Source organism: Marmota flaviventris, chromosome 2, assembly GCF_047511675.1.
Source record: "Marmota flaviventris isolate mMarFla1 chromosome 2, mMarFla1.hap1, whole genome shotgun sequence".
NCBI lineage: Eukaryota > Metazoa > Chordata > Mammalia > Rodentia > Sciuridae > Marmota > Marmota flaviventris.
This window is the reverse complement of record NC_092499.1, coordinates 159,275,398-160,228,753: the sequence shown is the minus strand read 5'-3', so window position 1 is coordinate 160,228,753 and position 953,356 is coordinate 159,275,398. Positions and strand designations below refer to the sequence as shown.

The following is a 953,356-nucleotide window of genomic DNA, read 5'->3' as shown; positions in this document are numbered from 1 at the left end:
ATGGGTAGGGAATCCAGCTTCAGTATGGCCATACCATTCTGACTGAGACCAAGTGAGATTTCTGCATTGGTAGCTACCTTTGGGAGGGGAGAAAGGCCTCCTGTGTGGAGTTATACAGAAATCCTTTTCTAATAGCTTCACAATTGTCCCTATATACAATCCAGCATACTCAGGGGAATCTGAAGAAAGAGCCACGTTCTGCCAAAGTAGTTTCTCAGTTAAATGTTAACCGGTTAGTGGTACATCTATAATGGTCATTTGGGATGTTATATAATACTAATAGTTATATATATGCTTATCATATAAATGCTTATATAAATATCTTTTTCTCTCTTGAAATATTTCTTGCCTATAGAGATGTCCATATTTGGCATTTTAGTAATGCTGGTTCTTCTGGTCTGACCCAGTCATCTACTTCAAATGAAAACATATTAGGAAGTATTAAAACATCTCAAATGACATCTCCAATGTACATTTAAGTACCTGGAATATAGAGTTAGAAAAAGATTTGCCAGATTGCTTTGTTCTGAACCAATACAGAGATCGAGGGTAATCCACAATAGTTTTAACCTCTAGGTTTCAAACAAGACATCACAGTGTGTCCAGGTCATCATCCCCAGCTCTGTTGGCCATGAGGCACAAGAAGCTTTCCTATCTGAATTGCCTAAGTAGAGTTTGACAGAGTGAATTCAAACTCATTTCTAAAGTTATTCAAACCTACACTTTCCTAAGTGGTATGGCTTGGACTTGCTGAACAGATTTGCCATACATTTTTCTGCTACAACATTTTATTGCCACCAGTTAATGCTTATTCAATAGCTGTAGCCTATGCTTATGGTCAAGGGTGACAAATATTGTGTAGTGGTAAGGGCCAATGTGCTTGATATTTGGATGGTGGTCCAAAGATGGAGACTCTCATTGGCCACAGCCCTGTTCCTGGATCTCATTTTAAAGACAGAGAGACTAATTGGGGTATAAGCAGCAGCATGTGGTTAGCAGCCGAATGGTCTAGAAACCTTAAGGAAGAAGAGCTGAAAGAGTTGAGGCTCTTTAGTTTGGGGGAAATATTTTTTAATATTTTACAGATATAGGGGAGATAACTGGTTAGGAACAGAAATAGGAGCAGTGGGTATAAGTTGCATTAACATCGATGCCAGCTTTCTGACAACAATTTCAAAGTGATGGGATCTTTCGGTGTCTGAATAGAAGTTCTGAGCCTATTTAGGTGAAAGGAGATCTTTTGTTTTAATTCAATAGATTACAAATCTTCCCTCACAGTATGCAGCGAACATGGTGAATGTCAGAAAATGTTCATTATTTTTATAGCATTGTATTGAAGGAAGTGTTTTCATCATCCCGAAGATCACTTTCAACTCACAGGATCAGAGAAGCAGTGAATGCGCTCAAGATTGGCCCAAGAAGGTCATCAAAACCAACAGGGCAAGGTTATAGAGAAACAATGAAAACTCAAGAAGAAACCATCAGAGCATTCACAGCTGCCTCAAAAACAAAAGGTTAATTTAAACCTCCACTTTAACCCTCCCTTGTTTACAATTCTTATGTGGGACTAATGGCTAAAATTAGATTTTGGGTGCAGTTCCACTTGCAGATATAAAACTCAGTCTTTACATCCCTCCTAAAATCTCTGACTCCTGATTTCTGCTTATTTATAAAGCTTGCTGTTTATTGTCCATTAAAACATCATTTGAATGAGGATGGGAGAGGAGAATCGTACCTTTTATGGCTCTTCTGAGAAGCCTTGGCAGGTCTTAGGCCCAGTACTTTAAACAGAGCACTGTGCCGACAACTCTGGGAAGCAGGATCCGTTTAATCTTGCCTTTTGTGGTTTACTTTATAGGAGACCAAGCTCTTGTGGCTACACAAGACATAGACCAAATAAAGGCATCTTCTGGGGCTGGATGCTCCATAGCATTGCCTCACAGTTGGTGGTCCTAGGAAGAGCATTTTCCTTATCAAACTGCATCCTGACCATAGGTGGGTATCAGGGGGCATGTAGAGAATTTAATATGTCATTGATTTGAATGTAAGGAACAAATAATCCCACAAACACCTCACTTCCTTCAACATGGTGAATAACTCTAAAGCTAGAGAGATGATCTTTTCTGTCACTAATTTGTCATTTTCTGCCTTTTTCCAGACAGTTTCAGAATTCTTCATTTGCAATTCATCACTGATTTGAGTCCTTTAAAAATAGAGAACCTCATCTCAAAATACCTATGATAATATCAAAAGAAGAGCCTCCCAGTAATTGTATTAGAAAAGAAGAGGGAGATTGCAATTTGGAGGGGACTCAAACTTTTGCAGGTGCTGCTACGTTTTCATTCTTTCCTGGGGTTAAGATAGCAGTGTATTCAATTTTTGGATGCCTTGGAAAACCAACCTTATATTCCCTTTAGGAAATTATTTATTATTGATGATATTTTAGATTTCTTAAATTAATACATTACTTTTTGATAATATACTTATTAGTGGGGTCTTAAAATAACCTGTTTTGAATCTTCTTTGGGGGTGGGTGAGTTAGAAGCTCCATCATTGAGCAGGAAATGCATTGGCACAGTCTGTCGAAGGAGCTGCAGCTGACAGCCACCTGCAGAAGGGAGATGGGCTTGGACCCAGGCTTGGGTGTTTGGAATTGGCCAGGTAATAGCAATAGGTGTTGGAGAGGGTGAAATGAAAGGTACAGCTACTTCAAGATATAAGAGAAGGGATGTTCAGACAACTGCCAGCAGGTCAGTAGGACTGGATTTGGGGAGAGGGGATTCTTTGGAAGGACAGGGACAGAAACAAAACCTCAGAGCTGAGCAGAGACTAGACCACAGAGATCTGGTAAGTCATGGTAATGCCTTTAAGCTTCATCATGTCCCCTTCCAACTCCTCTTCAGACTTAATTTGTTCCAGTTCTTCATTAGTTTGTCACATAAGTATGACCCTTGAGAACTAAGTGCAATTCTTGCCAATTCAGTACGACCAAGCCCCTTTGATGTGGATAGTGTTCTCATATCTCAGCAAGCCAAGGGATGGCACAGATGGGTGGAATTGTGACTGTGCTATTGACCTGCTGCATGACTTTGAGACAATTTACTGATTTATCCAGACTTCTGAGCTTCCACCTCATCAGCTGAACAGGGACAATACCTGCCACTTGGAGCATGCTTGTAAGGGTTATAGGAGAGGATGTTTAAATAATGCCTGTGTCTCTGATCAATTGAACTATTTTTAAAATGTCATTGGCTTTCCCTCCCATCTTTGTGTCATTTCAGATGTGTTTTCTCTATCATTAAGTCTTGTCTAAACACAATACACAAGATAGAGCTGGTACTTCATTTGGAATCCTCTTTCAGATCAGTAGATGCATTATTTATCTTCTCACTCAACCCACTTTCCTTCTTCCCACATTGCCCATTCTTGCTGAAGTTGAGCTATACTATTTTCACAGTTTTTTGGTGATTAATCCAAAGATCCTGTCAAAAATATGAGTACAGCACAAGGCATGTGAACTCATTCTGGCTTCCAACGATCACTGTGTTCTTTTCCACAGGTTCCCAAACCATCTGTTTAGTCATCTATTCTAGAATATTTTCAGGGCCCCACATCTAACCAAGCTGTCTGCAGTGTCTGCAATCCATCTTGTTGAAACTGGGAATTCTGACATGCTTGGTTTCCTGACCCCTCTCTTCTTTTCAGAATATTTTAAAAAGTTACCAGTGGTATTCTTTTCCATGATCACATCATTAAGTTATTTCAGAGCTTTTGAAACTTAAGTAAATTCAAATAACCTTGTAAGTCCAACTCTCATCTACCTTGGGCTTTAAGTCCCTTTTAGAATATTTGACCTTTTTTTTTTTGAGTTTGGAACATTTGCATCCAGGAATAGATAAAATAACTAACTTATTTGGGCACTTAACCATGGCCAAAATCTAGCCCAAGCTCTTTACATGAATCAACCCCTTTAAACAGGAATTAGTGAAGAGAAAAAAGCCCTTTATTATTCCCATTTAATAGGAAAACTGAGATTTAGAAGGTTAAGTAAGAGTCTGGAACTGTGAAGGGTATGAAATCTTGACCTATTGACTGGGTAACCAGATATCCTGCCAAAATGTCCAAGGTGTTGGTGGAAGATAGAAGACCCTGAGTCAGGCACAGGTCTGAGCATTATTACAGCAGAGCCAGTATTTGTGTCATAACCTTAAACCAGGTGACATGTGCATCATGATGCAAAAGAATTCTGAGCTCAGAGAACCCAAATCTTCACTAATTCCTGCTCTTTGCTCTGAAGAGATGCACACTATCTGTTCTGGGGCTGTTGGCTATATAAACACCTTGGAAATAGAGCCCCAGAACAAAGACAGTCAATAGTTCTATTCACAGGATGTGCAGAAACACCAGATACCCACAGATAATTGCCTCCCGACAGGAATCTAGCCGACATCACTCAATCGGAGATGGTGGAGTCAGATCTCGGGGCCCCAGAGATGGTTTCATGATCTCCACCAACTCTACTGCCCCCATGATGCTACTGCAGGAAGGAGGCACTGAGCATGTCTCTCTGGTCACCTGCTCACTGGTCCATGTCTCACTGCTCACCTGCTCACACATGGCTCTCTCACTTGCAGTCATGCTCTGGGCATTGACCTCCTCATTCCATTCTCCCCCTTGCCATTTATTCTCTATCTGAGGTGGATTACTTCCATTTGCCCATCTAGATATAGTCTGCATGCTCTGCCCTGATTTGGCTTGTATGCATTCGCTTCCTGGCTTCTTGTTAGGTTTGGTCAAAGGAGGTCACTGTCAGGCAGGGGATTTGAGGATGGAAAGAATGAGGGAAGGTTGGCTGTGTCCTTTACAAGAGCTGCAACACCTTCAGGAACTCTCCCTCCTCAGGCCTAGGGTGGCAGCAGTTTCCAGGACTACATGGTACCTCTCTATCCCTTTTGGTGTTCCCCTTAGCTACCCCTTCATTAACTTCCTCACCTGCTGCCTGGACTCTGGCTTTTGCAACTCATGTGTGTGCCCAGCTGTCTCATCTCAGCATTTTCCTTCCTACTGAAATGTATCCACTTTCCTTTACTGTTCTCAAGTCATCAGTCTTGATGTCATATGTGCTGTTGCCAGCTCTCTGTTAATTTCTTTGGAACATTATATGGATTTTTCTGCTTTATAGCTCTTTATTGATCACAGACATTTCCTCCTATAGCTTAGTTGAAAATGCTTTCTGAAACTTGTAATGAAACCACCATTTGACTCAGCTATCTCACTCCTCGGTTTATACCCAAAGGACTTATAATCAGTATACTACAGTGCTGTGGCCATGTCAATGTTTATAGCAGCTCAATTCACAATAGCTAAACTATGGAACCAACCTAGATGCCCTTCAACAGATGAGTGGATAAAGAAAATGTGGTACATATACACAATGGAGAATTACTCAGCTTTAAAGAAGAACGAAATTATGGCATTTGCAGGTAAATGTTTGGAGCCATCTAACTACATGGGACTAAATTCATTAAAATCAAACAAATTCAAAATTCCAGGTCTTCCATCACACTAGCCACATTTCAGTGCTCAATGACCACAAGTGACTAGTATCTACCATTGGACAGTGTGCAAATAGGACATCTCCATCATCATAGACAATTCTCATGGCAGCACCACCCTGGAGATAGTCCAGGTTTCCCGGACTTAGAACCACAGCCCTCCCTCCCCACCCGAGCAGGCTTCGTGTCTGGCAGTCTCACTTCCCAGGTCAGAGCTGCAGCTGTAGGAAGAGGACCCCCTTGGCATGTCTCCATGTCCTCCCACATCTGCTACATCTGCCATTGCAGCAGGTGCCTTCTCCCCTGGGTGAGTGCAGCTTGGGCCCCTGTTTCTGCCCCCACTTGTCTTCTCCACGCTGCGCCATTGCATGTGAATTGCTGCTGTGCCCAGGGCTTAGACTCACCGTGGCCGACAGGTCCTCCTAGTAGTTGAGTGTTGTATACAGAGCCAAAGCCCTTCTTTTTAAACTCTTGCTGGCTTCTACCCTTCCAAAGCCAGGACTTCTTTTTCCTCCATTCAAGCTATGCCCCCATCTATCCTCATTCTGATGAGGCTAGAAGGTGACCATTTCTCTCAGGGTTTTTGCCCTAACAGGCAGATTGGCTGCCAAGCCCAACCCTGCACACGACCACCTTAAGGAGCAAGAGATACAAAACTCATACCACAGGCCATGGGGAGGGGTGTGTGTACTGGGGGTGATGTGCTTTGGGCTCTCCTTGAGAGATGGCTCCAGAAACTGCCCTTTTATCCCCTCATTATCTCCTCCAGAAGAGCCCCTCCTGCAGAAGGTGGCTCTCACACTCACTGTATTGCCTACCTTCAGCGACCTTTGAGAGTTACTCACTTATTCAGGGCACAGGAGATAGCACATATCATTCAATTCATGAGCACATGCCATTGGCTCCCTGCCTCTTCCATCACCTCAGTTTTAGGGAGATGCCGGGTTAGCTTCTACAGCTTTGCCTTTTGCCCCTGTCTGCCTTCTTCCCTGAATCTTCACTGCATCCTGGTCCATGTTGCTCTCGCACAGTCACTTGGGCCTCCTGTTTCTCCTCCCCACTCCCCCAACCCATTCGATTTACATTTGATATTATGACCTAGACTATGGCACTTCCTGACTTAAGATCTTCAGTGGCTTCCTGGCTCCAGGCTCCTTATGGAGGCCTGTAAAGTTCCAGTGCCTTGTCCCCATCCTCTCCCATTCATCCTCCATGATCTCACTTCTAGTATAACCAACCCATTCCAGTTTGTCCTGGTCTTTCCTGGTCTTAGCACTGAAAGTCTAGTATCCCAGGAAACTAGGATGGTTGATCACCCCATATAACCTCTGTCCCCTTTCTATTCTTACCTCCGTTTTGTTCTCTGTGGTCTCATTCTATCTGGTCTTTGCCACATCCTAGTTCCCCTCCTGCCCCAGGGCCTTTGCACACACTGCTTTTTCTACTAGAATTCCTTTCCTCTGTACTGTTCCCAGCGAGGTCCTTTATCCTTCAGACCTCTATGAACTGTAAGGAGATAGCTTTGTTGAGCAAAGTTGCTTGGATCAAGTGCCCAGCAGGTCACTCCATCTGGTGTTATGTCTCTCAGACAGGTGTTTCACATGCCCAAATGGCTCACTTGGAAGTAATGTGTGGGAGGCCAACTAGCACGTGTCCACGTTTGTCTCCCTCTTCTGATTGGTGTGGCATCCTTGGTCACTCTGTGATCTGGTTGCCAAAGTAACCCAGACGTAGCCCCGATCTTTAGGGTTGAGCAACTGTGTCTTCATGCATGGGCATGCTTTCCTACATCCCCATGGGTTGAACTACACTCACCTGTTCCTTTGTGATATTACCCTTTGCCCTGTTTGGGATAGAATGTTCCATAGAAACGCCCTTTGTGTGTCCCCTTCTCTTACTCTGACCTTGGGTGTGGCCTTCCTAGATGTCAGCCAACCTGCTGACAGCAGACATCATGAAGCTAGACTCAACCCCTTGAAACCTGACCCCCTGCCTCATTTGAATAGCTTCTCCTCAATAAAAGGGGTCAGCACATGCTTGCTCTCTTTCTGCAGACCCTTAAGGTCAGAGGAGCCATCACAGCACCCCCAAAGAAAAAGGTATTTCTGTCTCTTGTGTGGTTATTTTGTGGTAAAGTTAGCCCACTTCCCCGGGAGTGACCCCTGAGTGTTTTAGGCAGTAATGTCACCTGAGGCTTATAGGGATGCTTATGAACAAACAAACAAACAAACAGAATTGCCCATCTTCCCAGCTCCTTCTTTCTGCAGGGCAGAGTGATAAGTGCCCTAGAGCCTAGGAGCAGGCACAGACAGGGTCATACTGTGGTGGTTCCAAGCCACCTGGTAGACAGGGTCTTTTGAAGAGTTTTTTAAAAACTCAGATTTTATAAATTATTGTTCAGGAATCCTGAGTTAGTGTGTGGTGTGTCTAAAAATTTCCATAGGGGATTTTAATATGGGCATTACTTCCCTAACCAAGTGAGTTTTTTCCCCCAAGTGGTATTTTTTTATTGATGAATTATGGGTTGTACTTAATGGTAGGATTTGTTATTACATATTTGTACGTGCACACAATATTACAATGTAATTTTAACCAAATGGTTTTCAAAGTGGGGTCAACACACTGGTAGAATCACCTGGGAACTGATTAGAAATGCAGATTCTCAAGTTTCACCCCAGGACTACTGAGACAAAAGTTGGGGGTATAGCCCAGCAATCTTGAGTTTTATTGATTTATTTTTTGGTACTGGGGATTTGAACAGGGGCACTTGACCAACAAGCCACACCCCCAGACCTATTTTGTATTTTATTTAGAGACAGGGTCTCACTGAGTTGGTTAGCACCTCACTTTTGCTGAGGCTGGCTTTGAACTTGTGATTCTTCTCTCTCAGCCTCCCACACCGCTGGTATTACAGGTGTGCACCACTGTGCCCTGCAGCAATATGAGTTTTATCAAGCCTCTGACTGATGGTAATTTAGCCAAGCTTTGAAAAGCACTGCTTTTGTCTATTCTAAATAGAAAACCCAAGTGGCCTACCAGCATTCTCAATCTAAGCGGCACAATAGGGTCACCTGGGAGTTATTGAAAAACCCAGTGTCCAGGCTGCATCAAAAGCCTGTGTAAGAGCTGGGGATGTGGCTCAAGCGGTAGCGCGCTCGCTTGGCATGCGCGGGGCACTGGGTTCGATCCTCAGCACCACATACAAATAAAGATGTTGTGTCCGCCAAAAACTAAAAAATAAATATTAAAAAACTCTCTCTCTCTCTCTAACAACAACAACAACAACAAAAGCCTGCGTAATTCTCCAAGGTGACTCAAATGAGCAGCTGAGGCTGAGGACCCCAGGTGTAGTGGATCTTACACTGTACTTCCCCTTACAGGGTTTATCAACCATGCTTCTCTTAAAGATAATGTGCATGGAAATAGATCTTGCATTTAAAATGTGTTTGCAGGAATTATCCTATTGCTGGAACAATTCTTTGCCAGAAAAGAATTATTAATGTCATGTAGATCAGACTGCCAAGAAGGGAACTGACTTGCTCATGATTGAAGAAATAGTGACTATATGGGCATGGCATGAATCTAAGGATCCTGATACATGAGCTCCTTCCTTCCTTCCTTCCTTCCTTCCTTCCTTCCTTCCTTCCTTTTTTTCTTTATCTATGTCAGCTACTTGGCTGGTTTCTGGAAACACAAAGATAAATGTCACTGAGCTCTTCCCCCAGGATGCAGTTTGCTATAATGGACATACATACTGACATGTGGCCAGAGCAATGTGGAGAGAGTTTCAGAACAGTAGCAACAAGATTCTCCTGACATGGTTGGGAAAGTACCCCAAAATCTCTGGGAGAGAAGACACCTTGGAAATTTCCAAGGAAGTTTGGTTGTTGGCCTGGGACATGGCAATTGCAGATACCGTATCTAAAGGTGTGCCTATGGAACAAACCCAGAGAAATGGAGCATTCCAGGAAATTCAAGAAAGATCTAATACTTGGACATAGTTTCCCATTCAAGACCTTGCGAGTCTTTATCACCTGAGTCTGCTTATTGTCCATTAACAGGGTATTCAGTCAAATCAGGGCAGAAGCATGAGGGCAATTCCAGCACTCCAGGTCCTGATCATTTTTGGTGGGATCCTGGAGAAAGTGGACTTTGGTATAAGGGTCTTCTCTCCCTCTTCTGGGCCAAGCCCAGACTCAGGCTTGTCTCCCTCGTGGCATAATGAATGGAGTGTTCCCCTGAAGAAATGGGGAGGGAGTGCTTGGTACATGAAATGGGAAAAGCCAGTGGTGCACCAGAGCTCAGCTTTAGCAAAAGGTAGAGCGGAAGGAGCCACACACACCTGCTCAGAAGCCTTGGGTCTGATTTCCCATCTTGTGGAAGTTCCTAGAGGTTTGACCTTGATGGAGCCATTTGACCTTTGCATTTTTCTTGTCTTTACAGTGGCCATGTCTCCTGCATAGGATTTCTGTGAGGTTTCAAGGCAATGATTCCTGTGAACAGGCTCAGCAAGATGCCAGCTGCTCAGTCAAGGCTGTCACAGTACAGAGGAAGGAGGGAGGTGGGGAGTGTGGGTCTGTGATCATTATGGCCGCTTTTCCTGCAAACCCTTAGCCCAGACTCAGATTCCAAAAACTGGGGGCTCAGGTCAGATCAGGAACAAGAGGGTGTGAGAGAGGCTGGCTGGGTCTCCAGAGGGCATGCTGCTCTTTTCAGTGTTTTGTTTTCCTTCTGTTGCATGGTAATGCTAATGTGGCTGCTCAACAAGAAAACAGAAATACCACATGTGTAGCTGACAGCAAGGAATGTTCTTCCCACATTGCTCACTCTGTCCTGAATCTGAGATGCTTCTCAATAATAAGGACAGGGAAAGAGGGGTCCCTCCACATCCAGGTATAATCCCAGAGAGAGCCAAGTAGTGGCTGTGTTCTGACAAGGAGAAAAGACCTTGGACATAATTAGGATTCCTCCCAACTCTGGCCACTATTTGCCTCTGAATATGGTGGGGACATTTTCTTTTATGTAGGACCCTGACTTCCCCAGATGACCAGATGATAATCACTCATTTTAGTAAACTCACAACTCTGAAAGTCAGCTCACAGTTAACAACAATAATAAAACTGTATTTTGGTATATTAGGGGTCCAGTGATCTGAAAATACCAAAAAAACATGTAGAAAAATTTCCAGGTATGTAGGATTATAACCTATTATAACAAAGGGGTTAATAGATCATTTTAAAATAATTTATTTGGAAGTAATTTCAAACTTACTAAAAAGCTGCAAGAACAGTGCAAGAATTACCCTTATATACTTTATCCAGATTTTACTCTTGCTAACATTTTCATCCATTTGCTTTATCATTCTTTTCCACCTGGTTTATGCATGTGTGCATTTTTCTGAAACATTTAGGGATAAATTACATTCATCTTCGAGGATAAGTTACATATCTCATGGCTCTTTACCCCCAAATACCTCAGTGTATCTTTCCTAAGAATAGAATAGGAACCTCCTCTTGCATAACCACTGCATGGTTATTAACTTCAATAAGTTGAATGTTCTTTTCTCTGACTCATTGTCCGTATTCTAATTTCATCAATTAAATTAATAATGTCCTTTGTAGCATTTTTATCCCTCAGTGCAAGATCCAGTCAAGAATCCAGCTGCCTTTTGCCAGGGTTTTTTCCCTTCAGATTAGCCGTGAGCAGATTACTTCCCTGCCCTGAGCCTTTGTCTCCTCAACTGTAAGATGCAGAGGTCAGAGTAGCTGGCATCTGAATTTGCCATCACGTGATGGCCCTGCAGTGCCCAGCATAGTGCTTTAGGTAACAGGGCCCTTTAGATGTTGAATTGAACCACTCCCCAAAGAGGACCAGTGCTAGCTTTCCCTGGAAGGGATTTCAAGACTCATCTCCCTTTCAAACAGGACTCTTGGCTTTGAAAAGAAATTTAGGGTCTGCTTGATCTTTAAAAGAAATCAAGGATAAAAGCTTCAAGTACTGATAGTAACAGTGTGTTTGGTGATGGCAGCATATAAATAAGTAAGACAAATAAGAGCAACTTCACAAAAACCTGGGAAGAGGTAATTGAGAATATTCTGTTATAAAGTACTGCATTGAGTGTACACAATTGGCACAGTGTTATTTGAAGGTGGACGTAGATTAGTTCAAAACATGCTCTAGACAACCACTATATGTTTCCTACAAGAAACCCACTTCATTTGTGTGTTTGTTTTCTAGTGTTGGGGACTGAACCCAGGGCCTTACACATGCTGGGCAAGCACTCTACCACTGAGCTATACCTGCAGCCTCAAGGAATCCACTTTAAATTGAAGACTCCTATAACTGGAAAATAATAATGAAGAATATATGCCATGCTAACATTAATTGAAAGAAAGTTGAAGTAGATACGTTAATAGCAGATATCCAAACAAATAAAATTATCACAGATAATGATGGATGCTGCAAAATGATAAATGGATTATTTCTCCAAGAAAACAAAACTATGTGTATGTACCTAACCACAGAGTGTCAAAATATGTGAGGCAAACCCTGATGAAACTACAGAGATAAACAGGCAATTCCACTATTGCAGCTGGAGTCTTCAATAGCCTTCTGGGAGTAATCGATAGGTCCATCAAGTAGGCAGAAAATCAAGGAGGATAGAGTTGACCTGAATAACACTAGTGATCAACTTGATCTAACTTATGTATATTGAAAACTCCATCTGCCAACATCAGAATATACTTTTTTATCAAGCTTTCATGGACTATTCACCCAGACAGATCATATTCTGAGTCATTAAACAATATCCTAATAGATTTAAAATAATAACAATCATACAATATCAGTTATCAGACCAAATGGAATTAAACTAGAAATCCACAATAGAAGAATATTTGGAAAATCCCCAAATATTTGAAGATTTAATGACACCCTTTAAATAATCCAAAATTTGACAAAATTTTTAAAATATTTGAAATTAAATGAAAATGAATTATAACTTACCAGAATTTCTGGGATGAAGTGGAAATGAAAGGATAAAGAAATGTGCCATGTATTCATAGTGGAGTTTACTCAGCCATATAGAAGAATGAAATTATGGTATTTGCTGGTGATTGGATGGAACTGGAGGCTATCATGCTAAGTGAAATAAGCAAGACTCAGAAAGTCAAAGGTTGAATGTTTTCCCTCATATGTGGAAGCTAGTCCAAAATAAGGGGGAAAGAGAAAGAGGAGGAGGAGGAGGGGAGGAGGAGTGGAAGGAGAAGCAGCAGGAGGAGGAAGAGGATGATGATGATGAGGAGGAGGAGGAGGAGAAGGAGGGATGGAATTGCATCAAAATAGCAAAAAGTTCAGTAAAGTAGAGGGAAGAGAACAGAGGGAGGGTGGAAGAAAGAGAAAGGGAAACTACTGGGGACTGAATTAGATCAAATTCTATTCCCTGCTTTTATAATTATGTCAAAATGGATCTTAATGTTATGTATAACTAAAAAGAACCAATAAAAAATAAAAGGAAAGTAGGGATTAGACAGAAATTTTTATAAGTAAGTACAGGAATTAGGGGAAAAAAAGCTAAAATTAATAACCTAAATGTCCCTCTTAGAAAATTGAAGAAAGAAGAGCAACTTGAACCTGGAGCAAGTAGAAGAAAGAAAATCAATTAAAAATATATTCACTTTCTCCCAGAAAATGTACAAGAAAGTGGTAGCTGTATTGGTTGGAGGAAGTAATTGTGGTAATAATGCAATAGTAACATCAGCAATGATGTTATGTAAAACTTCCATAGTACTCTTTATGTGTTATTCTAAGTAGTTCTAATATACCCGCATTTAATGCTTTTAACCCCTCGGGAAAATACTATTAGATTTCTCGTTTCCCTGGTGAGACACCAGGGCATAGTACCATTAAGTAGTTTGCCTAAGGGCACATAGCTCCTCAGGGGAGGAGTCAGTATTTGAATGGGACCATCTGGCTCCAGGAGAAGTAGAACCACTCAGTTCCTTTTATGTCTCTATCTTCCCAGGAAACACTGACTGGCCTTCTGGAATGCTTTGTGTAGACTGGTAACATGTAAAAAATAGAAGCAGGAGGCCCAAGATGCCATCAGGGGATACACAAGAAATACAGATGCTCTTATGACCTTAGAGAAGCTGTTATTCATGTTTGAGAAATCATAGAGATAGGGAGGCTGCCAGGATATTTGTGGCAGATAAATTCTCCGCAGGAATTCACTGGGGGAATGCCACAGGGCTCTACTCCAGACAGCACATTTATCAACAGCTTGGACGAAATCAAGTTCATCGAGTGAGCTGTTGCCACAAAGTGGAAAGGAGAGCCTTGAGAACGTCAGAATCTGGAACTCATATCTTTCAATATGATACAATTAAATCAAGAGATTCGGATTAAATACAATTGCAAATTTACAGGACAGGGAGGACCTTGGTGAGGAGGAATCTGTGGCAATGAACTTGTTCTTTAAGAAACCACAAGCAACAAGTGAGTTAGCAAGTGAGAGGTAGCTGCCCAAACATTTGCTAGAGAAATAGCTTTGGGAGGCATCTTTCCACAGAGAATTCTAATGCTCACTTGGCCTCAGACCTCTGCTGTGAACCAGGCTGATCCTAGAAGGCCTGATTTCCCATATTCCTCCACTTGGATGTACAGAATCACCCTGAATTCACATATGGGACAGTTACTGCCTACCCAAGAGACCAGTTGTTCTTGACCATAGTGCCATTCAGAACATGTCAAGAGATTTTGAATATTCTCAATCTCTCACCTCAGCCCAAACTTATGAGTCAGCATGTATGGGGATTTGAAATTTTTAAATAAATCTGATGGAGTATATAGCTTGAAAGCTTCTAGTACAAACACTAAGCCCCTTTCAGCATATTATTGGGGGTTCATGGTTTCAGAGGTCTTAGTCCATAGATGGCTCTTGCCCATGCCCACACAGGTGATGGAAATGGGTTTTCCTCAGTGGAATGGGCTGGCTGCAAAATAAAAGCTAAGAAAAATAGAATGACGAAGAAATCACAGGACACAGAAAACAATCTCAAACTGGGGGCGGGTCTGGCAAGCCAATCATATGGATCGAGCTTCTATGTGCCCAAGCTTGCTTATTGTATATTGGGGAACATCAAGGCTTTCCATAGAATAATCTTCTCCAAAAAAGTCCAGTTCCCAGCAGGTTATGCCTATCTCCAGAGTTTCTGTGAGAGATCTTCCCAGTAGAGTGGAGATAAAGGTCATGTGCCTTGGGCAATCTATTGTGGGAAAGCCACAGATGTTCCCAAGGTTAAACCTAAAATTTCCCTGGCTGCCATAAGGAGAGAAGACCCTCAAGTAATTCACGGGTGGCTTCCTGCAGATGGTCAACTCCATTGCTCTGGGTCTGAGGTGAGGAAGAATATCAAGGCAGAAGGATGTTGGGGAGGAAAGTAGCTCAGAACACATTAACAAGGAAGCAGAGAGTGCTCAGCTCACCCCCCCCAAAAAAATATAGCCCAAAGGCTCACCCCTAGTGACCTTCGTCCAATCCCTACCTGTCTACAATTACTACCCAGTTAACCGATCATTGGATTAATGCACTGATTAGGTTAAGGCTCTCATAACCCAGTCATTTCACCTCTGAACTTTCTTGCATTGTCTCACACATGAGCTTTTGGGGGACACCTCATGTGTAACCCATAACAAGTGTTGAGGGGACTTGTTACATTGTAGGTTCTCCTCTCCTGTGTCATATGGCTCCTTCCCACCTCTTTTCTTGCTGTCCAGGTGTGAAGCATGTACCGAAGCTATGCAGGTTTTGTAGATGGCCCCTAATGACTGTCATCTCTTGATATCCAGGATCTTACATGGTCTTCTCTTTCATTGAATCAGGGCTGATTTTATGTTATCAAAATTGAATCAGGGCTGATTTTATGCTATCAAAATTAATGCCACGTGACTTCAAGGGTGGGTCAGAATAAACCTTGTGCTATAACTTGTTTTCTTGAATGGCTTGCTCTGGGAGAAACAGCTGCCATGATGTGAAGATACTGAAACCACCCCACAGTAGCCCTACAAGGACAGAAACTGACTAGAGCACCAATTTGCCATTAATAAGAATGAACCACATTGGAAATGGATGCTCTAGCCACACTTGAGCCTTTAGATGACTACAACACCAGCCAGACTGACCTGCTGAGCTATCGCTACCATCAGCTCAGATCTTATTACATGAGGAAAAATAAGCTACTAATTTGTCTAGACCAGGGGTTGGTAAACTGCAGCTCATTGACTAGCTACCCGTTTTGAAAAACAAAAAAAAGTGTGTATATATATATATATATATATATATATATATATATATATATCAGCTACATTATTTGTCTACAGGTTGTCTGTGGCCTTATCTGGACTTTAAAAAATTCTATCAATCCTTTATCTAAGCAATGACTATTTTTCTACTTGTACCTAAAAGCAATACCTAAGTGATAAATGGCCCAATCAATACAAAGGACATATACTCTTGAAGAACCAAGTTACTCAATGATGTGGAATGATGAAGATTTTTTTCAGAAGGACTATCTGGTGGCTCTGATCAAAGATTTGATTTATCAATAGCATCAGCCAGGAAACAGACTCCATCTGAGCTGAATCAAGAGATTTTAATGAAATAACTTTTATAGAGATGAGGGAGGGTCAAGAGAGCAAGCACAGGGTAGGGAGGCACTGAGACCTGCCACAATGGGAAGCCATTCCCTGCCGCAGGGGAGGGAAAGGGAGAAAGTGGAATTACCAGAGCACACTGGGTGCTCTTGATCTGAATCCGCCTTGATCCCGCTTACATATTAGGATTAATTAATAATTATGACTCAAGCTGCTCTAAAAATTTACGTTGAGTTTGAACCAGTTGTATTAGGACCAAATTGGAAACCAGAACCTTTAACTAAAGGAGGCAGATTTCAGCATCATTCTTGCTACAAGTCTACCGTCTAATTATGCAGAGTAGCATGTGGCCTTTTGTGTCTGTTTTGCATACATATACTATTTTTTCCCCATAATCTTATTGCAAAACTATGTCTTAGATGTCATTTTTTTAATCAAAATTTTAAAAAAGTCATAAGCATTACATATAATTAAAGGGGAAACTGCCTGAGTTTTTACAGTATTTTTCACCCCAAGAGAAGCCCAGAATGTTCAAACTGTCTTCAAAGTACAAAGTCATCTCTTCTCTGGAGATTTTCCAGTTTTATGTTTAATGGGTTGAGCAAAAGGGCTCTTGAAGAACAGAACCAAACAGGGACTCCTTCACTGTTTTGGGGTCAGAGCCAAATTCTTGGTAATTTGCAAATACTTCTATGTTAGCTCTTGTTAAGGACTATGGATGAATTTTACTTAGCAATACATGCCAGAACTACCTCCCTTTTTTAGGTACTAAGACCAAGACCTAGCCCCAGCCTCAGACCCAGCTCAGCCCCAGGTAAATATTTCAAAAGAGAGACCTAGTTTCCTTGCCCCAGGATGCCTCTGAGGACTCTGCCTGGGGTGTGAGAGCAGCTGAACAATGATCACCAGCTGTGTTCTTGCTTGCTTGTACTGTAACTTACCTTTTTGATTACTAGTGCAATTAACAAATCATCCCCAAATGTAGCTACTAAAACAATCATTTTATTGTGTTTAATGAATTCAGTTTGTCAGGGATTTGGGCAAAATAAACCAGAGATAATGTGTTTCTGCTTTCCAGTTTCTAAGGTCTTATCTGGGAATACTTCATTGCTGGGGTGGCTCAACCTTTGTAGGCTAGAATCATTCAGTCTCTTCAGTCTTGTATCTAATGCCTTGTGTGGCTTCTCCATGCCCCTTGGCTTCCTCACATAGTAGGATTTCATACAAAGTAGCTCAGGTTCTAAGCGCTGGTGTTCCAGTAAAAAAGGCAGAAGCTGCCTGGCCATTTTTGATCCAGCCTTGAAAGTCGCACAGCATCACTCCTGCTATTGCTATTATAGCTGCAAGACCAACAGGTTCAAAGGAAGGGGAAATAGACCTTATTCTTTTGTTTTAATTGTAGATGGACACAATACCTTTATTTTGTTTATTTATTCATTTTTATGTGGTGCTGAGGATGGAACCCAGTACCCCACACGTGTAAGGCAAGTGCTCTACCACTGAGCCACAACTCCAGCCCCTAGACCTTATTCTTTTTTTTTTTTTTTTTTTTTTGCAATCACACAAGAGTCTTTATTGCAAGCTCAAGCCTGGACCGATGCAGCGGTCCCAGGGAGTGAGTCCCAGTCCTTTGTTCAGTGAGATTTTATAGGTTTTTTATGCATCACAACATCACACAGCAAATCATTCCATACTGTGGGAAAATCAAACAACAACTCTTAACATTGATTAGCACGTTCACTGGTGGGAACAAGTTGGGTAGAGGTGATTAGTTAGTACAAGAGGGGGATTCCTTTGAACTGATTGGTTTAGGCCATGAGGGGTGTACGTGCTAAACTACATGGTTTCCCAACATGTTATCAACCACCATAAACTACTGGGGGGTCATCTGGCATCCCAGGTATTTTCCCTGTCTCATGCTGATTGGTGGTTGCTAGGGGGTTGCTATGGGTCCTCACCTAGCCTAACTGAGTTAGGGACACCTGGCACCACAGATCTCTCTTGTTATTTGTAGACAAACAACTCAGCAGGGTGGGTATGTGCTTAGGAGTGCTCTGTGGGTTTTTCCAAGGACAAGGGTCACTCCCCCTTCCTCGGACAGGCTTTGTTCTGAGGTAGTGACTAGTTTCTCAAATATGGAGTCACATCAGTTTCTCACTACAGTCCTATGGGTGGAGCTATGCTCACCTGTTTCTTTGTAATATTATCCCTTGTCCTGTTTGGGTTAGAATATTCCATGGAAACACCTTATCTTACTGTGCCCTTGGGTGTGGCCTACCTAGATGTCAGTCAACCTGCTGACAGCAGACATCATGAAGCTAAGACTCAGCCCCCTGAAACCTGACCCCTTGCCTCATTTGAATAGCTTCTTCTCAATAAAAGTGCCTAGACCTTATTCTTAATGAAGAGAGCATCTAAGGGTTTTAGTGCTATGTTTTAAAACCATCAAAAACTTGCAAATAAGGGAGTAGTTTCATTTGCCTGGTAGAAGGTGACATAACTCAAACATAGTATTGATTGGGGCAATTTCACTTAGATACATGCACACCGGCAGGGCTGAGCAAAATATCTAATTGGACAACAGAGGCTGGAGCTTTAAACTCCAAGTGATTGCTATGGCAGTGATGGTGGTGTGAGGGAGTGTGGTTGTGGAGCTGTGGGTTGGCCATTTATACACTTTATTTTTCTTCTGCCTAACATTTGAGATCTGTTGCAATCTAAAGAGGAGAAACTTTAAAAAATCACATAACCGCATTCTTTTGGGTACAGCAGAAAGAAGAGCTGCGGATTAGATTCATCCATTGTTGAGTGAGGTGAGGTTGTCTGTGAATTTCTAAGGGAGATGGGGCTACCATCAGGCTGAGCAAACCATGAGGCCAGGAGCAAGAGCAGGCACTCTTCAAAGGAAAATGAATAGAACCTAGAGTGGATTGGAAGAGAAAAATCAGTTCTATCAATAGCTAACAAGAAGTCATAGAATCTGACCCTTGAAAAAGGAGTCAAAAATATACATTTGAGAAAAGACATCCCTTTAAACAAATGGTGCTGGAAAAACTGGTTATCCATACATAGAAGAATGAGACTAGACCCTTCACTTTCACCCTGTGCAAAAATCAACCCCAAATGGATCAAAGGCCAAAGAAATAGACCAGAAACTATGGAACTCTTAGAAGAAGGTAGGGTCAACACCCCAGCAGCATATAGGCACAGGCAACAACTTTCTTACTAGGACACCTAAAACTCAGAAAATAATACCAAGAGTTTATAAATAGGATTCAATCAATGCATCAAGTTAAAAATCTTCTGCACAGCAAAGCAAACAAGAATATGAAGAGAGAACCTATGGAATGGGAGAAAATTTTTACTGGTTACTCGTCTGACAAAGGATTCATACCTAGAATACATAAAGAACTCAAATATATAATATATTTATATAATTATATAATATATGTTTATATATTGCATATTTATTAATGTATATTCATATATTAACATTTTAAAATTATGTTTATAATTATATACTCATAATTATAAATAATATATTTTTAACATTTATATTATATATTTATATTTATTTATAGACTATATGAAGAACTTAATATCCCAAAACCAAATAACCCAATTAAATGGGCAAATAAAATAAATAGACACTTCTCAAAAGAAGAAATACAAATGGCTAACATATATATGAAAAAAAGTTAACATCATTAGCTATTAGGTAAATGCAAATCAAAACTACACTGAGATTTCATCTCACACCAGTCAGAATGACAGTCATCAAGAATACAAACAATGCTGGAGGGGATGTGGAGAAAAAAGAGCATTTTTATGCTATTGGTGGGATTGCAAATTAGTACAATCATGATGGAAATCAGTATGGAGGTTCCTCAAAAGACTTGGCATAGAACCACTTTATGTCCCAGCTATACCACTACTCAGTACTTATCCTAAAGAGTTAAATTCAGCATACTATAGTGATACATGCATACAAAATGTTTATAGTAGCACAATTCACAAAAGCCAAACTATAGAACCAGCCTAGGTGTCCCATCAATGGATGAATGGATAAAGAAATTAAAGTATATGTATAAATATAGTTTTATTCAGCCATAAAGAAAAATGAAATTATGTCAATTGGAGGAAAATGGATGGAAACTGAGACCATTATGTGTTGAGAGCCACAGCCGAAGGGGCCCCAGCAAACTTCCAGCTGCCAGCAAACTTCCAGCTGCCGGCTGATGATTGGCTCACAGCAGCCCCAGCAACATCTAGCTGATTGGCTCCTCGGCCCCAGCAACATCTAGCTGATTGGCTCCTCTGCGGTGATGCTCATTGGACTGTTTCCCTGCCCTTTCAGACCACGGAGCTGCTCATTGGGGGACTTTTTTGGCTCCACCCACGTGACCCAGCCAATCGGCCTCAAGAGCAGGAGGATTGTGGGAGGTGGGGAGAAGCTTGTGTGGGAGAGAGAGGCTTGTGGAAAGCCGGTGGTGGCAGTTGAGGCTCTGAGGGTTTTTCCTGAGAGGCTGTTTTGTTTGGCGTGTGTGGTTCTAAAAATAAAGTTAGTTTCTTTTGACAAGTGGCTCCTGATTGTGCCCAGCCAGACTGCGGCATTTGGTGGCCCGTACGGGGAGCGACTGAGGGTAAGTGAACTGCTCGCCCCTGAGGGCAGGGCGAGAGGATGGGTAGCCATTTTAAGATTCTTCTTTTGTTATTTTGTTTCACTTTTGTTTTAAGTTGCCTGTCCCTGGAGATGTGTAAGATGGAAGAAAAACCGCTCACATCTGAGGAACAGATAGGGAGAAAGGACGGATGGACATTTCAGGAGGCTATTATAATGATTTTGTGTTGTTCCAATTTTGTTTCACTCAGTTTCAGTTTTGTTAGGCGTTATCTTGTTGGGTTGTATTATAGTAGAAATACGGGATCAGAAATTAGTAAAAAACAAACTGAAAGAGTGTTAAGTAAATTGTTAGAGGAAGGAGGCATCTCAGTAAAATCAAGAACAATCAGGGCATACGTTGATACAATACAAAAATGTAGCCCATGGCTTTTTAAGGAGGAGTTGTTAAATATATCACAATGGAACCATCATGGTGAAGATTTAAAAAGAATAGAAAAGAAAAGCCCAGGGACTCTGCCAGTTGGCACATTGCCATTGTGGACGTTCATATCTTGTTTGCTTAGTCCAAAGCCTTCAGTTCAGACAATGGTAGAGGAAGGAGAAGACATATTGATTCAAGTAAAAGAGAAGGTCTCTCAAGTTAGTCAGACAGAGGAAAAGATTCAAGTAAAAGAGAAGGCCTCTCAAGCTAGTCAGACAGAGAAAGAAAGTGTAAAACAGAAAAAGCCATCAGGGGGAAAGTTACAACAGGAGACTGCTACTAACACCTTTCTATCACCAGAGGACGTAAGTGTCCAACTAACAAGGCCACCTCCATATGCTGGGAGGTCCCCAACCCCCGCAGTTGATAGTTGGGATCCTGAGACAAGATCTCAAATATTAACATGCCCTGTATTTGAGGCAGGAGGGCAGCGATTTTACCAAGTTTTAAATTTCAAAACAGTGAAGCAGCTAAAAGAGGCTGTAACAACCTATGGTCCTCAAGCACCCTTCACTGTAAGCATGGTCGAATCCATTAACAACTTGAACATGACGCCAGCAGATTGGGCTAATATGTGTAAAGCTGTGCTAAATGGAGGACAATACCTGTTATGGAAGGTTGCCAATGAGGAATTTTGCAAGGAGACGGCTAGGCGAAATGCAGCAGCTGGTTATCCTCAGAGAAATCTAGATATGTTGTTAGGAAAGGGACCTTATGAGGATCAGCAGCAACAAATTGCATATGATCCTGGCGTATACGCACAAATTGCTGCAGATGCAATTAAGGCATGGAAGACTTTACAAGGACATGGAGGTTTACAAGGTCAATTATCTAAGGTAATACAAGGATCTAATGAACCTTATGCTGAATTTGTAGATAGGCTTATTCAAACAGCTACCAGAGTTTTTGGGAATACAGAACAAGCAATGCCATTACTAAAACACCTGGCTTATGAGCAAGCGAATCGTTGGTGCAGAGATATCATTAGACCATGGAAACATGAAGATTTAAACACATATATTAAATTATGTAGAGACATTAATGAACAAGAGCAAGTCATGGCAGCTGCAGTAAAATAGGCTTTAGATGCCAGAGACATTAATGAACAAGGGCAAATTGTGGCAGCTGCAGTAAAACAGGCTTTAGATGCCAGGCCAAGAACATGCTACAATTGTGAACAAACAGGACATTTTAAAAGGAATTGCCCCATTGGAGGAGGGTTTAACAAAACTAGGTATCAAAGGAGTAGAATACCAGGTATTTGCCCACGATGCCGTAGAGGGAGACATTGGGCTAATGAATGCCGTTCTCAAACCACCATAGAGGGTACTCCATTATCAAAAAACGAACAAGGACCAGGTGTTTATCCACGATATCGTGGAGAAAGGCATCGGGCTCCATTGCCAAAACATGGACAGGGGGGCCCAATGCTCCGGGGCCCAAAACCACAAATATACGGAGCACTGGAGGAACCCAGCAACCCCATCAGGGTAGTGCCCAGGACACATTGTCCATCAGATCCCTCATCAGACAAACCAGAGGGAGCCCAGGGTTGGACATCTGCGCCTCCGCCAGAGCAGTACTAACTCCAGAGATGGGAGTTCAAATCATTCCCACAGGGGTGAAAGGACCTCTTCCCAAAGGAACAGTAGGCTTATTATTGGGACGCAGCTCTTCTACTCTAAAAGGACTTATGATAAGTCCTGGGGTAATTGATCCCGATTATGAAGGTGAAATAAAAATTATAGCCAGTTCTCCAAAGGGTATATCAGTAATTTCACCAGGAGATAGAATAGCACAGTTACTAATAATACCCAGCCTACATGATAAATTTTCCAGTCGTACTGTAGAAAGAGGTTCCAAGGGATTAGGCTCCACAGGTGTAGACTGGGCTATGCTTTCTTTAAATTTAGATTCTCCCCCATGCTAAAACTAAATATTCAAGGACATGAATTTAATGGGCTACTGGATACAGGTGCAGACCTTAGCATCATCTCTCATCAAGAATGGTCAAAACATTGGCCATTACAACAAGCCACTCAAACGCTTCGAGGCCTAGGAGTGGCAACTAATCCCCATAGAAGTGCAATGGTATTAGATTGGAAGGATCCTGAAGGATGTGAAGGAACTATACAGCCATATGTATTGGATCATCTTCCCGTAAATTTATGGGGACGAGATGTCCTAGATCAATTAGGTTTGACATTAACAAATAACATCAACCAAAATGCACCCACTATTATGACTAGACAAGGTTTTAGGAAAGGAAAAAGATTAGAAAAACAAGAACAAGGTATAGCAGCACCAATACAAATAGATCAAGGAACAGACAGACATGGGTTGGATTTTCAGAAAGGGCCACTGAGACAATAAAAATTACTTGGAAATCAGAAAGACCAGTATGGGTTCCTCAGTGGCCCCTGACTAAAGAAAAGATACAAGCAGCCCATGACCTGGTCAAACAACAATTAGCAGAAGGACATATACAACCTTCTGTATCTCCCCATAATACTCCCATTTTTGTCATCAAAAAGAAATCTGGTAAATGGAGATTATTGCAAGATTTAAGAGCCATTAATAATGAGATGGTTATTATGGGACCTGCTCAATCAGGGATTCCTCAGTTGTCTGCTTTGCCAAAAACCTGGTATGTTTTAGTTATAGATATTAAAGATTGTTTTTTTTCAATTCCAATTCATCCTGAGGATAGTCCATGTTTTGCATTTACTATCCCTGCACTGAATCATGAAGGTCCTGATCAGAGATATGAATGGAAAGTACTCCCTCAAGGGATGGCTAACAGCCCACCTATGTGTCAAATTTATGTTAACAAAGCAATCCAGCCACTTAGAAATCAAAATCCTGAACTACAAATATTTCACTATATGGATGATGTATTATTAGCACACAAAGATAAAAACACATTGCTAGAATGTTATGCCACACTTACAAACTTATTAAAAAATTATAATCTAGAGATAGCAATAGATAAAGTACAATTAAATTTTCCAATTAATTATTTAGGAGTTCTATTATCCTCAACCATGGTCCGTCCACCAAAAATTCAAATACGAGTAGATCAACTCAAATCACTTAATGACTTTCAAAAGTTATTAGGAGACATAAATTGGATAAGGCCTTATTTAGGTATACCAACAGGAGAGTTGGGACCTTTATTTGATATCCTAAAAGGTCCATCAGATCCAAATTCACCCCGAATGTTAACGCCTGAAGCAAGAAAGGCATTAAAAATCATTGAAACATATATGGAAAATATGCATTTGGATAGAATTGATATAAGTTTGCCTTTATTATTTATTGTACTACCAACAAAAAATATTCCTACAGGAGTATTTTGGCAAGAAGGTCCATTATTATGGATACATTTATCTTATTCTCCTAACACTATTCTTACTAGGTATCCTGAGGCTGTAGGACAATTAATACTCAAAGGAATAAAAGCAGCAAAGGGTGTGTTTGGAATTTCTCCCAATAAAATTATTACTCCATATACTATGAATCAAATTGATGAGTTAGCTAATGAGTTAAATACTTGGGCAATAATCATGTGCAAATCTAATGTTTCATTTGATAACCACTTACCATCTAATCCTTTATTGTCTTTTTGGTCACTGCATCCTGTAATTTTTCCAAAAATGACAAGAAAAACACCTATCATGAATGCTCCAAATATATTCACTGATGGGTCAAATAATGGTACAGCAGCAGTAGTTACCCCTGATCAAACTTTTACATTTTTAGTACCCAAACAATCAGCTCAAAAGGTAGAGCTTAATGCAGTTTTACAAGCTTTTGTGATGTTTAAAGATTCTGTATTTAATTTATTTTCTGATAGTCAGTATGTAGTTAATGCTATAGTATCTCTTGAAGATGCTGGTAGGATTTCCCCTTCTTCTACTTTGCTTTCTCTTTGCTTTCCACTATACAAAGTCTAATCTGGGACAGAAAAGATCCATCCTTTATAGGACATATCAGGGCACATACAGGATTGCCTGGAGCCCTTAGTTTGGGCAATGATTTAGCAGATAAAACTACACATGACATACATATTTTCTCTACACTAGAAGAAGCTATAAATTTTCATAAAAAGTTCCATGTCAATGCTAATACTTTACAAAAGCGTTTTAAAATAACTAAGGAACAAGCTAGACAAATAATAAAACAATGTCAAAATTGTGTGACCTTTTTACCACAAGTTAATCTTGGAGTCAATCCTAGAGGATTGATACCTAACCATATTTGGCAGATGGACGTCACACACTTGCCAGAATTTGGAAAATTAAAATATTTGCATGTTACAGTTGATACTTCTTCTGGATTTTTGATGGGCTCCCTTCATGCCGGAGAAAAAACTAAAGATGTTATAGCTCATTGCTTACAAAATTTTGCCACTGTGGGTGTTCCAAAACAGTTAAAAACAGATAATGCCCCTGGTTATACTTCTACCTCTTTTAAACAATTTTGCTCAACATTTGGCATTACTCATATAACAGGAATCCCATACAATCCACAGGGACAAGGCATAGTTGAAAGAGCTCATCAAACTATTAAAATGTACTTATTAAAGCAAAAAGAAGGAATTGGGAAGGGGTATATATTCCCCAAAGATAAACTTAAAATAACCCTTTTTACTCTAAACTTTTTAAATTTGGATTCATCAGGACTTAGTGCTGCGGAAAGGCATATGTGTCCAAAAAATGTGCATAAGCCCAAGGTACTTTGGAAGGATATTCTAACAGGACAATGGAAAGGTCCTGACCCAGTAATTGTCTGGAGTCGAGGGTCTGTTTGTGTGTTTCCACAGGGAGAACAGCAGCCGATTTGGATTCCAGAGAGATTAACCAAGGTCCTGACCCAGTGATTGTCTGGAGTCGGGGGTCTGTTTATGTGTTTCCACAGGGAGAACAGCAGCCGATTTGGATTCCAGAAAGATTAACTAAAGCGATTTCTACAGACCAAAAAGAAGATGATTTGGCTGAAATCCATAACAACTGATATCCAAAACTCCAGTTTGGCTATTCTTACATCTGCAACAGAACCAGGATGCTTTTTTCAATATCTATTTTATTATTGCCCTTTGCCATATCATGAAGTTCTATTTTGTGTTTTGAGCTCATACAGACCTAGGTTAATGTTTTGCTGATCAGTTCTATTTTTTGACTATAGAGTTTTTAAACATTGCAATGGTGATTTCACCTGTAAAAAGTTATAAGGCCTTTACTATAATGTTATGTGTTGTATGTATTATATTATGTGTGCACACTTGTGTTTTGTGTTATATGTTTGAATGTACGTATGTCCATATATCATATATGATGAGCGCTCATGATAAAATGGATCCAAATATTTTTTTTTCACGTGATTTATATGGTTTAATTTAAATTGGGTAAACAACTGTTGAGGATTGTTTTAATATGTAAACAAAAAAGAAGGTTAACAGATCTGTTTGTTTACTTTCACCTTTCCTTTTCATTATATTTAATAATTCTCTTAAAGATAATGTAAATTGTTAAGAAAATTGTTTTCTTTTAGTGCCTTCTGTAATGTTACATAATTTTTTCTTTAGCCATTATTGCCAGAATTCCTATCTTCATCCCAGTGCCGGTGAAGACAATGTAAATTGTTAAGAAAATTGTTTTCTTTTAGTGCCTTCTGTAATGTTACATAATTTTTTCTTTAGCCATTATTGCCAGAATTCCTATCTTCATCCCAGTGCTGGTGAAGTCAAAGATAAAACCAATCTACAGCTTCTACAATAGCCATCACTGAACTGCTTGCAGAACTTGCCTGGACACATTGTGAGCTCACCTGTATGTATTGTGAACTATCTGTTGGTGCAGCGACTTGTGGTAGTGTTGGGGTATTTTTGCTGATGATGTCACCGGTGGTACAATTTTTCAAAGGAGCCCTCAATTGGCTTAATGTCATGGCATTTTGCATCCTCCTCTACTAGTGATGGTCTAAAATTTGGGGGCCAACAGAGGTGAGGCAAAGAACCTCACCCCCCCACACTGGTGCAAAGGCCTATCCACAAGTATAGCTGTATGCTGGACCGGTAGTCAGTGACGGGTATGATCCAATTGCAGTGGTACCAACCTAAGACAGGAGGCTGACGCCTAGAGGTCAGTTCATCCGATGACGGGTAAGGACCATATGTTGAATTGGACTGCCTAACAGACACGGTCCCTAAGCCACATGCTTGTTGTTTAAACAGAGAGGGGGAGATGTTGAGAGCCACAGCCGAAGGGGCCCCAGCAAACTTCCAGCTGCCAGCAAACTTCCAGCTGCCGGCTGATGATTGGCTCACAGCGGCCCCAGCAACATCTAGCTGATTGGCTCCTCGGCCCCAGCAACATCTAGCTGATTGGCTCCTCTGTGGTGATGCTCATTGGACTGTTTCCCTGCCCTTTCAGACCACGGAGCTGCTCATTGGGGGACTTTTTTGGCTCCGCCCACGTGACCCAGCCAATGGGCCTCAAGAGCAGGAGGATTGTGGGAGGTGGGGAGAAGCTTGTGTGGGAGAGACAGGCTTGTGGAAAGCCGGTGGTGGCAGTTGAGGCTCTGAGGATTTTTCCTGAGAGGCTGTTTTGTTTGGCGTGTGTGGTTCTAAAAATAAAGTTAGTTTCTTTTGACAAGTGGCTTCTGATTGTGCCCAGCCAGACTGCGGCAGGTTTGGATATTTCAAAGGTATGATTTTTGTTTCATCCGGTCCTTTAATAATAATATTTGTTGTTGAATTATCATTACAGATTAAGAAAAGTAGCTTTTTATTCTTTAAACAAATAGTATTTTTGTTCCTTTCATGAGATTCTATCTATAATAAATGGGTATTTCTACCATTAAAGATTTCCCAATATGAATGGCCAATGGAAAGGCACTCAGCATCATTAGTCATTAGGGAAACATAAATTAAAACTAGTCAGCCCTCCATACCCACAGATTTCACATCCACCAATTCAACCAACTGAAGATGGAAAGTATATTTTTAAATGTGCCTGTACTGAACATGCACAGTCTATGTTCTTGACATTATCCTTAAATAATACAGGTTAACAACTACTTACACAGCACTTACATTTATTGGGTATCATAAGTAGTCTAGAGATTATTTAAAGTATATGGGAGGTTGTGCATATGGTATCACAAATACTATACCATTTTATATAAGGGTTTTGGTATCTGTGAGGGTTCCTGGAACCAATCTCCCAAGGATACCTCATGACAAATACACAAGGAGATACCTCTTCACCCCCATGAGAATGGCTAAAGTTGGAAAGTCTGGCATAACAAGTGTTGGTGAGGTTGGGTCCAACGGGAGCCCTTGTGCATTGCTGTGAGAATACAAAATGATGCTGCTACCATGGCAGACTGCTTGGCTATGCCATGTAAAGTCAAATCCCTGCTCACTGTACAATCCATTCATTTCATGCCTCAGTATTTATGCAAGAAAAATAAAAATGGATGTGTATAGAAAGACAAGTAATGAATGTTCCCAGCAATGTTCATTAAAACAAAACAATGGAAGGAATCCAAATGTTTTCTTATGCTCTTTGCCTTCTGTTCATCAACAGAAGATTGGATAAACAAATTGTGGTATAATTATTGTAGAATGGAATACTACTTGGAAACTAAAAGGAAAGGATTATTAATTCACTCAATGACATAGATGAATCTCAGATACATAAGACTGAGTGAAAGAACCCAGATTTTAAATGAAACTGCAGTTTTGAAAATGCTTTTAAACTGGAGTTTAAAAACTCCAGCAGGCGATGCTGGAATTTTTTCTGCTTCTGCTGTCAGCTGGGGTCTGCACAAGCTGCAGACTTCTGCAGCCAAGTGTTGCAGCTCTTGTGGCAGGCCGTGCCTTCCAATGTTGCAACAGACCCCAGCAATTCATGTCAATTTCTTCTTCTTTCTGAGTTCTTGTCTCATGAATTCAAAGAATGAAATTCCCAGACCATGAATGAGTGGAATAGTAGGATTTATTGAAGAACAGGAACAGAAATCTGGCAGTTCAAGAAGGCAACCAACAGCAGGTTTTTTGCCCTCTGAATGTGCTAGTCTAGCACTTGGTTCACCACTCTTGGTCCACACATTTGCTAATTAGGGTTTGGAAACATCCTAGCACTATTGGTCAATTTGAGTCCCAATTTTAATTCCACTATGCCCCACTTCCATTTTCTCGTGGCAGGTCAGGAAGCAGGAGGTTGGGGTCGTTGGGTGGAGCTGTAGCACTACACAGAGCTGGCTTCTACAGCAGGCATCCATGCCATGCCCAGGCAGGGCCACCAAAGGATGACAGGTCAGCGTGTCTGAGTGCTAGCTTGCCGCGCCTGTGTGGTGTGGTCCGAGCAGCAGCAGGCAGAGCTCGCCAGCGCACATTCTGACCCACCCGGGCAGCCACGCCAGTGCTCCACTGCTCCACTGCTGCTTCTTGGGAGGGACCAATAGGCTGGCTGCACAGGAGCCGTGTCAAAAAGACAACATACTGTGTGCTTCCACTTATAAGACAGACTGAAAATGGCTAACTACAGGAACAAAAAATATATAATTAGCAGTTTGCAGGGGATGGGGAGTAGACAGTGGGTTTATCTACAAGTGAAGGGGCACAGAGGAGTTCTGTAAGGGGTTCTGGGGAGTGACATGATGGAACTTTTCTCTATCTTGATTGTGAAAGTGGTTGCACAACTGTCAAAACTCAGAACTATAAGCTAAGAAAGATGGATTTAGGCATGTAAATTATACCTCAACTTTAAAAACACAAAGACCCGTGGGCAAATTTACATTGTCACTGGTATGAGCTCTTTCTAAGGCAGAGGTCACATCCTTGTCTCTCGCCCTGCCCAAAAATCAATCCAAAACAGATCAAAGACCCTAGGAATAAGACCAGAAACACGGAACTCTTGGAATAAAAAGCAGGCACGGGCAACAATTTCTCAATAGGACCCCTAAAGCTCAGAAGATAACGCCAAGAATTAATCAGTGGAATGGCATCAAATTAAAAAGCTTCGCACAGCAAAGGAAACAACTAAGAATATGAAAAGAGAACCTACATAATGGGAGAAAATCTTTGCTAACTGCTCTTCTGATAGAGGATTAATATCTGGAATACATAAAGAACTCAAAAAACAACATTTAAAAAAAAACAAATAACCCAATTAAATGGACAAATGAAATAAACAGACACTTCTCAAAAGAAGAAATACTAATGGCTAACAAATATAGGAAAAAATGTTCACATCTTTAGCAATAGGGAAATGCAAACCAAAATTGCACTGAAATTTCATCTCACACCAGTCAGAGTGACAGTCATCAAGAATACAAACACTACTCGATGCTGGATGGAATGTAAGAAGAAAGAACACTTTTACACTGTTGGTGGAACTGTAAATTAATACAAGCACTGTGGAAATCAATGTGGAGGCTCCTCAAAATATAAGGCATGGAATCACCATATGCCCAACTATACAAATCCTTGATATTTATTCTAAAGAATTTGTGTTGGGGTTGTGCCTTAACAGTAGAGCACTCTCCTAGCACATGTGAGGCCTTGGGTTCAATAGTCAGCATCACATATAAATAAACAAAATAAAGGTATTGTGTCCACCTACAATTAAAAAATATTTTTTAAAAAAAGAATTACCCTGGGTTTATTCCCCAGCACCATATAAAAATAAATAAATTAAGGTATCGTGTCCATCTACAACTAAAAAAAAATTTTAAAAGAAAGTGATCATATTATAGTGATACACACATGCCCATGTTTACAGAGCATAATTCACAATAGCCAAACTATGGAACCAACCTAGGTGACCATCAATGAATGAATGAATAAAGAAAATGTGGAATACATTTACAATGTAGTTTTATTCAGCCATAAAGAAAAATGAAATTATGTCATCTGGAGGAAAATGAATGGAACTTGAGAATATTATGTTAAGTAAAACAAGCCAAACTTGGAAGGTCAAGAGTCAAATATTTTCTCTCATTTGTGGAAGCTAGAGAGAAAAAGGGAAAAGAAAGATGGGGGATGGATCTCAAGAAAATCAAGAAGAGAAGAAAGTCAAGTAGAATGGAGGAAAGGTATGGGGGAGGGGGAAGTGCTGGGGAGTGATACTGGCCAAATAGCTATATTGTGTATATATACAATATGTAACAACAAGTCCCACCATTATGCACAGCTGTAAGGCACCCATTTAAAAAGGATGTGGAAAAAGGTTATTCCACTTTTTCTTAGAATCTAGTAATACCAATTAAAACTTTAAAGCTATTTCAAAATAAATAAATGAAGCAGAAGTCAAAAGCCAAATCTAGAATACTGGATTTTTGTGTTTTAAAACTATATCAACACCAGTAGCTATTATTGCACTAAGATCATAATTTTATTTTTTATTTATTTCTTCTATCAGTTAACTTTTGCTATATTGTGCAGTGAACCAACTGACAACATTTCAAAAGCAAATCACATTAAATATTTTATTTATCATAGGTGGCTGGGGTTAGCTGGCTGAGGCTGAGAAACTCTCTTGGGACACATGTATCTGTGGGATTTGTGAGCCAGCCAGGCATGCTCTTCCCATGGTGGTGGTGGCAGAAGAACAAGAGCAGTGGGATAAACACACAGGCTCACTGACATACCCACCCATGGAATGACTGACATAAGCAACCCAGATTCAGAACTAAAGTCAACAGCTGGAGAAGCACACTACACCCACAAGGCCATGACTAGGCAAGAGTCAGGGAGCAAAGAGGATTAGGACCTATGGTACAAACTATCACAGCTACTGGCATCTAAAAATGGAAAGATGTCAGTTGTTAAGATCCAAATTCTGGCTTTTCTTACTCTTGGAAAGACTCATAGTCGTCAGCCAGAATCTCCATCTGGCAACACTTATCCAGTCTGGGAAATGGAGACTGCTTGCTGCAGGCAGGCAGGGATCCCTACTCCGCACAGTTGACTGTCATCAACTGTCATCAAAGGCCAGATGATCAAAGGAAATGTTTCACAGTTCCTGAAATCTTTCTTCACCTAATTTCACCAAAAATTCTGCAAGAATTTGAACAATGTGAATATTCAGGTAACCTCTAAATATGCCTTTATATCCATCTATTCAACGTGTGCTTACTAAGCATCTACTGGATGGAAGCACTGGACGAGGCATGGATAAGAACACACACACAGAGAAAAACAAGTGCTGACCAGGATATGGAGAAATTGGAATCTCTGTGCACTGCTGGTGGGAGCGCCAACTGGTGCAGTCACTGTGGAAAACAGCATGTTAGCTCCTTAATAAAATTACACACAGAATTACCATGGGCCCAAGAATACTACTTCCATGTATATACTCAAATGAACTGAAAGTAGGATCTTGAATAGGGTTTTATGCACCTATTTTTATAGAAACATTTTCACAATACTCAAAAGTTGGAAATAATCCAAATGTCCATCGATGAGGGAATAAACAAAAATGGTATGTAATGCAATACTCTTCAGCCCTAAAAAGGAAATAAATGTAGATGCATTCTATAATGTGGGTGAACTTTGAAGATAATTATGCTAAATGAAGTAAGCCAGATATAAAAGGACAAATACTGTATGATTTTATTTAAAATAGGTATGTAGCGTGTAGTCCAGTTCATAGAGACAGAAAGTTGCCAGGGTGTTAGAAGAGAAGGGCACCGGGAGCTATTGTCTAGTAGACACATAGTTTTAGTATGGGAAACTGGAAAAGTTCTAGAGGTGGATTGTGGTGATTTTGCAGAACAATGTGAATGTACTTCATGCCACTGAACTATATTCTTATATGTGGTTAAAAGGGTAAATTTCACATGAAGTGTATTTACCACAATAAAAATGAGTACACAAAGAAAAATAAATGTCTGTAAAGCAGCTTACAGTTCCCCCTTCTCCCCGCACATTCACATAGGTGGAGATATTCCCCTCCCCTAAGAGTGGGCTGTACTTAGAGATTTATTTCCAACAATTAGAGTACAGCAAACATGAGAGCAAAAGACATCCAAAATTAAAACATAAAAAGCATTGTGGCTTTCTCTTTGCTCCCTCTTGAATCACGCAATCTTGGTGAAACCAGAGAGCCCTGTTTGAGGAAGCTCAAGCAGCCCTGTGGAGAGGGCTATGTGGTGAGGAACTGAGACCTCCTGCCAACAGCCATAGAATGAGCCATCTTGTAAAAGACCCTTCAGCCCCAATCAAACCTTCAGATGACTACACCATGACCAATATCTCAATTGCAACTTCAGTAGGTAGGGACCTTAAGACACAGCTATCCAGCTAAATCTCTCCCAAATTTATGACCCATGAAAATTGTGAGATAATAAGTGTCTGTTGTTATAAATTTAGGTGTGATTCATTAACACCAATAAGTAACAGATAAAATGCACACAGTGCTCAGAAAGTTAAGAAGAAAGAAACTGGGAATGACCCTTGGAGGAAGAGACTTTTGTGCTCAGTCTTTAAGGACCTGTAGACCATAATAGGCTAGATAGAGGAGGCATATGGGCACAGCCATTGAAAGAACAAAGCCCTGGGATGTCCAAGGAAAACAGAGATCCTTATGTCTAGCTAAAGCACAGGGGTGTTCAAAAAAACAGATAAAATTTAATGGGTTAATTCATTCAACACATTTTTATTGAGTACCAGGACCATAAATAATAAACTAAAAAAATCAGATTTATTCTCTGGTCAGTTGACAAACATTGAAGGCCTAGGAAGGTGAGGCCTAGGAAGGGTGGTCTGACCTCCCAATGTGGAATGGGTGTGAGTCAGTTTGGCTGGGAGGAAGGGAAACCTGACATTAGATCTTGTCTCTGATGGAGAAGTGGGAATGGTAAAAGGTGGGATGATCAAACAGAGAAGAAGCTGAAAGTTTGAGTTTAAAGAAAGCCAACAGGGGAGAACAGTAGGAGGAAGGGGAATGGCTCAAACACTCACATGCTGCAGAACAATGGCAATAGCAGGAATCAAGAGAGCCAGTGCGGAACACAGCACCTTCCGGGGCAGAGTGGAAGTGATAGTGGGGAAGAGGTGGCCCTAAGCAGACTCCTCGTGGGGTTTTGCAGGAAAAGGAGGGTGGCGGCAGGAGGGGAGTAAAGACAAGTTGTTTTTTTCTTAGGAGAGGGAAATGGGAGCATGTTATATGCAAAAGGGAAGTTGAAAACAAAGAAAATGCAAGAGAAATGGGCGGAAGCTATGGTGTGGTGGTTAGGAGCTTCACTCTGCAACAAGTTTGAATCCCAGCAGAGAAGCTGCTTAGTCAGCTTTCTTTACTGCTGTGACCAAAAGGCCTGACCATCAGAACAATTTTAGAGGAGGAAGGAAAAGTTTATTTGAGGTTCACAGTTTCAGAGGTCTCAGTCCACAGAAGTCTGGGCCCAGGGTGAGGTAGAATGTCATTTTGGAAGTGAGGCAAAAGAAAACAGCTTAGAACGAACGTGACAATAAGGAAGCAGAGAGAGCTCCAAGGACAAAATATAAGCCCCAAAGGACACCCCCAGTGACCCACCTCCTCCAGCCACACCCTACCTGCTTCCGGTTACCAACCAGTTAATCCATTCAAGCGAATTAACACACTGATTAGGTGAAGGCTCTCATAACCCAATCATTTCACCTCTGAACTTTTTGTGTTGTCTCACGCGAGCTTTTGGGGGACACATCGTAACTGAACTGTAACAGGGATCTTGTACAAGCTGCCTATCCACTGGTGCCTCTGTTTCTCCACCCCAAAAGTAAGGATAATAACAGTACCCATGCTATATGGGTTGCTATAAAAACAAAATGAGATAATCCATACAAAGTGTCTGCGACAGATAAATGTTCAGTGAGATTTAGCTCTTCTCATAAAATTGGATACAAAAGAGAAAAAGAACCTGAGGAAATGGTTAGTAGTAGGAGACTGGGCCTTCAAGGGGCATGGAGGACTCCTGTTCCTGTCCAACAAAGGAAGTTGACCAAATATGTGCAATGACTTTGAGGTGGAGAAGAGCAGTCATATGGGTCTCTCCAAACTTTTCCTTAATCATTCCCCTGCAGGGGCCTTCAGAGCAGCCAGTTTTACACAACCTTCCTGAACATTGCTTGAGCTTCCCATTTCTAGATTTTTGCATCCTGTGCTCTATTTCCACCCAACTTCTGTCCTTTCTTCAAGTCTCAGTTTAAACTGAATTGGCCTCTGTCAGAAAAAAAACGTTAGCGAACATGGGGAACAGTGTTGGCCAAAGCACAGTGTTATATTGTGTGCATGAATGAATATGTAAAAGCCATTGCCACCATTGTGAAAAATTATAATGCATCAAAACCAAATATGAAAAAGACCACCTTATAAAAAGACGATAAAGTAAATTTAAATAATTTTTAAATATTTAGAAAAGAAAACAGTAAGACATTACCATCTGTGAGAATATCCAGTAATACAATCTCTCTCTCTCACCTGAATTCTAAAGAAATTAATAAGACAAAAAAGGGCAGATGGAAACTAAAAATATGCTTTTTTTCACTGATAGAAGTGTGCAAGAAGGAAAAGAATGGGAGGGCCCAGTGGGCCTGCCAACAATACAAGGTAGAGCTACCCCCCACCTATCAGCCACCCTCCTGGGAGGCCTCTGCATGAAAGGCTGGTAATGAAGAACACACAGGAAAGTTCTGTACCTGTCAGAGCTCAGGTAGTACTTCTCAAATTCATCACTCAAAAAAGTCACCCCATTCCAATGAGCACAGGGGTGAAGACAGGCCAGAAATGATTTAGAAAGAAATTTATTTCAGGGAAGATCTCTCCCTGAGGAAACCAGTAGAGACAGGCCCTCCTCTCTAGTAAATTCTAATTCAAGCTGAGTTGGAGTTGAGAATACAAACAGGGGAAGCCTGTACAGAAGAACATGGGCATTTCCTTTACCTAATATTTCTTTTTTGTACTTAATTTTTTTCCTTCATATTCTCCCTCAGGTTTGGTTGAGGATTTTAAAACTCAAGGTGGGAGTTCTCCCAGCTGCCCTCAATCCCTCCCACTGCCTCATTTTCCTCTGGCAGAATGGATACTCCCTCTGCAAGTACACTTGAATAAAGAAAGACTCCACTTTATGGCTAGTTTCATGAACTTTAAACTAAGAGAACATTCAATATAATATTTTAGGTGTCAAAACTGGTTAGCTTCAGATTCAAAGAAATAACCAAGTGATAACTCATTTTTCTCAAGGGTACAAAGCAAGGGGCTACCAGAATCAACTGGTCAACAGAAACTAAAATTTTAAACAAGAAAAAAAAGATCTGTAAATAAGAAATTTTAACCCAAGCATTGAGAGCAACAGTCAATAGAATTTTCTGGAGTAATGAAAATATCTTGTATTTGTATTCACCAAAGCAACAGCCACTATCACTAGTGGTTGCTGTGCACCTGATGTAAGGACAGCGTGATCGAGAAACTGAAAATTTAATTTTATGTTGTTACAATTAATTTAAACTTATTCAAATATAATTTCCCATCAGCCTCCTGGGAAACAACCCTGACATGGACCTAACCATGTAAGAAAGTTACATGGGCATCTGGTGGGTGCTATCCCAGTCCTGATTCGCTGAATTACACAAAACTTGCATAAAAATCATAAAACTCCCAATAACTCATTTGAAACTTTTACACATGTGGAACAGAGAACAGGTCCTATTGGTGTTGTCTGGCCCATGAGAGGGAGCCCCCATTTGGGGTCATTGCTAAAAGCCTGAAGACATACCAATTTAAATAGTACTATTGCATTTATCTCTGCATAGAATGTATGGGTAACTTCTGAGTTAAATTACAGAATGCATGATTGCCTTGAAGTCAACATTTAACTCTTTTTTATACTTCATTCTAAATTGGCCCTGATGGGTAAAGACATCTTAGTTATCAATTGTCACAATAATACTGCACAACAAACTATCCCCTCAAACTCAGAAGCTTAAAACATAATCATTTGTTTTTGCTCATAAGTTAATGATTTGGCAATTTATGTATTTTCTTTTTTTATTGATTTTTTTTTAAAAAAATGACAGCGGAATGCATTACAATTCTTATTACACGTATACAGCATAATTTTTCATATCTCTGGTTGTATATAAAGTATGTTGCCAACAATTTGTGTCTTCATACATGTACTTTGGATAATGATTTCTATCACCTTCCACCATCCTTGCTAATTGCCTGCCTCCTCCCTTTCCCTCCCACCCCTCTGCCCCATCTAGAATTCATCTGTTAGAAATTTAGACAGGGTTCAGCTGAGTGATTCTCCTGGTCTCTTCTGGAGCTCACTCACATGTCTGATAGTTACCAATCAGCTGTGGTAATGTGGATGACTGGGCCATGTGACACTTGTTCTCCCACAGGGTACCCTAGGCACACTGTTATGGTGAAGGCAGAGACATGAGCCAACAATTCCAATTATGCAGTGTTTTTCAAGCCTCTGCTTAAACCTACTGGCAAAGAATACCACATGGGAAATTTGAATATCATAGTGGGTTGGCACTACTGGTCTACATGGCAAAGGGTTTAGATACAGGAAGGGGTGAAAAGCTGAGGCCAATAATGCAATTAATGTGCCACACTCACATTGTCAAGCCCTAAAACCTTTCTTCCTGAAAAAATAACTGAACTAAACCACACTCATGTATAAATATATTCTTAAAGTCCCAGTAACTTACTTACACCTTTAAACATGTAAAACAGGGATCACACTCTGCCACCTCAACCAAAAGACATCACTCTGAGCATCTGGTCCATATAAGAAGGGCACTCCTGTTTTAGGACCAAGCAAATGAAAGGTCTAAAGAGAAAAGACTACCTAAAATAGAATTTATATTTATATAAAGTAAATTTATATTTACTTCAAACATATTATATGCACTCAACTGGGAACTTTTTCTTAATTAGGTAAAATATATAAGGTATGCCTGGCCATACATTAATGAAACCGATTTTGAACAACTGATATGCAGATAACTTTTCTAAGGTAATCAATGCACTTTTCCGATGACATTGGCATTAGTCAAAATGTTTTAGAATATCTCTTTTATAACTGCTATCTGCTATCAGCAACCAAGTAATCATTCTTTTACTATTCCATAACATTCAGGATGTTTTCAGTCACAAGCACCAAAAAGAAACAATTAAAATGACTAAAGAGTAAAGGGAATTATCTCACATTAAGGAGTTCTTGAGGCAGGGCTGGCATGACCAATCATTGGGTATGCTAAGAACTGAGGAATTCCCCAAGACACAGAACCTTTAGTGCTAAAACTGGGAAAGTTCCAGGCAAAGCAAAACCCATTAGCTATTTCTTGAGCTTCTCCATGAGACCTTAAAGATCCCACGTCCTTCCTTCCATGAAGATTATGCCATTATAACATGTTATCCTAAAGGCCAACCAGCATCTATCAAGGTTGAAAAATAGCAACAATTATTTGGGACAATATTCAAAATAGAAATGAACCATTTCCTCCCATAGGTGTCCTTTTATCTGAAGAGCCTATTTTCCAAAAGTTCTTCAGTGACTTCGCCCCTATTTCACTGGCCTGGATTTGATCCCATGCCCCTTGCCCAGATTAGCTTAGGTTCTTCAAGAACCATCCCTGAGGCTGGCTTCAGCCAATTTTTCCTTACTTCCTGGCTACGTTGGAGGAATGTGGATCCTGGAACCAAATTGGTATGTCAGGAACAGAAAGAGAGGAATCAACAGAGAAGGATGCTCATCCTCTGGGGTGGAAAATGTGCATCATTGAGTGTATACACTGGAGATTCAGAGCTATGGAAGCATTAAAAATTATATATAACATGGAGTTTGTTACAGGAATTTGAGATTCTACATTAGCAGGTGGGAGCGGGTTAAATTGTCTACAGCCCCCTACTGCCGCTTGTCTGGTGTAGGGCCTGAGGTTAGCCGGGCAGGCAGCCTGGCTCAGCAGGGAAGCCGAAGGTGGAGTCCCAGCAAGATGAAGCTGCTGCAGGCCCACTGACCACCCAGGAGCTGCACACGCAGGCCCAGGAGTTTGGAAAGATTAAGGAAATCCAAGTCCCACAAAGGGAGACAGCAATCAGCGTCAACTCAGTTTTTCTGCCCCTTGCAGCAACCTTCAACGGGTGAGAAAATGGTTATGTCCTTGCTAATGCCAGAAGTCTGCATACAAGGGAATTCTGGGAAATGTAGTTCCAGGTCACGTAGCTTAACGCTGTACAAAGCGATACTGTCATCCTGAGTGTGACTTTGATTCTTAGAAACGGCCTAGTTAAAACCTCAAGCAAATTTGAGGAAGTAAAGTGCACCTGGCACTTAACTCTTCTGGAAGAATATGTCACTCTCTTATTTTCTTTCATTTTTCTCACTATGCCCAGCTGTCAGCTCTGATGGCCCAACCAAAGCAAAGTGAGAAGGACAACATGCCAAGTTCTTCAATCACCCCATTAACTCACCATTTGGACATGCTGTGGTAGGGCCTGTGACGGATATACTGCTGATGATCCCCAGGGGGAAAGTCAGTTTAATCTATAAAGTTTGGTCAACCCATACATCTTATTGAACTCAGTAAATCAAAAAGCAATGTACCCATGAGATAAATATAAATAAATTCTCTTTGAGGTTTTAAAAAATATTTTATTTGTTCTTTTTAGTTCTACATGAAAGTAGAATATATTTTGACATATCATACATACATGGGGTATAACTTCCCATTATTGTAGTTGTACATGATGTGGAGTTACACTGGCCATGTATTCATATACAAACATAGGAAAGTTATGTCCAATTCATTCTACTGTCTTTCCAATTCCCATTCCCACTCACTTCCCCCAACTCCATCCTGTCCAATCTGGTGAACCTCCACCTCACATCTCACTCTAACCCACCCTCTCCTGCCTATCTTATTGTGAGTCAGCATCCACATATAGAGAAAACATACAGCCTTTGGTTTTTTTTGGAATTGGCTTATTTCACTTAGCATAATGGTCTCTAGTTCCATCCATTTACTGGCAAATGCCGTAATTTTGTTCTTCTTTATGGCTGAGTAATATTCCATTGTGTATATGTACCACATTTTCCTTATCCATTCATTTGTTGAAGGGTACCTAGGTTGATTCCACAGCTTATCTATTGTGAGTTGAACTGCTATAAACATTGATATGTGGCTGCATCACTATAGTATGCTGAATTGCCATACCACTTTCCATAATGGTTGCACCAATCTGCAGTCCCACCAGCAGTGTATGAGTGTACCCTTTTCCCACATCCTCCACAACATTTATTATTGCTTGTTTTCTTGATAATTGCCATCCTGACTGGAGTGAGATGAAATCTAAGTGGAGTTTAATTTACATTTCTCTTATTGCTTGTGATGTTGAACATTTTTTTCATATATTTGTTAACAAACATATTTTTTTTCTGTGAAATATCTGTTAAGTTCCTTTGCCCATTTACTGATTGGGTTATTTGGGGTTTTGGTGTTAAGTTTTGTGAGTTCTTTATATATCCTGGAGATTAATGCTCTATTTGGGGTGCTGGTGGCAAAGATTTTCTCCCATTCTGTATGGTCTCTCTTCATGGTCTTGATTGTTTCCCTTCCTGTGAAGAAGCTTTTTAGTTTGATTCCATCCCATTTATTGATTATTGATTTTACTTCTTGAGCACCATTTGTTGAAGAGGCTATCTTTTCTCCAATGTATGTTTATGGCATTTTTGTGTAGTATGAGATAACTATATGTATGTGGGCTTGTCTCTGTGTTTTTATTCTATACCATTGGTCTTCATGTCTGTTTTGGTGCCAATTCTATGATGTTTCTGTTACTATAGTTCTGTAATATAATTTAAGGTTTGGTATTGTAATGCTTCCTGCATCACTTTTCTCACTGTCCCTCTGCAGTTTTGAAATGTGTATTAAGTCTAAAAGAGGTGGGAGACAGGGGAGGAAGGGACATGAAAAGCGAAGATCAAGATCTATATGAGACAAGCAGGGTCAGAGGCCATTAAGTTCAAGAGTATTATTTAAAGGTGATTACTATATCTATATACACATCACAGAAGCCCCAAATTTTATAGGAAAGAGCAGTATGCAAACATCGTGTCAGAGATCATCGTAAGCTCAACAACATATATATATATATATATATATATATATATATATATATATATATCAAGTATTTTAAAATATTTATTTAAAAATGAGAAGCTTTACACAAAAACATGAGTGAATCTCAAATGGAAAGAACTAGACACAAAATACTACACAGTGTATAATTCTGTTTGTAGGACATTAAAAACAGGCAAAACTAATCTAAAGTGGAAAAAAGTCAGAAGAGTTTATCTTGGACTATGGGGCCGAAAAGAACAGGAAAGGAGCCTGAGAAAACTTTCAGAGATGACAAGTATATGTGTAGATATGTATCTGTGTGTGTATGTCTGTGTGTGTATATAGACATATATATGTATATGTGTGCAGAGGGGAGAGAGGGGAGGGGTAGGGCTGTGGGCATTGAAAGGATAGTAGAATGAGACACTATTACCCTTTATATATGTATGATTTCACTACTGATGTGAGTCTGCACGAGGTACAGCCAGAGGAATGAGAAGCTGTGCTCCATTTGTGTAAAATGCATTCTACTATTATATATAGGTAATTAGAACAATTTAAAAAAAAAAAAATAGAAGGGAGGACTTGGGTTGTGGCTCAGTGGTAGAGCACTTGCCTAGCACGTGCAAGGCCCTGGTTTGATCCTCAGCACCACATAAGAATAAATAAACAAAATAAAGGTATTTGTTCATCTACAACTAAAAATATATTTTAAAAAAATAGAAGGGAGACCAGTAGAATAGAAGAAGGGGATCAGGGAGAGGGAGGGGAGGGAAAGGGGAGGTACTAGGGAATGAAATTGATCAAATTATACTGTTTTATTGTAAGCTTGTATGAATATATTATAACAAATCCCTCCCCCAAAAAAGAAAAGAAACATGACCCAAAATAAAAAAAAGAACAAAGATGGCAAAATATTAATTGTAAAATCTAGTTGTTAGGTAAACAGTTGAGGCTAAGATTAAATCATAGATATAATACCAACATACTGACTGAGGAAGAGACGGTAAAGAAGTCATTGGGGAAGGATTAAAAAAAGGATTTAAAAGTTACTATCAATTAAGAGGAAGGTATCAAAAGGCAGGTCAAACATTCAGAACATTTTATGTGCTCATTCTTTAAAAGTTCTTTTTCTCTCGCCATTGCTACGTACTTGCTGTGTGATTACCCTAAGCTCAATACTCTGCAAGTACTGTCCATCGCACACTAAGAATCTTTCTCTATCTCTTCTCCTTTCCATGGCCCTGTATCAGTCAGCTATAATATAGAATACTGCAGAACAAACCACCACTAAACTCAGTGGTTTGCAACAACAAACCATTATTTTTTGCTTATGTATTTACAGAGTGGCCAGGGATTGGCCTCTCTAGGTTGGCTCTACTTATCTAGGTTCCAGACTCCATGTCTCTCATCCTTCTTGGGCCAGCAGACTTCCTGAGTCACGTTCTTTTCATCATGATGATTGCAACAAAGGCATCAAGAACATCTCGAGACTTTGGTCCCATCATCTATGCTAAAATTCCATTATCTAAAGCAATTAGCACAAATAATTAACACAACTAAATCACAGGCCCCCGTGGAAAGTTGGGTTCACCTCAAGTTCCTTGGTTATCCCAGAGTTTAGTGAGGTGAGCTCTTTTTTGTCTGCTCGATGGGCTCTCCATGGTTTTCACTGTGCAGAAAAAAACAAATCTTGAGTGTACAAATAGACCAATTCAAGTGGACTGTTCTATTTTACCTCTTCAGCTTCCCTCAAGGTAAAATCCCAAGGGGACACTTACAAACATCTGGCCAAGAGAGGGAATACAGGGTACTTATTTTTCTGCTTTAGGAGCAGTGAATTAGAGTTTCAATTTCTCCAGTTAAAAGTCGCCTTTTTACAACATCCTGTTGGCAGCCCTGTCATTAGGAAAAGAAATCTTTCAGGGAAAGGGTTATTGTCTAAAAAAGACACAAAGGGGTCTAGAGATTAAAGGACCCTCTCAGGTTGTCTTGAGTTTCCCAGAGCTCTCTGTTTCTATTTTGAGCAGAGCGTTTGGCTTCCCTTGTAGCCTCAAGTGAGCCTTTTGAGTCTCCCTGCAACACTTTTCTACTGTTTGCAAAAAGGGATAATAAGACTTGCTGCTGGGTAATGCATATAAAGTGCTCAGAGGAGCTCGGGAGGAAGGTAGGCTTCTCCAGGGGAAAGCTGTCAGCATGTTTTCTCCTGATCTCCAGATATTTTCAGTGTCTGGTACCCTCATTAGAGCATCTGGTCCTTTTTCAGAGAAGTTAGAGGAAAGGCAGAATAAATGGAACTGAGAGGATCCCTTCTTTCGCTTCTGCTGCAAAGAAGATATGTCAAGTTGAGAGATGAACGATTACTATTCTTCACTTGCTAACACTTTGTACCCTATTTTCAAATTAAGGAGCACATTGTTGGCACGCCCGAAAGGTTAAACACTCCCACTTCATTGCTGCAGTCACTAATTGGTGCTTTATCACCATTTCTGTGGAAGGAACGTCTTGTCTGCACTGCATAATCCTTCCCCCACAGGGCTGGGTGAGATTTGGAGAGCATCTCGAGTTTCTAAAGTTAGATCATAAATCTCTCTCTTGCTTGTGAGGAGGTATTACACCCCAAAAGACCCCATCTGTTAATTATCTGCAACTTATTTTGAATTATATCAAAATAAAATGATCAAATTGATACATTTTTTTAACTTTTGAAAACTTATTTTTAACTTCTTTTTAATTATAAGGAAGCTCATTTTTTTCTTCTAGGGATATCTTTTAGACACAATGCAATCAACTTTAATACCATAAATAATTCAAAGTGGTAACTGCATAATATATTATCTTCATGATCTTATTTTAAAAGTGTCACCTGTGGAGATAGGAAGAGGACTGGGTTGTAAAGATTGGACACAGCTGGGAGTAGTGCCACATGCCTATAATCTCAGCGGCTTGGGAGGCAGAGGCAGAAGGATCACAAGTTCAAAGACAGCCTCAGCAACTTAGTGAGGCCCTCAGCAACTTAGCAAGATCCTGTCTCAATATAAAAAATAAAACGGGGCTGGGTTATGGCTTAGTGGTTGAGCACCCCTGGGTTCAAAAAAAAATTCACAGATGCTCATGACCCCATCTGTACACATTCTCTTGTATACTTAAATCATCTCTAGATCACTTATAAGACCTAATTCAATATGAATGCTAGGTAAATTGCTATTATACTATATTGTTTGGGAATACTGATAAGGAAAAGTCTATTCAGCATAGATGCAATTTCATTTTTTATATATTTTCCGTCCATAGTTGGTTGAATACATGGATGGGGAATCCAAAGAGGACGGACTATATTAGGCTTCAATAAGTTAAAAAATATGCAAGTAAAAAAATTACAAACGCAAAATAGAAAGTGTTAAGGTAAGACTTACACCTAACTTTCTATCTTCACTGCCATGACCTGAAAGAGGAGAAGAGACAACAATATTCTTTCTGTCTGGTCAGGCAAGTGGCTTTGCTCTACAGACCCAGCTACCCTCCCATGGAGCATCCCAAGTCTGACCTTAGGAAAGAAGCAGGGACCCTGCCTGGCAGTAGTCCAAGCCACATTTGCTAGTCCAGTGCTGCTAGCAACAGAAGCGTTATTTTGACCTCCAATTCCCATTGTTTATGTGTGTTTCTCAACTGATGCCAAAGATAGAAGGGGAAGAGATATAACTAATTATCGCCCCTTAAACCTCAACAACTTCTTTCTCAGAAGTTAAAAAATGAAGACAGGCCAGGCATGGTGGCACATATCTGTAATCCCAGGGTTCAGGAGGCCGAAAAGCAGGAGGATCAAAGCCAGCCTTAGCAACTTATCGATGTACCTAAGCAACTCAGTGAGACCCTATCTCTAAATAAAATAGAAAAAGAGCTGGGGGTGTGACTCAGTGGTTGAGTGCCTCTGAGTTCAATCCCTGGTATCAAAAAAAAAGATCAGAATAAAGGTATGACTCTTCTTTTTAAACAAGACCAGAGAATGTGAGTTCTTAATGTTTGGGTCTCAAAACAAACTGGATAATAAGGAAAGAAAAGAATAAAATTGATTTATCTCCTCTATATAATATTTTCCTGTGCTAACTACAGGAACTGCTTTCATGTGCAAACGCTGGAATGGGGATTTGGAGTGACTTCATGTCATGGCAGAGATCATCCTTTTGCTGAATTAGGCATCACAGTCACCAATTACTATAGATGGGAAGTGCAACCACAATATTTCGTAGTCCTTTCCTTTGATCTGGGCTTGGACTTTTGATATACTGTTTTTATTACATAGCAAACATAAGATAAGTACAGTCTTAAAAGGTGCTGTCTATTTGAATGTGCCCTTTCTTGCAATTGGGAACCCTTTCACCACCACATGAAGAAGCCTGGAAGAGCCAGCCAGAGAATGAGAGGCCACACTGGAAAAGAGACCAGCCAGCCCAGCCAATGCCCCAGACATAGACATAAGATCATCCAAGACCATTGTGCCCAGCTGAGCAGTCCAGAGGAGAAGAGCCACCTGGACAACACCTAGAATTTTGAAAATTAAAAAAATGTGTTACCACTACACAGCTATTAGAATGGCAAAAATTCAAACCCCTGACTACATCAAATGCAGTATAGATATGTAACGGGATCTTTCATTGATTGAAGATGAGAATACAAAACAATACAGCCATTTTGGAAGACAGTTTGGCAGTTTCTTAAGATCTAAATATACTCTTACTATACTTCCAGCAATCACATTCTTTGGTAGCTTCCCAAAGGAGTTATAAAACATGTCTATCCAAAAGCCTATGTACTGATGTTTATAGCTGTTTCTTTCATAATTACTTAACTTGGAAACAATCAAGATGATTTTCAGAAGATAAATGGATAAATAAACTGTGGTGCATCCCAACAATAAAATATTATTCGATGCTAAAAAATAAATGGCTACCAAACTATGGAAGAACCTTACTGCACATTACTACATGAAAAGAAGCCAATTTAAAAAGGCTACACATGGTAGGATTTCAATGATAAGACATTCTGGGAAAAGCAAAATATGAAGATGGTAAAAATGTCAGTGGTTTTCAGGGTTTGGAGGAAAGACAGATGAATAAGCAGAGCACGGAGGATTTGGGAGGCAGTGAAACTATACTGTATAATAAATACTGTGATAATAGATACACCATTTTACCCATGTTAAACCCCATAGGATGAACACTAAGAATTAACCCTATAATGTAAACTACAGATTTTTGGTGATGATATGTCAGGGGGGGTCCATCCACCTCTCTGGTGCAGAGTGTGGTCATGAGAGAGACTGTGAGAGAGCAAGGAGCAGAGGGCATTATGGGGGAATTCTTTGCATTTCCTGCTCAGTTGTGTTTTGTTGTTGTTGTTGTTGTTTTGAGAATTTAAAAACTCTCTTAAAAAAATTAAGTTCACTAAAAACTGCCTATTATTCTAAGGCACTAGGTTTGGAAGTGGCTTGTTACTTAGAAAAACCATATACAGGGTCAACCTTAGATGGGAGGCAGGATCAAAGGGGAATCAAATCTATCACCTCAGACCTCAAATACACAAATGAGAAGACACATGGTCAAATAGAAGCCTTGGAATTCAGGAATGACTTACACCCATACCTAGAGTTTGGCACATGAGTTAACATTTAACTTTGCTGAGTCTATCATTTTATAAGAAGGACTCAACTTACCAGCCCTATCACATGCTATTTTAGCTTCTTCCTTATTTTTTTTTAATTTTTTAAAGAGAGAGAGAGAGAGAATTTTTTAATATTTATTTTTTAGTTTTCAGCGGACACAACATCTTTGTTTGTATGTGGTGCTGAGGATCGAACCCGGGCCGCACGCATGCCAGGCGAGCATGCTACCGCTTGAGTCACATCCCCAGCCCCTTCTTCCTTATTTTTTAAGTATATTTTTTATTTTATTTTTTAGTTGTAGTTGGACACAGTATCTTTATTTGATTTATTAATGTTTTCTATGTGGTGCTGAGGATCCAACCCAGCGCCTTGCACATGCTAGGTGAGCGCTCTACCGCTGAGTCACAATCCCAGCTCCTTCTTCCTTATTTTTAAGGGAAAAATTCTTTCCATTGAGGCCTGGCAGTAAAATTCCTATTTCTAGATGCTTCAAAAAGAGAACCTAAGGTAACAAATGTAATTCCTATGTTTGTTTTTAAAGAGGCAGAAGACATGAAATGCTTCAACTTGAGCAGTTCCATGTGTACCTGTCCAGCATGTACCTGTCCTGTCCCAACCACCCTCTCAATATGGTTGCAGTTATGAGCACCAAGGAGGGTGGGAGTCAGTATTGGTTTCTTCTAAAGGAGTGAGCTTACCACATCCCACCCTTCCCTCCTTCCCACCTTGCTCCCTACCTTTCTCTCTCCCACATACCAGCAAACAATGTTGACCCAGTCTCTTATTAAAAGACTCTGATACTTTTGACCCAGGATTTCTCTGGATGTCATGGATAATGTGCCAAGAACTTTGCCTTGGAAGATAAAGTAAGAAAATTCCCTATGGATGAAAAACCAAACTTGGGGTCCTGAGTTCAGATTCCAAGCCCAGCAAGGTTTGGCTCTAGGCTGGTATGCAGGCTGAAGTCGTCATCTAGCTCCGCAATGGATTTGGGGAGTCAGAGAGGAGGGGGACAGAGCACAACTTATTCATAGAGGGAGCTGGCAATGGTTTAAAATTAGCACAATCTCCTGAATTGATTAGAATTCCATAAAGGCCGATAATTATCGCTAACCATATGCCTCTTGTCTATGTGCTTCTCTATTCAACATAAGAATGACAACTCAATCACAGACTGGTCCCAAAATTGAACTTCTATCCCTGAGCCACTTTATTCCTAGTCTCCTCCTCCATTCATAGAAAAATCCAGAAATGTGAAGAAACCTATCCTGGACCAATGATAAGATATCTCCACCCTCACTCCACTTACCCACCCAAGAAGGCAGGAATGATTAAGAAAGCTAAGTCTACAAATTCAGAGAGGTTTTTCTAATTTGGGTCAAACAATACGTCAAAAGTTAGAACTCCCTAAATTCTTCATCTATGACTATACAAGTCAAGAAAAGTGAGATGTTAAGCTCAGAGAAACATGTTTATTTACTGTAGTGCAAGTTTCTTAAAAATGTGTGTGCATGCAAATCCACACGTATTAATATCTTTCCCTCTAACAACACATCATGAGATTAGAACATAGTTTTAAACTATATTATTTCCTTTACCAACATCAATAAAGCACTGCCCAACCAGATGCCGGCAAGAATACAAAACTGATTTGAATTCCCATACCCCCCTGATGGAAGTGCAAATTGTTACAGGGCTTTTTCTCCAGAGAGCCTGTGGTTAAACATTTGCAGTACAGCAGTGGGGTATCTAGGGAATGTTTAAATCATGCAGGGTGCTTAGTTGCAGACAACAAAATTCAGTCCAGTTTAAGTAGACCTGCAGAAGGAACATCAAAAAATTTTAGGAAGCTGCTGGGATGGAAAGGTTTATTTCAAATACTCTGGTGTCTTGGATACACATGAGCATGAACCTGAACCATCATTGATATCTCGCTGTGGAAATTCACAAGCAGAAAATGTGTGACCATCATTGATGCCCCAGAGCACAGAGACTTTTTCAGAAACATGTTTACAGGCACATCTCAGGCTAACTTTGGTGCCCTGATCATTGCTGTGATGTTGGTGAATTAGAAGCTGTTATGTCCAAGAATGGACAGACCTGTGGACATGCCCTTCTGGCTTAAACACTAAGTGTGAAACAAGAAAATGAATTCCACTGAGCAATCCCATAGCCAGAAGAGATACAGGACATTGTAAAGGAAGTCAGCACCTAAATTAAGAAATGGGCTACAACCCTGATAGTTGTACCCAGTTCAGGCTAGAATGGTAACAACATGCAGGAGACAAATGTTGACATAACTTGGTTCAAGTAACTCCATGAAGGGATGTTGAGTCACCTTGGGTCAAAAGTATCAAAAGTCACCCATAAAGAGGGAAATACCAGTTAAACCATAGTGCTTAAGCTCAGATTTCATCTTTCCACCAACTTGACCAATTGACAAGTCATACATCTGCCTTCCTGGATGTCTGCAAAATTGGTGGTACTGGTATTGTTCCTGTGGGCCAATTGGAGAATTGTGTTCTTAGCCTGGTATGTTGGCCACTTTTCCTCAGCCAGTGTCACAGCTGAAGCAAAATCTGTTGAAATGCACCATGAAAATTTGAGCAAACCTCTTCCAGGGGACAATGTAAGCTTCAATGTCAAGAATGTGCCTGTTGAGGATACTCATCCCAGCAACGTGGTGGGTGACAGGAAGAATGGCCCAATGGAAGCATCTGGCTTCACTTCTCAAGAGATTATCTTAAACATCCAGGCCACTTCAGTGCTGGCATGATCCTGTACTGGATTATCAAGTGGCTCAGATTGCTTGCAAATTTGTTGAGCTAAAGAAGAAAATGGATTACCACCACTCAAGTAAGAAGCTGAGAACCTGGTGATGCTGCCATGGGTATGGCCCCCAGCAAGCCCGTGCAAGTTCTGAGCTTCCCTGACTATCCTCCTCAGGGTCATTTTTCTGTTCATGATCTGAAGCAGACAGTTGCTATGAGCATCATCGAAGTGTGAACTAGAAAGTGTCTGGTGCTGGGGAGGTCACTACATCTGCCCAGAAGACTCAGAGAGATAACTGAATATTGCCCTTAACACCATCCACCCCCATCTTAATCAATAGTAGAAGAAGAGTCTTGGAACATAATGTCTCAATTGCCTATTTAAGTTTAGTAGTAAATGACTGATTAATGATAAAAATGCATTATGAAACCTTCAGAAGGAAAAGGGAAAGCTTTGGGGACCATTTGGTTTTTATTTATGTGGGGGTGGGTGGATGGGGCTGGGATTTTGTGGCAGTTTTAAGTTGTTAAGTTTTATACTCAGTATGTTTTTGTGAAAAATTCTTGACTGAAAATCCATCACAGAATTTTGAGACCCATTAAAACAAAATTGAATGAGAAAGGGTTGGGAAGTGGGGGGAGGGGAGGCAAAATTAGGTCTAGTGTGACAAAAGCTATCCTGAGATTACATTTTATATGAAGGAGAAAAAAATAATAATTTTTAATTATTATTTTCATTTATAAAGGGAAAGTAGAGGCATTGAGAGAGAATAGTGAGTGTTAATCATTCAGAAATTGCTCTCATACCCAAAAGATATAACTAAGCTTCCACAGGGAATGGATAGAATTCAGTGGACAGCTGATATTTTTACCTGCCTGGCACCCCTCCTAAGTTTTATTATAGAATCTCACTTTTTCTTTGGGACACTACCTCTTCCTCATTCCATGTGGTCCTGTCAATCAAAGAACTTGCACCCACTGCCCATCCAGCAATAGGAACATACTCCAACTCAGGTCAGGGTTCCTCAAGGAATCCGGATCTTAAGCCAAACAACCCAAGGACACCCCACCACCACCACCATAAGTAAGCTGAAACTAAGTCTTTCCCATGATAATTCCCTAAAAATGCTGTTCATCGATCCCTGCTTCAGGATCCCCAGATTTCCCATTACTTTTGAGGTCTTGTTGCAAAACTCTTCCATCAAATCTGTGAGCTTTCCAGTGCCCTTTAAAAATATGACTGTTCCGTCTTGGTTAACTAGAGTCTGTTTCTATTGTTCGCCATCAAGAAACACTAGTTGATAAGTAAGTGTTGCTATAGAAAGAGGCTTGCATCTCCTATCAGGAAAATGGTTTTGCTTTAATTCTTGTTCACCAAATTATGGGGCATGTTGGTTTATTATAATAATGCCTCCCAATGAGCCTATTGCCTTTTTCAATGTGACATTCCTGTCCCTCCCATCAACACTCCATCCTGGAAGGAAAGGGGAAATACTGGGGAATAGTATTAGAACATTATATTGTTATATCATGTTCATTTATGAATATGTAATAATGAATTCCACCATCATGTACAATTATAATGTACCACTAAAAATACAGTAAAATAAATAAATGTAAGAAGGAGAAGAAGAAGACAGAGGAGATGAAGAAAAAGATCCCATCCTTGTAGTCTATTTCTTCACACCCTTGAACCTGGGCTGGCTTGGTGAGTTATTTTAACAACGAGAATATGTTGGAAAAGATGTCATGCATGGTTTCATGAGTTTAGACCTCAAGAGACCCTGAAACCACCATTCTGTGAGGAAGCCCAGGCTAGCCTGATGGAGGATGGAAAACCACTTACAGAATATCAGAGGCATCCTGCCAATAGCCAGATTGTGAGAAGGCATCTTGGACTCTGTGGCCCGAGACTAGTCATTTAGATGGCCACAGCCACCTGTGTGAACCTAGGTGAAACCAGCAGAAAAGCCACCCAGATTTCTGACCCACAGAAATGCAAGAAGTAATAAATGTTGTCGTTTCAAGCTATTAAGGTTTGGAGTGTTTTATTACACAATGATAGACAACCTATTGATGAGGAAAGAGTGGAGCACAGAACACTGCATCCATTGAGACACCTGGCAAACTGTTAGAGCATCATCCTGCACAAGGATGGGGAAGGGGAGGGGTGCGAATAGAAGGAAGGCTGGAGTGCAGATGGATTCCAGATGCAAGAAACAGTCAAACATTTCCTGCTCCCATCTGCCATTGGAAGAGAGGGCCAGCTGGCTCACACAAACCTGAGCTCCTGGATCAATGTGGGGATTTGCAGGGTAAGAAGCCCTGGCAATGCCAGGAGGCATAAGGTTTAGATTCAAGTCCTGGTCCCGATGCTGCCTGACTTGGAGAAACCACTTAACCTCCCCAATTCCAGTTTTCTCATCCAAAAAAAAAAAAAAATGGGCATGATAATACCCTTCCTTCTCACTTCACAAGGTCATAAGGGTGAATGAGATAATGAATGAAAGAGCCCAAAATAAACTTAACATAACTTTCTAAAGCTATTCAGGCATACAACTTCCAGAAACCACTGAGTTCTAATTTATTCTCAAAATGTTATCAGTCATGGGAACGTATTTAACATCCCATTAGGAGGGCTTTTTATCACATCATGCATTAGATACTATTGAGGGTCTCTAAATCTGTATCTCATTTAATTGCTAGCCATATCCAGATTATATTCTCTCCCTCACCCTCTTCTTCCTTCCTTCTTTCGCCTAATCAACATAGTTCCCCTGAAGACCTCTATGAACTCTTTTTAAAAATTATTATATCAATATTATTTATCATTGACAAATCTAACAATACACAGTTACGGGGCACAATGTAATGTAATTATACACACACACACACACACACACATACATTGTACTTATATGCACACATATATACACACACAGACGCACACAATTCAGAATGATCAAATCAAGCTAATTAACTCTATGACCTCTTTTCCACATTTTTATTGGTGCATTATAATTGTACATAATGGTAAGGTTTGTTGTTACATATTCGTGCATGCACACAATATAGCAATCTAGTTTGACCATTATCATTCCCCAGTGTTTCCTCCTTCCCTCTCTGCTCCCTCCCCCTGGTCCCTTTCCTCTATTCTACTGATCTCCCCTCCATTTTCATGAGATCCTCCCCAATATTCCTTTTTCTTTTTTCTCTCTAGCTTCCACATATGAGAGAAAGCACTTGATCCTTGGCTTTCTAAGTTTGTCTGTTTCGCCAAACAAAACAGCCTCTCAGGAAAAACCCTCAGAGCCTCAACTGCCACCACCGGCTTTCCACAAGCCTCTCTCTCCCACCCAAGCTTCTCCCCACCTCCCACAATCCTCCTGCTCTTGAGGCCCATTGGCTGGGTCACGTGGGCGGAGCCAAAAAAGTCCCCCAATGAGCAGCTCCGTGGTCTGAAAGGGCAGGGAAACAGTCCAATGAGCATCACCGCAGAGGAGCCAATCAGCTAGATGTTGCTGGGGCCGAGGAGCCAATCAGCTAGATGTTGCTGGGGCCGCTGTGAGCCAATCATCAGCCGGCAGCTGGAAGTTTGCTGGCAGCTGGAAGTTTGCTGGGGCCCCTTCGGCTGTGGCTCTCAACATCTCCCCCTCTCTGTTTAAACAACAAGCATGTGGCTTAGGGACCGTGTCTGTTAGGCAGTCCAATTCAACATATGGTCCTTACCCGTCATCGGATGAACTGACCTCTAGGCGTCAGCCTCCTGTCTTAGGTTGGTACCACTGCAATTGGATCATACCCGTCACTGACTACCGGTCCAGCATACAGCTATACTTGTGGATAGGCCTTTGCACCAGTGTGGGGGGGTGAGGTTCTTTGCCTCACCTCTGTTGGCCCCCAAATTTTAGACCATCACTAGTAGAGGAGGATGCAAAATGCCATGACATTAAGCCAATTGAGGGCTCCTTTGAAAAATTGTACCACCGGTGACATCATCAGCAAAAATACCCCAACACTACCACAAGTCGCTGCACCAACAGATAGTTCACAATACATACAGGTGAGCTCACAATGTGTCCAGGCAAGTTCTGCAAGCAGTTCAGTGATGGCTATTGTAGAAGCTGTAGATTGGTTTTATCTTTGACTTCACCAGCACTGGGATGAAGATAGGAATTCTGGCAATAATGGCTAAAGAAAAAATTATGTAACATTACAGAAGGCACTAAAAGAAAACAATTTTCTTAACAATTTACATTGTCTTCACCGGCACTGGGATGAAGATAGGAATTCTGGCAATAATGGCTAAAGAAAAAATTATGTAACATTACAGAAGGCACTAAAAGAAAACAATTTTCTTAACAATTTACATTATCTTTAAGAGAATTATTAAATATAATGAAAAGGAAAGGTGAAAGTAAACAAACAGATCTGTTAACCTTCTTTTTTGTTTACATATTAAAACAATCCTCAACAGTTGTTTACCCAATTTAAATTAAACCATATAAATCACGTGAAAAAAAAATATTTGGATCCATTTTATCATGAGCGCTCATCATATATGATATATGGACATACGTACATTCAAACATATAACACAAAACACAAGTGTGCACACATAATATAATACATACAACACATAACATTATAGTAAAGGCCTTATAACTTTTTACAGGTGAAATCACCATTGCAATGTTTAAAAACTCTATAGTCAAAAAATAGAACTGATCAGCAAAACATTAACCTAGGTCTGTATGAGCTCAAAACACAAAATAGAACTTCATGATATGGCAAAGGGCAATAATAAAATAGATATTGAAAAAAGCATCCTGGTTCTGTTGCAGATGTAAGAATAGCCAAACTGGAGTTTTGGATATCAGTTGTTATGGATTTGAGCCAAATCATCTTCTTTTTGGTCTGTAGAAATCGCTTTAGTTAATCTTTCTGGAATCCAAATCAGCTGCTGTTCTCCCTGTGGAAACACATAAACAGACCCCCGACTCCAGACAATCACTGGGTCAGGACCTTGGTTAATCTCTCTGGAATCCAAATCGGCTGCTGTTCTCCCTGTGGAAACACACAAACAGACCCTCGACTCCAGACAATTACTGGGTCAGGACCTTTCCATTGTCCTGTTAGAATATCCTTCCAAAGTACCTTGGGCTTATGCACATTTTTTGGACACATATGCCTTTCCGCAGCACTAAGTCCTGATGAATCCAAATTTAAAAAGTTTAGAGTAAAAAGGGTTATTTTAAGTTTATCTTTGGGGAATATATACCCCTTCCCAATTCCTTCTTTTTGCTTTAATAAGTACATTTTAATAGTTTGATGAGCTCTTTCAACTATGCCTTGTCCCTGTGGATTGTATGGGATTCCTGTTATATGAGTAATGCCAAATGTTGAGCAAAATTGTTTAAAAGAGGTAGAAGTATAACCAGGGGCATTATCTGTTTTTAACTGTTTTGGAACACCCACAGTGGCAAAATTTTGTAAGCAATGAGCTATAACATCTTTAGTTTTTTCTCCGGCATGAAGGGAGCCCATCAAAAATCCAGAAGAAGTATCAACTGTAACATGCAAATATTTTAATTTTCCAAATTCTGGCAAGTGTGTGACGTCCATCTGCCAAATATGGTTAGGTATCAATCCTCTAGGATTGACTCCAAGATTAACTTGTGGTAAAAAGGTCACACAATTTTGACATTGTTTTATTATTTGTCTAGCTTGTTCCTTAGTTATTTTAAAACGCTTTTGTAAAGTATTAGCATTGACATGGAACTTTTTATGAAAATTTATAGCTTCTTCTAGTGTAGAGAAAATATGTATGTCATGTGTAGTTTTATCTGCTAAATCATTGCCCAAACTAAGGGCTCCAGGCAATCCTGTATGTGCCCTGATATGTCCTATAAAGGATGGATCTTTTCTGTCCCAGATTAGACTTTGTATAGTGGAAAGCAAAGAGAAAGCAAAGTAGAAGAAGGGGAAATCCTACCAGCATCTTCAAGAGATACTATAGCATTAACTACATACTGACTATCAGAAAATAAATTAAATACAGAATCTTTAAACATCACAAAAGCTTGTAAAACTGCATTAAGCTCTACCTTTTGAGCTGATTGTTTGGGTACTAAAAATGTAAAAGTTTGATCAGGGGTAACTACTGCTGCTGTACCATTATTTGACCCATCAGTGAATATATTTGGAGCATTCATGATAGGTGTTTTTCTTGTCATTTTTGGAAAAATTACAGGATGCAATGACCAAAAAGACAATAAAGGATTAGATGGTAAGTGGTTATCAAATGAAACATTAGATTTGCACATGATTATTGCCCAAGTATTTAACTCATTAGCTAACTCATCAATTTGATTCATAGTATATGGAGTAATAATTTTATTGGGAGAAATTCCAAACACACCCTTTGCTGCTTTTATTCCTTTGAGTATTAATTGTCCTACAGCCTCAGGATACCTAGTAAGAATAGTGTTAGGAGAATAAGATAAATGTATCCATAATAATGGACCTTCTTGCCAAAATACTCCTGTAGGAATATTTTTTGTTGGTAGTACAATAAATAATAAAGGCAAACTTATATCAATTCTATCCAAATGCATATTTTCCATATATGTTTCAATGATTTTTAATGCCTTTCTTGCTTCAGGCGTTAACATTCGGGGTGAATTTGGATCTGATGGACCTTTTAGGATATCAAATAAAGGTCCCAACTCTCCTGTTGGTATACCTAAATAAGGCCTTATCCAATTTATGTCTCCTAATAACTTTTGAAAGTCATTAAGTGATTTGAGTTGATCTACTCGTATTTGAATTTTTGGTGGACGGACCATGGTTGAGGATAATAGAACTCCTAAATAATTAATTGGAAAATTTAATTGTACTTTATCTATTGCTATCTCTAGATTATAATTTTTTAATAAGTTTGTAAGTGTGGCATAACATTCTAGCAATGTGTTTTTATCTTTGTGTGCTAATAATACATCATCCATATAGTGAAATATTTGTAGTTCAGGATTTTGATTTCTAAGTGGCTGGATTGCTTTGTTAACATAAATTTGACACATAGGTGGGCTGTTAGCCATCCCTTGAGGGAGTACTTTCCATTCATATCTCTGATCAGGACCTTCATGATTCAGTGCAGGGATAGTAAATGCAAAACATGGACTATCCTCAGGATGAATTGGAATTGAAAAAAAACAATCTTTAATATCTATAACTAAAACATACCAGGTTTTTGGCAAAGCAGACAACTGAGGAATCCCTGATTGAGCAGGTCCCATAATAACCATCTCATTATTAATGGCTCTTAAATCTTGCAATAATCTCCATTTACCAGATTTCTTTTTGATGACAAAAATGGGAGTATTATGGGGAGATACAGAAGGTTGTATATGTCCTTCTGCTAATTGTTGTTTGACCAGGTCATGGGCTGCTTGTATCTTTTCTTTAGTCAGGGGCCACTGAGGAACCCATACTGGTCTTTCTGATTTCCAAGTAATTTTTATTGTCTCAGTGGCCCTTTCTGAAAATCCAACCCATGTCTGTCTGTTCCTTGATCTATTTGTATTGGTGCTGCTATACCTTGTTCTTGTTTTTCTAATCTTTTTCCTTTCCTAAAACCTTGTCTAGTCATAATAGTGGGTGCATTTTGGTTGATGTTATTTGTTAATGTCAAACCTAATTGATCTAGGACATCTCGTCCCCATAAATTTACGGGAAGATGATCCAATACATATGGCTGTATAGTTCCTTCACATCCTTCAGGATCCTTCCAATCTAATACCATTGCACTTCTATGGGGATTAGTTGCCACTCCTAGGCCTCGAAGCGTTTGAGTGGCTTGTTGTAATGGCCAATGTTTTGACCATTCTTGATGAGAGATGATGCTAAGGTCTGCACCTGTATCCAGTAGCCCATTAAATTCATGTCCTTGAATATTTAGTTTTAGCATGGGGGAGAATCTAAATTTAAAGAAAGCATAGCCCAGTCTACACCTGTGGAGCCTAATCCCTTGGAACCTCTTTCTACAGTACGACTGGAAAATTTATCATGTAGGCTGGGTATTATTAGTAACTGTGCTATTCTATCTCCTGGTGAAATTACTGATATACCCTTTGGAGAACTGGCTATAATTTTTATTTCACCTTCATAATCGGGATCAATTACCCCAGGACTTATCATAAGTCCTTTTAGAGTAGAAGAGCTGCGTCCCAATAATAAGCCTACTGTTCCTTTGGGAAGAGGTCCTTTCACCCCTGTGGGAATGATTTGAACTCCCATCTCTGGAGTTAGTACTGCTCTGGCGGAGGCGCAGATGTCCAACCCTGGGCTCCCTCTGGTTTGTCTGATGAGGGATCTGATGGACAATGTGTCCTGGGCACTACCCTGATGGGGTTGCTGGGTTCCTCCAGTGCTCCGTATATTTGTGGTTTTGGGCCCCGGAGCATTGGGCCCCCCTGTCCATGTTTTGGCAATGGAGCCCGATGCCTTTCTCCACGATATCGTGGATAAACACCTGGTCCTTGTTCGTTTTTTGATAATGGAGTACCCTCTATGGTGGTTTGAGAACGGCATTCATTAGCCCAATGTCTCCCTCTACGGCATCGTGGGCAAATACCTGGTATTCTACTCCTTTGATACCTAGTTTTGTTAAACCCTCCTCCAATGGGGCAATTCCTTTTAAAATGTCCTGTTTGTTCACAATTGTAGCATGTTCTTGGCCTGGCATCTAAAGCCTGTTTTACTGCAGCTGCCACAATTTGCCCTTGTTCATTAATGTCTCTGGCATCTAAAGCCTATTTTACTGCAGCTGCCATGACTTGCTCTTGTTCATTAATGTCTCTACATAATTTAATATATGTGTTTAAATCTTCATGTTTCCATGGTCTAATGATATCTCTGCACCAACGATTCGCTTGCTCATAAGCCAGGTGTTTTAGTAATGGCATTGCTTGTTCTGTATTCCCAAAAACTCTGGTAGCTGTTTGAATAAGCCTATCTACAAATTCAGCATAAGGTTCATTAGATCCTTGTATTACCTTAGATAATTGACCTTGTAAACCTCCATGTCCTTGTAAAGTCTTCCATGCCTTAATTGCATCTGCAGCAATTTGTGCGTATACGCCAGGATCATATGCAATTTGTTGCTGCTGATCCTCATAAGGTCCCTTTCCTAACAACATATCTAGATTTCTCTGAGGATAACCAGCTGCTGCATTTCGCCTAGCCGTCTCCTTGCAAAATTCCTCATTGGCAACCTTCCATAACAGGTATTGTCCTCCATTTAGCACAGCTTTACACATATTAGCCCAATCTGCTGGCGTCATGTTCAAGTTGTTAATGGATTCGACCATGCTTACAGTGAAGGGTGCTTGAGGACCATAGGTTGTTACAGCCTCTTTTAGCTGCTTCACTGTTTTGAAATTTAAAACTTGGTAAAATCGCTGCCCTCCTGCCTCAAATACAGGGCATGTTAATATTTGAGATCTTGTCTCAGGATCCCAACTATCAACTGCGGGGGTTGGGGACCTCCCAGCATATGGAGGTGGCCTTGTTAGTTGGACACTTACGTCCTCTGGTGATAGAAAGGTGTTAGTAGCAGTCTCCTGTTGTAACTTTCCCCCTGATGGCTTTTTCTGTTTTACACTTTCTTTCTCTGTCTGACTAGCTTGAGAGGCCTTCTCTTTTACTTGAATCTTTTCCTCTGTCTGACTAACTTGAGAGACCTTCTCTTTTACTTGAATCAATATGTCTTCTCCTTCCTCTACCATTGTCTGAACTGAAGGCTTTGGACTAAGCAAACAAGATATGAACGTCCACAATGGCAATGTGCCAACTGGCAGAGTCCCTGGGCTTTTCTTTTCTATTCTTTTTAAATCTTCACCATGATGGTTCCATTGTGATATATTTAACAACTCCTCCTTAAAAAGCCATGGGCTACATTTTTGTATTGTATCAACGTATGCCCTGATTGTTCTTGATTTTACTGAGATGCCTCCTTCCTCTAACAATTTACTTAACACTCTTTCAGTTTGTTTTTTACTAATTTCTGATCCCGTATTTCTACTATAATACAACCCAACAAGATAACGCCTAACAAAACTGAAACTGAGTGAAACAAAATTGAAACAACACAAAATCATTATAATAGGCTCCTGAAATGTCCATCCGTCCTTTCTCCCTATCTGTTCCTCAGATGTGAGCGGTTTTTCTTCCATCTTACACATCTCCAGGGACAGGCAACTTAAAACAAAAGTGAAACAAAATAACAAAAGAAGAATCTTAAAATGGCTACCCATCCTCTCGCCCTGCCCTCAGGGGCGAGCAGTTCACTTACCCTCAGTCGCTCCCCGTGCGAGCCACCAAATGCCGCAGTCTCGCTGGGCACAATCAGGAGCCACTTGTCAAAAGAAACTAACTTTATTTTTAGAACCACACACGCCAAACAAAACAGCCTCTCAGGAAAAATCCTCAGAGCCTCAACTGCCACCACCGGCTTTCCACAAGCCTGTCTCTCCCACACAAGCTTCTCTCCACCTCCCACAATCCTCCTGCTCTTGAGGCCCATTGGCTGGGTCACGTGGGCGGAGCCAAAAAAGTCCCCCAATGAGCAGCTCCATGGTCTGAAAGGGCAGGGAAACAGTCCAATGAGCATCACCGCAGAGGAGCCAATCAGCTAGATGTTGCTGGGGCCGAGGAGCCAATCAGCTAGATGTTGCTGGGGCCGCTGTGAGCCAATCATCAGCCGGCAGCTGGAAGTTTGCTGGCAGCTGGAAGTTTGCTGGGGCCCCTTTGGCTGTGGCTCTCAACACAAACCCATAAATTCATAGGTCTAAAGTTACTACTTACATGCCTTTAGACAAGTTACCCTCATTTATATAATTTCCTCATTGCATTCCTCATTACAAATGTCCTCATTTGTAAAATGGGAACAACGCTAATAACTACCTCAGAATATTTTGAGGAGCTGTTGCAATGCTTGGGAGATTGTTGCTGTTCAATAAATTTTGGTATTATATTTATTAATAGCATGAATTGGCCCAACTACATACTTCATACTTTAATATTTTAAAAATCTGCAAAAGAGCACAAGCTCATGGCCATGCAAAATTAGGCACACAAATGTTTATAGCAGCTTTATTCATAATTGCCCAAACTTGGAAGCAACCAAAATGTCCTTCAGTAGATGAATAGCTTATATTCTAGTAATATGGTAGAATATTATTTAGTGATTTATAAAAGATCTATCAACTTATAAGAAGACATGGAAAAACTGTAAATGAATATTGAAAAGTGAAAGAAGCCAATCTGAAGAGGCTACATACTGTATGATTCCACTATATGACATTCTGGAAAGGGCAAAACTATAGACAGTGAAAAGGTCAGTGGTTGTCAAAGGGAAGGGAGAGGGAGGGCTGAAACGCAGAGCACAGAGGACTTTCAGGGCAGTGAGCCTACTCTGTGTGATACTGCATTGGTGGGTACCTGACATGATGTACTTGGCAAAACCATGGAGTGTACAACATTGAGAGAACCTTAAAGTGAATTATGTACTTGGGTTAATGATATTTCAATATTGGCTCCTGAATTGTAACAAGTGTACCACATTAATGCAAGATGATAGTGATGCGGGGGGAAACAAAGCAGAGAGAATGGGAAAAAAAAGGATTTAGGAACTTTCTATACTTTCTGCTCAATTTTTCTGTAAACCTAAAATTACTCTAAAAAATAAAGTCTATTAATAAAAAAGAAGAAGAAGAAAGCACAAGAGAAAAATTTTACCTGAAAATGTTTAAATTAAAGGTCTTTGTAGTTTGCATCTTATTTCCAATGGGTGTGTGAGAGTGTGTGTGTAATTTAACCTGGGGATAAATTACAGAATGGTTTTTATTTTCAAACTCATGAGAATGTGACAGGTGAGTGGGTGAGTATATAGATCCTCCCATGTTCATCATGTTTCAAATTTTTTTTTTGTTGGATTTTTCTCTTTATTCTTTTTTTTTTAATTTTTTATTGTTGGCTGTTCAAAACATTACATAGTTCTTGATATATCATATTTCACAATTTGATTCAAGTGGGTTATGAGCTCCCATTTTTACCCCATATACAGATTGCAGAATCACATCAGTTGCACATCCATTGATTTACATATTGCCATACTAGTGTCTGTTGTATTCTGCTGCCTTTCCTATCCTCTACTATCCCCCCTCCCCTCCCCTCCCCTCCCCTCTTCTCTCTCTGCCCCCTCTACTGACATTCGTTTGTCCCCCTTGTATTATTTTTCCCCTTCCCCTCACTTCCTCTTGTATGTACTTTTGTATAACTCTGAGGGTCTCCTTCCATTTCCATGCATTTTCCCTTCTCTCTCCCTTTCCCTCCCATCTCTCATCCCTGTTTAATGTTAATCTTCTTCTCATGCTCTTCGACCCTCCTCTGTTCTTAGTTACTCTCCTTATATCAAAGAAGACATTTGGCATTTGTTTTTTAGGGATTGGCTAGCTTCACTTAGCATAATCTGCTCTAATGCCATCCATTTCCCTGTAAATTCTATGATTTTGTCATTTTTTAATGCAGAGTAATACTCCATTGTGTATAAATGCCACATTTTTTTTATCCATTCATCCATTGAAGGGCATCTAGGTTGGTTCCACAGTCTAGCTATTGTGAATTGTGCTGCTATGAACATCGATGTAGCACTGTCCCTGTAGCAATGTTTCAAATTTTAATAAGCTGTGTAATCACTGGGGATCTTGTTAAAATGCAGACATTAATTTAGCAGGTCTTAGATGGGGCCTGAGATTCTTTACTTCTAACCAGCCCCCAAGGATGCCAGTGCTGCTTGTCCACAAACCACAAATTTTGAATTGCAAGTATGTAAACAAAAGCAATTGAGTTTTCTATCATCATCTGGACCTCTAAATGTATCCATCTCACATGTGGAAAGACTGCCAGTGGTCACTTCCTCAAGACTTGGCTATTTCAGGACTGACGATCTTGACCACTTGGCCTGATTTGAAAGCCCAGCCATTATGTTCTCTAAATTTTACATGAGTCATCTTGTATCACAGAAGTGCGAGTAACTAACCATTCCAAAACTCAAGAGACTTAAAATGACCCGAATTTATTCTCATTGGTTCATCGGACTATTTGCTCTTTGGCCAGTTTAGGTGGGGCTCTTCTAGACTTGGTCCTAGGCCAGCTTCACATGTGTCTCATCCTCTCTGCACCAGCAGCTGCCCAGGGCATGATCTTCTCATAGCCATTGCAAAAACACAAGATCACAAGCACAACTGCCCTAACACATTTCCAGCCTCTGCTCACATCATGTCCTCTAACATCGCCCAAAGTAGGTCACATGGACACATCCAACTTCAAAGGGGTGCGGCAACTTCACCACTTACAATGAAGCCGTCACAAGGCTATGGATGAACATTCCCATTTCAGAAATGCGATGAATGGAGACCCATAATTTAATCTATCACATTCTTTCAACAGAGTGAGAGATGCAATTTACTTAGATAACAGCCTCACCCACCGTAATACATGCCATTCCCTGAAACCACAACAAATAACAAACTTATTCACTCCTCTGAGTAGCTTTCTTTTCACTATTATCACTATCTTAGAACTCAAAGATATATGGGATACATGCCTTTTAGAATAACTAAAATTAAAAAACAAACAAAAAAAAGCACCTGGCAATGCCAAGTTCTGTCAAGGGTGCAAAGTTTCTTAGTCTGCTTGAATTGCTATAATGAAATTCCATAGAATGGATGGCTTAAAACAAAAAAGACATTTAATTCTTATAATTCTTGAAGTGGAGAAGTCCAACATCGAAATGCCTACAGATTCAGCTCTGGCGGGGGCCCACTCGTAGATGGTCACCTTTTTGCTGTGTGCTCATGTGGTCTTTTTTTCTTGCGACATGATGAGAGACAGAGAGAAAGGGGAGAAGGAGGGGAAGAACATTCTCATGTCTTTTCTTTATTATAAGGGCACTAATCCCATTATGGGGCTCCACCCTCATGATCTAATCCAACCCTAATTACCTGCCAAAGGCCAAACTTCCTAATACTATCATGATATGGATTAAAACTTCAATATATGTATTTTGGGAGGAAACAAACATTCAGTTCATAACACAGAGGTAGCTAGAATTCTTACATATCTCCTTCCTACATTGTAAGGTCCCTGAGAGCTAAGTTTCTGCTTCTGCCCTTCCATGTGCACCCTGCAGGCCCCAGCACATTATCTCTGGAAGAAGTGGTATTCACCAACCTACAACTGAACAACTAACCCTGAAAGTGTTTGTTGGTCCCCAGCTGCGGGCTCAACTTTGTTAAAAATATTGCTGGAATCAGCAGAGCCAAGAAAATGGGTGATGATCCTATTGGAAACCAAATGAGCCAAAGAACAGCATTAGCTTTCAGAAGTGTTAAGAAATTATTCAAGTGATGGATATGCTGATGACCTTGATTTGATCATTATACGATATATACATGAATCAAAACATTACATTGTATCCCATAAACAAACATGATTATTAGGGATTGATCAAAAATTTAACAAGTTAGAAAAAAGGAAACTTGGTATGTTAGTTAGGTTTTTATTGCTGTTACCAAAATATCCGACAAGAACAATTTAGAGGAGGAAAAGTGTAATTTGGGCTCATGGTTTCAGAGGTCTCAGTCCATAAATTGGCTGATTCCCTTGTTCCCTGCCTGAGGTGAGGCAGAACATCAGGGTGGAAGGGTGTGGCAGAAGAAGTCCGGTCAGCTCATGGTGGCTAGGAAGCAGAGAGCATGTGGGAGGAGCCAGAGACAAGATATATAATCCCCAAGGCAGGCCACCTGTGACTCACTTATTCCAACCACACGCCACCTGCCTATAGTTACCACTGAATAATTCACTCAAATTATTTATACCTTAAATGGGTTAATCGAATCATTTTACCTCTGCATTAGCCCAGGAGCTTTTGGGGAACACCTCATATCCAAACCATAACACGTGGTTTCCATTTGTGTGCAGGCTCAGAAGCTACGGCGTCTTCTCAAGGTGGAAATCCTGAATTATAAACTCTGGTCTTTGGATCTTTGGTAGAGGAACTTTGAGATCTTCCTCTTGGGCCTTATGGTGTGACAGCTTCACACTGTCAGGGAAGCAGCCTTCTATTTGAGGAATGAAGAAGGAATCTAAGGTTCCTTCCTGATTGTTTAGGCTTCTGCACCACTGCATGGGGATCCATTCTTAAGGCGCTGTGGGAGAGGTAGGGTCACCTGGCATTCAAATTTGTTATATTCAAGTATACGCATAGCTAAACTTTCAGCAAATGCACACTTAGGATTTGTGCATTTCTTTGTATATAAATTTTACATTTAACAACTGTTAACATATATTGAACTCTCATAAATGTTTTGCATGTTTAAGTGTTTTGGGGTTACTGATGCTTATAATTTACTTTGAAATGAATAAAAAAATAAGATGAAAGAATTCAAACACCTGAAATAAAATGTTAATGACAGGATATTGGTGGGCATGTAGGAATTCACTGTCAAAAAAATCTTTCAACTTTTAAATATCTTATGGATTCTCTTTCTGTGGGGAACCCTGACTAACCCACACCCAGAGTTTTCTGATTAGGCAGATCTGGCGTGAGGCCTGGGTCCATGCATTTCTCTCACCAGTTCCCTGGTGATGCAGCTGCTGCTGCTCTGGAGCCACATGTTAGAATCACCACTGGATAAAGTTTTCTTTTCTTTTTTCTTTCTTTCTTTTTTTTTTTTTTTTAATTTTTATGATGGTGGTTGTTCCTTGAGACTAAAATCATCTTATTTAATAAAATGACTTTTGTAACTTTTTTAAAAAAGAGAACAAGTTTCACATTCTTCTAAAGCATTTAAAGATTGCAGAATCTCAAAATGATAAATTTTCTATGACTAGGTTCTTGGGTTTGAGTAGCAACTGAAGAAGAAATAATTTCAAGGGGATATGGAAGATCGAAGATCATGCCTAGTTGGAGGGTGTATGCTTTCTAGAGGCCAGTGGTATGTCAGTCAGGGTATGAGCAGCAGCCTGTCATAGAGAAGGAAATAAGAGGAGCATTATCTGGTGAGAATTTAAATAATAAAATTAACCAAAAGTTGGTGTCACTATGTAATGGCAGTTTCAATCTATATTGTTGGTGAAAAACTCCCTTGAATCCTGGATTGCTTTGAATTTCTTCCGTAAGGGCCATGTTCCCTTCTGTTATACTGAGGCAGGAGACCTGTCCATTTGGGGACCTGTCTGAATAATTCAAATGGGATAACCCCTATCCTTGAGGAAAAGCAGATATGGGCTCAGTCCTCTCTGTTGGTTGCTCATAGAGAAGTTGTTGGAGAATTGCCTTCCTTCTTCCTTTAAAATTCTCTGTGCAGATGTTGTGCACCCTTGGTGGCTTTATGGTAAAAACTTGGACACCACTGGGTTTTGTTGAACTGTTCAATGCTGATAATGCAGCTCATCCATCATTGCAAATGTACTGAAGCCTTTTTCATTCTTCTGCACTCTTCTTAGAGAAAAAAAAAAGGCAGCTACAACTCCATTTACTGTAGCTTCACTTATAAGAGCAGTTTTATGTAGGAAAGGACACAGGTACCAACTCGATGGCACTCCCAATGACCAAATCTGTGACAATTTGAACAAGAAAATAAATAATGGCAATAAATACACAAAATAAAATAGATATTCACAAGTCCATACTCAGATAAGTAATTGAACAAATAAAATGAGAGAGAGAGAGAGAGAGAGAGAGAGAGAGAGAGAGAGAGAGAGAGAGGAGGCAGCACCTCCTTATAGCAGAATTTCAATTATTAAATGTCAAGGGAGTGATGAGAATATAAAATATGTAAAATGATTTGTTACACACCACACTGATGGCTGCAGATATGGGCCAAGGATGGATACAAAAAGGAGTGGACCAAAGCATTATGTAAAACAGATATTCACATTCTCAAAGTACTTCCCTACAAGACACTGAAGAATAGACAGTAACTCTGCAGTGGAGAATTCTGGTAGATACAACTTCAACCAAGAGATCAAGGTCAACATCAGCAGATAGAGACAAAAATAACATTTTCATGTCACGTATCTCTAATATGATTCACCAGGGAGAGGACAAGATCACTTATAGGATATTCCTGCCAGAAATGTATAACCTCAAACAACCATGAGAAACATTAGACAAACCCAAAACAAGGAACATTTTATGGAATGACTGGCAGATTTTAAAATAATTTTTTTGGTTTTTAAAATAATTTTTATTTTTTAAAAGTAAATAGTGCATTACAGGGGAGAAAAACACAAGCAAAGAACAGTCATCCAGTCACAAGAAGCTTAGTTGGATGTGTCCCTCTAGGTGTATATATTGTGTATATATTGCATATATATATAATATCCCATTTTGTGTGATTCAGATTGTGGTGTGTATCATGTTTTCCCACACATCATGAATATTCACCAATTCAAAATCCTGAAGCTACATGAGTATTTTTTGATAACCAAGAATACACTACACTAACTCAATCTGTCATCCTTTCTTGGGGATGGCAGATATTCTTCCATAGTATCAAGGTCATGATAGACAAAGATAGATGAGTTTCTCTGGACAGGAGGTCGTAAGAAAGACACTCAATTAAAAACAATTGGAAGGAGACCCTCAGGGTTATAAAAAATTACATACAAGAGGAAGTGAGGGGAAAGGGGAAAAAAAAACAAGGGGGAGAAATGAACTACAGTAGATGGGGTAGAGAGAGAATATGGGAGGGGAGGGGATGGGGGATAGTAGAGGATAGGAAAGGCAGCAGAATACAACAGACACTAGTATGGCAATATGTAAAACAGTGGATGTGTAACCGATGTGATGCTGCAATTTGTATACGGGGTAAAAATGGGAGTTCATAACCCACTTGAATCAAAGTGTGAAATATGATATGTCAAGAACTATGTAATGTTTTGAACAACCAACAATAAAAATTAAAGGAAAAAAAATAAATAAAATATTAAAAAAATAAAAACAACCTAGAATCCAAGCTCAGAATCTGCACTGTGGACCAGAAAATGGGTAGTAGTGCTATAATTTGCAGAATTTGAATATACAGTGTAGATTACTTAAGAGTATTGTACCAATGTTAACTTCTTGGATTAGATTATTGTACTGATGCTAACATTTGGGGAATCTGGGTGAGGTCAGTTACACAGGTACTACTTGTGTAAACTTTTTGTAAGGCTGAAGTTATTTCAAAATAAAAAGTAAAAAATAAGAGTGGGTCCTAGACTCCTTCAAATCTGGCTACACTACTTACTAACCATGTGATTCTGGGCAAGTCCCCTCATTTCTCCTTCCCTCATTTCCTCATCTGTATAATGGGGATAAATTTAGTACCTACCTCAGGGGGTTGCAATGAAAATTAAATGTGTCAATATATGTAATGTGCTTAGAACTCAGCATATTGGCTCAGAGAAAGAGCTATATTATTTTATGTAATTATCAAACAACATCAGCAGCATCTTCTGTTGATCTTACAAATCTCTCTGTCTTTCTCTTTCTGGAAGATGGGAAGTTTCTGATGTTGGCCTTGGTGCTGATTTCTTCTCCAATCAGCTATTTTAAACTGTTTTGTCCTAAAAGCATCTTACCTAGGCCAGTATCTTGATAAAGCCAAATTCAGCATCATGATTTGTACCTTAAGGATCATCCACCTTTAAAGGAATCAAAATAACTGCTCTCTCAGGGTTGCAATCAGGGAGGTGCCTGCATTTGAAAGACGAAGCCTTCTGGGGACAGTTTCCATCATTGAAAGGTCCAGATGAGTGGCAAAGTTCTGCTTGGCCGGAAGCTGGAGAGAGTTTTCAAGGACCTGTGGCACCAACGGCCCTAGTTGTTTTGGGATGTGTGTGTGTGTGTGTGTGTGTGTGCATGGGTGTACCTACTTCACACTTACTTGTCTGATCTCCCACTCCGTGTCATATTTCAAAATTGGTTTGGCCAATAAGACTGCAGCACACACACACCAGCCTCAGTCCCTGCCTGAGGCCTTAACTTTGATGTCACAATCTGACCTGTGGGTATTAATCTGGCCACAGCTGTCCACAGACCAGACGGCAGGGTCAAGAGGACCAGTACAGTAAAGATGTGGAGGAGAATCGACCATCAACCCAAGATCAAAGCAGGGGATGAACCTCAGGCGAGCCAGCTCAAAGCTTTGGGTTCAGCTCGGGAACTCGCCATGCCAAACCCTCTTGAGCTGTCAGCATTCCGGAGCTTCCCAGTGTTTGAGGACATTAGCCATCACATCAAAGAAGTGGGAGGCCAGCTAGTAAAGAAAGTCAACGCCATCTTTCAGCTGGACATCACCAAAGATGGTAAGATCATTCTGCAGTGGACCATTGACCTGAAGAGTGGCTCTGGGGACATGTATCCAGGATCTTCTAGGCTCCCAGCAGACACTGTCTTCACTATTCCAGAAAATGTCTTTATGGAGTTAGTTTTGGGCAAAATGAATCCGCAGAAGGCTTTCCTGGCTGGCAAGTTCAAAGTGAGTGGCAAAGTTCTGCTTGGCCAGAAGCTGGAGAGAGTTTTCAAGGACTGGGCTAAAATTTAAGCATGGAAAAATACCAAGGAAAAGATCAAAAATTCTCTCTGGTTACAATGTCAAGTGGAAATCATGCTTAAATTGAAGATTAAAGTAAAAAGTATCCAATATTTTTACTCAAATTCTTCCTATTCAAGTTTGATTAATTTTCCTGCTGATGTGTATATTTGCAGTGGGGTCTGGAGCAGTAAAGAGAGTTGGAGTGCATCACCTAAAATTTTTGTCTTTTTTTTTTTCTTAGTTCCATTTATGTCATCATATGCCAGGGTGAAAGCCATATGTAGGGAAATGGGTGATTTTGATAGTTGGATTTAAATGCTCCAATGATTGTGTTCTTAAGATTTTTTTTTTCTTTTTCTAAGTTTGGTGCTTTGGGAAAGTAAGTGATAACATGGTTGTGCACTTCTGCATTCTGCATGGTAACTTAGTCCTTGTGGCTGTTAGACTCTGAGAGGGCAGGCTCCACAGGTCTGTGGGTGGAACCCAGGCAATAGTGGGATGATGCTTTCTCTGTGTTATAATTTCTGCTGGATTCAATTCTAGTAAAGTTGACAGGCTTGAAAAATGTTCTAGGCCAGTGGTTCTTAAACTGAAGCATGCATCCGAATCACCAGCAAGGTTGGTTCAAGTCCAGATTGATGGGGGGCCCCACTTCATGGTTTCCAACTTGGTAGGTCTGGGCTGGGGAGAATGCACAGTCCCAACAAGTTCTGAGAAGGTGTTGATATAACTACCCCCTGAAGAACCCCTGTCCTGCTTTATGGCATGCAAAGTTTTCTCTATTGATCTTGAATGTTCTACTATAGACGCTGCCATTATTTAAAGGATCTCTTGGAGACAGATCACATAATCCTCTGTGAGCTATTACTAAAGTGTTGATGCGGTTGAGAGCTTGTGCACTGAGTGTTTTACATCAAAGTTCATCATTTCAAATCCAAGTTCATCCAGGGAGGTTTTCCCTACTGGGAGCTCTCTTCACACATCTGGGAGGACTGGAATAAAGCCAGCTGCAACTGATTGTGACCTCCTAATGAGTGACTATGTGTTATTTGTTCATATGTGGTCTGTGTGTACCTTAATATCTAGTAGGTTGAATATACACATTGAGGACACTCCAAAACCAGAGGAAAGTTGCACCAAAATGGCACGAATATGTGCCTAATGTCTTAGTCCAATTTCTGTTACTAGAACAAAATACCTGAGATTGAGTAATTTATAAGAATAATAGTTTATTTAACTCATGGTTTGAGAGGCTGGGAAGTCCAAAAGCATGGTGCTGGTGTCTTGTTGGCATTGGTGGTGGCTTTCTTGCCACATCATAACATAGCAGAAGGTATCACATGGAAAGACAATACAAGTGTGCTACCTTGGGGGTCTCTCTTCCTCTTCTTATAAAGCCACAAATACCCTCATGATAGCTCCATCCTTGTAACCTCATCTAACTCTCTTTCTCAAACGCCCCAATTCCAAATACCATTGACAAATGGGAGTTTCCAACACAGGAACTTTTGTGGGTCACATTCAAACCACAATGCCTACCAAATGATCTAGCCATTACATTCTTTGGTGTTTTCCCAAGGCAAAAGAAAACACATGTACAATCATACATGAATGTTCACTGTGGCTGTTTGTGGTAACCTCAAACTGGAAATAGACCAAATGTTCAGAGGTGAATGGATAAACAAAATATGGTATGTATACTGTGGAATACTACTTAGCCATAAAAAGTAGTGAATTATTGATAAATCACAATAAAATGGATGATTGTCAAAATAATTATGCTGTGTGAAAAAAGAGAAAGCTGAGTGGATGTTATTTATAAAATACTAGAAAATGCAACCTGGGGTGGCAGAAGAAAGATAAGTAGTTGCCAAGAGATATGGGCATTGGGAGTGGGGAAGGATGTAAGGGAGGTATTATAAATGGTCATGAGAAAACTTGGGGCGGTGAACATGTTCATGGTAGTGATGGTCTACAGGTGTTTATATAGGTCAGAACACCAAACTTCACATTTTACACAAACACACACACACATATATATGTGCAAGTTTTTTTATGTATCAATATAACCTGGGTGAAGCTCTCTTTAAAAAAATGCCAGCTTCCACTCAAAGTGAGGGCTTTGTGTGGTTGCATTCCTGAAGGGAACTGACACTTCTGCCCTTCTCTCAGTAGAATGAGTCGTCTAACATCATATTAGGTAATGTTTCCAACTCCTTACTGAGATGGATGGCTCTGCAGAGGCTTTTCTAGATTCTCCACATCACAAACAGGCAAGGGGCTGGGGATGTAGCTTGGAGGTAGAGCACTTGCCTAGCATAAATAAGGTCCTGGGTTCAATCCCTATGAGGAGAGAGAGAGAGAGAGAGAGAGAGAGAGAGAGAGAGAGAGAGAGAGAGAGAGAGAGAGAGAGAGAGACGGAGTGAGGATTTGTTGCTAACCAAATCCATCCAGTCTTCTTTGTGGGAAAGAAAGAGACATTTATCCAGTTGGTGATGTACTCCATGGTCAGGAGAAATTGTGAAGGTTTCTTAGTGGAGTCTTGATATGGTCCCTGTCTTCTTCTTTCACCTGGGTCATGAACTTGATGACCCAGGGGGTACATAGGGCAGTTGTGGGTGTCTTAGTGGCCTCCAGCGGACAGTGTGAACTATTGTGAGCACTTAGCTTAGGCAACTTCTTTTTCCCAAAATCCAACATGGGGTGATGCAGGTGTTTGGAATGCTGTTGTGCCTATATCCCTCTTTAGGGGAAATGGCTCACCCAAGCCCCCACAACCCAAGGGTCTTGCTCATAACATGAGATAATTATGGCCTCTGTTGATTGGGCCTGAGACAAGGGTTGCTTAGAGACAGGGTGGAGGAGGGGTCTGAGGGAGAGGTTACCTTGGGTCATGCCTGGGCTGTCATCTGGACTCTCTGACCCTTCTGACTTGGAACAACTAAAAAAAAAAAAAAATCCTGAACCAACTAGATTCCTTTGTAGGAATTTGGAATTGGGTAAATGAGAGACTGAGCTATAAGCAAGCAGGGAGAATAGACTCTGAGAGATGGGATGTCAGAGGGGAGAGGGAGAGCTATAGAGGATGGGGTGGTGGCTATGACAGAGTGGGAGAGATGGACAGGCAGAATCCTTGAGGGAGCAGAAAAAAAATTGTTAACCAATAAGACCCAGGCCTTGAGAGACACCCCAGAACACCCCTTTTCTTTTTAGTTCTCTAACACCAGGATATGCCCTGACATTATCATAAAGGCATAGAACTCTACCCACTCCAATTCAATCCTCAGCACTTCGCCCCTGCCTCCTCCTTTCCACTCCACCAATCTCTCCATTTACAGTTTATTTACTTTTTTTTTTTAAATTAGCATCCTGTGGATACTCCTGATGTCAGACCCACTGTGCCACATTTATGCATGCACATTTGATAGTTTGGTCAGATTCATTCTGCTGTTTTTCCCTTTTCTCATCCCTTTTTCCTTCTCAGTCCTCTTTGTTTACTCTACTGATCTTTCCTTATTTTGATGAAATTCCCTCTCCTTGATTTTTCTTTTATTTTTTTTATTTTTCCTTTGTTTTTCTCCCCTTTTCAATTAAAAGAAGCAAAACACTCAATCCTGGTATGCTCCATTGGGGCAGCTGAAAGCACTCAGATGTTGGAATGAGAACTGTCTTCATCTGTAAGAATGGGGTCGTATTTAGGCTAAGATATATTCCAAGCTTGTATAATTACATCAAAGTGAATTCTATTGTCATGTGTAACTAAAAAAGAATTGATTAAAAAAAAGAACAGTTTTGAGCCTGGGATCACCATTTCACATCTGCATCAGCACAGACAATAATCGAACGGCTTCTTGCTTCAGGTTTCCCATCTGGAAACAGACAGTAGCCCTTGGAATCAGTTTGCCAGGGATCTCCAGCTAGGACATGCCCATCATGGTCGCTGGCTGAAGTAGGTTTCCATAAACACGTTTCCTTTCTTCTCTGATTGGGAGGCAGGGTGTTTATTATTGGGGTCTTTCACTGCTTCTCACTGTCTTCCACATTCAGGGTTTTCATACTCTGCTCCAGGGACCTTTCTGCCTTTTCTTCTTAGTTGGTGCCCCAGAAGGTCACATCCGGCTCAGAACACATGTCTGTGTTTTGACTGGTATGAACAAGGTTGGTCTTAATAGTGTTTTTTTTAAAGTTTGAATTACTGCACAAAAAGATTTCTGTATTTTTGATAATTGCCATTATGACTGGAGTGAGATAAAATCTTAGAGTAGTTTTGATTTGTATTTCTCTAATTGCAAGAGATGTTGAGCCTTTTTAAAAACATTTGTTCATTATTTGTATTTCTTCTTCTGTGAAGTGCCTGTTCAGTTCCTTAGCCCGATTATTGATCGAATTATTTGGGTTTTTTTTTTTTTTGCTATTTTTTTGAGTTCTTTATGTTTCTGGGAGATTAGTGCTCTAATGATGTGGGTGTGATTAAGATTTTCTCCCATTCTGTAAGAATACAAGCAACAATAAGTGTTGTTGAGAATGTAGGGATAAGATTCACTCATACATTGCTGGTGAGACTTGCAAATTGGTACAACCACTCTGGAAAGCAGTATGGAGATTCCTCAGACAACTTGGAATGGAACTACCATTTGACCCAGTTATCCCACTCCTCCGTTTATACCTAAAGGACTTATAATCTGCATACTACAGTGATGTGGCCATGTCAATGTTTATAGCAGCTCAATTCATAAGAGCTAAACTATGGAACCAACCTAGATGCCCTTCAATAGATGAATAGATAAATAAACTAAAAAAAATCACAGCAAAATACAAAAAAAATCAGCAGCAAAATATATATAAAAAAAGAAACTGTGGTACATACACACAATGGAATATTATTCAGCCTTAAAGAAGAATAAAGTTATGGCATTTGCAGGTAAATGGATAGAGTTGGAGAATATCATGTAAGTAAGCAAAGTAAGCCAATCCCAAAAAACCAAAGGCCAAAAAATGTTTTCTCTGATAAGCAGATGGTGATCCATAATGCGGGTAAGGAAGGGTTAGGAAAGAATGGAGGAATTTCAGATTGGGCAGAGGGAAGTGAGGGAAGAGGAGGGAGTGTGGGGGTGAGAAAGATGGTGGAATGAGAGGGACATTATTACCCTATATACATGTATGATTGCACCACCTGTGTGACTTTGCATCATGTACAGCCAGAGGAATGAGAAGTTATGCTCCTTTTGTGAACAATGTATCAAAATGCATTCTGCTGTCCTGTAGAACTAATTAGAACAAATAAAAAAGTTAATAAATAAGTAGATAAAATTATTTCTGTATTTTCTGAAAAATTGAATTTGTGGCCACCCTGCCAGGCAACAGTTCAGGGGTTGGGGGTGGAACAGGCTCTCCAGACAGACCCAGGTCCCGTTCTCCTCATTGCATCTTAGGCTCTGAGGCTGCATTTTGGTGGTGACCTGTCAGGGAGCTCACATCATCATTTTCACAAGCTTGGCCTACCTTGCTGGTCACCTTAGGGATTTGTGTTCATGATGGCAAGTTCCCCACAGTAAATGGTCTTACTTTTCTCCCTTACTGAAATATCCTCCGTTGATTTTCTGTGGCGTGTAATAAATAACTACAAATGTAATGGTTTAAAACAATACTCATGCGTTATCTCACAGTTTCTGCAGGCCAGATGTCCAGGGGGACACAGCAGGAATCTCATCTCCTAAGGCTGACACTAAGGAGTTAACTAGGTTGGGCCTTATCTCGGGGCTCCAGGAAGAGTCAGCACCAAGATCATCCAGGTTATGGCAGGATTCAGCCTTCTGTGGTTGTAGGACTGCAATCTCTGTTTCACTGTTGGCTGTTACCAAGGATGCTTTCTCAACTCCTTGAGGCTGCCCACCCACAGGGTCAGGTGGCTCCTCCATCTGCAAGACCAGCAAATCTTCTCCAATTCTTTCCAAATTCTTTGGCCTCTCCTTTAAAGGACTCATGTGATTTCACTGGGCCTACCACCCAGAAAAATCTGATTAGTAACCTTAATTACATTTTTCAAAATCCCTTTAGCTATTTAAGGTAATACTATAGATTTAAGATTCATCTCTTTCCCTTCTCTCCAAATTCATATGTTGAAGCACTAGCCTCCAATATGATAGTATTTGCAGGTGGAGACTTAGAAAGAATTAGAGTTAGATGAGGTCATGAGGGTGGGTCCCCCATATGAGATAAAAGCTCTTACCAGAAGAGGAAGTGACCAAGCTCTCTCTTGTGTCCTCTCTTGCCATGTGAGAATATACAAGGAGGTGGCTGTCTGTAAATCAGGAAGAAGGCTCTCACCAGACCTGACCATATTGGCACCCTGGTCTCAAACTTCCCAGTTTCTAGGACTGTGAGAAAGAAAGATCTGTTGTTTAAGCTCCCCAGTCTATGTTTTTTTTTTTTTTTAAAGCATCTGGAATTAAGATAGTTAATGTATTTGTAGTATGATATTCCATCATAGCCGTAGTCCTGGGGATTGAGATGTAGGATTCTCTTGGGACCATAATTCTATCTTCTCCCCTGACTCTACCATCTAAGTTCTACCCTTGCCTTCATGAAACTGTACCTAATTTAGTTGTCTTTTTCTCCCACAACTTGTAAGTCCTTCTTTTTTTTCCAACCCTGTGTTCTGACTTTGTGTGGACCTTCTTTTCTGGGCCAAATAAATATTCTGGTTTGAACAGGATAGTTCTGGTTTATACTGCCATCTTAATATTCAATCAGCAGCACACTTTCCTCAGAAGAGTCTTGGTTGGGATGACAGGTTCCAAGGTCCCCCCACATCTCAAATAGCTGATGGGTCCTGAGGGCAGGACTCAGTCAGGGCTCTTGCTTGGGTTCCCTTTGTCTCAGTCTCTCAAAGCCTGATACTCGCTGCAGACTCCACAAATATTTGTGGAATGAATGAACAGACTCCTTAACATTTAAACAAATGCACTTGGAAAAAAATAGTCCCAAAGAGCATAGGGAGAAAATTCAGGCATTCACATTTCTTCTTCCCCTTTCCCCGATTTTTCTCCCCCAAGGTACCCGTAGCTGCCAGTTTCTTGTGTTTCCTTCCAGATATGTACACACAAGCATCAATATACAGAATTTCCATTTATTCCAGAAGGTGGCACACAGATCCTTTCTTCAAAGAATGTCCCCTAACCCCCTGAAAGGCAGAGCATGATGTGACTTGCCCAGTGGAAACTTTGCTCACATTTGTCTATGTCTTTTAGGAAAAAAAAAAAAAAATCTCACGTGAGACTGCTTTATAAGCAAAGGGAACAAAATGAACCCCTCTTCCTTGGAGTTGGGATTCATTTGCCCTCATTGTGCCCTTCCAGTCCTCCATGTCCCAGGAACCAGGGCTGGGATGTGGCTGGATGTCAGCCAACAGAAGGGTGGAGGTCAGGGACGCCTGCGCCCATTGCTTCTCCTGACTCTCCAGTCCTCGTAGGTGCCTGTGTGCTCACAGCCCAGCACAGGTTGCTATGGCGATGGGCCCCAGATGGAGGGGACTGGGAAGCTCCTTCCAGGCCTCAGGCCCTTCCCCTCTGGGGCCCTACAGGTTGCCTGACTTCAGAGAGGGAGCCCTAGCTCCAAAGCAGAAAATGACCGAATGAGCTACAAAATCAGTTATTTCCAGAATCAGGTAGAAATTTCAGTAGGAGGGGCGGGGCATTCAGCTGGATGCTAAGGGCCACTCACAGGAATTTCAAGTCTCCCCATGGCCCGGAATATTCCATTTATTTGCCCGAAGCGGGAAAGGATAGACAATTTATTCTGATGAAGGATTTTATCACTTTTATATCAGAGGCCCAGGAAGCTCTTGGGAAACTGTCTCTCTCCTCTAATTCCCCAGTTTTATGTGAGTGTTAATGAAACTCACACTTGCCAGTTGTTTCTTTTTTTTTCCGTTTTCCTGCCAAAAGGGTGGGAGGAAGGAAATCAAGCCCAAGTGACGAATGTGGACTCTAAGTGCTGAAGTCAAGGACTCCTTCCAGGAACAGCTTGGAGGTGTGTGTGCCAGCTCATCTGTGGGGCATCCTCTGAAAATAGCTCGTCATTGCCTTGTTTGCAGCCTGCTTCACACCTTCCAAGGGACTCGCATGTCTGATTCAGTGGATAGTAACTGGGCAAGGCCTGGGTGCTGTAAGAACCTAGTGTGGACTAGAACTGAAATGTCATCATTTCACCACTTGAATAAATGATCCACTTAGAAAATACAAATCGGGGATGCAATGGTGAATGAAGCCCTTTCCCTCTCCCCAAAAGATCACACACATTGGGAGGCAAACCTTATAGTGGGCATCTGAGGCTCAGAGAAATTCAAGGCACCTCTAAGCTAGGAGGTAGGGGCAGAGCTTGGGGTGACTCCCCAGGGATGTCACCTTCTTCCTCTTGAACAAGATTAGATGAACCCTGTGCCCCAGGAAGGATGGAGCAAGTGGGGAATCTCTCTAAGGTACTCTTGCCTTTATGGAGAGTAGACTATGATTCTGAAGCCTGGAGTTGCTGGTAGGGCCCCCACTTTCTTATAGCCGCTTTTTCCACTCACAAAAAGTAAACAGAGAAGCAGGGCTCTCTCAGCTCCCACGGATGGATGGATCTATTCACACGTGTTTAGACATAATATTCAGACAAACACCAGTCTTGAGGGCAAGGTTCTTATTCTAGAAGGTTTGAGTGAGGGCTGATTTTGGATTCTTAGTCACGAACTGCCAGTTTGCATTTGTTCATTGACCAACTGATCAATTAATCCATTCATCTAATAAATATTTATTGAGCATCTATCATGCCTTAGACATTACTTACTCTTAGCAAGGCTAGTATTTAGCTGCAATTCCCCTGATATTTATGGATTGGTCCTGACTGGGCAGACCTTGCTCCGATTTCTCAGTGCCCTGTTTGGATTGGTTTCTCCTATCACTCCTGGTTCTAGGTGCTAGTGGCAAGGTAGCTGAGGTTTCTCCTCTCCTGGCGCTTACATTTTCAGATGGGAGTTGGTGGGGAGACAAACACTACCCAATAAATAGACAACCAAACAAGATTACTTCAGAAAGGAAAGAAAGGTGGCTAAAAGGAACTGGGGTCATCAGGAAATGCCTCTCCAAGAAGGGGTTCTATGATTTGAATGAGTCTTCACCATAATTTATATGAAATTTAGTTTCCATTGTGAGGTATTCAAAGGTGGGAATGGGGGGGGGGACCTCATGATTGGGTCACGAGGGCTCTGTTCATGGATTAATGTGTTATTGAGGGTGTGATTTTGCTATGAAAGGACATTCTCTCTGGCTAGCTTGCTCTGCACTCACCTTAGGACTCTGCAGAGTCCCTGCCAGCAAGAAGGATCTCACCAGGTGTAACCTCCTGATCTTGAACTTCCCAGCTTTTAGAACCATGAGCTGAATGAACCTTTATTCTTTATAAATTGCTTAGTCTGTAGTTTTTGATGATAGCAACAGAAAATGGATCAATACAAGAGACTGCCTGAAAATGATGTTCCAGAAGCAGATTCTGTCTGTTGATTTGGGAGATGAGTTCTAAAAACACCTGTTGGGGAGTATGGAAGGGGGACTTAGGAGAGACGACAAGTGACCTAGGATTTCTTATTGAGCAGGACATTGCTGTGGGCAGGCAGGACTCAATCCCAAAGGATGTTTCAGGGAGACAGTGAAGAACACTCTTTAGAGTTTTCTCACCAAGGAAAAAGGAAGTTGCAGAATTTTAAAACTAATTTCCATCAGTCTTTTTAAAAATTTTTTTTAATTGAATTTTTAAATAAATGATAGCAGAATGCATTACTGTTCTTATTGCACATATACAGCACAATTTTTCATATCTCTGGTTGTATATAAAGTTATGTTCACACAAATTTGTGTCTTTATACATGTACTTTGGATAATGATTTCCATCAGTCTTCAACTGAGTGCAGCTCCTGGGAAAGGGAGGGTTGATTTCTTGGCTTTTTGGAGGGTTCACCTCTCATGCAGCAGAGGGGGTCCAGGTGTTGAGGAAAGCCCTTCAGCAGTTGGAAGTCACCTAGAGGAGACAGTGGTGGTGAGGCCCGAAGGAGGACCACAGCAAGTTCTGGCTGCTCCTAGCAGGACTCTGATTTGTAGGGGCAGCAGCATATGGTGGTGATAGGTTAGACCTTGGGACAGCACACCTTAGGGGCTGGATCTTGCTCCGGCTATTTCCTAGCTCTGGGACTTTGGGAATGTTGCTTTTGTTTATTTATTTTTTGAATAAATGATTGAAGATTAACACACATGGGGAGAAGGATATAGTTCCCAAGTGTGCAGTGCAACATATTTTCCCAAACTGAACACACTCCTGGAACTGGCCCCAGGCTCAGGAAATAGGAGGAGATCAGCACCTCAGGAAGCCCCAGTTGCACCCCCTTCCAGTTACTCTCTCCTTGAAGAAACCACTATTTTAACACCACAGAGTTTAGTCTTGACTCTTTTGTCTTTCGTCTAAACAGGACCATGCAGGCATACTCTGCTGTATCTGGCTCTTTCCACTTGGCATTTTGTGAGATCTGCCCCTGCTATCGTGTGCAGTTACAGTTCATTTTATTGCTGAATGATGTTCCCTTGTATCTGGATTGTTTTTAGTGTGGTGTGATTTCAGGAAGGGCTGCTATGAAAAGTCCTGTATCCCTGGATGATTTCAAGTCTTGTTTCATTGCTTAATATTTTTTAGTACATTCCCCATGTTTGCAGTGACAGAAACAGGGTCGAGTCCTGCACGCAGTCAGTGTTTCATAAAGTTTGAATGTTTATTAGCCTGAATCAAGAGGCAAGGCAAGCCCTGTGGCAGGAAGACAGGTCATGTTGGGGTTTGGCCTCTGATTTACTTGGTCTCCAGTGATTTGCTTGATCTCCATGATTCTGGACTTTGGACCTCACTTGCTGAGTTTCCCTCAGAGGGAAACTCTCACAGCTACAGGGTCAAGAAAAGGAACAAGAAAGAAACTGTCTGGAACATGCTGTGAATATATAGGCCAAGTGCCTGAGCTTAACCATGTCAGAAAACACCCTTAAGCGACTGCTGAGGATCCTCATTTACTTTTCTGTAGGGGAAAAAAAAAATCCTTCCAGACCTGTGACTTGGCTAATCACAAGAAACATCTGTGAGCTCCTAAAAATATCTGCTTTGTACCATTTTTGTGGAGCACAATATTTATATAGTCCAGCAGCGTAATTAAATCAATGTTTAGTTAACTCTTAAAAACAGCTGGAGGCTCCTAAAACCCAGGACAAGATTTATAGGTGGCCTGGGCAATGGGCTGGGAAGGGGGTTCTTGGGAGTTTTTCCCACAGGCTCATGGCAGGGGGCTACAATGCCCTCAGAGATACAGGGTGGACATGAGAAACCAAGGAGAATGCGGATGCTTGGTTCACTCAGGGGCAGATAGATGATGGCTGTTTCCATGTTCTGTCTGGCAGCTGTTGGAACATTATTTCCTACTGAGGAAAGGTTTTCCCTTTACCAATCAGAAAGTGCCTCATCTCAAAGGGATTTTTATTTTTTGTCTTCTAGTCTGGGGAGGTCAAGCTAGGGTAATGCTAGATTTTCCTGGAGATGGTCACTTGGTTTCAGGAGACCTACAGAAACAGATGGGGATTTAGCCAGCAGGGTTTAGGGCCATGTGCTTCCTCTTGCTCCTCCAATAACGACAAACCTGAAGCATTGTTTTTTCATTTTGGTAAAGGGGTCCCCTAACTCTTCAGCTGAGCATGTTTCTCGTTTGAGCCCCTAGAGGACTGTGAAGCAGGATGGGAGCTCACTGTGAGCAGCACCTAGTGTGGGGTCTCCTCTGAAGCCTGGGATTCTGTTGGACATTGGGGTTTTTCTAGGGGTGTCAAGCATGACTTTGGTTGTGGAATGGGAGGCAGCAGGGCTTTGAGGGAGTTTGAAGAGAAGTCTGGAGTTAGGAAATGCAGGACTGATACCTTTGCTTTCAGCCACCTACTTCTTTTGGATTCTTGCTGTTGGCATAGGGAAAGGATGACCCGTTGTTCCTCTCTCTCTCTTTCTGCTTCTTGGCCGCCATGAGGTGTGTGGCTTTGTTCTACTGAACCCTGTTTGCCATGATGTTCTTACCACAGGCCTGTAGCAATAGCACCACTGACCAAGGACCTCTGAAACTTTGAGCCACTACAAATATTTCTTCCTCTAAGTTGTTTTCTCAGTGATGCATATCTGACCAGCAGTCATGCATACGTGGCCAGGTGGTGGTGTGCGTGTGCAGACTGGCGACTTGGAGCTGTGGGGAGTGTGTTGGAGGATAGAGGACATGGTGTCCTGGTTCTATGGCGAGATCTGGGATGCCATTCTTGCCTCTTGAATGGGCTTTTCTTTACCTCCACAGTGATGGGATCACCCTAGATGATCTCCGTTTCCCTTGTACATTTATATTCTTAAAAAAAAAATGATAGACTGGGGATGTGGCTCAAGCGGTAATGTGCTCGCCTGGCATGCTTGGGGCGCTGGGTTCGATCCTCAGCATCACATAAAAATAAAATAAAGATGTTGTGTCCACCGAGAACTAAAAATAAATATTGAAAAATTCTCTCTCTCTCTCTCTTTTTCTTTTTTTAAAAAAACATGATCAGGATTAATGGACATTACCTGAGAAGGGGGAGGTCATCTCAGTGATACTAGTAAGAGGTGATATTTGAGGCACATTTGTGTGGCACTGTGCTCAGTGCTTACTATGTGTCATCTTATTTCTCATCACTACCAACCCTTGAAATTATTCCCATTTCTCCCAGGAGGGTGAAGACCTACCAAGATGGTAGTACTTCTTCCTTCTTCCAACACGTGGAACTAAAAATATGAAAGAACTATCATAAATTAACTAATAAACTAATTAACTAAACTACTTAAAAAATTGAGTGCAAGGTAGACCAACCACATTTGGGAGTTTTCTCTATAATGACCCATTTCACATGCATTTGAAATATTGCTATATATAGTTGTGGTAATTTTTAAAGTGAATTTGAATTATGGGATTCTGAAATAATTCAATGTAAAATAACAACAGTCTTACTTTAAGACCCAAATGTACGATAGGACACAGAAAAATTAAAGATTGCTGAGAATTGCATAACTTTAAATCACATTAAGATAGACTAACTTGTGAGCTACGTTAGCAGGTCCATCCAAGGCAGGTCCACTTTGGTAAAGGGAAAACCCACCATCCTTTGTGTGAATATTATGAGAAGGTTGGTCTTGATTTATGTGAGCTAGGATTTACATGAGGTCTTCAGGATAACATCTCTGCAATAAATACAACTGCCACAGAGAAAATTATTTTGGAAAAAAAACAACAACCCTGAGGGCCTTTGAATATTGTGTGGCTGCAGTAGGTATTTGCTCTGTGTACTGGGTCATTTAGGGGAAGAGAATTTAAGTGCCCAAGGGCCCAAGGTCAAGGTGGAGTCAGGTCTTGAAAGCAGGTCTGTTTGATTCCAAATATCTTGTTGAGAGAGATTTATTGGCCCTGACCTCCTGCCATAAATTATTTAAAAAAAAAATCAAAGTTCCCTAAACAAGGCTTTGAAACTCATCTCACTCAGGGCTTGCCTTTTAGAGTTGGATAAACTAAAACCGGAGAAGAACCGAATGATAAAAGGCTGTGATGATGTGCTTTTGTGGGCTCCACCAATTTTCCAGGGGACTCCTGACGGTGGTCCTGAGGTCTGTGCCCACCTGGACACCAGAAAGTGACTTCTTCTACTAGTTCCTTTTTTTTTTTTGCTAATAACAGAATACCATAGATCTGTAAGTTATAAAGAAAAGAGGTTTACTTTGGCTCATTGTTCTGGTTTCATGGTGAAGGGCTTCATCTGGATGGCTTTTTTGCTGATGGAGTTCCAGGGTAGCAGAAAGTATGTGTGTGTGGGTGGGGTGGGATGGGGAGGGGGGAGAGAGAGAGAGAGAGAGAGAGAGAGAGAGAGAGAGAGAGGAGAGTATCTGTCCCTCTTATAAATCTATCAGGATATAATTATGGGCACTCCACCCTAATGAATTTATCTAATTCTAATCACTTCCAAAGACCCCACCTCTAAACACCATAGTCAGATTAAGTTTCCGCCCTCTTAATCCCATGCCATGGGGATTAAGCTTCCACATGAGTTTTGCAGGGGACAGGCCAAATGTCCCCTTAGCTCCTGCCCTCTCTGGGCTCAAGTCTTGCCTCTCTTAGGGGATCAGTTGAGGTGGATTAGGCATGCTCTCCTATTCCTTTTAAGCTTCTAAATTCTCGGTCTCTAGTCTCTTTTCATGGATTGAGTTCACTTCCCATTTGTCCCTTTGGGAAGGAAATTGGGGTAGTGGTGGGAGCAGGCTCTCTAGGAGATAAGGCAGGACAAATCAGGAATCTAGAAGCATTACTTTTTCCAAGGGAAGTTTATTTAGTGAAAAGCTAACAAAAATGTCTTTCCTTTTATTTTTCTTTTCAAAAGAAGTAGCCAGCATCACAGCTCAAGACAACTGATGGGTGTGTGAAGAATTCTAATTTTTCTTCATCACAAAGAATCATTCAAAGATGTTTTTCCATTTTCATTCCCACATAAAACAACACTCACTGGCCCATGCCTGCATATCAAACCCATGCTGGGAATCAAGCATCACAATGAGCTGACATCAACAAGTTGTTGAAGGCGTCCAGCCCTGACCAGGACTTGGCAGTGCCTTTAGTGGAAGTCTCTTTGGAGACATCCATTTGGTAGGATGTCTTGGAAAAATTCATGAAATGTTATAAACCAGCTTGGCTGGCATATTAATTTGTCTACTATTGATGCTTTCTTCATCTTGAGCAACTCTTTCCCATCTCCCAAATATTATTTCTGAAGTTGAGTTCCAATGTCTTTTTCTAATGGCAGCATGTCAATTATTTCAAGCCACAAAACACTGTATCCCAAGCCCTCTAGTACTCTAAGACTTAACACATATTCTCCTGAGTCTGAAGCTCACTGTAGATCTGCTAATTGAAGCTGGCGGGGCTTTGGCTTGGTTCTGCCCTTTAATCTCTCAATTAGTCAGTTTCTATGTTCTTCAGTCTTTCATTACTCTAACAAAATACCCAGGGATGAGTAATTTATAAAGAAAGGAGGTTTAGTTAACTCACAATTCTAGAGGTCTAAGAGCATGGCCCTTGCTTTTGCTGTGCTCTGGCAAGAGCTTCATGGCAAATGGCATCACAATGACAGGAGTATGTGCATAAGTAATCACCTGGCAAAACATGAAGCTAGAGAGTAGGGAGGGACCCACCTAGATTTATTTATAACATCTTGCTCTCATTGGAACTAACTCAGTCTGTAGGACCAGTAGTAATCTTTCTAAGGGCAATGCCCCTGATGACTTAATTATCTCACACTAGGCCCCACCTCTTAAAGACTTCACCACCTCTCAATACTATTACTGGGGCCAAACTTTTAATGCATGAACCAGTGGGGGATGAACCACATACAAATCTTTGTATCCACAGGTCCATGAGCTTGTCTGGACATGTTCTCCCTATTGCTATGAGAGAGGAGAGCAGGCCACATTGCATGAAGCTGTTTCATTTAATGTTCACATCCTGGACTATGATTCTGCAAGTTACATGTCTGAACCCAAGATTAGGAGATACGGAGGTGTATTCCAGGAGCAGAGTGGGGGGAGGTTAGCATCTGGTCAAGATGCACTGTTATAATTTACTAGCTATGGTTTGGACATGTCTACGACTTCTTAGCTATTCCTCCATCCAAAGGTAGGATCTAGGTCTCCTCCCTTTTAGACTTGGGGGCTTCTTGTGACTGCCTTGATGAATACGATGTGGCAAAGGTGACAGTGCATGACTTCTGGGCTTTTGCTGGGTTCTTAAAGACCCTCTGAGCTCTCTATAAGAAGTCCTCCCACTCTGAGGTCACTTTATGGAGAGACCAAGGGAGGAGACCAGAGAAATGCTCAGGGATGTCCAGTTAACAATCCCTGTGGACAGCGTGGATACTACATCCCTCTGTAATGTGGGACACTTAATCTGACTATGGTGTTTAGAGGAGGGACCTTTGAGAGACCCCAATAAGGACCACCCAGTGGAGCCATTATCCCAGACTCCTGAGCAAAACAAAGACTGTTCCTGTTTGAAGCCACTGTCTTGGGGTGGCTCCAGTTGTGCAGTATTGGATAACTGGAAGATCAAGGCTGTGGTTTCTATCAAGAGAGGGAACGCCATTACTTGTCACCCAACTTGATAAGTGTGGTGATACCTTGGAGTCTTAGCTTCTTCATCTAAGAATGGGAATCATGAGCCCTTCTTCAGATGGTTGCTGCCCAATTAAACACTGAGCATAGGGCCTGGATGGTACAGGGGCTCAATCAATATTGATCAAATAAATAAGCACTTACTGTTAAATTGGGCCTGTAGAGTGGGGGGAAATGAGGGTAAAGATGGGCTGAGGAGAGATTTGGAGCCACAAAATGGGTAAATCTATGACAAACAGTTCTGTGGTTTACTTAAGCTATAAATGATGGTTGTTAGAGGCATGTGTGCATGTGTGAGTGCAGTTATGTACCTGAGTACGGAGGTGCCTGTGTGTGCATGAGCTTTCAAATGTTCCTTTAACAGGGAAGCAGACACCTTTCTAAGCCTTGCTTGAGGTGTGAGAATCTTGTTTCCTGGGGTTCTCAGGGAAACTCTTGTTTTCAGAGTTTTATTTTGTGAAGCTGCAGTGGCATACAATATAATTTGTTTTGGGTGTTGTTTTAGGCAGGCTGTAAACTTGGAGGCTAATGAAACAGTCTCCTCAAAGTCAGGTTGTTTAGGCTTCTCTCCAGTTCTCAGCAATTCAAAGCACCCTCCTTCTCCTTTCCCTTCCCCTCCCCCTCCTCCTTTCTCTCCTTTTTTTAAGCTAACATTTTATGAACAACATACACAATACAAAAGGTGCACACGGCTTAACTGTATAGTTTGATGGTATTTCCTAAACAAGAACCATATTTTCATAAACCAATACCAGATCAAGAAAGAGATATTGTCAACATCCCAAAGATCATCTCCCTCATGCACCCTCCAACTCGCTACCTAGTGCCCCCACCCAGCGGAACACAATCCAAACTTAAAGCAACATTGTTCAGTTTCAGTTTTTGCTTTTTCAATCTTTGTGCTTTCTTAAAAATAAATGGATCCATGTACTCTGCATGCTTTCATGTGATTTCATGCCTTTCTATAGAGTCTATAACTCTATAGAGTCTATAACTCTCTTTGCTGCACCATATTTCATTTTGTGAACCTACAGCTCTGTTGGAAAAGCCAGCTGCCTTGTTTTCCCTCTGGTCTCTCACCACAATCAATGTATTAGACTTCTGTGGCCTCATAAGGTGTGAGGATTTCTCCTCACAAGCAAGCAAGCAATTCTGCAGCAGTAGACACCGGCTGGATGTTCTCTAATTCAATTCTGAATCTCTACCTGGAGATAGTGTCAGATCCCACAGGTCGAGGAGTGCCCAGTCCCCCAAGACTGCCCTTCCTTGGTCCAAATGCCAGTTGCAAGCTATCTGTGCTTCTGAAAGCCTGGCTATAAATTGGGGTTCCCACAACCCCCACCCCAACTTCTATTAATTTGCTTGAGCAACCCAGAGAAATCAGGGGAACATGTTTGCTGATTTATTTTAAAGAATACTGGTGATGGCTGGGCAAGATGGCACATTCCTGTAATCCCAGTGGCTTAGGAGGCTGAGGCAGGAGGATTGCAAGTTCAAAGCCAGCCTCAGCAATGGTGAGGCCCTTAGCAATTCAGTGAGACCCTGTGTCTAAATAAAATGCAAAATAGGGCTGGGGATGTGACTCAGTGGTTAAATGCTCCTGATGAGTTCAATCCCTGGTGCCCCCACCCCCCTATAAAAGAATTCTGGTGAAGAGATGCCTAGGATGAGGTGTGGGGAAGAGCGGGGAGCTTCCATGCCCTCTTCAGTTTGGCCACCTTTTAGGAACATCTTTGTGTCTAAGGATTCTGAAGCTCTTGAATCCTGTCCTTTTGGGTGTTTATGGAGACTTTGTGGCATAGGCCTGGTTGCTAACAGACAAGCAGACAAGAAATTCTGCAGCAGCAGACAAACATGGGGAAACCAGGAAAGCCTGTCTCTTTTATTTAGATCTTTTTGGCCTTTCCAGGGAACATTTCTTCCTCTGTGGTATGGACCTATGGAATGAGGAGGGTCTTAGGACCTATTATCAGACCAGGCATGTCATAGCATTTTCTTATGGTCAGCTGAGGGTAGATGAGATGAAGATCTGTGTTTCTATGACCAGCTTTGTGGAAGGTTATAAACCAGGAACTGTGGGAAAAAAAACCCCAATAAATATCTATCACAACAACACAACCACAATCTATTTATCCATTCTATTGTGGATGGATAGTTCATAGATTTGCTTTCCATGTGCCGAGCTCCCCAGCATGCGGCTTTTATTAAATACCTAGAACATTTGCTTGGAACATGAAGGAAAGAAGGAAGGTGAGTTTGTAAATTCAAATCCATCCCCTTGGGCTGCCCACACTGCTCCAGATGCCCTCACTGGGTACGCCTCCAGGCTCCCGCTCGTGTGGCCAGGTTCCAAGGAGAGCAAGGCTGAGAACCTTCTTTCTGGCCTCCCACAGCTGCCAATGCCCCCAGTCCCACCCTTGCAGCAAGCATCTGTTTCCACTGTTAAAATGGAATCACCCCAGAAGGCATGTTCCTTTGCGCTTCCTGTGTCATTTGTCCCCCCCCAGGGAGAAGCAAGGAGCAAGACTTTCCTGAGAATTGATCTGCACCCGGGGATCCAGCTGCATTTGACATCTGAGGGCTGAGGTTTTTCAGTTGAACAGAGAAGGGGAGGAAATTACCAAAAAGCAAGTGTGAGAACTTGGACTACAACCTCACTAGGCTTAGGATTCTGCCTGTTGTTGGCCCATTATTGGGCCCTTGTGATTGGCGTAAGGAAGTCATAACACTGCAGTGAAAACTATGGCATCCTGCATTCTTCTGCATTTTATTTGTAAATTTATTTGAAAGCACTGTTCAGATTTAATTAGGTGAAGATTTTTAACAGAGAGTACTCTTGGGTGAACATAAAAAGGAAAATATAAGCAAAATAAATTGGTTAGTATATTCTAAATTTCTTAGCATTGACCTGATTTTTCTGATTCACTTTCAACTCTAAGTTGTTGGTTCCTGTGGTTCTTCTACTCCCCAGGTAATATTGTCTTTAATGCCATGAAGAGCTTTAGTATCAATTTTTTTCTTTAAATAATTTTTAATTTTAATCCACAAATAACAGCTTATACATTTTTATGGGATACAATGGGATATTATGTATGATACCTGTATATATTGTGGAACGAATAAATCAGACTAATTAACATTCATCACTTCACATGTGTATCAGTGTTTGTGGTGAGAACATTTAAAGTTTAATCTTTGAGCAATTTTTAAATGTACAGTGCATTATTGTTGATTATGGCCACCTTCCTGTGCACTCGATCACTAAATCTTATTCCTTCTGTCTAATTGAAAGTTTGTGCCTTTGATCAACATCTACCCTGTACCCATCTCCCCACCTGTCCTAGCCTCTAGTAAATACCATCTGACCCTCTACTTCTGTGTGTGTGACTTTCACAATCCATACAAGAACTAAAAGCCTTGGCTTTGCAGCTGTGGAAAGCTAGCCTGCTTCTCACTCCTGCTTTGAGGGAGTGTTACTCCTTCTCATCTCCATGCCAATCAGGGATGTCTCCACCTGGGAGAGGATACGTGCCAAGGTGTAATAGGCTGCTTGATTTTCCATGTTGCCTCTGCCCACTCTGCAGGTTTCCATTGCTGGTGCTTTGATATTTGAGCATTTACAGGCAATAACAGCTATGTCATACCCACGTCCTAAAGAAAGGGGTTGTGAGGAACCTTGGATCATAAGGATATCCCAAGTCCAGAGATGTTAGGTTAGGAAGAAAAGCATGTCTTAGAGTTAAGGCAAGACTGTAGTCTGAAAGCTGCATGCAGGTCGGCCCTGTCATCCCCCATGACCATGACCTTTCAGAAACTGTGTTGTAGTCTGTGTCGAAACACTTGATTTTTCTTCATCTTTCTGAAAATATTCTATTAAAACTGATTACATCACTCATTACCCCACTTCCTTCCAAAGTAAACCAAGCAACACAACTCAGTGTTTTTTTTTTTTTTTTCTGGAGCAAAAGGGAAGTAGACTATCAGCTTTTAGACCTGACAGAGATGTGGACGTGTTTACTGTTAGACATGAGCCCGGCACTCAGCAGCCCAGGGGAGGGTTGGCGTCTCGGCTGCCTTTGGCTCCACTCCCCATTTTTGACACCTTTGCCTCATTTATTGTGCACCACGAGTCTGGAATGGTGAGAGGAGCCTGGGAGAGGATACGTGCCAAGGTGTAATAGGCTGCTTGATTTTCCCTGTTTGCTTGGGGATAAGCCTTAACCCTGGCTGACGGAATGCTTTCTTCTTCATTGCCCTGGCCCCCGCACCCCCATGAAAGTGCTGCCCTGAAACCCCCTGTAAAAAGAGTCTGTTTTGTTTTTAGGGGGTGGGTGGGCAGAGGTTCATTCAGAGAAAGGTTCAGGGGAACTTTATTTTTAATGGCTTGGGAGTCTTAGAAACTCAATGTTCACCTTTCTGACTTGAGAATTTGCACAAGAAACCTGTAAAAATGGCCACACTTGTTCACTTGTTGCTATATCCATCTCTCTTGCACTGTGACTTTGTGGCTTGCACCACTAAGAGGGGAGTTTATTTCTATACCCGTTGAATCTGGCTTTTTGACTTGCTTTAGGCAGTAGGTGTTGTAGAAAAGATGGTGAGCCGGTTCTGCCACTGTGTCTGAAGGGGCTGTGCATGCTTCAGCTTGCTTTCTTTGGGCCCCTGCTTCCACTACGTAGACACACCAGAGTGACCCTACTGGAGGATAGGAGACCCAAGGCAAAAGAGCTAAGCTGTCTCCATTGAGTCCCATAAACCTGAGGGAACCCAGACAAGATCATCAAAACCAACGTGCAGATGACTGGAGACACAGCGGGTATCCAGCTGAGATCTAAAAAAATCACCATCTGAGCCTATCCCAAAGTTCTGACTCACAGAATTGTGAACTAGATATTTTGTTATTATTTTAAAGAAATTTGTTACAGAGTGTTTAAGTCAGCTTTCTGTTACTGTGACAAAATACATGAGATGATCAAGTTAAAAGGAGGAAATGTTTATTTTGGCTCATGGTTTCAGAGGTTTAAGTCCATAATTACTGATCCCCATTGGCTTTGGGCTTATGATACAGAACATCATGGTGGGGAGCACGTGGTGAAGCAAAGCTTTTAACCACATGGTGGCTGGGAAGCAAAGTGAGAAAGGGGCCAGTATCTCAGTATCCCCTTCAAGGACATACCCTCAATGACCTAAGATTCTTTCACTGGGCCCCCACCTCCTAAAGATTCCACCACTTCCTAATAGTGCCACAGGCTGGTGACCAAATCTTTAACACATGGAGACATTTCTACAAATCATAGCACAGAGCTATAGATAATCGATACTCTTAATTGGGTGGCCCAAAGGCATAGGGGATGGGTGGCCATTGGAGTCACGCAGGCTGTTCACAAACCTCCATTACTAATCTTATTTCTTATAGGAGGCAACAAACAAATTCCTTGTTATTGACCTAATTAGGAAAATGGAAAAGCACGTACTTCTGCCCTCGGTGTCTATCTCTGAGCTAAAAACCAAAATTAGTGGCTTGTTTGGTCACTCCTTTTGCGACACTGCTTTCTCTGTCCCGACTCCCCTGTTTTTCTAGGGAAGCAGCTGCTCCCTGCTTTGGGTATGTCGTCTGTATTTCAAGGCTAATACTGTTTCATAAAAGGCAGACTCCAGAGGCAAGACGTTCCCATGTCTTGACTGTTCAGCTGGCTTCTGAGACACTCAGGAAGCAGTGGGAACCTGCTTCTGTGTTCCTCTAAATGGAAAATTAGCAAACACAATGTAGTAAAATTGCCCCAAATTGGAAGGATTAATGTAAGGATGTGAGATGGACGGGAGCAAAAACCGTAATCAGGAACAATGGCAGGCGATGAATGGAGGGAAATGAGAACTTGCTGGGCTATGCCCAGGGCTGCGTCTGTCTTGCTGTTCCCTCCCCTCCACATTCTTCATCTCCAGCCTCCTAAACTGATTTTGTTTATCAAACAGTTGCCGCTGGTTGTCTTGCACCCAGTTCCCAGCCACAGGGTTGGGTGACCTTTCAGAGGCATCTGCTCCCTGCTCTCTGAGCTGCGCAAGCCTTGTTTCTCAATACAGGGAACTCAGGATGACTCCCAGCTGGCCTGCACCCCTTCTTCCAAGGATTGACTGATCTTGGAAGCCAGATCCTATGAATGCAGAGGGTTCTTAGAGTGAATCCAAGGTCAAGGAATGACTTCCGTAGGTGTTGCCCAGCCCAGATTGTCTACTAGAATGGTGAACATGCAAACTTATTTTAACCTCAATTCCAAGAGAGGAAGAGGGGAGTCTGCAACCATGGTTACCACAGAGAAGGAAGGGGTGGGAGGCCAGTCAGTGAGGAGTTTTCTTTTTGGTGAGTTTTTGTATTTGAAGAGTCCTGAACTTGATGACTTTTCAAAGTCAGAATTAGACTACTTAAGGGATAATGATTAATATGCTAATAGTAATTTTTTTTTCACTGTGAAAGCATTTTTATTTTCTGAATTTCTTAACATAATGATTTAATTAATTTAATTCTAGGTACATTTTTATTGGTCTTTTTTAGTTATACATAACATTAGGATTCATTTTGACATAATTGTAAAACCATGGAATATACTTTGCTCTAATTAAGTCCCCAGTATTTTCTCTTTCCCTCCCTTCCTCCCTCCCTGTTCCTTCCCTCTATTCTACTGAAGTTTCTGCTACTTACCTTTTTTTTTTTTTAATAGTTAGTGTCTTGTGGATATACATGACGGTGAGATTCGCTGTGGTGAATACAGGCAAGTTAGGTCAGATTCACTCTGCTATTCTTCTCTTATCCCATCCTCCGACCCCCAGTCCCCTTTATCTAGTCCCTTGTAATTTTAAGATGAGGCCTGGGAATCTGGAGCGTTGTCTGACTAACATTGGTATGCAATGAGAAATCAGTGGTATAGAAACATGTAAGACTTATGAGATACGTTTAATATGCTCTCCAGAAAAGTTGATCAATATTAGTCTTTCAGGTATGCATGAGTAGGCGCCTTTACCCATCTCTTTGTTAGCACCAGGAGTCATCCTGGATGTCAGAATTGAAAAATGATATGTCATATTGATTTATATCCTTTGCTTATCACAGAGAGTGAATATGCTAAATTTGATGTTTGAATTTCTTCTTTTAGAAGTTATTTGTCCTTTTTCTTCCCTTTTGTGATACGGAGAATTGATTTTTAAAGATTCAATATGTGTCAGCTATTGTTTTTATAATTTAGGCTACACCTAGTTGGTAGTGCCAATTAGTAGGAAACTTGTTAGTTGAATTACTTTTAGGTATTAAAGCTGTTGATAAATTTTCTTTCCTGTATTTTGCAGATTTTTCCCCTAGATAGACTTTAACTTTTAACTTTGAGCGTATGGTGGTATAATGAGAATTTTTCTTTCACAAGTTTCCGCCTTAGTGCATAGAAAAATGCCTCCCAAGATTTTGTGCTCTCTACTAATCTATTTTAGTTTTATCTGTCTTACATCTAACTCTTTAAGGCAGCTGGGATCTATTTTGGGGTCTACTATAAGGTAAGTAGATACTTAACTTTTTCAGGAAATGACATTTACATGCTTCAATGGGGCCATAGTTGCAAACCTCCTGGGTAGGCATCAGAAAGTTCACCTCAAGTACTGCTAGCATATTGAATCAAATTAAATTCTCTGCTGCACCGAGCCAGAGCCATTTCTGGGATGGAGGTCAGGTGGATGTACAGCTTTTACCTGACAAACCTGTTGCCTATTAGAATATTCCACCAGACCAAGGCCTCACAGTTCTGGGTGGAATGATCATGAATTTATCACCCGTCCAGGACAATTTTGAGGGTCAAAGTGGGAACCACTCATAGTTAATACACAACCACTAACATGGATTTTCCCCCTGGCAAACCAGAATGTTGTGTTACCTTACCTACAGAGGACTGATTCTCCCTCTTCCAAGGATTAAGGATTGACAGCTCATCCATGCAGTGAGAGTTGCATCTTGGCAACTCAAATTCCTACAGCATAACTTCTGAATGAGAGTAAGTAACTGGCCAGGTCAGACTCTTTGACAGGTAGCATGTCTCTTTCTGGGGTGCAAGCAGGAACAGGAACGAATTGAAGAATCAATTTACCCATCCTGAGGTACACTGTTCCTTAGAGAAAGGAGACTTGGAAACATGCTGCCTTTGGAAGGGATCCTGGTTCTGGATTAGTTTCATAGATCATCAAGTTCTGAGTGTAGTAATTAATTCCCTCAGACCATAATGGCCGCATTTTTTTTTTTTTAAGGAAAAAGATGGTCTGATTGGTTTTTGAAAAGGAGATGATAGCTATGGAGACTTCTATGCCTGTTTCTCCCTTTTTAGTGCCAGAGAAAAGCAGCTGCAAATGCAGAGACTTGTGGGAAACGCAGACAACATCATCGTGTGCTGCTGGCCCGCAGGCTTGGGGAGTAACAGGCCCAATTTGAGTTTTTCCGCAGCAAGGATGCTGTCAAATACTCTCTGTGCACATCACTGCGTCTCCTGTGCTTCACTTCATGGGGAAAGAAGGAGTGGATGGTGACTTAGCACCATGATTAGGGTGTAAATAAGAACAGGTTCATGCCCTGGGAATAGGTTGCTTTGAAAATCAACAGCTTCATCATGGGACTGTTTTAAAAACACCATTTGAATCAGAGTGAGTAGGACAAAGTTTTTCATTTCATCTGACCAGGTGGGGAAAGTGAATATAGAGATTAACTTTGCTGCCCCAAGATAAACCATTCAAAGTTTACTCTTTGCTCCAAAGGATATAATTGGAAAGTGAGTATCATATAAAGACGTAAAGGCTCCATAAAGAGAAAAGGGTCTTATTGGTTTCCTATGGTGACTATGACAAATCATCACAACCTTAGTGACTTTATAAATTTATTCTCTTACAATTCTGGCAGTCAGAAGTCTGAAATCAATCTCACCAGGCTAAAATCAAGGTGTCAGCAGCATTGGTTCCTTCTAGAGGCATAAAAGCAAACACTAGGAAAACTGACCAAAGATGACCTTTTTTTTTTTTTCCATTTCCCATCCCATCATGTACACATACATATATACATGATCCTTTTGATCATGTAGCTGGATTTACAAACATAATTCAATGTATGTTGTCAGGATTTTTTTTTTCTGAATTGGTCAGTTGTCTATTGCTATAACAAAATACCTGAGGCTGGATTGTGTATAAAGAAAAGAGGCTTAGCTCACATTTTTGGAGGCTCAAGGGCATGGTTCCAGCATTGACTTGGGTCTGGTAGGGGTCTCATCAGATGGTATCATGGCAGGAATATATGTAAGAGAAAAAGATCACATGGAGACACAGGAAACCAGAGGTTGACAGAGGGTCATTCTTGCATATATGTATGTGTGTGTATATATATCCCCTCTTATGTTAACTAATCAGGTTTCCAGGAGAACTACTTTAATTTATTCTGAGGTCGGTGCCTCCCACTAGGTCCTATTTCTCAAAGGTTCCATAACCTCCCCAAATTGCCACATTGGGGACCAATCTTCATGAAACATCAGAGAGCACACTCAAATCACATACAAACCATAGCACTTTTCTAAGTAGGCGATATGAGAAAATGAAAGTCTAAGACCTCTGGATTCTGGTCTCAACCTCCCTTATCAAGGGCCCAAGACTTTATGGACTTATCTAAATCAATTGTTTTCAATATTTTGGGCATCAGTACCTCCCCAGAAATCCCACACTAGTAGCTGTATCCTTTAATCAGAAGACTATAATGCAACTGAAAGGCTATTTAAGAAATCATGATATCCTCCTTACATTCCACCAAACCTAGACTCTATGGAAAGGGCTTGAGGGCCAGAAGTTTATATGGCAGGTGTTACGAAGGCAACCCAAATAAAAAAGTAAAAAAAAAAAAAAAAATAGAGTGAAAAGGGAGGGTGGGTGGAGGGGGGCGGGGAGGGAGGAGAGAGAGAGGCCAATAAAGGGTGTGTTAGTGAGCAAGGAGCAAGGAGCAGTGTTGCCTCTGTGGGCCCAGGGGCTCCATCTCACTGGATATATCCTAGAGAACAGCTTCTCAAGGGGTGATCCTGGACTAACAAGAGGGATACCATCTGGGGGTTTGTGTGGAAATGCAAAATCTTGAGGTTCTACCTTAGACCTACTAAACAGAAGCTCTGGTTGTGGGGCTGATGCTATGCAAACTTTCTGAGTGATTCTGATGCACACTGAAATTTGAGAACCCCTGGGACAGAGTGTGCCACAGAATTGTCCCTCTAAGGTCCAGTGATCATTCACCAATTCTCCTTTCTTATTAGTTGGGGTTTCTTGTGGACCTGGACCCTTCAGCACTTGGGATAGCCTGCTGAGAGCCGTAGCCAAGTAGGAATGACATGGCATTTTTAATTGAAAGGTGACTCTGCTCAGGGATTAGGGTGGCTCCAGGTTTAGGGTGGATCCTGCTGGATTAGGGTGGCTCCAGGTTTAGGGTGGATCCTGCTGGGTATAGGGCATATCCTGCTGCCTCAGGTGCCCGCTCCTTGAGTTCCCGTTGAGTTCTCGCGGGGTTCTGAGAGTATTTGGGACGCAGAGCCCGGTGGAGGGGAAATTTTCCCAGAACGTGCGTGTAGAGTGCTGGTGAGAGTTCGGGAATAAAGAATTGCTGTTTGAATCTACAAGGTGGTGTGGTGGCCTGGTTATTTTGTGCCCAGCCAGACTGTGGCAATAGCCCTGTGCACAATTTGAGCAAGGTCCCCTTGTGGTAGGAGCTGTGCAACTCTACTCTCTTAGGTGGAGAGACTGAAAGGTGCAGGTGCTGCAGGGGGAGATGCTGTCAGTATTCCCAGAAACTCCCCACCACAGCCACCAGTAAACTCTGAATGGCCCAGGTGGGATAGTGTTGGTTTGGATCTGTGATGTCCCCCCCCAAAGCTCATGTATTAAAAACATGGTCCCTGATGCAACAAAGTTTAGAGATGGGGCTCTTAGGAAATAATTGGATCATGAGTACTCCGACCTCATCCATTTTATGGATTAACCCATTAATAGCTGAATGGACTTCTGAGAGGTAGGACCTAGCTATAATAAGTAAGTTACTGGGGGCTTGCCGTGAAAGGGTTTATCTTCTCCCCAACCCCTTCCTCCTTTTTTTTTTTCTCTGCTTCCAGGCTACCGTGAGTTGAGAAGTTTTCTTTTGCCAAGTCCTTCTGCCCTGATGTTCTGCCTCACCCCAGGCCTAAAAGAATGGAGTCAGCCAATCATGAACTGAATACTTTGAAACCAGGAGCCAAAATAAATGTTTGTTCCTCTAAGCCGTTCTTGTCAGGTTCTGGTTATAGAAACGAAAAGTTAACACATTGCAATGGAGTGTGTTATACATACTAAGAATTCAGTGGCATCAATGCATATTTGCAAATACAGGTCCACACAGTGCATGCATATGTATGTTTGTTAGACATATGGTTAAGGCGTAGCTAGGCACGCAGGGTATATTTAGACCTTGCTTATTTAAATAAGTATAGGGTAGAGTTGCACATGAATTTACCAGTCATACTGTATGTAATAACATAATTTTGCCTTATCACCCACACTGTAACTTGGGTGAAGAGACGTACATTTTATTTTTCCATGGAAAACGACTCCAGACAGAGAGTCATCAGCTCAGATTAATCATGAAAGTGGAGGGAAGGTAAAAATTCTTAGGAGACTAGAGAAATGTTCTAAGAGAAACAATGGGCAATGTGCCATTGGTGAAGACTATGGGGTGCTGCGTATCACAAAGATGTGGACTACTATGTCAAAGGCCTGTGTCTTTCATTGTTTTCACTGATTCTCCCTAGGGAGGCAGAAATTAGGCAGGGTCCAAGCTCAGAGAGCAGGAATTCATGGAATAGCTTTTTTTTTTTTTTTTTCCCCAAGAGAACTGGAGTGCCAAATGAGAAGCCAAAAGCTCAGGGGTCTGGTCTAAGTCATGAGGCAAAGGTCAGGTGGAGGTGAATGGGCATTAAGATATAGGGGTGGTTCCAGGGAGAACACATTCTAGGTCTACAACCTGTTGTTGACAGGAGGCAAGTTGAGATCCACTGAGTATAAGAACAAAGAGCATTTAAACCAATATGAGGATGATCATCCAGGGGAACAAATTCTAGCTCCGTAAAATCAGCCTGCCCAAATGACATCCAAGGAGTTTGTTTTTTTAATAGATTAAAAAAGAACAAAGAAAGAAATTACAGCATCAGTTGACAACAATGCAGGTTGCTGATTGGTGATCAGTCACTTGGTTATACCTTCCAGGTTAGAAATTGTAATAAAACAGAAAGGCTTTTACTGGGGTTATTTATTATCTTTATAGCATCAGGAGTCTGCAGAAGCCTGCTGTGTTAGGTCAGAATGACCTAGGTGACTGTGGTCCCTTGCCTCGTGTTTCCTCTGTCCAATGAATTTGTGACAACATTTCAATTTTGTGTATGTGTGACATTTCATGTCATTTCTCAAATCCCATGACAAATTGCTGCCATACCTGCTGGGCGGTGGAGGGAATGGCAGTGTCACAGGCTAGATGGCAGTGGAAGTGATCTTTGTAATGTCCCCATTGCCTCCCACCATACCCCCTTGCTCCACTCTCTGACTTCAGCTGCAGTTCATGTACTCTGGCCAGAGATGATGAGGCAGAATCAGGAGTTCAAGGGTTTCTTGGGAAATAATGACTGGGGAATAAAAAGAGGAGAAAGCATAATTGGGTAAGGGGGAGCTGACAGACCTAATGCAGACCTCACTAATTCAAGTCAAGACTGCCCATGTGAGGAGTCTTAGATTGGATGGAGATGTCAAGGTCTTTCCTTGTATCACTGCCTTGTTCTGTAATTGGCTGGGCAGTGAATGTGATTTGGCTTGATAATCAAAGTGGATTCTGAGTAGTTAACAGCTGGAGGTTGTCATCAGGGATGATGACATAATTTGTAGGGCCTAGTGCAAAGTGAAAAATGGGCAGTCTCTTGTTTAAAAATCGAGAATATCAAGATGGTGTTAACAAAGATTAATCCAAGCCTGGGCCCTTTTAACGATGGGGTGCTGGGAGACTGCAGGGGCCATGCACCCACCCTTGAAGCCACTGCTGGCTGTCAGCTGGACATGTGGCTCACACCTGCACAGCCCATCCTATCTTGAGGGGGATATGAGCGAGGCACCCCTACATCTGGTGCAGATCAGAACTTTCTCTGAGGTCTCAGGAAGCAGCTCAAGCTGGGGTAGTAACTCTACTGAGGGCAACCTTCAGCCAGAGGAAGGATGATTCTGAGGTGTATTTCACATGGTTTCTCTGAAGGTTCCCAGCGATACGGAATTGCAGTTGTCTACAGAGATAATCAGCTCAACAAAATGCATCTTTTGGTTTTCATCCTTCCCTGTCCCACTCCTTCCCCCCACCCCCTTCATTCTGGCTTTCTGGGATCAGCTCCCAAGCAAGCCACCTGCACCAAGGATGCCGTGGGGTCTCAAGGATGTATGGCCACAAGAATGTGCACCTCAACAGTTACTAATATGGCATTATGTAAAAATGTGGATGTGTAACCGATGTGATTCTGCAATCTGTATTTGGGGTAAAAATGGGAGTTCATAACCTACTTGAATCTAATGTATGAAATATGATATGTCAAGAGCTTTGTAATGTTTTGAACAACCAAAAAAAAAAAAAAAAAAAGAATGTGCACCTCTAGCTGAGGAGGCAGTGGGATCTCTGTTGTAGCCAAAGCACATAATGCACTCATGTCTTTCAGGAGTGGGTGTTGACTAGTTATTGGCTAAGTCAAAGTCAATTCTCTCAATTTCTTTTTCCACAAATTTGAGAATGTCACTTATTTGAGCCAAATATTAGGGTCCCTCCCTCCTTTCTTCCCTCCTTCCCTCCTTCAGGAGTCAGCTCTGAAGGGCCCCTTGAGTACCAGAGGTCCCATAAGGTTGGCTAATTCTTCCACTGAGAGCACATTGTAGCTTGACTTCTTGATATTATGGTCTACATATGAAGAGTCCCCCAAAACCTCATGTATGAGACAGTGCAAGAATTTTCAGAGGAGAAATGATTAGATTATGAGAGGTATAATGTAATTGGTGGATTAATCCACTGATATGGATTAACTGAGTGGTAACTATAGGCAGGTAGGGTGTGGATAGAGGAAGTAGGTTACTGGGGATGGGTCTTTGGGGATTATGTTTTGTCTCTGCTTCCTGGTTGAGAAGTCCTGAGCTGTTTTCCTTCTCCATGCCCTTCTGCCATGACCTCACCTGGAGCCCAGGGCTATGGAGTTGGTCAACCCATGGACTGACACTCTGAAACCATGAGGCAAAATAAAAATTTCCTCTTCTAAGTTGTTGTTGTCAGGTCTTTTGGTCACTGTGATGCAAAAGCTGACTAAAACCCTTCTTCTGCCCAATCCTGCATCCCTCATTTTCCTTCCATAAGCACTCATCCTAAAGATACTCCCTAAAAGGCCTCCTGCAAGGTAATCTGTATCCCAGAGTTGGCTTCATGAGGACTCAACCAGTAACAGGGACACAGACACGACATTATGTGTTAATAATAGCCCTCAGCTGGGGAGGTTTTTATTGGATCTCGACATGCTGGATTTGTCCCAGGCTCAGGTTTCCCGTTCAACAACCCTTCTTTAGCGACTGTTTCAGAAAGTGTCTGATGTTTAGCTGCCGTTCTTAAATTTTCAGGGAGAGTGCCAGCTCACATTTCCCAGTGACATCTCTGTTCGACAGGCAAGAGAGATTTTGTTTCCTTTTAAACTGAAGTATAATTTATATACAGTAAAATGTGCAGATTTTAAATGCACAGTTCCATGAGTTTTGACAAATGTATATGCATGTGTAATCAACACCCTCATCATGATGAAAAACATCTCCCTCACTCCAGAACACTTTCTTGTGCCTTTTCCCCATTCATTCTCTTTATACACGCCCCCTTGAAGCAAACCCTATTCGGATTTCTATCCCCATGGCTTTGTATGGCCACGTCTAGAATTACACATGAATGGAATCATATGGACTGTATTCATGAGTCTGGCTTCTTTTACTTAAGGTAATGACTTTAAGATTCATCCAGGTTGCTGCATGTATTATGAGTTCTTTTGATTGCTGAGGAGTATTCCATTATTGGGATGTATTGCAGTTTATCCATTTCCTGTTGATGGACATTGGGCCATTTTTTATTTTTCACCTATAATAAAGAGCCAGGAATAAAAATTCATGTGGATCCATGAAGATAGATGTTTTGGTGCACATGAAGAAATATGTCATTTCTGCTGGGTGTGGTAGCACATGCCTGTAATCCCAGTGGTTTGGGAGGCTGAGGCAGGAGGATCACTAGTTCAAAGTCAGCCTTAGCATCTTAGTGAGTCTCTGTCTCAAAAACAAAAACAAAAACAAAACAAACACAAACAAACAAATAAACAAACAGAACTGGGGATGTTGCTCAGTGGGAAAGTGCCTCTGGGTTAGATATCCAGAACTGCCTCCACCCAAGCAAACAAAAAACTAAAGCAAACAAACAAACAAAAAAAGAAATATGTAACTTCTTTTAGGTAACAAGGAGTGGAATTAGTGGAGAGTAGGTAAGTGTACAGTTAATTTTATAAGAAAGAACCAAACAGTTTTCCAAAGAAGTTGTATTTATTTACCTTCCCCAAGGTTAGAATTTGTCTCTTAAACCCATTAAGTCCCAAGTTTTAACTTTTGGGAATGTCTCAATGAAATGGACACAGACACATTAAAATGAACTGGAAAATCATAATCTAGAACTTGTATATCCTTTATTATCATCAAGAGTGAGAATATAGGTGTAAATAGGGTGCTGAGACAACACAGTGTTTTTATATATGCAAGCCAATCTATAAATAAGACACTGGGCAGATGTGATACCTGGGATGCTGGGACAAAAATGGGTTTGTTCATGGACTCAGTAAATGTTAGACTAGGTGATGATCTTGGAGTTTTTCACACTTTTCTACAAATTTCCTCTGTTAGATAAAGAGAAAAAAATGTACTTTGGGAACAGAGAGTGTATCTTGAGGCAGCCAGTCAAGCACCAATGAGTTTTCTGGTTTATCCCAAAGACTCATGGAAACGTGTTTTCTCCATGGTACATCTGAAATTGGAAAAAATAAAAAACGTTTTAGAATATCCATCATAGAACTAAATTGAAGCGGCATAAAGATGCTACAACTTTATCCCATGGCTTCCGGGTCCATTCCTCTTCCCCTTTTGGTGCTTTAATCTATGCCTCTGGGGGAATTTAAGTCTGTTATTAAGAAGCATAGATTTAGCAACCCCCTGTGTTTTGGAGATTACATCTCAAGAGCAGAGAAGTTAAGTGGCTTCTCTGAGGTCACACAGCTATCTAATGAAATAGCCAATTTCTAGAATCTCATTTTCTTAACCAGCAGCCAAGAAAAATGAAATTATACAGATCAGTGACTCTTGGTCACTCCTCCTTGTTCATCAAGTGGGGACAATGAAAGATTTGGCTGAATGCCCTCTCCTTAGCCAGGAAAAGTTTTGTAATGTTTTAGACCTCTACCTTGTCCCCCTTGCTGATGAACAAACTGCTACCAGTTCCCCAGAAGGAAGAAAGAGGCTTTGCCCTTTTTTCCAAGCAAATAAAATTCCATCTTTCACTTTAAACAGCCTTAGGATACGTGCACACGAAATTCACATGGATGAAACTGTTACTGTACCAAAGGGGATGCCAGCAAGTGGCAATAGCGATTAGAAACACAAGCATCAAACTGCAGGAAACTGCCTCGAAATAGCAGCCTCCTCCAACCCCCTGACGGGGAGATTAGCATGTAAGGGGAAAAGAGGACAATGATGCAGGGAGGCATTTGGCTCTGTGTTCTATCTGTTGGCAGAGCGAGCATCTCTCCTTCCCATTTCATGCAAGAGGTTAACAAGGGGCTAGCCAGATTCATGCCTTGGACAAGTTTACAGCACAAGAACTGCACCCACAGGGCCCAGTTGGGCAAGGGCTGTGAGCTTCTGAGGGTGTTCACTCAAGACACCAGCCCTCGACACATCAGAGTGCGTGGAGGTTTCATCACCAAGCACCTCCTCGTGCTGGTGGAGATAGATCTGGGTCCAGTCCTTGACTCTGATAGGAACTAACTTTATGACTTTGAGAAAGTCACTCTACCTCACTGGAACCGTTCCCTCATCTATAAAAGAAAAAGGTTGTTCGTGCATGTGTGTGTGTGTGTGTGTGTGTGTGTTTTGGTCTTATTTATTTATTTAATTAGTTCATGTGTTTGTTCATTTGTTCATTCATCATTCATTCTTTCCTGAACTTAAAAACAACTATTAAGCACCTACTCTGTGCTTGGCATAATGGTAAGCTTCTGGGATACAAGATGAGAAATACAGGATTCCTAACCACAGCCGATATAGGGGAGATTGCATTAATGATCCAGTGCTTTTGCTTTTTTTTTTCTTTTTGGTGGCATTGGGGATTGAACTCAGGGTGCTCTGCATTGAGCTATATTCTCATACTTTTTTTTTTTTTTAATTTTTATACAGGGTCTCACTAAGTTGCTGAGGCTGGCCTCAAACTTGTGATCTTTCTGCCTCAGCCTCCTGAGTTGCTAGGATTATTACAGTTGCCTGTTTATTTTTATTTTAAAATTATTATCATTAGTGCATATGAATTGTATAAACAATGGGTTTGATTATGTCCAATTCTATTACCATCTCTTGCTCTCCCCCTCATTCTCTTCCCCTTCCCTAATAGTCCCCCTACAATTTTCTTGTTATCTTTTTTTTCCTATGAGAGAAAACATTTGATACTCTTCTTTCTGATTCTAGCTTATTTTGCTTAACATAATTATCTTCAGTTCTATTTTCCTGCAAATGACATGATTTCATTATTCGTTGTAGCTGAACGTTACTCCATTATGTTTATATATCACCTTTTCTTTTATTATTGTCATTTTTATTGGCCTATTATACATAATAGTGGGGTTCATTTTGCCATATTCATACATGCTGTAACATAATTTGATCAGTCTCATTCTCTAGTACCATCCCTTTCCCTTCCCTCCCACATTTTCTTTCTCTATTCACCCACTGATGGAATGTTCTAGTTCTTCACTCCACACTGCATCTAGTCTATCCTTTCTGTATTTAATTTTGCAGCACCTCTCACTAAAGAGGTAGAATCTGTTTCCCCAACTCCTGACTTTGGGTAGACGATATGAGTTTCTTGGGATTGTGAAATCATGTGGATGCAACAATACGCCACTTTGTAAATTAGGGCTTAAGAGGCCTTGGCTCATTTCCATTTTTTGTGTTTCTGCTATTGCCATGCAAAAGACATGTCCAGGATAGCTCTCAGGATCCAGGAGGAAGAGGAGACAGACCGCAAGGCAGAGCCATGCCAGCTGAGGATAATCTAGGTAGTGGACCTCATAGACACATAAGCAAGCCAATCCCAGATTAGCCCATTCATGGCTGATATGCTCTTACCTAGCATCATGGTGGCCATAGTTAACTGTACAGAGCTCTCAGGCAATCAGATACTTTAACACAGTAGGTAGGATGAATACTCTAATAGAGGTAAGCAGAGTACGGTAGGAGGTGAAGGTGGGTTATATTAGTGCAGAGAAAGGCACTTAGCTCAACATGAGGCAGCATAGAGAAGGGTCAAGAATGAGAGAAATACTTTACTAAGTCTGCATCATGATAGTCAGATAAAGCAGAGGAAAGAAGAGGTGTACCAAAAACTGACACTTAAATTTTTTAAAAAATATGATTCACAGTTGTAGAGTTGGCCATTTGTGTCTACAAGCTCCACATCCACCATTCTACCAACTGCAGATTTAAAACATTACAAAAAAAAAAAAAAACCCAAAATAACAATACAACTATCAACATAATAGAAATAAAAAACAAGGTAACATGACAGTTATTTACCTAGCATTTACATTGTCTTTGGTAGCACATGTAATCTACAGATGATTTAAAATATGTGGGAGGATGGATGCACAAAGATTATTTACAAACACTACACCATTTCATATAAAGGACTTGAGCATCCTTGGATTTGGTATCCCCAGGGGTCCTGGAACCAATCGAATGTGGATTCAGAGGGACAACTGTGTTTTGTTTGACCACTGATATAGAAATTTTAAATTACTTGCCAACATTATAGAGTCCTAGAGTCTTAATGGTTCAAATTATGAAATAATCCAAATGCTTTTTAATAGTGAAGTGAATGAACAAATTATACTGTACCTATACCACACAACAGTACTCATCAATGCAAAGGAGCATGTTACTGAAGCACAATCCTGGCTGGTCTCACAAACATTGAGACATTTTGACCAAAAATCATCTATATCACATGATTTCAGGCAAAATGGACCTATGGTTAAAAAAAACCATAACAGTTGCCTAGGAAAGAACACAGGGTTTTTTTTTTTGGGGGGGGTGGTGGTGAGGGGGGATAATGTAAATATTCTGGGTTTAAAAGCAGTGAAGGTTTTATGACTGTATTTGTGACATTCAATATATGTACATCATCAAAAAACAAAGTGTGTCTGTGCTGAGGAATGGATAGAAGCATAGAGGAAGTAAAAATGGCACGTGATGAGCAGATATTGAATCTGGGTGACAGGTGTATTGTACTATTTATTCACTTTATTATATATGCATATATGTAAGTTTCATGTAATAAAATATTCATAAATAAATAAATAAAATGGAAAGATTTCTGATTAAAATCCATTTCCTTTTCTAGAAAAATTGGAAAATCTGGTGACACTGGCCTGCCTCTTTGCCGGTGAGTGGCTGATGCCTCTGTAGAAGGGATGAGTCCTCCCTAGTTTGCTCTGGTCCTCTCAATCACCCACTCCAGTCATTTACAAGCTGGCCTGTTTCTGCAGACATCTGTGTCTTTAGGTCCTGGCTGGTTGATTCTTTATGGTCCTTGCTGGTTCCAGTTTTCTTATTCTTTTGATTCTGTCCAGCTGAGGTTCTTTCTAAAGCTATAGATAGATTTTTTTTTTTTAATTTTCAAGATTTTGGATCCATCTTTTCATATATACCTTTTCTTTTCTAGTATGATTTTTAAAGTAAAATTTTAATTTTGAGGTAACTATAGATTCACATAGAGTTGTAAGAAGAAATACAGAGAGCTCTTATGTGACTTTTATTGTTCCTTAGTGATAACATTTTGCAAAATTATAGTATAATAATACAACCAGTAGATGGACATTGATACAATACACCCACCACGTTGTTTACATTCCCATAGCTTTACTTATACTGTGTGTGTGTGTGTGTGTGTTTCTATGCTGTTTTATCACATGTGAAGGTTTGTGTGTTCACAAATGATGCAGAATATTTTCAACTCCACACAGATACTTTGTGTCACCCTTTTATGGTCGCAGCCATTGCCCTCTGTTCTGCCCCTCCCCCATCCTTACCTTGGCAAAGGGCCAATCTGTTCTCCATCTCTATGATGGAATTATATAATATGTAACCTTTGATTCCTTTTCACTTGCCACTTGGTTATTATTTCCATGGAATTTCTTTTTTCATTTTTTTATGTTTACTTTCACCTTTGGAGGCAAAGGACTCTCCTAAAGATGAGATCCTTATTTATCATATCTCAAAAACACTAATAGTTGTTTTTTTAATGCATTAGTCTTAAATCGTATAGAAAACAAAAAGTGGAGTAATAAATCAAAGCTGTAATAATGATGGCTTTGAAATTATTCATGTATCTAACATTATGAGAAATCTTTATTTCTTCATGTGGCTGAGTTACTGGCTAGTGGATTTTGTTTTGACCTGAAAGATTCCCTTTAACATTTATTGCAGGATTGGTCTAGTGGTAAAGAACAATCAGCTCTTGTTTATCTAGAAAGGCCTTGATTTCTCCATCATTTTTGAAGAAAACATTTTCCAGTTGTAAGATTCTTAGTTGATGTTATGGTTTAGACATGAGGTGTCGTCCCTTAAAAGCTCATGTGTGAGACAATGCAAGGATGTGCAGAGGTGAAATGATCGGATTATGTGGGTTGTAGTCCAATCAATGGATTAATCCCTGGATAGGGATTCACTGGGAGATAACTGAAGGCAGGTAGGTTAAAGGCCACTGGGGGTGTGTCTTTGGGCTTTCTGTTTTGTCCCTGGTGAGTGGAGCGCTCTCTGCTTCCTTGTTGCCATGTCTTGAGTTGCTTTCCTCTTCCACATCCTTCTGCTGTGATGTTCTGGCTTATCTTGGGCCCAGAGCAGTGGAGTGGCCCATTTATGGATTGGGACCTCTGAAACCATGAGCGCCAAATAAACTTTTCTTCCTCTAAAATTTTTCTTGTGAGGTGGTCACATCAGAGGGAAAAAAAAATGCTGACTAAAATCGTTGACTTTTTTTTTTTTTTTTTTTAGCACTTTGTATATATGGAACCCATTACCTTCTCTTCTTCAAAACTTCTGACAAGAAATAAGTTGCTGATCTTATTGGGGATCTCTTGTATATGACAAGTTACTTCTCTCTTGCTGTCTTCAAATTCTTATTTTGTCTCTGGCTTTTGACAGTTTCATTATAGTATGTCTTGGTATGTGTCTCTTTGACTTTATCCTTGGGATCTTTGAGCTTCTTGGATGTTTTGATTCATAACTGTCATCAAATTTGGGAAGCTTTCAACCAATATTTCTTCAAATAATCTTTCTTCCCATTTATGTCTCTCTTCTTCTCTTGGGAATTCCACATGAGTCTGTTGGCCAGTCTGATGATTCCTTAGACTGTGTTCACTCTCTTTTGTCATCTTTTTCTTTGAATTTTCTCAGACTCAGTAATTTCAATGGTCTTATCTTCACATTTGTTGGTTCTTTATTTTGCCTGCTCAAATCTGCTTTGTATTGAGTTTTTCATTTCAGTTATTCCACTTTTCAGCTCCAGAATTTCTTTTGGTTCTATTTTGTTTTCTATTATAATGTTTTATCATCCATAATGCTCTTATTATGTAACCTTCAGTTATGTTTGGATTATACACCATTTTCACATTTTCTATTACTCTTTGAGATTCTTTAAGACAGTTGTCTTTTTCTTATAAATCCACCATCTATTGTTTCTTACAGATAATTTCTTGAATTGTTTTTTTTTTCTTTGTGTGAGCAATACTTCTCTGTTTTATTTATATGCCTTTTGGTTTTTGGTTGAAGACTGGACATTTGAATCTTATAATGTGGTAACTCTGGAAATAAGTTTCTTCCCCTTCCCCTTAAAAAAACAAAACCATTATAGGGCGCATCAGTATTGAGGATCAGCCTGAGGTGTATGTAGACTTAAGGTCTTCTCAGGTACTCTCTTGCCTGCTTCTTTCCCTGGGCATGCATGGTGACTTTCTAAATTCCCTGTACTTGTAGTTGCTTTGGATGTCTGCATATTTATTTATTTATTTTCCAAAACAGTTATTTTTGGTTTTTAATACATTTAACATTACACCAAATTCAGATGCTGCCAAATCACAGGACTTGTTAATTTAGAACATTTTGACATAGAATATAAATTTATAAAACTGAATATATATACTTTTATCAAAAGGCTAACTTCAATTTGGGAGGGAAAGAGGACACACTAGAAAAAGGAAAAATTATATTCCATATTTATTTTTATAAGAAACTGTCAAACTGGTTTCCAACATGGACATACCATTGTGTATTCTTACCAGCCATGAAAGAACAATCCAGTTTCTCCATATCACTGCCAGCATTTGGAATTGCCACTATTTTTTTACTTGTTGTTGTTGTTTATTTTTGATAGGTGTATAGTGATATCTCATTCTGGTTTCAGTGTGCATTTCCTAATAGCTATTGATGTTGAACTCAGGATGAATTTCAGTTTACATTTCCTGATAGCTAATGAAGAATTCATGTGGTTATTTGACATCTGTATTTCCTTTTTGGTCAACTGTCTGCAACAGGTATCTTCATTTAGCTCTTAGAATTAAGCTGGATTCAAGTTCTCCTAACCTTTCTTGGCAATAAAAGCCATGACCCCGGGCAGCAGTAAGTTATTTTTTTCTTTGAGGGGTGGGGTACTGGGGATTGAACCCAGGGGTACTTTACAACTGAACAACACTTCCAGCCCTTTTTATTTTTATTTATTTTTAATTTTTTTTTCTTTTTCTTTTTTATTTTAAGACTGGGTCCTGCTAAGTTGCTTGGAGCCTTGCCAAATTGCTGAGACAGGCCTTGAACTTGCAATCCTCCTGCCTCAGTCTTGCCAGTCTCTGGGATTACAGTCATGTGCCATCACACCTGGCTGTTTACTTTCTTTTTGCCAGGTGCATGGAAGCGCTCCCTAGCTTCAAACAGTGATCTGAACTTGTACTCTTGTCTCAAAATAGAAGAATTTTATTTCAGTCATCCTAGCTAGAAAGTCCCAAACTGGCCTGAACATGAAACCGAACACCAAAAATACTTCCTGTTTAGTCAGTGTTTTTGCTGAGGTCTTAGTCCATAAGCAGCTGGCTCCATTCCTTGGGGATTGATGTGAGGCAGAACATCATGACATAGGAGTGTGGTGGAGAAAAGTGATTCAGGACATTACACCAGGAAGGAGAGAGAGGGGGGGGCACTCTGTTAAACAGGGATAAAATATAAACCCCAAAGGCATACCGCCAGAGACCCACCTTCTCCAGCCACACCCTGCCTACCACCAAATTAATTCTGATCAGAAGATTAATGCACTGATTAGGTTAAACCTCTCATACAGCTCCATCATTTCATCTCTAAACTTTCTTGCATTGTCTCACGTGTGAGCTTCTGGGGGCCACCTTATATCCAAACCATAGCACTTCTTTTGTATTCACTCAGGGCTCTCTGATTCTTCATTCCACTGTGCCTGCTTCTTTATTCTCCAATAGAAAGTGAGTATTGACTCAACCCCAGGCACATGTGTTTTGAGTAGGCTCTGTGCTTGGCACCCCTTTGGATGATAGATGACAAGGTGGTAGATGTTCTGCTGGAGGGCGGGTAGGAGTTGGGCATTCTAGTGGACACTGCAGCTGCCCTGTCCATGTCACCTCAACCTACACGAAAGGTCACTTGCAAGCAGTTCTCATAAACATCATGGCTTCCTTGTGTCTTTCTGTGGTAGGCATGTACTTTATCCATCAACAGGGCAGCATGACAGCGTCAGAGAGTCAGTACCCAGGTAGCCACCCCCGACTAAAGAGGAAGAGAGATGGTGAATTAATATTGCTGCTTCTTCCCCTGTCAGTGGGCCAGTTTTGAGGCATCTTCCCAGCAGGACTGAGCATCGTCACATTTATTTATCAAGGTCCAATGTCTCTAAATAAATTATTTTGAAATAATATCAGACTTAGAGGAAAGTTTCAAGAATAGTACTAATGGCATGATTCTTTTACTTTAACCAGTTCCTCTAACCGTTAACATTATGTTTGCTTTATAATTCTCTGACTTCCTCTATCATCTTCTCCCTGCCATAATAATTCAGGGAACATTTCTCTAAAAAAGCAAATGGGCATTGTCTTGCCTAACCACAGTACAATCTTCAAAATCAGGAACGGACATTGATACAACACCATTATCTACTTTACAGACCTTAAAATTTTGCCATATTATTTTTTTTTTTACCAACAATAACAGCAACAACAACAAAATGCATTTCATTGTTCAGGATTCCAACCTGGATTATCAATTGATTTAGTTGTCATGTGCCTTCATTTTTCTTTAATCTGCAATGTTTCTTCAATCTGTTTGACTTTCATGATGTTGACATTTGGGAGAACATAAACCAGTTATTTTGTACCATATCCTTCAGTAGAGTTTTATTTGATGTTCCTCACAGTTAGCTTTAGTTGATGGATTTTTGGCAGGAGAACTCCAGGAATGATGTGCCTCCTTCTCAGTGCATCTTATTAGAAGAAAGGTGATATCCATTTGTTCCACAATTGGTGATGTTAAGACAGATTGATTTTTTAAAGTAATGATCTGTAAAGGAAGTCATCAAGTAACTGTGTTCTTGCACGTGAGGATTCATGTGCCATACATCGCTGGTGGAATCAGATTTCCCTTTAGACATTCCTCAGCCATACCTGCTGTCTAGGGTGCCTTGAGCACAGCAACGTGTGCATGGATAAGCTCACATATCAGTCCTGAATTCTGGCCTCAGAAATTGTATTAGATGAGAATTCTGCTTTCCTGGCAAACCTCTTGGATTCAGAGGAAACTGGGAGGTGCAGAGATGACGTAGGGGCAGTTATAGCCCTCAGAAATAGTGTGTCTCACCAAGCTCTGGTCTAGACATAAGCTAACAAATCTAGTGGGATCTTTATGCAGGCTTTAGCTTCCTTGACCTTAGACTTGGCCTTCTGTCTGCCATGTCATTGTGTTTCTTGTTTCCTAACACAGTGCTGCCCACAACCATGCTTAGGAGATGTTTTAGTCAATTTCTTTGCCACTGTGACCAAAAGTTCTGATCCTGATGAGAACAATTTTAGAGGAGGACAAGTTTATTTAGCACTCATGGTTTCAGAGGTCTCAGTCCATAGAAGGACCACTGCACAGCTCAGAGCCTGAGATGAGGCAGAACATCGTAGCAGAAGGGTGTAGTGGAGGAAAGCAGCTCTGGACACGACAATCAGGAAGACAGTCAGTTGTACTCACCAGAGATAAAATGTATACCTCAAAAGCAATGACCAGTGACCTGTCTCCTCCAACCACACCCTACCTGCCTAACAGTAACCACCTAGTGAATCCATTCAAGTCAATTAATGCCCTGATTAGGTTAAGGCTCTCATGACCCAATCATTTGACCTCTAAACTTTCTTGTTTTGTCTCATACACTTCCAAAGGACCCTTATTTTGACATAACATCAGACTTAGAGGAAAGTTTCAAGAATATCCAAACCATAGCATTTCTTTTGTATTCACTCAGGGCTCTCTGATTCTTCATTCTTCATTCCTTTGTGAAGGAAGTCCTTTTGAGGAACATGTCATATTCAAACCATAATAGGAGACTATTGCATGAATCTGGACAAGTTATTTACACCCTCAAATCTTTGTTTCTTCATCTGAAAAATGGTGAATCTAATATAAACCTTCTAGGGTCATTATGAGGATTAAATGATATAATTGCTATAAAATTCAGTAAGTCTCTTGAACACAAAATCTCAATAAATACAGTCTGTTATTGTTAATAGTCATAACTAAAAAGAAGCCCGCACTATGAGTCAGGGAAGCTGAGTCGGAATCCTAACTTCTCCCTGATTTTGTAACTTTGGCCAATCATTGTCTGAACCTTGATTTCCTTGTCTGTAAATTGAGGATAAGAGTATTGTTCCTGGTTACTTCACTGGATTGGAAGGGTGAAGTGAACTCATGTGTGTGAAAGCCATTTGTCCAGTAGAATGGATTCTGTGAACACATGAGGAGCCTGGCAATCTGTCTTCTTTACCAGCATGGGATGTTTGCCCATGAAGCTGGGCCAGGACTAAGCCACAGCAATGGGGCTGGAAATACTGAAAGTCCTGTCTCACCCCTCCTCTGAGCCCTGGCTATACCTAAGTTTGACTCCTAAAATGACCCTTGGAAGTCCTTTGGTGATCTCTGACCCCTTAGTTCGATAGCTTTCCTGCTATGGTATTATGTCCATTCCCCACATGGGTGATTGCAAGACCATAGAAGGACCCTAGACTGCTGCAGATTGCCACCTCTAACACTACTCTGGCTATTCTGGTCACTCGGGGATGGAGAAGGGTGTCTTCTCTTCATCTGTATAACTGATGCTGTTAGACCTCCTCACAATTTCTCACAGATCCATTGTTCTCTGTCTCCATCTTGGCTGCACATTAGCTGTCCCTTGTGTGTTAGGATTCTTCTAAGAAAGGAAAACAGAGAGAATTTTAAGCAGCTGGTTCATGCAGTTGTAGGGGGTGGCAACTCTGAACCCTGTAGGGCAAACCAATAGGCTGGAAATTCAGGTAAGGACTGATGTTGCAAACTTGAGTTCAAATGCCACAAAGAAGCTGCCAGGCTGGAAACTCAGGTAGGATTTCTATGTTGCAGTCTTGAGTCCAAACTCCTTCTTCCTTGGAAAATCTTATACAGAGCTCCTAAGGCCTTCAGCTAGTTGGATGAAGCCCACTTGCATTATGGAGGGCATTTTCTTTTACTCAGAGTCCAATGATGCAAAGGCTAACTGTATCTTAAAAATACTTGCACAGCAAGCAACGTCTAGACAAGTGCTTGACCAAACAAGTGGGCACTGTAACCTAGCCTATTAGTCATGTAGAATTAAACATCAGAGTATCTGAGATCTTTTAAAAATGCTTAGTTGGAACCCAGATAAGAGTTATTTGGGGGATTTTCCAGCTATATTTCTGTTATTGATTTTTAGTTTAATTCTGTTGTGCTTTGAGAGCAGACATTGTATGATTTATATTCTCTAAAACTTGTCAGGGTGTGTTTTATGGCCCAGAGTATGGTTTATATTGGTAAATGTCCCATGTGAGCTTAAGAAGAATATGTATTCTGCTCTTGTTGGATGAAGTAGTCTATAGATGTCAATTATACCCAGTTGATTGATGGTGTTGTTGAGTTCAATTATGTCCTTACTGATTTTCTGCCTGAATCTGACTGTTTCTGATAGAAGAGGGTTGACGTCTCCATCTACAATTGTGAAATCATCTATTTCTCCTTGCAATTCTATTAGCTTTTGCTTCACATATTTTGACATTCTATTGTTAGGCACATACACATTAAGAATTATTATATCTTCTTAGAAAAGTGACCCTTTTATTCCTGATAATTTTCCATTCCTTGAAGTTTACTTTGTCCAAAACGAATACAGTACTCCAGCTTTCTTTTAATTAGCTTTAGTGTAATAGTGCTTTCCATCCCTTTACTTTTAATGTATATATGTCTTTATAATTGAAGTGGGTTTCTTATAGACAATATACAGTTGGGTCCTCTTTTTAAAAATTCATTCTAAAAATCTTTTGCCTTTTAATTTATGTACTTAGACCATTGGCATTCATAGTGATTATGTATAGAACTGATCAATATCTATCATATTTCTATTCATTTTCTATCACCACAGCTTAATTTTGCCTGATTTCACATTTTATATAAAGTATGTAGTCTTTGAAAAATATTTTTTTAAATTTTAATGGACATGAAATAATTATACACATTTATGGGTCATAGATTGATATTTCAATGCACATACACATCATGTAATGATCAGCTCAGGGTACTGATCTATCTGTCACCTTAAACATGTATCATTTCTTTGTGTTTGGAACATTCAAAATTCTATTAAGTTATTTTGAAATGTACAATCATATGTTGTCAACCATAGGTAGTCTACTATTCTATAGAACCCTAGAAGTTATTCCTCCTATCCAACTACACCATTTACACATTATCTTCCCTCTCTCCAACCTCCCTCCCCTACCACTCTCTTCCAAGCCTCTGATAACCACTGTTCTACTCTCTATAAAATTGTTTTGTGTTTGGCATCTTTGGCCCAATCTAATGTCTTCTCATCCCTCTATGTCGTTGAGTGTGTTGGTAGTTAGTTCTTTTGTATTGCTGATAATTTTGTATTGTTTTTCTCCTGTGGATGGATGTTTGAGTTATTCCAGGTTTTGGCTATTATGAGTAAAGCTTCTCTGAACATTCTTGTATTTATCTTTTGGTGGATATATACATTCACTTTCCTAGAAGAGGAATTTTTGGGTCTGATATATAGTCAATCCTCATGATTCATGGATTCTGTATTTGTGAGTTTGCTTATGTGCTAAAATAGATTTGTAGCCTCAGGAATCAATACCTGTGGCATTGTTGCAGTCATCTGTGGATGTGTGCAGAATGGCGGAAAATTTGAGCTGCCCGATCTGAACTTTCCCAGCGGAGGTCAAACGAGGCTGGGTGGTTCTTCATTGTTTCAGCTCTCACACATACACAAATGTCCATACACTGTATATGGAGTACTGCTTTTTTTCATATTTTGATGATTTCACTGTTTCAAAAGCCCCCTGATATTGTACTAAAATGCTGTCTGGTGTTCGTAAGTGCAAGAAGGCTAGATGTGCCTTATGGAAAAATGTATCAGAAAAGTTTTGTTCAGATTTGAATCACAGTGTTTTGGCAGTGAGTTCAGTGTAGCAAATCAACAACACATATTAAGTAAGGTGTCTTTAAGCAAAACAAACAAATGCACAAAATGAAGTTAGTATAACTGACTGACAAAAATCTTATCACCAGAGGCTGGCAGGCATCTATCTACCTCCATATTTCCCCTAAGGACAACATTTCAATATTCACAAACTCATTGTTTATAGTGACTTTATAGAACACACTATGAGTGAGAATCGACTGTAAGTTCAAAATTAGTAAATACTGCCCAATAGTTTGCTAAAGTGGTTGTACTACCTGGGGAATTATTAGACCTTCTTTGTTCAGGCCACATCTAAATCAATTAAATTAGCCTATCTGACAAGGTCTTAAGGTTCTTCAGTTGGTCCCACTTTTACAGGCAGCCTTGACCAAAATATGGAGAAAGAGGACCAGGCAACCACAACATGGGACCTTGTATGTATAACTGTCATGCAATATAATTAATTGTACTTGAATGTTTTCTTTTTATTCAGCATTTTACTCTTTATGAATGGTGCATGCTTATAAAAAACACAATCGATGAGGAAAACAAATGCTTGCCAGGAAGATAAATGACAAGAATTAACCCAACACCAAGTTGAACTTTCACCATGGACTTGGGCTTGATTATAAAGAGCAAACAACAGGTTGTAAAACCAAGAGAAAGAATTATCTACCAGGCACAAATGCATTTCTCATCCCTTGTTATCTGGAGCAAAGGGAGGGAGAGAAAGCCTTATGTAGCAACCAGAAAGTCAGTGCAACAAGGAAACAAAGGTGAAGATTGATTTACAGCCAAATAAAGAAAAAAAAAAAAAACCCCACAAAACCCAGCCTTTTGTTATCAAGAAAATCAGTGTCTCCTACTCACAAAACCAGCAGTGCCAATTTCAAAGTTGTTTGAACAAATTTAGCCAAGAAAATAAAATTTCCACTCTCTCAAGGAGATTAATTCTGTTGTTGAAAATTGTTATAATCACTCTGTTAAGTGGTGAGTTTTTAAGTCCCACCTCTCTTTTCTCAGGATAAACCAGAACTATTGAAGACATCCACCCTACCTAACCTTCAGGTATCGCATGAAAGAACCTATATGTTTGCCTCTAGTATGGAAACCTTCCAAGTTGGAGTTCCCCCCCTTTAGTACTCAGGGTTGAATTGGAAATTAATGAAGCAGCTGTCTGAATTGGTTAGTGTTTTTTTTTTTTTTTTGGTGTGGAGGGGTGAACTCAGGAGCACTTGACCACTGAGCCACAACCCCAGCCTTATTTTGTATTTTATTTAGAGACTGGGTCTCACTGAGTTGCTTAGTGCCTTACTTTTTGCTGAGGCTGTTTTTGAACTCGTGATCCTCCTGCCTCAGCCTCCTGAGCTGCTGGGATTACAGGCATGTGCCATCACACCAGGTCAGGCTAGTGGTTCTTAAAGTGTGGATCCAGGATCAGTAGCATCAGCACTACATGGAAATTTGTTAAACATGCAAATGTTTGGAACGTAGCCAATTAAGATGATCAGATACAATAGAGGATGCCCCAGTTAAATTTGAATTTCAGATAAGAAACAATGATTTTTTAAAAAAATATAAGTATGTTCTTTGTAATGTTTAGGACTAAATACAGGAATATTTTAAAAATTTTGTTTTTCAGCTGAAATTCAAACTTACCTGGGAATACTGTTTATTTATTTATGAGTATGATAATCCTACACCCTGGACTTCTTGAATCAGGGCAATATGTGCTTCAGCTAGCCTTCCAGGTGATTCTGATGCATGATAAAGCTTGAGATTCATTGTTCTAGTTTTAGCTTCCTATCTTGTCTATTTGATATAAGAAAGAACTAATTCTGCTCTAGTCATATCTCAGTGATTGGAATTTTGTAGAATGAAGCATCTAAGGTTATTATGGTTTAGATATGAGGTGTCTCTCCCAAAGCTCATGGGTGAAACAATTCAACAGTGTTCAGAGGTGAAATTATTATATTATGAAATTTGTAACCTAATCTCCCACTGATGTGGACATACTTGGTGGTCACTGTAGGCAGGTAGGGTATGGCTGGAGGAAGGTCCCTGGAAGACACCTTTGGGATTTGTATTTTGTCCCTGGTGAGTGGAGCACTCTCTCTCTGCTTCCTAGTTGCTATGTCCTGAGCAGCTTTCCTCTGCCATGTCCTTGTGCCATGATGTTCTGTATCACCCAGACCCAGAGCTTTGGAGTCAGCTGAGCATGTATGGAACCTCTGAAACCAGGAGCTCAAAAGAGACTTTTCCTCCTCTAACTTGTTCTTGTCAGGTATTTTGGTCATGGCAACATAAAAGCTGACTAAAACAGAGATCTAAGCCCAATTTTTTAAGAACTCAAGTCAGAACTAAACAACTTATTACATGATTTCTTTGTAACTCATGCTTGGTAGGGCCACAATTTTAGAGTCTCAAGAATTGACCTTCTCGCCAGATGTAGGTGGAGACCTTGGTTTTGGGTGACTTCCTTTTGTGATTTGCCGCTGTTGCCTGGAAACTCTGATCATGTTCCATCTGGATAAAGTGACAATTAAAGGATATTATCCCTGGCTTTTTTCCACACAGTATTGAAGAAGAACAAAGATAGAAGACCTGACTTTGGGAGTTGCTATGAATCCCTAGTAATGAAGACAGTGTGGTATTGGTAAAAGACTAGATAAAAGGAACAGAAGAAAGAAGAGAGAGAGACCAGAAGTAGTTCCACATAAACATAGCTAATTGATCTTTGACAAAGGAGCAAAGAAAATGATGGAAAAAAGGCAGTCTTTTCAAAAAACAAGTGAGATTGAAACAAGTGGATATCCACATACAAAAACAAACAACTCCCTAAAACAACAACAAAATCCAGCAACTAGGATATCCCAGGAGTGAGAATGAGTCTTTTTTTTTTTTTTTTCTGGGAGAATAAATTGCAGACATGATACCTAGTATAGAATAGATGTTTGTTTGTGTCCTCTCTCAAATTCATGTGTTTACGTCCTAACCCCTAAAGTAACGGTATTTGGAGGTGGGGCTTTGAGAGGTGAATAGATCATGAGGGTGGAGTCCACATGTTTGGGATTGGTGCCATTATGCCAGGGGTTCCAGGGGGTTCGTTTACCCCCTTTGCCATAGGAGGACAGAGTGAAAAGGTGGCCATCTATAACAAAGAAAAGAGCCCTCATGAGGAATCAGGCTCCTTGATCTTGGACTTACAGCCTCCAGGACCGTGAGAAATAAACTCATTGTTTGTAAGCTTCTCTGTGGTATTCTGCGGCAGCAGCCAGAACAGAAGAAGACAGTAATTCTGTACCTTTTTATTCTTCATTTCTTTGTTCTTCAGGACATATCCCCAGACCCCAACCAAAAAAAAAAAAAAAAAATCCATTGCAGTATTGCAAAAATTAGGAAACTAAATATTTATAGAATATTGTTAAGTAATCTAGAGACATTGTTAAATTGTGGATTCTTCATTACAAAAATATAAATTAACAAAACCAACATGTTCTGGCTAGCTATTGTATGTTCTTAATCTCCTATAATCAGACTTTGTCTTTCATCACCTTGACATTTTTTAAGAGTGCTCACCAACTATGTTGTAGTCTCTCTGTTTGACTTTATCTGATGTCTTCTCATGGTTAGATTCATGTCATGTGGTTTGGCTAGAGATATACAAGAGCACTGCTCCCTTTGTAATTTACAAGTATTTTTGTATTTTGTGGGGAGATACTTTGATTTTTTTTTTTTGTACCAGGGGTTGAACCCAGGGGCACTTTCCTTGAGCCCCTATTTCAAGTGGGGATTCCTGGAGGCAGGCCCTAAGATGATAGTCCATGTGAATTTGTGTTTTATTAAGGCAGGTTGCTGGAGAGAGATGGAAAAGGGAGTAAACCAAGCAGGGAAGAGAAGAAGAAGAAAGCAATGGTGAAATTACAGTATGAAATGTGTCTCAGCTGATACAATGGGAGGTTCTGGGCTGTGAATTACATCAAAGGTTTTGTTCTACTTCAGGGCCAGGGAGTGGGGCATTCAGACCATATAACAGAGGAGGGAGATGCATAAGGAACTCTTTGCTTTCTTGGGAATGCATAGTGCTTCCAGTAGTGCAAAGACCCTGATGTGGGCTGCAGATGTGTGAGAGAGAGAGAGAGAGAGAGAGAGAAGTAAAGTGCCTGGAGGCCATGGAGGCCAAGCCTTGGCACCCAGAAATGGCACAATAGGCTGCTCAAACAAAGCTTCATAGAGTGGGTGGTTTAAACAATAGAAAAAAATGGGAGTTCATAACCCACTTGAATCTAATGTATGAAATATGATATGTGAAGAGCTTTGTAATGTTTTGAACAACCAATAAAAAAAAAAGAAAAAAAAAAAAGAAATCTATTTCTCACTGTTCTGTAGGCTAGAAGTCCAAGATCAAGGTGCCAGCAGGGTTGGTTTCTGTGAGGCTTCTCTCCCTGCCTTACAAATGGCTATCTTCCTGATGTGTCCTCATTTGACTTTTTCTCTGTGCACACACATTCCTGGTGTCTCCTTCTTTTCTTATGAGGACACCAATTAGATTGTGTTAGGTCCCCACCCTAACAGCCTCATTTAACCTTCATTATCTTTTTAAAGGTTCTGTTTCCCAATACAGTCATATTGGGGGTTGGAGCTTCTGTCTACCTATGAATTTTAGGTGGGCACTATTCAGTCCATGATAAAAGGAGAGAAGGATTTGGGCCATCTGGATAGCATCCAAACAGTTTCCAGGTAAATGGATGATTGAAATTCAAGAGGAGGCCCCCTGAGCCTTCTTTGTGACTACTTTACATTATGGGCTCCTAGTGAGGGTCCCATCACCAGGATCTTGCACCAGAGCTGTGTCCAGTGGGTGTCTGTACTCAACCATAGCCAGGCTCCAAGATCTCACCCATAGTTAGGGGTGGAGGATTCCCTTAGAGCAGAAAGGACCCCTAAAAGAGCTGTGTCTATGACTTTGTAGATGGGGACATTGAGGCTGGGGCAGACCTAATGCCTTCCCTAGGGAAAGTCAGCATCTTCGTGGCAGTATGGGGCTCCTCTCCAGCTCCAGCAAGAGGCAAAGCTGTAACTTTCTTCAGATGCTGTTTCTGTTTCAGTGACTGCTTTCCCCCAGCAGATTCATGAGTTCTCCTCTGAGTGTCAGAGTTGCGACCTTTTCCTTGGGGTTCATATTATTTACAGCAGTGTGCAATACCCACAAGTGCTCAAGACTCAGCCTCTGTAATTAAGCAGCTCCATAAGCAAATAGGAACTTGTGGGACTTTCTGGACTGACTGGATATTTATAAACAGGCTCATCTTAATTAAGATTGCTGAGTGGCCAAGATGGAATGTGTTTTCCATTTGCACTGTTCTTTTGAGCTGGGAGGTAAAGGGTGATCAGGTTTATGGAGCAGCAGGTGGGAGGGTTGGTGATGAATGAATGATCCGCAAAAAGTGGGAGAGGGGTAGAAGTTCATTTACAGGTAACCCTGAAGTACTCCTTTTAAGAAACCCCTTCATTTAGCCAGCTAGTTCACGTGCCACCTGTGGGTTGGCACTAGGTTTCCTCTTGGAAGAAAGAACTTGTGTGATAAACAACACGCTCATTCTTGGCTGTGATGTATGGGGTCTCCGTCCAATGGGGATGGAGCTATGTCCATTCAGCCAAGCCATCTTTCCTCACTCCATTCAACCGACCCCAGCAAATGGCTCATGGGAATTCCTTAGGCCAAGTGATCAACTTAGGCTGGCTTGCCTGGGAATTTCTTGGTTTTAAAACAAAATCCATAAAACAAAAACAAAAACAAAGAACCCCTGAAAGTCCTGCATCCTGGAAGCCTCCTCTGATGGGTCACTCTGTTTGGGACAAGAAGAAAAAGCTCTTTTCATTTCTAATGAAGGCTCATTATCCCTCTGGTGGCCTCATTTTATTTATTTATTTTTTTCGAATCAGTTATACATGACAGCAGAATGCTCTTAGATTCATTGTACACAGATGGAGCACAATTTTTGACTTCTCTGGTTGTACCCAAAATAGGATCACACCATTCGTGCAATCATACATATACCTAGGGTAATGAGGATCATCTCATTTCACCATCTTTCCTACCCCTGTGTCCCCTCTCCCCATCCCCTTTGCCCCATCCAAAGTTCCTCCATTCATCTCATATCTGGTGACCTTAGTTTTTAAAAATTATAACTGACAAATAATAATTGTATATATTTATGGTATACATGGTATTGTTTTGATATATGTACACAGAGTAGAATGATTAAATCAAGCTCACTAACATATCACATCACCTAATTATTTTTTTGTGATAAGAACATTAAAAATTAGCACTTTCAGCAGTTTTGAAATAGATAATATCATTATTAACTATGGTTGTTACCATGTATGTTGCTGCTTGGACAATTCAGCTGGAGGCCAAGGGGTGCCTCTCCATGGCCATTTTCTTCAAAGGGTTGCTGGTAGCCCAGAGGACACTCTTCCCCCTTCTCCATCGCTCCACCCACATATCCCATATTACTTCTGTTTTCCCTTCCTCTGTAGATCTACCTACAATAGCTGTGAAGGCAGAGGACTGAGTGGAAGGTTTGTCTCCTTTTAGCGTAAGAGGAAATTGAGATCCTTGAGGGTACGGGGAGGGGTCTGATGGTTCCTTTCTGTGTCCTTGGGGCCTAGCACAGTAATAGACCAGTCAATCCCAGGCTTCCAGGCTCCCTTCTCCCCAGTAAGTAGAGGCTTGTTAAACAAATATTTAATGAATGGTGGCTTGGAGGAGCGTTGAATAATCCACCACCCTGGTTTGCCCCCAGGTCTGGTTTACCCTGCCTGGCTCACAGTAAGCACTCAAATATTCATAGAGTAGGGCTTTGGTTGTCTAATTATCTGTCCAGCACGAGCAGCAGCTCTCAAACATTATTGTGCTGAAGAATAACTGGAAGGGCTTTCAGAAATGCCATTCCTGCCCATCTCCAACAGTGAATCAGGAATGATGGCGGTAAGAAGAGGGTGAAGATGGTGGAAAATACTTCCTGAGCACTTTCTATGAATGCTATTCTGAGGGCTAGGCAGGCATTAGGAATTCTCTAGTCAATCACAGGCTCCCTCTCCCCCCAGTAAGTAAACCCATGTTAAACAAATATTTAGAAAGTAGTCATTTGAAGGAGCATTCAAACTACTCCTCTAAACCCGTGATGAAGCTGGGAAACAGAGAGTTTAGGCTATGTGTATAAGGATGCACAACCAACCAAGGGTTAGCAAATATGGGATTGACCTGGAAGTCCCCAACACAGAAGCAGGCAGGTGGGATGGAGCTAAGAACACTCTGCCCCTGGGCAGTGTTGGCAGGCTTGTCCCCCCAGATATGTGTGGCTTCTCTGGTTGAGTTACCAAACCCAGGTCTATTGGTATTTGAGTTAGTGAGACTTTCTTGGTTATTCTGGATATAGTCTTGGTTTTTTGATGATTTTTGCAGTTATTTTTTGCTGATAACAAATTAACTTAAAGCATAGGTATTTACAATAACCATTTTATCTTTCTTATGATTTTGTGAATCAGGAGTTCAGGAAGGGTTTGGCTGAGCTGTTCTTTGGGTCTCACAGACAAATGTCAGCCAGGATTACAGATTTCTGGAGGGATTTTCTGGACTGGAGTCCAAGATAGGGATCCTCACATGGATGTCAGCCAACTTGGAGCTAAACTGGGTGGTCAGCCAGAAAACCTAGAGGTGATTTCAGGGTGGGAAAAGGCCTTAGAAGTTAAACAGCATCTCTTCTGCTGCATTTTGTCAACACCTTGAGTACCTGAGTTTAGCCAGATTTAAGGGGAGGGGAGGCAGACCCCTTCTCTGTGGAAGGAATACCAAAGAATTTGCAGAAATATTCTTAACACATGACAGTTGTGGTGTGAATTTTCCATGTGTTTTGTGTCTCTGTAGATAGTTTGGTGGAAACTTAAGAGAAACCAACCAGATGCTATTTTAAGCCTGAGGCAAATCCAGTTTTGTCATATGTTTAGAGGAAGAGTAATCTCCCTGCTGGTTCTTGTCTAATCCTGATGTAAGCTACAGATCATGGAAGGAAGCAGATCATGGTGCTGGTCATACCAAAAGGGCTTCCTGCTCACTAATAGATACACCCACAGAATAGAAAAGAAGCTCCAAAGGTCCTCAACCTAGTGGGTGGGGGGCAAGGATTCCCAGACTTTAGTTGATTAGTTCAGTCTGGGCTGGACGTGGGATTCTGCATTGTAACAAGCTACTTGGTGCTGCTGTTGCTGCAGGGTCTCTGGCCTCAGCTGGAGGAAGACAGGACTGAGCAAATCAGAGCTCAGGGGCTCAGTCTTACCTGTGGTGTGTTGTATATGGACTAAGAGTGGTTTTAAAAGGATCTTTAAAAAAAAGAAGAAGAAGAAGAAGAAGATATGTTAGAGAGCCAGGCGTGGTGATATGTGCCTATAATCCCAGCTACTTGGGAGGCCGAGGCAGGAGGATCGCAAATTCAAAGCCACTCTCAGCAATTTAGCAAGGCACTAAGCAACTGAGGGAGAACCTGTAAAATACAAAAAAGGGCTGGGGATGTGGCTTAGTGGTTAAATAACGCTGGGTTCAATCCCAGGTACCAAAAAAAAGAAAAGAAAAGAAAACCCCCCAAAAAGATGTGACAGAGACTACAAGTGGCCTGCAAAACCCAAAATATTTGCTATGCTCTTTTATGGAAAAAGTTGCTGACCCCTTATCTAAATCATACTGAATTTGCATGGGCCTGGAGATGTAGCTTCTCTCTTCTTCCATTTGTCCCAGCTTCTACAGGCCAACCAATACCACAGTCCTGAATTTTTGGAGCACCCTATAATAAACTACCCATCCATGAATGGTGGAGAAATCTTTCCTCTTTCCCCTTCTTTACCCTTAAACTTCTACCTCTTTGACCTCTCCTTAAAGGGTTCTGTTTCTCTCAGGCTTCACTGGGAGTATCCACCATTCAGCTCCCACTGCAATGGAAATGGGATAGGCTTGGTGTGGGCATGATGGTGGAAGATACCCATCTGATGGCAGGGAGCAGGATCCTAAGATAAAGTCAACCTTTCACCCTGATCTAATTTCCTGTGCATGTGTCTCTTACATGTAGCTACAGCAGTTATAAAACAAAGACCAAAATTCGTTGATGCTGCTCCCACTGAGGTCTATGTTCTCTCCCCTTGAACCTGGGTTCTGTGACTGCCAGACAAAAAGAACCCAGCAGAGGGAACATAGTGCCAGTTTATCGATGTTTCTTGGGATGCTCCCTATTATAGACCAGCTGCCATGCTGTGAAGAAGCCCTGGTGGCCTGGGGGAAGGCGATATGGAGAGGAATCAAAGTCATAGGCCACAGCCGGCCTGAGCTTCCACCTGACAGATAACCCTGTTCCTGGGAACAAAGGAAAAGAGAGAGATTATATTGGCGCTTCTCTTGCCCAATGAGTTGACCAAGCTGATCCCAGAGGAAAAGAGGTGACCTGTCCCACCAAGCTCTTCCCAGGATCTGTAAACAAAATAATTGATTGTGGGTAGGTCACTACGTTTTAAGGTGTTTTGCTAAGCAGCAATTGATAACTGGGAGGTTTACAATGAATACCAACCATCTCTCCACTGGTGTTCACATGCCTGAGACTCTCAACTGCTCTTCTAGGCTTAGAATGTGACAGGGGGCAGGGCACTTAGGGTGACAGAGAGAAAACACAAACATGTCCTGCAGCATCTGGATGGAAGAACACTTTGAAATTGCCCTCACACCCTTTGTGATTTCCCACCTGGTTTTGAATTGCCTTACCCCATGGGCAGAGCACTCAAAGGTAAGTGGAAAATACATTTATCACAAAATAACCACCCACAATATGAGATTCTAGATAGAAACCATTAGGAAAGATTCTGCCAATGTCCCCCACTAGCAGCAAATAATTTAGTGTGGACTGTTTTCCTCTTATAAATGCACTGCGTAATGGGTGCTTTTCTTCTGGTACTGATTTGAGATTTGCGGCATGCTCTCTCATATGCTAGAATCCTTGCCCTAAAGCTGCCTCTTAGGTATTCCTTGGCAGGTGGTCTGTTGTTGGTATATTTGGGGAGGTTTGTTTATAGTGAACAGTGATTTCCTTAAATTCCCCTCCCTCATCCACAGGGGTCAGCAGTCACAGCCATATTTATGCAATATGATCCCACCTCTCAGGGGGTGGTCGACCAGATTGGGAGTGTGTGTATGTGGGGTAGGTGGTGGATGTCGAGTGCAAACTGCAGTCTGTTTCTGGGGTGGAAGGGAAGTAGGGAATCAGGTCAGAGAAATAATATGTAGAGAGGAGGAGGGACTAAAGGAGAAGAGGACCCTTTTGCTCCAGGGCTCTTTGGGGTTCTACTTCAGCCCTTCCTGGGGCCTGACAGCCATTCTTGCTCAGGGTTTCCTGGATCTTAGTAATGAGCCTCCTGGGTTACATATGCTATCCAAGTCCATTTTTTTTTTTTTTTTGGTTATTTTACACCATACTGTAAAGTACAGAAATGTGGTTCTCTGGTCATACTCCTTGATTTACAGATACAAAATGGTCCATGAGATGTGATCTGAGCCACACCTGCAGAGCCCTCAGTTAGGTTCTAGGGTGACAAAGATGAGCAGGATAAGGTGTCTTAAATGTGCCTCCACCTGCCCAGGCCCTGCCAGTCTGCAGAGAACTGCATCATGGGAAGAGCTCAGATCTCTCACAGGATAAGGTACCATGGCAACCATGGATGCCAGGTCCCCAGTGTAACAAATTTCAATGTTTTTGAGTTCCAAATAAGGAAGACAAAAAAAAAAAAAAAAATCCAATTTGTTTTCTCCATTCTAAGCTCTTTTTTCTTTTTTAGAAGGAAAAATCATGACAAAGTCACAAAATTCATTAGGGGGCATAAAGTAACTTTTTAAGCAAGGTGGAAAGGTCCAAATAAAAACACAAAAATGCAAATAAAACTTTGAGACTATCAAACTGTAATAACCTAGTTATTCTTTTACTTCAGATGCCTCCAATGCCAAGGACAGTGGTTGAAGGACAAATTAATTAACTCACCAGGCGTGTGATTATCAAGTGTCTAGTATGTGTCCTGGGCACTAACCAATTCAAAAAAATTCTGTGTGTGAGAGACAAGTGTCTGTTAGGTGTTTGTATAGAATCTCATCCATAAAGGTGCCTGCCTGCCATCCCTCTGCCAGGAGTGTGGGAACAAAGGTGTGAGACACTGTTCATGCACTCGGTGGGCTAAGAATGTGTATATAAAACAATGAACTCAACACAAAGTGGCGCATTCACAGTCCTCACTGGTGGTGCAGATAAGCCTGTCTCTGTGACTCAAGAGAGACATGGCCCACTAGAGTGATGTAGGGAGTCTCCATGCCACAGGAGAGGCTTCACTCTTAGATGAGAGATGATTGTGGAATGGAGAGATATAGGGAGTGAGCTTCAAGGGGAGGAGGCTTTTTAATCAAAGGTTGGGTGACAGAGTGATACATCACTGTCTTAGTGGCTAGATTGGCTGTATTGTGGAAACTCAGAAGGCTAAGAGTGCTGGAAATTACTCTGCAGGAAATGGGAAGCCAGGAGAAGTTTTGGAATGAGGAATGGTACATACCTGCCACAGGTTGCTCCCTAGAGCTTATTCCTCCAGGAGTGGACAGCACTGGATGGAGGGTTAGAGACTGGAGTTTATGGAAATCCTAGTGAAAGAGGGTATGACTTGGGGAGATACAGAACAGTGGGTAAACCTGTCCTGAGTAAGTTACTGCTTAGGTACCAACTAGTGTCCAAGAAATGGTATTGGGTTGTATCCACCCAAACGAAGAGATGGGGTAGGTATAGCACCCGGAGGATTCTGAAAAGCCAACTGTCATAGCTCACAAAGGAGAAAGAGCAGTGTTGCAGAAGTAATTGGTGTCGTCTTCATTTGCCCTGGATACTCAGTGCCTACCAAGAGCTTCTTGCTGTAAGTCCCTCCAGCTATCCACCTGAGGGCACTCTCTGGGGAGTTGTGTCAACGTATGCTGGGGCTGGAAGTTAACATCCCTGATGAAGGTGGTGTTTGATGGACAAACACCCTTCCTTCCTCATTCTTGTCCTAAGGGAGAGCAACTCCAGGCTGTGTTATATACCGTCTCCCAGAGTTGCCAGCACGATAGATTCTCAGTGGCCTGCAGTAGCAATCCGGTTGATCCTGTCTCCTTCCTTGGATGCCTTCTCTTTCCTCTTTCCCCACTACACCTGCAGTGCTCCTTTATATCATCTGCCAAATAAATTACTTACATTTAAATTCTCATTTCAGGCTCTATTTCTGGAGAATCCATATCTAAGACAAAGAGATGCAAACACTTGATATTCTCCATCTAAACATTCTCCATTAGCAAATTTGACAAATTTGAATTGCTTCCCTTTGGACCAAGAGCTTCAGTTCTTTGTCATTCTTGGGGAGAGCTCTCTGGGTCTACTTGTACAGAAGTAGACAGGTTACTGCTGGTGTGCTGCGAGATGTTGCACAAGTTGCTTGCCTGCTAAGAATAGCCAGCTTCCTTTGAGTTTTGTGATGTCTTCAAGTTTCTATAAATCAGGAGATGCAGGGACGTGCTCTAAGAATCTACTTGGCACGTTTGGTAGCATGGTGGGAAGATGCTCAGTTGCTATGTGGCATTTGGAGGTAAAGCCAGATCTAGGGATGGAGGATAGGTGGCAGCAAAATCCTGGTCATATCATTGGAATTTAATGTCCTCCTTTCCTCAATGTTGGAGATGAATTTCAAGCTCTCCACTCTGGGGATTTGGAAATCTTTTTCTTGTCATAACTGTTTCCCAACTGGCTGACATCCTCACACTTGAACTTAGTACCATCCATTGCCATTTTATTTCTGAAACCCTTCGCACAGTGAAGTTTCAAGATTTAAATCTGGCAAAGGGAAAATTCGATACAAGAAAACCAGAGATTTCTAAGTCTCAGAAACCTACTTGTCTACTTGTTTACACATCTGAGGCCAAAAGTAATTTGTTAACTTTTTGTCTTTTCTTGATTTCTCTGTCTGAGCCTCATCCAACTATGGCTCCTGGAGGGGGAAGTCAATGGGGCTGAGATAGTTTCTAGCAAATGGTCCTGAAATACAACTTAGCCCACATCAGAGGAATAATCAAAATGCCAAATGGACATCAAAATGTTATGCAGGATGTAAATATGGATTTTGAAGATAAAAAGTAATTCTAAATGAGCAGAAGTGTTGATACCGTTGTCCTTTGGGCAATGCAGTTGAAGGCTTCTAGATCTATGGGAGCATATTTTTTAGGCAATTTTAGTGCCAATAATGTGCAGGTCTGTTTCCTAACAATAGCATCATTGACTCTAGTCACCCTTCTGTGTACCAGAACAGCAGAACACATTCCTCCTGGCTGGGTATGACTTTGTACCTGTTAAACAACTTCTCCCCACCCCCCTGCCCCCTATTCTCCTCATCCTCTGGTAACCACTTTTCTCCACTTCTATGAGCTCAGGTTTTTTTTTTTTTCATTTTCCATGCATGTGTGAAATCATATGATACTTGTCTTTCTGTGCTTGGCTTATTTTATTTAACATGATGCCTTCCATTTAGGTCCATCAATATTGTAGTCTTCAAAAAGTGGGAACAGTCAAGTAGTGTTGCAGGAGAGCTCCAGGATTGAGGCTGTGGATGCAAAGAGCAGGAGGGGAGGCCTAGGCTCACCTGTCCAGGTGAATGATGACCTACTGTTGGAGCAGTCAGGTGGGCTGCCACCTACCTGTGTTAAGCAACAGGAGGCAGAGGTGTTGACGTCAGGTGGGAACAGTAAGCATGGATACTTGAGAAAGAGGCAGGACAGTATACAAGGCAGATGCTTGTATTAGGGGTTGACAAATTATTGATGTATCCTAGGTGACATCTTGACACAAAGCACCTACAAAATGCTTCAGGATTTTCAAGTTACCTCTCTGCTTCTTAACACTAGAGGCCTGTGCAATAAGAGAGGTAGAAGGAGGTATTTAGGGATAATACAATTACTTAGAAAAATCTAAGAAAATCAAGGACAAGTTATTAGAACTTAGATTTTGGTATGGAGGTCTGATAGAAGATCATAAAAAAGTCAAAAGATTTTTTAAAAAATCGGCAATGATGAATTAGAAAATGTAATACAAGATAGGATTCATTAGCCAGCGGTTTTAGTCAGCTTTTGCATCAGTCTTCACGTAGTTCTAGAGGAGGTAAAATTTACTCGGGGCTCACAGTATGTAATGGCCAGTTCCATTGCTCTGGGCCTCAGGTGAGGCAGCACATCATGGGGGAAGGGCCCAGTGGAGGAAAACAGCTCTGCTCAGGGTGGCGTGAGGAAAGAGAAGAGGGGGGGAGGAAAGGGGCTGCAGAGAGAAGATACACCCTTCCAGGGACCACCCCCATGACCCACCTCCTCCAGCCATGCCACACCTGCCTACAATTACCACCCAGCCAATCCACTCAAACTAGGGTGGACTGACTAGGTTACAGCTCTCATAATCTAATCATTAGCATCTCTGGCTTCATTTCATATCTGTCTCCTTTACTACCTTAAACTTTGGGTCAGATTCCTGCTCAACTCTGCACACACACCTATTCATCACTTGACAAGTATCTGTCTAAAAGACATTGATGTATCCTAGGTGACATCTTGACACAAAGCACCTACAAAGCACAAGATTGATTCTTTCTAAATTTCCCTAACCTTTCTCATTTCCCTTCAAGAGTGAGGACACCAAGGTGGGGAGAAGTTGTTTAACAGGTACAAAGATTAGATTACCTCTGACTATTTCTGCATTAATAGGAACTTTTGAGGGACACCTCATATCCAAACCACAATACCACGAAACAATAAAATACCTAATAATAAGTGTAATAACCAATGTCAATGATCTATGTGAAAAATCTAATGAATCCTTATTAAATGTCACCGGTAGAATTCTGAGTGAAGAGCTGAACTGTGTTTCTGTACTGTATTTTTGTCAGTTCTCACTAAATTTGTTCATAAAACACCAGTGAGATTTTTAAAAACTATATGAAGAGTAGAATGAGTTGTCCAGTTTCTTTTTAAGAAGAGCATTACAGGGTTCTTGCATAACCCACTCCTATCAAAAAGCCTGCCAAAGGCCAATGAAGAACTCAGAAGCGCTTATAAGCATAGATCCTCTGAATCCATTGTCATATGTCTTTGTTGTGTCTCCACTGCACCCTTTCAGGGCATCTCCCTCCAATGAATGCTCTTCTCTTTTTCTTGGCAAATTCTTCTCATCGTCCAAGTAGCGGCCATCACCCAATAATCTCCCAGGTTCCAAGACATTCATCTTAAAATTGATAACACAGTTAAAGGTAGTTAAGGAGACAGATATGAAATGAAGCCAGAGATGCCAATTTTTTATCTGGCTTTTGTTACTGGAGTCCCAGGCTGGAGGCCTGACTGCAGGGGTCCAACTAATGAGGTCTGCATGCTCACCCCAAAAAACAAACAGAAAAGGAATGGTAGAGAGCACGAAAGGAACTTTAATCAACATGGCTACATTGGGAAGTTAAAGTGAAATCCAGTATCTGTGCTCTGTCCTCAGAGTGCTGAAATGCACAGTGGGTGGTTTAAGTAAAGGAAGAATAGGGCCAGAGGCCAGAGGTAGGTATAATTAAGCAACATTGGTCAAACTAAGGTCTGGTTGATCATTCTCTCAGTGCTGGTTCTGTGAGGTGGCTCTGGAGAAGTCTTTTTCATTGGAGGGGGCAATTTCCACTTGTTACTTAGGATATTTGTCTACCAGATCTGTGATCCTGGAAGGGGGCAATGAGTATAGACTTTGAGGCAACACTCTAGGGGTCTAATGCTATAAAAGCTGACCTCTGAGTGTCCCTGCAAATCTTGCCTCAGTCTTGAAGAAGGACAAAATAAGTTCTATAAATTTGGGGCTAATAAACCTTGTGTTATCGGGGTTTTTTTGGGGGGAGGGTACTGGGGATTGAACTCAGGAGCACTCAATTACCGAGCCACACCCCCAGCCCTATTTTGTATTTTATTTAGAGACAAGGTCTCACTGAGTTGCTTAGCATCGTGCTGTTGCTGAGGCTGGCTTTGAACTCCCACCTCAGCCTTCTGAGCTGCTGGGATTACAGGTGTGTGCTATGCACTCAGGTGTGTTATCAATTTTTAGAAGAACACTCCTTAAATGATTAACTTACACGCAGACTGAGCAGTGGGCTTATCCAAAATTTAAGGTAGTAAAGGAGACAGACACAAAGTGAAAGCAGAGATGCCAAGCTCTAGCCTGTTTTTAGTTACCCACTGGGCATCTGCAGGCCTGAGAATCACTGCTTTTAGCAAAGGCAGCCTAAATCCCTGTTATGCATTTAGCTACCCATCAGACATTTGAGGCCCAAATTACATGCACAGCAGATAGAGCATTAATCTCCAGGATATATAAAGAACCAAAAAATCTTAACACTAAAAAACCAAACAATCCAATCAATAAATGGGCTAAGGAACTGAACCGATACTTCTCAGAAGATACTAAATTGATCAACAATTATATGAAAAAAAATGTTCAATATCTCTAGCAATTACAGAAATGCAAATCAAAACTACTCTAAGATTTCATCTCACTCCAGTCAGAATGGCAATTATCAGAATACAAACAATAATGAGGGTTGGTGAGGATGTGGAGAAAAAGGCACACTCATACATTGCTGGTGGCCCTGCAAATTGGTGCAACCACTATGGAAAGCACTATGGATATTCCTTAGAAAACTTGGAATGGAACCACCATCTGACCCAGCTATCCCACTCCTAGGTCTATACCCAAAGGACTTAAAGTCCCATCAATATCTGTAGCAGCTCAATTCACAGTAGCTAAACTGTGGAAGTAACCTAGATGCCCTTCAATAGATGAATGGATAAAGAAACTGTAGTATATATACACATTGGAATATTTGTCAGCATTAAATGAGAAGAAAATTATGGCATTTGCAGGTAAATGGATGGAGTTGGAGAATATCATGCTAAATAAAGTAAGCCAATTCCAAAAACAAAGGCTGAATGTTCTCTCCGATAAGTGGATGCTGATCTACAATGTGGGTTGTGTGTGGGGGGAGAATGGAGGAACTTTGATTGGGCAAAGGGGAGGGAGGGAAGGAGACGGGGCATAGGGGCACAAATGATGGTGGAATGGGATGAACATCATTACCCTAGGTACACATGTGACTGCACACATGGTGCAGCTCTCCATTGTGTACAACCAGAGAAATGAAAAGTCGGGCTCTGTTTGTGTACAATGAATCAAAATGTATTCTGCTATGTATAACTAATTAGAACAAATTTAAAAAAAGAGTCACTGCTTTTTAGCAAAAGTAGACTCTATGTCTCTGTCACAATGGTAAGGACAGTGGAGGATTCATTTATTTTCTGGATCTTCCCTCAAGTCTACCCCGGTTATTAAATTGGTGACTGGCCAGGTACACCTTGTCCCTCTGCCCACGGATCCATTTCAGTTGGAGTCAGGCTGACTCAACATTGATGTCTTGGGTTCTCGTCTTTCTCCCAGCTTGGTCCATGCTGATGACCCTCTCTGTATGACCCAGCCTGCCTGCTCCCCTCACTGTTGGTCTACCTTTGTCTTCCAAGCCCTGCAGCCCTCATCACAACGACCTTTGGGATACTCCCTATTCGCACCACCAGGGCTGTGGAGAACTCTGGGTTCCATTAGTGAAACCAGTATTGAAAATCAGGATTGGGTCCCTGTTTCTCTGGTGTTGAAGATTAAACACCCGAGAAATGCTGAGGCAAGAGCAAAAAAAAAAAAAAAATTATTTATAGGATAGAAGAGGGAGTGAGAGAGTGGGGGTGGGAGGGAGGGACAGAGAGAGACCCCCATTGAGGAGGAGGTCCAGAGCTGGTGCCTGGGGCAGTGGGCGTGTCTTGCCGCTTTATAGAGTTCACATTTCCTTTCTTCTCAAGTCCCCTCCTCCCATCCTGTCTACTGGCCAAAAAGGATAACAGGAAGAGAGCTGTCCAGGGGGCAATTGCTTGTGTTGGAAAGTGTGACCCTTCCCCTCTCCCAGAGGCTGTTAGCAACCAGGTGATGGGGGTGCTATCCACCCATTTCCTTTTCTTTGATAATCAGCTCCCTGTCCTTTCCCCAGTCTCATCAGTGCCACAGGGAGTTTGGTTAAGTCATAATTTCAGATAAACAACAAATGACTTTCTAGTCAAAATATGTTTCAGATGTTGCATGTTTCAAATATTGGAGCATCATTACACTAAAAAAAAAAATCCATTATCTTTCTAACTGGGGGTCCCCTGTTTTTACTTAGTAAATATGCCAAAACTAGCCACATGGGAGCCAAAAGCTGCTTGGGAGCTTGGAATTCAAGCCCTCCTTTCTTCTGCCAGGCTACCTTGCACACTAGGGTGACTTGGCTGTGCCCACTCTGCTGGCGAGGGACTGAACGTGAGGCATCACCTTTCACAGTCTGGATGGGAAGTGAGGCTGGCTTTCCTTTCTCCCCAGTTTATACACTTGTCTCAACTCCTTCAATCCAAAGTGATTAAACTAAGACCTCTCTGCAGGGACTGCTGAGACTCTCCCGGTTTTCTCCTGTCTGTCTGGACTTCCCTTAGGTCCTCCAGGCCCTTGATATGTTAAAGGGAGGAGATAAAGGAATTTAGAAAATTCCTCTCCTTCTCTCTACAAAGCTTGGATTTAGAGCCCATTATCTTGCCTTAAATTCAACCTGCACTTTGAATGTCAGAAGCTGAAACATTAATTCTCGGCATCAGTGCTGTAGGTAATTCTAAACTCCCTCACTGGTCTCCAACTCTAAGAGCAGCTGAAGTCTTCAGGCTGATTAGGGGAAGTCTACTAAGGGATCATTTTCGAGAAATTAGAAACATAATTTTTATATAAAAATGAAGTGAACAGGTGTCAAAGATTTTATTTAGCTCATTAATTATTGAAGAAGCCAGGCAGTTGCTAAAAGAGATTCAAATCAGCATTGGAGTTGCAGAGTTCCGTTCTCTTTGAGACAAAATTCATTTGCATTGCTAAGGACAGGAACCATTTACATTGCTACCAGTTGTCTTCAATTTAACTGCTTCCCCTACAGGCATGTAAAATAGCCTAATCAATGGAAAGTCAATCAAAGACACAGGCCTCTGTAGAATCAGATAATGCCTAGAAGGTTCCCTAGGCAATGGGTTCTGAAAAGGATTTGCAGGGATCTCTTTTGTCCACGTTCAAGTCTTGCACAGTCCCCCCCCCCCAAAGTATAATCTCAATCAATTTTTTTTTTTTAATTTTTTATTGTGGGTTGTTCAAAACATTACAAATTTCTTGACATATCATATTCCACACTTTGATTCAAGTGGGTTATGAACTCCCACCTTTATTTTAACTTGTTACAATACTAAAAGATAATTCAAAGAAGAGGAAACATAGATGCCCAGTAAATGTAAGAAAATGACCTTTGGCATACTCCCTATTCACACCACCAGGGCTGCGGAGAAATCTGGGTTCCATCAATGAAACCAGTATTGAAAATCAGGATTGGGTCCTGATTTTGCACGGAAATCATATTACAGCAATATTAGAGCTGGGAGCGGTGCATGTCTGTAATTTTAACCACAGGAGGATGAGGCAGGAGGATCTCAAGTTTGAGGTCAGTTTGGCCAGTTTAGGGAAACCCTGTATCAAATTAAAAAAATAAAATGGGCCACGGGTATGGCTTAGTGGTAGAGTGTCCTTGGGTTCAATCCCCAGTAAAACACACACACACATGAAGAAAGAAAGGAAGGAAGGAAGGAAGAAAGAAAGAAAGAAAGAAAGAAAGAAAGAAAGAAGACAGAAAGAAAAGAAAAGAGAGGAAGAAAAAGGGTTGGGAATATTGCTTCATTGTAGAGCACCTGCCTAGCATGTGCAAGTCCCCGAGTGCAATCTCTGGTATGGCAAACAGTAACAACCACCACCAATAACCCAAAACCAAACCAAACCAAAACAAATCACTCCAGTCAGAATGGTAATTATCAAGAATACAAGTGACAATAAATGGTAAGGATGTGGGGGAAAAAGGTAGACTCATACATTGGTGGGACTATACATTGGTACAATCACTCTGGAAAGCAGTACAGAGATTCCTTAGAAAACCTGAATGGAACCAACATTTGATCCAGTTATCCCACTCCTCAGTATATACCCAAAGGACTTAAACTCAGCATATTACAGTGACACAGCCACATCAATATTTATAGCAGCTCAATTCACAAGAGCTAAACTATGGAACCAACCTAGGTGCCTTTCAATAGATGAATGGATAAAAAAATGTGGTATATATACACAATGGAATATTACTCAGCCATAAAAGGAATAAAATTATGGCATTTACCAGTAAATGGATAGAACTGGAGACTATCATTCTAAGTGAAATAAGCCAAACCCCCCAAAACAAAAGCCAAATGTTGTCTCTGATATACAGATGCTAACACAATAACAGAAAAGGGAAAGGGGAAGAAGTTCATTGGATTAGACAAAGGGGAATAAAGAGAAGAGGGGATGGGAATAGAAAAGACAGTAGAATAAATTGGACATAACTTTTATATGTTCATAAATGAATACTGACCAGTGTAACTCCACATCATGTTAAACCACGAGAATGAGATCCTAATTAGAATGTTATACTCTATATATGTACAATATGTCAAAATACATTCTACTGTCCTGTATATCTAAAAAGAACAAATAAAAAACCAAACAACAACCCCCCCCCCACACAACATTATAGTTTTTACCAGTTAATAGGGCGGGAAAAAGGAAGTTGGGAATGTAAATTGAAGTTGGAATGTAAATTAGTTACATTTTTTTGGATTATGATTTGGCAATGCCTATTGAAATTTTAGATATGTACATTTTGACCCAACAAATTCACTTAAAGATACATCTTTGAAAGAAATATGCAAAACATGCAAATGAGGGGCTGGGGATGTGGCTCTCCTGGCATGCACGGAGCGCTGGGTTCAATCCTCAGCACCACATAAAAATAAAATAAAGATGTTGTGTCCACCGAAAACTAAAAAATAAATTTAAAAAAAACCATGCAAATGAAAAATTGTGAACACATCATTAATTAATTTACAAAATATTCATTGAGTACCTGCTCCATGCCCAAGATTGGGATAAATCAGTGAACAAATCAGGTAAAAATCCCAGCTGTCCTGCAGCATGTATCCTCAGGTGGGCAGACAGACAATAAGCAATGAACACAAATTCCTCGGTATTTAGGACCAGAAGGGTTAGCAAGATAAGAGAGAATCCCAAGAACTAATGGGGAATGGGGGTGGGGGCTGGGGGACAGGTTTAGGCATTAAATAAGGTGGTCAGGGTAAGCCTCATGGAAAAGGCGAGATTTGAGCCATCACTTGAAAGTGAGGGCGTGCATGGTGAAGGTGTTCCGGGGAGCAGTAAGACCAGAGCCCCAAGAGCACTTGGCATGTCTGAGACACAGCAAAGAGGCCAGTGAAGCTGGAGTCAGTGTTCAGCAGTAAGAAAGGAAGTCAGAGTGGGTAACAGGTTGCCTAGCTCGAGGGGCCTCACTGGACTGTGTAAGGATTTTGCTGTCTCTAGAAATAGCATGTATTTGAAAGGTTTTGAGCAGGGAGGTTACACTACTTGATTTACATGTTTCCCCCAGTCTCCCTGGCTGATTCTATGAAGAAACTTCTGAAACCAGAATAGCAATAGCTGATGGGTTAAATGTGGTCAGGTTCTACAAATGTTTTTTAGAATAAATTTTATTATGTTAATTAAAGGTACACAACATGATGTTATAGGATAACATATAGCTAGTAAAATAGTGACGGTAAAGAAGCAAATTACCATATCCACCATGTCACATAGTTACCCTTTCATTGTTTTGTGGCAAGAGCTTCTAAAATCTACTCATTTAGCAGAAATCCCAAATACAGTATAATTCTGTTACCTATTGTCTTCCTGTTGTATTAGATCTTAAGAGTCGGTTTATCTTACATATTTGCTACTTTCTATCCTCTGACTTAGCTTTCTCATTTCCTCCCTTACTCCCATGACCCCCTGGTAACCACTATTTTGTTCTGTATTGCTACATATTTGATTTTTTAAAAGTATTCCATGAATAAGTGAATCCATGCAATATTTTCCTTTCTGAGTCTGGCTTATTTCACTTGGCCTAATGCCCAGGTCATCCACATTGTAGCAAATGGTAGGATCATCTTCTTTTTGAAGGCTGAATAATAGTCCAGTGTGCGTTTATGTTTCTTTATCCATTCATTTACTGATGGATAAAGATTATTTCCAAATCTTTCTGCAAGGTTCTTGAAGTCGAACCCACGTGGTTTCCCAACACTGAATATGGGGTCAAGGCTGACACCTGGGGGGTTTTGACTAAGAAGCCTGGAAGGAAGGAGTTGACTGTAACTAACATGAGAAGGATATGTGGGGAATATCATCAGGAGCTGACTTTTGAATGTAAGAAGTGTTTTTTCCTCCTTTGGTAATAGCTAAAAACTAAAAATAACTTAAAAACCAATGGAAAAGGGAATGATTATTTAAACTAAGATTGTACAGAATGAAGTAGATGCACTTGTCATCCTTGCAAGATCTCAAAAGAAAGATATTAAAGAAAAAACCAGTATACAATATAATCTCATTTATCTGCACACCCCAATGACAATGAAAACAGATTTGTAAATTTTTATATTCATGTGGGTGTAGATAAATATCGGAAGTGATACCCTTTTCGCTTTCATGGATGTCTAAAGAAAATCAACTTTTATGCTTTACTCACATAATTTAAAAGTAATTTATAGGAAACAAAAAGGAAGGATAGAAAGTCTTTTTTTGCATTGGCTCTGGGTTTCCTCTGTCTTAAGATGATCTGCAATGTCCTTTTGCCTCAGGGTCCACGTTCCATAAAGTCAAGGGAATCTGGTTTCTTCTCAGTTGGAAGACAAGGTATGTAAGCTCTTTTTATAGAGCAACCTCAGTTCTGGCTCACTGAAACCTGGCAGTGATCAGAGAAGGACAGAATTTGGCTTTATCCTCTAATGCAGTTGGGGAGCCATTTTGAAGTATGACAGAAATTTGAATGCATATTGATTTTCAAATCAATTTCAGATATCAGTTAAAGCGAATGGCCACTTAGAAAGTCCATTGCTGTCAACACGATATCTTAAAAGAAGACAGTGGAGTGTGTGGCATTTACCATCATAATTTGAGTTGGACACTGATCTCATGACTGGTAAGTTAAAGGTTGGGGCCATGACTTGGAAGTTAGAGGTTGCTGTGTGTGATTGGTCAACCTTCACACACAGGCAAATAACCAAAGACGCCATCAGTTCCTCTCTGTCTCCTGACTGCCTCTCTTCATGCAATTATGATCAGTTAATCAGTCCCTGGTAAATGAATGACTGTCTCTGGCTGGTTGAAAAGAGGATTTGGCCCCAGAATGACCCTGAAAGATAGTGTAGTTCCAAGAAACAGCCCCACCCACATACCAGAGTCCTTTTGGATGACCCATTGTGGATAAGGCATTTCTTGCTCCAATAAAAAAAAAGTAGTATTTACGTATTTAAGAATAAACTTAAAGCTTAAAATTTTTTTGATAGCCATACTAGTTGAATTCTTCAAACTCCAGACTATAAAGATTTAATTTCATTTTTTGATAAAAAAACAGTTTATTGTTTTTTAAAGTTTTATTTATTTATTTATTTTAGGTCTATGTGACAGTAGAACATACTTGGACATATTTGTATAAACATGGAGAATATCTTATTCTAATTAGGATCCCAGTCTTATGGATGTACATGATGTAGAGATTCACTATGGTGTGTTCATACATGTACACAGGAAAGTTGTGTCATATTTATTCCATTCTCTTTTCTATTCCCATTTCCTATTCTCTTTCCTATTTCCTATTCTCCTTTGTCTAATCCACTGAAGTTCTACTCCCCCACTCCTTTGTGTGTGTTAGCATCCACATATCAGAGAGAACATTTGGCCTTTGGTTTTGGGGGGATTGGCTTATTTCACTTAGCATAATAGTCTCCAGATCCATCTATTTACCATCAGATGCCATAAAGTCATTCTCAATTTATTATTTGCTGAAATATAATAAAAATTTAAAGGTCCCCCAAAATATGAAGTCAAATGCCACCTAGACATAATTAGTGTTTATATGTGCCATATTTGCTTCCAAACTTCCTTCCACATAAGTTGCTAAAGAAAAAAATTGACGGGTGTCAAGAGTATTGCATAGGAGAGAGAGACTGGGCTGAACTCCAAATATAGCAAGAATAAATGAGAAATTATAGTTGAGGACCAGAATGAGGAGTCAGTGGCTGTAAAATTATTAACAGGAGCTAACAAAGGTAGGGGGATGCCATAGTTTGGATAAGTATCCCCCAAAGGTCCACATTTTAAATCCTTCATCCCCTGGGTGGCACTTTTGGGAAATGGTGAAATATTTTTGGAGGTGGGGTCTAGTGTGAGGTCGTTGGGGTTATAGGATCTTGGTCTCTTTCTCTTTAATTTTGCTTCTTGGCTCATGATGCAAACAGTTGCCCCATCATATGCTCCCCACCAATACTGGCACCCCCACCAGAGTCCCAAAACAATGGTCTTCCTAACCTTAGATTGGAAACTCCAGAATCATAGGCCAAAATAACCCTTTTCTCTTTATAACTTAATTGCCACAGGTATTTTGTTATATCAATGGGAAGTTGACAGGGAATTCTTGCTGAACCAAGATTCCTGCTAAAGGCAGGCCAGCTGCTCAGGTATGGGGATTCTTTCTAAACTGATTTTTGCTAACATTTTGCTATTAGGCCTGGTAATAAACAGAGCCAAGATTGAGGGATGGTGGAGAAGAGGACTCAGAGGAGTGTCTCTAAAGTTTGTCAAGGAGGAAGTCTTTGTTATATGCATTAGTGACAAATAATGTATTTATTTCTTTGTGAAATACCATTGCTCTTCCACCCATTGCTCAGTCCATTTTATTATACTACACAGAATATGGAAGCAGATGAAATTGCAAGGAGAATAGGTTCAAAAAAAAAAAAAGAGAGAATAGGTTCAATTGAGCCATTGTCTTGAGAAGGATATATTAAACTCAGTGGTTGAAACTTGCTTACCCTAAGAGAAAGAGGGGAATGTTGTGTCAGAGAAAAGGGGTGGGAATCTGGATATCATAATACATAATTTTCTTATAGTACCTCTTGATAATAAGCAAGGGTTATAGGGGAAGAAGGTAGTACTTTTTTTCCTCACACATCACAAGGTACATGGCTAAGACATCTAGAACAAAAGATTAACAAGAGAAAGGCATACATACACATTCTTTTAAATAAGTTTTACATGACATAGGACCCTTCCGAAATGGAGACCCAAAGAAGCAGGGAAATCTGTGTACTTTTGTGCTTAGGTTTGATGTGGACAGTCATATAGGAGTTTTATTGGACAGGAGATATGATTTAATGATAATAAACCCTGGGGTGGGAGGGTGGGGAGTCACAGGTACACTAAGCAAGGTCTGTTTGTTCATATTCTTCTTCTCTCTTCATCTTTAGCTTCTTTCTTCCAGGAATAGGGAAGGCCCCTCTGAAATGAGTATCTTATGTCTTACTTTAGTAGAAGGTCAGAAGATTCTTTTATGGCCTGCTTCAGAGGAGAATGTGGAAAAAGGCAGAGACCCCTCCTGCTCCTGTTATTTTCTCAAATACCAAAGCACCATGGGGTAGTGTGTCCTGATCCCTGTCGGGATATAACATTAGCTGTTGGGATTGGCATTTGGAGTTCTCCAGGGAAGCACTAATTTTGACAGATGATGGAGTGGAGAACCTATACTTAGCCCCCCTAAGAAGCTAACCTTGAATTATTAAGGCACAAGAGATCAACTTGGTGTAATAGACAAGGGGCTCTTTGTTTCACTTATGGGTCTGCTACCAATTAGTTGTGCAGCCTTGAACAAGTCACTCAAATTTCTGACCTTCTCTTTCCTTATCAGTGAGGTAAAGAAATGCGAGGAATTGGTTTACTTGTAAGAATCTATGGGTTTATAAAATAAAGTTGTTAAAAAATACAACTGTGTGTTCCTCTGGTCTGGGGCAGCCTTACCCCATAGTATTTAGGCAAACGTCTGCGCTCTCCTTTCCTTCAAGATGGTGGCATCTCTCTGCTCCTGTGCTTTTCTGGCACAATTCTTCTTATGGACTCATAATTCCAACCTCAGGCTCCTAAGGTTGTGGAGACTAGAGATTACCAGGATGGACCATGGTGTTCAGAAGATTTTCAGTTTGGAAAAGGATGAACCTGAAGGAAAGAACATTGCAGTGAGGTTGTGTGGGCAGCAAGATGCATGTGATGACTGGTAGCACCAAATGGAGATACTCCCTCCTCTTTCCCTTCTTCCTACCTTTTCCTCCAGGCCAGTTTCCCCTCTGAATTGTGCTGCTTAATTATCTTTGCTGATAAAGATAAATGGCAATCATTTACCTCAAGAATGAGGGAAAAGAGAAATTGCTGGTGAGTCACCCAGGGACTTCTTCCAAACCTGGCTGGAAACTAAGCTGTGATTTTTATGACTTCTGTGCTCTGCAGAGACTCTAATTTCCCCCTGTTGGCGACCATTACGGTGCTTTATATAGAACAGTAAAACAACATGGCACATTAACCTTTTCGAATGACATAGTCAGAGGATGCCTTCGTAAGCAGCGGGCTCTGATGCAAACACAGAAAATGAGACACCGTTTTAGTACAGATTGCTTTGTATAGCTCACCCCCTGTGGCCCGAGGGTCACTTTGGAAGAGTCATAGACAATGCCAGCTTTGTCCCTACCTCCTGGAGGTGGGAAGAGGGAGGCCATCATAAATGGCCAGAAGGCACAGCAGGATGAGGGCATCTCATAATTCCCTCAGCCTGCTCTGCTGCTCCCTTGCTCTGAGCCACCACCCTTTCTCCACTGGATTATGGCAACAGTAGGAACTAGGCTCCCTGTTTCTACTCCTGTCCCCGTGGTATATTTCCAAAAGTCAGCAGCTATGAGATCCTTGGAAAACAAAGTTAGAACATGTCACTGCTCCCATATCTCATTCCTAGCAGAGACCATTCTAGTGCCAAATGGGCCAAAGTGGTTTGAACCACTAATTTCCTCTCCCCTCTTTCAGCCCATATTGCCTGGAACTGACCTTTCACTGGCTGCTCCCTTTCTGAGAATCTTCTTCACTAGATTCCTGAAGGACTCCCTCCCTTGCCTCCTTGAGCCCTTGATTCAAATTGGCCTCTTTCTTTCCTGACCGCCCTTTCTGAAGAAGCAGACACATCCCCCACACCCTGTCTTCTCTTCCCTATCATTTAACAACGTTTAACATGCCATTTTTAAATGTAAAGCAAACAATCCCCTGGGTTCCTTTCGAAATCACCAGTTTTACCTACTATATTTAAATAAATAATACATATAATTAAAAAAAATATTTATAGTTTATCTCCTCCATGTGAAAATAAGCAAGATGGGAATTTTTGTCTTTTTTTCCCCCTTACTCTTTGGATTTTATCCTTTATATCAGTGCTTTTTAAACTCTATTATGCCCAGGAACCACCTAGGGATCTTTTAAAAGCTCTTTTTAGGTTTGGAAAGGTAGTACTTGAGAATTTGCATCTTCATAAAAAGCTCTCAGGTGACACTGATGTGGCTGTTCTGTGACCCAGCAAGGCTGGATATCATGTGGATCTACATCTGGAGGCAGGGCCACAAGTTGTTCTTCATAAGACCAAGTTCAAAAACCCAGGGCTAGGCTGACAATGTCAGAATCACATGAGAAAGCTTTAAGGTATCTATCTCAGAGGTCAGGATTTAGTAGGTTAGAAGTGGGGCCTGTGAGTCTTGTTTCTAATAAAGTTTACCAGGTGATTCAAATGTGCAGCCCAGGATAGGTGAATACTGATGGAAAGAAATTAAAAATTTCTTGCATGTGCAAATGTGGTTCTGATTTTGCCAAATTGTCATCTAGTGAATACAAAATGAAAATTGGCATCTCAATTGAAAATAAACCCCCTCCCACTTTTTTTCTCATTTGCATCATTTGGTTGGCCTCCAAAAATCTAATGATTTCAACAGAGAAAAAAAGGAAAATGAGTATAGTCATCTTAGAATAACTCCATTCACCACTTAAAATTTCTATTGAGTATTATGGAAATAATATAAGCCCATGGTAAAGTATGCAATGAAAAGAGACCTTTTCTTCTGTCCTGGATGTCTCAAAACTGTGTCTTGTGGATATTTCCAGAAAATCCTCTCTCTCTCTCTCTCTCTCTCTCTCTCTCACACACACACACACACACACACACACACACACAGTAACATACATAAAATTTTTCTTTGTAAGAAAAGGGAAGCATAAATGAATCCTATGTACTAGCCTTCTCCTTATTACCACGGGTCTTGGTTAGCCAAGCATGGCAGACTGACCCTGTGATCACCCATTCCATCTGTTCCAACACTCATCCCATTGAGTGGTCCTTTCCCTTGAATCTGGGTGAGCTTGTGACTATGTGGGAAGGGACACTATGTTTTCTGAGGCTAGATCATAAAAAGAGGTACAACTTTGAGCTGGTCCTCTTGGACGTTTGCTCTTGGAACCTGATCACCATGCTGTGAGGAAGTGGGGAGACCCTGTGGAGAAGACATATGTAGGATTTTTAGCCAACAGCCCTAGTTGAAGTCCAGCAATGGCCAGTATCAACCTCCAGAAATGCAAGGAAGTGAACTTTAGATTTCAAACTCCTCAGTTTTCGGGCTATTCCATATTAAGCAGAGATGAGCTGCGGCTGTAGGGCTCAGAAAACAATCCCCAAAGTATGGTGCTTTGATGTGATAAGCACTGTTGGAGTAAAAAGAAGTTGGGGGCTGGTGCAGTGGCAAGCTCCTGTAATCCCAACAACTCGAGAGGCTGAGACAGGAAGATCACAAGTTCAAAGCCAGCCTCAGCAACCACTATACATTGAACAACTCAGTGAGACTGTCTCTAAATAAAATACAAAATAGGTCTGGGGATGTGGCTCAGTGGTTGAGTGAATCTGAGTTCAATCCATGGTACCAAAAAAAAAAAAAAAGTTGAGGGCTGGGCATATAGCTCAGTTGGTAGAGTGCTTGCTTTGCATGCACAAGAACCTGGGTTCAATACCCAGCACCACAAAAAAAAAAAAAAAAAAAAAAAAAAGAAGAAGAAGTTGGAAAGCACTTTGAAGTTGCTTCAGAAGCAAGGTCTTCTGTCTTTCTAACCTCTTCATTTCTCTCCTCCTCTCTCCTATGAAGGAAGGTATTCAAGTTTGTGAATCTCATTGGGCTGTTGGATAATCACTGTCCTGTGATGCTGTTAATAAATTCATATTTAATCCTTTTTCTCCTGTAAATCTGTCTATTGTCAGCTAATTTCAGTGACCCTCTAGAGTTTCCCCTCCCTCTTTCCCTCCCTCTGCTCTGCCCCTGTACTGCAAAGAAATTAGAAACAAAATTTCCTAATCCTATTCAAGAGCTACACAGCAGGAATTATAGAAGGAGTATATAAACTGAGTGTCCTTCATGGTTGATCTTGACTAGTTACTTTGGATTTGTTAGTTCCTATGCAACACTGTAGTAGCAAACAAATCTTCATATCATAAAACTTTCATCATAAATGTTTTATTTCTCACACTATAATCCAATGAGAATCAATTCTTTCTCCTCCATATCATGACTTGGGAATCCAGTTTCCTTCCATGTGGTGGCCCTTTTATCTTCAAGGGTCTCCTTGGAGTATTTTTCTATATTCTCTTTTGGTAGCTGGCCCATGAATGAGGAAGGAGAGCATGGAGGATCACATAGGAAATTACGCTACTTGACCTTAAGTGAATTATGTCACTTTTGCCCACAATCTGTCGACCAACACCCAAACACAGGGTCCTATCCTAAGTGTTATGAAGAAGAGTCTGGAAAATGTAGTCTTCTTACATACCAGAGAAAATACAAGATTGATGGGCATCTAGCCAGTTTCAGTCACAGAACCTCAGTTTCCTCTCTGTGGAGGGGGACAACAATATCAACATCAGGTTATTGTGAGATCAAAAGGTAGGAAGTTATCTCATCACTAAAGATGGTGGAAGGACTGAATGTATTATAGGTACGATCATGCACTGCATAATGACGTGTCAGTCAATGATACACCACATATTCAATAATGGTTCCATATGTGACTACATGACCAATATGATTCTGCAACATGTCCACTCAGAAAAATGAGAAATGATATCCCATCTATGTATGATATATCAAAATGCATAAATGCATCCTACTGTCATGTATAACTAGTTTAAACAAATTAAAAAGTTGAAATAAAAGATTATAATAAGGAAGCTAAAAAATTTATATTGTCTAGAATCTTTCCTGTATCTTTTCTAACTTTAGGTATATTTAGATGCAAAAATACTTTGTTTTTGTTATTTTGTTACAAAATGCTTTGTAACATTGTGTTACAATTGCCCACAGTAGTCAGTAGGGTGGCATGGTGTGCAGGTTTGTGCTCTGGGGGCAGTAGGTTATACCATATAGCTTAGGTGTGTATTAGGGTATGCCATGTAAGTTCATGTAAATGTATCCTATGTTTATAATGATAAAATCACCTAACAATGCATTTCTCAGACTATATCTCTGTAGTCAAGCTATGAATGACTATATTATGGTGAAAATACCTGTCATGGTATTTTCATCATCAATCTGAGGTTCCCATGGGTAAAGGACAATGATAATCCATTGTCCTGGCCCTGGGCAAATCCAGCCACTGGTAACTACTGCTCTAATACAACCCATTGCTTCTCTCCCAGTGGACAGAACAGCATGCTACCCAAAGTAGCAGCCTCATCCATGTTATTCAAGCTCAGAGCAAAGAACCTCAGGAACACATCTTGTCCCTCACCAGGCAATGTTTAAGTGGGGCATTAGGGAGAAATGCACTTATTCTTTCTCTCTAGCTTTGTACCGTACTGGTGGCTACCTCGCTTCTGTTTCCATAGCAGCATACACATTTCTTACAAAGGAGAGCAGGAGAAAAGATTAAGTTAAAAGAACAGGAAACAAAGACAGCAACTCTCTCAGATCCTGGCAGTTCACAGGCTGACGTGACCATTTCCTCCATAAAATACTTGAACTTTGGGGAACCTCAGTCTTTTTACCGGTAAAATGGAGATGACAATAATATCTGAGCTGCCTAGCTCAAGCAGTTGTGAGGATCAGATAAGCAATTACTCAGGAGAGGGCTTTATCAGCCACCGGCTGATATTGTACAGAGGGGAGTGGTGATGTTCTTTCCATGACTGCTTGAGAAACGATGGGCAACACAGTCTTGTTGTTGTGCAACTTTAGGAAGTCACAGCCATTGTTCTGATCATAAAGTCTCTCTATAAAAATTGGAAAATATGGGAAAGTATAATTACAACTTCTGTTTATTAAATCATTTCTGTGTCAAACCGATTTGCCCTCCTAAGATGGGTGGAAGGTCTTGCTTTCCTGTTTGGCTGACAGACAGCTGAGAAGGCTTATTAAACTTGAGGGTAGTTATGTTGCTTGCTTCATCTGCTTGATAAGCAATAGATCAGCACTTTTGTGACATGGATCAGGGGAATTAAGAATGTCCATTTGCTTTGACCATACGCATTTCCTCCCTAGAATCTTTCCTAAAGATAGAATCCTAAACACAGGCCAGATTTATGGCTAACTGTTCAAAGAAGGACACTTTAGCTTTATTTGTAAGAGTAAGAAGTAGAAAATGTAAATGCCTGTTATCAGGGGCAAGAAAATCACGGAGAATTCCTATAATATAATACTATGTGACATTTGTGAATAATGTTAATGCTATACTTTTAATTGACATTGAAAATTATTCATTGCACAAAGTTTCACAGGATAGTGAGTGCTATACACAATTTTTTATCTCAACAGTGTTCAAGATGCATAGAATAGTGACAGGAAAGAAAGATTCCAAATGAACTGTATTGGTTCTAGATGGTTAGAATCATGAGAATCTTCTTTTTCTCTGTGTGTTTTCCGCTCTGCTTTCCTATACTTTTAAATGTTTCTACATGGAGCAAGATCAGAGAAAATAAAGTAAAATGCTGGACATAAAGTTCAATACCCTGCAACTTCCCCTCTCAAATGGATATTCCCTCTCGTAACTCCATCTGCCTCACTTATATTTAGTTTCATTTGCTTTTTCTTAAAAAGTCTTATATTGCCATTGACACTACAAGCACTGGGTGAAAATTCAAATCACAAGGTAAAAAAGTCTGGAGCTACCCATTCAGGAAGGCTTCATGTGCCAAGGAATCTTCAAAGGAACTGAAAGGAAAGAGACTCTTGTATTAAATTCCCACCTTCCATCACAGCTCAGAGATGCTAGGCATATCTTTTGCAAACAAGATTAAGAGAAAAATGACTGTTGTTAAGGATACAATTATAGTTGCAGACTGTGCTATAGTTTAGATCTTAAGAGGACCTCACAGTCCATGTGGTAAAGACTTGGTCCACAATGTGTTGTCATAGGGAGGTGGTGAAACCTTTTAGATTGGGACAACTTCCCTTAAAAGGCATTATGAGAACCTAACTCCTTCCTTTCAATTCCATTTCCTGAGCATGTTATGAGTGATTCTGATCCACCACACACCCTGCCTTGCCTCAGGTCTAAAAGCAACAGGGCCAACAAATCATGGTATGGAACCTCCAAAACTATGAGACAAAATAAATCTTTTCTCTATAAAGGTTAATTATCTTAGTGTAAGGGTAAAAGAAATTGAAGTTAAAGCATAAAAGTTAAAGGGTAAAAGACCGGGTGTTGTAAAGTTTCTAAGCTGCAAGGTCTGAGTTAAAATGTAAAGGATTAGGTATTGTTAGGTTTCTATGCTACCTGCAAAACCTGAAATTTCTGTAGCTGTTAAGACAATGCTTGGAACTGCCCAGTAAATATTTCCCCTGACTATTTGGTTGTTTAATAAGGGCTCTGTGTGGTCGCACGTAGGCATTGCAGGGCCTGGACCAATCAGTTTAAATGTAACCCCCTCCTTAGGAATGACCTATCACTCCAGACTGACCTGTTCCCGCCAATGAATGAACTAATCATGTTTAGGAGTTGTTGTTCAATTTTCCCGCGCCTCATGATGATTTGTTCTGATGTATACAAAGCCCTCCGCCCTCCCCAAAAAGTGTACTTAAGCAGTGCTCAGCCCCTGCTCGGGGCTCTGGGCTGCTTTCCCTTCTTGAGTGGGCACAGAGCCCCAGCATGCTGGTTCAATAAATCCCCCTTCTGCCAATTGCATGAGTGGTCACTTGGTGGTCTCTTTCTCCGACGTTTCGCGGGACCCTTACATTAGATATTTTGTTACAGTGACAGAAAACTGGCTAATATAACCTTTTAGAGATGAACCACCATAAAGAACCAGATCAAGGTGGAGAGTACAAGTTTGCTGAGGATGCCAACACACTTGGTTGCCATCAGAACTTGACAACTCCTGTTCAGATTCAGGGAAGCTTTGTGTGAGTAAAAACTGAATGTCTCTTGGAGGAGTCTGCATGGAGAATGGTCAATTGCTGAGAGCCATTGCCAAGCAGGTATGACGCATGGCATGACCCAGGTCATTTGCAGTGACATTGCATGTAAGTGACCTTGCTCAAGGACCAGGGCGGATCCAGGTTTAGGGTGTATCCTGCTGGGATTAGGGAGTATCCTGCTCCTTGGGTTTAGGGCGGTTCCAGGTTTAAGGTGTACCCTGCTGGGAATAGGGCGTATCCTGCTGCCTCAAGCAAGCCCGCTCCTTGAGTTCCCATTGAGTTCTTGCGGGATTCAGAGAGTATTTGGGATTCAGAGCCCGGTGGAGTACGTGGATTTTGCCCAGAACGTGGATTTGCCCAGAACGTGTGTGTAAAGTGCCGGTGACAGTTTGAGAATAAAGAGTTGCTGTTTGAATCTACAAGGTGTGTGGTGGCTCGTGATTTTGTGCCCAGCCAGACTGCGGCAGTCAATGAAACCAATTTATAGCCAGTATTTCCAAGCCTCATCATAAAAGGAATGTCCACAGAAGAACAAGATACTCATTTTTTTAATCTATTATTAATGGTCACCTCCAAAACCCTCTGGGAATTAAGTCTACTGTGTAGTAAATATCATTCAATTTATCCATTCACACCAAGAACAAAGGCAATATTTATTTTATTTTTTTTTCAATAGAAAACTTAAAAAGATTATCGATATATTATTCAGTATTAATGGAGCTACACAAAATTTCAGAAGTAACAGCCTTTAATATTACAGGATTTGGTCCTCTAAAGTAAATTACAAAGTTATTTTTCTACCCTAACCAAGTGTTGTAATCAATACACCCCTCCCAGATATTCACTAGGTACTAGAAGATCCCTCCCAGTTTCCCTTCTTAACTAAATTCCCAACCAGAAAACTTAATCACACTTATAAAGTTAACAGATTCTCAACACCACAAATAGGTTGAGGAACTCTTGCCTAACATTTGTATAAGTTCATGTTGACCAAAGAAGACACAGTTTTCTCATTAAACTTTGTTTTTAATGGGTCTCAAAATTCTGTGACAGATTTTTGGTCAAGTTGTTTCCATTAAAAAGTACTGATTTTAAAAACTAATAACTTAAAACTGCCACACACAAAAAAACAAAATGGTCCACAAAACATTTTCCTTTCCTTCTGAAGGTTTTACGATGCATTGTTATCATTAACCAGTCTTTTACTATTAAACTTAAATGGCCAATTGAGACAAACAGTTCTGAGACCGTTCTTCCACTACTGATTAAGACTGGGGTGGCAGGTATTAGGGGTAATATTCATTTAGCCTTCTGAGCTTTCTGGGCAGACTTGGTGACCTTGCCAGCTCCAGCAGCCTTCTTGTTCACTGCTTTGATGACACCCACAGCAACTGTCTGCCTCATATCACCGAACAGCAAAACGACCCAGAGGAGGATAGTCAGAGAAGCTCTCAACACACATGGGCTTTCCTGGAACCATGTCAACGATGGCAGCATCACCAGATTTCAAGAATTTAGGGCCATCTTCCAGCTTCTTACCAGAACGGCGATCAATCTTTTCTTTCAGCTAGGCAAACTTGCAAGCAATGTGAGCTGTGTGACAATCCAGTACAGGAGCATAGCCAGCACTGATTTGGCCTGGATGGTTCAGGATAATCACCTGAGCAGTGAAACCAGCTGCTTCCATTGGTGGGTCATTTTTGCTGTCACCAGCAACATTGCCACGGCGAACATCTTTGACAGACACGTTCTTGACATTGAAGCCCACGTTGTCTCCAGGAAGAGCTTCACTCAGAGCTTCATGGTGCATTTCAACAGACTTTACTTCAGTTGTGACATTGACTGGAGCAAAGGTGACCACCATGCCAGGCTTGAGAACACCAGTCTCCACTCGGCCCACAGGGACAGTACCAATACCACCAATTTTGTAGACATCCTGGAGGGGCAGACGGTCAGTTGGACGAGTTGGTGGCAGGATGCAATCTAAAGCTTCAAGCAATGTGGTTCCACTGGCACTGCCATCTTTACGGGTGACTTTCCATCCCTTGAACCAAGGCATATTAGCACTTGGCTCCAACATGTTGTCACCATTCCAACCAGAAATTGGCACAAATGCTACTGTGTCGGGGTTGTAGCCAATTTTCTTAATGTAGGTGCTGACTTCCTTGACGATTTCCTCATATCTCTTCTGACTATAGGGTGGCTCAGTGGAATCCATTTTGTTAACACCAACGATTAGTTGTTTCACACCCAGTGTGTAGGCCAGAAGGGCATGCTCACGGGTCTGCTCATTCTTGGAGATACCAGCTTCAAATTCACCGACACCAGCAGCAACAATCAGGACAGCACAGTCAGCCTGAGATGTGCCTGTAATCATGTTTTTGATAAAGTCTCTGTGTCCTGGGGCATCAATGATAGTCACATAATACTTGCTGGTCTCAAATTTCCACAGGGAGATATCAATGGTGATACCACGCTCACGTTCAGCTTTCAGTTTATCCAAGACCCAGGCATACTTGAAGGAGCCCTTTCCCATCTCAGCAGCTTCCTTCTCAAAATTTTCAATGGTTCTTTTGTCGATCCCACCACATTTGTAGATCAGATGGCCAGTAGTGGTAGACTTGCCCGAATCTACGTGTCCAATGACGACGATGTTGATGTGAGTCTTTTCCTTTCCCATTTTGGCTTTGATTTAGCTGTGGTTTTCACGACACCTGTGTTCTGGCGGCAAACCCGTTGCGAAAAAGCACAATATTTATTTTAAATGTCATTATTTTCTAATGTCTTGCAAAGCTCTTGACAATTGAGACTCTACATATATTTACACTCATCTTTCCTGGTAGACAAGATGAGTCAAGCATAGTATTCTACCGCAAATTGCCTCAAAATTCAAATTAAAAATTTGGGTTTTGCTCAGGGGTTGGATTGGTGAATACTATGGTATTTGTTGATTCCAGGAATTTTAAAGATATTCTTACTCTCTTCGTCTGCTTTGTGTCGCTATTAAAATTACTTGATGCTGGGTGTTTTATAAGGCAAGGAGGTATATTTGGCTTAGTTGTGGCAATTGAAAGTTCTGGGTGTAAGGGTAAAAGAAATTGAAGTTAAAGCATAAAAGTTAAAGGGTAAAAGACCAGGTGTTGTAAAGTTTCTAAGCTGCAAGGTCTGAGTTAAAATGTAAAGGATTAGGTATTGTTAGGTTTCTATGCTACCTGCAAAACCTGAAATTTCTGTAGCTGTTAAGACAATGCTTGGAACTGCCCAGTAAATATTTCCCCTGACTATTTGGTTGTTTAATAAGGGCTCTGTGTGGTCGCACGTAGGCATTGCAGGGCCTGGACCAATCAGTTTAAATGTAACCCCCTCCTTAGGAATGACCTATCACTCCAGACTGACCTGTTCCCGCCAATGAATGAACTAATCATGTTTAGGAGTTGTTGTTCAATTTTCCCGTGCCTCATGATGATTTGTTCTGATGTATACAAAGCCCTCCGCCCTCCCCAAAAAGTGTACTTAAGCAGTGCTCAGCCCCTGCTCGGGGCTCTGGGCTGCTTTCCCTTCTTGAGTGGGCACGGAGCCCCAGCATGCTGGTTCAATAAATCCCCTTCTGCCAATTGCATGAGTGGTCACTTGGTGGTCTCTTTCTCCGATGTTTCGCAGGACCCTTACATGGGAAGCCCTATTTGGAAGGCCTCTGGCTGCATCACAAAATGGTAGATATTGTCACACAGCAGGAGTGACTGTGAGAGAGAAACAGGACATGGTGAAGTAGGAAGCCAGAGAGCAGAGTGGGGTCAGGCTCCCTTTTGTATAACAATAAACTCTCACAGGAACTAAACCACTTCTGTATGAGGAACCTACTGGACTCCTATTAATCCTTTCATAAGGGCATTCACGACCCAATCACCCCCCACTAGACCCCGCAGATAGCTGATACCACTGGTTATCAGTTACCTTGACAGAGTCCTGCTTCCTCCAATGTTGAAGTATAACACCAGAGAAGCACACCAAGTCTAGCGTAGAGTAGAAAGTAAAAAGTTTTATTAAAGGACAGTAGAATAGACTTCTCCCCAGAGGAAGAAGGGGACCCTCCCTGAGATAAGGCAGTCCCATCCCTTTTATATCTAAAGTTTTCTTTGTCCCTCTACAATCCTCTCCTTTATCTTGTTCATTTCCCTTATTCTACATATGTAATGGGAAGGCCAAAAGGGTGGGGAACCGGTGGGCTGAAGGGGCGGGAGGAGTGATCTGGGCTGGAAGGAGGCCCAGCACAGAATTAATTAGTAATTCCCTCTCTTCTCTGGGGTTGCTTCATTAGCAATTCTTTAGGATGGGCAGTATAGGCTGGGCTTTGGGAACATTAATTTTTCAATCTCCCAGGAGTGTGTAAGGATGGCCTTAGGCCTTAGACTAAGCAACTCCACTTCAAAACTCCATCTTAAAATAAACCTGCAGTCTCACCCGGCAAGCCACAGAGCCCTCCGATATGTCAATCAGGTATAGCTTGATAAAAGCAAGTCACTTTCCACAACCCTAACAAGAGTCAGGGTGAAGTCACATGTCATTTGTTGTAACCCCGATAAGAGCCAGAAGGGTATCAGGACAGAAACCACCAGACTGTATGTCCTCTTTAAGATGTAAGATGTCACTAAGAAACCTGGTAACAGCTGATAAGGACCCAAAGGGCGAGCAAAAGCTCCCAAAATTTACTATAAATAATGGAAAAAAAGATCAGACATTTAGCCAGCCAATACTGGTGCACATGTGCTGGAGAGTCTGATGAGGATCTGGACTGACATCCCAATTCTTCTCATCATCTGCCTGATCCTCTGTGTCGTCCTCACTGCTCTCAAACTCTACAGCAGCCTCTTCACCCTGGTGAGAAAGGCGACTTCTCCTTATGACCCTCTCCTCAGCCAGCCTCAACTCCACCCTAGGAAAAGCCTCCCTCAGTTCCTGACCATATCTCTGCAGTCTGAATGAGAGTGCATCTGCTGGACTTGATACTTAAGACTTAATACTTTAAATCTAGCACTTCAGCTTAGCATGCAGAGGGAATGTCTGTAATTGGTCTGTCATAACTAAGAGTGTTTGCAGTGCTTAGAGAAAACTTGGATTTTGTTTGCTTCAAATTAGCTGTGTTTATTGCTTTTATCAGCCTGAATTATTATTTGTAGTTCTCAGCATTAAGGATTGGATTGTCATTTTCTTGATTAAGAACCTATAGAGCGGGCTGGGGCTGTAGCTCAAAGTTGGAGCACCTGCCTTGCAGATGTGAGGCACTGGGTTCGATTCTCAGTACTACATAGAAATAAATAAAGATATTGTGTCCATCTATAACTAAAACAAATATTTTTTAAAAAAGAACCTATAGAGTGAAATTATATTACGTAGTTTGAGTAAATAAAGCATTGAAAAGGGCATTAGCATGTGGACATTCTTTATTTCTCCCCTCGACCGCATATATTGCACTTTTGCCCATCGTGACAGTGTGATTTCTGATTTCCCAGACTCAAATCAGACTCCATTTTCTCCATCAGATCTGAACTCCATTTTCTTCATCAGACATGATTTACTTAACTACACTAACTACCTATCTTTAAATCTGGCTTCACCACCACCTTGGGGACCAAGCTTCTAGGACATGAATCTTCAGAGGACAAATCATATCTAAACCATAACAACACTCAAAAAAGATCTCCAGGTTGAGGGCCCTGTATTGCTCTCTGATCTTTTCTGACTATTGTCTGACTTTAGTCCAAATATCTAGTAGGGTAGATGTTTAGGCTTTGATGTGGTTTTGAACTCTTTGGTGAAATGGTTGTTAAGTAGGAGGTAATATAGGGGCTGGTCAGGTTGGGAGACTCAAGCACATTTGCTTCCATTGATAACACTATTATTTCCTGGCATCATCGTTTATGTGATTCTTGGTTCCTAGCATTTGCTTTTCTCCTCCTCTTCTCCATGAGGCGTTTACCAGCTCCCCTTGACTTCATGGTGAAGCCAGAATTAAAAATAGGTAGCAGTGTGGAGAGATAAATAGGGCCAAGTAGACAAAAACAGACCAAACCCCGTTTGGGTCCAAAAGGTTGAAGACTCAGCTATGGGAGACTGAGATGTTAATGTCCCCCAAAGCCTGGCCATACTGTTCTTCCTAAAGAATTGTTAGTAAAGCAACCACTGAGTTGACAGGGAACTGCTAATTAATTCACCCTGGGCCTCCCCCTTCCTTCTTGGATCACCCCTCCCCTGCTCCTCAGCCCACCTCTTTACCACCTTTTGGCTTTCCCACCGGCTTCTCCCAGTCACATACATGGGATGAAGGGAAATGAACAAGATAAGGGGGAAGACTGTAAAAGAACAAAGAAAACTTTAGATATATAAAGGGGATGGGACTTCCTCATCCCATGGATTCCGCCTTTTGGGACCCCTTCTTCCTCTGGGACAAGTCTGTTCTACCATCCTTTAAATAAAGCCTCTTACTTTCTACTCTACACTTGCCTTGGTGTGTTTCTCTTGTGTTATATGTCAACATTTGGGGAAGCACGACTCCTCAAGGTAACCCATAACCAGCGATATCATATTTGGAGGTGCCACCGAGATCAATACCCAGGTAAGCTCCTCTCCAGGCACCCCACATCTGTTTGAGGTGCATCTTTCTTTCTTGAGGATGATAGAGGGCACCTGTCAGCTACTTAAATGCAGCAAGTGCCGCTGCCACTCTTCAAGACTCAGGCAGAACTCTCCTTCTTGTTTAGAGCTCAGAACATGTGTACATAAATTACTATGACAAGTTCTGCCATGTTTGCAGGCATGAAGTCTCTGCTATGATGACCTGATTTGTATCCCTGCATTTTCTGAAACCTAGAAACTCACTTTGTCCTTTCAGAATCCCTGCCTTGAACTGAACCTGAGTTTAGGCCTTTCTGGTGTCAACCACTTCCAAGTCTAACCCATTCCCATTCCTTTCTGGTGGGAGGGTCCACGGAACAGTTACTACATCTGCTATTTCATTCCATTTCCTTAGCTTTCAGCTGCTTTTCTGTAGTTCAGTATACTATTAACCTACCCTGTGGACAACTGCAGGGAGATGCTTCCTCTTTGGAAAAATTTAGGGAATTCAGATCTGCTCCTCAGGTCCAAGAGATGATGGTTGATAACTCAGGTGGCTGCTATCTGAGTTAATTAAGTGAGTTGGTGCAAGTTGAAGAGTGGACCTCTTGGGGAAGATTCTTGATAACACTAGTTGCAATCATGTTCTATGAGGGAGACTAAAACAATGAGATCTGGAAAAAAGAGATCTCCTTACATGAAAGGCAGATCACTCAGGAGAGTAAAACCAAATTACAAGGACAATCTTATAGCCTCGGATGATGGAGATGGTACTGTCAAAGTATCCCCACCAATATTATGATATTTCATAGTCAACTGTGAAACATGTGCACCTTCCTAAACAGGAAAATAAAGCTCAGGTTATCCAAGGAGAATATCCTCCATGAATGGGGTCACTGGATCATATAGTCCTGATCTTGTCCTCCCCAAAGCAAACTTCTCCTTGATTCTGTCCTGAACAGGGACAATGCCCTTTCTTTTAGTAGTATTATTAAGAAAACATTTACATTCAGCAAAATTTTCCTAAAGGCTTTTGGAGTGGAATATGGAAACATACATAGAAAAGAAACACAAATTAGATAATTTGACTGTAGATTTTTAAAAAATTATTCTTGACTTGGCATGTTCTGCAGAGAATGCATTCTTCTTTGCCCCAGGCTTGCTGCTGTATCAGACCCTGCATGAAGGTTGGGTAGTTCCTGGATGAGTTTCAGCAAAGTCCATGGATCCCCTGATATTGCAGTTTGGTGGGGGTACCAAGGATTGAACTCAGGGGTTAGTGGCAACTGAGCCACATCCCCAGCCCTATTTTGTATTTTATTTAGAGACAGCGTCTCACTGAGTTGCTTAGCACCTCACTTTTGCTGAGGCTGGCTTTGAACTTGCAATCCTCCTGTCTTAGCCTCCTAAGTTGCTGGGATTACAGGTGTGTGTCATAGCGCCCTGAACAAGATTGTAATTTATATTTGTGTGCATATGCATTTTTCTGGGACTACAATCCATGTTTTATGAGATTCTCAAAGATGTTTTTATATCTCCAAAGGCACCTTAGTCCCTATAACTGAGTTCTGTGCTCCTGGACATCTCAACTGTTCAAAATCAAGAGATTATAAGCAAGAGGCAATGGATGAAACTCTCCAGTTTCCTTCCTTGGGTGATTGACCCCAAGAATGACCATCTACTGCAAATTAATCAAACCACCCTGGTAACAAACTCAAAATTCAGCTTTAGTGGAAATGGTGTCACAATATTTTGAATTGTGTTTTATTACTGAGATAAACTCTCCTTGGCTCTGGAAAAGCTTCATATATACCAAAGTTCTTCATTTTATGCTCTAAAATGAGAAACAATTTTTGTTAAAAGCCCTCACAACTTTTCTTCCTGGACTTCAATTGAGTTGGGTTTTTTGAATATCAGACAAATTTTGTCTTTCTAGACACTCAGTGAGGACAACTTTAATCTGTTTTATGTTCTCAAAAGGTTAGAGCAATTAATATTGGGAAAACAATACCACATAAAAATCAGGGATAGCTGTGAATATAAAATGATACATTAGCTTAATTCTCCCCAGTGAATGACCTATTATCTCTTCCAGCAAATGTGGCTCATGGGCAATTGGCAAAATCACACATATTTCTCCAATGAATCCATAGGGGGCTATTAGGAGATCAGTGACAAAAACCTACTGGTTCTGGATTGTTTGATCAGTGTCAATAGTGATGAAAGGGATCCTTGTAGTCTCAAATAACAGTTTTGATGCCCCCATTACTATGGGTTTCAAAAAGTTCATATTTTGGAAACTTTATCCTTAAAGTCATATGTTAATATATTTAAAGGTGGAGTCTTTAGGAAGTAATTAAGGTTGAGATCATGAGGGGTGGGGCTCTCATGATGATATTGGTGGGAAGAGAAGAAAAATGAGAAGGAGGAGGAGGAGGAGCAGCAGAAGGAGAAGGAGAAGAAGAAAAAGAAGAAACCTGAATTTGTTGTCTTGCCATGAAATGCCCTCTGCCATGTTATGTTGCAGTAAAAAAATTCTCACCAGACCAGATGCTAAGCAGATGCTAATGCCATACTCTTGAAATTCCCAGCCTCTAGAAAAATGAACCAAATAAATTTTTATTATTTATCAATAACCTGTTTCAAGCATTTTGTTATAGTATCAGAGAATGGGCCAAGACACTCAGGGAAAGAATTCTATTCTTAGAATGGAGTTCTGGGCTACAGTGGGCAACCTTATATAGGTCACCTGGTGTCTCTGGATGACTGTCTGGGTCCTTATCTAGAGGCCAAGAAAGAAGTCTCTAGAAAGAGGCTCTCTGAGGTCAGTTTTGATTTCTATGAGTCTACTGTACAAGTTTTAGTGACTTTTAAAAAGCCTTAGAGAGAATACATGATCTTAAATATTAAAAAAAACAAGAGACAGGAGTTGTCCTATGGGTTGGGGTTGTACTAATTAATATAGGATTAAGAAAATATTTGATTTTAAAAATATTGGGATGATGATAATCTTTTTTTTTTGATGATAATCTTAATGTACTATCTGAAATGCTTAAGTGGGAAGTTCCAAACTTATGCTTATGGATCTCTGATTCTATAAAAGCAAACAGAAATGAGCTGGTCTCCAAAAATAAGAAAAAAGTAAAAGCATATTAATTACTTAGAGTCACATTGTTCATTTTTACTCTATTTACTCTCCTTTACTCATGGCAGGGATCTCAAATAATAGTTATACAATCTTAAATAAATTTTATGATTATATTTTTCATGAAAATTCAGATTCACTCAGTGTCTGCCCTCAGAAACAGTCATGAGGTCCCAAGTTAGGGAAATGCTATTTTTTATGAATAGCTCCACAATGAGGCTTAAGTAACAGAGATGCAAAATGATCTTCACTTGGGGACACTGGTCAATAGTTGAAACAATCTGCACCCAGTTGTGCCAATTATGTGTATATCTCCTCCCAGTTTTCATTAGATAATTTATTGCTTGCAAAAAAACTATTAAAGCCACCTTGGCCTAGGGGTGATTTGGCAAAAGTTAAGTGTCTCTACCTGAAATGTTTTCAGCAACTTTGGGTTTGAGCTTCCAAAATATTTTTGATGGATGAAATTTATAGTGACCCCATTAAAACTGTGTTGTATTCCAACAGAAGGCACTATTTGTAAGTATGTGCCATTGTGGGTAAGGAGAAGCACAGAACCAGAAGAGGAAAACCAGGTAAAAAACAAAAATCAATCATCCTCTCACATGTGGAAGGTTTTACTTAGGCCCAGCCAATGACCTTAGACATTCTTGACTAGAAAAATTGATATTTCAAAATGTTTCTGAGTAAATAATTTCAAGCAAATATTACTATCAAATACAAGTATTGTGCTAATCATGATACAAATACAAATCAGATATAAATATCCTATCCTAAGGTTAGGGTTTGGTTGTGAGGTGTTCCCCAAAAGCTCACGTGTGAGACAATGCAAGAGCATTCAGAGAAGAAATGTTTGGGTCATGACAGCCTTAACCTAATCAGTGAGCTAGTCACCTGAGGGGATTAATTGAGGGGTAATTGAAGGCAGGTAGTGTGTGGCTGGAGGAGGTGGGGCACTGGAGGTCTGGCTATGGGATTCACACTCCTATCTGGAGAGCGCAGTTTTTTCTCTCTGTTTCCTGATTACCATGTGAGCTGCTTGCCTCTGCCATGCTCTTCTGCCATGATGTCCTGCCTCACCCCAAGGAAAGGAGCTGTCCTTCTATGGACTAACATCTCTGGAAGGGTATAAATCTTCTCTACAATTGTGCTGGTTGGGTCCTTTAGTCACAGCAGAGAAAAATCTGACTAAAACACCTGAATAAGCTTAAAGGTAAGATGAGTTCATATATAATCAGGACTGTAGTGACTTGGGTTGAGATATTTGAGAAGGAGGAAAGAGCAGGTGGAAATTGCCAGATACACACAGGACACTGTAAGATTAGCTTGATTTGAAACCAGGCTGAAAGGAGAAACAGGAGCTAGAACTCACTCGTGATGATTTTGTTGTTCCAGGCGGGTATGTCCACCTTTTTAAAGCTGGCAAGTTGGCCTATTGACTCGTGTGGAACTCTTGGGCTGTAGGAGGCCACTAGTGGTCAGGAGGTTCCCAGGAGGTCATATCCCTGTTGGACTTTCTTAAGAATCTTTTGAGGTCTTTGTTTAACATCTCCTAAGCAAAAACAAAAACTCTATGAGGCATTAAAAGAGATGCTAAGAAGAATTGATTTTTAAGGATCTTGAAGTGTGTAAACAATCTTAAGAGAGGTACAGGGAAAGGGAAAATAGGTGAAGAGGCATTTGATGAATGTTAATATTTCTAATAAAATTCTTTGAACTAGGAAGAGAAGAATGACTCCTTAAGCTGATAAAGAGGATGACAGGGGAGACTTTCTGTGGTGGGTCACTCTGTGACTCTTTTCAAATTGGTTTAGGTTAGTCAGCATTATATGTCCACTTGGCTGTGGTGACTTTTTCAGGAACAAGCAGGGCAGGTGTGACACAGGATATTTCTTCTGGTTCCTGGGAAAGCAGCTACTTGGGGGGGCGTTCTTCTGATATATGAGAATAAGAACACCTGAGAGGCCTCTGGTGGTCATCACAGGACCAGGACCAGGAAGGGAAGTCGTTTCAGATGTAGGCAGAGGAAAGAGATGATTGGCTGCATCAGCCTTGCCTGAACTTGCTGTTGGACTCGTAGTCTACTTTGCAAACCAGTTTGAGTTTTATGTTACTGAAAACAACTGAATGATTACTGATGGTTAAAACAACAACCTTAAATTAAGAGAAAACATTACTTTTAATGGAGAAGCATTGGGGACATTCTCATTAAAATCAGAAATGAGAAAAAAATCACCACTGTCCTTTCTAAAATCAATATTGTTTTACACATTATAACCAATAGAGTATAACAGATAATGAGGACTATTTTTTTTTTTTTTTTTTTTTTTTTTGTGATGCTGGGGATTGAACCCAGGGCCTTGTGCAATCACTTGTGCGAGGCAAGCACTCTACCAACTGAGCTATATCACCAGCCCTGAGGACTATTTTTTTTTTTTACAAAGAAGACTTACAGATGGTATTATTTATAAATCATATGATTTTTATATTTGGGAAACTTAATTAGGTAAAAAATTATAAGAATGTTTAGAAAAATGGCTGGAAGTCAACTCTAGGGGAAAAAAATCTATAATTCTTCTATATATCAGCAGTAGTTAGTTTTAAAAAATGATGGAAAATGAGTTCATTCTTAATTGAAACAAATAATATGTAGGATCCATATTTTAAAACAACTACATTTAATAGAAGGCAAGTATTTCAGAACTATATTTGGATAATCCATAATGCTAGTGCAAGTACAGGCCCACTGAGACACCATTATTAATCATAACAAAAATGGTGTAGTCATTTTTGGAACTCAGAGAGGCAATGAATACCAAAAGCTTTAACAGCTTAAAAACTCTTTGTTTCCTATCTTTCATTTTCTCAGACATTTATCCTAAGGAAATTATTAAAGATATGTTCAAAGACTTAGTTCCAAGGATATGCACTGAAGTATTTTCTATAAATACAGGAAATAATTGAAATGTAGCACAAAATGGATTAGTAGATAAATTCTGCTATATTCATACTCTGTGGAATAGTTTGCAATCATTGAAAATATGTCACAAAAGGTATTTTTTTTTTGCCTTGGAAAGATGTGCTATTATGCTATAATAAATGAAAAAGCAGTTTTCTAAGCATTATGTTCAAGGTGACCTCATTTTAAAGCAGATGTGACATGAAGGTGGATGGGAGGAAGGGATTTGACTGGTGTCCTAAGGGGTGTCAAATGGCCTGGAGGCCACATGTCTGGAATGTGGGTCTTCACAGTTCTGAAAGGAAGGGCATGGAGAGAGAGCCAAGAGCAAGGAAAGCTACTGCTTGCTTGTATTTGCTGCTTCTCCCCAGCAGTGTCACATAGCTTTAGTAAAATACACTTGATGCAGTTGATTTCTTATGAAAGTTGCACAGGATAGGGTTTTGCAGTGGGTCACCATGCATGGAGCTGGGGATGTATTAGTTATCTATTGCTGTGTAACAAATTACCCTTTCCCAAATGTAGTAGCTTTTATGTCAAAGCACTTATTATGTCACACAGTTTCTGAGGGTTAGGAATTTAGGAGTGACTTAGCTGGACTCTGCTTGTTCAAGGTTTCTCATGTCTCCTAGGCTTGAAAGGGTGGGAGGGTCTGCTTCTAAACTCATATATATGACTCTGAGTGGAGATGTAAGATCCTTACCATCTGACTCTTTCCATCAGGCTCTTACTGCATAACCTCCACCACAATAAGGGGGCAGAGGTGGAGAGAGAAATGAATCCAAGACAAAAGCCATAGCCTTTTATAACCTAATCTCAAAGGTGATATCATTATTTCTGCTATTGGACACAGATACTAACCCTGTATAATGTGGGAGGGAATTACACAAAGGTGTGAATACCAAGAGGCCATTGGAGGATATCTTGGAGGCTTTGGGAAGAAAACAGAGAGTTGGAGAAAGTAAGGGAGGGAGGCAGTCATGATAACACAAGGGCAGAAATTTGGGAATATCACAACTAGTTCATTGGATGCAACAGACTGTGAATATGAGTTTGGAACAAAATTTACCTCCATCTCTGAAGGTCACGTAGGCTCAAAGTACCATACAGAATATACATGGGATTGGACTGAAATCTCTTGCTGCCTATTGGGGAAAATTGAGGGATCAGAAGGAACTTATCTGGGAATGGTGCCATTTATGACACAGCCCAAGCAGAGGGGCTTATAGTTAATGTGAAGGGTCTTTTCAATGAAAAGCAGGCTTGAGAGGAAGTGCTGCAGATTTTGTATACAAGAGTTCACAGTTTATTTGTGTAATATGAATTGAACTGCATTCTGCTGTCATGTATAACAAATTAGAATAAAAAAGAGTCCATAGTTATTAATTTACAAGTGGAAAGGTTCAAGTCCTATTAGTAGGAGCAATAGGCATCCTCATGTAGATGTAAATTCATTAGCCCTGCAGGCAAGTTCTTGAGAACTTGAGAATTAGAAAATACTAATGTTGGTCTTGAGAATTAGAATATACTAGTTGCAGCCTTTGCAGATGGAGAGAAATTGAACAAACGTTTAAGGAGAGTGTTTGTCTCCCACCCTTCCTTCCCACTTCAATGGACCCCAACTGAAAGATCAGAGCTACCCCATTCCCATGAAATGAGCAGAAGACTCCCTGGACAACCAGCCAAAGCTTGAAGCAGCAAAGTTTTGAGATACAGGAAGAGTGGGCATTGGACTCTACTGACTTCTGGATAGGGGTCATCTGTAAGAGATGAGAGCTGCATACCAGATAGACAGGGACTTAAGGAGAGAGATTACAATGCTTTGGGAGACAGAGCATTAGGAATTGAGTGTTCCCTTATAAGAGTCCACCTAGGTGGATCTGTGTGACAAAGGACTCAAGGAAGCCAATGGAGGTATATTTCCTCATCTGCAATCGGTATTGCTTTGGGATACTTTCCCAAATTCTGCAAAGAGAAAATATATAGATTTCCACCAACTTTTGGTGTTTGGTTTGGGGCAGACAAAAGAGGTTGTGACAGAGAGAAGGCAGTCTAGATGCTTGGTAATCTAATATGCAGTATCCATCCTCTGTGGGTGCCATGAACCAACCATAGACAATTTGGAGTTCAAGATGCATAGTACTAAATCTGCTGACCTTCACTTCCTGGTTCATGCTTCTCACCAAGAGTGCTGGGGGAATAGAAGAGGATCCAAAGGGACTCATCCCTCTCTCTCTCTCTCTCTCTCTCTCTCTCTCTCTCTCTCTCTCTCTCACACACACACACACACACACACACACAAGGCAATAACACGCAAATGAGACATGTGGTATACATGACAATATGGGAATCATTTTAGTTTTATATAACCCACATAAAATCCAAGGCTACATTTGAAGAAACATAGTCTAGCAAATCAAAGTAATTTAAAAATAAACATTACTTCAGTCTTTGCAAACACAGACACTCATTGACTTACCATGTGTTATATCCCCGTAAACTCATCATAAATTGAAAATATTTTAAGTGGAAAATTTATTTAATCCATCTTACCTACTGAACATCACAGTTCAGCAACACAACACACTGCAGTGTCAGGTGCTTCCCCTCATCATCATGGGGCTGACTGGAGCTGCAGCTCACTACCCTGCCCAGCATCCAAGAGGGTTGCAGCTGGGCCAAGTGGTGCAGGCCTATTATCCCAGCAACTTGAGAGGCTGGAGGCAGGAGGATTGTGTGTTTGAGGCCAGCCTGGGCAATGTAGTAAAAACCTGCCTCAAAATAAAAATATAAAAAGGGCTGGGAATGTAGCTCAGTGATAGAGGGCTCTAGGTTCAATTCCTAGTCCTGGAGGAAAACGTGGTAGGGGGTTGTGGGAGAGAGAATAGAGGATTGCATTGGATATCAGTAGCCTAGGAAAAGAGCCAAATTAAAAATTTGAGGTATGGTTTCTGCTGAATGTCTGTTGCTTTTGAAAAACTGAAAAAGAATAAGTCAAAACTTTGCAAATCTGAAACATTCTGTATCAGAGATCATGAAAGAGGATCCACTTCTTATCCATAGTAATTTTTAAATTATTATTTTTAATGCAGTCAGTCATACATAATAGTGGGATTTGTTTTGACATATCCATAAATGCATATAACATAGCTTTCTCCATTTTAATCCCCGGTACTCTCCCATTCCTTCCCCTCCTCCCTCTGCCTAATTCCCTTCCTCTACTCTATTGATTTTCCATCTGTTTATTTTTTTAATTGGTGCATTATAGTTATATATGAAATCAGGTTGCATTTGATATGTTTACTGATGCACATGGCATAATTTGGTCGACTTTATTTCTCAGCTCTTTCCTTTCACCTCCCCTTCCTCCCTCATCCTTTGTCCCCTGATTCTGCTCTTCTACTCCCTCTGTGCCTCTCATGGCTCACTCCCTGCACCTGCTCTTCACAGCCCTAATTTCTCAGTCTCTGATCTTTTCTTCCTCTCTTTCTTTCTCCAATCTCTCCAGGACTGTGACTCTCCGTCTTTTAATTCTTATTCCAAATCTCCAGGGATCAAGAAAGGGAGAGGACTTACCTGGTTATGGACAACTAGGAGAAAGTGGTGACATCTGAAATGTTTCTTGAGGAACCAGCAGCAGAGAATGATGGGAGAATAAGAGAGTAGAGAAGAGATAGGGTCCTCATCAGTGACCCTGGAGTCTCAGAATCATGAGCTGGGAGGGTAACCAGGGAACAGGGGTCCACGGTGCATTTTAACAAAGTTGACAAATGCACGTTGACCTCTTGCTTGTATAACTGGACCTTAACTGCAGCTGGCTAAGGGGAGTCTGGAAAAGCTTGCATTGGGGGATTTGGGGAGACAGAAAAAGGGCCCATGGGAGTCCAAGAAGTCCCCTGGAGCAGAGCCATGTGTATTAACTAGGGAATTAAGCGGCCACAGGCTCTTCCAGGTAGAGGGACTGGTTGGAGTAAAGGAAGAAGTGGGTGGTCAGGGAAAGTATTATTTGAGTATAAAACATAAAGGGACTGATGGAAGATAGGCCCAGAGAAACAAACTCCCAGGCAAGGTCTTGTCGGTCATGCTGGCCTTTGGGGAATGTCAGAGGGCTTCAGCAGAAAGAAAGACAGTTGATTTGCATTGTACTTCCAGCCATCCAGGGATGTGTGGGGAAAGCACTGGACATGGAGAGAGGGGCGAGAAGTGTAGGACCAAAAAGAGAGATATTGGGGAGGCAAGTTCATGGTAAGGCATGAAGGTGAGAGAGCAAGAATGGTCCAGGATGCCTCAGGTTTCCAGTGGACTGTGGGATTTCTGGGGAGACCAGGAAAGCAGGATGGAGCCAGATTTGTGGGCGGTGACTTGGTTTTAGACATGTTTGTTGACCAAAGTGTGGAGTGGCTTCCAAGGGCAGAGGCCAACATGGCAAGTCTCTGGAGTAAGAAGGCCTAGCAGCATAACAGAGATGGGCTGCAGAAGGTGTCAGCTGGTTATTGAGTGCAACTGGAAATGGGAGGGGACAATGGGAACATGTGCAGAAGGGTTGAAGAGAGGACCTTAGGGACAGCAGTGGTCTTGGGGGAATGGAAGGAGAGATACTCACTGATGGGCCTGGGAGTGGAGCAGGGGGAGGAGCCATGGGCCAGGGAAGGAGGCAGGACAGGACGAGGCCTGCTGAGGGCCAGGCTGGCTCAGCATGTGGAGGAGTTTTGATGGCAATCTGCTGGGGAGTGACAGGGTTATAGCCAGGATCCTTAGCCTGGCCATGGTGGGATGAGGGTGGGAGGGAGATGACACAGGGACAGTTGTAGGGGTCAAACACAGGGACTGGAGAAAAGACCCCAAGTGGACATTGTTGGGAAAACATATAACGGCAGCAGCATCCCAGAGAAAAACCCCAACATGGTGCCTAAGGACCCTCTTTCTCCTCTTTCTTTTCTTTCACTGGCGTGAAACGTTCCTGCCGGTGGTGCCAATGTTCAAATCCTGCTGGTGGGAAGCCTTAGCCCCAATAAGAATTAACTTCTTGGGCTCCGGAACTGACATATGGAAGAGCTTGCCAATAAACCGGCGACCCGTTATCTACCTCAGCCCTGCTACCTCTCCTTAGACCTATATAAACACACAGCCTTTTGTAATAAAGCGGAACCTCTTCGGTGACCTGTGTCGTGTGGTGTCTCCCATTGGTAGTGCGGTGCGGCGTCTTCCAGCCTTACAGACATCATCTGAAGTAAGGTGTATCATTCTAGAATTGTACTGCCTGGGTTCAAGTCCTAGCTCTGCTACTCACTGAATGTGTGACCTTTGGCAAGTCACTTAACTTCTTTGTGCCTCAGTGTTTACATCTGCAAAAGTAGTTAGTATATGCCTTAAGAGTTGTAATGAGGTAACATGAGTCAATAAATGTGAGTTATGACTTGATCCATGGTTAACACGATATCAAAAGTGCTTTTATTATATTATACATGGCATGTGTAGAGTATATATATATGGTGCCTAGAGTGCATGGTATATATTATACAGTGCATGTATTACAGTGTATGTCTTAGCTCAGGTTACTATAACAAAATACCATTGCTGGGTGGTTTAAACAACAAACTTTTTTTTTTTCCTTATAGTTATGGCGGCTGGAAGTCCAAAGTCCAGGTACCAGGAGATTTGGTGCCTGGTGAGGGCTTTAAATGTAGTTTGCAGAAAGCTGCCTTCTCATTATATCCTCATGTGGTAGACAGAGAGATCTCACATCTCTTGTTCTATTATCCCATCTTCTCCTATTATAAGGGCTCTATCCTCATGACATAATTATTCCTAAATATATCACATTGAGGGTTAGGATTTGAACATGTGAATTTAGGGGGAACATAAACAGTCCATAAAATATGTACTATATCCTATATACTACTATTATATAGAGTAAACCATTATTTATGCTATATATATGCTATTATTATGACCAATACTATGAATATATGATTTAAAATAATATCTGTAATTATATAATATACTTAGTAATATGGATTATTATATAAAAATATTATGTTTGTGTGTATTGATGATACCCCGTATATACTGTTAGTATAAGTTATTATTATCATCATTATTGTATTGTATTGTATCCATTCAATGCCACAAATGTTGGGATTAATGAGAGATAGTGAGAATAGCACAGAGCTGTAAGTCCAAGTGATTGTTGATAATATAACTGGAAGAAACAGAGAGGTCTGATTGTGTGTGTGTGTATGTGCACATCCTTATGTACGCGTGTACACAGGTAGGTAATGAATTTTGCTTTGAGTACAAAATCACAGAAAGAGCTTAATAAGAATGCCATAGACTATCTAATTCAACCTGCTCATTTTGCTGATGAGAAAAGTGACATCAGTGTTTCAGAGAGTCACTGTCCTCACACAGGGTCGTTGGAGGGTCTCCTGGCCTCTTCCTTCTTGCACATGCTGAATTAGGGTGTAATGTGGTACAAATCTAGTGGCAAAGAGGTGAAGGTGTAGTCCCAGGGGAGGCTTCCTCATGGAAATCTTCTGTTGTTCTTTTTTTACTTTGAGTTCAGCTCAACCTCTCTTTCCTGCCCTCCCCTGTGTGTCCCCTGCTTTACTTACCATTTGACATTTGGAGACTGTCCTTTGAGAACCATTGGTGCTAATGTTTGTTTCTTGAGGTCCTTTTTCTAATGAAAGGCTCAGAGAGCATTCAAGGATATTAACAGATCAATGCTTAAAAAACCCAATTTAATACAAGAAGGAGCAGGTGCTTGTCTTGTCCTCAAGCCTGAAAACAAGTGAGTCATTGTGTTCCCCAGTGGTCAATTTCCTGAGAGATTATCTTTGCAGTGTTAGATCAATCAGTTTCTCAGAAGGCATCAAGATTCAGGGCTGTTTTTTCCCCAGCTCCCAGGAATCCCGGGTATTGTTTGATTTCCCTTATTGTGGACCAAAACTTCTCTGTGAATTTCTCATGTCATCTAGCTTGAAAGAAAACTAGTAATTTCAGGCAGTCTGTGATTCTTGAGGTGTTGTGAATTTCCAGATTCATTTTGGGATGTTACCAGGATAAATCACAATGATGCCCCAGGATCATGGTTAGGCAAGGTTGCGACAGACACGGAGTCTGTCTTTACATCATTTCAGCTATGCTTCTGATGCCCATGATCCCCACTTCTTCTAGGGCACCTCAGGCTTTTACACTGTGCAGATGTGAGCTGACAATACCACTGGGTTCACTAATCCCTCTCCTGTTCTCATGCTCTGCCCAGGCGCCTCAGCCTCAGAGAGAGGATGTGGAGCCAGAAGTAGGACCTGATGTAAGCATGAGGAAAACAAGGGCTGCCATGGTCAAGGTCTAGGCTGGTTTTGTCCAGCAACTAGGCCATGGTAACAGCCCTTGAAGTGGACCTCATCTGCAGATCTAAGTAGAAGAGTGAGACATAAAGGACGACAAAGTGAAGGCTCAGAGGGGGTGTTCCACTCGGGGAGGGCCCTTTCTAGCTGAAGCTCAAAGCACTTTTTTTGTAAAGGGGTGCATTAATCAGCTTTTTGGTGCTGTGACCAGACTGACAAGAACAAATTAGAGGAGGAAAGGTTTACTTCAGCAGATGGTTCAGAGGTCTCAGGCCATGGTTGGCCATCTCTATAGCTCTGGGCCTGAGGGGAGGCAGAATATCATGGCAGAGGGCAAGGCAGAGGAAAATTGCTTAGCTTATGGCAGCTGGGAAAAGGAGGAAGAGAAGGATGGATGGATGGAGGGAGGGAGGGAGGGAGGGAGGAAGAGAGAGAGAGAGAACAGTTATATACAACAATGTCATATTGAGTTTTAAAAGATCCTAAAAAATGACATACTTTGTGTCACACTTGTAATAAAATTAAAAAGAAATAAATGAAGCAAAATTTATTTAGAAATACATATGTGTTAAGATTACATGTAAAATAAGAAAGTAAATGCCAAACCTTTAGTTATGTTGATTATAGAAAGATAAGAGAAGAGAGGGGGGAGAAGCATATGAGTAGATATAAGTTGTTAAAATTTTGGGTCTTATGTTCATGGAGAATTCACAGGTAGTTACTGTAGCAGATTGTTAAAGTGATATGTTTTCATAATATAATTTAAAATGTGCAAGTCAATTACAAAAAAATGAGTTATTGATCTAGTTAGCACTTTCTTATATGCCAGGTGTTTTTCTAAGAACTTTATAAATACTGAAATACTGAACAATATCATTAAGTGGAATTATTATTATTTCCATTTCTATGAGGAAATGGAGGTACAGTAAGGTCAAATATCTAGCCCAACATCACATAGGTAAACTGTAATTCTAAACCAAGATTTATTTCCAGAGTATTGCTCTGTAAAGCACAAGTGTTATGAATAATGTCCTTCTATGAACCTGAGATGTATAAAAAAAGATAAATAAGTTTACTGATGGAACTAGGTTTTCAAGAAGCAAATGCATGTGTGCAGAAGGATACATATCTAGCCTTGGTCTTGGAATAAGGAGGGTGGTTGTATACAGGATAATGTTTCATTGGGCTACTATCTCTAGCCTCTCAGAAAAAGTATTTGCACTTTAGCAAGGTCTTTCTGGATTGATCATAGTAGTCTAATAATCTCATAGGTTTGGAGCAACATGGTAGACTAATGGGGGATGACCTATTGACTGAATGAGTCTTTGAATTCCTTTCATATCACAATGGTGAGTGGGCTGCCAGGCAGGTAAAGGTAGTACCCTCTTTGTTTTATCTCAAGATTCATCATCTAGTGAGCAAATATTGACTTCTTGGATTAAAATGTAATGTTTCCTGCCATCAAAGTCAGTGTTTGATAATGTACCTGGTGATTGAGAATATGGAAGTAAGTGGTCAATCCATCATTAGGAAGACCCAGATGGAAACCTCCTATTCATTGAAGTCAGAGGATCTCAAAGAATGGTCTTCATTACAGTAGGAACAGCATCCATTGGGAAATTTTTAGAAATGCAAATTCTTGGGGATTACCTCAGTTCTATGGTATCTGGAGCTCTGGAAGTGAGGCCCAGAGGATTATATGCTGGCAAATATTTAAGAGCTGCCTCTGAAAAAAAGGCATATTTAAAAACATTTTTGTTAGTGAATAATACAAAATAGTGGGGTTCATTTTGACATATTCATACGTGCATGGAATACAATTTGCTCCATTCCAATCAATCCCTAGGAATTCCGCTTTCCCTTCCCTATCTCCCCCCACCCTTCTTCTATTCTACTGATCTGCCTTCTATTTATTGCTTTTTAAAATTGTTGCTTTATAGATAAACATCTATATCTAGTCACTGTGGTATATTCATACATATACATATACATAGCACAATTTGCTCAGTTTCATTTTGCAGTTTCTGTCTTTTCCCAGCCTTTCTCCATCCCTCAATCCCTTTCTCTGATCCACTGATTTCCCTTTTATTTTTAAGAGATCCCTGCCCCTTTAAATTTTTTTTCCTTGTTTCTCCCTAGCTTCTGCACATGAAAGAAAACATCCAACTTTTGGCTTTCTGAGTCTGGCTTATTTCACTTAGCATGATATTCTCCAGTTCCATCTATTTACCAGCAAATGCCATAGTTTCATTCTTCTTTATGACTAAAACTCCATTGTGTATATATATCACATTTTCTTTCTCCATTTGCCTGTTGACAGGCACCTGGGATGGTTCCATTACTTGGAAATTGTAAATTGTGGTACTATAAACAACTGATGTGCCTGTAGCACTATAGTATGCTGGTTTTAGTGCTTTTGTATAAATACCGAGAAGTGGCATAACTGGGTCATATGTTGGCTCCGTTCCTAGTCTTTTGAGGAATCTTCCTACTGCTTTCCAAAGTGGTTATACTAATTTTCAGTCCCACCAACAATGTATGAGTACACTATTTTCCCCACATCCTTGCCAAAATTTATTATTATGTGCATTCTTTTTTATTCTGGTGTTAAGAATCTAACCCAAGATCTTGCCACTGGGTACACTCCAAGTCCCAGTTTATCTTTTATCTTAATTTTTTTTTTTTTACTAGGGATTGATCCCAGGGGTGCTCCAACACTAAGACAGATCCCCAGCACTTTCTGTTTTTTATTTTGCTGTTGCTGAGGCTGTCCTTGAACATGTGATCTTCCTGCCTCAGCCTCCAGGGTTACTGGGTGTGGGCCACCAAGCCCAGCTCATGTGTATTCTTGATAATTGCCATTCTAACTGGGATAAGATGAAATCTCAATGCAGTGTTGATTTTCATCCCCCTGATTGCTAAGGATATTGAACATTTTTTTTCATGTTTGTTGGACATTTGTATTTATTCTTTTGAGAAATGTCTGTTTAGTTCTTTTGCCAATTTATTGATTGGGCTATTTTTTTGTTGTTGCTTGTTTTTTGAATTCTTTATATGTTCTGAATATCAATCCCCTACTGGAGGTGTAGCTGGAAAAGATTTTCTGTTTACACTCTTGTTTCCTTTGCTGTTTAGGGAGCTTTTTAATTTGATGCCATTCCATTTATTGATTCTTGGTTTTATTTCTTGAGCATTAGGTGTCTTGTTAAGGAAGTTGGTGTCTGCACCACCATGTTGGAGTGTTGACCTTATGTTTTCTTCTAACAGTTGCAATGTTTCTGTTTAATTCCTGGATCTTTGATCCACCTTGAGTTGACTTTTGTGCAAGGTGAGAGAGGGCGATAGGGATCTAGTTCATTCTTCCACATATGGATATTCAGTTTTCCCAGCACCATTTGTCAAAAAGTCTTCTTTAATGTATGTTTTTGGCACTTTTGTCAGTATCGGATGACTGTATTGGTGTGGGTTTGTCTCTGTGGCTTCTATTCTATTTCATTGGTCTTCATGTGTGTGTTTGATGCCAATATCAGGCTGTTCTGTTACTATAGCTCTGTAGTATAATTTGAGATCAGGTATTGTGATACCCCCAGCACTACTCTTCTTGCTCAGTATTGCTTTGGTTATTCTGAGTCTTTTATTTTTTCATATGAATTTCAGGAATTTTTTTTCTAGTTATGTGAAGAATGGTATTTTGATGGGGGTTATATTAAATCTGTATTTCTGATAATATGGCCATGTTGACAATATTAATTCTGTCTATCCAATAACACGGGAGGTCTTTCCATCTTCTAAGCTCCTCTTCAATTTCTTTCTTCAGTGTTTAATAGTTTTCATTGGAGATGTCATTCACTTCCTTGCTTAGATTTATTCCCAATTATTGTATTTTTATTACTTTTAGATTTTGAGGTTATTGTGAATGGAATTGTCTTCTTGATTTCTTTCTCAGCAGGCTGAGTTTTGGAAATAATATAGAGGAAAGTTGTTGATTTCTGTGTGTTGATCTTGTATCCTGCTACTCTGTTAAATTTGTTTATAACCTCTAGAAGTCTTCTGATGAAGTTTTTGGGTCTTCTAGATATAATATGTCATTGGCAAACAAATAACTTGACTTCTTCTTTCCCTATTTGTATCCCTTTAATTTCCTTCTCTTGCCTGATTGTTCTAGCTAGAGTTTCAAGAACTATACTGAATGGAAATGGTTAGCATGAACATCCTTACCTCATTCTTGATTTTAGAGGAAATACTTTCAGGTTTTCCCTGTGCAGTATGATGTTGGCTTTGGATTTCTTGTATTTTACCTTTATAGTGTTGAGGCAAGTTCCTTCTATCCCTAGTTTCTTCAGTGTTATTAGCCTATTATACCTCTGTCCAGGTGGATGCAACAAGGACTGCTATGCATTTGTAGCATCTCATCTAGCTTGAATTAGGTGGCAGAACTCCCTGCAGAGTTCTAGAAACCTTCCCCTTTCCCAGACAGTGCTGTATTCTTAGAGAATGCTTGGATAAATATCAGCCCCACAGGTTTAGTGTGTGGACTTTTCCAGGAGTGCCAGGATAACTTCCCAAGGGTTTTGGTCTGCAGTGGCTTAGCCTGTAGTTAAGTGATAAATGCTCTTTGACCTGTGCAGGACAGGAACTACCACAGGGAACTCGCAGGGATTTTCAGCCTAATACTCAGATTATTACTCTGGCCCATGCTTTTAAAATTGTTCAGGATTTGATTTTTATTCACTGGTTTTTTTAAAAAGCCATGAACATGGTATCATGTTCTTTATCTCTGAGGTTATGGCATTCTATGCATTTTTTCATTTGTTCCTCTAAATGTCAAGGCAACTTTAATGTCATGAAACACTGTGAGAACTTGGGAGAGAAGGCTTTCTGAAAACACTTCAGCAGAGCATGTTCATACTGTAAACTTTCCTCGATGGCTCACATTTCATCATCATGACCATCAATGATGACTTTATGCCATGAAGCAGTGACGTGGGGACTCTATGCTCAATGAATCAGACTATTGTGCAAATTTCTTCATTCCTTCTTTTTCTTGATGGAGAACTAGGCCCTCTGTAGAGTGTTTTATATCATTAACACCTATTAATGGCACCCAGGGGCAGAACATAAGCGAGGTCACCCTTCACAGCACTGTATCTTGTTAGAAAAGGAGCACTTTAAAGAAGATGGTTCTTACATGAAAGGTGTTGTCTAGTTACCTAGTTAATTAGCCAGCTATTACTGCTAGCAGAAGTCTCTAGAAGTAATGTCTTTTTTTTTTCTACCTGCCTGAATAGTGTGCATTATATGACCCACTTACATTTGGATATTATTTATCCATAGAGAAACTTATAACATGAGCCAATGGTCTGGATTCAGAGTGGTCATCCTTAGTATCTGGGAGGCTAAAAGAATAAAGAAGCGTCATCAGAATGAGAAAAGTCAGATGCTTCTAGGGTCATCCAAGCCAAAGGAAGAAATTTTCCTGGAGCAGAGACTAGGAACTAGTATGTAAAACAATGTCACTAGTCCCTGTTGTTGTAACCACATCACCCTTTCCAAAGTTACAATGGTAGTGAATGGGTGAATGTTGATGGGAGTTCTAGGTCAAATAGGCACAAAGGTAGCACAACACAAGTTCTTCTATAACCAGTTTGTGTATTAATAAGAACCTGGCTCCTAGGAGAGGTTACATCATGGAATCTTCTAGAAGTTCCTCTATCCAGCTCTGACATGCAATAGCTCCTTGCTCCAGGCGAGGGACAAGAAACATCTGATGCAGTCATTTACATTAAAAAATAAATGATGGCTTTCTTCTGGTCCCTGGAGTGTGGCCATCAGAGGGCTGTTTCTAGAGCATTGTGATGGATGTCCTTATCTTGAGCAGCAATTGAGACTGCAACAGGAAAATTGCAGGCAGCAGGAAGACAAGAAGACACACTTCTCCCAACAGGCCAGATATCAGACGTTTTGGTGGGAAGTTCAAAGCTGCCCTTTGAACCAACAGAAGAGCGATGAACCAGGAAAGTATCTGTGTTCTGTCTGATGTTTGTTTCCTTCTTTTGGGAATATACATGATTATTTGTATCTATTTGTACACAAATGCAGGTAATTTATCTTTAACATAAAGGTCAAAGATTTTCACTGTCTACATTAGACTGAAAAGTCCCAGCCTCTTTCTCCGTGGTAACTGGCTTTCTGAGCCATAAAGACAGCAGTGGTGGATTAAATAGGATGGCGGCCATCTGGGTCAAGTTCACATGTGCTCATCCCAAATGCAAGAAGAAGGAGGGCTGCCCTGGGCTGGTGGCCCCAACTTGAAGAGGTGTCCATGGTCTAAAGACTTTCTATTTCTTGTTTTTCACTAGACCCAAGGGACAGGGACACTACCTGTCTTTTGGGGAAAACACTTGGAAAAAAGTGTTGTATATGCTGTCAAACTGAATCTTCTTCTGCAATTCCTGAGATAAAGTTCTGGGAAACCTCTTGGTGGGTAAGATCCTGTGCTTGGGCTGGGCTCATGATGCACAACATCCACGGGGCTGTCCTTTAAGGGACTTACATTTTGGGTAAAGAAACAGAGAAATGCCTAAAAAATATATAAACAAGAAAAAATCCAAATCAAATGACAAAATAGCCAACTAACCAACCAAAACACAAACCAAAAGCAAACCCCAAACCAATCACGATCCCACCAGTCCTTTCTCCCTGACTCCTGCAAAGTTAGCTGTTCATTTCATTGCTATTTTCTCTTCTCTTAGACACAGAGGGTGTTTAGGGGAGGGGGATGGGATTGGGTATTTCTTGAACTGCCTTGTTAATATGTCCAGAAGATTACTGTTTCTAGGTACAGGGGCACTTTCATAAATCACAGCATCTAGTGAATACTTTATAAAGAGTTTTCTGGACACTTCGTTTCCTTTGTGGAGGGGAAAAATGCCTGCATTTAACTTCTGTCTCCTAATCTTTGGTTGACAGAAACCAGGAAACTGCTCAATTTCATGTGTTTACTTCAAAATACCCTATCTCAGCCAAGTGTCTGGCTGTTCCATTCTGTAAATGCAGGGCTCCACCATCATGCCTCATATTTCTTTTCTCGCTGCCTGTGTTGGCTGATGCTCATGTTCAAAATTCAGGCTTTCAACAAATTGCATTCTGATTGACTGACCTGGATTTCTGTGGGGGAGCTGAACACTAAAGCCAAATGAATTTGACCAAAACCTGTTTTGCTGGATTCTTTTAGTCTCTTTCAGAAGTAGCCTTGGACATGTTTTAAAAGAGGGATGAAGATTATTATTTAAGAAGAATGGTACAAGCTAGAATCCTAGTAAAGAGGGTTTTAGAGGTGGATAAAACCTCAGGTTATTTATCCCTAATTTTTAGCTATTCAACTCATGATCTTCTTTGGAAAGGATCTGTTGAGGCTGTTTCTAAGTTCACAGACTTTAAATGACTGGAGCTTGTCTTTTGGCTTTCTGTTCCCAACTTGATGTTTGATTTTAGCTTGATTCTCACACTCATTAATCCACCTGCTGAGGTCTGAACGTTCCCTCCAAAACTCGGGTTGAAATCTAATTGCCATTGTAGCAGTAGTAAGAGGTGGCATCTTTAAGAGGTGAGTGGGTCATGTGGGCTCTTCTGTCACAAATGGATTAATACCATTATTGGGGAGGGCATCAGCTCTGACGAGACTGGGCTTGTTGTAAGTTCAGACCCCCATCCTGCTCTTTTTTTTCTCTCTGCTTTTTCTCTCCAGTGCTTGTTTGCCCTTCTGCCATGCTATGATGCACCATGGAGGCCCTCACCAGATGCTAGAGCCTTGCTCTTAAACTTTCAGCTTCCAGAACCACGAGCAAGTCTTGTGTAGAGACTATCTAGACTGTGGTATTACATTATAGGAGCAGACAATGGGCTAAGGCACCATCTAACTGAGGATCCTGTATCCAAAATGAGCTACGGTTCCCTGGACTTCGTAATGATACTTGTCAGGAGTGGTGAAATGTGGTTTTACCTGCCCTTAGGATAGGTTGATAAAACTCAGGGAATCATAGCATCTTAATTGTTCTTATAGACCCTGGTCCAGGTTATGACCATTTCAGCCCTTGCTGACTATGTGGCTGTCAGATGTTTTCTTAGACTCCAGCCATTTCCTTCTCCAGTCTGACAGCACTGTCTTCCCAGTGATTGTTACAGTATTCTTCCCAGTACAAACACTTTAATGTACTTCTTATTTTTGCGGGGGTGGGCAGGGGACCAGGGATTGAACTTAGGGGCACTCAACTACTGAGCCATATCCCTAACCCTATTTTTTGTATTTTATTTAGAGACAGGATCTCACTGAGTTGCTTCGGGCCTTGCTAAGTTGTTGAGGCTGACTTTGGACTCCTGATCCTCCTGCTTCAGCCTCCTGAGCCGCTGGGATTACAGGCAAGTGCCACCATGCCCGGCTGGCGGGGGCATGGTGGTACATGTCTGTAAATAAACTTTCTATTTCTGTAACGGTTTTACAGGGAAAGTACAAAAGTAGAGCAGAGTTCCCATATACCCCAAGCCCAGCTTCCTCTATTATCAATATTTAATATTAGTATTGGACATTTGTCATAATAATGAGCCATACTTATTAGCTGTACTTTAACGTAACTCTAAGTCTATACTTATGCCATGGTTATACTTTATTAACTAAAGTCTATACTTTATTCAGATTTGCTTAGTTTTAACCTGAAGTCTTTTTCTGATCCAGCCCAGTCAAGATACCACGTTACTTTTGGCAGGATTGCTGTGGTTCTCAGAGTAATTTTGCCAGGAAAGGAGTTATGTTTGGCAGAATCTGTGCTGAACACTCTGCTCTGCTCCAGAACAGAGGGGAGACAACGTAGACCTATAGCTGGAGCATGGGACTGAGAGTCCAGAAAGCCAGCTTGTAGTCCTGGCCATGGTATCTGGAAAAGCCCAGGTGAATGCAATTTACTTTCCAACTCTTTGAGCTTCAGGTTCTTTATATAATGGAGCTTTGAATTTGAGCATCTTCTCAGCCCCTATAGACTTTGATTATAATTGTTGCATTCTGTAGGAGTTTTGAAATGAGGAATCTCCCCAGATGTCTCTAGGTCTTCAGGAGAAGTGAAGAACCATGAAAGGAGGAGTGGTAGGTTAGAGGAACTAGTCCTCTGTGGTGGGCAGGGGACTGGTTTTTCACCAGTTTCTCCTACACATTTGCTCTTGCTGTCTATTTGCTACATAAAAATTGCATTGACATTTGGTGGCTCAAAACAATAATTCATTATTTCTCATGCTTTGGGGGCTCTCTGAACTTATCTGGGCAAGTTTTGCTCATGGTCTTTTGTGCAGTTTTAGTCAAGTGGAGACTGGGGCTAGTTTTCTATAGGTTTTAGTGGGCTGGATGTCCATGTTGTCTCATTTTATGGCTAGATGTTGATGTGGGCTGTTGGCTGGGTCTGTCACAAGAGCACTGGTTTATGACCTTTCTATGTGGTTGGGCCTCTTACTTCACAATGTCTAAAATCTTAGTGGTAGTATCCCAAGGGTGAATTTCTAATGACCCAGGCTGAAGTTGCCTGACTTCTTATGACCTGGCTTTAAAATTTTCAGATCATTTTTTTTTTCCTGTCACATTCTGTGGGACAAGGGAATCACTAAGGCCAGCTCAGATTTGAGGAATGGGGCTTAGACCTCACCTCCTGATGGGAAGAATATTGAAGAATTCACAGCCATCTTTAACTTATCTCAGTACTGAGACAAATGGGGAATCTTTTAAGACCTGAAAAATCCCAGGTGAATATACCTAAACTGAGGAGGGGAGGGTCTAGATTGTATTCCATCTTTAGTCAGAACATTTCTCTGAAGTTCAGCTTCAGTTTAAAAAGAAAAACAAACAAACAAACAAAAAAAACGGTCCATGGATTTTAAGCATAGTGTCACGACTGGATTTAGTGTGGGTCTCACACTCTTAGCAAACAAATTGCTCCCTAGATGTCCCAAGTCCAGTCTAGGTGACTACAGCAGAAGACACAGTTGTGAATTTGGCCTAACCTTATAGATGGAGGTGATTTCTTAAGTGGGGACTGCCTAGCAACATGGGAAGTTATAGGTCTTACTATGATTTCTGTTGCTGTAGAAGAATACCCAAGACTGGATAATTTATAAAGAAAAATGTTTATTTGGATCATGTTTCTGGAGACTGGAAAGCTCAAGATTGGTCAGCGGTATCTGGCTGACTTCTGGAAAGGGCTTTGTGGCAGAAGGGCCAACAGGCACATTCAGGGGGCGGGAAGGGGGTCAAACTGTGATGGCTAACTCATTGTTTCAAGAAAGGCATTAGCCTATTCATAAGGGCTCTACCCTCCATGACTCAAACACCTCCCATTAGGCCCCATTGGGGAATTAAGCCTTGACACTAGTTTTAGTAGGGACAAACCATTTTCCATGTGTTAAGTTTAGATATAAGGTGTCCCCCAAAAACTCATGTGTGAGACAATGCAAAAATATTTAGAGGTGAAACAATTAGATCATGAGATGTCTAACCTAATCAGTGGATTAATCCACTTATATGGATTAACTGGGCAGTAATTATAGGCAGGTAGGGTGGGGCTGGAGGAATTAAGCCCCTGGGGACATGACTTTGGAGTTTATATTTTGTCCCTGGTAAGTACAGCTCTCTCTGCTTCCTGATGCCATATTTTGAGCTGATTTCCTCTGCCACGGGCCCAGAGCTATGGAGTCAGCCCACCGTGGACTGAACTTCTAAAGCTGTGAGCCAAAATAAATGTTTCCTCCTTTAAGTTGTTTTTGTCCGTTCTTTTGGTCACAGCAACAAGAAACTTACTAAAACACCAACCACAACAGTAGAACCATTGGTGAGGGTGGGTGGGGGAAGGTGGGTAGAGGGGGCGGGGCAGGCTGTTTCTGGCACTTGTCACCCTGTCTGGTGTACCATGAATTGTAAAAGCGGATGCTCACAGAAAACCTTTTTGTAAAAGCCCAAGAGCATCGTCTTCCTGTGCTATGGGCTGTCATCCCACCCACTTGACTGAATTCTCACTGAGGGTAGGGAACTGAGTTTTCTTCTCTCTGCATCCCGCTTGGTGCTGTATTTGTACCCAGGAGGCTCTCAACAAGCTTCAGACCTGAGATGAAGGAGGTTGAAGAGCTCCACATTGTCCAACTGACAGTTTCCTTGGAAATCTCTCCAGGAGTCTCTGAATGGCTCTAAATTCAGTGCTTTGAAGATATTTTGCTCCTAAAAGGGAGAGGGCTGTCTTTTTTCCTTTGATGGATTGCTAGCCAAGCTCCAGGGAGGATAGGTGACTCACTGCGGAGGTCAGGGTGGACAGGGAGGGGAGGAAGGCTTGGCTGGCCGTGCTGCTGGGGGAACTGCTCCAAGCCTGGGCCTGTCATGATCCTCAGCTGCTTTTAGTCATGGGGGTCATGAGGTCCCCCAGTACATGGCCCCAACTTTCTCCTCTTAGAAGCACAGGAAGATTGGTCAGGGAAAATTCAGGTCCAAAATATGTCTTAAATTTGTCATGATTCAATTTCCCTTTTTAGGTACTGCTCTGCGTATGTATATTTTATGTGTCTGATGGAGGCCTGGGAATTAGATAACTCAGGGACAGTTGGCTGCCCGACCACATGTTCTTGGCTTCTCTGGTGTCAATGTCAGTGGAAAAAATGCAAAAGCAATAACCGGTCGCTGTAATGAGTCTTCACCCTGCCTCTTCCCTCTCCCTGGAGTCGGTTTATCTCTTAAGAATGACCAAATTGAATGGTTCTCCCTGGTACGTGTGGCTGTTCCCTCACGGGGGCTTAGGGGCATGGAGAGTGGCTCTTTCTGGGTTGACAAAGCCAGGCAATTCCGAGGTCCTGAGATTTCAATTATAGACTCTGTCTTGAGCTTGAGACAAGGGACTTGAGCACAGGTAGTTTTCTGGAAGGTGATCCTGGAGTGGGTGGGAGGAGCAGGCAGGGTGAGAGAGGGAAGGAGAAAGGATCTAATTGAGAGTGTGATGCTGTGAGCAGCAGGGCTGGCTTTTTCTGAGACGTCTGAGAAGCACAGGGAATGTCCCTTGAAAGACGAAAGGCTGAGGCACTTAATCCACAACCCTCAGTTTCCCTGTTGGTTGTGGTCCCCCTGAGGATGTTGACTTCCCTGCCATTTAGCCGCTCTTGGTGTAGTTTAGAAGGGTCTTGCAGCACGGTGGACTTCCCTGGGGGGAAGATCAGATGCCCAGGCGGCCTGTGTCATGGGTAGGAAGCTGTCAATGTGAAGTGATGAGCCTGAGCTTTCAAGGCTAGACTCAGAGGAGGACCAAGCAGACAGGATGAGGTGGGTCTCCTTTACTTTCAAGCAGAGACAACTTTGATGGTGCCTTGAACCACGAGGAGCAATGGGTTCCGAGGACTTACTCTTTGAGAAGGGACAGAAGCCAAGGTCAGGTGCTGAGCTTGACAAATTCTACGGGGTTTAGGATGGAATTGTTACTGGACAGTAGAGCCACCCCTCTCATCTCCTCCTGGCTCCAATTTGACCAAATTAAAGTATTTTCTCATCTGAAACCAAAAAAGCCATCATGACCCATTCTTTGAAGTAAGAAATATTTCAGGTCCCACCAACCTTTCCTGTCCTGCTTCATCCCTTCCCTCTTACATTCTCCTTCTTCTCCTCTTCCCTCTTTTCCTCTTTCTCTTTCATTTCCCTCCCTCTCTCCTTCCCTTCCCCCTTCCTTCCTTCCTCTTTTGCTTACTCCCTGTATTTTCCTCCCTTTCTTTCCACAATATTATTTGTTTAATTTTCAGGCATTTAAAGATTTTCAAGTTTTCTTTTTCCCTTATTGATTTCTAGTTTGATCATATAGGTTAGCATAGATATATTTTGCATGGAGAGTACATATTTTATATGAATTCAATTCTTTTACATTTGCTATGATTTATTTATGGTCCAGAATATGGTGGGGTTTTTTTATGCAAATGCTTCACAGTGTTTAGGATGGGATTGTAAATAATGTGTGTGGAGCTGACGTTGGATGGAGGTTCTACAAAGTTCCACCAGGTTAGCGGGGCTCGTGGTGCTGCACTGGTCTTCCATAGCCTGATCTCCCTTTCTGTCTACTTTTGTATTGATTACTGAGCCAGGAGTGGTAACGTCTCCAACTCTAATTGTGGAGTTGTCTATTCTCCTTTCCATTTTATGAGTTTTTGTTTAATTCGGTGTGAAGTTCTATTGTTAGAGGCTTCCTATTTAGGACTGCTGTATCTTCTTGGTGAATTGTTCCCTTTATCATCATGCAGTGGTCCTCTTTGCTCCTGGTCCTGGTCTTTTGCCGCAGTCTGGCTGGGCACAAAATAACCGAGCCACCACAAAAGCACTGTAGATTCAAACAGCAACTCTTTATTCCTCCAACTCTCACCCGCACTCTACACGCACGTTCTGGGAAAAATACTCCCTCCACCTGGCTCTGCATACCAATTCTCTCAGAACCCCGCGAGAACTCCACGGGAACTCAAGGAGCAGGCGCCTGAGGCAGCAGGATATGCCCTATTCCCAGCAGGATCCACCCTAAACCTGGAGCCACCCTAATCCAGCAGGATCCACCCTAAACCTGGAGCCACCCTAATCCAGCAGGATCCACCCTAATCCTGGAGCCACCCTAATCCCTGAGCAGGGTCACCTTAACCAAAAATGCCATGTCATTCCTACTTGGCTATGGCTCTCAGCAGTCTTTGTTCTCAAGGCTGGAGAGTCTAACGCCACTCCAGCATTCTAGCTTTCCTTTGTAGTGTTTGTATGGTGCATCTTTTCCTATCCCTTTATTCTTACTCCATCTATGTCTTTGTATTTAAAGTGAATTCTTATGGAGAGCATGCCTTTGTGATAATCTCTGTATTTCAATTGGTGTGTTTGCAACCATTAAATTGAATGTAATTATTGACGTGGTTGATTTAAATGTTTCATCTTTCTAGTTACTTTTGGTTCATCTCATTTGTTCTTTTCTTACTTCTTTGGGATTTATTGAGTATTTTTAATAATCCAATTGTATTTCCACTATTATCTTATTTTTATATTGATTTCTATATAATGGTTACTTTAGTTTTTATACATCTTTATTTTATTAATAAATAAAGTAATTGTCTTCAAGTAATATTATACCATTTCAAGTGCAATTAGAATGTTAAAACAATATACTCTCATACTCTCGTATTTCTGCCTTATATTTTACAGAAAAATATTTTAGAAACATCAAAATATATTGTTACTATTTTTGCTTTACATAGCCAGTGATCTTTAAAGTCATTAAAACTAAAAGTGTCCTTTATGTCTACCTTTTGTTTTACCATTTTTTAATTGGTTCTTTATAGTTATATGTGACAGTAGGATCCATTTTGACATAATTGTCTAAGCATGGAATATATCTTACTCTAATTAGGACCCAATTCTTGTGGTTATACACGATGGTAGGATTTACTGTGTTGTTTTCATAAATATACATAGGAATATTATGTCAGATTCCTTCCACCATCTTTCCTTTGCCAATTCCCCATCCTTTCACTCTATTCTCCTTTGTTTACTCCAATGAACTTCTTATACCCCCACCCTCCTTATTGTGGGTTGGCTTCTACATATCAGTGAAAACATTCAACCTTTGGATTTTGGGAATTGACTTATTTCACTTAGCATGATAGTCTCCAGATCCATTCATTTGCTGGCAAGTGTCATAAAGTCATTCTTTTTAATGGCTGAGTAATATTTCATTATGTTTATATGCCTCAACTATTTATTATTCTTCTGTTGAAGGGCACCTAGTTCGGCTCCATAGTTTGGCTATTATGAATTGTGCTGCTACAAACATTAATGTGGCTGATTCACTGTAGTAGGTTAATTTAAAATCTTTTGGATATATACCAAGGAGAGAGATAGCTGGGTCAAAAGGTGGTTCCATTCCTAGTTTTTTGAGGAATCTCTACACTGCTTTCCATAGTGGTTGCACCAATTTGCAGTCCCACCAGCAATGTATGAGTGTATCTTTTTCACCACATCCTCACCAATATTTATTGTTGCCTGTATTCTTGATGATTGCCTTTCTGACAGGAGTGAGATGAATCTTAGAGTAGTTTTGATTTCATTTCTCTAATCGCTAGAGATGTTGAACATTTTTTCATATTTGTTGACCATTTGTAATTTTTTCCTTTTGAGAAGTATCTATTCAGTTCTTTGCCCATTTATTTATTGGATTATTAGACTTTTTGTTTATATGTTTTTGAGTTCTTTATATATCCTGGAAATTAACACCATATCTGAGGTGTGGGTGGCAAAGATTTCCTCCCAGTCTGTAGGCATTCTCTTCATGCCCTATCTTTCACCCGGCACAAAACTCAACTCAAAATGGATCAAAGACCAAGGAATTAGACTAGAAGCCCTGCACACACTAGAAGAAAATGTAGGTCCAACACTTCCACATATTGGCTCAGGAACTGACTTCCTTAACAAGACTCCTAAAGTGCAAGAAATAAAATAAAAAAAGCAATAAATGGGATGGCATCAAACTAAAAAGTTTCTTCACAGCAAAGGAAACAATTAAGAGCATGAAGACAGAGTCCTCAGAATGTTTTACTCTTTTATATTCTTTGCTTTTAATAGTAGATCCAAATTTTCTCTCTCTTTTATAGTCCTGCCTGAAGAATTTCCTTTAACATTTCTTATAGTGCTGGTCTATGAATGATGAATTGTCTCAATTTTTGTGTCTGAAAAAGTCTTCCTTTTGCCCTCAATCTGATTTAACAGTTATTGTCTTCTAGTAATTTAAAGTCTTCATTACAAGATGGGAGGCAGAGTGGGAGGGAAATTTTCACTGTTTTTTTTGAATTTTGTACCATGTGAATATATTACCTATTTTTCTTAAAAGCAACTAAATTAAAGAAATGTGAACCTAGTTTTCCATTAAAAATGTCTTACTCCATTCTGTTTGCATAGTTTTTTGATGAAAAGTATATTGTAACTATTATCATCGTTTTTCTTTATGAAAATTTTTTTCTTCTGTCTGCCTTCAAAATTTTAACCTTTGGGTTTCAGCAATTTGACACTGTTGTGCGTGTGTGTGTGTGTGTGTGTGTGAGTTTGCATGCATGTATGTTTAATTTTTATCTTGATCAAGGTCCAATAAGCCTCTCATATCTGTAGTTTATGGTTTTTCATTAATTTTATAATACCTTGGCCATTATGTAAAATGTTTTTTCCATCTCATTCTCTTTCTTTTTCCTCTTGGAACTTTAATTGCATATATACTAGACTGCTTGATATTGTTCCACAGATTTCACATGCTTTTCTTTTTTGTGTGTTTTAGTATGTATAATTTTTGCTGATATATCTTCAAGTTCCTTGGTTCCTTGCGAAGATAGGGCCAGCCTACTATAAGACCATAGAAGAAATTCATTTTGAAATTGTGTCATGTCTTTATAATATTTACATTTGACTTAATTTTTTTTTACTGTCTACTGGAATCCTTATTTGCTCATTAGATGTTTTTAAACATATGACTCACAATCATTTTAAAATCCATGTCTGATAATCCCAATAGCTAAGTTACCTCTAAGTCTGATTCTATGGGTGTTTAATTCTTTACAATGAGCTGTCCTTTCTTGTATTATTCTTTTTGTGTGTGTGTGTGTGTGTCAAAATTTTGTATTACATGCCAGACATGGGTTGTAGAAGAACAACAGAGACTGAACTAAATAGTGATTACACAAGAAGTGGACATGGCTCTTCTGTCAGACTGTTAGCATGAGTGATCGAATCAATCTACTCAGTAATTGAGCTGGATTTTGATTTGCTGTGCTATCCTTTCCTTCAATATATCACATGCTTCAAACTTCTTCATTACCGGGCAGTTGTTACCTGGTATTTAGTTTGTAGGTTGTGGTGCTCTAGGGGTTGTTTCAGAATATCTATTTCACACTCAACTTCCAGCAGTACCTCTATAGTCAATTTCCCCAAGATCTTGACCCTCCCCCAGTAAAATTCTCTGTTGCCTTTTAATTGGTGTTCTTGAAGGGGCCAGTGGGTGAGGTGTAGCCTACTTCTCCTAGTCTAGTCTCACACTTAGGCATGGGACTCTGTTCCTGAATCAGGGATGGATTTTATCAGCATATTTTCCATGGAAACCAAATTCTGCTTCATATCTGGGTTAGGTCTTGGTTGGGAGAGAATTTCCTGTCCCTTGTTCATCAGTAGCAACCTTCCACTTGGTATTGGTGCAGGATTCTGGACTTGAGAACATTTCCTTCGTTAGCCCAGCAGTTTAATGCTGGTGGTTCATTTGAAGGAAGAATCTAGAAAGTGAGCAGGTGTTGTGCCTGTACTCCAGTGACAGCAGATAACCACCTGCACACCTGTGCTGTCCTGGGGGATACATTCCACTTCCTCTTTTGAGCTACTGGTGAAGGTCCATGACAAGGAGCTTGTAACTGTGAACCCTCCTTGTATCTAGGAATCCCAGTGGTTATAAACCAATATCCTGGTACCATCTTGACCTTTAAGAGTGCATTAAATTTCTAGCTGATGTTTTTTTTTTTTTTTTTACTTTTGTGGCAACCTCCTATTCTTCCTGTACTCAGACTAAGTGAAGCATTTTGTATAGTCTCTTTCTTCTCAGAGGGACTTTACTCTCTTTGGAATTTAGTGTACTTGCTTGTCTTATGATTTCAATACTGATGGTTTTTAAAAAGTTATGATTTTATAGATTTCCTGGCTTTTCTTCATTGTTATCACCGGGACAAAGGTTCTCTTGGGACTTTTTTACATTCTAAGCAGAAGTAGGGCAACTATTATTTGAACATCAATTACAGGCAGTAAACTGCCAGGCCCTGTTGGTTGACTTTGCAACATGACTCATCCCTTTTGATGGGTCTCCTACTGTTTTAGTCAGCTCTTCATTGCTATGACCAGAAGACCTGGCAAGAAAAAGGTGGAGGAGGAAAAGTTTGTTCTGACTCATGGTTTTGGAGGTTCAGTCCGTGGTCAGCCGACTTCATGGCTCTGGGAGCAAGGTGAGGGAGAACATCTTGGCAGAAGGGCATGGTGGAGGGACAGAAGCAGCTCAGGTCATGGCAGCAATGAAGCAGAAAGAGCTGTGCTCACCAGGGACAAAATATAAACCCCAAAGTCATGCCAAAGAGAGACTAATTTCTACAGTAACACCCTACCTGCCTACTTTTACCACCCAGATAATCCATTCAAATGGGTCAATCAACTAATTAAGTAACCCTTCCTATAATCTAATCATTTCATTCACCTCTGAAAATTCTTGCCTTGTCTCACACATGAGCTCTGGAAGGACACCTCATATTTAAACCATAACAGCTACTTTGGCCACCATTTTTGATTTTTGGAAAAGCCATCTCCTGGATTTATCCCTCAACTTGAAGAATCATAGTCTATGGGAAAAAAAATGCCACCCCAGTTCGGTACCCGACTTTCTGGGTTACCACCCCCTTGACAAAACCCGGCACTACTCGCCTGGGGGAAGACAGAGGTCACGTCCATCTCACCACCTAAGGTCAGTGTGGTAGAGTGGGAGAAGATCAGTTGTCAGAGCTGCCAACGCCATGAGGGTTTAGATCAGGTCAAATGCACCTTTTCTCTGGGGGCTGATTCAGACCTTCCAATTGGGTGAATTTAAGCAAGTCTTTTCAACTCTAGGTCCCAATTTCCTTGACTGTAAAATCATAATTTGAACTAAATTTTCTTTCAATGACCATGGTAGGCCAATGATTCCTGGGGTTTTGGAATCTCTATGCATGCATTTGTTTTTCACTCAAGAGGAAATGAGATGGCAACTTTTATCATGTGGGGTTCTGAGAAATATTCTGTGTTAAGAGAAATGCTCAGATTTGGGGAAAAGGAAGGCACTACTGAACTTCTGTGGTTTTCAACAGGGTTAAGACCCATCTCCCCCACCATTTCATTCAGGACAACTCAGACTTCACAAAGTTTATTTCGTAGGCCTTCCCTCTGGTGTTTTCTTGAAAAAAAAAAAATCCAAAGTTCATTGACCTGAATATTAAAATGGATTATGTATAAATTATATTTCAATAAAGTTGACTTGAAAATTGAAAGGCACTGTTTCAGGTCAGTGTTTCCCAAATTTTTGAATATCTATGCTCCTTTTTACTAGACTAAAACCTCACCGTGTTCTTTGCTTATTTAGAACTTCAAAATAAATTAATTGTAGTGGAAAAGAGTAAATCAAAACAATGTTACGTTTGCAATATGCTTTCTTTTTTTCTCTTTTATTTTTTTAGAGAGAGAGAGAGAGAGAGAATATTTTTAATATTTATTTTTAGTTTTTGGTGGACACAACATCTTTATTTTATTTTTATGTGGTGCTGAGGATTGAACCCAGCGCCCCATACATGCCAGGCAAGTGCACTACTGCTTGAGCCACATCCCCAGCCCCTGTAATATGCTTTCTTAATTTGGAGACCAGAACAATTAAGCAAATACTCAACCTCCAACTAGTTAGAATTTGTATTGGCACTTTTCCTCTTTCACTTTGATTCCTCTCTTTGTGTGTGTGTGTGTGTTGCATATGTGTAAGCATAAAATATTGTTGACCAATTTGAACTTTCCTTTGGCTACCACAATTTCATTTTAATCTCATTTCTTATTTCTTTTTTTATTGATTAAAAAAATGTCAGTGGAATGCATTACAATTCTTATTACACATATACAGCACAATTTTCATATCTCTGGAGGTATATAAAGTATGTTGATACCAATTTGTGTCTTCATACATGTAATTTGAATAATGGTGGAATGAGATAGACATCATTTCTTATTTCTATTATTATATTTTCTACTTTGTTTTGTCCTTTCCACTCCTAGTTTGTTAGAGGCAAGAGTACGAAAGTTTTGTGTATATTCTTTTAGTTCATTTTTTTACATTTCACAAACACACAGACTCTCTCTCTCTCTCTTAAGAATAATAAATTGTATTATTTTGAACTTTTACTTATAAATTCATGTCATCAGTTTTATAGTAAATAGATCACCCTGACATTTGTTGTTTTCACTCATCTATTTCTATGTATTGATAGGTATCTAGGTTTAGGTGATTTTTTTCTTACTGTTATGTAGAATTCCATCCTATCCGTACATTACAACTTGGTTTCCCATTTCCCTTTTTTGTTACTGTTAGCTACAATGTGGCCATGATCATCCTTGTACTTATAGCAAAGTTTTTCTAGGTTACACCTACAACTAAAATTCTTGTACTATGGGGCTAGACAACGCTTTATCGACTACACGTTTATGTTCCAACTCCCACCCAAACATTCTGAAATCCACATTTTCTCCTTCTATTATTTTAGCTCTGTTGAGAGTCACTACTCTAGAGCGTGGGTTGTCCCCTTGAAAAAGCAAGAGTCAATATTTCAGTATTGCTGGTCAAGAAGCTAAATGGAGGCTATTTTGTAGGTACTTACATAGCCATTTAAAATGTAACCATTAACAACTTTGAAAATTATTTGTCTTTGTCCATTTTTGTTGGTGTACTAAAGATTGAGCAATTTATAATGATAGGAGATTCCAGAGAGAGGGACCATCTGCTCAGGATGCTGGGGTCCTTAATGTACATGATGGAAAGGATTTTCAGTATGTGTTGGGTATTGAGGCACAGAGATTTATTTAGGAAAGCAAGGAAGACACATTCAAAGGAGAATGAGGGTCCTCTTGAAAAGGGGAGACATTTTTGGTGTTCTCAGACTCTTCTTTTAAAGGAAACTTGGTGGGGGTGGGCACTGTCATGTTTTAGATGTTAGATGTCCCCCAAAAGCTCCTGTGAGAGACAATTCAACAAAGTCTAGAGGTGAAATGACTGGGTTTTGAGAGCCTTAACCTAATCAGCACATTAATGGGCTGGTAGAGACTAACTGGGTGGTAACTGTAGGCAAATAGGGTGTGGCTAGGGAATTGGGTCCCTGAGGGCCTGCCCTTAGGGTACACATCTTGTCCCTGTTGAGCAGAGCTGTCTCTGATTCCTGGTGTGATGTCCTGAGTTGCTTTCCTCTGAGACACTCTCTGCCTCACCTCGCAGAGCAACAGAACCAGTTATCTATGGACTACTGAGATCTTTAAAACTGTGAGCCCTAAATAAACCTTTTCTCCTTAAAATTGTTCTTATCAGGTCTTTTGGTCACAGCAGTGTAAAAGCTGACTAAAACAAGCAGGGAAAGGTATGTGAGGATAGCATCAGTCTGGTGATCACAAGATAGCTTACAGTGTGACCTGGCATATCTCAGGATCCTCAGGGTAATGTCCTCTCCATTATCTGATCAGTAGATAATATTGGGAAAATCCCTGTATTGTAGGTTTCTTATCTCCCTTTGCTCAATCTTTCCTAAAAATGCATTCATTACTGGGGAAATTATCTGGGCCCAGGGCAATTTTCATAAGCAGGTAGACTTCCAGGAGTTTTAAGATTGTGAGTGAAGATTTGTAGATTTTAGAAAATTTGAGAGCTGCAGACCTGGGAGAAAGAACTGTTTGTGGAGTGAAGGCATGAGGAACTTCAGCACAAGGCTTTCAGACTAAAGTTACATTTTCTTTGTCCTTTTTTTTTTAAGTTTTGATTTTGTTTCTTTTTTAAAAAAATACCTTTATTTCACTTATTTATTTTTATGTGGTGTTGAGGATTGAACCCAGGGTCTCGCAAGTGCAAGGTGAGCACTCTACCACTGAGCCACAACCCCAGCCCTTTGTCCTTCTTTTTTGACTCCAGGTATTTTTTTCTCTCCTACCTCAGTTTCAAGGACAAAATGCTGTGAGGTGTTTGGAGTCACAGTGGAAGAGAGAGCCACAGAAATGGGTAGAGTTTTAGAAAACATGAAATCAGGGATTATTAAGGGATTGACTTCATCTTTCTAAAGATGGGGTTGGGATGGGTTAGAGGTAAGGCTTATGAGGTTGAAACAACCTATCCATGTTGTTTCCTGAGACAGTTAAAAGCAACATGATTCATGAGACAGATGACAAGTTTTTAAAGACAAGATTAAAGCAGTTTTTCATAAAATCCTGGTCCTAGGCAGAATTTTGTCCAGCCATTTCCTGTGCTTCCAATAAGGTTGCACCCAGATTCTCCATTACAGTTGACATCAATCTGCTCTTTACCATCTCTGGGCAAGGTAATTCTATGATCCCTTTCTCTAACCACTTTGAATGTGCCCTCTGGGAGGTGGCTGTCTTGGAGGACTGTATAAATTCCTCCCTGGGATAAGGCCAACCATTTGGAGGATTGTATGGAGGACAAAGAGGGAAAGTGTGTGTGTGTGTGTGTGTGTGTGTGTGTGTGTGTGTGAGAGAGAGAGAGAGAGAGAGAGAGAGAAAATGAATGTGTGTGTGTGTGTGTGTGTGTGTGTGTGTGTGTGTGTGTCAGAGGGCATGGATAGAAAAAAAATTCCCTTTTCCAAAATGTCAAACTGACATTGAAAATCTCTTCCACTCTTAGTGCCTACTAACGTTGGTCAATTCCACCCAGGAGGATGGGTCCAATGCTGCCATTTTCTCCTCTTGCAGGGCAGCCATACCAGGGAACCTGCTTTATACCAGTGGGCTGGATTCGGTCACCTGTTCACATAAGAAATATGCAAATAATTTAAAAAGGAAAAATGAATTTAACGCAGTTTGATCAAACTGGAAGAAGCAGCTAGACTTTCTCTGCTGGTCCTACAGAGGCACTTACAACTTATAGAAACAAAAGATGTATGTAGATTTAGTTAGGCTGTGCCAGCCAGAAAATACATCACAGTTCAATAGTTTTTTTTTTTTTTTTTCCTGGTAACCACCCAGGCTAGGGGATGTTTTCCCAGTTTTCATTGAGCATAAGGAAGTTTAGGAGCTAAAATAACTCAGCACTTTTAATTTCAAGGGGCCTCTGTCTCACTACTGTCCTCACTCCCTTTTGCTTCTCCAGATAATGAGAGCCCATTTTAATTTCCCTCCAGACAACACACTCCAGCTCCATTGGTTTGACAGAAATCAGAGAAGATGCAACGATAAAGAACAGGTGAGATTTATTCTAGTTCTTTGAGACCTAATACCCACCTGCATCTCTTCCAGGCCTGCATCTGAGGGTCAAGGCTTATGCCAGGGCTGGGTGAGGCAACCCTGTGAAGAGAGGAGCTAGAATTGTTAATGGACCAAGTGAGGTCCCTTAGGTTTTTTTTTTTTTTTTTCTGGAAACTTCTTCACATGTCACCTGTCTTTGCAGTGAGACTGCACAGGGCTAGAGGCAGCTTACTGGAAGAGCTGGTAATCAAGTGTAGATTTTCCCCTGCTGGGTTTCCAATCCATGCTGCCTTTCACCCAGAACAAATGACTCAACAGTGAAATCCCATGATTCCCTGGAGCTCAGAGTTTCTATTACCCACACATAGGAGGCTCAATTAAACTGTTTGCATCATGGCTGATGTCTACTAAATGGTTCTGTGGACAATGGTGTTGATCCCCTGCAGAGTTACAGTGCCACAAAGGGAGGAGCCCAGAGATAGGATTCTGTGAGTAAACAGAGTTCTAGTGAGCTAACCATCTGTATGTTTAAATATTTAAATTCTAGCTTCAGATGAGAAGAGAATGTGTCATCAACGATTGTCAAGCTCTGTATTTTTTTTCACCTCTGTGATGTGGGGTTCATTGGGTTATTTTATCTCCTTTGGCCTTGTAGAGGCTGCTCACTCCCACTCTTCCCTGGCTAATTCTTAGTTGTGGGTTTGATGTCACTTCTGTGCTTCTGCAGTACTTTCCACTCCCCCCATCACAGGACTTGTCCCTTTGGGTTATAATTGCCCGTGCAGTTATCCAGTTCATCCGTGAGATCAAAAATAGCTGCTTCATTGCTGGCCACACAACCTGGTGTCATGTCTGGACCAGGATGAATGATGCTGAATTGCCCCCTTTCAAGTGGCCAGAGGCACACAGACAGACCTAAAGAGCAGATTCCCCAGAGCATCCAGGCCCAAAAGACAAGAATAATCTTCAAATCAAGTGAACAATGAGAGAGAAGTAAGGAAAAGCAGGAGGTCAGGAATTGAGGTTGGGGAACAGACCTTGAGAGAAAATTCTTGCTGGCTGAAGTTCCAGATGCTGGTTGTGGGCTATTCTAAGCTGTCCCTGACTCACTCTCTAGCTGCTGACTGAGGATGAGGAAGGGCAGGTAGGGATTCCAAGGTGCCAGAATGGGTCACAGGCTTAATACTAGGCATGAAGGGTCCTAAGCTGGCTCTAGAAGCTCACCCTGAAAGGTGCCTGATCTCCAGGGTGTTTCTCTGGGAGTTGTTGTAAACTCAGAGTGGTTCCAACATGGAAACTCCAACAACTCAGGTAAGTGAAATGCTGGACACCCAGGAGAGTTCACATCACATGAAAGCAGAAGCAATTGGAATGTAGGAGCTAGGCCCTTGTGATGGAAGAAGACACAGATAGGAGGGTTTGGGGGTCCAAGTAGAACTAGAAAGAAATATTCAACAGTTTTTATTAGGTTGTGTTTATACCCTATGACAAGGATTTGGGGACATGGGGTTTATTTAGGAGGTAAAGGGAGTAAGTGGTAGGTGAGCGAGGAGGTGAGACAGGGAAGGAAAGACAGTCAGGTATGTTGTGAGGGTTTCCACAGGGGACATTTGGAGGTCTTTCTGGGAACTCTGGAAGTCAGTATGGAACCTGTGCCCCAATTATTCCACTGGAGCAGTGAGGGAGTTTCCTATCAATCATTGATTGGAAGCTGATCTCCAAGGATATTGATTAATTTTTCCCTCCTGGATGGAGTAGAGTGACTTTAACACCAGAGGAAGTCCTCAGGCAAAGAGGCGGGTTGCTGGCAGTGAGATGTTGGTCACTAGATCAGGCCTGAGGGCTAGGGGTGAGGTGCCCACTGCAACCTTTAAAGTCTTTAGCATAAAAACGCATCCTTTGTACTATCTGACAGTAGGGCCAATTAGAGCAGCTGCACATAGTGTATCTATGATTTCACTTGAGTGGGCAACTGGAACACCTCTCACCCCTGTTGATCTGGGTGTGACTGCTTCTGGGTGAGATTCCCCCTGAACTTAAGCAGAAAGACTCTATGGGGTTCCTCTGCATTCCCTTGTCTCCAGGCCCTGATGAGTAGAAAATCCCTAGGAACTATTGGTTGAACAGAAATAAAATTGAATTGGGGAGGCTCAGAGAAGAGAGGGAACAATACCTACTTAAAGGTTCTCAGGTCACCATTAGTGGTTAGTGTTCCCTGGTGGGGATTCCTGTTTTACCTGAGCTCCCTATGAACAGCAGCAGCAACCACAACCCTGACATCAGCAGACACCCACAGAGAGCGTTCTCTCTGCCAGGCACTGGGCTCCTTGAAAGTGTGATATCTTTCAGTCACCTGATTGTAATCCTGCAGAACTTGGTCCTAGAAGCATTTTAATTGTACAGGGAAGTAAAACTTGAAAGTCTGATAACTCAGTTTTTCTTGAGGCTTTTGACCTCAGCTCCAGGTGAGACACTTATCTCACCTTTACCTGTGAATGGGCAGCTTGTCCCTAACCCAGGCTGGCCATGCTGGGGTGAGCGCAGCAGGATCCTCACACTATGGAAAGATAAAAGTGGATGATCTCAAGATCTCTTTTAGCTCATCTCATTTTATGGTGAGGGAAATGCCTTCTCCCAGGTTACAAATTTAGTCTAGATGTCCCTCTCAACTCTACTGTGGATTCTCAGAGTGCAGATATTCCTTCATTCTGCCTCTCTTATCAGTGGAGAGCATTTAAAAAAACAATTTGACTTATGGACTGAATTTTCTGAGTTGTATTTTCCCAGATGAATACTTATCTTTTTTTTTTTTTTTTCTGGTGGATAAGTGGATGTCTTATAGAACTGTCATACTATTTTTAGTCTAGGAGAAAAGCCTAGTTTTTTGGGGAAGTGGGGGTGGCTAGTTTTATATCTATTAGAAAGAGCTTCTTGACTGTACCAAGGCCTAGACCTTGGGAAAGAATGCTGAGGAGATTGAGGCAGCCTAGTGTGGAGCTCCTGCAGTTGTCTAACAGCTGAAGGTAGGGCTGGGCAGTGCCTTCAGCAGTCCTCACCTGCCTGAGTCCCCAGGCTCAAAAATCCTACATACTGATCCAAGCAGGATAATTAATATTTCCATTGGCTCAAATGTTTATTATTTCTTTGTGTTGGAAAATTATGAACTCTTTTCTAGTTGTTCCGAAATATAGAACAAATCGTGTAAACTATATCACTGTACTGTTATAGAACACTAGAACTCATTCATCTTATCTAACTGTAGTTTTGTACCCATTACCTAGTCTCTGTCCTCCCTGACCCTTTCATTGTATATTGCATATATATTAAAGTATCACACTGAAACCTATACATATGTATGATCAATCAAAAGAGGCCAATACACACACACACACACACACACACACACACACACACACACACATTAAAAGAGGCCAAAATAAGGGGGGAAATGAGGGGGATGGAAATCCCATGAAAACAGAAGGGAGATCTGTGGAGTAGAGAGAGAGAGGATTGAAGGGGAGGCGGGAGGGAGGAGGAGGGCCAGGAAAAGGGAGGAGCAGTGGAATAAATTGACCAAATTAAGCTATGTACATACACAAATAGACCACAGTGAATTTCACCTTTATGCATATCTATGAAGCACTAATTAAAAAAACTATAAATCAAGAGAAGGAAGCCAGTAGAACAGAGGAAGAAGAACAAGGGGAGGGCGGAGGGAAGGGAAAGGGGAAGTACTGGGGACTGAAGGGGAGCAAATTATATTCCATGCTGATATGATTGTGTCAGAATGAATCTCAGTATTATGAATAGCTATAATGCACAGTAAAAACATAAAAAACTGTAAAAAAATTTTAAAATCCTATATTCTTTTTTTTAAAAGAGAGAGAGAGAGAGAGAATTTTAATATTTATTTATCGGCGGACACAACATCTTTGTTTGTATGTGGTGCTGAGGATCGAACCTGGGCCGCACGCACGCCAGGCGAGCGCGCTACCGCTTGAGCCGCATCCCCAGCCCCAAAATCCTATATTCTTATTTCAGTATTTAAGGGCATTGTCCAGGAAAATGATTTTGACTCCTGGTGAAAAGACATCTTTGTTTCTGAGAGTTCTGGATGAGTTTCTTTTGGAAAAGTGGAGCAATATTTTTTCCCAGATGGGGCCTGTAGGGTGAAAGAGCAGGCTGCAGGCTGCCTGTGCTCCTCTCTCCTCCCATGTGCTCACCTCTGCCGTTGGCCTGGAGGGCCCAGAGTCCTCACTTGGCTTCCAGATCTCTCTCCTCAAGGCCCCTAGGATGTTGGATCTCAGTCCTGTTGTATTTGTCCTCAGGTCTCAAGAGACAGAAAGCCCAAGTCTTTCATTTCCATATCTTCTATGCATCCGTACTCAACACGGAGCTAGTCGGTGTGATTTCTCCTGACTATTTTCTGTATTATAGATCAGTATCATATCAGGGGGAGAGGGAGGGGGAGGGAGAGAGAGAAAAGGTCTTGTCTCTCTATTCTTACTAAACTACCAGTAATCAAATTATGGAGACTCCATCCTGATGACACTATCAATCCTAATTACCTCCCGAAGGTCCCACCTTTAGACACCATAGTTGAATTGTTTTTACTGTGTTAATACCTTACAGTACAGATTAAATTCCAACATGCGTTTCAGAGGGACAAGTCATATTCAACCATACACAAACTGACCAGGCCCAATCCCTTGAGTCTGAGTGGCGTACAGCTCTAACCTGGTGCCAGGTTAGAGACTTGGTTTTATTATGACTGTTCCCCAAACTGTAAGAAAGACAGGTGGCCCTGGAATGAGGACCCACATCACCCTACAAAGACCACTATTTTCATCCCAGTTGCTCCAACATTCAGTAGAATTCAGGGCAGCTGGGACTTAGGAAGCTCCCTTCCTCCCCTCTCTGACTCAGATTTGCCTTCCTGTTGAAATCTTCTCTGACATCCCAACCCCTTTTCCCTACTTCATTTTTTACTCCTTTCCAGTTATTGCCTCTGACATAGGGTTTCTTCATTTGTCGTTTTCCTGCCTCTGTTTCCCATGAGAACAGAAGCTTCATGGACTCTTGTCTATTTTGTCCACTTCTTCAGGGCCTGGCACATGGTGGGCACTTACTGAATATTTCTGCAGAGAATGGAGCCCTCTTATTATCATTTTTCATTTTGCTTATTGAAATCAAGATGGTACCAGGAATGGCCTCACCCTGGCCTCCAGCATCCCTCTCAGTTTCCTGTGCTTGCTCTACAGTCAGAAGTCATGTTGACAGAATGGAGCTTCCTCCCATGTGTGTCCATGCTCCTCCAAGTCTATTTGCATTATTAGAATTTTCTCTTGACAAATTTTAGAGGTGGTAAAATTTCGAGTTTCCTCGGTGTCAGTTCTATCTGAAGGTAGAAGTGGGAGGAAGGGAATGCAGAGTCTGAGTGTAGGAAGGAGTTTGGAGATTTTTTCTCCAGGTCTTCTCCCACCCAAAGTCTGGAATATAGACCCTTAGGACTAGAAGGGCAGAAGCAATCTGTGCCAGATTGGAGTGGGAGGATCTGTGTGTGTGGCCAGCAGGGGGCACAGAGTTCAGATATCACATGATCCCTTACCTGAGTATATTTGACTTTGTTCCCCAATATCTTACTGGTGAGGAAATAGAGCCACAGATACTTTAGAAATCTCCAGAGGCCCCAGAGCCAATATGAGATCCCACCTACTCACCTTCCATCTTAAGGGGGTGAGAAAACAGAATTTCTTTGCTAAATCAAATTTTAACTTAAATACTCCTTAAATAATAATACACACAGACCCTAAAACACTTTTTGAAAAAAGAAGAATGGATTTAAAATTTTTAAAAAAGAAAAAAAAATGCTGAGCTGCTGGGAGGCTGGGTTTGAATTGTTCAAAAGAGAATCAGAGATGCTCAGAGAGACTTTTGATAAGTCAGTTCAGAATATAGGAGGCCAGGAGAATAACCGGGCAGGACCCAGCCTCTTCAGTCAGAGAAGACATGAGATCTGTTGGGAGATGTCAGAGCTCATGTGTGGAGCTTGGGGTGATGTTTCTGCAGTACACATTTGGCACTATGCTTTTGCTCACACAGAACCATCCAATTGCTTGTTTTCCATCTTGCTGAAAGCAGGCATGAGCGGGCCAGGCTGTTTTAGATCACGGTTTACAGGCTGGAGATATGGAGCATTTCCAAGGTCCAAATGTTTGAGGCAGATGCACTGTGTTCCCATTTGAAAACCCAGGACTCCTTGGATGAGAACATTTCACATAAAACATGAAAATTCAGCAGTTCCAAGTATCAGAGAAGTTGCAGACCCAGGTTCGTTCGTTCGTTCTTTCTTTCTTTTTTTAAGTTTGTTTTGGCTGTAGGTGGATACAGTAACCTTCATTTTATTTTTATGTGGTGCCAAGGATCAAACCCAGCACCTCACATATGCTAGGCAAATAGTCTACCACTGAGCCACAACCAGTGGCTCAGGTTCTCCCAGCCCCCAGGTTCTTTCTTGATATGCCCCAAAGTATGTCCAGACAGCCAACTGGAAAGGGCATGTGACTTTCTGATGCTGGGAGGTTGGCCTGCAATGGTCTCCCATGTTTAGTCCAGATGGGCTGGTGGCATCACTGTGTCACACAATACTGCTGGGGCTGGATCTCCAAAAGGCCTCTGTTGCAACTGGTGCTTCTGCACAGGAGATGATCTGGGCTTCATTTGTGGGATGGTGAGTTTCCCCCACCATATCTCCTCTCAGGGACTTGAAGGAGGTGAGGCTGATCTACCAGAGCGTCCCGGAATGTAACCCAATCTTTGGAATGGGTTCCATATTGTATAAGGACAGTGTCTGGTTATGTCTTGAGTGTCTTTGGCTTTAAGTTGAAAAGTCAATGCCAGAAGCATTGGTGATTCCCTAGAGAGGATGACTGGCAGTATAGTGTCATTCACAGTTTCCTCTCAGTGTTGCCAACCTTCCAGGGTGGAAGCTACTAAGAGAGGAGGTTAAAAAGAGAGACCACAGGGGTAAGTGCAAAAAATCATTTAGCCTTTCTATCCTTCTGAAATGTGCATCTGTCCTTTCTCCCTATCTGTTCCTCAGACGTAAATAGTTTTTCCTCAGATGTGAGCGGTTTTTCTTCCATCTCACTCATCTCCAGGGACAGGCAACTTAAAACAAAAGTGAAGCAAAACAAAAGAGGAATCTTAAAATGGCTATCCATCCTCTCGCCCTGCCCTCAGGGGCGAGCAGTTTACCTTATCACTTACCCTCAGTCGCTCCCGTGCGAGCCACCAAATGCCGCAGTCTGGCTGGGCACAATCAGGAGCCACTTGTCAAAAGAAACTAACTTTATTTTTAGAACCACAAACGCCAAACAAAACAGCTCCTCAGGAAAAACCCTCAGAGCCCAACTGCCACCACCGGCTTCCCACAAGCCTCTCAACCTCCCCCACTCCTCCTGCTCTTGAGGCCGATTGGCTGGGTCGCGTGGGTGGAGCCAAAAAAGTCCCCCAATGAGCAGCTCGGTGGTCTGAAATGGCAGGGAAACAGCCCAATGAGCATCACCACAGAGGAGCCAATCAGCTAGAAGTTGCTGGGGCCGCTGTGAGCCAATCATCAGCCGGCAGCTGGAAGTTTGCTGGGGCCCTTTCAGCTGTGGCTCTCAACATAAGTGAAGGAGAGACAGTTGTGTGAATGGAAACTAAGGCCTATGCCTTGAGAATTGGAAGTTGAACGCAAGATGGAAATGTTCCCCCCTGAAGGAAATCTGCTGGGTTGTCCAAATACTAAGGAAGGATTTTTCTCCATTTAGAATGATGCATCATAGACAGCTTTTACAATGTTGAGGTATGTTCCTACTAACCCTAGTTTTTCTAGTGTTTTTTTTTTTTTTTTTTTTTTTAAAGAGGGGGGAGGGAGGGAGAGAGAAAGAGAGAGAGAATTTTTTAATATTATTTTTTAGTTTTCGGTGGACACAACATCTTTATTTTATTTTTATGTGGTGCTGAGGATTGAACCCAGCGCCCCGCGCATGCCAGGAGAGCATGCTACCGCTTGAGCCACAACCCCAGCCTTCTCCTTCTAGAGTTTTAAACATGAAAGGGTGTTGTATTTTGTCAAATGCTGTTTATTCATTTATTGAGATGGTCATATGATTTTTATCTTTAAGTCTATTGATGTGATGGATTACATTTATTGATATCTGTATGTTGAACCAACCTTGCATCCCTGGGATGAACCCCACTTGATCATGGTGCACTATCTTTTTAATATGTTTTTGTATGGGATTTGTGGGGAGGGGACATGAGGGCAGGAAAGATGTTGGAATGAGATGGAAATCATTACCCGAAGTATGTGTATGACTGCACATATGGTGGGATGCTACATCATATACAACCAGAGAAATGAAAAGTTGTGCTCCATTTGTGTATAATGAATCAAAATGCATTCTGCTGTCATATATACCTAATTAGAATAAATAAATAAATATTTTAAAAAAGAAACTGGAACAACAACAACAATAAAACCCCCAAATACTAAGAAAGGAATACTGTAGGGATGACGGTAGGATTCATTGTCAACTCCAGAGATGAATATCTAAAACCAGTGATGACCACCAGGGAGGTAGAGGTACCTGACAGTTTAATAGGGTTATTATCCATGTTTGCCTTCAAAGTCATTCATTCATCTCGGACTCACTCCTGATTGCCAGGTCTGTCTAACTGCCTACTTGGCATCTCCATTCATGTGTCCAACAGGTGTCTTATATTTCACAGGTTCAATAACAAGCTCCTGACCCTTCCCCTCCATCCATGCACTTCCCTGTTTCAGCTAGTGACAAATCAATCCTTGCAGGAGATCAGGGGAAACATTCTCTAATCATGCTGAACTGTTTCCTTTTGTTTGCACTGTCCATGCAATCTGTCAGCTTAACCTTTAAAACATACCAGAATTTGCCTACCCCTTACAGTCTCCACAATCACCATCCTGGCCTGAGCCTCCATCACCTCTTAGCAGTGGTGTTGTGGAAGTCTCTTATTTGATAACTCATCTCTCACCATCCTTCCAAAATATAGCAGCTGGAACAATTTATTTAAGAACACAGTTGGGTTGTGCCATTCTGCTGTAAACCATGTAATGGCTCAGAGTAAAATCAAAGTCCTGATGGTGGCTGAAAGACACAGCATGCTCAGGTCTTCTGCCCTCTCAATGACTTCATCCCCCTAACTGTTTTTCAAGTTCCTGCTTTAGGACCTTTGTGCTTTGCTGAACACTTCTTGTTCAGCTCACTTCCTTGGAACAGTCAGATAATGGCTTCTACCAGCTCCATGATGGTAGAGTCCTTGGTGCTTTGTCTAGTCTCACAATGGCTCAGGAGACATTGTTGGTGTCTGTGTACAACCCCTCACTCCTCACCTTTCCAGTGCATGTTGACGGCTTCCTACTACAAACACCTGGCCCTTTCTACCTGATGTGCTCAAGGTTTCCATGGGATAGGCCAGGTGAAACTGGAAATTACCTCCAGCTTCCTTGTCCTTAGTATGGGCAAGTATGGACATATTTGATGTGGTCTCCCAGAGTTACCCAGCAGGATTGAGTTTCCGTTGCCCATAGTGTTAAGTGACTTGATAACATATGTGTTATTTGCTTCTTTTCCTTCCCTATATCCCCTGCCTGCTTTCCTATGTGCTTATTCGGGTCACCTTCTGAACAAACCACTAGTTCTCAATTCCCATCTCAGAGTTGGCTTCTGGGGACCAAACGAAGGTAACGCCTTCAAGTCTCTGCTAGTGTGAGCCATCTTGGGAGTCAGTCTGAAAGGCAAGACCCTGTCACCTAATGACTGGACCCTCAGTGTGCATAGTCTACCTTTCCCAGAGAAAATATTGCTCGTGCTTTCCACCTGGGCAAACAACTATTATAGGCTTCTAAATGAGAAAACGGCTGTTTCATAGAGACCAAGAAAGAAGCCCCTTTGTAAGCCCATGTAGTTTCTCTCTCTCTCTCTCTCCCTCTCTCTCCTTTTTTAGACCTGCTAATGGATAATCCTCCCTGGGGTTCATGACTTATGTACTGAACACTCTACAGAAGAGTCACCCTCAATTTTCAAGGACCATGGAAATTTCAGGGCCCAGGTTTTACAGATCAGGTTGCTAGCTATGGCCGTGGGCACCTTTAAACTTACTGTCTTAATGACATTTATTTTACTCATAATTCTGCAATTTGGGCAGGGACAGCACATCTCTGCTCCCATGGCATCAGCTGGAGAACCTCGAAGTCTAGGGCTAACATCTTTCTTCAGTCACATGTGCAGAAGCTGAGGCTGAACACACTTGAGCAGCTGGGGCTGGGACAGCAGGGACTCCCGGGCATATCTCTTCTCTCCGTGATCTCTCCAGCAGGATGACTTCAGTAAGAAGTAGACTCCTTACGTGGCATGTGCCGAAGTGCATGTCCCAAAGTGAAAGACAGCCTGGTGGCAGCTTTATGACTTTTCGTGACTTGTCCGGAGAAACTGTGAAGTGTTACTTCTGCCACATTCTGTTGGAGGGAGTTACAAAGATCCACCCATATTTGGCCTTTTGGGACAGATATAAAATGCCACACTGTTCATTGTTTTCCTGATCTGTTGATGTGATGTTCTGCATGGCCCAAATGTTCTAGTCCACAGTGAAAATACCCATGCACCACTGAAACGGGGACTGGCTAGAGATGATAGAACAGATGGTCTTGGCTGGGCCGGAGCTGTAACCTGCTTTTTTCTACCAGGAGATTGGGCTACTTCCCAGCTCATGCTTCTATGAGTTCCAAGTTCCAGCAGCCTTGCTGCTGATGTGTTGAAGAAGAACAAGTGCTGTTGATTGGATCTCAAATGTCCCTTGAAAGCCCATGAACTAAAGTTTTGGTGCTATTGGGACTGCAGTGGAAACTTTGGAAGGTGAGGCCCAGTGAGAGGAAGTCATATCTTTGGGAGTGTACACTTGAAGGGAATATTGGAATCCTCACTCTTTCTATCCCTTTCTGCTTTCTGGCCACCATGAGGGGAACAGCTTCCCTACTACATGCTTCTGTCATGATGTGGTGCCTCTCTACAGGACCCAAATCAGGTCCAACTGACCACAGACCAAAATATTCATACTCTGAGCCAAAATAAACCTCTCCTCATTTTAAGTTGATTACCTCAGGTATTTTGTTATAGTAATAGAAAGCTGAGTAACATGGGAAGATTCTTTTTGTAGTGGAAAAGAAGGCCAGGTGAGATGGAGGTAAGAATGGCAGGGAATTGGTTCCCTGTTATGTTCAATTTCTGGGACTGTTTGAAACCCTCACTGGCAGATTCAGAGACAGAAGACAAAAGATTTTATATTTCCAAGGCATTTATTTGAGATGCTGAGCACAAAGTAGCACATTTCAAGGTCCAGGCAATGAAGAAAAGCATAGAACTAGGTGCGTGGGATTCTGTTCTTCTTGGAGACCTTGGAAATTAGGGTGAGGGCAGCTCTGGGAGGTAGGACTTATTTGAGTTTATCTAAAGAAGGCAGGTGTTGACAGTGATGACCAGAGGCTATGACAAGTGACTTCAGGAGACGAATAGAGGGCAGTTTGTTCCTTTACATCTGTAAAATACCATTTGGGAACATATCAAAATAATGAATGGGATTAAGGAGTTCCTGAATCTGTAGTTTCAGGCTTGGAGCTGGGAAGGGGTTTGGGATGTGTGTCCTCATTGTGTTAAGTCAGGGGTGTTTGGGGAGGGTAACAGAATAATAAAAATACAAAACTATAATCATTACACAGTGATAAACAGATAAATTCTGATAGCAGGTGTCTATGTGTGTGTGTGTGTTTGTATGCCTGCATGGCTTAAAAATGAAAGATAATAATTAAGTAGGTAAGATGGACATTTTTACCAAGTACTTGAGTCATTTTGAAGCAGGATGTCCACCACACAGCACACAGAAACTGTCTTCTGTGGAGTGTTTGCTCTATCAGGAATCCTGTCATCTCCATGACTGGTGTGTGAATCTCAGTAGAAGAGGAAATGCGGGTTTTGCCTAAAAAGAAATCATATGGCTTCAGTGTTTCACTAAGGAAGATGCAATGTTCCTAGAGGCAAAATAGTGACATTATAGCAGCCCTGGACCTCTCTGGAAGGCACCATTTTGTTGTATGGATTTTTAACAGCATTTATAGGGGCTTTGTGATCCCTTTAGGGAAAATGATCACACTTCTAAATGCTACAGAGTCCAATATATCCTTTTGACAATCAAAGAAAAAGTTTGAGTAAGCAAATAGAATCAAATTACGCTAAATCTTAACATTTAGATATATTTAATATTAATAGTATATTTGAGAAATACATTAAAATATTAAATTAAAAGTGCTTGCTTACCCCACCCCTGTCTTTTTCTGAGATGGAAGGTCTTTTTTATTGATTTTTTTAAAAAAATAAATGACAGCAGAATGTATTACAATTCTTATTACACATATACAGCACAATTTTTCATATCTCTGGTTGTATATAAAGTATGTTGACACCAATTCGAGTCTTCATTCATGTTCTTTGGATAATGATGTCTATCACATTCCACCATCCTTGCTAACCCCTGGCCCCTTCCTTTCCCTTCCACCCCTCTGCCCTATCTAGAGTTTATCTATTCCTCCCATTCTCTCCCTCCCTACCCCACTATGAATCAGCCTCCTTATATCAAAAAAACATTCGGCATTTGTATTTTTTGGGATTGGCTAACTTCACTTAGCATTATCTTCTCGAACACCATCCATTTACCTGCAAATGCCATGATTTTTTTTTCTCTTTTATTGCTGAGTAAAATTCCATTGTGTATATATGCCACATTTTTTTTATCCATTCATATACTGAAGGGCATTTAGGTTGGTTCCATAGTTTGGCTATTGTGAATTGTGCTGCAATAAACATTGATGTGGATTGTTTGTTGTTGTCCCTGTAGTATGCTGATTTTAAGTCCTTTGGGTATAGACTGAGGAGAGGAATAGCTGGGTCAAATAGTGGTCCCATTCCCAGATTTCCAAGGAATCTCCATACTGCTTTCCATAATGCACCAATTTGCAGTCCCACCAGCAATGCATGAGTGTACCTTTCCCCCCACATTCTCACCAACAAATAGTGCTGGGAAAACTGGAAATCCATATGCAAGAAAATGAAATTAAATCTGTATCTCTCACCATGCACAAAACTCAACTCAAAGTGGATCAAGGATCTAGGAATTAAACCAGAGACTCTGTGTCTAATAGAAGAAAAAATAGGCCCTAATCTCCATCATGTGGGTGAGGCCTCAGCTTCCTTAGTAAGACTCTTATAGTGCAAGAATTAAAATGAAGAATCAATAAATGGGATGGATTCAAACTAAAAAGTTTCTTCTCAGCAAGAGAAACAATCTGTGAGGTGAATAGAGAGCCTATATCTTGGGAGTAAATTTTTACCTCTCACACATCAGATAGAGCACTAATCTCTAGGGTATATAAAGAACTCAAAAAGCTAAACACCAAAAAATCAAATGACCCAATCAATAAATGGGCCAAAGACCTGAACAGACACTTCTCAGAAGAGGATATACAATCAATCAACAAATATATGAATAATAATTCATCATCTCTAGCAATTAGAGAAATGTAAATCAAAACTACTCTAAGATACCATCTCACTCCAGTCAGAATGGCAGCTATTATGAAGACAAACAACAATAAGTGTTGGCGAGGATGTGGGGGAAAAGGTCTTATTTCTTCTGTGTGGGGAGATTGGTGGTAAAGGAAATTGGACGGGCTGAGAGAAACCAAGATGATCAATAGAAGAAAGGGCCTGGGGACACCCTGAGAAGGAGGAGATAAGGGATGGGGAAAGTATGAAAGAGGAGAGGAGAGAAGAGGGGGGCAAGAAAAGAGATCTGATGAGGAGAGGAGACATGTAAGGAGGAAAGGTTCAGAAGTTGGGAGTTTTGCGGGGAGATGAGGTGATCAAAAGGAGCACAAAGGGACATTAATGAAATGATAGTATGGAGTAGAATGTTGAGGAAAAGAAAAGATGGCAAGAGATAATTATTAAGGAGATATCTATTACTATGCACCATCAGAAAACTTCTGAAAAACATACATTATCCTTCAATTCTGGCTTGATGTTGAGAGCAGCCTGAAGACAACTTAGTTATTTTTAAAAATTGGGATACTTATATAATCCAGTATTGTTGTGGTTTGGGTATGATATGTCCCCCAAATCTCCTATGTTAATATAGGAAGTGAAATGATTATATTATGAAAGCTATAACCAAATCAGTGGATTAATCCATCTGATGCATGAATAATTTGAATAGATGAAATGAACTGGATGGTAACTGTAGGCAGGTGGGGCATGGCTGGAGGAAGTAGGTCCCTGGAGCCTGACTTTGAGGTTTACATTTTATCCCTAGTTCCTTACCTTCCTGGCTTTTATGAGCTGAGCAGCTTTCTTCTACCATGCTCTTCTACCATAACATTCCTCTGCCTCACCTCATGCCCAGACTAATGGAGTTGGACAATGGACTGAACCTCTGAAACTATGAGCTTAAAATAAAGTTTTCTGACTCGAGTGAGATGAACTCTTAGTGTAGTTCTGATTTGCATTTTCCTGATTGCTAGATGTGTTGAATGTGTTTTCATATATTTGTTGGCCATTTGTGTTTCTTTCTTTTGGGAAATTTCTGTCTAGTTCTTTTGCTCATTTATTGATTGGTTGGGCTTTTCCTTTTCTTTGGCATTGAGTTTTTTGAGTTCTTTATATGTTCTGGATATTAATCCCCTGTCAGAGGAGTAGCTGGCAAAGATTTTCTCCCATTCTCTAGGCTCTTTCTTCAGTCTCTTAATCATTTTCTTTGCTGTGCATGAGCTTTTAAATTTGATGACATCCCACTTATCGATTCCCCTGCCCCCCACTTATTGATTCTTGAGCTTTAGGGGTCTTGTTGAGGAAGTCAGTGCCTGCACTTACCTGATGAAGTGTTAACAATATGTTTTCTTTTAGCAGTTGCAAGTTTCCTAGTCTAATTCCTAAATCTTTGATCCATTTGATTTGACTTTTGTGCAGATGAATGATAGGGATCTATCTTCATTCTTATATATATAGATATCCAGTTGGAGTTTTACCCAACCATAAAGAAAAAGGAAATAATGGCATTTGCTGGTAAGTGGATGGACATGGAGAAAATCTTGCTAAGTGAAAAAAAAATCAGAAAATGAAGGATCAAATATTTTCTCACATATGTAGAAGGTAAAGTAAAATAAGGAAAAGAATGTGGTTGAGGAGGTGATTGTAAATATATAGTAGTAGAGTAGAAGTAGAATGGGAGGGAGGGAGGAAGGAAGGGAAAGGGAAAGAAATATGGAATGAATCAAACAAAATCATGTTATATAATGAATAAGTGTACCACATGGAACTTCTCTTTTATATATAAGTAGAAAGTACCAATAAAAAATATGTAAGTAAAGGAGTGAAAGGAAGATAGAGGAGGGAGAAAAGGGGGAGGGAGGAGGAGAGGAAAAGGGAAGGGTAATGGGGTAATGGGGATTGTATGTAATATCTTGTCAAAAAGAACCCAAAAGCTAAGTATAATTATAATGCTCTAATAAAAAAAGAATGAAATGTAAAATAAACCCTTTTCTCATTTTAATTTGTTCTTGTCAGGTAGTTTTAGTCACAGCGACAAAAAGCCAACTAAGACGAATAATATTGAAAAATCAAAGCAGCATCTTATTCCATACATTGTTTTTTAAAATTGATTTTATTTTTAAAATACATGACAGTGGAATGCATTACAGTTCTCATTACACATAAGAGCACAATTTTTCATATCTCTGTTTGTATATAAAGTATGTTCACACCAATTCTTGTCTTCATACATGTACTTTGGAAAATGATGTCCATCACATTCCACCATCATTGCTAACCCCCTGCCCCCTCCCTTCCCCTCCCACCCCTCTACCCTATCTAGAGTTCGCTTATTCCTTCCATGTTCCCCCTCCCTACCCCATTATCATACATTGTTTTGTGACTTGTTTTTTTTTCACTTAAAATTTGTGTAGAACATAACCTAATGACCAGATAACATTCTAGTGTGTGAATGTGTCACAGTTTATTAATTCAGCACTCACTGGCCATGTGGATTATTATGTTTTACTTTTCTTTCCCTACTATTCTAAGCAATATAGCAATGAATAACTTATGGGGAAAATCTTCATGCACATATATGATTATTTAAATACATAATGATTTACTTCACATGCATTTCTTAAAGTAGATTTATGGGCTAAAGGGAATAAAAATATGGCTTTTAATATCCATTGATAAAGTGCTTACTGAAAGCTTGAATAGTTATCCTCCTTTGTTAGTATGGCTTCTCATCTACTGATTCTAAACTGTCTTCCATTATCTGTAACTATAACCAGAGATAAAGCAACTGGAATATAAGCTCAAGTATGGTGACAACCCTCTCTGACATTATTTAGCACAGATTTTAATATATAACTGAAGCTCAGTAAGTGTGTTTGGATGAATGAATGATTGGTTGCATGGATGGATGGATTCCTCAAGGGCAAGGTTTCTACTATCTAAAACTCTCTAATATCTGGTGTACTGCCAAGCACATGGTTGGGGCCTAATGATAATACTCTCAGGGAGTTGGTCTTTGTCCAAACAAATTGCTACCTGGGAATTTGTAATTCCTTCCAATCAAAGAAAGTAGTTTGTTCACTTAAAAGTGTCTAATTCCAGAAGACTCTACCATCCACAGAACTGACTATACTTTCTGGGGGATTGGTTCCCAATATTCAGCATACCATTCATCCTAACATCTTGGATGTTAGGATAAGTTTCGCTTGGGATGGTGTCGACATGAATAAATCTTTATCTTCTTTAGACAATGGATCAAGAAACCTTTCAGAATCTGGGCATGGTGGCGTGTGCATATACTTCTAGCAGCTTGGGAGGCTGAGGCAGGAGGATCGCCTCAGCAATGGTGAGGTGCTAAGTAACTTAGTGAGAACCTGTCTCTAAATAAAATACAAAATAGGGCTGGGGATGTGGCTCAGTGATCGGTCTGGAGTGGTTGAGTGCTTCTGAGTTCAATCCCCAGTACAAGAAAGAGAGAGAGAGAGAGAGAGAGAGAGAGAGAGAGAGAGAGAGAGAGAGAGAAAGAAACCTTTTGGACCTTCTTTAGAATTCTGTATTATGAAGATCCATGGAGAGGATGGATGGGAGATATCTGGCATAGTGCCTGGCAAAGAGTTGGCCTTCAAAACTGGCAGTTGTTACTGGAATTGAGTCCATTTTCCCTAAATGTCTTAGTGTCCTCAATTCAGGAAACAGACAATAAGTAAATAAATGTTTGTTTGTTTTGTTCTCATTTTGTTAGGTTTTGAGTTTGATGTTGCTATGAGTTAGGAATATTTCCCACCCATTTTACAATTCAGGAAGCTGCGGTCTGGAGTGGTAAAGTGACATCCCTGCTATCTCATAATTCTGAGCGGACTACTTGACGAGAGGAGAGAATTCTTACAGCATCAGTTTTAGTCATTGGGAAAATTCTACTTTGAGCATAGCTGCCCTATGGTCCCATCAGCACATATGAAGCCCAGAGCTGCCCTGTCTCATGGATATTGTTGATTGATGGATGCTTGTGACATCCCTGTGAAGGTGGAAACTATTTTGCCATAGTCATTTTGATATCCAGCCAGGCAGAGGCTAGCTATAGGGAAGAAACTCCTCTGAGGTGAGCCAGACAAGGTGTGATGGCTCAGGCCAGATGGATACTGTTTGAAAACAAGAAGCTAACTCCTAATGGTTCCTTTGTCAATATGGAAAAAGGGTCTGGTGAAGAAAGGACAGTAGTCAAGGTTTGTTGCAAGGTGTTGAAAGTAAAATGCTCATCCTGAAAATGAGGTCAACTGGGAGAGGTGGGGTTTATTATTTTGATTGATTCTAGATGTGAATCTGGCACATTATGTATCTTGGATTTATGTTTAGTCATCCCTCAGTATCTACAGGGGATTGATTCAAGGACCCCATGTGGGCCCCCAAATCCATAGATGCTTAAGTCCTTTATATAAAATGATATAGTATTTGCATATAACACACACATCCTTCTGTATAATTCAAATAATCTTTAGATTACTTGGGATGCCCAATATAAAGCAAAATGCTATGTCAATAGTTGTTAAACTTCATGTTTAGGGAACAATGATAAGAAAAAATGTCTCTACCTGTTCATACTTTTAAAAAAAAAAAAATATATATATATATATATATATGGAGATATATATATATATATATATATATATATATATATATATATAATTTTTTTGTCTGAATAGTTTTAAATTCAAGGTTGGTTGAATCTATGGGTGCAGGATCTGCAGATTTGGAGGACCCAACTGTTATTCTTAGTCAACTCCTGGGTTAAAGCAATGTCACAATGTCTCTAGTCAGGCACAGACATTTATTATGCCCTTTTAAACCCCTTTGCTTTAATCCTCTTTCCATTTTTTCCCAAAGATGCCAGCAGCAATGGATAAGTGAATTAGCTAAAGTTGATTGGCATTTCTGTTGAATGTGAGTTTTTGCTTTTTTGATCCGGACATTAGAGTCTAAGCAGCAGGGCATGTAGCATGGTGTGAAGGGTAGCAGTGGTGGTTGGGGGGAAGAGGCTTTTGTTGTCTTCTGTTGTCCTCAGGTCTCCATTGCTCTAGCAAGGGACATTGTGTCTAGGTGTCACTGACTTACCTAGAGGGCTGCTGAGAAGACAGGGCAGAGCAGCTGGAAGGAGAGATGGCATATATATGTGGGTGGACACATATATTACATGTACACAGCAAAGAGCAGTTTGCTTTTCACTACTCTTCAAAGTTGAATTTTTCCATGTCTAAATAAATAGGTGCTTGGAAGAAAACATCTGTGTGGCAGACACCATGTTTGCAGTCTTCCCAAGGGCTTGACAAGATGCCTGGTTCTGGACCCACCATGTGACTTTGAGTGAGTCATTTAACCACATAGAACTTCATTTTTCTTAAGTATAAAGAGGGGACCAATGGTTTCTTAGGTTGTGTTAATATATCTAAAAGTGCCCAGCACTTAGTGGGCACAGGATGAATTCTCAATTCCATCTTTATTTCCTCATCATCGATTTCTTTTCCAGTGCTCTGGACTGTCTAACATGGATGCCTAGTAGGCAGCTAATTATAAAGACAGCCATTCAATTTGTGCTGGTTTGAATTTCTGCCTTTTCTAAGGCATCCAAGGTCATTTTCCTAGGAAGTCTGAGAGACAAACCTCAGACTGTGTTCATTCTTTTCCAGATGGAAAATGGAAAAATGTGGCCAAGCATCCAAATGTTTGGTCTATAAAACACTCAAAGCATTCACATGCTTGGTATTAGGAGAATAAGGTGCCATATAAGCATGTGAGTGTCATAAAATCAACTGACTCTAAGGATCTTTGGTTTTAATCCCGTAACCTAAGGGAAATAACTTAGGACTTGTGATTCAACTAATTTCTTCTCTTCCTGAGAAAAATTTAAATTTTCCCCTCACCCCAGAAAGTTAAAAAGAAGGTTTTGTTGAAATCAGTTGATTTGTGGTGGCTAGATGGGTTTCTTAGAAATTGTATAAATATGTAACTTATAAGTTATATATTTCATATATACATAACTTATACATACATTATAAATTATATATTTGATATTTGCTCCTCTTTTGACCAAATTTCATCCAAAGGAAATTCTGCATCTAAGAGAAAAAAAAAATAAATTATTTGCTTTCAAGATTATACAGTTCTTCTTAAGAAGTGAGATTCTATTTAGTTTTTTATCTGCATGTTAGCCAAAAAATTTTATTTTTTATCATTTTTAGCACATAGCAATGTTATTTGCAAGTGGAAGTCACAATGTTAAATGTTCTTCCTTAAAAAAAAAAAAAGCCCATAGTGGCAGTTTCACCATCGATACTGCCTTAACCATGGAGTCAGAGAGGGTGTTGAGCATGTGACATCTACCTGGAGTATACCAGTTGCCATGATAGTTAGTCTCAGTTCTTCACTCCTCTCCTTGTGGGCTGGGCATTCTGCACACTTCTTGATTCTTGAGTCAGCCGTGGGACTTGACAAGGCCAATGGTATGTTAGCACAGGTGATGAGGGATGCCTAAGCTTAAACAGTGCTTATACATTGGGACTTGCTTTTTTGTTGCTCTTTCAAGAATCATGAGATCATACCTGAGCTGGTTTTCTGGAGTGTTACACATGAAACAGAAGCACATCTTCCTTCTCCCCAGCCAAATGCATCATAAACCAGCTGATAAACATGTGAGTTTAGCTGAGAATAGTCAGAAAACCCATAATAGACCAGTTTCATCAGCAGATCTGACCAAGGTTGGCAGAGAGGTCCAGATGAGCCACAGCCTCAGAATCAGGAATCAATTGTTGTTATTTGAACCTGATGAATTTGGGGGTATTTTGTTACTGGGTATGACAATGGCAATTGATGACTGATACATTGCTGTATGTATTGTCTATGATCTGAAATCAAATGGCCCTGCCCCACATTAGATGTGTGATGAGGTGCATGTTTACTAAATGTCTTTGAGTACCATTTTGCTCATCTGAAATAGGATGAAAATTATTACTTTCTGGCAGGGTGGTTGAGCAGGTTGCTATGGCTCTAGTTACCCATAACTGGAATCCCTTAATAAATGGAGGCTACTACTGCTCTGCCTTCATCCTTACTAATAGCAAATGGAGAGAATGAGGCAGCTGATATCTGGTAACACCAGTGTGGTTTTTATACAGACTTTTGTTTAAAGTCCTGGAATGTCCTGTTTGGAAAACAATGAATTTTATACCAGGAAATAAATATAAGGTTTTTTAAAATTTTTCTTTTTTAGTTGTAGATGGACACAGCACCTTTATTTTTTTTATTTACTTTTATGTGGTGCTGAGGATCTAACCCAGTGTATCACACATGCTAAGCAAGCGCTCTACCGCTGAGCTACAACCCTAGCCCCTAAATATAAGCTTTTTAACTGGATTTTCACTTCAGTTTTTTTTTTTATTTTTTTAAATGAAGATAAGGTAGGGATCAAAGAAACCTAGAGACATTTCCAGACTGAGTTAATTTCTTTAATCCTGAACTTTTGCCTAATCAGGCAAGACTAGCTGATTGTCTCTTAGCAAGGACATTTAAGTTGTGAAGGGAAAATTATATAAGTGCAGGAAGATAAATCTTACTGCCTCCATGGGATTATGGAAATGGAAACAAGAAATTGATCATCTGTGACTCAATGGTTGGCTCATGGATTTGTGGAGTCCTTTGGAGTCAGGTCTGTGTTTGCATTTCTGGTTAAGAGACAGGAGAAGAGTCCAGAGTAAGATCATGTTTCTACTATGTCCCATTGTTTCCATACTATCAGACTTCTTCATTCCAAAAATCTTGTTCATCAGAAGTCTCAACTCTTCAAGTTTCTGCAGAATTCACACAATGTTTGAATCTGGCTTAATATGGATATTTATTGAAGGACTATTGGAATAAAGGATGAATGAATGAATTCACTCTTACCTTGAGATAGTCATATTCCTTATGAAAACATAATGAAGCAGAGTTAGAGACAGCATACACACACAAAAAGAGGAGCTCTAGGAACCACCTTGTTCAATTCAAATAGCTTTCCTGGGTCACCCAGGCAGTGATGTGTGAACTTACAGATGTGCCCAGAGCAGTAACCCAGCTCGCCCATTTCACATGTCCACCTCCTTCCCATTCTTATGGTCCCCATAGTCCCTTGTATGCCAAGTTATAATGTGTGGCCCATGTGGTGTGCAGGGCTGGTCTCACATTCCTAGCATTTTAACTTCTATTTGTTTACTGTTTCTCTTGGAATATTTCTTAAGTTATCAGAATTTCCTCAAGGTCCCCATGATCATATATATGTGTGTGAGTGTGTGTTTATAAATATATACATATTATATAATATATAGATTGTATATGATTATGTCTGTGTGTATATAACTATATCCATGTATATAATATCCAACCACTATTCATAATAACTTTCTGTAGCAGTCAATTAAACTCTGCTCATCCCACTGAAGCCTCATTGTTTCCATGGTAACTAATGCACGGCAAATTGGGGAGCAAAGACAGGAACTTGATGGAAGATTAAAAATAAACAAATACAACCAAACACCATATATGGCATGAATAACATCTGCCATTGGATGGAGGGGTGCAGAACATTTTTAATTGATGCCTGCTAAGGAAAATCTGCATATCTGACTCAAGGCTTTGGTATTCATAGCAATCAAAACTCTGTAGCATTCCTGGGCATCCTGTCTCCTGATGGTGCAGAGATGTCCAGAAACTGTCTGCTACCTATTACTGGCAGAGGAGTTGAATTGAGATGTTTGGGTTTCCAATCTTCCATTTGCCTAGAGACTTCAAAGACCATAAGGAGGTTTCAGTACTCTACCACTGGCATTTTCCTGCTAAATCAGCCATGCAAATTAGGGCCCGCCCACATGCCTGAGGCATGTAAGAGAGCTGGCCAGACTTCCAGAGAAATGAGCTGGTCAACCACTAAGGACCTTGGAGAGCTGGGTTCTTGGGGAAACCAGAACTTTTTTCTTTTTTTCCTTTCGTTTTGATTTTTCTCTGCTTTGGTCTCCTTTCTTTTTCTCTTTTACTTCTCTGTTCCTTTGCTATGGATGCTTCTAGTATCACCTTCCTGTGAGTTTCTTATGAATGTGATCCTTACGGATTGCCCATATGGCTATGCTCCCCGAAATTTTGTTGTTGCAAGCACTTGCTTTACCCTCCCTAACACAATGCAGACTCCTGGAGGACAGCAACTCTATGTCCTCCCAGCTCCTTGAACAGTGAGCAATGTATGCCTGATAAATTAGTCTCACTTGGTAGTTCTCAGATTTTAACATGCATCAGAATCTCTTGGATTTCAGGAATTAACTTCAGAACTTCTGATTTAGTAAGCCTAGGGTCTGATGGAGACTTAGAATTTGCATTTCTAGTAAGTTCCCAGGTGATATTAATACTTCTGAACAAGAAATCGCACTTTTAGAACCATTTGCCTAAATCATACATGGACCCTTTACCAAATGACATCTTGTGATTTACTCCTCCAGCATCTTATTCTTTTTCTCTCTCTTTTCCTTTTTAGCATAACTGGTGTCCTGTTGCACACAATGACTTAATGTACCATTACCATTGTGAACATTTCTCCAAGGTAAGAAATGTTCAAGCCCCTGTGCAGACCAGCTCTGAAAAATAAAATCTCACTTGAGGGCAGTGTTGATGAGAAAAAGGGTTTTACTTTCTCGAAACAAAGTCTTGAAGTGAGTCTGAGAGTTCTACCTGGAAAAGCCATGCTCACTTTAGCCTGGTTACACTAACCTGAGCTCAAAAATCATCAAGACAAGGCACAGCTGAGCTTCTGATTGCTGGAAGGGTCTCATGCAGTACATCGCAATGCTGATGACCTTATATACATCCTGGAGGTCTGCCAGGGCCCAAGAGTCACCCTGCACAAATCCCTTCAAAGAAATACTTTCTGCAGTCCAGGAGAGCAGGGTGAGCTTGGAGGAACTGGTAGAGAAAGTCAATGCTGAAGTGCAAGTTGGGGTTACAGAGAACCTGGTGTGGATATGGAGATGGTTTTCTTAAATTTCAAAAGTACATCTATAGAGATGGGGGTGTTTCTTTATGAAGAAAGTGCCCCAAAGAGTCTCACCTTTATTTTCTGAGGTTTTTGGATTAGAAAGTATTTGGTTTTAATGGAACAGTTGGTCCTTGAAAGAGAGCTCTGTGGCATCCCCAAAGACACTGAAGCATCTATAAAGGATATGTCTGATTTTAGTCACCACTGTAGGGCAGAGTTCATCTAAGTACCAAGGTATAAGTGCAGCTCAGATATGTGTGAGTATGTGTGCATATGTGTGCATGCACCTGTGAGGGGTGTTTAGTACCTGGAGGGCAACTCTCTCCCAAGAAGGTCCAGAGCCAGTGACTAAGTACCCAGCTACTCTGCATCTAGGCTGAAAATTCTGGGGTACTGTGCATGCTTTTCCGTGGGGCTGAGCCCTCATTGCTCAGCAGAGATTTCAGTAACACACCCTTTCATTGGTCTCTCTCCTTCCCCATCTCACTTTCTCAACTCGTTGGCCCACTTTTTTAGGATCACCCTCCTGAAGGAACTACTTGTACCCAAGTCCTTATCTGAAAAGTTTTTACTTTTAGGAAGAGCCAAAAGTGACACAGCTGTTTGCTCTCTTCTGGATAGCTATAGGATAACAGACAACCATGACCCAACGTTCTGTGGGCCCTCTTCAGCTCTCCAGATATATTTCTGAATCTCACAAAAATCACTGAGTGAGAGAAGAGGGTACCAAAGTTTAGGGCAGTAGTTTGAACTGGGTTTCATGGAAGCAGAAAGGGCTTAAGAGTTGCTGAATGTGTTTGGGGGAGAGGAAAGAACCCAAGAAAGCTCTCTGGCATTACCCAGGGAAGTTCTAGTCGAAACATGGAATTCTCCAGTCAGAAACTTAAAAATGTGATTCTGCTGCTAAAAAGTATGTCAAAGCTACTGGGTTTGGGCCTGATATGGTTTGGATGTGAGGTGTTCCCACAAAGCTCCTGTTATTGCAGAAATATTCAGAGTACATTGATTGGATGATGAGAGCCGTAACCGAATCAGTCTGTCCTAGTTTGAATGGACTAATTGGGTGGTAATGGTAGGCAGGGGGTGTGGCTGGAGGAGGTGGGTCACTGGGGCATGACTTGGAAGGGTTCATCTTCCCTGTGGGTCCCCCCACTTCTTCCTGATCCTTCCATGTGCTGAGCAGCTTTCTTCTACTGGGCTCTTCTGCCACGATGTACTGCCTTACCTTGGGCCCAAAATAATCGAGTTGGCTATCTATGGACTAAGACCTCTGAAATTGTGAGTCCCAATTCCTCTTCTAAATGGTTCTTGTTCGGTATTTTGGTCATGGGTATGTAAAAAATGCCTAAAACAGGAGGTGTGAGCAACATGCTCCTTTTCTACATACTTGCTCTGTGTTTGTTCCTTACTCCCCATTAGGGTGCAGATGGGAAGTTGAGGCCCTTAGCTTCAAGATGTTCTCCCATCCTCTCTAATGGAGGGAAGACCCAGGTACCAATTATGGCCATGCACCAAGCCAGCCATCACTGTTTGGTGAGACCAGGAAAGAGTCACACAATATTCTTTCCACAGCATTCTTGTTCACCTAAAACCAAGTTAAAGCAACCACCAGAGTCAACAAGGAAGAAAAATAGAGGTTAAAAAAAAAGTATTGTGCTGCCTAAATCGGGGTTAGAGAAAAATCTGAGTTCATAAGTCAGGGAAGGTTTGGTATTTTGTTTTCATAAATCAGGGAGGGTTTGGTATATTTTGGTTTGTTTATTTAGAAATGCACACAGTGGTCCTAAAATATATACATTAACTCATGTAGATGATGTAAATAAAGTTGAAAAGCATTGGCCAGAGACCTCTCTTTGAATTAGGTTTAAATATCTTGGCATTTTTAGATGCAAAGTTCCTTCAGGGAAGTAGTTCTCAAAGATTAGTGGGGAAGATATTGTGTGGTTTCCTGTACCCCAACCCTAGAGAGTCTGGTTCAATATAACTGAGGTGGATCCTAGCATCTGGATATTTTTTTATGTGTTTCTTTTGTGTTATTTTGATGGGCACCCAGGCTTGGGAATTGTTGCTGTGTTAGGGAGTGTAAGCTTGCATTGTAGAAAGAACCATCATGGTCCATGGCATCTTGACAGCTGTGGGTCAACAAAGTGCACACTGTACCCTTTTGGGCTTGGGAGGCACAGCAGCCCTCATGCTTTCCGTGCGAAGCCTGGAGTTCTCTAATGGGAGCTTCCCGTGATGGGGACTGAAAAGCTGGTTAAAGCACAGATCAGACTGAAAGAGCTGAAGTGACCTTGCCTGCAGCTCTATCATATCAACTTGAAATGTCCCAAGTTCTAAAGTTTCTCCGGGGAGTAATCAAGGCAACCGCTCTCCTTTCTTCTATAAAGCTGTGTATCATCCTGCCTCCCCGATGAGAGGTTCAAGGACGTGTCTGCACTTAATCCTGTTTCCTTCTGGACAAAATAGAAATGTAGACCAAGGAAGGCTTTGCTCAAAGTAGAGGTGAGATCCTAGGGCATGAAGAACTTGGAAGAAAGAAAGGAAATGGAGGATGTGACAAGAAGAAAGGGACATGTGAATGAATGAAAGGGAGAGGGAAATGAAAAGGGCATACAGGGATGGGGGAATAAGAAGTGGAGAGCTGAGAAGCAAATGGCATGTGTGGCTTACTTGAAATTCCACTGGCAGCTGGCTACTTGCAGGGCAGGGATCTGTATTCCCCATATCCAGGTGGTAGAGACAGTTATTTGCCATTTCCTCCGACTCATGGGGTGGATGCAGCTCCAACCGTGCCACTGATTAACTGGACCATAGTGGAAAGTGCTTTGAATCCTGCTTGCCTCATACAGAATCTCCATGCTGGGAGGCAAAATGGAAGGAGAGATGATGGGGAGCCCCATTTACCAGAGAAAAGGCTGAAATCAAACCAGGGTGCAGTCAGAGTCAGAATCGTTGCTGGTGTCTTTATGAGTCCAAGGACGTAGAGGATGTGCAGCTAAGTTCTCATCTTCTGGATTCAGTTATGTGTATTTCCTTTGGGAAATCCTCCCCTCTCTTGGCATTTGATTCATTTCAGGTTAAAAGATGTCCTTCTTGGGATTAGCCTTGGTACCCTTGTTCTTCTCTTTAGTGCTCTTATCTTTGACTACTACTGACTCCACATCTTCCCTCTGCCCTGCAGTGGAATCCATCTGTCGCCCTGGCTTACCACCAAGGTCTCTGTTATTGCTGTTCATTCATTCATTTAATAGATATCCATAGATACGTGCGCATGTGCATGCGCTCACACACACACACTATATATATATATACATCTCTTGGGCCAGTAGTATTGCTGAGGTTGTAATGGTAAACACAACACTGCTTTTTTTTGGAGCTTATGGTTCAGTATGTCAGTTTTCAACTCTGTCTGCACATTAAAGGCACTTAAAAATCCCAGGCCTTGTCTCTGACTTACTGCAGTACAACCTCTGAGCTTGGTGAGGATCCAGCTGATTGTGAGGCTTATCCAGGTTTTAGAGCCACTGATAAAGGTTATTACCAAGCACTGGTATTATTTGGGTCCTCATAAGTACCCCCTGGCCCTCCCATAGAGGCATGAAAAGCATCTGATTTTTCATCTCTACCCTAGGTAGCCTTTCCTCCTGCTGTCGGACAGCTCCTCCTTCCATCCATCCAGACCCACCACTCATGCACTCATGGTTTTAATATCTGCAGCTCCAGCAATACCTGTTTCCTCTCTTTGTGCTTCCGGTTCTGCAGATGGAGTGGCCTCTAGCTGTCACTAATTTTTTTTTCACGGCTTCTCAGCTGTTCCTTCATTTTGTAACTAACCCCCTGCAATGAACTCCCTCTGTTTGAAATGTTTGGGGTGGTTTTGTTTTCCTGAAGGGACCTACCTGACACAAGGCCAAATGGAATGAAAGACATCTGCAAAGTGGCTGCTCCCTATCCTGGGTGAGGCACTGCCTCTGGTGTATAGGGAGGCAGTCTCACAAAGGGTCTTGGAAAAGGATGTTCATATCCCATATCGGAAGCATCCAGAACAGAGCTTTTAATAGGTGGTCTATAGCCTACCTCATCCAAATCACTGAGGAAGTGATTCCTGGCCACCACCTTTAACCTGCCAAATTGAATTCTCTGGATGGGGTGAGAGATTTCCAATTTAAAGAAAGTCTTTCAAAAGTCAATGTGCATTCTACTACACACAGAACCATGTAGATAAAGAAAGTTACCAATGACACATACCACCCAGACCCAGTGTCTTCTCATGGATCCGATTGCAGCTCTGCCTTTATCTAATGATCCCTTTGAGCAGGGGAATGTCCTCTCACCATATGGGACAGCTCCGTGAAGAACAACTGGCCCATGTGGCAAAGAACCAACTGATGTGCACATCTCAGAAGTTACAGTCGTTTTGAAACTGGGGGAGTGTAAGAAAGCTGTGTCACTCGTTAAGAGCAAAGGGTGTGGACCTTTAATGCTTTCAGAAAATCTTGGCTGGATACTTAACCTCTAGGGATCCTAAATTCATTGTCCTCATGTGGTTGTTGTAAAGGATAAATGAAATAACAGCTACCACATGCTCAACACGTAGTAGGCTCTCAAAAGCTGAGTGCCCAGTTGGTTCCTTTCCTCTTACACTTCCTTTCTTCTCCGACTTGAGGTAAGAGTCCAGCAGAGGAGACTGAAAACCAAGATCTTTTGGGGTTTCCACTTGGTCTGGTGGTTCCTTCTTCTCTCTCCAAATATGTGAAGCCAGGAATCCTGTTGTCTGCTATAGATATTTCCTCTCTGTAAACTCCAACGACATATAGTATTTATTTTTTATTCTCTTATGAATCTACTGCTTTTTAATTTTAAAGATAAGCCCCTTTGAGGCTAGGGACTTCACTTTCCCATGATTTGTAAGCATCTTTCTGGGCACAACATAGGTGTTCAATTAATATGGGTTTATTTCAATTACTCTTCCAGTGATGACTATGACCTCTCAAATGGGGTTGTATATGCTCCCAGAAGTGGGAATTCTCTTGGGTACTTTTCCTGTAATTGGAATAGCAGTCATTAAACAGTGGTATAGTACTGTGGAATACTATTAAAATTATTTGGCCCCTCATCAGGCTTAAGGAACTGATCTGATACTATCTACTTGACCTGTTACAAAGGAAAAAGACCCTTTTTTAAAAGCTACATTGTAAAACATTTAGATAATCATTAATTAATTGAATATCCTGTGATTTCTCTACCCAATTATTTTCCTGACAAGCACTTGATATTATATTATACTAATCATATATCATATTATTATATTATTATTTTTTGAAAGAGGTCTTTCTGTGTTGTCAGGCTGGCTTCAAACTCCTGGGCTAAAGTGATCTTCTTCCCTCAACTTCCTGAGTAGCTGGGATTACAGGCATGTGCCACTGTGCCCAGCTTAAAACAAATTGCCATTTCAGCTGCTACCTTTTTGCAATGCTGGATTGAACCCGGAGCCTTAAAGGCAAGTGCTTTACCACTGAGTTACACCCCGAGCTCACCCAGCTCTTGACATTTTAAATGACATCTCTTTCATCCCTTTCCTCATCTACATTCCATTCAATCTACAAATAACCTTTGTCTTCCCGTGGCCCTTAATTTTTTTCTTAAGATGCCTACCTGAGTTCACTTACCTTTTTGGGCAAGGTATTTCCCCTCTAGTTTTAACTCTGTGAATATTTTGCTAAGATTCTTCTTTCTGTGGAATACATAATCATAATCAATATAACATTCTTTCCTTTTCCTCCAGGAAAATTCTAGAAATGGCCTGTCTTCAAACCACAGCCATTCTTTCTTCTTTTTGTGCTATTGAAACTGAGCAAAGTTGGGCAAAGAGAAAGAGAGGAGGCAGGGGAGGGATTGATTAAATGTACGTGTGTGTGGCCATGGATCCCTCAAGGTGCATTCAGGAGAACTTTGAGTGGATTAATGAGACACCATTGTAGTTATTTTTCTGAAGAGTGATATAAGATTATGATTACCAAGAAAACCTATCTGTCCTTAAAAGTACAGTCTGCAAAAGTTGGGGGTGTGAGAAGGTGGGTGCATGTATGTGCTGGGAGGTGAAGTTCAAGGCTGAGGTCAACTAGCCATAGAAGCATCTGGAGCCCTTTCTTCAACCTATGTCCTTGGGACCCGAAGTCTGAGCCTCTCTTTACCTCCTTACTCCTTGGGACATCATCTCCAAAAGGAGCAACAGAATCTTCTCCCCATTCATGAAAATGCACCTGTCAGTGGGAGACTGCCTAACAGAAAGACTTGGCTCTAAAATAGTTCCTGCTAAAAGGAGACAAGGCTAGTAAAAAATACTAATGGAGAATAACAATATCTGATGTCATTTTTGTGGCAGCTGACCTTGGGGTTTTAAATGCATTATACCCAAGCACCCCTTGCTGTCACATTTTGGTTATCTGTTGCCATGTAACAAGCCATTCTAAAATTTAGTGGCTGAAAACAACAATAATTTTATGATATCTCATCATTTTATGGGCCTTTGTAGACCTGGCTCAGTTGGACTAATCATTTGCATCATTAATCAGATTGGTTGGTCCTGGGGCTCAGTGGCAAAACAGAAAACCTCCAACTTGACGGCCTCAGGGAGGTCAGACTTATTTTATGGGGCCTTAGGGTTCCCAGAAAAAATGTTTTCCAGAAGGTACAACTCTTCTTATCTTGTCTTGGAGTTCCTAGGACATCACTCTGCAACATTCTCTTATTAAGCATGTCACTAAGGGAAGCCCTGAAAGAGAGAGGAATTAGATCCTGCCTCTCAATGAAAGAAGTGATAGAGTATATGGCCAACTTTTCTCTACTTCACACACTTGACATTCACTTTTCTGTATCATTTACCACCTTCTAACATACGAGATGGTTTACATATTCATTATGTTTCCTGCTTATTGTGAATCTAGCCACACCTGAATAGAAGCTACAAAGATTGTTGCCTGTTTTCTTCACTAAAGTTTCCTAAACACCTGCAAATCATGTCTGGAATATAATAGCTGCTCAACTAATAATTGTTAAATAAGAATAAATTATTTTGCTTCATCTTCTCATACCTTCTACAAAGCAACTATTATTATCTTCATTGAAATCCTGAGGCTCAGAGAGATTAAAACACTTGTTCAGTCATGTAGCTAGTGAGTATCAGAACCAGAGTTTGAACCAGTTTTTTTTTCCCCTTTTTTATGTACTTTTAAAGATCAGAAACTAATTATATACCAGGGGGAGAATTCAGCACATGAGATACAGAAGAATTATAATCATGGCCTTTCCTAGCTTCTCAATCAAATCTATGACTAGCTCTGGGTCTAGGGTCCTTGAAATGACTTATCTTACATTGGCTTTGCCTTTCCTTTGCCAGAAAGACATGGAAGGGGAAAGAAAATGTCAGACTGCTATTGATAATTGAGTGAAAGGTGAGCTTGTAGCCTTTCTCAGTGCTGCCAGGTGCCAATAGTCAATATAGGAATCTTGGACATGAAAAACATTCTTCATCTGATTGTGAAATCAAGCCAAGCTGAGCAGTGATGATCAGCTAAGCAGCTTTCTACATTCCTGCTGAATAATTCCATGTAATCTCCTCCTGGCTATATTTAGAAACAATCCACATTCTCTGTGTTTGCTAAAGAGATGATGCAAACCAGGGGACAGTGTCTCTGAAGCTGCTCCACACAGGTAGAGCCCAGTGTCTGCAATCACACTTTTTCTGTCCTTTCCTTCTCTTTTCCATTCCAAATGTCAAGCTCCCAGCATCTTCAGGGAGAGGCCAACCTCCCTGGGTACTTTTATTTTGTCGTGTCTGCAACTGTTTCAGTGAAATGACATCATATGACCTTGTCAAATCTGATGACCTTGTCAAATCTCTTCCCTCTCTAGATGAGTATTTGAATGCATGTAATTTCTTTTAGGATGGAGGGCCAGGGTTCTAGCACTTACAGGTGTTCTCTGCAGCTTATCATCAATTTCTCCTTTTCCCACCTCTGGGAAGCCCCTCTCTCACTATCTCCTTTACTGTGATCTAGTGCTGTGTAGGAGGCTGTCCTGAAAGTGCTATTACTAATTAATGGAACTCTGGTGGAGGAGCCTTGCCAGAGCAAAGCTCATTGAGTATCAGGTGATTAATGGAAACCATGATCCAGTGCAGAGTTGAGGCCGAGTTGGCAGACATGGCTTGTGGAAGGTGGCACTAAGGTATTCTGAACGGGAGGGAGCAAGATCCAGAAAATCAATGATTGGGAGCAAAATTTAAGAATCAGAAGAAACTAACCACAGGATCAGGGATTGGAACAGATTTGAGATCCAAATGTCAGGTCATTTCATTCATGAGTAAGCATTAATTGATTGCTCACTGTATGCTAATGCTGTGCTAGGCCCCAAGGATGCAAGCATGAGCCAAACAGGCATGTGCTTACCATCATTGTATAGTAGTTGTGAAGGCTTCCAGTACACAACTGACAAATAAATATACAAATATATCAAATGTGGTATGCAGTGAGAGAGGAGGATGGAGAAAGGGTGACCTGGGTGGCCTTCTGGTCTGGGGGCAAATAAGGCTGAGTCTGAAGAAGAGGGAGGGGACCAGTGTTCTAAGCAGAGGGATAGGCATTTGAGAGGATCTTGAAGGAGTTGGAGTCTCTTTAAGGAAGACTCCTGGTGGAGGTAGGTATTGTAGAAAGTAGAGAGTCCCTGCACAGCCACACCTGAGTGGGGTGTTTTGGGTCCAGAAACCACTGCTGCAGATTGTACTTCAATAACTTCTTACAAGTGCTATGCACTTTCTGACTATCTAGAGAAAACATGGTCATGTCCACCCTCCCATGCTTCTGGACTGCTGGAACTAGCCACTCCAGGATATTGTGCTGCGTACTATATACACACACTGCATCCATAACCCACTGCCTGTGTGTTGTGACTGGTTCCTCATGGGACTCCATCCTTGCAGACAGGGCTTTGTTTTTCTTTACCGTACATTCACAATGCCCAGAATAGAGCCAGGCATGTTGTACCTGGGCAAATGAAGGATTTCCCAGGTATGATTGATGTGGCAGCAAACTTAGCAGCCTAAGAAAATTGCCTTATCCTTCTTAAAGATCCTAGGACTTGGGAATTCAGACATGACACGTAAGAATTGCTTGTGTCTGCATCATATTTTGATGCTTCATCTGGGAAGAATTCGAGTCTATAGAGTGAACATCTGGGGATGGGATCATCTTGGAGGGTCTTTCCTTATCTGAATGGCCATTGATGCCTATTATTGGCTGGAAGTTGGCTGGGACCATCAACTAGAACATCTAACACATGATCTCTCTATGTGGCTTGGGTTTCCTCACAAGATGGTGTTTTGGAATAGTTGGAATAGTTTACATGGCAGGTCAGGGCCCCCAAGCCAGGGGTCCTTGCAGCATATAATAATGGGAGCTGCAAGGGATTTTCTGACTATTCTGGAAGTTACCTGATGGCACTGCCACCACATACTTTTGGCTAAAAGGAGTCACAAACTCAACCAGATGCAGCCCAAATTTTCATCAGAGGAATGGCATTTCCATTAACTAGCATCCCTGGAGGTTAATTGGAGTAGATTGGTTCATCTGAGTCTAAACTATGCTCTGTGGAGTACTGTTAGGATCCCTTCCTGGAGATCCTGGTTCATCAGGTTGGGAGGAGGAAAGGATGCTCAGGTATTCCCACCACAGATTTACTGGCTCTAGAAGACAGGGCAACCCCTCAAGGATCCATTGCCCTAAAGCTAAAGAAGAATCTTGGGAATCCAGGTGCAGGGGGAGTCTAAGCTTCCTAGAGTGATGAAATTGCACACAGATGGGGAGAAAAGTGCTAAGGTATCAGACCTCTCTGTGACTACGGGGGAATTAAAAGTTGAGGCCACCCCTGTAGCTGGCAGAGCCCTGGAGGCATGAACCTGTCTGTTTTCTGCACAATTGAGCTGGGGAGAGGATAGTGAGGACTCTGTGCTTGGAGTCCATGCAAGCTGCTTGCTTCCTGACCTTGAACAAGAGCAGTGACCTCATTGTGTCCAAGTGGATCAGAGAGAGATGGCCTTCAGAAGAGGAGCCTGAAGAGGCTAGACCAATCCACATCAGCTCCACTTTCCTGATTAAAGTTCCTGGGGGGTGTTGGTCCAAGGAAAGACTAGGGTGAGCTCACACTACAGGCTGGACCCTCAGTGAAGCTCAGAGCCTGGACCCCATGTTGCGATCTTCTGTCATTGTGCCTTCTATCAGCCCACTTTTTAAAAAATGAGGTAAAATTCACATGAAATAGAATTTTCCATCCACCATCAACACCAAAACATTTTCCTCAGCCCATGCAGGAATATTGGGGCCATCAACACTCACCTCTACCCACCCACCTAGCTCCTGGCCATCACAGGCCTGAAGGCTCTGTGTTGGCTTATTCTGAACATTTCCTGTAAATGGAATCATGTGATAAGTGTCAGTCACTTCCCTTGTTTCTGTAGAGGATGAAGAAAAATCTGCTTAGCTCTTATGGTGTTGAACATGTCTAGGCCAGCCCTAGACCAGTAGGGGACAGGGCTAGGGGACGGTGCTCCCTCCTCCACATCTCAGGTAGGCATGGGCTCTCAGCCGGGTCCATTGGGAAGGAGCCCTGGCTGTTCACAGAGGTGGCCAGCCCAATGGACCATCTTCCCTCTCAGCCCTGACAGTTCTGTTTTTTTGTGAGATAACAACTCCAACCTCCCCAAACAACAAGCAAGCAATTAACAAAAATAACCTCTTGCAAGCAAAATCTGACTCAGACTCTGCCTGCCAGGAGAATGCCTGGAAAGGGACCCTGTAGGCTTTGCAAATGGCTGGCTGGACCAGTATGGGTTTGGGAGGTGAAATACAAAAGCCTTGAGTGTTCAAACTTGGCTTTGCCTCTCAATGACCTTCCCCAAGCACCTAGCCCCTCTCTGCCCTTTCTTCTCATCTATATAGGGGGGTTAATGCCATGGTCCACTTACAAAAATACTGAGAATATTAAATGAAAATGCATGATGGTGGTGTGCCCAGGGTCCAAGATACAGCAAGTATTGTTCTAATGACTGGATTCCTTGAGCTCAAAAGTTCTACCAAGTCTAATTTACAGCTATCATTTTGAAAAGTGAAACAGACTACACTACAGGTGCAACCAAACCAGACCATGTTGTAAAGCTGGTAAAAGTGTAAAAGTTGGCAAAAAAAATCTGAGTTTACCTTTGGGAACAAAGGCAGGAAATCTTCCTTGGGTATACCCTCTCTTTAGGTTTTTAAATCAACTATATTGATAAATCATGACTAAGAGTAAAGATGAGGAAAAAATTTTGACTCTATTTCTTATGTTGAGCTCAATTTGTAAAACTGACAAATATCTCTTAAATGTTAATCAAGAGTTGAACTTCCCAAATATTTACTCACCAAATTAGTATCTCAGGTAACCTGTGATACATAATCTGTCTTCGTTACTATTCTTATGACCAAACTTACAGCCTCTCACATGGATTATTTCAAAGTCTAGGTTCTTATTATTTTAGTATCATTTCCATAAACACATGTGTATTAATATAATTTTATATGAACCCATAAATATTATCATATAATAAAAAAAATTTCTACCAAGCAAAAGGGATGTCGATGTTTACCTTATTTTATCTCTGTTCATTCTTAATTTTCCAGATCCGTGCTATCCAGTCAGTAGCCACTAGCCACTTGTGGCTCTCTAAGGATTAATTAATTAAATAATTAGATTAAAAATTCATTTCCCAAGAAGAACTGGTCACATTTCAAGGGCTTGATGACTCCGTGTGACTTATGGCTCCCGTATTGGGCAATGCAGGCATAGGACATCTCTGTGGTCACGGAGTTCTTTTAGACAGGTTGTTCCCACTGCTGTGAACTGTTTCTTCATTGCTCTCTAAATACTTGTTTCCTTTTCCCACCCATGGCAATGATCATGGTCTTCCTTATGTCTAAGTTCCTCATCCACTGGTGGCTTCCATCCTCCAAGTCTTATTGTTCCTCGGGAAGGGGAAGTGCCACCTGGGCCCTGGCCAGCATCAGCCTTCTTTCTGCAGTCTCTGAACCTTGTAATGCCAGGGCAGCTGGCAGCAGCCTCTGCTTCATGCCATATGACCGGCTGCACCTGGATCCTACTTCTGTCTCGGTTCAAATCTGCTCCATCTGGGTTCCTTTCATCTGCCAAGTTGAGAACAGCAGCCGCCCAGGAGTAGCTCTTCTCATAGAGACGGCAGAAGAATAAATGTTCACATAGCTTCTACCCATGTCCAACTGAACAGAGCAAGGCATGAGATGGAGCCCACATTAAGAGGCAGAGGAGTCCACTTGCCTTCAGTGAGAGGGACTTCCAAGTTATAAGGTCAAGGGCATGGATACAAGGAGGGAAGAATAGGAGCCACTAGCTGAATTCCTCCCATAAGGACATTTAAAATTCTGCTCTCAGCCACTTTTCTTCTTCTTACCTGATGATGAGGCTCTTATTCCTCTGGCCTCCCACCATCAGCCAGCATCCAGTGTTCTGCGAGAGGCTCTTCTTACCTCTCCTTCCACCCCACTTTTCCTGGGAACCCTATCCCAGCTTGACTTCCAAGAAGACACTGCTGAAAGTACAGATCCCTGAGAACCAATTCTATGAATCCATCTGAGGCATTCGCAGGCTAAACTAAGCCCAGTTTCCTCAGATCATTGAGTCATTGATGGTGGTATTTAGGCAGTATAAAAGCTATTTTAGAGCTCTATTTATCCTCATCTGTGTGCTAATCAGCAGGTGTAGTTACCAAGAATGTTCCCGTGTGAGCCATGACATATGCCCACTAAGAGGACCCCTGTGAAGGCTGTGGCCTAGGACCCAGGAAGTGTGACATGGGGGCCTGCCATATCATGGGCCAATTTTAGGTAAAGTTTCTCCCTATTGCTGGGCCCTAGATTTTCTCAGGTGCAGAGTAGGTGGTCAAGCTAATAGCTCCTATGGTCCTTGATAGTCTGAGACAGAGTGTATCATCACTTTGTCCCTGATTGAAGTGATTGTCAGCATGTGTCCTGCTTTCTGAATATAGCTTCTATAGATCTTTCCAACTGCTGACCCTTGTTCTCTGCTAAGGGAGCTGACTTCTAGATTCTTGGGCAATGTGTGTGTGGGGGTCAACCTTTTGTAGAAGGTATATCTAAAAAAGATCAGCACATGGGTTGGGCCATGTCTGGACATTTGCCCAATTTGAAATCCCATTGACATTTGTAAGGGTTGCAGAAAGTCTTGCTAGAACATCAATTCCGTGTTTCAAACTTATGTCAAATTTGATGAAATCCTATTGGTGATCCCAGGGGTATGGGCTTTGGCAATGCAGACGGCTCAAATATTGGTTTCTGGGGTTTATGCCCACCTCTCCTACACTCCACATGGATATCAAAACAATGCGGCCTTTAATTTTCTGCAGAGAAACCCTTTGCTTTTCTTTCCCTGGAATTAAATTGACTAGCATTTATCCAAAATGATTTGATGTTGGTTCATGTTTGAAGACAAGGATATTTCTGAAAAAGGCCCTAAAATAGCTGGAGAAAATAATCTGTTTGGTTGCTTGCCTGAGACAACAATAGACGCAGGTGGAGTGATTCATGGTTCCTGGGGAGACTGCTTCCTGCAGGATTCTGCCTGGGCAGCTCTTCTCTGGAGGTAGTTGCCAGGGTCAGGGTATCTGCAGAAGTTTGGGAACCAGATGGAAGAAAAGTTGGAGTGGAATATTGGGAGAAGAGCTTGGGAGTGCTGATGGCTGCAGGTGTGCACTGGTCAGACAGGTGGACACTGGAGAGGTGATGAATTTCAGGCACAGACTGAGGAGGTGGGGGAAGGCTCATACTAATGGACCAACTACCAGAGCGGAGGCTCTTTCAAGTGAACAACCTGTAGGCTGCTACTGGACTCCCCCTTTCATATTCTGTGCCTGGCATACCTATTACATGTCAGGTACTGCGTGAGACTTGACATCTTAAATGAATATGATTAGTCACCAAGGTCATTGTGATTGTTAATTTAATATGATACAATTAATGACTTTATCAAAAGACTTTATAACATTTTGGTGCTTGATCTTTCTTCCTCACAATAACATTAAAAGGTAGGTATTGTCATTCTCATTTTCTAAGAAGGAAACTGAATTTCAGAGAAGTTAAACAATTTGCCTTAGGCTAAAGCTATTCAAGAGGAGTTCTGGTCAATGCAGTTCAACAGAAATAAAGTGAACCACAGTGAGAAATTGTAAGTTTTCCAGTGGCCTCATGCAAAACAGTGAAAAGAAACAGGTGGAATTAATTTCAATAAAATATTTTATTAATTCCCACTATTAAAAATGTTATTGTTTCAATATGTAATCAATATAAAATTGTTAATGAGCTAATACGTGCAAAGTCATTGAAATTTGGCACACTTTACAAATTTGGTACATTTTAGCAGCACATCTCACCAGGAACTAGCTGCATTTCAAGTGCTCATCACTCAAATGTGGCCTGGGATGTCTGTAGTAGATGGTGTAGTGCTAGAGGCATGCAAATGGTTTTTCAGGAAGTAGTATAGGGGCATGTAACCAACATACCTCATCCCCACCTGTATTACGGTCTGCTTTAACGGCAAGGTGCTACCTGAGCTGGACCTAGGAACCTAAATATCACACTACCAGGTTCAAACACCAGGGGGTGCTCTATGCACCCAATGCTTCTGTGTGCATGGTGGCAGGTGGATTGTAAGCCAAGCAGAGAAGGAGGAGTGGCAGTGTTGGAAACAGTAGGGTGAAGGCACAGTCTCCTCCAGCTTTGTCTTCTGTCAGAACTGCAAACATCTCCATGGGGGTGGAATGGTCAAGGGTAAGATAGTGAGAAGTGGGGAGCCAGGTGAGGGTGGGCCTCTGCAAGGGCACCCAAGGAGGCTGAGTTACATTCTGCTACAGAGTTGTGATGTTAACAAAGGTTTGCTTTCAACAGGCAACTCAGGAAGCCTCACAGAAGCTGGCTTTGAGGGGCCAGGGCAGACAGACTGGGAAGAAACTTACATTGAACTGGAGAGAAATGTTTAGAGCTGGCCTAGAGCAGGGGATAGAGGAATAATATTCCACAGGAGAGAGAGGGGGAAGATATCTAGGGGTGGATTCAGATGTATTAGATTTGGGAGTAAGAATGAGAACTCCAGCAGCCTCCCATCTGCAAGGTTGTGTAGTTTTTCTGCCCAAACACTTAGGCACCCTGGGGCAAAAGTAGATAGTCAGGAATTTGGAGCACACCATTGCTGTTTGATGAATAGAAATAGAGATACTGAATCAAGCTCAAGAGGCAGATAGAATCACTTTCAGTTCTCCTGGTCCCCTGAACTACCCCCAAACCTCTGTCCCCTTAATCTCTATAGATCCAGTCCAAACAATCTTCCCCGCTCTTCCCTCTGATCTCCTTGTAGTTATAGTGAATGTGGATATTCTTTCCATTTTTACTTCTCCTGATGGTTCTCTGTTGTGTTGGGAATACCTATTCACGATGGTCGATCACTTGGAGGTCTCTCATTCAGGGCACTAGTGGTGAAAAAGAAAATTCATAGAGCATAGGCTACAGTTGAACCCTGGCCTCTCTAGCTAAGACAACCATCATTAAATAACAGGTTGCACCAGGGTCCTCCCCTGGCTGCCAAAGGGTTTGATCTTCTGTACATCTGACAACCTCCTAGGAGTTACCCTGATGGTGGGTCCATGAGCACACTTTCAGTATTGAGGGACCAGAGCAGAGGTCCCTGTATTAAGCATTCTCTAGAGAATTGAGAGACTGGAGAGGCTGTAAAATTCCTGAGGCCTTGGCTGCCCTCCAGTGCAATGAAAGCCATACCTCTGGACACGGAAGCTGGCTATCAGCCATGCCTAAAGCTCTGCTTCCACCCTCTTGGAATCAAGATACCACACAAAGAAATCTGTATCATCTGGCTGGAAAGAAAGATTCTGAAAGTGGAGCTACTATGTCAAAAGGGAGGTCATAGGGAGGAGAACCCAGGCCCAGACCTGAGCCACCCCTGCTGAGGGCTTGGACACATGAGTGAGACCATCTTCGCCTTCTAGGCCCCAGCCAGCTGTCCCAGCTAGTACCCCATGGAGCAGAGATGAGCTGTCCCCACTGAGCCCTGCTGGACATCCTGACCCACAGTGTCATGCATTGTTATGTTTAAGCCAAATGGTTGTTGTTTTTAAGCCATGAAGCTTGGGGCAATTTATTACACAGCAATAACTAACTGATACAATCCACAGGACACCAAGTGCCTCACAGTAGGACCTGACTTGGTTCATATTGTAATCCTTCCACTGAAGTAGGACTTCAGAGGATGCTGGAGAAATGCTGAATGCCAGGAAAAGGCCAAAGTAAAAAGCACAGTGTTGTCCAGGCCAATTAAAGGCAGGAAGCAGAGATTCATTGTTTGGAGATATATTCAGTAAAAACCAAAGCAAAATAGACAAGGCTTCCCTCCCTCCACACATGAGCATTTGGCCTCTTGTTGGCCTCAGTCGACCCTGCCTGCTCTTCTTCCCTCTCTCTGCATTCCCCATGACTCCAGCTTCCAGACAGCCAAACCACTGGCTGCAGTGGTCAGGGAGGGGTAAATGGCTTTGGAGACCACTCGGTCAGGTGCTCAGGGTCACAGCCCAGCTTCCTGTGACTGTCTCCATGGTGATTCTGGTGTCTGGGGTTCTATCACTATCCTTTCATTGTCAAAGATACCAAGATGGGGGCCTCAGCTTCCAGGAAGCCAGGAAGAGAGGGGGTGGGAGGGCCTGGGGAAGAGGAGCGTTCTAGGCTCCCCAGCAAGATTTTCCAGAATCACAGGGGTTTTGGGGGGGTGGGGACTGAAGCTCCTGGCCAGTCTGTCCTGACTCTTCCTTGATACGTGGGCACAATTTGGGGACAAGAGCTTGGAACTGGAGAGGGGTGTGGCCACAGATGCTTTGGTTCCTCTCAGGACATCTCCTCAGGACTCCCCTCTAAAGCCCTAGCATCTACTGTAGCCTCTAGAACCATCTCTCTTTAATCAAGGAGGAATAATGCCCCCAAGGGCTGGCCTTAGGGGATTGAGGGGTTGGATGTATCCTTTCCTGCTTTTATGCAAGTGGACACAGTGCTGAAATTCTCCTTCGTCTTTTCCCAGAGGACCAGTGTCCTTTCTCCTTTCAGAGAGCAGAACAGGTGTTGGTACTCTTGGCTACTTGGCCACTTTCAGGTGCATGTGTGTGAAGACCTCTTGAGGACATGAAGGTTATTAGGTGGTGCCCCTAAAGGGGTCCCTGAGCTGGTGCCTGTCCATAAGCTCTTTGTTACTACTTGGTGACAAAATGGGCATTTAGACATTTTCATGGTACTGTAACACAGCTGCAGAACTCACTCCCATGGTTTTGTCTTTTACAACAGTACTAGTCCATGATACATTGGAAATAAAACCAACTTATCCCCACAGAGAAGCAGGAATGAGTCAAGAACCATGTTCTCTGGAAATAGCATGAGGACCACTCCTAAGCATCTCTCAGCAGCTGCATGTCTCTGATTTTACACTTACTGGAGCAGAGAGGAAAAAGTTAAAAGTCTCTGCGTCTCATCCTTCCAAGCTTCTCCTCTACAAGAAGTTCTAAGCGTGGTCTTTGAGCCAGCAACATGGGCCAGATACTGGAGAATATTTAAATGTTCATACCTAGGTCCCTCCCCAGGCCCTCCGACTCAGAAACTGGGGTAGAACCCAGCCAGCCGTGCCTTGACCAGACTCGAGGGAATTCAGATGCTCACTTCTGCTGAAAGTCACTGCGCTCTTGTCTCTACAAGAGCCTTTATTCTCTGCTTTTTCCTCTTTTTATTTTAAGTTGATGCATAATAATTGTATATATTTATGGGGTGCCCTGGGCTCTTTTGATACATGTCGACATTGTATAATGATCACATCAGGGTAATTAACATATCCTTCACTTCAAACATTTGTCCTTTCTTTGTGTTAAGAATAGTCAAGGCCCCTCTTCCAGGTGTTTAAAATACACAGTAAATCATGGCTATAGTCACTCTGCTGTGCCATAGAATACTTTATTCCTTCTAACTGTGTTTTTGTACTTGAGAACCATCCTCTGTATGTCCCCCCTCCCAACCTTTCCCAGACTCTGTAACCACTGTTCGACTTTCTACTTCTATGAGATCAAATTTTAAATTTCCACATAAGATTAAGAACATGTGATATTTATCTTTCTGTTCTTAGTTTATTTACCGGTCATAGTACCCTGCCAGCCTGCCTTGCTATCAATGAATGAAGGGATTAAAAAAAAGTGGTGTATATATGCAATGGAATATTATTCAGCTATAAAAGAACAAAAATCCCACTTCTTTTCAATGTGTTTCCTCTTTCTCTACAACTCAAATTTGAATTCCTTGAGAACACAGACCCAGAATTCTATATTTTCTGTGTCTTCCACAGTTCCCAGCCCAATGCTGAGACAGGGGATGAGTAAACCAATTATATTACTGATATATTCTCTTTCCTGAAGTTTCATTGCAATTTGTATACCCCTTATTTAGCTGGGCAAACCAACAGGCAGAAGCAACATAATAAAAATGATTTTAGGAGCAAATGATATATTGTGGTTTAGATATGAAACGTCTCCCAAAAATTCATGTGCTGAAGATTTGGTTCCCAGTATAGTTCATGTGCTAAGAGGAAGTAGTTGGATCATGAGGGCTCTGACCTCGTCAGTGGATTGATCCATTGATAGCTGAATGGACTACTGGGAAGTAGGGAAACTGTAGGAAGATGGGGCATAGCTGGAGGAAGCAAGTCACTGGGGGCATGCCCTTAGGCCTACCTCTTCTGCTCCTTGGCTCTCCTGAGCTGAGCAACTTTCCTCTGCCATTACCTTCCTCCATGATGCTCTGCCTCACCTCAGCCCAAAGCAATGGCACCAGCTGATTGATCATGGGCTGAGACCTCTGAAAACCATGAGCCAAAATAAACCTTTCCTCCTTTAAGTTGTCTATAGCAGGTTTTTGGTTATAGCAATGAAAAACTCACTAACACTCAATGGTAGAATTGGGATGAACTTTCTCTTCTCCTCTTTTCCCCTTTGGCATCAAGTGGAGGATTTATTCCCTTTTAAGTCTCCTTTTCATTAATTTCACCATCCTTCAGCCCTTCCCAAACTCTGAGCTAGCTGGTTTGGGGATTTTGCATGGCCTTCCAGTCTTTTAAATTTAAAAATAAAAATTTAAGAGGTTACCAAAAGGAAGTGATTAACTCTGTCTGGCCATTTGGGCAGCGAGAGAGACTTGACATCTGTGGACGTCATTGCCCACTTCAGACAAACAGGCAGCTGTGAGACACTTCTCACATGGAAAGACTCTCTGGCCATCTGCTCTAGGTGGACCCTGTAGAGGTCATCCTGTAGTGTTGGGCACCGTCCCCTCTGAGGGCTTAAGGAGTGGGACCATCCTCTATCCATATGGCAGTTGCCAGGGATTCTGATGAGGGGGCTGGAGGAACTTCTGCCCCTCCATTAACTGCTCTGCATCTTGTGTTTTATCCCGCTGACGTCCTGCTGAAGTGAGGGAGGGAGGACTGGCAGGTTTCCTTTTCTGACCAAAGTACAAATTTCCATAATTGTTAAGTTAGAAGGTGACATGTAATAGACTTGGGGAAACAGTTGGTTTCAAAAGTGGCTTCACTGAGGACCCTAATCCCACCCTGGGCTGACCTCACATTCTTGCCTCTCCTGCTTCTGTGGTCTCTGTCCTGACCATGCAACTGCTGCTTCTAAAGCAAGACACCCACTGCTCAGGCCTGAAATCCCCCTCTTTAGCCCTGTAAGAGCTGGCTGCTACCTGAACTGGCAGAGCTCAGGGTTGCTACATGGTGGACCTGGCTGGCAGGGCATCTCTCATTTCCTCCGTCTTCTTCCTTCTATTAAAAATGTGATATTTTGGGGCTCCAAACAGCTCTTTGGAGGAGGTAGTTCCTAAAAGCAAGTGTCCCTCATATTCGTTTTTCTCCTCCCTACTCTGAGTATTTGGGGAATAAGTGCAATAACACTGAGTATCACAGGGCACATTGGACTCAGAGGGGCAAGCTGCCCCCGGGCTTGACCTCATATCCTTGAAATAAAAGGCCACTCCTGTCTTGGTCCCTGGGTCCCTCCTGCCCTCACCTTTTCACTCAGTTCTTGCCCACATGCTCTGGTTTTCCACTGGCTGCTGTTTTCCAACATCCCAAGCTCCTTCCCACCTCAGCTACACACTGCTATTCGCTCAGCTTTGATTGTTCTTTTGCTTATCTTTCAACGCCCAGGTTCTTTGTTCTATTTGAGGCTGAGCTCTAATATAGTCTCTCCAGAGAGTCTTCTTCCTCCTGACCACATGTAGTATCACTGGCCCTCCTCCATTTTCCCAGCTACTCTCTCTCTCTTTCTCTGCTTTCCTTCTGTCCTGGGACTCGTTACTCTGTGCATTCCCTTTCACATTTGTGAGCATGCTTATTGCCTGCCTTCCTCTCTGAGATGAATGCTCCATAGAAGATGGACAGAGTTTGGCTGATCCCCTCCCAGGTCCTGGTGATCTCATCCACGGTTCATATCCCACACCTGTTGCTGGAACAAATGACAAATCTGGAGACAAAAGGCTCTGGGGGACTCTGCCCTCATTGGTGCAGACACAATACCTTCCATTACCTGCCATCCTTTTTGAGCCATGGTGTGCATACTCTTTGGGGAGGTGAGTCTTAGCTTCTGAGAGGTCCCAAGTAGACCTGGAAGTATATATTTTTTTTCTGCCTTCACCATCCAACTGGTTCCACACATTCTTCTGCCTGTTGAATTTCTTAGAGAACCAGCAAATCCTAAATCAGGAAAACAAACCCAGATTTTGTCATAAGCTATGTGAGCTTTAGAAAAGGCACTCAAGGTCTGTGTGGGGAGTCCTCTACTTAAGATGGTATGACCTGCTGAGTTTTCAGCTTTACAAAGGTGCAGAAGTGATATGCATTCAGTAGAAACCATACCCAAATTTTGAATTTTGATCCGTTGCCAGGCTGGCAATGTGCAGGTTCATCCTCTCTGGAGATGCTGGGCAGTGACAGAACTGTGGCTCCCAGTCAGTCCTGAGATAAGAAAGGAACAATCAATGCTCTGTAGTATACCATGTTGTTAAGATATTCACCATGTTAGGTATGTAAAATGCATTTTCAACTCATGATAGTTTTAGTTTGCCATGGGTTTATCAAGGTATAACATCTGTACTGCACTTTTTCACATTTGTAAACTGCTGCATTAGTTTCTTGTGGCTAGTGCTATAACAGGTTTACTCTCTCATAGTTCTGAAGTCCAGAAGTCCAATATCAGTTTCACAGGGTCAAGGTGTGGGTGGGATCGTTCGTACTCCCTCTAATGGTCTGCAGAAGAATCTGGTCTTTACACGTTCCACTTTCTGGTGGATGCTGGTGTTCCTTGTCTTGGGACTGAGTCTCTGCCCTATCTACCCACACACCTCTGAATGTCTGTTTCAAAACTCACTCTATCTCTCCTTACAAGAATACATGTGATTGAATTTAGGATCTACCAGGATAATCTAGGATAAGCAATTTCTTTTAAAACATCTAATTTCATCATACTGTCTGCTATATAAGGTAATAACCACAAATTCTAGGGTTTGGGAGTTGAGGCCACTATTTAGCTCACTGCAGATGGGAATGCTAATATCTGCTTAGTTCGCTGAAAGTTTTTTTTTTAAACTTTTTATTTTAATTTGTTATATATGACAGCAGAATGCATTACAATTCATTTTACACATATAGAGCACAATTTTTTATATCTCTGGTTGTATACAAAGTATATTCACACCATTCATATCTTCATACATGTACTAGGGTAATGATGTCCATCTCATTCCATCTCTTTCCTACCTCTATGCCCCCTCCTTTCCTCTCCCACCCCTTTGCCCTATCTAGAGTTTGTCTAATTCTCTCATGCTCCCCTCCACCAACCCCATTATGACTCAGACTCCTTATATCAGAGAAAACATTTGGCATTTGGTTTTTTGGGATTGGCTAACTTCACTTAGCATTATCTTCTCCAACTCCATCCATTTACCTGCAAATGCCATGATTTTATTCTCTTTTAATGCTGAATAATATTGCATTGTGTATATATACCACATTTTCTTTATCTGTTCATCTAATGAAGGGCATCTAGGTAGGTTCCACAGGTTAACTATTATGAATTGTGCTGCAATAAACATTGATGTGGCTGTGTCCCTGTAATATGCTGTTTTTAAGTCCTTTGGATATAGATCAAGGAGAGGGATAGCTGGGTCAAATGGTGGTTCCATTCCCAGTTTTCCAAGGAATCTCCATACTGCTTTCCATATTGGCTGCACAATTTTACAGTCCCACCAACAGTCTATGGGTGTGTCTTTTTCCCTACATCCTCGTCAATACTTACTGTTGTTTGTATGCATAATAGGTGCCATTCTGATGGGAGTGAGATGAAATCTTAGAGTAGTTTTGATTTGCATTTCTCTAATTGCTAGAGATGTTGAACATTTTTTCATGTACTTGATTGATTGTATATCACTTTCTGAGAAGTGTTTGTTCGGTTCCTTGGCCCATTTATTGATTGGGTTATTTTTTGGGGATGTTTAGCTTTTTGAGTTTTTTATATATCTTAGAGATTAGTGCTCTATCTGATGTGCAAGTGGTAAAAATTTTCTCCCATGTTGTAGGCTCTCTATTCAGCTTCCTGATTGTTTCTTTTGCTGAGAAGAAGCTTTTTTATTAATTCTTGATTTTAATTCTTGTACCATAGGAGTCTTATTAAGGAAGTAGGGCCTAATCCAATATGATGGAGATTTGGGCCTCTGAAAAAGTTTTTGATAAGACCCAAGATGATATATATATATATATATATATATATATATATATATATATATATACACACACACACACACACACACACACACACACACACACACAGTATAGTAGAATGCTGCATGGAATTTGAACAATTCTTTTTAAATCTTCATTTTATGACTTCTAGAAGAATCCAAGAGACAATATAAAAGTGAGTTCTTGCACTGACAGCTGGACTGCCTGCATGAATACCACCACTGAAATAAGGAGGTGCATAGGGGAAATTTGTCCTGGCCTCCATCCCCTGGACATTGCTGGCCTGACAGCCTCTGCTGGTGTCACAGCCATGGACAGCAGCTGCTTGAACTTATGGATATTTTGCTGAGAAATCAAATAACAAGACTAAAACAACCTGAGGTCTGCAAGCTCAGCAAGATCACCAAATTTGCTTGGTATGCAGAATACCATTCTCTCCCTGGAAGGAAATTCATGATATCTTTCTACTGGGGGAATCCAATGTCCAAGTTAACAGTGTACAACATCCTGCAGAGAAGGAAATGCAGGCAAGGCCTGTTGAAGGTTGTGAAAGGGAGGTCAACAGAGGGGATACTGTTTTTGATTGTGGGCATGTCCTGGTACCACATGGACTCACCTGGAGAGCTTAAAAGCTGGACACCTGGGCCCCACTCCCAGAGCTTCCAGTGCACTTGATCTGGGTATAACCTAAGCAACAAGGTTATTTTAACGGTACCCTGATGATTCCAATGTATAGGCTATGTTCAGGATCACTGTGTGTGAGGCTGTGGTTAAGTTATAGGCTCTGGTTAGGTGTAGTGGACCTAATGGTTTCATGTTTGAAGGTTCAGTCAGGTCACTGGATGGTGAGAGGGTTTGATGGAATTCGAGTCTTGGCAAGTTGTGGGTTTCCTTGGGAATTCTGGACACAAGCACATAACACAATAGTAAGCCTGCACATACACAACTGTCCACATGATTTGCATAGGGACGCCCAGCCTTCCAGAGTACTCTGATTTGGGAAACCAATGACGTGGCCCCAGGGACAACCTTGAGTCTTGATTGGGCTTTGTCTCAGCCCTCTACTCAAGTGCTGAAAGATCTTGCCTACCCTACAATCATCAGTGCTTCCCAGACTATAAAGTACATGTGAATCACTGGGGATGTCATTGAAGTGCAGGTTTGGACTTGATAGCTCCCAAGTGGAACCTGAGCTTCTGCATTTCTCACAAGCTTCCAGTGTCCCTGCCGAGGTTCATTTTTAGCAGTAGGACCATAGATATGGCCAGTGTGAGCATTTGGGACCGCCAGGCTTGGCCCAGATGCTCAATAGGGCCCTTTCTAGTTACAATTCCAGAGGATTCTGGAGTGTCAGAGCTACCCTCTCTCTTTCTCTCTTTCTTAAATATATATTTTTAGTTGTTGATGGACCTTTATTTTATTTATTTATTTATATGCGATGCTGAGAACTGAACCCAGTGCCTCACACATGCTAGGCAAATGCTCTATCACTGAGCCACAACCCTAGCTCTGCCACTTGCTCTCTTACTTCCCAGTCAGTCCCTAGTTTTACCCTGCTGATTGCTCTTCTCTGTTTTTCCCCAAGTGGCATTTTGACTCCCTGGAGCAATGGGTCACAATCTTGGTTTCACATTAGAATCACCTGCTTTAAAAATGCTGATGCCTGGATACCAGCCAACCCCATCAAAGCCTGATTAAATCATTTAGGGTGTGGCCTGGATGTTGGGAATCATTGATATAGAACTGTGATTCTCAAAGTATGGGCCTGGGCCAGCAGCAGGCTCAGGTTTTAAGAACTTGATAGAAATGCAAATTCTCAGGCCCTACCCAGACTTACTACATCAAGAACTCTATGGGAGCCCAGGAGTCTGTGGTCTAACAATTGCTCCTTATGATTCTGACATGCCTTAACCTTGAGAAGTGCTTTAAAAAACTGGCTTGTTATTGGCCACCACTGAACATGTGGGAAAGACAAGGGATCTGCTGTGATTTCTCAGGAAGCCCTTAATGATAAAAGGTGGTAACAGGCGTTCCTGACGAGGCCCTTAGGACCCCTGGAACAGAGGACCCCTGTGACTTAGAGTTCTTCCCAAGTCCCCACACTCAGGGACTGTCTACTCTGATGGCTTCCATGGGCCACCGTCCAGCCCTCTATGCATCGACTATTTAAATAAAGCCTCAGCTGAGTAATATTTTCCACCATGTAGCACAGAATTTTCCTTGGAGTCCTTTGGAGCTGCCAAGGGTCATGTTTCTCAACTTATCTATGACTGTCTGGGACCCAAGTGCCTGGGACAGATCTCTTATCGCTCTATTTTTTCCCCTCCTAATTGAGACCTAATTGAGTAGAAGCTGGGAGGGAGGAAGGGTGGAAGGAAGCAGGAATGGCCTTGAATGTCCCTTGCCCTTGCAGAGAAACCATCTGGGTCCCTTATAATCCATACAACCCCTCATTCTATATAAAAGGGTGTTACCAGGGAAGGCAAGCCTGTTGCCCAAATCCATGATAGTCTCAGGTCTTAAATACAAATCTCTGGGACTGGCAGACTCATTATGCCTTTTGTGGGGAGGTTTCTCACCACCCCCTCCGTGTTCTTTCTTCAAAGTTATCAGTCTGCCACCCTCAGGGATTTATTCCAGATTCAAGGTTAGGAAATTCACACTCCTGGGTGCCTGTTACCTAAAGCACTGGAAGGGCAGTTTGTAAAACATATCTTGAGACACTGAGACCATGGTAAACAACAGTGTCCCCTGGGAAGTACAGGCTTCCATCAGTACCTGGCAGATGGATTCCTTTCTTTAGGCATAGGACAGAGAAGACTGGAGCAGGTGGCCTCGGAGAGGGACTGTCCACTTGCATTACCATTGTCTTTATGCTGTTCCTGGGACATGCCCTCTGAGGAGTCATGCTCCAAGGGGACACCTGTATGTGGGGATGTGCTTGGGTAGAGAGAAGAGTTGTTTCCACAGAGTCATTGAAGGTCTGGCCAGTCTTGCTGGGGCCCTGGGTTCTCCTGATGGAAGCACAGGAGCTGGTCTTTCTTCCATATATATTTTCACCTTAACCACATGGTGGCTTCCCATGTTGGGTGGTTACTGGAGGGTAGACCTGGGCAGAGAACCGAGGGAAGCTGCCAACTGCTCTATGGCTACTAGTTAATACATGCGATAGCCTGTTAGAATTTCTGGGCAGGTACCTGGCACCCATCAGGGGTATATACAGATAAGCCAAACCCAATTTAGGCCAACTTAAGAGTGGGATTTGGTTGGGGGACTGGCTGTGTTGCATATGGCAGTACAGCCAGCCTGTCCGTTAAGCCCAGGAAAATGCTTGGGCTTGAGTATCCCTTACCACCTATGAGTTGTGGGAACTTGGAAAGCTACATGATTGCTCTGTGACTCAGTTTCCAAAACCATATATATTAATAGCACATTATTTGTCGTGAGGATTGAATGAACTACTGTACATAAAGAATGTGGAATTCAGTGGTTGCAAAGGGCTAAATAAGCCACATTTTGTTCCTGGAAAAGGGTCTGCTGTGCTGCAGACCTTCCCTGAACATAGAGAGTCTATGTAAGTCTGAAGGCAGGGCTTGTACTTTGGGGATGGCTGCTCATACTGAAATCAATAGGGTGTGCCCTCTGCTGGTACATACTCACCCCAGGGGGAAGGACTTCAGTGGCAAAAATGAAGAGAAAATAATACAAGTTAAAACTCAGAATTGAGTTTGTAAATAATTTTTCAAAGATGCTGGGAACCTAAGGGCAGGGGATCTGCAACAGGCTGTGTGAGGACAGCAACTGTGAGGCTTTGGACCAGTTACTCTGGCCTAGGGAGGGGCCCTTTAGTCTCCTTGAACCTTTCTGGGCCCTAAGTAGCATGCACATTTGATGATATCTTCATAGGGAGGACACAGAGCATATGGGTCATCAATCCAAACCTTAATGGAAGGTGGCAATGATGAGAACCAGGCAAGGGGTGCTCATCTCAGGATATAACAGTGTCAACAGATGCGGGGCATAATCTGGAGAGTTCTTGCCAATACCTGGGTGCTGCTCTGTGTGCCTATTACCTCCCTCCTGAAACTGCCATTTGATAAGTTCCCCAGGGAGAAGAAAGGAAAGGGAAAATCCAGATTAGATCAGAAATGATTGAGTTGACCTTGTCGCTGAAGGTAAACTTATCTTCTTACCCCTATTGGAAGAAATGGCAATACAAAATAATGATTAAATGATATGGTTGAAGAAAAAAATGTTAGAGTGATGTTCCTGTGTCTTAGAACTGCCACCTGTTGATCTTCCATAGGACTCTTGAGACTCCCTGTCAACCTGGCATTCCCACTTCTAAAGTTTTTGGCAAACTCCATCCAAAGGATAGAGACAGCTTCAAAGGGGAGCAATTGTATGAAGAAGAGCATTTTATGAATGTCAACCCAACATACGAATGTAAGAAATGGGATTAATAATAATGGGCAGAATTAGTCCAGGGAGAGGAAAGCATTAAATGTAGAGAGCACTAAGGGGAAATTGTCCTGAGAGGATACCTCCAATGCTATTTCTAATTGGGCTCAGTTTCTGTGTCATACAAAGCATTTCCTGTCATAAACAGATGAATAAATGACTCTTGAGCAAATCAAATTGACTAATTCCTTTAATCACTTGGCTTTATTTTCAAGCCCATAGACACTTCCCTGGAAATTTCTAACAGGTTATAGGCTTGATACCAAATATAAGCATGTCAAAACTCTGGGTCTGCAATGCTCAGAATAACATGTTTCCAAAGGGGACTTCACTTGCAGCAGAGGAGGTCCACTGCTTTCCTTTACTGGGTTGGCCCTTTTAGGATCATGCATTTTAGCTCCTGGGTTGCCTCTTGCCCATTTGATTCAGGGTCTGCCTTTGTTGCTTCCTGTTCCCCAAGAGGACTGCCTTTTCTCTTGCCCCCTGACATGTTCTGAGGTTCTTCTGGAACCTCACTGTGTCTCATGATGCCTGGAGAGGTTTAGAAGATTTAGGATACTTTAAAAGTTTTGCTTTTGAAATTGGGTGAAGGAATTTGGATTCAGTTTCTGCACACTTACCATATATATAACCCAGCACAAGTTCCTGAAAATAACTTTGATTCCTCCTGAGTAAGATGGAGATGCTAATGGCTCCTAATGGAAAATCCTGTTCTGGGCAGGGCTACCTTGTTGCACACTTCCAGGGGTCCACTCATCGTGTTTTCCACATCATCAGTTTCTCCTGAAATACGATGACAGTGGTGCCCTGGAGTCATGTGACATGGTCATTCTGAGGATGAGTATGAACATAAGGCTCACAACCCAGTGCCTTTCAGTTCTGTTCAGGGGCAGCCTCTGATGGTAGCTCAGTAGCACCTGGGACTTACGACCCTTCATCACTAGCTCTCCTGGCTGGTGAGACAAAAGGATCGTGTCATCCCAAAGGCTCAACCTCATGGGGTGTCCCAGGGAGTGCTGTGATCTCAAGTTGTTGTTGGGGAGAAGGGAGTTTTTGACCACAGATTTGAATCTCAGTGTTGGAGCCCATGTGAGACAGCCAGGTGTTTCAGGAAGGAGAGACATTGTTCTCACTTGCAGCAGACATGGCCAATCCTACTGCACTTTGGCAAGAGATGCCACATAATGTGAGCTAACCCTGTCTTTATCTTTTCCATCAGTGTTCAGTCTGAGATACTTTGGTGTACCTAGCTGTCTGTTTCGGGCTCAGGTATCATGGTCAATTAGCTCTTTTGGGCAAAGATGAGCCATGCTAGTCACAGCATGAAAAGACTCTGTGCCTGTTCTGGTCTTGCCCAGTAGGGGAATGTGGCTCAAGTGTGACAACCTCAGTGAGGATTAAGCAAGATGGACTGGGGGTATGGCAAACATCTGGACTGGAATCTCTGTGACCTCTGGCTTCATACATGTTGGAATACCCCTGGAATACTACTTCTACTCCCAGTACCCACATTCTGTTCATCTATGAGCCCCTCTGTTTACTCAAGTTCTTCTGAATTTGGCTTTCTTAATGGGAATAGACTTAGCTCAGTACTAAAGTATTTACATTGCCAAACATTTGAAATTTCCTCTTTGTATCTCCTCTATTCCCAGTACACTGTGCCAATGCTTCCACTTAACTACAATTTTGTTTTGTCTTTATTAAGGGTATTTGGATATGTCTTCCCCTTCTACATTAGGTGCTGTTTGAATTAGGGAAATGGTCTTTATCACCCTTGCAGTGCAGAGGACACCCTATAAATATTGATTTACTAGATATGATTTGTCTTTATATCCTCATCTAGAAAACATGATTAGTGACTCAACAGGATTACCAAACTCCTATTCATATCTGTAGTAGACACAGAAATGCAAGTCCAGGTCCCTGTTGGGTAAGAACTTGTCTTCAACCCTGGATAGTATGATCAGCAGGTGAGTATAGCCATCGGCTCCATCAGAGTTTGCTTCAGTTGCAGAGAGTCACCCCATCTTTGATAGACGTTTCCAGGGATGGCCTATGTCAAGTGACAAAGTGTGGTGAGGCTATAAGGGCTTGGCCATTTCAACTGGACCTGGAGCAACTCTGAAAGCAACATGCATTCCAGAACTTCCGGGTTGACATGACTTTGTTGGGCTTCCTCATGATTTTTTACCAGTCCTGCTTCTTCACCCTTCCTTTTATATATTGTGGATCCTTAATGAGAATATAATTCTCCAAATTTCACCTCAGTGACTATTTCCTCTGTAAAATTAGCCTATAGAAATGTCTGCCAGGGGAAGAGGCTGATGAAAGGCAATCCCATTTATGAGTAAATAGTAAATATTATTTAAAAAAATGGGGCTACCAGGGGAGTAATAGCCGAATTAGGAGCTGAACTTCCCTTGGTGACCCCTTCCTTTTTTATATAGAAGAGAAGAGATACTTGAGAAGTCTTAAGAAGACTAGAGTCAGTGTGCTCTCCTCCCCTCCTTTTTATTCCACATGTATTAGCTAGCTATTGCTGAGTAACAAAGCACCCCAAATCCCAGTCTTCATGAATCATCAGATTAGCTGGATGTTTCTTCTATGGTTAGTTAGTTAGACTCTCTCAGACATTTTTTCCATCTTCTATGAATTGGTAAGTTATGTGGCTGATCATGGCTGGGTATCTCTCACTTTCTTGGGATCAGCTGGCTTTTGGCTGTTCTAACATAGTTTTGGAAATTCTCAGCATTGTCTTCACTCTATGGAAGGCTATAGTTCATGCTTGTTATCATGGCAAAGGCAAGAGTCTAGAAAGAGTAAAACCTGCAAGGCCTCTTGAGGCCTAATTTCATCACTTCACTCCATCTCTTGATCACTACAGTCACGTTGAAAGTGGTAGGAACACAAAGGATTTTTAAGGCAGTGAAATTACTCTGCACATTGTCAAAACTCAGAATGTACAACACCAAGAGGGAACCCTACTGTAAAACTATGCTCTTTGAGTGATAATGATGTCTCAGTGAAGCTTCATTGATTATACAAAACATGTCCCTGTCATACGGGTTGTTGGTTGTGAGTGATGCTATGGGCACGGTAGTAGAGGGATATCTAAATTTTCCACTAACTTTGCTGGGAAACCAAGCTTGCACTAAAAATAATCCATTAAAAACCCTGAAATCCCCAAACAAAAACAAAAACAGGAGGGATATATGGACCACTGATGCAATCAAAGGATCCAGCAGGTCAGATGTCCATGTTTCTGTTCTGTTGACCCCACTCTCCTTCCTGGTGCTCCTCACTCACTTGGGTTCTTAGGTTAAGTGGTGGAGGGGACTCTTATGGAAGAGGAGTGTCTGGGGTCCAAATAATTCAGGTGCTCTTGTATTTGTGCCCTTCCCTCTTTTCTCTCATTCTCTATGTTATATACACATGGGTGCAAGAAGGCAACTACCCTGCTTTCCTCCTAACGCACTGTGAGTACCAAGGAAAGGACCATGAACACAGAGTTCAGACATCTTGTCTGCCTTTCTGTCAGTCTCAGTGTAGTGCACATACAGCTGTGATCACCACTTTTCCTTCCAATTTCCATTTGGCTGGAGCAGTAACGTGATCTTAATGAATGATGCCACCATTCACTCCCACACTCTGTTAACCATGAAACCCGCTGCATGGTATCTTGGTGGCACCTATGAATTTCCTATTAAGTTTGTGTGATTTCTGTAAATTCTATTTGTATTTCCCTTGATTTCCCAGCAGAGTTGCTTGTGTTAGAATTATTATGTGAATTCTCTTCCCATTTCTTTCCCTCCAGAGGCTTCCCCCTTTTTTCTCTTGTATTTTTTACACTTTAATGTATTGATTTAAAATTTTTTCATTCTCATTTTTAAATTAATATATGGTGATATTGACCTTTTTGGCATACAATTTAATTTTGTTTTGACCATAATTCTAAGGGTGTCAATATATGTATCAATTCACGTAACTACCATGATCAGGGTAAGAATAATTCCATTGTCTCTCTAAAACTTTATCTGCAAAACTTAAAGTTCATCCTCTTTCTACTCCTAACTTTTGGCAACCATGGATCTGCTTTTAATTACTACTCTTGCATTTTTTTTAGTCTATCAAAATAAATGAAATTATACATTACATAAACTTCTGAGACTGGTTTCTTTCACTCAATATAAGGGTTTTGAAGTTCATCCAAGTTAATGCTGGTATCAAAAGTTCATTTTCTCCCCTGAGAAATAGTGTTCCATTATAGAGAGGTACCACTTTGTTTATCTATCTACCCATTGAATTGATTTGTTTTCAATTTTGGAGATCAGGAATAGAAATTCAATAAACATTTGAATACATGCATTTGTGTGAACACAAAATTTTCATTTCTCTAAGGAAAATATCTAGGCATGGAATTTTTGGACCATTTGGTAAACATAAATGACTTCTTAAGAAAATGACAAACTGTTTTCTGGAACAGCTGAATCATGTTGTATTCTTCCCTTTAATGGTGTTTCACATACTTGTTATTATTGGCAATTTTTAGAAAAATAACAGCTTTATTGAGATATAATCTACATGACACACAATTCACCCATTTTAAATCTATACAAATTCAGTGGATTTTAGTTCATTTGTTCATGGATCTTTCCAACCATCACCAATTTTAGAACATTGAAAAAAATTATTGGTGTACTATAATTATATATAATAGTGGGATTTATTGTGACATATTCATATATATAACACAATATGATAAATTTAATGCCTCAATACCTCTCCTTTCCCTTTCCTCCTCCTTCTCCCTGATCCCCTTCCTCAACTCCTTCTCCCTGATCTCCCTTCTGTTTTCATGAGGTCCATCCTAAACCTTTTTTTTAAACTTTTTTCTCTCTAGCTTCCACAAGAGATATAACATATGACACTTGGCTTTCTGAGTCTGGCTTATTTTGTTTAACATGATGATCTTTAGTTTCATCCATTTCCCTGCAGTTTTTACTCATTTTATCACCTTAAAAAGAAATCCTGTGGGCTGGGGATGTGGCTCAAGAGGTAGCGCACTCGCCTGGCATGCGTGCGGCCCGGGGTTCGATCCTCAGCACCACATACAAACAAAGATGTTGTGTCCGCCGATAATTAAAAAATAAATATTAAAAAAAAAAGAAATCCTGTAAGATTTATCTATTGCCTCTCAATCTCCTCCATCCCCAACCTTGCCTCTCAGTGCTAAGTAACTACCAACTTACTCTATGTCTCTTTAGGTTTGTCTATTTTGAACATTTTATATAAATCTATTATATAATGGTTGTACCATTTTACATTCTTAGCAACATTGTGAGAGTTGTATAAATTTTCAATTTTAAAGATGTGGGATATCTTAAAGAATACCCAAATCTTCTTAGAAAAATTCAGCAAAGTTATAGCATGCAGATTAACACATAAAAAATCAATTATATCTCTAACTTGTGATGACAAACAAAATTTATTTTCATTTATTTAGATCTTTTATTTATTCAGCAATGTTATAGTTTTTAGTGGATAAGTCTTGAATCTCCTTGGTTAAATTTATTTGTAATTGTTTTTCTTTTTCAAGCTATTGTGCAAGGAATTGTTTTCCATTCATCTTTAAGATTTTCCATGTCTTCATCAACCCTTGATTTATCTAATTTTTTTTATTATAGACACCCCACATGAGTGAGAAGTGATATCTCATTGTAGGTTTGATTTGCATTTATTTAATGAGTAATGATGCTGAGAATATTTTCATGTATTTGTTTTCCATTTGTATATTTTTTGGAGAAATATCTAAATTCTTTGGCTATTTTTAAATTAGGTTGCTTATCTTTCTTTTTTCTATTTGTAAGAGTTCTCTATAGATTCTGTGTGCAAGTCCCTCCTCAGATATCTGATTTGCAAATATTTTTCCCGTTCTGTGGTTGTCATTTTACTCTCTCAAAATGTCCTTTGATGCACAAAAGTTTCTAATTTTGATGAAATTCAATGTATCTATTTTTTTATTTTCTTGTCTGTGTTTTTTGTATCAAATTTAAAAAATCATTGCTGAATCTAAAGTCATGAAAAATTGTTTCTATATTTTATTTTAGAAGATTTTTACTTTTATGTCTTAAATTTAGGCCTTTGATTTTTATGTAGAGTGAGAGGTAAGTGCCTGGCTTCATTCTCCTGCATGTGTATATTCAGTTGTCCCAGAACCATTTGTTGGAGAGTTTTTCCCTGCTGCTATGTTGATAAGCATAGCAGTCTTATCACAAATCAATTTACTATAGATGTATGGATTCATTTCTGGACTCTCAATTCTCTTTCATTGATTAATATATTTGTTGTTCTTATATTGGTACCGTATTATTTTGATTAGATTTGTAGTAAGTTTTGAAATCAGGAAATAAGAGCACTCCAGATTAATTTTATTTTTTCAAGGCTGTTTTGACTATCTTGGGTCCCTTGTAATTCCATATGAATTTTAGGATCGTAGTTTTCATTTTTGCGAAGTATTCCTTTTTATATTTCAAAAGATATGGAGATCTCTCTCTCTCTCTCTCTCTCTCTCTCTCTCTCTCTCTCTCTCTCTGCCTGTTTCTCTCTCCAGGGATTGAACCCAGGGGTACTTAATCACTGAGCTACATCTCCAACACTTTTTTGTATTTTATTTAGAGACAGGGTCTTGTTGAGTTGCTTAGGGCCTCACTAAGTTGCCGAGGCTGGCTTTGAATTCCTGATCCTCCTGCCTCAGCCTCCCAAGCTGCTAGGATTATAGGCATGCCCCAGAAAGCCTGGCTAAGGCATTGTATTTGTGGATAGATTTGGGAAGGATTGCCATTTTATGATATAAAATCTTCCAACTCATGAACATGAGATTTATTTTCATTTATTTAGATCTTTAATTTATTCAGCAATGTATAATTTTTAGTGTATAAGTCTTGAATCTCCCTGGCAAAATTTATTTGTGTTTTATTTTTTTTCAAGCTATTGTGAATGAAATTGTTTTCCATGTTGACTTTGTCATCACTAGAGATATAATTGATTTTTTATGTGTTGGTCTGTATGCTGCAACTTTGCTGAATTTTTCTAATATGATTTGGGTATTCTTTAAGATATCCCACATGTATGAATATGGAGAATACCTATAAAATACAGACATTTTACTTTTTTTCTCACAATTTGGATACCTCTTATTTATTTTTCTTGCCTTGTTGCTCTGGCTGGAATTTTTAGTGCAATGCTGAATATCAGTGGTGAAAGTAGGCATTCTTCCCTTGTTAGTCACCTGCTATGTTTCAGATATGGTGTTCACAAAAGCTTCATGACTGGAATCTTAGTCCTTAGTTTGGCAATGTTGAGAGGTGGTAGGATCTTTGAAAGATGGACCCTTGTGCAATGTAATTATGTCATGGGAGCACTTAACTTGAAAGGGATTAATGTGGGAACTTTGTTAGTTCTCATGAAAGAGTGTTGTTATAAAAGAGCAAGCCTGGCCCCTGAATCACTTTGGCTTCCACTTTTACTATGTGATTATTGGCATGACTACAGCCATCTTCCTTTCTCCACCTCCATTTTATGACTACTGTTTCTGTTCTTAAAAAATAACTGCCGTTTATGTCCTTGAGAAATAAAAACTGTGCACATGTCTGTTCTTGAGAAATGGAAACTTGCTTTCCATGAAATCAGGAGATGCTGGCTATGTCAATTGTAATGGCTAATCTATGGCCATAATTTGGCCTATTCAAAGTAACTCTTGGGAGAAAGTTGTTGTTCTCTCTGTGCGAGACAGCCTGTCAGGTTCCTGACAATAAATCTGCTTTTCCTTTTGTCATTGATATATCTATGTGATCAGTCCTGTGCCAGTTTCCTTTCAGTGATCTCTTCCACATGGGCTCCCAACATTATGAAGCCATGTGAGGCACTCACCAGAGGTCCCTTCAATGTTGAACTTCCAACCTCCAACATAGTGGGCTAAATATCTCTTCTTTATAAAATACCCAGCCCTAAGTATTTTGTTATAACAACAGAAAATAAACTAGACCTTATCTTAGGATAGAAGATTTCAGTCATTCAACATTGAGTATAATGTTAGTTGTGGGTTTTTCATAAATGTCTTTTATCATATTGAGGAGGTTCATTTCTATTAGTTTTTTAAGCATTTTAACATGAAAGGGTTTTGAAATTTGTCAAATGCCTTTTCTGTATTGAATGAGATGATCATGTGATTTTTAAAAATTTATTCTACTAATAATGCATATTATATTAATTGATTGTGATATTGAATTACCATTGTATTTCTAGGATAACCCCCCACCCTTGTAATGGGATATAATCTTTAATATGTTTCTGCATTTGGTTGGTAGTATTTTGTTGGGAATTATTGTATCTGTTGCATTGATCTATCTATCTAGGATATTTGCCTATAGTTTTCTTTGGTGTCTTTATCTGCCTTTGGTGTGAGGGTAACACTGTCCTTGCAGAGTTATTTAGGAAATGTTCCTTATGCTTCCTTTTTAAATAAGAGTTAGAGAAGGATTGTTTTTATTTTTTTTCTTAAATATTTGGTAGAATTCATCAGTGAAAAGGCTCTGGACTTTCCTTTGTTGGGAGGCTTCCTATCACATATTTAATTCCTTTACTTTCTTAGTCATCATTATATTTTCTATTTCTTCTGAAGTCAGTTTCAGCAGTTTATGTTTTTCAAGGAACTTTTCCATTTCATTCAGGTTATCTACTTTGTTGGTGTACATTTGTTCATGGTTGTCTTTTATAATTCTTTTTACTTCTGTAAGAGTGGTAGTAACAATCCCCACTTTCATTTTTGATTTAAGTTATTTGAGTCTGCCTTCCTTCCTTTCTCTTTTTTTTAGTTTCATCAATTATTTTGATTCTTTCAAAAGAACAATTTTTGGTTTCATTGATTTTTTTTCTTTTGTGTTTCTATTTTGCATTTAATTTATCTCCACCCTATTAATTTTCCTTTCTTTTCTCTTCTAGCATTTGATTACCTTTTTTGCTCTAATTCCTTAAGGTGTAAATTTAGGTTATTGAGTTATTTCTTCTTTATTTTATATATATATATATATATATATATATATATATTTTTTTTTTTTTTTCAAATTGACCTTTAAATTTCTTCTTTGCTCCATTGGTTGCTCTTCAGTCTGGCATGGTGGCACATGTCTGTAATAATCCCAGTGGCTTGGAAGGCTGAGATAGGAGTTCAAGGCCAGCCTCAGCCACTTAATGAGGCCTTAAGATACTTAGTGAGATCCTGTCTCAAATTAAAAAAAAAAAGGGTCAGGGGGGCTGGGAATGTAGGTCAATGGTAAAGTGACCCTGGGTTAAATCTCCAGTACAGGAAAAAAAAAAAAAGAATATGCTATTTAATTTCCACTTATTTGTGAATTTGACAGTTTTTGTTAATGTTATTGATGTCTACTTTAATTCTATTGTAGTAAGAGCATATACATAAAATATTTAGGAACTTTCAAAATTTATTCAGACTTGTTTTAAGGTCTAACATACGGTCTATTCTAGAGAATGTTCCAAGTTCAGTTGAATACGTTCTATATTTCAGTGTTGTAGAGTGGAGTGTTAGGTAAACATGCAATTCAAGTCCTATTTCCATACAGACCTTCTATCCTTTTATTCATTATTGAAAGTGAGCTATTAAAGTCACCAGTTGTTATTATAGAACAGTCTGTTTCTTATTTCAATATTGTCAATTTTTGCTTAATGTCTTTTGTGACTCTGATGTTAAGTGTGTATATGTCTATGATCATTGTAATCTTTTTAAAAATTCATTCTAATTTGCTATATGAGACAGCAGAATGCATTACAATTCATATTACACATATAGGGCACAATTTTTCATATCTCTTTTTTGGGATTGGCTAACTTTACTTAGCATTATCTTCTCCACCTCCATCCATTTACCTACAAATACCATGATTTTATTCTCTTTTAATGCTGAATAATATTCCATTGTGTGTGTGTGTGTGTGTGTATGTGTGTATATATATATATATATATATATATATATATATATATATATATATATATATATCACATTTTCTTTATCCATTCATCCACTGAAGGGCATGTAGGTTGGTTCCACAGTTTAGCTATTGTGAATTGTGCTGCAATAAACATTGATGTGGCTGTGTCCCTGTAGTATGCTGTTTTTAAGTCCTTTGGGTATAGACTAAGGAGTGGGACAGCTGGGTCAAAAGGTGGTTTCATTCCCAGTTTTCCAAGGAATCTCCATAATGCTTTCCATATTGGCTCCACCAATTTGCAGTTCCATCAGCAATGTATGAGTGTACCTTTTTCCTCATATCCTCACCAACACTTACTGTTGTTTGTATTCTTTTTTTTTTTAGAGAGAAAGAGAGAGAGAGAGGAGACAGAGAATTTTTTAATATTTATTTTTCAGTTTTCGGTGGACACCACATCTTTATTTTATTTTATGTGGTGCTGAGGATTGGACCCAGCGCCCCACTCATGCCAGGCGAGCGTGTTACCGCTTGAGCCACAAGTTTTTTTATTGTTAATAGCTGCCATTCTGACTGGAGTGAGATGAAATCTTAGAGTAGTTTTGATTTGCATTTCTCTAATTGCTAGAGATGTTGAACATTTTTTCATAAACTTGTTGATTGATTGTATATCTATCACCTTCTGAGAAGTGTCTGTTCATGTCCTGGGCCCATTTATTGATTGGGTTATTTGTTTTTTTGGTGTTTGCTTTTTGAGTTCTTTATATACCCTAGAGATTAGTGCTCTATATGATGTGCAAGCGGTAAGAATTTTCTCCCATGCTGTAGGCTCTCTGTTCGCCTCACTGATTGTTTCTTTTGCTGAGAAGAAGCATTTTAGTTTGAATCCATCCTATTTACTGATTCTTGTGCTATACGAATCTTATTAAGGAAGTAGAGGCCTAATCCAATATGATGGAGATTTGGGCCTACTTTTTCTTCTATTAGGTGTAGTGTCCCTGGTTTAATTTTGATGTCTTTGATCTACTTTGAGTTGAGTTTTGTGCATGGTGAGAAATAGGGGTTTAATTTCATTTTGTTGCATATGGATTTCCAGTTTTCCCAGCACCATTTGTTGAAGAGGCTATCTTTTCTTCAATGTATGTTTTGGGCACTTTTGTCTAATATAAGATAAATGTAATTATGTGGGTTTGTCTATGTGTCCTCTATTCTGTACCACTGGTCTACAGTCTATTTTGGTGCCAATACCATGCTATTTATGTTATTGTTGGTCTGTAGTATAGTTTAAAGTCTGGTATAGTGATGCCACCTGCTTCACTCTTCATACTAAGGATATGGTAATCTTCTTGATGAATTAGCCCTTTTATTACTACATAATTTCCTTTCTAAATATTTTTGACTTAAAGTTTATTCTTCTGATATTTAGTATAGCCAACCCTGCTCTCTTTTGATTACTATTCACATGAAAGATCTTTTTTATCCTTTTAGTTTTAACAGATTTGTGCCTTCAGATTTGAAGGAAGACTTTTATAGCTAGCATATAATTGGATCACTGTTTTTAAAATCCATCCTGGGCCAATCTCTATCTTTTAATTGGATAGTTTTATCCATTTACATTTAAAGTAATTGCCAGGAAGAAAGAACTTACTTATTCCACTTAGTTACTTATTCTTCCCATATCATTTGCTTTCTTCCTAAATTCTTCTGTTTTTGCCTTCTTTTTAAATTAAATTTTGTATGTATATACCATTTTTATTTCCTCCTCATTTCTTTTTCTATAGTTTTAAAAGTCATATAATTAGCGGTTACTATGGGGATTCCAATTGATATCTTAAATTTGTAAGAAAATAATTTGAACTAATACCAATTTATCTTATTTTTTTTTAAATTTTTTATTGTTGGTTGTTCAAAACATTACATATTTCTTGATATATCATATTTCACACTTTGATTCAAGTGGGTTTGAACTCCCATTTTTACCCCATATACAGATTGCAGAATCACATCAGTTACACATCCATTGATTTACATATTGCCATACTAGTGTCTGTTGTGTTCTGCTGCCTTTCCTATCCTCTACTATCCCCCCTCCCCTCCCCTCCCCTCCCCTCCCCTCCCAATTTATCTTAAATTGTATACAAAGCTTCCACTCATACAGTGCTGTTCCTCTCCATTTGTGGTGTTATTTTCACAAATTGCATATTTACACATTATTTGTCCATTAGATTTATATTGTTGCTTCCTAAAAATAAGCAGCACTGACTTTTATATTGTATGTTTACCCATGTAGTTATCTTTACTAGTGATCTTTATTTCTTAGTATGGCTTTAATTTATTGTCTAGTCCTCTTATTGGCACTTGAACATTTCTTGTTGGGCAAGTCTGCTAGGGATTAACTCTCTCATGTTTTATTTCAGAGTTTTAATTTCTCTTTCATTTGTGAAATATGATTTTGGCAGATTTAGAATATTTAGTTGACAGTAGTTTTTTTCTGGCACTTTGAATATGGCATTTCACAGTCTTCTAGCCCACATGATTTTTGTGAGATATTGGCAGCTAATTTTATGGAAGACTCTTAGTACATGATAAGTTGCTTTCTCTTACTACTTCAGGGAGGTCTCTTTGTCTGTGGTTTCCAACATCTGAATTATAATGTGCCTTGGTATGGATCTCTTAAAATCTAACCTACTTTGTGTTTGTTTAGAACCTTGACTTCTCAACAAATTTGGAATATTTTCATCCATTATTCTTCAAAAGAATTTTTTTCTGAACTTTTCTTTTCTACTCTTCCTTGGAGTTTCAATGACATAAATGTTATACCTTTTGGTATTGTCCCACAGGTCTCTGAAGTTTTTCTTTTTTATATTTTTTTCCCTGTAGTTCAGTTTTTATGATATCTACTGATCTGTTTTCAAGATAATTGACTCTCCTTGGTCATCTCCATTTTGCTCTTTTCTAAATTTTGTGAATTTTTAAAAATTTGTCATTATATTTTCCAGTTATAACATTTTCATTTGGTTCTTTTTTCTAGTTCTGTTTCCTCGCTGAGATTTCTCATCTTCTCCTCTTATTTTAAGAGTGTTCAAACTTATCAGAGAATTTTCATAATAGCTGCTAAATGTCTTTGTCAGGTAACTCCAACTTCTATGTCATGTTGGTATTGTCATATACCAATTGTCTTTCCCATTAAAAATTGTGATTTTATTGATTCTTAATATGTCAAGGAATCAATCTTTTGAGTCCACAACATCTAACTAGTCTCATAAGGTTGTGGTTTCCATGTTAGTTGCATTTTAAGATCCTCGTATTGTTATTTGTATCTATCTCACATGTGTTTCACCCAGTCTTGTCTGCTATATGAGTGGTGGTCTATCCCATAGTTCAGTTTTCCAGGTCCCTGATATGCCATTTGATGTCAGATCTATGCATACAGCATGTAGCTGAGCTCTAGAGTCAATCAATTTGTGTGGTTGCTTTCCTGAATTCTATCTTGTCTTGTGGTCTCCTTAGTAGTTTCTGATTCCCTAGGGGTTCCCCTTTCTAGTTCTTCAAAAACAAAACTTGGTGCTTTATTTCATCTGCTCTGCCACATTCTCCTTCTAATTGTACTCATGTCTAGGGTTGATCAGAAGCGAGAGAGAGAAAAGAACCTATGTGTTCTCACCCATTTGGGATCACAGCTCCTTCATCTGGTGAGAAAAGGCCTTAGAAGGGTCCTTGGAGAATCAGTCTCCTATGGTCTCCTTGTTTTTACTGGTGTACCATTGATACCCGCCTGGAAAAATGGAGTGTGAGAGAATGGAAAAAGGGAAAAAGAAGAGAATTTTTACTCTCATTTATGAGTGTCAGAAGATCCTTTTCCCATTCTACAAGTCAGAATGCTTCAATGCCATCCAGCTTTGGGCCTGAATTGAGTTCAGGTCAGGAAACACTGGAGGAAAACAAAATCAGAGCTGCCAGTTTGAGGCACTTGAATTCCAATCCCCTTCTCCAATCTGCCTGTTACTGCTTACTTTTCAAAGTACTGAAGTAGCTGTTTCATGCATTCTTTACAGATTATAACTGCATTTAGGAGCAACAGACTGAGTGTACATTTTTCATCTTACCCCAACCCCAAACCTGAGAACTATCTTTTTTTTTTTTTGCCTTCTGGGGTCACTCTCATACCTCTATATTCAGTACTGCTCCTTTATTGTCTCCTAAGTCATCTCTCAACAACTATTCCATTCCAGTGGTTAAGTTCAACTAAAAGTGTGGTCAGCCATGAATCTCTTCTGCTTAGGATGGAACAAAATATCCAGATACCTTTCCCCTCTGACAATTTGTCAGGCAAGGTTCTAAACCAAACATTTACTGAGCAATATTCATATAATTGGAATGATACAGATATAGAAGTCTTGTTAGCCACTGGATATTTTCTATCTCTTTATATAGATAAAAGGAGCAAGATAAAAAATGCTAAAATATATTTGTAATAATCTGCCCAATCAGAAGGGCAGGAGAGAAATATTCAACCACTGTTTGTTTAATTAATGACAGTACAAATTATTGCCACATTTTTGGAAAGGAATTTGGAAAAAAAGTACACAATAATATCAAAGTATTTCTACATATTTGGTAATATATGCTAAAAAAAACTTTAAAAAAGAAATCAAATACTCAAAGGTACTTATTAGAGGATTATGTCTAATTGGTCAGGCATTGAGCATAACCCCAATGTCCTCAAGCTAGAGAACATTTTATTAAATTATGGTAATAAAAATTATAGTATAGAATATAGTAATTTAAAATGAATATTTTAACGATGTGAAGGAGCACACAAAAATGTTTACACTATAATGATGGATCACTTATCTATTGCTGCATAACTTTAGCACTTAACCATAACCTAATGAATGCTACCCAAATGAAAGACATGAGAGAATCTTAACAGAATATTATTGAAGTCCATAATTAAATAAAAATTAAAACACTTCATTTTTGTACTTGGCATATTAAAAAATTCCATCAGTAACATTTATTTTTTACATTATTACATTGTTTAATTCTCTTATTAATTTTAGTAGTTTCAGCAGAGTTTTTGGGTTTTCTAAGTATGCAAACATGTAATCTTCAAATGAAATTAATTTTGCTTCTTCAGTTTTAATATGTCTTAATTATGTTGTCTGACAGCATTGATAGAAGACCTCTAAAACAATGTTGAATAACAGTAATGGTATAATACAACCCTTTCCTATTCCAGGGTCTTTAACATGGCTTATTACATGAGCAATATAAAGGAGAAAAAGAGGTGATTATCGCAAATCACATTTGGTATATGCTAAAAGGGCACTTTAACCACTCAATCCATATAAAAGTTTGTAAGAGCAAATGGAATAAGGATCCAAAAATGAAAGAAGAAAAGTATTTTTCCAAAACTACTAACCAACATCCTCTTTCTACATTACTATAAAACACATTCAAAATAGTCATTTTAAAATGGCTGCACATGATGACAATATTTATATAGTCTAAATTAAGAAATTAAACTCATGAGTTATTGTGTTAAACCAAATACTCTCAAGAATTCTCATTATCTGCTTTTTGTTAAAAGTTTATGTGTTGTGCCATGTTTATGAACCTAGGTTTTGAAGATTGTTTTCTAGTTTCTTCTGAAAGTGTTATAGTTTTACATTTGGAAGTATGATCAATTTTGAGTTAATTTTTGCAGAGGGGATGTGATTTAGGTTCATTGTTTTGCATATGGAAGTCAAATTGACATTGTTTGAAAAGACTTACCTTCCTCCATGGGAATTCTTAAAAGTCAGCTGATCATATCTTGTTGGTCTGTTTTCAGATTATCATTCTGTTCTACTGTCTTAATTACTATAGCTTTATTAAAAGCAAGTCTTCAAATCAGGTTGTGTGATTTCTCTAACTTTGTGCTTCTTTAAAAAAATCACTTTAGCTCTTCTGGTTCCTTTGCTTTTTCTATATATAAATATTACAGTCAGCTTGACTGTATTTACAAAAAATTATTTTGGGATTATGACTTATAGTGCCTAAATTCCACAAAATATAAACTTATCAAAAATGTATTCATCTGGGAATTTAACCATCTCATTCTTTTTTAAAAATTTTATTTTTTATTCTAATTTGTTATATAGGACAGCAAAATACATTACAATTTATATTGCACATATAGAGTACAATTTTTCATAACTCTGGTTGTATATAAAGCATATTCACACCATTTGTGTTAATAATCTCATTCTTATAATAAACTCTGCCTAGTTATAGTATATTAATCTTTTAATATATTAATAGATTCAATTTTTCAGTATTTCTTTTATAATTTTTTGCATTCATATTAATAAAGTTAACTGAGAGTAGTAGGATTTTGTTTTTATTTTTGTTTTTCTTTTTTTACATCCTATATGCATGTTTTAAAGTATGATTAAACTAGCTTTATTGAATGGATTTAAAAAGTTTTCCATTTTTTCCTGTGGTCTAGAATAGATTAATATAGGACTTATCTATATTTTTATACAGACTTTTTGAGTCTCTGCATGTCTAAAAATATCTTTCTTTCGCCTTGACAGATGATTGATATTGTGGCTGGGTATAGGATTCTTGGAATACTGTTCTCATTCAATCATCTTTAAATATTTTTCCACAACTTTACCTCCAGTACTGCAGACAAGGTATCTGACTATAACTTACTCTTTTTATTGTAAGTAGCCTGTTAGTTCTTTTTATAAGCATATAATATTTTCTTTTTTATAACTGGAATTCAGGAATTCCATTAGGAAATGTTACTAGGGGGTTCTAGTTTTTTTTAAAATTTATTATGAATTTTACTTGGGCTCTATTGTTCTTTTAAACTGAAGGCTCAAAATTTTTCCTACTAAGACACATTTTATTTTATAATTTTTTTATTTATTACTTTTCCATCTGTTCCTTTTCCCTTTTTAGTAAACTTTTATTATTAACATTCAGATATCCTGGATCTGTCCTCCAAGTCTCTCTTCATAATTTCTCATGAATTTCATATCATTTATAAAATAGTTCTTCTGCTTGACCTTCCAAAGTAGTAATTTGGTTCTTAGCAAAGAATATTCTCTTCTCAGTTAATCTATTGAACTCATAATTTCAGAAACAAGTATCCAAGTTCTAGAAAAGTCTTTTTTGTTCTGTTAAATTAAATGCCCTTCAGGAGTTCTCATTTGTTTTTCATTTAAGTTCATCTCTCTCTTCCATTAGTTCTATTTTCGTAAGTCATCTGCTCTCCTTGTCAAACTTAGTCTTCTTTCTCAGGTTGCTGAATGTCCTTAATCTGGAGGTTTTCAACCTTGACCAAACACGAAAAAACAAAAACAAAAAAACACTATAAGAGAGGTTTTTAAAAATCTGAATGCCCTGGACCCAGTGAGACCAACTAATGAAGAATTTCTGATAATGGTATTAGTGGCTTTTAAAACTCCTCAGATGACTCTTATGAATCAGTCAAGAGTAAGTACTACTCTTTTAAATGCATCTCCTTTTATTTGTCTACTCATAGGTGTATATTTCCTTAGAATTTGTACAGGCTCTTGTTTTAGAGTCTCAACTGGCTGATGGTGTAAGATATAGAAGCATTTGCTTTTACTACGAAGTGTTGATGGAAAAACCTGAAAAACTTCATTTTGCTGGAGGAGGGGAGGAATCTTCTGTCCTTAGGTCTTTTGAGGGTCAATGTGGCAGTGCTCCTCCATCGAAAGGCACTAGTGCCAATGCATGTCAGTGTGTCCAGGTCACAATAGGTAGGCATTCAAAGGACAAAAAGTGGGAACAGGCACAGATAAGGGTTTTCCCTTTGCAGGTGATTATTGGTTGTGCATTGCAAGTTGTGTTATTCCAGACGGAGAGCTGGGAAGGGGAGGTGCATAGCCATGCATGTGAGTCGCCATAATTCCAGAATCTCTTGAGATTCCTCTCTTGGAAATTGATAATCACAATTTAAATCTTTTAGGATCAGATCATCACATAAATGTAAAATGTCCACAGTCTCATACTGAGTGCATCAAAAATCTTAGGCATATTTACACAACAGCATGGATGAACCTCAAATGTATAATGCTTAGTGAAAGAACCCAAACTCACAAAGCTAAAAACTGTATGAATCCATTCGCATAACATTCTGAAAAAGACATGTCATAGGGACAGAAAACAGATCAGTGGTTGCTAGGGGCTCAGAATCAGGGGAAAAAAATTGGCCACACAAGGGTATTGGAAGAAATTGGATGTGATGGAATTCTTCTACATCTGGATTGTGGTACTGGTTATATCATTAAATTGCATTTGTCAAAACTTATGAAACTGTGCATTTAAAATGGTACTTTTATTATGTGTAAATTTTACTTCAATAAACTCTCTTGGGAAAAAGAAAAAAATCATGTATTTCTTCCATTGGACTGACCCCTGTTAGCTCTCCCAAAGGCTCATAGGTATTTCAGCCTGTGCTCACTGTATTTACTTTGCCAGGGAATTCCCCTTTAATGTTTGTGACTTAAATTAGATGCCATGTTCTCTGGAAAGCTTTCCATTTCATGCAAAACTCTCCCTGGTGCTTCTTTTACACATAATTTCTTGCTATTATGGCCCTCCTTATGTGGTGGTTGAGGTGCTTGTGCAAGTTTTTTTCCCCCTGATAGATCAAGGAAGTCAAAAATTTCATTTAATCATTATCATTGTGTCCTTATCACCTAACTCAGTTGTAAGTATCGAGTAATCAATAACTTGGTAAAGATGAAGTGGCTAACATCTAGCACATTCACCTGTTAACCAGAAACCTGTGTTCTCAGAAACTTTCCAGGAAGTCCATAAAAAAACCCAAGAAATCAGGATATATCCTAGGCATTACTTGCAAAATCCTTGCACTAGAGCATGTTAGATACCTAGAGTAAGAAATTTTGAGAAGGTGGAAGTGAGATCCCTGAAAATCTATGGACCATAACGCCTCATCCATTTTTATAGATACAATCAACATGAACACTTGCTCTATTTGCTTTCTTTACTTGACACTATAATTTCAGAGACAGATGAAAAATTTTTTTCTGCACTCAAATCAATATTTCTGCTTGTGACTTCTTTTGTGCTCAGCTCTCCGCAGTGGAAACAATGACAGGGGAGATGGGAAGACATATGGAAGTCCCCATCTTCTGATATTTTAACTCTTGAAAACATGTCTGTTCTAATCAAATATTGCAGTTGCTTTGCAGAATTTGAAGGCAAGGGCATGAGGTGAGAGAAGAGAAATGGTAACTTTTGGGCACTTGTTCTAAAACTATTGGACCTGAATAAATGAGGAGCCATCCACTCCCTGCTGGTTTTGGAATCACATCTCTTTTCCTTCCATTAAAAGTTAAGGGTATCTTGTAAAAGATCTTCTTGTAGTTGGGAAATGCCTCATTTTCTATTTAATCTACACAACTCTCAAGGAATCCTCCTTCGATGGTAAGGCTGGACCACCTCTATTAGGAAGAAGGGCTTCCACCTCTTCTGATGACCAAAAGCCATGGAAAGGTTGCCATCTCAGACTGTACCCTCAGGAGAAATGGAAATGCAATTTTCTCTATGTGTCTTGAACCTGAACTAAGGCTCTTTTGAATTGAGTAGAGGAAACTTCATGTTTAAGGTTCAAAAGTTCAAGGTCCTGAGTTCAATCCCAGCACCAGAATAAAAAGAAATTTGTTGAAAATTTTCTACCAAATGTTATTCCTCCTTGGTAATCTTCAAACTAATCAAAATTTTTCATATATATATATATATATATATATATATATATATATATATATGAAATATATATATTTCTTTTTCTTTTTTAGTGGACACAATACCTTTATTTTATCTCTATATGGTGTGAGGATCGAACCCAGTGCCCCGGTGCCTCAGGCATGCCAGGCAAGCGCTCTACCTCTGAGCCACAACCCCAGCCCCTCCCCACCCCCATAATGCTTGTATATTTTGAAGAAATTGTTTCTAAACTATTAAAGTTCTTCATTTAGAAAATTGTTTAACAGGTTAGAAAATGTTTCCAAATTTTTAAAGTATGGAAGTAGCAGAATTTTGATAGTTAACACACATGATATGGGGACAAAAATCCATACACATTAGGAATGTCTCTTTAAAATGTTCTGTTTGAGGCACATATTGCTTTAAAAAACAAAAACAAAAACACCTCTTTTCACTTTTTGTTTAAATGTCCTCTTACTCTGAATGGACAGGTAAAGCACTTTAAAAAAAAGAAAGTATTTGTTAAATAGCAAAGCTGCAACAGCCACTTGTCATGATGGGAAAGGTCAGCAAATTTGAAACACTTATCTTTCTGCAAAAGAAAGGTATGTAACTCATCTTTAAATCTGACAAGTACTTCCCTGTGAGATAACCTACAAATCTTTATGTGGCACAAAAAAGTTTCAAGGTCAGTCCCCTTCTATTATGAAGTCTTGTAAAGATTCTATTTGATCTTCAAGGTCTTCCTTTGATAAATGTTCCAACATCCTTGACAGCCTGTAGTTTTCTGTGCATTTCTAGATGTACCATATTTGTTACTGATATCTATGAATGATGCTGTGTGCGGTTTACATTTAATTCTCTCTTGTTACCTTTACCCCAGAATTCCTTTTTAATCTCATAAGACCTTGTATTTAATAAAGAAATCAATAAAGACGGTCTTTCTTGTACATCTTTCCTGTAGTGACTCATCTAAAGTGCTTCTTTGTGGATTTCATTATTGAGACCAATCTGGCAAATCTCATAAGCTAAAACTTGTTAGAAACATCTGTACTTGATCTACTCATAATCTCCCACACTAGACACTTGTTTGAAAGCTTATTTCTGCAGCAGTTTTTCTAGGTGTCTTTCACTGGTGTTTGCTGACCAAAGGGTGCATTTTAACTTGTTGCCGTCTTGTTTTCTCTGCATTTGTTGAATCACTATTTTATTGTTGAGGGAACACAAGTTAATTACTCCAAAGCTAAGTGGCTTTTTGTCCTGTAATGTGTAAAATTTAAAAAAAAATTGTGAAATACTAGAGACTTCAATCTGTAATAAAGGAAACTCAATGTTGACTTCTTGTTTTGATGCTTTTCAATAAATTCCTTACTAAGCCTGATGGTTTCATCCAGCCATTTCAACTGATTTAAATCATACAGAGAGTGATTTACAGGAAATAATTTTCCTGGATTCCTCTAAAGGAAGTGCATATTTAGACTAGTAGCACTCTAGATGCACAGGGAGAAGATAATCCATTATATTTGGTGGATGTTGTAGGTCATTAAGACTTAATTTCCTGGAATTTGCAATGAGGCAGTTTTTAAAAAAAATCATTCTCAAGTCTTTTGCATCATGAAATTCCCATCCTTCCTTCAGTATCCTAGAGGATATGACTCACATATGGATCCATTTGAGATTCTATGTCATTTCATGTATTAACTATCACAGAGTTGAGATTCTTTTCTATGTTTTTAATAAAAATAAATATAAGTAATTTCAACTATTTAATTGGTCATATATATTTTTTCCCTACCCCAAAAAAGTGCCTGTTTTATTACATGGGGTATGGACACCTCACCTTGGAGAAGAACACAAAATATCACTGTTCTTTATTTTTAAGAGTCATTTAGCCAGCAAAACTTCTGTAATGAGAACTGAGAAATTATGGAGGGGGAAAAATGATTATCAAGTCTAATTTACATAATAGCAAAAAGTTTGGATGCACAAGAAATCCCAGGGGTCTGTGGTAGATTGTTCTCTTTGTTATGTAGCATTATTACCTTAGGCCCTGACTAATTCTGAAGAGCATGCCCCATGTAGCTGTTGCTCCTATGTCCTAGAGTGACAGAAAAGTCAGAAGCTCCATCTATAGTCTGGAGTCAAGCTCAGCTGAACACAGCCATGGCCATATGTGTTATCACACACACACACAAACGGCAAATAACAAACTTGTTATTGAGTGTCTGAGTGTGTTTATCACTAACTCTGGACTCAAGGGCCCATGAACTTTCTTATCCTATAATCTATGAAGAGTTATTTACACAGAGACATTCAGATGCCCATAAACATTCTCTGAGCAATTCTGCCCAGAATTACCCAGAATTACTATGACTTAGTTTCCAAAATATGTTGGTATGAGGCAACCGTGTCATTCTGTAAGTCAGTCTCCAAATACATCTGCCGCAGTCCAGCTGCAGCAAAATAACCAGGGGGGTGACGAACAACTTGTGTAGATTGATACAGCAGGAGTGGAAGCCGTTTATTGTAGGACAGGAGTGGTATATATACATTCCACACAGCTTATCTAATTAACATAAACTCCATACAGCAGTCAACCAATAAGGAATCTCCACACTTAATGGCTCGCTGGCGTTACTTCACAAACCACTCCCTCTGGCAAAATGCCACGCGCCATCCAGACTTGTTTACAGACTCTAACATTTGCCAGGTGCCATCCTGACTTGTTTACAGACTCTAACATACATCCTATTATTTCTTGTCATTTATGACTGTTGAATTAAAAAAAATGTATCAGTCTGTGATTGGCCAGGAGAACAGAGTTACTAAATATGGTACAGAAACTAAAGATTTCATATAGGTAATTGGGACTTCCATGAATGTGGGAAGGACTAGGGGAGCAGCGGTCTGAAGGCTGCAGCTGAAGAATGAGAGACACTGTCACTTACAACTCAGAGCTAGAAATATTGAAATTCACAGAGATGTCTGAGAAGCTTCCATGCTTAGGTGCCAACATATGAGCTCTGGATTAGGTCTGCTAAGCCACCATATGGACAAAACTACTGCAGTTGACAACTGGTTCCTAAGAACTGTGCTTTCTGTCTTACTTCTGCTTTCTCACCCATGTTCTTCTCCCTGGTGTCAAGATTTTTTCTTGTAAACCACAGACAACAGATGATTCAGCAGAAGGACTGACAGTGTTGTATGTTAAAACTTTACACTAGCTACCAATTCAGGGCTTTATGTATCGAGTCTGTTTGACTCTTGTAACAATATTGAGGAGTAAGAGTCCCTCCAGGTACTCAGGTGTTAAGTGACCAAGACAAACGGGAGTTCCCAAGCTTATGTTCTTGTCCTCATATCTCATAGTCATCTGTGAGGTTATTTCCTTCCCAGGTGGTGCTGTCCTAGGCTCTGAGTCCATCTCCTCAACTGGACTCCAGATTTCTTGGAGAAGGGGGGGGGGGTCCTCTTTTATTCATCTTGACTTCTTTGGTGAATTAGAATTGTTGTATACTTTAGCATAGCATCAGTAAGTTTTTAAAAATCAAATCATTTTGATCTGGAAATAAGAAGCTAAGAGGAAATTTTACCCAATTATACTAAACCAATAAACACCATTCTTCCTCCCCGTCGTTTAGATTCATATTTTGCATCAGGAATTCTCGCCATACTCCTCAAAGCTGTTTCCTTTGGGAGGCCTGGATCTGGTTTGTCTCCTTGAGTCCAGGCAGGGCTTCACTCCAACCAGATGGAAGATCATCTTTCATTTATTTATTTATTTGAAGATTTTTCACTCTTTCTCTTGAACTTTCTCACTGATATGAAGAAAAGATAAGAGATAGTGGCTCAACATTCTCAATGTCATTCGTTTTCAAATGGCACATAACTTGCCTGTGTGTGATGGAATATTTGCATTTAAGAGAAGCATCTGTTAGCTCAGTTGCTGGAATTTGCTTTCACTCTCAACCCCATCCAGTCTGTCTCTCCCAGCTTCTAAAAATACAATCTTATTTTTGTTCTCCTTTCAACTTGAAACGGACACAGAATGCAGTCATCTCATACCATTTACGCCCAGAAGGCTGTCAGCAAAGGCGCTGGAGGAGAGAGTGTGTTTAATCTTGAGAAGGAAATAGAATGTATACACACCCGGTAAACTGAAATGTTTTATATTGGCTCTGGCTCCGACTGTCCCCACGTGTGGCAGCAGCTACCAAGACGCAGCTATGAATCCCCACTGTCGTCAGAGTCCTGTGGACCGGAACAATTGCTAATGTTTTCCTGCTCCATAGACTCAGGAACCAGCCAAGCCACTGAATCATTAGCTTGGACTGCTGGGTCAGCCTGTCTGCCGACTTGACTACTAGAGGTAACTATTTCATGACAAGTTTACAGGAGGAAGAAAACAAAAATGTAACAGTACCTTCTGTTGCTCTCTTAGTTCTGCTGGCCTTATTTGACCTTCAGAGCAAGGCACAATCGATACTAGTTCCTCTGGGTCCCTGGGGCAATTTGGTAGTAGTGAAATGGGTTCAATAATTGACAAAAATCATCCCTATAAAACAAAAATTCTTCCCTGTAAAATAAGTGCATCTGGGCTGCTGCCTCAAGCATATGTCAGAAGGAATCATTGGCAACCTTGAAAGCAAGGAGCATTCTGCCCTGGACTCCAGGGGTGGGATCAACTGCTAGAGTGGGATGCCCAGCCCAGGTTAATGATTCAATATGCCCCCTCAAGACCAAGGCCCTGCAGCTAGAGCTGTGCAGGTACTTTTCTCACACAGCCTTCAAGAGCAGCCAAAGCTTGTCTGTCTTCACTCATATCCTCTGGTGGCCTATGAGGGAAGAGTGACTACTAACTTGTTCTCTTCCTCTTCCTCCTTACCCTCATCTGCCTTTTCCTGTGATATTTGGGTTTAAAACTCAAGAGCCCATGGACTCCGGTGCTCTACTGAAGGGTATGATTGGTATAAACACTTTGATACACTGTTATTACATCTAATAAAGTGGAACATGTACATTTACATACAGAAGGTATATTCATATATATGCATGTATATAGAGTAGTATATACATATATACTACAATAATTCTGCTCCTAGAAATAAACCAAAAAGCAATACGCACATTTATGCATCAAAAGGCATATACTAGAAGAGTCTTCATAGCATTATCATAGTTACCCTGCTATAGTTTGGATTTTGAAGGCACCCTAAAGAGCCTTATGTTGAATAATTGATGGCCAACCTATGGCACTATCAGGAAGTAGTGGGACCTTTAAGAGGTGTGGCTCAGTGAAAAAAAGTTAGGTCATTGGGAGCATGCTCTAGAAGGGGATATTGAATCCTCATTCCTCCTCTTTCTCTGCTTCTGGGTTGCCATGAATTGTAAAGCTTCCTTCACCACGTACTCCCATCACACTATACTGCCTTGCCACAGTCCCACTAGCAATGGAGCCAAGTGAAAACATCCAAAAAATGTGAGCCAAAATAACCTTTCTTCTTTTTTAATGTGATTATTTCAGTTATTTTGTTAGAATAATGGAAACCTAACACTTGCCCCAAACTAGAAATACTATTAATGATCATCAACAGTAGAATCAATGAATAAGTTGAGCTGTACTCACACATTGCTATACCAGAGAAGTAAAATGAATAATTAATTTTACTTCTCTAGTATAGCAATGTGTGATTACTGAAGTATAATATGAATGTTATACTTCAGTAACATTAAAAAACATGAAAAGATATAAAGTTTATGATGGCAGAATTTATGTTTCTGCTTTTTTTTCTGCACAAATTGGCTGTTGGCTGATAGAAGAGTTGTTGATTAGCAATCATTGGCACTTTCTCGTGGTACTTGGAAGGATTCTCTAGCTGGTGGGTCCTATTCCATTCTCCACTCCTCAATTCCAAACCCAAATCTGGTACTCCTCTTTTTCTCTAATCCCACCATCACAGATGTTCACCAGCCCCCTCCTTCAACTTTTCCTCTCTACCAGCATTTTATTTACATTGGGTCCCGAACTCTGTTATCCCTTGAGGGTAGGGTCCTTAGCAGGAATAGCTTTATGCTTTAGCAGGACACGGCTCATACTGAGGGCCCCTAAAGGGAAACATCTTTTATCTGAAGTCTCTATATTGCTTAATTCTTTTAGACATAGCATTGAACATTCCCACTTAAATGTTAAAATTGAAGTGGTGTGCTAATACTAATTTATAACCCATCTACCAATCAGATTTTTCATTAAGGAGTCTTGTGAGTGAGAGAATCTTTAGCCAATGCCACTCTGGGAGTGATCATCAGTTTTTTTTTTTTTTTTTGTTGTTGTTGTTGTTTGTTTTTTTATCTTGGAGTTTTGAAGAATGGGTTGAAAATTTTGTTTTCCTTTTGTGTTTAATAATTATATTCTGTCCTTTGTGACATGGAACTGTAGAGTAAGAGACTTATTTAGTCCAGTGGTTTTTCAAACTGCTTTTTTAATTTGTCAAAGTCTTTCTTCAAACACTGTCTAAATTAGAAGAATAAACAGAGAGGTTACAGTAGAGTTGTTGGGCAGTCAAATCAGGACTTCTGAAGACCTCTCAGCTCCTTTAAAATGGTCCCCATGCAGGTGAGAATGGTGTCTCTGAAGCCCTCAAGTTAGAAAGTCAAAGGTCTTGTCCAACCATTTCATTTACAGTCCTGGCTCAAGGTCACCCTGGCCATACTGGCAGAACCAGGCTGAGACTCTCCCCACTAAGCAGAGTTCTTTCCTCTCTGTGATGGAAGGTTTCCATGATGCCAAATATTTGCTCTCCAGATTTCCCTCTCTGCTTCTCGGGGAGACTTCTACACACTGTAGACATTTTGATGAGTCTAGGCTGCATTTTGAGGACTTTAAGTCCAATACTCTCCATACATTTGTAATCCCTGTTACAAGTCCAGAAATTTGTGCCAGAGCAAGGTGCTAGAAAATTACTCTGGGTCCTGGGGCTGTCCCCAAGGAATTTGAGTCTTGGCTTCAAAGTTCAGGGATTTGGGAGTGGGTTCTGCACAGATTAAGGACCAGGAACAACTGAGCTTGGGATCTGGTTAAGTTCTCCAGCTGGCTGTTTTGTGAACTAGTTGCATGAACTTTGTGCATTTGGTATGTGCAAGGAGTTTCAACACCAGACACACTATTTAACACCTTAAAATTGTGTATGTGTTTGTGTGTGTGTGTGTGTGTGTTTAAAGTCCCACCAACCAAAGACTCCAGGCATTTATTAGGAATCCAACAAGGTTAAGTTCATTTAACTTTCTGCAGTAGAGTTGAGCATACATAGAGGAATCTGGTGTCACAGAAAAAGGACTTTGAGAGGGGTTTCTTACAGGTTGTGAGCTTGTTGAGTGATTCTAAGGAAGGTTTGGAGAGATGCAGGCTAGTTCTAGGTTGGCTGTTACTAGGAAGTAGAAATAATTTTGATGTTGAGAATATCTGGATAATTTTTATGGAGACAGCAGAAGAATTAAAAGAGGGTTCTAAAGTTTTTACTGGTGAAGGAACAGAAGATAATTATTAATTTTGTGGTTGCAGAGTGTCCTTGACTCTAATTAGGTTTAGATGTAATTACAGAGGGGTCATGTTTCTGCCTTGTTTCACCCTGATCCTTGTCTGAATAGTATTTATATTCTGTGTGAAAGTTGTTTATATTCAGTTGGCAGCATCACAACTTACTTGCTGTTTTCTGTTAGCTGGCATAGCCAGTTTTTAACCACATGCATGAGCATTCATATACACACAAACACACACTTTATCCTATGCTCATCTCCATTTTCAAATGTCTATAATGTGTGCATATTATCAAATGATAGAGTATATTTGCAGGTACCTGGAATGTGGTGTCTGTCACATACAATTGTGTGGAGAATCAGTCTCACATAGAGGTTAATACTATGGGCTTCGGAATCAGGTAAACCTCATATTTTTATCCCTTAAGCAAATTTCTCCTATGTACATGTATGAATATATCACTATGAATCTCACTCTAATGTATAATTATAATGCACAAACACAAACATAAAATTACTCACCTGTCTCAATTTTCCCATCCATAAAGTAGGATGGGAAAACGGCGTCTATGATATAGGTGTACTGTAAGAAGTCATTGTGTGTATGCATCCAAAATTATTGCGAGGCGGCTGGTGCCTTGCAAGGGTAATTTTTCTGGTGCAGGAGAGGATAAGCCACCTAAGAAAATAAAGTCTGAAATAATTAGTGAAGAAAGAAGAGACAGAGTCAAAGAATAGGTTTTAAAAACAGAGCACCTGATAGGATCTTTCGGTATTGGTTGGAGCTGGAACAGAATAATTAGAAAATGGCTCCAGTGGTTTTATTTTAGGGGGTACATCAAAGGCAGGGATAAGATTTTGGAGGTGGAGTCTTGCTTCATGATGTCTTACAGTCAACAGGTTGATTGACATCTTGGCAGGCTACACCTTTCTCTGAGAGGCTGTGTGACTACAGCAGGTCACCCCATCTCTGCTGCTGTGTTGGACCTGACAGAGCTGAATATGATTCACATTATCTGGGTGATCTTACCGGTGGGATTGCCATTGGAAGTGCCCAAATACCAGATTTTCCTATTCAATGTGCTTCCATGCTGTTTTGGTCCACACCTAGTCCACCTATGGCTCTCGACATAGAAGGATAAACATGATACCTGGGAGTGGTGGTGAGTACACAATGGATTGACCACTTTGATCCTATGATCAGGCTGAAGTAGGGAGTAGGACACCTAGGCCAGAATTTGTGGCAAAGTAGTCTGATGCCTAAGCCTAGCTCAGACAGTTGCTTTCTGCTTTCTGGTGTTTGGAATCTGCTCTGCAGGTGGTCAGAAACTGTCAATATACTAAGGAGATTCCAGTTGAGTGTTTCATCACAGCCACTGACTGCTAACCCATAGGAAGAAATCAGGTCATTCACTGTGGGCATTAATGAGATCTGAAAGACAGGCAGGCTTAACTAATTGACAGATAGTGGAGAACGCAGTCTGTGACTGAGGCAGGAACGTTGCTCATTTACCCTCTCCATCCTGGTGTCTTTCAGACAGACTGTACCAAAGGAGTAGAATCACATGACTCAAGCCAGCCAATCAGAATCTCTTTCCAGAAAACTTGGTTTTTATTGATCTCTGTTGGACATTAGATATAGATGCCATAAAAGAAGAAGCTGGACTCTTGCCACCTCCTGCTGAGAAGAGGTAAAGTCAGTTCTCAGGAAGAGAGAATACAAATGGACAGAAAGAAAGAGAGGAAAAGACATTTATCTTCTAGCAGAGTTTGGGAGAAACTTGTCCCTTTGATTCCCAAATGGGTAAAGAAATGTTGTGATTGGCTGTTACTTAGAACCTGTGAGCAAGAGAGCATGATTTCTAGACCAGAAAGTAGACAGGAGGTGTAGACCAGTGGTTCTCACAGTGGGTCAGCTGACCAGCAGCATTACCTGGAAACTCGTTAGGCATGCAAATTACCAGGCCTCACCTGAGACTGAGGGAATCAGAAACAATGAGGGTGGGACCCGGGAACTTGAGCTTGAGTAGGGTGACTCTGATGCCCCTCAAGGTTGAGAGTTACTTCTGGGGAATGGCAGAGGCTCTCTTGATGCAGGTGAAGAGGTGATTCTCTGTGTCAAAGCCTGCACATACTAATGTATGAGGTATACTAATGTATACCTCACTTTAGAGCAATGTCAATAGTCAGTCTATGTATTCCATCTTCTTGTCACAAGGAGGAAAAGACACAACAGGCAGCCACGAAGAGGCTTCAGGCCATGACAGGGGACTTCACTGTGGGTCTCCCACTACATCTAGGTTCTTTGTGGTGTCAAAACTAAATAAAGGTAGAGATAAATTTCCAAGCAAAAAGATTTTTATGTGGGAATAATAAAAAAATAAAATAAAATAAAAATTTAAAAAAATTAGTTTTGTAATCTGGGACACATGTGGAGACCAGGATGACCTCCAGTATGCTTGAAGAATAAAGGGAAATTTTTGTTTTTGTCTTTGGCAGGGATAGCGGTGAGGAGGAAGAAAAACTGTTTTGAAAGCAAGATTATGGACTTTTGCAGTGCTTCACAGTGGCTGGAAAGCTGTGAGTGGAAGTGAGGGCAGCAACTCTCGATTTCACAGTGGGCAGTTTCATTACCAATTGATGCATAAAGTTAGTTTCCTTAAAAATCATTGCAGGCCATTTCATTGGATTGGCCTAGGGGCAGTTCCTGGAACAATGCTTTGTTACTTATCTTTCCTTATGGCCTCTTGGCTCTATTTTAGATAGGTACATAGGTGTGACAAGAATATTTTCATTTCTATGTTCAGTTACACACGTGGGTTTTTCCAATCTGCCATCAGGGACCTGTGAAAATACCATATATCTCCAGGTTGAAGGCAACCTGGTAGCTCTCCAGATTGCTTAAGTTACCCCAAGTGGGCTCTGGGTCTAAGACAGTGGTTTAATCTGCAGAAAAGCTGAGGATGCAGGTGGAAAATGGCCTTACTTAACTTTGAATTACTGGAAGAAGTTTTACAGAGTACTTCTGTGTCGGTTCATGCTGTATCCCACAGGTTTATATAATTAGGAAGAAGGTGCAGCAAAAAATGGAGTTTATTAGTTGGTGGGGGCAGCCAAAGTGAATTTCTAGATGGCCTTGGGAAATTGTGGATTATTTGTAGTAGGAAACTTGTTTTTACTTTTCCTTGCCAAGTTCCCCAGTGTCTTGGATTTACTTAGGTTCCTTTAGGGGTTTCCAAGGCTGCTTCAGACTTGCCACCTACTTTCTCCCCAATACAATGGTCCTCTAGAAACTTTAGGCTAAGCAGTCACTCAGACAGCATCACCATTTTCCTTCTTTTTATGTGTGTGTGTGTGTGTGTGTAATCAAGATCAAAGCACCAAACAGCCTTATTTTATAGTTTAAAAAAATTAACCTTATTTTATCCATTTTAATGTTTTAAATAGATATTTGTTTAACTTTTGTGTGTGTGAAAATGGAAATGTCATCATTCATATTAGCACCAAACAAAAATGAAAATAAAACACAAGTACAAAGCCTACAAAATAAGTACAGGATCTATGCAGAAACTACAGAGTATTACTAAAAAATTTTTTTAAAATCTCATATCGCTCATATTGTTGGTAGAGAGATATTTTGTGTTTACATATTTTAAAATTCAATACTGTGAAGATATGTATTTTTCTCAACTTTGGGTTTGCTTTGACTCTGTATTGCCATACACAGAGTCAATACAATCCCAATGAAAATTCCAGCAAATTATTTTGTGGATGTTGACAAATTGATTTTAAAGTTTACATGGAAAAGCAACAGTCCTAGCATAGTCAACATAATAATAAAGAATGAAGTTGGAAGGTTGACACTACCTGACTTCAAGGCCTATTATAAAGATACTGTAATCAACAGTGTGGTATGGTGAAAGTAAACACATATGGATCAGTGGAGCCCAGAAATAGACCTATGCAAATATACTCTTTTTGACAAATGGTGCCATAACAATTGGATGTCTGTATATAAAAAATAAATAGTAAATAAAATAATAAATCTAGACATAGATCCTAAACATTAATTCAGAATGAATCATAGACCTAAATGTAAAACACACAACTATAAAACTTCTAGCTGGGTATGGTGACACACACCTGTAATCCCAGTGGCTTGGGAAGCTGAGGCAGGAGGTTCGTAAGTTCAAATCTAGCCTCAGCAAGTTAGCAAGGCCTTAAGCAACTTAGTGAGACGCTGTCTTTAAAAAAAAAAAAAAAAGGAAAAACAACGACTGGGGATGTGGCTCAGTAGTTAAGTGACCCTGGGTTCAATCCCCAATACAAAATTTAAAAAACACAGATACAAACAAACAAACAAACAAACAAAAACAACCAAAAAGAAAGAAAGAAAGAAAAACAAAACACAACAAAACAAAACTATCAAAATTCTAGAAGAAAATAGAAAATATAAGACAAAATCTGTTTTTAGGTAAAATATCCAAAGCAAGAATCCTTTCAAGAAAATGTGAGTAAGTTGGGCTTTATTAAAATAAAAATTTCTGTTCTGCAAAAGGCAATGCTAAGAGAATAAAAAAAGACAAAAGTTACAAACTGGAAGAAAAAAATCTTTGTAAAAAATATCTGGTAAAGGACATATTCAAAATGTGCAAAGAACTAACTCTTACCAATCAAAAAAGAGACAACCTTATTTAAAAAGGGACAAGAAATCTGAACAGATGCCTCACCAAGGAAGGCAGACAGATGACAAATAAGTACATGAAAAGATGCTCAACGTCATATGTCATTAGGGAACTGAAAATTAAAATAACAATGAAATACCACTAGATGTCTATTAGAGTGTTTACAATCCAAAAGTCTGATGATACAGAATGCTAGCAAAGATGTGGAGCAATAGGAACTCTTGTTCATTGTAGGGATAGGGGAAATGTGAAATGGTACAGCCACTTAAAGACAGTGTGTCATTTTCTTACAAAGTTAACCACAGTCTTTTTGTATGATCCAACAATTATTATTCTTAAGTATTTACCCAAATTCATTGAAAACTGATGTCCACACAAACTTGCATATGAATATTTATAGTGGATTTATGCCTAACTGCTACAAATTTGGAAACAACCCAGATATCCTTCAGTAGGTGAATGGATAAACAAACTATGGTATGCCCCTACGATGAGTTATCATTCAAGTCATGAAAAGAGTCAGAGAAACCTTCAATGCATGGTACTAACTGAAAGAAGACAGTCTGAAAATGCTACTGTATGACTTCAACTACATGATATTTTCTACAAGAGATGAAACCAAAGACAGAGTGGTTGCCAAAAGTTCAGGGAGTGTTGAATGGGTAAAGCACAGGAAAAGTACTAGGGCAGTGGAATTATCCTGTACAATAATGGCAGAGACCTTACTCTGTCATTGTGCATTTTTTCTAACTGATAGAACTGTAAAGTAAAAGAGTGAACCTTAATATATGCAAGCAAAAACCATTTTGGATATCAAAGTCTCTCTGGATTCCCTTGGTGGAATGTGTTGACTGATTATTTTCTCCATTGTTTTTAGGTTTGGCAGCTTCTGCCTTTGCCCTCCTTTCTGAGTGCAACAGGTCTATTGTAGATTCATCACATCTGTCCATTCCTGTCTGTATTTTCTGGTCCATTCTAGGGTAGTAGGCCACATTCCTAGAGCCCTTCTGCCTTCTACCATATGAGGGTCAGCATAAAGGCCTCTCACCAGATGCTGGCAACTGGATCCTGGACTTCCTAGACTCCAGAATTGTGAAGAAATGTATTTCTGTTCTTATAAATTACTCAGTGTGTAGTATTTTGTTATAGCAGCCCACACAGACTTTGTGTGGCCTACTTCTGAAACTGGAGAGAACCCTGAGGCTGGGAGCCCTGTGAGGCCTTTGCTGAGCATTGACCACCTCCAGGCAGGCTGAAGGGCCATGAGCAGCACAAGCGACCACGGCTTTAGAACTTCAATCTTGAGCACAGTGAGAAATGGAGGAAAGTCAGTTGAGCTGAATCATTCCCATGACACACACATCTGCTAGTAGATTGTCCAAAGCTCCTCTTTGAGGCCTTCTTGGTTGAGCCATTCCTTCCACTTAGTGATTTCTCTGTACTTCTTCTAAAATTGTGCTCATATTTTTTCTTAAATTACTTAAAATTGGTTTCTTTACAATTTCAGAGTGAATGATGCAGTTCTATCTTTCTGTCTATGCCTTTCCCAAGAGGGATGAGAGAGAACAGGCTGGAAGACCTTTCCCTCCTCCACCCCTTTCCATGGCTGCTCACTTCACTGACCCTGCAGCCCCTGAGACCCTGCATGGCTGTGCCTTAGCTGAAAGAAGTCCACATCCTGGTGTAAGAGCAACCATCCCTAAAGAAGCTGTGCTGTGTGGTATTGTGATGCAGATTCCAAAGCACCAGATGGTCTTGCTCATTTCCTTGGATGGCCTGATACAGAGTCTCAGACATGGTGGGACCAAGATTCTGCTCTGAATTCTTTGGAATTTTCCAAAGGGGCCTTAAGATTTAATAAAATTCCTCTTTTAAACTTATTTTCCTGAAGCTTTCCTTAGCTAAGTGATTTTTGCAGAAAAAGATACAGGATGGGGTGGCAAGAGCTGATTCTATTGTCCCCTCTTCACAAGGGCTCCATCCTCATGACCTAGTTACCCCCCAGAGGTCCCATCTCTAAATGGTATTGGGGATTAGCATTTCAACATTAGAACTTTGGTGGGACAAAAGCATTAATTTTGTAGCATTGGTTCATAGTAATGAGAATTAAAAAAGAGGATATAGTCAGTTTTACATAAAATAAAATGTATCTAATTATTTTTATGAAACAATCATTATTACTAATTTTTTAATTAGAAAGTTTACAACTTCAAGCCAATTCTGAAATTTCTTTTCAACCTGCTCATTGGATAAATCACTCAAACTAGGCCGACTTAAGGATAGTTTAATAAAGAGACTGTTTACCAATGTGTATTTGCCTACGGGTAGAAAATGCTGAAAGAGATAGGTCAATACCCTGAGATTAGAAAGCAGGGCCAAGGTTACCAGCTCTTGGCCTGAGTGGCATACAGAGGAGTAATTTCTAGAAACTAGAATGAGAGGGTTCTGTGGAGAGATCTATCTTAAGAGAAGACATGATCTTTCATCAAAAGGTATCACCAGCCTGAGGACACCTTGCATGGAATGGAAGCCCAGGAGTAAATAGTCCACCTCATGCTTCTCCTTCCCCCTGAATTATTTTTCCCTGTAATGTAACAAGAGGCCAGAGGACAAGGGAGCCAGCCACTGAATGTAATACAGGTAGGTCAACCTCCTGGGGAAGGGATCATGGTTGAGATGTAGTATGAACTGACTGTGATCCTTCTCCCAAATTTATATGTTAAAATCTTAACCCTTAATGTCACAATATTAGGAAGTTGGGCCTCTAGAACTAAACAATCAGGTCATGAGGGTGGAAGCTTCAGGAATGGGATTACTGCTCATATTAAAGGACCTCAAAGAACTCTCTTGCCCTTTTTCTGCCATATAAGGATACAATGAGAAGTTTCCGTCTGTGAACCAGGAAGAGTGATCTCACTGGACACCTAGTCTGACACCATCTTCATCTTGGACTTCCAACCTTCATAACTGTGAAAAATAAGTGTTTGTTGTTTAAGTCACCCAACCTACTGCTTTTTTTGCTGGGGCAGCCCCAGAAGACTAAGGAAATGGATCTAGAGAAGCAAACAGAAGGCGTTTGACAAAGTGCACCCTTTTGCCTCTTAACACTCATTCTCATCTGTCATCTGGGTGAGACATTCAGAGAATATACAGAGACTTGTCAGCAATTACGTTATATGGGATGATATCAATTTGGTTATATTCCCAGTTGAAATCTGAAATGTCAGTCATCACTGATTTTTTAGTTCACTGGAACTGTGACTGCCTTCTGGAGGAATCATTCTTCCTTTGCTGCTTCTGAACCCCTGGACCCCCAGAACAATGTGAAAGGAAGCAACAGTTTTTCAAGTAGGTTATTAGAAGTAACAATAAGTGAGACCATTCTTGGAATTTTGCATATTGGCTGGCAGAGAGCACTAAATTTCGATGTTGGCTTAAATCACATTATACAGGGCCATACCCAAATCTTATATAATGTAGGATCTCAGACACCATAAAGTAAGCCCCCAGTAGATCATTTCAGGACACAACAAATAACTATATGGGTGATAGGACACGTGGGCAGACCAGTGTCCTAGTGAATTCCAGTGTGTGAGCTCAATGCTACTCCCCCTTTAGGGTAATACCTGTCTTGAACAGAAGGAGCGTGAAGTGGGAACCCATGGCAATAGACAGTGCATTGTCTAAGTCCCAGAATAATGGTTCTGAGAGACATGCTGCTGGAAGGGAGAGCATATCTGTGTCTTTCATAGGTGTGTATCCTATGAAGCACTGTTCCCACTCTGATGGGAGGGATGCAATCATCTTGCCACCAGGTAGATGGCTGTTGCCATATTTAGAGGAAGCCAGGAACCCACTGATGCTGCCTGTTCATGACAACCTTCTAATGCAGAGCCAAATGGAGAAGGGAGGAAAGCTGAACATTGGCTCATGAAATCCCCAAATCTAGGGCTCCTGTCCTGAAACCTTCAAACTCAACAAGTCTATGATATTTTTACACTTCCAGGCCATTATGGTTGCTTCTTTGCCCTCTGTCAAAATGGAATCCACCTGAAGATTTTTCCCACCTTTTGGGCACATAAGGAAACTTTGCTTTTTCTTCACATATTTGTTTTTTAACTTTACTAATTTAAAGTGCTCTTGCATTAAATCTGGCTCATTTCTCTGAGAGGACAAAGTTAGAGTCTTGAGAGTTAAGGGTATTATTTGATTTGATCTACTGAACCTTGAGAATTATACCTGGGGCAACTGGTCATGGGAAAAATTTTAGAGGAGTCTAATTTTCAGAAATACTCGCTGATTTCCATACAACAAGCAAAGGACTTGTTTGAGGTCAGTTAAACCTGGGTTCAAATGTAGGCTCTCAGAGGGTATGAATTTGGGAAAATTGTCCTAAAGTTTCTTCTACTATGAACAAGAGGGTGCCTCTGGGTTGTTAGGAAGTTAAACATGATAGTGCAGGTCGTATCACAACGAGTGAATTTTAACTGGGCCCCTTTGGCCCTACACCCTGACCCATTGGTCATCTCTTGTCATCCCTTGCACCATTGTCAACTACAGAGTCAATAGTTACATGTTTTGTTAAGGGGTCTCAAGGTCTGGGCCTCAAAGAGGAAGCTGAAAATTAAAAAAAGTCGAGGTTTTAGATGAAGCTGTGGCTTTTAACCAGCAAAACCCATCATATCAATCTGTGAAGATGTGGTTTATTATTCTCAGGATGATGCACTTAGTCTTAATGACCTGGCAGGAACTTCTAAGCAATGATTGTTAATAAGGCTTCTAGAACTAGGCTCAAAACCACCCACGGCTCAAGGGTATTTATCTCATTTCCAAGCTCAGCTCTGCCCATCCAGCCTCTACGTATGGGTTCCTAACTCCATATTTTCTTTTTTTTTTAATTTAATTGATTTTATTTTTTAAAATACACGACAGTGGAATGCATTATAATTCTTATTACACATATACAGCACAATTTTTCATATCTTTGTATATAAAGTATGTTCATGCCAATTCATGTCTTTATACATGTACTTTGTTTTTGTGTATTACAATTCTTATTACACATATATACCACAATTTTTCATATCTTTGTTTGTATATAAAGTATGTTGACCCCCAATTCGTGTCTTCATACAGTGGATTTTCTAGAAACCACCAGCGCTGTGACCCCCAGCACAGAAATCAGAGCCTCTGTGTTCGAGTAGGACTCTGGACTCCGAATCCTAACTCTATCTTAAGGGAAATTGTTTAGTGATTTTCTATCATGGGCATCTTTCCTTGTAGCTAAGAGATAGGACTACTTATTTCAGCAGAAAAAAAAAAAACAGGCCAAGTAATGAGAAGGGAAAGGCAAGGAGCTGGTGTCTTTCAGGCATATGGACCAATGGCTTGAAATGGCTGGAATTGAGTGATCTGTGTAAAACACAGAGTTTTCTCATGTACCAAGAAGATTAGTTTTGTGTCCTATGTAAAGGACTGTACAACTGCAAACTGGCTCTTCCACCAACCTCTATGACATTGCTATCTATTCGGAATTTTTATAATACTCATAGTAGTTTACTATGCCTATTCAACAGCTGTCCCTTGATTTCAGAATAGGATACTTCCTATTTAAAAAAAGCCAGACACTTACTTTTTCAGACACCTGTTCAGCTGAGACTTGGTCATGCAACTGATCTTGATGCATGGAATCAGAGAAGACATCTAAGAGCTTATGGAAAGGATTTTCTTCTGAATTAAAAGAGCGACACCCATGCCTGTGTTTGGACAGTATATGTGAGGATACAATGTCAGCAACCTAATAATGACCAAGGAGGCAAAGCAGAGTGAATCACAGAGAATCCACACCAGAGGCTTGACATAGAGTCGTGGTCTCTACAACAATGTTTTGGTCAAGGATGGACTGTATATACAATGGTGATTCCATGAGATCATATCGGAACTGAAAAGTTCCTGACACCTAATGATGTGACAGCCATCATAATGTCATAGCACAGGGCTTTGCTCATGTGTTTATAGTGATGCTGGTGTGAATGAGTCTGTGCTGCAAGTCCTACAAAAGGCTGATACTTTCAATTCCGTACATTACATATGCTTGGAATAAACAACAATTTTACTGGTCTATGTATTTACTGTGCTGTACTTTTAGTGTTATTTTGGAGTGCATCTTATTCATTAAAAATTTACTATAAAATAACATGCCATATTGCTCTGGCAACAGCCTCAACCATCTCATGTTTCCTGTGTCTCTTGATCGCCTCAAGTGGCCACATCATTCAGGTTTGTATGAGTATACTCTATGATGTTCACAAAATGACAAAAAAATCACCTCATAAAACTTTCTCAGAATATATCTGCATCATTAAGGGAAGCATGCCTGTAGTTTAGTTGGTCAATTAACCAGCCCTGGAGGCTGACTGCCTCTGGACTTCCTATTATTAGAAATAATCAATTCCCTTTGTTGCAGGCACTTTTATTTGATTGCTGTGGACACTTATTTACTGTGAAAAAAAAAAAAAAACTCCTTCATATTCTGCACTAAAAGACAACAATTCTGTTCTTTTTGGAAATGATCCTCTGTCCTTGGGGGAGGAAGACAAGTCTCTATGCTAAGCGGGGATAGGGGAATATAAATAGTTCTGGGCAATAGTATATAAAGGAAAGCCTTCTGGAGGGCTCTGGGAGGTATTTTCCTCCCCTAATGTGAGGACTATGTGAACACAGATATTTTACCCCTCTCTTCTGCTTTGAAAAGAGCTTCAGGCAGACATGTTGCTGAGGATGCAGCTGCCCTATTAGGATCATATGAAAATACAAGAGAATTGTCAAGGAGGCATCATGGAGTTGCTAAGCTGACCCCTGACACCTGCATTTAGGGTTTTCAATAAAAATAATTTAGTATTATTGGATTTATAGTCACAGGTTGGGCATTTCCCTCCCCAAGGAATTTTTGAAGTGCTCAAGCTTAGTCCAGGGCCCTTGGGGTGGGGCAGATAGAGTTTTAGGAGTGATGCAGGTTAGTTCTCCAGTCTAAACAAAGAGGATGCCTATCATCTTTTTAGAGATGGAAAATTGCCTTGAATTGAAATACTCAAGTCAAGAAATAGAACCATCTCTTCATCAAGAACTTTGTAAGACCTAAAGCCAGTGCTTTAGGTTTCTTACTGTTACAAAGTTCTTGATGAACTTACTCTTATGAAGTTCTTGATGAACATCAACTTAGCACTGAGTAGGAGAGATGTCACAAATGACCACTAGAGTGAGCAAGCATGGGAGGGCAGTGGCTTTAGCAGAGCCAGGCATGGGCCCTGTATACTTTGTCATGTGGGGGCTGCATCATGAATGTGGGGAGAGGGGAAACAGCTATTGTCCCCAAAAGGACAGACAGAGCCATTTTTGGAGAGTCAAAAGGAGGAAAGTAGAGACTGATTTCAGGGATTTGATGGTTATGGAAGTCAGTGACTCTGTTTTACGGGGTAGGTCCACAGCCCTGAGTAGTACCATCAGATTGGAGTGGTTTGGGAATGGTGAATGTTCATGTATTTGCCCTCATCTCCTGGCCAGTTTGTATGTAGTACCTGGAAGGGAGGGCTGTCTTTTACATTTCTCTGATTTCTGTTTTGGGGGCCTGAACTCTGCTCTTGGAATGATGCCAGACATTGGGGAGACAGCAATGAACCTTTGTTGAAAGGAGGCTTGTGTGAGTCAACGCAAGGTACCTAATAATTTTTAGGGGGTTAAAGAGGTTATACCTAGAGGGGCCTCTGTGCTGATCTGCATCAACCACTAGAGGGCAGAAGAGGAGACCCTTTTGCAGAAGCATCTACCATTCCCAGAGGCATTGCCCTGGAGTGTTAGAGTAAGCTCTAAAGATCTGGGACCTAAAAGGGAGGCAGGGACGGGAATAGTACTCCTTGTGATTATTTCTGAGTAGTGTGCTTGGGGTTGATTTTGTTTTTGCTTTTTCCTTCCCAAGGCATTCCACAAATTGGAAAATCACTCAGTCATGCTAATTGTGACAGCATGAGACCTCTGTCAAATTACTGCAGTGCCTGTGCTCTGGGGAATGTCGCCTTTTAAGCTGTAAAATGTCTTTTTTTTTTTTAAAATAATGAACAACTTTCAGCAGTCTAAAAATGTACAAGTGGGTTCCCAGGAAAAAAATGGAAAGGGCTGTTTCTCATAGGTAGTTCTTTCTCCCCAAACTCAGTTTGGTTCAGGATAATGACAAAATGACTAGATTATTTTTCTGGAGATAGTGGGGGAAATCTACTCAATATATGAGCTAGAACTTCAGATGGTGTCAATTTCTTACAGCTTGGACAATTGTTGTTCAATAGCTAATTAAATGGCTCTAGGTCTTGAGAAATAGTCATGCAAGTTTACCTTGTTCCTAATTTTCTCATCCTTTTATATTTATTAACCTCTAAGCATAGTTGCTCCATGATGAATGGAAAATCTTGAGTCTTTGATATCTTTCTTGTGTGGCTCGAAATGATTCCATCTATAGTGTAGTGAGCCCAAGTTTGCTACCAGGAACTAACAGGTAGAGATTTCTGGAACACCTGCATAATATAGAAACCTAGCAGGGAGACAGGAGGGAGCAGAGCTCTGAGGCTTGTGAGTGAGAGCTCTAAAAGAGTCAGAGAAGTTAAAAATCCTCTGGACTTCTTTAAGTGAAGACTTGCAATAATGCACTGTTTAAACTTCCTCCGGAATTATTCAAGTTATAACTTGCTACATTATTTTGGAATTACATCCAAAAGTATTTTAGAAAAATGCCCAATTGATACACAAAACTGAATTTGTGTAGGGCACAGGGCAATGAGAATAGTTGAGTTAAACCTTGTTTGTTTCTGCAGTCAGGAATGTGATTTTTAGTTGGAAATCATTTCTATTTTAGAGGAAGTGAGAGACATGTGGAAAGCATAGACAGCAAACTTTACTATGATCACTAAGGAATTTATCTTGCAAAGTCTTTTCAAGTAGAAAATGGTGTTATATGATCAGATTGGGACAAGAAAAGTGAAATATACTGTTGGCTAAGATAAAAATCAACCTAGAGCAATACAAAGAAGAGTCACTTTTTTGGGGTCTTATCAGATTGTAATCCATGGGACACCAAATGGAAGCAGTCTTGAAAACATGCTACAGGTTTTATGAGACAGTAGTGGTTTTCATACCGTAAACTGCAAGGGGGAGGGTCACTAATTGCACTCTTGTTTGTCAAGATTTGTGACTGGTGCAATAAGATCAAACTGTCTTATAAGAAAGGGATTGGACACAGTCTCAGGAGGCAAAGGGGTGGTTTCACACACATTATAAAGGCTAGTGAATTTCATTCCAGAAAAGTCCCAGTTCAGCCCAGTGCACAAGGTCTGCAGGCATCCAAATGGGTGAGTGCAGACAACTGAGTTTAAAAGTGGATATGCCTGCGACCTCTTTCAAAAAGACCTCTCAACTCCTCTGATTTAAGTGTCCCAAACCAAAGCTACTCCACTTTAATTTTCTTCCTTGATAATACCAGGGTTCTGGAGAGAACAGAACAGGAAAGAAGCAGGTCATGAGTCTTTGATGTTAAAGAACATGCTGTAAATGTCCTGTTGTAATCACTTTGTCCTCTCTTGTATTTGCCCAGCTCAGAAGCACTTCAGACAGGTCTGAGCCAGATCTGGCAACAGATCCACCTCCAACAGTTTGAGTGGCACCTGCCCTGAGCTGGCCCTTTCCTGTCAGCTGTTGATAATGCTGCCTCTTTGAGCAGTGCTCATATTTATGCGGTCTGAGAACTGGGATGGTGGCACTAACTGCTCAATCACAATGACTAACATGATCAGGAGTGCAGAGGGTACCTCCTGCTCTGCCTTGCTTTGCCTTTCTGGCTAGGCCACTTTCTCCATGCTCCTTCCTATGAGACCAAAGGGAGGACTGGTTGACTGTCAGCAGTGTCAGCCTTCTCAGGTTGGAAGCAGGCATATTTAACATGCCCTGGCACCACTGTACATGGGGAGCTCTGCTTATCTGGCATATAAAGTCCAGGTGCGGAAGGGACACCAGAAATGTCAACTATGTTCTTGGTCCAGGTATTTTTTTCTTTGCAATGTCTGGAGGGCTTTTTTTTTCTTTCTATGGAGATATAACATACATAAAATGCCTAAAATATGCTTAAGAGTATTCAGTTCAATAAAACTTTATGTGCACAGGCACCTGGGTAACCAGTTACCTAGATCAAAATTTAGAACCCCATGAGCATCCCAGAAACTTCCCCTCCCCATCCATTACCCTAACAGGCAACCGCTACTTTGACCTCTGTCTTCATCAATTGGTTTTCCCTGTTTTGGATGTCATACAAATAAAATCCCACCAAATGTACATACACCTTTGGGTTTGTACACCTTTGGGTTTGACTTTTGTACTGCTATGAAAACTTTTGTAAACTTCTTTTGCTGAATATTGACTCTGTCTCTTGGGTACAGAATGTAAAGAATGGAATCATGGGGTCATGAGCTTGAAGAATTCATTTTAATTCAGTTAATGTAGATGTGTGTGAGTTGTGGCTAAAAAAACACCATTCCACTATGAATAAAACAGGAGTGTCTCAGATGTGAATCAACAGCAGGTCCAAATGCAAGCTCTTTCATGTCAAAGACAGGTGATCACAGGTGATCAGAATGGCTTTGAATCTTTGCTCTGACACTTCCCACCTCTGTCACTTATGTAAGGCAATGTAAGTTCAGTAGGCTTAGTTAACGCATCTGTAAAATGTTGGTAATTATGATAGTATCTATTTCCTCTAGGCAGGTGTACCTGTTTGATACCCAGGGATTATTTTAACATACCATCTCTGACAAAATAATTCAATATTAACCATGCAGTAATAAAAAGTAATCATACATTCATCATTTAATTTGTTCTTTAAAGCAATTAACAACTTAAAAAGAATGAAAATAGTTTCAAAATATTTGAATTTGATGAAATACTTCACATACGAACTTAAAATTTCACTTTTCAAACAAAGTGAGTATACTTTGCACCTCATACTAGGTTTTACTGTTCAATGCTTTACATCCAAAATTTCCAAATAGTCACAGACAGTTGAAGTGATTCAACAATTGCATCTCGGTCCTTATAATCTCTATACAGCCCTTGTTTGTTTTGAATTTTCCAGCTATATATAGGCACTGGAGATGCAAACTAAGCCCCAAGGCCAAGCATGAAAAAAGATCCAAATGATCATGAGCTTACTCTGGGAATGAATACATATCATTGAGTGAGTGTGACAGAGGCCAATTCTATTACTGAGAATTCTCCAAATTAACTTCCTTATAAAATATCATATTTAGGAAGGGAAAATCATGAAAATGTGCCAATCCAAAGCTTACTTGTATATCACTAAACTGCAATAATAACTACAGCAATTACTTTGAACATAGTTCCATGTTTGGAAAGGAAAATTTTATCACCGATGTTGTTTAGACTTCCTGGCTCATGGTAATAATGATGATGATGCTGGTGGTGATGATGATGATGAAATTCCAGTTGATGTTATCATTGTATTAAGATCCTTTCCTGACTGTGCATCTGTGTATTTTATGCACCCAAGAAAGAGTGCTCCCATTCCCCCACTCCTGGTTCTTCACTGCTTCCTAGGCCATCTTTACAGAGCACAGCCAAGTGTGGGCACCATTCCCAACAATGAGACCAGAGAAGTGAACTCAGCAGAATCCTTGACCTTATGTTCCAGGGAGGGAGGCAGAAGATAATCATAAAAAATAAACAATTCTATCATATGTCATGGAGTTACAGATGCTAAGAGTGTAAACAAATAGGTTCAAAGAGGATATCGAGGTGGGCTACAATGTTGTACGGATGGTCAGGCAAGACATCTCTGAAGAAGTGATGTATGTGCAGAGATTACAGGGGTAAGCGTTGTGATGTCCCTGTCAATAGAGGCCTCCAGCTGGGCAGAGAAAAGTTCCATGGCCCTGAGTGGGGTCTGTGTGGAGCTGGACCAGGGTGAGAGGGGAGAGAAGTAGGGGGATGAAGTCATGGGAGCAGAACAGGACAGAGAGGAATCATTGGCTGCTTCTGAGAAAGATGGGAACTCACTGGGGGCTCTGATTTGAGCAGAGGGAAGGACCAGGTCTGTAATGTTTTACTGGGGTCACTGTGGCTGCCGTGTTGAAGATAGATTTATACAAGGACAGAGAGTGGAGGAAAAGGGCAGAAACAAGATAGCTCTCTGGGCAACAGTCCAGGAACCCAAGTGAGATGTAAAGGTGCTAATAATGGAGGTGGGATAAGTGATAAAATTAAGGTAGCGCTGGCTGGATTTGCTGCTGGAATGAGTGTGTGCTCAGAGGAAGAATGAATGGTCAGAGATGACCACCTGTAAGAGCTTTGCCTGACAGCTGGGGTTGCCCTGGGTTGGAGGTAAGAATCCAGCAGTTGTCAGTCTGTATGCTGTATATAAAGTGTTTGAGGTGTTGAGAAAGAAGAACCTGGGGCTGATTGGGAGTGTGATGCACTGTATGTTTGTGCTATATCAAAATTCATATGTTGAAATCCTAACCCCCAGTGGTATCAGGAAGTAGGGCCTTTGGGAGTCGATTAGGTCACAAGAGTGAAGCACTTGTCAATGGGGTTAGTGTTCTTGTAAAAGAGACCAAGCTGGCTCTCTTGTTCTCTTTCTGCCATGGAAGGATACAACTGAGTTAGAAGTCTGCACCCCAAGAGAGGGTCCTCACCAGAACCCCACCATGCCGGTACACTGATCTTGGATTTCCAGCCTCCAGAACTATAAACAAATAAATGTCTATACTATAAAATTTTAAGTATAAATAAGTCTATGGTGCTTTGTTATAGCAGCCCCAAAAGGACTAAGATGAAGAGACTCCCTGATGCTCAGAGAATTAGGAAGGGAAGAGAAAGAAATCAAGACAACTTACAAGAAACGATCAAGAGAGTGCTGTTCCCAAAGCTGGAGGAAGAAAGTGCTACCTGAAGAAGGAAGGGATGCTGATTTGCATCACGTGTGCTGGGGGTGGTGAAGGGTGGAGGTGGGGAGTTCCCCACAGGACTCCTAAGGATTAAACAAATTGATGGGCTTAGAGCAGGGGCTGGCCCCTGCAAGCACTCAAAATTAATAAAATGCACATTCACCAATATTAATACAGTTTATTGTTCTGAGAATTAATGTTTCAATAACTATTAATATGAAAACATTAACCTTAATATCTATAAGGCTCAGGTAGAATGCTGTCTCTCAGGCAATCAATAAAAATATGTCCACATTTTTGAGCAGGAGAGAATTTTGATTCCAAATCATAATCATTTCTAGTGTCATGTTGCATAGTTTCTCCACTTCAAGTGCAGCCGCCGGTCGTGAAAGTTTTCTGAGTTCCTGTGATGGTGTTGTTTAAATCTTCCATGTCCCCTCATGTAAGTGCATAGTAAGAGCACCTTCCCACACTCCCATGGCTTTTTAATGAAAGGAGCGACGATGTATTTACCTTGACAAACCATGAAGTCTGTCTCTTTCCCCTTTGGCCACTTCTCAGCCCCAATTTTCCCTGCTAGATGAAAAAGTTTATTCGTCTCAAATGAATGAGACATATGTAGTCCAGGCAAAAAGCACCCAGGTGTCCCTGACACATATCACACATCTCCCTGAGAGCCTAGGTCCCTTGTTTAAGCTGGTGAGAAGTTGCTCTTGATGCCTCACATCCTTCAGGTACAGAGAAGGTGATCTCCAGGTGGGATGTGAGGTATTTTGCTGTACCTTCGTACGCTTCTCTTTGTTCATCTGGGAAGTGGGAATAATAATAGGAATCTCTTTACTGAAGGTGTTGATGTGAAGGTCACTTGTGTTAGCATAGGTAAACACTTTCAACAGCCCAGAGTGTGTAGAAAGAGCTGCAGAAGCTTTTTTTCCCCCATTGTTAAATGCTCTCACTAAAAGGCTGTCCCTTCTAGAACCCCCAGGGGGGGCCGTGCTCGGTAATTGTGTAACAGGCTGTGTTCAGGCACCTCAGTTCCCCTCCCCACATCCTATATTTTCACTGCTTGTTTGTAAACTTCTTGCCCTCTGGGATCATAAATGCCCTGAAATGGGGAATTTATTAAACTTTATATTCCCTTTGATACATTGCACCTGGCAGATACTAAATAAAACACATTTAATTAACTTTAAAATAAATTGAAAAATCTAATAAATTCTGCTGTTATAGCAAAATAAACTTAAAAACAAAACTTATTGCTTCTCCTAGGTGCCCTGATTAAATTTTCTTTTTAAATCACAGCATTCCTTAAACTCCAGCGAAAAGGTCTTGTGCTATCCATAAAGCCAATTCTTAGGGAACAGCATCCTCGGCTTCCTTCCCAAGGGCAGGACTGAGCAAGAAGGCCTTTGTCCAAGGTCCCTAGTAGGTCAGTGGTGAAGACAGGTGCACTGGGCCCAGCTCACCCACTGGAACCTCTCACTGCTTTCCCCCAAAGGCTGATCTTCAGTGTGGACAGGAAGAGTACTTTCTATTGCCTACTTCCTGCCACCTGGGGGTAGATGACCACTGCATGTGCACAGCTCCTGGGCACTCAATAAATGTCCCAGTGAATGAAATTTATCAGAAAGCTCATCTGTACCCCAGGTTGCTCAGTTACACTCACCCCAGTTTCTTGGTAGGTATGCAGGAAACTGAAGCCAAATTTTTATATTGTTCATAGTCTTAGGTTATAATCAAGGTTACTTTCAAAATAATACTGAGGGACATTCACACGCTGCATTCTAGAGCCAGAAGAAACAGGAGCCATTTCTTTGCTTGTGGAGCTTGACCCTAGTTAATATTTTTAAAAAATCCAAAACAACAAACAAACAAACAACATTTGGGAGGTGCCGATGAAGCACAGGGTCAGCCCCAAATTCGAGTTCTGCCACTTGTGGTGTTTTTATCTGGACACTCTATTTCCTGGTTTAATCTAAATGTTGTCCTCCAGCCCAGGGAGAAACCAGTGGTTTTCAACCTTTCTCTCTTCCTGGAGCAAGGTTAGGATTCACGTATAAATGACCCCTAGTGTTTTTCAAGCTAATCAGCATTAACCAGTTGCTCTGCTGATTTAGGAGCCCTCTGGAGAAGGCTTCCTGTTTAATCTGCAAATAAAGCATTCCATGTCTGGTCTGATCCTGGGGTTGCTCATCACTTCATAATGGTGTTGGAGCATGTGTCTTGCCAGGCGTGTGACTCACAGGCTGAGTTTGCCTGCCGCCAATGTCACAAATAATCCTTCCATTCAAAAGAGGAGGGATGCTACAGCGGGGCTCACAAGTGTTTTATTTATTTTTTTTAAATTAAAAACCTTATTTATGTGTCCTCCAGAATATTCCAAGCCCCTCCAGGAGGAGAGACAATGGTCTCTGTTTAGCTGGTGAGGAGAAGAAACAAAAACCACATTATGTGTAATACCTCCAAAGCCAAATTACAATATTTACCTCTGCATGTTAACTTGACTTACATAATTATCTGTACTTAGAACAGAAAATGGAAGCAAAGGTTCAATGAACAGCCACCTGCGTGTTGTGAATAATGTTGTTCCAACAGAAATAAAAGTTGTGGGGGAGGATTTAGGGAGGCGGGGAGGAAGCATAGGACATGGACATCCTTAGGAGAGGAAGGAGCGAGAAGGAGTTGTTGGGGATGTGTGCAAGACTTCACAGATGTGAGCTGAAGCAGAAGGGTCTTGTCTGTCCCATCAGCAGAGATGGAACATTCTACAGCCATCCCATTATTTTCCCCTGTGAACCACTGTTGGTGTCCTGAGTTGTCCCTTATGGATGATCAGGATAATGCAGCACCCGCACAGCAAGGCAAGATGAGGGAGCATCCAGAATCCTAGGGCACAGAATTAAAACTCATTCTGAGAAAGGCTCCCTTGTGGTCTTCATGACTAGTGCAAGTTCATGTGGGCTGGGCAGGGCCCATTGCAGTATAGAATGTAACCTATGTAGCCACACTCCTTCCGTCCAGGTAAGCTTTCACTCTGAGCAGCCTGCACCATGGTAGACAGTCTTTTCTCATGGTAGACTGTCTCCAGACTGGCAAGAGCACCAGGAGACCCACAAGTTCCTAGGGGTTTATCTCATCCAAGGGCTGTGTCGACCAATGACTGATGGGTTGATTCGCTACTTCTCTTGCCTTGCTACCCACAAGGCCCCAATTCATAGCTAAGATGCTTCTTCTGATTTTCCATATGGGGCTGAGCTGGTCTCCCTGTGCCACTCAGCTGGATACTGCACACTGGCTTCCTGGTTCCTCCTTTCCATTCCCCATTACGTTTTCCAGAAATACTTCCTAATAAATCACTTTCATATGAATTCTTGGTTTATCAATGATAGGATCAAAACATTCCCATGTGCAGGGAAAGAAAGATTCTATGCTCTGGACACAACTGATTGGACCATGGATGAGACTTTAGTCCAAAGAAAACAACTGATAGAATGATTGACTGAAGAGGTCTGGTTAACAGTCCTGGTCCTATATGTCAACTGGTTATGCCAATCATATCCCCTTTTGTTCAATTCAAATTAAGACACACAAAAAGTTGTTAACCCCAGGAAAAGCAGAAGCATCAATTGAGAGAAGTCATCACGTCAAAATGATGAAGCATTCAATTAGTTATTCATTGGTCAAAGGAGTAAAGGACAAATTCTATACTGTTTGAATTTGTATTAACTCAAATCATCTTGTTCTGTGTCCTTCCAGTCTGCTGAGACCTGGCTGCAGGGAGGCTGAAAGCACTTTCTGTCCTCTTTTCTTTTTATGTATTTGCATAAGCCTCTCCTTTCCCACCCCACTGACCAACATGATCATATCAGTCAGCTTTCCATTACTACAACAAAATATCAGAGGCAATTATTTTATAAAGAGAAAGGGTTACATAGAAAAATGGTTTTGGGAGTTCTAGTCCACTATTGGATAGCCTCATTGCTTTGGGTCTCTGATGAAGAATAAAGATAGCAATAGTGGGGAGCATGTGTCAGAGCAAACCACTCACTTCTGGAAGGAGGGGGGAGAGGGAGATAATGGGCTGGGGTCTCACAGTCTCTTTTGAGGGCATACTGCCAATTACCTAAGACCTCCTGCTGGGCTCCATCCTAAAAGTCCACAGCATCTCCCAATAGTGCCATTCAGGGGGTCAAGCTTTTAACACATGTGTCCTTGTGGGACACTATCCATATGCAAACCATAGCAATAATTAATTCCTTGCAACCTGAAGAAGCTTAGCAAGTACGAAGAAAATAATGGAAACAAAAACACCCACATAATTCCAGGACCCAGAAATAGTACTGTAACTTTTACTTCTATTAACATTGTTGAAACATATATACCAAGGTATATATATTTACACAATTGGAGTTATACATTACATATCATGAGCATTTTTCCATACCCCAAAATATTCTTCAAGCATTTAACATACAATATCATATTTCATTACAGGATGAACCATAATTTATTAACCCAATCCCCTATTGGACAATTATGTTGCTTTCAATTTTAACTATTATAAATATTGTTGTGATGACCATCTCTACATATAAATCTTAATGTTCACCTCTGAATGGCAGAATTATTGGCTCAGGGGGGGATGGATTTCTTCCCAACTGCCATATGACTGAGTCCAAGTTCCCCCATTTGGCTGCACACTGGGGTCTTCTGGGGGGCTTTGGAGAGTACTGATGCTGGACTCCACTCCCAGAGATTGTGATTTGAGTGGTAGCGGGTGGCCGGGGCTTAGAATTTTAATATTTTAAGGAAAGATTCATGGAATAATATTAAAACTGGAATTCACCATGCTCGATTTTTGTGAAGGCTGCTTCTCATTTTGGTTGAGGAGGGACTTTAGCCATAGTGGAATCCCATCACCACCTTATCAATCCATTATGTCCCATCATTCCATATATAGGATGCACAGAAAAACCTATAAAATTTAAAATTTAAATTTTAAACCTATAAATTTAAAGCCTATAAAATTGTTGAGTTTAAGTTTTATGGGTGTCCATTCCACCAATTGGACATAATGGCCATTAATGTCATGTACCTGATGACCCTTATCCAGATGTGTAGTCAAAAAGTTGTTCAGGAGAAAATGGCTTTGGTATGAGTTTCTAGGGGCATATTTTACTACCCCCTACCCTTCTCCCACCATTGATTTCTTGAATCTTAAGAGGCCCCTGGGAAGTCACTGTTTTGAGTCCATAATAGAAGGCTGAAGAAACTGGATTGTGATGCCCATAGGCAACAGCAGTAGCAAAGGATGCTCAGAAGAATTGAGCTTGTGTGCACTAGGGGCTTCCTCCTTATTCTGTTTTTGTTCCATCCAGGCCCCCAACCTGCTGGATGGTGCTAACCATATTCAGGGTGGGAATCCCTACACCTCTTCAGTTTGCTGTCCCACACGCCATTCATCTCTGGAAACACCCTCACACCCAGGAGTAGGTTGTACTAATTTCCAGGCATCTCTTGATCCAGTCAAGTTGTCAATCAAGATTAATGAAATTGACCCAATCATGTCGTGTACATATATGAACATTGCAACAAATACTATTAATATGTATCATTATAATTCATCAATTAAAAATTTAGAAGGCCAGATTAACCATTATATATTACTCAGGAGTGGTAAGTTGACTGTTAAACACTACCATTACTATAAATTAAATTAGGTTAAATTATGATTAAATACATTATATTAAAACCAAGGAAAGCATTATCCCTTATCACTTCCTTATTATTTTTACTCTACTTTTCTGTGATCTATGACCTTGAGGTTAATGTCGCATGTGCATGTCTACATTGGAAATACTATATTATGGTGTGCTGTGACATGTCTCTTCCTGTGACATCATTTTTGTAGCTAGAAATTGGCCATAGTGGGAATATTTATACCACGGAAATAGGAAATGCTATAAATCAAGAATTTTTCTCCCCCAGGGAGCCAGATGTTAAACATTCACCTGTACACCACTGATTTTGCCCTCAGTAGAAAATTAGAAATGTCTGGGGACATTGTTGATTGCCACACTTGAGGGGGGGTGCTGCTGCCATTGCATGGGCAGAGATCAGGCATGCCGCTGATACACATCCTACACTGCACATGATTGATCCCACAATGAGGAATTATCTGGGTCCACATATAATTCCCACTTTTAAGAAAACCTAAGCTCAGCAGACCAGACAACACAACGTCGGACTACCTGCTCTCAGCCCATGAGCAGGAAAGGGAGATCCAGAGACAAGCATGAAGAAAAGCAGGTTGAGGAAGAAGTATAATTTCTGAATTATCCCACTGCACAGAGCAGAGAACTATATATTCTTCACTCAGGAATTACATTCAAGAGCATGATTGTTACTCGTGGCTCAATCACCTCTCTCCACTCTATTCTTTCCTCTTTACCCTTAAGGAAAGGCAATTCAACATTTAGTGTGTGTCCAGTCCCTTGGACAGAACCAAAACAAGACCTGGATATATGGCAAACTTCTCTGAGTAAAAATTCCATTGAGTGTGGTGCTTCCTGTTGGAGGGATCGCAGTTGACCTTGAGTAGGGGGCTGGACAGGACAACCTCACTGAATAACTCCATGGAGGTATAATTCATGTCATACTCTGAGAACAAAGGAACCAGGAGCTGTCACTTGCTTTTTAAAGAGCTCAAACTTCAAGTGATCATCAACAAACTTGGTCCCTGAACCTGATCCTTGGAGATTTTGGCATGCAGATTTAATTCAGATTCTAATCATGGATTCAGACTTTTTAAAATCACAGTGTCAGACACATAGCAAATGTGACACATAACAGAGGCTCAAGAAATACTTGAATAAATACATGAATTACTGAGTGAATGAATGAAGTTGAGAGATACAAAATGACTTTCCCAGGATTATAGAGTAAAATGACAAAGTGTTTTCCCCCTGCCCTCCAAGTTTCCTGGGAGTATTTAATTTGAAATTTAATTTCCTGGGAGTATTTTAATTTGTGTGTCATAGCACACACCTACTCTCCTTGAGAGTAGGTGTGTGCTATGACACCACATAGGTGCTTGACCAAGGGCCTCACACCCTGTTGGAACTCAACAAAATGAGTCAACAGTGTGTGTTCCCTCTAGCACCGTATGTGCTTTGATTTGAAGTAGACGGCTTTTTGTGACTTTCCAAACTGTGTGGCTCTAGGTTGCCTTTTCAACTTTTGCTCTTTTACTTTATGTCTTCAAAATTTCCAGAGGCAAGAAATCAAGAACTCAAAACTGAAAGTGAGTATGTATACACGCACACACACACATACAACACCCATGCGGAACTCATTCTCTTTATTTGAGACACTTTATGTTCTATAAAGTCACTGAAAACACTGAATTACACAATACTACAGCAGGCACATGGAGGAAATACAAAGGTTAGGTTTCTATGAGACTGATCACAACACAGAGCAATCCAGACCCCAGGGCAGGGTTGGGGGAACCGAAGTCTGAGTCTTTTTTTTTTTTTTTTAATTTTTTATTGTGGGTTGTTCAAAACATTACAAATTTCTTGACATATCATATTCCACACTTTGATTCAAGTGGGTTATGAACTCCCACCTTCACCCCATACACAGATTGCAGAATCACATCAGTTACACATCCATTGATTTACAAATTGCCATACTAGTGTCTGTTGTGCTCCACTGCCTTTCCCATCCTCCACCCTCCCCCATCCCCACCTCTCCCCTCCCCTCCCCTCCTCTCTCTCTACCTCCTCCACTGTATAACCCTGAGGGTCTCCTTCCATTACCATGCAATTTTCCTTCTCTCTCCCTTTCCCTCCCACCTCTCATCCCTGTTAAATGTTAATCTTCTTCTCCTGTTCTTCGTCCCTACACTGTTCTTAGTTACTCTCCTTATATCAAAGAAGACATTTGGCATTTGTTTTTTAGGGATTGGCTAGCTTCACTTAGAATAATCTGCTCTAATGCCATCCATTTCCCTGTAAATTCTATGATTTTGTCATTTTTTAATGCAGAGTAATACTCCATTGTGTATAAATGCCACATTTTTTTTATCCATTCGTCTATTGAAGGGCATCTAGGTTGGTTCCACAGTCTTGCTATTGTGAACTGTGCTGCTATGAACATCGATGTAGCAGTGTCCCTGTAGCATGCTCTTTTTAGGTCTTTAGGGAATAGACCAAGAAGGGGAATAGCTGGGTCAAATGGTGGCTCCATTCCCAGCTTTCCAAGAAATCTCCATACTGCTTTCCAAATTGGCTGCACCAATCTGCAGTCCCACCAGCAATGTACAAGTGTACCCTTTTCCCCACATCCTCGCCAGCACTTGTTGTTGTTTGACTTCCTAATGGCTGCCAATCTTACTGGAGTGAGATGGTATCTTAGGGTGGTTTTGATTTGCATTTCTCTGACTGCTAGAGATGGTGAGCATTTTTTCATGTACTTGTTGATTGACTGTATGTCCTCCTCTGAGAAGTGTCTGTTCAGGTCCTTGGCCCATTTGTTGATTGGGTTGTTTGTTTTCTTATTGTCTAATTTTTTGAGTTCTTTGTATACTCTGGATATTAGGGCTCTATCTGAAGTGTGAGGAGTAAAGATTTGTTCCCAGGGTGTAGGCTCCCTATTTACCTCTCTTATTGTTTCTTTTGCTGAGAAAAAACTTTTTAGTTTGAGTAAGTCCCATTTGTTGATTCTAGTTATTAACTTTTGTGCTATGGGTGTCCTATTGAGGAATTTGGAGCCCGACCCCACCGACTGTAGATCGTAGCCAACTTTTTCTTCTATCAGACGGCGCGTCTCTGATTTGATATCAAGCTCCTTGATCCATTTTGAATTCACTTTTGTGCATGGCGAGAGAAAGGGATTCAGTTTCATTTTGTTGCATATGGATTTCCAGTTTTCCCAGCACCATTTGTTGAAGATGCTATCCTTCCTCCATTGCATGCTTTTAGCCCCTTTATCAAATATAAGATAGTTGTAGTTTTGTGGATTGGTTTCTGTGTCCTCTATTCTGTACCATTGGTCCACCCGCCTGTTTTGGTACCAGTACCATGCTGTTTTTGTTACTATTGCTCTGTAGTATAGTTTGAAGTCTGGTATCGCTATACCGCCTGATTCACACTTCCTGCTTAGCATTGTTTTTGCTATTCTGGGTCTTTTATTTTTCCATATGAATTTCATGATTGCTTTCTCTATTTCTACAAGAAATGCCGTTGGGATTTTGATTGGCATTGCATTAAACCTATAGAGAACTTTTGGTAATATCGCCATTTTGATGATGTTAGTTCTGCCTATCCATGAACAGGGTATATTTTTCCATCTTCTAAGATCTTCTTCTATTTCTCTCTTTAGGGTTCTGTAGTTTTCATTGTATAAGTCTTTCACCTCTTTTGTTAGGTTGATTCCCAAGTATTTTATTTTTTTTGAAGATATTGTGAATGGAGTGGTTGTCCTCATTTCCATTTCAGAGGATTTGTCGCTGATATACAGGAATGCCTTTGATTTATGCATGTTGATTTTATATCCTGCCACTTTGCTGAATTCATTTATTAGCTCTAATAGTTTCTTTGTAGAGCCTTTTGGGTCTGCTAGGTATAGAATCATATCATCTGCAAATAGTGATAATTTAAGTTCTTCTTTTCCTATTTTGATGCCTTTAATTTCTTTCGTCTGTCTAATTGCTCTGGCCAGTGTTTCGAGAACTATGTTGAACAGAAGTGGAGAGAGAGGGCATCCCTGTCTAGTTCCAGATTTTAGAGGGAATGCCTTCAGTTTTTCTCCATTCAGAATGATGCTAGCCTGAGGCTTAGCATAGATTGCTTTTACAATATTGAGGTATGTTCCTGTTATCCCTAGTTTTTCTAGAGTTTTGAACATAAAGGGATGCTGTACTTTGTCAAATGCTTTTTCCGCATCTATCGAGATGATCATATGGTTCTTATTTTTAAGTCTATTGATGTGGTGAATAACATTTATTGATTTCCGTATATTGAACCAGCCTTGCATCCCTGGGATGAATCCTACTTGATCATGGTGTACAATTTTTTTGATATGTTTTTGTATCCGATTCGCCAGAATTTTATTGAGGATTTTTGCATCTAGGTTCATTAGAGATATTGGTCTGTAGTTTTCTTTCTTTGAAGTGTCTTTGTCTGGTTTAGGTATCAGGGTGATGTTGGCCTCATAGAATGAATTTGGAAGTTCTCCCTCCTTTTCTATTTCCTGAAGTAGCTTGAAAAGTATTGGTATTAGTTCTTCTTTAAAGGTTTTGTAAAATTCTGCTGTATACCCATCTGGACCTGGGCTTTTCTTAGTTGGAAGTCTTTTTATGGTTTCTTCTATTTCCTCAATTGATATTGGTCTGTTTAGCTTTTCTATATCCTCCTGACTCAATCTGGGCAGATCATATGACTTAAGAAATTTATCTATGCCTTCACTATCTTCTAATTTGTTGGAGTATAAGGATTCAAAATAGTTTTTGATTATCTTCTGTATTTCTGAAGTGTCTGTTGTGATATTGCCTTTTTCATCCCGTATGCTAGTAATTTGAGTTCTCTCTCTTCTTCTCTTCGCTAGCATCGCTAAGGGTCTGTCGATTTTGTTTATTTTTTCAAAGAACCAACTTTTAGTTTTGTCAATTTTTTCAATTGTTTCTTTTGTTTCGATTTCATTAATTTCAGCTCTGATTTTAATTATTTCTTGCCTTCTACTTCTTTTGCTGTTGTTTTGCTCTTCTTTTTCAAGGATTTTGAAATGAAGTATGAGATCATTTATTTGTTGGTTTTTTCTTTTTTTAAGGAATGAACTCCAAGCAATGAATTTTCCTCTTAGAACTGCTTTCAATGTGTCCCATAGATTCCGATATGTTGTGTCTGTGTTTTCATTTATCTCTAAGAATTTTTTAATTTCCTTCTTGATGTCTTCTATAACCCATTGATCATTCAGTAACCTATTGTTCATTCTCCAAGTGATGTATGCTTTTTCCTTCCTTCTTTTATCGTTGATTTTCAGTTTCATTCCATTATGATCAGATAAGATGCATGGTATTATCTCTACTCCTTTATATTGTCTAAGAGTTGCCCTGTGACATAATATATGATCTATTTTTGAGAAGGATCCATGTGCTGCTGAGAAAAAAGTGTAACTGCTTGATGTTGGGTGGTATATTCTATATATGTCAATTAGGTCTAGGTTATTAATAGTGTTATTGAGTTCTATAGTTTCCTTATTCAACTTTTGTTTGGAAGATCTGTCCAGTGGCGAGAGAGGTGTGTTGAAGTCTCCCATGATTATGGTATGGTGATCTATTAGACTCTTGAACTTGAGAAGAGTTTGTTTGACGAACATAGCTGCACCATTGTTTGGGGCATAAATATTTATGATTGTTATGTCTTGTTGGTGTATGGTTCCCTTAAGCAGTATGTAGTGTCCCTCTTTATCTCTTTTGATTAACTTTGGCTTGAAATCTATTTTATTTGATATGAGTATGGACACTCCTGCTTGTTTCCGAAGTCCATATGAGTGATATGATTTTTCCCAACCTTTCACTTTCAGCCTATGTATGTCTTTTCCTATCAAATGCGTCTCCTGTAGGCAGCATATTGTTGGGTCTTGTTTTGTGATCCATTCTACTAGCCTGTGTCTCTTAATTGGTGAGTTTAAGCCATTAACATTTAGGGTTATTATTGAGATATGGGTTGTTCTTCCAGCCATATTAGTTTATTTATGTTACTAAACATGGTTTGTTTTCCTCTTTGATTATTTTTCCCCCCTTTACTGTCCTACCTCCCACTGTTGGTTTTCATTGTTATTTTCCATTTCCTCTTCCTGTAATGTTTTGGCGAGGATGTTTAGAAGAGATGGTTTTCTAGCTGCAAATTCTTTTAACTTTTGTTTATCGTGGAAGGTTTTAATTTCATCTTCCATCTTGAAGCTTAATTTCGCTGGAAACACAATTTTTGGTTGGAACCCATTTTCTTTCAGTGTTTGAAATATGTTATTCCAGGATCTTCTAGCTTTCAGAGTCTGTGTTGAAAGATCAGCTGTTATCCTGATTGGCTTACCCCTAAATGTGATCTGCTTCCTTTCTCTTGTAGCTTTTAAAATTCTCTCCTTATTCTGTATGTTGGGCATCTTCATTATAATGTGTCTAGGTGTGGGTCTCTTATGATTTTGCACATTCGGCGTCCTGTAGGCTTCTAGGATTTGGGATTCTGTCTCATTCTTCAAGTCTGGGAAGTTTTCTCGTATTATTTCATTGAATAGATTGCTCATTCCTTTGGTTTGAAACTCTGCCCCTTCCTGTATCCCAATGACTCTTAAATTTGGTCTCTTGATGTTATCCCATATTTCTTGGATGTTCTGCTCATGGTTTCTTAACATTCTTGCTGAGCTGTCTATGTTCTTTTCAAGTTGAAATACTTTATCTTCATTGTCTGATGTTCTATCTTCTAAGTGTTCTACTCTGCTGGTAGTATTCTCAATTGAGTTTTTAAGTTGGTTTATTGCTTCCTGCATTTCTAGGATTTCTGTTTGTTTGTTTTTTATAACCTCTATCTCCCTGTATAGTTGATCTTTTGCTTCTTGGATTTGTTTATGTAATTCATTGTTGAAGTGATCTTTCATTGTCTGATTTTGCTGTCTGATGTCTTCCTTGAGACTCCAGATCATCTGAAGCATGTATATCCTGAATTCTTTATCTGACATTCCATCTGCTGCAGCTATTACCTCTTCTAACGTTGAGTTGACCTGCATTGCTTGTGGTCCTTTCTTTCCTTGTCTCTTCATACTGTTCGCGTTCCTTTCTACTTGGTGAAACTGTTGTGCTATTGAATTTTCCCCCTATATATTTATATTGGTCTTGTATAGTTGCAAAGTCTCCCTCGAAGGCGCGGGTGGTGGCTCTGCCCCTCCTCCAATTGGGGCAATGTGCCTACCACGCCGGCAGGCCACTGGGCCTGCTCTGCCAGTCGGTAGCAGGTCCGCCTACCTTGCAGGCGCGGGCGGCGGCTCTGTCCCTCTGCGGGCCGCTAGGCTTGTTCTGTCGGTGGTCGCAGTTCTGCCTACTTTGCAGGCGCAGGCAGCGGCACTGCCCCTCTGCAGGCCTCTGGGGCTGTTCTGCCAGTGGGTCGCAGGTCCGCCTACCTTGCAGGTGCGGGGGGCGAGGTGGCTCTACCCTTCCTCAGGCCACTGGGCCTGTTCTGTCTGTCGGTTGCAGGACTGGCCTGTTCTGTTCAGGCGCGGGGGGAGGGGGCGGCTCTGCCTCTCAGCAGGCCACTGCTCCTCTTCTGCCGGTGGGTCGCAGGCCCGCCTACCTTGCCGGAGTGATTGGAAGCTCTGTCCTGCCGCGGGCCACTGGGCCTTTTCTGTTGGTGGTCACAGTTCCGCCTACCTGGCAGGCGCGGGGGGTGGGGGGGCGGCTCTGCCTCTCAGCAGGCCGGTGCTCCTCTTCTTCTGGTGGGTTGCAGGCCCGCCTACCTTGCAGGAGTGATTGGAAACTCTGTTCCGCTGCGGGCCACTGGGCCTTTTCTGTCAGTGGTCACAGTTCCGCCTACCTGGCAGGCGTGGGGGGTGGGGGGCGGCTCTACCCCTCAGCAGGCCACTGGGCCTGCTCTGTGGGTGGTCACAGTTCCCTCTACCTTGCCGGCGCAGGGGGAGGGGGCGGCTCTGCCTCTCAGCAGGCCGCTGCTCCTCTTCTGCCGGTGGGTCGCAGGCCCGCCTACCTTGCAGGAGTGATTGGAAGCTCTGTCCCGCCGCGGGCCACTGGGCCTTTTCTGTCAGTGGTCACAGTTCCGCCTACCTGGCAGGCGCGGGGGGTGGGGGGCGGCTCTGCCCCTCAGCAGGCCGCTGGGCCTGCTCTGTGGGTGGTCACAGTTCCCTCTACCTTGCCGGCACAGGGGGAGGGGGCCCGAAGTCTGAGTCTTTATAGTGTGGTCTGACCCTGATCTAACCTTAGACATTTTAAATTTGTGAGCCAGCAAATCAAGCCAGTTTGAGTCACCTTTTCTGCCACTTTCATGTGAGTGGATCCTGCTGAAAATTTATCTATTTAGTAAAAAAAAAAAAGTCTTTTACTGTATTGTAGAAATAAAACAACTGATATTATTCCCAATAACGTCAAGTTCTCTATCTAACGAGTCATTTTACATAGGAGAGCTTTTAGGAAAACAGCCTCCCTGACACCCAGGCACATGAAACCTTTGTTGAGCACCAACTGTATCCCGGGCACTGGATCAGGCTTTGGAGATTATAAAACAAATACATTCGAAACCTTAAAAGGCTTCATGGTTTAAACTCCTTTCAAGTTTTAATAAATTATTCGTTGCGACAAGAAAAACTAATTTTCTTCTTAGTGTTTGTTTCACTTAGCTATTGTTAGAATAAGGCTGCATAAAAAGCAATCAAGCAGAAAGTCTGATGCCACACAGAGCTGGGGTGGCTCTGAGGGTCTCGATTGGGCTCCCTCTTGTGTCTGGGGCTGGCTGGGGTTTGGCTGAGGTAAAGGGGACTTGGTTTGGTGTCTGGGCTTCTTGCTTCACATCTGCAGCTGGGCTGAGATGGTTCAGTGTCAGGCTGCAGCTGCTGGAGAGCCTGTGCCACACAATCTCTCTTATTCCTTAGACTGGTGGGGTGGCCAGGCAAGTTGTTCTCATATGACAGCAAAGCTGCAGCATGACAGGGGAAATACGTGAGACCTCCTGAAGAAAAACCTCATTTCAACCTCATTCTATTGGCCAAAGCAAGTAGCAAGAACAAGCCCAAGCTCCAGGAATCAGGGGAATGATAGCCTCTTTAGTAGAAGAGATTACAAAGTCATACAGCAAAGGACATAAATATAGAGAGGGGTGGAGAATTGGAGCCAATAATGCAATTTATTACATCATTCATTGTTCTTAGGTCTACTTTTAAAAATCTGCCCTAGCTGAACATTAGCAAGAATCATTTACTTAAGAAAGGCTTCTACTTATTTTTGGGTTTGCTTAGCTGAACTTGGCGATCTTTCCATGACTTTCTACACTTTGGCCCTTGTTTTTTCCTCAAATGGGGTGGATGGCAAGAGCTATCTGTGGCAGGGCCCAGAAAGTTAGAATTGGCACCTTTATAATGTGCTCTTATCGTGAGCTCTCTGGAGGCAAGGTTCTGCATCATTCCAAATTGCACTCTGCAAATTGCTAAGTTCCAGAAAAGTGAATATTAATGGAAATGCATTAGGTTGGAGGTTATCTTAAATTTGTGTACTTGTTCTCAAAACCACCCAGAGAAACTGTTTGCATCAAGCTAATTTTGCTTGTTCTTTTCGTAGGAGTGTGTTCTGGTAATAGGATTGGACAGACTGCATTATTTCCTTTAGTGCCTTGCTAGAGAAAGATTGATTTTTTCTTGATGTAAAGCATGATGCATCCTTTCCATTAAACAAATTAAACTGCTTAGGTCAGGAAAGTTACAAGAAGGAGTAGTGGTGTGCTGATAAATGTTTCACAATCCTCTCTCTGGAAGGAAAACTCCTGATTTGTAGTATTTGCCAATTTCCATGGTATAAACTCTCCCAGCATAGCTGATTCAAGGCTGCCCACCTGATGATGTCTCTGAATGGAGATTTGGGAAGAGATTTGACTGTGTGAGCCTGTTCCTCCACACCACTGCCTTGACTGCTGTGCTATTGAGATGGGGAAAATAGGTTTATTTGCTGGGGGTTCCGAGGAGAGAGCCTGCGTGTCCTATATAAACTCTCAGAAGATAAAGTCAACCCAGGATGAGTCAGGATGAATCTAGAATGCAAACAAAAATATACACAACAGTGGGGTTTGTTGTGACATTTATACACACAGATTAAAAAAATACTTTGTTCTGTTTTATTTCCCCTTTTCCTTCCATATCTCCCCCCCGCCCCACCGCATCTCCTTCTTTTACTCTATTGGTCTCCTTTCTATTTATTTTAGTTGGTGCATCATAACTATATACAAACATGAGATTCATTTTAATATATATTCACATATGCACCTAGCATAGTTGGCCATGACTATTTGAAAGTAATAATAACACTATCTACTCCCCCTGCCCCTAGTAATTACTATATACCTGCTACTTGGCTCAGTTCTTCACACTATTAACACACTTATTCCTTTTGCAACCCTATGAAGAAGGTTCTAAGGGAAAATCTGAGACACAAATAGCTAAATAGCATCACACTAGCTAAGGAGTGAGACTGAAATTTTTTTTAAAAATTTTAAATTGTCAATGGACCTTTATCTTACTTATTTATATGAGGTGCTGAGACTCGAGCCCGGTGCCTCACACATGCTAAGCAAGCGCTCTACCACTGAGCTACAACCGCAGTCCTCAAGACTGAAATTTAAACCCAGATATTTCAGTCCAGTGTTCTTGCTTGAAGTCACAGAGATATCCTGACATTACCTTAGTACCTGGGGGGTTTAAAGTCGGGACTGATTCTTCCTGTTCATTCTCATATGAACCCTCATTACCCTATCAGGTGGCCCTTATGTTTGTTCTCCATTTGGCAATGAATACTTCTGCAAGGACAAGCATCACCTTCCCCAAGGCTGAGTGTGTATCTGATTACCTGTGCTGTCACTCTCACCTGAGGCCCCAGTCAGAGGCTCCATCCAGTGATAGGACAGCCTGGCTTGTATCTGCTCACAAAAGCTGGTTGGCAAACCTTCAGGAATTTTAAAGCCATTATTAAAAACTCAGTTATTTAAACTTACAACACAATCATTAAAAATAAAGGGAATAAATACTCATTATTCATACTTTCCTAAGCATTTTAATGTAATCTGTGCTCCTGGGGTTATTTATGTCCATGGCATCAATATAGTAGAAAGATGTATGGGACAGTGGCCACCAAGTAACTCTTTTCAACTCTGTGTTGAGTGACATCACAGTGGTAGCTTGGTAGGAATATTTGCACCTTGGAAATTAGCAAATTCTACAAAACAAAGCTTGATTTATTTTGTTGATTGGCTAGAATTAAGAAGGTGATGAAGAAAATGTTGCTAAAGCAGATCAGATTTTAAAATATGCACATCTGTAGCTGTTGTATTTTGGATAGCATAAAACTTAAACATTTTCCTAATTATTTGAAAGCTATTATTCAGTTTTGTGAAGAAGTCCCTCAGATCATCAATGAACAAGTGACATTCCAACATGCACCTTTGTAACACTTTTTGTATAAATTTTGTCTTACTTTTCAACAAAAATATCAACCAATGTTCACAATGGAGCTACATTCGTTTGTCAATTACAACTATCAGTTGGCCACAGATACAAGAATCAGACAAAAATCAATGAAAACAATTTTCATTTTCAGTCAAGATGAGGAGACCAGATTTATTTTCAACTAAAAAATAGAATATATAAAAATTCATTCTCAAGACATTGAACAAAAATAAGGTAAGACCCATGATTACCCCAGGGTAGTTTCACGGGGAAAGTTTCAAAATAGCAAAAGAGGAGTGAGCTCATTGCAGGGGATGGGAAAAGACAAAACTGGTGGGCTCCCTGAGTAGAGATGGAGTGGAAATCTAGACAGGGCAGGCAACCACCTGGACAATGAAAGACCAGCTTAGATTTATTCATCTGGGTTGCAGCGTCAATAAGGGGAAGGAGACAGAGAGGCATGCAGTACTTTGCAACTTACCTGCAGCTAATGAACTCTTTCTCTTCTACAAACACAAGATACATGTGTTGTCCATACATAAGTGGGTGTCAGCCTAGGCCAGGCAGCAGTTGCTATGTCCTCTGGATTCAGAGGCATGGACAAGCTGGACAGAATCATCATTTTTTTATTGTGTAATTAATTAAAAGCATCTACTGAGAATTGCCTTGATGAAGCTAGTGGACAGGGTGTACTGGACAGGGTGGACTAGGCAGGCATGGACGCAACCACTTGGGTTTGGAGCACAGAATTCTGATGTGGCAGCATTTGGCCATGGTGAGGGAGAAAGCTGGCCTTTGTCATTTCCAAGAGGTCACTCCGGGTCACTGGCTGCCAGAGATTATGCTTGTACAATGCCTGGGAATGCAGGTGTCAAATTTGTCTATAAAGCTGTGGAAGCACTTTCAACATGGAATAAATCCTACTGCCACTGCTACTAAAACCACCTTGTATCTGGGACTAAGTATATGTGAATTGTGCCACATGGTTTTACATATATCACCTTGATGGGAACTGGAGGTTGCTTCAGTTATTTCCTAAGATCTCCCTGCAATGTCTGTCTGACTCCTCCAAAGCTTGCATTTTTAAATTTTGCAAGATAGAACTATTGTCGAATAATCCTATAGACCATCAGTATCCAAGCAGTGCTTCACTGTTAAACATTTATGTCTTCTAATATAATCATTTGCATGCTCAAAACTACTCTGTTGAGTAGGTATCTTTAATACCATTGTACAGATAAGGAAAATAATATTTAGGCAGGTTGTGTGTCTTGCTCATTTGGGGGCACCTTGGATGTGGCAGAGTTGGAATTGAAATCCTGGTGTTTTTACTGAAAATCGAAATCTCTTCCCACTCAACCACAATGATAAGAGTGTTCTTAGATAAAAAATTGAACTGTTTTATGTGGTTTACTCAGCAGAATGCTAATATGCAAAGTTGTCCTTAGCAGCAGCTGGAGGAGCACACACACACACACACACACACACACATATGTGCATTTGTCTGATGTCATGTGCTGCAAGAGGTTATTTCAAACTCCGCAAGTTCTGCTGCGCTGCAGCTCCTGATTGGTGGTTCAATGTGTCTCTTACTGTGGGCTCACATATTCAGGTAGAGAAAAATTTCTTTGGCCTCCTGCTCAAGAGCTGGGCTTCCAGATGCAGATGATCTGTGTTTCAGTTCTAGCATTGGCCCTTTAGGGCTGGGCCATTTGAAAAGATTTAGTTAACCTTTAGTTCCCTCCGTTTTTCCATCTGTCCATTGATAGTATAATAGCACTTGCTGGCCCAGTCATTGTGAGGTCAAAATGAGATGACCCATGAGATAAAGCATCTCTTGAGCTCACTCTTCTAGGAACTGTTGTTTTCCCAGAAAGGTGTGCTCAGATTGAACAGCCCCCCAGGTCAAAGAGCCCTTAGGCAAAGTCACCTGGCTGTACTCTGTATGCATGGGATGAGGGGACAGGGACAGGGTGCTGGCAGCTGACATCATCTTCTGCTGCCTTCTGTCAGGTGATGTGAATACTTCTGAGGACTGATTCTCAAGAATTCTGGAGAGGGAAATCCTGGGCAAAAGCTAAACTCATGCAGAGCTGGTAAGCCTGGGTGTGGAGCCTGCGTAAAGTGTTGCATTAATGCCAATACGTGCTGCCATACTCCAGAGGACTGACCCTGCAATCTGTCGACTGCCTTTCAACGAAGGTGTGCTGAGTGTCCAGTGCTCTCCCCGCTCTCTGTCAGCACAATGTGGCAACTTCCCCGCACACATTAAACACACACTGGACTTCCAGCTCATCCTCTGCCATCTCAGCCTCACATGTGGGGCTCTGTTAATTTAAGGAGCAAAATGATTCAGTTAAAATTTACGTGGAGAAATTTGCAACTTTAAGGTGTTAAAAATCTGAAAAGGGAATCCCAACTATTTTAACTCAAATGTAATTGAGTTTTAGCTATTAAAACTATTCTGCAATTCCTGTATTTTTAAATTTAATTGGCTTCATTCCCCTGCACAAATGCATCACAGATATTTGCAATCTGCCATGAGTACTGTACATTAAACGCATCATATTTTGGGTACCTGAGTTTTGGTTATGGTGGGCATTTGCCTCTCGGGTGCTCTTGGGAAAGACAAGTTAGGCTTTTGTTATGATTTAGATGTGAGGCGTCCCCAGAAGCTCATATGTGAGACAATGCAAGAATTTTCAGAGGTGAAATGATTGGATTATGAGAGGTGTAGCCTAATAAGTGGATTAATTCACTTATATGGATTAACTTGGCCACAACCATAGACAGGTAGGGTATGGCCGGAGGAAGTAGGTCACTGGGGGTGTGCCTTTGGATTTTATATTTTGTACTTGCTGACAGGAACTTTTTCTCTGATTCTTTGTTGCCTTGCCCCAAACTGCTTTTATCCTCCACTCTCTTCCACCATGATATTCTACCTCACCTGGGGCCCAGAATTATGAATTTGGCTGACCATGAAGTGAACCTCCAAAACCAGGAGCCAAAAGAAACTTTTTCTCCTCTATGTTGTTATTGTCAGGTCTTTTGGTCACGGAGACAAAAAAACAAACAAACAAACAAACAACAAAAAAAAAAAACACAAAAAAACAACAATACCTGACTAAGCCACTAAAACTCGTTAAAAGTGCATTTTCTGGATTGTTTTTATTTTTCTTTTTAAAAACTCTATCAAATGGTTTGAAAGTTTTATGCTCTTTTTATCATTTAGTGTATTTTATATTTCTTAGTCTGTTCTTCATTGCTATAACAAAATTCTCAAGGCTAGGTAATGTTTAAAGAAAAGAGACTTATTTCATGCCATGGCTTTGGTGGGCACCTCCCCTGCTTTTGGCTTCATTGCATCATGACAGGGATGTGTGGGAGGAAGAGATCACAGGAGAGACAAGAAGTCAGAAAGACTGGGAGGGGACCAGGCTTGCTCTTTTTTAACAGCCACTCTCATGGGAACTAAACAGGGTCCCAGGAAAACTATCCCTTTCAAGGGTAGCACTCCCAGTGATTTATCACTTCCCACCAAACTCCACCTCTTAAAGGTTCCACCACCTCCCTACATGGACACACTGAGGAATAAGCTTCTAACACATAAACCCTGGGGAACAAACTCAGACCATATCCTAACTACAGCACTGTGGAAATGTTAACACACTTGCTGAAAATGTCTGAAATTAATTAATATAACTTTTTCCAGAGCAACTCAAGACTTCAACAAACTGTTTACTCCTACTATCTCTTAAATACATTTAATTTTCAGTGTTCTATTTCAAAATTGTTTTTTCAGTCTTTCCAATTTGGAGATTAAGAAAAAATATATTGTTTTATGAAATGTTTGGTTTGACGTACCCACATTGTCATCATGTTTACCCATCCTTCCTTTTTATATTCCAGATCTTCCTTCTGGAATCGTCTGCATGAAGTATATTTTTTGAAGCTTCTTGTTAGTAAACTTTTATTTGTGTGTGTGTGTGTGTGCGCGCGCGCGCGCGCGCATGCGCATACATGCCTGTAGGCCTGAAAATGTCTTTATTTTGGCCTTTTTCTTGAAGTATATGTTCACTCTACATATGTTCTCATCTGATATTTTCCCTCCAACATACTGAATATATTTTTCATCATTTTGGGGGGCTTACCTAGGTGATTATATGAAGTCAGACATCAGTCTAATCATCTTTCTAGGTGATCTGTCTTTTCTTTCTACAAGGTTATCTTGTACCCTTTGTCTTTGATGGTTCTGTAGCTCCTATGGTACGTGACTTTCTTGCTACTAAATCTGCTTGAAGTTCATCCCTCTTTCCTGGTTTCCTTATGAGTTCTGGAAATGCTCAGTTATGGTGTCGTTGAATGTGGCCTTTTCACCATTCTCTCCAGCAGGACCGAGGGGATGTTAAAGAAAGTGGGGCCCTTGCACTGGGCACAGAATTAAGGAGCAGCCAAAAAATTCAATAATAAGGTAAATGATATTTTAATACGATATTTTTTTAGAAATGAAAACTGAGGCAAAGAGATATGTGGCAAACAAAATATCACAAATTTGAATAAAGACCGGATCTGTCAGAGCTGTGTTGAAACATTTGGAGGTTGAGTTGAAGCAAAAGGAAAATTGTCTGCTCCTTTGATTTTTTTTTCTAGAACATTAAATCTTTTTCTAGAACATTCAGTTTTTGAAAAGATGTCAAAATGTGAAAGTGGGAGTTTTAAAACTTGAGATTATCCTAAGTTTAAATATCTTATTTACACCAAAGTCAGAATTTATTGTAAGTTTAGATTTCTGGCTATAACGGAAGCAAACTCATTAAAAATATTTTCATTAAAATCATTAACCACTAAAAAGTTGTATATGGGGTGCACATTTTTTTTTCTCTACAGATTGTGTGATCTCTGTCCAATTTTCCATTGCAGAAGGTTATATTTTTAAATGATGATGAGAATGATGCACAGTTATATGATTTTTCCAAAGCTCTGCAGCTAGTTCCAGGCTGAGCGAGGCCTGGGATTCTGATCTCTTACTGCGGAGCAAAGTTTTTTCCAATTACATCCCAGTTTCTAAGCCAAATATGTTCACCTTATGACCCAAATCTCCATTAAAGGTAAAGTCACATCAGGGGCCCGAGCTGGGCAAGTGCTACAGAAGTAACTTGCCCACTGGTGTTATCTGAGCCAGTTCTGGGTGTTTAACTACCAAGTAGGAAAGTGACACCTGGGCCTTGTGTTTATGATGCCTTTCTCTGATTCTTAGACTTATCAAGGGGCACAGCACAAGGAAACTAGCAATCTTATTGGCTTACTTTAACATGTTGAAATATTAGCACAAAGACGGCTAGATATTTATACCCTAGTGCCAAATCCAATATCATCTTATACTAGATTCTAGTTTAAATGCACTTGGTATACATCATAAGCTTAAGAAGCAGTTCTAGGAGAAAACTCTAAAATTGATAAGATCCTATTCACTGTCTTTTTATTTTCAGAGTCCTATTATTTCATTTTGGTAGCTTACTGCTGGTCTAGTGGAGTTTCCTGGAGGCTTAGCTTGAGATTTTTTTTTTTTTTTTTGCTAAATACATAGCTTCTTGAGTTTAATCCCTTAAAGAGAAGTAAAGACAGCTTTGAATGAAAATGTAATCTTTTTTTGGTGGGAGAGGTACTGGGATTGAATTTAGGGGCACTCAACCACTGAGCTACATCCCCAGTTCTGTTTTGTATCTTTTTTTTAGAGACAGAATCTCACAGAATTGCTTAGAGTCTCACTTTTGCTGAAGCTGGCTTTGAATTTGCGATCCTCCTGCTCAGCTTCCCTAGCTGCTGGGATTACAGGCATGCACTATAGTGCCTGGCTGAAAATATAATCTAGAGGCTCATGTTCCGACAAAATCTTGTGTGGCCTAAGTATAACATCTCTCCATTATTTCTTGACTGCTAAATATATATGTGTGTGTATGTGTGTGGGGAGCACTTGTGAATATGTGGTATGCATGGTATGTTTTTTTTATTGGTTGTTCAAAACATTACAAAGCTCTTGACGTATCATATTTCATACATTTGATTCAAGTGGGTTATGAACTCCCATTTTTAACCCCAAATACAGATTGCAGAATCACATCAGTTACACATCCACGTTTTTACTTATTGCCATACTAGTGACTGTTGTATTCTGCTATCTTTCCTATCCTCTACTATCCCCCCTCCCCTCCCCTCCCATCTTCTCTCTCTACCCCATCTACTGTAATTCATTTCTCTCCCTTGATTTTTTTTCCCTTTCCCCTCACATCCTCTTATATGTAATTTTGTATAACAATGAGGGTCTCCTTCCATTTCCATGCAATTTCCCTTCTCTATCCCTTTCCCTCCCACCTCTCGTCCCTGTTTAATGTTAATCTTTTTCTCCATGCTTTTCCTCCCTGCTCTATTTTTAGTTGCTCTCCTTATATCAAAGAAGACATTTGACATTTGTTTTTAGGGATTGGCTAGCTTCACTTAGCATAATCTGCTCTAATGCCATCCATTTCCCTGCAAATTCCATGATTTTGTCATTTTTTTAGTGCTGAGTAATACTCCATTGTGTATAAATGCCACATTTTTTAATCCATTCATCTATTGAAGGGCATCTAAGTTGGTTCCACAGTCTTGCTATTGTGAATTGTGCTGCTATGAACATCGATGTAGCAGTATCTCTATAGTACGCTCTTTTAAAGTCTTCAGGGAATAGTCCGAGAAGGACTATTCTGAGTCAAATGGTGGTTCCATTCCCAGCTTTCCCAGGAATCTCCATACTGCTTTCCAAATTGTCTGCACCAATTTGCAGTCCCACCAGCAATGTACAAGTGTACCTTTTCCCCACATCCTCTCCAGCACTTGTTGTTGTTTGACTTCATAATGGCTGCCAATCTTACTGGAGTGAGATGGTATCTTAGGGTGGTTTTGATTTGCATTTCTCTGACTGCTAGAGATGGTGAGCAGTTTTCCATGTACTTGTTGATTGATTGTATATCCTCCTCTGAGAAGTGTCTGTTCAGGTCCTTGGCCCATTTGTTGATTGGGTTATTTGTTTTCTTATTGCTTAATTTTTTGAGTTCTTTGTATACTCTGGATATTAGGGCTCTATCTGAAGCGTGAGGAGTAAAGATTTGTTCCCAGGATGTAGGCTCCCTATTTACCTCTCTTATTGTTTCTCTTGCTGAGAAAAAACTTTTTAGTTTGAGTAAGTCCCATTTTTTGATTCTTGTTTTTAACTCTTGTGCTATGGGTGTCCTATTAAGGAATTTGGAGCCCTACCCCACAATATGTAGATCGGAGCCAACTTTTTCTTCTATCAGACGCAGAGTCTCTGATTTGATATCAAGCTCCTTGATCCATTTTGAGTTAACTTTTGTGCATGGCGAGAGGAGGTGATTCAGTTTCATTTTGTTGCATATGGATTTCCAGTTTTCCCAGCACCATTTGTTGAAGATGCTATCCTTCCTCCATTTCATGCTTTTAGCCCCTTTATCGAATATAAGATAGTTGTAATTTTGTGGATTGGTTTCTGTGTCCTCTATTCTGTACCATTGGTCCACCCGCCTGTTTTGGTACCAGTACCATGCTGTTTTTGTTACTACTGCTCTGTAGTACAGTTTGAAATCTGGTATCGCTATACCTCCTGATTCACACTTGCATGGTATGTTTTGTATGTGCCATGTATGGTGTGTATCCATGTGTGTGTGCATATGCATGTATGTGATATCTGACTGTATGGTATGTGTAGTGTGCATGTGTGATGTGTGAGTGGTATGGTATGTGTGTGGAAGTTAACTTTAAACAGATGCTCTCAAGAACTTCCACTTTCAAGACTTTACGGATGGATGGTGATACAAAATTAAACTACTAGACTTATTGACTTATTGATTCTGTGTGGGAGAATATTCCTCCCAAACTAGGAAGTTATGCAAACCATAGCTTATGCATGATCCTCAGCTACATCTTTTGATGTATGCACGACAGATAATTTGAATTTGCTTTAGCAAATGGTCCACCATTTTATCACATATCTGGAAATAAAGCTCTGGGAATCCTAAGACCAAGGATAATAATGCTACTTCTTTCATTTTTTCCTTGAGAGATTAATGCCTTATGAGATACTTTGGGTTTGTTAAGAATTCATAAGACATTGAGGTAGATAGTGGATGATATTAATACACACAAGGGTTGGACAATGAATGGTAAAATACCTGTCCCTGGACACTGGGACAAATTTAAACAAACATTTCTGAATCCTGGCCAAGTTCACTCTTCCTATTGCTTCTGTGGTTCATGTCAAAAGGGCCTTCCACATAAGCTTCCATAGTTTATATCTTTTGGTTAAAAATAAGCAAACAAAATTTCCCTCCCCTTTTCTGACTTGCTAAGAGGAGAAACAACAGCCTGTAGTAGCAGCTGTTTTAGAGAATTCCTAGATTGCTTCTCTGTGAAAGGTTAACCTGGAGTCCCTAGAAGGAATGTGGTTGGGAGGAGTTTAAAGCGTATGTGGCTCCATGTGGCTGCTGCAGTTGATACCCTGGTCCCCTCATTGGTGCTCGAGGCAAGATGATAAGATGCTAAGTATTAAAGTCACCCAGTATTATTGTGTTGTGGTCTGTTTGATTCTTGAAATTGGGAAGGATTTGTTTGATGAATGTAGATGCTCCTTGTTTGGAGCATAAGTATTTGTGATTGTTATGTCTTGTTAATGTATAATTCTCTTAAGCAGTATGAAATGCCCTTCTTTATCTCTTCTGATTAATTTTGGCTTGAAGTCCACTTTATCTGATATGAGGATAGAAACCCCTGCTTGTTTACAAAGTCCATGTAAATGATATATTTTTCCCCCATGCTTTTACCTTCAGTGAATATGTCAAAATATACTCTACCATGTGCATATAAAAAGAACAATAACAAAAAGTTGCTAAGTGTTCTTCCCAACACTAAAAACATCCATTGAGCTTTAGCCTACCCTCCCTACTGCTCACCGAGTCTAGGGCTGGAGTTCCTAAATAAACATTGCCTTGAGAGAAGTCTAGATAAATGTTCTTTAATGTAATGGTCACTAGCCACATGTTCATTTCCTCAACAGAACCAGCCACTTTCCCACTGATTAATGGTTACGTATGGCTAGTGGCTACCATTTTGGATAGCACATCTGTAAAATATTTCCTCCTTATATAAAGTTCCATTGGATAGCACTGGTCTCCATAGCACATAGTATCTCTGCCTGTGTTAGACAATGAAAACAATATCACTGAAACTTTGGTTTTCTGGCTTTAGGCTTTCACTAAATTACTATTGTATCTTCATATAATAAAGTTGTGATATTTTTATAGATTAAATGTTTTCTTATTAAGTTATTATCTTTTATCATCTCTGATTCCTCTTTGTTGTAGAATACATTGTATAGCTAGTTTAGATGGTGTTGGATGAATCTCCATGACCTCATGTTAGGTTTTATATAAATAATCATGGTATGCCCTGCCAGTTGGCAGTGGATATCCAGGGCTAACAATAGGTGCCACACAGGTGTGATTTTTCAGCTGTGTCGGACATGTGGAGGGGGGGCGGGAAGAAGAGTCAATGCCTAGGCTTGCTGATACAGATAGCTGAGTTCAGATCTATTTTTTTTTATCTGATCAACTGCTTTTATTGAATATGTGGGTTAAAAAATGAAAAAGAGGCTTCTGAAAATGACCTGCGGTGATTTTGAAAAAGCTACAAAATTGATTGCCATTTTTCTAACTGGGAGATAAAGATTAAAGTCCCCTCCCCTTGGATCTAGGTGGGTTCCTGTGTTAGTTTTCTATTGCCATATAACAAATTACCACCAACTTAGCCACTTAAAATGACATCCATTTATTAGTTCATGGTTTTGTTAGGTCAAAAGTCCAGCATTGCCTCTCTGATTCCCTGATCAGAGAATTCCAAGATTAAAAGCAAGATGTTGGCTAGTACATGTTCTTGTCTAGAGGCTGTGGGGGAAATGTGTTTCCAAGGATCCTTCAAGCTGTTAGCAGAATTCAGTTCCTTGTGATTGTAGGACTGAGGTTCCCATTTCTTTACTGACCATGAGCTGGTGGACTCTCCACTACCAAATGCTACCTGCATTCATTTTCATGTAGCGTCTTCTATCTTTAAGCTAGCAACGGTGCATTGAATGCTTCTAATTCTTCAAACCTCTGTGACTTCTTCTTTCATCAGCCAGAGGACTCTCTGCTTTTAAGAATTCACAGGATTAGATCATTACCCATTGGGATAATTTCCCAACCTTAAAGTCAACTGTGCCACAGAACAGAACATGATCATGGACACTCATAGGCTCATGGATTAGGGTGGAACATCTTTGGGGTGACGTTTAAGAAACTGTTCCAAAGCTGATGACAGTTCAACTAATACAGTATAGCAGAAATAACTTTATATGGTTTCTGAAACTAGGTCATAACAGGTGACTTATCCTTGTGTTCTGGCACACCATTGCTTGGAACTCTGTCTGCCATATAAGAAGTCAGCTACTCTGAGGTCACCATGCAGTGCGGAAGCCAAGTCTCACATATTGTTCACAGCTAGGCACTCTGGCTGGCAGTCCCAAATTCTGACCAGGCTACAGACCTTGGAATGAACTGCTCTTAGGTGATTAGGACCCTTAGGCATTGAGTTATTCCCAGTCTTCAAAATGTCCCAATGGAGTTCCAAGACATAGCAGAGCAGAAACAGGCCATTTCCAGTGTACCCTCCTTGTTAAAAATCTTGACCCATGAACATAATACTATGATGGTCTTAGGTCCTTACATGTGGGCAGTAATTTGTTATATAACTAAAGTAACTGAGACAAGTTCGAAGGTAGAAAAAATTAGCATTTTCTCACTGTTCTTAATGGAAGGGCTGTTGTAAAGATGGGGTGGGACCAATAATCATATACCCATTTCCTAGGAGTTCTGATATGTGAGTAGCCAGATTCATTTAAAAAAATTTATTATTATGCTTCCCTTGTGACAGACACTAGGCTGAGTGCTAGGGTTATGGGTGCTGCCTCAGCGGGTAACATCTCCCCTCTTGAAGCTTAGAGGTGCATAAGAGGAAAGAGTCAAACATGCAAGTGTGCAAGATCATTTTAGGCAATGGAAACTCTTAAAAGGAAAATAGAACAGGGCAGTGTGCTGGTGGAGGAAAAGCCACTTCTGACAGGGCAGCCACCGAAGGCCCATGTGAAGAGGTAGCAGCTGAAATGTGAATTACCGTCATTTCTGCTCTCATGCTTGTTTTGAAAATGTGAATTCGTTCCAATGAGATTGCTATATTAGGAAACACACTTTATATTTGCTTATGCATGATTTCATCTGCAAAAACACAAGGTAAACACAGAAAACAGTCTTCAGTGAACCAAGCTGTTTGGGAATACACAAAAGGCACGCACATGGGCCTCAAACACCCACCAGCTACCTTAGCCCACAGGAGCTGGGAGACACGTCCATGCATGTTCAGTGATGTAATTTCTGTCTGATTTCAGATGACCTCCTCCCATTCCACTCCCAATAATTCACAAGGTGCAACTGTCCTGATGTCTGCTTCTATAAGCAAGAGTTAGGACTTTTTGAAGGTCCAGTGATGGATTCATTGGCTGTGTTTATTTATTTCTTATCTATTTACCTGAGTAAAACTTTGCTTCCATTTTTATTAGATTCATTTTTTTTTCTTTTTCATGTGTTACTGATGATACTTATGAAGGCTATGCCCATAGTCCCAGTTTTCCCATAAACTTTGTGGTTTGCATTACATGATTTTGTACAGCAGGGTGATTTTTTTGGAACACACAAGTCATGTTCTAGAAACACCGACTTGGAGATCTTACAACAAGTACCCCAGGGGCAGTAATGAGCTTCATATGTCTCTGGAACAGTATGATCATCTGGACATGGCAGAGAGGACAGAAAAGAGATGAGACTAGAGTCAGTCGTGAGGGCTTAATCAATGGGGTTTTATAGTAAGGATTTGGGATGGAACACAGTGGAGGGAATGAATATCACTTGCCTCATTAAAAGCAGAGCTGGATTGGAGAGGAACAAGAAAGGGGAAGAACCGTCAGTGGCTTTCTCGCCAATGCTGCCCCCTGTGGGCCGGTGAGCAGAAGTCCCCTTAGGAAGCGGGAGAATGGGAATTAGGTTTTCTCAAACAACTGAAATTCACTGCTTTGGAGTTGCACCCGGGCCTAGCACAGCACTCAGAGATTGAGTAGGAGAAATGCAGTGTTAGTTCTGGAAGGTTTCTTCACCATCCCTTGTCCACCTCTACCTTGAGAGGGGAATACTGCGTGTGTTGTGCTTTATTATAGTACCCTGTGGGGGTATATTCGTCATGACGAAGCTAGGGCTGGAAACTGTGTCTAATTTTTGATTGATTTTTTGGCAGCAGATGAAGGCACACATTTTCAATTTCTTGAAGAACAATGCTTACATTTCTAGATATTTAATAATACCCACATTGAAGGGATTTGAAGAAATCATTTTTTTTTTGCCTCCTACCAACGTCTGCTTACAAGCATGACAAACTTCCTTGTCTGCACACTGAAAACTTTCCATCGTGACATTATTATCACTCAAAAATTTTTGAGTCCTTGACTTTCTAACATTTCCAAGGACAAAGTGGCATTGCTCTCTTTGATTCCTCAATAATTCTGGGATGTTTTTTCTGTGTACCAAGATGAGGTTTTAACAGGGCTGATATGTAAAGAGTGGAGGAATTTCAGTTTATTTATGACTAGTTGAAAGGAAATAACAATGACTTTATTCTATAGGTGGAGAAACTGAGGAAAGAGGGGGAGGAGGTTTACTACATCATAGCAGAGCTGTGTCCTTAAATGGCTCCTACATAATACATTATTGTGATTTTTTTTTCTCCACCACCTCACTTTCTTAGCTACTCCTTTTCTAAATTTAGAGCGGCCAGGACTTATACTCCCCCCCCCCCACCCCCCAGCCCTAGGATTTAGCTATCAGTCCCAAAAATGTGGTGGCATACCATGGGTACTTCTTGGGAATTTCAATTCTTAATATTCTGTGGCTACTGTTTAGAGGTTAGGTGACAAAATGGAAGTCCTTCCTGATTTTCTTGGGGGATGTGTTTTCAACTGCCAATGTCCTTCCCTGTTCAGAAAGGGACATGATATGGGAACTCCTTGGATCTCCCCTCAGACCTGCTGTGCTTAGTCCTTCATCCTCACTCATTTTCCTGCTCACCTGTCATCCAAATCCTGCATGTCTTCTACTTCCTAGGTGCTTCTGGATGCCTCCATGAATATTACCCTGAATATTCCAGCCCATACTGAGTATCCCTGTCTGTGTATTTCAGTAGCCCTTACATCTATTTTTTTAAAGAATAGATAGATACTTGTATGAGCTCAAGTGAAGAAAAATGAAAGTGACATCTTAGACATTTACTCAAGAATACAGAAAATTATAGAAAAGGGCTAAACAATTAGGCTTCAGGATGGGGAGAGCTGGTCAGTTCCAGGAACTGGGTTGGCCTCTGCTGCATCACCAGCTAGTGTCCTTCCTTGTCCTTTTCCTCATTCTTTTTCCTTCCTCTTTCCTTTCTTCTTTCTCCATTTCCTTCATCCTCCTTATCCTCTCTTCCTTCTACTCTTTCACTTCTGCTATTTTTAATCCAGTCGTTATTTTCCAACTTGCATCCTCTGGGATTTACTTTCTTATAACTTTGGTAAGCAAAATGGCCCCAAATGACTTCCCTGTCCTCAACTCTGAATGCCCATTGGCACCCACAACTAACAAAAACTTATCTCTTTGTCTCTTAGTTCTAAATCCTGGAACAAGAAGACTTTGGTTTACCCAGATTATCCTTTTGAGCCAGAACACAAGAACCATAAGTTGGTAGACCAATGGAGAGACTCCCTTGGGTCAGGTGTCCAACATAATTCCATCATTTTTGACACAAAAGATAAGATAGGGTGACGGGGTGTGATGCCTACCCATCTGGGGTGCATGAACAAAGACCTCACTAAAGCCACGTGTGCAGAGTAGGGAATAAGTTGTCATCTTTAATCCCACTTATATTCAGTTTCAGAGTATAATACTTAATCATCCTTGTGGTGATTCATGTGTCTGAATCTTGTCTCTTTTATGAGAGGGGTCTCTGTTGGCCCATCTGTCAAACGGTTCCTATTTGACCTGCCTTCTCCAACAAGTCCTTGTTGGGAAGATCAAAGGAATCAATGTCTGTGATGGAACTTTAATTATAAAATGTCAGCTCCAGTGTTCAATGATGGGCAATTGATTAAATAAATCATGACAGAACTGTGCAGTGAAACGCTATTCCACCAATAAAATGCAGTTGTCACAGAATATTTATGTGGCAGGATGTTTAAGACATTGTTAAAAGGAAAAAGTGAATTCCAGACAGTACAAACACTATAATTCTATTTGTGAGTGTATACATGCATGCTCACACACATAAACACATTCTTCTTTATAATTTGGAAATATGTCCCCCCAAATAGCCGTGATACAACCTTGGTGCTAAGATTATTGACGGTGTAAATTTTATGCAATTTGCTGAACTATAATCTTTAGGTATTTTGCAATCAGCAACTATCACCTTTGTAATAAGAAAAATAAATAAAAGCTATTTTAAAAAATAACACACAATGCAGAGCTGTAATTTTCTTAAGAATTCTCTCTCTCCTTATCTCTTTAGATTCTGCTGTATTCAGCATTATAAAAGTTTCAATAAAAAAATTTGGATTTCCTTAAAAACTATGTGAAAAAGTTGTATGTAAATCTATAGTTGTCTCTGATTGCATTTGTGAGCATGTAAAAATGTGATCACCTGCTGCATTACACTGAGCAGCTTTTTTTAGGTTGAGCTCCCAGAAGGCCATGGTTTATTTGGGAAGTGAAAGAACGAATAAGGCTCATCTTCGGAGAAAATGTCTGTTTCATGGTTTAACAGTTGGCATGGGGTGCTTTCTGATTGGTGGATAAGGATCATGTGAGTCAGCAGGGCTAGTCTGATTGGTGGGTAAGGATCATGTGAGCCAGCAGGGCTAGTCTGATTGGTGGGTAAGGATCATGTGAGCCAGCAAGGCTCACCATTGGACAGCTCTTCTTGGGGGATGGCGAAATTAGTCTTTGGAGCCAGGGTGACTCCAAACAGGAAGTGGGCCCAGGAAGCACCCATCTGAGAGCAAGGAAGTGAGACAGAGTGGAAGGAAGCAAAAAGCATGTATGCTACTGAGTTCACTGTTGGAGCAACTGGGGCTTCATTCACTGGGGATCTCTGAGAGAGAGGGTCATGTGCTTCAGGGTTATTCTCCCTGAAGAGTGAGGGAGCCTGTACATTTCTCCATTTCTCAATAGCAGATGGAGCCTGTACATTCCATCTGCTATTGGCTGCTCCAGGAAGATGTTAACTCCCTGGCATTTCTGACCTCCCCTTTGCCCAGACAAAGCAGGATCCAGGGATCAGAAAAGGCCTCTGGTCTGACAGAGAACCACAAGTGCTTGCAGTTGGAAGGCATTGATTGGGTTGATGTACGTAAGAGTTGTGAGTGACCGGGGTGTAAGGGACAGACACCAGTAGTATCCATCGCCATTGCATTCTTTCTTTTTTTGGTAAGTACCACTCCATCCTGTCCTACTCACAGTCCAGTCCTGGTGAGCCTAGGCTAGTGTCAGGAAGAGGGCAAGGATTGTCAATATGTGGTAGTAAAAGCACAGGAAAATCCTATGACTGGGCTGGGTGCTGCCCTGTCACACACATCAAATACCTGAGTGATCATCTCTGGTGACTCAAAGAATATCCAAAACAAAAGTTGTGAAATCCAGATTCAACATTAACCCTCTATGGCAATGAAACTGAAGAATGTGCCGTGAATGCATGATATCAGAACTCAGAGATGTTTATTTATAAGTTTGGCAGTGTCTTTTTATTTTTTTTATGATGCATTTGAGCTCTTCGGCATAAAAGGCAGAATTCCATCAACCCAACAAGCCTATAAAAATCCCTCAGAACTCATTTTATGGTGTGTTTGAAATACTTTAGGATGAGTTATTTGTTGATGATTTGATGCCTCAGCTGGGAATTATCTTTCCCAAAATAGGATTGTTAGCTTCTTGGAGACTTGGAACCATTGTTTGCTAGCAGGACAAGTAAACATTTATTTATCAGTGCCAAGTAGGTAGCAACAGAGTTATGGGACTTAGAAGCTTTAGTAGGAACATGATTTTTAGAATTAGAATCTCAAGCTTTTTTCTTATTGTGAGGAAACTGAGGCCCCAGGTCATCTAGTTAGTTAGAGGTAGAACTGAAATTGAACTCCACCAGCTTCCCATGAAGTAGCCCTTGCAAAGGTTGATTGGTGGCCCAGTCTGGTTGACCAGTAGACAATACTGATTCTAGAAGTAGGTGATTCGTGCTGATTGTTAGACCAGAAGCCCTGTGGTGAGATTTAGTGGAATCTCTCTCTCTCTCCTGGGCCCCTCTGTTCTTGGTGGTGATGTCATCCTCTGCAGCTTTTCTGGACCTTTTAGCTTCTTAAATTCCAGATTGTTCAGGACTTTCTCCCTCAGAAAAGACTGGTGGGTTACTTAAGAACTCTGCCAATCAGCTAGAAGAAGTCTTTATGGGCTCCTAATGTAATATGTCGGAGTGTTAAGGATGCACAGAGAGAAGAGATGGCAGGGACCCAACACTCTTAAGTTTTCTGGCCTCTTCCCACCCGAGTGGGGGCAATTTTGAGGATAAATTAAATAATATGTGTGAGGAACCACTCTAGGGTAAGGTTTAGTTTGGAGATTAAGTGTTCAGAATAAAAAAAGGAAAATTGGCCTCTTTAAGGATTCAAGGAGAGCAGTTGAGATCGAAGTACAATGTGCTGGGGCTACATGCCCGCTGGTGAAGCAAGGCAGGGGTTTTAACACCAGGCAAGGGCAAGGTGGGCAGGTAATTTACAATTTGTACTTTGGCAGTGCAACATGCAAATAGGCAGAGAACCTATAGGCTATTAATCAAGAAAGTAAACTTTCTTAAAAAAAAAAAAAGGAAAAAATAAAATAACCTTTCTTGGCCTCCATGTGTTCATTTGTAAAATTGAAATCATTTTCATTTCCTTTTTATTTCTTGATTAGATTAATTAGGACATAATAGAAAAGGTGCCTAGAACAGTGCCAAGAATATGGTATATAAATTCAATAGATATCAGGAACCTATTATCTATCTATCTATCTATCTATCTATCTATCTATCTATCTATCTTCCACAAAAATAAAATCATGACCAACAAACAATTTCCTGTTCACCTCCTCCCTGGGGCTTTGTGGATTCATCTTTACACTTAACTTTGTGCTCTTGTTCTCGAAGCCCAGTTTAGCTTCTCTCTTTATCTGCTCTACACCAGTGTAGACCTGGGGCTCAATCCCTTTATCTCAATTCTCAACCCACCTGGCTATGGATGCATATTTTGCTGCAGGTTCCAAGAGGCTTAGGGGCCCATGCTGCAGTAACTCTGTGACAGATCCACTTGGCTCCTACCCAAGAGCCATTCCTCCAATTCCAATTCTTGACCCTTGATGAATAATGAAGGGAACCAAAATGGTTTTCTTAAAAGAAAAAGAAAAGCCAATATTTCACTAAGTAGAGCTTCATACAAGTTGTGTTTGAAAACAGACACATGCTCAGGAATTTATGCTACTTTTGACATTACTTAACTTGCCTTCACTTTGCATACAATAGAAATTATAGAGTTATAAGTGTGTGTGCTTTCTGTGTGGGGCATTTAGTGCAGAGTCACTGAGATCATAGTACCTGGAAGAGTAAGTGCTCAGGAAATGCCAATCCCCTTCATTACTAATACTATTGAGCAGGAGTTATCTATGCACAAGGACATCAGCCTTTGAAGTCACTCAGTCGGCCTTCTGATGTTACCACATCTGTCATCAGGACTCAAGAGTAGATGTAGCTAAAGCCAGTCCTTCAGGGGGAGCTGGGCACCCAGACCCACATTTCTCTAATCTTAAGGTTGAAAGTGTCTCCTATGAAAGACCATACCTGTGCCATGACAGTTAATGTTTGTTTTTTGTTTTTTTTTAAGTATGGAACAAGAGAAGGTGCATACTCTATAATGAACTTAGGAACCTTCAAATTTTTGACCTTTCTTCTTGCTCTGGAATAATTTAACTGTGTAGAAAAGGAGTGGAGGTGCGTTTCTATAGGCTTCTTATGCCCAGTTCATCCCATAGCTAACATCTTACACTGCTCTTGTTTCTCCTTTATTCTATTTTTTCCTTGAATTTTAGGTTTGCCTTTTGTGCCATGGGGAAAAATCAACTATTTCTTTCCCTGCTTTCTTCTTTATTTTTCCTTTAACTTCAACCTGCCTGTTCCCCTTCTTTTGAAGGAAAGGCAGAACTGAAAACATGAAGAACTGGTCTCTTTTCAGAGAAGATGAATTTATTCTGGCCTAGGGACAGGGAAGAAGATGAGATGCCCAATGGAGTTAGCCAGCCGGTCTCCTGCTGGCTTGGCTTCATCACCACCAGCTGGGTACCAGCTGACCCTGGCTCACAGACATCCCTGTTGTTAGGAGGACCTGTGGGGAGTTTTCCAGCGTGAATGCCAACAAGAGCTGCTGTCCTTTAACAATTCAAAGACTCATGCTCACAAAAGCTAAAGTAAAACCACTTTGTTCCCATATTGTTTATTTGAGATGGCAAAGCATGTTAAGGGCATGGAGACCCTTGTTCTTCTGCTGCTGTGAGCATGTGTCTCGTCTGAGTGGCATGCTCAAACTCTGGTTGAACAAAGTCAGGTAGAAGGTAGAAAATCACACCAGAGGACATCATCCTGGTTGCTGTTACAACTTCTGAAACTTGAGTGGAGAGAGGCCTGTGCTGTTATTTCATTGCCGTGTTTTATTCTCTCCCTTGCCAAATGTCAGTTACCCTCCCCAATTAGAATCTTTGCTTTTTTTTTACTTGGTTAAAAGTCTCACACAATCACATGCCAGTCACAGAGAACATGAAGAAGGTGGTAGGCAGAGGAGTTAGTATGGTTCAGGTATAAACTGAATTCATCCTTTTTCCAGACCCTCCTCATTCCTTATCCTGGAATCTCCTTACCCTTGTGTGTGTGCCTAGTTACCTGGGGTGTGGGAAGGGGTATTAGGTGTCCACTGATCCACACTGGAGTCTGGGAGCAGGGATCCCCATATAAGAGGGTATGGGCAGGGCATATAAAAACATGAGATTTTTCAAAACGTGTGTGTTGAGGCACATCTTTACAAAAAGGCAATCCTTGGGCTTATCCATAGGACTTCTAGGACTATGCCCCCAGAGGGCATTCATTTAGGAACAGTAAGAAATTTGGGAGGTTATCCAATGCCCTTTTCCTTCCTGATCACATGGAAATGCTTCCAAAGTGATTAAAACATCCTATCATTTTAAAGTTCTGCCAATGAGGGGATTCTACTCCCTTTCTTCCATCTGCTTTGTGGTATTTGGTAGTACACTAACACATTGTGAACTCAAGAATGGCTAAAAGCTTTCACTGGGCCAAAGTCTAGAACATGTCTTCCATGGGCCTATGGGGAAATCCTCCAATCAGCATCTTCTGCTTCCTTCTGAAAATAGAACTTGTCCATTTAGAAATCAGCAGTAATAACCTCAGGGAATCCTCCCACCTGGATTCCCACAGGGCTGATGTACACTGAAGCACTTGTCCAAGTTTAATCTAAAGATGAGCATGCAGGGCAGTCGGCAGGGAAGACTGTTCAAGGATGAGCTAGTTTTAAACTGGGCTGCCAGATAAATGAACATGTGCATGCACATGTGGCACACATGGCATTTGTGTTTTAGTTGGGACCCTGGGGGCTATTTTGTGCTTTTCAGAGGCATCCTGGCTTGGGGTTGTATATGCTCAACATTGGCATTCTATTGTGGTTATTTTGCTTTGGGGATTTCTTGTTTATTCTATTTTTCTTTTTTCTTGTCTTTCCCTCCCTTCCTCTTTGTCTCTTATTAAGAGCTTCTGTCTCAAAACAAACAAACAAACAAAAAAAAAAACCAACTCTGCAGAACATCATTCTTAGAACATCTACCATATTTCAGGTGCTTTTACATCAATTGTTGGAGTCCTCACACAAGCCTGAAGAGTGGGCCTTGGTGGCAGGTGATATTTGGGGAGTAACTGAAGCGGATGCTGCTGCTATCAGTACCCATGACCTCTAGGGTCTCAGCACCATTTCTGGGTATATGCCATGTGTTCACTTTCAGCAACCAGCCCCAGTGTCTCTGCTGGAGGACTCTCCTTGGGCCTCTGGATGGTTCTGTCTCTGTACACAGAGATCTGGAAGTTCTTGAGGAGTACATTTTATTTTTTAATCAAACTAACAACAATCAGGCAGATTTGACAGGAAGCCAATACACTGAGACACTAAGTTTGGAACAGGTCTTTGCTACTTTCTCCCTTGAGGTTTTAAAACATTGAGACATAATTTATATTTAGTGCAACCTTCAAGTATTGAGTTTTGACAAATGTCTGTATGTCAAGATAATAAACATCTTTATCACCCTAAAATTACTTTGTACCTCTTTCCAATTAATCCTCATCTCTCCCAAATCATAGACAACCACTGTCTCATTTACATTATCATTGTTTCAATTTTCCTGTTTGAGAACCTCATGTAATTGGAATCACATTATATCCTCTTTCCTTCAATGTTATGCTTATAAGATTCTTTCATCACCTTGTGTGTAGCAATAATTCTATCATGCTTGCTGCCCAGTAGTATTCTATCACATCAATAAACTATAGTCTGTGTGTACATCCTTCTGTTATTGAACACTTGGGTTATTTCTGGTTTGGAGCTATTATGAATAAAACTGCCATGAATATTCATGTCAAAGTCATTCTATAGACCAACTATTTTCTTCCAGATAGTTTTTCTTTCTCTCTGCTCTATCCTAGCTAAGTATCTACTTCATGTTGTACTTGGATGTTTTTTGTTTTGACAATTCTATTTTGGACAGAAGGAGTTTTATACTCCTATTCCAAGCAATGCCCTTGCAAAGGACTTCATTCCTCTGTCATTCTGGACAAGGGCCCTGCAGACAGAGCCTTCAAATGAGCGTACACATGTAGCTACCCTCTTTCCCTACCTCCTTCCCTCCCTGCTGTCCTTGTGTTCCATTTCTTTCTCTTGGGGGATTCCAGCTTCTCCTTCCTTACTAAAACCCTGACATCACTGGGGTAAGTCTTGTTTGAGTCTTTGAGACCGGCTTACCTCAAACATACTTGCACACAAGCCCACACATGCTCCTCTCATCTTTGTGGGATTTCTAGTTCCAACCTTAGTGAGATCCTTTCCCTTTTGTGGGAAGAGGAGAGTTTTGTCTGTCTCCTCTGACTGCTATTCACTGCCCAGAAACCTAAGACCAAGGGAGAGAGTAAGGGACTTGTCCAAGGTTGCACACCTGTCAAAGAGTGAAGCCAGAATTTAAACTCAGGTCTACTCCATTGCAAAGTCCACACTCTTTCTATCCCTATATCTTCGTTTATAAGCTATAAATACTTGTGGTTAAGAAGGAGAAGGAGATTGCAGATGAAAAAGTTTTTTTAATGTATAATCACCACAAAAGTTAGGCAGGCTCAGGGTACACATGGCCTGTGCAGGAGAAAATAGAAGTGATTAAACCTGGCACCACATGGGGAGCTTCTCAGGTAAACGATGTGAGGAGGGCAACCATATAAACCTCTGTTGACCTCTAAGAATATTCTATAGGTACATACAGTGACCAGGGAGAGGAAGGGAAGAACAATAGTCCAGTGAAAAAATACATTAAAAATGTAGCTTGGGGAAATGGAACATAGGTCAAACAGAGAAAGCTGGAAATTTCAGAATTACTGAAGCTTGGTGCTTCTTTTTTTGTGTCAGCCAGTGACAAAAATGGAAAAAGATACCATGGAGCACTCAGTTGGTTTAATTGTACAGAATACTGCTCTTTAGAACCTTCAGAAGCTCTGGGGTTTAGGAACACCTGGAAAATGTACTTCAGCTCTTAAATGTACTCCTCTGCAGGTTCTCTTCATTATTTTCCCTCTTTACTTGGATTTGCCATCGTGCTGGGAACATAGCTGGCATGTGTTAAAGTTTCTGAGGGCAAGCAAAGAAGGACCCCTTGGAGGAAGGGTGAGAAGGTGGAGATAACCAGCTGTTGTGGAAGGCAGGACCACCTGAATTAGCCACACTCAGCTCTAATAGCACTGCATGGTTGAGGGAAGTGGCAAATATGTGTAGAGAGAAGTGTGTGTTGTGGGAACATACTAAGAAATGCAATATCAGCAAAATTGAAATATTGGTGGGAATTCATAATTCTTTACTTGATAAAATGTTCATGGCCTTCAGCTAAGAGTCATTGCAATGCATATGCTTCTGCTGGAATAATGAAATGAAAGCTTTATAAAATAAGATTTCTATTTCTATTTTGATTTCCATCCCTTGTACACTACCTAGTTGCCTTTATGCAAAAATAGCCAGGTGAAGGGAGAGATGGAAATGCCCCTTGGGAAAAAGAGGCTTTGTTGTAAATCCTGATAGGAAGTAGAAATGAAAGCATCCCCAAGGAATTTGTGGGAAGAAGAAGGAAGAGGAGGAGGAGCAGGAGGAGGAGGAGGAGAAGAAGAAGAAGAAGAAAAAGAAGAAGAAGAAGACGACGACGATGACGATGATGATGGTGGCAGCAGCAGGGGGGGACAGGGGGCAATAAGCAGAAGAAGGAGGATAATCCCCAGGGTTATCAGAGAAAGAAGGGAGGTGTATGAGCTTAAAGACACACAACTCAGAGGCAGAGTGACATTAATCATGTGTTTTGCTTGGAGTTTTAGGTCCTCCAATTAGGCAAAGAGGGAGAAGAGAGATTGATTTAGATCCACAGAGCTGAAAAGGAAGATACACAAGCAACATGAAAAGACAAGGGAAGAAAGTACCACAAACAAACCAAACAAACCACATCATTAGAATCATTGGCAGTTACAGCAAAAAAAAAAATTACAGAGTAAGATTTCAGGATATACATTGTTAAAATGTTCTGTGAGCTCAAAGAAGATATAAGAGAGCAAATACAAGCAGTGAAAGATCACTTCGACAATGAATTATATAAACAAATCCAAGAAGCAAAAGATCACCTCAACAGGGAGATAGAGGTACTAAAAAAAACAAACAAACAAAACAAGAACAAAAAACCCCAGAAATCCTTGAAATGAAAGAAATAATAAACCAAATTAAAAGCTCAAATGAAAGCATTACCAATAGAGTATACCACTTGGAAGATAGGACATCAGATAATGAAGACAAAAATCTATAATCTTGAAAAAAAAAACATAGTCTGCACAGCGATAATGGTAAGAAACCATGAGCAGAACATTCAAGAAATATGGGATAGCATAAAAAGAGCAAATTTAAGAGTTATTGGGATAGAGGAAGGCACAGAGGTCCAAACCAAAGGAATGAACAGTCTATTTAATGAAATAATATCAGGAAACTTTCCACACATGAAGAATAAATTAGAAATCCAAATTCAAGAAGCCCAAAGGACGTTGAATGTACAAAATCACAAAAGAGCCACACCCAGGCACATTATAATAAAAATGCCCAACATATAGAATAAGGGAGAATTTTAAAAGCCATGAAAGAAAGGAATCAGATTACATATAGGGGTAAACCTATTAGGATAATGGCAGATTTTTCATCACAGACCCTAAAAGCTAGAAGATCCTGGAACAACATATATCAAGCTCTGAAAGAAAATGGGTGCCAACCAAGAATCTTGTATCCAGCAAAATTAAAATTTAGATTTGAAGATGAAATAAAAACCTTCTATGATAAACAAAAGTTAAAAGAACTTATAGCTAGAAAACCAGGACTACAAAACATCCTTGGCAAAATATTCCATGAAGAGAAAACAAAAAACAACAATGAAAATCAGCAGAGGGAGGCAGTACCCTAAAGGAAAAACTAATCAAAGAAGAAAATCAAGTCAAGTTAAATAACAAAAATAAACAAATATGGCTGGAAATACAAACAATGTATCAATAATAACCCTGAATGTTAATGGCTTAAACTCACCAATCAAAAGACATAGGCTGGCAGATTGGATTTTAAAAAAGACCCAACAATATGCTGCCTCTAGGAGACTCATCTGATAGGAAAAGATATACACAGACTGAAGGTGAAAGGTTGGGAAAAGTCATACCACTCACATGGACTGCAGAAGCAAGCAGGGGTTTCCATCCTCTTACCAAATAAAGTAGACTTCAAACCAAGTTAATCAAAAGGGATAAAGATGAACATTACATACTCTCAAGGGAACCATACACCAACAAGACATAACAATCATAAATATATATGCCCCAAACAATGGTGCAGCTATATTCATCAAACAAACTCTTCTCAAGTTCAAGAGTCAAATTGACTACAACACAATAATCTTGGGTGACTTTAACACACCTGTTTCACCACTGGATAGATCTTCCAAACAAAAGTTTAATAAAGAAACTATAGAACTCAATAATACAGTCAATAACTTAGACTTATCTGATATATATAGAATATTTCAACCCGCATCAAGCAGATACACTTTCTTCTCAGCAGCACATGAACCCTTCTCTAAAATAGGCCATATACTATGCCACAAAACCACTCTTAGCAAATACAAAAAAGTAGAGATACTACCATGCATTTTATTAGATCATAATGGAATGAAATTGGAAATCAAGACAAAATAAAAAATAAAAAATTCTTTATCATCTGGAGACTAAACAATATGCTACTGAATGAACAATGGGTCACATAAGACATCAAGGAGGAGACTAAAAAATTCTTAGAGGTAAATGAGAACATAGATAAAACATTTCAAAATCTCTGGGACACTATGAAAGTAATACTAAGGGGAAAATTCATTGCATAGAGTTAATTTCTTAAAAGAAGAAGAATTCAACAAATAAATGACCTCACACTACATCTCAAAGCCCTAGAAAAAGAAGAACAAATCAGCAACAAAAGCAGTATAAAGCAAAAAAATAATTAAAATTAGAGCTGAAATCAATAAAATTTAAACAAAAGAAACAATTGAAAAAATTGACAAAGCAAAAAGTTGGTTCTTTGAAAAAATAAATAAAATTGACAGACCCTTAGCCACTCTAACAAAGATAAGCATACATGATAAGAAAGGCAACATCACAACAGACACTACAGAAATACAGAGGATAACTAGAAATTATTTTGAAAACTTATACTCCAATAGAATAGAAGACATTGAAGGCATCGACAAATTTCTTAAGTCATACAATTTGCTCAGATTGAATTAGGAAGATATATACAATTTAAACAGACCAATATCAAGTGATGAAAAGACGCCATCAGAAGCTTACCAACCAAAAAAAGCCCAGGACCGGATAGATACACAGCCAAGTTCTACAAGACCTTTAAAGAAGAACTAATACCAATACTCTTCAATTTATTTCAGGAAATAGAAAAATAGGCAGCACTTCCAAACTCATTATATGAGGCCAATGTCACCCTGATCCCCAAACCGGTCAAAGACACATCAAAGAAAGAAAACTTCAGACCAATATCTCCAATGAACATAGATGCAAAAATTCTCAGTAAAATTCTAGCAAATCAAATACAAAAACATATCAAAAAGATTGCACACCATAATCAAATGAGATTTATCCCAGGGATGCAAGGTTGGTTCAACATATGGAAATCAATAAATGTAATTAATAATGTCAATAGACTTAAAGATAAGAATCATATGATCATCTCATAGATGCAGAAAAAGCATTTGACAAAATAGAGCACCCCTTCATGTTCAAAACACTAGAAAAACTAGGAATAACAGGAACATATCTCAACATCGTAAAGGCTATCTACACTAAGCCTCAGGCCAACATCATTCTAAACAGACAAAAATTTAAGACATTCTCTCTAAAACCTAGAGAAAGACAGGGATGCCATCTTTCACCACCTCTATTCAACATAGTTCTCGAAACACTAGCCAGACCAATTAGACGAAAGAAATTAAAGGGATATGTATAGGAAAAGAAGAACTTAAATTAGCACTATTTTCTGACAATATGATTCTATACTTAGAAGACCCAAAAAGCTCCACCAGAAAACTTCTAGAACTAGTAAATGAATTCAGCAAAGTAGCAGGATACAAAATCAACACCCATAAATCAAAGGGGTTTCTGAATATCAGTGACAAATCCTCTGAGAAGGAAATGAGGAAAACTACCCCATTCACAATAGCCACACATACACACACACAAAAAAAAAAAAACTTGGGAATCAACTTAATGAAAGAGGAGAAAGATCTATACAATGAAAACTACAGAACCCTAAAGAGGGAAATCAAAGAAGACCTTAGAAGATGGAAAGATCTACCTTGCTCTTGGATAGGCAGAATTAATATTGTTAAAATGACCATACTACCAAAGGCACTATACAGATTTAATGCAATTCTGATCAAAACCCCAATGGCATTCCTCATAGAAATAGAAAAAGCAATCATGAAATTTATCTGGAAAAATAAGAGATCCAGAATAGCTAAAGCAATCCTTAGCAGGAAGAGTGAAGCAGGTGGCATTGCTATACCAGACCTTAAACTATACTACAGAGCAATAGTAACAAAAACAGCATGGTATTGGCATCAAAACAGACTGGTAGACCAATGGTACATAATAGAGCACACAGAGACTAACCCACAAAATCACAATTATCTTATATTAGACAAAGGTGCCAAAAACATGCACTCAAGAAAAAACAGCATCTTCAACAAATGGTGCTGGGAAAACTGGAAATCCATATGCAACAAAATGAACCCCTATCTCTCACCATGCACAAAACTTAACTCAAAATGGATCAAGGACCTAGGAAGTAAACCAGAGACTGTGTTTAATAGAAGAAAAAGTAGGCCCTAATCTTCATCATGTGGGATTAGTCCCCAACTTCCTTAATAAGATCCCTATAGTGCAAGAATTAAAACCAAGAATCAATAAATGGTATGGACTCAAACTAAAACTTTCTTCTCAGCAAAAGAAATAATCTGTGAGGCGAACAGAGAGCCTACATCTTGGGAGTAAATTTTTACCCCTCACAGATCAGATAGAGCACTAATCTCTAGGGAATATAAAGAACTGAAAAAGCTAAACACCAAAAATAATAATAATAATAATAACCTAACCAACAAATGGGTCAAGGACCTGAACAAACACTTCTCAGAAGAGGATATACAATCAATCAACAAATATATGAAAAAAATGCTCATCATCTCTAGTAATCAGAGAAATGCAAATTAAAACTACTCTAAGATATCATCTCACTCCAGTCAGAATGGCAGCTGTTATGAAGTCAAACAACAATAAGTGTTGGCGAGAATGTGGGGAAAAGGTACACTCACTCATACATTGCTGGTGGCACTGAAAATTGGTGCAGCCAATATGGAAAGCAGTATGGAGATTCCTTGGAAAGCTGGGAATGGAACCACCATTTGACCCAGCTATCCCTCTCCTTGGACTATACCCAAAGGACTTAAAAACAGCATACTACAGGGACACAGCCGCATCAATGTTTATAGCAGCACAATTCACAGTAGCTAAACTGTGGAGCCAACCTAGATGCCCTTCAGTGGACGAATGGATAAAAAAATGTGGCATATATACACAATGGAATTTTGCTCAGCAATAAAAGAGAATAAAATCATGGCAGTGCAGGTAAATGGATGCAGTTGGAGAAGATAATAAGTGAAGTTAGCCAATCCAAAAAAACAAATGCCAAATGTTTTCTCTGATATAAGGAGACTGACTCATAGTGGGGTAGGGAGGGGGAGCATGGGAGGAATAAATGAATTCTAGATAGGGGAGAGGGGTGGGAGGGAAAGGGAGGGGGCAGGGGATTAGCAAGAATGGTGGAATGTGATAGACATCATTATCCAAAGTACATGTATGAAGACGTGAACTGTGTGTCAACATACTTAATATACAGAGATATGAAAAATTTTGGTTTATATGTGTAATAAGAATTGTAATGCATTCCACTTTCATTTTTTTAAATCAATAAAAAAGAATAAATTACAAATGTTCTGATGAGAGAGAGAGAAAGAGAGAAATTGATTTAGCACTTCCTTCATTCTCTTGTAGCATGGTATTATCACCAAAACAGACTGGTAGACCAATGGAGGATCTGGAGGATGGAGAATCGGTGGTACAGCCTTGGCAAGCTTACAGAGGGGTTTCCATGTTGGAGCGAAGTGACTTGTATAGTTACAGGGAAAGTCACCAGACTGGGAGCTGGATCTTAGACCGGGACAGATTTCTGTACCAGAAAGTGTCGAGTTAAGAGACCAAGTCAAGGGGAGAGGACCAAGAACCTGGACCCTGAGTTCACCAGCCACAATTGTAACCTCCAGTGAAAATAGAGCACATGAGAACAGATGCCCATGGGCTTCGCCAAAGAGATCAGAGGAGCCGTAGCTGTACCTGACCTATGTGCATGAACTAGAGAAGCCCTCTCCTCCATCAGTAGGATTTCCCCACCTCAAATACCACATAGCACTTGGAAGGAACAGAGAACCAGAAGACCAGCCATGCATTTGAAACATACTGATGGTAAGTAAGGAAGCCTACCAGGCCTGACAGATTCAACAACTGTGGGCTTCATCAGGGATGTCCCCCTGGGACACCATCAACCCCTCTGCAGATCGACTGCAGGTAACAACAGCATAAAGACTCCCCTCCCTTACTCTTGTCTCCTTTCCCAAAGACAAGATGAATGCTTTCATAAAGGGGAGAAGAAGAGAGGAAGGATTTGAAAGATGCAAGCATTTATCTCAAAGATACTGTATTTAACTAAAAGTAGACAGCATATATCCAAAGAAATAGAATTCTTGTTTATTGTCAAGTATGTTTCCCATTTATTCGATGGGATGGGGATATGGTGGATCTCCAGGGAGATTGAATTGTTTACAGTTAATAAGGAAGCTATACTTTCTGTGCTTGTCTGAGTATGAAGCATGTTGCTTTGTGTCTTCACATTTTTCTTTTTAGGTGGGCTGAATATCCACACCAAGAAATGGGTCTCATATTTTCTCTTGACTGGTCCATGGTGTATATTCACTGAGCTATTCTTCATCAAGTCTCTCCTTGAATTTCTGATGTAGTGACTTGTGGGGACAGACCCCTCGAAGCTGTACTTTGTTAAGGATCACAAATGGTGCTCTGTTGAAGGCAGGAGGGTGAGCCAGATGTCTTCTATCTCCATGAGTCTGTGGTTGGTAACACAGCCTGCTTTAAAATGAAAAAGAAAAAAAATCAATATTAATTTAGCTCTTGTAAGCCGAAAAGCCTGCATTCAGGTAACAGATAAGTAGTATGTATTAGCTGAGTGAGACATTAGGGACATGGTGACTGGGGCAAATTGAAGACCTCGTCATACCTGGTCAGGGATACACAAATACTTTTTTTTAAAAAATAAAGAAAGATGCTACACTCAGCAAGCAACAGTGATTAGGGCAGTATTCAGTCTGCCAGTTTGAAGCCTCACTTTAACAGCTAATATTTTCAAAATTTTATGTTCTATCATGTGGAAATAATTTTTTAAAAGTATTTTCTGTTAGGGAACAACTTCTTTTCTTTTCACATTTATTTTTTTTTCTGAGCCATTTTCAAGCTCCAAGGGGGCTTAGAGGTCATAAGAACCTCAGATTACCTTAAGAAAGAATCAGTTAATACTAAAAATTCTGCCAAAAGAGAGGTGAGTTCACAGTGTGAAATTTTAGCCCAGCATTTTCATTCACCAGGAGACATGAGCTGTGAGACTTCTTTTTTAATGCTATTAAATTAGAGTGTTCCCCTGTTGATTGCCAAATGCAATAAAAAACACAAAAAGAATTGCCAAGAAAAACATCAGAATTGTGTATAAAAAGCTCTAGAGATCAAAGGGGTCACATGGCAAATGCCAACACAGCTTCCCCACCCAGGCTGCCTTGAGCTCTATGAAACGTGGTTTCAAACTACTCAGAGATGAACATGATGACTCTCCTCATCTCAGGGAGAATGTTAGATGTCTGGGTGGTATGAAGCTGCACCTTTTCAGGTGCAGTCAAGGAGTTGTTTAGTTGAGGTATGGAATGTGGGTAGGGTACATGCAGATGCTGAGTAGCCAGAGGTGGACTGTACCAGTCATGAAGCTATTGCCTTCTGCTCCCAGCTCACCTGTCCATACTCAGTTTTGAGGGCTGGGACTAGAACTCATTTGTGCTCTGCCAGCTGCTCTCTGTGCAGGGTCTCTAGCAGTGGAGGCATTAGCTAAGACTGCAAGGCTGGATGGGGAAGACCTGCTCTTTTTTGGTTTGAATCCCATTCCTGTCCTTCTTCTCCACACTGACAGCAACAGATTGTTGCTCTAGCAACAGCTGAATCTAGATTGTAGTTTTTCCAACATTCACAAACCAACCTTATCACACCTTATCTCCAGACGCCAGCACTAGCTGTCTAGGTGTCCTTTTCCTAGGTCTTCATCCAACCTCACAGGGACCCTTCCTCTGAGCTCAGAGAAACCAGCATGGACACCTGATCTCCTTTCTTCAGTGGTATGAGTTTTGCCTGCAGGGGACATCTCCTTAAGTATCTATGTTTTGGCAATTCCAGCTTCTTCCCTGGGCTCCTCCAGTCCTACAGGTGGTCACTGTTCCCTATGGTTCTATGTCCATGACTTCAGTATTCTTGTCTTGTCTTTTCACCCTTTCAATACTTACATAACAGTCTGCATACTAAACTGTCCTTGTGAAGAGAAGCAATTTTTCTACCTCTATGACAATAAGATGAGCATTCGTGGGTAAAGGAAGGGTGAGCCATGAAAAATTCCACATAACCACACTCTTACTATGCCTAGGGCCATCTAGCTCAAGTTAACTCCATTGTCAGGGGGTTATGATAGGTGTTTCCCTGTCTGACTCCCCACCTGCAGCCAATGTCCAGGGGCCAGCTCACCTCCCCCTGAGGAGAATGGCTTCTAGTTTGGCATTTGGACACAATCACTAAATTCCAGAAAATAAAGATATTCTTCTAGACACCCTAGTAAGGCCTGTCTTCACAGGCAATGAATTCTCTCCAATATAGACCTATTCCCAGTGGCTTAGAGTGAGAAAACCTTCCAGATAAAAACTCTCTTTGAGGACTTAAAAACAGCATACTACATGGACAGCCTCATCAATGTTTATAGCAGCACAATTCATATTAGCTAAACTGTGGAGCCAACCTAGATGTCCTTCCATGGATGAATGGATAAAAAAAATGTAGCATTTATACACAATGGAGTATTACTCAGCATTAAGAAAGAACAAAATCATGGCATTTGCAGGTAAATGGATGGCGTTGGAGAAGATAATGCTAAGTGAAGTTAGCTAATCCCCAAAAAACAAATGCCGAATGTTTTCTCTGATATAAGGGGGGGGGGGGTGACTCATAGTGGGGTAGGGAGGGAGAGCATGGGAGGATTAGATTAGTTCTAGATAGGGAAGAGGGTTGGGAGGGAAAAGAGGGGGAAGGGGATTAGCAAGGATGGTGGAATGTGATGGGCATCATTATATAAAGTACATGTATGAAGACTTGAATTTGGTGTCAACATACCTTATATACAAACAGAGATATGAAAAATTGTGGTATATATGTGTATTAAGGATTGTAATGCAAAAAAAGTACATGCATAATGGCATAAATTGGCGTGAACATACTTTATATACAGAGATATAAAAAATTGTGCTCTATATGTATGATAAGGATTATAATGCATTCCATTGTTCTCCTGTATTTAAAAAATAAAAACAACTCTCTTTGCTCACAGGAGTGTGAGTTTGCTGCCTGCCTCTCACAAGACAATTACACTAGAAGAAAGTAGACCAGCATTTGGACATACTGGGTTATCCCTTGTAATACCAAGGGACAGATAGGCCATCCAAAATATGGAGGTTTTCTAGCTCCATTAATTTTGAATATTTCCCTCAGTATGAGGTGCAAAAAAGCCTCCTTCCCCATATCAACTCTTCCTAACCTGCTCAGAGAAAATATACATCACTCTATAAGTGCAAGCAATAGCACGGGGCATATTATGTCATGGGGGTTCTCCCTGTGTTCTTGTTTTTTTCTTTTCATAAGGACATTGGTCAATGGATCAGAACTGATTCTTTCCAGAATGACCTCATCCTAACTAATTACATCTGCAAAGAAGTTCCAGGTGGACATGAAATTTGGTGGGATATTATTTAACTGAAACAAACACCCCCTTATGATATTTAACTAAACTTCAGAGTGGATTTCTCCTAAAAGGAATTCTGCCTTTATCCTAAGCTAAATGGCTCAAATGGTAATCATTGAAAATAACACATTTTTTTTCTTCCTAGAAAAAAAAAGTGATTTAAAGATCTCAGACATACTCTGACTCAGAAAAAGTATGATTTGATTTGACTCTTAGGAGAAAGTCAACATGAACTGAGCACATATAAATCAAGGGCTCAAGCTGGGCATGGTGGCACAAGCCTATAATCCTAGCAGCTCGGGAGGCTCAGGCAGAAGTGTTGCAGGTTCAAAGTCAGCCTTGGCAATTTAGTGGGGGCGTAAGCAACTTAGTGAGACTTTGTCTCAAAATAAAAAATAAAAAGAGCTATAGATGGCTCAGTACTAAAGCACCCCTGGGTTCAATTCCTAGTACCGAAAAAAAAGAAAGAAAAACTCACTCGGTGTTCTTGGGGGAAGACACCGTTAACTTTAGTGTTGAGAGAGTCAAATGTTCTTTTGGGGAATGTAAAGTTGATATGTGTTCTACCAAGCTTTGCTTGTAGGATTTGTTACCTAAAAAGGAGTGGTAGCATTATTTTAAAGAGTATGTGAATTAGTTAAAAATATAAATATTGAAAACTCAAGGGCATTCACTAAAAAAGTACAAAAAGAAGTAGATATCAACCCACTTATATCAACAATAACCTTAAATATCAATGGTCTAAATATATCAATTAAAAGGCACTTTCAATTTGAAAATATATTATTGAGGATTTTTGTATCTGTATTCAGGAAGGATGTTGGTCTATAGTTCTGTTTTTTTGTTGTTGTTGTGTCCTTACCTGACTTTTGTAGCTGTATCAGAGGTATTTGGAAGGATTTCTTTGTTTGTTTGTTTTTCTTTCTTTCTCTCTTTTTATGGAACAGTTTGAGGAGCATTGGTATTAGGTTTATTTGTTTGTTTTTTTAAGTCTGGTAAAATTTAGCCATGGATTTACCTGGTTTTGAACTTTTTATATTGTTCTTGGTTTTTTTTTTACTCTTTATTATTGATTCAATTTCATTTCTTATTATTGCTATGTTTATATAAATAGCCTTTTGGTTCAATTCTGGAAGAGCATATGTGTCTAGAAATTTGTCCTTCTAGATATTCCATTTTATTTTGAAAATAGTCCCTAATGATCATCTGGATTTCAGTGGCACCTATTGTCATATTCCCCTTTTCCTAATTTTGTTTATTTGGGTCTTCTCCCTCTCTCTTTTTCTTTTTTTGTTAGTTTGACTAAGGGTTTGTCAATCTTGTTTATCTTTTCAAAGAACCAGGTCTTCATTTCATTGACCTTTTGTATTTTTCTTTTAGTCTCTAATTCATTTAGTTCAACTTCATAATTTCTTTCCTTCTATAGGTTTTGGTTTTGCTTTTTTTCTTATTTTTCAAGGACCTTGAGATAAATCACATTCAATAATACATTAAAAAGATAAGATACCATGGTTTCATTCTAGAGAGTCAAGGATGGTTCGACATACACAAATCAATAAACATAACACTTAAATAAACTCAAGGATAAAGCTCACATGACCATCTCAATACACAAGAAAAAGCCTTTGAGAAAATTCAGCATTCCTTCATTTTAAAGGAATCCTTGAAAAATATAGGAATCAAAGGATCATATATCAACACAATAAGGGCAATGTACATTAAACACATAATAACATCATGCTGAATAGGGAAAAGCATTTTCTCTAAAATTAGGAAAAAGATAAGGGTGTCCCCTCTCATCACTGTTATTCAAAATATACTATTTAAAATTTTAGCCAGAGCAATGATATGATTCTATACTCAGAAGATTGTAAAGATTCTATCAACAGACTTTGAGAACTGATACACAAATTCAGCAAGATAGCTGGATACAATATCAGCATAAAAAAAAAAACAGTAGATTTTCTATAAACCAATAATGAAGTCGCTGAAAGAAGGAAATCAATAAAAGGAACTCATTCACAATAGCCTCAAAATAAAACCAAAATAAAATACTTAGGAATAATTATAACCAAGGAGGTGAAATGCCACAGTCTGGCTGGGCACAAATGCCGCAGTCTGGCTGGGCACACAATCACGAGCCACCACACAGCTTGTAGATTCAAACAGCAACTCTTTATTCCCGAACTCACACCAGCCGTCTACAATCACGTTCTGGGGAAATCCACGTTCTCTGCCCAAATCCACGTTCTCTGCCCAAATCCACCTCCACTGGGCTTCTATCTCCAAAATATACTAGGCTTCTATCTCCAAAATATACTGTCTGAATCCCGTGAGAACTCAAGGGGAACTCAGGCAGCAGGATACGCCCTATTCCCAGGAGGAATAATCTTAAACCTTAAACCTGGAACCTAAACTGGGAACGCCCTAAACACGATTATCTTAAAACCGGGAACACCCTAATCTGCCTTGGTCCTTGAGCAAGGTCACCTACATTCAATGTCGCTGCAACATGTCAGCAACATGGGGTACGCTGGCAAGGAAATTGTCATACCTACTTGGCTAATGGCTCCCAGCAGTGAAAGACCTTCAAAATGAAAATTATGAAATAGTGAAGAAAGAAATTAAAGAAGACACTAGAAGATGGAAAAACCCTTCATGTTCTTGGATTGGGAGAATTAATATTATTAAAATGGTCTTGTAACCAGAAGTAATCTACATATTCAATGCAATCCCCATCAAAATGCCAATGGCTTTCTATACAGAACTAGGGGGAAAAGCCCTTAAAATTCATATTTTCAGAATCATATTTGTATGGAAACACAAATGATCTTAAAATAACCAAAGCACTCTTGAGCAAAAAGAAAATATTGGAGACATTGTAGTACCTGATTTCAAAATATACTACAGAGCCATCATCACAAAACAGTGTAGAATTGGCATAAAAATAGGCAAATAGAATGGTGGAAGAGAGAAGAGGACCCAGAATTAAACCCACACATCTATAGCCATCTAATTCTCGACAAAAGTGCCAAAAACATATATTGGAGACAAGATAGGCTCTTCAAGCAAATGGTACTAGAAAACATGCAGAAGATTGGAACCAGTTTGCTATCTCTTAACATATACAAAAATAAACCTAAAATGGATCAAAGGCTTTAATGTATTAACAGAAATTTGGAAATTACTTGACGAAAACATACAGAAACACTTCAAAATATTGGTACAGGCAACCATTTTCTAAACAGGGCTCCAGTAGTTCAGGAAATTAAAACAAGAATTGATAGGTGGAATTACATCAAATCAAAAAGCTTCTTCACAGCAAAGGAAACAATCAAGAATGTGAAGAGACAGTCTACAGAATGGGAGATAAATCCTTGCCACCTGCACCTCAGATAGGGCATTAATCTCCACATATGTATATTAAGAACTCAAAAAACTTAACACTAGAAGACAAATAACCCAATCAATAAATGGGCTAAGGAACAGAACAGACACTTTACAGAAGAATTGTGATTGGTCAACAAATATTTGAAAAATTGTTCAACATCTCTAGCAATTAGAGAAATGCAGATTAAAACTAAACTGAGATTTAGTCAGAATGGCAATTATCAAGAATACAAGTAACAATAAATATTGGTGAGGATGTGGGGGAAAAGGTATACTCATACATTTTTGTTGAGACGCAAATTGGTTCGACCACTTTGGAAAGTAGTATGGAGATTTCTCAGAAAACTTGGAATGGAACCACCATTTAATCCAAGTATCCCACTCCTTGACATATACCCAATGACTTAAAATAAGCCTACTATAGTGATATGGCCACATCAATGTTCATACCAGCTCAATTCACAATGGCTAAGCTGTGGAACCAAGCTAGGTGCCCTTGAACAAATGAATGGGTAAAGAAAATGTGGTACATACACAATGGAATATTATTCAGCCACAAGAAAGAATTAAATTATGATATTTTCTGGTAAATGGATGGATCTGGAGAGTATCAGCTCAATGAAATAAACCAATCCACTAAAACCAAAGGTGGAATGTTCTCTCTGAAATGTGGATGCTAACACACAATAAGCGGGGAGGGTGGAGGAAAGAATAGAAGTTCATTAGATTAGGCACAGGGAAATGAATGGAAGAGAGGAGAGATGGGAATAGGAAAGACAATAGAATGACTTGAACATAACTTTCCTATGTTCATATATGAATACGCAACCAGTATAATTCCAAATCAAGTACAACCAAAAGAATGGGCAGTTTTATACTCCATATATATATAATAGTCAATTGTCCTGTATAACCAAAAGAGAAGAAATAAAAAACTAAAAAAAAGAAACCTATCTAAAAAATCATCTAGATTAAAAATGATAGAGAAAGAAATATCATGCTAACACCAATAAAAAGAAAGCTGGAATGGCTATATTAACTTTAGCTAATACATACTTCAAAGAAAGAGAAGTAATCAGGAATAAAGAGTCTTTGTTAATGATGAGACATAAAAATCTTTCATATATATATAACAGCCTAGTTTCAAATAATGTGAGATAAATTCATGATTATAGTTGAAGTTTTCCACGCCCTCTATTAGTAATTGCCAGATCCACCAGTCAAAAAATAAGAAGGGCGTTGGTGAACTGAACATCATCATAAATCAACTGGATCTCGTTGATTCATAGGGACTATTGCATACAACAGCAGAATACACATTCTCACACTCACATGGAATATTCATAAAGTACATAAAGTACACCTCCATAAATTTAAAATAATAGAAATGATATGAAGTCTGCTCTCAGATTACAGTAAAATTAAACCAGAAACCAATAAAAGAAATAACTGAAACAGAATAGGTGGAAGTCTCCCTAAACTGAAGAGATTCTAAATAACATATGGGTCAAAGAAGAAGTCTTAAGAGAAAGCAAAAAAATAGTTTGATGTACATGAAAAAGAAAATGCAGCTTGTCAAAATTTGTGGGTGCAGCAAATCCTTAGAGGAAAATTTATAACACTGAATGCTTGTACTGGAAAAGAAGAAAGATCTGAAATGACTAAGTTTCCACCTTAGAAATCTAGAAAAAGAAAAGCATATGGAATCTAAAAAAATTTTTTTTTGCATGTATATGTGTCATTTTCTTTTAGCTCTTTCTTAGTTGTTTTGGGGTCTTATAGCAAACTACCATAGAGTCAGTGGCTTATGACTAACACAAATTAATTTCTCACAGTTCTGAAGATGAAAGTCTGAGATCAAAGTGTCAGCATGGTCAGGTTCTGGTGAGGGCCCTTTTTCAGGTTGCTGACTTCTCATTGTATTTTTACATTGCAGAAAGAAAACAAGAGAATCCCCCTGGTTCCTTGTACTCAAGGGCACTAATCCCATTCACAAAGGCTCAACCCCATGACCTAATCACTGCTCAAAGTCCTCACCTCTGAATTTCATTACATTAGGGGTTAAAATTTTAACATGCATTTTTTTTTTAAATTGAAACTATGTGGGCTGGGGTTGTGGCTCACTGCTTTCCAGAGTGGTTGAACCAATTTACAGCACATGTGAGGCCCTGGGTTTGATCCTCAGTACCACATAAAAAATAAATAGATAGATAAAAGGTATATGTCCAACTACAACTAAAAAATAAATATTTAAAAATTGAAACTATTTAATAAAATGAAATTTAATATGGAGAATAGAAAAGGAAAAATGTTACAAATCATCATTACTCTAATTCTCTTTGGTGATTCTGAATCTCACAGTTGTGTTCAGTTGGGGAAACACATGGCCCATGAGAGACAGTCACAGACCATGTGATTCGATATTCCAAAATCACAAAGAGGAATGATCTGGACTTCATGCGCTCAATAAGAAACCCTGAAACTAGATAAGAAAGAAACATATCCGACTCTTCAAAATGTGAGGTTCTGAGTTAAAAGAGCCTTAGGTACCCAATCCACCTGCACCAAATGGAAAAGCCAACAAAGAGGATGAAGGAGACAAGGGGGAGTTACCATTTGCATTGTGTGCTGTTCATGAAATGAAGCACCTGCTAATAAATCAGGAGGCCATGCTGGAATTTCACCCAGCCAAAGAAACAATGTGGTTGGTAGATGTCAAATCCCACCCATGCACTTTCTATTGTAGTGAGACTGGTGGAATTTGGGGGGAGAAGGGAAGAACCCTACTTTTCTGAAACTAGATGCCTACATTTATCTAAATATTTTCAATATGGATTTTTGAGGGACAAACACTCAAAAATTCTTGTTTACTGATATTTTTGGTTATGCTATTTATTTTTTCTCATGAATTTAAAAGAGATGTTTGTAAATCTTTGATTCAAATTCTTTACAACTTATATATGAGGCAAGCACCTTCTCCCAATATGTGGACTGCCTTTTAATTTATTGGAATCATCTATGAACACTTCTTAAATTTCATGTAGCTGAATTAAGCAAACTTTTTCCTGTCTGATTTTTTTCCCTTTTTTTGTTTGTTTAAATAATTTCTCTTCTATAAATGATGTTTTTGGTGCCCCAGGTCACATCCCATCAGCATTTGATTTCAGCATTATTTATTTTGGAAAGTTCTATATAAATTTGGACTCACTTCAGCAATTTCATTAATAGATTTTCTAATGTGAGTCTAACCTTGTGTTCCAGAATAAATCCACCTTAGTCATATATATATATATATATATATATATATATATTTCACATCTGGATTCACTGTGCAAGTGTTCTGTGTAGGGCTTTGTGCATCTCTGGTCATGTCTGAGATTGTCATTTTTATTTTTATTTCTCTCCTCTCTTTGTCTGGCTTTGCTATCAAGATTATGCTTCTCTTTGGTTCTGAGTTTGTGCAGAAGTAGGATTGTCTATTCCTTAGGTGCACAGGTGAATTCAACTATAAAAATGAACCTTATATCTTATTTGTGGACATCTTACAATCAACTGTTATGTTTTGCAAGTTAATATTATATCGTTCAGATTTTTCTATTTCTTCTTTAAGTAAATTATATATTTTTTAAAATGCATTCATTTCATTCAAATTAATTGGCATAGTCATAATACCTTTTAATTCTTTTAATGTTTATAGCATTCATGTGAAATACCCTTTTCTATTACTGATATAAGTTGTTACTGATATAAGTTGTTAGCTCTGTCTCTCTCCCACTTTTCTTTCTTTATGATCAATCTTGCCACAGGGTTGTAAATTTTGTTAATCTTTCAAAAAAAAAAAAAACTTCTTCTGGCATAAATTGTTTTGATTATATTTTTACTTTTCATTTCATTTTTGTTCTTTAGTTATTTATCTCCTTCTATATCACTAAATTTCATGGTGCTTTTCCAACTTATTAAATTAGATGATTTGCCCTTTCTTTTCTTTTCTTTTTTTTTTGTGGTGCTGGGGAAACTCAGGGTCTTGCACATGCCAGGCAAGTGCTCTACCACTGAGCTTCTCCACTTCTTTGCTCATTTCTTTTCATCATTTTTACTTAAGAAATACATGTTTTTTAAAGTCACGAATGTGTAAATGCCATTCTGTCACTTTTGAAATGACCCAAGAGTTTTAATAAGCAACATTTCATTAATGTTTATTAAGCTTTTTTTTTTTCCTTCTAATTTTCACTTCTTTTTTGACTTTTGGTTATCTAGTAAATACACACCATTCATAGACCAAGTGTGATAAGTGTCTTGTTCAAATCTCCTCTTTTCAGTTTTTGGTATATGTGGTAGAACAATTATCACAGAGGAGAGGTAAAGGTAAAATCTTTGTGAGAATGGATAATGGAAAAAATATTAAATTTGTTGTTATGTTTCAGGCTATTACAAGTTTCAACTTGTAATATCTTTCTGGTAAATTGATATCTTTACCTGTACGTTGTAACACTTCAGCTCCAAACTCATTTTGTCTAAGAGGAATACACCCAACCTGCTATCTTTGGGTTAGTATTTGCCTGGTCTTATCTCTTTTCCATTTTTTTAAAACTTTCAAACTGTCTTTGTTTTTGCTGTTTTAGATATATTTCTTATGTGACAAATAACTGGATTAAAACATAAAACAGTATGAAAACATTTTCCCTGGAAGGATCTTTTACATTGATTAATGATCATGGGGATTGTTTTCTCTCACCTTGTTTCTTACTCTTCATTTGTCTCACTTTTCTGTTTCTGCTCTTTGCTCTCTTTCTGTTTTACTTCATTTTTTTTTCATCCTAATAGATTGAAAAGTATGTACTCCGTTTTCATTTGTTTAGCAGTCACATTAGAAATTGTAACACCCAATATTAATCACTATCTGTATATTCTTTGAAAAGCAATCATTTTTTAAAAATCAATTTTCCCCCTCCAATGTTGACTTGAGATTTCTATTTTCTTCCACTCGGTGAGTTATTTCACTCTCTTGATAATGCCTTTTTCCTCATAAAATATTTTAATTTCAATAAGTCCAACTGATTCATTTTTTCTTTTCTTTCTGTGTTTTTGATGACATACTCAAAGAGCCATTATCAAATTCAATGTCATATACTTTGTCCTGTTTTATTCTAATAGTATTTTTGATTTTAGCTAAATATTAAATATTTCGTTTTTTAATCATTTTTAAAGCAATTTTTGTGCTTGGTGTGAGGGAGGAATCTGACTTTTTGGAAGAGTTTTAGAAGGATTATTGTCAACTCTTCTTTAACTATTTGGTAGAATTTACTAACAAAGCTAGCTGGCCCTGGGTTTTTCTTTACTGGGAAGTTTTTCATTACTGATTCAATCTCTCTCTCTTTCTCTTTTTCTCCTTTTTTATTCTTTTCTTTTATGGTGCTAGAGATCAAACCCAGGGCCATGTACATGCTGTGCAAGCTCTGTACTGCTGAGCTACCCCCAGTCCCCAATCTCTCTACTTGCTCTAGGTCTGATGAGACTTTCTATTTCTCTTTGATTTGGTTTAGGTAATTTGTACGTTTCTAGAAATGTTTCCATTTGCTCTAGGTTATATGACTTTTATGTGTACAATTTTGTTCAGACTATTCTTTATGATCCTTTTTGTTTTTGTAAGATTGATAGTAATGTCCTCATTTCATTTCATATTTTAGCTACTTGCAACTTTTCTCTTTTTGTCTCTGTCAGGTGAGCTAAAGTTTGGTCGATTTTATTGATCCCCAAAATGGAGACTTGCAGGCCAAGGTGGCGCACACCTGTAATCCCAGCAGCTCTGGAGGCTGAGAGAGGAGGATCACAAGTTCAAAGCCAGCCTCAGCAACAGGGAGGTGCTAAGCAACTCAGTGAGACTGTCTGTAAATAAAACACAAAATAAGGCTGGGGATGTGGCTCAGTGGCCAAGTGCCCCTGAGTTCAATTCCTGGTAACCCCTGCCAAAAATGGAGTCTTGTTTTTATGGATTCTTTTTCATTTATATTATCTATTTGATTTATTTTTATTCTAATTTTTATGATTTCAGTTTTTTTCTTAAAAATTTTCTATGTATTTTTATTGGTTATTTTAGTTATACATAACATTAGGATTTATTTTGAAATAATTATAAAAACGTAAGGTGTAATTGTTTCTTAGCTTTTAATTTAGTTTGTTGTTTTTTTTTCCCTAGAAAAAAAAACAACAACTAAGAAACATTTCTCCAGGTGTAAAGTTTGAGATCTGTTTCCCTTTATAATGTAGGCATTTAGTGCTATAAACGGTCCAGTAAGAAAATTTTCTGTTACCTTTATTGTGTACTCCAAATTTTATAATGTACTTTCATTTTATTCATCTCCAAGTATTTTCTAGTTTTCTCTCTCCCTCCCTCCTCTCTTTCTCTTTCTCCTGTGTGTTTGTGTGGGTGTGTGTGTGTGTGTGTGTACACACTTCTTTTGGTTAAGAATGCTATTTACTTTCCAACTATTTGTAAATTTTCCAGTTTTCCTTCTGTTTTTAAATTTCTAGCTGTCTTCCATTCTGTTCAGAGGAGATACTCTGTAAGATTTCAATCTTTCTAATTTTTTGAGGTATTTGGTGGTCTAACATATTTTCTTTCCTGGAGAGTGTTCCATGTGTTCTTGCAAAGAATTTGTTGTTTGATGGTGTGCTCTAGTTGTGTGTAGGTGGTTTATAATGTTGTTCAAGCACTCCATTTTGTTATTGACCTGTTTAGATATTCTACCTAGAATTGAAAGTAGTATATTGATGTCTTTGGCTACTATTGTAGACTTCTCTATTTCTCTTGAATTCTGTCAATGATTGCATCATATATTTTGGGATCCTAGTGTTAAGTGCATATAGGTTTTTAATTGTTATATCTTCTTGATGAACATATTTTTCCTCAATATATCATAACCTTGCTTTTCTTCTTGAAATAGCTTTGACTTAAAGTCTATTTGGTCATATTAGTATAGTCACTTTTGATTACTATTTGTTTGGAGTGTCTTTTTTTCTGTTCTTTCACTTTCAACCTATTTGCGTCTTTGGAGCAAAAGTGAGTCCTTATAGATAACATATAAATTGATCATTTTTTAAAAAATAATCTGTTCTGCTAATCACTGCCTTTTAATTGTCAAGTTTAATTCACTTACATTTAAAGTACTTACTGAAATGGAAGGATTTATGTGTTATACTTTTTTGTTCCTAATTTCCTCTGTCACTGCCTTCTTTTACAATTTGTTGTTTTTGCAATGAACTATTTTGATTCCTTTCTAATTTTATTTGCATGTGTTCATTAAATATTCTCTTTATGGTTACCATGGGTATTACATTTAACATCCTAAATTTATAACAATCCAATTTGAATTTTTACCAACTTAGTTTAAATAGAATATAAAAACTCTGTTTCTAAATGACTCTACCCTCTCTATGTTATTTTTGTTACATCTTATATCTTTATACATTGTGCATATTCTTTTTCATTTATATTATCTATTTAATTTATTTTTATCCTAATTTTTATGATTTCACTCTTTTTTCTTAAAATTTTCATCTTTCTGCTTACTTGGCCCATGCATTCTTGCATGTCTTCTTTTTTTGTCTATTAGAGTTGAAAGAATTGAAAGGCACAAGTTTACTTAAGGAGCCCAAAGGTAACAGAAAATAAAGGGCAAAGAGATAAATTTAAAACTTCTGACATCTATTCTTCCAGCAAACAGATACAGCCCAACTCCCAGAAAAAGTTAACATGAAATCTAACACTAAGGGCTTTTACTGCCATTCTTATTATCCAACATGACACATCTGGCTTTTAATAAAAAAAATTATAGTATATGCTAAAGGACAAGGAAAATACAACCTGAAGAGAAAAAAAAAATCACCAGAAACAGACTCAGATCTGACATGGATTTTGAAATGATCAGTCAAGGAATTTAAAATAATTCTGATTCATATGTTAAGGGCTACAAAAAGAATAGAACATGAAAATGGGTAATATAAGCAGATAGATGGAAACTCTTAAAAAAATCAAAAGCAAAATAATAGAAATAAATACTCAACCCAGAGAGGGTGAGGACTCCCAAATTGACATGCAAAAATCACACACACACACACACACATGCTGAGAGCCAGCGCCAAGTAGGAATGATGCATGGCATTTTTGGTTGAAAGGTGATGCCAGCAAGCCATTGAGATGATAATGATTATGTTAAGATGTGCATTCAATTGGAGATTAGACCCCTGCTGTCCGCCTAGGCCTGCTACTTTGGAGCTCTTGAGGGACTCCCGGAGAGTTCCCATTGGTTGGGGAAGTGCGGTAGGACGGAGGAGGGATTGCCTGTTGGTGTAGTGTGTCCCTAGAGAAGGCCGTGGCATTTGCGGGAGTTTTGGAAATAAAGTTTGTTCCTGCTTGAGTGGCTCGTGATTTTGTGCCCAGCCAGACTGCGGCACACACACACACAAATTTGAAAAGCAGAACAAAATATCCTAGAACTACAGGAAATTTTCAGAAGGTGTAAATACACACAATTGAAATACCAGAAAGGGAATAAAGAGAAAGGAGCAGAAGGAATATTGGAAATAATAATGGTAGAAGATTTTTTAAACACATCATCTATAGAGGAACAAAGAATTACAAAGTACTTCTCATCAGAAATCATGCAAACAAGCAGAGAGCAGAGTAAAACATTTAAAACACTGAAAGGAAAAAAAAATTCAATATCTATTGAAATTATCTTTCAAATATGAAAAGCAAATAACCATTTTTTTCTCAGTAACATAGAAACAGAGGGAATTAATCTCCAGTACATCTTCCAGCAAGTAACGTGTTTTTAAAAAATTCTTTATGGAGAATGAAAATTATGTAGGTCAGTAACTTGAATCTACAGAAAGAAATGAAAGAAAGAAATGGGTAAGAGATAAATGAAAATAAGATAAAAATTATTTTTATCATTATTAATTGATCTAAAAGATAACTGCTTAATAATAGTGACAACAGACTGGATAATTATAGCATAGATATATGCAGTGAATAATGACATCACAAATGATGGGATAAAAGAATTGGAAATACAGAGTAGGAAGCAGTATGATGTGTGAAGTGCTACTGTGTTATTTGATGGTGGATTTAGATAAGTTGTAAATATATGTTACAATTCTAATGCAAGCACTAAAATTGCTAAACCAAATATAGCCATGACATAAGAAAACTGAATCATACAAAATACTCATTAACAACGAGAGAAGGCAGAAAAAGAGGGGAAAGAAAAAGAAAGCAATTACAAATATGGTAGATATTAATCTAATTCTATTAACAATTAATACATGTGAATGTGCTAAACTTACTAGTTAAAAGACAAAAGTTATCAGACTAGATTTAAAAATTATACTCAAGTATGTATTGTCTACCAGAAGCCCTCTTTAAATATAAAGATTAAAATAGGTTAAAAGTAAAGAGATATACCATGCTAACACTAATCAAGAAAATCAAAGGAACTACATTAATTTCATTCAAAGATGACTTTAGGACAAGAAACAATACAAAGATAAAGAAAGTTATTTCAAAATGATAAAGGGGTGAATTCCCCTACACATACAATCTTTGTGGGTATGCACCTATCAACAGAACATCAAAAAATAACATAAAGTGAACAGTAACAGAATCCAAGGATAAATACATAAAATTACTATTGTAGTTGATGAATTGAACATTGATCATTCAGTAACTGATGGATGGAACAGGCAGAAAATCAGAAAGGATACAGTTGATCTGAATAGCACTGTCAATCAACTTGATATATATAGAATACTACATCCAACAAGAGCAGAATATACATTTTCTCAAGCTCACATGACACCTTCACCAAGACTGACCACATTCTGAATCATTAATTACACTTAACAAATTTAAAAGAGTAGAAATCATATCTAATATATTCTAAGACCATAATAGATTGAAACTGAAAATTACAGCAAAGATGGCTGAGATATTCTGAAATATTTGGCTATTAAAAACATACCTCTAAGTAGAATGAAACAGACATCATTACTTTATGTATATATGTGCCTACATGACCAATATGATTCTGCAACTTGTACACTCAGAAAATGAGAAATTATATCCCATTTATGTATGATATATCAAAGTGCATAAATGCACTCTATGTAACTAATTAAAACAAATAAAAAATTAATTGAAAAAACATTCTAAATAATACGTTAATCAAAAGAGAAGCCTGAGGATGAATTTACAAATATTTTCAACTGAAAATGAAAAAGATAGTACAACTTACCAAAAAATGCATAGTTTTCATGACATACTTACCAGTATGTGCTCTTTCAGGAAAGGGCATTTCCTCAGTGACAAGTTATTTAATTTTAGTGGAATGATCTGATTCTATCACTAAAATGATGAGCTCCCTCTAAGTGTCCAAGGCACTCAGACTGGCAGCTTTAGTTTGAGGGGCAGGTACACTGTGAGTGAAAGTTGTGGAGAATAAACTCTTGGGGGAGGGAAGGAATTCATCCATACCTCTTATCTGGTACAGAAAGTTCAGGTACTGTCTGCATTTTATTACAGACAAGCCAGTAAAACTGGAAACATTTTCAGATCATAAATTTAAAGTACTTTTTGAATGACATTACTTTCTCAAACAGATTCTGAGTCTCAAGTGCTCATTTAGGTATTGTGAGTTTAATTGGGTCTAAGAGGAAATGTTGGCACCAAATTTACAGATGTATAAAAGTTTAGTTTTGGCCTCAATATTGTGTTCCTGTTATTTGACTTTGCCAGGTCTCAGTCTTAGGAAATGCAAATAGTCTAATTCACCTATTCCACCACTCTATTTTCAACCTTATATTAATGATCATGTGGTCACATAAGTTACCCTTATATCTAACCAGAAACATGCCAATGATAGGAATGAAGCATGTTCTTCATATTTCTTTAATGTCTGGATATTCATTTCCAAACATAGATTAGAATTCTATATGTAACTTTGAATAAAATAAAACTTTAAATATTGAAATTTTATTAATTGAAGTATAAATGCATATTTATTATTGCAAGAGCAAAGGGTTGTACTGATTAATGATGATTAAATCATTAGACTTATGTATAAGAGTAAATGGCATTTTCAAATATTTTACCAGGGAAAGAGATTGATCACTATTATGATTAATTTTTAAAAGAGAGGCTATTTGTTAAATAACTTCACTAGAGATCGACCATCTAATCCTTTCTGAGCAAATGAATGATTATGAAAATTCAAATAATAATTGCTACTTGAGCTGTGGTAACAGAATACCACAGATGAGTGGATTCAACAGTAGAAGCTCCTTTTTCACTATTCTAGGGGCTAAAAGTTCAAGAACAAAGCCCCAGCAGGGTTGGTTTTGGGTGGTTCCTCTTTTCCTGGATTGCAAGAGCCAGTTTCTCATTGTGTCCTCAAGTGGCCTTTCATTTGTGTGTGCACTCTGGGGTCTCTTCCTTTTCTTACAATGACCCCAGTCTTGTTACATTAGGACCCTACCTTTTAGATCATATCTACCATTAATCACCTCCTATCTGCAAATACAGTCACATCGGCATTAGGGCTCAACTTATGAACTGGCGATGAATATGAAGCAAAGTTCAGCCCATAACAGTAATGTAGGGTAAAACAGGGAAAGCAATAACATTTTTTTTTAAATTACTTTCTTTATTGTTCTTTATCCACAGCCATCAGACCACTGTAACAAACAAATTAAATTAATTGGCTGAGGTCTTCTCTTTTGTACAAATAAGAAAAACAGCACAGAAGAAAGTTCTGGTAACAGTTTGCTGGAAATGCATATGCTTTCACATACAGTAATTATCAGTTGTTGTTAATGTATTTGCAAATCTTTTTTTAATTGATTTTATTTTTTAAATACCTGACAGAGGAATGCATCACAATTCTTATTACACATATAGAACAATTTTTCATGTTTGTATATAAAGTATGTTCACACAAATTCATGTCTTCATACATGTACTTTGGATAATGATGTCCATCACATTCCTCCATCATTGCTAACCCCCTGTCCCTTCCCTTCCCTTCCCACCCATCTGCCCTATCTAGAGTTCGTCTGTTCCTCCCATGCTCCCTCTCCCTACCCAACTATAAGTCAGTCACCTTTTATCAGAGAAAACATTCACCATTTGTTTTTTGGGATTGGCTAACTTCACTTAGCATTATCTTCTCCAACTGAATCCATTTACCTGCAAATGCCATGATTTTATTCTCTTTTATTGCTGAGTAATACTCCATTGTATACATATGCCACATTTTTAATCCATTCATCTACTGAAGGGCATTTAGGTTGGCTCTACAGTTTAGCTATTGTGAATTGTGCTGCTATGAACATAGCTGTGGCTGTGTCCCTGTAGCATGCTGTTTTTAAGTCCTTAGGGTATGGACCCAGGAGAGGGATAGCTGGGTCAAATGGTGGTTCCATTCCAAGCTTTCCAAGGAATCTTCATACTGCTTTCCATATTAGCTGCACCAATTTGCTGTCCCACCAGCAATGTATGAGTGTGCCTTTTCCCCCACATCCTCACCAACACTTATGGTTGTTTGTCTTCATAATAGCTGCCATTCTGACTGGAGTGAGATGGTTTCTTAGAGTAGTTTTGATTTGAACTTCTCTAATTGCTAGAGATGATGAACATTTTTTCATGTATTTGTTGATTTATTGAATATCATTTTCTGAAAAGTGTCTGCTCATGTCCTTGGCCCATTTATTGATTGGGTTATTTGTTTTTTTTTTAGTGTTTAGCTTTTTGAGTTTTTGTACATTAGAGATTAGTGCTGTATCCGATGTGTGAGGGGTAAAAATTTGCTCCCAAGGTGTAGGCTCTCTATTCATCTCACAGATTATTTCTTTTGCTAAGAGGAAACTTTTTAGTTTGAGTCCATACCATTTATTGATTCTTGGTTTTATTCTTATGCTATAGGAGTCTTATTAAGGAACTTGGGACCTAATCCCGCATGATGAAGATGAGGGCCTACTTTTTCTTCTATTAGATGGAGAGTCTCTGGTTTAATTCCTAGGTCCTGATCCACTTTGAGTTAAGTTTTGTACATGGTAAAAGATAGGGTTTAACTTCATTTTGTTGCATATGGATTTCCAGTTTTCCCAGCACCATTTGTTGAAGAGGCTGTCTTTTCTCCAATGCATGTTTTTGGTGTCTTTGTCTAATATAAGATAATTGTAATTAGCAATAACATTTTAGTCTATGAGCCTCTATATAATTAAAGTAACACTTTAAGAACTGTAATAATAGTTATTTAATGCCATTTAATCTGTAAGTCTTTTTTTTTTAAAAAAACAAGTCTTACATAGGACTTCTTCATATCTTATGAAGAAAAATTTAAAGCAGATCTTCAACTTTCTCACATGAAAAATCCACAGGAAAGAAAAAAAATCTAAAACCTTTGTGATAAAACAACTTCAGTGCAAATATAATAAAAAACAAAGACATACTTTGGAAGTTGTGTAGGAACAATTATTTTGTTCTTACTAATACAAATTCATAATGGCAGAACTTATAGTTTTAAGTTAATAGAAGTTGATGTTTTAAATAAAAATGTCAAAATATTTGCTTTAGACTACAAGTGTTCTCCAAAGTTTTAAATGAAGCTATGGATCCTATATGCAAAATTCCTTCTAGAAATGTATAACAAAAATATGCTACTAAATTGTACTGCCATAGTCAAAAAGGTTAATAATATAATGTCTTACTTCTATATCTTGAATCAGGCATTTGTATATGCAAAATAACCAGAGATCATTTCTCCCTGTGATAAATAATGTGGCTTACAAAGGGGCTTTTTGGTTTCTTTGTAGCTAAGTACATATTAATTTGCTTAAGAAACACTCAGAATGAAAATTCAGTATAGGAAAGATCTACACATTTGACAATGAAACATCCATTACGAAGGCTAAGAGTGAATGAGAAGCTCACAAACATGCCAAGTTTTATGCACATCTTCCAGTTGTATGTTCAAAAAGTAATAAAGCTGAGGGTAATGAGAGAAAATTACTGGAGACAAATTGTGAGCCATGTTTATCATTCTCCTTAAGCAATAGACAGACTATGAAATAGAAGAGATTTTGCACCTGCTGGCAGAATGCTGGCATAAGACATTTAGAGTAGATACAGAACAGGTATTACATGCTTAAATGGCTGCTTGGACAAAAAAAAAAAAATAAATTAAAAAGGCAAAACACAAAAGTGTTTTGCATCTTGCTTTATGCAAAACTAACCTAGAAGGGATCACTAACAATGGTTACCTACAGAGAAAATAGTTAACTTGCTGGAAACTGCTGAAAAATTACCCAAATGATACATCTTAAAAGTGCAAGTTGTTTATTTTAACATGATACCTGTCATAGTGGTTTTCATGTTATTCTAGGTCAAACAACCTACTGAAATGGAAGATGCTAATGGAAAGTCAAAGACAATTTTGTTGTCTTGAAAGTCAAAAATATCACTGTAACCATGTTTCTCCTTTTATGCTGAAGGACACATTTTTCTCTAGTAATTTTGTGATGTAGTAAGTGCATGTAAAAAAGTAACACTGACATCTATATTTGTATCTTTATCTGTATCCATATATAGTCACCACCTTAAATCTGCCTTTGAAAATATTTAAAATGTATATTCTTAAGGCAGATTGTTAGATTGTTTCAGTAAAATTTTTATTACCATTGATGAAACCTTTAAATTCAGGAATTGAAAGGGCAAGAAAACCTAATAACTGTGATGATATCACATACACTGCTAGAGACAGGTGATTTTATTTATTTATTTATTTTAAAATTTTTACTTTTCAGTTAGCAATAAGCATCAGTTTTTCATATCACTGATGCATAGTACAGGGAGGTGATGTTCTATCAGTATAATATCAAAGGTAAAATGTGACCACTTCAACATTCTAATTAGTAGCGTTATAACGAAATCCAAATTTCTTCCTGATAGCATTTCAGGTTTACTTTTGTATGGCAGAAGTTCATCCTAATTATGGTGATTTTTGTTTCCTGCTCCGATTTCAGCCAAATACTGGTTTTTGCATTCTCATACTAAATTTGGCCAGATGTGTGTTATGTTGTGCCCCTCCCATCTAATATTACCTTGAGGGCCAAGAAGATAAGCAAGGAGGTAAAAGGAGCCCTGGCTATCTGTGTGTTCATACTCTGCTTTGTGAATTGGCTAGGACAGCAGAAATGATCTCAACCTGAAAATACCCATGAGTGAAATGACTGATTAAAAAAATTATGTTTCCCCTTCAACATCCCCCACCATTGAAAATTAGCATGTACCTTTGTGTATCCAACTAACTTCTGAGTCTGAATTTGGGCTAATTGACTCATTTTTGTAAACTCCCAACAATTTGATGTACATTCTGTATGATTCAGTTGCCAAGCAAAACTCTAAACATAACCAGAGATGCAGGATTTTAAGAGGTCAAGGAAAGGGATTTTGGCAAACAAAGACTGTTGACAAATGAAGACCGGCCAGAAAGTGTCAAGTTCACCGCCAAGGATGGAAAACTGACCAGATGGATGACAGAAGGCACACCTCAGTAAAGAATGACTTTAGTATCAAGGGATGATGGGGGGCTCCCAGAAAACTGATGACGCTATAAAATAGCATTCATTTTAAAAAACACTCCTTATCTTGTTATAAAATAAAACATGATATAAATATCATTAGTAATAACCAATATACACTGAGTACCTATGTGGAAGGTATGTTTTAAGTATTTTTCATGCATTGGCCTAATTCTCTTCACAGCAACTCAAGGAAGTAAATGCTAATATTATTCTCATTTTATATGTGAACGAATGGAGTTGAAGAAAGGTTAAGCAACTTTCCCAGGGTCACACAGCTAGTAAGTGAATAAACTGAATTCCTTTGAAAAATTTACAATTTAATAACCAGCATGGATCACTATTTTATTTTTAGAATTGGTGGATTCTAATTTAAAAAAAATAAATAGAAGGGAGACAATCAGAGGAGTCGAAGGAAATCAGGGGGAGGTAGAGGGAACAGAAAAGAGAAGTCCTGGGGAATGAAAAGGAACAGATCATGTTATATGCATGTATGAATATGTCATAATGAATCCATTATTTTGTACAATTATAATGCACTAATAAAGCATAATAAAATGGAAAAAAATAACTTTTTAAAATGGAAAGAAATAATTGGTACATTATTACAAATATAACTGAAAACTTTCACATGGAACAATAAATTTCAGCTCTCTAATACCACTCTTTAAATGTTAGACTATATTCTAATGTTTTACATCTTTTACTGAATCTTTAAAACTGTATGAAGAGTTTCTATTATTATCCCATTTTACAGATGAGAAACTGGAGGCTATGAGAGGTTGAGGACAGGCCCAGATGCACACAGCCAGTATGTGGTGAGGCTGGGATTCAATACAAGGCAGGCCAACTCCTGACTGCTCTGCAATTGCACCACTGTATTGTTTCTCATATAACTATACTTATATATGTTACAAATAGATAGGTATACATATGGAATGTGATAAAGACTTAGATTTAGGCAAATAAATGCATTTTCTTTCTTTTTTCTGATTTAATTATTTTTGAGTAAAAAGAAAAATAAATTTTTATTGCTTTGCTAGCTAAGGAGAAACACAGGAAACTCCTGTCTCTGAGGTTGTGATTACCCCCCATCAGGGGGAGCAGGATTTTTTAAAAGGAGGTGATTCAAATGCTACATTCCGGGTGTTATCTATCCAGAGTTGTAATTTGCTTATTAAATTTGGGAGATTAGATCTTTTGGTGTCATCCTGGGATTCTGAATTACTTTGGTTCCTGTGCTGGGTATGTGTTCATGAGCCAGGTGCCTAAGGACTTGGAGGCTGAGGCAGGAGGATTACAAGTTTGTTGGCAGCCTCTATAGCTTGGCAAGACCCTAAGCAATTTAGTGAGATCCTGTCTCAAAATTCAAGGACAGATAACTCTGCGTAGGACAGGGAAGAAAGGCAATCTGGTTTCTGTGGAGATTAGGGAGGGGGAGGAAGAGAAGAAGAGAAAGAAACATGTCCTTTCTAAAATTATCACAATGGCAGAGCAGCAAGGGCTATAGTCAAAGCATAAAGTAGACCACTGTCACATTTCCCACTGTCAATTTCTACATTCCATTTCTATGGAAAAATGGGCAATGACATCCCCCAAGCTGCTTCCTAAGAGTTGGGGAAATGACTCAAAGTCCTTGTTCTCTATCATGTGGGGCATGGACCGTTAAGGGTGTTCAGCATCAGGGCAGTACAGAGGTCCATGGTGAGGTTGGCAGTGGCTGGACAAGGCATACATAGGACAGGGATCACGGTAGGACAACAATAAATAAGACAGCAAAGCATTATGTTTTTGTAGACAATAAAACAAAAGCAAATGGTTTTTCAGCCTAGCTCTAAAAACCATGAAGATAGTAACTCATTAAAGCTGAAGGTAGGATTCAACATGCCATTGATTTGTGAGCAGAGGCCATTGAAGGCTTTAGATACGCTAGCAGAGTTGTTAGAAACATATACAACATTTAGTTTTTATAATGGCACAGGTGTTCCCTAGAGCAGTAGTTAAAATATCTAATGTCATCTGATTTCTATAAAATAGCTTTCTCATTAGCATTCCCTCTATGCTTAGTGGAGGGAGCCCTTCATCTGTGCCATTTAGGGATCTCTTGATAAGGTTAGTTAGGCCTTGTGTGTGCCAAATTGCATCTTAAGACCAATCTGAGGGATAAATATTGGGGCTAGAATATCACACCTGTGAAAAATAGATTGAGTTTACCTAGGTAGGATATTAGGAAGGTTTGTAGATCTATGACATTAGGCTCAAATTAATTCAGGACAAATTTGTGACTCTAGAGTGCTTTGTTATTATTATTCTTCCACACAAGAATGCTTTCTTTATAGCCTTCAGATTTACTTTCTTTAGTAGGGCTGACATAAGTGTACATTGTAAGTTACATTTTAAAAAGCATTGCCTTTCCTTTTAAATGTCCATGTGCCGCAGTCTGGCTGGGCACAAATAACTGGGAGGTCGAGCCACTTGTAGATTCAAGCAGGAACTAACTTTATTTTCGAACTCACACAAACGCCACCCACGCGCCCCTCCAGGAACTCCACGTGAGCTCAACCGGAACTCAACTAACTCACACGAACTCTCTAGGAACTCTGTGAGAGCTCAACCAACTCAGGTGAACTCTCTGGGAACTCCGCAAGAGCTCAAAAATAGCGGGCACCCAAGGCAGCAGGAACCGCCCCTTCTGGCAAAATGCCAGGCACCATCTTGACCTGGCTGTGGCTCTCAAAATCCATGTATGATTGTGCTTTGGTTATACTCTCCTTCAGGTGTTTAAGATCAAGTTGGTCAAAATTGACCTGTTCTTATTTACTCTTGGGTCAGCTGAGATTACTCAGAGCTTACTCTTGAGAATGTGTGATAAGCCTCTTGGATCCTTTAGCTTTCCTCTACCAGTGGTGCTATCTGCCAGAATGGGACATAGTCTTGCAGACCATTCGTGGCTTCCTTTTGAAGCATCAGGGACATTTCCCTCTCAAATGATCCTCATCTTTGCAAAATGTGCATGGGTGGACTTCCTGTTCTCTAGGGTTCTCTTGATCCCCCTGATTGGGTCGTCAGGTTACTCACTGGAGTTGCAGGGCCCTTGGATAGGTTCTATCATTCCCTAGGTCCTCACTGTCCTTATAGGGCAAGGGTAAAACATTGACTGCCTTTTTCTTGGTCGTTTTTACTTCCTTGACTTTGGTCTCCAAGTTTTTATTTTAAACACCTACCAGGCCTCCCTCATCAGTCTTAAGTTGGAAGTAAGTGGATACAACTTCAATGTCCATAATTTTACAGTTATCCCTTCATTTAACTGAGGTCAGTATTAGTATTGGAAGTCATCATTATGTCCTAACCATCCTGTAGGTGATGACTTATTGTCTTAAATTAGCTCAGGTTGTTTGGTTAGGAGTAGTAGTTCTGCAAAACACTAACAAGCAACAGTTACAACATTTTATAAGGAAAATATAAAATGAACACTAATGTTTCTTTGGTAACTATTTAGCCCCTACAAAGATCCTTATATCTATCAACTCAATTACATATAAGTTTTTCTTTTAAAAACTCATTTACAAACCTAAATATCTTTTACTATTTACTCAAACCTTTACCTAAGATTTTATTATATCCCCTGTTTATTTTGAGATCATAGCACTCTTTTACAACAACAATAGAAAATATGTCTTTGGAACTCAAACACTTTAAATAAGTTTCATTCTAGCCTACTTAGGAGCCATCCTACCATGGAGAAGGACAAGAGGCAGAGCCTTAACTTTTGACAAATCTTAAGTGTTTTATTTCTGAAGCTTATCTTTGTCTGTTTTTAAAGAACATGTTATTGTACAAAATTCTCATGTATCATTTCCTGAGCCTATCTGAATATCTGTTAACATAATACAACATTACATCTGAAATACCAATCAAGCAGCAAAGCTAAGAGAGTTTTTAACTTCCTTTTTGTGGGAAAAGAGGCAGAATGTTTTCATATTCAACACTGTCAACCTTTGAACAATTCAGGCTTTTCCTATTACTTCCTAAAAATACATTTAAATTCCCATCAAGTGTAAAGAGTAACACAAAATTTTGTATATAATTTCTTGATAACATTATCTTATTCAGTTACAAAATACTGAATAACATAAATATCAACCAAGTTTGTTGTTTCTATATAAATCTGAAAGAGGTGATTGCTACAATTTTCATTTGAAGAACACCAACTTGGTAAAATGCTCTCCTAAACTTTACATTTTAAAATGCTTGTAGACTTGAAGAACATGAATACATCTAATATACAAAAAAGCCAATAATTATTAGCATCACAATTACACAGATGCCCTTATATTAACTAAGTTTAACTTTTAAAGTAAAATTTAGAATCCATGTATAAGGTAACAATAATCACAAGTCTGCATGGGTTAGCAGTACTAGAAAAAAAATAAAAAAAAAAAAATCTTAAATCTCTTACACATTTATAAAGAAAACAGTGTTAATAATCAGAAATAGTTCTAGTTAAAGCAAACAGATATAAGCCAAAATTTTGAATGGCATTGTGGCCCTTCTATGTCAGATACAATGTGTAAAAGACAGCACATTGGTTACCTTGCTGGTAAACCTACATAAACTTTCCTTTTATGAAATTTTACATGACACTTAAACAAGGCTCAGACAAACAGTTCTCAGGTGTATACATATTTCTAGTCACATATATTTAGGGTATCAACTACATTGTAATAACTGAAGATAACAGTTGTTTATTTAACCAGTTACTAAGTGATCATTTTAAAGGCTTTTAAATAGGTACAAATCCTAATTATTTTAAGACTTAGTTCCCCTACATAATAAAACCTAACAGACCAGAAGAAAATTATCTCAATAGATAAGAGCAGATCAATGTTTCAGACTTTGCTTCATATCAAATCATTAAAATTTCAATAACCTTGACTAATTGTGCTAATTATAGCCAATATAATCAAATACAAAAATTTCTTGAGATTTACCTTCCACAAACCTTCTGCAGTTTACTTAGACAGCCTACAACTTGTTTACATCCTCAGTTCTGTCTTTTCTTTCATCTTGAGCTTTAGCCCAAGAATCTTACTTTACCATACAAAATACTTTCTCATCTAGGAACATTTCTTTTACCTTCTGATTTTGTGTACTAAAATATATTTCCATACCAACAACTTTCTTATATCTCTTTTCTAGTTTCAGATCCTTTCTTAAATTCATATTCTGAAACAATTCTCATGAATGTTATCTGTGCATTTAATTTACATAACAAATCTAATTCTAGGAGAGGGATCAGAGTATCTGACACAGAAAACAAATCAACAAAACAAAACAAAAACAAACCAAAAAATTGTGCCTTAATTTTTTTTCTCCTAGGTTGCATTCAAGGGGTTGGAACACAGGATATTTTTGAGCCTGACCTATGTCCCTTATTATTATTATCACAACACCATCAACTTTATGAGAGTTCTCCACTGTTGATTGTACCCATAAGCTCTAATGGAGAAGGCCCTTTCCATCCTTTTCTTTAGACTTTCTTGAAGATCCTTTGCAGAGACTGCCAACAATACACAGGTTGGCTTTCCTTTCTTTTCTTTTTTTTCTTTGCTGGGTGATTGTTGTTTATTTTGCCAGTCTCCCCACACATTTAGTTTGATGGGATACTGTCACAGCAAGAATTGCTCTGTCCCAGTGATGGATATCCCCTGGTCAGATGAGTATTCAGTCAGATCTTAAAGGGAAGACCATTCCTGTCCCCCGGTCCTAAACACTTCTGGAACCTACTGCCTCATCCTTAGTGGCTAGCAACCTCCACACCATGGGCAAAAGGGGCTGGAAGGCAGGGCCAAGGCCAGCTCCTCTTTATCCGTTTTTCTACAGGGCAGGCAGCTTTTCTGAGATTTTTATTTTCCCAGCCTGGGGCTGACCCACAGTAAGATGATCTGGGGCCAGTCTAGGAAACAGGGCTTGGACTGCCAGTGCTGGGTTGAAAGAATTTAAATCTTTTTTTCTTAACCCTTTCTTCTGGTGTCCTGTCCTTAAACAGCAGACAATGCCTTTTTGCATTCTCAACTTAGTTACTGACTGTTCAGACCCCAACTGCAACTGCATAAATGCCTGTACATACAGAATTTCTTTCACTTATTTTACCTCTGACGGATCAACTCCAACTGCAAAATTGTATAGCAGTCCAGAATAACCATTCAAAGGTCAGATTGTGTTACAGTAAAACTTCTTTCTTTTAGACAGTCTCATAACTACAGGTGGCCCATTTAGCCAAGATCTTTCCCAAGAGACTACCTATAAGATCAATGGAGCATTACCCATGTCTTAAAGGGACAGTAATGAGATACAAAAACAAAACAAAACAACAACAACAACAACCACAAAACAAAACAAAAACCCAGAGACAGAGAAGCAAAGAAGATCCCCAGACCATGGCTGATAGAAGGGAAGCTTTAAAACAGACAAACCTGCACATAAAGAATTTCTTCTACTTCACCTCTGACAGACCAACTCCAAGAGCAAGATTGTGTAATATTTCAGAAAGCCACTCAACGGCCAGATCATTATAGTAAAACAACACAATTTTCTTAGACAGGCTTATACCCTTTCAGCCAAGATATTTCCCAAGAGACTGCCCTATTAGATCAGCACATCATTGCCTATGTCTTAAAAGGGGCAATAATAGATACAAACAAAAACCCAGACAGACAACCAGAAGGAATTCCTGAACCCAAGGCCAACAAAGAGATGAGAATCTAAAACAGACCAGAAGGGAGTAAAATCACTAGGTTCCCAAGTCCTGCTTAATGGTGACTCCTATAACAGCTGCGCTAATGATGTCCTCACAAAGAGGGAACTGATGTGTAGAATCAAGGATCCTGATGTGCACTCCATGGGACTCACCAGATGGCTAAGGATGTCATAACTTTACAATATTCACTTTTCTTTTCCTTAAAGTGGACCAAGATAGAGCAATCTGTATTGTTCAGGGAGAAAAGGAGCTCCCTGAAGCAAAAGGAGCTTCCACAGCTGCGGGGATAGTCCCTCAGTCCCTCCCTTTACTCACAGGAATAGCTCCTGTGGTTTGACTGGAGGCAAACTCATCCGTCTCCTAACTCTCCTGCAGCTGACTCTCAACAAGTTTGCCACTACCTTGCTTCCTCAGCATGCAAGTGGGGCTGCTCAGAGAGCCAAACCTGATCTCAGGTTCCATCTGAGGTGCCAGTTTGTTACAGAAAGTTTGGTCCTGGTCCCAGATACCAAACCAATAATGAGGACATAGTTTGGAGAAAAAGGAAAAAGAAGTTTTATTGCTCTCCTAGCAAAGAAGAAACACATGGGACTCCTATCCCAGAGGCTACAATTCTCCTAGGCAAATAAATGTATTTTCATGTTATATCTTCAAAACTAAAAACAAGTTGGCTATTTCCTTTCATTTTTAGTAGGAAATGTTGGTTTCCATTTTAGTAAGAACAATTTGATTCTTAGAGTGGAAAAACCAGCCAGACTAGTTAATCCAAAGGCAGGCTGGTCACCATAATTGTGTGGTAGCTCCATCCCCACAGTGCTCTCCACTTGGGGAGGGCCACCTGGGACTGCAGTCCTCTGAGATGTAGTTATCCAGATATTGGAAGATTGTTATTAGGAAGGGGTTTCATTTGTGAGGTGGTCTTGTAGGAAAGAACTTAAAGAACTGTCATGATGTCATCATTGATGGATCCTGATCTTATCCTCAGAACTTTTTCCTCCTCTGCACTATATATTTTTATTCAATTTTAAATTGAGGTAAAATTTGCATACCCCAAAATCCAACTTAGTAAATGTACAATTCAGTGATTTCTAGTATACAGGACATCATCACTACCGAGTTCTAGACTTCAAAAAGAAACCTCTGACTTACTAGCATTCACTTCCCATTTGCTTCATCTCCAAGCCTCAGGCAACTATAAGTCTCTCTGTCTGTACAGATCTGCATTTCCTGGACATTTTATGTAAATTGGATCATACAATATGTGGCCTTTTGTTTCTGGCTTCTTTCACCTCGGATAATGTTTTCAATGTTCATATGTGTTGCAGCAAATATTAATATTTCATTACTTTTGGATATACCACATTTTTTGTCAGCTCATCTATGATTAAGTTAGTTCTACATTTTTGGTAATTATAAATAGTGCTTCTATGAGCATTCATGTATAATATTTTATATCTACCTAGGATTGAAATTTGAGTCACATGATAACTTTGTGCTTAACATTTTGAGGAACGACTGAACTTTTCCAAAAGCAATCACACCATTTAACATTACCACCAGTATTATGAGAGATTTCCATTTTTTTCCACATCTTTACCATCACTTACTATTGTCTATTTTTTAATTAGAGAAATACTTGTGGGAGTGAAATTGTATCACATTGTGGGTTTGATTTGCATTTCCCTAACAGTTAATGAAAGAAGCATTTTTACTTATATTTATTGGCAATGAGAATATTCTTTGGAAGAACTCTCTATTAAAATGTATCCATTTAGGGGGTTGTCTTTTGTTGAAGTACAAGAATTCTTTTTATTTATAATGGTCACTAGTCTCTTATTTGTTATATGGCTTTTCCCCAGTCTATAGGTTGTCTTCTCACTTTCTTGATAGTGTCCTTGGAAACACACTTATTTTTCACTTTGATGAAGTTCAATTAATCATTTTTTTGTGTGTATTGCTGTGCATTTAGTGTCATATTAGAGAAATCTCAGAAAGAATTATGACCTTTTTTTCCCAAGAATTTTATCATTTTTAGCTCTTACATTTTGGTATTTGATTCTTCAATTTATTTTGAATTAATTCTTGTATATGCTGTGAGGTTTAGTTTCAAATTCATTCTCTTCTAGGTACATTTATAGCTGTCCCATTTGTTGCAAAAGATATTCTTTTCCCCACTGAATTTTCTTAGACACCCTCATCAAAAATTAATTCACTGTAAATGTGTGGATTTATTTCTGGACTCTCAATTATATTGCATTGATCTATATGTCTGGCATTGTGTCAATATCTCACAGTATTGATCACTGTAACTTTTTAGTTAGTTTTGAAATTAGGAAGTGTGAGTTCTCCAAGTTTGTTCTTTTTCAAGTTTGTTTTGGCTATTTTAGATCCCTCTGATTACATTGTGATTTTTTAAAAAATAAGCTTATATTTTAGAGCAGTTACAGATCCATAGCAAAACTGAGAACATATATAGAGTTCCAATAATAACACCTGTACCCACCCACATGCAGCCCCATCCACCATCAAAGCTTTGCACCAGAATAGTACATTTGCTACATTCAATGACTCTATAATGGATATATCATTAGCATCCAAAGTCCAGAGTTTACATTTCGGTTCCCCCTTGGTGTTGTACATTTTATGGGTTTTGACAAATGTATAATGACTTGTATCCACAATTATAGTGGCAAACAAAATACTGTCCACCCTCCCCCCAATCTTCTGTGCTCCACCTATTCATCCTCACCCCCCTCAACTCATGGCAACCTCTAGTTCTTTTACTGTCTCCATATCATACAGTTGGCATCACACAATAAGTAGCTTTTCCAGATCTTCTTCTTTCATTTAGGAACTTATACTTAAGGTGTCTTCTCATAACTAGATCACTCATTTCTTTTCTGGATGTGTCAGTTTGTCCACAGGTGGCCAGTACTGAGAGATACCTTGGCTGTTTCCAAGTTTTGACAATTACAAATAAAAGCTTCTATAAAATCATGTGCAATTTTTGTGTGGATATAAGTTTTTAACTCACATGGGTAAATATCAATTTGTGCAATTGTGGGATCATATGGTAAGACCATGTTTAGTTTTGTATAAAACTGCTAAACTGACTTTCAAAGTGGCTGTACCACTTTGCATTCCCACCACCAAATGAAGGGGAGTTCTTGTTACTCCATATCTTTGTTAGTATTTATGATTGTAAGATTTTTAGATTTTAGTTGTTCTAATATATATATATACATAATTGAATGTCATTTTAATTTTCAATTCCCTAATGGCAAATGAGGTTGAGCACATTTTCATTTGCACGTTTCCCATCTGTATATCTTATTTGGTGAAATGTCTTTTCAGGTTCATTGTTCATTTTAAAAATCTGATAGTTTTTTTTCTTATTGAGATAATAAACTCTTATTTTATTTTGTTCTTTTCCTCATATTTTTATTGATGCATTATAGTTGTACATACTGATGTTGTTTGTTGTCAAATATTCATACATGCACACAATACACAATATAACAACATAATTTAGATAACTCTCCTTGAATTTTAAGAATTGTTCATGTATTTTGGACAACAATTTGTTGTCAGATATGTCCTCCCCATCTGTGTTTTCTTGTATCATTCTTTTCTACTTTTGTCATTTGCAGAGTAGAAGATTGTCAGTTTAATAAAGTTCAATTTATTAATTATCTCTTTCATGGATCATGACTTTGATATTTTATATAAAAAGTCACTAACATTCCTGGGGTTACCTAGGCTTTTCATCTGTGTTATATTCTGGGAATTTTTATAGTTTTGTATTTAATATTTAGGTAACTACTAGGCTTTGAATGTCTCCTTCCAGAACTTAGGTTGAAATTTAATTCCTATTGTAACAGACCTGAGATGAGATCTTTAAAAAGTGATTTGGTCATGTGGACTCTGACCTCATTAATGTATTAAAGCTGTTGTTGTGGGAGTGGGGTTAGTTATTGTGGGAGTGGGGTCCTGAAAAAACGATAAGTTTGGCCTGATTTCTCTCTCCCACATGCTTACTTGTCTTCTGCCATGAGATGGCACAGCATGGAGGTCCTCAATAGATGGCAGTGACATGCTGTTGGCATCTCTTCCAGAACTGTGAACCAAATAAACTTGTATTGTTTATATTTTTCCCAGTCTGTGGCATTTGGGTATAGCAAGCAGAAAGTGGACTAAAATAGTTAAGGTGGAGTTCAAGTTAACTTTTGTGAGAAACGTAGAATTTGGGTCTGGTTTCACTTATTTAAGAGTGGATGTTCATTTGTTCCAATCCCATTTACTGAAAAGACTTTTCTTTCTCCATCTACTTGCCTTTGCTGTTTTGTCAAAGATGGATGCATTATATTTATGTGGATCTATTTCTGGTCTCACTGTATTGATATAGTTGACGATTCTTTTGCCAATACCACAGTCTCAATTTCTGTAGGATTATATTGTCTTAAAGTGAGATATTGTTAATCCCCCAACTTTGTTGTCCTTTGATATTGTTTTGGTTGTTCTGAGTCTTTTGTTTTTCAAAAAAGTTTGAGAATCTGTTCCTTTGTAAAATACAAAGTTACAAAATAACTTATTGGGATTTACATTGGGATAGATTTGAAACCGTAGATCAAGCTGGGGAGAACTGACATCTTAACAGTGAGGAGTCTTCCCATCCACATGCATTATGGATATGTAAGGTGCATCCATCCACATTAGGTGCATATATGTTAAAGGTTGTGATACCTACTGGATAATTGACCTCTTCATCATTGTGCAATACGCCTCTCTATCCCTGCAAACTTCCTGTACATTGGTGTGTGATATATTTGGTATATATCACACATATATTTGGTATATTTGGTATACTGTGTATATTTTCCCCAGCTTTCTCTTGATTGGTGTTATCATGGTATATACATCTCTATCCTTTTACTATTAAACTATATGTGTCTTGGGTTTCTGGTATACAACACATAGTTGGTTCTTTCTTTTTGAAATCCACTCTGAAGACCTCTGTCATTCAGTTGGTATCTTTAGACATCAACATTTGAAGTGATTATTGATATAGTTGGGTTAAAATCTAACCTATCATATTGTTATTATTTTCCACTCATTGCTTTTGCTCTTTATTCCTGCATTTGTCTTCCACTATTTTTCTGCCTTTTGTGGTCTCAATTGAGCATTTTCATATGATTTAATTTCCTGTCCTTTCCTTTCCTCTTCTAGTGGTTGCATTACAGTTTGCAATGTACATTTACAACTAAGTCCAAGTCTACTTTCAAATATCAGGGTCTCATTTCACAGGCAGAGCAAGTACCTTATAATAACAAAATATCCCTAATTCCTCACTCTTGTCTGTTGTATTATAATGTCACGCATTTTACTTATGCACAAAATGATGTAGATAGATAGATAGATAGATACATGGTGACATACACATGTATGTTGTTCCTAATATTATTCCATTATATGCTTCATTTTTGAGACAGCAGAAATATTACACTTTACCTAAGTCTAGCTAAGGGTTTGCTGATTGTATTTATTTTTTGAAGAACAATTTCTTGGTTTTATTGACTTTTTAAGATGGATTTTCTGGTTCCCTATTTAATTTATTTCAGTTCTGATCTTTATTATTTCCTTTCTTCTACTAACTTTGGGTTAACCGTTTTTTTTTTTCCTCAGTTTTGTGAGGCATAATGTTAGGTTATTTATTTGGAAACTTTCTTCTGAGTTAATGTAGGCATTAATTGAGATAAGATTCCCTCTTGGAGCTACTTTTGCCATATCCATGGGTTTTAATACACTGAGTTTCCATTGTCATTTGTTTCAAGATATTTTTCTAATTCCCCTTTTTGATCTTTTTTGACCCATTGATTGCTCAGGAGTATGTTGTTCAATTTCCACATATTTGTAAATTTTCTAAGACTCCTGCTGTTATTGATTCCAAGTTTAAAATTATTGTGGTTAAGAATAACACTTGATGTAATTTCAATATTCTTTAATTTGTTTAGACTTGTTTTGTGGCCCAGAGAATATTACATGCAGGCTTGAAAGGGATGTGTATTCTGCTGGTCTTGGAGGGGATGTTCTATATATGTTCGTTAGATTTATTCAGTCTAAAGTGCAGTTCAAGTTCAGTATTTTTTTTATTGATTTTCTGTCTAGATGATCTATCTGTTGCTCAAAGTGGGCACTGAAGTCCCCTACTATTACTGTATTGCTATTTGTTTCTTCCTTCATGTCCATGGGTATTTGTTTTACATATTTAGGAGCTCTGATATTGAGTATATCTATATTTACAATTGTTATGTCCTCTTGATGAATTGACCCTTTAATCAATAGAAGATAACGTTCTTTGTCTCTTCTACAAGTGTTTGACTTGAAGTATATTGTATCTGATATAAGTACAGACATCCCTGCTGTCTTTTGTTACTATTTGTATAGAATATCTTCTTCTATCCCTTCAGTATCAGCCTTTGTGTGTTCTGAAAGCTCAAGTGTTTCTACTATAGGCAGCCTTTAGTTGGATCTTTCATATTATTTGTTCAGCCACTCTCTATCATTTGATTGAAGAGTTTGATCCATTTACATTTAGGTTTATTGACAGGTAAGGATTTACTCTTGCCATTTTGTTAGTTGCTTTCTGGATGTTTTATAAATCCGTTGTTCCTCGACTCCTCTTTTATTGCCTGCCCTTATGATTTGGTGATTTTCTGTGGTGCTAAGTTTGATTCCTTTTTTTTTCCATTCACATATCTGTTACAGATTTTGCTTTGTGGTTGCCAACAGGTTTACATTAAGACTATGTTAAGCTGATAATAAGCTAACTTCAGTCACATACATATATACTCTAGACTTTTAGCCCCCCCCCCCACAATTTATATTTTTGTTGTCACAAATTACACTTTTCATATTGTGGATTCCTTAACAACTTATTTGGCTATGGCTGTTATTGACTATTTGACTTTTAACTTTCACATTAAAGATTCAAAAGATTTACTTACCACTAATTGTCAGGGAGCATTATGAATTTGACTGTGAATTTACCTCTGCCAGTTAGTTTTGTACTCTTGTATGTTTTCATGATAGTAATCAATGCCCTTGCCTTTCTGAAGCTGAAGGGTTCCTCGCAGGAAATCAGGGCTGCTACACTTCCCAGAGTAATCAAGGCTCCCAGTTTTTTCTTCCTGTTTGCAAACAGCCTCAGTCAGAGGTGGGAGTTTAGGATCTTTTCTGGGTCTCCTTTAACACATGCACAGCCCTGGCCATATACACAACTCTACATGTGAATGTGACTTTCTCTATTCCCATAAATTTTGGTGTTTTCAAAGCTCCCAGTGGATATCTCTTTCTCTAGTTATTACTTTCAAATTTTTGGTTAGGTTACTGTTTGTGCCATCTGTTATTCACTGCCTCGGGCATGATGTTAAACAATTGTTGCTGATTATTTCCAACAAATTCTCACGGGGGCAAGAGGCTATTTGCATTGGCTGAGCTCTGTGTCAGGTTAGGTAAAGAAGAATCTTTCAGGGAACTATCAGACATGTCCAGTCATGACGATCTGCCTCTTCCAGGGGCTGCTAGGCTTCTGGCTTGGCTCTGTAGATGTGAGCTATTGGTTGTCAAGGCTACCATGGAGCTGGGAAGTGGGAGTGAGAATAGGGCAAGCAAAAATGCCACAAAGCCCACTGCTCTTACTGGTTTTCAGCCATTTGTTCTTTGAATAAATGCTCCCCACATTATGAAATTCTTTAATTGATTTCTGGAATACTGAAAATGTGGATTCCCTAGAGAAATCCTGATAATTTCTAAAATATTGTCCCTAATGTTTTCATTGCTATTAAAGAGGGGAGGATTTTTGGACATACTTTACCATCAGCAGAAGCTCATGGAACTTTGAATAGCAGGTGAAACGCTGCCTAGGTCAGATTTTGGAGTATATAGAACATCTCAGTAATCACATCACACATATGGTTATAAATGAGAAATTCATAAAGAGCAAAGCTTTTGTTCTTATGACCACAATGAGAATAACTTATCTTTTTCAGAAAGTTGAAATTTCCTGATAGCTGTGAATCACAGTGAATGATGATGTGGTGATTCTTTACCTTAGAGAAAAGAAACTGGTATTCTTTTTTATCTTTTATTTATTTTATTTTATTTTTTATAAATTCATGACCGCAGTGGAATGCATTACAATCCTTATTACACATATAGAGCACAGTTTTTCGTATCTCTGTATATAAAGTATGTTCACGCCAATTTATGTCTTTATATGTACTTTGTTTTTTTTTTTTGCATTACAATTCTTAATACACTTATATACCACAATTTTTCATGTCTCTGTACACAAAGTATGTTGACACCCAATTCAAGTCTTCATACATGTACAAAACTGGTATTCTTTTTTTTTCCATCTTTTTTTTTAATTGTTGGTTGTTCAAAACATTACATAGTTCTTGATATATCATATTTCACACTTTGATTCAAGTGGGTTATGAACTCCCATTTTTAAAACTGGTATTCTTAATAAAATGAAGGCATCTGGAAGATGTGACATTTTCTCATCTTGCACATCTGTGGAAAATCCAGAATTAGGTCTTGGTTCCTTCTAGCTCTGCATTTGGTGGAATATTTACCAGTGCTCTGGAAACCATGGATTGTTGCTTGGTAGGGAATTAAAGGGGTTTGCTGTGTGAACAAGGAGATCCTAATGTAATTTCAGTGCCTCTGAAGTTTCTCTTAAATATAAAGAGAGTGTAATGCACAAAACACCTGTGAACCATGACATTTTGAAGCTGCAGACCACCCACAGCATAATTCTCAATAGATCTGACCAAAGAGTTCTTTATGTAAAACACCTCAATAGATCTGACCAAAGAGTTCTTTATGTAAAACACCTCCAGTAACCAAAGACAAAAGCTGTGTGTCTATCAAAGGAATTTACTAATGCTAATAAAATGTGGGTGGTTTATAAATTAAAATGCAGTCTATTTTATTATAGACAACTGCCTCATCTTGATTTATATACTTTACTTGCAGATAAGATTGGTATACAGATAGGTATATGGTTTTGCTCCACTCTGAACAGCACCCTGGGTCTTTTAAAGATATGACTTCAAGTCTTAGAATCCTGAGTCATTGGCTGGTAGATTCAGATCCTTGCATGGGAAATCTTATCCATGGGAGATAATAAGGTCTTGAAATTAGGTGCTAGGAGGTCTGGAAGTTGCCTGCTGCTTCTTACAGAAGCACTTCTCTGGAACACCAAGATAGGATGGAAATATAACTTATAGGGTGCCATATGCTCTCCTCTCCCCATTGGTCATTGTTTTTTTGCTTGAACATTGCCTCCTTTCCTCTTCAAATTTCCAGTCTATTTACACACACTTTACTCTTCTCCAGTAGTCATTCACTGCTTCAGGAAAATGGCATGTAACTTTTCACAAGACATTTAAGTCCCACAGTAATCATTGTTGCAGAAAGATCCATCAATAGATGCTAAAATGACTGTGGAATTTTGAGGAGAAACAAGATGTGTGTAGTTACTAAGTATCTACCCAAAATATTAATTCCAAGTAATCCAGTTTATCATCACCCATTATAAGAAATAGTACTGACACCATGAATCCCTTGGAAGGTTGCACAGAGAAAAACATGGTGTCATTTCACTGCAAAAAAAAAAAAAAAAAAAAAAAAAAATGCATAACTTCAAAGCCAATCTCCCAAAACTAAAGACCAAAATGTTTTCTCTGATTAGTGGATGTTGATCTATGATGGGTGGGGAGCACATGGGAAGAATGGAGGAATTTTGGATTGGGCAAAAGGGAGAGTGAGGAGGGGTTAAGGGGGTTGGAAAGATGATGGAACAAGATGGACATCATTACCCTAAGAAAATGTATGATTGCACGAACAGCGCATCTCTACACCGTGTATAACCAGAGAATTGAAATGTTGTGCTCCATCTGTGTACGATGAATTGAAATGCATTCTGATGTCATGTACAACTAAGTCGAACAAATAAGAATAATAATTAAAAAATGCATAACTTCATAAAAATCATAAGAATATCAGAAAACCTCAATTAAGGGCCATTCCATGCAATAGACTCTCAGTATGCTTCAAAAGTGTCAGTCATGAAAGAGACAGGAAAGATTGAAGAATTGTCCTAGATTTTAGAAAACAGAGGAGCAAAAATAATTTAAAGCAATGTAGAATTCTTAATTGGATACTTGAAGAGGAAAAAAAGAGTATTAGAAGAAAAAATTATGACATTTAAATCAGGACTGCAAATTAGTTAGTAGTATTGCACCTATAATAATTTCATAGCTCTGATTGTTGTAATATAAATACCCAAAGAGAATACCATTAAGAGAAGATTGATGAGGGGCTGGCAGCAAATCTCAGTACTATTTTGCAACTTCCCATAAGTCTAAAATTAGCTCAAAATAAAAAGTTCAATGAAAATGATTGCACCTTATTTTTAACATCTCAAAGGACTTTTTTCATTCCTTTAATAAGTTTTTTCATCGTATTAAAAATTTTGATATTTCTTGGACATAATATTTTAATGACTACTAGGCTAATGCATACTAAGTAGGTGAACACTTTGAAAAACTTAAAAGGAATTATGCCAAGGCAGGATTGTATCCTCCAATTTTGGTGATACTTTTTTCAAAGTTTAGGGTATGCCCTATTTTGTGCTTGAAATGCATTATACACATGTCGTCGAACTAACATAGTTTACAATATATGTGGAATTTGATGTAGAAAGTTTTCTTTTGAATATTATGTGGAATATAGTGCCTTGCTAAATGATGCTGTAGCTGAAATTCTTATTCCTTAGGGACTTCAGAATTTATTGCTTATAGATTAAATGCTTAAACACTGAAAATTCAGTTTTGTTACATTTTCCATATTTAAGAGGTGTTTAAATGCAAACAAGACATGGAAAAGTAAAATAGTTTATGTAATCTTGAGTGTTATCATTAGCTATAAATAGGGGTAGTTATTACTCTTTGTATTATGGGTTGAGTGTGTCCCCCAAAGGTTCATATGCTGAAAACTGTCCCCAGTGCAGTGGTGTTGAGGTAGTAAAACTTTTAAGATGTAAAGCCTGGTGGGAGGTAATTAAGCTATGGGGGCACCACCCTCATGAATGGATTGATGATTTCTCTTGGGAGCATTAGCTTTTATGGGACTTGATTAGTTGTGAGACAAGTTTGTTATTAAGGAGGCCATCCCATGTACTTGGCTTCTTCTGCATATAGCCAGTTCCTTTTCTGCTACTTCAACAATGTTGTGACGCAGCCAGGGGGAGCTCACTAGGATTCTGGCCACCATGTTGTTTGGACCCTCTGCCATTGTGAATGAATAATCTTCTTTGTAAGTTAATCAGTCTTGGGCATTTTGTTACAGCAACGCAATATGAAACAAAACAGATATGTAGTCCTGATTAGTGGACTAATCTATGAGGAAGCATCAACCAAATGCATGCTTCTCAACTTTCATATGCATAGGAATCTTTTGTAAAAATGAGGATTCTGATTTAGCAGGTCTGTGGCAAGACTGCAATTCTGCATTTCTAATAAGCTCTCAGGTGATGCCACTAACTGTTGGTCTCTCTTAATCCTGGGACAACATTTCAAGTAGTAAGGACTTAATTGAATGGAAAGGAAGTGATATAGATGATTCCTGTCTACCACAGGTGTAAGCCTTCAATGAAAATGACTTAATTTTAAACAAATGAAATATTTCAGTATCTAAATGAAGGTTGTATGGCTTGATAATAAAATTCGGGAAAAATCTCACCAACAAAACAAACTCTGGAGACAGGAAGTGCTACATACGACACACCGGTTATTCAATAACATCTTTCTTTCTTTTTTAAAAAATATTTTTTAGTTGTTAATGAATCTTTATTTGTTTGTATCTGGTGCTGAGAATCGAACCCAGTGCCTCACACATGCTAGGCAAGTGCTCTTCCACTGAGCTCTTCCATACCAGCCCTCAATAACATCTTAATATAACCTGAGATGAACTGTGGAAAGAAAAGAGATCCGGGGCTCAATCTAAGAGTAGGTGAACCAGTCAGGGCAGGAAGGTGTTGACCTTTTAAGCATACAGAAATCCCCCAGGAGGATGTTTACCACTGCCACCAGGGGGCGCATAACCACAGCGTCTCCCTGTGAACACCTTCTAGACTAAGTCATCCTCTAATCCTGGGCATCTGGTAACACCCCGGGTGAAATGAGTTAAGGAAATCAAGACAACACTGCACAACGTGGAGCCATACCACTGACCTCGGGTCTCTGGTGATGAGGACTTAGTGATAGGTCGTGTGTTTACAACTTTTAGGTTGTTACAGTTGACAGCTGAGCTGGGCTTGAATTAAAGTGGATTCTGCAGTCAGATTCATGGGTTTGCTGTGATTATCCTTATCCAGATAACACAGGCTGGTGCAAAGAGGCAACTGATTTTGTCATCTCTTTTCTTTGAAAACTGTGTATTTTCAGAAACTTTCATTTCTGCAAAATGTCCTACCGAGGAAGGATTGTCACTAAGGGAAATGGACTACACTTTAGATCTGTGACCAGATTAGAACCAGAAGTCCAATTTTCTCCTCTAGCCAGTGTCTGGGCTTTCTAGGATCCCTCAGAAAGAAGCCCTAGGACCAAATGCTGGGAGATGCTCACATTGGAAGGCAGGCCTGCAGACCTGAACCCAGCTCCTTCTCTGTCCTGTCAAAGTCAAACCATGCCATTTCCTCTAATTTAAGTCAACTCCACTTAACTGCTTAAACATGAACAAATTCTTTTAATTTTGACTTTTAAAACTAAAGAACAGTACATATTGTGGGATAAAATTATTTCAAAAACTATTACTACTATTTAGTAATAAAAAGTGAAAATCCCTCTTTGTTCATTACTCCCTACCCCCAATCCTATAATCTCACCTCTAGGAATAACCATTGCTAACCTCCTAAGTGTGTGTGTGTGTGTGTGTGTGTGTGTAAAAATTTAAATCCTCAGAGATAAAAAGTAAGTATTTACAATTTTAGCCATTTATTCATTTTATCAGGATCATTCATATATTTGGGGAGAGAGGTCAATCATATATACATGTATATGAATGTATGTGAGTATATGTATATATGTATGCATAAATATACATGTATACATATATAAACATAGATTATTTTGCTGAGTTTTATAAAAACAGGATCACATAATTCATATTGTAGCTTCTTCTTTTTTTATACTTTCGCTATATATTATGGCCTATCAGGAAGAGGTTTTGAAATTAAAAAATAAAATTTAAATTTACAGATCTATTTTCTTTTCTTTTTTTTTTCAGATCTATTTTCTTGATTTAAAACATTCAATCTCTAAGCCTAATATTTTCATGTTAGCAAAAATAAGCTCCAAGGCCCTCCCTGAGCTCCTCTGACACACTCAGCATCCTGTCTGTCCATGTTTACATGAACAAAATAAAATTAAAGGCGTCTGTATGTTTTCTTTCTGAATGATCTTGATAGGACGAATAAATCGATCAAATTGTGAATACTTAATTATTTTTTCCCTCTGAGGGTTTAACATTTTAATCTCTATTGTTTTCATGATTCTAAATTATATTTTATAGGAGTCATCGTTTATTTTAAATAGAACTGTGAACCAAGGATGCAGACAAACCTAGAAGGTGTGTTTGCATACCCTCTGTCTTTATTTCTTCCAACAAAACAAAACAAGTCAATTAAAATATGGACTAGTAGGAGCTGGGTAATATACTATTCATTTTTAGATTTGCCCTCCAAGATCCACTAGAAATACATGCCAAACTGTGCCTTTCTCAAGAACAGCAGATCTCAACCTTTAATAAGGAAGAATTCCTGGTCACTGTTAAATAGTATACCTTGCCCTGTTCCCCAAGTCCTATTTGCTCAGGATAGGCTTGGGGATGGGTATTTCTGACAAGCTACCTTGTAGTTTTTATGTCCACCAACTCTGGATTACAAGGATGATGCTCCATGACTGCGGAGGATTAGGTGCATATCTCTACTGTTCTGCTTCTCCTTCAGAAGAAAAAAGGGAATGGAAAAGATTGCAGGAAATGGGCTTGAATTAAAGTGGATTCTGCAGTCAGACTGATTTTTCCCACTAAAACCTGCCTCAAACTTTTATGCACTTCTTAGGAATTCTTGTATGCTTATCTTTAAAAGTGGACCCTTCAAGTTTTTCAGTTTAACCTTTCCTCCTGTAGTCACCCTCGGGCTCCTCCTTATGTAGGGAAACCGGTTTGAGAAGCGGTGGATGACTGTTTGAATTTCAATTGAAGTTCCCTACAAAACTGGCCAATCTGGGAGGTCATTTGTCTCTGATCCAGATGCAGTGGTTTGATTATTCTTGGCTTACACTAAACTTGGAAGGGAACTGAAGCCTCAGGTAAGGGGGGAAAAAAAAGAAAGAAAAGAAAAACTGTATACCTACAAAGCAAGTAAGAGAACAAGTCACAGCTGTGCACACTGGACAGATCTCACGGAAAAAAATCTGAGCCAAAGTACTCTCCATTTACCCGAAGTTCAAGGACAGGCAACAATGACCTAGGCTGAGAGGGTTGGGGAGAGGGGTTTTATCTTGGAGGCAGTGGGGGATTCTTGCCTGGCAGGGGACTGGAACAAGGGAGACATGGGAGACTGGGAGAAATGGGGTGGGGTAGAAATATTCTAAGTCCTGATTTGGAACTTATTCAGTAAGCTTATATACATACATTAACTTGTTGAGCTAAAGGCTTAAGCTGTGTGTTCATTTTGCTATATGTAGATTATACCTCAACAATTGCTTTAAAAGCTCTGAATATAGAAATGGTTCACTCGGAAAAAAAAATTACACTCATATCCATGGAGTAAGTAAAAAAAAAAATCATCAAATCCATATAACTGGGCAGGGAAAAAAATTGGAGATGATTACGAAATAAGTGGTTTCTTTGAATTCCAGTCGTAAACTGAACACCTAAAATAATGGAAGCCTGCCTTGTAGACATGATGCTTTCAAAAGACATGATGTGGAGCATTGACTCACCACACAGAGGGATGATTTTTTTCTTTCTTTCTTTTTTTGGTCCTTTGTAGTGCTACCAGCTCAGGGAGTATCTGGAGAAGCAGTTTTACCTGCCTTCCCCCCCGCCCCACCCCTTGTATCCCTGGGGATTGAACCCAGGGGAACTCTACTACTGAGTTACATCCCAGGTTCTTTTTTTATTTTTAATTTGAGACACGGTCTTGCTAAGTTGCCCAGACTGTCCTCAAACTTGGGATCCTCCCGCCTCAGCCTCATGAATCACTGAGATTATAGGTGTGTTCCACCATAGTGGGCTAAGCTACATTTGAATTATGCAGTGATAGGAGGCCTGGACACTCAAGTGTATCTGAGGTCAAGTGTATCTGAATATTTCATGGACCCTTCTTCCTTTGATTCCCCCATCTACCAATATTGGTCTCAATGTGCTCAAAGAAAGTGAATATATCTGTATAATTCCTTGGAGGGTGGTCTTTCTTTCCTGAGCAACTTCTATGGTTTTTCTCTCCCTCTTTCTTCCCCATTCTAAACAGGAGGCTTTTCTGTTTGACACAACTGGCAAGATTGGTGTTATGGAGACACAACCTTGCTTTGTTGTGGAAACTGCTCTGTCAGGTCTGGGAACTGTGGGTGAGGGATGGCTGGTCAGAGATGCGTCTTATCTATGCACAGATAAGGCCCCAATCATTGACTGAGGGAAAGTTTGGCCTGGGCTGACAGTCAGCAAATGTAGTGGTGGTGGAGGGGGGCTTTTCGTTTTTTGTTATAAAGCCTTTGAGAAAAATGAATCACTTCTATGCCCCACATCAGGTCCAAAGTCTCTGTTAGACATAAAACCAAAATGCTGATGGAAGCTGTGGAGGAAGCTTGTGGTGAGCCCAGCACCCAGCCCATAGTGGGGAAGGAGCTTTGTGAACACACCTGTCCTTCTTGGGAGGATCCTTGCACCTCTGCAGGTGATGCTGCTTTTTCCAATCAAAGTCCTTCTCAGACAGGAGTATCAGAGACTGAAATTTTCTTCTTAAGGTTGTCTACACAAAATAGGAGATCAAAAGCAAATAGATCCAGAAATAAAAGGCCAAAGCCACCTCAAGTCCAATGAGGATACTGATTGTGAAAGATCATAAGCACATTCTTCATTCTGACTCCTGCTCCTTCCAAAATTTGGTCTCCTGGGGATATTCCAAAGACTGGGAAGGGCAGGTACTGCAAAAATTACTGTTTTCCTTGGTAGAGGAGCCCCCCCCCATTAAGGCTTTCTCCTTTCTTCCCCAGGGCTGATAGGGAACTCAAGATCCTGCTCCACTCCACACTTGGCTGATAGAGGGGATTGGGTGGGTACAAAGGACTTCTCTGATTGCAGGCAAATTCCTTCAGAGAAGGCATCATCTAGTGAAGTGAGGAGCCCACCAGGTCTAGGGTTCTGTCACACTGAGGACCCCAATCCCTCATTTGTCTTCCCTGGGTGATGGTTGGCTGTTTTGGGATCTTTCTCTCTGCTTTTACTTTACTACCTCCCTTTGCTCTGATATCTGTCAAAATGAATATCAACTTGGGAGGCTGAGGCAGGAGGATCACAAGTTCAAAGCTAGCTTCAGCAACTTAGTGAGGCCCTAAGCAACTTAGAGAGGTCCTATCTCAAAATCGAAAATAAAAAGGGCTGGCGATGTAGCTCAGAAGTTAAGTGTCCCTGGGTTCAATTCACCCATTCCCAAGTCCTGTTACAAAAGAAAAAAAAAGTCACTTCTCTGATTCACCTGGTTCACATGAGTGTTTTCTCTCTTCCAGGGAATTGCTAGTTACAGGTTTCAACTCTTTTCCCTCTTGCTCCTTTCCTATCACCCCACCCATTACCAGATTACACAATTCTTTTTGCCTATGGCATTTTCACTCAGAGCGGGTATTCATTTCCTAACCCAATTAGTTCCAGATTCTTTCTCTTACCTTTTGAGAGTTTTCATTAGAAAACACGATTTGAGTGTCTTTCCTAGATAGCTGGACTCTTCGGGGCTCCTAAACTTTCTTTTCCATGTCTCGAAACACTTGATGGCAATAACACAAGACACACACTCCAGTCTGGATGAACTCACATATTTTTAAATCCTCTTTAGTACCTGGTAACCCAAGCAAAGGGACAACCATGAAGGGCATTGCAGGGAAGGTGCTCTGCATGTCTGAGACCATGCCAAGCTGAACCAGAGTAAATAAATGATACACACAGAAAGCAAAAGTTTTCTACTCTTGCTGGGTGAAATGGCCATTCTATGGAAATAAGTCACCCAGGACTATCCACTTAGTCCTTTGCTGTGTCCCTGCTGTTCCTGCTGTTTTTGGATGTGTCAGGGGCCATCGAGAGGCTGTGAGATAAAAGATCAACCACAGTGGGGACACATTTGCAAGAGGAAACCTGCACAGTGGCTTCCTCCTTCTTCCCCACCTCCCTAAAGCCTGGAGGCTAGATTCCCCGATTTCCGATTCTATTCAGTCCACCTGGTTTCCTCGTGATCCTTTTTGAACAAGACCTTTTGTTTTCATTTCCCCACAAAGACATCTCCTTCTCAGGACCCTATGGCCACCTCAGGGAGGCACCTGGGAGGAAGCCAAAGAAACCCAAGTAGGGAGAGTGGGCTGTTCCTGGCATTACTAGGCATCCTCTCCAAATGGGCACCTTCTGTAGTGCTATGGGGCCCTCTAGTCTCTAAGGCAATCAACACCTCCAGTAGGTAGGATCAGGAAGACTGGAAGCAGGGGAACTAGGGCTCTAACGTCCAAGGCTGATGTCCCCTCAGAAGGCCAGGAGCCTCCTCTTCAGGATGACCAGGACTCTCAGGGCACATTTGTCAGGGACCTTGCCAGCGGTCCCCCTTCCCGCAGCCCCAGGACTGGGCTTGGTCCAGCACATTAAAGGGAGAGAAGTGTAAGCCTGGGCCAGAGGGGGGAGCCAGGACACCCCTAGTGAGCCACAAGCCTCTGGGGAGGCCTATTCCAGGACCTGAGTCTGACGCGCAGGGGGATCCCCACAAGGGGGCAGAGGGGAACCCGGGAGGCCCGCGGGAGGAGGCGAGATCGGTGGTCGGGTGTGGGCAAGCTAAGCGCAATAGTGTATCCCCTACTAGGGGCAGTGGGTGGGAAGGGGCTGACGAGACCCTCGGTTTCTCCTAAAGTTTTAGAGGAATCCTTCTTTGTGGATTTCTCTCCAATGCCTGCTCTTGTGCGTCGGAGAGGGGCTCCCCTACACCACCCGCTTTCCTTTGGCACCCGAGGGCTGAAGGATTGCACACCGGGCTCGATCCCCAGCCCAGTTTCCTCCCCGCGCCCCCTCCCCGTCGTGCTGGTCAGCTCCGAGCTGTATCTCTGGCACAGCCCCTTGCCCGCGCGCCCCCCTGCCGCCGACCCGGGCCCACCAGCCGCGTGGTTGCAGGCTGAGGGAACCCACACTCGTCCGCGCTCCCAGCTCGCTCGGTGCACTCGGCGCGGTCCAGCCCCAGCTCAGCCCTGGGTCCCCTCGGCGCGAACCATGGAGTAGGAGGGTAGCCCCGGGACGCGCTTCTGCAGCCCGCGAGGCCGGAGTCTGTCCGGGGTGGCCTCGCCAGCCGGCCGAGTTGGCCAGCTGCGGGCCCTCCTCCCGCCGGTCCTTCCCCGCTCCTCCTCCTCTGCCGCCGCCGCCCCCGCCTCCCGGCCGCCCCCGCCGCCCCCGCCGCGCCGCCGCCCCAGGCCGAGCGCGGGCGCGGAGCGTGGGAGCCATGGCGCGCGATGAGGAGAGGGACCCCGAGCGCCGGGAGGCGGCGGAGCGGGCGAGCGGCGAGGAGGAGGAGGAAGGGGGGGAGGAGGGACTGAGCGATAGCGACGACGAGGGCGACGACGAGGAGACCGGCTGCGGCCAGGAGGAGGGAGAGGAGGAGGCGGCGGCCGGGTGGGAGCGCAGCGAGGAAGCGCTGCTGTTGCGCGCAGGGTTGCCTACAGCCTGTATCCCCGCCGCGCCAGCCTGCGATAGGAGCGGCCGCCGCCTGCCGGGGCCGCCGCCCGGCAGCCCGAGGATGCAGCCGCCGGGCGACGAGGACCGCGCGCGCCGCCGCCGCCGCCGCCGCCGGAGGGACCTTCTGCTGAGCCAGCTCTGCTTCTTGGCCTCGGTGGCGCTGCTGCTCTGGTCGCTGTCGAGCCTGCGAGAGCAGAAGGGTGAGTGATCGCTGCTTGCCCCGAGTGGGCGCTGCGGCTCCGGCGGCTGGGGCTGCCGGGGCTGGGTGCCGGGCTGCTGCGGTCGGCAGGGTTGCACGGCCGGGCCAGAGCCGTGGGGGGCGAGCGGACTGGGTTGATGCGCGGGGTTGCTGGGCTGTACCCCGCTATACCCCGCTCAGGGGCTTGACAGGAGAGGTCACCCAGCGCCAAGACCGCCTTAGTGGAGAAGCGGCCGGCAAGCGTGGGAGCCTGGCTGCACTGGGAACCTTTACCTGTGCCTTTTGCCTGTGTGCGCCTCTTTCCTGCGAGCTGGAGGGACTCGTGGTGGCGGTGGTGGGGATTCTTTCTCTAAAAAAGCCTCCCAGGGCCAGTAATAAAGTTGTTCTGGTAAGATTCAGTACCTGTGCCGGTAACCACCTGTACACTCGGGCTTGGTGGAGGCTTGAAGGGGGCCGGTTAGGCTGCTTAACATATAGTTCTCTATATAGCACTGGCAGACCGGCCAGCTTAGAAGGCTCCTCACCGCCTTTCCTGAACAGGTGCCCGCAACTTCGGCTAGGAAAAAGTGTTAGCCATCCAACCAGGTTTCAGGAATGGTCTTATGCTCTTGCACTGACCCATCACTGGGAAGACATGGATTCCTTCTCCATACTCCCTTTTGCGGATTTGCTGCTCTGGAAGAAATTATTTCCGCCGGACCACTCATCACTCTGTCCACTCCTTTCCCATGCTCTGCCCTGGGTCTGCTCCTTCACACACAACTTTGGTCTTATCTTTGTCCTTGGCCTTTCTGGAGCTGAGATGGAGCTTGTGGAGAAATGTGCTCAGAACAGTTGTCCACTAAAACCAAATTCGGACTCAGGGGTGCAGCTAAGAACAAGAAGGAGGGAAAGGCTTGGAAGAATAGCTGTTGTAAAATGGTTTTATATCCCAGACCTTCAGGTGGTGGGGTTTGTGGAAAAAACAGCCACATAAATGGTTGCAAGAAAAAGGAGTTACAAATATGTGCTGTGGTGTTAAGACAGACTTAGCTCTGCTACAAGGTGGTGTGAGGTGCAGAAAAGGCATTTTGGTAGTGATGGTAACATTTTTAAAGATGCCATCAATCAGAAAAGGGATCTCCCTCAAATTGGCTGTGTCCTGCTTCATGGTAAAACCAGACGGGTCCTTCAGGTCTTACCAGAACTCTCAGACTTCATCATATATGGTAATCGGAGAGAGGCGGTTTTGGTTTCCAGTGAAGCCTCAAGACTCTACAGCTTTCTGAATCCCAAATCATCAGCCATGGGTTCTGACATCAGGAAGGGGCTGAGCCTACATGAGGGAAGCAGGACTTCTCTCCAAGGGCAGATCCAGACCTGCCAGGCATCAGCCTGCTGACTCTCACCCAGTTTTTATGAGTTAAAAGCCAGTGAATAGTCCATGACATCTCTGACAAGGGCCCTACCAAGTCAGTTACATGCTGGCCATTTTTTTTCCCATGTTGGGGCTCCATTAGTCACAGGGTTCTCACCACTTTCCAGGATATAAAAGGCATTTTTTTTTTTTCTGGATGGAGACTGTGACCCTATACAGTTAAGTAGATCAATGGCAGGGGTATGCTTCACCCACTCCCAGGAAACCAGGCTATGTAGAGGCAAAAGGAAGTCAAACCCTCTGCAAACTTAAAACCTAGTGACTAGACTGTCATTTTTGAAATGGCTTCCCCTGAAGTGAAATTTCTGCTTAGGTGCCACCAACTCATTTAGTTCCATAGCATGTTCCCTTTCCCTGGTTTTTACCTTCCCCCCTTTCTTTTATTAACCATTAATATTCTCTTAACCCCCTCCCATCAATGTCCAGTTTAGGAAAACTCCCCACCCTACCACTTGAGCCTCTAATTGGGAAAAGCCAAGAGTGTTAAGAAGGATGTGGGCCAGCCTCTGTGCACTGCTAGTTGGGATTCTATCTCCAATTGCTTTCCTTCCATTTGACGTTGATGATTTCAGTATGTGATGCACAGCAGCATTTACAGCAAGACACAGTGCTTTTTGAGATAATCTGTAACAGATTAATTAATGCATGTGACTCTGGAAATGATATTTCTGCTTGTGAAATCATCATTGCACACACATAAACATTTGGAACGTGACTCTTACTCTGAAAGCATGGGGGCTGCTGTTCTTAATAGCCCAATATGAACTATTTTGGTGTGGATGAAAAGTTTGGAATTTAGTCTTATTTTAAAGACTCTGTGATTTAGAGAGGATGAGTGATTGGCTTAAAGTCACACAGCAATGAGGAGTAGAGGATAAACCAACCTGAAGTGACTGACTCTGTTCTCACCTCTGTTCCCTGGTATCTGTTCCCACAATGTGTGTGTAGCTTGTAATACTTATAAAATCCCCTAGGGGGGTGCTTTTATAATGATCAAAGGTAATATTTTTATTTATTTACATTGAAAGCTGTATAGTGATTATTCAAGATAACATTTCAGTAGCTTGTTTTCTAACACATATTGATCTCCTTCTCCCTTATAATAAGGAAAGTTATTTTCCCAGACCAAATGGAGATGTGTAATACTTATTTTATGTAATGTTACATAACATTTCTAATCATATGGATCTGAGATCCCTTTCTTGTCTTCTAACCAAAGTCAGATTTGGTTATATACTGAAAAGTTTTAGTTATAGACTGAAAAGGTTTTCAGTAGATTCAGTATTTGGTTACCTGCAGTATAGAAAAGAATATACTGTTTTGTTTCCCCCCTGTGGAGATGGAACATGAGGGTTGTTTAATTTAAATCAGAAAAGGTTAGTGCTGGGATCAATAAAAATTGTAATTCTAACAACAACTAAAGCAACAATAACTAGAATTTGGTGTACTCTTAAGTGTCAAGCACTATACTAAGTATACCTTATATGCATTGCTCTATTTAATCTGCACCCTTTTCAGACATGGGAACCTTCAGCAGTGGAGAAAGACAAGTCCCAGGTTCCCTATTTAGTTGCTGTGGATGAAGACCTCATTTTTTATCTCTTTTTAAAGCCAGTAAGGTGTTAAATTTGCCTACAAGAATTTTTTTATATATTTGCAATAAAGATGGATTACTTTGTATATTTTGAGTGGTTTAAAAGGGTTTAATTTTTCTTTGATAAGCCATCTTTTTCTAGAAGGGGTTCTAACAGTGCTCACTGTAGACATCCTCTCTAGAAGGTTTTCAGTGAGTGAATAGTGATTAAGAAAAATATATGTACACACACACACACACACACATATATATATATATATATATATATATATTAATATATATATATATATATATATATATATATATATATATATATATATTATACATGCAAATGTACAGGTCTATATTTTTACAGATATACTGAGTTTTTCTGTGCCAGTTACTATTGCTGTGTAACAAATCACCCCCAAACTTAGTAATATAAAATAGCCAGTTTTTTTTTTTTTTTTCACGGATACTTTGGATCAGGAATTTGGAAGAGACAGAGTGTGGATAGCTTTTTTCTGCTCCATTATGTCAGGGGCCTCAGCTGGAAAGATTGCAAGGCTGGGCGACTTGACAGCTGGATCTGGAATCATCCAAGGCAGTCTCACGCCCACGTCTGGGGGTTGATGTGGCTATTGGCCCAGACCTACACGTGGCCTCTCCATGTGGCTTAGTTTGAACTTCCTCAGAGCATGGCAGCTTGGTTCCAATAGTGAGTATCCCAGGAGAACAAGGGAGAAGTACATGGCATTTTAATATCTAGCCTCAAAAGCCACATATTGCCACTTCCACTATTTTCTGTTGATCAAGTCAGTGACAGATGTCAGCATAGGTTCAAAGAGTGGGGACATAGAACTACCACTCACTGAAAGGAAAAGTATAGGATCATACTGTAAGAAGAACATGAGTGGTGGGAGATATAGTTGTGCCTGTCTTTGGAATGTCTAGAGATTTGAAAGAGTCATAACTTAGGAGCAACTGTAGACATTTCCCAAGGTGGACAATGGTGACTAGAACATATACATGCATACATTTATGTATATGCACATGCACATACACATATTTGCATGCATATTATTTTTTTTGAAATTCTCCTGATCATGAAACTATTACCTGGTGTGGGGGCCAGAGGTGACATTTGAAGAATGGGTGGCAGTGGAGATTTGGGCTGCAAATTTAAATTGCAGATCTGAGAGCCTGTCTTTGCCTCTTTGACTTTGTGGCTTGTCATTCCTTAGAGGACTTAGAGCTGCCAGACTCTCCAGCTTCATTGCCCCTCCTCTCACCTTTCCTCTCCTTACTTTACCACTCTGGCTTTTCTTTTGCTTCACAAGAGGTGAAGCCTCAGATCTCTTGCATGTGCTGGTTTGCTATGTGGGGACTGCTGAGTTCATCACTACAACCAGTTATTCCTTCACTTCCGGCCCATAGGACCTTCTTGGACAACACTAGGTCCCCCATTGTGTTCTCTAAATACATTGTATTTTTCTTCATAGCATTTATCCCAGTTGGCAATTATGTATATATTTGGTCATGATTTGAGTAACATTCTTCTTCAATAGATTCTGAGCTCCAGGTCAGGGACCCTGTGAACTATCCTCACTTTTGTCACTCTGCTCCATCATAGCTCAAAGATATTTGTTAAATAAAAAGGAAAATATGTTTTTAAAAGTTTGTTAAATTTCAGTACTTTTAATTTCTAAACTGTAGTGCTTATGACAAAAACTGGCTACCTTATGCTAGAAGCCTATTAGCCAGTGCACACTTTAATTTCATAATTTATAATTCTGACCCTGATCCTGCAAATTAGATGCCTGATCCCCCATTTTTCCTGGGGTAGTACTAACCTGAAGAAAGGTGGTGTGCTGCCAGGCATGGTGGCACATGCCTGTAATCCCAGCTACTCAGGAGGCTGAGGCAGGAAGATAGGAGGATTGTAAGTTGGAGGCCATCCTGGGCTACTTGGCATGACTCTGACTCAAAATTAAAAACAACAACAACAACAACAACAACGAAATGGGAATCTATCTTACTTCCCTAGCATGCATGAGGTCCTGTGTTCAATCCATGCCAAAAAAAAAAAAAAAAAAAAAGAAAGAAAAAGGTATTTCTGCCTGCTGTCAGTTGGGTAAATGGGTTAAATGGCAGGATTTGAACTGAAGCCTACCTGTGTCAAAACTTCATGCTGCTTCACTTTCCAGCCTTGGCTGAGGAGGATGTGACTAGGAGATGGGGAATCACCCTGCCTTTTTCAGTCAACCAAGGAGAGTAACAGAAGGTTGGTTTCATAGAAGCAGTATTTTAGAAACACATTGCTTTTCAACCTTTTCTATTTTCTGCACAAACATATATAGATGTGTCTCTTTCCTCCTGGCTTTTCTTAGCTGCTCATCAACCCAGATTTTTCTCAAAGATTTCCTCTACTTGCAAGCCTTGAATCCTTGTGGGAAGATTTTTTTTACCCTGGAGGGTTGGCAAAGCCAAAAGAATTGCAAAACCAGCTATTTGCTGAGAATTCCAAGGCCTGGTGGAAGTTGGCGGATAGGACAGAATTTTGGCAAACTCTCTTTTTCTGTAAGGAGATTTCTTTTCCTTGAGCACAAGAACCACCCATCCCGACATGGGGGTATTAATAGTATATAGTTTTCATAATGGGGAAACTGAGGTATGGAGAGTTTAGAAAATGTACATAGAGTTGCAAAGCAATGGGTTGTGCTGCCAGGAAGGTAATTTGAGTTTTTTTTTTTTTCCTGGTCTATTCCTGCTTTCTGTTTCTGTAGTTTATTGGGCAATTATTTTTATTTGTTGTTTGCAATAGTTTAAAACAGGGTTTTATCCTGTAGGATTTGAGAATGTGAAGTGTTAAGGACTCAAGTGGAGGAGGGTTTTCTATGAGCCAAGTGGTGATGGGGGGCCATTGGTCTCTTAGAGTTCTGCCTGTTTTCATCTTATTCCTCTTTCTGCTTCAGGGGTGGCCAAGCTTTTCACTGTTGCTGCTTCTGGGGACATCACATCCCTCCTTGGCACCACTGCCCCTTCCCCCACCCTTGTAAACTGTCCTTTTAAACAACTCTCTTCAGTGGAACCCTTTGAGGGAGTGCCTGCCTGGATCCCCAAGAAACATAGGGACTTTTGTTGGCTCATTCGTTATATCCGTGGAAGACCTTTTGCTAGTTGCTGAGGTGACTGTGGTGTCAGAGATGGGCACCCAGAGTGTCATTCTCCTGGTTTAGTGAAAAGAGAGGCATCGAACAACTAGTTTTCAAGAATTATGAGAGACGCAAATGAGAAATACACTGTGGCATGGGGAAGGTCATGGTGGTCAGTAGAAACTAGAGCTTGAAATAAAAGGAACTGGACTGATTAAGAATGGGGAATAAAAAAGCAAACTCATAGAAAAGCAGACAGTAAATACAGGCAGGCAGTTTATAAAGATGCAGTTGCAAAGGGGCAATTGACATAAGTAAAACATTGTAATCTTAAACATCAACAGGGAAATCTGAATTTAAAAATAATGAAATGCTAGTTTTCAGTTATTAGATAGGCAAAAATTAAAATGTGATAATATGGAGTGTTGGTAAAGCTTCTTCTCTCTTTTACTTCAAATGAGGGAATAAACTGGTACCCCAGACACCATGGGGGACTGCAATAAGGTGATGAGATTTTAGGCAACAACCTTACATGAAGCCATTTAAAGAGATTAATGTATAGAAGCGATTGTTATAAAACATGTGTCCATTTACTCACCACTCTAGAAGGGTTCAGTAAATTGAGGATAAGATAGATGTCAGGACAACTCAGAGGCTTGGAAGGCTGAGGCAGGAGGCTTGCGAGTTCACAGCCAGTCTTAGCAATGGTTGAGGAGTTTAGCAACTCAGTGAGACCCTGTCTCTAAATCAAATACAAAAACAAACAAACAAACAAAAACAGGGCTGGGGTGTGGCTCAGTGGTTGAGAACCCCTAAGTTCAATCCCAGATACCAAAAAAAAAAAAAAAAAAAAAAAGATGTCAGGGCAAGGAGAAAGATTTATTTGGTAAGCTAGCAAGACTGAGAAGAATGTGGACTAGGGTCTTGAAAGACCATTTTAACACAGGTTTTAAATCAACCTTGTGCTTCTAGTTTCGGTCTGAAATGATGTACGAGGGATGTGTGCCTAGAAAGGCATAGGTTTTCTTCCTAGCAAACAATTAAAGTGTGGTTAAATACAACAGGGAGGCTGTGGGGCTACGTTTTCTTTGAACTGTAAGCATGACTACAGGATTAGAATGGTCATATGTGAATTTCTGAAATGTGGGTAGAAACTTAACCTGTATTCTCCTGTGTACCACGGAGCAGGTCAGTCGTGACCCTTTGAACTCAGGAGCTTGAGGCCTAGGAGGAGAGCTGGAAGGAATAAGGGAAAGCCTACGCCATTTCTGGAACTTTCCAAACTGGTGTAAGTTGCTTATTTAAATCATGAAATTTAGCAATTATTCCTTTCTTGTCAATAGCTCTTTCTTCCTAAGAGAGAGTGAACAAATAAAGTCAGTTCATCTGTGACCTAGTTTGGGGAATTTCCCTTTTGCAACATTCGCAACATTTCTCTTCATTTTCCCCTGTGTATTTCTACATTGTTTGATGTTAACAAAAGTCGTTTTCACTTTAGTAAGCTGGGCTGCCACCGGAATTTAAACCTGAAGAGGACAGGAAAGAACAAAGTGGGTGAGAAGCGGTGTGGGTAAGGAGTGAAAGGAGGTGTCACAGATTGACAAATTGTCAGGAAGTCAGTAGTGCCATTTTCCAGATAGAATGAGAAACAATGAAGTTTGCATATTTTGACTTTGCAAGTTGGTAGAACATCTAGAGATGAGAGTTGACGAACAAGATTAAAAGTAGTTGCAGCCACAGAGGAGAATTTGTGTACAAGAGGGTACAAGAGGGTGGAAATTGTATCTTTGGTGAGATCTATGGTTGTCAGTCTTCCCTGCAAGTGATAATTACCTGGGTAACTTTGAACCTTACTCATATCCATGTCTGATCCCCTAGAGATTCTGGTGTAATGCTTTTTTGCAAGCTGGGCATTGGGATTTTTTTTTTAAGTGATCCAGTTGGTACCAACATGAAATCAATGCTGAGCACCACTGGATTAGATTAATGTTCAGTATTTACCTTATCACAGCCATGGAAATAAATGTTCTTTGTAACTGAGCTGGGAAGTACACTGTGCTTAATTTTCCTGTGCTGAATGTAAATTAATCTTTGTCTGCTTAGTTTTTGAAATCCAAACTTTTCTCCACTGGCCTTGATCAATCTCCCTTATTTATTTATTTATTGCAGTGCAGGGGATGGAACCTGGGGCCTTGTACGCGCTAGTGAACACTTTGAGCTACATTCCCAGCCCTTCCAGTTTCCTCTTAATAAGTACAAAGAATATCATTAATTAAAACTATTACTCAAAAAAGTTTTCTTTTAGAATAAGTATTTCCCAGGTTGTCCTGGACTGTTCTAATATGGACAGGTTGTTGGTTAAGCTTGCTGTCCAACTGTCCTCTTGCCATCCCCCTTCAGCTCCATCCTGCAATTTCTTTCAGCTGTCCCTTATGTTAAAAGCCCTGCTTCCCAGAAATATATATATATATATATATATATATATATATATATATATATATGCTTATTCCTGCATTTGTGGTGTGCATTTTTGGGGACCACACATTCCAGATGTCTTTTACAATAGGGAGTGTGGAAAGTCAAGGCTAGAGAGACTTCATGTGTTTGAAAATATATTCGTTCTACTGCCACGCTTACTCAGTAGTTAGGCTGTGTCAAAAAATTAGGCTGAACACATTTTCCTTGGGAATTTGAAGGCATTTCATGGATGTCTTCCACCTTCCAGATGCATTTGAGAAGTCTGTTGCTGTCCTAGTTTTTGGTTTTGAAATGTGTTTTCCCCCTCTTAAGAGCATGTGTGTTATTTGATTTTTTTAAAATTCTAATTTGTTATATATGACAGCAGAATGCATTTCAATTTATATTACACATATATAGCACAATTTTTCATATCTCTGGTTGTGCACAATGTAGAGTCACCCTCTTAATATGCTATTTGCTCCTAATGTCAGTCTTTTCACAATTATATGAGTGGGAGAGATCTGTCTTCCTTTATTTCCTGGATCTTTCACCAGATTCTGATAGCCGGGAAGTAAATGTCACTCAAGTCTGGGAACTTCCCCTTTTCTCCATCCTCAGTTCTGTCCCTCTTTCTTGATCATTTATTATTTGGATGTTTGACTTCCTGGATTGAGCTTCTAATTTTCTTATTTCTTCATCCATTTCTTTCATCCTTTTGCTCTAATATCTATAGATTTTCTTAACTATGTCTCCCAACTCTGACACTGAGCTCTTAATTTCTGCTATCATATTTTTAATTTTCAAGATCCCTTTTTTTTCCTTTTGCAAGTTAATTTAAATACATCCATTCCACTTCATTAATATGGTATCATCTCTTTTATCTCTAAGAGTATACATAGTCTCTGAAGCTGTTTTTTCCCTCTCTGGACTCTGATTCTCCAAGTTGCTAATCTTGTGGTTTTGCTGTTTTTTATATTACGCGCTTTCTTCAAACGTCAGGGGATCTTGGGCATCTGGTAGCTACACATCCTTTCGTGGAGCCTTTGCAAAGATGATTGGAATCAGCAAAGGAGGGTCTTGTTGAGTGTGAGTGTCCCTGTAAGGTGATCTCATTGGGTCATTTCATTGGGCAAAGCTCCATGTCTCTAGTTTATCATCTTTATCAGGGGTTGGTCATATTTCCCAGAGAAGGATCTCTCTCTCAATGTTCTGTCTTAAAGGGAAAGACCTGTTACTTCTGGGAAGAGGAGAGAGGAAAGGAGAAAGCTGGGTTGGGGGAGGTTTGTTCAGCAAAATCTCTTTCCTGGGCTGGGGTTGTGACTCAGTGGTAGAGCTTTGCACGTGTGAGACACTGGGTTCGATCCTCAGCACCACATAAAAATAAATAAACAAAATAATGGTATTGTGTCCATGTATAACTAAAAAAAATTTTTTTTAAATCTCTTTCCTTCCCAACTATGAGTGTGAGTATGAAAGGGCTGAATAATTTATTTGGAGACATTGAAAGACCATTCCAAGTTATTTAAGTCAGCCTGCCTGCCTGCCTTCCTCCATTCTAACTTACCTTCCTCTTCTTTTTTAACTACTGGCTCAGGAGGCTGAGGCAGGAGAATCACAAATTCAAAGCTAGCCTCAGTAACTTAGTGAGACTCTGTCTCCAAAATAAAAAGTAAAAAAAGGGCTTGGGATGTGGCTCAGTGGTTGAGTGCCCCTGGGTTCAATCTTGGCTAAAAAAAAAAAAAAAAAAAAAGACTAACTCTTGGGAGGACTTAATAGGGGCAGGAGGAAGGCTTAGTCTTTAGCATATCCTTTTTTAAATTGAAATTTTTTATTGAGATTCACATGCATATTTAAGAAGTAATACCCAGCCATCTATTATATATTTTCCTGGTTTCCTCCACTTGTAACATTTTGCAAAATTATAGCACAATATCATCCCCAGACGATGACATTGATACCATGCACCCATCTAATTAAGATACTTATTCATGTGTGTGCATTAGGTTCCATATAATTTTATTGCCTATATAGATTTGTGTAGCTACCACCATAGTCAAGACACTGAACAAGGATCCCTCATGTTACTCTCATGTGACCAAACCCCATGTACTTTTCACTACAAAAGGTGCAGTCCCATAACTTACACCACCTATTTCAATAATAAAGTTAATTGAAGAAATTAGGAATCTAAGAATTAAGGGAAATACCACTCTGGAGGTTACTACCTGCTGCACAAAAAATTGTTTATAAGTTGGGCCAGAGAAAGAAGTGTCAAGCCAATCTGCACTCTGGAAAATGAGGGTATGGAAAGCTTTTTCAATTATAGTTATAATCACTCTCAGATATGTAACCCCAGCTGAGTGCCCGATAAAGGCCACGTGTGTTCTGTTAACGGTTTCTTTATGATGGATGATTTTCTTTTTCTGTCATTTGCATGATGTTTCTGAATGAATGCTCCGTGGAAGCAGTTTGTTCTGGTAGTTTGTTCATTCAGGCCCCGGAGTCACGTGCATGGCAATGTTACTTTCGCCACTGCTTGTTTCCTGGAGTATTGGAGGTGGAGGCTCACTTAGGGCCTACAGAGGAAAGGGACATACCCTTTCCTAGGTTCATATATGAATACATGACTGAGTGAAACTCCACATCATTTACAGTCACAAGAATGGGAATTAGAATAAGTTATACTCCATGTGTATATAGTATGTCCACATAACCCTACTGTCATGTATATCTAAAATGAACAAATAAAAAAAGAGTGTTGTTTAAGCAGAAGTACTGGATGTTACAGCACTTCTAGCTTGCTTTAGGACATAGTTTACATCATTGGCTCACCTTCCTCTACCTGGGTGGTCACCTCATGTAATCATTAGAATGGTTGGCTGTTTTGATAACGAGTAGACATTATTTTTTCTTGTCAGGGGTCTTTTGAGCTTACAAGTTTTCAACTTTTTTTCCCCCAATACCTGCTGTTATAATTCTGGGCTGTGATGTGAACATCAATTCCAAAAAAACAAAAACTTCCTAGGACCTTAACAACCTAGGTTTTGATAAACTGATGGCTTAGGACCTCCTGGACAGGATTCCAGTTTGATGGTTTAAATTCACAGATGTGTTTGGGGCTCTATGCAGAAAGTAAACTCATTGCACCTACTTTTACTAAATGTAGGCATGAATTCAGGTCAAATCTAGTGTTTTCCAAACATTGTGGTCAGTTTCCTCCCTTATATCTATCAAAATTTATACTACAGTGTATATAATATTCATAGATCTTACTTTAAAATTTTAAGTTAAAAATTTAATTTTTAAATTAAAAAATATATAGAACAATATATAACCTCCCAAGTCTTCCTTGAACTATCCCTGTGTGGTCACACCCTCCAATCCTCCCTGACCCTGATCTGTTTGTTCTCTGTCACTACAGTTTTGTTTTTTAAAAAATGTTATAAAACCATTTTTATATCCTAGTCTATAATCTTTTGAGGCTTGTTTCTTTTACTCAGTTCTGAGTCTCTCATATTCAACTAAGTCATTTCCTGAATCAATAGTTCATTCTTTTTTTTTTTTTTTTTTTCAGTCTGAGGAGTTTGCCATTATACAGGGAGGTCAAATAGTCACTTTTCTGTTGAAAAATATTTGTGTTGTTTTTAATTTTGGTAATTATGTATACAGGTGCTTTAAATATTTAGATTTAGAATTGTAATTTTTTTCTTACTTTTTTGCAGTGACTAGGACTTTCAGTACAATGTTGAATTTCAGTAGTCATTCATGCCTTGTTCCTGATTAGGGGAGAATCATTGAGTCCTTCACTGTTAATTATGATGCTTTCTGTATGTTTTGCATAGATATTCTTTATTAGGTTGAGGAAGTTTATATCTATTCTTAATTTGCTGAGATTTTTGGATATTGGTGATAGTTATTAAAGTCTGTCAAATGTTTTTCCTGTGTCAATGAGATGCTCATGTGGTTTTTCTTCTTCAGACAGTTAACATGGTTTTTGAATATGGAATCATCTTTCCATACCCTGGATAAATTACAAATGATCAGAGTGTGTTTTTCATTTCACATTTCTTGGATTTGATTTGATTGTATTTTGTTGAGGACTTTTGCATCTGTAATCTCATATCAGTCTGCTGTTTTCTTTTCTTGTAGTGTCTTTTTTTTGTTGCTAGATTTATTGTTCATTTTTTAACCATAAGTTTAATTTTTTATTTGTTTTTGTTAGTTATGCATGACAATAGAATGTATCTTGACATATCATACATACATGGAGTATAGAAATAGAAAAAGCAATCATGAAATTCATCTGGAAAAAATAAGAGACCCAGAATAGCTAAAGCAATCTTTAGCAGGAAGAGTGAAGCATCGCTATACCAGACCTTAAACTATACTTACTGAGCAATAATAACATGGTATTGGTACCAAAAAAGACTGGTAGACCAATGGTACAGATTAGAGGACACAGAGACTAACCCACAAAATCACAATTATCTTATATTAGACAAAGGTGCCAAAATCATGCACTCAAGAAAAGACAGCATCTTCAATAAATGGTGCTGGGGAAACTGGGAATCCATATGCAACAAAATGAAATTAAACCCCTATCTCTCACCATGCACAAAACTTAACTCAAAATGGATCAAGGACCTAGGAATTAAACCAGAGACTCTGAGTCTAATAGAAGAGAAAGTAGACCTTAATCTTCATCATGTGGGATCAGGCCCCAACTTCCTTAATAAGACTCCGATAGCACAAGAATTAAAACCAAGAATCAAGAAATGGGATGGACTCAAACTAAAAAGTTTATTCTCAGCAAAATTAACAATCTGTGAGGTGAATAGAGAGCCTACATCTTGGGAGCAAATTTTTACCCCTCACACATCAGATAGAGCACTAATCTCCAGGGTATATAAAGAACTCAAAAATCTAAGCACTGAAAAAACAAATAACCCAATCAACAAATGGGCCAAGGACCTGAACAGACACTTCTCAGAAGAGGATAAAAATACCAATCAACAAATATATGAAAAATGCTCTTGTAGTGTCTTAATTAGGAAGTATTTCCTCTACTTCTATTTCCTGGGAGGAATGTAAAAAATCAGTGGATCATGCTTGTTAGCTTGCATTAGACGTTTCTTTATGGCATTGAACTTTAATAATAATAATTTTTAAATGTCTGATTAATTGTAACAAAATCACAATTTATTTAACATTACTTTGAGAGATGTTTATTGAGCATTTAGCCTGCATGTGTTACCTACCTTGGCTTTAATGTCCTGTGAACCTACGGTATGTACCCCTGTAGGGTATATACCATATTATCTCTATTTTATATGCAAAGAAAAATAAGACACAGAGTTCAAGCAAATTTCTTAAAGTCACAAGGTTTCTACAGGGCCACATAGAATTTGAATTCCACATCCTGTGGATTTAACTATCCACGTTCCATGGACTTAACAATTATATTGTGTTCTTGATTATTTCATAACTGTGAGATCTTGAGGTGTTTTTCAAGTCCTCATTATGATGAGGTTCTTGTATAGAAGACTTGCCAGTCTGACAGTTTCTTGAGGCTGGATTCTTAGAAGTGTTATTTCAGTGTCAAAGGGCATGTCCATTGTAAAAGTTAATGCATACTGTAGTTTCACCTTCCAGGAATTTGAGCAAATTTGAAATCCCAGCAGTTATATTTGAGAGTGCTCAACTGAGTGGTCTCTTTCCAGAAGTTAATATGATAATTATTTTACTTTTTTTGTGTGTGTGCTGGGGATTGAACATATTGCCTCATGCATGCGAAGCAAGTGCACTACCACTAAGCTAATCCCCAGCTTCTGCATATTTTTAATGCAGTTTGATTGCAGAAAGATGGTATCTCATTGCTTTACTTTGCCTTCCACCTTTATCAGTAAGGTTAAATATTTTCATAGATGTTTATTGACCACTTATGTTTCTTTCCTTGGGAGAAAGCTTTGCTCATGTACAGTTTCCGTTTTTTCCCAATGGGATAATAATGTCTTTCATAATTATTTATGAGAACTTTAAATATATTTTAAGGAAATCTTTTTATCAAACTCAAACAAATTTTGGTATCTGAATTTTAATTTTTATCTAGTTAAAACTGTATTTGCCCTTGTATTTTTTATTGTTTTATTCTTAGGCTGTGGATCTCAATCATCTACTTATTCCACATAATCTTTTACCTTTCTCCCCTATTTGTATGGTTTAATATTTTTAAAGTTGAAACTCGTTTACTTAGAAGTTACTTTAGTGTGAACCAGATAAGTCAAAAATTGTGCTCCTTTTGTGGACAATGAATTGAAGACCATTCTGCTGTCGTATACAACTGATTAGAACAAATAAATAAATTTAAAAAATTACTTTAGTGTGTGATGAAGATGGAAATGGATTAACAGATTTGACAGTTGATTCTTGCATTGTTTGTGGAATAATCTTTACCCACACATTCACTGTGTCACCTCTATTCCAGTTTCTACTCTCTCTGTGCCAGTGGCAGTCTTTGTGACATCTATTTGGTTCTGTTCACTCATTAATTAATTGTTGTAGTTTATTAGCATGATAATTATCTGGTAGGGCAAGACTACTTTTCTCTTGTTTTGAAAAAAAAATCACTTGTTATTATCACTCGTTTATCTTTCCAGGTGAACTTTAGAGTTTTTGTTCAATTTCCCCTCAACTCCCGCTAGGTTTGGATGAGTCTATAAATAGTTTGTGGAAAAATAGCATGTTACAGCGCTGATTCTTCATCTGTGGTTCTCCATTAGATCAAGGTTTTAAAGAAATCTGTTAAGATTCATGATTATTTCTCTATCTCTGTCCTGCATTTATTTGTGAAATTTATTCTGGTATTTATTGTTGCTACATTGTTGTCATTGTATTGTTATTTTTATATATTTTTTAAAAATATTTCTTATTTATATTTTATTTTTAAAAGGTTAAAGTTACTAAGTAATCATAAATGTATTGTACAAACCAATATCATTTAATTTTTTAATAATTTGCTATTAGGGAATTTTTGGATTCATAACTGTGGCTGAATAGTTTTTTAATATTAGCTGTTGGTTATTTAGTTATTTTTTATTTTGCTATAGCAATTTCCTTTTATTTCTACAATTTCCTTTTATTTCTACATTTCCTTTTATTTCTACTTTTTAAAATCAGTCAAGGATGTTGAATGTGGTCAAATGCTTTGTTAACACTCACTGAAGTGTTTAGTATAATACAATATAAATAGATATACATTGTAAGTTACTCCCAAAGTAAAACCTAAAAGCTCTGACATGTTTTTTTCTTTTAATGTGGTGTTGGATTTTGTTTGTTGGCATTTTCTATGAAAGTTTTTCACATATATGCATGAGCTAAGTTTATATATAGCTTCATCACCAGGTTTTGATGTCAGGATTAAAATAGCTATGTAAATGAATTGATAATTTCCATGTTTTTCTATGTTCTAGAATGTTATGAAGTACAGAAATTATCCATAACTTGAAAATTTGAAAGAACATGTATAACACCGCTTTCCCCATAGTCTTTGTTGTAGGTAATTTGAAAAAACTTCAATTTCTTTTATTGATAATTTAATGTGTAATTATTTTCTTTGGGCCATTTATATTTTTCAAGAGAAGTGTCAATTTCATTAAGAATTTAAAATGAACAAAATCATGCATTACTTACTTTGTTCTATAGTTGTGATTATGTAACCTTTTCTCAGTACTAATATATAAGTTTCACTTTCTTTTCCCTTGGTCAAACCTGACTGAATTTGGTTTATCTTATTAATTTTTGAAGGTCTATATATTACATTTATCAATTTTGCTTTTTCCACCTTTTGTGAATTATGGATTGCAGCTTTATTATTTCTTTACATTCTTCTCTTAATTTCTTTATTTTGACTTAATTGCCTTATTTATTTTTATTCTTTTCTGATTAATGATTGTGATGGTTTAGATCTAGAATGTTGCCCAGAAGGTCATGTTTTGAAGTCTTGGTTCCCAATACAGCAATATCTGGAGGTGGGGTTTCTTGAAAGTATTTGAATCATGAGTGCTAGAACCTCATCAATGGATTAATCCATTTGATGTTTTAATAATTTGAATGGACTCCTAGGAGAAGGTGGAAACTATGGGTAGGTGAGGCATGTTGGAGAAAGTAGGTCATTAAGAGTGTGCCCTCAGGGACTATATCTTGAACCTGGCCCCTCTTCCTCCCCACCTCTCTGCTTCCTGAATGCCATGGGCTAAGCAGCTGTCCTCCACCAAGCCCTTTTGCCTCCATGTTCTGCCTTACCTCAGGCCCAAGGCAATAGAGCCAGCCAACAACCATGGACTGAAACCGAAAATAAGCCTTTCAGTAATTTAGTCACAGTGATGAGAACCTAGCACAATGATGCACCTGATTTTGAGGGTGGCTTTAGACTCACACTACAGGTTTAAAATGTCATGCAGTCATTGCTGGTACTTTACAAGGTGTCTTGTAATTTTAGCTTTTGTTTTTTTACAATTATTTATGAGACTGATTTTTTTAGTTGTCAATATAGTTCTATATATGCATTTTAAAATATCAAGTTCTAATTCGATTTAATTTTATCTGGAGAATTTGACCTCTACCTGTGGGTTTTCATCTGTTTGGGTTGTTTTTCTTGGAACAAAAACTGTCTGTAGTTTAGAGAGCAATTTTTTTCATCTTTCATGTCAGTAATCTTTTCATTCATCATTTTCCTCTTCTTGTCTTTTCCTCTTCATCTGTAAGAGTCTCTGCATTATTTTTCTTCTCAATGATTTGCTTTTCAGCACTCTGAGTTTTTGGTTCTGCTATCTCTTATTCCTGGTTATGTTCTGTGCTTATATTTCTGCCATTGCAGTCTAGTCTTGCTGTCTCATTATTGACTTTTCTTTCTTATAGCTCATGTTTCTTTGCATAACATTAAGATCACAAATAACATACCTTATATATAATTAATTAATTATTGTAGTTTATTAGCATGATAATTATCTGGAGATTTGATAAATTGTGGTATAAAGGTATATTAAGAATTGTAACGCAAAAAATTATGAATGTAATGCACTCCTCTATTGTGATGTATGTAAGAAATAATAATAAAAAACCCAAATAGATTCTTTCTGAAATTTACTTCTATTTCTTATAGTACATTTTTCTTAGAACAATAGTATTATTATGTTGCAGAGAATTTTCAAGGTCTTTGAGGGCTATATGCCTTTGAATGAGGAACAGTCTGGAGTGACTGACTGTGGGCATATCACATGGGGTATTTATATTACCATTTTTGTGTCACCATTTATTTGATCATTTGATAAATACTCTTTCCCATCTAGAATGCCAGCTCCCTGAGAGCAGGAACTTGATCTTGTGCATGTGTATCTGTATTCTCAGGGTCCAGTATACCAACTAATTTACATCCTTGATATAAAACTGCAAACTTTATAAGTAATAACAGAAATAGAAAGAAGAGACTGAGTTAAAATTATATTACCCATTGTATTAAAAATATTGATTTTCATTCCCCTTTTAATGTTTGGTCATTTGCAAAAGGGTTTTCACATCAGTAATAAATATTCCTTACACTCTAAATGATCAGAGAGACTGTTGTCATAAAATAAATAATAGTGTGTTGCACTATTTGCTTACAGATAGGATGTTCCATGTTGCATTTTCATGACATATCATTTTAAATAAAGGTAACTGTAGTTTTTTTTTTTTTATCATCACCATTTCATATGCTGGTAGGCATTTTATTGAATACACAGGTCATAATTATTTATTGTTGGATATTGTAAAATATCACAGGTACTTTCAGGTATTTCTATTAATTCTATTAATTGGATGCCTTTACACATGATTCTGTTATGAATCACTTCAACTCTTCAGCTATTACCACATTTTTATGTTTGCAATAATTCAGTAAACCTGCGCCAACTGATCAAGTCCCTGATGCTGCCTATGGAGAGGAGCATCTGCCTATTTTTGCAGAGCCCTGTGCACTAGACCACCTGCTTTTGGGTTAAGGGGCTCCCCCCACGTCCTGGGGTTGGAACCCAGGGCCATGTACATGCTAGGCCCACACTGGACTGTACCACTGAGCTCCAGCTCCAGCTTGAATGTCTTTAAAAAATTTTAAGCTTATTTAAGAAGACATTTTTCAACTGTCATCAAGTATCCCAGTTTGCCTCTTCACCCTCAGCTTGTGCTTCTACCTAAAATTCTTCCTTGACAGAAATTCCCAGGACCACAGCTACCAGTGAAGGTGATAGCAGAGCACAAAAGGGACAGTGAAGGCCAAGGAGAGCTCGCTGGAGAAACAATCAAGAGGGTTATTAGTGTCAGGCTGAGGCTCCTCAGTCAAATGCATCATATGATGACCTTCCCTTTTTAAATACATATTTTGTTTTCCTTATCTTCTCTTCTTGACCGTTGCTTTGGTTTTCCTACATGCTGACTGTTCCTCTGATAACAAAATAAGAAGGAAAAGCAAAATTTTAACCCTTGACTCAACTGCAAATGCAGCGAGAAGTCTGGGGTGGAGGAGGGGATCTCCCCCAGGCTTCCAATGGTTGCACAAGCAGTGTTCATTGAATTAAAATGACACATCTAAGCTGTGGAGGAGAAGGATGTCCACTCCAAGGAAGATCTGCACAGTTGTTTTGCCTAAGATGGAAAAGAGCATCATCTTTCAATTTCGAGCCAAGAAAATCATAAATGGACACATCTTATCCTGGTAGGCTGGGCTGCTCCTGTGGACTTCTGGCATCAAGGGTTCCTTAATGGCTTTTTCACCTTGGGGTTTGCTTTCCAGTGTTTTTCAAATCCTCTGGATAGCCAGGTAGAGAGGAGAGGACGAGGAAGGGGAGACAGGAAGCATACTTGTCTGATGCTATTCGCTGATGAACATTGGTGTGAGGGTTTACTTTAGGAGACACCAGGAATGGAATCTTTTATGTTGATATTGTGCAGGACTGATCTGTATTGTTCTGCTACAAAGGACAGTAAAACTTCATGATGCTCTTGAATCTTTCTGATTTCTGCCCTGAAAACATTTGTGGATGGGGAAATTTGACTCACAGGGTCAGGGACATTGTCCAGGACAGAAGGAATACTGGACAGTGAGTCTGGAGACAGGGCCTCTACTTCTACTTCTGCAACTACCTTCTGCATGTTCTCTTTGGTCTCAGTTTCCTCATCTATAAAATGTGAGCATTTATGCTAAACTGTCTTTACATTAGTAACACTAAATCGCTCTAATTTGATCATTAATTTTTAAATCACCAGCCCCCTGAAAGATGTTGGAAATATGCTTCCTCCTAAGGCTAATTTACAGCCAGAGCAATATAGTTTTGCTCCCAAGCATGCTCTGAATCATTACTCATTTTTATTTCATGAGAATTACTCTTGTAAATGTGATTTTCTATTGGTTTCACAGAGCCATTGCAATTGCACAGTTCGATGGATTTCTTCTGCCTGTCATAAATTTTTCTCATAGTATAAGTCAGTGTGTTTTAAAGTGAGATACTTGGATCAGCAGCATCAGCACCTGTAGGATCCCCTGGGAGCTTGTTAGCAATGCAAAAATCTTGGGTCTCATCCTAACCTCCTGGATTTCTAACAAGGAGACCCAGTAACCTTTGTTTAACCAGGGGTCTTATTGCATAGGAAAGAGAGGTTAGAGAAGCACTGCTGTAACCCTGGGCAGTAAACAGGTGCTGGGTTTTGCTCTCTGCATGTGAACAATGAGCTCACTTGAATACAGTTGGCTCCTTGAGTGATTGTTATAGTTTCAAGCTTCAATGTCACCCAGAGGCTTGGTCCTCAGCTCATGGCACTATTGGAATGGAACCTTTAATAGGTGGAGCCTAGTGGAAGGAAGTTAGGAAACGGGGGACATGCCCCTTGAAGGGTATATTGGGACCCTAGCCCCTTCCCTCCTGCTCTCCCACTTCCATGCTGCCATGGGGTGAACAGACCTCCTCTGCCATGTGCTTCTGCCCTGGTGTCCCATGCCACCACATGCTCAAAGAAATAGGGACAGGTGATCATGAACTGAAAGCTCTGAAACTGTGAGGCAAAATCAGCCTTTCCTCCTTGTACAATATTTCTCTCAACTATCCATAAACCATTCGGTCTAGATTTATGATTTTTGTCACAGTAACACAAAGCTGACTGACACAGTGACTGTACTTCAGAGTGACCTAACAGACCTAACAGCTCAGATGGAGCCCCTTCCGTGTCTGTGAAGCAACCGTGCTTTCTTCAGAGCCCAGTGATTCTGAAAGAAAATGTAGATCCTCTTGGGGTAGAAAGGAGAATGGGTCTCCTTTCCTTCTGGGATGGAAGGATTAACTCCCATGAGTCTCCCAGGAATGGCACCTTTTCTGACCCCAGAGGGAGCTGCAGGTGCCTAGGAGCATCCTGAGGCACAGACATGCTCCAGAGAAACAAGGCAGTGGATGGAGGGTATTTCTGAAGGAACGGGGAAGAGGAACAACATCCATGATTTGTCTGCCATTTCTGTCATGCAGTTATTTATTTTGATGTTCGGCCCTGGGCGTTGATTCCCATCCCTGCAGCGATGATGGGCACCAGTGTTCTGCCTGCCAGCACTGAGGATGGTCCTGAGGCCTGAGCAAGCAGCAGGCTCACAGGGAGCTCTTCTTGGGAGAGCTTAGCCTGAGCTCAGAAGAGGTCCAAGGGTTCTCATTATCAATCATTTATGCAAGAGTTTATAATTACTGGATAATTACAGATGTTTGTTAGCATGTGTGTACCCTTGCAACACACACACACACACACACACACACAATCATCCATCCCCAGTAGAGGGTATTGTGAAGATTCTCTCTTTAGCCAGAATATGGTGTGATGGTTTAGGGCCACCAGTCATTTCCTCATTGTAAACTTGCTCACACTGAGTTAAAATACTGCTGTGCAGTTCATGTTAGCACTATTGGGCTACTCTCTACCCATGAATACTTATTTGTTACATCCTCTGGTATCTTACACCTGGACCATGCTCCATCTGGGCCATTTAATGTGGTAGCACAAGCCATCTTCTGCCCAGGTTGTCTAGCTCAGGGTGATCTAAGGCAGATACCCTGCCTGGAGCTGCAGCCACTCAGAGCAAGAGCTGCCCATCTCACATGTGCATAAAGGTGCCATTCACTTGTCTTCCTGACTCTGCCTCCACTTTGTACAAGACTTGGCAATGGCTCTGGGTCTTTAGAAGGTGCAGTGGAAACATTTATTTTCAATCAGGTGTTGTGCCTTTATCTCCCAGTATGAACATTGTCAAAGAAAAACTCATGGGAACACTTCCTAAATGAGGTCTTTTCCTGTTTGGACACCCAGGTTTAGTACCTGAGCATCCTGGACTTGAATATTTTCTTATACCAGCATGTTTTAGCTTCTTCACCGCTGCCACTATAAGACCCAACCAGAACAATATTAGAGGAGGAAAAGTTTATTTAGTGGCTCACAGTTTCAGAGGTCTCAATTCATATACAGCCAGCTCCATTCCCCAGGGCCTCCAGGTGAGGCTAAACATCATGAAGGAAGAGTGTGGAGGAGGGAAGCAGCTCACATGGGGATAAGAAGCAGAGAGAGAGAGAGACTCCATTCACCAGATACAAATATATACCCCAAAGCCATGTCCCTAGTGCCCCACCTCCTCCAGCCACACTCCACTTGTCTACAGTTACCATTCAATTAATCCCATCAGGTGATTAATTCACTGATTGGGTTAAGACTTTCACCACCCAATCATTCCTCCTCTGAACCTTCTTGCAGTGTCTCCCACGTGAGCTTTGGGAGACACCTCACATCCCAACCATAACAATCTAGGAAGCTGGATCTTTGTTCTTCCTCCTTCACGGTGTCTCTCAAAGCTAACTCTTGTCTATACTCTCACTTCCTCTTCCCTGAGGTCCAGACCTTGTCTCTCGTACCTGCATCTTCTGAACCCTGACATATCTGGATTCTCATGCCCCAAGTACCCTCCTCCCTGACCATCCATCACATCCCACGGGCTGTTCTGGGCTCCCTGAAGCGGTGCTGTGCTTGTCAGGTGTATTCTCCAGCTGAACGTCTGTTCACAGCTTGGGCATTCAGCATTCAGCTGTAGCGTGCCTCAGAGATGCAGAGCTCATTCCCCAGACCTTAGGGGCGAGATACATAGGGAGTGTAAATGAACTTGACAGAATGTATGCTGGGTGACAAACCAAGTGAAGAAACAGTTTCACTCATCCTTTCAACATGTGTGAGGTGCTTGCAGACTGGCAGGCTCTCAGTCATTTCATCCAGTCGCTCTTTCATGGAGTAATTCAGCTTCTGTGTCCTTGACCCCTTACTCTAGTTACTGATCATTTTTTCTTTTGTGAAACTTATTCTTCACTTAATTTGATATAGGTAGGCAGACTTTTATGGGAGAGCCACTCTCTGTTGGTACCATTTGGAGATAAATAAGACATAGTCCCTGTCATGGAAAAATAGAGTTCAGTAGAAAGATAGGCGTGGGCAAGAAAGAGGCTCTCAGGCCACCCGTGAATCACCCTAGAAATTGACATGGAGGGATGGTACTTGCTCTGACTGGCAGAGTTGGGATGCAATACGTATCAGAGGTGGCTTGGACATTCACTTTCTAATTTTTTATTTAAAATAATTGACAAATATAGGTTGTATACATTCAGGATGTACAATGTGATGATTTGATATATGTATGCATCACATACTGATTGTCATAGTCATATTAATGAACACACATCCATCACTCCCTATATTTACCATTTGTGGGGGGTGTGTTCCTGCATGTGTGTGTGTGCATGTGTGTTTGTTGTGAAGACACTTTAAACCTACTCTTTTATCCAATGTCATGTAAACAATACAGTATTATAAACTATAAGATTGACGTTGTATGTTAGAAACTCAGAACTTACTCATAAATTAATTTATGACTTACTTCCTGCCTGTGAAGATTGAAGACATCACAGATAATGCTTTATGTTCTCTTTGAGCATCCCTGGCCCTATCCCCAATAGCTACACCCCTATCTAGAAGCCACATCCTAATCAATGGGGTGAGACCTAGTTTATTTTATTTATCTATAGTAAATGTGGTATTTCATCGTGCTTGGATGGTAGTAAGTCTCATTCTGTATCTTCTTTATCCAAAGATCAATCTACTTCCTCATTTTTGATGTTAGAATCATTTTTCAGGATATGACACTCTCAGATGTGTCCTTCACCTTTCCCCTGCCTGCTCTTATCCCATGGAGCTATTCCCCAGCTACCTTGACTTCTGGTTTCCAGGAAGGACTAGTCAACAGGAAGTACAGGAGAAGCAAGAGCAAGAAAGAAGGGTTCTGCTTCTCATCCCCTTTCCTTCCCCTGCTACTCTACTTCAGGCAACATCCCCAGAAGTGGTTGTGACTCTGTTATACTGGACAGTCCCACCCTTCATGGTCTGACTCCTGATCTCTTGTAATAGCCTTTGCCCCTCTCACCCTAGAGATACTGATAGTTTCCTCCCTTTGCTAATCTCTGGCATGCTTCACTATCCCCTTTGACTTTGCTGTCCCTTACGAAACCAATTTCCTGTATTAAATTCCTTCTGTTTGAAATACCTACTGTGGTTTCTGTTTTTTCCACTGGCTACTGCCTCATGCACATAGATATAGCAGAGATTATTTTGCTTTTTAGCTCTTCTATCATGTTGGACATTTGAACTGTTTTTATTATTATTCCAATCACAGATGGTGCTGGCATTGAACATTCTTGTATATAGTTCTTAGTGCATATATGTGAAGGCAGTTTCTCTGGGTAACATCAAGTGATGTGATCACCAGAGTAGTTATTTACTTTTTCATATTGAAATGTCTTTATAGAGGTTGTGGATCTCAGATACTTCCACATCCCTGCAGTCTATAGCAAGTTACTTTTCAGGGGAAAGTAGTTTGAAAATCAGCTGTTAAATGAATGGATTTCCATTTGCAGATAGAGAAAGCATTGCACAATTGACCTTATATGAAACACCACCAGGTGTTTTGGCTTTCTTTTTATAGCTGCTCACCCTTAACAAATACAAGTTATTTTGGGGGCTCCATATACTGAAGAAGTTGATCTAGGAACCAGACTCTGTTGGTTAGTTCAGAATCCAAACCAGTATGGGTATTTGCCATCAGTATTGTGCATGGTATAAATGGAGTGTTACAGAAAAAAAAAATCCTTTTGTTTCCTCATAGGGAAAAAAAACAAGTATATATTATGATAGAGGAGAGTGTTGTGATTTTGAGGGTGAATGTAGGTATTGATAATGATTGAGGTGGTTAATGCCACAAAATGACTGACGGGGAGCTCCTTGGAGAAGCATGGAGTCTCCATCTTTTCCTAGGGGTTGATAGACCAGTTCATGTTTTTGTTGTAAACTTCTATTCCCAACCTCACAATTTTTTTATATAAGAAAAAACCTAAAGTGAACATCTAGGACATATTGAAAGGTAATTGTCTGTGACAGAAGACCCAGAGACAGACAGGGATGCATTTGTGGAGAGGAGGGAGGGAGTGACCCTTGAGGGTTGTATTAGTCTGTTTTCTGTTGCTATGAGGAAATACTTGAGACTGGGTATTGTATAAAGAAAAATATTGTTTTTAAACTTAAAGCTTTGGAGGCTGAAAGTCTAAGTAGCATAGTACTAACTCTGGTGAGGTCCTCTAGGCTGCATAAGATCATGGTAAGGAGAGACCAGATATCAAGAAAAGAAGCCTGAGAATGGAGAGGGGGCAGTCTTGCTCTTTTGATAATAATCCACTCCAGCAGAGCCTTTAAGGAACTACATTAATCCCTTCTGGGGGCTGTGCTTTCAATTACCAAACTATTTCCCATTATGGTCCCACCTCACAAAGGTCCCACCATCTCCCAGTATTGCTGCACTATTGACCAAGCCTCCAGCACATACACCCTTGGGGGACAACTCATATCCGAATCATAGCAGGGATAGCTGAGAGCTTAGTGTCTGCATGCTTATAAACATAATTTTTTTTTAAAGGACATGAGCTGGTAATTTTCCTGTTATCCCCTGTACAGTAAAGCTTCCTAGGCTCCAGATCCTTCTAAATCCTGCAATTAACTTTAGTATTCATTATATAGCACTTGGTCTGAAATGCGGATGAGGAGAAATGATGGCAAAAGTATGTTGACTTTTTATGAGCTCAGTTCTCAAAAACGAGGGCAGTTGTTCCATTGTCCCTGTGTCACTTTTCCTGTGAATTCTTTAAATGTCAAGTGTAGAGACTGCAGATGTTCATTCATTTCCCCTGCAGTTTCAGAAGCTTCAGATGTTCATTCATTTTATTTTACCTCCCAAAGTGAAGTTCTTGCTGCCGTGGAAAGGGCTGATGGGAGACAGAGACCCTGAATGTCTGCTGCTGGGCAGGCAGGCTCCATTCAAGGTGTGGTGGTGGATGGAGAGAGTAGCCAGGGTCTGGATTAGGCTAGCCAGCAGCACCATCTACTCCTCTCTTGCCTCAGCTGCCTGCCTTTATCCTCTCTGACATCTGCAAGTCATCCTGAAAAGGGATTTCATGAGAATTACCTTTTGAGAAGGCCTGGTCTGGGGTCGCTGTAAAATCACAGGAAACTATGCTCTCTGGGGTCAACATCTGTTCATGTTGCATGACTTCTCAGCCTGGCATCAGTCTTTCTGAGATGTGATTTGTGCCCCCAATTCAGCAGATCCAGGCCTGAATTGGGGGCACAAACTTGATCTCTCATATGTTCTTACATAGTACACTTGGCCTATCAGTCTGCATCTGTGCATTCGTGATCGAAAATATTCAGAAAAAAATTATGTCTATACTGAACATGTGCAGACTATATTACTGTCATTATTCTCCAAACAATACAGTATTGCAACTACTTTACACAGAGGTACATTGTATTAGGTATTTTAAGCAATCCAGAGATAACTTAGAGTATATGGCAGGATGTGTCTAGGTTATATGCAAAGATGGTGTGATTTTATATAAGGGACTTGCACAGCACGGACTTTTGTCTGCAAGGGGTTCTGGAACCAATCCCCCATGAATCCCGAGGGACAACTGCACTTGATCTCTGGTCATGTGCCAACACATGCATTGTAATCAAAGGGTTGACTACATGAGCATTAACATGTGGCTGAATTCAGGTGGGTTGTAATTTGCCCCAATGAGAGAAAAATTGGACAGGAGAGATGTATAGCTTTCGCATGGGATGGACTCTTGGTTTTGCCTCCTCATCCTCAAATCCCTCCCAACCTCCATTTTGCCTTCTGATTTAAGCCTGGGCTTGCATCTTGCTTCCGTTGATTTTACTTTCAGTAGATTTTATAAGAGCCTGAGCTGCTGTAACATTTTCCTGCTGCCTTTTCTATTTTCAACCCAAATAGGAAGTGACAAGGATGGTTTCAGTGCAGAAAGAACATGATTCATTTTGTTACTTTCTTTAAAACTGCTCTTGAAGTTATATATATATATATATATATATATATATATATATATATATATATATATATATAACTAGCATACGTGTATACCTTGATGAACTTCACAAACTAAACACCCGCTAAGAATGGCTACTGTTTCCCCTTCTACGAGCATAAGTTTGAAATTCATCCTGTGATGAATAAAATTATATATATATATATATATATATATATATATATATATATATATATATATATATAACCAAACCAGTATGGGTATTTGCCATCAGTATTGTGCATGGTATAAATGGAGTGTTACAGAAAAAAAAATCCTTTTGTTTATATATATATACACACATACATACATATTGTGTGTGTGTGTGTGTGTGTGTAACCTGAATGTGAGATTCATCCATATCCATGCTGCTCAGAACATTCTTGTACATGCCCCTTCTGTGGTCACGTGTATGCATTTCCATCTACCCCAGAGCAGAACTGTAGCAGCCTAGCAGATCCTAATAATTTTCCAAAGTGTATATATCTATCTAATTTGTAACTTGGATTTTCAAGTAAGGGGTATCATTGGGTTTGAAATTCCAAGATGTGTTGGATACGCAAACATAGTCAAGAGAGAATCCAAAGTTTTGGCAGGGGGCAATCCCCCAGCATTGGGGTTTTCTAGTTCCTCACCCTTGTTTAATTTTGGGTTCCCACTGGCCAGACAGGGATGCATCCAAGGCACACACCTTGCCGTCTGGAGGCCCAAACAAAACAGCAATGATTTTTACTATTATTGGCCATCCCATTCTTCTCCTCCCTCTTCCTTTCCTAAACACACACACACACACATACACACACACACACACACTCCTTGTGTGTAGGAGGACTAGTTCCTGAGGTAGTGATACAGACAGGGGAATCACAGCATGGAGAAAAGTGTTAATTATACTGGAGAAAGTGTGATCTCAATAACCAGAGCTCTTCAGAGAAATGCTTACTTAAAAGAAAGAAAAAAAGAAAAAGAATAAGAATGAGTCCTTCCAAAATTATTATGTCTGGGACCAGGCCTGCAAATGCTGGCCTCTCTCCTGTGCTCTCTGTAGTGTTTAAAATGTGCTGAGCCCATATTAAGCAGTATAGGGAGAGACAGGCCAGACACCCTCAGTTCAAAATAACAGGGCAGTGAATTTTCTCAGTAGCCATGCTTTTCTGGACCTATCTTCTGTGACTGGGGATCACACTGCCAACAACTCCATGACACCTGTGAGGCTGTCCCCCTTTGGTGGGCTTTGAGATGAGGTGGGAGTTTGCCCCTGACCTGAGGACCTACTGCACACAAGAGAGACAGTGTGCTGTTGGGAAGGAGGATATTCCCTTGAGACACTGGTCAACTCACTAGAGGATGATGTCCCTCATTAGTTGACCCTTCCCTTCTCTATTCCATGGTCTGACATCTGCTCATCTATTCATATTAGCAGATAGCAGCAGCGCTGTTGCTTTAATCTCTCCCTGAGAGGTTTAGAAGTCAGGTCTGAGATCATGCAACTTGTTTGTAGTGGAGGGGCTGAAAACCTGTCCTGTTCCATCCCATCTGGCTGTCCTCCCCACCCATCCATAGAACACAGTAGCAGCTGCCTCAACTTAGTGGGAGGAGTTTCTCTGGAAGTGGAGGCTACACCCACACCCATATGACTATTTGTACATGTGGGGTCCATTACCTAGGGGTCTCTGCAGAACCCTGGCTCCTGGCCAGACTTGGGGACTTATGACTGCTGGCTTGAGGGACTCTGCTGGCCTCTCTCCTCTGCTGGTCCTCTCTCTCCAAAGGAAGTGAATACAGAGGAGGTGTCAATGAGGAAACCAATTGGACACAGACAGGGAACCATCCAGACAGCCTTGGCACAAACTCTGGGCCCTTGGACTCAAAGGAGGTATCCTGCTTGGGGGGTGGTACCTAAAGCAAAGGTAAGTGGCCACAGTGACTGTGTGACGTTTTATGTCACTATCAAGAGCCCTTTCTACTTTGGGCAGGGACACACCCCTCTCCTTGACCATTGCAAAGCCCGGGGCTGGGAAGATACCCTCTTGGTTTTCAGGTCACTCCTTGGATTATGTGAGATGTCATGATCATTGGTGGAGAAGCATGATTTAGGGGGTGACCTGCATCTCTTCCATCTTCTTCCTGGCTGCCCAAGTCCAAGGGCCTAACAGGATCATTTTAACAAGATGTGAAAAGGGTGGTTTCCCATGTCCCTTCTCTTGGTGTATTCTAAACTTTCGATATCTTGTAAGTTTCTGTGGAACAATAAATCCATATTGTTATTAATAAAGCATCTATCTCTTTCTTTTCTCCTGAAATTCATATTAGGCCAGTTGGGCTTCTGGCTACTCTGTAATATTCAGGTGTGACTTCCTGATTTTGTATAATTATGGGCATTTCTGATAGCCATTGCACCCTTAACTGCAGTGGGTCTGAGGTTCTGGTTTCATTGAATTATGTGCAGCCCTTCAGTATCACATTTTCCTCTCACTAGACAGAGAGGTGGTTCTGAAATTTGCATTTGAACTGTAAAAGGAAACTTTTCTTTCCAGTGTTTTCCCAATTCCAGGTTAATGGGAGCTCCAGAGACAGGAAAACTTTCTCTAGGATGGACCAAGCTACATGTGTACTATAAGCCTCCTGCTCTGAGTCACCCACTGTTTCTGGCTGGTAGAACCTGATTCTTGGGTAGGTGAATTATTGAGGGAAGGAAGCAGAAAAGGCCCAGGATGAAGACTAAGCTGGGAATGACCTCTCTTCTGGAATCTTTGTGATTCTATTGGGAGCTCCAGAGCACATTGTCATCACAGTGTCTATCCTGTATAGGAGCAAAGAGTCACCTCTTGTAGTCCCTAGTCTGTCACTCACTAGCCCCTGACTGCCTGTGGCATGTGGCAGAGGGCAGATTTGTGGCCATTCTGGGGAAGCAGCTTCTCTGGAAATGGGGGCAGCTGAGAGTAAAGGTGATACCTGGATGTAAGAGTGTCTAGTGGGCACCATCTGGGAGCCTCATGCCCGGGGGGACCAGCCTGCTAGAGGCCTGCACTCCCTCAGCTCTGTCTTTGTGAACAGGGCTGCTGTGGACCAGCCAATTTGCATCATGTCATTAGGATGGGTCTGTGGCCCTGCTGGGACTGGACAGTAGATTTTGGGAAAGTAAACTATCTGTATGCAAGAGGACCACACAAGTTATAAAGTGGAGCTGCACAGATGTGGCTGTGAGGCCTAGGGCAGATGTCTGGGGAAGTGTCCCTGCTTGAGTCCTGTCAGAGATTAGTGATGGATGGCATTTCTACTAAGGCGAGTGTTCCTGCTTAGCCCACATATGCTGAGACACCAGGGTTGGTGCAAACACTAAGCAGGGTTGGAATGCTCTCTCAGGTTCCCATGGCTCTGAGCTGTCACTTCCACCTGTGCTCTCAGGCCTGGGACTTTTTTTTTTTTTTTAATAAGGATGGCCTGCCTTTTCTGTCCACTTCATTTCTCCTTTTTTGAGGTGGTCCTGCTGATTAGGAAAATCATCTCTCTTTCACACAGGCTTGGATAAGTATCCAGGTCTGAATTATGAAAAAAAGTAAAAATTCTGACTGAGAATGTCCAGGGATATTTCTTAAAGCCAGCATTGATGAGTAGGAAAGGATGATTGATAACTAACACTTGAGTATGTCTGTCATTAGTGCCTGTCGATGCATAGTGGATGCATAGTGGAGTTTTCAGCTCTGTCCCTCCTTGGCTGAGTGGGAGATGCTCCTCCCAGGCTGGTGGCTCTGACTTCACTTAAGGAGCTTTGGCACACTTAGCCAACATTGAGGGCAATTGTGATGAATAGTGAATCAGCAGCCCCAGACAATGGGGGTCATTTTACTGCAAAATGGCTGCCCTTTGTCTCTCTGGCAAAAGGGTTCTGAGAAATGAATGTTAAGAGCTGTAGAAATGCTGAATAATAAGTGAACTTGATCCCACCAGGCAGCAAGTCTGAATGGCTCCCTTTGATTGACCCAGTCATACCTTCAAGGTCCCTGACCTGGCGCTTTGGAAAAAAGTGATTGACTTCAGCATATCTCTCTGGGCCTCAGTGCTATCAGATCCCCACCATAGACTCCTGACTCAATAGTAAGTTTTTAGTTTTGAGAATAGTAACTCAAAAGAATTTCCTGGAAAAGGTGGAGGAGTGAGGTAAAGTGCAGGATTGTGAATGGGCATTCTGGAACTTGGATCCAAGAGGAAGATTAATTTACAACTTGGAGGGATGGGTGTTGGTGTAATCTGGAGTCTGTCTCTGTCTGTCTGGGCCCTGATGGGAGTAAATAAAAACTCCACTTTTTGTCACTGTTTCAGCTTCTTTCACTGATTTATTTATTCATTCACTGAATCAATAGACAGGTGTGAGGTGAGGTCAGTTTTGCTTGTACGGTGTTCGAGATGTCCCATATAGATTGATGTCGGACAGTTGAGGTTTGGGATGTGGCGAGAAGCAATTCTTTTCTCAAAACTCTGCCTAAAGCAGCTGGGATTTCAGCCAACATTTTCTACACAGGACGATGGTACCTCGAAAGTACCAGCTGATTGTCAACTGAATTCTGAATTCAGTTGTCTCTGAATTCATGGGGCAAGTTCTCTCACTCCTTGTTAAATGATAATTTTCAGAAATGGCAGATCATGACCTGCCTCCAGATATAAAATAAACATGCACTAAAGATTTCATTTAATTCATTACAAATGAGGAAACTGGTAAGATGTTGCAAACATGTCAACAGACACTCCAAAGAACAGACACGTTTATAGATCAGGAATATTGAAATGAATGTACACATGGAGACAAAATTGTTTTCTCCCACAGTAGGGGAGAAAAGTCAATGGAAACTGCTTCACAAAATTTGCATGTATAGGTAATTATTTTGCACCACTATCAATTTACAGTGTTGTAAAATAGCTCCAGGGCAATGAAAAGTTAGAATCAGACAGTCTGGAAGGATGTGCTGTAGAGAATTCATGATTTTGTATTGAAACATGAATTTTTTTCCCTGTGCCCTAACTTTGTAAAATCAAGTATTTTGAGTATTAAATGTGTTCAGACACTGCCTTTCTCTTTTCCTTTTAATATGGAAGTAGTATAATTAAATTTTTTGTTCCATTTTGGAGTGTTTTATTTCTGTTATGTTAAAATATGTCTATTACTCTTAATGTAACTGAAGGAGTTACTTTCGAAGAGAATTACTGAACTTACCCCGTGTAGTTTCCTAGGACTTGTATTAATGAGTAGAAAGTATGATTTATTACATATATATATATGATTTATAACTAACATTGGAAGAGTGAATCTATGAACCAGAAAAGAATGGCTTAAGAATGGCTTACATACCACAAAAGGTTCCATAGCTTATCTGTTGTAGAGTGAGCAGTGGGAGGTGAGGGAAAAGGATATTTTTCAGAAACATCTGGATACTTTCAGAACATAATTCCTGAAAAAATAACTGGGAACTTCTTCATGCATTATTTTTAATCTCTGAAAAAAAATTTAGAGTAATTGGATCAAAGCTGACATTTTTCACAATTCAGAAGAAACCTAAATCCTAGATCTCTTTATCTTGTCTGAAGTTTATTCTGAAAAGACATAGTTTTTCATGAACACTGAGAGGACTTAGGGGATCATTGCAGTATTTAACTTACATAGTAGAACATTTCACTTGTTGTGAAATTTTTTTTTTATTTTTTTTAAAAAAAAATTTAGTTGTTGATAGAACTTTATTTTTATTTATTTATATGTGGTGCTAAGAATCGAACCCAGTGCCTCACACATACTAGGCAAGGGCTCTACCACTGAGCTATACCCTCAGCTCAGTTTTTCTTGATTTTGTACAACTTTTGGCTTTGTAGACCCGCCTATCTTGTTGGAAACCCATCCCTTGCTTTCTTTGACTCTTTATAGTCTGATTTTCATTGCTGAGGTTGTTCTTATTCTCTCTTTGGCACCCTTTGACTCCCATCCCCTTGTCTCTAGAATGCTGCCCCAGGATCTGTGTTCCTCCTCACCCTGAATCCTCATTAGGATTGGCTTCCACCTTGGTTCAGATGACCTTGACCCTCACTCTGCTCCTGAGCATCTTTTCAGCATTTCTAATGACCATTAGACTTCTGTACCCGAATATTTTTACCCTTCGTATTCACTGTGTCTACAATGTCAGTAATACAATTTCTTACCATGAAATGTAGCTACTTTTTGAACATAATACCACATTCATTTACCAAATCCTTCCTTCTCAGATCCTCCTGTCTAATCTTTCCTCTCATCCCATTATTGCACCATAATTTTGGCCTTCATTGCAGTAAATTCTGTGTTCATCTCAATTCAGTCAGTATTCTTTTAGTGCCTTGTGAGTGGATACCATAAGCCAGAAGCTGACCCAGCTGCTCGAGATGCAATGCTGAGAGACTACTGAGAAGACAGACATCAATTAGATACTTATGCTATTAAGTATATAATCATAACCAAAATAAGTGCTAGAAGGAATGTGCTGCAAGAGCATGTATTGGGGAACCCTAAATTAGTCTGGAGATCCAGACAAGATTTCTGAGGAAACAATCACTGAGAGAGTATCTGAGGAATGAGTAGGAGTGGGAATGAGATGGAGGGGGAGAGTTCTCCAGACAAAGACCAGCTTTTGCAAGTCCACAGGGTAGCTGGAGGCATCATGCACTGGAGACACTGAATGTGGAAGACCTGTGTGCTAGAAGGAAGTGAGTGAGGGGCAGAGAGACACTGGGTGAGCGGGGTGGGAGAAGGTAGCAGCAGACAATGTTAAGTGGTAAGAAGTTGTCAGGTGTCTATCCTCAGAGAAAAGGGAGTCTCTGAAGGGTTTTCAGGAGGAAGGGGACGACATGATTAAATAAATCTTTTCTAAAGGTCATGTGACTGCTATGTGATGTCCAGTAGACATCCCCCTGATCCAAAACAAGAGGAAATACTGGATAATATTAGAGCTGAGATGAACTCACAGGAATTAGGACATATTCTTGACTCTGTGAATAAAGACAAAGAAGAATGTCCAAGGAGCATGCGGGCACTGACTGCTTCGTTTTTCTGGTAGCATTTGCCTTTCTCAGTGAATAAGAGATGTACTTTTAGTGACCATGCTAGGCAGAAGGCAGGGCTGGAGGTGTAAGTGGGTTGAGGGATTAAATCTACGACACTGCCATGCAATATTAGTAAATGGAGGACCATTCAGTAATTCTGTTAACCACAAAAGAAAATGCTAGGAAGTTTGTCCCTTTTGAGCTGGGGCAGGGGAGTCTTCTCCAAAAACACCTTGCCATGGACCTGCTCCAAGTGGGTTTGGAGTTCTTTTTGATACTACTTTCATGGCAGGAGAAACCCCATGCCAAGAAATCAACATAATAATGTGTCCCAAACTGGCAGTCGCCCTGGGATTCCTAGAAGAAGACTTGAAATTTTCTTTGAAATTCTCAGTAGAATTAAATTCTAAAGAACTTCATAAAATAGTGCATGCACACGCATGTCAGTAATTGTGTATACAGTATATATTTATGTGTGTGTGTATATACATATACATTGAAACACTTAGATTACAAAGCAACTATAATTGCTTAAGTATGATTGATTTAGATAGGTAATCAAAATTAAAACATTTTAAGTCCTTATATTTTTTGGGGGAGAATACTGATTGAATTAAGATGAAAGCAGAAATTATTATGATGAACCACTGTTGAAGGGTTGAAGGCCAGGATCATGGTGGAACAATAGGATGAGAAGAAATTGGGAAGCAGGAATAGGAGGCATTGAGAAGGAAGGATTGACAGCTTTTTTATTAAGTCAAATGTGTAATATATATATACACTAAAACTTATGAGGAAATACTAAAAATAATAAGAATAAGGTATATGATTTTCAGACCAAATGATGAAAAAAATTGGTGAACAGAACCTAGTCACTTCAAAGAAGGGGAATAAAAGATCAATGAGCCGGGTGCGGTGATGCATCCCTGTAATTCCAGTAGCTTGGGAGGCTGAGACAGGAGGATTGTAAGTTCAAAGCCAGCCTCAGCAATGGTGAGGTGCTAAGCAACTCAGTGAAACCCTGTCTCTAAATAAAATACAAAAATGGAATTGGGATGTGGCTCAGTGGTCAAGTTTAATCCCAAGTGCCAAAAAAAAAAAAAAAAAAGCAATGAAAAGAAGAAATAGAGAAAGAGAAAAAGCAGGATAAATAAAAGATACCAAATGAGATTAGAGAAATAAATTTCAGTAGGTGAATACTAAATATACATGGTCTAAATTTATTATAGATTGTCAGGTTGGATTATTCGATTATATAAAACAAATTTAATTTATATGTTGTTTAAAAGGGATAGTTACATTTACAACATAAAGATACAAACAGTTGGAAGTAAAATAGTGAAAAAAGATGTAGTAGGTGAATACTAATGGAAAGACCTTTTTTTTTTTTTGAGGGGTGTTCCAAGGGTCGAACCCATGGGCACTTAACAACAAAGCCATATCCCCAGCACTTTTAATTTTCTATGTTGAGACAGGGTCTTGCTCACTTGCTCAGGACCTCACTTATTTGCTGAGGCTGGCTTGGCTTTGAACTTGTGATCCTCATGCCTCAGACTTCCGAGCCACTGGGATTACAGGCCTGCACCACCATGTCTGGCCCAAAAGACCTTTGATTTGGTTGTGGTGGTGCATACCTGTAATTCCAACTACTCAAAAGGCTGAGGCCAGAGGATTGCAAATTTAAGACCAGTTTGGGCGATTTATTGAGACCCTCTCTCTCAAAAACAAACAAAAAAAACCCAAAGTAAAAAATCAAAACAAACAAAAACAGCAAAAAGGGGCTGGAGCTGTAGTCCGGTGGTAGAGTGCTTGCTTAGCAAGTGCAAGGCCCTGAATTGAATCCCCAGTACTCAAAAATCAAATAAATAAATAAATAAATAAATAAACAAAACAAACAAATAAATAAGACACCACTGGGGTTGGGGCTGGGGCTCAGTGGCTGAGTCTTACCTAGCATGTGTGAGGCACTGGGTTTAATTCTCAGCTCCACATATCAATAAATAAAATAAAGGTCTATTGATAACTAAAAAAATCTTTTAAAAAAGACAACACTAGATTGGATATTACTATCCAATAAAATAGTTTCAAGGGCAAAAAATCATAGAATAAGTGTCACACCAGCTTACATTCTTTGTGTGTGAGGGGCATGTATAGTTTGTGTTCTGTGCAGTGTGTTCTGTTGTGCCATATTATATTTATCCTGCAGTCATGCACCACTTAGTGATGGGGACACCTTCTGAGAAATGAGTTGTCAGGTGACATTGGTATTATAGTATCATTGAGTAAATTTACATAAACCTGAGTAGTATATCCTACTACTCCTCAGCAATTCATAGAGCACATCACTGTACTGAATAGTGTAGGCAATTGTAACACCATGGTTTAATATTTGTGTATCTAAACATCCACATAAAAGTAAGGTACAAATCATAGAAAAGAGGGCACCTGTGCACTGCACTTGCTGTCAGTGGAGCTTGTAGGACTGGAAGTTGCTCCGGGTGAGTCACTGAGTGAATCCTGAGGGACCATGAAGAACTGGGACATCATTGTACAATACTGTAGACTTAAATGACACAGTGCATGAAGGCTAGAAATTTATAAATAATTTTCTCTTTTAAATAATAAATTAACCTTCATTACTGTTGCCATTTGACTTTATACACTTTCTACTTCTTAAAATTTTTGATTCTTTTGTGATAATGCTTAGCTTCAGCCACAAACACATTATATGGCTGTGCAAACATACTTTTAAAATATCCTTATTCTATAAGCTTTTCTCAATTTCATCTTTATGTTTTAAACATTTTTGTTAAAAACTAAGATACAAACACACACATCAGCCTAGGCTCACACAGAGTCAGGATCAACAATATCACTGTCTTCTACCTCTACATATGGTCTCACTGGAGGGTCTCCAGGGTCAGATGACATGGAGCTGTCATCTCCTGTGATGACAATCTTTCTTATGGAATCCCTCATGAAGGGCCTATCTGAGGCTGTTTACAGTTCACCTTTTCTTTTTGTTAATGAGTAGAAGAAGTACATTCTAAAATAATGGAGAAAAAGGATAGTATAGTAAATACATAAACCAGTAGCAGGGTTTCTTTTCATTGTCCATTGTTCTGTGTGTATGTAATTGTATGTGCTATACTTTTCTATGACAGGCAGTGCAGTAGAATTATAGCATCACCACAAACAGGTTAGTGATGTGCTGTGCTCTGGATTTAGGATAGCTAGAACACTGGCAACTCCTAGGTAAGAGGAATTTTTCCACTCTCGTAATCTTATGAGACCACAGTTGTATATGTAGTCTGTTGACTGAAATGGCACTTCGCAGCACATGACTGTATTATATTATGATAAAGGAAGACTAAAAATAAATGAGCTAATTATTCAGTGTAAGAAGTTAGAGAACCAAAAGATGAATCCAAAGAAATCTGAAGAGAGGGAATAATATATGTAGGAGTACAATCAATGAAATAGAAAATAGAGCTATAATCCATAAAAATGTCAAAACCAAATTTAGTTCTTCATGAAGAACAATAAAATATACAAAGCCCTTGGTAAGTTGGGTTAATGAAAAAGCATAATATTAGGCAAGAAAAGTGGAACCTAGATATAGTAGAGATTAAAAAGAGTAATCAACTTTTTGCCAATGTGTTAGGAAACCCAGATAAAACTGACATTTTGTAGAAAGGTGCAATTTGATAACATGACCATAGAAGAAATTAAAAATTTAAGGAATATGTAATATTAACAACTTCAATAAGTAGCTTAAAGTATATTTATTTAAATTAATAATGTAATTCATCTCATGAACAGATAAAGAAAAAAATGTGATTATTTTAACATGATAAAAACTTTTAAAAGATTCAAACCTATTCATTATCTTTCTTTCCTCTCCACTTCTATTTCTATCTCTACTTTTATCTCTCTGTCTATCTCTGTCTCTGTGACAAGCAGGTCTAATAGGGAGTAGATAGTAGTTATCAAAACCTGAAAATAAATATAATTATTAATTAAACATTAAAAGCATTTCCTTTAAAGTTAGGAATTAGTAAGAGTGATCATTATCATTCCTTGTAATCAATATTTTATCTGGGGTTGTAGTAAATGTAATAAGTCAGTAAATATTGAGGGTAAATTATCTTAATACAAAAATAAGTTTATTTTAAAATATGATATTCTAAATAAAAAAGAAAGTATACAGATGATCACAATTTATAATAAATTTCTTTGAGATGAAACAAAAGTTGACTCCATATCTACACTTTAGTTGTATATAAATAGAAAACCATGTACCATTTGGAATGCAAGGCCAGCAACCCCCTTGGTCACCATCTGTCACACGAGGGCCTTTCCTTGGTCAACCTCAGTTAACCTTCCTGTCTAGGTCCAGAAATCATTGCTGCCATAGCTGATGCCCAGACTCTGGCCCAAACTCACCAAAGTTTCTTCCTTGGTTGCTTTGCTGATTATTTTTCTGACTAAGAAAAAAATTAAAGAGAGAAAAAAATCTAAATCCAATTTCTGAAATGTTTTCACATTTCAGCACTTTCTAGTGATCTATGACTTTCTCAGAACACTCTTTAGGAGGGAAGGGTATTATCCTGAGGTAATAATTTTGTGGCTAAAAATATGAGGCCTGTAGCCATTGAAATTTTCATTCCTGGCAGAAGAGAGTTCCCAGTTCTGTGCAGTACAGTAGCCAACAGTCACATGTAGCCGACGGAGCTCTGGAACTGTGGCACTGAGACGTGCTGGACGTGTCCAGTGCCCATCAAATTTTGAAGATGGTGAATATTTCATTAAAAATTTCTATTAAGTACATGTTACAATAATGATATTTTGATATCTTGGGTTAATTAAAATTATGACAGTTTCTTTTAGAAAAATTTTAAAATGTGAATATGAGACAATTTAAAGTTACCCATGAGGTTTGCATTTGTTGATGTTTTATTTCCATTGGATGGCAGGGTTCTAGGTCTTCTCTTTCCTGGTTGTGTGGTTTGGGATTAGTGCCCATTTTCTCTCTGTTCCAGTTTTCTCCTTTGTAAACAGAGATGGTAAGTGTCTCTTGTCCTGTAGGTGGTTGACAGAAGTTGAGCAAACCACACTTCAAAGGATAGACTGGTATGGGGCAAAATTTATAAAACCTAACACTGGATGCTTTTGTGTCTTATTTGGCAGTCCATTTTTCTTCCAGAGTATGGCACAGCTCCAGAAATCAGAGGCAGGGATTGGGAGAGACAGAGAGATAGAGATAGAAATAGAGATAGATAGATAGAGAGAGACAGAGAAAGACAGAGAGATGGAGACAGACAGAGACACACCACATTGCTGGCATCATGCTGATTTATTGGATCCAGAAATCAGAGCCAACCTCTAAGCAAAGTTTTGCTATTTGTCTTCCTTATGGGCGCTTCTACTCTCAGAGAGAGTTGATTATATGTACCCAACCCAGCTTCCTTTTCATCACACCAAGGTGGTACAGAATCCTAAAAATGGACCATGCAAGTTGAAACCATGCAAAGTGATCTTAGTATCCATATGAAAAATTTTGACGATTTTATGAACTTCAGTGTTTTTTGTTAGATTATTAAAAACTCTCTTATTACTGGTTATAAATGTATAATAAGACAGAAAATAATAAAAATAATATTTTGTTAGTATACATAATTTAAAGTGTTAGAAATGCTGAGAATCAAAGTGTTTTATTTATTGTTAAAGAAAAAAACAAAACAAAACACTCACCCAGAGTAGTTTGAGCAGCGTGGTGCTATGGAGGGGACATCCTTTTCCTTTCTGATGCTTTGGCTGGCTGCAGGCCCCTTTGTTACTTTGTTTTTTGTGCTTTCAGTATCCTTTTCCCCATGACCCTGTTCTGATTTGTGTGGTGCGTCTTGCAGATCTAGTCCCACAGTCACAGCGGTGCCACCTGTTTTCTCATGCTCAGCTATTTTGTCTGTAACTCCTTTTACTTCTGCTCACATCTCACTTTCAGTGGTAGCACTTCATTTCCTTGCTTCACTTTCATCTCATTGCATCATTCCTCCTCCTCCTCCTCCTCCTCCTCCTCCGCCTCCGCCTCCGCTTCTTCCTCCTCCTTTTGTTTGTACCAGGGATTGAACCCAGGAGTGCTAAACCACTCAGCCACATACCAGAACTTTTTTATTTTTTTTGTATTTTGAGACAGGGTCTTGCTAAATTGCTTAGGACCTTGCTAAGTTGCTGAGACTGGCTTAGAACTTGTGATCCTTCTGCCTCAGCCTCCTGAGCTGCCATAATTACAGGCCTGTGCCACCATGCCTGGCTCCATTTCTTCTTTTGATTATCCATCTTCTGATGGGTTTAATCCCTGGGAGGTGGAGGAAACAACCCCACAATTTGCTGTCTTGTTGGTGGACTGAGTACCTGACAGTGACCCATTATGACTAACTGGGCTAAAATCAATGCGTTAGTCACTGATCATGGTGTGCATGTGATTTTCATGGTTAGAGTTAGAGCAAAGTTTATACCATTAGCAATCAGAGTGACCATACAATGTAAATCAAATTTGAGCTGCGTTATTAGGGCACTTGTCTATCAGAACTGTGCAAAGTGAGAACTTCTTATACTTAGCATGCTCAGGAGATTGTCCCTTGGGGAGAGACACTGCTATCTCTTGAATCAATCTCTTGTTCTTTGTCTGATCTGAGAGGACACCTTTCCCAATTGCATCCCTCAAATGCTGTCTTGCAGGCATACCAAGTGTGAAGGAGAGATGTGCAGGGATCAGCAGTCATTAAGTCATTCGACAGCCATGTGCCCAGAATCCTTTCTGGGCTGGGCCCAGTACTAGACTCTGGCATGTTTGCTGGCAATTGAAAATGCCTGAAATTGCTCTCATTTTTGGTTTTTGGAAGCCAACTTTCCAGCATATTTTCCAAACCACCGCTTATACCATTTGCACAAGATTTTAAAGTGACTTTTCACTTGCACAATTTACCACTCTCTTCATTGCTGGGATACACATGGTGTTAGGAGCATCAGGTTCCTCATATTGGGATACAGTTCCATTTTGTCCTGTCAAGTGGGACAGTGACAGTCTCTATTCTAAGGAGAACAATCAACTAATGAGTAGGATCTAAACTTGCAGAGTTGCTGGTTAATTATTCAACGCATATTTCATCAAAGCCTTCCCATTTCTCAGCACCTCCTTTCTTTGGTGTTTTTAATTGACCTGGGAATTATGGCTATCATGCTCTATGGGGTGTGTTATAGTTTACTTAGAATCAGATGTCTTTGCCTGGAGGGTTAAATTCCACTGAAAAACTACTTCAACCAGAAGAGGGGTGGGGCCAGAGGGAGAAGTTCATGATCTTCAAGCTTTAAAAATTAAAAGAAAAATCCCTTTGCAATTCTTTGCCATTAAATACATTTAAGTAGTTTTGGCAAATAATGTATTTGCCGAAGAAATCCAAAACACTTTTTATAAAAGAGCTCCCCGACTTCCAGTTTGAAGGGAAGCAAACATTTATTGAGTGAGGAGTGTGCCAGGAGCTTTGAAACATCATCATATCTGATCCTCCCAATAGCCTTATAGGCTAGGAACCATTCATTATCTAGTTGAAACTAAGACCTAGACAGGAAAATTAAGATGCTTAAGACCTGACAACTGTTAAGTGTTAGAATTGAATTTTAATTTTTTGATTTGTCTGATCCCCAAATCTTTACGCTGATCCATATAGAAAAGATCACAAATGTCTGTCATACTGGCCACAGCTCTCCTATCCTGGTATCATTACAGACATCAATAATTGATAGCCTATTTATCATGCCTGCCTTGTGATATTGTATGCTACCCATGAGGTTGTTGAATGATACTCAGAGTAGAAAATCCATCTCACTCTCTAAATGAAAGATAAAGTAAGCAAAGAGAATTTAGGAATGATTAGCTTAGGGAGCCATTGGTGTAGCTCCTGGTGGGCAGCTTTTAGACCAATGTGGCCACTCACTGTTGAGGGCCATCCTCTCTCCTCCTGGCATTTTCTTATGCCCACTATTTCTATATTAGGAGTAGTAAGAGAGAGCGCTAAAGTGTTCCCTGTGGAATAAACACAGACGGGGAAGAAAAACAAGAATTTGCAAATTTCAATCCTGTTTGCTTAGCCAATGTCTTGGTTTGGTTTCCCTAAAACAGACATTCAGACAAGGACTTAGGTACGGAGAAGGAGACCCAGGAAACAAACAGGGAATGAGGAGAGACAAAATGGGGGAAGGGCAGAGGAAAGGTCTACTTTTCAGTGGAATCCTGCAGTGCCACTGGGGCTGCCCCCCAGCGGAGGTCTCTAGAGACTGTAGAAGTAGGCTTTAGAATCACCCCACATGGGGACAAGGAAGCTGGGATGTTTATCCATCAAATCCAGTTCCCTGAAGGCTGAGGGTTGTTCACATTCCTCACTGTCCCAGATTAAATCTTCTATACTTCTCACTTGCATGGATGCTAGAGATAGCACCTTGGGAGCAGCTGGGAGATGCAGGCCCCAGAATTGGGGGGCAGGACACTGCAAAAGGCCATGAGGATATACAGAGGGTTGCTGAGAGGACTTCTCCAGCATGTCTCCACCGTGCCTGGCTCTATGGGGTGATTTTCTCATATGGTGGGCACAGAGTGAGCTGAGTCCACTTTCCTTGCTTTAGAAAGTCACCCAGGTTCTGTACGTTCTGAAAACTTAATGCCACGGGCTGTACATACTGTGAATGGCTTCTGTCTGTGGCCATGCTACATTCTCAGTGGTTGTAACCCTGTGGATTTGAAATTTATGGTGGTAGTTGATTCCATCAAAAATGACAAGAGTGCTGTGCATAGCTCCTAATAAACTCCTTGTTATCTTTTACAACCATCTCAGCTGAGCATTGTTCCTCTGGACCTAGCGGACCATGTCTGCCAGAGCAAATGTTACCCCAGACAACCATGGATTGAAGACCAAAGAGGTGTTGGGGCCAAAATAACTAGCTTTGAAATGGAGCCAAACAATGTTTCCACAATAGAAGGGCAGATAGGAGGCAGGATGGACTCATATGACCTTTGTACTGGAAAGACCCTCAGCGATGGGGGTGGGGGGATCCCAATAGTTACTGGTAGCAGAATCATTGCCACCAAAGCTTGGAGCAAGAAGAAAAGGCTGTGGTGGTGACAGGGTAACGATACACTTGCGGTAATAGGCGCTAATTAACCCCGACAGCTGATTTTAATCATCGCTGTCATCTGTTGAAATTAGCTAGCTGACGGAGTGGTTCAGTTTCATCTTTTCCAATAAGCGGATACTCAAAGCTGTTCTCTTTTCCCTTCCTACAGTTTTTCTTTTAGCTTCAAAAACTGTTTCATTGGCATGAGGAGGTGGTGGGGAGCGCCACACTTTTCAGAATCCTCTTAGAACTTTCCTTGAGTTGTATGTGATATTGGGTCCTTGATGGTATAAATTAGAGAGATAACAGCTCCATGGATTTATTCAACAACTTTTTTTTTTTGATGGCATTCCCATGGTAACCTTCTTTGAATCCTCCTATAGTCCCTAATATAGGGGAAGGGGTCAAGCTATATTTAGAATTAATGTGTTCGTGACTGTATACTTCATTCTAAAGGCTTACGTGATTTGCAGTCTTATGGTCAGAGCTATGTGTGCATTTAGATTTATATAATTTTGCAATGCGTACTTTGACTCTTGGAGAGATGCAAGGTCATGTGGCAGCATGTGGAGCAATTCTTGGATGCTTGGTCTTCCCACAGGATTAGGCAATAGTGCTGCTCCTCCTGTGCCCCCAGGCCACAGATGGGATGGTACCATTTATAGAAGGCATCAGGCCCTGGCCCTGGTGGCTTATGGCCATGCCTGCCTGTTCCTATAGGGGTAGGTGGAGGAGGGGCCAGGCCTATCACATGCCCTGGGGACTTGTTGAGATGGCCCAATGTTCAGTGCATGTTCGGGAAATTTCAACCAGTGACCCCACATGCTGAGTGTGAATGACCTGCCACTCTTGGATGCAGGAGTGCGTTGTTTACAGGGCGTTTTCACATCAGTCGAGGCACGCAATTGCTCTGGACTCCGGGGTCTGACCAAGGCATGCATGGCACATGCTAATGGATTCCTTGCCAGGCGTCACCTTGGCACAGCCTCACTGCTCCCCTCAGGGCCTGAGCTCCTCTGAGCCGTCCAGCGGCATCCTCTGACTTTTCCTGTAGCCTCTCCATGTAGTCTGGCATCCACTTCTTCTCTGATTGTTTCATGCTTGTTAATTTTGAGTCATCTGCATCTTTGCCTGTAGGAATCACATCTGTGTACCTTCCACGGCCTTCTGAGGTCTCGGCCCATGTTGATCATCAAGGAGCTCCATGGAGTCACCCTAAGGCTCTTCTTTTCATGCTGTATCCCCTCATTGAGAACTTACTACGGGTCCAACCCAGGCTGTCAGGGAAGGAGCCCAAAGAAGCCTACGAAATGGCCCTGTCCTCCAGGAGCCCTAGAGTGGATGGAGAAGAAATTTAAAGAGGAAAAAGTGTGGCACAGAGAGGTTAAGTAGATCTACCATTTTTCAGGCAGAGAAGAAAAGGGGCTTGGATATAGAGAGGGACGGTGTCACAGAGAGGAGGACTGCAGACTGACCACATCTTGCAGTGTGATCTGAATGTGGCTGGGTCCACTGTGCATCCTCTCTGTCCATGTCAGAGGAAGGTGGTAGGGAGTGGTGGGGACTGTGGTGAGAGTCAGAGAGATCCTCCCCTTGGAGCCTACATGGAATGAACTGTGGCTCATGTTTCCAGGTTTTCTGGTTTTTCAAGACAATCTGGAAATCTGGCTTTTTATATGAAATTGGGGAACTTTTATAACATCACAGGAACAAATTAAACCTGTCTGTACCCATCTCCAGCCAGATTGTGGCTGCTAGAGAGTACCATCCTATCATGTTCCTGTGGGATGACATTTCCCAGGCAGCCTGATGTCATCCCCTCCTAATGTGATAACTCTTCACTGACAGAGTCCCAAGAACCCCCTTAATCTTCAGCGGGCAAAGGCCAGCACCCAGGGTTCACCTGTAGGAAAACCACGTCCCTCTGCTATCCAGGTTGCTTGCTCGCTGTCTTGGGTTAGGATTTCTGGGAAATAATTTTAGGCAGCCAAGTTGGGGATATGGTTTTGGGGGCAAAAGTGTTGAAAAGTGTTGTGGAGTCTGTCATTCCTCATTAACAAACCCAGCAGCTTCGCTTCCAATTTAATAAATCCAGACCCTTGTGGCTCCTACAACAAGCGTGATGACAAGTAATAATAATTCATAAGCAAAAGTAAGGAATTTTTTTTTTTGTCTTTCTGACTCATGTCTCTATTTGGGGGGGTGGCCACAAATGTTCTTTGGAGCTGGAAGGCAAAATTCTGGAGGACACGTGGCGAGGGATGGGAAGTCTTTGGGTTCTTGAAAGGGGCAGGAAAATTCACAGGGAAGGACTGGGCCCTCTGAACTTTCCAGGCTCATCAAGGGCAGCATTGGTTGTCAGGAACCTGAATCCCGGCGCCATACTGTCTGGGATAAGTGCTGGCTGTATCCCTTACTAGCTCTGTGACCTTGAGAAAGCTACTTAACCTCTCTGTGCCAGACTTTTTTCCTCTTTAAATATACATAATGAAAACAATAATACCTCCCACATGGGGTCATGAGAACCAAAGCTACTGTACGTAAACCTCTTAGAAGTCTCTCCAGTACATCTTAACAGCCATACAATTGATAACTATTTTTATTAATTACTCTTGTACTATATATGTGAGAAAGGATGCATCTGCCTTTTCCCAGAGGTAGTAATTGCTTTCAATTCACTAGGTGGGGCTCCATGGGACAATACTGTTTACAAGGGTTACAAGTTCACTGACCCTCGTTGCTCCACCCCCAAGGTGTGTCTGCGTCTCATCTCCACGGCTGCCCTATAAAGCAGTGGTCTCAGGGTGTTGAGTGTCTTATTCCTGGTGACCCAGCACTTCAACCTTTGCTGCCTGTCAATAGGGGCTGCTGCTGCAGTCAGCTGTCTATGGGATGGGGAGGTTCTGTTTGAGGTGATCCTGGCTGGGTTTTCCACCTCTTTTCTCACTGGGCCTGGGCCCTACTTGGAAACAGAATGATGGCCAACAAGATTCAGAGTTGTTGAGGGAGTAGAGTGGACTTGCAGGTTGCATGATTCCCCTTACATGTCATGTCTTTTTAGCTGGGTGAATCTCCATCTTTATCCTATGTGGCCCAGAATGTGAGCAAGGAGGAAGCATGGTGCCATAGGATGGGCCCAAGAACACTTGGGTTCAAGGTCAGATGTAGTCACTGACTGGCATGTGACCTTGGGCAAGTAGTTATCCTTTCAGGGCTTTTACTTAGTCTCCTAAGGAGAGAGAGAGAGAGAGGCTACACCTGTGCCATCTCTTATGAGCGTGATGAGCCACACTTGGCCACAGAGCCCTTGGAACGTGTCTGGTCCAGGTGAGAGGTGTTGTGAGTGTAAAAGGCACAGTGGGTTTTGAAGGATTAGTTCAAAAGAGAGAATGTGAAATTGTTCACTGATAACTTTTTATCCACACAATGGAATAGTAGTTGACAACTAGATGGAATGGAATGATGTGCCGACGCATGCCACAGGGTGGACGGACCTTGAAACCATTATGCAAAGTTAAATAAGCCATTCATCAAAGGCCACATGTTGTATGATTCCCTTTATATGACATGTCTGTAGGCAGATCTGTGGAGACAGAAAGCAGGTTAGTGGTTGCCTGGGGCTGGGCAAGGGGGTAATGGAGAATGAGTACAGATGGCTACAAAGTGGCTTTTTGCAATGATGAAAATATTTCTTTTAAAAGACTGTTTATTCGTGCGTTAAGTTGTGCATAATATTGGGGCTCATTTTGACATAATTACACAAACATGGAATTTAATTTGTTTCAATTCAGTCCCCAGTACTTCCTTTCCCCCTCTCCCCTGGTCCTTTTCCTCTACTCTACTGGTCTTTCTTCTCTTTAATTATAATTCTTTAAAATGATGCGTTACAGATATACACAAAGGTGAAATTCACTGTGGGGGTCTTCATATATGTACCTAGGAAAGATCTGTCAGATTAATTCCACTGTTCCTCCTTTTCCTGTTCCTCCTCCCTCCCGCTCAACCCTCTCCCTCTACCGCACTGATCTTTCTTCTAGTTTCATGGGATGCCCCCCCTTTTCCCTTATTTTTCTCTCACTTATGAGGGAAAACATTCAACCCTTGACTTTCTGAATCTGGCTGGCTTCTTTCACTTACCAGGATGTTTTCCAGTTCCACCCATTTATCAGCAAATACCATAATTTCATTCTGCAGGGATGAAGATATTCTAACATTTGATGATAGTTACACAACCCTGCAAATATATTAAAAACCACTTAATTGTACACTCTCACACAAGTGAATTTTATGGCAGGTAAGTTATATTTCAGCAAAGCTGATGAAGCAGTTTTTGTAATCATGACATGTTGAAATGATAACACTTTGGGTATATCAGGTTAAGTAGAATATATTATGAAAGTTAAGTTTACCTGTTTGGCATTACTTTTTAAAATATGTCTGCTAGAAAATCTGCAATGCTTGCATGGCTCGCATCATATTTCTGTTGGACCGCTGCACTGCACCCTCTCTAAGGACCATCCTAGCTCCAAACTTATATTTGCCCATGAAAAGATCCCCAGGTTTGGACTTCTGATGACTCATCTGGTATCATGGCTAAAGCCCAACTTGACAAAGAAAAACGTTATTTGGGCTTTTCTTCTTTAAACGTCATTTGCAAAATAGCTTTTTAAAGAGAAATCCTGGAAGGAGTCACAGAGTCATAAAAGGTGAGCCTGAAAGCTGAATTGTCACTTTCTGTTACCCCTGTGAGCCACTGGAACCATCTATAACTATGGACAGGACTGTTTTTAAAAAGTGACAGTCTGGGATTGAGCCACAGCTTCCTTACTCCATGGCTTTTCCTCTTGGAAGGTTGACTGGGAGCTATTGCTGCTGAGCAGGAGGCTGAGAGGACTAGGCAACCAACCCCCGGTGACAAAAGGGCTCCACGTGTGCCTGGATTCTTCTCATCCTGCATGGTCCCGCTGGGAAGGGGATCATCTTTTACTCCCCCAGAGGTCTGAGTCAAAACACAAATCTTGGCCCTTAATCGAACCTGCAAGGAGGTCTGAAGGCAATCTTAGGAAGCATGTTTTTATTTGAGGCCCTCCATAGGAATGATTTCTTGAATGCCTATTCTGCTTGCTGTCCTGAGTGCTGTAGGGAAATTCAGAAGTCTAAGTTAGATCCCTCTGTAGAGACAAGTGACTTCTGCAAGATCTGGAGAGTGTCAGTGTGCATACAAACCAGACAAAACTGAACTCCTGGATACAGTTTATATTTCCATTGTGAGGATGAGTCTCTCTCCCCTCTGCTCTTTCCACCTGCTCCTTAAAAGTTGGTCAGAGTCAGAGCCTGGAATCAGAAGTCCTGGTCCACCTCTGCATCCCTTGGCATCTGCGCTTGGGTGTGTTCCTGTTTGCAGCGTGGTTCCTGTACAGTTTTACCTCTCTTTGTACTGATTTTCATTGAAGCAGCTGGTGACAGCATTCTTAGGCTTTGGGGGCTTGTGCAAGCTCCAAGAATCTGGCATCTGGTTCTTGACCAGCTGGTTGCTTCCTGCTTCATGGGTTCTTCTTGTCCATTTCAAAGTCTGGGCAAAGGCATGGGGAAGAGAAGGCTTTTGTTAAAAGCCACTTTTAAGACTTTTCCTTGGAACAAGGTAAAATCTATCTTCTTTAGGTCCTGGGTATCTTTTTTCAATAATTAGAACACAGAGGAATAACAATAGAAACAGTAACAATAAGGCAGATAGGAATGAGCATTCACTCTCCTATAGATTTTCCACTAAGCACAAGCTTGTCAGAGATCTCCAGAGAAGAATAAGCAAGCACGTCACTTGCATGGGGGTGATAAGTATCGAATAAGGCCCATCTTCCAAACTAAATCAGAGTGGTCTGCAGAACACTGAGTGAATTGCATCGAGGCTCTATCTTGTTCTGGCAACAATTCACTAGAGGAATGAGCCATTTCACTGGAAGATTTCCATTTTAATATTAGTGCAGGATAGGCCCTGTTTCACAATTAAATAAGAGTCAGGTAAGATTTTTAGTACTAGTGACATCCTGAGGAACAATTGAAAATAGAGCCGCTCAGAGATCATTTGCCTCTGAGCTAAGTTAATTCATGGACCTCCCACGAGTGGACATTTTGCTGATATGGCTTTGCTACCGAGCAGAAGTTCTCTAAGCCCCTCTGTAGTTCTGGAAGAGGAACTGGAATGAGTATGCAGCTTGAGAGAGACTGTGAGTTGCTGGGGTGTCCTGCCTCTGACATGCAGATGTCTCGGGGGTGAAGGCTCTGGCACGTGTGGTTCTGGTTTGGGCTGCTTGCATCTGCCTGAAGCCACCAGGATATCTCTTCAATGATGGATGCTAGCAGTGTGCTTGGCCACAGTCTCTGCTCTGTTTGTCACTCAGAGGCCATTAAAGAATAGTAGACACAGTGTCGGAAGCAGATGATGGTGGCAGTGCCTCCTCATGTTTCGCAGCCAGCCAAAGTGGTGTGACAGCACAGCCAGGTGTGGTGTGGTCACATCTGGAGTTTTTTTTTTCCCTTTGGTACACATTGATTGAGCTTGGCCACAGCCCTTGCCCTCACAGTGATCTTTTAAAATATATTACATGGGGGTGATATTAATATTAACATAGCACTGAGGCTTTTGCAATCCCACTTCCATCTCCAGATGAAAATGTTCAAATCTACAGAAACATTGAAAAAAAAAACAAAACTGCACAATGAACACTGAGATATCCACCACTGAAATCACACTATTAACATTTTGATATGTGTATAGCTTATTTTTTCTTGCTATGGTGAAGTTCCTGCCCCTATTTATTTGTTTATTTTTTGTGGTACTGGAGTTTGATTTCAGGGCTTGCTCATGCTAGACAAGCACTCAACCACTGCGCTATATCCCCAGCTCCTGCCTCTATTTAATACCCAACTCTTTTAAAATTTTATTTTGAGACAGAGTTTTGCCAAATTGCTCAGGCTGGCTTTGAACTTGGGATCTTCCTTTCTCTTCCTCCCAAGTAGCTGGAATCATGGGGGGCATACCACCACATCTGACTTAATCATATATATATATATATATATATATATATATATATATATATATATATGTATATTTTTTAAATCTAGCTCTATTCCCCCCATATTTCAGACATGGACATTGAAGGGGAAGATCACTTTAGTGAATCTGAGGTCCAGGTATCCTTAGTGTAAAGCAGCAAAAGATCAAAGAATGGTCCCTGATGGGAGCCCAAAGGTGAGGGTGCTGGGCCAGGATGTACTGTTCAAAAGCTCAAGAACTTGAGATGATTATGATCTGCCAGGATGATCATAAGGCTGATGTTGGATTCAGTGCTACCTGTAGTTCAACGTAGAGACTTGACACTTGGTGACTTCGGCAAGTTGCTGGAAAAGATTCTGAGCTACTCCTTTTTTATTTGGGGAATAGGGATAACAACACCCAACTCACAAGGCTGTGAGCACACTAAGTGGGGGATTGAGGGCTTGAGATATAGCTCAGTGGTAGAGGGCTTGCCTAGCAAGCTCAAGACTCTTTCTGGATTCAATCCCTAGTACTGAAAAAAAAAGTGAGGAACTGAGAGGCAATGAAGGTACCCCCTAACCATTTCTATCATTCGGTAGGCAGAGTCAGAAGGGCAAATATTACAAATGCAAGTAACATATACCTTTGCACAATGCCCAGCACGTAAACTCACGAGAGGGTTGATATTGATGAAGCTCTATGGGTATTTGTTATGGTTTGGATGTGAGGTGTCCCCCAAAAGCTCATGTGTAAGGCAGTGCAAGAAGGTTCAGAGGAGAAATGATTGGATGGTGAGAGGCTTAACCTAATCAGTGAGTTAACCCCCTGATAAGGATTAACTGAGTGGCAACTAAAGTGGTACGGTGTTGGTGGAGGGGTATATATATATATGTATCTGGCAAGTGGAGACCTCTCTCTCTGCTTCCTTATCATCATGTAAGCTGCTTTTCTCTGCCACACTCTTCCACCATGATGTCCTGCCTCACCTTGAGTCTTGAGGAATGGAGTCGGCACCCTATGGGCTAAGACCTCTGAAACCGTGAACCCCTGAATAAACCTTTTATCCTCTACAGTTGTTCTGGTTAGCTCTTTTAGTCACAGCAGTGAAAAAGCTTACTAAAACAGTATTATGTTTAGAGATAGTATTAGGAGCAAAAGCTGTAATTACCATGAGTGTAAATAAATCCAAACTGAACACAAAGAATCAGGGGTTTAAAATTTTTTCTCAGTTCACAACCTGTGCATCCTTAGGAAAAGAACTGTTCCATTTGTCTCTGCAAATGATAAATTTCTAGTTTATGGCTTTCCAAGAAAGACTGAAGTTAGGAGACCATCCTCCTCCTCTGTGGCCCTTTAGAGATGTCTGGTGGGACATCAGTGCTGAAGGTGTCATTTTTCAGAATAGGACATGGCTGCTGGAGCTCTGCCCTCCTGTTAGCTACTGGTCTCTGGTGTGGACAGACATGCTCCTCTGACTGACTCAGTGGCTTCCGGTTTGTCATCCAGCAGTAGACAAGACAGCCTGTCATCAGAGAGGATGCCTCAACTTGAGTCACAGATCCAATGTGTTTCTAATTGGAAATCGAATCAGGGGTGGCCTGGGAGGCAGGAAGTGAGGAAAGACTTTCCACAGCACTTCGGAGGCACCCCCAGCCCCTCATGAGGCCCAACATGTTTCAGGCTGCCACGTAAATCAGATGACACCATTCACAGCGCCGTGCTGGCGTCATGGAACTTCTCTGAGGCAAGAGGTCTTCTCAGAGAGATGGGGAGTTATTTTGGGGACACCTAATTCTCTTCCATCCTCCTCTTCTGCTCTCCTTCTCTACTGAGCTAGTTGTTAGGCTGCCCTGATGGAGACAAGGTGAGAACACACATGGGTGCTCTCCCCCACCCTGAAGATGAACACAATTTGACCTGATGGGTGATGGATCCTGAGAAAGAGGAGAGAAGATTTTTGGATGAGCATTTGCCACCTTTATTAAAAATCTTCATCTCCAGGGAGGCTGATGTATAGAAGAGTTCACACACATGTAGGGCCAGCTTCTTGAAAGAAGTTCATATGAAGATGCCTAGGTTGGGACGTTGCAGAGCCATGCTCTGAACCAAAGGACGGTGCTTGTCAGGGCAAGGCTTGTGTCTTTTTAACAGAAAAGCTTAACATGACACACCAGTCATGCCGCTTTGTGCTGTCAAAATAGAAAACAATTCAAAATGCTGAACTTCCTGGGAGACTTATCTGCAGATGTTTCTGCAGGTAGTGTGGGCATCGGGGCTGGGGTGAGCAGTTGATCAGTAGTCACCTCGAGAACCCAGTTTTGTTCTCTTCTTTCCTTCCCTTCCTATGTTAGTTCATCCCAAAGCCAGCTTCCCCCATGGCAGCAAAATTGCTGCAGAGGTTCCAGGCATTTCCTCTTCACACGCAAAGGGGAACAGATGATGTCAGCATTCTCTCTGAACAGCGAAAGCGCTCTTTTCCTTGAATCTTCCAGCAAACTTTATTTTTCACAGCTCTGACTAGGATAAGTCCTGAACTAATCCTGTTGGCCAGAGAGATGCTCTTTACAGATTCTTCCAGTTAAAACATTGTTGGCCACCCCTGGCACTGAGCTGGGCTCAAGCCATCGCTTCTCCATAGGTCCTGCTGGTACAAGTGGTGAAAGAAATGGGTGGAAAATATCTTGAATAAAGGACAACATCCGTAATATCAGCCATGGAGACATTTACGAACCCTACTCTTCATATCTGTGACCCTTCTGACCTTTCACCACCCACTCCTCTTTCTGCCATAGAGCAACCTTACATGGTTTCAGAAGAGATGGACGTGCCACTTCATTCCCAGAATCCCTTGCTCCACCAACTCTCTTAGCAGTGTGTGTGTGTGCGTGCGTGCGTGTGCGTGCGTGCGTGTGTGTGTGTGTTTTGTATTCTTTTGTTATTCCTTTTCTTTTCTCTACTTTTAGAAACAGTGGAAGAGTTCCCCCCCACCCCGGCCCCACACACCTTTTTCTTCATTTCTGGCTCCCTGTCAAAGGACTCACGGACCTTGTCTGGTAGCAACCACGATGGACAGGGTATCTCATAGCAGTCCAAGAGAATGGTCAGTCCAAGTGTGGATTTGAGAGAGAGACCACGGGCTGTGGAGAAGGGAGCAGGCAAAAGGAGTAGACTACAGAGGGTGGGCAAGGAGCCCTTGGTCAGGTGCATGCAGAAGATACTAAAGACTGAGTATTGATTATCATTTTCAATGAGTATTTTCAAGGGGGAAGTCATGGAAGATTGCATTAGACATCAGTGCTACTTGTCAGAACTCTGGAAAATAAACAAGGTCTGATTTCTTAAGTATATCCCTAATTAATAGAAATTAGCATAAAGGAGGCATTTCTTTCTGGCTGAATGGTGGAAAACAGTTCTGCTCATTGCCCACGGCACGTGTGTCCAGGTGAGTCCTGCTTGTGTCAGCTTGTTCCCTGTCCCACTGAGTCATGCGTGTCCTCTCTCCCAATCTTCCCTTTCTTCTTGGGGGACCTCAGGTTCAGATTGAAACTGCGAGGATATGGATCCTATCTTTCTTTCCACTCAGCCTTATTATTCTCCCCTTGTTAGTTTCAATTTCCAACTTGGAAAGGTGTAATCCATGGGCCAAAGAGTAGGAAAAAGTGAGAAGAATGAAGTGACTTTGTGTTTAAATGAAAACTGCCAGTCCTTGGCTCATTCTTGTGTTTCTCATTATTCAGGAGGATATTTTACTTCTGAGGTCAAGTTCCATGGTGAGAGGAGAGAACCAAAAGGGAAAACATTAGAAAATCTATGTGTCCATGACTTCAAGAGATATTTCCAAGATGAGGCCAAAGTTACCTTCAGTAGCTGACACAGTTTGGTGTCCCTTGAGATCTCCTCTCAGCCCTCCTTGGGTTCCAGCCACAGTGTCAGTAGGCAGTTCATTTTGAGTTCAGACTCCGTGATAATGGTGGTAAGTGCCACCTCCAGCACGGAGCATGTGTCTTTCTGTTTCCTGCTCCCATTGGGGTGGAACCGGGCTTGACCCGTTCAAAGTGCTCTCTGGAATTTGGGGAGTTCATGCTCCTGAGCACCTTTAAACTGTGAGGACAAAAGGTACATTCCTCATTGTTCAGGTGGGCAATTTAGGGAAGCATTCTGAATGCATCTCTGAGCTTCTAGCAGGATTGCACCCTTGTTGCTGGTGGGAAGAGCCTCCATTATGCCCATTATATATGCTTCTTTCCCCTTTCCCTGTGTTGCTTTCCACTCTCCCTCACTCCTCTTCCCGAGTTTTCCCTCAGAATGAACTACTTGCACCCAAGTCTTTGTCTCAAACTCAGCTTTTGGGGAATACAACCAGGACACCTGCCAACATGGATTGCAAGATTGTTTTGCAATCTAAAGCATTACTGCAATATCAAAATGACATTTGAGTCTTTTGTTTATTTGACTGAGCTAGCATATGCCTGTCAGTTGGCTCAGGCTAGCTGATAATTTGGGGGCTGTTCATAGACTATGTCGATCCACCATCAGTAATTCACCCTCAGCCACTGCACTTTGTACTCGAACCCTTTGTGCCCCCTTACTCAGATATGAATTCCTACACAATTTCCCAGTTACTCTTACTTTGATTTATAGAAGCCATTTGGGAGGCTCCATGTTCATGGAAGAATGAGGAGCATTTAAGCTGAGAAAATAATTCTCTGATTAGTAGAATGAATGAATACAGGATGAAGGAACAAAGATTTGGGGAAGACTTTTACTTTCTGTTTTGGACTTCACCAGATTTTATGTGGGATGGGATTAAAAAAGGGGGAATCATGAATCAATGTGGAGTCTCTCTGGTGCTATTAGAGAAAATCCAACCCTGTGTGGCTCAGGCTACAGAGGGAAGCCATTGCAATGTATAGTTGAAAAGCTAGATCAGTCTAACCTCAAGTATTCAAGGCTGATGTGTGATGTCATCAAGCTCTTGACTGTTTGCCTCTTGGTCTGGTTGTATTTACTTTTGTATGATGGCAGCATTGTTGGACTACTGGAAGCAGTCTCTCCTAAGTCCAGGTTCAAGCCCACTGGGGGAAAGTGGGTGTCTATCTCCTGGGAACTCTGCCATTCCCATAGATATTTCAGTTATGAGTATTTCCCAGAAAAAATCATCATGGCCTGTGAGATGTGACCCTTTGGTATGTTAGTCAGCTTTCTGCTACTATAACAAATACCTGAGCTTGTCAAGTAATAAAGAGAAAAGATTTATTTTTGGTTCACAGTTTTGGAGGTTTCAGTCCATATTTGTTCACATTGCTCTGAACCTTGTAGTATGGCAGCACATTATGGTGGGAACACATGGTGAAGCAAAGCTGCCTACCTCATAGTGGCTGGGAAATAAATAAAAGAGTGTGAGAAAAAGACCAGCACCCTTTTTAGGCTACACCCTTAATATCTAAAACCTCCTGCTAGACTCCACCACTTAAAGGTTCCACCACCTCCCAATAGCAGGAAGCTGGGACTAAGCCTTTAACTGTGGGCCTTTGGGGGCCATTCAACATTAAAATTATAGCAGGTGGCCATGCCACTGGGACAGTCTTCATCTTTGGTGTAGAGGATGAACCTTCCCCTCATAGCAGATGGACTGGGAGTGGTAGAAGTTTGCTCCTAAATGAAAGTCTGAGGTTGATTCAAATTAAGGGAGAAGGGATGTTGAAGGAATGCTATGGATGGGGAAGCATAGGCATCAAACTCCCAGCATGGTTAACACTTAAATTTCTCAATAAAGATTTATTCAGTCCTTGTGCTGTGTGAGTACTGAGGGCCAATGAGAGAGAGAGAGAGAGAGAGAGAGAGAGAGAGAGAGAGAGAGAGAGAATGAGAATGAGAATGTCAAGCTTATTGTCTAATGGAAGAAATAAGAAACATGGCCTGTAATCCCAGCAGTTCAGGAGGCTGAGGCAGGAGAATTGTGCGTTCAAAGCCAGCCTCAGCAATTTAGCAAAGTGCTAAGTAACTCTGTGAGACCCTGTCTCTAAATAAAATAAAAAACAGGGCTAGGGATGTGGCTCAGTGGTTACATACCTCTGGGTTTAATCCCTAGTACCAAAATAAAATAAAATAAAATAAAATATTAAAAAAAGGAAAAGGAAAGGAAACATGTGGATAACTGTAGTATAATAATTGTTTGAAGACAAGTTTCTTCTTCTTTGTGAGCAGATGAAATGTTCTTTCATCGCTCACATTGTATCTCCTCTTTCCTGCCATTGCTCTTCCTTCTCCCCATCCCCCGGAGAGCCTTGATACTTGGTACATTTGAAGAAAGGTGGCCTGTTGGGATTGGAAGAGGAAATTGCTTCCCATTTCTCTTCCCTCTGCCTGACTCTTCATGATGTTTCAGCTTGTTGGTATGAATTAAGAAAAGCCCAGAATGAGGAGAAGTCTTGCTTCTTGCCCTCTTCTCGGATGGCAGAGACAAGGCTAGCCAAAAAGGAAACACAGACAAATTTTATACTTACTCTCAGAAATAAATTGGACTGTTTATCCAAACACAAATGATGGGCAATGACAGTGATTTTGAAAAGCCATGTGATACAGTGTGGTCAAGTTTTGCAAACAGGTGAGTTTTAAAGAGAAATGCACGTTCTCAAATTTGGCAAATTTGTAGTTATTAAAAGTGTTGTGTGTGTGTGAAAAATATAGGCATGGGCATTGGAGCCTGGGTGTGACATATGGTCCTGCTGGTGTGGAAGGTACCATTCAAGGCTACGATCTCCAGACTGTTCTGAAGAATGTGTATTTATTTAGAATTATATATTTTTAATAGTGTTTTATACTATGTATAAATATGTGTAATCATGCATTTCATTAAGCCTTGCACCAAATTTTATATTTAATTTTTGTATTTTAAAGAGGTACCCCAGTATTACATAGGCCTCAGGCTCCATACATAAAACCTAGTTCACCCCAAAGTTTTTCATATTTTGAAACATAAACTTAAGTGGAAGAAAATAAAGATAAGAAAAGCCATATAAGAATAATAGTATCTCAGTGGTTTGGGAGACTGAGGTAGGAGAATCTTGAGTTCAAAGCCAGTCTCAGCAATGGCGAGGTACTTAGCAACTCAGTGAGACCCTGTCTCTAAATAAAATACAAAATTGGGCTGGGGATGTGGCTCAGTGGTTGAGTGACCCTGAGCACTCCCTGGTACAAAAAAATAAAATAAGAATAATAGTTTGTTTTTCAGAGAACAAGTTATTTTGATTTTACTAAAGTATAATAATATTAATGTTATTGTTTATGAGTACTACTTTTTAAAGTATCTGATTAAATATATTTAATTTTTTTCAGTACTAGGGATTGAATTCAGGGCCTCAAGCATGGTAGGCAAGCTCTCTACTACTGAGACATATCACCAGTTTATGAAACCATTTTTTAAATTATTCCATACTTTGGGAAATTCTATTTGAAGTCCTGTTTATTTCAATTTAAGGTTCATTTTTAAAAAATATTGAAGCTTAATAGCTGTCTTATCTGAAGTAGACAATTAATTAAGATACACAGACCCTAATCATAGAAAAGATCATAGGTAGATCTACTAAATCAAGATATTAATTTTTCTATTTAGCTTACCAGTTATGCAGTGACTTCTCATCTTTCTGATTTCTGTTGATAGATCCTGCAACTTTTCAAAAGATGTTGTATTTACATATGGTTAATAAAGGTGCTCAAAACTCATTGGCACTTCTCGTTTTGGAGTGTTTCTCATAAGATTTCATAATTCTACTTCCAAGTTTTAAGGAGGAACATAAAAATGTATTTAGAATCTACTGACTTTCATCACTGCAGGAAGGGCACCAGAAATACTTGATATTTGTTTTCAAGATGCCCTTTCTATAGAACAGATTTCTATAGTAAAGCAGCTACTTGTCTTGAAGGACATTATATGGGTGGGGTGGTTGGGCACAAGTGTATATTCTCTGAAAATGTCCACTAGGTGCATACTTACCTGGTGGCTATGTGTATTCTCAGAAAAGGTTAGCATACTAATAATAGTTGTGTAATTTCTTTTTAAGGTCAACATTTAAAAAAAATTTTTGCCAATAAATAATCAGCACACGTCTATCTGTATGGTATAAAAATTCAAGATCATGTTCTCATCTCATTTCAAATTATTGTAAAGATTTTGCTATTTCAAATAACATTGATGAATCATTTCCAGCGAATCCATATAAAGCACATTATGCTATAGTGTATTCTAAAAGCTAGGAAGGATATTAAGTGTGATCTTCTTTCAGCTCCCACCATGTGATGGGTAACAGGTGCCCTTCTGTTACATTATTTGGAATATGCTGGCACATGAACTCTATAGGTGCCATTGCATATTTTATTGTTAATATTTTACCCATATTGTTATATATTAATATTTATCCTTATTTTAAATATTAAATAAATGTGTTTTTCTTATTTTCGGAGAGGCATGTGATATTGATATGAATGTTCTAATATTTTCTTTCCACTCTTAAAAAGGACATGTGGACCATCTCCCTGGAGTATATAGCTCTGAAGACTGGGAAAGGTTCCCAGTTAGCCTTCATGAGATGACTGTACCCAAGATTTAACACACATACACACATCCGTGCCTGCACACACCGCCACACACATTCATGTATGAATCCTTAAATTCCAAACTTGAGAAACTTTAGAGGTTACCTCATTCATGCCTTTCAATTTCAGATGCAATATTTGAAATAAAGTAATTCAGTTTCTCCAACAGTCTAAAGCTAGTGACAGATCTGGGGCCAGAATTCCTAGTTGCCAAATGCCCAAGATACTGATTCCCTATTACCATAAGCCCAGCTACCTTCCTATGTAGACTTCAGATGCTTTTCTTGATTAACTTGAGTTGGTTTTTCTTTAAATCTTGATTGAGGGATGCTTCTGTGTCACAGAACAAAATCACTTGTCTGCACATGAGCCTTTGGGGTACATTCCAGATCCAAATTTTAACAGGCTCATTTTTAGTACTGATGATTCTTTCCATTTTCTTCAAATAGTGAGATTGACTTATTGTTAATGTCATGACTTACTGTTAATGGATGATTCTTCATTCCAGGCCAAAAAAAAAAAAAAAAAAGAAGCCCCAAATAAAAAGTCAGTCAGCCCCATCTTCTTTGTCTTATTAGAATATTTGATCACCTCTGTCTAAATGCCCTTGCAGTTTTCTTTGCCTTGCCTTGCTCCTGCAGTGTGCTGACAGAATTGGGATTCCACCTTAGTTCTTTACCTTGCTTCCAAGGTAAAGTATATCCTGCTTATGAGGTAAAGCCAACTCTTAGTGTAACCACTGGTCACATGTAGCTCTTTAAATTTACAATAATTAAAGTTAAATTTTAAAGATGTCATTACTAGTTACATAGTCATATTTAAAATGAATAATAGCTACATGTGGCTGATGGCTGCCATATTGGACAGTGCAGGCACCTGCAATCTAATCGAGAGTTCTTTTTGGACAGCACAGATCTAGACTGATCACCATGGTATTTGGAGTTCTGCTTTTTAGAATGTTCTTGGGGAGCATTTCAAGAGTTTAGAAGAGGATTGGTAGCCACTCTTCTAGGTTATGTGCATGCATGAACATTAATGTTTGAGAAATATCTTAGCCATGTATAGCAGAATACCATAGACTTGGTGGCTTAAACAGATGTTTCTCTATTTAATATCCCAAAGTTCCTGGTCAGGTTAGAATCAGGCCAGATGGTCAAAGAAAAGCCCAGGGAGTGTGAAAAGTAGAATTTTAACTGGCAGCCTCTATCTGAAAGACGATTTCCATTTCAGAATTAGGGATCCACATTTCCCTTATCAAAATGTGGGTCCACATTTCCCTTATCAAAATGTTACCATCAACCTACTTTTTCTTCCTCCCTTTCCCTTTCCTTTTTTTTTTTTTAAATATTTTTTAGGGGTAGATGGACACAATACCTTTATTTTATTTGTTTATTTATATGTGGTGCTGAGGATTGAACCCAGGGCCTCACACATGCAAGGCAAGTGCTCTACCACTGAGCCACAACTCTAGTCCACCCTTTCCCCTTCTTGAATACTGCCTTTGTTATAATACCAGTTTCACAGATATCAACAAAGGATGAGATGAATTAGTTTCTTGTCCTTAGATCATTCAGGATAACGGGAATGGGTAGGGTAAAAGCTGTACCATGCCCCTGATACCTGGGAAATATGTGGTTTATTTCTATTTACCCCTCATGAGGTATAGTGAGGTATAGGTTCCTGCTTTTGTTGAGGGCTAACAATAGTTCTGCAAAATGACTGCACTAAGAGATGAATGTCTCTAACACCTTTATCCTCTCTTTCCTGTTAGACGGGACACAAAACTGATGAAAGCATCACTTCTTCGCTTTAATTCCTACCATTTCACTTCCAAAGGCATGTATTCCATTGGAGTTGCACAGTCAGTCCCACCCACCTGGAGGTCTTTGAGAGTTCTTGGGGCTACTGCAGAATGCATTGCCCAGAAACTTGCAATTTTCTTCCTGAAATTCAGCCCAGCTGGGGCACACATTTGCATGTACCAAGTCAGACCCTTTCATGAATGCATGCATGCATTTATTTAAAGATATTATTATGTCTCACTGCTCAGAGTGGTTTTTGGATAAGCAGTGCTGGCGTCCACTGGGAACTTGTAAGAACTACAGAATCACAGAGCCCATCCCAGGTCTTCTGACTCAGAATCTGCATTTAAACAAGGTTATGTGCATATACATGCATTAATGTTTGATAAATGTCTTAGCCAGGTATAGAAGAATACCATAGACTTGGTGGCTTAAACAAGAAAAATGTATTTCTTACAGTTCTGGAGGATGGAAGTCTGAGATCAGGGGGACAGCATGATCAGGTTCTGGTGGGGGCCCTTTTCTGTGTTGCATACTGCTGTCTTATTGTGTCCTCCCTCATGTGGTATAAAAAAGGTTAAAAAACTTCTTGAGATCCCTTTATAAGGGCATTAATCCCATCCATGGGTTTCACTGACTACACCCAGCTGTATAACCTAATCACCTTCCTATTATCATCACATAGGGGGTTAGGATTTCAACACATAAATGAGTGGGGGATACAAACATTTAATCCATTGCAAGAAAACCCTATAGACATTGTGTGTGTGTGTGTGTGAGAGGGGGGGGGAAGAAGGGGGTCCTCTTCAAGTGAGGCTAGTCAGGAGAGAGATTCATGAGGAGACCTGAGCCTTGGGGCTGGTGCAGATTGTGGGAAGTCATCAAAAGACATCAGAGAGCCTTCAGGAGTAGCGATGAGCAGAGAAAAGGGAGACAGAGAAGCAAGTCAGTTCTCAGGGCTAAGCTTGGACCCCTGAGGTGTCTACAGATCATAAAGAGGAAGGCAGGCTCTGGGAAGGGTACACTCCTGGGGGTCAGCCCTGCAGGTTGTTTGAACAGCCCCATTTGCTTTAGTTAGTAGTTCAATAAAGCAAGATGGGGCTGCTGTGAAAAGTGAATGCTCTGAAACCAGGCTGCTGGGACCTGATGTTTCTCAAGGCTCTCAAGGCAATTATAAAAGGGTACTATCGAGGTATATAAGGGAGGAAGTGTCTCTGGGTGTCCAGACCCCATGTGGATGCTAAAGCCCACCTTTAGTGGGGGCTTATGTGGTCTTCCTGAAGGGCTTTTTAAATTCCTGGAGATGTTGAGGGGAACTCTGATTTTGGACTTTAGAGACTGAGAGATCAAATAGTGGGGACTTGGACGATCCTTCTTTAACTCCAGTGTGCACATGAGTCACTTTTTGAAAGTACAGGGTCTGATGCAGGGTTCTACATTTCTCACAAGCTCCCAAGTGATATGGATCTGCTGGTCCTCTGAGTAGCAAGGCTAAGATCCCAGAAAATCCGGATTCTGGTTCAGATTTGCCTCTAAAATTCCTGTGCCTATTACTTAACCCCCAAGTCAAAGGACATGATCCTGAGGGGTGCTGATGGCCTATCTGAGATCTTCCCTGGACACTCAATGCTTTCCTTTTCTCTTGGGGGTTTGTTGACTACCCCTCAGTCTTCCCCAGGTGGTGGCCTTAATGAAACATTAGGACATGATGGCTATGATGCATCTGCTAAGTTTCAGGCCAACTTTTGGGGGGCAGATGAGGCTAGAGACCCAGTGATAAGAAAACAAAGCCAGAGGCTGGGGATGAATGATTGAATAAATACAGGCAGAAACTGGTGAGCAGGTTCCTGGGGGGCCCTGGAAGGCTGCCTGGGAGAAGGGCTTCTCAGTGTAAGCAGTGAGGAGTAGGAGGCTGTATGGATTCCCCTACCATAGTCTCTGAAACAACGAACAAGGCTTGTTGGTTGGTGGTATTAGGTGGGAGAGGTTTTGCCTCTATGATGGATGAGAGGGAAATGACAGCATACCCCGCCACTTTAACCCCTTAGTGTATAAAGGAGCTACCATCTGAGAACCAGATAAGGTCCGAAGAGGGCAGGGGTCCCTCAGAAATGGTGGTAGGGCAGGGTAAAATCATCCCTAATACCTCCAGGCATTTGTGGATGGGATCTTGTGTGGGAGAAGATGGGAGGAGGGAGGCAGGGTTTAATGGAGAGCAGGGCTGAAAAGAGACGGAGGGATTTTCAAGGAGAGACAAGGAGGGATAGAACCCTGGAAGGAGGAATTGACTGTAGTCCCCTTGTAAGTGAGAAAATCCTTTAATGGTGAGGAAATGAGATGGTATCAGGGAGCCAGAGGTAAGCTTGTGTGCTTCTTTCTGGAGGTCATGGGCCACTGCTAGGGCTCTGAGGCATGGGGGCCAGCCCCTGATGGTGGAGTCAAACTGTTTGGATAGGTAGGCCACTAGTGCAAATGTGGGGCCATATTCCTGACCCTGAATGCCAGACTTTGTCCCTGTTTTTATATAGAGGGTGAAGGGTCGGGAGAGGTCGGAGAGATGCAGGGTGGATGCCCAGAGGAGGGCCTTTTTAAAGGGCTTCCCTACCGCTGAGAGTAGGGGTTCATCTTGGGGGCTCTTGGCCAGATTCCAGGCCCTGAAGTACCCAGCCAAACCCAAGAAGGAGAGTCATCTTTGGTCTTTGGTGTAGGTATAGACACAATAAGCTGTTTTCTGTCTACTGTAATGGCCTTTTTCCCTTGAGAGATAGAGAACCCTAGATACATGCTATTTGGGCCTTTTGTGGAGAGGCCCGATATCCCTTTAAGGCCAAGAAATTAAGTAGGAGAACTCTGTCATCTGTTGAGCACGCTTTGGACCGCTAAAAGAATTTGTTTGCAAGAGGTGCAGAGAGCAGGATTGGATCAGAGCAAGAAAAAAGCCTGGAAGAGATCCCTTAGAATGGAGGGATCCAGGGACCCCAAAAGGGGCCATCTGCTTTGGTTGTCTAAGGGATAAGTGGGCCAGGCCTGGGTGCTATATTTGATCCAAGAGGCATTGTAGGGGAGAGTTGACAGGCAGAGAGGACACATTACCCATGTAAGGAGGAGGGAAGAGGACACAGAGAAGGAGGAAACTGATTTATTGGCAAAAGGGGCATCCCCGCTAGAGCCAAAAAATCAGGAGTGCCTAAGTGGCAGGTTCGAACTGCAGAGATTGGTCGTCACCGAATCCTGACAGTCGAAGCTCTCGTCCTGGATGGAGCCGGAGCCATGGGAGACCTTGGCCAAGGCTTTTCAGGACCCCTCCTGGAGAGGCCGGATACTCCCAGGGCCTGAAAGAGGGGAGAGGAAGGGGAGGGTAAGTGTCTCTCTAGCAGCCGAGTCTTAAGGTGAGACTAGGACTTTAGAATCTGCCCAAGGAAGGAGTCCCTGAGGGCCACCATAGCCTTAAAGGCTGTGGTGGGGTGTTTTTCTCCCCGCAGGTAGGCAAAGAGATTTGCCGGACGATAGTCAACATATTGCAAGAGGGTGGATTTGGGGCACTGGGGGTGAAAAGATTTGAGGTCGGAGGTCAAGGTTTGTCCAAAGAGGTGTGGACTATCTCAAAATCCCTGAGGAAGGACAGTCCAGGTTAAAGGCAAAAAGATATCCTTGAAATCTATGACCGAGAAGTGGGTGGCAGTGTGGAGGATCTGAGACAGCAGAGTGTATGGTATGGGTTGGGAACCAAAGGTTGTATGTTGTAGGCCCAGAAGAACTTTATGGGCCTAACAGAAGTGTTGATGAGTCATAGGTAGGACCCATTGGGCTTTTTTACCACTAGTATGGGAGTAAGGGGAATGAGCAGGACAGAAGTACCCCTTGCTAAGAAGGTCCTGAATAATCAGGAAATGGTGGAGGGGGTGTGGGTATCCCATACAATTGGGTCAACTAGGTTAGTATGATATTTCATGTCAGCCTCACAAGTGGAGCAGAATGGCCAGTTTTCTGCCAAAAGGGCCAGAAAAGATGAAGAGGCTGATTCTGGGACCTGACTGATGCCAGGAGCCCGTATGTTGATTGTTGGATTGAATTTAGAGAGAATATCTCAGCCGAGCAAAGGAACTTGACATTGGAGCATAACTAGGAACTTCTGAGAGGATGGGAAGTTGTCTATGGAAGAGAGTAATAGGGGAGTCTTTCTTGGATAGATGGTTTTTCCTCCTACCCCGACAATAGGAGAGGTGGACTGCACTGTTTGCCCCCAGAATTCTGTCAGGACTGAGAAGGTAGTGCTGGTGTCAAGGAGAAAGTCAACCTTGCACCTATCCACCTGAATCTGCACCCTGGGTTTCTGTCTATTGATTGTTACTGCCAGGGACAAGGACCCAAGGCACCGTCAATTGATTGCCATGCCCAGAAGGTCAGAGGGTTCCCTGGCCATAGGCCTCCTACGAGCTCTAGGACAGTCAGAGCCCCAAAGACCTTGTTCTTGACATTTAGGGCATGGGGTACACGGAGTGCATGGTGCGGGACATGCCCTGGCCCAATGTCCCTCCTTGCCACACTTGAAGCAGGCACGGGGCGGGGGCGGGGGCGGTGACCCAAGGAAGCACCCTGCAAGACCTGGGTGAGCATCTGAAATTTCTCAGTTTGGGGGGTGGCAGGGCCTTGTCTGAGCTTTTTTAGTTTGGCCCAGATGTCGGGGTAGTTCTGCGAGAGGAAATATGTCATCGGCCATCTGGGGTTTTGGGAGTTTGATCTGGGGCAGCAAGTGGCCCCGGAGGGTGATTGGGATTAACTTGGTGAGTTTCATCCGCATGGGCTCTGGCAAGTTCCCAGACTCTGGTACGTCACTTGAATCTAATGTATGAAATATGATATGTCAAGAGCTTTGTAATGTTTTGAACAACCAATTAAAAAAAAAGAAGGAGAGTATTAGCCAATAACATATAAGTGAGGCTATAAGCCTGGAGGGCCCTTTTGAAACTCTCTTTTGTGGTGAATGAACCCAACCTTTGCTCAAGTTGCATGGGGTCATTAATAGAGAACAGGACATGTACCTGGATAATGCCCTCAGGTCCAGCAACCTCTCTTAAAGGGGCCATGGTTTGTGGGACTAGGGGTGGGACCTAGTTTGGGGGGAACTAAAGGTGTCGGCCGAGTCAGGGGGAGCACCTGAGGGGTGGACGGAGCCGAAGGGGGAGGTCGGTAGGGAGGGGGTTCATCTGCCGGATAGGTAGGGGTGAGAATGAAGAAGAGAAAAAGCCTCAACATGGGGGAACTCCTTCCACTTTTTCGAGCGCTTGCAGAAATTAAACAGATCTCTGAGAATTGTGGGATCTAGGGATCCTCCTGGGGGCCATTGACTTTGATTGTAATTGATAGTAAGGCCAAACTTGTGTGCAGAATTTAATAAGGAGGAGTCTGCAGGGAGGGAAGAAGAGGCCCCCATAGGTCAGGAGAGGGACAAGGGTGGTTGAGAGAGAGAGAGAGAGAGAGAGAGAGAGAGAGAGAGGAGTGCCTGTTCTTCCACCCCTCAGTACCTCCTATTCATGAACCAGGTTCCAGAGAGTCCACCGTGACCATGAAGGTCGTGGTGGGGTGCGTTCTCTCCTCCAGATTGGGCATCAGAGGTTTGCCGGACGATCACGGTCAAAGCCCCTGCGTAGCCCATCTGAAGTTGGATACCCGATAGGGGAACTCACCTACTGAAGATCTGTTGTTGTAAACAGCACTCGAAAGAGTGGACCAGGACGGCAAGCCTTGAGAGAGGGGAACAAGCAGCGAGGCATTCCCCCTCCCCGGGAATCAGAGCCCTGCTGGATCACATGATCCTTACCTACCAATCAGAGCCCTGCTGGATCACATGATCCTTACCCACCAATCAGAGCCCTGCTGGCTCACTTGATCCTACCCACCAATCAGACTAGCCCTGCTGGCTCACCTGATCCTTACCCTCCAATCAAAAAGCACCCCATGCCAACTGTCAAACCACCCCTGGCTCTATAAATATGCAGAGCGGTTCCTCAATAAATGGGCATTTGCTCTGACAACAAGCCTTGTTTGTTCTTTCAGTCTCAGTCTCACAAACAACCTGTCTTGGTATTTCCAATATCCATGGAAGAACATGCATTTGGGGAAGTTTGGACTCTTGGCTCAGGCCTTTGAGTGCTTTGGGTTGTCCTTTGTTCCCAAGGCCATACTTGCTAGGGGCTCAGCCACCTCACCCCTTCCCATACAAAAACTGTCAGGGTCAGTGTAGGCAATAGAGGGAGACAGTGGAGGGATCAGTGTGAGGTGGACAGGAAGACGAGGAGATTTGGGAGGGACGTAGTGAGGAAGCTGGCCATTGTCTTTGCGTTTTCTTGGGTAAGTTTGCATGGAGACTGGTAATGGGGCCAGTCACCACAGATGCAGAACATCAATGAATATCACCCATTTCACAGGGAAGCCCCGGAGCCTTGGCAGCTTGATTAGGTCCTTGCCCTCCCTTCTTCCTGCTTTTCCTGTGTCCTTGGCCTAGCAACAATGCCAGGTCCTTGCATGCTCTGTAGTCCTTTTGCTGATCATGTCTGGAATAGCAACTCAGACTCCAGTATGCCCATAAGGATCTCCTGTGGGTCTTGTTAGATGCAGATTTCCACTCAGGCCCCAGGAGGTTCTGAATGCTGCCAGGTGCAGAGGACAGGGCATCAAGTGAAATGCCCTCTTTCAATTGAGCAGGTGACTGGGGTTGGTTACTTGCTCCCCCTTCCCCTCTGAGTGAAACAGAGGTCTCCTTTGAGGGACTGAGATTCCCAACTGGGTTTAATCTCTATATGTTTCCTCTTGGAGTGGAGGTTCTGGGAAGAAGTTTAAATCAAGTACGAAGGCTGCTGTCTGTGAGTGCCATGGTTGAGTTGGAGACACTGGAGGGAGTATTTGACCCAGCCTGCCTATTTCTCAGAGTCCCTTTGCCCATCAGACATAGTGTGCAAACAGCTAGAAGGAGAGAAGTTTAAATGGAATCCATGACCTCTCTGCAACTGAGTTCTTCTTCCAGACTCCTTTTCTGGATCTCTCCTGTCTTTTGGGAAGCTTTGAGGAAGTTGAGGGAGTTGAGGGAACCCAGTTGCAGAGTTTATTTAGCTCCCAGCTTCTCTCCTCCTGGTGGTTTTGGAGAGCTCACTTTGGTGAGTTGCAACCTTTCTACAATTTGTATTCCTTTCTAAGGACCACAAACAAATGCAAAGGGAAGATTTTGTTTAAAAAATCTACGTGGAAGCCGGGCATGGTGGCGCATGCCTGTAATCCCAGCAGCTCTGAAGGCTGAGACAAGAGGAGTTCAAAGCCAGCTTCAGCAATGGCGAGGCGCTAAGCAACTCAGTGAGACCCTATCTCTAAATAAAAAATACAAAGTAGGGCTGGGGAAGTGACTCAGTGGCCGAGTGCCCCTGAGTTCAATCCCTGGTACCTCGCCCGTGATCCTCCCTCAAAAATCCATGTGAAGCCAACTGTCAGTCCAGCTTGGGAAGCTGGGGCAGGAGGTTTGCGAGTTTGAAGCTAGCAACACAGTGAGACACTGTCTCAAAAAAAAAAAAATCCATGCAAAAATATCCACATGAATTAAACCAGGACTCCACTGCCCTCTCTTCACTCACTCACAGAGGGTGAGAATCACCAGGCAAAGCCTCCTGAGATTCAAGGTGTAGGGAAAGGAAGGGGGTCATTGGGAGATTGGTGCTGCTCACTGGAGTCTGCAAAAGGCAGTCCGCTGGCAGCTGGCTTATGTAAACCTGACCTCCAACTCTGGGGTGAAGACCTGGGGTGCATAGAGTAGACGCAGCTGTGTAAACTGCTGGGTGGGGTATTTATAGCCTTGGTTGAGGAGCACTGAGCCAGCCCAGAGAGCCCAAAGTCAGTGGCGACTGCCATCCCTGTGTTTCTTGTGCCCATTAACTTCTTTCTAGGTGGATGCATTAAGCAGGCATTCCAAGACTCAGTTCCTGAATCTGAAAATGGGGGCAGGGGCTGTTGCATGGTTCTTTGGATATCTGAGAATGGTGGCCCTCTCCATTCTAGTTTACAAAAAGCAGCTCAGCGTTTCAGTTCACAGGGAGGGGAAAGTTAGTATGTCCTCTCAGACATAAGGTTATAAAGCCTTGATTCTATAAGACTACTCCTCCAGGCTCCCAGAACTCCCAGAGAAGGTGGTAAGTGCATACCTGGACTTTGCAGTCAGATGTAGGTTTGGTCCCCAGCTTGATTATTAACTCCAACAACAGCAGCAAAGAAAATGGGCAGCACTCTATAAGAGGAGGTGGTCAGATGGTACAGGAAGGATACTTGGCTCATAAAAGATGCTTTTGCTGATTATGCAGCACAGTCCCTCTGTGCTGCTTCCCCAGGTGTCTGAAGGAGTTAATCCCCTCAGCAGAAAGCAGGCAGCCCTACCTCCCTGCTGGGCCTGGGGTCAGCACTCAGTTAGGGCTAGAAGCCCCATGGGATAAAATTGCTCACAGGAGACTGTGTGTTACCCTTGGGATGAAGGCTGTGAGCTGAGGCTGTTTGTCAGGGAGGACCCAAGGAGACCCATTCTTGGTGTCAGAAATCCTTGGGCTCTCTATGCTCCAGTCATGAGAAGGAGGAGGGGGAGAGAGACACAGAGAGATGGAGAAAGCAAGGAGAGAGAGAGAGAGAGAGAGAGAGAGAGAGAGAGAGAGAGAGAGAGAGAGAGAGAGAACGAGTGCACACAAGAGGGTGAGCATGCAGCTCTGTAATGGAAACTTGGCATGAAGCCTCCCCTTTCTTTCCTTCCTCAGTGCCTGCAGCTTGAGGCTCGGATTGAGAACTGGGCTTCCTCCCTCCCAGCAGCACCCCACACCATTTCCAGTTTCACTCCTGTCCTCCCTTTTTGGAGCCCACAGTCATACAAACTGCCTCTGTTGGTGACATGTGTCATGGGAGCCTCCCCTCTTCACCCCCGACACTCACCCCTTCCCCCGACTAATTAGGCCAACATGCAACTTCCAGGACCTGGCAGATGAGGAGCCAAGAATGCGGTGGACAGGGGCCAAGTGTTTTTGTTGACATTGCTCAAGTGTAGCTTTGCAGAGCAGCCTCTTTGCTGTAGCAGAGAAGTGCAAGGAAGCTGGGGTAGGTGAGCAAGGAGAGAGCAGTGAAAACAGGAGTGTGGGCACCTCTTGGTATCCCCTTTGCCCTCCCCACCCTCCACAGCTTCCCTACTGACCACCCTCTGCTCCTCCTCCCTAAATGCAAGAATGCAGCCCTTCATGTCATGGCCAGTGGGACCAGCTTAGTCCCCAGGAAATCTACACTGAGCTGAGCATCAGGCATACAGTGGGGTTTTAGTAAGGTCTTTTTTTCTTGTTTTTTTTTTTTTTGTGTGTGTGTGTGTGATGCTTCCCAGGGGTGATGCTTGGGCCTCACTGTTATTCCTAATAGTTTCTGGGAACATAGCTCCAGTGAGACACTATCCATCTACCTTACTATTGTCTGGACGGTGCAACCACAATGAATTTCATCCTATCCAGGGGACTCCCAAAAATTTGGAATCTGAAGTCTGTTAAGTTGGGTTTAGATTTTTATTCTGTTGCTTCCTTAATCTTGGGCAAGTTATTCAGAGTGCCTCACTTTCCTTATTTGCAAACATGGAGCTAATATTTCCATGTAGGATTTGTGTGAAGATGAAACATGTTGAAGAATAGAAAGCCCTTTGTATACAACAGACACTCAATAAATGGAAGACAGGAAAGGTGGTTGAAGGGGCCCATGGGTTGACTCTGATCTTAGGCAAATCACATCTGCTTTGCCTTAGTTACCCTGAAGGTAAGTTGACCACAGAATCAATTGCCGTTTTCTCCTTCACTGGGAGTTTTGTGAGGACAAGTGAACTCACTGGGTTATAATGCTGTCAAACTTGGTTCTCACTTGGAAGGAAAATGAATGAAATGCAATGTTTTCATCATATTTTCTCAGACTGTAGTCTCTGCATTATTATATCAGTGGTCAGTGGTCAAGTATATTTTTGTTGAGATAAAAGTTTGTAGGTTTTGGAATCCAGAGGTGCTGCCTTAATAGTCTCTAATTCCTGAAGATATTGAATCATTATGTAAAAAAATCCTCTAATTTTCTGCTACAATAGCTGGCTTTACTTTTACATCTCTTAATTGGTATCAGCTTTTCTCTTAGAATTACAGAACCATGGAAACTTGGCATAAAAAAGAACTTTGGAAGTTATTGGAAGGGTTACATTTATTTCTTTGCAGACCTTTGGGGTCTTCATGAACCTTAGAATTGCAGTTCCATAGAATGCTTTTCTCTGACCCAGATTATGACAACAGTAAATGGCCAGTCAGCCAGCCACAGCATGACTCTCTAGATACCACGTGGGCTGGCAGCTACATGGTGCCCTGTCCATATCCCATGCACTGGCTTCTTCTGTGCATATTGGCATACAGCTTCTAGAACTTGCATCTCATTGTCCAGGATCCTTGCTGGGCACCAGAGCTCACTTTAGATATGCATGTGGTCGGTTGAAAATTATGGAGAATTAATGTCCTCTGGGACAGTCTTCAACTAATGGCAGACCAGGAGTAGGTGGATAAATACTCAAGCTCCCTCACATCTTAGTGTCTGAGATGCATGTACACCCTGGCTCCCAAGAGCTTTCAACAAGGGTCAAGGTCTCCTCACTCATTTTGGCAACTGGCTTAAAACATACCTTCTCTGCCCCACTTCCCGATTTCCTTATAGGTTCTTCCTGGAATCACCTCCCATATAACCAGTGGTGCTCAAATCTTCCCCTGAGGGGTTGCTTCTGAGGAAACCCAGCCTGAGATGAAGGAAATGCCTTTATCCACACTTTTAGGTCATTTTTTTTTGATGATATAATATTACATTCACATTGAGGACTGCTTGTTGGAGTTTAAATCCTCTGACCTCATTGTTTTTTCATGAGTTCTTGAATTTTTTTTCCCTCTTCTTATTCTCAAGCATAAGAATTAACCATTCCATTTAACCAAGTGGCACAAATGCTTAGAAAACTTTGAATTATTCCTTTGGTGGTGTTTTGACAATTTGTGGCTACAATGTAGGTTTTTGTATTTCAGTCTAAAAATTATTAGTATTTCACCACCACCACCACCACCCCCCTTTTTTTGGTACTGGGGATTGAACTCAGGGTCAATCAACTGATGAGCCCCATCCCCAGCTCTTTTTGTATTTTATTTAGAGACAAGGTCTCTCTGAGTTGCTTAGTGCCTCGCTTTTGCTGAGGCTGGCTTTGAATGTGCGATCCTCCTGCCTCAACCTCCCAAACCACTGGTATTATAATCATGCATCAGTGTGCCTGCCCCACCCCCTTTTTGAGAAAAAAAAATCTGGGGATGTCCTGACCAATACATATAAGTTATAATTAGGCATCTTGATAATTTTACCTCAGGGAGTAGGTCTGTGTTTGACTGAGAAAGACCTCAGTATATGATACTCTATGTGTTCTTTTGGCTTAGGTGAGGTACCCACAAACATTGTCATTTCCAGAAATTTCCGCTAGTCTCTCTTTATGCATAGGTACAATGGGAATGATAATTTCAACTTGTACCTACTGAGAACCAACTCTGAGCCAGTACTGATTAGGTGTTGGAGAAACCATGTTCATGTTTCCCCTTTCTTTCCTGAGTGGTACCGTGAGGATCAAATTTAATAGTGAAGGTGGAATCACGTGGGAACTGAACCACTGTAGGACTAGAGAAGGGAACATGATGACATTTGGCTCTTCCTTGACCATTTCAGAATACCATGTCAACGTGGCTGGGTGAACCTGTGACCTTGTATGAAGGCCCTGGGAACCATAAATTAGGCCCTCTCTTGGATTTATATCCATTTTCTGACCATAGCTGTTCTAGACATCCAAGAGTTAGTCATGGTCTCATATAATTTCTTCCTTTAGTGCCAAGTTGTTAGAAAGAGCCATCATAATTGGTTGCCTCCGTCTCCCAATGACCCCTGATGTCTAGTTCAAATTGCCATTTCTTTGCCTTTGTCTTTTAAAATTTGTCTATGATAGTTAGGACCACTGACTACTCTCTTTTCTTTTCTTTTTTATTAGGTGCTATTAGCTCCCACTTATTTATTTATTTATCTGAGCATTTTTTTTAAAGTTTGTTCTAAATAGTAGACATAACAGTAGAATGCATTTTGATACATCATACATAAATGGAGTATAACTTCTCATTCGTCTGGTGGCACATGATGTAGAATCCCGCTGTAGAATGGTCGAGTAATCATATATGTACACAGGGTAATATTGTCTGATTCATTCTACTATCCTTCCTACCCTCATACCTCCTACCCTCCCTTCACTCCCCTTTACCTAGTCCAGAGTACCTCTATTTTTCCCTACCCCCAACCCTTATTGTGAATTAGCATTTGCATATCAGAGAAAACATTCGGCCTTTGGTATTTTGGGATTGGCTTATTTCTCTTAGCATGATATTCTCCAGCTCCATCCATTCACTATTCTTTTCTTGAATTCTCTTTCTGCCTCCCTTCCTTGATACCATGTTCCCTTGCTCTTTCCCTTCCTGTCCTGATCCTTTGCTTGATTCTTTTACTCTATTTGCCCCCTGAAGGAATGTTAGATTTCCCAAGATTTCTTCTTCCATTCCTTCTCAGTCGTCATCCTGGGATCTCTATCTTCACATGGAACATATAGAGATCCCACCCAGACATATGTCTCATGTTCTTCCCTATTTTCTCATTACTCTCTTGGGGCCTTCTGTACACTAGTTTTCTCACCTGAGGAACCTTTACCCACAGGTCATATACTTACCTTTTGATACCCTGAAGATACTTCAAACTCAACATGTCCTAAACAGAATAGACTGTGTTCTTTTCTTGTATGTGCCCTTTGATCTCTGTTCTTTCCCCTGGCATTTCCATTCCCATGGTCATCTTAGCCAGAGACCTGAACTCTGTCACATGCTCAGCCTCTGACATGTATTCTGTGCTCTGCTTTTTCCTTAATTTCTTGTTTTTTTGAAAACTTACTTTGTGGTGCTCACTGGCCTATGCTTGGAGATGGTGAAATGGTATCCTAATTTGGGTAACCCCAAGAGACAGATCCTGAGCTCATGTTCAGTGGCAGATGGTTTATTCAGAAGGTAATTCAAAGAAATGCCAGTGGTTGGTAAGCTGAAGACAGCTTTGCTGACATAATGGAAATGACTGCACTCATCTCTTCCTAATTCCATTCTCAGGGATGTCATGTAGGTAACTTAAAATTGGCCTTAATGGGAGTATTGATAGCTTGGAAATAGACCAATGGCTACATTTCTGGAATACTTTTCCAATTTGAGAATTGATTGTTAAACATTGGGTGCAGGAAATTTCGAGACAGGGAAGAGACAACCACTAATGAAATGTGCTTTATCAAGAGAATTATACTTTTGATAATTGGAGCTTATCAATTATCAATTATTGGGGGAAAACTTAGGAACCTGTTTCGAATTCACACCATAAAGTCATCCCATTCAAGCAGTTAGGTATTTATACAACAAATTCTAGGTATCATTGGCTGAGGGTTGCCTCTGTTGGGCCCAATAGAATCCAGTGAAAGCCCTTACGTGGGTAAAGGCAGGATGGCTTGAGGGGGATCTAGGCAGGGCTGAGAACATGATGGCTGATAAAGGCACTGCACATCCAACATTGGTAAAGGCTGAAACAGCTGTTAGTTAATGTATGGTTGTTGTCTTTTTTTTCTCTAGAGCTTGACCTCATGGACCTCATAGGGGAAGACAGAAAATGGATGGTAGGAAGGAAGCTAATGCAGGTGAATGATACTCTGACTTCTGAAGATACAGGATTCCGGAGCAGCAAGAACTGCACTGAACCAGGTAACAGCAATGTCTATGCACTCAGTGGTGGCTGCCATTTTCTTTGGTTATGGCTGAGGAATGGCTGGATGACATATTTTGCCTTTGATTTCAAATACTGAGACACTTGAAGGACATTTAGGTAGGTGTCTAAGAAACTCAAAGGTGAGAAACGAAGGGATTATAAAGGTATGTTTCCAGCTCTGTCTTCTTTTCCTAGTGGAGTTAAGAAGAAGGTAAGTCAAAGTCAGTGGTGTCCTGATTTCATACTGATATCAAATGGAGTCTGATACTAGCAAGTGAGAGGCTGTGACAGGAGAAGGATGAGTAAGGATGCTTTGCAGCTCTCTTTGCTTTGATTCCTGGGATCCTTTCTGACTGGTCTTTAATCGGGAGCCTTGATTTTTGTCACAGGAAAGACACATGACGTTGATCTTCTTGGAAGAAGTAAATATGCATTTATGCATCTATCTTTTGTTCTATTTGATATGTATTGTGCCTATTCTTGGAAAGATACATGGAATATTTTAGCTCTAGTAATACTGACCTGAAAAGAAAATAAATTCAAAGAGGATCAATGAGAGCTAGGGATTATTGGGACTCAGTTTATCAGTCCTCAGGAAACTGACAGGTATGCCTCTGGGTGGATGAAGTTGCTAAAAGTTTAGAACAGGGGTCAGAAAACTTGTTCTGGAAAGAGCCAGGCAGTAAAATAGTGTCTGTAATACAGTCTCTAAAAAAGTTGTGTGTCTTTTATTTTTTTTCTTTACATTGCTTTTAAAAAAATTTTAAATCATTCTTAGCTCACAGGCTATACAAAAACCAGCTGTGTGAAGGATTAGGTCTGTAGCTATATTTTATGACCCTGAAATAGACTTCCAAGCTCTTTGGGGCTTCCCTTCCTTTCCTAGTGTGCACTTGGGACTCATGTGTGCTCTTTCCAAGGGCCCATGAGCTTAACAACATGTTGATCCCACATCTAAAAACCAGTCTGATTTTAGTGTCATCATGAATGGATATAACAGTCATCAATGCATCCACAAAAACTACCTACGTTTGAGTATAGAAAGTGTTTCAGGAAGTTGTGTGGTTATTCTATTTGGGGAAGGTAGGTAGAAGTACCCTTTACTACCATACTGAGAATCTTAACAATCAGCTCTCAAGCAAAGATGGAAAGAATAAAAGATAGATCCTCCTTGTACCCAGCCCCCAAACCCTACATAACCTATATTCCTCAAGTTGGAGAATTCAAAGGTTACTGTGGTTATTAAATGCTCACAAGGAACATTTTCGAAGGTTAGTGAAGTGTATTAGCTAGAAATGAAGATGTCCATGATGGGCTTGAGTGCCCCAGCTGAGAGCATAGAGCCATATAGATTCTAAGAAACATAGACTTACCAAGGGCTGTCCTAAAGTACATGACAAGAACAGCGCAGTTTCTGGGCCAGGGACTCTGTTAGCTGGTCTGGTCCCATAGTCAAACATTTTTTTCAACATCTATGTTAGTCAGCTTTACATTGTTGTGACCCAAATTTCCAACAAGACCAATTTGGAAGAGAAAAAAGTTATGATGGAGTGATGGTTTCAGAGGTTCAGCCCATGGTCAACTGATGCCATCACTTTGGGCCTAAGGGGAAGCAGAACATCATGGCAGAAGGGTGTGGGAGAAAAATTGCTCAGCTCACGGTAGCTGGGAGACAGGGAGACAAGGGGAGGATCAGGAAACAAAATATAAACCCCAAAGGATGTCCCTAGTCACTTAACTTCCTCCCAGTGTGCCCCAGCATGTAATTAGTCCATTCAAATTATTAAATCATCAAATGGAGTAATACACTGATTAGGTCACAGTTCTCATGAGCTAATCATTTCACCTCTGACCATTAACACAGAAGATTTTTGGAGGATAGCTCATATCCAAACCATGACAACATCTTTCTCAACTAAGAGCCGATGCTGAGTGAAATGTTAAAAGACAGGAAACACAGTATTAGAGAATCCATTTGTCACCTTTGGTATGGAAAGAATAGAGTAGACAAGATAGAGTGACAAGGCTCCTGTGTTGGATTTAGACATATGCAGAGCCAGTGGGGATGGAGGGCTTCTGTTCCCTATTGTTGGGGTTGTGTTTTGGGGGGTAGGTGGGCAGGCTGTCTCTGAGTGCCTTGCTAACTGTACTAAGAAATGGCTTTCTCAGAGTGGCAGGTGTAGAAACCTCAAGTGCATTGAAAGCCATTCCAAGAGAGGGAAGGACCAACTTTGTGGGTAGCAAGGAATGTGTCCTGGTTGATATAAAGAGCACAGACTCAACCCCTTCTGGAGATGGCAGGGAGGGCACAGGGAAGGAGAGGAAACGAATGGCTTTAGGAGGGGAATGGGAGGCAATAAAAGACAGCTGTCACGTTATGTATAGCAGGTCCCAAAACGATAAGGAACCAGAATAGACATTCTTGATTTCCTTATCTGTAGACTAAAGGGACTGGGCTTCATTTTGGGGGCCCTTGATTGTGAACTTAATTCTATAGGGAAGAAGAGCATGCTGGAAACAGGAAGAGTCCTGTTCAAACCCTAACTTGTCAGAGCATGTATCCATCACAAAGCCTGTTTGAACAGTGGGGACCAGTCGTTTTTCTGAATGCTATTGGAATGAAATGTCGCTAACTGTGCCAACCAATGTGGACATTCAATGATGATTTAAATATAAATGAATTCAAATTAAATAAAATAAGAAATTCAGATTCTCAGTTGTCCTAGCCATATGTCAAACATCTAATGGCCACATGCGGCTGCCATAACCGGACAGCACAGGTTTTAAACATTTCCATCAGCACAGAAAGGACTATTGGATTGGCTGGTCTAGAGCTTCCTGTTGTATTTGGACACATGTCCTGTCCTTCCAGCTCTTTTGTAAATATCTCAAGGCTAAGGTGATGTGTATATCTGAAAGCCCATATCTAACCTGGGTATTGGAGTCACGCTCACCTGGGTTTGAATCCCAGATTAAAAGCTATGGGCTTTGGCAACATAATGAGGTTATCTAAGCTTGTCTGCTTCTCTGTGAAATTGTAATAATCATTCCAACCTTTCATGACTGCTGTGAGAATTGGTAATGAAGTAATGAAGTATGTACAGCTTAATACTGTGTGTTTTATTGCTCTGTAGTAGTTACTTACGAACTTCCCACTGTCTGCTGAGGGGTACACATTTCCACATTATGGGTGGGCCACAGTGCAGGATTTCTAGAGCCACATGCTCTAGTTGATTACTATAAGAATAGGCAGATGCAACTATCTAGTTTTGTCAGTAATCCACAATTTTAGGTGGTTCAAGTCTGAGCAGCCAGTTAGCTAGAAAATGAGGCTCAAGGACTCTCTTCTCACACAGAGAAACTTTGAATATCCCACACATGGTAATGAGCACCACCACCTCTGCTCATCATCTCTGTATTTAAGAACAATGTGATCAAACTTGCCACACACATACATACACATGTACACACCAAGGTAACACACCCAGTTGCCTCAGTGCCCTTCCCAGAATGCTGTGGGAGGTCTGTTTCTCAGTTTCAATTGAGCAGGTATTTCATGAAAAGATGTTGATAACAAAGTGCTTGTCAGGTCCTAAGTTAGTATTCCTTTTTTGGGGGGGGGGTGAGGTGGGGTACCAGGGATTGAACTCAGGGGTACTTGACCACTGAGCCACATCCCCAGCCCTATTTTGTATGTTATTTAGAAACAGGGTCTCACTGTCTCACTGAGCTGCTTAGGGCCTCACTAAATTGCTGAGGCTGGCTTTGAACTCACGATCCTCTTGTCTCAGCCTCCCTAGCCATGAGGATTACAGGCATGCACAGCTCTGATTTAGTATTACATTTTTAATAGGACAGTAAACCCCTATCCATAGGGAGTATTCGAGACCTCCCCAGTGGAAACCGCCAATGGCATAGAACCCTATATATACTGTTTTTCTTCTCTTACATACATACTTAGGATAACAGGCATGGTAAGATATTAACAACAATAAAAAATAGAACAAATATAACAATATACTGTAATAAAATTTATGTAAAAATAATGAATTGTTCACTTCTGGAATTTTCTATTTAATATTTGGGACATTTAATATTTTGGGACATAATATAGATTATGTAGGGTTTGGGGTCTGGGCACAAGGAGGATCTATCTTTTATTCTTTCCAACTTTGCTTGAGAGCTGATTGTTAACTTCTGGAATTTTCTATTTAATATTTTCTATTTGATATTTCTATTTAATATTTCAGGTAACTGAAACTGTGGGTCCCTGAAACCAAAGAAAATGAAACTGTGGATAAGGGGGTCTGCTGTATTCATCTCCTCTTAAGAGGCCCTGAATGCAATGAATATGATGTGTGCTAGTTGAATATGGTGGTTTCTGCTCTGAAAAGTCTTAATATAGGGGTAGGAAGGAGCCCTGTGGTTTTTGGACTCCCTCCCTTCCTATTTGTGGTGATGTCAGCAGCAACCTGGTACTGAACAGAGACGATGGATCAGGGTTCCCTCTGTGTTCATAGGGGTGATTATTTCCACAGGAACTTGAGCATTCGAGGTGCCAGTGTGTCCGTGGCTGCGGCTATGTGAGTAATGGTATTAAGGTCACATTTCAAGAGTTAATTCAATGCCTGTTCATATCCATTTGCTACCTGTGATATCATAGGTTTTTCAGATTCTTGGTGTGCCTGCCTTTAGATGCCATCAGAGGAAAGGCTGTAGATTCAGGGACTAGAGATAGAATCACCTCTTTTGTGACTGTATTTCCTATTGAGGATATCAGGCTGGTTTGCTTCTCAGATGTCCATTTATTCACCAATGAAATAGATCTTGAAATACTTTATTTCGTCCATTGCACAAATCCAAAAATTCTGAGAAATTTCATGAATAGAAATTGACCAAAAACTTCTACTTACTCCACGACATCATCCACTTTTTTGGTTGGTTGTTTTGGTACTGGGGACTGACCCAGTACCCCAAAATGGGGCGCTTAACCACTGAGCCACATCCCAACCCTTTTTTACATTTTATGTATTTAGGGACAGGGTCTTGCTGAGTTGCTTAGGGCCTCGCTAAGTTGTTGAGGCTGGCTTTGATCTCGCGATCCCCCTCCTACTGGGATTACAGGTATGTACCACCTTGTCCGACTGACCTCCACTTCTCTTAATAACTTCTTTTGCTTTTGCAAAATTCTATGCTAGACCTCAACCTGTCTTCTAATTCATTTGCTCCTCTCCTCGAAAGCCAAGAGTACAGAGCATCCAGTTTTCAGATAAAATGAAGCCCAGGGTGCAGGAGGCCTATTCAGAATGACAATATTGACTCACTGACTAGTGTGGCAGCACTGCCTTCACGTGACAGTGGCCATTTAAAGACACATTGATATATATATATATATATATATATATATATATATATATATATATATATATGTGTGTGTGTGTGTGTGTGGGTGTGGGTGTGTGTGGGTGTGTGTGTGTGAGTGTGTGTGTGTTTTAAACGCCATTCTTCTGCTCTTCAAAGTCTTGGTTTTAGTGGAAATTTGTAATTTTATTTTTTTACCTCCAGAATTGCATGACAAAGACTGACCTCCAGGCTTCATTTTTTTTTTCTGTAATTGTTCCAGCTCTCTGTGAATTTTTAAGGTTGTTTTCTTAGCCTGACTCTGCCGATTTCATCTGAAGCCTGGAAACATATTGTTTTTTTGGCAAATAACACTTGAAATTGTTTACTCAGATGACCTATTAAGAGAAATTTAACTTTGAATAAATTTGATCCACGGAAAATTAAGTTAGCTAAATGTAATATTGAGGGTGGTGGACAAACTGCAGCAGGAATGAATTCTTCATAATATTTCTGCATATACTCTGCAGGAATTTATGTATTCGCTTTGCAACATGTCTCCAGAAAAATCTATCATCTTTTGGTTTGAAGTTCTTTGATATTTCAAGGAAATGAGCTTCTCCTCAAAGTGCCTCTTTCAAATAAGCTTTGGAAGAAGAAACTGTTTTAAAAGATGGCCTTTGGTGTGGGCTTCACTGTGAGGTCACTGAGAAAGCCTTTGGTTAGCTGTCATCTCACTCTGACTCTCTTGCTTTGTTGGCTGTAAGGTCTTGTAAGGTGAGGAAGACATTTGTGTTGCAAGTTAAGGTGAGGGTTGTGGGGTGTTTGCCAGATCAGCTGTTTATGAGAATGGCCAGAAACCACATTACCTCAGAGATAAATGTGAATTGCAATAGAGGAGGAAGGCTAGAAGTCCTTATGAGAGAAGCATTATATAGGTGGGTTTAAGGAGTAAGTATGGTCCATAAAGAAGAACCCAAAAACATAGATGGGCAAGCAGGACAAATCTGTTCAAGGTTCTGGCCATGAACAATGTTAAGTATCAGGATGCCAACCATTTAGGGGGCTTAAACCATAATATGGGGGTCAGCCGGTCTGATACAGCTGATTATAAGCAATCTACAAAGTATGAAATATTTATCTTTTGTCATCTTTAATATGAAAAAAGATCAAGATCTAGGAGGGATAAACAACCTGCCCAAGATCAATCACAGAACTTCTCAGAAGCAAAGCAGGGCCATCTAGCTCCTACTCAGTAGAGATACACAGTACATATGAATAAGTGAATGCAAAATTGGATGTTCACGCAATCTAGAATAGAATATTTCTACCCAATAGAATCATACTGTGGATTACAAATGGAAGTTTAGATTTTCCAGAAACTATTTGGCAAAATTACAAAGAAATAGATGAAATTAATTTCAATACTTTTTTGTTTTACCAAATATATCCTAAATATTAGGAATGACAAATTGAAATGACCTCATTGTGAATATTGCTGGGTTTGAATCCAGGAAAGAACTAAGTTTAAAGTCTTAAAATCTATATATTATTTTACCAGCTCATATAACTTTCACTAAGTTGTCTCTGCAGTTGTAATTTTCTTAATGATTCCAATAGAAGTTATTGGCATTCTTAAGTGGAACAAATTAGAAACTAATGTGATCTGTTTTTTTAATTTGTATCAAACTTTTTATTCAATTAGTTTAGATGGGGCAATAGTAGCTGCCGTAACCGATTTGGGGGTTTAACATGAGAGAAGTTTCTCTTTTTCTCATGCAGAGTTCTGGTCTGTGGTTGGCTCTGTTGCAAGAAGTGGTCCTTGAACTCCAGAGCCTTTCATCTTCTGGCTCCCCATCCTCAAACTTGGCTTCAAGACACTGTGTTTCTTTGCATGGAGGGAAAGAACATGGAGGATTATGCACAGAAGGGTTTTATGGTCTAGATACTGGGTTCTGCTCTCATCCCATTGGCTGGAGCTCAGTTACATGACAACTTCTAACTGCAAGGGAGGCTGGGATATGTATATTAGCAGGATGTAGAAAGAAGATGAAACCGTTTTGGTAATAAGCGAGCTAGTCTCTGCTACATTAATTTCCCCCATCATTTTAAACAAACTTCCCAACTTTCCTGTATGCTTATGTTATTACAAAGGCAGTGTACTTCCATAGAAAAAAACTCATAACCCACCAGTCTTGGTAGTAATCCCAGGGACCCCAGAGGCTAAGGCAGGAGGATTGCAAGTTTGAGGTCAGACTGAGCAATTTAATGAGACACTGTCTCAAAATAATTAAAAAATAATAATAATAAATAAAGGGCTGGGGGTGTGGCTCAGTGGAAAAATGCCCCTGGAATCAATTCCTGGTACCAGAAAAAAAAAAAAAAAAAAAAGACAAATCATAGCACACAAACTTAGGTCTTATAAGCCCAGTTTTAGCTCTTGGCTTAATCACCATGATTCTCACCTGGTCAAAGTGATGCAATTTGATTCTGTTTTTACTTGAGACGATTTGACATTGGGTAGAAATTTTCCCAGTTATGTCCATTTGTAAATTGTAACCTTTCCTTGGGAAACAAAAAGCACCTTGCAGGGGTGGGGGGTGTGGAAATGATGCATGTTATTATGTAGATGAAGTCTTTGGCAATCATGTGGAAAGGGTTTTGAGTTCTGGATTAAATCCTAAATCCAAATTCCATCACTTCCAACCTATGTGATATCAGGTAAATTTCCTAAAATTTTTTTATGCCTCATTTCAATATTCTATAAAATGTAGAGAAGATACCTTCTTCACGGGGTTATAGTAATCACTAAATGAAGTAAGCTCTGTGAAGGCACTGGGTCCTCAATCAGTGTGTGCTTAATCAATTATAACTACTTTATCTCTTGTAACCAGAAATGCGACAGAAGGTAGACTGATGGGGATCATTTACTGGGATTTTACCACCCTGCCGGCACATGCAGAACAAGATTATTTTAAGACTAAGTTATTCAGGGTAGTTCAGCAACAATGCCAAATTTTACAGGTTGAACTATGCACAGAAGACAAAGAAAGGTATTCACTATGACTCTCTGACTAATGAGATTTTCTGACCTAAAAAGCAAAAATGTAGATAAACAGGATAAAATAGAGAGTAGAGGATTTTTTAGTTCATGGTAGTGAAGAGTTTAGAAGTCTCAGGCTCTGGGAGAAAAGGTTCAGACAGTATTCATTTCTTCTAGCTTTGATATCCCGTTAGGACTTTTTTTATTGAGTCATTTTTTTTTTTTTTTTTTTTTTTAAAACTCCGCTCTTTAAGTAGCCCAGGGAGCCTAATCTGGTGAGTGGTTCCTAGAATTTTCTTGAAACACAGGTAAAGGATGATAAACTGTGCTCTTGTGGACCTATTTGCAAAATACTTTAAGATTTTTTTTCAAAGCATTTCATGTTTATTAGCTCACTGGAACTGTTTGGCCCTTGGAACAAATAACTCAAGGTCAGGAATGACTATATTCTGATGCCTAGAAGTTTGAGAACAAGGCAAATTGAATTAAAGAATTGAAAATCCAGAGTCATAAATGTGAAAAGAAGCATAGGGATTATGGCCTGTAGTGACTTCCAAATCATTTTCCTTGAAGCCAATGCTCGACAAACAGGAGCTCTTAGCCAAATTGGGCCTGTTGACCATTTTTGTAAATAAAGTTTTGTTGGAACACAGCCACACACATCCATTTATGTTTGTCTGTGGCTCCTTTTGTCTATGAACGCACAGTTGAGTAGTTGCAGCACACACCACAGGACTGCAAAGCCTTAAATATTTACTCTCTAGCCCTTCACAGAAGTGCTTACTGTTGACCCCAGCCCTAGGCCCTGGGACCTGTGCCTCATGTGGCCTGGAGGGAGGCTGAGGCAGGAATGACCTCACCAAGTGCTCTCTGCTGTCCCTGACCCTTCCCCCAGATAGTGTCTAGACCATGTTAAGGACTTTTAATGTCACCCTGTGGGGGTGGAGTCTGTGGTCAGTTACCTTCCCCTTTCTGCCTCTTCTACCCAACACAATAAAAAATCGTCAACATTTCTCTGTCCATGTGTTGGAGATCTGTTTAAAATGTCATTGAAAAGCAAATTTCCACCCCCCTAAAAATGCTTTGGAATCACTGATCTGGACTACCCGCCCTCAATTTCAAAATATCTGGTGTCCAGACCATCTGTCCAAATCTCATCACTCCATGGAATTGTTTTTCTCTTGGGTCAGAGTGAAGCTTCAAAGCAGGCTTACCAGACCATACCACCCATGGACAATTTCCTCAGAGGTTGCCTTGCAGGCACTCCCAGAGTAGTGAGCAACATACTGACCTGTGTGTAGAGGCAATGGGTTTTGGATTGTGGTGGCTGGGAATACTGACCATTGAATCCAACCAAGAGAAAGTCTTGGCCACAATGGATCCCTTGGATCCAACATTGCCTACAGCCACTTGGGGGCATGTCTCCTTTCTGTCTAAAGAGTAAATAAATGCTAGGCCATGTCTCCAGCCCTCTGAGGGTTCACTCTTCACCTGGATCTCCTCTCCTCAATCATTCCTGGAACAGTGACATGCCCAGGGGAACAAGGGGACATTTCTATAGAATGCATTTCTATATATAAGCGATAAATCCACTGCAAGAGAAATTAGGAAAACCACCCCATTCACAGTAGCCACAAAAAATAAAATAAATTACTTGAGAATCAATCTAATAAAAGAGGTGAAAGATCTCTATAATGAAAACTACAGAACACTAAAGAAAGAAATTGAAGAAGATCTTAAAAGATGAAAAGATTTCCCATACTCTTGGGTAGGCAGAATCAATATAGTCAAAATGGCCATACTACCAAAACTGTTACACAGACTTAATGCAATTCCTATTAAAATCCCAATGACATTCTTCATAGAACTAGAAAAAGCAATCATGAAATTTATTTGGAAAAATAAGAGACCCAGAATAGCCAAAGTAATCCTCAGCAAGAAGAGTAAAGCAGGAGGCATCACAATACCAGATGTTAAACTATATTACAGAGTAATAATAACAAAAATGGAATGGTTTTGTACCAAAATAGACTTGTAGACCAGTGGTACAGAATATAAGATACAGAGACAAACCCACACAAATACCATTATCTCATACTAGACAAAGGTGCCAAAAACATACAATGGATAAAAGAGAGCCTATGCAACAAATGGTGCTGGCAAAACTAGAAATCCATATGTAGCAAAGTGAAATTAAATCTCTATCTCTCATCCTGCACAAAAAGCAACTCAAAGTGAATCAAAGATTTAGATGCTAGAACAGAGACCTGTACCTAAAAGAAGAAAAAGTAAACCCAAATCTTCATCATGTTGGCTTCCTGAATAAGACTCCTAAAGCATAAGAAGTAAAATCAAGAATCAATAAATGAGATGGATTAAAACTAAAAACCTTCTTCTCAGTGAAGGAAAAAATAACATGATGAGAGAGCCTACGGAATGGGAAAAATATTTACTACAAGCACCTCAGATAGAGTACTAATCTCTAGGTTATATATAGAACTCAAAAAACTTAACACCCAAAATACAAATAACCCAATCAATAAATGGGCTAAGGAACTGAACAGACACTTCACAGAAGAAGAAATATATAATTGATCAGTAAATATATGAAAAAATGTTCTTCATCTCTAGCAATTAGAGAAATGCAAATCAAAACTACTCTAAGATTTCATCTCACTCCAGTTAGAATGGCAATTATCATTCAGAAATTATCTTGTTTCCCAGATAATCTCAATTTGCAGATCAAGCCAGGGCTGAGGTCCAGATGTGAAGGGGGACTTTCCAAAGTCCACCACTAGTTGGTGCTAGAGCAAGGACCAGGGTATTTTTTTGCCCCTGGCCACAAGGTTAGGCTCTCTTCCTTTTACCTTATTGGTGTGTGAAGTCAGTCTTGATTTGCATATGTAAATCTGGATTGCCAGTAGGGTATGGCTCTGCCTTTGTCCAAGTGTTCTCAGATGCCCTAGGTCCTCCAGCAGCTGTGCCCCTGGGGCTTGTCAGTCTGAGTCTTGCTGGATCAGAGCCTCTCAGAAGAAGGTTTAGACGTTCCAGTTTTCACAAGCCCCTCAAAAGCCTGTTAGGTACTCTCCAGGGTTGTTAGATGAGACCGCTGTGCTCAGCTCATTGGAGTCACCTGGGGATATTCTAAACCTAGGCTCCTCCCTAAGCCAAGAAAATTGAGTCTCTCGGACTGAGAATCAGGCTTCAGATGTTTCTAGGTTTCCTAGATGCTATGGTCTGAATGTTTGTATCCTCACAAAATTCATATATTGAAATCCTCACTTCCAAGGTGAAAGTATTAGGAAGTGGAGCCTTTGGAATGTCATTCAGTCATTCACGGGGCACCCTCAAGAATGGATTATTACCCTTACATATAAAAGGAGACCTGAGCTCTCTCTTTCTCCTTTCATCATAGAACACATTGATAAGTCTTCATCTATGGACCAGAAAATGGATCCTCTCCAAACAGTGAATCTGCCAGTCTCCAGAACTATAAGCAATAAATTTATGTTGTTGAGGACCAATCCAGTTTATGTTATTCTGTTATAAAATCCTAAATAAGAAAGTACTGTAGGATACTGGGTGATGTAATGAACAGCTTGGCTGAGAACCACAGCCTTAGACCCACCTGAATGTATTGACTATGTCTGTCTAGTTGAGAGAAAGAAAGCTGGGCCTGCAAACCAGTTCTTCCAACCCTTCTTCTCCCAACCCTCTACAAGCAAATACAAACAATAGGCAAGCATTTGCCAAATGTAAGACTCCAAATCTGTTCTGTTGTAGGCTCCTTATTCATTGAAGGTTTCTTTTGTGTTGTGTAAATATTCATTTTTATACTCCATCTTGGGCAACCATAAATTTTGTTTCTAAGCTTTCTTAGAAACATCAGGTGGAGTTTCACTCTGGCTAGATTTTAAAATACCTGTATGTTGAAGTTGGAAGCAGTGTTCCTGCCTGGTCCTATCTATAGATCTTATCTTGCCTCTATCCCTGGGTTGTCTGAATGCTTGCCTCCCTAACCTGCTCAGAAACCTGGGCTGGCTAAGTATAGCACTGAAGTGCCTATGGGACTCGGGGAAGGATCTTAGGGCACTGACCAGCTCTCCCTGCCACACTCTGACCTTGAGTATGATGCTCTAGGTCTAGGTAGATATAGGCTACTGGGGTGGACAAGGCCCAGTGAGGCCAAGCTAATCCCCAAAGACTCCCTGCAGTTTCTACAGGCTCCATTGAATAGTGGGAGCAGCCTGGCTGAGGTCTGCAAGGAGGGTGGGTCTGAGCTACCCACTGAGTGAGCTTGGACATAAACTGCCCATGGCCAGTAACCAATGCCCACCCCTCCACTTTATATGCCCTACAAAACTGTGGACTCTAGTTAGGCCCACAATAGGGCACATAGTCCACTTCAGAGAGTACATTTAAATAAGAACACAACCTTGGTTATCATATGTGCATCTCTGTGGTTTCTGATGCTATCCCATTTGTTTGGCTGAAATTTCTTTAATTGAACAAAAAGATTAGTGGCCCTTTTTAGAAACTGACTGAGAACAAAATGGATTTGGACCCAGCCCAGTGTCTTATCCATCCCTGTCAAGGCCTTTGTTCCATGAATTCAGCCTGGGCTCCCTAGCCCTGGGCCTGTAAGGGGATCTGAGGGCCCACTCAGGGCCACACTGTTGGGATCAGGAAAGGAAAGGTGATAGGCTGCAGACTGCTGGGACAGACTACTCTGGAGGGAGCAAAGAACTAGGATCCAGAGAGCATGGTGGATTCATTAGAAGTTGCTAAAATGGTGCTCAGAGTACCTAACCTGCCTTAGGGTCATGAGGGACCCTGAAGATGAAGGGTGCCCACACTTCATAATTGTAAAGTACCCCTGGGTAGAGTTTGGGACACAGGCCTGGGTCTCATAATCCAGTGTGAGTGTGTGTGTGTGTGGGGGGGTGCTGACCTTGACACTCATGCACAGAGTGTGGGACCCTAGACCAGCCATTTAAGCTCCCAGAGCCTTGGCTTCCTCCCCTGGGTAGTGGGGATAATTCCTGGCATAGAGTTGGTGAAATAAAGTGTGTGAAGTGTTTTTGCATACAGCCAATGCTCAGCCTTGAGTGACCGCCTATTGCCTGAGCACACACTTTGTGTGACTCCTAAGGAACCTCACAAACAGTGTCTCACTGATGTTTAGGTGAATGTGATTATTATTCATGCTATTGATTCTAATTTTTAGGCAATGGGAGTTTTATACTTTAGGAGGGCAATAGAACAATTCTTTCGAGTTCTAATCTTATAAACATTCTGGTGGAAAGTAGAAATAATCTTAATTATCAGAGCTAATGTGCCGGTTACAAGAATGGTCTATGAGTATCAAAATAAGTCTTTCAGTGCATTTTTTTAAATTGGGGAACAGGAACTCATTTATGCTCAAATCTTATTGATTTTCCCAGGACAAATCCATACAAAAATTATTGATGATGGGGATTTGGGGGGCTTTAGACCAGGTATGCAAAGTTGGATGTACAGAATGGAAACCAGTAGATTACGAAGAGGAATTGAAGGGCTGTTAGCAGGTGGAAAAGAAGTGGGACTTGTCCTATGCCTGACTCTCTTCTGGTTTGTCATGGTCCGTTCTGGCTGCTATAACAAAATAGTACATAGTGGTGGCTTCCAAACAGCACAAAATTTATTGCTTACAGTCTGGAGTCTGGAAGGTCCCAGAACAAGGTGTCAGCAGAGTTGGTGTCTCTTTCTTGTTCTTAGATGGCACCTTCTCTCTCCAACTTCACATGGTGGAAAGGACAAGGCAACTCTCCACAGTCTCTTTTATATAGACATTAATTCTATTTCTACTTCTTATTTCAACATATGAGCTCAGAGGGAACCTAAACGTTAGTTATTAGCACTCTTTCGCCATTGTGATTGTTCAGATGTGAGTCTGCCCTTCAAATATAATTTCAGTCAGGTTATCCCCAAAAGAGGTGACCCATGGTGCATGCATGTTGTTCTTCCACATTTCTCCACTACCTGCTCTATGTTAACCACATCCTGAGTCAACTATTATTAAATTATTTAATACTGAATTTTAAAAAAGGAAATAGTAGCACAGCTGTCCTTCTCCCTCTCTTGGCTGTTTTTTATCCATTGGTTTCATGCAGGATATTGGTCTCTTTGCAGAATCATTTTGGGTTCATGGCTCAGAAAAGAACATTTCCTTTAAGGTTCCTGGTAGTTCTGCTTAGTGGTTCCTAGGGGAGCAGAGTCTCTCAGTAGTTACCATTATAATAATCTCAAATTATTGTCCTAACAATGCCCCAATTTCATGCTGTTCATTTGAAGATTTGCATCCTTCTCTCTCCCCATTCTGTCTCAACATTCTTGCCTTTATGTCTTTCTTTCTTTTTCTCACTCCAACATTTTAGTATGAACACTTGCAAACACACATTAGAAAACAGAAAAGAATTTTACAGTGAATGCCTATAGACCCAGCACCTAGGCTCCGTACTTTGCATTTAACTATGTTGGCTTTATCACGTTTATACATGTATCCAAACCTGTATCCATTCACCAATCCATTCTATTTTAGTGGACTTCAAAGAACTTTGCAAAAATCAATACATTCCCTATCAAGTACTTTAGCATGCATATCATTAACTAAAAGCTTATTATTTATTTACCCTTCATCTTTTTGTGTTCCATTTATATACAATGAAATGCACAAGTCTTAAGTGGAGCATCAATAAGTTCCAACATATAACTTATACCTGTGCACCCAACTCCTATTGAGATAAAGGGTATCATCATCCCAGGAAGTTCTCATGTACCTTTTCTCAGAAAATCTCCAGCCCAGCTAACCTCCACACAAGCCACTCAATTGATTTCTGATACTTATTCTAGAACTTCATGTGCATGAATCATGCAATATGTGCTGTTTGATGTAAGCCTTCTTAGCACACTGTTTTTGAGATTCATATGTGTTTTTGTGTGTATGGACATTCACATACACATTTATAATACAGATAACACATACACTAGAATAAAATTCCCAGATAAATGGTAATGTGTTCGGTATTTTTTCCCCCCTAGGAAATGCCTTGTTTGTAGACTTTGGCCACTTTTCTTAGATGCTTATTTTAGGCCAACTTTAGAAGAGACTTTTCTGGTGTCTGGAAACTTAGTCAGAACTTTGGTTGACCACAGAAGGCAACTTAGCAAGGGCCAGTTATCCTTAAACCTTGTAGTCCCCCCTGTCATTTCCTTCCAACATAGAATCATGAACTTGATTCAGAAACCTTATGTGACTAGGAAGGGAAGGGTGGGAGGACAGGGAGAACGAGGTCTTCCTGGTCCTTAAGACTTATAATCAGTCCCATCTCTCCAGGTATAATGCTGCACGTTCAGCTATCAAAAGTAGATGGAGGGGCTGGGGTTGTGGCTCAGTGGTAGAGCGCTTGCCTAGCATGTGTGAGGCACTGGGTTCAATCCCCAGCGCCACATAAAAATAAATAAATAAATAAAGGTATTGTGTCTATCTACAACTACAAAATATTAAAAAAAAACAACCCTGTAGATGGAGAAGAGTGGAGGAGGTGGCTAAGGTCTGATCTGTTGAATAAACGGCCATGTTATTCTGTTGTGGAAGCTACTTCTAGAGGTCAGGATGTCCACATGCTCAGTTCTGGAGCTGGGCCAATTCCTCATTACAATCTCAGCATCAGAGAGTGAAAAAATCATTCTTTCTTCAAGCACCTTAATTGAGAAATGGATGCCTGGTTAGATAAGGAAACCAGGCCTCCTGCATTGAAGTACAGGGAATTGTATGTGTTAAGGTTTTTGGAAAGATTAAGATTCTTATTTTCCCAAATACACTCTGACCCAGAAGAACCCTTTGTTGGGTCCTAATTGGTTTCTTTGTGATTCTTTTTAAAAAAATCTTATTTCCTGATGAGGTGATATTGAATAGATATTTTAAGATGCATAAATCATATTTATAATGGTGGTACATCCTTGGTGACCATGAATATATTGCTGTATCCATCAAGTACATTGACTTAGTTTGAGTTTCCCTAGAAGCAAATGCCAAAACAAGGATTGGAGTGTGTTTTGATTATTTAGGAGGTGATCCCAGGAAACACCTGTAGGGCGTGGAGAAGTGAGAATGGAAAGAAAAAAAATGCAGTGCCCAACACATGGTTACCTGATTGCCACTGTGGGCATATGGTCTTGATTTGCCAAGGGAACCCCCAGATATAGTGGAGAACACACACTTCAGAGTTCTTCCACCAAGAGGCAAGGGAGCTGGGGTATTTTTAGGCCAGTTTCCTTCAGTTATTGGTTGGAGGCTGCTCCAAGGGGTGTCAAAGCCCTGGCATATCTAGCCTGCCCTCATGCAAGTAGAGCACAGTGCCCATGACCAGAGGCGACCATCAGGTAAAGGAGTACAGGAGCTAGTGATTTGAAGTTGAGCCAGTGTGTTCCAGAGAACAGAGGGGAAGTGAGTCAGGCACCTGCAGCCATGCAAGCTCCTCCCTTCCCTACATTTCTGAATAAGTTAGAAGGCTCATCCTCACTCAGAAGACCACTTAGCAATTCTTCCCCTTCCTCTGCATGTACATGTGTTCATCTTGCTAAGTGCAGGTGCTAAGATTCATCCCATTAGTTTTCACTACCTCATAATATATTTATAGAAGGGCTGACAGCTTGACAAGCCACCTCACTACAAGCAGCGGGCTTAGATTTGTGGGAGAGAGGGGCTTCAGTGAACACTTCTTTATTCATCTTTTGCCACCTCTGTCCATGCCATTGAACTTCCAAGGACCCCCAGGAAATCTCAAAATATGTCCAAACAGCAAAAGGGGAATCAATAAGAAAATCATAACTCTCTTTCTGTTTCTTCTGCAAGAAAATAAGGACTTTGCTCCCAAGGGGCCCCCTCACTAGGGCAGGACTTTTTATATTATAATCCATGAAAGTAAAAGAGTTATTTCTAGAAGTGTTTCTGGAGCCTGGGTCTGAGATTTAAAAAAACTCAGAAGACTCCATTAGAGCCCTGAATAGGAGTGGAGAGGTAGTGTCACCACAGATGTGTAGTCTCTGGCATATGTGTGATTTTAGAGGTATACATAGGCTTTTCTGACTCCAGAGTTAAAAGCAAATAGAATCATGCCTTTAGGTAATGGTTTAAGTCCTTAGTGGGCTCCCCCTTGTGTGAAATGGAATTTGTATTTTATACTAAATCAATCTTCAAAGTGAGTTGATATGTTCAGTTCCTCCAAGATTTTGTATCTTTAGAGCCCACCAAATGTAAGACATGTCTAGCTTAGTGATTCTCTTGAGCCCAAAGCTTGGCCCAGTGGGAGGGAATTCCCATGCAGGAATGTGATGTGGAGATCCCTGGAGGTGGTGGAGTGGAATTTCTATAGAAAGGGTTGTACCTCTTGGTGTTCTAAACCATCCTCATGCTCCCAAGTGCTATGATCTTTTTCTCAACATGAAGTGGCTCTCATTCCCTTCTCCTTGAATATGGCTGGACTTCATAATTCACTTCTAATGGACAGAATATGACAGAAGTTGTGGGTCTTCCAAGGCTGAGTCACAAAAGACAATACAGCTTGACCCAGCTCTCTCTTGAAATGGTTATGCCTGGAACCTGGCTGCCATGCTGGGAGGAAGCCCAAGCCTCAGGGAAAGCCACGTGTCAGTGCTCCAGTCAGCAGCCCCAGCTCAGGACCTAGCTGACAGCCAGCTCGACACCTAATCACGTGGGTGAAGATGCCTTCTGGATGGCCCCAGCCTCCGCCACCACCTGACTACAACTGCATCAAAGACCCTGAATGAGAACTGCACAAATAACCCCAGGCACTTTCAGAGCCAGGAGAGCTAATAACAAAAAAAGGATTGTTGCTGTTTCATGTTGCCAACTTGGGTTGGTTTGTTATGTCGCCATAGTGACTGAATACACATATACTCATTGTCAAACAGCTGAAGAGACTCAGGGGCCAGAGAAGGCTCTCCACCGTCCATCACGCAGCACTTCCTTCCTCTGATGCAGTGACTGACATGCTTCTTGCTTCCTAGAAAGTCATTGTCAGGAGAAGAGACAAAAAGGGGTATCTCTGAAGCTAAGTCTCCTATTTGCTGTGGAGTTTTGTGGCCTAGAGGCAGAAGTGAGGTTTCCAGCTGTTTTGACCTTTCCTGGTTGGGGATGCAAGGCCTGGCTGCAAGTAGCTGCTCCTTTCTCCCTGCAGACAACACCACAACAGAGCCAGCAACTTGGGAAACAGTCTTCCTCGCTGTTCCATGCTCTGGGCTTTGGGCCTATGCTGGACACCTAACCTGCTATTTGGCTATGACCTCCATAACTGAGCCTCCGTCTTCAGGAAGTAGCCAGCTTCAGGGGACAGTGGCTCTTGCATCCCTTCCATGCTAGAGTCCTGTGGAGGGTATCCAGGGTCTTTTCTATATCTTCCTCCCCTGCACCTCTCCCTGCTCAGTCCAGGAATGGATCTGCCATTTATTTACCGGCTTTTGCGGGGGAAATGTTGAAATGCATGTGGAAGAACTTTGAAAATCTAAAAAGACATTGAAGAAATAGAAGCCACTTTTAAGAGATTAACAAGCAATTACCAAGTAGGGCAGGAGCAGTATACCTTTGAAGTTATTTTATTTCCATTCAGTGTAAGTTAGGGTTATAAACTCTCAACACTCAGAGATTTTAAAAATTCACGTGGGGGGCTGTGGCTGTGGCTCAGTGGCAGAGTGTTCGCCTGGCATGTGTGAGGCACTGGGTTCGATCCTCAGCATCACATAAAAATAAAATAAAGGTATTGTGTTACCTACAACTAAAAAAATGCATATTAAAAAAATTATGTAGGCCATCAAGCCATGTAATGCCTGAATTCCTTTGTAGGATCACCATGAAGTGTTCTTCTGTCATGTCCTTGGATATCTTCAGTGATGCGGAGACCACTTCCCCACCTCCTTTTAGAGACTTTGTATTCCTGGGCCATGAGATTATTAAAAATGTCTTCCTTGTGGAAGTCGGCCAGTTTTCTTTTAGTCATTTTGAATTTTTAAAATATATCCTATTTCTTTTCCACATGGCATACCTTTGAGGTCAGCTCTTAATTTCTTCCTTGTTTAGGCTCCCCTCTCTTCAGTTATTTGGCTGCCTCTTTCTGTGACATGGTTTAGAGACGCCCCCCATCACCATCCCTGTTGATGGGCCAAACATTCCTCTCCTCTTCAGCTCGTAAAAATCAACCTCCCTGTTATTACGTTTGAACCATATGTGAAGAAACTGGAGCTGATTCAATCCATGTTCAGCTGTGAGATGCAATGTTTCCAGATGCAAAACTCAGCAATCCTACATAAGGACTTAATTCCATAGGTTCTTTGCAGGAATAAGGTAAAGGAATCGCTTGTCAAGTCTCTTGTTGGAGCTGGGGCTGGCTCTAGCTTGGTTCTTAGCTCTACCTGCAGTGTTTCCTTAATCCTGGTAATAGGCCATGAGTCAGATGTTCCAGGAGCACCCCAGGAGGACAGAGCAGAGTGGAAGTTAAAACCCGTCCATGCCTAAGCACTCCTTGTATTTCCCCTTACAGCCCCAACCCACACAGGGCTTATCACCAGCAGAGCAAAAGACTGGTACTTGTCGAAATACTGCGTCCACTCAAGTATCTTCCCTGAAGTTCAGCTTAGGGAGGCGTGAGATACATAGTGAGATATGTTGGGGATGGGTCCCCAGCCTAAACATGAAATTCATCTGTTTCTTATACATCATATACTCAGATCCTGGAGGTAATTGTATGCATTTTTTTAACCTCACATATTTTTGAGATGATGGTTTTACTCTAATTCATTTTTTTAATTGGTTGTTCAAAACATTACAAAGCTCATGACATATCATCTTCCATACATTTGATTCAAGTGGGTTATGAACTCCCATTTTTTACCCCAAATACAAGTTGCAGAATCACATCGGTTACACATCCACATTTTTACATAATACCATATTAATGACTATTGTATTCTGCTACCTTTCCTATCCCCTACTATCCCCCCTCCCCTTCCCTCTCATCTTCCCTCTCTACCCCATCTGCTGTTGTTTAATTCTCTCCCTTGTTTTTTTTTTCCCCTTTCCCCTCACAAACTCTTATATGTAATTTTGTGTAACAATGAGGGTATCCTTCCATTTCCATAGTTTCCCTTCTCTCTCCCTTTCTCTCCCCCCACTCATCTCTGTTTAATGTTAATCTTTTCCTCATGCTCTTCTTCCCTGTTCTGATCTTAGTTGCTCTCTTTATATCAAAGAAGACATTTGGCATTTGTTTTTTAAGGATTGGCTAGCTTCACTTAGCATAATCTGCTCTAATGCCATCCATTTCCCTGCAAAATCCATGATTTTGTCATTTTTTAGTGCTGCGTAATACTCCATTGTGTATAAATGCCACAGTTTTTTAATCCATTCATCTATTGAAGGGCATCTGGGTTGATTCCAAAGTCTAGCTATTGTGAATTGTGCTGCCATGATCATTGATGTGGCAGTATCCCTATAGTATGCTCTTTTAAGGTCCTCAGGGAATAGACCGAGAAGGGCGATAGCTGGGTCAAATGGTGATTCCATTCCCAGCTTTCCTAGGAATCTCCATACTGCTTTCCATATTGGCCGCACCAGTTTGCAGTTCCACCAGTAATGTACAAGTGTACCCTTTTCCCCACATCCTCGCCAGCACTTATTGTTGCTTGACTTCATAATGGCTGCCAATCTTACTGGAGTGAGATGGTATCTTAGGGTGGTTTTGATTTGCATTTCTCTGACTGCTAGAGATGGTGAGCATTTTTTCATGTACTTATTGATAGATTGTATGTCCTCCTCTGAGAAGTGTCTGTTCAGGTCCTTGGCCCATTTGTTGATAGGGTTGTTTGTTATCTTGTTGTTTAATTTTTTGAGTTCTTTGTATATTCTGGATATTAGGGCTCTATCTGAAGTGTGAGGAGTAAAGATTTGTTCCCAGGATGTAGGTTCCCTATTTACCTCTCTTATTGTTTCTCTTGCTGAGAAAAAACTTTTTAGTTTGAGTAAGTCCCATTTGTTGATTCTAGTTATTAACTTTTGTGCTATGGGCGTCCTATTAAGGAATTTGGAGCCCGACCCCACAATGTGTAGATCGGAGCCAACTTTTTCTTCTATCAGGTGCAGAGTCTCTGGTTTGATATCTAGCTCCTTGATCCATTTTGAATTAACTTTTGTGCATGGCGAGAGAAAGGGGTTCAGCTTCATTTTGTTGCATACGGATTTCCAGTTTTCCCAGCACCATTTGTTGAAGATGCTATCCTTTCTCCATTGCATGCTTTTAGCTCCTTTATCAAATATAAGAAAGTTGTAATTTTGTGGATTGGTCTCTGTGTCCTCTATTCTGTACCATTGGTCCACCTGCCTGTTTTGGTACCAGTACCATGCTGTTTTTGTTACTATTGCTCTGTAGTACAGTTTGAAATCTGGTATCGCTATACCTCCCGATTCACACTTCCTGCTTAGAATTGCTTTTGCTATTCTGGGTCTTTTGTTTTTCCATATGAATTTCATGATAGCTTTATCTATTTCTACCAGAAATGCCGTTGGGATTTTGATTGGCATTGCGTTGAACCTGTAGAGAACTTTGGGTAATATCGCCATTTTGATGATGTTGGTTCTGCCTATCCATGAACAGGGTACCTTTTTCCATCTTCTAAGATCTTCTTCTATCTCTCTCTTTAGGGTTCTGTAGTTTTCATTGTATAAATCTTTCACCTCTTTTGTTAGGTTGATTCCCAAGTATTTTATTTTTTTTGAGGATATTGTGAATGGGGTGGTTTTCCTCATTTCCATTTCAGAAGTTTTGTTACTGATATACAGGAATGCCTTTGATTTATGCATGTTGATTTTATATCCTGCCACTTTGCTGAATTCATTTATTAGTTCTAGTAGTTTCTTTGTAGACCCTTTTGGGTCTTCTAAGTATAGGATCATATCGTCCGCAAATAGTGATATTTTAAGTTCTTCTTTTCCTATTTTTATGCCTTTAATTTCTTTTGTCTGTCTAATTGCTCTGGCTAGTATTTCAAGGACTAAATTAAATAGAAGAGGTGAGAGAGGGCATCCCTGTCTTGTTCCAGATTTTAGCGGGAATGCCTTCAGTTTTTCTCCATTTAGAATGATGCTAGCCTGAGGCTTAGCATATATAACTTTTACAATGTTGAGGTAAGTTCCTGTTATCCCCAGTTTTTCTAGTGTTTTGAACATAAAAGGATGCTGTACTTTGTCGAATGCTTTTTCTGCATCTATCGAGACGATCATATGGTTCTTATCTTTAAGTCTATTGATGTGGTGAATAATATTTATTGATTTCCGTATATTGAACCAACCTTGCATCCCAGGGATGAATCCTACTTGATCATGGTGCACAATTTTTTTGATATGCTTTTGTATTCGATTCGCCAGGATTTTATTGAGAATTTTTGCATCTATGTTCATTAGAGATATTGGTCTGTAGTTTTCTTTCTTTGAAGTGTCTTTGTCTGGTTTCGGGATCAGGGTGATGTTGGCCTCATAGAATGAATTTGGAAGAGCTCCTTCTTTTTCTATTTCTTGAAATAGCTTGAAAAGTATTGGTATTAATTCTTCTTTGAAGGTTTTGTAAAACTCCGCTGTATACCCATCTGGACCAGGGCTTTTTTTGGTTGGTAGTCTTTTGATGGCTTCTTCTATTTCTTCCTTTGTTATTGGTCTGTTTAAATTGTGTGTGTCTTCCTGACTCAATCTGGGCAGCTCATATGACTTAAAAAATTTATCGATGTCTTCACTGTCTTCTATTTTATTAGAATATAGGGTTTCAAAATACTTTCTAATTATCTTCTGTATTTCTGTAGTGTCTGTTGTGATATTGCCTTTTTCATCCCGTATGTTGGTGATTTGAGTTTTCTCTCTTCTTCTCTTCGTTAGCATGGCTAAGGGTCTGTCGATCTTATTTATTTTTTCAAAGAACCAACTTTAGTTTTATCAATTTTTTCAATGTTTTTTTTTTGTTTCAATTTTGTTGATTTCCGCTCTGATTTTAATTATTTCTTGTCTTCTGCTATATTTGCTGTTGTTTTGCTCTTCCTTTTCTAGGGTTTTGAGATGTAGTGTGAGTTCGTTTATTTGTTGGTTTTTCCTTTTTTTGAGGAATGAACTCCAGGAAATGAATTTCCCTCTTAAAACTGCTTTCATTGTGTCCCATAGATTCCGGTATGTTGTGTCTGAATTGTCGTTTATCTCTAAGAATTTTTTGATTTCCTCCTTTATGTCTTCTGTAACCCATTGATCATTCAGTAACATATTGTTTATTTTCCATGTGATGCAGGATTTTTCCTTCCTTCTTTTTTCATTGATTTCCAGTTTCATTCCATTATGATCAGATATGGTGCATGGTATTATCTCCACTCCTTTATATTTACTAAGAGTTGCCCTATGGCATAATATATGATCTATCTTTGAGTAAGATCCATGTGCTGCTGAGAAGAACGTGTATCCACTTGATGATGGTTGATATATTCTATATATGTCGGTTAAGTCTAGGTTATTGATTGTGTCGTTGAGTTCTATAGTTTCTTTATTCAGCTTTTGTCTGGAGGATCTGTCTAATGGCGAGAGCGGTGTGTTGAAGTCACCCATAATTATTGTGTTGTGGTCAATTTGACTCTTGAACTTGAGGAGAGTTTGTTTTATGAACGTTGCTGCACCATTATTTGGTGCATATAAATTGATAATTGTTATGTCTTGTTGGTGAATAGTTCCTTTTAACAGGATATAGTGTCCTTCTTTATCCCTTTTGATTAACTTAGGTTTGAAGTTGATTTTATTCGATATGAGTATGGCCACTCCTGCTTGCTTCCGAGGGCCATGTGAGTGGTATGATTTTTCCCAACCTTTCACCTTCAGCCTGTGTATGTCTTTTCCTATCATATGAGTCTCCTGAAGGCAGCATATTGTTGGATTTGTTTTTTTGATCCAGGTTACCAGCCTGTGTCTCTTGATTGGTGAGTTTAGTCCATTAACATTTAAGGTTACAATTGAAATATGATTTGTACTTCCAGTCATGTTTATTTATTTATTTATTTTAGTTTGGCTAGTTTTTACTTTTTGGTTGTTTTCCTCCCCCTTTACTGAGATACCTCCCACTGTTGGTTTTGGGCACTGTTTTTCCATTCCTCTTCTTGTAGAATTTTGCCCAAAATGCTTTGCAGTGCTGGTTTTCTGGCTGCGAAATCTTTTAGCTTTTGTTTATCGTGAAAGATTTTAATTTCATTGTCAAATCTGAAGCTTAATTTTGCTGGATACAGTATTCTTGGTTGGAATCCATTATTTTTCAGCGTTTGAAATGCATTGTTCCAGGATCTTCTCGCTTTCAAAGTCTGTGATGAAAAATCAGCCGTTAACCTAATTGGTTTACCCCTGAATGTAATCTGCCTCCTTTCCCTCGTAGCTTTTAATATTCTCTCCTTGTTCTGTATGTTGGCTATCTTCATAATTATATGTCTTGGAGTTGGCCTATTACAGTTTTGGATGTTTGGGGTCCTGTAGGCTTCCAGGATTTGGCAATCCATTCCATCTTTCATCTCTGGGAAGTTTTCTAGGATTATTTCATTCAATAGGTTGTCCATTCCTTTGGCTTGAATCTCTGTGCCTTCTTCTATCCCAATGACTCTCAAATTTGGTTTTTTGATGAGATCCCATATCTCTTGGATAGATTGCTCATGAGATTTAAGCATCTTTTCAGTATTGACTATATTCTTTTCAAGTTGATAAACTTTGTCTTCATTATCTGATGTTCTGACTTCTACTTGATCTAGTCTATTTGTAATATTCTCGTTAGCATTTTTAATCTGGTTTATGGTTTCTTGCATTTCTAAAATCACTGTTTGGTTTTTTTTTAAGATCTCTATCTCCTGGTAAAGCTCGTTCTTTGCAGTTTGAATTTGTTTGTTTAGTTGGTTTTCGAAATATACTTTCAATTCTTGGATTTGCTGTCTCATGTCTTCTCTAAAATTCCGTTCCATCTGAGTTAGGTATGCCTTGATTTCTTTCCCTGTCCATATTTCTGATGCTTCTAGGTCCTCCTGTAGATTTAAGTTGTCCTGCATTATCTGTACTCCTTTTTTCCCTGTTTTTTTCATGTTGTTCACGTTAATTTCCAGCTCTGTTTGACTGCTTTGTAACTGCTTTCTCCTATACATTTGTTTTGGCTTTGTTTATATCTGTTGTCTCTCCTTTGTGGTGGGAGATTATGCCTATAGATGTTGGGCTTTATTGTACTTTAGAGCTGATTCATTCAATTTATAAAGGGCTTCCGGATTTTGTATGCATATAGTGATTTGTTTTTTGTTCTTAGGACTTTAGGTTAGGTGCTATGAAATTATAAGGGTTAGTATGTCTTGGCTACTTTAGAAGATTGCTCTACTGAAGGGGGATGCTAACCGTCAATTGGATCAGGGTGTTGGTAGTAGCTAGGTATTTAGGAGCACTATAGACGGCCTCGAAACATTCACCTGTTTGCATTTAGACAGTTACACGAAATGGAGGACGTAATGCTTGGGATGAAAATTGGGGGGAAGGGGAAGGAAGGTGCTCTTGAAAAGAAAGAAGGAGGGGGAGTTAGATAGCCTAGAGGAGAATGGAAAGAACAATAAAACTTGGAAGGGGAGAGAAAGAGGGAAAAAGAGAGAGAAAAAATAAAATAAAATAAGGAATAAAATTAGGTCTTAGAGATCCGTTTTCTTCTCTTCCCGTAGGCAAAGCTGTGCCCTCCGGGCTGAGATTTGCCCTCAATGTATCAACAGCGCCTGTAAGGCGGCTCCTGGGAGCCTCTCAATCCTGTTGGTTCAGAGCCGTTTCACTTCTACGGCCCCTCCTCCCCTTCCTCCTGCCAGCCAGCCAGGTCCTGTTCACCGGAGGCGGTTCTCCAAGGATTTGGTTACACTTTCAGCCCCTCTGGGTGCTCTATTTCCCTAACGACTGAGCACTCTCTCTGTCATTCATCTAAGCCCCAGTGCTGTGGAGCTGTGTTCTGGGAGTCAATAGTTTAATTTTTCCGGACCCCTTTGGTGGGCACACCTTCGGAGTCTGGCGGTTAAGACCATTGGTGTCGCCACTGGTGGTAATGGGAGTTGGGGGTCGAGGATCCCCTCTGCTTCCCTCAGCCCCTACAATCACGACCACTCCGCTGGCGGTAGGAGGAGTTGGGGGTCTGGAGTGTCCTCTGTGTCCCTCCGCCCCTACCGTCTCGCCCTCTCAGTTGGCGGTTGGGGGAGTTGGGGGTGGGGAGTCTTCTCTGCTTCCCTCCGCCCCTACAGTCACGCCCACGTCACTGGCAGTATTGGGAGTTGGGGGTCGAGAGTCCTTTGGCCCGTACGGTCACGCCCACGGAGATATTTTGAAGTTTCCCGGTTGTTTGTATCTGATGCGGGTGGGAGTCACACACCTGCTAAAGTAGATTCCGCTGGGAAGGAATCTCTTTGGCCAAACTTTGGTGACTTCCCCTCTCTGCTATGGCGGGCCCCTGCCTCCTTGCTGGAGTGTCCGAAGTGGGGGGTGGAACTGGCTTGTCTCTGGTCTGACACAATCTCTGGTTTTAGTTCCCAGTTCGCTATTTCATAAAGGCTTGGTTAGATTTCCTTCACGTCGTCTCAGTGGGGGGAGCCGTTTGCCGGGTGGGCGGGGCCGTTCGCAGTGGGGGCGGGGCCGTTAGCAGAGCCGGGAGGGCACGGGCCGTCTGCCGGGCGGGGACCCTTCTTGCCACGCGGGCCGCTGGGGGCCGCCTGCAGAGCCGGGCAGTGCTGGCCGCGGGCGGGGCGCCAGCAGAGCCCGGAGGGCGGGGGGCCCGTTTGCCGGGTGGGCAGGGGGCTGTTAGCCGTGCGGGCGGGGCGTTAGCAGAGCCAGGAGGGCGCAGGCCGTTTGCCAGGCCAGGCGGGGACCCTTCTCACCGCGCCGGCCGCCGGGGGCCGCTTGTAGAACCCGGTAGGCAGCGGCCTCGTGGCTAAGAGCCGGGCGGGCGGGGTGGCCGATCACAGAGCAGCGGGGCCGCCAGGAGAGCCGGGATGGCGGGGGCCATCTGCCGGGCCAGGCGGGGACCCTTCTCGCTGCCCCGGGCTGCCGGGGGCCGCTTGCAGAGCCGGTTGGGCGGTGGCTGCGGGATTGGACCTCTGCGCCCGCGTGGCCGGCCAAGATTCACTTGTCTGGGGCCAACTGTCACCTCTAATATAACTTACTACTTCCTGGCAGGTCTCCTTTCAGCGGAATTTTGCTAGAAGTTCCTCAGTAGGTAGAATGTAGCTGTTTTAATGTGTGTTTCTGATCCGGTTAATGTGGAGATACTGAAAGTGCTGCTTCCTTGCCGGCCGCCATGTTGGATCCCCTTCTAATTCATTTTAACATTTATATAATATTCCATTGTATAATTTGATTGCCATTTATTTACCCATTCCTCAGTAATAAACAGGTGAGTTTTCAGTGTCCTGCTGTGGGTGATTAGTATAATCATCATCTAACTTTTCAAGCAGGGAAATTTGGAGCCAGCAGGTAAATGACCCAAGGTGTCACAGTTCTAATAGTTCAGACAGCTAGAGAATGATCCTCTAACTTCTATGTCAGGCCAGTGGTCTTTCTCATGATTCCATAATTGTCTCTCTTCAGGAAAGGAGACAAGTTACAGGAAATGTTGGTTAGTTTTATCTTTTAAAACCTGCAGGAAGGGAAATGACTACTTTTAGAATTGAGTTTTATATAAATGTTTTATACAAAAGAAGATCACCCTCATGTGTCTCAAGGAAGAGAAGAGACTTGTGCATGATAGGGGAATTATACCTGATGCTGGTCTTGCTATCTCTGTTGTCACCTTTAAGTGTGGACAGCACTGTCACCAAGTCTCTTACCTGGTGGCTGCTGATCATTCGGTTATGGGTGGTTTCCTGAGGGGTAGACAAGATAAAAGTTAAATCCACCAAGAAGTGGCTTGAATTTCATAAAAGCATCAACAGGCCAGGGGAAGCCGTATCTTCCAGCTCAAAAGACGCAAAGCTAATAAACGCCTGGGAGATGGGACCATCTCTATCTTGGGTTAACATCCCTTTCTTCATTTCAACTGAATGTAATTTCCCCATAGAGCAGTTTAAAAACTAATTAGCATCAAAAAAGACTTATCATTTCTTCTTCCTGGTTTTTCTTTAAATTTCATGGCTTCAAGTAACATCAAACCACATTTTACAAATGTATCAAAAGATGGTTTAGTTTTTGTGAGAACGAAGACCTTCTTTTCCCTTCTCAAAGTATGGGAAGGTCCTTAAGCCACCTGGTTCTGCTACTTCTCTTTGAGAGGCCTGGGGGCAATTGGTGTAATTTCCTGAGTTTCAATTTCCTCATCTTTGGAAGCAGAGGATGTTGATACATTGACTGAGAGGCAGGAGTCTAGGGGTTTCTTACTTGCAAGGGTCCTCCAAGTCCTTCTATCTCATTTACTATTCATAATTTTGTTGGCTTTTTTTTTCATAAAGAAGGACCACTGTCCCCTGACCGTATGAGCTGATTGTGTGTCCCCTGAGCCACAAGTTCCTGGGTCCATCTCCTTTAACATGAGCTTGTAAGGAGGTCGCACGCTTCCACATACATCATTGTTAGCCATCATTAGGGTAATTATTTAAGTGGTAGCCTGCACAAAGAGCAGAGTTGGGGCTCAATCAGGGTCTGTTATGGTAATTTTATTCTCCCATTCTTCAGATTTCTCAGAGTCCTCATCTTTAAGGACATTGAGGGGAGGACCAGAGGGCCCAACTGCTGCCATAGATTCTTGGGGACATAATAGAGAAAAATCCCATTCATTCTGTATGAGCCCCCCTACCTGTTGTCTTTCCACTGTTCAACATCATCCAGTTGCCCTGAGTGGTCCAGGTGACCCCATGTCTCCAGGGTGAGACAGGAAGTCAGCAAGGCAAGAACACAGTGAGGTTCTGAACCATCTACTCTTATGCTTTTTTTTTCTTTAAAGAATATGAATATGAAAATTCCTCAACTGAAAGTCAATGGCGAAACATTTTTCAGAGGGGAAGAAAGCATATGAGGAAATGCTCATTACCAACAAAAGCAGAGAAAAAATGTTTTTGGAAAGGATGATGTTGTGAAAGAGAGGGCAGTAGTGATGAAGAGTTTATTCCTGGGCATCCTCAAAGCCTGACTGCTTAAATAATCAACACCCTGAAAACTTGGACCAGGATGTTTTGGCTCTGTCTGAGTTTTGAGACCTGATGGGTTATTTTTTTCTTTCCTTCTTAAATGCAAAGTGACAGTTGTGCTTCTAAATTTAATTCTTCCTGTTGGCTGCTTGGAATATTTGTTCATATAAGACCCATGTGGGTTGTTAGCAGCTCCCCATGGAGGACCAATATTGTCATGAGCTATCACAGCCCTGGGGATGGATGGTCCCATGGGCCTCATAAGGTTGGTGTCTCTTAAACATCACCTTTCTTATTGTTCAGTTTTATATATATTTTTTCCCCTCAGAGTTAGTTTCCTTGACATTGTTACCCATCTTCTCTGGTGTTCCCCTAATTTTCTCAGGAGATCTTTAGTATTGACTCTTTCATGAGGAAATGTTTTCTTTGTAGTTTTAAAAGCTGTTTGTGTCATTCAACTTTCCATTACTATGACAAAGTACCTGAGACAATCAGCTTAAAAGGAAAAAAGATTTGTTTTGGCTCCTGTTTCAGAGGTTTCAGTCCATGGTCACTTGGCTCTGTTGTACCTTTGGGCCTGTGGTGGCACTGTACGTCATGGTGGGGAGTGTGTGGCAGAGGAAGTTGCCTCCCTCATGGGGGCCAAGAAGCAAAGAGAGAGAAAGAAGAGGGTTCAGGTCTCAATATCCCTTTTAAGGGCATGCCCCCAGTGACCTCACTTCCTTATATTAGGCCTCACCTCCTGAAGATTCCTCTATCTTCCAGTAATACCAGAGGTTGGAGTCCAAGCTTTCAACACACGGGCATTTGGGAAACATTCAAGATCTAAACCATGACATGATTTATGGAATCTTCTTCCAGTTTCTCACATCCTTGAACACCTTCTTACCATTCACCATTTTCTGAGGAGCTCCATTATTTATAACTGAGGTACCTGACTAACAGAAGGTAAAGGATTTGTTGCAAGTGTCATCACAGGTTAAGGAAGGACGCCAAGGCATGGCTTGGAGTGCTTGGTCTTCTTTACTTGGCCTTGCTTGATTGTGTACACCTCAGATGTTGGACTAGGCTGACTTGTGGGAACAAAAATTATCTCATGTTTTTTCTGGTGGAGGTGCTGCCTGATGACCCTTCACCGACCCTTTGTCTGAATGAGATCTGAGTCTTCTCTAAGGCTTTGAGACATTCTGAGTCTTCTTCAGGCTTTAATTGTTCTTGGCCCTGTTGAGGATTTTCACTGAAGTGGGGCAGGGGTTTAGAGTGGTTGAGAAAAATTTAAAAGGCAGTTCTGTATAGAAACACACTGATTGAGGATTCTGAAGCTTGGCTTTTGGTCATAGCCTCTCTCTTAGCCAGTTAGGTGGGAACGTTAGTCTACTCTCTCAAAATAAGGATATGATCTGCCTTCTGTTTTTGCAAGATCCCCAGAAGTGAGGACCAAAAGGGAAGAAGGGAGGAAAAGGGGAAGCCCTGGGGAATGAAGTTGACCAAATTATGCTCGGTGCATGTATGAGTACATCATGGTGCATCCACTTTTATATATAACTATAATTCACCAATTAAGAAATAAAAAAATAAATAGAGGGAAGACCAATGAATAGAGAAATGGGATCAGGGAGAGGAAGGAGGGGAGGAGAAGAAGAAGTACTAGGGATGGAAATGAAGGAAAATTTAATGTTTTTAATGGGTATTTCAAAATGAACCCCACTAATTATATATAATCATAATATCCCAAAATAAAAAGATTACTTTATAATTGAAATATTTTAAAATGAGGATATGTTATTATGAAGAATAAATTGGATATTTGTAATTTTGCCTAGTACTTAATAGTACTGGGTGCACACGAAATGCTCAATTGACATTCTCATTTGAAATTAGGTTTTTGGATGTGAAATGCATGGATAAATGAGATGATCTTTTAGTCTCCTGCTAAAGGGAAATGGTTTTATTTTTTAAGAGAAGACATAAAAATCTCTCTTAATATAGTTGAAGAGCTTGTGTAGATGAGGAAAGATAAAATTTAAGAAAAGAAGACACCTTGTGTGTAAAGCCTTTTGCAAAGGAATATTCAGGTTGGGAGACTCCCTGAGGTTAGGGTCTTTGCCTAGTATGTTTCCTTCTGTTTCCCGAGTGGGCTGCAGTGAGCTGTTTGGTGAATGAATGAATAAATGAACAGCAGTTTGTTTATTTATTTATTTATTTATTTATTTATTTATTTATATACCGGGAATTGAACCCAGGGGCACTCAACCACTGAGCCACATCCCCAGCCCTTTTTATTTTTTATTTAGAGACAGGGTCTTGCTAAATTGCTGAGGGCCTCACTAAGTTGCTGAGGCCATCCTTGAACTTGCGATCCTCCTGCTTCAGCCTCCTGAGCCACTGGGATTATAGGCATGCGCTACTGCGCCTAACCAGAATTATTATCATTTAGAGAGGACATGAGACCCTGGCATCCATGGGTCCACAGAGATGGCATGAGAAATAGGGACAGTGGAGGGCAGATCTGTGGATGAAGAACTGGCTTCTGAGGGTGAGGACTGTCAGCCCAATAGTGCCAAATTCCCTGTTCATTTGCCGTGTATCTGGCTGAGGCTTATTAAGATAGATTTCATACTTGATGCACTCCGCGAACCTTTATCGGGCTATTTTTTATTATTTATTTTTTATTAAAGTGTCTGAATCAGCTGTGTCATTTGCAACTCAGAATGGAGAAATATTAAGCGGGGTTGCAGTCGGGGCTTTATTTCATTGTTAAGGAGCCTGCATTATGACTTAAGTACCTCATTTATCTGGCACCATGGAGAAATCGTTTCCGCCCAAGTGGCTGCTGCTGATAGTGCAGTTCCTTGCATGTTAGGAACTCAAAAAGTGTTTGTTGAATGTGGCTGAATGAACGAAATGAAACGTCTCTTCAAGTGCCTGGCCATTTGAAAAAGTGATAAGCGTTTGATTGATATCTTTCTAAAAGTAAATTCTGAACATTCTTGCCTTCTGAGTCACAGTACACTGAATGTGGATTTGACTTCTCTCCTGATAAATTGAAGCCATGGTTTTGTTTGAGGACACGTGTTATTGTACCATTTTATAATCCATACTGGGGCTTCTGTTTTTTGTTTTTTTTTTTTTTGTCACTGAGCCTACTGTCACTTCTGCTACTTCCTGTCTTGCCTTCAAAAATTTCATACCCTCTGAACTTCTAAAGATCCACCCTGATAGAAGAGATCATGGGAAAAAGATGAGACCAGACTTGAAATCTGGACTCTCCTGCCTTCTAGCTGCAGAACTCGATCAGGTTTCCTAACGTCTCTGAATATAGGGGCTTCTGCATCTGTCAGGTGTTTATTTACTAGTGTGGCTATTAAATAAAATTAGCAATGTGTATTAAGGGGCTAAGGAGGTATCTAGCACATCCCTAGCATGTTATCTAGCCTCCTAGATACTAATTGTGGTCCAGGAATTAGCTGAACATTATCAGCTTCACCTGAGAGCACTTTAATCCCAATAACTCAGGAGGCTGAGACAGGAGGATGGCTAGTTGGATGCCAGCCTTAGCAGTTTAGGGAGTTCCTGTGTCAGAATAAAAAAAAAAATTAAAAAGGGTTGGGGATGTAGCTCAGCAGTAAAGCACCAGGTTCAATCTCCACTAACAACAACAACAACAATAAACAAACAAACAAACAAACAAACAACAAAAGCACATATATGGGCCCCAGCCCACCCCAAGCAACTGAATCAGAATCTACAAAAAAACTGCCCACGTGGTTTCCGTACACTTTGAGCTTTAGAAATCCATGGCCTAGAGTTTCCCTTTCTTTTCCTTTATTTGGGAGAAAAAACAATATGCCAACTGCAGATAGTCAAGACCTTCAGCTTTATGGGGCATTCAGGGTCCAAGTGGTCTTCAAAAGGATAACTGAAAATTTTTAGCGGGTTATCTGTTATTTTTTCTTTCTTAGTCAATCACATGCAGATGAAGAATCATCACATGAAGACAAGGAACTCCCTAATCTTCCTAGGAGAGCAGGACTTACTGCCTGTACCCCATGCACAGTGTGCCCTTGGGGCAATTCTGGATCACCCGGCAAGAACAGGGTGGCAGAACATCACGCTCACTCTGGTACAACTGTCCAGCCTACCTAATCCTGCACAGAAGGAAGAGTCTTTAGCAGAAACTAAAGAGGCTTTTATTTTGTAATGCATTTTGCATTTTGTTTTGAGCAGAGCCAAGCTTGACATTGGCAGTAGACCTGGAGGCACCAGGCCTGTTTGTTGATAGGGCTGGTTCCACCTCTTGCCTACCTTATCTAGGTGTCTTGACATCTCATAATTCATTTGTCTTTCCTTTTTTTTTCTTTTTTTCTTTTAGTACTAGAGTTTGAACTCAGGTATTTAACCACTGAGCCACATCCCCATCCATTTTTCATATTATATTTAGAGACAGGGTCTTGATGAATTGCTCAGGGCCTCACTGAATAGCTGAGGCTGGCTTTGAACTTGTGATACTCCTGTCTCAATCTTCCAAGCCGCTGGGATTACAGGTGTGCACCACTATGCTCGGCTTCATCACTCACTTTTCAACATCTTACTTTCACAGTGCCCCATCTGATCTCCTTTCTCCTTATTCTAGACTCTTGCTACTGAGAGTATGGCTTGAAGGCCAGAGGCATTGGCATGGCCAGGAGCTTTATTGCCCATAAAGAAGCTCAGGTTGCACCTGGACCCAAAGAAGCTGAAAGTGAATTTCAAAAGTTCCCAGGTGACCCTGTGCACAGTAGACATTGAGAAGTGCTGGGCTCCTGTGTGTTCAGGAAATATTAATTCTCTCTTTCTTTGTTAAATATGGTGTATGAAATAAAAATCAATAAGGTTCTGCAGGAGAGCTTGTGAATAGGAGAGACTTCAGGACAGGGATTTCATAAGAACTCTCTCTTCTGTATCCAAGCCCGTACTCTGGAAGGTCAGGGTTGCTCCACGACTGACCTGTGGCCACCTGGGGAGGAAACTTACTACTTGGGCCACTGTTCTTCCTTGGGGATGTCTGCAACCGGTGAAGCCCTTGCTAGAGGCAGCCGTTGTCTGTGTTGCAATCGCTCAGGCAGCAAGAGTATAAACAGAGCCTGGTGCTGCTTTCTGCTTATAGTTACATAACTTGCTCTGGAGTCATAGTTTCCAGATGTTGTGTATAGGCATGCTCCCCTCTTCTTGCACTACCTGTTTCTTTAGCCACAATCAGCTTTTCTGGGGAAAAGGTCAAAGACAACTTCCAAGGACAGTCAGGTGCTTTAAATCTGAGAAAATGCCTTTTTGAGCTCATTCTAAGTTGCTTTGCTTTCCTGGAGGTTTTCTGTTTTTCTTTCCCTCTACAGAACCAACCCTCCTTCCTTCTTTCGTTCTTCTTTTCCTCCTTTCTTTCTTCCCCCTCTTTTCCTTCCTTCAATGCAGAAGCATAATTTTGATTGGTTTTTCATTGCTCACTTGTGTGTACAGACTTGAGTTTAGATAAGTGAGTAGCTTGGACATGAAGTTAAACCACAGATTCAAGTCAAGGACTGCAAGAGAACCCTAGACTTGCCTTGGGGACTTTGGGCCACCAGGATCCACTTGTAGGTACTCACCATGTTGGGGAATCATTCCAGGGTTGTGTGGGAAAATCAGGATGAGGTGGTAACTCCATCGTTGGAGTCACTCAACAGTCCCACACTCCCAGAGCTTTTGTGCTGGGCCAGGCATTTTCCTGGAGGTGGGGAGACTTAAAGATAGGAAGAACACAATTTCAAGCCCTCGGGACACATATACTGAAGATAGTGGGGAGAGAAATCCAATTAACTTTCACTCAGAGTAACAAATACCCTACTAAATGTGTACACCTGTGGCTTGACGGGGCTCAGAGGAGAATGGATATAAGGTAGAGGGTTAAAAAATTTAAAAAAAAGCTTCCAGGAGGAGGTGGTGTTGAAGTCAACAAGTGTCTCCAAAGGAAAAGGATGAAATGAGGTCTCTCCTGGGAGGTCCTGTTTGTGGAGGTGGAAGTTAGGAAACCAGTAAAGCCCATTATATTTTAGCAACAAGACGATGTGACTCTCCTACCTCTGATCAGCAAAGAATTCATTTTGCAACACTTGCTTCCTGCACTCATTAAAATCCATCTTTCAGAAGGTTACACATAAAAGAAATACCTTACTGACTCCTGATGTAATTCTTGGCCCGTCTGAGAACATGGCTGCCTGTATTCAGTCTATAGCATTGGGATCTTTTTTCCCCAGTGCATTCTCTTGTTCCTCTGTCATGAGTAACGAGTAACTGAGTGCCCATTTCCTGCTCTTGTTCTAATTCATTGTTTCCAACACTGGAGTAGTGAACGCAGGTGAACATATACTATAAGAACAATAGCCCTTGGAATGGAAAATTGCCATGTGAGCCAGAAGGGTACTTGATTGATCTATTAATGTGATGATGTTATTTTTGAGTGGCAGGGGATGTCCCTCTGTTATACCAGTCTTGGAAGTGTTCTTTAGGAGTATAAGACATGGGGCTCCATTCTTCCTTTAGTGAAGGGCCTCATTTCTCTTGTATGAAGGGTCTTTTAACTGTGCCAGGCATTGTCAGTGGGCCTAGGAAACTTTCCAAAACTCCAGTAATATGGAACAGCTTAAATATATATATATATATATATATATATATATATATATAGCCTTTATATTTATATGTTTGATTTTTTAAATTGAAAGAGTCATTTAAGAATACATACTTGTCCTAGAAAACCCAAACAATACTGAACTATACAGAGTAAAAAAAATTAAAATCTTTCTTCATTTGCATCTCGTCTGCTTTAGTTATGCCACACTAGGACACTCACCATTGTGAATAGGGTGGGCTAGGAGGTGGGATTCTTCATAACCTCTTTTATTCATTCACAAGTACATGTTTGCATCATGAAAACATAATGATCCCATGTGTGGATCATTTAAACATTGATCATTTTGCTACTTGCTAAATGGCTGCCCCAGATGGGTTTTGTTTTTTTTCATTTTGTTTTGTTGTTTTGTTTCTGCATACTTTTTATCCAGTCTGTATGTTGACATGTGTGGAGGAGGAGGGTCTTGGGTGAGTTTTATTTTGGCCCTTAAATGAGACTAGGGAGCTACCATGTGCTTATGTGGGTGCTCAAAAGTTCAGAGCTCCATGGGCCAGCTGCACTGTATGCTGTTGCAGCAGAATTGGTATTAATATTGGTAGTCAGTGGTGACCGTGGCATGGCATGGCCACTTTGATTTCCTGGGCTCATAGCTCTCATACATGTAGGTCACTCTCATTCAGTGTCCCCTCTTTACTGTACTTTGTGCAACCAGCAGTGTCAGGACCAACAAGAGAAGAAGGCACAGGAAATGTTCCTCCCATATTTTTATTTGTTCTTTCCCATTTTCTTGACCTTTTCTCTGACCCCTTCTTCCTACAAAAGGGGGACAAGTGAAACAGAATATTTCAGGTGTTGCCCCTCTACTCAGAGGTGGAATTAAATCAGAGCCTTCTAAGGAAGAGCAGCAGATGGGATGACTGGCTCTTCCCCTGTTTGCCTTGGGCTCTATACCTGAGTGACACTGAATATGGCCAAGGAACCAAAACCAGAGCTAATTTAGACCCCAGTCAGTGGTCCATTTCAACCCCACTTTCCGACTTTGCCTCTCCTAGTTTTCTTCGTTGGCTTAGTAAGTCAGATTTTGAGATTTAACCAAGAATCTGAGACATGAAATCTACTGTGGCTGCTGTTTTTGTTGCTGATTCCAGGTAGACTGTCATAGCCACTGCTTTCAGAGGAGGTCCTGTGGATCACAGAGACATGGGGCTAGTTTCTCTTGTGCTTGAACCTTAACAAGCCAGAAAGTGCCAGTTTAGTCCCTTTACTGCTTAAGAAGTTTGTTGTTATTACCTGACCCTGCCAGGAGATGGTGTTTCAAAGCATAAAGGCAACACTATACATGTGGGCTGCACTGTAGCATTTCAGGTGTTGGGATGCAGGAAGGGATTCTTGTGCTGTAAGCACTGATATATTTAAGACGGATCACTCTGGTCATTTATGCAGCGCACATGTGCAGAGTCTGGTACTATTGATGGACGAAAAAGCTTTTGGCGTTTGGAAATTCTCTGTCCCCAATTTTATCTGTGGCTTAGCTGTAAGTTTCCAAACCCGCAGAGAGGCGTTCTTCCTTGGGCCAATATTTTTTGAGGCAGGTTGGATTAAAGGTGCAGTTGTTGCATGATCCTCTTATAAACCTCTTCTCTGATGTTCTAGACTCTTGAGAGTTGTCGCTCAGCCGTGAGGTTTTCCTTGGCCACAGCTGAATGCAGTTGCCATGGAAGGTTCAGGCAACCTGGAATGCCAGCCTCACTGGTGATGCAGCCAGTTCTCACCGTCTTCCAGGAGGAAAGGCAGCAAAGGCTTGTCATGACACACCTTGGTGTCTCCCAGGCCTCAGCCTGCCTGTACGTCTGGACATGGGTTACTGACTGGGCAGGAGGCCTGATGTGTCAGATGTGAGATTAATACATGGTGTTTGCATTGTATAGGACTGCAAATATCACCCTGTCACCTAAAAACATAAACTGCATGTTTTGACATTTTGATGAAGGCCACATCACATAAAGGTTCTGAAGAGGAAACTTGCTTTCATCTCGTGGGTCCCTGAGCTGATGTGCTAGCAATCAAGAAGTCACCAGCTTCTGGGACACCCTTGTCCTATCCCAGTTCTAGGAGGTCAACTTCTTTGTTTTGTTGTTTCTGCAAAGAAAGGGTCCTTTATGTTTCTATCCCCAGACCCACTTAGTCTCATGTTCATACCTGTTTCTGCTGTTCACCCAAAATAGGTTGGATTCCTCTGGGCCAGACAGACCTGATCTCCTTCTTTCCACCAGGCTGTGATCCTCTAAACAGAAATAAGAAGGAGGCAGTGTCGTGTACCAGGCTGCTGTGGCCTCAGGGCAAATTTTCCAGAGCATGATACTGTTAGGACCTCAATATGCCCCCCACTCAGATCAGGTACATAGGAAGAGGTTTATGTTTGAGGGATTTCCATCCAGCACTGAATAAGAAGGGGATGGGTTGTTCTGGCAAGAGACTAGATTTAAGCTGAAACGGGATCATAGTCCCATCCTAAGCGAGCCATACAGCTAGGGGTAGATCCTTGAACTCTTAGGGCTATGGATTCTTCCTGAAGAGCTAAGATGCCTCTCCTTTATGGTTGTGGTCATGGGGATTACTGGGAACGTTGCTCCTGTGTGCTTGGGGTGTTCCCAGGAACCCCCAAGCTGGTGATTTTTATGATCTCAGTGGAGCCAAAGGTCACTGGCCTGCTAGAGAATCATAGCTCTGTAATAAGAGTTCAGTTATTTATTGACTCAGGCACAAGAAGTCTTGGAAAACACTACTGTGAGAGGGATGCTGGGGAAGATGAGACCACCATTCCTACCCCTATTTACTTACTGTATAGCTGGCGAGGGAGGAGTGGGATGAAGCTCAGGAGCAACAGAGAAGATAAGCAGGTCTCTGGGATTTACACTGAAAGCAAGGAAGGACTTTCTCTGCTGCCACTTTGGATGCCCCGGGCTGTTTAAAGATCAGCACCGCACCTCACATGACAGCAAGTGCAATGGCCCATTTGACGGGGCAGGGGTTCTCTGTTTAATCTGAGCTATGGCTCATAAATCAGTCAAATAAAAAAATCCAATTCTGAAAATGTCTAGCAGTTCAAAAATTCTGGGATAAAGCTCGACAAGGGGAGTCGTAAATCAGCAGTAAATCAGAAACTGTCATTCTGATTTCCCCTCCACCACCATAGGAGGGGGCGGGGTGGAGGTCAGATTGGCCAAAGGGGTAAGGGAGAGGTCACCTGTGCTGAGATGAATATTCCAGAAGGGGTGTGGGAGACAAATGAGAAAAATGTCCAGGTCTTTGTGGAGAAGGCAGACTTCAAGTGTTCCCAACTCTTTGCAAATTTTGAAGAAAAAAAAATAGTCTTTGAGTGAGCTACCAGGTGTCTGGGCAGATGAGCTTATTCACGGGTATCAGGATCCTCTTGTTTCTGTTTCTCTTCTATTGCTTAGCGGTGCTTTCATTTCCACTCTGCTTCCCATGATGACTCCCCTGTGACCTGCAGCATTCACAGAAAAGAGGTAAAAGGGAAAAGAGCCCTCGGGGCAAAGCAGATGCCAGCACGTCCCTAGGCCACCCCTTCCTGGGCACCCCCCTCACCCCTGTGACCCCAAATGGTCAAATAGATTCAGTCCTCCAGCCACCCACCAGACTTGCCTTGAGTCTTCTCTTTAAGATAGTTGACACAGATGATCCCACACTGGATGTCTTTCCTTCAAGTTGATGTAGACAGGTATATACACCTTTGGGGGGTGCATTTTGGATCTCTGCCAGTTCTCTCCTACTTGTCAGGAAAATTGAATTGCTTTTCGGAGTGAATACACCTTGTGCTTATGGGACACCCTGCTCCTGAGAAGTGTAAATCCTTTTGCATACAAGGTGACCTCAGACATCCCAGCCTCTGGTTGTTGTAATAACTGCAATCTGGATGCCACCAGCACCCTGACCATGGCTCCTTGCTCTTACAACCTTAGTGCACGCTGGCTCGATTCCAGCTGTTTGCTTCTGGACTCCATTGCCAAAAGACTTTCTCTGGAGATCAGAGTCACTTTGCTCTCTGCACGGCAGGGTGGAAGAGTCAGTGACTTATGACCCCTGGAGCAGTTCTCAGCCAAAGGAAGATGGAAATTGATGTCTATACCTTTGACAGTCATTCCTCAGTCTATTCTGTCTCCTAGAATTGCCCAGTAGGATTAAGCTCCATTTGCCTGCTTGATACCACATGTTTTATTGGTCAAGTTTCCCCCGTCTCCTTTTCCTCTGTCTTCACTTTCCAAATAAATTACTTGCACTGAACCTTTGTCTCAGTATTCAGTGGAATTTGAATCTAAGACATATACTCGCATAACTTTTGCAGGTAGACATAGTGAAAAAGTAATAAGCTGTGATAAGGAAATGGGTTCAGGACAAAACCAGAGTCTGGAGAAACACTGGTGCTTCTGCCCAAGGAACCGTGTTCTGTCCTCATCTCTGGTGTGGATGCTCATGATTTTTCCAGAAAAGCCAAATTAACTCTCCTCATGCTTTTTTTTTTTTTTTTCCCAGAGATGAGCTGCTGTTACTATCAGGTATGAAATTAAGAGTGTGAGATACTATATGTTTCTGTGCATTTGGAGGCCCCTAGCTCCCTTTGGCTCTGGTCTCTTGCAGTTTTCACAGGTGGAAATGTAGGTGTGGGGAGGGAATCAATGTGGGCACCCAAGAAACTTAGCTCTAGTGGAAAATGATGATGCAGAGATGCAGGGATACTCTTCAGGTCTGGGAGAGAGGATGACAGGTGGGAAATCACTTTTCAGAGCTTCTCTCTGGGCTACACTCAGGATAGGAACACACTTGCTAGGACAGAGAGCTATTTTTGTCTAGTTCCATAAAGAATGGGTGCCTCAACTGAATGGTGGTTTCCTGTTTTTTTTTTCTACTTTTGAGACATTTTCCTTCCATATAGTTCATTTCCTCCTTCCCTACCCCGCCCCCCCCCCCCCCCCAGCATTTTCCAGTTCTCAGAGGGCAGTTCTAGAAGGCTCCTAGACTTGGAGATGTAAGAGGTCCCTCCACACCATGCACCAGAGCATCCACTTCTTTTAGCCTAATGATGTGTTTGCCAAATATCTTTGCTTCTTCCTGCCCTGGATGGTACAGTTAGTTTTCAAGGGTGAGGCTCAGCTTCCTTTAGGGAAGTAGAAATAGAAGACCAAAGTGAATCTCAAAGAACCATGGGTTCTACTGCCCCTTGAGCATGTTGTGGGAGACCCCAGTAGGGATGGGCAGGCTTAATTCTTTGCTCCATAAATGTGTGTGCACATGCTATTTTAAAAGTGTCTCTCAAGTAAGCGTTTTCCAGCAGAACTGCCTTATAAATAAACCAGTGCCTCAGGCCTCTTGCTGTTTGTAGGCCCTGCCCTTGGAACTCGGGTGTGGCTCAAAGCAGTGTGGTTTTATTCCTACCTTGTCAGCTCCCTGCCACTCACCCCAACACAAGCACAGGCAGCTTTGCCTTGGCACAGTATCCTCTCATTCCTTGGTAGATGATTTTGGATGCCCTTAACTGGTATCTCCAACATGTGGTTCTGTGATACGTGCAGGGATGCAGAAATGAATAAAGTAGTCTCCTTGTCCTGGAAGAACGGGAGTCTGGAAGGCAGCGGGCTGTTTAAAATAGTCAATGATTATAGCGTAGAAACACTGACAAGTTGGAGCTGTTCTAGGTTGGATGGAGCAAGATATTGGCACCTGTAGTCAATGGGTCATAGGAAGGTGGTAGTGGGGGGGCAGGTTCTGGGAGTCGGAGAAACACAGGAGGAGATGCTGGAGGGGTTTGTGGGGCAGCTATTTCTTAACTGCTAGAGAAAGCTTGGTATTTAAACAAGTGGTAAGTCCATAGTGGTGTATACCAGCTGACCTGTTGACTCCATGGGGTTGCAGGTTACTCACACTTAAGAAATTTGTATTCTGGGTTTGTCAAAGGTCAGTGGCTCCTCCTTGTACTGTGGGGAGATTGCCAAAACTTCCTCCTACAAACTCCCAGGAGAGAGATTCTGGGCCTGCCTCCTTCTTGGACAGCTGCAGTATGGATTGGAAAAGCTGGGCCCATACAGCTAGCTCACCTGTAATTATGTTTGCTTAAATTTGCTGGCATTCCAAGGCTGCACCTGGAGCCCAACATGCTTAAATAAAAAGCTGGGCTGAGGAGGCGCAATGCCCTGTGTCCTACACAGCAGCCGTTCTGTGGCTTTGTTTTCTGTTGGGCACAGACAAACCAGGCTTTGTCATTTGGAGAAATGGTGTTCATGTGTTTTTGTTTCAATCAAAATATGGTAATTTACTAATACCATAAAGTCTAGTTATGAAATTAACATGAGGGGATGGTTGAGTGGAACTTAACAGATTATTTGTACCTCATTTAGGAGAATGCTGCTGAACCTCTATTCTCAAGCTTTTGGGTTTGGACATCTGCTCATTTGTCTGGGACAGATGTTGTCCCTCACTTGGTTCATGCTATGGTTATTCTGCTTTGAGTGGGCTGACCTTTTTCATACTGTACATTTCTGCCTCTGTGTCAGTGTCTTATGCAGGGTTTTATCATATTTGCTTGATCTCTCCTTTTATTATGTGTTATATATGTGTGTGTGTGTGTGTTACATTGCACATATATTATTACTACATACACACACATGTGTGAGCACTCATGTTTTACATGTGCATATATGTCTATGTGTGTATTGTATGTATATGTGCCTTTCTTTCTTCCTTCCTTCCTTCCTTTCTTGTTATTCATCTTCATCATCATTATTCTTTTTGAGCTCAAATTCCCATTTTTTAAAATTGTAGATGGACACAATATCTTTATTTTTATTTATTTATTTGTTTAATGTGGTGCTGAGGATTGAACCCAGGGCCTCATGCATGCGAGGCAAGCACTCTACCACTGAGCTAAAACCCCAGCCCACAAATTCCCAGTTTTGGCCATGAAAGCCCACACAAGCTTCCATGTTCCTAATAGAATCTCCAATCTCTCCTTCAGCTTATCCTTTCCTACTGGGTGTTTTTGATTTTCAAAGACCTGGGATTTCTCCCTACCTGTGTAGTGAAATTCAGTTAGAATGTAGCATTTTTTTTTTTTTTGACTATTGGATATCATTCTTAATAATCTGGTGTTCCTTGTGTCTACTTGGCATACTTGGAAGATGCCATCCACATGCCGGACCTGGGCCAGCAGCCATGAGCTCATGGAATGCAGCAAACCCAGGGACTTTTCTTAAACTTTTCTCTGTGCTTCTTTGGGATTAACTCTCCTTGTCAGTTAAAGATGACAAAAGACAAAGAGACAAAAAGACACTGGGCAGAAAGGAGCCCATTTTGGGATGAATAAATTTTCTGTTAAGGATAAACACAATCTTCTTTATTCTTTAAGCTTTTAAAGTATCCAGAATAGAGCATTTTAAGCAGAATGAACTGGAACAAAGTTTAACTGTAAATGTGCTAACTGGTGTTAAAGTGCAAGCAGCTCTGTGACACAGAAGCTTTTGGATGTTGCAACTTGAAAATGTTCTAGAATTTTCCTAAGGACTCAGAGCTTTCAACTTGGGCTATTGTTTTTGTCAAAGATTATCTTGTCTTTTATATTTAAGATATTGTTAAATACAATTGGACATTAAGAACCAATGGAATCAGGCCCTGTGGAGCTGAGCAAAGGTAGCCCTGCTCATGCAGACATCTGTCCACCATGAGGCCAGTGTGTCTTCAGCCTGCTGTCTTTGATGACTTTACCATAAACGTACTCAACATGAATATCATATCCAGTAGGGTAGCCAGGAGGTTAACAGGGGAGGTTCAGGCCTAAGGGGCACTTTGGTACCATTTGTACATTTTGTGAACCATCTGTCAGAGGTTCTGGAAAGCAGACTTCTCCACAAAGGAAATGAACAGCTAGTGCCTTGTTTTCTAAGATGGCAGAAGAATTAGCCTTAGTTGGAAAATTTCTCCCTTCCCCTGCTTGGTTATAAGAAGAAAAAAAAAATGATAGATTTGCAAACCATTTAGTTAACATTATCATCACCAGCTCCATCATTAGTATTTCCATAAAGTCTAAAATTAAGAATATTTGCTTTCTAATCTGTATAGACAAGATTAGTACCTGCCTTGTCAGGTTGTTCAGAGGTGAATGAGGTCACACAGAGAGAGCTCCTAGCACAACACCTTGTGTATAATAAGGGCTCAGAAGACCCTGGGCATGATTATGGTGCCTTTCTGGTGACCACAATGATCTGGCCTTGAAACACTTCAGAATGAAAGAAAAAGGTCTTCCTATGCCATTATACAATTCCTCTTATTTCAGTCATTTGAGAACTCCAGGATGTCCATGGTGGTAGATGATAAGTTATAAATGGATGTCGGAGGGCAAATTTGACTGTCCTTTCCCTTCATTAGAGTAGGAGACATTAGCCAGAATGGTGCTTTTCTTGGTGTTAAAAGTCTACCTTTGTCAATTTGAAAGCATTTTTTAACTTTAATATTTTTCTCACCTGCAGGGTGATTGGGCCACAAACATATTTTCCTGTCTAAGTTATAAAACCTTTTGCATTTATCTTGAGGCATTTTCACTGCTCTAATTAATGAATGAAATATTCTGCTTTTATGAAAATGACTCTCTGAGATTCACACCAAGAAGTGTCACAATCTCATATTCCCAGGGTCCCATCCAGCCTTGGGGTTCACCATGCTCTATGGCTATGACGGCACTGTTCAGTGCCCTCTCTGGATGCCACACTGTGATGCTTTGACATCTTTATCCATCTGTAGAATCAGAGAAAAATCAAGTTGTTGATTCAGTGATGAGATTTCCTTAGGTTGTATCTATAGAATACTACCAATTATGCAGCTAGAAATAGGAAGAATCAATTATCTTATTTTTTTTTCCCCAAAGAATTTAACACAGTCTGGTATTTGGATTAATATTGTGACACATACCATCCCAGGAAATGTCTCAAACTTTTTTTTTTTTCTGGTGAGTTAATTCTCATGGTATCTTCAGTTTTCAGTCTTCACCCTGGAAGTTGACATTGGAGAAGCACAGCTTTTTTGTTATGACAGCTTGCAAAGGTACATGGGAGGTAGAGCTTTATATATATATATATATATACACACACACACACACACACACACACACACACATAGGAGATGACACCATCTCATTCTTAGTCATGCTTGTCATTCTCTCGCATTCCTAAAATATCTTAGGTGGCCTTTAGATCAGAGTGGGGTCACCCCATAAAGAGAAGGAATCCAGCTCTCAACCTGAAGTGCTGACTTGGGTAAGCACCCCCAGCTCATTCTCATGAGTCAACAGTGGTCTCCTCCAGCTCTTGTACCATTCCAATCACCCCCATGAGAGAGGAGACAGCTACCAGGTCAAGGGGTGTATTTCCCTCCGAATGTATTGTTCCCTCTGGCATATGAATTCTTTTCTAGCCAGGATCTGGGAAACAGGGAATGGGATGCTCAGAAGGGGTAATGGGGCATAGATTCACAAAGAGGCTCTTTACCAGGATGTGCAGGATGAAGGAGCCAAGGGGAGATGATGAAGCACCAGAGTGACCACAGCAAGAAGCCATTACTAGTTTCCTTATGGCTATAGGAACAAAGGAAGATGGACCCCCAAACTGTGAGCTGTGGATGTTGGAAACTTGAGAGCATCCATGGACTGGGAAAGAACTAGGGAAACAAGTGCCCAACTGCTGTCTCCCCCCACCCTTTAATCTCTTGACATTTATGTGGAAGTCAGAGGGCCAGGAAGTCAGGTTGGACCTCTGGGGGAAGGGGAACCTGGGTCAGGAGGGGCAAAGGGAGAATTTCCAACACATTCAGTTTTCCCTTTTTTATACAAAACAAAGCTTGTTTCCTTTGTTTTATAGAAATGGATTCTTTGGAAAGCCAGGAAAAATAAATCCTGCCAATAATTAGGTACTGTTTAGAGATTCATTAGAACAAGACCGAGCTAGGAAAGAGACACAGCCTACTCCTTTTATGGAGGCTTACTGTTCCCTACATTTATTTTGACTAATGTTTCTTTATTTCTTTAATTTTATTTTTTTTAATATCTCATTAATATTTAGCTACCAAGCCTTGGATCATTTTGCTCTGTTGTGTTTCTAACGTTCTCTCCTCTCACGACTGCTGGAGTTGGTAGATTAGAAATACATTGAGCTTCCCTAGCAATTGAGGGGGTTGTTGTTGACTCCCTATCTGTTCTCACCCCATGGATCGGCAGGCAGGGAGAGCAATGGAGAAGCAGGCAGCTACAGCCACTTTGTTCCCAAACAGTTCACTAAAAGAAAGACCTTTCATTTCCCCATGTAAGAATCCCTCTACATAAACATGCCAGAGGGTGGAGCATACAAGATGACATGGATGTGCACCACCTGATTGGTCACCTGCACACTTCTGCCAGAACAGACCAAAAAAACAGTGTGTGCCATGCCTAGCTGCTCTACAGGATCCTGGTGTTTACCTCAATGGTACTTCTTTGGACTTTAGTAAAGTCTTCAGTTCCTTTTCACCAGGGGAAGCTCATTTTGGCACTTATTATTCTGCTTCTGTCATGATTTATTTCCTTGGCATATGCTCCCTATCATCAAAATAGCTTTAGGATATTACTTATTTGGACTGTTCTGCTCCCCAGCCTCAGGGCCCTCTACAACATTCTCAGTTTACCGAGTTTTAGGTGTGTCCTCATTTTTTGTCCATCTTTCTACAAGGTTGTATAGAACCATGTTCATTCATTCAATATCTGTTTATTGGTCATTCACCGTGTGTCACCCATTATGTGTTCTTGGATGTAAAGACAAGGAACATAAAAGCCAGAGTCGCTACTCAACGTGGTTTCCATCCAGACTTCAGGGTAGTAGAAAAGATAAATAATAGCCACTAAACTTATCTAAGTGAATATGAAGGATGGTAGAAAGGGAAAAAATGAAAAGGGGAAGGGGGAAGAGGATTTGGGGAAGTGTGAGGTGGGTTGCAATTTTAAACCAAGATGGAACTCTTTGAGAAGGTAACATTTCAGCAATCTCTGAAGGAGGAGAGAGGGAACCGTGGAGATTTCTGAGGATGTGCTTTCAAACAAAGAGGACACAAGGTCAGAGTCCCGGTGTTGAAAGAAGCATGCTTGCTGTGCCCATGGGGTGGCACAATGTCAAAGTTGCTGGAATGCGATGAGGGAGAAGAGAGATGGGCAGATGTCAAGATGGATATGAGAACTAGGCCCCTTAGAGCCTTTGAGCCAATGAAGGTCTCTTGCTTTCACTATGGAATAGAGGGCTACCTCTATTCCATAGTGTAACATGACCAGGTTTGGGTTTTTATAGGGGGACAAGTGAGAAGTTTAGATTATTAGAATTGTTGGGTTCACAACAGGGTGGTAACAAAGAAGAGTGTGGGGAGGCACCAGATTCTGGGTATGATTTGAAGGCAATGAGAACATCCTGAAAGAATGGATGTGTGTGAGAGACCCATAGAGGAATCCAGGATTCTTGACCTGAGCAGGTGCAAGAACAATCAAGAAGGCTGGTGAAGCAAGCTTTGTGGGGGGTTCAGGGGGACTGTTTTGGAAATGTTAATTATTAAGATGAGTTCTAGACATCCACATGGAAATAATGAGAAGAGATGGTTCTGAGAAATGTGCATCAGGATGTAGGGCAACAGGTCAAGGCTGGACATAGGAACTGGAGACTAAAGTAGAGGGATAGCCGTGAGGTGGAGGAGAGCCTCTGTTGAAGTGAGTGTGGATAGAGGGAACCAAGGACTGAGCCCAGTCCCTGGGGGAGCTAGCAGAAGAGACTGGGAAGAGCAGGAGATGTGGTCCTGGAAGGTGGGTGTCCAGGGAGGAGGAAATGAGCAGAAGAGTATGACTTCCAACACATCAGGTGGCTCCAAGGCCACTGGTGACATGGATAAGAACAGTCTTGGTGCTGGTAGAAGCAAAATCCTGATTGAAGTGTTCATAAAAGGATGGGAAAAGAATTGGAGGTAGATCAGATGGGTAACTTCTGTCAGAAGTTTTACTACAAAAGATTGACATAAAATAATGCAGTAGCTCAGAGGAAAAGTGGGATAAAAGGAGTTTTTACTTCTTAGAAAAACATAACATGTTGACGCTAAAGGAGTAGTTTTCATTCCCCTGAATTTATTGACTTTATGGTTTGTTTTCTATTTAGATTAACTGATCTTAATCTTGTATTCCACTTATTTATTACACAAATGTGCCTTCTTCCTGTCAGTACATGCAGACCATCATTTATTGTACAGCAAGTACATAATGTACAGCAAGCTGACCTCTGTTCACATTTCAGTTCATCAGCTCATTGGGCACATAGAAATGACTTTTGAGTGCTCAACAAGTAAGATTATTATGATCTTGACCGTTGTAATATTTGATTGCTGTATTCTATTAAATAGCCATGAAGGCTACTTTGTATATTCTGCCATCACAATTGTTACTTAGCTAACAGGGCAGTGGGAAGCACTGAGGAATCATTTTTGGTGGGAGGGGGAACATATGTAATTCTCCTGTTCTGGAAAGTATACCCCCTGAAGATAATTTTAGCTAAGTAATCCAGGGCAGTTAGTCTTGGTTTGAAAAAAATGTTCACTGGTCCTGGGTTTGGTGTTTGCTTCATTGTTCTAATTAATACTTAGTGAGTGCTATCCTCTTACCTATGCTATTTCAAGGCCAAGATTTTGACCTTGGCAGCAGGCAGGGATGCTCTGTGATCTGACACATGTCAAGTCTGTCATGTTATTGGACACCCATTGAGCTAGTTAGAACCAGTGTTTTAGTCATCTAGAGTCTCTAAACATGACTTTAATTGAAAAGGGTTCTTTATATATCATATACCATCTCATACTATGTTCACTGTAACATGATTCTTGGGCTAATGCTGTCTTCTGAAACATAGTTGTGCCTTAACAAGGATTCGTTTTAGTTAGTTGCAGAGATGGAGGGCTAGTTTGTATCTCTTTGGTCTAAGGTTTCCCTAGGCAGTGCTGGGCCAAGGAGCATCTTTTCAGGCTCTGGGTCTGAACATGATAAAATTCCACAGGGCTGGTTTCTCTTTGTGCCCAGGGTGGCAGTCTGGATCACTGTAGAGCTGTGGGTTGGCCAATTAGATGGCCCCCAACTGTCCAGAGCCTCAAAGTGAGAGAAATGCTTATTTTCCCCTTAACAGGAAGCAGAGGGCACCTTTTAAGCAACCAGAATCTTTTGGATGTACTTTAAAATAATCCCTTTCATACAAGAGCCAGCTCTAAGAGATTCCCACTAGCCAAATCTGGGAAGATTTGAGCATCAAAATATTTAAGAATAGACATGAAGTATAAACTTCAAAGAAAAAAAGTCCCACCCATGATTCTATACCTATAATAAATAGATAGAAGCACATGGGATACCAGGGTGAGTTTTGCTTACAGTGGAATACTGAGTAATGGTCACTAAATGTAGAGGAGTGCTGGGCTTAAAGACTCTTATATCTGCAGGGTCACAGTAAGGATTAGGTTAGGTAAAATCACCAATGCATGCAAAATCTAGGGGAAAAATTTGATGAGCAAAAGATATTTGCAGGGTCTTAAAGTTCCTCCTCACAGATTGCTTGTAAATGCAAAAAGGAAAAATAGTAACTATATGGTGGAGGAATCTGACAGTACTTTGATGGGAAATTACTTAAAGTTGATATCACCAATGAGACCAAGTGATCATGGTGTCTTCCAAGGTGTGATGCTCCAAGATTGAAGGATGCATATTTTCTTAGTATTCTGGTCAGGAATGTGCAACCTCAATGTAATTACACAGCAGTAGTAGATAAACCCCCAATAGAGAACATCCTATGGAAAGAAGGATTGTGTCCTTCAAATAAGTCAATGTCATCCAAGACAGAAAGGCTGAAAAACTGCTGCAGATCAGAGGAGACCAGAGAGAAGAGACTGATGGATGTCAGACCTTGACTGGATCCTGTAGTGGAGCAAAAATGCTCTAGTGGATGTTTTTGGATTCATTGACAAAATTTGAAAAAGTATGGTAGATTATATAAAAGAATTATATACCAATGATAAACTTACTGAAAGTGATGAATGTGCAGTGGTTATATGAGGGAATATCCTTATTCTTTGGAAATAAATACTGAGTTAAGGGTGAAGGATCATGATGCATACTACCTAGAAGAGTTCAGAAGAAATGATATAGATAGAATATATGTAATACAGTAGAAGGAGAGAGACGATAGATAATGAGAGAATATACATATAGATACATAGAATGGTAAAGTAGTTGGGGCAGGATATTGACAGATAAGTCCAGACTCATAAAAAGTTTATGGGAGTTTCACATAGTGTCGTTTCAGTTTAACTATAAATTAGAAATTACTTATAAAAATATCAAAAACAATAATGAAGTCCCCTTTGTTTATTGATTGCTCAGTTCCTTCAGGGATGGGTGAATGAATCAATCAGGTCTGGGTCAGCTCTCATCTTCCATGCTTCACACATAAACCTCCCTACTCATGAAGCTTCTATTCTGGGGGTAAGATGAGATTAAAAACACACACACACACACACACAATTGGAAAACATCAGATTGTGATCAATGCTACAGAAAAGGGGTCCAAGGTAAGAGTGTTGGTGGGGATCATAGGAAAGGTGATTTAGATGGGGAACCCTAGAAAGAGAAACCTGATTGAGAGAAGGGACTGACTGGTACTGTATCAACCAGGAGTGGACCTCATAGCCTGAGGGATCAGCCCCTGCAGAGGCCCGGAGCCAGGACAGAGACAGAAGTTCTTGAGGAATGGAGAAGGCCTTTATGATGGGGTTTCTGTGGAGAGGGAGAATTGGAAGCTTGGGAAGGGCTCCTGGATCATCTTACGGTCTTGTAAAGAATTTGGATCTTATTCTGATTAGGAGAGGGAGCTAATGGAAGGTTGAAGGAATGGAATTAACAGTAATGAATCCATGTTCTCAAAGATCACTCTGGTTACCATGTAGAGTGTGAATCATAGGGTGACACTGAGCAGGAAAAGAAGCCAGTGGACCACTCCTATGGCTGTCCAAGGACAAGGTCACCACCTTCATCCAGGAACCAAGAGAAGATCCAGATACCACTCACTTGTGTCTCCTCCCCACCCGCATCCTCTTGGTGCTAATGTCTGTAGAGTACAAACTACTTAAGCACACCTTCTCTTCTTGGATTTCTTTCATACCAAAGCATATCTTTATGCAGTCACTCAGTGCCTTTCAGCAACTCTAAAAATTGACCAGATTTATTTTTCCAACATTACTTTGACATATGCCAAAAATGACAAAAATGCATCTCTCTCACCCTCCTTCTTTCTCCCCCTCTCTTTCTGACATTTTTATTTTTCCCTGTTGAGCTACTTTCAGGCCTGAATGTTAAGAAGAATAAATAGAAACCCAGAACATGCCTGAAGAGGCCTGATTACCCAGGGAGGAAACTCCTCAATGCTTCAGAGAAGCATTTGGGGAATCACTGGAATCCCTAAAATAGAAGGTGACATTGGTCCCATGCACTTACTGATGAAGGAAATAAAATCTGTGGCTTCCTCACCTGTTAATGGAGTCCCACCTCTGCTCCTACCCTGTGCCACCTTTACTGGAACTTTCTGAAGTCTAGAGAGCCAGAACTATCTAAATAGCTTTCCAGTTTTTGCTCTTCCTAGTTAGGGTCAGGTGAACTAAGGTTTTTCTTCAGTGAGCTGAAGGGACTAGTGGCTAGTCCCTATAGCTCATTGGTGGGTGTTTTGTGGAGGCAGAGACTATGACAGAAAATGTGAAGACCAGGGATGTGTCCTCCCAAACTGTGAGGGATTTTTAAAGAATGGGCAGCTCTTGTCAAACTTTTCAAATTTCAGGCCATGTCTGCACGTGGGTGTGTGCACCCACGTTCCTGGGGAAAGGTGAGGAATATACAGTAAGACAATGGATGTCCTTAAGAAGACCTTCAACAGTGATACCCATAGTTACAGTAAGATCTCTTGTGGGTGAAGGAGAACAGGGTGTTCTTTTACCGCATCCCTGGTTTAATGTTTACCTGCTCTAACTCCTCCCTCCATTACTGCCAGGATACTCAAATGAGGGGCTGTGAAGCACCTTGGATGGGACTTCAATGGCTCCAACAGATAGATGTTGGGGTGTCAGGGAAAGGAGGGGCGTTTAGTCTGTTGTGAAAAAAGGAGGGAAATTTTTCATCAAAGTGGCTTGTGGCATCTCTAAGGATCAGACAACTAGGGAGAAATGGAATTTTTAAAAAGTTTATATTTTTGTATAGGAATTTGAATTTTATTGAAAAAGTTGTATTACTGATGAGTCCAGTCTTGCACATTTGTTTGAAGTATAAATAAGTGAACATGATTGAATCTGGTGGTTTTTAAAAATGGAAGGGAGCACCATTAATATAACTATTGCTTATGCTTCTGTCTGTCCTCTCGGTGGTGTTAAATGATCCTCTAGTGCAAGTGACTTTGATTTTTGGATGCAGCCACAAGGTTCTTAATCAGAAGATTTTGTGAGATCACACTGCCTGTTACCATTTATGGTGAGAGTAATCTGTATAATAGGTTACCGATTGTACAACCCTGTGAATACACTTAAAAAATGTCAAGTTTCTTACTTTCTTTTTAAAAATATTTTATTTTAGTTGTAGTTGGACATGATACCTTTATTTTATTTATTTATTTTTTATGTGGTGCTGAAGATTGAACCTAGGGCCTCCCATGTGCTAGGCAAGAGCTCTACCACTGAGCCACAACCTTGATTGAATTGTACTAGACATGAATTATATCTGAACAAAATTGTGGGAAAAAGAAGACAGCAAAATGAGAACAATCAGGGCAGGTTTGACCATGAAACAGTTGCATTTGAAAAGGAAATAAAATCTACAAATGGGTAGTCCTTGTCTCCATGGCTCTGGTTCACTTATGCTAATGACTTGTTAGTGACCAAAAGATCCTGACAGCCAGGCTATGGGAATAGCTTTCAGAGCCAGGGGTGTGTTCTTTTCAGTATTTTCAATGGGGGTCAGATGTCATTGGAGAGTGGTCTGATTTTTGAAAACTGCTAAGATTCCTGAAAAGTATGTTTGGTGATTGAGCAAATGATCAAACTGAGAAATATCAATGCAATGCAAAAAATAAATGGTTAAAAAAACCCTCTTTTTTTTTTTTTTTGAGATCTCACTCCAATTCCATAAATGATCATCTTTTCCACTTGTTAAATCAGTTTTCAACCACCAAGACTCGGTGCCAAGATAAATGTGATGATCTTAGGATTTATCAACTAAATTGTAGTGATGTGGTTAATTGTCTTAGCTGGGTTCCTTTGAGAGACCACCCAAGTCAACTTAGGGCCGGGAGCGCAGGTGATGGCTGTGGGCAACCGGAGTTCACTGTTCCTGGAGGCCCTGAGAGCTTCTCTAGATCATGCCTCAGAGTCACGCAGGTCAGGGCGCATAGACTCTGGTGTGCTTGTCCACTGATTCCCTCCTGTCATTTGTCAGTACTGTTCCTAGGGGTTGGCATCTGCTTCCCCAAGCATTGACTGAGTGTGCCCTACTAGTCTGGAAACAAGCACTCAGGTAGAAAGTTAGGGTGTTAATGGCAAACAAACTGCTGAGCATCTGGGCAGTGCCTGTGAGATACAAACGGAGCACTATGGCATCATTGTTGTTGTCGACACCAGCACGGTCTACAAGTTTCTGTGATGAGGGACATGGTCTTTGTTTGCACCATGTAATGATAGTCCAGCTTGAAATAGGACTAATATGACCGAGAAATTGAAATTATAATTCTACTTAATTTTAATTAAATGGTTATATATGATTAGTGGCTATCATCATGGATAGCAGGGGTCTAAATAGGATATTGAAAAACAAATCCCTCAATATCTCTTGGTCTCAAATGTAGTATTAAGAGAACTAAGATAGAGTGAATGACATTTAGGGATGTATTTTCACTGCCTCTTAAACCTTGAGTCTTTTGCCCTTCATCTGGATGGGTTTCCAGCTTCTCTTAGTTGACAGGACTTCATTTTTTCAGTGGAAGTGAATAGTGAATTAATGAAATTCAGCAATTTTTTTTTAATGACCACAGTAGGAAATATCTGTGTCCATTCATTCTAGCTCTGCACACAGAGATGAGTGATTGCTGGAATGTTTCTTAAGTGATGGGGAAATCCATGTATGTTAGACTGCCCGAGTGCTTAACTAGACCCAGGTAAAGGCCACTTGGCTTAATGTTGCAAGGAGTTATTGGAATTACTCATTTGGTTTGATCTCATTACTGAAAATTTTAAGATGAAGATGTCAATCAGATTGCTGCATTAAGGACACTCAGAGGATTATTCATACCTGTTTCTGAAGAATAGCCTGTGTCATCACCAGTTAAATTGCAGGGACAATATTGAATATGAATGACAAAGGTGTGAAATGTTTGGCTTCTCTCATGTCATTGTTCTTCTTTTTCTTACCCAAGGCAGACATTGCTAATCGATCACAGTGCACTTTCTGCTGGACCCAAGATGTATAACACAACACTCTTGGCGAATAGTGCAAGTCAATCAACATGAATTTGTTCAATAAGAAACATTTAGTCATCTCTGACATCTTATTAAAAAAATGGATGATTCAGATATTGTTTATGTGTAAAACACTTTTAATAGACTATTTATTATTATTTCCTAACTCCAGGGAGTATCAGCACTAACATTACAGTATATTTTTCCTCCCCTGGCTCTCTCCCATAGGCAAGGGCTGGGAAAACTATGCCTGTTTTTGTAATTAAAATTTTATGACACCCAGACACACCCATCTATTTATGTATTATCTATGTCTGGTTTTGTGGTAGAACAGTGCCTTCAAGAATATATAGCCTGAATAGGGGAAAGGAAGAGGGGAGAGAAAGAGGGGATTCATGGACTGAAATGGAGTGAATTAAATTCCATGCATGCATGTCAAAATGAACCCAACTAAATGTTGGGTTCATAATGCACTAATAAAAGCATAAAAAAGACTGTATATCCTCCAAAACCTATAATATGTACTCTCTGGCCCTTTATAGAATAAGTTTTCTTTTTTTCAGTTCTTTTAAAAAATTTGTTCTTTTTAATTATGCATGACAGTAGAATGTAGTTTGATTTCTCATACATATATGGAGGATAACTTCCCATTTGGGGGTTATCCATGATGTAGAGTTACACTGGCCATGTGTTCATATATGAACATAGGAAAGTTATGTCTGATTAATTCTACTGACTTTCCCATTTCCACTCCCCATCCCTTTCCCCCACTCCCCCCTGTCCAATGAACTTCCACTCCTCCCCCCCGCTCCCCCACACCCCTGCCTATTGTAAGTCAGCATCCACATATCAGAGGGAACATTCGGTCTTTGGTTTTTTGGGATTGGCTTATTTCACTTAGTATGATAGTCTCCAGTTCCATCCATTTACTGGCAAATGCCATAATTTCATTCTTCTTTATGGCCGAGTAATATTCTATTGTGTATATGTACCACATTTTCTTTATCCATAGAGTAAGCTTTCTAATCCTGGCCATAGATTTCTTCTTTTGACTTTTGTACACAATGAAATGCTCTCCTTCCTGTTGGCAGAGAGCAAAGCTAGATTAGCCTGTGCTTGTCCTCTGCTGGACTGGGAGAAACTGGTGAAGCTTATTACTCATGAGACTTCTATTATTAAGGAGCATATGGACTATCTGTATGACCATGGTGGAAACTTTTTAATCCAGCACAAGCTTTGGCTAAGTTGGCCTTGGATTCATATTTTGGATCTATCACTTATTGTGTGACCTTAGTCTAATCTACTTCTCTTAAGTCTCTGTTTCCTTATCCTTCATATGAGAATATTAAATCTCAATTCTTGTGTGTGGCTGTTAGAATAAAGTTGTTGTGAGTATTAAGCAAGAAAATTGGGGAAAAAGTGATTATCCTAATTTCTCACACATCTTAAAAGTCCATCAATGATAGTTCATACAGCAGAATATTTTCCCAAATAAAGTGATGAACAAAGAGAATTGGCACTTGCTTAGAACAAGCTCTTATCTTCCATGTGAATATCTTGAGGAAAGACTCCATTTATGCATTGGGAACCCTATCATATTAGTTAGCTACAACCGTGTAACAAACCATCGTTAAACTCATTTACTTATTTTTTTTTAATTTTTAATTGTTGGTTGTTCAAAACATTACAAATTTCTTGACATATCATATTCCACACTTTGATTCAAGTGGGTTATGAACTCCCACCTTCACCCCATACACAGATTGCAGAATCACATCAGTTACACATCCATTGATTTACATATTGCCATACTAGTGTCTGTTGTGCTCCGCTGCCTTTCCCATCCTCCACCATCCCCCCTCCCCACCTCTCCCCTCCCCTCCCCTCCTCTCTCTCTACCCCCTCCACTGTATAACCCTGAGGGTCTCCTTCCATTCCCATGCAATTTCCCTTCTCTCTTCCTTTCCCTCCCACCTCTCATCCCTGTTAAATGTTAATCTTCTTCTCCTGCTCTTCGTCCCTACTCTGATCTTAGTTACTCTCCTTATATCAAAGAAGACATTTGGCATTTGTTTTTTAGGGATTGGCTAGCTTCACTTAGCATAATCTGCTCTAATGCCATCCATTTCCCTGCAAATTCTATGATTTTGTCATTTTTTAATGCAGAGTAATACTCCATTGTGTATAAATGCCACTTTTTTTTTAATCCATTCGTCTATTGAAGGGCATCTAGGTTGGTTCCACAGCCTTGCTATTGTGAATTGTGCTGCTATGAACATCGATGTAGCAATGTCCCTGTAGCATGCTCTTTTTAGGTCTTTAGGGAGTAGACCAAGAAGGGGAATAGCTGGGTCAAAAGGTGGCTCCATTCCCAGCTTTCCAAGAAATCTCCATACTGCTTTCCAAATTGGCTGCACCAATTTGCAGTCCCACCAGCAATGTACAAGTGTACCCTTTTCCCCACATCCTCGCCAGCACTTGTTGTTGTTTGACTTCATAATGGCTGCCAATCTAACTGGAGTGAGATGGTATCTTAGGGTGGTTTTGATTTGCATTTCTCTGACAGCTAGAGATGGTGAGCATTTTTTCATGTACTTGTTGATTGACTGTATGTCCTCCTCTGAGAAGTGTCTGTTCAGGTCCTTGGCCCATTTGTTGATTGGGTTGTTTGTTCTCTTATTGTCTAATTTTTTGAGTTCTTTGTATACTCTGGATATTAGGGCTCTATCTGAAGTGTGAGGAGTAAAGATTTGTTCCCAGGGTGTAGGCTCCCTATTTACCTCTCTTATTGTTTCTTTTGCTGAGAAAAAACTTTTTAGTTTGAGTAAGTCCCATTTGTTGATTCTAGTTATTAACTTTTGTGCTATGGGTGTCCTATTGAGGAATTTGGAGCCCGACCCCACCGAATGTAGATCGTAGCCAACTTTTTCTTCTATCAGACGGCATGTCTCTGATTTGATATCAAGCTCCTTGATCCATTTTGAATTCACTTTTGTGCATGGCAAGAGAAAGGGATTCAGTTTCATTTTGTTGCATATGGATTTCCAGTTTTCCCAGCACCATTTGTTGAAGATGCTATCCTTCCTCCATTGCATGCTTTTAGCCCCTTTATCAAATATAAGATAGTTGTAGTTTTGTGGATCGGTTTCTGTGTCCTCTATTCTGTACCATTGGTCCACCCGCCTGTTTTGGTACCAGTACCATGCTGTTTTTGTTACTATTGCTCTGTAGTATAGTTTGAAGTCTGGTATCGCTATACCGCCTGATTCACACTTCCTGCTTAGCATTGTTTTTGCTATTCTGGGTCTTTTATTTTTCCATATGAATTTCATGATTGCTTTCTCTATTTCTACAAGAAATGCCGTTGGGATTTTGATTGGCATTGCATTAAACCTATAGAGAACTTTTGGTAATATCGCCATTTTGATGATGTTAGTTCTGCCTATCCATGAACAGGGTATATTTTTCCATCTTCTAAGATCTTCTTCTACTTCTCTCTTTAGGGTATAATAATAAATATTTATTGTGGCTCCTGTGTCCATGGGTTGACTGAATAGTCATGCTGCTAAGACAGGGTCATCTGGTGTCCCATAAGCTTGTCCACATGTCTGTGATCAGCTGGTGGTCAGCAGGGGAATGGCTGTACTAGGATGACCTTGCATGCCTTGAGGTTGGTTGGAGGTTAACTGGGACTTGTCTCTCCGTCCTGGTAGCTAGCTGAGACTTGTTCACAGTGTTGGCAAGGAGTGGAAGTGCATAAAACAACTTGAAGCCCAGGCTTAGAAATGACAGAGCTGATCCTCATGATCAAATTGAATCATAATGACAGCCTGAATTCAAGAGAGAGCCCCATAAAATTATGAGAGGAGCAGAAAAACTTGATTGCAAAGTGATGAATGAAGATCTGGAGAAATTTTTGCAAATATCTATCACATTGGCTCTGTCACTAAGGTGATAAAAAAATAGAGGAGCCATACATACCATATGTCTTTGAATAGCATGAAACATTAAAGTTAAGTGTCCAAATATTTTCAACTAAGCTTTTTAGCTTTATAGAGGCAATGGATATTACAACATTACATCTTTACCTTTAAAGGAATGAAGCTATAAAATGAAGATTTTTGTTTTTAGGATGTTCCACATAGTGAACCCAAGTTCTTCCCTGTCTTTTTCTTTTTTTTTTTTTTGGCAGTAGTGAAGATTGAACTCAAGGAAATTTTACCACTGAGCTTCATCCTTATCCCTTTTGAATATTTATTTTGAGACAGGGTCTCTTGCTAAGTTATTGAGACTGGCCTCAAACTTGTGATCTTCCTGCCTAAGCTTCCTGAGTTACTGAGTTTATGGGTATGCACCACCACTCCTGGAGTGTCCTGTCATTCTTACCATGACTTTAGCTAATGAAACCTCTGATGTGACAGAATGGCTGATTTCGGTCCTGCCTCCCACAGTTTGTCTGTCACATAAAAGGGTCAGCAAACCTCAGGGCCTGTCGGCTAGCTGCCTATCGGATTTCTTTCTCTGATATTTTCATGAACTGCATAGTCCTTGGATTCCTTTATGAAGGAGCTCATGAGCCCCTTACTTCTCAGACTTGTGAAGACCCCTATGGCTGTATCTGCACATGGCACTGAAGCCTCATGAGAAGTAAAAATTGTGACTAGACAGTGTATTGTCCTGGTCTTGGGGATCAGGCCCTCCTGGCTGACCTGATGGCTTGATCTCATCGGCTATTTTATTTCAGCCAGTTCTTGGGACTAACTTTTGAAAAGCATAAGGAGATTAAGAGTTTGAGTTCTGGTGTCAAATAAGACATAGAAGTCTGCTCTTTCAGGTGTGACCTTGGGCAAGATGCTGACTTTGAGAGCTTCAGGTTCGCATCAATACAGAGGAAGCAATCATGTAAAGATTGCGTGGGTTCATGGTGGTGTGGCCCTGTATTTCAGTGTATGAAATGAGCACTCACTCAACATAGCTGTTAACATCACCATTATTTTACAGGTCCAACTACACCATGGTGAGCCCCTTGACAATGATTGAACCTGAGATACAAGCCTGGCTTTGCCTCTTCAAAGAGTTCTCAACTGCCTTTTTAAGGCCAGGTCTGGAAGGCCCAGTGTTAGTGGAAATATCTATGGGTCACCACGGAGGTGTCATTTTTTGATTCACACAGGGACTTTCCATATTTTGAAGGGGACAGCTTCCCTTCAGCAAAGGGATATTTGCCAAGCTTCAAAAGAGCTATAAACTTGCTGAATGTGGAAAGGCATTCTTGAACATGAAGCTCCTAACAAACCCGACTCTGTTTGTAATTAATTTGAATGCTTCCAGAGCTTCATATTATACCCTCTCTGTTGTATTCCCATGGGGAATTCATTGGGCCGTAGCTTCAGATCGGATAATTGAGTTCAGTCCTCATTCTGATGGGAGCCACATTTTGGCAGAGGGTAGTTAATATTTGTCTCCAGGTATCTGTTTGTTTATTTTTTTTTTCCATTCACTCGGGATCTGTGTGGGTGTTTGTTCCGAAGAAGAGAGTGTGCAAATAAATACACTCAATGAAGAACCCACGAGAATATTTATTCATAAGCTATCACTGAATCTATAAAACAATTTATAAGAGAACAAAGTGTCATTTCACTTATTGAGCTATTCAGAAGTTCTTATGTTTCCTGTGTCTTCAGGAAAAGTGAAAGGAGCAGGTTAGGAAAACTAAGCCTTGACAGTGTTAGAAGAACCAGAAATTGTTAAATAATTCTTGGAGTCATATTTCACTTTGCTTCCCACCTGATGTGTTAGAAAGATCCCACCCTGGTCTACCTGCTGGGTAGAACTGTGTTCTTAACCCAGGACTGGGAGGTTTGCCAAGACAGGGCTGAGGACCAGAAACCAGCTGGGAAGTATGGGGCCCAAGCTAAGATGAAAACAGATTTCATCAGATTCTGACCAAGAGCTGAACCACTTGTATGCAACCCTGAGATAGTAGCACTTTATTAAATGTTTGATAAATCATGCAACAGTAATTGGGCACAGGAAAGAGAAGAGAGAGAGGTGGAGGAATTGAAGAAGAAAATTAAGTGAGTTGTCTATAATCTATACTCTTCTAAGTGCTCTTCTGATGGTTTGTGAGGCAAGAGATGCTAGATGAAGTGACCTTGTAACTGGAATCTTGCAACCCTGCAGATGTCCCACAGTCTGTCTTCTGTCACTGAAGCTTTAGGCAGAAGGATGAACCAAAGTTGGGCTCAGGTTTTTAGGTTTGGGACAGTGTTATGTGTTTGAAATTTGCTCCCCCCAAAAGATATATTGGCCTCCTAACCCCACTTAGGAATGGGATCTTTACAGAGGTAATTAAGATGAAGTTATTATGTTCATATTAATCCAGCACGGCAGGCATCCCAATAAAAAAGTGGACATTTAGACACAGATGGGCACACAGGAAGAATGCCATGTGACAAGGAAGGCAGATATTTGGGTGATGTGTCTACAAGCCAAGGGATGCCAAAGATTGGCAGCAAACCACGAGGATCTAGGGAGAGGTATGAAACAGAGTCTCCCTGCCCACCTCCAGAGGGAACCAGTGCTGCCTACACCTTGATCTTGGATATCTGCCTCCAGATTGGTGAGAGAATAGGTTTCTGTTGATTGAGCCAGCTAGTCTGTGGTACTTTGTTACAGCATCACTAGAAAATTCTACAGATGGCATCTTGATAAAGGGCCTGGGTATTCTCTCTGCATGGCCCCTGTTCATGCCATCCCCATGTCCTGTGCAGTGGGATGGCTGGAATGGAGGAAAGAGCAGTGACTGACAGGGTTTGGGAACCAGGCATTTCCAGGTCTCCCCAAGACAGGCTGGGAATCACTTGGCAATGAGATTCTTGCATATCTAATATGCATCCAGAAATAACATGGCAGGCTCTGGATTTCTGCATTTTATCTTGTCATCTAAGATTCTTCTGTTTATAACAAAAACAATAATATAAGAAGTATAGTTGTATCATATGCCTCTTTGAGGGTGTGATACAATTTCCCAGGGTAGTTTTATGTGCAGACCACACTGAATGTTTGCCACACAGAATGAAGTAGGTCTTCCTAGACTTTTTGTGTGAGGAACTGAGATTCTGGGGATAAAATGACTTGTCCAAGGTGAATGATGACCAGAGATCTGGTTCCAGACCCTTGACTGTGGGCTCTGGGTTCTTCCCACTGAATAGCAGGATGAGTACACCAGAGCCTGGCTGGGATCACTTGGCGATTTCTGAAAGTACCAATGCCTGGACCTCCAGAGAGATTGGATTAATTAATTGATTTCAGAGATTGTTTAGGCAAGGGGATTTTTTTTGGGGGGGGGTTGGTGGGTAATGGGGGTTGAACTCAGGGGCACTCGACTACTGAGCCACATCCCCGGTCCTATTTTGTATTTTATTTAGAGACAGGGTCTCACTGAGTTGCTTAGCACCTCGCTGCTGCTGAGTGAGGCTGGCTTTGAATTAGCAATCCTCCTGTCTCAGCCTTCTGAGCCACTGGGATTATAGATGTACGCCACCATGCCTGGCCGTAAGGGCATTTTTTCAGATTTCTCAGGTTCTGATCCCCCTTAATAGGCCAAACCAATGAAATATTTTAGGTTGATGGCAACCTTGAGAAGTTATCTTATCAAAGATAATTAGGTTTATGACAATCACCTGGGAAGTCGTTCCTTGAATACAGGTTCAGGTCCTGCCCAGGCATACCAGATCAGAATTACTAGGAGTGGAGTCTAGGAATCTGTATTTTACTAGAGATTTGGGGGTCATGTTGGGATCATACTCATTTGGGAACTGAGTCCAGTCTATTACCTGCAGAGTGTGTTCTAGTGAGATTCTAGGCAATTAAGGGTTTTACTGCTTTCCCTGTGCTGAAACACCCAGGGAACATGATTGTCTGACATGTCAAAGATTTGAAAGGCAGGTGTAGGGTATACATGAAAGGACTCAGGGATTAGAGTAAATACTCCCTCATTCAGTTACTGTGAGAACACCTCCTAGCCACCTCTGAACCCTGATTTAGAACTTAACAGAATTCTGTAGAAATGATCCCAATGGAAGTAGTTTCCCTTTCCCTATATCCACAGAATGCAGCCTTTTTGATATCATCTGACCAAGTTCTATGTTCTGAAAATGAAGAAATGGAAGCTTATAAGAGGGTGTGGCCACCCGTCTAATCCCTGTGACTGGTGGGTCTAAGGATTGAAGGGTCTAATGTAAGTTGTTATATGCTTTTCATTATCTGTGTTCTGACCCTGAGTGCATCTAACTGCAATTCACTGGCCACATCTCTGAGAGTTCTGTGTTCTGAATTAGATGCTTCCTATAGAGTTATCATCATGTGGTAACAAGCAAAGCTATTCATGGCCAGGGCCTATGCTTGTTCTCAGGAAATGTGTCCAACAAGAGTAAGAACACATCTCACTCCACATGCACAGCTTGGGACAAAGGGAGCCAAGTTCCCACGTAGGGTGTTCTGTGCAATGAATGGCGTGCTGTTCTCTGGAAAGCTGTACATAATTCTGGGATGCTCCTAATTCTGCATCCTATAGATTCATATGTCATCTTGCTTACATTAGGGAACCCTTTCCCCTCTATCCTAGAGTGGTTCATGTTGTGTGTGGGAAATGACATGATATAGATGAGCACAACCTTTGGCCTTGGAAACCGGAGGTCTGATTTTAGCTCCACCCCATAGTTGCACTGAATAAATTTATTAGGCTATATGGGCTTGGGCTTTTGTTTTCTCATCTCTAACAATATTTACTCTGGTTTTTTTTTTTTTTTTTTTTTTGGTATCAGAAGCACTTGACCACAGAGTCAAATCCCCTATTTTGTATTTTATTTAGACACAGGGTCTCACTGAGTTGCTTAGTGCCTCACAGTTGCTGAGGCTGGCTTTGAACTTGCAATTCTCCTGTCTTAGCCTCAGCCACTGAGATTACAGGCGTGTGCCACTACGCCTGGCTTCTGGGAATGTTTTTGAAGAATAAATGAGATGGTGAGTGTCCAAAGCACTTTAAAATTTTATTAAGTATTGGTTATCATTCTTGCTGTTGTTATTGTTAGTCCTCATGAAGTTGGTATGAAAACTTAAGGTGTTGTACCAATTTTGATTTTAATCTACAAGAACAGATAAGTATGGATTGCCATTCATGGATCTGATTTTCTTTTGCCAGCCTTTAAATAATTTTATAATGTAATACCCTATACAGTGAGTTAAGCTGATTGGCTGATTAGCTTTCTGTTCTCCTAGAGCTTAAAATCCATGTCGAAAAACATTGGCAGTGACAAACATGATTGGGCCATTGGCCAGAGAAGATCCATTAATAAATCAGCCTTTACATCTTGCCCAAACACTATGGGAAATTGGAATAGGGCCATGGGATCTATACTCTGCCAGTGTTCCAAAAATTTGGCCCTGGATACCTGTCATGACAAATTTTTGCTGAGTTGGCCATATTAATCTTTGGACAGATCTGATGCTTAAGATCATTTTTAATTATAATAATCATACATTGGAATGTTGGGCAATCATAAGTTAGGCTGTTGTCTATTGAATGACATGGGAACACATTTATGATAACTGTTTTAGAGTAGTACAGAAATACACATCCTAAGTGTTAAGAATATGTTTTTGGTAGCAGACTGAAGTTATTTTTACTTTCATTTTTGTATCTGTTATGTTTAAAGGAAATGCTAATTCTGCCTGATTAATATAGCTTCACAGAAGAGGTAACATTTGAGATTAGTTTTGATGGATGTTTATAATTTGAAAAGGCAGAAGGGGGATCCTGAAAAATGGGAGTAGCATTTGTGGGGGAATGAAAGCTGATGGTCTGCTCTGGAACTGGTGGCAGTTTAGGCCAGACTACATTCAAATGGGTGATGAGTTAGTTATCAAGATAATGTAATACAGTGGTTGAGAGCAGGGTGCTTGACCCACACAACCGGAGTTTGAGCCTTGGTTCTATCATTCTAACTGTGTGACCACGGAAAAGTCATTTCACCCTTATCCACTCTCAGTACCTTCTGCAAAATATGGATAATATTAGAACCAAGGTATGGGGGAAGATCAAATTATTAACATACGTGAAGTGATTCGACTTATCACTTGGAGCATAGGGAGTGTTTAGAAAATGCCATCAATGGTGTGATTTAGTTTTCACTCATATTCATTATGGAAGACATTGTGTTGGACCCAGTAGAAGTGTGCAGCATTATTTCTCTGGGAGTCCAAGGAGAAAGAGAAATGGTGAGCAGAAAGGAAGATTTCATTGAAGGCAGGGACTCTATGGGATTTTCTGAAATTGTGAAGGCAGGGTGAAAAATATAGAGCATTGCCATGGCAGGGATAGCATCCAATGAGAGCAATTTCTGCTGGTTCAGGATTTCAAATGAGTTTTGGCTGTGCAGAAGGAAGGACTGTGGAGTGTTGGGAAACAACGGTGTATACGTTCCGTGAAGCTAGATAATGGAGAAAGGACAAGGGGCCAGGTGATGGATATGAAACATAAAGGAAAAAAGGATTAGCATATGAATTTACAGGTGTGGTATGCTTGGTGAATATGTTGGTGTATATGGAGTGTGGTCCAGGCTATATGTTCTAAACTCCTTGAGTCTAACTTCCTGTGGACCTCACCTGTAGCCAATACTGATCTGCAAGTATTTTGGACCTCCATTTTTCTACATTCTTGATAGTCAGCTTTGATCTCAGAGCCTGGAAAGAATCATGGAAGACTTCCCTTCTGAGCACTGGTTTCTGGGTTAGTGAAAATACGAGCATCTTTGTTCACCTCCTCCTTCAGAGAATTATCAAGGCAATGATCAACAATGGAGAAAGCAGTGAAAATGTGGAGTCATAGCCAACTGTATTGCTAACCTCATTTTTAAAAACTTTTTTTTTAACTCTTCTTAACTTAGCCTTTGGCTACCATATTATTTTTTAAGTTTAATGATATGGTTGAGATATATGCCTTGGCTGGGTTTCTAGTGGAAACACAGTTTGCATCTCTGAAGAGTACTTGCAAGCATTCTGAATCCTCATTTTTACACCTGCGGAGAGTGGAATCAGAATTTGCCTGAGTACATGGCTTGCTCTCAGATTGGGTTTCCTGAGAAAAAGACTCTGAGACTAGAATCTGAGTTCCACTAATTTATTTAAGAAGTAATCCAAGAAGCACTGAAAGGGGAATGCAAAGTGGGACAGGCAAGGATGCAAGTCCACCAAGGAGATAATAGTAAATGGTCCCTTCTTTGGAACCCTGCAGAACATACACTGCAGGTTTCTCCCTTGTCAGGGCTGAGGATACTGGGGAATATTTTATCCATTAACTTCTATCCATCATTAGTTGAGAATTGATCCTGGGGAAATAGCTTCTCAAACATCCTGGGCTTTTCCATGCTAGGGGCTGAGCCTACCCTAAGGCCCGAGAAAACCTTTAGACAAGGGGACAAGGGTAGAGCACCCACTTACCTGTGTCATAGGGAGAATTTAACAGTAAAGTGATGGAAACTAGCTGCCTTCCTCCTAAGACCAGGAATAATGCAAGGAGATTCATTCTCCTCACTTCTAGTCAGCAACCTAATAGAACTGTAATGAGTGAGACAAGACAACAAAGGGAAATAAAAGGTGTGTGTACTTATAAGAAAGAAATAAAACTTTTTTTTCAGGTGATAAGATTGCCCATGAAAAAATCCCAAAGAATTGTTAAAAAAAATACTCCTGGAACTGATGTGTGATTATAACAGTGTTACAGTATAAAAGGATTCAAGAGTTTATGGCTTTCCTTTATACCAGTAATGAACAATTGGAATTTGAAATTAAAAGCATAATGCCATTTACATGAGCACCAAAATATATAAATAAGAAAATAGTATAAATCTAACAAAATGTCTTCAAGATCTATATCAGGATAACTATAAAACTTTGAGGAAAGAAATCAAAGAAGCACTCAATAAATGAAGACATGTTCCTGTGTTTATGAATCAGAAGACTCAATATTGTTATGTTAGTTCTTCCTGACTTGATATACAGATTCAGTGAAATCCTAGTCAAAAACTCAGTGAGTTATTTTGTGGTTATTAACAAAGTGATTCTGAAGTTTACTTGCAGAGGCAAAAGACCCGGTATAGGCTGTTCAATAATGAAGAACAAAGTCAGAGGATATAAACTGACTTCAATTCTTAATACAAAGCGACAGTAATCAAGATAGAGCCAAGTTAGTGAAAGAATGGAAAAGGACAAGAGAGTTCTAAAACTAAAAGCAACCAAGATATCTTTTCATAGGTGTATGGATAAACAAACTGGCACATTCCTACAATGGACTATTATTCAGTGATTAAAAGAAATGAGACTTCTAGACATAAAAAGACATGGAAGAAACTTGGACACATATTTCTAAGTCAAATAAGCCAATATGAGGAGGTTATATGCTGTATAATCCAAGTACATGACATTGTAGAAAAAGGAAAAATATAGAGAGAGCAAAAAGATCAAAAGGAAGAGTGAATTATCAGGGCAATGATCAACAATGGAGCACAGAGAGTGTGCAGGGTGGTGAAGGTATTCTGTATGATACTGTAATGGTGGAAACATGACATTATGTGTTTGTCAAAACCCACAGAATACATAAGAGTGAACACATATGGACTTTAGTAAACAATCCACACCAGCCAACCAATTATTACAAACACTCTACCAATGTCAGATGTTAATAATAGGAGAAAACAGGGTAAGAAGACCATTTGGGACCTCTGTACCTTCTGTTCAATTTATCTATGAACCTAAAAGCACTCTAAAAAATGAAGTCTAGTAACAAGAGAACACAATATAATAAACAGAATATGGATTGAGTTTCTTAAAAATTAGTTTTGTAAATAATAACAATCAGAGGCTTGCCCATTAAAAAGTAAGCCCAGTGTGAAAGGTGAAAGGGTGAGGTAGAAACAAAAAATACTATGTATAGGGACATGCATGGTGTAGTGAAGACCATGGACTTGGAGCGCAGCCATGTCTGCACTTATCTCAGCCTGTCTCTAACATGCAGTGGAGTTAGATAAATGATAAGTAAGTCAGACTTTGCATCTGTGAAGTGAGGGTGATAAGACCTGTCCCTGGGGGTGGTAGTGAAGGTGAAAGGAAATGGTTTCTGTAAAATGTTCACATAATACAGCATGTGAAGCTCAGTTCCCACCTCCAAACCTCTCCTGGAGCTGGACTCAACTTTTCCCTTTGATTCAATCAAGAGTTGCACCATCTTTGGCTTGCGTTCTGTGGCTGGGCTGCCAATCAATGACAGACAGCTCCTCTGGCAAGTCACAACAAGGTGGTAATTGACCTTGCTTCCCCCAAGACATCTGTTCAGGCTCTGCTAGAAGCCAAGGGCTCCCCCGATGTGGGGTTTCAGTTTCACATTGTGGCACTCCAGGCATTCTTTATGGGCTGGCAAAAGGCATTTCACACTTCAGATGGGCCTCTGGAGAATGATTCGCTTTCTTCAAGGAGGATTGGGAATTTCCAGATGATTGGAAATTTCCATACTCTCTCATTTTAGCACCTCTGATAGACTATCCCACACGTGCAATCACAGTCCTGCCTGCAAGAGTGATTTTTCGGTAGCAGAAGGTGAATGGTCACTGAATTGGATAATGCAGATATGGAAAAATATATATATCTTCAGAAAGTTCTGATGTTGGACAGGGCAGATAGAAAATATTCTCTCTCTTGCTGGCTACCCTTTTAATCTCCTCTTTGGTATTAGTGTGGTCACCACCTATGTCCCAGCCATTAATGCCTGTAAACCTCCATTATGTTGATAGGGTTATTTTCTTGTAAGTCTGGAATAAGTCTGAGTCTCTGGCATCTCCATGACAGAAGTACTTCTCTGTTTGATACTTAGTATTTCGTTAGGACACCAGCCCATCTGTGTCACCTTTTCTCCTTCACTGCCCAAGACATGCCCAGGAGTGCCAGCAATTTGCTGTGTTGTGAGCTCTTCAGTCTCATTCCTACCTCTGTGCTAGGTGTCCTTTCAGTTCTCTACTCTTGGAACGGTCTCCCCTCCTGTCCATTTGTTCTGGTCAAAATCTCCATTATGTGACAACTTTCTCAAATATCTTCTCCTCAGAGAAGGCCTCCACGATCACTCAATTGATGACTGCTCTAATATTGTAGGTAGTCACTTCCAAGTGATGCCTAGTACATCTTGCTTTATATGAAATAAATCTGTTTGCATTACTCAGCTTCCTGGAATACAGGTTCCTTTAAGGACAAGTGCTCTGGCAACTTACATCTGTTTTAGTGTCTTGCTGAGAAATACCATTTCATGAATGGTAAGAGACCCTTTCTCTCCAAGAAGTAGTTTCCAGTGTCACTTCTCTAAGAATTCTTTCCAAAATGACCATAGCAACAAGCCAGTGGAAGACCTTGTACAGTCTCTGCCTCCTCTGACAGTCTCTCTCCTTGGATCAGTTCTGTATCTGGTGCCTTAGACCAACATTTATTTACACTGTTTGTCTTATTCTGCAGGCTAAAGGGATTGGATTGACCTTGCCTAGCTTGTATTCCTTAATCCTTATTACTTCAGTGTGCATTGTCCAAGCCAACCACCACTGCCTGAGCCTGAATCTCTTTGCCTGAGTGCTTTGGGAGTTTTGCAACACCTGTGAGGACTGTCCTTCAAAGCAGATCCAAAGTCCCAGGGCAGTGAACACCCCTGGGAACAGTCTTCAACCAAGGGCTGATGAGGATCAGTATGTAAATACCTGACATATCTTACATGTTGGATGGGGATGGCTGTAAGGTACCTGCTGTATATAGTTGCTCCAGAGTTCCTAGCAGTGAAACTTCATTTGTCCTTAGAGTAAATGTCTTGAAAACTTACCGTTTGTTGATCCCTTTCCTCTGTCACCCCTTCCTCTTTGCCTCCCAGTACCTATTTGCTTTAAATATTTAAGTTCTGCTTCTGAGGAATCTGAATTTAGATTGAATAACTATCAAGTAATCATCATTTCTGATTCTGGCCTCTTTGGTTTTGTCAGCCTTTGGTTTTCTCTGGTTGGTGTTTTGTTCATACAGTTTGCCACCTGTGAAGCATATGTCTCTAAGCTCTTAGCTGGAATTATTGTCTCATTCATATCACAAGACTGATCCTTGTAAATGGCATGTTCAACTAGGGACCCAGCAGGGTGAGGAGCAGGTCTGGAGAACATGAGCCCAGTTGGAGGTCTCCAGGAGTTCTGGAAAGAACGATGCTGAGAAGTTCTTGGCTGCAGTAGCTCTACCTTAAGCCAGGGATTACTGAGAGTAACCAGTTCTGCTATTTATAAGGAATGAATTCATAGCTGGGGAGTTTATAAATGAAAAATTGGAAATATTTTTTAATGTGAAATTTCATTTTGTTCTGTAGTCAGTTAAAAAAAAAACATTTGTTTCAAATAGAATCTGGTGCAAGAAATAAGCTTCCTTGCAAAATTACTTTTACAGATTTATTTCTATCTGAATTGGCTCCTACTTTTCTTTCCTTAATTCTTGGCTCTCTTGTTCTCTTTTAATTCTTCTCTTACCTTTTCTCTCTGCTTCTCTTTTTGCTATTATTTTTTTTGTGTTTAGAAAATGTTAAGGCATATTTTTAATACATATACACATTGTTTGATTTAACTGTCTAACATTTGAACTCCTTAAAAGCTTTTAAATATGAAGGACAGATGGCATATGTGTTGTTATCTCCCTTCACTGCACTTACCAGACATCAGTAATCAATCACAGAACCTTTCTCATTCTTAAGCTCTAGGGAGACATTGCCAATTGATGGATATTAGCATAGGAAATGGAACTGTTGTGATCTAATGTAAAGGATTAGATTGGGGAGATTGATTTAGGCAGATATCTGATCTGCTATTCCTCTCATTTGTCCTTTGTTGGAAGAAATAGGCTTGAATGATTACTTCAGAAGAAATGAGGGTTCTTGGACAACTTTTCTTTGAGTGCCATGTGTTGTCAGTCATTTGTGGGTGCAGACTTCTAAGTTTCTCATCAGCTTGAGAAAACACCAAGAAAAAGAACCACAGCTTGGTTTCCTACTTGTCTTTGTCCAAGCTCCAGTGGAAGTTTAATTTAGATCTTTAACAATATGTATGGATGGGATTCTTACCTTTTATCTCCTCTTATGCATTATATATATATATATATATATATATATATATATATATATATATATATATACACACACACACACACACACACACACACACACACTTATATATATTGCACACACACACATATGTTAATGCCAATCATTTTTCTCATGATCAAGGCCCCACATCCCTTTAAACACTGACATTATTCTGCCTTGAATCCTTTGGCATTTGGCCATCTCTCTGGTGATCATCAACAGCCCAGGTCCAGGACTGGCCTCCAGAGAATTGCTTGGAAAGGGGAAGAAGAGAGATATTTCCCCACATTCACACCTCATCTCTCAGTCTTTCCTAGAAACCTGGCCTTGGCAGGTTTTGTTAGCCTTTGATTGTCACTGCTACTCTGACAATACCCCCACAGGCCTCTCTATTATCTTAGATTCTCAGGTTGCTCAGATACTCAAATGGGGGGATTATTTCCTCCTCCTGCTCAATTTTTAAAAGTGAAAATTTATTCTACATATTTCCTTTTTCTATTCCTTTTTCATGTAATTGGTTAGTCAGTTTCATGGCCAACCTGTAGGGCTTAGCTGCTACTTCTCTAAGTCTGGATGTCTGAAGAAATATACCTCATCCCTATGAAGTTCTCATGACTCTTTTCTGCTCTAATCTTTATGTGCAAACTTGAGAATCAACTTGGAGAACTTCTTCAGTGTTTGTTGTGTAACCTAAGTGATTAAGATTCACATCAACTTCATATTTACCAATCCCAGCCTCCCCTAAATTCCTTTCTTGGAGAGAATGTTTATCAATGTCTTTTATACAATTGACATGGCAGGCTGGAGGGTTGGCTTTGTGCATGTCCCTTATGTATACCCTTAACCATTTCAGGACCCTCTTGTTGGATTACTCATATATCTGAGTTTCCTCTAGGTGATAGGTTTGAGGCAGACTGGATAAAATAGTATCCAGAGACTGACTGGGTTTAAAGGAGTTCAGGATTCATGAAAAACTTCTTTAGCCTTGACCCCTTACCAACTCCAGTAGTCAGAGAGCATGACTTCAAAAAGCATTATTCTTTGTGTCACTAATGAATCATTCAACAGTTGTGCCCCAAAAGTTCTTAGGTATCATAAGTAGGATTTCTAAATGTGGAGCCTGAAGCAGAGATCCATGAGCATGTGTTTTATTGAGGGAGAGAAGCAGTGTAGGACTGGGCACGGCCATAAAAGAAGATAATGTGTCAAGCGGGGCAGGCTCAGCCTTGGTCTGATCTATTGCAGACAAGGAGATAGTTTGGTAGCTTAAGTCACTCAGAATCAGCCTTTTTGACTCAAGGGCCCCAACTCCTCTACTTCCATGGTAAGTCAGTGGATGCTACTGGGGATGCTTTCACAGGGATACAGCCTTCCACAGAGCTTTGTTGATGAAGGGCAGTTCTGCAGAAAGAGTTTAAGTTTTAGCCCAGCTCTGGCAGCAGCTGGGAGATGGTATAGGACACTAAAAGAGACCTAAGCCAGCATTAATTGTGGCAACCACCTGAGGCTTACTCAGAATAAAGGAATCTAGTACTTATTAAGACTGCAATGAATAGATGTATGGAGAACTTCTACATCTTCTGATTTAATTCTTAAAACAAACCATATTATTTTTATATATTTATTTTATAAATTATATTTTATATACACATTATTACCCGCCCCCTTTTTTGAGTTCTGGGAATTGAACCTAAGAGCTTCATTCATGTTAGAGAAGTGCTCTACCACTGAACTGTGTCCCTAGCAGGTTTCCCTGATTTTAAAATGAAGAATTTGAGCCTCAGTAGGATTCAGGAGCTTCCTAAGTTCTGAAAAGCAATAAGCAGCAGAATAGGATTTAGATCCGGATCCCTCTTTCATGATTTCTCCAAAGCCCTGAGTCTTCATGGAACTTGGTCGCTGAATTGCTTCCTGGGCTAGGACTCCTATTCACCGTGTGATTCTCAGAACTCAGTAGGAAAGAGGCATTGTATAGGAATCTCGTATACATTTATCTTTTAAATGCCTGAAGGCTCTCAGTCAGGCTTTTGTTTACATTTTCAAAGATAGAAGTCAAAGTAAACTTCTTTCTTATCTTCCTAAATGAGCCCACAGTAGATTCTAATCACCAGTTTGGAAAGTAGGTCATTACAGGCAGGGGGAAGCTAGAAATTTGATATGAAGATAGAGAGTTTAATCATAGCAATTAAAGATATTAGTAGTTTTAGACCATTCAGCATAGAGAAACCTACAGCTTAGCACTCTTTAGTAGGTCCCAAGAATGTCATTAGATTTTACCCTAGAATTAACTGGTATTTTCTCATTTTTTTCCCAGAAGAATTTAATTGAATACCTATTATATGTCAGATACTATGCCAGAAATATAAGACATGATCCTTGCCTATAAATTGTTTGTATTTTAAAAACTGGTTGAACAGGGCTGAACAGAGAGTGGATGAAGAGGAAGCAATAGACATAAGCCAGGTCCTTTATCAAATTAACCAAACTAATAAAAATACAGGACCTGATAAGCTCAGTAAAGATGCTCAAGATTATTAGTTATTGGGAAATGAAAATACAAACTACCATGAGATACTATTGTACACTCACTAAAATGGGTCAAATTTAAAAGTTGATAATACTGAGTGTTGACAAGGATGTGGGACAATTAGAACTCTAATATACGGGTGATGAAAATGTAAAATGGTGCAGCCACTTTGGAAAACAAAGTTTCTAATACGATATGCATACACTTATGTGATTCAGCCATGCTGCCTGTAGGTACCTACCCAAGAAATAAAAAAAAATAATGTACGTGAGCTGGACGTGGTAATGCACACCTGTTGTACCATGACTCAGGAGACTGAGACATCAGGAAGATTGCTTGAGCTCAGAAGTTCAGGACCAGCCTGAGCAACATAGCAAGGTCCTGCTTCAGAAAGAGAGAAAATAGGAAAAAAGAGATATACACTTGAATGTACATAGAAGTTTTATTCATCATAGCCCCAGCTGGAAAAACCTAGATGTCCATCACCTGTTAGATACCCAAAACAAATAAGAGAATATCCATGGAATGGACTACTACTCAGCAATCAAGGATCGAACCACTGAAACAAACAAGGACCTAAAAAACAACATCCTGAATGAAAGAAGCCACATATAAAAGAATACATACTGTATGATTCTATTTCTATAAATTCTAGAAAATGCAAACTAAGTTATAGGAGAGGAAAGCAGATTGATGGTCACATGGGGGCAATGTGTAGGAGGAATGAATTATGAAGAGACCTATATAAGGAAACTTCTGGGGGTGATGGAATTACACACTTTAAATGGCTGCAATTTATTGTACATAAATGATACATCAATAGAGCCGATTTTTGAAAAGCTCATAGAAGCATTTTTAGCACATAGAATATGGCAAATAAATGGTGGATTGAAAAATAGCTATTTTATCTTTTGGTACTTTGGTTTCTTTTCTCATAAAAGAAATATTTGCATTATGCATGTAGCTAATGATGATACTGAAAATAATGCACAAGGATGCTTTAACAAATGTAACTACATCAATTGTTTTGATTTTGCTAAACTATGTAGTTTACATAGAGGTCATGAAAAAAATACATATTAGTTTACTGTGTGCCAGGTTCTTGCGAGCATCACTTCTCAGATAGGTCACTTCTTGTCCTTCAGAAAGGTACAGAAACTCTCTACTTTTCTAAATAGGGCAGAAATGCCAGCTCTCGGTGGGCGGTTGGTTATGCGGAAGTTGTGGATAAGGCTGCTTTCTGCCGGAAGCAATTATGTTCTTTTTTCTGTCTTGGCATCCTATGACCCCGGTCAGACTTCCAGGGCCTGTTTGCCACACCCTAGGTTGGGCAAAGTCAGGACATCATTCAAACCCCAAGGGAGGAAGCACATGTGGTTCTAATCGCCGAATTACAAGCTCAGCCTTCATTCACTTCAGTTTCTGTTCTGTTCAGAGGCTCCCTTGGAGACCTGATCCACTTGTTCAGTTCTTGTCTCAAATTTATGTCTGAGTTCACAATACTTCACAAGATAACTCCTGATTAAAATCCAATACAATGAGACAGAGAGAAGATCGGATAAGAAAAGAAGATTTGAGAAGAGTTCATCTTAATTCCTGGGCTCTGCATTGTGCATTGGGGAAGATAAACAAGTACAACTTCCTTTTCCTCCTGTAATCAAGATTTGGTTCTTATCTCTGGCCTGTCTGACCTGAACCTGTGGGGACCCCCTAGAGACCTTCAGTAGCCACTGACTCAACCCCTTGGAAATTCAAAACCTCTTTTCTTTCCAGAGTTCTGAACCCCTTGGAAGTCTGGTGGAAAATTGTTTTAAATACACATGATAAAATACACAGAGCCATAAAAGGTATTTTCGCTATGTTGAAATACAGTTACCAGGAAAGTGAATAAAGAGCTTAGCTGTGAGTAATCTGTAGGCTTCTTTATTAGTATGTTTAATAGCAAGATCTGGTGGCCAACTGTCATTTGGAATTGCTGATGAGCATAAAGGCTATTTTGGGATGTCTGCTACACTGTAATATGCTGTAAAATATCTAAATGCTATTGGTGATAAAGTCATAGCAGTCGCTAGTACTATTTGCGATATATAGGGACATTCACATTGGGGGAAATGCTGCACTATAATTCGAAGATAGTAAACAAACAAAGAAACAAAAACCCCCACCAAAACAAAACAAAAAAACCCCAGCATGTGTATTTTGTTCATCCCACAGGACAGACTCCATAAATTTTATTCATAGATAAAAGGGTCTGTCTGTCTGTATGTCCCAGGTTAAAAACCTCCAGGATTAAGGAAGAAACTCTCCCATCTGCTAGGGAGTTCCCAATAAGGTGAACCATCTATCAGTCTTCTCACTAACAGCCTTCTAAATTAAAACAAATTAACAATATTTCAGGCATAAAAGCATATAATGTATATATATCCATGTACCCATCAACCACCTAACATATAAAACATTTGCAAATGTATTTTGAAATCCCCTGTAGACTTTTCAGCACAACCTCCATCTAGAACTGGGTGTCTGTGATTTCTATACTTAAAAGATATCAGTGTGTGTTTTTAAGGTTGGTAACATGGAATGGCACTGTGTGCATCCTTCTGCAACATACATTTGGTCCTTCGATGATATTCATAAGATTTATCTGTGCCAAATGTGGGGGACTCTAGTTCCCTTACTTTTAAGGCTGTCTATTTTATGACTGTAGCAGTTAGGTTTGCTATTCTCATGCTGATAAACATTTGGGTTGTTTCCACTTTTTCAACATGATGGTGCTCTACGGACCATTTTTATGGGTGTCTCTGGGTCAGATGAATTTCTCTTGTAGGGGAATGGCCGGGTAATGAGGTATACACATCCTTATTTTTTGTGGATCTTACCTCATTGCTCTATATTGCTTTACAGCATTTTTATACTGACCAATTTATGCTCTAACTAGCAAGTGATGTGAGTTCTTATTGCTCTACATTGTCATCCATGCTTTCTAATATCTATAGTCTGATGATGTGAAATGGTATTTCAATCTGGTTTTAATTTGCATTCCCCTGGTTATTGGTTATAGTGAAATAAATTGTGCTCCCCCACCAAAGATATTAGATTCTAATCCCTGGAACCTATAAATATTACTTTGTATTATATGGTAATTATATATATGGTAAATTATTTTGCAGATGTGATAAGGATTTTGAGATGAAGAGATTATCCTATATTGTCTGGATGCTTAAAATTCCAGTTATGGGTTTTATTTAGTATTTTCCTATCAACAATGCAGACCAGGGAAATGACCTCAAGAGACCCTGCCAGAGGGCATCGATGGGACATAAGTGTCATCAGAGGTGTCTTTGTAAGAAAGGCTGAGGGAGACTAGACACACACATAAAGAAGTAAGACAAGACAGGCAGAGATTGGAGTGATGTGGCCACAGCCAAGAAATGCTGGCGGCCACTGGACACTGCAAAAGGCAATTCTCCCTTAGAACTTCTGGAGGACTCACGGCCTTGCAGATACCCTGATTTTGGACTTCTGGCCTCCAAAATAGTGATTGGATAGATTCCTGGTGTCTTAAGTTACCCAATTTGTGGTAATTTATTCCAGCAGCCTAGGAAACAAATACACCCATCAAATTCAGTTTCAGTTTACAGATTCGTTGGATACTTGCACGGTCTCTTCTGTGGTTGACTTATTCATATACTTTGCCTATTGTTTCTCATTAACCATAAGAGAGCTTTCTGTATTCTGGATATTAATTTTCTGTTACAATTTGTCCATGGATTTTCTCTTCTGTTTTGAATAGCAGTTTTTTGATACACATACATTTTAAACTTTCATATAGACAAATACGTCTTTTCTTTTCCTTTAGGGTTTGTGCTGAGTGTTGTTTGAAAAGCCTTGTACTGCTGGGTGCGGCAAGGCACACTTCTAATTCCAGCAGCTCCTGAGGCTGAGGGGGGAGGATTGCAAGTTCAAAGCCAGCTTCAGCAAATTAGCAAGGTCCTAAGCATCTTAGTGAGACCCTGTCTCAAAATAAAAAAAAATTTTAAAAGGGCTGGGGATGTGGCTCAGTGGTTAAGTGCACTCATGGGTTCAATCCCCAGTACATTAAAAAAAAAAAAAAAAAAAGTGTCCTATGCTATCCTGAGCTCGGAGGTAAATAAATATCCTGCTCTTGTCTTCTGCACATGTTCTGCTCTTTGGGTGCATGTTCAGCCCATGCCTTTGGGAGAGAGCCCCTAGCAGAGAAGGAGCAGCCTTACACTTCAAATGATAGGCAAAGTTGCACACAGACATTCTAGCAGTCCTGCCAAAGAGATCTGGGCTGGGAGTGAGTCTTGGCTACCCCTTTTAAGCCTTAATTTTGCCAATTGGCCATGCTAATTATTTTGATGTTGAGTTTTGGTAGATAAAAACTCCTGCACTTTTCAATCATCACTTATCACCTATTTCTTTCCAGTTCAGTTACCATCATTGTAGCTCCAACTCTGGCGAATTTCCCCTGTAGCTCTGGTAGAGTTGCCAGGATATTCTCCTTCCTGCTCCAAATGTCTTATCATTTGCATGAAGCTTATTATTTTCATTGCTTAAAATTCCAGTGTCACAGTTTTATTTATTGTTTTTCTATCAACAATCTGAACCAGGGGCCTTGCTGGTGAAGAAGGTGATGAAGGAGCAGGGAGGTGGGTGTGTGACCCTAGAAGGTGGCTGCAAAGGGAAAGGACTTGCCTGAATTCTGGGATTGGCCACACGCATCTGACCTGTATTTCATACCCATGGTGTGGAAGACAATGTAGAACCCTCAACATGGAGCCACTGAGAAGTGAGAAAGTTGGAGTTGAGGGTGACTACCAGGATGCAAACTCTCCATCATTCCCAAACTTCCTATATGGAAGCCAAACACTCTCTGGGGGCCAGAGAACATCCTCAGGTAGAAAGATGTAGGAAGTTCTAGGCATAAATGGAAACCCTCCTCGGAACTCTGAAGCAGTATCAACACTGACTTTTACGGATAAAGGGGTGTGGAAGCATTTGACAGTTATTGCTAAGGAGGAGTCAGTACCCGTATCATGGGTCTGTCTGAAATCATCTGATGTTTGAAGTCAGATGTATGAATGAGAAAGTCTTAACATCTCAATATGTGAATGTCTTGACTGATCCTGTCAATGTCTCTACATATCAGTGTATAAAATTCTCAATATCTAAATCTGAACATCTGGACCTGTAAATATCTCAAAATATCAACATGCAAATGTCTCAAGAGCTCACCATATGACTGTCTCAGCATGTTATCATGTAGATGTCACAACATCAGCATTTGAACCTGTGAATATGTCAATGACTCAAAATGCACATGTCTCAGTATTTTAGCATGTGGATGTTATTGCATTGGGACCCAGGAATGTCACAACATAGCAACATGCAAATGTCTTGATGTCTCAACCTGTGATTGTCATAATCTCAACATGCATTGTGTTGACATCACAGCATATGATGTAGTGAGGGAGCCATTATCTTTATTCCAAATTCAGTTTCTCTGAATCCTTTTGAAATACTCTTTTAGAAATTCTGTTCTGTTTGCATATAAGCTCTATATTTTACTTGCAGAGATATATCTGGACAAGCTTTATAACTATCTGGTAGCACTCCATTTATATGGAAATCAAGCTGCTGATGATGTCAGATGATTCCAAGTTCTCCTTAAGGGTAAAAGTCACCCTGGGGCCCAATCACTTTTCTCAAAGTGGCTTTGGAATTACTTTCATGCTCCTATCCAGATTATTGCAGATAAGATGCTGTCACAGATTAGAAAAATATTCTGACACATTCAAGGTGACAGTTGACTATAGTGAATGAAGCTCTTTAGGCAGTGAGGGTAGAATTGACTAGGAAGAGGCCTCTGGAGCTTTCTAGGGCATGGTGAGGGCTTGCATCTTGATAGGGATTTGAATTACTCAGGTATGTTCATTTGTTAAAACTCAGTGAATGTTCGCTCCAGATTCATGCATTTTATTGTAAGTTTTAAAATTGTATCTCAACCGAAAGATATTAATCATAAACAGATATTGATATCACAAGTGTATTGAAATATTCAGGGAGAATTGTATGCTGATGTCTTAAATGTATTTTTAAATGCATTTTAAAAAATGATAGGTTGATGGATGGGTAGATGGATAGATATGTGACAAAACAAGTATTTTACAGTATCATGGCAGATTCTAGGAGGTAGTTAACGTTTTTTCAACATTTTTGCATGTTTGAAAAGTTTCCTAAAAAAAAAATTTCAGAAAACAAAGTAGGCCAGGAAAAAGTAAGGAAGTCCTATGGTTCAGAGGTGCTCTACCCACATCACAGACTCTGAGAACTTCACCCAATTGTATCTCACTTTCAAGTCTGAAACTCATTAATTTCCTGGGTTATTTTTAGAAATCTTAAATTCTAGTCCATGTGTATTTAAGACAGGGAAGAAAGAACATAATTACTTTTGGAAACTTTCCATTAAAAAAGTCTCTGCATTAAAAAAGAATTGATTCTTAATTAGGGGTAAGCTTTAGATACCTGGAAAATCCCATTTAACTGAAACCTTGCATTCCCTGACAACACGCATGCAGCGGATGTCATTTTAATTAGCATTTCTAGTTAGTGGTTGATCGTATCACCTTACCTTTCACTTGGCTTCGTCATATCCAGGACATTTTTTACATGTATCATTTCAAGGGTTTAGATAAAGGGCTTTTAAGTTAGAGTCCTCTGAATTTGACTTAGAGTTGGACCACTTACTGGGTGCATGACCATGAAGACACTTGATGTGTTTGGGCTCAGTGCTTTTCTGCAACAAGTGCAAATGATGATCCCTTAAAATACAGGCTTCTTGTAAGAAATAAAAGAAAACATTTAGGGAAAGCACTTTAAAGAGCCTCACACATAGTAGGTTCTCAATCAGCCTTAGACCCTTATATCACATCACCATGACGGTACTGTCTGGGAGAACTAATATCGTTGCATCATTTCCTAGAGTAGCTGGCCAGTGTTTGATGTTCAGTGAAATCTGCCTCAGACACCACCATATGGGGTAGATGTATGCCAAACATTTGAGTTCTCTCTCTCTCTTTTTTTTTTTTTTTTTTTTTGGCACTAGGGATTGAACACATGGGTGCTATACTACTGAGCTCCATCCCTAGCCATTTTTATGTTTTATTTTGAGAGAGGGTCTCACTGGGTTTACCAGGCTGGCCTCTAACTTGCCATTCTTCTGAGTCAATGGATTTAGTGTGTCACCGTGCCTATCCAGATATTTCAGTTTAATTGAAAGTTTATGTGTTTTCTTAGGTTCATCATCCATAATTGGCAAATAGCCTTATTTGCAGCATAAAGGAAAAACAAAAGAAATGTCCACTTGAGAATAATGTCAGCTCTCTGAGTGCTCCTCCAAGCTGAAAGGGAGAGCCCTGGAGCCCAGCATGTGTCTGGCTGGGGATGCCCATTCAGGGTGCTCTATGGCATGAAGGAGACCATGGAAGGAACAAAGTACACTCGGACCAACCCTAGGAGGAAAACCGTAGCCAAAGAGCACACACTCTCATGTGGCTTATTGTTTTTAGAGCATGCTAGAGAACTACAACAGACTGTTTGGAGCCTTAACAATCGCTTATTTTGTATTGGATGTTTAAAAAAAAAAGCAAAGGATTTTTTCTTTGTGTGTTACATGTATGCCAGGAAAAATAGTTCCTGGAGAATGAAAACAACTCGAGGGTCAGTTTGCAACTTGAGAGGGGCCATTGGGTCCAGTTGCAAAGATGCCATTTTCTCTAGAGTAAATGAAGCTTTGCCCAGGGATGGGGAAGATTCTTTGTAAGGTGGTGGGCTTGAGAGTGAATGATTGCTATCTTCAGAGAGGGCCCAACCAGGTCATTTGGTGGGAATTGCAAATGCAGTAAAGATTTCACCTCTGGCCAGTAGCGATGTACACTTTTGAACAATTGGTAGTCAAAACCTGATGGAGAGCAGAACTCTGATGTTCTGCAGCTTCCATTGGTATCCATACACAGCTCTAGGCTTCTGCAGGAGCAGTTAACTTTTAAACCACGTGTTGCCTTAGAATTTCCAGGACAGGGTTGGGAAACCCACCCACACTCCAGGTTTTATTTGGGCAGTGTCATCTGAGGGCCCCAAATCTTCCAGGTCAGTCACTTCAGGGGTGAATATATGGAGGAGCAGCAGAAGAAATGAAAAGAAAAGTCCAATAAGTTCATCCAGAGCTGCATTGGGCAGCCTCCCTGTAGACCACAGAGTGTGGCTGTCAGTCTATTGAGAATAATGCTCTCTGAATGTAGAATTCTGGAATTAGATCTGTATTCAGATAACGTGGAATGTATTAAATACCTAAGCATTCACCTATATCAACTTGAGTAAAACAGAGCTGATAATTACCTTGCAAATTGGTTGTAAATATAAGATTAAATTAAATGGATATAAAATCTCAAAAAAATAAAAAAAAAATTAAAAAAGAGAATAATGCCCTCAACATGGCTCCTCCATGGAGCCACACAGCTGGGCTGAGTGTTGACAGATGCTTTCCCAAGAGACCCTGCACTTGACACTAAAGACAAACAAGGAGAAGGCTATTTCTCTACTGACCACTTCAGCTTGACTTTCCTGTAAGTAAGTTTTTGGGAACACTAGGACCTAAGTATGAAGGCAGTATTCTCAAAAAGTGATCCAGGGATCAGCAGCATCAACTTCCCTTGGTAGCTTCTAGGAAATGCAAATTCTTGGGCCCTACCCCAGACCTACTGAATGGGACTGAGCCTGGGAGTCTGAGTTTTTACAAGCCATCCAGGTGGGCCTGCTTAGCCCTCCTAGTGCCAGATGCCCAACTGTAGTGGAATCATAATAGCTTTCTCAGAAAATGGAAAATGGCTGAAGATGGGGATCCCATTGTGGGGCATTTCTTTAGTCCCTTTCACATTTTACAGTTATTCTATTGGCTTTAGTGAGGTTTCTATATGGGAGGCGAGTTAGGAATCTTGAGGCAATGATCTGGCTGGTACAGGGCATTTAGGGATTTAATTTTTTTTTTTAAATTGCTATGTAGAAAAGCACATAGTTGTTACTTAAATTATATGTTATAGATCAATACAAACGGTGAAGTTTTTCTAATGATACTTTTGTTCACGTTATGTAAGAGGGAGCAAATGTCAATGGTTCAAAGGCTATTATTAGTAACTGTTGTCAATGTAGTACATTAATAGAGCCACCGTCAGCCCTGTTCCCCACAGTCCCTCACTGAGGCTCCATAATTGACACATCTAAGAGCAAACACATCCTGTTTTCTAGTGTAGGACACTGTCCTGTGAAAATTGTTTTTTTTTTGTTTCTGACTTTTCCCTGACAGTGAGTCCAGGTATTATTTATTATCTGGTTTTTCTCCCTGCCTTCAGGCATGGACCACATTTAAGCCAATTCAAACTTTGCAAGTCTTAAAAATAACTCTCTCTCTTTGCTAACCTCCTCTGGGCTTGGCAGGGACTTCCTTGGAACAGGAAATCTCTCCTTCTACCTGCCCACCCCTCACGATTAACTTGCCCCATAATCTTTTCTTACATTTTCAGGCTATTATAACACAATTGACAAAGTCTTTTTCTTTTATTTTCTTTTTTTTTTTAATTTTAGGTGGTGGCATTGGTGGAGGTTAGGGTGGGAGTGGGATCCTGTTTTCCCCCTCCGTTGCCAAGCGTCCTGATTTTCAGTGCTGATTAACTTCTCTAAAGGCCAAACACTTATCGAGGCTTCTCAGTGAATATCTAATTTTCCCTAAAAGTTTCCCTATCCTTATAGAAGTGAATGTGATTTTATGACTATTTTAAAAAACAATCTTTAAATAGTGCCTGCCACGACATAGGTAAGCTGAGAATTATCTCCAGAGTGAATTGCATTCACACTGAAGGGAGGCCTCTGGAGAATTGCCTTTTCTTGCATTTTTCCACATAATGGGTTCATTCATATATTTGTGAGTCTGGACTCTCTTTTTCCATCTTCCTTTCTATCCATAATAACTAGAGCTTATCCTAAGATTTTTTTTTTCTGTTCCCTATAACCATTGTAGTAATCAAATGCATCATTCCCTGAATGGGCCTCCCCAAACTATGCTTTTCTCTTCATGAGACCCTGAATAAGAATAAGTGGGACTCTTTGGCTACAGACTGACCTTTGACAGAATCAAATTTACTTTGTTAAAATTTGAGGAAAACATGGGGACTAGTGACTGGGCTCCATATGGAGGTGGGGAGGGTTTCACCTTGCAGTGAAACAAAGAGTGGAATATATTTGGAAGGGAAATTGCTATACAGAAAATCACATAGTTATTACTTAAATTATATGTTATATATCCATAAAAAATGCTAAAATTTTTCTAATGATACTTTTATTCACATCTTATGTGAACAATTCTGTCTCCTAGTTGTACACGTCTTGCATCTCACCACCATTCATGGGCATACATGGTGTCAACATTTTGGAAAGTCCTTGAGTGACACAACCCCAAGCCCTCTCTACTTAGAAATTGGTCAGATCCACTATCCAGTGGCACCTCTTTCAATGACATGAATATTCTCTGTACTGTTTAATATGACAGCTTCTTGCCACTGTGTCTACTACACATGTGACATGTGGCTAGCCTAACTGATGAACTACATCTTAAATTTTATTAAATTTGATTTAGTTCACACTTAAATTTAAATGGCCACATGTAATTAGTGGCTATCATGTTAAATGGAACAGAGCCGGGGGAAAGGAAGTGGAGATGCCTGATGGTTACAAGGAGCAGATTGAGTCCTTCAAGAAGAATTCTTTCCCGATCCTAAATCTGGAATCTAAAAGAAGAAAAGGCAATTGTTTTATAAAGAAATAGAGATAATGGAGGCTTGAAATTTTCACTGAGGTGAAACAGAGCCTTCATTGTTAATATATAGACTTGGGATCAAAGCAAAAGTTTAAAGAGAAAGCCCTGCTCTTTTTTTTTTTTTTTTAAAAAAAAAAAAAACCCTTCTCTGTCTACTAGGGACAAATGGCAGAAAACTCTGTCGGTGTCTAAGGGCTTTTCTTGCCTAGGAAATGTGGAGTAAACACTTGTCTTATTAGAAGCCCAGGCTCCCAATCTCCCATTTTCAGTCTTATCATCTTCCTGAGCCACATCCCTTTCAGGAAAGGAGAAGAAGGTAGGAATGATAATCAAACCACCTTTCCTATTTGTCCAGATTCATGAGAGCACTGATGGGGAGGCTTTTGAAACATCCCAGATGAAGACTAGAAGGTCACAGGTAGCCCTGTGCCTGGTACTGTTTTGGCATTGGTGTTTTGCCATGTTTATCTGAAGAAAATGGTTCTATTTTGGAATGTGCTTTAGTGGGCCAGCTGTTATCTCTGGACGTCTGATGAATAAAAGACTGTGTTTCATGCCATGCAAGTTAAAGAAGCAACATACCAAAGAACATGTTATGATACAGTTGTAAAGGTAAAATATGCACTCTTGGAATTGGGGGCAGTAGACATTTTCAAAGCATTGATTTTAAAGAATAGAGATGTGAGTATATGTATGCCCACATTTGGTGGCAGGCAGTGGGACAAAACTTACGTTAGAGAGATGTTAGGTTCCTTGAACTTGAGAACCCTAAGGCTGGTGTCTCCACCAAGGTTGGTCCAGTAATTGGGGATAATAAATGTTGGTACTTTAAGATAGGCTAGGTGCTACCAGAGTGAAAATGGACCACAGAATCCAAAAGAGCAAATCACATACAACCTCAAGAATAGGATCCTAATTGGAATAAGTTACACTCTATGTATATATAACTTGCCAAAATACATTATACTGTCATGTATAACTAAAAAGAACAATTTTTTTTTGAAAAAAATCAGCAAATAGGGGTTGGAAGATTATCCTGGGAATCTGGAATGCTGCTTGTATGTACCTCCATCAGCTTCATCTTACTTATTTAACTTCCCCTGATGTTAGCTCAGAGCCCTCAAAGGCACATGCCATTGGCTGGTGTCTCCAATCTAGTCATAGCATCTCTACCTGGCTCTGGCTTCATAGCCTGCTATGTGCCCTCTGTCTACACCATTGGCAGGTACCTCCAGCGGTGGCTACTGCATTCAGCTGAGGTCCAGGCATTGGTCCTCCTTCCTGGTTGCTCAGTGAACACCATCCCCATTTCTTCTTGCAGTCCCAGGCCCATTGACTTCACCTCTCTTCCTGGGACAGACAACCATAACAACTCTTGGCCCCAATACCCCGAGAAGCATTGAAAAAGAGTTTAATCTAATCTGAACCAAAAAAAAAAAAAAAGGCCTATGGTCCCTCATCATCCAGGAGAAACTTTTTGAATCTTGACATATCAAAAGGGCCTAGGAGCTAGCAGGAAGGAGCTTTCACTGGTCAAGTCTGAGACAATTTGAATATCAGAATAAGTAATAGGTTATAATTCATAGAGTAAAATCAGAATCTGTGAGTCCACATTTGAGTGAATGAATAAGAGGTTGGGAGGATCTCTCTGAGTAGGAGAAATGATGGAATTAGAAAAATTACCATTTGTAACCATTGTCATAATACATGTGTCTCTGTCAGCTTTCAGTCACTTTAACAAAATACCTCAGGTAATTATACAGAAATCAGGTTGTTTTGACTCACAATATTGGAGGTTCCAGTCCATGATCAGGCTGGCTCCTTGCTATTACGTCTCTGGTGGGTGTGCTGGATAATAAAGGACAGGCCCATGTGTCAGAGCAAACTGCTCAACTCACAGCCAGAAGCAAAGGAGGAAGAGACCTGGAGCCCCATAATCTCCCTCAAGGGCATAACCTCATTGCATAAGGACTTCCCTCTGACCCTAATTTCTTAAATATTCTACCACCTCCCAGTAGCACCACCCTGGAGACCAAACCTTTAGTGCATGGACCTTTCAGGGACATTCAAAATCTAAGTTATAGCAGCCACATAACATCCCTGTCAGTGAGGGGCTACATTTATGATAGTGGTTTCCTAAGATTATAATGGAGCTAGAAAACTTCTATCACCTGGTGACACGGTCACTGTCAACATATCACAATGTAATGCTTTACTCTTGATTTTGGGGTGATGCTGGTGTAAACAAACCTTCTGGGCTGCCAGTCACCCAGAAGTATAATTATGTACAGTATATAAAACACTTGATAGTGATCATAAATGACTGTGGTATTGATTTACATAATTTCTGTACTATAGTTTTCATTGTTATTTTAGTGTATATGCCTTGTATTTATTAAAAATGTTCACTGTAAAATAGTATGCCACAGTATACCAGCAGCAGCCTCATACATCTCATTTACTGAGTGTCGTGATTGCATTTTTTTTCCCTCTTGTGCTAGATTTAAGCTTATGTTGTTTTGTTCATCTTGGTTCTAGAAGCAATAGTCTATTCCATGTGTGTGTGTGTGTGTGTGTGTGTGCACATGTGTTTATGCAAATATACTGTGTGTAGACACACAGAACACACTGTATAGCCTAAGTGTGTATTGCTGTCATGCTGTACCATCTAGGTTTCCAAGACTGTGATGTCTGCGCAACAGTACATTGCTAAAGGATGTATTTTTATTAAAATTAAAAAAATATGTTTTGGTGCTGGTTATCAAATCCATGGCCTAGTGCAGGCCACTAAACTATACCCCCAGCATTGCTAAGAACATATATCCCCATCATAAAACAATGCTCAACTGTAATTGTTTGAAGCAGGAAATGCAAAAGAATCCTAAATCTAGCAGATAAATGCTTGATAAACAGGATATTTACATAATCTCAAAGTATATCCCATAAGACACTTACTAATTATGAAGGACAAAAAATAGCAACTTCACAGGGGGGGAACCTGGCTGATTCCACCTTATGTGCATGCTTGCAGGTCGAGTCACCAATCAAGGGACAGATAGCATTGTGCCACCTGATGAAGGGCAGGCATTGTGCCCTGAGCCATTGAAGCACTTCTGGGATTGTCCTGTCTAAAATGCAAAAACTGAATATAATTATGAGAAATTGTTAAGCAACCCAAATAACTTGCCTGTACCCTTCTAAAATGTCAAGGGCATCAAAGAAAAAGCAAGACTGAGGAACTATCCCAGATTAAAGGAGATAGGATATTTAAGGAGCCAGTATAGTTAAGTGCAGCATGTGACTCTTGGTTGACTGCTGTATTTTTCTTTTCCTATAAAAAACATTTGTGAGATAATGGGAAAAATGAATTCAGGTCTATAGATTAGATAGATATCAATGTTATCCTTATAAATTCCATCTTCTGACAATTTGTGGTAGTCATGTAAAAGAACGTCCTTGTTCTTAGGAAATACACTAACATGTTCAGGCATGCAGAGACATAATATCTGGATTAATGGGAGGGGACCCAAAAGAGCTGTCTGGGGTAATGGAAATGCTCTATGGCTTTATGCATCATAGATTCCCAGGGGATCCACATTTGTCAAAACTCACTGGACTCAATGCTGGAAACCTATGTATTGTCTCATAAGTAAATTATGCCTCAATAAAAAGCTAAATAAAAAAGAACAAAAACTTTTTTAAAAATCCCAAAATTGTTTAGTGTGTCAAGCCATTGTAGTGGGTTGGTTCCACAATGGCTACTTGGAAATTCCAGATCAGTCCCTAATCAGAGTAATGTTATTTTTTTTTTATCATTTCCTATTTTCTGGTCATATATTATTTCCCTCATAGCATTTAGCATCAAACAGAACATCATAAGTGTTTGCCAAATGTTTGATACTGATATTGTTGACAGTATACATTTCATCTTATTTGAGATCTGGCAGACGGACAGACATTTGTGTTTCCTGGGAGGACCAGAAGGTGACCCCAGGTCAGAATTTTCCAGGCAATCACAATCTCTTAGGAAACATTATTCCACCTTGGGAAATGCTCCTACAACCCACAGGCCATCTGAAGAGTGGTAGGTTCCGTGGTTCTGTGGAGTAGAATTGGACAACCTGTTGATTGAAGTTTCCTCTTAAGGGATCCCAGACAGCAACCTGCCTTGTTTGGCAAAGGTTGGAGAATTTATTTGTTGCTTTTTAAATCGTTCTCCTGTGCCTGGAAGCGTCAGGACTCTGTAATCCCTCCACCTCCAAATCAGATGGAGTAAAAATTTCCTGCCAGCCTAGCCCAGCCAGAGGATTAGGATTTTGCAAGAAGATATTAGGCCTCTGAAGCAAGGATAAGAGTTGAGGGTCAGGATTTCACCATGGCTCCAGTGGCTCAAGAAGAGAAACAGCACTCATGTTGGGACAGCACTGGGCTGGCCACAGCCTGGTAGGACACAGTGCTGCTTTCCATTCTTCCGCATGTACCTGAGTCAGACAGGCACTATTTTAACCCTTATTTTCAGATGATGAAATGAAGGCTTAGAGATATCAACTCACTAGAACTCTTTTCCAAGGCTCTTACCTGTTTTAGTGAGAGTTTTTCCAGAAGCAGATTCTGAGCAAGAACTGAATATAGGCCATCCATCAGGGAGGTAAACCAAGGAAGAGAAGAAAGCTTGGGAACAACTAGGCAAAGATTTGCTCTGCTGGGAATTTTGGAAAATGGTGTAGAATGTGGATCTCAACGTTTTCTCACCTGTGGGTGTAGGGAGCAAGGATTCATATATACCAACTTTCAGTATTTGTTGGTTGGAGGCTGCTGGGACCTGGGGAAAGCAGAGGTGCTAGTGTTGGGAAATGACAAGCTCTGAATTGGCAAAGACTGAGGAGGAAGCCTACCAACAGTGTGTGACCTGCTGCCTTTCCAAGGTAGGATCATGTGGAATTGACTGACAGTGCCAAGCAGAAAAACAGCATTATGGATAGGACTGCAAACATGACCATGGAGTAGAGGCACAGTAAGCTGGACAGACTCAGAAAGACATTGGAGGGGAAAGGGATGCCTCTTTTGTTAGTTCCTGAGAGGATGTAAATCTTCTTGGTACCTACCATCAGTAATAAAGCCCACCATCTATGACCCAAATTTAGAGCAGATGCCCCAGCAGCAGCCCTCATCCCTTCCTTGTGGGTGAAAGCCTTTGGCTGCCAATGCTTTTTAGTGACATATTTCTCTGCCTTTGTGGAATGGGACCCCAGAGCCAGTTCTCTACTCCCGTCTTAGAGTCTTATAAAGTTGAGCAAAGTCCAAACTCCATGTGTCTATTCCTCATGGGCTAGAGTTGCATTTACCTAGGATCTGGGAAGGAGGTATAAAAGTTGAGAGAAGGCAGGAATGGGGATCTAAGGAGAACAGAAAGGAAGCTTTACAAACAAGGGAAGCATCGCAAGGCACGGGAGAAGGGCAGCAATGTCCACAACCCACCAACACTTATTCAGTGCCACATCTGATTCGGTCATGTCAACCTTCTGAGGGTGAGGGATGCTCTCAGAGGACAAAGAGCAAATTGAAAAACAAGAAAAACAAAGACTTGTGAGGGACTACAGGCCATGACCTTGCCTCATCAGTGATATCTGGAGGTGGGCTCAATTGTTTTTTCTGACAATGGGCCAACAAACAAACAAAACAAGAACACATCAATAAGCAGTCCGATGAACCAAGCCTTAGAGTAGCTTCCTGTGTATTCACTAAAAACCGAATCCTCCTGGGCGCTTTGCTTTGTCTGAACCCCAAGGGCCACCTCACTTATGGAGAGTGACAAGGCAGGAAGGAAGGATTCCCAGGGAGAAACCAGAAAACCTCAAGTGAACGTGGGACTCTCCCTCCACCTGCTTAGCACAGTGGATCAAAAGGCACAGGGACAACCAGCAAATTCTGTCTTTCTCTGTGGAGGACAGAATTAAAGATTTAATCAGATGGCATCAGAGGGCAAATATTTGGATCTTTCTATGGAAAGTTCTTCTGATTCACCATTTCCTGTGGTAGCCTGGGGCTGGATGGGACCGGACCACAAGGGAAATGAATTACAGGGGGAGGACACATGCCTAACTTGGTTACCAAAAAGAGGGCGGGGGGGGGGTGGTGGAGAGAGAGGGAGAGAGAGAGATTGGGATTGAGAGAGAGCCTTTTGCTTTGCCTATTTATTCTGGGTCTCTTTTTATAAAGGGAGATCCTGGCAGGGGCTTTACTCAGGAGACCTGGAGGTTGGCTTCCTGCCCTTGTCTCCTTGCGTCTTTTCACGGGGATGCTTCCAGGTGTGGTTTTGGGTGGTGGTTGGTGTTCAGTTCCTCAGAGGGAATCTGACTTGTACAACCTAATTTCTCCTTTGGCAGACCTGCCGGCATCAGCCCCAGTCTCACCAGCTCTGCAAAGGCGGAACTCGGAGCTGGGCCAAACTCATCTGTAACCTGCTTGGAAAGTGGGATGGGGCACTGGCTGTCTGTAAGGAACAATGTGCCATATTGGTTTATGGTGTCAAAAGTTCAGAAAACCAGAGTAATGAGACAGGAAGGGAGGGAGTGGGCGAGGGAGGGAGGGGGGAAGGAAAGAAGGAAGGAAGGAAGGAAAGACTTCCATTTTTCAGAGAAGAAGGGGACAGGCCCCAGTGGGAATGGCCCTGGTAGGGAGTCCCTGTCCTTATTCTCGTGTCTAGTACTACCCATGACTTTGAAAAATCATTCCAAATTTCTTGACCTTGTTTCATCATTGGAAGAACAACTGCAATATGACCGCCGAAACTGAAAACCAGAAAAGAAGCCCAGGAGAATGAGTACAAAAGCTAAGGGCCTAGACAGAGGAAATGGATGGGGTCTGCTACCAGCTTTGAGAGGTTACTTAGCTGCCCTAAATGCTAACCAATCATGTTTGCATTTTCCTGAATACCAGGAGAACTTTTCTTTTTTTCTTTCCCCCTCTCTACTCTTCATTCTCCTTTGTCTAATCTACCAAACTTCTAATTCCCCCTGCCTCCCTTCTTGCGTTAGCATCCACAAAAGTGAAAACCATTTGACCTTTGGTTTGGGGGATTAGCTTATTTCATTTAGTATGATGGTCTCCAGATCCACCCATTTACTGGCAAATATCATAAAAGTTGTTCTTCTTAAGGGCTGAGTAGTATTCCATTATGTATACCACATTTTTCTTGATCCATTTATCTTCTGAATGGCACCTAAGTTGGTTCCATTAGCTCAGGTATTGTGAATTGAGCTGCTATAAACATTGATGTGGCTGTGCCACTATTTAAATCCTTTGGATATATACTGAGGAGTGGGATAGCTGGGTCCAATGGTGCTTCTATTCCTAGAGGAAGGAAGGAAGGAAGGAAGGAAGGAAGGAAGGAAGGAAGGAAGGAAGGAAGGAAGGAATTCTATTCATAGTTTTCTGAGGAATCTCCATACTGCTTTCTAGAATGGTTACACAAATTTGCAGTCCTACCAACAATGTATGAGTGTACCCCTTTCTTTCCATCCTCAACAACATTTCTCAATAATTGCCATTCTGACTGGAGTGAGATGAAATCCCATGATAACTTTTCAAACCTCTTGTCTCCAGGATTATCTGCCTACCCTTCATTGGGGGCATGAAGCCAACAAACTCATACTGACTTGTGGGCTATCAGTTTTTACTGGAAATATTTGGAGTAGGACAATTGTTTCCTATGCTAAAACAAACATGGATGTATTATGCATGGAGTGTAAAATCTGCTTTTTAATTTTAAAGAAAGTAACAGTAAATGAATTTCATACCTACGTAAAACCACTTTCAGGCTCTAGCCATGGACACCTGGGAAGAACAAAAGAGAATCTTCCCCCTTTCTCCATGCCTTGTCTAGTTTCCCTCCTTCTCTAAGTCCATGTGCCACCTGAATCCTCCTTAGAATAGATCTTCACCATCTCCATGCCTTTTCCAGCTGTTTTTGTCTGGAATGGTGGTTCCTAATGCTTGAGGTACTCTGAGCCTGTGGAATGTGTGATTATAGTGGCTTCAAATTTGTATTTAGATTTTGCACAGTATTTGAAGGAATTCAAGCCCACTTTGATACACCCCAGTCCCTGGATCCTAGTTTAAGAAAACGCTGTCCAAAGTGATATAAGTAAGAGGGGAGAGTGGGAGGAGGAAGAACTTGAGCACCTGCTTGTTCTCGTTTTTCTGGAGTGAGTGGGCTTTGGGATTTGGAGGTGTCTGCTGAGATAGTGACCCATTTTTAAGTCAAGACATTATGAAACTCTGCAAGGTTGGAGGGGTGGGAGGAGTATGTTTATCTGCAAATTCAAGATCCCTGGTAGGGTCGATCTCAGATTCTTTTGGGTTTTCCTTATCCATGTGGTTATCACCTATCCATTGGCGTCAGTTTTTCACACTATCATTTTGTAAGGTAGCATGGTTGCTTTGATATCAAACATTTTTGCTTGAAGCCTTGGTGAAGAAGGAGCCTCAGACTGGGAAAGTATAGAGAGTAATGATCTATTTTGCACTCTGAGAGCACAGCAAGGAATGTCATGCCTGAAAAGTGGGAAACGTCCCCCTGTGTCTCTGCGTACTTGACCCCAAGATAGAATTAAAATGTCACCTTAAAGTATGGAGAGAGGGAGGGAGGAGAGAGAGAGAGAGAGAGAGAGAGAGAGAGAGAGAGAGAGAGAGAGAGAGAGAGAACGCACAGAGACTGTTGATCCTTCTGCTGCTCAAGTTGCCTTCTCTTCTCTTTCTGGTCATGCAAGAGTGACCATAACCCTATTAAAGTGACACATGTTTTCTCTGAGCGGGGATGCTGATGAAGCAGACTGAATTCATGCCCCTGAAAATTAGCAGAGTACCTGCACACTACATGCTCAGTCAGGTGGAATCTTGACTATTGAATGCACCTCCCCTCTGCCCTTCGCTATAAGACACGGGAGAAAAAGCCTGCGTCTTTCTCATCTCCCCTAGAGTTTATATCCACGGTGGGTTCCTCGCCATCCCTGTAGGCTTGGGGCAGTTAATAATGATCTTACGGTGCTTTTCAATTTTCACAGTATATTCACAGCATCGTAGAACTTAATTCCTACCACAAGAATGTGGGATAGGTCTGTTGGCATCGTTTTCTGGATAGGGAGCTTAAGTGTGGGTCACAGAAGTTAAGGGGTTTTTCTTAAATCACACTCAGTCGCTGGACATAGCAACCAGGAGCTACCATGATCTTCCCCTTTTCCTTCTGTAGCCACCAAGGCACCAGCATTCCTTGGCTTGAGGACTTTCTCTTGCCACCTAAGTGTGCCAACTTGTCTTTGTGATAGACCAAAAGTCAGAGGAATGAACGCTTCCTGGGGCAGCCCATATTAGAATAGATGACAGCTGGTGTATAAATGCCCCAGGTCCCTTTTCCTGGTGTATAAATGTCCCAGCCTCCTTTTCCTGGGGTGAGATAATGCTGAGGCATGTGTTCTATGCACTTTTTCATTTTTCCCAGGGTTTCCAGTGGGATTAAACCCTAGTTTCCCACTGTGGTAAATAACTAGAGGCCACACGCTTTCCTGGATACCTTACTTTCCCAATCTGACCTCCTCACCCCTCTGCTGGTGCTCCTTCACCTCACAAATTAATTACTTACACTGAAATCCTTGTCTCAGAGCCTGGTTCTGGGAGAACCTAATCTAGAGCTTAGATTCTAGGGCACCAAATCCTGGCTTTTCCTTCTGGGTATAAAGATTCACCAGGCTTCTCAGGGAGGATTCAACCTGTGTTCTGAGGTTAAGAGCAACCTGTCTTAACACTCTGGTGCAGTGTGTAGTAAAGCTTGATAGATTTTCTTTATTCCCTTTTATTCTGAGCACAAAGAAAACTTACCGTCTTGATGAGCATTCCCTTGATGACCTCCCAGATCAGCACTATGTTTCTTAACCATAAAGAGAAGTTGCCTGAAATGGAGACACAGCAGGCAGAGAGAGACCCAGGAGAAAACTCTAGTGTCAGAGCCTCTGGCCTGGGAAGACAGATTGGGCCGGGTTATGTTACAGAGTTCATGAAGTTACTGCATTTAGTGTGCCCATGGCCTTATTGTATGTGAGGGGGAGGAAGCACCATATCAAACTCCATGACAGATGTTGTAAATCATGGGAAGTGTGTTGTGGCCACCTCCATGCTGGGGCTTGCAAATGAAACCATCTGTCAAACCAGGAAGCTGGGCTGTCCTGGCCCTCAGTCATCTGGGCATCTGGCTAATGGGGTATGTATCAGGTGGTAGGGGCATTACTGAGGCATTCACTGGGTGGGATTCCACAACTCCTCTGGACACCACTGAAAGTCAGAAGAGCTGAGAAAATTCCTCATCTCCCGAGGAATTTGTTTCACTTTATACAGGTGATCTGAAATTTGCCATGTGAGTGAAAGGTGGGACTTTTAAAATGAGGACAGTTCTTTAGTATTCCTGTACCTGTTTAGAAGACTCTTGTATGTCTGTCTGGCAAGAGATTGAGATAAAGAGAAGATGTTAAGCACAGCCTTTCTTATTTAAAACTGATTATCAAAGCCTAATCATTTTAACTCATTATGAGTGTGTATGTGTGACTATAGAACTGTATGTATGCATGTGAATGCACAAGTTGGCAAGTATGTACACCAGTGTAGGTGCATATATGTGAGTGTGCAAGTGTATGTGTGTGCATGTTCAAGTACACATTAGAAGAAAATAATGAGGGTAAAAGAGGAAAATAAGGATTCCTCTTGGAATGCATGGGTCCAACTAATATTTCCTATAATTTTCTTATTTTGCTTATAATTGTATTTATTATTAACAAAACTGCTAATTTGGGAATAACCTTTTAGGTGGTAGATGCCATATTAGCAAGAACACAAAAAGTGAGAAGACAAAGGGAGTTCTACCTGCATTCAGGATTGCCACATGCCGGTCATTCTAGTGAATGATAGTAACAGGAAGGATGGATAGAAGAATTGATTGGAATGATCCTACAAAATAAGACTTCAGAGTCATCTTCAGATCACCTTTTTCCCTGCTCTCCCTGTGTGTTCTCAGCATGGATAATTGTGGGCAGGCTATCGTTTTAGCCTTGCTAGGAGGCTGATTCCAATTCATTATTTCCCTCTAACCATGAGCAAGCCAAGGGAAAGAATCGTCCCAGAACCAGAGTGTTCCAAGTTTGCTGAAAGGTCATTGCCACTTTTTTTGGTAGCTCCCAGCACAGCAGAAATGCTTGGATGTCAACTCTGCTCCTTTAACACTGCTGCGAGCTGACTTCATTTGTTTGAGATAAAACTTCCCTCTTGGTCCAGGAGCGTTCACGGCTGAGTTGGCCATGAGACAGAGGACCCTGTGTTCCTAATTATTTCTGGATGAAAACTCCTGCAGGCAAGTGGAGATTCAGGGCAAGGATGGCCAGGTGGAGCAGTCACCAGTGTGCAGTGAATTGTAGACATGGAGAGATAATTAAATTAAGAGTGCCAGGTGCAGGCATTGAAAAATAACCATGGGTGTTAATTATGCAGTCCAGCCTCACAGTCCAGTGTGAGCAGAGGAAATGCCACAGGCCTGTCCATCACATGGCAGTTGAAAAGCTTGGGAGAGACACATTCATGGTTTCTAGAGAACTTGCCAGGGCTGCCTACTTGGGATTCTGGTGAAGCGGGGGTTATTTATTAGTGGCAGTGTGCACATTTCCCTCATTTTCCTCCCAGCCAAGGTGGCCATTTGGTTTGTATGGGTTTGGTGGGGGATTAGCTTTGATCCACACGGAAAGTGTGACAAACTCAAGTGCTAGCGTAGGCACTTCTGGAGGTGTTTCTTCTCTTTTTGAGTCGAAAGGAATTTTATTCTATGGGCCAGAGGCAATGGACCCTTGTCAAAGAGTGGAAGGAATAAGTCATTGCATATGCATGAATGGATTAGCATGTAGCAAAGAAATGGACACATGATGGGATACAATAATGCCTGGCTGGATTGCAAATACAGTAAATTAAGTGAAAGATGCTAGATCTCCAAATCCTTTCTGCATGATTCCATTTTGGTGAGTTCTAGAAGAATTTAAACGAGCTATGATGATAGATGTCATACATGCAGTTGCACAAAGGGAACTTAATAGGGGCAATGGGAATGGTTTCTTTTCTTTTTTTCATTCTTGTGCTGAAGATGATTTGGATGTAAATATTTTAAAAATTTTGATGAATGTCAATTTGAAATATTCTTTGCATTTTCTTGCCTGTAAGCATACCTAATGAAAGAAATATGAAAAGACCTTCCAATGCTTTGTCTTTACATTGATTTTGAACTTGGTCAGTCCATCTCAAAGAGAGGTAAGGATAAATCTTCTGTTTGTAGTCCAACCTTCCCTGGAGCACAATAAAGCCTTTCATTGTAAAATAATCATCATCATCATCATCATCATCATCATCATCAGAACAACAAACTATGGCCTTTGGGCTGAACACCACCACATTTTGTATGTAAAATTGTATTGGGACACAGCCATGCCCATTTATTTCTGTGTCTCTCTTACTGCTTTTGCGTCACAATGACAACCGAGTAGCTGGTACACAGGCCCACTGGTCACAAGCCTAAAGGATTTTCTCTCTGCCCTTTTCCAGAAAGTCTGCCGACTGTCAGTCTAAAGAATAATTTCTTTCTGAAACTCTTCACTTCAGATCTGGTGCAGTGTGCTGCCTGGGAAGAAACTTCTAGAGCCAGGGAAGGCCCTTGAGTGGGGTCACAGTCTGCCTGAGTTGTGCATCCCGTGGAGTTTGCTGGGCATGCAGTGGCGTGAACCAATGATGGAACACAGCTTGGCCTACATGGAGGTTTTTTTTTTTTTCTTAGTTTTCTGGGTCACTGTTGTTAAGAGAGGAGAAATAAATCAGTCCTGGAAGCTATCAGTGGCCAAAGCAAGACTCCTGTCTTAAACTCTGAGCTGTTGGCTGTAAATTATCTCTGAATGGAAAATAAAACTAAGCTAATTCATTGTGATAAAAGTAAATGTGATCTGGTTAAACTTGGTCAACATGTTTGGCAACATTTGTTAAGTACATGAGGAAACAAATTGAGCCAGTGTAAAAATTTAGGTTTGAATTTGGGGCTAAATGAGTCATTTAGTTGAAGATACTCTGTATTGTTATTTTCTTTAATAAGGTTTAAACCTCCCTTCTCTTGTTGACCTTCCACCCAAAACTCATGCTCATGACCCAGCAGGAAGTCTCTGGAGGATTTGGTAATGAGAGACTCAGGTCCCAAAACTCCGTCTTTTTTCATTTTGCAGGTATTTATTTTCTTCCAATACTTTCTCATTTCATAGTTAGTGGAATTAAAGAGTTAGTTCTTGGGGAAGAGGAATCAATAGCTTTTCTTTTCTTTCTTTCTTCTTTTTTTTTTTTTAATGAGAAGAGTTAAGCATGATCAGTATCACCTAAAGCTTGAGAAGTAGACTTCTGCTTTCAAAAAGAAAAAAAGAAAGAAATTAATTGCAGAGAGCTAATTATAGTCTCCAAGAGTCTACCTCATCAGAGACTTAAAAACTCCAGGCAGTGCCTCAGTTTCATATTAGGCTGTTTCTTAATGACCCCAGGTTCAGCGACTGTGAGCAGTTGAGGAATAATTGCTAGAAATGGAAAATTACTGCCTAACCAAGAGGATTTCAGAAACAAGTCGATGAATCATGAGTGGTGGGAGTGTGTTCCCCAGAGTGCAAGTATTACCTATCCAATCCTCTGTCCTGTGGCTCCTGGGTGGGCATTGGCCCATTTAGTCAATTGCATGTCTTCAGAGCCCCTTGCAAACCTGGCACTGCATTAGGACCTGGTGCTGCCCCATGACGCACCACCATGGATTTCTGCCTTCACGGAATTTCTCTCTAGACATGGGGTGGGTCGGCCTGTTTGGGGTAGAAGAGCAGGTGGGAAAATAATTGGCAATAAGGCAGTCATGATTCCGCTGGATTTGGTGTTTGATCCCACCATCAGTAGAGTGTCATTTTTTAAAAAAATTTCTTTGGAAAGGAGAGGGTGCTCATTAGACTGGTGGTGAATCTGAGCTGAGAAGTGTTGTTATTTGTGTTGGGGGAGACATGTGGGTAGGCCCTGGGGTGGAGGAGCAGGGGGCTCACACAAAAACACCCTGTTACCTTTAGTCGGTTAAAAAACAAATACCAAATGTCTTCTTTGATATAATGAGAGCAACGAAGAACAGAGCAGGGAGGAAGAGCAGGAAGAAAAGATTAACATTAAACAGATACATGAGGTGGGATGGAAAGGGAGAGAAAGGGAAATTGCATGGTAATGGAGGGAGACCCTCATTGTTATACAAAATTACATATAAGAGGTTGTGAGGGGAATGGGAAAATAAACAAGGAGAGTAATGAATTACAGTGGATGGGGTAGTGAGAGAAGATGGGAGGGGAGGGAGGGGGGATAGTAGAGGATAGTAAAGGTAGCAGAATACAACAGTTACTAATAGGGCATTATGTAAAAATGTGGATGTGTAACCGATGTGATTCTGCAATCTGTATTTGGGGTAGAATTGGGAGTTCATAACCAACTTGAATCTATTGTATGAAATTTGATATGTCAATAGCTTTATAATGTTTTGAACAACCAATAAAAAAAATAAATTAAAAAAAAAAAGAAAGTTTGTCAGGGACTGTCAGATGCTTCATACACACACAAAAAGCCACTTACTTTTCTACTGTATCATAGTGTCAAAGATTTAAATCTCTCTAAAGGCCTCTTCTCTTCCCTTAAGGTCTTTGCATCTTACAATGTAACAACACGGACACACGTCTTAGTGTGACTTTTTCCTTATAGCTTCAGTGATGGATTTGGGACTGAGGGAGAATATGATTTTTCATAGTTGTATAAAATATTTACAAAGCATTTATTTTGTGAGTATTCGTACAGAACTGCTAATAATAAACCTGAGACAGAGATTCAGGCTGGGGAGTATTCTTTATGGTTGGTGCCTACATTCATTCATCCACTGGTCCCTTAACTCATCTTCCTGGAGCACGTTGCTGTATGCCGAGTACCGTACTTGGTGGTAGGGAGTCAACAGTGAGTGAAACAAACCTAATTCTTGCCCACAGAGAAGTTGCAGCTTAGTAGGGGAAGCAGGCAAGCATGAAATAATGTTCAAATATATACTTACAAATTTAGGAGAGTGTTGTAAGAGTTGTAGGACTGTGAGATTACACAGTGGGTCTGGGGAACATGAAAGGTTTTATAAAGAAGGAAATAACACTGGCGCTGGAATCTATAGGAAGACTATTGACCAGGTGAAGGTTGGGGGAACCTGTGCAAAGGTCGTGGGGTCCAAAGAGGCAGGGTATGTTAGAAGAATTAAAAGAAGGCTATAGGGGCAGCTAGTGGTATAGCTCAGTGATAGGGCATATGCTCAGCGTGGGGGAGGATTTGATCCCCAGTATCACCTTAAACAAACGAACAAACAAAAACAACAAAAAGAAGAACTGCAGAGTAGGAGAAAGGGAACTGTTCCTTTCTCCAGCAAGGCAAGGCTGAAACACTGCCAAAGACTTTGTAATGCACGTGCTATGGGCTGTGTTAAGGAGGCTGACCTTGATTCCAAGAACAGCAGGAAGCTGCTGCAGAGCTTCAATCAGAGTGGATTTGCATTCTGGAAAGATCTCTCTGGTATGGACCTGAACAGCCAAATCTCACTCCCCCAGTGATGACTTTCTTCTGGTTTCTTGTCCTTTTCTTTTCTTCTTTTTTACGTTTTAGTTTTAATTAGAAAAATTTTTAAGTTGTCGATGGACATAGTACCTTTGTTTATTTTATGTGGTGCTGAGGATTGAACCCAGGGCCTCATACACACCAGTCAAGGCCTCCACCACTAAGCTACAACCGCAGCCCCCTCTCCTCTGAGTTTTGGGGCTTTGAGCTGATTTAGTCTTTGATAATATCTAAGCAGGACTGGACAAAGGGTATATTTAAAAGGAAGTACAATGGCATGTTCTGGAAGGATGTAGTTATAGTGCTCAGAGATAAACTGATGTCTGAAATGGTTCTACCCATAGAACTTTGGCCATGAAGTTTAAGTTCCTGGTTTTTGTTTTTTTTTAGAGAGAGAGAGAGAGAATTTTTAATATTTATTTTTTAGTTTTTGATGGACACAACATCTTTATTTTTATGTGGTGCTGAGGATCAAACCCAGCGCCCCGCGCATGCCAGGTGAGCGCACTACCGCTTGAGCCACATCCCCAGCCCCAGTTCCTGTTTTATTTTATTTTTATTTTTTTAATTTTTTATTGTTGATTGTTCAAAACATTACATAGTTCTTGATCCAGTTCCTGTTTTAAACTTGGTTTTATTTTGCCATCAGAATAAAATGGAAAAGGTTTTCCTGGGCAGTTTATCTTAAACGATAGGACATGGGAGAATGATTTCTATCTCCTCATGATAAATAGCCAGGCTAAGATAAATGGACACCTGATGATCAAGAGACTAGGGCAGAGGCATAGTGAAAAGTATTGAAGTGCTTACCACAGTGTCCTTCATAAATGCTGGCTCTCATTACAGTGACTACTATTAACCAAAATATCTCTGTTACCAACAGGAACTCCTGCATTGCTCTCTGGCCTTTTTCAAAAACCATTCATTCATTCCTTCAATTCATTCTTTCAACAAATTTCTATGGAACACCTACTATACCATGCATCGTTACCGGTGCTGAGGACATAATAGTAAGCAAAACTAAGTCACTGTGGAGTTTACCCTCTGGTTGGTGGAGAAGGAGAGTAAATAAACACTAAATAAACAGATGTGTTGTCTGGAAACGTTTGATGATGATGAGAGCTGAAAAGAAAAATAAAGCAGATGAAGGAGTGGAAAATGATGGAGAAAATGGAAAGCCTCTCTGAGGAGGTGCTATAGAGCCAAGACCTTACTAGAGAGAGTGAACCATGCAGATGCCTGCAAAGATGGAACAGCAGGTGAGAAGGCCCTGGGGTAGGAAGTGCCCACAACCTCTTGTTCTAATAGCCCCTAACCTTTAGTAGCAGAGGTGGGCCCCTCTTCCAGGTGGAGGAGATGAGCAGCTCTGATAGAGTGATTAGCATCCCTTTCAGTTTTCTTTCTTTGCCCTAAAGTTTCCAATTCCTCCTCCTTCTCCCCTCACTGCTCCAGTGCAGGTTAGGGCTGCTGCCATTCCTGTAGTAGGCAAAGGTACCCACAAGTAATGTCTTGAGAGTATTAGTAAATCATAGTATTATTGTGTCTCCTTTCTAACAATTTTCAAGGGTGACAAAAATCTGTATTTGTCTAGCCACCCGAGGACTGGAGAGGCAGGTGGCCTGTTAAACATGGAACACAGAAATAAGTATTGGAGGTTGACATGGTGAAGTAGAAACCAAAGGAAATACATCTTTGCCTGAAAGTGAGCCACTCTAGTGGCATTTCCAGTGTCTGCATTGCATTCCATAGATGGTGTTTCCTGCCACCAACATCCATTCTGACATTTATGCGGATGTCTGCCATGTGTCAGTTCTCAGCTGGGGACCAGGCAGCATTCTTTATCATGTCAACATCTTGGTAAACATGTCAGCAGTTTGTGTGATTCACTCCATGTGAATGAGTGCTATGAATTTGGCTTATCAAACAGTATTCTAGGGTCTGAAAAGATGGGAGGAAGTGACACTTTTTACCTGTGGGTAGAAACACAAACTCCAGAGGCCTCCCCAGGACAGTGTTGTACGAGGCGTGACCTGAATGTGTGGAAAGGTCTAGAGACTTGATTGGTGCCGCTTCTGATAACATGATCAATTGAAGTCATATAGGAATTAGTCTTATTGTCATTGGAGGAAGAAGAAAATTGTCTTAAAAGGTTTTTTTTTTTTTTTTTTAATTGTGAGAGTCATGATGATTAGAATTAAGCAACTTCCTCTTCTTTTTAGAAAACAACCTAGCAAGACTGTTGTCTTTGTTTTGGGGGCCTGGCAGCTGGAAAGACTTGCAATGAGAATCCACGTATTCTTCCTAATTTGGGAGCTGCTTAAGCCCTAGGTGTTACAAGCCCCTCTCTCTCTCTCTCTCTCTCTCTCTCTCTCTCTCTCTCTCTCCTTAGCTCCCCTCTGGGCTTACCAGACAACACCCAGCCCTCCAGAGCATGTTAACACTGGATAACCGCATGGCCTCTATGGGAACGGGGAGTGGAGTTTTAATTACAGCTTCTCTCCCCTGCCTGCTTGTCTTCTCCCACCTAGAAATTGATTTGTGGAACAAACATGGCATATCAGGGCCTGAGGAGGATTCAAGCACGAGGCTGGCTGTAGCCAGGCTAGGTGACAGAGCTGCCATCTGCTTAAATGCTCCAATGTATTCACTGGAGTCTGGCTGCCCCACGTCTCTATGGCAAAGCCTGCAAAATTACGAGCATTCAACTCTGTACAATTGCCACCGACTCAGCTGCCAAAACATATTTTCCATCCGTTTCTGACAGAGGCTTCTGTTTAAATAGAGAGGAGAAGAGAGAGATGATCTCTTTTCAGAGTGATTCCAGCCTGATTCTCAAAGTGCAAGTGGTAAAGTCACCAAGTCTAATTGGAATGAATTGATTTATCCTCTCTGGCAGCCCTGATCAACACCCTCCCAAGGGGCGAGGCTATAAAAGGAGGTAATCATGATGATGTACATATTTCTCTGGATGCTGCTTGGCTAATCCAGTTCATTTTCCATAGATATCACCTCAGACAGCTGCTATTCCATCACAGGTCTTGAATTTTTTAAAATTTAACCCTCTATTTCAGGAAGAGAAATCATGTGGCTTTTTGAAAGTAGTAGTTGTCAGAAAAAAAAATAGGAGAACCATGTGCTCTCCCTTAACATTTTTCAATACATGGGTTTTTTTCCCCTTTTCTCTAGGCCAAAAATCGACCACTTATCCTGTGAAGTGGCTTCACTGTGTGCATGTCATGCATATGTATCAGTTCCTGTGCATGTGCTCAGTGTTCGGCTTCAGGTTTTCATGTGCCTGTTTTGCTTGACCTACTGAGTTAGGGGCTTTGTTAGGGTGAAACTTGGAATATTTGCATGACTTTCCTGTACCCCTGTTGAGCCCTCTGTAAGAAACCTGAACTATTGAAATTTTTTTTAAAGACGGACACAATATCTTCATTTATTTTATTTATTTTTATGTGGTGCTGAGGATCGAACCCAGGGCCTCACACGTGCGAGGCAAGCGCTCTACCGCTGAGCTATAACTTCAGTACCAACTGTTGACATTTTGACTCGTTTTATCCAGCATCTTCTTGCACTTCTCAGAGCTGAAAGCTCTTTCCAGGTATCAGTCATTGATTTCTTATGAACTCAGCTCTTTAAACTCATATAGTGCTTCATCTTCATTTTTCTTCCCTACTGTTCAGATCTAAGGGGTTCCCTGGGCTTGGCATGCTATCCTAATCCATAGCTGGAGTTCCCTCACTTCCAACGGTCAGCTTAAGGCACAAGGATTTTTGGGCTTAAGGCACAAGGATTTTTGGATCATGTGGTACTTCTACTTTTAATTGTTTTAGGGACCTCTATACTGTTTCCCATAATGGCTATACTAATATGCCTTTCCACCAATGGTATACAAGGATTCCCTTTTCTCTACATCCTTTGTCAACACTTATCTTTTTTTCTGGTATTAGTCTTTCCAAAAGGTATAAGATGATATCTTATTGTAATTTTAATTCAAATTTCTATGATGATTGAGCATTTTTATATGCTTGTTAGTCATTTGTCTTCTTTAGAGAAATGTTAATGCAGACCCTTGTGCATTTTTAAATTAGCTTTAAAAATGAGCAAGGGCACTATTGGTTTTCTTGCTATTAGTTGTTTAAGTTCCTTCTATATTTTAGATATTAACCCCTTACCAGATATACGATCTGCCAATATTTCTCCTCTGTGAGTTGCTTCTTCACAGTGTTGATTGATTGCTTTTCTGTGTAGTGGATGCGATCTCATTTATTTATTTTGACTTTTGTTGCCTGTGCTTTTAGGTACATATCCAAAAAAATCACTGCCCAGACCAATATCAAGAATTGTTTTTTTCAATGTTTTCTTTTAGTAGTTTTTCAGTTTCACAACATGTATTTAAAAGACTTTACTCCATTGTTAGTTGATTTTTACAATAAGTATGAGAAACACTCTGATTCCATGTGCATATCTGGTTTTCCCAGCACCATTTATTGAAGAGACTCTCCTTTTTCCATCGTGTATTCTTGACAGCTTTGTTGAAGATCAATTAACTGTAAATGTGTGGGTTTATTTCTGGGCTCTCTCTTCTGGGCTAATGGTCTCTATGTCTGTTTTTATGCTAATGACACATTCTCTTTATTACTGGCTTGTGTAGTATATCCTAAAATCTGAGATTATGATGCCTCCAGTTTTGCTCTTATTGTTCAAGATTGGTTTGGGGGGTCTTTTGTGGTCCCATATGAACTTTAAGACTTTCTTCCTGTTTCTCTAAAAAAAAATTCATTCACATTCTGATAGGAATTGTTTTTACTCCTTGATTGTATTGACTAGTGTGAATGTTTCAACAAAATTAATTATATAATTCATGAACATGGGCTCTTACCATCTACTTGTCTCTTAATTTCATCAATGTTGTGTTGTTTTCAATATAGAGATTTCCTCCCTCCCAACCTAAATTTATTCCTGAGTATTTCCTTGGATATTATTACAAATGAATTGTTTTCCTGACATTTTTCCAGATAGTTTGTGTGTTGGTTTTGTATCCTGCAACTTTACTGAATTGACTTATTCATTCTAATAATTTTTGGTGGAGTATTTAGGGTTTTGGCATATAAAATCATGTCATCTATAAACAGAGATATTTTTTTTCTTTTCAATTTAGATATCTTTCATCTGTATTTCTTGCTCAATGTTCTGGCTAGGATTTCTAGTATTACATGAATAAAAGTGGTGAGAGATGCTTGTACCAGAGGAAAAGCTTTGAACTTTTCCCCCCATTGATTAGTATGTTAACAGTAGGTTTCTGTTAAGTGGCACTTATTAGGTTGAGGAAATTTCTTTCTATTCTTTTATCATGAGAGGATTTTCATTTTGTTAAATGCTTCTTCTGAATCTATAGAGATGATCACATGGTTTTTTTTTTCATTCATTCTGTTAATATGGTATATATCACATTAATTGAGTTGCATGTTAATCCAACTTTGCATCCTAAGCATAAATCCCACTTGGTCATGACATATAAGATTATATATTGTGAATGTATTGAAGTGTTGTCAAATTCAGTTTGCTAGTATTTTATTAATGATTACATCTATATTCATCAGAGATATTGGACTAGTTTTCTTGAAGATTTTTTTGTCTGGTTTTGGTATCAAGGTGATACAGAACTAATAAAAAAAAGTTTTGAAGTATTCTCTTTAGTTCTGTTTTTTCTAAGTTTAAGGGTTGGTATTCATTCTCTGCATGTTTGTTAGCATTCAGGCATGAAACCATCTGGTTCTGGGCTTTTTTTTTTAATTAGGAGATTTATTTTCTTTCAAATACTGATTCAATCTCCTTACTTATTGTTGGCCTATGTAGATTTTCTGTTTGTTCATGGTTGGGTCTTTACAAGTTCTATGTTTCTAGGAATTTTTCCATATCTTCTATGTTATATAATGTGTAGATGTCTGATTGTTCTTAGTGATCCCTTATATTTACTATTTGTGTAGTTATCAATTGTAATATCTCCTATCTAATTTATAATTTTGTTAATTCTGTTTTCTTAGTCTACTTTAGATCTGTCAATTTGGTTTATCTTTTCTAAAAACCAACTCTTCATTAATCTTTTCTAGTCCCCATTTCATTATTTCTGTTGAGATCTTTATTATTTCTTTCTTTTGTTGGAGCTGGCCTTAGTGTGTTCTTCTTTTTCTAGTTCCTTGAGGTGTAAAGTTAGGTCGTTTATTTTAGAACTTTCTTTTTCCTTGTGTAGGCATTCATCACAGTAAACTTCTCTCATAGAATTGCTTTTGCTGCATGCCATATAATTTTTGGTATGTTATGTTTCCATTTTAATTTGTCTCAAGATATTTTTGGATTTCCCTTTTGATTTCTTCTTTGACCCATTGGTTGTTCAGAAGTGTGTTGTTTAATTTCCACATATTTGTGTATTTTCCAATTTTTTCTTGTTTTGCATTTCTCATTTCATTGTGGTTGGAAAAGATACTTGATATGAGTTCAGTCTTCTTGAATTTGTTAAGACTTGTTTTGTGGCCTAACATATGATCTGTCCTTGAGAACATTCTGTGTGTGCTTGAAAAGAATGTGTACTCTGCTTCTGTTGGTGGAATGTTCTGTGTATGTCTGTTAGGTCCATTTGATCTATGGTGTTGTTCAAGTCTGCTGTTTCCTTATTGATTTTCTGTCTTGATGATCTATCCATGGTTGAAAGTGGAATATTGAAGTCCCATGCTATTACTGTGTGGTAATAGTCTCCTTAGTTTTATTAATATTTGCTTTATATATTTAGATGCTTCAATGTTGGGCACACATATTTTTATAATAGTTGTTTATTCTATTGATGAGTTCAACACTTTGTCATTACATAAACACCATCTTTGTCTTTTGTGAGTTTTTGACTTAACATCTATTTAAATTGGTGTAAGTATAACCACTTCAGCTCACATTTTATTACTATTTTCATGAGATATATTTTTTCATCCCTTCACATTCAGCTTATTTGTGTCCTTAAAACCAAAATTAGTTTCTTACAGACAGCACATAGTTGGATTTTTTAAAATGTATTTATTCTCTTTATGACATTTGATTGGATAATTCCAGTTAAAGTATAATAGGTCAGAATTTACTATTTGTTCATGGTTTGGTCTTTACAAGTTCTGTGTTTCTTTAACAGATTGCAGTTTTGTGGTGCATTTGATCTGTTTTTACTATCTTGCTGTCTTCATTCGTGATTCACTGAATTTGTAGTGACAGGCTCTGATTCCTTTTTCTTTTGTATATCTAATGCAGGTTTTGCTTTATGGTTTCCATGAGGCATACATAAAACATCTTATAATAACCTCGGTCTACTTCAATCTGATAATTTACCATTACCCCCATACAAAAACCACTACATTTTATATTACTGATTTTGTAGTTTACATCTTTTTTAGCTAAAAATATTGTCATTACAAATTAGTGTAACTGTAGTTTATATCAATACTGTCGTCTTTTAACTTTTCTACTAGAGTTAAAACTGATTTAGGCACCATTATTACATGTTTGGATATTCTGAATTCAACTATAAATTGCCTTAAATTTGGTTTTAATTTTGCCTTTAAGTTTTGTACTTTCCTATGTTTTCAGGTTATTAGTATCTTTTTGTTTCCACTCGAAGGATTCCCTTGAGCATTTCTTGTAAGGCAGGTCTAGTAGTGATGAATTCCTACCCCTTTTGCTTGTCTGGGGAAAAAAGTCCTTATTGCCTTCATTTCTGAAGAAATACTTAACAGAGTATTCATGGTTGACAGTTCTTTTGTCTTTAAGGACTTTCCATGACACAGATTGTAGACATATCCTAGTCTGTTTTCCTGGCCTGCAAGGTTCTTTGCTGAGAAATTTGCTGGCAGTCTTTTGGAAGCTCCCTTGTCTGTGGCAATTTACTTTTCTCTTGCTCTTAAAATTATCTTTTAATCTTCAGCTTTTGAGAGATTGGTTATAATGTGCCTTGATGAAGATCTCTCTCTATTTAATCTAATTGGGATTATTTGTGATTGATGGATCTAGGTGATCATTTCTCCTTCCAGATTTTGGAAGTTTCCTGTCATTGTTTCTTTAAATAAATTTTCTGCCTCTTTATATTTCTCTGCTCTCTACAACTTATATAATCAATATATTGGTTTACTTGATAATGTCTCAGAATTCCCATAGGCTTTCTGTACTCGTTTTCTTTCTATTTTCTGAGTATTTCAAATGATCTGTCTTGAAGTTCATTGATTATTTTTTCTTTTGCTTGATTAATTCTGCTATTGAAATATATACTTCTATTCCTGACTTTATAGATAGGGCTTTGGAAGGGAAAAAGCCTTCATCAGTCGTCTGGTTTAGAGATACTGGGCAGGCTATCTAGTAACTTCTATGGACAGGCTTTCTATTGAGTCCTGGTACTTGGCTTCACAGGGGCCAGCTTGGTCCCTGGGAGTAGCCAGGAGTTTGGGGCTATACGAAATGACCTAGCACTGGGGAGAACTAGAGGCTGGTTCTGCAAGGGCTTCCCTAGTAACTAGGTTATGTCTTCATTCTGTGTTTACTGGACCATGGATCTTCAAAAGATCCTGGAGTCCAGCCTGGATACTGGAGTTATAGGGACTGGCCTTGTGCTGGATGGGCCTGGAGAGTACGTCTATGGGGTCTTGCATGAAAGCTGCACCTGCAAGGGTTAGTCTGGTACCTGAGACTATATGGTCCTGTGTGGAATTTGGAGAAGCCTGGAGGCTGGCTCTGAAGAGACTGGCCTAGGGTCTGCAGTTGTAGGGAAAAGTCTTCCACTGGATAGACCTGGAACTTGGTGCTCCTGGGGCCAGCCAGGCAGTGGGGTGGATCTGTAAATTGGAGTTGGTTTGGTACCAGAGTGACTTGAAGCCTCGGGTCATGGGGTAGCCTGGTACTAGGACAGGTCTGACCCTGGGGTGTACAAGGCCATCCTATAGTCTGGGGTTTGAGGGTGCTGGACTGACACTGGCATCCTCAGCAAAGTCAGGTGCTCAGTACATTCTTCTTTCCCCATGATGAAAAATCTCTCTCCTCACTTCCTGGGCTTGGGAGAGTGGCAATGTGGGTGATGTGAACCTGTCTTTCTTACCCTCGTCACCATGTCTCTTCCTATTTCTGTGCTACACCCTGATGCTCTATTCTTTCACCTGGATTCCTTAGCTCTTGTGAAAGTTGTTTTCTTACATGGATTATTGTTCAAACTGAAGTTTCTGCAAGAAGATGAGTGATAGAAATTTTTATCCCACCATCTTTTTAATGTCTCTCCCCTCATTTATCTCAGATACTTATTAATTTTTCTACATCCCCTGCCATAGGCTCTAGGACAAATCTAGGAATTTATTTTGTTTACTGCTGACTTTCTGTCCAAAGACAGCGTCTGAAATATAGCATATACTCTCTAATACCTTTAATAAATTTTTAATTAATGGAAAATACTAACTTTAACTATGATTCGTCTTAGATATTCTTTTCTGTCTGAGATCTTATTGGTGTACCTGTCCCCAAGTTCCTCTGACACTGTTCCTTAACAACAGCCTTTTATTCTCCCCTCGCTATTTTGTGGATAATTTTCAGTCATATCGATCGTACATCATTAGCATGCATATTGCCACCACCTAGATCCTAACCACTGTCAGTTACCACACTTTTCCTATTATTGCCTCTTTCTCCATTCATGTGTTAGTTGGAAAATATCTTTAAAATTAGGCTGAGGAGTGTGAGCAAAGTAGGAGTCTCCAAAGCTTGATGAGTTCCTTCAGTTGAGGAAGAAGATGGCCAATTAGGTTCCAAGGGTATTCTTTCCCTGTGCTCAGTCTTGTAACTAAGGGACATTCATCATCACTAAGGTTAGACATCAGTGGATGGCCTCCTGTCTTTACATGAGAGAAAAATCTACCCTAATAAGACTTGCAAAAGCCTGAGGGACAAGATGTGTCCCAGATGTGTCTATGGCATCTTATCATCATTGTTTACCTGGTGACTATCTCCAGGCTCTTTTATCCTGTTATTTAACTGATCTGAGGGATGATCTCTTTACCTAACCACTGAAATCATGGGCTCCTTAGGTGGGACACCAATTGTATTTTCTGTTCTTTTTTATGTGCCACAAATCTCCCAGAAAAGCTCCAGGTCATAGTGGTGTATTAATCAGGGTTCTCCAGAAGAATAGAAACAATAGAATGTGCATAATCGTGAGGGAACTTATTACATTGACTCACACAAGCAGAAGCTAAAGAGTTCTCCAGTGGCCATCTGTGGCTAGAGAGCCAGGGAAGCAGCTGCTCAGTCTCAGGACCTGGAAACCTCAGAACAAGAGGGACCCATGTTACAGCCCCAATTTAAGACAGAAGCCCCAGAAGCCCTTTAGAGAACACTGGTACAAGTCCACATTCAAAGGCTGAAGAATCTCAAGTCCAGTGTTCTCAGAATCTCAGTATTTAGAGTCTGAGTCTGCTGACAACTACAGCAAAAAAAACCCCAACTCTCTCAAGAAGGACCGAGGGAGGGTGCCTGTGTGAATTTGTCCCTTCTTGTTTTTCATTCCACTGCCTCTCCCCCCATACTGGATAGTGCTGCCCTCTATTCAGTTCACTGACCCATGTGCCAATCTTCTCTGGGAACACCCTCACAGACACACCCAGAAATGGGCTTTACCAGTTTTCTAGGGTCTCTCAATCCAGTCAACTTGACAACCAAGATTAACCATCCCAGTAGATCTCCTTGGTGACTAACCAACAGATTGAGTGACTGCAGGTGAAAGAACATCTCTCACAGTCCCTGGGCATGCGTCCAGGTGTGTGTCTCCAAGGAATGGAGAGGAGTGTCTGCTTTGAAGGAGGGGCTTCTTAGATCTCCAAGGTGGAGGATCCTGCAGCCTAGTTTCCCTTAGATGCATAAATACAAAGTCTAAACTGGTGGTTCTCAAAGTGGGGTTCCCATCCAACAGCAACAACATCACTTGGGAACTTGTTAGAAATGCAGATCTCTAGGGAGCATGTCTCATCAATACCAAGTCCTGTAAATTGGAGTTGGTTTGGTACCTGGCTTCCTGAATCTGAACCTCTGGGGTGGGGCCCTGCAGTGTTGCTATAAACAGCCGCCAGGAGATTCTGAGGTACTTTCCAGTGGGAGAACCGTGGGCCCAGAGCACTGAATGTCTGGCTTTGCTGCAAGAAGGAACTAACTGACTTCCATTTTTAGAAAAGGTCTTAGCTGACCAGCAAGAGAACTTATCCAAGCTTCATATATGGAGGCATTTCTAAAAAAAAAAAAAAAAAAAAAAAATGCAGAGGTTTCTTCCTTAGCTAAAAAAGAATCACTCCTCTTGCCTCTTGATACTTGTGTCTGAGCCTCTCTGAAGAGACACCGGGAGAACTTAATTTCTGTCCCATGATGCCAGGCTGTGGTTCTCCTGGGATAAAAAGTCAACAGCACTACCTGAGGGCCCCCTTGCAGTGGCCTTCTAATCGCCTGGGGTTGTGGGTAGATAGAAGGGTGATCACAAAGGGACACAGGATCCTCAAATGCCTTGGTCTGTTGTGAGTGTCCCAAAGTGTATGGATTCTTGTGTTTCTATCACTCCTTCTTGAGAGTACAGGGTGTTGGAAACTCTCTCGGTGTACAAAGTTTCAGAGAGGACTTGGTATTGATGAGACATGCTCCAACACAGTTACCAGAACTGTACCTGGATATTTCCATTTTGACTATGAACTCCTTTGGGCTTCTTTACCTCTTTGGTGGGGATGGTGCTGACCAAGAACACTTTCTCACTAGAGTCAAATAAAAAAAATTAAGATGTAATCCCGGCACCCTTGGCAATGATCTTGTAGAAAATGATGGTGTGTGTTATTTAAGATTGATTGTCTCTGCCTGCCAGGGAAAGGGACCTCCTTTCACTCTCACTGGATGATACTCTTAAGCAAGAGTGAAGTATCTCAACCATTGGCCTCAGACACAGAGATGTAATGTATCTTCATTTCAAATGACAGATATGGGTAAATCTCTACCATGTGTGCCAGAGTGTGACATGTGGGCAAATCTTTTCATTTATTTATTTATTTGTTCATATTAGTTATACATGTCATTAGAATGCATTTTTGAAACATCATACATAAATAGAGTATAACTTCTCCTTCTGTTGTACATGATGTAGAATCATGGTAGTCGTGTAGTCATACACAGGGTAATAATAATGCTTGATTCTACTGTTCTTCCTTCCCCCATGCCCCCTCTCTTCTTTCCCTCCTCTCTGCCTAATCCAAAGTACCTCTATTCTTTCCTAGCCACCCCACCTTATTGTGAATTAGCATTCGGCCTTTGGTTTTTGGAATTGGCTTATTTTGCTTAGCATGAATATTCTCCAGCTTTATCCATTTACTGACAAATGCCATAATTTCATTCTTTTTTAAGGCTGAATAATATTCCATTGTGTAAATCAGATTACACCCCATTTTTTTTTATCCATTCATCTAATGAAGGGCACCTAGGTTAGTTCCATAGTTAAACTATTGTGAAAAGAGCTGCTATAAATATTGATGTGGCTGCATCACTGTAGTATGCTGATTTTAAATCTTTTGGATATATACCAAGAGTGGGATAGCTGAGTCAAATGGTGGTTCCATTCTTAGTTTTCTGAGGAATCTCTATACTGCTTTCTATAATGGTTGAACAGTTTGCAGTCCCACCAACAATGTATGAATGTACCTTTTCCCCCATATCCTTGCCAATGTTTATTGTTGCTTGTATTCTTGATAATTGCCATTTTGACTAGAGTGAGATGGAATCCTAGAGTAGTTTTCTTTGCATTTCTCTGATTGCTACAGATTTAGAATGCTTTTTTCATATATTTGTTGATCAATTGTATTTCTTCTTCTGTAAAGTATGTGTTCAGTTTCTTAACCCGTTTATTGATTGGGTTATTTGTTTTTTCAGTGTTAAGTGTTTTTAATGCTTTATCTGAGGTGCGGTGGTAAAGATTTTCTCCCATTTTGTAGTCTCTCTCTTCGTATTATTGATTGTTTTCTTTTTTGTGAAGATGCTTTTTAGTTTGATTTCTATCCTGTGTATTGATTCTTGATTTTACTTCTTGTGCTTTAGGAATATTGTTAAGGAATATAATTCCTAAGCCAACATGGTGAAGCTTTGGGCCTACTTTTTCTCTTATTAGGCTCAGGGTCTCAGTTCCAGTGCCTAAGTCCTTGATCTACTTTGAGTTGATTTTTGTGCAGGGTGAGAGAGAGGAGTTTAATTTCATTTTGCTTCATATGGATTTCCAGTTTTCTCAGCACCATTTGTTGAAGAGGCTATCTTATCTCCAATGAATATTTTTGGCACCTTTGTCTGGTATGAGATAATTGTATTTATGTGGGTTTAGCTCTGTCTTCAATTCTGTGCCATTGATTTACATGTCTGTTTTGGTGCTAGTACCATGCTGTTTTTGTTACTATGGCTCTGTAATATAGTTTAAGGTCTGGTATTGTGATGCCTCCTGCTTCACTCTTCTTGATAAGGATAGCTTTGGCTGTTCTGAGTCTCTTAATTTTATGAATGAATTTCAGGATTGCTTTTTCTAGTTCCATGAAGTATCTCATTGGGATTTTAATAGGAATTGCATTAAGTCTGTATAATGCTTTTCATAGTATTCAACATAGTCCTGGAAACTCTAGCCAGAGTAATGAGACAGACAAAAGATGTTAAAGGGGTAAAATAGGAAAAGAAGAATTCAAACTATCACTATTTGCCAATAACATGATTCTATGTTTAGAAGATCCAAAAAATTCTACCAGAAAACTTCTAAATTAATAAATGAATTCAGCAAAATAGTAGGATATAAAATCAACACCCATAAATCAAATGCATTCCTATACATCAGTGATGAATCCACTGAAAGAGAAATTAGGAAAACTACCCCATTCAAAATAGCCTAAAAAACATGGGAATAAATCTAATAATAAAAGACCTCTACAATGAAAACTACAGACCACTAGAGAAAGAAATTAAAGAAAACCTTAGAAGATGGAAACATCTAGAATTCACCTAGATAGGGCAGAGGGGTGGGAGGCAGCCAGGGAATTAGCAAGGATGGTGGAATGTGATAGACATCATCATCCAAAGTACATGTATGAAGACATGAATTGGTGTCAACATACTTTATATACAACCAGAAATATGAAAAATTGTGCTGTATAAATGTAATAAGAATTGTAATGCATTTCGCTGTCATTTATTTTTTTTAAAGAAGATGGAAAGATCTCCTATGCTCTTGTATAGGCAGAATTAATATTGTCAAAATGGCCATACTACCAAAACGTGTTTTTAAGTCTTTACAAAAGAAAAAATTAACATGATGACGTGTAATCCAGTGACAATAATTGTGTACACTCTCCCTGTCAAGAAAAGAAGAACTTACAGTCAAAAGGAGAAAGATCTTTTCCTATCCAACCCATCTGTTTGGCCAGAAGCAAAATATTCCCCACTTGTTTATCTCTGATCTACACATCTAGTTTTATTCAAGATAAGAATAGATTTTTCATTGAAGTTGTTCAACTATGATCTGTCCAATGAATTATTATTTGTTAAACAATGTTTCATCTGATTATAAAAATGGTTCATGATCCCTGCAGAAAATTATGAGAAGTGTATAATGAAACTTATATATAGGAAACTCAAAAGATTACACCAAAACATTTGTTAGAGCTAACAATTTCAGCAAAGTTGCCAAATGTAGAATCAACTTGGGAAAAACAATTGAATTTCTATAAACCAACAATGAATAATCTGAAAAGGAAACTAAGAAAACAATTCCATTTACAACATTACAAAAAGAATTAAATACTTAGAAATAAGTTTGGCTGAGGAAGCAAAACACTTGTATATTTAAAACCACAAAGTGTTGCTGAGAGAAATTTAAAAAGATAGAAACAGATGAAAAAACATCTTGTGTTCATGAATCCAAAATTTAAAATTAAGGTGACCATACTAATCAATGCAAGCTACAGATTTAATGCAATCTGTATCAGAATCATAATTTTTTTAAGAAATAGAAAGACAAACTACTCAAAATTCCTATGAACTCTTAAGGGATTCCAAATAGACTGAATAATTGTGAGAAACAACAAACTTGGAGGTCTCACACTTTCTGATTTTCAAACTTTTTATCAAAGCTACAGTGATCAAAGCAATGTGGAGATGTCTGTAACCTCAGCTATTCCAGAGACTGAGGCAGGATGATCATGAGGTAGAGACTAGCCTGAGCAATTTAGTGAGGCTTAGTCTGGAAGGAAGGAAGGAAGGAAGGAAGAGAAAGAAAAGTGATAAAACAACCACACACACACACACACAAAAAAACAGCAAACAACCACCAAAATGTAGTAGGGATATAAAGACAAACTTATAGATCAATGGAATAAAACAGAGTTCAGCTATAAAACCTTTCATATATGGCCAAATGATTTTCAAAAAGAGTACCAGTACCATTCAATGGAAAGATGACAATATTTTCAATCAGTAATGGGAAAACTTGATAGGTACTTGGGCCCATAGTTTATACAATATATAAAACATAATTCAAAATGAATAAAAAACCTAGTTATAAAATCTAAAGTAGCAAAACCTATTAGAAGAAAATATCAGAGAAAAGCTTCATGACTCCAAACTTAGCAGGGATTTATCAATTATGGCAAAAAAAATAAGAGCAACAAAAATAAAAATAAATTGGACTACATCAAAATTTAAAAACTCCATGAATCAAAGGACACTATAATCAGAGTGAAAATAGAACAGGAAAAAAAGTTGTAAATCATATATCTGATAGGCAGTTCATATCCAAAATATATAAAGAACTCCTACAACTCAAAAATGAACCAAAATAACACAACTTAAAAATAGGGAGGGCTGGGGATGTGGCTCAAGTGGTAGAGCGCTTGCTTAGCCTGTGTGAGGCACTGGGTTCGATCATTAGCACCACAAGTAAATAAATAGATAAATAAAGGTATTGTGTCTTTGTGTCTACCTACAACTAACTAATTAAATATATATATATACAAATGACTTGAATAGACATTTCTCCAAAAGAAGAGGTATAATGAATTGGAGAAAACCATTATATATATATATCACAATAAACCCCACTATTAGGTATAATTATAACACACCAATTAAAACACAAGAACAATGACATTCAAGTCACCATAAGGAGATACCTCCTTATACCCAATAGGATGGTGGTATTTAAAAAAAAAAAGTAAAGAGTGTTGGTAAGCCTGTGGAGCAATCAGAACACTAGAACCAATTTGTTCTAGGGAGGGCATGTAAAATGATGTAACCACTGTTGAAAATAGAATTGCCATATGACCCAACAATTCCACTTCTAGATAGATACCCAAAGAATTGAATGCAGGGATATCAATCATAGCAGCATTTTTCACAGTAGCCAAAATGTGGAAGTAACCCCAATGTCCAATGATGGATGAATTGATAAACAAGATGTGGTGTGTGCATACAATGTAGTAGTATGCATCCTTAAGAAGGAAGGGGAGCAGCAGAGGAGGCTGAGGCAGGAGGATCGTGAGTTCAAAGCCAGCCTCAGCAACTTAGGAGGCCCTACACAACTCTGTGAAACCCTGTCTCTAAATAAAATACCAAAAAGGGCTGGGGATGTTGCTCAGTGGTTGAGTGCTCATGAGTTCAATCCACAATACTCCCCATCCCTCCATCTGACACATGCTGCATGGGCAAATGCTGGGGAACAAGTCAGTCATTAAAAGAAAAATGGTATGTGGTTTTACTTGTATGAGGACTCTAGTGTAGTTAAACTCTTAGAGATGGAAATGGTGGTTGTGAAGGACTAGGGGGAGGGATAATGGATAGTTATTTTTTGATCTGTTTTGAGAGATGAAAAATTCTGGAATGCATTGCACAACAATGTGCAGACATTTAATATTACTGAATAATACTCTTAGAAATGGTTAAGATGGTAAATTTTGTTATGGGCATTTTACCATAATTTTAAAATACCACTCATGATTCACCTACCTAATCTCACCACCAGAATTGACCAATACTAAGGTTTTGGTGTATAACTATTAGGTTTATGGATTTTTCTTTCCTACATGTGTGTGTTTGCAAAGATGCACGTAGTAGTACACATACACGCAGACATACTTAGCAAGTCAACATTGATTTTGTTGGCTTGACAGTTTTGTAGAGACACAAATATACAAGGTGGTCTCTGCTTATATGAGCAGATAGAATCTAATAATTATAGTGAAACCTTGTTGTAACCTAGTTATTACATGCTAAAAATGTCAGAGAACTGCAGTAGAAGATGACTTTGCAGAGGAGGACGCATCTGATTTGGGTTTTTAAAGTATAAGTTTTATAGGCAGACAAAGGGCACCAGAACATTCTAGGAAGACGAAGAACATGATAAAGGTATGGAACTGTGAGAGGTTGTGGTGTGCTTGGAGGAAAGTGAAGAAGTCCAGGGATGTTTGGAGCATTGGTGTGGAATAGGTTGTAGTAAGGCTTGAGCCTTGTGTGTATAGATACACACACAAATTGAGGACTTTACGTTTCTAGCTGCTACCCATCAGAAAAGTTCTTCTTCCTAACAATCCCCCGAAGTGGGTTTTCTGTTTGTTTGTTTTTAATAATGAGAATGATATATTGGCTGCAACATGACTCTAAGAGATCAGCAGAAGGCATACAATAACCCCTGAAGCTTGGAACCTAAAGTCCCCGATTTGTATATATAGATAAGTATAATGCTGCTCTTATGTGTGTATACATATATGTATGTAGGTATGTTTGTGTTACCTCCAGTAGAATAAAGGAAGGGGAAGAGGATCAAGAGGAGGGGTAGGAAAGGAAAAGTACCAGGAATGAAATGGAGCAAGTTATGTTATGAGCAAAATGAATATGTCACAATGAACTCCACTATAATGCACCAATAAAAATATTTTTAAAAAGCAACAGAAAGAGCACACAACTGAGTCAATTCTCACACGTTAGAAGTTCAGTCCTCTAGGAGTCAGGATATTAGTATTTTCCTTTTTCAGAGCTGTACATTCTCATCTTCAGGGGTTATTTTGTGATTTCTGCAGTGCCAACTGATTCCTGCTGATCTCTTAGAGTCATGTTGCAGCCTATTATCATTCTCATTATTAAAAACAAACAGAAAACCCACTTTGAGGGGATTGTTAGGAAGGAAAACTTTTCTGGGTAGTAGCTAGGAACCTAAAGTCCCAAGTTTCTTGCCTCAACCCTCTCCCCCACACATACGTAAACATATATGTATATATACATACATATACAAATAGATATATATGCACATAATTCATGCATTATATTTATACATAAAAATGAGATTCATTGTGATATATCCATACTTGTGCACAGCATAATTTGTTCAGTTTCATTCCTCCTCTTTCCCTCCCCTCCTGCCTCCTGTTGCTTTTTTAATCTATACATTTTAAAATAAACGAAGTGGTGAGGTCAGAGTTTATTCAGCTTTATCATCTAGAATAGCACTATCTAATAGCGCTACCGTGCAAGACATATTATGTAGTTTTAAAATTTTTAATATTTATCTCAAGTAAAATAAAAAAGAAAGAAATGAAATTGACTTGAATAATCTATTTTACTTTATCCATTTTATTATTGAAATACTATCATTCCAACATGAAACTCATATGCACATTATTATTAAAGTATTAAAATTATCTTTTAATACCAAGTCTTTAAAATCTACTGTGTATTTTACACTTATAACACATCTTAATATAGACTACCTACATTTTGAGAATTCAGTAGCCACATTTCACCAGTGGCTACTATATTGGACAAAGCAAGTCTAGAACTTGCAGTGGTTTAATGACAATTATAATTAGATGTGTGTTGTTCAAACTCTTTGGTTGAAATAAGAAATAATCGGGATAAACATCCTTTTTTATCTTTGCTCACATTATGGCTTGAATTACTTTCCTGACACTTAGAAAGGTTTAAGCTGATGGAATATAATTTTCACTGACACTTTTCCTTCACCAGGATCATAGAGTGTCTAAAAAATATGTAATCATGTCAAATCATGGTAATTAGCACCCGAAAAAATTTGTTGGGGGCATGCAGATTTTATCACTTTCACTTGCCAACCTTGTACATGGATGTTCTTTTGCATTTTTGCATTTATAAGAGAACTTGTCCAGAAGGGTAAAAGACAAAGTGATCATTAACATCATTAAATATTGTATGTCATAAACCATGAGCATGAAGTAGAGACTTTGATAAATGCGTTTGCCTATCTGTGTGCGTTTCAATCCAAACTCAATAGAATTAATTCTTTCAGTCTCAATTTAAGCATATATCCTATCCACTTTCTAAATTTTTCCTCATTCTATGTCTTGTGTATTTTTAACATACAGATTTGGAACTCTCAAATCATACATTATCTTTTTCTCATTAGCAAAATTTCTTCTGCAAGCCATATGTTGTTCTTCTCTCAAAATATGAATGATTTGTTTTCATCATAACCAGTCAGATTATTGCCAAAGGAATGAAATAATTTTGTGAGATGGCGTAACTTGAAGCCCCAGCCCTCCAATCAGGATACTTGGAAGGCATAGTAGTTGGAAAGAAAACAAGACCCAAAACCCAGGAGTTTTTACAGTGTTTTCAAACTATGAAGGAAAACAAATCCTAAAAACAACTTACTAGACAACAGACATTTGTTGTCTTCGAAGGAAGGAGGGCTGTTTTTTTTTTTCCTTATCTCTTTTTTTTTCTTTTTGTCTTAAAAAGGTTAGCCTTTTCCAAAATGTAAGTGGTTATAAAGGGAAAGATTGTGCTTCAGTATGTGTGTGTGTGTGTGTGTGTGTGTGTGTGTGTGTGTGTTTTAATGGTAATTCAACAGATAAGGGAAAGAAGGTAAAGATTCTCAAGTTTGACAAAATCTGGCCAAATAGAAGACCCTTTACATTTATTATATAAATTGGAAGCTTCCAGGAAAGAACATAATGTGGAACTATCATTGTGATGTTGAAAGGGCTGTTAATTCTTGACATAGTCTTGTGAGAATAAAAAAAAAAAAGAATATTACATTATAAGCTTTGCTCTTGGAGGATCTAGAGCAACAAGAGGAAGTGAGTTTCCAGTAGGGAGTGAGATGCTAACAGGAAGTAAGAAACTTGGTTGCTTTTTTCCCAACCTGAGCAAGGGAGAGTTTCATCTATGGAGAAAAATCAATGCCATTTTCTTTAAACATTACTTTAGAACAATGTTACCTAACTTATTAAATTACAGGTATACTAAACATCTTTCTTCTATCTTGTGTTCTTTTTCTTAAATTTTTACTTATTACTTACATCAAGAATTGACACCTTCTCTCTTATTCCAGTAGTGATCATTTACTTTGGCTCATGGTTAAGCTTGTAACTCCTAATTGATATGTCTTCATTGCTTAATTTAAATCACCATGACTTTTTCCCTTCTCTTTCATCTTCAGAAAGAAGTCTGTTGGAATTTTGATGTGGATTGTGTTGAGTATATAAATTGAGTTGGAGAGAATTGGCATGTTAACAACATTGAGTCTTCTAACACATGATATCGACATTATCTCTTCATTTGCTTAATTTCCCTCAGTGATGTCTTATAATTTTCAGTGTACAGATCTTGCACATTTTTGCCAGATTTATCACATTTTTGATGCTAAAATGTGTTGCTTTTAAACATTTTTTAGTTTGATATTTTGTTATAATTTCAAGTTTTTTGTTCACTGATAGCATTTAAAACACAATAAAAAAGATTTTTGTGCATTGATTTTATATTCTGCATCCTTGAAAACTTCATGTGCTACTTCTAATAGTTTTGTATTTACTGTATTAAGTTTTCTACAAAGAACTCCATCTGCAAATAAAGACAGTTTTTTTTCTTTCCAATATGAATGTCTTTTATTTTATTTTTTCTTCCTTTATTGTACTGATTAGAATGCCTGTAGTTTTGAACTGAACAGGGGAGTGTAGACATCCTTGTCTCATCCCTTATTTGGAGAAAAGGACTCAATCATTCACTATTTAATATGATGAGATTTTTTTTGATATTCCCTGTTTCAAATAAGGAAGTTACCCTCCATTCCTATGTTAAGAATTTGGGGGTGGTGGTGATTTTTTTATTGGTTATTTTTAGTTATACATGAAAAGAGGATTTATTTTGGCATAATTATAAAAGCATGGGATATAATTTGTTCTGATTCAGTCCCTGGTTCTCCTTCCTGTCCCTACTCCTTCCCTCTACTCTACTGATCTTTCTGCTATTCACTTATATATATATTTTTTTAAATTCTGGATTCTGTCAAGAGCCTTATATGAATTTGTTAAGATGATTGTATAATTTTATTAATTTATAGTTTGTTAATATGGTGAAGTACATCAATTGAGTTTTAATGTCAAATCAACTTTGATTCCTAAGATAGATCTCATTTGGTCAGGTAGATCTCATTTGGTCATACTATGTTCCTAGTCTTCTCATACAATGTTGGATTCAATTTGCTAAAATTTATTTAGAATTTTTACATCTATGTTCTTGAAAGATTTTTATTGTTCTTTTTTTTTCTTTTTAAAAGAAGATAGGATATCTTTTTATTTATTTGAAAATGTAACTCTTCCAAATAGAAGATAGCTTTTTGTATTCCTTCATTTATTGTTTATACATGCATTTCTTCTATATTATTTTTTATTTTTTTCTTGTATTTTCAATATATCCTATTATAGTATTTTTCATTTTCAAAAGAAATAATGGTATTAAAATTGCCTTTCTTTTAAATTTGCATATGATTATCTTTTCTTGTAATGTATTTATATCTCCATTTGTCAGGTAACAGAAGTATGTTGGTGTCATAAAATAAATTATATGGGGGCTGTAAGAGTTTATGTGGAATTGGGATTATTAATTTCTTAAGTATTTGGTAGAATTTATCAATGAAGTCATCTGGTCCTAGGGTTTATTTACTTATTTTTTAACTAAAAATTCAATTTTAAAAAATAGTTATTCAAATTATTTCTTTCTTCTTTTCCTTTTTCCTTACACATGACATTAGAATTTATTTTCACATAATTGTAAAAGCATGGAATATAATTTGCTCTAATTCCCTTTGCCCTCCCCTTGTTCCTTCCCTCTACTCTATTGATCTTACTGTTATTCATTTTTAGGGTTTTTGTTTTGTTTTGTTTTTGTTAGGGGTTTATGGATATGCATAATGGCAAGATGGTAAGGTTCCCTGTGGTATGTTCGTGTATGTACATAGAAAAGTTAGGTCAGATTCATTCCACTGTTCTTCCCTTATCCCATCTGTTCTCCCTACCCCTTAATCTTCTTCATCTAGTACACTGAACTTTCTTCTGTTTAAGGGAATCACCCCTGACTCTTCCTCCCTTATTTTGGACTAGCTTTTGCTGGTAAATGAATGAAACTGGAGACTATCATGCTTAGTGAAATAAGCCAGACTCAGAAAGTCAAAGGTTGAAAGTTTTGTCTTCTCTTCTTAAATGACCTTTGGTAGTTAGTTAAGAAACTTGTTCATTTAATCTGAGTTGCCAAATTTATTGGTTTAACTTTGTTCAATATCTACTTAGTACCCTTTAGAAAAAAAATATAAAATCCTTGTGTGTGTGTGTGTGTGTGTGTGTGTGTGTGTGTGTGAGAGAGAGAGAGAGAGAGAGAGAGAGAGAGAGAGAGAGAGAGAGATTGATATCAGCTTCTCTTATTTCTTATCAGTCTGGATAGCTATCAGTATGTTGACCATCTCATGTAGCCTTTGATTTCATTGATGTTCTCTATTTACTTGTTTCCCTGTACCCCATCTTTATTATTTTCAATCTTCTACTTACTATTGAGTTACTTTGATCTTTTATTTCTTTCATAAGGTGGAAGCAGAGGTTATTGGTTTTCAAAGATTTTAAATTTTTGCCTTTTCAACATATAATTCTACATACTTCCCATTGCTTGTCTATATTCCACAAAGTTCAATATGGTGTATTTTTATTTCATTTCAACTCAAAATACTTCTTAATCCCTTTTAGCTGTCTTTTTTGATATGTGAATGATTTAGAAATATATTATTTCATTTCTAAACATGGGGAGATTTTTCTGATGTCTTTCAGTGATTGATTTCAAATTTAATTCCATCATGGAATTAAATTAATTGAGACCAGCCAGTCGCAGTGGCACATGCCTATAATCCCAGCAGGAGGATTATGAGTTCAAAGCCACTCTCAGCAACTCAGTGAGGCCCTAAGCAATTTAGCAAGACCCTGTCTCAAAATAAAAAATAAAAATGGGGCTGGGATATGGCTCAGTGGTTAAGCACCCTGGGTTCAATCCCTGGTACCAAAACCAACCAAACAAACAAATAAAACATTAACTGAGACCAGTTCTGTGGTCTAGAATATGGTCTGTTTTGATAAATGATTTACATGTACTTGAATAAATCATGCTTTCTGTTTTTTTTTTTATTTTTTTGGATGGAGTGTTCCATAAATATCAAAGGGGTCAAATTGATAGATAACATTAATTATGCTTGTTGATGTTCTATTTACTTTTCATCTATTATTGGGACAAGGGTGTTGAAATACCTTTTGGATTGTTTCTGTTACTGCATCTTCAAGATCACTAATCTTTTCTTATGAAATGCCTAACTTGCCATTGTCTCATCCAATATATTTCCATCTAAAATGTTGTGATTTTTATTTTGAGATGTTCATTTTGAATCCTGTTTATATCTTTGTTGTCTCGGTAGAGCTTTTGGAACTCATGAAACACAGTTAAACAATTGTTCTAACTTCCTTATCTTCTCATTCTATTGTTTGTGTCCATTCTTGGTTAGTTTTGACTGATAAACACCTCATTATGGGTCCCATTTTTCTGCTCCTTTGTACCAAATTGCTAATTTTTGATTGTGAAATTTACCTTGTTAGATTCTAGATATTTTTGTCTTCCTACAAATATTCTTGTGTTTTGTTTGGGGATTCAATTAAGTTACTTAGAAACAGTTTGATCCTTTGGATCTTGAGTATTTTACTTGTTAGGCTGCAAAAAACACAATGCTCAGTAGGACTAATAATTCCCCACTACTAAGACAAGACTCCACTGAGGTGAGATCCACTACTGAGGCAAGACAGTGGTACTCTGTGTATTGTCCCATGAACCTTTAGACACTAGATAGACCCAGCCCTGTGTAGGTGCTGGACACTGTGATCTCTAATCTTTTTACGTTGTTCTTTCCCTGGTTCACGTAGTTTTCTCACTACTGGTCTGATCAGTACTTGGCCATATGTTTCAGGGAGATCCTCTGCAGTCCCCAGAGTTCTGTCCCTGAGAAGCCCTCCTTTCCTTAGTACCCTACCCTGAGAACTCTAGCTGTCTTGGTCTTCTCAGTCTCTTAGCTTCATCTTCTTGACATAAGAAGTCCCCCAACCTCCTTCTGCATTTCCCCTGCTCTTGCTGCAGTGGCTAGAAATTGATAAGAGTTTTCTTTTAGGCTAGGGCATTCCTAGGACTGTGTCCTTCATTTCTTATCTTTGGAGGATCACTGCCCTTCAGTTCCTGGTATCAATTGCTAGAAAACTATTGCTTCATATATTTTGCCCATTTTTCTATTTATTTCAGATAGAATGGTGAACCTAGACTGTTATTCCATCTTGGCCAGAAGCTGAATCTAGAGTCAATATTTAAATCTCTGTGCCTTGATTTTCTTAACTTTCCCTCATGTGTCATAAGGCTTTTGTGGAAGTGTATGAGATGATTGATGGAAAGTGCTTAGAACAAACTGGTACACAGTAAGTGCCCTTCCTATTGCAGGAAGGAAACTGAGGGCTGAAAGGGACAGTGGTTTCAGTTGCTCTTCCTGAGATTGTCAAAAGAATTGTGAGACAGTGCCTGGAAGGTCAGGAACATTTCTGAGGTCAGGTAATTGACTGAGGAGCTAGTCCACAGAGGTGGGATGGTGCTGCCAAGAATGATATCAGCCTCTACCGTTGTCAGGATATTTGTGGAGAGCGAGAACAAGTCACACAGAAAACTGCCCTGAAGTGGCCGAGGAACCTATGAAACATGTGTAGGTCAAAATGCTTGTCACATCTGATGGCATGCTGGCAGGCTGGGAGATGATATGGGGCATCCACCTAGATATCTATTGGAAAGTAATTCAGAGTCTTATAGTATCTACACAGATTACAGAATCTTGGGTATCATCTGCTGTAGACCCTTCTCCAGGTTGATGATAAAGGTTAAGTGACTTTCCCTAAAATATCTTATAGTAGAGATTCATTATTAACTTGTTTCGGGGCTGTGGCAGCTGCTGTCAGGATCCTGCCCAGAACTCCTCACCCTTACCACTCCAGGCCGTGGCTGCCCAAGTTCTGGCTCTAGTACCTGCTCTTTAAAAACAAATAACATGTATTAATGGAATTCAGTGTGATATTGCCATGCATATAATGCCGTACTTCTTCATCGAAGGACTTTCTTTGGCTGGCAAAGCATATTTTCCTGTCCAGGAGATGTCTGAAAGTGTGGAGAAATAATACCCATTGTCTAGGAGTTGCTCTTACTGGGTGACTATGGGACTGGTGTATAGATAAGCCAGCTTCCTAGCCTCAGAAGCACGTGCTTTATACCACATCCTTGAATTCCCTGGTAGGACTGAGCTCCAGCTGTGTGAGGTGGTAGCTGGTTTTTATAACACACCTTTTATTGACCGTCTTCACTGTACTTTTCTCATTCCCTTTCCTTGCACTGGTGTTTCTTCAGCTTAATTCTTGTTTGCTTGTGAAAGAACCCAAACTAAAGTCAGGGCTATGTGGGGACAATTTCCAAACCTTAGAAAGGGCAGAAATCCCATTTTAATGTAATGTTATAAGAGAGGAAAGAAAGAATTACTGCTCTAAAACTCTAATCTAGAAATTAGAAGCCTTGAGGGAAATGATCACAAAGTAATCAAATCCATGATGATCTCAGTAGGAATAAGCCAGCAAATGAAGAGAGTTCCATCCAGAAAAGCAGATTTGCTTAGATTTCTCTCTCTTCAGCCATTTCCCCAATCATTATGTGAATGTAAGTGACAGACAAATGCAGACACTGAAGCTGTGGTTCAACAGCCAAAAGTTTGCTTTGGAAGCAAATGAACCAGAATCTCTCAAGTGCAGAAGTGACAAGAAACCCACCAAGGACTCACTGGGACTCCATATAGTCAGGACATCTTGGAATTGAGGACCTATCCTCCAAGACAAGTAAAATAAGACAGTCCAGCTATGTAAGGGCAATATTAACAGGGCCCATCTTGAAGGCAGTTGTTGCAAAGAACATGAGAATAATGAAAATGAACAGGACATTTAAACTCTATTGGGCAGAAAAAAAGATCAGAGAAATCCATTTTTTTTTTGACAGATGAAATTTTTTAAGATATCTGTTTTTTTTCTCTAAAAAAAAAAAAATCAGCAGTAAATACTAGGTCATAGCAAGTTGCAGTTACACTGTTAGGAAGGAAGGCAAAACCCGGATAAGGAACAGTGTGGCCCAGGACAACACAGAAATGCAGAATGTGTGGAGCTTAGCTGGGTCCAGGACAGTGTCCAGAAGACCTTTCTGAACTGGTGGAAATTGCAGTGTCCAGGACAATAGCTATTAGAGACAACTCTTGCACACTCAAAAAGAGACTAGTGAGATTGAAGAATGAAGTTTTTAATTTTATTTAATTTTAACCACTGTAAATATAATTAGTACATGTGACTGGAGGTGATTGTGTTAGACAACTCAGGTCTGGAACATGCATCCCAGGGTCATTTTAGCTATTATGGAGCTGTCATTGGCCTGCCATCTTGAGACAACACATAAGACAGAGACTGAATCAGATGGTTGGGGAAAGGGCCAGGGTTTTCTCTCTATTTTTGTAAGAGAAATATGACCTCTGGAACCACAGATTTATTTAACATGTTAAAGTACATGAGATGTCCTCATATTTATGATCTCTGATGCGGCATCTTACGTAGCCCTCAGGTATATCTTAATTTATGGTAAATTTGTCATTCATTCCTTCCTTCCTTCCTACAGGAAATAATTGTCAAATAAAACAAGAATTCAGCTGTGGGAACCAGGTGGTACAGACACAGTCTGTGTCCTTATCCTCATGGAGATGATAATTTAATAAAAGGAACGGACGTCATCATTGATTTATTTAATTATGGCTATAAAAAGCACTATCAATGAGAAGGACAAAGGGCTGTGGGAACCAATAACAAAGGCTCCAAGCCATCTGAAGGTGGCAGGGTGGCCTTCCTGAGGAAGTCACTTTTGAGTAGAAGTGAGTCTGGCAGAGAGACAGGGTAGAAAGTGGCACAACAGGTCAAGGGAACTGTGTGTGCTGGCCAGGGGAATGATGGACTTTGGGATAGTTCAGGATCCATAAGAATGCCAGTTAGCTGGGATGAATTTAAGGGATTATACTTCTCTCCAGTAGGGACAGTAGACCCCAGTGATTTATCTAACCTTATCTTATTGGCAAGTGGAATCCTTTAGTCAAGCAAAATATTTTGGGTGCCCCTCATCATCCAATGGATGAAAGCAGATAACCTTGGGTTTCTTGTGGACCTCCTGCACAGATGTGCCTCTGCCAGGCTCTGGGGCTGGACATGACATTATTAGAAAACACTGCTGGGACCAACTCTTTCTATTTCAGGGGCAAGAAACATGAAGCTCAACGCAAGTGTGGGGCTTGATTATTGAGGTCACATATAGCTTGCTAAGAGCAAAAGGGAGTTGGCACCATGGTTGTAGGCACTCCTGCTTCATTGCAACGAAAAAATTTCTGAACCCACTGCTAGGGATTCCTTGACACCTCTTTGAGCATTCAGTTCTTTCCAGCACATATTTGTCTTATTGGTGCATTGTACTTATACAAATTAGTGGGATTCACTGTGATATATTCAAATATACACATAATATAATTTGGTCCATTTCATTGCCCTTTCCCCCCCAAAATTTCCATCCTTTACTAGTCTCCCTTACAATTTCTGAAAAATTCCTCCCCCTTTTTTCTCTCTAGCTTCCACTTATGAGAGAAAATATAGGACCCTTGACTTTCTGAGACTGGCTTATTTCACATAACATGATGTTCTCCAGTTCCATCCATTTAACTGCAAATGACATAATTTTGTTATTCTTTACATCTACGTAAAACTCCACTGTGTACGTATATATAGCACATTTTCTTTATCCATTGATCTGACAAGCACCATAGGCTGGTTCCACAACTTGCCATTGTGAATTGCCAGCAAATATTTTTAGCACCTGCTCTACATGTCAAGCACCCCCCTGGGAGCTGGGACTATATCAGTTAACAAAACAGGCCATATTCCCTCATGGAGCTCAATTTCTGTGAACTTATTTTCGGACAATGAAATATTGAGCTGGATAAGCCAATGCCCTCTCTAGTTATGAAAATCCTTAGGTTATGACAGCAATGTGGGCAAAAAATTCCTTATCCATTGCTATGGTCCTGTAGGTGAGAGAAGAAAAGTAAATGGTTAGTGAATGGCACTGAACATAAGTTCCTGGTAAGCAGAGCTTTGGTAGGTATTACCAGGATAGAAGTCACCTCAAGGGTTTCCCCATTTTATCCCAGTTCTTTCTCTGCCCTTCCATCAACCTTCTTCCTGTGCTTTTGTTAATAAGAATCTATATGTCAATGATTTGAGCATGAGTTTTAATTCAGTTCCATGCAAACTTTGACACAAGATTTCATGGACCAAGGGGACCAGTCAGGTGTGTTCTGATCCTAGTCTGAGCCTGCCCTCTTGCACTGCATGCTGCTCCTCACAAGAACTTTGGCATGGCTAAGAAATGAAGGGGCTCTTCCACAGGAGCCTGGCTCTTCCCCAGTTGAATGGCAGTTCTTTCATCGGGTGCCCATGCAAGACAGATGGTCTTGTACTTCCAATTTCTTCCAAGCCTATTAGTGGTGAAATGGTTTTAGTTTTAAAATCTCTCTTAGTCTCCTCCCTCTTCTGAGAGTATTTAAAACAGAAAAAGCAGACAGTATGACATACCCCAAAGATATCCTTCCTCAGTGACCACTATCAGTGTGCCCAGGATCCTCTGCCCACAAGGTGAGCTCTTACTGAAAGTCAGAAATCAGCTTTCCTGAAGTCTTAATTCCAAGGTCCGGTGCATTTCTCCACCCCTGGCTATCATGTCTCTGCAGAGACCATTGCTAGCATCCTCTCCAGCACAGTGGCCTGAGTAGGGTGCTAGTTGTTGGTATAACTAAGTCCAGGCCTTGGGACTTCTGCTTCAGTTCTTCTTCCAATAGACTCTAAGAAAACCAGGCACCTTAAGTGGTGCTAGCAAGTCAATCTTAATTCCCTCTTCCCATTTCTCTTGTAAAGTAAAACTTAATATTTAGGAGAAAAAGATCCATGTTTGAGAAAACAAAATTTTAGTAAGCCTTCTATTAGTGGCATCCTTGTTTCCTCAAACCCCTGTTCTTTTTGAGGCAAGGAACAGGCAAATAATCAAAATGTTACTAGTACCCTGTGTGATATGTGTGTGGAAATATCACCGAAACTACAAAAGGCAGAGTAGCAACGGAGACTTGATCACCATGATAGAAGCATAGTTTCAGCTGTATGTACTTTCACAGTTGGTGTTTCCTCTACATTTTCACTGAAAACCATCCTGAGATAAGTCACCTAATTCCCAGTAGAACATCTGGCACCAGCTTTGTTTCCAGTCAGTTTAAAACAAAATCACGAACCCAGAGGAAATATTTGAAGAATTTTAATTTTATTTCTACTAAGGAAAATAATCAAAAGATTTAGCTGCCCAGGGTAATGGGATTGCACACACTGGAAAGTAGAAAATGAAGGTTTTTTTTTTTAATTACTTTTTGTAGAGGGGAACTTTGGGTAAAATAATGAAATGGTTTTAACACATGCATTTGGAAATGAATTCATGTTTGTTCAGTGAACGATTTCCTGTGCTGAAGGATTGTATTAATAAATACTCTGTCAGCAAATGGAATTTCAAAAAGGAACCTCTGAAAGTCTGATTTTGAATTGCCTCATGGAACTTGCTGAAATCTTGTGCCTGTCCTTCCTTTCTTATTTTATTGCTTTGAAAAGTCCTTACAATTCAGTCTAAGAGGCTTAACTGAGTTCACTAATGTTGGGGTGCCCAGTACAAAGTATTCCATTTTTAGCAGAATGTCTAGTATTCTTAGTGTTCTTAAATGTAGTTTACTTGTGTGTGTGTGTGTGTGTGTGTGTGTGTGTGTGTGTCAGAGAGAGAGAGAGAGAGAGAAAGAAAGAGAGAACCTGCTTGACCATTGGTAACAAATTATATCCCATCTGGAAAATTCCATTTTCTTTGAAATTTCACATAAGTATCCTTGTACTTACATGTGAGGACAATTGTGAAATTACATTAACAAAGTTGATTTAGAATTTGAGAGGCTTGGAGTTCAATTTTATAGCCTTTCTGCCTCTTTTTTCCTTTAATATCCATGCAGAGTCTAAAATAATTGACTGTTCAATCTTCATCCCGAGATTCAGTCCAGTTCAATTAAAACATGCGTATGGAGAATTCATTCTGTGCCATTTGATTTTGAACATATAGGATGTGATTCTAACCTTCAAGATATTTATAGTCTAGTGAGGATAAAGACACCCAGTGTCTCATTAGAATACGGCCATAAATGCAGTGAAAAGAATAGGAATGAGGTACAGGAGTGTAGCCAAAAAAGGGAAAAGTGGCATAGAAGGGGAAATGATGAAATTTGAGGGTCTGGGAATGCAGCAGGGTTGGTGGCTTCCTCCATGCCCTTAGTGGCAGGTCAGCTCCCTGACTGGAATAAGACAGGGCCATAACCTTTGTATCCCAATGCATGGGTGAGGTTTTCTGTTTGCTTTCTCTATTGTATGCAATGGAAATCTCCCACCTCTGTTACAAAGTACTGTTGCAAAAATGCAAACACAAGCCTCAGTTAGAGGGATGGATCCAGGAAGGGATGACATTTGGCAGAGATATGTGCTGCTCACAGGCCCTCCTCCAGGACCCGTTGTAAACAGGCATCACTAGTCAATCGTGGTACTCTTTTCTGTTGATCTCTGACAAGATAGTGAACCAGTCATTTTCTACCAACCCTTGAGCTTGTCCTGAGGAGGATACCTATTGACAATTACCAGAGGTTCTATTTCTGGAAACTGAGTAGAAAAGTGGGGGCACATTGGATGTGCTGATACAGGGAAAACGGATTCCCAAGGACCCGCATTCCTTTCACAGACTCCTTGGGTGGAGGGAGTAATCATGCTGGGGGTACATTAGCCCCCTAAGAAGGTCCAAGGCAAAGATATAGCTGAAGTTTTTTGGAATGATCAATTAAAACAATGGAGATGGGAAATTGGGGGACAGTTGGAAACGTCCTTCAGATAGAAAGAATTTGTCATTTTTTAGTTTCTCTGTGTCCCAACACTGTGTCCTCATTTCTGTCTCCCTCCTGGGAGTTGAGGAAGGGGCAGGCTGTGCTGTGATTGCGCCTGATCCAGCTGCTCTAGGTATCGGGAGGCCACCTGGCAGGGCAGAGCTGCCTTTCATGTCAGAAACAGAGAAGGGAAAATAACAACAAAGTTTTCCTGGTTTTAGAAGAGAACGGCAGGAAAGATGCAACAGAGAAAGCTCTTCAAGGAGAATAAATGAATCACAGAAGTGTCTGTTTTAGGGGTTTTTACTTTTGATTAATATCAGGCATAGGAAGACAAAAAAAGAAATACTAACGAAGAACAACAACCGTAATGGTAGCTATCATTCCTGTGTGCCAGTTTGTCCTCTTGTTTCATGTTATATATTTCCCCTTTCTTCACCATATTGATTTCAGAATCTTCTTTTAGCAAAGATCGAATGGCGATGGTGTGTGTCTATCATGGTGTCTGCACCCTAGCCACCAAAAAAAAAAAAAAAAACTTGGCAGAACGCTCAGTGAAATACGATCATACTTATTACTTTAGTAGGGGTTGGAATATATCAAGGATGAAGGCTTCTAAGAATTCCAGGTTTACGTATAGGAATAAATCTGTAAATCTGATTCCTCCTTTGATCATTCATTCTGTAACACTTAAAAAAAATACCTACAGCTTTAAAACCACTCCTAAGAATTAAAAAGAAGGCCAATGTCAATACTTTAAAAAAAAAGTAGAAGTGAAATGTTGAGCACAAATACTCCAGAAATTAGAGAAGTTTCTTTTGTCTAATGGTACAAGAAATGTATGCTCACTGGAGAAAATTTGCATAACACTGAAAGTATAAAGAAAAAGTAATAATTTTATCACTCAGATCTACTATTAAAATTTTGGTATATTTCTTACCAATATCATGTCCTTAAAAATTTTTTACAAGCATGTTTTTTAAAGCATTATATTTTGCCATTTATATGAGGTTAATGTTTGTAATAATTTTTGTATTTTTCTTTATTAGGGTTGCTTTCAATTCTTGATACAGTGTTCAGATGATCATCCTTGTGTCCAATTGGTGGATCCACTTTTATCTATGTCATGAGGAGATATTCCTAGAAGCAAAATACTGGCCAAAGAGTTATGAGTGTTTTCAAGATTTAGGAAATCATCTGGGTAGCTGGGTGCAGGGGGACATGCCTGTAATCCCAGTGGCTTGGGAGGGTGAGGCAAGAAGATTGCAGGTTAGAAGCCAGCTGAAGCAATTTAGTGAGGCTCTAAGCAATTTATCAAGACCTTGTCTTAAAATAAAAAGGGCTGGTGATGTAGCTCAGTGGTTAAGTACCCTTGGATTCAGTCCCTGATAATAGATGTGTGTGTATGTGTGTGTATGTGTATGTGTGTGTATCCATCTCTCTCTCTCTCTCTCTCTCTCTCTCTCTCTCTATATATATATATATATATATATATATATATATATATATATATGGAACATTTCATCAAGGAAATGAGATTGACCACTGCTATGATTTGGATATGGTTAAATAGAATCTGCCCAAAGGTTTATATGATTAAAAGCTTGGTCCCCAGGATATAAGTATCGAAAGATGCTGTAGAACCTTAAGAAAAAGGGGCTAGTGGAAGGTCCTATGGTCATTGGGAGTGTTCTCTTGGAGGGTGGTTATCCTGTGACCCCTTGAAGTCTACTGAGACAGTTGTTATGAAAGGAACAAGACTGAAACCATCCAGGTCTCCCAGCTCCCCGGCTTTCCATGTGCTCCCTCTCCCACATGTGCTCCACCATCCACCGTTGGTCAGGGGCTCATTGCCTGAGCCAGAGTCTGTGCCTTGAAATCCCACCTGTGAACTAAATAAACCCGTTTTTCTTCATCAGTGGCCTGGTTCATGTATTTCATTATGGTAATAAAAAGCTTGTGCACACATTCATTCATTCAGGGAACACTTTTTGAGCTCCTGCTAAATGGGCTGGAGACAGACATGAAGGTGAGAAAGTGGGTTTGGCTAAGGCAAGAAATGTTACAAAACAACAACATATTTTCAGGGAGTATTAGATACAGAGCTCAATGATTGTGGGTGATTATATTACAAATAACTGGTGGAGAAGGGACCTTAAGGCTTCTTTGGATTGTCCATCCAGGTAGACCTCTCTGAGAAAGTGACCCACAGGCCTGGACCTCAATAGTAAGGATATGCCTTATGAAAGACTAGGGAGCAGAAGACGTACAACAGGTGCAAAGGCCAGGCAGGGGCTTCTGTTTGAGGACAAGGGAGGTAGAAATAATCTAGAAAAGTAGCAGGTCCAGGCTCAGTGGAGTTAAGGAAGCAAAGATGTGAGTACAGATATTGACATGGAAGGATCTGGAAGCAGGATATACCTGATTCAGCGAGGGTGAGAGTGTGCAGCTTTTGGGCGAGATGCATACTCTAAGAACAAAGAGGGCATTCTGTGTTTGATTAGACTAATTAACTGAAAAGGTTCAGAGCACCTTCATGGGTGAGCCCGTGAATCTGAAAGATTGCAGCACAGTTAAATTCAAATGTTCATTTCAAGAAAGGGCAGAGGGAGATAAATTCCTTACAGAAGTATAGCAAGAGAAGGAAAGCAACCCAAGTAACAAGTGGGAATTTGATGCAATAAATTATTATGGTAAATCTATAGTATAAAATATTATGCCATCATTTAATAAATCATGGTTGCAAAGAATGACAGGTAAATGCTATGACACTGTGTTGATTTTTTAAAAAATATCAAACTATAGAGAGTAACACAGTTATATAAAACATATATATGCTCATACAATATTCTGAAATAGAGTTGTCCAAAATATTAACAGTGGATGCCTTTAGGTAGTAGGATCCTGGTTATCTTGAGTTATTTTTTTCTTTTACTTTTCTGACTCTTCCATTTTTTTTTAATTTGTAGCTGTAAATGGACAGCATGCCTTTATTTTATTTGCTTATTTTTGTATGCAGTGCTAATGATTGAACCCAGTGCCTCACCCATGCTAGGTAAGTGCTCTGCCACTGAACTCCAGCCCCAGCCCTGACTCCTCTATTTTTTAAAAAAATTTTTAAATTTTTTTAAAATTTTTATTTTATTTGCCTTTTTCTTCTTCCAAATTTTTAATGATATATGCATTACATCTGTAACCTGAAAAATATGTAGATACTTTTTTGAATGTCAGAATTAAGATGAAATTTATTGTACCATTAGTCAATTATGGAATAAGTAACTGCAGCAAGACTAGGGATATTTGTTAGAAAAGCATTGAAATGAAGTGTGTAACAAAGCCTTTACAAGAATCCAGGAGATCTTATCAAATGTCTTACTAGAGGACTAGGGAAAATAACTGCAAGGAAGCACAAGAAGTGATACCCAGAAGAGAAGAAATGGACTCTCCCCTTGACAAAAAGGCATTAGACAGTGTCCTTGAAGAAACTGACCTGCTGTGTCCTTGTGACACGCACCCCCCAAAGATAAGAGAAACAAAAAAGGAAGCGGTCATGATGCTGTGCATATCAGATCACATTTGGAGAAACACTGTTCTCAGCTGCCAAGTGAGACTAAAGCTATTTCACTGAAAGAAAGATGGGCAGAGGAAGAGAAACTTCCTCTGATGATAAGTATGTTTCAGATCATAAAAATGATAAAATGATGGCACTGTAGAAAGCATGCCACTTCATCCCAAGCAGGTTGCAAAGTAACTGTGTTTCGGTCAGGCAGGGCTCTGGATTCCAAGAAGGCTAAACCGTATCCAGTTTTGCTCCAATACCAAGAACATTGCCTGGGCCCATAATGGATACTCAGAAAATGATAAAAATAAATGAATGGACAAATCCAATAAATCATGAATTTAAGGTGGATCAAGAGGTGACAGTGGAAACCTCTTCATTCACAAATTCACTCATTCTTTCTACAAATATTTGTTGAACATTTTCCCTTGCAAGTCATTGTCTTTAAAATAGAAACTAGTTCACATCAAATTTGACTAAATCAGTGGTTCCACATATGATAGGGAAAGGGAGTGCAGGTGGGTGATGTTTCTACAAATATCCTTGGCCAGGGAGATTGATGACCCTTCCTTCCAGTTCTAGGATCCAGATCTTTTAAGTGCCACAGCAGCAAGAAGTGAGTTGAATTTCTCAGGTGATTGAAGGCTCAGGCAGTTAGAACAGTCCTGTTTTAATGCATGAGTGGGTTGAGCAGGCTTGATGTGGGAGTGATTTAAGGAAAACAAATAGAGAAACAGGGTATCACTCAGAGAGTGTCTCCCATGCTTTCCCTTCAAAGATTTGGCCACCTTTTGGTCTATTTGAATAATTGTGGGTTATGCTTTTGAGAAGCAAACACCCAAGTGTTCTATGTTAGCAGCCTCCAATGCAGCCAATCTCGAGCAGCTGTACTCTTTAGCTTTGGGCCTGGGGACATTGAATTTGCCTTGCCACTTTTAAACTCATCAAGTTTTGTTTCCTACATTTTTAGAGAGCTTTGTGTTCATTTCAGGACCTGTCATGGTAGAAGAAGTTCACAGTGTGAGCTTAAGAGAGTCTCCCATGTGGCTCCCACCTCACCCTGCACGCATTCTTCACTGTATATTGTGTTCGTTTACAGTGTGTCAGCCGTGTCTTATGTAACAAACTAAAGAGACCTTTTCAAGATATTAAACTACAATATTATTGAGTATAGCACAAGGCAAATTTCAAACCCCAGTAACTCCAGGAATTTATTGCATTTGACTGTGAATTCATCTCATGCCATTTTTGTTAATGTTCATCCAATGCATCTTTTGTTTCAAGCCTTATGAAATTAAATCTAGGGCTGGAGATGTGGCTGGGCATTACAGCTCTTGCCCAGTATGTGTGGGAATCTGGGTCCAATCCCCAGTAGTAAAAAAATATATAAATAATAAGCAAATGAATAAATAGAGAATTAAAAACAATGCTAATGAAATGAAGCCTCACTGAAATTATTCAAGGAGAGGAAGTGACCTAAGTGACCCAGATGAGGAGGAGGAAAAAAACTGGATTGGATGGCAAGAAAGAGCCAAAATTTCCTAGAGACAGCATTCCTATGGGACAGGGATGGGAAAGTAGTGAAGGCTCTGACTGTTCAGCTTCCCTCATGGATGAAATGTCAAATTGAACAAGAGTAAGAAGAGGAAGAGGAGCAATAAGATCCAAAGCCAATGACCTGTCCTGATGGAATTTTTTTAGGACCTCTCACAGAAGAGTATAGGGTGCTTTGTTTGGATGCCACTTTGACCTCATATCTTGCAACTAAGGTGGAAAAGGACTGTTTTCCCAAGGTCTGGATTCCCTATTATTCTCCATATGTGAAGTAACAACTGAACATCTTGCAAATCATTACCTGATTGGCTTCCAGCCACTAAACTTCCATCAGCTAGCCAGTTGGTGTTGTTTTGTAGGATTCCTTCTCTTTAATATATCTCTATTGAACACACTGCCATATTTTCAGAATAAATGTGATAATGATAATCGGAACTAGAAATGGCCATTTCATTGGGGAAGATTGTCCAGACTCTGGTGCTACACCATCTTGGTGTGAATGCTTTGATTAGTGGCCAGTGGGATTTTCCCATGATCTGTTGGTACCTAAGATAATGTTCAGCCCTTTGTGCCTTCTGTCCTAAGTGGTTGAGAAAAGGCAAACCCAGAAGTCTAAGGCCAGGGCTAGGATTCTCCCACAATTGCCCTGGATTTATAGAAAATCATATGTTGATGTCAGAGCTTTTTTTCTGAAAACAGAAAAACATAAAAGGAAAGATGAGAACATGGGTAATTCTATGGTCTATGATGCTTCATGGAGTTTCTCGGGCCAAACCAAGATGCGATGAATATTTATTATGTACATAAATAAATGGTACCAGACATTGGGATTCTTGGTCTCTACAACAGTGGAAAATAGCAGAGGGATTGGAGAAACGACTGAAAAATTAGAAAAAAATTTCCAACTCTTCTTGATAAAGACAATTACTAAGTTTTAGGTGAGCCCTTTGAGCTGCCCATCAGTGTTCCCTGTTCTTTAAAGGAGCCCATCTGGAAAGATGCCTCACGTTGAGTGTTCTAGTTACATTGATTGGCTCTCTGGTTGCTTGTTTTAGTTCCTCTCAAGGATACCCAGAAATCACCTTTTACTTAATCCTCAACCTCATCTATGCAGTACAGACTATGTTAGTCAGCTTTCCATAAGTATAGGCAATACCTGAGACAATTAACTTATAAGGAAAAAAGTTTTTTGTTGTTGTTTTTTTATTAACTCACAGTTTTGGAGGTGCTAGTCCATAAGTGATTGACACCCACTGCCTTTGGGCCTGTGGTGAGGTAGCACATTATAGCAGGAGCACATGGTGGAACAAAATTGCTCACCTCATGGTTAGAAATCAGAGAGCAAGGAGGGGGCTGAGGTCCCACAGTCCCCTTCAAGGGCAGGCCCACAATGACTTACAAACTTCCCAATAGGCCCCACATCTCAAAGGTTCCTCCACCCAGGGGGCCAAGCCATTAGCACATCGACTTTTGGGGGACGCTCAAAATATCTAAACTGTAGCACTGATGATTACATTTTGATTTTCAACATCCTGTTCTGAAGCAATTGAGCAAAAGGAAAAACAAAAGTTTCCATAATGAGCTAATTGAGTTCCCTAGAAGAGGAATCTTCTAGTAAAGCTCTGTGCTGGAATTGCGTGGTGTAAATGCATCAGAAGAAAGAATAATGGAGGCAATCAATAGGTTTGACTTCATAACATTTTAAAATTTCCCTTTTGAACAAAATTAATGGATAAGCATAAAGCCAAAAACTATTTGAAACAATTGTAATAGAATAAAAAGGGGAATGTTCCTAATATGTAAAGAATTCATAGAAATCAATAAGAAAAACATTAAAACCCAAAATAGACAAATAAATGACAAACAAATCTCTAAAGGGGAAATGCAAATGGCAAATCAACATAGGAGAGAAAGTCCAGAGTCATTGGTTTTGAGTAAAATGCAAACTGAAATAAAAATCAGTTTTCATTTCTCCTTATCAAATTAACAAAGATTCTAAATTGATGGTCTAAGAAAGGGTGCAATGAAGTAAGATGTCATGCTCACTAGGAAGAACAGACATTTTGGAAAACAACCTATCTGCATCAAGAACCTTATAATATGCAGACGCCCTTGGACCAAAGAATTCAATCTCTAGAAATGTATCTTGAGGTCATAGAGCTGTGGGACCTCAATACATATCAGGTCATTCATAGCAGACATATAGTTTATTTCAATGGAACAAAGTATACCAAAGTATGAAAATGGCTCAGTAAATATGGCTTCCTTTATTACTTTAAACTCTTTAAGATTTAAAAAATAATAATATAAAAGGAAAATACCACTATGTATGATTTCATCTATGCTTTTTAAAATATAAAGAAATTAGGAAAACTATTCCATATCCTCACATCAGTTATCTCAGGGCAATGAGACTATAGGAAATGGCTATTTACATTTAAAATGTGCTCCCCGAGCCAGATTTTTCCAGAAAGGATATTTTTCTCTTAAAGTGGAAAAGGAATAATAATCCCCCATAGATACCCTTCATCCAGGGTATGTTGTTTAGCATTATCTTACAACATGAACTCAATCCATGGACAGATAACCCATAAATTACATAACACATCATATCAGTTTTCCTTCTCTACCTTGACTGCTAAACACGTAAGACCAAAATAATGTTTCACTAAAATAAATAATTATCTTACCTTTTGATTGAGATTTTCCTTACCTCTCTGTATACTTGCTTTAATTTATATTTATTCTTACAGCCTTATAATATGTACTTCTAGTTAGGAACTACTTCAAAATCTTTTTATTTTGAATATAGATATTGATTTCATTATATTGACAAATGTATAGATGAAGTTTTAGAGGCAGTGAACATATTTGGTTTTGATGTGTTGTCCAGCATCAGGGGTCTATGGTAAGTGGTATAGGGAGCCTAGTGGTATTGAGAGTGTGTAGTATGTGCATGTGTATATATTCTTACATATGCACATGTTAATAGTGACACACCCTGCTTGTCCTTGATTAATCATTACAGAATATGAACCTTAGGCCTGCAGCCTTTTATGCCTAGCATGTTATTTCAGAACTATGTAGATGCTTGTCCCTTGACTGTGCTATTCACAATGTGGCTGGGATGGCAAAAGCCACCTAGCAAGGAATTCTGTCTCCCTTTACAAAGTGGGGCAGAACTTTATTGCATCCCTCAGGTCCCGGCTCACACAATTCTACATAAAAGTTGATGTGGAAACATATGCTTCAGTCATAGCCATATCACTTATTTTTCCCTAAAGAAAATTAAAACAGGTAGTCTAATTTCTACTTAAGAAAAAAATCTTGGGGCTGGGGTTGTGGCTCAGTGGTAGAGTGCTCGTCTAGCACGTGCGAGGCCCTGGGTTCCATCCTCAGCACCACATAAAAATAAATAAATAAAGGTATTGCATCTGACTACAACTAAAAAAAAAGAAAGAAAGAAAAGAAATCTTAGAATAAGGGCTGGGGATGTGGCTCGAGCGGTAACACGCTGGCCTGGCATGCATGGGGCGCTGGGTTCAATCCTCAGCACCACATACAAATAAAATAAAGATGTTGTGTCCAGTGAAAACTAAAAAAATAAATATTAAAAAATCCTCTCTCTCTCTTAAAAAAAGAAATCTTAGAATAAAACAACTTTCAAAACTAACTCTGAGCTTACCAAAATGTATATCTAAATTTCTATAAGCTTTTGGTTATCAGTTGTACCTTAATAAATCTGGAACCTTCTTCAGGTATTTATGCTTTCTTTTGGGGCGAGGTGTTATTAAAAATCTGCATGCATTTCTGGGAATCTGCTCCATCAAGTAAATTTTCCTATCATATTCTAATTCTGGGAGAAAAAACCTAAAGTGTACAATAAACCTAATTTCTTACAAAATAATGTCTAAAATTAAAATGAAAACCTGCCAAGGTTGTGTTGGCCTGAATATTCTGTACTTTTCTTTCTAGATGCAAAAGAGTGTGGGTTATGGTAGCTAAGCAAGAGTTGGCCGGTCATACAGATTGGCTTTAAACTATGTCTCTCCTGCATATTAACTGTTCAGTTCAGCAGTGATATTTAAACCCTTTGGGCCTCAGTTTCTCCTTTGTAAACACACTCAATAACATGCATATTTATGAAGTGCCAGTGGCTGGGCTGGGTGCTTTATACACATTGACTCATGTCATCTAGCTCTACCCCACAGAGGAGAGAGTTCTGTGGACTCCTGTGACAAATGAAGAAATTGACCCACAAAACCAAAATACAACAACAACAACATAAATAACCACATTGTTTGCTCAAGTGGCAGAGCCCAGATTCCAAGTTACGAAATCTCTGTTAGCAAATACCCTGCCTTATGGGGACATAGGCCTCTAAAGTTTATCCTGAGGATTAGGTAAAATGGCACAGGTATGGGGACTGATACTCCTTCACCCCCAATTGCAGAAAGTGACATTAGCGGAAGTCATCCTTCAGGAAAGAAGTGTTGTAACACCCTATGTGTCTTGAATAATGCTCAAGTTCAGCTAAAATTACCATTAAGCATTTCTCTAAAGAGATTTATAAGAACTTTATCACATTTGTAAACAGTTGGAGAAAATGTCCTTTCAAAGATGCACTTCCTAATCTCACCTTATATAGCAATCCATGTTTGTATCAATATGTCCAGATTGACTCTAGTGTCATGTATAACTAAAAAGAATAAAAAAGAAGAACAAGAAGAAGAGGAAAGAGGCTGAGGGGAGGGAATACCTGACCACACAGAAGAGAAAGTCATGTGAAAATGAAGGGAAAGGTGGGAAGATGCTGCCCCAAGCCAAGGAAGGAAGCTGGGAGAGGTGAGAAAGGATTCTCCCCTACAGCTTCTGTAGGAAGACCGTTAACCTGCTGACTTCTGGGCTCCGGGAATGTAAGTGGGTTCGTTAGCGGGTTCGTTTCTGGTTTTTTTTTTTTTTAATTTTTCATTTTTTAAATTTGTTCTAATTATTTATACATGACAGTAGAATGCATTCAGACACATTGTATACAAATGGAGCACAACTTTTACCCCTGGCCAAACATGGTGCACAGTCACACTGGTAGTGTAATCATAGATGTATATAGGGCAATAATATCCATCTCATTCTGCTGTCCTTCCCATTCCCATACCCCTCCACTCCCCACCATCCCTCTGTACAATCCAAAGTCCCTTCATTCTCATCCCCTCCATTTTCGATCAACATCTGCTTATCAGAGAAAATATTTGGCCTTTTGATTTTGGGGGGTTTGGCTTATTTTGCTTAGCATGATATTCTCCAGCTCCATCCATTCACCTGCAAATTCCATAATTTCACTCTTCTTTAAGGCTGGGTAATATTCCATTATGTGTATATACCACATTTTCTTTATCCATTCATCTATTGAAGGGCACCTAGGTTGGTTCCATAGTCTAGGTATTGTGAATTGAGCTGCTATAAATATTGATGTGGCTGCGTCACTGTAGTATGCTGATTTTAAGTTCAAATTGCACAAAGATGTGATTCATAAGGTCTTATTACCTTATTCATTTTGGAAATGTTGGAAACTCTTCTCTGAGTACTTAGAGACCTTCCTTGAACATCTCTTAGCATGAGATCCTGACAACTGAGGCCAAAACACTGCAGGGCCCATAATAGGTACTCAGTAAATGCTGAAAATGAATGAATGAACAAATCCAATAGACCATGAATTTAAGGTATATAAAGAGATGACACTTGAAACCTCTATATTTACAAACTCATTCATTCTTCCCACAAATAGACTGGGCTAGAATGTGACTTCCTTGAGTCTCTAGTCAATGTGACCCTGCCTTAGAAGCAACGCCTGACAGTTGATTTGAAGCTTTCTTAAGATTCCCATATGATCCCATTGCAAGTACCAGTTATCTGTGAACTTATCTTATATCCCTGAGCCCCTTCTTGAGTTCTTAAGGCTTTGTTATATTAGCTTTTGGAAAAAAAAAACAAAACCCATTCAGACTCTGTAGCAGGTTTTTATTGTATTGCTTACCAGCATCTGAATATGGCCATTTTTGATAAGCCTGGGTATTGTTTTACTACTCTCACTTTGGTGGAAGACATAGTCACATATATCCATAGTATGTGAAAGGCTCAGTGCTAAGCTCTCAGGGCCTAAGGTTGGGGACACCTGCCCTTGGCCAGTCAGATAGACACACTCGCCTGCACTTGGAATCTGATGTAAGGACAGGGGAAAAGTAGCAGGGCTGGTTCTGGCGCAGCTTCTCCCAGTCTCCAGTTATAGCAGGTAGCACTGAGGAGTCATGTCCACTCTGCAAGGGGTGACATTGATGTAGGGGTGGCAGTAGGTTACTACCAGGTTCAGTGGTATGAGTTTGATTATGGTTTTGGATACTGAACTTGCACATGCTTTTGTTTGTTTCTAAGTCTGCTTTGCCAGTCATTATGGCAATTCTGTTAGCTACCTAATATTCCTTAAATAAATTATCCTACTTAGATCAGTCAGAGGAGGTTCTTTTGCTTAAAATGAAGACCTGTGAGTGATAAGAGCCTTCTCTCTCACAGATGAGGAAACTGAGGTCAGGAAAATAGACCAGCTCAAGGACACGTTTAAGGGCATGTCCTATCCTACCTGATTCTTCATTAGTGCTCCTAATTTGGTGCTGTGATATCTCCTTGGTTAGAGCAAACTAATAGTACAGAGAGATTCAAAGCAAAGATGGAATTGTAACAGTACCCTAAAGAGAACTTTTAACTTAAATAGGAGAGTGGAGTAGAAATACTAGGTTTGGAACCAAGAACCTTCTACTTGTTCCCTTGCAAAGTCATTTCATTAATATTGAGCATCTACTACTTCGTGGGCTCTTTGCTACGGGCTTACAATATGGACATAAGGGGTTTATGAAGGAGCTTCCAGTTTATGGGGGACACATAAAGATACAACAAGATTCTGTGAGATCTACAGCAAAGTGTTCATAGGTTAATGTGGGAACACACAGCTGTAATCTATAACAAGCAGGCGTAACACTGGAATACTTTCTGCTGCAAGTAAGAGCTAGGTTTCATTTTTCAGGATAATCAAGAATTAGAGAAATTCAGAGATATGGGAAAGATGACACAGACTGGAGAGATAGCATACACAAAGGAATATGGCCAGAAAAAAATGGTGTTTGGGGAATTTCAAGTCATTTTATGTGTATTGGACTGGAGGGATAGATTGGGGGGAAATTAGATCCTTGAAAGACTTTAAATATTAAAAATCTGTATATTATCCTGAAGACACTAAGGGATGGCCTAAAGGAAATAACATGATTATATTTGCATATTATAAGGAGTTCTTGAAGCAATAGAATAGAACATAGATTGGAGACAATTTGGGGTTAAATACATTGTATTATATATGATTATCTTTGTTTCCTCACAAAATCCATGAACATAATAATAATAATAACATAATTAAAAGTCAACAACCCTTAAGTATAAGGAGAATGGAATAATAGTGATCAGAGGAGAGAGGTCATCTGTTTCATCACAAATGTCAAGAGAATAGAAGTGTGACGCCAGAATAGTGAACCAGATGGGGAATTCCTGCTTCTGCAGGAGAGGAAGGGGGAGAAAAAAAACTAGATCCAAACTGATTCACACTGAAGAACCTTGAGAATCTGAGAAATCAAGGTTCTAGATACCCCCAAAGGTGCAGACTTGGAGAAAGGACAAAACCAGAAGAATCAATTGATTTTTAATTTAGGAACCCTTACATAAACTTCTAGATATTATCTCTTGCTGTGCCATACAAACAGGAAACCAGCCACTACCCCAATCCAGCAGAATTCTGAAGGTGCATGCTCTGAGTTGAAGCAGATACCTTCTGACTTCTGTAGAAGCCAGGGTGAGGGTGCTGGATGAGGTTTCATACGACAAAGGTGAGAGTGAAAATCTCCATACTGAATGATGAGACCCCTGTGTGGTATCCAAAAGTGGAAGCCAGACCTATACTTTCCAGGCAGGAAATTGCAAGAGTAGAGGAGTCCTCAGTGGGAAAACTGATCCTCTCAGAAAAAAATGACCTACATAATATTGACATTGAGAGTCTTCTGAGAGATTGCTAGACAGCTGTTGTATCACTCTACAATCAAGCCCATTAAAAGACAGTCTTTTTCTCCACAGAAACAGACCTTCCAATCAGCACTTTAGCCGGTCCTTCCAATACAAATGAACAAAACAGGATTATTAGACATTTGAAGAGGCAAGCCAGAAATCAAAGTGAAAAAGCAGGACAAAAAGGCCTTTGAAGGAAATAGGCAGTGTGGTGCACGTATAAAACATGAAGAAAATGATAAGCGATAGCCTTGGGTATAAAAGAAGTTATTGCACTGTGGAACAGGAACAGCATGCTATAAAAAAGGAACATTCAGAGGATACAATAGAGCTCTTGGAAATAAAAAATAGAATAGCAAAAACAAAAAGTTCTATAAAATAATAGCAACATAAAGTCAAAATCTCCTAGAAAGTAGAATCAAACTTCAATTGGAAGGAATAAAATCGGTAGAAAATTAGAGGACTGGTTGATGAATTCTACAACTTAGATAAGTCAGAGTTACAGAAACAAAACAGAGAACAGAAAATGAAAAGGGAGAAGAAATCATCACAGAATAAAAGACAAGAAAAATTTCAACTCACCAATATTGAGTTATCTACTTTGAAAGAGTTCATTGAGTGTCTTAAAACCCTTACCTAAATACCTTTCCCCCTTAAAAGAACCAGAGATCCTTGGAAAAATGATTGATTGCAGGGCTGGGACAGGAAGTATTCAAGATGGAACATTATGTCAAACCCAATAAGAAAACAGTCATCAAAGTCTGGTTCATGTCAGTGGGACTCAGGAGCCAATTTGAAGAGATCCCCACTGGCCAAAGGTGTGATCATCTCAGCACCACTTAGAATAATGACTTGCAGTGCACCAGATGTGTTTCAAACCACAAGTCTGTAATGATTCTTCAAAACAGAAAGACTTGTTGGCCACCTTTGGAAGATGCTAAGGATCCAACTCTTTATTTTGAAAGCTGGAAAATAACACGAAAGAATCAAGCATTTATTTTGTCTTCCTTGTAAAACTTGTAGCTGAGGTAACCAAACAGTGGATGGGAGGTTTCTCTTTATACGAGAATTTCAGTTAAGAAACAAAGAAGGAATGAAAACAAATGAGAACTTAGCCATGTTGCATCCCCCAGTGAAACAGAGGATCTGGGCCAGGACCATTGATTGTTGCTAACATCACAAAGAGTGACAAGTGGACATTTTGTGCCTCCCGATGGAAGTACACACCACCACCTGTGAGGTCCTATTGCCAAATTCCTTCTCCTATTGGCACAAACGAGGCAATAAAAAGCTAGTTTCTTGTGTTCCTAGCTATTTAAGAGAGAAGAGACTATTTCATGCTGAGGCTCAGTTTACATTGAGTGCAGGGATGAGGGCTCTGGCATAGTCTTTGGCAAATAATTTAACATTTAATGAGTGTCTTGGTGCCTCCAAGAGAAAGTTCTTGAATGTCTGCCCAGAAGGAATGTTAGAGGTTGAACCCATCTGTCCATCTATCAGGTAGATAGGATTTTCTGCCCAACAGGATGCTTCAGGTGGAGGGATGTGAAGAAGTCAGAAAAGGAGGGTGTAGCCTCTTAGGTTGAAACTTCCCCACAGCTGACCTTTCAGGCCTTTTCCCAGGGCAGCTCCCTGCTCTTTACTTCCCAGTACAGAGGATGAAGCCACACAGGGCCAGTTTATTGCAGATCTCAGGGTACCTAGTTTGATTTCTTCCAACAGCTGAACCAGGGTTTGGGTTTAGGAGATGATCCCCAGAAGCAAGGTGAAGAAGGGAGGAAATGAGACTGGAGAGGCAATAAATACATCCTGTGTCAAGGATCAGAAAGGAAGTGACCACAGTGGGCAGCTCGGGCTCAGTCTGACTGGGGAACCTCTGGAAGACTGAGGAACAAGACTTAAGGATGTCATATTCAGGGTCAGGAAAGCAGGAGTCTATTGCCCCCATTGGTTGAGGGTCACGACTGCTCTCTAGCCAGAGATCACATGCACATAGGGACAAGCTGTCTGCAGGTGATCTCCAGGTAGGTCAAGTTCTCTTACATTGAGCTAGCAAGTGTTAAAGCTGAGAGCCGACTCAAGCCAACCAGTCCCCAGTGCTGGGCATGTAACTGCTGCACTTAAATTTGAGATCTTTTATAAAATTCGGATCTGGGACTTAGGGAAAGGACAGACTGATCCTGGCTGGACTTGCCTAGGTAGACCAGGTAGTGACATAGGTATTACATCAAGAGAGTAATGTTTATTTAGGTGTCCAGGACTCTGCACTCCAAAGGAAATGGGGGCCTCTGTGCTCAGTGTGCCAGCAGGAACTTGGCTTCTGATCTGGGCTCTCCCCCTCCAGAATTCAGCATCGTTTGCATCCAGCTCTTGAACAGGACTAATTCTGCCCAGGGTGTGGCAGCTTTGGTGAAAAAGCTGACAGTAGCTGACATTAACCCTGAGGGCAAGTTAAGGTCCCCTCAGGAACTTTAAAAATGCTGATGTTTATGTCCCTTCCCCAGAATAGGAAAAGTAATTGGTTTGCTGGTTCTGTGTTGAGTTCTGGCACAGGGAACTTAAAAAATGTCCCCAGGTTTTTCTAATGAGCAGCCACATCTTCTAAGAAAGTTCTAAGAGCTTAAGGAGGAAATCCCTATTGCAGGCAATTATATAAGCAATCAGGAAGGAATTTTACACTTCTTTATAAAACCCCACCCACTGAGTAGAGGGAAAAAATGAGACCCAATAGAGGGATATGTGAATGAGCCCTTTTGCCTATAGACTTCTGGTAGAATGACAGTGACACATAAATGTAATTTATTATCTATTCATTGATTGATTGATAAGATTAAAGCTATAATTGAATGATAGGGTTGGAGCTACTTATCTTTACCACCCCCTGGGCATAAAATCCTGCTTACCAACTATTTAACTCCCCAAGCTTCGACTTCCACATTTATAAAAATGGGTATATTCGTGTGGCTTGAGCAAACTCATATGATAGGTATATCTGGCACCCACAGGGCAGACACCTACACATCTTTTGTCCCACATCCAGCTGGATGGGTCACAGCTTCTTTGTGGGCCGCAAAGAAGCTTCTTTAGCAGATCAGGGAATATTCTATTTTTTTTTTCTGCAGCCATATACCATGTGAAGGAGATATCTAAGGAGTCAAACTCAGGAGGTGAGATTTCTCTTTCTCCAGATTTTTCTACTCAGCATACTCAACCCAATCAGGAAAGTACCACCCAATTGCTAGGATGAATGCCAAGTGATAAAGGGCTCCTAGGTCTAAAAGAGATTGTGTGATAATTAGGGTGGAAGGAAATGTAGCTGGGCCACTTACATACTTCACAGGATGCAAAAAAATGAGCTAAACAGGTGCCCCCCGGAGGTGTTCTTAATGGGGCTAAGCAGTAGGAGGGTTTGCAAGATTGTTTTTTTGGCTTCCAGGGATTCAATTTCTGTTTTGGTATGGGCACTGAATGATTTTGGTCCTCTAGAACCCCATTTATTTTTATTAATAACGCAGTACCATCCAGAACTTGAGCCAAGGCAGGCATTAAGAGAAATAGGAAACCTGCTGTTTAGAGAGGGCAGCCTATTGAGAGACATGCCTGTCTATCTTCTATAGTAGGTTGGTTCTGTAAACTTTTGGGGGTGGTAGGTCCTGACAGTGCAATCACTATTTTAAGTCAGTGCTACCTGGGGAGTCTACTAATTAATGCAGGATGCCAGGTACATCAGCAGTCCATTTCAAACTACAACCCAGTGACAATACAATGGAGGCATCTGAGCCTGGAGGGAGAGGAGGGATGTGCAGAAAAATTATTTCCCCTTAAGAAATCTTGTCTGAGAGTAATTTAGAAGAAAATAAGTTATTGTATGAAAAGGAAGGAGGAGTTCTTCAAGGTGGAAAAAACCACAGGAGCCATGGCAGAGCAAGAAAGAAAGTCATAATGTGATCAAGAAACAGTAAACAGATGTGGCTGTAGTATAAAGGGGGAAGGGGTGAAGCATGAGGGAGAAGAGGAGGTGCTGAGAAAGTGAGCAGAGACCAAACACCTAAAGGCATTTTTTTTAGTTAAAAAGCCTAAAATTTACTCCCACGCACTTCAACATTTTATGTGGAAACTTTTGAATCTGCAGAAAAGTTGCAAGAATACTACAAAAAATAACTATATACCTGACTCATGGATTCCCCACTTGTTACACCAAGTGCCACATTGGCCTTCTCTCCCTCTCTGTATATTTTTTCAGAATCTGTGGAAGTAGGTTATAGTCCTCGAGCCTAAACACTTGAGCATTGGTCTCCAAGAGAAGGAAAATTATCCCAGGTAACTGCAATGCCCTTATCACCACCCTACAGAATTGAACATTTGATAATATACTGGCTCTATTATCTGACATCCAGTCTATGTTTAAGGGTCCTGAACTAACTCCAAATGAACTTTATAGGTCTCCTGTTTTTAATCTAGTCTAATCAAGGAAGATATATGATATTTGAGGACATTGGCTCTTTCATCTCTTTTAATATAGAAATTTATATTTAATATCATTATGCACCTTTTGGTTGTTTTGCCTTTCTTGACATTAATACTTGATAAGAGTGCAAACCCTCACTTGGTAGAATGTCCCTCAGTATGGATTTGTGTTAAGTATTCCCTCATACTTACATTAAGATTAAACACTTTGGCATGAGTAGAGTGCCATCTTGAAGCAGCCAAGTCCTTCCCAGAGTATTACATCAAGGGACTCATGATGCCAGCTTGTCCTTACATTGTCATGCTAAGATGCTCATGTGGTGTGTCACCACAGTCTCTCCAAACGTAAAGGTACATTTGATCCTTTCTAATTAAGGGTGGGTTTATAATTCTTTCAGTCTCCATTTATAGCTTAGCATTCTTCTCTAATGAAAAACTCCCACTGCTCCCCCTTTTTAAAAAATCACCATTATAAACTCATGGAGTTCATATTTTATTCATCATATTATAATTCATGAATGTCATTATGCACGTTGGTGCTCAAATTGCCCAAATTGGGTCCGTGGGAGCCCCTTCAAGCCATCTGTGTGTCCCTAAAGGGTCCTTTTCTGACCTTAAGCATACTAGACTTTCTGCCTTCCTTTGTATTGTCCTCCTCATACTTGGTTGGAGTTAACTACTTTTCCTTCTCCAAGGGTCCCTAATTTCTTTTAATGTGTAATAATCACTAGGGACAAACATCTGGGTGCCAGCTGTACCTTATGGCTGCAGAAATGTCCTTATTTTAGTTCCTTTGAGTGCCAATTGCTAGAAATGTATATATTTTTTAAAACTTACAACTTATAGCAATAATAAGTTCAAGGTTCTTCTCCACATTTCCCCCTATTCCATATCCCCACATTTGTTCCAAAATACATGAACATATTAGTTCTATTCTACAGTATTCACAAAGTCTTTCCAGGTTGCTATACAAGTTACACCAACAACAGCATCTCCTGAGATAAAAAATGTAAGATGTCTTTGAGTTATCTTCCTTCCTGTACAATGGGTGTACTCTCAGAGTACTGCATTAAGAATAAGTTGGATTTTCCAGGTGTGGCGTCGCATGCATAAAATCCCAGCTATTTGGGAAGCTGAAGCATGAGGATGGCTAATTGAAGGTCTGCCCAGGCAATTTAGCAAAACTCTTGTGTTAAAATAAAAAATTAAAAAGGGCTGGGGATGTTGCTCAGTGGTAGAGAACTTCTGGTTTTAATCTCTAGTACTGCCAAGGGGAAAAAATTAGTTGAATTTATTATTTGTATGTGTAGTTATGTCGTAGATGTGTACAATTAGGTTCGCTTGTTTGTATACAACTCTAGGGATTGTTTTGTCATCTTTGATTTTTTTGGAAACAGAAAATACTTAGGTTTCAAAAGTCAATACTGTATAAAATTGTTTTCCCAACTAGTCTCCTAAGTAAGGGTTCTTGGGTTGTTTTCATTTTTTTGCTATTACCAATAATGCTGTGGTGAATTATTTCAATTTATGCACATGTGTCTTCTGGGTAAGCTCCTGAGAATGCAATTGCCACATGGAAGGGCAATTGCACATGGAATTTTATGAGATGTTGCATATTCCCTTCCATACAGGTTGTACCATTTTGAGTTTTCATTGGTTCTGTTGGAGAAAGGATTAAATGAGGTCAGACATAAGAGAATGGGTTAGGAGACTACTGCAGATGTCCAACCACCAGAACTGTGACAGTGGGACTAGCAAGGGAGGTGGGGATCTGACCCTGGACTGGATGTGGGCTGTGAGATGATGAAAATAATAGAAAGACAAGGGATAAAAAGATTCTCAGGTGTTTGGGCAAAGGTAAAAAGAAGAGAAGAACCAGGGAATGCAAAGACATACCAGGTGTTAGGCAAAAGTTTGGGGTCCACACTAAGGAAACATGTGGAGGAAGATGTGTGTTTGTGTGTGTGTATGTGTGTGTGTGTGTGTGTGTGTGTGTATCCATGTGAGTTTGGGACTGTACTATGCATATGTGTGTGTGCACACATGTGTGCTTATGTGTGCATCTGCATGTGTTCTGTGTACACGTGTACCTGTGTGCCTACACATGTGTGCATGAACCTATGTGCCATGTGTGTACACATGTGTGTGTGTGTGACTGTATATATTGAAATGAGTTTCGTCTGAACACATGAAGATTGGAAATCATGATGCCCAGGAAGCCTGGAACACCAGGCAGGCTGGGGCTGGCAGCAGTGAGCCCCTTGCATGAAGGCAGTAAAATCCAGAACTATGGATGAGATCGATACATACGCTGCAGAGTGTCCCCAAACCCTCGACACACAGGGAAAACAGTGTGTTCATTTTGCTTTTCTCAGCTGAACAAGCACACTCGTTGCCTTAAATGTAGAGGTATTTCATCTGAAGCAGCATCTGGAGGCTAAAGAAAAATATATTGAGAATATTATGTAAAAATACAACTCACAACTGCTAAAAAATGAATTGATTTTATATTTTCCAGGCTCTCAATTGCCACACATTCTATAGTGTCCCCTCAGTAGCAGGTGGATGCAACCTTGACCCCAGTATGAGGCGTGAGATTTTCCATGGGAATCTCAAGAGACCACATTCTGTGGTGCGGTTAAAGGCCCTGTCCTTCTACAGGCCTGTCCCGGAGTGACCCAGGGAGGATAAAGATCTCTCTTAGAAAATTAAAGTATTTGCTAGAGGCTGGGAGGAAGCGAAAGCAGTGGGAATCAGTTCACTAATGTGCTCCTGTGGGACCTACAAAGTTTCCCTGGAAAGAGGCCCTTTATCTTCTATCAGGGGATACTCTTTATTTCCACAGGGCTGTTTATGTTTGGCTGAAGGTGAGGGCCTGTGTATTCATGCATGATTTTAATATCATTGGATAATTCTGCATTTTAAAAAGCCTTCCCCAAAATTCTGCTGTCTACACACATAACAAAATAGCTGATCTGCAGTAACTCATCGGCAGTCTAGTGTTGCCGTGTTCCCTATGTTTGAATTACACGAATAATTGAAAAGTTCATTCAGACATCAATTCAACAGCATTAAAACAACAGTTCTCTTTGGGCTTTATTTATTTTAGTGCAATATTTTAAAAATACTTTCTTGCCTTCTTATACTGTGTCTAGTACACATGATTTAGCTATTTCTTTTTTAAAATAATTTCATTTGTTTTAATAAGTTACACAGAACAGTAGAATGCATTAATGCACTTGTGAATTGAGCTGCTATAAACATTGATGTGGCTGCATCACTATTTTAAGTCCTTTGGGAATAAACCAAGGAGTGGGATAGCTGGATCAAATGGTGTGGTTCCATTCCCAATTTTCTGAGGAATCTCCATACTGCTTTTCATAGTGGTTGCACCAATTTACAGTTCCATTAGTAATGTATGAGTGTACCTTTTTTACCACATCCTCACCAACATTTATTGTTGCCTGTATTCTTGATGACTGCCATTCTGACAGGAGTGAGATGAAATCTTAGAGTAGTTTTGATTTGCATTTGTCGAATTGCTAGAGATGTTGAGCACTTTTTCATATATTTGTTGATCAACTGTATGTCTTATTCTGTGAAGTGTTTGTTCAATTCCTTAGCCAATTTATTGACTGAGTTATTTGTTGTTGGTTTTTTTTTTTTTTTTGGTTTTAAGTATTTGAGTTCTTTATATATCCTAGAGATTAATGCTGTATCAAGGTGAGTGTGATGAAGATTTTCTCCCAATCTGTAGGCTCTCTCTTTACATTATTAATTGTTTCCTTTTGTTAAGAAGAAGCTTTTAATTTAATCCATCCCATTTATTGATTCTTGATTTTACTTCTCACACTTTAGGAGTCTTGTTAAGAAAGTCAGATGCTAAGTTGACATGGTGAAAATTTGGGCCTATTTTAGGCATAGGGTCTCTGTTCTAGTGCCTAAGTCTTTGATCTACTTTGAGTTGATTTTTGTGCAGGGTGAGAAATAGAGGTTAATTTCATTTTACTGCATATGGATTTCCAGTTAGGCTAGCACCATTTGTTGAATAGGCTATCTTTTCTCCAGTGAATGTTTTTGGCACCCTTATCTCTAGTATGAAATAACCATATTTATGTGGGTTTGTCTCTGTGTCTTCTATTCTGTACCATTGGTCTACAAGTCTATTTTGGTGCTAATACCATGCCATTTTTGTTACTATAGCTCTGTAGTATAGTTTAGGATCTGGTATTGTGATGCCTCCTGCTTCACTTTTCTTGCTAAGGATTGCTTTAGCTATTCTGGGTCTCTTATTTTTCCAAATAAATTTCATAACTGCTTTTTCTATCCCTATGATTGTATTAAATCTGTATAACACTTTTGGTTTATGGCCATTTTGACAATATTAATTCTGCCTATTCAGGAGCATTGGAGATCTTTCCATCTTCTGAAGTTTTCTTCAATTTCTTTAGTGTTCTGTAGTTTTCATTGTGAAAGTCTTTCACCTCTTTTGTTAGATTGATTCCCAGGTACTTAATTTTATTTATTTATTTATTTATTTATTTTGAGACTATTGTGAATGGAGTGGTTTTCCTAATTTCTCTTTTAGTGGATTCATTTCTGATGTATAGGAATGCCTTTGATTTATGGGTGTTGATTTTATATCCTGCTACTTTGCTGAATTCATTTATTAGTTCTAGAAGTTTTCTGGTGGAATTTTTTGGGCCTTCTGGGTATGGAATTATGTCATCAGCAAATAGTGATAGTTTGAGTTCTTTACCTGTTTGTATCCCTTTAATTTCTTTTTTTGTTTGTTTGTTTAATTGCTCTGACTAGAGTTTCAAGGATGATGTTGAATAGAAGTGGTGAAAGAGGACAGCCTTGTCTTGTGCCAGTTTTTAGAGGGAATGCTTTCAATTTTTCTCCATTTAGAATGATTCTGGCCTTGGTTATGGATTATCCAAGCAGTTTTTTTTCTCCCCAGCATAATGCTGACTTTCGTTTTTATGGTGAAAACTCTAGGCTAAAAAAAAACAAAAAACAAAAAACCTGTGGAGAGACTGGGCCTGTAGCTCAGTGGCAGAACACTTGCCTAGCATGTGTGAGGCATTGGGTCCAATCCTCAGCACCGCATTCAAAAAATAAATTAAAGGAAGGCATGCTTTCCATCTACAACTATAAAAAACAATTTAAAAAAAAAGTTAAAAAAAATACTTGTGGAGTTCCATTTAAGTAGATGCAAAGGTAACTCATGCATCAATCCTATTATTGTTTTGGCCATATTGATTAGATGCTATTCTTTCTTGAATCTAGTTCAGCCCAGGAAAGAGAAGAGAATGAGAACTGGACTTGAATATACTGTGCCATTTTAAAATGATGCTCCCTCCCTCTACTTGACAATGAGGTTCTTAGAGGACTGTCTTAGAAGCCCTGCTGATCTGCTAAATAAATAATGCCCTGGACCTGAGACTCTATGTAAGGTTCATCTGTGAGGGTCATAAATCTTCATTCCTCAGTGAGCACAGTCCAAGTGATTCAATCTTTATTTCGGACTGACCCATAAAAGCCATGTTCAGGGTGGCTGATTACAAGCTCATCATTTGATTTCAAGTTATGTCACACTAAAGCAGGGGGAATTTCCTCACAATAAATCTCCCATTTTTAATCCCGAGCTTCCGCAGAAAAGCCTGTGTGCACAGCTGAGAGAAGGGGGTAGGGGGTGGGGCTGTGATGGAGTAGAGTAAAGGTAGGGAGGCATTCTGTAGATGCAGAGGGGGATGAAGGGTCAGGGAGGGAGGTGTTCTGTCTGGTCTCTCTTCCCCATCTCTGACCCCACACTAACCCTGTTGTTTTCTTTGAGCTAAGACTCGGCTCTGGCAGGGGAAAGCCCAGCATTAGAGTTTGAGTCCCTGGAACCATTACATCTGCCAAAACTGGTTTGACAAAAGAGACCTAGGCAAAAGCACCATGGTTCTGTTTGGGTCTCACTGAGGACAGCAAAGAGGATTAGAGAAGAGAAGATAAATAATGAAAAAAGGAGTTTTCCCTAGGCTCAGTGCTCAGCCAGGTGCAGTCTCCATACAGCCTAAGGACCCTGATGCCAAAGAAGGAAAACAGAAAAGAAGGAGAGTTAGGAGAGAAAGACGCAAAGGAGGGAGGGAAAGGCCATTTTCCCGATTTATTTGTGTGGAAATTAAAACCAGAACCCATGCTATAGGATTTCTGTAGCCTTCAGGGAGAGCATTAATGGGGAAAATAGTGCATAAAAATGCAGCTGATTCATGTTAGCAGCCCTTTTCCCTTGAGATGCCCCTGCCCCAGGTGGGGACCACACACATGTGCGCAAACACATACACACACATATACATGCACATACAGAGGAGCATCCACATTCACACATATGCATGTGTACACCTAGGCAGGAACACGTATACACATGTATACACATGTGCAATCATACACCCACACAAGTGCACATACAAACATGCATACACATGCAGACATATGCACCCAGACCTGTGCACATGGTCAGAGGCACACACACACCTAGCCACTCTGCGCGTGCACACACACACACACAGACACATGCACAGTCACACCCTGCTCCATTCCTTCTGATTCAAGCGTTGCCCTTTGAGGTTGTTTTTGACCCTGATCAGTGGCAGAGTCTCCAAAGGTCATGCCCTCCACTCTCCAGATGTCCTCAGGATCCTGATGCAGTCAGGTATCTCTGCTGGGGGTAAAAAGAGCACCTCCAGCCTTGGGATCAGATCTGATCCCAAAGGAGGCCTTTCTTAAACTGGTAAAGGTTTTGACAGTCTGGTGAGTCAGTGGAAAGGAACACTGAACAGTCTGGTGACAACTTTGGCTGAGCCCTTGGTCCAGCCCCCATCTGACATCCAAGGTCATCCATGTTACAAGTCTGGGTTCCCTGAGAAGCAGTTGCCAAGACAGAATGAAACATGAAAGATATTTTTAGGGAAGTGCTTCTAAAGATGGCAGGGGATCTGAGGTAGGCTGGGAGAGGTAATGGACCATGTGCTGTCTGACCTTGATTGAAGGTGAGGCAGAGGGAAGCAATGTTGTCTGGAGCATCTCTTTGGAGGGCAGTGAAATCTTGGGGATGTCCAGTCAGACCATCAGAGAACCACCGAACCCTAGGCATCCCCATCATATTAAGTCACTGACTGGGAGTACTCTGACCTTGGAGCTATGGATCCAGTGACCTTTTGATCAGTAGGTGAGGTGTGTGTCACCTGCCCAGTGAGTGGCCAGAGCCTCCCCTCCCTTCTGCCCTTGAAACTTCTGCTGAGTTACTAGAGAAGGAGGTAGATTGAACACTTAGCCCTTGTCAAAAGCAGTAGCCCCAGTCAGTTTCATACTAAGCTGAAACAGAAAATCAGCAATTCTTTCAAGGAATAGATCTACCTAAAAATAAAAGGTCAATTCAGTCAGACAATCATTTGCTAACAAGATGTTTTCTCTGTCTGAATTCAAGCATATTTCTCTCCACATCCACTGGGCAGCATATAGGCACAGCTGTTGTCAGCTCTGAGAAATGTTAGGGTTCAGCTGTGATAAGGTTCATTTAGCTCAGGTTGGTGAGTGGAGCTCTAAATGTTGCAAAGAGTTGTAGAATCGTTTTCTGTTTTTTTTTTTTTTTTAAGATGAGTGACTCTGAAGGGCCAGACTTTGCAGTTCCAGCTTTCCTAGCTACCTGGATCACTGCTTCCCTAGCATCTGGTTGAGATCCATAAAAACCACTGATCAGGTCATGGGAAGGAGAAGAGCAGCTACTGAAGGTCTGTGCACTGAGACCAAGGGAATGCCAGAGATGTCTATACAAACACAACATTTAGCAAAACCACACTGCAAGGCAGGAATCCTGAGAAGGGTAGGTAGTCACCTTTCATTGACTTTACAAAATCCAACAGATATTTACATGTAATCTTATAATAAATAATGGAAATTTCTGGAGTTCAAATTTTAAAAGCCCAATCCATCATCAAAGACTAGAAAAAAAAAGTGGCTGAATATTTTGAAAGTGTCCAGTTGGTTTCTCTTTTTCTATGATTCTCTTGCAGTTGGCCTTTGATCCACACTAATTCAAGTAGAGGCAGAGGACCCTATGGAGAATTCCAGGTTAAAGTCTGTCTCTACCACCATCTTGCCTATTTCAAAAAGAGGTAGACTTCAGTAGGGCGGGGGTGGGGGGGGGAGGAAGCAATGGAAGGGAGTCTTAGTTATCCTGCAGAGATTGGCTCAGTTGTGTGGCCTTGGCGAGGAAGGGGAATGCTTTGCCAGTTCTTAGAAACCAGATGCATTATTTAGCATGTGTTTACCAAAGTATGTTAAAAAAAACCACAAATTAATGCAATAAATTGTGAAAAGTATAAATCCATGCGGATGTTTAGCACTTCTGAGGAACTTTCTGTGGAAGAGGTGGTTGTCATTGTTTGCATCTTATGTAGCATTAGAGTACGGTTTCATTTTTCAGGTAATTCCAATTGAGATATAGATGTTTTATTCAGGATGAATAGCTATCTCTCCAGGAAATTTTCTCAATTTAAGATTTGATGGAATATGCCCTTTCTCTGCATTGCAGTATTCAGGACATTTCAAGCTCTATGTAGGACAATATTGCCCATATTTCATTAGTAGACTAATGATAGATGACCAGATCCTTGTGCATGAAACATTTATATTTTATTTTCAGAGTTTGGGGATTGAAAGTGGGTCAAATCACAGAGAGCTGTTCTACAAACTAATGAGCTTACAAAATCCAGATCCTCAGAAATCATACTTGCAATGGTTTTAATGAATGTTCCACAGGGGAAATGCACCAAGATTTTTCATTTGAATCAGGCAGTGACTAAACTTAGGTCAAATTAGGTAAAATTTTCTCCATTATGCAGACTATTAAACTTGCATCTTCATGTCTTTGATTCTTTTGATTCTTTTTTCAATTGCAGTGGTTGATTTTCCTATTTGAAAAGGAAGATAAAGTGAAGTCCAAACTTTTTCTGCTACCTTGTGGGGGCCAGGCTGAGGAGTTTGGTGAGAGTGACTCAGTAGAGATTCCCATTTTGTTTTGAAATATAATGGTACTCATAACAACTTGAGGTATGGTAAGGAAACAAATTACGAGGTGACTGCTACTGAATAAGTAGTTTGTTACAGTTCTCAAAAGAAGTAGCCATGCTATGGAGGGCACCAGGGATACCAGTTGGAGGGCAGGTAGTGGACAAGAGCCTTTATTGTATGGACTGAGGTTGTAGCTCAGTGGTAGAGCACTTGCTTACTTGTGTGAGGCCCTGGGTTTGATCCTCAGCACCACAAAATAAATAAATAAATAAGATAAATGTATTGTGTCACCTACAACTAAAAAAAAAAAAATTAAAAGAGCCTTTATTGTGGTTTCCATGGAAGGAACAAGTGAGGCAGAGTAAGCAGGTTTAGGATTGGCTAGTTTGGATAAATTTCATGGATTCTGGGGCTGTCCTTAGGTTTTTGGCACTTGGCTGTGGGATGCCTAGGACTCCCAGAGTGGAGTGTGAGAGCCCAATAAAGAAGGTGGTAAGGTTGTGGTCTCTGGATTGGTTGTATTATATTTGAAAATTATACTTATAGGTAAAATTTTGCTCTCTAAAAATTGGCTGACCCTGGAAGGGGCATGGTAAAGGATCAGAATATACAAAATACCTCCCCAACTCAAACTCCAGAGTTTTATCAAACAAGATGAGTAAGGATTTAGGGTTACTCTTGCAATCACAGAAACCCCCATAAATGGGAAATTTTTGTGCATAGTAAAACCAAGGAATCATACAACTTTATTCTCACATGGAAGTCCATGAACCCAGAGTCCATCAGGCACTTCTGGTCACTCCATTGTGAGGGCCTTGAAGAAAGTTTTGTATAATCAAAGTAGACAGTTGAGCAAGGTGCAAGAGAGAAAGAACATAGGTAGGAAAAAAAAAAAACTAGAAAACATTTTTCAGGTGACTTAGCCCAAGAAAGTTTACACTGCAGGAATAATGTTTTAATTATAGGGTAAGATGCCAAATGCTATAGAACCCTGATCTCTACTGTTAGCCCTGTGACAAATGGGGAGTACTTGTCAATTACTTCAAAAGAGGTAAAAGTGGGCCGGGGTTATGGCTCAGTGGTAGAGCACTTGCTTGGCATGTGTGAGGCACTGGGTTCGATCCTCAGCACCATCAATCAATCAATCAATCAATCAATCAATCAATTTTAGCTCATTAAAAAAAGGCAAAAGTTAGCTGTCCATAATGCCTTAGAATAGTATGGTATCTACCATTTTTTCTTTTCTTCCACATGTCTGTAATGGGCTAAGCAGGTGTCTCTGGGTGGTTATTCATTCTTGGCTAATTATAGAGTAAAGGGATTTTACAGTTTTACCAAAAGACATTTACAGATAGAATTCTTTTTTTTTACTTTTTCCCTATGGAAAAAGTGGGGCTAATCTAATGACTAATTAGAAAATTATGTATTCAGGAAAAGAAAGATGCTGACAGCATATCTATAGGGAAAGACCCCCTTTCTTCTTAGTGGCATCAAACAGCCATGCCATCTCCTATTTTTGTTACCTACTTGATAACCAATAATTACCCTTCATTTATCTCCCCAGTGTCTTGTGCATGCTAGGCAAACACTCTACCACTGAGCCACATCCTCAGCTTCCCTAGAGTTATCTTGGCAACAGTTATCAGTTCTTTCCTCTGTGTTCCTGGTACATAGGGTACTGTGCACATCTTTCAATAGGTATTTTTAATCAATTTATCCAGAAACTCCAGCTTTGTATTTTGTCAAAACAGTTGCAAAATGTTGTCTTCTTTAATTGAGGATAGCCTACAATGGATACAGAAGTCAGGCTTGCTGTTATATTTGAGATATGGAATGCCCCCCAAAAGCTTGTGTGTTGAAGGTTTGGTTCCCAATGCAGCAATGATCAGAGGTGAGGCTTTGGAAAGTGATTAGATCATGAGGGCTCTGACCCCACCATCAGATTGATTAATCCATTGATGGCTGAATGGATTACTGGGAGGTGGTAGAAAATGTAGACAGGTGGGGTGTGGTTAGAGGAAGGAGATTACTGGAGATGTGTCTTTGGGGACTATATTCTGTCCCTGACCCTTTCCACTCTTTCTTTCATTCTACTTCCTGGCTTCCATGAGCTAAGTAGCTTCCTTCTGCCACACCCTTCTGCCATCATATTCTTCCTCAGCAAGCCCAACGCAATGGAGTCAACTGATCATGAACTGAAACCATGAGCCAAAATAAACCTTTCCTCCTCTAAGTTTCTCTTGACAGGTGTTTTGGTCAAAGCAATGAAAACACACCTGCTCAAATCAGTCCTGGGTGAGCCACTTATCTGTTGGACAAATTTGAAAAACTTACTGAGCTTTCTAGAACCCCAGTTTCATCCCCAGTAAAATGAGCACAACAGCACTCATACCATCCAACCCATAGTGCTAGAGTGGCAAATGGTAGCGCTCATGCAAACATCTATCATCTTATACATATAGTTTTAGTATTTTTTAAAACTTTTCTACACCAAACAGCATACAAAAGCACTTTAATAAAAAAGACATTTATTATCATTATTAATAGTCTATACTATAGTAATAATTGCAGTTGCAAGGAGAAATATTTTTAGGAGAAATTCATCTTCCCCCTAAAAAATTTTTGGAATACAGAATGATCTACTTGACTAAATGTTGTATTTATAGTTACGTATGAGGCATTTGGGGGTGTTTCAGGGCAATTAGTAAGTGCTTAAAGTCCTCATGGTCAAATTGAGCTATTTCCCCAGGTAAAGACATTGGCAGGCATTGACATGTGGATCCAGATTTTGAAAGTGATTGTGGTTTTTCCTCTGTCTAGTAAGAGTCTATGACAGCTTTCTTTATCTTTGTCAATGGTTGTAGAAGAAATAGAACAAAGAAAAGTTTTGTCCTGCTGTTTTGGCTAAACTTCACATTGGATGAGACACTCATTGCTAGTTCCAAGAATGAAGGAAATGATGACTCAAACATTTACTTCCTGGTATCTTGGGTCTGCAGCTTTATCACTTGAAACTCTGAAGCAAATGACCTGTTAACATGTGTTTCCTTCCAACACTGACTTGTGCTTGGTAAGGAGTCTTGTTTGAGATCTTTCTCAGATCAAATACAAATCATAGAGATAATAACAGTGAATACATACTGAACATTTATTAGGATTCAGATATTGTTCTCAGAACTTGACACTTTATCAACTCCTCAATAACCCATAAGGTTAAGACTATTAATACTATTTCTTATACACCAGTGCTTATATTTGCCCAGATGATAGGTCCAGTGCTTGGCTGAGGAGAGGAAGCAGAAGAGATGGATCTATACTGAGCCATTGGTTTACCTTCTATTTTGACACATGATTCTACAAAGTTTGGGAATAGTCTCCTGATTTCCTTTCTCAAAGTCAAACCAAAAAAACTGAAGCAGAATTTCAGCTCATGACCTTGATACTATTTAGTATGACACTCTGATTTGTGTCTCTTGGACTTTACACATGGTTTGTGAAAGAACTCCTGCTCTATCCATCTAAAAGTTCTAGTATGATGGGCTGGGGAGGCAGCTCAGTGCAGAATGCTTGTCTAGATGTTCAAGGTCTGGGTTCCATCCCCAGTCCCACAAGAAAAAAATAAAGGTCGAGTGGGCTCATGTAGATTTATAGGCTTCAGTACTTACAGGAGCCTCTCCTGGTGATGTCTCCCCTCCCTAATTACCCTCCTACCCCTGTTCTGAGAGGATACTGCCAAGAGCTGTGTGGCTGGTAGACAACACCAGAGCAAAGGACCCGGGGAGGTCGACAACTGCATCTGCCCTCATATCAATCTTAGTCTCTCCTACAACTTTCCTTAGGTAGCTGGGTCTACTATGCTCACCACTACACCTGAGTCCTAATGCATATGTCATGGCTCACTGAACAGCCATCTCTAGGGAGAAAAGGACCCTAAGAACGGTCTCTGACTGGTTACATTTGGCACTTGGAATATTCCCTTTCCTGGACCAATCACAATGACCGAATAAGCGAGGGATTATGTTTGGTCCAGTAGAGATTATGTTTTCCAACTTTACTGCAGCTGTGGGAGAGAGTTCACATCAGGGAGTAGAGCCATCATTTGGATGATAAGGCTAGAAGAGGAGTAAGTGAGGCTGAGCTCCAAAAGACCAAATGAATAGATGGGTGGGGAGAATAACAGTGTGAATCATAGATATAGAAAAATAGCGTTCCTCAGAGCGAAGCAAACTGAGAGCGTAGTGTTCTGCCCACATCAGCAGGAAGTTTTGCAATATGCTATGGGACTCATACATAAGGAAGAAGAGGGGTTAAAGGGTATGTAAGTGTGAGGGGTGATCAGGGGGCATGTAGAAGCTGAGACTTTTCACCACAGGGTCATCAAATAGGATGTCTCCTTTGTAAGGTAGCTCAGTATTTTGCATCCTGCCGATTCCATGGCAAATGTTATCTCCAAAGGGAGCTCCTTTTTGAGCCCTGATCTAGGCAAGGTCCCCGTCTCTTCTTCTTGTTCACAGAACCCTTTTTCCTTTAAAGCATTTACAATAAATAAGTTTTAGTCATATGTTGAGTTGTTCATGTACTTGTTGCCTGCCTGTCTTCCCACTGGTCTATGTCTGTTTGGTTTCCCTGTATACCTTCAGTGCTTACCCAGTACCTGGCAATCAGTAGGCACTCAATAAATATTGGAGGAATAATAGGGAGGCCTTGTGTGTTAGGTAGAGATCAAAAGCAAATGGTCTCTGCCAGTGTGGGGAGGGGATGAGACATGTAGACAAAAGACACAGGGGCCTAAGAACCGGGACCAACTTATTGCCCTGGAGAACCCCAGGGAGTGGTGGTGAGAGTGCTGGGTTTCCCACCCCATGTGAGGCGAGAGTTCACCTAGCCACGTTCACCCTCATGTCTGCGGCAGGGATGGCACAGCATGACTGTTCTCTGGCAGAACCTCATCTCTATGGGGAGGTGGTTTTTAAAATGGCTGATAGAGATGCCAGGTGAGCCACTGTGTTTCACCTCTACATTCTGGTCCTGTCTCCATTCTCCTCCACCTTCCTCCCATAGGTATTTGAGGCACCGTGGTTGTCCACACTTGCCTCCCACAGCACAATTCCAGAAGATTCCCCACTGTCACTTTACCACGAAAGGTGAGGCCTGGGAATGAGGCCCAAACAGGGGCCAGCTGTATTTCTGGACAATATTCTGTGTACCAATCTGACTTCAAGTGAGCTAATGGAGAACACAGTGGTTTTCCCTGGAAGGCTTCAGTATCGGCATGCCCAGGGCTCTCCTTGCTTCAAGGTTGAACTCAGTGGCCCTGTGTTCTTAAAAGAGGTCAGTCGAGTTTGTCAAGTCCCCAGTGTCTAGGCACTTAGCTGCAAAAGGAAGACATTGGCCTTCGAGCATGTCATAGTGGCTCTTCACTATTCCAGGAGGGGAAAGTGAACTTTTAAAAGAAGATCTTTATTTCAGGTTTGTGCAGACACTATTTTTAAGTGCTATAAAAAAGGTGGTCTTGGAGATCTTCAAACTTGGCTCCCCTGACCCATTTCCTGTTTGGGAGATAGTAGGTAGTGTAGACAGCATACTACTCATTGACCTCTGCATCCGGCATCCCCACATGGCAGACAGTGTAGACAGCAAGCCATTCACTGATCTCTATATCTGCATCTCCACATGGTAAACAGTGTAGACAGCAAGCCATTCACTGATCTCTGCATCCTCCATCTCCACAGAGTGATCTGTAGCCTTCAATTCAAGGCTTCCAGAAGCTCTTTAAATCGTGCTCAGAGGAGTACATAGTTAGGGTGAAGATGTCCTTTCATTATGACTTTCTGAAATGCAAAGTGGACTTCCAGAAAATAAGTCTTATTGTCTCCAAGTTGGCACCTTTGTACTACACAGATTCTCCCATTCACCTGTGTGCCCATCTCCACTTGCCTTGTCTCTGCCCCTACCTCCCACCCAGGCTTGACACCCCCATGCACAGTGTCTGCTGTCATATTGATGACCTTCATCTCTTGTGGAGCAAAGTGTCAATGTCACTGGGTAGCCATCCCAAGTCTGAGGATCAAGCTTCACTCGTCCTTAGATCCTTGGAGATCTTATATGAGGAACATGGCATTAAATTTTTTCTTTGCATTTTTGCTGGTTTAAATTTTTTTTCTCCTGTAAGAAAAGAAAAGCACATACTCAAACAAAAATTCTACATCGAAAGAATATTCCACACCCCTCCCCCCCAAAAAAAAACAACAAAATAAAAAACAGGTGTATTTGGCTGGGTTTCTCTAACTCAAGAGATATATTTGTGACACACACTTGTAAATGTGTATATTTTATACAAATTTTTTTTTTGGCATACATAAGTGACTCCTTAGGGACCCACAAAAATGATTACTAGTAATACCCTGAATTCATCAAAAACAAACTTATTTTCTTCCAAGGACTTCCAAATATCTTACATTCTTTCTCTTTATTTCTCCATAAATTGTGTCTACATAAAGTCAGAATGCTTGGTGAATTTGATCTACATATTGGGAAGACTTTGAATGAATAAGAATGGAATGCCTCTCTAATCAGTGTTTGATTTGGCAGAGACCTGCTCTCTCCACATGGACCTGGGTAATCCTGCCTGAGATCAGAGAGGAGAATTGGGTTGAATTCAGCCCCAATTGAGAAGCATCATTGTTTTGAATTTAGCTAGTTTTGAGAAGAGTGGGGGATGTTAGTGACTAGATTTCTGATTGGATCATAGGGGCTTTTTTTTTTCCTATGTATTCCTACAGCCTGATTATATTTCACTCTTTCAAATCTGATAGAAATAATTAGACCTAATTGATAATTTGTCTTTGCCGATATATAGTGATCTGAGAATTCTTGGGCATTGATAAATACTCTAGAATTCACATTTTCTTCAAAGAAATGGGTAAATTTATTTCAAAGCTCAGAGATACCAAATGTAAATTTAAGAGCAAATCCATACCTCATACTCTGTATAATCCTGCTAGTTCCGTTTTGCTGAACATCTCCACAGTGTCTGCTGGGCACCTAGTCATAGTGTTAGGACTGTGTGTTGTTTGTTCAGATAGGAAAGCTCCAGTCAGTAATCACAGAAGGAGCTGTGAAGGCAGGCAGAGAGAGAGAGAGAAGGGGAAAAGGCATATTATGTCTCTGACTTTGGTTAGTGTCTTTAAAGACATATGCTGCAGAGCTATTGGGAAAATAATAATCCAGCCCCTTTGGGTTTCCTCACGAGGGGAGAACTGCTTTGGCTGTATTAATCTGGCTTCTGAACAATGCAGTAAGAGAGAGATGGCAGTCACAACTGCCATTTCCATATTTTCTAACCAGAAAAGATTTGTTTACTCTGAAAAATCCAGAAATAGTTCCTGGAAGAGAGGCCTCGATGAGTTACTCTTTAAAGCATGAGGAGAATTTCAAGAACAAGAGATACCTCACGGCTCAAGATACAATGTCCTCAGAGGAAGGAGGACAGTGGGGGTGGTGTCCAGGGCTCCAGTGGGCGTCTGCGAGAATGAATGGAAGATAGACTTTGGTGGAGGGTGTTGAATGTGCACCAGGACAGAGGCAGCCTCAAGAGGCGGTTGGATGCAATAGACTGTGCTTTCGTTATTGTGATTGTTGACTGATGGGGGTTTAGATGTATGGGTTGAGAGAAAAGCTGTTTGCTCTCTGAGTGGGAAGCAGGCTGGCTGCAGAGATTCCACAATCACTGGGATTCACATCACATACCTGCAGCTACATTTTATGCAAGGCTGTGGAATCACAGCTGGGCAGAGCTGGTTTTGAAGTCTCAGCCGGAAGCCTTTAGCCTTCTAGCTGTCTTAAGAAGCCAGAAATGGACTGACTTCCTTAAGGGGCTGACCTCCTCACACAGTAGGAGTCTGTATCTAATTCAAGCTGTTATTACTGCAGACTCTGTGACCTTGGTTAAGTTACCTCATCTTCCTGGACACTGGCATCCCACCTAAGGGCTAGAAGTAATGATTGCTGGAACCCCAACACCAAGCACAACCACCGAGCTGGAACCCCAAGACCAGCATCTCCTGCTCTGGATTTCCCACTCTTTAAGGGACATTGTGCTTCCAAAAACAAAGGAGCAAAAAGCAGTTAAGACACATATGCATGCATGTGCACATGCACACACACACATACCCACTTATTAATAAACATAATTAAATGTTTATATGAGACATTTTATACTAATCAACTATTTTCAGAGCAGTTTTAGGTTTATAGAAAAGTGAATGGAAAATGCAGAAGGTTTCCATATACTCCATCACCCTCCCATCCCAGTTTCCACTATTATTAACATCTTACATTACTGTAGTACATTTATTACAACTGATGAACAAATAATGATATATTATTATTAACTAAGCTCCATAGTTTACATTAGGTTTCATTCCTTCTATGGGTTTTGCCAAATGCATAATATCCTGTATCCAACATTACTATATCCTACAAAATAATTTCACTGCCATAAAAATCCTCTGTGCTTGGCTTATTTATCTTTCCCCACCTCAAACTAACTCCTGGAAACCACTGATCTTTTTTTCTCTCTCCATAGTTTTACTTTTTTCCAGAATGTCATATGGTTGGAATCATGCAGTAGGATGGCTGTAGCCTTTTCAGATTGACTTCTTGCACTTGGTAATATGCACTTTAGTTTCCTCCATATCATCTTTTAGTAGTTTATTTCTTTTCATCACAGAATAATATTTCATTGTATGGATATAACACGATTCATTTACCCACTTATCTACTGAAGGACACCTTGGTTGCTCCCAAGTTTTGGCAATTAAGAATAAGCTGCTGTGAACATTCTTGTGTAGGTTTTTGTGTGGTTATAAGTTTTCAACTCATTAGGGTAAATACCACAGAACACAATTACTGGACCATCTATTAAGTGTATGTTTTATTTTGTAATTAATTGCAAAAGCTGTACTATTTTGCATTCCCACCAGCAATGCATGGGAATCCTGCTGCTGTGCATCCTCAGTGGCATTTGGGGCTGTCAGTGGTTTGGATTTGAGCTATTCTAATAGGTGTGTAGTTATCATTATTGTTTTAATTTGCATTTTCCTGATGACACATGATGTATCATCTTTTTATATGCTTATATGCCATCTGTGCATCTTCTTTACCAAGGTGTCTTTTCAGATCTTTTTGACCACTTTAATTAGTTTGTTTATGTATTACAATTTTAGAGTTCTTTTATTTCACTTGCTAGACCTTTATCATATATGCAATTTGCAAGTGTTTTCTTCCAGTCCTTAGTTTTTCTTTTCTTTCTCTAAGAAGTGTCTTTCACAGCCAGATTTTAACTTTAATGATACTCAATTTATATTTTTTAATTCCTTGTCTTATATATTGTGTCTGAAAAATAATCACCAAACCCAATGTCACCTAAATTCTCTTATGTTTTAAAGATTTATAGTTTTTTCACTTTTACAGCTAATCTGTGATCCATTTTGAGTTCATTTTTGAAGGTGTAATATCAATGTCTGTGTTCTTTTTTTTTTTTTAATGTGGCAGTCTATTTTTCCCAGAACCATTTATTGTAAAGTCTGCCCTTTCTCCATTAAATTGTGTTTGATACCTTGTCAAAGATGAATTGACTATATCTGTGTGAGTCTATTTATAAGTCCCTATTCAGTTCCATTAATCTATTTTCATCAATACCACACTGCTGTGATTACTATAGCTTTGTAGTAAGTATTAAAGTCAGGTAATGTCAGTCCGTGGCCTTTTTTCTTGTCCAGTATTGTGTTGGACATTCTGGGCCTTTTTTGCCTTACCATGCGATCATTTTGTTTATATATACAAAGTGACTTGCTGTGATTTTCAATAGGATTATATTGAAGCCACAGACTAAATCTGGAAGCACTGATATCTTAACAATATTGAGTCTTCCAATCCATGAACATGGAATATCTCTCCTTGTTTCTAAACTCTTCTCTGATTTCTTTCATCAGTTTTGCATTTTTAAATATATATCTTACACATAGTTCCTTAGATTTATACCTAGATTTATTTTTTTTTATTTTTTCTGGTGATAATATAAATGTTTCAAATTCAAATTGTTCATTGTCAGTGTATATAGGAAAACAATTAACATTTGTATATTAATCTTGTGTCTTATAACCTTGCTATAATCACTCATGAGTTATAGGAGATTTTTCTTTCATTGTTGATTCCTGAAATTTTCTACATAGATAGTTATGTGATTTGTGGAGAAAATGGTGGGTTTTTTTCCCCTTCTTTTCCAATTTACATGACTTTTATTTATTTTTCTTCTATTGCATTGCTAGAACTACTAGTATGATGGTGCGAAGAAACATCCTTTTGTATTTCTAGTCTCAGGGAAAAGCATGAAGTTTCTCACCATTATGTCCACTGCTAAGACCCCTGTGTGATTAGAAATAGTAGGTGGTCTACCCAAATTCTTTTGGCATCCAGTCTTCCTTGTCCGAGGGCTTTCTTTAGCCACAGAGCAGGTTCATCTTGTTATATGGAGAAGGCTAGGGTGCTGACAAGTTAATAAAGCATCTTATTTCTCACTGATGAGTATGATATTAGCTGTAGGCATTTGTAGACATCTCAATCAAGTTTCTAATTTGCTTAGAATTTTTAACATGAAAGGCTGTCATTCTTGTCAAGTGGTTTTTCTGCATCTACTAATATGATCATATGATATTTCTTCTTTAGCCTGTTGATATGATGAATTACAATAATTGATTTCAAATATTGAATGAGTTTAAATACTTAAAACAAGTGCCACTTGGATTTATAATATTTTATACTTTATTGAATTTAATGTGATAATATTTTGTTGAGGATATTTTGCTTCTATGTTCATGCAAGTTATTAGTCTGTAATTTTTCTTTCCTGTAACTTCTTTGTGATATTAAGATAATGCTACCCTCATTGAATGAGTCAGAAATATTCTCTCTGCATTCATTTTTAGGGAAAGATTATAAAGAATTGATATAATTTCTTCTTCAAATGTTTGGTATAATTCACTAATGAATTCATCTGGACCTGATCCTCTTTTAAAGGGTTATTAATTTCTCTTTACTGATTTAATTTCTTTAATTATATTGGCTTATTCAGATTATATATTTCTCTTTGAGTTTTGGTAGATATTATCTTTCAAGGAATTGGTTCATTTCATCTAGGTTTTCAAATTTATGGGCATGGGATTGTTGTAATATATTTTTATTATCTGTTTTATGTCCATGACATCAGTAGTAATGGCTTCTCTTTTATTTTTGATTAATTAAGTTTGTGTTTTCTCTCATTTTCCTTCTAAACTGGCAAGTGTTTTATTAATTTTATTGATCTTTTAAAAAAACACCTGTCAGTTTCATCAATCTTTTTTATGATTTTTCTATTTTTGATGTTGTTGATTTTTGCTCTAATATTTATTATTTCTTTTCCTCATCTTACTTTGTATTTAATTTGCTTTTACTTTATATTTTTAGTTTCCATTTATGGAAGCTTAGATTAGTGATTTCTTCTTTTTTAATACCTGCATTTCAGTGGTGTAAATTTATACCTAAGCACTGCTTTTGTTGTATCCACAAGTCTTAATAAATGGTGTTCTTATTTATATTTCATTTAAAACATTTTTAAACTATAGGAAAGTACAAAGATAATTTAACATACTCGTATAAGCATCAGCCACAATTGGTCTTGTCAATGATGTTAAATTTGCTTTGTCTCTTTATAATAAAAGCCAGTCTAACAGTGTACCTAGTATGAACATCGACTTCTTGCCATCACCAGTTCTCATCATACAGCCCACCACCTCTCTTATCCAGATACAGAGACTATCATGAAGGCAGTGTGTTTCATTCCAGTCCAATTATTTGTACTGACTTAAGTGACACCTTGATTACTCCTTGTGTTAGTCAATTTTCCAACAAAACACCCAAGAGAAATAACTAAGAGGGAAGATTTATTTTGGTTCTGGCCTACAGTTTCAATATTCTCAGTTCATGGTTGGTTGATAGGCTAAAGGCAGAAACAACATGGTGGAATGGCATGGCAGAGCAAAGATGCTCACCCGATGGCATCCAGGAAACAGAGTTGGGAAGAAAGGACTGGGGACAAATATAACATTCCAGGGCATGCCCCCAGTGACCTGCTTCCTCCAGCATGGCCCATCTCCTGCAATTTCCATCTCCTTCTAATAGTGCATTCAATTATGACTCTATCAATTAATTAGCCCATTGATGAAATCAGAGCCTCCATGATCCAATAACATCCCCCAAAGCCCTACTTGTGGATATTGCTGTGTTTGGGGACACATGAGCCTTTGGGGGAAAGTCCAGTTCCAAACTGTTAATATTCCTGCATCAACATTGTGAATATCAGGAAACTAGAAAGGAGTGCAGTCATTACCGTGGAAAGTAGTTGAGGCAGAATTTATATATATATATATATATATATATATATATATATATATATATAGTCCAGAATGCATGGATATGGATTTATGTATCTCTCTTTGCTTGACGTCTCCTAGAAACAGACCCAAGACAGACCCATGATTAAGGATTCAAGGGTGAATAGTTTATTTGGCAGTGCAGGTCAAGGAGTGGGAATCTGAGACAAGGCAGGAAAGAATGCTGAGGAAAGTCACATTATTGTTGAGGGACTTGTCATTGCTTAATCCTTCTGGGAACTCAGGCATACATGAGAAATGAGGAAACACACATGAGAAATGAGGAAGCAGGATATTCATCCACAACATCCATCAACCATGGGTTAAGGGCAACTCCCACGTACATTGAACCCCTCTTATTTCTGAATGAAGCCAAAGTTAGTTCTAAAGCCAGAAAGAACCCTCAGGCAGAGAGGCACAGGTGCCAGCGGGCAGAAATTAAGCCAGCAGGCACTGGATTGGTCAAGGTGAGGTAATGTGGGCAGTCCACCAACAGCATCTGTTGAAACCTTCTATAAAAAAAAATTCCTCTTCTGAGTTTTAACTCACTTAGTAGGTACATGTAAAGAACAGAGGGGAGCATTACCCTTGCTGATTACACACTGTATTCTAGGCTGTGGGATCTTACTCAATCCTTGCAAGAGTCCTGTGAGGAGGATGTGGTTATCTTTATCCCCATTGTCCAGGTGTAGGTGCCAGGGGTTCAGCAATTACAAGTGACATTTGTCAGCACTGGGATTCTGACTCACCGCCTAGGATCCTGAGCTTCAGAGAGTGTGGCTTCAGGACCCCTTAAAATTATTCAGGAAGGAAAACTCTGTGATGGAAAAAAAATTCTTATTTTGAGCCAACATTTAGAGGGCAGAATATAATGAGTTCTGGGAGCCTTTTAATTAAACATTGAAAAGTACAAGAGGTTGAAAGCAAGCTGCTTCAATGGGAAAGCTAATATTTACAGATTAAAAGACATGTAAAAGTCTGGAAATCCAGGTCTCTCGTTAGGTATAATATAATTACTGAATTTCTGTTTCCTAGCAATCAGGAAAAAGATGTTAATTCTCTGTCCACAAACTGCATTTAGACAGGTCTTGGATCTAGTCACTGGCTGAAGCCTGTTGCCAAGGGACATGTCTTTTGGATGTTTCAATGGAAGTAAGTGTTCCTGGAAATTGCTCTGCAAAAGAGAGTTACTCTTATTTGCAGAGTTCAGGTGACTAGGATGAGCCATTTGGGCAGGAAATATCAGGAAGGGAGAGTGTTCTTTAAGTGACCTTGATTCATTCTGCCAGAATGCCTGCCTACAGGGAAAAGTCATTTGCTAAAAGCAAAGAAAACTCAGCTTTGCCACTAGCCTCCTGTGGGACTTTGGACAAGTCCATGGAATTCTCTGGATTAGAGTGATTTTTTGGTGAGGTCATGCAGCTCTATAAATTGCACATGGCAGACAAGTGAACAAGTAAGCAGCAGAACCTTTGCTAAAATCCCTCTGCATACACCTGCTGTAGCATTGTCAGCTTCAACTCATATCTGCCACCTGTAAATGCCATCTTGGACAAGCCTCAGGTTCTCTGTAATTCTCAACATCTCCTGCATGACTTGTGTTAGGGCACTGAAAGAGTACAGACCCATCTTAAGCATCCCAACAAAGCTTGAAGGACAAGCAGGAAGTATCTTGTTGAATCACTTAGATGATGTAATAATAGATAAGACCCCAAATTTCAGTAGCTTAATACCACAGAAGTTTATTTCTCATTCTTGCCAAGTCCTACCCAGTATTCATCAGGTACCCATCCACACAGTGACTCGGGCACCCAGAAGCCTTACATCCCCAGCTTACCATCTGCTGGGACCTCAGGCATTCCCTTCTGCCTGGCAGATAGGAAAAGAGGGAGGGTGGAGGATCACATGGGAAATTTGGAGGAATCAAACCCAAAAGGAGTGATTATCATTTCTGACCATGTGTTATTGGCCAGGACTCAGCTGCATGGCCAAACACTATAAGTCAGGTGTGTGTGCCTCAGACGCACAGGACATAGGTTTTAGTGGAATCATAGCCAACTCTGCCTTCATTGTATGAGACCAGAAATGGGGTCACAAAAGTTTGACAAAAGCCTGTAATAAGGAGGTTTATCTTAAAAGATGAGATTTGGTGGATATAAAAATAATTTTGGGCTCTTGGTTTGAGGAAAGTCTTTTGGAAGAAACAGGATAGAGATGTGACATATATGTATACATCACACTTATAAGTGACTATGAGCTTTTTTGAGTCTGCATTTAATGTATTGAGGGGTAGTTAAAGTTTGCCAAGTGCTTTCTATGTGACAGGCTCTGTACTGGGCATTTGTGTGCATTTGCATTCATTATCTCATTTCATCATTACAACTACCATCTGAGGTAAGCATTCTCATCATCCTCACTTCACAGATAGAGAATCTGAAGCTCAGGGAGATCAAAGTCACAGGGTTAATATGGGGCACATGAAAATCAAATGTACATTAGTCTTGTCTAGATTTCATATCTTTCTAGAGAAAGGATTTCCTAAACTCAGGAAATTAGTTAAGTCTTTCTCTCTTCCCTGCTAGATAGACATCTTTTGAATGAACATGGTCATTCTCAATGTCACACTTCTTAGAAGATGGAGGCAGGAGGTGAGCTCAATGATAGGGGCAGGCATGGTGTCTAATCCCTGTCCTGGAGGGAGGGATGGGTGTCTGGTGCTATTTGTCTTAGAGAATGGGCATTTCAGGTAGCCATCCCATATACTAGAAGGAAAGAAGACTATGTTTTCAGAGCCCTGAGCAGTGGATCTAGTACCTGAACAGGTATAGTTCTGGGAGACAACATTCTGTTCAGTAGAAGAAAAACCATTGTTTGCCCTTAAAAAATTCGGAGATGAGAGGATGTCAGGTTTACCATCAGTGGAAGTATTTAAGATGGTGCTGGGCAAATTTTGCTGGAAGTGTTTTTGAGGGAATTGAGCACAACTTTGGAAGGAGGTGAGCTGCTCCGGGAACCCATAGGTAGATGGTCTATTTGCTCCCCACCCACTATAACCTCAGAAAAGCCCTGCTACTGCACTTGAGACATCTTAGACAGATGGGCAAGAGGGTAAGAAAAAGAATGGGCTTGGGGATTACAGCCTCAAGTCCTTTAATAATCAACATTCGTCCATTCATGAGGGTGGAGCACTTGTGACCTAGACTTCTCCTGTAAAGCACCACTTTCCAGCACTGTTGTATTGGGGATTAAATCCAACATGTAGTTTTGTTTGGAACATATAAATCAGAGCACTGTGCAGAGAAATTCAGCATAGTCCTAATACCCAGTCAGTACTCTGTAGATTATTAGTATTTGAGAAAGAGCAGGCCTTTAGGTCACTTTTTTCTTCTTCTACTCATAAGGAGGGAAACCATACTTCCTGGGCAGGAAAAGTACAACTAAGCAGTAGTTACTCAGCACCTCTTGGGAGTGCAGCCCTGGGTTAGACACATTTAGGAACCCTGCCAATTTAGACCCTGAAACAGAGTCCAAGACACAAGAATTTAAGTAGTTTCTTAGGAAAGTGGGATGGAAGGAAAAAGAAGTGAATGATTAGTGAGAGTGAGGCAGGAAAGGAGAAATGCCAATCAAAGGTGCCATATTGAATGTGTTACTGCTTGGGACAGGTGGTACTGTATGATAATAGCACTGAGTAGAATGCCACCTGGCATTATGTCTCTGCAGAGATGGCTGCAGGGAGTTCTCCATCCCTAGCCCCCGGTGGCTGATGTCCTACTCTCTGTATGTTCAGAGACTGAGCAGCTGTGCTAGGCTTTGGAGAAAGCTCAGAGGCAGACAAGCTGAGAGCTGCTGAAGATATAGGCAAGGGGGCTCTGTCCAAGAGATCTGTGAAATAAAGGCCCCTGAGTTTGGTGGCCTCTCTGCTCCAGTCTCTAGGGTTCAAGATATCATTTCAGGAAGGTCAAACTGCTGATGTCCTAAGATGGAGCCTTGAGTAGGGAAGTGAGAAGATTTCTTGGCTTTGGGCAGAAAAATGAAAGTTCTCAGGTCTTCCCAGCTGTGGTGCTCAGCAGGGGGAGGCCCAGGCTCGTGTCTCTTGCACTGAAGTCTCCTGCCTTTGTACCTGAGCTTGAACATGCTAGTGACGTGACTAGAACATGCTTGACAGATGAGATGAACAAAAACTTCCTCTTGGTCAGTTATGTTTACAAATGTTGTACTAAACCGCACAACTTAAGAGTTAGTGGGGAGCGCAAGGAGGAATACCTGACTAATGTAGATTCTCTGATATGATTGATCCCCACCTTCCCCCTGTTCAGCCCTTGAAGGGCTGCCAATTAGGTTGAGCACTCTTTCCAAAAACACTATCTTGAAACTTTTTAGAAAAAAAAAATCACATTAAATAGATAATAAGGGGGAAATTAAAAACCTTTTGTCTTCCACTCATTTATTCAGTATTTATTGAGAATCTCCAATATCTTCCCAAAGAATAGAGCTGTGGGGTCCAGACCTAAAGGAATTTATAAGAGAGAAGGGGGCAGAAGTTGTGTCACTTTGAAAAGAACCAACATGGAGTAGCAATCACAGGTGCCAGGTGAGAACATAGTGGTTCAGAAGAGCTGGATCTCTATAGATTAATGTGGTCATAGCATGAACCTTTCTTTAGGCCCATAAAAAAATTAGGTGAGAAGTTTCAGAGGGCATTATGACAGTAAGTTTCAGAAGTTTCAGAGGGCATATGACAATCCTTTCCACTAAGCTGTAAACTGAACTTGCTTCCAACATTCAGACAACAGCCTACAGACAACACTTAAACTCAGAAAGTCTCAGTACAGGATGGGGTTGCATCCCTCACCCTTGTTATAGTTTTGTTCTGCCCCCATGGCCACTGAGGTTCTCCTTCTGTTCCTATGTCCACAACTCTGTTACTGACATGATGTGATATTGACTTTGAGGAGAAGGTGGCAGAGGGGAGGGATTCAGGGATTCAGACAGAGGAGGCCCTCCCTCTGGTCACATTCTGCATCATATGGTTGGTCATCTCTCACCATGTGCCAAGTTCTTGAGGACAGTGGAAATCTCTCTCTGGACACCACTGGCCTATAGAGTGCTTTTATACAGACTTCAAAAAGTGTTCGAGTGATCACAGCATTGTAAACATTGACTTCATGGGCAGATGACTCCCTGGTTCAGAGTTTTTGAAAGCTGCCCATTGCAGGGAAACTTCTGGGGGATCTGCTAGTGTTCCATTTCTTGACTCAGTTCTGAATCCATGGGTATGTTTAGTTAGTGAACATTTATCAGGCCTGTGACTTGTGACTTATGTATTTCTCTTGTTTGCATGTTATACTTCAATGCAATTTACAAAAACATTGAAGGAATAAGAAAATTTCTTTGAAAACATACCCCTTTCACCAATGTGGTTTGGCAAGAGGAGTTTATGATGGGGCGTTAGCATCCAGTTGACTCTCCACTTAGGGTCCCTTGAGCATTGCTCATCCTACACAACCATGCATGGCTACCCTTGAACATAGTGTGTCTCAGGGTGGGGGTGGCTTTCTTTAAGAGGGTTTGGCATCCAGCAAGGTATCTAGTCCATGGTTGTCCACTTGATCTGCTTTCCAGTCCTGTTGACCCTCTATCATCATCCGAACAGAGGCAGCTCTTTATCACCTCCATTGCGGATGACAGCTCTGTTGTGTGACACAGTAGAGAGGTGACTGGTGCAAACTCAAGGGTTCTGTTACTTGAACTAATCCACTGCTTTTGCAAGAGTAAATGAAAGATTGGCCAGCAGTTCCCTGTTGTGGAGACATTTTGATGTTGGCTGCAAAAGCATGTTCGTCTGTGAGATTCTCGAGGCCACCAGGGAGGTTACATTTTTAGCAGCTGATAAATAACCTTCAACTGGTTTCTTATTGACTCCATCCTTTTCTGGTGCTGTTTCCTTTTTTCCATCTTCCCTATACTCCCATCTCAGGAGTAGACCACATGGTCCTTGTCACGCAATTGGCATCTCAGGTCCCCAAAGGGCGATCAACCATGTTCCTGGTTTTATTCCCCCTAGCAGGACTCAAAAGGTCTTTTGGCCCCAATAAAATGAAAGACGGAAATGTTTACCAAACGCCTTGCTCCCCATCCTAAGTTGCTTTTCTGGACATGCTTCAGTCTGTCCGCACGTTGTAAGACAGAATTCTCTCTTGCGGTTATTTTCAGAAGCCCAGACCACATCTCATTATAGCACAAGAACATAATTCAAAAGAAGCCCAGCTGCACTCCTGGGAAGCATTGCTTATGAAAGATAAGACACTTGAGGCTTATCCTACAAGTTCACCAGTGCTATTTCAGAACAACAGACCAACATTGGAAGAACCAAGGGGAAGAGGTGGTATGCTTTTTAAAGAATAGGGTTAGATTTTCCTAGGGGTGGGGGGAAGGGGGTACCAATTATCAAATGTCCACATGGAAACCTACTATCTCCTACTATCTAGCCATCAGGTTCCCAGCAGTAGTTCCATCCTAATTATCAGACTCATCTGTGAAGAATTTTTTTTTAAATGGAATGTAGGTAGGTAGCCAGTGCAGAGGTTTGAAGGGAGTGTGTGTGTGTGTGTGTGTGGTGGGGAGGGGAGTGGTGATAAGGAGAAGGATCTTAGAGCCAAGGGAGAATGTCAACAGTGAGGGAAAACTTTGGGACTTCACTATGGAAGGTCAAGGGGCTGAGTGGGGTTGGGAAAGAGCCAAAGGAAAGCTGTTGATCTTCTTGTGAGAAGCCTATGGGGAGCCTTATGTTCTGCCCTTCCACAGAGCATCACTGAGAGATGGATCTGTTTCACACATTCCCTGATCTGGCCCTTGGGAGAGGAGGATATATTGGTGGACACAAGGAACATCCTGTTAACCACTGGAGTCCTTTGGGGGCCTGACCAAGTTCTAGAGATCCTTGACTTCTGGCCCCAAATGAAAAATCTGCCAAGTATCCAAGGAGACTTGTGGGGAGCTTGTGGATGGAGCTGGAGCCTAGGGACAGAGGTGGTCAGGGTTCAGGGATGATGGAGGCATATCTGCAACAGTTGCTCTAAATGCTCCCAGGCTTCTTTGTTGCCATTGCCACATGCTGGGCCCCACGTGTGCCCCACCCACTTTCCTGTAGGCAGGACTCCTGTATGCCCTCACTCCTATCTGAGCTGGCTCCCTGACAGGCCATTTGCACACGGTGCCCACTGATATAATAATGGGTACCTCAAGACATAAACACGCAGAAGAGGACTCTTGAGGGCTCAGAGTTTCCCAGGTTGTCCTGTTTGCTTTAAAAAAAATACACTAAATATATAACCAAAGATTTCATTTACTGCAAGCATTTATTTGGGTAACAGATCTCTAACACCACCGAGAGGGCCATTTTCCATTTTACAAGCTGCTGTCTCCAAATTTTAATGAATTGTTTCTTGCAGCCATCCAACCAGCCCAGTGATAGAACCACCTCAGTTCAGGAGACCAAGTGCAGGGGGTTGAGAAGCATGCTCAAAGCCTGTGATTTAGAGGTGGGTCTGATGTAACTGGATATTTATGGCACCCTGTGGAGAAAGGCTGAGGAGCTGGGCTTGCTCATTTCCTGACCATCTATGGAATTCACATGGGAACAGACTTGTATAGGGAAAGACACAATTGTGATCCCAACCTATAACTCTCTGGTCCATAATGGACTCAAGGTTCATTAAGGGCATCTTTTTCATTGGTCATCATTTATTTCCTGTTTTGCAATAGGGTTTCAGGTGATTAACTCAGAACAATTAGGTGGATAGATTGAGCTTCTATTTGCAGAATCTGTTATGGGACCATTGCTGGCCAGACAGATGACCATGCTGTAGATGGGATGCAGTTGGTATGTTAGTAGTTCTTTAAAAACTGCTTCAAAAATGTGATTTATGGCCTTGGGGTGGGTGTGGGGACCTCTATAATAACATGTCTGGGCTTGACCTCAACAAGCTCAACATTTTTACAAATAATAGAGAATTAGAAAAGTCAAGCTGTAAAAAACCCAGAGAAGACATAAAAGGCATAATTATCACATTTGCAAAAGGCCAAGGGGTTGTAAGAGTAACCAGAAAGTGTAATGAAGAACTGAGATTTTATGTCATCTCTACAGCCTTCATGAACAGGAGGAAATTTAAATGGGATTAATGAAAAGTCCCATGTGCAAGTTTCCCAAACCAACTGCACAAGCACATGGTGGGTGAACTCTGAATAAATTGCACTATCTTTTGTTTCTTCTAGTTCAATCAGTCCATTTGCCCTAGCATCCCAGATACCATATATGCCCAAGGTTCTATTTATAGAATGGCTCATATATGTAAGAGATACTATATTGTCCCAGTGTTCTATTTATAGAACAAATAGTTCACCATCTATTTTCATAGGACAATCTATTTTCATTCTTAATGATAATAAAGGATATATAAGCTCTAGATTGTGTTTTTCAACCTGTTTTAATGCACCTGAGTCAATTTCTTTCAATCCGTTGCAGAATTGGGAATTAATTATTAATTTATTAATAAGAACAGGATCTAGGGAATATCACTTTGAAAGTTTCACTTTCAGAGCTCTCTCCCTCCTTCTTTCCCTCCATATCTCTTGCCTTTCTCCTTGAAGACCTACCCTGATATCTTGTGTCTTTTCTCAGGTCAAGCATTTGCAGGGAGAGTGGAGACACCATTGTTGGCTCACGGACATTTGCGAGAACAGATTACCTGTGCAAAATCAGGATCCTGTTAGAATGGACGGAGGGAGAGTTGGGTGTCGGGTAGGCAGCCCAAAGTGTCAGCTACAGAAGGTAGATGGCAACTGTAAGAGTCTCTGGTTCTGTGTTATTTTTCATAGGTCCTGGAATACTGTGGGGTTGTCAGTGCATTGGCTGATTTTTATGAAGTTTGTTTCTTGTGAGTATAATTAGGTAGCGGCAGAATTCTAATAGAGAATAGGATGAGAGATCCTGGAAGATGCTACCAGTGTCATGCCCATGTCCCCTCAGCCCACTCCCAAAGTCACTTGTAGGTACTTTCCATGAGTGCACATAACTGAAAGATTCTTGCATCTCTGTCCTTCCTGGTGTTCTCTGGCCATGGAAGTGTGTTCAGCCTGTGCCTGGAGCAACCTGAAAACACCCAGGAATTAATGCCCAAGGAGCAATCAGCTTCCTCACCTCATCATGGAACAATTCCAAGGTGATTCAACATCATCCTTCTCAGAGATTTCCCAGAGGGATTAAGCCCTGGTTGCCCAATGAATTGACAGTGACAAAGTCATGCATATGCCTTGTCTTTCTGCCTTCCCATGTCACCTCCTATTCTCTAATTGGTATTTCCTGTGACTCCCCCTCCAAATACACTTCTTATCTTAGTGTTGACTTCTGGGGGAACCCACATGAAGATAGAGGCTAAATAATTAGGACTACTAAAATTACAAGTGCTACCATAATATCTAATGGGTTATTTAAGTGTTGTGTATGAGGCAGCCATGTACAAGGAATTCCACTTGATGTTTGTTTTTACATAGGTGAGTGAGCTAGGGATTTATAGCTTATAGGGCAAGCTAAAGAGTGAACACCCTACCCAGGAAATTCTCTAGGCAGCCAGGCAGTGAAATCTCTATGAATCTTGCATTCTTCTCTTTTTCCCTGTCTGTATCTATAAATCTTTTTCTTGGTCTTGAAAGGAAGCTCCTTTAGACAAAGTCATTTGGGACTCAGGTAGACTTTGAAGTATGGCAAAGAGAATGGCCTTGAATCATTCCTTCCGGGAGCAGGCATTCATCCTGTTCTTCAAATGCTGCCACATTTCTTGAGATGGCCAGCATTTCAGTGATGGACTCTCTCCAGCACTGTCCTTTGCAGCCAGCAGTGGCTCAGAAATCCTGTAACAACCTAGGAATTTCAACCTCTGATCCTTGGGCAGGACAGGCTGGCAGGGACCTGGTTTAGACTGTGGCTGATGTGTTCACGTCTTGGGGCAGCTTTGACCCAGGAGTTAATACAACACACCAGCCATAACCTGGGTACATAATCCTCCCAGGCCTCAATCTGGCAGGCATGTTGTGTTTGTGGAGATAAAAGACGATACTGTGACTTTGTCCAGAACCTCCCTGTTAACGTCTTGGAAGCTTAAATATTAGAGTCTGAGAATTCTCTTGGGATTAAAATAAGAGGAGACATGTGCCAGATATGACTCCTCCATGAACTCTCCAAGGCTATAAAAAGAAACACTGCAGAGGGCATCCAGAAAAATGCCTGAACCAAGAAAAAATGAATAATGTAGTGCTTACCAACATGTGGCCTGGGATGTAATGGGAAACCCGAATGCAATAACCCCAGGCCCATCAACTGTGGAGCCTCACATTTTATTACCAGAGTCTAGTCGTGGTAGAGGAAAGTATGCAGAGGATGGGGTTCTGGTTTCAGCTCTGTGCCTAATTTTCTGTGTGACCAAGGGCAAGTTACTTTACCTCCCTGGGCCTTAATTTTTAAATGAAGAAATTAGACTGGGCTGATTTCAAGCAACTTTTTTTTTTTGCATGGTACAAATTCTTACTAAAAAAAATATGTATGGCTTCCTTTATTTAAAGAACTCAGTATGAAAATGCTTTATTAAATTCTTTGAAAGAGAATATGTATTTTTTACAACTTAGATGGTTTATTCTACTGACTAGAAGAACTCCAATGGAAAAGTCAGTGCTGCTTTTTAGGCTCAGAGGTGTTAATAAGTGTGCATATTTGAGAAGTGGTATAATGGGGGCAGCTCTCTAATGTTCTGCTCTAAAACTGAATCTGTGGGCTACTTGTGAAGCCAGGAAAACCCTGAGCATCTCCATAGAATCAGATAGTTCCAGATAATGCCCTTATGATGACTGCCATTCTCTGGACCTGAGATTCTGGCCTGCTATGTGACCCATCTGGAGGACAAGGGAGTCAGCTGCCCAAACTGAGCAGTCCCTAGAGGAAGAACCATGCATGGCTCCTGCAGGAATTACCTCCAGCCCATGGTAATTGAGAGTGGAAGCTCTAGTTCTAAGGCTCAGAGGTGGCAAGGGCGGCATTAGGTGGCCCCAGGTGAATCGCAGAGCATGGAGGCAGGGAGGGCATGGATGCATTGTTTCCCCAGATTTTTCCTCCAGAAATTCCAGGTTCTACTTACTCTGCAGTTACATAACGTCTTTCCATCCACGACTTCTGCATTCCTGGATTGGCAAGGCTGGGTGGAGGGAGCTACAGTGCTTTGCAAATCTGGGTTAATCCTACAGCTTGCCAAAGGGGGCTTCAAGCCTTTGTCTTGTCTCCATCTCCCTTCCTTCTTTCTTCCTCACAGGTATACACACACACACACACACACACACACACACATACCTGCACACATTATGCACACATGTGTATTCATGTTTGCGTATTCTCCCAGATTCCACTTGAATAAAGTCAGAGGCAACTTTCAACCCCAAGGACAAGAATAGATATGCAAAAATTATTTTTAAATTGGGCATGGTGGTGCGGGCCTGTAATCCCTGAGACTGGGGAGGCTGAGGCTGGAGAATTGCAAGTTAGGAACGAGCCTCAGCCTCAGCTATTTAGCAAGGCCTTAAGCAACTTAGCAAGACCCTGTCTCTAAATAAAAAATTAAAAGAGCTGGGGATGTAGCTGAGTGGTAAAGTACCCCTTGGTTCAATCTCCAACACCACACACGAAAAAAGATTTTTAAGATATTTTATCCAATTCTAGACATATTTGATGATTGATACTCATCTAGATTTTTTCCCCAAATTTCAGTAAAGCTGGTTATTCATTCTATCTATCTATCTTCCTACCTACCTACCTATTTAGTGGTGCTGGGGATCAAACCCAGGTCCTCGCACATGCTAAGCAAGTGTGCTTCCACTAAGCTACACCCTCAGCTCTATTTTTTTTTAATTGTTTAAAAATACAGACAAAATTTGTCATCCTAACCCTTTTCTTTTTTGACAGTCTGGGGATTGAACACAGAGATGCTTTACCATTGAGCCACTTTCATTTTTTATTTTGAGGCAGAGTCTCACTAAGTTGCTGAGGCCAGCCTCAAATTTGCAATCCTCTGCCTCAACCTCCCCAATCACTGGGGTTGTAGGCATGCAGCACCACACCTAGGTCATCTTAACCATTTTTAATATTACAATTCAGTGAAATTAAGTTCATTCACACTGTCATGCAACCATCACCACCATCCATCTCCAGAACTTTTTTTTAAAGAGAGAAGAGAGAGAGAGAGAGAATTTTTTAATATTTATTTTTCAGTTTTCAGTGGATACAACATCTTTATTTTATTTTTATGTGGTGCTGAGGATCGAACCCAGCGCCCTGCACATGCCAGGCGAGCGCGTTACCGCTTGAGCCACATCCCCAGCCCCAGAACTTTTTTTATCATTGCAAATTAAACTCCATACTCATGAAACCATAATTCTTTCATTCCCCCTTTCTTCAGACCCTGGTAACCACCATTCTACTTTCTGTCTGTGGGCATTTGCTTACTCTTGGTACCTCAGATAAGTAAAATCATACAGTATTTATCTTTATGTGACTAGCTTATTTCTTTTGACGAATGTCTTCAGATTCATCCAGCCTGCAATGTGTAACAGGATTTCTTTCCTTTTTAAGGCTGAAGAATATTCTATTTTATATACATACCACATTTACTTATTCCAGACTATTTTTGACAGCTCACTGAACAGTCTCATTTTTGTTGTTAATTTATATCCTATGATGATTCATATTTGAAATAAAAATGATATTTAATTCTGTGTGGTCAATGCAAAAATTTAGTGCACTTTTCTAGGGTGAGCTTCTTCAAGTCACTTACCTGGATGAATTTAAGAATCATTATTTTTGGACACTTGAGAACTTAGGACTAGTTAACACACTTACCTTGGCTCATTAGGGTTGTTCAAATGGGAGTGTTGTAGTCAGGTTTCTTCAGAACTCACTTCTCCCTTCTAGAGGAAGCCTTGCATATTCTAAAGTCCTGAAATCCTGGAGGACTTAGGTGCTAGCACCTACTTATTGGATACTGCAAGACTGATGTGTGCAATGTATTAGACCTGAATTGGATGATTAACATGATTTATTCAGTTGATCTTCTTTTCTTTTCTTTTATTGTGCTGCTGAGGATTGATCCCAGTCCTTACCCATGCTAGACAAGTTCTCTACCACTGAGTTGAGTTGCTTTTAATGGAAAATATATTTGTGACCTTTTATAGAGATATTTAGCATAGCCATGGATGTCTTGAAAAAATTTATTGTACTCACCAGTATCTTCTTGTCTCCACTCAGTCCTCCCACACCTCTATCTAAATCTTTACAGATAAAGCTATCCAATATATATGGATTTCTTGTGGTCTCTTGACCCTTGTATTAGTAACTGGCTCATTGCCATTCTTTTCTCTTCCAGTTGTGAAGGGAGTTGGAACTTGAGCACGTGCCTGACACATTTTTCTTTTAAGTTCTGAGGCATATGAGACACCACATAAATGTTTATTGATTTTTATTGCACAGACTGTATTGACATAATGCAATATTAAATAGACGGAGCCTTAGAGGGTGTCTATTTCTCTGTCCAAGTACAGTGCTTTGCTAAATATTTAATAAATGGTCAATAAATATTTCTTTTAATATCATCAATGTGATATCTCTCTGGAAGCTGAACATAGATTTGTGATCTGCAGGTGGCCAAGAGACTAGGGGAAACTCTTGGGGTATCTTCCTCTCATGAATATCGCTCACCTATCTCCCTTTGCATGACCAAAGCTAAGATGCCAAATTCCAGAAGAGCCTGAGATTTCTGCCTCTTCCTCAGTTCCACCACTTCAAACATCCTTTTCTTTTTCTTTCTTTCTTTTTTTTTTTTTGCTATGAATAACCTGAGGATCTTGTTAATTTGCAGATTACTCAGTAGATCTGGAACTGAGCTTCTGCACATCTAACAGGGTCCTAGGTGGCACTGGTGCTTCTGATCCATGGAAAGCAAATATCTCAATATAAAATAAGTAGGTCCAGGACTAGGGTAAGACCAGGGCACAAATACCTATTGAGGGCACAAAAAGAAGTCACCTAGGTGTCCTTGGGAGGCTCTCCCCGTTGGGTGGTCCAGATACAGGGCAGTCACAATTCAAGAGTGGGTACCTCCTTAAATTGTGTGCCCTAGCTGCCCCCATGCACCTTGCCCTACTTCTAGACCTGAATGGAAAATTCTGATCCAGGGAATTTGGGGATTGTGGTTTGATTTCAGTTGCTCTAGAGGCAAATAAAACAGAAACCTTTTCCTGTATGACAGGAGATGCCTCTTTCCTGTTCCCTAAGTCATCTGTAGACAGAGACTCAGGTTCATCTGAATGATCCCTGTGGCCTAACCAGATGAGAGCAGGACTCTCTGACAGTCAGGTCCCTTCAACTGCCTGGATGGTGCAATATTTTAAGACAAGTGCTTCTAGCATGTTTTCTTCTGAGTGCTCTGTGGTGTGATATGCATGATGTTCTCGTGATACCAGAGTGAGTTAGCATTGGGCCGTGACTTGAACTCAAGCAGTCCCCTGACTCACTGTGCCTTAACCACGTGGCTCAACTGAAGCACAGCTGATGGAGCGTGCTCAGCACACACTGTTTTATTTTGATGTTTTCCCCTCCAGGGTGCTTATTGCAGATAATTATGTTCTCTTCAGCATGTCAGCAGTGTGGCAGGAGAGATTGCAGAGTTTCCTACTGTAGGCATTCCCGTGTTCCTTTACCTACTTTCTCTCTCCTCTCAGCAAGCCTCTAATGATCCAGTAAAATTAAATTATCCGAAAGAAAAAAGAGGAGGAGCGGGGGTCAGCTCACAAATGACCAGGCCTCCTTCAGCCATAGTCTTTCTGGGATGTCCCAGCAGGTGTAGCGGGGTGGAGAGTATAAAATTTCCCAATGTAGATATGTCTCAGAAGAGACTACATTTTGTTTTTAAGGTTAAGAGTTCATTTCTCAGTCTATGGAAGAATAGGGGACATCTTCTCATACTACTTCTAGGGTTCATAGGTCCCAAAGGAGGAAGAGAAGAGACCAGTGAACATGCTTGCCTCAGCATCCTTCCCCTTCCAGATGCTGTCTTCAGCTCACTATGTATGTTGCCTTAAGAAACCAGATAAGTCTCCAGGGAGGATCTTGGGATGCTAAGTCTTGAGTTCATTTTGTGCTTCCTAAATGGTCCTGCATAAGCCAGTTGTCCTCCACTTTGAGTTTATTTTTTTTTACTTTATTACTGTGTCCCAATAGAGATTTGCCTCTAATTTCCTCAACTTGAATAATAACAGCAAAAGAAAACACACACACACACACACACACACACACACAGAGTCATCCCTCTGATTGGTTTCCTTCAGGCCCCCTAAGGATATCCAAATCCACGAATGCTCAAGTCCCTTCTATGAAATAATGTAGTATTTGTTTATAATCTGTATACATCCTTTCTATAATTTAAGTCATCTTTAGATAACTAGAACACCTAATTAAATATAAGTGCTATATAATAATTGCTGTACAGTATTGTTTAGGAATAATGACAAGGAAAGAAGTCTGCACATGTTCAGTACAATTTCAGTTTGGTTTTTCCTGAATATTTTCAGTTCAGTTTGTTGAATCCATGGATGTGGAATCCCTGGCTCTAAGGATGGCCAACTGTGGATGAGCATATACATACATATACATGTATTATATATAATGTGTATATAATATGCATGGATTGATCACTTACTGCTTGCCAGATATTTGTAAGTACTTTGCCTACTGTATCTCATTTATGATTAGCAGCAGCCTGAAGAGTAAAGTAGCAATATTTTTATCCATTCACTCCCAAGAGATTAGGTAAAGTATTAAGTTAAACAAATATTATATGGATGATTAACGATTTTAATCCAGGCATTCTGACTATAATGTTTTGAATCTTAATCACTGAAACTCATTCTCAAACTTGAGAACCCCTCTAAGTCCCCTGGAAGCATTGCTAAACTTGGGTCTCTGGGCCCCCATCTCAAGAGTTTCTTATTCAGTGAGTCTGGAGTGGGCATTTCTCACAGGTTCCCAGGGGCTGATGCTCCTGTGGGGGTGAGGGACACTTGAGAACTGTACACAGCATAGACTTGGGAGGAGGCCCCCAGTCATGGAGAGGAGCATAGAGGACACTGTGAGACCCGAGTCCTGACTGAGACAAGCCTCAGAGAGGTGCCTACTTGTTCCTAGTCCCATCGACAGTCATGGATAACAGACAGTCATGCATAACAGAGAATTTCAGTCTGTGATTGACTATATACACAATGGTGGTCCTTAAAATGACAATGGAGCTGAAAAATTCCTGCCATCTAATGACATCGTAGCTGTCAAAATGTTGTAGCACAATACGTTACTCGTGTGTTTGTGGGGATGCTAGTGTACCCAAACCCACTGTGGTATAAAACTATAGTACATACAATTGTGTGCCACACATAATATTTAATAACAATAATAATAAACAACATTCTTACTGGTTTGCGTGTTTGTTACAGTATACTTTTCATTGTGATTTTAGAATATATTCTTTCTACAATAGTGCTATGCTGACAGCAGCCTTATGCACCTCTTGACTGCATCGTCATTATTCTCTTGTGTTTGATTTAAACTCATGTTGGTTTGTTCATCTTGGTCCCAGGAGCAATAGGCTGCACCATATAGCCCAGTTGTGTAGCTGGCTGTACCATATAATTTTGCTGTGTGATGATCCCACAACAATGAAAGCACCTAATGCCAAATTTCTCTGAATGTAGACCTCATGTTAAGTGATGCAAGATGTCCATGGGTTGATTATCACTTGGAAATTCATCTGTAACAGTGTATTTGGGTTTCTTTCCACCCAAATGAGAAAGGTCTTGGATATGGTCAAGGATTCTACCAGGAAACGAATGAGACCAGAGTTAGGGAGGTGGTGAGGGCAGGTTAAGCATATCAGCCTGGAGGGGACACCGTAAGCCCCCCAGCCAGCCTTTCTACTTTACTGGCAACATTTCCTTTCTTAGAAAAGGTATGTGCTGGACTGACTGTCTCTGGAGGTTTAGAAATTTAATTCAAATGTGCTGCTTCTTCCCAGGTCCTAATTTGAAATTCTGTTTTCTGGTTACCTGGTCTGACTCTGACTTAGGAAAGGTGTCTTATCCACCTCTGCCTTTTCCCTGTCTGGAGTTTGACCTAGCTCTCTCCTCCACAGGGCCAAGAATGTTCCCAAGGGCAAGAAGTCACATTATGAGGTGCTCCCCTCCAAAGCATGCAGGCAGTGGAGAGAAAATAGAGTTTTATCTGTGGTTTGCTGTTTATTGACTTGGAAAACTGGCAGCTGTTTGGAAACAGAAAACTTCTGTTTCCATTCTCCCTCTACTTTTTGAATAATTTTTTAAAAGAAGAGGAAAAAGTACACTTTTGGAAGGAAGATTGCAACTTGGGATTTTCAAATTTCTCTTCCTCCAGCAGTTCCCACTGAGATGCCCAAAATTCCCTTGTTGGCTTCCCCAGGGAACAGGGGCACTTACCTTATTCTGTGCAGAACTGGAAGCTCCTCCTGAGTCTCTTTCTTTGAGTGTTCCTATTCAGTGCTTTCCTGGCAGTAATGCAGCTCCAGAGAAGAAGAAAAAAATCCAAACCAAAGGGCTTAGTATGAATTTCTACTGAACTCTGGAGTGCAGCTGATCTCCCGACCCAAGCCTAGAGCACCCGTGGATGAAGGAATGACCCCCTGTGATAATTGTGATTGAGGACCAGGAAATAACCATTTCCCCAGTGAACTAGAATTTCAATAGATGCATTTGAAGCATCTATAACTCAACTTTGCTGAGGCCAGGACAGGAGCAAAGCCAGCATGGAAGAGAAGACATGAACCCTGCCCACGGCCCCCACACCTGACTATGGGGATAGGAGGAGCTATGGCCACTTCTTGCTTTTTGTGTCCTGTAGCCAAAGGTCCAGGGTGCATTAGAGGCTCCAGGATATGTTTTGTCTTTTCAGAGCATTCATCTGGCTTCTTTGACTTCTTAATGTGGGTGATTTACTGTCCCCAAACACATTAGGATCACTACATTCAAAGGGGCCTAATGGAAGGAGAGATGTTTTATCATAGTTAGTTTGCCTTCAGTCCCTGTCTTGTCACCTGGCCCTATGCCCCACGCTCCCTTGCAGTCTGACTCAGCTCACCAGTGGTTTCCTCCTGTTCATAATTGCCATATCTTTCAGGCGGCCTCATCCTCCACAGTAGTGCATTGCCTCTGTAGTTGGCTTAGTGCTTTCACAGGGTCTCATGATGGTTCCTCCCTCCTCCAGGCACATGGCAAGACGACATTCTCATTCCCTAGCAGTCAGATGTGATGTGTTTTTGACCAAGGGTGAGCAAAATCAAGGTTTGTTGTTCCACATGGAAGCTTTAGAGCTAATGGTTGATGCAGCACATCCTCCTCTCCTGCCTGGACATTGGTGAAAGGAAGGGTCGTGATGAAAAGCATCCAATGTGATTTTGGTGAGGACCTCACTCCTGCCAACCCATGTGAGGCCTGCACACTTTAAGAATATGAAATCCACATGTGCTGTGTTGACCCACTGAGCTTCCGTAGTTGTGAATTACAGCAGCCCCACCTCATCTGCTCTGAATGACAGCCATTGGTTGTTAAGTGCAGAGTTACCAGTCCTCAGGCAGCCCCATCACTGTCATTCCTGCAGCTTCCAGCTGATTGCTCCTCTCAGTTAATCCACAGACCAGTCCACCTTCTACCTGTTTTGAGCTTTTCTGTTCCCTACCTAGTGTCTAGTTTCCTACTAGACACCCAAGCATTCCCTAAAATGAGTTTGGAAAAAAATTCTCTAGGCCAAGACTCTTAGCAGTGTCCATTTCCCTGAAAAAATTCTTCTTGTTATTTTCAAGCAAACACCTCTGGCTATTGCCTTGAAGGTAAAAAAAAAAAAAAGAAAATGTCAGTTAAAGCATCCTATTGTTAATTTGAGGGACTTGCTGGTTCAAGTCCCTATACTACCACTGATGAAATTCTGAATGGTGAGAAGACAATGGGCCCTTTCTCTGCAATGGATCACTTTCTGGTGTTCCAAGGGCTGACACCTGAGTTTCTCTGTTCATTTAGCATTGTATTATGACCCTCTTTCTTCATTAATATAAAGAGAAATATCTTTTATTTTAATAACTACATAGCATTTACCTTAATGCTCCATCTCTACTTAGGCTTCTCTTCTGAGATGCTTAAGTGAAGCCCAGTTTTGTATATCATAAACACAAGTGCATCCCTGTACATTCATTTTTCTTTACAACAACACATTCCTGGGAGTGTATTTGCTGGGTCTGGCAATGCTAGTATTCCTCAGGTAAGCTAGTGTGCACACGGATAGCTCTCCTCTTTGCCAGGATGCAGGTGCCTACCATCATCTTTCTATCAATTAACATTTCAATCTCAATGAAATAATGTCATGGGTGTATGTTCACATATTTTTGTGGAGAAAGACTCCCAGAGTCCCTCCTCATCATTGTGGTTTTCTATTATCAAATATCAAAGTACAAGAGATCTTTTTGTGTCTTTTCCATGACTCATTCTAAGACAGCTCCCCAGGTGAACGCACAGCATGAATGAAAGGTGGTCACAGGGAAGGGACAGAATGGGAGAGGTAGACCATCAGTCACGCTGGGCACCTTGGTGGGCTCAGCCAGGACACACGGGCGGGAAGCCCATCTAAATGACACTGACTACCTTGTTGAAGAGCTAGCACATGCAAGCAGGAGGCCTCTCCCATGCCACACACTCAGATTGAGAAATTCAGGAGAAAACTCACCTTGCAGAGATGGCCAGAAAATGGGATTAGGGCTGAGAAAGGGATAAGGAAGGGGTGTAAAGGCTCCTGAAGGCTGCGTAGAGGTCTTAAGGGAGAGAGCACAGCCCAGACTATATTTTTCTTGTCACCTATACAGTGACTCCTCCAAGACTGCTGGGAGACACCCCATCAGGGGGAGAGAAGCATCCCTGGCTTCTTTTCTACCCACTGTCAAAGTCCTGTTGAAAATAGAAGGATGTTCACAGTGTCCCCAGCCCTGAACACCCACTCTAGACTTGCTTAACACTGAGAATGAAATCTTGCTGCACTGTCACAGAGGCCTCTGGGAAGTTAATGGTTTTCATTGACCTGTAGAAAGGTCAATAGAACCTGTAAAAAAAACTGTCATGAAAGGTTTTTCATCACAGGGACTGTCAGGGTCTGCTTAGTTTCCTGGCTGACCATGGCTGGCAGAGGGAGGTGGGCTTTCCTGTGTCATCTCAGAGTTGGATTAGCTAGCATCTGGCTTTGACCCTCCTGCCCCACAGCTCTGGCTCTATGGCTTGTTTATGACTCATTTGCCTTCTCCTGGGCTCCTGAGGCCCCCAGCTCGAATACACATCTGCACACACATGCACACACTCTAATGTGTGCATATGCAAGGATACACGTGTATACATATGCAAACACACATGTGCAAACGTGTATGCAAGCACACATCCACTGGCCTCTCAAGCATGCACTCACAAAGACGGGTCCAAAAAAATAATTGAAGTCAACTGGGAAAGGAATGACCATGCAAAATTCCATCTCACTGACAGCATCGAACGGAGAGCTCTGTGTGTGCTTACTCATTTCCTCTGCGCCATCTTTCCTCCTGGGCCTGGTTTGGGGGAGCTGTTTGTTAGTACTTCATCCTGTTTGAATTAATAAAATTATGCCCCATTTGATTCAAATGTATGAATTGTCAAGATCATTGTACTGTCATATATAGCTAATAAAAAAATAAAATAAAATCATATGCATTCTATATACATGGTACATTTGTCTCTGGGATTTAAAGCTTCCTTTTTAGCAAACATTCAAATATACTAAAGAAAAATAGGCGTATGGCCATTATACAGGTTAAGAAACTAAGGCCCACAAGTGCTTGATGTTCCTCTTCCTTCAGGAACTCATAGATTATACCTAGGCATTTGATCTTTCTTTACTTCTACTGCCCCCTGTCAATGTTTCTCCAGTGTTCTTTGATGGAATACTGCAGGTCTTGAGCAGCGCTGTACACTAGAAGCTTCTGTAGTGATGAAAATGTTCTATAACTGTGATGCCCAATATGGTAGCACTCACCACCCGTGGTTGTTCAGCACTTGAAATATGGCTAGTGCCACTGAGGGCCTAATTTTTAAATTTCACAAAAATTGAGCTCACTTAAAATTTAGATAGCCAAATGTGACCAGTGGCTACCATATTGGAGTGAGCAAGGGCACATTTCATGGAAATGGAAAGCCAAGTCTCTCCTGTTCCTTTTCTCCCAGGATTTCACCCTAGTAGGAAACTGGAAGATTGGAGAGTTTCTGGGGACTGAGTGCATCCTTCCTGCATGTGACAGCATACATAAAATCCAGTCCTCTGAGAGAAACTTCCCATTTGGAACAAGTTCTCCCCTGAGGACTTGGGAATACATTTCCCCAGTAAAACACAGAAACACAAGAGACTATTATTATTTAGGTTCTTAGTTGCATGGCTTGCTAGAATGTACCTTTGTTTGCTGCAGTCCAGCCAATGAACAATGACATGTAGCTAAGACACTTCCTGTGAAAACCTGAGTCAATGACGTGCCTGTTGTATTACTGACTGTGATCAATTCATGCACCAGTCTGGGGTCTTCCAGGAAAGCAGGAAATCTTATCTCTGCAGACCAACTTGAGGTCTCTTCTTAGCACAAATGAAATTGGTGTGGCTCAGCATATTTCCCCTTTGTCACAGATGACAGAAAATGTACAAAGTACAAAGTTGCAGCCGAGTTGTACTCAGCGGTTCATCTCTGGGATGTAATAGAATCTAGATCCACTTCCTCTGGTCTGGTGCTTCTGCCACTGGAAGCACATTATAGTAATGGCAAGCTTTAAAAATAACACAGTGAAGCCCAGGCTCCATATCAGGACAATTAGTCTCTGTGTGCAGCCTAAGAACTGGCACCTTTTAAAGCCATGCAGGAGCTTCTACTGTGTCCCTATGGTGGACCATCACTCTTTAGGTGATCTCTCCCCATGATCCCTCTGGCTATTTTATTTCATATGTGATTTCCTTGTAAGCCTCAGAAGTTTCTTTTAGAAGTCAACTGTGTATAATCCTTAATTAAAATTTACCTTATTCATTAGAGAAAGTACAAATATAGACATTTGACTTTTTCTTTTCTTTTCTTTTTGGGGGGGGTTGGTACTTGGGATTGAACCCAGGGCCTTGTGCATGCTAGGCAAGCACTCGACCAACTGAGCTCTATCCAGAGCCCAGAAGTTTGGCTTTTCTTAAATACAGGGGCCCTTACAGGTGCCCGGCTAGCTCAGTCGGTAGAGCATGAGACTCTTAAATACAGGGGCCCCAAATGATAAATCTGAAGAGAATTTCTGCAAAATGTCAAATGATGTCATTATTTCATGTCGATTCCTTTTCTACTTATTCCCTGTGACAGTCCCTTTGACCAAATAGTCCAGTCACCCCAAGAAAGAATGCTACAGACTTCCCCTAAGTGGTGATTAAGTAAAATACAGTGAAGAATAAAGAACAATGAGCAATTAAGTTGCCTGAAACAACACTAGAAAAGGGGTTGAGTCCGAGCCATCTCTTTTTTTTTTTTTTATAGCTGATTGTGCAGTAGAAGTGCCTTATGGGTGTTTGGTGTTCGGATTTGACAGCAAAGCATAATCTCTGCTCCAAGGGAAGCCTCTTATTTCTCTGGAATATTTTTTTGGCCATACTTCCCTCAAAAGGTAATAAAATATGTGCATTCACTGATTAGGAGCAAATGTCAAAGTGCCCACCATGATGGAAGTCTCTGATTTCCATGGCTCTGATAAATCACGGCAGGAGCTCATGAATCTTTAATGGGAAGCCTATATTTAGGGGCTTTCAGTTACTGAGGGCCATAAAAGGTCTGCTGAGATGCAGTTCTCCTAGTGCCCTGGCTTTTGGTAGGACTAGTGCCTATTTAAAGCATATCTTGTCTTTTGAGCATGCAGATATTCTGCTGACAATGAGAAACCTTCCTGAGCCTGAAATCAGGTGATAAAACCTCTTACTCAAGAAGTGTTAATTTATTAATTTATTCAATAATACAATATAGATTGTCCACTGTGTGTCAGGCCTTGTACTAGGCACAGTGGGGAATAAGACAGGGACCCTGACCTCTGAGCTTAAATTCTAGTTGAGGGAAAGACAGTCAATAGATATGAAAACAAATAATTGAGGTAATTGTAGGCTGTGATAATTGTGGCGAAAGAAACAAGCAGGATGGTTTGACATGTTTTTAAGCACAGAAGTGATGTGAGCTGATTGTGTTTTGAAAGGTCACACTGGCTGCCGGATGGGAAAATGGATTGTAGAGGGACAAAGGTGAAAGCCGGGACATCAATTAAGAGGCCATTTCAGTGGTCCAGGGAAGAGGTGGTGGTGTTGATGGAAGGGGAAATGAGAGCAGATTTGCAACCCATCTTTGTGAGTGAAAGAGAGAACTTGCCAATAATGTGGACAAAATAGAAGAAAGAAAAAAGAACAAGAAAAACTCCTGAATGTATGACTTCAAGACTGTGGATTGTACATTTCCTGAGACTTGAGATGCTTTCAGAGTAGCCACATATCCCTATTTGAGGACCATCTAGCAAGCTCAGGTTTTCCCCACAATCTTGGGACTAGACCTGAGTAGAGACAGAAGGGACAGGTTTGGGAGAAATATATCTAAATGATCTAGGTATGGAATCATGGAAGTGCAGATATGCACAGAATTCTAGCTGGAGTTCAATTTTCGAGATATTTACTTTGGAAGCAGAAACTTACAACTGGCGTGGGAGGCTGTGAGCTGACCTGGAAAGATAGCTCCGTTACAGAATGAATCCTCTGAGCCTTCATCATTTAGAATCCAGGAGCAGAGGAACCATCAAAGGTAACCAAGATGGAGTGGCCAAGTGGGGCACATCCTAGAAACCAAGGTAAGCAAGTTTCAAGAAGAAGGCAATGGCTACCAGCAATGTGAGGTCAGAGAAACATTCTCAGAGATGATTGGCACCCTGGAGCCTATAGTGACCTTGACAAGAGCAACTTTAGAGGGAAGCTTTCAAGTGGAAAATGGATCAAATGAGTCAAAGAGTAACTGTACTGGAAAAGTGGAGTTATACTTTTGCAAGTTTGAAAACTGAGCATAGAAATGGGACAGTAACCAGACATCTGATATCAACCAAGGTTCGGATTTGTTTGCAAGATAAGTCATTTTGGAAGGAGATTCTGTGGCATTTTTGTTTACTGAAGGAAGTCATGGAATAGAAAGAGGGATATAGATGAGGCAGGAAAAGAAAGAACTACTATAGGAGTAAAGTGGTCAAATATCTGAGAGGAGATGGGAGCGTAGAATTCAAGTTCATTGTTCACTTCTAAAACAGCAAGAATGTTTTCATTTTGACAGCAGGTGAGGGAGAATGAATCTCCAGGAGGCTGAGAGATTTGGTAGAGGAAGAAGCAAGCTTCATCACCCTATTTTTTTCTTAAAATGTAAGGCAATATAATGAATTGATAGAGAGGACATATTTGAGGAGAGAGAAGAAAGTATGAAATGGTCATCCCAAAAATCAGGGAGAAAACTTATTGAGAAAGCACAGTCTGATCACCCAGACTGCTGGTGAGTTTTTGCACATAGATGCTCTGTTTAAATTGAGTCTCGCTGGCTTAAGTGTAAGGTCTTGTCTCATCATACACTTTACCCAGATTTGACCCAGAGTAGAGGAATAGTTAGGTTTAATCACAGTCTGAGGATTGGCCACTTGAGTATTGTACAAAATGAGCCAGGCAAGGAAGGAAGGGTATTTGAAAAGAAGTAATTGGAAGGATAGACAATGGAATCTAATAGTCAGGCAAGGAAGAAAGGGAGAGGATGATGGATAGCGAAAAAGGAGGTTGTAACCCTAGAGGTTCTAGGATGACAGATGGCCAGGACAGATGGGGAGAGGGTCAGAAAGCAAGATGCTTCAACCTCAAATGTGGAATGTCACATTGTTCATGATAGCAGGAGTCAAAGCTTAAGAGGGACAGAGAACATGATTATGGGATGTAATAAGTCAGGGCTCCTGATGGTCATCCCCGGGGGTGTTGATGTCACCATGATTATGACAAGAGCAGAGAGAAAGATGCAGAGACTGAGCCTCTGGATGAAGAATATGCAACTGGTAGCAGGATGTGAGGAGGATGAGACGGGGTGCAAGAGAAGCTGAATAGCATGAACTTCAAAGGAGCTGGAACTTGAAGAAGGAGGAGAGATGTTTTGGTAGCAACTGTAGGGAACTTTGATGGTAATCAAAATTATCTGGATGGCTTAAGTTTTCTCACATTTGGGCTTGGAACCAGTTTTACTTAGTGCTGAGAAGCTTCTTAGCCAAGAACAGGTCCCCAACTGAGGACTCCAGCTGCCCTGGCTAACTCATGATGTTGGGAAAATTACAGCAACCTCACCGCTGAGCAGGGAGCACTCCACTGCTGAGAGCACCCTGATCCATGTTACATGGTGCTTTCATCTGGGGACATCAGTGGACCTGAGGATCCATCCAGCTCCTTAAACCTAACAACTCCTCTACCTCAGTTTACTAAATTTACTAAATTGTACAACAAGAGAATACATGTACTTGGTTTCCTAAATTCATTCTTATGCTAGTCACCTCTGACTTTTCATGTCTGCACTAGCCCTAGGTCTCTCTTCAATATGAGAAAAATCTAGCAATCCTTGGTTTGCTTACATTGGTAAAGGACACCATGAGTTAATGAGTATTGACAAACAAAATGAATGTTGTCACATGCCCATCTGAGCATGAGGTCACCTTGCTAACCCCAATTCTTCAAGTCTAACATTATTCCCATGCAAAATAATATCCATGTCTGTGTTAAGAAGGTGTCCACCCACATGCATCTCCCACTGAAACCCCCAAAAGTCTCTCAAACTAGCCAGGTGCCCTTGTTTGAGGACTATCTAGCAAGCTCAAATTGTGCCCACAGTCTTGGGACTGTACCAAAGTATATTGAGGGCTCCTCCTGGTCCTGTGTTTCTGATCAGTACATTAGCCAGTCCACCATTACCTGTCTTGTCTGTGGGTTAGAGATTCAATTAGGGGGCCCAAGTCCTACCCATAATGGTTCATGCAGAAATACTTCCTTTTCTATCAGCTGTAATGAAGCATTGGCAATGCCCAGATTAGAGCAGAGGAGGCATCTTGGCAGGGGTTTTATCTCAGTGACTTTGTGTGTATGGGTTTTAGAGCTGATCTCCCTTCTCTGAGAAAGGGGAGTATTGAGACTGGAAGGCCAGGTTATACTGCCCCAGCATCAAAAATGGGCTCATCTCTCTCCCGAGTAGTATTTTCTCAGATCATAAAATATGTATCACATCATTGCCTGGGAGATGATGGCTCAGATGCACAGCATTAGACTTATGCACCTTTGTGCATATTTACAGGCACATGAGCTCACGTGTGGACCTGATCACTATTGGCCCATGCTGACACTAACAATACAACACACCAGAAATGAGACACAGGTGAAGGCTTCCACCCACCCACTTCTGTGTCTCCTTTGTCTAGCACAAGACTTGGCACAGAGTGGGTCACATATGTATACACCTTATTTCATTCATTTATCTATTCCCTATTCACATATCATTGATGGAAACCCACATACTCCCGGACACTTGTGAAGGAGCAGTTCAGTAGAGGTGGAAAGCACACTACAGCTGTAATAGCATCATAGCAAAATAAGAAAGTGACCAGCAAAACATTCTGGAAGTTTGTACAAAGATAAATTTCTCTTAAAGTGGGATCAGGAAATCTCTAGAGAGAGGTGGCAGAGGCTGGGAAAGGTCAAAGTCCCGGCAGAAAGGGTGTCAGGGGCTTGGATTGCTCATTGGGAATTCTCTGGTCAGTTGTGCCTATTCTGATGATTCTGGGTCAAGATGTCTGGGGGACTTGAAGGAGAAGCAGATTCACAGGGAGGTGACAGTGCTGAAGCTGCACTGGAGTGTTACCTGTTGCTGCAGTGCAACCACCACCCATGAGAGATCCCCAGGTTTGCCCAGTCTTCACACTAAAACACTGTATGGTACTCCCTGAGTGTGATCCTGAAACATTCACAGAAATTGCCTTCAGTTTCAGCTTTAATTAATAAGCCATTGAGATCAGTATGGTATCAATTTATTCCTTAGAGTTTATTGCTAGTGCATTTCAATTTTTGCTCGGGAAACTGGGAAGCCAGGTATTTCTAGGTGTCAACCATGCACATTTAACAAGGGAGTAGAAGTCTTAGTGCTGTCCTAGTAAAATGACTAAGTTGAAAGGAAGTCCCTATTTCTGTGGTGGAGATAACCCCAAATGGCTAATATCAGGGTAATAAAATAACACTCAACATTCCTGACTCTCAGGAGCTGGTTCCAAACAACCGTAGGCCATCAGTGTGTGTGTGTGTGTGTGTGTGTGTGTGTGTGTGTGTGTGTGTGTGTGGTGGGGGTAGGGATAAAAAAAGTGAGCAGAAAAGATGGTGACTTTTTTTCCCTTGATGCTTTGGTGGTCTCCCACAGCACTCTCTATAATCAGTTGTTCTTTTTTAAATTGAAAAAAAAAAATTAACTGTATGGGTGCAACTTGTTTATCTTTTATACCCAAATTTCAAGCTTTAAAAAACAGCAACAATTGAAAGTCAAAAATATACAAATAATTGTTTGTGAATCTCTGCATGACAGAGAGATTATTGTTATCACAAAGAAATTTGCTATATAGTCCTTTAAATCCCAAGGTCTCCTGGGGTTTTAAAAAATAACTCAATTTTGTTAATATTTAATTTACTGTTTCTTTTTAATTCCTATTGTATAGAGAAACAGTTGTTAATTTGGACTCTATGGATCCCTGGAAGGATCTACTTTGGTTAGCGTTCAAGGATTTAGTGAATGCTTTAGGTCAGTGCACACGGATTTTCCCTGTTGAAATTCTTAGATGTATCCATGACTCAAAACTTACATCACCTGCCTTGGGTCCCTGTGTTATGCACATAATAAACATTGGGTGGTTAGCTCTGTGGGTCCAATGAGAGGCTTTAAAACTGAAGGCAAATTTAAAGTTGGTGAAGATTTAGTCTGTATCCTGCCCACCTTTACATTCCAGAGGATTTGGGCTTGCTTCTGCATAATAGCAGGGAACATGGACTTTGCTCAAAAGCATCTGCAACAGGGATGCCACCTCAGCTTCACACATGTGCCAGGAAACCAAGCCAGAAGCCCAAGTGCGTTGCCTCCATCTCCAGCCACAAGGCTAGTCTGCCCTGTGTCTGGCAATGAGTTTAGGTGTTTCACAAACTTACTTCACCAGGTTTATAGGAGATAATCCTCCAAGACAATATGAATTGCTATGCTGAGGGGCTCTCAGAAAGCTGATCTTGGTCTCTACTAACTGGAGGAAACCAAGACCTCCAACACTGGCTCACCCAAGGACTATTGAATTTTCTACTAGAGGAAAGAGATTGTGGCTGGAAGTTCCCTTTCCTCTTGCCTGAAATACCAGAGCAAATTATGGTGAGTGGGTATGAACAAAGCTTATCATCCCTTTCCAATCATTTTTACACCCATGGGAATGCATGGTGTGTGACCCATGCACACGTACTGTCCAGACTTCCTGGACCCCCAGCAGAGTTCACCTGTTAGCTTCTCATATGTCTGGAGCACTGGTGCCAGTGGCAATGGGAGCTGCTCATAAGAACCCCACAGGGAGACTGAGAAGGGAACAACCAATCTTTAACCCACTGGACAGAATGTCCACTGGCCACTGTGTGCACTGTGGTCACAGGATAGGCGTTGGGAGACACTGGTCAAGACTGAAACAGGAGCCGGAGCCCCTACTGCCTCTGGTCCTAGAGTTAGTCCTTCTTACCTCTCCTCCTTTTTTTTTTTTTTTTTTGGTGGCACTGAGTATTGAACCCAGGGCCTTGTGCATGTGAAGCAGGCACTCTACCAATTGAGCTATATCCCCAGCCCCTCTCCTCACTTTTATAATCCACAGAAACCTTGCTGTGCCGCTTTTAAAAACAAAGATATTGCTCCTGAGATTTGTTGGATTAAGGTTTTAGTTATATAATAGAACCCTCACTTACTGCAGGGTGTATGTTCTGAGATGCCCAGTGGATGCCTAAAACCATGGTTAGTGCCAAACTGTGAATACAACCACTACAATAGTTAATCTGATAACAAAAACAACTACTAAGTGACTAATGGGCAGGTAGCGTATACAACATGGATACACTGAAAAAAGAATGATTCATGTCCTTAGGAAGGATGGAGTTGGATGGTGTGATACATCATCATGTTTCTCCAAACAATGTACCATTTAAAACTTATGAATTGTTTATTTCTGAAATTTTCTACTTATTTTCTGACTGCAGTTAACTGAAACTTCAGAGTGTGAAACTTTGAGTAAAGAGAGATGACTGCTATAGTTATACACTTGGCAAAACATGGAGCTTATATCTTTGTGACTATTCAGTATTTGTAAACACTTGTTCCTTAGAATCCTGAAGAACAGGCTAGATCTTAAAAGGTAAGAACACTGGGGGTTAGGGCTTATGAAATTTATTAAGGTCAGAGCTTTAGATTCTCAATTCACAATCCACCATGCTGTCTGCCAAAGGTAAGTAACAATAGTAACAATAATTAGTAACAGTACTAATAAGTAATAGTAAAAGCAATGATATCTGGCTTTCCCTTAATATTTTCTGGATCTCTGTTCAGTTCTTTCCATCTTTCTCTTTTATCCTACACTACCCATGACATGCATCAGTACTATTATCATTTCAGTTTCCAAGGTCACGTGGGTAAATAGTTCATCCATGTCACGTGGCTGATGAGTTTGGGAGCTGGGACCTGAACCCCAGCAGTTAGGATTCCATACCATCTTTTACTCACTGAGTCTTGGGATGATCTATGTGTATGGCTCTAACCAGACTCCCAGAGGAATGCTGTTACTTACCACGAAGGTCTGGTGGGTCCTTTGCAGGTGCTGATAAAGAGCTCTGGTAAATGCTCCTCCAACATGGTGTAGGAGGCACTGGTGCTGGCCTTCCCTCTAATGACCTTGTACTGTCCTTTACAATTGGATCAGTCTTTAATTCAGTGGTTTGGTCTGCAGCAACTTCTAATTAAAAGATGGATTTTCTAATGAACTTTTATTAATTCAGCAATCTGTCTGGATGCTGAATTGTCATTTTTGCTAATAGAGAAAATGGTTTGGTTTATTTTCCAGAACAGTGAAAGTCACTCAACTTAATTAAACTGTCTGAGGAAATTTTCTACTTGTCTTACTCAACACTGGCCGGGAGGGAGCTCTCTTCGTAAAGCTCATCAACCACAGTGGTGATTTGAGTCTACCTTTGCTTTTTGAAGCCAGGGCAGATTTGGCTATCTGCTGCCTCTAAAATTCCTAGGATGGTCTCCAGAGTCACTGGTCTGAAGCAGGACAATAAGGAGTACAATGCCTATGTTACCTAGTTTCAGGTCATCAAGAAGATCTCCTAGTCCCCTGGAAGTTGTCTAACTGCCCCTGTGACAGGCATCCAGAGAATGGTGGACGGCAGCTTTCATTTCCCAGTGCAAGACACCACAGCTCAGATTTTAATCTGACAGAACACCTCAAAAAGGAAGATATTGAAGAGTCAAAATTGTTAAATACTAACTACATACATTTATCAATACCTTAAAATAATCATCTCTCATGAGCAGGTAGGAATTTATTCCCATGATACAAGATTGTTTAATACTAGAATATCTACCTGTGTCATGCACCACATCCATTACCTCACATACTTGTTTTTGTGGGTGTGTATTTGTGGTGAGAACATTTAAAATCTACTCTCAGCAAATCATCTTGGCAGTTTTCAAATATATATCATATTATATTAATTATAGAATATATAAAAATTACACATTGTTTAATATGTAGTATATATTACAGCATTTTATTATTAACTGTAGTCACTATGCTATATAATAGAGCTTCTGAACACTTTTCTCCTGTCTTCCTGAAATTTTGTAACCTTGGACCAACATCTTCCCATCCATCCCCATAAAAATCACATCAGAGACCCAAAATGGCCACCATTATCATTTTCATTTCTTTAACTAACATATTAAAAGTCCTGATACATAGCTATTGTAAATAGAAGAATAATTGTTATTTGTAGATAATATGATTATATACCTAGAGAACAATAATAATCTGTTGGTAATCACTTAAAATTAATAATAATTAAGCTTTAAATGATCAAAGAGAAGATAAATATGCAGAAAGCATAACTCTGCCAAATACTGTGATTATTTACAAGAAATCTTTCATTTGGATAATAACAATACAGGAAGAAGTAATAAAATAACTAAAATTGACTTTAACCGTGCACAACCTACATAAAGAAAACTTCAACATGTATCTAATGCATTAAAATATTTTAATAAATAGATTTTCTCTGGTGGAAAATGTAAAGTTACTTTTAAATCATTTCTCTGATTTAATTTAAAAATCCAGAAGATTTATTTTTGGATTTACCTAAAGACCTGAACACATTCTCATGAGCAAAGAAGGAACATTTTTTTCTACTCTATACTGAAAGGTCTCTTGCATTTTATTAAAACTACAGCACTAAATCAGATAGAAGAGAGGTACAGAAACTGAAATTGATATTAGAATCTGATCCTAGTCTATGACAAAGGAAACAAACTCAACCAAGGCATAGGGAAGGATTGTTTAGTAAAGTGTATAGGAAAATTGACAAATTACTTGGGGGAAAATCAAGTTCGATTTCCTCACCACTTATCTCCTGTGGCGCTGTCAGACCTAAGTGATCCACACCCAGACTCTTCCTTACAGCTGGTTATGTAAATGCACCCAGAGGTTCATTTTGATGAGCAATTGATAATAATCCAAAATGTTGGTGATTAAAACATAATAAGTCTGAGCTTGCCTCAGGTGCAAATCTGGGACTTAATTGATTAAAGACAGGAGTAAGAGAAACCCTGATGATCTTACTTAGCAAATGACTTTATTGCTTTTTCCTGCCTAGCAATGTAAAAATGCAGACCGAAATGTAAAATGGCTATATTAAGAAAATATAAAGCTCCTAGAAGTTAACAGGGGAGAAAACCTAAGTGACCTTGACAATGGCTTCTTAGCTACAACACTGAAATGTGATTAATGAAGAGAAAAATTGATAAGTTGGACGCCATTCAAATTAAAAGCTTGCTCTGTGGAAAAAAAAAAAAAACACCTCTAAGAATAAAAACCCAAGCCCCAGAGTGGGGGAAAAAAATCTTTGCAAAAGCATATAGAGAAAGAACTAGTACTCAAAATATGTAGAAATTTACAGTATATTGTTGAAGAGAGCAAGGTAAATGCTTAGAGACAGTTGCTTCAGGGAAGGAAGGAAACGCTCTGATGTCTGGAAGTTAAGGTGAGTTAAATGCATTTTCAACTTATAATGGGTTTATTGCAATGGAACCCTACTGTAATCAAGGGTTATCAGCAGAAACTCTATGTATTACCTATGCTCCGTATGGTATCAAACTGCTTAGAATTGATGCAAAAAGGAGCTGAGGCAGTAATTTGGGGGCTTGTAGGATTTGAAAATGAATGAAAGAATTGGTTGTCATTTTCACAAGGGACAGCCTATCCTGGAGGGTAGGAAACCCTATAGAGAAATAGAATGCATAGGTTCCTGGGCATTAACTTCCCCCCCCTTGGGAGGCCTTCAGGAATCCCATCCATGCTGCCAGCAAGGAGTCCTCAATCATTCTCGTTTATTGCCATCTGTCTTCTTGATTATTTCTAGGGATTTCATTTAGTGATCTGAAGGCAGAGATTGTCCATCAGAATCAGGAGCCTGGAGGAGGAGGGGTGACCTTGTATCCCTGCTTCTGGTCCCTTCCCAGCCTTCTTGAAATTGATAAATGGCTCGCCCCTCCCTCTTCCCCCTGAGAGAAATGAAGTGCAAGCTCAGGGTCTTATCGATTTCCCAGAACAACTGATGCCTCTTTAGGGCTCTATTTTTATTTCAGAAGTGGCCTTCTGACCTCATTCAGGTCTGTAAATCAGCTGAAAAAATGTTTTGCTGCTGTTGTTCTCAGCATGAATCTATGCTGTAGTTTTTTGTTGTGGTGGTTGTTTTATTGTTTTGGGTTTTGACATGGTGAATATTCTAGGGGGTTCAAGTACATCCTCTTCTTTCAGAGAGGGGTGTTTTCTGGATTTTAAACCTCAAAGATATTTTTTAAAAGGAGAATGAGAGCATCACAGCCCTAGATCTGTCAAGGCTTAACTAGTCCAGCTCAGAAAGCTACAGTGTGCCCCAAAGGTGACCATGCCCCTCATGGCTGGGGTGAGGGTGGACTTTTTAGCAATCACAGGCTGGAACCATGAACAATGGCTATATTCAGATAGCAAGCCATCCAAGAGTTTTTTGTTTTTGTTTGTTTGTTTGTTTGGTGCTGGGATTGAAGTCGGGTGCACTTAACCTCTGAGCCACATCCCCAGCCATTTTTTAAATATTTTTTTTACTTAGAGACTGGGTCTTGCTGAGCTACTTAGGGCCTCACTAAATTGATGAGGCCCACCTTGAACTTGTGATCCTCCTACTCAGCCTCCCAGGCCGCTTAGATCCAAGAGCTTTTATACTCCAAAAGAACCATGCACAGTCCTTTGTGTTCAATAGATAACTGCAGGTTCACTAGTCCATGCAAACCTGTGATAACATTATAATAGTCTCCCATCTCAGTGGTTTTGCGTTTTGTGGTTTCGTTACCACAGGTTAAATAGTACATTCCAGAAATTAAAAAATCCAAATAAAACTGTACTACATTTGAGTATTATGATGAAATCTTGTGCCATTCTACTCTGTCCTAATGGGATATGAATCATCCACTTGTCCAGCATATCCATATTGTATGCGCTACCCTCCTGTTAGTTACTAAGTGGCCATTATAGATCAACTGTTGCATTGTCATGGCATTTGTATTCAAGTAACTCTTAGTTAATAATAATTTGAAAGCATAAGAATAGTAAAGCTGATAATTCAGATATGCCAAAGAAAAGGTATAAAAGCACTTTCTTTAAGTGAAAAGGTGAAAGTACAGTATTTTGAGGGGGAGAGAGAGTCCAATCATCTAGCTTTATCATAGTATATTATTTTAAGTATTCTATATTATTACTAGTTCTTATTAATTTCTACTGTGCCTAATTTATAAATTGAACTTTATCACAGGTAGATATGTATAGGAAAAGCATAACATATTTAGGGTTCATTACCATCCATGATTTCAAGATCCACTGGGGGCTTTGGAACATATCCTCTAAGCATAAGAGAAGATTACTCTATATGACACGGAACTGCAAACCAAGAGATTTTAAAGGCAAAAGTTGTCTCAAGTGCATCTGCATCCCTGAAACACAGCCCAGGCTCTGGTGTCAATCAACCCTTGTTGACCCAATGGATGAACGAGTGGCCTTGCTGATCAGTGCCAAGTCTCCCTAGGAAGCAGAGCATTGTCAATGTACTGGCTACAAAACTTTTCCAGAAAGAAGAACTGCAGGAGTCCTGGCTGAAGACCTAACTAAAATCCCATCTTATCAGTCAGAGGAGAATCTATAGGAACGGAGAGGAAGAGTCAGAGGAGAGAAATCCAGATCTCAGCTGTGGGACATTCAGGATCAGAAAAATCCAGAATTATGGTGATTTCTAAATTCAGTGCCTGGAGAAAGGGTGAGCCTACCATTTTATAGAAAAACAAGGCGTGGTGGTACTCACCTATAATCCCAGCAATTTGGAAGGCTGAGTGAGAACTGCAAATTTGAGACCAGCCTGAGAAACTTAGTGAGACCCGGTCTCAAAATCAAAAATCAAAAGGGGATGTGGTCAGTTGTAAAGCCTCCTTGGGTTCCATCCTTATACTGGAAAAAGAAAATAGAAGGGAAATAGGACAAAAGCCTCATGGGAGAGTCTGAGGTTGGTGAAAACAGAGTGAGTCTGATTTGGGCTGTGGGGTTAGATATCGGTGGGACAGCTGAGGGAGTGTCCAAGGGCACTCCCCCGAGAACTCAGGAAAGGTAAGCCAGCCTCTCTTGCCCGGTGAACACCCCTGGGTGAACTTGTCACACTGATCTTCTTCTCTGGAGTGGGTACTAGGTTTTCCCTTGTGGGCTTCTGCCCTCAGGGTTCTCCTTTGAGCTCTCTCTACATACCCTTGGGCAGCCGATGTAGTGAGCAACTCCTCTGGGAAGCCACAGGATATTCAAGTTCCACATGTTCAAACTGATCTCCTGCCCCACCCCTAGCCCTGACCCTCCCCTTGGGTGGCCGTTTACTACGCGTACACTTCCACAATGTACTAGAAATTCAATTGTGAGGTTTATGGTTCAATATAAAGACAAGCTTAGCAGACGGGCACGGTGTCGGGCCAGACATGCACCACAGTCTGGCTGTGGTCTTTCCTCTCAGCACCAACGTGTAATCAGCACAGACTTCTGGCTGAGTTCACATGTCAACATACCTTCTGTCTCCACCGCAGGCGTGTAGTAGGCTCCGCGGCAGCAAATAACCTACTAAAGACTAGATTGTTCCTTGCAATTAATTACTGCTGAAAACAGGCAAATTGGGGCTCATGATCAGTTCTGATTCATTGATCAAATTGTTCCCACTGACCATGGACTCTGGAAGGCAGCGAGCTGTACTTTGTCACTGGTGATTCTCTTCCTACCCACCCCGCAGAGGCTGACATTTAACAAACAATAGCTCCTTGGCAGATTTTTGGCTGAGGTTGGCTTTCCAAAACAGTGAGGAAAGAGACCAAAAAATAAAAAGTTCTTTTCCGATTGAAAAAAAAAAATTGAAAAATAAATTTTGGCAACAGTCAGCCTAGGACATTGGACACAGAATTGGACTGTCATGTCCCAGTGGCTTGTGGGGCTGTGAAGTAGTTGCGTGTATGTTTTAGTGAGACCTAAAGTTAGGATTTAGAGTATTTGGCAAGACCATTAGGGGAGATGGCATTTTTATCAGCTGAAGAGTGGTTTTTCTTGCCCTGAGGTTCAATGATGTTCCCAGTGCCCAAACAAACTGGCTTCTTTGCTGTGGACACTAGAGTCACTACAGTTACAAGGAAAGGCTCAACCAAGTGCCCCTAGGACTGAGATTATGTAACTATTGAATTAGGAGCTTGGAGAAAGGCTGCCTTGCTCATAAACCAGCCTCTCCAAACTTGAGGCTAGATTAGGTCCACACTGGTAGGGCTGGTCTTTGGCTTTATTTGTGAATCGAATTAGAAGGCAAGGTCTCAAGACTATCTTAGGGGGCTGAGGGAGCTAAGGATAATTTCTGAAATAGACTTAAATATTCAAGAGTGAGGCTTCCTGAAAATGAAGGTCTAGCTTGTGTTTAGGGTTTAACTGAAAATACAGTGGCATTAAAACATACTGAAAAAATCAAGATAACATTACCCTATGGCCCCAGTTCCACTTTTGGGTACAGATACAAAATAATTGAAAGCAGGGTCTTAAATAAATATTTGCTTGCCTTGTTTATTGCAGTATTTCTCACACTAGTGAGAGCTGGAAGCAAACCAAGTGCCTTCTACAGATGAATGGATAAACATGTAGTATGTCCATCCAAGGAATATTATTTAGCCTGAAAAAGGAGAGAATTTCTGAAATATGCAATGCATGTCAGAATCTTGAAGATATTATGCTAAGTGAAATAGCCAGTTACAAAAAGATAGATGCTATATAATCCACTTGCAGAGGTTTTTATATTGAAATTCAAAGATGAAAAGTGGTTTCCAGGGGCTGGGGGAAGAAGAGAATGGGGAGTCATTGATTCATGGGTACAGTTTCCCTTTTCCAAAATGAAAAGTTCTTGAATATGAATAAACTTAACACTACTGAACTATACACTAAAAAGTGATGATTAAGATGACAAGATTTAGCTGGGCATGGTGGCACATGCCTGTAATCCCAGCGGTTCGGGAGGCTGAGACAGGAGGATTACAAATTCAAAGCCAGACTCAGCAAAAAGTGAGGTGCTAAGCAACTCAGTGAGACCCTGCCTCTAAATAAAATACAAAATAGTGCTGGGATGTGGTCAAGTGTTCCTGAGTTCAATCCCCAGTAACCCCCCCTTAAAAAGATGTCAAAAATTTAGGTTATATGTATTATACCACAATTAAAAAGAAAAACACAAACTTTAAAAATAAACCTAAAAATTACTAAAATGTACTCAGTGTCGTCAGTTATAAAGGATGGAGGGAATTAAAGCCACAATGGACACTACTGTATCAGTGGCAGAGATTATCAAGTGACATGATTCAATGTGTGTGTTGGCAAAAAAACACTAGGGGTCAGAGAATCTCATGCATTCCTAAGATTGGGATAAATCCTGGGGTAGCACACGTGAAACATCCCTAATTCAAAAAATCCCAAATCTGAAATCCCAAACTTTTTGAGCACCTATATGGCCATGCCAGAGTGGAAAAATCTTACATTTGATCTCATGTGACAGATCATAGTCAAAACTCAGTCATATGAAAAATGTTGTAAAAAATCACCTTCAGGCCACACATATATGGTGTATATGAAACAGAAATGTTTAGACTTGGGCCCCATCTCCAAGATTTATATCTTCAAATATTCCAAAATCCAAGAAAAATGAAATCTGAAACACTTCTGACTCCAAGCATTTTGGATAAGGGATACTCAACTTTATTTCTATGAAATTTAAAAAAAAAAATGTGCTTCATCAGCTGCACTGCTGGGAGTTGTCCTCTAGATATTCTTGTCTAGGTACACAAAGAATTGGTCACAGCCTGCTGCTATAGAGCAAGTGAGTACCAACAGGCTAGATTTCTATCACTCGGGTAGTAGTTAAGTGAGTCATTCTTACACCCAGTCACTTGGATAAGGCTGTTGGATTCAGGAGTCCATGTGGGGAGATTTCCAAGATATGTCAAGCGAGAGGAGCAGCATGCAGGCCACTGTGTTTAATTAGCTTCCATTTGTGCAAAGAGAAAGGAGGCTGTATTTAGGCCTGAGTGCTTGATATGCATGAAGACACACACGCCAGGGCCCTCAGGAGACCCAGTATCCTGCTTGTATGTGGGCGGCTGGGAGCCTTCATTCCCTCGTTAACCCTTTGAGGATCACTTTCCAAAAGCCTGCATTACATATTCTCAATAAATATATGCAGACCAGTGCATCTACCCAAATACACATGCAGGTTTTTTTTTTTTTTTGGAGTTGGTTGTCATGTGAAAGGCCCCAACCTCTCAGCTACACAGAGGGCCTTCTGAGCCACAGCTCTGGAAAGCCAAACCATCAAGCTTCCCCGACGTCTAGAGATGCCTGCCACAACTATCTTCCACACATTGCTAGACCCTCGAAAGACAGAGGAAGAAAGCAACTGCCCCAGAAGAGAAAAATCTCTCTGGGAGAGAGAGCCACCCCCCACTCCAGAGTAGAGGGAGTCCCTTCCAGGAGACAGAGCACCCCTCCAGCTGGGACAAATACTCATTGTCTTCCATTCTGTTGCTTTCCAAACGCAGGTGCCTTCCTCTTTCCAAACGCAGAGCCATTCAGGGCCTTGGCTGATGCCATCTATGGGCTTTGCTACCTGTGAGGGGTCTGGTTAGGCAAGTGAGGGAGGGCTGCACTGTAGGGGGTGAGGGTGTTGGCTGTGGGAGGTGGACAGCGGGAAGGAGCTGCTGCCTCATCTCGAGGTGCTGCCTGGGTTCACTCACCTCCATCCCTCTCTCCATCCCTGGACTTAGCATGCCTTATAGGAACCTATATCTTAGGCTAGGAACCTATAACTTAGGTTCCTAAGTTATAAGAACAGAAAAACAGATCAGACTTTACCTTTTATGAGTTGACAGAGAATTTGGAGGGTGATTGAACTGTTTTTCATCTTGATCATGATGAGGTTTGAATGAATGAATGCCTTTGTTAAAACTCATAGAACTATACACAAAAGTGGTGGATTTTTATTTTGAATGTAAGTTTTAAAAAAAAAAAAAACTGTTAAAAATTCCAAAAGAAAGTATCTGACTGTTGGCCAGATGAACTCAGGAAAGAACGCCGTTACCATGTGAACGGCCTGAGCTCAGGACCTCAGCCCTTCACATAGGGGTTGTGGTCCCAGCCTACACCTGCAAGCTCCCCTTCAGGAATACAGTTTTATAATTAATTTATCTCCCTCTCCCTGTAGCTCCATCAACTGCACTGACAGCCACTTCACATAAGTTGTTCTTACCTCCTTTTTATTTTTGCACCGTCCAGTGGCTTCATCAGGGGCCCAAAACTATCTTAGAGATGAGGTGAAGCTCATGTTGTGGATAAAGTAGAAAAGAAAACCTGAGTTTCACCGTCTGTCAGGGACCCTAGACCCTGCAGAACCAATAAAGATGTGCTACTGCACTGGGAGCCTGGAAATTGAAATACACCAGCACTCTAGTCACAGGGACTCACGTGTATACATAGTCAAGTTCTTTTTGATATTAGAATCTTGCCTCTTTGCCACTTTGTATGGTGGGTAGAGGTTCTGACACTAAGGTCCCTCAAAGCTGGGTTTGAGAGGATACCCACACCTCCCTTGAAAGGTCCCAGAGAAGATCTGGGAATGTGGCTCAGTGGTAGAGCATTTGCCTAGCATGTGTGAGGCCCTGGATTCAATGTCCAGCACTGTACAACCAAACAAATCCAAAATGCCCCAAACCCAGATTTCAGTTGTAAGTCCAATTCCTTAAACAAAGTTATTTGAATGCTAAAATCTATAAAATGGGAACAATAATAAAAATATCTTTTTCTTCATATAGTTTTTAAGAATATGTTAGGTAAATATGGAGCTGTAATTATTTCCTATAAACTTCCCTTGTATCTCTTGTAAAACCAAGTGCTCTGTATATAGGAGATGCTAGATTCCTTCTGACTTGAATTAATGCCCTGCAAGGAATAGTGAGGTATTCAAAGACTGATGGCCCCGGGGAATCACGGGGAATCTCTGTTTCCTTTTAAGAGCACAGGATAAATATCTGTTTTCTCACTACCTTTGTTCTCTCTTTTTATTTTTATAGTTCATTGTTTTCATATATATTACTCCCTTTTCCTCAGTGCACTTCGACCATATTTAATTGACTTTCCTTGAATCAGAATCAGTGGTTCTGAATAATAATAATAATAATAACAACAACAATAGCACTTGACTGTTTCCAAAGCCATATATGTTTCACCTGGTTTGGCAGATGAGGAAACTAAAGCTCATAGTATACATATATTTTACCTACGGTCACCAAACTCATACCTATTTAGTGGAGCCAAAGCTCTCTGGACAACTAATCCCAGCTTTTTGCACAATAGCATTAGTATTGGAACACATCAAGAAATTCAATTTTGAGTCAGATACAGCCCCAACACCTAGCCAGGTGCTATGGATTGAGAAAGTGAAGAAAAAGGTCTGTATACCGCACCACCTGCCCAGTGAATTTATAGTGTATGCAACGGAGTTACTCAATTCTTGAAATATTTGGGATCTCCAAAATATTGATGCCACTTGGAAGTCATGAAACTTTATTCTAAGCCTTCTAGAATGATATTCTTTGTGGTTAGCTTGTACTTCAAATTTATTGTCAAATTCCCTATAGAATTTTGCTTTGTTTTTGTTTTTTGGTTTTTTTTTCCTGATGGGACTATATACGTGGGGTGTTTCCTTTTTCAAATTTCAGCAGAATAAGGATAATTATCTATGCATATTTGTGATACAACATCCCAAACATACTCTTACAACGTACCTCCATCTCCAAAGGCCAATTAGAAAATTCAAGGGAGACTTTCTTATGCTAAGCCATAGGAGAATTAGCATGCCCTGGATAATGTGACTCCTATTATTTACTCTAGCATATGTCCCAAAGCTCTAATCATGGGACCTCAGGTCTTTGCTCATCTGGGCAAGACAGAGGCCAGAGGGTAGGTGCTTTGAAGCACCCACTTGGACTTCTCTTCCTGTCACTCCCTGCTCACCTCTGAGGATGGAAACTCTTCCTTCCTGACTAGAACACCTTAAGGACTGGGCTGAGAAGTTAGGAAGGGATCCTTTATATTGCAAACTAAAACAAAAGCAGGATGATCTTCACTAGGAAACTCCATGTGCAGGACTCTATTCTCCTCCTTCATGACAAGAGAAAGATCTAAGGAATTGCCCTCTTCTGTGAATAATTGAGAAGATAAGAATGGCAGCCCAGCCCTATCCGGCCTAGTTCTGGAGAGGAGATGCCCTGGAATTCTTTACAGTTGCCACCAGGAAAAGCTCTCTTCCCAGAAACTCATTTCAGAATTCTCCATGGATACGACCAGTTGGTAAATTGATCAAATTGCATGTCAGCCTTGGTACAATGGGCAGAAACAATTTTTTCAAGCTGTGCTTACTGAGGTCAATCCAAGAGCACAAACCTGAGCACTTTCTAGTTGCTTTTCCTCCTTTACAGTACCCCAGAAAGGGATAAGTTGTCCTTAAAATTTCTGGGGATAGTGCACGGCCTAATGCAATCCATATGTTCTAAACTGCTGCCTATAATTTCCTGAGACAAAAGGGCAACATCATGATAATATAGAGAACATCTAGACTCAATCCAAGTCACATGGACTATTAAGCACACATTTCTCCTTCTCCGTATGACTGATCCTGTTTTAATTGGCTTTATGTCACTGTGACAAAACACCTGAGAAAAACAATTTAAAAGGAGGAAAGGTTTATTCTGGCTCATGGTTCCAGAGGTGTCAGTCCGTGGTTGGTGAGCTCCACTGTTTTCTGGTCCTGTGGTGAGGCCGAGCAGCATGGCAGGGAGTGCATGATAGAGCAAAGATACTCAACCTCATGGCAAAGAGAAAGGAAGGGGTCAGGGTCCCAATATCCTTTTCAAGGACATACCCCAATGACCTAATTTCCTTCCATTAGACCCCACCTCCTAAAGGCTCTGACTCCTCCCAGTAGTGCCACAGATTGGCAACCAAGCCTTAAAACATCAGCCTTTAGAGGATACTTCAGATCCAACCTCTAGGAGAACTATTGCCTAGATAAGGTTTCCTTTTCTCAGTGCTTTCTCCTTTTCACATTTCATAATCCTAAGTTAAAGCGACAGATTTTAATGAGAAGTATTTAATTTAATTTTATATTATGTTATTTTAATTACCATGGCTGGATAAAACAGCACATGACTCAAGAAAATTAAATAAGCATCATAGTAGCGTCTCTCACATGGGCTTGTATCCTTTGTTCTCAATTTATAATTGAAATATACCAAACACCCGCAATTTGGTAGATATTATTCTCAACATTGACATATTTCTCTCCCTCTTTCTCTCTCTCATGGTTGGTTCCAAATTTGTTGTTTCAAATGAGCCCAAGGGCCTTTGGATTGTTCCAGGATACCATCAGCCAGAAGTTACAATTCAGAGGCACTGAAGTACACATCAGTGGAATTTTAACTGCTGTTGAGCTTTGTAGTGGCCCTGAGGGTCTGTGGATCTCAAACTATCTTTGGAATGTGGAAGAAAATTCACATTGTTTTGAAAAAGGTTAGCACAGAGTATACTTCATGGTGAGTGGCCCATATGTTTAATTGATGGCTCATATGTTAACATCTGGTAAGTGCCTCTCTCTGGAATATACCATTCCCTTTACCATGCTGAATAACAGACTTGAATGTTGCCCTGTTTCCTTTCTGAATCCAGCACTAAATTGTGGGGGCTTTGGGGAAACAGAAGTCTGCGGAGAGAATGACCTTCGAAATAGAGAAATTTCATGTCCTTCAGAGAGAGAAAGAGAGAGAGAGAGTAAGAGAGAGACAGAGACAGAGAGATATCCTGAATTGCTTACCAATATCCATATTTATAAACCTCCCAAAGTTCCAAATACTCTCAGGGACTGCAGAAGCCTTTCTTCCTACCCATTGTTAGGACCCAGACTGGCCATATTGCCAGTTCGCCCAAACTGACCCCAAAGACCACTTGTCCTCCCATCTGTCACTTTGGACAATAGTAACATGGAAACCAATCTTGAGCCTAGGGGTAGCACTTCTTAGATGGACAGCTCAGGGTCCTTTGGGAATTGAGAAGGTGTGTCCTGGTTAACTTCCTCCAAACAGAAACTCTCTGAGACTTGTGAGAAATCAAGCAATTGAAAAATGTCTTCTATCCGTACTCTACCTACAAAGCCTGAGAAGAAGGCAGGTAAGAGCCCAGGAATCCTAGTGGCCTCCTTGTTACCAAATCAGTTGGCTTTGGGGGCAGATAGATGCCCAGATGACTCTCATATTATCATGTTATAATTACCTTAAGAAGCAGCTTTAAGTATATATTTTTTTGAACCCCTGGAAATGTCTGACCTGTTCATCTGCTAAAAGATAATAATTATGGCTTGGTGATCAATACAGTTGGACCTATTAAGATTGGGTAGGTTAGGATGAAGATTTTACCAAAGACACAATGTTAAAAATAAACATTGTTCCTCAGTTTGGTTCTTCCCCATCCCAGACCCGCTTTCCTAAAGGTCACAGGATTCTGTGTGCTCTTTGCACAAAACAGCAAGAGATCTCTCTATGAGCCAGTTGGGAGTTTATCTCTCCCTCTGTTCCCTGCCTTTCTTCAAGGATTTTGAAAATATGCCTTTGTAGATGTTACTTTTGGGGCAAACATTTTTTTCCTTCTTGTCCCTGTAATTTTTATTTTCCAGATTTTTATTTTTTAAAATAGTTTTATAAATTATTATTATTTCTATTTTAATTGTATAAATTTATTATTGTGTAATTTATAAAATGTGTACATGTATGCAGTGTGTAATGATCAAATCAGGGTAATTAATGTGTCACCTCCTTAAACATTTTTAAAAAGTTTTTGATTAACAGGTAATCATTGTATAAACTTATGGAATATATTGTGGTATTTCAATGCATGTCTATATCATGTATTCATCAAATCAGAGAGCAGAAAGTAGTCTATTCGTATTTTAAACATGAAACATTAATAAAACTCACTTTTGCCCTTTCCCCCCTTTTCCATGCGTCAGTAACTTAGTTGCGGCAATAATCATTTAAAGCGTATGAACTTGGCCCTGCCATTGCTAGGTGAGGAAGGGTCTTTGCCATCCTTAAATTTGGATTCCAGGGTTAATGGCACCCATTGACTTTGCCAACTTCCTTACCTGTTGAGCAAGCGTCCAGGGAAGGAGAGGGCTTTTAAGTCTTCCCTCTCTTTGCATGTGTGTTTCTTCTTTGATTTCCTCTGGCCATTGTGTTTTCCTGTGCATTAGTTAGTTCTTTAGTCCATGACTAACCTATATTCAAAGATAGTCTCTTTGATTGCTTCCTTCCCGAGCACATACTTGTGTGGTTAGTCGTCTTCCCAAGTTGTTTGAACAGAGGTGCCATCTGTCATCCATGCCCCTTACCACAGTGACAACCTCAGAACCAAAATGACCATTCCTTGTTGTTGATGGACAAGGGCAGCCTGATGAGGGCTGGGCTTCTTGTCCTCCTGGCTCTGTCCTCTCTAGACCATCAGTCCCAAGGACTGCTGCTATGTTCTGGGCATACTTAAACACCTCTTCTCCACCCTACTCACGTGTTGGCCACATGATGGATACGGATGGGCTTTCCAGAAGTGGGCTAAGGATGAGGATTTCTGTACAAGTCATTTACTAAGGAAAGACTGGTAAGAGAGTGGAAGGAAGAAGAGGAACTAAAGCAGAGTCATGACCTTTTGTAAAAGTCCTGCTCAGGACAGCTTTGTTCCAACTCTACTGAGGACTCTTGGGTATAAAGTGACCCCTGAGATATCCGAAAGCTGAGTCAAGGAGGTGGGATTCACATATATCTTCCTCCATTGGTTATTAATATAGGGGCCTGAGCAGGTGACATTAAGGCCCCAATTCTTCTAGAGGTACCCAAGGGCTGTCCTTTAAAGAGGAAGAGCAGGTACCAGCTTTTGGAAGGTGGAAGCACATTGAAGGAAAGGAATGCAGATAAAAACAAGGAACCTGGGATGATCCCCATCTTGCCTACAGTGCATCAGATCTTAAAGAGCCAATTGAGAGAGCAGATGACTTTGAATGTACATAGGAAGAGTCTTTTGGTCCTGATAAGGTTGAGCATAGTCTTCCTTACCATCTGGGCCAGATGACTGCATTATGGTAATCAGGACAACATTGTGGTTAAGAGCGTGGGTTTGTGATCTGGCTTCGCCAATTAGGAGTTGTGTGGCCTTGGGCAAGTTATTTGCTTTTTCTGTATCAACTTTCCACATCTGTACAATGGTTAAAACATGGACTTGGCGCTGCTGTTCTACTTATCTTCCAGGGTGTTTGAAGGACTTTTTGGGACAATGCATGCATGGCCTGGCCCTAGGATATAGTCCATAATAGCTGCTTATGTGTGAGAGGTCTTATGGTCACTTTTCTGTCCCATTGTTAAAGCAGAGGATTTGGGGAAGGTTAATACAATAGTAGGATCCCAGCCCTAGAGACCTTCAGGCCTTTAATACTAAGGCCAAATCTGTTCTTTAGTTCCTGCATCCCATATTTTTACATGTCCATCACATTCATATACACCCTGGGAAATTATACATTTTATAATTTTTAAATGCACTTTTAAAAGTCGTGTTTTTTTTTATTTTTTAAAGAGAGAGAGAGAGAGAGAGAGAGAGAGAGAGAGAGAGAGAGAGAATTTATTTTTTTTTTAGTTTTCGGCAGATACAACATCTTTGTTTTTATGTGGTGCTGAGGATCGAACCCAGGCTGCATGCATGCCAGGCGAGCGCGCTACCGCTTGAGCCACATCCACAGCCCCAGTAGTGTTTATTTTTAAGGTGATTTTATTCCCTCTCTTCCATAGACAAGCATGAATATTATTATAATAAAATTAAAATACCTTTATATAACTATTATTTTTTTAAAGTTTGTTGTTGCATGGCCTAATATCATCTCTCATAACCCTGGAAACACATTGAGGACCATTGAGGCATTTCCAACATCTGTAATTCCCATTCTTTAAAGCTCACCAACCATATTCTACCATTAGAATTGGAGCCTGAACAGCCCTATCATGTAGGAAACTCTTAAGAAAAAGTATTGTATTTCTGCTCCCCCCCCCCCAATAATGTCTTATATTTCTGACAGCTGATGTCTGTCTAAGGGCACAGAATTCTTTCTGGACCATGAGGTTGCTTGTGGGACTGGCAGGGGTAGCTCTCTGAATTAAATGATTGGTTCTAGCCTCTTTGCCATGGTGACAGGCATCAGCATAATCTGATCAGGTGATCAACTGAATGGGGAAGCCTTTCAAGTGTGAGGCATTTCTTTGCTGGCCATCTCAATGATGGTCCCATTCTCCTGAGCTGGTCACATGAGGGACATCATCTCAGATCACACCTCTGACATCTCTGTTGAGGGAAACTGCAGCCCAGGAAACCTGGACTAGCATACATACCCTGAAAGAAGCATACAAGGCATTATGTATAGAAAGAAAACAGGGTAAGCATTGCTTATTTACTTACAGATGAACATGGCACCTGGCAAAGAGTAGGTACTGCAAAATTTTTATTGAGTGACTATACCACGTACTAAACCATATTATATAATAATCAGGCATCTTCTCCTTTGATCAGCATTTACTGACAATTTTCTGTACTCTGAGAACCTGTTTGAGGATGAGTGAATAGAATAATCTGTGTATTAGTCAAATATTAGTGGATGAGTAGAGGGGTAAAGGAAGAGAATCTGGGTACTTTCTTAGGAAAGGGTCAGATAAGAACTTGAGAACACTGGAGATGGGGGACCAGGAATCTGAATTCAGGGTACAGTTAAGTATAGGTCAGGGACAAACCTCTCAGGCCAACTGTGAACTCATCTACTGCTCCCTTCTCCAGGTAGAGAATGGCTTAGCCCATGACATCCTGGAAAACACTACAACAAGCCTAACTTTCTAGGTGTGTGCTGCAGACAAACCACTCTGCTGCCTGCCTCTTGGCTCTTTGGAGGCCCAGTGTGGAAGGAAATGCTCTCTCTAGGGTGTGCTTGCTGTACACTGTATCTCTTGGCTCTGGTGCCCTTGGCCTAGCTTGCTACATTCCAAGTTAAAATAGCTCATGCCCCTTCTGGGTGGAATCTAGCAGGCTCTCTAGGGCCTGAAGTACGAAGATCTGTGCCAAAGGTGAGTTTCCTTTTGACGAGCATCTCTGTGTTGTTCAACCTCAGTTGCCAGGCTTGCATGTGACCAGCAGAGATGCCGTCCATGTTTTGCAAATATTTACACCCTAAGGTTGCCCATCTGTAGTCTGCCTACTCGAGTCAGTCCTGCCCATGGAAAAGCTTTTAAACATTTGTAGTTCTTGCAATAAAGGAGAGCAAAATCTCCCTCCAGAAGCCAAGTTTGGAGTCCTTCATCAGAGAAGTACCCCTACAGTAAGAGGCCTCAATCTACAGGAGGTACAAAATCAACCAAGGAAAGCTTTGTGAACTCAGATCTTTGGGAGCATCTCAAGAAAGATGCCTGGTTCCATCCAAAGTTATTACTTTGAAGTGATGGAATTACCTTGGAAAGAAATTCATAATTAGAATCTGAAACCTTCCCACCAAATTCTCTTCAAACTTCAAAGGGAGATTGAGAGTATGGAAATCCTACCCAATTTTAACTATTCCATGGATGTTTATGTGGAACAAAAGAGTACATTTGTTTCTTGATGCCAAATTTGAATCTGGTTTTCTGCTGTCAGTTTCCAGGTGCACAGCCTGTGTGGCAGCTTTTCACAGGCCAGAAGTTTCACTTGGAAGAGAAAGAACTAGAACTCCTCTTCCAGCGCTGTAGTGATTTGGAGGGATTAAAAGAGGCAAAGCTTGCTATGGTTATCCCGAGGAACTCAATTCCAGCAGCTGATGGGCATTTTTCATTTCAAGAGATGCTCCATTCCCTTAGAGACTTAGAACAAGAACCAATCAAAGAGGCTGTCTCAGGAGGGGTCCCTAAGGCAGAGATTTTGTGCAAGTGATATATTGATAGAGAATTCTCTGGAGAAGTGGCATGAGAGATGGAAACAGGTAGGAGGAGCCTGCAAATATGTGATCTGAACTGCAGACTAGTTCCAAGTGAACCCAGAGACCATGGAGCATGGAAGGCACCATGGAGCTGCCTCTCTTTGAGGCAGGGACTGACTTGTGCACCCTTATGTCTGTCGGTCACTTATTGGACGCACCATGCTCTGAGTACAAGGACTTTATCTTCCAAAAATTTCTGTTTGGAGTAGTACGCATTGGTGAGGGCACTTATCTAGAGAAGAATGCACTAGGGGCCATTAGCAGACAACACAGCATTGGGTGGTGAGGGCATCAATTCAATGTTGGCTTCCAGGCCAACACTGAGAGAATCTACTACAGAGGTAGAAGGTCATATTACTGTCTTAAATGTCTTCTATTGGACTGGTTGTACAAGTTCTTGCCAACTTTACAAGGAAGTGTCATTCATCTGTTTATGAAAGTAGTTGCCTTTTCTAGCCATATACCCTAGCAGGTCTTAGACGTGTTTTACAGAGAGATGGAAGGAGGGTGTACACATAGTTAACTTGTTTGGTAATTCCCCTGTGTTGCCAGCCATGGACGTAGCTGCTCAGCTATCCAGTTCAGCTTATTAAAATAGGAGGGCATAAAAAGAACTGATTCCATTCATTTTATGGCAGGAGAGTTTCCCCCAGAAAAGGCAAGGCTGGCCAAAATGTGGGTGGTCCATACCTTTTGTGGGAAAGATATTTTGAAGACTCTTCTGTTTTGGATGTGACTAGTCTTGCCTTTGATTATTCACGCAGGCTTCCCACCTTTCCTCTGCCACTAGTCTTTCTGTTGTTTGGTCAACAAAAATTACAATCTTTTCCATTGCCAAACTTAAGTTGCCATTTTCCTTCATCCCATGTGGTTCTAATATCTAAATAAATCCTCTGTTATGCTCCAGGTTGGGGCTGGGCATTCTCTTGTCACCTGAGTATGTAACTATTTCAAACAGATCAAGATATAACCACAAATTTTGCTCTTTGGGCTATTTGGATCTGAGCTTCCCAGTAAAAAAAACAAGATAAAAAGAATGATGTGATGAGCAAACACAGAAATGTCTGGAACATGTTCAAGACCAGTGAAAACACTGTGAAGATGGTCTCATAGCCGCCTGTCAGTTCAGACAAGTCAGACGTGCCTCTGGGACTCCCCTGGCTCCTTTCAGCTGGCACAGGGAATGGAAACTTTGGCCATGGCTGGTTGTTTCTGTGGCTTCTCTACTCCCTGTCTCATCCCCAACCCTCCCCAGTTCTCACTGACAACTTCCCAGAGCAAGTCCAATCTAACTTCAATCTATTCTAAATACCAGCCAACCCATCTCCGTGCAGCAAGGACCCACAGGCATGCAGGAGTCTCAACAGAAAGAATGCTCTTCCACTGAGTACACATTGACAGACACCCTTAGGAACTGATGGCCTGCAGAGTGATGTGTGTGTCTCATTTGGGATCCTCTCATTTGAATGAAGAGTATGCCATGCTGTACCCATGCCCCAGGAGTGTAGAGGACACCTTGTTCTTTACTACCTGCCCACCAGCCAGCACTCATGAGGTTTAGATGGCAATCTCTGCAGTGATTTAGCACAGATTTCCTGGACAGAAGAAATCGTGTCTATACAGTTCCTTAGTTAGCCTGACATAAATGTTCATGGGAAAATGAGGTTGAGCTTTTTCTCCTGGAAAAGCTGGTAGGAAGTGGAACGTGGAACCACCAAGGGTAGGAAGTCAGGGAGGGTGTAGTGTTAAGCAGAGCCTCACAGATTCTCAACTCAGGGGAGCCCCAGGTGCAGGCTGTTGGGACCTGAAGTGAGCAAAATGGTAAATACATCTTCAAGGAGATAGAACACCAACTTCCTCTGCTTCCTTTCAGTTCTAGCAACATTTAGAAACAAAGGAGTTTCAGGAGCAATAAACACACCAGTCCAGTTCTCCAGTGGCTAAACCTTGCTGTATTGTAAGTTGGGATTTTTGCAGGCCCTGATACAAACTTTTTTCTGCCTTGCCCAAGCAAATATGAGGGCACTGGCATCCCATGACCACAAAAATGTGTAAATGATAACATTGGACCCAGGACACAGAATTATTGCATGTGCCCACATGCTTTTGATCAGGGAGTTTGAACAGGAGAATCTGAGACAACTGTTTGTTCATTCTTAGCCTAAGACAAATATCAAGCCACAAGAGGACACTGTCAGCACTTAAGTAAGACAAGAACTCCCAACCAGTCCCTTTTGGGGTAGAAGGGACTAGGACCATATCATCTGAATAGGAAGCCCTTGGATAAGTTAAAAATATTCAACATAAAACCTATAGCAAGAAGCAAAATTCTAGACCCTACATACTCCAAAGGTCTGATGAAAGGCTAATAAGGAATTGGCCAATTCTAGGGTTGAGCCCATTCTAGGTTCTAATGCACCATGAAATTTAATGCCCTTCCACAAGTTTTAACAGATTCTAGATGAAGTCTTTTTCCTTTTTGAAAACAAAACAAAGCTAGAGTTTGCATAAGTATATGCTTATTTCTTGGAGCCAGGGAGAGTTGTGAACTACTCCATGTCTAATGTCAATTTTGAAGAGGTTACTGTGGTATGGAGTAAAGGTCACTTGAATTAGAAGACCTAAACCCAAGACTGTATTATGAACATGGTCTCAGTTTCCTACCCTATGAAGCACAGAGCTCTCAGGGTTGTTGTGAGAATCAAGAAAGATCATGTAATGGGAACAATGACCTGCAAATATATCAATAGATATTTCTATTTGCACTGAAGAGCTTGACTGTTCAAGAAGAAGCACATTAAAGAGCACCTACCACATTACAATCCGGGAATCTACTTCCTGCATCTAAACCTTCCATGGTGCCTTCTTCTTCCCATGGATGGTTTCCTTTGTGTTGTATAAACCCATCCCTTCCACAAGGCTCCACTCAAACCTGACTAGCCCCATGAGGTCTTTCCCCACTGCACTGGTTCCTAGTCATCCTTTCTTCCTGTTCTTACATCCTACTCATTGTCTGATCAATATTAATAACTACAGATTTGCTTCAAATAAAGTTATACATGAAGGTATCATTTCATATGGAGGTATTGAGGCCACAGCAATAACTCCAGGACCACATGGTCTTCCAGAAACTTTTTCCTCCCACAACCAAAATCTAGAAGTTGAGTCCACTCTCCTTCCCCTTAAGACCATCCAGAACCTAGTAACTTCTATGATGAATAGAAGATGGTGGAAATGCTCTGCATGACTTCCCAGGTTAGATCATACAAAGTCTTAGGACTTCCTCTTGACTCTGTCTTGATACATGACGTGTGATTCTGAGCCACTATGTGGGAAATCCTCATGCTGAAGAGATCACGTGGAAAGAATACATACAGATAGAGAGGCCAAGGAGCCCCAGAGGTTCTAGCCCTCAATGCTTGTGTTTCCCCAGGCCAGGTACCAGATAGGCAATGAGAGCCTCGGTCTTCACATGCTTTCAGACCCAATCATTTTATGATTGTAATTGTGTGAGTGGCTGAATAAGGAACATCTAATGAAATCCAGTCAACCCCCAGAAATGTGTCACATATAATATGTTAGTGTTGTCTTAAACCTCTGTTTGGAGATGATTATGATGCAGCAAGAGATATGCATAATATACATACATACTTTCTTAGTCAATCTCATTGTTACAATGAAGTATCACATTGGGTGGTTTATAAACAACAGAAATTTATTTCTCACAGTTTTGGAGACTGGAAGGCTAGGGTTGGGGTGCCAGCATGCTCACATTTTGGTAAAGGCCATCTTCGGGGTTATAGGTCTCCACCTTCTCCTTGTATCCTCACTTGGTGGTAGAGAGCAGAAAGGGGAAGCAGGCTCTTTGTGACTGTCATAAGGTCACTAATACCACTCATGCAATTACCTCCTTACAACCCCACCTCCTAATGGTATTAAATTGGAGATTGGAATTTCAACATATCATGGGAAAAAGCATTCAGTTCATTGAACATACACACAGACATGCATACATGCAATACCTGTATAAACACACACAATATCATGTGTGCAGCTCATGTATGTACATACATGTGCACATATACATGTGTGTATATATGCATGAATGGTTTGGGACATAGCCTTTAATTTGTGTTCACTTGTGCATATATGCACATATGCTTGAATCTGGCTTCCCTAACTACTCTGTAAACTCCAAGAGGACAAGACTGTGTTCTGTACTCCCTTATTATCCTCTTCCAGATTTAGAAGGACATGGCAGATGTAGCAACTATATCCTGAACTCTTGAATTAAATTGATGGGGAAATGTGTACACATCTGTGTCCCTGAAAAGCTGATTACAGGATGTGATTGTGATCATAAAAGAGCCTGATCTTTGAATCTTTTTCAAAGGAACCTTGTATCCTTGGAAAGAGACCTTTCCCTGAAATTGCAGAGAATGAGCGACTTGATTTGCTCCTGTGCCACAGGCTCCAAGAAAGACAATGCTGCTCTCACCAGCCCTTCCACCTATGGATCCTGGAGGCTGGACCCTGCTTCCTTGGTCATGGATACATATCCACGGGAATTTCTGCTTCCACCCATCAGATAAAGGCAGCCCTTTTGCCTCTCTCTCCTCAGTTGAGCGTTACCTAGGAGATCAGCGATTTTTATGCAGCTAGGTTTGGTGGTCTGATCAGATTTATTTGAGCTATACAAGAAAATTTAAACATTAGGCTCTCTCATCAACTATAATGTCATTTTTATTAAAAAGTAGCTTAAACATTAAGAGGATTATTTTTAAAAATAATTATTTAAATAGACTTCCTCATAGATCTACATGAAATGCTCTGAAATTTAATGGTTATGAGAAAAGATAAAAGGAAGTAATGATATGAAATTTTTTCCTCTCTTTAAAAGTCTGCTATGTCATTTCACTCCACCCACTATCTGAACTCAAATGAAAGAGCCGGCCAGGTGATGAGCTCTAATCCAACTTATTTAAGGACATTCTCGAATGGGAGGGCTCAGGAGAGATTTATTTCTTTGATCGGCCTTTTGCTCAAGAGGGCCTGAGATCTGTCCTGGTTCAATATACACATCTGTATTTGGCCTCGGTGAGGTCATGATCAAGGTCATTACATCACAGGGATTTTGTTGCTGTTACTGCCTCTGCATTATTTTGTCTCAAAATAATTATGTTGGTAATTTTAAGGATCTGTTTTAGTCTGTTTTCAACTGCAGCCAACTCTACAACAAACTGTGATTACATAGGACACAAAGATAGCTGACAACCCAAACTCATGAGTTCTGAGGGGGACCACATTTCCTTGCCAGGGGAGTGGAATTCTCTGACTTAGGAATAATGTCGGATTTTTCTCCTCCTACTCCATGTTAGTTTTTTTCTCTTTCCTTGAACCCAAATTGTGGTATTTTTTTTTTATCTTAGTCTCAACTAACTCAAGAATGAGGCAGAATTTTCCTTTTATGCTTTTAAAAAATTAAGCATTAATACTTTTATATGCTTTATGTAACGGCCAGTCTTGGTCAAAAATGTTGTTCACTGCCTTTCTTTATTTCCTTCTTGTAAAGCTTCACAAATCTGTCTGGACTTGAAAATCATATATTAAACACCTACTTTCTATTGCTGTGAATTTCAATTTGCCAACTTTACGTGAGACATCAAAACTCTGACACATATGGGAAACACGTAAGAGATCCTCCAGATTCCAAAAGAAAGAGGAACACAATTTCATTGCCTCGACTGTAACTGGTTTCCAATGTCATTTTGCCTTTGAGTGTGTATTCTGGCCTCTGAGCCTTGGGGTATCACCTGTCAGAAACATCAGAACTGCCACAGATGCTTGTTTGGAATGACTTGACCTTGAAATATTTATAGCTGAGGGCTTTGAAATGCTGTAGGATCTCTTCTTGTAACTTCCTGCTGTGCTGAAAGCTCCTTCTCTCTAATCCTTAGTTTATTCATACAAGTTAGTATGAAATTAGTTTACCTCTGAGGCCTTCATCATATCTTGCCAACCTATCCCAGCAAAAAATGTATTTTCCCTAGGTCCTTATTTACCACTGAGCCATAGAGTTTTGGCCAGGCTGCATTAGTTCTATGGTGGACTTGATGTGGCTGATAGCAAGTTTGGGGAATCTCTTTGTGAATTTAGTACTGTGAATTTATGTACAGCATGTTACAATGAAGCATATAATCTGACTTTGGGCTTCCAGTTCTGGAGGAGTAAATTATATGGGTTATTTTTATTGCAATGAAAAAATACCTGAGAAATTCTACTTGAAGTAGAAAATATTTATTTTGTCTCATGGTTTCAATCCATGGTCAGCTGACTCTCTTGCTGTGGACTCGTGATGAAGCAAAACATCATGGCAAGGAGGTTATGATAGAGCAAAGCTGCTCACCTCATGACAGCCAGGAAACAGAGAAAGAAAAACACCAAAGGGACAAGATATCGTCCCCAAAAGCATGCCCCCAAAGGCCTATTCCCTTCAACTATTTCAACTAGGTCCCACTATTTATGTATCTACAACCTCCCAGTAGTCTGTCTACTCGATTATGAACCCATCAATAGACTAGTAAGTTGGTGAGATCAGAGACCTCATGATCCAACCACGTCCCCAAAATCCCACTCTGAAAATTGGGGACAAAATCTTCAACACATGAATCTTCGGGGAGATGTTACATATCTAAGCCATAACAGCATTCCCACAGGAACAATTGTAACTCAGGACAATGTGAAAAAAGCTGATTAAAAATTCTGGAAAATGAATAAGATGAGCAAAGACTAGAGGAAATATGAACTGAAAGAAGGAAATCACCCTGAGGGAGAGGGACATTGTTGGCTTTTCCCCTTGGGAAACTCCACAGTGTGCGCACTGTGTGGGGGATCGAGCTCAACAAAAAGCAGCAGTCTTACTGAATTAAGGCATCAGAGATTAGAGTTTGAAGCTCCTGAATTTTAATTAAAGATTGGAGGAAATATCCAAAAGGAAAGGGAAACAGAGGAAAAGCCTTGAAATATACTTATAAACTCCCCTCAAATACTGACTGACCTCTGGACTGGGCACACTTGGGGAAGACTCCAAGCAGCTCAGGAAAAACAATAGTTGAAAGACTGAATGGCTGAGGTGACAAAAAGTTGAGTTCAAGTTCCCAAAGTTAAGTGGGCCTGATTTAATAGTTTAGCCTTTTCATTAAAATTCTACAAAGACAACTTCCCAAGACTAAAGGCACAATCAAAAAAGTTTATCAGAGTAAAGTCTGAAGCCACCACAAAAGCCAACCCTACAGTAATTCAATTTCTTTTGAGAACAAAATTCAGCACTCTTCATAGGAAGACAACAGAATCCAGAGTCTCCTCAAAGCATCATTCATGAGGTAAACTACACAATCCAAAATTACTGGACTCACATCAGGTAGATTCTAAATCCTCTGACTGGGTTCTTGCCTACTACAAACTGTGACCACTCTTCTCTAATAACTATAAAATAGCAGAGTGACCTTCCTAAGATATCTCCCTCATTATAAGATGCTACTCTTTTTCTATACCCTAAAAGCCTAGTTGGAGACCAGAGTACATTGTCATAGCAAAAGGCACCTTATCTGTTTTATTCAAAGCTATAATAAATGTCATCATCATCAATGGGAAAAATAAATAAGGGAATTACTTTCTTGTTTGAAATAATTATGACTCTTTTTTAATATCTATTTATATGCAGTGACAGATTTTTTCTAAAAGATGAATTAATGATATTTGGAAATTAGTTATATAAGAAAAAAGTCTTGAGTTCATTTTCAACCCTTAAAAGAATTACAGGTGTAATTGGTAGATTCTTTGTTGCTTTGATCTAAAACTATAGGTAAATGAAAGATGTCCAATACATGGTAACATAAAAAGACAAAGGATTTATTGCAGGTAATATCTGTATTTTTCCCTCAAGGAAGGGTTTAGGTGTGGCCAAGTTAAAAATTGAGGAATAGCACAGCTTGTATTTTGCCATATAAATTAACCAATTTTTGTCTTCTTACAACTAGCTATGACTTTTCTTAGATATGTAATTTTATTCTTATAGACTAGATTCCAACCTAATATTTTGTCACTGTAATCTAATATATCTGCTTTAATGTATTTGGTATATTTGGAGGATTGTATTGGAACACTTTTAATATTTTCTTCTCCTTTTAAGTGGATTATATTCTATCTGAAATGCAGTTCAGAGGAAATGATGGTAGAGATCACTAGTAGTAGGACGAAGGAGTGCCATTCTTGCATTGTAGACTTTGTCAGCAAAGCTTCAGTGTAGAGAAATAAGGAACATACATCTCCATTCCTAATCTTATAAACCATAGCAAACATTGTTAATAGATCAAGATGCTCTTGCAATATAGAGTCAACTGTCATTACCAGTTGCTTAATGAACACAGGAGATAAGACCTATTTCCCATCCCCCAAATTGACAATCAAAGAATAAAATGGGGAAAGAATAACAGATTTTAAAAAGAGGTAGAGGGGAAGATTTGTGCTCCTCACCAAATCTTTCTATTATTACCCTCCCATCTAAAGAGCAATAGAATACTAAAGGTTAGTTTTAGTTTTGAGATTTGGTGATTTAACATTAAAAAATATCACTGATTTTGAAACATACAGTCATTTAGCTTGTCCCCCTCATCTTTTATAAAATAAATGCCCTAAAGAAATAAAAATGTTGAACATAGATTCCTCTAGGGAATGACTGCATTCAAAAAGAACTAATTTAAGCACATTTTTTTCAAAGAAACATTATCTGTGCAGTCTCATCCTTTCCAAGGGTAATGAGGGAATGGGCAGGCTTTTTAACCATTGTATGTCCTCTTAAAGAATAAGTGCATTCCTATGTACCTCAGCTTGTTGCTCCGGATTTCCCTGAATCAATAAGCAGACATAAGAACATGAAAGATGCAACACCCTGATCCGACCCTAAAGTCATCCATTCAAACATTCTCTCTGACACTGCCACCAAAGAACATTTTGAGGGACAAAGGAGGCCCAAAATGGACGTAAAGTTCTGAAAACCGTAGGAATATTTACCATAGATATTTTATTTTCTTTAATGAGGATTCATTACTGACACAGCCTTGGTAATTCCACAAGCAATGCATCCAAGATGTAGGCTGAAAATAGTCTTCCTGTCTGCTGCCATGTTTATAACCTGCAAATGGTATCTTACTCGTGAGATCACAGGATTTTCTACAGCAGCTGTGGCTCAGAGAGATTAGCAGCACTGATCTGTGAGGTTTTTTATTTTTTTAATTATTGATAAAAATATGTTTCTAGTTCATCAAATTACATGTCAGTGCTCTGCCAGGCCAAACATCTACGTAACTAATGATCAAGTTTCTTTAGTTCCAAAGAATGCTTGTTCCCTTCCAGGAGAAAAGCTCATGGAATGATTGTTTAAAATCTCCTGCCAATGGGGACATGAGCAAAAGGAAGAACTTTATTGTAGAAAACAAGGATCTTCTCGTGGGTGTTGGATCAACTTCAGCACCATGAAAAAGCAGCAAAGGTGGCTTCCCAACTTCCTCATTCAGGAGTGAGGTGATTCCATAATGCTATCTAGATTTCAAGATGAATCTCTTCTATATGAATTCATGGAAGTAAATTCACAGAAAATTGCCCAATGAGATTATGCTATGTTTGGGGGAAAATTCACCAGGATATGAATGAATCCTTTGCTGAAAAATTAACTTTTGTTGAAATGGAAAGGTGTAGAAATGCAAAAATTCCTAGTTCCTTTTGTTTTAATATGGGTTTTCAAGAAGTAGATCCTGAGGCAGACTCAAGTACAAGTAGTTTGGGAGATGATCCCAGGTCAGGGGCATTGAGAAGTGAGATCGTGAAACAGGGAAGGGAAGGCAGCCAATCAGAGCATGTTATAAAGCCAGTTATCACTGTGAGCAACTTCATTCTGTGGGGAACAGTGTAGAACACATGTCAGAGTGATCTCATCCAAGTAGTGAGGGAGCTGGGGTATTTGTACAACCACCTTCCATCAGACTTTGATTGAAGCCTTCTTCTGGGGGAAAGAGGGGTTTTAACTTTTCAGCATATCCAGACTGCCATATCTGGGCAATGCATTCTTTCTTAGGTTTGGAAAAAAAACATTAGGAAAAAAAAATGTAAGTGCTGGTGGATGCCTAATATGAAAGTGGAGGGGCCCCAGCACTGTGGGAAAGACAGGAAACACACCTTGTCCATATTTCTCCCTCTCCAATATTTATTAAAGTCAGAAAGAGCTAACATTTGATAATTTCTTACCCAATTCTAGGTTCTGCATATTTCATAAGCTTCTTCAAAATTCAATCTCATAATCACCATAAAATCTGCTATTGTTTTATTCTCCCATTTTGCATATTCTGAAACTAGGACTCAAAAAAGTTAAGGTATTTTTCCAATGCCACAGAGTAGTGAAGGAAGAATTCAAATCCAGGTCTTTATGCTCTTCAAAAATCTGGTGGCCAGTAGTAAACAAATGTCACATCATGAGCACTGACTGATCCACCTTTCCTTAATAAATTGGATTGGCAATAGGTTTTTGATTGGTTTTTGAAGAACTCTGTTGTGGCTCTTCTCTACCAGGACCTGTGATTGATCCTCCTTCACAGAGATGCTTTTCATGATCTTGCTTCCACTCATTCATCAGTCCACTTGAATTTGAAACTTGTCTGTTTTTTGAAGGGAAGAACTTATGCTAAAAGTCAAAGAAAAATGGTCAGTTTGACCTTTTTGTATAGTGAAATAAATATACTAAAAAGTCAAATCCCACCTTGATCTCCTCCATTAACATCTTTGTGGACTTGGGTTAGTTATTTAACTTCTTTGGGTCTCAGATTACTTATTTGTAAATTGGGGGTAGTAATTTTTTGTCAAGTTGAAGCAATGAAGAAGTCAGAAATATATAGTTGCATTCTTGATAAAAGTTTGTTCTGCCCTTAAATTCAGGGTACTGAAATTACTGGAATGATTTTACAGAGTTGCCCCCAATTTAACTTTCCTCCAACTGTTAATTCCTCAATGACAAGGACTATGCATTCTTTGTCTTTCCATACTAGGTTGAGTGTAGTAACCAGCAATGGTAAGAACTGATTAAATATGTATAATTTTGGCACTGTATTGATTTATTTATAATTTTTTAAAAATAATTAAGACATGATCCTTAGAACCAGATACAAATGCAAAAGATGATCTCAGTCAGGTATAGTAGCACATGCCTGCAATCCCAGTGAGTCAGGAGGCTGAGGCAGGAGGATTATAAGTTGGAGAACAGTCTAGGCAACTTAGTGAGACCCTGTTTCAAAATAAAAAAAAAATAAAAAGTATAGAGATATAGCTGAACACCCCCTGGGTTCAATCCCTGTAACCACACATGAAAAACAAAAATAAAAATATCTCAGAGCAGCAGTTCCCTGGAACCCCAGCATCCTCCCTTTGCCTAATTCTCTCTTTCTTGCATTTCAAAGGCTTGCTTAACCTCTCTGAGTGTAAGAATACGCAGGGATGTCTCTAAAACAGTTCCAGAAACTAACCAATTAAATTGTGCATATGCAGGTTGAACATCCGTAATCCCAAATCAGAAATGTTCCTAAATCTGAAACTTTCTAAATGCTGTTATGACACCACAAGTGGAAATCTCCATACTATGTAACTTTGCTTCATGCACAAAATTATTTCAAATGCTGGATGAAATTACATTCAGGCTATGTGTCTAAGGTACACATGAAACATAAATTAACTTTATGTTTAGACTTGGATCCCAATCCTAAAATATCTCATTATGTGGAGGCAAACTTGCCAAAGTCCAAAAATAATCCAAAATCTGAAACTTTTCTGATCTAAACACTTTGAATAAGGATTGCTCAACCTATATATGCTTTTACACAAGTTTTTTATGGCTAATATTCCTAAAGGGATCTCAGTGATGAAAAATCTGTTAATTTCTGAAATGCACATTTTGCTAGGCACTGGGAAGACGGGGAAGAATAAACATCCTATAACCTTAATCCCCCTCCCTCTGTCTAGTGGAGAGGCAGAAACAACCAAAATTTGGTACAAGGCAAGTTCTAATGTGCCAAAGGCTGTAGGGATGCCAAGGACCACATTATACCATTACACAGTACAGGCTAGGATATGCTGTGTAACAAACAGCCCCCAAATCTCAGTGGCTGCAAAGAATAAAATGATGCATTTTATTCATGCTGCATGTATAAAATGTATCAAGGGAGTGAGGATTCTGCTATGTCACTCAAGGTCCCAGGCTGATAGGAGATTCCTCCTGATTTATGTTTCAAGAATATTGAGACAATAAAATACAAGATGCTGAGATGAGGGCCTGATGTTGTGATGGCTACAGCATCCTGGATCCCTTCTGCTTAGACATGTTGAAGGATCTAGTCTCTTTCAGATGTGTTCATCCCTACCCTGGGCTGCTCCTTGATCAATATGTGATTAATATGTCTAACATATTAATGATATGTGATATAGACACTAGCTTTCAAAGCCAGATGTGATCCATTTCATTTTGGTCACATTTCACTAACAAAATTAGCTTCATGGTCCCACCTAACCTTTGATGAGTTGTAGAAAGTATTTCTTCCAAGTCTCTGGAACAAAAATAAATGGGATATTTGTGAGCAATGCTAATGGACACTGGAGTTGGGATCGTTATAGGAAGTTTTACTGAAATGAGCCTCCCAGCATCATTTATCAGCTAATTTTGTCTTGTGTTTATACAAAAACCACCTCTTGAAGAAAAGGCCCTCTGTGTTCATTTACATTTGTATTCGCTTGACATTTATGTCACTTTCATGGATCCCTGCCTGGTAGATGCTGGCAATAGAGAAAGAAATGACAGTGTTCCTGTCCTCAGGAGCTCATAGTGTCCCTGGATCTAAAATACATATGGGTAAGCAATGTGATTGTGAAATCATTTGATGGGCACTTGCACAGTACAATAGGGGCACAGATAAGAGTCAGAGAAGGCTCTGTGGGAGACCAGGTAAATAAGATACCTGGCAGAGTTCAGAATGTTCCAGCCAGGGAAAGTAGGAGCAGCGGGTTTTACAGGGGTGAGGAGGGGTGGGGTGGGAGGAGCACTGACAAATGAAAGTGTCTCAAACAATAGGGTAAAGTAACCCATTGCTGCAGGGAAGAGTCGGACAACGTTAAGACCCCCACTTTGGGGAGCAATCTTAGAAGATCAGTCCATCAAGTTGGATTAGGTATTTTTTTCCCTAAGAAAGATGCTGAGATGAGGGCCTGATGTTGTGATGGCTGCAGCATCCTGGATCCCTTCTGCTTAGACAGGTTGAAGGATCTAGTCTCTTTCGGATGTGTTCATCCCTACCCTGGGCTGCTCCTTGATCAATATGTGATTAATATGTCTAACATGACATGAACACTTTTCACCTCTCTGCAAACCTCTGTTTAGACTCTTCAAACTCAGGCCTCATGAACACAGCCAGGAGACAGAAGGGAAGCAAGGACACTGATTGCCGTTGCCTTGGAAAGGGGGATTCACTCCATTCAGGGCTTTGTGGTTTCCATGGGAACAGCACTGATGCTGTTGCTGGCCCCCAGGTTTGGCAGGATATACTGGAAGGAAATTGGGGAGGAGAAAAAGAGGAATAGAAAGAGACTTTGCAGACTTTGAAGGTATTTGGGGGAAATCTCAGCTGAACAAGGCTGCTCCATTTTCCCTGCATACGTAACCATTCCCAGCATGCCACATAGGCTGTGTGGTTCCAATGGGATATATTCACACAACTCCTGTGGACTAAACACCATCCTGTGGAAAAAGATACCAATGCAAGCCAGACAAAAATTGGCAATCGGTGGATTTCAACACCAAGACCAGAGAGGAATGTGCCAGATCAGGATTTTGTTATTGTTATAATTAGGAATAATGACAGGTAACTCCAGGAAACATGAATGGTAGGTATTTCACATACCTTGTCTACAAACTTCACAACAACTTCACAAGAATGACATCGACACACCCATCTACAGTTGGAAATGGGGCTCTGCATGGTATTGGGGGTCATCTGGACAGGGCTCTTATTCCCCACTGCAGGTCTTATACAAAATACAACCCAAAGGAAATGTCAGTGAACACTCTTATTCCAGTTCTAAGAGATGAGGAAACACACTTAAGCAGGGTGACATCACTACCAGCCATTAGCTCTGCAGGAGACACTGGAGGCCCCACACTGTTTAACCTCCTATTTTGTAGATGAAGGAACCAAGTCCAAGAAGCACTGGCAGAGCCTTCCAATCCAGTGTGCCACCCTGTCTTCATATATGCCTTTCAGATAGCTGCAGCTACTTTAAATACATCATTTCCCATATGCATATGCAAGGTACCAAAGTGTGTCATCTGTACCCCAGAGTTTGCCTGGTCTCTTAAAAGCAATCTTAGCTGCTGCTATCAGCTTTTTCCTGAACCATGGAGCCAGCTGGACAAAACTGACTTACTCCATCCCTACACCCCAGGGGTTGCTATCTTCAGAGTTCTTCATCCCACACTTATTAGGTGCTTGTTGTGTATACTACATCATCCCATGTAGTACTACTTGGAGCAGTGAGGAGGATGGTCAGTGGATAATTTGAGGCCCAGAGAGCAGATTGTCAGTGGATAATTTGAGGCCCAGAGAGATTCAGTGACATGTCACCAAAGGCCCTACTTGTGGGAAGTGATAGGATTGAGCTGTACATCTGCATATTCCCAACTGAGGGCACAAAAGTCAAACCTGGAATGAGAGAGGACTGTATTCTTTGCAAGTTGCCTGCAAGTACTTTGAACCTATTGTTACAGTTTCATCATCATCCTGATGTATACTTGCTTAGAGGGGGCTATGATGAGAAAGCAGTCACGGTACGTATGATCTATATCAGGTGAAGCTTTCCAGGGGAATATTTAACCTGGTCATTCTTTCTACCTTGTTGTTAACTATCAAATAAGAATTCTTGTCATTCTTGAAGCAGAATGATTGCTTCAAGATGATTGCTTTAGCTCTTCTCTGCCTTTCTCCACTGCACATTCCCTACCTTTATCTCAGCCATGGACCAACCACATAAAATTTGCAAGGAAGCCACATAGTGCCAACTGCTCCACTAATAGTCTCTGGTGTGAGCTGCACCCAGGCAGTGGCTGGCATCACCTCACAGAGAACTTTTATACATTTTCTCATGACCAGACATCACCTTCTGCTATGGGAAGGTGTCTTTCACCAGGGCCAGTAGCACTCACCTGGTGATGGATCAGATCAAGATCTAGAGGGCACAATAAGAACAGGTTCCTACCAAGATGCTTAATTCCTGGAATAGAGAGAAAGGAGGGTTCCTGAATATCAAGGATATTAAGGAGGATCCTGATTACATTTCTGTGGTCTCATCTCCCTCCTGCTTGGACAGGACCTTGGATGGCTCTTCAGCAGACATTTCAGAGCCAGCATTAGGTCGTTTGAGTCCTGCCCCCTCCAAGTGCATCCTGGTCTTGCCTAAGAGTCCCAAGGTTACCCATGTGTTGGCTGGGCATAGAGATCTCTGGCAAGGCCCTTCTCCTTCAAAAAGGCAAAGCCAATGGAATCCATGTCTTCAGTCAACTTTTATTTAATCCGCTTGTTGTTTGTGGAGTATCAAGGGGATTTCAAATCAAAATGCCTGGATTCAAAACCAGCTTTCTTATTTCCTGACATGGATCTCTGGGTAGAACCACTACACTGCCTGGGTTACTGCATGGATGAGGTGGCAGTGAGGAGGGAGGATGGAGCTATTGATTGTGTGGACACACTGTGGCTGCAGGCTCATACCTTCCGCCTCCTGTCTCATAGCATTGGTCAATGCTCATGTGTTGACTTAGCTCTCTTCATGTACTGCCCTTGGACCGTTATTTCTTAAAGCTACTTTACTCCTCAAGTAGGAATCCAACTAGGCAGGAAGTCGAGCAATCGCTGACTGCCACATATTTGTGACAAAACATACCTCAATCCTCACCTCTATATCCTTCTCAATTCCCCAAATGGTTAGGGACCTCACCTAGGCAGTTCTCATATGTTATTTGTTGGGTTGGCACTCTCCCAGGGAAGACAACTGGCTTTTTATCTATGTGATAGCAATTGTGATCAATAAATTAACTTGGTATCCTATTATCCATCTCCAGTTCGCAGGGTGGGAAGACAATAAGAGTGGTTACATCTGAACCCTGGAACGAGCCAATGCTGAAAAAAATCCTATGGCAATGACAACTGAGAAATGCAAAGAAAAATCAGCCTATCTGTTTCTCTCTGGTGGTGTGGCAGCAGAATGTAGATCAGCTCAGATCCTCTTTTTGGAGAAAGTCATGAAAAAGAAGAGGTCTCTGGGTAGAGTGTGATTACAAGTTGGTGCAAGGGGATGGGATGACAACGTTAGGGGCAGTCACTGCCCTGAATTTTCTGGCCCTGCTCTGCAGGCTTCTAGCTATGGAACTTCAAGTGTGCTACATAATCTTCTTGTCTTTTGAAATCCTCATGTGAAAAATGGGAATAACAGCATTCTGTGGGGGTGGAAACAGATAGTGGAGGCACAGTACAAGACTCAGTGCCTTCCAGAAGCAGGTGCTCAATAAATGTGCACTGTTGTCATTTTTGCCTAGTTTTGATATCAGTCCGATGGCTTCCCTGCCCAGGGTCATTTTCTCAAACATGTTAGGTTCATCACCAGCCAACCTAGGCTTAAACTTGGCTCCCGATATTACTGAGAATTTATATAAAAAGCCTCAGGAAAAAGTTGCAAAATTGTGGACATTGGGTGTCACATCTTCAGGACCAAAAATTGGGATGCAAACTCTAGGCAAAGCCAGGAAGCATGGAAGCCAGTCGCCTTACTGGAAAAGTCTGGATTGGAGGCACCAGTCCCAAAGGAGTGGAACATAGCTGCTCTGAAAGGGCTTTTCCTCTTCTAGTTTACTGAGTTTGAAAAATGGGAATAAAAGAACATTTCTCAAAGTTTATGATCCAGTTTGGACTTTTGGGAGAGGGAGAGGAAATGTGGGAACCACCAGGTGGTTATTGGTGCTAAAACTCATTTACCTAAAGAGAGTTCAAAGTGAAAGTTAAAGGATAAAGCTTGATGGCATCTCAAGAATGTGAGAGATTCTGTGAGATTCTGTGACAGAGAGGAAGAAGGGGGAAAAGAAGGATGACTAAAAGGCTCCAAAGAAGCCCCTTGTGGACACCATCATGAGCAGGGAGGTTTTAGGAACTAAAGGGCTTCCTCCTCAGGGAGGGCTGGAGAGCTTTCTCCAGCTCTGCCCAACCTGGCAAGGGGCCAGAGCAGTAGACCTGCAGAGAAAAGAGATTAGACTTGGACATTGCAATAACATGTCTGGGATCCTTGCACATGAACTTTCCAACTTTTTCTGTGGACCTTCATCCCCTTATAGTCATTTTCAGATGTAGTTGTGTGCAGTTGCTAAGGTGACATCCTCTAGGCTTCTTCTCATTTTCCCTATTCATTGACCTGGAGAATTCTGTACAGCATATATTTAGAACAGCTTTCACTTAGGAAAACTTGGGGTGATCACAGCATGCCTCTTGTTCCTTATCCTCCCCCTTTCAACATCTCAAATATCAGACAAAACTAGCTAGTGTGATTAACTAGACACAGGTGAGCCTTGCTTTTTGTTAAAATGGCCTTATTGAGTTAACATTGATGATGAAAAGTATACATGTTTATGGTCTTTCGATATACAGATGCTCTTGAATTTACAATGGAGTCACATTCCAAAAACTCATCAAACCCTGAAAATATTCTTAATTGAATCTATGCTTTATGCTTTATATACCTAATCTACCAAGCATCATAGCTTACACTAGCCTACCCTAAATATGCTGGGAATACTGATATTAACCCTCAGTTAGATATCGCCAGAGAGCATTGTACTGTATTTCACTAGTCTGGGAAAAGATCAAAATTCAAAAGTCAAAGTATGATTTCTACTGGATAGATAAAGCTTTTGCACCATTGTAAAACTGAAAAATTATAAACCATCGTAATTTGGGGGCTGTAAATTATGAAATGATCACTATATTCCAAGATAATTAACATATCCATCACTTCTACATACTTGTTGTGTGTGTGAAAGAGAGAGAAAGAGGAGAGAGTGTTGAAAAGATTTAAGATATATCCTTCTTGGCAAATTTCAAGTACAAAATCAGTATTGTTATCTCCAGTCTCCTTGCTGTACATTAGATGATCTTGATCTAGGAGTTCACTCTGCCCCAAATACCTTGTGTCTCAGACCCAAGACCACATGATGCCTCTTACTCCAGCACTGCTCTATAAATAAAGAAGATCCTTTTCAGAGAGTATCCAATGGCTTTGGTCTCAGACAAACCTCAGGCCAATGAGCCACAATCCTGTGGCATGTGGTCTGTAATCTTCTGGGGTCCCCAGCAGGGTTGGGGGCCCGTAGTCATCTACACACCCTTCAGCACCACTGCTTTTGACATTTCTCCCTCCCTGGTTTATCATCTCCTTCATTCACAATGCACTGTGGAGTCAAAGTCATCTTATACATCTTCCCTGTACACTGGTGATGGTTTCTTTGAGTACTTGCTAGAGAAAGACCAAGGACGTCCGTCACTGAGCTCTGAAAGAAAGATTGCATCCATTGGCTGGGGGTGTTTGCTGAAGGTGGGGCTGAAGTCAGGGTGTGGCCTGTGCTGCTTCTTGCAAGCACCTGGCCTGACACATCATCCAGAGAGGGATCAACGACTTCCTATTGGAGGGATGACAGGAAGTTTCATAAAGGAGTGGTGATGTGAGAACTTGGCCATGAAGGTTGATTGATTTTATGACAGGGAGCACAGTTAGGAGTGAGGGCTGATGCTTGTGTGTATCAATAGACAAATAAAGATACAGAAAGAAGAAAGTACAAGGTATATTCAGGGAATGGCATATGATCCTATCTGGTGAGATATGAGAACAACCCAGTGCTCACTGCCCAGCTTGAACAACAAGCACAGTAAATGCTCAGTGAGTAGTTAATGAATGGACACATGCAAAGCATGAAGAAGAGGGGGAAGAAATCTCTAGTGGGAAATGGTTAGAACCCACTTGGAGCCACCAGTTCACATACTCAGGCTTAGATGCCACGGTACAGGAGGTTTGGGAGCAAGGAGGGGCCTGGCCAACCCTGTGGTGGATATCCCAGTTCCATGGCCAATATGGGTCGAGTCTGAAAGAGGAGCAGACTGACAGAGCAGGCTGGGAGTGTTAATAGTCACAGCCCACAGTCTTAAGCCATGGCAAGGAGAAAAGGAACAGAGGAAAATGGATAACTTAGAACAGGGCCTTTAACCTGCCCATGCCACAGACCCCTTTGGTCACTCAGTGAAGCCTACAAGCCCTTCTCAGAAAAAAAAATGTTTTTTATTGCATGTAATAAAGTACATACAGTTACAAATGGAACCTGATCATGTTGAGATGAAATTGTCAAAATATTAGAAAACAAATTTGCAAGACAGTAGTTCACATGCTTCCTTGTTAAACTTTTTAAGTCATAAGTGGTCATCTACAGACCACCATAGCACTGAAATGATGAGCAAGAGCCACATGGATATAATAAATAATACAGTTGGCCCTCCATATCCATGGGTTCTACATCCATGGATTCAACCAATCATTGAAAATATATTTTTCAAATTGTATGTTGTATTGAACATGTACAGACTTTTGTTCCTTGTCATTATTCCATAAACAACACAGTGTGGCAACTATTTGCATAGCATTTACAATGTATTAGGTATGATTTAGTATATGAGAGAATGTGTGCAGGTTCTAGGCAAATATTATGCCATTTTATATAAAGGACTTAAGGATGCACAGATTTTGTTATCCCCCTGAGGTCCTATATGAATACCAAGGAACAATGGCAATATGAAAATTTCTACTAGGATTCAGGCCTCAGGTTTTTCTAATGCTACTGTGGTTTGTTACTCCTCTTCTTATTTGAAGAAAACACTGAATTCTATAAAGTTTTGTAAATTAAAGATGCAAAGCTTTTTCTCATTCAAGATCATGAATCCCATATTAACACTTGGACTCTAAAACCAGAGTTGGTAACAATGTTCCAACCCTCCAGCACTGAAAATGTTGGCATTTGTACTGAGCTGGGTTTTTCTCTCTCTTCTTTAGCCCTGCATGAATTCCCCAATGACATCTTCACCAATGAGGATAGAAGACAAGGAGCGGTGGTCCTCCATGTGCTCTGTGTAAGTACCCATCTTGTGCCTCTGCCTGAGGGTTCGGAGGGCAGGAGGTAGGTGGCCAGCTGAGGTGCCTATACAGGAGTCTCCCTCCCTCCTGGTGGGAGGCCTCTCAGTCCTGTACTGAGCCATGTCTAAATGCAACATCTTTCAAAGATCACAGGTTTATATGCTGAAAGACATCTGTCTATATTTATTCCTTCAGGTTAGTGCCCAAGTGTGGACTCTGAAGTCAAACAGACTTGCTCTCCCATGTTGGCTTGATTCTCTCTCTGCTCACACACCATCCTCCTGGGGACCCCTTTCCTAACCAGCCTGTCTAATGTACCTCAGTATTTCTACTTACCATGCCTTATTTTTCTCCATGTGACCAGCCATTAAATAGTTATTTGCTTATTGTTTGTTGATCTCACATATAAGTACTATGAGAAGAGAGACTTTGTTTTGTACTTGGTCTCATTCCCACACCCATTGTTGACACATAGTGGGGATAAAAAATTTGCTAAATTCGTGAATTAAACATGATTATAACTACAATAGCATCTGGAAAATAGTAGGTGATCAAAAATAACTTGTTTTTCCCTTCTGGACTTGTATGTTTATCATTATTTCAGCATCTTTCTCAACAGACCTACTGGATCTAAGGGCTTTCATTACCTTGTCCTCATTTGGAGAGTTTGGGCAGGATTTGTGTGTGTGTGTGTGTGTGTGTGTGTGTGTGTGCGCGCGCACGCGCACGTGCATGTGAAGATTTGTCTAAGGAGTGGCTGCAGAACCAGAAAGCTCCAACCAAAGTCAGGTCTAGATGCATGATTGTTTTCCATTTCTATGGTGTTCAGTCTCTCTTGCAATGCTCTTAATTCCATTCTTGTTATTCCTGCTATGAAATAAATTCCCCCAATTTAGTGACACATCCAGTCACTATTTTGTTTTGTTTGTGAGTTCTTTGTGTCAATCATTCCGAAAGGGCATGAAGAGAATGCTGCTCAGTGTAATCTGGGGCCTTGGATGGGGCTGGAGCCACTGGTTCTAGGGGATTCCCTTCCAAGAGGACTTCTCCGCTGCCATGTCTGGTGCCTAGTCTAGGACTGGCTAAAGGACTGGCTCATCTGGGACCATGCACCAGAACTCCTTCATGTGACTTCTCCAGCATGGCAGGCACTGGGAGTCAGACTTCCATGTGTCAGCTGGCAGCTCAGAGAGAAGAGGTTACTTTGTGGCCTTTTGTGATTTGACTTTGGAAGTCAAATTTGACATGGCATCGTTTCTGTCATACTCATTGCACTCCCAGACGACCATGACCCAAAGGAGAGGACAGAGAACTTAGTTTTCAATACACACGGGGAGACGGTTGGTAGCATACCCTGGGCTCTGGAGTCAGGTTAGACATGGGTTCAAAGCCCACTTCTACTGTATATGCTTTGTGTGTGACTTCTGACAAGAGAGGTCTGGATCCATGAGCCACCCTGAACCTAATTCCTTTCTTGATGGAAGCAATAAACACTTCAACTCTTTCCCCATCCCCACTGCACCTAGAGCAGGGAGGAAGGCATGTCTCCTTTTAACAAGTGTGTCCTCTAAAAATACCAAATGAATAAGAAATTTGCAGCCTTCCCAGCCCTCCCTGCCCTTCCAGAGAGTCTTGTGCATCAAGCAATTAATACAGATGCCAGCTTTGGCACCACAGAGGCTCTCCTGTCATGAGCCTGAGAAGGCCCAGGCGCTAAGTAGGATCAGAATTTTCCAGTAGCCATTAGCACCCTGCCACCTCAACATCTGAGACATGAGATTTCCATTCTCAGCCCAAAGTGGGGCTATTGCTTGCAGCTGGCAGTGCCCTTTCTCCACCTCCACCTCCCCAACTAAAGGTCAAGGGTAAATTTTTCCTTTGCTCTTCATGAGCCCAGAATACCCAGTAAGGCCTCTACTGTCTTTTGGGGGAGTGCATTTCTAGACTGGCATGAAAGCAGAAATGTGCAGTGGTGGGAAATATTGCCCTTAGATGCATCCTTACAAGAGTGGACATCAGCCTACAAAGGATTTTGTCATCCTTGATATTTAATGATGTTATTAGCCCCCATGCCAGTCCCTGCACTTTAGCATCCACAGTTCAAGGACTTTATGGGCCAGCGTTGGTGCCTATCCCTTCAAAACCCCATTCCAAGTGCACAAAACCCTAGAATTCTCTACACAGACAATCTGAACACCTGTTGCCAAGGTCTTTGCAGGCCTCCTCCCAAGATCCACCATTTTAAGGCAAGAGACCCAAGTGAAGCAACCTCGAACTTGCTGCCTGGGGTTCCACATACATGTATGAGGTGCAGGGCAGAACAGAGAATTCCTCTTCTACATGACAGAGGTAAATGTTAAGGTGGACCTACTGATGCATCCCCAAGATGATGGACCACCTCTAACATTATCCAGCCCACTTTAGGGGGATATCCACTCCACCCAACCCTAGACATAAGCCTCACAAGAGAAGGCCCTTTATACTGTATTTGTCACATTGAACAACAAAAGTTGCAGTTATTATTTGTTTGTCGCAGGAATGAATGATTCTTTTTATCCCTTTCATCTACCTTGGTTATTTAGGATGCTCAGGAATTGTTACATGAATATCACTGGAGTTAACAAGGATTGCTGCAAGGGCAAACAGTTGGCATTTCAGTGGCCAGCAGGAAACAGATGAATGCATGAGTCAAAACTGCCAGAAGCTAAATACAGACTTCCTGAACGTGCACATCTACAAAGCGCTTCCTGATCCCCTGCAGTATGGTAGTGCTGGGATGAGCCCTTTTAAATAGCTAAGACAGCCGCACAGCCTCACCCTTTAGGAATCCAGTGTCTTCTGAAGAAAACCCCTTATGGTCAGGACCTACCATGTATCAAGTGCTGGCCATGGTCTATACTGCAGGAGCTTACAGAAGGTACCCAGGATCTGCCTGCTCACTATTCTTAAAGGGTGAGCAGGCAGATTCCAAAGAACACTGAAGAGAGAGGATTCCAGGCAGAAGGGAGAATGGGAATTCTATTTTTGAGGATATAGAGATTTGAGACTTCAGGGGGCCTAGAGGGAGCAGAACCAAGGATGTGGATGGTGGATGAGAAAGCAAGAGGGTGGAGAATGGTAGAACCTCACATGTGAAACACCACGAGGTGAATTAGCTGCTGCATTGGAAGTGGTAGGAAGCAGATTACTGATCTGACCAGTCCTCAGGCATACCTTCTTGCCTCAGGATAGGATTGAATAAGGTCAGCTATATACAGAGGTGACCAGAGTGGTCTTCCTCCCTGTCAGTTGCAAAAAGCCATAGAAAAGACTGGACAATTTGGATAGGGGTTTCCAGATGCTTAGAACCCTGAGGAATATCCAGGTCTGATGAGGGTCCTTCGAGAAATGAATATAGGGGATCAACATCATCCGGTGTTCTCTAGACCCCTGTAGAGCAAGTTACTTCATCCAGGTTTGAGAGAGATGACCTTCTGCCAGATGGTCCCCGCAGGCTTGTCCTATTATTCCAGGCTGCCCCAGAGAAGAGCCACTGGGCTGTCTTTTCATGGGGTTAACTGGCTGTAATCACTGGGCTCAAGAGAGTGCTAGGTGCTTTCCAGTTCTCCTATAAAACCTGACCAAAGTTAGCACTTGCACAGAAACTCAAACTCCCCATTCTGTTTGGGCCCAAGAGTTTGCTTTTCGAGTAAGGCCTATGTCCTTTAACTTCAGTTGAGACTGGATGGCTCTGAAGGACCACAGAACAGTCTTTTAAATCACAAATGTGCGAGTTCACTTCCATTTTTCCTTCCATGTAAATAATTCTCTCTTTGTGTGTGATTTATGAAACTCAAAACAGCCATTTCTGGCTCAACTTGCCGAACACTATAGCTTTCATTTCCTCTTGAATCTTTCTGCTTTCGTGGATTTAAGAATCCCTAAGCCCTGAGATTGCACTTAAAAAAGAAAAAAGATTTCTTCCTTCCAACTGTTCTTCATTTATGGACTTATGGATTCCTCACAAGTGGGGAAATCCATGATCTTTACAATTTTATCAACAACGAATAGCCCTAAGAAAACATACTTGTCCTAGCATTTGCTTTATATCCCATCTTTCATAACATTGAGACATTAAAAGTAGGACTTCCTTCCTGTCTGTAAGGAAATTTTCCCCCTTCATAAACTCATTGAGCTTTCCTCAAACAGAGGAAGAAGCCTCTGAGTAATTTTTATTTAAAACTATGTTTTATTTTATAAATATCTTGCAAAATTTTTATAATTATCCTCCATATCTTAGATGATAGCTAGATCTTTGAAGTTATCGGCCAAGCTACACATTTTCCCTTCTAGTAAAAGCTGCTTTAGATAATTAATGTTTGAAATTCTTTCTCAAGTTGAGTATGGACAGTTTTCTATCTTTAATAGATCAAACTCCACAGCAGGGATAAATATTTTCTATGCACCTTATCGACTTTTAAAAGTGTTCTTCCTGAGTCTGAGCCTTCCCCCCACCCCTTTTAATGTAAGTCCTCTATTCTAGCAGGCAGGTATTTCTAGGCACTTGTGTGTACAGTGGTATAAAGTATCACACATCTGAAGATGATTTTCTAGACTTTATTAGACAAAGTCTTGTTAAATGAGTCTATTTAAGAGACAGGATGCTAACTAGTGCAGCAATGCATACATGTTAAGGGTTGTGCCCAGGAAAGAAATATGAATGAGAGGGCTTGGGGTGCCACTGAGTGGTAGAGCACTTGCCTACTGTATGCGTGGCCCTGGGTTTGATCCTTAGCACCACCAAGAAAAGAAATATCAGTGATAATGTTCTGTGTGCATCTTTATGTTCTAAAGCTTAGCTGTGCTCCAAAAAAAAAAAAAATCTCACAGGATACTTGGGATTTTATGCAGAACAGAATTTTTCTTCCACTGAGCTGTTTGGGTAGTTGCTGTCTGGCCCTCTGCCTTAACACATTCTTAACACATTCAGTGTTAAAGAACCCCTCTCCACATCTCCAGTTTCACCCACTCCAGTGTCCAATGCCCATTAGGGGCTTTCATGCAATAAAGGAGGTAGGCTCCATATAAGGTGGAACATTCTGGAAGTTCAGGCAAGATTCCTATACTGGGCACAAAGCCAGGAATTTGGCCATTTTCCTCCAAAAATGGTAAGGAAGACCATTGAGACCTTTTAGCCCACCCCATGTCATGATGTCCAGGAGTTGATCCCAAGTTGGTGGTCTCCCTTAGCTCCCCACAACTCCTACCCATGGTTCTTTCTTGTTCCCCCTCCCAAGGAGTTTATCTGATCTGGGAATTGGGGAAACTCATTTTATGTTCTTACATCTAAATTCTCTCTCTTATTCTCATATTAGCTTTTAAGTTTAAGAATTAACTGATTTCTGTCTTGGGATTCCATTATGACCTTCCTGCTTCCCAGAACTGCAGAGAAAACCTTTTGGCACTGGAGGAAGCCCCTGGGATAAAAGCAATGGAATGTGATCCCGGAATGAAGGAATGGGGGAGGCTATTTAAATAGTATCCTCCCTCTGGTTTACAGATCTGTTCCCTGTTCCTTCAGTTTTATTTAATAGGAGGCTTAGCTGGCCTGCCTCCCTTCTGTGCACCATCTTTGTCCTCTCTGAAGAAGCACAATGGTTCTGCTCCTGTTATGGCCATGGCTATCCCTGGTGCAGTCTTCTGTACACCTGCCCTGCATGCTCACTACCTACCTGCATTGTTCTCTTTCTTCTTTCACAGAATTCTTACACTGGCCCAGCTCATATTCATGTTTGCCTGGCCTTGGTCACCTGCCCACATGAGTTGGCCTCCCTGAATCAGGTCTTAACCTGTCAAAAAGACTGAATCACACAGCTGCCTCAGAAGAGCCTGAAGGGTGAAGCAGCTCTGAAAGGGAGAGTCTCAGCTCCACAGTCCAACCTTTCCCACCCACAGCAAAAATGGAGACTAACTGGGATGTGTTTTTGAAGATGCTGGAGGCTAGGTGAACCCATATCCCAGGAGGGGATTCTTTACTCAAACTATGTTTCCCCTTTCAGTCCTGGTGGTGGAGATGGGTAGCTTTGCTTTGGAGGGGACCTCAACAATCAGATGACATTTGCAGTTATTTCTCCTATTTAATTTTAATATCTGGAGGATATGGTTTCACTAGAGGTGATCCATTGGGCCCAGACTGCTTTTGTGAAGAGCCAGAAAATGAATTAGTTGATGTAGTAGCTAGTTCTAGGGGGCAGAAAGGCCAGGATTACAATAGGAGGTGGAGAAGACCTGTCCCCAGCTTTAGCCTCTGCAGGAACCTCCTACATCAAAAAACCACATCCCACCTCATCCCCGGGGGCTATTCTTGTCTTGCCAAGGCCATCCTTTAGTCTTTGGACTTTGGGACTCAAATCTCCCCTTACACAGATTATCACTATCCAACAGAACCTTTTGTGAAGATAGAATTGTTCTATATCTGTGCTTTCTAATTCAGTAGTCACTGACCAGAGATGGCTGTTGACCCTTTGAAGTGTGGCTAGTATGACTGAGGAACTGGGTTTTTGTTTTATTTTGTTCTAATTAGTATAAGTTTATATAGCCACATGCAGTTAGGGGTTACTCTTCTTAGAAGGCCTGGGGATGGGACTCAGGGAGGTGGCTTAGTGAGAGCACTTGTCTAACACACACAAGACCCTGGGTTTGATCTCCAGCAATACATACAGACATACACACACACACACACACACAGAGAGAGAGAGAGAGAGAGAGAGAGAGAGAGAGAGAGAGAGAGAGCTAGAGATGAATGCTAATCCAGCACCTTGCCTCATTTAAATTATGGTGTCCACTGGAAATCAACAACCAGAGATGGCCAGTAAGAAGACTTGCCAGCAAAGTTTCTGCTCCTTTACTTAGTCCTCTAAATAAATGACCTACGCTTGGCCATTCCAACAAGCAGATGCATAGAAGGCAGTACCAGGCCACTAGAAACAAGGACAGGGTATAACAGGCTGGGGAAAGAGAAAGGACACTTAAGAGTAGGAGTTAGAAAACTTGTATATTGCAACAAGCTCAGTGCTTTGAAACAAGTTCCAGACCATCTTCTGACCTTAGTTTACCTATCTGTAAAGTGGAGCATGTGGTAGATACCCAATAAATGTTAGGTTTTCTGGTCCTCATCTTTACCCTGCCCCCCACAGCCTACAAAAGGCAGCTTACCTGTGCTTCCAAGCACCTCTTGTCATGGGACCAGAGCCAGATCCATTCAAATGTAGCTGCCATCCTTGTGAGCAATAGGACAGGGTACCATGAAGGCCTCTCTGCAACCGGCATTTCCATCAAGTCCAAGGTTTAAGGCAGGGTGCTGCCTGCTGCTGGGATTTTTAATTAATGAATAATAATTGTATGCATTTATGGGATACAATGTGATGTTCTGATACATGTATACATCGTGGAATAACCAAATCAAGCTGAATAATATATCTATCACCTCACATACACATAATTTCTGTGTGTGGAGAACATTTAAGTTCCATTTTTTGGGGCTTGGATATAGCTCAGCAAGAGCCCTTGACTAGCATGCTCAAGGCCCTGGGTTCAATCCCCAACACTGCAAAAAAAAATCCACTCCCAGCAATTTTAGATCCATACTGCATCATTATTAACTATAAACCAAGAAAGGAAGAAGTAAAACTATCTGCTGATGGCATGATCTTATATATTGAAAACTGTACTTAAAAAAATAATTTAGAACTATAAATGAATTCAACAGAGTTGCAGGTTACAAAATCAACCTGCAAAAAAAAAAAAAAAAGCAGCATTTCTACACAGAAACTGTGAACCATCTGAAAATGAAATTAAGAGAATAATCCATTCGATCAAATACTTAGGAGTAAATTTAACCAAGGGAGTTTTTTGAAATTTAAGGGACCTGAATGGTCTAGTTAGAATCTAGTTAGAAAGGTCCCAGCAACAATTCACTCTCTGGGCAGACATGTTTAGTTAAGGGATTTCACCCTGGAAGAGAAAAATGATTAGAACAGCTTGTGGAATTTGCTGTTTACTCTTGGAAAAGTGCTGAGCATGTCCTTAATTTGTCAGTGTCAACACAAGGCTAAAAGTGGTGTCCAGAGAGGATTAGCACAAAGACAGTAAGTTATTATGTTTCAATAGATCTTAAGTAGGTCCCTTCTGCTCCCCACAGGCAGCTTGGTGGTCAGGGTTGATGTAAAGCTGGATAGAAAGCATAATGGTTTAAAGCACACATTTTCAATGAAATCCACCTGAGTTTCAGTCCTGGATTTTCTACTTATTAGCTTGTAACCATGGGCAAGTTGTTTTGCTTTGCTAAGCCTGTTTCCTCATCTGTCATTGGAGACCAATACAGTACCCACCTTTCATGTTGCTTTGTGGGATACCTGAAAGCAGAGGTGTAAAGCCCCTGGCAGAGTGTCTGACACTGAAAAGATCATACTCTCCATCTGTACTCACTTAGTACTTGCTGATTGTACGTGCCTCCCCGACTTTCAACTTCTAGTCCTCTTTGCAAATATGGGATTTTCTGGGTCCCCAAATTCCATTCTTCCAGCAAGCATATAGCCTCTAAATGTCAGGAAAAGCCCTTAGACGGAGAGAGATTTGGTGATGGATGAATAGCTCAGTCCCCTTGTGCTTTGGTTACACTAACTGAAGCACATGAGCTACCTTGTCTTCCACAGTCCCCTTGCAGAAGTGAGATCTAGTGACTATCCCAGGAACTTTCTTAGCAACACAGATTGATTTACTGCCTTTTGGTCCCTGAATAACTTGGCCCCTCAATAACTTGCACTTGAATCTTGGTATCAAGTTCTGCTTCTGGAGCACTGGCTCACCAGGCTTTATCTACCCTTCTTACATTCTGATCTCCCACCCCCAATCCATGAGCCTGCAGGAGAGGCAGAATTCTGAGACTCCAACCCATTCCAGACATCTAGAGGAAAGAGTCTGGAGTGAGTTGATCTGTCATCACTTTGGTTCATGCCCTGAACCCAAAGCAAGACAAAAGGCAAACTAGAGAATAGACTTTGAAGTAGACAGTTTCAATTTTAATTTTATGAAGGCCTCAAATGGTAAAGAGATAATTTTTTTGTTTTAGTTCATCTTCTGCCTGTAGTAGAGAGAACATGCACATTCCTTGGATATTAAACATTTACATACAGAAACCACATACTTACAGCCTGCTGTATACACTTGTTCATATTTTTGGTCTACTTACTACTTGGTCCACCTGTTCCCCACTCCAGTATTTAATCTTATTTTTATATAGTAAATAAATTTCATCTGATCCTTTGAAATGGCTTTGCCAAAATGGTCACAGATGACATATAATAGTTATCTATAGAGTCCTTGAAATTTACAGGATTTTTTTTTCCTGCTGAAAAATATAAGCTCAAAAGCTAAGTCAAGAATGAGGAGCTGCTATTTGGGTTTATCATATGTCATAGTTTAAAGAACTAGTTTTTAGCAGATATTCAACAAATCATTCTGGATAAAATAATCAATCTGATACTCTAATTTATCAGTAATCATCCCATGTTGCTCAGTGGTTTTTGCTCTTTGTTAGTAAATAGTTCCCCGCTGATTTCATTGTCTGGAAAACCTCAGTATTAAGACCTGTGTTTCTTTTTTTTTATGATAAACATTTTTATTTGTTCTACATATATTTTATTTTCTTCTAATTTATTTATTTATTCCAATTTGTTATACATGACAGCAGAATGCATTTCATGTCATAGTACCCATATAGAGCACAATTTTTCATATCTCTGATTGTACACAAAGTAGAGTCACACCATTTGTGTCTTCATACATGTACTTAGGGTAATGATGACCATCTCCTTCCACTGTCTTTCTTACCCCCATGCCCCCTCCTTTTCTCTCCCTCCCATTTGCCCTAGTTACAGTTCCTCTGTTTCTCTCATGCTCCCCCCATCCCCATTATGGATCAGCATCAACATATCAGAGAAAACATTCAGCATTTGGTTTTGGGTGATTGCTTGCTTCATTTAGCATAGTATTTTCCAACTCCATCCATTTACCTGCAAATGCCATGATTTTATTATCTTTTAATGCTGAGTAGTATTCCATTTGTATATATACCACATTTTCATTATCCATTCATCTACTGAAGGGCATCTAGGTTGGTTCCACAATTTAGCGATTGCTAATTGTGCTGCTATTTATATTGATATGGCTGCATCCCTGAAGTATGCTGTTTTTAAGTCCTTTGGTATTAAACCAAGGAGTAAGATAGCTGGGTCAAATGGTGGTTCCACTCCAAGTTTTCCAAGAAATCTCCATACTACTTTCCAAATTGGTTGCATCAATTTGCAGTCCCACCAACAATATATGAGGGTGCCTTTCCCCCCACATCCTCGCCAACACTTATTGTTTATATTCTTGATAGCTGCCATTCTGACTGGAGTGAGTTTTGATTTGCATTTCTCTAATTGCTAGAGATATTGAACATTTTTTCATATGTATGTTGATTGATTGAATAACATCTTCTCAGAAGTGTCTCTTCAGTTCCTTGGTCCATTTATTGATTGGGTTATTTATTTTTGGGGTTTTGATTTTTTAGTTCTTTATGTATCCTAGAGATTAGTACTGTATCTGATCTGTAGTAAAAATTTGCTCCCATTCTGTAGACTCTCTAATCACCTTCACTGATTGTTTCTTTGGCTGAGAAGGAACTTTTTAATTTGAATCCATCCATTTACAGATTTTTTTATTTTATTTCTTGTACTAGAGGTGTCTTTTTAAGGAAGTTGGGGCCTAATCCAACAAGATGAAGATTTGGGCCCACTTTTTGTTCTTTTAGGCACAAGGGTCTCTGGTTTAATTCCTGGGTCTTTGATCTACTTTGAGTTGAGTTCTGTTCATGGTAAGAGATAGGAGCTTAACTTCATTTTTCTGCCTATGGGTTTCCAGTTTTCCCAGAACCATTTGTTGAAGATGCTATCTTTTCTCCAATAAATGTTTTTGGCACCTTTGTCTAGTATGAGGTAACTGTATTTATGTGAGTTTGTCTCTGTGTCCTCTGTCCTGTACCCATTGGTCTACATGTCTATTTTGGTGCCAATACCATGCCATTTTTGTTACTATTGCTCTGTAATATGATTTAAGGACTGGTGTAGAGATGCCACCTGCTTCACTCTTCTTGCTAAGAATTGCTTTGGTTATTCTGGGTCTTTTATTTTTCCAGATGAATTTCATGATTGCTTTTTTCTATTTCTATGAGGAATGCCATTGGGATTTTGGTTGGAATTACATTAAATCTTCACAGTGCTTCTGGTAGTATGGTTATTTTGACAATATTAATTCTGCCTATCTAAGAACAAGGTAGCTCTTTCCATCTTCTAAGGTCTTCTTTAATTTCTTTCTTTAGCATTCTGTAGTTTTCATTGTAGAGGTCTTTCATCCCTTTCCATAAGTTGATTCCCAAGTATTTTTTGAGGCTATTTATTTTAGAAATTTTCAGGTAGAATTTTTTGGATCTTCTAAGTATAGTATCACATCATTAGCAAGTAGTGATAGTTTGAGTTCTTCTTTTCCTGTTCATATCCCTTTAATTTCTTTCATCTGTCTAATTTGCTCTCGCTAGAGTTTCAAGAACTGTGTTAAATAGAAGAGGTGAAAGAGGGCATCCCTGTCTTGTTTCAGTTTCTAGGGGGAATGCTTTCTATTTTTCTCCATTTAGAATGATGTTAGCCTGGAGCATAGCATAGATAGCCTTTATAATATTGAGATATGTTCCTGTAATCCCTAGTTTTTCTACATGTTTTGAACATGAAGGGTGCTATATTTTGTCCAGTGCTGTTTCTTCATCTATTAAGATGATCATATGATTCTTATCTTTAAGTCTATTGATGTGATGAATTACATTTATTGATTTCTGTATATTGCATCCCTGGGATGAAACCCACTTCATTATGGTGTACTGTCCTTTTGATATGTTTTTGTATTTGATTTGCCAGAATATTATTGAGAATGTTTGCATCTATATTCATTAGAGACATTGGTCTGAAGCTTCTTTCTTTGGTGTGTCTTTGTCTAGTTTTGGAATCAGGGTGATATTGGTCTCATAGAATGAGTTTGGAAGTGTATCCTCTTTTTCTATTTCATGATATAATTTGATGAGTATTAGTATTAGTTCTTCCTTGAAGCTCTTGTAGAACTCAACTGTGTACCCATCTGATCCTGGGCTTTTCTTGGTTGGTAGGCTTCTAATGGTGTTTTCTGTTTCATTGCTTGAAATTGATGTTTAACCTGTGTATATCATCCTGATTCAGTTTGGGCAAATCATATGACTCTAGAAATTTGTTGATACCTTTAATATTTTCTGTTACTGGAGTACAAATTTTCAAAATAATTTCTAATTATCTTCTGTATTTCTGTAGTGTCTGTCATGATATTTCCTTTTTCAGAGTGGATGTTAGTAATTTGAGTTTTCTCTCTCCTCCTCTTTATTAGCATGGCTATGGGTTTATCAGTGTTGTTTACTTTTTCAAAGAACCAACTTTTTGTTTTGTCAGTTTTTTCAATTATTTCTTTTGTTTTGATTTCATCAATTTCAGCTCTGATTTAATCATTTCCTGTCTTCTACTGCTTTTGATGCTGATTTGTTCTTCTTTTTCTAGGGCTTTGATATATAATATTAGGTCATTTATTTGTTGACTTTTTCTTCTTTTAAGAAATGAACTTCTTGCAATGAGCTTTCCTCTTAGTTCTGCCTTCATAGTTTCCAGAGATTCTGATATGTTTTATTAGTGTTCTCATTTACTTCTAAGAATTTTTTGATATCCTCCTTGATGTCTTTTGCAACCCATTATTCATTCAATAGCATATTATTTAGTCTCCGGGTGTTGGAGTATTTATTTTATCATTGATTTATAATTTCATTTCAATTATGATCTGATAGAATGCAGGGTAGTATCACTTCTGTTTTCTATATACTAAGAGTTTCTTCGTGGCATAATATATGATCTATTTTAGAGAAGGATACATGTGTTGCTTAGAAGAAAGTGTATTCACTTGTTGATGGATGAAATATTCTATGTATGTCTGTTAAGTCTAAGTCTTTTGATTATATTTTTGAGTTCTACAGTTTCTTTGTTTAGCTTTTATTTGGAAGATCTATCCAGTGGTGAAAGAGGTGTGTTAAAAGTCACCCAGAATTATTGTGTTGTGGTCTATTTAACTTTTTAACTTGAGAAGAGTTTGATGAATGTAGATGTCCATTATTTGGGGCATAAATATTTATAATTGTTATGTCTTGTTGGTGTATGGTTCCCTTGAGTAGTATGAAATGTCCTTCTTTATCCCTTTTGATTTACTTTGGTTTGAAGTCTACTTTGATATGAGGATGGAAACCCCTGCTTGTTTCCACAGTCCATGTGAGTGGTATGTTTGTTTTCTTTCACCTTCAGTCTGTGGATGTCTTCCTGTGAGGTAAGTTTCTTGAAGACAGCATATTGTTGAGTCTTTTTTTTAAAAAATTCAATCTGCCAGTTTATGTCTTTTGATTGGTGGTTGTAGGGCATTAACATTCAGGGTTATTATTGAGACATGATTTGTTTTCCCGGTCATTTTTGTTTATTTTTGGTATTTAACATGACTTGGTTTTTCCTTTAGTGTAATAACTCCCTTTGCTGATGATTATCATTGTTGTTTTTCATTTCCTCCTCAAGGAATATTTTGCCAAGGATATTCTATAGTGCAGACTTTCTAGCTGTTAAATTCTTTTAACTTTTGTTTCTTATGCAAGGTTTTTAATCTCATCATCAAATCTAAAGCTTAATTTCTCTGGATATAAGATTCTTGGTATCCATTTTCTTTCAGAGCTTGATATATGTTGTTCCAGAATCTTCAAGCTTTCAGGGTCTGGGTTGAGAAATCTGCAGAGATCCTAATTGATTTCCCCCTGTCTGTAACCTGATTCCTTTCTCTTGTGGCTTTTAAAATTCTCTCCTTGTTCTGTATGCTAGGCATTTTCATTATAATGTGCCTTGGTGTAGCTCTGTTGTGATTGTGTACATTTGGTGCCTATAAGCCTCTTATATTTGATTTTCTAACTCATTCTTCATATTTGGAAAATTTTCTGATATTGTTTCATTGAATAGATTGTTCATTCCTTTGGTTTATAACTCCATGCTTTCCTCTATTCCAATAATTCTTATATTTGGTCTTTTTATGTCATCCCATAATTCTTGAATATTCTGCTTATGGTTTCTTACCATCTTCATTGTGTGGTCAACATTCTTTTCAAGATTATATACTTTGTCTTCATTGTCTGAGGTTCTGTCTTCCAAGTGATCTAATCTGTTGGTGGTGCTTTATATTGAGTTTTTAATATGGCTAATTGTTTCTTTCATTTCAAGGATTTCTGTTTGTTTTATTTTTTCAGAACCTCTATCTCCTTATTGAAGTAATCTTTTGCTTCCTGTATTTGCTTATGTAGCTCTTTATTGAAATGATCTTTTTTGCCTGTATTTGTTCTCTTATATCATCCTTTAATTCACAGAACATTTTAATTATGTACATCCTGAACTTCTTCTTTGTCATTTCTTCTGTTGTGCTAGCCATGGATTCTAATAATGTAGTATCTTGGTTTATTGGGGGCACTTTCTTCTCTTGGTTTTTTCATGTTATTTATGTGTCTTCCCTTCTAGTATGGTGGATCTGAGGTGTTACAGTTCTTATCCTATAGGCTTATAGTGTTCCTGCAGGGTTCCAGTATCTCTCCTTTAAGGGGAAGAACAGTATTAACAGATCCCAATACAAACAATATACAACCTTAAGGCAAATAGCTGCTATTAAGACATTTGTGGTTTTGTCACAATATACAGAAATGGTGAGTTCAATTACTATCTACTGTAGGTTTGCAAAAGGGTCTACAGTTTCTGATGGTGGTGAAGTGTAGGATGAGATGTTGAGGGGGTAGGAGGTAAGGATATAGAAAGCATGAAGAAGGAATATAAAGAAGTTGGTTAGTAGGAGGAGAAGAGAGAGAAAGTGATTTGGGGGACACAAGTAAGTGGGAAGACAATAGCAATAGAGTACCATAAACAAACAAACAAACATAAATATTAAGAAAAATAAAAAATGTAAAAATAGAAGATAAAAGAATATACAACACAACTGCAATATATAAACATCCCAGTCCTCAGTAACCTAATTCATGAAAGTTCTTGGTTTCACAAATATTGGGGATATGAGGGTGGGAGAACAGAGAGAAAAAAATAATAATAATCTTGAAGGAAGAAACAAGGATTGTTTTTGTTGGAGATCAGTATCTTTCCTGCTTCCCTTCTCATCCAATAGGTGGGGTTGTCTGTTATTTGCTTGTATCTCCACCCTCAGGATGCTGAAGGTTATTAGGGTGGGAGGGTTGGTCTTGGGGGCAGAGCTCCTGGAGGTGGGGTATAGAACTTGCTGTCCCCAGTGGGAGACTACACCCCAAGGATCTCCTTTGGGGCCCACTCTTGTGATGTGGGCACCTGGTCTTATCTCCTTATGTTTCCTATAAACCTCACAATTCCTGGTCTCTAATTTAGTCTCTAAACTATCTCCCTCCCTTCCTCCCTTTTTACCTCCCAATTAGGAACCTCTCTCTGCAGAGGTCTTGTGGGCTGTGCTCTGTGGGCAGCTCGTTTGTCATGTTTTTTATTGGGCAGTTCAAGACCAGTTATGTGAGCTATGGACTGGCCACGTTGCCACAAGCACTGTGCCAGGTTAGCGGCTGCCAGGCAGAGGGAGGAGTTGGGGACTGAATGTACCTTGATATTCTAAGCAACTTTCTAAGCCCCAGCTGGTCTTCTAACGTGAGGGTTGCCACAACTAAAGATGGTGACAAAGGTGTCCCAAGATGGAGGTGGCTAGGGTGTCGGGTTGGGTGGGGCTAGGCAGTGGGGGTGGGCATTGTATTCTGAGATGGTGGGCAGTGTTGTGGCTGGTGGCTGACTCCAGATCCTGGACAGTGTCCCCAGGTGCAGGCTACCATGTCTGGGGACTATGGCAGTGGTTGCAGTGTCCTAAGATGGAGCCCCACCTTGGTAGATGGGGATCCACACAGGGGTGGCAGCCGGAGCTCCTGCACATGGTCAGCGACTGGGTGTCCTGCGTGGGACCTGCTGCCAGGATTCCTGCATGGGTGGCCAGCCAGGAGTCCTGTGCAGGTGCTGATGCTGGTGGTCCTGCTTGGGCACCCGGGGGTCCCACATGGATGAGTGGCTGGTAGTCCTGCACTGATGCTGAGGCCTGGAGACCTGCGGGCTTGGTGGCCATGATTCCTACATGGGAGCAGCTGTCAGGGGTCCTCTAAATGCTCACAGAGGAATAGTATTCCCTCTACTTGAAACCCAAGTCACTGAGTGACACAGAATGAAGCCTCCCTCTAGCCCACCATCTTGGATTCTCCCTGTGTTTGTTTTATTATGTCTTGAGACCATGCTATCCAATAAGAACTTTGTTATATATTCTAGCTAACCTTCTACCCCTCCCCATCCTACCCTATGTCTCTGGTATAATAGAGATGCTAGATAAGGGTTTCAAGTTAAAAAACAAACAAACAAACAAAAACTAAACCCGCATAGCAAAGAAGCTTCTGTACCCAAGGAACCTAGATATGCAATAAGTGTCCCCAAGGCTCATTTCCAACTCTTCTAGGATTTGTACCAAATGAGCTTCTGAAGCCAAACTTTTGTCTTGGGCTGGCTCCCATGGAAGCAGACTCTTTCAGGGTCCACAACAGGCACTTCTTTCAGAGCCAGTGATTCCAGGAAGTGGGGACTGAGGCAGAGAAGGAAGGCCAACAATGAAGCCAGGCATCCACTGTGGGCAGCTTCATCTCACAGATGAAGACATCATCTCACAGATGAAGAATCACAGCAGACAGTGGGGAACACCTATCTCTCATTATCCTAATGTGGGTACAGGAGTCTGGGACACTCCTGTCAGTTGTTGGATGAAGGCTGTTTGGGGGTCCTTACCTTTCCATTTGGTTCCATAGTCATGGCAGCCAGGCAGGCTCCAAGGCCCTCACACAAGTAGACAGTCATGGCAATGTTGGAGGACTCAGGAATATGAGTGCCCAGGGTTAAGGACAAGCACTGACAGCACCCACGATCACACGTACTAGATCTCATTTAGTGGGGCCACCCCAGCTAGGGACAAACATACACCTATGTCCACAGTTGAGTTCAGCCTGCAGATCCTGGCCAGCAACTTCTTTAGTGAGTTCTCCTCATCTTCATGTTCCACAGGCTTGGAGTACGCAGTGAACACCTCAGAGGCCACAAAGATTCTTAGGGAAACTCCTCAGGCAAGTTGTTTTAGTAGAGCCCCCTGAGGCTCTCCACAGTGTCTAAACCAACTTGGAGGTCAGGAGGTGGTGGTGATGTCATTCCTCTCATCCAGGGAGCTGTGGGAATTCTGTGGCTACCCAGTTCTGACACTCCGTGTGGAAAAACTGCCAACACTCTCCTCAGGTGTGTGATGTCATCCCCTCCCACACAGCTTTTCTTCTATTCAGCTCACATGTTCCTGTCCTCGTCCTTGAGCTATGAATAGCAAGGGTCTTGCCTCATCCCAAAGTATGTATTCCCTTCAGAGCACTGTGTCTGACTTTGGATGTGACAAGCCCTATTCATTCTACACCATTTTGCAGGATGGGTGTAAAGATCAAGAATATAAGCCCTGACTACGTCACGTATTGCCTGTGTGACCTTTAATACTGTATCATTTTCTACATCTGTGTATGGGGATAGGCTAGTACCTACCTCATAAGGATAAATAAGAGAAAGAGTTATAACTAATGCTTAGTCTGGTGCCGGGCACATAACAGGCACGAGAAAATGTGAACTCTCATATTATGTTCATTGCTTCTACCCTGAGTCAATCCATGGCTGTCTCTTGTCTAGATGGTGGCCATCTAGATGACCTTCCTGGGTTCCACCTATTCTCTTCCAGTTGAAATTGAGCTCCATGGCACCAGATCAACTTCTGACAGCAATGTCCACATCACACTTTGCTCACAGATCCCCCCCTCCTATCTCTCCATCATCGGAGCATCAACACAGCATGGCAGGGAGCAGGTGGAGTTTTGGAATCAGACTACCTCTGTTCAAGTCCCAGCCTCACCACTTTTAGGTACATTACTACTGAAACTAAAGGCACAGGTTACTTTCCTTCTCTGTGCCTTTTTTTCCTGTAAAATAAGTATAGTGATGGTATCTGCTTCATAGGGCTCACTATGGGAGGATTAAATGAATCAAATCTTTGTCAAGTGCTTAGAGGAGGGTCAGGAACTTAGCACAAGCTCAGTTATTATTTATCATTGTCACCATTGTTATTTCAGAGTGTCTCTGCATTCCATTTGTTAGCCATTTTTTCCAGTTGTTTTCCTCTTCTGTACATCATATATCGTGGTTTAGCAAAAACAGATTCTTTAACCACCAAGAAATCCCAGGGACTTCTTTCCCTCCGTTCCTGGGTATGTCCCTATCACTTTGTTTTTGGCATCCTACAGGGTCCAACTAGATGCCATCTACGTTTGAAGCTTTCTCTTACTTCCCATAAGGAAAAATGGGACTTTGCACTAGCAGGCATCCTCCTACTCTAAAATTCCCACTTTCCTTTATTCCTCTCCTTTAACATGCCTTACCTTTCCCCTTCTCTGTGAGATCAGTGTTAAGAGAGCTGGGACCATGTGTTAGTCATCCTTATGTCCCCATAATGTCCAGCATGACACTTTGCCTGGAGAAACTGCTTACTGAATGTGCAGTGTCTGAGTAAATGAATGAATGAAGTGCACTTGATATCTTGGCTATTGAGTACGGGGTCTGTCCACTGAACTGCAGAAGTCAGAATTATTTGCCAGATGGACTTCTGTGGGGATCATCTTGAGAGACATGTACTCAATTAACATATTCAATACCCCATCTTACATGGCCAGAAGACCAAGTTAAGCAAGTACACGCAGGTCACCTGTATCAAAGGCATACCTTGACTCTTTCCAAGATGTCAGTGCTGCCCAGATCGCCTGGATATTGCAAAAACCTATTGACAGTGGACATCTTCCCCTGCAAAGATGTGTCTATTTCACACAATTCAACAGTGACTCAGAGTCCTTTCTGAACATTTGCACAAAGACATAACATCTAAACAAACATCATTGTTAATGAGGATCACAATGTTCTTCAACTTCTATTGAGTTAAATTGTTTCCCTGAAGCACTGGCCTCTAACTACTAAGGTATTATTTTAGCAACCAAATTCAGTGTCCCACATATGAAAGGTGCCCAGACATGTCATCAATTAAGAATGGGCGGAGGTGAGGTCTGGGAATGTGGCTTTGATTTCCTAAGCCCATTTGGCCTGGAATGCAACCACTAGAAAGTCAGCAGTCCTGTTTGCCCTGGACTCCAGGACTACCCAGTGAGGACTCCAGGAGGCCAAGCTTTCGATGGCTCCTCCATTTCCCATTGCTTCTTGACCTATTCAAAATCTCTGGAAGATTTTCCCAGATTTTTAACATTTTGTGGGTTTTCTTATTCTTGCACTTTGAGGAATCCCAAGGGCCCCCAAAGTTACTGCCTTTTCAATTTGCACAACTTCTTTCTTTTGAGGAATTGGGAATGAGATCTCAAGGAACTGTTTCAGAGTACATTTGGAAAAAGCTATCTACCAGCAACCTTCACACTCCTCTAGGCTGGGGACCAGACATGGGATCCCTCTGTCCATCTGTTTATGATCACTGACATTCTCTTTCATAAACCTGCAGCCTAAGGTTCTCTTCACCATTTACGCTTGGAATCCTAGGAGCTCTTTGCAAACAGATTCCTTGATGATGTGCCTTTCTACCCAGAAATCTCCAAGCATGCATACAAATTAGGTCCAAATGTGGCCCTCACAATTGGGCCTTTGGTTTGGATGTATTTCATTGATTCTCATGATATAGCCTCATAATACTAAAGGAATCCCTGCTGCTCACCATGAGCAGATTCCAAACATAATCATGGAATCTGTCTTGTCAGCTATTTCATTAGCACTCTGATTGCTGTTGTTTTAAGCAGGAAGGTAGAAGCCCCAGGAATTCTTTTTTGCCTTCTTGAGCTTGTTAAAACTGCATTTTCCTCTGTGCTGTGTGGATCACAGGGATTAGGCAGAGGTGTATTTTTGGCAGTTAGCATAACGCTTCTCAGAATCTGAAGCTGTGACAGGACCAGCAGTTTTGGCTGGAGCAGGGCCCTCTCATCCTCCCCTGGATGTGGGCCCACAGTTTATTTGGATTCATTGCTTTGGTTTTGCACAGTCAGCTTGGGAAAGACCCATTACTCTCCCTTATAGAGGGCAGGTCCTGGAGGGTAATTTGATACTCATACTAAGATCTGAATGTCTCTCTCTCTCTCTCTCTCTCTCTCTCTCTCTCTCTCTCTCTCTCTCTCAAACACACACACACACACACACACATTTCTAGTAGTCTCTCATCTTTTTTTGTAAAACACAATGGGCAATAATTTTTAACATTTAAATCACTTAAATGTGGCTCTGAATAAATGAATTTATATATACATATATGTGTGAGGGGTGTGTGTGTGTGTGTGTGTGTGTGTGTGTATCTCCCTTGGCAACACAGACTACAATTCCTCATTTTCCATGGAGTCAGAATGTTTTCATTCTCTCTGCCAACCTGTTTATTCCTTAGCCTTGACATTTCAGTAACTGTTACCACCTGTCAACCATCATGCATTGGATTGCTCAGTCTGGAATCCTAGAAATCAACCCTGATCTCTCTCCCTCGCACCCCACCCATCAGCAAGTTCTGTGTCTTGATCTCATCTTCTCTCTTTCATGTCCATGTTCCATGTAGAAGTCCAAGAGGTGCTTTAAAAACATGCGCGACAGTCAGGACTGCATGATCTGGCCTTGCCTACCTCTCCAAGTTCCTTTCCAACCCCCACTCATTACACTTTAGCCCTGGACTTTCCTCCTGTTCTTCCGATATTCCAAGTTTGTCCCACCTTAGGTATGTAGGCACACCCACTTTCTTGATTCCATTTGAACTCCAAAGACTGCTGTCTTGGGCAGTGTATTACGCATGTCCCAATTCCTGCCTGCACGTGAACTCTTACCAATCGCCTGGAGCCTGAATGTTTGCCCTACTCTTTGCTCTGCTGGCAAAGGAATCAGACTTTTCTATACCAAAAATGGCAAAAAGTGAATCCTCTTGTCTCCCTTCCTATAGTAAATAGACGAGTCAGCTCAGGGAGGAATCTGTTCAAACTAGAAATTGTTCAGCATGACTAAAGAGATGATTTACTGTGTCCTTCCATATAAAACTAGCTGGCCCTCATTTAAAAAAGAAAACATGTTGGAAAGGAAGGACACCACTCCTCTGTGAATATATTCACATTGACTTGACTTGATTTAATGATGGTGTTGGCATGGATACTGTTATGGTTTGGATGTGAGGTGTCCCCCAAAAGCTCACATGTGAGACAATACAAGAAGGAGAAATGACTGGGTTGTGAGAGTCTTAATCCCATCAGTGAGTTAATCCCCTGATAGGGATTAACTGAGTGGTAACTGAAGTGGTGGGGGGTAGCTGGAGGAGGGAATTAGGGGTGTGGCTTTGGGGTATATATTTACCCTTCTCTCTCTCTCTCTCTCTCTGCTTTCTGATCATGATGTGAGCTGCTTTCCTCCACCACACTCCTCCTCCATGATGTTCTGCCTCACCTCAAACCTCAAGGGGTGGAGCCGGCCTTCTGTGAGCTAAGGACTCTGAAACTGAGCCCTCCCATTTAGTCATAGCAGTGAAAAAGCTGACTAAAACAGATACACAGCATGAGGAGGGAAAGAAAGGGGATATCCTGCACTGTATGACATGGGCACAGACTTCCATTGTTTTCCATTGTGAGCTGTCTAGAAATTGTACTTGCTAGGCATCAACATGCTGCCTTGAATGTCTTCAAATCACCTGAGTTCTGAGTGTCTCTGTCTGCATGCTTTGGAGTTCAGTGGTGATGGTGAGCCCATTCATCAAAGGAGAGAGAAAGCATGGCTGGATGAGGATGTCCAGATCTTAAACTTGTTGATTTCCATGACAGTTCAATGATGGCGGGTCATTGTGTCCCACCACTGACCATTTCTATGACCTTGAGAAAGTTATTTGCCCTCTGAGGTCTTGGCTTCTTCATCTTTAAAATGAGGAAAATGTTCTCAAGGTCTTGTCTAATTTCAACATTTACTATTTATACAGTAGAAGGAGGAAGGGCTCCTAGGTGATGTGAAACCACCATCCATGGACAACTGTGACACTTGCTGGATTCTCCAAAAACACAGACCCTTCTAAAGAGGCTGAAATTCCTGAAAACACACCAGGAGGCTTTTCATTTCCCAACTAAAACTCCCAGGCAACAGCTTGGAGCTTGACAGTGGAAGCACTCTGCCAAGGAGGCTCTTCTAGTCCTTTGTAAGTGATCCCATCTCCAAGGCCCTTGGTTAGATCAGGTCACATGACCAGTGGGCAGAACAGAGGCCTACAGCTGCTCCATATGAGGAACAGGACTCCTGTCACAAATAAGAGCCACTACCCCCAAAATAATATCGAAGTCAAGGAGCAAGATACTAGACAATGCATGGCTCCAGTTGCTGATTCCCAGAAATGTGTCACTGCAGTCATATTGTTCTGCACTTATCCACAGTATGAGGATAGGAGCTGAGCAGAGGGTCCCCTCTGCTCAGTCACCAGGATGACAATCCACTTATCCTTCATGTCATTTTTAGCTATAAATGGACCCAATAGTGGGTACTAAGTTTTTCAGAGTATTTCCCAAAAGTTCCAAAATATACTAACAATCAAATTCATAATCATCTAGGTAATTAGGAATTCATCTCTCCCACTAAGAAGTTTACAAGGAAGAATAGAAGAGAAATGTGGCTTGTGAAAATACATAAGGTGTAACAATTCTGTCCAGTTTTTTCACTCCTAGGCTTCTAAGAGGAAGAGGCAATGGTACTGGCTGGGCCTACTGTGGGGTGAGGAGGGTGCCCATGTCTTCCATACTCATTCTTGAGTATGGATTCAAATCCTCCCACTGTCTCTAATCCTCCCCATTTTATAAAGGAGGAAACTGAGACTCAAAGCAGTAACTAGTCCAAGGAAACAAATTGCTTACATCATGTTTATTGAGATCTTTGTAAATGGGGACAAAAGGGGTTGATAAGACATTGACTTTACTGAAAGTGACTCTAGTATCTCCCAAGATAGAAGCTGGGAAGCAGTAGCCAGCAGTGGGAAGCATAAACAGCTTTCCAAGCACTGGTGTGGATGTCCCTTACCCTGCCATGTGGCTGTTATTGTCCCCATTTTGCAGTTAGATATTTAGGGCTCAGAAAGGTTAAAGCAAGCCTGCTTCCTATACTGCAGATATTGTTTGTTCTTCCATTTACAGGGGAGGAAACTGAAGCACAGAAAATTTGAGCCTTTTTCCCAGGGCCCTGTACTCATTGTGGGGAAGCTAGGGTTTAGCCCCAAGACATGGGGTTCTGAGTTTCAGCAGGAAGAGAGGCTCCCTTCCCATGACAATGGCTTCAGCAAGAATTCCTGGCTTGAGCAGTGGGAAAGGTGTTTGATCAGTTTTCTCAGCCTTTACTCTAGAAATGGATCTAGAAACAACTTTATCTGGCTCTTATAAGCTTCCAGAGGGACCCAGGGGCCTAAGGAGTAGAGACGGGCTTGCTCCCAGGCCAGGGTCAACTGGCCTCAAGCCTAACACAGAGATGGACTTGATACTCATGGGCCAGGCTCTGCAGCCCTCTCATCTGGACCCTTCAAGGTCCAACTGCTGAAATCTGCCCTCACACTCTCTCTTCAACAAAACCATTAAATCCTAAGAGGCCATCTCGGCCTCTGATGCCCACAGCCATTGTGTTTCATGGGGTCTCTGCAATACTGAGGACCCCACATGTAGATGGTCTCTGCTGTCTGTCCTGGAGTAACTGTGATGTAGCCTCCTACCACCTGAGTTCTTATTATGGAAAAGGACAAGGGACAGGAGACTGAATATAAGCATTCATTCTTTTCTTCCTTTGACAAGTACACTGAGTGCCTCTGAGACACCAGGCAGTATGCCAGGTAGGGGGAGCTCAGTAGTAGATGACACATGTGGCACTTATATCCAATGAGAAAGACAGGTAAATTGAGAAAGTAATTTGGGTAGCAAGAAGGCACTGTCTGCAGAGCCATCACACCAAACAATCCTGGGTCTTCTGCATGCTGTGCCTCAGTCAGCCCTCAGTCCTCAGAGATAGGTACCATGGCACCCACTCCTGAAATGAGAACCTGAAAAGAGTAGAAGGGTGGGGCAACTTGTCATTGGCCACATAGCCAAAAGGTAGGCTATTAACTTATATAATAAGAATCAACACAGGCTGCCATAAGAGTCCACTAGCAAACCACTGACTAGAGTATTATCTGATATTTAATAACTGAAAGGAGAAGAGACACTGTCCATGCAGAAAGACAGATATCAACCACAAACAACCAATGTGACTACAATAACATATACCAGCTAAATTTTAAAACTGCCTGATATGTCTTAAGAAACAGAGAAAGCCCCCTTTCCAGGTATCTATTGCTGTATAAAAAAGCACCCCTATACTTACTGACTTGAAATAATTTACTATCAATTGTGGATCTATGATTCCACTGGTCTCAACTGGATGGCTCTTTCTTGTCCCTCATGAAGATGCTGTCAGATGACAGCTGAAGCTGGGGTCACACCAATATGCTCTGGGGTCAAATAACCAAGACGGCCTTCTCATTCACATGCTGTGTGTCCCAGCACTGCTATGCATGGCTTCTCTGTCCAACAGAGGAGCCTGGGTGGCTTACACAGCTTCTCAGAGCTCCAAGAGGCAGAAAGCAGGGGCTGCAGGTAGCTGCTAAAGGACTACCCCTAAAACTGGTCCAGCATCTCTTCTGCTATATTCTAATGGATGAGAGTTCCGGGACCTGCCTGGAATTAAGAGGCATGGCAAGGTACACTGCAGAGGAGCACATGGGATACATGATATTTTTATGTCCGTCTTTGGAAAACAATCTGACATAACAACTTTAAAAGAGTTAATATCTAAGTGGCACCCAGTGATGGAGGGGAGGACGGGGGAAGTCTCAGTCATTAAGACAGTCTACGCAAAGACAGAGGGGAGAGAAAACATGGGACATGTGTGGATTCACAAGACTCTCTCACCATGGCTAAAGTGCTGGGATCAAGATGAGCAATGGCAAGAGCTGAAGCAGAGACCATTTAGAGTAACAAGATTGAAAGCCATTGAGGGAGTTGAATCAAGGAAGGAATTGATCCAACCACATTTATGTCTTGAAAAGGTTTTGCTGCCTCTAAAATGGAGAATGGGGAGAAAGGGGCAAGAGAACAAGTGCCCTCCCAAGAAATCTCTCACTTCAAGGAAAGAAGCTCCTAAGTTAGATTTTGGTCACAGCTCAAGCCTTGGCTCTGCCCGGGTCTCTTGGTCTCATCTGAAGTCATAGTCAACATAAAGAGCAGGCGCCCAGGGCCATGGTGTCTATAGGGCTCAACTGGCTGTTAAGCTCACTTGTCTGAGGCTCTGGAAGCCTCTGAATAGCACTAGTGATAATTACAGAATCCCCATGTATATTGATGAGAAACAGCTACATAAATAGCACAGCTTGGTATTTACAAAGTGCTGGTTTTCTGTAAATAAAAAATTTTGGCAGTTACTACCAAGCAGTTCATCCACTCTCTGGAGCCAGTACTTGTCTTATTGTAGTTCTTTCTAAGGGAGGCATTGGGTCACTACCTGTGCCTTCTAGTGGCTTGACTAGTGCAACTCCAGAAGCAACTAGCAATCCAAAACCAGGAGCAGTAATCTTAAATCTCTCTTGGAGTCTGGAGATTTCTTTTTTTACATCCCATCCTCCCCCCCAAAAAAAATGCTTTGGCCATTCCCATCACTTGTGCATAGAGATTTCCTACCCTCTTATTGTAAGTTAGGGCTCTTTAGCATATTGTGGCCCACAGATTGGAAACCAAAGCTCATTTATAGACCTAGATCAGCATTTCCTGAACAATTCTATTATTTGTTTATTTTCTAATTACAAGGTATCTCACAAATTTTAAAGTTTCTAATTGGACCACCCCTTTCCATTCAGGAAGTTTAGTAGCACAGTTTTTAAAAGTGACCATTCTTTTTCAGAGTATTTTTCAGAGTACCCTTATAAGAGCATTTTTATCAATAAGCATCCTTCTTAGAGTAATGATGACTAGTCACCCTCCGAGCTTTTTGGGAGGAAGGTTGGATACTGGTGATTGAACCCAGGGGCTTTACTACTGAGCTACATTATCAGCCCTTTTTAATTTGAGACAGGGTCTTACTAAATTGCTTAAAGCCTTGGTGAGTTGCTGAGGCTGGCCTTGAACTTGTAAACCTGCCTGAGCCTCCCAAATCACTGGGATTACAGGCATGCCACCTTGCCAGGCTCCTCAGGGCTTATTAATTCATCTTAACTCTCAAAAGGAGTAGTGTTGTTAGCTTTTGCCGAGTAACAATTGGCCCCAAATTTTAGTAGCTTAAACCAATAATAATTTACCTAGATGATGGTTTTGTGGGTCAGCAACTTATGATGGGCATAGCTGGGTTTTTCTTCCAGTTTGGTTGTCTTCCTCATGTGCCTGTAGTCAACATCTGGTAAGCCAGAGAGCTTGGCTTTAGGTAGATGACAAGCTATTACCTGGACAGTGAGATCTCTGTCATCTTTACCTGCCAGCCCAGGTTTATCCACATGGCAGGAGGACAAGGTCCCAAGAGATTAATCAGAAGCTGCAGAGCGTGTTGAGGTCTAGGCTTATAAGAGGCTCAAAATCCTCTTCACACTCTTTTGGCCAAAGCAAATCACAAGGGCAGCTCCTGTGAGTCCCAAATCAAGATGAAATGAGCTTGAGAAGTGGAGTTTCCAAATCTCTGTATAGGAGGGTTTGAGGGGAGTTAATTTGCTTGGGATATAGGGCTGGGGTTGATGTTGAAGCTATCTTTGCATAGTAAGGAGGTTAGACCCAGATCACATGTTTATTTAGGGTACTGGAAAGGACTTGGTTAACTTGGGCTTAGGATTCAGCTTTGTCTCTCTCCCTTTAGACACATATCTCAGGATCCCTCAGCCTGTGTGGAAACATCAGAGTTCTTTTGGAAATATCGTGATTTGATCACATGTGATGATTTTTATTTTGCCACAAGTCAGTAAGCTGATCAGTAAGAAAAATTACCATAGATGTAGATATACAGTTATTCAAAAAGGTTGCTTATCCAGAATACATACAAGTCAATCAGAAATCAATAAGAAAAAGACAGACAACCTCATAGAGGGAAAAGGTGAAAGACTTAAACTTCATAGAAGAGGAAATTCAGATGGTCATCATAATCATATAAAAAGTTGTTCCACTCTGTTAATCATCACCAGACTGAAAGACTGTCCACTAGGCCCCACTTCCATAAAATATTCACCACCTTCCAACACCACACTGGGGTAAAAGGCTTTAACTATATGGGCTCTTGGAGGATATTCAAGATTCTGATTATAGCAGTCAGGATAGTGGTTAACTTTAGGGGTTAGTGAATGGGGGTGAGGGTGCTACTCATGTTCTATTGTCTCTTGATCTGGTTAGTGATTACGTTTGTATATTCATTGGGTAGAAATTTATTCAATCTCACCACTTATATATTCCTACTCCAGTGAAAAAGGAAATAAAAACAGAATCCCTGAGTTGGTGGAGACATGGCCGCCATGGACACACTAGTCAGTGAGTGCTCCCTGCCCTCCCCACCTCTGGGCACTAGCCTGGAGTAAAAGACCATGCTTGAGGTCAGCCTGGTATGGGAGTTCTTCACATCCTCTAGTGGTCAGGTGCAAGGCTGTGAGCTCGAGGCTGTCTGTTGCTGTGAACCTGAAGGCCATGTGCTGGTGGGGTCAGTCCAGTCTGGAGCCTGTCTGCCTGATATTGGCTGCCTGGTAAACATCTGTCCTCATAACAGTGAAATACTGCAGGAAACATGGACATGTTTGTTCTTATCACCTTCCCATTTTACAGATTAAAAAACTAAGGCTCAAAGAGGACAGATAACCTAGCCAAGTCACACAGTGAACCTGTTCAGCCCAGATCTGCAATTGTACTCCAGAACTTATCTTCTCAAGGACTCAGCCCTTTGGCCAGGAAGGGGAGATAAGGAAACTCAGTAAGCAATGCTCCCAGCCAGGATCCTCCCTGGAAAGACCACTCACAAGCCAAGGGAAGTCCTCCCAGGACATCTCTGCCTAAGCTTCCATTTGAAATGCAAACTAAATCTTCCATCTGCCTCAAAAATGCGAGAGCTGTTCCTTTACACAAAGATAAACCCAGAAGGTTCTCTGAGGCCAGTAACATCAACTCTTCAGCATCCTACATTCTAAAAAGTATGTGAGGGGCAGAGCCAGTGCCACATCAAGGAATAAACATCACATGTGCTACATGAGTTAATATTGCATTGGGTGAGGCCCATTTCCTGACATTCTGTATCTGTATTTTAGTCAGTGCTGCATTAATGGAGAAGTTTGCATTTGATTTGTTCAGTTCCCAAAATTATTTTCAGTAATCAAAAGGGAAGCTAGGATGGGGGTTGGGTGAAACAAAGCATCTCCCATCTTCCTTGCCTTTATAGGACAACCCTGGCTAATTTATTATAGTCACCAAAGATCCATTACAAGTGTAAATGAGAAGAAAATTTATTTTAATAACAATGTCACTTTAAATGTATTTGAAATGTATAGACCTTGAAGCAATATTAAAATGAATATTCTCGGCCAGGTCCCTGCACCTGCTTCTTATGAGATATCCCTGCAAAAAAAAAAAAAAATATTTTGGGTAAGAACCAGAGAGAGTGAAGACTTGGGAGGTGGCTGTTTTAAGAACCCCTTACACAAATGATTCACATGTTCTTATTTTACACCATTTCCCCCCCTCTATTCTCCCCTTATAGGGAACAAATTTTGCTTAAATCATTTCCAACAAAATATATCCTTTTAGGCTACGGCCCATAACATAAGCCTTTCAGATAGAAGAGAAGGGCTTATGTGAAAGAATTCTTCTTCTCCTTCTCCTCCTCCTCCTCCTCCTCCTCCTCCTCCTCCTTCTTCATATCATGCCCCAAGGAAGCTGCTGCTCAAGAATATGTTGGAAATAGAGTAGAGGAAGAGGATCAAGGGGAGGGAAAGAGGAAGTGCTGGGAATTAAAATGAAGCAAACTATGTTATGACATATGTCAAAAATGAACCCCACTATTATGTATAATCATAATGCACTAATACAAAAATAAAGAGTAGGTTGAGCTGCCCTAAAACCCTTCATCCCAACTCACTTTTTGTGCTCTGGAAAATTGAGCTCCTGCTCCACCTGGTCTTAGCGGTCTGCCTTCCCTCTCCTTTCTTTCTTATTCTCTACTTCCATTTTATGGCCAAGTTAAAGTTTTAAAAGTTTGTGCCCAAGAGAAATACCTTCTCTATCTCCTTTCCCAAGCTCAAAGGGTTAGCTGCATTTAATCATTCAGCAATACCAGGAAATGCTATCCCTGAGTCAGCACAGATGAGGAAGGAAGGGGACTTGGGGACATAGTGTAATGTGGGTGCCATTTCCCCTGCCTCCCTGCCCCATGAATGCCAGAGCCTGACATCTCAGAATTAGAAAGGATCTCCATGATGTAGCATAGAAGACATTAAAATAGGAAGAAAGAAGACAATAGAAAGAACAAGGGGACTCTACCTTGAGTCTGAAGGCCTTGTGTTAAAGTTCCTCAGACCTTTACTACCGAAGTCAGTTCTCTCACCCAGCTGGTCACTCCTAAATTTCTGGGAAAATTAAATCTTCACTTGAATCTCAAACTTACTAGACATTTTTCTACTTATTAAAATTGGCCTGTGCACTGTTAATTGCTCCAACAATGCAGATATTTTTTAATGAATTTGAGCAAAGGGAGACATGACACCTATAATATAGGATGTTTCCCAATATTAGCTATTGACAAGATAATGGAGGATGTGTCAACCTCCTGAAAATGGCCAGACAAACACAGTCTATCTTGGGGGTCATCCTTACACCTTCCATGACCACCCTTCACCAAGTTTCCTTTAAGAGAAGAGCTTGAGAACCCTAAAAGTGTCTCTCACTCTCAAATGGCCCACATTATCCCTTGAAAGTTTATTCCTTGCTTTCCTAAATAAATCTTTGTGCCTCAATATCTGACACATCTAGAAATTCCTTCCCACAGTGTGTGCTAAGGACCCCATCATCCTCTGTTGAGGTCCCCCTCTCCAGGACCTCCTTGGACCACCTCTGGTGATATCATTATACATAGTCTCATTCCTTATTAAAGTCATTTCTAAAGAACTCATTTGTTGTTTCCTGAATGTCTTCATTAAAATACAAAAACCTTACCTGAGATTTAGAAAAATTTTAGTGGAGGGACAGGATGGTCTTCCCAGTTGGAACTTTTGTAGAGATGGGAGAGGTATATGGCTGCTGATCCAGCTCTATGTCCCTGTCCCACATATTCTCCTAGTTTTCAGGTCACCAGTTCTAAATGCAAGTTGGAAAGTGGGCATTCAGAAAGGGAGAGATAAGGGTAATGTTCAAAGGCCATGCCCAGAAAAGGAAACATGCCTGAGCAGGTATGAAAGATTTAGATCCAAGTGAAAATCGTCCTTCAGTCTATTCAGAAACGTTAGAGACTGTGAATTTGGGAGACTGCATGCATTTATTAGGTACTGAAATTATATACAATAGGCCCCCTGATCAAGTTTTATTTTCTGAGGTTTCAGTTTCTCAAAGTCAACCATGACCTGAAAACATTATTTAGAAAATTCCAGAAATAAATAATAAGTTATAAAGAGCTTGCTGTTCTGATTAGCTTGATGAAATTTTGAGTCATCCCATTTGCTCCCATCCCAGACATGAATCATTTTTTTGTCCATTGTATCCATGCTGTATATGCTATCCGCCCATTAGAAACTTAGTAGCTTTATCAGATGGATTGTCTCAGTATCACAGTGCTTGTGTCCAAGTAACTCTGATTTTACCTAACAATGTCCCCAAGGCACAAGCATAGTGATAATTTAGATATACCACAGAGTAGACCTAAAATTCTTCTTTTAAGTGAAATGGTGAATGCTCTTAAGGAAAAAAAATGTACTATATGTAAGGTTTGGTACTATGTGGTATCAGGCATCTACTGGGGATCTTGGAATGTACTCCCCAAAGGTTAAGGGGTGTTACTATAAAAGAGTAGTCATTATGTTTATTAACTGATGATCATCAGTTTGAAAACTTAGCCTCCTGTTTGGGGAATTCCTCTTGAGAAGGCAAAGCTGCTCCATTGGGGATGGTGAACTGACTGGAAACCAGGCACCAGGTGAAATCACAATGTTTTATATTTGAAGGTGCAAAGGTTTCTTTATTCCTGATGTGTTAGTTTCATTAGGGCTGCAAGATAAACTTTAGATTTTGGGTAAAATCAGGGCTTAGGGTCTATTATAGTAGTATATGAGATGTTCCCCCAAATCTCCTTTTAATGCAAGAATATTTAGAGGTGAAATGATTAGATTACAAGAACTCTAACCTAATGAGTCTATCCTGGTTTGAATAGTTTATCTGGGTGGTAACTCTAGGAAGGTCCAGTGTGGCTGGAAGAAATAAATCACTGGGGACATGCCCTGGAAAGTGACATCTTCTCTGTGATCCCTTCTGCTCTCTTCTCGCCTCCTTCTCCACCTCTTCCTCCTCTTCCTCTTCCTCCTCCTCCTCTTCCTCCTTCTTCTTCTTTGTCTCTCTCTCTCCCCCTCCCTCTCTCCCTCCTTCCCTCCCTTCTCTCTCTCTCTCTCTCTCCTTCCTGAGCATCTTTCCTCTGCTGGGTTGCTGGGTCTTTTACCCATGATGTGCTATCTCATACTGAGCCCAGAAAAAATGAAATTGGCCATCTGTGTACTGAGACTTCTGAAACCATCAGCTCCAAATGAATTTTCCCTCCACTAAGTTGTTCTTTTCTGGTATTTTGGTCACAGCAATGCAAAAGCTGACTAAACAGGGGCTGAGAGTAACCTTAAAATGAGGACTGCCACCCAAAATGAGAGTGAGAAAAATGTTTCAGTTTATAGGTGTTAGTGGATGTCTTTACTACTATAATTGTGTAAGAGTTCAGCATAAACTCAGGCTGTGCCTGAAGGAGATAAGCATTCATTGAGTGGGGATGGTACTAAGGATAGTATATTAGTCAGCTTCACATCACTATAACAAAATGCCTGACACAGGCTATTCAGGAAGTGAAGAGAGATTTATTTATTTTTCACAGTTGTGAAGTTTCAAGCCCAACACTGAATGGTCCTAGGCCTATGGGCCGTGGGTGAGATTGGCATATAATGGTGAACATGTCATGAGCTAGAAAGCAGAGAGAAATCAGGGTCCCCTACCCCCATTTCTGGACATACTCCCAGTGACCTAAAGAGCTCCCACAAGGCCATATCACCTAGAAGTCCACATCACCTCTCACCATCCTGGGGAGCAAAACTTTATGTATGTATCTTTGAGGAACACTGCCTCTATCCAAGCCATAGCAGGGAGGGAAAGGTTAAAAAAGGGCCCTGAGGCCATAAGCCTATGAGAGAGAAGGACAGAGCCTCCTTCAGAAGACCAGCAGCCGCAGTTGGGCTGTCTGTGTGTGTGAGATTCAGTCTGACCTTCTGCAGGTTCGGTTTTCTTATCTGTCAAATTGTTTTAAGGACACCTACCATGAGTGTCAAAGAAAGGATCAAGCTAGGGTTTGTATTTAAGGCACTTAGGCATGTGCCCATCGTACAGGGAAAAAACAGAAGCTCTAAGATGAAATCTGGTCTTGAGGATTATCCATCTAGGGAGTGACAATAATGAGATGTGATTCCAGAGCTGTTTCATCCTCGTGTAGGCATCACTACCTCTGGCGGTGGCATGTGACAAGGAAAGGGAACTCTGAATACTGGCAACTTTTTCAGAGAGTATGAACTTCATTTTGAAATGGCACATCATGGAAGAGATTAGGGTAGCCAAGAATGCTAGGCTGTGTCTTTGAGCTTCTGAAGGGACCTGAGCCATGAAGCATTCATTCAGGGAGTATGCATTGAAGTCCTATGATGTGCCAAGCCATGCTAGTGTTAGGTATGCACGGATTAATGAAACTTCACCACTGAGCAGAAATGCTATGGACACGGGAAGTCATATGACAGGTTTCCCCAGCAGGACCACAGGGAGGGAGTGGTCCACCCAGCTGGGTGGATGGGAAGCCTTCATCTAGGTCATAAGAGGAAGTACAGCATCCTATATCCTAGAATGAACCAGACAATGTGCTTTGTGGGTGGCCAACCTCCAGTAAATGTTGTTTGAATTGATAAATAAACTAGGTTTCCTGAAGGTAGTGTATGTGCTATGTCCAAAGAGATCAACAAAACTTTTAACATCATAATGCAGTCCTGCCTCTGGAACAACTGATGGCTGTGAAGAATGAGATTTATCTTATACATTCCAGAATGTACACATTGGAATGAGATATGCCTCCCTTCAAATAGTACCCTGTGAGGTCACACCTTTACTCCTGTGATAATGCCATCATCCTGAACAGTTTTGGAACTCTTCTTGGACACATGAAGAGTTTTGCTGTTTCTGAGTCCCAGCAGGAAGTGCTCATTACGTTGAAGTAGTAAAACTTCATTTCTAACCAATAAAACATGATAATGAAGCCTGACCACCCACTTGAGTGACACATTTTACCTCCAGAGGGTTTTTGGACCACTTCCCCAAGTCAAAACGACCTTTTAAGGGTGGTTTTGTTAGAAAAGGGATAAGCTGTGGGCTCTAAAAACAATTCCAAGGGAAATTAGCAACATTACAGAAACCTTCAAGGGCCCTGAGAGATGCACAATTTGTACTTGAGCCTGTAAAAATCCTTTGAAGTTAAGAAATAGACCAACCAGCAAAGAGACAGGTGAATTTCACTCTGTCTCAGTTCCAAGAGTCTAGCCGTCCATTTGTGACACAGCAATAGAATCAACAGGAAGCATGAAAGAAAAAAAGCAAAATAGGCATAAGAGGACCATCCTTCATTCCAGCACTTGTGGTTCGAGGTGGGAGGAGAAGTCTTCCCAATGACATCCTTCTTGCTGCAGACTAAAATTGATAAGCTTACAGATGGTGGGAGGAGAGATTTGCAAATGTAGTATCTGTTCCTCCAGTTTGGGGCATTTCTTAGCAAAGAACAATAGCAAACTTTGAAATTAAGTATGAATCTGATGACCACTTGGGAAAAACTCTGGAAAAAAAACTAGGTTTAGATGCCCAAGGCCAAGATTCCAATGCTAATTCTTTCTCTCCTCACTGGATCCAAGAGGGCACAGTCAGCAGGGTGGACCTGACCACCTATGTGAGTTAGAAAGACACAGAAGCAGCTCATCTGAAGGAAGTACTGTGTACCTGAACTCTGACCTTGGATTAGAAGCAAGGGAAAAGGAGACATGGATGCTTCTTCCTACCACCAGATTCAAGCATGAAGGAAGAAGACAGCTGTGCAGGCACATTCATAATTTTAAAAACAAAATCTGGTGGAAGAGAGATCACATGGGATTTAAAAATATCACAACTCTATTGTTTTGCTTTCACTACTTACTGGGCTCCAAGTGGTCAGAAGGAAAAATGGGAAATATATATGGGAAATACAGGAAGCAGCTTTTAAATCAAGATGCTTACAATTGCATAAAATGAGCTATGAAACAGCAGATAGTGAGGTGTGCATGCGGTTTGTGTCAAGTTATCTCAGGAAAAAAAAGGAATCCCTGGTGTCCCTGTGGATATTTGAATGCTCAGTTCCTGGCGTGTTACAGGGCTCCTCTTCAAAGGCTCTGTCCCTGTAGTGGGCTGCCTCATTTCCACATGTGTGCAGAATCACGCCCCTCTACCAGATCGTGTTTAATTAAGACCAGATAAAACAGTTGCTTTTTTTTTCTGACTTTTTCTCCCATGTGGAGTTGAAAGGAATCAAACAACTAGGTCAGCCATGCTCCCCAGGCCCCAGAGAGGGAGTGATGTTAGCAGGTCCCCCTGAAACAGGGTTGGGGCACAGGGAGATCTGGGCCCTTCTGCTGTACCAACCCCTCCCCCCTCCGCTGCCTTCCCCTAGTATATTCCCCAACCCCCTGTTCCACAGAAGAGGATATCTTTTGATGTTTCTACAGTGCTGGGGCAAATTTGGGGACCAGTTTGATGGCACATGTCTTTTTAGGTTCCCGGAGGAGACAAAGAACCAGGTAAATTTCATTTTTGTGTCCACCGGTACAAATTGACAGATTAGTAACATGCTTTCAAATGTTTCTATGCCTCTTCCCATCATTTTTCCTAAGCAATAGATTATGAATCAAATCTTATCAATGTATAAAACAGAGCTGCTTTGCAGGGCTGGTTGGAAGGACCAGAGACATCTACTCTCCCCAATCCCATCAGTGCTCACCTCTGGTCTCACCTCCACCCCTTCAAGGCAGTGTCACAGAATGCTGAGAATGGGTGATCAGCTTGGAAACTCTGCCTTCATTTTCTGGAATGCCAAGCTAATGGTTTTTAACATCCTTTTCAACTGGGAAGTTCTCTGATTCTATCTTCTCTTTTTGTTTGGGAATGGGAGCGTGTTGGGAATTGAACCCAGGGTGCTTTACCACTGAGCTACATCCCCAGTCCTTTTTATTTTTTATTAAGATAAGAGCTTGCTAAGTTGCTGAGGGTCTCACTAAGATGCTGAAGCTGGTCTTGAACTTGGATCCTCCTGCCTCAGCCTTCCAAGTTGCTGGAAGTATAGGCATTCACCGTCATACCTTGCTGGTTCTCTGATTCTCTATGGCATAGTAACACAATACTCAAGCCAGCTGCCCAGGGGAGTTAATCCAAGTCTTGCCACCCAAACCTGGTCCCTTTCAAGCTTCTCCTTCCTCTGAAATTAGAGCTTCCCCTTCTGCAGCAGAGCCCAGAAACCTGGGTGCCATCTATAACATCTACGCCTGCCATGCTGAATCCATCAACAGGTCTTCTCAGAGTGTGGTCCTTGGACCACCAGAATGGGTGTCACCTGGGTGTTGGATAGAATTCAGACTCTCAGGCCTCACCCCAAACAGAATCAGAATCTGCATTTTAGCAAGAACACCAAGAAACCATGTGAGAGTATGAGAAGCAAGGAACATTTAGTTTCATCTTCTTACCTTCTCTTCTGCCCATTATCCCATGGATTGTTATCTAGACCACTACCAGGCCTCTAGATGGAGCAGCTCTGGTGTATTCACACTCCAGTATCATCCTCGGACTCAGGCTAAGGTAGCATCTACCAGTCCTTTCCCTTAGCCTCCATCCACCACACCCCACACTAAGGTCCAGCATCTCTTCCCTTCTTCCATTTCCTCAGACATTTGTTCTCTCTCTTTGGTAGACTAACCACTGCTCATTCCTAAGATTTCAGCTAAGAGGTCATCTCTGTGCAACCATCTCTGACTACCCAGGTCAGAACACATCCCCTGTCTATATATGAGTTGGTAGCACTCTGTATCTTCCTGTGACAACTATGGTCACAATGTATTGTTGTACACCTTTTGTGGGATTGTTCAATTAGTATCTCTCTTTCTACTGGTCTTCATCTCCATGAAGGTAGGGACCAGGTCAATTTCTCTCCTCATTCCATCTCCAGGGCCTAACTCTGTTTCTGAAACATCATGGAAGCCCCATAACCATTGCACAAGTAAAAGAAGATAGGTACAAAGGAAAAGATGATGGTATGACTCCAGTGGTAGGAAATTTCTAGAAAAGGCAAACTAATCAACATAAAGTTGTTCATTGGTTTCCAGAAGTTGGAGATAAGGGTGAAGGTTGACTGTAAATGGACATGGGGGACCTTTGGGGGTTGATGGACGTGTTCTAGGTCTGGACTGTGGTGATGATTGCCTGGTTGTGTACATTTGTTAAAAAATCGCAACTGTACCGACACAGTGGGTGAATTTAATGGTATGTAAATTATACCTCAATAAAGCTGTTTGGAAAATGAATGCAATGCACAAAGGTGAAATTAAATGGCCCAGGATCTCACAGGTAACTGCAGCTACATGGCTGTTGTCATATTCCCCTCTCTCTTTCTGCCAGTGAAGATTTGTGCATGCTCAGCAGCAGCTGGGTGAATGACCAGGCCAAAAACAACTCCCTCCCCCTCCGTCCTCCTGCCCAGAGCACAGCTCAGTTGCAGATGCTGAAACTGCAGTTCCTTTGATGGTGTCCCAGAGTTAGAGCAAGAGAAAGATTCATGATTTCTAATAATCCTCAGCCCTGGTTGTAGCTCTGTCCCTTCTCTAATTAGAGCAGTCTCCTTTGGGCATAGCCCAGAAATCAGGACATCTTTGTAGATATCACTGTAGACTTTAGCAAAATAATCAAGTATTAGGAACCATGGTACAGTCCAGGATTTTTCTCTCAGATCATCAAAAGTGAATGTTTGAGCCAAGTTTTGTTGTTTTAGAATTCTTCTACCTTCATTCCTTTCTTCTCTGAATGTACATGCAGAATACTTTAGTGCGTGGATAACATGAACCTGGCACAGGAAGTGATGTCCCATAAGCAAGGCTGATACCAAGCCCTTCCCACTTCTGACCCAGCCAGCATCTGTCTTGATTTGTGTGTGCTCATCCTTTATCTGGTATTACATATTTGGAAAGGTCCCTCTGTTTATAGAGAGCGTACTTGTCAAAAATTATAAATCTTGGCCTCCACTGTTAGTCCATTGTTTCCACATTGTATTAGTCACCTTTTTCTCAGTATGATCAAAATACTCTACAAAAATAATTTTTTCTAGTTTTATTGATTTTACTTTTTTTAAATACATGACAGTGGAATGCATTACAATTCTTATTACACATATAGAGTACAATTTTTCATATCTTTGTATATAGAGTATGTTCATGCCAATTCATGCCTTTATACATGTACTTTTTTTGCATTATAATTCTTATTACACATATATACCACAATGTTTCACATCTCTGTTTATATATAAAGTATGTTGACACCCAATTCGAGTCCTCATACATATACTTTGGATAATTACGTCCATCATATTCCACTGTCCTTGCTAATTCCCTGCCCCTCCCTTTCCCTCCCACACCTCTGCCCCATCTAGAATTCATCTAATCCTCGCATGCTCCCCCTCCCTACCCTACTATGAGTCAACCTCCTTATATCAGAGAAAACATTCAGCATTTGTTTTTTTGGGATTGGCTAACTTCACTTAGCACTATCTTCTCCAACTGCATCCATTTACCTGCAAATGCCATGATTTCATTCTCTTTTATTGCTGAGTAATGTTCCATTGTGTATATATGCCACATTTTTTTATCCATTCATCTACCGAAGGGCATCCAGGTTGGCTCCACAGTTTAGCTATTGTGAAGTGTGCTGCTATAAACATTGATGTGGTTGTGTCCCTGTAGTATGCTGTTTTTAGTCCTTTGGGTATACAAGAATAATTTAAAGGAGGAAAAGTTTATTTTTGCTTATGGTTTCAGAGATTCAGTCCATGGTGGGTCAACTCCATTGCTCTGAACCCGAGATGAGGCATAATATCAGGGTGGAAGGACAAGGCAGGGGGAGCACTGTTCTGCTTATACCAGCCATGAAACAGAGAGAGGGATGGGAAGGGGCTACAGAGAAGATGAAACCTTCCAAGGCATAACCCCAGTGACCCACCTCCTCCAGCCATGCTCCACCTGCCTGCCTAGTCCATTCAAACCAGGATGGACTGATTAGGTTACAGCCCTTATAATCCAGTTATTTGACCTCTGAGTATCCTTGCATTAACACAGGAAGCTTTTGGGAGACACCTCATATCCAAACTATAACACACACCTTAGCACTATATGGAATGACCTTTGAAAATCTGTCATTAATCAGAAATTTTCTTTATGAATATATTTTAATTGAACAATGAGATGATACAGGATGACTGACTAAATGTCTAGGAACTACATAGGGTAGGATAATTGTAGTAACAAGTAGACCCTGTGTTAGTTTTCTATTGCTGTATACAAATTACCACAAACTTAGAAGCTTAAAAAGGCAGCCACTTATTATCACAGACGTCAGGTAAAGTACAACTGGGTTCTCTGTGCAGGTTCACAATGCTAAAATCAAGGTGTGGCCTCTACAGATGGCGAATATCCTCACATCAAATGTTTCTCTGAATCCCTTTCACCAGGATGAGCTTAGCCTCTGTAGAAGGCTCACCTGAGTGGGTTCGACACACTAAAACCTCTTTATTTTAAAGTCAACTGGCTAGAGACTTCAATTATGTTTACCATCCAAAACTCCTTAAAATAATCCCATTCTTAGCAGCACATAGATTAATGTTTGAATAAAGATGAGGTGTGTGCACATCAGGAGGCCATCTTAGAATTCCATCTTCCACAAATTCTTAAACGCATCATGACACAAACATATTGAAGGACTATTTCTTCTGCACTCAGAATATACACAATAGAATATTAACTCAGAATATACTCTGAGTATATTCTATTGTGGATATTCTAAGGTGGTTGCAGGTCACGATGATGAGGTTAATTCATTTCAATGGAGGCTCTGTCATTTTCTTTTTTTAATTCTAATTTTAATTTTTATTACATATAACTGCAGAATCAATTTATACAAACATGGCTTATATCTTATTCTAATTAGGATCCCAGCTTTATGGATGTACATGATGTTGAGATTCACTGTGGTGTATTCATGTATGTACATAAGAGAGTTATGTCAGAGTCACTCTACTGTCTTTCCTATTCCTGACCCTGCTTCTCTTCCCTTTATTCCCCTTTGTCTAATGCAATGAATTTTTTGAGAAGCCAATTATTTATATTTATTCTATTTTTCTTTCTTTTTAAATTTGTTCTAATTCATTATATATGACAGTAGAATGCATTGACACATTGTACACAAATGGAGCACAGCTTCTCATTCCTCTAGTGAACATGGTGCAGAGTCATTACACGATTACAAGTCGTGTAATCGTACATGTATATAGGGTAATAATGTCTATCTCATTCCACCATCCTTCCTGCCCCCACACCCCCTCCTCTCACTCCCCTCTGCCCAGTCCAAAGTTTCTCCATTCTTCCCTACCCAGCCCTTATGGATCAACATCTGCTTATCAGAGAAAATTTTGGCCTTTGATTTTTTGGGGTTTGACTTATTTTGCTTAGCATAATAGTCTCCAGTTCCGTCCATTTACCTGCAAATGCCATTTGCCTGCCTTTCACCTGCCCATTGCCCACCACCCACCACCTGCCTTTGGTGCCTGATGGCTCTCACTTAACTTCCATTCTTCCCCTCTCCCCACCTTGTTGTGAGTTAGCATCCACATACTACAGAGAGCATCCAACTTTGGTTTTGGGGGATTGGCTTATTTCACTTAGCATGATAGTCTCCAGTTTCATCCATTTACCAGCAAATGCCATAATTTCATTCTTCTTTATCACTGAGTAACGTTCTATTGTGTATATGTACCACATTTTCTTTATCCATTCATTTGTTGGCTTCTAAGATCTTTCTAAATCTTTACAGATGGCCAACAGTAGTACTAAAACGTGAAGGTGCATGATATGAAATGTCTTCATGGACCAAGCCTGAGAACAGATGCCATCACTACTGTCAGTTCATATTTGATTGACTGGACCCCAGTCACATGGTGGCACCCAACTACAAGGATGCTGGAAGATGTTTTATGTGTCTGGGTAGACACTCTCAGTGAGGTCTTTTACACCATGATAAAGAGACCCCAAATTTTGATGGAGAACTAAACAGGCTTCTATCTGAACTGAATTTTAGGAAGACAATCCAGAGCAAATCTATCTAAATGAAGTTTACTGTCCTCCAAGGTTAAAAGCTGACATAGCAGAACCAAGACCTCTGTTCTGACCAAAAGTTAGAGATGATTTTTAAAGATCTCAACATATGTTTAACTCACAACTTATTTGCACAATGTAGTTACTAGATTCAACCTCAAAGACTTTGACTCTTTTGAAAACTCATTTCCAACTGATGAGGAGCTGACTGACAGATTATTTCAAACTCTGAGTTCCAGCTGGGCAAGGTGGTGCCCACTTATAATCCCAGCTACTCAGGAGGGTGAGGAAGGAGGCTCACAAGTTCAAGGCCAGCCCAGGCAACTTAGACCCTGACTCAAAATATAAAGGGCTGGGAATGTAGATCAGTGTTATATTCCCAGAATTCTATCCCCACTACCACAAACAATGAGAAGGAAAAGGAGGAGGAGGAAGAAGAGGAGGAGGAAGAAGAGGAAGAGGAATCTGAGTTCCAAATATGTTTTGAAAAATGGAAAACACAAGAAAAACTATATAACTTTCCAAGATGACTAGCTTGAATTGTGACACTCATTTGAAACTAAAAGTTCTACATATTTTCTTTAAAATATCTTATGTCATTTAAATCACACTTAATCATTGCTAGTCTTTCTTGTTAAGGAAAAATGGGTTTGAGAGAAATACAAATATAAGCTTTGAATTACCAAGACACCATTTACTAAATTTAATCTCGAAAATGTTCCTAAAAGTTACTGTCTCCATGCTATTCTATATAGGAATTCACAAATTAACAGCAATTTCCTTTTGGCTCCTACTCTTAGTTTTTCTACTTTCTATATTTCTTTTTGGCTCTTTAAAAATCAACCAATTTTTAAAAGTAGGGGAAACACTTTTGTTCTACTCATGTATGAGAACGCCAAACAATATACACAATATTCTTGAGCTAAATTTCAATACCTCCTATTGAACTGGACACTTCTCACAAAAGAGAACAAGGGAGACTCTCTGATAGAGTGGCTGACAATAGCTTTGCCTCATTCCTTGGTTCACGAAATGAGGCCAATGGACAACTGGAAACTGAAAGGAAAATTACTACTCTGTGTAGCAACAAAATCACAATTAGAGTGAGATGGGTTTGGGGTGTGTGTGTATACAAGGAAAGTGGAAAATACATTTCTACTTTTTATTTGAATTTAATTTAAACATTTCCAAACGATATCACAATGAAATTAGGATATTGGCCAACAGAATTTCCTTTTACCTCTGCATAAAATTTAATCCCTGCCCTTCTATCCATGGTATGCCAGGCCCTTTATTGTACCTGGGAGGAAAAGTAACCCCTGTGTCTGGTTGAGAGAGGAACTCCCTCGATAGCTGTGACTAATTAGGGAACCATATTGAAAAAAATAAAAGGAGGAAATAATTAAGAGCAGATGGGGCTAAGGGTGAGAGTGGAGAAGTCAAATAGAGCCAAGTGGGCAGTTAGGTCAGAGAGGAAGTGAGAATGGGGAGGAGACAGGAGGACATAGTGCACAGAGCAGGTAGACTCTGATCTTTGAGAGTTGCATTTGATTTCAGGAAATAGAAAACTCAACCAATAATGACTTAAATTTAGAGGTGCCTGTTGTTCTCAAGGGAAAGAATTTAAGGAACTCCATTCAAGAGCCTTTGAAACTTCATTCAGGTACCTAGCCCCTTCCATCTTTCCACTTAGCAAAGCCTTCTCTCTGGTTCTCATGATATCAAGGTGGAGGCTCTACTTAGGGTGGAAGGGTTTATGAAGTTGGGACATCAGATGGAATAGTCTGGGATGGAATATCAGGCTGTAGGGATCCGGATGGAGTGAATGAATTTGAGATTGGGGGGCTGGGGGGAAAGTGGGTATTGATAATGACAAGGTCCACTGTGGAGGTGAAGGTCTGATGTAGAATCAATGATAAGACGCTAAGAGGGGAATTCAAGAAACTGAAAATATCACCAACATGTATATTGAAGTGTCCAAAAATTAAGGTAGAAAGTGGTATCATTTTAAAGTGAATTCTCACTCCTGCCTCCCCCTCCCCATCCACATGACCTTTCATTGCCTTTGTGATGGGCATAGAAAAAAGAATTCCTTGGTGGAGTTGCGGTGGCCTGCCATGAGTCTCTCTTACTGCTTCATGTGCCTTTCCTCCCAGCCTCCTCTGGAGAGCACAGACTGCCCTGTGTCCGAGGGGCCACCCACCTGGACTGGGCTTTTCTTGCTCCTGGGGACTAACACACTCCTGAGAAGGACCCTGCTCACTGCCCACCCTGTGGCACACACTCCACTTCCCTCCTCATGAGTCTGAGAATCGATTTCAAGAGGCTCCTTCATTACCTTCATCTTCCCTCCCTTTACTCCCAGAGCACCGAGAAAAGGCTGATCTCAGCAGCTGGATCCTCTCTTGGGACTCAAGATATATCAGAATCTCTCCAAAGCCAAATACTTTTTAAAAAATTAAAAATATAAGCAAAAGCTGGAAAGTTGGCTTTTGCTGACTATGTAAGAAACCACTCATCTCTGTTATTTCCTGGGAACCAATTTCAATTTAGTTACCTCTCACCTATATTTTAGTTCCCTCCAAGAGCTACCTTGAAAGAATCATTCTCTCCCCGCCCCCCACCGCCCCGTCTCTCTCTCCTTTCTGAATCTTATTGTTAGTCCATTTCCGGAATATTTCCCTCCCCCTAAAAATAGTCAGGATCACTCCATTGAGGCTTCAGCCAGATTTAGGAAGGTGAGCTGGATCTTCCCAGCCTCTGCCTTCAGCAGAGGGGAAAACATGTAAACACCTGTCCTCCCACATCCCCAGATCTCCACCGACAGCCCCGTTCTCTTAGTGTCTGTGGAAGTTAAACTCACCCCTGTCATGATGTTGTCTACACACTTGCCTGATAGTGGGGGGGACCGGACCATCAAATGCATTCTTCTGTGAATTGACTCTGACACCAAATTGTCCAGGTCCATAACGTGTAGCCGCTCCTCACCTTGACCATCTACTGAGAAGGTTAGAATACTAGAAGCATAGTCCCATTTTCCCTGGTTATGACATTTTCCTGCCATCGTTTTGTTGACAATAGGAACCGTTACTTCACTGTTTACCAGCTGGGTCTCAGGGCTCCAGTGAGGGGTTCAAATCTTATTTCATTATGAAATACCACCTGAGTGTAACTGCTACCATTTACTTTTTACTTGGAGGTTAAACATTTACAAAGATCTTTTTGTCTTCTTTCTGTCTCTTGAAGTTCCCTGTCTGGCATTTCATGGCTGCCTCCACTCCCCCCGGCCTGAAGGTTTCACTGACATAAAGGCTCCCTCCCCAACTACCTCCAGGGTCAGTTTCCATGAGCAAGAACCGTTAGGACTACATGACAGCCTAACCTGTGTCGTCTTGCTTCCTTAGAAGAAGGGGACGTCCTTATCAAGATGCATAGATGATGCAGTGGGAATGCAGCATGGGGGACAAACGCCAAGGGCCACAATTCTCAAGGCTTCTAAGGGATCCTCCTTTTTTTTTTTTTTTTTGGTCCTGGGGATTGAGTCCAGGGGCACAACTTAACCTGTGAGCCATTTTTTATTTAGAGATAGTATCTTGCTAAGTTGCTGAGGGCCTCTCTTGGCTGAGGCTGGCTTCAAACTCATGCTCCTCCTGCCTCAGCCTCTAGAGCCAGCCACTAGGATTACAGCTGGGATTATTTTTTCCTTCTTTACTGTCTTCCTCCCTCCTTCCCTCTCCTCTTTCCTTGGGTCTTTCTTTCTTTCCTCTTCCTTCCTCCTTGCCTCCTTCCCTTCCATTCTCACTCCTTCCTCCCTTCCTTTATTGTTCTTGTCTAGAGAATTATTAACTGCTAAATTACAAGCCATCTATAGGATTGCAGGCAGCCTGTGCATGCACTGCTGTGTGCACCTCCATGTTTCCATCTCTGTATGTGTGTGTGTGTGTGTGTGTGCATATGAGGAACGTAAGTGGCACCTGGTATTAACAGAACACTCAAAAGCCTGGGGAAGAAAGTATGTTGGTCACAGTTTTTATAAAGTGACTCACTGCATCACAAGGAAGTAAGGTAATTTTCATGGCTAATTAGATAGATCCAACCCAAGAAAAGTGGGTAGAATGTCCTATCTTTAACACAGCTGTATAAATTTCAAGAGGCAGGAGACCAGATTGGAAAAATCCTTACTTCTCCCTCAGAATGTCTTAGACAGTGTGGTTGCTGGATGAGATATGTAAAGCTAATGCTTGGTAAAACTATTTTAGTGGTATAACACTGTCCCCATCAGCCCACTGTGAAACAGTGACTCCAAACCTTGGAACGTTGTGAAGTGAAAGGCAACATCTGAGACCAAGAGTAAGAGTATATGCATTGAAGGATACACATGTGTCCTCAAGTGTCTTCAGAAACAGACACCATGGGAAATATAAAATATTTGGGAGCAAAAAAGAGGGAGCATTCAAGAGCCAGACCAGCTGTGTGCCCTTTGGTTGAAGTTGTAGAGAATATATGCCTGCGGGGTGGATGATCTGAGGACAGCAGAAGACATAGTGCAAGGGAGTAGGCAGGGTTTAAGAAAAGGAGAACATTCATTCATAAGAGGCAGAAAGGCAGTCTAAGACCTTAAATGCATAGGAAGAGGAATATATCCAATGCAATCTATAAGAAATAGCCCCCAAACAAACTATGGGATATCCCTCTCCAGTATTCAGTTGTGGTGGGCACCAGCCATAAGTGTCTCTGAACCCCTGTAAGGTGGCAAGTCCAAATTGAGAAAATTGCATATGCAACTCACATTTTTATTTTATTTCTGTTTGATGGCCTGGCTCGAGACATGTTTTCAGCAAAGTCTGGGGAGAGGAAAGGCAACAGAGAATACTGTGGTAGTAGAAATCACATTGGGTTTAGAGTTCACTTCCTGGCTCTTGATGGCTTGGCAAGTTACATAATCTCAGAAAGTTTCCATTTCCCCATTTGTAAAGTTGTGCTTGCTGATGACATCCATTTCACGGAGTGGATGATAAACCTAAACCAGAAACTATGCAAAGCCTCTAATACCTTGTATTCAGCAGGAGATGCTCAAAGGGAAGTTCCTTTCTTCCTTTCTTTTCCCTCACTCAGAGTAGCATGTTGGGACCCCAGAGGCTGTAGGACACACAGCTGAAATAACTTCACTAAACTCTGAATATGTGTCTCAACTTTCTCAATGTCCTGGATGACAGCAGATGGGGTAAGTGGAAAAAAGGAATAGAAAGTCCAGTGGAGAAACCACCAGGAGTTGAGCAAGGACTGCAGCCAACCTGCAGTGACAAAGCCAAACAGGAAGATTTAGAGGTACACTGTTCTATTTCACTAAAAAGCTGCTCTCACATATGCTCAAATTAAACAGATATGTTTGCTCCTATTAGGTAAAAGAGTGTGATTTTTTTTCAATTTCTTTGCAGTTTTGCAAAACTGACTTTGAATTAGCCATTGCCTCAGCCACCCACAACATTAATGCATCCCCCCATAAAATGAGCATCCCTGGGAAAACACATGTTTATTGTTCAGCTCAGAGACTCATGGGAAGAGCCTACTACTTGCTATTCATAAATAAATAAGTCACCTGCCAAAGGAACACAGAATACTCATGTAATGTTCCAGAATGTTGGTGAGGCTCAGTGATTGGAGATCCCTGGAGGTAATTTGACATTTCTTCAATAAAACAAACTGAAGCCAAGAAATACTGATGGATGAGAAATTCCATCATCCAGTTTCAATCTATTGAATGTATACTTCAAGAATGGTCATATTCTTTATGGACTTTGCTAATAAATGGATGGGTCTGGAGACTATCATGCTAAGTGAAATAAGCCAGTCCCCAAAAGTCAAAGATCAAATGTTTTCTCTGATGTGTGTGGAAGCTAACCCACAATAAAGGTGTGTGTGTGGTGTACGTGGTGTGGGAGGTGGATAAAATCAGAATAGAAGTTCAGTGGAGTAGACAAAGGGGAATGAAGGAAAGAGAAGAGGGATGGGATAGGGAAAGACAGTGGAATGAATCTAATCTAACTTTCCTGTGTACATACATGAATATACTACAGTGAATCTCACCATCATGTGCATCCACAAGATACTAATTAAAAAAAAACTATAAGTAAATAGCAGGAAGATCAGTGGAGTAGAGGAAAGGGAGAAGGAGAGGAAGGATTGGAAGAGAAGGGGAGCTGAATTAGAGCAAATTATATTCCATACTTTTATAATTATGTCAAAATGAATTCTATTGTCATGTATAACTAAAAAGAACCAATTAAAAAAAGAATAATCATATTTCTTCTTTCATTTATAGATCTCAACAATAGAAAAGAAAGATAGTTGCATGACTAACCAAGGACAGTAGGTAATCTCCAACTTACTCTAAGCAGAGTTTATGGAAACCCCTGTCTAGGGAGATTTAAGGAGACCAATAACCTGTTCATTCCCCTGGGAAAATCAAGTCCCTCTTCAAGGGAACTTGGTTTATCATTCATAAAATGAAGATGATTAACATAAGAAAGGACATCATGAAACCAGTTCCCTCATTTTAGGCCCAGGGAAAAGGAAGCTCAAAAAGTCATCTCATAAATGACTGGAAGAAATTGTGAACTGCTGGGTTTTAAAGGCACCTTTCCTCTACATAACAAATACACCACACCAAGGGGTTCAACAAGCCAGGCCCATCTAATGCTAGTAGTCACAAAGATGTGCAAAAAGATGTGCCGTAAGCCTTAAGTCAGTTCAGGCTGCTATGATAAAATGGCTCAGATTGGTGGCTTATAAACAATACAAATTTATTTCTCCCCATTGTGGAGTCTGGGGAATTCAAGATCAAGACACCAGCAGGGTGGGTGTCTGGTGAAGGCTTTCTGGTTTGCAGATGGCAACATCCAGATGTCTTCACATGGTGAGAGAAGCATAGTAGCTCTCCAGGGTTTTTTAAATAAGGACACTGATCCCATTCTTGAGGGATCCTTCCTTATGATCTACTCCAAGGCTCCATCTCCCGATACCATCACATTGGTGATCAGGTTTCAGTGAATGAATTTTGAACTGGCACAAATATTCAGGAAACAGAAATCAAACATTTCCTGTTGGGACTCGGGTGTAGCTCAGTGTTAGGATGCTTGCCTGGCATGCACAAGGCCTCGAGTTTGCTCCCAGTGCTGGGGGTAAAAATGCCTGTTACTTGTTATCCTTGACTTAAGGAGAATCCAAAATAAAACTCCTTTCTTGCTAACAAAGAATTCTAGTAGGAAAATTGTTCATGGTGCTAATAACTCGTCTGTCTTATTAAATTGTCCTCTTTTCTGCCCCATCAAACTTGTGGAGAACTCAGAGTCAGCTGAAACTTTTCACCATTGAGTTGAATTGTTTAGTGAGTGTGGGGTTTCTTCTGGCAAACCCTAAATAATGATCACAAATTGAGAAAGAGGCATAGCTTTTAGCTGGAGTATAAAAATATTGCTGTAGCTGGGCACAATGACTAATCCCAGTGACTCGGAGGCTGAGGCAGGAAGATTGCCCCTCCGTGAAACCCTCAGCAACTCATGAGACCCTGTCTCAAAATAAAATATAAAAAAGACTGGTAATGTAGCTCAGAGGTAAAACATGCCTGTTTAATAACCACTGTGTGTGTGTGTGTGTGTGTGTGTGTGTACTGAGCACCACTCTGCCCAACTTGCCCATGATGGTAGTAGCTTAAAATCAGCCAAGGTGATAATATTTACACCATGTAAATTGACAGATACATGTGTGTGTAGTGGCCAATGTGATAGAAAGAAGAAAAGAAGGAAGGGAGGGAGGAAGGGAGAGGGAGGGAAGAAGGGGAGGGAGGGGTGGGGTGAAAGGCAGTTTCAACTTGACTGTTCAAACAACTAAGATTTAACTCAATTCTATAATAGGCTTATGACACCTGTCTTGGCCCAAGATTCTCAACTGATTAGTTTCATGTAGTTCTTCCTCTGGGTGGTATTTTCTCTTTTACTGCTTAGACAAGACTGTGCTATATCCTTATTGACCTCAAAACCCAAAGTTATGGAAACATAAGTCTAATTACAAGACAAAACCAGGCAATCATTAGGTCTGCAGATGACTTGTGGGAGCTGAATATTCCCCACACTTCTCAAAAACCATTTAAAAAAAAAAGACATTGCTTCATTCCTGGTGGCCTAAGACCTAAGAGGTAGAGTTCTCTCCACAGTGTGACTGCCCCTTGGGCCTATGAACATGATACCAATAAGCGACCCCAGGCCCTCCAGGCTTATCTAAAGCCACAGAACTATGGGGCTCCTTCCATGTGGGGCTAGGGTTCCTGGGCAGTGCAGAAGTAGTTTACACTCTTACGAGAGCAAACTGGTTCTTTGGCTCTTCTATGATGGAGACATCTTGACTCTTCTATGGCTTTTGAGGCCTCTTTCACCTCTAAACATTTGTAGGAGCCTGTCTCCCAAGTATCAATATACAAGGTCTTAGCCCATCCCCAAACCATGGTAAGTCCTCATGGCTGTCCTGTGGAATATTGGAAATGGCTTGGAAGGGTTCACAAGAGCCCATCTGGACCTCTCTGCCCAACTTGACCATGATGGTGGTAGCTTAAAATCAGCCAAGATGACAATATTTATACCGTGTAAATTGACAGATACTATCAATCAGGGAATCCCCACCTTGCTAGAGTGTCCGTTATTAAACATCTGTCAGCTTGTCCCTGTTCTACCTATTGATGTCATCTCCTCCGGCTCAGAAGTTATCTCCTAAACCACTTATCAACTACTTTCATTTTATTAATGATGGGCATCTGAAATTTAGGCCAAAATAGAATGTTTTGCAATAATTTAAAAATAATTATTAGCAATAATATTTCTCCTTTTAAATGAAGTCACAGAATGAATGTGTGTGTGTGTGTGTGTGTGTGTGTGTGTGTGTGTGTGTGTATGCCTAGTGGATTAGTGAGGAACACAGTTGAAGCTTCCCAGGCTCCCATTTCCTCATTACAGTTCCTTTGAAGAACATCAGTCTCAGTGAATCACAGTTTGATAAACCTAGACCCACTAATTTTTTTAAAATCAGCTTTATAGAGGTATAGCTGCATATAAAAATTCATTATTTTTAGAAAATTTTTATTTTAAAGTGAGTTTGCATTCATAGAAAAGCTTTAAAATAGTAAAGAGTTTCCCATGCAACATTGATCTGGATTTCCCTTAAGTGTTAACATCTTGCATAACCTTGGTACAATGACCAAAACCAAAACTGACATTGGTACAATACTCTGAACTAATCTACAGAACTTATTCAAATTTCATCAGTTTTCCCACTAATCCCTAATCTCCTTTTCTGCTCCAATCCAGGATCCCTTCTGTTATGTAGTTGTTATGTCTGTTTAGTTGCTTCTAATCTATGACAAATCCTTGGTCCTTTTTCTTTTTCCAGTGAATTTTAACAGTGTCTAAGAGTCCAGGCCATTTTGTGTTTATCTTCTGTTTTCTCGTGATTTAATTAAGGTCATATACTTTCAGTGGAGTATCTCAGTAATGTGCAATTTCAGAATCATGTCAGGAATGGGTAATATGGGCATGTTTTATTAGTAGTATATTGAAATTTGCTTGACCATTCACCAGTTGGTAGACACCATGCATAAAGTTGCTATGGACATTCATATACAAAAGTGTGTACAAATGATTTTCTTTCTCTTGGTTAGATACCTGGGATGTTTATGTAAGTATGTGTTGAGTTTTATACCAAACTGATGAATTGTTTAGGAACATGGCCGTACCTTAAACATTGTTCAGCTACAAAGAGAAGCAATTACATAATGTTAGAGAAAGTGAGATAATGGCTTAAAGTAATTGCAACAGGGTAAGACCTCATTTATTTGATGACCATACCTTTTTCACATTCTAATCCATAACTTGCGAAAGTTCCAGTTGCTCCACAGTCTCAAAAACACTTGAGGGCTGGGTATGTGGCTCAAGTGGTAGCGCGCTCGCCTGGCATGTGCAGGGCGCTGGGTTTGATCCTCAGCACCACATAAAAATAAAATAAAGATGTTGTGCCCACTGAAAACTAAAAAAAATAAATATTTTTAAAAAAGACTTGATATTATAAGTCTTTTTAATTTTAGTTATTCTAGTGAATTTATAGAAGTACCTCGTTGTGTTTTTTATTTGCATTTTCCTAATGACTAAAGATGTTGAATATCTTTTCATGAGTTTTTGGCTAATTAATCTTCTTAAAGGAAGTGTCTACTCTAATATTTTTGCCCATTTTGATTGGGTTTTTATATTCTTGTTTTTGAGTTGTGTTTTTATTTTTATTTATTTATTTTTCAAACAGAATGGGAAGACATTTATTTTTTTTTTTATTGGTTGTTCAAAACATTACAAAGCTCATGACATATCATCTTCCATACATTTGATTCAAGTGGGTTATGAACTCCCATTTTTTACCCCAAATACAAGTTGCAGAATCACATTGGTTACACATCCACATTTTTACATAATACCGTATTAATGACTATTGTATTCTGCTACCTTTCCTATCCCCTACTATCCACCCCCTTCCCTCTCATCTTCCCTCTCTACCCCATCTGCTGTTGTTTAATTCTCTCCCTTGTTTTTTTTCCCCCTTTCCCCTCACAAACTCTTATATGTAATTTTGTGTAACAATGAGGGTCTCCTTCCATTTCCATAGTTTCCCTTCTCTCTCCCTTTCTCTCCCCCCACTCATCTCTGTTTAATGTTAATCTTTTCCTCATGCTCTTCTTCCCTGTTCTGATCTTAGTTGCTCTCTTTATATCAAAGAAGACATTTGGCATTTGTTTTTTAAGGATTGGCTAGCTTCACTTAGCATAATCTGCTCTAATGCCATCCATTTCCCTGTAAAATCCATGATTTTGTCATTTTTAGTGCTGCGTAATACTCCATTGTGTATAAATGCCACAGTTTTTTAATCCATTCATCTATTGAAGGGCATCTAGGTTGATTCCAAAGTCTAGCTATTGTGAATTGCGCTGCTATGATCATTGATGTGGCAGTATCCCTATAGTATGCTCTTTTAAGGTCCTCAGGGAATAGACCAAGAAGGGCAATAGCTGGGTCAAATGGTGGTTCCATTCCCAGCTTTCCCAGGAATCTCCATACTGCTTTCCATATTGGCCGCACCAATTTGCAGTTCCACCAGCAATGTACAAGTGTACCCTTTTCCCCACATCCTCGCCAGCACTTATTGTTGCTTGACTTCATAATGGCTGCCAATCTTACTGGAGTGAGTTTTGGGTTTTGATTTGCATTTCTCTGACTGCTAGAGATGGTGAGCATTTTTTCATGTACTTATTGATTGATTGTATGACCTCCTCTGAGAAGTGTCTGTTCAGGTCCTTGGCCCATTTGTTGATAGGGTTGTTTGTTATCTTATTGTTTAATTTTTTGAGTTCTTTGTATACTCTGGATATTAGGGCTCTATCTGAAGTGTGAGGAGTAAAAATTTGTTCCCAGGATGTAGGTTCCCTATTTACCTCTCTTATTGTTTCTCTTGTTGAGAAAAAACTTTTTAGTTTAAGTAAGTCCCATTTGTTTATTCTTGTATTTAACCCTTGGGCTATGGGCGTCCTATTAAGGAATTTGGAGCCCAACCCCACAATATGTAGATCGGAGCCAACTTTTTCTTCTATCAGGTGCAGAGTCTCTGATTTGATATCTAGCTCCTTGATCCATTTTGAATTAACTTTTGTGCATGGCGAGAGAAAGGGGTTCAGCTTCATTTTGTTGCATATGGATTTCCAGCTTTCCCAGCACCATTTGTTGAAGATGCTATCCTTTCTCCATTGCATGCTTTTAGCGCCTTTATCAAATATAAGAAAGTTGTAATTTTGTGGATTGGTCTCTGTGTCCTCTATTCTGTACCATTGGTCCACCTGCCTGTTTTGGTACCAGTATGGAGATGTACTGCAGGGATTATCTGGCCTCAATAAAGGGCCAATTTTTCCTGTAGCTAAAAGCAAATCATCAAACTCTTGATTGTCAATAGAGGAAATGGTAGCTATTTGTATCCCAGAGCTTCTGATAAAAGCAGCAGCTCCAGTCTCCAAAGGAATTGTTTAAAACCTACCTTAGCAGCATGGGTCCACCATAGTGTATGTTTGAGAATACATATATTGAAAGGACGTATTGAATGCAAATCAAATATTAACAAAGCTACAAGCCACTTACAATATAGAGAAGACACCTGTAATCCAGCAGTTTGGAAGGCCGAGGCAGTAGGATCATGAGTTCAAAGCCAGCCTCAGCAAATTAGTAAGGCACTAAGCAACTCAGTGAGACCCTGTCTCTAAATAAAATATAAAAAAGGGCTGGGGATGTGACTTAGTGGTTAAATGGTACTGAGTTCAATCCCCCAGTACCAACAAAGAAAGAAAAGGAGTCAGAGTTTTACCAAAAACAAAACAAACAAAAAAGACTTACAAATATTTTATGTATTGAATACATGTACTTTATCTTTATAAGATGTAGATTTTGCAACCATTTTCTTGCAGTCTGAGGTCTTTTTAATTTTCTGAGCAACATCCTTTGAAGAAGCAAAGGTGTCTTTTTTTTCTTAGTTGTTTTGCTTTGTTTGATGTGATCTATTTTATCAATATTATTTCTTTCTTGGTTTTTCCTTTTCTGTGTTCTATCTAATAAATCTTTGTGTAACCCAAGGTCACAAATATTTTCTCCTGTGTTTTCTCCTGAAATGACTTTCAAGGCAATAGCTCCTAGCATTTTTTCCTTTTAGTTTATCTACCTACCCACTTAACTTTAAATCTAGCTACAAATTTTCCTCTAGCAGTTAGGCACACAGCAGTTAGGCGCACAGCAGTTAGGCGCACTAAGAATCATTAATCCTTTATCCCATGAAGAAACGTCCATAATAACCAAGGATAATTTTGATATTTTTGTCATGAATGCTCATGGCTTCAGCAGGGCACTTGCTACACACAACCCTACTTTGGGGTATTTCCAAAAGCAAACTAATCTAACTCTAGTGAGGACTTGGTTTACTGATAAATACTTAACAACGGACTCTCCTGAGAAGAACAAATAATTTTAAGATCTGATTGGCAGCATTTGTACATTTCCAGGGTGTAACTACAACACGGCCAATTTTAAGCTACCAATCAACTGGCTTGCCAAATTATTTAAAAATTTAATAATTGTCTGTCAAGAATGGATGCAATCCTGCTCCAGCTCACCATCAGGTGCAAGTAGTTGTCTTGACCGTGATCCCCAAGAATCAGAAAGTGAGGGAATAAGGGAAATGAGACAAGGAAAGGAAAGAAACCAACAAAGAGGGAATTGAAGAGCTGGATAACATGCGGACAACTGGATTCAACACCACTGAAGACGCCAAGAGGCGCAGCATAGACCACAGCTTCCTGCAGCTGATCCAGGAAGGGCTGAGGAGGCTGAGCTGCTGAGCCACCGACTCCCACACCTGTCTCTGTTTGTTTGATCCTTGTCTCTGGGTTAGTAAGACATGGGTACCCTTCAGGCTGCTCTGCAGGTGGCAGAGGCACTGATGAAAGCCTCTGGCAGAAAAGCAAGGAGCCACAGGTGAGATGGAAAGTTGTTGTGGGTAGGAGGCTGCCAGTGTGTCTTCAACTGTCCCTTGTCAGAAACAGACCAAGGGGAACATGGGTTCCACCTACCACACACTTGTTTTAAATCCCTGGATTACCACCATCAACAGCTCCTCCCACTGAAGCCACAAAGGCACCATTCCCTATCTGATTTAAACTCATGGAGGAAATGTAACTGGAAAGCGTCACCTTCAGTCCCCATTAAGTAATGCTTTCATTTTTTGTTTTTGTTCTTATTAGTTATACACGACAGTAGAATGTATTTTAAAATATGATCTGTATATGGACTATAACTTCCTATTCTTCAGGTGGTATATGATGTGCAATTACATTGGTGTTGTATTTATATATGCATATAGGTGTATTCATTCTACTATCTTTCTTATTCCCATTTCCCCTCCCTTCCCTTCATTTTCCTCTATCTAACCCAAATATTCTGCTAATCTTCCTACCCCACCCCCATCCTTATTGTGAGATAGCAACCACATATCAGAGAGAACATTCAGTCTTTGGTGTTTGGGGATGGGCTTATTTCATTAGCATGATAGTCTCCAGTTTCATCCATTTACTGGCAAATGCCATAATTTTATTCTTCTTTATGACTGAGTAATATTCCATTGTGTATATATACTACATTTTTGTTTTCCATTTATCTGTTGAAGGGCATCTAGGTTGGTTCCATCATTTAGCTGTTGTGAATTGAGCTGCTATAAACATTGATGCGTCTGTGTCACTGTTGTACACTGATTTTAAGTCCTTTGGGTGTAAATCATGGAGGTTTCTGAGAAACCTCCATCCTGCTTTCCAGAGTGGTTGCACCAATCTTCAATCCCACCAGCAATGTATGAGTGTACCCTTTTTTCCCGCATCCTTGCCAATATTTATTGTTTCTAGTATTCTTGATAATTGCCATTCTGACTGGAGTGAGATGGAATCTCAGCATAGTTTTAATTTTCATTTCTCTAATCACAGTGATGTTGAACATTTTTCATACATTTGTTGACCATTTGTATTTCCTCTTCTGTGAAATGTCTGTTCAGTTCCTATGCCCATTTATTGATTGGGTTTATTTTTTTTTTCTTTCTTTTTTTTTTTTTTTTTTTTTGGTGTTAAATGTTTTGAGCTCTTTATATATCCTGGAGATCATTGCTCTATCTGAGGTGCGGGTAGCAAAGATTTTCTCCCATTCTGTAGGCTCCCTCTTTACTTTTTTTATTGTTTCCTTTGCTGTGAAGAAGCTTTTTAGTTTGATTCCATCCCTTTTCTTGATTTTTGATTTAAGTAATGCTTTCTTAATTGGCTGATGTAAGTGGATTTAAAGTCCCCAATTGATCACTAATGACAATGGAATTCCCTACAGGATCCATGATCTTTTCAATGAGTAGACTTTGTTTTCTTAAAAATATAGGTAACATAAATATGACTAATAGAATTGAATCAAATAATTTCTGCTTGGATGTCAACCATGTTTCTGTGGTTATGTAGATCATAGAAAAATCTTATCATGACAAATAAATAAGATAATTTATTGAATGCAAGAGTCCAGTCTTTCTTGGAACACAAAGAAATTGGCCATGGCTCTGTCTTCTCCACTGGGGAAACTTCCCACAGATGTGAAACAGATGGACCCAGATTTAGACACCATCTGCTTCTCAGCTGTAATTAACATTGGATCCAGTTGGGTTTTACCATTGAGTTGGCCATCCCTGTTGACTGCTGGGGAATCCTAAACCTTGTGTTTGTTGGAATGTGAAGCTTAGGTTGGGTTTCTCTGGATGGGCAACTACTCTTAGGAGACAAAGGAAGAAAAGGAAATCAAGCTCTTGGTCAACCATTCCCCAGGCATCTGTACTAAGGGCCTCCCAGAAGTTGTCAAAGAAATAAGCCTGCTAATCTTTTCTTGTGATTTTTCTAAAGAAAAGGTATGAATGCCTCCCTAAGTCCATTTCTATCCAATCGGTCCCACTTTTCTAACCAATTGATTACAATAACAATGATTCCCCAATGACAATATTATCTGGCACTTACTGAATACTCACAACAGCTATTGTACTAACAATTTTGCATATATTATCTAGTTTCAGAATAATATAAGGAAGGTATTATTTTTTCCCATTTTACAGATGAGAACACTAGAGCCTTAGGTTTAAATACCTTGCATCACTCACCAAGATTTGGACCCACGCTATCTGATTTGGCTTCATAAGCAGGTATCCTCACTGCCTCCATTGGCTTATTTACAATGGAGAGGAGCAGCAGTAATCAGCTAGCCAAATTCTTCCATTCCTATTTTATAAAGTGCAGAAAAGAAGTGCAAAATCTCAAAGATACCACTGTCTTCCAATCTCTTTATAACACTTATAACCTCAAGGGATTTATTTCTCTCGTGAGTTAGTATGTTCTACCACACATGCCTTTGGATAGCTCCTGAATTCTTATTTGCAACTGTGCTTCTTGCTTTTTTGGAGCCTTGAGGGAGGTAACTAAAAGCATAATTAAATTCTAGCTTGCTGCCTTACAGCCGCAACTTCTAACATTAGTGTCAGCATCTACAAACTGCAGCAAGAGTCAGCCCTATTCATTAATAACAACACCTCACATTGTTCCTGAAACAACAGAGAAGATTTTTAGAATAGTCCAAGAGCATCATTCTCTTGAGCCCTGGTTGCATTTTAAGGACACATACCAGGTGAACAGATTGTAAGGACATGCCTAGACCAGGAGTCAGTGGGTACTAAGATGCCACAGTTCTGGACGACTCCTGAATTTCAAGCCAGCCTACATCAGCCAGAGGAGAAGGAGCCCATGTGCCCAGCCAAGCTAATTGTCTAACAAGAGAGGTTTTGAATCTCCTAGCTAAAAGTCCACAGTAATCATCTGGTAATTATTTTAATGGATTGTCACTGAAGTGTGAAGTTGGAAGTGCTGAAATAGGAAGCTTTGATCTGGCTTAGTTAATTGTACCAGATCTTAAGCAATAGGAAAATCAGAGCTTACATCCCATTCAAGTCTGTGGACTTTGTTCATTTATACACACAGACCCAGATGGAACCCCTACCCATGGTCATCCAGTTTATTAGCCTTTTACAACCCTCACAAGAAGGATCAGGCTAGACATTTCTGGGAGGAAATGTAGCTCATCACCCCTGATGCAAAATCAGATTCTCCTCTAGGAGCATGCCCTATGGAACTCGTTTGGTTCTGTTAATAGGACATAGTAAAGACACACAATTAAGGAGAAGGTTGTCATGACTTCCAACTATGTGTCCAAAGCTGGATTCAGAATGCCAGCCTTCTGGGGCACTCAACCATCACTATAATAAACTAGAAAGCTGATGACACTTGGATTTCCACATGACACAAGTCTTTACACAGCTGAAGACAAATAAATTGACCCTCTTCCCCTGAAGGAAACAGCCCCTTAACATAGAAATAAGAAGCCACTTCCCACTTTTTCTCCCACCCACCTACCTCTATCACATGTGTTCTGTTAAATTCTCACCTCATCCCATCCAACTGAAATTGTTAAATGAAAAACATGTAAAATATTTACCAAGGTTAAATAAGATGTGTTTTACGCTCCAAATATTAAATATGAAAACTTTGAATTCACTCAAAATAAGCTGTCTTAGAAAAATACAAAAGAAACTTAAAAGAGAATAACAATCCAGAAAAATGGGAGGGGTTGTAGAATATTTTTCAGCATATTGACTATGTTTGCACCAGTGGAAATGAATTACTTAGCACCTTTATTTCTATATACATTTTTTTGTTAATAGAAGATTAGTTTTGTCCTCCTTCCTCCACTGAATAAGTGTTGAGTAAATATTTAAAGAATATGGGTTTGAAGAGGCGCCAGATTACGTGCCTGCCCTGGGTGCTCATGTCTCAGGCCTATTCTGGTTTTGGTTGCTTGCCCTTGATTCGCTTACAGTTCAGCTGTTTGATGTTATCTGGCATCTGTGGTGCCCAGCAGCTCCCAAAACGGTGACTGCAGAGAGAATAACAAGAAAATGACAGGAAGACAAGAATGCAAATTTCCTGATAACTTCAACCCGGTTGGTATCTTTCAAAGGAAATGTGCAGCAGCTTAGTACTAATCCTGGCACAAAAATTCCTAGCCTATTGTGGTTTTCCTTGGAAAGGCTTAGCTCAAATTACTAGTAAAAAACTTGGGCAAGAAATAGGTCTCTTGGACTTGAAGCGAAGAGTTCTACTATCTTGCAGAGTGCATTTTTTTTTTTTAATTTCAAATCCTCCAGAAAAGTTAACTTTTAAAATAAGGAGAATACTTCCCTAGGGTAGAATTCATTATTCTCATTTTCTCAAGTGAGTCTGAAGAAGAAGACCTCAATGCTAGAAATAAGGCCGCTAATCAATCAGCCTTTGCACGGAATTTTAATAACTCCTAGACTATGCCACCTGGGTTTAGAGGGAAGGATGTGGGTGTCATCGAAAAAGTGGGAGAGAAAGAAAGGCAAGCAAGAATCCAAGAAAACTTGACAGGTCATGAGAAATCAGTGGGTATCATAAGCAAAATGAAATTAGAATTAGAACCACAAGCTCTGACTTGGACTGGAGTCAGACACATAGGGTTGGAGTCCAATTTCTGCCTGTACTGGCTCTGTGACTCTGGGTGTATATTATCTCTGCATCCATCTTCTTGTTTGAAAAGGAAACGCAGCAACAGTGCCTACTTCATGATATATTCAAAAGGATCAAGTTTTAAAGTAGTTATAGGCTACTGATGATGTCGAACGAACATCATTTTTCATCACCACCTCCATCATTATCTTTGTCATTATCACATCATCAAATCATCATTATCACCATTATCATTCTATCATAGTCACTGTGATCACCATCATCACACCATCATCATCACCATCATCTTCACATCAGATCATCACAACCATGATCGTGAGGTTCATCTGGTGGAGCCTACTTAAGAACAGTTAATCCAGATTTATCATCTAAGTAGTTCAGCATGGCATATATGACCGTCCCCAAACTGAACGTCACTTATGCCTCCGGCTCTGTCTCTGCTTCTTCACTCACAATCTACCCTCCAACAACAGTGAATGATTCATGGTGTTCAGCATAAGCCATATTAATTTAAGACACCATGCTTTTATTCATGCTTCTCCCTTGCTAGTTCTGTCCTGGATTCTTTGCTTGGATAATGACTGTTCATCTTTTCAGATGAAGTATAAGAATCAGCTCCTTCAGATAATCTTACCAAACTCTTCCCCTCAATAGCTCTATTCCTAGCTTTAATATCAAGTGTTCTGGTTTCATATTTAGCAGACATGTTGGCATCCCATCAGATCCACAGGAATCTTCCTCACCGGTTTGGGTGCCTATCCAGCAGCTCTTGGGTGTGTTCTGGATCACCCTGGTGACCTTTAAAAAGCTACATTGAGCTACTGAGGCCACTTCACCAAGATACATTGAGAGTGGAAAGTTCCTAGGAATTTGCATTTTCTCAGGTGGTCTACAGCAAATGACTGATTCCTGTGCCTCAAGGAAAGACAGAGTCTCTGGTGTGATCTATATGCCCAGAGTTCTGTGCAGAATTGGGCTCAGGCTGGGGTGTCACCTGGCACCATACTGTTCTTTGGGTTCTTCTGCTTTTTTGACCTGTCTTCCTTGCTACTGTACCAGTCTCCCATGGCATATGGATTCTGATCTGGGAAAAATCCAAAAACGTTGTGCTCTGGGCAATCAGGTAGTGGCTCAGACTGTCAGAAGACCAACTCCCTTTTCATACTAAATGTCCATGGAAATATATGGATGGGATAGATGCCGGGAAGATAGAGAGTTCTCCTTCCTCAGCACCTGGAGTTCACATAGACATTGAAGTCTTACAGCACTAGATTTGGATGAAGGATGACTCTGTAGATACTGTATACCTTTTGCTATTCTCTTCAAACCTCAGCTCTCTCACCTTCAACGTGGAAGATCTACAGGCCCAATTTCTGCATGTGGATGATCGTAAGGTAAAACGAGCAGATGCATGCCAAGCACCGGGCCCAGGGCCTGGTCCATTGACAGTGGCTTAAAAATTCATTCATTCATTCATTCAAGAAAATCCCAGAAACCGTGTCAAGCACTCTTCTAGGCCTGGGGATACAGAAGTGAACAAAACCATCGTAAACTTCTGCTCTGTATATTCCCATTGTGGACATCTTCAGATTCATGGGTGCATCGTGGAGTCGCAGCTAAAATGGATTTGGGTCCCTTTTCTCACCCTTCCACTCTGGAGGCCCTCCTCTCCCCTGTGTGGCTCCGTTCTCCTTTCCCACCTTCCTCATTCTTCCTAGTGGTCTTCTCTGCTGTACCCCTTCCCGTTCTCTGCTCTTCAATGCCCTGCTCTGCACTCAGTCACTAAGGATGAGTTCCCAGGGTTTCTGCGCCTCTGGCTTCCAGTACAACCAATGAGAAGCAGGACAGGAGCAGAGAGGTTGGGCATTTCTTCCCAACTCCCTCCTGGTTATCCAGAGTCTGGCAGCAGCTGCTTCCCTTCTTCCTCTCGGATTCCAGATCTTCTGAGAAGTTCTTTCCCCACGATCACCACCCTGGCTACGGCAACTCCATTCCCACAAACAGATCACGGCTTCCTACTCTTACAAGGATCTAGGTGCCTCAACAATCTTTATTGGCTCCCCTAACTCTGACTGTACTGCTTCAAATAAGCCCTTTGTTAAATTGTCTTCAGTCAGAAAAGTTATCTTTGGTCAGACTCTTTTGAGTTGGCTTCATTTCTTGCCTGACCCTGTCAAACATACCAGCCTCCTTCTCCCACTATCCTGCATTTGACCACCCTCAAGTTGTCCTACTAGGGCCCTATAGATGGGAACACTTGAGGATTCCCTCTGACTGTGTTCCCTTGGGCCACCTGATTCAGAACCTTCATGTGGTGCTAGTTGGAAATGCAGACCCCTTTACCACGACCCCTTTACCACAGCCCAGACCCGCTAATTAGATCCTCTAGCAGTGATGCTAGGGAGTTTCCATTTTGTATGCATTCCGGGTCACTCTAGTACTGTGTTGTTCAGGGTTACATCGCTGTGGCCAATGTACCCAACAAGAACAACCAAGAGGAGGAAAAGTTTACTTTGGCTCATGGTTTCAGAAGTTCAGTCCAGGGTCAGCCGACTCCACAGCTCTGGGTCTGAAATGAGGCAGAACATCACAGCAGAAGGGCACGCAGAGGAAAGCTGCCCAGTTAAGGACAGACAGAAAGCAGACAGAGCTGGGTGTCAGGAGCCGTGGATAATATGAGCCCTGCCTTCTCCAGCCACACCCTACCTTCCCACAGTCACCACACATTAATCCATTCAAATTATCAATCCATCAAATGGATCAATCCATTGATTAGGTCATAATTCTGATCATTTCATCTCTAAAAATTCCTGCATTGTCTCATGCATGAGCTTTTGGGGACACCTCATATCCAAACCATAACAGGTACATATTAAAGTACACAGTGATCACTTGTTAATTCATTTCATAGAAGATCTAGCATCTACTATCTAGCATATAACTACCTATTTTTGCAGTAGTGGTAAGTGTAGATAATAGTTCAAGGTCTTGGCAACACCACTGGTGTGATATGAAAGATCCGTGATTTCCATGGAGGACATAATCCCAGAACCTGACAAACTTAGTATGACTTATTGCCTATATTCATTGAGGAAGGAAATACTGAATTTGAATTAGAAGTTAGGGAGAACAACGGCTCAGTAGGGTGGATATAGCTAACAATAATGCTTTGTACATCTCAAAATAGCTGGAAGAGAGGATTTTGAATATTTAAAGAAATGATAAATGTTTACGATGATAGATATCATCCTGAGGTGATAATTACCCACCATGTATATGAATCAAACATTACATTGAGCCTGGGGATGCAGCTCAGTATCAGAGAGCTTGCCTAACAGCACTGCATTCCATCTCCACCACTGCAAAAAAAACAAGCAAATAAAACACACCACATTGTACCTCATAAATATGCACAAATTTGTCAATCAGAACTAGCAATTTTAGAAATGCAAATTAACACTACAGAGATTTCATCTCACCCCAGTCAGAATGGCAAGTATCAAGAATTAAGAAACAACAAATGTTGGTGAGGATGTAGGGGGAAAGATACACTTATACATTCCTGGTGGGACTGCAAATTGGTGTAACCACTTTGGAAAACAGTATGGAGATTCCTCAAAAAACTAAAAATGGAACCACCATTTAACCCTAGGAATGGAACCACCATTTGACTCAGTTATCCACCTTCTCAGCATATATCCAAAGGACTTAAAATCAACATACAACCACATCAATGTTTATAGCAGCTCAATTCACTGTAGCTAAGCTATGGAGCCAACATAAATGCCCTGCAACAGATGAATGGATAAAGAAAATGTGAGATACACACACACACACACACACACACACACACACACAATGGAATGTTACTCAGCCATAAAGAAGAATAAAATTATGGCATTTGCCAATAAATGGATGGAACTGGACACTATCATGCTAAGTGAAATAAGCCAACCCCTAAAACCCAAAGGCCAGTGCTCTCTCTGATATGCAGATGCTGACTCATGATAGGGGGTGGAGAGGGAGGAGTTTAGGTTCACCTTTTTGGGCAGGGGGTTATGGGGGGAAGGGCAGAGGGGTGAGAAAAATAGTAGAATTAATCAGAGATGACTTTCCTGTGTTCTTATATGAATATTTGACCTCTGTAATTCCATATCATCTATGACTACAAAAATGGGAAGTTATACTACACGTATGTATGATATGTCAAAACACATTCTACTGTCATGTGTAACTAAAAAGAATAAATTAAAAAATTTGAAAAAAGAAAATGTGGTATAGATACATAATGGAACATTACTCAGCCATTAAAAAAAAACAATGGCTTGATAACATATGACATTTGCTTGTAAATGGATGGATCTGGAAACTATCAATATTAAGTGAAATAAGCCAACTCCAAAAACCAAAGGTGGAATGTTTTCTCTTGTACGTGGATGCTAAGACACAACAAAGGGAGGGAGCAGAAGTTCAGGGATTAGACAAAGGGGAATGAAGGGAAGGGACAGGGGGTGGGCATAGAAAAGACAGTGGAATGAACCTGACATTACGTTTCTATGTACATATATGAATACACCACAGTGAATCTCCACATCATATATATCCACAAGACTGGGATCCTAATTAGAATAAGACATACTCCATGTTTGTATAAATACGTCAAAATAAACTCTACTATCATGTATAACTAAAAAGAACAAATAAAAACATTTAAAATTTTTAAAAATTAATAATAGAAAATCAGTTAATGAGAACAAAAGTGTAATTAATCCTTATCCAAACCAACAAGGTTCTAAATTCTAAGAGCTCCTTGGGAGTTGGAGCTTACGAATCCAACTTAAGAGCCCCCATCTTAAAGTAGGTCTCCGCAAAAAGGGATTGGAAGTCTGGCAGAGGTGAGAGGAGCAGATTCCCCTCAAAGAGAAGGAAGACAGTCCTCTTTCAGACGTGCCCTGTGGCCTGGTGGTCGGGAGAGCCCACTGAAGAGGTGGGTCCCCTGGGTTGGAATCCTTCCTCTGCCTCTTGCTATGTGGCATACATCAAGTTCCTGAACTTCCCTGTGCCTCTGTCTCCATTTGACACCCAGCATCCTCTCCTGCAGATTGTGAGAGTAAATAGAGAGAGCGTGTACCTGCCCCACAGGTGTTCCCTGCAGGCCACGTCAGCCTCAGCCTCAGCCTCAGCCTCAGCCTCAGCCCAGGCAGCCCAAACCTTGTTCTCAGAGCCTCCTTCAGGAGATATCAAAGGAAAACAGCCTGAAAGACTCAATGACTTCCTTAAGGACATAGGAGCCAATAGTTCAGGAAGTGGACAGTGTGAAAATGTCACCTGGAGTCAGAAAAGGAGAGAAGGGGGAAGAAACAAGAATGCAAGGGGGCATCTGGGATCCTCATCCTCTACTAAAACATCTCCTTGGAGAGGGCAAGTCTGTTATTCCCAAGGCTCCAAAATAACGACTCCCAATACGGAGACCTCCAGGAACACTGAACAGCTGTCCCACACCTGGGCATCGTTTTTTTTTTATTTTTATTTTTCCTTTTTTGCAGTGCTGAGTACAGAACCAGAGTCTCCTGAAAGCCTGGCAAATGCTCTACCACTCAAACTACACCCCAGCCCACACCTAGGCACCTCGAAACTCCTTTAAAGTAAAATAATTATAGGATTTGTGCTAATGGAGCAGGTACATTCACATTACCCCTTTCTTTAAACTTTGAGTGCTTGCAAGATCAACTTTTTCAGTTGGCAGTAGCCCCAAGATTTTCACAATGCCAACCGATAGAATGACCACAGGGTGGGGCTTAGTAGAGAGTCCCCTAGACTTTAGGAAGACAGACGTTTCTGGGAGTGACCCCTCTTGTTTTCAAATCGTATTTCATCCACCTCCACAATCCTCCTTAACTCACTTCTTCTTATTTTAATTTTGGCTCAACCAGAAACAGATCCGGAGACAACAATGTGAATGTATGTGGTTACTTGAGAGGTAGATAGAAATACAGGAGTAGAAAGTGAAGGATGGATGGAAGGATGCTCATGAAAGAGGCTCTTGGACAACACTTTGGACACTTGAAGTTTAGTCCAGTTAGGAAACCCTGGGAGTCCACCTAGAGCTACCCCACCCAGAGAGGGAGGGAGCTGGGGTACTGGTACACCAGTTCCACCAGACATTGGTTGCGGGTTCCCGACACAGAGTTAGCTGCCCAGCGTTCACTGACTATCCTGCGAGATGAAACCAAAGTCTTCAGAGAACTTGAGGCAGATTCTGACCTTTGAAAAGTCCGTGGAACTCAATAAGACCTGAAGAACGTGGTGGTACAGAGGAGAGATGCCAATGGCAATCCGCTACATTCGTCTTCCCAGCCATTCTCTTCCCCCAGTGCTCGTTGGGACACCTTGTTCTGGGATGTGAGGCTCCACTTGTCTCTCTGTAGTGAATGCAGTCAGTGTGTTTCCAGAAGAATAAAATCCATAGTGGTAGCAGAACCCAGGAGCAGGCATATGATCCATTTCCCTGAGGCCTCCTCAGGCCATGAGATACAGAGACTGTAACGGGAGAAGGTGCTTTTCAAAGAAATCACTTTTATTTTTCCAAGCCTAATCATGTGATCGCTTGAAGCTATGAAAAAAGAGGAGGAAAAGAAACCTCTATTATCTTATTATTCAAACCCAGGTTCCTTGAGAGATTTAGAACCATTTCCACTCAGGCCAGAGTTCTAAAGATCTTCCCTAGGAATTGTTTCTTCAACATTACCTTCGTTGAAATTAAAGACAGAGGCAGGAGTGCAGATGATGTAGTAAAAAGAAATCATCTGTGAAAACGACTGACTGTGGAGGCCACGTAAAACAGCAGGGTTAAAGTGCCACTCAAACGCATCTGCCTTCACCATTCAGAAGCACTTATATATGGACAGTTCAGCTACTGCCTGTTCACCTCCATTAACTCACGGACCACAGTGATTTCTAGTTACCCTAGGTAACCGTAGCCAAACTTCTCCAGATTTATTAGTCCCAATCAACCTTTGAAATTGCCTGATGAGATAGTATTTATCTTTTAAAATCTCGGTTCAATAGCTACCTCTTCTGTGAAGATTTCTCCAACCATCTACACTACGCTTGCCCAGCCAGATCTTTTACGCCCCATATGGAGTAGAGAGGCACGTGACTGCAAGTACATACTAATAGTGAGTGAAATAACACGTTCCTTTGCTCACATAATAAGAAGCATGGAAGGAGATGGTTTGAGACCTTAGTTCAGATGGAGAATGGTGTCCTCAAGTCTTGGCTACCTTTAGCATGTTAGTATGTACCCTCATTTTTGTTGTTTCGTGGTCATACAATGGCTGTTACCATTCCAGACATCCTATCAAAATTGAAGGCAGGAAGAAAGGATGACTTTAGTTTGATTTGTGCCTTATTCTCATTGGACAAAATTGTGCCATATGGTCATGGTTAGTCCCAAGAGAAGTGAAAAACCTGAGGATGTTGTTACTCAGAACAACATTAGGGTCATGTTTGCAAGATGAATGAGTGAATGGCTAATGAATAGGTAACCAGCCGTTTCTGCCATGTTGTAGAGCTCTGTCCTAGGATTTTCACACTCTGAGTTAAGGGGAGCCACTTATCTTGGGTCCTCGCAACTGGACCTCAAGTCATTCCCACCAACCTGCTTGCCTCTGGCTTTGAGTTGATGCTCCACCCTTCATTGTGGAATTAATACACAAGTAACTCTTCAAATCCTAAGGTGTGTCTTCCTCAGAAAAGGATCATCTTTTTCTTTGGTGGCCTGTGGATGGTGTATACTTTAAACACATAAACATGATTTCAACTGAGGTCCTAGCTGCCCTTGGAAGTTCAAATTTGTCGTCTTGTGTCTTAGGAATTTTTCAAGTCCACTCTCTTGGGAGATACTAATGATTGTTGTTTTCACTGTAGCTCTTTTGGCTATTTTGGCTTCCCCTCTTATGTGTGTCTCAAAGGACACAATCAACATATTGCCACGGTAGTGCTGTGCAGCAGATGACCTCACAACCTCAAGGGCACACAGCAACAAACAACTGCTTGGCTGTCTTTGGGTTTTGCTTAGCTGATGAACTTGGGCTGGGCTGGGCCAGTCTCAGCTGGGATCCTGCTGAAGGGTGAGCTACTCGTCAACTGATCTCTGACAGCCTCAGCTGGGGCAACTGGAGTGACTGGTCTCTTCCACATGCCTCCTCTTCTGCAGCAGGCTAGTCTGGGCATATCCCCATGACATTGTTGCTGTTGAAACAGTGACTGTGTGTGAGATGCTCAGCTTCGTCCCAGCTCCCTGCCCATTTGTTTCCATGTACTTCTCACCAGAGCCTTGTAAGCTAACTGGAGAACAGGACCTGAAGAGTCTCATGTTGAAAGCTCAATGAGATAAGATGAGTTGCTCAAAGTCGCACAGCTTGGAGGTGTCAAGTCTAGGACTTGATGTGAAATCCTCCACCTATCCTGGGCTTCCTGCAAGGCCCCAGGCTACATCTCCTTTAGCAGCTGTTTGTGCCCTGTCAATGCTATTTAACGTTTCTTTGGACACCAGCTACTCCATGATTACCACTGTCCTTGGGATCTATTCATTCCATATAAATCATTCTGTACAAGCCCATCCTGAGACAGGGTGGGTATGCATGCAAAGGACCCCGTTGCTGACCTTTGAAGGAAGGAAGGCCAGATACACAAATATCAAACATGGCTCATGCTCCAGGCTGCACATGATCAAGGTCAAAGTACAGGTTTCCAGGCAGAGGGTTTCGACAAGTTTCCATGGAAGAGAAGCCCCTGTGGTCCTAAACCTCAGCTAAAATTCCAAAAGAACCACTCTCTCTCTCTCCCTCAACATCCCTCACTCGTCATTTCCAGAACAGGTCCCAAGCACTGACTTGTTCTGGTGGCTGCAGCCAGTCTGGGGGCTCACATTCCACAGTGAACTCGAACACATTTGTGCTGCCCCAGGATATGGGGACAGATCAAACTTTTTGAGACTTCAAAGCTGTCTTGTATTCTGTGGTGCACCTTGTAAAAATAATAACGTTAGTAAAGAACATCAGTGGCCCTAACAAACAGCCCCCAAAAGTGGATGGCTGGGATTCTAAAACTGCTCCTCCCTCTGTGTGTTTGGAGAAGCCAGCTTACCAACAGGTGAGCTGAAAAACAAAAAGTCATGAATCAGAAATGGCCTTGTAGTCCAGGCACGGTGGCACATGCCCATGATCCCAGCTACTCAGGGGGCTGAGGAAGGAGAATCCCAAGTTCAAGACCAGCTTGGGTAACTTGGATTCAGAGTAAAAGTTTTTAAAAGGTCCAGGGGGGGCAGGGTCATGACAGAGCACTTACCTGGCAAACATGAGGCCCTGGGTTCAATCCCCGGTATTGCAGAAAGAAAGGAAGGAAGGGAGGGAGAGAAGGAGGCAGAAAGGAAGGGACGGAAGGGAGGGAAAATGAAAGAAATGACCACTGTAGGGAGAGACAGCTGGATAGCTGAGCTCTGTAGGGAGGCTTGGGAGAGTCCTGTGGTCAAATCTAATCACTGCCATTTGCTGGCCAGGTGTCCCAGGGCAAATTGTTAAGCTCTCTTGAGTCATCTGAGAAATGGGGCCCTTTCTCCCACAGAAACTGAAAGAATTAAATAAGATAGGCCTCATAAAGGACAGTATTTTATAAGCTTATGTAAAGGTTCCTTAATGTGTACCTAGACAATTTGAAAAAGAGATTTTGCATACTGTTTTATAAAATTTTCTGTTTAGCAGTGTATTGTGAATGTACTATGTGATCCTTACTTGGATCATGCCTAGAATTTCTGGCTCAACAAGCTGTGGCACATATTATTTATTAATATCATTATCATCAATGATATTATTATGTCCTTTGGAAATATAGGAATAGTCAAATGAATCTGAAATTGCCTTACTCTTTTAAAAATATTTTTGCCTGTTGCCCTGATAGTACCACCAATGTCGTACTTCCTGGAGGTACCCTGAATCTTGAATTCGAACCTTGTACCTTTGTTTTATTGCTTTGTTCAGTTTGCTTATGCATGCTTTTCCAGCGGGAATCTCTTTTTGAGGGGTCATGGGTGGACATGGCAAACTATTATAGCAAGGGGGTTCTATAACCACGGTGGCAGGCATACCCTCAGATGCCCAGAAGAGACCAGCTGCTGACAAGGAGCCCCTATGCCTTGCAGGTCCCTTGGACTCCCCTGAAGTTCTTTGTTACAGGGTGTCTGATTGACAGTGGGTGTCCCCTCCTCACCTTGCCTGTGCATGGAAACCATTGTGATGCCCCTTAGCCGGCATCCTTAAAAGCACTGAAAACCTGGCAGATCTGAGCATTGATATTACCGTGTGTTAGACAGAGCTTCTTGCCCTGAAACAAGATCGATACTTAATATGGGGACATATTCTTACTGAGATGGTTTATGGACTTCTAAGCAGGGTTGGCTATTCAGTGAGTTGAATATGTCAGCGATAGACAGCTTATTTAGGTCTTGGCTAATCCACAGATGTGCAGTTCTGTATTTCAATTACTGAATTTGGATGTCCTTTCAAGGATAATGTTAAAACCTGTGTATCATTGGATCAGCCAAGTCACACAGCAAAAGAGCGTTTGAGGCCATTGTAATTCGGGAATGTATTATCTAGCTTATCCCCAAGGCTGTAAAATACAGCATTAATTATTTTTAAATTGACATCTTCAAAACACCCCACAGGCAAATAATTTTGTACAGATTGAGTATATCAATCAATAAAAATATATTTTTAAGATTTCTCCATATGCCAAGCCTCCCGGCTCCTTAGAGATTAGAGAAGTATAAAACATAGCTTTTACCTCTAAAATCTCCTATCACCTAGAAAAATCACACAAGAAATAAAAATTCAGCATGGAAAAATTAAAAAGTATAGACAGTGATTGTAAAATGTAGACAGATTCACACTAAGTGAGGGTGGCTGTTATTTTGATTGATGGCCTTACAAACTTGTATGCAAATAAATATACTTGTGTGTGTGTGTGTGTACTTAGACAATTTGAAAAAGAGATTTTGCATACTGTTTTATAAAATTTTCTGTTTAGCAGTGTATTGTGAATGCATGTCCTTATCTCTTAATGTGGATTTACATAATCCCTTTTAATAGTATTTCATTGGATAAGGAATAATAGTTTATATAACCCATCTCATTATGGTAAATTTCATTAGGTTTTGATAATTTATTATAGCCAGTTGTTTTGGAACAAATATGTCTTTTTGCATTTGTCTGATAGTTCCACAGAATCAAATGTTAAGGCTTATTTTAAAATCCGATGGAAAAGACCAAAATATACACTTGTGCAAAGAAAATAAGCTTATCCAAAGGAGGGCCAGCGGACTAGATTAGAGTATGACTGAGAGTCAAAAGGTTGCCATCATTTCACACAGGTTGCTACAGAACGTTTCATGAAAGACAATTGTGAGTGACAAAAACTCAAGAAAACTTAAGTATAAAAGGCATATTATTGGCTCATGAAATGAGAAAGTCCACTTTGGTTTCAGACTGAGTGTGTAGTGTACCTGTTCCATCTCTTGATTTGGTTTCTTACTGTGTGAGCTACTTTCTCAGGTAACCTCTCTCTACATTTCAACTGTTTCTAGTAGTTTCAGATATAAAGGGTGTTTGTATCTCATGAGAGGAAAGACCTTCTCCCCCAACTTCTCTATTAATCCTTTTGTGGCCCTTTAAGCAGACCTCCTACATACCCCCACTGTGAGACAGGGAATGGGGTGTTCTGATGGCTAGCTGTGGTCATGTCCTATGCCCTGTGGTAAGGGTGGTCAGTAATGAAAGACAAATCACTACTGAGGATTCTAGAACTTGAACCACATCCATTAAATGCTTTGGGCTGCAAGTAAGAGGAAAACTCCAAACTGACCTCAGTGATGATTATGGTATTTATGAAGTCCTGAGGCATGGAAGGCTCCACACTATGTGATCAATGACTCAGTGATGTCCTTAAGGGCTTAAGTGATTTCTGAGTCAGGGTCTACCTCATTCCAAGTCATTCAGTATGGCTACCAATGACAATTAGGGGCCCCAGATTCTTGTCCATAGCCAGCAGTACTGTAAAGTACAACATAGACTTTCCTGTCATTGGATTGGGCCTGCTTAGGTCATGTGACCACCTCTGAACCAATAATCATCATCACTACACAGCAATTAGGAAACCATTATCTACCCTTGGATAAAAGGATGGAGTCACCTTCCACATAGAGCCTTGTGAAAATTTGATTAAAACGGGATCCCCTCAGGAAAGAGTGGGAGATGGATGCTGGGTAGTCAACCAACACTGGAATCCAAATAACATTTCCTTAATTAGTGAGTAAACACAGGGTTGGATAAGGTGGAGAAGCAATTTCTTGCCCAAAGGTAGAATTCTTCCTTCTTGGTCATAGATGACCAAGATATGGAAACACATTTATGAAGACTGTTCTTCAGGGACCAAGATAGTAAACAGGTTCAGTTGGAATTTTTTGTTTATCTATTTATGTCTTCATTCCACCTATATTTATTGAGCACCTACAATGAACCAGACCTGTGCCTACTTCTAGTTATATATCAATAATTGTGTTATAGTTAGCTTTGCATTCTGTGACCAAAAGTCATGAAGAGAACAACTTAGAGGAGGATAAGTTTATTTTTGCTCACGATTTCAGAGGTTCAGTCCAGAGTCAGTTGACTCGATAGCTCTGGGCCCAAAGGGAGGCAGAACATCATGGTGGAAGGGCATGGCAAAGAAAGCAGCTCAGAACATGCCAATAAGGAGCTGTGCTCACCAGGGACAAAATGAAAACCCCAAAGTCACACCCCCAATGACCCACCTCCTCCACCTACAACCCACCTGTCCAGTTTCCACCCAATTAATCCATATCAGTGGATTAATCCACTTATTAGGTTATATCTCTCACAATTTAAACTTTTTACCCATGAACATTCCTCATTGTCTCACACGTGAGTTTTTAGGGGGCACCTCATATTCAAACCATAACAATAAAATAAAGTTCATTCCTCCTGATATTTTGGACAGGAAAACTGGCAACAGAAAAATTAATGTATAATATATCAAAAAGAAAGAAGGCAAGGTAATGGGGTAAAGAGAAATGGTAGAGGAGAGTTAGGTTGATATTTGAACAGGGACTTGAAGGACATCATGGAATGAGTCAATAAGGTTTTGTAGGGGAAGGGGGATCTGGCAGAGGAGAACAGCAGGTGCAAAGGCCCTGCAGTGGGCATCCATAGCAAGCTTGGAGAATGAGGACATAGACAAGAAGAGAGTGGCAGAAATGAGGTCAGAGAAGCTGGGCCAAGTCGCACAGGTTCTTGTGGGCATGGTAAAGACTTACTCTGAGTTAAGATCATGATAACAGAGAACATGACTGAAGCAGAAGGTAGCCGGACCCTTACCACTGGCTCTGCCTGACTGTAACGTAAACTCTTTCTCTTCTCTTCCAGGCCATGTACATGTTCTACGCGCTGGCCATTGTGTGTGATGACTTCTTCGTCCCCTCCTTGGAAAAGATCTGTGAGGTACATGCTTTGCATTCTCACTGCGTCTGATTGAGGCCTGGAAAGGGACCTGTGTATGAGTATGTTCCAGCCTCCTTGCCCACTGGGAGTCTTAGATGCCAGGCATCCACTTGCTTGAGAAAGGACAGTAATAGCACAAAATCTTTTTTAAAAAATATTTTTTTAGTTGTAGTTGAACACAATATCTTTATTTATTTATTTTTATGTGGTGCTGGGGATCGAACCCAGCGCCTTATACATGCTAGGCAAGCGCTCTACCACTGAGCCAAAGCCCCAGCCCCTAGCACAAAATCCTCATCAATCCACTGAGTGCTTCATGACACCAGTAGAAGGCTGGACTTTAACCCACATGGCCAACTTTCCTGCTCCATTTGGCCATAACAGATACAGTTGTCTCTTGGTGTCCATTGGGGTGGATCCCAGGACTCCCTGAGGATATCATAATCAATGGAGGCTCAAGTCCCTTATGTAAAATGGTGCAGTATTTACAATGTATATATACATTCTCATATACTTTAAATCATCCCTAGATTAGATAAAATACCAATAAATTACAAATGCTATGTAGACAATTGTTATACTGTGTTATTTAGGGAATAACTAGAAGACAAAAATCTGTACATGTACAGTACAGACACAATTTCTTTCAAGTATTTTTCATCTATCATTGGTAGAGTTCATAAATTCAGAACCCTGGGATCTGGAGGGTCAGCTATACTTGTGGTCTGACCTGCCCCCACTTTCTTTTCCTCATTTAAATCCTGCTTTTCCTTTCTATCCCCTCCCCCACCCTCCTTTCCCTTATTTCCTTCTGCTGCTTTGGTGATCCATGGGGTCCTTGCAGGGTGAGAACCTGCCCTGTCAATCATCCTCCCTTACATATGTACAGAGATGCTCTGAGCATTGGCCTGAAAGGCACTGAGATGAAAGAATTGGGCACAGAGCTCAGGAAAATATCTCTGATAGAAATCATCACAGTGAACACCAGGCTGAACAGCAAGTCAAATGCCTTTCATCAAAAAAAAAAAAAAAATATTCAGCCTATCTAGAACTCTCTCATTCTCTTGCCTCTTTCATCCCTTTTTCTGTTCTGAAGTACAGTTTTCCTTTATCTGGAGGCTTTGCATTTTATTTATTTATTTTACCTATTTCAGATTCAGAATCTCAGTTTTCAGAAAGGCTCCCTCTCAGACACTGCCCATCCGGAACTCCAGTTTCTTTATGCCATTCGTCCTCAAGGCTTGGGGTCCCCTCCCTTTCCTTCCTCCTCCCCACAGCATCTGATTCAGTAGGTCTTAGGAGATGAGGGAGAAGAGGACCAGGATTTGTATTTTTAATAAGTTCTCAGGTAATGCCAAGTCTGCTGGTCTGGAAAATACACTTAGAAAACCATTAACTTAAACAGCTTCTTCAACACCCTGGAAGTTTGTGAGTTCTTTGTGTGTATAAATAAGCAAATAATTATTCCACAGTAACCCTGCAGAGGTTGCAGAAGTGGGTTTCCTCTGTGCAGTGGCAGTAGGATAAGGAAAGTGAAGTGGTGTCTGAGATGTAGGGTGCACAGTTATGAAAGTCCTTGGTACAGTGATTCAGCCCAGGGACAGGGTCACCTTATAACAAAGGGTTATTGTGACTGAAGTACAGTTGTCCCTCAATATCCATGGGAGTTTAGTTCTAGGATCTCCATAGATACCAAAATCCTTGGATGCTCAAATCCTTCATATAAAATGGCATGATATTTGCAGATAACCTACACACATCCTCCCATGTGCTTTAAGTCAACCCTAGATGACTTAAATACCTAATATAACATAGACGCTATGTAAAAAGTTGTCATAACTTTATTGTTTGGGGAATAATGACTAGGGGGAAAGTCTGCATGTGTTTAGTATAATTGCAATATTAATGCCATATTTTTCCTGAATATTTTCCATCTGAGGTTGGTTGAATCTGTGGGATGTGGAACCCAGGACTCTGAGAGTTGACTCTCCCAATGTTTGGGGTTTATTTTTTATGCAAAGCAAAATCACTCTGTCTCATTCCCATGCAACTTTCTTACTGTTAATAGCAAAGCTGTTATGATCTGTAAATATATATACAGTTGTCATCATGGGTTCAACTTAATTGAAGAAATCCATAGAACTTGCCAGCAAGAATGCACATGCCCTTATAGGGAGAAGCAATCAAAGAGCTGTCAAATGGCAGAAAAAGAGGGCAGAGGTGAGTTTTTTAAGGGAAAGGTTAAGATGGGAGGAAAAGAAAAGAAAATGTTTAATGAGGGGAAATTATTATTTTTCTTCAATCCTTGTTGGGCTGGAAACTGGATCAATTACTCAGTGAGTATGGTGTGAATGTGCTCATTGCCTCTTTAATCATTCCTCAAACTCTACCAGGTGAGTTAGGAACATAGAAGTCAGAGCTCAGAGACATTGAGCATCTTTCCCCAGGACTCACAGCTAGCTAGGGGTAGAGTCATGATCTGAACCCAAGGTGGCTTGAACTCCTTGGAGTCTTCATTCTTGTTGCCACTCAACTGCAGAGATGAGCTTATATCAGGCCATGGTTTGGTCAAGATTGACTCCAACTCCAGAGCCCATAGGCACCCAGGAGGGATGGGCACAGAAAAGGGACCCCTTTTCCAAGCTCTCCCTGCTCCCACCACCTAAGTCCATTATAACAAGATCAATATAAGATCAATATAACAAGAGAGGGTACATGTCTCCCAGAGAGACAGTGTGGCTCTGTGGACTTTAGACAACCTTAATTGTTCAGCAAACATCATGTCTGTGGGTTAGGGACAGAGTTACAGCTTTTCAGAGATCCCATGTTTACATCTTCTCAGAGAGCTGTGATCAGTTCTCTCTGGAGCTATATTTTCTTGCCAGATTAGGAACCACAGTGCTGGTCCATCCACAGTGGCCTAGGGGGCTTTCTGTGCCAGGCCTCTGTGTATTACCTTGGCTCTCCCTCATCTGCCTTGAGGAATGTGGTAGTGTGTAGTCAGTAGTTGCTCATAGACTAAAACTGAGAGTGGGGAGAGAAACTCAAAAAGATGTTGTTTGCAGCTTTTGTGAATATGACTTATGAAAGAAATTCATATTATTCAGTAAAGCAACAGCTGAGGGGTAGATTCTCCGTCTCAAATAGTTTTAAGTTGAAATCAGAAAAAAAAATGGAGGTTGAGGGAGACAAGGAATAGGAAAGAGAAGAGGATCCACATGATGATCTCACAAGCAAGTAGTGGGTCAGGCCTTGATGTTTGCAAAGTTCATGTCACCCTTATCACCTGCCTTTCCCCTTGTGTGGATTAGCAGTCCTTAGATTTTGGACATCCAAGAGGTTCATCATGGGACACATGAAGGTGTCCAGAGTGTTGAGTGATCCTATGTCCATGGGGGGTAGATACTCAGCTGCACTGAGGAGGTAAAGAAGGAAAAGAGGCGTTTCAAAGACAACTAAAGTGAGCAAAAGCCCGTGAGTTGAAGGACCCCAGCAGTGGCAGCCTTGGATCAAGCAGAGGAGAGAAGACAACATTGAATAAGGAGGGTGAGAAGGCTTTCAGGGCCAGGTTGAGGTTTCCAGGGACCTTCTGATCCTTGAGTGATGCCCTTGGGTCATGGGGCAGGGTCCATCCCATGTATTACAAACACTGAACTGGGCTCTGCCCAGGCCAAGTTCTATGCCTAAGGCTTCAGAAGTAACTGATGAGATCCAGCCTGGGCCTTGCCATCCCAGAGCTTACAGGACACAGACAGGCTCCAGGATGATAAAGTCAGCCCCGTGTGTCTTCAGGTTTCATATCCAAGTATTCAAGTTCAGATGGAAAATATTCAAGAAAAATATTGCATCTGTGCTGAACATGTACAGACACACTTTCTTGTCATTATTCCCTAAATAATACAGTATAACAATTATTTACATAACATTTACATTGTGTTGGGAATTCTAAGCAACCCAGAGATGATTTACCGTAGGCTGGAGAACGTGTGTAGGCTATATGCAAATGCTGCTCTGATTTATATAAGGAACTTGGCAGCTGAGAATTTTAGTGTCCACAGGGGTTCCTGAAGCCAATCTTCCTGGATGCACAGAGGGCTGGGTGAAGTTGTGGATAATTGGACAGTGCAGAGAGAAAAGGGAGAGAGATGGATTCTGCCTGGAACACCAGGAAGAGCTTATGCTTGGAGGGCAGGTCTCGTTGGCAAAGCATTTCAAGGAAAATATATATGGTCAGAGAAGAGTCTGAGCCACCAAACCAAGAGAGGGAGAACAGGGGCTTGAATCAGGTCAGAGGGAACCTGGCTGTCAGGCTGGGGTGTTAGAAATTATTCCATGCTCACAGGAGCCGGGGAAGACTTTCCATGACTTGGTTGTGGTATTTGGAAGTTCAGAGACAGGAAGACCCCTTGTGTGGTAATTCTAAGAATCCAGTGAGATGTTGCCAGTACTAGAGTGAATTAGGGAAGAGAGAGAGTGAGAAATGGAAGAGCATGTGGAAGAAGAAACAAACGGACTGAAGGAAGGAAAGAGAGTAATAGGCTATGAACCCAAGCTTGGAAGGCTACAGCTAATGCCATCATGAGTCCCCCTGGAAAGAAACCACAGCACTGCAAGGCTTGCAGCTCATGGTGAGTCTGGGCAAGGCAAGCCACCCAGGGAGCCCAGGCTCTGAGTTAGGCTGCCTTCCTTAGTCTCCTGCCTCATTGCAACTGGAGTATTCAGGTATCCCTCACAGGCACAGCTTTCAGTGTTGAGGTTCCATCTTGGAGTCTCCTCAATATTCTGTATGTAGCTACTGAGTCCAGAGCGAAGGGACCTAGGGACCTAGGATGTCAGATAAAATTGTTTAACCAGGACTCCTGCTTCAGTCCATTGCGGATCCAGCAGGCAGTGGATCCACAACCTCCACCAAGGCCATGCTGCCCCTCTATGGCTGAGCAAGGAAATGCAGCCACTGGTGTATCCGGGAAGAAGGACGATGGCATTCCAGACTGGCACGTTTTTGCTGGAACTCCAGGACAGAACTGGCTACATTCTGCCAGCCAGGAGCTTACTTTCTGGATCATGAGAGAAGGCAGAAAAGATAAACAATCTCTAATGTGTATTTGTCTTGTCTTCTTGCAAATCACCTTTTGGTTTAACAGGCAGGGTGACCTGGAGAGTGTTGCATATACCTCAGCAGAGCAGATACCTCATCACCTTTCCCCATCTCAAGCCCCCACTCCTACTCTAACACCCAGGGTTTGAGGACTCCATCAAGGTTGGGGAGAGAGTTGCAGGAAGGTGACCTACACACACACACACACACACACACACACACACACACACACACACACCTCAGCAGCCTCCTTTAAGCCTCAGAATGAAAGCTCACAAACTGGTGGCCATGAACCTTATTTTGCCCAAGATCATCAAAGCATTGTAAAAAAAAATCAGGATATTTTGTATATAAATCTGGATTATTGGCCTCTATTTTAAAATCAAAATGTCTGGCAACACTGAGGGAACTGGCAATGCTGCTGTTAGGTTGGAGGTGAATGTCCCTCATTGCCTTGAGCCTGTCATCCACTGTGACTCCACGCCACCCACTCCACACCTTCCTGTCATCAGCATGGCCCCTGGGGCACTTGGATTTGGGACCCCTCCTGTGAGGAGGATGCTAAGAGGAGTTTTGGTCCATCAAGGGGTCCAGCAGGAGTGATCCAACTCTGGGAGGATGGGAAGGAGGCTGAGTAGGACTGAACTCAGCCCCCAGGTTTCACTGGGGACCTAGTCCTGGCCTTCTCGGGACCTGAGACCTCAGAGTCACAGTCACCTCTGTTCTCAGGTAGAATCCAAACTCACCTGTGCTTTGTCTTTGCTCCTCTGTAGCGCCTGCACCTCAGCGAAGATGTGGCAGGGGCCACATTTATGGCAGCAGGCAGCTCGGCCCCAGAGCTGTTCACGTCAGTCATAGGTAGGTGATTTCAGCTGAGAGGATTTCAGCTCTTTCCTATCTATCTGAGAAAAAAATGGAGGGGGGGCACTGGGGACAAATGGCCTAGGCCAGGGTTTTCTTTCCAGTGAAAGGAAATAAGAGTCCAGGGCCCCAAGCTGAATATCTACTTCCCAGCTATTTTATTTAAATGATGCTTTTGCCATGCATGAATGTGTCCCTGACCCAGGACCGATGCTCCTGTGGGATAGTCTCCACTCTGTAGATTAGGAAGCTCCCTCCAACCCTTGGCTGTTTCCTACAGATCCTGAGAACAGTCTAGCAGTTATGAAAGGCCCCGGGTCCACCTTGGAATTCAACTGGGCCACCCCAAGCAGGCTGACATTGGATCTGTGTTTCAGGGGTCTTCATCACCAAGGGTGACGTAGGAGTTGGCACCATCGTGGGCTCAGCTGTGTTCAATATCCTGTGCATCATTGGCGTCTGTGGGCTCTTCGCAGGGCAGGTAAGATGGACAGCTCCTCATGATGAAGGAACAAAGCATCTGGAGAAGAGGAGGCAAAGTTGAGGCACAAGATGGTCCTTTTTGGCTCACAACTCACAATGCGGCCCAGCAGCAGACTTGGGCAGTGGTGACTGAGGGCCTCACACCTTAGGAGGCTGAACCTGTGGGAACTAGACACTGTCAAGCCATCCTTATTTAAATGTCTCCAGCAAAATGGGATTCAGAATCCCCAAGTCCACATAAATAATTAACCAGCCTGAAAGACGCAAGTCACAAATTTGAATGTGTCCCACTCGTTTTGATGGGTTACTGATCTGAACTAGAATGACTTCAAACAATTTTAGATCTGGTTTTGCTTGAGAGAAAATAAAATAAATGGGAGAGACAGAGGGCTGGAATATCATCTACCAAAAAACAGTTTAGGACACAGCTTTTCTTTTTATAGGGACAGAGAGGAGCATTTTATTTCCATGTCTGCTTTAGCTAGATTTTGAGGTTCTGAGGGGCTTCACAGACCTCCCTTTTAGCTAAGGAGATTATCCTGCTGCTAGGGAATCATAAGGATCTGTTTCCTTTATGTACAAATGTGTCCGTTTGGGGAATTTCTTAGAAGTCACCAAAATGTGAGGCTCCTGAGTGGTGATGGGCACAGTGTGTTGGAGCAGTACGAAAGGTATGCAGATTTGTGACTCCACAGGGACTTTGTTCAGAAGAACTATAATCCTGAACTCCCTGCCCAAACACCCAAGGCTCAGTGTCTTCTAGGGAAAAAAAAGCAACTTCAAGAATTCCATTTGAGGAGGCTCCACTTATAAAATTGAGCAACCTGTTAATCCTAAGAGGCTAAGGAATGCACCTTCCAACCTTTTAATATACTCTTTACCAGGCTGTTCCATTTTTCAGCAGCCAGCTAGGGCACCCCATGCTGCCCATCTCTAACGCCTGACTCCAGTGTCTCCACCTTGTATATACTGCAGCACACCGTTGCTCTTGTATATGGCCCACTTTTATCACCATCATCTTTACATGGATGGATTTGTCCAGGATGCCTGGTGTATTAGTTACTCCTGAGTGATGGGCAAATGGGACCCTTTGATCTCATCAGGAATTAGCTCCAGGGCCCCCAAGTGCACAAATTCCTTCTAACAAGGGACTCCTGGACAGCTGTTCCTGTTCTTGATCATTGAGCTCTGCTCAACTCACTAGACAATGTTTTCTGTTTTCTCATCCTTTTGCTCAATAATATGTTGTCTTAGATTTTTCTGGACCCATATTACAGTGTTTTTAAATTCTCATACATATGTGGTTAACATTAACACCAAAAAAAAAAAAAATGAGTCTCCATCATTGCCTTCACTGCCAGTCACTCTCCCCTGGCTGTCCTCTGCTTGGAGACCTCATTGCCTTCCAGAGATGAATAGTCACACCAGTAGAGTCTGTTGCTGTTAGCACTCTCTTAATTAGCATTGTCACTATTAGCAGTATGATTATTAGCCTGGCCGTTATTGGTGTTGTCATTAGTTCATTAGTCATTTGTACCTGGAGCTTAATTCAAAAGCAAGCCCAAAGGGGGAGAGATAATGTAAAGAAATGAGACAAATGACGGGGCGGTGTCTAGTCAGTGTCACAAAAACTAATTACTTACGAAATGGCTTGAATTCACGTGGGTGCATAATTCTTCAGCAACTCAGTTCATCACCAGCTTGGTTGGAACACCTGCGTCAAAGGCATGTGGCTGCCTGCACGTCAGCAAACGCTGGTATCTGTCACTCTATCCCTCCAGAGGTCTTTGCTGGCTTATTCACAACCCCACACACTTGTGAGGAGAAATAACCAGAATCATTGTTCGAAGGAGCCCACACCATGATTCTGGGTGCCAGCCCTTTCTTCTGAATTTCCTCATCCTGTGCCCACTTGGAGATTTTCAAAGCCATCCAGTTCTCTCTTTTAGGGTTTTGCGAAATCCCTAAACACTTTTCAGAGGAAGCAAAATGATCTTTTGGAAGCACCATGGCCTGGGGGATCAGACTGGCCTGGGAGTTCTTGACTCTGTCATTTACTCACTATGAGACCTTGGAGAAGTGACTTCAGCTCTGTCTGCCTCCATTTTCTTACCTATAGAGTGGGTATAAATTCTCCTTCTTCCCAGCATTACCATAAGGATGAAACCTAGCAAGTTCAATATTAATAGCACCTGGCCCACACAGTAAGCCAACACAAGTTGGGTACCATTTTCAATAGCCAGAATACCAATAAAGGTGGTCCTGGCTGCCAAATTCCACAGTAGGTCACTGTGATAATTGAACCACCTGTTGGTGGAATTCTCTAACAGGCCTCCAGGGTTTCCCAAGGATATGTGGCAAGAAGGAAAGAGAAGGTCAAGGAAAAGGTCTTCTAAGTGAAAATGAAAATGAAGAGATGTTGGTAGAAGGAGAATCTCAAAGGACGGGTACTTCCTTCTGTGCTGTCTGATCAGTGGATGGAACAGAAAAAATTAGTAAGCAATGGAAGTTGCCCACCTCCCCACATTGAGGAGGAACCCTCCCAGGTGATAAAACTGGTGCAGCGGAATATTACGGCAAAGGATAGAAACTGGGAATTGAAGTGATTAATAAATCCAATCATGGTTCTCACTTAGCATTATTATTTATGTTGATCTGCACTTTCATTTGGTTGGGAGAATTACCAGTGAGCGCCCGTGGGCCTCTCTTTAAGCATTTCGGCATAAAGGGCAGTACAGGACGAAGTCTGTTACCCATCTGAAATTAAAGTAATTAAGCTGTAAAGTTTGAGCTCCTGTCTCAATTAGGGTTTTGATGAATTCGGTGTAATTAAATGTCTGCTGTATTTGCAGTTTGCAAACATACCCAATGCTTCAGTGTTCGCCTAAGGTGCTTTGGGGAGTTTTATGGGACAGGAAGGAAATTGCTTCTTAGAAAGTGGCTTAGAGAGTGGTTCTTGGCATCCTCACAAGGCATTTTGCAGGACTGTGGTCCTACCAGTTTTCTTTATATAAAAACAAAAAATAATAAGGACAAAGAGAAAACACAAAGCTCTGGATGCAACCTACTAATGTATTTTGCATATTGCATTGAAAGGGCTTCATGCCAATTTTGTAAAACAATGTGCTTATGAATTTAAATCCACCATTCCGAGCATGTTAAGCTTTAAATACATAACCACAAACAGAGAGTAAACAGTTTAACTACATCCCAGATTAGGACTTTCATATTCCAGTTATATAGGCCGGCAGATGGCTCCAGTTTATTATAAAGAGTTCCCACATCAGCTCCTGGCATCCCCCTAATGTGCCTGATGTTCTTTGGCGAGGTCCATCTAATCTCGGTGAGGCTTGTTTTTCTTCAAATAACACCCTATCTCTGCTGGATCATTTACACAAAACTTAGCCGCACCCAAAGTTTTCACATCTGAATTGAAATTTGCCTTCATTTGGGTATCCCCTAAAGGAGATTCTAAACAAGGGCTTGAGTACAAGTAATTCATCTGAAAGGTGATCCCAGGAAATGCCAGAAAGACCTGGAGTAAGAGAGACAAAGAAGAAAAGGCAATCAAACAGAGTGTGTTAGAAAGGAAATTATCACTGCAGCCACTAGGATTTGATCCTTCTGTGAGAATTAGGAAAGAATGTGGTACCGGGCTGTCTAAGGGACCTTCTGTAAGGGGTGGGGGAACTGGGTATTATCCACCAACTCCCATCAGTTATTGGTTAAGGATTCCTCTTAATGAACGAATTCCCCAGCATTCCAGACTGCTGAGTACAGACAGAGGAGATTTGGGGGCCCAGAGAAATCCCTCAGCAAAGAAATATAGAGTTTAGCAGTTACAAAGATCTGAAATGGTAAGGTGGGGAGACAGGAGTGAACCCATGACTGTTTACTGCAAACTCAAGACAATGGCTTTAAAACAAGATACCTGTTGGATTTTATCTTCGATTCTACTGGAGGAAACACAAGCATTAGTACCAGGCCATTTAGAGTCTGGGGCCAGAACATCTTGCATTTAGATAATTTCCTCTAATGTTAAGAATAACAACTACCATTTATTTATTAAGCTTAATGTATGTGAAGATAATACACTCAATACTCCATGATACACCCATTGAGTGGCACTCAAATGTATTAAGAAATACACCCATTGAATTTTAAAGTAACCTTATTTTTATTGACAGGCCAATAAATGGATACCAAGAGTCCAATGAGGTGGTTAAGACTAAAGTTGACACATCTGTTCACTTTCTGTATAGGGAAACTTAAACTTAATAAATCTCTAGATGCATTATGATAGTCTTATGATTATCCTTATATTTTGTGGGGTTTTTTTTTTTTAGAAGTTTAGGGTATAGGATCTGGGGGCAATGCAAAGAATGAAGACCCAGAATCAATGATAGAAGTATTCAGTACAGCCAAGGTGAATCTAGAAGCTTCTCTTATAATCAGATGGAATCTCCCACAGCAAGGCTCTTGCTTCCATCAAATATATGGAAAATTCAGACTATATGCAGTAGAAGACCCATACCAGTTTACCCTGTACACCTCAAATCCCAGCTATCATTTTCAACTCATCACCTATCATATCCTAATTCTGGGAATTTTCTAGATTCCCCAAGAGGCTGGGAACTGAGGAAAAAGTGGCTGAATCGCTCATACCACTAGCTGACAAACCTATAAACAGGGGTTGATGGTACCCAAGAAGCATGATGCTCTGATATTTTGGTGCTGTGAGTGACAAGAAAGCCAAATGTGTGATGCAGAAGTGAACCAAGGTCAGGGTCATGTCCAGCCAGAGTGGTCATTGGTTCTATCACCCAGGAAAATGGAGTTGCTCCCGGTGTCTTCTACATACTGCCTATGGCTAGAGGCAGGTCCCTGTTAGAAGGCAGATCCCCAGCTGCAGTGCCAGACCAACTGAATCCAAAGAGCTGCCAAGCCTGCTTGAACTCCACCTGCAGGCTCAGCTCTGCTCCAGTTCTTAGAACAATGCTGGCTGTTGTGGGTTGGATATGAAATGTCCCATGGAAAGTACATGTAGCAATGTAGGAATGTTCAGAGGTGAAATATTCAGGTCCTGAGAGCTGTGACCACATCCCGGGGGTTAATCCATCAAATGGATTAATCCATCAAATGGATTAATAATTTAACCTTGTCCCTGGGTGGTAACTGCAGGCAGATGGGCATGGCTAGAGGAAGGAGGTCACTAGAAGCACGCCTTTGGGAATTCTGTTTTGTCCCTGTCTTCTCTCTCCTCTCTCTCTTCCCTTCTCCCTCCTTCCTGGCTGCCATAAACTGGACAGCTTTTCTCCACCACACCCTTTTGCTATGATGTTCTGCCTCACCTCAGGCCCAGAGTAATGGAGTTGGTCATCCACAGCCTGAACCTCTGAAACCATCAACCAAAATAGACTTTTCTTCTTCTGAGTTGTTCTTGTCGGGTATTTTGGTCTCTGGGATGGAAAGATGACTAATGCCCTGGCCTAGAGGACAGGCAGTCCCACAGCACGAACGGCTTTCTCTTGATGCCTCAGTCCTCTAACTGTCCATCTGCCTGAGGCAGTCTTCCTCACTGCCTCCTGGTAGCCTCTTTTCCCTGGCTGTTCCTCACCCCCTTCTTCCAAGGCCAGGTCCTGGCAGGGCCCCACACCTGATCTTCTTAACACAGACTGTTGTTCCCAAGCCCAAAGTTCCATTAAGGTCACCCGCCCAGCTCTGCCGGGCTCCACTTAGATTGCCTCTACATCTCCATCCCACATCTCTGGGTTGGCTTTGACTTTGGCTCATAGAACTTGTTTCTGGCTTGTTCTACTTCTTTGAAATATCTCCTAAAATCATATCCATTCTGAGATCTACATTTAGATTAGCTCTGAGGCTTTCAGTTTCAGGTAACCAATAACAAATAACAAAACAAAACCTCTAACTGGGCTTCTTAAAGGAAGGAGATTTATTAGTGTCTTTTGAAAAATACAAAGGAAAATGGTCATCAGGTAAGATGTGGTCAGGGCTCCTGGCCCATTGTTGTTTTCCTCTAATATCTTCTGTTCCCTTTCTTCAGAGTAGTTTTCCTTCACAGCAGAAAATGGTTGTAGCCGTTTTAGGTCTCATATTCACATACCCCACAAAGTGAGAAAAAGAGAATGTCTCCTTGCCCACAACACCCCCTGGCCTCCACTTAGCATCCTTAAACAAAAAAACTGATTGAGCCAGCTGAAGTCCTCTGACCAGCCATGCAGGTGAAAGAATCAGGTATCCAACTGGCTTATGTTTAATCAAGAACCACCACCCCCCTTATTTATTTCTTCTCCTTAAAGATAAGACTTTGATCAGTTCTACCCCCAAATTCATAGCTTTGGGTCCCTGGTTATTACACAGAGATAAATGACTATTGGGCAAAGCCTGTGCAGTATTACATGCTGCTTCAATGGCTACTTTCCCTGGGCGAGTATCACACAGATTGTAAAATACACCCAGACCTGTTTGTGTGGACATAGCCTCTCATTTCTTTGGAGCAAATAACCTGGAAGAGGGGTTACTGGGTTGTGTGGTAGGTATGTTTGTATGAAACTACCAAATGGCTTTACAAAGTGGCTGAGCCATTTCGTATTCCCACCAACAATGTGTGAGATGCTAGTTACTTTGCATCACCAGCAGCACTTGGTATTATTTGTTTTGCTTTCTTCATTTGTTGTTATGTTAGTTATTCTAGTGAAAACGAGTAGCACCTCATTGGACATTTAATTTGCATTTCCTTGACAAATCATGATGTCAAGCATCTTTTATTTTTAATGTTAGTGTTCATTTTAGAATTTAGTCATTGAAATGCTCTATAAAGCAAAATGGTAAGACATGATAAGTAGACAACTCATAATGAACCTTGTACTTTATAAAAGGGTATGAGAATACTTAATATATTTCTAGAACAAGCGAGGTCTTTAATCTTCTATTTTCTTTTTCGTTATTTGTTCTAATTAGTTATACATGACAGTGGAATGCACTTTGACACGTCCCACAAAAATGGAGTATAATTTCTCATTCTTGTTTCTGGTTGTACATCATGTAGAATCACACTATGTAGTCATATAATGTCTGATTCATTCTACTATCCTTTCTACCTCCCCACCCCTCCCCTTTCTTCACTCCTCTCTACCTAATCCAAGGTAACTCTATTCTTCTCTAGACACCCCCTCCCCATTGTGAATTGGCATCTGCATATAAGAGAAAACATCCAGCCTTTGGTTTGTTGGGATTGGCAGAATGGCAATTATCAAGAACACAAGCAACAATAAATGTTGGCAAGGATGTGGGGAAAAGGTACACTCATACATTGTTGGTGGGACTGCAGATTGGTGCCATCACTATGGAAAGCAGTATAGAGATTCCTCAGAACATATGGACTGGAACCACCGCTTGACGCAGCTATCCCACTCCTCGGTTTGTACCCAAAGGACTCAAAATCAGCATATTACAGTGACACAGCCACATCAAGCATCTTTTCATGTGCCTGTTTCCCATCTTCTTTGGTGAAAAGTCTGTACAAGTCTTTACCTGTGTGTTAATTGGGGATTCTGTCCTCTTCTTACTCCCTTGTCCAGGAGGTCTCTAAATCCTTACGCTCGACTGCTCCATGGAGTCTTTCTGTCCAATTTATTTTTATTTCCAGATCAATAGAGAATAAGGCTATTAGAAATGATTTAGCGTGGTCATAGAAATGTTTTATCAGTCTTGTTGTTTACATTTGGGCTTCCAAGAGAGGTGCTCAGAAATAGCACTCTTTAATAGTGTGGAAGGAAGCGAAGAGGTCACCTCCCTTGTGTCTATCAAGCTTGAATGTAGCAGTAATGAAGATCTAACATGCATCGTTCCAGAAATGTAAGGAGGAAAGTGGGAGTCTCTGGCAGCTGGAGATGAGCATTCCTTTCATGTAGTTAAGCCTCACATTGCTCCAGGAAGTGAATTGCAGGTCACTGCCTATGTCCTTGGAAAGAGCATCCACAGTGTTGCCATAGACTATCAATACACAAGGAGCCCAGCACCTTACCACCACTGCAGCTAAACATCTGCCCAAAAGGAATGTCCATCTTTTGGGCACAAATACATTTCTTTCCAGAACATAATGATGTTCTCACTTCCCCCTAATCAGATAAGTGGGGCTCATAGCAGGAATCTGCCATGTTTGCTTATGCCAAAGTGAACCAAAACCAGTCCATCACTTTGTAAAAACACAGAACAAAGTAGACAACACCAAACACAGCACATACTGCATGCAGTCAGTCCCTCTCCTGATACAAGCAGCTGAACAGGAGTTGAAAGATGAATGGAATGAGGGAAAAAGCCAGTCTGGCTGGCAGATGCTTATTTTTTCTTATGATTCCCTTTCACAGATGCACTCTGGGGCGTACTTTGTATCAAGCACTGTTCTTGCACCTTTATCTGTGTTCTCTTGTTTGGTCCTCAGATAACTCTCTGATGAGGATAAAAGAGGAAACCGAGGCTCAGAGAGGTTAAGGAATGTGTCGGTCACAGAACCGAAGAGTTGGGAGGTTTGGAGGCTGCAGGGGTATAGCCAGCTGAGCAGATGGTAAGTTCTCTCTCAGGTGTGGCTCAAAGGGTTAATTTAGAGCACAGTTCTTAGATCTTACACCCCTAGCCTCCCTTCCATACTGCAACCATCCTTACTATTCTTTCACAGCACAGAGCCTTCCTATCACCCTAAAGCCACCCCCCCCCCAGCCCAAGAAAACAGAGGGCTGTGCTGGGGTGAAAGGGAATAGAGAACCACCACTTGCCTCCTTCACCCTCAACTCAGAGGAGTGTGTGGTGCCGGCCAATCTTCTTCTGGTGGACTTGCACCATCTTGGCCATGAATGTTCCTCCTGAACTCCATGAAAGCTTCCACCTGAACCTAGCCACACCCAGCACTTGGCACAGAGATCCCTCCCCTCTACAACTGCCCCTTCTGTACAAGGTAAAGCCCGCCTACCAAACAAGGGGAAGTGAAGAATTCCTCTCATGGCCTTGTAACTCCACCCCAGGGAAAAAGTCACTAGGAAGCTTCCCGTGATAAAGGGGACCACAAAATATTAGCAAGTTGTGAACACATATATGCAGCAGAACAGTAAAGGCCACGGTCCCAGAGTACTTTCTGGTCTTACCTCTTGTCACCCCCCCAACTTACATGGGGCACTATGTGAGCTATAACAAAACATATCAGATTTCAGATTTTATATTTGAAGTCCAAGTAGCTACCATCAAAGTGTCTATGGCATGACCTATAGCCAGACCCTGAGGTTTGTGGCTGCCCAACATGGAAATTATAGGCTCATTTTTTATACGATGATGTTAATGAAAGGTGGTTTGTCTCTTCATCATCTGTAAATTTAAATCCAGAGTAATAATCTATTGATTGTGTCTTAGGGGGAAATGTTCATAATAGTCTTTCTCTAAGCATTAAGTTCATCCCTTGATTAACAAATCTTTACTGAATGCCAACCATGTACCAAGCACTGTTCTAGGCACTCTAGAGGAACAGAAATGGGCTGCAGGATATTAAATAGACAACAAGGATGGTTGATTGGGAGGTAATTAGGTAGATAGGTGAATAGGTATGTAGAAGGAAGGATGGAGAGATGGATGGATAGATTGATGGATCGATGGATCGATGGATAGATGAATGGAAAGAGAGACAGTGAAATATTTATATAGAGGCATAGTGAAAAGGGGAGAAATGTGTCAATTAGAGGTCAATGTTATGGAAAAAAAGCATAATAAGCTTTACAGAGAATGCATGAGAAATAAGGCATTGTCTTATAAAGAGTTTCCAGGGAAGATACCTCTACAAATGCTGATAGTCTAATGCAGTGGACAAAATACTACTACCTTCTGCTCTATGATGAAAAGGGCACCACTTAAAATGTAGACTCTGATTCAAGTGCTGCTTTGAACATGAGTCACTCTCTAAGCAGTGTGAACATACCATCTGAGCAGACAGACAGCTACTGCCCCTGGAAACACTGTAAAATGCTGATCTGGGAGGGTCACCAGCTAGAGTAAGAAAGCAGCAACCCCAAGGGCAATAGGAAGATGCATGCTCAGTGACCACCTCCATCTCCCGCAGTGAAGGAATGCACAATGTGGCTACAGAGGTGTAAAGAATCTCTTTTCTGCCAGGAGAGAATCAAAGTGGTAGGCTGTGAGCTCCCTCAAGAGCTCAGCCAATCTTTTCCTGATTCCCAATGTAGCCATGGCACTAAGAGTAGTGCCACCATTGAAAGCACTCACTAACTCATGACACAGGTCTGGGAGAGAATGGACAAATGATCAGAGTTCACAGTGCCCTGAAGCCTGGCACACACATGTTCAGGAACTATATCATGGGTGCCTGGGTGGTTAGAAGGATGCTGAACTGAATGTCATAACGTACCACAGGGATAGCAAAGACAAGGTGAATTAAAACAGCAGAAACTGAGGGAAACTTGAATCATAGTCATGAAACAGAATTAGCTGCTCTATGTGGATGTTGATCCACTGCCTATTATGTGCAGGCATGGGGCATAAGGGTGGAAGAAGATAGAAAATATTCCTGTGCTCCCAGAGCTTATAGATAGTGGAAGATCATGGGAAAAGAGCATGTGAACCAATAAATGATCAAATTATAGTAAAAATAAATAGTTCTTGAGGGAAATACATTGGGCAACAGGACAAGAGGTGACTGGTGGGAAAGATGGAGAGGTGCGTTTAGTGATGATAATTCAGGGAAAGTGACTCAAAGGAACCCCAAATCATCAAGGCAATGTCACATGAAGGTCTAGGAGAATAAAGTTCCAGATAAAAAGAAAAGTGCATATTCAGAAAGAACCAAGCTCAGTATGCACGAAGGTCAGAGACGGAGCCAGTTTGAAGGCTGGTGAAGAAAAGGAAATATGATTAATAGAGACCTCAGAGAAGTTGGCAGATCATGTCTGGCCAGAGGTCATGGTGAGGATTTGAGTGCAATGGGAAGCCACCCTTAGAGAGTTTAAACCATAGATTAATACTCTAGGAAAATCGCTTCAGCTACCCAGTGGAGAAAGGACTCAATGGGGCAAAATGGGGGCAGGGAGACCAGGGAGAAAGTCTTTGGTGAGACCTGAGTAAAGTTTTCCTCAGTAGAGATCTTAAGAAGTGCTTGCTTGACATTTTTTTTTTTGAGGTGGACTTTGCTGGACTTAATATTTTTTGGAGATGACACCAAAAGGATTTTCTGATGAATTTAAATGGTGATGACAGAATGAGATAAAGCATAGAATACTTTAGGATTTTTGTACTGAGCAATGTAAGTGGGTCAAGGAATATTTGTTGATTCCACCAATGACTACAAATTAGTTATGAAAAATCAGGAGAGTTTGTTTTTAGAGAGTAGGAAGCTTATCATTCAAACTATTCTGAAGTCAATCATTGTGTGTCAGGATCCTTTGGGATATTCACGGATGTAAATAGTGAGATTTTTATTTTTTTAATTTAAAAAATTCCTTTTAATTTAATTTTAATTGTAGAAACCAAAGCTTTAACTAAAAGCTTGATCCTCTGATTATGACTCATCCACCTCTTTGCTGGACAGCTGTTAACAGTGGCAGCCCCACCCAACCTCCCCATCCACCTAACTCTCTCATGATGTCATGATTCCTGTTGGTAGCATTTCTGGTGAAATACCTGATTGACTTCTTCTAAGACCGGGGATATAGCAACTCTTAAGCTCTGGATAACACTGCCCACCTCAAGGTCAACCTGTCTTTCTGAATTTCAAATTGGCAAAGTTTCATGGACCCTGGGTAGTCATGATTTTGCACATGGTGAATGCAGGAAATGAACACTTACAAAACACAGCATTTACTACATATAGCTTCCCGTGTTACCTTCTCTATCATCTCCTTTCTTTCACTTCCTCTCCCCACCAACCCTTTCTCCAGCTAGAGGGTGGACATTTTATCAGCTCATACTAGTCTGCATTGCCATCAGGGTTTCTTAAATCTAGGTTCCTTGAGCTTCTGACAATCCATATCTCTGCTTATAAATCCATCATGTAATAAGGACTGTGTTTGCAATTTTAAAATAGAGAAATGGAGGGGACAGCGGAAGGAAAGTTTGTGGAGGCGGTGTGTTCTTTGTTTTTCTAATATGACTGAACATTTTTCTAGACCAACCCTTCTCATTCCAAGTCATTCTTGTATGACATTAGTGAAGTAAGACACATATGCCCTCCTGGACCAGCTGCTGATTTCTGTAGGGTAAATACAGCTCTGCATTTAAATGGAAACTGGGACTGAATCTCCAAGTGAGAAAAATACAAATGCCATTATCCTTTCCAGATAGTGTGCAGACCATTTGGGGCAGTGGGAGAGCTCATGGGACCAAGTGTCTGGCTTTCACTGGCAAAGTAAGATGGGGTAGAGATTGCCTGGGGCTGTCTTTTCCTAACCAAGTGTCCACTGGCACGTAAGTGTCTGTGAGGCTAAGTTCTACCCTCCCTTCCCTGCAGTGGATGTACCACTTCCCCCAGAGATGAGAAAGAAATGTAGCCACGTGTGCATTATTTGTTTGAGACTTTTTTCTCCCAGATGAAATCATAACTGCATTTGGGGCATAGAAAATAAGAATTAGAGTAATTGATGAGATAGCCAGCATCTGACAGACTCCAGGGCTAGGTGCAGCTGTTAGACAACATCAGACCCCTGGCATTCATCATTTTCAGATCTTGGTCATTATGCCATAAACCCTTTCCCCCCTCCCCACTCTTTTTGCCCCATGTTTTATTACTGAAACTTCTAAAAACATGTGTTCCGCCTCCCCATAACATCTTTTTTTTCTCTTTTAAAAAAAAATTGCCACTTTCTTCTACTCTCAGTTATTATCTACTTTTATTTAAAATTAAAAACAGTTTTAGGATTAATAGCTCATTTTTACTGGGATCTCAGTTGAGTTAATACAAAATTACATATATTAACTCATGTAATGCAGTATCAATCCCATGGTGTAGGTACTATTTTTCCTCATTATTTACAGATGAGAAAATAGAACCCAGAGAGGGAGGTTGAGAAGCTTGCCCCAGGCCACACATCCAGGAACAGCAGAGTTTGGATCTGAAGCTAGGCATTCTGGTTCCAAATGTGTGTTCTTAATCTCTGTGGAGCACACATAAGCCAATGGAACAAGACAGGGTGCAGGGGCCTCCCGCGGTGGAAGATTGTAGAACACATCTCACAGAGGGAAGACGGGCTTGTCCTGGATTGTCCCGCAGCTCTTCTTGCTGGTCTAGAAGATGACGATATGTGCGTGGTGTCCTTAAACCTTTTTGTTTTAGAACCTCTTGTTGAAAATGCTGAGACTGGCTATGCAGGTTGTCGTTTCTAAGCGAAAAACAAGATTTAGAAACTGGGACTCCCTTCCGAGGGGCATTTATATGTGCCTTGCTTATGGGATTTAGGAGGGACTGAAATGTGTGTGGGATTCTGACTTAAGGGATTCTGAGGCCATTTCTGATACCAACACCTAATACCACTGTGCTATGGTGCGGTGACATTCTCCTGCATGGAGCAGTAGAGGTCCCACCTTCCTCCTGTCCTGTGTTAACAGCAGCAACCCAGGGGGGATTCATTCCGCTTCTGCTGCCCATGGCCTCTGTCCTTTCTCTTCGAAGAATTAACTCCATTTCAGGGACTAGGAGGAAAGATTGAAAGGGGAGCAGTCAGATGATTTTTAAATGTCCCAGGGAGTCAAAGCTCAGGCCTGTCCCGGGTGAAATGTTTGTTTTCCTCTTGGAAGTACATTTGCTTCAGAGTCCTTGGATGGTTTGGCTCATGCTGCCCGTGAAGGCCAGGGGCTGTGTCGAAAGCAGAGAGAATCCCTTCTGAGGGAAGGACTTAGTGTTCTTGGTACAAAGTTGAAAACCAATTCAGGGTGGAAAATGTTTCACTTTTACATAGGGATAGATCTGTCTCCCATCCCTCTCCTTGCCTGGGAATTCGGCTCCAGAGCCTGCCAACTCAGTCTAGATAAACCCCCTCCAGGGACCCACCCCTCCCTAGACCAGATAAATTCTGTCCAGCCGTTAAACCCCAGGAGAACCCCTAATAGGAATCTTTACACTCATATGAAGACTCAAGAGGGCCTTGGAGACTGTTTTTCAATGCCATTAAAAAAAAAAGGCGGCTCTATAATTTCGTATTAAAAAAAAACAAGAATATCAATCTAAAATGTAATTTCTATGGCAGTAAAATAAAAGAATCTTGCACATCTATCATCTCCAATAAGTGAAAATGGATTTTAATACAGTGTGATTCTTTGAGTTTTAATGGAAGCAGATATTTAAGATATACAGCTCCAATTCTGGCCAGGGCAGAGAGAGTGATTGTAAATATTAGTCATCTTGTATTAAAATGTACCAGCACTAGACTAAGTTTTTTATATGGTTCTAAAGGCTGACTGCCCAAGTTCAAATCTTGGTCTCCCCAAATCCTTTTTTTTTCCCCAGTTATAGATGGACACTGTAGGTTAATTTCATTTATTTCTTTTTATGTGGTGCTGGGATCAAACCCAGTTTCTCAAACGTGTGAGACAACTGCTCTACCACTGAGCCACAACCCCAGCCACCTTCCCTATATCTTGACTGTATGGATTGCAGAAGTTACTTAACCTCACTGTGCCTCAGTTTCCTCATTTTTACCTATTAAGTGATAAAATAATAATAATGTCTACCTAATAGTGTAGTTGTGCTATTCAGATATGTCTATGTATGCAGAATACCTAGACAATTGCCACTACATGGGAAATGTCTGTAATACCCACTAAGGGGTCATTTATTCTGCTCAGCACCAAGGAGAAGGGTGCTATCTTTATTCCCAACTTGATGGCTGAGTAAGTAAAGTTTCAAAGACAAAGGTGAGTTTATTCAGGATCCTGCAACAAAGAATAAGAAAGCTGACCTCTCTCTGCACCCAGGTGTGCTTGACCCCAGAGCCCAAGCCCTTCCCCTCCACCCAGAGGACACTTGGGTTGCCAACAGCCATGAAGCGTGACCTTGAATATGAACATGGCATCAGTCCTTCCTGAGGCTCCCCTGGTCTGTGGGGAGGTGCTCCTGCCTGCTTCTCTCTGTAGCTCCCCCCTTTTCTTATGCCTCATGGTGTAGCTCACCAAGGCACTCTCTGCTGCTGTTTTTCCGCAGAGACAGCCCCATAGCCCCACCCTCCGTCTGCATTGTTGCCCCAGACATTGACATGTCTTTCTGTCCAGAGTGAGAGCCCCTCTGGGGAATTCAGGCCCTCTTTTCCAAGGGGCCTCTTTCTTAGAAGCCCTAGCTCTATTTTCAGCCTCTGCAGCTGCCTTTCAGACATCCCTTGTCCTTTTGGTGCCCCTCGATCTGATGCTCTGTCCTGAAAATACCTAAACCTCTGCGAGTGAGAGGTCAAGGAGCTGGGATTCCCTCCATCTGGGGATCATTACTCACAAATGGGAAGAGACAGCGACACATCCAGAGCCTGCACCTTCTCTTCCTGTTCCCACAAAGGTCACTCCTCGGGCTAAAACCACAGCTTTCCCCCTTCTCACCCTGCCCTGTTGGCAAAACAAAAAATGTCACCAATGCCATCCTGGTTATTCCACAGAGGACCCAGGCTCAAGGCGGCCTTTTCTCAGAGGAGCCACTGAAACAGGACTCCTTCAAGGGTTCCTGGAATTTCGGAATGTCTATCATTGTGGGACAAGTTGGGATTGTGCATTCCAGCATTCTGCAAGCGAGAGTGTGTGAACTGCTGGGGTTCTCCTGGAAAGAGGGGTGTGAGTTCCTGCCCATATTCCATGTAGAGTTTTGTTTCATAGACCAGTTTCCACTAGATGGATGTGTTAATGGAGGTTTTAGGTAACAAGGTTTACTTTAAATAAGACTATCAGAATGTGGTTGCAAGAAGGTGGCTTTTATTCTTCTTTTCTACTCATGAATAAAAACCGGATAGTCAGATGAGTATTAGTATTAAGTTATTATTTCTAACATGGACTGGAGGGCTCCTGGGTGCTGTTTCACTGTGTTCTTTACACATATTTTATTTACTCTTCTCCAGAACCCCTTGAAGAAAGTACTATCATTGCCCTGTTCTACAGACAGGAAAACAGAGACATAAATCAATGGTGTCGGTACCAGTGGGGCAGCTTGGGAGAGCTTTTGCCCACCCACTCCACACACAAACCCCCATTGCTAATAAGGTAATGACCTTAGAAAAGCCCTCAACTTTATCATCTATCCAGAAAGCTGCCCAAGGCTCTCCTTTATAAAATTGAAGCTATGCCTGGTTTTCTTTTTTTTTTATTATTGGTTGTTCAAAACATTACAAAGCTCATGACATATCATCTTTCATACATTTGATTCAAGTGGGTTATGAACTCCCATTTTTGCCCCAAATACCAGTTGCAGAATCACATCGGTTACACCTCCACATTTTTACATAATGCCATATTAATGACTGTTGTATTCTGCTACCTTTCCTATCCTCTACTATCCCCCCTCCCCTTCCCTCTCATCTTCCCTCTCTACCCCATCTGCTGTTGTTTAATTCTCTCCCTTGTTTTTTTTTTCCCCTTTCCCCTCACAAACTCTTATATGTAATTTTGTGTAACAATGAGGGTCTCCTTCCATTTCCATACAGTTTCCCTTCTCTCTCCCTTTCTCTCCCCCTACTCGTCTCTGTTTAATGTTAATCTTTTCCTCATGCTCTTCTTCCCTGTTCTGTTCTTAGTTGCTCTCTTTATATCAAAGAAGACATTTGGCATTTGTGTTTTTAAGGATTGGCTAGCTTCACTTAGCATAATCTGCTCTAATGCCATCCATTTCCCTGCAAAATCCATGATTTTGTCGTTTTTTAGTGCTGCGTAATACTCCATTGTGTATAAATGCCACATTTTTTTTTTTATCCATTCATCTATTGAAGGACATCTAGGTTGATTCCAGAGTCTAGCTATTGTGAATTGTGCTGCTATGATCATTGATGTTATGCCTGGTTTTCATTGCCACCTAGGTAGGGAAAGTGCAATTCATGCTTCAGACCCAGATTTGGTCAATTCCAGAATTCGAGCTGTAGCCTCCTCTCCACTATTTACTCTAAAGCAGTCCCCCATGCTAAGCACAGCTTGACTTGATATTCCCTTTTCACATACAGCAATACCCAAAGAGTTTTCTCTTCCCATATATAAAATCCCTATTCCTTGCTCTGTGGTAAAGTGGGTATATCCAATGCAGATGGTTGAAGGAAGATGGTTGAACAGCTCTCCCTATGGTAATAGACCAGCAAATGCATATGTGGCAATCGAAGGCCACCTTACATGCCCTTCAAACAGACAGACTCCTTTCTGCCACCATTGGAAGCATCTGCCAGCCAAGGTAGGCCTACCCACACCCACACCAGGGTTCACCCAGACAGATTTCTCAGGAGAAGCTTGGCAAGTACCCAGAGAATGTGAAAGTGGGTCCTAGTAAAAGAAGTCGGGATTCTAGTCCCTTTGGAAATGTCACTCCCTTTTGAGCTCTGTAATCACACAGCATGACACTAGTCAAGGAATTGAAGTTCATCCAACAAAGCTCCAAGAGTGAATTAGAAGCAAAAGGATCCTTAGGCATAATTAAGTTTCTGGCTCTAATTTGGCCACAATTGGGCCTGACTCACCAAGTCCCCAGTTCTGTGCTTAAATTCTGAGTGGTCTTGGTCTGAGCACTTCTGGCCACACCATTGCATCTGCTCACTGAACAGATAAACTCAGCAGAGCATGATGTACCCAAACCCTGAAAGCAACAGGCAGCCTCTTTTTCTTTCTGATGGAGAAATTATTTCAGGCAGCTTAGCGGGGGGATGAGGGTATATACTGAAGATTTGCATCTACAAACCATCATTTCTCTCCTTTTCCAAAGAGATCAGTGTGGAATGGGGGTTGATAGTGGATATAGCTGAGTTTGTTTACTTGTTCAGGGTACTCTAGTATCAGGTGGGCCCCATCAGAGATGGAATCAATAGACTTCATAAATTGTCCAGAATGACTTCATATTTGTGACTAAATCCTTCTTGAGTCTGAACGCCTGTTCACCCAGTGGGCTGGCTATTGTCAAATCACTCGGCAGTTGTTTGAAAGCAGGAAGTCTTTTTCTCCCTCAGAAGAAAGAAAAGGTTTCCTGTAGCTTTTTAAAATTTGGGTACATATTTTCCCATCAGTTTCCCGCACCACCCCCCCAAATCCATTTTTCATTTCAGAACTAAGTGTGCTTTTGCCAGCCTTGAAACCAGGTATGCACCTAATCCAAAAAGAGGCTATGAATTCCTGGGGTGCCTACAGCAGCTGTTCTGGTGTCCTGGTCCACCCCGAGCCTTGTGCACATGAAAACAGCTGGGCTGTCATCTTTGGTATTTCTGGGTCTGCACTGAGCCACATCATTCACAGGTCTGTGCAAGGATTTCCAAGGAAAATTTGAGTTTCTGATGCTTCATGTCATGAAGGGGAACAGAAGATTTTACAATCCCCAGACAGTACCAAGTCCAACTTCCTAACTCAATCAGTGAGTAATTACTAAAGGACATTTCTGGTGCTCAGGGATATGAGAGTGATCAAGAAAGGACAGGCCACAGGTGCTTGTATGCTCATAGAGGGGAGATGGACAGGCAATCAACAAGTAAAGAAATCAATGAAATAATTTCAGAAAACAGTAAAATAGGGTAACACTGCTGCACAGTAAGAGGGAGGGACTAGAAGGGGACCACCACAGATGGGAAGTATAGAGGCCTCTCAGGAGAGAATTTTGGATCTAAGACCTGACTGGTATGAGGGAGGAACCATAGGAAAATGGTTGCATGAACTGTGATGCAAAGGCCCTGAGGCAGAAACAATGGGAAGCCATTGCTAAAGAGCAGTGGCCTGGAGACAGGAAGTGAAATTTGGAGGTGATTTGTTACATAGTAATATATCACTGATACAGTAAGGATTTGACAAAATAAAGCCTCCAAGATATAAGGGATTTACCAGTAAACAGATAGCAGGAATCAGACACATATCTGTTGCATACAAGTGAGTGACAGCCCTGCATGGCTTCCTGATGCATCTGACTTTTAACAAGCAAATAATATCAGCAAAAAATAACAGACCACACTGGCTTTATCTCAATCCCAGAATGGTCCTGGATTTGGCCCACCCCTAGATAGTTTCCAGTGGTATATGACCAAGAAAAGAGGAGATTTGCACCAGTTATATAAAATTTTTGATTAATCAGAGTTAATTAAAGCTTGTACTTACCCAGTTCACCTGCAACTATTTGGTGTTTAGAGGTTTTTACATGTTGTGCTTATTTCTAGTTCTTTCTCTTGTGATTTTTAAAAAATTATTTAAATCCACTTCCTAAATATTCTGTTTCCAATTACGACATGTACTAACTTTCTCCACAGAGTAATTTTCCTTTCTTCTTTTTAAAAATAAAACGTAGCCTTGATGCTACTGTACACTAACAATGTGTGAGTTCTTGAAGCTGACTTCAATTGATTCTCATGATTCTTTGCAATTTATATTGACTGCCATTAAGAGATGAAGGTCTATAATACCACAAGCCTGCTGTAAGAATCATCACCGGATTTGTTCATCCAGAGCCATAGCACAGGCCACCTTCTTTTTAAAAATACATTCTTTACAATGTACGCTTTCTGACTTCTACCTGTGGAGCCTCTGTTTAGTGACCTGATTTTTCAATATCTTCCCCAGCATGTCACAACCACTGAGTTTTTAAGCTTCACTTTTCCCCACAAATCAATCCATTGAACTTGCTAAACCAAAAGAAAACTAGTAAATTTAATGCCTTTGAAAAGAAAAAAAAAAAAAAAACATTATACCTATCATACTGCTTTTGGTTCCAGCTCTTCCACTCAATGGTTGTTTGAAGCAGTAGCAAGAGATTTGGTGGGATTTGAAGGACACCTTACATGTCCTCCTTGCTCTGAATAGTTGTGCCCACCTTCTGAGTCAATTCTGACACTCATCCCTGAGTTCCCAGAATGGGAACTCTCTCCTAAAATCCTGGGAACATCTTCAACGTACGCCTCCTGACAACCCCCAGATGGACTTGCTATTTGTCCATGACTCACCACCACCAAGCAAAAGAATGTTGATCAAACTAAGCAGCCTCCCTATTTCTCTTTAGATGAAATGGAATTGTGGGAGCATTCACTAAGCTCCATGATCAATAGGATCCTGTTCCCAAAAGTTCTCCCAAGGTGTAGGTGAATGGGCCTGCCTGCTTGGGCTCCAAGTGGACATGTTATTATCCAATGTGCATGAACTTGTCATGTTCTAGCAACTGTTTGCTGAGTGCTTGGAAGCTTTCAATAAAGGGAAGTAGTGTCTTAAATCATTTAAATGAGCTTCTTTTATAGCCAGGATGATTCTGGTTGACATTGGCTCAGGCAGTGCCCCTAAAGGAAACAGCAGTTGGTGTTGATTTTGTTTTTCCTTCCACAGCTCAGGGTGTTTTAAAATATTTTGGTTAAAATGCAGAAGCACACATTTATTGTAGGGAATACCACCCTCCAATAAAGCTCTATGGCCTCTTGCTGAATTTGAATCTGCTTCACAAATAGTATTCATCTGACAACTTTGGTGAGTGAACTTTTAGAGTCCAAGGAAGTAACCTCTTCTCTGTCCATAAATATAAATAGAAAGCATTTGCATGTCCCTTGTGTGTAGGAGGGAGGTCAGAGGGACACGGGGACATGTAGGATGGAGGATGTAGAAGGAAGAAAGTCAGGAAAGGTCACAAGCCATAAAAGAATGACATTAGCCTAAAAGGATGTTAGAAACCACATGGTCCTATCTGTCATTTTGAAGATGAATGAACTGTTTCTCAGAAGGGGAAGTGGCTTTTCCAAGCCCACACAGCTTGTAGCTGTCAAAAGGGGACTTGATGATTCCCATTGTTCTACTTCATGCCCAGCATCCTTCAGCTATCCCACGGTATAGGTGGACAGTGTGTGAACAAGCTCTGCTTCATACCTGATGTACCTGTATGTTCACCCACCTCTGCAGTCCCTCAGACCCCTTGATGAATGAACGAAGAAACACACAGACATGGAGAAGACAGATGAATGGGTCCAGATGGTTATCCTCAAGAAAGCCACCAGAAATATGAGTCAATTAAAAAATATTCCTTGAGAATCCGTAGCATATGATGCTTCTTTCTCCTGCCCCGATTGCCAATAAAAGTCAGTTCTTCAAGCTTCCTGAGGATCTCCTCTGAGACAAAGACCCAGTGAGCTTTTCCCAAGGGCATCTTTTCCACCTGCTCCGCTCTACAAAATGCTTTCTTCCTCCTAAAATCCCTCTGCTCTCACCCTAGATAATGACAGCCCTTCCCTGAAGAGCTGCACTCAGTTCTGCCATTAGATAGGATTGTCTCATCTAATCTCATGTTAGCCTTTTTCTCTGGGAACTCCACTCTTCATCCATAGCCTTGACTTTCCTCCCATCCTCAGGATGTAGTTTACAGATGGTCATCCGATCTTTCCAACCTGTGGTTTCTGTGACTTGTTCCGTAAGCCTCAGTCTCAGGGAAAACTCTCCATACCAAGCCTGTTGTCAGATCTGACCAATTCTTCCATCACAGCATTTCTCACATCTGTCCCTTCCTTCCAAGTTGCTCATACCATCCAATGGAGACCTTCTCTCTCAGCCAACTGGTCTACCAGAGTTCCTGTGCCACTGTCTCTCTACTCCCTCGAGTCCAAGTTCACATTCACTCTGACTTTTTCTCTCACCTGAAAGGTCCTCCTTCCATGTTCATGTCCCAATATTCATCTCTTACTTCTGGCCACCTTTCATTTATGCACACTTACAGCAGAAATGAACTGCTCATTGTATCTGACATCATTTTCCTGTAGCTGTGCATGTGCCTGTGTATATGCATTGTTCCTCCTCAGCTGGAATGCCCTTTTTCATCTCTGTTCCCCATAGACCATCTCCCAATTTTAAAAGTGCAAGTAGGAAGTAAATTTTGTTCTTCAAGGCTGTATTCAATGTCACTTCCTGCAAGAAGCCTTCTCTGATCTCACCAGGTAGACATAATCTTTTATCCAAACTCCCATAGCAACCTTTCCATTTATTTTTTTATTCATGTTTGCGATGATAATCTCTAGTAGATGCCAAATTTATCAGACAAACTGATCCTTATGGTATTTTATTCATTTGATGATAGTGATTTGGGAGTAAGGGTGGAGAGAAAAAGACATGAACATATGAATATTCATTAGCAGCACGAGATTTAAATACACATTCAAAGCCACGTGGAATGTAAAGATATAGGTCAGTAAGTAATGAACTGCCAAATGCAATATCCAGACTTTAAGATCCCATGCATTCCAAAGCATGAGTTGAAGTTGTTCCATTGGTGACCTCACCACTTGTTAACACACGTTTTTTATGAGTAAGCATAATTAAGTGAATAATCATAACTTTTCTTTGCAGATTATCAATACTTGCTCCATTTTTTTTCAGGTCTGTTTCTGTTGTTTCTGCAGAAGCACTATATCACAATAAGGCTCTAAAAAAAAGAATAATATGTTTTTTTTTAAGTGGACCAAAAAAAGAAAGTATAATAGGTAGTGAAGTCAGATCAGGGGACCTTATTGATCTAAGGGTGGTGTTCATTATCTGAGTCACTGCCATTGGCAGGTTGCACAGGCACACAAAGTTGTTAACATACACAGTTCTCACTAATGAACTGACCACTTCAAAAATCTTTCCCTTTTTAACAATAGCGTCTCTTCCACCCATGACATCAGCCTCTTTGTCTGGTTTATGGCCATTTGTTGGAAGTTGCAACATTCCACAAAAATGCAAACTGACAGCACAATAAAGCTGAAAATCTGGCCAAGATGGAGGATTTCATGAAGTGGATGTGTTGGAGAATGGCAGACATTCCACACACCATCTCACAGTTGAAGAAGAAAACATAGCGATGATGACACACCCCTCCCTCCCTCCAAAGAGAAGGATTTGAATACAAAAGGACTAGGATGGAGACTTGGAAAACATGATGAAACCACTACACAGTGTCCTCCAAACTCTCTTTATGATTCAGGGAAAATAAAGTATGAAGCCTGAGGAGGGGACAGTTGTTGTCTCATGCCCTCCCACTATGTTATGAAGGATGTGACATCAAGGAACAATCGATGCTGATTTCTCCCTTGTTCATTATTACAAGCAGGGCCTGGATGCTCTTAGAATCTCAATTTTTAAGAAAACATTAAGTTCATGCATTTTATTTAGTAGAATAAAATATCAATTCAACTTTTGTTACTTGGATAGCTTACCTCTGTTTAAGGTAGTTTACATAAAGGGGTCTTTTCTCTGCTAGCTTCCCTTATGCTTATTGTGATTAAATAATGGGAGACATTTCTTTCTCTGGATAAAAGACTTGAGAACAAAAGTGTTTGGTTTGGGGGTCTCTGTATTCCTGTGAGTCAGGTGGAAGCAATAACAGCAACTGGAACCTTGCAGTGTTTGCCATCAAATTAAACAAGCATTCACTCCTCTTGGTCATAACCACAAATCATCAAGTTGTAGACTGAGTCAATATGGTATGCAGTTCATACCAGGGAACTTGGGTAAAAAAAATGTTAATTTATTTTTTTTATGAGCTAGCTGGAGTCAGTCACTTCAATATCAATGAAATAGTCTTTTCCTGAAAGTTTATGCTTTTCTTCCTTTTCTTTTCTTTTTACTCTTTTATCTTCTTCTCCCTTTCTTCCCTCTCCCCATTATCTTCCTTCAATTCCTCTTTACTCTCTCCTTTCTTTTTCTTTTTGTATTATTTTATACCAAGAAGTATTTTACTTACAAAGTGAAACATTGGAATTGCATGGCTACAATTTCTTTTCTCCAAGGCATTGAACACTGATGCTAATATAAGCCTGAGAGATGGTCCTGGCTCACCCCTTTTTGGCCTAGAAACAGAGTGGCAGGGCTGGGCAGGCCCTCCACCATATGCACAGCTCTAGACCACAGCTTCTAGGCAGATACCTGTTCTGCCTCTGAAACAGATGGTCAGAGAGGAGTGACAAGAATATTTGGACACCAGATCTTGGAGCCTTCCTTCCATGTCCAATTTTGTATTCCCTAGAAGAAGGTCCTTAGACAAAGATTTGACATTAAAATTTATTTTGGATTGGATCCTTGGAAACACTGGTAGAAGATAGAGACAAAGGAGAAAAAGAAGGCAGCCAATGATTTACCAAGCAGATCACTGATCCAGATACCTGGGACTCAGTCCCATGGAAGAATTTTGGAAGATAGCAGGTGACATGCCCTGAGAGGTAAGGATTCTGAGAGTTATATACCAATTCCTGTTAGTCTCTCGTGGAGAGTGAACCCCTGACAGTAGGACTCTTCAGCAAATCCAGGCTGTTCCATGTGAAAGCAGAGAAGGACCTGGCTTGCAGAGAATGCTCAAGAAAACTCACAAGCACTAGAAGCTCAATCCAGCCTATGTGAATGGAATAGATGATACAGAGGAGACTAAGACAGGATGCCATCTTGTCTTTTTCCCACCATAACATGGAAACACTCTGTAGAGGGCACAGCATTCATTCTCCTATGCTCAGATAGGGAGATACTAGCTTTATGTACAAAGCTATGTTAATCATCTTCCCATAACTATAACAAACTGCTTGAGATAATTCAACTTATAAACAGAAAAGTTTATGAGTCAATTAATGGTAGAGTGCCTGCCTAGCACATGCAAAACCCTTGATTCAATTCCCAGCACTTTAAAAAAAATGCTTTCATTAGAAAAGGTTTGTTTTGACACACAGCTTTGGAGGTCCCAGTCTAGGACCAGTTGACCCCTTTTCTTTTGGGCCTGTAGCAAGGCAGCCCATTATGGTTGGGGCATCAGAGGAAAGCTGCTCACCTCATGGAAAGGAAGAAAAAGGGAGGAAGAAAAAGGGTCCAGGGTCTCACAACATGGCACCAATCACCTAAGAACCTTCCAATAGACTCCCCATCTTAAAGGTTCGACCATCTTCCAATAGCACCACTCTGGGGACCAAACCTTTTAACACATGCAACTCTGGGAGACATCCTAGATCCAAATTCCATTCTACATGCCAAATCCCTCTTTCAAGAATGAGAGGAAGGGGCTGGGGATATAGCTCAGTTGGAAGAGTGCTTGCCTTGCATGCACACGGCCCTGCGTTCAATCCTTAGCACCACAAAAAAAAAAAAATTGAGAGGAAGGGGAAGCTAGAAGACCCTGATAGATCTAAATGTGACTCCATCCCATAAAGAAAACTGTGGGAAAATCTTATCAATTAAGGAGGCCAATGCTGCAAATTCAATAGGTAGACCAAATTTGGGGGGGGGGGGGAAGATGAATCTCATCCAGCCTTTCTACTCTGCAAGTTTCCTCATTTCTCTGCCTCTTTCTGTCATTAAAATGAAATTCACATCTGTCATTGGTGTGATAATTAGGAGAGACAGTGGAAAGGAGTTGACTGTGACCTGTTGAGAGATTCTTTGAAAACAGGAATCAATCTAATATCTCCACTAGGATGTCCAGTGTCTCAGTAAGTACTCCCTAGCACAGTAGCCCATTTTTATCAGTAAAGCCACTGGATAGATGGACCAAAATGAGAAAACAGACTTGGTCAGGGCACTACCTTTGGTCAAAGTCAAAACTTATCCAAAAGCCTTATGACCTTCCCCAACTGGAGCAGGTGATTCCTCTTCAGTTGTCCTTTTGCTAGCCACATCTTCCTCCAGGAAGGAAATTGTTTTTTTAAAAAAAGAAAGTATAAGGCGGAACTGTGACCACCCACAGAACAGGCCCAGCTGCCTGCTGAGGGGCAGAGCCACCCCCCACCCCACCCCCCCCCGTGCCTGCAAGGTAGGCGGAACTGTGACCACCGACGGAAAAGGCCCAGTGGCCCGCGGAGGGGCAGAGCTGCCAACCACGCCTGCAAGGTAGACGGAACTGTGACCACCCACAGAACAGGCCCAGCAGCCTGCTGAGGGGCAGAGCCGCCCCCCACCCCCCCGCACCTGCAAGGTAGGCGGAACTGTGACCACCGACAGAAAAGTCCAAGTGGCCCACAGAGGGGCAGAGCTGCCAACCACGCCTGCAAGGTAGGCGGGCCTGTGACCCACCGGCAGAACAGGCGCAGCGGCCTGCTGAGAGGCAGAGCCGCCCCCTCCCACCGCGCCTCCAAGGTAGACAGAACTGTGACTACCCACAGAACAGGCCCAGTGGCCTGCTGAGGGGCAGAGCCGCCCCCCACCCCCCCGCGCCTGCAAGGTAGGCGGAACTGTGACCACCGACAGAAAAGGTCCAGTGGCCCGCGGAGGGGCAGAGCTGCCCCACGTGCCTGCAAGGCAGGCAGACCTGCGACCACCCACAGAACAGGCCAGACCTGCAACCGACAGACAGAACAGGCCCAGCGGCCTGCGGAAGGGTAGAGCCGCCCCACCCCCCCGCGCCTGCAAGGTAGGCGGACCTGCGACCCACTGGCAGAACAGGCCCAGCAGCCTGCAGAGGGGCAGTGCCGCTGCCCGTGCCTGCAAAGTAGGCAAAACTGCGACCACCGACAGAACAAGCCTAGCGGCCCACAGAGGGGCAGAGCCGCCGCCCGCGCCTGCAAGGTAGGCGGACCTGCTACCGACCGGCAGAACAGCCCCAGCGGCCTGCCGGCGTGGTAGGCACATTGCCCCAGTTGGAGGAGGGGCAGAGTCACCACCCGCGCCTGCGAGGGAGACTTTACAACTATACAAGAGCAATATAAATATATAGGGGGAAAATTCAATAGCACAACAGTTTCACCAAGAAGAAAGAAACACGAACAGTATGAAGAGACAAGGAAAGAAAGGACCACAAGCAATGCAGGTCAACTCAACGTTAGAAGAGGTAATATCTGCAGCAGATGGAATGTCAGATAAAGAATTCAGGATATACATGCTTCAGATGATCTGGAGTCTCAAGGAAGACATCAGACAGCAAAATCAGACAATGAAAGATCACTTCAACAATGAATTACATAAACAAATCCAAGAAGCAAAAGATCAACTATACAGGGAGATAGAGGTTACAAAAAACAAACAAACAGAAATCCTAGAAATGCAGGAAGCAATAAACCAACTTAAAAACTCAATTGAGAATACTACCAGCAGAGTAGAACACTTAGAAGATAGAACATCAGACAATGAAGACAAAGTATTTCAACTTGAAAAGAACATAGACAGCTCAGCAAGACTGTTAAGAAACCATGAGCAGAACATCCAAGAAATATGGGATAACATCAAGAGACCAAATTTAAGAGTCATTAGGATACAGGAAGGGATAGAGTTTCAAACCAAAGGAATGAGCAATCTATTCAATGAAATAATACGAGAAAACTTCCCAGACTTGAAGAATGAGACAGAATCCCAAATGCTAGAAGTCTATAGGACGCCGAATGTGCAAAATCATAAGAGATCCACACCTAGACACATTATAATGAAGATGCCCAACATACAGAATAAGGAGAGAATTTTAAAAGCTACAAGAGAAAGGAAGCAGATTACATTTAGGGGTAAGCCAATCAGGATAACAGCTGATCTTTCAACACAGACTCTGAAAGCTAGAAGATCCTGGAATAACATATTTCAAACACTGAAAGAAAATGGGTTCCAACCAAGAATTGTGTATCCAGCGAAATTAAGCTTCAGGATGGAAGATGAAATTAAAACCTTCCATGATAAACAAAAGTTAAAAGAATTTGCAGCTAGAAAACCATCTCTTCAAAACATCCTCGGCAAAACATAAAAAAAAAAAAAAAAAGAGGAAATGGAAAATAACAATGAAAACCAACAGTGGGAGGTAGGACAGTAAAGGGGGGAAAAATAATCAAAGAGGAAAACAAACCATGTTTAGTAACATGAATAAACAAATATGGCTGGAAGAACAACCCATATCTCAATAATAACCCTAAATGTTAATGGCTTAAACTCACCAATTAAGAGACACAGGCTAGTAGAATGGATCACAAAACAAGACCCAACAATATGTTGCCTACAGGAGACGCATTTGATAGGAAAAGACATACATAGGCTGAAGGTGAAAGGTTGGGAAAAATCATATCACTCATATGGACTTCGGAAACAAGCAGGAGTGTCCATACTCATATCAAATAAAATAGATTTCAAGCCAAAGTTAATCAAAAGGGATAAAGAGGGACACTACATACTGCTCAAGGGAACCATACACCAACAAGACATAACAATCATAAATATATATGCCCCAAACAATGGTGCAGCTATGTTCATCAAACAAACTCTTCTCAAGTTCAAGAGTCTAATAGACCACCATACAATAATCATGGGAGACTTCAACACATCTCTCTCACCAATGGACAGATCTTTCAAACAAAAGTTGAATAAGGAAACTATAGAACTCAACAACACAATTAATAACCTAGACTTAATTGACATATTAGAATATACTACCCAACATCAAGCAGTTACACTTTTTTCTCAGCAGCACATGGAACCTTCTCAAAAATAGATCATATATTATGTCACAGGGCAACTCTTAGACAATATAAAGGAGTAGAGATAATACCATGCATCTTATCTGATCATAATGGAATGAAACTGAAAATCTACGATAAAAGAAGGAAGGAAAAATCATGCATCACTTGGAGAATGAACAATAGGTTACTGAATGATCAATGGGTTATAGAAGACATCAAGGAGGAAATTAAAAAATTCTTCGAGATAAATGAAAACACAGACACAACATATCGGAATCTATGGGACCCATTGAAAGCAGTTCTAAGAGGAAAATTCATTGCTTGGAGTTCATTCCTTAAAAAAAGGAAAAACCAACAAATAAATGATCTCATACTTCATCTCAAAATCCTAGAAAAAGAAGAGCAAAACAACAGCAAAAGAAGTAGAAGGCAAGAAATAATTAAAATCAGAGCTGAAATTAATGAAATCGAAACAAAAGAAACAATTGAAAAAATTGACAAAACTAAAAGTTGGTTCTTTGAAAAAATAAATAAAATTGACAGACCCTTAGCCATGCTTACGAAGAGAAGAGGAGAGAGAACTCAAATTACTAGCATACGGGATGAAAAAGGCAATATCACAACAGACACTTCAGAAATACAGAAGATAATTAGAAATTATTTTGAATCCTTATACTCCAATAAATTAGAAGATAGTGAAGGCATCGATAAATTTCTTAAGTCATATGATCTGCCCAGATTGAGTCAGGAGGATATAGACAACCTAAACAGACCAATATCAATTGAGGAAATAGAAGAAACCATCAAAAGACTACCAACTAAGAAAAGCCCAGGACCAGATGGGTGTACAGCAGAGTTTTACAAAACCTTTAAAGAGGAACTAATACCAATACTTTTCAAGCTACTTCAGGAAATAGAAAAAGAGGGAGAACTTCCAAATTCATTCTACGAGGCCAACATCACCCTGATTCCTAAACCAGACAAAGACACTTCAAAGAAAGAAAACTACAGACCAATATCTCTAATGAACCTAGATGCAAAAATCCTCAATAAAATTCTGGCAAATCGGATACAAAAACATATCAAAAAAATTGTGCACCATGATCAAGTAGGATTCATCCCTGGGATGCAAGGCTGGTTCAATATACGGAAATCGATAAATGTTATTCACCACATCAATAGACTTAAAAATAAGAACCATATGATCATCTCGATAGATGCGGAAAAAGCATTCGACAAAGTACAGCATCCCTTTATGTTAAAAACTCTAGAAAAACTAGGGATAACAGGAACATACCTCAATATTGTAAAAGCAATCTATGCTAAGCCTCAGGCTAGCATCATTCTGAATGGAGAAAAACTGAAGGCATTCCCTCTAAAATCTGGAACAAGACAGGGATGCCCTCTCTCACCACTTCTGTTCAACATAGTTCTCGAAACACTGGCCAGAGCAATTAGACAGACGAAAGAAATTAAAGGCATAAAAATAGGAAAAGAAGAACTTAAATTATCACTATTTGCAGTTGACATGATTCTATACCTAGCAGACCCAAAAGGGTCTACAAAGAAACTATTAGAGCTAATAAATGAATTCAGCAAAGTGGCAGGCTATAAAATCAACACGCATAAATCAAAGGCATTCCTGTATATCAGCGACAAATCCTCTGAAATGGAAATGAGGACAACCACTCCATTCACAATATCCTCAAAAAAAAATAAAATACTTGGGAATCAACCTAACAAAAGAGGTGAAAGACTTATACAATGAAAACTACAGAACCCTAAAGAGAGAAATAGAAGAAGATCTTAGAAGATGGAAAAATATACCCTGTTCATGGATAGGCAGAACTAACATCATCAAAATGGCGATATTACCAAAAGTTCTCTATAGGTTTAATGCAATCCCAATCAAAATCCCAACGGCATTTCTTGTAGAAATAGAGAAAGCAATCATGAAATTCATATGGAAAAATAAAAGACCCAGAATAGCAAAAACAATGTTAAGCAGGAAGTGTGAATCAGGCAGTATAGCGATACCAGACTTCAAACTATACTACAGAGCAATAGTAACAAAAACAGCATGGTGCTGGTACCAAAACAGACGGGTGGACCAATGGCACAGAACAGAGGACACAGAAACCAATCCACAAAAGTACAACTATCTTATATTTGATAAAGGGGCTAAAAGCATGCAATGGAGGAATGATAGCATCTTCAACAAATGGTGCTGGGAAAATTGGAAATCCATATGCAACAAAATGAAACTGAATCCCTTTCTCTCGCCATGCACAAAAGTTAATTCAAAATGGATCAAGGAGCTTGATATCAAATCAGAGACACGGCGTCTGGTAGAAGAGAAAGTTGGCTGTGATCTACATACTGTGGGGTCGGGCTCCAAATTCCTCAATAGGACACCCATAGCACAAAAGTTAATAACTAGAATCAACAAATGGGACTTACTCAAACTAAAAAGTTTTTTCTCAGCAAAAGAAACAATAAGAGAGGTAAATAGGGCGCCTACATCCTGGGAACAAATATTTACTCCTCACACTTCAGATAGAGCCCTAATATCTAGAGTATACAAAGAACTCAAAAAATTAGACAATAAGATAACAAATAACCCAATCAACAAATGGGCCAAGGACCTGAACAGACACTTCTCAGAGGGGGCATACAATCAATCAATAAGTACATGAAAAAATGCTCACCATCTCTAGCAGTCAGAGAAATGCAAATCAAAACCACCCTAAGATACCATCTCACTCCAGTAAGATTGGCAGCCATTATGAAGTCAAACAACAAGTGCTGGCGAGGATGTGGGGAAAAGGGTACACTTGTACATTGCTGGTGGGACTGCAAATTGGTGCAGCCAATTTGGAAAGCAGTATGGAGATTTCTTGGAAAGCTGGGAATGGAACCACCATTTGACCCAGCTATTCCCCTTCTCGGTCTATTCCCTAAAGACCTAAAAAGAACATGCTACAGGGACACTGCTACATCGATGTTCATAGCAGCACAATTCACAATAGCAAGACTGTGGAACCAACCTAGATGCCCTTCAATAGACGAATGGATAAAAAAAATGTGGCATTTATACACAATGGAGTATTACTCTGCATTAAAAAATGACAAAATCATAGAATTTGCAGGGTAATGGATGGCATTAGAGCAGATTATGCTAAGTGAAGCTAGCCAATCCCTAAAAAACAAATGCCAAATGTCTTCTTTGATATAAGGAGTGTAACTAAGAACAGAGTAGGGACGAAGAGCATGAGAACAAGATTAACATTAAACTGGGATGAGAGGTGGGAGGGAAAGGGAGAGAGAAGGGAAATTGCATGGAAATGGAAGGAGACCCTCAGGGTTATACAAAATTTCATACAAGAGGAAGTGAGGGGAAAGGGGAAAATAATACAAGGGGGAGAAATGAATGACAGTAGAGGGGGTAGAGAGAGAAGAGGGGAGGGGAGGGGATGGGGGATAGTAGAGGTTAGGAAAGGCAGCAGAATACAACAGACACTAGTATGGCAATATGTAAATCAATGGATGTGTAACTGATGTGATTCTGTAATTTGTATACGGGGTAAAAATGGGAGTTCATAACCCACTTGAATCAAAGTGGGAAATATGATATATCAAGAACTATGTAATGTTTTGAACAACCAACAATAAAAATTTTTAAAAAAATTTTTAAAAAGAAATCTTAAGACATATAAAGAAAAGAAAGAAAGTATAGAATCTATCTTGGGAATCAAAGAGGTCATTAGGAATTATTTTCAGTCCAAATTTTCTCACAATATAGTTTCCTTTGAAGGGGCTCTCGCTGGCACTCCAATCAACTGGTGGCCCTTCACTTCATTGTAATTGCTCTTGTCAAAGTCTCTGGTGACCTCCATGTGGTTAAACCCAACACCGGTTCTCAGCGGTCTTCATCAGTGATATAACAGCAGCACTGGGCAAAGCTGCTAATCCCCTCCTGGAAACACTGTCCTCCTCTGGCCTCCAGCCTCCACGCTGTCCTGGTGTGCTTGGCCTCCTTATGACTTGGCACCCAGACTCCACACTGTTGTGGTGGGCTTCTACCTCTGGTTGTCCCTTCTCCGCCTCTGGTTGGCTTTTCCTCATTCCCCCTCTGCAGTGTTCAGTCTTTTGACCGCCCCTTTTCTCTTCACACACTTCCAGGCTCATGACTTTAAAAACCATCCATATGTTTACGATCCCAGCATCCTGTCTCCAGTCCTCTGCTTGACACCTCATGTTTATCCAGATTTGGACATTTGACTTTTAACCAAAATCTGCTCCCCCTAAGTCTGCTGAATAAGTGGTGCCTCTGTCCTTCTAGGGGCTCAGATAAACCCTACAATCATCTTTGGTTGACTGCATAGCCTATATTCTATATCAGAGTTATTTGAAATTCCTACTGGATCTGCCTTCAAAATACACCTAGAATTCCAGCACTTCTCACCCTTCTTCTGCTACCACCCTGGCCAAGCTGCCATCATCTCTCCCAAGGATTACTGCAGTGGCCCCTCCACTGTCTCCCTGTTTCTTTTTTTTTTTAATTAATTTTCTATTTATACATGACAGCAGAATGCATTACAATTCTTATTACACATATAGAGCATAATTTTTCATATCTCTGGCTGTATACAAAGTGTGTTCACACCAATTCGTGTCTTCATACATATACTTTGGATAATAATGTCCATCACATTCCACCATCATTTCTAACCCCATGCCCCCTCTTCTTCCCTCCAACCCCTCTGCCCTATCTAGAGTTTGTCTATTCCTCCCATGTTCCCCCTCCCTACCCCAAAATGAATCAGCCTCCTTATATCAGAGAAAACATTCAGCATTTGTTTTGGGGGGATTGGCTAACTTGACTTAGCATTATATTCTCTAACTCTACCCATTTACCTGCAAATGCCATGATTTTATTCTTTTTTATTGCTGAGTACAATTCCATTGTGTATATATGCCACTTTTTTATCCATTCATCTATTGAAGGGCATCTAGATTTGTTCCATAGTTTAGCTATTGTGAATTGTGCTGCTATAAACATTGATGTGGCTGTATCCTGTAGTATGTTGTTTTTAAGTCCTTTGGATATAGACCAAGGAGAGGGATAGCTGAGTCGAATGGTGGTTCCATTCCCAATTTTCCAAGAAAACTCCATACTGCATTCCATATTGGCTGCACCAATTTTCAGTCCCACCAGCAGTGTATGAGTGTACCTTTATCCCCACAGCCTCGCCAACACTTATTGTTGTTTGTCTTCATAATAGCTGCCATTCTGACTGGAGTAAGATAAAATCTTAGAGTAGTTTTGATTTGCCTTTCTCTAATTACTAGCAATAATGAACATTTTTTCATACATTTGTTGATATTGTATATCATCTTCTGAGAAGTGTCTGTTCAGGTCCTTGGCTCTCCCTGTTTCTTTCCACATCCTTTTGTGCTCTGTGCCCACAAAGCATCCAGAGTGATGAGTGAGAGTCTAAGTTATCACCATTCTGTTTATACCTCCATCAGGGGCCCATGGTACTCAGAGCAAAAGCCAAACAGTGGCTTCTAGGGTCCTGATGCCTGAATACCCTTTTGATGTCTGGAGTTTGATCTGAGATCTTGCTTTTGCCATTGATTAAACAGATGATAGATGTATTCAGTATTGAAATAGAAGGCAGAAATGGAGCCTTTGGTCACATTCTGGGAAAGGAATGCCCATAGTTACCCCTTCACTGGATCTCCTCCAGCCTCACTGCCCCCCTTCCCATTTTCCAAATTTGCCACAAGCTTTACCCTTTGTAACTCTTCTTCCCTGTCTCAGAAACACCCTTCCCCAGACATCTTCACATTCACCCCTTCATCTTGGGGTTATCTTCCTTGGCTATCATCCTCCCAAGTTCATGCACGTCTCCTCCCAGAACCCACAGTCCCTTTGCTCTGCCTTTTTTTGTTTGTTTGTTTGTAGTATCTACCATTATAGAATATGCAGTATAATTGGCTATGTATGTATATATACCTTCTTCCAATGGTAGTTTTATAGGGGCAGGCAGGTTTATCAGTTTTGTTTCTTGCTACCTCCCCAGTGCCTAAAGTGTGCTTGAGATCTATTTGGTGACTAACTATTGGATAAACAAACATCATGATCAAGTGTCTATCAACCCTTAATAACTTGGCACTCAGTGATACGGAGTGCCTTTAATTTTTTAAAGAGTTCTTTACAGTATTGTGCTGGATTCTCCCTCCCTTGAATATATTGCAGTAGGTTCCATTTCTGCCTTTTCTGCTCCAACAGAATACAGCTATTCCCTATTGTATCAATAATAAAAGCCAGATTGCAGGTCAACCACCAGTCTTCGTTTAGACTTCAATGGGAACTTTTCCCTGGCTCTCTTGGTTCTCTCAACTGTTTTTGTGTAACTTGGCTTCAAGATATCTGTCCACTCCTTAGGATGTTCACACTTGAACTAGGTCTGTATTCCAGAATGGATCCCAGCCTGGAGAATATTGTTCTCTCAACATATAGTGACCAATGCTGAGTGCAGAGAGAAGCCCACCTCTTCCCCATCACATGAATCACCTTCTCATCCAGTTGAAGCTGCATTGGTCCATGGAGCAGTTGGCTTTTACACATAGATCTTGGGAACTTTTGAGCAGCTCCCATCTCCAGGTGTTCTTCCCATGCACCACCCTGTTCTATATTTTAGATATGAGATTTTTTTTGCATCCACCTCTCTTGCACTATGTTTGTTTGTTTTAGTGCAGATTGTTGACACCCCTTTAAATCTTGATTTTCTCATGCAGTGAGAGCTCTGCCTCCCAGTTGTGAATGCCCTCAGATCTGATAAGCAGGTTCAACATTAAGAGGGTGGAGCCAATTTTCATCTGTGGAGTATCCAATCAAGATTGATCTGTCTCTAAATTATAGATATGAGTGCTGATGAGAACAGAACCTGAGTAGGTGGATCAAAACCACCCACCATTAATGGCCACCTTTTCCTTTGTGGCAAGCGGGAGAATGAACCTCTCAGATTGCTGACTGCAGGACATGGACTAATCACCTAGTTGCTATGTTGTGAAATCCATCTCTGTTTGGGTCAGGGCAATATTTCCTACAGAATGTTTTCAGCCCATGGCTTAATGGTACAGGAGCAGAAAGTAGTTCTGGGAGACCCAGGACTCCTTCAATGGGTGATTGACTTGAGGTCTTCTTGGCAGCCAGACTTTCTTAGAACTTAGACTAAAACTTAGAATTTAGATTGACATCTAAGGTACTTCTACCCAACCCAATCTGTCTACAGTATTCTTCTGAATCTGGTAACCCTCATTAGAGTCTGCAGCCAGGCAGAAAATTGGATTCTCCATTTTTTGGATGGAGTAGCCTCTTGAAAAGTCATGACTGACAGTGGTATTTGGAGTCCAACTATTGGAAATGAGTCGCTTCTCTGCCACTTGTTACCTGTATGACATTGAGCAAATTACTTAAATTCTCTGAGCATCAATTTTCTCATCCCTAAGATGGGTTAATGATAGCTTTACCTTATGGGGTCATTGCAGTAATCAAATGAAGGAATACATATAAAAAATGGCTCCAGATATCTAGAAAGTACCCAGTGAAAATTACCTATTACTATGTTCTTGTCCAATGCAGTACTCCTATACTATTCTTCTATTACCCACTTTGCCTCTGTTATTCTGGGTCACCCATCTGGACTGTGGGCACAGGGAGAGCAAGTGCTGTTCATTGCACAGCAGGCTTTTATTAATCAAATTTGCAGCCCAATCTGTAGGAAGGATAAAGTGCAACCTGTGATATTGAGGTCCCTAAGAATACTGTGTGTATGCAGATTGAAATGCCACCAAACTTGAAGCTCCTGTGGCCTTGCTTCTGTTCCCAGATAGATCTCTGGCCTAGATCACTCTGCTATGAACACTAAGCTTGAAAATGAATAATGAGCTGAATTAGAAGGAGCATTTGAAGAAGATCAAATGATCCACTGGGTTAACATTTAACAATCCAAATTGAAATTTTCTGGGGATGTGTGTGTGTGTGTGTGTGTGTGAGTGTGTGTGTTGTGATTAGTAAATCTTTTCTGTTTACTCATCATCCAAGCCATAATCTTTTTTTAAGCCATAATCTTTTAAGCTTTAATTTCACAAACTAGGTGGTATTTAGTGTCATCCTTGAACAGACCTCTACGGGATAAGGGATCTTTCTTACCAAGTGATTTAATTCCTTTTCCTATTGATTTTGTTGTCATTTGGTTTAGTTTAGGGTGGGTTTTTTTTTTTGGTAAGTGTTTTTTTTTAATTCTATTAGGGAAGAACTCAGAGCAGAGTTCAGAAATTTTAAATGAATGAATTATATGAGAATCCCTGGTGTGTTTTCTGGAAGCAAGTGCTGAGGCAGAGTTTGGGATGCAAAATGTTTTTAGAGATCAATGTCTGGGAAGGGAATGGGGAGGAAGGTGAAGTCAGGCTGTGATTCAGGCTCACCCAACCCCAGCCAACCTGGCAAAGATCTGGAGCAAACACAAACTAATCTTCCAGGACCTGATACCACTCGCTACCTCTCCAGGCGTCATTCCCCAAGGAGGGTATGACTGGGCTAGGCAACTCTCAGCACCCAAGGCAGACCAGAAGGGCTGACAGGTGGAGGCCACCTCATGAACACACTTCTGCAACTGGGGAGCAAGTGCTTCCTTGGAAAGGGTTTGGAATATCACACCTTTATGCCAACCACATGTGCTTCGTGACCTCTGGACAGAGTCATCCAGGACCTCTGAGCATTCATGGGTACCCATAAAGGTGAGAGTATGTTAGATACAATGGGGTGAAGGATTGGAAACATTTTAGCAAGAAAACTGTGACCTTCCAGTTCTTAATCCCACTTTCCATCTGAGACAAATAACCTTGGTCTGCCCACTGATGCTCAGGCTACCAAACAGTGGGCACTTGTACCATGAAAGAACAACTTCTGGGGTCAAAATCATCCCTTAAAAAATGAATTTCAGGGGCTGGGGGTGTGGCTCAGTGGTAGAGCGCTAGCCTAGCACTTGTGAGGCCCTGGGTTTTATCCTCAGCACCACATAAAAAAATAAATAAAACAAAGGTATTGTGTCCAACTACAACTAAAAAATACATTTTAAAAAAAAATGAATTTCAGGAAGTGTCTGATTATTCAGATGGCATCGGAAGGCCTAGGTGCCATTTAAGAGTTTTGATCAATCGGTGATGAGCCCTACCCTTACGGACTCCTCCAGCATCTTATTCCACCTAAAGACATCTTCAGCCAAGAGCTGGAATCTGTCCAAGGTGCTGCAGGTCACCTTACAACTCCCTTTGGGGCCTGTTTGGGAAATAGAATGGAGGAAAGGAGCAAACCACCCACTAGGAATTCTTTGAGTCCCACACCTTTCTTTCATCCGTTCTCTATTGAGTGCCTACTTGGTGTGAATAAAACAGATGAAGGTCCTGTCCTCAGGGCTTTGTTTGCATTGGATGTGCTGGACACCACACTAGGGATTGTACACCAAGTCACATGGCAATGGCCCCACCCTTCAGGGTTTACAATCTGTGCGACAAAGTTCAAAATGAATCCAACTCCACAGCATTGCCCTCAAGCAGTTTCTTTGGGGTCACTTCATTTAGACTCTGGAGTTTCATGAGGTTTGAGAGTCTATGCAGAGCCATGGAGCATGCTTGATGGAGAGCATGCCTGATGGACTCCATGCCAGGGCATTTGTATGCATACATCCCTGGGCAGTGGTTAAAAAAACAACATGCCCCTAGAGCAGCTATGAAGTGTTGGGAAGAAGCCCATAAAACTGTAATAGCTGTGGGCATGTGCATAGGCCCTTCCTCCCACTGCCTTCCACCACTATCCAGAGAACATCAGAGTTGGCACCCCAGGTCTCAAAGCAGCAGAGTCTTGAGTCTTCCAGTGAGGTCAGCCTACATAGAAAGCTCTCTTCTCACACAGGCACATGGACACAGTCCAGGACATTTGTTTGAGTGCAGATCTGGGAAGGCAAAGGATAATGAAACATTTGCTTTTGCAAAGTGAGATTGGCTGGGGAGAAGAGACAGGGCTCCCTTTCTGAGGCTTGGAGCCAGGGTCTGTCCCTGGGGAAGTCTGGTGCCCACAGTCCTAATTCTGAACCACCTACATCCCACACGCTCCCAGAGCCCAACCCCATTCCATGTGTTTTCCGCCAATCACAGCAATAATTGCAAGAAGAGAGATTTAATGGAAAGAATGGAGATGGCCCAGCGGGGGCCTCTGGTCCACAGTTCAGGAGGAGCTGCATGTTACAAAACTGCGAGCTAATGAACAGACGGTGGGGAAGCTCTGAGGGCCCTGGGACTTTTGTTTTTTATTTTCAACTTCCCAGCCAGATCCCAAGGAGTCTTAAATTTCCCCTAATCCTCTTTTAAATGATCTCACTTGGGGCTTTGTTTTTTGTTTTATTTTTCATCCTGTCTTTGAGTTGCCTTCTCCTAGCATTCCCAAGGAGCAATCTACCTTGAAGTTTTCAGGGAGGAGTGGCTGCCTATTTCAAAACACACTTGTTATTCGTGGTGGGAAAAGTTGAGGAAGAGGGTCATGAATGGGAACCCCACATTCCAGCCACAGAAGTGGAACTGGTAAGAATATGAAGCAGAGACAAGCCACCTCTGTCCACATTCTACCTCACAACGTTAGTCAGCTCAGGCTGCCATAACAAAGTACCACAGACTTTGATGCTTGAAAACAGAATCTGTCTCCTTGCACTTATGTAGGCTAGAAGTCTGAGCTCAAGATGTCACCAGGGTTGGCTTCTTCTAGGCCTCTCTCCTTGGTTTGTAGATAGCTGTCTTCTGGCTGTGTGTCTTCCCTCTGTGTGTCTCTGTGCCCTAATCTCTTTCTATAAGGACAGAAGTTAGATTGGATTGGGACCCACCTGTATGACCTCAGTTCACCTTAATTACCTCTTTCAAGGCCCTATCTTCAAATACAGTCACATCTAGGAGCACTGGGAATTAAGACTTCAACGTATAAATACTGAGGATGAAATAATTCATCTCATAACAATTATGTAATAACTAGGTGATCTTAATTAAGCAAACCACTTGTCCTTCTTTCTCCTCATCTGAAAAATGGCCACAGTAATAGTACCTACTTGATGGAGTCACTGTAAGGATTCAATGAGTTAATGCTGAGTTAATTAAGTATGAGTAAGAACAGTTGTCAGAAATTGTCATCCTGTCGGAAGAAAACCAAGCAAATCCTCATGACATATCTCTTTTATTCCAGTGATCCACGAGAGCAAGGCCCACCCAGTTTTGTCCTCAGATTCAGAAAGCATTTCTAGCTAGTTATTTTCACTGTTTGAGAGTGCCTGATGGTTCTGCTTCTCATAAACCAACGGAGAACCGTGGCAATGTGAGGGCCAAGGCAGACCCGAACTCCCAGCCACTTCCCCACCGTTGCTACCAGCGTCCACTCATCTACCCATCCTATTCCTGCTCACCTACAGGGGCTGAAAGCATGACAGCAAATCCTTTTACACCCTTCCCCTCAAGAAAATGGAGTTACTTCTACTTGATTATCATTGACTCAATGATTCTCTTCCAGTAAACAAAATGAGGCAGAAGTAACATTGCATAGCTCTCAGGTTGGATTATGCGGAGCAGTATGACTTTCCCTTTTTCCTTCTTACTTTCTCTGAACATGGAACTTTGGGGCCCTGAACCACCCTGAAAGCAAGCCTGGCTACTCAAAGGCTGCCATATTGGAGACCCCTTATAAAGACAGAGAACCATGCTCAGAGAAGCCTCAGATGTTTCAACCCCAACTGAATGCTTCCAGCCCAGCAGCCAGGCAGGAGATAAGCAATCGTCACATGATTTCAGTCCCCAGTCCTCAAGCTATCCCAATTGATGCCAATTAGAGCAAAGACAAGCTGTCTCCATGGATCTATAAAATCTGTGAGTGTAAGAATTGTTGTTTTATAACACTACAATTTGGAGTAGCATGTTTTAGCTAACACCACCGAAACATCAACACAGACAGAATCCAGTCACTTGGGGACAGAATTTGTGGGGTGCCTCTCGAGGATTTTAATCAAGGAAGTAGTTCTATACCATCCCTTTGGTGTATTGAGTTGGCCATCTGTAATAATGAGCTCTATAACCTTTTAATGGTATATGCTATGTTCATGTTATTAACATTGCCATAAGGAACTTTTGTTTGTTGATCAATGACAGTTGATCATCTTAAAGGAGCCAATCTGGTTATAGGAAGGAAGTGTGAGAAAAAAGTTAAATGACAACCAGGGAAAATCTTGCTGGAGAGGAGAGTTGATCAAGAAGGAAAAGGAGGATGGGGGCATGCCCAGGGGTTCAGGATGTCTTATTCTGTGAACAAAAAAAAGTCCCTGGGATGCATCAAATGGATCACAAGACTTCTCCCCACCCCCAAGGTTTTTTGCATTTTCAGAGGAACTGGACCACATTTCTCCTTAGTCCCCTCACTTCACTATCCCCAGTATTAATGCAGCAGCTGGGCAGCCCATCAGTCAGCCCATCCTAAGAGTCTCCCAGCACAATAAGGTAATACTCCAGCAAATCCTTCCCACGTCACCTTTACTAAAGCAGATCTTTTTATCAGAGTGGATTCCAGCCTGCTAGAAATAAAGATTAAATGATGATTCTTGTCCCTCCAGGATAAAGAAAATGATCACAGAGTCTTAAGCACCTTGTTATCAATCTTCCTTGGGAGTGGGGGAAGCTTGTAGAGATCACGATTACACGGGAGCATCTCAAATTCGGTGCTAAACAGTGGGAAACCCTAAAACAGTGAGAGATTAGGCAATATTCAGAGAGAGAGCCTGGAAGAATAAGAAATGACATTGTCTGACCCTCAGTACTTTGACATTAAAGTTTGATGACAAAGCAAAGGTTCATCAGGGAACAAGCAGCGGGAGTATCCACACCAGCTGTCCTTGGATGTCACTAGGATGTGAAGTTCATCACATCGATGGAGAAATCAGATAAGGTCCCACCTGCTAGGACATTATCTGGACATTATAAAGTCTTCTGTCCTGTGTTTGGATGGGTAAATCATTTTGTTCCTTATCTGAGAAATGGGACATGAAAATCTGTCCTAGGGAGGGTGCCAGATCAGAAAGGACAGCATGTATTTGTTGGGTTAGAAGAAGCTGTAACTCTGGCCTCCTTTTGAGCCTCCTTTGCAAAGACAGAGGAAGAAAGAATGAGTGGTGAGGCTCCCCAGCTCTCATTATATTTGCTAGATTGAATGTTGGCAAAGCCCAAGCTATTTTTTTAAAGGATACCTTCTTAGTTTCCTGCAGAATGAAAATATCACTGACCCTGAATAAATTTTTCACCTGAGAAGTAAAATGTTCTGAGCTGCCTGTTTCTTTCTGGGATGGGTTTGACATGAAGTCTCTCCCTTTAATGGCCAATTGAGAGTTCATTTTCAGAATCAGCACTCACGCCATTTGAAGGTAACATAGTTTCTAGCAAACAGGAAATAAAACCACTGAACTTCCTGTCCTTAAGGATTTCTCCTGGTTGGCATCTTCTGATTTGTGCCTTCCTCTTTGGGAAGAAGCCATACAAACTGCCTGATTGGATTTTTAGAGGTCGATACTATTAAACTAGTAAATAGATTTGAAGAAGTTTTGTTTTCCCTAGATTTCTTACTTGAATGGTTACCCTCTCTCAGCCCCTCACAGTACCCCTTAGCCTTTAGATCTAAATTCCTCAGACTGTGTGCATGAGTAGAAGGATTGTTTTTTGATTTGTTTGCTTTAATTTCAGATGCTTATTATTATTCACCTAGTAAAGACTTAGAGTGTATTGGATTTGGTCCCCTTAGGAATATTATCTCGTTCCCAAACATGTTCAAGTGAGCTGTTCATTTCTAGTAGGATTCATACCCCTTACGTGTACCTGTTTATACCAGCTCTTTCCTATTTCAGTGTTTACATAGGCAACTAGGGATCTGGTTAAAATGGAGCCTCTGCCGTTAGAGAAATGCAAATTAAAACTACACTGAGATTTCGTCTCACTCCAGTCAGAATGGCAATTATCAAGAATACAAATAACAATAAATGTTAATGAGCATGTGGGGCGGGGGGAGGTACACTCATACATTGCACGTGGGGCTGCAAATTGCTGCAACCACTCTGGAAAGCAGTATGGAGATTTCTCAGAAAACTTGGAATGGAACCACCATATGACCCTATTATCCCATCCTCGGTTTATACCCAAAAGACTTAAAATCAGCCTACAACAGTGATGCAGCCAATCAATGTTTATAGTGGCTCAATTCACAGTAGCTAAAATATGGAACCAACCGAGGATCCCTTCAACAGATGAATGGATAATGAAAATGTGGTACATACACACCATGGAATATTACTCAGCCATAAAGAAGAATGAAATTGTGGAATGCCAACAAATGGGTGAAACTAGAGACTATCATGCTAAGTGAAATAAGCCAGTCCCTAAAAACCAAAGACTGAATGTTCTCTCTGTTATCCAGATGCTAACTCACAATAAGGAGAGGGGTAGGAAGATTGGAAGCACTTTGGATTAGACAAAGGGGAATGAAGGAAAGGGAGGGGGAATTGGAATAATAAAGATAGTAGAATGAATTAGATATTACTTATTACTTTCCTGTTTACATATATGATTACATTACCAATGTAATTCTACACCATGTACAACCAGAAGAATGAGAAGCTCTAATATATATATATATATATATATATATATATATATATATATATATATATATATATATATATATAAATAAGAACAAATTTTAAAAATCCAGGCTCTGATTCAGAAGGTCTGTGATGGGACTTGAGATTTTGCATCTCTAACCAGCTCCTGGGTGATGCTGCTGCTGCCGTACCCCGGACTGTGCTGAGGAACAAGGCTGTATCACAGCACAGTCTTCCTCTGTTTCTAAATTCCCCGTAACCTCATGCACCACCTGCTTTCCTTGAGAGACATTCCTCTTCACTGGTCTGTTGGTGGAAGATGGTTACCATGAGGCGTTATCATGTTGAGAAATACCAAATCTCTTGTTTGCCGATGCAGACTTGTCACTCTCATCGGACTTTGCCCACCAAACATCAAAAATACTGTGAGCTCCTCCTTGGGACAATATCAGTCAAGGTGAAGGGAATTGATAGACTCTGGGAAACTGTACTCAGGCATTCTTGGGCACTTGCAAGCAAGAAGAAAGGAACTTGAGTGCATGGTTGCAACGTACCAGTGCTATGAACCTTCAGGAAATCAAGAGGAGACTAGGAGGGGATCGGTCAGAGGGTCCTGGGGCAAGCTCTAGTAGGGTTCTGAGATGATGTGTCAAGAAGGAGGCAATGTGGTGACAGGAGTGGACGCAGCCTCACCAGGGAAGTGACTGTAGGGCCATTAAGGGATAGCCTGCTAAGAGCTGAAAGTCCATACGTATTTAAGGGAATAGAGAAGAGAGAAACTGAGGTATCTGGCTGGGTGATGTCCAGAGTGTCTCTTTGTGAGCTGGTAACTTCTGTTTGTCGACAAACTGGCAGCCAACATTCGTACCTTGGAGGATGGGTTTCTGATCAGAAAGAGCTAGAAGATGAATATTCTGTTTCAGAATTTCAGCTCTTTTGCTTCTGTGACCAAGAGATCTAACAAGAACAATTTTAAGGAGAAAAAGTTTGTTTGGAGGTCAGCGTTTGAGAGGTCTCAGTTCATTGAGAGCCAGCTCTATCCCTTGGGGCTTGAAATGAGGCAAAACCTCGTGGCCAAAGGGTGTCGTGGAATAAAGCGGCTCAAGACATCCCACAAGGAAGCAGAGAGAGCACTCCGCTCAACAAGGACAAAATATGTACCCCAAAAGAATGCCCTCAGTGACCCTCCTCCTCCAGCCACACCCTACCTGCCTGTAGTTAGCACCCAGTTAATTCCTATCAGTGAACGAACACCCTGATTGTGTTAATCCTCTCATACCCCATCCTCTCACCTCTAAGCTTACTTGCATTGTCTCACACATGAGCTTTTGGTGGGGGGACACCTCACGTCTAAACGGTAACAGGGACCATTTCACACTCATTCTTGTAGTCTGTGTACACTTTTGAGAAGGTCATTCGAAGCACACTACGGTTTGGGCTAGAGTGGGGAAAAGAGTCTCTGAAATCAAACTCAACACTTCAACCATGATGGATTATTTTCCAGCCCTGGAACATGAAGATGAGTTCAAGTGGGTTCAGTGGTTAAGTGCCTTTTGGGTTCTTTCTTTATTTATTTATTTTCAAACAAACAAACAAAAAAGCTACCAGATGCAGTTACTTGAATTCAGAGTCTTTAATGGAGCAAGAGAAGTGGGTTCCCACTGGTACCTTCCACATACTCTGTACTTTGTATAACCTGACCGAGAGGCTTAAAAAACTAGTCCCAAAGGACTGTGTTGCTATCGTTTATCTGGATGGTGGCAAATCTCATGCCATCAACCCTCCCTCCAAATGAGTGGTCTTGGCACTTTGAAACTCTGTGTGCTGATTGATCGTATCTAGCATACTTAGCTCTGAAGCAAGAGCCACAATAGAGACCATCAATCCTGGGCTATTTTTGCAGAAGCTTAACTTCTCAATAGCTTTAGATTTTTAAATTGGTAGTACTTATTAGAGGTTCATAATGTCCTCTGGAATTGAGCTATTCAGAATGGTAGCCACTGGTCCTATGTGGACATTTAAATTTAAATTCATTAAAATTAAATAAAATTTAAATTTCCATTTCTCAGTCATACCAGTTACAGAACCCAATAACCACATGTGGCTAGTGGCTGTCCTACCGGACAGCACAGTTATAGACCATTTTTTTCCATCACAGAAAATTCTTTTGAACAGCTTCTAGAACCGAATCACACATATTATCTTGAAAATTTTTCCAGTAATGGGCAGAAAATGGACTTGTCTAGATGTGAGCCAAACATCTATGGAATAAGAGCAATTCTGTATCCCCAGGAAAAAAAATAATACTACACCTATATACCCCTTGGTGGGCTGGGCTACATACCCACTGCAAAAACACCTGTGGCCAGGCACATTCTTGTGACTCAGAAAAAAGAAATGGAGTTGAAGAGTATGCTTTATTCTCTACAAGCCTTTTTTTTTTTTATACTGATGCAACAACTTCTCTTGTCCAGTGACAGGGCACAGACCTCCCTCAGAAGAACCAAGGCCTCAAGAATTTTTTTTAGGTCATTTCTCCTATTACTTTTCTTCAAGAACTTACTTCTTTTGCTTAGCTACCTCTAAGTTCTGTGAGAAAGTTTTATTTCCCACCTACACTTCTGCCCAGTCCCTTCGCTCAGATGTTTCGATTGAACTCTTTTCTTGTTTTGATCTTGCCTTTACTTCTGAAAGCTATTTTTCCAAAGTCCTACTGTGATTGCTGGGCAGACAAAAAAAAAATCTTTAAACTCACCATCTTAGAACCCCAACTTAGAACAGCACACAAGACACAAACTTAATTAGGAAGAATGTTCATATATGTTGGCTAGGTCAAAATAAAGTGGTATGTGCGTGTCTGTTACTGCTGTGTAAAAAAAAAAAAATCTCATAAATCTCAGTTGCACACAACAATAAGCCTTTATTTCTCTTATATCTTTTGTTCTGGGGCCAGGCTGAATTAGCATCAGCTAATCAGGAGAAGGTCTTCTCATGGTGATGGCAGAAACACAAAAGGACAAGTGAAATGTACCAGGGTTCTTAATGCTAGGCTCAGAGCTTGTAAGCCATCGCTACTGCTCTCATCCCAGAGTTCTGAGTAAGTCACATAACCATTTCCCAAACCAAAGCATTAGAATGTGCATTCTGTACTCTCCATGAATTATAAAATAACCTGGAAGGTGATGTGAGTCCACAGTTGAGTAAAGAATCTTATCTAATAATGAACCCAGCATGACTTACTGCATTAGGCAGTTTATCCAGATCTTGGGGAAAGAATGAGCTCACACTCAAAGAGTTCTGACATCAGCAGATGAGTTCTGGATAGCTTCATTCATCTATTGCTATACAACAAACTATCCCAAGATTCCATAACTTAAAACATTTGCAACCATTTGTGGGGGGCGGGAATGCTGGGGATCAAACCTCGCACATGCCATACAAGCATTCAACCTCTGCCCTAACAATACAATAGTTCATAATTCTGTGGGACAACAATTTGGAAATAAATTCAGTGGGATGGTCCTTCTAGTCTGAAATGCTCCTGGCTAGGTTTACCTAAATGCCTGAAGCAGGAAGGCCGTGCCTCAGTTTCTCCATCTAGCTTGCCCAGGCTTGTTCAAATGACAGAGGAAAAGTTCCCAGGAGGAGAGTGAACACTTATAGCCTCTTAAGACCAAGACTTGAAACCAGCACCCCCCACTTTTAATGCATCCTATGGCTCCAACCAAGTCAGATTTGAGGGAGGAGAATGTAATCCATCGTTAGATGAGACAAACTTCAAATAATCTTGAGTTATTTTTGTAATCTACTGGATGAGTCCTGGATATATCCATCTATGTATCCTATATGAATGTAGGATATATATTCCGCTTTTGGAAATAACATCATAAGGCTTGGTCCCCATCCAGAATTTACTATACAGAGGCAACCTGAGGAGTGAAAACCTTAAGTGTGGTTAGTATTCAGAGAAGGAATCCTCTTCAGTGATTCCTTATCCCATCATTACATGTGCTGTCTTACCTAATGAGACAATATTAAAAGGATGCTGACATTATATATTATGATGGCACTCAGTTGTTGTTAATCAGAAATGATAACAGCAATTCACTGGGTAAATCCACTGGGTCTGAATTTATTAAGGAAGTCCCCATGTATGTGCATCCTTGGTCAATACCACTTGTCATTTCTAAGGAATGGAGTTGCAGCTGCTCGTAACAGCTGTCAATAACAGCTGCAACAATAACATTAAACCCAAGTTCCTATAGTTTCATTCTTTATGGGAGCCAAAGTGACTACAAACATATATTGTGTCATTTCTCTTTACAGGGTTATATTTATTGAGGAACAGTTGGCCACAAGTGAATGCAAGTAGTAATTCCTTAAAATGTACAACTTTTCCACGCAGTCTCAGTTTTCCATTTCATCCTACTAAAAGTTGAATGCAACTCTGTCTTTACTTCAAGCATTTTTAATCCATTCTTCTGGTTCAAATTTCTTTTGGATTGTTTTTTTCTTCATCTTCACTGTTTTCTTTCAGTTTAATATAGCTGACCATAGCTTTGCTGAGTATCTATGAATTTTTTAGTAACAATTATTATATTTTAATGTTACTTAGATTAGTGAAACATTGACTTTCAACATGTAATAATTACCAAGTCCAATAAAAATCCATCAGAATTCAGATGAAACAAATTATATGCCAGTCTCCATAGTAAGACTTGAAATCACCTTGCTTAAGTTCATATCAGTACAAAGTGAGATGGATTATTATTATCTCCATGTTTCAACTGAGAAAATTATGGCTCAGAATAGCAAGGCTACTTGCATAAGTTCTAGGAGAAGAATGTAGGACAGCAAGAATATTTTTCATGTCACTTTTCCTAATGAAAAACTGTGCTGTAAGTTACATATAAAAACAGAAATTCCCATGCTTTTTTCAAAAACATCTGTTTTTATACTTTATAGTAGATGAGCCAAAAATGGATGCTGAATTGAAGAGAATCAAAGTCATCTTTATGGTAACTATGAAGCTTATTTTATGAGTAAATAAATATTTCTTAGTCTTTCATTCTGGATTCTAAGTAGATCATCTTAGGGAAACATGAGAGACATTAAGCTTAAATAATTAGTGCATCCTCATAAATCTGTATTCTTCAATGTCAGTACTCTGTCTACATCCATCTATGTATCCTATATGAATGTAGGATATATATATATATAATTTTATATAAAAGTTATAAAATTACTCTGGTAGTCTTGCCATATTCCATGAATATTCTATGCAGCAGGCACCAGAAATAAGAATGACCAGTAGGAAAGAAAATTATTTTTGTAACCTAAGTCCACTAATTCTACTGAGAAGTCTTTGAATATTTCAGTTACTAGCAATATGCCTACATGTTCATCCCTCCCTCCTTTTTATGTGAATATGGACTGTTATGTAGAATCTGATGACCATTAAAAAAAGATTTTAAAAAAGATCCATAAAAAAGATCCATAGTAGCTGGGCATAGTGGGTGCATACCTGTAATCCCAGCAACTCAGGAGGCTGAGACAGGAGGATCAAAAGTCCAAGGCCAGCCTCAGCATCTAAGTGAGGTGCTAAACAAATTAGTGAGACCAGGACTAAAAATAAAAAAACAAACCAAAATGGGCAGGGATGTATCTCAGTGGTAAAACACTCTGGGTTCAATTCCTCAGTATTGAACAAAAACAAAATTATAAAAAAATCCCATATTAAGTCTTGGGAGAGATATTAGAGAAGACCTTATCTTATTGGATATCCAATATGCCTTCAACTTCTAATTGAAGTTTCTTTCTTCATGGTTATACAAACTGGTAGAAATTTCCCAACCTACTGTAGATCTACAGGTTGACCAGGGGTTGAGTCCATTAGAGCATATTAGACTCCTTTGTTCTACCAAGCAGAGGTGATCCATGTCAGTGAGCCATCAGAGAACCAAGGGCACTTAGGAAAAGTCTAATGAAATGGAAGGCAGCCATTTGGGGACCCATGCTGTTCAAGCATGTGCCTACTGCCAGGATACAGTTATCTGCCTGAGTTGTAAGACGTGATATAATTTCACAAAAGCCAACCCTTCCCAGTCACCAGCTTCTCCATTTTAACACCATAAATTTTATTACTCCATTATGTATAATTTCTCTATCTTCTGGGTTCTCCTACTATCATTATAGTAGCTTGAACTTGAAAGAGTTGGGGGTTTTGTGAGAAAGAGAAAAGTCCTTTAATTAGTTTCAGCATTCACTAGCCTCACAAAACTCTTGACCATTCTGTTTGTTTGTTTTTTCCATGTAAACTGTGCATCTTTTTTTTATTTCTCCACATTTTTAATAGTGCCTAATAGTTGTACCTAAGGGTGGGATTTGTTGTTAAATGTCATTACATGCATAATATAACAATATAATGTTATATTATAACACTTCCCCTCCCTTCCTCCTCCCACCTCCTGGTCTCTTTCCTTTCTACTGATCTCCTTTTGCTTTTCATGCCACACTTTCACCTTTCTTTTCCTCTCTAGCACCCACATATAAGAGAAAACATATGACCCTTGACCTTCGGAGTTTGTATTATTTCACTTAACATAATAGTCTCAAGCCTGACCATTCTGTTTTTAATAATCTCAAGCCTTCTTACCCTTCCTATGGACATAAAGGGTCCCTGAACCTTGCATAACTTGATAGATGTGAGGAGGATGGAGGGGGGTGGAGCACAGAATGGAACCTAGTAAATATCTTTGAAGGCAGGGGGGATCGTGATAAAATAGGTAAACGAAAATAAGCTGCAAGAAACAAAGAAGGAAACAATAAATCACTCCTGGCCAACATGTTTTAATTGTTCCACTACATTAGTTAGTGGAGGAAAGAACATCATAATGTCTTCCTTGGATTAGTGTTCAGTTGAGTGATTGTGAAATATTTACTGTCACATTTGTTGAACAAGTATAAATACTGGGTAATGATAAGCAACCAGGATTTCATAAGGACATGCATATTAGCACAGGTAGAAAAACATTTGTAGTAACTTTAAAGAAAAATTTAACCAGTTGCCAATTAAGGATAATGCTCTCAACCTGCAAAAGTTCAAGTGCCTGTGTAATTGATGCGTGGATAAATCACTAGAATGACATAAGCCAGACAGAGAAATAGGACCCCTATGTCCTCCTTCCCCCATGGAGACACTGACTTGACAACAACATATGGACCATCTTGCCTTTGTGAGAACCGCAAAAACTTTGGACAAGAAACAGTCCCAAGGTGAGCACAAGGCCAACAATGGGCACATTGAGGGAGAGAAGAAATTCCATTGCACTTAAACATCGTAGTCCATCCCACTGTCAGAAGGGTAGCTGCAATTGTAAGAAAACTCCTACCTCCTGGCTTTTTCTCTTGGGAAGGAAAAAGAAGGGCAGAACACACCCAATGTCTGATTATATGGGGTGCTGTCCAAGGGACTGGTTTCCCTTCAGAGCACTGAAGGGAAAAGAATATAGCACCCTTTGGATACCTGGGCGCCACCGAGAACAGAGGTGTCCCCTTGATGTGCCATAGCACCCCAGGTTATGGTATAATTAGATGGACACCATATGAAGTTTCTGAGTAGAAAAAGTGACAAAGTTCTTTAGCAGGGAGGTTTGCCCACAGAAAACTCTGAGAAGATGGAGCACCAAAGATGGTTTGAAAGCCCTGTAGAATCTCTAGTGGGACTAAGACAGTTGGTAAACAATGGGAGAAATGATTTAATGGTCACCAAAAAGAAAGAATGGGAAAAATGGCTATTTTTTCAAATTCCTATATCTCAACAAAATGTAACAAGACACACACACAAAGATAAATAAATAAAGGAAAACATAGTCCGAGAAATACAATGAATCTCAGAAATGGACACTTGAGAAATGGAGGTATATCAATTACTTGGCAAAAAATTCAAAATAACCATCATAAAGATGCACGTTGAGCTAAAAGAAAAATAACTAGATGAAATCAAGAAAATGATGGTGAATATCAGCAAAAAGGTAAAAATTAAGAAGGAAGAGGGAAAGGAGAAGGAGGAAGAGGAGAAAAGGAGAAGGAAAAGATGATTTGGAAAACAGTCACTAGAAAGGTAGACTGAACTGAGCAGAAAAATTTTTTAAAAAACTGGAACACAGGTCGTTTGACATTATTGAATTAGAGGGGGGAAAGAGTAAAAGGATAAGGACAAATGAAAAGAGTCTAAGGGATTTATAGGACACCATAAAGAGGACTGATATATGGCATTGTGAGTTTATTGAAGATCAACAAAGAGAGAAAGGGCAGAGGGCTGATTTGAAGAAATAATGGCCCAAAACTTCCAAAATTTGAAGAAGGAGATAGTCCAACACTATAAATTTGAGAAGTTCAAAAATTCAATGTGATTAACCCAAAAGAACCTACATCAGGACACATTATAATCAAACAGTCAAAGTGAAACCAAATAATCTTGAAAGCAATAAGAGAAGAGTTGCTCATCACAAACAAGGGGTCATCCATGAGGCTATTAATGGATTTCTGCAGAGATCTTGCCAGTCTAAAAGAAATGGGATGAGATGTTCAAGGTAACCAAAGAAAAATAAATAAAAATGCCAACCTAGAATACTTTGTAGCAAAACTGTCCTTCAAAGATGAAGAAGTAAATATATTCCCAGCTTGAAAAAAAAAAAAAAGAAGAAGAAGAAGCTGAGTTCATCATCATTATACCTGTCCAAGAAGAAAAGCCAAAGGGAGTCCATCAAAATGAAACAAAAGCATGTTAGAGAGCAACAGGAAAGTCTACAAAAATAGAAAGGTCTCTGGTAAAGGGAACAGCATAGACAAATATAGAGTCTGCAATATTGTAATATTGGTGCACAATTAACTCTTTATATAATTTATAAGACTTAAGCATAAAAACTAAGTGCAAGTTGTTGATCAATAGAGAGAAATAATCTCAGAGGCTGTGGAAAACCACTTTGGTTTATACTCTCACGAGGTTCCATTTTGTGTAGTAAAGTTATCTGGGAGTGAAGGAGGCAGTCCAAGGCTAAAGCCTTATACAAAGTTGGAAAATAAGATTAAGACAGCTGTGACTTCAAATATTTTCATTCTATAATAATATTAATAATAGTAAGTTTTATACCAAGAAGCCACCCAAATACTCATTATGTCCCTCCATGTTTGGCTCAAATGACCTAAAAGACTTGAAAATTTGAAGTCAATTCCAGAATCCTCAGGTTTCCTGTTACTGATGCTGGCCAGTAATTCTGACTTTGTTTTTTAAATAAATTCTGAGACCATTTGAGAATGAAAAGCATCCATACATTAATCCTAGATTAGAAACCCAGAAAATAGCAAAGTTTAACTCCCCAAGTATGCTGTAGCTGAAAGATGCTCTTTTCTACAACAGGACAGCAGGCATCCTTTTCCATTTGACACAATAATATATTGCCCCAATTTCTTATTTAACTTTATTTTCATAACTATGGTATAAGCCAAACTCCACTAAACAAAAAATATTTTGAAAGTTTCTAATAAGGCTACATTTGCAAGATCTTTTTTATTCCTTTTTTCTCTCTGGATTCCATATACAAGAAAAAAAATGCAGTTCTTAACGTTCTGGGTTTGGCTTGTTTTCACTTAGCATGATTTACCAGCAAATTATATATTTTCATTCTTCTTTATGGCTGATAAGAACTCTGTGTGTGTGTGTGTGTTTTTATCACATTTCTTTTTCTTTTTCCATTTGTCTGTTAATGGGCACCTAAGCTGTTCCATAACTTGTCTATTGTGGATTGCTGTAAACGTTGTTATGCATATGTCACTATAATATCCTGATTTTTATTCTTTTGAATAAATACCAAGGAGTGAGATAGCTGGGTCATATGATGATTCTATTCCTAAGCTTTTAAGGAATCTCCACATTGCTTTCCAAAGTGGTTGTATTAATTTGCAGTCCCACCCAGAGTGGGGAAGGACTGACTATGTACTAGGGCTGTCCAAAGAGATATCCCCCAGGGTGAAAACAAGTTCCAAACCAGAATAGCAAGCAGAGATGGGTTTTCATGGATGATGCTCTGAAATAGCCTCATGGATTTTAGATGCTGGCCCTTGAGGAGCCAATTGCGTAGATGGAATATGTTAGCTGCTTAGGAATAAAAACCAATTACATTAACAACCACCATGACTATGTGGAACATAATCACTATGACCATGTCAATATGCATGTGGAATATGGATATCAGTCATTTTATTATAAAAATATTATGACTAATAAGTCAAAAAATATGGTGCTGTTTTACAAAGTCCCCTAAGGATATGTACTTCATGGACTATTTAAAATAAAGCCAAAATATATCAACTCTTCTTATATTTTTAAGCTTGTAGAGTACTAATACCTCTTCTCCCTCCATCATATTTTTTATTTAAATTTATTTATTATTCTAATTTGATATACATGACAGAATACACTTCAATTCATAGCACACATGTAGAGCATAATTTTCCTTTCTCTGGTTATACACAAAGTAGAGTCACACCATTTGTGTCTTCATACATATACTTGGGGTAATGATTTCCATCTAATTCCACCATCTTTTCTAACCTCTGCCCCCTCCCTCCCCTTTGCACTATCTACACTTCTTCCATTCTTCCCATGTTCCCCCCATCCCCATTATGGATAAGCATCCTCATATCAGAGAAAACATTGGGCATTTGGGTTTTTTTGGGGATTGGCTTACTTAGCATAATATTCTTCAACTCCATCCATTTACCTGCAAATGCCAAGATTTTATTCTCTTTTAATCCTGAGTAATATTCCATTGTGTATATATGCCACATTTTCTTTAGCCATTCATTTATTGAAGGGCATCTAGGTTGGTTCCACAATGCAGCTATTGTGAACTATACTGCTATAAACATTAATGTGGCTGCAGTACTATAGTATGCTGTATTTAAGTCCTTTAGGTAAAAGAGTGGGATAGTTAGGTCAAATTGTGGTTTCATTCTAAGTTTTCCAAGGAATCTCCATACTGCTTTCTATATTGGTTGCACCAATTTGCATTCCCACCAACAATGTATGAGTGTGCCTTTTCCCCCACATCCTCACCAACACTTATTGTTGTTTGTATTCTTGATAGATGCCATTCTGACAGGAGTGAGATGAAATCTTAGAGTAGTTTTGATTTCCCTTTCTCTAATTGCTAGAGATGTTGAACATTTTTTTATATATTTGTTGATTGATTGTATATCATCTTCTGAGAAATGTCTGTTTAGTTCCTTGGCCCATTTACTGATTGGGTTATTTGGGTTTCTTGATGTTAATTTTTTATTGATTTTTTTAAAAAAATAAATGACAGTGGAATGCATTATAATTCTTATTACACATATACAGCACAACTTTTCATATCTCTAGTTGTATATAAAGTATGTTGACACAATTTGTGTCTTCATACATGTACTTTGGATAATGATGTCCATCACATTCCACCATCCTTGCTAATCCCCTACCTCCTCCCTTTCCCTCCCACCCCTCGCCCATCTAGAATTTATCTATTCTTCCCATGCTCCCCCTCCCTACCTTACTATGAGTCAACCTCCTTATATCAGAGAAAACATTTGGCATTTGGTTTTTTATGATTGGCTAACTTCACTTACCATTATCTTCTCCAATGCCATCCATTTACCTGCAAATGCCATGATTTTATCCTCTTTTATTGCTGAGTAAAATTCCACTGTGTATATATGACACATTTGTTTTATCCATTCATCCACTGAAGGGCATCTAGGTTGGATCCACAGTTTAGCTATTGGGAATTGTGCTGCTATAAACATTGATGTGGCTATGTCCCTGTAGTATGCTGTTCTTAAGTCTTTGGGGTAAAGACGGAGGAGAGGAATAGCTGGGTCAAATGGTGGTCCCATTCCCAAATTTCCAAGGAAACTCCATACTGCTTTCCATATTGGCTGCACAATATTTGGAATTTGCAGTCCCACCAGCAGTGTATGAGTGTACCTTTTTACCCACATCCTCACCAACACTTATTGTTGTTTGTCTTCATAATAGTTGCCATTCTGACTGGAGTAGATGATATCTTAAAGTAGTTTTGATTTGCATTTCTCTAATTGCTAGAGATGATGAACATTTTTTCATATATTAGTTGATTGATTGTATATCCTCTTATGAGAAGTGTCTGTTCAGTTCTTTGGCCCATTTATTGATTGTGTTATTTGTTTTTTTGGTGCTTAGCTTTTTGAGTTCTTTATATACCCTAGAGATTAGTGCTCTATCTGATGTGTGAGAGGTAAAGATTTGCTCCCAGGACATAGGCTCTCTGTTCACCTCACAGATTGTTTCTTTTGCTGAGAAAAAAACTTTTTGGTTTGATTCCATCCCACTTATTGATTCTTGGTTTTAATTATTGCGCTATAGGAGGAGTCTTATTAAGGAAGTTGGGGCCTAATCCCACATGATGAATTTAGGGCCTACTTTTTCTTCTATTAGATGCAGAGTCTCTGGTTTTATTCCTAGGCCCTTGATCCACTTTGAGTTGAGTTTTGTGTATGGTGAGAGATAGGGGTTTAATTTCATTTTGTTGCATATGGATTTCCAGTTTTCCCAGCACCATTTGTTGAAGATGCTATCTTTTCTCCAAAGCATGTTTTTGCCACCTTTGTCTAATATGACAACTGTATTTATGTGGGTTTGTCTCTGTGTCCTCTATTCTGTACCATTGATCTACAAATCTATTTTGGTGCCAATACCATGCTGTTTTTGTTACTATTGCTCTGTATTATAGTTCAAAGACTGGTATAGTAATGCCACCTGCTTAATTCTTCTTGATAAGGATTGCTTTGGCTATTCTGGGTCCCTTATTTTTCCAGATGAATTTCCTGATTGCTTTTTCTATTTCTATGAGGAATGTCATTGGGATTTTGATTGGAATTGCATTAAATCTGTATTTTGTTTTTGGTAATATGGTCATTTTGACAATATTAATTCTGCCTGTCCAAGAACAAGGTAGATCTTTCCATCTTCTAAGTTCTTCTTTAATTTCTTTCTTTAGCATTCTGTAGTTTTCATTGCAGAAGACTTTCATCTATTTCCATAAGTTGATTCCCAAGTATTTTTTGAGGCTATTGTAAATGGGTTAGTTTTCATAGTTTCTCTTTCAGAAGATTTGTCACCAGTGTACAGAAATGCCTTTGACTTATGGGTGTTGATTTTATATCCTGCTACTTTGTTGAATACATTTATTAGTTATAGAAATTTTCTGGTGGAATTTTTTTGGATCATCTAGGAATATAATCACATCATCAGCAAATAGTGGTAATTTGAGTTCTTCTTTTCCTATCCATATCCCTTTAATTTCTTTCAATTGTCTAATTTGCTCTGGCTAGAGTTTCAAGAACTATGTTAAATAGAAGAGGTGAAAGAAGACATCCCTGTATTGTTTCAGTTTTTAGAGGGAATACTTTAAATTTTTTTCCATTTAGAATGATATTGGCCTGGAGCTTAGTGTAGATACCTTTTACAATATTGAAGAATGTTACTTCAATATCCTGTTTTTTCCAGTGTTTTGAACATGAAGGGGTACTGTATTTTATTTAATGCTTATTCTGCGGCTATTGAGATGAACATATGATTTTTATCTTTAAGTCTATCGATGTGATGAATTGCATTTATTGATTTCCATATGTTGAACCAAACTTGCATCCCTGGGATACACCCCACTTGATCATGGTACACTATCTTTTTACTATGTTTTTGTATTTGATTTGCCAGAATTTTGTTGATAATTTTTGCATCTATGTTCATTAGAGATTTTGGTCTGAAATTTTCTTTCTTTGATGTTTCTTTTTCTGGTTTTGTAATCAGAGTGATATTAGCCTCATATAATGAGTTTGCAAGTGTTCCCTCTTTTTCTATTTCATGGAATAATTTGAGAAGCATTGCTATTAGTTCTTCTTTGAAGATCTTGTTCAATTATTATCTATCTGTTTATACCAGTAGGTTTGCAAAAGAATCAATAATTTCTGGTGGTGGGCAATGAGAGAACCAGGGGTGGAGTATAGGATGAGATGTTAAGGGGGCAGGAGGTGAGCATATAGAGTTATTAGATTTTAGGAAGCTTGAAAGAGGAATCTAAAGAAGTTGGCTAGTAGCAGGAGAAAAGAGAGAAAGTGATATTGAGGAAAGAAGTAAGTGGGACGACAAAAGAGACAGCACAAAAAACAGACATAAAAATAAAGAAAAATTAAAAATGTAAAAATAGGAGATAAAAGAGTATACAACACAAATGTAATATACCATTCAGACATCCCAGTCCTCCATGGCCTATCCATGAAAAATACTTGGTTTCACAAATGTTGGGGATATGAGGGTTGGGAGGGGAGAGAGAGAGAGAGAGAGAGAGAGAGAGAGAGAGAGAGAATAGAAAGAAAAGTCTCAAAGGAAAATACAAGGATTGTTTTTATTGGAGTTCAGTATCTTTCCTGCTTCCCTTCTCGTCCAATAGGTGGGGTTGTCTGTTATTTGCTGGTATCTCCACCCTCAGGATGGTGAAGGTTATTGTGGTGGGAGGGTTGGTCTTGGGGTCAGAGCTACTGGCAGTGAGGCATAGCACTTGCCTATCCCTGATGGGAGACTGCATCTCAAGGATCTCCTTTGGGGCCCACTTGTGTGATGTGGGTGCCTGGTCTTATCTCCTTATATTTCCTGTAGACCTCACAATTCCTGATTTCTAATTTAGTCTCTATACTGTATCTCACTCACCCTCTCCCTTTCTACTTCCCAATCAGGAACCTTTCTCTCTGGAGGTCTTGTGGGTTGCACTCTGGGGGCTGCACACCTGAGAGTTGTTTTGTATTGGGCAGTTCAGAACCAGGCTTTGTGAGCTATGGACTGGCCCTGTAGCTGAGTTGGTGGCTATGGGGGAGGGGGTAGTTGGAGACTACAGGTACCTTGATATTGCTTCTAGGCCCCAGTGAGAGTCCCAAGCTGGGAGTTGCCCCAACTAAAGATGGTGGGTGATAAAGGTGTCCCAAGAGGGAGGCGGCTGCTTTCAGAGATGGGGTGTTGGGTCGGGTGGCACTGGGTGGTAGCATTGGGCAGCATGTTTTGAGATGCAGCTCTGTGGCATGCAGTGTTATAGCTGGCAATGGTCTCCAGACCCTGTCAGGTATCCCCAGGTGCAGGCTACTGCATGTATGGGACTATGGTAGTGTTCACAGTGTCCCAAAATGGAGGTGGCCAGGGGAGCCCCACCTTGGTAGATCAGGGTCCACATGGGAATGACCCCCATCTACCAAGGTGCTGCACGTGGGTAGCAGCCTGTCCTGCATGGGAGTGATGGATGGGATTCCTGCGGGAGTGGGCAGCCGGGATCCTGCAGGCACTGATGCCAGTGGTCCTGCTCATCTTGCTGCACGTGGGCAAGCAGATGGGGGTCCTACACTGACACTGGGGCCTGGGGACCTGCACAGCACAGCAGCCATCAGGGTCCTCTAATAACTCTCAGAGAAGCAGTGTTCCCACTACTTGAATCCCAGATCACAGATCGACACAGAACGCAGCCTCCCTCTAGCCTGCCATCTCGGATCCTCCTCCTTCCATCATATTTTAGATGATCAGGAAGAGTAGAGGAAATGAATATTGGAAAGTTCTGTGTGACTTAATAGGGTTTGTGTAAAGGGAGAATGTGTTAAGATTATGGTTAAAAAAGAACTTTGCAATTACCTTTCATTCTGTTTTAATTATTAAGCTTCTCTGTGGTCAATACAGGAAGCGTCAACTTGGCTTTTATCTCAGAATTCAGCATTACAGTATTCTTGAGGGCCAAGAATGAGTCCAGAGATTCTATGAATTTGGGTTGTGGGTTCTGAGATGATACAGACAACCACCACCCTGACCCATGCTAAAGCTTCCCTGACAGTCAGTGATACGAGGTTTAAAACCATGGACTTTGAACACAGATGCATCTTGAAGACATACTGAATGAAATAAGCCAGACGCAAAAAAAAAAAAAATACTATATTGATTCCACTTATATGAAATACCTGAGTAGTCAAATTCCAAGACAGTAAATAAAATGCTGATTCCACGAAATGGAGGAAAGGGGAAAATGGAAATTTATTGTTTCATGGGTACAGAGTTTCAGTTTGGGAAGATGAAAAAGTGATGGAGATGGATGGTGGTGATAGTAATGATATTCATAGCAGTAAGTTTTGAGATAAGAAGACTGGAGAGGCACAGCAGTAGATATGCTTAGTGTATTTACTGTCAATGAACTACACACTTGAAAATGGTTAAGATAGTTGTCCATATGTAACAAATTTCAATGATTTTTTAATAGTTAATTTAATTAAAAAGGTTGAAACAAATGTGGACCTCAGACTCTGGCTAATGTGACTCTGGATCTCACTTTGCCTCTATAGACTATAGGACCTTGGAAAGTCTCTTTTTGTTGTTTTAAACCCCCACTTGACTGCTCTGGAAAATGGGAATAACCACATGGAAGACACAGCGATGTATCAGATTCATTCAAGACACTGCACACATGGGCTGGGGTTGTGGCTCAGTGGTAGAGCACTTGCCTAGCACGTGTGAGGCACTGGGTTTGATTCTCAGCACCACATATAAATAAATGAATAAAATAAAGGTCCATCAACAATTTAAAATTTTTTTTTAAAAAAAAGGCACTGCACACCATATGCACAGCTTGAATTTCAATGCTTTGGGATCCCCCTTGACCTGTGGACATCAAGACAAAAAAAGAACCATACCCTTGTTGCTGGACTTGGAGTTGGCAGGATTCAACTTCACATGCTGCCTGGTAGAGTTCTATGGCAGCACAGGTGTACTAGTGTCCTATTGCCTCTATGACAAATAACCACAAACTTCGTGGCTTAAAATAATCCAAAACAACTCTCTTACAGTTCTCAAAGTTAGAAATCTAAAATCAAAGTGTCCATCAGACTGTGTTCCTTCTGGAAGCTTCAAGGGAGAATCTATTATCCCTTATAATTCCTCTGCTCTTTATTCCTCCCTCTCATTTGATTACATTGGAAATATCAGGATAATTCAGGATTATCCTCCTTATCTCAAGATCCTTAACTTCACTACATATACAAAGTCCCTTTTACTATGTAAACTAAAATAGTCTCACATTCCAGAATTAGGATATGGACATCTTAGCCAACCGCATCAAGCAGTCCATTTTCTCAGGAGATGATCAGACAGCCCATGTATATCAGCACAGAGCTCAGTGCCAGGAATAGAGAGCAACTGTGCTGTAGGTCAGACATCTCTGACAACAGATATGGCATGTTGAAAGGCTCTGGGTACCCATCTTAGACTGTCCTTGAAAAAATGCTCACTTGGTCCTGCATTTTCTTGTGCTCTTTGGATTAAAACTGGGCATGTAGACTTTGCCTCCCTGCAAAAGTTTATCTTCACAATGATTTGTAAGCTCCCATGAAATAGATCCACCTTCTACTTTATGTTTATTACTTGAGAATAAAAGGTATTTTTATGTGATGCTTCTAAGCATGGGCTTTTGAGTCATTACACTGCCTCTATTCCTGGGCATAAAAGTTTTGGATCCTTGGTTGTCCACATCAGTAAAATAGAGATTACATTAGGTAGCACCGCATTAGTCACCTAGAGCTGCCATAACAAAATACCAAAAATGGAGTGGCTTATGCAACAGAAATTCATTTTCTCATAGTTCTACAGGCCAAAAATCTGAGATCCAGGTGTTGGGGAGGTTTGTTTCTTCCAAGGTCTTTCTCTTTGGTTTGCAAATGGTCATTGTCTCCCTATATCTTTACCTCTCTTCCCTTTGTACATTTCTATATCTTAACTTCCTTTTCTTATAAAAATAACCCATCATAGTGGGTGAGGGCCCACTCTTAATCACCTCATTTAATTTAATTACCTCTTTCAAGACTCTATCTCCAAATACAGTTACATTGTGAGGTAATGGAGTTAAGACTACAAATGTATACGCTTTGAGGGAGGACTAAACTCAGGCAATAACAAGTACTCATCTTTAAAAAAAATGCATGAGAATTAAATTATTTGAAGCATACAGCGAAACATCCTTAGGATAGTGCCTGGCATTTATAAATTTTCAATAAAATGTGAAGGCGGCTGTTGCTGCTGCTGCTGCTGCTATTGTTTTGAAAGGAAGTTTTCCAACACACCCTCCCACCCCTTTCTATATCTGCTATAAAATAGTTCACATGTTTACAAGGGAGAAAAAAGCTTCCTGTGCCTTCCAGTTCCTTTCAAGTTCCCTACTCAGTGCTTATTTTTATAGGCATGGCCATTCCTAAATATTGAGACATTACCAGTCAAAGGGGAGGCATTTTCAGTCTTTTGCTTGTGGTAGTGTTGATATGCTATTTAAAGGAAGGCTGCCCATCTTTCTGAAACGCTTATTATCAAGGCATTCCTGAGTCCACTTTTTCAGTCCAGCAATTCTGGCTTTGATTTTCATAGACCATTTTTGATATGGTTAGCTTATTCCCTCTAACTCCTGGGAGCCAGGATTTTATCGTTCATAGAAAAACTGAGAGAGTCTCATTTGTGGATTTCAGTTGCCCAGCTGGCACTAGAAATTCTGCCAGGGACAATCCAGTCCCTTTAAGGGGGAAACAAAGAGCTTTAAATATAGAAAAATCTCAAACACCCTTCCCGTGTCCATCAAAAGATGTGTATCAAAATGTTCATAGCAGCTTTAATCATAATATGTCAAGACCACTAACATCTCAAATCTCCATTGACAGTTAAATGGATAAGTAAATGGAATATTGCTCCATAATGAAAGGAACGAAATATTGATATACCCCACAACAGAGATAAAGTTCAAAAACATACTAAGTAAAAGAAGCAATATACATACTATAGGTATACCCATTCCTAAGAAGTCCTGGAACAAGATTATGGTTGCAGAAATCAGGGAAGTGGGTGGGGATAGAAGGGGTTACTAACTGGAAGGTGGGTGGGGGTCACTTTTTTGGATGTCAGAAATGTTCTTTATCATGATTTGGATGGTAGTTACATGGACATACATAAATTTTCCATTAAGCTATTTGTTTTCTATGGGTGTACTTCATTACCTATAAATCATACTTCAAAATGTTTACTTAAAAGTCAGTCAATAAATAAAATATTATTCAACTAAAATAGAAGAAAATTTATCATTTTTATAGGGTGCATGATTAGAAAAAAAGATATTTAGCTCTTCATACATGTATTGTCTCACAGACACAGCCTATATCTAATTTGTATGATGGCTGTGAAATATACTCTATTTTGAGCAGAGATCTCTCTCTTCCTTTCTCTGAAGTACTGCACAACTGGTTCTCAGAAGGAACATTTACCTCTCCTAACTAAAACAGCCACAATACACAAAGGGGCTGAATTCATCATCGCCCAGAGACTAATCTAGAGATCTTAATGGATTTCTAGAGGACAGAGAAAAGATGTGGTTGTATTGATTCAAAGCCAGAAAACCCTTAATCCATAACATACAGGAAAGAGTCAAGAGGAATAGAGGAATATGAATTCTAGACGAGTTCTCAGAGCTTCAAGCATGGAATAGGAAGGGACACGGTATAGTAGTCAATTGATAAAGAAGGAGTAGTCAGCATAATTAATTAAAGGACAATCTGTGTGCCCTTGGGTATCTCTGGCTATGTAGCTATCCATCCTAAACTTAATAGTGTAAAACAAAAGTCACTTAATTCTGTACAAAAGTCACTTAAGGCTGTGATCCAGGGATTTCTACAGAGCATGGAGAAGATGACTTATCTCTGTTCCACATGTCTAGGGTCTGTACTAGAAGTCCTAGAATAGCTGGAGGTGAGTGGCTGGGTCGGGAATCATCTGAACAATTTTTCCATTCACCATGACTTGAAGGCCGGGATCCACTGGGACTGTTGGAGCACCTGCATGTGGCCTCACCTTTATGCCTCATGGAAGCCTTAGGGTTTCAGATTACTTTCATGGCAGCTTGGGCTTCTGAGAGTGAGTTTTCCAGAAAATAAGGTAGATAGGTATTGCATGTCCTTGTAGGACCCAGCCTCAAAAGTTGTGTACCACCATTTCTGTTGGTCCGAACGTCCCAAGCTCACACATATTCAAGAGCAAAGGACATAGATTCTCCAACCGTTGATGAGAGAAGCATTAAAGAATTCATAATCATATTTGAAAACCACCATACCATGGAACAGGTGAATCAGTTGGTCTTTTTTTATGATCATCAACTAACAAGTGAAATTATTTTTAAAGCAAATGAATATGTTAATAGAGAGGTTCATGACTGAAACAAAAAGCCTGAGGTATCTCTGGGACATAATAATGTTCAATATTGTAGAGGGACCTCTGATCGGGAAAAAAAAATACACTAAAGAACTATAACCCCCTTCTTAATTTTGGTTTTTGAGGATCTGAACCTGACTACCTACAGTGCTACCACAACCTTAAAATGAAGTTTATCTACCTACACACACTCAGAACCATTACAGAGCCAGTAATCAGCCTTCCCGTTTGGAGGAATTTGGGTAAATAGCCTTCTACACCTACAAAAAACAAACAAACAAAAAAAAAAAAAAACAACTCATGCTAGTTGCCACCTCACTGAGCCATTAGCTCATATATAAGAGCATGTTTCCTAAAACTAGAGGCATTAGAGGAGCCTTTCCTAAAATAGGATAAAAATGTATAAGCAACCAAAGATCATTCTGATAATAGAAATGAACTTTTTATTAAATTTCGTTAGTATCCTCAAAGAGCTTCACTGGGATATTGAAGCCAGAAAATCAGAACAGGCTGCTAATTTTAATGAAGTCAGGGTAGTAATCAGTAAGAAATAATTTGTTTTTTTTTTAAATATTAAGTGTGACTTCCAAACTGTGAACAATCATATAAAAAGTACAAAAATAGAAGAATATCCAAAATAGAGACCTGAGAGACATAGAGAAGACTAGTATCCTTCATCATTAAGAGCAAAAACCATGAAGGAAAATATGATGGAAAAAAACTAAGAAATATGGCAGATCAATCTGGGAGCCCCCAAATGAAATCTAACTAGACTTCCAGAAAAAGAGAGTGTAGAAAATGGAGAAGTGCAAGTCAAAAAATGTTAAATGGTAGGAAATTTCCTCTATACAGAAGGAAAACATGAGTATACTGAAAGAGTGCCAAGCACAAATACTGAAAATAAACCCATGGCTAGGAACATCTGCAGGCAATTTCAAAACATCAAAGCTAAAAAGAAGTTCTTAACATTTCCATAGAGGAAACCGGTCATGGACAAAGCAACAGCATTAGACTAACTTTAGAATTTAATTGGCAACACTGACTGTTAGAAGACAATGGAACTTTAGATGATATGAAGGACAATGAATTCAGACCTAGAATTCCTTGGTTAGCTAAATTAACAATCCAATGAGTGATAAAATTAAAATATTTCCCAACAAACAAAAGCTTCAGAATTTTAGTTCCCAACTAATTTTTCTTAGAAAATTACTCAAGAATATACTCCAGCAAAATGAAAGTCAAAGCTAAAAAGAAGAGAAAAAAAAGCTAAGAAAGAAGTTGACAACATTTACAAAGAAGTCCAATGAAGAGGAATCTCAAGCAGCCAGCTGTGCAAGCAGGCCTGGAAATAAAGTGGTCCAAACGTGAAAAGAAAGTCAGAGAGTTCTAAGATTTCCAAGAAGAGAAACAGAAGTATCTGAAAGTCAAATTTTCTTTTACCTGCATCTTCAGATGTTAGTAATATGGCAAAAAAAGACATATGTTTGAGTTTTCCACCAAAGCAAAAAGATGTGCTTTCAACTCTGAAACAAAGATCTATGTAAGAAATGTATTATGAATATGTAAATAAATTACAATATGGAATAGGTATCTTTAAGGATGTTTTAGATAACAGAATCTCTTTTATCTTAATGTAAGAATATAATCTTTTGATTAGCAAATGGGTTGTGATGTACTCACAAGAAAAAAAATTACATTCCTATCACAAGTACTTAGCACATCAGTGAGTAATCGTCACTTACTAGTAGTAATAATACCATTGTTACTTATTTTTTCCACATTTGGATCAACCCTTAGATAAAACAGGTAACTTAAGGATGGTCATAGACTAGAATGTAAAAGTTCTTAATTGTTGACAATGTTAAGAATCAGATTGTCTGTGAGAGAAGTTTCCAAGTAGAAGATGGGGAGAGGAGGTGCCTGACATCCTTGTTCAACCTAATATGGAATCAAGAGATACTTCTAAAGGCTAATGGAATGCAAAATAAAGGAGAAATTTTTTAAATATTTGTTAGCTAAATAATGACAACCATCAAATATTAGAGGCAGAAAGAGATGTAGGGAATGATCCAAATTAGCTAAGTCTTTATTTTTTCATGGTGGTATTTCAATAGATGATATCTAAAGTGAATAAATCTGGAGTCATTAAGATTTTTTAATTTGGCATTACATAAATTAGAACTAAGAATGAAAAGACTCCCAAATGAAAATCATGACAAGTGTATGCTGCTGAGAGGGTAGGCAAGGGACAGTTGTTTTTGAGTTACAGACCCCTAAGTGCTATTTAATTTTTTAATATGTCAATAAAAATTTTTTTAGTATAGGAATGAGGTCTTTAAGATACACTTAGAGGAACTAACTTTCAAATTTGCAAAGGATTGAGGGAGAGGGAAACAGGGAGGAGAGTAGCAATGACAATAGCTGTCACTTGTTATAAAGGTTGTATTATGTGCTGGGCAGTGTTCTAAAACAATTGCATGTATCAATGCATTTGATCCTCAGAACAGGCTTTGAGAGAGATGTTGTTATTAGTCTCGTTTTGCAGATGAGGAAATTAAGGCAGAGACATGAAATGATAGCTTGCCTGAGGTCATATAACAAGTGACCTTTGCAGACTAAATTTGCTTTGCACTCAGGGATTCTGGCCATGGGTTCTTGTTCTTCACCACCTTGTCATAGTGTCTTAGTCATGCGGGCACAAGCACATCATTTCTTCATCTTTCCTAGTACCAAGGATTCAGAAGAAACCAAGATACAGAGGTAGGAGCAAATTATTTGTGGTTAATTTCTGACACCTAAAATAACTAAAAGCAGAAATGTTAAGAAGGGTTACTTTGGTGAGCAAGATTGGGGTAGGTGCAAGATTTTTACTCGTTTTATGCTCGACTTGATTTATTTTACCATAATCATTCATATTACTTTAAAATAGAAATAAGTTCTAAAGTTTATGTTATAAGAAACCTACACACTTCAGTGAACTTTTCACTTAAAAGCAAAGAGAAATAAGAAGAAATTTATGAAAACTCAATTTAGGACCAATCGTTTGTCTCCCAAGATTGGAGATAATTTGGATAAGGGTGCATGACTTATGCAACCAAGTGTGTTCTCAGGAAATATGATCTCGTTTTGTTTTATTTAAAGGGAAGTATAGTTAAATGTTATTGCTAATGCTGCTGTCCCATTTAAAAGTTCCACGTGATGAAATAGACTTCTCCAGCTTGGTGACTAAGGTAAAGCTTTAGCACTTCTGAGACCAATTCTCTGCTCAGAGAACCAAGGCCTCCCTGAGCAAGTCTGAGCCCAGAAAGGCCTGCAGTGGGCCCAGGAATCTGGTCATCACACAGACCCAAGTGATCCTATGGTCAGATAATGTGGGTAATAACCAGCATATGGCTAACCACAAGGACTGTGCATTTATACACGCCTGGTTTAAAATGTAGTTCTATAGCTTTCAAACCGTGAACCTCAGTAAACATTAATTGACTCACATGTAGCATAGGAATAATAAAAGACAGCAAGCAAAAAAGTCAGCTCTTTTGCTGCTGTGACAAAAATGCCTGTCAAAAACAATTTTAGAGGAGGAAAAGTTTATTTGGGGTTCATGGTTTCAGAAGTCTCAGTCCATAGAAAGCCAGCTCCATTCCTCAAGGCTCGAGGTGAGGCAGAACATCATGGTGGAAGAGTGTGGCAGAGGAAAGTGGCTCACATGATGATCAGGAAGCAGAGAGAGCCTAAGCTCAGCTCACCAAATATATAACACACCTTCAATGACCTACCTTTTCCACCATACCCTACCTGCCTTCAGTTACCACTCAGTTAATTCCCACCTGAGAAGGGACGGTGTTTCCTTACAACTGGGAGCTGCTACCTTATACCCAGAAGGGTTTTGGATGAAGTTGGTGGTCCTCACATTTTCTCTAGGAACACATATTTTGTTTTAATTCAGATTAGCTCTTGATTTGCAACAGTCTCTTTTCAGTCCAACAGTACATAGAAATCCTAATCAGAAAAGCATTCAATCAATACTTCCAGTTCTCTGTTAACTGATGATACCAGAGAACGCTGGATTTTTCCAGGTATGAGATTAATTCACTGATTGGTTTTAGGTTCCCAAAACCCAATAATTTCACCTGTGAATGTTCTTGCATTGTGTCATACATGAGCTAATGGAGGGCACTTAATATCTATACCATAACAGTAAGTAAAGTGCTTTGGACGGTGTTTGGCAAATAAGAATCTATTTTAAAATATTGGCTATTATCGAAAGGGATTCGGCCATGAGGTTCTGGGAAACAATCTAACACCAGGTCCTCAAAGGTCCCAAATCATTCAGAAAGTTCTTTCCTAGGAATGAGATGGGATGCTACCGTGAAAGCCACCATTTACAGATGTTCTTGTTCCCTAATGCAGACATGCACAGTATTCCTTTCATTCCAAAATCTGAGGATCTTCTCATCATTTTTGCATGGATTTTCACATACTATTGGGGATATGGTGTGGGTAAATATTATCATGAGAGAATAAAACTGAAGCGCATAACAGGGTGCTACTATTCCTGGTCACATAGTACTTTAAGGGTTAAGGTGGGAAGAAACTTAGGCCTCCAAACCGCAACACTCAGAAAAGTAGGAAGGATGAGAGGAGGGCCGGAGGCTGCACCCAGAGCCCGTTCTCCCTCAGCTTCCTGGGCACAATATGAGCACATATTCCTATTTTTGTCCTTTGCACCCTGCCATTTGATTACATGTCTGATCCTGTAAACAGCTAAGGTCCTCAGTACTCTCTGCATTTACATTTGCAAACTGCAAAATTAACATCAATACTTAGATGCCAACTGTTCCCAAGTTTTTGGCTAAAAAAATATATATATTCAGGTTTTGGGGGAAGAGTTTTGAATTGGCTGGGTTGAACTATCGGTTGCCTTGGCCACCCAGTTCCCTGGGCTCTCTGCTTTATTGTTTGATACAGATCAAGCCTAGATGTGTTATTGATGTATTAGCATGTTTTAGTTCTCAATTTCTTTATTACAGGGATATAATATCTTCTATGAACACATTGTGAAATGTTCTTCTGTTCAATTTTCATAAGGGTCATAGAAATTATTTGAAATAGATAATCTGAAAATCAGCTGGGGCTAGATGAACTACAAAGACAAAGCAATAAATATCTTTGAGTATAGAAATATCACTATTCACTGCTGAGAGAAGAGCATGGCCTATATCCTCGCCTGAGAAGGGACAGGTGTTTCCTTACAACTGGGAGCTGCTACCTAATACCCAGAAGGGTTTTGGCTGAAGTTGGTGGTCCTCACATTTTCTCTGGGAACATAGAATTTGTTTTAATTCAGATTAGCTCTTGATTTGCAACAGTCTCCTTTTTTAGTCCAACAGGACATATAAATCCTAATTGGAAAAGCATTCAATCAACACTTCCAGTTCTCAGTTAATTGATGAAACCAGAGAATGTTGGATTTTTCCAGGTATGAAATGGAAACTTCTAAATCCATACCCAAGCCTGTGGACTGAAAACAGCTGGATCTCCTATTTTTTTCCTGTCCCCTTTCTTTTCAGCATTATCAATGTTTAGAGCAATTAGAGGGAAATGAAGCACCTGACCCTAAGATTCCATTGCAGGTTCTCCAACACCATGGAAAACATCAGTTTCTGGATTTCATAATATTATAGACACCAAATACAAATGCTAACATAATTATCTATGCAATTTGAGGGAGGATCTTACTTCCAGAACCTTAATTCATTAAGTCCCAAGTTTTCAATTCTATGAATATGTCAATGAAATTGACACAGGTACACTAATAGGTTGGAGATCAAATCTAGAGATTACTTTATAATTTATCACCATTAATATTATTAGTGAATAATAATTAATATTATCACTAATCATTCACCTCTTAGTTTTCCTAAAATACTAGATATCTAAAAACATACTTATTTTGAATTATTGTAAGTGGTATATTTGTTGCTCAGCTTAAGTTTTTTAAGAGTTCCATAAATGAAATGATGGGACATAAGGGTTAAAATCAAAAACTGGTCTCAAATACATGGTCTCAGCTGTCCTGTTTCTGAAACCACATATTAACTTCCCCTAGTATCAACACTTGGAATGCCAAGAAGCTCCACCCTATTTTAGAGACCAGCTCCTAGGATGATGTATTACAGATCAGGATATTGCAATGACCTCTCATACTTGCAATTGTCATTTTAGGTTTTGTGAATGATAAAATATTTATCTGGCTACTAGGCTGATAAATTAAAAACTACGAGACTGAGAATTTAAAATAAATTCTGCACCACTCTTGTTTCTATTTCTTTATATTTCTTTTCAATGAGACGCCTTATAAGAGAACAAGAATCTTCTGACATGGTTTTATAATAGTAAAAAGGGAGGATTGTCCTGGCTTCTTAAGCAGGGTTGATGCTAGAAACAGGTGAAGTAAGAAGCCCTCATTCCTACCCCATTCAAGTGGAGCTTCTCATTTGCAACTATGTCCCTCCCCCACCCCACCCCTCCACACAGTTACTTTCTGCCTCCTAGATGGTTTCCCATGCCCACTGCATCATGTCCAGACCCTACTGTTGCTCCAAGTGGGAGTTGTGGGTACTTCTTCCCACCAGTGTCCAATTCTGTTTTTTCCATTTCATGGGTGTGACTCTGATTCAGGAACTTCTCTGTTCTCTAAGCCAGCACTTCCAACACTGTAATGTGCACATACATCATTTGGGCATGTTATTAAGATGCAGATTCTGATGCAGCCAGTCTGGAGCTGGGCATGAGAGTTGCATTTCTAACAGGCTCCCAGGTGATACTGATAATGCTGTTCCAGATCATACTTGGGGTTCATAGAAGGAGGCATTTGTTCAGCTGGGGAGAGTATCTGTTCAGTCCTCTGAGGACTGACTTCAATTCTGCACTTATCAGTCTGAGATAAGAGAATGAATATTGTGAGCCACTTTAATCCTTCCTGGAAAACTATACAAATATAGCCAAGTTTCTGTCTATGATAATGGGCAAAACAGCACAAAATTCAAAATCTACAGATAGCCCCAAAAGAGTGGTTTTGCCATTAGTTTCAACTTCCCCCACCTGAATTCTTATCAGGATAGCCAGAATGGACTGCAAGCCACATTCCCTTCTGTCCCCTTTCTCGTTGGAAGGACGATTACATGACCCAATGACAGGAACAAAGAAGGAGTAGAATCTCAGAAGTTCTATTGCCAAAAAATAGATTAAGAGGTCAGTGAACTTGGATAAGAAAAAAAAATTACATCTTTATTCTTACTAACCACTTATGTCTAGCATTTCTTGTCATTATCCATGAGACAGCCAATCATAGTTGCATAAGCAATCCCTGTGACGTCATCTCCAATTGCAATATAAGGTACTATCATGCTGTGTTATGGTTACTACAGATACCCCCAATCTCTCTCCTCATTCATCCCTACTTTGGAATGACTATCTCTTCTTATATTAAGAAAACTTACCAGCTCTAGTTAATGAAGAAATGCATATATTACTATAGATTCATTTTTCAGTGCTCAGATAACTGGATTTCAGTTCATCAGTTTTGTAGTAACTCTATGTTATTTATTGTATACCTTTTAATGTACCATTCTGAAAAAGAGATCCATGGAGTACCCACAGATCTCTTTTCCTGACATAGAAAATGTTTAAGAACCCCCACCACATTGAATTCTGAACAAATGATAACTGGTTGCATTCAGCACTATCAATACTAATCAATATAATTCTTTCAGGTCAGGGCTTACAAATGTGTTCTTCTCCAAGGCTGAGGTTTACAGAATAAGTGAATGAAGTAGTCAGGACTACAGAAAACAATAGCACATACTCATGGAGTTGGGGCTGATGGTAAACTGAAGAACACATGTTCTATCTAAAGAGGGTGCTAAAGAGGGTCTTCTAATCAGCTCCACAGTGACACAGGGTTGTTTGGTCTTTCAAGTTTTCTGAAAGAATCCAAAAGTCTTGGTGTTGTGAAATACCCCCATACCATACCTTACCCCTCAAAATTGAAATGTACGTGTTAGGAGCTATTTCAATTAACAAGTAACAAAGAAGACCTAAAACTGATCAGGCCAAATAACCAGAATAAAGCAACATTCAATACACAGCTTGAAATAATAGGTAATGTAGAAAAGGTTTGGAATAAGAATACTTATTCCAAAAATCAGTAAATTTCTACTTGTGTTCTTATCCAAGGAAAGACAAAATAGTTATCTTAATCAACATTCAAAATATAATCAGTAGCAACTTATTAGCAAATAACAATTCGGGATAGCCAGTTAAATTTGAATTTCAGATAATCAATGGGTATATTTATGTTATATATTCCATAGGATATTTGAGATATGCATATATTAAAAATTGCTTAGTGTTCACCTGAAATTCAAATTTCAATGGACCTCCTGTATTTTATCTGACAATATTACCAATAGAACAACTCCAAGTTAGGATGGAAGAGTTGATATTAAAACTAATATGTAGCACGCATGGTGGTACACACCTATAATCCCAGCTTCTTGGAAGGCTGAGGCAGGAAGATTGAAAGTTTGAGGCCAGGCTGGCAATACACTGTGTCTCAAAATAAAAAATAAAAAGAGCTAGGTTCTGAATTCAATCCCCAGTGCCCCAAATAAAATAAATTAAAAACAAATATATAGTATTAAGGATGATAATTATCATCTTAACTGCATTTTTGTTTCATTTTGTTTAGCATTTTTATTGAGGTATCACCTATACTCAGAAAAGTTCCCATGACTATATTATAAATATGAAATGAAATGCTCAATGACATTTCACATACTAAGCATTCCCAGGAATCAACATCCTGAGAATAATCCTGGCCCCCCAGAAGCCCCACTTTCAGACTCTACTGGCTCAGGGAAATACTATTCCTGACTTGAAACAGCATGAATTAGTGTGGCCTGCTTTTGAATCAGAGGGATCAGGTTGTATGTTCATCAGCTTTCCATTGCTGTAAGAAAATACTTGAGAAAATCAACTTAAAAAGAGGAAAAGTCTATTTTGGCTCACAGTTTCAGAGACTTCAGTCCCGAGTCAATTGAGTCTGTTTCCTCTGAACCTATGGTGAGGCAGCACAGCATGGCAGAGAGCACATGGTGAAACAAAGCTTTTCTCACCTCATGATCAGAAAGCAAGAGAAACAAAGAGGAGGGGCTGAGGTCTCAACGCCTACTTTAAAGGCATGCCCCCAGTGACCAGTAACCTCCCTCTAGGCCCAGCTCTTAAAAGCTCTACACCTCCCAATAGTACAAGATGGAGATTAAGCCTTTAATACTTGGATCTTTGGAGGACACCTAAGATCCAAACTATATAAGATTGTATTGTAAAGATTACAAAACTTGTGTGTTTGTGTGTGTGTATGTGTGTGTGTGTGTGTGTGTACTTACTTCGATTATCAGATTATCATGTGTTTTAATTGGGTTTTTCAGAACTGTGACCAAAACACCTGAAAAGGATGACTTAGAGGAGGAAGAAGTTTATCAGGGGCTCACAGTTTCAGAGGTCTCAGTCCGTAGACAGCTGAATTCATTACTCTGGACCCAGGTGAGGCAGCGCATCAAAGAGGAAGGGCCCAGTGGAGGAAAGCTGCTCTGCTCCTTGCAGGGTTAGGAAGCAAAGAGAAAGAGGGGAAGGGACCACAGGGAAAATGTTCCCAGTGACCCCTCCACCAGCCATGCCCCCACCTGCCTACAGTTACCCCTCAGTCCATTCAAACTAGGACAAACTAATTAGGTCCCATCACCCACAATCCAATCACTTCACCTCTAAATATCCCTGCATTCACATAGAAGCTTTGGGGGACACCTTATATTCAAACCATGACATTGTGTAAATTGTGGTTTTGATTAGATCAGACACTGCCAGTGCCCACCCACGATCCCTCACCCTTACCAGTTCATTCCCACTAGCCTGACTTCCAACTGCAGAACTTCATTTCTTTGTCTGAGAATTCTTCCTAGCCATGGAAGCCTCAGTTTTCTGCCCTTGGGGTAAGAAACTACCAGGACATTAACACTCCTGGGTTGCAATCCTTAAACAGTGACTGATAGGAGTGGGTAGATAAATACCTCAGCTTCCTCTTTTTCCCCTTGGCTGAATCAAGGGGGAAAACATATTCTACCTGATCTCTCTGGGGGTCTCTGCTGGGATTGAGCCCATTTGCCCACTGCTATAAATTTCTTATTATTTTCCTTCTGCCAACTGCCTCCTTTCCCCACTCTCCCCAACAACGCTTCCTAGAATCACCTCCTCAAATAAATTATTTTCATTCAAATTTGGATCTGCTTCTGGGTGGATCCAAGTTAACACATCTACGTTTATCCAACAAACTTATATCAAGTACCTAATACTGCCAAATGCTGTGCTTGGCGCAGTCACATCAGCATCTGGCAGTGAATGCAGATGTCCTTATACTGGTCCCCAAAGTGGGCAAAGGGCTCCAGGGGCACAGCAGACAACAGCTCTGTAGCCACAAGCCCATCACTTTCTCCCTCACAGCAAAGCCAGTTCCCTTTGATTTCTGATGTATGTGCGTGAACATTCTAATCTGTCACATTTTGAAGATCCAGCAGGCAATAACATTCATTTAACATGAAAACTATCATTCATAATGCTGAGGAAGATTGAGAAGACACTCTGAGCCCCTGGTTGCATCCAGGTCATAACAAATATCAGTGGTTACTGTTCACCATACTCAATGAAGAGTATATAAAAAATTACCCTATGTTTGCACAGTCCTGATGCAGCCTCTGTTCTACTTAAATATATCACTAGTAGCTATTTGTTGACTTGTTATTTATTTTCCTCACATAAAACTAGAGCTCCAAATGAGTTTTCTTTGGAAAAAGATAAAACTGAAAATATGGATTCATTTTATGGGCCCAGTTGTGAAGATTAACAAGCAGAAGTGCACAATATTTTGCAAAAGCATGGCATTGTCTTTTTCCACGGCCTAGTTATTACTGTCCATTTTCAATAGTAAACTTGTAGAAAGTAGAGTCTTTTGGATTTCAGTGGGTTTTCCCAGAATAGAAATCTTTTAAAAATATATTTGAATAATGGACAGATGGTCGTGCCAAGATTTCCCTCACCTGCCTGAGCTACAGTGCTACTGGTATCTTCAGATTTTGGCCAGGGACACCCCAGCCATGTCCTAGCTCCAGATTGTGTGGCTATATTCTCTTAGATGAGACTTACCTATTAAAAAATTGTGTCCAGTCAAAAGCTTGGAACAAAATTTATGTTAAAATTTTTTAAATTTTTTTTTCCCTAAAATTTGTGTGAGATAAAAACGTTGCTCTGAGATGATAGCACACTCATGTCATAAACCATTATGGTGTTTTGTCTATTCCAATGGTTTTCATTAAAAAAAAAAAAGCACTCACAAATTTAAGGTGTTTGTGCCTTTTAAAATGTGCCTGCAATGTCAAATTCCATTATTCATCAAGAAAAAAAGTCATAAATAGTATATCATATTATATACAAACACACTATGTATTTCCATTTGTACTATGTGTGAGTATGTATACATATTTACAATACATACCCTTATACACAAAATATAGTTTTATCATAAACAATCACTTTTAACCTTCTAAGAGGAGCAGGAATTCCAGAAGACAAAATATTGTGTTTTCCTCTGTTTTGGAAGTGTGAGAGGTTTTTTATTTTTCCCTGCATTATGCCACTCTGAAACTAAATGAAATTATAGGAAGGAAACTGAAACTGCATATTCAATAGAGAATGAGAATGTGTGAAATGTACGCCAGAAATAGAAAAAGAAATATCAAGATGAAATTCCAGCTGGGAGGGATTCCTAGAGCTATAGGGGGAAAACAGTCTCTGGCTGAATTTACGGAGGAGTTTGCCGGCAGATGGCCTTTTGTAATCTGCACCATCTGTATTGTTGAACAGTGAGGTCAAGGGTAGAATTACTCACTGTTGGTTTTCTCCCAGGACCCCTATTCTGGTCTCTTCACCATAACGACTTGTCTATCTTCCTTGCATTTATTTTGCAAAGTGCTATAGATGATGAACTGTCTTCTCATCAGCCTGCTCAGGGTTGGGGGAGACCTGCCAACAGATGTAAAAGGCCTCCCGTTTCAATGCAGAGATGTCGTGTTCCTCTCTGCCAGAGAATCAGGAAATGTGTTCAGGGTCTGAGTCAGATAGTTGCTGGCCTCCATATCAAGATTTAAAAAAAAAAAAAAATTCTTTCCCTGAGAAGCAAAGGCAGCCATGTGGACCCCATTCATATTTGTAGGAAAGTGAAGCATTCACTTACAAAAGAGAGATGAATTTCATTTTTTGGAAACTAGGCAAATGGACAAGTAGTTTCAGTATTTATTTAAATGACTCTCTTCTAGAACAGATCCATACCTAGGATGTATCCACAACTATAGCCATTGTCTATATGGCAACTCCTTTATTGATCCCTTGCCATGAATCTCCTTAAGAGCTGATTTTTAAATTACCTGTGTCCTCTACTTGTGTATCTTTCAGCCTTCTTCTCTTTCTCCATGGAGTTATTTTCTCTCATGTACTTGGCCTGATGACTTAAGTAATGGAGAGAAGAAAACCCCCATGAGAGGAGATCACAAATGGGCATCTGTCTTTCATCCTTGCTCCCAGGGAGACACTGTAGCATAGTGTATGTGTACAGGCACTTACAACCAAGGCTTCCTGGGTTCAGATCCCAGGTCTTCTCTAATACTCCTGGTATGATCTTACCAAGTCTATCCACTTTGATAAGCTCAGATTTACTGGTAAATGAGAATAAGCCAGAACTTATTAGGTTGCTGTGAGAATTGATTAAGGTAACCAACCCTTTTAAATTTCACTGGTTGCAGGAAATATCAGATTAATATTTGCTGTTGTGGTGAATTGTGGTGTCAGGTAAGATAAGTGGACCCCAGTTCACGATCACAGCCCTTATGATAAATCCTACAGAACTGTGAATGATTTGGGGTGTGTCCCTTTCTTTAATTCCCCCTAGCATGTGGAAAGAAATTGTCCTCGGCTTTAATTGTGCTCCAGCTCATCACATATATAAGGGAAAAATAATTGGTTTTGCTAAGAGTGGGCTTTGAATCTAGGGCAGAGATTTGATGACAGTCCAGACGTTGAATAAGATTCTATTTATAATAAGAGAAAATATAGCACTGTACACTCAAATTTGACATCTAAGCCTAGTACAAGAAGTATTTCTTGCAGCAGTATTTTTAAGTGAATAATCTGTGTTATATTTTCTTGTTATTAATTTTTATATTTTATATATTTATATTATATTACATATACTTATATTTTATATAATTCTGTGTATATGTAATTTATAATTTATATATGCTCCTGAGCATATATAAATTATAAATTAACAAGGCAACCAATTCTTGAAGGCTTGTTATGGAAAACAAACATCTTCCAGTCTCACCAGCACCAATTTCTCTCTCTTCTGAGGCAACTACTGTCCACTAGTTTGGGTTTTCCTGGTATGTGTTTAGTCTCTAACATTCTTAGGTAGCAGATATTTGGTTTTTCACTTGCAAACATTTCCCACTAACTTTGAAGTGTCAAAGAGAAGGATATAGGTCTCTTTCAGCCCCACCCAATTCTACTACCCAACATCCCATCATCCCCAAACAGCTTTGAGTTTTAATAGACAGTAGTCTGTTTAATTTAGTATGACTATATTACCGTTCTTCATAACTGAGTCATTAATATATGATTCCATGTTGTTGTTTTTCTTGAGTTTTATAATTGCCTATTTTGTTGTTTTTGTTTTCTCAGTTTTCATAAGTTCTGTTCCTAGAACTCTCTAACCTCTTCTCTGTAGATTCAAAATTATCAGACATTTCATCAATTTTCTCCTTTTGGCATTATATCCTCTATAGTCTTCTAACCTGTTCTCTAAGACTGCTGCAAAAGTTTCATTTGGAAACTCCTTTTACCTTTCTTCTATAATATTTCACCATTATTTTGAAATGTTCCTTCAATAATTGTTATAGATTCTAGTTGCTAAGTGTTATGTTCTATTATAACCTGATTTTATATAACAAAGGACTCATTCCCTTATTTTGATGGAGTATGTCCTCCAGTAGTTTTTCTTCCAGAAAGAGTGCATCAGAGGTAAAATTATTAAGACAACTGAAGTTTTGTTTATTCTTTCATATCTTTAATTAATAAGTTGTTTCGGCATAGAGTTCCATGTTAAAGCCATTTTCTTAATGCTAAAGACATCCCATTTCCTTCTAGCTTCTGTTTTTTTAACTTTTTATAACTATAATGTCACTTTGGTTTTGATTCTTTATAATAAAATTTCTCTCTCTCCCTCCCCACCACTCCTTTCCTTTCTTTTCTTTTTTGGCAGTGCTGGGGATTGAACCCAGGGCCTCGCATTCTAAGCAAGCCTTCTACCATTGAACTACATCTCCAGTTCCCTCTCCTTCTCTCCTTTCTCTCCTTTTTAGTAGTTTTTAAGATCTGTACTTTGCCCCAGTATTCTGAAAATACATGATTAAGCATCTTGCATGCATTTTTTTTTCCACTGTGCCAGACACTCAGTGGGCCTTTTGAACTCTGAAAATTAAGTCGTCTTTAACTTCTGGAAATTGCTCTTTAACTATCTAATATTTACTTCCCTCTGCTTTCTGGAACTACCGCTCTTCAACTGCTGGATCTCTTGTTCACGATTAAAGAGAGTGATAGGCAATAGTTGGGCTACTTGAAATGAAGGAAAACGTTTGAAGATTAAATTCTTGAAGAACCTTTTCAATTGTCTTGCTTTCAGTGCAATCTTTAACACCACTTCCAGAACTTTCCCCACTACCAGATGAATGAATGGTCAAGTATCCTGCTTTTCAGCTTCCAAAACTATACCACTCTGCTCATCTCTTCTATTCTTTGTGGCTTTTGAGTTTATAACTTGTTTTAAATACACCCTTTTCTATTATCTTGTTAGAGTGCAATAAGAAAGAGTGAAGGTAATGTATGTGCTCAATTTGCCATCTTTAACCAAAATACCAAGGCATTTGTTAAAAGAAATTCAAAATTGATATTTGCCTCATGTTCAAAGCCCATTGGCATGATTATGATACATAGATATTCAAGACCTTTTATGACCTGTGGCAAATGAACAATCTAGTCCAATTTAATCTGCTCCATGGATGGTGAGAAATGACTGCAGATTCTGAGTTCACCATACACACAGAGAGAGATGAAAGAGTAAGGAGGACTTTGTGTTTGCACTGAAGTGATCTCTGAGGTGTGAGTCCTCTTCTGGACAATACTGTCATTAGTAACTTAGAGCTGCAAAATCAAAACCTAACAAGGAAAAATTAGCAACAGAAAATAGCTAAGTGTCAGTGTAACAAGTGGAAGCTTGTGTTTAATGGAAAAAGATGGGCCTCATTATTCATTTATGGTTCTGTTTGAGTCATATCTTTCATGCTATTTGAAACCAGAAAGCCCTCTCTGGTCTGACTCTGCCTGGGCTCTATAGATGACACAGAAGTCGAGGGACAGCAGAGGAGGAAAAGCCTGTCTTGAACTTGGGATCCCTGTTTCCAATTATCTTTGGTGCACTGTGTGACTGTCATTGGGCCACCTGAGAATGCTGACTTTTGCGGTGTCCATTTACACTTAAGCCAAGGGCAAAATTGGCCAAGAAATGTGCTGTGGCCATGGGGTGACAGATGCTGTTCTAGGGAGGAGGGATGCGGGGAGCTGTGAGTGACAGCCCAGAGACCAGCTTCTGGCATGGCTCTGTGGACTTTCCCAGACGTCTTCATAAGGGTCCTCCAAAAGGAGCCTATCTATGAACAGAGAAAAAATACTAGGTACCCCTCAAAAAGAGACTTTGAACTTTTCCCCTAGAACAGGGGTCTGAATCTGGTGCCCACAATTCCCTCCATATCCCCAAGATGCCCAGTCCTGTCCCCACTGCCCTCCTTATTAAACCCAAAGACCTTCTTCTCCTGCAGCCCTTGCTGCCTTAGTCTCTAGCAGTGTACCTACTGATCTAGTCTCAACAAAGCCAGCATCTTTTTACGGAGACATGTTCCCACTATTAAGGTTAACATTTTCTTAGATCCACTAGGCAAATCAATTAATGCCAGCCAGCAGGGCCAAGCACATAATAGAAATGAGGCAAGAGGGCCATGAGGGGACTGTATAAGGGGCTTTTCTGAGCCCAGCTCAAGTGCTCCTTCCATGCAGGAATAGCACCTATGTCAGACGTTAGTCATTGACAAGTTAAGTTGGCACCTCTCAAGCCCTTGATGTTCAGGACGTTAGGCAGACCTGTTCCTGGGGGCAGGAGAGTCCTTCAGTGAGGACCTACTCTCGGCTCTGTTGCACCCTTCTCAGCCTGGTGCCAGGACACCCAACCTTCCCTCTTTTCTTTGCAGGGGTCAGACCTGGGTCACAGTGGGGTGGATGATGCTCCCAGTTCCCTTGGTCCCTTCCCATTGTCTGTCACTGGCCATTTCCCCCTAACCCAATTGTTGCAGTTTAATTCTGTCTTGGTTATCTGCCTCTCAGAAGATCTAGACCGAAACACCTAAGGACCCTCAATAAATTCCCATTGATTGGCAAACTAATCAGGTCCAGGACAGCAGGTGAAGGTATGAGGTTGTGTCTCTGGTTTATCATTGGCCAGAGCCTGCAGGAGTCACGCTGTTTCACTTGCACAGTCTGATACACTGTTGGGTGTTCTCTTTGTGTCCCTTCTCCTTTAGGTTGTGGCTCTCTCCTCCTGGTGTCTGCTGAGGGACTCTATCTACTACACGCTGTCTGTGGTCGCGCTCATTGTGGTAAGTTGCTCTCACTTCTCAGCACTAGGGCGATGTGTGGCTCTTCCTTTTGACTCAAGGACACTGGTGGAGAGTGAGCAAGTGTCTGTCTATGCATGGAGATGGACTTTGTTTCTTCCAGTTACTTTGATCACCCAGAACCCCTGATTGGCCATGGGGTGCTCAGGACGGGAGTTTTGACATACATTATCGGAATCCATGAGAGTTCTGTGACCCTCCTTTCCTTCTCACCTGCCTCATGGCTCTTCTGTGACTCCCTTCCCCAGGATTCCCATTTGGGGAACTTATTTCTTCCCCTTCTCATTCTGTAAGCTCTCCCAGAACATTCCCTTTCCTGCCCCAGCACCCCTTACCATGGCCACGTTTGTGCCAACACCTCCACACCTGCATTCCTAGCAGTGACCTCTCCCTGAAGTCCAGGCGTGGATAAACAACTCTCTACTAGAGTCTCTATGTACCAAATTCAACATGTCTCTGACTAAACTTTTGATGTGTTCTCCTATATTTCATTCCCCATTCCTATCCTAGCCTCCCAACCCAAAAATATTAAGTTGATCTTTCCCCCAATTCAGATTACACTCATTCAGCTTAATTGGCCTGTGGATTTCCTTCTCATAAAAGTCTCCTCAGCCTGCATCCCCATATCCCACTTAGGTTCATGCTTTCTGCATCCATGGCCTGAACTGAGAGAGCATCTGTGCTACAGATCATGGCAGGTCAGGTTGCAACACAATAGCATGACTGCCCACCCCCTCCTACCCACCAGTCAATCCTCAAGAGCCATCCAAATGTCTATCAAGAATACCTGTGAATGTCAATTTCTTGATTAACCATCAGAGGCTCCTATGGGGGAAAACTCCAATGCCTTAGCTTGCCAAGCTGAGCCCTCCGGGAGAAGATGGTGGCAAATTGGAAAGAACAATGACATAGGAATTAAGAGATCTGACTCCTAATTCTGGTCCCTGCGTGTGATGGTTAATTATGCATGTCAAATTGGGCTAAGGGATGCTGGTGAAATTTTTTTCCCCTTGGGTGTGTCTGTGAGATGCTTCCAGAAAAGAATAGTATTTGAATCAGTAGACTGAGTAAAGAAGATCCCTCTTACCAAAGTGGATGGATAGCATTCAATTCCTTGAGGACTCAAATAGAACAAAAAGGCAATGGAAGAGTGAATTTTCTCTTTCTGCTTAAGATGGATCATTTGACTTCCTCTGCCTTGGACATGAGTGCTCCTGGTTATTGGGCTTCCTGACTCAAACTGTCACTTATCCTATTGGCTCTTTGGTTGTCAGACATTTGGGTTTGGATTGGAACTGCATTATTGGTTTTTATAGATGACAGGTTATTTCTCAGGCTCCATAATAATGTGAGCCAATACCTCATTATAAATCTAATGTACACATGTAGGTGTACATGTATATATATGTACACATATAATTTCCTATTTGTTCTGTGTGTCTGGGGAACCCTGCATAAAGTACTTCCTTTCTAGCTCTAATGACCTTGAAGAACCCAATTGCTCTGGTTTCAGTTTTCTTACCTACAAGACAGGAATAGCTGCACTAAGGGATCTGCACACCTGTTTCACAAAGCATTTACCTATAGACTGTTTTATTGCAACTCTCTGCGTCAATAAGATAAATATGATGTTTGATAAGAGACTCCACAAGAAGCCAGACAGTTCCTGAGGTTGAAAATCTTGGGTTTACAAATCATCACAAGCTCTGCCCTGAAAATTGGGTTATACATGCTGCAAACCCTATCCTCCAAAGCTCCCAGGTTCAAAAAGGAATAACTGGGAGGATTGAGCAGAAGGGGTTGGAATGCTCTGTGAGAACTGATGACATCCTTCATCTTTTAAAGTCCTGGTTCATAGACCTACGGACACACGGGAATGTTGTGTTCTTATTCTCAGTTGCTATCTGTGGAAAAGGTTTGATCATCTGTCACCTAGAGGTCTCTTCACCTCAGCCAGACTTCCCAAACACTCTTTCTAGCAAGCTTTGTGCTTCAGTGGACCAATCCATGCTGCTCAGTGCACCGTGCCCTTCTGCCCTTCTAGGGTATTTCAGGATGATTTTTTTAAATTTATTTTTTCAAGAGACATGTTTAGAAGATAGTGTAAGTGAATGCAACTATGTTGCTAAAGTCCAGAAAGAGATGACTATGCTCATAAAGAGATGTTCTGGAAGCACAGACTTAGTGATATCCCTTCCCAACAGTCTTTCCCTGCTTTCAGCATAGACACCTCATGGACTGTGTGAAATAACTTGTCTTCTGTCCAATGTATCTTGACTTGTCCAAGATAAAATAAAATGTAATTGCTGCTAATGATGTGTGAAGAAGTAAAGAGATTCTGCTGCTTCTGGCCGCAGATGACACTGTCACCCAATCCTGGTCTTTGGGCCAAGCCACCATCTGCCCTCAAGGTGTGCTACATAAATCACAGGACTGAGTAGCTGCCAGGGCAGCTCTCCTTTTCCTGCAGACAGAAACAAACTGCAAAATAAAATGAGTCTTTGCTATCACCTGAAGATTTGGACTATGTGTTTATAGACCAGTTGTTTAAAATTAGAGTCGTTTTTAATCAAACCTAGATTTTGAGGAAAAATCACATTTCTTCATTGTCAAGAAGCAATGGAAAATATCAGGTTTGAGTCTTCAAACCTAGGTCTTGGTTCTATTTCCTTTAACGGGTAATCCTCTACCTTCTGTGGGCATTGGAAACAGGGGCATGCTTATTTGAAATGCAAAACCCAGGGAATTTCATTCCATAGATTCTGGGTGAGGATCCAAGAAGTTGCATTACAACCGGCATCTTCCTGACCTCCAGAGGACGGGGCGCTAGCAGCCCTACACTGCATTTTGAGAAACACAACTTTATGGCTGCAAACACTTTCCCCCGGGTATTCAATTTAGGCCTAGCAATGATGACTTTAGAATCAATTTAAAAATTCCCAAAGGAAAAGAAATGCTGGCAGTCTAAGTAGCTTTCCTTTGCTTGGATTCCTGACTTCTGTTCTTCTGTGTGGATTATTTGAATCTTGTTAACTGGTAGTCATGCTCCCCAGGGTCATTTGCATGTGAGACTCAAAATCTTACCTAAGAAGCAAAACAGAGTCTCCCTACAAAAAGCACAGCACTCAGCAAAGTAACTTTCACAGTGTCCCCACATCTAGATTCCATGCCCCAACCTCAGGCCACTGCTCACATACACTCTAGCTTTTGTCAAGGTTTCCTACTCTCTTTCTAGGTCTCCCCAAATATCAAGATAATAAAATCATTTTTCTTCCAGTTTTCCTTATGTAATACAGATTTCTCTATAGGATTCTTCCATAGGAACTTAAAACTCCTTTATTTAAAACTACCTTCCTCCTATCCACAAAATAATTATTAACCTTCCCAAACAATTTATGTAACTATTAGAATTTTTATTTTTTAAATACTTTCTCCCATTATATGGTTCTGAAATGTTCAGAAGGCATAACTGTTGGTCCCCTGAGGCTGGAAAATAAAGAGTTCATTCACCCACAGGGTAAATCAGGATTAAGTGGGACCAGATGCCATTTCTATATACATACTCATCAGGGGGTTTTTCAAAGACACACAGAGGAGCCTCAAGGACAAACCATGGGGCCTGGAGATCCAAACAGCAGGCAGAAAGGCTTCTCCTGAGATGCTGGTGGCAACTAAGGGGCAGGGCACTCAGAACCCAGAGGAAAGTGCAAATAGCATTGCTATACCTGCAATCTAAATCAGCAGAAATATAAGCAGATGCAGATGGGACATGAACAGGGTGGAAAGCAGAAACACAAAAGTAAGAAAAGTAAATGCATTGTGCAATTAACAGAGCAAAAACAGTTCACGTAGAGGCACAGAGTCAGTACACTTTGGTATTTGGATTTCACCTAAACTTCCCTCTGTGCTATTTTCTAGTTTGCTTGTTTGTTGGCTTGTTTTCGGGAGGTTGCAGAAGAAATTAAAAATGTGTCATTTTCTAAAGCAATCATAATTTCAAGAACTAAATTATGTGGTTCTCATGGCCCTTCCCCCGCCTCAGTCAAGCATGCCCGTTAGCCCTTGTGACACTGAAGCATCAGACCATGGAAAAGCTGGATGTGCCTGGAAGCTCAACGGATGACTTCAGTCTCTGCAAGGAAAGTGTCACCTCTTAAGCTTTGGGAGCATATGGGTTCTTTGGAGTGCATTCCTGTGTGCATCTACCCTACAGGTCCAACAAATGTCTGCAGACCATCGCAGACTCTCCTGCTGCTTCTCTTCTGCCCCTCTCTCTGATCATTTGGACTATGGGCATCTCGGGCCTCCTGCTCCTGCCCTTTCTCCAAATTCCAGCAGCCCTGTCAGTTTTCTTATATTGAAATGTTACTGTAATTTACATAATCATGTAATTTACATAAATGCAAATGATTCATTACATCACCAGTCTAAACAGCTGCCCTAAAAGAGAAATACTTTATTTTTACCCTTCATCTCTACTTGAGGACAGGGACTGTGAGCATTGATAGGAGAGAAACCTGTGGAACAGGTTTCCCATAGCTTGGGCTGGGGCTGAAGTCTAGTTCACAAGTGCTATCTATCTACAGATGATGGGCCAAGGAAGCCATAGACCCCAGTTGGGGTGGTTCCTCAGGGCACCTAGGCACAGGCACAGCCGTGAGGCTGATCCAAGCTAACATTTCCTTTTCCATCTCCAGAGGACTCATTGCAATGCTCCCAGCTTCAATAATGCCAGAGGTAGTCAGTGCTTTGTATTAGTCAGATTCAAGTTACTATAACAAAATGCTCAAGGCAATTATTAAGAAAAAAAGGTATGTTTAGTTCATGGTCCTGGAGGTTCCAGTCCATTTTCAAGTGGCCCTATTGTTTTGGGCCTCTGGCAAAGTTGGCCCTTTATGGCAGGAGGGAAGCTAACTGCTCACATCATAAACCAAGAAGCAAGAGAGAGAACAGGAAGAGAGAGGGGTCCTGCAACTTCTTTCAAAGGCATGTCCCTCCTAACCTAAGGACCTCCCACTAGGCTGCACCTTTCAAAGGTTTCTCAGCCTCCAAATATTGCCATCATAGGGACCAAGCTTTTAATACATGGATCTTTGCGGGACAGTCATGCAAACCACAACAGCTTCTGACAGAATTTTTGCTGTAATGGAAATGGCCTAGAACTCTGTGGATTCACTAGGGTAGCCACTTACCACATGTGGCTACTGAGCATTGAAATACAGCTAGTGAGACCAAGGAACTGAATTTTTAATTCACTTAATTTTAATTAAGATACGTTTATATCGCCACATGTGGCTAGTGGCTCCCATATTGGATGGTGCAATTCTAGTGAGCAAACTGTCCCATGGAAAATGTACCTACACTCTTACAGGCATCCATAGTTTCCAATAAGCATTGACTCAATGGGACTGAGTACCACATTGGGTCAACTGATAGAAGATTTATCAGTTGATACTCATGACTATGTAGGCTACCGATACCATAAATGAGTCCCATTTTACAGATGGCAGAGCCAAGGCTCCAGAGGTGAAATGACTTGCCCGAGGTTGGGGAGCTATAACGTCTCAGGCTTCCCAGAGCAGGTATATAAGATGGTACAGCTATAATGCTCCAATACAGAAGTTGAAATTTTCCTCCAATAAAATTTGCTTCCTACAGTCTTCAAAATCATGCTTGTCCCCACCTCACAATCTTCCTGTTAGAAAGGAGTGTCTGCTTCCTTTATTTTGTGATCTTTTTTTAGAGAGAAAGGAGTAGTCTTACTGTTCACCTTCTAGGATTATTTTCTGTGTGTGTGAAGAAACTAATTTTAAATACTCCAGAAATCTTTTTATCTTTCTATGGGAGAAAAGAAATCTTATGGGTCACATTGATGATTGTCCTTCACTGTCCTACTGGCAACAGAGCCCTAGCCCTAGCCCTAGCCTTAGCCCTCCGGCCACCACCCCACTCTCTTTGACCCATTATTCACTGGGAATTAGCTGCTTCACTTTCCAATTTGGAGACTTGGAATCTTTCAGGCTTATTGTTCCCCTATTACGTTTCAGCTGTTCTCCTGGCCAAGTGGGAACCGCAGTGGTGGCTATAAGAGTCTCACAGGGAATGACTGAGATGGAATTTTAAGGTCCTGAAACAAACTGACGATGAGCATACAAAGGTGACCTGTTTTTCAGACACTGCTGTGCGTAGGAGAAAGGACCTGCTTTAAATAATGCTGGAAAATGAGGGGGCTGGGATTATCCTTGCATTTGCTCTTGAACAGGGACACAGGTCAGCTGGCTTGGAGAATGTACCACGCAAAAAGAGAGTCTCCCAGCTTTTACAAGGAAAATGACTTAGAAATTTTAGTTTGTGTTTTTTTGGGTTTTTTGTGGGTTTTGTTTTTGGTTTTTTTTGTCATGCCCAGCAAATGTGATCCTTTATCAGCCTTCCCCTATATCCTAAATTATCTTCATATCCTTTTTCTTCCCTGTAGCCTGCCCTTATGTTTTTGTACGAGATGACCAGCTCTTCTCAATCCCTACTTCTAGGTCATCTTTGTTTCCTGCCTTCCTGCAATCATTAGCACTATCCAGTCAGACCTCTAGATGTTCTGAAGTAAGACTTACCATTTAACCTCAAAGCATATGCACACCGATGCATGTAGCAGTCAGCTTTCCTGTATACTCCATGAGATTACTCTCCTCCAATATAATTGCCCTGGCCTCAGCTAAACCACCCTTACCCCCTGCTCCCAGGACTGAAGAAATAAAAACTCCAAGTACAGACCAGCTCTGGGAGTCCCCACACCATTGAGTGGGATGATTCTGGGGGGGGGGGGGGCTATTTCCATTTTATAGCAAGAAAAGAGAGATTTTCAAGGTTTCAGTCTCTCTCAAGGAAAAAAAAAACATGATGGTGTTGATTTTCTCCTATTATTTTCACTGCTTAAAATGCTACTGGTGAGCTTGATTATAAGACAGGCTATGAAATCGTAGCTTCAGCCACGTGGTTGCCCCTGTTTGATGGTTACAGGTCACACTAAGGAAACCCCAGGGACTGACACGGTGATGTTGAGACAGCGCCTGCCTTGGGCCTCTCCTCTCCTGGCCATACCTCGCCCATTCCTGATTTGTCTTTCCCTCTCACTCTTCCATTTTGAACATGCCATTCCCTTGGCAGTTCCCTGGAACTCTCTGATATCTAGGAATTTACCTGCCTGTCTTGCTTGGAAGAATACTACAGCAGACACAAGGAATGACAAGCTTGTTTCCATGGTACCCAGCCATTTCTGGGAAGCCTGGAAGAAATAAGGGCTTTTTTTTTTTAATTCATTCCTGTTTGTTCGCATTTAATGCAGATGGAGAACACATGGAAACCTTAGAGTGAAGTCCAGGATAGCTCTGGATGAACCGCATGTGGGTCAGAGGCCAGGATCCCTGCCTAGCCCATGTTCGGCAAATACGGAGCCCAGTTATCGGTTGGCATTACCCATGTGTGATCTCTGTGCTATTCCAGTGCCTGGATTCAAACAACCAGCAGAGCATAGAAAGATGAGGTGCTTATCCAAGGCTTGCGTTCAAAACTCTAATTGGAAAAAGTCTGGGTCAATTTCAAAGACCACAATGGGAGGTCACTCCCTTGCAACTCACATGAGTACTGAGGTCGACACAGATAATTTGTCCCCAAGAAAGAGCTTTAAACAGGAACTATCCCTCCAATGCCACCTTGCCTTATCAAAGCAATAGCATAGTTGAAAACCCTCCAGTGGTGTGCCCACCTGGAGGTGCTTCCTCTCCTGGAGGAAGCTCTAAGGGAGCTTTGAATATGGGCTTGAACTTCTCTACCTTGGCAGAATAGACCTGTTCAGTGAACTGGAACATGAGCACCACCTAGTGGTGACCACTTGGAACTGGAGGAGCCGTTTCTTGTTTTAGATGAGTATAAATGATTGCAGGTTTTCTTATACAATAGGAATAGTGCTATTATAAGGGGGGTTATTTTCTCTGTTTTCTTTTCTAGCCAAAGCAATAAAAACAGAGGAATGTGACAAGGGACTTCAATAAGAAAATCTTTAAAGAATAACAAATCCATCACCCCCTCACCCTGATCCATCAACAGCCTCAAGCCAAAGTAATACCTGTCCTTCACATTTCAAAAGTGTTCAGACACAGTGATTGAAACGTCCCATCAGGATGTTCCAAGAATATCATCGCCTAAAGGAAACTTCTGTAATCAGTGCCAATTTTCTTTTCTTTTCTTTTTTTCTTTTTCTCTTTTTTGGTGCTGGGGGTGTACCCAAGTTGGTTCAAGCATGTTAAGCATGTATTGGGCCATTGCACTGCATGCACCGCAGCCCATTTTCTTATTTTCAGTCTTTTGAAGAAGTGATGTCCAGCCACCTTCCTCCTCCATCTGACCCCAGTGAATGCTTAGAGAAGTTCCTAACTCACTTTTCCCTTCTCACAAGAAACAAGCCTGTTTCCATTCAGATTTTCTTACAGGTCTGATTTCTAGTCCTTGTTATTCATGGTCTTGTTCTTTTGAGTCTCCCCATTTCTCTACACAATCCGCTTAAGTAGAGGGATAAACCTGAACTGTGTTTGCTCATCAGCCACAGGGCAGCCGAGTCCTCTGGGCTTTTGCTGTAGCAGTCACGCGCCCTGAGTGATGGGGCTTCTTTGGGCCAGACAGAGATCAAAGAGAGAACTGTTTCCATGGCTTGGATGTTTCTAGAGCTCTACCATTTATTAGTAGTAATATTCGATTTCTCTTTCCCTGTCTGCCTCCCTGAACCACATCCCAATCCCAACTCCACAGGCCACAACCCTCCTCCTGACTTCAGTTCGTGATGTTCTGTCCCTACCTGGGTATCTTATCCAATCTCACTGGCTTTACCCACTATTTCTCTGATTTATTGGGCTCCCCATACATTCCATTCTCAGTTTGGGGTTTTTTGTATAATTAAGCCCATTCTAAGTTTTTTTTTTTTATAGGATCATTGAAATAATCAACAGCTAAAGCCAAACTGATCCCATGACTGGGCCCTGGAAAAAAACACAAAAAATACTTTTCTGGGTACCAGGGTGAGCTCACACCAGCTAATCCCTTTGTAGGACCTGTGCCTCTGCCCGTGGAGAAGATCACCCAGAATAAGAGCTTAGAAGAGACTGCCTTCATATCCTATGATATTGTCTGCCTTCCCTGATAGAAGAAAATTAAATTGGCCTGGTCTAATAAACTCTTTTCCAGTATCTTGAATTCTCTTAAGTGGCTACAAATTGATTGTTCCAGCCCATTGCTGAGACTAAATTGAATTAATTAATTAATAGACAATGTTTTCCATCTTAGATGAAAGGATCTGTTTCATTATTTCTTGATGACAATTTTTTGTAAAGCTGGTTATTCTACAGAATAGCTGTGAATGCCTCCCAGGGAAGAGATGCCACCCAATCCAACCTGGATTATGGGGTCATTTCCTTTTGTTTCTTTAATTTTCTTCCCATTCTGGTTTGACATTCTCATCCAAATGTCAACTTGTTGAATCTGATGACGAAGACAAGAATTACAGAAAAGATGAAGACAATGTCTTTTTCCAGTGGCTTATTAGGCAGAAGGAGCTATAAACAAGCCCAGCTCCTTCCTCTTCAACCTTCCCTTTGGACCTTTAAGATCACTGGAAATCTCCTGTGGGTGTCTTGCGAGCTGTGTCTGCAGTGTTGTCCGCGACTCAACACAAGTGCTGGCTTCCTTTACCATCCTGGTGTCATGGTGGCCCTTTATACCCAAGTGGTCCTGCAGGCATATTCCTTGGGGTCTCCAGACGGTTTCTGCCTCTGAAGGGAGGGTCACTTAGAGATGATCTTACTCAAGGGAGCCAAATTCTATCGGAGTTTGGAAAGAAAGAACTACAAACCATGTCATTAGCTTCCTGCTTGGACAAAATGTGTGTGCCCATTTGATTTCCCCAAGGAGTCATTTGAGCAGATAAATGTGTCATGAAAGCAACTTCAAATTAGAACCAGGGTTAAGATCTAGAACCAATTCAGTAACAAATCTAGGAACTCCCTGAAAACGTTTAATGTTCTCTGCAACTGGGTTTCCCTGTATAAATCAAACCAGTCTCGCCACAAAGTGGGAAATGATCTTGGATGGTGTATGAACTAGGGACTGTGTAAATTAAACCCTGTGGTGTATTCTCTCTCTGGGTCCCAACAAATGAGGAGAGACTTGGTTTGGCGCTTGTGTCTTTCACTCCTTCTGACCCTCCATAACCTTTTTCCTCAACAGAAAGGCAGGCCCCTGACCCGTTATGGCCACCAACAGTGTCTACCCAGGATCTGTAAACATTGATTTTTTTTCAGGGTTAATCTCTAAATGTGATGAAAAGAGGTGCTGATCTTTCACTTCTGGTTGTGATATAAAGTTGTCTTTGGGGGAAAAAGGTCTATGAAAAGAAAAAACTATTGAGTGCGTAGAATTTCAAGTGCTTGCATAAAAACTGTGAAGGGGCTACATGGTGCCCAGAGATGTGTAGAAATCTCACAGGGGGCACATAAGGGACTAGCATTTGGAAGGACCTGCCCTGCTCTTACCTGCCTTTCCAGACCTAAAGCCCACAATGTATGTTGCTTTTCCCATCACTCCATGTCAGATAGAAATTACAAGAAGATTACCACCATGTCAGCAGGGTGGATGGTATGCAGTCTAAAAACATTGTGTGTGTGTGTGTGTGTGTGTGTGTGTGTCTAATCTATCCTTTTTATTTTTTTCACAGTTCATTTATGATGAAAAAGTTTCTTGGTAAGTACCTTTTTTCCTTTTCCAATTTTCTCTTGTTATATTGCAGATCCAAATATATTGAAGGCCAGAGTTAGGGTTTAGAAAAGAAAGGGAAATGCCATGATAACTTGGAACAACTAGATTTCTTGGGAACCCTCTGTCCATCTCAACAAAGGGATTCAACTGACTTTCAACAAGCAGAGATTGTTTTTTCTCTTGGACTGGAGTGGGGGCTTCCATTCAGAATCTTCACAGCTAGATGTGTCTTTATTGAATCATGTTGGATGTTGTGACTTTGCAGAGTCTTTCTATAGTCAACCATTTGCTAGGCTATGGTTGAGATTTGGTTGATCCTTTAAAATTATATCTGTGTTAGTCATATTTCTGGTACTATAACAAAATAACTTAGATAAGCAACATATAAAGAGCAAAGGTTTGTTTGGGCTCAAGGTTTTGGAAGTTTCAGTCTATGATCAGTTGGCCCTGTTGCTTTGGAGCCTGTGAAATGACAGGAGTGCATGACAGAACAAAACCAGTTATAGTTACAAAGTAAATGAAAGACGAAAGGACTAGGCCCACTATCCTCTTGAAGGACAACCCCCAATGACCCAAAGATCTTCCACTAAGCCTTACCTTTTAAAGGTTCCACCACTTTCCACTGATGCCAAACTGAGAACCAAGAATCTGACTTATAGGTCTTTAGGGGACATTCCAGATCCAAACTCCTTCAGTATCCAAACCAAGTTCAAGATTCCAAATCTCATCTATAACTGAGGAGCCAGGAGCCAGGCACCTCAGTGACCTTTAGCCCACTAAAGTTCTGCCAAATATTCAAATAAAACAATCTCAGATCTCTGAAAATCAGTAATTTTTTTTAAATAGAAAACTTTGTCCAGATTAAATATATGGAAGGATATTTGCATTGTGGACAGCTGTCCAAATCCCCATTCTTGAAATGAGTTCTGAGTAAGTCAAATATATTTGAAATGGAAATAGAAATAGCCCGTGCTGTGCATCCCTGTTATATTTTTTCAAATATTTAATCTTTAGAAGTAGAAGAGTGTGAAATAACTTTTTAGGAATAAGAGTGACTCTGTAGCTATAAGACTTTCATGGCATCACTTAAAGCCAGGAATGAGCTTCGAAAAGAAGTACAGCGTTCACTTGGCTTCACTTCCTGCAAAAGAAACGCTAACGCTTTGTTCTAACCCTTTGCTCCAGCGGGCATCTCTGTGTCAAAGGACATCTCTGTGATTTCCAGAGTTTGAAGGCGGCAGGGAACCTATCATCATGTTGATGATAAATGTCATGTATTATACCAGGGTATTATTAAGATAGTTTTTTGACAAACCTCTCTCTCTCTCCCCACCCTCTGTCCAAGAGGGAGGGGGACTCCCCCGAGGGTGACCTTTCAGACACATAATCTCCATATTGACTCTTAAAAAATAAGAAGGATATCTTTTTTGAGCACTAGTAATCAACAGCCTGAAAGGGATCAAGTAGCCTGGGAGCCCCCAGGTCAGAGGTAAGGAAGAGCCTCCTCGTGTTCCCGTCTTGGATGTGGCCACCCAATGGGGTGGTGGTTTTCTCTCCCCATGTCCTTGGGGATGAAATGCAGTACAAGAAAACTTCCAGGAGTAAACTTGTGCAAACCGATGGCACACTTAACAAAGCTGCTGCTCTGACTTAGCAAACAGTAGGTGATTGGGTGTTGCTCATTGTTGCTAGTCTTGGCTAGTGTATGACGCTGAGACAAAGGAAGCTAAGGTCGCAGGTGATGTCAATGACTGTTCCACTGCTGAAAAACATCAAAAGAGGCCAGTCCAGGGTGGTCACTGTCATTCTCAGGGGAGCTCTTTTTCTGCCATCTCCATGACATTGCTGAATACAGACCAGAGTGGGAAGATAAGAGCAGGTTTTGTGATAAGCCAGTTTCATTTATTATCCTCAAAACCTCTTTTACAGTGTTTCAGGTGTTTTGGAGCTAGTAAGGGGAAGTCCATTTCTGCTTCATTCTAAAGACTTTTTTTCCTCCATGATGTGAGGAGATCCCAGCTATGTTTGTCAGCATTTCATTGCTGTGACAAAATGCCTGAGGAAACAAGTTAAAGGAGAAAAGATTTATTTTTGCTTGTAGACTCGGAGGTTTCTTGGACCTGTCATACACAGTTTAGATTCCTTCACCAAACCTAAAGCTCATTGAGCAGTAGTATATACTGTTCAGCCAAGAAAGTGGTAGTCAGCCATCCGTCAGAAATGTTTTCTGTAGAAACTATAGACTTGTGGTGAGTTGCAACATCATGGTGGAGACGTGTGGCAGAACAAAGCTACTCACCTGATGGTGGCCTGGAAGCAGAGAAGAAGGAGCAAGGACAAGAAGGAGTCCCCAAGGGCATGACCCCAAGGTCCCACCTCCTGCAGTTTCTACTACCTCCCAGTCTTCCGTTCACCTATGAATCCAACAATGGATGAACCACTAAGGAATTCAGAACCCTCATGATTCAATCACTTCTCAAATGCCCCACCTCTGAATATTGCTGCTCTGGGGACCAAGCCTTCAAAGCATGAGCCTGTGGGGGACATTTCAGATTCAAGCTGTATCATCCTCAGGTAAAACCCCAAGCTGACAACCAAAGTGTCTAGGTTCATTAGAGGAACAAGTCATCAGGACTCTTAATCGGAGCACTCCCATACCTGGAGTTATGAATATGGATCCCAGAGGGACAGAGACAATTGAGTGGCTATTCCCTGGATCTGCCTTTTTCTAGCCTGGGAGATGTTGGACTCAGAAACCATCCACAGCTATAACTTCCAGGGAAGAATTGAGCCAGGAGGGCTTTCATTGCACCAAAATAACCCCAGTCCCAGAGTGCCAGCCTGTTGCGTAATTATTGTTATCACATACATGGGCTGACGGAGAGCATTTTTCACATGAGCGAGGCTGGGAAATTAAAGTTTGCACCACTGGCCTTTAACTGCTTTGGGACATCCAGGGATTTCAGCTCACTGAAGGAAAGAAAATATAGATTGAACTTGAAAATATTGGTCACTGTTCACTTCTCTTACCTTCTTACCCAGCCAGTCGTAAGCATTTGTCCTGCTGAAACAGGGTGCATGTGAGCCGAGTTCTCTCTTTAAACTCAGACTCTTTAATCTGTGCAACTGAAGCACAGGAACATTTCAGTAATACTTCAAACAGTGAATTCCATTCCTTGATATAGAATATTCCAGCCTGTCCTAGAGATTTCAAAGCAGGTAATCAATTCATTCCAAATCTTCAAAAGGAAAGTAATCTCAGCTGTGTTTATTTTGAAACTAGAGTACTCTTTAGGATGAAATGAGCTTTGCCAAGCACAAATTCAGTCTTCTCTTGGTGTCTGTGGGGGATTGGTTCCAGGATCCCCTGAGGATACCAAAATCTGTGGATGCTCAAGTCTTACATAAAATGGCCCATGATTAGCCAGGAGCATGGGTGCACACCTGTATGGGATTACAGCATCTCTGGAGGCTAAGGCAGAAGGATCACAAGTTCGAGGCTAGCCCCAGCAACTCAGCAAGGCTCTAAGTAACTTAGTGAGACCCTGTCTCAAAATTAAAAAAAAAAAATTAAAAGGCCTGGGGATGTGGCTCAGTGGTTAAGTACCCCAGGTTCGATACCTGGGACCAAAAAATAAATTAAATTAAAATTAAAAATAAAATAAAATGGCCCATTATTTGCACACAACCTGCACACATTCTCCTATATACTTTAAATCATCCCTAGATTACTTACAATACCTAAGCACAATGTCTATGTTGTACAGATAGCTGTTATACTATGGTGTTTACAGAATAATGAACAAGAAAAAAGTTTATGTATGTTCAACACAGAGCTTTTTTTTCAGATATTTTCCATCTGTGGTTGGTTCTGTCCACGGATGTGGAACCCATAAATAAGGAGGACCAAGTGTACAAGGTCTTCCTATCATCTGCAGTTTAGATTCCCTGGCTGTTCCTGTCCCATAGTACAGTATATCACATTCAGCCAAGAACTCATGGTCAGCAACCATTCAGGAATGCTTTCAATAGAAAGGAGTAGAAAACCCAGCTATACTGATTTATTGTTCTTAGATATCAAGTATCCCAGATGTAAATGGAGCAGTGGCTGTGCATTTCTCTTAGCCTTTCTCTGATAGTCCCAAAACGATGGCTGCTGTGGTTCCAGCTATCAAGTCTATATTGAAGATAAGAAGGGGGAAGAAGGGGCTTTGGTGTTGTTCTTAGCACCCTTTCACCTTACTTCTCTTTGGTAAAACTAGGTCTGTCTTGACCAACCAATGGCCAGATTTGGGTGGGGGATTAGACTTACAATTTTAGATCAATAACTTTCAATTTTAGATCAATAACTATGCATCCTCTGGGACTAGAGGTGGGACTTACCTTCCTTGAGATCATTTGCTGCCTAAACCAGGTAGGGTTCTATTCTAAGGCTGGAGAATGTATGTTAGGTACTTATCCCAAAGACTTAAGATAGAAAGCATCAGAGACCCACCTATTAGGGTATATTCTCAACTTGCAGAGCAAGATCCACGAGTCCATGACGGTCACTCAGACAGGTTCACAACATCAGAAGGAATCTGGAATGTGTATTCTGTGAGTCTGAAGGCCCCAGGGGAAAACTAAAGGACCCAGGATGATGTTTTATGTCTTCTTTTGATTCTCAAGTTGTGACTTTTGGAAAGAAATTGTGGGCCATGACCTGGAAACTCTCTTCCTGAGCTATTGTGATTAGGAAATCAGAGCAGTGCCCTCTGGATGTGCACAGAGAGGAGGAACCCAGTCCAAGAAAGAACAACCTTTCACAGGACAATCAGGCACCAGTTGAAAGTGTTTCCAAATGGAATTCTGGGAATGGGAAGAAACAAACCAAGGTCCTACTCCAGAACTGGATCCTCAGAGGGCAGCAATGAGCTGTGGTCAGGAGAGGAAGGTGGAGAAGATGCCCAGCATCCCAGGGAGGAAGAGTAGGAAGGAGAGGAAGGAGAGCCATGGGACTTCAGAGACCTGGAGATGGATCCAGTCCATCTAATTTGTTTCCTAAGCACCTTCTGTGTGCCACGCTGTTCAAAAGAGCTGGACACATAACCCAGAATCAAGCCCAGCACTGACCTGAGGCTCTAACAGGCGAGAGGGGAGGCAGGTGGCTGACATGTAATCATGGGGTCACTCAGAGATGCTCATGGCACTGGGGAAAGGAACCCCAAAGAGTATTGATGATCAGACACTTGATCAGACCACAAAGGCCAAGGGGGGGAATGAAATGGCACAGAGACCTCAGAGACAAAGACATTCAACATAGGGGAGGCTCCTGTGAACCCTGATTCCAGATGCCCACAAAGTTAACTTGAAAAGACAAAGAAAGCAGGAAACCCCATCAACTGGGCATCCCTGAAAAATGGCCAGAGGGAACCTGGTTGGAATATTCCAACAGAAGGACTTGTTCTGAGCAAATATAAACCCGAAAAGTCTCAAAGAGTTCAAAGGAGTATAAATATACCTTTTTAGAAATTGCTGGTGTTAACTCAACCTGTCCATAACATTTCATGGAAGCTGGTTTATTTTTCAGTGACCTCCAATTGAGTCTTTTAAAATTCATCTTTCTTCTAATTGAATGCTGGGAAAGAAGTCAAACTTTCCCATGAAGTTTACACTACATATACATGTACATTTGTTTCAGGGAATTGATGATGTGAGAGTCAGACAAGAGGCACTTGGAGACATTTGCCATGTGAATTGGCAGTGGGGACACTGAAAAGGAGTGGCCCAAACCCTTTGAGAAGAGAGGGCAATGATTCAGGCAGAAAGTGGAGGAGACTGGACACCTTGATGCCTTCTCCCAAACCCTGATCACTACTATAGAAATGCAGTAGACAAGTAGACAAGTACATCTTTGCAGAGGTGTGGAGGTGTGGTAGCTCACTGAGTGGACATACTTACAATTTATGTGCCCAGTCCCCTGTTTAACAGTGATCTGGCCTCTCTCCAACTCCTCACTTTCAGAAATGCCATATTTTTTAAAAAAAATGTATGTTTGTCCTTTATACATGTGGCCAAATATTTATCTACGATCAATTTGTAAACATGAAATTTGAAAAGAGCAAAAGAAGGATTTCTTCTGAAATTTCCCCCTTAGAACCTTCTACAGTCACCTTCTCTTGAAGGCAGAATTACTCCCTGAATTAGCTAATGTACCTTGACAACTAAAAGGGAGCTCAGAACACAAGATCCCAGTGTTTTGGTGGGAAGTTACTAAAACAAAGGAAATAAAAGATATATTCGTATTATAAAAAGCTCAAACATTTCATTATTTTTTTCTTCCTTTCTCTGAACTTTTTTCCTTCCCCCCCAATTCTTACAATTTCCTGCCCATGCACACTCACACACACTCTCCCCCTCCCTGCTTCTTTCTTGCCCCCGCCCTCTTTGTGCCTCTTGCCCTCTCTCTGTCTCTATCTGTGTGTCTCTCTATCTCTATGTGTGTCTCTGTCTCTGTGTGTCTCTGTGTCCCTCTCTTATTTCTCTCTGCCCCCCACCCCTTCTTCCTAGCTCCTACGTATTTAACTACCCTCGGCCTCCCCATCTAATTATTCCTCTAGTCTCAGTTTGCTCTTTGTAAATGCATCTGAATAATCTCAGTGGGTGATTAGGCCATGGACAGATTTATACACGGAGGCCTGTGTTCAGCTGTCCAGGAGCTCTTTAGGTAAGGACATACAAGAGAGGAAGGAGCCTTGTTTCCCTTTGGGTGGAGAAGAAAGAGAAAGATCATTAAAGACTGCATACAGTGTGGAAAATGTCTATAGACTAGAGACTGTGTGTAGCCCACCTGCATTGCCCCCCTGGCCATTCATACAGACTCAGATGTATTCTGTATGGACTGGTGGGCTTCACGGCTGCCTACCCATGACCACCTTCTTTAACTGTTCTTGTTTTGTGTACAGGTGGGAGTCTCTGGTCCTCGTGCTGATGTACCTGATCTACATTGTTATCATGAAGTAAGTGAAATACCTCCTTCATTTCCTTTCCAAAACTGTTTCCTACCTCTAGCACAATGTGAGAAGAGAAGTAGGGGAGAGGGTGGGTATCCAGTTGGGTTTTCAATGTTTACTCTCACAGACTCATTGGGCTCTTCTGCAACCTATTGAGAATCTCTGTGCTTCTAATTGGTAATAATAGCAGTAATTCTTCCAACCTATATGTGATGCCAGAATTAAAGCCTTGGTGTTTCACTCAAGAACTTTTCTAGAAACTTTGCTCCTTGAGGATTTGGCAGTCTTGCTTTGGATTGTCTCTTGCATAAGAAAAGAGGTAAATCATCTTTCTGTGTGCGTTGAGGGATAAGGGTCACAGTGAGATGACTGAAACCATGAAGCACATATCTGCAGACTTCCATTACTCCTGTTGTATTTATCATCGACTTCTGCTATACCAATGCTTAGTGGCTAAAAACCATAAACATATTTTCTAAGAGTTGGAATCCAGAACTTTCTTAACTGCAGAGTTCTATCTCAGAGTCTCTCATGAGATTGCAGGTGAGATGTTGACTAGGACTGCCATCATATACTTGATTTGATGGCAGACCTGCCTTGGGGATGACCCCCACTCACATGGCTAGTGGGCTGAGGCTGGCTGCTGGTTAGAGGGCTTGGTTCCTCACCACGTGAGCTTCTCCTTAGAGCTATTGAGTGATGCCACTCAGAGTGAGTAATACCACAGTGAGAAAGAGAGAGAACTCTTTCTATAATCCCATCTCAGAAGTCACACGTCATTACTTTTGCCATTTTCTTTTTATTAGAACTAAGTCACTAAGTGCAGGCCAAACTCAAGGGCTCTAATTTACCTATTGAAAGGGAGCATGACAGAAGATTTGTTGATATATTTTTATTTTTTATTTATTTTTATTTTTTTAAATAAATGATATCAAAATGCATTACAATTCTTATTACATGTACACCGCACAATTTTTCATATCTCTGCTATATAAAGTATGTTGACACCAATTCATGTCTTCATACAGGTACTTTGGGTAATGATGTCTATCACATTCCACCATCCTTGCTAATCCCCTACTCCCACCTTTTCCCTCCCACCCCTCTGCCCTATCTAGAATTCATCTATTCCTCCCATGCTCCCCTTCTCTAGATGCCCTTCAGTGAATGATTGGATTTAAAAAAATATGGAATATATACAGAATGGAATTTTACTCAGCAATAAAAGAGAATAAAATCATGGCATTTGCAGGGAAATGGATGGCGTTGGAGAAAATAATGCTAAGTGAAGTTAGCTAATCCTAAAAAACCAAATGCCGAATGTTTTTCTCTGATATAAGGAGGCTGACTCATGTTGATACATTTTGAAACCACCATATTATATGTTATTTTCCCTCATGGAATCAGAGTAGTCTTTCGTTTTTATCAAGAAAGATATTGCTGATGTCTCCTGTACTCTAAGTGACATGTAAGCCCCATGGTTTTGAAACTGCTAGCTCATGTTCATGTCACTGAGATGAAGAGCTTATAAATAATGCAGAGCTGTAGCTGCCAGTCCCCTGTGGAAGCTTGTTTCTTTTACTCTAAATTAGCTCCTAGATTTTCTAGCGTGTGTAACTACAGAACTGACCATCTTCTCAAGGTATAAGAAAATAGAGAACTATCAGAAATTTGCAGTTTGGACACATCAGGTTGCACTCTGACTTGACATGTTAGGTTTTTCTTTCTGGTAAGGCCTGGCAAAAGTTAATTCTGGCCACCAGTGACAGAGATCTGTTAGGAGAAACCAGTATGGCCACAGCAAACATCACAGCAACCTCAATGTAGAAACTAGCCTGGGTGATGTTCAGGTCAGTCTGTAAGTACTCTGCTCCCCATCGCAATATGGCATCCAACTTTTGCCAGAAGGACTGTCTAATGGCCAATGTGGACCCAATATCTAAGTTTCCTGACTGAATATGAGATTTCTAGAGTAGGACCTCACTCCAACATATCCTTGTGTGGAGTTACCAGGAGGCAACTGAAGAAGAAACCAAAAGTCACACACCATAGAACTAAACATCTTCCAGAGTTGGCCCAAAGGCTTTCCAGAGTTTCTAGTCTCCAAAGGAGAAGGCTTTAAAGATGGGAACCACCATTTTACTCCTGTTTACCTCAAGTAACAAAACCACGCAGGGAATCGATGGCGCAGTGGAGAGGCCTCAAACAACACGTGCAGACTCCTTCAGTGTTCTCTATTTAATCACCTTCTAAAAAAAGAAAACTTTTCGGAGCTCTAAGTTTGAGTTCTCAAAGACTCAAGTATTCTCTTTTTCCCTTTTGAGAAGAGAAATTTGCCATTTATTTAGGAAGAATCCATAGGATGTCTGCTGGATACCCAACATTGACCTTGGACTTGAATCTGAATTTTGATGAAAGTATGTCCCATCATGTATTCACTAGGGACTTTCCAGAATGAGGTGGGCCTCAAGTACACAGTGGTTCTAATAAGGGAAGGGAGGTTAACAATTTTTGCTCAAATGACTTCCAAGGGCACTGGATTCCTTTTCTGAGCCATTATAAAAGCCCATGTGCTGTTGCCTGGGCATGCAGACCTTTAAGCAAACTCATCCTTTCCTCTCCCCCAAATCATAGCAAATGCGGAAGCTAACGAGGTGTGTTTCTGCTGAGGCTTCAGCTTTGCCAACATTCCAGCTGTTCCATTCCAGCAGGATACAAATAAAAGAGCCAATGGAAGCTACCGTGCTCGTGGAATTTTCTGCATAAATTCTGGTCCCGAGTTCTAAAATGAAAACTCTGCTCTTTAGCCATCCCCCTCTGCAATCAGAGACTTTAATCATTGGGTTTTATAAAATCTGATTTATAAAATTGCATGCTTCGCAATAAAATAGCTTCAGGGTGCAAGCACAAAATTTAAAACATTCAATTAAAAATATAAAACAGAGCAACTGTAATAAAAGAAATAAAGCTGCCTCCTGGGTAGACGGCTTTTTAAAATGACTTTATACATTGTATCTGAAGGTCCAAAAGCAATTTGGGATTGGCCGGATAGGTAGAAATCTTAAGGGGAAATGTGTCATACGTGGCCTTGGCAAGGATTCTTTCAGTACATATTGTACACTGCTTTGGGATGCGTTCCCCAATGAGGCAGAATGTTCTGGTGGGTGAGAACAAGTGCTTCACATGCAGCCCTGGCAGCAGGCCTCACCCTTTTCAGTCATTAGCTATTCTGTTATTTTGAATCTCAGTTTTCCCTTCTGCAAAGCAGGAATAATAGTTCCTACCTCATAGGTTTTTTGTTTTTTTTTTTTTAATAAGGATGGAGTGTGGCAGCTCAGTTATTAACCCGATATCTGGTTTCAAGAAAGCCCTCATTGTATGGTTTTGCTATTCTGTTATCCAAACCTTGATAAATGCATGACATGCAGTTATACTTTAAAATACTCATGCAAGTCAGTATTTATATGGGGACAGTGATTTCTGAGTCAAGACGGCAGAAGCCTTGTCTATCTCCCTGTTGTAGGGCATTCTGGTCAAATCCAGAAGGTGAGGAAATCTTTTCAGTAAAGAGAATGTTGAATGTACACAAAAGTCAACAGAATTGTAAGACAAATTCCAAGTGTTCACCACTGACCCAACAATCCCCTACCCACACTGTGTGTTTCCCACCTCCCCTCCACATAACTTTGAAACCCCATGGTCCAAAAACACTTTTAGTATATTTTTCTAGAAGGACTTATTTTTTAACATAGCCATAGTATTATTATCATACCTAAAATCAGTGCTCATTTCTTAATATCATAAAATATCCAATCAGTGTTCAAATTTCCAATGGTCTCATAAATGTCATGATTTACAGTTTTCATTTAGTCTCATAAATATCATAAACATTTTTTAAATCAGAATCCAAATGAATTCTACTCATTATAATTGGTTGTACCATGTTTTAGATCTCTCTTCATCTATATAAACTCTCCCTTGTGTGTGTGTGTTTGTGTGTGTGTGTGTGTGCCCGTGTGCGCGAATTTCCTTGTGATTTTTTCTTTGACAAAGTTTGGTTGTTTGATCTGCAGAGATTGCCATGGTTTAGAAATTGATAATTACATCTTGTGGTTTAGTGTAATCTGTTCATTTGGCCTCTGTGTTTCCTGTATGTCAGTGTTTGATCCAATTCAAGACAAATTATGTCCCAAGTCAATGGGGAGTTCCTCCATCAGGAGGCACATCAATGTTGCTTCTGTTTGTGATGCCCACTATCTAGATTGGTTACTTAGTGAGGATTGTTAAACACTGATGTTCTAACTCTGGACCCCATCTCTTCTGAACTTCGAGAGTCTTCCAGGATTGGCTGTTCACTTCTATTTACACAGCCAACATCCATCACTTGTGACCAGTTTTCTGTTCTTCTCATGCAATGTAGGAACAACCACTGGGGACTGCAGGAATGGGCTCATGGAAGAGGAGGCCCAGCCACAGAGGGCCCCTCTGTCTTTACCCTGATGACTGTCAGGTTCCCATAGGCAACCCACTCCCAAGGGGCATAGATTGAAGAACCAGGTACAAGTGACTCCAGAGGACCTAATGTCTGTCTATAGCAACAAAAGGGATGTGAATAGGAGGGGAAACAGGTTGAGGGGTCTGCCAGCTGGCCATTTAGAGTTGCTACGCTTGGCTGCTGTCCCTATGTGAGGCCAGAGGTCAAGCTAGGTGAGACTCCTCAGTGGGTTGTTCCATGGCCAATAGTCCATGGAGCCTTTAGATCTTTGAGACAGGGAAAGAGCAGTAGTGACTCAAAGATCTCTGGAAACCCTGCCCAACTTTGCTTATACATTTTGCTTATAAGTTTTCATGAACTTTGTAGGATTACTCTATGGTAATCCTCTAATACACAAGATCGAGGGACCAGAACATTTACCTGCCAAAAGCTTCCTGGGAGCTTATATAGACCTCTTTCCTTCCAACACAGGTCTGCTGGAGCATGCAAGAAACACTGCACAATTTTTCACTCCATCATTCTGGAGAATTGTATAGCCCTGAATTTTTTCATAAAGCCAGTATCTCATTGCACAATAGTAATAGAGTCACAGGATAAAACCTGTAGCCACAGGAAACTAAACACAGACACTCAGATAGCCATCCAACCTGTAACACATAGACCCTGATGTCCAGCCATTAGGTGACAGTAGGGGCAGGACCCCTTCACCTTCTCCCATGAAGCAAAAGCCCTGGAGACATGGCCAGAGGGAAGTAGACACTGACTGTCCTCTGGGCCTTATCACAGTCCTTCCATTACACACCAGGTAAGGGAGCTCCATCCCAGAGTTCTTACCAATGACTTTGAAGAGGTGGTAAAGAAAGCAGAGTGCCATTGTTGATCTGTATGATGGAGATTTGACTTTCACTTGCAGTACATCTTTCATCTGAGACGGGAAACAAGCTTCATATTCTGAGGGGAAATGGGGGAAGAAATAAGAACAATCATAACCAGAGGCATTGGACGGAAGCATCTACATGGGAGCTCAGAGAGCACTTAGGGAACACTGGGGAATGGGAGGAGTGGTCAAGGCTGATGGACAGCTTCCATTTACTCTTTTGCTCAGATATAATGCCTGCATACATCAGTGCTTCGAAAGGAGGACAAAAGGTGCTGGGAACATGGTCAATGGGTTGGCCAACAATGCCGAAATTGACGACAGCAGCAATTGCGACGCAACTGTGGTGCTACTTAAGAAAGGTAAGCAGCAGATCCAGGTGCCCAAGAAGCCCCTCTGCCCTCTCTCCTAGCCACACCCAGGGGGCATGTCCTGGCTGTCCTTGAGGGAGCACTGTTCCAAGAGAGAGGACAGGAAACAGCAATTTGAGTCCTCCCACCTGACCTTTGGTGGCATCACAGGACTGTCTCATACTTGGCCATGAGCCAACTCACCAAGCCCCATGGAGAGCCTTAGGGAACACATTTCCTGTGGAGGTGATACAGGGAAATGAGGACAAGATGGCCAGTGAGAGAAGACCAAAGATGTCGAGGTATTGGTTCTATCCTATTTGGGCCATGTGACCATGAAGCCAGTTACTTAATCTCTCTGAGCCTCACTCTTTTCTTCTGGTAAATGGAAATTATTTTTGTAATGAGGAAAGCTGAGCAAGTATATAAATGAGTTCAGTGCCAGGCTCCATACATGACTGCTGTTCTTAGTACATTACTACATCTATTCAGATTCACTTTCAGGTCACATTAACTCAGTTTCCAAATTGCCAAAGGAAAATAACTTTTCTTTTCAGAGTAATTCTTATATTCAATCTATTCCCACAAAGCAGTTGATATACGAAGGGAAACAATGTGGTGAACTCTGATAAATTATATTTTTTTCATGAAGAAACACAGAAAATTGTCAATTAATTTTCCTGAACTATGTTTCATTTTTCATTTAAATTTTTAAAAAAAATCCCTTGAAATATGTCCCATATGGTTGCTTGGCAGGAATAAAAGCAAAAAAAAAGAAATTAGAAAATATTAGGTTATTTTCAAATATATCTCTGACTCTGGGTAATTACTGAAGTTTTGAAAATAAAACATTCAGTATATTTTTGAATGATTATAAGTATGTTTAACAATCAAAGCTTAAGTGTTATTTAGTACCATTCCATGCAAGGTTATTATTTAGTTTCTTCTCTGCTGGGTAGTTTACATCCATAAAAGTAATATCCTAGGGGACTGCAGAGAGCTACCTAAAGTGAATCAGTGTTTCCAGAGATCATCTCATGGTTTGGTAGCCTGGAAAACAGCAGCCAGTACTGAGAGGCTGAGGCAGGCCCCCATGAGCCATGTGCATCTGTTGCTCATTCAGCCAGAGCGGCTGGGCCTCAGCAGAAGATTTTTTTTTTCAGGCCTCCCACCAAATCACTCTACAGGACCTGTACCTGCCCCACTCTGAATATCAGTTCCCTGCAATAGACAGCTCCCCCATAGCCCATGCCCCACAATCAGCTCTGCTCATGGGCTGGGCTCAGGAGGTGTACAGTTCCTCATCATGACCTCCCTGGGCCCTAAAGTCAGTATTCAGCACTTAATAGCTCAATATAAATGTCACTGTGACTTGAAGGTTAGACAGGATTACTAAAGATTATTGGGATGTTTCTGGTACCCCACATCTAAGTGGTAGGAAAAGAATCCTTTGAGGACAGGAAGGAATTATCTTATGTTATCATTTTTTCTTACCATAGTGATGATTGACACTTGATTTGTTTCAAGTCATTTCAAGTGAGCTTTTAATTAGACCCATGGAGGGGCTGGGGTCATGGCTCAGTGGGTAGAGCACTTGCCTACCATGTGCGAGGCACTGGGTTCAATCTCCAACACCACATAAATAAATAAATAAATAAATAAATAAATAATCAAAATAAAGGTATTGTGTCCATCTACAACTAAAAATATTTTTTTTAAAAAAATAAGCCCCATGGAAAGGAAATTTTGACTCTTCTTCAAATTTAACTTACTGCAAACTTCCCTGGATGCATGAAATGGAGGAAGGGGAAGGAAGGGGCAAGGGATAGAAAGAAGGAATAAGGATAAAGACGTAGAAAGTGGGTGGGTGGTAGAAGGTATGTGAATGGGTGGATGGATGGATAAATGGAAGGTAGGTAGGTGGGTGGATGGATGGATGGATGGAAGGTAGGTGGGTGGATGGATGGGAGCAAACAAGTAAACAAGTGAGGGAGAAAGGAACAGAGGAGAAGGGGATGAAGAATTAATGAATGCCTCTTTCCTGCTCCTGGCCTCGGTGCTATTTCATTTTGTCGTTTCCCTAGCCAATTTCCACCGCAAAGCGTCAGTGATCATGGTGGATGAGTTGCTGTCAGCCTACCCGCACCAGCTGTCTTTCTCTGAGGCGGGCCTTCGAATCATGATCACAAGCCACTTTCCCCCCAAGACTCGGCTCTCCATGGCTAGTCGAATGCTGATCAATGAGGTATCTGGGAAAGCACCACGCACATACCACTGGACAGGGGTGGGACACTGAGGGAAGGAAAGTTCCCTAATGTGAAAGAAGGGATTTAACCAAGGTCTACCACAGTAATATCCCTCAGCCCTTTCCCAGCATCTCTGCCCTCTGGTCAGCAGTGTATCCTGGTCCTCGCTCTTCCCCCACCTGTTGAAAGACATCATCTAGCTCCCAGTTGTATAGAAACACTTGCCTATCTCTCTCTTCCTACCTTTTTCTTTTATTCTTCATTCTGGTAAAGCCCCTTGATGTAAATTCACACAGAAGTAAATGCTACATAATCCAAAGTCTCTGATCTAATTTTCCTTTCTCTGTAGTAAGCAGCCTTATTGATAACACTAGTCCAAACAGAGTTGTGTGGCTTTCTCACAAGGGAATATGGCAACCCAGAGAAGAAAGATAACACCACAGTGCACAGAGTTCCCTTGAGTCATACAGTGTTAATATTTCCTCTGAGAAGGAGGTTGTCTGAATCTATTATTATTTTGAGGAATCTCTTAATACTCCAGAGTCTTCTGCAAACATCTCCTCGTTGGGGCCTGAAGGAATACCCCATAAGTTGTGTTCTGGGTGTAAGTTACTTGCAATCCCTCTGACCATGGAAAATGTGTCACTTTCTTTCCAGAGACAAAGACTGATAAACAGCAGAGCTTATGCCAATGGGGAGTCTGAGGTGGCCATTAAAATCCCAATTAAGCACACCGTGGAGAACGGAACAGGGCCCAGCAGTGCCCCAGACAGGGGCGCGAATGGGACTCGAAGGGACGATGGTGTTGCCGAGGCTGGCAATGAGACAGAGAATGAGAATGAGGACAACGAAAACAACGAGAATGATGAGGAGGAAGAAGAGGAGGAGGAGGAGGAAGAAGGACCCTACACACCCTTCGATCCCCCCTGTAAGAGGTCCTGCGTCTAGGCTGGGTGGGGAGCTCTTTTGAGACCACTGAGTGGATACCCTTGACTTGGATGATCTTTTTACTATGCAATTCAAAGAAAAGTCTCTATGTGAACATAAAAATATTTATCTGAAGTTTCTAGAGTGGGCAGGACTCTGTTTTAGATGGTTCAGAACTGGCCGAGATAGTGGCACATAATCAGGGGCTGAAATTTGAGTTCTTTGACTAAGTGCATTTGGTGGGTGGAAATTCTCTCTTTGCTACTCTGCAAGGCCTGTTGGTGCTAAACAGTAAAGACACATGGTCAATGTTGGCAAAGCAGCCTGTGCTCAGGGCAGAGGCCCTTTGATCCCCTCCACCCATCCCATTACAGTTGGTTAGAACTGTCCTACCAAGGTCCACTGTGTGCATACCCAGTTCCCTTTGTTCTCACTTCCTGTCCCTTACCCCTAATCAGGTCCCTCATTCCTGTGACCAGATTTCTGCACAGGGGGAGTCATAAGAGTTGCAAACCTGGGAAAAAGCTGGTATGCATGTCCTTACTCAGTGAGCTGGCCAAAGACTCTCTGACCTTGAAACAGGAGAGACAAAGCCTATAAATGCTTTCAGGACCTCACCAGGCTGTGTCCTTCTCTGACTGCTGAATGTGAACATTCCAGCAACCTTTTCCCATACCCTACCTATTAGCAGAACTGGTAGACCAAACTCAAAGCATACCGCTACTTTGGTAAATCTTCTAGAAGCTTCTGACTATTTCAGCAAAGAGTATACTAGTCCAATTCACACTCACTGTCAAGTGTATGAGACTTAATGTGTGCTACTTCTCCAGGATGTTTTTTTATTTGCATGAGGGCTTTCTGAAGATGAGCTGATTGATCCAATCAAAAACCCATTTAGTGGCAAAACATGGGTGACAAGTGTGAGAATCCTGTGTTGTCTTCAGATGCAAGGTCTTGCTATGCTGTATGTTCCTCTGTAGCCAGGGCACAGAAGTAAAACAGACCAGTCCTGTTAGTAAGGGGTCCTAAGATAGCAGCTTTGTTAAGAGCTTACCAAAACTAATTAGAAAATATCCATCTTGATGCCTGTCCTCCAGCTAAATTCCCTAACTATGCAGCCAAAGTTAAATTACTGCTTGTTAGTAGGTTATCTTAATAGGAAAAAAAAAAGTATACAGTAGTTTCCCCCTTATCTGTGGTTTTCCTTTCTGTGGTTTCAGTCACCCAATGTCAACTGTGGTCAACCATGATTAGCCACAGACTAAAAATATTAAATTGGAAAGTCAAAGAAACAAGTGTTTCATAAGTTTGAAATCGAATACCATTCTGAGTAACATGATGAAATTTCACATCATCCTGCTTTACCTTACCCATGACGTGATCATCCCTGTGTCCAATATATCCATGCTGTATACACTACCCCCCCATTAGCCACGTAATAGCCACTGTGACTATCTTGGTATCACAGTGCTTATGTTCAAGTCATTCTTATTTTACATAATAAGGATCCTGAACTGCAAGCGCAGTGATGTTAGCAATTTTATTGCAGTATATTGTTATAAATATTATATTTTATTATTAGGCACTGCTATTAATCACTGTGCATAATTTATAAATTGAGCCTTATTGTAGGTGTGTGAATGCATAGGAAAAAACAGTATACATTGGGGGTGGCACTACCCAGAGTTTCAGGCATCCACTGGGGTCTTGGAACAGTCCCTATGGATAAGGGGAGCTACTACACTGGCTCTTAGTCCATTTGCTACCTTTGGATCTGTTTCTTGGCAACCTTCTTCCCAACCAGACCTGAATCATCTTAAAGAGTGAGTAAGCAAACACTTCATTCCCCCCTTGCATGCCTTAATTTTTGCTTCCTATTGGTGTATAACAAATTACTGCAAATTTATCAGCTTAAAACAGCACCCCTTGGTCAGCTCATGGTTCTATAGGTCAGAAGTATAGCTGGGATCTCAGAGCCTCACAAGGCCATGTCAAGGTGTGGACAGGCTGTGTTTTCAGAGTCCCTGGAGAGGATCACTCCCAGGCACATGTGTTCCTGTTAGTGGCAGGATTTTGTTCCTGTGGCTACACAGTTGGGCCTGCTGACTGCTCCCAGAGGCCCTGTGAGTCCCCCTTCCACAACTCCTCCATCTTCAACTGCGTGTAGCAGTCCTCACATTTCCAACCGCTCTGGCTTCCCCTTCTGCTTTTGAGGGCAGGTGTGATTAGATCAGGCTACTGTCTAGTCCCTCTACCTGAAGGTCAGCTGTGCCATATGAACACAGCACTGTCATCTGACTACAGTTCATCTACCCACAGGTTCTGAGGATGAGGGTCCAGTAGCTGAGGCCTCAAGTCACAAATTCTGCCTTCCACATCCTAATGTCCAGAGGCCATCACTAACTGACCATAATCGAGCTCAAAAAAATGCTTATTTTGCTAAACTTTTTCACTGATTAAAGAAACAGTAGCACCAATTGAAAAATCTGTAAGTGGCCAAGCACTGTGTTGGCACTGGGGAAGCCCAGAACCCTGACATGCACCCTCCTGGCAAACAGTGAGAGATACCCATGGGAAGTGAGACAGTCAGGCTCCCATGCCTGGGCCTCATTACTTGGGGGGGACAAAGTCCCCCTCCCATCATATTTTCCATATTTCTGTGCTGGCTGGAGTTATTCCAGATGTACTTATGGCGTTCCAAGGTACAGTCATGCATCACCTAACAAAAGAGATTCATGCTGGGAACCATATCTTTGGGTGGTTTCATTATTGTGCAAACATCAAAGAGTGTACTCATGCAAACTAAGATGGCTACGACATAATTAGATCATATCATCTTATGGATCACCACCATGTATGTAGTTCATCATTGGCCAAAACATCATTATGTAACACATGACGGCACTTGAACCTCCTGTTCACTGCCCCTCTGTATCTCTGTGATTATGTGGCAGATGACAGAGGTCTTGGGCCTTCAGCCACCTGTTTCCGGTGCCTTGTGCATTAGGAGACCTGACTGCAGGTGTCCCTTTCACTCTCCAAATGGCCCTGTGACTGGGGAGTAGAAACCTCATGCCAGGCATCCAAGTTCTCACCAGTTCTTCTCAGGTGGGCATCCTTGGTAAGTTGCAGACCCTAATTCAGGTAGTCTGGAGCAATGCCTGAGAATCTGGATTTCTAAGGAGCGCCCCAGTTGGTGGCAATACTGCTGGTCTGTGGGCCACACTTGGAGTAGCAAGAAAACGGGGACCTAGTGAGACACAGTGAACTTCATGACTCTCCTAGGACAGGATATCCTAAATCAGAGCCGGGATCTGTCTCTGAAATGAAGGGGCTTACCTTGTGACTTCGGTTCCTCTCCTCCAGCTCCTGAGAAACCCCACACCTGGACTCAGGAGCTCCATTTTAAGACAATGGGGCTGCCCAAGGGTTCTTCCCTGGGGTAGGCAGGCAGGCAGTGAGTGGCTCAGTGGTAAGAAGGCCAGAGCATGCCTCAGGCCAGCAGAGGGCATCAACATGCAGGGGAGAGTCAGTCCAGGGAACCTCTTGAGCTTAGTTCTTTTGACCTAAAAAAGGTCCATCTACTCCAGGAGGAAATTTGTCCTTCCATGGTAATCCTTCTAGGTGGCATGGGCCACCCAGCTACAGTGCTGGCTTCTCTCCAAGACTATAATATGGGTAATTAACAAGCAAGTAGTTATTTGGGAGTATGTAAATATAAATGTGTATGACATGCATATAGTGTATATGCATATATGTGTACATAGGAATACATATATGAATAGATTATATATGCATATAGAGAATACAATATATGATTGGCATATATCCATAGAACAATTTACATGCATATTTCATACATATAATATATTATACTGTATATATATGAAACAGATAAAGGTATTCATGTGCCATATGTTTATAAATGCACATACTGTATATATAGGCTTTATGCATATAATATACATATATATACCAGATACACCTATATATGGTATGTGTACATACTTATACATATACACATATTCTTATTTCCTGAGTGAAGGGGCTTACCTTGTGAAGAGAGTCTTACATTGGCAGATAGAAATGTGTAGGTAGATTTTTTTCTATACTTTCCATTTTAGTACCCAATTTTTATTGTCTGTTACAGTCAGAATAAGTGTATATGTTAGAAACAAGTCCCTTTACTCCTTAAAGCCAGGTTCTTTACTGAACACTATAATTCACTTTCCTTGCTTCGTCTCCCTGCTGCCGGCTGACTTTCGTGAAATCACATAAACACCAGCACGTCAGCTCTGTGGAAGGGAATTTTGTTTTCCTAATTCGGTGCTTTGTCCCCAGTGCCTGGAGCAGTGCCTGGCACCAAGTGACATAGAGGGCATTCAATTAATATTTGCCAAGTGAACATATAAATCTCTTCCTTGGGGGCTCTATGTGGACCAAAGGGTAATGGAACAAAAGATGAAATAATGTTCAGAAATACTGATGATTCAAAGAGGAGAAGAAACTATTTTTACCCCCTTATTCAGAAATGGACATTAAGATGAGCTAAAATGTGGACACTCCTGTTTGGCCTTCCCTCCTCCTCAAAAGCATTTAAGAAGCACCTTTCCACACCACTGGTTTGCTCAAGGAGTCACATTTGTTATATACGCTTCAAGGCATATCTCAGATAGTACAGAATTTCTACCTTTAAGGTTGTCATTGCAAAAAAGCTATCCTTGTAAAGAAAGCATCTGTATCGTTTTACTATCAGTAAACTGTGAGTTCCAGAGACAACGTCCTCTTTGTGTGGGTCAAAATATTTGAAAGCAGCTGAGGGGAAAAAACTCAAGAACTCACTCGCACTAACGCATCCTGCTTGCAATTTTACCTAATTAATATCAGTTTCCAAGCTCTGATTTCTTTGTTCTTTTTTTTCATTATTTTCTGAAAACTATTAAGGAACATAATTGAGGTCAGTTCTCTTCGTACTCATCAGTTTCTTTGTGATCTTTGATTGGGTTTACATTTTAAACCAAACCAAAGTTCTTTTCTTGCAAGGACACCAGCCACATGGGAGGCCAAGAAGGGGATCCTAAGAGCTATCTGTGCGTAGATGCCTCAGCTCTCCATTGCAGGATTTAGGAAACTGCAGAATTTCCAAATGCTTTTGGGATCCAAAGATGTGGTTTCATTCTGGATTCTGCAGCATTTGAAAGCCACTCACGAGACAGCTCTCATAACTGCTTCTGTCTTTGTAAAATCCAGTGCACCTGGTCTCAGAGATCTCATCTTCTGCTTGACCATCTCCAAGATTTAAATCTAACAAGATACATATTGGTTGATGGGAAAATAAACCTCTCCCTTCTTAGCTTTTTTTCCTCCTTTCTTTAATCTGTTCTTGTTAATGAGATACCCTTAGATTCTCCAAAACAAATAGTTTCCTTTGCTCTGTCTAATTAGGTTGTTCATAGCAATATTATTACTATTAATGTTCATTGAGCTTGTGATATGCTCTACACTGTTCATGGCTTTCAAAATAAACCAATTAACAATTTAGAGAAGACTCCTTTCTCGTAGAGTTTATATTGTCCTTTGGGGGAATCTGGAAATGAATGAAGAAACAAATAAATCGGGTAATTTCCTATAGGAAACATTTACTATGATGGAGATCCTCCAAGTGGGTGGTGGAAAATAGGAAGGGAATGGTGAGGGTCTTATTTATTTTGGGTTACCTGAAGGGGGTCTGGTGGCAGGTTTTGAGTGGTAAGGTGAGCTGCACATCAGAGCATACTCAGCCACAAGAAGATCCAGGCAAAGGGAAACACAAGTGCAAAGGCCCTGAGGCAGAAGAGGGCTTGGAGTATCTGAGGACTGAAAGAAAACCAAAGAGAGGGAGCGCATAAGTAGGGAAACCTGTTTGCAGGGGCCAAATCAGACAAAGCCTTATATTCCTCAGTAGGGAGGTGTAGATTTACTCTGTGGGTAATTGAAGCCAGGGGAAATTTCTAGAACAATTTGCTTTCTGAACTTTCCCTCTGACTCCAAGTGGCAAACAGGTATTGGACTAGGAAGTTCCCTTAGGAAGCCAGGTGTTTAGCCAGGCCACAGGTAAGCAACCTGGCCCAAGGGAAGGTCGTGGGGATGACGGAATACCCTAGGCTGGTTGCCAGGCTGGCCATGGGGTAAAAGAAAGGAAAGGATCAAGAATGACTCAGGATTTGAAAGCAGCTTGAAAAATTCTCTTGTCTCAGCCCCTGAACCAGAATCACATGATTTAATTCTCCCAGCATCATGGTGAGCTCGGTGTTACTATGTCCACATGTCAGAGACCAGAAAACCAGGGGATTTAAATAATAAATAACTCAGCTCCAAGGCCAAAAAGTGAGTCTGGATGTAGTGCTGTCTGATGAGGGAGGCAAACTGACCCCTAGAGGCCGTTCTGCCTCGGCCATCAGAAGGAGGCTGGGGATGCCCGCGATGTTGTTAAGTCACCTTTCTACGCAGTTGTAAGAAACTATTCAAAGGCTAGTGAGAGATAATGTGAAATAGGCCTGGATATTGGTTTAAAAATATGAAATGGAGCTGGGGATATGGATGATCGAGCACATGCCTAGTATACACAAGGCTCTGCCTTCAATCTCCAACACTTTTTTTAACATTTATTTTTTAGTTTTTGGCGGACACAACATCTTTCTTTGTATGTGGTGCTGAGGATCGAACCCGGGCCACACGCATGCCAGGCGAGCGTGCTACCGCTTGAGCCACATCCCCAGCCCTCAATCTCCAACACTGTAAAAAAAAAAAAAAAAAAAAAAAAGAGAGAGAGAGAGAGAAATTTTATTAAACCTTTTATTGCCAACTGCAACAGTATATGCCTATAACCCCACCAACTGGGGAGGCTGAGGAAGGAAGAGCAGAAGTTTGAGGCCAGCCTGGGCAACTTATTGAGACCCTGTCTGAAAATTAAAAAGTAAAAAGAACTGGGGATGTAGGGATGTAGCTCAATGGTAGAGAATCCCTGGGTTCAATTCCAGTACCAATAAATAAATAAATAAATAACTTTTAATCATTGTTCAAATAGTATCATAAATATTACCTCCTTAACTCTGGTGGGAATATAAAGTAATTCAATCATTTTGGAAAACTTTTTGTTTGGAAGTTTCTTAAAAAGTAAATATCCACCTCACAACTCAGCAATTTCCCCCCTAGGTCTTCATCCAAGAGAAAGGCAACTGTGCCCATGAAAAGGCTTGTGGAAAGAGGTTCCTAGCCACTTTAGTTATAATATCCCCAAAACTGGCAACAACCCAAATACCCATCCACCGGAGAATGGATAATCAAATTATAATATATTTACAGGATAGAATACTACACAGCAAGTAAAAGAAAGACTTCGTGATACATGAAAGAATCTCAAAAAAAAAAACATGTTGAATACAAGAAGGTAACACATAAACATATTAGATGATTTAGTGCATCTTGAAGTTTGAGAACAGGAAAGACTAATCTTGGTGGTAAGGGTGAGGATTGATTAGAAAGAGGCACAGAGAACTTTCTGGAAGACAGCTATGTTTCATATCTCCACTGAAGTAGAGAGTTATGTAGATGTATAAATTTCTTTCTTGCATTTATGTAGATGTATACATATTTCTTCCAGAGTTGAATTCATATTTCAGCAGGAATGTAATATGGATAAATTTATTGAGACGATATCAAATTTTTCAAAGGAGAGATTATACGAGGAACTCATGGCATTACAGTCACCTGAATAAGCACACCCGGTGCCTCGGATACTCAAAGCACTCAGCACAGAGATGGCAGAAGTAGATCACCTCTGGGAGATCCATCATCTGTCCCTACCAACAAGTAGTTACTGAACCGAAAAGCAGCTATTCATTTACAAACCCTCATCAGCTTGGGATACAAATGTTGAGAGATTCCACCAGATGGTGTTGTCTCTGCGGACACTTCATAATTTGAAAAAATTGAGTTACCGAACCACATGGAGAACAGGCACGCACTGGTGGTCTCTCCCCAGCCCACACTGCACACTCCTACACACACACTCCACCCCTTGTGTGTCCTGGGTACCTTCCTCGTCTTTTCCTACCTGGCTCATGTGTCCAGCCATCCTGCCAGCCTGGTATCACTCAGATGGGACTCACCCTGTCACTTCCGAAATCTAACTAGCAGGTGGCCAGTGGGTGACTGTTTTTAAATTCTGTTCGGCTTTGTGTGTCAGGCATTGCTGGTGATGGAAAGCCACTGGGGTAAAGTTTTAGGTAAAGAGCAATACAACGAGGGTTAGGACTGGGGAAAGCCAGTACTGGGACTGCAGAACAAAGAAGCTAACCCATTTGTGTTTTCCTTTTTTTCGTTTTTCCAGCTGGCAAACTGGAAACAGTGAAATGGGCATTTACCTGGCCACTGAGTTTCGTCTTATACTTCACTGTCCCCAATTGCAACAAGCCCCGCTGGGAAAAGTGGTTTATGGTGACATTTGCTTCTTCCACGTTATGGATTGCAGCCTTCTCCTACATGATGGTGTGGATGGTGAGTCTATAAGGGACACCATGACATTGCTAGATCTCTTTAGAACGAAAAGTAAATTGGTCTGAAGGTGAATAAGGATTGGGGTTTTCATTCCCATAATTGTATCAACCTGCTATTGCTATAATGAGCTGTGTAACAAACTATCCCTAAACCTGTGGTTTAGAATCACAAGCATGCATTCTGCTTAAGACATCTTCAGTTTGACAGTGATTTGATTGATCTTAGCTGGGACTGATTATGATTTATCCAGCAGCTTAAGTCTGTAGTTGTTCATTTTCTTTGGATCACTGGCTACCTGGGGGAATGTTGCAGTCTTGGTATATCATCGGAATACTAGAAGGCATACGGAAACACTAGATGCCTCCTAAGATCTTCACTAGGGACTGACTTACCTTACCATGTGTCTACCAATATTCCATTGGCCAAGCCCAATGGTCAATGGAGTTGGGAAAATATACGCCATCTACTTTGATGGAAAAGCAACAGAGTCACAGGCAAAGCATATGGAGCAAATATGAAAGAATTGGGAATGGATGCTCAATCTGAACCTTCCCCCATTAACCCTGATCTTAGTTTCTTCAAACAGACAATAAGGTCATTCTGAGACTAAAATAATGACTCTGTGATTAGCATGCATTATGAGGCTATGACTCAAAAGAGTTCTGCCTCAAAGTCTTTTAAGAAACCCAGACATAGGGTACATATCTGTAATCACAGCAGATCAGGAGGCTGAGGCAGGAGGATCACAATTTCAAAGGCAGCCTCAGCAACTTAGCAAGCCTCTAAGCAACTTAGAGAGACCCTGTCTCAAAATAAAATATAAGAAAGGAGTGATGATGTGGCTCAGTAGTTCAGTGTCCCTGGGTTCAATTCCTGCTTTCAAAAGACAGAAACCCAAATATCCAGAATGTATTGCTCACTTTTGACTACACTTTTAAATGGGAGAGCAAGCCTAATTGATCAAAATTGGAGTTGCACAGAAATTAAAGCCATGACAAATTTATGTAAATCCAAATTAACCTTGCTTGAGCATTGGACAAAAGTGTTACATAAATTTAGGCGAATTAAACTCAAACGGTAAAAACAAGTTTCAAAAAGGTTATTTTGAAGGCAAATTTGTAAGTGTGGGTTTTAGTCAACTTTTTTCATCACCAAAATACCTGACAAGAACCACTCAGAAGAGGGAAAGTTATTTGGGGCTCATGGTTTCAGAGGTCTCAGTCCATAGATGGCTGACACTATTGCCCTGGGCCTAAGGTGACCCAGCACATTATGGTGGAAGAGCCCAGAGGAGGAAAGCTGCTTAGCTCATGGCAAGGTCAGGAAGCAGAGAGAGAGGAAGGAAGGAAGAAGACACAGGGAAGATGTACCGTTCCAGGACTCACCCCTGGCGAACCACCTCCTCCAGCCAGCTGCCTAGAGTTACCACCCAGTCATTCAAGCTAGGATGGACTGATTAATTTACAGCTCTCACAATCCAGTCACTTTGTCTCTGAATATTCCTACATTAACACAGGAGATTAGTGGGGGACGCCTCCAGCCAAACCATAACAGCCTGACACAATGAAGTCATACCTATCCTTTGCCTCAACATCATAGACACTAAGAACCCTTTTAACTAAAATCTTATAACCAGAGAGTTCTACTTATCCCATGTTTATTAACATTTTCACTGCACAGAGTCACCGAATGCCCCCTCTGACTGGATTTGGGGCACAGTGGCTGCTGTCCGTGATCTCAAAGTGCTCGGTGGTTTTCTAGGGAGTCCACTAACCAGCCCACGGACTAATCTGGGATCACCCTCCCTCTGTTTGCTGCCTTCCCTCTAGTGAAGGTTCTAATAAGCCCTCTTTTCTCTCAGGGTGAGAAAAAGAAACAAGGGGAAGCAAGAGACTTGGGCTGGGCCTTCTGGGTAACTGGTTCCCCCAAACTCCAGATTCAACCACAAATATAATAACAGCAAAAGTACAGAAGGCCACTCCGAGCTGAGCCAGACCACATTCCTACAGGGACCCAGCACAGGGTTAGTAAGGAAAAACAAGGTTTGGCCAGGATGCTCATAACTGCATTTGACAAAGGCTTCTCAGAGCAACAAAACAGAAATGTGTGTTTCAGCAGCTCCCTTTCCTCCCTGGAGACTGGAAGTCAGAAAGCCTCGAGGCCACCGCAGGATAAATTCTGGACTGAACGGAAATGAGGAGCATTCTCTGGTTTGAAAGGGGCCAGCCAAGCCTCTCAACAGATTTAACTCATATCTCCCAAACCTTTTCACAGGGAAGGAGCCTTTGAAGTGAAGTCAGGTTTTCCTACATAGGTGTCTCTTTCAGTGGCTGGCCCAGGAGGAATTGAGAGAAGAATGCGCTCCTTGCAACATGTGGTTTGCTTTTTTTTTTTTTTTTTTTTTTTTTTTTGCAATTTTATAGAAAGTAAGGAAGATCAGGTGGCATCCTGAAACTTCTTAGTAGTTTCCCTAGGACAGGGAACTTGTCTCTTTTTCTACTTACCTGTCCATCACCACTGGGCTCCTTCATCATCTCTCTTACCCACTGCTTTTATCTCAGTTTCCCCATCAGGAAATTAGAGGACTACAAGGTGCTCATTTGCATAATGGAAACAACCTCTCAGGCTGGAACCAAATTCTGACCCTTTGGTAAAATCCCTCCTGTGTGAACAGGAGTGCTGCCTGAGCAAAGGAGTCAACCTCCTGGGTCAGAATCCCCTTTGCACTTACTAGCAGCACTATCCCCTCTGCAGTTACTCCTGAGGCCTCAGTTTCTTCAACTGAAGAATGGGAATCACATAACATTCACTCCATTGAGTTGTTGTGAGAGTTAAAGAAGTTAAAACCCTTGAACATGGCTTGGCCCAGGACTTAATGATGTTGACAAGGACAATGACCTTATGACCAAGTGCCGAGGAAGTGAGGAAAGGAAAGGCTGCTTATGGCTTTTCCAACAAGACTGGAAGGTTAGAAATTTAGCCTCTTCCAGCTCTCATGAATTCCCACTGTATTGCTGATGTGGATACTTGAATTTCTACCACAGCCCGGAAGCCATTCATTCTGGATTTTCCTGGACCATCTTGAGTTCAAATATTCTATCCCAACATTGTCTTTTCCCAGAAATTTGGGTTTCCCTCTCTCAAATTGCTTGTGTCACCTGAAAGGAGTAAAAAGAAAGGCCAACTTTTCATTGGAAAGTCTGGATTCTGTAATTGCACCATCTCATGATCTGAAGTTCTGGTCTCATCTATCTAATAATGTTCATTGTCCCCTGAGTTGATAAAGAGGGTGGGCATTGCCCTCCAAAGAGACCGCCCAGGTTGGACAGCTTTCCGAGTCTTGCTCAGAGGAACCAGGGACAAGTTGGGCTCATGGTGGCCCTTAATTCATGGCTTTTTCCTGCTTCTTCCAGGTCACAATTATCGGCTACACTCTGGGGATTCCTGACGTCATCATGGGGATCACCTTCCTGGCTGCCGGAACCAGTGTGCCCGACTGCATGGCCAGCCTCATTGTGGCCAGACAAGGTGGGACCACCAAGGGCAGCAGGGATAGGAAGGAAGGCCTCCCAACCTCAGAGCAGGAGTATGCATGCCAATTAAGAGAGCAGCAAATTCCACCTGGAAGGAGTTATGAGCGACCTCAATGCCAAGTTGGCCTAAAGGCTACCTGAGACCAAAAGGACAGGAAAAAGAGCCAGAAGGTTCTACCCCCTTAAGGAAGGCAGAGATGTTTTCCTGGGTAGCATCCACAGATCATTCTGGTTGTATTACTCTCCTTTTATTATAAAAATAGTACTAAAAGCCAGGCTGGTAGCACATGTCTGTAGTTCCAGAGACTTGGGAGACTGAGGCAGGCACATCTCAAGTTTGAGGCCAGGCTCAGAAACTTAGCAAGACCTTCAGCAACTTAGCAAGACCCTATCTCAAAATTTAAAAAAAAAAAAAGACTAGAGACATGACTCAGTGGTAAAGCACCCCTGGGTTCAATCCCCAGTACCTTAAAAAAAAAAAACCTTAACCTCTACTAAGAAGGCATTTTATGTGCATTGTCTTATGAATTTAAACAATTTTATGAGGTAGGGACAATTGTACTCCCATTTGAAGAATAAAGAAAGTAGACTTAGAGAGGACAGACCCCCATACTAAGGTTTATCCACATGCAACATTCCTCAAAGTGACAATTAGCTGAGGTCAGTTTTCAGCATATGACAGACCCTTTATTCCAAAACTAAGCTCACAGTTCACCTCCCCAGATGGACACTCTTCCCTTGCCCCCCAACAATGTGCTTGGGGTTGGACCCCACACCTTGCACATTATGAAAATGCTCAACCACTTAGCTGCATCCCTGCCCCAGAAGAGCATTTCTGAATGGCCATGACCTTCCCAGCACCCACTCTCATTTATATTCCTGATTTATGCTTGAAGGCATTTATTTTAACACATGCATTGTGCAATTACAAAACATAGCACAGAAGTGCTCATGAAATTCTACAAATTTCATTATTTTTATAATACTTAATTACTCAGAATAACTGAACACAGTGTAGAACCGTAAGAGATAATACTGAAACATGTAAGTTGGCGAGTTCAGGAACCACTTTGTAGACTGCTGAGTTTATTCCTTTCTAGAAGGATGGCTCAAAACCTCCAGAATTTTTGGAAACATATTTTATTTTTTTGCATCACTTACATTGACTCAGTGATTGCATTTGAAGTGAAGGTCAACAGATTGATAGAATATGTGTCCCTGTGTTTTAAAATCTGCACAGGTCTTGATATCAGTGATGGCCTGGGAGAGAATCAAATAATGAACCAGCAAAACTACTGGCTTTCGGTCACACCAAAGACTTGGGAGAGTCCCATATGGGGCCCTTACCCTCTCCTGGTGTGTTAGCCAGCTTTTTGATGCTGTAACCAAATTACCAGACAAGGATAAAATAGAGGAGGAATACTTATTTTGGCTCATACTTTCAGAGGATTCAGTTCATGGTCTGATGGCTCCATTACTCTGGACCTGAGGTGAGGCAGAACAACATGGCGGAAGGGAAAGTTTCTCAGCTCATGGCAACCAGGAAGGAGAGAGAGAGAGAGGAGCTAAAGACAAGATAAACCCTTCCAGGGCACACCTCCAGTGACCTGCTTTCTCTAACTAGGTCTCACCTCTCAGTAGCTCATTAAGCTTTCAATAGATTAATCCCTCAGCAATTGAATTAATGATGAAATCAGAGGCCTCATGATCCAATTGTTGCCTAAAAAGCACCCTTCTTAACTTTGTTGCATTGGGGACCATGCTTTTAACACATGAGCTTTTAGGGGGTATTCCAAATCTAAACCATAATGCCTGAGATCTCTTCTCTCACTTGAGCAACCTCTTATCCTTGCAGGGATGGGGGACATGGCTGTGTCCAACTCCATTGGGAGCAATGTGTTTGACATCCTGATTGGCCTGGGTCTTCCCTGGGCTCTGCAAACACTAGCTGTGGATTATGGATCTTATGTAAGTGGTTGTTTTCTCTTTATGTTTTTCTTAAATGCAAAACTACATGGACTCTCTTTTTAGTTGTCTTGGCCACTGAGACTTTTTCTCATGGAAAAATAAAATGTAGAAATAGCAATGTTGAGAGGAAAAAAATTCTCTTTGTCAAAGTCCTCCCAAATTCAGGCTTATGGTGACATTCAGGTCTCTAAATCAGAGGTTAGCAAACTTTTTCTTCCAAGAGCAAAGTAGTAATTATTTCAGGTTTGTGGGCCAGACAGTCTCTGTCATAGCTAGTAACTCTGCCCATGTATCAGGAAAGCATTCATAGAAACTGTGGCTATTTCAATACAACTTTATTTACAAAAATTAGAATTTAAGTTTTTATTTTATCTATTTATATATTTGTTTTGATTTTGTTTTCAACTATTTAAAAATGTAGAAAGCATTCTTAAGTCATGGGCTGCTATGCAAAACCAGTGGGTGGGTCAGATTTGATCCCTGGCTCATAATTCACCAACCACTACTCTGTTTATTTGCATTTACTTCATCTTATCACATGTTATATGATGCATGTAAGGGAAGCACTAAAGAGATGTCATTCAGGTTGGTCACTGAAAGGGTGTCCTCCATTGGGTGGTCATGGGATTCCAAATGACACTCCTAAATTCTGCAGGCAAAGACTGAAACTGTTGTCAGTCAGGCTCTTATGAACTGACTCGCATCAACCAAATTCAGAAGAATTTAATGCATAAGCTACAATGTCAGATGATAGTAAGACACATAAATACCAGGTATAAAGCATGCTAATTTGGGGTGATTTGTTCTTTATTGCTGAAGAAAACGTTTATGTGGATTGTATTTTGAGGGACCCACGACTATCCTCATATTCAAAGTTTTACCAGGAACACTCACAGGAATCAATAACAGGTTATAGGCATGGCTATGATGTATTACAGCAAAGGATATGGAGTGAAAGCAACAGGGAAATGTAATGCATCATAAGCCCAGAGAAGTCAGGTGCAAGCTTCCAATTCCTCCCCTCCTGAGTCTCACAATTCACCCTCGCCATGAACTACAGGTTCACTTGTCAGATGTCTCCACCCAGGAAAGTCCAGTGGAATCTGAGACTGGTCATGTAGATACATTTCTGCTATAAGAATAGCTGTGATAACTGAATCTCCAAGCCCCAACACAGACACCAGGTATACATCATCAAGCTTGCTAAACAATTCTGGCAACCTGGGACAGCATGCCCCAGTGCTTCCATGTACAAAACAACATCATCATTCAGCAACATTCCAAGGGACACATTCTCAAGGATTGACCAAGGCACCCCCATAGGCACATAAGGATTAAGTAACTAATTCTGCTGTGTTGACACCTTCCACATAGAAAGCCAAATTATTATTTCATTTGTTAGAATAGTATTGCTAGCTACTGTTTTACAGATAACTCCAAAATTGCACGAAAATAGCTCAACAAAGTTTTATTTCTTATTCAATTTTTACTGCTAGTGTTCCCCTTTTGGCAGCTTCCATGGACTCTTGCAAGGAGAAACTAAGAGATGAAGGTTTATTCTATCATTTGGTTCTACCATCTTGGCGTCTTTCTTTGGCCACACAGAAGAAAGCATAGAGAAAGCAAGGGCATGGAAAATTATACACTGCATTTTTTGATGAGCATTAGAAGTGGTTTATGTCCTGTCTATCTTCATGCCATTGACCATAGAAGTCACCTGTACCCACCTAAGTGCAAGAAGGGATCCAGGTCATTAGTTGAGCTGTGTGTCCAGGAAGGGAAAGATATGCAGATGGCAGTGAACATTAGAAATCTCTCTAGTTTGACTCATGTGGTTGAGAGTGAAATCCAAAGAAGAGGAATCTGCTGTATAACCTTTTACTTAGAGCTGTGTCCACCCATATTGGAGGGCTTATCTCTGCCATGAGAACTCTCAGGTTGAGCTGCCTCCTCTGTCCCATACATGCAGGGCACATTGACCAATCCTGGCTCTTTGAGCTCCTTTTCCTGGGTCACACGTGAAACACCCCTCTTTCACTTTATTGTGCTCAAGCTTCAAACAATATTATTGATTGGTTGTGTTGAAACTATCTCATTAAGGTTGGCATGTATCTCTTTCTTAATACAAGTCACTTTGGTTCTGTTTTGCCAATGCTAAAGAGATATCTACAACTAGCTAATGTAAACCTTTTCTTTGGTCTTCTTTTTATCTGATTATAAAAATAGCTCATGTGATTTATAGAAAACTCTGGAGCAGCACCTGCCCAGTATCTCTCTATAATTATGGAAATGCTCTCTCTAAATGTACTGGCTAATGCAGGAGCATCAGCTACATGTGACTTGTAAGCACATGATATGTAGTTGTTGCAAGTGAAGAAGTGAATTTTAAAATTTTACTTAATTTTAATTACTTTAAGTTTATGTAGTCACGTGTAGCTTAAGGCTACCTATTGGACCATATAGCTCCACATTAAATAAAAAATATCCATAGAATAACCCAGAGATAACTATTCTTATTTCAGCATATTTTCTCTTTCTAAATTGTATTATATGACTGAGATTATATTATACATAGTGTACACCGCTTTTTATACATATTAAATCAAACATGTTTTCCTTTAAATGTGATTAGAAACTTCTTTTTCAAAGTTGGCCTATTATTCCAGCATATGAATATTCAAGAATTTACTTAATCATGCCGTAGTTCTTAGACATTTACATTACATCAAGATTTTCACTGTTATAAATGTCTCAGACATCTTTATATATCAATAGATAGATTTCAGAGATCTGTAAAAATTTTGCACATAAAATATATCTACATTTTGTTATTTCTTTTAGACAATTTTCCAAGAGTTGGAATTGTATGTAGAATATTGTTTTACAAAATGATAATCCTTACAATTTAATTTGTCAAATTTCATTTCTGAGGGTTGGGGGCAGCTACACAGTTCCGGCATATTCTGACCACAGGAAACTTCATGAGATGAACACTGAGGCTTTTCTATATCTGTCTTCCTTATGGCACACAGTGCATGGCAGGAACATTCTTGAGCCGTGATATGTGTCAAACACAACAGAAGCCATAATGAGAACTTCCACTGCATTTGCAGTTTACTTTTCATGAATTGGAGAGACACTTCCAACCCAGGACAAAGAGTTTACTGATTCCATCATTCAGTCTTTCCTTCTTATCAAGCAGTTCAACTCTGGCCTCAAACCTGCTTACCCTCCTCTGAACAGAAACCCTGCAGTTAAGGTGACCTAACTACTTTGAAAAATATTTAGTAACCCTCTGTCATTGCCTGATTTTACTTGGCAAGGAAACCAATAAAGATGCCCCTTAACCCAGTTGAGTACTACATATATGAATCTAATAAGTTCAACTATAACCCACCTGGTTTGTTGATTTATTCTTCTATTTGTTTCACTTTCTCACTTACCTCATTAAAGTTGTAAAGAAGTAAAAATCATATCTATCTGAATTTCAACTACTTCTGGTCTCCTCTGTTGAGGAAGAGAAGAAAGTGCTAAAAAAAAAGGAACAAAAAGAAGAAAAGAAACTATACTCTAAATAATTCAGAAAAAACAATCCCTTAATAGTAAAATTTTGCCATATTGACCTTCCAGTGAGAGATGAACAAGTAGGAGCAGAAAATGAGAATCCTTCCAAGGTCCTTAAGATCCATGGTATTAGCCTTGCATTACTATAATGAAATACCTAAGGCAACTAACTTAAAAAGTTCTGCAGTTTTCTGTCCAAGATTGAGTGACTCCACTGCTTTGGGTTACTGGTAAGGATGGCACATCATGATGGGAATATGATATGGACCAAGTCACACAGCTCTTGAGCCAGGAAGCAGAAAATGGAGAAGAAGGGGTTGGGTTCCCTTAATTCCCGTCAAAGATATACTCCCAGTGTCCTAAGGACCTCTCATATAGACCTGCCTCCTAAAGATCTAGAGGACCTCCCAACTGTGCCACCTGGGAACCAAGCTTCTAACACATGGACTTTGGGGACACTGCCTATATTCAGCCCATATTCAGCATCCATTGGGTTTATTTTTATGTTATTGGGGTTACAGGTTTAGTCATGGAAGGTGAAATTAGAAACTTTGAAAAGCAAACTAGAACTCATCTCAGAATTAAATCAGATTCTCTTACCAACTTTGAAATTTTCCTGACCGAACATGGATATCAGTCCTGTTGTTCCAACTCAGGCACACTATCTAGCATAAATAATTCCCTTAGCAGTCTGCCCATCTTTCCGCTCCTCCTGACATTCTCCCTAACTTCTTTAGAGAACATAAAATCAAACATTATTCTCATGTCAGTAATTCCAACAGCTAAGAAAACATATCCTTTCCAGGTCCCAACATCTAGTGACAGGATAATATCATGAAAACAAAAAATCCAGGCCTTATTAGATATTTGGCCCAAAATTATGTTTTCCATTGAAGATGACATAATTGGGTCACTTTGGTCATTCTGCTGGAATTGTACAAGAATCATGTCTAGTCTTATAATTGAAGATCTCCTCTATCCTTGGAGTAGAAAGGAAAATCAGGCCATTCTATGATCAACACACTCACATGTGAGGCTCTTGGGGGACATTTTGGAAGACTCCAGAGAAAGGTGTGTCACATGGGTTTTTCACGTAAATGCCTCTGTTTCAATAACTAGTGCAAGAGATCTTCATTTTATTCCAGAAACACAAACATCCAAAAAAGATCTCTCTTTTGAAATCAGAAAATCAGTAATATACTCAATAAATAGCTCATGAACCCCAGGAAAGTCAAGATCTCATTTTGTATACGGTGGGACAACTTTATTCTTCTAAATGTAGATTCCCAGGTTTTCTGGTGCCACTTTGGAAGGGGTGCGTGGGTGATGAGGACTGAACCCAGAGATGCTTTACCACTGAGTCACATCCCTTGTCTTTTCCATTTTTTATTTTGAGACAAGGTCTTTCTAAAGATCTTACTAAGTTGACCTTGAACTTGTGATCCTCTTCTCTCAGCCTCCTGAGTTGCTAGGATTACAGTCATGGGTCATCACACCCAGCATCCAGTGCCATTTTTAAAAAGGAGATTTCACCTTGAACTTTAAAATTTCAAAGGAAAAAGTTCTGATTATTTTATTTTCAGTAAGATTCGTAACTGAGGAACAGTCAGGAAGCTGTGATTGTATTTTTGTTAAAATTATGAATTCTACAACCCGGCATTTCATAAGTAGTGATAACCTTACAATTTGAAAGGTTTTTTCCTGAGTCAGGATTAGAACATAAATGCACAAAAAACAGGGACAGACCAGCTCAGTGAGTAAAATCAGGGAAGTGACAGTTATAAAACCAACCTCAGATCCTATGTCTTAATAGGTTGCTTTTTACTTACCTTCCTCCATGAGTTTGTTTTCTGCTTGAGAATTATTCAGTGAGGTCCACATCCCCATGAACGGAACACCTCAAAATCTTGCCCACATGCCAAGTACCCCGATCCTTCTATGTACTGCCCGAATGCAGCTTCACACTGCACATAATCTCTTCTCCACATGCCTGTTGCCCATTGCTTTTCCATCTCAGAGCAAGTTGTTTATCACATACTATCCCTGCTACTAGAATCCGAGTTTAGGGCTTCAGGCACCAAAGGTACTCCACCAAGTGCCATCTTGCACAGAGCAGGACATTTTACTTGTTGAAACAGAGAATACATTTCATTTCCTCGGTTGTGGCAGCAAGCGATCCCTTCACACCTCAGCAGCTCCTGCAAACTCCACCACGTTTCAGCCCCATTAAATAAATCCTTCATGGTAGTAGTCCAGAGTCATCAAGCAAAAGTTACACTGCATCTCCCATCCTCTAGGATGTGCGTCAAGTGTAGAATATATTTCAAAGTGAAATATTTTCATCAAAAAACAGGCAGCTGGAGAAAGGAAGAGTTGAGTTTTGTGGGAGTTTTTCTTTAACAGACTACACCTGTTAAAAATAGTAAAAATAGCACAATTACAGTAACACAGTGTTTGCTCCAACTGGACTGTGCCTTTTGATTTGCCTGGAGGCCAAGGATTACAAAAAAAATGGATCTCTGGATCAGACTGCCTCACAAGGACTGCTCCCAAGGGCTCCTGTTCTTTTGTTCTCACAGTCATCCTATAGGTGACAGCTTAGATGTCAACTGTGATCTTACAAACATGCATCAGGTATCACTCCTGTGTCTTTCAGCAGCCCCCACCAAAGCACTTGCTTTTTCCCTTTTGTCTGAGCCTCCCCTAATGAGGGGGAGCATAACTAAGTGCAGAAACTGTACCCGTCTTATGAAGTTGTTGTTTCCTGTGTGCCCAGCACAGTGCCTGGCGCCCAAAACATAGTCAACAAGTATTTGTTGGATGAATGAATCGATCAATTCATCCATTCACCTATTTATCCTAACTTTCCCCTTATTGTCACTTCACCCGAGGCAGGCTGCATCCAAGAATAGAAGACATGTGAGCAGAGCATAATGAAGGAATCAGCTAACTGAGGAGAGAACAGGGGCCAGAGGAAAGAGCAATAAGATTCATTTAGCACCTGTTACTCACCAGGTGTTCTGGGGAAACTGTGCACACATGGTCTCACCTAATTGTCACAACAGCTAAATAAGCAAAGGATTATTTCTTCAACCAGTGTTCATCATGCACCTGCTGTGTGTCAGAAACTTGGCATACAAAAACAAACAAGGTGGACTCCCTTCCCCTTACGGTGGAGAGTACATGGGATAGGCGAGAGAGTATGGGAGTGAACGAACATACAAGTGTGCTAACTGGAAGAGCCAAAGCTTTATGAAGTCAATGAGATGTGGCCGTGGGATAGAGAGTAGGGGATCCGCTCCATTCTGAAATCATCAGGTAGGGAGTTGTGAACCACTGAGGGAAGAGTTGTGGGAAGAGTGGGAAGAGTCAGGTGTGTGGAGAAAAGGGGAGAATTCTAGGAAAAGGGGACTAAAAGACATGGGAGGCAAGGTGTATCCAAGAACAAAAGGAAGGCCAGGTAGTGGGAGCACGGGCAGGTTGGTGGGGGTGAAGTGGACAGGAGTCACCAGCCACCTAGCTGGGCACAGGGCTCAGGCTGCATGCTAAGCACAATGCAGCTCTCTCTCCCATTCTGCAGATCAGAAAAACAATGCCCACGGATGTTTCCTTTGATATGAGGATGCTGACTCATAAAGGCGGTGTGGGGGGTATCATGGGAGGAATGGAGGAACTTTAGATAGGGCAAAGGGGAGGGAGGGGAAGGAAGGAGGCATGGGGGTAGGAAAGACGGTGGAATGAGTTAGACATCATTACCCTAAGGACACATATGAAGACACGAATGGTGTGAAAATACTTTGTGTACAATCAGTGACTTGAAAAATTGTGCTCTATATGTGTAAATATGAAATGAATTTCATTCTGCCATCATGTATAACAAATTAGATTAAATAAATATTTAAAAAAAAAAAAAAGAAAAGGTCCAGAGAGGTTAAAACACACATCCAGAAAGAGGCAGAGAGGAGACAGGTTTTTTTTCTGTCTCTGGAGCACTGAAGATCAAAGGGAGAGGGCAGCCTACCACTGCCAAAAGCGCCTGGGGCCACAGCAGCTGCCTATGCCCAGGAGCACAAGGGCGGTCACTGGGGTGAAATCTGAGAATGAACCCATCCCTAAGTTTGAATCTCTGCTAAAAGACCGGACAAGCTCTGCTTATTGAAGCTAAAGTGGGCTCGTAGACCTTCTAAAAAGAGAAAAGGAAGCAGAAGGGGAGAGAACTGCTGACCCAGGTTCCCATCCCACCGACATTGTGGGGCCTACAGTCACAGTGTAGTCACTCATTTTTTTGTTACTATGTTTTAGTTGTCAATGGACCTTTATTTTATTTACATGTGGTGCTGAGAATCAAACCCAGTGCCTCACATGTGCTAGGCAAGTGTTTTCCCACTGAGCCACCACCCCAGCCCCTAGTCACTCATTTTTCTATAGTGGGTTTCTGTCTAAGGATTGAAGGAGCCACTCTGGGTCCTTTAACAAGTCTCTGGTCTCTCGCTGACCTTGTTTGGTGCCATTAAGTGTCCAATTCCCCAAGCCTAGCAACACTGAGGACATCACTGTGTAGTCTCATGCCAAGATGCAGAAGTCATTTGGAAAAATGGCTCAGGTTCATGGAAAAACAAACTCAGGGTTTATTTGCTGTAAGTATTTGGTCTGCCCTCATTTCCACCCCAGCTGCACCCGAGAGAAAAGCTAAATTTCCAAAAGAACACTCAGGGACCTCCTTCCATTTAGCATGATGGTAACCCCAAGACATCTTTCAGTGTCTCTGACATCAGAACCAAGCAGCCTGTGTGGATTTATGGCCTCTCTCAATCTCCCAAGGGACCTGCCAACCATTCTGAAACAATTTTTCCATCTCGTCCAGATGGGATTTTCAAGTCATAATTATGGGATAATTACCATCCAGGCAGCTGTTTTGTGCCTGACATTAGGTTCAAGCATTTGGCAGTGAGGAATGGATGCACTTTTACAGATTTTGACATTTCTTAGCACTCTGTGGCCTGCTCAGAAGCCAGCTAGTTACCTAAGTGCCCAAAATAAGAAATATTTCAAAAAAGTTAAAGTTTGGAAAATGAGCACTTCTTGTCCAATTAAGGTGATGAATGACTGTACACTGAGATTTAACAGAATAAAGAAGTCACCAGGAAGGCTACAGGAAGCCAGGAAGAAACTCACATTTCTGAGCTAGAATTTAGAAATGTAAAATACACCTGAAAAGTAAAGGAGGAAAGAGAATATCTGTCTTTCTCTTTCTGAACAAGAGTCTACCTGACTTCTGAATCCCCAGAAGTTAAAAGAAGAGGTAACCAAAAATATTCTCACTCAACAATTTCTACCCAGATCATTCTTTCTTGTGTCAAGCATTAATTGCATGCCTGTTTTGTGCCAAAAAGCTATGATAAGAAAGATGATAGGCCTGTGCTCCTGGAATAACAATCTGTGAAAGGAACTAAGCAAGGATATAAGCAATTCTAAACAAAGTGTTTTTGTGCTCTCTCAGGACTTGTTGTGCGGGAGGTGGCATTGTGTGCCAGGGGCCAAGGGAACCAAAACACTGATGAGAAATTGATACTTATTCTGAGAATCTAAGATTATCAGGGCAAACAGGTAAAGAGAATTGAGAGGACTTTTACCCAACAGAATAATAGCTCATAGAAGACCAAGATATGATGAGGGTAGTTGTTACCAGTTAGCTGTTGCTATCATAATGCTGTGTAACAAGAGTTCCCAATACTTGTTAGCATACATGCATTAGTTTATATTTCTCATTTATGCATTTGTGGATTGACAAGTATTTGGCCGATCTGGGTTGGCTCCAAGCTTCAGATGGGTCTGCCCCTTGTGTCTCTCATCCTCTTTAGACCAGTGCTTCCTGAGTTTCATTTTTCTCATGATAAAAGGGAGATGCCCAAGAGGTCACACCCAACTGTAAAAACATATTTTGAACACATGCTCATAATCAGGTTTTCTTCTAATCTTCCATTGGCCAAAGTATATCACAAAGCCAATCTCAAAGTTAGAGCCAGGGAATAATTTTTCCCACCATGAAGCTATAGAAAGTATACGAACATACCATCCTCCTACAGAGGAGAGAGAAGGAAATCAGTAAGTCACTCTGACTCAGTAAAGTAAGAGAACCGTGGAAGCAAAGCAAGAGAGCACAGAAAAAGAAGAAGTGAGGTTTGGTGATTGATTTAGCATCAGCCCCTAAACATCTGTAAATGAAGAGTTGAAACATCTGTAAATGAGGAGGTGAAACAACTGTAAATGAGGAGGCAAAACATCTGTAAATGAGGAGGCAAAACATCTGTAAATGAGGAGGCAAAACATCTGTAAATGAGGAGGTGAATCAAGTGAGACAGGGGCTGGTCATTCAGATTGTGTTGGTTATTGGGAAAAGTTTGGATTTCAAACTTTTCAAATTTCATTGAGAATTTTATCTCACTTTACATTTTAAGATCATATTCGAAGCTCTTTGTAAGGGCATTAGAAGAAAGCAAGACTGAAAGAGAGGAAACAAGCAAGGAAACTGAAGACAAGAGATGCTGGTGATGTGGGTTAAGGGTGTAGGAATAGAAATGGAGACAAAAAAAAGAGACAAATTTTCTAAAGGAAAAATTGATAATATTTCCCAATGAATACATGAAGGGGATAAGAGAAACACCAGAGGTAACTTCTGGTTCTTTGATTGAGCAACCAAGTGTCTTGTGGTGCCATTGATGGGAATTAGTCAATGGAGGATAGGAAACGCATTTAAGAAGAAGAATCAGGGATTTCATTTAAGGTGAATTATGTTTGATCTGTTTGAATGCCATCCAGGTGGAGATGTTGAGTAGGAAGTGGAATAAATGTCTGAAGTTCTGAGACGTCTCCTTTCCAAGTAAGAACTTAAGAGTCAACAGCACTATTATGATTTTTAAAGGATAAAACTCATAAAGGAAGTAAGTGCAGATAGAGAACTCAAAGCAATATCCTGTTGTTGGATAGGGGGAAAAAATCATCCAGCAAAGGAAACTGAAGATTGATCAACCAGAAAAGTGGAAAATTGGAAGAAAATGGGTCAGGCCTTTTCCAAGGTTCTTCTAAAGCCAGCTCTGCCAGGAAGCCATCACCTCCTTGAAGTCAACTAGTGCTCCCATTTCCTAGCTGAGAGCCCTTGAGGAATGAATCAGTGAACCAATCCTTTTGTGATATTTCCCTGTATTTCCTTCTCTCCTTCTCATCACAGATTCCCCAGTCATATTCTCAATACTTAGAACCTGATTCCATCTGCTAGAACCAGTTTTCCTTCTCCTGAAAATCCCTGCCCCAACCCAGGGACAGCGAGGCACTGGAGTCCAGAAGCTCAATTATGTGGAACCATTTCTAACCCAGCTTCGGGGATACCTTGTTGATTGTTTGAAATTGGCCATGATGGGAGTGTGTACATCACAGAAAATAGCATGATGGCAGAGTGTCACTGCTGGGCCCAGCTACTGACTGTTCCAGCAGAACCTAGAAAGACAAATGGAGATTATTTGGTGATATCTTGATGAATGAGACCTCTTGAGGATGTTCTAAGAGAGCTCCTGGGACCTACAGTAAGACCACCCAATCCCTTGTCTTAACTCTTGGGTTCCAGTTGGGGAAAGGAAAGATTGTGATCGATCCTGCAATGGAAGAGCTGACCGAAAAGTGATTCAGTCTTGTGAATCCCAGAAACTGTTCAATCCTGAGACAAGGATTCCGGGTGAGGAGTTTATTCAGAAAGGACAGAAAACTCCAGTATGAGCATAGGAAAGTGAGATGGGAGAAAGTGGCAGCCAATAGCAAGCATCTTACCATGGGCAACTGGAGCTGAATCCCTCAGAGGAAGCTCTAGGAAATAGATATACACCCCGTCTCTGAATGATCCCACCTGGAGGGGTCAAAAAGGTACACGTTCATCTTTACTAATCTATTCCTGCTTCTGAGAGTCCTTCGCAGAGAGGATTTTCTAAAATTCATTGCTGGGTACTTCCATGTTTTAGGACAAAGCCCTGAGGCACAGATGAGGATCCTGGAGGTTGGCAGACTGCTGGCACACCTAATAGTAAACACTGGGAGTAGGGGGTATGGATGGTGCAGGGGTTTGAATGTATCCCTCCAAATTTTATGTGTTAGAAACTTAATCCTCAAAGTTGTATGTTAATGGTGTTTGAAAGTGAGACTTGGAGGAGCACATTAGGATTAGAAAAGGTCATGAGGGTGGAGACTCCATGCTGGCATTAGTAGCTTTAGAAAAAGTGAGAGACTCAAGCTCTTCATACAATGACCTCTGCCATGTTAAGATGCAGCAAAGAGACCCTCACCAGATGCCAAACAGATGCCACTACCATGGTCTTTGACTTTCTAGCCTCTAGAACCATAAACCAAATAAACTTCTATTCTTTACAAATCACCTGGTCTCAGGTATTTTGTCATAGTAACAGAAAATGAACTAAGACAGATGGGATATCAATTGCATCTGCTGCAGTGGCTTCTGTAGACCTTACAATTCATTCAGGACTCTTACAAAATAACATGTAGGAAAAGTCTAGATTTCACTGCTGAAACCTGGCTTTTCTCCCATACCTGGCAGGGGGTACAATGAAGAGTCCAGGATTTGTAGACTGCACTCCAAGCCTAAGCACAGACTTGACCTTTCACAAACTTTGTAGCATTGACTAAGTGCTTTAATCTCTCTGAGCCTCAGTTGTCTCATCCTTAAATGGGGAGAACAAAACCTTCCTTCTTACTTCATAGAATTGTCCCTGGATGTAAGTATACATTGTGTTTATGAGAACACCATGAAAAGGAAAGGACTTAAGAATGCCAGCCATCACTAATTTTGCTTCTTTTCTGTGGGCTTGTTCACTTTCTTACCTCATCTAATTGTTCAGGGAAAGAGATTCCAACCCAATGATACTATACAATGTCAATCCAAGGTTAGCAACTTCTATTTAGAAACTGTACCCAAGCAAGTGTTAACACTGACCAAATAAGAAAATGCAAAGTAACATGTGTTCCAAATTATAAATAAATTAGAAAAAATCCAGGGGCTTCTTTTTTTTTCCAAAAGAATTCATTGGTTGGGTGGAGCTGACCTCAGACCATAGAAAGATCTTAAATTTTTGTATAGGGGAATCAGAATTTTTAAGGCTAGGGGTTTGGGATTCCCTAAGTGCAGTAGGGTTCAAGAACTGTTTTATGAGTAGCAAGAATGCATGACACTCCATGTGAATGGGTCTCTGTGTGTGCATCTGTACTAAAAACTACGCATGTGTTGTGGGCTACATTCCTATTGACTTTGGAAGTAGCCAGAGTTCTGTTTCCTCTGCAAGGACTGCCCAGAGGGAATTGGAAAATGAAAATGCATATTTCTGAAGGCAAGACATAAAAACAATGTTAAATGTCAGGACTGAACATCCTGAGACGCGCCTCGCACGCTCTCCAATCAGCATTGCCATGAAATTTTTAGGCATTTGCATTTACTGTGCCTTGAATCTATCGGGCAGGGAGCAGGGAAATAATTGAGCTTGACACTGTGCAGAACTGGAGCTCAAAGGCTTTTTTCCCAAGGTAATCCAGAAATGAGAAGGGTTTTGTGCTGTTGTCTGGCCTACCATGTCCCCAAGGAAGCATGCCTGGGGGATGGAAACGTTTCATATTTTTGTTGAGGTATGCGTTACATAAATACACACATTTGTCAAAACTCATTCAATTATAAGTACACTTGAAATCTGTATGTTTAACTGTATGCAAGTTAGGCTTCAATTAAAAAATATCTGGTGCTTTCTTACAAAGACCAGTTTAAAGCCCACCCTTACCATGGTCTGCCTCTACGCTGAAATCTCCACTCTTGCCCCTTGCCCCAGGCTCATTGCTGCCCTACATGTACATGCACACACATGTTCAGCATCACTGGAAGATGTTCATTTAAACACACAGTGTGAGGAGTTGGGGAAAATTAGATGCTAGGATGAGGAAAAATTCAGATCTGGGCATGCATCTGCTCTCAGGGCATTTGGACAGCTGGAGAGACAAGAATGTGCCCCAGGCACAGGCAGGAGGAGATCTGCACCAGATGTGCAATAGTGACCTTGAAAGTGACCTATGGACTTGGGGCAGGATGGGCAGAGTAAAAGTGGGAAGGAAGGGAGTAGGCAACCTACCGGGACTGAAGCTCCCTTATGGGGGCAAGAATGTGGGAAAGGTGAATTACTCTACTTGGTAAAGTGCCATACTCAGCCTCAGAGAACAGTGATAGGACAGGAGAGAGTGTTATGAGGTCCTTAGCAGAGTCTTTAACTACATTTTTTTCATCTTTACCAATAGCCATGGTATTGATGAGAAGGAACCATCATAGGCCTCTTTTCGTGTTGTTTTTGCATTATAAAAGCGACACCTGTTAAAACACAAAACTGGAAGCAGCTCAGATGTCCATCAACAGGAGAATAATTGAACAAGCCATGGTATATTTACACTGTTACTGAATAAAAATAAATGAGCTATTGATGCAGTGAAAACCAGGAAGGAATCTGAAAAATTGTGCCGAATGCTCATGTAAAACAGCACGCACTCTAGGTTTCCATGTGTAAGAATCTCCAGGACAGACCCAACCAACCTGTGGTAGAGAAGTAGGGACTGCCTTTGGGTGAGACTGGCAGAGGCCAACAAGAGAACTTACTGGCGTCAGAAACACTCTTTGTCGTGGTGGGAGTTTTAGTTACATGAATATATGCAATTTTTAGAATCCATTCAGTGGTGAAGTTATGATCTGTAAATTTCACCATAGGAAGATTGCATGTAAGAATAAAAACACACCCGAACTATAAATGAACTCCACTTAATGAGAAGCAGGCAGGAGTGTTCAGGGATCAAGTGTACTCGTGTCTGCAGCTTACTTTGAAGTTTATTTAAAAAAAAAATTACATGATATAATTATTTCAACTTTTCTGAATGCTTGAACATTTTTGGAATAATGCATTGGATTTTTAAAAAATCTATACATGCTCATAAGAAATTAAGTGAAAGGAGACAGGACTCTGGGTAGAGATCATACTGCTTCTGGAATATTATCAAGGAAGTGTCCCCCAGGATCTCTGCTTCTAACCTCTCTCTGACCAGTCCCAACTGCCCCACTGGAATTAACCTTCTTGTAAGCCATTGACATGATCCCTCAAGGTCATCCATTATTTATTCATCAATTGTGTATGAAGCACATAGTCTGTGGAGGGTAGAGCCAGATATAATCCTGCATTTGTAGCTTCCAGTTAAGACATTGATCTGGGAGTTATAGGTGATGAGTTTATAGGAGATGCCAGGAGTGCTGGGGAAATGGGCCCAGGCAGCTTGCCAAGTGGTAGGGAATACAGGCCCACACTTACTGAGGATGTGTTAGATAGACTCCATGCCCTGTTCAAGAGCTTTACTGTGTTCATCAATTCAGTTAATCCTTACAAACATCCATAAAGTAAGAACAGTCTTGTCCCCGGTTTACACACCAGAAATCTGAGACCTGGGGAAAGTTAAGTGATCTGCTCTCCATTGTATAGCAAATGAGGGACTGAGCAGGGATTCAAAACCCAGGAAGCTGTGTCTGAATCCTGTGCCCTAAACCAGGAGTTCGCAGTCTTTTTCTGTAAAGGACCCAAGAGGAAGTATTTTAAGCTTTGTTGGCCGAATAGTCTTCCAAAACTACTCATCTTCAATACTGTAGAATGAAAAAAGTCACAGACGACACATACATGGACAAGTTACCTCCAATAAAACTTAATTTACAAAAACTAGTGATGAGCCAGATTTGGTCCAAGGATCATAGTTTGTCAAACCCTGTCCCAAACCTCCCATAGCCTCCAGTGGCTGGGAGATGTTCAAGTTAAACCAAATGGTAACTGGGGGAACCCTAATTCCTGACTACAAAGTTTGTGTGGCAGTGTGGGAACAGACACTGAGGAATAAATACAAGCTCTAAGAGGTCAGGTCGCTAATTAACAATGAAAACAACAACAACAAAAATACACACCACCTGGGTGCATGTAGCAGTCTACTACCAAAGGAAGACTACAGAGTGGGGGAGGGAGTGAGAATGTGGAAAACATTCAGAAACCTCAACAAAGAATTGTCTTTCCTCTCTGGAGCCAGATTTAGAATTTCAACAACAAGTTCTTTGACACTCTATGTGAGTATAAGAAGACTAAAGTTCAAAAGCTTTGATTTAACATGATTCATTTTGAAAATGCTTAGCTAGAGAGAATTTTCCTGCTTGAATCATTACTCTCACTGGCCCTTGGTTTCTTAAGGGCAAGAAATCACTTTAGTCAATTCTTGTTGCTGACAAGGGAATCAACCCCAGAGCTCAGAGGGCAAGCTGGCCTGGGAATACACTCTCTCCTGTTCTAGGAAGAATCCAAGTAGTATTGAAAATTAAGAGCTCAAAGGATTTCTGAGTATTTATTCACAGTTTCTGAATGTTTATGCACCACCCATGGACCATAAGGCGTAGGGCATCTCCAGCCGGAAATTCCTGCCTCTGCTTTGGGATAGGGGACATCATGATGCTCCAATATTGGGCCCACCTCTCCCCTCTAACATCAGCCAGGGCCCATGTACACGTGGGATCACCAGAGAATCCGTGTGGAGAGTATATTTGGGGAAGATAATCTTTTTCAATACAATGCATTGGTGATATACTCCTGGATATTGACTTCTCTGTACCAACCCACCTGATATAAGGAGGAAACTATGCCCGCAACCAGGGTGAGGTCTGCAAGAAGTTAAGCTGACAGCCAGACTGGGATGAAGTCAATCTCTCATTTTCTACACTCTGTTAACCAGATCAACTGATTGCTTTCATGCCACAGAGATATGACTTGATTCCTTTTTTATTCTTAAGAAGGCATTTGGTGATTGCGAACCACTTCCCAGCTGGGTTTCAAGCAAGTGGTGGACTTACAGAGACTGTCGAGTTGCCATGGAAAGAGGCATTCCCTCTGTGACACAGCATTGCTTACTTAGGGTTGACGGTCCTATCGCCAAAAGATGAACCCAACATTCCTACCTTTGGGGACACATACGTGTTCCTAAACACATACCCCAGTGGTAAACTGTTAAAATCAGGACATGACAGACCTTGAACCTTGTCAGAAGGCCCAAAACTGTTCCTACTCATACTCACCACTTAGTTCTCTAAAGAAAACAAGAGACAAATCAGTCTCATTCTCCCTTTTTATGAACCAGTTAAGCTTTTCACTCCTTCAGGACTATATGCATTGATCAGGGGGCTGTAGCCTCAACCTGAAGATATGGAAGAGATTCTAAAAGCACTTGTAAAAGTGAATGCCAAAGTTCCGTCCCCAAGAATCCTTCAGAGATCAAAAGAAGTGGATTTAGGTTTTCTACTTTCCCCAAATCAGTGGTTCTTAAGCTTTCCCAGGCATCAGAATCACTTTGAAGGACTATTAGAACACAGAAGGCTGAGCTCCACCCTCCCACCAGAACTTCTGACTCAGGAGGTCTGGGTAGGACTGACATCATGGCATTTGAACAAATTTCCAAGAGATGCTTCTGCCATCCCAGGACCATCCTTTAAGAACCACTGCTCTCAGGCGCCCCTTCTATTTCAAGGCAGACTCGTGACAGAAGACTTTGGAAGTAATTCTATGATCTTTGTGGGTCAAGTTGGCCCCTCAATACTCTACTTTCTCTGCCAAATTCTGTAGCAACTAATCACACTCTTTAAATGAAATTTAAATTAATTTTTTGAAAAATATAGGATTAAACATTTTGTTCTTTTACTGACCAGCCACATGTACCTAATGGCTACCACACTGGAAGCACAGATACATTCCTATCATTTTGGAAAGTTCTACTAAACAACATTATTCTGTAACAGTTCAAAAAACTGCTTCTCTCTATTCAAAATTTTCCTGTTAATCCATTACTTACAATAAAATACAAACTCCCCTAAAGTCCTTTCTACTAATATCAGAAATAGAATTTTAACTTTTTTCTCTTATATGTTGCTCACTATAGCATCTCATTCACCTCTTTCCATCAAGTTAGGAAAAGAACACAAACAAATTTATGCAGAAAAGATAAAAAGCCGATTTACATTCTCCTATCACCCATTTTTCATCATGTGATAAAATTCACCCTAAAAGTAGTATGAGTTGGAGAAAGCAATAGCTCTAGAGAGATTGGGTTGACAGAACGGTCTTGTGGACAACAAAAATCATACAACACGGGATGGAGAATTTGAGTGGTCATTTGAATAGTCATGGGGCGCCACTCTTGAAGGTAAGAACAGGACCATGCTGAGAGTAGACAAGAGAAGGATAAACCTGCATTTCTACAAAAGCGCACATCTCAAGTACAGGGCATGACTGCCATGACTGACATTTGATTTGCCATTCTTGAGGGGAAAGATTTGGATTCATGGTTAGGTGATGCCTTTTTCAGGAGCCTAACTCTATCTAATCCTTTCTTACAGATTCGACTGAATAGCAGGGGGCTGATCTACTCTGTGGGGTTGCTCCTGGCTTCTGTCTTTGTTACGGTAGGTTTGCAAATCTCTTTCCATTCTTAAGTTCATATATTCTTCCCTTCTTCCAGGTTCTTTGGAGACCAGATGGACTTGGCCTCTTGGTATATGGGAACAGTAGACCTCCAGATGTTCTGTCCCCTGGCTATTTCTTCTGGAAGTGGATTATAGCCATCCACTAGAATGACTCTTTTTTTTCTGAAAGGAGCCAGCTTTCCTCTTCTCAGAAGAATGGCCCTGCCCAAAATATTTTACCAAAAGCAAAGAGGAGTTCCCAGTTTTTCTATAAGATTGTCATCAAAGAAGTTCCCAGTTTTTCTATAAGATTGCCATCAAAGGGTAGATTGCAATTAATTTATTGTTCTGGGTTATAAAACAGCTCCATAAATTCATGGGTTTGACTAATACTCAGGAACTAAGAATATGTTTTATTTACAATGTGCTTTTATGTTTTTCCACTATCTTGGCCATTACAGTCTTCTGCGTACTTGAATATTTCCAAATCTACTAACATGTTTGGTAGGAACAAATTGATGCCAACACATGAACTGACCCACATGAACTATCCATTAGCATACATGTATACGGTTGAATTTTCACTTTTACAAACACTGAAATGCAGTAAGTTTTTTTCCTTAATGTTTCAAAAAAATATTGACTGAATTTCACTTGGCATGTTGTTAATGGACATATGCTGGAGAGTGGGAATTCATAAGGGTAGGCAGGAAGTAAGAAAGGTAATTCAGGACGTGAATCTAATGGTAAAATATTACCAAAGCAAATACTGCCTTACTATTATGTCAAAATGAAAGTTTACATAATTGATCATTTCATAGTTTAGAAGGTTCCTCAGATCTAGTATAACTTGGAGTTTTGATATTTAAAATAACCATTCACTGTGCTTAATGCTTTGCATATACTTTCCCATTTGGAGCTCCCATGAAGTAGTCACTAATATCAGCCCCATTATACAGATTTTTTGGCTGAGGCCTAAGAAGTTAATTGACTTGTCTTTACTGACACTGAATGAATTGTGGAGCATGCCAGCTGATGTTTGAGTGCATGTTTGTAGACCCTGTGCTTCTCTTTAGGATGTACTATAGTTGTGCATGCTACAGGATCCTGAGCTAGCAACCACCTGTGTGGTCAAAATTAGGTTATTGAAAGAGGAAATGGGTTTGAGAAGAAAGAACAATTTTCAAATGCCTATTTTGACCTCCAAGAAGAAAGGTCAAGAAAACCACTGGAAATATGAATCTGAGTTCAGCAAAAATATCCAAGCTGGAGATACCAGAATGTAGATGTAGCTGTAGACAGAAGCCCTGCTATTTGATAAGCTCCCTAAGAGAGTGAGTGTAGACAGAAAAGAGGCCCAAGGTCTAAGTCTTGGTGTTCTCCAACACTTCAAGGTCAAAAAGATGAAGATGAGACATGTAAACAAACAAAGAAGGAGTGGTTGTAGAGGTTGGAAGGAAACCAGCAGAATGTGTCATCCTGGAAGCCAAATGGATAAGGAGTTTCAAAGTGGGGGGAGTGATCAACTGTGTCAAGTGAGCCCTGAGCCCAGCCATTAGCATTAGAATTGCAAAGCCATGGATGTTCTTGATGAGGGTGGTTTTGTGGCATGATGGGCAGAGGGTTAGTGGAATAAGCTAACAGAAAATGGGAGAAGAAGTAGGAGACAGCTGGTATTTGAAACTCTTTCAGATAATCTGTGAGATAAATTGTAAAGGACAGAGGAATGGGAATTTTTTAAGTGTTGCTTTTTAATATGAGAGAGAGAACAGCATCTTTGTACGCCAACTGGCATAATCTGGGGGTGAGATATGGAAATGTAGATAAAAGAGAGGGGAGTTGTTTAAACCACATTCTTAAGCAGTATGAGAGAGGGATCTGGTGCCCACATGGAGTTGGCCATGGACAGTGGGTCTCCACTAATGGGAGAGAGGTGCGGAGGCCTGTGTGTGATGAGAATCTATGAAATGGAAATGAGGGTGAAAAGGGAGCATTGGAGGCTTCAGGAGAGAGCAAAGTTGAGAAAAGAAATCAACGAGGGAGTAGGGAAGGACAGGATGCTTGCTTTGAAACATTAATGAACCACCTAAGGTTAGTGTTCTCAAATTTAAAGTGAGGCCATTCAAAATAACTGGGCATTGTTCCCCAGTCCTGGTGGTCAGCTGTGTGGTTGGAGCACGGCTTAGATGAAAACATGGCTTGAACCAAAGGGCTTTGGCTTAGCTAAGCCAGGACAGAGAGGCCAGGAATCCAGGTGGGTGCTCTGAAGTGATTCTAGCAATTGCCAGTAGAATAAAAGCAGGGTAAGAAGGGGAGGGAAGGATCAAGATAGGCAAAGCCCAGTGAAATTATGATGGTAACAATAGGTTGTGGGGGCATGCAGAGTTGAGGGAGTTGGGGTACCACATGGAAAGAACCTGGAAAGGAAATTGCAGTCAATATAACACAGATGTTTCTGCTCTTGATAATATAGCAAGGTGGAGGCCACAGCCTTGTACAGTAGAACTTTCTCAAATGAAATGGCCCGGACCTGTTCTGGATAGTAGTTTCTGATTCTATGTGAATATTGAGCACTCCAACCAACTGAGGAGTTTGCATTTTTATCTCATTTCACTTAATTTTAAATGGGTGTGGAGGTGGTGACTGGCTGATGCAAGACAGAGGTCAAAGACTTGAGAGAAAGACCAAAACAGAGAAAAATGGTAGTGTGACCATGAGCTGAGACATAAAACTCCTACAAATGGAGTGGCCAGGGTTGCATGGTCGACTGCAATCAAGGAGGGACAGGGAGACACAGAAGACTTGAGATTCCAGGCTTAGTGTTTTGAGGAAGGAGAGAAGGAAAATGGTTTGGAAGCAGAAATAAAGCCCACAATGACAATGTCCTCACCTCCAGGAGCAGCAATGAGAGGAGATTTGTGCACATCAGAGGAACTGCTGGGCAATGCCACCCTGAGAGGCCTGCAGGGATGGTGTTCCCTAGCGCAAGCCAAGGCCTGTTTGGACAGCACAGTGGAGGGCCACACAGGAGATGCTACACAAGTGTCCTATAGCCAAGCTGTATCCCTACCAATAGTTCTTTTTGTTTGTTTGTTTGTTTTCCTTCTTTGTTCTGTGTGGGGGGTGGGGAGTGGGTACTGGGAATTGAACCCAAGAGAACTTGACCACTGAGCAACATCCCCAGCCCTTTTTGTTTTAAGACAGAGTCTTGCTAAGTTGCCCAGGCTGGCCTCAAACTTGTGATCTTCCTGCCTTAACCTCTTGAGTAGCTGGGATTACAGGTGTGCACCACCATGCCCAGCTCATTTTCCCTTTTTAAATTACTTTCCCCACTGCCCCAACTGGTCTGTATTTCTTCTTTTCTTGATTCTGACATTCCTATCCCCCACCATCTAAAGGGATAGACTTTGCAGGCTCAGAGAGACTCAGCACCCTATCCAAGGCCCACCACCCATAACCCTTCCCAGTGCCCTCTGACCCATTCTCTCTGTTGCAGGTGTTTGGGGTTCACCTGAACAAGTGGCAGCTGGATAAGAAGCTGGGGTGCGGCTGTCTCTTCCTGTATGGCGTGTTCCTGTGCTTCTCCATCATGACGGAGTTCAACGTGTTCACCTTCGTGAACTTACCCATGTGCGGGGACCACTGATCCTCTGGCCACCTACAGAGGCCCAGATCCTTCTTTTCTGTGCAATACGAGACCTGGCCGCATCCCCCAAGTCATGCGGGCCCTCAAGGGCCGCGGCGTCCGTCTCTCCTGTGCTGTCCACAGGCCTCCATTCCTGTCCTGGTGGCCCAGGCTCCCCCCGCCACATCCTTCACTCCCCCACCTCCTTGCTCCTTCGTCCCACCTGGCCCCCTCTCACCTGCCAACTGGCCCCTCCCTGCCTCTTCCATCTGAAGACATCTACCATCCACGTGAATTTTCAAGCTCCATTTTTGAACCGTGACTGAGATTCTAGAACAAAACTGGCTGCTAACTGGCCCAAGCCAGGCACAACTTATTTACAATCCCTCTTCCTTTTTTAAGTTATTTGATGGAAGACTACCCTAATTTATGACCTAAGACTGTTGAAGAAATAGAGGAGAGGGTCCATTGACGAGGAATGTCTGGGATTGTGTTTTGTTTGGAGGTAATTCCTAGGTTACTGGGCTTGAGGGTTTTTTTTTTTTTATTTGGGGGGTGGCTCCCCTTTGATTACTTTTCTTCCAGAGATGGAGGACATCCCTTGCGTCTTCTTTCACTAGGCCTGGATATTTGATGATCCACAGGTTGTACTGCTGTGTCTTCTGGGAGTGAATCCCAGGCACAATGAAGTATGCATGGATTTAGTGCTTAGTCGAGGAGCGGCTGGGTAAGGCCACAGAGAACAGATGTATGACATTTTCTGCCCAAGGATGCTTCGCTAAGTCCTGTGGGCTTCACCTGGGGGCTGGGGGTGCAAGGTGTTGCAGGAAAAAAACTGCTTCCCACATGTTCACTGAGACCATCTATTTCTCACTAGGTTCTTTCTAGTTTTACAAGCAATAGTTCTAGCCTGCCTGAGGCCTTTGACACAGGGGCCCTGGTTACACTGTCCATCCGCAAGGCACCAGGCAGTCAACGACAGAAGCGTCCCCAACATGTGAGTCCTTGAGATGTGCTCTTGTTGCTGGGTTATTTGGGGTGACAGGGAATGACACAGAGGCCACCACTGCTTTCCATGCAGGAGTTACAGACACTGGTTTCTTGGAAAATGGAGAGAAGCGCATTTTGCACAGACCTCGTCAATGAAGTCCCAATTTGCCACTTGGTATCGAGTACACTGGACCCTGACGGCTGGCTCTTGGGCAAACGTCCTTTCTCATGGAATGCCACCGCCAAGTTGGCCTGACTCCACCCCTCCCATCCTGGAGGGATGGCCAGGGAAGGAGAAAGCAGAGAGACCTGACACCTTGGAAACCACAGAATGTGTTAAATGCAGACTCGCTCAAGGGCATAAGTTATTGTGAACGTTTCTTTGCCAATCACTGCTCAACAGCCCTGCTAGATTTTGTATGATGCTGAATTATTATGCAGACCAATTCCACCAAGTTGAGACACACCCATGCTTGTTACACTAGTATTTATTGAAACTGTGGATTCTTGCCCGTGCTGTCCCTTGTATTTACTTTAAGCACTGATCACTTATCCATTCATTCGGTATGGTTTTCCCAGTTCCTTGTACACATTCTGGTATGAATTGTAAAAAAACATAACCTGCTACAAATTGGTTGATTGTTTTCTGTCTGCGGTGCAAACCCAGGGCAGCCTTAGCTGCGGGCACACCTGCCCAACCGAGGAACAGGAGGGGAAATCACTCATTTGGGCTCTCAGAGCTAAGACACACTTATTGATTCTGTTGCACATTTTGCACTGGTTTATGGCGATTGTTTTCTTGGACGGATAGTGTAAAATAAACTTCTCTGTTCTGTATCCTTCTTCAAGCAAAGCGCATTCCTTTCTCCTCTGGAATGTTGTCCCTTTTCTGATGAGGAGAATGCACCGCACGGAAAGCAAAATGACTGCAATAATTGCATGGCAGGGATTTGCACTTCTGCTGATCCTGAGTTGGTATATTCTGGGTTTAGAAAGCTGCTATATGTCTGTCAGATTGCAAGAATAAAGTGGCAAGTCATGCATCCTCTCTAAATACTGAAGGAAGTTTGGACCTGTGGTCCTGTCATCAAATTCTGGAACTCCACCTGTCATAGAATCCATGTGACATTATGTTAGGAATTCCTCCTTCAAGTGGACAGGAGAAGAAGAGCATCACAGTCCTGAAGTTGGTGCTTGGCTGTGGTCCAGTTCCCCATCCTCTCTGACTTGATAAGCTTTTAATCATGAAAAGTAAGACATCCTCCAAAGATGATTCCTTAAAAGAGACACTAATACATAGTTATAAAAAGCCACTTTTGAGGGAAGGGTTACTGGGGATTAAACCCAGGAATGCTCTAGCACTGAGGTCTTCTTTTAATTTTAAGAAGGCCCTGCCAGGGCCCTTCTTTTAATTTTTGTTTTTATTTTGAGATCAGGTCACACCAAGTAGCTGAGGACCTCACTAAATTGCTGAGGCTGGCCTCAAACTTGTGATCCTCCTGCCCTCAACCTTCCGAGTTGCTAGGATTACAGGCATGCACCACTGGGCCAGACTTAAGACATTTTCTGATCCTGCAAGACTCTAAAAAGAGTAATTACCAAGATCCAAAATTGGTACACAAGCAACATTTTCACCTGAAATAAACACAATTTAGTTGCAGGAATCAGAAAGTTACTAATTCACAACGCCAACTTTATTTAACTGTTTAAAAATATATTTTCCTGGCGGAGAGGTAATTGTAGGTCCTTGACTTTGTCTTGAGTATTTACATCTTAGAAAGTTTTACTACAATATTTGCGTATTTTACAAATACCCTAACCCTAACTCAGGATAGTGTAAAATAAACTTCTCTGTTCTGTATCATTACACTGATCGGTGCTTACAAAGCATTAGATAATTTCATGTGTAAACATTTTGCTATATCTTAAGCAAAGACTGCGATCAGAAGCTTTATGTAAAAAAAAAAATACATTTTCTATGAAATTTTTAGAAATTGTTATTCAGTTCTCCAAAGTGAAAATTGTGGAATGAGACAGTGTGCTTATCTTCATCCACAAGAATTGCTGGTTTAAGAACTAAGAGTGTTTCCTTTCTGAAGTGAGAACTTAGCCTGTATCTGTCTAGATCCCAGCCATGCACAAAAACGCCTTGAATTATTGATTGAGAATGTGGTTTTCAGGGTGCTGACAGCCCATTAATGTGGAATTGCTGGTGTTACCATATCCCTTGCTTCTGCTGGAAGCTGAGAAGAGTTGAGATGTGTTTAATGAAAGAACTTTTTTTCCATATCCCCAATTTGATAATATCCCTAAAGAGACCCCCTTTAGTCAGGGGTGAGGGTTGTTAGGTTTCCCTACACCTTTTGCTTCAAACTTTAAAGTCATAAATTGGATTTGGAGCTAGGTGTATACTAAACAGTAAATTTGAATTCATTTTAAACACTCAGACTTCAAGGAAAAGCCTAAATAAAGGTTTAAAGGGGAATGGGAAGTGATAGCAATATAAAGTTCAGATAGTTTTCAGTTGTGTTGTAAAGTCAAGAACAACGTCCAGTTACAACTCTAGTCAAATATGGCCTTGGAACTTTACCTTATTATTCATGCAAATGTTCAGATTGTTGGCAAAAAAGTAAAAGTGGGAAATTGGTCATAATGAATTTATTTCTCTCAAGTTTTATCTTCCCTTTTCAAAATGAGATAATTATCCCATTATTATAGAATACTCATTTCATGATTCTGACCCATTTCAGCCAACTATTTTCAAATAGATGGGACATTTCCATATTGGATTTTGGTATAAGACTCATATTAATTAGTGTCTTATAAGACTCATATTAATTAGTGATCTCTGCTGTGGTTGCTCAATGTACAACAAACACATACCATCTCTCTGATACCAAAACTATATGAAAACAGTCCAGTGGACATTTAAAAATTTCCCAAATCTGCCTATTATCAAACAACTGCAGGAATGGAATGGATTCAACAATTATTTTCTAATAAATAAAAAGTTATGCATTCATTGTTTCATCATCCAGAGATGTAGGCACTTCTGAGATTCTGAGAGTCAAGAGCTGAGGACTGAAAATGGGAGTTCTGTAGTAAGTAGAAGATAAATTGTGCCATGCCCCAAGACTGATCCCACGTTGAACTTTTTGCTTAGTTTCAGCACACAGGGCAGAGTAATAAAACTCCACCAACATTTTTTAAACAAGCCACTGTTGCACTTGAGGTATTTATTTCTGTAATAAATTGCACCCAGTAGTCTCATTAATTTAAGAAGTTCTTACTAAACCTCTACTTAATAAACATTCTTGCCAAGTTGTAGAGATTTTTAGACACAGTGATTATTCACAGTTAATGCTCCTTTAGTTTGGGTCTTTGTTTTTGTTACAGGTAGGAAAGAAAGGAAGATTTAAGATTGCAATTTTGGCATGTATGTCATTTAAGGAATTTTTTTTACTTGAATTAATTTGCATAGGCATATGTACCTATTGCTTAAGTTTCTTCTTTACATAGCTTCCAACTTACCCTACTTATCAAAAGTTGAATTTGGTAATGTATTTTTGGTTGGTTAGTATAATAAATTCAATAACTGATTCCAGAAAACTGCACACAAAACTTGGAATGAAATGTGATGAGGAGTTTTAGAATCCTTTTGGTTGCTTTTTGGCTACTTCAGAGCATGCTTATGGGTCATTGCTAAAAACAGACGCTTTTGCGTATGAAGGTGATTTCAGTGTAAAACTAATATTTCTTTTAGTTCAGAAAAAAAATGAACTCCATTCTGTTTCGTATCTTTCTCTTTGAGATGTCGGCTATTTCATCTCCTTCCCATGACTGAGGATGATCCTTTTTTTTTTTTCCAGATGCAACATACTAAACCTGTACTCTTCAATCATCTCTCTAACCACCAATGGGTTGAACCAAAATGTCTATTGCTTTGTTCTTAGGAGAATGTCTTTGATTATAGATTTCTGATATATCAATTCCACCATCTAAAATTTTGTTATCATAGCAGGTGGAATTGTTCAGCTGCTTAAATATTCTATACCTTTTCTCAATTTCATCTATGAAAACAAATCTGTTTGCCTGTATTTATCTATCTTCTTGTCTTAATCTGCATTTTCAACCTGTTGTAGGCTTCAGAATTGCTTAGAGGCTTCTTAAGATTCAGATTTCTGGGTCCTGCCCCTGAGTTGCTGACTCAGAAAAGACTGAAGGATGAGCACAAAATATATGTATTTCTTACCAACTCAAAGATACTAATAATTCTGGATCTTTGAGAATTACTGATATAAATAATTTTGCCCACTAAGCCATGTTTTTCCTACATTAACCTCCACCAATATTCGTTCACAGATTGTGAAACACACATACACACACACACACACACACACTCAAACGTATAATTTATTGGGTTGTTTTGTTTTCGTTTTGTTTTTCTGGTGGTGTGGAGACTAAACCCAGGGCCTCATGCATTGCTAAGCAAGTACTTTACCCTGAGCCACACCCCAAGCCCAATGTACAATTTCATTCTTTCAAAATTATTTTTTTCTTCTGTCTCCACAAAGATCTATGAATGGCTAAAAGCAGAAAAATAAATATATCCATTTCTTTATAATTTACATTTTCTATCATCCTGCAGTCTTTCTGCTTCCAAATAGAATAAACTTCCAAATTAAAATCAAACAGATCAAAGAACATGGTTTAAGATAAACCTGCAAGAAAGCCAAAACTCTGAGTGAAGCATTCATTACACAGACATGGGGCCAAGAAACCACCAATTTAATTCAAGTTGAAAAGGAGTTAATGTAAATGGCAAGAGAAACTAATAGTGAATATAGAAGATTTTTTTTTTTTTGCAAATGAGCCTATATTTGCACGTTAAAATCATGGATCTCTATCTCTAACTTCCTAATCTAAATGTGTTATTTTGATGCAAATCAATCCAACAATATGTCATGGCTTGGGAAATAAATAAATGCTTTGCACCAGAATGGGCCTCCAAGTACTTTGAAGAATCACATGTACCCCATTGTGATATTACCTAAGAAACTAGAAGAGCGCACCCAACCACACATCTTCCCGGGGTTCAGAAATCTTCATGCACAAACCATGGCCACGGGTCAGCCCCCAAGTGTAAAATGATTGAAACAGGCATGTCCTTGCCTATGGCCAGACTGTAACTCACGCATGAGCTCTTGACTAATCCATAAAAACTCAGGATACACTGCACTCCAGAATGACCTGATAAAGGCCCCAATTTTATAAAGCCCACTAAATATTTTGCTCTGAGTCCATGAAGTGGGCTTGAATGTTGGTACACATAACCCAGAATGGACAAGGAGGAAGTTTGGAGCCTTCCACTCCTAAAATAGAACATTTGATGTTTGGGCCGTCAGCCCAAAGGCAAGGATGAGCACCATATCACTCTAAAAACCTCGGTGGTCTAAGGAACCTACCTTCCTAAAGGTGGCATCTCCAATCAAGAGACGTGTCCCATGGTAGCACTGTTAATTGAGACCCACTCATGTCACCACACAATGGTTTTAAGGCACTCCTTCCTATTTCTAAGGCCCTCTTTATACTTCTAGGCCAAAAGTTAATCTGTCAACTAATTTTTTCACTAATAACACTTCTTGGCAGAGAAACCAGGAAGTTTGGAGAAACAGAATGCTGAGATCCATGCTGTTTTGGCAAACTTGGCTTCACTGGGAACAAAAGAACTGAAAAGAACAATTAGAGGAGGAAACGTTTATTTGGGGAGTTTCCAAGATTCAGTCCATCATGGACCACATAGCTCTGGACCCAAGGTGAGGCTGAACATTATGGTTGGAAGGATATGGCAGAGTAAAGCAACTCAGGACATGACAGCCAGGAAGCAGAAAGAGAGCTCTGCTCACAGGGTTAAAATACCAACCCCAAAGGCACACCCTTAGCAACCTTCTTTCTCCAGCCACACCTTACTTGCCTACAGTTACCACCCAGTTAATCCATGTTAGTAGATTAATCTACTTATTAGGTTATACCTTTTGTAATATAATCATTCTACTTCTGAAAATTCTTGCACTGTCTTACATGTGAGCTTTTGGGGGACACCTCACATCTAAGCCATAACACATGCCAAGAAATACACTCATATGTTATAAATGAAGCAAATCAATTACTCAGAGATATTGGTACCTAATGTGCCTTGGATGAATATGGTAACAGAACTATTTATGCTATTTTCAAAGGGAACCTAATAGAATTCCAAATTTCAACTCTGCTTATTTGCTTAGGAAAGGAATAATGTCCCCTTAGTAATTTAACATGGGTTGACTGGCTATGCAGAAAGTTTTATCATTTATACATGTAAAGTCTGAACTAAGACAGCCTTTGAGGGTGAGTGGTAAGCATTCCCCTGGCCTTCATGAGGGAAATCCAGATCATGCATTATTTTTTTTTTCTGAGAGTTAACTGCTTGTGAGCCCTGGTCCATGAAGCAAAGAGGTCCCTGATGCTTCTGAGTTCCTCCTGCTTCACATTGCTTCATATTAGTCTCTGCCCTGACAATTCCTACATGCGCCTTTCATATGTCACAGACAGTGTGACTTGACTTCTCTCTTCCGCTGGCCTGGAATTGATAGAGGGGATGTTTTCAAGAGTTGTCATGAAGAGGACTCACACTATCAAGAGACCCCAAAACAGGGAGGGCTGGATTTATTTTGGCTCACCCAGGTTCTATAATACATGGAATAAAAAAAGAGGGGGGGGTGGACATTCCTACTCCAATTTTCAAACTCTCAATAAAAATGCAATAGCCATAATATTATCCTTCTTCTTAAGCAAATAATAATTCAGAGGAGTCAGCAGGCTCTAGAGTCAAGGATGGGAATCCTGAACTGTCCTCTCATTCTCCATGTGAATGCATCAGACCACATGATCAATGAGGTCCCTGCAAGCTCAAACATCCTATCAATTTAGACAAGAAAAAAGGTGATTTCCCTCCAGAAGTTAAGAATGTTGTAAAGACAGTGAGACTTGTATGAATTTTGATATGATAGCTCACAAGTTACTCTGTATATTTCCCTTCAGCTTCATCTGAACTTCATCTTTATTTTTATTGTTTTTTTTTTTAAATGTACATCATTTGGAAATCATCTGTATGGGGAAAAAAAAAAGTTTGGTCTCATTCCCGTGTCATTATCCAGGAAGAATTTTCAGATTTTCTAAGGACTAAATACACTCATACTAAAGGAGATGTAAGGTATATGCTTGTTGCCTGGCAACAGCTATGGATAAGTTCATCCTTTCTAATATCATACGTGTGTGTGCTGGACCTCTGAAAAAAGTGAAGTCTCCAAAGGGTGCCATCTTATGGGAGATGGAAAGCTCCAGAAGAGGCAGACACTTCTGCAGCTAAAGGAATCCACAGGAGACAAGCCAATGATTGGTGGCTCTCAGCCAACGACGTGCTTCGTAAACTTCCAGTAGACTCATGGCTTGGAGAAGAAGCCAGGCACCATCATGAGCTTCACAAGCCACTCTAACACATACAGAAGTTCAAGAATACTTCCCTTGAGTATGAAAGGAAGCATGGAAGTCAGTTTAGGGACCAAGAGTATTTTTTAATAGTTATAATACGTACAGTAGGCAAAACAATGCAATCCTTTGGGCTACAGGTTACTTACTTTCTAATTATCCTCTGTGTGTCTTATGGTCACCAGAAGGTCTGTGTTGCTTTCCTTTGTTTATGCTTTAGAGTCACTATCTGATGTAACACAATGATAAAGTCAGTTACCATAACAAGCCAAAAACTGGCTAATGTTGTAAATATATTTTTTAATAACAGTGGTTGGTCTTGAGATTGGGGGAGTAGCTAGTTATCTGTTCACTCATAGCATCCTTTCTTTCTAGCCAATGCCAGCCTTGGGGATAAAATGACAGTGTTTTGTTCAACTCTTACTTAATTGGAAAATTTTCCCCCAAAGAAAATCAGAGTCATAGATGGTAAAATCTTCACAGTGTATTAGTAAATGATCACGTGGTGGTTTCCCAATTCAACCTTAGCTCTACATAGACCATCAAACATGCTGGAGATGGCAAACAGCAGTGAGAGATTCATTGAACTAACCACAAATATCATATGTGGAAATCATCATGACCAAGGATCCCTTGGCATTTCTTAGGCTTCATTTTTAATCAATATTAAGTTATAAACAGATATAACATTAAATGGACCAAGTTCCCAGTGTGTTTCCATCCTGCCAGGAGAAAAATGTCTATGGTAGCAGATGGCCAACTGCTCAAAAAAAAGGACATAGTGATTCCAAACAAAATAGAAGCCTTTTCAGAGTGTATCAGGTATACATGGATCTGTGATTCTGCTCAGATACTCATGTTTACATCATCCATCATTTGAATAATGTCATTGCTGCACAAATGCTAATTCAGCAGAAATACTTTGGTTTTCTTTGTTGTAATCAGTGTTTGTATTAGTTCATATTTCATTACTATAACAAAACACCAGAGGCAGGCTAACTTTACAGGGAGATAGAGAGAGACATTAATTTTGCCTGGTGGTACCAGAGATGCAAGTTTAAGGACTTCCATTTGGTTAGGGCATTCTTGCTAGCAGAGTCCCAAAACAAGAGATCACACAGTGAGAGATAGGGAGTATGCATATATCTGTCTCTTTGTCTGGTCTCTCTCCCTCTTCTGATGAAGCCACCAGGATTCAATTATTGGGGCTCCACCCAAAGACCTTAATCACTTGCCAATGCCCCACCTCTACATACCAGACCTAGATAAAGTTTCTGCCCTCTTAATACCAGAATAAGTTCAGGTAGTAAATCACAGTAGTTCTGTTTCTAAACAGTTCTTTCTACATTACCTCCCCATTTCTCTGTATGTAGTTTGGCAAGTGTAAGGTAGAAGTCAGGAAACTTTGTTTTTCTGTTTTTATAAAACATATTTTCTGAATTTATGCATGTAGCATACAGAATTCAAAATCCCACAACCAACTCGAATGCTTCCCCCCCATCCAGGTAATCACTTGGTAAGAATAATACAACTAAAGATAACAGCAGTACTGATGGGTGTAAGAAATGTGTTGATATAAAAACATTTTAGTTTTCCATCTTGACCTCTACGGATGAAGTAGATTTCCAATTTGGAGCCCTTGAAGCTAAGAAATATCAAAAGGTCTCTGTTTACTTTTGAGGGCTGCCAAATTTCTCTTCTTACATGAGAAATCTGCAGTGTGGATGCCGGTTATTTAGTCCCTGCCAGAATATTAAAATATTTAAAATATTTAAAGCTTTTGGTCTTGACTCTCAGATTCTTCATATGAAAAAAAAAACTATGAGGAGACTAAAGCAGCCTTCTGCTGGCTGTTCATAGAGTTCCCTGGAGGGTTGTATATTTCTTTTCCTTTTTTATTTTTAATCAACACAGACTATTTGTAGATATTTATGGTATACAGCACAATAATTCAATACATGTATCCAATGTGTAATGCATTTCAAGTTCCTCAAATATTTATCATTTCTCTGTGCTGGGAACTTTCAGGTCATAGAAAAAAGGGAGTAGAATAGTGGTCAGTAAAGACTAGGAAGAGTAGAGGGGAGGAATGATAGAGACTAGTGTGTGTGCCTAGTGTGTGTGCCAAATTCACTTAGCTGGGATGTAGCTGGGGGGTGGAGCTCTTGCCTAGCATTTCTGAGACCCCTAAGTTCAACTTCAGCAAAAAAAAAAAAAAAAATCAGTTAGATAATAGAGTAGTCTATTTTGATGAGAACAGAAAACAGTTTCCTAACCCTCTCTGCTCTATGGGTCAAGGTAAATCAAGGCACTTCATTCAGACCTAAAGCAGTGATTCTTCACTCCAGCCCCAAGTTAGAATCGCCTAGAGTGCATTTAGGAGCAATAATGTCCAACTACCCTACCTACCAACAATTCTGATTCTGATTATCCAGTTGCTTGATATACCAGGACCTTGGATTTTATTTAAGCCCTCCACCCCCAGGAATTTCTAACACCTATCCTTGGTTCAGAACCACTGACTCCAGGAAGTATAATCAGATCACTTGGAATATTTTTCTTTGCCCAGATTCCAAAAGGATTGCCATGAGTCCTGCACCTCTGTTACACAGTGTGGGAAGGCCTTGACCTTCAGCTTTGATGTAGGGTGGTAGGTGGATAGAGAGAGAGAATTTTTGGAATTGTTATAGTTCAGCATTGTCCAGTAGGACTTCCTGCATTGTCCAGCAGGAATGGAATGTTCTATATCTGTGCTGTCTAATATAGTAGTTATTAGGCACATGGGACTGCCAAGTACTGGAAATGTGGCTCGTGCAAATGAAATAAAGTGTTGATCTTGTTTCTCACTAATTAATTTAAATTTGCATGTAAAGAGCCACAGCTGATTAGTGACTACAACATTGGGCAGAGCAAGTAGACAGTATTTCAAGGGGCCCATTTGGCCAATAAAGATCACAGATTCTTCCAGAGTGTGGAGAAGCTACCACTTCTGCCTTAGACCAAGGTTATGAGGCTGCCCTGAAATAGAAGGACTGCCCAAGAGCATTGGTTCTCAAAGGGTGGTCCCGGGCAGCAATGGCTGCAGTGACTCTTGAGAACTAGTTAGAAACATAGTATTGTAGGTCCCACCTGGTCCTTCTGCCTCCGAACCTGCACTTTAACAAGACCCCCCAGTGTTTTGCACAAACATGTCAAGTCTCAGAAGTGCTGCCAGTAGCTGTCTATTCTGCTTTACAGAACACAAATAGCCGTCAGCAGAGTCTTTTTCCATGGGGTTTCTCTGCATTGTCCAGTATCAGAGCAGGTTGCCAGAATTGCCAAAGTGGACCCGCAGTTATAGACAGCAGCACATTTGGAATTGGGAATGGATCAGTGAAATGCAAAAGGCAAAATAGACACATTTCAGTTCCAGTAAGCTTTCGTTTTGATAGAGACAAAGAAGGAGATGTATACAATTCAACTGAAAGGCCAAGATCTAACTCAAGGTGGATCTCACCTGATTTTCAAATTCACCCCACTCACTTCTTAAGACATGGACGCACATCAAATATGGGGTCAGATATCCTGCTAATGTTAGAAATCCCTGAGTTGTACTAATAAGCACAATGGGCCTGACCCGTTTCCATGAGGACTTGGGGACAGATGCTATGTTTTTCTTTCTGAAGTTCAGCAAGGCTTTGCCTCACTTTAAAGAAAAGAGATTTCTCCTTTGAGACTCTGGAAAAAAAAAATTTACCCGGAAAGTTAACATATTTAACAAAAATGGGCAGAAAATAGAGCAAGGAACAGAATGATTTTATGTAACAACAATTTTTGGAAGATGTTTGAGGACAGATCCCACCAGAGGACATTTAGGCTATTAATTTTGATATGATAATTGGGACCCAGCAGAATAGCAAGCAACTCTCAAAGCCAGAAACAAACACAGTCAGGAAATAGAGGAGCAGATGACTTGACCCACAGGCACAGCGACTGGGTAATTTCTATGCTCACGGGAGTAGTAATTGTCATCTGCTGTGTGGGCATCACCAAGTGCAATCATGTGAGTGAGAATGGAAATCCGTTCTCTGCAGCTTGTGAATTGAATTTAATCACAGCTCTCTGCATGCTCCATTCTGAATCTTAAACCCAGGCAGTCTCTGAATTTTCCTCTAGATTAAGTTTTCCTTTCCTAGGGACTTCCTGCTGTCCTTACTGCACCCCAACTCTCCCTTCCCTATTTTGCACCCCCAAGTCAAATGTAAAGCAAAACAAGTGGGTAGTGGTGTTCATTGCCTCTTTCACTTCTGCTGGGTCTGCCATTACAGAATTACATTTGCAAAAAGTACAAGATGAAAACAAATGAGGTATATTATTCTGGCACTTTTATTTCCTACGACTCACATAGAATACCAAAGCAGTGAGGAGTTTTGGTGTGTGGTCTCTTCTCAGGATTAACAAGGACCTGGCACAAGAAAATACACTCTTGGTGCTTTTCTAAACAACCTCTTTTAGTCCACCACCAGAACAAGAAGACAAATTTAAAAATCCAAAATTGTTTCAAGTATAGTATTCCAAATCTTTCCAAAATGACTCTTGCACAAAAATAGAATATGTGTAGGTTTAAGATTTATGAATTCATTAATGCGGGAGCCAGGTAGATGGTAAAAGTGGTTTCAAAAGCAATCTGAAGATCTGGGGATTTATAGGTATCTACAAAGACTATCAACAAAAGAATGCTAGATATGAGACTGATAAATGAGCTCCCATGTATCCAAACTCACAGGATATTATCATCTTTATTGCCTGGCAGAAATCAATTGCCCCTCTCCAACAAGACCCACAAATTAGCATATAACTTTGTGATGTCTAGATCTTTAATAACAAATAGTGAGTGACAGGTATGTTCCCCTCATTCACACACTAATCCTTGGGTGGGTCTGCTAAGTAAGCAGTTTCCCTTAATCCCAGTTCTAACCATTTCTGGGCCTTATTTCCAAGTTTTGGATAATTATGTGAAACTCCTTATAGTTTCAATTAAAATCATTCCTTACACCTGTGTATTCACAAGGGTTTGTGCCAAGCCTAAAATTGCTCCAGTTTCCTGGAAATGTCATGAAAATCCTTTTCTCTTTCTGAAATGTTCCCTTTTAAAGTCCCCCTAAATATAGTTAAGATATTAATTCAAACAAACACAAGACAAGCACTTCAATTTCTTTTCACCTGTAAAAAACAAAATACTCTTTTTTCTTCTTCTTCTCCATGGTACCTATATTTTATTCAAAGCTGCACAAAAAAAAAAAGAAAAGAAAGAAAGAAAGAAAAGGAAGGCACAGAAAACTAAGCAGAGTTTGTTCAGAGGTCAGAATGAAGCAGAGATGTTGTGCTGGTTTGAATTAAAGCTTTTCTGCTTCATTTTTCGGAATTAAAATTTCATGATGTTTCCCAAAGTGTCATATGTACATGAAAGTAAAAAATTGGGGAAAAAAATTACATGGTATACTTTTAACTTCTGTTTTAGGGGACGATTTTAAAAGAAAGAAATTAAAAGAATTATGAAGGTAGAAGTTCATTCTCAAAGATTATTTTCTCCATAATAAGGTTTTTTTTTACCTTAAAAGGAGATGTAGCAAGAAACTTTAGTTATATTTTTAGAAGAGATAAACTATTTTTTTCATATTTGCACGAATATGATTTTTCTACATTTGTTTTGCCATTTGTTGTAAAACAACTTGCCTTTATCATTTTTTCTCCTGAATGTACCTTTTAGGGGTTTAAAGAGAGGTGAGAGAATTAATTTTCCATTTTCCCAGTATTCTAAGTATTTATAAATCAGTCTTTCTGTATTTGAAAAAGTTATGACTGTTAGTAAACCTGGGAAAATTTTACAGGCTTGCTGTTACTCAAGGAATAACAAGATTGATCACATTTTACTATTGTAATTATTTTGAAACTTATTTTGATAATTATTTGGGAGTCAAATTTTGCCACTCTGATTTTGCCACCTCTGAAAGTGTTTTGGTGAGAAATTCACTACAAATAGTACTTGGAGATGTCAGGGATACAATGGCACCACCCATCATCTACATACATACACACACACACACACACACACACACACACACACACGAGATGTGGAAATAGATCCCTCTATGATTCTGCCGGAGGATGGGCTTGGTGGGATGGGGCTGAGAACTGGGAGTGCCAGGAACACTGTCTAGTGGGGATGGGATGCACAAGGTAAGGGGTATTTCAGTTTTCTGAGGGCTTGTAATACCTGGTCAAACCCATATAAGGTGATTTTTTAAAATTATTTCATACTTGAATAAATAGCATCATTTTCCAGTAGAGGATACAATTCATGCATGGACTAAGACTTGAATTGGAATATAAGAATTGCAAAATGTGTTCATTCTCCAGTGTCAGGTACACCACTGAACACTCAGAGCTCGTATAGTAAGCTGCCCTTCTTATTTCCACCCTCCACTTAACATGCCGTAAACACAGGACTTATGGAAACACTCCAGAAGATGGTGGAATATGATCAATCTTTTTCCATTCAACTAGAAAAGTGATGTTCCAGATGGCTTAAAGGCAGAGCACATGAAAATCACTCTGATGTCACTTCCTTAGGCCACTAGTGAACACTGTGGAAGCCACAGTTCCCCACCATGTAAGTCAGGGATCTCCAAGTCCTTCAGTCTTCTGGGGCTGTTCTTCCCTCTAATATACAAAGCAAGTACCTGAAGAAGTTGAGTTCAATAAGAGGTTTGTGTAAGACTTATTAGAAAATTTAAACTATACAACAGAGCTATAGTAACAAAAACAGCTTGGTATTGGCACCAGAATAGACTTGTAGACCAATGGTACAGAATAGAGGACACAGAGACTAACCGATTATCTTATACTAGACAGGGTGCCAAAAAACATTCACTGGAGAAAAGATAGCCTATTCAACAAATGGTGCTGGCAAACCTGGAAATCCATATGTAGCAAAATGAAATTAAACCTCTATCTCTCACCCTGTATAAAAATCAAATCAAAATGGATCAAAAAGTTAGGCACTAGAACAGAGATCCTGTTCTAATGGAAGAAAAGATAGGCCCAAATCTTCACCATGTCAGCCTAGCATCTGATTTCCTTAACAAGACTCCTAAAGCGCAAAAGTAAAATCAAGAATCAATAAATAGGATGGATTCAAATTAAAAAGCTTCTTCTCAGCAAAGGAAACAATAACGTGAGGAGAGAGCCTACGGACAGAAAATTTTTACCACATGCACCTTCAATAAAGCATTAACCTCTAGGGTATATAAAGAACTCAACAAGCTAAGCACCAAAAAAACAAATAACCCAATCAACAAATGGGCCAAGGACCTGAACAGAAACTTCTCAGAAGAGGATATACAATCAACCAACAAATATATGAAAAAAATGTTCATCATCTCTAGCAATTAAAGAAATGCAAATCAAAACTACTCTAATATATCATCTTACTCCAGTCAGAATGGCAGCTATTATGAAGACAAAAAACAATAAGTGTTGGTGATGATGTGGGGGAAAAGGCACACTCATACATTGCTGGTGGGACTGCAAATTGGTGCAGTCAATATGGAAAGCAGTATGGAGATTCCTTGGAAAACTGGGAATGGAAACACCATTTGACCCAGCTATCCCTCTCCTCTGTCTATTCTCAAAGGATTTAAAAACATCATATTACAGGGATACAGCCACATCAATGTTTATAGCAGCACAATTCACAAAAGCTAAACTGTGGAACCAACCTAGAAGCCCTTCAGTAGATGAATGGATAAAATAAAAATGTGGCATATATGCACAATGGAATATTACTCGGCAATAAAAGAGAATAAAATCATGGCATTTATAGGTAAATGGATGGAGTTGGAGAAGATAATGCTAGGTGAAGTTAGCCATTCCCAAAAAAACAAATGCTGAATATTTTCTCTAATATAAGGAGGCTGATTCATAGTAGGGTAAGGAGGGGGAGCATGGGAGAGCTAGATAAACTCTAGATAGGGTAGAGGTTTGGGAGGGGAAGGGAGGGGGAGGGGATTAGCAAGGATGGTGGAATGTGATGGACATCATTATCCAAAGTACATGTATGAAGACACAAATTGGTGTGAACATACTTTATATACAACCAAAGATATGAAAAATTGTGCTGTATATGTGTAACAAGAATTGTAATGCATTCCGCTGTCATTTATTTTTTAAAATTCAATTTAAATTTTTTTAAAAAAAACCATTTGGCCAAGAACCTCTGGGAAAAAAAGAATGAAAAGAAAAACTTTATCACTGAGATAGTTGGAAAACTAAACCCACCCCCTCATACCCTTTGAGTTGCACTGTCTGTTGTGCAGAACTCCATGCATAACCCTACCTTCACACCATTAGCCTTCTGTGCCCTCTTGGAGCCTCAGCCTCTTCTTCCAGCCCAGTGAGACCTACCCTTCAGACTCCAGCCCACGTGTCAACTTCTCCATGCAGATTTCTTTGGCAACCCCAGGGCACAGTGATCTCACTGCTGAAACCAACGGGATGTTTGGGAACTGCTCTGCAAACTCAAACTGACTTCCCAGATGGAGGATATGAATAACATTCTCTTAATGCTGCTTATAAAAGCAAACACATGCAAAAATGTGGTATCAAAGGAAAGTTTCAACTTGCTTGCTTGGAAAAAATTTTCCTAAAAGTGGGGAATCTGATCTATTCTTGAATTAATATTCTTGATGATTTCAACTTGAAGAACAAAAGCAGCACAGATCCTGGTGTTCTGACTGCCTCTTCTCTTAATAATATTTAAAACTGGACAGCTGCCCCTTTCCTTACTGAAAAGAGCAGAGGACTGAGGTCTGCTCTTCATGAGCACCTTACTACCTGGATGTGAAGTTGGTGGTTTTCATCCTTGCGGAGCTTTAAAAACTCCCGATGTCCAAGCTAGAGCCCAGACCAAAGACATCAAGTCTCTAGAGTGTGTGTGTGTGTGTGTGTGTGTGTGTGTGTGTGTTAAACTTTTCAAAGGATTCCAGGGTTCAATCAAGACTGGGAACTGATGGAAAATTTGCAGCTTCTAGGATAATGAGTCATATAAATATATATTAGAATCACCTGGGTAGCGATAAAACTTGTTATGCCTGTGTCTCAGTTTAAAGACTTTAATTTAAAAGGTCTGGGATGTGGCCCGGGCATCAGGATTTGGTGATTGTACTATGGAGTCAGCATTGGGTCCCACTGTCCTAGAATATGACAGAGTACTCATGGGGAAACTCTGGGCTAGGAGTTGCAGGACCCCTCACTTGAGGACAGTAGAAAAGACAAGGAAGGCCGGGCAGGCCTAGCTGATTATTGAGGACCAGCTTTTTTCACTTACGTTGGTATTAGAAAGCCAGAGAGAGCCAGGGAGTGAATTGGGGATAATTACTGTTCACTGAACAGAAGGGGCCAGATCTGGCATGCAGAGAACAGTTTGTAAGAAAGCTTGTCATTTCTTCTCTAGCGTTTCAACCTGGTTACCCTGTGACACTTGTTGGCTGACCTCTTTCCCACAGAAATCAACCACCACTGCCCAACCACAGGTGTTAGAGAGAGAATATGAGGACATCACAAAAGGCTTTTGCCATGAGGAATGTTGGAAAGAGGCCTCCAGGGACGAGCAACACTTTGCTGTACTTTGTAGCAGGCCACTCGGCACACAAAGTGACTATGGGAATGTCTTTCTTCCAGAGTTCCTTCTACAGGTTTAAAGATGAAAACCCAAGCAAAGGCGTTGTCTGGTGGAAAGCCAATAAACTGCAGTGACCAATAGCTGTCCTCCAGGGCTTGGGGCTTCCCTTAGGGGGCCCATCCTTTCTCCTTTGGGAATAGGCAGAATCCTGTGTAGTGGGAAAAAATGTCCCTTGATCTGTGTCCTAAAGGTAAGCCCTGGTGTAATCCTCTTCTCCTCAGTTTGAGTAGTTCCTGTGTTTCTGGTTTCTAGTCAATGGAATATGCAAAAGTGAAGGGCTGCCACTCCTGGGACAACATAATGTCATGTGTCTAAAACTCCAACTTTCCAAAATGCATCAGAGTGAGCAATGATGTTCTACTGACCAGAAGAAGCGAAGTGCCACATGGTGAGCTGGCTATGGAGAGGGCCACATGGTAGGGAACAGCAGATGATCTCTGGGAGCTGAAAGGCTGGACATACAAATGAGCAATGGCCAGACCTTATGCAAAACTAGAACTCTAACCTACAACCTTTGGTTTTCTAGCAACCATCTCCGAAAACCAAGCCATTATCTACAGGAGCCAGCCCAGGAAGCCAGCCTGGTACTTGTAAGTCAGTCCAATAAGTGAGATCACCATGTCTAAAAAATAAACTTTATAATCATTAGTCCCAAACTACCAGGATTTGAAGAATAACTGAAAACTTCCACAATTTTGCCCCCATTTCCAACTAGGGACTGACTAGGGAAAACAAAATATGCACCCCTAACCAATCACAAAGGATGCCCTACTTCCTGTTAGTTCACCAACAGCTTCCCTGGGCCAGCAACCTCCCGTCAGGAAACACTGAGGCCTTCCATTTTCTGTGCTATAAAACTTTCTAACTCCTGTACTTGTGTCTTTTCCAAAACACAAGCTCACCTACAATACGGCCAGAATTAAAATGACTTCAGGCTTCTTGAACAGCAACATTTAACCCAAGAAGAAAACAGAATAATGCTTTCAAGGTATAAAGAATGGTAACTTTGCATCTAGAACTTTGTAAATGGCCAAACTATCACTGAACTGTGAGGACATAAAAATAATCTTCAGCTATATAAGGTTGTTGTGGTTTGAATATGTGGTGTCCCCCAAATGTCATGTGTGAGACAATGCAAGATTATTAGAGGCATAACCCAACCAGTGGGCTAATCCACTGATATGAATTAACTGCACCATAACCTTTGGCAGTTAGGGTGTGGTTAGAGGAAGTAGGTTACTGGGGACTTGCCCTTGGGGACTGTATTTTGTCCCTGGTGAATAGGGCTCTCTCTGCGTCCAGGTGGCCATGTTCTGAACTGTTTTCCTCTGCCATGCCCTTCTTCCATGATGTTTTGCCTCACCTTGGTGCACAAGCTATGGAGTGAGCCATCTATGGACTGAGGCCTCTGAAGCTGTGAGCCCCATCTAAACTTTCCTCCTCTATGTTGTTCTAGTCAGGTCTTTTGGTCACAAAAGACAAACACACACACACACACAAAAAAAATTAACTAAAACAAAGGGCTTCAGAATTGTGTCCTGTGGAAGATGTAATTATGCATAAAGCCATGAAGAGAGTGTTCCAGGCAGAGAAAATGTCTGGCTCAAAAGCACTGATGCAGAATCAAATACAGGGTGTACAAGGAACACAAAGAAAAGCCAAGAGCAAACTGGCTGGGAGAGAGTGGCAAGAGATGGAACTTAAAATGAGGCATGGCTCAGAGCATGAGGAATCTGTGAGCCATGAGAGACACTGTGGATTTCTTCTCAGAACAATGAGAACCCCTAGGTTTGAGCAGATTTGAATGAAGTGAGCCAATTTCTCTTTGAAGTACATCATTCTGCCCGATGCGTGCAGAATGGCCAGTAGGGGGCAGGAGTAGCTGCAATATCCCAATTAGAAAGCTCTTGCAGGGGTTCACTTGAGAAGGGATGGCTTGACCCAAATTGATGGCATTGGGAGTGAGAAGGAAAAAAAGGGGAAATTTCAGGCTGCATTTTGTGGGGAGAGCAGGGAGATTTGATTGCAGTGTTGGTAGTATGGAGTAAATAAAAAGCAGAAAATTAAGGAAAATGGTAAGATAAAGAAGACTGAAAGAAAAACCATTTGGAGATTTAAAACTCTAGAGTCTAATTCTAACATGATAATACTGAAAACAACTGTGATGTCTTGATGCATAGAAGATATAAGAAGGTAGGTGTAGAAATTTGGAGATCGGGTGTAATATCAGGGCCAGCATCAGAGATTCGTAATCATTTGCAGAGGTAGTGGTTAAAGCGAAGGGAAGAATGAATTACCCAGAGAGAAAGAAAATGGGCAGAAAGGACTGGAGTGAATGGAGGCAGGGAGGAAAGAAAACAGGAGGAGCTAACTGGAATCTGGTGGCACAGGTAGAGCCAGGAAAGCAGAATAAAGAGCATTGCAGGAAGTAGGGACAGATCCATAGAGCATGACGGGGGCATGGAAGCCAAGAGAAAACAGCACTTAGCAACATTGGAGAAATAAGTCAAGTGAAGAAAAATGAAGACAGGGAAGTAAGCATTCACGGAACTGGCTACATCTGGGTATTGTCATGGGCCAGGCTCTATGGGCAATGTCCAAACAGACTCCATTTTACCCTGAGACTCCACATCATGTAAGAAATGCTTCTCCCGTGGGAAAACTCCACCTCTGTACCCATTAGTAGTTATCTAGCATAGCATACTTGGCAACACAAAATATCAATTCTTATACCACTTAGAATCGTTCCCTTTGGTTTCCATTTTTCTTGGGCGATGTACATTGTCAGAGATTGATTGTCTAGACGTTAGTAACCATTCTCTAAGGTGTATTGAACTAGGGTCATTTTGACCCACTTCCCTTCTGCTTGCTTGCTGCTATGCCAACCTGGAAAGTCCTGTGGGAAATACCAAGGTACCCATTGCCTTGTCTCGCTAACTGCCCAGTCCAGCTTCTGTACCTGCTTGCTTACAGCTGCATCAACCCAGATGTAGTTTTTGCCTTTAAGAATCCTAAAATGCTCAGGCTTGGGGCTGTTCCTTGCAGAGACAGTTATGGGTCCTGAAGGGAGCAGTCGCCGGCTGGCGGGTTAAATAAAAACTCTTCAATTTGGACAAAACTAGGACTTGGTGTGTTTCCTGAGTGACCTGCCCCCACAACAGTGTTATCATTTGAATCTTGAATGATCCCCAAAAACTCAAGTGTTGAAGACATGCTCTCCACTGCAGCAATGTCCAGAGGTGGCTTTTGGGGAAGTGAATGGATCCCGAGGGTCCTAAACTCATCAGTGGGTCATCCATTTGATGGATTTGAATGGATTAGTGGGAGGTGGTGGAAACTTTATGCAGGTGGAGCATGGCAGAGTTGTGTCCTTGAGGAGTGAGTCTTGTCCCTGGCCCTTTCCTCTTGGTCTCTCTCTGCTTTCTGACTGCCGTGAGCTGAGCAGCTTTCCTCCACCACATCCTTCCACATGATGCTCGGCCTCACCTCGGCCCCAAAGCAATGGAGCCCTCCAACCATGGATGGAAATCTCTGAAACTGTGAGCCAAAACAAATCTTTCCTCCCTAAGTTGTTTTTTTTTTTTTAAAGAGAGAGAGAGAGAATTATTTAATATTTATTTTTTACTTTTTTCAGTGGACATAACATCTTTATTTTATTTTTATGTGGTTCCGAGGATCAAACCCAGCGCCCCGCACATGCCAGGCGAGCGCGTTACCGCTTGAGCCAAATCCCCAGCCTCCTAAATTGGTTTTGTCAAGTATTTTGGTCTTGGTGACAAAAAGCTGTTTAACATACAGGTCAATACTGACTTCCACAAATGCTATTTCTGTGTAGAGATAAGGACAGATTAGAGCAGGCTCAAGAACAATGCCTGGTAGTGAAGCCAAGACAAATAAAGTAAATGAAGTTACATGACCTAAGGATTACGGATGTCCTAGCACATGGGTCAGCAAACTTTTCACAAAGGGCCACATTGTAGTATCTGACCCTTTGAGAGTCAGATGACTTTTTAAAGTAAGTTTTATTATTAGTCGTGTATGGTGAAACCAATAGATGATTGTCATTAAATGAGATGATTGCCATTGAAAAGACACTTTGTTATAGTCCAAGAGACATCAAGTCATGGAGAGTTACACTCAGGAAACACCAGTTGGTTGGGAGGTGGAAAGAATGAGGGGAAGCTGTGGGCAGGAGCCTTTATTGTGGTTTTCATAGGGATAGACAAGGCAGGGTAAGCAGGATAGAGGATTGACTAGTATAAATAATTTCAGTGAGTTCTGGGGCATAGCTACTATCCTTAGTCTTCTGGTGTCTGGGCCCACAGTGGACAGTGTCCCAAGTGTGAGAGACCACAAAGGATGGATGAAGTATGGGCTTCAAATTGCATGGTTTGCATTTGAAAAGCAGCTGGAAAGAATCGTTTGCTGTTTGATATTAGCTTACTCTAGGAAGGCTAGGAAGTCCACTGCCAGTAAGTCCCCAGGTGTCAAAGCATCAGACATAATACATAATAATAAGACATGCTTAATATAGATGATCTCATTGCAACTATTTAAAACTATTGTTGAAACATGAAAGAAACGGTACCACCATTATTATGTAAATAAGTGGCTATGGCTAGGTTCCAATAAAATTTATTTACTAAATTTATTTGCTAAAATAGGTAGAGGGCCACTTTTGTCAAGTAGTTACTAACCCTTGTCTAGATGAAGGCATCAAGACAATTAAAACAGAAGCAATAATCAAAGATATCACTAAAGGAAACTTTTTAGAACTGAAAAAGACTTAGAGACCAAATAGTTTTATTGTGTTGATCACCAGATAAATGAAAAGAAACCCATACTTTAACCTATCCTGAGGAATCACTTAAATTAGGAAGAGGAATAAAAATTCTCAAAGAACTTAAAAGCCATATGAATAGTAATGAGGAAAAGCAAATCAGGCTGAACCTAGACTTATCACTGAAATTAAATATTACAAAGCAGTTGCATTAATCCATTCTCAATATTATAACAAAATACACAAGACTGGGTAATTATAGAGAAAAAAGAGATTTATAATTTGGGAGGTCCAAAAATATGTGTTGAAATCTGCTTGGCCCTACAAGGGCACTTTTGCTAATACAATGTCACAGCAGATGGCACCATGACGGGAGTACCCGTGAGAGAGAACAATCACATGGTGTGCATTAGCTTTCTTCCACTATAACAAAATACCTGAGGTGATTAATGATAAACAAGAAAGTTTATTTCAGCTCATAGTTCTAGATGCTCCATTTCAAGATGGGAGGGAGAGGTTCGTTTTCTTTGGGACTGTGGCAATATAGCACATCATGGTAGGAGTGAAGCAGAACCTCTCACCACATGACCAGGAAACTTAAGGAAAGAGGAAAGAACCAGAATCCCACAATCTCCTCTGAAGGTATACCCCCAATAACCGAAGGAACTTTTACCATGTCCCACTTCCTAAAGGTTTTATCACCTCCTCATATTGCTACACTGAAGACCCAGCCTCCAACAAAAGAACCCCTGGGGGACACACTCCTCCCCATGTCAGCAATGAATCAATGTCCCTAGAGTTTTGAAAATAAATGGTCTCAGTTATCTATTGCTTTGTAACAGACTGCTCTGAAATTTAGTGGCTTCAAATAATAATTATTTATTTTTATCTTTTTGTAATTTGGACAGACTTGGCTGGGGTTCTTCTGCACCATGCTTTGGCAGCTGAAGTCACTGAGGAGGCTGCAGTTGGTTGGAAGCTCTGCTAGGGCTTGATAATCCAAGATGGTCAAGCCATTGGCCAGGGCAACTGGGTGGCTGAAAGCTGTCCAGAACTAACTCACTCTCTCTCTCTCTCTCTCTCTCTCTCTCTCTCTCTCTCTCTCTCTCTCTCTCTCCCCCCCCCCCCACCTCCACCATCTCTCTCTCCACATGGTGCCCCACCATTCAGTAGCTTATCCCAGGATTCTATTCAAGGCATTGAATAGAATAAAGCAAGAATGGGGGCCTGGGATTGTGGCTCAGTGGTCACCTAGCACATGTGAGGCATTGGGTTCCATCCTCAGCACCACATACAAACAAATCAATCAAATAAAGTTATTGTGTCCATCTACAACTAAAAAAAAAAAAAATGTTTATAAAAAAGAATGGGAGCTGCCAGACCTTTAAAGTCCTAAGACAAAGGTCACACAAACATCACTTTCTGGGCCACATTCATTTGGCCAAAACAAGTCAGAGGACAAAACTAGATTCAAGGAGAGGGAAGAAGGACCAGCCTCTTATGTGAAAAGTGACAGATATGCACACATCAGGATGGGAGAAACTGTCAAGGGCCATCTCTGCAGATAATCTACCCCAGAAAATGAGAATGCCATACTCATTTGCACGTGAAGAAAGAAGATTTTTCTCAGAAGCACATATGTTCAGAAAACTGAGGTCCTACATCATTCCCAATAATAATAAAATAAAATAAAAAACTATTTTATGTGATAATCTAGCAGATGAAAAGGTAGATCATTGTGCATGATAAAGAAAAGATAATGAAAGCTAGTTGTATAAATACAATAACTAGGCCTGGGTTGAAATGTGAAGACAAACAAAAATAATTCCTTAAAGATGAGTCATGTAGTCTAAAAATAATGATCCACTAACACGACTATCTGTCTGAAAGTTCAGCATATATAAACAAAGACTAGATAGACTGAGGAAGCAGTTCCTGGGGTGTGAGAAGAGAGTTGGAAAGCAAGATAAATTCCACGCTGTATATGGCAGACTCATCTATTTCTTTATTTTGATAGTCATGATAGGCAGTTTCAAATAATTAAAGATAACAAGAACTCTTTATTTTTTCCTCCCCTCCAAATTTCTTCCATTTCAGTAAATGACTCCACCATTCACCCAGGTGCTCAAGGAAAAACCTCAGTGTGTGTGTCATTTCTCTTTCCCTCTCCTCTGCAGGACTTCTGCAGTGTCCCCTGACAACTGGTCCTCCGAAACGTGTAGAAAAGGTCTGGGGTACACACACACACACACACACACACACACACACACACATATATACACACACAGAGTTTTACATGCCACCTGTCTCTTTATAACTTCTGTTTTGTTCAAGATCGCAAAAGAGACAATATATTTTTCAGATAATGGAAGCAAATATTTGCTAATTTAAGTCACCCTCCAAGCTTAACAAATTTATTGATGGCTAATTTCAGCTGAAGTGTGATCTAAATGGCATCCAAATGCACTCCAGGAAGATGATTAAGGATGCTTTCCCTGGGGTCCAAACTTCAGAGTATGCCTTTAATCTTCCCTCCTCCATCTCTGTCTGCCTAATCCATCCCTCCTCCCTGGTAACCCCAAGCCTGCCTCACTTGTTTCCTTTTTCCATTCCTTGTTCATCTCCACCCAGCCATTCTTTCTCCCTTGGCCTCATAGTGATCATTTTAAAATGCAAATCAAGGGCCAGGAGTATAATTCAGTGGTTGAGCATTTGCCTAGCAAGCCCAAGGCCCTGGGTTGATACCCAGCACAGCAAATTTGTTTTAAAAAATGCAAATCTGAGCCATTTTCCTGCTTGAAACCTTCCATAATTCTCCCTAAGTCCCTTAACTCCAGCCACAGTGGTCTTCTTCCTGTTCCTGCATGCTCACCTTAGGGTGGGGACTCTGACTGTTCCTTCTGTCTAGACTGGAATGTTCCTCTCCAGATATTTAATCTGTCTGGGTCCTTCTGATTCATACAGTTTAAGCAACCTTCTCAGGGAATTTTCTCTGATTGTCCAAAGTAAACCCTCAGACACTCTGCTTCAAAACATCCTGCTTAATTTTTTTCATGATATGCATCATGCCCCATGTATTTTCATACTTAATTTTCATGTGTTTATTGTCTGTCCTTGTTTTAGATTATAAGCAACTAAATGGAAAGATTTTATGTTTCATCATATCATGCTACAAGGTATAACAGTACCGGTACCAGTGGATAGTCAAAAGTTGTATATTGAAGAAAGGGAATGTTCAGAGGCCAGGCTTGTGGCTCAGTGGTAAAGTGCTTGCCTAGCATGTGTGAGGCACTGGATTCGATCCCCAGCACCACATAAAAATAAAATAAAGGTATTGTGTCCATCTACAACTAAAAAATATATTTAAAAAAGAGAAAGGAATGTTCAAATAAGAACTATGCTTTTCAAACAACTGGAGAATATATAAAGAAATAAAGTACACTCAGTTTAACCATAAGGCATAGAAGAACTTAGGAAATGGAAGGGTTTTATAAAACCCCAAAATCATAAAACAATATGGTAGAAATTGAATCAAATTCACCAGTTGAATTTAAAAATAAAACTTAATTGTGATGTATGTTCCTTCAAAAGAACTCATCTAAAATAAAGTGATGCAGAGAGGTTTAAAATAGAAGATGGACAAAATTTTATTAGCTAATGCAAATGTAAAGGAAGAGGGGTCATGACATTGATTTCAGTCAAAGAATAAACTCAGGCAAACACATTGAATGGGGCAAAGAGGTTTATTATACTGATGACTAATGCAATCCACAGTGAAATTATAGTACACATAAATATTTATGTCCTGTGTAACACAGCATGAAAATGCTGGAATGCAAATGGTTGAAAGTCAAAGAAAAATGCCAGAACTCTAGTCTAAATGGAAGATGTTAACACATCTGCCCTAAATCTATTTTATTCAGGAAAGGGGCTAGGAGAGAAAGCAAGATATAAACTAGGAGACCAGCTGATAACTAAAATCGTAAAAATCAATGACAGAGAGACTTTGAATAAATACACAAGATAAATTAATATTTAATTACTTAGTGTTCATGTTCATTTAAAAAAACCAAATTTTTACTATATGCTGAAATTGAACTCGATTAGGGGGGTGCTTGATATACCTTTTATATGATAAATAAGGATTTTTTTTCAAAATCGATCTTATTCTAGGCCACAAGGAGAGCTCTAATGATTTCAAAAAGCAGAAATCAGTATAAGTGACATTCCTTAGCACAATGCACAATGCAATGAACCTATAAACTAATAACACAAATTAAAAGAACAGTAACACAACTCAATGCTTGAAAATTGTTATGATTTGTATCGTAAATGTCTCTAAAGGCTCAGGTGTTAAAAACTTGGTCTCTGGCCTGTGGTGCTATCCTAAGTGGTGGAACATTTAGGAAATGGGGCCCCGAGGAAGGAACTGAGGTAGGAATTGTGAGGTAGGAATGAAAAGAAATAAAAGAGAAACAGAAAGAGGACGAAAGGGAAGGAAAAATAGTCTGTAACTTTAATCTGGAAGCATTTTGCTAAAATTTCTCAGACATTTTTCCCTCCCAGGCTGGTTTTTTCCTTAGGCTTGTCACTCCCAATTTTGAGAGATCTAAATCTTAAAGTTACTGTAAAGTGACTCAAAATCTTAGTTACTGTAAATTCATTCTTAATGAAAATTGCTCTAGCACTGTTATTTAGCCTACATAATATACTAATACATGTATTTTTAGAAAAAATAAAGGGAGATACAATATTTTAAGACACCTATAACAAAGCTACATTCCCAACATTGAAGCCAGATTTAAAGTTAGGTAGTCAGTGTAGTTAGGTAAATCGGGTCTAATATGGGTCTAATATCAGTGAAATCTAAAATGGAGGCCGTGCGGAGAATGACTCAGGGAAAACACAGGACAACTCATGGAATGTTAATGAAGTCCTGAAAAGGCCCTAGGCCAAAGTCCACCTCAAAGAAATGTTAATGAACAGCCCCCAGCAAAAAGGTGCTGACTCAGAAGTCCTTCCTGACCAGATTACTTCTTTGGCCCACCTGTGTCCCACCCCTCGGTCCTTCCCACCTACATTCCATCACTGAAAGAACTATAAAAAGGGGAGACAACATCCCTTCCACGGATTCCACCTCTTGGGTCCCCTTCTTCCTCCGGGAGAAGTCTTTTCTGCTGTCCTTTAATAAACTTCTAATTTCTACTCTGACCTTGCCTCGGCGTGCTCTCTGGTGTTATTCTTCAACATTGGGGAAGCAAGGACTCGTCACCGGTCAACAGCGGTAACAACATCATCTATTGATTAGATAGAGGAAACATCGACCTGAAGATCCTGAGAATGACCAGACCACCAAAAACCATCTTGTTATCACCAGGCCAGAACCATCCACAGGCCACCACCCTATACCTACACCTTGCCAAGTTTCCCCTCAAAGAAGAACCCAAGGCTGCTGCTCACTCTCTTGTGGTGAGCCGTGTTTGTAGACCGTTGCCGCCATTAGAAGATGGCGCCGGTCTCCGTTGTAGATCGTGGTAAACAACTCCTTATTTGGGAGAGTTGGCGCGCTGTCTCTCAATACCCTATGAGAAAACGCTGCGTGGCAGCTTTGGATTGGACTTGAGTAAGCTTTATTAGGCTGTGTGTGGGTGCGGAAGGAGAGCGCGCTTGAGAGAAGACTAGAGTTAAGGCCTGAATAAACCGCTGAAAGAAGGATCCTGTGTCGTGTCTTCCTTGCTGGTGAGGGGGTCGCGAAACTCTCTGAGAATGTCTACCTTCACCTTTCACTTACTAACAATGCTCTTCCTTTTTGCTAAAACCTAATGGGTCATTAGATTGTTTCTGTGACATTGTCACAGGAGGGTAGGAACCTGAAGCCCCAAACCTCTGTACATGTGTCCTGACAAGAGGAAATTTAAAGTTAGACACAAAAAACCGAGTAGGAGAATTTTCTTATAAGGGAAAATAAAATGACAGTAAAGTAAAACTCAAGTACAGAACACAGAACATTCTCTCTCTCTCTCTCTCTCTCTCTCTCTCTCTCTCTCTCTCTCATCCACATTATTTTGGGTCTTCATTTCTCCTACAGATAATAGGTAATTTGCTGAGGAATGTGACATATCTTATTCACTTAAGTCAGGCAGAGGAGAGAGAGAGAGAAATCTCCAAGTAGAGAACAACAAAAGAAACAATGCTGCCCCCAAATTTATTGCTGTTTAACGTTTGTTAGAACTGGGTTCCACCTTCTGTAGTCTTTACCAATCAGCAGTTTTCCTTCTCCTTCAGGATGGAAGGGGGTGGGTTTTGACCCTGGTTGTTCCTCTCCAGAATTGTCATGGTGACCATCCTATTCAGGGGGCCTTCCTTTACAAGTCAATTCTGTTAATGCAAGTGCTGGGGTCAATGATTGGGCAGGTTTTATCTTAGTGCCTCTGTGCTATTAAGGAAATTTATTTTCTGAAATGCACTGAGAAACCTGTGACCAGGAGCCCTGACTTTACAGTGACCTAATAGAGCCTACCAGGAGTTGTCCCCATTGATCTTTCTTTCTTGATGAATTTCTTAATAGACTTCCTTTGTTTCCACCTGTTTATTCTCAGGATTAGTACACCTGTTGTTGTCCTACAATTCACTTGATTGTTCATTATAGGCAATTCAAAGAAAGCCCATGACCCTACTATGTTACTGATAGGAGACAGACAGATGCCAATGGTGGGAACATGAGGTTAAGGGAATAATTCTATAAAACGGACCTACTGTGCTGATCCCCACATGCTTTCTTTTCCAAGAAGCAATTTATCTGCAGCTGTGCCTGACTTAACTGGATAAGGTATGTCATATTCCTCCACAAACTAACTATTATCTGCAGACCAAAAATAATGTGGATAAGAGGAAACTGAGTTAACCTGTGACCCTTTTAACAGACCAGATCCTGGAGCTCAGGGAGATAAGGATAATTCCTCCTAACCATAATATCTGTAAAAATTCATGGTTAAGAATCCAATTAGAAAAGAAAAGAAAAAGGAATCCAATTAGAGCCAGTCACCCTGGGCCAAGGTGACCTAGAGTTGTCTTGGCAGTGGGCACTAGGAAATCTGATTATCACCCTGCTGTCTGTCAAAAATCAAGAGACCAACCTAGGTGTGACTCTGAAAACTTTTCTGGGATCCCCAATAAAAACTGGCATATGGGAGAGATACATTGTCTCTCTCCTTTCTGAGAGGATCCCCCTCTCTCTTGAGAATGTCCCCTTTTCCTTTTCCTGTCTCTTCAATAAACTCATGCCTGTTCCTCTGAACAACATGTCTGAAATTGTCTGACTTGATTGCAAGAATCAGGGTTTGCAATTGATTCAAATATATGAATTACCAAGATCATTGAAATGTCATGTGTAGCTAATAAAAAAATGTGAAAAAAAAGAAGCAGGGTTTGATGGGGGACCTTTGTACTGCCTCAGTTTCCCAGAAGTAAAAGCCTGGAGTTGGGGTGGCAGGGGGAGACTAGAAGTTCATTGGATTTGACAAAGGGGAATGAAGGGAAGGAAGGGGGATGGGATGGGAATGAGACAGAAAGTAGAATAAATTGGTCGTAACTTTCCTATGTTCATATTTGATTACATGACCACAAGAATGGGAAGTTCCTCAAGAATGGGAAGCTATACTCCATGTATAGATAATATGTCAAAATACGCTCTACTGTCATGCATAACTAAAAGGAACAAATAAAAAAAATTAAAAGCCTGGAAGTTTTGAGTAGAGATCTCCTCTGCTTCTGGAAAGACTTCCTCAGACCCCCTCATGATGATAATCGGGGACGTACACTTGAAAAGAATATTGGGGCTCCCTCTCTTTGCTTCCCAGCTGCCATGAGATGAACAGCTTTGCTCCACCACATGCTCCCTGCCACCATGTTCAACCCTGCCACAGACCCAAAGCAATGGAGTCACACCATCATGGATTGAAACCTCTGAAACTGTGTGCCAAAATGTCTTTCCTCCTTATATTTATCTCAGACATTTTGTCACAGCTACAGAAATCTGACTGAGACATTTTTAAATGATTTAATTAATGAAATCAAAGAGGGCATCAAAATATTGGGTGCTTATATGTTTACTTTTATACTTGTAATTTTATGTGTAAAGTTCAACCTATAAAATTAATGCTTTATTGGATTAACAAAACCTTAATACACCATTTTAAATATTCAAACAGTTCATAAACATACAACTCAAGAAGTGAAAGTCCCAAAAATTCATATTCTAGAGATGATCACTGGTACTTCATTCTTTTAGATTCTGAAACAAAGACACAATGAAAAAAAAATTCATATATATCCACATCAATACTAAGAACCACCTTCTCTCTCTTTAAGAGAATGACAGGTATTTCTAACTACCATATCTACTAGGAAATTTCTAATACTTGGAAATGTTAACTCCCCACTGATAATCTCTTTGTCTCAGGATGGCTATGGAATGGAATAAGACAATCTCACGCAGCACTAGCACAAACCATTAAATGATAATAATTGCCACAATTGTTATTACACTTACTTTATAGCTTAAACCTTGGAGTACTAAGCTGCTCTTTCCTGGGCACACAACACTCATCTCTTCCTGCCCTGCTCAAAAGAGGAGAGAAACAAATTGCTGAGTTGCCAGCTTTGAGCAATGCTTCCAGAATCATTGCTGCTTGGTTTGCTTTAAAGGAGGAATAACTTCATTAGAAATGACATTTCCTTGGCTAGCTGGTACCCTGCTGACAAAAGTGTCTCAAGAACACTTGTGCTTTCTGCAGATGACTGGAGTGGCTACTCCCATGTGTCTAGGGCCCCTGGGATGGGAGGTCAAACCTACCAAATAGGAGATGAGTTCACATAAGGACTAGGGTTAGTTTTTTTATACTGTTGTAGTTCTGGGGTCTTCTCTGACTGAAGTCTCTAATTTAAATTGCAGCATCCCCAGCACTCTCTCTTTCTCTTTCCATGTTAGTTTTTCTCATAGCTCATAACTCTATTTGTCTGATTTATAGTCTCTCTTTCTGCATTAGAATGTGAATTTCAACAGGGCAAGGTGTTTTGTCTGGTTCATAGCTGTAGCCCCAGTGCCTACATGCTGCACCCCTCCCCTGACTCAGGCAATGGCAAGGCCCTACTGAGGTGTTTGGCACAAGGTGTCCATCCTCTGGAGGAGCGCAGTATGTTTCTGGGAATGGGCTGCTTTGTTTTTGTATTCCTTTAATAAGTATAGTTGCGACTTCTCATATGACCATTAAGTATGAAGGAAAAAACATGATTTTCCCAATTAATGCAACTACTTCTAAAGAATAGATCTGTTTGCTCTAAATGCAATGATTCAGCTGTGGAGCGTAAATTGCTAATGTTTAATGAAAAACCCCCTGTAGGAAAAACAGTCAAGGAAGTTTTTGAGAAGTTAAATTAAAATCTAGAGAAGAAGAATTAATGTTAAGAAGACAGATTAGTGCTTAGTACTGGGAAACTTGTTCTTGTTCCTGTGCACAATGGTTTGTGCTCTTGCTCTTATTTGATTAAAATTAGTAGCCTCTCTTTTCAAGTTAACCACTTGCCATAACCGTGGCACCGATTCTAGTCAGTAAGTCAAGAAAGAATAGTCAAGGTATAGGCCAATAGTCTGGGACACTTCTAACTATTATTAAAAGTTAACTAAGCAGAAACAGCTCAAAGCAAAACACGAACTGAAAGTAAAAATGCTTGCTTATGCATAAGCCAAGATACATTCTTCTTATCTAATTGTAGCTATGTAATATTTTGTTTCTTTGAATAATGATTCCTGTTTTGTAACCACAAAGTACTGTGAGCCTGCCAAAATGAAAAGTATATATGATTAACTTCACAAGTAAAGATTGGGATTCAGCATCTTCACTTTGGTATCTGTGTTGTTTCTCCACCCCCTTTCGCCGACTCCTCACCATCCATTTGTCTCCTGAGACCCCCTGTTGGAGCTGGACTCAGACACTTACGTCACTATTGGGTATTAGCAGTTGTTGTGGTTTAGAGCTGGATGTCCCCTAAAGGCTCATGTGTTGAAGGCTTGGTCTCCAGTGCAGCAATGTTTAGAGGTGAGGCTTTGGGGAAGTGATTGATCGTGAATGCTCTGAACCCATCAGTAAATTAATCCACTGTTAGTTGAATGAACTACTAGAAGGTGGTGGAAACTGTAGGTGATGGGGCCTGATTGGAAAAAGTGGGTCACTGGAAGCGTACCCTAAAAGGGTATTTCTTGTTCCTGTTCCCTTTCCTGTAACATAGGGTGTGTGGACACTGGAGGACTCTTGTCTCATACACCAGAAGAATGAAGAGAATGAAGTACACAGACGACGGAGGGTAAGATCAGTAGCAGATTTATTAGAAGCAATCAGGAACACATCAGTAGCATGGGAGAGGTCCCAAAGAGGGTACTGTTGGTAGCTCTCTGTCTAGGGCTTTTTATACTCTTTTGATAGTTAACTTTCATTAAAAAGTCTCTCTTGATTGTTCTCTTCTTCTGACTCAACTGAAAGTGTTTAATTTTAGTTTCTTATTCCCATAATGGGATATTTAATGTGCTTTTTTTAACCTGAGTTTGTCCTGTACTTGCTCCTTAAAAGAAAAGAATTGCTTGGGTTCAGAATAACTCTTTGGGGTTGACTAATGTTAGAGCTGTGAAGGAAGAGCTTGGGGCAACAACAGAATGTATCCAAGTATGAGTGGGTCCTTCCAGTCAGATAGGCACAAACAAATCAAATGAAACAGAAAAAGCTTTAGCCTAGGGTGGAGTGGCGGAATCCCTTTCTCTGAGGTCCCCATTTCTAAAAGCCTATAGGCAATCTATCTTCTGCTCCCTCTCTGCCTCTCAGCTGCCATGAGGTGAACAGCTTTCCTGCACCACACCCTTCTGCCATGACATTCTACTTCATCTCAGGCCCAAAGCAATGAAGCCAGTTGACCATATGTCGAAACGTCTGAAACTGAACCAAAATAAATCTCTGTTCCCTAAGTTATTCTTGTCAAGTACTTTGGTTACAGTGATAAAATGCCCCCCTTTATTTATTTATTTATTTATTCTAATTAGGTTTGTATGACAGGAGAATGCATTTTGATTCATTGCACACAATTGCAGCACAACTTTTCATTTCCCTGGTTGTACACAATGTAGCATCCCACCATATGTGCAGTCACACATGTACCTAGGGTAATGATGTCCATCTCATTCCACCATCTTTCCTGCCCCCTTACTCCCTCCTCTCCCTCCCCCCACTTTGCCCAATCACAGTTCCTCCATTTTTCCCATGCCCCCCTCCATAATGGATCAGCATCCACTTATTAGAGAGAACATTCGGCCTTTGGTTTTTTTAGGGATTGGCTTACTTTGCTTAGCATGATATTCTCCAACTCCACCCATTTACCTGAAAATGTCATAATTTTATTTTCTTTTAATGCTGAGTAATATTCCATTTGTGTGTGTGTGTGTGTGTGTGTGTGTGTG

General features: G+C 40.6%; 2 protein-coding genes, 1 long non-coding RNA gene and 1 pseudogene across 4 annotated transcripts; 2 read left to right on the top strand and 2 right to left on the bottom strand.

The window, feature by feature from the left end:
• Positions 1-69,055: 69,055 nt before the first annotated feature.
• Positions 69,056-69,526, top strand: Scp2d1 (SCP2 sterol binding domain containing 1). Its single transcript, XM_027953893.2, has one exon. It carries the CDS (start codon positions 69,056-69,058, stop codon positions 69,524-69,526), a length of 471 nt encoding a protein of 156 aa, XP_027809694.1.
• Positions 69,527-149,292: 79,766 nt separating this feature from the next.
• LOC114084100 (elongation factor 1-alpha 1 pseudogene) lies at positions 149,293-151,334 on the bottom strand (annotated as a pseudogene).
• Positions 151,335-371,490: 220,156 nt separating this feature from the next.
• Positions 371,491-381,908, bottom strand: LOC139704581 (uncharacterized). Of its 2 annotated transcripts, none has more exons than XR_011706455.1 (4): positions 381,687-381,908; positions 380,227-380,396; positions 379,204-379,313; positions 371,491-372,718 (listed from the first exon to the last, which is right to left on the bottom strand). It is a non-coding gene; the product is annotated as an uncharacterized lncRNA (long non-coding RNA). The 2 variants fall into 2 exon arrangements; XR_011706456.1 differs by having other exon boundaries at positions 381,719-381,908.
• Positions 381,909-381,983: 75 nt separating this feature from the next.
• Slc24a3 (solute carrier family 24 member 3) lies at positions 381,984-920,366 on the top strand. Its single transcript, XM_027922464.2, has 17 exons — positions 381,984-382,458; positions 457,004-457,132; positions 696,504-696,580; positions 769,326-769,400; positions 775,272-775,356; positions 775,737-775,840; positions 856,274-856,348; positions 867,123-867,148; positions 874,108-874,161; positions 879,756-879,889; positions 881,962-882,122; positions 882,781-883,051; positions 891,422-891,588; positions 895,002-895,116; positions 896,977-897,089; positions 915,145-915,210; positions 918,707-920,366. Exons 1-17 carry the CDS (start codon positions 382,026-382,028, stop codon positions 918,854-918,856), a joined length of 2,235 nt encoding a protein of 744 aa, XP_027778265.2. The 5' UTR covers positions 381,984-382,025; the 3' UTR covers positions 918,857-920,366.
• Positions 920,367-953,356: the final 32,990 nt, after the last annotated feature.

Excerpts from the sequence above, each read along its gene's own strand:
- Scp2d1 (XM_027953893.2), top strand. The coding sequence starts at position 69,056 with ATGTGGAGGAGAATCGACCATCAACCCAAGATCAAAGCAGGGGATGAA.
- Slc24a3 (XM_027922464.2), top strand. The coding sequence starts at position 382,026 with ATGGCGCGCGATGAGGAGAGGGACCCCGAGCGCCGGGAGGCGGCGGAG. Across the intron at positions 874,162-879,755 it reads ATCTACATTGTTATCATGAA|ATATAATGCCTGCATACATC; the intron begins GTAAGTGAAATA and ends TCTTTTGCTCAG. Across the intron at positions 879,890-881,961 it reads TGTGGTGCTACTTAAGAAAG|CCAATTTCCACCGCAAAGCG; the intron begins GTAAGCAGCAGA and ends TCGTTTCCCTAG.